This window comes from Castor canadensis, chromosome 6 (assembly GCF_047511655.1).
Source record: "Castor canadensis chromosome 6, mCasCan1.hap1v2, whole genome shotgun sequence".
NCBI classification, from domain to species: Eukaryota; Metazoa; Chordata; class Mammalia; order Rodentia; family Castoridae; genus Castor; species Castor canadensis.
Window position 1 is genome coordinate 97988088 of NC_133391.1, and position 1153433 is coordinate 99141520.

At 36.4% G+C, this 1153433-nt stretch overlaps 4 protein-coding genes and 1 pseudogene across 22 annotated transcripts in view; 3 read left to right on the forward strand and 2 right to left on the reverse strand.

Annotated features, from left to right (window-relative positions):
• Nucleotides 1-9372: 9372 nt before the first annotated feature.
• Nucleotides 9373-56889, reverse strand: Fam81b (family with sequence similarity 81 member B). The gene is made up of 10 exons (XM_074077063.1): nt 56880-56889; nt 56381-56478; nt 53029-53093; nt 41673-41916; nt 37298-37416; nt 30176-30305; nt 26711-26817; nt 13497-13632; nt 11770-11965; nt 9373-9990 (listed from the first exon to the last, which is right to left on the reverse strand). The coding sequence occupies exons 1-10, from the start codon at nt 56887-56889 to the stop codon at nt 9857-9859; spliced, it is 1239 nt and encodes a 412-aa protein (XP_073933164.1). The 3' UTR covers nt 9373-9856.
• Nucleotides 56890-160452: 103563 nt separating this feature from the next.
• Mctp1 (multiple C2 and transmembrane domain containing 1) lies at nt 160453-730398 on the forward strand. 6 transcript variants are annotated; one of them, XM_074077064.1, is made up of 23 exons: nt 160453-161187; nt 414154-414268; nt 486103-486245; nt 493256-493335; nt 504881-504992; nt 513728-513766; nt 522283-522342; nt 527508-527585; nt 532567-532737; nt 535073-535203; nt 551139-551325; nt 556125-556218; nt 572093-572195; nt 573896-573998; nt 574330-574431; nt 574800-574874; nt 576811-576930; nt 632784-632903; nt 652107-652160; nt 720209-720318; nt 724932-725041; nt 727333-727430; nt 728449-730398. In XM_074077064.1, exons 1-23 carry the CDS (start codon nt 160468-160470, stop codon nt 728518-728520), a joined length of 2997 nt encoding a protein of 998 aa, XP_073933165.1. In that variant the 5' UTR covers nt 160453-160467; the 3' UTR covers nt 728521-730398. The 6 variants fall into 6 exon arrangements, with proteins under 6 accessions (XP_073933165.1, XP_073933166.1, XP_073933167.1 ...); XM_074077068.1 differs by lacking the exon at nt 160453-161187 and adding an exon at nt 347840-348366; XM_074077069.1 differs by lacking the exon at nt 160453-161187 and adding an exon at nt 402247-402376.
• Nucleotides 486463-487757, forward strand: LOC109677389 (large ribosomal subunit protein uL4 pseudogene; annotated as a pseudogene).
• An 8545-nt stretch (nt 730399-738943) lies between the features above and the next one.
• Slf1 (SMC5-SMC6 complex localization factor 1) lies at nt 738944-799079 on the reverse strand. 3 transcript variants are annotated; one of them, XM_020184212.2, is made up of 21 exons: nt 798944-799079; nt 790488-790601; nt 790239-790314; nt 788884-789124; nt 781193-781355; nt 778038-778181; nt 776494-776640; nt 775471-775614; nt 773832-773954; nt 772766-772819; nt 771640-771798; nt 770615-770778; nt 768918-769049; nt 768224-768389; nt 755725-755872; nt 747089-747234; nt 746052-746215; nt 745230-745360; nt 743024-743116; nt 742437-742619; nt 738944-739931 (listed from the first exon to the last, which is right to left on the reverse strand). In XM_020184212.2, the coding sequence occupies exons 2-21, from the start codon at nt 790599-790601 to the stop codon at nt 739450-739452; spliced, it is 3174 nt and encodes a 1057-aa protein (XP_020039801.1). In that variant the 5' UTR covers nt 798944-799079; the 3' UTR covers nt 738944-739449. The 3 variants fall into 3 exon arrangements, with proteins under 3 accessions (XP_020039801.1, XP_073933181.1, XP_073933183.1); XM_074077080.1 differs by lacking the exon at nt 775471-775614; XM_074077082.1 differs by lacking the exon at nt 790488-790601 and having other exon boundaries at nt 798944-799037.
• Kiaa0825 (KIAA0825 ortholog) overlaps nt 799046-1153433 on the forward strand; it is a 420702-nt gene continuing 66314 nt past the window's right edge. Inside the window, exons 1-23 of one of the 12 annotated variants that reach the window (XR_012449105.1) lie at nt 799046-799213; nt 799840-800019; nt 841275-841416; nt 868413-868544; nt 881927-882095; nt 885038-885707; nt 918666-918827; nt 928528-928622; nt 947139-947366; nt 948543-948808; nt 950168-950318; nt 954704-954894; nt 957496-957678; nt 967658-967768; nt 981923-982062; nt 999771-999950; nt 1007684-1007908; nt 1015607-1016012; nt 1020147-1020306; nt 1023641-1023799; nt 1025566-1025660; nt 1043636-1045137; nt 1047983-1058014. Coding sequence is in view for 10 of the 12 variants with exons in the window: in XM_074077075.1 (XP_073933176.1) it covers nt 868414-868544; nt 881927-882095; nt 885038-885707; nt 918666-918827; nt 928528-928622; nt 947139-947366; nt 948543-948808; nt 950168-950318; nt 954704-954894; nt 957496-957678; nt 967658-967768; nt 981923-982062; nt 999771-999950; nt 1007684-1007908; nt 1015607-1016012; nt 1020147-1020306; nt 1023641-1023799; nt 1025566-1025660; nt 1027991-1028051 (3783 nt within the window). In the remaining 2 variants the exon portion in view is untranslated. The other 11 variants (XR_012449106.1, XM_074077071.1, XM_074077076.1 and 8 more) reach the window with 11 other exon arrangements.

Genomic DNA, 1153433 nt, shown 5'->3' on the forward strand with positions numbered 1-1153433 from the left:
TGGCCTTTTAAATGTCATTTCCTTCCCCCTTTGATCTATAAAATACAAAATATAGTCATTACTTAATCTCTATAGGGAAAAAATGCTGCATACTTTAGTATGAGGCAACTGGGAGCATTTTTATAACCTTTTAAACCACTGTATACTGGTTTAAAAGATGTAATCTTAATTGTTGTGTTCAGTTTAACAGCTCCATAAGAAAAAGTTCATATAGTCTTTAAAAACACATGCTAGCTTCAAAAGTTTGGAGATTAGCCTGGGAAGAATTCAGCTGGTATGGAAAGAAGACAACAAGTTTTATCTTTATATACTGAATTACGTGTTTTCTTGTGTATGTGTATTCCTGGCAATTCTAATTTCTCTTATGTTTGGAACACAAATGTCTCTGGGCACAAAAGAAAAACCAGATGGAGCAGAAGGGGTTTTTGTGTGTGTGTGTGTGGAAAGAGGGGAGGAGGCTAGGCAGAGAGAAAAACATTGCTAAGAAGGCACATTTATATTGTTAAAAGCAGCTTCTGTAAGGTAGAAATAAATATATTTTAGAATTGCTTAAGGTTATCCCTTCAGTGCCTGAGAACAAGTACTGTGCATATGGTTGGAAGGTTTTTCTGTGATTCAGAGTAAAAATAATCAACTCACTAAGCCCAGATTTACAAGAAATGGTGCATAATTTGTAAATATTAAGAAATATGTGGCAGTAATAAGCTTTTGTGCTATTCTAGGGAAGCCTAAGTAAGATCTAGCATTGCAAAACAACTTGATACTGTACCAGCCAACAATTTGCTTCAGCAGAGGAGCATTTGTGCTTATGAATGTTTTCCGTAGCAATCATTAACCCACCAGGGCTTCAGCAACCAAGGATTTACAGGCAGGGATAGATTGAATGCTTACCAAGTGCCAAACTCTACACTATTACCTCCTTTCATTTTTACATCATTTTGTACAGTAAATAGACCCATTTTACAGAAAAAAGCACTCAAAGCTTAACTTCTAAAATTGTGTATATTCTTAGGCAAGCAGAGTCTGCTTAAAAGATCATTCCCAATGTCATTTTTTAAAAATAGTTGCTATAATTCAAAAAAATGTAAAAGAGTTGAGTTGTGCTCAACAAGCTATATTCACATGCTACCACTTATCATTTGGCACAATATAAATTCTATGGAGGACTGCCAGGAGAAAGAAATCCTCTTCCAAAGAGTAACTGCGAATTTGAACCTATCTATAATGAGGAATACAAGTTAAGTTATGGAACTTCATGGAAGTCAAGGCCAACGTGAGCTAATTGATTACTCCTAGGTAACATCAGGGTCTTTGGATTTGTCTTTGGCTTTCTGTAATTTTTTCGGGTCTTACTAATTTTCTTTTGACCCTCCCATGTCTTAGGTGCCAAGACATTTTCTTGGTTTTGATGGACTTTGTCCTCCTCTGTTATTAATTAATCTATACAGAGGAAGTAGTTGGTAAAATTTCATGGGTATATATTTGTTCCTTTTTTCATTTACCTTCTACCTATCTACCAATCCACATTTCTTGAAGATTTTTGTGTTGATGTCTCAAACACTTAAAAGTCCTTAAGTGCTAAGTGATGGGGAATATAGCATAGAAACTAGAAAGAGTCTTTGTTTTAGGTTGCAGACGTGTGGGTTTGTCCCCAAATATTTGCCTTGTGAGCACAGGGCATTACATTTTTGGAGAGCCATCTGCAACTGGGTACTGATGGCTTTTACTTGGCATAAAGGTTATTGGGTCTGCTTTGACGGCTTGAGCCATGGGAGAAGGAAGAGTTACTGCCATGGGCGCTGTACCGTATGCACACAGCTGGTGTCCATAATGTATCTTCATTGTTGGTCTCCTTCCCCAGACATGAGAGAAAGACGTGCTTTGAAAAATAGGAGAATCGTTTCTCATTAAAATTCCCATACAAGAAAAAACTACGTTTTTCACTTCCCTGTACTTTTGTCCACCACTAGAACTATTTTAAGCCAAGGTATTTTTTTTTTAAATTATACATGGTAAAAGGTAAATTTAAAACTCAAGTATTTTTAGGCAGTGATCTGAGTCAGTTAAGTGAAAGAGTACCACAGAACTTGTCTTTCTCCATGAAAATTAAAAGCTCTTTATTTTTATTGATCAATACCACATACCAAGTATAGTTCCTGCTAGTTTTATACTGTACTATTAGATGATCTACATACATTTAGAAAGAAAGAGTCATGTTGAAAAGCAAGTTCTCTGGACTGCTGAGTTCAGATCCCAGCTTCATCTAGCAGTGTGACCTTACGTATATTTACCTAACCTCTCTATGTCTTGGTAGATTAAATGAGCTAATCCATTTAGACTGCTTTGAGCAGTTTCTAGTAGCTGGTAATAAATCAATAAATCTTTCTTCTAATTCTTTCAGTAACCTACAAGGTAGATAAAGTGTTGTTATCCCTAATTTAAGATAAAGCTGAAAACTGTGAAATTAAGAAACATATCCAAAGTCACACAGATAGCAACTGTGACAATGGGGTTAAACATAGGTTTATTTATTTCTCAGCACAGAGGCTTGGGTAACGTTTTCTCATTTGTTCCTATAAAACTGGACCTGGTTTATGACATAGTGGTGAGTAGATCAGTCATTTCTCATTCACAACATTTATCATGTGTAAATACTTTCTGAAAATGAAGTAACTGAATTCTGCCGAGCACTGACGGGTTATGGAAATGTAGTCTATGGAGTCAAAAAATTTTATGACTGTATATTAAGAGAAAGATCTGATGTAATAAGCCTTTTCACAGATGTTTGTGACTCTGATCTGGAGCAGGAAATCCTAGCTGGGTAGGGGCCAAAAGCAGCCTAATAATTTTCCTGGCAACAATCCTGTCTCTCTCTGGGAGGGCTCATCACCTTTTTTGCATCTGAGAAGATACCACATTTGTCTTATGGCAAGGAAAAGTATTCAAGAAAGCATTTATAACTATTCTCTACTGAGAACTTTAAAGTCTTCACTGCAGAACAGGGTCGTCTTTGGTAGAAGATCTAATGATAGGTCTTAATGCACAGTGGTAATACCCCACATTGATCACTGACAGCATCTGCCAGCAGGGACTTCTAGGAAACTTCAAATGATGAAACTTCTCTCCTGCCTCACTGCTGCCTCCACATACTCACCCAGGCCTTTCTGCTCATTTGTTCCTTCAGTGTCTGTTGTCCCTGGAGTTCTTTCTCTTATGGTAGGCATGTCCCCCACCTCCACTGCACTACTCCTAGGCAATCTCTTCCTCACCCATAGCACCAATAACTTTTTCCGTGCTGATGACTTCCAAAGCTAAATTCCTAGTCTGGATCTTTTTCTTATGCTCTAGGCCCATCTCTCCGTTTCAAACTCAGCTCCTTATCCCTGTTGTGCTGAACCAATTTCCTTTTCCATCCAAATTTGCTTCTCCCACTTTTTTTTTTTTCAGACAGGGTCTCACTTTGTAACCAGGCTAACCTCAAACTTATGATCCTCCTATAGAGTGCTGGGTTTGCAAGAGTGTGTCACCACACCCAACTCACTAGTCTTTAATCTGTTCTGCACACTACATCCACAGGGATCTTTCTAAAGAGTGATGCATAGAAGAAATGCTAGGAATCTCTCTGTATACCTATCCTTATCTCAAACTAGCAAAAACACTATGTCTTTCTTACTATTGTTTATGTCTTCTCTTCAACAAAATTGGAGAAGAGGGCAAAACAGGTTCTGCCTGGGAGCGAGGAGGTGGGGGGAAAGAGAGGGGGCGAGGGGCAGGGGGGAGAAATGGCCCAAACAATGTATGCCCATATGAATAAATGAATAAATGAAATAAAGAGCGAATCTGATAATGTCACTCCCCTATTTAAAGTACTTTAAAACTACTCTGGAGTTCTTCAACATTAGTTACAAGGTCCTTTGTGATTAAATGCTCCACTCCCCCATGTCTGCTCCAGCCTTCGCTCCTCCACTCTCCTTCCTCCTATGACACACTTCAGGCTCTGACCAAACTGAGTTTCTTGTAGTTCCTTGCATGTGTCCCATTCTCTTTTGCCTTCTAGGCTTTAGTTCAGGCTGTTGCATCTGCCTGAGTCCCCCACCTGTCCCAGTTAAGCCTGTCTACCTTGCCTAATATCTGCTACAGGTCTGAGTGTAGACATCTTCTTCTAGAAAATGCCTTTCTCTGGTTCCCCATGTTTATGTCAAATGCCTCCCCCTGGTATTTCCATCACACCCTTTACTTGCCAACTTAAATATTGGTCATTTCTACTAGTCTGTAAGTTCCCTTGGTATTAGTCAAACTTTCATCACTGTGACAAAATACCTCACATAAAAATCATAAAAGGGGGCTTACAGCTTCAAGGGCTTCAGTCCATGGTCACTTGAGTCCATTGCTCCTGGGCCATGGTGAAGCAGAACATCATGACATGAGGAGGACCACATGGTGGAGCATGGCCGATAAAAAACAGAGACAGGAGGTGGCAAGGGGACAAGATACGGCTCAAAGGCACACCCCTAGTCATCTACTTCCTCCAGCAAGGCCCAAATCCTACCGTTTCCACCCCTCCAAGTAAACCCACCAGCTGAGGACCAATCTGGTCTCCCACACATGAGCCTGTGGGGGACATTTTGTATTCAAACCATAACAGCAGGATCCATGCTTCGTTGTTCAGTATTGTCTCCACCATACCTAGCACATAACTGTATGGAGGCTGAAAGGACATAAAAAGTAAGGCCTGACAAAAAGTTTGGAGATCCCCTTTGTAAGAACAACATGTGTATTTGTGTATGCATCTATATTGTAGATTAACTTTTTCCTTTTCTGTGCTTTGGGTGCTGCTTTGCTGCCGTCATGGGAGAAACCCATGCAAGTAAGCTGATGTTTGGAAAGTTTCTGACAAGCAGGGAAGGCTGCTGGCATCCATCCCAGCACTCTGGCAATTTGACCTTGGGCCTTGCTGTTGTCCTGTCAGAGCATATCTATGTCACAATGGAGTGAAGAAGGCATTGCTGTGTGGTATAAGGTGATGACTCTCCTTCATCTTCAGTGGGGAAGCAAATGTTTGGAACATTATCCTTACTTCTCAGTATGAGTAATTTTACATGACTTCTCTCCAGAGAGTATACTAAAAATTTTATTGTATATATTTAAGTAGTATAATGTGGTATTTTGATATACATGTGCATATGTATGATGAGATGATTGCCATAATCAAGCTAATTAGAATATCCTTCATCTCATAAAATTATCATTTGTGTGTGTGTGTGTGTGTGTGTGTGTGTGTGTGTGTGTTTTGAGAGCATTTACGATCTCTCAGTAAATTTCAAATATGCAGTACTTTGTTATTAACTGTGGTCAAGCTATGATTTGGATGTGCCATGTCCCCAAAGGTTCATGTGTTAGAGGCTTGGTCCTCAGTGTGGAGGTGTTGAGGTGGGGGAACTCTTAAAAGGTAGAGCCTAATGGTAGGTCATCGAGGTGCTGTCCTCAGAAGAGATCAGTGTGGTTTTCATTGGATCCCTGAGTTAGTCCTTAAGAGAGGATCATTATAAAGAGAATAAACCTGGCCACGTTCCAGTCTCCTTAGTGTCCTGGTTATGTGATCTCTCCCTCTTGCATATGCTCCTGCCATTGTGAACATTTACCATGTGGCCCTCATCAGAGTTGATGCCAGCACCAAGCTCTTGAACCTCTAGAACTGTGAGCTCAATAAACCTCATTTCTTTATAAAGTTATCCAACCTCAGGTATTTTGTTATAGTAATGGAAAATGGCCTAGTGTAGTCATCAAATTCTATATTAGCTTTCCAGAATTTAATCATCTTTTAACTTAAAGTTTTACTCTCTGTGTTATGGTTTGGATCTTAAATGTCCCTCAAAGGCCATGTGCTAAAGGTTTGATTGCCAGCCCATGGCACTATTGTGAGATTATAGAACCTTTAGGAGGTGGGTCTTAGTGGAAGGGAGTTAGATCATTAGGGAGTGTGCCCTGGAAGGGTAAACTGGAAACCCTGACCCCTTCTCTCTCTGCTTCCCAACTTCTATGAGGTAAGCAGTCTTCCTTTATCTGCATTTACACCACCATATTGTACTGTGCTGCTACATGCCCAAAGCAATGGTGCCAAGTGACCCCAGAATGAAAGCTCTGAAACAATGAGCCAGAATAAGCCATTTTTATTTTATGTTGATTTCTTCAGCTATCCTGTCATAATCATGGAAAGCTGACAGACTAAAATCCTTCTCTTTACCTCCTTAACGATTTTGTAAACTGCTGTTCTACTCTTTGTTTCTGAGTTTGATGTATTTAGATTCTACATATAAGAAAGATCATACAATATTATTGTTTGCATATGTATGTATTTCTCTCTTTAGCATATATGTCTTTCATGTCTGGTTTATTTTGTGTAGCATAATGTATTCCAAGTTCGTCCCTGTTGTTGAAAATGGCAGGATTGCCTTCTTTTTCAAGACTGACTAAAGTTCCATCGTGTATATTCACCACATTTTCTGTATCCATTCACCTGTCCGTGGACACTTAGGTTGTTTCCACATCTTGACTGTTGTGCGTAATGCTGCAGTGAACATGTGAGTGCAAATCTCTCTTCTGATTCATTTCCTTTGGCTATGTGCCGAGGAGTGGTATAGATGGATCGTGCAGTACTTCTATTTTTAATTTTGTGAGGAACTTCCATGCTGTTTTCTATATTGGCTGTGCCAATTTATAATCTCACCAACTGTAACTGGTTTTCATTTTCTGTACATGCTCATTAATACTTATCATTTGGCTTTTAATTAATGTCCCTTCTAACTGGCGTGTGTGGTTGTATGTCTGTATTGAGCTGGTACAGACTTGCTTTTATTATTCCCTAAACAATACAGTATAGCAAAACTATTTACAGCATATTAAGTTTTATGAGTAATCTAGAAAGAATTTAAAGTATAATAGAGAGGCTGGGGCTGGGGTTCAATGGTTGAGTGTGTGCCTAGCATATGAGAGGCCCTGAGTTCAATCCTCAGCACTGCAAAAAACAAAGTATATGGGAAGATGTGGATCTTTCTTATGCAAATACTACACCTTGTTATGTAAGAGACTTGAGCAACTGTGGATTTGGGAGGGCAGGAGTTGTGGCTATATTTTATTCTATTCTATATGTAGTTTTTTCATTTTGTTGATTATTTTCTTTGCTGTGTGGAAAATTTTTAGTTTAATATAGTTTCACTTGTTAATTTTTGCTTTGCCTGTGCTTTCAATATTATATTTAAAAAGTCACTGCCATAACCAAAGTCAAGGGATTTCCCTGTTTTCCAAGAGTATATATTAATGAAAGGAAGGTAACAGCAGAAAACACTGGAAAGCAGCAGGACCCTTAAACTATGCAAGACTGTTCTCATGGTTTTGTGTGTAAACTAAGAAGTACCAGAAATATTTTTAAAGTACACTTTACAGGGTAGATGTGCATTGCAGATCTACAATGCTTAAACATCATCCTATACTTGTGGGGAGAGAAATCTGATATTTCCCAAAAGATTAAGTAATGTCATTTGATATGTGCAAGTGCCATGCATAATAAGCTTCTCTTATCAGAGGAAGATTGTTTATGCTTATTATCTTTTTTCAATCCATGGCAAAGCAAATACACCGTCCCCTGGGCAGAGGTGAGTGGCTTTTGAGCTTCAGTCTCTCATTTGCATGCACCCTGGCCGTGTATTTACAAGGTCACGTAAAATTTGCAGAAATAAGGCATTGTAATCATAGCTGATTAAGAACATTGACTTGAGATGACTGCCTCTTATGACTCCTACTTTCCTAAATATCAGGTGGTGCGTCTATTAATTTGGTTCATTGCAAACATTTCTGCATTTCAGTCTAGTGTATTTATTGTTCTTCAAAATAAATATATTGAACACAAAAATGCTATAAAAATATAAAAGCATTCATAAATGTTTAATATAGAAAACAAAAGTTCTTCATAACCTAATCACTGCTGTTTGTTTTAAATTCCTACTTTTGTGCATACTATACTGCACATATTTGGTTAAAATTATTTTAAAATATTTTTCACAAAAACAGAGTCATATATTGTTTTGAAACTTGTATTTTTCACCTAACAGTTTATCTTGGATATTTTAATAAATTTTGTTCTGCTAATACTATTAATTTAGTCAATACATTCCTTATATTTGGGTGTTACAAGTTTTTTTTAACTCTAGTAAGTGATGCTGTGGTCAGTATCTTTTTCCAGTTATCTTCAGGCATTTTCTGTAATACAAATTTCTATGCACAGAACTGCAGGATCAGAAGCTGTGTATATATGCATCACATATGTGTGTATATATATATATATACATTTAAATATATATTTAAATTGAAAGGATGTTTCCCAATTGCACTTTAAATTACCAATGTACACACTCACTAATAATGTATGAACATGCACATTGCTTTCACCCTTGTAAACCCAATATTATCAAACACTTAAGTCTTTGCCAATCTGAGAATGGTGGGTAAGACTTTCTTTAATTTTTATGTTTTTACTAATGTGGTCAAGCATCTTTTCATACCTTCATTGGTTATTACCTTCTGTTACTTGCCTGATCATATACTGTGCCCTTTTTGAAAATAAAATGTTGAATTTGCTATTATCTTCTTATTGACTTTTAAGAGTTTGAGATGATCTAGGATATTAGCTCCTTATCCTAGCATGACACTTGATTGCAAAGGACACTTAAACTAATGCATTTTAAACTTCCTGCTATGAAGGCATTTATAAAGCCAATGATGCTGCATGTAGCTCACTAATAATGTAGATTTTTTTACACAGTTAGAAATCTAAAGAAGTGAGCATTAGTCACAAATTTACTTGGAAGGTAAATTAGTTCTTTCTCATGGGCAAAGTTGTTACTCTTCTGTAAGTCAAGGAAGGCACCTAAATCTGGAGCAAGGGTCCACTTGCCAGGTTTACAAAAACCTCTGTGATTAGAGGTTAGTTTTTATTCCAGCTACATGTAGTTTGTTTTTATTTCTCCTGATTTTACTGCCTCATGCCAGTGGCTCTACATTTAGCACTTAACATATTCAGAAAATTGGACATATTTTAATATTATAGGAATTACTGTTTCTGAAGAACTTAGGAATTTAGCACCTAGATCAAATTACATGTAGTATTTTTTCATGGAATCCATTATATTATCTTAGGTGACATGGGTAGCACCTTATCTTTAATTCTGACACATGTTGAGTACAATGAAAATATATTTTAAAAATGCATAAGCTGTACTTGCTGTAGACATTGGGGATGTGAGAAAAGGAAGATCTATGAGTAAGGAATTAGAAATTCAAACCCCACTGGCCCACCAATGTGTCTGTTTCTCGGTATTTCCCTCATACTTTAAGAACTATTTTGAACTAGATGCCAATGTTTAAAATGGAAACATTTCTATTGAAAAATAGATTTTTGGCAGTAATGAACTAAATTCTTGTTAATAATGAATTGTAACCATATTGTTGCTGTTATTCTCATTGGGACAGGGTCAGTAGTCTCCAATTGTCCACAGTTCCTGCCACTGTGTACGGTCTTACACCTGGCTTCTTACTCATCTGTGTACATGATATGGAGTGCTCTTTTTTTATTTGTAGGCAAATAACAACTTCATAAGCATTTATGTGAAGGAATTACTTAATTGTTCATTAATAAGTTGAAGACATCATAAGGCTTCTTGCTTTATAGTTTTTTCTTGGTACATTCATCTCCTGGAAGGATGATTAGAAAAAGAGAGACACTAGAAGCAGTCAACATTCTAGAGATATTTTCTTCTTCACAACCATTCCACTAGCTGGTGAAAAAGACGATTGGGAAGTTTTATATTTCCTGGAGTTCCACTATCTTGTGCTGTAATTTTTTTAGGTCTTTCTGTACTTTATATTTCTCTAAATCCATTTTTGTTTTCTGTATCTGTTGGAGGGAGTTGAGAGAGTCATGAACTGATTTAAAACCTGTAAGAGGAAAAAAGAATAGATAGACTTAAATTAATCAATACATTGGAACTTAAAAATATTTGCTTAATCAGCGGTCCTACTATAACTGGTCATCATTTAATTCAAAGTACATTGAATTCAATTAAGAAAAATCTACAAATGTACAAACTCCATTTCTTGTGTGTCATTAAGAAGTATTAGTCATAGTGTTTTTACTTGTATCTAGCTTTATTGTGAAAGTTTTATTATTCTCCTTCCCCTTACCCCAAATATATTGTATAAAAAGTAATTCTATTTGTTTAGTTATTTGTTAGAATTATTTTTATTACTTTATTTTATTCTTTTTATTGTTGTGTTAGTGGTAATTGTGGCATTTACAAAATTTCTTAGAATATATCACATGTATCATACTTGAATTCACCCCCTCCATCATTATCCTTTATTTCCCCTTCCGGTTATTCTATATTTTAAGAGAAATTTAAAGTATTTTCTTTATGTATGCTTTGGTAAGAGATTTGTGTGATCTTTTTTAAAAAAAAAATCTTATTACTCAGTTGAAAGTAAAGACTACAGATGAGATTTTTAAACTTCTCTGAAAGTGACCTGTTTTAAAGTCTAAAGAGTAGCCCCCTCCTGCCTTCTCATCACTTCATATCTCTCTTATGCATGTCTAGTCACTCATGACCACAAATCTACCAGACCTCAAGCTTCTTGGGGAACAGCCTATTTTTTCCTCACTAAAGCTTCTCACATAGTTGCTTCTTAGCACATTTTTATTACAGACATGAAGGAGTAAACCATTAATTTAGATCCCCCCTTTACCAGAACTCCCACTTAGTGAAATGCAAAACCACATAGATTGTAAATTTTTTTTCAGCTCATCCTGAGGTTGTACTAATGGAATAAGGAAAATTAAACCTTCTGGAAGTTAAAGCAGAGAGCAGGACCCTTGTTGGAAGGGTCAGTTAAGTTTGGGACAGATCACTCATTCTTTGACTTAGTGGTGGGAGGCAGATGTTGTGAGGGTTAGGTTTCTAGGTAGCAAATTCTACTTGTATGCCAGGAACGTCTCTAGAATGAGGTCACCACCAACGTATCTCTTTACTGTACCAAAATTTCGTAGGATTTACACAGGAACTTTTCTGACATCTACAGGACAGAAAACGGGTTGGGATTCTGTGTAACAGAGCACCCCTTTTTCTTGGTAGTTCCTCAGAATTGTGACTCAAGGCAGATGGCTGCACCACAGCACCTATCCCACATCCTTCCCTTTGACAAATTAGATGAGTCTTTCAAATTAATTCTCTTTGATGTTAACTCAGCTTGACACTGAGCCATTAGCCTCTCAGGAAGAAAAGCAACCATTACACTGGACTTTGCCAATTCATCTCTCTTCCTCTAAAGGTCAGATTTCCAGTCTGACATCTGTCTAGGCTCATTACCTGCAGTTCAATGAGAGGGACATCTGATTTAGGATTCTAATTACATAATATACCCACAAGTCGGTCTTGGTGATTGTCAAGGACCTTACATCTATCAATTCTATGATTTAATAATCTCAGAGAGTTTAAAAAGAAAAAAGTTGGTGACAGACATGTAGAATTGGCAAGTGTGAATGAAGAAAGTTGATTCATTTACATTCCTTCCAGGGGTATACTAACGTCCTGTGGGATATTTAGAGAAGACAGTTAAACACAGGATGAGGTCACTAATGACAAGACTGATCCCTGGCCACTGGCTCGAAGTAGAAAATTCCGTCAAATTGGACAGGGGAGGACAGATGTCCTATCTGCTCACCTGACTGATACTCATTCTGCATTTTCTCTAATTCACCCCAGATCTGGTTTTCCACTTGGTTCATCTTTTTGGACAGTTTATTTTCTATGTGCTTGATTTTGTTTAGTTCTGCTTCCTGTTTCTGTGAGTTAATGAAATTCTCTAATTTGCTTGAAAGCTGCAGCATTTTTTCTTCCATTTTATTTTCAGACTTTTCCTAGAAAAGAGATCATGAGACAAAACTCTTCAGAAAGGAAAACTTAGGTGGGTTTATATTTTAGCTTAAAGAAAATGTTTTTAACATACTCATTTTTCCACATGAAGGATGAAAATTCAAACCAAGTTCCCCTGTATCTAAAATTGTGTTCATGAGCATAACAATTAATCCCTTTGATTAATTAATTAATTAATCCCTTTGATTAATTTCTGCAATTCTACATGTTATGGAAGGAGAGAAAAGAAAGAGCTGTGATTTTGCTGAAATGCCTGGATGATTTAGAATGTTAGCCTAGTGTTTAAAGAAGCATAGTAAAGGAAGATGTTTTCCATCCTGCTTTCCCTAAACTACTTGGACATGCTTCTAAGCGTTACATGTTCTTATTCCCTGGAACTTCATTTCTCCACGTGGACATACTTCAGCCAAAATAGTGACTCTCCGTGCCACCTGTTGATTACAATCACCTAGATCATACCCTACCTCTAGAAATTCGGATTTGATTTGTTCATGATGGAACTCAGGGATTAGTGAAGTTGAAAAGCTGGCCAGGTGGTTCTGATGTGCAGAGGGTGGGGAATGCAGAGGCAGCCTTAGGCCAATTAGCTTCTCTCACTTCCCCATAGGGAATTTGGGAGCAGGAACTGGGCATGATTGATATTCCTCTCTTTGACTCTGCCTCAGGAATGGTAGATTCAGTCTTTTCCTTGCAGAAGGCTTCTGCCTGCAGGATGACCTCCTGGCCCACTCAATGCTGCTGATAGAGGAATTTGACCAACTCAGGGTGAAGAACTAGCACTGGCAACTGCAGCTCTGACTGCACATACTTTGGTGGCCTTATCAGTGACAAAGTTGTTATGTTTACCTCAAACTCTCAGACTCCTATGTCAGTTACTTGCAAACTCAGCTGCCTGAAGCTCTTCTACTGAATCACCTCATGGTGGCTAAACACAGACCACTATGAATGGCCCTGGGCTGCCCTCCCTATTGGGCCCGTGTGTTGGGAGGTGGTGGCAGAAGGGAACTCTGAAATAGATATATTTCTCATATACCTTGGCAGCTTCACCCCAAAGCCTGGCGCTTGTTTTATAAGGTCTGATCTGGACAAGATGTTTTACAAACTTGACTTATTAACATCTCTAGAGAGGTTAAATGACTTGTTTGTGTAGAAGTTTCCAAGCTTTCGTGTGCCCAACCATTACACAGAGAGCTTGTCTAGAAGCTCAGATTCCCAGTGGTGGCCCTAGACAGTTGACTCCCTCCCCCAGTTCTGGGATGAGAATCTGTATTTTTTTTAAATTATTTTGGTATTGGGAGCACATCTTGAGAAATGCAGGCTCACACAGTTGGGGAGTAGCAGATAGGACCAGAAGGAGGGCCACTTTCCAATGCTATTGCTGTGCAAAACTTAAATAATTTACTGATGCAAACATTACAACCAAGGTGGAAGCGCAACTTTCCAGACCTTTACTCATGGCTAACATTTACACTGTGACCATGCAGCTGTACTTCATGAAATAGCAGAACTCCTTACCAGTTTCTCCTGTACGACTTTCAGACATTCATTTATGTGGCACAGGTGGTCTTTTCTGTATTTGATAAACTGGTCTTCTGCCCATTTTTGATTGTTCTCAATTTCTTCATACATATTACTTGACAGTGAATTAAATCTAAGGAAAAATGTTTTGTAGTGTTTTAAGGAGTGAATTTAAACATAAAACAAAATTTTAGGGTCGAGAGGTAAGATTCAGCAAGACAAGGCTCAGTGTGCTTAGCCAAGCACTTATGGGTGATGTGGGAGATGGAGGCAAGAAAGGTGACTCTGGGTCCCTACTCTAGGCTTGAGTTCAGTTCAGCCAATGTCAGCAGCCTTCTGCATACCCTAAATGTGCTCACACACAGTGAAAGGCACACTACCAGCTTGCAGCTAACCATGGCTACATATAAATGTTTGTTACCATGCAGAATTCCTCTCAGGGCCCAGGGCTCAATGTGGAGGAAACACTCTGATAAGTCACTTGGGGTGGGGGCAAGTTACTCTGTGGTAGGGGTAGGCAAACTTTTTCTGTAAAGGACCAGACTGTAAATATTTTAGGATTTGTGGCCTCGTGGTCTTCGTTGCAACCACTCAACCCTGTGTCTGCAGCAGGGGAGCAGCCACAGATAACACACAAACAAATGTGCATGGCTCTGTTCTAGTCAAACTTTATGTACATTGAAACTTAAATTTCACTAACATTCATAGGTCATGGAATATAATTCTTTTAAAAATTATTCAAAAATAAAAACCATTCTTAGTTGTAGGCTGAGGGTGGTGGTTTGCTGACCCCTGCCCCACAAGTGCCACTATGAGTCAAGGAGAAGGACTAGGTTAGAGAGGACCTGCACTGTCCAGTAGAGGAGGGAAAAGCCACAGACAGGAGGGTGAGGAAAGATCCCCAAATGGACCTTGAGAAAATAATGTCCAAGGGATATTAGTTGTCTCAGGTGAAGTCTTCTGTAAAGTCTCCATTGTCTCCAATGTATCTGTGATGAGTGGATTTTTTTTGGGGGGGGGGGATGTTTGTGCTTAAAATTGGTTCTGAGTTGCTCATGCAGAGCAAAAACCAGGAATAGTCAGCTTGCAGAAAGGGTCTGTTGGCATCAGATGGTGTACCATGAAGTGTTAAAACCAGACAATGAAGGATTTTCAAAAATGAGAGTGGAAGTTATAGAGGGTAAAAGGATTACAATCATTTTTCATCAACCTAAAAGTCACTGTGGAATCACTGAGGGCTTAAGCAGAAAGGGGAATCAACATCTGAAGTGACAGTTAGGGGTCTGAGAAGAGGTGGGTCGAGTGGTACAGCCTCATGAGTGAGTGGTTCCTGTACATGTTTTCTGCATATACATGCTCATGGTAAGATGTCCATTTCAAATTCTCTTTTGGACTAGGTGAACTTATTAGATTGGCAGGAGCAATGCATGTTGTTATTGGACATACTCCTTAAAATGTGTAGTATCTTACAATTAAAGTTATAATTTCTCTGATGTTTTCAGGCAAATTATATATAGATAATTTAGTGGGTGATCTTCACTGGAGATTGCTGAAGACATACTGCATGTCCATGGCTTTTTGTGCTCCAGAAAAATATTCAGACTCATAATTAGAAAAGACAATTGCTATAAAATCATCTCCATCGTGATTTAGATCAATGGCTCTCAATTGTAGTTAATCTTGCCCCTTTCAAAGGACATTTGGTGATGTCTGGAGCCAGTTTTGGCTATCACCAGTGAGACATGCTTCTGGTATCTTGTGGGCAGAGACAGGGATGCCGTTAAAAATCCTACCATGCAGATAGCTCCACCTCAAAGAATTCTGCAGCCAAAATATCAGTAGTGTGGAAGATGAGAAACCCTGACTTAGAAGAAAAATCCAAGGAATAGAAAAAGAAAGTTAATTTTCCAGTAGTTAAATTAGTTGTACAACAGTTAAATTCAGATCTTCATCCCCTCTGAAATCTCACACTGCTTTCAACACAGAGGGATGTACTTCTATAGAGAAAGCACATCATGATTCAGATGGATAACCCAGCAGTGAAGAACATGAAGCTCATTTCTCCTGTCTTTCCTAATCAAGTCACAATTCCCAATCACCTGTGCTACTGGCTAACATCTGTTTGATCTCAGACACATAAACCCACCGTTACGTGGACAGCTTCATTTGAGCCATTTATTTCCTCTATAAGGAGTAGTTGTCCTCAGAATAGCTACTGACTCTTGCCCTCATTTCATTCAGATCTATGTTCAAGCACCACCTTACTACAGAAGTCTTTTTTTGACACTCTATAAACAATGACTCCTCTTATTCTCTTACCCTACTTTATTTTTCTCCACAATGCTCATCCTCTTCCAGTATACACTAATTTCTGTGCTGTTTCCTCCAAAAGAACTTTAAGCTCTATGACAGTAGAAATTTGCTTTGTTTCTTACTATGAAGAATACCTGGACTGTAGTAAGTGCTTAATTAATAGTTATTGTCTAAACAAACAACATATTCTTCCTCATTAGATACCTTTTATTAGGACTGATGACAAATAACATATCAAAAACTCAAGAAGTTATTTAGAAACCTAATTGGCTTGATTTTCATCTTCTCCTGCATCTGATGGAAGTAGTAATTAATAATTATGGTTAAGAGGGACAGTAATTCCCCAAGATATCCAAGAGATAGTGTTAAAATTGAGAATCTAGCCTTCAGTGCTCACCTTTCCTGTATAATAAATGTAAAAATTTACTCTTATTATGTATACAGTATTAATATCTCTCTAAAAACTAAGGAACCATTAAATCAGTAAATGAAATTCAAAAATTGAAATAAAGGCATAAACATGAATTACTAATTATGACCCTTTCATCATAAGGTTTTTCCTGTAATTGGATATTTATGTTAACAATCAGGAATCATAAATTGGAAATTAATTTTTTTATTGAAAATATATTGAAATATAAGAGCATCTTAAGAACATTCACCTTTAAAGTAAAACAAATGTTTATGTAAGTATTTTTCTTTGTTTAGACTTAGATAAATATTTGATAATTGGATTTTTCTTTCATTTTCTTCAAAACACAACACACTTTTAATGTTAAAAGAAGCCTTACTAGGATGATCGATCCATTGATTGTTTTTAAAAAATTTTTTATATAAACAGAATCAGACTCAAGCCTAAACTTAAGGACAATTATAAGGAAAAAACTTATGAGGGGTAAAGGAAAACTTAATTGAAACCAAACGCTGCAGAGCCCAGGACACAGGGCTGTGGTGAAGGCTAATGGTGCAGGCGGAGCAGACGCCATGGTTACGGCTAACATATATAAGCAAGGACATTGCTCCATTCTACACCAGTTTTATGGCTCACATGGCCCCAACCCAGTGTCTTACAGTGAGCAATCTGCTCAACAACTTTTTTGAAGATAAGATTTTGAGTTCTTAGAAATTATTGCTGCCAAAAGGCTCTTCATAATTCAGATATTGGTTTTGACCAGGTATGAGCATTGGAAAAAAAATAGTGGCCTTGGATGAACAAATAAACACAGAAGGTAGTTTCTGTAATTTTTTTTGTAATTATATTTTTAAGGTGCATAAGGTAGACCATGTGCTATTATTTCTTTGGCGATTTGGTCTATAATTTTAAGCTTCACTTCACAAGTAGGAAATTAATTTGAAGAAATATTGTTTTCTACCTAAGTTTATGCCTGTAGGTAGAACTCTCTTAAACTAATTTCTTCTTAATGTTCTGTGATTTCTAATTAGTGACACTAATTAAAAGCAATTCCAACTCCACTCTGATAAGAGGACTTGTTTCTTGGTCATTCTAAATTATACATGAACTTAAATCATGACACCTTCATAACCTTTTCCCTGGTCACCTAAGCAATGTAATCTTCCCCCCACTAAATTTCTATAGCATAATTTACTTTTTGCTAAGTAAAATCTTGGATGAAGACATCATGCGCTAGTAAAAACAACCTGAACTTCAGAGTCAAGACACTTTCTAGCTGTGTGACTTGGGAAGATCACTTAATGTCAATGATTATAAATGTTCTCGTCTTTGAAGTAGGGATAAACTCACCCTGCAGGGTTGGGCACACTGAGCATCTTGAGGATTTAGGAACTCGTAGGCATTTCTAAATGAAAATTAACTATATTTTTTGTTACTGCCTACTGACATATGTCATTTAACACTGCCTTAATTTTTACTTTACCTGTGCTTAGCTTTTCATTTTTTTTGTGTTTTCTTCCTAACTGTATATGCCTGGGGTTATGTCTTTGATGTATTCTAAAATACAACTTGTAGATTATAGGTATTCAAAACATCATTGATCTACTCATCAGCTTCTGTTCGTGTTGGAATACGAGAATGCTAAGGAAAAAAGGTGGATGAAAAGCAGCCCTCAACCATCTTCAGTAGTTTTTAAATGTCTGTGGTGCCAACATAGCTGGGTGATATGGTTTGAGTCTATGCATTTGTGTCATTAGAAATACTTTTCTTGCATGTCATTATTTACTAACACAATTCAGTAAGAACTAGTTAAGAGAGTGACCACAGGTACAGCCCTTGACAAAGCCTTCTATAAAAACAGCTGTATTTCTTGATGGCCATAAGCACTAAGTTGTTGACTTAGGGCATCACTTAGTTGAACATCTGACTAAGACCCTTCAGGAAGAAGGAGGCACCATGGAGAGCTTCAACGTGCATCTCCTTTGTCAGGTCTGGTGATGGCTGCCAAGGTTCCAGGAATTCCATAGGAAACTCCCAAACAATATTGTGGTTTCTTGTTGACAATTAAACTTGAATTTGTTAAAGTTTCTAATTGGGAAAGTTGCTTATTTAAATTTAACCTTTATTATCATTAAAATGTTCTTATTTGCTTATTTAAATTTAACCTTTATTATCATTAAAATGTTCTTAGTGAAGCAACTCTAATGCAAATTCTATGCACATCCATTTTAATTTTAAAGTTATATGTATCTCAAAATTCTAATATTAGCAGTGATTTATGTTTTTTTAAAAAAGTCATGAAAGCCCTTATTTTTATTCAAAAGCAAACTTGCTAAAAGCTAAAATCTAATATTCCAGATTAAAACAAAAATGCTGTGCGTTAAAGGGCCCTATCTACCGTACTCTGTCCTTTTCTGCAAAATACAATTGTAATACATATCTCAGTCAAAACACCAATACCCCTAATGTGAAAGAATCCTACAAATTGATCAGCAAATGATTTTTTAAATGCCAATACAATATTTGACAACTGATAAGAATAGGAAACTCATGAAAAGGGAAAGTCAAACAGTGAAGAGAACAGAAATCAAAATGCATGCTAGTTTTCATCCTGTAATTGGCAAATGTTAAGGGGGAGCATATCCAGTGTTGGTAAGAATGTATGGAAAATATTTCACATATGTTATTGGTAGAAATACCATTGCTCTGATATTTTAAGAGAGAAATTTATAAAGATTAATAAATACATACACTCTTTGACCTAGGAGTTTTACCCATAAAAATACCAGCAGCAGAATCTTAAGGATATTTCAGGTATGGCACATAATGATCTTTTTTGGTTGTGGTGGCAAATAAAAAAACTGGAGATAATCTATTCTGCAATAAGAAAAAAGGCTGAATTATGGCACATCTGTAAGTTATAGTATTAGGCAGTTATTAAAAATGTTGGGACAATATTCACCGATCTCAAAAAGTATACAGGATATACCAGAATAAGCAAACTATTGAGTAATGCATAGAGGATTTATTTTAAAAATCGGTACTCTTTCTGAATATATGTAATAGACATCCTTTAACTGTTATATATTCATAAAGGAGGGAAATGTGGAAGGATACCCCCTTTATTAGCATTGGTTACATTCAAAGCCTGAGAAGATGACTTCTTTTTTCATTTCCTTTCTTTTGTTATAGCAATTATATGTTACCTTAAAAAAACAAAGAAAATTTAAATAGAAAAGTCTCAATTATGTAACAAAGTGAATTATAAAGATCAAAGGAAAAATACGTGTAGGGAAAATATGTTTTACAGGGAAAATAAGGTTTATAGATCTAAGGAAAAGTATTTGGGGGAAAATATGGTTTATAGGGAAAATGTGGTTTACAGGTCTAGGTGAAACATATGTCTAGGGAAAATATATGGTTTATAGATTCCCTATTACCTACTGTACTACTACAGAAATTTTAAGACCTCATTACTTAAAATGAGAAAGGATTCAAGCTCATGCTTATAAAAATGTCCAGATTCAAATTCAACAATGTAGATGACTATCATCTATAAGCCAGTTTCCCACAGTATTGAAGATAGAAGAAAATCATGATAAGTGAAGCTGTCAAACCCAGATCTGCATTTCTTTTTCCATTTCTTAATATGCTTTATCTTTTTAAGTCAGTTTCCCATTCTGGATTATAAATCCCACCTCTTTCCTATGAAATCAATTCTTAAACTGAGTATCTAAATCTAGTTTACTTTTCTACTTTTCCTTTGTATACTTTGCTTTGTCTTAACCCCAAATTTAAGGGATAAAATCAAGCACCACACAGGTATTTACTGACCACTCTTAGTGTACTAGAATTTAGGAATCTAGAAATGCTTTCTTAGTGTATAAAGAAAGTAGATGTTTTCTGTTTACTTGAGACATCTACGTCTCCAAGTTTTAACTAGAGTTTTCCATCAAATTTCACAGTGTACATACTTTCCATTTTAACATGTCTAAAGGTATGTTAGCATGATGGTATGCTGAGATGTAATTCTTGGCTTCAGATCTTAGAGGAGCAAAAATGTAATGGTGCATCTTGTAATCAATGGTGCTTAGCATCTTGTAATCAACGGCACTTAGCATCTTGTAGTCAGTGGCGCTTAGCTTTAATAAAGTACAGTGGCAAAGGGGAAAATGGGGAAGGCAGAATATTATCAGAATATGCATTTGACCAGGGTATTGAATCAAAGTTGTGTGGGACACAGAGGATAAAGAACAAAGGTACAAGGGGCCAAAGAAAGTGACTAGAATTTTCCTTTGTGTCACCCCCCTGGGACATGGTGACTGTTGGCAATAATGGCGCCAATGGTTTTCGGTTCTTACTGCACACTTAAGCTTCTGTTTTCCAGGGTCACGGTCCTGCCTCAAGTCTAGCTTGAATCCTCCTTCTGCCCCAACCTCCAATCAGCATGAACCATAAGATCCTAACCAATCAGATCATGCTGAGTCTCACTGAGGGGTATTTAAGCCCCTGCCCCTCTCTCTCTCTTTCTCTCTCTCTCTCTGCTCTCTCCCTCTCCCACCCTGCAATGAAGAATCTCTTGGCCAGATCACTCCTCTCCACATGGTCATTTTTGGGGCCTATGTTTCCAACATTTTGGTGCCATGACTCGGATTGGGGCTCCCCACTAATCCTGGTGGTACCCCGATTCCAACTCGCCCCACGATCACCCTGAGGACATGACTGGCCAGGACTCATCCTCCCGATCGTCCTCACTCGCATCCAACACCGGACATTCTTTGGTGAGTACACATACCCTTCTTGGGCTCCCTTTGCGACCGGTCTCTCCCTTCGGTGTCTCTGGAGATTTAGAATGCTTCCCCTGCTTTGGGCTATCTCTGGGTAGCTCAGATGGTAGAGGGATACCCTTCTCTGCAGGGCTTGGATTTTACAGGGTCTGGGACCCTACAAAACCTAGGCCTAGGTAAACCAAGCCACCAGCCTCTGGCCTGCAAACCACCTGAACTCAGTGACGACTGATTCTCGTGTGTCTTGTGTTCTCTCAGATATTTGTGTGCATGGAGACGCTCCACAGTACATAATATCCTCCTCTCCCATTCTGGGACCAGGTCCCTCATAATGGGTGCCTCTACATCTTTTCTGCCATCTGACTCCCCACTGAGATGCCTCCTCAATAATTTAGACACCTTGGGTTTGACCCCAGATATGAAACCAAAAATTTGATCTGCTTTTGCACCCAAATTTGGCCCACTTATCCTTTAAGCAACCAAAGTCACTGGCCCCTTTTCGGGTCTTTAGATCCCAACCTTTTATGGGACATATAACTACTGTGAGTGATCAGGATGATGGGGAGAGATTCCATATATCCAAGCCTTTTCATACCTCCATCTAAATCTGGTTCTCTGCACCACTTGCAAGCCACCTCAAACCCTCCCTCTGTACTTTCTGTTCCCCTGTGCAGATTCTATTAGCCTGTAAACCAGTTTCTAAATCATCCAATTCCTCTCCCAAACCTCCTCCTTCCCCATGTAAACAGACTTCTTGCACTGCTTACCATGCCTATCTCCTCCTATCTTCCTGAAAAAACTTTCCTGTCATGGAGTTAAGCAAGCCACTCCTTGCCAACTCTGGCCTTAAGGTGATTCCAGCTCTGGCAGAGCTTATGCTCCCTTCCTGTGGGCTGAGACCAAGCCCTGGATTTATTCAGCGACTAGAGAGTGGAGGTTTTGTTTTGCTGAAAGCATGCCAGTACCAATCAATGGGAGCAACCTAGAGACACAGGTGATGGCTAATCCCTTAAGCATGTGTCATGCCTCCAGGCGCTGCCTTCCCCTCCCTTACCTAAGATGTCAGCGCACCTTTCTGCCTTCTCCATGGTCCCACCACATGTCCTCTGTCTCTGTCTGCCTTCCCCTCCCTGGGCTTACTGGGACCCTGCCTCCCATGAAAACATGTAGCATGGTACCTTATGACTTAAGTTATTCCAACTAGTTTGCCAGGCCTCTTGGTCTAAAGTAACTTTGAATCAGCTGCTTTACCAAAGCACTTACAAAAACCTGCAGCTGCCACGCTCACGCTGCAACTCTGCCTCCACAAGGGGAGGAGGGGAAGCAAACAGGTGCATCTGTGCACAGGATGCTGGCTCTTGGACACAGCAAAAATGCCTGCCATAGCTAAGAAAATTCATAGAGAGGACCCAGCAAATCCTGGGCCGCCAGCCACACGTGGTGATGGCTGCAGCTCACCGCCACTTCCCCTAGAATAAATGTGTGCAGAGTACACAGGAAGGAGGGAGGGGCGACAGGCCACAGGATCAGGCCTAGGCAGTCAGGGTCACTTGTCCCAGCTGTGTGTGGAGGGAGTGGCACCTTGCACAAGTCCTGCTCCTAGCCCCACCTCACACCTCAGGGCATCAGACCCAGCCCTTGTAAGCCAACTGTTAGCTCAAGGTTATAGTTCCAGAAATAACAAAATGGACATTACTGTGGTCTCTAAACTTCTCATTTAGAATTTTCTATATCTTTGGCCTCAGCATAAATTTTCCCTCCAAATATTAACACTAGTTGCCCCATATGGTACTGTTATTGGCCTGAAATGCCCTCTGAATGCCCTTCTCTAACTTTACAAATGATTTCTTTGTTAAAAAGGTAGCCTTTATTAAAGAGGCTGCCTGCTGTTAGCTAAAAGACTGGATCCTAACTTTTTGTTCTTTCTAGATGGGATCTGCACCTTCCAGTCTTTGGCTGGTAGATGTTGGAAGCTTTGTACTGAGGTTGGCCTCAGTATGCCTTGGGTGACCAAGAGAAGTGGCCTTCACAGGGTTCCTTAAATTACAATACCATACTCCAATTAGACCTTTTCTATAAAAGTAAAAAAAAGCAAACTGAGGTCCCCTATACAAATTTCTACCTTCTAAGACACTCCAATACTCAGAACCTCTTAATGAGTGCTTCCCTCTCCAACAGGCAATGGTAGGAAGAGGGCAAGTCGTATGTCCCCTTCCAGTTATCAGATCTAAGGGAATTTTAAAAACATCTAAACAGCTGTACTGATGCCCAAATACATTCAAGCCTTTATCTCTGTGACTAGACCAGACTCTTATCTCATTAGAAAAGCAATGAGTTTGGGCCCAGTCCACTCAGGTTGGAAATGATTATATGGCTTAAGCAGTAGAGTGCCGCTTTACAAGCATAAAGTCCTGAGTTCAAGCCCAGTACAGCCAAAGTAAATAATAATAATAATAATAATAATAATGATAATTGGGGCTGAGGAAGTAGCTCAATGGGAGAATGTCTGCCTAGCATGTGCAAAGCCCTGGGTTCAATTCCCCAGCATTACCAAAAAAAAAATAAAAAATGGTAAAGAAGATAAGTGGCATTAATGTCACTTCAGCCATCTCATAGTAGAAAAACGTAGTTTAACCTAGACCAGATCCCTCATTCTTCAAGTGAGGAAACTGAGGCCCAGAACAGTTCAGAGATTTGCTCTCCAGAATGTCAGGTGTCAATGTAAAATAACAACTTTACTTTACAGCAACAACTTAAAAAAAAATCCTCTTACCTTTCTATAGCATCTTAGGACACTATCAGAAAGCATACCACGGTGGATTCAGAGTCACAGGTGAGAGAGGTTCTCCTCAAAGATAAATTTCTAACAGTCAGCCCCAGATATTTGTAAAAAACTCAGACTGGGCTGAAGGGAGAAGTCATTGAACCAAGTAATACAGTTAGCCATGTCTGTATTTACGGCTATGTCTGTATGTCCGGGACCTTACTAACAGGAGAGAAAAACATAAGAGACACCATGGCCTCATTGCTGGTCTCAGAGAGGGCCCCACCCGACTGGGGGCCTGTATCCTGAACTTGCTATCAGGGTGGACAGGAGGGGCACTTCTGCAGAGAATGCTTAAGGGGGGACAGCCCAGGAGACAGCCCCATCCCCAGCCGGGACCCTGCCCTCTGCAAGGGTAACCACTGGAGGTCTAAGTGCCCCTATCTCCAGATGGAAGATGAGGTGCCACCTCCTATAGATTGATGGGTCTCAGCCTCCTGGCCACACTCCACTTCTTGGCATCAATGTTGAGGAGCCATAATGGCAGAAGAACAAAAGGCCATTTTCCTCCTAGACAGTGGAGCCTGTTTCTCTGTTTTACCTTTTTCTCCTGGTCCCTGGTCCAATGACAAAAGTTATCATTTGGGGCAAATCTGGCCAGCCCCTAGAGTGCTAGTTTACCTGGCCTCTGGCCTGCTCTTGAGGAGATCTCCTCTTCTGTCACTCTTTCCTCATAGTACCTAAAACTCCAGTGTCCCTGATGGGACAGGATTTACTATCTCAATTAAAAGCTCAAATTCTCCTCCCCCCAGGCAGCTATCTCTGCTGCCCCCTCCTTCAGGAACAAAGAGATTCCACAGTGTGGATGTGATGAGATGAGTGTAGGGTGAGCCAGGATGGCCCTCCCTATTCAAATAAAACTCAAAAATCCCTCACAGCTTCCACACCTAAAACAATACCTCTCAAGCCTGAGGGACGATAAGGCCTTATGCCTACCATAAATTCCTTAAAACAGCAAGGGCTACTAATTAGTTGCTCCAGTCCCTACAATAAATTTAAAATTCTTATAAAAGTTAATTTTAAAATACAAGTTACAAAGTAAACAACTGGAAAAACTTCGGTGTGTGATAAAGTTAAAGTTGAATATAATCTAGGAGTTGCCTAAAAGATTTTTAGGGTCATGTCAAACTAAAATCAAATCCTCTGTCTATGAAATAACAAGGTTATCTTAATATTGTTCTGCTCTGAGTAACATCTACAAAAAATCATTACAGAGAAAGATTTTATCAAAGAAATTATTCGTGTTTTTGGCTGATCTTGTCAAGCTTTAAATACTACTAAATCAGAGCTCATTTACATATTTGATTATGTGTCTTAAATGACCACCTTGTAACAGTGTTATGTTATACTTTATCTAAATATGGTACAAACATTTAAAAGGTTAAAAGTGTCAATTTATATAAAATAATGAGCTAAATCTCTCTTTTATCCAAGAGTGTTACATTTAAATCCTGACAGCCCCTGCCTCCCACAGGTCACCTACCTAGGTGTGGCCTTAAAGGGACAGACTCACTCCCTGAGTCTTAAATGCATCAACCCAATCTTCCATTTCCCAACCCCCATACCATAAGACAGCTTACAGCTTTCCTGGCAGTTAAAGGATTTTGCAGAATTTAGATCCCTAGGTAGGTAGTCCCTGAACAGACACATTTTTATGCTCCTCTTAATAGTCCTATTTGGGTCTTAGATAATGTATGGCCACCCATTTCTCTCTCTGTAGTTGGAGGACTCTTGAAATTGTCTAGGGAACATTTCACAGTGGTTCTCCTGGCTAATGCCCGTCCTGATGCCTGTGTTCTTGCTCTCCTATTCTTAAACTTCCTCCCTTGTATCACACTACATGTCTGCTCTTGCTAATCAAAAATGTAACCAGTTGCACCTCCAGGGATACCAACCTCTCCAAAACGCCAGGATAGTTGGCTGATACCCACCATGCGGAGGTCTGAGGATTGGCTTGAGACTCTTTACAACCTATGGCTACAAGGGACCTTCATCAACTTCAGGGAAGAGGAAATCTTCATTTTTGGAGCCTGGGTGTACGCCATCATAAGGCTCAGCACCCCAACATTGTTTGCCAACTAACCCTCCCTTCCCCTATGCCGCCCCTTGCCAGCTCGGAGAAGCCAGAGCGAACACAACGCCCCCCTTCCTTAACAAACAAAAACGGGAGGAATGTTGGCAATAATGGCGCTGATAGGTTTCAGTTCTTACTGCACCCTTAAGCTTCTGTTTTCCTGGGTCACAGTCCTGCCTCCCAGCGTCACAGTCCTGCCTCAAGTCTAGCTTGAACCCTCCTTCTGCCCCAACCTCCAATCACACAGCAATTTAGACACAACTGATGTGTCTTGTTTTTTTTTTTTATAATTGTTTTTTTTTCTATTATTATTCATATGTGCATACAAGGCTTGGTTCATTTCTCCCCCCTGCTCCCACCCCCTCCCTTACCACCCACTCCGCCCCCTCCCTCTCCCCCCCCTCAATACCCAGCAGAAACTATTTTGCCCTTATTTCTTAGAAGAGATCTTAAAGGAATAACTTGTAAATCAAAATTATTTTAAAACATTCGATAATCTTGGGGAACCAGTTGATATTCAACAGCACTGTATATTGAGGCCTTTTAATACAAAATTGACAAAAAGTTAAAGTTGCTCTATAGGAAAGGTCAGAATGAGTGTATCAAATCAGATGAGGTATAAAAAAGGGAATGACAAAATTAATACTCACATATCTTCTCTTTTCTCCACATTGGTTTGCTACTTTATTTCTTGGCTAGGTTCAAATTCCTGGGATAGGTTTTTGTTTAATGACAAATGGTCTCACTATGCAAAACTCTTTGGAATGCATTTAACAGGATTAAACATCTTCCATCACTTACTTGAATTCCAAAAGGTTCATTTCATGATGATAATCTCCCTGGACCACCTTTAAATTTGAGGTTTGCTCAGAAGAGGAAGTCTCTATCTTTCCTAAGAGCTGCATTACCTAGTGAAAGTACAAGAAGGAGCTTTTTTGTGTGTGTAAGCAAAACCACCAGCACTTACATGAATTATACTGTATTCTTAAAGGAGTCAGGAAACAGATTTGAACCTGGAGCATGTTTGCATTTGAAAATGATTTTCTTCAAATTAAGTATGATTCAGAGTAATAGCTGCAGTGTTTTCAGGGAAGGAATACTAGAGAGTGTTCCATCCTGCTGTCCGTAATGTTCTTTTAGATAATAAGTTACCTAATGATTTAACAAAAACATGCTATTACCATCAGTATATTAATTCAACTCAATATACTTCACTCTTTTTTTCTTTACTTTTTGTCACCTCAGTTACAATGTAAGCCATTATATCCTTTTACCACTATATCCTCAGTGACATCAGGTGACTAATGGGAAAAGCTCAACAAATACTTAATGAATAAATATTTGCATGCACAATTAGACTCTGAGGGAAACACACATGACTAGCATAAGCTTCAGACTCAGGGATTTTAAGCTAGTACTCTGACATGACCACAAGTACATCATACATAAAGTGACTCAGGGGATACAAGATGGAGAAAACAAGTCCTAGTTCTGGAATTGGCGAGTATTGCGCTATTTGCATTGCTAGACACAATGAGGAAATTCCTTTAGGTACAAGAGCTAGATTAAAAAATAAATGCAAAATTGCAGCACATATTTGTGTTTAATCACTGACAAGAAGCATGAAGCATGACTGCTTTGGCCAAACAGAACTCAACTCCTGACACAGATGATCTTATGGAAGAAAGTGGCCATTTAAAATAATCAGAGTTCTCTTAGCAAGGAGTGAGATGAATAATGGAAGGGTTTGAATGCATATTGCATGTGCAATCAATTGCACCTAGATGGTTATTTACAGAAGATGCACTTAAAACAGGGTAAAGTGAGGAATGATGAAAATCAAATCATAGGCTAATGTATGCTTGGCAAAGGTAAAGGAAATCAGGCTGACCCCTATTAATGTCAATTAAATTGTCATTCAAGCCAAAACATGTTACAAAATCAAACAAAGATGATAATTTTTATAGATGAGAGGTAAAATCCACAGTGAAAATAAAGAACTTTAAACCTTATTTTCTTTATATACGTAATTAAAAAGCAACAACTTTCTAGGATAAACTAACACTGATGATAGATTAGTGATTTTTAAGTGACTTTTCTTGGTTCTCTACTTTTGTCAAGTAAAATATGTATAAGGATGTAGGAAGGTGTGAAAATACAAACTATATTTAATAGATTTAACTGCAACCTGCAGAGCCAACACTCATTCTTTTCCAGTGTCCACAAACATTGGCAACAACTCATCCCACATGTAACAAGAGACAAAATCTCCATGCCTCTAATTCCAGCAACTCTGGAGTGGAGAATAGGAGGATCACAGTTCCAGGCTACACCAAGGCAAAAAACCCATTAGTGTAACTTCATCTCAACCAACAAGCCGGGTGTCGTGGCTCACGCCTGTGATCCCAGATGTACAGGATCACAGTCTAAGGCTGGCCCAGGCAAAAAAGCATGAGAATCTATCTGAAAAGTACCTAAAGCAAAAAAGGGCTGGATACGTGACTCAAGTGCTAGAGCACTTGTCTAACACGTGTGAGGATCCAAGTTTCTTGAGTTTAGTCCCCAGGATTGCTTTCTTACTCAAGAGAGACAGAGAAAAGAGATAGAGACAGAGACAGGAGGGAGAGAGACAGGAGGGAGAGAGACAGAGACAGGAGAGAGAGAGAGACAGAGACAGGAGGGAGAGAGACAAGAGACAGGAGGGAGAGAGACAGAGACAGGAGAGAGAATCTCAAAAATATTTCAAAAAGCGGGGAAAGCATAGGTCATAACTGCACTGCAGTAAAATTAGAAATTAATAAGAGAAGAATATAAAGAAGCAAAAGGCCAGCCACTTGACTGAGAAAACAGTTTTCATTCTAGTGTTTCCCATGAAAACGAGTCTCTGATGTCCACTGCAAGGAGGCTAGCCGGTCATGGGCCTTGATTGCTAGGCTCCAAATCCACTCCCCTGTGTTCAGACCAGGCGTTCCACGGGCTGCTCCCAGCCAGGGTCTGAGTGCTGCTCCTTCCACGGGTGGCTTTCATTCAAGGAATTTGATGAGGCTCTTCATGACATTGCAGCGAAAGCCTTCTTCCCTGTCTATTTCACTGTATTATAGTCTGAAGTTGTCCCTGTCTTATCTAACTCTTCCCACATTTTTCCTCATAGATTTTCCCTCAGTAAATCTCTGGGGTTCGTTGTTGTTTTGCTGGGGTACATTGTGACATTTACAGACGTTCTTACAATATGTCATAGTTGAATTCACCCCTCCATCACTCTCCTTCACCAAATCTCTTGATTATCTAATTCCTTTGTGGCATTTGCTTCTCAAAGAATCTGGACTAACATAGTGTCAAAGAATAAATCAACAATGCAATTACAATACTTAGGAAATGATGATAATATTACACATCTAAAAGACTCAAATCTATGATCAGGGAACCCTTTACCGGTAGAGAAATATCACTCAGTATAAAGGGTGAATCAGAAAGCACAGGCAGTTAGCAGGGTCCAGTAAAGAGGGTTTTTGTTGGGTGCTGGTGGCTCACGCCTGTAATCCTAGCTCCTTGGAAGCTAAGATCAGGAGGATTACAGTTGTGAGACCCCCATCTCAGTGGAAAAAAGCTGGGCCTGCTAGCTTGTGCCTGTCATTCAGAGACAATGGAAAGTATAAAATAGGAGAATTGTGGTCCAGGCCAGCCTGGGGGAAAAGCCAGGCTCTCCAAAATAACCAGAGAAAAGAGGGTTAGAAGCATGGTTCAAGCAGTAGAGTTCTTGCCTAGAAGCATGAAGCCCTGAGTTCTAATCCTAGTACCACCAAAAGCAGACAAACAAAAGATGATTGTAAAAAATCCAGGCCAGAGGACTTCTATGTTTTTTGTATGAGCTCTAATCCATTAAAAGATTTTAAACAGGTATGTAAATGATCAATGTAAATGATCAACTCATATTAATGTGGAACCAATAATAATCCTAGCTTCCATGAGAAATTCCTCTGCTTGTCCCTGGCCCTCCGGAGTTTGAAAGGAAGCCACAGAATAAGGATGAAGGCAATGGTCTGTGCGTACAGTGGGCAGCGGTGCTGGGGTGTGGGAAGCCTCGTTAAGCTCTTGTTGACTGACCTGACTGTACTCGTGGTGTATATGATTGAGGGGTCGTACTATAGTTTGGAAGAAAAGAGTTCTTTTAAAAACTTACCACCTGACTGGGACTTTTGATAAGCTATAATGGTCTTACTTCTGGCAGTAACTCACAAGGTGAGAGGCCCATCTACTTTCAGTTACCTTCATGTCCAAGTTCTTGGAAACAGTTTCTAGGGAAGACATGAGCTCTTGCATGGCTCTTTCAATTTGCCGGTACTCATGCCTGATGAACTGAATGTCCCCAGACAGCTTCACAATGCTCGAATCACATCTAGGGACAAGATGGAAATTTGTGTGAGATCAATAAATAAATTCGTAATGCTTTAATACTATAGTAGGAGTTGTGCTTTCATTTGGTGGCAAAAATTCTAAAGTTCGATATAGGGGCGTATACCATAACTTCCTTCTTCATTTTTCTCTTCTCTTCATAAGGGAAGAGAAGCCAAGTTGGGTATATTGACCCAAACCAAGTTGGTGCACATATGGTAAGTTGGGGGAAATTTCATATTTTCAGCATATTAACTAAGTCATAGAAATTTTTAACAGATTTTGATGTGCTACCTAGTATTAGACAAAATAGATACATCTTCCTCTTCTATGTTATGTCCTGAACCTATTTTTCTCCCTTTTGCCTTTTCTTGGCTCCCAGACTGCCAATTCTCCTTTGACTATGAAAGGTGCCCCAGACAAACAAAAGCTTCCAATTCATCTTAAAAACTTGCCATCTTAGCCCCAATCAAAACTTCTGAGACCACTGTGACCTCAGTTGGGCACTGTCTTATATTAGAACAAAACTAATTCACATGAACACATGAATGAAGTTTGGTTTATAAGGTAGAATTTGGCTTTGTAGGGAAGGAACTCTGGTGAGATGGAGCTGAGATGAATATTAACTATCTCTTCAACATGTCAGAGAAACAAACACAGAGAACCTGACTTCCTTACCATTGCTAAGACCTCTCTTGGGAGGTTGCACACTGCATGAGTGATGGGTTTCAACAAATGCTCGTGTACGCATAAATGACAGGATGGAGAGCACTGAGAGACTGTGTCTTTTGTATATCAGGTCTATCAGAGATCATTTTGACAACTCCCATTTTATGAAATAACCATTTTGACTGTCATCAAATAATAGCAGGAACCACAGTTTCATGTTGTCATGCTAACATGTCATTTTTTATGCCTATTAATGCTTTTTAGGATCCAGAAATGAATTTTTCCTTAATATTTTAGAACGAAAGGTGAATTAAGATGGTAATTTTGCCTAAGCATTTAAGAAATACCAGTGACTGTGGTGAGAGGAGGGGACACCGTGTGGAGAAAAATATAGTAGTCAACGTGATCAAGAACGAGGACATGATGCCATGCATCTAAGTCAGGTCAAAAGCCACTGTGCACATTATGTGCAGAAACTGCCATTGCCAAAACAACACTTTTATTGTTGATTAACTGCAATGTCCTTATGTGAGTCTATGTTTCTACCCTCCCCGCCACACACACAAAGACTGTGCAAGAGTGACTGCTACTCCCACAACTTCCTGCTGCCTCCTTCCACTCCTCCCTGGTCTGTGCAATGGAGGCTACTGGTTAGGAATTTGGCATCAGATAGATTAGGTATTGAATGCTGGTTCTGCTACTTCTTAGGTTTGTGATCTGGGACAAGTTTCTTAATGCCTATGTGTTTTAGTTTTCCTCATAAGAGAAAGGGAGTGGAGGGAAATGATGCCAAGGTCAATTAATACAGCTGCACAGTTCATCCACCATACAACTCCAGGGGGTGCCAGACACACAGACAACTATGTAGATGTCTCCTGGAGTGCTGCGTGCTCAGCCTTCAAAACTGCAAGTAGCTGTGCTGAATAATATTATTTCAGAAAGTTATTTACGGATGGGAGGAGGTGATTTAAAGCATTTAGTCAGTACATGGCACAGAAGACACAGCTACACAAGGTTAGCACCTATTATTTGTTTACTCATGTTGAGCACTGCCACCTCTTCAATCTCACCTCCCCCACAGCCCCACACAAGCCTAACACAATAAAGTTTAAGGAAGGCTTAGTGGTTTTTCAACGCTGCACATTATATTCCAAAAGGAAGTTCTCTACCTTCTCCTTCTTTTAGGATTTTATTGTTTCTGGTAAAGTAGTACTGTGCCCATTGTAAAAAAAAATTCATATAACACAAAAAAAGATGAAGAGGAGAGTTAACATTCCAAATTCCACCTCTCAGAAATAGCACTTTCAATATTTATGGTTACTTCTGTTCACTATTATATATATCTATGTATGTATACAGGAACATTCTTGGTATCCACGGGGAACTCCCCGTGGATACCAATATCCATAGATGCTCAAGTACTTTGCATAAAATGGCACAGTATTTACATACAACCTGTGTACACCCTCCCATGCACTTTAAATCATCTCTGGGTTACTTACAATACTTACCACAAGGTAAGTGTTATGTAAATAGCTGTCATGCTATATTGTTTAGGGAATGATGACAAACAAGTCTGTACATGTTCAGTACAGATGCAATTTTTTTTCAAATGTTTTCCTCCTGAGATTTGTTGAATTTGTGGACACAGAACCCACAGGGCTGACTATATATATTTCTTTACTACTAAAGATATTTGTTTCCGAGATAAAGAGATTATTTTAAAAGATATCATAGACTGAAAGTGTTATGTTTTTCAACTACCATCTCTACTTTAGACATTATCTGTTGAGTATATGCCAAAAAATGAGGAAATAGACATATATTTGCTCCTTTAACCATTTTTGCTAATATTTTGCTATTTTTAAATGTTAAATTTTATGATACTTGCACTACGTTCAACAACTAGAATTGCTAGGTATTGAATTTTCATTCTGTGTTTAGATTCTATGTTCCTTAACCATGATTTTTTTTTTGAGGTCCTTATTTTGATTTATTCCTTGATTGACCAGTTGTCATCCAGTTTTCAAAAGGAGGGCTCGGGAGTGTTAGAATCTTTAAGTCCTTAAGAGTGCTTGTGTGCTCTTTTATACTTGAAAGGTGACTTGGTAAAGAAAATATTTTTTCTTTCATTCAGTACATGACAGACTTTGTTCCATCCTTTTCTGGCACTGGTTGAGTTAGAGAAGTTTGAGGTGACTACACTTTTTCCTTCTGCTATGTGATTTGCTTTGTCTACCTGAACATCCAGTAATCCTTCACTCTTGGTATTCAGTAACTTCAACTGGAATCTCTTGGTTTAATTGTTCTTATATTAATTTTTCAGGGTCACAGTTTTATCTTTTGATTTACAGGTTCAAATCTCTGTTTCAAAAAATTTCTTCTTATATTTATGAATTTTTTTTCTGAAAAATATTATTGTTTCTCATTTTAGATTTATTACTTGTCTGCCAAGTCAAAATAAAGAACTATTTTTATATTAAGAAGTTATTTTCTTTTCCTCTGGTATGATTTTGCTTATGCTTTTTATTTTTTATGACTCTTTATTTTGAGTTTTATTTATTCTATTTAGGTGCTTCCAAACTCAATAATATTTTAATTTTTTCACCTTATCCCAGAAAAATCCTAATTTGTCTTTTTTTGTAATATGATAACCTCTTTCAAAAAGAAATGCTGTTATATATTATTTTGAAATTAATTTTATCTTATCAAAGTAAAACATGTCTAGTTTGTAAGTCAATAGTAATTCAAAGGCTAATATCAAATGATGCTGGTTCCTCTTATCCACAGTTTCATGACCTGTGATTTCAGTTACCTGTGGCCAAGTGAACATATTAAGTGGAAAAGGGTGAGTACAGCATTTTGAAAGAAGGCTTTATTATGTGTGCTCGCTGTCATCCCTAGATAGATACACAGATCAATCAATTGATGAATCTGGATGGATGATAGTGGAGGACTTTTATGCATGATCAGTTCTATCCCTATGACATCTTTGAATGTCTCTGGCTACCTGCACATCACTGAATGTGTTTGGTGATACCATCTTCTAATGAGTATCAAAGTATCAAATCTGCTATTTCCCTAGGTCTGGGGGTAGGGACACTTCTCCCAATTGTCCCCTCAAAAATCAGATTGGGATATCCTGCAGCAAACATTAAATAATAGCTTCTCTGTTGTGACACTAGGACTTCCTCTCCTACCTCGGTCTGTTGCACTCTAGCCAGCTTCTCTCAGGTATAAACTGGCAAGGAGGGAGGCCCTAGATTAATGAGATGATAGAGAACACAATAGGATCCATAGCCGAACCTCCCCAGCTGTTCTGTGTTAATTACCTGAGTCCTAAGGGAACATTTCCTATCTCTCTAATGGCCCATCCAAGTCCCTATGAATAATGTGCTTCTACCTTTCAGAATTATGACTTGTAGTACTGAGTATTGAACTCAGGGCCTTGTGCTTGCTAGGCAAGCTGTCTGTCACTTGAGCCATGCTACTGGTCCTTTGGCTTTTAGTTTGATTTTCAGATTTGCACTATCATTGCTCTGGGCTCAGACCTTGATCCTCCTATCTCCACCTTCCAAGTAGCTGAGATTTCAGGAGTACATAGATTCTGAATCTTGACTTGGAGGAAATCATTATGCTTAAAGTCTGAGGAGAACTGTGTCAGTTCACACATCACAATATTTGGTAAGTGTGCCCAGTATGTGGTTAGCAGTTGTGGCAAATTCCTTATTATGTTAAAGATAGAGTTTTGTTTTCCTTTTTTAATTTTCTACTGGCATTGAGATGTCTCAAGAGAGACAAGTGGAATAAAATACCTTTATTCTTTAGCCAGAAGTATCCCTCTTAACTTTTCAAAAGTTAAAATATCCATCATTGTTTTTTCTCGAAGGACATGATTTTTGTTTTTAACCACTCACCAACGTGATTTATCAGTTTTTAAAAGGCAGATTTGCCTTGGAGTCGTAAAGAGTCAAATGTGACTAGTAGGTTGGACTCTCCTGGTGGCTGGTACAGATTGTAAGACATAGCCACTCCTCTGCACACTTGCCTTTTTCTTTTTTTGCACCTGGAGACTAATCCATCAAGTTAAAGGCAGGGGGTACAACTTTGAGAACCTCATGTCATTGGAAGTACTTGATTCTAAACTGCCACTATGTTAGGGTGGGAAAATCCAAAGCACATTGTGGTTATTAAATATTGAGGCTGACTTATGAAGCAGTAAGGTGTTTGTTAGGAATTATGTTACAATAATCAACATAATTTCACTTATGCCAAAATGCTAATTGGAATTAAAGTCACTAGATATGGAAAGCCAGTAATCAATATGCCTTAGCTTGTCCATTGTCATTTATCTGGCAAAAATACAGAAAAGAAACATGAGAGGAAGGGTTAATTTTAAATCTGGTGGCTTCTAGCCAGATTGTCCGAGGTTACCAAATAGATTTCAGAAATTTTCCTTAAGAAAGGGACATTTCAAGGAAAAGTAAGATCTTGTCCTGAAGTCACTGCTTAAGATTGAAGATGAAGTGTTGATGGAGTGGCTCAAGTGGGAAGAATGCCTGCCTTGCAAGTGTGAGTCCCTGAATTCAAACCCCATTGTGGCCAAAAAAAAAAAAAAAAAAAAATTGAAGATGAAGTTAAGTGATAAATTGGAGTCACCTGGGTGTGGTGATGCATGCTTGTAGTCCCAGCTAATCTAAAGGGTGAGGCAGAAGGGTCACCGGAGCCCAGGTTTTTTTTAGCAACCTGGACAATACTCTGTCTCAGTATCAGTAAAAAAGAAATGTATTTCAGTAGTACAGTGCATGCTCCCGTGACTATTTACAACCTTCTACAGAGACTTCAAACTCTTTGCTTTGGTCCACAAGATGCCTCATCTTGCAATTTCAGACCACTTCTCCAGCTTTACCTCCATCTCTCCAAAATATCATAACCAAAGTAATCTCACAGTAGGCGCTTGAACATGCCACAGTAATCCTTCCCTTAGTTCTTTTACACATATTATTCTTCCGACGTGAAGTGTCTTTCCTACCCTTCTTGATCTAGTTACAAGTTCTTTAAAACCCATTTCAGGTGTTGCCTCTTCCAAGAAGCCCCTCCTCTGCCCAATCACTTTGATTATTCGCACAGCACCACAGGTTTTTAGTGTCGTGTTCACCTCACTGCTAACTGAAGGACCTTGTTTTGCCAGGGGGACTGTGAACAGCTACAGAGGAGACTGTTGCTGAATCTTAGTCCATGGCCGTCAATGGCATAGGTTAAGCGCTTAGTATGTTCTTGTTGAGTGAAAAAATATCCTAGGAGAGTACTGTGGTTTGAACATGTCTCAAAATTCAGCTGTTGCCAGTGTGATAGTCTTAAGAGTTGTGGCATTTAAGAGGTGACGAGGCTGTGAGCTTCTCCCAGATGGAGGATTAAGTCCCTTATGAACAAGTCTTCACACTGCATGTGGGTCATTTGCCATTCTGTCTTCTGTTTCTCTGTCATGTGAGGATACAGTATTTCTTTTCTCTGGAAGATGCAACCTTCACCAGATAACCTGTCAGTCCTCCATCTTGGCCATTCCAGCTTCTAAAACTGTGAGAAAGTGAATTTCTGTTCTTGTTAATTACCCAGTCTAAATTATTCTACTATTGCACCATAAACAGACTAAGAGAGAGAGGTTCGACTTAGATGTTCATCATGTAATTCTCACTTGGTCACTTACACTTCAGAGAGAATAAGATGGGAGTGGGAATATCCCAGGAGAGAGGAAAGAGATTCTGGCAGAAGATGTAGATATGGCGGATATCCATGGTAAGCCATTTACAAGTAACTTTTGATTTGCCTGCCAGAGCAACCCTGCATTGTCAATACATACAGAATTTTTTCTGAATTGCATACTATTAACTCTTTTGATTTAAATGTCTCATACAGAAGATGTCATTCAATACAATCTATCTGGCAGCATATCTCTTTTGTTAGACTCATGTCATCCTTGTGTATTTTAAATGATCTTCTCGTTAGAATTTAACACATGGGGATTTTATATCTAGTTTTGAAGGTATGTCTGTGTATGGATGTTGGTATTTGGGTGGTTGAAGGCTATAAAGACAAGACTCTGGTCACAATGGAACCAAACTGGACATACAATGTAAAGGGGTTATTTATAGAAACTATGGGTCTCATAGGTAGCATGAGGGTTTCAAAGTTTTATGAGACATTTTCTCTAAATGTCTCTTAAGACATTTAGAATCTAAAGTTATCTTGTTTTCTATAATAGAATTGAATGAAAGTTCAGTGAGCAAGAACTGGTAGCTAAGCATTAGTTAATATGCTTCGTCTCACCTGGCTACTCTTCCTCGAAGGTCTCCAACTCCTTGTAGGTGTTTGATGTTTAGATCCTGCACTGCAAAGTTAGTTCCTGTGGCTGCCTGATCACGAATTTTTATTTGGTCTTCTAAGATCTGTAATTTTGAGTTAAAATACCCATTAATTTCCCACTACACATAAGAAAATATCATTTAGAGTGCCTTTCTTTCTCCCCTTTCCCTCCCAGTCCACTTTTCCTTCCCCTTCTTCTCTAGCACACACATACACACACACACACACACACACACACACACACACAACACACACACACACACACACCTATTTCACAATTAGTGGTAAATTTAGAAAAAAAAAGATTGTTCAATATGGCACCAGGCAGGGTTCTTTATAGATTGAGTAGAACCACAGTGAAGTTAACACAGTTGACACAGCTGATCTGACTCAAACTGCTCCACATATATGGAGTGAAAAATTGTTCTCGATTTCTTAGAGAACATAAGAGATTTATGGCACATGTCAGATTTTTGTCCTTGGGTATTGGTGGTCATGTTTTTGTGATGTTTTGGTGTTTTGGAAATAAAGGTGACTTTCTTATTGTATCAGGTTGCTGGTCCTGAGGATAGTGTTTTTTTTTAAATAAATAATTTTGTACCTATTTATAAGTATTAATTTAAAAATTAAAAATTCTGCCTATCCATAAAAAATCATATTTATGTTGACATTTAAACAAATTCCAATTTGAAGTGTTAACAGACGAAAAGTTTTGTTTATTGAGAAAAAGAGCATAGAACTTTGGAAAACACAAATTCGTGATTTGGGGAAACATTAAAGTTTATTTATTTGACAAAGGCCTGAACTGTGTTTAAACTTATGTTTATGAGTTTACCAGGCAAAGAAGGATTTTTGTAGCAAACTGTATGAATTTTAAAGACCTTACGTGTACAGATCTTTCACACTTAAAAATTGGTAGATTGAGAGAACTTGAAAGCAAAGAAAGCCTTAATTACAGATATAAAAGTGTCAAAAACACTAGCCAGAGTTTGATTTTGTCTTTTTGTTTTTGTTTTTGGTAGAGGACAGTGATGTAATGTTATAATGTAATGAAGACTTTGGTGAATGCAATAAAGGGATATGTTATACATGAGGCTCATGAATCAGTGGGGGAGAAACTTTGGAAATGGTGTTGCTGTCTTTGGGTACTTACTCAGAAGACATTCAATTTAAATATTTACCATATGGCATATATCAATATAAATTTTAGAAAACAATAGATTAAAAATACATATTAAAATTAAGCCATAGCAAGGACTAGGAGTGTAGTTCAGTGGTAGACCATGTGGTTAACGTGTGCAAAGCTCTGGGTTTAATTCCCCAACACGTCCCCACACACCTATACATGCATGCCCACAAATTAATAAGGATTGCAGATAATGGAGGAGACTATTTCATCTCTGAAGAATTTTCTAAGCTTAAAAGTAATGAGATCAGTTATGAAGAAAAATACTTGAATGTTTGCCTTTACCTAAACTTGTAAAAACAAGGTAGGCACACTACGATATTAAAAAGTACACTGGAAAACATCTCTAGCAACATGATTGCCAGGGCTTTCATTGGTGCTGTAACCAGCATGAACCTGTCTGTGAGAGCGAACTCTACAGAACTCTTTCCATCTTTGGGTTCGTCGTGTTGGTTGTATGGTATTATAGTGGGAGTATTTACACTAGGGAAGTAGGCAAACACTAAAAACTAGGGTTTTCCCCCAGAAAATTGTTGATTGTTAAATATGTACCAATGTGCCAATTGTGATTATCCTTAATATGTAAAAGAGCTCATTAAATCAATAATAATTAAAAAGCATTAAAACCCTAAAAGATAAATTGGCAAAAGTCATGAACAGATTATTGGCAAAGGAAATACAAATTTTCAAGTCACTTTTAAAAATGGGTTAAACACCTTCAAGAAGGAAAAAGGGAAAGACTTCATTTCTGCCCTATAAAATAGCAAAGGTTAAAACAATAAATCTCAATGGTGGCATAGGCCCCGTGAAAAAGTCACGCTCATATGATGATAATGGAAGTATAATTACTGCAAACTTCTTGAAGCCAATTTTGCAACATGTATCAAGAGCTTTCCTGGTGTTCATACCCTCGTAATTCCACTTCTAAGAATATATATTATGGAAATAGTCCAAATGTGAATTTATATTTATGCCCAAAGATATTTCAACATGAAGAGAATAATTAAGCAAATCATTGTGTATATACCATACAAAGTGCTTTTAATGACAGGAGTTTCTGATATTAAAGATTTTGCTAAAAAATAGTCTCTACCTCCTAAGTGGAATATTTATAGGAACTACAGGAGATTCAGCTGGGTGTTTGTAGAGATTGGCATTTGATGGTTAAATTGTGAGAAATTTTTTAAAATTTCTTTCTGAACTTTCAAAATAATTATAATGAACAAGCATTGCTTTCATAAGTTGAGGAGCTCACAGTAAGGCACTGTTATAAATAAAATTCTCTTTTGAATTAAAAATAAATTAATTTATTGATTTATACACTGATTAATTTATATCACTGAAGAATACCCCTTGTTCTAAGATATTTTTTAGAAGTTACTTTTCCACACAGTCAAGTTAGTCCTCCTCATTTTCCCTTTATATACCAAACACTCAACAGTGTTGTAAAGATTTTCAGGTTTTATAGTTTTGGGAAAATGTTTTTTCTTTGTCTTTTCAGAGATAATCTGAAAATCAATTACTGTAGAAAAAGGAACTCTTAGAAAGATTCTAGGCGTCTGGAAACGATTTGCTTCTTAAGGCTAAGAGTATTTTATTAGGGTATAATTAACATGTATCAAAATGCCCAACGTGTGTGTCTGGATAGATTTGACAAGTGTGATCGACTATGTAAGGGCAGCTCAGAGCAAAATACAGAACATTCCTGGAAACATTTTGCTGAGGATATTGTTCTCTTTTCAATTATCAAGATGTATCAAAGGGTAAATGACAATCTTGTTTTAGAGTTATTGCTCTACATACTGGATTTTGTAGCCATGTCAAAAGACACAGAGCTGTTGCCTCTTCACACCTTTGAGACACGTTGTAATGCTTGGAATACCTAATCACCATGACCTTTTCAGGCATGGGGGTCGATTCAATATCTATCAATTCTAGTACAGCATATTTCAGAAAGGTCTGTAAGAGTTTTAACTTTCTGCACTCTTTCCATCGCATTATGAGGTCTGTTACACCCTACACACAGAAAACACACGCACACATATTCTTGGCCTTAAATACAGATTCATGAGCAAGTCATTGTGGTTAATCCTATGCTGCTGTTTGGTTTTCTGTTTTTGTTTGTTTTTAAAACAACAATACAGTAATCTCTCTGTTAGTAGAAAAGGGTGACTATTGTGGAAGGGCATTGTCATCAATTTTCATAATTCTACAAGTTTTTGGGCAGTTTCCTTCAAGTGTGCTCTCTGGACCCTTGCTCGAAAGTTGTTACCCCAGATTCATTGTGCACGTGCACTTTTAAAACCCTGAAAGACCTGACATGTTTATCTTGATTTAGCTTAAGAATTTTCTTTTTTGATCAGAAACATTATTTTTCCTTTGACATTTTTACTTATTTGCTTGCTCAAGAAATATTTACAGAAGGCTGACTGTATACTAGATACTGTTGTTATCTGGCATGGGATTCAATAGTGAAACAAAGTCCCTGCCCTTACAAAGGTTACATTTTAGAAGGAGAAAATGAACAATAGACAAACATAGATCATAGGAGGTTGTGATAAATGCTATATGGATAAATGTAGAATTTAAGAGAGGTTGAAACTGTTGGGGTGAGGAGGAGTGCTACTTTATAGAGTGCGAAGGAAACCTTCTCATATAAGGTGGTATTTAAGCAAGAATCTGAAGAAAATAAATCACATTTCACAGGAATATCTACAGGAAGATTGTCCAATTTGAGTAAATAATAGGGAATAACTGGGAGGTCAGTGTGGCCAAGAGTGAAGAAGAGAGGGATGGGAGATGGGTCAGGTTGTGTGGGCCAATGAACAAGCATTGTTATGCATTATGAAAATGACTCTTTGAAGTTATTAATAACATCTTGGAGATTTAGACTAAAGTAAGCCCTGTAGCCTAATGTTTGATATAATGTTAAGCAATTGTCTTTCCTGGCACAAAATAGATACATGATATTTTTGAATGGAAATTTCTTTTACATTTTGGCATAAATGAGCAGTCAAATAATTAAACTGTTTCTCCCGTGGAGAACTACATTGTAATCATTTAAACACATTTCTATCTATAGTCGACAAATGACATTGGTGGTTAATACTCTTTATCAAGCAATGCGGTCAACATATGGAAATAGTGAGCTACCTCAATATTCTGGCTGAGTTTTTTGACGATGCTGGTGATGGTCTGGATGTGGCTTTCTAGTAGCTTCCTGGCAAGTGATTCTTCTTTATGAAAGCCATGGGTCCCCTGGAGACAAGCAGAGATGTCCTCCTTGATGCGGAAGGCTTGTTCAAGGAGAAAGGCTATAGTGCGTTCCTGATTGTTCAGTCTGTCTTCCAGCTGACTTGACTGGATGTTTGGAATGACAGGTAGAGAAGGATGACCCCTGGTCAGGAGAAGGAAATACCATGGCATTACAAGAATGAGCTTCAGGAGCTAGGAGCCAGACTTGCCTCCTCACTGCTACTCCATTTTTCCCCTTGTGAGAAGTTTGGTAGGGCTTTAACAGCATTCATGTTGGAAGCTTGTTTTATGGATTATCTAAGAAACAGATCTGCATCAAGACCTGATACAAGATCTTGCTCTTGTATCATTCATTTTTTCCTGTTTCCCAAGCAGAAATTTTTGAATATATAATGATGGCAAAATTTAAAGCCAAATTGATAGTGGTTGGGGAATCTATAAAGGGAGATATTAGAAGATATTCTTCCAGGGCTGGTGGACTGGTTTAAGCAGTAGAGCACCTACCTAGCAAGTGTGAGACCCTGAGTTCAAACTCCAGTACTGCAAACAAAACAAAAAAACAGAAAAAAAAACCCCAAAAAACTCTAGAAGCCTTCTTCTATGACTTATGCCTTTATATACCCTTATATTAAAAGCCTACTTTAATCTAGAAAAAATCCAAATTCTTATATCTTTAAAAATGCAAAGGTGACTGTGTTAGAGAGTTTCCCAAAGGGTATGTCTTAAAATAGTAGTCAGCAAAAAAGAATTTTATGGTCAAATAAATTTGGAAAACATTGCATGCAATATCCTTCTCTTGGCAACTTACATTGTATATTAACATATTAATGTCTAGTAGTACTATACTAATTTTACAGGTAAGGAAAATAGCTAAATGCTGGTCCAAGGTCGTCCAAGGCCCATAGCTGAAGCATTTGGTTGTATGGTCCCTGAATATAGTTCACTTCCAAAGTTCTGTGTGCACTGATTTCTGACCTCTTTCCAGGCTAATATTCCATTATATCTACATAACAGAGTTAAAAGTAGACTTTAAACTTTTTTGTAGTGCTATTGAATTTCTTGGGCACTTTTTATTATCTTATGGCCAAATGGAGGAACTTTGGGTTTTCTCTCTTCAGTCTTACCTGTTTAACACACTGAGCTTTTGCATGAACTTTTGTTTTTAGAGATGTTTCAGAGCCACAGATTCAGTTATCCTAAAACCTGGCCTAAGATGGTTTTCATGATGCTACCTCTGAATGGTAACATGCTATTTTATGAATGTCACTAGAAGGAGATGGCACCTTAGAAGAAGGTGATTTAACCTTTGTTAGGACCTGAGAACAAAATGATGAATAAGACAGACAAAGTCCTGTGCTCTAGGAAATATCAATTTATATCTATGTACTTATATAGATTATAGATACATAGCACTTATCTTTTTTTGAGTTGCTATAGGTGCTAGATTCTAAAAAGTTGTGACCAAATAGTGCACACTTATTCCCAATACATGAGCCAGAATAACTATTTGTCATGGGCTGTTTTCTTTGGAAGTGAGAACATCCTAAGGACAGAAGAATTTAGGGCTAGATTGTGAACATTATAATTTTCTGAAGACTGACATTATCAGCTAGCATTGTATTTGGCTGTGCATAATGAATAGTCACTTAAACAAAAGGGTTTATTTGACTTATATAACAAGAAATCTAGAGATAGAGGGCCTAGGGCTAGTGCAGCTGACCAAGGAGGTCATCAAGCACCCAGGCTCCTTCTGGCTTCCTGGTATACCTCAGTGCCTTGACTCTTAGAGTCTTGAGGTTGTTGATGCACCTGGAGTTCTCCCATCCATATTCCAAACAGAAAAGACCAGGGACAAAGAATAAAATGTGTGTCCTTGCTGAGTTTGTCCTATTCTTCCTTTTTTTAAATCAAGAAAAAGTTTTTCTATGACTCATTATGACACTTCTGTCCATATTTAATTGGTTGAAACTGTGCCATATTGTTACCTCCTGAAACTTAAAAAAAAAAACCCCAAAACTGAGCACACTATAGCTTTAAGAAAAATTGGAGCTTTTATTGCCAAAGATGTGTATGTGCTGGATTGGCACCAGTGACATTTGCCTATGCAATTTCTTTCTTACAATAAACATCATGGTTAAAGGAATTCAAAAAGTAAGACATGTTTTCTTCCCTGTTGGTAATCTGCTTTCTGCTGGGCAGTGCCAAAACTGGCTAAAGTTAGCAAAAAATGTCATCATGATAGATGAGTGTTGTAAAAAAGGCAGGGCTTTCACTGACCAGTGACCATCAACAAACTGGTGGGAGCACAAAGGAGGAAGAAGGGGTTATGCTACATAGATAGAGAAGATGTGGTGACGTGGTACTTCTTTTTAATTCAGTAGCTTTGTAACTTCAACTTCTTAAAACACATTCCAAAAGGCATATAATGCAAGTTGACATAAAACTGATAATTTTTAGTTGCCACATTTGGAAAAGTTTTTAAGAAACTTTAAATAACTTTTAAAGGAAATTTTATCAAATTTCAATATATTTTATTTAATGTTTTATGTTTTCAATGTCATTGTAGCATAAATCAAGATGAAATTTTACATTATTTTTATAACAAATCTCTGAAATATACTGTGTATTTTATACTTATAAAACACATCATTTTTTACTAGACACATCATAAATGCTCAGTGGCCACATGTGGCCAGTGGCTACTGTATTGGACAGTATAGTTCTAGGAGCATTCATTATGTAGCATTCCTCCCTCCCATCTCCCCATGCTGACAGTGCTACCCTGATTGGGTGTGTGAGTCAGAGGCAGAAAGGAAGAGAATGCCAGGCCCTGCAGATGGTGACACATCACCTAGCAGGGGACTGCAGATTTACTCATTATTTTCTTTGAGTGTGCTGCTTTCTGGCCTCTAGACAGTCTGTATTCTGGGTTGCCAGTGAAGGTATTTCATCTCATCTTCAGTTCTAGACAGATGCGTGTAAGTTACATTGCATTCCTTCCCCTCAAATTTAGAACTTTTCTCACTGTGGCATGCACTATTTATTGGTTACCTTCTGAATAGCCCCTCTCCCCCATTTCTGCCTGCTTTGATTAATCTGCTTGCCATTGATGTCCTTTTGTAGGGTTAAACTAATTATGGTCCCATTCTTTTGTGTTGAGATGCAATTGGTCTAGGTAGAAGCATGTGAAGGAATTCTGGCTAAGGAGATACAAGAAGAAACTTGCTTCAGGGTAGAGTTTCTTTGCCTTTGAGAAGGGGACATACCAGCTGAGCGGGTGCTGGTGGCTCATACCTGTCATCCCAGCAATGTGGTAGACCGAGATCTGGAGGATGGTGGTTCCAGGACAGCCTTGGCAAAAAGTTCACAAGACTTCCCCCCTATCTCAACAGAAAAAGCTGGGTGTTGTGGCACGTGCCTGTCATCCCAGATACTGTCGGAAGCATAAATAGGAGGATAGTGGTTCAGGCTAGGCTGGGCAAAAAGCGAGACCCTAATTCCAAAATAACCAGAGCCAAAGAACTGGTGATGTGGCTCAAGTTGTAGAGAGACTGCCTAGCAAGCATGAAGCCCTGATTTGAGCCCCAGTAAAAGGGGGTGAGGAGGACAGGGATATATGAGAAGAAACCTCCTTATTTTTTGCTGGATGTTGTTGGGGCTATGTGTGATGTCTGGGATTACTGAAGCTATCTTGTGATCATTAGGGAAAAGAGGATGGCAGGGAAGAAGGATAGAAAACACCTGGCTGCTTGATGGTATTAACTCATTAAATTAACTGTTATATGCAGTTAAAAGCATGGTATCTATGTCTAGTAACTCATCCTTAAAAAATATATCGGTTAGTAAGTATTTATTAAATATCAACTCTAGGCCACATACAGTGTATAATGGTTCTGTCCCTCAAGGGATTTAGTCTAATTCAGTAGTTCTTATAAAGATACTGGGGAAGACAGGGAAGTTGCTAAAACACAGATTCCTTGGCACCATCACAGAGCCATATTCCTGGGGCTGGCTGAGAGAGCAAGAGCAAGCCTGTGTCTCCTGCAGGCACTTAGGTGATTCTAATGTATTTTGAAGATTGAGCACCATGACTTGTTCAACACTGTCACTTGAATCCGTGAGTAATAAAAGACAGGGTATGCAATGGAGTGCTGAAGTGTAAAATGTGAGCTCTCAAGTGAGTTCAGCAGATGTTCGGAAGCAGCTTGGAAAGTTGGAAAGCAACAGAGACTGAGGGTGGAGTGCAGGCTCCCCACTCACCGGCCAAGTGTTTCAGTTGCCTGATGTTTAATCAGGGCCTACTTTGCTGTCTGGTTGTAAGTTCTGAGATAACATGTGAAACCAATGCCATCACTACCTGGGGTTAGGAGGGGCCCAAGTGCATTCACTCCTGTGGTGTGTGTGTGTGCTATAAACTGATAGGAAGACTGTACCCAAAAATAGCAATGAGGAAGCAGACCTAAGCCAGAAAGGGACTGGTGGAGCAGGTCCCCTGCTCACATGCCTGCCTGTCCCGCCTGTGGTAGGGGGCTGCCACGGTGGTGTTTCTGTATGACATGCTGAGGGAAGCCTCTGAGGAGAGCAGCGGCTACTCCCATGCAAATGTATTTGTCTGAAACCAGGGAGACATTAAGGGACTTATACAAATGCCGGACTGGAGATAATTCTTTCCCTTTAGTTTTTAAGGTTTGTTTTTAAGTGATTTTATGTTTAAATGGAGAGCCGTTTTGGAGTTTTTCTATGCCTAAGATTTTCTTTCAATTGGAGCATAAATATGCTTTTTAATAACGCTCGGGGAAGCATTAAGTGAGTCTGTTTAGTTTTATTTACGTGATTCCTATAAGAAAATATAAGTATTTTTTCCAATTTTCACTGCCATATGGAAAGGGAGTATTGTTTACCAATTGCGCTTTTTAAAGCAACTGTCAGATCAAACTCATGAATGTTCCTCATCTTCTGAGAGAAATTCCTGACAATACTATTCTTCAAATCACCAGACAACACAAAAGGCTATAACCTGAGGCCTTTCACCAGCAGCAAGATGTGGCCTCTATGATTGTACAAATAAACAAACACCTACCTGCTTTGTTAGTATGCTATAATAGTGGGACCTTTATCTAAATCTAACCGTGCAAGGAATGAGATAACTGAATATTCCAGACTAGTCCAGATGGAGTTACTAATCACAGGAGAAAGAACTCCTAGGAGATCTTTTCAGAGAGAGGGATTTGGGCTTTGCTTAGATCACTGATTGTGTAGCTGACAACTGAATTTGAACAGATTTTCCACAAACTCTGAGTTCTGTTTCTCTACAGTTCAGTGTGACTTACACCAGCTGTGCTGTAGCTGGCAGAGGCATTGGTACACGAGCCTCTCACTTTGCTGCCTGTTCTGTCCTTGTGAAGAGAGCACTAAATTTACTTAGGAGATTCTGATAACCATTTTTGAAACCTGTAATACTCAGACAAGAATTTGAAAACTTAAAGTCTCTTTCAGAACACAAAAAGGCATAATAAACCTTTCTACGTTTTCTTGATCTATTTTGTGGCTAGTTATGTTCTGAATGCATAGAGTCCTGCAAAAAATGTAAAGTAAAATTTTAGAGACTATTTTGATGCCCCAAAATATTCTGAGTGGTAGGGAATGATGAGATAGAAAAAAATATTTTCTAGAGTTTCTCCATTGCTTGTTTATAACCAACCTATCACATGGATTCTGGTAGTTATAGGAGCCTCCATGGCTGAGTGGTCCCGAGGGATGACGGGGGCAATTTGTGCATGGGGGAAGTGGGTGTAGTTCAGAAAGAAGGCCAAAGCCAGCAAGGTTGGGCCAGCATAGAGCACAAACAAGGAAGCGCCTGGAAAAGAGATGACTCAAAATAGTGGCCTAGTGAAGAAGAGACTAGAGAGAGTGGTTCTGATGTTTCCCATGAAAGCTTGTGCACTCTATGAGGCATTTGGTAAAATTTTTATAAAATTGCAAAATTAATAATTTTGGTATGAATAGCCTTCCTTTCTGGTGAAGGCATCAAGACAGAGCTCCTGCATGAGTGGAGGTAGGATGGATGTCTGGGTCACATGTACCAGCAAAACATATGTAAGCCACAGCAGCAAGTCATTTTGATGTTTGGAGTTCCTATCATGCTTGGCAGGCTTCTTGAGACACTTTCCCATATAACTGTACTCTTCTGTAAGGTGTGTGTTTAATGTGAGTGTCCAAGTTAAAAAAAATACTGTATGTGGAGTTAGAAGACCTGACTTAAGTTCTGTCTCTGCCTTGAACCTCTGTTAGGTGGCCAGAAGTAGTGCTTCTTTTGTCTTATGGAGAGAATGACTCCTGCCCTACCCAGCTGTAGAGAGGATCGGTTTAAATAACGTACCTGAAGTTCTTCGGGAAGTGTAAAGTGTTGTAAGCCTGTGTTTTTGTAATTATTTGTAATTACTAGATGGCATTTTGGGCTGAATTGTGTCTTCCCCAAAAGATACATTTTAAGTCTTAACATCTAGCATCTCAGAATGTGACTATTTTGAAAAAGGGTCCTTGCAGATGTAATTAGTAGGGTGGAACCCTAATCCAGCATGACTGGTATCGTTTCATGAAGGCAGTCAAGTGAAGACAGAAACTGGAGTAATACATCTGTCACCCAAGCATAGCCAGGGATTGCCAGCAGTCACTGGAAGCTAGGTGGTACAGAGGTACAGTTTTCCCTCAGATCTCAGAAGGAACCTATCCTGCTGACTCCTAGACTTTGAACCTCAAACCTCCAGAATTGTGAGATGATACAATTCTCTCACAATTGTTTTAGGCCACCCAGTTTGTGGTACTATCTTATAGCAGTCCTGGGAAATTAATACGAATGGTAAGTTATTTGACAGGAAGTCCTAAAGCAGGAGAAATGCAAGGAACTTATAACAACATCACATTTCTATATAGTGCTTGTAGTCAACATATCATGATCACAAGCTTCATTTCATTTTGGTGGCATAAGTAAAATTTTTCTCAGACTGAGGCTTGGAGGTTATCAATAACTCAGCTGGGAAACATTTTAACACAGCTTTTCTCTCTCCCCTACCTTGCATCAGCTTTGCTTAGGCCACTGAGTGGCTCTTCCTGATACCTTTGCACTTTTCTCAGAGAGGTAGGTGTGTTTGTTCCTCTGCTTCTTGGTATGTAGCTTGCGTCTGACGTCATGTGAGTTTGTACCCTAGTTACCTATCCCTGGCTGGCTCACATCTCTCCTCACTGAGTCAATCCCTGTAGAGGACTGAGATGGGCTTCAGCCTGACCTCCGTGGGCTCCTTTACTTGAGCAGAAGCTGTTAGATGTGGCAAGAATGGAGAGGCCCCTGGGCATGAGGAACTGTGAGTTATCTGAGTAGCCTTGCCCTGATGAATTTGGGAGTCATCATGGGTAATGCCCAGTTCCTATGGCTGTGTAACTCACAGCCAGCAACTTGCCCATCACAGGCAGGGGTCAGTGGGAGAAGATGAGAGAATAAAAGTTTGTGTTGTGGCTGATGGCAGAGCTATGCAGTGTAACATGACTTATCAATAGAAAGCTTAACAGAGGATTTTTTTTTTTTTTTTGGTCTTCTTTCTCATGTACTGTACTGTGAAGTATCCGTCTTTATGATGTAGTAATAAAGCAGTGAATCATGATGTAATAAAACGTCTTCCATGGTGCTAAAAAAAGTCTTGGAAATGAATGCTTTCAGACCCTGAATGCCATATTCTACACACAACGAGAAATTATTAATCATTTATTATTGTGCCCATTTGACTTGCTAAAAGTTTTATGAACCCAAATTTTAAACAAGATTCTTTGGCTGTCAGCCAGACCCTCATCTTCCCAAAATGAATTACAGAGATACATACATTGGCCATAGTCCAGCCTGGGCAACTGCTCAGTATGAAACAATTTCCTTTCTCTGGTGTCCTTTGTGTATAGGAAATTTAGAGCTCCCCCATGGGCAGGAAAGACTCAGAAATCATTCTGTCAGGAGACCTTCAAAGCAAATCCTGAAACTTCATAGCTCAAATTAGCTTTTCTGTCCTTTTTTACTCCAGCCATCATCACCCTATTTACATTGCTATCTTAGAAACTTTGCTCTTCCTCAAAATATCTATGTGGCCAAATTCCTCACGCCCTGGTCTTGGCTCAAATACCAGTTCTCAGCAAGGCTTACCCTAACCAGGCTGTCTAGCAATGTGTGTCTCTTCTTGTATTGGAAGCTCTGTGAGGCAGGAACCTTTGTCTAGTTTATTCATGTGGCTCTCCAGGGGCCTAGTGCAGTAGTGCTATATAGAATGTGCTTAATAAACATTTGTTAGGTAAATAAATGGGTTTTGAAGTTTTTGAAGACCAAAGAATCTGAGGGCTAGGACAAACCTTAGAAAGTATTTGACTCCATAGTGAGGGATTTCCCACCGGGAAAGTCAATGAAAGAAAAATAAAAAGAGATTTATGAGCACAATTTGTTTTCCATTCAAAATTAAATCCTGTGGGAGAATAATGAATGTTGTTAATTCTTAGCCATCTACTTTATTACACAGAAATGCTGAGTAATTGCTGAGAAATGGGCAGAGATGAGAAGTAGCAAGTGCTCATTACTGATCACTGGAAACCCCACTCTGTTTTGTAGAGCAAACAGGGATTGCTCAGAGAAGAGGTGTTCTTATTCTCCAGGTGGCATAGTTGATTGGAGGCAGATTCCAAAGTATATCTGAGGTGTCCTGGCTTCAATTAATGCTCCTTCCACCAGCAGATGAAAAATGCCAAGAAACTCGGCTTTGCTATGTTTCTGCTCAGGTAAGCTTAAATGGGCATAGGATGTAGTCATAAAAATCACTGGATGTCTGCTCATTTTGAACAAATCAGAATTACTGCCTTTAATAATCTTCCTGTCAGTAGATGCAAGCATTCTGACACCCTTTCCCCATGAATTGGATGCGACCCAACATTTAACAAGTATTTAATGTGTGGGCATTGCTCCCACTGCCTGAGGGCAAGAAGGCCGTTTTGTTAACACAATCAGTCAGACTGTCTTCTTAATGTATCTCTCTCTGGCCCAACCTTTTCCGTAGGAAAGGCATTACCTCTTTGGTTGTTGGATTTAAATTTTTTTTTTTTCTGGTAGCAATTGGGTTTGAACTCAGGTCCTCATCCTTGCTAGGCAAATGCTCTCACACTTGCTTTCAGTTTGTTTTTCAGACAGGGTCTTGCACTTTTTCCCTGGCTGGACCTCTGCCTTTGAAATAATTGAGGTTGAGGTAAGAATCACTGTGCCTGGCCTTTGTTGTTGGATTTTTGCTTTTTTGGGGTGTTATTATTTGTTCTGAGTATTACCTGTAAATGGATGAGGCTGAATCACTCAGAATATGTAATAAATATTAGGTAGTTTAATGAATTGATAATGACCTTTAACTGTCTAATACCCTGTTTGCTTGCCAGTACTTGTGGTGCCACCCAGTGAATGGTATGCTTTGAAGGGTATAGTTACTTTAAAAACTTGTTTTTATATTTACTTTATTGGATTAAATAAATCAATTTAAAATTCTGCAGTGATGACATTTTGCTTTTCCAGTAAGTCAGCAACCCATAAGTCTACTGCTTTATGAAGAGCTCTCACAATTCAATTTTCTATCCAAACTATCCATTCAATCTGTCAACCACAGTTTACCAGGAATTGATATCCAATGTGCCATGACAAGCTACTGTAGGTGAATAAAGAAACATAAGGCATATAAGTCCTTGTCTTTAGGGAATTGCAGCCATACAGAGAGATTAGATGATGGAGACCAAAGAGGGAACCAACCATCTCAGGTGCTAAATAGAAAGAGATGTTTGATTTAGACATAAGAGAAAGGGTATGAGAGAGACCACAGTAGAAATGAATGTTGGAGATCAGATAATCTTTACCATGCTCTCATTCACAATTAGATACTCTAGTCCTTTTGTCTTAATTTCAATTTCTCTGAAATCCAAGATACCAAAAAAATTCTTGGATTTCTTAAGTTTGTTACCCACTCCAGGAATTTATTCTCTTATCTCCTGGAATGCAGGTCACTGTACTAAACAAATCCACTTGGGTTCCTATTGGAATTATCTTGATAGGTCAAGTTTCCATTTGTCATGTGGAGTCAGGGGGAAACCAGTCTCCCTTTTTCCTTTGGATGGTAAAGTTAAGCTAATATGTTCATTTAGAATTATTTTTGTATGTACCACATTTGTCCTTAACTCAGAAAAAGTTCCATTTATCCAATCTTTTTAAACATTGAAAAGTCCTTTTCCATGTTTGGTTCTTATTTTTCTAAATTATAGATTCATCATAGTCACATAAGCAATTACAAGTTAAGGGGAGTATGAAAAGAGGGACTGAGATATGAGATTATTGGAATATTAAATTTAATTGGCTAAGGAATGGGAATTCTTAACTGTGGAACTATTGTGATGAAATCAGAATTTAAAATTTTATTATTTTCATTGTTAAAGACAATTAAATTTAAAAATCCAAGCCTAATATTTAGATTTTTCTCTTCATATCAACTCATTTTACTTATTTGCTCATTTTCTTCTGTGCTTATGATATATATTTTAGAATCAGAATTATTTTAAAGCTGCAGTGCACCCTTGAGAGCATCTAGTCCAACTTCCTCATTTTGCAAATGAAAAGAAAGAACTAAAACCTAAAAACTTTATGGAACTGACTGAGCAAATTAGTGGAAGGACTGAGATTAAATCCTTAAAGGCGTGAAGATATTAGTGGGAACATCAGACCAGTGATGACTGATACGCTGAATAGAAGACAACACAAACCAGTATACATTACCTCTGAAATCCCACCTTTACAAACTAGAATTCTCAGATCTTTGGGACAATATGTCTATGTCAATAATATTATAAATGTGCAAGGTTATTTATCATGAAGTGTTAACAGATCTCTTTGGTTTATTTTGGAAGTCATAGTTTGCTATATCTGATGTTATCATATGCCATCTGTTCCCTCTCTTTCATTATTTTACCCATAAATCTACAGGGATCTGTGGAAGTCACTTAAAAAGAATGCAGTAAAATCTGGTAGTTCTGCTAGTCAGAAAGGAGTAGGATGGACAGGTTCATCTTCCTGAGGTGGTTTAGGCTATTCTGAAAGTAGAAAACTAATTTAGATGAATTCAGAAGTCTTACCAAGCACCTTAATCTCTCACTGAATCATTAAATGCAGTAAGTAGTTAAAACCAGTAATTTATAGACTTACTTGTCAACATATTCAACTAGATCTGTAGAATTCTTGGTTGACATTTTGGCTGGAGAAAATCTTACCTAAAACAAAGGTCATGATTTAAAATATATTATCTGCTGTTATGCTGGCTACTCTTATCATTTTATCCTTAAATAAATGCTTTATTTTTTGAAAAAAAATGTATACCATAGACCATAAGCCCAGTTAGTCTTGCATGTGCCCCACTTGTTTTGCTAATGACTAAAATAAAAATTAAGTTCTGGTGGAGACACTAGAGAGCTGGATTTCATAGATGTGATGTCACATCAGGAAAGACTTTTTAGAAAACTCAAGTCCATAGATTATTCCTAGATAATTCCTAAATAAAATATGCAGCAATTACTGACTGAGTTATGAAACAAGTTCTCCCAGAGCAAGTTATTCCTGACATGTTGATTTCCTAGGGGAATCAACTGATTTTCAAAACTACAGCTGCAGATTAGAAAACCAGCCTATCCAAGCAATTTTCTAAGAAACCTGGATGCCATATTTTATAGTCAATGAGAAACAAAAGCACAAAACACAGCTGTATACATAATTTATTAGTATTTATCATAGTTGGTCATATGCACACTTAGCTGACAACCTCATCCATTAAAGTTGTATTTCTAGAAAGTTCTGTTTGGATGAAGGTTAATTATTTGGCAACATTTTTCTGAGGAAAGAAGATATCAAATGTACTCACTGTTTTGTAGTAAGTGCTAAAAATGCTAAGAACTCTAAAGATCTTTTGTTTTTTTAAGTTTAAAAAGAGCACAGTTTTATCCTAATTTTAATAAGCAGGAACTGAACTGGATTCAAAAGGGAGAATGTGAGTGGTATTCTACCTCAGCTAAAAAAAATTAACAAGCTATAATCCTAGGGTACTTTTTCTTGGTTTATATTAATGAATACTAGAATGATGGAAGAATATGTTAAGATCCACATACAGCCAGGTGTGGTGGTGAACCTCTGTAATCCCAGCACTCAAGAGGTGGAGGAAAGAGGATTATAAATTTGAAGCCATAGTCATGCTCTCCTGACCCAACCCACTTGGTAATGGGCAACCCAACAGTCTGGAGGCTGATCAGAGTGGAATCAGTGAGCCGCCACGACGGTGCTTGGGCCCTCCTCATTGCTGAGTGGAGTCTGCAAGAGGCTGGATGGTCCTCAGCCCAGCCCCCCCCCCCCCCCCCCCCCCCCCCCCCCCGGTGAATGAATCTATGGATCGACTGGTCACTCAGTGTGTATGCTCTAAATATCTTTCCAGTTCCCTGGAGGACCCGACTAGCTATCTGCCTTGTCAACTCTTGTGGCTCCTGTTTCCTGCTGGCACAGGACTGGGTCGTGGTCTCCTCACCTACTGCATCCAGTTCTCTCTTTCTCATCTCTCCACTGCCCCTGGGGCCAGTGGGAGTCTGGTTTTGGTATATGTTGGCAACTAATAACCTTTTGTATTTGTGGAATGAAAAGGCATCATGAATACTGTGTCCAAGATCAGTGAATGACTGGCTTTCTTTCTCCTTCTGAAGTGTAACAGTGTGTGAGTATGTGAGATATTTTATTAATGTTTTTGGTGGTGCTGGGATTCAAACTTAGGGCTTTACACTTGCCAGGCAGGTAACTCTACTGTTCAGCTATGCCACCAGCCTCTACTTTATTAATTTTTGTATTATTTGAAAAATCACAAATAGCATCTTCTCAAAAAATACAATACACACACATACATTTTTTTTAATGGTGGTACTGGGGTTTGAATTCAGGAACTTACACTTGCTACTAGGCACTTTACCACTTGAACCATGCCCCCAGCCCCTTTTGACTTAATTACTTTGGGGATAGTCTTGAGTTTCTGCCCAGGCCAGCCTCAATTACGGTAACTCCTATTTATGCTTCCTGTGTAGCTGAGATGACAGAGGTGTGCCCTGCTATTGGTTAAGACAGAGTCTCATGAACTTTTTGCCTGGGCTAGCTTGGAACTTTGTCCCTTCCAATCTCTAGCTTCCAAGTAATTAGGATTACAGGCCTCAGCCACTGAGCCTGGCCACACACACTTAAAGTATACTTATAGTGACAAATGTTAAACGTAATGATGGAGGAAAAGCTGGAAAAGTGTAGAAAATTGAAAGATTAGAGGAAAAAAATTCTTATTTATTATTCTAGACAAAGACCATTGTGGTACAATTGCCATTGTGGTACAATTACCACTGTGGTAAAATTATTTCCTTTTTAATGCATTTTTATGTGTCTAAGCCAGGATTTAAAATTTTTTTTTTGGTGTTTTTGGTCACCTCCCCACTAGTATTTTAATTTTTGTAACTTTGCTGATTGAGTAGAGGAGTTGGTACTTTTTCATCCCATTTCTACAGGCTAGGATGTGATTATATGTTGAAAACAATGTTTCACAGTCAAACAATTTGGTAGTTATGGGATTTTTTTTCCCTCTGAGTCATTTTCTTCATTTTCATAACACTTTAAAGTGTTGTAATTCTTATGGTTTTAGACTACAAAGTCCTTCTTGTATATAATGCAATTTCATTCTACCAGTAGCCCTATAAAGTGGGTATAATTATTTTTACATTATGGATAACATCAGTTACTTTAACATTTTTCATGTTATGGAAAGCATTTAGGGTGATTATTTTTATAGGTAAAGAACTTAAGGATCAGAGAAGTAATAGACTTGCTTAGATCAAATTAATGATAATAATCACATCATAGCTGTTGATGGAACCCTTCCTGACTGCTAGCACTTTACCTAAGTGGTTTATTCAATCCCCATGACAACTTTGGCCTAAACAGCCCATTTTGTAAAAGAAGAAACTGAGGTTAGGCAATCACCTAAAATCACACAGTGTGGTACAGTCAGTAGATAAGTCAGTGCTTGATATAGAGCTTTTGGCTAGCTCTTTCCATAAAAAGAGAATATACTCACTAGTTAGGAAAATTACCAAAGTCTAAAAACATTGTTTTCTTAGAATGGCCTTTTTAATTGCTGGTGAAGATATAACAAGTACTATTCTTTTTTTTCTTGTTAATGATAAAATCTACACCTTGAGTTTATGATGGTTCCTTTTGAATCTTCATAAAAATAAATCATTATCAAATTTTTAAAAATGTAGCACTATATATAAGTCAGTCCGATTAATGTATTTAAAATTTGAGATTTTTATTTTTAGCCTTGCTGTCATCAGTCATTTTGTTGAGGTAGAATAAACACAGAGTGTTGGAAGACTGAAAAGGACAAACCATTCTTTCAGAATTGCTTCAAACTCTCTAAGCAACCCTAAGCTTTGAAAAAGCTGAGCAAAATAGTCCATTTTTAATATGAATATCTAAAAGTACTTGCTTTATTTTCTTGGTCACTGTCTGTGCCAGGAAGGGGGCCATCAGTTTCCTCCGGCTGTTCCTCTGCAGTTGGGGAGGCACTTTTGTTTACATCTGTATCTAAGCAACCAGAATTCAGAGTCAGGCCAGGAACTATGGCAGGTGAAGTTTTGCATTGGTCGTATGTTTTTTATTGAAGGCATGGTAAAACTTAAAGGGAGGCTTTGGATTTATTTTACACTTGTCCTCTTCCCTCCACCCCATCCGACATTGTCCCCCATGTCCACATCACACCCATAGTCAGCTAGCAGAGCATATTCTCACAGGCACTTCCATGACGTTAAGGAACTTTGTTGACATCAAACAATCTTAAAATAATGGGGAATAATCTACTCTGCAGTGCCCACGCCATCTGGATGTCATTCTGGGGATTTATTACTTTGTTTATATGTAATAAGAAATACAAGTAATGTAGGGAAGAGTGAAATTGAAAGGTCTGGAATAGTCCATGACATAAATACCTGAACTCATGAAGCTTGATTTTCCAGCTTTATTTTTTGTTGAATTTATTGTTTGAAAGGGAACAGAAGTTTATTATTTTTTTCTTAGAAAGCCAAAACACTAAAGAATCTTGATTGCATACTAACTGAAGTCTTCATCTCTGAGGCATCTTCCCAGGGGTGGCTTAGCAGCATTGTGACTGCAGGAGGAAGGATCTGTGATGTCAGTGGGGTCAGCCTCAACTTTAAGTCGTAAAATCTCTGGGATTTTAGGAGGCTGGGGGTTTTCCTTAATGCTCATTGTAGTAAAAAATCACTGGGTCCTTCACTCTTCTGTCTCACTGGGTGAGAAGTGGCTATTATTAAATGGATATTTCATAGTCTAACTCTGATTTCATTTTTGCAGTTTGATAAGAAAACAGTTTCCATCAAATCAGAGAGAGAAAGCAAATAAAACTACAATATTCCTCATTCCTCCTCCAAGTATGCTAGTTGAGGAAGCTAACTCATTGAGACCACTAGAGGGGGAGTATCACAAATAATGGTGCAGTGATAATGATAGGTGACATGGCTCAGGGTCTTAAATAAATTAAAATATTGGACTTTGGCTTTGTAGTGGAAATTTTATTCAGTTGTTTTGCAAAATGGAGTGGATTGTTTTAACTTTAAAATGCTTCCCTGAGTTTAAAAGTTAGAACTTGCATATTTTCTTAATACTGCTTGGCTCTCATGTACAGAAATAAAATATTGGCTAAGTTACTAAGCAAATTATGATGCAGATTTGCCTTGCTCCAAAGATGCATGATGTTCAGGATGCTGAGTGACAAAGTGACCTACAGATATAGATCACTAATGATCTTGTCTCCAGTGGTCTTTGTTTGAGTGCTAAGCTTAGCCTTCAAAATTTAGAGATACAGCAGTTCATGGTTTACAAGCAGACCAAAAGGCTCATCCTAGCCCCCTAGTCATTTTATCCAGCAGTAAGGGAGCCTGGCACAAACCGGTAACTGAGACCAAATGACTGTGGATTCCAAGTGAATGGGTTGAAGCCCTGACTCCTCAATTTACTGGCTATTTAGTTTAGGCAAAATTATATCACCTCTTCAAGCCTTAACTTTCTCTTCCATGAAATGAGCTAATAACATAAATCTCATAAGGTGTCTGAGAGGATTAAATGCAGTAATACATGTACAGTGCTCAGCTGAGTGCCAAGCCAGGAATCCTCTAAAAGTAACTTATTAGTGATTATTTCATAAGAAATAAACACAAGCAAGGTCTGTATAAGGAGGAAAAAATGCCAACTGGATTTGACCTTGTTTAACAAATTTTTGAGATTCTTTCCCTGATATCAGCTTTTAATCCTTGGCATTTGGCTAGAGAAATGAGCCCCACTGAAGTGCAGAATCGAACTGGTTTGTATCTAAACATGAATAGCTGCTCAGTTTTTTAGAAAGCAATACACAAGGTGTATGTACACCATAGACTTCCGACTGCCTGAAGTGCGTTTGTGAAATCCCTCCTGGATGTCAATGATATTCAAAAATTTTTGAGAATTTAGGGTTAACAAAAGTATAGTTTGAAGTACAGAAACGAAAAATGTTCAGTTTTGGTCATAAAACTTTAAAATGACATATTCTGGTATTTTTAATACAGACAGAAATAACCCTGACTTGGGGGTGAAAGAAGGGGGTGTGGGCAGTGTTGAGGGTCATCCAAGACAGAACCAGTGTGTGTGGTTGTGCACTAAAAACCCTAGGGGGAGCCATTCACGTGAAAACTCTGCGGATTTTTATATTTGTTACAATAATTTATCAGGCATATGCCAGGAAATACCTTATGTTAACAAAACAAGTTTGTTGGAACAGTTTCTGACAGGTGGAATCAAAGGGTCTTGAGGAAGGGGCACCTAGTTTTGACTCACACAAGAGCCAGTGGCCGCCCCAACCTGTGTGTCTGCTAAGTGACATGTCCTTAGCTGAACCAGCCTGACCCTGACTGAGCCAAAGCAGCTAGTAGTTATTGACAGACTCTTCTACTTTCCTTCTTTCTTTCTTTTTGCCTCACTCCCCATGGGATGTCTCAGCAGCCTGAAGCCACTGCTCCTGGAAAGATGTCATTTAGACCTGGGGTATTCCTTAGGGCCTCTCAGTTTCTGATTTTACCTGCTTTAGTCTTCTAGTAATTTCTGATGTGGTTAGCCTTAATATTTTAAAATGTATTCCTCATAGTCCATCATGAGATTCTTACAGTAACAAAAGCAGTACAAGTGTGACTATCCCAGTTTTACAGTTAAAAATACAAAGATGTGCAGAGAGGTTAAATGACTTACTTTAGTGAACAATGAAATCCTGACTAGATCCCAAGTCTTCCAAACCTTGGCCTTGTGCACACCTTTCCTGGGATGCACCATATCGAGTTCTAAGGTGTTTGTGTTTTTCTTCCTTGCTAGAGGGATGCTCCATGTTTGAATCCAAAGGAAAGATGAGGGTTGATATTCAACAAGTGGGCTTGAGGAAGGACGTAGTTTGGTTCCCTTAAATGAAGTGATTTCTCCAGTCTTAAGGGAAGGTACATGGATAATGAAGTAGAGTGGCTAGAAATATGTCTTGTGGCACCAGACTGCCTGGGTTCAGCTTTCCTTTCTGCTTCTTACTAGTGGATAACCTTGGTAAACAATATCTATAAAATGGAATATTCATGATAACAATATAATGTTAATATTTTCATGGTATCATGAGAATTAATCAACTTCAAGCTTAAAGTTCTTAAAACAGTACATCAAACAGTAATTACTCAATAAATATTAGCTTATGTTCTTTTAGGTTCACCTATGTCAGTTGTATTGCATTTTCTAAGTGTAGTTGCTTATGTAGTACCTCAATATCTGTTAACTGAATGAATGAAAGAAAGCATTTGTACTGTGGCTATTAGGAATTGGAGGAAACCTATGGAAGGAGCCAGAGGGCTAGTTTCCATGTCCCATTCATGAATGTCCCCAGCCTCTCTCTCAGTAAGTGGATCTGGCCTGTCTCCATCACCACAAATCCAATCCTAGGACCCTCTACCAAGTGGAGGAGAATTCTCTGGCATTTCTAGAATCATTTGTTTAGGAATGAGTCTAAACACTTTCTATTTTAAGTCATTGATTATGCTGGGGTCATTGGGATAAGGATGAAAAAAAGATTAAAGCTCCTGTGGTCAAGAAGTTTAATCTCTGCAGGAGAGAAGGTAAGCCCCAATGGACTCTAAACCAAGGCAAAAAGGGATACATTACATTGTCAGTAGGATATCACCCTGTGCCTTTCACACTTCCTCATGACTGATCTTGAAAGTCATAACCACAGGCCTTAAGTAGGTCCTTGATGCTCCCTGGTAATTATATTACATCTCTCTAGTGCATCACTTTCCTGCTCTCCTAGATGACCTTCATACATTTTCCTCCAACCTCAAACTGCCATGACTTCCTCTTTCAACTGATGAGCTTTGCATTCTGTTTCACCAAGAAAACAGAAATAACTAGAAGGAATTTTTGATAGGCACTCTCTCTTCTTCCACTACTTGGATAGGCCTCTGTGCACCTGTGACCACCTATTCTGCCTCTTCTCCTGTTCCCTTAGATGAATCTCTGTGGTCCTTGGAGAATTCAATCCCCAAATTGTCCTTAGAATCCACGCCCTCTAACCTATTGCAGGACATCATGTTCCTGCCAAAAATTTGTTCCTTTTCTGCACAGTGTTATTTATCTGTGAAAGTGTTATTTATATTTTGCTCTTCTCAATTTCTCTAGTCCTTCCTTTGCTGTGACCTGAATTGTGTCTCCCCCACTGCAAATTCTTACATTGAAAATCCAACTCCCAAGTCGGTGTATTTGGAGATAGTCTTCAGTAGGCTAAACAAGGTCAGATAGTGAGGACTGAATTTCATAGTACTGTAGCCTTATAAGAAGAAAAAGATCCTTCTCTGCCATGTGAGGGCACAGCAAGGTGGTGGCCATCTGCAAGCTAGCAAGAGGGCCCTCACCTGGAACCAAATCTTCCAGCACCTTGATTTTGGACTTCTGAGCCTCCAGAACTATGAGAAAGTAAATTTCTGTGGTTTAAACCAGCTAGTTGATGGCAGCCTACACAGACTAAGATACTGTTGAACCCACTGAAATCAGTCTTTCTATCCCTTAAAATTTAATGAAAACTGCCCTTATGGAGGTTCCCTGTGACCTATATATTGATAACTTCAGTGGTTAATTCTCATTGTACTGGCCCCATGAGCAGCATCTGACAGAGTTGAGAGCCATCTTCTATCTGGAGCTGGCTCTAAGAACAAAGTGTCACCTGTTTCTTTGATATACTTTTTCATGGGTTTCTTATTCATCTTCCTATGTTCTGAGTGAATGAGCAATCATCTCAGTTTGTCAACATTTCCCAGAAGTCCCATGTCCCTGGAAACTGCTGAGTCTTTAACAAATTGGAATAGTTGGTCACACACCTCTGAAGTGTTCTAGAGCTCAGTCTTTGGACTTCTACAGTCACTGCCTTGATGAACTCACCCATCCTGACAACTATAAGCAATTATTCCCCTTCCTTGTGAGGCTGCTCACCATGGTCTTCCCCACTGCAGTAAATGGCGACAGCCTTCTTCAAGTTGCTCCTTTACCTGTCTCATTTTCTCATACCACACCTGTTCACTCCATCTTCAAAATATATCCAGAGTTAAGTCATTTCTCACTACCTCCTATGCTGGTCCAGTTCACCATGATTTCTCTCCTGGATTACTGCAATGTTTTTCTAAAACTAAGCTGCCAAATTTTCCCTGTCCTCCAAATTATTCTCAGCAAAATAATCAGTGGTTTTGTCAAAGTTAAGACTGATCGTGAAACCCATCTTCTTCAACAGTTGCTCAAAGTAAAGGACAACACTTTTGAATTTCCAACATCTTTCTGAGGCTATGTAACGGGGTCCTCCCATGGTCTTCTGCCTCTGTCTCTCACTTTCTCTCTTCCAGCCAAAGGGACTACCTTATGACTCCTCAAATACACTGGCAGGTTCTTGCTTGAGGACCTTTGATCTTCCACTTGCCTCTTCTTAATGGACTTTCCCTAGATATATCCTCTGCTCAATCTCTTATTTCCTTCTGTTATTTCATCACTTTCTCAGAGAGACGTTCCTTTACCTAAAATTACAGTTTCCTTCCATATTATATAAACTTCCTATTAACACTTCCTGTTGTATATTCCCCTTGACATTAATCTAATATGTATTTACTTATCTTATTGTTTGTCATGATTTAAGCTCCATAAGGGCAAAATTTTTGTTTCTTTAGTTCACTGTTTTGCATCAAGATCTACAATGGGTCTGGTACGTGGTAGATACTCAATAAATACATTTCAATTTTTAAAATTTATTTTGTGGTGCTGGGAATGGAACTGGGCTGCGCACGTGCCAACTAAGCAAATGCTCTAGCACAGAGCAACCCTGATTCCCCTCAATAAATATTTAAATTGAATAAGTAAAGTATATAAAACACGTGGAAAAAAATCTATAAGGTTGTTGAGAAACACAGGTGGTGGTTGAATGGGACAGGAATAGTGAAAGATCCAGTATTTTACTTGAACCTCAAAAATGCACAGGTTGGGGATCCCTAAGGTCTAACTATCAATCACAGTTCTTTGACTCCTCCCACCCCCAACCCACAAGTAAAGAGTCCTAAGGATATTTCCAGGGGCTCTTACTGCCTAGAATACTCCACGGACACTTGGAGAGAGGGAAGCCCTCTTTTTCCACCATCAGGTTCCTTGTTCTATTTTCCTCTTGTCTGACTTTCAGCCTGCTGTTAGAAGGTATCTGATTCATTCAGCATGGACTTTATACCTGACAAAGGACAGTGCCTTAGTCCAGGCATTTCAAACAGTTGTATAAACATTTTTCCTAGAGGACTTCTTAAACTGCAGGTTTGCAGTCCCTACCCCACAAGTGTCCAAACACTGTGATGCAGAGATCTGAGGATCATAAATCCAAGGAAAGAATTTCTAAAATGGCATCTCTGAAGGCCTGTAGAGTAGTTAATTTGGGTCAAAAGGCGACTTTGGTGGTCCTAACATTGCTAAAATATTTCTATAAAACTATCCCTGCCTTCATCACATGCCTCCGATTCTGCGTTTTAGGGAATTTTCATATACCTTGGCAGTGCTGGAAATGCTTTCTGCTTCCAAAACATCCTTTGCAGGTCCTAATTACCACCTGCCTCTCCCAAGGCCAAACCACACCCTGTGGGAAGCCTTCCCTCAGGTGTCAACTAGCAATTTGCCTTCATTCCTACCATGCATTTATCCCTGGCTGCTCCTTCTCCTTCCAACTATCAGAAAGGTTTTTATTCCCCCCATTCTCTGGCTTCCTGTTCCACTTCTGTCTCCTTTACCTCCGAGCAAAGAGTTTCTCCCCAAACACACAATTACAGCCAAGCTGCTTTGGGAAATCCCAGCTCCCTTAGCTGCCTCCTGCCTTAATTCTCATTGCCCTTTGTGTGACTTTGGCTAATATCAGCCAAATAAATTACTGAACCAAATTAAGAAGTGTAATGCATTAAAATACAGTAACTTTGATGATTTCTAATGAAATAAAATGCCAAGGGAAAATTAGTCTCTGGAGCTGGTGTGAGTAGCTCAATGATAGAATACTTGCCTAGCATGCACAGAGCCCTGGGTTCAATCCCTAGTGCTGCATAAACGAAAAAAAAAAGAAGGAAAAATTTTCAGGGGAATGTATTTATCTTCAGAGATAGACCTTAATATCTAGTCTGTCACTTGTATTCAAATTTTCAAACAGTATCAAACAAACAACTAAACACTAACAAAATTCCACAGGATAGTGTATTCAATACAAAGGAAGGTAAGCTATGAATTCAGTGACCACTCAAGTGGCTATTTATTATGTTTTCACCAAATACAGGAACATAGGCCTTTGTAGGCATGATGGAAAAAGAAGCCTGTGCTTGTCGTTAACATATAGAATCTACATGATACTAGCAGCAGGAGTATTTAGTCTATCAGCAAAACCTTCTTTATCTGTGGGGAAGGTTCCTGCTCTGCCAGGGAGACTCTGAGCATGCCTTTGTGGATCTGGCAGTCTGCTCTGAAAAGCCCTGATTCATCATCACTGCCAGTGTCAGCTCATGAGGAACAGGACAGTGGTGGGAGCCCTCCCAACTTGCTGCTCTTGTGATCTCCAGGATCCTATTTTTGTTGTGTAGTAAGACTGGTGCTCCCAACTATCCAGCCTAAAGCAAGCACCTGTGCTTCAAGGTGACCAGAGATATCTGTTTGTAAAGCATGTAAAAAGATTGTAATTCTGAATCAATGAATGTATTTTTGGCCCTAGACAGCTATACATTTAGCCAAATGGCTCTAGGACAGATTTTAATATTTTATGTGTTTTATCTCATCAATAGAAACGGTAATGAAAGCCCACAAGAGGTTTCCCTGTGTTCTGGGAATATGCCTATACTCCATTAAAGCACATGGGATGTTCTGTGTACTGTGTAACCCTGAGTAACCCTCTCTTGTGAAGGAAGGTCCAATTTTGACATCTCCAAATGGCCATGACTTCTAATCTGGAAAGAGGTTAGGCATCTTGCACTTGCTATGGCTACTCTCTAGCATGGTTTATCACTTTAAAAACCAAAGTAAAAATAATTTTGTCCAGTGCATTTTCCCTAGAAATTTGTGATGTGGCTTTTTTCAAGATTTTAATTTTTATGTGTTTCATTCTGATATTTTATGTATATAATTACTCTGTTTTTTTTTTATAGGCATAGAAATACCCAGACCAAGAGACCAAGTGAGGAAATGGGAAAAAGTCAAACACTTTGCTGAATGTCTAATATGTGCAAGGCACTGTGTGTATGTTGACATTTATATATTTACAGTTCAGTGATCTTTACAATAACCCAAGAATATTATCCCATTTTACAGGTACAAGTTGAAGAAATTTCTCACTCAGACTACAGTATACACTCTTTCCACATTCCTGAGTTCTTACCAGTGAAGTCTTTCTTTGTTTTCATTCCCCCTTTCTTCTGGCTCACTTCTACCCTTTGCCAGGCCTCTGTGCTGGAGATAGTCATGTTCTCTGCTGAATTCACTCAATCATCTATTTCCTCTTTCACTCAGTTTCAGTCAGTTAGACGAACAATCTTTCAAGTACCCATTGGGTTACATTCTATGCACTTTTCTAAGCACTAGAAATACAGCAATGAGCAAAACAGGAAGAAATGTCTTCTCTTGTTGACATTCTAGAAGGGAATGATTAGTAAGTACACAGATAGTGAATGTGCAGCATGGTGAGTGAAATCTCAGAAGAAAGTCTTGTTGCTGTAGGACAAAATGTAGTTCTGCTCTGTCAATGTGCGTTCTCCTGACAGGCAGTGCAAGGTGGCAACAGCAGAGAAGCTGATAATCAGAAATGAGGATGGATAGCTGAGTAGAGGTCCTGTATCTTCAGAGGCATAATAGAGTTTGGAATTTACCCTGCAGGTGACAGAAAGCTGAGTGGTCAAGCAGTGTTTACCGAGTGAGTCCCTGAGTCCTGTGGATGTACTTAAGCATTAGAACAAACCCTAAGCAGAGGCTCATGAGATGTAAGCACGAACATTGCATGAGCTCTGTTTCTGTTTCATTGTGTTTTAGTTTACCACATCAAGCCAATAATGTAAAAATATCATAAGCTTGACTCCTTTGGTTGTGATTTTTTTTGTCCTAAAATTGGCAGTGTATGACCCATTTAAGCTACTTGAGCCTTGAATCCTGAGACTACATTCCTCTGAGGTGTTTCATGGTACCTTGTCAGGAGTTCCTACTAATTATACAGTGGTTTTATTTTTGTGATATGAAAAGTATACAGTTAAATTGAAAATTTCTTGTCTGAAATGAAGAAAGAATAACTGAACTTGAAAATTCAGTTATTCTTTTGTGTTAGAACTTCTATGCAATTTTATGTGCTAAATGTGAAAATTCAGTTATTCTATTTTGTGTTAGAACTTCTATGCAATTTTATGTGCTAAATGTTATATTCAATTTTCAGTTACATGCATACAGCACATATAATTTTTCATAAATGCATAAATATGATATCACAGAGCTATAAGAAATTATTCAAACCTGAATTTGTAAAAATCTAGACTAAAGCATATAGAAAGGAGTATCTGTAATCATCCTCTTTGAGTGTGAGTGATGGTGCATGCCTGTAACCCCAGCTACTCAGAAGGCAGAGATTAAGATGATCACAGTTAGAGGCCAAGCCAGGCAAAAAGTTAGTGAGAGTCTGTCTCCATTGACAAACCAGGCATGGTGGCACAAATCTGTAGGTAGGAGGATTGTAGTCTTGGGCCTGTTTCCATCAAAAATGCCAGACCATACTTGAAAAATAATGCAAAAACAGAAAGATGACTAGGGGCATGGCTCAAGTGGTAGAGTGCCTACCTAACAAGTGCAAGGCCCTGAGTTAAGCCCCAGTACTGCCAAAAAAAAAAAAAAAGAAAGAAAAAAGAAATGATCTCTATACATATTTTGATATGCTTTCTAGCCATTTTCTGTATGTACACATATGCAATTGATACCATATTATACAAAAAATTTTGTACTCTGAATTTTTTCACTTAATCTTAATGATATGCTACATTCTGACATTTTACCTGGTATTACATATTTTTAGAAATATAATTTTAATGGCTGTATAAAGTATATTCTACAAATAACATAATTTTGTTTAACTGTTTTCCTATTTTTACATTGAGGGATAGAAAAATTTGTGAGGATATTAAAACACACTGCCAAATTGTCCTAAAAGAGATTATTCTATTTTTGTAAAATCAATTGAAAATATTCACCAAGAAACAATTTTTATACCCATATGCAACACTTGCACATCTAAAATCATATTCTAGGGAAATAACCCCAAATACAGAAAAAGATTTAAATACAAATGTGTCTATCACAGTGCTCAAATTACCAAAAATTGGAACCAGCTCAAATGTCTACCACTAGGGAAGGCTAAAAAGTATTACTTCTATGAGACTTATTTATTGATTGATTGATTGCTTTCATTTTATTTTTATTTATTTCTTCTTCCTTTGTTTTCTTTATTCATTTATTCATATGTGCATACATTGTTTGGGTCATTTCTCCCCGCTACCCCCACCTCCTCCCTCCCACACACCCCCCTCGCTTCTCCAATTTTGTTGAAGAGAAGACATAAGCAATAATAAGAAAGACATAACGTTTTTGCTAGTTTGAGATAAGGATAGCTGTACTGAGAGATTCCTAGCATTGCTTGCATGCACAAGTGTATTACAACCCGAATTGATTCATCTCTACCAGACCTCTTCACTACTTCCTGGTCACCTTCCCATATTGACCTTCATTGTTTTAAGGTTACTGTATTAGCTCCTCTGTAGTTGGGACATCAAACACTTTCAAGTTTTAGGTTTCTTCCCTATCCCCATTCCTCCTGTATGTGTGTGCTCTTTCCTTAGTGTGTGACCCAAGTCCAACAAAATTACTGCCTTTGTCCTAGATCTAAAGTTTGCATATGAGGGAGAACTTACGATTTTTGGTCTTCTAGACTTGCTCAGAATGATGTTTTCTAGTTTCATTCATTTACTTGTGAATGATAAGATTTCATTTCTCTTCATGGCTGAGTAAAATTCCATTGCGTATAAATACCACATTTTCTTAATCCATTCATCAGTAGTGGGGCATCTTGGCTGTTTCCATAACTTTGCTAGAGTGAATAGTGCTGTGATAAACATGGGTGTGCAGGTGCCTCTGGAGTAACCTGAGTCACATTCCTTTGGATATACCCCTAGGCGTGGTATTGCTGGATCATATGGCAGATCTATGTTTAGTTTTTTAAGAAGCCGCCATATTATTTTCCAAAGTGGTTGTACTAGCTTGTATTCCCACTAGCAGTATATGAAGGTTCCTTTTTCCAAACATCCTTGCCAACATTTGTTGTTGGTGGTATTTTTGATGATAGCTATTCTAACAGGGGTGAGGTGGAATCTTAGTGTGGTTTTGATTTGCATTTCCTTTATGGCTAGAGATGGTGAACATTTTTTCATGTGTTTTTTGGCCATTTGAATTTCTTCTTTTAAAAGAGTTCTGTTTAGTTCAGTTGCCCATTTCTTTATTGGTTCATTGATTTTGGGAGAGTTTAGTTTTTGAGCTCCCTGTATATTCTGGTTATCAGTCCTTTGTCTGATATATAGCTGGCAAATATTTTCTCCTACTCTGTGGGTGGTCTCTTCAGTTTAGAGACCATTTCTTTTGTTGTGCAGAGGCTTTTTAATTTTATGAAGTCACATTTATCCATCCTTTCTCTTAGTTGCTGAGCTGCTGGGGTTCTACTGAGGAAGTCCTTACCTATACTTATTGCTTCCAGAGTGTTTCCTGCTCTTTCCTGTACTAACTTCAGAGTTTTGGGTCTGATATTAAGGTCCTTGATCCATTTTGAGTGATACTAGTACAGGATGATAAACATGGAACTAGTTTCAGTTTTCTGCAGATAGATAACCACTTTTCCCAGCAACATTTGTTGAAGAGGCTGTCTTTTCTCCATTGTATGTTTTTGACACCTTTGTTAAAAATAAGGTGGGTACAGCTGTATGGATTCATATCTGGGTCCTCTATTCTGTTCTGGTTGTCTTCATATCTGTGTTTGTGCCAGTACCATGCTGTTTTTATTGCTAAGACTTTGTAATATAGTTTGAAGTCGGGTATTGTGATACCTCCAGCATTGCCCTTTTTGCCGAGTATTGCCTTGGTTATTCACTATCTCTTGTGTTTCCAAATGAACTGTAGGGTAGATTTTTCAACCTCTGTGATGAATGTCATTGGGATTTTGATGGGAATTGCATTTGGTAGTATAGCCATTTTTACTATGTTGATTCTACCAATCCATGAGCACGGGAGACCTTTCCACCTTCTGTAGTGTTCCTCCATCTCTTTCTTCAGGGGTTTGTAGTTCTCCTTGTAGAGGTCATTCACATCCTTTGTTAAGTTTACTTCTAGGTATTTGATTTTTTTGAGGCTATTGTAAATGGAATTATTTCCATATATTCTTTCTCAATTTGTTCGATGTTGGTGTATAGAAAAGCTAATGATTTTTGTTAGTTGATTTTGTATCCTGACACCTTGCTGTAGCTGTTTATGGTATCTATGAGTTTTTGGGTCTTTGAGGTATAGGATCATGTCATCTGCAAATAGGGATATTTTTACAGTTTCTTTACCTTTTTATATTATTTTTATTTCTTCTTCTTGCCTTATTGCTCTGGCTAGGAATACCAGGACTATGTTGAAAAGGAGTGGGGATAGTGGGCACCCTTGTCTTGTTCCTGATTTTAGGGGAAATGGTTTCAGTTTTTCTCCATTAAGTATGATGTTGGCTATAGGTTTGTCATATATAGCCTTTACAATGTTGAGGTACATTCCTTCTATTCTTAGTTTTCTTAGATCTTTTATCATGAAGTGTTGTTGGATCTTGTCAAAGGCTTTTTCTGCCTCTATTGAGATGATCAAGTGGTTTTTGTCTTTGTTGCTTCTATTCATGTGCTGTATTACATTTATAGATTTGTGTATGTTGAACCATCCCTGCATCTCTGCGATGAAGCCGACTTGGTTGTGGTGAATGATCTTTCTGATGTGTTATTGGATTCGGTTTGCCATTATTTTACCGAGGATTTTTGCATTGATGTTTATTAAGGAGATTGGCCTATAGTTCTCCTTTTTGGAGGTGTCTGACTGGTTTTGGGATGAGTGTAATACTGGCTTCATAGAATGAATTAGTGTTCCTTCCCTTTCTATTTTGTGAAAAAGTTTAAGGAGAGTTAGTATTAGTTCTTCTTTAAAGGTCTGATAGAATTCAGTAGAGAATCCATCAGGTCCTGGACTTTTCTTTTTTTTTTTGGGAGACACTTTATTGTTGGTTCAATTTCATTTCATGTTATAGATCTAGTCAGATGGTCAATATTCTCTTGGCTCAATTTTGGATTGTCATAAGTATCTAGAAATTTGTCCATTTCTTCAAGATTTTCAAATGTATTAGAATATAGGTTCTCAAAGTAGTCTCTGATGATTTCCTGGATTTCTGTGGTGTTTGTTTTTATCTCCCCTTTTGCATTTCTGATTTTACTGATTTGGGTTTTTTCTCTCCTCATTTTAGTCAGATTTGCCAGGGGTCTGTCAATCTTATTTATTTTCCAAAGAACCATGCTGGGATTGTAGAGGTCCTTGACCCAACAGGACTCAGGAAAGAATGAACAGATGAGACACACGAAAGGACTGACTCACTAAGGAAGGGAATGCCAAGACACATGACCAGAAGGCCGGTGACCAACTGGCAAACTTTTATCTTTCTCAGCCAGCTTTATGCAAAAGAGGAAGAGACTTAAACGTCAAAAACACTCTGACCTAATTACAACCTTTCTGTTTTTGCCACGCTGCATTCTTACTGCCAGTGTCCTTGACTAAGTATAAACTTCTTTTCAGTCAAGGGAAACCGTTTAGTGTTCCTTCCCACCATGATAGAGACATGGTGCACCTGCAGATTCTGATCTTGTCAGAATGCTGCTCAGCCACAGTGACCTTGTCAGACTGTGGCTTTTGGTTCCCAACAGAACAAACTTTTTGTATTGTTGATTCTTTGTATGGTTTTTTTGGTCTCTATTTCATTAATTTTGGTCCTTATTTTTATTATTTCTCTCCTTCTGCTTGTTTTGAGTTTTGCTTCTTGTTTTTCTAGTAGCATTAGGTCATTAATTTGAGACCTTTCTGTCCTTTTAATATTTGCACTCCTGGCTATAAACTTTCCTCTTAGGACTGCCTTTGCTGTATCCCATAGGTTCTGGTAGGTCATGTTTTCATTTTCATTTTCATTAACTTCCAGGAACCTTTTAATTTCCTCTTTTATTTCATCAATGATCCACTGATCATTGAGCAATGTGTTATTTAGCCTCCAATTACTTGCATGTTTTCTGCTGCTGTTTTTGTTGTTGAGTTCTAGTTTTAATGCATTGTGATCAGATAGAATGCATGGGATTATTTCTATTGTCTTATATTTTCTGAGGCTTGCTTTGTGCCCTAAGATATGATCAATTTTGGAGAAAGTTCTGTGGGCTGCTGAAAAGAATGTATATGGTGCTTTTGTTGGATGAAATATTCTATAGACATCAGCTAGGTCCATTTGCTCCATGGTGTGATTTAGTTCTAGAATTTCTTTATTGATTTTTTGTTTGGATGACCCATCTATTGGTGATAGGGGGTTATTAAAGTCTCCCATTACCACTGTGTTAGAGTCTATATGTACTTTTATGTCCTTCAGAGTATGTTTGATGAAATTGGGTGCACTGACATTGGGTGCATATAGGTCGATAATTATATTTCCTTTTGGTGTATTTCCCCTTCTTTTAGTATGGAGTGTCCTTCTTTATCTCATTTGATCAATGTAAGTTTGAAGTCTACTTTGTCTGAAATAAGTATTGCTATTCCTGCCTGTTTTGGGGGGCCACTGGCTTGGTAAATCTTCTTCCAGCCTTTCACCCTAAGCCAGTGCTTCTTTCTGTCAATGAGATGAGTCCCCTGTAAACAACAGATTGTTGGATCTTCCTTTTTAAATCCAGTTTGCCAAATGGTGTCTTTTGATGGGGGAGTTAAGTCTGTTAACATTCAGTGTTAATATTGATAGGTATGTGGTGATTCCTGTCATTTAGTTGTTTTTGTTGTTTAAGGGTTTGATTGTCTGCAGCTGAATCAATGCTACTTTCTGATTCCTTGCCTTTTCTTCTTGTGGTTTGATACTGCCTGTCTTCTCATGATTTTGTTTGCTTTCATTTTCTATGTGCAGGATTCCTTGGAGAATCTTTTGTAGTGGTAGCTTGGTAGTCATATATTGTTTTAGTTTTTGCTTACCATGGAAGGTTTTTATTGCTCCATCTTTGTGGGGTAGAGTATCCTAGGGTTGAAGTTATTTTCATGCAGTGCCCAGAATGCCTCACTCCATGCCCTTCTTGCTTTTCAGGTTTCCATTGAGAAATCTGCTGTTATTTTGATGGGTTTACCTTTGTATATTATTTGTTTTTTCTCTTTTACAGCCTTCAATATTCTTTCTCTATTCTCTGTGCTTGTTGTTTTAATGATAATATGTCATGGGCAAGTTCTAGTTTGGTCAAATTGTTTGGTGTCCTGGAGGCTTCCTGTACCTGAAAAGGTATAACTTTCTCTAGATTTGGGAAATTTTCTGTTATTATTTTATTGAATGTATTATAATCCCTTTTGCTTGGATCTCTTCTTCAATGCCCATGATTCTCAGGTTTGGTCTTTTGATGGACTTGGTGAGTTCTTGCATATTCCTTTTGCAGGACTTGAGTTGTTTGACCAATAGCTCTTCAATTTTTCCTTTAATTTCCATTTTATCTTCATTTTCTGAGATTCTGTGTTCTGCTTGCATGGCCTCCCACTGTGTTTTGTGTTCCTGTTTTATTATTTTTTCTGAGGTTTTTCCATATCATGGGTTGCTTCCTTCTTAATGTTGTCTATTTTCATCTTTAATTCATTTATCTCTCTATTTATAGTGTTCTCTGTTTCACTTTGGTGTTTATTTAGGGCTCCTATGAGTTCATTTGTTTCTGTGTCTTCTTGTATTCTTTATTTTTGGTGTCTTGAAATGTCTTGAGTGCCTGTTACATGTTTTGGTTAACCATGTCTAGTATCATGTCTATGAAATTCTCAGTGATTACTTGCGGGATTTCTTCTTTGAGATTGTTCTTGTAGACATCATTGGGTTCCTTGGTGTCATATGTCTTTATTTTGTTGGAGTCCAGAACTGGGTATCCATTTTCTTCATTTCCCTCTGAGTCCTGTATTAAATTATGTTTTGGGGGAGAATGGCTTCCATCCCTTTTTCTTCATCGCATCCCTCTACTTGGTACTGTGTAGCTATGTTCTTGATAGGCTAGTTGGTGGTTTCAGTCACCTGTTTTCTTTCCCATGATTTAATTTTTGTTTTGTGGCTGTCTTGGGTTTTTAGCTAAGTGTGTGTGCTGTTTCTGTCCCTGGTCTGGGTTTAGTATTAACTAATTCACAGGTTTAATACCCAACCAGTAGTTTACGTGTTGTATAGAGGATCCCTTGGTTTTAATATCTATAAGCAGTGGGTTTTGGAGGGGGGGTTAATATTTATAATGCTAGCTATAGAAATTTGGGAAGTTAGGGTAGCACTAAAGGGAGAGATGGGAAGTGGGGTGGGTGAGTGGGGAAAGCAGTGTGGGGGTTGCTGTTTTTGTGGTCCTTGTGTATGTTTGGGTATATTTCTGTTATTGTAGAAGAGGGTGTTTGTGTTAAGGATTACAGGGTTTTGGGGTTGTATAAAGTTGGTACAGTAGGTTGCTCAGTGGGTGATGAGTATGAAGGAGGGAGGGGTAGTCTGGTGGCAGGTTAGGGGAGAATGGAAGGGGAAGGTGAGGGCTGAGGGAAGAGAGTGGGTGAGCTGGGGCAGAATGAGTGTTAGATAGGGGAACAATGGGTTTTAGCACAGGAGAAGGATGGAGAGTGAAGGGGGTGAGAGTAGGGATGAGAGGATGATGGTGGTTAAGTTGATAGAAAGAGAAAAGAAAAAAAGATAATAGGAGTAAAAGTAAAAATATAAAACCTACAATAATAAAACTAACAACAATAACAAAACTGAAAGAAATCAACAGGGAGAGATAAACAAACAAACAAGAAATAAAACAAGCAAACAAACAAAAAAACTCCAGGTTCAGGAAAAATAGAATTTCAGTCTTAGTTTAAGTTCTGGTGTTATTCCTCCAGCATCCAGTCCTGGTGTTGGTATTTAAGCAGAAGCTCTGTTGTAGTCTTGCCAGGTGATTGGCTTGTAGGTAGTGTTTTTTTCTTCTGTCTTTCAGTGGCAGCTGCTTGGTCATCTCCTCCCTCAGTGAGGTGTGGCTTTTGAAGTTTGCATGCTGTCCTCAGGTTCAAGAGCTCAGCTCTATAGTCCACCAGCTGTCCTGCTGTGGAGTTGGCTTTTTGCTGTGTTTGTTTACTAGGGGCTTGTTTCTTTGCCTCACCCCCTTTCTCTGGGGCAAGGTCAGTGATCCATCAGCTGCCCCCCACTGTCATTGTGCTGTGATGGTTCACTGTTTGTTTTTCAGTTTTGTGGAGCCATTTGACTTTTAGTGTTGCTCACTGGCTCAGGAGATGAGTTTTGTGGTCCGCTACCTGTCCTGCTTCAGGCAGTGGCTTATCACCTGCCCACTGTTGGCCTTCCTAGCTGTTTGTTTACTGATAGTTCACATCGAAATTAGCTCCTTGCCCCTCCCCTCTTCTCTGGTGTTCTTTCAGCAATCCTGCCCCTTCTGCTGTGTGCTAGTTTTCAGTTCATTGTTTATTGTTTAGTTTTTTTTTTTGAGGGGGAGGGTCAGTCTGCCCAGGAGGCTATGCTGGTTTATCCCAGGGTAACTGGGGAAATACCACATGATGCTTGCCACTCACCTGTTTGGTGTGCTGAATGTCTCCCAGGCAGGTTTGGTGCCGGCAGTAGTGGTGGTGACAGTGGTGGCTGGCAGTCATGGCAGCCCACCTGTTTTCTCAGTGTAATGTGGCATGGAGAAGCTTTCTATGGGCTAGGGGTTCAGGGTGTTGAAGTTTTGATTCTCCTTGGTGTTTTATTTCTGCAAAATGTGGCTCCAGCATCTCAGCAAGGTTTTGGAGCCACGGAGCTCACTTTTTCTGGTTCTGCAACCTAGACACCATCTTGGATCCTCTGCCAAGACTTAATTATAACAGCCACTGAAAATATTTATTAATAATTACTCATGACATAAAAATGGGTGCACTACAATGGTAAGTACAAACTTGGCATGCAAAATATTCTACACTGTTTATTGTATTTTTGTTAGTAACTTCACTTTTATATTTTAAAAAAGTGATTAAGTAAAAGAAAACTTTTCCTTTGTTATACAGTTGCACTTCCCCCCTAGATTTCCTTATGCATTTAAAAATGTAACTTCAGTCATAGCTGTGTTATATAATGATGTGAACCAGATTTTACATTTTGTTAAGAAGTCACAGTAGAAACCACAGAGTTTTCTGAGTGCAGGCTGTTGTGACATGAGCAACCTGCAAGTTCCTGCTACTTCCAGAATCCTTTCACAGGTTCCACCTGCTGCAGATGGATAAGTGATTTAGGATCAGGAGTCTGCCATGGTCCTTGCGTTGCCCAATTCTCTGTGTCTATTAGAAAGCAGAGCAATGAAACTCTTATCTGCTATTGACCCATGAGAAGTAGGCAGGGAAGCACTTTTTGGAGGAGAACGAATGTTACCTTCAGACTGAGAAAGCACTTTTCACTCCAGATCTCATACTTGATGTCCATTAGTCAATAATGTTTTATATTTTAGTTTGTTTTTATTTCTAAGATGAGAGAGAAAATTATTTGATATGAAATACAGCAAGACACATTTTGAAGGGGACTCAGGAGCTGGGGGCTGGGGGCTGGTGCTCAAGTGGTCCAAACCCTTGTACTGAGAGAAAAGAAATTAAAGGGGATTCAGTAGAAGATTTCTAAAATGTTTATAAGAATTGGGATGAATTGGGATATCTATAATATTTATGTTTTAAGTATTATATTCAATCTGCAAACACAATTTTACATAAGTGAATAAATGTGATCTACTTTTTTGTGAAATTGTTTTCTTTCTGTTTTGCTTCCTCTTTCCCCCAACTCTCTTGTCCACGTTAACTTATCTACCCTGTAGCCCAGGTAGGAGACCTTCATAATTTCAGAACAGATTAAGTGGATTAAAACACCTCTTTCTCACTCATGCCTAGGTAGATGTTACACTTCAAATATTAGCCAGGTTTGGAGGCTCTGTGGCAATGACTTCTCACTAGTACTAGTCCATCATAAACTTATACTTAGAAAAGTGTTATTGGATTTTATGTGAAGAACTGAAGATCTAAATGTTATTAATGACAAGTTGAAGTGAGCTTTTTCTCTCATTCCCTTGTTGGAGCTATCTTTCTCTTGCTCCTGGTTATTACTGAACTTAACTGGGGCTAACTGGGGGTGACTGGAGTGCAGAAAAGATACAGCATAGACAGACAGACAGAAAGTGGGATCTGGTGTGTTAGGCACTCAGGTGGAGACACACAACACTCATTGCTTCCTTTCTCTTTTATTCTTTTCATTTACTCTGCTTCTTATCTCTATCTGTATTCTTTAAGGCCTTACTCCTTTACAATTCTTTAAAACTTTGCTTCTAAAGTCTTTCTTTAAAACCTTGCTTAAAACCTCTTTCCTTAGACTTGCTCTGTCCCATGTTTTCTCTTAGCTTTTCTTTAGCATAATCTCTCTTAAAGTCTTTTCCCCCAAATTTGCACTGTCCCATGTTCTCTTTTTAGCTTTCTTAAAGTCTTGGCCCTCAGGCTTGCTAGCAATTCCCCTTTAGCAATTCCCCTTCAGCAATTCTTTTCCCTTCAGCAATCCTCCCTTCAATTCGTTTTCCCCCTTCAACAATCTTCCTCCACCACTTTCCCTTCAGTAATTCATTTTCCCTTCAGCATCCCTTTTCCCTTTGGCAATCCTTTTCCTTCAGCAATTCTTTTCCCTTCCAAAAGCCTCCCACATCAAAAAGCCAAAAGCCAAAAGCCTCAAGCAAAAGCCCCAAAAGCAAAAGCAAAAGCCTCCTTCAGTGAGTCTTTTATATTCAGTGGTAAACAGAGTGGAGCAGCAGTTCTCCAAGAGAGGCGTGACATTGTAACTGGAGAAACCTGCATTCCTTCTTCTTTGAACATAAACAACTTAGGAGAAGAAGCTGTTCTGTATTTTCCTCTACTGTAGCCTGGTTGTGCCAATCTTGGCCTATAGATAATCATCTTAGGAAAAACAGTGGAGCTGCATTTCACCTTGCTTATGTCCAGTTCTCATAGGTTTCTCATAACCTGCTCTCCACAAGTGAACAGATTCTTTCTTTATGTTTTAAAATGTTCATATAAATTGTATGTTATTAAAAAAAATCTTCCTGTGGTCAGTAATAGAAGGCCACAAGGGAACCTTCTTCTTTTTTAAAATTTAATTTAATTTAATTTTTTTCATTTATTCACATGTGCATACATTATTTGGGTCATTTCTCCACCCTGCCTCTCTCTCCCACCCTTCCCCCTCTCCCCCCCTCAGTTCCAGGCAGGTCCTGCTCTGCCCTTATCATTAATTTTGTTGAAGAAATGACATAAGCATAATAAGGAAGACAAAGCGTTTTCAAGAGAAACTTCTGAAGTGATGGAAATGTTCTTCATCTTGACTGGTGGTGGTTACGAGTGTAGCAGTCACCCCACTTCCCTGAAATATTCCCTTAAACTGTGCATTTGATTGTAAGTAAATTATACACAAATGAAGTTAATAAGACAAATGCATTTCTTTGATTTAAACCCTGGGGTTTTAAGAGTTTTTGTGAAGACATTGTTCTTTATCACTACAGTCTTCTCCCCTCTGCTAGTGACATGTGGATTTCAGACAATTTATTCTGTGAGGCCATTTGAGGACTGGGAAGAGAATGAGAATCAAAAGTGGCTCTGTAGGTGACAGGGTGTTACTCAAAGAAATGTCATGTGAGCTGCTTGTACTGCACCCTCACTGCTGCAGGAAAAGTTGTGTTCCACAAGCATCTCCCAGGTGGTAGCAAAAGGTGTAAAAGGAAGCAATTCTTGATTTGGTGTCATGAAGACAAGAGTTCAATTTTCTGTTTCTATTTCTCTTTCCTTATGTCTTTCTCATTACTATATCAAGGTTAGACACAGTTATTGTTACAAGTTAATAAAACATCCTTGTTTCTGAACCAAGCAACTCTCCAACTGCTCATTACAATCTTTCTTAAGGCAATTTTGGGATAAACTTAATTATCCCTTTTTTTCTGTTGCTTACTTTAATTATGATAACAAATACACTATACTTTGAAGAATGGTTGCACAATGGATCTTCTCATTGTAAGGTACTCTTAGAAACAATGAAATATAGACAATGAAATGCAGATAAACTCATTTCTACCACTCCCCCAGCATTTGGCCTTCTATTCAACATTGTTCTTGAAGTTGTATGTTGTCAGGGAAACCCTATCTTCCATCTCAGTTCATGTTAAAAGCAACAGTTTACTGTTATGTCCCAGAGAGGGCTCAGTCTTTTGGCTTCAGCCATAGTGAGAAAGCACAGTGGCATTTATGGGAAGTGACATGAAGGTTTTTATCACCTCTGCTGAAGCCTTAACCTGACTTCCTAATTACTTTTGAATACTTACAACCTCAGTTTACAAATGTCAAGTTTGAGAAACAGTACAAATTTTTAATCTAACATTGGGTGTTTAACACTGAATAGGTAACATGCAGTAAAGCTGAAAAATTCAAATTTGTTGTGTAGAATTTGTGATAACTTATGGAAGTTGGATTGAAGATTTTGGTAGTGTTATAAGCCTATCTACATATAAATGTTAATGGATTACATGGAATTGAAGAAGTGTATTCAGATACTTATAAGAAAAAACTTCAACTATTTTGAAGAGAGTCAGAAAAAGGGGTGTATGCGTGTATGGTGTATATGTATGTTTGTGTGTATTTATTTTTAAGTCTCTTCATATCTCTGAGAATTGTACTGGATAACTCTTTTAAACCTAGTTTAAGTAACAAGTAATAAATATAACTTGTATGATGAGGTTATAAAACAATACCATTCATAAGGCAGTTTTCTATTTTACTTAAACCAAGAGAAAGAAAACAATAAATATTTATAGCACTTAAACTATACAATTATGGCACTGACCAAATGATGAAATCTACAGAAAGTCATACCATTATCCAATATGAATTTGTTCTTAAATATCTGTCTGGTGACATGCCCACAGTTAGAAGGGCCTGGAGCAGGGAGCATGCTGTCCCACTTGACGGGAGGGTGGAGGGGATAAAGGAGGGGATAATATTTAGGGGAACTTCTCTATGCTGAGTGTGCCTCAGGATGAAGACTGTCACTTCTAATGGAAAATGCCATGGAATTATGCCAGCGAGATTACAGAGTAGGGCTTTCTAGCACTTGTCTTCTCAATAGAAACATCAATTTGAACAACTATCCACATGTAGAAAAATATATTCACACAAACTAAGGGATTTCTGAGAGATTATAGCACTTGTGAATGGTATAGAAATAAGAAAAGATGTTACTCAAGCTTGCCTCTATGTGGCGGGGAGAGGAGTGGATACCCAACTCTTGCCATGGGCTCCAACACCTAGCCCACCCCTGGAAAATCCTATGCCAAGTTGGCCTTGGCAACCCAGGTTTTAGAACCACTGCTGGCAAGGCCATCCCCTGACCCCAGGCTGCCATCCATGGAACCAGCCTCCAGGACCAACTAGCACTAATTCAGTCCCTACAGACCCAGGATATAAGCCTACCCAAGCCTCATACCAACTCCTGTGGCCCAAGGCTTTAAGCCTGTCCCGTTTTCAGACCAGCTTCCATGGGGTTAGGACCAGGCCCATCCCTGTGGGCCCAGGTGCTCAGGTCATATCAGCATCAGGTCAGACCCTGAAGGTTCAGTCTCAAGACCCATCCCATTCACACATGAGCCCCCATGGACCCCAGTGCCAGGACACCTCCATGGACCTAGGATCTAAGCCTGCCCAGTGGACATTGGCACCAGGACTGACTACCTGCTGACCCAGGTGCCAGGTCAGCCTTCCGAAACACTCTAGCAGCAAATTCACCCACAGACCCTTCAAGACAGTCCACTCAGAATATCTGGGCAGGCTGAATAGTAAAGGACATTTCTTGCTGAAAAATTCCCTGTAAAAACTAGATGTGCTAGTTTCCTCAAATGATCAAACCCAAATAATTAAGGAAACAGGACAGTACTAAGGAAACAAACTAAAGTACCAGTAACAGACTCTAAAGAAATGAAGATCTGTTCTGGCTTGACAAAGAATTGAAAATAACTGCCTTAAAGCGGCTCAGTGAGCCAGGCAGAACACCAGCTACTCAGAAAACCAGCTATACAGAACACCAGCTACTCAGAAAACTGCGGCAGGAGGGTCACAAAGTCAGTCCAGCCTGGGCTACTTAGTAAGACTGTCTCAAATAAAAAATAAAAAAGACTAGAGATGCAGGTCAGTGATAGAGCACTTGCATAGCATGTGTGAGGCCCTAGGTTCAATCCTCATTATCACAAAATTAAAAATAAAATTCAAAAAAGTTCAGCAAGCTTGAAGATAACACAGGTAGACAGCTGAAAGAAATCAGGGAAATAATATATAAACAAAATGAAAATTCAGTAAAAAGAAACCTATATAAGAGAAACAAATTCTGGAGTTGAAGGATACAATGACAGAATTGATAAATCCATACAGAGTTTTCACAGCAGACTCAACCAAGCATAAGAAAAAAATCAGTGAACTCAAAGACAAGCCATTTAAAGTTACCCAGTCACAGGAATAAAAAGAAAGAAGAATGAAAAGTGAAGACAGCAGATGGGAATTGTGGAATATCATTGAGCAAGTAGATATATGCATTATAGGTAACCCAGAAGAAACAGAGAAAGAGGCGGAAAGTTTATTTAAAGAAATAATGGCAAGAAAATGTATAAAACCTAGAAAAAGAAATCAATACCCAGATCCACAAATCCTAAAGACACCTAAATAGGTTAAATAGCTAAAGATATTTGCTCAGACATATTTATAGTCAAGTTAACAAAAGTTAAAGACAAAGCAAGAGAGGAGCAAGTCATCACACATAAGGCAGCTCCCATAAAATTATGAGTAGATTTCTCCATAGAAATCTCACAGGACAAGAAAGAGTGGGGTAATACATACAAAGTGCTAAAAGGAAAAAACTGCCAACCAAAATCCTATACCCAGAAAGTCTGTCCTTCAGAAATGGAGAGAAAAAGACACCCCAGACAAATAAAAGCTATGGGAGTTCCTCATCAGTAACCTGCCGAGGGTCATGGGGGTGTGTGTGTGCATGAATATGACTAAAGTACTTTATATGCATGAAAATGCAATAATCAAACCCATTAAATTGTTTTGAAAGGGGAGAATTAGAAAGAGTAATAAAGGGAGTAAATTTGATCAAAATACATTATATGTATATATAGAGATATCACAATACAGTCCCTTTTGTGTAATTAATATACGCCAATAAAAAAGAAAGGTTAAAAGGGAGTGCTTCATGTTTAGGCAAAAGGATACTAACAACATGAAGACATCTGCAAGTCTAAAACTCACTGTAAAGAGAAGTACATAGTCAATTAAGAATGCTACTATAATGGTGAGCAAATCACTTTTATGTATATATACAATTAAAAGATAAAAATATTTAAAAATATAGCTCCCAAAATTTGTTGACAGAGATGTAATATATAAAAGGAATAAATTGTGACATTAATAATATAAATGAGAAATTAAAGAGAAGTTAAAATGTAGAATTTTGGTATGTGCTTGAAGTTATTAGTTTCAAATACTGTTAATTATTTTATGCATAAAAACAATTATTTTTATAAAATAATTATAACATAATTATTATTTTTATGCATAAAATAATTCGTGGTAACCACAAAGAAAAAAACTGTAATAATTACACAAAAGAGAAACAGAAAGAACCCAAAGCATACCACTACAAAAAATAAAGTCATAAATATAGCAAGAGAGGAAAAATGGACAGGGGGAACTGTAACACGGCCAGAAAATGTTGAAGAAAACAGCAGTAGCAAGTCCTTCCCTATCAATAATTACCTTAAATTTCAATGGCTTAAATTACACAATAAAATGACGCAGAGTAGATGGACGGATTAAGGATCAAGAGAAATCAAGATCAAACTGTTAGCTAAAATAGCATTAGCATAAGAAAAAAGAAGGAAATTGTTTCCTTTGCAACAACATAGATGAACCTGAAAGACATTGTACTAAGTAACATAGGTCAAACACTGAAAGACAAATATTGTGTGATCTCATTGATACGTGGAACATACAAAAGTCAAACTCAGAATCAGAGAGTAGAACAATGTTGCCAAGACCTGGGAGGGGAAGGGTAGATATTGATCAAACCATGTGGAGTTTCAGTTAGCCAAGAGGAATAAATTCTGGAGATCTAGTTTATAGCATGATGATTATAGTCAATAGTAATGTATCATATACTTGAAAATTTCTGAGAGCAGATTTAAAATTTTTCAACCACACCCACATAATGACTCTAAAGTGTTGTACATATCAATGAGAGTGTAATGATTTCATAATGTATACATATAATAAAACATCATGGAGTACACCACAAAGGCACAGCATGCAACTTGTATTTGTCAATTATGTGTACATAAAACTGGGAAAAGTATAAAGGGGGATGCCTCTATTACTCATTGGAGACAGTAAGTCTGCCATGTCCTGGCTTCAGAAGTAAGGAGAAAAGCCACTTTGCAGGAAGCTGTGAAGACGGCCTTGTTGCTGAGGTATGGGGGACAGTTGAGAAGAGAGCCTTCAGGTATGAACTGCTTAGGACTTTAGGGTGACTGCTCTTTGACTGAAAATCTAGATTTCAGATTCACTAAATGCTTGGGGTATTTTGTTTATTTTTGGAAACCAGTAGTCAGGGTTTGTGAATAGTTTATACGAGTGGAACATAGATCCAAGCACAGTTGGAAGAACTGGAGCCATGGGAGACTATAAGGAAGTAAGCCCTAGGAATGTACATGACCCAATTTTGGATAGCAAATGGACCTTTATCAGAGGTAGTGACTACAGTTTTAGAATGAAGCAAAACCATGAAAAACAGAACAAAACATGAAGGTACTGGACCCCGGGTGATTTCATTCAGCCACTAAGTTGAAAATTTCTCTACTTTAGGCTTTGAGAAACAATATAATGTTTTTATTATATTAATTAGCTGGACTATGATTGTTTATTATGTGAGAGAGAGAGACATCTGATTGACAGAAGTAATAAAAAGGAGTATTATTACCATACCCTTTAGAACTTAGCTATAAAAATAAGCACAGCACGTTTATCTTAAAAGCTTTGAATAAGAAAAGCAAAGTTGTAAAACATCTCAGTGACTTAGTTGCATTTTATTTGTGAGATAAATATTGAATCATTTGATATGGAATAATTTAAAATATTTTTATGAAAGGTTACTTAAGCATTAAAGACTATTAAAAATTTGCCTTGCCTTTGCAATAGGCTTAGATCTCAACTCCAAATTTATGTTTATAAGATCATAGTTTTTTTTTTAACTGTTGGTAAACACAATAAATCTAGATTGGGATAAACTGAAGTTAAATTCTTTCTCTGCAAAAACAAATTTATTTTAGAATTATTCATAGTTGCTCATGGACCTTTGGTGCTTAAAGGATATGGACCGATTTCCCCCAAAATGCAAACTTCATGATTTGTCCTGTACCTTTTAGCTCAGATTTTTAAAATTTTAGAAATGAAAATATTTCAACTAACCAAAGAGTTGCAAAGGTGAGAAAAGATAAAAGTTTATCATTTTAAATATAGAAATTTAATTAAAAAGCATTTGAATGTCAGAGAGCTTGTGATCTTATAGATGGCTGAAAGAATATATTGTGGGTCATCATGAAAAAAGTTTAGAATATCCCCTATTTTCATGTAAATCCATCTTTCTTGCTCTGAAGTTTTCGCCTTCAAACAGGAGGCACAGTCTTTGTACCTGAGCCTATGTCCGTTTTCTTTCTAGCAACTCTCATTAACCTTTGAAATTCTTCTCCTTGTTTACTGAAAGATTATAACTTGTGTTCCTGGAATCTTATACTTGCAACATGTCTGTCACTGCTCTTTGTCTGAGAGAATTGCTATAAGAGAAAAAGAAATGAATAGGGAAAAGGTGACATATGCATTTTGTCTGCTTTCTCTAGACAGTAAAGATCTGTTGATAGAACGTCGATCCATATTTCTCTGTATAAGTGGGGAAGGGTAGGTTCAGGAAGCTGTGAGTCAGCCAGACTGTTCGGGAGGACTCATCAGCCCCATTAGTCACAAACAACAACTAGACTGATTGGCAGGTGTTACTGCAGGGAGATGGATGTACCAACCTACTCTGTAAGGCACCTGACTGTGCTCACTCTATGTCTAGTCTTCAGGAAGATAAAGCCTCTAGGTTACTCTCCTAGTTATAAAGTGGTGCTAATAAACATGATGAAGGAATAGTAAATCAAGGTGGGATATTTTATGCTCAAGACTCTAGGAAGGAAAAGAGGAAGTTTTAGAAGGAAAGAGGAGAATCAAGACTCCTTGCTATGTTATTAAGTCCTACCTGCTTTGGGTGGTTACTAAGTCCCGTTGAGGTAAGAGCTTTCAAGTGAGAATCATGTAAAAGGAGGTTCTGCTAACCCTGACTCTGTGCTCTTACTCGGAAAGACTTCTGCCAAAAGAGGTTTGGCTGAGAACAGGGACACCAATTTCACTTTGTCCAGGACTTTCCCAGTTTTAGCACAGAAAGCCCAAGAAAGCCCATCAATTCTGGTCACTCTAGATTCCTGAGGAATTTGATGTGGGGTTAAAACTTAGGGGCCTTGCAGGAAGGTGCTTTCATGATACCATGTTAATGGCTATGGCAGTCAAAGAAGGATGAGTGGACTAAAAATTGAAAAGTATGGTTTACAAAGGAAATTTACTTTTGTCTCAATTTTAGTTTGGAGTCCAGGTACACTGGATCTAGGGAGAGAAAGATTAAGTTATTGTGATTGAGGTTAGAGATCTTTTTCTAGGGGGTAAGATGTCTGGAGACCAATAGACCTGAATTCTGGGTTGAGAGGAGATGAAGGGATTAGGATTGTGAGGTGGAGGCAGAGACATGGCTATGGAATATGTTCCTTTCACGCTCCCTCCACTCCCGTTCCCTGCCGCCCCCACCGCCCATGACAAAAAGGTGGTGGTTCATTTAACTTTACTCTCTCCTAACATGAAGAAAAAGTATTTGCTACTGTTCCTGTGGAAGAAGCCATCACTACTTGAAAATGAATATAATTCAAATTATGTGAAAAAATATTCCACCGATTTCAAATCAAAATATGTGTACTCATGAGAATGACACCTGTAGAAAATACATAAGAAGATAAAATGACGCCATGAAACTAATCAGAGTGATACTAATCTTTAGGAGCAGTTACTTGTCTTTTTTTGAAAACTAGAAAATAGAATAATCACACTATCTCACTATGGAACAGGCTTTCTAATACATGGGTGAGAACCTGCTGATCTAAACACATGATTGAGGGCTGGCAGAATGGCTCAAGTGGTAGAGAGCCTGCCTAGCAAGTGTGAAGTCCTGAGTTCAAACCACAGTGCTACTTAAATAAATAAATAAATATATGATGGATACAGAGCTTAAGAGGTTAAAAATTCCAGGGTTGTCTATAGAAGCTGAACAAGTGATGGAACCTGGGGGTAGAATAGGACATAGAAGAAGGACAATTTACTTCTGAAGCTGCTTTAGTGACTTCAAGTTCTTTATTGGGACTCTTAATAGTTTTCCTTGAAAGAAGAGTGCATGGTCAATTAACTTGAAAACAGTTTCCCTTAGCTCCCTCTTCAGTATGTACATTAGCATGTCAACATGTCAACCTGCTTAAATTTGTTTATTTTTAACAGTTGTTGAAATTGTTCATCTTATTTTAAATTGAGAAATAGTTGTAATCATCTCAAAGAAATAGTGACCAACAAAATATTTTCAGAAATACTGCTTCAGAAAGCTTGTTTTTAGAATAAATCTAGTGAAATTCTCAGAAAGGAATTTCCTTGAAATTCTTTTAGAGGTCAATAGCATCTTTGTTGCTGGACTTCCAAAATGGAACTTCCTCCCCACCATCAGAGGTGAAGGGCTAGTGTCAATACCAACTGTGCAGCAAACTTGATCCCTCCATAAAAACTCAGGTTTGACATTGCATCAATCTACCTAAAAACTCAGGCTTTGTTCAGATGGAACAGTGGGTACCGATTAGGAAAATTTAGAGAAAAAGTTATATTATCTTTCAAGAGCAGCATGGTCTTATTTCACTGGAGCTCTGCCTGATTGAAACTTTGTAAATTTTCTCATTGAACATTGAAATGCAAATTCTGAGAAGACACCAGTCATAAACAGAAGGGTTATAAACAGAAGGGTTAAAAAAGTAAATGTGATCATTGAAGTGGCCCTTTTGAAGAGTGAGTGATATTTCAATTAAAAAAGAAACTTTTACCATTCAAGTCAGTTAGAATCCTTCCTAAAATGTAAATAGAAGTAAAAAAATAAAGATTATCATGTTGCTTAAGAGCCCACTGGGAAAAGATTGCTATTTACTTGGAGAAATAGTTGACCTAGTAAAATACAAATGTAGTTCTCTCTCAGACATTAACTTTAAAATTGCAAACATGTTGAAAGGGCAAAATATGGGAAAAGTACTCTATAAATATTTTATAACATTTTAGCTGAGCAGCCTAAGTATAGCCTTTTAGGTTAAAGACAATGTGTTCTCATTTGCCATATGACATAAATAGGTCATCCTTCAGTATATGGGATTTTTTTTTCAATATTGGTACTTGAACTCAGGGCTTTGCCCTTGCTAGGTGAGTGCTCTATCATTTGAGCCACACCCCTAGTGATGAGAAAAAAATTTCAACCTAACTAAAAACTTGGGCTTTGTTCAGATGAAACAGTGGGTACCAATTAGGAAAATTCAGAGAAAAAGTTATACTATCTTTCAAGAACTCTTTTGAAGATTTGTCTTGATTGAATTGTCCTTTCTGTGATACATGAAGCTTTGAAGAGGTTTGTTATTACTTGACTGAAGTCTTCCAGAAAAGCAATTTCTCTCTAAGAGTTATGAGACACAGGGAGAAGACTAGATACATTGGCTATTGTGTTTTGTTTTCTGAAACTGCTGTATTCATACATAGTACCATGCCCAGGAAAATTTGTAAGTGATCAGTTTTTCTTGGGGACTTCCAGGACCCCCAAGAATACTCCTTTACTTTATTTCTGTAGGCATCCAGCCTTTCAGTTCTCTGGCTGCCAAATATCCCTTCTTGGATACCCCACCCTGGCATGCCTATGTAATATACCATCCCCACATCTTATTGAAACTTCTAATCTTGCCCTCCTATATTGCTCATAATAGGAAAACATTGGATACAATATAAATGTGAAAGAGAAGGAGAAATTTAAAAGTAGATTCTGATGAAATACAATCAATATTAAATGATGTTTTTGATTTCTAAAGAAATATTCAGTGAAAAAGGATACAAATTCTATGTGTTATATAATCCATATATGAAAACTATCTGTACATATTCTACATACATATAAATTCTATAGTACTCTATATTCTTGTATCTATACATAAATGCACACACTAAAATGTTAATGGTACTTATCTTTTTGTATAATTACAGCTCATTTTTATCTTTTATACATTTTATTTATTCAAAATTCCCTCCAATGAGTATGTATTATGTTTCCAATAAGAAAAAAAAATCACTGTTTTAAAAATAATAGAACTATTTCTCTATAGTTCACTTCTTTGAATCCTAGGGTTTTGCTGGAAGACTGAATTTATTTGTGCAATGATGTTAACATTTGTCATGCAGACCTTATATTTTGTGTCAAGAAATTTGGAGACTGTACTTGGTCTTCTGCTGATTGGCTGTGACATTGCATAAACGCCCTGGACTCTCTGAGTCTCCTCATCAATAAAACACAAGGTTTGTAGCCAATAATCCCTGAGGCATCTCTCTGGGAATGTGTCTGTGGCTATGACTCCCTTAAGTAAGATATGGTTAGGCTCATGAGTTGATCACAAGGAATAAATTTAAATGTTAAATATTTTTTGTAATATAGCCATGAGAAATACTTGTGGGCACATGGACTTTTCTGGACCCACATTTACCACTCTCGCACAATGGTTCTCAAACGTGTGTGCAGCAGAGTCTCCTGGAAGTTTGTTAGAATATGGAGTGGTGGGTTGCAAAGCTAGTCTGATTGGTGAGTGTGGGTAGGACTGAGAAGCTGTATCTAACAAGTTACCAGTGATGCTGATGGTTTGCAGGAACCTACAGGAACACATCCTCACTTGGGGAAAGCAGTTCCAATGTCTTATCCATCGGCCACTTGGGCTTCTGGAAAGCAGTTCCAGTATCTGCAAGTGTTTTCGATTATTTTCTCCCCCAGAATTCTTAGAAAAGTGTTCTGGGCGTTAGTCAAGAATACTGTCCAAGACCTTTATATTTGAAAATAAATTTATATAAAAAACACTTTTCCTGGGTATACTGATAAGGAATGAAATGATAAGATGAGGCTTGAGTCCAAAGGTGGAAAAGCGAAGAGACAATGGTTTTAGCTGGTTTAGGTCTACTTCACACACCACTATAGCTTCGTAGATGAAGCAGACAGGACAACGATATGGCTTTCTCTGAAGCGCACATTTAACCTAAGCGCCAGGATGGCTTCAGAATGTCAGTTTCTTGGTTGGGATGTGGGTAAACCCTCACTAACACTATACTGATACTAACAGTATCAGTTATTCAACTGATACTGTGATTCATCTTTTTCTTGCTATTCATTGATTTTGTGGTAGCCTCTAGGTGAGTCCATCAGAGTCAGCAAAGTCAGGCACTGACAAGGCAGCCTCTCCTCTCCATGAAACTAGTTTCCCTCCCAGACAGAAATCTGGTATTGTCACTTCCCCCATCTTCACACATACTACTTACTACCTAGAGTGCTCCAAATGAAGCTGCTTGCTTTTCCCCTCTGTTTTGTTGGAATGGCCCTTTGTAAGTAGGGAATAATATTACTTACCACATCCCACTGTCCTTGTTCAGCGAAGTGTAACTTCCTCATACAAGTGTCTCTAGGGTAGGGCTGGCTTTGGATCCATCTCTGCATCTCCAGAACCTATAGAGTACCTAGTAAGGATTTGTTGTTGAAAATAGAGCCATGGATATTCACAGACAAGATTTCATCTTTGAGTAAAATGATCAATAAACTTACTCAAAAGTAAGCTAAGTACGAGAGATCAAATATTCGTACTCTCTGCCTAATCAAATTTCCTCTGGTCCCCAAGTGCTCTCAGCTCTTAGCCTGTCAGTCTCTCTCTGCCCAGTATCTGCCAATGCTCTTGTAGAAAGTTCAGGAATCTATTTTGGATTACTCACCTGATCTCCCAAGCAGTTTCTAAAGGATATTCCATTTTTTTCCTTTCTCCTTAGAGGGAAAAACAGAGCCCCAATATTTTAAATGAATGAAAGACAGTATTGGCTGGGTGTTGTCCACCTGTAATCCCAACTATGGGGTAGCAGAGATCTGGAGGATCATGGTTTGAAGCCAGTCCAGGCAAAAAATTAGTGAAACCCTATCTCTATCACTAAGCTGAGCAAGTGGAGACATGGGCCTGTGATCCCAACTAGGTGGGAGGCTATAGGTAGGAGGATTACAGACTGACAAAACAAACAAACAAACAAACAAAACAAAACAAAAAACCCCAGGAGACCCTACCTGAAAAAGAATAAAGCAAAAAAGTTCTGGGATTGCAGCTCAAGTGGTAGAGCACACGCATGGTGAGGACCTGAGTTCAAGCTCCAGTACAACCAAAAAGACCAAAATAAAACAAACAAACAAAAATAGTACAAAGTAGTTGGTGCTTAGAAAGAAGCTTGGATGTATTTGATACTATATTCAATTTTATTCTTGCTTCGAAAAATGTGACATTTCTTTCCATTTATCTAGCTAGTAATTTAAACTATCATATTTGCGTGCATGTATGGACTAGTATCAGAAATGATGTTTACTTATTGTTGATCATAGCAGTACTCATGTGATTTTTTTAAACATTGTTCTTTATCCTGGTCAGTGTTGACACTTTAAAAATGAGCATGTATCACTTTACAACTATAATTAAAGAATCTATGACCTCCATTTGTATTTGAAAGATCCCATGTCTTACCTAATGTCAGATCATGGATTGTCTGACATAGCAGGCACAAAAGGTAGAGACACATAGCATTAAGTTACCCAAACTCAGAGAAGAAAGGTGACTTGTGTTTATTTTTAGCTATTTTGAATCTTAAAATACTGCTGAGCTGAACTTGGGTGTCTTTTCAATCTGCAGTGCAAGGAGCAGGCTTGGGGGGTATGAATCTAACACTATTCCAAGTAGATTAGGGAGGGAGGTATGTAAGGAGGCCAAGGTGATTCTGTCTTTAGATTGGGTCAAAGTCGTGCTGTTTGTCACTCTTTCCCCAAACAGACATGTAGTCCCAGATATGAAAAATAGAATACCAGGTGGTCCTGGCCTGCCTACTGTCTAGATAAGACATGATGAATAGTTGTTGTTAAAAAGTTCTTGATAAAACCACTTGGTCATCTCAATAGATGCAGAAAAAGCCTTTGATAAGATCCAACACCACTTCATGATAAAAGCTCTAAGAAACCTAGGAATAGAAGGAAAGTATCTCAACATTATAAAAGCTATATATGACAAACCTACAGCCAGCATTATACTTAATGGAGAAAAACTGAAACCATTCCCTCTAAAATCAGGAACCAGACAAGGATGCCCACTATCTCCACTCTTATTCAACATAGTACTGGAATTCCTAGCCAGAGTAATTAGGCAAGAAGAAGGAATAAAAGGAATACAAATAGGTAAAGAAACTGTCAAAATATCCCTATTTGCAGATGACATGATCCTATACCTTAAAGATCCAAAAAACTCTACTCAGAAGCTCCTAGACACCATCAATAGCTACAGCAAGGTAGCAGGATATAAAATCAACATAGAAAAATCATTAGCATTTCTGTACACTAATAATAAGCAAACTGAAAAAGAATATATGAAAACAATTCCATTTACAATAGCCTCAAAAAAAATCAAATACCTAGGTGTAAACCTAACAAAAATGTGAATGACCTCTACAAGGAAAACTATAAACTTCTGAAGAAAGAGATTGAGGAAGACTATAGAAAGTGGAGAGATCTCCCATGCTCATGGATTGGTAGAATCAACATAGTAAAAATGTCAATACTCCCAAAAGTAATCTACATGTTTAATGCAATTCCCATCAAAATTCCAATGACATTCATTAAAGAGATTGAAAAATCTACCGTGGAATTTATATGGAACCACAAGAGGCCATGAATAGCCAAGGCAATACTCAGTCAAAAGAACAACGCTGAAGGTATCACAATACCTGACTTCAAACTATATTACAAAGCAAAAACAATAAAAACATCATAGTACTGGCATAAAAACAGACATGAAGACCAGTGGAACAGAACAGAAGACCCAGATATGAAGCCACACAACTATAACCAACTTGTCTATGACAAAGGCGCTAAAAATATACGATGGAGAAAAAGCAGCCTCTTCCAACAAAAACTGCTGGGAAAACTGGTTAGCAGTCTGCAAAAAACTGAAACTAGATCCATGTATATCACCCTATAACAATATTAACTCAAAATGGATCAAGGATCTTAATATCAGACTCCAAACTCTAAAGTTGATACAGGAAAGAGTAGGAAATACTCTGGAGTTAGTAGGTATAGGTAAGAACTTTCTCAACGGAACCCCAGCAGCACAACAACTAAGAGATAGCATAGATAAATGGGACTTCATAAAACTAAAAAGCTTCTGTTCATCAAAAGAAATGGTCTCTAAACTGAAGAGAACACCCACAGAGTGGGAGAAAATATTTGCCAGCTACACATCAGACAAAGGACTGATAACCAGAATATATAGGGAACTTAAAAAACTAAATTCTCCCAAAACGAATGAACCAATAAAGAAATGGGCAAGTGAACTAAACAGAACTTTCTCAAAAGAAGAAATTCAAATGGCCAAAAAACACATGAAAAAATGCTCACCATCTCTAGCAATAAAGGAAATGCAAATTAAAACCACGCTAAGATTCCACCTCACCCCTGTTAGAATAGCCATCATTAGCAACACCACCACCAACAGGTGTTGGCAAGGATGCGGTGAAAAAGGAACCCTCTTACATTGTTGGTGGGAATGTAAACCACTCTGGAAAAAAATTTGGAGGCTACTTAAAAATCTAAACATTGATCTACCATTTGATCCAGCAATACCACTCTTGGGAATATACCCAAAAGACTGTGACACAGGTTACTCCAGAGGCACCTGCACACCCATGTTTATTGCAGCACTATTCACAATAGCCAAATTATGGAAACAGCCAAGATGCCCCATCACTGATGAATGGATTAAGAAAATGTTGTATTTATACACAATGGAATTTTATGCAGCCATGGAAGAAGAGTGAAATGTTACCATTCGCTGGTAAATGGATGGAATTGGAGAACATCATTCTGAGTGAGGTTAGCCTGGCTCAAAAAACCAAAAATCGTATGTTCTCCCTCATATGTGGACATTAGATCAAGGGCAAATACAACAAGGGGATTGGACTATGAGCACATGATAAAAGCGAGAGCACACAAGGGAGGGATGAGGATAGGTAAGACACCTAAAAAACTAGCTAGCATTTGTTGCCCTTAACGCAGAGAAACTAAAGCAGATACCTTAAAGCAACTGAGGCCAATAGGAAAAGGGGAACAGGTACTAGAGAAAAGGTTAGATCAAAAAGAATTAACCTAGAAGGTAACACCCACTCACAGGAAATCAATGTGAGTCACTCCCTGTATAGCTATACTTATCTCAACTAGCAAAAACCCTTGTTCCTTCCTATTATTGCTTATACTCTCTCTTCAACAAAATTAGAGATAAGGGCAAAATAGTTTCTGCCAGGTATCGAGGGGGTGGGCGGAAGAGGGAGGGGGTGGAGTGGGTGGTAAGGGAGGGAGTGGGGGCAGAGGGGAGAAATGACCCAAGCATTGTATGCACATATGAATAAAAAAAAAAGAATGTGAAGAAACTGGAAAAAAAAAATTCTTGATAAAGAATGCTACAATCTTTTATCTGGATGGGGTTTTGTTGCTGCTATTGGATAGTTCTATTGGTTCTTTCTGGGAACAGAAAATTAAAATGGAAGTTTTTGTAAAACCCTCTGTGATCAGATCACAATATGGGCTGTAGTATAGAACATGATATAGAAATTCCCAAGGAAAAATAGCCAAAGATTAGTTACATGATTCTTCATAGATTATCCACCTCAAAAATAAAAAAAGTTTAGTTTTGTGAGCTCCCTGTATATTCTGGTTATCCCTTGTCTGATGTGTAGTTGGCAAAGATTTTCTCCCACTCTGTGGATGGCCTCTTCAGTTTAGAGACCATTTCTTTTGTAGTGCAGAAGCTTTCTAATTTCATGTAGTCCCATTTGTCCATCCTTTCTCTTAGTTGCTGAGTGATTTGAGTTCTATTTAGGAAGTCGTTGCCTACGCTTATTAATTTCAGGGTATTCCTTGCTCTTTTATGCACTTGCTTCAAAGTTTCGGGTCTATGTTCAGGTCCTTGGTCCCCCTGGAGTTGATATTTGCACAGAGTGACAGACATGGATCTAGTTTCAGTTTTCTGCATGCATTTATACAGTTCTCCCAGCAACATTTGTTGAAGAGGCTGTTTGAAGTGCCGTTTTCAACAACCAGGAGAGTGTTGCTGTGTGGCTTCATATCTGGATTGTCTATTCTGTTCCACTGGTCTTCACGTCTGTTTTTGAGCCAGTACCATGCTGTTTTGATTTCAATGGCTCTGCAGTGTAGTTTGAAGTCAGTATTGTATTACCTCCAGTGTTGCTCTTTTTGCTCGGTATCACCTTGCCTATTAATTTTGTGCCACCAAATGAGCTTTGTGGTTGATTTTTTAATCTCTGCGATGAATGTTGGAATTTTGATGGGGATTGCATTGAATACATAGATTGCTTTTTGGTAGTATAGCCATTGTCACAATATTGACTCTGCCAATCCATGAGCACAGGAGATCTTTCCATCTTCTGTAGTCTTCTTTGATTTTTTTCTTCATTAGTTTATAGTTTTCATTATAGAGGTCTTTCATTTCATTTATTAAATTTATTCCTAGGTATTTTTTAGGGTACTACAAATGGAATTGTTTTCCTATATTCTTTCTCTGTTCATTGTTTTTATATAGAAATGCTACTGATTTTTGTAAATTGATTTTATATCTTGCTACTTTGCTGAAGATGTTTATGACATCTAGGAGTTTTTTGGGTCTTTTAGGCATAAGATCATGTCATCTACAAATAGGGATAGTTTGACTTCTTCCTGTCCAACTTGTATTTCTTCTTCCTATCTTACTGTTCTGGCTAGGAATTCCAAGACTATGTTGAATAAGAGTGAAGAGAGTGAACACCCTTGTCTTGCTCCTGATTTTAGAGGGAATATGTTCGGTTTTCCCTATTTAATATGATGTTGGCAATAGGCTTGTCATATATATCATTTATTATGTTGAGATACATTCCTTCTATTTCTAGTTTCATCAGAGCTTTTTATCATGAAAAGTTTTTTAATTTTGTTGAAGGCCTTTTCTGTATCTATTGAGATGCTCATGTGGTTTTTATCTTTGCTTCTGTTAATATGCTATATAACATTTAGTGATTTGCATATGTTGAAACATCCCTGAGATGAAACTGACTTTATCATGTTGTATGATCTTTTTGATATGTTGTTTGCCAGTATTTTATTGAGGACTTTGCATCTAAATTCATTAAAGAGATTGGCTTATATTTCTCTCTCTCTCTCTCTCTTTTTGTTGTGTCCTTGTCTTGTTTGGGATGAGTGTAATATGGCTTCATAGAATGAGTATGGCAGTGTTTCTTCCCTTTCTATTTCATGGAAAAGTTTGAGAAGTGTTGGAATTAGTTCTTCTTAAAGGTTGTAGAATTCAGCAGTGAATCTGTCAGGTCCTGGACTTTCTTTTTTGGGAGACTCTTTATTACTGCTTCAGTTTCATTGCTTGTTATAGATCTATTTAGGTCATTTATATCCTTTTGGTTCAAAGCTAAACTCTCCAAAAATCAATGATCCAATGAAAAAATGGGTAAAAAAAACTGAACAGAACTTTTTAAAGGAAGAAGTCCAAATGGCCAAAAAACACATGAAGAACTGTTCAACATCCCTGGCTATAAAGGAAATGCAAATCAAAACCACGTTAAGATTCCTCCTCACTCCTGTTAGAATGACTACCATCAAGAACACAAACAATTGTTGGTGAGGAATCGGGAAAGAAGAAACCCCAATATATTGTTGGTGGGAATGTAAATTAGTACAACTTCTATAGAAAACATATGTATGTATGGCGGTTCCTCAAAAAACTGGAAATAGAGCTGCCATCTGACCCAGCAACACCACTCTTAGGGATATAACTGAAGGAATGTAAGTCAGGTCATAATAAAGGCACCTGCACACCCATATTTATTGCAGCATTATTCACAATAGCTAAGCTATGGAAATGGCCAAGATGCCCCACTACTGATGAATGGATTAAGAATGTGGTATTTCTACACAATGGAATTTTATTCAGCCAAAAGAAGAATGAAATTTTGTCCTTTGCAGAAAAATCGATGGAACTGGAGAACATCATCTTAAGTGAAGCTAGCCAGGTTCAGAAGGCCAAAAGCTGCATGTTTTCTCTCATATGTGGAATATAAACCTAATACAAATACAAACAATATAATTAAGAACAGGTCACACTAAGGGAAGGTCACACGAGAGAGGTAAAAGAAGGAAGTTAAGGTGAAAATGGTTGATGTACTTCCTGTACAAGAATGAATATAGAATTTTTAAACCTGTTGAAATCACCATAAGAATGGGTCAAAGGTACAAAGGAGAAAAATAGAAAGGATGAACCAATTTGATTCATGTACATACATATATATATATGTGAAAATGAATGAAACACCCTGAGTAGCTATCTTAAACAAATAGAAATGTTGTTTTTTTTTCAGAAACAGAGAACAAGAAGACAAAACAGGACCTGTTGGGGGTTCGTACCAGTGGGAGGGGTAAAGATATAAGGAAAGGATGTAGAAGAGTGACTATGGTGGGAATATTATGCACACATGTATGTGAGTGGAAAAATGAGACTTGTTGAAACTATTCCAGGATGAGGGGAGGGGGAATAAAGGAGAATGATGGAGGGGGTGCATTCCACTATGATATATTGTAAGAACTTTTGTAAATGCCACATTGTACCATCAGCACAACAATAATAAAACATAAAATTATGTTTAAAAATTTTTAAAAAGAAAATGCAAAAAAAAAAAAAGAATTAAAAAAGGGCCATTTGTAGGAAATCAGAGAATTTGCAGGGAGGATTTCATTGGAGACCTGTTCCCCAAGGGGAAAATGTTCATGTCTGTGTGAATACTTCTCTTGCAGCCCAAGAGAATCAAGTAATTCAGTGGAATTACTTGGATAACATGATATGTATCTCCTTAAGTTAGGAGGTCACACTGGACTTGTCTATCTAGGAAATATTCAGGGCGAGAGATGGGCTATGATTTCATTGAGCTATGATTTCATTGAGCCCATGTGATGGAATAAAAGACACATGACAGGTGAGAGGGAATGAAGATGGTCCTGGAAGCAGCGAGAGCTCTGTGGACTCCTTTTGGGTTAATAGCAGAATGTACCCAGTGAAATTTCAGACAGTGAAATCTCAGAGAAAATCACTCTTTGAGGTAAATCATGGACCTGGGGACAATAGCTAAATAAGTAATGGTCTGCTCCAACCCAGGGATGACACAAGAAACGCAAGATAAGAAAGTAGATCAGTCAGAACCCTAGTTATACGCTATGTTAAGATTCACTTGAGATGAGTCGGAATCATGGCGCCAGTTACTTTAAGTTTCCATATTTGATCTTTTACTTAATTCCTGAGACATTAATTGGTCCCACACCTGCTGAAGAAAGAAAACAATGCCCTCAAGTGGAAATTAAAATAACAACAATCACAATGTGGAACCAAGCAACCAACCAACAAACAAAAAACTGCTTGTGGGTGGCTCACATATCACTAAATGTTAGACACATTTACAGTATACCACTTAGAAAGAACATGAAAGGATTAGTTTGACCTGGGAAATCCAAATATAAGTGGTTTAGCCTGGTGCATGGGACTCATAAGATTTGGTCTTATGCTCATTTCTCCGTACTAGTCACAGGTCTTTTCCCTAAATCTTGCTTGCTTTATGTAGAAAACATGGCTTTAGGGTATTTTAAGTACCAACCTGTCAAATCAGGCAATTATAAGCCCTATTTTACTTGAATCAACTTTGATTAGAAAGTATAACTGAATCTGATGAATTTCCAGCTCCAACTAGCAATTTGCTCATGAAAGAACCAGGAAAGAATGGAATGATACGTGAGATTTATGAAGATAAGGCTTGAATCAGTTATTATATCTCAGATGGAAAAGGTTTTAAAGGCAATAAACATTCTCATAAAGTGGTTACTATAAAATTTAAGTTAAACTTATTCTGTATCTTGTCATCATTCCATTGAGTATTTATCTCTGCTGCTTTCCCAAAATAATGAGATGCTGATTTGAGTAGTTTTGAGATTTTTTTTTTCTTGGCAGTACTGGTGTTTGAACTCAGGGCCTTATACTTTCTAGGCAGGCACTCAATCAATTGAGCCATGCCCCCATCCTGTTTTTCTTTAGTCATTTTTTGGATAGTGTCTCACATTTTTGCTGGGGACCTGTTTTAGACTGCAATCTTCTTACCTATGGCCTCCCCATACCTGGGATGACAGGTGCATGCCTGGCTTATTGATTGAGCTGGGGTCTTGCTAACTTTTTGCCTGGGCTGGCCTGTAGCCATAATCCTCCTGATCTCTGCCTCCAGAGTATCTTAGATTATAGGTGTGAGCCACCGGGCTTGGTTATAGGAATACTGATTTATAATTCCAGACTAGACTCTGATGTGCATAGAAATTCAACTTATCACATTGTAGAATGCTATGTTTTTCACTTAAATTTGTAAGCTATATTTTTAATGGGGGATTGAATTTCCATAAGAAGTCAAGCATTGGTGCTAATAGGCTGATGATATTATTAGTCTAGTTCAAATTAACTAAATTAGAAAGAGACTGTGGATTTTCTTTAAAATTAGGAATGTTACTAAAAGGCATGACTCCTCTTTGTGATATTTATTTACAATTAAAATAGAGTCTAATGTATTAATTTTGAGATACTGTAAGACTCTCAATTTATTTTCTATAGCTTATAGTAATCTTTATCCTTATTTAGTCAACCAAGTCTACTTTTAGGGTAGAAGCAGTAATACATCTGACCCTGAAATCCAGAGAATTTCCTTCACTTGTCTATTTCTCTGAATTCTTTTGTTGTAATTTATAAATAATTCAACTCAAAATGACTTAAACCCAAGAATGTACATTTCATGACTCTAAGATCCAGGCAATATGCTATGCAAGCTCCAGTGGTTAGAGGTGCCATGGGGCTTGGTCCTGGTTCAGTTTCATTTATACTGGCTTCTCAAGTGACTTCTTCCCCAAGATGGAGCTATGGTTTGGATATGGTTGAATGTGTTCCTCAAAGTTTCATATAGTCCCCATCAGAGGTGGTGGAACTTTTAAGAGGTGTGGACTAGTAGGAAGTAATTAGGACATTAGTATGCTGCCTTCAGAAAGAATTAGTGTAGCTTCCATGGGATCCTAGTGAGTTCCTGTGAGAACAAGCCTGGCTCACCAGTTGCTCAGGCTTCCCCTCTCTCTGTGTGATGGCTTCTGCACATTTCCACACTGTGATGCCAACTGCCATGAGACCCTCACCAGAGCCAAGCAGATGTTGGTGTCATCATGTTCTTGAATCTCCAGAACTGTGAGCTAAGTAACCCCTTTTCTTTATAAAGTTCACAGCCTCAGGATTTTGTTAGAACAACAGAAAGCAGATCAAGACAGATAGCCTCTAGTAGCTCTAGTTTTCATTATAATAGTTTAGCTGTCTCAGTGAAAGAACATCTTTCCCAACATTCCCATTAGAAAACCTGGAACTGATGGCTAATTGTTCTGATTGAACCAATTTGGGTCCATTCTGAACCAATCACTGTTTCATAGACATGCTACTTTCCAACTGGCAAGGCCTGGATCACATCTCTCTTCCCTGCCAACAAGAGGAGGACCTACCACTCAGTGCACGGCAGGGAAGGGGCAGTGAATCACCATCATATATGGACAGCTTGCCAGGTCTGGTCCTGATCCTTTTCCATTCCATTTTACCTGGGTGGAGTTTGTTGGTATGCATGCTTGAGTCCTCACACTGTACCTGATTCCCTATCTTCTCCATTTCATCTTTATACTTAGGCCCTCTCACTTTTTAGTGCTAGCCTAACATTAGATTAGGGAAGAATGGTGTGTAGGCCCTGCCTGAGAGAGGCTGACTCAAATTAGTCCAAGGCGGAGCCCTCTCAGCCGTGTTTTGTGAAAGTTTTTCCTATGATCTGAATGTGCAGATAGGTTGAGAACTGATGCCTCAAGCTCAACTTGACACTGGGAAGAACTCGTCCACTCTTCACACTGAAGAAGACAAAATTTAAGTTCTAAACTTCTCTGGAAGTATGAGCATTTTAACTTGATTCTGCCCTTAAGCTTAAGGAAGGAAGCTCTAATGCTGATATTTTAATCATTTACTAGGACAGAGAAAACATTTGAAGAAGCATCAGGGTCTTCTCATTACTCCTGAGTCATGTCAGAAGCAGTCCCTTGCATGTGGTTTATTCTGTCTGTAATTAACCTGGGTCAGATGAGCTGCCATATGGATGATGCTCACTGAGTTTTAGAGGGGTGTGTGTGTGTATGCTTGCTAAGCAAGTCCTCTACCACTTTAGTCACACCCACTTCTTTTGCTTTTTAGTATGTCTTCAGATAGGGTTTCTTCAGATAGATAGGGTTTCTTCAGCTAGGGTCTTGCACTAACTTCCTGGGCTGGCTTCAAACCATGAGATTCCTACCTCCACCTGCCAAGTAGTTGGGATTACAGGTGTGTACCACCACACTCAGCTATGAGAGATAATTTTAAAGTACAGATGTGTGTGTTTGTGCTTCATCAAACAAATTGTTCACTTAAAGAGGATGGATCTTTTGCACTATATTCTTTTTCAGTATTGAGGTTTGAACTTAAGACCTTGTACTTGCCAGGCAGGTGCTTTACCAGAGACCCACACCTCCACCCCCTACTACTGGGTTTTTTATACTTTTTTTTTTTTAACATTTTCTCTGTCACAGTATTGAATTGTCATTCAATACTGCTCTCAAGAACCAAGTTGTATATTTTTTGCTGCATGAATCATTATGAATAACAGCTTTGGGAAGGCACTGGGGGCCAGTAATTACACTGATGAAACAGAAAGACTCTATTCCAAGTGAGGTTAATTTTAGCAGGAGTCAGATAAAGATGCTATCAACTAATAGTAAACATGCTGGCAATAGAGCCAAAGTTACTGAGGCAGTGGACGACTGTTTGGTCAGGGCAGTTTCCAGGATCACATGGAGGAGCAAGCCTGGACCTCCTGGCAGTCCCAAGCCACTGTGAAACTTGAAGTAGACACATTGAGTTGGTTATGGAGTAACCCTGAGAAATAGAAGTGTAACGTAATTCTGAGCTGGAATGTAGCTAGGAATGTAGAACTCTGGCCATTTAAAGTCATAAGTGTGTGTGTGTGTGTGTGTGTGTGTGTGTGTGTGTGTTGGGGATAGGCAGAGGCTCAGACACTTGAGTAATTGAGAACTGACCCAAACTTAAAACATTTATTTCCATATGGAAAAAGCTATTCTGTAAATAAAATCACTGAACAGAGATAAGAAATGTTATATCTTACGAGAGCAATTTCTATATCTTAAAAAAAAAAAACGCATGTTTAAATTTTGCTTGGAATTATGTTTTCTGCAAAACATTTAAGAAACTACTTGTGCTCTTATAGCCAGGCTCCCAATTCAATTTACAGAAATGAGAGTTATGGATAATTAAGCAGGTCTTCCTGGGAAAAAAAATAAGATTAAGGTAAAAATGCAAAATTAACTGGTAAAGAAGTTTGCTACCAAGGAAAACTTTGGCATAAGTAGCCCTAAATATTTTTTAAACACTTCCAAAAAACCCAGAGATTGTCTTTAGAGGATGTAAGGGTAAAAATTCATTATAAATGAGAATTGTGCATTCATTCTAGTTTTCCTATATGAACTACACCTCAAAGTAATTGATAGAGTGATTGATAGAGTATTAATGCACTTAGAGAAGTATGTTAATGAAGAAGGAATGGAGAGAATCAGGAAATCACCATTTTACAACTTTTAGTGAATTAATGGATCTGTAAATGGCAATTGATAGTTTCACAACAGTACACGAAAATATATATAGCACCACCACTGAACTAGTCTTACCCCAGGAGTGGGGGCAGAGAAGCAGGGAGCTGGCTGCTGTCTGGAATGTGATCAGTCCTCTAGATATTACTGTCAACTTACAGGAAACAAAAGGACCAGAAAACTTGCTAAAAGACAGCTTGAGGATGCAAACAGAAGTTAGGCTGTGGGGAACTCAGTAAGACAAGCAACTTGGTTTCTCCGGTGATGCAATTGCAAGGAAAGAGATGAGATAGTAGGAACCTATCTCATTAGAGATAGTCACATCAACCAATTGTAATTGTATCCCTTGTTTTGATCCTAATTCCAATCATAGAACCTGTTTACAAATAGCAGAAGTCTAAGCACAGGAGAGCAGAGAAGCTGCTCCCACCTACTTCAGAAGCCTGTCTTGCTCTCCCCAGAGAACTCAGTTATGTAGTTCATTGGTCAGAAGAGTGGGTGGGGTCTGGGATGCAGCTCAGCTGCAGAGCACTTGCTTAGCAAGTGCTTGTGTGTGAAATGCCCTGGGTTTGATCCCCAGCACCAGGGGACAAACCAGCTTCCATAGCTGGTGTCTGAAGTAGGGGCAGAACTGTTGGGGATTGTACCCTTTCACTTGTGGGGTCTGTGCTATTTCCGGTTGACTTGGGTCAGAATTGTATTGCTGTCCAGAATACGCTAGTGGTGTCAGAATACTCTCCACTCACAACGCCCTTCCCAGAGACATACAGGAAGATGTCATAAACCCATTTCCTTTTCTAAACATAGCTCACAGAGTGCCTGGGAGATTTCCTTTATACAACAAAAACACGAATGTTTATAAAAGCTATTAAGTGATTCTAGAAAATAAGTCATGTCTGGGGAAAGAAGAGGCATTTCCTCAGAGGAGGAAAGAATAGCATTACACAGTCTCAACTCAAGCATTTGTTACTCTTGTAGGTTCCTGCTTGCTGTCTGGTAAGTCTAAGGCTATTTCTTTATGCACTGAAGACTTCAATATTAAAAGTAATTTGAAGCTGAAAGCAGAGAAACAGTCAATCCATTCATGCATCATGTGTTTATTAGATGTCTTCATACTGTGGACACAGTTCTAGGCACTTGGGATCCAACTATGACCAAGGGAGACACGGGCTGTCCACTAGTGAAACTTACATAGCTTTACAAGGTGTTGGATAGGAGAGTTAGACCCAAAAAGGTAAGCCAAAAAATATTTGATATTTAAGACTGTGGTAATATAAAGGAAAATTTAAATGGTAACTGAGATGACTGGGAGTGATGGGCTTGGCAATGATGAGGCAGTCATGTGAAGAGCAGAAGCAAAAGTAGGGACCAGCTTTCTAAGTGGTGAGACCTAGACATTGAATAGGGCCTGGTGGTTAGCAGAGTGGCATGTTTGGTGTAAAGCTCTGCTGCTACCATCTTGGAATTATTAAGTTTTGAACAGAACACCTACATTTTAATCTTGCAGCAGGCCATGCAAACTCTGCAGCCAGTCCTGGGGAAAAGCAGTCCAACTAGAAAGAACAGCAGGTGCTCAGACTTGAGGCTGGAAAGAATAGGTTATATGAGAAAAATTGAAATGCAGTCAAAAAGCCTGAGGGGAAGAAATGAGGCACAGAGTGGCAAGAGGTGAGGTCAGGGGGAAGCAGAGGCTCTGGCACCTGTGGGAGTGGGCTCTCTGCTGTTGCCATCAACTCATGCAATTCCTGTGCCAAAAGACCATTCCTCTGAGCAAGTCTCCTAGGGAGGGCTTTCTGACATCCATCAGTAAACCAGTGATAAGCTTTGGGACAGGCCAACAAGAAGTAACCAGCAGTTGGAATACAGCCAGCTGACTGGAGACTTCCTGTTGATGCTCTGTCATCCGAGGCAGAGTTCAGCCTGATCCAGTGGTGGAGCCCTGGGGCCAGGGCTGACTTGACTTACCTTCAGAGACACATCAGTAAAGGTCCAGAAAGGCAAAACACCAACTAGGGAGATCTATAAATGCCTAGGAATTATTTTTCCTACATTTGTGCTTTAAAGTAATGTCTCAACTCCTATGTTCTTTCTTTGGAGAAAATCTGGCATTTTAACAGAGTCTATTTTGATTTGAAGAAGCAGAGTCAATTTATAAAGCTAGTCAGCTGTTACTGTTATGAATAGCAAATAGCGCCATCAAGTGGTGAGTATCTGAAACCATTCCTAAATTTCAACTATTTTCACTGTATTTAGGGCAGGACATTCTAGACCTTTTTACTGCATACTAAGCAGCTATTTTTAATTTTTCTCAAACGTTGACATCACCACATACCTAGGAAACAAGAGTTTATCAGATATTTCTTAGAATTTGGAGGGGATGGACAATCACCACCAATTGCTTTTCTCTGGGGTGAAGAGGTAGGGCAGTAAGAAGGTCATATTGGAATCTCCCTGCTAAGCATCTTTTAAAGTGTGTAAATCTGAGGTTCTTTGTCAATGAGGGTCCTCAGGCCAATGATCCTCCTGAGACCCCTGGTCTTAGACAAGGGACACAGGTGTTTGTAGTTGAGTTGTGGAATTGACACAGAGTCCATTGGTAGGTTGTTGACTTTATATACCGCCAACACCTGCAGTTTCTCTTTGGGGATGGAAAGTTGCTTTGCAGTTATTTTCTATTCACGTAAAGAATGGACTTTATTAATTAAATCGAATAATGAAAATTTCTTCCATTATTGATCATCTACAATGTGCCATATACTTCATATATATATATATATATATATATATGCACACACACACATATATATATCTCCTTTCACTTTATTCTCAAAGCAAATAAGTAGTTATTATCTTTCTTCTTCCACCATTCCTAAAAGTGAAGCTTGAGGAATTATGTAAGTTACCTAAGGACTGCAGTCTTACTGCCAGTGAGGGGACTCGGAATTTGTGCTTAAGTCATCCTGACTTCAAAGTTCCTTTCCACAATGATTGCTCTATTCTTTGCCAAGGAAGCCCCTTCTCCCTTTTGCCACAGAATGGGAGCATCTTTGGGGTGGTAGGCTACATTTTGTCCTCTTCAGATTGGTTTATTCCTAATCAGTCCAGTGCTTTCAGGAAGCAAATGGAGCAGACACTGGCACCCTGCAAAGCTCAAAAGAGACTACCAAGCCCTGCTGCATCAGTTGTTTTTACAAGACATTTTGTTAGATAGTTTGAAATGTTATTAAAATCAAGTCACCCAAAAGCAAAGGTTAGCAGAGCCACTCTCTCTTAATTATATTTAAAACCAAGATTGGTTGTTGTTACATTTAAAAATGCTGGCCAGTTCTGCACAATGAGTTTTGCTTTAAATACCAGATGGCTACAAATATCTAGCCAGATTCTCTCAGGGTATAAAGGATTTCTTGGCAGTAAACCTGGCATTTGGGGAGGTGTATTAACTCTTCCCGATCACTAGAGTGGTAGTTGATGCTTTCAATATGTTGACTATCAAAATGCATCCCTTAGTATTCTCCAGGTTTTAAAGATAGATTCAGAGAACTAATTGTACATGGTAATACATTAGCCAGCAAGCTAAAATGATGCATTAGAGCTGAGATACAATGTCTCTAAATTGGGTTTAACTACGACCACTGGGATGAGTTGAAAAATAATGATTTAATATAGGGGTCTCCTTTCCTTGACTTTGGTGAATTTTTTCTAGCCTCTAAATTTACGCATTTGTGTTCCCCCTGCCTAGAAGTTTTCCCCGACTCCATAGTGTGGCTGTTATTTTCTAATCCCATGGCTCTCGGTTCAGACATTATATCCTTAGAAAACGCTTCTTTAATCACCGACAGTCACTCCCTACCTTTTTCACCCAGTTTTTCCTTTGGTGGCATTTCTCACACCCAGGACATTTTTTTCTTTATGTTTATGTTTATTTCCTGCCTTCTTCTCTGTAATATGATGTCTGTGAGGGCACAATCTAGTGGGTTTCTTTAGTGCTATGTCCCCAGCTCCTAGATCATAGTTCCTGATGCTTTTAGGAAATCAATAATTATTTATTAAAAGAATGAATGTTGGCTTTCCCCTCAGATTTGACAATAATTTGAAATGTCAACACTCTTTGGTTAAAAAAATTTCTAGATTTTTTTTCTTTCCTATGGAACTTCCTCTTAATAATTGTGAATATTTTATTTCCAATAAAATAAAAGTTGGCGTACATGTTGTAATATAAATAGTAACAAATGTGTAGGGCTATGGATTTTTTTTTCTTTTTGAAAGAAAAAACTGATAGTACAGTTACAAAGAGACTTAAGATAGAGATATTCTTGAAATAATTAAAAGGTATTCACTGGCCTTCATGCTTGCCTGTGAGGGAAACTATAGTCAGAAAGAACAGAAGTAAGCCTAATCCATTACTGCAGTGAGAATTCGTACAGAAGGACTCTGGGCTGAATTGATAACAGAAACAAATGAAAAATAGCCAGACAAACACCAGGGAATGGAGAGTTATGTGGTTGTTTTTGTTTTTGTTTTTTTTTAATCAGAACGAGGTTTGAAAATACTTCATTGTCCAATTATTTCTGAAAGACATATGTTGGGTTACATTTTATGAGACTTTAGCTAGATTGTTGGTAACAGGAAAATAAACCCAGCATCCTAGCATAATTAGAATAAAAGAGATGAAAATGTGATGACACAGGTCTTTCAAAGGATCTGAATAGACACTAAATTCTACAGGACTTGGACTCAAAGTCTGAGACAATGTACTAATCTGGATTAGTACTCACAATAGCCAAATTATGGAAACAGCCAAGATGCCCCAGCACTGATGAATGGATTAAGAAAATGTGGTATCTATACACAATGGAATTTTATGCAGCCATGAAGAAGAACGAAATGTTATCATTCGCTGGTAAATGGATGGAATTGGAGAACATCATTCTGAGTGAGGTTAGCCTGGCCCAAAAGACCAAAAATCGTATGTTCTCCCTCATATGTGGACATTAGATCAAGGGCAAACACAACAAGAGGATTGGACTATGAGCACATGATAAAAGCGAGAGCACACAAGGGAGAGGTGAGGATAGGTAAGACACCTAAAAAACTAGCTAGCATTTGTTGCCCTTAACACAGAGAAACTAAAGCAGATACCTTAAAGCAACTGAGGCCAATAGGAAAAGGGGACCAGGAACTAGAGAAAAGGTTAGATCAAAAAGAATTAACCTAGAAGGTAACACCCACGCACAGGAAATCAATGTGAGTCAATGCCCTGTATAGCTATCCTTATCTCAACCAGCAAAACCCCTTGTTCCTTCCTATTATTGCTTATACTCTCTCTACAACAAAATTAGAGATAAGGGCAAAATAGTTTCTGCTGGGTATTGAGGGGGGGGGAGCGGGAGGGGGTGGAGTGGGTGGTAAGGGAGGGGGTGGGGGCAGGGGGGAGAAATGAACCAAGCCTTGTATGTACATATGAATAATAAAAGAAAAATGAAAAAAAAAAAGTCTGAGACAATGTACTAATCTGGATTAAGTAGAATAGAACATGTAACTACTTAAATACTAATCTGGCTAAAGTAAAAAGAACATTTAACTGTTTAAAAATTACCAGTGAAGACAGAGAAAGGGCCATAGATTTCAATAGGAGGAAGATTATGTAGCCTTGACAATACTGAGTGGTGGGTGTCTCTGTCTTTTCTCACAGATGGAATGATACTAATAGCATGTAAAATTTTATGATAGATGGAAAAACCAAGAATTTACCACAAATTTCTTATGCTTTTAATAAGGAAAGCTCATATTTAAAATTAATAAGCCTGCCTAGCCCTCAGAATTTGGCACTTGCTTCTATCTTAGTATGGATAAAAAAACCATTTAATTTGAAATATGTCACCTGTTTGATTAATATTCATTTTCCTTTGATCTTCAAAGTGCCTCATTGCACATCAGTTCTTCTCCCATGCTTTTTAAAAATCCCACTGCAAAGTTGGGCTGAATTGTTATTTGGTCTTCTTGCTGTGGATGTCATTCTCCTGTGTTTGGGTAACAAAACACATGCATTTTCCTGGGGAACCAACCCTGGGTGTAACCCACGCCTGTCTCCTTGTTACCTGCTGTCCTCCTGGATGTAGTGCTTGGGTGTGTTGTGAGCACAAGACCCATGCTGATCTTGAGGCAGGAGGATAGGTAAGTGTAGGTTAGCCAAGAAGGGGTAAATGGATACTAATCCAAGTTCTGCCTTAGGATATGCTCCAGGTCCCACCTAGGATGTGCTCTCTTCAGCAAGCATCTGAATGGGAACATCCTTGGAACCCCCATTTGATAGCTCATTCATCATGATAAGGGAGGGTGTTTGCACAGAAGGAAAATTCCCAGAACTAGCGCATGCCTTGAGGGCTGGGGAGCTTGAACTTAAAGGGAGATTTGAGGGGTGGAGTACTGGGTTCTTGTCTCAGGAAGCTGAAGAATGAATTTCACTGACATCCAGAGCAAGTAAAGCGGGAGAGTTTATTGAGATAGAGAAGTGTAAAGTGGGAGAATTGAACCCCCAGAGTTTGGGCAGAAGGGTTCCCAAGAGAGGGTGCCTAAGAAGTAATATAGTCTGAGGCTTTTATCCATTTACTCCAGGGAGTTGCTCAATCTCCATGCTAATTAGCTATGCAAAAAGCTGCATTTTGTTTGCACCTGCAATGTTCTGATTGGTTGTTATTGATCATCACACAGTCCTTAATCTATCTGTCCTGCTTTTCCTTTTTTCTACCCTTTAAGGTTACAGGGAGGTCATCATGGAGGTTTCCAGGGGCCCTTCTGTGTCAAGATGATCTTTTGAGACCCTCCCCCTCTTAAAGTTTCGGGTATATGGACTGCATCTTATGCATGTAATTATAGCAGGATGCATTATGGGTAGGGGCATGCACAGTCAAAAATAAGTTATATAACACTCTTGTCAATCAAAGCCATCAATCATAAGAGGGATGCTGTCTGAAGCCCCCTTCAGCCCCAGCTTCAGCCACAAATTGCAGCATGAATAAGGGGTCAGGGCCTTGGGCTTCTCCACTAAGTCCACTCTCATCCACTCTTGGTATGAATCTGATCTGAACTGATCCTGAAACCCTTTCAGGACCAACAGAAGGAGGCTTTTTTCTCCCTGGGCTTGGATCTATGGCCATGTTAACCTGGAGAAACAAAGTCCACCATGTGAACTGAGCAGGCTGGAAACAAAGCAACACAGAGGCTAACACAGCTATGAGATGGAGAGAGGTACTGCCTGGCAAATTTATGTGAGCAGGTGAATTCAGTCTGATTGAATGGAGAGCCATCTGCGTCAGAGATTCAACATTGGTTCCTTTATCAATCACTGTAATAGTTGTCACTATTCATGATAAAGTGAAAAAAATCAGGCAAAGGCAAAGGATTGTCAAAAAAGTTAGCTTTTCACCTGGAAGCACTGCTCCTGTTTCTAAGATTGTATAAATGTCAGAATTTAGATAATAAGTTGTCCTTTCTTTGTGATATTAAATGGTAATTTCTTAATTTCTGAAACAAAGGTTATAGCAAGTAATGACAGCTGCTACACTATGCTAGATGTCAATGGATTAACCCAATATATTCATGTCTTTCATAAGTAGAAGCTTAATATAGAGAGCATCCCTCATGGTCACCTGAGGACCCAGGGTGGCTTCCATACGTGCCTCTGCTCTCACTGAAGTTCCCAAAGTCTTTCCATCTAGCTGGCAAATGTAGGAAGGGGAGATTGCAGGAGAGAGGCTTTTTATTGACCAGGCCTGGAAGTAGATTACAATTATTTTCCATTCTTATTTCATTGCTGGAATTCACTGTGTGGCCAACTCAGCAGCAAATGAATTTGGGAAATACAGTTTAGCTGTGTATAGAGGAGGAGGAAGGATTAGCTTCATTAGCTAGTCCCTCCCACTTTTGGCAAAGTTAACTTTCAAGCCTTGTCATAACTCTTTTTGTTCTTTGAAACTTTAATAGTTCACAGAATCAAAGTAGTTTGGTAACTACTTATCTACCTCAACTCCTTCATTTTAAAAAGGAGAAAACTTAATTACAGAAGGTTATATGATAGCACAGCTCTAAAATGGCACATCTGTACTTCAATGAACTGAAGCCAGGACAGACAGCAATGCTACCCAGACCTCAGTCATTCAAGTCATTTCTTGGTTATTTGATTTGATGGCATTCCCATGTATTGAAACCTCCCAGTAACACAGCATGTGACCTTATTTGGAAACAGGGTTTTTAATAAGAGCAACTGAGTAAAATGAGGCCATTAGGGTGGGCTCTAAGCCAATATGGTTGGTGTCCTTAGCCAATCACACATGGAATGAGGATGGTGTGAAAAAACAGAGAGAACAAGGCCTGAGGCTAGCAGAAGGGAAGGGGCACAAGACAGATACCCCTCATAGCCTTCAGAAGTAACCAACCCTGTTGACACTTTGATTTCACTCTTCCCAGTCTCCAGGCCTATGAGACAATAAATTTCTGTTGCTTAAGCCTCACAGTTTGTAGCACTTTGCTATGGCAGCTTGAGGCAACTGCTATACCTGCACAATTTCTGCCAGATTTGTGAAACTTTTGCTATTATATTTTTTTACTTATTCATTTTTCTAGGCTGACTCACTTTTAACATTTAAATAAATATAATACTCTGTTTCTCTTGGCGTATAGCTTGGCCTCTCCACACTTTACTGGCCCCTGTCTTCAGTCTGGATGAGAATCCCCCAGCCTCCTGTTCCCGGGTGAGCAGTTTGGGGCTGTGAAGGTGCCTCAAGTTAGAAACGCAGTATAACGTCTGCTCTAATCCTGAGCATGTTTCTATTGCTGCCTTCCATCAGAATTCCTTGGTTCTTAAATGTATGTGAGTCAGTGATGAGGACCCTGGGAGCCTCCTAGGGGCTGTGAGGTGCCACACACAGGGCTGACTCGGAAGGCGGGACCTGGTGCACTGGGTTCCTTATTCTTCCCTATTAAAGGGAAGTCTGGCCTCTCTGCACATGTATAGTCTTACACTATTAAAACATAAAATTACTTTCTTTGCATCAACTAACTTTGATATTTCCAATGTTACTGGGCCACAATTTGGGAAACATTGTCCCAGGCAGACTGCTCTTGACCAAATGTGGTTTCATTTTTTCCATGCTTCTACTCACACTGCCTCTCCCATCTGGGGCATCCTCACTTCTTCATTTCATTGTCAAAATCCTTCAACACCTAATATCTTTGTCCTCACGAAACCTTTCCAGACTCCCTGTGACCACAGAGCTTTACCCTTTTGTGGGCCTACAACACCCATCGTTTCTCTCTTAATCTTGCACTACATTCCTTCACCTAGAATGACTTACCATTTACTTTTTCATTGGCCCATGTCATGTATTTCTCTAAGACTTGAGCATGTTTTTATGATTAGACACCTACTGAGTAATAAGTAAAGTCAAGAGGAAAAACACCAGTGATATATCAACCTGTTTTTTTTTTTTTTTTTCAAAAAAAAGAACAAACACTCATCAAGCTGCTGGAAAGGCATTGTGGAGGCAGGTAACCTGAGGATTGAAGTAGGAAATGCTAAATGGGTCAAACCTATTCCAGTATCTTAAGACTCTAAGCAAATTTTAAAATGGTCCAGGAAACAGAGAGGTGAAAGAATGCAAGTAGTAGGTGAAAGGAGATCACTTTACTCATACAGAGAAACTGGAATAGAATTGGAAATATAATGAAGTCATGTTATTCTCTCCATCTCCCAACTGTGGGAATTATTCAACTAGAGCTCCCTCTCCCTTTCTTGCAACACTTCCTTGCTCAATGGCACATCAACCAGGGAATTTCTTTTTGCTTCTTAAAGGCGGCTGTAAAGGTCATGTAGGGAGAGGAGGCCAAAGGCAAATGATGATTTGGCTTCAGTTCTGCAGGAAGAAATCTCACCTTGTTCCCTTTTAGGAGGTACAAAGCTGTCTCAGGTTAGTTCTCTCACTTCTAATGTCCTTTGGTTAACTTTAGGTTGAAATGGACCATTTTTTAAGATCAGAATCGGCTGAAAGATACAGTATTTTATTTCATTTCAACTGGTACTATAGGGAAACATGGATTTTTAAAAATATATATATACTGGCAGATTTACTGTTATTTTATTTCAATTAAGAAATTGAACTTTTAAAATGATGGGGTAAAAGGTTTTTAAAAATCTATGTTTACTTTTAAAATAATTTAGGTGGGAGGAGTGAAGACTGAGAGCTAAGCATTTTTGAGTACATTTCTTTTTAACCTTGGATACCTTGATTCCTTAACTCATTATTTTTCAAATAGCAGTACAGTTGACAGTTCAAATTTGAAAAGTACAAAAATTTACACAGGGAAGCAGTTTCCCTACTTAGAGATCTCCAAAGCGCTACCACTTGGATCATGCCGCAGTTCTTTGCGTTCCTTATTTTTCAGATAGGGTCTCGTGCTTTTGTGCAGGTCTGGTCTTGGACCTCAATTTTCCTACCTTTACCTTGTGAGTAGCTGGGATTATAGGAGTGAACCACCATGCCTGGCCCACAGGAAGCCACTTCTTAGTTGTGTGAGACCTTTTGTGCAATGAATTTCTTGAACTGGAATTGCTCCTTTAGAGTATATGCCAATTTTATGTGATCTGTGTTACCACATATACTTCCGTAAGTACTGTCCTATCTTTCATTCCCACTAGCAGAACGTTGTTAGGACCCTATGAGGCTGTTAATATTATCCCTGTTTGCAGATGAAGAAACTGATTCACATGAAAAACATAGTAACAAGCAGACCCAGGACTTGAACCCAGAGTTGGCTGCACAGGAATTTACCTTCTTTCTACAAACTCTTATTATTTGTATTGGATTATAGGCATAAATTCCTCTATAGATGTAAAATTCCTCTATAGATTTTTTCCTCTTATAAAAATCACATGCTTATAATAAGAATTATCATATTTCCTAACTTTAGGATAGCACTTAGCTTTTTAAAGGCTTTCATAGTTATGATTATTAGATAGTCATGAAAAGGCCCAGTGATATAAGTGAACATTTTGACAATGGTTTGTTTCTAAAAGAAAGAATATTTTATTGCTAACATAGGGTAACGCAATGAGGGAGCGGTGGGACTGGGTCTGTAAACTTGTCTGCTGATCATCTGGCAATGTCTTAGACATGAGGTCTGCAGAGGACTGACCCTGCCTTGAGCTCAGATAGCAAGACATCGGCAGGAGGATGGGCAAGGGCACCCACCTCCCTCATTAGGCTGCAGTGACTCCGGCCCTTTGAACTTAGGATAGGCAATCACATCTGAGTTCACAAGGCTCTTTCATGGAGGATTTTTTTTTAAATTAATAGCATATAGTTTGAAGGGTTTTTTTCCCTTAAAAAAAAAGGTGACAGACTCCTAAAAACTGAGGAGATGGTAGGTAATGATTGCAAGGTAAGATGACAGAAACAGTCAATTTCAGGAGTCTTACTAGTGTACATGCTTGTTAATGCAGATTGGCTGTTTCCTTTGGAAATGGACATTCGACACAATAAAATGGCATATGTTAGGTAGATGTGTTATAAAATATGAGAGTGAAGGAATACTGGAGCCATCTCTGACCTCTGTCCCCAACCTCCCATATACTTGTGCCACTGGAGCAACCTGCATATTCCTCACCAATCCCATCTCCCCAGCAGAACAGTGCCCAGCAGTGGAACTGTTCTGAATTTTATGGGTTTTTAAATCAATTTAACCACATATACACATTCCTACACAATATATGATTTAGTTGTGGTTTTAGGGAGGTTTGAGCCCAGGGCTTTATGCTTGCTGGAGCCATGCCTCCAGCCCCATGATTTAGTTTTTGAGAGACTTTCACAATTTCTAGGACATTGCTAAACTTAATAAGCATTTGTTGAAAGAATGAATGAATGGCAACACAGGAAGCTCAACCATTCCCTTTTACCCCATATTGAAACCAGCAACATTGTCTGCATTACTAAAAGCTCTTTTCTTAAACAACATTCATTGACATTTTATTATGAATATTGCTGTCAAATATAGTAAAAGAAATTCTTCTTATTAATAACCATTAAGAGTATGAGGGAGAGACTTCAGAATAACACAAGACCAGTTCTTTATCACATTGTTAGGCATGAAGATGGGTGTTGCTTAGGATTGTGAGCTGTAGAGCATCCCAGAGCCATGAAAAGTGATGGCACTTTATGTTTTATGTATTGGACAAAATTTTTCACTTTGTGATGTTTTTGAAAAAAATAAAAGTATTTAAGGTAATCAAATTCTGCAACATTATTACATTTTCCAAATAAAAATAGCTAGATGTACTGTATACATATTCAATATATCAAATACAATATACTTAAAAGGAATTAAAAGTTTGGCAACTGCCAAAATCTGTCATGAATATCCGGTCATGGCAAGTATGGCTAATTTCATCCCATTGCAATGGTGTACTCTGAAGCAGATGAGCTGATCAGAGAAAGCACTTTCATTCTGTTGTATTGAGAACTGAAATGACTGTGTTTATTTCAAGGTCTTGTTTCAAATGCAGAGTCATCAACCAGCAGCACTATAATTAAATCGTCAAGAAGTAAGAAAATTCTTTTTAAAAATGGTGTTAGCACGGCTTGTTCTAACAAGTTAGAAACACGCAAGATGAGTTAGCTGTTGAAGACTAAAATCAAAACACTCTAAGAAGTACCTAAGCAGGTAGTCCAGGCACTGTAGGATATTAATGCTATTATATATTTACTAGGTGTTTTCTTATGCTGCTTAAATTGAAAAGGGAAAATATATATTTGAAATATGATTCTCAGGTAAAATCTCATAATAGAAATCAAAGAGGTAAATGAAAAACAACAGAGCCATTTAACATTTATTGAGCACTTACTATATGTCTGGTGTTATTTTAAGTATTATCTCATTTAATTCTCAAGTAGGTAATATTACTAATTTCATTTTACAGATTAAGAAACAGGGATAGAAAAATTAACCCCCTCAAAGTTCCTCAGAATAGTCAAGATTTAAGCCATGTAGTCACTACTAGTTTTCTTTCCTTTCTATCTTTTTTGTTTTGTTTGCTTTGTCTGTTTGTTTGGTTTGAGACAGGGTCTCACTGTGTGGCCCAGGCTGGCTTTGAAGTGGTGAGCCTCCTGCTTCTGTCTGGGATTAAAGTGCTGGGATTAAAGTCTGGGATTAGAGTGCTGGGATTAAAGTCACATGTGTGTGTGACAGGCCTGACTACATTAGTTTTGCTACACCTTTAGTATTTTGCTACATATTTAGTTTTCAGTTTGCTAAATGTTTAGTGACTTAACACAAATGTATTATCTCACATTTCAGTAGAACAGAAGTCTGACACAGGTCTCAATGGACTAAAATCAAGATTCAGCAGGGCTGCATTCGTTTCTGGAACCTGTAGAAGAAATCTGCTTCCTTGCTTTTTCCAGATTCTAGAGGCTGCTCATGTTCCTTGGTTGGAAGCCCCTTTTTCTAGCCTCAAAGTTGGCAAAGGTAAGTGGAGACCTTATAGTATCACTTTGACCTCCTCTTCTGCCTCTGTTGTTTACTTTTTTTGGCCGCATTGGTGTTTGAACTCAGGGTCTCAACGCAGGCACTTTTACTGCTGGTTTAGTCCACTACCTGGTTGAATTATGAATGTTATGTGTATACTATTCTCAAGAAGTATGGGATAAAAAAAGAAAGAGAAATGGCAATATTTTAAACTCTAAGGAAACTTGGGTTTATTTATAAGTAGAAAATTAAGAACCAGTGATAGCAGTGAGTAAGGATGAAGAAAAATCAAAATCCTGAAAGAGTCAGGAAGGGATTTGATCAAGGAAGGCAATTCTGAGAAAGACAAGAGAATCAAAGTAGCTGTGTATATTGTAGGGGAAGCTGAGGTTGAAACCAAGATTAAAAAATAATGTAGGGCCAGATTTTCTCTGAAGTAGAAGAAAAGATCAACTGCAAACAGAGATAGGCAGTGGAATAAGAGAAGGAATTAAACAGTGGCAAGAAAGTATTGTTTCAGTTATCTATTGCTTCATAAGAAATCACCCAAAACACAGTGGTTTAAGAAACCAGTCACTTATTATTGTAATTATTATTTGACTCTGCAACCTGGGCCAGGCTCATCTGGACAGTTCTCCATATGGAGTGGACTGAGCTATCCAAAAAAGTCTCTGCCTTCATGTACTTGGTGCTGCTGCTGGAATGCCTGGAGCAAATTGGGTTCTCTCACAGCATAGTCAGACTTGGTACATGGTGGCTGGCTTCTAACAGGAAGGAAGCAGAGGCTGCCTGAGCATCAGGTCCAGAAGTGGTGCAGCACCACTTTCTTCTTGTTCTGGTGGAAAAGGAAAGTGATGAGGGCAGCCCAGACTGGAAGGGAAGGAAAGTGAAGAGTGGTATGTGCATAGAGGGAAGAAAGAAATTGATAGCAGTCACATTTGGAGTCCATCTCCTACAATTAGAAGAAGTTGGAAACTGTATTAGTTTCCTATTGCTGCAGAAAATTACCAAAATCTCTGTCTCTCTCTCTCTCTCTCTTTTTGGCAGTACTGATTGCACTCAGGGCCTTGTGTTTGCTAAGCAGCCACTCTACTATTCCTGTCACACCCCCAGCACTTCTTCCCTTTTTAGTTGGTTTTTGGACAGGGTTTTGCATTTTTGCCTGAGGCCAGCCTCAGACCACCATTTTCCTACCTACATTCCTACCTACAGCCTCCAGCATAACTGAGATTACAGACATGCACCACCATGCCCAGCTTTTTGGTAGAGATGATGTGCTCACTTACTCTGTGCCCAGACTGGCCTTGAACTTTGATCCTCCCAATCTCTGCCTCACAAGTAGCTGGATTTGAAGACATGACCCATTATGCTAAGCAAATTACCAAAATCTTAGTGCCTTAAAGAAACACAAATTTATTATCTTACAGTTCTGGAGGATGAAAAGTGTGAAGTGAGCTTTATTGAGCAGAAATCAAGGTGTCAGCAATTCTGTGTTCATTCTGGAATATTTATGCAGAGAATTTGAGTCCTTGACTTTTTCAGCTTTCCCTGCATTGTGTATCTCATGGCCCCTTCCTTCACCTTTAAAGGGCATCACTCTAGCCTCTTCTTCCATTGTGACATCTTTCCTTCTGAACTTGACTCTTTTCATTACATTAGACTCACTTGGATAAGCCAAGATGATCTTCCCTTCTCAAGATTCTTAACTTACACTTCCCAAGTCCCCTTTGCCATGTAAGGCCACATATTCACAGAGTTTGGAGACTGGAATGTGTCATCTTTTGGGGGGCATCATTTTGTCTATAAAACTTTACATATCATATACCTATAAAGTTCTGAGAGTTTTTTTCCAATGGTATTCAATTTCTCAGAAGTAAGGGTAGAAAAATTAAACTATGGAATCAATTTAATGTTAGAGATTGAGAAGGTAGGATTAAGGTAAGTGATCAAGGGACCTTTCTGGTAAGAGGAGAAGGAAACCTAGGAGGGCTGAGAACATGGGAGAAGAGTGAGAGTCAGTGATCTTGGTGAAGTCCAACAGGATTATTTTTTAAAAAGGGAAAGAAAATATGGAAGGACATAGCACTGGTGATTCCTTCCATCCCTCTCTCCCTCCCTTTCCTTCTTTCCTTCCTTCATAACAAATCAAGATATCAGATTTTCTTTTGGGAAAATTCAATCCAAGCTAAAACACTTTTAGACAGCAAAAACATTTGGTCTGCAAACTATTTGGTCTGTAGCAGTAATACCACTAGATCAATATTTTGATAAGAAATCCAATCAATAAGTCTAAAAATAATGGCATTTTGGATTTAACAATCAAAGAAAAAATGTTAAAATCTATTGAAAGTAAGGAACCAGAATAGTTTACAACCAAATGAATTCCCAGAAATATTCCATTTTAACTCCATTTTGGGTCCTTTTGACTCTCTGGGACTCTGTTGTGATTTAAGGTGGGATTTATCCAGAATACTGTTTATCCTCTACTGGTTTTGCGGAGGCACAGCTTCTACATGCACAGTTGTAGGAGAGAAGTAGTTCTGTGGCATGATCAGGCTCAGATGTGACCATGAAGAAAGCTAGCTAGCTGAGTAGGCCATTGGAGTGGAGGGTGGCTAAGAGACTGAGGGCTGAACTCAGGAGGCTCAGGAGGAGGCAGGAACTTCTGGGAGTAACAGGCAGCATGTGCTGAAGCCAGGTCCTTGCTGACTGCAGGTGTGCAGAAGGAAACAACCAGGAGAGATGAGAATGGATCAGCTCCTCAAACACTAGTTTGGAGTGATTAATAAGAGTGTTGTGAGGGAACATCAGGATCCTGCAGTCCAGTGTCCTGACTTCTACCACATGATCTCTCTGAGTCTTTGGTATGCTTGTTGTATTTTGTATCCCATGTTAAGGGAATGGGGAGCTCAAAGTATTCAGAATTTCTGAAAGTGGTTTGGCCAAAGAACAGCTGAGGATCTCATACTTCCTGGGAAAACGTTAGTGGGGAAATTCTGGGTGAGTCCAGGGAGAAGCACCATCTCTGCTCTGTGCTGCCCCAGAATTATTTTGTGCCCATCTTTTGTGTCTCTTCCTCTTGATTTCTGGGAGACTGTCCTTCAATTTGTTAAGTCTATTTCTCTCTAATTTGACTTTTAGAGGAAGTTTCTAAACTGCTGCTATTATTAGAAGGTCAGTGTAGCTGTCTTGATTCCTGTAACCACCTAGAGGAGATTTCAGGTAAGATGGAAAATATATAGTGAAAGTGCTAGCAACGTTTGCTAAGGATAAAAAAGGTTATTAGATAGAATAGCACTTTTAGAGGTGAAAGTGAGTGATCTCAGAAAGAGAGGTCAAGAAGGACAATCACTTTTACCAGGCCTTTTATTTATTTTTTTATTTACCAGACTTTTATTGATGTTTCAATGGCCTGAAGTGTCAAGCCCCTCCCCAGCTCAGCCTAGGGGAAGAGTCACGTGAAAGCTGTGAGGAATTAGATGTCTCAAGAATCACTCTGTGTATGTGAATACCCATTACCACATAAGAAAACCCACTGAGAGGGAGAAAAGTTAAAGTACAATGAGACTAGAATGACCTGGTAGCCACCAAAAGGCAAGCCTCAAAGTAACCCACCTTAACTGGTTTAGACTGGAATTTGTTTTCCATTTGGGACCAGGTTCAGGAGGCCCAGATGATGCATTCCAGAGCAAGGCTTATTTGGGGAGGTTGGGTGGCATCAGGCCTTGTCCTTATGGGTTCACACTAAGTCTCGCTATTGGTCACATCAGGGTCTCCTTTGTATTTTGTAGCTGTTTTACAAGAATGCAGAGCCAAAAGCCTAGGTCAAGAAAAGTTTAACTTGCAGTATGTAAGCAAGCTGACCATGGGAGAGAGAGAATGCTGCTCTCAGCACTATACATTGAGCCAAGGACATCCTTGGCTCACCACCATCATTCATGTTTAGCTGCTACCTAGCGCTGCAATGAAAGGGATTTATTTGATTCCCACTACACAATCTTTTCCCCTTTGTTGGTGTCTTAGTCCCTTCAGGCTACTATAATAAAATACAATAAGCTGAATAGTTTATAAACAACTAACATTTATTACTCATGGTTCTAGAGGCTGGGAAGTGCAAGATCAAGGCCCTGGCAGATACAGTGCCTGCTGAGGGCTCACTCTCTGGTTCAGAGAACAGGGCCTCATTGTGTCCTCACAAGACGGAAGGGGCTAGCTAGCTCCCTGTGCGGACACCAACCCCACCTACCCCTATGTCTTAATCACCTCCCAAAGGCCCCACCTTCTTATACCAATTCATAGCTGATTACGTTACAACATATGAATTTGCAGTTGCGGTATACTGCATTAGAAATGAAAGAGGTGCAGAGTGGGTAAGAGAGGAGATGGCTCAAATGCCAGCACAGAGTTTATTGTGTAGAAGTGGCAGGATTGAAGAGACTGTGCAATTGTACAGCCTTGAGAAAGATTGTACCATATGTTAATTTCTCATGATGAGTATTTTTTATATTGCTTATTTTCTTGGTGTTCTATGTGCTTTATAGTAATTCAAACCCAAACACTGTCCTAACTTTCTAAATATTCTCTTAATGTGACCAGATTCATTAGACATTTTTCCTTTACCAGTCTGCACTGCTCTCTATGCCTAGTTCATTCCTATCTTCCTGGGCTCTTTTTCCTCCCTCTTGAGCTGAATTTTCTGTTTACATCATCCTTTAATCATAATTTACATCATAAATTTATATCATTCTTTGTTTCGGTTCACGCCCTTCTTTTGGTAGAACAAAAACTTAGTAACTTCCTGAGATAGGTTGCATGAAGTGAATTTTTTTAAGATATTGGAAACCTGAAAATTTTATTTTATTCTTGTTTTTTTTGATGGAACTGAGGTTTGAACTCAGGGTTTTGTGCTTGCAAAACAGGCACTCTACTGCTTCAGTCACACCTCTAGTCCATTTTGCTCTGGCCATTTTGGAGATAGTGTCTCTCAAACTATTTTCCTGGGTTGGCCTTGAACCCTTATCCTCCTGATCTGGGCCTTCCAAGTAGCTAGGATTACAGATGTGAGCCACTGGTGCCCAGCTACTTTGTTCTTTATGTGTGATCTTTTCTCTCCACCTAGAGCAACAGTGACTAAGCTTCTACAAAGGGCAAGATAGTATTTCATGCTTTGTGTGTCAAGAGCTTCTGTCATGTCTATACAACAGATAGATCCTTGAAACATCCACTAATAGTCCTTTAGAATTAATTTCAAAACAAAAAGAATGGCAGGGTTGAAGAGACTGTGTAGTTGTACAGCCTTGAGAAAGATTGTACCATATGTTAGTTTCTCATGTATAAATCCTGAGAGTCAGTGGGCATTAACATCAAAAAACAATCTGTTTATATTTTATTATTATTACTTATTTTTAAATGGGTTTGAACTGAGGGCCTCACACACTAGACAAGTGCTCTAACACTTGAAGCTGTGCCCCCTGTCTTTTTGCTTTCAGCTTCTTTTTCCAATTGGGTCTCCCACTTTTGTCCAGGCCAGCCTCAAAGTATGATCCACCTACCTCCACCTCCAGAGTAGCTGGGATTACAGTGTATACCATCATGATTAGCCCTATTTATTTTTGATTTGCAACCAGCTTTTGTAAATTTTTTATATGGTTGGTATAATTTAAAATTATCCTGAATAGCAGAGGAAATTTCAATTTATTATTATTACCTGCAAGAAGGGAGATATGTGTTTTGATAGCAGCAATTAGAATAGCATAGGAACATAAATGAATATTTCAGGGGCACCCTCTCTTGAGACCCTCCCAACTCTGGGGGCTCTACTCTTCCATTATACTTTTCTATGTCAGTAAACTCTCCCAGTTTACACTTTAAAAAAATAAGTGAATATTTCAGACTTTGTGTTTTAATTCTTTATTATTTATTATCTATAAAGTAGACTTTAAATTTTACCTCATTTTCTTTAGAAAGTTACCTTTCGTTTATTTGAGGAGCAAAACTTCTCAGGCTAGGTTAAGTACAGGATGAGTAGGGTGTCAGTGTCCTAAGAAACTGTCATTTTTGTGAGAATGTACTTATGAAGCTGCCTTCTTCATCAGCACCATTGTCATCATTGTGATTTTCAACATTGCCTCTTATAATTCTTTAAAGTGGATGATAGTTTATTAGTGTTTAATATTTTACTCGTACAAAGGATATTGTGATATTTCCATATATGACTATAATGTACTTAGATCAATTCATCCCTTCTATTACTCATTCTTTTCTCTCCTCCTCCTTTTATAAACAATTTTTATTATTCTATTTTCATATATACATTCAAAGTACTTCAAACAAAAACCCCGCCCCCATCAGCCTCTCCATTCACCCTCCCCCTCAGACTGGTCCTTCCCCTGCAACTAGTCCCTGTTTTAGACTCATGCCATTCATGTTTTTGGGTTTAGATTGCACATATGAGAGAGAACATGTAATAATTGCTTTTTTGTGTCTGGTCTATTTCACTTAACATTATGATCTCCACTTCCATCCAATGTCCTGCAAAAGACATAAGTTCATTCTTCTTTATGGCTGATATAATACTCCACTGTGTATAGATACCACATTTTCTTTATCCATTCATCAGCTGGGGTGCATGTTGGCTGATTCCACATTATTGTGAATAGTGATCCTATAAACATGGGTGTACATGGTTTTTGTAACATGCTGACTTAAACTCCTTCAGATATATGCCCAAGGATGTTGTTGCAGGATCATGAAGTAGTTCTGCTTGCAGTTTCTTGAGGAATCACCATACTGATTTCTATAGGGGCTACACTAATTTACATTCCCACCAACACCAGTATAAGGGTTTCTTCTCTTGCCAGCATATGTTGTTGTTTGTTTTCTTTATGGTTGCCATTGTGACGAGGTGAGATGCAATAACAATGTCATTTTGATTTGCATTTCCTTTAGCTAGAGATGTTAAACATTTCATGTACTTATTGGTTATTTGTACTTTTTTTGAGAACTGTCTGTTCATTTGCCCATTAATTGAATTATTTGTTCTTTTAGTGTTTAGTTTTTGGAACTCTTTATTAATCCTTTAGCTGATAATACCTGGCAAAGATTTTCTTCCATTTTGTACATTGTGTCTTGATTCTGGAACTTGTTTCCTTTGTTGTGCAGAAACTTCTTAACTTAATGCAATCCCATTTGTCGATTCTTGTTCTTATTTCTTAAACAATTGGAGTCCTCTTCAGAAAGTTGTTACCTATGCCTGCTTTCAAGTGTTTTCTCTGAGGCTTCTTTTAATACTTTCAAGTCTTTTTTTTTTTTTTTTGGTGGTACTGGAGTTTAAACTCAGAGCCTCATGCTTGCTAGACAGGCATTCTACCACTTGAGCCATTCCACCAGCTCAAGACTTCATTAGATTTTTGATCCATTTTTTTCTTACATAAGTCCTTTCTCTCTTTTTCTATTATTATTATTGTTGTATTGGGGGTATATTGTGATATTTACAAAAGTTCTTACAATATATCATAGTTGAACTCACCCCCTTTCATCATTCTCCTTTATCCTCCCTCTCCCCATTCCTGGAATAGTTTTAAACAGATCTCATTTTCCCATTTACATACATGAGTACAAAACATTTCTACCATATCACTCTCCTACATCCTTTCCTTATATCTTCCCCCCTCCCACTCGTACCAGGCCCCCTGACAGGACCTGTTTTGCCTTCCTTTCTCTATTTTTGAAAAAATATTTTCATCCTATTTTTCTCCTTTCTACCTTCAACCCTTCTAATGGTGATTTCAACAGGCTTAAAAATTCTATATTCATTCTTGTATAGAAAGAATAGCAACTATGTTTACCTTTGAACTTCATTTTTCACCCTCCCTCTCTTGTTAGTGGCCTCTCAGCATGACCTGTTTTTCATATTATGGCTTGTTTTGGTGTTGGGTCTATATTCCACATGTGAGAGAAAACATGTGACCTTTTGCCTTCTGAACCTGGCTAACTGTTGAATTGATTTTTTGTACAGGGTGAGAGAAAGGAATCTAGTTTCATTCTTTTATGTGAGGAAATCCAGTTTTACTGATGTTATTTGCTGAAGAGAATGTCTTTTTTCTCAACGTATGTTTTTGCCATCTTTGCTGAAAAATCAGATAGTGTTGCTGTGTGGCCTTATTTCTAGATCTATTCTATTCTATTGATGAATGTGTCTGTCTGTACCATGCTGCTTTTGTTATTATGGCTTGGTAGTATAATTTGAAGTCAGATATTGTGATAACTTTAGCATTGCTCTTTTTGTTTGTGCAAAAGAGCTTTGGTTACTTGGGGACTTTTATGCTTCTATATGAATTTTAGGATTAATTTTTCTATTTCTGTGAAAAGTGACATTGGAATTTTTATACAAATTGCATTGAATCTGTAGATTGCTTTAGCAAGTATAGCCACTTTCATATTAATTATGTTGATCCATGAACATGGGAAGTCTTGCCATCTTCTACTGTCATCTTCAATTTACTTATTCAAAGTTTTATAGTTTTCATTGTAGTGGACTTTCACCTCCTTAGTTAGGTTTATTCCTTGGTATTTAATTTTCTTTGAGGCTTCTGTTAATGGAATTATTTTCTGATTTCTTTCTCAGCTTGTTCATTATTGGTATATAGAAAGGCTATTAATTTTGTATGTTGATTTTGTATTCTGCTAATTTGCCAAAAGTGTTTATTACTTTCTAAAAACTTTCTGGTGGAATCTTTAGGGCTTTTTAAGTATAGGATCATATCATCCACAAATAGGGATAATTTGAATTCTTTCTTATTTTTGCACTTTTTATTTGTTTTTCATTCCTTATGTCTCTAAGATTACAGCACTATATTGGATAACAGTGGAGAGAGTGGATACTCTTCTCTTGTTCCTGATCTTAAATGAAATGGTTTCAGTTTTTCCCCATTTAGTACAATGTTGGCTATAGGTTTGTCATAGATAGCCTTTATAATGTTAAGGTACATCCTTTTATTCCTAGTTTTTTTCAGGTCTTTTCTCACGAAGGGATGTTAAATTTTGTCAAAGGTTTTTTTCTTGCATCTATTGAAATATTATGTGTGACTTTTGCCTTTTATTCTGTTTATGTGCTGTATTGCATGTATTAATTTGCATTTGTTGAATGATCTTTGCATCCCTAGAAGGAAACCAACTTTATCATTGTGTATGATCTTTTTAAAGCATAGTTTAATTCAGTTTGTCAGTATCTTATTGAGAATTTTTGCATCTATGTTCACCAAGGAAATTGGTCTATAATTTTCTTTTTGTTTTTGTTGTGACCTTATGTGTTTTGGTATCAGGATAATACTGACTTCATTCAATGAGTTTGGTAGCATTCATTTCCTTTCTATTTTGTGAAATAGTTTGGGGAGCATTGATGTTTTATTCTTTAAAGGTCTGGTAAAATACAGCAGTGAATCCATCCAGTCCTGGGCTTTTCTTCATTGGGAGACTATTACTGCTTCAATTTTAGTGCTTGTTATAGATCTGTTTAGGTGGTTTATACCCTTTGGTTCAATTTTGGTTGGTCATATGCATCTTGAAATTTATGAGTTTCTTCTAGATTTCCTGATTTATTAGAATATAAGGTTTGGAAATATTCCCTAATGATCCTTTGAATTTCATTGTATTTGTTTTGGTATGTCTTCTTTCTCCTTTAATTTTGTTAATTTGGGTCTTCTCCCACTTTCTTTTGGCTAGTTTGGCTAAAGTTTTGTCAAGGTCATTAATCTTTTCTTGTTCCATTGATTCCTTTTATTGTTCTTTTATTCACCACTTTGTTAATTTCTGACTTGATCTTTAGCATTTCTTTCCATCTACTGCTTTTGGGTTTGGCTTACTCTTGTTTTTCTAAGAACTTGAGCTACATTATTAGGTTAATTATTTGCGTTCTTTCTGAGTTTTTTTAAAATGTAGGCCCTTGTAGGTATAAACTTTCCTTTTAGCACTACCTTTGCCTTGTCCTAAAGATTCTGTAAGTTGTGTGTTTCACCTTCATTTGATTCTAGAAATATTTCATTTAGCTTCTTGCCTTTTCAGTGACCCACCGATCATTCAAAAGTGCATTGTCAGTATTCATGTGTTTAAATATTATCTGTAATTTCTCTTGCTGTTGAAATCTAGCTTTATTGTTTTGGTCTGAAAAACACAGAAAATTATTTCAATTTTCTTGTATTTTTTAACACTTGCTTTATGTCCTAAAACAAGATCTATTTTTGAAGCAGTTCCAAGAACTGTTCAGAAGAATGTGTATTCTATAGTTCTTGGGTTGAATATTTATGTTTTTTTTTTACTTTATTGGATAGGTTTCTTATTCCTTTTACTTTCACTTTTGTTTTATGCCCATGACTCATAGACTTTGTCATTGTGCATACACACCATGTTTTCTTTATCCATTTATCAGTCAGTGGGCACCTGTGTTGACTCCATAACTTTGCTATTGTGACTAGTGCTGTAATAATGCTGCAGGTGTCACTATTATGTGGTGACTTAAATTCCTTTGGGTATTTACCCAGGAGTGATACAGATGGATCATATGGCAGTTATATTTTTAGGTTTTTTGAAGAGCTTCCATATTGATTTCCACAGAGGCTGGTCTAAATTGAATAAATAAAATTGAAAGATTCTGTAGTCAAAACTGGTGTTCAAAAAGCAATAACCATAAGAAAAAAGTGGAAGAATGCCAAACATTAAACTGTACAGTGTTTTTCCTGGTATCTCTGTTCCTACTAATTGTCTGTATTGGCTCCGAGTATACTATTATATTTCCTAATAAATGGCATCAGCTGAAATTATTGCAAATTTTATGCAGAGCATTATCCCTAATACTAGGAGGAATGCACATTTTTTCTTTCAATTTTATTTGTCATTTAAGTTGTCTGGAAAGAAAACACATTTTTATAGAAACTGACTGCTGTGTTGAATTTGATAGTCTAGACAATTTTTATGGTTGGTTTTCAGTTCCTGAAAAATGAAAAATTTCCAAAGATATTACTCCCAATGGATTTCACAGATAGAAAAAGGTTTTTCATTGTTCAGCACTGGATAGTATATTAATAGATAATTGGTAGCAATGAATTAATGTCTGAAATGCAATTATTAGTGGTGAGATTGGACTCTAGGATCAGTGTTATAAAGCCTCTCAGGAAAATAAGTAAAATTAAAAAAAATTTTGACTATTTCTTGTGCATGATTATTTTTTAATTGACTTGAATCCAGCGTAGTCTCATCAATTTGATAAATTTCTCAAAATATCATTTTTACCAATTCATAACCACATCCTATGTCAAGCATTATGCCTATGTTTTAATGACAAAAAGTGACCTAGTTCTTTCACTTTGACATCTGGCTGATGATTTAAAAAAATCAATTCCAAGCCTGGAGTATAACTCAATGGAAGAGCTCTTGCCTGGCAGTTCAAAGCTATGGGTTTAATCTCTAGAACAAAAAAAAGAAGGAAGGAAGGAAGGAAAGGGTGGAGGGAGGGAGGAAAGAAAGAATAAAAAGAGAAAAGAGGGAAGAAAGAAAGAATAAGAAAGGAAGAATGGAAGGAAAGAAGGAAACCAGTTCAAAAAAACATTTCTTGTATTAGGTTTGGAATCCATTTCTTAAGTAAATTATCCCTGAGTAAAGGAGTTCCTAAATAGAGTATTTTATGAGTCAATTTTTTCTATAAACTTTAAAAATTTTATTGTGATAAACAACATAATTTTTTATCACTTTAATCACTTTATAGTGTACAACTCAATCATTGAGTGTGGCATTGACTCCTATAATCCCAGCTGAGGCAGGAAAACCTCAAGTTTAAGAGCAGCCAGACTACATACAGATACCCTAACTTCAAACAAACATGGCTTTTAGTGCATTTCTACTGCTGTGCAACCAATAGCACTACCTAGCTCCAGGACATTTTCATCTGCCCCAAAGGAAACTTTGTACCTATTAAGCAGTTATTCCCCACCACCCCATCCTAGCCTTTAGCAACTACTAATCTGTTTTCTGTCTCAATGGATTGCCCCTGGTGGATATTTCATGTAAATGATGCATCTAGCTATTTTCAAGATTCTTCCATGTCATTGGATGTATCATATTCCTCTTTATGGCTGAATGGCTTTCTCCTTACGTGTGAATGTTACACATGTTGCTTATCCATTCATCAGACAAAGCACATTTGGGTTGTTTCTACCTACTGACATTTATAACATTGATATAAACATGTGTTTAAGTTTTTGCTTAAACGTAGCTTTTCATTCTTTTGGGTATGTAGGGGTAGAATTTCTTGGTCTCATGCTAATTCTATCCTTAAATTGTGAAGGAATTGTAAAACTGTTTTCCACAGTAGGTGTACCATTTTATTTTTCCAGTAGAAATGTACGAGGGTGCCACTCTCACCATATTCTCCCCCAAAGTCATTATTTTCTGGTTTTTGGGGGGAGGGATGTACTAAAGTTTGAACTCAGGACCTCATGCTTTCTAGGCAAGCATGCTACCATTTAAGCCATGCCTTCAGCTTTTTGCTTTTCCGATTATTTTCAGATAGGGTTTTTTGCTTTTTGTCTGGGCCAGCAGTGGACCACAGTCCTACTTTTGCCCCCTGTATAGCTGGGATGACAGGTATGAAGGACCATGCCTGGCTTACTTACTGAGATAGGGTCTTGGTAACTTTTTTCTCAGTCTGGCTTCAAACCTCGATCCTCATGAGCTCTGTCTGATAGCTGGAATTACAAGTGTCAGCCACCCAGCTCAGGATCTTGACATGCTAGGTAAATGCTGTACCACTGAGCTGCAGCCCAAGCCCCTTTAAAAAAATAGCTATTCTAATCAGTACTTGTTTTGATTTACAAAGATGATGTTGAGCATCTTTTGGTATATTTATGAGGTTTTAAAAAATCTTTTTCTTAATGTCCAATAAAATGTTACATTGAAAGAAATATAAAAGTTTAAACTTTGAGTTTTCTACCTATATCTAAATACTTCTGTTTTTAGACTATGCAAAGACATTCATATCCTTCAATAATTTGAAAGGCAGAATGATCAAAATAGTTACTGTACAACATTTATGTACAGAGTATAATGAAGATTTAAAAAGTCATAGATGTTCAGACTAAGACAATGTATACTATAGAGACCTATGTAATTACTGTCTCATTTCTGTCTCTTCCATTAGACTATGACAATGTCATACAGAGGAAATGACACAGGCTTTAGATATGGCAAGCAGCTATTGGCTGCCTAACTGTGAGTCAGACTGCAAAAGATGGCCACACAGCTATAGTCCCTGACTTTGTGTATCATATTGTGTAGTGGCAGAGACAGATAAAAACTAAGAAAAACAGCAAGTAGAATATTCTCCAAAATAGAACTGATGCTAAGAAAATTTTTATAAAAGAATTAAGACTAGTACAAAATGAGCAGTTATAGTAGTCAGGACAGGTATATTTCAGCTGAGACTTTGATAATGAGAGAGAGTGAAGTGGGAAGAGAATAGTAGGAAAAAGGAAAGAAATGTGCAAAACCCTTGAGGTGGGAAAGAACTTGATGTATTCCAGAAACTTAAAGAAAGCTAATGGGAGTATGTTAGTGGAGGGAAGAATTGATGTTGAAGAGAGAAGCCAAGGATAGCTATGTAGGGCATTCAAATTTTTGAGAGTTCTCTCTAATCTTTTTTTTTCCTGCTAGCTTTCAGGACCCATCCACTCACTTTTCAAGTCACTAGTGACTAGATTCACAATTTCTATTAAAAAATAACACATAATGTTAACTATTTTAAACACACAATTCAGTGCCATTAAGCACACTTATAATACTGTATAACCACACTTCTACCTATCCCTAAAAGTTTTCATCATCCCCAACAAGACCTCTGCATTCATTAAGCAAAACTCACTCTTCCCACTCCTTTTAGTCCCTGGTAATCTCTATTCTACTTTCTATTTGAATTTCCCTAATTCTAGGTACCTCATGTAAGTGGAATCATATCATAAGGTATTTGTCCTTCTGTGTCTGATCTGACTTATTCCACTAAATATGTTTTGAAGAGTCATCCATGTTGCATCATGCATCAAAATGAGATTCTTTTTATAGCTGGATAAATAATCCATTGTATGTGTATATCACATTTTGTTTACTCATTCATCTGTTGATGGACATTTTTGTTTCCATCTTTTGTTTATTGCAAATAATGAACATGAATCTACAAATGTCTGTTTGAGTTTCTGTTTTCAATTCTTTTGAGTATATACCTAGAAGAGGAATAGCTAGGAATCATACAGCAGTTCTATCTTTAACCTTTGAGAAACCATCAAACTGTTTTTCTCAGTGGCTTCACCATTTTACACTTATACCAATAAAGCCCAAAGTTTCCAGTTCCTCTAATCCTTATCAAAATGTGTTATTTTCCACTTTTTAAAATTATAGATCTCCTAGTAGGTGTGAAGAATTCTCATGTTGTCATTAATTTCTGTTCCTTTTTATTGCACAGAAATTTGCTGTCATCCTCCACCTGAACTAGGGCATTCAAAGGGAAATGAGGGGCACTTTATGTGGTTTCACTTGCTGGAGGCCGGTCTAGGTGTGAGGGTCCAATGTTGGATGAACCAGAGACATTGCACTGAGGCCAAGTTGTCCAGGGTCTTGAATGTTAAACAGAGACATTGACATATCCGAGTATGGAAGGTAGAGTTTTCAAGGAAAGAAATTCTGTAATGGAAGTTGGGAATATTTAATTGCCTACATGTTACCACTTAGTCATCATGTAAGTTTTAAAATTACTTGAAAATGTTGACCATTACTGTGTTCAAGAGGGGGATCACATTGTCCCAAGTTTAGTTGAAAAACATCTAGACTTTGCATTTCCACACTCAAGAAATGGCTAAATAAGATGACCTTTAAACTGATGGTCTTATGCAGGAAAATGTATTTTGTGGCCAAAAACATAAGGTTTGATGTGGGACTGAACTGGATTTGAATTTCATTAAGATTCTATCTCACTCCTGTTAGAATAGCTATCATCAAGAACACAAACAAAAACAAATGTTGGCAAAGATGTGGGGAAAAAGGAAACCTCATACACTGCTGGTGGGAATGTAAATTCATATAACCACTATGGAAAACAGTATGGAGTTTCCTCAAAAAACTAAAAATAGAACTGCCATATGATCCAGTAATACCACTCCTGGGGATATACCAGAAGGAATGTAAGTCAAGTTACAATAAAGTCACCTTCATGCCCATGTTTATTTCAGCACTATTTGCAACAGCTATGGAAACAGACAAGATGCCCCACTACTGATGAATGGATTGAGAAAATGTGGTATTTATATACAATGGAATTTATTCAGCCATAAAGAATGAAATTTTGTCCTTTGCCGATAAATGGATGGAACTGGAGAACATCATCTTAAGTGAAGTTAGCCAGGTTCAGAAAGCCAAAAGCCACATGTTTTCTCTCATATGTGGATTATAGACCTAATACAAATATGGCAATATTACGAAAAACAGGTCACGCTAAGGGGAAGTCACATACAAGAGGGAGAGGGTAAAAGAAAGAAGCTAAGAATGTTAGTATGGTTGATACACTCTCTATACAAGAATGAATATAGAATTTTTAAACCTGTTGAAATCACCATAAAAAAGGGACTAAAGTAGAAAGAAGGAAAATAGAGGTGAACCAATTGGAGTTATAACACATATACACATGGAAATGTCACGAGGAAACTCCCTGTGTAGCTATCTTAAACAAACAAAAATGTCAGTTTTTTTTCTTTTACAAAATCAGAGAACAGGTGGGCAAAATAGGTCCTGCCTTGGGGAGGGAGGTATTACCAGTAGAAGGGGGGAAGAAATGGAGAAAGGGTGTAGGAGGGTGAATATGGTGCAAATACTGTGTACACATGTATGTAAATGGAAAAATGATACCTGTTGAAACTATTGCAGGAATGGTGGAAGAGGGGGATAAAGGAGAATGGTAGAGGGAGTGAATTCAAGTATGATATATTTGATATATTGTAAGAACTTTTGTAAATGCCACAATGTACACCAGAACAATAATAAAGAAGTTTAAAAAAATAAAATGGATAAGATATCTCATTGTATTATTGGGAGAGTAATTGACATTATACATGGAAAGCACTTATCAAATGGCTTTGCACATAGTTGGTATAGAGTACAAGGCCAAAACACTTAAGGCACCTTGTTTTTAGGTGAGTGATTGGTTATGGCTCAGGGAAGGGTCTGCAAGAGTAGGAATGGTCTTAGAACATCTAAGAAGGACAGAGAAGAGAAAAAGACAGAGGAAAGGAGAAGAGGGATAGGAAAGGAGAGGGGAGGAAGGAGGGAAATGGGAAAGAGGTCTTGGTCCAGAAAAATCCTAGTGTCACTTTGATGTGAGGATAACCTGGGAACAAGTAGGCTAATGGGATCTGATTTAAGTTTATGCCCTAGTATTTGCCTTATAGCTGGCCCTTAAGAGAAAATTTTTCATTGACATTCTCTTCTTTCAGCTGAAGTGATTTTCAGATTATCTGTAGACTAGCCTTTGTTTCGCTGGGAAATTAAGATCCTTGTAAAATGACTGTGTAGTTTATTCTCAGAGCAGATATATGATGGCAGGCAATGAATTGCAAAAGCATGTAGCACATAGCTGGGCTTCTGTCCAGCTCTGTTCTCCTCTCTGTGAGAAAGAAGTAAACAACATAAGTGAGAAAGAACACCATCCGTTACTGTCAGTGGCAGGGTAGAGAGGGGATGGGAAGGATATTTCCAGTTCTGGAATGTGAGGATTTGCCTAATATTTCTAGGATGTATTTGCTAGAATATGTGGCACTCAGCAGAATCAAGAAATGCAGTGCTTGGTGCCAGAGTGGTACCCTCACTTCAGCCTGGTGTGTCAGCTCCTGACTGTGGATATTGGCTAGCATTACTCAGGTGCCCTCATTAATTTCCTTTACTCTGGGAATTTTCCCTGGTTAATAATATCAGCAGCTACCATTTGGCAAGTGTTTTGCTGGTTTTTACATTTAATCTTTAAAATGACCAATGAAGTGGGTGAGGAAACCAAGGCTCAGATGAAAAGGCTTCACACATTCACATGGCTATTCATGGAAAGGATTGAATGTTATTCAAAAGGATGACTACAGTCACTGCTTTAACATTCTAAACAGCAATATAGTCAATTTCAGGGTGGGAATGGAGTCTGTGTTGGGTTATGTAAAGGAACCAACAACTATTCTAGGACAAATTTGAGAAACTACTTTGCATAATAAAATCACAGTGATTTTTGTCTCGTTTACTTGTAACTTAAGAGGAAGATAGGATTTCTGGAAAACAGAAAGGATAGAATGGAAAGTCCTCAGGAGGCTAAAGGATGGCCACCTGGTGGAAGTCAGAGCCTGAGGAAGAAATGACTTATGGTAGAGGGCTGTTTATTACACCAGGTTGAGTTACCCTCAGGTGTAGTCAAAATCAGCAGCACTGTGGTTCTGGCCCATGGGGTAAAGTGAGCAAGAGAAAGGGCAACAGTTAATTAGAGAGAAGTTGTAAGTGGGGGTGGGAGGGTCAGTCTGGGAACAAGAAGGTAGAGCAAAGAGGTACATTGCTCATAAATACTCAGAAATATTGGGAGGGAGTGTGCTGACATGCAGGTGGCTCCATTGGGCTAATCTCAGACCCTCTGTGTTGATGTTCCAGGCAGAGTGTTCTCAACCTGGGAACTATCTTCTCCCCCTCACCTGTGAGAGTCCCTGCTCTTCCATACACAGCTCCCATATCTGCTTTCGTCAGAGCAACTTCCTGGTGTCAAAGGAATTTGTATCAGAGAGCAAGGAAAAATTGATGAAACAGAGTCATAGCTTAATAACCACACAGTTTACAGATTAACTGAGAGTAGTTTATTAGCTAATGGCAGATTTATTATCTGTGAGACAGGGCTACCTTACAGTTATCCCAAACCCTCTATCTCAGTTGACTATGAAGTGTGTGGATCAAGAGGGTGGAGATGACTTGATAGATGGGAATATTGTGTGGACAGCAAATAATTTCATAAAAGTAAGGTTGATGCCTATATGGTTGGCCAATATGAATTAATGTCACTATCTTCATTCTTCTAGTAAAGAAATAGCTCTTATGTCCAGTTCTCTTGGCAATATCACCCCAGCCTTGTCTTTAATTCCATAGATATATTTTAAATGACATGTTCTCCCAGCGACTATTACAGTAATCGCTCACTTAGTCCACATTTATGTGCAAATAATACCATTTTGGAACCCAGCTGGATTACAGAAAATAAAACAAGGTGACTGAGAAGCTAAAATAGATACAGCTTTTATTCTAGATATAAGCCTTTAAGTGACAGCCCAAGGGAAAATTTTAATACATGTTGGTCGAATGAACAAATTAATGAATGAATAAGCCTATTTTTCTCAGTTTTGGCATTTGAACTCAGGGCCTAGTTGCTTGCTAGGAAAGTGTTCTACCATTTGAGCCACACTACTAGCTCTTATTGCTTTAGTATATTTTTCAGTTAGGGCCTCATACTTTTGCCCAGGCTGGCCTCTGACCATGATCCTCCCACATCTACATCCTGAATAGATGAGATTACAGGCATATGCCACCATACCCACTCTGTATTTGAGATAGGTTCTCCCTAATTTTTCGCCTGGGCTTGTATTGAACTTCAATCCTCCTATTTCTGCCTCCTGAGTAGCTGGGATTATATGCACCACCATGCCTAGCCCCAATGCCTATATATTTCTAAGGGAATTCTAATAAATTAATTTTTCCTGTACAAAAGAAACTTAGAATAAACATTTTAGAAGGAATTAAAGAAGCGAGTAGAGTGAGATTGTTAGATACAGACAAATGTACTGATAACTGCCAGCGGCTAAGGGGAGAAAGGACAGCTTAAAGCCTCATGCTAGGAACAAGAATGAAGAAAGGCACTGCTTTCTGAGATCACCACTAAGTATAGTGCAGTGTTCTTCAAAGTGTGGTCCCTGGACCAGCAGGATCACGGCCCACTTGGGAATTCAAAAATATAAATACCCTCCATCCCAGGCCTACTAAATCAGAAATTCTTTTTTTTTTATTGCTGTGCTGGGTGGGGGGTATATTGTAGCATTTACAAAAGTTCTTACAATATTTCAAATATATCATACTTGAATTCACCCCTCTCCATTAATCACCTTTATCCCTCTTCCCGCAATTCCTGGAATAGTTTGAACAGGTATCATTTTTCCATTTACATACATGTGTAAACAGTATTTGCACTATATTCACCACCCCTCAACCTTTCCCCACCTCTTCCTCCCACACACTGGTACCAATCCCCCCAGACAGGACCTGTTTTGCCCTTCTGTTCTTGGATATTGTAAAAGAAATAAAACCTGACATTTTTGTTTGTTTAAGATAGCTACCCAGGGAGTTTCCTTGTGACATTTCCAAGAATATATTCATATATATATATATATATATTCTTATATATATATATATTCTTATATATATATATATTCTTATATATATATATATATTTAAATTGGTTCATTTAAATCAGAAATTCTGAGGTTGTGGTTCATAGTCTATTGTAATAGGACTTCTGCGTGATTCTGATGCCCACTACAGTGTGAGGTTCACTGGTGTAGTGTTATAGAGCTGGAGGGGGAGTATCCCTGCATTTTAGTAAAATGAAATAAATGTTTATGAATTGAGTCATAGTGGAAAAACTACTCTATATGGAATTTCCTGTTCAAGAACACACAGGGAATTCCTGTTGGGTGACCATAAATCTTATTTTCCTGAGACAGTCTGGTTTATATGTATTACCCTGACAATTATAAATAACATTTCTTTTTATTCTTGAAATGTACCATTTGGTTGATAAATTATATGGTCACTCTACTTAGTAGGTTTTAGAAAGATTATAAAATTGTCATGAGATGTATTGGAATTGAAAGGAGAGGCTTGAGTTACTGGTTAAATTCCCATTCCTTATACATTGGTAATGACATAATGGATTTGAGCTTCTGCATACGGTCCTTGCTCAGAGTTACTGTTGCAAACCAGCTGGCTGGGTGGATAGAAATCATGGTAGGTGAGGAGAAGCTCCCCTAGGTATTCTGTGCACTTGGTGGATGGTTTGTAATTCCCAGTGAGCAATGGCAGCAGATGACAGCAGGCAGCAGCAGGTGGGGGCCTCTGCTGACTGTGCCAGGATTGGGTGGTACTAGAGGGCCTGGAGTGGCGGAAGCACCTGTGCTGCCGCTCCCACACCTTACGGGTTGGGATCTGTGGCTGGAAGTGTTACAGTTCTCTGTGCCTACGGTTCAGGACGCTTGGTGGGAAGTGTTACAGTTCTCTTGCACCTGGGGACCAGGAACTACAGCACCTAACAATGTTGGTAGCAAGTGCTGCCAACTTTAATTGGCTCTGCCCATGTCAGTTTCAGTATAGCCAGTGCTGCTACCACCTCCACCACCTCTTCTTTGTGTTACCACCTCAGTCACTCTAGAAATGATGAAAATCAAAAGTAGACAAGAAAAACTACTTGAGAGAAGACTTTCTTGAACCTAATGTTGCAATATTAGGGGCAGCACAGGAGGGCATCTCCAGTTGACTCACTAAATAAGCCAAACTACCTACTTATATAGCCAAAAAGGGGGGGTGTGACAAGAGTGTTTGTACCAATCATGGCAGTCCCCTCATGGGGATTCTGTTTGTGCCAATCACAGCAGTCCCTCAAGTCACTAGTCATGGCAGTCCCTCATGTAAATGAAGCACTATGTTTACACGAATCATAGGACTTCTCCTCTCCCTTTGGCTGGGTGGAAATGATTGCAGAGTCATCTAGCATTTGCTGAGTTTGCAATGGCAAAAGATCTGTGGGATCTGTTTCTTGGGACAGTACCTTTAGGAGCTGGAGTTGTGCTTTGGTGTTAGCTTCTTCAAGGTGTCCATGGAATGCTCAAAGTGTGAGGATATCCAAAAGACTTCTTGGCTGATTGCACTTTGCTCAAGGCAGTCAGGGCCCCAAAGCTGTCAATTAGGAAGTCAAATTGCCCTGGGCCACCAATATTCAGCACACTTAGGTGGAAAATAAATATTCAAAAAGGTGCTTAGAACAAAGGCTTATCACTAACATTAGCACTGCTTTAAAAGTATTTAACAGTGCTCTCACAATGCTTAAGTCCTGTCCCAGTTAAGGAAAGTGGGGTCCCTACCATCTGTTTTATTATAATCACCATTCTTTGGATAAATAAGAATTCTTTTAGACTATTCTTATCCTTTGCTGAACAGAAGTTAGAGACTACCATAATAGTTTCAGTATTCAAACCTAGTGTTAGCAAGGGAGAAGTGCTGATAACCAACTCATCTTGCCCATCTCTATTAATTTTGGGTCTTAGGATTGTACTTTCAGACAAGTGAATATCCGCACTAAACTCTTTTTGTATTAGGTCTTCAGTCTCCTGCCCCTTTCCTCAACCTGATGAGATAAATTCTTCCTTATGTCAAAATGATAGATTGAGCTGATTGAATCTGTAAATGGGGCTGTTTCACTGAATTGGCTGCAAGATCATTATTTTATCAGGATGAATTTTTCTTTTATAGCTCAAGTGGTGGTTGTTAGAGAAGATCAAGTCCAATTCTTTCATTTTGTAGAGTTGAAACTGTGCACAGAGAGCTTAAGTGATGCTCCCATGGTCACAGAGATGGTTGTTGTAAGAACTAAGAAAAAACCTCAGGTTTCCCGACACAGATCTTCTCTTTTGGCTTTTGTTTAGATTCCTGTGGGTTGGGGGCAACAATTTCATGGTTACCTCCTTTCTGGTTTAGAACTTGAAATGGGAAAAAAAATGCTGAAAATAGGGACTGTGGGACTGCCTTTATGATGAAGATGTGAGGTTACGTTTCTGAGGTCTCAACAGGGTGATGAGAATGGAAACACCATAATATAATATCTTGTTTTTAGTTGAAAAATCTCTTTTACCATTTTAACAGGATACACTCTGTAGTCCAACTTTCATGTTCAAGTAAAACAATGTATGTTTATTTATGCATATTTTACATCCCCTTTATAATAACAGCCATCCTATTTTAGTCAATTTTTTCCAAATGAATGAGCAACTTCCTACACATCAGGCGAAGTGGGAGGCTGCCCATTTCACAGTCAGTGCTCCCAAGGAGTGACTGAGAGTTCAGGACAGTTTGGAGTTAACAACTGTAACAACTGGGGTGCTAGAGAGCTGTGTTTCTCAGTTCCCTCCTCCTGCTCCTGAGTCCTAGAGGTGGGGTGGCTGCCCCTCAAGAGCTGTTGCTTTTGGCAGCTCTATTCTCCATGCGTAGTCCTGGCTGGGGCAAGGGTGTCATTCTGTATAAACAAGAATCAGGAGCAGTTCTAGCAAGGACAAAACATGTTTAAGGGTTTTGCATAGCAAAATTTGCTAGTTTGTTTTATGAGAAAATGTGGGTATCAGGTTAAAATTTAATGTATTATAAAATTTTCATCCTCATTTAACAGATAAGAAGTGTTATTATTGAGGTGCTAATATTTCATTATTTTTTAAAGAACAGCAACTAATAAAGTAGATTTAAACAGTTATCTAATCTTAAGTGAGAAGAATGTTTCCATCAAAGAAGTACATTTCTCAACTAACTTTTTCTCAACAAAAAGATCACTGGTTAAAGTATATTCTGTTGTTTTATTCTATGCTTTAAAATTTTTTTTCTTAGAAGTGCCTCAGTGATATCAATGGTTAGTTTTAAGCATATGCTCAGAAGATAAAATTTGCATTGGTAAGAAAACTTAGAGCTCATTTATTCACCATCTTCTTGCAGGAAACAAAACACAATAAAACAAATACCAAGGCCCCAGAGGGTTGAGATTTGCATGCCCTGTGTTGGTGAGATCAGGAGAGGGTTGGAATGCATCCTAGGTTTGTGGTGCCCAAACTAGGCATTAATGGATTTTTGTTCTTATGCTGAATTGTTAGAGTCCCTTTTGTTCTTATTATTTTTATTTCCAAAAGACTAAAAATAAGAAATTTATTGAAACTTGATCCCAGATTCTCTAAGTTCCAATTTTAAAATATAGAGAAAAGCATATATTTAAAAACAGTAATAACAATAGGAAAGAGTGAATAGTGAATTCCTCAGGATCTAGTTTAGTGTCAGCAATATAAGCAGGTTTACCATTTCTCTCAGGAAAGTCCTCCAGCATTATCAGATGTGGGGAAATATATTTATTTCTTGTACCTATATATGTTAAGGTAACTCAGAAAACATTTTTTAAAATCAGGAATAATAAAGATCAGTTAGAGATGAATCAACCTGTGTTGTAACACATTTGTACGTAAAAGCAATGCTAGGAATCTCTCTGTATAGCTATCCTTAACTCAACTAGCAAAAATGCTTTGTCTTCCTTATTATGCTTATGTCTTTTCTTCAACAAAATTAGAGATAAGGGCAGAACAGGTTCAGCCTGGAAGTGAGGGGGGGAGGGGAGGAGAGGGTAGGGGAAGGGGAGGGGGAGAAATGACCCAAACAATGTATGCACATGTGAACAAATGAATAATTAAAAAGGGGGCGGGGAGGTAGTGCAGATGGTGCAAGCATGAAGACAAGGAAACCAGGCCAGAATTGGTCAGATCTGGTAAGGAAAAAGTCCAAGGGTGAGAAACTACTCCTTCAAGCACTTACTTGAAGATGGACAGTCTCATCAAAGTGAACTAAAAAATTTATAAAAAGGAAATGGAAAAAACTCTAAAATGTAATGTTTATGGCTTAAGGTACTCTAAAATGTGAATTCAATTTTATTCAAGAGGAGAAAGTCAGTCTTTAACAAAGGCATTATTTAAAATAGTTCCACAGAAATAGAAAATTACTCAAGGTAAAGATAAGTACTCAAGAATTAGTGTCATGCATATAAACTTCATCTTGCTGATATAGGATGTTTTATGAAACCCCAAAAAAGTTGCAAAACCATACCAGGCAGAGTAGCTCATATCAAGGCTTTGTACTCTTCAATTTGATGAAGGTAAATTAAAAACAGAATTGAACTACATGTACCAAAAACCAATCTAAAGAAGACTTGGAAATATAGTAAATCAATTAGTATCTTTTGAGGAATACCTGCAATATCAGCCTAGTTTATATGTAGAGAAGCTCACTCTTGATCTGGTTTAAAACCCATTAAAATATGTATTCAATAGCTAATGTGTATTGAGTATTTACCAGATGTATTCAGCATTTATTACATATTTATCATAGGCATTGTGATAAATTTTCATCTGGATTATGTCATTCAGTAGTTATTTGAGGGGGAGATCCAAGATGGTGACTAGGGTATGGAAGCAGAAAGCCTAATCTCCTTGACTGGAAAACCCCCCCGAGATGTTGGAGCCACACCTGGGTAACTCTGACTGCCTCTAACCAAACTAATAACCACCATTACACTAGGTGCAGGAAAAAATTCAAAGATTGACCCACAAATCAGCCTTTAATTGCACCTCACAGCTGTGACTGCTGCACAGCCAGCAAGGCAGGGCTGCCACCACCACTGCTGCTGGCTTCAAACCTGCCTGCGAGACATTAGACAGAACAAACAGGTTAACACCATGCATCACATGGAATTCCCCCAGCTACCCCCGGGATAAACCTGCACAGCCCCTGGGCAGACTGACCCCCCCACCAAAGAAAACCCCTGAATAACAAACAGCAAACTGCAATCTAACACAACAGCAGAGGGGGTGAGAACTCTGAAAGTGCACCAGAGAAAGGGGGAGAAGCAAAGAGCTAATCTCAGTGAGAACTATCAGTAAATGAACACTGGAAAGGCAGGAAGGTGTAGAGCAGGCGGCGATAAACCACTCCCCAAAGCAGGGCAGGTAGTGGATCACAGAGCTCATCTCCTGAGCCAGTGAGCAGCACCCAAAGCCAAACTTCTCAGCAAAACTGAAAAACAACAGTGAACCTTCATAACACACTGACAGCAGAGGGGGCTGATGGAATACTGCACCTGTCCCAGAGAAAGGGGGTGTGGCAAAGGAATAAATTCCCAGCATGGTAATCCCAGTAAACGAGCACAGTGAAAAGCCACCTCCAAAGCAGGGCAACTAGTGGACTACAGAGATGATCTGCTGAACCCGAGGACAGCATTCAAACTTGAACTGCCCCACCTCACTGGGGAGGAGCTGACCAAGCAGCTGCAAATGAAGGGTAACACAGCCATTAGCTGAGGAAATCAATAGCTCTGACCACCCTGCATGATCTGGTAAAGCTACCTCACCTCACAATTTCAATTTAACTGGTGGACAGAAGAGCAAAACTCTACTCACAAGCCAATCACCTGGTGAGACCACATTAAAGCTTCTGCTTATATGACAATATAGGACTGGATGGCTGAGGAATTATCTTCAGAACTTAAACTAAGACTGAAATTCTATTTTTCCTGAATGTGGTGTTTTTCTTTTTCTTTTTGTTTGTTTTTTCATTTTTTCCCACTGACTTTTTTGTTTTTTGTTTTGTTATTGTGGATTTTCTATTTTTATTTCTATTTTCATTATCTTTTTTCCTTCTACACTACCAACTTTACCATCGTCATCTTCTCATCCCTACTCTAATCCCCTTTAGTCTCCCTCCTTCTCCTGTGCTAAAATCCATTGCTCTCCTCCCTAATAACTCATTCCGCCCCTTCTCACTCACTCTCTCCCCTTGCCCTCACGTTCCCCTCCCATTCTCCCTCAACCTGTCACCAGATTACCCTTCTCTCCTACACACTCATCACCCACTGACCAACCTACTATACCAACTTTACACAACCCCAAACCCCTGCAAGCACCCTCCACTACAACAGCAGAAATACACCCAAACACACACAAGGACCACAAAACTCAGAAGCCGCTGCCCTACTTCCCCCACTCACCCACCCCACTTCCTGCCTCCCCCTTTAGTGACACCACATCCAACTTCCCAAATTTCTATAGCTACCCTTACAAACAATAACCCCCCCAACTCCCACTGCTTATAGATATTACCACCAAGGGGTCTTCTATATAACATAAACTACTGGTCAGATATTGAACCTGTGAATTAGTTATTACTAAATTATTCCACACCAGGGACAGAAATAGCACACCAACCTAGCTAAAAACCCAAGACAGCCACAAAATAAAAATTAAATCAAGGGAAAGAAAACAGGTGACTAAGACCACCAACTAGCCTGTCAAGAACAGTGTTGCACAGTACCAAGTGGAGGAATGGGAAGAAGAAAAAGGGATGGAAACCACTCTCCCCCACAAAATAATTTAATACAGGATTCAGAGAGAAATGAAGAAAATGGATACCCAGTTCTGGACTCCGACAAAATAAAGATATATGACACTAAGGAACCCAACAATGTCTACAAGAAAACTCTCAAAGAAGACATCCTGCAAGTAATCACTGAGAATTTCATGGACATGATACTAGACATAGTTAACCAAAATATACAAGAGGCACTCAAGAAATATCAAGACATCAAAATAAAGAATACGAGAAGACACAGAAACAAATAAATGAACTCACAGGAACCCTCAATAAACACCAAAGTAAAACATAAAATGCTATAAATAGAGAGATAACTGAATTAAAGATGAAAATAGACAACATTAAAGAGGAAGTAACCCATGATATGGAAAACTTCCGAAAAAAGAATGAAACAGGAACACAAAACACAGAGGAAGGCCACTCCAGCAGACTAGAACAAGCAGAAGACAGAATCTCAAAACTTGAAGATGAAATGGAAATGAAAGGAAAAATTGAAGAGCTATTAGCCAAACAACTCAAGCCCTGTGAAAGGAACATGCAAGAACTCACCAACTCCATCAAAAGACCAAACCTGAGAATCATGGGCATTGAAGAAGAAGAGGTCCAAGCAAAAGGTCAATAAAATAATAACAGAAAATTTTCCAAATCTAGAGAAAGTTATGCCCATTCAGATACAGGAAGCCTCCAGGGCACCAAACAGACTTGACCAAATAGAACTTCCTCAAGACACAGAAAACAGAGAAAGAATACTGAAGGCTGTAAGAGAGAAAAAGCAATAACATATAAAGGCAAACCCATCAAAATCACAGCAGATTTCTCAATGGAAACTTTAAAAGCAAGAAGAGCATGGAGTGAGGTCTTCCGGGCACTGAATGAAAATAACTTCAATCCTAGGATACTCTACCCAGCAAAACTATCATTCAAAATAGATGAGGCAATGACAATCTTCCACAATAAGCAGAAACTAAAACAATATGTGACCGCTAAGCCACCACTACAAAAGATTCTCCAAGGAATTCTGCACACAGAAAATGAAAGCAAACAAAACCACAAGAGGTCAAGCAGTATCAAACCACAGGAGAAGAAAAGACAAGGAATCAGAGAGTAACATTGATTCAGCTGCTTACAATTAAACCCTTAAACAACAAAAACAGCTAAATGGCAGGAATCACTATATATTTATCAATATTAACACTGAATGTCAATGAACTCAACTCTCCCATTCAGACACCATTTGGCAAACTGGATTAAAAAGGAAGATCCAACAATCTGTTGTTTGCAGGAGACCCATGTCATTGACAGAAACAAACAAATGCAGAAATGCAAAAGGGGAGATAACAACAAACATCACAGAAATCCAGGGAATCAGAGACTACTTTGAGAACCTATATTCCAATAAATTTGAAAATCTTGAAGAAACTTTAGACCATCCAAAGTTGAACCAAGATATTAACCACCTAAATAGATCTATAACATGAAATGAAGTTGAAGCAGCAATAAAAAGTCTCCCAAAAAAGAAAAGTCCAGGACCTGGTGGATTCTCTGCTGAATTCTATCACCTTTAAAGAAGAGCTAATACTAACTCTCCTTAAACTTTTCCATGAAATAGAAGGGAAGGAATACTGCATAACTGATTCTGTGCAGCCAGTATTACACTCATCCCAAAATAAGACAAAGACACATCCAAAAAGGAGAACGATAAGCCAGTCTCCTTAATGAACATTGATGCAAAAATCCTCAGTAAAATAATGGCAAACCAAATCCAACAACATATCAGAAAAATCATTTACCACGACCAAGTTGGCTTCATCCCAGGGATACAGGGTTGGTTCAACATATGCAAATCTATAAATGTAATATAGCACATTAATAGGAGCAAAGACAAAAACCACTTGATCATCTCAACAGATGCAGAAAAAGCCTTTGATAAGATTCAACACCACTTCATGGTAAAAGCTCTAAGAAAAACTTGGAATATAAGGAATGTACCTCAACATTATAAAGAATATACAGCAAACCTATAGCCAACATCATACTTAATGGAGAAAAACTGAAACCATTTCCTCTAAAATCAGGAACAAGGCAAGGTGCCCACTCTCCCCACTTCTATTTAACATAGTCCTGGAATTCCTAGCCAGAGCAACAAGGCAAGAAGAAGGAATAAAATGAATACAAATAGGTAAAGAAACTGTCAAAATATCCCTATTTGCAGACCATGATCCTATATCTCAAAGACCCAAAAACTCTACCCAAAAACTCCTAGACACCATAAACAACTACAGCAAGGTGGCAGGATACAAAATCGACTTACAAAAAGCATTAGCTTTTCTATACACCAACAATGAACAAATTGAGAAAGAATATATGGAAACAATTCCATTTACAATAGCCTCAAAAAACCCCCAAATACTTAGGAGTAAACTTAACAAAGGATATGAATGATCTCTACAAGGAGAACTACAAACCCCTGACAAAAGAGATTGAGGAAGACTACAGAAAGTAGAAAGATCTTTCTTGCTTATGGATTGGTAGAATCAACATAGTAAAAAATGGCCATACTACCAAAAGCAATCTACATGTTCAATGCAATTCCCACCAAAATCCCAATGACATTCATCACAGAGATTGAAAAATCTACCCTAAAGTTCATTTGGAAACACAAGAGACCACGAGTAGCCAAGGCAATACTGAGCAAAAAGAGCAATGCTGGAGCTATCACAATACCTGACTTCAAACTATATTACAGAGCAATAACAATAAAAACAGCATAATGGTGCAAAAACAGATATGAAGACCAGTGGAACAGAATAGAGGACCTGGATATGAATCCACATAGCTATGACCACCTTATTTTTGACAAAGATACCAAAAACATTTAATGGAGGATAGACAACCTATTCAACAAATGTTGCTGGGAAAAGTGGTTATCTGCCTGTAGAAAACTGAAACTAGATCCATGTTTATCACCCTGTACAAGTATCAACTCAAAGTGGATTAAGAACCTTAATACCAGCCCCGAAACTCTGAAGCTAGTACAGAAAAGAGCAGGGAATACTCTGGAAGCAATAAATATAGGCAAGGACTTCCTCAATAGAATCCCAGCAGCTCAGCAACAAAGACAAAGGATGGACAAATGGGACTATAAAAAATTAAAAAGCTTCTGCAAAACAAAGGAAATGGTCGCGAAACTGAAGAGACCACCCACAGAGTGGGAGAAAATATTTGTCAGCTACACATCAGACAAAGGACTGATAACCAGAATATACAGGGAGCTCAAAAAACTAAACTCTCCCAAAGTCAATGAACCAATAAAGAAATGGGCAACTGAACTAAACCGAACTTTTTCAAAGGAAGAAATCCAAGTGTTAAAAAAAAAAAAAAAAAAAAAACCACAAGAAAAAGTGCTCACCATCTCTGGCCCTAAAGGAAACGCAAATCAAAACCACACTAAGATTCTACCTCACCCTTGTTAGAATAGCCATCATCAGTGTATGAGGAACCCTCATACACTGTTAGTGGGAATGTAAACTAGTACAACCACTTTGGAAAACAATGTGGAGGCTTCTTTAAAAAAAGCTAAACATAGATCTGCCATATGATCTAGCAATACCACTCCTGGGGATATACCCAAAGAAATGCGACTCAGGTTACTCCATAGGCACCTGCACATCCATGTTTTTTGCAGCACTATAAATTTTGCTTCCATGTTCCAAGTTATGGTAACAGCGAAGATGCCTCGCTATGGATGAATGGATTAAGAAAATGTGGTATTTATACACAATGAAATTTTACTCCACTGTGAAGAAGAATGAAATCTTATCATTTGCAAGTAAATGGATGAAAGTGGAGAATATCATCTTGAGTGAGGTTAACCAGGGTCAGAAGACCAAAAATTGAATGTTCTCCCTTATATGTAGACTTTAGAGTTAGGGCAAATGCAGTAGTGTTGTTGGACTTGGGTCACATGACAAGGGGAGAGCACATGCAGGAGGAATGGGTAGGAAGCCCAAAACTTGAAAGCGTTTGATGTACCCACTGCAGAGGAGCTAATACAGTAACCTTAGAATGGCAGAGGTCACTATGGGAAGGTGACTGGGAAGTAGTGAAGAGGTCTGGTAGAGATGAATCAATTCAGGTTGTAACACATTTGTGCATGGAAGCAATGCTAGGAATCTCTCTGTATAGCTGTCCTTACCTCAACTAGCAAAAATGCTATGTCTTTCTTATTATTGCTTATGTCTATTCTTCAACAAAATTGGAGAAGAGGGCAGAACAGATTCTGCCTGGAAGCAAGGGGGGAGGTGAGTCATGGGAAGAGGCAGGGGACTCGTGGAAGAGATGGCCCAAACAATATGTGCACATATGAATAAATAAACAAGAAAAGAAAAGCAATGTATGGTATAAAAAGAGTTATTTATGTAGATACTATTATCCTTATAATCATTTTTCTAATGAGGACAATAAACCCCATAGACTTCCTTAACTTGTCCATAGATTACATGATTTATAGTAGTAAACAGTGTCTGAACCAAGCAGCCTGACTCCTGCATCTAAATGGTAAGCCATCATTATATCAACACTGTGCTATGTGATTACTACACAGTGGTGAAACACCACACACACACACACACACACACACACACACACACACACAAACACACTTGTTCTCTGCCCTTTTGGAGCTTAAAGTCTGATATGACTCTATTTAACTGTAAGCATTACAGAAAAAAAATTTAGTTAGGCTTACCCTTTAAGACAGAGGCTTGAAATTAAACCATGGCTCTCTCAGAGGCATTTGTCATATTAAATGTAACAGAGCCTCATATTTGATGTAAAGAGATGAATGAATCCTGATAATGGAGAAAAAGCATACTCACTCAAAAGACACAGAAAAAAATCCGTAATCTATCATTTAAAAAGTCAGGGAAACCCAGCAGACACAAATGGTCAGGATGTTAGTGTACATGGAAACGCCTAAAGTTAGTATCAGTGGAGTAATTCTACTCTGATGTGAAGCTCAGAGAGGGCTGCTGGCTGGGGACTGTATTGTCAGTCAGATCTGACTACCTTGAGTGAGGTCAGATCACCTTTGGCCACACTGGGCCCTAGGTAGTAGGGTTCTAGATCCTCTTGGGTCCTCCTCTGAGGTCCTCATTTTCACCCTTGCAGCCACTGGAGCGTTCCTTCTTGAGTTGTCTCCCTGGTGTCCAAAGGACTCATTTGGGAAATCCTGAATTGTCTCATAAGCTTAGTCCTCTCCTCAGGCCTCCCAGAAGCCAAAATAACTTTTTAAAAGGAAAATGGTGCTAATTTATTACAGGCAGGAAACAAACCCAAGATGCTTTAGTGAACTTGTAGACAGGGGAATATATTAGAAATTTTGAGTTACTTTCCTCTCAACTTAATTTGGCTAAAATGCCATTAGTATGGAATAAATGCCAAGACTATGGTGGCATATAGTTTAGTCTCATTTCTGTGGATCCTTTTCATTGCATTAAAATACTCTGCTGAGCTATTGAGAATCCTAGCTCTTAAGAGCAAAAATGCTTATTTTCCATTAGTTGTTTTAGATATTCAGGTAAATTTAGCACTTAATGCTATTTGCTCTGGTAATTGTAATTTACTTCTCTAAATGTGCTGTGCTTTGTCATGAAGAGCAGAGAGAGAATAATTATCCTCAAAGTGTGAAGCAGGCACTAATCATGAAGGGGAATTTTGATTAGGAGGGAGATGGGAATAGTGTCTTCTATACAATGGGTTCTTATTTTGTTGATTTAGGTTGATGCAGTTTACATTCCAAAAGGAGGGACCACAATCCAAAGAATTATATGCCTGCATCAGTGCCCCCAGCCCTCTGATGTCCAAATAATATACTCCAGAAACACTATTCTTTCAAGCTTCCAGTACACCTTCAGCCTCAGAGAGATGAATTCCTTTGTGAAGCTATTTTGGGCAGCGATTTTCGTGAACTATGGGTGGAATTATCTTTACACACACACACACTTTATAGAATAAAGAGCCAATGGAACACAAAACCATATTTTACTAAATTAGCATCTGACCTTCTGACCAACTTAGATATAAATGTTTTATATGGCTGTACTTTCTTTTGTTAAAAACATCTTCTAAATTATATAATCTTGTTATGCTATATACGCTTCTAAGTGGCCATTTTTTGAAGAAAGAGTTTAAATATATTAGCTGATGATTTCAATGGCATGTACATTGTATTTTATAGTTTCTTTAAAAATGAACATAGTTTTATTTTTTTCATTTTTATTAGCATACATTAATTGTACAGGGGGGATTCATTGTGACATTTCTGAATAGCCTTTCATTGAACATTGATTGGTTAAGCTTGCCTATGGACACCATTTTAAATACATATTTCCATGTACAAAATATTGACATAGTTTATATTTTTTAATTTTAATGAAAATACTATATTTCACTACTTGACATATCATTATTTGTCTATCTTCCTCCATCTCATGTTAAAATACAGCATGGTACACAGGTTTGGTAACAAGAATGATAACCATCACCATTAATAATAACGTGTGTTATGTTTTATTTTGAATTTTGTACTTCAACACTTTTCCATGATGCCCCTCCCCAACAATAGAACAGTGCATGTTAATCTTCAGCATGAGAAACAGGGTTACATGTGTGCCTTTAAACAGGAAAGTATCATTTCACATTACAAAACATGGGCATGAGTGGTGTCCATGTGGACACAGTGCCGCTGACAAAAAGAAGTGAAGGACAAAAACACAATGAAGGTTTTGGGATTATTTCTCAAGGAAGGGGAAACCATTGTAAAATTGAACTGGGGATCTTGAAGTTCTTAAAGTGAAAGTCTGTCAAATTTACGTTCTCTTGGGAGAGCAAAATAGCTAATTAGTCTTTTAAAAATTAATCTTAGCATTTGAAATTCTTTGATGATCCATGTCAGAGGGAAGAAAGATTTCAGAAGAGATGAAAATTATTTGGAAATTTTTACCACTGAAAAATGCTTTGGTGCCAAGAAATTTAGATCTACTTTCTAACTTCATATCAGTTGGTTTCATTAACTATTTTTGTCAACATCCATGAACATTGTCTATGTGTTACTGTGTAGAACTATAATACAATTCTAGATTAATTTATAGGAAAAATACTATTATGCACATTAAAAATGTTTTACTTCAGGGCACAAAGAGATCTTTGTGGATGAAAACAGCAATCATTGTCAAGTCAGTCCTCAGCTGTGGAAGAAAGTCAGTCAGTGAAAAATGAAGATGGCTATGTCCTTTTGAACTGAGGTGACTGCCATCCTCTAAATCAAAATGCCAAGATACAGCAAGAGGATCACTTTATGGCTACGAGGAAGGGATTATGTGCTTATTTCTCATATTGATCATTTGTTTGCATGATTAGTAATATTGACATCAAGGATGGGCGAGGCATATATTTTAGTATAAAACACTCACATCATATTAATTTGTTCATCAATGTTCAAATACCTATTCTTTAAGCTTGTAAATTGATCAGTAGTGTTAGTTACCCGCTTTCTGACCAAATTCTTGCTGTTAGAAAAACAACTTTCTTAACTGTTTGGAAGAAAAGACCATCTGTTCCTGGTAAGGGTTAGGAGTGAGGTGCAAGGGCCTGGGAGAAAGGGAAGTGGCCTGAAGCTGTGGCAGATTCTGTACTCAAACCCAGGCTTTTCCAAGTAACAGGTGCTGCCTTGCTGTTTAGTTTGTATTGCTACTCAGGTGACAAACAAACAAATAAAATTGTAATGGAGTATATATATATTTAAAGATTTTTTGATTGCTTAATATTTAATAAATATTACTGATATCATAAAATCTTTCTTATTTATGTTTGACTTTCTCACTAGGTATAAAAAATCTTTTCCTGAGTCCATTTTACAATTTTTATAACTGGGCATCATAAAATTTTTGTGAGATAATTACTTTAGTAACAATTCTCATGGAGCTCATAGTAACTTTTGAATCATGGTCACCCAATCCATTACCATTGCTCAGACTCTCTGGTCCTCTCATCATTGAGCATCTCACACTGTTGAGCGCCTCTTTCTTTCTTCTTTCCGATCCTTTGCTGGCTTCTCGTTTTCTTTCTACACTCAAGTTCCATCGTCATTGCTGCCTTTCAACTTCATGGATCTCCTCCCATCACACTTAGACATCCACAATTTCAGCAATTATGATCATTCTGATGGCTCTCCAATGTATTTTAAACCTTTCCCCCCTGAGCTCCACATCAACTCAGAATCTTCAACACAATACTCTTTTTTTATTAGTGTTTTTTTCTTATTTCTTTTCTTTTTTATTTCTTTAATTCATATGTGCATATAATGTCTGGGCCATCTCCCCGCCCCTCCTTCCCCCTACCTTCTCCCTCTCCTTCCCCACACAATACTCTTTTAAATATTTTAAAAATAAAATGTTTAACAGTTTGTTAAGCATTGCATTTGTTCAACAAGCATTTATTGTATGCTTACTGTGTGCCAGGAATGTTCTGAGGACTTGGAGATACATCAGTGAATTAAAGAAAGTTACTATCCTTATGGACTTTACTTCTAATTTATTTTTAAATTGACAAATAAGAAATATATATATGTATATAATGTACAACACTATGTTTTGAAATTTATAGATATTGTGAAATGGCTAACTTCAGTTATTTAACATGTGATTAACCTCAAATACTTATCATTTTTTGTGGTGAGAACATTTAAAAATTTTAAGAATATTCCTAAAACATTGTTGTGTTGTACAATAGGTCTCTTGGACTTAGTCCTCTTAACTCACCAAAATTTTGCATCCTTTGGCCAAGATCTTCCCAATCCCTTCTGTCTCACAGCCTCTGGTAACCACTATTTGACTCTATGAGATCAACTTCTTTGTATTTCACATATAGTTGAGATTGTGTGGTACTTGTCTTTCTGTGGGAAGGTTGTATACAAAACAAGTTTGATGCAGGTAAGAAGATCATATATGGCCATGTTCAATCTGAAGCAACAATTTCCCTCTCCACATCACTAAAGCATCTATTATTTTTCTTTTCTGTTTTTGGTGGTACTGAAGTCTGGACTAAGGGCCTCATGCTTGCTAGGCAGGCACTCTACTACTTGGGCCCCTCTGTCAGCACTACTATTTTTCTCAAGAAACATGTATCATCCTTTATTAGTCAACATATTATTCTTTATTTTGCCATTCTTTGATTATTTATGCATGTGTCATAGCTCCCTTTCTAGACTATCTGCTCTGTGAAAGCAAGGTCAGGCATGACTCATTTTTGTGTCCTCTTAGCACCTATGACAGTTCCCTAAATTTTGGAAGTGCTCAGAGAATGTACACTGAATTGAATTATTAGTTCCCTTTATTGCATTTTTGGCTTTAAAATTGAAGTTACTGACTTAATAGTTACTCTTGTCACTTGATCTTCTTGGTTGCTCATTTACTACCAGAAAGAATGAATCACAAGAATAATACAAAAACACTAAGGCTATAACTTACTGAAATAAATGCAATCCTTCTTTACTGTATCTACCAGTAAAACAGCAGGTTGACCTCTAATTCATGCTGACCAATCAATTTCTAAACTCAAATGTCTATCCAATCTCTAGATTTAAGAATTATATTGATAGGAAAGAATTATCTTTCCTGTTCTCAATGGTTTCAGTGTATTAGATAGTCTCACTTATCTCCGTATTGATTCCATCTCTTTCACTATCAATTTAGTTGAGCAAATCAATGAAAAATAGTTGCTTCAAAAGTATTTGATCAACACCTTGTATTTGAAGATTCAAGCTGGAAATTCTAGAATGTGAGTCTGGAAATAATGAGTGAATACCACACATATCTCAAGAGCTCTCTTTGGGTGATGATATAAAACTATCTTTTGTTCACAAGATCACTGACAAAGTCACTCAAAGTAATATTTCCTTCTTAACTGACTCATAGAAGGGAGCAATGAGTATATCAGTACGGGTATCTAGCTATCATTGATTTTCCAACCAAAGGTACTTTTTTGTCTTTCTAGTTTTGCCAAAAACACAGGCTAGTGAAAAAAAAGTCAACTGTGAGTGCACATAGTTCACACTCAGGAACTATTTACTGAGTTCTTCTTAAACCCTGAGTACTGGCTTGGTGATTTTATGCATGTTAACTTATTTGATTTTCACAAATAATGAGAGGTACTCATTGATAGTCCTTTTTCCAGATCATGTTAAGTGCAGATTTGCTTGTGAATGTTGTCAGGAAAACAATGTAAACAGGAACACAATGTAAACAGGAACATCTCCCCTAGACCTGCAGAGGCAGATGACACTGCTCTCAGACCCTGTCCTGACTTTGTCCTGCTTCCAAGAGGACTGAAAGTCACATCCATTCCCAATATATCCCGTTACCTTCTTAGACAAAGAACCAAGGGAGGAGAAAGCTATCTCAGGGACAAACATTTTGTCCCAAGAAGATACTAAGTATTTCCTAAAGAGACTGTCTAAATGATTAAATCTTAGTGATTGTTAAAATTGGGTTGGATATTTTGTTATAATTTTTTCCCCACCTAATTAGGTTAGGTGGAGTTATTTTAAAAGAAAACCAGGTTAGTTATAGAAAACATAAAGGAGTTAAATTTTTCTGCACATGTGCACAAAAATTAATAGGACTAATTTTTGACCCCAATACTTCTATTTGTAATGTGAAACTGTCCTTAGAGGTCCCCAGCCCTCTTGCCATTTATCCAATCTCATTAATGTTCAGGGGTATTCTTTATATATGACAGTTCCAATAAGTGGTAAGTTTACTGTCTTAAATTGTTTTCTTAACCCAATACTAGGGGAAAAGTGCTGAGTGCCCTGGGCCATTGTGCAGTCTGGGCCAGGGATATGCAATTCCAGACCTAATCTCGTAGAGTACAGACTATTGTCCCATGTAGCACCACAGAGATAAACAATTCTTGATCTTGGTGTGATTGGATTGTTGTTGGATTCAGTCTGCTGAATTGTAGACTTGAATGAGAAACAGATTCACAAACACTGGTAATAGTGGGGAGAATGACTTAAACCAAAGGTTCCCCTAAAAGATGTTGCTGCCTGTAATCATCCCACTGACTTACATGATACCTGGGCCAAGTCCCTCATATCTGTCATGTTTCAGTTGCTCTATCTGTCAAAGATGGAAAGCAAAACCTGAACTGCCTGCATCTCTCTATGCTCAGAATTTGGAGGTTACACTGTAGTTGAAGGTGGAAATGGAGACGGAAAACAAACCTGGAAGAAGAATTTATAGGCTAATCAGGCCTAAGTAATGTATTTCAGCCAATATGGTCTTATTGAAGGTAATTTTCTGCATAAAAGACACTTGTACTTGATTTTATTTTCCTAAGTATGTTTATACACATTTCACTACTCCATCTTGACTTCCATTTTCCTACTTCTCCTATTGGACCTTGAGAAGGCTGTATCAGAACAAAATTAACAAAACTCTACAGGAGTTACTTCCAATTAATTCTTGCATGTGTATTTCCTAAGCAGGTACTTTTAAAACAGGGCTTATATATATACTTTTATCCCCTTAGAAAAATGTATAATTTTGGGAATGGTGTGTGAAATAAACAAAAAACTTATTTTTATTATTTACCTTTAAAAAGCATCACGTTAGCAGAAAATGGGGAGCAGTATGATTCTAAGCAGAAAAATTGTCAGATTTAAAATAACAGCAAAGAAAGGTCTGCACTGTTGTTCAGGCCAGTCTCTTAGTATCCTTATCATTAATTACTATGCATCTTTCTTAATTCAGTAACTTTGTAGCACTGTGTCTGTTCCACTGGGTTCAATCCCTGCTGTGAAAGAAGCAAGTTAGGGAGATATATCCTTTCTCCAGGTCTCAGCCAGGATGCTTCAATCAGGATGCTTTGGGCCCTAAGAAACTTGTATGCAGAATTCTAAAGATGTCCCCCAAGATTCCTGTCTTCTACTTATTCAGTTAAATGCAGCATAGGTACAGGTGTGAAGAGATTTTGTGGATGCAATTAAGTTTTCTAATCAATTGACCTCAATTATTGACATTATCCTGGATTATCCAGGTGGGCCCATTTCACCCCTTAAATCTTGAGAAAGGAGAAAAGTCAGTAAGAGAGATGAGCAAAAAGGGGAGGTTTGAGATATTGGAAGCATGAGGAGGATTCAGTTTACCTTATCCTTGGATAAGGTAAAGGAAGGAGGGACACCATGAGCCAAGGAATAGAGACAGTCTTTAGAAGCTAAGAATGGAGCAAGGAGATAGAGAGCTTGAGCCTACAAGGGCACAGAATTTAATTCAGCCAGAAATCTCCATGAGCTTGGAAGCTGATTCCTTTTTAGAGTCCTTGGAAAGTACAGCCTGCCAACACTTTCAGTCCAGTCTTCTGGGAACTGAAGCTGAAGAATGAGCTGAGTCACATGGTACCCAGACTTCCGACCCACAGACACTCTGAGACAACAAGTGTGTGTGTTTTAAAATCAGATAGTTTTAGGTTCACAGAAAACTTGAGTGGAAGGTACAGAGACTTTCTGTATCTCTTCCTGCCCCGCCCCCCCACCCTGTGCATGCATAGCGTTCTCCACTGTCGTGATACATTTGCTATAATTGATGAACTTACACTGATACAACATTATCACTCAGAGTTAGCGATTTTAAGGTTCACTCTTGTGGTTGTAGATTTTATTGATTTGGACAAATGCAGAATGACATGTATCTATCATTGAAGTATGAAGCAGAGTATCTTTAGTGACCTGGGTTTTGTTTTAAGCAGCTAAGTTAATAGTAATTTGTTATGACAGCCATAGAATCTAATATAAAACTCAAGTAAATCTGGTTAAAAATCTAGGTAAGTTAATTTTAATTTATAATTAATAAATAGGTAACTACATAATAACAGGATCAGAGTTAAGGAAAATCTCCAGGTTGATTGATTCTGTCATTAAGATCTAAGATTGTTTTCTTCTCTCTACTGTCACCCTTGGTGTCTGCTTCATTCTCAGGCTTATACAAAAGATGACTTTAGCAGTTCTTGGCATTGCATCAAATATCAAAATATATAGATAAAGAAAAGAAATAATTTTTGGCTCTTGTTCACGAGTGAAAGACACTCATCAAATGAGTTCTCTTGTGTGTAAGTTGCTTCTTTTTCATTATTATCCACCTTTCCCTTCTTCCTCAAAGTTAAAACCCAAATTCTTGGCTGTACTCATGACTTCCTAGAACAGAGATTTTGTTTGAATTGATTTTGAAATGAGGAATATGTTCTTGACTTAAAACTCCTGGGATGTAAGAAGAGTTGAGGAGTGACTTTAAAGAAGGGGCAATTCTTTTTCACTTCTCTTTCATTTATTATGTCTGGCTGGAAAGTGAAAGTCATGGCTGGAGTTTCACTGATGATAGTGGAGTATGCGATTAGTATGGGAATGGTAGTCATGCACAGTGGAGCAACTGGCTAGAAAGAGTGCCTTTTTGAATACCATTGAAAGTAGAAAGTCAGACTAGGAATGAGTATATGGGTTATATCCTATCTTGGAAAAGTGTTTCAGAGGCTTACACAATTTTTAAGCTGGAAGGGTTCTTAGAGGGTAGCCAGTTCTTTTTCTTCATTGATGAATGAAAAACTGAGGCCCCAAGAGCTGCCTATAGTTACACAACACTTGCTTGCAAGACCAAGGCAAATGCCCATGTCTTCTGACATGGAGTAAAGGAGTAGGGATGGGTTAATTTCCAGTTAGCCCCTTCATCTCTTCTTTGTTTATATTCTTTAAAGTATGCAAAAACACCTTGAAATCCTCCCTTTCTACTTCTGGCCACATGGCACTTCTATGCTCCTTCTACATAGACATTCTAGCACTTCCCTTAGTCTAAGACTCTGGAATATTTTTATTTTACCACTTCGATTAAGAAGAAAATGTGCAATGGCTTAGATTAAAGAGAACCAACAGAAATGGCTCCACTGAAGGTACTTAAAACATTAAACTGTATTTGAGAACTCTTCTGAAAAAACTTTCATGGTTTGGGTTACAAAGTGATGATGGTTCTCTTTTAGAGGGGCTTTGCTCATCAAGAAAGCTGCTTACATTTGTCTTTGAATTGGGTCCTCGGCAGGTAGGTCAGGTAGAGTGATATTATTATCCCCATTTCTGACACTGAGAGATGAAATGAGGGCCAAAGGCATCTGGTCCAGTGATGGAAGCTGGGACAGCAGCCAGGGCTCCTCTGACAAGATGACTCCTTAAGTAGCACTTAAGTTGGTCTTAAACTCAAGTAGTTTGAGAAATGTTGTTTTTGTGCTTGCATTTATGTTCTTGGTCTCATTGAGTGGAAGTGGTGATTTTTTCCAAGATGGTCTTCTTGCTCACTGGGAAGGGCACGGATCAGTTTATCTTTTGAAGCTTCTTTCAGTTATTTGTTCTCTTCACCTATGAATGCATTTTAAAGTTAAAGAACCACATGACTTCAGAATCCAGTGGACCTAGGTTCTATTGCTGGATCTGCTGATACTTAGTGAATAAGCTTGCATGTTACATAATGTGACTTAGACTTGATTTCTTCATCTATAAAACAGGGTTATTGTGAGAAATGTGAATGGTAAATGAAAAATAATTTAACATTGTTCTTGAGTACTCCATGTTCAAACTATGGCAAATCCTATCAGTTTTATCTTTAAAATAACATATTATGATTCTAGAATATAATCATGGTCACTACTTCTTGCTTACCACTTCAAAGAAGGCCACCATTGTCCCTTATGTACTGTAGTGATGGCTCCTGTCTAAACTCTGTTCCCATTCCACCCTTCCTCAACTCTACTGTCAGCACAGAAGCCAGAGTGAGTCTTTTCATTGCAATTGAATTAGAGAGAAACTCTAGTCAAAGTCCTCTGAGGGCTTCTCATCTCAGCCAGGTTTAAAGTCCTTATTGTTGCCTACAATCCCATATGGTCAGTCCTGAGCCATCTCTGTAATATCTTCTCTCCCACCCCCCTCTTGCTTTCTCTCTTCTAGATCCTTTGCCCTCCTTGCAATTCCTCAAGCTGAGCATGTTTCTGCCTTAGCCTCTTCACACTCTAATGCTCCCTCTTCCTGGGAAAATTTTCCTTTAGGCTCACTACTTGTGCTGCTCTCTCGCTTCTGTTAGGTTTCCATTCAAATATTCTTTTTTGTTACATCCCAACCTTCTATACATATATAAAGGTCTGATGCATATATTAATACTGATATTAACCTAAGTGATAGATGCCTATCAATATTTAAGATCATTTGTGAGTTGTAATATTAATAATAAACAACAATAGCCGACACTCATTAAAGTCTTGCTGAGTGGCATGAGTTTTACTGCCTCTTCCCAGTGATAATCCATTTTTTTGGTGCATCCTGTCACCTGCAACAGATCTTAGCTCAGATGATGTCTCCAAATCATCTTGACTAGTCAAGCCAGAGGTGACTCTGAACTCCTCTGTATTCTCTTGGCGATCGGTTTGTAGCATTCACTTTTCACCTGAGCTGTAGAGTTTTTGTTATATCATCTCTTACATGTAATATGGTATTTGAAAGCAGGCCTGTATCTAGTGCAGCTTTGTATGATGTACAATCAGCAGTACAGTCTCTTATTTTGTAATCCACTTTAGATGTTTAGGAAAAGTTACACATGCTTTTTTAAGTTGTGTAAATGAATTCACATTGATGAGTAAGTGTCAGTTGGGATCATGAATTTCAGAACTTAAAATTTCAGAGTATTTTAAAGACAAAATTAGGTAGTAGAGAAAAATATAAACATTTAATTATAAAAAGTCAATTAAATGCATCATTAAAAGGCCATGAATGTAGGACTGGGTATAGTGGCTCATGCCTGTAATCCTACCTATGTAGGAGATGGAGACTGGGAGGATCATGGTTCCAGACCAGTCTCCTGGACAAAAATGTTTGCAATGCCCATCTCAACAAACAATGCTGGGCATGATGGTTTAAATCTATAATCCCAGCTATAGGTAGAGGACTGCAGTCTGAGACTGGCCCTGCCCCAAAATATGAGACACTATCTAAAAAATAACTAAAAAGCAAAAAAAAAAAAAAAAAAAAAAAAAAGGACTGGGAATGTGGCTCAAATGATAAAGTACCTGCCTAGCAAGCACAAGAACCTGAGTGAACCTCACTACCGCCAAAGACCATGAATGGTAAGGTTGTACAGAGTTCTCCCGAGGCTACAACTATAACAAACTTGGCATATTTATGAAGAATCTGGTAAATAGTTATTTCTTCTCAATTCTCTATCACCATTCCGTATTTCTTTGCTTATCTTCTATGTGCTTCTGTTTTACTACATCATAGAGAAACTAGCTGCAAAGTATTTTATGTTGCAGTGTCTTTTGGGGTTTTCAGAGTAGCTTTATATTAAGGTAATTTTTTGTGGTGTTGGTACTTTCAGCTCCATTGTCTGGTATGGAACAGACAGTTTGCCTTGGGCTTTTGAAAACGTCTTCATATTGTTTTAATAAGTGATGGAGGCAGATTTAGAGGGAAAAATTCTAATGCTGGTGTGTGTGCAGCTCCCTTGAAGACTAACAAGACCCCAATAACCAAGTCCTTCAAAATTTCTTTTGATTTAAACAGTTTCAATTGTATAAAGTCCCCCTTAGATAACCAATACTCCAGAGAGAAAACATTGAAAGCTATCACCAGCTTTCAAAGTTTAACTACAAAATTCAGAATTCAATGGAAAAGTCTTAAGTTTAACTGAAACTTTGAAACAAGGGTTGTGACTCAAGGAAACAGAAAACAAAGAAAGAGATGGGAGTGAAGAGGAGGGAGAGTGTGATGGAAAATGCCACCCTTTCTCCTTCACAGGGGCAAGATGCTCTCTGATGGTCTAAGGTTTCTTCTCACTTTGTGGAGAGAGAACTTCAACACCTGTGTGCTAACATCACAGTTAGGATCCTGCCCTGATGGGGACTCTGCCTCAGCAACCTGGGACTTTCCCCTCATTTTCTCCCCAGGGGCTCCTGACTGACTTGAGATTAGGTGGGGTTGGTGAGATCAGAGCTGGGGGAAGAACAGTACACAGATTGTTTCATTCTCTAGCAATTAAAGTTCCAAAGGCAAACTTTCATCAGCCTTTAACTTAAAAACATATTTTATTACCATTGTTCTGCTTCTTACTTATACTTTATGTTTTGAAAGAGACACAGGAAGTTGCAAAAATACTATGTAGAGTTCCCTTGTACACTTCACCCAATTTCACCCCAGCACACATAACTACAGGACAATATCAAAACCAGGAAATTGCCACTGGATTAGTGTGACTCACTGATTCTTATTCAGATTTCACCAACTTTGTGCGCACTTGCTTGTGTGTATGTGTGCACACATGTAGTTCTATGTAGTTTTATCCCATCTACAGTAAAGATTCGTGTAACCACTACCACAATGAGGACACATGACAAAAGGACCTTTCTTACATTCCATTATATCTGCACCACCACAAGCTCCTTGTCAAGCTGCCTCAGGATCTTTGCACCTGTTGTTCCTTCTGGATGGAACACTGTAGTCAGATATTTTAATGGCCAGCTCCTTGTTTTCTTTGTCTCTTTTGCATACATAATTAAAAATATTCCCATAAAACCTTCATATGGAGTTGCCAGATCCAACAAATATAAGACACCCAGTAAAACCGGATTTTGGATAAACATTAAATACAGTAATCTTTTAGTATGTTCCATGCAATATTTGGGACATACATATACTCAAAATTGTTATTTATCTGAAATTCTACTTGAATTGGGTGTCCTCCATTTTACCTGACAAACCTTTCTCTATGGTAGGTAGCCTGTCTGTTTTAATGCCTTCTCTTATTGTTTCCCTGGAATTTTTCACTGTTAGAAATTCTGTTTATTATCTGACTCTCCCCCACCCAACTCAATTAAGTTCCATGTGGGCAAAATCCAGCTGTCTTGTTCACAACTGCATCTTCACAATAATAGTGCCTGACACATAGATGCTCAATAAATATTTGTTATAAGGGTAAGGGTAAGAAAAACAAAAAGCTGAGAGAAGTTGGTAATACCTCCTTGGCATATTGCTAGCCAGAAGAGAGACGGCCCACCCGAAGTTTTCAAACGCTATATGTTTAGGAATACTCTAAGTTTCTTAATACTTAGGAAGCTCTTTCATGATTTCTACATTTAGGGGTACAGTGGAGGACGGAAGAGGCACCGCGTGGCCTGCCCGTCAGAAGACTCCTAGTAGAATCCTAAGACCCTAGATGTGCAGACTGGGGGGAAGCAAAGTCTGAATGAACTAAAAAGCCTTTTTGATTTGGTTTGCAACGAATCAAATGAGAAAAAATACACTTGAATGAAAGAGCAACATTATCTGCATACTGAATGGGGTCAGAGGCAGCGCACTTCCCTTTCCTCTTCCTCCATGGTAAAATCCGTGTAACTTTAAGGGCTGGCTTTAGTGTTAGGTTCTGGAAAGTGCGACCCTGATCATAAGGGAAGTTACCCTTGCACATGCACACAAAGAGCATAGAGGGGTGGATGGGGATAAAGTTAAGACAGAAGAAATCAAACTTGTCCTGGGTCCAGGACGCAAAGAGGCTGAGGTAGCTGTGTTCAGCCTTAGAATTCGGTGGGGCTCACGGATCGGTGTGGACGCTCGGCGCCCATGGGGCCCTCCGGGGCTCATAGACTCTACTTCGACTCACTTTGTGGGACCCAGAGATCGCCGGCTCATTCAGAGTCCGCCTAGAGCTAGCTGCGTGGGCAACAGTGGCCTGATCCCCAGGAGCGAGCTGGCTCTGGGCCCTACCCAGCTCCACTCGGCTCTTGCCTACCCTCCCACCCAGGAGCTAGAGGATGGTGCTGGGTTGCTCAGCCAGGGCTGCTGGTCCCCGACGTCCTCAGCTGGACGCGCAGGTTGGTGTGAGCCGCGTGCGCGCGGAGTTAGGAGGCTGCGGCCCGCGCCGCTGACAGGTGCTGCCCGGAGGGCGCGGGTGCGGTCCTGGCGCAGCTGGACGCGCACGCCCCAGTGCGCGCAGCTTCCAGATCTCGGAGCCGGCGAAGAGAGGGAACCAGGGCGCGGCCTAGGAGGGTCCCGGGGACTGGAGCCGCGGAGTTCCGAGCTAGAAACTTTGCAGGCGCAGCGGCGGGGACTCCGTGACAGCGTCAGCCCAGCCCGGCAGGTGCAGGAGGGAAGAGGCGGCGCCGGAGTCCCGCGGCCAGAGAGCCCCGGTGGTGGCGGCGGCATCTTTCCTCCGAGCTGGCCTGAAGTCGCCGGGCACTCCCGGCTCTGCTGCTGTGCCCGTCGCCGCCACCACCGCCACCACCACCGCCACCACCACCACCGCCACCGCCGGGCTCCAGGAGGAGGCGCAGCCGAAGAGGGCGGAGGAGAAGCAGGAGGAGGAGGAGGAAGGAGGAGGTGGAGGATGGAGCCCCGGGCTGCCGCGGCGGGCGAGCCGGAGCCGGCGGCGGCGTCGGCGTCCTCCTTCCAGGCCCGGCTCTGGAAGAACCTGCAGCTGGGCAAGAGCAAGGGCGGCGGGCGCACGGGGGCTCCGGAGCGGCGCACTGCACCCACCCCGTCGCCCTCCCCGCCGCCCCCGAGGGGCTCGCGGGACGCGCTGGCCGGCGTGGGGAGCACCGGCAGCAGGTGGAGCGGCTTTAAGAAGCGGAAGCAAGTGTTGGACCGAGTCTTCTCCTCCTCTCAGCCCAACCTGTGCTGCTCGTCGCCGGAGCCCCTGGAGCCTGGCGGCACCGGCAGAGCAGAGCCGGGGTCTACGCTACGCCGCCGGATCCGCGATCATTTGCTGCCTGTGGCTAAGGGGTCCGCGGCCGCCGCGGGGACACCCGGACTGACGCCTCCTGGCGGACGTTCTCCAGACTCGGCTCCCTCGTCGTCCTCCGCCTCATCCTCCCTGTCCTCCTCTCCCCAGCCACCCCCCAGGGGTGATCGCGCCCGAGATGCTGATGCACGGCGTCGGGGTCCCGGGGTGCACTTGTGTCACCAGAAGAGCTCTTCTCTCCCGGGCACCGCATGCCTGGGGCAGCTGCTGGAGTCGCCGCCACAGCCACCTCCTCCCGCAGCGCCAGCGCCGGGCCCCGCCGAACCCCAGGCTCCCGAGACAAGCGAAGAGCACCGCAGCAGCCAGGTGAGTGCCAGGTGGCGCGGCCCGGGGACCAGGTGCGCGGGGCCACGCCTCTGGCTGCAGGCGATCGCTGCCATGGGAACTGGTTTGCGTGTGTGTGTGTGTGTGTGTGTGTGTGTGTGCGCGCGAGTGACCAAATAGATGGAATTCGGGAAGAAAACATACCTCTCCTGTTAAGTAACGATAAAGAGCTCTGGCTTGCACCCTGACTTGACGTTTGATAGGAATGACACCTGTCTCCAGAAGCAGTGAGAGTAGCGTAATGAACAGCCAATGAAAAGTTAGATGTAGAGTGGGCACTTTTTCGAGGTCCCCCGGAACACGCCCAGCTGAGTTTCATCTTGTCAAAAGGAAAAATCAACTTCAAAGACTTAGGGAAAGAAATCACAACTGCATAGGGGATGTGGAAGGGACCCGGTTGGAAGGGAATGGCTAGCCGGAGGAAATAGAAATGAAAGTGAGGAACTGGTGTGTGTAAGGTCATGCGATAAGGGAATATTGTCGCAAATGTCTGCTTGTTTCCTTCGCATTCCCTTTTAAAAACTTCCTGCTGAGGGTCGTTGTGTGAGCATCTTATTATGTTCCTATGACCCCGTTTAAGTTTAAATAGTTCTCGGAAGCACTTGCTTTGAGGTTATGCTGCTTTCATATCGTGTTGCCTCTACTCAGATAAGAATAAAAAATTTTTTATAGAAAGTTTTACTTGTTGGATCCACAAGGCGTCCCACCAAGCTACTGCTTTAAACTCCCTCCGTTTTTAAAAGGGAGTGCTGTGTTTATAAATGTTTATCAAATCATATTAATGTTAGAAAATATGCCATAAATTTTAGGTCTCTGAGAAAAGCTAAATAACTTTTTTCTCTCAATGCATCTTAGTTTATTTAAACTCTCTCATTATTTTGATTCTGATTGTGTTAGGTGAATGATATTTGCATTAAAACTTAAATTAAGACATGTGTTAAAGGATTAGATATGGGAATAGAAGAGTTTTTAGTTGAATACTTTTATAGTTTATTTGGTTTTTTTGTTAGTGTGGTTTCTGAAAATAAAAATGTATATTTTGTTTGCTTAATAAACATGATTGTTTCTAATAAGCAAACAGTGTCCTAGCAACATTAAGGAGAGAGATGTCTAAATAAATTTACCTTTCCTGTCATCTTGAATGTTGGATAAGACCTGGTTTTGATTTTAAAAGTCAAGTGAAAAGTTTTGAGTGTGTGTGAAATCCTAATGTAAGTGAATTTTGGAGTTGGGGGGACTATTTCAACATTTTGTTTTTCATAACTTTCTATGATGGATATTAGAGTAACAAATAATCATTGGATTATTTTGGAAGTTATCATATGATTGTGAATGTTAAGTCATTTTGCAGTTCACTGAACTAAGATATTTTAAATACAAAAATAGAGTTCCAAATTCATCTTTATGTTTTTACCAAAACATTTCCTGAAACTATCAATTTTTATTTAAAAAATATTACTACATTATGTAAATGTGTACATTGTATACAAGAGATATAAACTTATTTTGGAGAAGAATCTAAGTTAACATTGTTGTGTGTGCCTTCACCACATGCTGGACACTCTACACTCTTATAAGATTTTATTTTTCAGTACTGGGGCTTGAACCATTCCACTGGTCCTATTTTTTTTTTTTTGAAGAGTTTTTCCAGATAGGATCTCAAGGAACTATTTGCCCCTGCTAGCTTTGAACTGCAATCCTCCTGATCTCTTTCTCCTAAGTAGCTAGGATTGCAGGCATGAACCACCTGCACCTGACTAAATTTAATCCTTACTGTACTGCTGTGCCATAGAAGCTCTTGCAGTTATTTTGTAGATTTGGAAACCAATGCCTAAGAGAAGTTAAATGAGGCTTCCAGGATTACTTGGTTAATAAGTAACACAGAGCTGCTTGTATGTGTCAGTCTCCAGAATTCTTCCCATAATTACAATTACCCTTGACAATTTTTAAAACTTTAACGTTTTTAAGATGACTTTGTCCTGATTGATTAATTCTGGAAACTTGCAAGTTTGCATGCATTCTAAAGTTTTTCCCTTCATCCCTCCATATAGCCAATTCTATAATGGATTAGCTATATTAATTTCTAATTTATGATACATTGTTGCGTATCATATCACATTTGCCATGATACTGTTAATAACAATGCAGAATTCTAGAGAAAGTTTTCATTAAAGCATTCATAAATCACCAGTCTTTCGTAGACAGAAGAGGAATTTTTATAAGTTAAAGTACAGGTGAAAATCAAGAGGTGAAAGGTGGGCCAGAGGCAGAAAGAATAAAAGCCTTGAGGGGCTTGGCTGAAGCGAGGCATAGACCCAGGAAGAAGCACCAGTGTTGGTCCCCAGCCTCTGCTACTCATGGTGCCTTGTTTTTGAAAACCTGGACCTGCAAGAGGACTTACTAAATGGTGCAGCAGCAGGCTCAGCTTTGGGGCACTCTGCCTGTCCAAGCTTCCTGCATCTCTATAGGGGCTTTCCTTGCCCTCCCAGCACCTCATCTCTAAGATACCTGGGATGGGGAGATACTCCTAGCACATGCAGGCTTATTCTATTTATGGGTTACCAGCACAAAGGGGTACCCGTAAAAGAAAATGATAAAAACATTTACTACATCTTTAGATTGCCTTTCTACAGGAGTTTTATTTCAAAGAAAGAAAGAAAATTCATAGGAAAAAGTGAACTCATTGCCAGTTCTTGAATTTTTCTGCTTGATCCTAGCATCGATCATGTTCCCCAACACTCTTCCAGTTCTCCACCCCCCAACCCAGCATTAGGCCTCAACAACATATGTGCCCATGTTCTGACACTGGGTAGAGATGGTAAGCAAAAGCAAAAAATCAGTTAGGACTGCTGGTGAAAGAGTCTTGGAAGTCACAGATGTCCAATGATGGAACAAACTCTGCTCCTTCCCGGGACCCTGCCAACCTTCTTGCTATGATGGTTTCTTTAGCCAAACACCTTTGAAACACATTACAGACTTCCTCATGCCTTGCTGCTGGGGTGTGCACACTGTTTAAAATGTTCTGCTTTGAGAATAAGAAAAATAAGAAAAAAGAACCCCTTTCTTCCCACCACTTGTGGTTCACGTGTTGGGCCATATTGTTACAGCAGATGCATTTCATTTTCTGCCAGAGTTAGGAAAGATCCTTTTCAATTTGTGTGCATATCAAAAATATGCCAATTTTATGTATTCTGTCTTGATGAGTTACTAAAATTATATTTTGCTGGAATCAGAAAGTCAGTATGCTGAGGAAAAGAGTGAGGAATGAAAATGCTATGGTTTTTGTATCTTAAAAAGCATGTAGTGTTTATGAATGTTAAACTTTTATTGTTTTTTTTCTTTTTAAAGTAAATTTTATCAAAATTGCTTTCACAGAGGAGAAAAAATATTTTTGAGAAGAAATAAGTGTAGGAATGTTTTGAAACATAGCAAAAGGAATATCCATGCATTGGGGTAAAATTACTAAGATAGTTATTGGACAAAAAGTGGAAAATATTTTTGATGATTAAGGCTATATGTAAAGTAAATCTTGCTTTGAACTTTAAAGAACACCTATATTTAAAAAAAAACCTGCTACAAAGTGTTATTTGGGTAAATTTTTGCTACCAGTTTTTCAGACATTTTAAATATTACTTCAAAGGCTGATCCTGGGGAGGGCACAGATTTTAAAAACATAATTCCTAGTTTAAATGTCTAAAATCACTAGCAAGTCTAATAATGTTAAAGTCAAGTTCCCCAAAGAAATTTTAGTTAACTTAATTTTCTGAAAATAAGTAAGCTCAGATATTGATTGGCCTTACTTCAGAAAGGACATCTTTTAAGTTCACTGTAAGAGAGGGCAGACGAGATCTTAGCGTGTCTTGAAGCGGAGTGTAACCTGGAGTGTGAGATGTGATGACTGGGGTCATCAATTTATTCCATAGAAAGAGAACAAGCAGTAAGAGGTTTACCTCGGAGTGGAATGTTCCCCTTTAACCTTTAATTGCTACACTGTGTATCTGGCCGATTTGTACAAACGAGAGTGTTAGCATGCTACAGATGTAAGATATTGGCTTAACATGTCAAGTATTAGCTATTGCTATTGTGGCTGTGGATATTATTGAGCAGGATACTCAAGTTTTGTGACTCCCACCGTTACAAGTAAGTGAATGGTTAAAAAACAGTTCACAGGAGCTGTGCCAGTTTTTTTCACTTAGCTTAAGATGTGATTTATTTTACTTGCTGTGGTGGCAAGAGTAGCCCAAGATTAACCAAGGTAGTACTGCTACTATCACAGCTTCTCACGGTAGTAAAAAAATCTTGTATAACTTTTAGCAAGTGTGTATGCATTGTCATGGGAAGAAAAGAATAAGTTCTTTGAGGAAGGAAACAATTAATAGAGTCATAAAAAAGAGAACAAACATCCTCCCCTTTTTTCTTTTTGTCATTGTTTGGAAGTAGATGATTTCACAAATTAAAGACTAGTAATTTGTCTTTGCTGTTCCGAGGAAACATGTAGTGTAGTTTCTTTGCTCCTAATAATTATTAAAACATTTGTCAACCTAAATTAATGACGAGCAAATAGTATGTCTAAGTAACTTTGTAAGCATTGATGATATCTGAAGATTTAGGTCCATGTTAATTTTTTCAGTGATCCATATCTATTTATAATGTCATAGCAGTTTTGTCTATTTTAGATAGGCAAAAATTATATTTGTGAAATGAGAAAGTCTGTTTTGGCTTTTATTTTTTCACTATTGAAAAACTTTGTGGAATTACACATTTGCCTTACTGACAAACTAAGCATCTCAATGAAACCACTTCTTGAAACCAAGGGTCATTATTTGAACAGACTTTGGGGGGGGGGTTGTTTAATGTAGATAAGTAGATCTTATCCTTGAACTTGTAGTGTATAAGCTTGCTGATTTCCATATAATCAGAGTAAACAATACCTATATATGGCATGTTTACATTTCTGTAAAGTTAGTTATTGAATTAAAGGTGACAACTCTTTTCTCATGTCATTTGTTTAGTTGGCAAATAATCGTTACTGTGTTTGTGGTTTTTTGATTTTTTGGTATCATTGAATATATTGTCTATTCTTCTGCATCATTAACTTTATGTGCCATTTTAATTTCCTTGCCACCATCAACCTTTTCTTCTAAATCACATTGCTTTTTAAAATCAGGTGTGGGAAGTGATCTTTCCCTCAACAATTCAAGATTTAATACAAATATATTTTCTCTTCTAATATGTGTCAGTTTCTTATCAATAGGAACTTGTTTTTCTAGCAGAGTATCAGGCCACAATTTCCATAAAGTTTCCAAATATTTGTATTTGACTTTAGTCTGAGTGTAACATGCAAAACTTTATTTTTAATATAATCAGATTTAAAAGTCCCACAAACTGCCTTCTTCACAGATCAACTTTTCCTGTGAAATCTCTTTTGAGATATTTTATACTAGACTTATTTACCATTCTCATGGGCCCTGGCCAATATGGAAAATTAGATGATAGACAAGTAGACTTCTGGACATTTTAAGATTATTAAATCTCTTTATCCATTAGTTTTATTTAGAAAGTCCCCTTTAATAGCAGCAATACGAACATATTTTGCTTAAGGCTGAGCTTAAGCACTTGCCTTACTGGCCGTGTTAGAGTAGAATTTGGCAAGCCTCTTGAATCAGTGCTGTAAAACAGTCCAGAGAAGACAACTTGATAAATGGTTGCTGAATGAAGGGATGAATGGACTACCTGGAGCTGTTCAGAGATAATGTCTCTGGAAAAGCTTCAGAATTGCTTTATGGTTGTGAAATGGAGCTCTTGCCTTCTTGGTTCCAAGTCCTTTTCAGCCTGGAAGATATATTTGACATTGTCCTTCCCTAGCAGGTGGCTCTGCTTTTCTCAGCCTAGACTGGTTCTTGTCCTCAGGCTTGGAGGGAAGACATGACACCTAATAAATGGCCACCATTTGTGCTCACTTGGAGGATGGAGGAGATAGTCCTATTTGAGACCTCTGACTCCTTGATGTATTTTTTGGAGCTGGTCTCTGATTTGGGAATCTGATTTTCGTACCCAAGTCTCTGATACTGCACCTGCAAATCTGGATTCCTGATGCCTCCTTGCATAGTCTTACTCAGTTAAGCTCTGAATCTTGAATTCTTCTTGGACCTTAGCTCAAGATACCTTCCTGCCTTCTTTACTGCGCCTCCCCCTGCAACCCATCTCCTCATCCTGCTCTTTGAATTTAACACTTGTCTCTGTATCCCATACCCATCATTTGAGAGATGTTTCTTAAGTTCCCTCTCCTCTCAGTCGCAACTCAGATTAAAATCCCAGTTCAGACCACGAATCCTGGTCCATTCTGCTGCCTCTTCAGTGATGAGTAGATGAAGCAAAGATCAGACAGTTGGCTAGTTGTTTTTCACAGCTGAGCCTCACAATAAAATGCCAAAATTTCTCTCTAGAAAGTCTGCATTGCTGGTCAGCTGCATTGCATTAGACTGAACTGCAGTTAAATTTTCTTCCTGCTTTATTCTTTCTCCTTAATATTGTTCTACCCTCCCTCCACTTTCTCTCTGTTTGAAAAACTTTATTTTTGTAACTAACCACCAAGCATCCAGAGTAGTATGCCATCTCACAAAGCAGCCAATAGCCTCATTTGGCTATTGAGTTCTGGAAATGTGGCCAGTTAGAACTGAGATGTGCTATAAATATAAAATGATGCACACAATGAATTTTGTAAACAGTGTAAAGAAAGGAGTATAAAATATATCATTATTAAACTTTTATATTGGTTGCATGTTGCAGCAATGTTTTTGGATATATTAGGTTAAACTAAATATAATATTAAAGTTATTATTCTGCTGTCCTTTTTAATTTTCAAAAATAGAGTGACTAGAAAATGTTAAATTACATATGTGACCCACATTTATATTTCTATTGGTCAGTACTGATTCAGAGCAGGGATTTTAAACACCAAACTCCAAAGTAAGGGCCATGAGTGAAAAGGGTTTGGTGGGGCCATGGTGAACCAGGGAGCCCACACTTCCTTGAAGGAGTAGGTGTTTCTCAGCTCTGGCTGATCATTGCCACTTGAGAAAGAAGCAGTGTAAACAGAGCATCTATATTTTTTTAATAGAACAATAGAAGCCCCAAACTTAGGTTTTTATGGAAGGTTCCCAGATTCTTGAATTTTAGACAAATAATTAATATATTTTTAAAAACATCACAAACCAAGTAAAACATATGTCTGAGCTGAATTTATCTATTAGTTTGAACTGACTCAGAGAGCTCATGCCTGTCTTCTCCCTTCTACTCTTCCTTACACCAAGGGCTAGAGATATGTTAGCTGGGCCATTAGCAGGTGTCAAAACGGCTTACAAATAATGGACTGAGTTTACTAGGAATTCTCTGGAGAAGTGGGGTGAAAGTCAGAAAGGCACTGTAGAAAAAGGAGATGTGGGAACAGGGGGAGTGGCTAAGAAACTTGCTTCTCTACAGGGGCTAAAAGAAAGTGATAGTAGGAGAACAAACACAATGTTGGAAGGGAGACATGAAGGTTTTTTAAAATGGAGATCATTATTCAGGGGTTTATGAGATGGAACCCATGAAGAGGCAGAGGCTGAAGACAAAGAAAAAGGGGATATAACTGATGGGGTAAGGTCCCTGTGGACATGGGTTGGTGTTAGTCCTACAGACCAGCAGGAGGTGACCTCCCTGAATCTTAAACCAGGAGAACTTCCCTCTGTCACTGCAAATGGAAGCAGGCAGTGGGAATGGAGGGAGGTCTATAGGTTTGGTGGCCGCAATCTGAGGACGTTCTACTTGATGGCCTCTGCCTTGTTTTAAAGTGTGACTAGGATTTGGAAACAGGAAAGAATATTGCTATAGGCATGGAGGAAAATAAGAAGTCCCTGTTTATGTAAGAACTAGGGAGTTAGTAATGGGCACAAAGCCTAAGGTGTGAGAAGAGCAGTACAGGAAGAGAAAGGTGAAAGTGAAACATGGCCAGATGTGGGGCTGTCCTGTCCAGTATGTTCTAGAGCACACGAGGGAGCCCTGGAGGTTGCTGAGCAGGGGATGATGAGGTCTAGATAAGCCTTAAGAGAGAAGCTGCAGTGGGACAGAAGACCATATGGAAGCCACAACGTCTCTGCGGGAGCCTGGAGTGGACAGTGGCTTGATATTGGTGATGGAAAGATGGAAATGTAGAGAACGGATTTTGTCTGGACTTTCAGGAGAATGGAGAGTGGAAAGAGTTAACTGCAGTATGTTTTTCCTTCACTTATGCCTTTGATTTTTCCTGGTTCTCTTTAGAAATGCTTTTATGGGAAAGTCTTTTATTTTGGTGGGAGTGAGTTTTGAGTTTGCATTTATGCAGAATGGTTGAGGGTGCCAGACTCCTGAGTGCTAAATTGTTACTTATTTATAGTGAGAAGTTCTATTCTTTTAGTTTGCTTGCTTGCTTACTTTGTTTTGTTGAGACAGAGTCTTTCTATGTTGCCTGGACTGGCCTAGAGGCCTAGAACTCACTATGTTCTTACTAGAACTCACTCTCAAGCTATTCTTAAATTCCAGATCCTCCTGCCTCAGTCTCCTAAGTATTGGGATTACAGGCATGTGTTTCTACATCTGGCTTTCTGGCTGCTATTCTTGATAGTTATATTGGACTCTTCAGAATAAAATAATCCTCCTCTCTACAATGTTAGGTACGATATGTGGTAAGTATCGATGAAGACAGGATAAACATGTTTGTTTTAAAAAGATCAGGTAAAACAAGAGAGCTTCCTACATATCCCCTAATCACCTGAACTCTTAAGATGCTTGATTCTGACACTTGATGCCAGAATGGCTAAAGTATTTGGAGAAATAATCTCAATTAAGAGTCTGGAATATAGGGCTCTGTTCAAAATTTTCATTCTTAACCAAGGCTTGAAGTGTGTTAAAATATGCATTCTCTCTCGGATACAAGGTTGATCTATGCGAAGCACATGGCCAATTTCTGAAAATTGCCAACAGATACTCTCTCAAAATAGAAATAATATTCTATGTGGACCCTTAAGCCATATTTTACTCTTGTTCTTTTATTGAAATATAGAGTAGCTTTTGATAAAAGAAGAATTCAGCATTTTTTATAGCTGCCTTTGAGTATTTTCACCACACCAAATTAGAAGTCTGACTGTTTTCCAAAATATCTTTTTGGATTGGAATAGATTTTGGAGACAAGTTCTGTGTCACCACAGAGCTGTTGCCAAGCCTCATGCGTCCTTGAGGGATGAAAGTCCCTGAATCAGCAGGGGCCGTGCTGTCTCTGGCTGAGAGCAGACACGGGCTGCTTCTTTATCCCTTTATCCCTTCTTTGTTTCTTTCTACTTTCATTTGTTTCACTTTCATCATAACAATTTTTTCTTATTGTTAAATTTTAATAGATATAGTTGTATAGATTTATGAGCTTCAGTGTTATAATTTGACACAATGTGTAATGACTAAATCAGGATAATTAGCATTGGTCATTTCTGTATTGGGAACATTTGAAGTACTCTCTTCCAAAAATTTTGAAATACATAAGAAATTCATGTTAACTATAGTCAGTCATCCTGTTTGTTAGAGAGCACTAGAACTTATTCCTTATATCTAATTGTAATTTTGCACCTGTTAAATGACTTCTCTCTATCCCCACTTCTCCTTTATTGTTCCAGGTCTTTGGGAACCATTGTTTTACTCTCAACTTCTATGAGATCAACTTTTTTAGCTTCCATAACTAATATCATGTAGCACTTGCCTCCTGTGCCTGGGTTGTTTACTTAATGTAATATCCTACAGGCTCATCCAAATGACAGACTTTTCTTCTTATTTATGATAAATTAATATTCCATGGTGTATATGTGTACAGCTCACATTTTCTTTATACATTCATTAATTGAAGAAAGTCAGAGGTAAGGGGCAGTGCAGGAGTCTAGCCATGATTATAACTTTGCCTGGCTATGTCCAGCTTTGCATGCATGCCAGTTCAACTCAACAGTTTTCAAGAAAAAAGAAGTTTGACCATTTGGATCATTCCCCATAGCCAATTTGTCACCTTTGGCCTATGAGGCAGCATTCACTTACTCTTTACTCAGGTTGGTGCTTTTCTGTTTTCCTTACTTTCTCTGTGGAAATAAGTGAATAAGACATAGGGGAGCAAGCAGAGATGGAAGGGGACTGACAGTTGACAGTTTCCCCATGACCTTTGCCTCTGGGCAGAGCAAGATGGAGGTTTGTAAGGCATTCTTATACCTTTTCCTGTCTATCTGACATTTTTTACTTGCTGTGGCTTCAACTTTTTTCCTCCTAAGCATTTGCCAGAAATGAGGAAGAACTATATGGAAGTTGCCATCACAGGATCTTTGTGTATTCTGGATGACAAATCTTGGTTTATTTATGTCTGTCACAGGACTAGGCAGGTGGTATATTATTTAGTGTGCTCTTGCTGGCTTGCCTTTCAGCTACTTCACTTCTTTTTTTTTTGCTTGGAGAATGAGCAGGGAAAATAAATAAAGGGCAGTGAAGTGATGCTTTATTTATTGTAGTTTTTTTTTATGGTGAAGTATAAATCATGGTTCCTGTGGTGTTTGTGGCATTTTGTGTTGCTTTGGCATATAGTTTACATATACATGTGTACATGCACACACATAGGTACACACACACAAAGCATGCCTTCACCAGACATGGTTTATGTATATACCTACTCTCCCATACATTGCATTTTCCACTAAAGCCCAAGAAAACCAGAATTCCAATATTCTTTCCCTTTTATATTTAATCATCCTCTTCTACCTGAAAGTACTAAATTTCAATGACCGTATAATCTATACAACTGGTTTAAGTTTATCTAGTTTGAGTAAATGTGCATAACTGGTTCAGACAAAGAGAAAAGTAGAAGACCAGCACTTGTGGTTTACTATGGGGTGTGTCCAGCAAAGGAAATGAATAATACTATTTTGAATTTAAACTGATGCATAGGGAATACCTTTTCTTCAGCAGCATGATCTTTCTCCAAATGCATCATACTTACAGCACCTTAGAAGAGAGTTCATTGAGTTATTCTCTAACCCTTTCAAACTCATATGTCAAGTAACGAATATCTCTCAACAGAATTTTCAAGCCTGGCCTGGCTTTACCCTGATCAAATAATCCTTATGGATAAAAAATGGGGAGGTATTTGCAGAGTCTGTTTATTGATATAGTTCATCTTTTCTAATTAGAGGAGAGGTAATTTCTTTAGGATTATAAGGATATATCGTCATAATTACAGAAGCTCATCTTCACATATATCAAAATAAGGGCTGGCAAATCACTGAATGAGATTCAAATGATTTGGGACAGCCAAGCCTTCGCTTCTGGTGGCTGCTTAGAGAATGTTCTATTTTCTGTTAATGTTGCCATGTTAACGTCTCTCAATGGTTCCACTTGAAATATATTTCTTATATTATTTTGCTCCTTTATTCATCCTCTTAATTGTCTCCAGATTATATCCTAAGTGTTATATTTACAAATTCATGTTTCATATTTTAAACTCTATTTCCTTTTAAGGAGTATGAATCTAACGTGAAATTCAAATACTGTTTGTTGCTAGAAATTTTTGCACTGTCTAGTTTTGCCTACTTGTGTATGAACTTCTATGCAGTGGTGTCTATTTTGGTGAGCTTTGTTTTTTACTATCCTGCCTTTGAACTAATTGCTATTAAATCACAATGCACTTTCTGTCCTCTAAAGCCCTGTGAAGTGAGGTCTGTAATGCTGATTGAGTTCCTCCCAGCCCACCCACACCTGGGCTTTCTGCTCAGTTGTGCCATCTCACCTTCAGCCTGAGGTCAAGCAGCATGTGGCCTCTTACCTGGTACCATTTTAAAATGACACTTTATATCTAATAATAATAGCTAAACACACACACACACTTACTATGTATTGAGTACTACTACAAGTGCTTTATATACATTTACTCATTTATTTACTGTAACACTTAGGTTGATTGTCTTTTGCATTTCCCACATGAGGAAACTGATTTTAGAAGATTAGCTGACTTGCAAAGGAACACATCAATAAGATTTGGATCCAGATCTCTGTCATCAGCATCTGTGCCCCAGTACACTACAAAGTAGGGGTGTCTGAAGCACCTTGTGCCTGAATTACCAAATTTAGGAAATGTAATCTCAAATTTGGATTGGAGTTTCAAAGCCTTGTCTTCCTGCCAATCTTTGTAGTGATATTAAAGCCATTCTTTGCCCCTGCCATTTTCTTCCCAGCTTTCTATTTTAAAAAATGATCGTAGGCCAAGTAAATTTAATTCAAATACATTTAGCGTAAAGATTAGAAGATTTTGGAGTCAGATTTAATCCCGGCTCCATTACTTACTACTTACTGGTGGTAAGCTGCACAAGACGCTCTTTGCTTGCTAGAAAAAGATGTGTAGCTACCAGCTTTTAAATGACAACTGTACTTTAAAAAATTCTTCCTCACCAAGTACCCTGCTAGCTCATCCTCATTGTTTTTGTCATTGGTATTATTATTAGAAACATGTTGTAAATTATAAGATACCTATGGTCACTCATTTTCTGTCTTCTGTAGGCTCATTTCTCTCATTAATGCTTTCAAGGCCCCAAAATGATACAGTATGAGGGAAAAGAAATGAAACAGACGTGTCTGCTAGGCATTTCTTATGAAATATCTCAAGTAATCATTAAAGTTATGCACATCTCATTTAAACCTCACAGCAGTTTTGGGAAAGGCAGTGTTAGTTGTGTTTAGACAATGGAAATTCTTAGAGGGGCTAAGTAACCTTTCCGCGGCCCTCGTTCTGTCCATAGGGAGTGGCAGAGCTGGAGTATTTATAGACTTCTGATCTCTACCAAGGTTATCATCGCCAAGAGGCTCACAAGCTCTAGCATCAGTGAGGCCACATCAGGGCACCATGGCAAGGCTGGTGACTGGTGCCCAAACCCCCAAACCTGCGGCTCAGTGTTGAGCCTGGTTCTTCCTTAACACCAGTCTTGCTAATGGGTCTGAGTCTCAGCATTGCTTTGGAGACAACTAGTGGAAGATGCCATTATTAGTTGGAGAAAGTAACTAGCGGGTGGGAGTGGGTGGGTTTGTTTATTTGTAAGCTCACTTCAGAGATATCATAAGTGAATATTTTGCAGATCATTCTTGTGACTTTAATATTGGTATCATGACTTCAAATCAGTCTGCTAAACTCATTTGAAAAGTGAAGCCGTACATTCTGTAATCAGTGTATGAGTTAGCATCTCTGGAGACGAGCATCTAGTTACTTTTTAAAGATGGCTTTTGGGGTGTATTCCTTTACCAGTGAGAAGGTAGGAAATAAGATAATGTCTTCTGAATTTGGCAGAGCTTCTAATAATTCTTGGTAATAATATAGCATTCAAGTCTTAGTCTTTTGTTAGTAGAAGAACCAGGATTACCTCTCGTCTACTTCATAGACATTATTTCATTTAATCTCTGTGACCACTCTAAAGGAGCAGGAATTCTTAGCCTCATTTTATAGATAAATCAATAGAGGCTCAGGAGGTCTGTGGAAGTTTCCCAAGGTCATACAGTTGGTAAGCAGCAAAGCTGGGGTTTTGTATTTAAACGGCTGGCTTTAAAACTCTGAGTCTACTGCTATACAAGGGTTTCCACACATTGAAGAACTGGTAATTCTGCTCATGAGTATTGTCATGTAGCCATTTTCTAGATGTCTTAGAAATGGAAAAAGATTCAGTTAAAATGCTCAATTTAATGAAACACTCCCAGATGTATATGTATAGCTAGAAGATCTCCTTCCAATCTGGTATCAATGATTTTAGCAATTATTCTCTCTGCTTTTCTCTCTCCTTTCCTCATATATTTATGAAATATCAACCCTGTGGTAGATCTGGCAATTTCTGCTCTCATAGCTTATGATCTAGTAGAATAAACTTCCATTACATTTTAAAGTAACACACAAATCATTGCCAATTAAAATTGAGATAAATGGTTCAGAGGATGCAGAGAACTAGAGGAATTGTAAGAGGTCCCAAGTTAATGTTGAAAGAAGAAGAGGGGCAAGGAAATTTTTCCTGAAGAAGAGACATTTAGGAAGAAATGTAGACCATGCATAGGAATGGCCAGATTTGGGGGGAGAAGAGGAAGTAAGAGATATGGCAGATAGCTCTAGGCAGAGGAATTCACAGCACCATGTTAGAGAAAGAATACTCTTTAAGCACTCTCTTTAGTAAGAGGGATGGGTGTGTGTTGAGGGATGAGTCTGTGATTGTTGGCAGGAACAGATTATATAGGACCTGTGGGTCATGGGGAGATACTGGAATTTTACAAGTACTCAAGCAGTATTGAGAGCCCAGATGCTCAGTCACAGAGAAGAGAGCCACCTTCAAAGTTCATGACTTTGTATTGAAAATAGTCTTTTCTTTTTTTTTTTTTTTTGGTCTGCTCTGTGTGGAACTACATTGTCCTCCCAGAGCTGTTTTGTAAAGAAATATGGAAGAAGGCTGGGCTATCCTTTCTCAGTTAGAGTACTTCTATAGAAATGGCTAATAGATGAAAATATCTCTACACATGGGAAAACATACTATTTTATTCTTCCTTTTGCTTTTTTATTGAGACTATTAGAACGTAAACGAAGACAGGGAAATGCAATCTAATGTCCCATTATCAGTGCTCAGGGGAGAGATTCTCACAGGTGGCACATTTCAGAGTCTAGGTGGAAATGGAAATTAGATAAAGCTCAGTGATCCAGATGTTACAGATGTGAAAACATATTTTTTGTGAACTTCCAACCTTTCTCCTGAAGCTAAGGTAGGGGAAAGAATGAAGAATTTTGAGAAGGCATTTCCTAAAGAAGAAAAAAATCTCTGTTGTTTATTAGCATAATTGTGGAGTGATTGGGAAGAGTGTGCTTGTTAAGTAAATCTAAAGCATGGAGAAAAAGATTTAAGTTTTCCATTTTCCCATTTCAGATATAAAATTTATTTCATATTTTTACGTATGGCCAATATTCACATCTTTCAAATAGCTATACAGCAATGCTCTAAAGTCAAGAAAGAAAGCTTAAAGTGTATAAAAACTCAACATTACATTTATTATGCTGCATTATAGGAGGACTAAAAGGAAACATAAAATTGCTCATGGAGACCAGTCTGCTAAACAATCAAACCTTAAGTGGTAACATAAGCCAGCCTACCTGCCACTCTGTGAAAACTCAGGGTATGGATTTGAGCAAGTGTAAATGCCAGAAATTTTACCAGCTATGCCCAAGTCAGATCTGCCAATCTGTGCAGTCAACTACAATGATGACCAACATCCGGCAACATGGGCTACTTACGCACCCAAGCGTCCTTCCACCTGGAGTAGGAAATAGCATGTAGTTGAAATTCTCAACCTCAAAAGCCATGCCCAGCAAGTTTGCACTTACATGTTCTTTATCTCCTATAATGGAAAACTGTGATGCGACCTTTGGTTTGTTTGTTTTGGTTCTTTATGTAACATTTTACTGGAGTCATAACCATGTAAACACAATACTCTTCAAATAGTAAAGGAGTTTAAAAAATTATTAGCATATTATTGTTGTACAGGGGAGACATTGTGACATTTACATAAGTGCTTAAAATACATCTTAATTAGATTTGCCCCCCCTTCAATTTCCTTTACCCCTCCTTTAAAACAATTTTGTTGTTTTATTTTCATACATGAGTACAAGATACTTCCACCACGCTCACCTTCCTTCACCCTTTCCTTATTCCCTCTCTGCACTCCTGGAAAGGACCTGTTTTATCTTCTTGTCCTTTTTTTTAAAAAAGAGACAATTTTGTGAGTTTATGATAGTTATACCAGGGGTTTCATTGTGACATTTTCTTATATATATGTATTATGCCTTGAATTGATTCATCCCCTCCATTGTTCTTCCCTCCACCCCAGTCCCCTTTTTATGGTGACTTCAACAGTTTTCAATGTTCTGTATTCTCACTTGTATAGAAATCACATCATCCATATCCATCCTCTTTACTTTCTTCATTTACCCTCCTCTTCCTGCTAGTAGAGCTCTCCCCTTAGCATAACCTGATTTACATTCCTGTCCTTCATTGTTGAGGTGTCTGTTTGTTGTTCAGTGGGATTTTTGCCTTTTTTCTTTTTACCTATAAATGTATTGTGCTTAAGTCAGTCTAACCCCTTCTACTATTCTTCCTCACCCTTTTCCCCCACCCTGTATTGTTCAACAGTATTCAATGGGTTTTGTTGTGTCTTGTTCTTACACAGATGTGGTATATTCCATTATTCATTCTCTATCATTCTTTCCCTCTCCCTTAGTCTCCTATAAGAGTCCCACTTTAGGAAGCATATTCTGTATATGCTTATATGTATATATGATAATGCTTGTATTTGTATTGGGTATATTTTCCACATATGAGAGAAAACATGTAACCTTTGTCTTTCTGAACCTGGCTAACTTCACTTAAGATGATGTTCTTCAGTTGTATCCATTTACCTATGGACAACATTTTGTTCCTTTTTCTGTCTGAACAAAATTTCATTGTATATAAATACCACATTTTCTTAATCCATTCATCAGTTGTAGGACATGTTGGCTGTTTCCATAGTCATAATCAAGTGAATACCATACTCTTCAAACAGTAAAGGGATTTGACAGTAATTTTAATTTTGTTTGGATTCCTAGATCCTATTCAGAAAGCAACAAATGTTGTGCCATTTTTCCCCTAACAAAACACAAATGTACCAAAATTGTGCATCATCCTTCAAGGAAGGAAGATCATGACTACCAACCCATGGAGTCCAGACCCCTGTTAGTACCCTTGTGATAAAAGGAAGACTCGGTAATAATTTTCAGGAAAATAAGATTGCCTCATTAGCTTGCAAAAATCAAAACCCAAGTCTAAATTTTCTTCTATGACCTTGTTTATTTATTTATTTATTTATCCTAGGACCTTGCAGAGTACATGGATTGATTCTTAAAAGGAAAAAATCTATAGATTGGCCTCCAAAGAAGAAATGCGAATGGGTCTAGAAATAAGCAGGTAGCCATGGCCTGTGGCATTTATTGGAAAGACTAGGATACAAGTCAGACTGTAGGATACAAGTGGGACTCTAATTTGATCTCAATTTGAATGTCTTGTTACTATGGAGCTGTTTTTTTTTCTCTTTATTTTTAATTTTTAAAAAATTTTTATTCATATGTGCATACATTGTTTGGGTCATTTTTCCCCCCTTTCCTCTGCCCCCTCCCTTACCCCCTTACTCCCTCCCTTACCCCCCACCCCCCTGCTACCAGGCAGAAACTATTCTTCCCTTATCTCTAATTTTGTTGAAGAGAGAGTATAAACAGTAATAGCAAGGATCAAGGGGTTTTGCTAGTTGAGATAAGGATAGCTATACAGGGAGTTGACATGCATTGATTTCCTGTACATGTGTGTTACCTTCTAAGTTAGTTCTTCTCGAGCTAACCTTTTCTCTAGTTCCTGGTCCCCTTCTCCTATTGGCCTCAGTTGCTTTAAAGTATCTGCTTTAGTTTCTCTGTGTTGAGGGCAACAAATGCTATCTAGTTTTTTGGGTGTCTTATCTATCCTCATACCTTCCTTGTGTGCTCTCGCTTTATCGTGTGATCAAAGTCCAATCCCCTTGTTGTGTTTGCCCTTGATCTAATGTCCGAATATGAGGGAGAACATACGATTTTGGGTCTTTTGGGCCAGGCTAACCTCACTCAGAATGATGTTCTCCAATTCCATCCATTTACCTGTGAATGATAACATTTCATTCTTCTTCATGGCTGCATAAAATTCCATTGTGTATAAATACCACATTTTCTTAATCCATTCGTCAGTAGTGGGGCATCTTGGCTGTTTCCATAACTTGGCTATTGTGAATAGTGCTGCAATAAACATGGGTGTGCAGGTACCTCTGGAGTAACCTGTGTCTCATTCTTTTGGGTATATCCCCTGAAGCTGTTTTCTAGAAGGTGATTTCTGTTTCTTTCCTATGTATTTTTATATATAGACTGTTCCTTGGGTCTGAACCACTGAGAAGCAAGATTCCATTGTCAGAGGATGTGATATCTAGTAGAAGCTCTCACTAGTGAGAGTTGACCTCTGTGGTCAACATCTACTGTTTATCAGCTATACACACAGGAAATCTAAAATCAGTTCTAGATTCTAGAGACACAGCTCCTGTCCTCTAGAGATTTTTTCCTCTTTGAGGAGATGGTGTATATGATATATATGTTTATCTTTCATGTCTAAAGAATAAGCATCACCACATCACACCATAGACATCCTTTCTCAGGAGATAAAGACAGAGGCTTAATTACCATTTGTTGAAGTTTTTTAGTCAATTGTTCAGTTGGTCTGGTTGGCACTAGTAGTAGTGAGTAGACCTTTGTCCTCTTAGCTTTCTCTGTTTCCATTCAACAATTTTGTAGTCATCTTAGAAATAAATGTGCTAAGAAATATAGATACTCACAGACTGTGGAGCTTTGTTAAAGTTAGAAGACAGTTCTCAAACCTGAGAAGTGGGTGATTCAGTGGCTATGGTCTGTGTTTGTGTGCTCTGGGCCTTGACATGCAAACTAAGCACAGGTCTATCCCCAAGCGCCTTGCTGGAAGCCTGATTCTCTGCTTCGGGAGCCTAGGAGAAAGGAACTGGGTAGAGTGGGGTGGAATATGAACACCTGCTGGAGAATGGATGCTTGGTGTGCCAGAAACAGTCTGGCCTTCTGTTAGGGTTGGCAGCACAGGCCCTGTCAGTACAGACAGGCTTAGGAGCTAAGGAGACATACGATACTTCCCAACATGATAATGGGGGTATTTGAGGAGAAATGAGTATGAATGCAGATGTCTTATGAGATGGATGGAATGGAACTCAGGCATCAGGAATGTCTTATTCAGGTTTTTATCTTGCAAATAATGGGATCCTTGAAGGAGAGCTTTCTGGCTCACACCTGAAAAGACCCAGGATAGCTGTATCCATGGCCCCCACAATGTCATCAAGTCTCTGTCTTTGTCTCTCTCTGTCCCTCCCTTCCCCTTCTTCCCTCCCTCCCTCCCTTCCTCCCTGCATTTTTCCCTGTCGCTCAACCACCACGTTTTTTTCCTTCATTCTCTCAGAGTTGGCTGTGGGCATCTTCTCTCTCGGATAGACTCTTTCTACATTGTGCCCCTAGTAGCTCTTATATGTGACATTGCTTCTCTGGGAAGATGAAGCCACTAAACAGATAGCTTTCTGATGAGCTTCTGCAAACTCACCAGTTCAGGAAACCAAGGACTGCCTGTACTTCATAGATAATATTCTCATAAGGTTTAGTTTTCCTAGACTTGCAGAATTTATGTCACATCTTTAAGTGGAAGGCCTAAAAGAGAGTCACTTGTAGTTACTTCTTTTGCTTCATATATTCTTTGGATATGGCAAATACCTTATGTGAAATCAAATTAAATAATATGATTTTTCTCTTAATTGAAGAAAAGTTTAAAATTTTTACACTACTAGGTATAAATAGGAATAGATGATATAGTATGACATATATTACCTTCATATTTAATTTTTTATGTTTACCAAACACTTTTACTATTTAATCTCATTAAAAGAATATCCATAATCTTTGTGTATAAAGGTTTTTGAGTTAAGCTTCTTTTTGTCCTTCTGAGAATTCCCCCCATTGTGACAAGTACATTTACAGGGACTTTATTTTTCAAGGTTAAATAGGCAGAGACAATGAGCTTCTCAAATATAGATATTCTCATTTGATTCCTGACCTTTTCATGTACACAGCCATCCACACAGTCCACCTTCAGGTTTTAGTGCTGAGGATTGAATTAGGAGTCTTTATCCAATTGTAGGTTTTTTTAGTATTATTTATTCTTTTTTTTGTTTGTGTCACATTTCCTTTCACCTTCTAAAATAGATGTAATGCTAAAAAATAATGATTCTTTTAAAGTTATTTACGGAATGTCCACCCTTTTGGAGGCAGTTGGAGCTGTAATAAGAGTTCTCTACTTTCTTTAACCATTTGACACCTGAAATAAGCTATGTGCTCCTAGAAGATTGGATTGTAGATTATTTTCAAGAACTAGATTCCCTTCATTTAAGATGAACTTGTGAAGGCAAATGAGAAGGCAAAGACTTGGCGAGGACTGACCATAGTGGAAACTTCATGTTCTACACATAGCCTCTTGTCTCGGGGCACTCTCCTCTCATTCCCTGACTGCTGGGGCCCAGATGAAGGTGACATTGCCCTTGACCACAGAAACTACCTGCCCTTCACTTCAGGAAACAGCCCCAACAAAACTGCGTCCTTCGGGGTCAGTGTCTAGTTGATGAGGAGGTTTTACTGGTATGGTTATACCCAGGACTATCCTCCACCAATGGAGGATAAAGAAATACAGATGTGACAGGGAAGCCGAGCGTTAGGTGGCACCAGAGGACAGTGAAGTTAAATAGAGATTGCAAGTACAACAAAAAGTCATTTATTATAGAAAAGATTTAAGTTTTAATATAAGCTTTTTTAAAAAAGAAATATCACCAAGCACTAATGTGGGGAGAATCATTTTCAGCTATGAAATCACATCATGGCTTGGAAATTTAAGTGTGCAGAAAATTAATATAAAAACACCTAACACTATTCATATACTTCCTCACTGCAAAGAGCAGGAAATGGTCTTTAGCTATCACATGTAAGATTTCTGTGAATTGAGGAAATTCCTTTATTATGGATTAAAGTAAGGTTTTCATGTAGTTAAATGACTTTCTTTTCTTTCTTTCTTTTAACTGAGCCCTTGTTTTTTTCCACTTTTTAATATATGTTGTACAAAACAATGGGATTCGTTATGACATTTTTATACATATATATGATAGACTTTGATCTTATTGGCTTCCCCCACTATTCCCCCATCCCCTTTCTCTTTCCAAATAGTCCCTCTTTTTTTCATGTCTTTTAAAAATAGCTAGATTCCACATGTAAAAGAAAAAAATGCAATGTTTGTCTTTCTGAGTTTAACTTAACTTGGATAACATGATCTCTAGTTTCATACATTTTCTTCTGAGTGACATAATTTCATTCTGCTTTATGACTGAATAATACTTCATTGTGAATGTAGATCGTACTTTCTTTATTCATTCATCCAATGATGGTTAATTAGGCTGATTCCAGAACTTGGCTGCTGTTAATAGTGCTGTGATAAAAATGGGTGTGCAGGTGCCTGTATTGTATGCTGACTTTGATTCCTGTGGGAATATATCCAGGAGTGGTATAAATGGTCATAAGTTTGTTCTAGGTTTAGTTTTTTGAGGACCCTCCATATTGATTTCCATGGTGGCTGCACTAATTTTCACTCCACTAATAGTGTATAGGGTTCCTCCTCCTCCATCCTCGCCAGCAGTTATTGTTTGTTTTCTTGATAATAGTCATTCTGATTGGAATAAGGTGGAATCTCAATGTTGTTCTGACCTGCTTTTTCTTTAGGCTAAGGATATTGAACATTTCTCCATGTGTTTATTGGCCATTGTACTTATTTTAAGAACTGTCCAGTTCATTTGCCTATTTATTGATTAGATTATTTGTTCTTTTGATCTTTAATTTTTTGAGGTCTTTATAAATTTTGGATATTAATGCCCTGATAGAGCAATAGCTGGCAAAGATTTTCTCCCATTTTGTTGGCTGTCTTCACTCTGGTAACTGTTTCCTTTGCTCTTCAGGAGCTTTTTAATTTGATGTAAGCCCAGTTGTCAGTTCTTTCTATTATTTCCTGAGCTATTGGAGTCCTATTTAGAAAGGTAAAGACTTCCTTAACCACACATTTTCCTGGTGCCTAGCATCTTCTCAGTTATTTATTGAATGAATGCATGAACCAATGGATAAGGTTGGGGCTGAATGAAAGTGCTGAGTATTTTCCTTATTATCTTCTTTTGGAATATTTTTTCTGGAACTTTTTCTTACTGTATGTTTTTCTTATTAATGGAATTTACTTCAGAAAAATTTTCCTAGTATGATGGAACTTCAGCTGTTTTGGGTTAGTTGTTGTATGCAAATGTGTTTTAACTTTTTAAAAACTAGAAAGGACTTCTAGAAACGTTTTAGAAGGACTTAATCAAAGGTATGAGCCAAAATATTTGTAGAATTGTTCATCACTGTTATTTTCAATGGAAAAATTGGAAATTGCTCAAATTTCCAACAATGGGAAATGCTTAAATAATTACAGTAAATACATTCCCAAGGTTATTACTTTGTCATTTAAAATGTTTTCAAGAGATTTGGTGTTTTCACTTAAAAATAACATCATATTTTTTTCTTATAACTATGCTGGGGCTTTGGATTTTAAGGAAGAAAACCATAAAGATAAAGTGCCATTTTTATAACATGTCTCATGTTTCATAACTCATCATATGAGTTAGCTTTGCATTGCTGTAACAAAATTTTTGAGAAAATTAACTTATAAAGAGAAAAGTGCTCAAGGTTCTGAGGTTCCAGTCCAAGATTGGGTGACCCTATAACTTTGGTCCTTTGACAGGGTGGCACATCATTAGAAGTGCATGGCAGACGTGGCTCACTTCATGAGCCTCAAAACAATAGTAAGAGACAGAAAGGGACAATGGCCCAGTATCCCCTTCAAGGGCATGTCCCCTAATGGCCCTGTCTCCTAAAGGTCCATAGTACCTAACAGTGCCTCTCTGGGGACCAAGCCTTTTATACACAAGCCTTTGGGGGGACATTCAACATCCAAACTATAGCAAGTAAGAACTGTCAACATGACTTATCACTGTAAATGTTACCTTGGTCTTTTGCCTGAGGTACTGTTTGTCACTTTTTCTCCTCTATAAAGTTACTCAACACAAACACCATCCCTAGTCTACTGCTTTTCCTGTGCTGCTCTCTTTGGAAGGACATCACTATGTGCAGCTTACTCTTCAGGAGTGAGAAGGTACGCTCCATCTCCTTGAGGGTATTTAATCTATGTTGTTTGGAATTCAGCAGACTAGTTTATTCTCCATATTTATTTATTCAATCACATGTATTAACATTAGTATATATTCATGGTTATTTTATACTTGAGTTATAACTCAATAACATCATATGTATTCATTTGTTCAGATTGTTGCAGTTTTGACCATGGACAATGCTCTCATTTGGCCTGTGTTCCTCTGATATACTCCCAGCATTGTGTGTGTGTATGTGTGTTTCTTATCTAAGATGGTCCAGGCTCATTTTATATATTTCTTGTCCTATCTCTAGGAAAAGCCATTCCTCTAAGAATCTCTGAATTCTTTTATTGGAATAGAATTAGAAACAAAGACCTGGGCACTAGGTGTGTTCAGTACTATTGGGAAACATTTTTAATGGCACAGAACAATGTTCCATATAATCTGAATTTAAAAAAAAACAACACAACTGGATGCCCATGGCTTATACCTGCAATCCAGCTATTGGGAGGCTCAGAGCAGGAGGACTATGGTTTGAAGACAACTTCAGCAAATAGTTTGTGAGATGCCCCTATCTCCAAAATAACCAGAGCAAAATGTACTGGGTGTATGGTTCAAACAGTAGAGTGCCTGCTTTGCAAGCATGAAGCCCTGAGTTCAAACCCTAGTCCCACCAAAAACAAACAAAAACCACAAAATTGCATAAACTGTGATATGTATTGTATATATGTATAATCTATAAAATTCACTTATTAAAGTATTTTGAGGTTTGGGATTTTCATATTTTTGTTTTTTCCAAGGTCTGGATTATAAGTTAAATACATTATAATTAGAAAAAAGAAGCAGCAGTGTTTTTTAAGCATATTAATTATTTTTAAAATGTAAAATGAGACTGATCTTGTTAATTCTACTCATATCCTCAGGCTGTATTTTTGGCAATCATTAGGTTCCTGTGTCCTATGAGCTCTCACCATATTCACAAGGAATTGAGTCAGAAAACTTATCCTCAGTTTCTTTTTTTTGGGTGGTACTGGGGTTTTGAACCCAAGGCTTATGAACCTGCGAAGCAGGCACTCTACCTCTTGACCCACACTTCCAGTTCAAGAGAACTTATCTGTTGTCACCTGTTTTAAGGAGAGTTTGAGGGCTGCAATGAAAGATGGAAATCTCCAAGAAAGCAACGGTATTGTTAAATACCTTTACCAGTACAGATGTTCCTCAACACTTAGTGAGGTTATGTGCTGATAAATGTGTCATACATAAGTTGAAAATATCACAAGTTGAAAATGCATTTAATATACCTAAGTTACTTAACTTCCTAACTTGGCAGCACAGCTGGAATATCAACTGTGTTCCCCTTTTGATCATGTGGTCAAACTGGGAGCTGTGGCTCATTGTCACTGCCTGGCATCATACCACATATCACTAGGCCAGGAAAAGGTCAAAATTCAGAATTCAAAGTATGGTTTCTATTGAATATTAGAATATTATGATTAGAATATAAGCAATATTATGATATTTCTTTCACACTGTCAAAAAATGGGCAGATTGTGAATTGAACCATCATTAAGTTAGGGCCATCTGTATTGAATTTATTCTAGAACATTTCTTATGACAGAGTTTCCCAAATGTTAGCCATTCATAGTTTTCTCTATTTTGATTTTCAAATAATTTAATTACATATTTCAGAAAAGCTATCACTAACCTGAGTAAAAATCCTATGTAATGAATACAAAGTAAAAATAAAATACAGTGGCACAAAACATTACTAAGGTTAAAAAATTAAGTAAAGGTTGCCCTCATGTAAAGTCAACATATAAATATGGCTTTTAAAGTCCTGTATGGTTTTGGACCCTACATTACCACCTCACCTTGCTTTATTTTTTTTCTCTCCAACTAAGCCACATTATTTTTTCCCTCCTATTGTTTAATTTTTTTCTATTGGGAACATTTAGTTAATGTCTGCTCATTTTCTAGCTCTCAGTCCACCCTCCGTGAGGCTGTTCCCAGGCTGGCTGACTTGGTCAAATCCCCGGTTACAGTTCTCTCATGCAGTACCTCTACTTTGTTGCAGTGTTCCCTATTGGCATGTTACAGTAATGACATTATTTGATTATCCATTTCTCTGATGGCTCTTCCTCCACAAGGATGTGGATTTTGACTCATTTCCAGCATGTAGGATAGTGCCTGGTCTGTAATGGGGACTCATTATACACTGGAATGAATGAATAAATGACTATAATACTCCCAAGCATTATGCCATTGAAAATTAGTGAATTTTAATCAGTCCTTGGAGTAATAATATGTATTTTAAAAAAAATCTCTACACTGTTTCTGTTTCCCTTCAGGCCCAGTTGAATTTGACTAAGCAATAATGAGGGATAAGGAACAAAAGCCAATATTCCTTTCTTTCTCCCCTTCCCTCTGAATCACTTAAGGGACAGAACTCTTTAAGCCTTAAGCTTCTCTTCAATAATGCCATTCAAGTTATTTCCCAAATTCAGTGAACTATGGTTCCCATAAAACACCTGTAATCTGACACAGTTGCCGTTTTATCATATTAAATATAAGCATAATTGTTAAATCAGAAAGAGTAGCTTTGTTCTCCAAATACTTTTGTATACTGCCATGGTCACACTGGTTTTTTTTGTGATTTGAGGAGTGAAAGAAAGTTGAAAAAGACTGTTTTTAAGAAGTTATTTATTATATTACTAGTGATTACTAGAAACTGGGAAATGTTCCTGGGGTAGAGGAAGGAAGTGATTATGGAAGAAGGGTGGTGGATCCCATTAATATCTACAATTAATATGTGCTAGAAAAATGTTGGGAGGATTTTGAGATAAACTTGGGACCAGCACAGACACTGTGGCACACCCTAGGGCTAGGGGTGTGTGTATGTGTGTAGAGGGAATCTTGCTTCCTTCCAGTATCTGTTCTGGGTACTTTCTTAAAACCTTACAGAAAAGAAACCATCATTTGTTCCCGCCCCCCCCCTTTTTCTTTCTTTCTTCTCTCTTCTTTCCTTCTTCCTTACCATTTTTCTCTCCTTTCTTTTCTAAGATATGTAAAAGAATAAATCTAGGGAGAAATCAAAGAAGGAACTATGTAAAAATAAAATTCAAACTAGCATTCTCTCCATTTAACTGCCACATGACAGAACTTGTTGTAGGTTTTTACCAATGGGCTCCACAAAGGATGACACCTGGCCATTTACTTAAAAGCATCCTATGTTTCTGAGTAGGTGAATCATCTTCCCTTGTGCTGGGTTAGTACTGAATGTCTGCCTGGTTCAGTGTGGCATGCTTGGATCAGCAGCAGTGACTTGATGTCTCTGGAAGAATCTGTGAGGTGTTCTGGAGTCAATTCTTATAGGCAGGACAGAGTTAGATGCTTGACTGGGAATTAGCTTAGGTCTTTAATTCCTGGTTCTCTGACCCTCTGCTTTTTAAGTAATATTTCATCTTTCTTCTTTGTACTCCTGTTTAAAATGGAATACATGAGTCACAACCCTCTAATTTTATATTTTTAAGAAAAGAGTAACATCAGTCTATCTTGGTTTTTCTCAGAGTACCTTTCCAGCCTCAGACTCTAGGACCTAGAACCTTCTCATAGTCACCGAGAGGCAGTAGGACCAGGGCACTGGGGGACCACCCTGGCTTTGTGATGCTACTCAGTTAATTTGAGTAGTAAAAGCTTTTGGTTCTGTGGGTTTTTTTTTTCCAGCTCTGCTACATGGTCAGGAAATTGAAGAATAAATTCTAAGAATGCTCACTATTCTTTCTTTAAATTCTCCAAATCCTATTACTTCTTTAAAATTGAAGTAAATTCTAATTTCTTTGAAGTTCTGTAGCTATTTCCATTTAGCCCTTCACCACTCTATCACTTACTGAAGATCAGTTTGATCTCAGGCATTGGGCTAGTGAAGGATAAAAGCATTAGGAAAGTGTGGGCATTGCTCTTAAGGAATTTACAGTGTAGAGAAAGCTGTTTGTTCACCTTTGGGAAGATCTTTATAGTAACGAGAGCTTCTGAATCACATAATCTCCCACAATGCCTTTCAGTTTGGAATAAAATGTGGCTTTCAAACTTACCACCATGCTTATATTAGGAAGGACATTTTATGTCAGAATCTGTATCCACAGTCACATATACACATACTTAAAAAGAAAATAAGGACCCTGAAAGGCCCGTCATGGTGGTGCATTCCTGTAACCCTAGCTATACAGAAGGTAGCTATACAGAAGGTAGGAGGACTGTAGTCTGAGGTCCCATCTGAAAATCAAACTAGAAGCAAAAGGACTAGGGGGAGTGACTCAAGTGGCAAAGCGCCTACCTAGCAAGCATGAAGCCCTGAGTTCAAACCCTTGTACCATCCAAAACAACAAAGAAACCCCTAAAACTTTCAAGAAACTTACTAAAATAACCTCTGATATTTTCAATTCCATAGTTTCACTGTTGCAGGTTTTGGCCCATTTATTGATTTCATGACTCACTAATGGATTATAACCCACAACTTGATAAAAGCTGGTATCAACAGAATTTGTAATTCTAATACAAATTAGTTCTGCTGTACTCCAAGAAGCTAATAGACTCAGCTGAATCACAGGGCTGATGAGTGGAAGGATTAGAACAAGTCCACAATTATTACATGCAGTATTTTTTTTTTTTTTTGGCAGTATTGAGGCTTGAACTCATGCTTGCTAGGCAGGTGCTCTACCACTTGAGCCATTTCACCAGCCCTTTCTTGTGTTGGGTATTTTTGAGATAGGTCTTGAGAGCTAGTTGCCCAGGCTGGCCTTGAACTGCTATCCTCCTGATCTTTGCCTCCTGCATTGCTAGGATTACAGACATGAGCCACCGGCACCTGGCTGTGCAGTGGTTTTTGAAATGTATTTTTTCTTGTCTTGATCTCTTACTAAAATTTTTGACTATTGCTTTGTCTTTTCTTTCATTTTGAGCATCTTGATATAGTATCTATGTCTACATTTCATAATAGCCTCACATGGTTCAACATAATGACTTAAGTAGAAGAGAGTCAATGTTATTTTTATTTGAGATTAAGTCCTCAAAGGAATAATTTGTAGATGATCAGAAAAGACAAATGCTTTGTTATCTATTAAACCTCTAGGTAGGGTGTAGGTTCTTGAGCCAGTTGGCCTGGGCTGAATTCTGGCTCTACTACTGACCTGCTGGGTGACCTTAGGTAGGGTATTTAATCACTCTGAACCAGTGTTTTCTCACTTGGAAATTGAGATAATGATAGCAATTATCTCATAGGGTTAGTTTGAGGATTAAATGCATATAAAGCACTTAGAACAGTAGTTGATACAGAATAAGTCCTTAATAGATATGAACTACTATAATTATCCCTATCAATACCATCATCATTTCTGGTTTATTTTATAGGTAGTTTACAGAGAAATATCAATGGAAAATTTAGGATATTGAATATGATATTGATGGATAAGGAGGGGAAGTATTTGAAGCTCTGTTAGTTTATTAAGAATGAAATGCTCTGTTAGTTTATTAGTTTGTGCTTTGGAGCACTAAGTTATTGACATTTTTATTGACTGCATTTTTAACAGGAGCAGTATAATTGTCTGACTTGAATTATAGAGTGCCTGTCTAGCAAGCATGATGAGGCCCTGAGTTGAAACCCCAGTACCACAAAAAAAAAAAAGAAATTCAATGTGAAGGTTAATATATTAAGAACATATAATGCAACACTTATGTTGTCAGTAACTTGCTTAGTTGCATCTTGGTTAATTTTTTGTTCAGTTTAAACTTGGACATGTCATACTCTCTCCCTTTCAATGTTTTGAGTGGGTTATTAAATTTATTGTCATCAAAGGAAACTCTTCAAGTTATACAAGGCAGGTAGTCAACCCTATCCTTGTTCATGCTGTCATAAAGTTATGTGGATAAAAATTGTTAATCAGTATATGGATAAAAAAGGGATATGTTAGAAATAAATTTTGGTAATTTTCATACATATGAAATTAAGAATCTTAGTTTCTTATATATCCTGCTAGTTATTTTGAAACCTGCTGTACTTACTGTATCATAGCTGTTGATTTCATGTTTTAAACAGGCCAAGTATACTTTCCTGGATTGATTTCTATGTTCGTCAGGATTGGTACATGGCCACAGACTATTCTAAGAAACCACTACTTGGAATGTACATAAAATGACCCTATTTGTATGTTCCACCAAGATGGCCACTAAATGAGCAGGTTGCCAAGATACCAATAGAATTGAGCAATATTTGCTATAGTGCTTAACAGTTGGGAATTAAATTAGCCCCATTGGCAATATGGGGTCCTATATTTTTGACTTTAGCTTAATTATCCCTATTTATTTATTTGTCAAAATAAAGGGAAAAAGTGAGACTTAGGAATATAATCATATATGTGGGGAAAATAGGAATGGAGTTCCTAAAAAAATGAAAACATAAAAATTTAATGGTGGATTCTGGACCCAGTCTGTGTGTTGAGATGGCAGTTCCACTATTTAGGTAGGGGAAATGCAAATTAAAAAGTGGTAAAGAGACTCAGTGCTTTTTCTTAGGGCATTACTTTAGAAAACATGTAAGTTTTGTTTCTTTGAAATGTACATAAGTATTTTTTAAAGCTAAATATGGCTCCTGCCAGTTCTAATGGTCCAGAAATGCCTTTCTCAGTGGCCTGAGAACTATCTCTGAAATGCATCACTTGACAGTCTTCTGTTTCCAGTCCCTTGGGAGGGTAGGAACCCAACTTTGTAGCTCTAAAATTACCCCTGCCGATTAGATATGAGTTAGTTAATTTTCCTTTGGGTAAAGCTAACTGGCTAGCACTGACAGTCACTACAATTACTGGAAGAAGCTACAATGAGCCATGACACAATTGGTGCCACCAAGTCCTTTACCTGAGGACTGCTTCTTGCTTATCTGGAGGGTGTGATGCAATGAGTTGCATCTGCTTGCTAAATAAAAGAGCAAGATTGTTTTCTGTCTTTGCAGTTGCTTAGCAGATTGCCTATGACTTGCCTCCTATTCCTCTTTCATACTTACTCAATAACTCATTGTTTTCTTTTTCTCCTCTGTGGAGATGTTTTGGGGGTTAGGAGATTTTGTTTTTAATTATGTCTCCTTACCTCCTACTAAATATGTAATCTGGGGCAAGTCTCTGAATCTCTTTGTACTTTTCTTTCCTTGTCTGTTAATTGGGGATAATAGTGGTATTTATTACTACCATTGTTTCTGGGATTATTGTGAAAATTAAATGACCAAACATAGGTAAAATACTTTGAACAGAGCCACACTGTAGTGTAGGTACCATGTTACCTAGTAATATTATTACTATAAGTAGGAATTTTAAGTTCTTACTGATACTATTATCAAAGGGAATTTTTGACTGTTTTAAATTCTGGTTCCTCCTCCACCACCATTGTCTGTACTCCCAGAAGAATTTCAAGAGCAAATGTAAAGATGCTTAAAATAGGGACTCCACCAGCAAAATATAGAATCTCAGCTCAAACTCCACTGTCTATTTGAAAATGATGGAGTTAAATGCTTTCCCTAAATTGAGAAATATGTAAAACAATATTCTTCCAGTGAGTAACTTCTTCTGTTATTTCATAATGGCTCATAAAAGCCACATCTGTACCATAGTTGATGAGGCATATATAAACTAACTTTTGCCTTCGTCCTTATCCTGAGTCTCCCACCATTATCCTCTTACTTATTTAGAAGGAAGTCATGCTGACATTCCTCAGGTTCCTCCGAGAGCCATGGTTGTTTTTCATGCAGGGCCTTTGCATTCCCTTCAGCTCTGCTTGGAAGGCACTTTCCTCAGAGTTTTGCATTGTTGACTCTTGCTTCCTTCAGGTGGCAGATAAAGTAAGCAAGAACCCCTCTTCATGAGTCTCCCATGTGGTCTCTCACATTCCTGCCATGTTTTATAACACTTGTCATGATCTGAAATTCATGTTTTATCAAACACACCTGGCACCTGCTTCCTAGTTCAGTGCCTGGGTTACAGTAATGTCTCAGTAAGTACTGCATGAGTTAGTGAATGAATATAATGAACTATCCTCATTAACAAGTCCCGATTTACCAGATATTGGTCGAGTGACCCATATGCTAGTGAGGGGACTCAGCATTGCCCACTCAGGCTTCACCTTCTACTAGTGATGTTATGTTAAGACATATATATAGAAGACCTTTGAAGACATAATCATTAAATTGTAGAGCTATAAGGAAAAAGTAGGAAAAGAAAATAACAAGAAAAGAAGAACCCTGTGTACTAAGCATCGTGGTAGGAATGTCACTTAACTTACTCAATTTAAATTGTACTCAAGAACAATTTGTGCATTATTGTATTAATTTTTATAGAGAATAAAAAGAAATCCAGAAATTAAATACTAGCAAGGATGAATCCAAATTTTATTTTCTTTACATTACACTAAAATCGAAAACCCTCTTCTCTCTTCTGGGAAGAGCTGCAAAGGGTCTGAGATTTTGTGGCATAGATCTGCAAGCTAACAGGTTGGCCACCACAGTTTCATGGGTACTGATGGCAACACAAGATCCCCAATCAGAGACAAAAGACTTTATGATGTATGATATAGCAGCATGAGGTTTACCTTCACATCAGCTCCTTCCATCTCTGAGTCCTGTAGGGCAATGAGGAATGGCTCAGGTAGGTGCTGCCGTGCTCCGTGAATTTGTGCCGCAGAGAAAAATTTTGTTTTAAAACAGTCTCATAATTTCTCATCATTGGGAGTTTTCTATGAAGTTGATGTATCCATTACTTTTATAATCTTTCATTACCATATTATCTAACAAAGCCAAATTTCCCTTGTACTCACAATCATCAGGAGAGGTCAAGGTCCCCAAGCCATATCTATGTGTCCTTCCTAGTTCTTGGGTTCCTATTATTTCTTTATTCACAGTACTTCATAGTGGAAGTTCTAATCTTGACAGGAACTTTAATGACTTCTTCTTGGAGGTGGCACTTTATGAGCAGATAGGTTTTAAAAAACACAGTTCTTGCAATATAATTGTCACACAGAAGCACAGGTTGATGAGTTTTGCAAGTCAGACATCCCTACAAAATCATCATCACGTCATGACAACAAACTTTTTAAAGGCTTCAGAAGGTTTTCTTGTGTTCTTCTTTAATCCTTTCCTAGGCTAGTACTGATTTATGTCATAGATTAAGTGTTAGTTTTCTAGCATTTTATATATATGATGTCATTAAATAAATAAATAAATATATATATTTATTGGGAGTCTGGATTTTTTTTTCTGTCAATAAAATGAATTTGAGATTAATTCATGAAATAATAGCTCATTTCTTTGTATTGGTGAGTAGTATTCTGTTGTGCAGATATTTTTCGCTTTGTTCATCCACTCACCTGTTCATGGCTACTGGGTTATTTCTACTTTTGTGCTATTACAAATGGGGCCAGGAATGTAAAACGTTAGTTCTTCCAGTAGAATATTCTCTTATTGCTTCTCCCAACTTAGTCACTTGGAGACTTTTGTTGAACAGCTGGCTTTTAAAAGATGCCAATCTTTAGAATATTTCCAGAATTACAATTAAATCTCCAAGCAGCTGAGTTTGCTGAGTACTTCTCTTTGTTCTTCCTTTCTCTTTGTTCAGTAATGCCTAACAGAAATAAGTAGGAAATAAAAAAGGCAAAAAAGATGAAGAATAATATAACAAATTAGAAAAATCTATCTTTTGTTAGTTAGAAGATGAATCTATTCATTTCTTAAATGAAATTTGCCTCAGGTTTGTGAATTTAAATGTGGAGAGGCTCTGCATTTAAATGAAATGATTATAAGCCCTTCTCTCAGGACTGTTCTCTCTCTAAGCCTTTGCATAGGCGTTTTGATTCATAAAGGTGTTGATGTTCCGTACATCTTATACTAAGTTTATATTTTTATTTTCTCTGCCTATTTTCACTCAGTGAGAGACTGTGAGTTGATGTTTCCTTTTTTGGTAAGCATGTTGCTTTCTAGCTTTCTCAGACTATTTGCTTGGCAGAGCTGTGCTTTAAATCTCCCCAGAAGGGGAAGTGAGTCATTTCTATACAGTAGCATGTAGGTGTGTGATGAATGCTGCTGCCAGGTAGAAATAGACTGTGATGCCATGTAAATGGAACTTTAGAGCTACTAAAATCTGAAGGATTTTAATTTTCCTTGGAATTTAAATTAAAGGAAAATCACTTGAGGAGTTGGCAAAGTCTCTGGGTTCTGAGGAGAACTTTGGGCAAATTGAAATGTTGTATAAATGTTAGGAATCTACCCATAGCCTGATGTAAGAATGATGTGTTCTTTGAGATGCTTTCCCTAAAATATTGGCTGGAGGCTGCCAAGCCAATATAAACTTAAGCAGAATGATAGCCCAGGTGTAGTGTAAGACTGCTATATGGGATCACCTAGACAAATTTTTAAGATTCTGAGTGTTGTCAAGTCACAAAACTCTTCATGTTTGTGTGTTGTTCAGACTGCTGTGCTATGAAGCAACAAGGAAGTGTGCGGTCCAGTTATCTGCCTCTGCAGACTTGTTCATGTTCCAAAAATAATGGCATTATCCTCATTTTGGAGACCATGAGAATTTGAGTTGTGAATACATTGTTCTACAAAGCAGCTGTCATGATGAGGTCTAGGAATGATTTTTACTTGGGTGGAGTCTGATTCCAGTGTTTTAAGGCACCATTCCCACAGGAATAGGGCCCATTAAATATAAAGACTGATAATGTGTAGAAGGCATCTGGCTAGCTAAAATTTCCTTTTACTATTTAAGTCATTCCAGTCATCCCAGCAGTACCTGCAGCATCACCTTATATTCATAAGAAGTAAACGAAGTTTCATAATTAAAAATGAGTGCTGTTAGAGTTAAAATTCTCTTTTGAGATGTAAAGCTATCCATGTTTTACACTTTTCAATCCATACAAAAATATAGCCACCTTGACTTTTTAAAAAACTTTCACATTTTCATTACTTTGATCATTGTTATAATATGCAACATTATATTATAGAACTTCCTTGGATTTGTGAAACCTGATTAAGAATATGTAGTTAAGAGCAAAGTACTAAAGAAGAAAAAGAAGGAAACGATAGGAACATCTGGTTAGTTTGGAATAAAATATGATGAATAATGTTCACTGTGTAAAATATTCTAACTGTTGTTTTCTGTGTAGTCTTGCTCAACTAAAATGACAAAAGGGATGTGTGTGTGTGTGTGTGTGTGTGTGTGTGTGTGTATGGTTGTAGACAACAAGGAAGGATATAAGGATTTAGCTGATGAGAATACAAACTATAAGTATGAAGAGAAAAGATGATAAAAGTATGATAAGAGATTCAAAAGATAAAGGGTTGATTTCAATAAACCCCAAATAGTGCTCTGCCAAGACTTCTGTGATCATGACTAAGTTTGAATCTGTCTAGGTAATACAATAACAAAGAGCTCACAAAACTAAACCTGCACTAATACAATAGATCAGTGTTTTAAGTTATTTAAAAGTTTTGCTGAATATTTTTCAAACACTAGGCAAATAACATTAGAGTATCTGCCTTCAAAATGTCCATAATGTAGAAGAGGAAAAAAAGAAGCAGACCAAAAATTATATTCTAGATTTGGCCTCACTATTCAGCCCAAACTTGATGTCAGGTTCCAACCTTGCAGGGTCAAGAATAGGTTCCCCATCTTAACTCTGTTTCTGGCATGGCATCATATCTAATCTGTACAACCACTTTTTTTTATATATGCCAGGCATGACATTCAAATGTAAGGTTAACAATGCTGGGGGGATGAACTCAGGGTCATGTGCATGCTAGGTAAAAGTTCTACTCCTGAGCTACATCACCAGGCTTGTATGTTAACTTTTAAATGTAGGTAAGCATTAGAGATACAACCTGAAATGAAAATATCCTTAAGTTCTTTTCATCTTGAATGTTGAATTTCAAAAAATTAAATCATAGAGGAATAGTTGGATAAATAGTACAAATGCTAAGAGATACCACTTTCAATTGATAACTTTATGAAGATAACTTTATTGTATGTTTTCAATAAAAATGTTTCAAACATTATAAAATTTATCTACAAATGAATATATACATTATGAAAATTTAAATGCCAATACCTGAAGAATACAGATGAGATCATATTGTATTTCTAATCTTTGTAGAATTCTTAACTGTAGAGAATGGCTCAAAATTTCACGAGGAGGAAAAATTGCACAATAATACATACCAATACCTGTGCAAAGTCTTCTTTAATTATAAATAATAAATAAACAACATACAAAGTATGAAGAAGAAAGTGTTAGAAAAAGTAAGGTACTCCAAAGTATCAACTGATCTCAGTCAAGTTGGTCATGCATTTAGGAAGGAGATGTGTAGCACAAATGCCACAGGAGAAATTTAGTGACCGACAAGGCTGAGAAAAGGCATTGGAAATAATTTTTAAATAAAACACTTCATAGATATCTTTCAGTCCATAAATTCATTCTGTTATGGTAAAATCAACTTAAGTCCCAGCTTTGGTTATATGTGGATTTTAGGAATTTAGCCTCCCCTAGATGGAGGTGAACATAGAGTACTTGGTACATATAAAAGAAGAGTCTTTAACTCTGGGCTCATAAAAGTTTTCCTGATTTGTGTCAAAAGGTGAATGGGTATTCACAAGGTAAGGAGAGTATGTGGTTAGTACAGATGAATGGCTTGGATCACAGGTGGTGTAGAATTGCTGTAGCATAGAGAATGAGTCTGGAATTGCCAAAGGTGTGGATTCTTTTGCTTCTGAAGAGTTTTAGGAAGTGTGACTTGTTCACCTTTGCACCATTAAGCAGCAGTAGGTTGAGTGATAACAGTTAGATGTTGTATATTACAGAAATAAAGCTATGTAGGGAGCTACAGGAATAGTGAAGGAGCAAGAGAAGGAGAACCAGACTGAAGCATTGGTAAAGTTGAGGCATATTTCAGAAAACAGTCAGTAAGATCAGGGACGATTGGATTTGAAGAGAGAGGGAGATCTAAAAAGCTACTCAAGCTTTCCTGGTGGAGGAACCAACTGGACTGTGATGCAGTTAGAAACATGAGTGTTGGAGGAGGATAGGTTATGGTAACGGGAGGTAAGATGTTGAGCTCTGGCACAAAGTGACTATGCTAGCAGGCATGTGGATACCCACCCTAGAGATGAATCACACCTTAGGGTTTGATCAGGCAGATGAAATGAGAGGAACAGGTAAAATCACTCAAGAAGGCAGCAGAGAGTTAAAGGTTTTAAGTGCCATGAAATAAAAAATAGAACATGGTAAGACAGGAAAAGAATGATGGGGTTTAGGGTAGGAATTTTTTTCTTTCATTTGGTCACTCAACTTCATTGAGAAGCAAAGTCTTGAAGGATGTGAGGGAGTCAGCCATGAGATGTCTGGAGAAGAGCACTGCAGGCAGGAGAGCATCCAGAACAAAGACTTTGACCTGGCAGCATGTCTGGGATGTGCCAGGACCATGAATGAGGCCAGAGTGCCTTGGATGGGAGAGTAAGAGGGGAGGGCTGGAGAGGGGAGGCCAGAGAGATAATGCTGAACCAGAGCATGCAGGTCTTCATCAGGCTTCGTGAGGACCTCTGTCTTTTCCTGTGAAATGTGAAACGTTGGAGGATTTTGAGCAAAGTAATGACATAACCTGACTAAGATTTTAATGGCGGCTGTGTTAGGAACAGACTGGGAATGGCACAAAAGTGTAAGCAAATAGACCAGAAGGAAACCATGGCAGCCATCCAGCAATAACTCCCAGCTTTATCTCCTGCTGGTCCTGGGTTCATGGCATATGTACCTCCCCCTCACTTCAGGGCCCAGCACATTATCTTCTTTAAGAATTGTGCTTCTCTTTGCCATTTGCCTTTGCCTAGCTAACTCCTGCTCTTTAAAATCTCTCATAAACATGACTTTCTCAAAAAAAAAAAAAAAAAAAAAAAGAAAGAGAGGTGTTTCCTGTCTGTCTCTCAGTCTTAGCTTCTCACTATTATGAATTCTCAAAGTTCCTAATATTTTCCCTCTTACTATGTGTAAGTGGATCTGCCTTCCATGAAGGTCCATGGGGACAGAAACTTATGCCCCCAGTAAATACTTGCTGAATGAGTTGTGGGTGAGTAAAAGTGTGATAGAATGGATGAAATAATGAGGTTGAAAGAAAACCTAAGCCTGTAACTGAAGTATTCAATAACTGAATTCCTTATTGGTAATGGCAGTGAGAAGGGAGGTAAAATCAAATGTCAGAACTTCATAGGAGAGGTCATCGGTCCTAACTGGCCATCAAAAGCAAGCCCCATGCCCAGCCCCTCTCCAGTCCTTTAGTCCTTTAGAAATTAGAAAAGAATAGAGTTGTAACATGTTACCAACAGTGGGTGTGGTGGCCCATGCTTGTAATCCTAGCTACTTGGGAGATGGAGGTCAGAAAGACCATGGTTTGAGGCCAGCCTAGACAAAAAGTTAGCAAGATCCCATTTCAACCAATAATTGCAGTACTGGCTGGCCCAGGCAAAAAATGTGAAACCCTATTAAAAAAAAAATCCAAATAGGGCTGGGCGGGGGTGGATTGTGTGATTAGAGTTGTAAAACCTGCCTTGTAAGCTCCAGGCCCTGAGTTCCAACCGCAATACAGCCAAAATGAAAAACAAACAAAAAAACCCAAACATATGCCCAGTGGTCTATATAAGTCAATTCAGGAATATGCTTATATGAAGAGAAAATAATCAGTAAGTTCATTGAACATTGTTAACCCACAGAGTCTTTAGTCTTTAAATGAGAACATCAGTCTTTGATTGCAGACCTCTAGGAATGACTGTTGTTTACATTTTGTGTTTTATTTTCACAGGGTTTATAATTTCCCCTAGAACTATAATCATCATCAGTGTCTTAGGGTAATACCTTTAATTAAACTCTTTAATGAAATCTACACATGTGAAAAGAAATGAACCTTAAGGAACAGTAAATACATTTGAGAAAACTTTTCTATTGTACGCATTCTTGGGAAAGAGACTTTTCTAGAAAATGAAATGCTTAGGCAATGGTCACTATCATATATTGGGTTAAGTGAATGTATAAAAAATCCCAAACACTAAACTGAACTGTTTTTTTTTGTCTATTCTATTTCTACCTGTCAAGAGAGTTCGCTAAGGGGCTTGAATGTGCATCATAACATTTTCATAATTTTACCACTGGAGGGCTCAGTGGCCTTTTTAATGCTTCTTTCAGGAGATCTAATACTATGCTTGTATAGCAGGCATAGACTCTGAGACAAAAACATATTTTGACGGTATGGCAAATGTCCAAGTGGGTTGGATCGCTACAACCAAAAAGTATTCTGTAAATCCTTTCAAAGATGCAAAATCTCATCATCGCTGAAGGTAAACTGAAATCAAATAGGATGCACTGGTATCTCTCCCAGAGAATACAAGGGCATTGAGATTCTACTGAGCACAGCTTTTCTAGGGGTGTGCACGGGCCTCTGTGGTGTGCTTGTGTGTGTATTCTGGTAGCAGTGGGGAGGAGCGGTGGAATAAGAGGGTTTAGAGGTCTGCAGAGGAATCGATTAATGTATTGGGATGGTCCTGTAGGGTGGATGTTGAATATCCCCCCAGGGCCCATGTGTTGAAGGTTTGGCCTCAGGTTAGTATTATTGGAGGTGGTGGAACCTTTCTGAGGTGGAGCATAGGAGAAGTCTTTAGGTCTTTGTGGAATTTTAAAAGAGATCGTGGGAGTCCAGCTTCTTCCTTTCCTCTCTCTCTTTACTCCCTAGCTTATGATGTGAGTGGTTTTGCTCTTCATACTCTCCACTATGATATACTGCCTTGACACAGACCCAAAGCAACACTGCTGATTAGTCATGGACTGTAAGCTATAAAACTGTGTGCCACAATTAACTTTTTTCTCTTTTTAAGTTAATTACTGTGGACATTTTGTTTTAGTGATGGAAAATTGACTACCAAAGATGAGAATAAGTACTAATGAAAAGGACATAGGGTGGGTGTGAGGCAACCAGTGTGCACAGATAGTTCTGGGATTGCTGACACGTGTTTTTTGGAGGTGTCATATGAGCTAATGGGCCAGCTTCTCAGAGGCTGGTACTGGAGCATGGACAAAGTAAAGAAATTCTGATGTAAGTGACACACTGACTTGGTATCTACATAAAATTTTGTTCTGTTTAGGAAGTACCCTACGGCAATAATGAAGTGTTATGCAAAAACTGGGAAACAATGTTGGCTACCAAGTGAAAGTATAAAACCAGTATAAAGTAGAGAGACAGAACTATCAAAATGGGTCCCAAAATGTAGCAGAAACCAAATTCTGATTCATTTGGCTTATGATTTCATGTTATTTAACTGTATACTAACAGAAAGATTAATTTATTTGATGATAAATAAAATTTCAATCAAAAGGGAGGTGATTGCTCAGACTCAAACCCACATGGAGGTAGGGGAGGGCCTAAGAAAGAAACTTTGGAGGGGCCTGGCTGACAACTGCTCGAGAAGATGGTATGAATTCTTATGACTCCCTCATATCATGGTGGATGCCTCTTGCCTCTAAAAGTTTGAATCACCAATGACTTTCCCTTATTGTGACTTACTAGGACTACATTTAGTATATGAAAATCTTTCCTTCGATTTGCTATTGCAGAGAATGAGCCAATCATATCAGAGCCATATGTCACCTACTGTTTTCAGATCCGCTCAGCATCTGCAAGTGTGGCATGCTGAAGGCATCAGCCTCTGAGCCAGTGGTTGTAAACAAGGCTCTGGACCCTGTTGAATTTCCCAGGTAAGTACTCCTTTCTTAGGTGACTTGCAGTCTCTGCCAGTCAGGCTGTTCTTGTGATGCCTCTCATTGTTCACCTTCCAATTTCTGCAGATCCCACTATTTTCCAGAGTAATCAGAAAGAGAGGCTGGGGCCAACTATTATAATTATAAAATTTCTCATTATATTTTATTAATGAATCAAATAAGTTAGTGAGCATTTGCTATGTTCTTAACACAATATTTTCCTCTTCTTTTCCACGGCAATTTGCTAAGAAAATAGAGAATTTTTTCTCTTTTGAAGCTGTTTTTCTTGCTGTCAAAAAGCAGTTATGGCCTCTGTTTAGCAAAAGCTTCCCAGGGAGGCAAAGAACAGCAAGAAGTCTACTCATGGGGTTCCCTCTCTCAGTTATGACTGGAAGAATTGGAACAGTTCCTTACTCATAGGTTTAGGGTTCATCCTAGCAGAGTTATTCTCTTTTGAGTGGATTCCAGGGTTACTCCAATTCATCCTATTATCTCTAAGGGCCTATTTTGTAGCTCCCATTCCCTTCCTCACCAGATGTTTCTGGGGAACTTCAGTCTAAACTTAGTCATTGTGCCTGCTGGTTCTGGGGAATGTTAAGGGACTAAGAAGTGTCAGACACTACTTCCTCCAGACTGTTTATGTCATGGATATCTCTGGAACGCCTATATTTGGCCTGGTAGAATACTGCTTTGCCAATCCTTAGAGGATCTTTGGAGATTCTGGCTCAAGGGACAGGCAGAAAAGAGGTACAAACTGCTACACAAGAGCATTCCTGTGACTGTTAACTAATAAAAAAAATGGCTTAGACTATAAAGATTATAAAGAAGTATCAAAATGCCCAAGTAAAAATGACTTTAAAAAGAAGGCCATTGAAAAACTCAGTTAGTAAGGAATTTTGAAATAGGCATTGTACCAGGATCAGTTTGGCTGCCTGACAGTCTTCAGGGACCTAAGTCTCTTTATATTTCTCTTCTGCCATCATCAGGATGTCAACAAAGTCTCCTCCTGTGGTCCCAGGTGGACTCAGCTGCTCCAATTACCCTATGTTCCTGGATGTGTTTCATGTTCCAGTGGTCCAGCCTCTCAGAGACTTATGCTGGAGCAGGAAGTGAGCAAAGGAATTCTGACATGAGTGCCTCCTTGATTTGGCATCTGCATAAAATCTTTGTGAGTGTGATTTTTTAGGAAAAAGACAAATGATGGATATCTTTTTGTGTATCTGTTTTTACCAAGGAAGAAAAATGATTCCTATGAGGATGTTAGGTTAGGTCTTTTTGGTTTGAACTGAGTTGCATGTCCTCCTTTTACCTAGTTATCAAGAATGCTATGTAAAATTCTCTGTGTAGGCCAATCACAGTGGACCTCCTGGGGACAGGAACATTGCTGCCTAGCTGTCCTCACAGAAAAGAAGGGATAAAGCACAAAGGAAGATGGCTAGCTCTTAACTATTTTTTCCAAGATTTGGAAATAGAAAAGCAGCTAAAGTACATTAAAGAGAATTTAGAATGGCTTTTAGACATGCAGACAAGATAGTGGTATTGTACACTGGATCATATTATTAAGATTACACCTATGCGGTCCATAAAAATCTGAAAATAGAATGAATAGATATTGACTGGAACATAAATCAGCCTCTCTCCAAGACTAGAAAGTGTGCTAAATAGCCTTAGGAGTTTCCTTCCTCTTGTGGATAAGGGCAAATGCCATTAGCATGGAATTAGCTAACAACTTCATTCAAATTGTCATAAAAGGCATAGCCTCTCAAGCTTTGGAGACTTAAAGGTTCAAAAATGCAGTCTATTCCGTTTTTGTGATTGCAATCTTCTGGTTGTTAGTCTTAAACTTTATTCTGTATAAAAATTAATTGGGAGCTTGCTAAATATACCACTTGAACACCTCTTTTCAGAGACATTGATTTGGTAGGTGTATTTCTGTTGCTGTATAACAAATGAGCAAATTTAGTAATATAAAACAATATCTATTTGTTATTTCACAGTTCTGTCATTAGAAGTAGTTCAGTTGAGCTCTCTAGCTGAGAATCCTAGTCTCTCTATGTTAGGTGTTGCTGGGCTGAAATCAAGGTATCATCTGTGCTGGGCTTTTATGTGAAGGCTCTGGTAATAATCTATTTCTAAGCTCACTTCATTCTGATGTTGGTAGAATTCACTGCCTTGTGGTTGTGAGGCTACGATCCATGCCTTGCTGCCTGTTAACTAAGGACCTCTCTCAGCCTTTGGCCTCTCTCAGGTTCTTGCCACTTAGGTGCCACTTAGGTCATCTAAGCAGCAGAGAACCTCCTTCACATGAAATCTCTCTTGGGTCCATCCCTCTGACTTCCCTTGCTGCAACGAGCATGAAAAACTCTTTGCTTTTGAAGAGCCCATGGGATTAATTTGTATCTACCCAGATAATGTATCTGAAAGCCAAGTTATAATTATAACCTTAATTATATGTGAAAAATGTGGGAGGATGGGGTGGATATCACAGAGTGGGGTGCATCTTAGAATTCTTTCTACCATCATGTGTCTGGAGTAGGATCCATATTTAAAAAAACTCTTCTAAGAATCAAATGCAGTACAGGGCTCCCACTGAATCATTGCATAACAATCCTGTGGATTAAATAGAACCTCTTCACATTAGAGAGGGAGGCTAAGAAATGTAAATGTTCCAGTGTTGAATGCAATTGCTGCTGCACTATAAGTAGTAAATGATCAGTTGCATTTCCTGAGTCTGGAGAGTGTAGAAATAGGTTAGTCAAGTTGTAAGAGCTATCTCTGTCTTTACCTTGGTGTTAGCTGTACAGCTATGAGGAATCACATTCTGTTGTCAATGTTGTTCTTTTTCCTCTTCCTTCTCCTCCTCCTTCGTTTGGTCCCAGGGCTGTTAGAAAACTGATAAGCTTATTTGGCAAAAGAATAAAGTAAATGCAAGATATGTGGTAAAAATGTTTGAATTTGTAGTAGACATCCTAGGTTTTTACTTTATACATGTTTTTCCCCTTCTTGGATGCTAAAAACTTTTCTTTCATCTCATTCTCCTCCCTCCCTTCTTTTCTCTCAATGAGATAAGAGAAGATGGTTGAAGAGTTTCTAGAAAATGTCTTCCATTGATAATGCATGTGTTTGAATGGGGTGTTAGGTGTTGTCACAGATGAATGTGACAACAATGTACTTGCAATCATGAGGGACAAAACTATGTACTATAGACTACATAGTAATGTAAACATGATGCAAAGAGTCTGATTGAACTATTGAATCAACCAATTGTGACTATGCTACCTCTGGCCTTATGCAAAATAACAAATCCACTAATTGTGTAAGTCATTTTGAGGTAGCCATTCTATTACAACCAATAAAAATATCCTAATTGGTAGAGACTGTACTCAAATCCAGAATAAATAGCACAGATCTCTGAAGAAGACATCTTTGGTTTCTAGTTTCTCAAAATGGGAAGAATTGGTGGTTGATCTTGATTTCTTAAGATAGTTGAAATAGGAAGAAAGATTACTATTTTTAAAAAACACCCAACAACTCACATTGATTCCAATAGCATAGGACTTCCAAAATAAGAAGTTATCATGGCATGGGCCTGTGGCAAAAGGGCCTAGATTACTATGAAGTTAATCAGTTTAAAAACTTTTATGTATCCTATCTTTATTGTTGTATCTCTAAGAAGCATTTGCCTGACCAAAGTTTACAAATATTTCTTCTATATTGTCTTTTAGAAGCTTTATAGTTTTAGGCTTAACAATATAGGCTTATGACCCATTTCTTGTTAATTTTTGTATAATGTATGTGTCATATACAATTCACTAATGTAGCTATCTTGATCTTAAGTTTTCTTTGTAGGAAGGTTTTTGGCAAATTCAAATTTATACCTCCAGGGATACCCAGGCTATCTGTTTCTTCGTGAGTTAATTTGGGAATTTTGTATCTGTTAGGAAAAACACCGCTCTCAAAGAAAGCTCATGAGAAAAGTCTCACGTCCATAGAGCAAAGTTGAACGGCAGGCCCAAACTGCCAGGCTGGCTGGGGAAAAGATGGCACAGCCCCGAGCCTGGGCGAGCAGTGGCTTTTATAGAAGGGGGCTGATTGTTCTATCATTTTTTCTTTAATAATGATGAAGGTAGGGGCTGAGGATCAGGAATTGGGGCGAAGCACTGGTCTCTTTAGCTGCTTCCTGCTGGCAGGGGGTGTTGTATGAGGCAAGATCCTCAGGCTCCTGTGTTCTGGTGGGGGCCCTCAGAACAGTCCCCTGGACGGTTTTGGAGAGGTTGGTATCCCTGGAGGTACAGCTGGTTAAATTTTTGATTAGCAAGAGCAGACATGTAGTATGACACAAGGGAGGAAGCTTAAGAATAGGAGAGCAAGAACACAGGCATCAGGATGGGCATTGGCCAGGAGAACCACTGTGAAATGTTGTTCCCTAGACAATTTCAAGAGTCCTCCAATTACAGAGAGAGAAATGGGTGGCCATACATTATCTAAGACCCAAATAGGAATATTAGGAGGAGCAAAAAAAGGTGTCCGTTCAGGGACTACATACCTAGGGATCTAAATTCTGCAAAATCCTTTAACTGCCAGGAAAACTGTAAGCTGTCTTATGGTATGGGAGTTGGGAAATGGAAGATTAGGCTGATGCATTTATGACTCAGGGAGTGAGTCTGTCCCTTTAAGGCCACAGCTAGGTAGGTGACCTGTGGGAGGCAGGGGCTGTCAGGATTTAAATGTAACACTCTTAGATAAAAGAGAGCTTTAGCTCATTATTTTATATAAATTGACACTTTTAACTTTTAAAATGTTTGTACCATATTGAGATAAAGTATAACAAAACACTGTTACAAGGTGGTCATTTAAGACACATAAGGAAATATGTAAATGAACTCTGATTTAGTAGTACTTAAAAGCTTGACAAGATCAGCTGAAAACACAAATAATTTCTTTGATAAAAATCTTTCTCTGTAATGGTTTTTTGTAGATGTTACTCAGAGCAGAACAATATTAAGATAACCTTGTTATTTCATAGACATAGAGGATTTGATTTTTAGGGTCATGTCAAACTAAAATCACAAGTTAGTCAACTTTAACTTTATCACACACCGAAGCTTTTTATTATGAACTTTTAAAACTTACTTAGACCTTTATATAACATACTAAACCCTTTGATGGCTTGTTTTTATCCTTCCTATTTGAAACAATCCTTAGGATAAACTCTTTTTTACAAATTCCTTTCTTATCCAAAAACATTTATTTTTTAAAAATTTATTATAGGGGCTGGAGCAACTTAGTAGTCCTTGTTGTTTTAAGGAATTTATGATAGGCATAAGGACTTATCATCCCTCAGGCTTGAGGGGATATTGTTTTGGGTGTGGAAACTGTGAGGGATTTTTGAGTTTTATTTGAATAGGGAGGGCCATCCTGGCTCACCCTACACTCATCTCATCACATCCACACTGTGGAATCTCTTTGTTCCTGAAGGAGGGGGCAGCAGAGATAGCTGCCTGGGGGGAGGAGAATTTGAGCCTTTAATTGAGGTAGTAAATCCTGTCCCAGCAGGAACACTGGTACTATGGGGAAAAAGTGACAGAAGAGGAGGTCTCCCCAAAAGCAGGCCAGAGGCCAGGTAAACTAGCACTCTAGGGGCTGGCCAGATTTGCCCCAAATGATAACTTTTGTCATTGGACCAGGGACCAGGAGAAAAAGGTAAAACAGAGAAACAGGCTCCACTGTCTAGGAGGAAAATGACCTTTTGTTTTTCTGCCATTATGGCTTCTCAACATTGATGCCAAGAAGTGGAGTGTGGACAGGAGGCTTGGACCCCTCAATCCATAGGAAGGTGGCACCTCGCCTTCCATCTGGAGATAGGGGCACTTAGACCTCCAGTGGTTACCCTTGCAGAGGGCAGGGTCCCGGCTGGGGATGGGGCTGTCTCCCGGGCTGTCCCCCCCCCCCCCCCGCCGTAAGCATTCTCTGCAGAAGTGCCCCTCCTGTCCACCATGGTAGCAAGTTCAGGATACAGGCCCCAGTCGAGTGGGGCCCTCTCTGAGCACAGCAATGGGCCATGGTGTCTCTTATCTTTTTCTCTCCTGTTAGTAAGGTCCCGGACATACAGACATAGCCGTAAATACAGACATGGCTGCTGTGTTACTTGGTTCAATGACTTTTCCCTTCAGGCACAGTCTGAGTTTTTACAAATATCTGGGGCTGACTGTTAGAAATTTATCTTTGAGGAGAACCTCTCTCACCTGTGACTCTGAGTCCACCGTGGTATGCTTTCTGATAGGTTGTTGCTGTAAAGTAAAGTTGTTATTTTACATTGACACCTGACACTCTGGAGAGCAGGTCTCTGAACTGTTCTGGGCCTCAGTTTCCTCGCTTGAAGAATGAGGGATCTGGTCTAGGTTAAACTACGTTTTTCTACTATGAGATGGCTGAAGTGACATTAATGCCACTTATCTTCTTTACCATTTTTTATTATTTTAGCAATGCTGGGGAATTGAACCCAGGGCTTTGCACATGCTGGGCAGACATTGTCCCTCTGAGCTACTTCCTCAGCCCCAAATATTATTATTATTATTATTCTTACTTTGGCTGTACTGGACTTGAACTCAGGACTTTCTGCTTGTAAAGTGGCACTCTACTGCTTGAGCCATATAATCATTTCCAACCTGAGTGGCCTGGGCCCAAACTCATTGCTTTTCTAATGAGATAAGAGTCTGGTCTAGTCACAGAGATAAAGACTTGGATATATTTGGGCATCAGTACAGCTGTTTAGATGTTTTTAAATTTCCCTTAGATCTGATAACTGGAAGGGGACATACGATTTGTCCTCTTCCTACCATTGCCTGTTGGAAAGGGAAGCACTCATTAAGAGGTTCTGAGTACTGGGGTGGCTTAGAAGGTAGAAATTTGTATAGGAGACCTCAGTTTACATTTTTACTTTTATAGAAAAGGTCTAATTGGAGTATGGTATTGTAATTTAAGGAACCCTGTGAAGGCCACTTCTCTTGGTCACCCAAGGCATACTGAGGCCAACCTCAGTACAAAGCTTCCAACATCTACCAGCCAAAGACTGGAAGATGCAGATCCCATCTAGAAAGAACAAAAAGTTAGGATCCAGTCTTTTAGCTAACAGCAGGCAGCCTCTTTAATAAAGGCTACCTTTTTAACAAAGAAATCATTTGTAAAGTTAGAGAAGGGCATTCAGAGGGCATTTCAGGCCAATAACAGTACCATATGGGGCAACTAGTGTTAATATTTGGAGGGAAAATTTATGCTGAGGCCAAAGGTATAGAAAATTCTAAATGAGAAGTTTAGAGACCACAGTAATGTCTATTTTGTTATTTCTGGAACTATAACCTTGAGCTAACAATTGGCTTACAAGGGCTGGGTCTGATGCCCTGAGGTGTGAGGTGGGGCTAGGAGCAGGACTTGTGCAAGGTGCCACTCCCTCCACACACAGCTGGGACAAATGACCCTGACTGCCTAGGCCTGATCCTGTGGCCCGTCGCCCCTTCCTGTGTACTCTGCGTGCGTTTATTCTAGGGGAAGTGACGGTGGGCTGCAGCCATCGCCACGTGTGGCTGGCGGCCCAGGATATACTGGGTCCTCTCTATGGATTTTCTTAGCTATGGCAGGCATTTTTGCTGTGTCCAGAAGCTGGCATCCTGTGCACAGGTGAGCCTGTTTGCTTCCCCTCCTCCCCTTGTGGGGGCAGAGTTACAGCGTAAGCATGGCAGCTGCAGGTTTTTGTAAGCGCTTTTGTAAAACGGCTGATTTAAAGTTACGTTAGACCAAGAGGCCTGGCAAACTAGTTGCAATAACTTAAGTCATAAGGTACCATGCTACAAGTTTTTCATGGGAGGCAGGGTCCTAGTAAGCCCAGGGAGGGGAAGGCAGACAGAGACAAAGGACACGTGGTGGGACCATGGAGGAGGCAGAAAGGTGTCCTGACATCTTAGGTAAGGGAGGGGAAGGCAGAGCCTGGAGGCATGACACACGTTTAAGGGATTAGCCATCACCTGTGCCTCTAAGTTGCTCCCATTGACTGGTACTGGGAGGCTTTCAGCAAAACGAAACCTCCACTCTCTGGTCACCGAATAAAGCATGAGCTCTCCCAGAGCTGGAACCGCCTTGAGGCCAGAATTGGCAAGGAGTGGCATGCTTAACTCCATGACAGGGAAAGTTTTTCAGGAAGCTAGCAGGAGATAGGTATGGTAAGCAGTGCAAGAAGTCTGCTTACATGGGGAAGGAGGAGGTTTGGAGAGGAATTGGCTGATTTAGAAACTGGTTTACAGGCTGATAGAATCTGCACAGGGGAATAGAAAGTACAGAGGGAGGGTTTGAAGTCAGAGATAGGGAAAGGATTGGATGTAGGAAAGTTCCTTCCATTTACCAGCACGCTCACAGAGATTGCATAGATCCCTTAAAATATTGGGATTGAAAGTGCCATTAAGTGGCCATTTGGAGGCATTGTCTAATGGGTATTGGGGCCAGGCCTGATTACAGAGAAAAATGAGCTTTCATGGCTTAAGATCAGGCATTAGGTAGAGGGGCCCAAGGCTGGCAGGAGACATCCCATTGGGGAATTTGAAGGAATTTGGAAGGTCCAACTCCCATGGTGAAGGCCTGACCTGAGGAGAGATATGGTGGGCATCCCCAAAATATCAGGTCCTCAGGAGAGAGAGAGAAATGCGGAAAACAACACCCAGAAGGAACGTCTTCACTACGGTGTGTGGGGGGGTCCACAGTCCCAAGTGAGGAACCCAGTTCCCGGGATGAGAGCGAGCTGCGACCTAGCACTAGGGTTTTCGAGGAAATGAGAGAGAGACCACGGCTCAGCGTGCGAGGACTCACTGAGGGAGAGAGGATCTTAAGGGAAGATTGGCCGGTGGTGGATGGTGGTTGGAGGTGCGCTGGTGTGGAGGAACTTCCCTGTGAGCTGTGAGAGAGTGGCACTTTCTAGGATCAAAGGTCCCGGTAAAGCAGCTCAGATCTTGGAGGAAAGCCGGGAGAGCAAGATCAGTGCCCGGAGCTCAACCCAATCCCGGGTTTTGGCACCAAATGTTAGGAAAAACACCGCTCTCAAAGAAAGCTCACGAGAAAAGTCTCACGTCCATAGAGTAAAGTTTAATGGCAGGCCCAAACTGCCAGACTGGCTGGGGAAAAGATGGCACAGCCCCGAGCCTGGGCGAGCAGTGGCTTTTATAGAAGGGGGAGGGTAAGGAAGTTAGTGCAGGTGTAGTAGTCTCTGGTAGGGGTGGGGCTGTCTTAGAGCATGGGAATTTGTTTAAGGGCGAGGCTGCCATTTTGGCTGATTCACAAAATGGCGACATTATTGTTCTATCAGTATCTTTCATGGAGTTTGTCCATTTCTTCTCAGTTGTCTATTTTGATTGGGATTGTTATTCAGAAGATTCTGTCATTATTCTTTTAATGTTTATAGAATATATACTAATGTCACTGAAAAGTTTTAAATATCTATGTTTATATATATTATCCTGAAAGGACACATGAGGTTACTGGCTCCAGGACAGATTGTTATTTTTTATGGCAATAACTGCACTGGTTCGACTTTCCTTAACCTTTCTTTCTTCTTGGAGGATGAGAGCCAGAAATCACCCAGCGTACACTGAGGTCTGACCTAGAGATGAGGAACTGTAAGTGTTTGAATCTGGAAACTTACATTAATGTTGACCTCTCTCCTCCTGAAAAGGTAGGGAAAACTTTCTTAATGCAAACACATTTCACTTGGGAAGAGAGAAAAGATTCCTTGGTTACTATCCTTTGGAATAGAAATAAATATGTTCAGGAAGACATTTAACTTAAAAACCTGTGAAAAGTCTCTGAAACTCATAGTCTACTCTCTTTGAAATGCAGACACATACCTCTGGAGAGGCAAATCTTTGTGGATGGGCTCTCACTGCTTGTCTTTAGTTTTCAAGACTTGTCTATTGACCCAAGTTTCAAGTTTATTTGTCTGGAAAGCCCTAAGTGTACAGAAAAGAAAAATCACTCCCCAGAAGTTACCTCTCTTATTCTTAAATTAGAAATATATGTGCTGTCTCTTCTTTTTCCTTATCAGTCTGGTCTGGCTGCAGGTTTATCAGTTTTATTGATATTCTCAAAACTTACTGGGTTTCATGGATTTATCTCCTTTTTTATTTTTTATTTTATTAATTTCTCACCTTATATTTATTGTTTTATTTATTATACTTTATTTTGGGCTTAATTTTCTCTCTCTCTCTCTCTCTTTATCTCTTTTTTCATTACAGGGGATTGAACCCATGGCCTCATTCTTCCTTGATCATACCTAATTTATTGAACCTTTTTTTCTTTTCTATTATAGACCTTTGTTTCTTTTTTCTTTTTTTTTTTTTTACTTTTTCTTTTTGGCAGTACTGGGGTTAAACTCAGGGCCTTATTTGAGTCACCTCACTTATTTCTTGACTGGGATCTGAAGTTTTTGACTGGACTGGCCTGGACCACAGTTCTATTTATGCCTTCTGAATGCATAGTTGGAATGACAGCCACATACCGCCACACCTGGGTTTTTGGTTGATGTGGGGGTGCCACTGACTGTTTGTCTGGGTTGGCCTCAAACCCTGATCCTCCAAATCTCAGCTATCCAAGTAGCAGGGATTATAGGCATGAATCACTGTGCTGGCCTTAGTTTTGTTTTTTGAGACATTCTTACTCTATACTCCAGGATGGCCTTGAACTTGTGATCCTCCTGCCTCAGCCTCCCAAGTGCTAGGATTATAGGTATGTGCTTCTTGTAGACTTTTGCTGCTATAAACTCTTCTAAACACTACTCTAGTGGCATCCACAAATTTTCATGTTATATTTCCATTTCATTCAGTTCAAAATTCTTCCTAATTCATTCCTTGACTCAGGTATTATTTAGCAATGTGCTATTTATTTTGCAAATATTTAGGGTTTTCTAGAGATCTTTCTGTTCCTAAATTTTAATTTAGTTCCCATCATGATTAGAGAATATTCACTGTATGACTTACAGCCTTTTAGATAATGAGACTTATTTTTGGCTCAGAATATTATCTGTCTTGGTAAATATTCTACATGCACTTGAGAAGAATGTGTGTCTTGCAGTTGTTGATATAATGTTTAACAAATGTCAATCAGGTCAAGTTGTGTTGCTCAGTACTTCCATATTTTTGCTGAGTTTCTATTTATTCTATCAGTTATTAGAAAGGGTTGTTCATATCTCTTACTCTAATTGTGGCTTGCCTATTTTTTCTTGCTATCTTATCAGCATTTTCTTCATGTGTTTTGAAGCTATTATTAGGTTCATAAATATTTAGGATTGTTATATCCTCTTGGTAAACTGACCACTTAACTATTTTGGAATTGATATTATCCTACCTCATAATATTCTGTGTTCTGACATTAGTTTAGCCATCCCAGAGTTCTTTGGATTGATGTGAGCATCATATATCTTTTTCTGTAATTTTATTTTAATCTATTGTGCCTTTAAATTTAAATGTAATTTCTTAGAGGAAGCATATAGTTGAGTCTTCTGATTTTTATCTAATCTAACAATCTCTATCTTTTAACTTGGACAGTTTACATTTAATGTGATTATTGATATGATTAGATTTTGGTCTGTCATCATAATCATGCTCTTTGTTTTATTTATTCCTTGTCCTCTGTAAGAAAAATGATCTTTTCCATCAAAGTATATGTCACCCTCTTAGATTACTTAAAATTCCTCAGGTTGCCATCTTAGGTGACTTGCATTGTTTAAAGGGTTTCCTGTTTCTTCTGGATTCTTGTACAGTCCCATTGCCTGTGAAAATTGCCTGCCAAATTACATGCCCTAACCCACCCCCTAAGCCTTTTAGCCAATTGGGAAAGATTGCAAACCTTTGACCTGGACAAATCCCAGGTGAGGGACAGGTACTACTACGTCAGGGATATAAGGAGGAGCCACGGTTGGCCATTTTGTGCTCGCGGGTCTGCTCAGCTGGAGTGAGTACATGCCTGCACCCTTTGATCAAAAGAAATTGCCTTGTCAAGATTCTCTGTTTCTCATGTGTCTGTTTTCAGCACTGGAGGGTCTTTAATTCATTCCAACATCCTCTTTTTCCTCCCTTCCCCTGAACATTACATTACATTACATTATTACATTATATTACATTATTAACTTTTGTCTTCTTTATTAGTTATGATTTTTGTTATTTTAGTAGTAATACTGATACAGTAGTTATTGTCTGGGAGGGGTTTTTTTCCTCACATTTAGGCAGGTCTAAAGGCATTTTTGATTATCACATCTGGGGAAATGCTGTGGGGATTTAATGGACAGAATTGAGATATCACTAGTTCAAAGGCTAGAAGATTTTTTTTTTTAATATCATCAGCAAAAGAATTGAAGGATGGTCATGTAGGAGACTTAATGGGAGCTGGTCTACTGCAAAAGAAAGCAAAAGTATATTCTTAAGACAGGAGAGCATGCAGGCTTGAGAATGAATTGCAGTCCTGAGGGTCTTAAGATTTTGAAGTTTTATTGAAATTATGACATTGGATAGTCATTCCTAGAAAATAGGAAATGTTTGGCAACTGGGTTATGCATCATTAACACCTCCTACATGTTAGGCAGGGGAGTTTTTGGTCAGACCAGGACTTTCCATTTTTCATGGGCTCCAGGGATTGTGGGCCAAGAAGACCCAATAAAGTCACAAGTAGATCCCAGCAGGCCATGGTGTTTAGTTTTTCTTTTTGTTTTTATTGATCAACAACCAAGCTATTGTTCTTAGTCATCAAGTTTCTTAACTCCCTACCTAATCTCTTTACATAGATCCATATTTCTGTTGCCATCTTGCTCTGTCATAGCTTTTCCTCCCTGTGCTGTAGCCTGGAATCTTTCTCAAGACAGTAAGCTGGGGCAATTGTAGGGACTTCTTAGATTTATTGTCTTTCAAGGATTATTAGCTTTTGTGGCCTAACCTTTTGGTCTTAAAAATCATTGTTTCAAACTTAGTTTTGGTCTGTTTTATTTTATTATTTTTTATAGCTGTCCTTGTTTCAAACAAGAGGGTAAATCTGACTGCTTGTCTGTTCTTGACCCAACTTGTCCAGAAGAAGGTGCCCATGTAAATATGTTTTAATGCATTCCTGTATATGAGGGTTTCTTTTCTTTTTTGTGAGTAGATTAGGTTTCCAGTTGCTATTGGTGACTTATCATGATGGTTAAAATTATCTTTATGATAAATACGTGAAAATGATATATAATATTTAAGTATATGGAGCTTTTATGACCTGAATGGTTCTAGGTATTTAAATTTGTTCAATCTTTAAGTGATGTTTAGCTAATGCTTAAGTACCTACTGTCGGCAGAGAGCTATTGTGAGGTTACCGAAGTTAACATTATCTCTTGGTTTTGGTGAAACTTCTCTAGTAACAGTGTTAAGAGTCATTTTCCATTCTTCACCCTGATTTCTATTCTCCCCAAATATTTTGAAATTTTTCTTCTATTAAGAACAACATTTCCAGATAAGATTAAATCTAAATTATGGTGAGCTTTTTCATCATATGCTAATGAGAAATTATGAAGACTAAATATAGGATTTCGGTTAAAAACAAGGTGTGTGGGAATGTTCGTATAGTTGTCTGTGTCATATCAAATTCGCTTCTTCATTAAAATTGTGTCTTTTCAGAAAATGGATTGTGTGTCTAATGATTAATATAGTGAGATTTGGTATACTTATGGCCAGGGAACTTGAGAATACCCATATTGTGTCCTTCTAGTCACTCTCTGTCTCACACTTAGGGCTCTCAGGTAGCTAGGCCTGAAGGAACAGAATCTGGATGGAAGTAAAGGTGCAGCACAACATGGGATAAGAATGCCTGCTTTTTTTCCCAGCCCTGAAACACAAACCTTATGTAAATCACTTAACTTTCCATTATTTCAATATCCTTCCCTCATCTGTGAAATGGCTTACTAGTGAGATTTACCCTTTTAGATAATTTTAAACATACACATGTTCAGGTGAACAAAGCCCATCACATAGAAAGTGAAGGGTAAGTTTGCTAGAGAGGGGTGATGAATGGTTCTCTCAGTGTTTAATAAAAAAATCCTTTAGGCATTCTACTTATTCAAGAGTAGAACATCTACCCACACAACAAGCTTTTCTTTTGATAATATTAATTATCCTTCATGGTATAACTTCTAGGTATTTTTATGTTTAATAAGTCACTGTCTCTCCTCTGCTTTACCTTTGGGAGACAGGTAAAACAGACAGAAAAGGGCTGACAAAAGAAAATCTACTTGTTCCCATTAAAATAGAACTTCTACATGAAACATGGGCGGAAGTAAATCTTCAGAGCTTGTACCTATCAGTATACTAGGGTTTGAGGTGTTAGGTTCTTATTTTTCCCTAAAATTAAATCAATGAATTAAATTTTGCTTTGTCTCTAAGACATGGGTTTGAGTCTATTTGTCTAGGAGGCAGTCTGACCAGGGGTCTTAGAGATCTGTTAGTACAGAGCATTCCCTCTCCTACTTTTATCTAACCTCTTCTGTTTTGAGTGGCCTAAAATTCCATTGTATTTTATAGTCGGCCTTTTGTCTGAACTTTCATAGCTGTTTTGTCAATTGCCTCAAAAAATGAAATGTTCTTTCTTAACATCATGTTGAAAATGATCCCAAATTAATTTTTTCTTTGCTGCAATTTCATCTTGATATCAAAATAGTTTAAATTGGGAATGCTATTTTAAGCAGGTTATTAGGTTTTGGTGGGCATTTGGAATTTTTTTGAAAACTTGCATTTTTACTTAGTAGTAAGTATCTTCAAAAATCCATAAAACTTAATAAAATCCTCTTATGAACAATAGAGAAAAGAAAGTTGTCAAGTTAAAAAGAAAAGAAGGCATTTCAAGGGAGTGATAAATGGTAACAGGGGTATTAGTTAACAAGGAAAAAATTGCGGAAGCATTTACTGTGGCTGAAATTCACTCCAGGAAAGAAAAAGTCTACAAATCACACAGAGATTCTTCATGCTCATTTGCTAATATGACAGTCTACAAAATATTCTTTCGTGCTGCTTCGGTGGGCTGCAATGCATGTCCATGGCAAGGGGGAGGCAACTCAAAGGAGGTCAGCTGACTGGTTCTCCTTCATTTAAATAACTTTTTAAATGACATGGCCACGGTACTCTATTTGAAACAAAATATAAAACTCTTTACTAAAAACAATACATCAAAGTACTGATAGCCAGCATATTCAGGGAACTCAAAAAGCTAAACTCTCCCAAAATCAAAGAACCAATAAAGAAGTGGGCAACTGAACTAAACAGAACTTTCTCTAAGGAAGAAATCCAGATGGCTAAAAAAACACATAAAAAATGTTCACCATGCTTGGCCATAAAGGAAATGCAAATCAAAACCACACTAAGATTCCACTTCACCCTGTTAGAATAGCCATCATCAAAAATACCACAAACAACAAATGTTTGCAAGGATGTGAGGAAAAAGGAAACCTCATACACTGATGGTGGGAATGGAAGCTAGTACAACCACTTTGGAAAACAATATGGAGGCTTCTTAAAAAACTAACCATAGATCTGCCATATGATCCAGTAATACCACTCCTAGGGATATACCTGAAGGAATGCGACTCAGGTTATTGCAAAGTCACCTGCACACCCATGTTTATTGCAGCACTATTCACAATAGCCAAGCTATGGAAATAGTCAAGATGTCTGACTACCAACGAATGGATTAAGAAAATGTGGTATTTATACACAATGGAATTTTATTCAGCCACAAAGAAGAATGAAATTTTATCATTTGCAAGTAAATGGATGGAACTGAAGAACATCATCTTAAGCGAAGTTAGCTAGGTTCAGAAGACCAAAAATCGCATGTTCTCCCTCATATGTGGATTGTAGACCTAAAATAAATGCAGTAATATAGTTGGACCTGGGTCATACACTAAAGGGAGGATGCGCATGGGAGAAATAGGGAAAGGCAAGGAAACCTAAAACTTGAATGTGGTTGATGTACCCACTGTAGAGGAGCAAATATAGTAATCTTAAACTTTTAGAGGCCACTATTAGGAAGGGGACCAGGAAGTAGTGAAGAGGTCGGGTAGACATGAACCAATGTGGGTTGTAATACACATGTGCATGGAAGCAACACTAAGAATCTCTTTGTATAGCTATCTTTATCTCAAACTAGCTAAAATGCTGTGTCTTTCTTATTATTGCTTATGTTTTCTCTTCAACAAAATGAGAGGAGAGGAGGACGGAACAGGTTCTGCCCAGAAGCAGAAGGGAGAGGTAGTAAACAATGCACACACATGTAAATAAATATAAAAACAATAAAAAAAATAAAAAGAGCAAGCACACAAACAATACATATACCTTAGGTCTAGATGATGGCCAGGTTAAAGAGGTTGGGGAAAGGAGAAGGGAGGAATGGAGATGGAGAGACTGAGCTAGGGGCAGAGACTGGGATGAAGAAGATGGAGAGGGAAATTCCCATAGACACAAAGAAGAAAACAACAACAACTAGGAACAGAGGGAGGAGATTTAGAAGAGAGAGATGAAGCCTCCAGGAAGGAAGGCAGCAGGAGGCTCTATAAACTTTCCATTGAATCAAACATGGAAGTGGAAGGAGAAGTCTTTCTTTCTCCCCTGACCTTAAGCATTTTCCACTTTTGGAAGGTTAAGTGATAATAGGACAGAGCAATTTGAAATGTATGTTCTTTGTGTTTAAGCATTCGTATTTATTTATCTGCCCCTTATAGAAGGTTATACATATCTGTTAGCAACGAATCCCTTTGGAGCTGGTATCTTAAAATTCTTTGGTTGTTCTCATGTCCTGGATCAAAAACCGTAACTACCTTGTTTGGAGTTGGGAGATGTCCAACATGATATGAAAATTTTTGTTTGGAGGGATATCAGCTGAGTTATTCCGACATTCCACCTGTACTGCTGACACCTGTATCAGGTAATGAATAATCAGCTGCCATGTTTTTAGAAGAAACGTTTAAAATAATAGCCAATAAATAGGCTGTCAAGTGTTATTAATAGTATGCTGAGTCCATAGAGAATGCAGAGGAAGTATTACCATGTAAGAGCTCATTATTCTACTGGTATGAGGCACCTATGAGCTATTTTTGCATACTAATCTGAGAAATGAAGAAACATTTCTTCTTGTAAGCTAAAAAAAATCCTGTAATAGACTGGTCCAATTTTCAGGTTTAGTTTCTATTCTATTTCCAGCAAAAAAACTTTAAATCAGTTCTTCTCTACCATTCAAGAACATGTTCTGATGTATGTTGTCACTTCCACAGGGCACAGAAGTTGAAGGAAGCAATGTCATGCTTTCTCAAATTGAGAAGTTCAAGACCTGTGTGCTTTTCTTTTTCAACATTTGAATTGAGGAGGTGTTCAGGAAAAGGACATATGACTGGAGTGTTAAAGAGGCAATTCAAGCACTAGGCAGATGCCCCTGGATGACACCACTAAGATGCCATCCAGTTTCCTGGTTCTGTTCCTAGAAATTGCTGTTTGTAGGACTCTTTTCGGAATTTAAGATTTTTAAAATAAAATATCGGTTTTCAAAAAATTCTGCCAAAAATATCCCTTTTTCATAATGATTAATTTTCCATTAGGTTACTACTTTTCATTGTGACTTTAGCCAGAGGACTTTGGACCAGAGATGACTTACATGGGATAAACACAGTTGGTATGCCACATATACATAACTCATGCATCTTTGCATCATGACACTGTCAATTTCTTCCAAAGTGATGTGAAATGCTGGTAATTCAATTGTTTGTAAGGGTGTCAGGGGGTATTTGTGGTGTAGTTGGATATATTACTTCATAGCATTTTTACTAATACATTCTTCAAAGAAGTCGTTCCCTTGCTATGTCACTGGTAAATAGAATATAAAACTTCTCAAAGATATGTTTATGTGAAGCAATATCATCTGAGAGTCAATGAAATGAAATCTTTTGACCCAAAATGTCAAATACTGTCCTTAATACAATGATGTTATAATATTTTATTGGAAAATTAAATTCTATATTTACACTTTCAACACTAATTCAGAAATAAAGATTCAGTAGCATTTTCATTTACTCTGGTAGGATATATTATTATTATTGTTATTATTATTATTTATTTGCAGTACTGGAGCTTGAACTCACTCATACACCTTGAGCCATGCTACCAGGCCTTTTTTGTGATGGGTTTTTTTAGAGATAGGGTCTCTTGAACTACTCACCTGGTCTGGCTTTGAACCGTGATCTTCCTGATTTCTTATTCCTGAGTAGCTAGGATTACAGGTATGAGCCACCGGCACCCAGCTGTTATTTTAAAATAAAAATAAAAAGTTGATTGGAAAATTAGAGTCATACAATTAAAGAAAAAGGAAGTCATAGTTGGGTAATTACTCAGATGAAGTTTTTGGGTATAACTTTATCATGGTTTCACAATAAAAGAAAGTTAAGATTATAGATTAAATTTATTGCTAATAAGGGTTTGGCTTTTGAAATACTACAGATTCTGTGGCAAAGTATTAAAAGTTTCTGTTTTCCATATTCATGCCAACTGTTATCTACCTATGGAAGCTAGGAAGTTAATTCTGGAGAAAGAAAGGTCTGGGTTTGAATCTCTTGCCTGCCACTTTGAACTTGGACAAGTCACTTTAGCTCTTTGGGAAGGAGAGAGAGAGAGAGAGAGAGAGAGAGAGAGAGAGGAGAGAGAGAGAGAATAATATTAATATCTCAGGAAGTTCCACCTCTCTGAAAGTTGTCATAGGGACTGAATGGGTTAATAATGCCTGGCACCAGTGTGGCTCAGTTATGATGACAGGTGAGTGAGGACAGCCAACTTCACAATATAGAGGTTGTTCATATCTGCCTCTGAATTATTCTTCCCACACCCTTGAATGAATGGGAACCAGGATGGATAAGTATTTTAGATTGGCTTCAGAAGAGGATTCATTCCTGTGAACATGGGTTATTAGCAGATTTGATCAGGAAAGTTGGTAGGAGATTAGGAAAGCAGGACAAGAAAGAAAGACATCCCAATAGGGATGTGATGTCCAGTAAAGTCACTGGGACTTACCAGCTCAGTCTTGCACAGGGCCCTGGAGACAACATAGGTCTCCAGATCAGGGAAGGGTAGCTGGTATGATCATTCTCTTCTATCATGTGGGCATTGTTTAAGGACTGCCCTTGAAAGGCATGAATTCCCAGGCACTTTTATTTCTGTAATGGGGCATCAACAGGAAGAATTTTTTGTGAGTTACTGTTATTGAGGTTTCTGTATGCATAATAAGTGAGTTGACTGCTTTCATTTTATTCTGAGTGCTGGTCACTTCTCAAATGCCTGTAGGGTTTGCTTTTAAAATGTACTTTGACAGAAAATATGGAGCACGTGATGCCTTTAGTAGTTTAACTTAAACACTCTCTTTGTTCTCCCTAATGTATGCAGCAATGTTCAGCCTAGAGTTTTTGATGGTACCAAGAACCTTGCTGCCCAGTAAAGGGTAGAAAGAAACCCATCATGAGTTGAGTCATATTATGTGCTAGATGTGGTGTGCTAGGCTAGTGACAATATTTTATTTGATCCTCACCATGTGCATGTGAATAGGAATTATCCTAATTTTAATGGTAAGGGGTTATTTGCCCAAAATCACAGAGAGCTGGAATTAAAATTAAAATCAAAGTTCTGTTCTATTAGTTCCCTTTACACAGAAATCAAGGAAACATTTTATATTCTGGATTTGGGTTGGTATCTGCAGACACAGAATTTTCTGTCTTTGAACCATTATGGCTTTTAATATTTCTGAACTGAGAGAGTTAGGGAGTGTGTGTGTAAAAGAAACAGACTTGGTATACTGATAGTAGTTAATAAATTTGTTGCTTGGAGCACTGAAAACCACAATAATAAGTTGTATCATTGTTTGGAAGTTGTCTTTTTGCTAATTGCAAATAAACATACAATTGTTACTTTTTGGTGTAACTCTGGGTAAAAAACTAAGGAAGCAAAGCCTGAATCTCATTCTTTCTCAGAAGCAGAGCAAGATGTGCATCTTCTAACAAATAGACTATCTGCATGCATCTAAAATTTTATTGACTTGGGGGTCATAGACTCCCTTGGTTACTTTTATGACAGTTATTTAAATGCAAACAAATTGAACTGTGGATGGATTCTTTAGCTGCCTAGAATATGCATTATTTTCTCATTGTTGGGTATGAATATCCCCATAGTGACCAGGCAAGACGTTCTTTTGGTTTTCTCAGGCCCGGCAGAGGAAGATATATAGGATACTAATTCCCATCTCTGTGGGGTGGGGACATAAGGAACTGCTGTTCAACACAGAAACTCTTTCTGGGCAGTGATGGCTCAGATCGAACAAGCCTGTGCAGCCCTGTTATTCTGGGCCCACTATGACTATAGAGTGAGATTCCATGGTGTGCTCTTCGTGGTAACTGCCACTTCCTTGCCAGAGCCATTGCACTTCCCGTGTTGCTAAGGAACCGAGTTTTCCCTATTTGTACTTTTCCCCAAGGTTGGCATGGGGTTTCCTGTTATTTAGGTACTTGTCTGTCTTAGAAATATTTTCCAAATGGCCTTGTTGTTTACTATGAAAATAACTGAGAAAAACAGAAAAGTTTTTTATTCAACCTAATCATAAATGTTTGTTATGGCTAAGTAGTATAAGAAACTCACAAATAAATAGAAGCAACTTTTAAATAAAGACTCAAGTTAACTTTGCAGAGGGAACTGTAATCCTCAGTCACACCCAAAGAAAACCCCTCTGAGTGTGGCCATGATTGCTACTCTTTCTGCTATGTCTCCTATTTAGTTAAGATTTTCAGAATTTAGACTTTTGGTTATTTCAGTAACTTTTCCAGTTTCTGGAATTATGCAGAAGGGACTTGTGGCATTATTGTTAAAAACTAAATAATGGCTAACAGTTACTAAAGGCCCTAGTTAACAATTATAACCAACAATGAGTTACTTGTTAAGCAAATGTATCTGGTGCACTCCCCCTTGAAGAAGATGTGTTGATTAACATATATCAACTTGGAGGATGTTTTTGGGTGACATTAACATTTGAATTAGTGAACTTTGAGGAAGTAGATTGCCCTTCATATGTGGGTGGGCTTCATCCTAACAGTAGAAGGTATGAATTGAATGAAAAGCCTGGCCTGTCTGAGCAGGAAGGAGCTCTCCAGAGGACTTCTTTTGAAATTTCTTAGCACCATTGGCTCTCCTGGGTGTCCAGCCTACACGTCTACACTATGGGCTTGGACTTGCTGGCCTCTAAAATTGAGTGATCCAGGTCCTTATGATAAATCTCCTTATATGTATGTACGCATGTGAATATTCAGATAGTTCAATTTAGGATTTGTCAGCTTTAAGATGTTACAAAAATGATACATATTCAGTAGACACCTAACTTTCAATTTTGATCCTTGCAGAGAAACCTGCATTTCGTGTTTTTAAACTGAATTTAAAACCAGACTTCAAGAACACCTAACTTAGTAGCTCACTGTTTGTAAATCTGAATAAATTTCAGTTGACCTTGTATGTTAAAAAAAAAAATTTTTTTTGATCTTTTCCCCAACTAGTGATGCACAGTTATGATACTTTCTTATGATGCTAAATGGCAGCAGTGAGTTGCAGCTCCCAGGCAGCCATACTGTCTTGACGGTAAACAACAGATGCTGTACAGTTTTGCTAAGCTATGATGTTCGGCAGGACAGGTATATTAAATGCATTTTTGATTTGCAGTATTTTCAATTTAGTGGTGTGCTTATTGGAATGTAGCCTTATCAGAGGTCAAGAACAGTGTTGGTTCTGTGTCTCTGAAGAAACTTGACTAGTGCAAGATGTGAAATGAAACATCATTCATATACAGTGGTACGAAAGCACAATTTATGTATATATTAGTTACATGCTTTTAAAATGTGAAGCGATATACATAAAGTGTTTAATGTACCTAAAAACTTAATATATTCCTCACTAAAGTGATCATTTAAATTGGATCCTAAAATTTAGACTTAATAGAAAAAGGGAGAGCCTTAATGTTTACTTTTTTATAATTTCATAAACACTTTGCATTTTGTGATAGAATAAATAAAGAAATCACTGCAGTAAATGAACTAAAAGCATTAAGTAGCATTCTTTAAAAGCTGAGAAAAAGTAGGAAATTTTATTGAGATACCAAATTCAAAGAAACTGTTGAATGGAGAATTGAGAATCAATGCTTATTTTATTAAGCAAGGATTAATGCTAAAAGGATTGTTAAAATTAACACGTTTGAATATTAAAATATGATTCTTAATTGACAACTAGAGACTACTAGTTGTCCTCTACAATTTATTTTCTCCTTTCTTATTCAGTAATAGACACAGTAGAACCCTTCATTTTTACCAGGGCATATGGATACCAAGGCTTTGTTTTCCAGTCTGCTTGCATCTAGGCATGAGCACGTGACCAAGTCCTGGCCAATGAACTGCAGTGTGGTCAGAAAGAATGGAAGCAGTCATCTTGGGCCACAGAGCTACATAGGAGGATGCCAGGCCAGACCTGGGCTAAGGACTTCCAGTCTGTTTCTTTTTTTGAGCGGGAAAAATAAATGATTGTTTTTAATCAGTTTATTTTCACTTACTGGATTTAGGCCCAATTTTAGGGTCTGGGTTATTGACATTAACCCTGGAACATATATCAAAGAATTTTTCTTTTAGATCATGGTAAAAACAAATTCTTGTGCAAATAAATTCCTTGGAGTAATAAAATTCATTGGCACCTTCTCTGATTAACAACCACATGGGAGTCTGTTTGACAATAAGACCTTGTATGTCAGAATTCAGTGACAAGAGAAATTGATTGGGTAAGACCAGATGAATGAGCCCAGTGTATGAAAAAGGAAGTAACAATGAAGTGTTTATCAAGACTCAGCAACTATTGCCTGTCATCTGAACAAATGAAACAACCAACAGGTATAGTAGAAGCCAAAACAATATTTTTGACATTAAAAATGGGTCTAAATTCCCAAAGGGTACAGGTTAGAAAATAGAAGATAGAAGCATGCTGATGGTGATATCATTATCTGCTTTATTCTGTCACACTGTTACAGACTGTGTTTCTACCACGTCTCACATATGTCCCGCTAGCCATCCCAGGAAGTAGAGGATAAACTCAAAGGCACCTAGAATCCTAAGCATGAGCTCCATAAGGCATTGTTTCTGCTTTGGTCCATATGCAAAATTGAGCAGACAGATGGTTTTGCCCAAAAGGGAGACAAATTTAGGCTTATAAAACTGCCTAGTTAAGATGAAGCAGGTTTACTTAGAATAAGCTTCCAAACTGGAACTTTGTATTCCTTCAAAGTTCTGAACATACAAACTTGCATTCATTCATTGGGACTTTTGAGTGAGATTATGTTAGTGGTTTTTTTTTCCTTTTTATTACAGGTTTCATATGTATGTGATTGTCAGTCTACCTTCAAAGTATGTTGGCATGTTAGTTGATTTTTAAAGCATTGAAAATTATTCTGATTCACATATTTTTATATGCTGGTTGTAGCATTTATGCTGGACAGCATATCTTGGCATTTAAAAAAAATGTCATTTTCTTTCCCCCACAAAATTGAAAATATTTCGATCTTATTTTAAGCATCCTAGGTCTTTTCTCCATAGTTTTTCTTGCCTTTAGTGATATTTGCAACACTTCTCAAGTTAGTGCCATCTATGAGTCCATCAGCTAGCTATTTATTGCCTTTCTAGATCATTAAGGGAGATGTTATGGCAATAATGCTTTATTTATGTGTCACTTTTCCAGGAGGCTGAAAGTATATTTGTAGGAGCTATTGTATTAAACAATGGCACTCATGTGGAGCAAATGATTTTCTAGTTGGATAGCATTTAAACATTAGTGTGACTTATTTTAAATAGAAACGTACTCCATTGATACTAGAGTTTAGCCATGTGTGGTACCAGGTGTCTTGGCTGCTCTAAGCATTAAGGAAGTTGTTGCACTGGCTTCCCGTGGTGGCATAAGGGTATAAGAAGTGGGAATGAGTGGATTAGATTGATGAATGATTTTACTTCTTTCTAATTCCCTCTCAGCCTCAAGACAGAGGTGTTAATTTTTGTTTTATTATTCATATGTGCATACAAGGCTTGGGTCATTTCTCCCCGGAGGTGTTAATTGTTAAGAAATGCTTAAACGCCAATAAATATCAGTCTTAATTATTGTAAAGTGGTAAGACATTAGAGGAAGAAGAAGAAACAAAAAAATCAGGGGAAGTGAATTATTAGGGATGATAAATTCACCATGGTGTCTTCCTATTAAATTATGGCTTCCTCAGTGTCTGTGCATGCTTTTAGATGCCTGCAGACTGAGCAATCCTTTGTAAAAACAGGAAGGATTAAATGAGTCCGTTCTTATCACAGAATGTGTAGATTTTTATTTTCATTTATTTTTTAAATGATGCTATACTGTGATGATTAGATTGTGCTTTGCTAACCAGAAGAAAATCGATTTCTTCTGTAGTTAATCAGTGTGTTTACTGATTGTTTGATGATATATGCCATTATCAATTGTATGAGGAACTTTGGATCTTTCTAAGGCCTTTTTTTACTCCTAGTTTTGAAAGTCTGCAATTAAATGTCATCTATTAGCAGATCATTCCTCCTTTGCAAGTTCTTGAAGTTTGGGCTCCTGCTTTCCATCATGCATGCAGACTGCTTTTTGTTTGTTTGTTTTTCCCAGTACTGGGACTTGAACTCAGGGCCCACACCTTGAGCTACTCCACCAGCTCTTATTGTGTTAGGTAATTTCAAGATAGGGTCTCATGAACTATTTGCCAGGGTTGGCTTTGAACAGCAATCTTCCTTATCTCTGCCTCCTGAGAAGCTAGGATTATAGGTGTGAGCCACTGGCACCTGGCTTGTCATGCAGACTGTGATGAGTTTAGTCTGAGATCTATCAGTTGCTTGTTTTGGAATGAAAATAATGGCCATCAAAAAGAACTTGTGGTATATAACCTAAAGGATTTCTAGATGATTTCTGACTTCTAAATTTGTAATTTCTCTTACTTCTTAGACACAATTTGTTATCTTTGCAATTTAGTATTTATTTCTAACGTAGCTCAATAGAGGAAAATCAAGTGAATAAATGGATAGTGCTAGGCATTTCTCTCAATCAGAATATAAAACTTATGGCAGATTTTGGAAAATGTAGTTTTTGCATTTGTGTTTAAGTTGCTTACTGGGTTTGGATTTGTTTAGTTGACTATCGCCTCAGATTGTTGTGTCTGTGGGCGAAGCTATGGCCTCTGGACCTGTAATGTGTCCAGTGCGCTGAGACAGGGCTCTGCAAAGTCCAGCCAAGGCTGGCAGCTGCAGCGGGTCTCTGCTCTCTCCACTGAACAGTAATGACACCTAAAGACCACAGAGGGTCCATGGTGATTAGAAAAGAGCCTCCTAAATTCAATTCATTTCAGTATTACCATCTGATTTTTGCTATATATACCTGTGGCCTTATTATTTATCAAATATTTTTATTTTAAATAAACTAATGACTTAAGTAAATACTCATTTCAATAACTTTAAAAGATTTTGTTTAGGACTGATTAGAAAAAAAAATCACTGTCCTTTCCTATAATAGATAGTAACTATGAAAATAAATAGGATGAAATACAGTTTTAGTTAGATGGTGGGCTCTTGCCCACATTCACCAGATCTCTAGTAAGTTTGAATAATATGCTAAATTTCTCATACATTTCCTGAAATATCTGAAGTGTAAGAGCGGCTGGAGAGCCAGGGATCATATCTAACACAGGTAGCCCATTGTCCTGGTTATTTTTCCTTTGTGCTACTATTTAGTGACAAGTTTGATTTTAATCCCAAAATGCTCTCTGGAATCTTAAGTATACAACCAAGCTGCATTACAACCCATTATCCCCATTTTCACAGTAATTAGTCACAACATAGGTGTCATGGGAATTTAGTAGCAGAGACTATAGCTTCACGTTCCATAGTCAGAGGGAAAGCAATTGGGGGCCAAAGCTAGCCCCCACAACCTTTTTATTTTTTTTAGAATAAATATAAAGAATTATCTGTAGTTAGATGTGGAACTACTACTGAGCCTCAGTTAAATTATATAAAGCGCTTAAAGCGCTTTAACAAGGAGTTTTACCTCTTTCATTACCCTTCTAAATTTAGAAATGATGAATTTTGACATCCTTTAGGGGAAGAAAAATCTTAAAAACTCTGATGAAAGAAAAGCCATGAACAAATTTTAAAGTAATGACAAAGTTAAATTCTAGGAAAGAGCTATTTATATATATGCTAGGAATATTTGAAAACAATAGTAGGAAATATGAATGTGCTAGCGAGCGTGATTAATAAGCATTTTAAAAGTCTGCAGATATTATCAGTGATTGTACATCTGTGAGCTCACTTAGGAATGAATCTATCTTGTTGCCTTCTGAAATATTTATTGTACGTGTCTTCAGCTGTGGATTCCATCACGGCTGTGTGTACCTTATGCATCTGCTAGAGTCCTGTGCCCTTTGGGTAGCCAATAGAAATGCTAACTGAAAAGAGTTGAAACCCTCTTTTTATTTAGTTTTTTTTTCTTCTTCTTCTTCTTCCAGAGACAGCCTTAGGAGAGAAAGCACTGGCTGCCCTCCTGTATTTACTAATGATAGTAATTTTGGAGATGAAGACTTTGAAGAGCTTGGCATGCAAGTCAGAAGGAGAATTTGTATAGTTGAGATTGAAAACACAATAAGTATATGTTTGCTGCCAGATGAGCCATCAGCATAATGCACCTCTGTAATTTCTCACTGTACTGTGACAGCACATGTACAGCAAGGATTTATAATTCTGCCTTCTCACATGTGTGTGACCTTTTGTCTCTTGCATGTGGCTGCTTCTGAGAGTGTTGGAGTACTGGATACTGTTGACATCCAGTGGAATTTCCTCTGAAAAAGGAGGAGAAACTCATGTAGATATACCAGTGGGGTCCTTTTAGCAGGGACCTGTCAGGTTTGGGAGTTCTGAGCTGGAAAACTGGCAGTAGCACAAGAATCTAACGAGTAATGGCAAGAGATAGTCTCATTATGCATAGCACTGGGAAAAGGACAACCTAAGGATGGAATAGTTTCTTAGTTGTTCTCTGGAAAAGGCAGGGGATCACTTTTCTGGCTCTAGTTCCATGGATCAAAGCCCAGGCTTCCTATGGATATTTCATAGCAAGGGTTCCTGGCAATACTAGCAGTGTCTGCAATTATGCCAACACACAGAGTCATCTCTGAATGGGAAGGACATTGACCCAAAGGCATTTACAAAGTCATAACTTTATAAGGCAACTTTTTGTGTATATATTTTTTATTTTCACAGAAGAAAGGCCTATATATCATAGGCTATCTTACACTACCATGAAAAAATGTTTACAATAAATGCCATGAGATCCAACAGTTAATTTATTTGTGATGTTGTTTCAGTTAACCAGAGAAAGTAACCTTTGCGTTTATCAAATCAAGAAATGTATTAATTTGTGTTCATACATATTAAGCAAATAAATATTGAATTGTTTCAAAATGTTTTCCATTTAAGTTGTATAAAAGTGATTTGTGATTTTAAGAAAATTCTTTAGGTATTAAAAAGATACAAGGCAATGTTAGTTAAAATGTTGATGAAATCTAAGTGTATAACATTCTCCTTATTTGAAAACAAATTTAATGAGCAAGTTCTTTTGGGTTTTTAACATCATAGTTGATTGAATGCAGTTAGGGCTCACCCCGAAAATACTTTAGACTTTTGAAGAGGTCTTACCACAAATTTCTCTGTTTCTTGTGTTAAACATTTTCTTTCTTTTTTTTTTTTAAATAATTTTTGTTTTATTCATAAGTGCATACACTGTTTGGGTCATTTCTGTCCCCTTCCCCCCCACCTCCTCCCTTACACCCCCACCACGCTACCTCTCTTACCCCCCCTTACCCCTCAATACCAGGAAGAAACTATTCTGCCCTTATTTCTAATTTTGTTGTAGAGAGAGTATAAGCAATAATAGGAAAGAACAAGTGTTTTCGCTAGTTGAGATAAGGATAGCTATGCAGGGAGTTGACTCATATTAATTTCCTATGCATGTGTGTTACCTTCTAGGTTAATTCTTCTTGAACTAACCTTTTCTCTAGTTCCTGTTCCCCTTTTCCTATTGGCCTCAGTTGCTTTAAAGTATCTGCTTTAGTTTCTCTGCGTTGAGGGCAACAAATGCTATCTAGTTTTTTGGGTGTCTTACCTATCCTCACCCCTCCCTTGTGTGCTCTCGCTTTTATCATGTACTCAAAGTCCAATCCCATTGTTGTGTTTGCCCTTGATCTAATGTCCACATATGAGGGAGAACATACGATTTTGGGTCTTTTGGGCCAGGCTAACCTCACTCAGAATGATGTTTTCCAATTCCATCCATTTATCAGTGAATGATACCATTTCATTCTTCATGGCTGCATAAAATTCCATTGTGTATAGATACCACATTTTCTTAATCCATTCGTTGGTAGTGGGGCATCTTGGCTGTTTCCATAACTTGGCTATTGTGAATAGTGCCGCAATAAACATGGGTGTGCAGGTGCCTCTGGAGTAACCTGTGTCACAGTCTTTTGGGTATATCCCCAAGAGTGGTATTGCTGGATCAAATGGTAGATCAATGTCTAGCTTTTTAAGTAGCCTCCAAATTTTTTTCCAGAGTGGTTGTACTAGTTTACATTCCCACCAACAATGTAAGAGGGTTCCTTTTTCCCCGCATCCTCGCCAACACCTGTTGTTGGTGGTGTTGCTAATGATGGCTATTCTAACAGAGGTGAGATAGAATCTTAGTGTGGCTTTAATTTGCATTTCCTTTATTGCTAGAGATGATGAGCACTTTTTCATGTGTTTTTTGGCCATTTGAATTTCTGCTTTTGAGAAAGTTCTGTTCAGTTCACTTGCCCATTTCTTTATTGGTTCATTAGTTTTGGGAGAATTTAGTTTTTTAAGTTCCCTATATATTCTGGTTATCAGTCCTTTGTCTGATGTATAGTTGGCAAATATTTTCTCCGACTCTGTGAGTGTTCTCTTCAGTTTAGAGACCATTTCTTTTGTTGATCAGAAGCTTTTTAGTTTTATGAGGTCCCATTTATCTATGCTATCTCTTAGTTGCTGTGCTGCTGGGGTTTCATTGAGAAAGTTCTTGCCTATACCTACTAACTCCAGAGTATTTCCTACTCTTTCCTGTATCAACTTTAGAGTTTGGGGTCTGATATTAAGGTCCTTGATCCATTTTGAGTTGATATTGCTATAGGGTGATATACATGGATGTAGTTTCAGTTTTTTGCAGACTGCTAACCAGTTTTCCCAGCAGTTTTTGTTGAAGAGGCTGCTATTTCTCCATTGTATATTTTTAGCTCCTTTGTCAAAGACAAGTTGGTTATAGTTGTGTGGCTTCATATCTGGGTCCTCTATTCTGTTTCACTGGTCTTCATGTCTGTTTTTGTGCCAGTACCATGCTGTTTTTATTGTTATTGCTTTGTAATATAGTTTGAAGTCAGGTGTTGTGATACCTCCTGCATTGTTCTTTTGACTGAGTATTGCCTTGGCTATTCGTGGCTGCTTGTGTTTCCATACAAATTTCACTGTAGATTTTTCGATCTCTTTAATGAATGTCATTGGAATTTTGATGGGAATTGCATTAAACATGTACATTACTTTTGGGAGTATTGACATTTTTACGACGTTGAGTCTACCAATCCATGAGCATGGGAGATCTCTCCACTTTCTATAGTCTTCCTCAATCTCTTTCTTCAGAAGTGTATAGTTTTCCTCGTAGAGGTCATTCACATCTTTTGTTAGGTTTACACCTAGGTATTTGATTTTTTTGAGGCTATTTTAAATGGAATGTTTTTATACATTCTTTTTCAGTTTGCTCATTGTTAGTGTATAGAAATGCTAATGATTTTTCTATGTTGATTTTATATCCTGTTACCTTGCTATAGCTATTGATGATGTCTAGAAGCTTCTGAGTAGAGTTTTTTGGGTCTTTAAGGTATAGGATCATGTCGTCTGCAAATAGGGATATTTTGACAGTTTCTTTACCTATTTGTATTCCTTTTATTCCTTCTTCTTGCCTAATTGCTCTGGCTAGGAATTCCAGTACTATGTTGAATATGAGTGGAGATAGTGGGCATCCATGTCTGGTTCCTGATTTTAGAGGGAATGGTTTCAGTTTTTCTCTGTTAAGTATAATGCTTTGTCCATTTCTTTATTGGTTCATTAATTTTGGGAAATTTAGTTTTTTAAGTTCCCTATATATTCTGGTTATCAGTCCTTTGTCTGATATGTAGCTGGCAAATATATTCTTCCACTCTGTGGGTGTTCTCTTCAGTTTAGAGACCATTTCTTTTGTTGAGCAGAAGTTTTTTAGTTTTATAAAGTCCCATTTATCTATGCTATCTCTTAGTTGCTGAGCTGCTGGGGTTCCATTGAGAAAGTTCTTGCCTATACTTACTAACTCCAGAGTATTTCCTACTCTTTCTTGTATCAACTTAAGAGTTTGGGGTCTGATATTAAGGTCCTTGATCCATTTTGAGTTAATACTGGTATAAGGTGATAAACATGGATGTAGTTTCAGTTTTTTGCAGACTGCTAACCAGTTTTCCCAGCAGTTTTTGTTGAAGAGGCTGTCTTTTCTCCATCGTATATTTTTAGCTCCTTTGTCAAAGACAAGTTGGTTATAGTTGTGTGGCTTCATATCTGGGTCCTCTATTCTGTTCCTCTGTTCTTCATGTCTGTTTTTGTGCCAGTACCATGCTGTTTTTATTGTTATTGCTTTGTAATATAGTTTGAAGTCAGGTATCATGACACCTCCAGCATTGTTCTTTTTACTGAGTATTGCCTTGGCTATTCATGGCCTCTTGTGTTTCCACATAAATTTAATGGTAGATTTTTTCAATCTCTTTTGAATGCCATTGGGATTTTATGGGAATTGTATTAAACATGTAGATTACTGTTGAGATTATAAACATTTATACTATGTTGATTCTACCAATCCATGAGCATGGGAGATCTCTCCACTTTCTATAGTCTTCCTCAATTATTTTCTTCAGAAGTTTATAGTTTTCCTTGTAGAGGTTGTTCACATCCTTTGTTAAGTTTGCAGCTAGGTATTTGATTTTTTTTGAGGCTATTGTAAATGGAATTGTTTTCATATATTCTTTCTCAGTTTGTTCATTATTAGTGTATACAAATGCTAATGATTTTTCTATGTTGATTTTATATCCTGCTACCTTGCTATAACTGTTGATGGTGTCTAGGAGCTTCTGAGTAGAGTTTTTTGGGTCTTTAAGGTATAGGATGATATTGTCTGCTAATAGGGATATTTTGACAGTTTCTTTACCTATTTGTATTCCTTTTATTCCTTCTTCTTGCCTAATTGCTCTGGCTAGGAATTCCAGTACTATGTTGAATAGGAGTGGAGATAGTGGGCATCCTTGTCTAGTTCCTGATTTTAGAGGGAATGGTTTCAGTTTTTCTCTCTTAAGTATAATGCTGGCTGTAGGTTTGTCATATATAGCTTTTATGATGTTGAGATACTTTCCTTCTATTCCTAGTTTTCTTAGAGCTTTTATCATGAAATGATGTTGGATCTTATCAAAGGCTTTTTCTGCATCTATTGAGCTGATCATGTGGTTTTTGTCTTTGCGTCTGTTAATGTGGTTTATTATGTTTATTGATTTTCGTATGTTGAACCACCCCTGCATCCCTGGGATGAAGCCTACTTGGTCGTGGTGAATAATCTTTTTGATGTGTTGTTGAATTCGGTTTGCCATTATTTTGTTGAGGATTTTTGCGTCAATGTTCATTAAGGAGATTGGCCTATAGTTCTCCTTTTTGGAGGTATCTTTGCCAGGTTTTGGGATAAGTGTAATATTAGTTTCATAAAATGTGTTAGGCAGTTTTCCTTCCCTTTCTATTTTGTGGAACAGTTTAAGGAGGGTTGGTATCAGTTCTTCTTTAAAAGTCTGATAGAATTCAGCAGAAAATTTAACAGGTCCTGGACTTTTCTTTTTAGGGAGACTCTTGATTGCTGCTTCAATTTCATTTTGTGTTATAGATCTATTCAGGTTATTAATATCCTCTTGGTTCAGCTTTGGATGATCATATGTATCTATAAATCTGTCCATTTCTTTAAGATTTTCAAATTTATTTGAATATAGGTTCTCAAAGTAGTCTCTGATGATTTCCTGGACTTCCATGGTGTTTGTTGTTATCTCCCCTTTTGCATTCCTGATTCTACTAATTTGGGTTTTTTCTCTCCTTCTTTTAGTCAGGTTTGCAGGAGTCTATCTTATTTATTTTTTCTAAGAACCAACTTTTTGTTTCATTAATTCTTTGTATGGTTTTTTTGGTTTCCATTTCGTTGATTTCAGCTCTTATTTTTATTATTTCTCTCCTTCTATTTGTTTTGGGATTTGCTTGTTCATGTTTTTCTAGGAGTTTGAGATGTAGCATTAGGTCATTGATTTGGGATCTTTCAGTCTTTTTAATATATGCAATCATGGCTATAAGCTTTCCTCTCAGGACTGCCTTAGCTGTGTCCCATAGGTTCCGGTAGATTGTTTTTTCATTTTCATTGAGTTCCAGGAACTTTTTAATTTCCTCTTTTATTTCATTAATGACCCATTGTTCATTCAGCAATGAGTTTTTCAGTTTCCAACTGTTTGCATGTTTTTTGTCTTTACTTTTGTTGTTGAGTTCTACTTTTACTGCATTGTGGTCAGATAGTATGCACGGTATTATTTCTATTTTCTTATATTTGCTGAGGCTTGCTTTGTGCCCTAGGATATGATCTATTTTGGAGAAGGTTCCATGGGCTGCTGAGAAGAATGTATATAGTGTAGAAGCAGGATGAAATGTTCTGTAGACATCTACTAGGTCCATTTGAGCTATTGCATATTTTAGATCTTGGATTTCTTTATTGATTTTTTGTTTGGATGACCTATCTATTGATGATAATGGGGTGTTAAAGTCTCCCACAACCACTGCGTTGGCGTTTATATATGCTTTTAGGTCTTTCAGGGTATGTTTGATGAAATTGGGTGCGTTGACATTGGGTGCATACAGATTGATGATTATTATTTCTTTTTGGTCTATTTCCCCTTTTATTAGCATGGAATGTCCTTCTTTGTCTCGTTTGATCAATGTAGGTTTGAAGTCTACTTTGTCAGAGATAAGTATTGCTACTCCTGCCTGTTTTCGGGGGCCATTGGCTTGGTAAATCTTCTTCCAGCCTTTCATCCTAAGCATATGCTTATTTCTGTCGGTGAGATGAGTCTCCTGTAAGCAACAAATTGTTGGATCTTCTTTTTTAATCCATTTTGTCAAATGGTGTCTTTTGATGGGTGAATTAAGTCCATTAACATTAAGCATTAGTACTGATAGGTATGTGGTGATTCCTGCCATTTAGTTGTCTTAGTTGTTTGAAGGTTTGATTGTGTGTACCTAACTTGATGTTACTCTCTACTGTCTTGCCTTTTCTTTTCCTGTGGTTTGGTGCTGCCTGCCTTTTCATGGTTAAGTTGGGTGTCACTTTCTGTGTGCAGAATCCCTTGCAGAATCTTTTGTAATGGTGGCTTTGTGGTCACATATTGTTTTAGCTTCTGCTTATCATGGAAGACTTTTATTGCTTCATCTATTTTGAATGATAGCTTTGCTGGGTAGAGTATCCTGGGGTTGAAGTTATTTTCATTCAGTGCCCGGAAGATCTCACCCCATGCTCTTCTTGCCTTTAATGTTTCTGTTGAGAAGTCTGCTGTGATTTTGATGGATTTACATTTGTATGTTATTTGTTTTTTCTCTCTTACAGCCTTCAATATTCTTTCTCGAGTCTCTGTATTTGTTGGTTTTGATAATATGCTGTGGGGTAGTTCTATTTTGGTCTGGTCTGTTTGGTGTTCTGGAGGCCTATTGCATCTGTATGGGCATAGATTTTTCTAGATTTGGGAAATTTTCTGTAATTATGTTGTTGAATATATTATGCATTCCCTTTGCTTGCATCTCTTCTCCTTCTTTAATGCCTATGATTCTCAGGTTTAGTCTTTTGATGGAGTCAGTGAGTTCTTGCATTTTCTTTTCACAGGTCTTGAGTTGTTTAACTAATAGTTCTTTAATTTTTCCTTTAATTACTATTTCATCTTCAAGTTCTGAGATTCTGTCTTCTGCTTGTTCTATTCTGCTGGATTGGTCTTCCATTTTGTTTTGTATTTCTGTTTCGTTCTTTTTTTCTGAGGTTTTCCATATCCTGAATCACTTCCTCTTTAATGTTGTCTATTTTTGCCCTGAGTTTATTTATCTCTGTATTAATCATGTTCTTTGTTTCACTTTGGTGTTTATACAGTGCTTCTATGGTTTCTTTTATTTCTTCTTGTACTTTGTCAAATTCTCTATTTTTGTTGTCTTGGAATTTCTTGAGTGTCTCCTGTACATTTTGGTTGACCATATCTAGTATCATCTCTATAAAATTCTCATTGATTACTTTGAGGATTTCATCTTTCAGATTATTCTTGTGGGCTTCATTGGGCTCTTTGGCATAGTTTATCTTCACTTTGTTGGAGTCTGGATCTGAGTATCTGTTTTCTTCATTTCCCTCTGGTTCCTGCACTAATTTTTTACTGTGGGGAAACTGGTTTTCCTGTTTTTTTCTGTCTTCCCATCATTGCCCTTGGTATTGTTACTGTCCTTGACTGTATGAATTAAGTCTTTTCTAGCTTGTAATAATAACAACAGTGATATTTAGAATGGAAGGGTGAGAGGAGAGGGAAAGCAAAGAAGGTAAAGAAAATGGGAAAAACAAGTAAACAAGTAAAAAAACCAAACCAACCAAACAAAAAACACCGTGTCAAAGATTAAACAGGGAGAAATAGTGTACTAATCAACAGTAAGCTAAACGGCCATTGGAGAGACAGAGAGAGGATAAAAATAAATAAATAAATAAATAAAATAAAAATAAAAAATATAATAAAAAAATCTACAAGTTCAAATACAATAAAGTTTGAGTCTTAATAATTTTGGTGTTAGTCCCTCTGCCTCCAATCCTGGTGATCGTGTCTCAGAAGTAGTTCTGCCATTGTCTCATGAAAAGGAAAAAACCAAAAAAGCAAAAAAACACAAAACACAAGAAAGCAAAAAATACCAAAACACAACAAAGTGTCCCAAGTTCAGATGCAATTAAGTTTCAGTAAGTTTTTCAGCATGCAGGTGTACTTCAGTTGTTGTCTCATCAAAGGAAAAGAAAAAAAAATAGTCTGGAGATGGTTCTGTGAATGGCTATTTGAGGCTGTGGCTCACCTGCCTGCTGCTGTCAGCTTGCCGTTGCTGCAGGCTTTATTGATTGCAGATGGCAGGAGTGAGCTTAACACTCACCTAGTCCCGCAGGCTTTATTTACTTAGAGTTCTCCTGGCACAACCACCACTGTTACAAGCTTTCTCCTTTCCAAGCACACTGGGGGAGGTGGTGCTACACCCACATCCTCTGGCCAGCGTGTTTATTTACAGTTCACGTGGGAAGTGACACTTCCCCCTCTCCTGTGGAGTTTTCCTCCCACTGCCACTTTTAGAAGCTTTCCTGCTCCTGGTTGCTGGGCAGGTGCTGCTGCTCCTGCCTTCTCCAGCCCAGCTTGTTTATTTACAGCTCCATGAGGGATTGCCCCTCCCCCCCTTCAGTGCTTAGGGCACCCCACCCTCTTTGCTACATGTCTTTTTTATTGTTGTTTATTATTCAGTTTGTTTTTTAATTTTTTTCTTTGGGTGGGGGTTGGTCTGTCCAGGGGGCTATGCCGATCTGGCCCAGGGTTGTTTGTGGGAGTACCACATGCCACTTAGCTGACATGGTGATCTACATCTTCCCAAGTGGTCTGGGATCTGGCATCTGGCGGTGCGGGATCTCCATTTAATGTGGAGTGGAGATGCGATGTGCAGACTGGGGGTGTGGTGTTGGAGTTTTACCTCTTCTTGGTGGTTTTTTCCTGCAAGGTGTGTCTCCAGTGTCTATCCAAGATTTTACTTTAGGAAGCATGCTCTTAAACATTTTCAAAGTAGCTTTCAGTTATCCTTGAAAAATCATTTGTGAAAGGATTGGATGATAAATGAGATAAATAAGTGAAATCTAAAGCAAGTTTATTACCAGCCAGACTTGATTCCATCCCACAAGGCTGGGAGCCATGCTTTCCATTTTTCTTCATAATGTCTTATAATCTTGGAAGGGCAAATGAAACAACTCCTGGGCAATGATGAATTCCAAAGAAGAAGTCCTATTTAAGAGCAAATCTGAAGGTAAGATGGTGGAGAACTAACTTGCATCTGAGTTTCCTTTTTCAACTCTCTAATACAATAACTTTGAAAATAAAGAGGCAGAGCTTTTGAAATAGTGTCACTAATTCAGAAGAAGACCTGAATAGTTTGTGTTGATTTAGGCCTGCTCTGTTCCAACAGGGATATGAAAAAGAGGAGCCACAATTTGGTTAAGAATTGTGTTCTTAACTGAAACTAGTGGCTTAAATGTTTTATTTTTCTTACCAACTAGAAGTTTTGGGAAAAGGTGATTGCTGGCTAAAGGATTTCAGAGTTTAGGCCCTACATTTCTGCTCCCCTTTCCTTTGTGATCTTATGGTTACAAGATAGATGCTTAATCTCCAACATCACATTAATATTCTACACAGAAAAAAAGAGGGAAAAAAGCAAAAGGGCTCTTTCTTCTTTCTCTCAAAAAGAGAAAGGAGTCGTCTCCTTTTTTTGAGTAACTGTTTAATCCACTTAATATCATTGGCTGGAACTATACTTCTTAGCCTCTCCTTTCTGTGAGAAGCTGATTATTATTTTCTAGATGAGAATATTATTCTCTCAGAAAGGAAGATAGTGAAGGTAGGAAATTCACCTATCACAGAAATCTATCATTGATGTTACCTTTTAAATAATTCTCCAACCTATTCATCTTTTTCTGTTTCCTTTTATATCATGTTAAACAATTGAGAAGGTATCAGTTAATTGAATTGATCAGACAGGGTCTTGACTGAGGAGATTAGATTTAAGAATGGATTTTCATATTTAGCTATATTTTGGAGAAGAAAGCAGTATAGAAATTCTGAGCAAAAAGCAAGCAAGACTAAATCCCCAAGGTGAGCATTGTCATTACCCATATGAGTGGTTATGGTTGTGGGTGAAGAAACAGGAGGTAAGACTTGTGTGAATTTAGATGTTTGGGACAGACTTACAACTATTTCTTTGAAAAATAAAATGGAGGAAGACAACTGTTGGCTACTCAACTTTGTCTCCCTTTCTATTAAACATCTCATTTGAGGCTGTTCTAATTTTCTGGGGTTTTAGGTTGTTTATATCTACTGCTTGCTAGAACATGGGGAAATACATAGGTTTTTACAGATCAGATTACATTCAATTTCCCCTATTTGCAAACACTCTTGGGAAAAATCTAGCAAAAACAGAAATATTATTAAATGATATTCTTTTAATTTCCTACAGGAGGAATGAAATTATATTAAATAATAAGGGAGATGATATAAAACAAGCATAGCCACATCCTAAATGTCTTATTTTGCCTTGGTAGACATGTTTGAAAATAGAAAAAAATCATAGGATTGATAGTGAAGTATTTCTAAAAAATGGAAGTCCATATAACCTCTAAAGTTAGTGTAGGCTGTCTTAATGTACTGTTATTTACTTATTATTCCTATTAATGATCACAGCTTACTCAATCATGTAACAAAGAATGGGAAGACTGTAAGTGGATTTCTTACATTTTTTGCTGGGAGTTCCATAATGTTCTTTAGGGGCTGTTTAGTAAAAAGGCCACAGCACTATGGTTATGTGGTACCTTCTCTATTCTTGTGAGACTTTTGGTTTTGTCACAGATACCACAATCACTTCCTTGATCTGTTAGGTGAGAGTCACCTACCGAGCCAGGCTTAGGGATGCTGTGTCTGGGGTTGCTATAAAATAAGCATGGATTATAAGAGAAGATATTGCCACCTTAGCTCAGCTTAATCAACTGCCTGAGATAAAGAATTAAGGTAAGGCTGGCACTGGTGGTCCATGCCAGTAGTCCTAGCTACTCGTTAGGCAGCGATCATGAGGATCCCAGTTGGAGGCTGGTCCCTGGCAAATAGTTTGGGAGACCCTATTTAGGAAAAAAAAATCACAAAAAAGGGCTGGTGGGGTGGCTCAAGGTGTAGGCTCTGAGTTCATACTTCATTACCATACACACACACACACACAAATGAAGGTAAGGAGACTAGCAAGTGTCAAAAGAAACATCAAGGGCATATAATTTTGTTTTGTCTTATGAAACCTCTCTCTGTAATAGGAATAAAGAAGTTTGGAAAAAAGGACTTGCTTGAATTCTGGATATTTGAGGACATCCTCCATTAGTGGATGTGAATACTGTCTGTGCTAACACATATCTGAGTCATAGACTTTTGGAAAGGTGAGAGATAAATAGAGTGATTGGATATAAACCTCTAGTGTTTTATCCCTTAGCACTTTAGTGGGGCTTTATTTTTGGGAGAAAAAAGGAGTGGGGCGGGCTGATGAAAGGCTCAAGGGCTACCCTTGGACTGGACATCTGGTGGTCACAGCTCAGCAAGATGGGGAATGTATAGGAACATGAGTTGTATGGAGGAGATGGGAATCCAAGGGACTAGAACTCTCCTTTCCCCCATAACTCCTTCATTCTCTCCTTCCATTTTACTAAAGAATTATTGGGTATTACATGCCAGTTACAACCCAGGCTCTCCATGTCCAACTTCTGATCAATCCACCCAATGGTCCTCAGTGGATTATCTGACTCTGCCAGGCAAAATGGTCCTCAGTGGATCAATGTGAACTCCCAACATGTCAGTGAGAATTAACCCTGGTGAGTATGGAATCAGAAAAGGAATATCCATTAGAACTTAGAAATAGCATACAGAGAAGTTGTCATTTGCTGTGCCTGGAGCATTTATTTTTGATAACTTACACTGAATTTAATTTTTTATTTTCCAACTAGTTTTTCAAAAGAGAGGCAGAGACAGAATGCATTTCTGAAAACCTTATTATTTGAAGAATGAATACACTAATGAACACTATAAGCATCAGACTTGGGCGCTTTACAAGAACATCAATTTTATATTACAAGGGGTTCTCTGGCTACAGTTCCTGTAGGTTCTACATGAATCCAATTTGTTTTCTGCATCAGAGTGTTGAATGCTGATAATTAGTTTGATGCTAACATTTCACCAGGACGTGTGGCATTCCTTTGCATGTAGTACACATGGGTATTTGATTACGGAATTGAGCGGCTCAGATGTTTGCTTTGAGAAGAGGGAAATGTTACCATCTCATTGAAGGGATCAGCATCACCTCTCTAGCATACAAGGCATTTTCTCAGAGGGACATATGTTATACCATAGTACACAATTTGTTTTTTGTTTGTTTTTGGCAGCACAAAGGTTTGAACTCAGGGCCTTGTATTTGCTAGGGAGGCACTCTTACCACTTAAGCCACTCCACCAGCCCCAATTTGTATTTTGATATGCTTTTACAACTTGAAAGAATTTTCTTGGAGCATTTCAGAGTTTTTATTAAAATTAAAATTTATTGTAATTTACTAAGCTCAAATCATTGTGTGATAATTATATCATAAAGTGTAATGTATGAAATATTTCCAGTGTTAGTCTGTTATTTATCCTTATGTCTTACGGTTTTTATTTTCTTTAGTTTCAATTAATGTTCTAAAATAATCATGAAAAAGTCATGTGCTTTCTTGAGAGAATTAACTAAGCACCCAAGAAAAATCTATTTTTGTATTAGATAACAGATGTTCTAGTTCTAGTTATCTAATTAGCCCTGAGATAAATTTATGAATGATAAGGTTAGGTATATTTGGATGTTTTGAATAAGTAAATGAAATTAGTTTTCTACATGAAAACTTAGAAATTATACATAGAAAATTATTATTTAGCAACATGGTTTGTTATTCTATGGATCTTATGATATTTGGAAAGTAGAAAAGTACATGAATAACATTACTTCTGTGTTAAAAATTCTAAAACTAAAGGTAACACCAAACCATGAACTCCATATAATTCAAAGGGAATTTGCTGTGAAACTTATAGTAGATAATCTTGAAAGAGTTGTTTCACTAGAAAGCAAGCTTTTCCTCTGGTTGTGAGCTATTTGTAGAGAGAATTAAAATGGCCATCGATTCAAAGGAAATTTATAGAATTTGTAATGGTGATGTCTTGGAGATTTGTAAGTTTACATTTGTGAATATTAATACCATATATACTTATAATTCTTTTCTTTTGGTGAGACTAGCGTTTGAACTCAGAGCTTTGTACTTGCAAAGCAGGCATTCTACCTCTTGAGTCACACCTCCATTCTACATTTCTTGATAAAATTAACACGCTCCAAGAGAGTTTTTCGCTTTTTATAATGACAGCATTTGATTAGCAGAGGGTTTTTGGTTTTCCAAATGGCCTCAAATAAGAGAAATTAGTGTTTGTAATTAGTCTTTCCTCCCTTCAAACAACCATAAACTAAATGTATTAGAGTTGGAAACCGAGCATTAAAGGGCAGGACTTTTGTGTGTAATATGCTGTGGTCTTTCATTTCCATCCATTGCTAAGATACTTTCTTCTGCACTTTTGGCAAAGGAAGAAGTTAACTTAGAAAACTTTTTTTTCTGACCTTGTTTAATTCTTTTAAAAGTCTTTACTTTTTGGCACCATCAAAGTGGGAAAAATAGATTTGAATTTCACATTTATAACGTCTGTGGCAGGTCTCAAAAATAACCCTTGCCATGCAGGTGAGAAGTTATAGGTCCGTTAAGGAAATTGAGCTGAGGTAATCAGATTTCTAGCTCATAAGAATGAGTGTATCTGAAGGTCAAAACTGGAAAGTTCATGCAGAAACAGTATCTCAGGGTCTTTTTTTTAACCCCTCAAATTTTCGTTTGTCCTACAGTGCTTGTCTCATTCTGATTATATGAGGACCTATAAGTAGAATAAATAAGACTGCTTTTTTTTGGTACTGTAATAAAATATTAAATAGAACAATTTTATTGTTTTTTCTGCTGCTATAATTTAACCTTCAACATTTCTATTAAGATATGTTTACTTCCTTATAACTTCTATACTAGGCCCATTATCTAGCAATAAAGATTAAAAGTATACTTTTGTTTTGCCAGAAGCTAATTGAATGTTGCATAATGTCATATACTACCTGTCAGTATGAGTTTTAAAAAATTTTTTAATTTAAGAGATTTTTGGTAGGTGATGACAAACTTTACAATAAACATTTATGTCAAATGTATATACTAAGAGCTGTGTGGAATAAAAAAATGAGAGACTGTAATCTTTTGGGGGAGATACCTATATAGAGAGACTACAGGATAAGAGTGGGTGAAAGTAAAAATAAACACAACCTTTTAGGAAAGATAACATGAATTTTGGCTGAGGTGATGAAATAGAGGTGGTATTAAGAGTTTGGAAGAGGGAGTAATGTTTCAACAGGAACTTGAGAGCTAATTAGAAAAGGGATGGGGATATTCCAGGTGTAGGTATGTGATAGTCTAATATGATTAAAATGTAGACATTGCAGGGACTCGGTGGGGATTCTCTGAGGAGGTAGGTCAGAAAGAAAAAGCAAGAGAAGGAAGGAGGAGGGGCTAGGCAAATGGAATATTCCATTTAGATAACATCAAAATTAGGGACAAAAAGTATGTTTCAGAGTCTTTTCCTTTTTCTTTTTTTCAGGAAGGGTTCAAGATGAATAGGTTTGGTACCTCTTCTGTGTCCCATTCTGTGCGTCTTTACCCCTGACCTCTATGACATGAATCCAGGATTGGCTGAAATTCTAACTCTTGTTCTTTTTCTTGGTGGGATTGGGGTTTGAATTCAGAGCTTCACAGTTGCAAGGCAAGCGCTCTACTGTTTGAGCCACATCTCCAGTCCATTTTTTTACTTTGGTTATTTTGGAGATGGGATCTCATGAACTATTTGCCCAGACTAGCCTTGAACTGAGATCCTCCACGTCTCAGCCTCCCACATAGTGAGAGTAACCAGTGCCCAGCTAACTCTTTATCTTCTTGCTCATGCTACTTATACACTCAGCATTTAAGTTTCTTCTTTTGGTAAATGAAAATAATAAGATATCTACCTCAGAGATTGTTGGGAATGAGCTCATACATGCAGTCATTTCACAGACTGTAAAATAAGTATTGACTTCTGATAGAATGCTTAATAGAAAATTATAAAATATTAATCTGTTTACTTCATTAACAACAAGAGCTCCTTTTCCTTCATTTGGGAAGTGAGAAAGAAACTGCATGTCATTTTGTGCAGGAATCTTGTCTCTTGGATCTCTCCAGGGCTCCTCATTGTTAAATTTTATTCTTCATCTTTTTACACTTTTATTCTTGTTTACTTTTTCATCGTCTCCTTCCTTCTCAATCATATTTTATTTATGCATGCAGTAACTATTTACTGAGCACTTAATGTAGGCTAGGGACTCTTTTGAGGTGTGGGCATTTGCCTAATTATAGCCTCTGATTTAAGTGGTTTTACCAGTGTAATTTTATGAGAATTTACTTTGAGTACTGTTCTTGTTCTGAAAACACTCATTACTCTGGAGCTCAGCATATATCAAGTTTACTATCCTTAGATCAACTTAATTCTAAATCAGAAAAATTTAATCAGAATTAGCAGTGATATTTAATATCTTATAGAGAGTTCAGAAACTTTGGAATATCATCCATATAGTGATTCTCATTAGTTGGGGTAAGCACAACTTCCTGTGTGCTTTCCAGCATTTGAGGGAAGAAAACTTTTCCAAAATACATATTTCACCTTGGAGGTTATGAAATACCTATGTCCTTCCCCTGTCTTGGAGACATGCTGTCTGTTCTCCATCTCCTGTGTCCTATCAGGAATGATCTTGATGGGAATCTCCCAGATTCTTCATGTATTTTAGGATTAGTTAAAAAAAAAAAAAAGGACTGAGAAGGGCTAAGATGCAGCTCAGTGACAGAGAGCTTGCGTAACTTGTATGTGGTTCAATACAACTGAATTTTTTTGCTGTAATGGGATTTGAATTCAATTGTGCTTGCTAGGCAAGCACTCTACAATTTGAGCTACACCATCAGCCCTTTTTGCTTTTAGTCTTTTTCTGAGAGGATTTTTAAGTTTTTGCTCAGGTGGGTCTCAAACCTCAGCCCTCCCAATCTCTACTTCCCAAGTAGCTGGGATTATAGGAGAAAAATACCATGCCTGGCGTGTGTCTGGCTTCTTTAACTTATAATATTTTCAAGGTTCACTCATTTTGTGGAATGCATTAGTACTTCATTTATTTTTTATTTCCAACTAATTTCCCATTGTATGGACATACCAAATTTACTTATTCTTTTATCAGTCAATGAGCATTTGGGTTATTGCTACTTTTTGATTCTTAGAAATAATATTGATATGATTATTTGTGTTTATTTGTACATGTTTTTATTTCTCTTGGTTATATATCTAGGATTGAAATTGCTAGATAATCTAATTCTATGTTTAACTTTTATTTCTTTCTTTCCAATCTTGATACATTTTATTTCATTTTCTTATTGTCATGGCAAGAATCTCTAGTGCAATGTTGAATAAAAGTGAAAGCAGTGGACATCCTTGCCTGCTCCTAACCTTAAGGGGAAATTATTCAGTATTTCACCATTACGTATAATGCTTGCTGTAAGTTTTTCATGGATGCCCTTAATCAGGGTGAGAATTTTCCCTTTCAATCCAAATTTGTGGACTGTTTCTTTGCTTTCTCTGCCTGGAGTGCCCTTTCTTCTGTCTTTCACATGGTGAATTCTTTCTCATTCCCTAAAACCAGATGAAATGTCTGTACTCATCAAAGGCTGACCCTCTTCTCTTTTCTGCTGCTCACCTGCATGTTATGAGTCATACAGCAATGGAAAAAGTTGATTTTGAATCACCTTTTAAAGGCTTTTTTCAATTTGGAAAGTGTTAAATTATGAATCCAAGACACTAAGATTACAAAGCCCCCATAGACCCTCCCATTTAATCTGTCCTGATATTGATTTTCAAGCACAAAACTGAGTGAATTTACACAAACAAGAATACATATGCAAAGCACAAGTTGGCCTACATCTGTTTGCACAGGTAGCAACCTGTGCACTTGCAAAAGTAATAAAACCATGTCCTGAGCATACCAGATCTAAACGGTAAATATTGAATATCCTGGCAATGAGAAGAGAATGTAAATTATCAGATCAGTGAGAGGAACCTTGTATTAGGTGACATGTTAATTGAGAGCTGAAGATTAATGAGCTTTACTGATATCTTTATTAAATTATAATTCACTTCTACCATTTTCTTGTCAAATAATGAAACTGTGAAGTTTTTTCTTTACTTGGGAAGCTTGGTTTTTAATTTAATTTTACTCATTTTTCTTTTACCTGCTCATTCCCTTCCTAACTCATCAGTTCATTTATTGGATTGATTTTAAGTTGTGTATTTGTTGTTAATTTATATAGGATGTATACATGAAAAAAGAAATGCCTATTCTGTAGGAGTTTATAATGTTTTGGAGAAATTTAAATAATATAATGCAAAGTAGTAGATATTGACTTCTAGTTCAGGATGGCAGGTTGAATACATGGATCAGCTTCTCTTTGCCCCAACATACACAAACAAATGTGGACATGCACAGATGCATAAAAGAGAAGCAAGTAGAGAACACAGACTACTTATCCACAGAAGAAATTGAGCCTGCTATTTATACCAACCGGTATAGTCTGTGATTCAAAAACAAAAGTGGACACAAAATACTGCCATCTACTTGAAAAAGACCAATAACATGAAACCAACAGAAATTACTTCATACCAATATAATTTAGAGACTAAAACAGAGATTACATTTGCAAATTAGTATCTTCTAAGAGATTATAAAGTTGATCCCTCCATAGGATCCATAGGATATAATAAAATAAATCAAGAATATACTCTGGAAGTTAAATATATTGTTACTGCAAAAATGTTTTAAATTTGCTAAATCAGAAAATAGAGTCTGAAAGATAAAGTCAAGGAAACTAGTAATTTCCTAGGGCTGCCATACAAATGACCACAAACCTGGAGGTTTAAAACCACATAATTTTATTATTTTACAGTTCTAGGTGCTGAAAGTATGATTTCAGACTGTCAGCACTATTGGCTCATTCTGGAAACTCTGAGGGAAAATCCTGTTTATGCTTCCCGCCCAGCATGACTGGGATGATAGACACATGCCACCATGCTCGTCTTTTTATTGGTTAAGACTTCTCACGACATCTTGCCCAGGCTGGTCTTGAACTGACCTCCCAATCTCCACCTTCCAAGTAGCTAGGATTACCACCACCTCCAGCCCTCATTGTGTTTTTAACTTGCATTTCTCTGATGATAAAGTATATTTAATTAATACATGTGAATTGTTACACATGTAACAATTTTTAAAATCTACTGTCTAAGTAATTTCAATCAGTTAATTGTCATTAACTATGGTCACTATGCTGTACAGTAGCTCTCTTGAACTTATTCTTCCTGTCTAACTGAAATTTCATACCCTTTGCCCAGCATTGACCTAATCTACAGTGTCCTCCTTCGTCTTCTAGTAGCCGCCATTCTACCCTCCATTTCTGAGTTCAACTTTTTCAGATTTTAAATATAGGTGAGATCATGTGGTATTTGTCTTTCTGTGCCTGGCTTATTTCACTTAATACAATGTCCTTTAGCTTGACATAACAGGATTTTCTTCTTACGACAAATATTATCCCATTTGTTTATATACAACATTTTCTTTATCCATTCATCTGTTGACATGAATACTTAGAATTATTCTGTATTCTAGCAATTATGAAGAGTGTTGCAATGAAGATGGGAATGCAGATATATCTTTGATGTATTGATTTAATTTCCTTTGAATACAGAGCCATTAGAAAAGTTTCTGGACCACATGGTAGTACTCTTTTTAGTAGTGTTTTCCAAAATGGCTATACTAATTTACCTTCCCACTGACAGTGAATAAGAACTCCCTTTTCCCCACATTCCTACCCAAGTTTATTATCTTTGGACTTTCTAAAAATAATAACCAGGTGTGAGGTGCTCTCGTGGTGGCTTTAATTGGTATTTCTCGGAGGATTAGTGATGCTGAGACTTTTTTAATGCCACTTGGCTATTTGTGTGTCTTTTCTGAAAAAAGTGTCTTTTCAGACCCTTTGCCCATTTTTCAATGGTTGATATTTGTTTTCTTGCTGTTGACCTGTTTGAATGTCTTTTTATTAGCATATATTAATTGCACAGAGGGGTTTCACTGTGATATTTCCATATGCGCATATAATGTACTGTGATCAAATTTACCCTGTCTATATTACTGTTTCCTTCCCCTTTGTGCACTTCAACTTGTTTGAGTTTCTTACATATTTTAGATATTTACCTCTTATCAGATGTATGGTTTGCAAAAATATTCTGGGGGGATGTTGTTTCACCTATGCTTACCTGTTAATTCATTGACTTTTTTGAGAAATGTAGAATTTTTTAATTTCATTAAAGTCAGGATGGCAGATACCAAATTGATGGGAATTTTTATTTTAAAGTTTTTAAAATAAAAACTTTAGTAATCAAAAGAATTATATTAAAACAGTGGCTGGATTAATTATTTTTAATTTATTGGCTAATGAAGGTTTAGGAAGTTGTCCCTAACATGTCACCTTATGTTAACTATATCAACACTGCTGTGTTCAAAAATCTTAGCAGAAAACAATGTCCAGGGCTAGAAAGGAGAATCTTAAGATGCAAACCTTAAGTATGCTTTTGGGGATTCAATGCTTAGCACCTTTAATAAATCAATATAAAAGAAATCTTAATTTTTTTGGTGAATATTCTCAAATGGCTCCCTGCCAATGACCAGGTTATAAGTCTTGGTCAACGCTGGGAAACATGAGTATGATATTTTGAGGTTGTCATTTATTCATTGGTTGGTTCATTTCTTTGTTTCAAAATATTTTGTAGGCACCACTATGTGATTCTTCCCTAAAGGAGGAAAATGCTTCCTGCTTCCACTGAGTTCTCAGCCATGCTTACAACCTCATAGCATTGAATTTACATCAGAATGCAAAAGTTTCAGCTTTCTTTCTAAAGGAATAAAAAGTCTCTAAAAAGTGCAGGCTAGTAAACTAATGATTGGTTACAAATGGAATGTGGTACATTAATTTCTGATGAGTTGGTGGTATATTGTGCTGTTCTAAATTTTTAAAACTTTATTTGTAGTTATATTAATAATATACAAATTCATTTGCAGCAATAAAGTAAAAAGTGGGTACAGGTAAAGTCTCCCCTGAACACTATCCTCAATCCCAGTCTCAATGCACTTAGATATGCATGTGTATGTATATCAGTATATGGATGTTTGTCTAGACATATATATGTGAATAGAGAAGGAGAACCATATATATATACATATATATATATATATGTATGTATATGTAATTGGGTGTGAGTGTGTGATGTTTCTGTATAACTGGTATCTGTGTTAGTCAGACCTATTCATTGTTGTGACAAATACTTAAAGGAAACAATATAAAAGGAGGAAGGATTTGTTTTGGCTTATGATTTCAGAGATTTCAGGCCATGCTTGGATGGCTGGTTCTGTTGTTCTGGGCCATGGTGAGGCAGAACATCATGGCGGGAGGACATAGAAGAGCAAAAGTTGCTTACCTCATGGTAGCCAGGAAGCAGAGAGAGAGAGAGAGAAAGAGAGAGAGAGAGAGGGAGAGAGAGAGAGAATGCCTGTGCTAGTGAATTCATCCTTCTTCCACTTTTATTACATGCTGTCCCCAGCTTATTAGATTGTGTTGCCCTCATTCAGGGCTGGTGCTCTCCACCTAGTCAGTCTTCTCTGGGAACACACTCATAGATAGACACATCCAGAAGTGTGCTAGGTGTTTCTCAATCTGATCAAGGTCGCAATCAAGATTAATCATTACAGTGTCTCAAGAATACATTTTCAGCAACTTGATTTTTTTTCTTTACATGCTTGACACATAGATTGACTTCATTTATTTTTATGTGCTCTACAAGATCCTAATTTAAATACTGCCCAAATGATGGTCCTTTGTATTGCTTCCAGCTTTTGCTCTTAAAGAAATGCAGCACTGAACAGCCTTATATATGCTTCATCAAGCCCACCTATGTGGGGACTTCAATAGGTTAAAAACGTAGTAGTCCATTGCTGTATCAGGAGTTATATACCTATGATGTTTTGTTAAATACTTCTAAATTAATGTGTTTGAATAGATATAATATTATTAATATTATAAACCACTAAATCTTACCAAATAGGTGTTGAGAAAAACAACTTGTTCCTGCTCAGTTTAATTTCCTCTGTGACAAAATGTATCCCTCTAGATGGGGGGGGGGGGGAATAAAAGTGAGGTTTTGGATTTGAATTCCATAAGAATCTTATTAACGAACTTGGGAGAACTGCTTTGAAATATACAAGGATCCAATGCTCGATTAGTTAGGATGCCTAACACAAAAGCCAGTAATCAATAATTTAATATAAACTTGGGTGTCTTTATAAAAGCTCTTTTGGTTTAATTTTTTTTTTTCAAGATAGACTCTCACTATGTGGTCTAGGCTGGTCTTGAACTCCTTGGCTCAAGCCATCCTTGCTTAGCCTTCTGTGTGCTGGGTCTACTGTTGTGCAACACCACATCTGGCTTTTTTGACACTCTTAATTAAAAAAAAAATCACCTGTGGAATAGATTACAAAGCAGTCTTATCAAAACCCAAGTAAGTTGAGGAATAATGAGAGCCCTGGCTTTATTTTGAAAAGTGACCTTTAAATCTAGAATCTTCCTCATTGGTGATGCCATCCAATGGTTCAGTCCAGTGATGCTTAGAATAGATGCAGTCAGCCAGTGAGTGGTTCTTCCCATGGCTCAGTACTTCCCATCCCCAGTTCTCTGCAGCCCTCTTCACCTACCAGACTACTCTCACACTAAACCCCTGTGCAAATGTACCCACTCTCACTGTGCATATCCAGGCTATTAGTTTGCTAAATCTGTGTGTTCTTATGCAGTTCTGTACTACTATTATGGATATCTGTTTTTTTCCTTTCTCTCCCGCTTCGCTATCCATGTGGACTCCTTGAACATGTTGCACTATGCTTAGGAGCCTAGTGGTTAAGAATGAAGATCTCAGGCAGATCTATGTTCAAACTTCACTTCTGTCACTTTCCTGCTGTGTATTCTTGGGGAAAGTGCTTAAGATTCCTGTGTCTCCTCTTTTGTAAATGAGGGCTACATCTCTTAAAGGATTGTTTTGGGAGAATTAATTCTAAAATCTATGTGTTTGGCACAGTATAAACTGTTAAATGATGACAACTGTTATTAATCATATTGCCATTGTTGAAATATAATGTAAGAGGAAGAACTCTTAAGGATAAGTGAAAGACAGTTATATGTTATAAAAATGTAACCCAAACATTCCAAATCTTCCATTTTCCAATGTAGGGAATATATAACTTACCTTTCATTTCATCTAGCTGTAGCTCTCTGCATTCGTTCTGCATAGATTTAGGGAGCTCACTGCAAAATATAGTTATGTTTCCAAGATATTTGTCTGCTCAGGCACTTAAAACTTGGCAGAGGGCACAGAATTTGCTCTTAGTAGTGATGAAAAATCCAGGAATGAGCTGGCACACTGAGCTCAGTGGTCTCCTATTTGGTCTAGTATAGAGATTTCAAGAAGGTAGGAGACCACATATAAGGAAATAATTGAACATTTTCAGAATACAGTATCATGGCTAGCTTTATCCTTTTCCTAAGAATTTGTGTTCAACAAGACAAGTTTTGGAGAATAGTTAAATATTGATAATGGATTAGAGAAAGTTCTTTACTCCTCTTTTGGGAATTAGTAGATATTCTTCTATTCCTATAAAATATTTTTCTCAGCAAGAGGTACCATGCTACTGGCAAAATCTCAGTCTCATTACTTAACTCCCATCTTAGTAATTTCATGCTGCCTTTCTACAAAGTTTATTTCACAGATTCTAAGCTGCCTCACTGCTGTATTTACTGGGCATTTGGATCCAAATCATACCTTTTATAGCATCTGGCCGTCAGATTGATATGCAGTATATTGTCTGCTCCTGAAACCCTTCTGCTACCTCCTTTTCTTCTTTAATTTTATGTACATCCTTTGATTCCTTTGTTCCTTCTGGAAAAATACAAGTCACAGACAGCCTTCCTATGATAATGCAGCCTAGTAGCTCCTTTTCCTATGCAACCCACCATCACTGAACATATATCTCTCTTTTGTCACAGTAATGTCTGTTTGTCTGACTGTCTCTCTTTCGTCTTAGTTATGAAGCATTACTTCACTCTTTTTGAGAAGGAAGTTTTTATTTTCACATCCCCTCTGAGCCTTTGTAGGTGACAATAAGTGCAAAGCAGATATTATGTATCAAAATTGTCAACCCCGGTCAGGTTGCCTCTGGGCCAAAACCAGATTCAGTGAGACTGCTGTGCCCTTGTCATTCCTGGAAACATAATAAGCAGTTACCCATTCCCTGTCATTGATCATTTTCACTCCCTGTCTTGTGCTCTAGGGTGTACTGTGGGAAAGGATGCTCTGGTATCACCATCTGCATTTTGGTTGCCTGCCATCCCCAATTCAACCAACCTGCCTTTCTATTTTGATCTTTCTCTCAAAGCTTTCCAGTGGTTTCTTATTACCATTGTTTCCATACCAATCTCAGAGCCTTCAAGGCATTCTTTTTCCTTCCATTTCTCTGGCTTCTCATGATCAATGCTCCTCCAGTGGTCATATCTGGTTTTGTGGGTGCTATTCTACATGTCTGGAAGGTGCCACACCATGCCATCTACTTCCTGCTGTAGACCTCAGCCCAAGTTTGAAGCAGGCTTGTTGGGTTGCCTTTTCCTCTCAGGTGGGTTCAGTCTGAACTGAGGTCCTTGTGCACGCAAGGCAAGCACTCTAGCACTTGAGGTATGCCTCCAGTCCTACTTTCTTTCTTGTGGATGTCATAAGTGTCATTGTTACCCCCATGAAATTTGTTGAAAATGAAGGTGTTAATAGTGGCTGTACACATCTCTGCATACCTTCATCTAATAGGGGAATTTTTAAAGTACATTCTAAAAAGGAAACTTCTAATTGTGGAAAGTCAGTGATGTCAATATTTTTAAAAGTATCTTGTTCTTATATCAAATCATGCTTGGTAGATACCACCAGATCATAAGATAAGTCCTGCCCTCCTCATTCCTGTACACAGCTTCAAGTTTCTCTTCTTTGTGGCACACGACTTCCCCAGGCAGGGGTAGGAAACCAGACTGCCCGGACTTGCAATATCACTTTGGTCATTTTTTACATGTGAAATCTTGAGTGACATTTCTTAATCTTTGTTGCTTAGTTTCCCAGTGCATCAAATGGATGTAAAGATAGGTACCTGTTTCGTAGCGTTCTTGTAAGTTAAAATCCATCTTGTTATTATGTTGAAATCAGGAAGAAAACAAGTCATAAATTCCATTTACCTACCATCACTTCTGTACATCTGGGCTTCAACTGGTATTACTATTAGATACATTAGGCATGTTGTTCTTCTTTACCTGTGTGCTCCTTATATGTTATCTACATGATTGATTTATGTATTCTAGAAAACTGTTACCTAATAAAAAGTTTTGAGTTTGATAATAAACAATGTTGTCTTCAGTTTTCAAAGTCTTTAGAATATTTAAATTCTGTATTCTTAGTCAGCCTGGTCTATATATTTGGTCTATTTGTGGATTTCATCCCATGCTTTTTATGTAAATATATTCTGTTTTCCTAGAATGACGAGTGAGGCTTGAGTGAGATAATCAGGTGAAATTCCTTTGTAAGTGCCAGGGCCATGGCTTAAATAGTAGGGTGCCTGCCTGGCAAACTCAAGGCCCTGGGTTCAAACCCTAGTATCACCAAAAAATAAATAAGTAAAAAAAAGGAAATCCTTTGTAAACAAGAAAGTGTTAAGCAAACATACAGTATATTAATGATAAGTAGCCTTATGGAGTCACAATGGTAGTGCATTATTTTCAGTAGGAAAATCTTGAAGATTTAAAGTGCATGGGACGTTTGCCTCTAATTTGTTGATCAATGATGATGACTTTTATTTGCTTTTGCATCTCTTTAGATTTTTATTAAATGTCACTTGTGCTTCAAAATGATTTAAAAATATGTGCATTTAGTGGAGTAAAATTTGTTGCTTAATAACATGTATCAGGGTATAACTTTGTATGGTTTTGAGGAAAAGCTGTGCCCACTCATGCTAAACCCATTTATAGGACAGGTGAAATGTTACATGCTTTACTTATGATAACACATCATTTTGTAGTTTCTCACCTGGCACCCGACATAGCCTACCTTTCCTAGTAGATCTCATCAACAAATAGCAGCCATTCCCTCAAGATGTATGTCACCGGAATCATAATAGGTGTTTATGAATCTTGGCTATAATATTGATACAGTTAAGTATGTGCTTAGATCCTCTGGTAATGCTTAAATTAAAGCCTCTCAGGATGCCTGAAAGTTGCAAATATGTTAGATAAATTAAAATCTATTTTTATTTCATGGAATGTAATTTTAAAATGCTTTTATAAGGCATGCAAAAGAATTTGTGAACTTCTGATAATTTGTACTAAAATCAAAACTCCCCCAACATCTTAACTATGTATGTGATTTTATTACAGCTTATGTGTTCTTTAAGGGAGTTTGAAAAGGTTACAATGTGTAATACATGCACAATAAAACTAAAGAATTATTATTAGACAATACCTTGCAACTTGGAGAAAAAGCCTAATTTCCTTCAAAAAAGGCTAATTTAATTATGTAAATTATGTAAATTATGTAAATTATGTAAATCAAATAAGCTGACTTATTTGATTCTCAAACTTCCTGAAATCTAGAGGGAAAAAATGAAAACAGGCCAGATTATGGATTCTCAGTATCAGAAAGGAATTTAAAAAAATGTCAAATTCTTTCCCGTATTGTGAGGATCATACTTATTTACTACACATTGGAAAATTCACCTACCCAAAGCATATTCTATTTGACTTAACTTACATTTTAATAATTTTGCTTAGTTTAATGTAAAAGCTTTTATACCTTGGGCATATTATCTCTATAATCACAATTTTGAGTAGTATTAGGGGATGAATGATAAGGAATTTTTTCCATATAGAAAATATTGAAAATTGTAGGGACATCTAATTTTTAAAATACTGGTTGTAGAGTTAGGATTCTAACTCTCTCTCCACAATTGGGATGTGAGGCTGAACAAAAATAAGCTTGTTTCAAAAATAAGTTGAAATTTTTCTAGAGAATGAAGACCTATATCTTTAATATCTCTACATGGAATTTGATTCCCAAAGCTCTAACTTCTTTAAAGTCTTAGACTAGGAAAATATTTTTATGTAGAAACAGGGGAAGAGAAATGGATTATTTGAGAAAGAATAGATTACTTGAGAAAGAATAATAGAGATAATATTTTTAAACAAACGAATGTGCTTATTTTTACCTTCCTAGAAATGTTTGATAAAAATGAAACAGGAAAGTGACTCATTGGGACTCATACATGAGATTCATGAGACGGATAAGAAGGTAGTGGTAGAAAATAAAACAAATGGCTTCTTTGTGTGAAATCATGAAGACTCTGGCAGATGGTCTCTTAACTCAATAGCAACCTTTTCATATTCATGTGTGATAGAAGATAATGTAAACATTGGTTATAATACACTGTTGTACCTCTCTTAGCATTATGAAAGCCTTTATTTGAAGTCTCTTGTGGCCTGCAAGAGCTCATCCTAGGAACCTAACTGGGAGCAGTGGGAGATTGAGAAAAGACAAAAGACAAACTTGAAAAAAAACTGAGATCAGGTGGGCTGGGCACTCTGGTGGAGACACACAACAGCCTCCACCACTTCTAGTAAGTTTATTATATACAGCAGCAAAGAAGGAAGTAGAGCAGCAGTTCTCAGGGGGTGGGACATTGTAGTTATCAGGAACAGGGGGAACCTGTGATTGCTATTCTCTGCATGTAAACATCTTATGAAAAACAGCTGTGCTGCATTTTGCCCTCACTCCCTTCTGCAGCTGGGGGCTATGCCAAACTCAGCCTGCAGATCATTTGACATAGCTGTGCTTGCTCCCTTCTGGAGCTGGGGGTTGTGCCAAACCCAGTCTGCAGACATGGATGTGCTTATGTCAAGTTCTCATAGGCTTTTTATACTCTGCTGTCCACATCTCCCCCTTTTTTATTTCTTAAATGCTCCTGATGAAGCCCGACCCTTATTCTAATGAGCTGTCTTTGCACCGCACAGCATCCAACTGAAAGAACAAGAAAACAGATGAATAATAACACACTTATTCCTGCCAAAAACCAGAAGGAGTGCTTTAGCAAGTTGAATGGATTGAAACCCTGAAGTTCATCCGGGATAGTTTTTGCAATATTAGCTGGAGAAACAATATTATCATAAACCTTTTGCATGGCAAATATTTGTTGCCTTAATTGCCATAAGTCTACAGTATTGTTGCCTTGTTCCCATGCATCTGTAAGATGAGCTTTTATTTTTTTCCCAGCAAAATTCTGATTCATTGTACTATGTGGCCATGACACAAACATGGTGGAAGTCAGCATAACAACCCTTGTTGATATTTTATGGCATCCAATTCATTGCCTAGTGTGATAACCACAGCCTCAAATATGTTGAGGCTAAACATCCATCTTGTCATCAATCTGCACAAAGTAACATTTTTAGTTAAATTGTTAACATAGTTAGCATTTTGTGCAGCCTGGGTCAGTGCCACTGTGGCTGTGGCAGCAGTGGCTATCATGGTAACAAGAGCCATAATGCGCACTATAATTAGCCCCACCATCCTCTTTTCTTTAAGCAAAAACCCTTTTATTTCCTTAACTACTCATAGGCCTCCGTCAGCATACCATTCTTCTAAAATGGTGGGCACCAGGACATAAGGAGGTTGGGCCATGATCAGGATATCTTTGTCCTTTTATGACTGGAGATGCGGGTGGTAAGGTTGCATCCTTGACAAGTAATACTATATAACCCTTCTCCCTTAGCAACCTTGGCATTACCAATCACCAAAGCATAGGGGTGTTGGACGCAGGCCTGTAGGCCAATCTTCTCAGCCCTCCACTACCCAGATCAGCCAATGACCAACTCATGTGATTGAGCAGGCTGATAGCAGCTGCCAATTTCCATATATCCCTTCTGAGGAGTGCCAGAACCTGGTGTTATTGGACTCCTCACTACCATTTTTAGACCAACAAATTACTTCATTTCCTGATAGTTTGAACATAAAAATATTATGAAAAAGACACTCTCTCCAAGGTGCCACCCCAGACTTCCAGGTTACCTCATGAACAAAGCACCATGGTGAGGGAGGCATATAGATGGCATTATAGGGCTCTGTGGCATTAAGTCCATTAAAAGACATACATATGGGTAAGAACTAGACATTCCTGTAAAGTTATAGTCACTATATTGAGGCACCAAATGTCCTGAGGAATGACCTCCTGTGTACACCCTATCATTAGTAAAGAGAGCTACAGGGTCATTCTGCCAAGTGATAGGATGCACCATTGGCAGGTTGGGCATGAAAGTCCAGTATGCATCACCCACCTGTATTGTGATTATGACCAGCATTGCCAGCAATGTGGCTGTGGGATTCCCAGCCATCCCCAGGTTACCAGTTACCATCATCGTCATCTCCATTAGTTCCTTGATTTGACCCCAGGTGGGTGGCTTGCTGCCCTCTGGTTGTTGGAGGAGTCAGCCTCAGTGGTTCCCTGTCCCGGGGCGAGTCTTCCAGTCTCAGCCTCCTCATCTTTGGGACCAGGGGGTCCGTGAGGCTTGAGAAACCATGATGGTACCAACACTGAGTGTTCTACACCTTCAGGAAAAACACAAACATGCCTTCGACCTCACATCAGGACAGGACTAGGACCGTGCCATTTGCCAGTCAACACATCTTTCTAAAGAACCTGAAGCCTGACAGTTGGCTCCTGTGGTTGCCAGTGCCTTTCAGTGAGTGTTAAACCCTGTCCTGGGCAATTCAAAAAATTAAGGGTGTATAAAGCTTTATGGAATTAGCTAGCTGGGGGATGCATCTCATCTCCCCTTTTTAATTGCATTTTGTGAGTGCCTTGTGCACATTCCACTACGGCCTGCCCTTGAGGATTATAAGGAATGCCAGTGGTGTGACGTATCTGATAGGCCTCACAGAACCACTGAAAAGCAACTGAAGTATATGCAGGGCCACTGTGGGTCTTGAGCTGTTGGGGTTTACCCATGGAGGCGAAGGCAGCCAAACAATGAGTGATGACATTACTTAGCAGCCTCACTAGCATGTGTGGAGGCATAGATATAACCTGAATAAGTGTCCACTGACACATGAACATAGCACTGCCAGCCAAAGGAGGGAATGTGGGTGACATTCATCTGCCACAAGATTCCAGGCTGAAGGCCCTGGGGGTTAACACCCACAGGTGCTGTGGCAAACACGTTACACACTGGTGATATGATGTCATGATTTGTTGAGCCTCTTCTCTGGTAAGGTGAAATTGCCTACACAAGGCGGAAGCATTTTAATGGTACACAGTATGACTTAGTCAGGCAGCTTCTATGGGTGTGGCAGTTTGCATGGGCAAGTCCACAGCAAGCCCAGAGACTAGGTTATCTGCCCGGGCATTACCATCAGTGAGTGGGCCAGGGAGATAGAATGTGAGCACAAATGGCTCATAAAACAGGGGTAGAGGCACCAGACTACCCAACTGAAAGAAAAGATTAAATAATTCTCACTACTGGTATGGCTGATATAAGCAGTTTGAATGTGGCATAAAACACCTACCACATAGTGACTATCACTGTACAGATGGATAGGTTGCTGTGCAAAGTCCCTGAGGACCATGACAACAGCATAAAGCTCCACCTTCTGAGCGGCAGCAAAGACAGTATGTTCAATCTTGTAGCAATCTTTGGTTTGATAGACAGCAGTACCACACCCCGAAGCATCAGTGAAAATTGTGACAGCCTCCTACAGAGGAGAGGATAATTTTTGGAAAGACAAACATGTGAAGAGAGGCAAACTGTAGAAGTTTTGAATGTGGGAGATGTTCCCTGACCTGTCCCAGAAAATTAACCAGTGCAGACTGCTGTAAGTCTGAACACTGCCATAACCAATGCTGCTGATCTTTTGAAAATGGGACGGCAATGTTACTGGGCTCATGCCCCAACAATTCACAACAGTGAGTGCATCTCTTAGCAATCAGCCTAGCTACCAGCTCATGATGTGGTGTGGGAACCTTAGCAGGAGAGTAACCTAAGTGTAACCATTCCAACACCCCTGCAATTGCCAGAGTGCTCCCATTGGCATTGATGGAGAGTGTAAAATCAGTAATTGAACAGGCTGCTGTGGATCCCAACACTGAAGCTGGGCTGTAGCAATTGCTCTCTCTATCTTAACCAATTCCTGTCAGGCATCCTCTGTAAGTTCTTGAAGTGAGGAAGGATTAAAATCACCCTTGAGGAGTTGAAAAAGAGGAGGTAAGGTGTCAGTGGTAAGTTTTAGAGAGGGTCTGAGCCAATTGATATCTCCCAGCAGTTTTTGCAAATCATTTAAGGGTTTTAAATTTTCTTTCCTGAGCTCTACTTTTTGAGGATGGATCAAGTGTCCATCAATAACTTGCCCTAAATATTGAAAAGGAGGCATTTTTTGTACCTTTTCTGGGGCAATGCACAATCCCCAGGCCTCAAGGCCAAGATTAGTAGAAGTACAGACTCACTGGGATGACTTATCAAAATATCATCCATGTAATGAAGGAAATAAGCTTTTGGACACTTACGGCGTGTCCAAAGTTCTATTGCCGCAGCAACAAATTCCTGACACATAGTGGGACTGTTAGCCACACCTTGGAGCAGCACTGTCCAGTGAAATTGGCACCCAGGGGCCTGATGATTTGGTGATGATAAAGTGAAAGCAAAATTTTCTCTGTCTTTTGGAGGGAGAGGGATGGCAAAAAAAAAAAAGGCATCTTTAAGATCAAGAATGCAGAGACAAAAATCTAATGGAATAGCTGTGGGTGAGGAAGGCCAGGCTGGAGCGCTCCCACTGGCTGCATTACTCTGTTGACAGCTCTTAAATCCTGTAAAAGCCTCCATTTTCCTGACTTTTTTCTATTCATAAAAATTGGACTATTCCAAGGGGGTAGGCTCAATACTCCCCGCCTTTAATTGTTCCTCCACCAGAGCTGTGGCTGCAGCCAATTTCTCCCCTGTCAAGGGCCACTGGTCCACCCAGACTGGATCTGCTGAGAGCCAAGTGATCAGGGCTGCATGTTTGAAAGGGGAGTAGTTTGTTGGACCAGGGCTTCTACTGAAAATGCTGTGTGGCCTGATATCCTAGCTCCATCCTTCCTAATTTCCCCAAAGGTTGTACAGGATGTAATCTACCTTGTTGATATCTTCCCAATCCTGTAAGGGGATTATAGCCTCATTGAAACATTTGGTGAGAGACCACGCTATTAAGACTGCAGAGTATAGCTCCCATTCCCTCTAATACATCTCTTCCCCACAGATTGACTGGAAGATTAAGACATAAGGAGTAAAATGCCCTGAGTGTCCATCTTCATCCCTCCAACAGATCTGCTGAGCACTCTGGAGGGGGCCATGAGCAGCTCCTACCCACTGCAGATTGGCAGAAGAGGGTTGGCAAGGCCAATTTTTTGGCCAATGTCTAGCAGCAATTACAGAGACCTCAGCACCAGTATTCAAAAGTCCCCAAAGCCATTTTTCATTTAAGAACAAAGTCATTTCCAGCCTATCTTTTGTTACTTGTTGTACCCAGTAGGCATGATCAGAGGAACCAGTTCTCCATCTTTCCATGGGGTGTGAGCTAATACCTTGCCTTTCTTCACATTTGGGAGAATAACCAGCTGAGCTATTTTTGCCTCCGGGGATACCATTACAAAGGCACCTGGTGTCTTAATTTCCCTAGTATAGTCTTCATGGATCACACCTGGATAAGCCTGTAATCCCCTTATGGTAGTACTGCTTCTCCCTAATATTAACCCCACTGTGCCCTGGGGTAGAGGGCCATAGACCCCCATAAGGATAACTTGTACTCCCAAATCAGGTGTTAAAACATATCGGGAGGTGGGATTAAGGTCCAATTCTGCACTTGCAAGGGTGGCACAAAAGAGGTTTTCAGTGGTGGGTATTGGTGAGGAGACTACATGGTGATTGCCCCCACTGTTTGACAGGGCTGGGGCAGGCCCCATTGGAAGTTCCCTGTCCTATAAGAGGTTGCCTAGCTATATGTTTTGGAGAGACATTCATTTGCCCAATGTTTTCCCCTCTGACATCAAGGGCATATCCCAGGGAGTTGAGCCCTGGGCCCATTGGCACCAGTGGGTGGCCTGGTGATGGGCCCCAAGATACCTAGCTGTAGTCAGGATTTATTCCAACACTCCCTAGCAAAATGTTCCTCTTTTCCACAGGAAAAACATCCCGCCCCAGGGTGGAATACTTCCTTTAAGGCAGCAGCTAAGGCTATACCCTGGATGTGACTTGGCCTGATATCTGCACAAATTCTAATCATTTCCTGCAGAGTAACTCTTTTTTCTGTGTGGCTGAAGGGCTGTCTTACAGGCCTTGTTAGCATTCTGAAAGCCAGCTGTTTTACCAGTATGTTTCTGGCTTCAGTATCTGCCACTGTCCTGCCTACATTTTGCAGCAGGCATGCCACAAACTCTTGATATGGCTCATCAGGACCTTGGAGAATGCTAGTTAATTCAAAAGTCTTTTCCCCTTTCATGCGTAGTTCTTGCCATGCCCTTGTGCTTGTGATAGCAATCTGTTAATAAGCCTGAAGGGGACACTGTAATTGATTATCTATGCCTTCAAAAAGTCCTCTTCCCATGAGCATATCTGCAGTGATATGCACTCCATGGGCCAAATTATGGTTTGCCTGCTCCTGACATATCTCTGTAAAACCTGTTTTCCACATCAAGTAATCACCTGGAGAGAGAGACATGCTTTAGCCAGCCCTGTCCAGTCATCTGGAGGCATAGCAGTCTCTTACCACACTTTGTAATAGCTCCAGTGTAAATGGGGCTGTAGAGCCATACATGGCAGAGGCTCATTTTGCTTCCTGTAAAGTTTTAAATGGAATATTTTCATGAAACCTCTGTTGCCTGCTAGGGTTGTTAGGGTCCAGTCTCTCAAGCACAGAGTGAACCCTAAAACCAGCTGTATGTTCTCCTTGACTGTGAGCTGCCTGTAAGGAAGCCTGTAGAGGACTCCTAACAAGAGCAGGAAGTCTCTTAGCCTGTGGAGGTAACTCCCAATGCATTATTCCCAGTACTTGATGTGCCAGAGTGTCCTCATAATCCTCATCTGACACTGAATCAAAATCAGAATCATCTTTGGACTGAATTTTGGTTTTCTGTGAAAACTTAATGTCTTAATGTGGGGCTGACATCTCAGCTGCTCCACCACCTGCAGCATCCTGTTCCTTCAAGGAATGCTGCCTCTCACACTCCTGTATGACTGGTTGCAAGGGGTGAGTCCCACATCCCAGCTCAGATACTGAGGAGGAAAATCTTTGTGTATGTGAGGGAGTAGGATCCAAACAATCTCTAATCATGAACCACAAACCAAAAGTAAAAATGGGCATACATTCCAGCTCGTCAGCTGAATATCATGTCCACAGCCTGTCTCCTACTGTTCCATGTTTCTAAATTTACAATACCCTCCTCAGGGAACCAAGGGCAAGTATCCTGTACAAAATTTAAAAAATGTGTAAGCTGAAGTGACTTGACCCTGCTTCCTCTAATCTTTAGCATGGCATTTAAAGTCTGTATATAGAGTTCTCGATCCTTAGACTTGTACTCTCCCATGTTTTTACACCTGACTGTATTTAGTGCACTCTCCCCCTCACCTTACTTGTTTTTATTACACATGCACTTCTTGGAGAGTGTCTCCTCGTCTAGGGCTTCAATTCCCCTATAGTTAGGTCCCTTTTCAGGCACCACCTCTTGTGGCATGCACGAGCGCCTCCTAGGAACCTAACTGGGAGCGATGGGAGATAACAAAAATACAAAAGACAAAACACGCAAAAAAGTTGGGATCAGGTGGGCTTGACACTCTGGTGGAGACACATAACAGCCTCCACCACCTCCAGCCAGTTTATTATATGCAGTGGCAAACAAGGAAGTAGAGCAACAGTTCTTGGGGGCATGACATTGTACTTATTGGGAACAGGGGGAACCTGCGATTGCTACTCTCATGTAAACATCTTACGAAAAGCAGCTGTGCTGAATTTTGCCCTTGCCTCCTTCTGCAATTGGGGGCTGTGCCAAACCCAGCCTGCAGACATGGATGTGTTTATGTCAAGTTCTCATAGGCTTCCCATACTCCCCTCTCCACAGAAGTCTATGAGCATTTTTAAGAAGTTTCTTTCCTGCTTTAATTAATTTTTAATCTAAACACAGATATTTTTAATGTAAGCCCTTTGTACAGATACTTGAATAGAGTTTCTGGCTTGTTTTAATGTCATTTTAGCTACATTTTATGTTTTCATTATTAAAATGGGAGGAAAAGGAACATTTAGTTAACAATTTATATTTGTTTTTGTCTCTTATGTGTTTTGATCTTCAGTCTCAAATAACAGAAAGGTTATGAGAATTAGCAGGCTAGCTTAGTTATTTTGTTTTTAAATACCTCCTTTGTGTTTGGTTGTTTCTAGTTTCATTTCATTATCATAGTGCATAAAACTGAATATAAAGGTTAATTTTAAGCCTTATTGGAATTTCAAAGATTTCAGATTTTAGCTCAATAGAATAATTTTATTAATTTTTCATGGGTCATTTTGCTAAAACAAAAGTTAATTCTCAAACTTTATCAAGTATCCACATAATGCATCTATATTAAGTCTCTTCTCAAATATATATCAAATTGCATTTATATGATGTATAAAGCATGCTGTATGCTCTAGGTGTATTCATTCACTTATTTGATCTTCTCAATAGCCTTGTATATATATATATATATATATATATATATACAATTTCCCCTAAAATCAGGAACGATACAAGGATGCCCACTATCCCCACTTCAATTCAACATAGTACTGGAATTCCTAGCCAGAAATTAGGCAAGAAGAAGAAATAAAAGAAATACAAATAGGTAAAGAAACTGTCAAAATATCCCTATTTGCAGATGATATGATCCTATACCTCAAAGACCCAAAAACTCTACTCAAAAACTCCTAGACACCATAAACAGCTACAGCAAGGTGGAAGGATACAAAATCAACTTATGGAAATCATTAGCTTTTCTATACACCAATAACGAACAAACTGAGAAAGAATATATGGAAACAATTCCATTTACAATAACATCAAAAAAAATATCAAATACCTGGGAGTAAACTTAACAAAGGATACGAATGATTTCTACTAGGAGAACTACAAATCCCTGAAGAAAGAGATCGAGGAAGACTACAGAAGATGGAAAGATCTCCCGTGCTCATGGATTGGTAGAATCAACATAGTAAAAATAGCTATACTACCAAAAGCAATCTACATGTTTAATGCAATTCCCATCAAAATCCCAATGACATTCATTACAGAGATTGGAAAATCTACCCTAAAGTTCATTTGGAAACACAAGAGACAGCAAATAGCCAAGGAAATACTCAGCAAAAAGAGCAATGCTGGAGGTATCACAATACCCAACCTCAAACTATAATACAAAGCCATAGCAATAAAAACAGCATGGTACTGGCACAAAAACAGACATGAAGACCAGTGGAAAAGAATAAAGGACCTGGATATGAATCCACACAGCTATGCTCACCTTATTTTTTGACAAAGTCACCAAAAATATATGATGGAGAGAAGACAGTCTCTTCAACAAGTGTTGCTGGGAAAAATGGTTATCTATCTGCAAAAACCTGAAACTAGATCCATGTTTACCACCCTATACTAGGATCAACTCAAAATGGATCAAAAACCTTAATATCAGACCTAAAACTCTGAAGTTAGTACAGGAAAGAGCAGAGAATACTTTGGAAGTAATGTGTATAGGCAAGGACTTGCTCAATAGAACCCCACCAGCTCAGCAACTAAGACAAAGGATGGACAAATGGGACTTCATTAAAATTAAAAAGCTTCTGCACAACAAAAGAAACGGTCTCTAAACTAAAGAGTGGGAGAAAATACTTGCCAGCTATGCATCAGACAAAGGACTGATAACCAGAATATATAGGGAGCTCAAAAAACTAAACTCTCCCAAAACCAATGAACCAATAAAGAAATGGGCAATTGAACTCAACAGAAATTTTTCAAAAGAAGAAATTCAAATGGCCAAAAAACACATGAAAAAATGCTCACTATCTCTAGCAATAAAGGAAATGCTAATCAAAACCACACTAAGATTCCACCTCACCCCTGTTAGAATAGCCATCATCAAAAACACCACCAACAGCAGGTGTTGGTGAGGATGTGGGGAAAAAGGAATGCTTGTACACTGCTGGTGGGAATGCAAACTAATGCAACCAATCTGAAAAAAAATTTGGAGGCTTCTTAAAAATCTAAACATAGATCTGCCATATAATCCAGCAATCCCACTCCTGGGGATATACCCAAAGGAATGCAACACAGGTTACTCCAGAGGCACGTGCACACCCATGTTTATTGCAGTGCTATTCACAATAGCCAAGTTATGGGAACAGCCAAGATGCCCCACTATAGACGAATGGATTAAGAAAATGTGGTATTTATACACAATGGAGTTTTACTCAGCCATGAAGAAGAATGAAATCTTATTATTCTCAAGTAAATGGATGGAACTCGAGAAAATCATTCTGAGTGAGGTTAGCAGGCCCCAGAAAACCAAAAATCACATGTACTCTCTTGTATCAAACTTTAGATCTAGAGCAAATGCAGCAATGTGGTTGGACTTGGATCACATGACAAGGGGAGAGCACATACGGGAGATATAGGAATAGGTAGAAAACCCAAAACATGAAAGCGTTTGATGTCCCCACTCCAGGGGAACTAATACAGAAACCTTAAAGCAACAGAGCTCAATATGGGAAAGGGGATCAGGAAGTAGTAAAGAGGTCAGGTAGAGGTGAATTAACTTGGGTTATAACACACTTGTGCATGGAAGCAAGCTAAGAATCTCTCTGTGTAGCTATCCTTATCTCAACTAGCAAAAACGCTTTGTCTTTCTTATTATTGCTTATGTCTTCTCTTCAACAAAATTGGAGAAAAGGTCAGAACAGGCTCTGCCTGGAAGTGAGGGCGGGTGAGGGTGAGAGGTGGCAGGGGCAAGAGGGAGAAATGGCCCAAACAATGTATGCACATGTGAATAAATCAATAAAAATTAAAAAAAAAAGATAGGGAAGAAAATATTTTTTGCCTTGAGAAAACTGTGAGGCAGGCAGCCATTAACTGACATGGAAAACTGGTTTCAATTGCTTAGCTCTTTCCTGGGTCTACATTGGAAATGAACACTTAATGGATTTGTTCCCAAGTTTGCTTGGGAGGAGACTCAAAAATCAATAGCTCTGGAAATATAAGTGTTTAATAAGAACTCAGTAAAACAACATAGCTAAAGAGACAAGCATATTGTTTTTGATAGAGAAGAATTGACTCTTTAAATTAGTAACAGACCCTGAAAACAAATGCTGTCATTTAATCCAATCTCTCAGGGATCTTGCTCTTTCTTCTCTTTCTTTCTTTCCTTCCTTTCTTCCTTCCTCCCTCCCTCTCATCCTTCCTTCCTTTCTTCCTTCCCTCCTTCCTTCCTTCTTTCTCTTCTTTCTCAAAATTAAGATGCTGCTGCTGCTGCTGCTGAAGTTTCCTGGAATTGACTGACTGCAGGCTAGTTGGAAGGTCCCTTTGCATAGACATAAAAATTCAGTGCCAATTCCAGAAGGCATAAATGGTAGAGAGCTGTTTGTTTCCCTACCTGGTTCCTCTTTCAGCATGCTGCTGGAGTTTTTGTTGTTGTTGTTGTTAGAAATGAATTCTGTTGCTTCATAACACAGCAGGGTTGAGGCAGTTGAAGGTCATTAATAGAAGGCTGAGAGTTTCATCTTCCAAGCTTACTTTTATCTGGAATGTGTGTGCTTTAGTCTCTTTGCTTTTTTGTCTTTCCTGCCAAGTATGGACATTCAGATCACTAATCAATATTTTCCGGGTCATTTAATCTCCTTTGCCTATTTGTTCATTCTCTGGACATGCCCAGTAATCAGAAGTATATAGTCAAGGGAAGACACGATGAGCTAGATGTGCTCCTGAACCGAGAAGCTTCTTTTGTTTACTTAAATCTTAATGATAACACTACTTAAGTAATTATGGGAAAATGCAAATTATAAGTCTTCATTAACAGTCTCTCTCCAGAAGTCTAGGCCTTGGGTTCTCATTTTACATACAGCCTGTGGTGTGGAGACTTGCTGAAACAGAAAAAAAAAGAGGCTTTCACCTTGAAGAGTTAGGAAAATGTATGTTCCATAACCACAACCCTAATCAAGAAATAAAATATTTCCATGATTATAGAATGCCTCTTAAGTCCCTTTTCAGTCACTCCCATTCCTCTCTTTCATTCAGGTATCCACTGCTCTAATATTTAATCACCATAAATTAGTTTTGTTTGTTCTATGACATCATAACTTCTGGCTTCTTTCACGCAAAATAATATTTATAATAATAATAATAATAATAATAATGTATAATATAAGACTGTCATTTTATAAACAATTTGTCACTTTTATTTCTGAGCAGAGTGCTGTAGTTGTTTCTCCATTTGCTTGTTGATGGACATTTGAATATTCCCAGTGTGGGACTGTTATGAACAAAGCTATAATGTATATAACTGTAAATAAGCAACTTTCTTTGTTTCAGTAAAACTTTTGTTTTGTGACAATTGTAGGTTCATAATGTAAGACATTATATGGAGAGATCTATGCAGCTTTTATTCAATTTTCTCCAGTGGCGACATCTTACAAAACTATAGTACCAGGAAGGTGACATTGATATGATCCATTGATTTTATTCATGTATATGTGTGTGTGCGTGTGTGTGTATATGTGTATTTAGTTCTAGGAAACTTGCAACTTGACTGAGCCATGGTACCCAGATACTTGGTTAAGAGCTATTCTGAATGTTTCTGTGAATATGTTTGTGATTGAGATTAATAGTTGAATAAGTGGATTTTGAATAAAGCAGGTTACTCTCCATGATGTGAGTGGGCCGCTCCAATCAGTTGAAGCTTTGAATAGAACAAACATTAACCCTCTGAGCAAGAAGAAACTCAGCCAGCAGACTGCCCTTGGAGTTCTCCCTACAGCTCTTCTCTGGGTCTCCAGTCTGCTGGCCCAAATCAGACTATGAACTTGTTACAATGGCATGAGCGAATTCCTTAAAATACCTCCCTTCGCTCTTCCCCTCTCTCTGTGTGTGCTGTGTGTGTGTGTGCATGAATGCACATTCCCTTAACATATCCTGTTGATGCTTCTTTTCTGGAGAACCCTGACTAATATGCATAACGCATAAGTATTATGTATCCATGTTCTATCTATCTATCTATCTTATATATCTATCTATGTATTTATCTATCTGAATACATATATTTATATGTGTATATGCATGTGTACATACATATGTGTTGTTTACATGTAAGCTCATTGGAGATAAAGACTTTATATTGTTCACAGTTATGTACCTCAGACCTAGAAGAGTGCTGGCATACTGAATATTTTTGAAAAAATAAATCTTATCAATTAGGAAAACAAAGACAATTTTTAAGTCCTTTCTAATTCAGAAGTTTATCTGATTTTCTCAAGAATGCAATAAGGTTCATAAATAGGAATTGCCACTATTTTACTGAGAAGAAATATAGACTCAGAAATATTTGGTCTTAGAACTAGAACTAGGTTTTTTGACTTGTGGCCTGTGTTTTGTACATGGTGTCCTGATGTGCTCAATAGCACTCTGCAAAATAAAAAAGAGTGGTCAGGGTTTTGTTTTTGTTTGGCTTTGGTTTTGAGAACCTTTTACAATTTTTATTTCTCTGAGGCTGAATTTAATTTTGTGGGGTGTTGGAGGCTACAACATCCCAGCAGGTAGGGTGGGTTGGTAGAGCCTTTGAAAGGCTCTTCTGAGGATCTCTTGCTTATTCTGTAGAGGAAATGTGGCTGCAGAAAGGCATTTCCCTTTACACTCAAAATGCAATTGTACTGAGAACCTGGACCTGGCCAGAAGCTATTTCAAGCCGTCTTTACCAAAGCTGTACTTTAGATTGAATTTGAAAGTGGATTTCCGATGGTACAGGACTCAGGTTTTGTTGTTTTTCCTGCTAGGAGGCAGATTTATTCTGGGATTCTTCTAGTTCTGTCCATGTGCCTGAATTCTAAATGTCTTTCAGTTTTCTCCTCTGTTGAAAAGCGAAAAGCTAGCTTCAGGAAGGAGTGGGGTTGAAGGGTACCAGTATTTGTTGAAGCAGATGCTAATCAGCCACAGTGAATGAAAAACAAACAAAAGTATAAGAGCATGAGGTTGGTTTAAAGTTTCTTGGGCCATTTCCTGTGTGTTTGCTCTACAAAAGGGCAGCAAGTGTTCAAAGCTATCCCTATTCGATTAAAGCCTGCCTGACAATAATGAAACATGTCAGTCCAGAAAGGCATTAAGAGCTGGAGACATAGCCAAGTCTATGAATGAATTGCAGTCTCACAGAAGAATTTTCATTTGTAATTTTTAACTTTAAAAATTGGTTTTAAACTATAAGAGTTTCCTGTCACTTTTTCCCCATTGTGTATAAAGAACAGCTGTTTTCCTGTACTCTTTTTCCGTGGTGGTACTAAAGTTATTTGCCTAAGCCTACATTTTACTTCATTCTCTCCTCACTTACCAAAACCTAAGTAGTTGTTCCAATAATGTATTAAATGTTGAAGTAAGGAAGACAGGGAGACAAAGTGGAAAATTATAAAGTATGGCTCACAAACGGTTTTCTAATAAACAAATGAAATACATACAAGAAACTAATAAATATTCTGAAGATTTCTTTTTATTTTAGCATACTTCAAGTTAGTAATTAACAATTTATTGAAAGAAGGAGTTAGACTCCACTCTTAGTAGATTCTATGAAATGATTCACAGAGTCAGCATGATAAACTTTGAAGTAAGTACCAGAACAGGTCCCATGTTACATATGAGCTCTAAGGGGCAAGAGAGCTACAGTAACTTACCTGAGGTCACCCTGCTAGTAAGGAGTACAATCGAGAATCACACAGGTAGGTAGTATGCTCGAGATTGAATATTGTTGATCTCATGCTGTGACAAACATTGACAAGATTCTTGTGTTTGTTTATCACATTGGTACTTTTTTCTGGCGGCAATATATGGAAATAAGCAATTATTTTGAAATTGGTGCTAAACAATTTCTGGCTAAATTTATAATGAAACTTCTAATTTTTTAAATCCAATGTATACCAAATTTGATGGCTAAATAAATATGGCTTTAAAAATTAGTTGCCAGTCTGTTAATTATAATATAGCAGTTTTAAAATGTATTTATCAGCTTTAAACATTATGACCAAAATGATCCATGTATGAGATTAAAAGGTCAAATAATAATAGATGGCTTAAAGCAGAAATCTGTAAATTTCTTTTTACTTTCTAGCCTAAACTATATCTTCTTTCCTTCAGATCTTTTTTCCCTCAATACATTTTCTCTCAATAAGGAAACACGTCATTCTCTTCAGTATACCTAGGTAAATTTTCATTGAATGGTCTCCAGTGTTTTTGGTTTTATGACTGTGTATATGTATTTCACAATTGAGCCAAAGTTAATTTCCTCTTACATGTAACTTGTTTGTCCTGAACTTTTTTTTTCATTTGCTTAGTTTCCTTTGCATCATTGCTAGGTCTTTCCATACTTGGCAATAGCTCTTTAATTTATCACAGTGTCAAACTTATCAAATCTATTGTTTACACTTTTTTTTTCTTCTTGCAGATACTCCTTTTGGAGACTTCCATTCTCTGGGTTCCTTCCATCTGGACTAATTGTTCTTTAGGCTTGATGAACCATTACCATCCAGGAACTACTGTCATCCTGGGAAATCCTGTGACTTCTGTCTTATGTTAGAGCCTTTACTCCAGAGTCCAGGTCAATCTCTTGGTTTTTTTCTCTGTTTTGGTGGAACATTTCCTCCAGTAGTTTTTTTGAGAAAAGATGTATGAGACAGAAATGTTCTCTTACCTTTCACATATGAAAATGTCTCTAAAATACCCTACCAATTTATTAATAGCTGTAGGCTGAGAAATAATTTATTTTAAATTTTGAAGTCTTGCTCTTTTAACCTATAACTTCTAAGATTTATTTGAGAAATTCAATCATTTTGATTTCTATATCTTTAGATATGGCCAGTTTTTGCTCTTAGGTTTAGGATCTTTTCTTTATCCTTGATTTTGAAATTTCATAATAAATAGCATTGATTTTTTTTTAAATTGTGCTAGACACTAGGTAGGCTATTTCACATGACACATAGTTTTATTTTTGGGAATGTTTTCTTCTTTTAGTCCCATTATGATCCCTGTTCCATTTTTGGAGCACTTACTCATTCAGCAAATAGTAATGCTCTTCCTCTCTGCTGAGCATTATTCTGTGCTAGCAATGAACAAAACATGATTCGCATGGAACCAAATAGTCAGATATTGGACTGCCTTGATTGAGCCTTTATTTTTCTTAATTTGTTTTTCCTGTAGTTCATTCTTTCAACTACTTTATTCTATTTTCTGAAAGATATTCATGGTTTGATCTTCCAATTCTGTAACTTTTTAAAATTTTTTCATTCTTTTACTAATTTGCAATTACTCTTTCTTGCTTTCTGGTTATTCCCTTTTAACGGCATCCTGTTTTTTGCTTTTTATCCCTGTTTGAAAAAATGTTGTTTAAAAATGTTATATGTTCTCTACACAATCTCTCTTTCCCCGAGTTCCTCTTTTGGTTTATTTGGGTCCCTTTTATATGGGTGGTTTTCTGTAAATATTTGATGATTCTTATGTCTGTGTTCATATTTGAATTAAGCACTAAAATGCTGATTAGACACTCTGTATGTTTGAGTTTGTGGTCTAGTAAAATCCAATTATGTAGCCAGCAGGGAAAAAGGAAGAGAGAACGGAATTGATACTAGACGTATTGTTAAGTTCAGGGCATAGCATTCCTTCTGCATCAAGGTTAGCTGTTAAAACTTTTTTCTGTAAACACTGAGAATCTAGATGACAGTTATGACTGAGGCAAGTCCTTGTAGTCACTGCCTTTAGTCCTAGGATGCAAATTTCTTGTCTTTATTCAATTTTCTCATATTTTTTCAGACTATACTTTATGTTTATATTCTATCGCTTCCTTTTGCCATATCCATTGTAAGGTAATTTGCTTTCTATTTTCCAAATATAAACACCAAGTAATAACTTGAGCTAGTTATTCTTTTACTACTCAAGGACTCAGTGAGTTTTAATATGTTGAAATCATTTGTGACCTCCTTAATTCCACCATGAGTCAGTCAATGTGTATTTTCAGGGCAGATTTTTCTTAACCATTCTTTTAATAAAGTAGCATTGTGAGTCTTTGTATTCTGAAAAATAAATGGAAGGAACTAGCACACATCAGAAGAAGAGATACCATAGTTCTTCTCATTCACTTCATATTCATTCAGCAAATATATGTTGTGTGTATATTATTATCCTGAAACCACTGAAAGAAGACAAAATTCATATTGTGGTAAATCTCTTTTACTGCTTCTCATAGTGCCAGACATCATACCAACACCAAGTAAATGTCCTATATAAAAAAATGTGATCATCCACCTGTGCCAGTGAAGAAGTCCAGAGAAAGTTGTCTATAATTCTGATGGTTTAGTAGAACAGAATACTCTTCTTTTAAAATCATAAAAGTAACATGAATTATGAACTGCATTTGATAAGAAAGCAAGAGTATAGCTAAGTCACAGTGGAATATTACAGGAATCTGGCTGTTAAGTGTTTTCATGCAAAACATATTTGCCCTCATTTTTATTGCTTTGCTATTGGGGAGGAATGTTTTTATACAAAGAGCTAAATGCTTAGGCTCACCTGTTTGGAGCACTTAAAGCTCTTAGGAAAGAAGAAAAATGAGAGATAAATTGAATGGCATAGAGAAAAATAAACACATTAAGTCCATTTTCCCCTTGGGGGAACAAGTTTGGAAAGCCAGATTTCTGGCTGTCAGAGCAATTTTCACCTCAGTATGGAACTGGAGCTCACTGTTAGTGGTACAGAGAGTAAGAGGTAACATTTTGTCATTTCATAAAGATAATTCAGGGAATTCAGTTTATCAGTAGTGGCCACAGATTTAATATTAGTCCCTACAGGTACTGAAATTGGCAAATAAAATGCTAACAGTAGGGTTATGGAAAACTTGGTCAGGAGCCTAGTTACACCAGAATGAGGTGTTACACGGTCATCCCAAGTCCTGTGGAGGGAGCAGATTTAACAATAGGGCAAATGCAAAATTCTGGACCTACTGGAAAGATTAGAATCACTGACTAGAGATCCAAAGACAAGGACACAGGAAGCAGACAGACAAAATTCAGAATGCACAAAATTCATATCAGGCATGAGCAAGCAAGGAAGGAACTGAATCTCCTATTTGGAAGAACAGAAGTCGACAGGTCAGGATAGATCATGGTTGATCTTTCTGGTCGAGCATCCTTTAGGATTAAGTGTTATATCTACAAAAAAGGGAGAATTTGACAGCTGGAGGTCTCTATCAGGAGGCAGCCAGATCTTCTGAGGAGTTCCCAGATATAATGTGGCTTTTAACTTTTATGTATTGCTAGTATTAGAATTCCTCAAAGCAATTCACATCCACAAACTTGATTCTTATGAAAGTCTTTGATATACATTGGTATGAATACATAATCAATTTTTTAGTATCAGGAAAAAAATAATTCTACACAAACCATCAATTTTACGTGGCCAAATTTATTTTAATGACTCACTAAATGTCACAGATTGAGTGCTACTCATACAAAGAAAGAAAGACCCAAATAAGTTTAGTGGTTTAGCTCTCCAAAGTACAAACTAAAATGGTATAGGATGAATATTTGTGTTCATTTCTTTTGGTTTCATGCTGAGGCACAAATGATTAACTTTTCACCAAAATGTCAGCTGTTTTTTTTATTATGTAGAAGTATCTCTGGGAAGTCACTGCTTAGTAAGGAATTTCATTTCTCAGTCCCTGTTGAATCTGTGTAGAGGCATGTGTCTATTTTCCACCAATGATATGTGGATAGAAATGATCACTTCTGAGCCAAGGCAGTTCAGAAGCAGATGTGCCTTATATCTTATGTTATTCCCCCTTCTTCTACAATAACAAAATGCCTGAGATAAATAACTTACAAAGAAAAAGGGCTCACTCTGGCCCACATTTTGGAGCTTTATGCTGGTTGGCCCTTTTGTTGTGGACATGTGGTGAAGCAGCACATCATGGCAAAAGCATGTGTACAAGAACACTAATTACCTCATGGCCAGGAAGTAAAACAGACAGAGAAGGACCAGAGTACTACTACCTCCTTCAAGAGCACCCCCAATGACCTAAAGATCCCCATCAATGTCCGCCCCGCCCCGCCCCCTCTTCCCCCTGCCCCCTGTGCTACCCTGGGAACCAAGTCTAAGACATAGGCTTTTGGGAGACATTCAAGTTCCAAACTATAGCATTCTTCTTCCTCCCTCGTCTGTCAGTGGATGTACAGAACTCCCGACAAAGCCTGTGGGATAACAGAGCAACGTGGGAAGATCCTGAGTCGTTAGATGACCATATAGAGAAATGCCACCTGTCCACTAAAAGCACTCACATTAGCAAGTAAGAAACTAGCTTCCATTGTGTTAGGCCACTGCAGTTACAGTGGCTTGCATCACCCTGACTAATCCCTTTTATAAATAGGAATTAAGAAGAGCTGACATATTAGCAAGTCAAAATACAGGATGCCTGGTGAAATCTGAATTTTAGATACAAAGCAATTAATTTTAACATACTGATCATTTAGTATAGGAATAGATTCTAGTATACATTTGTTCCAAATATTAGATGCACTTTTATGCTAAAACTTATTCATTATTTGGGATCCAAATTTAACTGGGCAAACTGTATTTTTATATGATAATTAGAATTCTGAATAAATGAATTAAAGAATTGGTGACATAATTGTGTTTAGATCACTAATTTGTTATACAAAGCATTTTATTTAGGAAGAAATTTGTTTCTGACCAAATGTTTTCTTTTAAATCCTGTACTATGGTGAATTGCAGAGTATAAAACTCCAAAGACATTGATTGCTGCAGACTCTCTAAAGTGAGAATTTGCTAAGGCACCACTCATAAACCTCTCTTGAAGATGAATACAAAAGGAGAGTGCTTTTTACAAAAGGAATTAAAATGAATCAAATGTTCTACATAAATGGCTCATTTTTAAAACAAAGTCAAGTAATTCTGCCATGTTAATTTTATACTCTTTATGGAGATAAAGCAAAGAAAGCTGGATATATTGACAAGGAAAATTATGCAGAGCTTGGAACACCATCACTATACACCAGGGCTGATTTCTTCTCTGCCTAGCTATTAAGTCATGGAAAACACAATATATGAACTCAAGTGCCCAAGTAATAAATCACATTGCATCATTTCAATTAAAATTCCATGACATAAACTACATCTATAAGAGACAAACCTTTCTAAAATAAAAGTTGTGACAACATGCCAGATTTAAATTAAGAGAAAATAATTTTATTAAATATCCCTTCTTTTTACATGGGATTAAGAATTAAGGCCCCCAAAGTTATGAATATATCCCCAAACCACACAGCAGATTAGCACTACAAATCCCACTCATTTGATTTTTCTTATGTTCATCTCTTTCTCCTACAGTGAAATTCCTGTAATGGATGTACGCTGAGGAACTAAAAGTCAAAATTCTGTTTCATCATTAAATGAACAAGATCTATTTTTAGGTGCTTTGAAGAAAAGAGTAGAACTGCCCAGTGATATGACATATCTCTCTGGTAAGAGTCAAACCATAAGAATGTCAAGAGACTGAAGTGGTTTATATACCACTGAATATGCACTACTGCTCAGTGGCGGTTAAGCAGCAATACTGTATAATGAGCCTTACATACTAATGTGCTTTTTTCTGCTCTCATTTGAAACTAAAAGATTTTATCAGCAAGAGTGAACCAAAGAGCATCTGGGATGCTTTCACAATAAAGGTTGGAGTTTTAATGTCAAACTAATGCCGAAAAAGAAACATCCATACGAAGCAGTTCTTTCGTTGAGACTATAGCACATTTAACAAACATTACTGTCTAACCCAAAAGGTCACTCACCTTGGCAACTAAGACCTTGCTCATTCAACAGTCATCGATCCCTTACTGGGTGGCAGGTGATGTGCCAGACCTCGATACGAACTTTGGCTTTTCTGATTTTCTTTACTTCACTGTATTAAATCTTGCAAAATTAAAGATTTTGCAAACAAATGCAAAATTAAGAAGTCTAAGGTAAAATAGTAATTAGAGGCAGGTATTTTAGATGGATTCATATACAAAGGAAACAAATTTGATGTGTAATTTTTTAAAGTCTTAAATATTTTTAGCAGTCAACAAAACTAAGAATCTGAAGATCTGAATGACATGACATGTTCAAAGAGTAAGAATGATATTTGTAATTTTTCTTTCCAGTTTAGTCTATCTTTTAAGTGAAATGTAGTGTTTAATCCTAGTTCCTGCCAACATTGTGCCTTTGCTGAGCAAAGCCAGAAAATTACGCCAAATGATGCTGTCAGGCTTATAGGTAACTCTTCAGAGGAAAGCACAAAGTCAAGTAATGGTCATACCTGACAGATTAACAGTGTTCGTGACATGGAATCTCATTGTTGCAGAACAAAATAGGTTATTATTGAAGATGGGAGGACTAAAAGTAATCCCCAAATTTTCTTGCTACCAAAACGATATGTGTGCAGCTTTCACTGTTTCACTTTGGATCATGACATTCCATGAAGATTTTGGTTGAAATGTCTCATAGCAATATAATGAGTCTTTTTGGAATAATATATTTTTAAGTATATTAAAAATATATTAAAGTTGGGCATGGTTGCACATAGCTGTAATCCCAGCTGTTTGGGAGGTGGATACAGAAGGATCAATTTGACACCAGCCTGGGCAAGAGTGTGAGACCCTATCTGAAAAATAAACTAAAAGCAAAAGTACTGGAGATGTGGCCCAACTGTAGAGCACTTGTCTAGTAAGCTCAAGGTCCTGAGTTCAATTCCCAATGCCACAGAAACAATAACAACAACAAAACCGAAAAAAACCCAGTTTGATCAAATCTTGTTGAGATAGTACAATAATGTAGGTACATGTGAAGTAGCTTGACTGCTTCATAGCCCATAAATAATCTGAAAGAGGAAGTTACATTGCATTTGCTTTAATAGTCTCTTTCCCCCTATGTGTTTCCAACAAAGAAGTGCTGAAAATTCCTGTTGAGTAATTGGTTTATTTCTTTTCCAAATATTGTTTTTATTATCTTCAGATTCATGAAGAGACATCCTCCTTCCCAAAGAAATGAATTTCTGTTTGTGATGAGATAGATACAGGTATATAGACAAAGGAACAATTTACATACATCTAAATATAGTATTGCATTTTAAACATCATGGGTTTATCTCCCTCTAAAATATCATTAGTATTACTTTAGAGTACTTCTGTTCTCACTGCACACATTATTACAAGATATCTCCTGTACACCAATGACTTCCAATCCTCAATTCCTGCAGCAGACTACTGACCTCCAGGACCACATTTTCAACTGTCCACTTAGCATTACAAAGCATGTCTCAAAGTTAGTATCTTCTAAAAGAACCAAAATCTGACACTCATTCTGAAATGCTCCTGTTCCTCTCCATATTTCTCTCTTATTGGAGGATAGAAAAGTGATTTAAGAGCTCAGGCTATAAAACCATACTGTTGGTTCAAATCCTGGCTTTGTGAATTTCTAGTTTATGACCTTGGGCGAGTTTATTTAACCTTTCTGTGCCTCAATTTCCTGATCTATAAAGTAGGTATAATGCCTATCTCTCAGTGTCTAGTGAAGTTTGAATAAATAAAGCTCTTAGAACAGTGCCTAGAACATGGCAAGTGTTTTATAAATATTATTATAGTTTCCAGCAGGTGAATAATCTGATCAGTCTTCAAATTAGGAACTAGTAATTCTCCTTCTACCTTTATATTTATTTTATCTGCACGGAACTTCTCTATTTTCTGAAGATCTATCCTTTCCCTTTCTTGCTCCCCTCAATCTAGTATTTTAATTCAGGTTCTCATAATTTCTCACCCAGGGTAAAATATTTCCCTGCCACCATGTGATTCTCCCTATTTGCAATTTATCTAGTCATATTGCTTCCTTGACCACAAAACTTTAGTAACTGCTTTTGACAGACAAGATAGCATCAAATTTCTAGCAGCACATACAGGCCCCTTAGTGTCTGGCTTCTGCCCACTTTTGCAGCCTCTCCCAGGGTTTCCATGTGTATGTCCACCATTCATAATTAGTTATTTGCAATTCCCCAAATATTCCATGTTGGTCTCATGCCCTTTTTTGTTGCCACATGGATCGTCTCTGCCTGCTTATCTACTTTGTGAATTTTTTATTTCTTAAGGCTCATGGTCAAGACTACCTCTTCAGAGAAAAACTCTTTAATGGCTCCAGGTGGAACGTTGTGACTTCTTTGTATTCACATTTTACTTATGGTAATCTGCCAGAAAAATGACTCTTAAACTTTAATGTAGTAGAGAATTTCCAGTGGGACTAGAAATTTGTTCTAATGCTTTGGGTCTAGGTAAAGCATAAGCTTCTGTGTGTTGATATTATCAAAGAAGTATCTGATGCACACCCATGCTTTAGAACCATGTGCTGTTCCAGACGCCTCTTTTTCCTTCGAATATGTTGTGGACATTTTACAAATCTTGTTGGAAACACAATATGGCATCCTGCTTCTGGTAAAGTATATCCATGGTGATAGAACAGCTGGCAAGTGTGTGATGTTTGGATATATTGATGAATGGTTGAAGCGCTTAGGGAACACAGACAAACTTAAACGTAGTATCTTGGGTCAAATATTGCAAATGTCATATATGTTTTCTGAGTTTTAAGTAACTGGGATTTGAAGTCGATGGCTGTTCTTTCTGAAGGTGTATTTGGAGAGCTGATATTGTGGTTTGATTCTTTATACTAGATGAGCAGACAAGCTTTTATAGAGTTGACAGCCTTTATAAAAGTCAAGTTCTTTCACTTGAATTCTTACCAAGACATGGTGCCATTTTACTTTTACATGGTTATAGGCTAGAAACATTGCTTATACTACATCAATTTAAAAAAAAAATCTTTTCAAGTTTATGGATCACTGCTTAATAGAAACTCAAAATTTCTGCATCATAATGAAAGAAATAGCTGGATGTTGTGGCACACATCTATAATCCCAGCTATTCAGAAGATAGAGATTGGGAGGACAGTGGTAGAAGGCCAGCCTGGGAAAAAGTTAGTAAGACCCCATTCCAACAAATATGTTGAGCACGATGGCAAGCACCTGTAATCTCAGTTATGCAGGAGGCATAAATAGGATTGTGGCTGGCTCTGGGCTAAAATGTGAGACCCTAGCTGAAAAAATAACTAAAAAAAGGTCTGGGGAGTGTTGCTCAAGTAGTAGAGTGCCTTCCTAGCAAGTGTGAGGCCCTGAGTTCAAACCCCAGTACTGCCAAAAGGAAAAAAAGAAAGTCCTGGCTTGGTGGTGCATGCCTGTACTTACAGCTACTTAGAAGTTTGAAGACAGAGGACTGATTGAGCTCATAGGCTCATGGATTTGAGAAGAAAAGTAAGTTGTGCTGATTAAATTTGCTTTTGAGTTTAGCCATTTATTTTAAATTGCTGTGCTTTTTAACTGAATTAAGTACCTTTAGGAAATCCTGGAAATAGGCTTGATATTCTGGGGTGTTAATTTTTTTCTGAATCCTTAATAGTGTTGTCCTGTTGGGGTGATGGATGACAAGTCCTTGGTCTGTCCCATGAAAGAATTCAGGAGCAGACACACACAGAAGAGTCTTTGACAGAGCAGATTTATCTGAGCAAAATCTAGACTTTATTAAAGAAGAATTTATCATAGTGATACACTGCCAAAGGAAACTAAGGGCAGGCAGCTTGACCAAGCAACCAACCACATCGAGCTCCCAGTCTTATGCACTTTTGTGAATAGGAGTTAATAATGATATTAATGATTATGTTAAATACATAATTGTGGAGTTTTCCAAGAAATGGTTGGACAGCATTTTCAAGAACCAGAGAAGGGGAAGTGGCTTACCTAATAAAGTGTCCTCAGAGCCACGATGGCAATTTGAGAGCAGGCATATGCATGAAACTGCAACTATAATGCATGTAAATGAGGCCTCTAGCTAACCTCTAGAGTTGGGAAAGCCCCTGTTGGGTCACTGCCAGGGACCATTCATCACTGTATCAAGAAGTAGCCTCAACTGTAATTCACTATGGTGGAGCTGGATATTTGACAAAAAGTACCCAGATATGGTGCTGTATGTGTTCCCAGCTTCTTTGTGTTACTGTTATTCCCTTTCTACCTCCCTATTCCATATCACTTATCAAAATACTCTAGGTTACTGATTTTTGTAAAAACATGTTCTATGGTCTAAAAACTTGTCAAAGACTTTTAAAAATTTCCATTTTCATCCTATTTTCCATGTCAGCCAGGCTCTAATTTTAACCTATGAACATAGTTGCATAACTTCTACAATGCTACATTACACAAAAGCCTATAGAAAAGTGACATCTATTAAAATGTTTTATGGCTAAGATCTCAAGAAGAGATTTGCAATAAAAGAATAATGTGTAATTATGAAAAATACCAGTGGCACATGTTTACCATTTTAAAAATGTTTAAAAAAGAGCAAGTTGTCACAATTCATATTATATAAGTCTGTATTTATGGAATCAAGTACCAGACTTAATATATAGTAAGTAGCCCCCATTATCTTCAGGGGTATGTTCCAGGACCCCCCCCATTGTTGCCTGAAACTGTACATAATATAGAACCCCCTGCCTATGCTGTGTTTTTTCTTATACATCCATACACAAATTTGATGGCTGTTGCTTTATAACTATGCACTTTTATACACTGTGGCCTTAACTTTTTTCAGTTTGAGGTTTGACAGTAAAACTAGCATAAATTTCTTTTTCTTTCCTTACAATTTCATGAATAGATGATTCATTCTTATCCTAGATCTTAGCAATCTTATCAGATGATTTTTTTTCTTTCCTTTGTAAATAAGAAGCATTCTACCTTTTCACTTCAAGGAAATCCTTTATGGCTTCTTTTTGGTATATCCAAATTTCCAGCGTCAGTACTCTTACATTTTTGGATTGTTACTGAGTGAAATAAGGGTTTCTTGAACTTAAAACTGTGGTACTATGACAGTGGATCTGATAATCTAGACAGCATCTAAGAGACTGAGAGGCAGGTAGCATATATAGTGTGGATACACTGGACAAAGGGATGATTCATGATGCAGGCATCTGGGGACAAATGGTGTGAGATTTTGTTACTCTGTGAAGAATGATGCATGATTTAAAACTTACGAGCTATTTATTTCCAGAGTGTTCCATTCAACATGTTCAGACTGTGTCTTACTCTGGGTTACTGAAACTGTTGAAAGTGAAAGTACAGAAAAGGGGTGAAAGTTGCATAACATTTTTGTTATGCTCCCCTAATACCAGTTCCATTTATTCATTCATTCATTCATTCATTCATTCATTTAATTAAGAGTTTTCTTTTAATAGGGACATGTATAATTTGTTCTAGGTGCTGTAGGGATAGGAGATATTTTACAGTCTATCAGACATTGGCAAAATAATATTTTCCTGTCAAATCAGTGTACTAATTTTATTTAAGTTTTAATGTTGATTTTTAGTGTTAGTTGACCAGTAGCATAGATGTAAACACTTCCATGTTTTATATAAATATTTATAGTTAATTACAGGAAAAGACAAAAACATTTGTAAATCTGTAATGTACAGATTTTGATATAAGCTCAAATTTCTTACATTGGAACCTAATTAGCAGTACATTCTTAATGAACTATTTAATTCAATTTTCTATCTTTGGAACCATTATTATGGTAGCTGTTAAGAAAGAAAATGAGAATTTTAAAGAATACTGTAGACTATAGTATGCTAGGAATATTATGATTTTGAACTACACTGGTTTGCATTAGATAGACAACAAAGATTATTGTTTAAAGTGAAACTTATTCTTACTAGTGTGTAATGCATATGTAGTTCAGTTAAATCCCACAGAAGGGGCTTTAAAAGTCGTTGGGCATTATATTCAATTCACTTGGTAGTTCATAGTGAACTATAAAATGAGCCTAAGATAAGTGTTTGTTGGCCCTGAAATGGATCATGCAGAGCAGGTGTGTAGTCTTCTCTTGCTATATAACAAATTACCACCAATTCAACAACTTAAAAACACAGAAATGCATTAGCTCAGTTTTCAGTGGTCTGGAGCCAGGTCTTCTATTTTCAAGGTCATTTGCTCAGAATTTCAGGAGGCTGTAATCAAACCACCATGTTTCTGATATGAAACTTATATTCCCTTCCAAGCCAACTCAGGACACTGGCAGAATTCAGTCTAACTGATTACAGTACGGAGGTCCCATTTTCTTGCTCTCAGCTCCTGGGGAGCATCCCAGGTCCTAACCATGTGGTTAGCACATAACATGACAACTTATATCTTCGACACTAGCAGAAAAAAACAAAACCTTCTCCACTGTGAATGTAATATAGTGTCATCAAGGGACTGTCTCATCACTTGTCATTCCATGGAACTTAAACAAGGGAATGACTACCCTGTCATACTCACAGGTGCCTCCTACACTCAAAGGAAAGGGTATAAGCACAGGGTCAGAAATCTTGAGGCTATGTTGGAATTCTGCCTCCTTCCACAACCATTGTGCAATTTAAGTTTCTTTAAACAGCTTTGAGTTCTGAGCAATTTAAGGGATTCTAGATACTTTGTTTTTAATTTCTACCTTAGAATATGAGATCAGTAGGCTTTCTGTCTTTTTTACTAAACATTTTTAAGGTATAAGTGCCAGGATGCAAAAAATAACAGTTTTTACCTTAGGGTTTTCTCTCTTTTTTTTAAATTAGGTATTAGAAAGCAAAATAATCAGGTTGTAAATGTTTAATGTACATTTGGAGGAGTTTTCTACTAGCGAGATTAGGTACACAGGAATCCAACAATATTTCCCAAGACCTTTCTTAGAATATAAGAGGGTGCCCAGCAGTGCTATGCCCACTGCTTCCTGTTTTCCTTGTTATAACGTATACCTCTACAGTATACCTTAAACTTCAGCTCAACATCTCCTTCCTGTGTCTTTGTTCTCTAGTAATGCAACCCTTTCTTAGTCTTTGAATCATTTTGTTATATAAACTGTGTGAGCTGAGCAGAGCTCTAAATCACTAATACTTTTCTGTAAAACAAAGGTGTGAAGAAAATTTTGATTTGACTAATAATTATTGGGGTTTCAAAATTTGCAATGCCATCTATTTTGTCCCTGTTCCTATTCATTATAAAACTGTATAGACTTATACTTTCTGCTTACAAAACATAGCTGCCCAGCATAATACCTGAATTGTGATCTTCCCAATAAGCCATACAACTTCTAGTACTCACACTTTTACCATTTTTATGCATTGCCAAGAAAACTTCTCTATGTAGCACACCCATCAAAGTTCATTCTGAAAACTCATGAGAAAGACAAAATTTATCTACCATTGTCAAACTTTTCATTAAAAAACTATTCTGGTATTTAACTTCATTATGAAAGGCACATCATAAAATTAACTTTTATGATATTCTCGTTGTGCTAATTTTCATTAGCTTTCAGTCATTTAAAAGATCAGTCCATGTTGGAATGTGGGGCAAATGCCACAAAATTTTGGTTATAAGATTAAATGAGTTGTGCTCCATAATTGTACACAGTCCCTTGGGTTTTGTTATGTTTTTTGTTTGTTTGTTTTGTTTTAGCTAGGATTCTATATAATTTCATGCTGAGGAAGTTAATTTATTTGAGCTAAACTATTTTTAATTAGTACATAAATGTCATGGCAGCTCTTTTGTTCATTATGTTGCTATTAGAATTTTGAAGCTGAATTGGGCTTTATCATTCATGCCATTCTATGTCTTTATTTCACAAAGGAGGAAAACAGTATTAAGGGAGTCAACACCTAGGAGAAATATGTTCAGAGATAGAGAATGATTCCTAGGCCTAAAGTTTATGTTGACATAGCATTTCATAGTGCTGGATGAGCATGCTGTACTTTTGATTGTGTTACCCTAAACCCTGTGGGCTTTCTGTAAGTATGAAATAACAAAGTCCTAAGCAGGCACTGAGTTCAGCACTGAGGGAGGACACAATGTCTCACACCTCTGTTCCTGGCTGAGTGATAGCATGACAAGATGAGCACAGACACATGACTGATACAGGAAAACAACAGCATCACAATGACCTCCAACTTAAAGGGTTCTATGTGCAGTATCATTGCAGGATGTCAGATTATAAATGGATAAAATGGTAAATGTATTTTATCAAGAAGGAACAAATCTTTCATCATTACAAACCATTAAATATTTGTTTGGGGGCATGTTTTTCAGAGAAGAGAGATAAATATAGTTCCTGAATTGTTTTTAGAAGGATAGTTAAGTGCTTTGATTTTAGAAAGATGAGTAGAGATAACTTAAAGGACTCCAATTACTCATTCTCTTTGGAAAGAGGAAAAAAATCTTAAAAACAAAGGCTGCTCCTAATGAGGCTTCACAATCTAGCAGACATTCCTGGCAAAGGAGATCTCACTTCCTCTTATGGGAAAACATTCTGGCTCACTACCTCTTGATCACTCTTCAGAGAGAGCACCACGAAACAGGCTTAAGAGCATATTCTTCTTTACTTTAAATGTAGTTTATCTGTTGCCATTACACTGAGTTCTTCAAACTTCCATGAAACTTTAATGTTTGGGAGCATTTTCTCTCATTCCTTTGTCCACCCTTGTCATTACATGAAGATCCAAGGGCATGCAGATCTGAGCTGCTGTCCTGGGCACAGTCCATTGTGCATTTGGCTTGATGAGCCTGTTAGTTGAATTGGAAAGATTCAGTTTGGGTGTATATATTATATAATATCTGTCTATCTATACTCACACATATGTATATGTGTGTGTATATATATATATATATATAATTTATATTTAATGTTATGGGATATTTTTGGTTAGGGAAGGTGGCTTTTGCTTTCTTTTTCCCCTCTCAAAGGAAATGATGGATTTATAAGACCACATTCCCATATCCCTACTCTGTACCCATACCCCTCTATGAAATGACTAGTCAGGAATAGGACAGGGTATATTTTATCTCGAAAGGAAAGCCTATCTGGAACCAGGTTCTTGTCTTTGTTATCCTTAGTAGGTATTTTGGGCAACTGAGCCAACTAACCAAAAGACATGTGATGACATTTCTTCCCATATTTGGTTACTTATGTGGTTGTTTTCCCTTTGGCAAACTACACACACACACACACACATAAATAAAGAATAAAGTTGAAAGTTATTTTTCCTCTGTTACTCTACCCTGCAGGAATATTTGGTAAAAGAACAAAACAAAGGGACAGAGTTTAATAGTAATATTCATTAATGAAACTAAATAGGTTTAGGCTTAGTCTTTGGGTCCAAATTTACCTGGTTTCTAGAGGTAATTTTCCCCCATAACTGTCAACATTTCCTAGTTTCTAGCTAGGAGAACTATCCTGGATATTATCTACGTATCCTTTGATGAACTGAAAAAAATAGCTGAATAGTTAGGGCTCAGGATACAAGAGTGATATTATCCCCTAGACACAGAAAGCATTTCTTGGGTTATAGTGTTGAGTTTAATGTGTCTAAGTCTTCTTTCCCAAGCTTATTTCCATTGCATGCCTACTTTGAAGATGCAAAAATAGTGGAGTAGAATCTGGAATGATCCTGGCATATTGATTAGATTTAAATTAGGAAAAAAATCCAAATCATTTTATCTCTTATTTCTGAATTCCCACTGATGCTGTGGTGGTGAAGAGCAGGATTTTTAGGCTTTTGTTCAACTTTTTTTAGTTACTATTTTGACCATATTAAATTATTTTAAATTTTAAAAACTGGTTCTAATTGCACTTATAATCCAAAGTTTTTATCCCATACTGCTCATTGTAAAGGAAAGATAAATGGCAATGAATTATCTTTGGCTATAACCTAGAATATTCATCAGTAAAGCAGTAAAGTGTTGGCATTTATAACTGTTGGCTGTCTCCAGAGGGAGGTATGAGGATGTTGCTAGGCAGTAGTGTGTGTGTGTGTGCGAGTGTGAGCATGTGTACATGTATGTATGTGTGCATGTGTGGTGTGTATGTATGTGTCTGCATGCATACATGCTGAGGGAGGCATTGAACCAAAGGATGAATCACACAGGAATTATCAAGTTAAGAAACCACTGGACCAGAAGGATGTTTCTTAACAGTTTAAACACATGGCAAATAGTAGGACCTTGTAACCCTAATAGGCAAGTCAGGGTAAGGCAGCTAAGGGAGTAAATAGGTTGCACTTGGAGATGCAGGCATAGAATCCAAGCTCATGTCAGTACAGTACTATGTTGGCGTGTTTTTAACTAAGTCCTTTTCTTTGCCCGTACTCTAAAATTATGCCATCTTAGAAGCCACCATATGATAGTAACTTTCATGTAGTAATATTATGTTTAAATGTATATCTTTTTCCCATCACATGCTATTATTTTTCAGTATTACAGCTGTTAGACACATAAAATAGAAGTTCAGTTGAACTTGAGGATTATTTTTACTTTTTCTAGGAGAAATACTAAGTAATTTTATTTGTGATAACTTTGTGTTATGAGAAAATGATACAATAACCACATTTCATGGTAGAAAGATATTCAATTTATTCATAAGTTGGGTTTCTGTTTTTGTTATTATTAGTTTTATGTCTTTGTTTTAATATAAAAGCACCTGGATAAGACCATGAATGAAAAACCTCTCTGCTAAACTTCAAGTTTACATATGGTTCATTGATTCTTACTTAGGATACTATAGCATAAAATTTAATTGTCTTTCCAAAATGATCAGAACCAGCAATTTATAAAGAAGGTTTTTCTGCTGGAGGCTGGCAGAAGTTATAGTGTAATATCAAGAGAAAATAGTAAGCACTTAGAAAGCAGAGATACTGCTGGAGCATTAACTAACAAAATAAAGATGCTTATAACATTCTAGCTGTTAGCAAAAGTTGAAATTATCATTAGCTTGCATGTCTAGAACAAACAAGGGGAATACCATATTTTATAAAATTTTCTTTAAGATCCATTAGAACATGTAAAGGCACTCCTTTTGTTACTTGAGGAGTTGTCTCAATTTTCTAGAAATTTTACTTCTGTGTGTGGAATAACTTTTTACCAAAAGTGTTGTCTGTACAGCATTGGGCCAATTTGGGGCCTGTAGAATAGGGAAAAGTTTTTGTTAAAACCTATGGTCCTATTGGTAAGGATGGAGTCTATTTCCCTTGGAAAATCAGTAAGGAGAAACTGTGCTGCATCCCTTTCCTTTGGGTTCTTCTGCTAGGGATGAGACACAGTGTCATGGTGGGTGGATATCCTGTGGAGGAAGGGGTTGCCTATGACATGTGGTAATCATCCTTGGCAGGGGAAAAGAGAATGCTTCTTAGAAACCCATATTTTTGTTACATTTTGGCCATTGGCCCTTGGTCTTTCTTTTTAGAAGTTTGATTTTCTTGTCATTAGGGAGAATAGTATCTTCTATTTGCACACTGATGCTGATAGCTTATATTTCTCTTCTATGTCTATCATCACACTTAAAATAGTAGCTTTTTCTTCACTTACATGAGTTTCTAAATGACTTTAGCTGTACAGTTACTATCTCTCACAATACCATTGCTCCTCTTGCTCTCTCTTTCTCTCTCTCTCTTTATTGCTTGGAAAGAGCTTTATTCCCAGTCTCTCTCCTTATTTCTTTTAAATATTATTTTGTGTTACTGGATGATCAAGGTTTCATGCTATCTACACTGGGGCCAAAGTAATAGGACCATGGCAATCATTGGTCAGAGGCCAGTGAGTTATTTTCATTGCCATTGGTTCTATACAAATTGACTCTAAAATTTGATTTGAAAACAGGCTTTTAAGGGTATTTTTGCATTAAATGGAGGTTTAATTTAAAGGTTAACTTTTCCTGACTACCTCTGGATCCACAGTCGCTGCTTATACTGTATTTATTTTCTTTCTTTATCCACAGTGGCCATAATAATGGAAAAGACAATTATAATTTTCAGTTTTCTGGGAACTGAAGACTTAAATTACATAGGTGTTCAGGGAAATATGACATAGGAATGAAATTTCTAAGCCTGCTGGGGAGTTAATCCTTTTGTAGAAATCTTATGTTTTTGAATCCTAATTATAAACTCAGTTTCTATTGTAAAAATTTATTATGCTTCCTGTTAGCTTCATTTCTTGGCAGGCAGTTCAAATTAGTAGTAACAATGGAGATGCATGATAAGCCATGATTCTTTTAACTGGAGACTTGGCAAATTAGAAAAATCACATGATGTGTGCAATAAGTGACCATGGTCATTATGGTTAAAAGAGACATTAGCTACAAGTAAATATTTAATTATTTATTCAGGTCACTTTTATTTCAGTCTTTATCAATAATTTTTCTAAAGCAAAGCATTTTAGTCAGTATCTTGCTGCCTAACATAGGTTTTAGAACTGCCCTAGTAAAAATTCTGGTCTAAACAAAAGTAAAAGTTCCATTCCTGTATGAAAGCTAGCACTGGCAAACTAAAAATGAAAGAAAGAAAAGAAAAATGGAAAGAAAGGAGAAAGAGAAAAAGGAGGAATGAGAAAAGAAAAAGAGAGAAACCAGTAAGGCAACGAGGATAACAGCAGTGGTTACCAGATCCAGGGAACTGAAGACATTTATTGACCTCTAGGTATTAGATGGCTAAAAGGCTTAAGCACAATGAAGACTTCTTGGTCTTTGCTTTCAAAAGCTAGGCCAAACTCTCAGGTTGTTACAGCAGTGATCTTAAATTGAGCCAGGATCTGAAAGCTCCCAACTACGTGCACGAGGGCTAGACTCTGGTGGTGTTATCCGGTAGGACAAATTTTCTTGATTTACTTTGCAGACTTAGATAATTAGTATTGTCTAAAGTCCTTTCAAAACAGACTGTTCTCTTGAGTAACCAGCATATTCCCATTGCAATCATTGTATACTTTGTATTTGCTTAGTTATATCCTTTTAAAAGTCCATAACAAAAGCAACGGTTAACTTTCTGAAAATGAATTCCAAATTTTTGGGAAGCAAACTAATGAGGTTTTACTAAGATGTCAAAACTTATGTATCTTAGTTAACAAACCTGAGTAAGTTGAAGTGAAAAGAAGTCTAATGAAAATAATCCTGTTTTTAAGGCTTTTAGGAAAGAGAAATACAAGGGTAAATGATCTATCCTAATGGGAAGTGGTGTAGATGATATTCTGGAGGAGGATAGAGATACCAGGTCCCTTGGCGTGGTCTCATGCCTCCTGTGTTAGAAAGCAGCTTCGTTCTGGAACTGCAGATCCTAGAAGGGATGCATGCTCCTCTGTAGAACATTTTCATTAAATAGTTCCTAAAGCAAAATAATAGCCCAAAGGTTTATTGTCACAGATAATAACCCTTTGAAAAATTTCAAGTCTTTAAAATACTGTCTTTTTTAAAGTTACTACATAGAATAATATCTTGTTTGATGAAAAATTCTTTTGTTCTGTCAAGGTTTGCTCAGCAGTATAGAGAAATAATAATAATAAAAATAATAATAATAACAAGCAATACTGTCCACTTTTTCCTGTTACTAATTAGCCTAGAATAACTTTATCGTTGTAGGGCAAATTTCCAGAATGCACATAAGCACATGAATGATAGCAGGCACTTTGGAAAACAGATGGGAGTCAAAATAGATGGCAAAAATCACATATTTGCAAATAAAAAATTTTAAGAAGATGATGAATAATTATCTTCTGAAGGCAAAAGCCTATTCATAATTCTCTAGAAATGAGATATTTTTTCTGCAAATCCAAATCAAGGCTGCATCTGGGAGCACAGAGGAAGGCAGAGGGTCAGACTAGAGGGAAAATGGATTTAGCTTTCTATGAGGAGATCCCAACATTGAAAAAGAGCTTGAAAGGTTGAATGTAAAGGTCTCTTTAGACATTTAAATTTAAAGATTTAAAATTTTTTTCTTTGGAGTTTTTTTTTTCTTTTTTTTTTGGTGGTACTGGGGTTTGAACTCAGGGCCTTGTGCCCACTAGGCAAGTGCTCTACTACTTGAGTCCTACTCCAGTCCTTTTAGTGTTTGTTATTTTTCCAATAAGGTCATGCATTTGGCGAGGGGATCCTTCTATTTAGACTTTATAACTGTCTGGGATGAACTTTTATTGGTTGAGTGGAGTCTTGCAATCTTGAGGTTGGCCTCAAACCATGATCTTCCCAATCTCCATCTCCCAAGTAGCTAGGATTATGGGTGTGAACACCTGGCTTGGACCCTCTTTTTAAAAGCAGAGCTTATACATATGAAAGTTGATTGTCATTCTCTTATTATTCAGTCATTTATTAAGCTGCCTATGTCAGACTATGTCCTAGATAATAAGACAAAATTGGTGACAATTTTCACTTTTATAGAGCTCGCAGTTTAGTGAGACACGGGGCTAATACCATTTAATGTTATCCAAGAGGAAACAGCTTATTTGGATGTGCAGTTCAGTAGATTTCTTGAATTCCTGGATAAGAAGCTAAAAATAGAAACCTTTGGTCTAGAAACTAACCTTTTATGAGTAGTAAGAATTCTTCTAATCTATCATCAGGCTCAATCTATCTTTTGAAAATTAACTTTTAAATGTTAATTAAAGGTTGATAGAGTAATGATGACTCTGAGACTCCTTTTAAACATTCTTTTGGCTAAGATAATTAAAAAAAAAAAGGACGACAATATAAAAAGAAGCTCTCTTGTTCTTCAAGTGAAAGGCAAAGATACTGCAACAGGGAAATCTTTCTCTCACCTGCACTCATTTTCATTTGACAGGCAGCAATTTTTAGATCTTTTTATTTCCTTAAAAATTTGCATTTGTCGGAAAGAAAAGCATGCAAATATCTGTAAATCTCCATCCTCATGTTTCCTCCTATTAGGTATAATCTCACAAAGCCTTTTAGATTACAAGGACATTAAGGATAGTATCACTAAGATCTGTTTGCTTTGTTTTGAGCAGTAAATGTTTCTGGCAATTAGCATTCATATTTATTTTTTCTATTCTTGGCATTTATATTTTGAACATTACTATGAAGGTCTAACTCTTTGTTGCATAAACTAAATCATAGTTATATGTCTTAATTTACTTAAACTAATTATTTGAAAGAAAAAATTTAAACATTTCATACAAGTTCTAAATATTTTGAAAATATAAACTTTATGATCACACTGACAGCTTTATAAATAACTTATATGCATATATGTAAAATATATAGACATTTTGAGAAGTAGACATAAATGGAGACTGATATATTCAATGCATCAAACAAATCTAATTGAAAACAACTGATGATGGGCTTGTCTAGACATATTGTAACTAGTTACAAATTGCCTACTCAGCTAATGGGCAAGGTCTACTTTGCATACTCTAGAGACAGTGACAGTCCAAAAAATATGTGAGCAAAATAGAAAGATAATAATACATTGTAATGAGGAATCCAAAGAGTGATGTGATGGGAACAGTTAGTGGGTGAGGGCATCAGGAAAGACAGCACTAGAGTGGGGCTGTCAGAGAAGGTCTCTCTGAGGAGGTGACATTTGTTGTGTGATAGTTGTGGTAATTAAGAAGACTATTTCTTTGTTAGCAGACCTTCTAAAACCTTCAACAACCCTGCCAAACCAAAAGAACCAGTTCCACCAAATTTCTATTCAAATACTTTGTTTATAATAAGGCATTTAGAAAGGAAGTTTAAACTGAGTGAATGGGTAATTCTTTCTCTGTATATGCAATTAATTCATTGTTCTGCCACTGCTATAGTTGGGATCTTGAATGACCTCTAAATGGTTCATATGCTTGGTCACCAGCCTGTCATGCTATTGAGAGGTGGTCAAACCTTTAAGAGGTAGGACCTAGCAGGAGGAAGTCAGGCCATTGCGGGTGTACCCTTGAAAAGAAGCCAGGAACCTGGTCCCTCCTTTTCATCTGTCTTTGCTTTCCAGCTGCTACAGGGAACTGATGTTCTCTTCAGTCACCACCTCCCATCATGATACCATCATAGGCCCAAAGCAACAGGGTCAAGTGGCCAACTGAAACCTCTAAAACTGTGAGCCAAATAGAATTTTCTCCCTATAATGTAACTCAGCTATTTTGTCACAGTGATGGAAATGTGACTAACACAGTCACTAAACTTGGTAGCTTAGACTCTGTAAACTTGTTAGTTTAGAAAGTTACAGGAGCAGGGAGGTGAAATAAAGGAGAATGATGGAGGAGATGAATTCAATTACGAAATATTGTAATAACTTTGTAAATGTCACAGTGTAACCCCAGCACAGCAATAATAAAAATAAAAATGAAGAAAGTTTCAGGAAAGTGTAGCCAGAAGGTCTCAGATGAGCATGGAGGAAACTATGTTCTTGTTCAGCAGCTCTGCCACTATCTTTATGCTATAAAAACTATCTGGACCTTGTTTCCTAATAAAAAGGTAACACAGCTTGTTTCGATGCTCTCTATATGCTCATCCAGATCCAAAAACATGTATTGTTCTAGTGGAGGACTTTATAGATACATCTTGGTATGTAATCACAGTGAGTTACTACTAGGTGCAACTCAAGCTCTTCTCCTAGGAGAATGAGAAAGTTATATTAATTGAAGTTATTGTGAAAGATGTCCAAGAAAATGTAGAAAAAATACTTCCTAATGAAAAATAAATTTGAAGTAATTTAAAAACATTTAAATTTACATGACTATTACCTAAAACTAGAATTTTACATTTTCAATAGGATTTTTATATTCTCTATAATTTAATATTTATGTATTAATTCAGTAAACATTTTCCTTTTCATTTTTATTAGTGTGTATTCATTGTAGAGCAGGGAATTGGTTGTAACAATTCTGAATAGCCTTCCATTGTACATTGGTTAGGTCACCCCCTCTGTCTTCCCCCCACCTGCCCACCACCAACCCTCCCCATCTCACTTAAAACAATTGCAAGAGGTTTCATTGTTCTATTTCCTTTATGTATAAGAAGCCCATAAGCCCTATGGCTTCATTTCATCTCCTTCATTCACCCCACCCCACTTCCCACAAGTTCCCCCCTCCCCACTGTACTTGTTTTATAGTCTTGTCTTTCATTATTAATTCCAAAGTCAACATTCAAAGGGATTTCTCAATGTATCCCAGCTGGAAATATGCTTTACTTTGGTCAGTTCAACCCCCTTTGTTACTCTTCTTTACCGTTCCTCCCCCCATTATTCGGCAGCTTTCAGTACATATTGTTATGTCATCTACCTGCGCAGATGTGAAGTATTTTGATATTGTTGACTCTCTATCATTCTCTTTTCCTTCCCCTCACCCGCTGTGTTCCATGGTGTAGTTCCACTTATTGCTAACATATTCTACCTATAGATGTGTATACGATCTTGTTTGGTTTTTGTCTATATATTTTTCTTCTGGATCTGTCTTCCACATATGAGAGAAAACATGTGTGGCTTTTGTTTTCCAGTTCCACCCATTTACATTCAAACCATGTAGTTTCATTCTTTCATAAGGCTGAATAAAACTCCACTGAATATATACCACAGTTTCTTAATCCATTCATTAGTTGTAGGGCATCTAGATTGTTTCTTTAGTGTGGCTATTGTGTACAGTACTGCAATAAACATTGGTGTACAAGTTTCTCTATTGTATTCTGACTATATTACTTTGGGTATATGCCCAGAAGTGAAGTAAACATTTTCCAAAAACATGTTTCATGCAAATCATCGAACTCAATTTTGTACTGAAACAACATATTCCTCAATTTAGAGAAAAAGTCTTTCTTGGTGGTTGAGGATAGATAGAAACAAGCAATTTTATCTATTTATTTATTATTTTTGCTTTACCTCACAAATATTTGAAGCAGTTTCCAATAATGTGTATACCAATACAAAAATAATATGGTTGAATAATCAGATAGAGTGGAAAGCAATGTTAGACTAGAGATGAGCAAGCAATGGAATTCCACAAAGCTGCTAAGGTTGAGGGGAAATTTTATTTCTGAACTTAGTAGTACCCAAAACTAAAAGAGAAACTTGGTGTCCTTAAAATGAAAGTACATTAACACTTTAGAAGACACAAAGTCTGTGCTGAGAGAAGGTGCGTGGAACTTTTGTATTGGGGGATGCGGTGTGATGGCGTTTATTGTGTACTGCTTTATTCTAGCATTCTCTCATGCAGTCTTCGACTCTGTGAACAAGAACATCATGTTATTGATGACAAAACCGAGGTTTAGAAAAATCCAATAAACTTTACATGCCACATACTGAGTAATAGTGAAAGGCAGGACTTGAATGAATGCAGAGACTCTCTTTGTGGATAGTTCTATATCCTCTGAGCAAAGCTCCCTGCCTTCTCTAGCAGGGACCAAGGGCCTTTGCAGGAAGCCAGAAATACAGTCTTAGGTTCCATAAGTCTCTTGCTTAGAACACATCTAAAAATTAAGCTGTAAGTGTCAGAGTGGAGGAATTCAGGGAAAACGTTTCTGTTACAAGTTGAGAATGAATAAGTCAAATACTTAGTAATTTTTTCCCTTGTTGAGATTTAAAATCTAGTCTGTCTAGATTAGTAGATGGGCTATCCTTCACAAATAAACTTATTTGATAAAATTGATTAATTTCAATCTGATAAAATTGATCAGCAGACTGTTCCAGGCAAGGAAATGGAGTTACTTAGTCTTCCATGGTTGAAGGATGGAGCATTACCAGGCAGAAAGGCTTAACGGCTCGTGCTCTCGCTTGAGGCTTGCTTCTCTTACCCTTTCTCTTTGCAGCTGAGATTGTGAATGAGACGCTCATCTCTATGCCTCAGTTTCTTCATCCACAAAGTAGGAACAGCTTTTACCTTTTAAGATTATTGAAAACATTTAGAAAAAAGTGTGTTGTCTTTATAAAAACCTAGAGGTAGACAAATCTAAGCTCTGTGAGAGCTAGAACTGTTTCTTTTCCTCACTTCTCCCTCTTCCCTCTGACTTGCTTCCTTCTAGACTATCTTCCTTCCCCAATTCCTTCCTTTCTCCCTGATCTTTTTCCTTCCCCCTTTCTCTCCAACTTCCCATTTTCCATCTTTCCTCTCTTCTTTTCACAACAATTTATTCTCCTTTCTCTAGTTCAGCTTGACATGACATCTTATGAACTTGAGGTATCTAACCTAGGCTCTTCCTGGGTGAATACAGCCATGCCCTAGAAAAACCGCCTAAGAGCTAACAGCAATTGCCAGGGAATATAAAGAAATCCAGTGTTGTGGGAGAACCCAAGAGCGGGTTCTCTCTGCGTGGGGACACTAGGGAAGGCTGAAAGAGAAGGTACATTCCACTGGGTCTTCAGATAGAGAAAAGGTGAAGCAGGTTGAAAGAGGGGGAAGGGATGTGGAAGCATAGAAATAATGATTATTGAGAGACATAAATTTGAAAGAATCAAGTGTTGAAATCTACTTGGAAGGCAGGAGACTCATTTTATACAGGAGATAAGGATACTAAAGTACTTTAAGTTGGAGTTTTTGAAACCTCCAATTACACTCTAACAGCAAACTTCCAAGTGTATGCTAGAGCCTGGCTGTCAGTACGAATGTTAGTGTCTACAATACATAATGCTTAATGAACTTGTTCAAAGCAATATATCAGGTCATATTTTTCTCGTTTATTGACCCATATTCCTATAACATTCACTGAACTCAAGACATTTCATTTGATTTGATGATTTATTTCAAGTGACTTTCATCAGATTATAAACCATAAATAATAATTATCGTGAATATCCTTGTTACCATCATAATATTTTTTTCTTTTTTATGATCTTTTAGTATTTCTGGTCTTTGAATGAAAAGTTGAGTATATATTATTATTCTTTGTATTTTTTATACAGACTTCTAGAAATTATCTTCATACTTGTTCCTCAAACACGTTTTTCCTTCAGTTTTATTTCTCTATACTGGTATTGGAACTTTGCCTGACTTAATAAAATATTGATTTTCACATACCTCAGTGTCTGCATCTGACCTTTTTTCCTAATTTTGAAAAAGAAGGAAATGCTTTTTTGCCATCAGGCAAAACTAAATCAAAATCCTGGGAAAGCAATGTAACACAGAATAATAAACCACAACCACTGTCCAGAGGTTGTTTACTATTTGGCAATAACTCCAATAGTATTTTAAAAACAGATAAGGATGATTATGTAATAATTTATTATACTCTATAGTAAATTGTCACAATAATAGCTCCCAGTTTATCAGGCCTTCCTATACCATTGTCTCAATCTGACTTTGACCTCGTGATTTGCTTTAATGGATGGCATATTTGCCAAGTGTTGCAAACAGAGCCTTGAAAAGCACTTCAGCATTGTGGGTGTCTTCTTGCTTCCTTTAGAACTCAGATTTGTATAAACAAACATTGGCTTACTTGCTGGAGACTTGTGACCAACTGAGCAAATAGTCAGTACCAACACAAGGGAGTAAGACCATCTTGTATCATCCATCCCCACCTGAAAAGCTAGCAGGTTACAGCTGTGTGAGTGAATCCAGCAGAAGAACTATCCAGCCAAACCTAGCCCAAACTGCCAACCCTCTGAATTTCGAGCAAGGAAGGTTATTGTTTTTGTAAACTGTCAAGTTGGAGTCAATTGTTACACAGCAATACTAATATGCTGAATGCTATTCTTTATATGTAATCTCACCTGTAGTATGAGTCTATACATATATCATAATTGAGGCCAGATAAAATACTCAAAGGTTTTGGTAAAAAATATTTAATAACTCAGGTGTTTTGAGAAATTGAGTTTCAAAAGGCATAAACCTCCTTAAATGACTAAACCACTTAACACTGAAAAATAATAATCTAATATTTACTTATTGTTTCCAATATCACCTATTTAAAGAATAGATTTTAAGTTTATTACAGTATTAAAATATGCAGAACCAATGTAACATGAAAAATTGATTCAGAGGATCACAGAAACAGATGAGAAAGTACCAAGTATTCACTAATTATTATTATAAGGAACTCAACTGGTCCAACTTCTTGGTAGCCAAGAAAAAGTGAAAACTTTGGGACTTACATAGATCTTATTCAAGTGGTAAGCATATAAATTCATCTGAAGAACAAACCTTATTTTCTTTCCATATAGGAGAGATTTCCTCCATGGTCCTTACCTGTAGACAATAGACTTTTAACTAGGGTTTTGCAAAAGTTACGAAAATAATATTCTAATGGACACTTCTTATATTGTCTCCTGTAAGATGCCTAGTACATATGATCAAATCTTAAATCAAGTCAGGGCTTTCTTAGAAGGACCAGGTAACTAACTATGTGTTCTGATTTTCATGTAAGTCCCAAAGGAAAGAGTTTGCTCAGAATCCAGCAATATTCAACTCTCATTTCCACAGCTCCTCACTTGGTTTCTGGCAGGTGTCCAATACGTAAGAAGTGAGTACACAATAAATGAAGATATTTATTGATCACCTACTTGTGCAGGGCTCAGCTGCAGCACTGGATAGACTGTATGGTGAGTGAAATGCCCATCATTCTTGCCCTTGTGTCACTTAGATTACTGTGGAGACAAGTGGAAATCAATTAGTCACCAATATATAACCACCTGCTGTGGTAAATGCTACGAAGCCAAACTTAAAGGGCCCTGACATACCTGAAAGTGAGAGAAGGCTGTCCTGAGGCAGAATTGCTAGAGCTGGGATCTCCTTTGTGCTAGCAGATGAAAGGAGTGATGATGGTAGGCAGTACACTTGGCAGACATAAGAGCCATTTGAAAAGGTGCTGAAACAAGAGGAGCATAATGCAAAGTGGTCAGGGATTTATAAAGGGGCAATTGAGCCTGGTGAGTGGAGAGACTGCTTGTGATTCAGCTGCACTCACCAGACCTTTCTCAAATTCATTTTCTGTACACAGGGGATTCCATCCAAACACTTTTCTGCTCTTTAAGTGTCCTTCATGTTTTCTCATTTAGCACATAATACTTTTGCATTGGGGAAAAGTTTTCAAAAGCTGACAAAGTGAAATATAAAGTGCCACTTTGCTAATTTTTCATGGCTTTTTGTGTGTGTATGTGTGCTTCATGTCCTACCCAGCCCAGTGCACTTAAGTTTAAAATCTAATTAAAATTGCACAAAATGGCAAAGCACACAGGTATAAAAGAACACACTGCTAAATGTGATTATCTAAATCCCTCTTGAGAAACAGGAGTTATGCTTCCTGCTGCAAATGTTATATGCAGTCTGTTCTGATAACAATTACATTAGGGAATCTTACTGGGGCTCCCTTTCTGCAATTCTGGGGATGGTGCAAGGAAAGATTCTTACTGTTGTTAAATCTCTATGGCATCCCCAGGAATCTTTGTCCTTTCTGGATGGATTTGTCCGGATGGAAGAACTAGAAATCACTTGTAACAGTGTTCTATAAAGAAATCACATGATCACACTGAAATGCGATGGTTCTAGTGAAAAGTAAAATAGAGCTATAAAGTAATAAGACTAGTTGTTCATGTGGCTCAAAAACCAAGGTCTAAGAAATTCTAAATATTTTTAAGTATTGTTATAACTAAAATGAGCATAGAGACTCTTAGGGTGAAATTTCAAGGGACAACACATATGTAATGATGAATTCTGGGGCATGTATTTTAAAAATCCATTTAGCTAATTTGATGAGATATATTCATCCATTCACTCATTCAACCAATCTTTATTTAAGGTCTTCTCTGGGACCAGCAATAGTATAGGTGCTTGGGGTATGTCAAAGAATAAAGCAGGCAGAGATTTCTGTCCTAGATGAATTTATATTTTAGCATTTTATAAACAGATAAAGAGTAAATGAAAAAGTAAGTAAGTAAGTAAGAGTAAATGAAAAAGTAAGCTAGAAGTACTAACTACTGTGAAAGAAGAAAAATAAAAAGTTAGAGTATGAATGATTGAGAATTTAACTGTGCACCTAATGTTATAAAGCCAAAAGTGGGACCTAAACATGGTAATAATAAGGTTTGATTTTTAAATTTCTCTTTATCATTAAAAAGCCTACATATTGAAAGTTTTTTTCTGAAGTTCCATTTCATGGTCACAATCTTGGTTACTAGTTGGTCTAACTCTTGGGTTATACTAGCAACACTCAGACTCCTTCGAATTCAGGGAAAGGCCTCAGCATCATATCTAGCTACTTGAACAGAGCCAGATCAATTAAAATCAAACCCAGTCCCTTAAATCACATATTCAGGAACTCAGCCCAGGGCTGGCAGAGTGGCTCAAACAGTAAGAGCACTTGTCTAGCAAGTGTTAGGCCCTGAGTTCAAACCTTAGCGACCTCCCACAAAAGGGGGGATTTTAGCCCAGCTTTATTAATAACTGCTTCTCAGATGCTTGACCTTGATCTTTCTCTTTTGCTCCTTCTTACAGTACTGTTGATCTGAGAGTTATGCAAAAGTAGTACAAGAAAAGCAGGTCTTCCTTCTGTGTTCTCAGAGGCAACTCTGATAGCGCTGGGGTCTGGAAAAGCAACTCTGTTTATTCCTATCAGTGCCATAGAATTCCAGTAGTATAATTTTTAATTAAAACAAAGCAAAAAAAATTTCCTTTAATTTTCCTCAGGTAAATGTTCAGATAAGGAAATGATTTATTGAGTGGATAATTCTTACCCTTAAATTCTAATTCCTCGTACTTATTCAGTGGTGCTCCCCCAGGTCCATATGCTGACATTCCAACCCCTAGTATCTCAGAATATGACTATTTGGAGACAGAATCTTTAGAAGGACTAATTAAATTAAAGTGAGGTCATTTGATGGGTGCTTGCTCAATATGACTGGTATCCTTATAAAAAGGAGAAACTGGGACACAGATAGGCACAGAGTAGACCATCTAAAGGAATAGGGAGATGATGGCCACCTACAAGCTTAGCAGCAAGATCTCAGAAGAACCAAGCTACTATTAGCAGCTCATCTCACCTCATTTGCCACAGAGTTTCTAGGGTGAGGAGACTTTTCCTCAAAGTATTAGGGTTCTCCAGGGAAATAGAACCAATAGGATATGAATACATGTGTAAAAAAGAAGTTTTATCATGAGTATTGGCTGAGAAGTCCCATTGTGGAGAGACACTTTATTCAGTCATTTGATTTATTGAGTTACATTGACTGGGTACTCTTGACAGAAATGATAAAACTAATGGCAGTAAAGAAGTGCTGAAAGTTGGGAGCTGAAAACAACAAGGTCAGTAACTTGGTCTTTTTTTCCTATTCTACTTCTCTATTGTGAGATGTTCCTGAGCTAGTGTTTAATACAACCTTGTAGGAAATTTAATATAATGTCTGTGATCTCTTGAAGAAACTGTTTTTTATTTTTTTAGTTTCCTATGGTTTCGTATTTTAATCTTCCCAATGAAATAAATGAGCCACATGTGTTTAGGTATCTTTCATTCTTCTCTCTATTCCCAAACTGTTCCAACCATTTTTTCTGTATTTTGCCAGCAGGGATTGGGTCGGGGGTGGGTGAGAGGGTGAATAAAGTGAGAATCTTTATTCTTTCTGGTGCTTAATTGGTGTTCTCAAGTTGCCACTATAAGGCCACTTTACAATGCTGATTTGATTGTTGGAAGGGCTCTAATACTCTTGTTTTAAGCAGCTTCTTTGAGATATAATTCATATGTCATAGAATTCACCCATTTAAAGTGTATAAATCGGTGGATTTTAGTATATGTACAGAATGACACATCTATCATGTAGTCAGTTTTAGAATGTTTTCATTAATCCACATAGAAATCTCATGCCCCTTACTCTTCATTCCTAAATCTTTTCATCCTTCACCCCCTTCCCAATCCTAAGCAACCACTAATTTCTTTCTGTCTCTGGAGATTTGCCTAAATGTTTCATATAAATGGACTCATACACTATATAGTCCATTGTTTTTGACTGACTTCTTCCACTTAGTATATTAATTTTAAGGTTTATATGATGTGGCATGTATTAGTATGTCCTTTCATTTTATTGAATAATATTCCTTTGTATGACTATACCTCATTTCATTTATCCATTTATCAGTTGAAGGACATTTGGGTTGTTTCTCCTTTTTGGCTCTTATGCATTATGCTGCTTTGAATATTCATGTCCACGTTTTGTGTGTACATGTGTTTTCATTTCTCTTGGGCATGTACCCATGAGTGAAATTTCTGGGTCATATGATAATCCCACATTCTGCAACCTCAGGAACACTTTAAATAACTACTAGATTATTGTCCAAAGGTCTTGCCACTCTTATGGTTTGAGCCACAAAAATTAGACTTTGCCATTGAGCTTTAGATAAGTGCAGGGTACTCACTGCTTACCACACTTCTTCCTATTTGGCCTACCAGCCTTCAGCCTTTTCCTTCTAAAATCAACCCCTACATAGGGGCCAGAGTGAACTCTCCCCTGTTTCAAACCTCCAGTGACCTTCTGTCACCACCAAGTGGTGTCCACACTTCTGTAATAAGTTGCACACGAGCACCTGCCCTCTGGCTGCTGATCAGCTTTCTGGCTTTGTGTGTCTCTACTTTCTGCCTCTCATTTTAGGTTTCAGTAGCAAACTGTGCTCTCATTCCCCCTAAAAATCATACTTTGGTCTTAAGTCATATGCATCTGCTGCTTCTAGGCCCACTCTGGGTGATTTCCATTCTTGTATTCTTGGACATTCCACTTGGCTTTAAAGTCAAAGAATCAGGTTGTCACTAACGAGAGAGGGAGGTAAAAGAAGGAAGTTAGGAGGGTGAATATGGTTGGTGTACTTTCTATACAAGAATAAATACAGAATTTTTAAACCTTTGAAATCACCATAAAAGGGGACTAAGATAGAAAGGAGAAAAATAGAAGGAATGAACCAACTCAGATTATAATACATACGTACATGGAAATGTCACAGTGAAACTCCCTGTATAGCCATCTTATATAAACAAAAATGTCTTTTTTCAAAAATGGATAACAAGAAGGTAAAACAGGTCCTGTCTGGCACCAGTGGGAGGGGGCAGGATATAAAGAAAGGGTGTAGGAAGGTGAATATAATGGAAATATTATGTACTCATGTATGAATATGGGAAAATCAGACCTGCTGAAACTATTCCAGGAATGGGGGAAAGGGGTATAAAGGAGAATGATAGAGTTGGTGAATTCAACTATGATATATTATAAGAACTTTTGTAAATGTCACAATGTATCCCCAGTAAAACAATGATTTTTTAAAAAAGGTTAAAAAATGAAAAATAAAGAAAGAAAGAATTGAGGACTACTCATGGTAGGGGTCCTGGTTCTTTCACCTGTATACAGCCCCCTGCTCACTGTTCCCACCCTCCAATCTGGAGTCAGCACGTCTCCTCTCTGATCCTTACTGCTCTATTGATTGTTAAAGTGGTTGGTAAATAGAAACTGCTCCAAGCTTCCCAAAGAATGTACCACAACCTCCAATGTCCTGAACCCTGCCCAGAGCTCCCCACATTTCCTACACTCCAGCAACTGAAGGACTAAGGCACTTAGATGCCTCTGGTACCTGCTTGGTTGCCAGTCCACTCTGTTTCATGATCCTACTGGTTGTTAAATATTTAGAATGTCACACTGAGTAACATTCTTGAGTATTCTACTTGCTATTCAATAGGTACACAAAAATATTAGTGGAATGAACAAATTAATGAGTAGCAACTTCTTTCTTTTCATTTCAATGTTAGATATCATAAGATAAAATCCTTTTTTAGAGCTAATGTCAGTTTCTCTTATCATTGACCCTTCAGGGGCATTTTGTCTGTCATCCAAATGGCATTAATATTTACTGAAGGCTGGATGAAGAATTGACTTCCTTTATTTCTGAAATCACCCAAAAGGGTAAAGTTCTTCCTTGCTTTGTTCTTTCTTGAAATAAGCAAACTTTAAAAATTGCAGCTCAGCCAGATATTTTGATTTTCTTTGGTAAAATGGGATACTCAAGCAGATCGTTAAAGATATCAGAAATAATAGAAAGTGGTTTATTAAAAGTGATTAATTAGAACTAGTAGTTCACACTGATTTCTAAAGTAGTAGGAATAACCTTGTTTTTAGTTTGCATATTTTTCTCATGAAAGATAGTTTCAAGAACCAAATGACTTGGCCAAAAGGAATTTACTAGAAAGGACTTGCCACTGATGGAAAACCTACCTTCTTAGGTACTTCACATTAACCTAAACTGTAAATGTCACCTTTATTATCTGAAAATGTACCTTCCAGCCATAGTAAAGCATAATACAAGTATTTATAAAGGCGTTTCAGTTTGCAAACATGGAATAAAATATTAAAATTACAATAATCTGGTATATAAATTCTTTCTTTAGGAATAAAGAAATATATATGTATGTGTTTATAAGGCTAAACAAATTCAACTTAAAAATCACATTTGGGAATGTTTGTGGACTTGTGTCTTTAAGTGAGGCAGAGTTTTTTCCCTAATGAAAAATCAATTAGGTACATGAAAATTAAAAGCTGAAGGAAATGCATGCAAAGCTTTCTGATTTTTCTTTCGTAAGGCTTTTATTGATGACTTGTTTTATTCCTGTGTTATAAGCCAAGCAAAATACAAATGACTCTCCAATATAATTATTGTAACTTCGCTATTATTGATACTAATCAATAAGTGGGAGGAACACTAAAATTGTCCCTAGCTGATGTCCTCAGTTTACCTCTACTGTCTTTAAATGTAGAGGTAACTGACCTTTCTGTCAATCTTGTTATTCAGCTCTGCAGGTCTAGAGGTGAGAGTTTCATCTTTCTATCACCTCAGACCCTGTCTTCAACCCTACGTATTTGAAGCACCTGGTTGAAATTACAACAAAACTAAATGCTCAGTTTATTGCATAAATTTATCATTTTTTAAGTTAGACACACAAAAGAAAATTTAGTATGCTATTGTTTTCTATAGGTTTGTGTTAGATTTTTATAGGTATTGTATCCTCCCCCCATCTGCAGTTCAGCTTTATGTAGTTGCAGTTACATGTGATCAATTGTAGTCCATATCTTTCAAATGGAAAATTCCAAAAATATACAATTCACAGTTTTTAAATTGTGCACCATTCTGAGTAGTGTGGTGAAGTCTCACATAGTCGCACTTCATCCTCACTGAATAATCTCTTTGCCATGTTATCCACACTCTATATACTACCTACCCATTTTTCATTTAGTAGCCATCTGGATTATCCAATCAATCAGCTCTCACAGTATTGCTGGAGTGCTTGTGTTCAAGTAATTCTTATTTTACCTAATAATGGCCCCAGAGTGTAAGCATAATGATGCAGGCAATTCAGATTTGCTAAAGAGAAGATTGTAAAGCACCTCCTTTAAGTGAAAAGGTGGAGGTTCTCAGCTTAATAAGAAACCAAACAAACAAAAAACTCATATACTGAGGTTGCTGAGAACAAATCTAAGAAATCACTAAGAACAAATCTCTGAAAAAGAAATTCCTGCTGGTTTTTCTGTTGCATCTCAACCTGCAAAAGTTATGGTCATAGTGTGTGATGATGCTTACTTAAAATGGAAAAGCACTAAATTTGGGAGTGGAAGACATGAAGAGAAAATATGTGCTATAAACATTCTTTCATGTCATCCCTTAGGCATCTTATTATCTCATATCATCACAAGAAGGATGAGAATAGAACAATAAATATTTTGAGGGAGAGAGACAACATTCACATAACTTTTATTACAGTATACTAACTCCATTTATTATTGCTGTTAATCTCTTACTGTACCTAATTTATGAAATAAACTTTATCCTAGGAATGTGTTATAGGGAAAAAACATGGTATATATATATATATATATATATATATATAGGGCTTGGTACTATCTGTGATTTCAGATATCCTGGGGGGGGGTGCTACTGGAAGTATCCCCCATGGATAATGAGGGACTACTATATTTGTTTGTAGAACTCTGAATATGATGGAATATGATGCTTACAGTTTTGGGGCAGTCTGAAAAGAAATTGGGGAAGATTTGGTTGGATAATTAGATATTCGATATGAATTAAATCAGTGCAATTCATATTGATGTGAATTAGATCAATGGAAAATTAATGAACTGAATTGGATTTTTTAGGCCTAAGTTGTGAACACTAATTTCAAGACACATACAATTTAGGCATATAGTTTCATTCATGTATTTATTCATTGAGTATTGATTGAGCATCTCCGTGTGCCAAGTAATATGTCAAACTCCGGGGATATACTAGTCAATAATACACAGATACTATGCTCATGGGGTTTATATTTTACTAAGGAAAATGTAGTAAATAAACATGAGAAAAATTCAAGTACTAATAAGTCTTAGGAATAAAATAAGACACTTTGATTTCATAGCATATTCTTACATAAGGATGGAGAATATTTAAATTGGCCAGAAAAAGCCTTGCTAAATTGGCAACAATTGAGCTGATGTCTAAAAGAAAAGGAGGCCACAGGTGAATATTGGGGTTATTAAGTTCTTTGGCAGAGGTGTTTTCAGGGACAAAGGTTTGGAGACTTAGATGGAATCTGAGGTTAATTAACTAATAGCAGAGTTGGATTATGATCATATAATAGCTCATATGTTCAAAGTTCTTCCACAAAAACCCAGCAGGACAATTTTTGATTCACCTGGAAGATAGCAGATATATACTTGCATTATCAAGTGCCTTAAAAGAGGTAACTGCAATCAATTAAACAAGTGATTAGATTGGGAGATACAAGAGTCTAGAGTTGCACCATGGATGAGTTTCTTAATAATTGACGGGCGTTAACTCCACCCCCTTTTGCACAAAACATAAAGTCCTAACTTTTAGTGTTGGTTTAATTTCAGTATTGAAATAATTTTTCGTATTTTAAGATGTTTTGTTGTTTAAGGATGAAAGTCTAAAAAGGTCTGGTTCTTGATTACTTATCACTCATGAAGCATATTCAAAGAAAGCGCTTGTGGTTTGAGTATAACCTGCTCTAAGTGAAGTGGTATCTTTGATGTCCAGATGAAAGCACTTTTAAGTTCTAACAAAACAAAATAAAATGATGAAGAAGATGAAAGTTATCATATAAGAAGAGGCTGAGATAAATATCTTTGAGGTTTCTAACTACTGCATTTTACTGAATAATTTAAGTAAGTGGTTTAGAATCACAGAACCAAGTAGAGTGAGACTACATGTGAGAAATGATATAGAAGCATGTTCTACAAATTTATTGCTTTCCTATAAAGACTAGCATACCACTCTGCCTTCAGCACATGCTCCATAAATGGAAAGAGCAAAGATTGCAAATACCTTTGGGTCATTTTAAAGAGACAACATATCAAAATGGCTCTGGAATCTTCTTCATGTTCAAAGAAAAAGAATGGTATCATTTTAGAACATGGTATCTAGCAGATGTCTGTGTTAGGATTCTCTAGGGAACAAAAACCAATAGGAGATATATGTCTATACATAGCATATGTACATATATTTATATACATGATGGGAATTGGCCCATGATCATAGAGGCCCACTGGCATAAGTCTGAAGGCCTGAGAACCAGGAGCTCTGATGTCTCAAGTCAAGAAGAAAGAGAATTCACTCTTCCTCTGCCTTTTTGTTATATTCTTACCCCAAACAGGATAGAAGACACCTCATCATATTGGTGAGCGTAGATCTCTACCCAGTCTGATTCAGATGCCAATCTCTCTGGAAACATACCACAGAAACATTCAGAAATAATGCTTTTACCAGATATCTCAGTCTCCGCAGCCCAGTCAAGTTGACACACAAAATTAACATTCACAGCATCTAATCAATGGTATACTGAAACACACTGTCAGAACAAATATGACTCTAAAGTTATTTATTTAAAAAATGAATCATCATCTTTGGGGATTTCCATGTCCTGGTATGAAGTAAATGTTCTAATTAAGTAATAAAATGTTTATATGTAATCTATAACTCCATATATAGTAATGATCAGAGTCTTAAGTCAATAGATAACTCTAGTAGCAAACTGAAAACAAATTATATTAAAATAGAATAATCTAATATGGACAGAATACAGGAGAAATATTTTATAGATTTCCTTTTTTTGTTTTAGATGAGACTGGGGTTTGAACTCAGAGCTTCATGCTTGCACAGCAGGCACCGTACTGCTTGAACCACACTTCCAATCCATTTTGCCCTGCTTATTTTGGAGATGGAGTTTCATGAACTCTTTTTACTTGCTAGCCCCAATCTCACCCTCCCAAATACAGGCATGAGTCACTAGCACCCAGTGACTTCTTTTTTATAAAACTCTACAACTACTAATTTTGAAGGAATTTTTTGGAATACTGCTAATCAGATTCTAACAAATTTTTGACAGGAAAATTTAAATGGATGCCCAATACCATTGGATGATCTTACTCCTTGTTTCCATTATATCCACCTTCTGAAATAATGCTTTAACTTTATTCTTTTCTCTAAAATCTCTAGCAACCATTCCCTAACACATCATATGTCCCAATACAGAGAGAAAATGTATACATTTAGATAAATTCTACATCATTTTCCCATTGCCAACATGTACTGATACGTACTTTTTCCAACCCTCTTTTTTATGATGGAAGATCTGTCTCTGCTTACCCTATTTAGGGTCTGGGATCCCACCCATTGCTCAAGACTTGACTCTTGAAGTTACCTCTTTCCCCTACTGTTTCTAAAATTTTTTTCCTTCTTACTGAGTAAGAAGCATGTATTAATAACACTCATTTATGTATTAATACCACTCATTCTCAAATAAGGAAGTAAGTCCCTCTGTTTCAACCCGTCATTCTCCAGCTACTCCCCCATTTTCTTCACACTTTGTTTCCTCTTGTTATATGATTTTCTTCATGTAATATCCTCTCAATTTAGTTCAAATAAGTTTCTATTCTTACTGCTCCCCTGGATTGGCTTCTCTTAAGATCAACATCTTGCCAAAGTCAATGGTAATAGTAATAATAATAACAATAATACCTCTATAAAGCTTACTATGTTTCAGATACTATTTTAAGTGCTTCTTATGTATTAACTCATTTAATTCTCACAGCCACTGCATCAGGTATGTGCTTACATAGAGGAAACTGGAAGATGCAGTAATTTGACAAAGTACTTTATAGGTGGTAAGTTGTAGAGCCAGGGCAGTCTAACACAGGATTTCTGCTCAGTGCCACTCCATTCTTTATTAGCACTCTTCCTGCCATCTCAGCAGCACTTAACATAGTTGAGAGTAACCTTCTGAACCACTTCATTCTTTTGGCCTCTGTGAACCATGCAGAATTTAAAGTTTTAGTTGAATTAACTCTCTTAACTTTAATTTCTTGCTTTCTTGGCTTTCTGAGTCTCATTTGTTGGTTGTGATCCTCCATCAGCCCTCCAAAGGTTATAGTTACTAGAGCTCTGTCCTCCATACGCTACCTTACTCACACCATAGACTCTCAACTCAAATGGCTGACTCATCACTCCGTCTGTTGACTCATGCACATCTCTGTGCTGGTCCTTCCCCAGAGCTCCAGACAATGGCCCATCTGACATATCTACTTCATTTCTGATAGTCATCTCAGCTGAACTTAATGCTGATCAACACAAAACTATTGATTCTTCTTTCTACCTATCCCTGCAAAAATTCCCTTTCCACAAGTCTTCTGAGTCTCAATAAATGACAGAAAGGCCACAGAATATTTGTAACTATATCTGTAAAAATGAACCAGCTTCTTTTCAGAGTTCTGTTGTGAATTCCTCTGGTTCATTTTAGAGTAAGTACTGAAAACCTATGGAAGGGTTTTCAGGAGAGCTAGCACATGCAACAGAGGAACCGGCTTTCTAATGTGTGTTTTCTAGCCAGTTACATGCTGCAAATACTATGAAAATATGTTTCTGGCTCCAGCATCGCAGCAGAATGTTAGGAGGGGATTGTGAATCACAAGCTGAGATTAGCTTTTAAGGTGATAGGAGCATTTTAAAGCATTGATTTGAGTCCCTTGTTGAATCCATACACTTTTTGAGTCAGACTTTCCCACTTTATAAAGTGCCTCTTTTTCCCACTTATAAAGACAGTCTGACAGCTAGCGTGTGCTTTCCCACACAGATCTGTCAATGCACTCATCTTTATCCACCACACCCACCTATGGTTCAAATTTGAAACCTTTATGAATCAGAAAACACCAATCAGCTACAAGCAGTTTGGTGAAAACTCAAAAGTAATAGTTCATCTAAAAGTAAAATTATCTGGAATCCTGACTGCACTACAGTAGGCACCTGCTGGAGGGCTGAAGGCATTAGTCTTCCAAAGCCTTTATGGCGTCTCTGGGTCCCAGGTTCTATACACAAAGGGCATCTTACTGTTGAATTTATGCATATTATCCTTAAAATCCCTTCATTATGTGTTTAGACATCCAAGAATGTCTTAGAAAACTCCTCGTTTGTTTATTATTATATGACTTTATCCAAAAATATCAGATCTTGTTAAAATCCAAATGCTTATGTAGAAACCATAAGTGTACATCTTGTTCTGAATGGTGAGTTTCTCCCCTCCTGGAGAAGTCAATGACATCTTCAGTGACAGAGGACAATAGATATTTTAAATGCAAAGAAGGGGAGATTTTCCTTATTGTTGTTTTTGCAAATTATGGTGGATGTCATGTCTTAAAGGAACAGTTCTTTCTCTTCTGACATATACATTATAGATCCTCATCTAAATTAGGAGGAAGGCATGCAACAAGTGTAAGCTCGTACATCTGTAGAGTTATTTTCCTAATCCAATGGATTAAAAAACCAAACTCTTATGTATTATGTTCTGTTCCCCAAATGCTTTGGCTAAAGAAGAGGGGCTATTTTAATGGTTTAATTTTTAAGTTTGTGTATTTAATGCTCAGTTCAAAAGTCAGAATGACAACAGTGAAAATTGTCTTTCCTATACATACTCTGTTTTTCAGTGCTATCTCTGGAGAGAACAAGAGTTACTGGTTTGTAGGTGTATATACTTTATACTTTAAAAATTATATAATTTTATAAGTAATTAATTTTAATTGGGGAAATAAGTGGATAGCACAAAAATCTGCTCTTGTATTTCTTCTGTTCTTATGTTACATTGTCATAAAACATTTATTACATCTTGTTCTCTGTCAAGTATCTGATTTCATTGATTCTCAGAAGAACTTTTTATTTCATATTTTGAAGTTTCTAAAATTAAAGAATTTCTTTAAATCATTTGAATCTAATGCTTAGCAGTGATTTTGCTTCTTTTTTATTATTTTTAATTGACACATAATAGTTGTATTTATGGGATATAGTATAACACAAAATAATTGTTTCTTAGATTAGCTAAAATATAGTTGCCCTGTAATAATTTCTTAAAACAGAGAACAAGTAAGAACTATGGTGGATTAAATAAAATGAGGCCGAGGTTACCGGATCTCTACTTAGAACTTCAAGTGAAAATTAAAAACGTTTTGAAGCTTATTTCCAATCATTTATTGCTTTCTGACATTAGGCCATAGTCTAATGGATACAGCTAATATTTTGAAATGCTACTGCATTATGTAGATGAAGAAATACTATGGAGATGTTTAAGCACAATGCTTAAGAAAGTAGTTTACTTTACTTTTAAGACACCAGTGTTTGGGTATTTGTTCTATGTGTTGTTCTGCTGAAATTAATGTGAGAGCTGACCTTTGGCATCATTCGGGAGAGCTGAGTTATTGGGAAAGTGTCTGGGAGCACTTCCTCTGTCTTGCCTTGTTGTATGTGGTACAGAAATGGTGTTCTCATCTTTATTGACATGTGGACATGAAACGTTTTTCCCATACAACATTATAGGTCTGAATCCTGTGGATAGTGTTCTATGGTGTGTGTGTGTGTGTACTTCTTTCGAAACCTTTGTTGTGCTCTGTCTACATGAATGGCATGTATTATGTACTGGAATACAGAAAAAATGAAGGTAAATCAGATGAAGATGCTTTCTTAGGGTTTTTGGTCTATTAATACAGATGGGCAGCATATATAGCTAGAAAAACAAGTTAGAGAGTAATTAGTGTGGTAAAAGGTACAGAGAAAACTAAGGAAAACTTCAAGAGTACTGTAGTCCTTTAAAATTGATGACAGAGAAAATGAATTAGTTATTTGGTCTCAATTATTGGAAAAACCCATTTCACTGACTTTCCATGTTCAGCTCATTTGAAATAGGCCCTTTCCTGAGATAATTATGGTACTTTTTATATATATGATTTTGAGTGAAAAGTTCTATCTATACTGAAACTCTCAGATAATCTGGTTTTATTATTTGATGAGTAAAACAGGTAAAAACTGCTTACAGACTTCAGAATGTGAACCACGCAAGAAACAACTGAGATTCAGCAGCCATAGGCTACACTAGAAATAGGTTTTGATTGATTGAAGTGTAATATCTCATTCTTAACCATTCTGCTGTAACAAACTGATAAAACAAACAAGACAAAAGGTATCTTTGTGAGGCACTATATTTCTCATTTAGTTCATGCCTTTCTTCTCCATATACCACTGAAGGAAACATACCTTCATGGTTATATCTCTCCACGTCTGTCCTGAATCAACAAATAGCTCAGCTCTTCTACTTGTTTTCTTTTTAAGAAAACACCATTATTACTAGTTACTATATGTCAATATGTTTAGATGCACAGTGGACAATAAGCATCTCCATTGGAGTTTAACTCATCATTTAAACCAAGATTTACTGGCTATAGCAAATTTATACCTTGTATACATGTATTTTTAATAAAAAAGGAGGCACAACTTTACCTTTACTAAGAATCATGTCACACAAAGATGTTTTAGGACCTTGCTTATTGCAGATTGTAAAATGTCTCCAAGAGAATCCTTCATGCTAGTACCAGGAATTGATGCTTTCTTTTTCCATTACAAAATAATAAGTCTCTTCACATGGAGACTACTATTGGAAAAGAGGTTTGTTTTGCTTGACATCTTAAGATAAAGAGTCCCAAGGAAACATACTTGAGTTTCACAGACTTACTAGATACAATTTATAGTAGAAACATAAAGTCAGGTATAATTGCATGAAACTTTATCATCCACAATATTGTTAAAATATAAAATCCTTTTAAATGCTCAGATACAGATAAGAACTTCTGAATTTTGGCTTCACTTAATTATAGCATAGCCAGGGACTATGATCTTGGGAATATGGTACACAGAGGAGAAATTTAATAATAAAATCAATATATTCCATGTCACATTTATTGGCAGCTATTACCTTCTGGGTGCCCAGAACACTTTCCCTCTAGATATATCTAGTAAAGCCAATGCATTTATTGGGGTTTTGCTAATGGCTCCATAATTAGACTCTAAAATTTCAGTGGCTCAACACAAAAGAAGCTTATTTGTCACTTATATAACAACCATTGTGGGTTTTTCTGAGCTTTCCTAGAACCTAGGTTCATTCCAAATTTTCTAGAGGTCTTGAAGTTTTTAGTGGTCAGCAGAAAGAGAAACTTTTCTGGTGAGTGACATATCTTTTACCTTTAGGTTCTAGTGAAGAGAATCAGTCATGTAGTCCCACTTAAATTCAAGAGTTGCTAAGACGTGTCATGACTGGGCAGTTGCTTTCCAGAAAAAGAAAAAGTGGATTAGTTTGCTGGATTCACAGGATTTATATTATGGAAAGAGGTTCATAAATTCTGTTAGAGTAAGCTGTCTCTGCACATTAAAATTGGTCACATTAGATCAGTGGTGGTGCCGTGAAAAATTCAGTTGTAATCTGTTTAGCAAAGTTGTGCTTTGTGGAAAATATTTCATGCCTACCAGCTGAGTGTTTATAAATTCCTTGAGAGAATAACTATGATATGTTGGCAATAAACACTCAGCAGTCTACCACGCACAAATTATTTACTTGGTACAAGCAGAGTCGAGGAATGGCTCTGTTCAGTGATTCTGTGAATCCAGCAACCTATCTACCTAAAAAAAATTGCATATTCCATCTAACAGGAAATAGAAATTTATGCAAAAGCACTTCTGATTTGTTTTGTTTATCTGAAAACATTTAAGCTGATGAAGTACTGATATAAGGAAATTGTCTTCTGACAATGGGATTTTAAAAAACCTACACCCATATGTAATGATGAAGAACTGTTGGACTCAGAGGCATAAGGTAGGTGTATAAGAAATAGCTACCTCATAAAAGTCATAGAAATGTCTTCTGATCTTATTGTCTGCCTCTGTGTAATCCCAGGCTAGTCCTCACTATCCTCAGCTGTAAAATTAGGCTTGAACTTGATGATCTAGCTCTGGTTCTTTCTGGCACTAAAAATTATTCAATCTAGTTAGAGGACTCTGTAATTTAAAAGGACAGAGTCAGATTTTAAAGAGTTCATTATATAAGGAATAGCATGAAGGGTTAGAGTAAAGAGAAAAATGATGGCATAGAAAGCACTTTCTTGGTGACCAATAAGTTCCTATCTTCCAAGAATTTATATTCAGGGAAAATATATTTAAAAGTTAATAAATCTGAGGATGCCAGTTTAGGGGACTTTTGGTATTTTTTTGTGCCTCTCAGTATTTATATTGACTCGCTTATATGGTTCTTATCTCTATACCCATATTCTACTGTACTTTTGCTTAAAGGGTACATCCTCCTGCAATGGAAAACTCAGGAGTTTTTTTGGTGTTAGTAGAAAACCTAAGTGGTCAAGTCTGTGTTGAATGGGAGGTCCATGAATTCTGGATGGTCTGTGAGAGCAACTGAGCCTCCTGAAGAAAACAAGTCATTAACCTTAACTCTGTGTCAGAGTCCAGACTCTTGGTCAACTTATAAATGCACTGAGTTCACCCCATCAGTATCCTCATGTAGCAGACATAGACTATTACAATGAAAACAATTGTACTTCTATTTAACGCCACTTTTATTTTGTAATTTCTTTGAGTGGCATGTTAAGAATTATTTTAATTTAAAAATGTAGCACCTGGTGTATAATGGACACTGAGCAATAGGCAGCTCTCTATTGTTGCTGCACATTTTTCTTGGATCTCCATCCTTCCAAGTCTATGTTGATTCTTTAGAATTTTTTCAACCCATGCTACCATGTCTTTACAAATACTTATTGGCATTACTAGTGCCATAGACCTTTTATGAGTATTGATGGATATTATGACACACAGGTAATAGTGTAGGTGCAAAAGGTGTCAAGCTATGAGTGTTTACTAGTTGTTAGAAAGGCCTTCTTTCCTTTACTATAGCTGGAATAGATGCCATGATCAGATTTGAGGAAGGCTAAGTGCTTTATTGATCTAAAGACTTTATAAGCTGCCTAGATTTTTGATATTCCATTGTAATGTACCATGCCCTCTGCTTTGTAGTTATCTCTTTTAAAATATACTCCTGGCTTGTGTTTGAGAGCACATTAAGCTGGTTATTAATCATTAACCCCTTGCCAAGAGTTACCTTGTATGGTTGCTCTGTGATAGCAAGGAACCCAGCAGGAAGAAGCTATCCTGACTCAGCAAAAGTTCCTGGTCTCCATCTGTCCCCCTTCATGGGCTGGCTGCTCTCCTAGCTGTACCTGGAACAAAAGTCACACAAAGGATAGTGACAGATCTCTTTGCTGTAGGGAAACTGAGGTAAGCCCTTTTCTTATTACTAGGAGATTATGGAGAAAGGAAAATCTTGGTATATGGAAATACAGTGCAGAACACAGATTTCTTATGTTTCTTTTTCTTGTTGTTGTTGTTATTCATTTATTCACATGTGCATGCATTCTTTGGGCCATTTCTCCCCCCTCCCCCCCCTCCCTCCCTCTCCCTCCCACCCTCTCCCTCCCACTGCCTATTGCTTCCAGGCAGAACCTGTTCCTCCTTATCTCTAATTTTGTTGAAGAGAAAACATAAGCAATAATAAGAAAGACAAAGCATTTTTGCTAGTTGCTTAACTATAGTTCACACTCCAATTGGCTTGACCTGTTTCTTTGCTTTAATTTAGCCATGTTATTGGTAACTGAATCCCCAAATTCCCATTGGATGCAGCTATGTCCTGTCTCTGCTGAATGCTAGGACTCAAGACCTTGAAAACTGGAGTGTTCTTAACCCACCTAAAGAAAATGGCTTTTCAAACTGTAAACCAGCATATGATTTCTTTCTGCTTAAGAACTGTGAATGATTAGCACTAGGATTGAAGGAGAGAAATACTTTTAGAATTTGGAGAACTTTCCAGATTGATAGGCTTAGGGGACCCATGACACTGAGAGGCTAGAAGAGTGGGGACTGAAGTTCAACTTTTTGCTTCTTGTACTTGACAGCCTTGGTATTCTGCCAGATTTATTTCTGTAAGATTTACAGTCTGATTCTTATTTGAACTTTTCACTATGATCTGCTTTTCAACTTTTGCAATAAAGTGTTATTTCATATATTTATTTTCTTTTTTTATTAGTATATATTAATTGAACAAATGGTGCGTTTCTGTATTACATTTTCATACATGTATTTAAGGTATTTTAATCATATTACATTTTTATGAATAGTGATTGATACTAGTATAACATTTTGGGGAACGTCTTCTTTTTTGACGCATCGAGTTTTATGAGGGATGTTGCTATGCAATTCTTTATTAAGAGCAAATGCCCCAAAGCATGTCAGTGCTGTGTCCCCCAGAGTACCTGATTTACAATACGAACTAAGTAAATCTATGTTCATTTAGAAAGATGAGCTGTTTCCTCACATATTCTTAAAATATGAGTATTGGTTAAAAGTGAGTACTGATTAATGGTATCAAAGTAAATTATTCAAAATACAAAAGTATGTAAGGGTACTTATAAATTATTGTATACCCATGCTTCAGGCTGTCTCATTTATTTACAACATAATTAGTACTGTCCCAAATTTAGCATTAATTTATTTTTCATGTTGTTATTTTCAGTTCAGTAGGCTTTGAATAAAGAATCTACCACTGTGTTCCAGAAATATTTTACTTCTCAAAGATAATTTTATTCTTTAGTTAATAGCCTGTGAAAACAACTGCCAGGTTTATGTTTTTATGCAACCTTATTAATTGGGTATTATTCCTTTATCTTGCCCTTCAAAATGACTTTTCTGGTCCAGTGAAACAGGGTCAATACAGACATCCATGAACTGCAATTTTAAAACACCATGTGGCCAGCTAGCCTGTAGGTTTTCTGCCATACTCAGTCTATTTGAAGCCCTAGAACCTAACTCTGGCCATGAGTAGTCTTCAATCAGTGTTTGTTGAGTTGAAGTAAATGGAAATATAGGCAAGTTAATCAGGAGTCTTTGGATTTCAAATGAGAGAAAAATCAGCCAGCACAAATCAGCCTGAGAAAAACAGGAATTTACAGGTTCAATGTTTCCTGTACCACAACAGGATTAAAAGGGCTCCTCAAACACCATGCTTTATCTTTCTCTCTCTACTCTGGACTCTGCTCTCCTCTGGGCTGGTGGACTCCATGCATATGGACACAAAGAGGATCACCAGCAGCTCCAGACTTCTGTAGCCTACAACTGGCTGTCTCCAAAAGAGAAGGGTCTCTGTAGGTGGCTTCAGCACCAGTCCCTGTCTGAATCTTTGCACCCAGTGTCCTGGCTCAGGTGACCTCACCATTGTGTAGGAGGGAGGTGTATTCTGGCCAGATGTGGGGTAGGGACAGTTCACCTGTGGTCAGCTCCACCAAAATCATATGCTCTAAGAATGCGGAGTGCTTGTTTCCCAGAAGATGTCAGCAGAAGATCACCACTTTAGGGAAATGATACAAAATAAGGACTGGTAGCAGTTGACATCAGATCACAAATGCGAAATGGAATGAAATGAAGTTCTTTCCCTTGGGCTGTTAGCTCTGGTAAGCTTGGTGTTTTTAGGGACTTACGTTCAAGCCTCCACTTGGAGTTTCTTGGCCCCTAAACCTATAAGAAGTGATGAATGAACTATTTTCTATCCTTGGTGTAGAGAATATTAAAAGGCTTAAGCATTATATTTGTTGTGGGCAGTGTGCCCATTAGGGACTGAATTCATTTTCTCTTAAAAATTAATCATGCAGGAATAGACTTCTTGCAGCATATGTTTTATTTAGCCTTACTTTCCTTCCTTCTGCTCTTAATGGAACTCTTATAGGGGACATCCCTGGACTTGGCTCTCAGCAGTGCTCTCAGGACCCCATCCTGGTGGCAGAAGCTCCTTACACATCCCACTCTTCTCAAGAGGAGTCCCTGGAGCACAGAGATGTGGCATCCTCTTCTCTGTATCCATGCCCAAGCCCCCAGGAGACTTGGCAAAAGTTCCTAGGATTCTTTTGCCATGTGTTTCTTTGGGTTACAAATGTTCTCATGCAAATCAATTCCTAAAATAGTTTTGTAGGACCCAGAGGTCCCCTAGAAAAGACAAACAGATGAGGCCCTAATAACAACCAAAAATTCTGTGAGAAAGTCAACACTGTGCTAGAGTCTCCTTATAAGCTACCTTTTTAGGTTCATAAGGTTAGACCAAGCAGAAGCTGAAACCTGCAAAAAACCCTTTAAACTGAATAGCATGCCTTCCTCCTTTCCCCTTAGTTTGCAAATGCAAGAAGTACTTGCAAATTTTGGAACCTTAGTTACTTCTGAGATAATACTTCCTGGTGACATTGACTCATACTGTGTTTTTGTGTATGTCTGAAGAAGTCATACTAATTAAGAATACTATAAAATAAGGTTCTGCTATAATAGAATATAATACAATTTCAGTTAATATTCTGATAAACACATTTTAGGACTATGTGTGTGGCTCAGTGGTACAGTACTTATATAACTGTGTGAAGCTCTGGGCTCAACCACCAGCACTGCAAAAAAAACAAAAAAGTAAAATTAAAGTCTAGTAAACTTTTTCTCATTATATTGAGATGTCAAGAATATATATATATATGAAATATTTATCTATCTATCTATATATGAAATATTTATCTATATACATATATGTACCAATACTCTACCATTATTATGTCATGAATATTTTTATTCAAAGAATTTCTTATCAGTTATTTGAATATAAATAAGCTTTCACTAACTGTGATAGAATATACAGTTATAACAAATCATTATAAATCGTTAAATAAATAACAAATCATTAAATCGTTAACTAAAATTCGTTTTCTAAATATTCACATACAAATTACAATAATAATACATTGGAAAAAGTGTTTCACCAAATTGATTCAAATGCTAGTTCAGAGCCTCCAATGTTGCACAGAAGCTTTCCTTAAAGTCTAAATGGTGAGCATTTACATTACCATTTAAATTCACACATGGATGCAGTGAGAGACACATGAGGATATGATTTCAAATGTTCAGTGCTGCATATATCTTCTTAGGAATAAAAGATTCTCACCAATCCATAACAGTCAGTATTATTGTTATCATTATTTTATATTCAGGGTTCTTAAAGGGTACTTGAGTCTCATCTTAACATATAGTAGATATTCTTCTTTTACTTCTTTGTGCATGATCCACTATGGTCCTACCACTTGTGTATTATATTTGTAGACACCATGTGTCAAACTTCACTAAAACAACATAGTAGACAGAAGGAAGCAAATGGCATAGAAAAGATTTTGACTTTTATGTTCTTTTAAAATTTTAATACATTTATAGTATTTTAATTATCTTTCCTTTTGGTTAGATTTTTGCACTTGTATTTTTTAAATTCTCATATATATGTATATGTGTGTATATATATATGCATATATATATATACATGTCAGATAGGTATGAACCTAACATACATGTAAAGAAATCCATGATGGCATGGATTTAAATATATACATATGTATCTGTTTCTACACACACAGATACTCAAACAACAAAAATAATAATATCTCACTCATACTAAGTACCTCCTATGTTGTTCAGGTTATCATGGTAATATTCTCAATGATAGTGAGGCATGTGACGTGGTGATTAAGAGCACAGATGCTACAGCTAGACTTCCTGGGTTCAAATCCCAGCTCTACAGTTTAGTAACTGACCACAAGTTCTAAAGTAGTTCTCATTCACTGATATTATTTCAAGTATATGAATCACACAAAATATATATATACCATACCATGGAGTGCTATAGGTTTACATTTAGGAAACTTTTTTAGCACCACTCTATCATTAAATAGGGCACAACAGTATGTAAAACTAATGTAGTTTTTCATAGTAGATAATGATAGTGGTAGAGGTTAGGGGATTTCAGTTATCTGAAGAAATGTTATTTTATATTAATCTCACCTGTGGCCCTGCATATTTAAATGCATATTTAAATTTGCAGTTGAGGACAGAGGCTTTTCAAAAGCAAGCAGGAATCACTAGCTGTTGTAGATGAAGGCTTAACTTTCCCTGCCTAGCTAGAAATTTGATAACCTGATAATTCTGTATTTTTGTTATAAGAAATCCAACAATATCTATCCTTTAGTAGTATGTTCTTATAGTACATTTTGCTATGGCAGCTAAATTTAAGCATCAGCATAAATGATAGTGTACACTGCATATAGATGAATGCAAACTGAATGCAAATATGAAGCTTTAAAATATGAAGTCACAGGTGAGTGTCCCTGGAAAGAAGTCACCATCTATGATGGTTGCTTATACCTGTGGATTAGAGAGGTGACCAGAGGTAGCTTTAGCTAAACTGAGTATAATATATTCTCCCATATAATAACAAAAGCTATCAGACATTCTTCATATTGAATTTTACTTCTTAAAAGTTTCACTATGGATTTCCATTTTACTCAAAATTTATATTTTATAAACAAGTCTTCTAATGCATGATCTGACATTGAACAAAACCTCAAATTTATGAAATTGAGAGTGACAAGGGTTAAAAACCAACCTGGATTCCTGTTAAGCTTTGTGGCTGGTTAACTATTAAGTTTAGAGCTATTTTAAGTGTGGGACCCATTAGCAATAGGGGAAAGTTGCTAAGTTTCACTTCTGGGACTTGGAAACGGGATCACTGTAAATATGTGAAGTCTGTGGTTTAATTTTGTTGGTGCCAGGTTATAAGAATAATTATTCCTTTTCTAATTGATACTCAAAGAGTTCATGTTGGTAATTATGGGCCACAGATGGAGGAATAGAAATGGCACTCCGATCGTGGAGAGGGTAATAGGAAAGAGTGGGTTATGGAGAAACTGAAGAACTCAGCAATGGACAGAGTCCATATTTTATTCGGTGCACAACTCATAGCTTACATTTTAAAACTTTGTACTTAAACTTTCCTGTTCCTCCCTACCCTACAGAATTAGTGGCTCCAACACTAATTCTTATGCTTATGGAACTGGACCTTTTCTCCTGTTAACACATAGTGTATTTGCTTCCAAGGCAGTCTTGTCTACTAGCCTGGAAACCTCTGGGAGTAGGGCCTAGGTCCTATTACTTGGAGTCCACTATTTTGGAGAAGTGCTGATCTATAGAAGACACTCAAAAATCATTGTTGAATAAGTGTAATGGTATCATCTCATCCCTAACTCAAATAGCAAGTATTTTCCAAGAAAACTGCTACATATATTAATTATAAATGAGAGTAGCAGCAGCTCCCCATTGTCTTGGGAATAACCCCAAACTCTTGGCTTTGTACATGAGTTCTTTTGTGACCAGCTCTTGCTCTTTTCCCTGCGTCACTCATCACAACCCCGTTCCTTGCACATTATATGTTGGTCAGATCTGGCATTTGTAATCCCACATATGTGCCATAGGGTTTCACACGACCCTATCTTTACACATGTTGTTTACAACAACTCTTATTCATTTGTTTGCATTAAAAACATTGATTTATTATAGAACCACAGAATACAAAAATTCTGAGGTAAAGAATTTCTTCTTTCCAGTTTACATACATGTATTTGTCATGTGCACTGATCTCTTTAGTTAAGACTTACTTTTTTCTTTGTTGAAATACTTTCAATCCAAGGTAATACGTGCTTATGGTAGCAAGATAATAAAACAAAACAAAAGGAAAAAGACAGGCTTTATGAAGTATATCTGCATGATAGTTTTATACTGGCACTTTACATATTCCTTGGAGAAACCCTCTGAGCTATGTACTATTCTTATCTCTTTTGCTGGTAAGGAAACTTAAGACTGAGTAAAGTGAAGTGGTTTGCTGAAATTCATATAGCTGGTAAGTGAAGTGACTAATAAAAGTTGACATAATCTTCCCCTCTCCTTCTCCAATCCCATTTTCTCAAGCAGGTTAATTTGTGGCCCTCTACACTTCCTGTATGTCTGTATAGTACACCAATACTCATACTTTAACACTCTACTTCAACTCATTTAGCTGCTTTTGCTCAGTTTTTAGAAGGTTGTGTCAACCTATCCCTTTTTCAAGAATTCCCTTTCCTCTTATTCTGGGCCCTGGGCACCTCTCCTATTTTCCTGAATATACCATTGTTACTGTTACTGCACCTTGTGTGAATCCCACATAATTGTCTCTTTTCCTAGTTGAACCTCCTTAATGACAGGGACCATGTTCATTATCTCTCTTTCCTAGTGCTTACTACTGCATGGTATCCAATGAGAAATATATTAGATGAGTTAATTTCTTGAGCAACATATTTATGTTGCTCTTAAATGCCTGGTACTATGGTAGTCACTAGGGATGGTGGTAATACTTGTTTGGTTTTGCTGCAAAATAAACCACCCCTGAACGTTGTGGCTTAAAACAGCAGCCATTTCTTTAGCTCCTAATGCTGGCATTGTGGCTGGGCTGGGATGAGCTTGTCTTTGGTATTGGCTTGGCCCACTCATGCATCTGCAATTAGCTATTGGGTCAGATGAAGCTGTCTAGACTGGGGTGATTTCTGCAGCTCATCTCTGAGAGTGGTTTATTGTGCTCCAGCTGGCTGGCCTGGGCTTTTTCATATGGGTAAGTCTGCAAGAGCTTGAAAAGCCTCTTGAGACTGTGCTTGGAACTAACACAGCATTAATTTAGATGTGTGCTGTAATTCAAAGCAAGTCACAAAGCCAGTCTCCATTCAAGGGGAGGAAAAGTAAAGCCCACCTCTTAACAAGAGGAGCTGCAAAGACAGCTCCTTGCCATATGTGTCAATATATGGAGGAGAAGAGGTTGTGGCCATGTTTGAAAGTTGTCACAAGTGGTGAGGGGAAAAAAACACTCCTGCCTTAAGAGAGCATGTGATCTTGCAGATAAAATACAGCATTATTTGTAAGGTCACAAAGAACAGCTATATTTTCCATCAGTCATCTGACATTAGAAACCACCAAGCTATTTATTTAGTCTTTGACAGGGTGTTCCTTAGTTTAACACTTTAGACTGCTCATGAATAATCCAAGCTTTCCATTTCCTCCTCTCTGTTAAACCTGTGGCGAGTAGAGGATATTCGTCACAAAAAGCTTGGAAATGATAAGGGATTTCTTACTAATGCAGCTTCAGCATGGCTCTCTCTACCCTGTTGACTTCTACTCCAATCAGGGCACACTTACTGCCCGCCTTAAAAGTCAGGTGCAATCTGATTGACTGAAGCATTGATGGGACAGGCAGGGACTCATACACCCTAATTCTGGCTCAGAATGCCCACCAGGCTTAGTGTACCAAACTCAAAACATAAATGTATGAAAGTTGTTATTTTAGCTGAGAGTTCAGCTGAAGCTCTTCCTGTGTCATCTGAGTTGCTTTTCACCCCTGTGTATGCTATTCTGTATCTCAACAGAAAATATGACCCGTTTTGAAATAGGGTTTTATTCAGGATTCGCAACTTTTTACAATGTTATACAAATGTATTGAGAGTTGACTTTTTTATATTTTAATTTTTCAAATATTTGAATTCTATATTTATTTGTTTATTGGACTAGGGTTTACAAAGCAGGTGCTCTACATCTTGAGCCATGTCTCTAGTTCATTTTGCTCAGGTTATTATTTGGAGATGGGGTCTTGCAAACTGTTTGCCCAGGCTCACCTCGAACTGCAATCCTCTTGATCTCAGCTTCCCAATTAGCAAGGATCACATGTGTGAGCCCCTGGCACCTTGAAAATTCTACCATTCTCTCTGCAGTTATTCACTGAAATTCTTTTACAAAGAGAGAGTTTCCTCTGCCTTCCTTCATTGCTCTCTCAAGAGCACTGTGGACTAATGGTATTTTTAGTTTTGCTTTTGCTTTTTGAGTTTCTTTCCAATGTAAGTCTGTTCAAGCTAGATTGTTTATTTTTGTTGTTTATTTTGTTTTGTTGTTTTGTTTTGCAGTGCTGGGGATTGAACCCAGGTTACATGGTAGGCAAACACTTTTACCACTGAGCTACATCTCCAGTTCTGGGAATGTGCCTCCAGTGGGGTATTCTTATGGCGCGAACAATGTGAAATCATGAACCACTGCTTACTGGCATATGATGCTCAGACATACCATGAGCTTTCTTTGCATCCAACCTAGAATCTGACGCTTATTTAGGGATGCCTGTATTCTTATGATGGAAATACTGGAAAATAAATATTTTCTCCGTGGGGCTCTGTGAAGTACTTGATAGGGTGTTAATTTATGTCTGTTTGCATTCAATTCTAGTCCTTACACTTTTTCATTGCTTGGTTGGCATTACTTTGCTTTCATCTCTAATGAGTTGATTTGATGTTTTGAAGTGCTCTGGTAATTTCATTTCTAGGATATGTGATGATGAAATGACATTACTAGCTGTGGAGTGTGAGATGCTACGGTTTCTCATGTGCATCCATGGTAAAATTCTGACAGATCATTCAGAGTGGTCTGTTATGAATAGTGCAGTTATTCTTAGGAAAGCAGACCACATCTCTAGAACCCAAACCTGCAAAAAAAAGAAAAAAATCCATTTCAGGAATGTCATGATTTGGATCATCAGTGTCCCCCAAAAGCTCATGTGTGGAAAGCATGTCCCCAATGAAGCAGTGTCCAGAGCTGGGGTCTTTAGGAGGTAATTGAATCATAAAGGCTCTGACCTCATGAATGAGTTAATCTAGTATGGATGAATAGCTTAATGGGCTATTAGAAACTGTGGAAACTGTAGCAGATGGGGCCTACATGGAGGAAGTAGGTCATTGGAGACCCTTGGTCTTAAAAGTATATTCTGATATTCTGTCCCTGGCCTCTTCCTCTGCTTCTTAGCTGCTATAAGGTGAGCAGCAATCTTCTACCATGATGGTTTGCCTTGATACAAGCCTAAAAGCAATTGTGCCAAGTGATCACAGATGGAACCTCAGAAACTACAAGCCAAAATAAGCCTTTCTTCTCTTATGTTGATTTATTTTATGTGTTTGCATTGATTGATTTGTTCTCAAGTAGGTTGAGAAGGTAAATGTTCAAAGTAAATATCAATGAATGTTTAGTATTAGAAGCACAAAAAAGTAATGAAGGAAAATATTGATAAGTTTTATGGTATAAAATGAAATACTTTTGTAGAACAGAAAATACTAAGAATAAAAGTAAAAGAGAAATTACAAATATAGTTTGCATACAGATTAAGGATTAAAATTCTCAATATAAAAAGAGGTTTAATTAGTCAGTAGGAAAAACAACCCCCCTCATACACACAGGCATTAAAATGTAGGCAAAGTATCCAAGTTATCTGAGCAAAAAGAGATATAAAGGTGACAAACGTATATAGGTTTGGTGACCAGGGTTTCTGGGGAAACATGTTTATCATTATTTGTAATACATGATCACCCCAACACTCATACATACACACACACACACACACACACATACACACACTCATGCACATATATATATATATTGCATGTATATGATATTATTTAAAAAGTAAACCAATCATTCATTGATCTATAAAACAGGATATTAAACAAACAAGTTGAAAGATCAGAAATCATTTACTTGGATAAAGAAAAATATGGCAGAAATCTCAGGTATCAATCACTATATTAAATTATCTCTGAGGTTCTTAGTAGCTAATCACAAATGGAAATTTCAGTTTTGAGAATGTATGTATTACTGTGTGAAAAAAAGAACTTTACTATGACCTTTCACTATTCTGTAAGTAGAATTACCATGGTCTCAATTGTTTAGATCAAAAACTAAGATCATCTTGATCTCTTTCTTTTCGTCATACTTTGATCTGCCCTTTTAGCAGTTTTCACCTTTCCCCAAAATATTTTCTGTATCTTACCACTCCTTCATCCAAGCTTCCTGAATTCCTACAACAACCTCTGAATAGGTACACTCACTTTCATTCTGTTGTCTCTGGTGATCTAATCTGCAAATAGAATTTCTTCCTAGAAGAGATCACATGACTCCCACAATGGAAACCACCAAAATGAAATACAAGTTCCTTTCCATTATTTCTAAGACTCTACAGGGTCAGATGCTGTTCACCTCTCCAACCTCTTTTCCCATTATTGTACCCCTCTTTTACTAGGCTCTGGCTATACTGGCCTTCTTTCTGTCTTCTCTATCTTCCTCCTAGACCTTGCCACACCTACTTCCTTCTCATTCATTGACTCTCTACTCATTAGTTACCTTTTCAAAGTGACAGATCCTTCTGTGCTAGCTCTAGCTCTTCCTAGTCCCTATCTATCAATCTGTTCACTATCAGATCAGCTTTTTTAATTTATCATAGTAGTTTAATGTTTAATATTATTTATTTCTTCATAGGTTTATTTTTCACCTCTTCTCATTAGAAGGGTGGAGTTTCTGATGTCTTTATTCTAAAATAGGGGTCTGGAACATTGGGAGTAGTCATAAATATTTGTTAAGGACATAAGCATGTGACCATTGATTATTCGTAAAAAGGTGATATATTAGGGAATATTCATTAACTACATTTTTAGAATTTTCCTAATATATACAAATAAATATTGATTGCTGATATAATCAAGGAAAAAGGCCACAAAAAATTATTTACTGAGGTGGAGATTGGGAAGATCATGGTTCAAGGCCCATCTGGACAAAAAATTAGTGCAATGCTCCCCACTTCCCATCTCAATAAATAAGCTAGGCATGGTGTGGCCTGTGATCCTAGCTATGCAGCTGGCTAAAGGTAGGAGGATTGTGGCCAAAAGCTTGCCCAGGTAAAAACACAAGACCCTACCTAAAAAATGTCTAAAAAGAGGTTGGGGGCATGGCTCAAGTGATAGAGTGCCTGTCTGATAAGAATAAGGCCCTGAGTTCAGACCACAGTATCTCCAGAAAAAAAATTACTGTCATGATAGAATACCACATCTCTGTGTTGATGATATTATTATGCATAAATGCATTCAAACACCACAAAGGTGCAAAAAACCATAATGTGATCACAAAATTGTGGCTCCCATTTAAGCGACTTAGAACAATGTGGTAGGCTGGAGGAGTGGCTCAAGTGGCAAGAGCTCCTGCCTAGAACAATGTGGTCTATAATATATATAATGTGTATAAAATATATATATATATATACATATATATGTATATCATGTTTCAGAATGATATAATACTCAATGATGTCTCCAAGAGCTATTTAAAAATTCAACTTATTCTTTCTCTGATCCATTCAATCTTCATGAGAAGACTTTACACAATTAAAATTCTGCCCTTCCTAAGAAAAGGTATTTCAGGCCTTTTATGGTATTTAGCTTTGTTCCTGAAGTACAGCTCCCATTTATTTCATGTAACTCTGTGAGATACTAAAAGCTTTTGTGCTTTAGCATACAGCATGACTTAGATCTACTTCCATTTATGGAAAACATTTTTAAGCAGACCCATTTTCTCAAACACATTTTTCAAGTAACTCTACTTTCCCCTTCTTGTTTTCTCTCATGCTTCACATACACTGTGTGTCTTTCTTTCCCTTCCTTTACTACTTTTTAAGACTTTTGGCAAAGTAGAAGTTGGGTAGCCCATAACAATCCCTCATAGAAATCTCTCTGTTATTAACAGCTGAAACCATATTAGTTATAAGAGGTTTATTCCTTTTGGGAATATATAAATATATCAAACTGAATAAGCAATCAAGAACTTCCTTTCTGGCCAGGCGCTGGTAGCCATGACTGCAATCCTAACTTCTCAGGAGGCAGAGATCAGGAGGATTGCAGTTTGAACCCAGTCGGGGCAAATATTTCCATGAGACCCTATCTCAAAAAACCCTTCACAAAAATAGGGCTGGTGGAATGGCTCAAGGTGAAGGCCCTGAGTTCAAGCCCCAGTACTGCAGGAAAAAAAAAAAAAAGAATTTCCTGTCTGTCTGCTAGAGAATGAAAAAGGTTTTAGAGTTTTGTCCACCAAATATTATGAGGTCATTAATATCTGCTTAGTGACTCCATTAAGAAGCTGTTGAAATGCTTTCTCTCCCCCCACCAAAAATTTCTCCTAAGAAAAAATTTTTGCTCTATATACACTGTCTCTTCCTTTTCCTTCACTGCCTTTAAGTCTCTTAGATTTCTCTCAAGAATTTTTTTCCATAATGAGAATATTGAATACTCTTTGTGCCTTTGTAATTCTGTTTTGCTGAAGATGTGACACTTTTGAATGCAACTATTCCCACAAAATCAGGTGTGTGGTAAATATCATATTTCTTCATTATCTTTAAATCTGCTTAGTTGTAATTCTGAGTTTGCACTCAGAGTGTCTAAGGTTCCACCTATGTGTCATATGCCAGCCTTCTTCTTGGAGGTCCTATTACCCCTCAGCACAAGGAACCCACAGATGTTTTCACACTGCTCTTTATGTCTCCCTTCATTTCAAATCCACTGTCATCACTATTTCCTACTCCTTCACTTGATATATGAATTAATTTCTTCAATGGGTTTAGATACAGCTAAGGTCAAATAGAGTTTATTGACTTCAGGATGCTTTGGTCATTAGCCTTGCCAAAATCTGATGTAATGTACAAAGAGCAGGGATTTCTCCTCAATTTTTAATCAGTTATCATAACACAATTTTATTTATTTTTTTGAATTCCATAAATACTTATTAGGGCTTCTGAGTATCACATCTAGTTTAAACATTATTCTGAGTCCGTTGGACAGAGTTGACAAGAAGAAAAATATTGCTTACATGGAAAATGCATTGTAGAAACAAGAATAGAATTGAGTGAAAATAATACTTAGATCATTATCTAAATTTGTAATGTATAGCACACTAAAAGTTTATTTAAGAAAAAAGTAGAAAATTTGTTTATAGAATTAGCTGTGAAAATGATTCTCTTTCATAAAGATTGAAGTTTGTTACATATATATGAAGATAGGGTAATGAAACTCACCAAATACTATTTGAAAAAAGTAGGGAAGAAGGTGAGGAGGTTAAGGGAATATAATAGGGGGCAAACTTGTTCACAACACACTATCCACATCTGTGGAATTATCACAGTGAAACCCCCTTGCACATCAATATATGCTAATAAAAAAATCACACTAAGAATGTTGTTAGCTGGACATGGTGGCTCATACCTGTAATCCCAGCTGTTAGGGAAGCAGAGATTGAGAGGACTTGGTTTGAGCCATTCTGGGCAAAAAGTTTGAGACCCAGTGTTGTGGCATGTGCCTGTCATGACACAATTTTAATTGGTTATCACAACATAAAAGTATTGTAACTGATGAGACCGGAAGACGCAGAGTAGCCAGAGATCAGGGATCTTGAAATCAATCTGACAATGAAAGACTAGGACATCTTCTTTTCCCAAGGGTAGCGCTATAAAGTTGGCAGTGATTTGCTGCAGTTATTTGCACAATTCCCTGAGTTCTCACTACTCTACAAGTAAATCAACACCCCCCCCCCCCCCCCCCCCCCCCCCCCCCCCGCTCCCGCTGCTGCGCTGGTCTGTGCTCTGTGCTCTTTCCCTTCTAGCTGTTTGCTCTTACAGCATGTAGAAGAGCTCCGCCCAGCCTCTTTGTACTAAGCACCTTAAATTCCATGGAGGAAATGGCTGCTATAAAAATCTAACACAAATAATAAAAGAAAATAGTCTGCCTTGGACAGAAGTAATCACTAGGAAATAAAAAAAAGTGCAAACCCCAAGAATTTGTTACAGAGGGAACTTGGGAATGGTTATGTACTATAGAATCAATGAAGGAATATTCAGGAAAAATTACATTACTTTAATAGAAAATTTAGAATTCTTAGAAATTATAATCACCACATTATTCTTAGGATTTTGACAATTGTTTATAATCCTATACTTTTACGTGGCAAGACAGAACTGTGTTTGGTTTCCTTTTTCAGTGGGTGGTCCTGGGCCTTGAACTTAAGGCTTCACGCTGGCTAGCTAGGTGCTCTACCACTTGAGCCAGGCCTCCGGCACTGTATTTGTACTTATAGTTCAGTATTTATCAAAATCAAAAACAGCTTATTAACGTTTAACACAAAGCAGAAAGTCACCTGCTCATGTAGAAATGTGTGGTGATTTTTCACACCATATTTGCTTAGTCTAAGGTGTTTTCATCAGGGAGGTTTCTCAGTTTGTAAGTACAAACTATTTTAGCATTTGACAATTTAAAAAATCACCTTAGGGGAAATCAGCAGTATTGTTAATTTGGTAGTACAGAGTCATAGAATTCACATATCGTGGTCAAGAGTCCATTATAGGTCGTATTATAATTGCAGGGAACAAAATATTTTGATAATTGGTTTATTCTGTAAATTTTTAATGCTACTGTAATGTTATAAATCATTCATGACCTCAAGGTGCTTAGAGTTTCATGGTAGAAATTCAAAGGAAAAAAAGGACTAGAACAGGATTTGAACAGATTTATCATTTAAAATTCATAGAGAATGAAGAGAAGTAGAAGACAGCAGGCCAGGAAAGCAGCAAGAATGTATTCAGTATTGCTACATAACACCCTGCTCAGAGTTTGATGACTTTAAATGGCATCAGTCATTTATTTTGTTCATCAGTGTGTGATTCTGGCAGAGCTCGGTGCAACGCCACTCAGCTGAGCACCAGAAGGACCTCCTCAAAATGATTGCTCAAGCATCTGGCAAGTTGGTGCTGCTCATTGTCAGGAAGCTTTGTTGGGCTGTAGACTGGGTTCTGAGATCTTTTCCATGTGGGCTTCTCCAGGGCTTCCTTATGGCATGGTGGCTAGATTGTAAGAGCAAGCCCTGAAAAGAACGAGATGGATGTTGTTATCAGGTCTTATGACCTTACCTTGGAAGTCATGAAATATCACTTTTGCTACATTCACAATCCTGTCCAGTTTCAAGGAAAAGGAACCTGGACCTTTCCTTTTGATGGAATCAGTGTCACAGACATATTGTGAGAAAAGCATGTGGAGTAAGGGAGATTTTTTTTATGGCCATCTTTGGAAAATGCAATCTTCCAGAACTAACCATGCAACTATAAGTCATTTTTTCTCCTATGCAAAATATACCCAACCTCATTCCCCAAACCCTCAAATCTAAACATTTGCTCGAAGCTCAGTATTTTATCATTAATGCTTCAAGTGAAGATTTCAGTGCCAGGGTGCAGTTCTTTTGGTACAACTCATTAACCTGAGGAACTGTGAATTGAAGAGATAAGTGTCAGCTATTCTCCCCACATCCCTAGCTTTCAATGGTGGGATAGGCACAGACAAACTGTTCTAGACACAGCCATTGAAAGGGATGAAACAGGAGGCATACACAATCCAGCCAGGTTTACATCCCTGTTTTCCTCAATGGTGTTTAGACTTGCTGGGAATTGTCCTTCATGGCTCCTGGTTCCACCCTCTGGGTTTTGGGCTGTATCCTTTGAGTCAGTTTTTATCTTCCATTTGAAAACAGAAACAAGCCAGCACTGGTGGACTGGAGGTGCGGCTCAAGTGGTAGAGTGCCAGCTTTGCAAGCACCTGCTTTGTAAGCATGAAGCCTTGAGTTCAAACCTGTCTCACCATAAAAATAAAGAAAAACAAAACAATGACACAAAACCCCCACTGCCTTTATTTGTTGTGTTGTGTATCCAAAGTTCCATTTCATTTTGTGTTGATCCTATATCTTCTAGTACCAATTGGGGCTTCTTAACCAGAACAATTCTCTTAAAGACTTGGTGGATTTTTCTCTGAATCCACATCTTTCAATATCCTCAAGATAAGGCCTTCTCTACTTTAGGATCCCTATGATGTGCCTTGAGATCAATCCTTAAGATACTCAGAAACCCAGTTGTGTAATAGACAGAATTTGTGAAGTGTATTCTGAACATTCTTGGAGGGTAACGCTTTTCTGAAGTCTTAATGAAAGACCTCATTATCCTAGGTTGTTGACCTAAAGCTGTTTCTTAAGTTGAAAACAATTTACTGTTTAGAGAGGCTGAGAATAAGAAGAAGGCATTTTTTTTTCATTTATAAAGTCCTAACTTCTTTATTTTTAAAAACTTATATTTATTTTTTGACAGTACTGGGGTTTGAACTCAGGTCCTCATGCTTGCTAGGCAGGTGCTCTACCCCTTGAGCTATACTTTCAGGCCTTTTTGCTGTTGTTATTTTTTTAGATAGGGTCTCACTTTGGGGTGGGGTGGGGTGGGGTGCAGGGAGATGGAGCTGGCCACAGACTGCAAACCATGCCTCCTACATAGCTGAGCCCACAGATAAGTGCCACCACCTCTGGCTCAATTGTTGAGGTGAGATCACACTAACTTTTTTGCCTGGGCTGGCCTCCCAATCTCTGCTTCCCAAGTAGCAGGGATTGCAGGCATGTGCCACCACACCCAATCTAACTTCTTTATATCTGTTTGTTCTTTAATTCATGCCTTTCCCCTTACATTTTGTTATAGACAGAAAAACAAAGTTAAACAACAAAAAAAGATTCATTAGGTACTTTTCTAATTTCTACATTATCACAAATGAAGGTTGGCAGACTTTCTGCTTTTATATAACAAGTGACCCCCTTTTTTCCAATTTCCAGTAGCCTTTTTCTTATTTTCTTCTGAGTCCTCACTGACAGCCTCCTTGAAGCCTGTAACTGACTCCAGCTAATTCTGCTAACTCTCTTGGAAAGAGTTTCAGCTTCCCCTTGCTGTCTGCCCCAAACTAAATGACATGTGTCATTTAGGCTTCTGTTATGGTAGACCTCTCTGCTATTTTGGTTACCATTGCTGTGTAACAAATTGCCTGTAACATAGCAGCTTCAAAGTACCATTTTACTTTGCTCTAGGTCTTGAGGATCAAGAACGTATGAATGATTTGCCTAAAAGATTTTAGTCTAGCATCCTTCATTCAGTTGTATTCATAGGGAGCCTGGAGCTGGAACTGTTGTGGGATAAGTCATGACAGTGGTAGAGAAGCTCTGGACTGAACAGACAGCTCTCCCTCCTCCTGTGGTCTCAAGGGGGAGAGCTGGTTGGACTTCCTTACAGCAAGGAAGCTCCCAGACAGTCGCAAAACTGAAGACTTCAAACAGACCATTATGGTGAGCAAGAATCCTTTGGGATCCTGCCTTGGTAGTCACATAGCATTGCTTCTTTCATACTTCAATGGTCAAAACAGTTACAAAAGCCAATTCAGTTTCAAAGGGAGAGGACATAGTCCTCTATTATGAAGGACAGAAAGTAGGCCATGGGGTTGAAAGGTCTGTAGGTAATTAAACCAGCAGGCCTTGGTGACTGATTGGCTCTCAGTGTTAAGAGAAGGATCGTGGATGAATTCCAAGTGTTTGATTTAGATAACAGCCTCCATAGGGAGATAGGGAAGGAGGTACCAATGCAAGCAGGTTTATAGTGGAGTGAAAGAGGTTGGAATGGGGTGGCAGTGATAAATATAATTTCAAACAACACATGGAGGTGTTTAGGAAGCATCTGATAGACTGCAAACCTGTCTGGACAGGGACTTCATTTGTGTATTAGTCATCTTTGATTTCCTAGTGCCTGGGGTGAAAGGCTCAACAATTTTGTTAATCTTCACCTATGGCAATATGTACATATATCGAGAGTTATATGTACAATTTAAGTCTTTAGCCCAGTCTGGGCTAAATTACTACCCTTGCCTAGGATAGTAATTAATTATACGAACCTGGATATGAGAACATAGGGCTGGTGTCATCTTAGATTGACCCAAGCTTGACTACCAAAGTGTTATGGAAATATTTGTTATAATTAAGTGTTTTACATGGATTATCAAAATGAGAAAATTTGACCACCCTGGTCCTGCAATCTCATACAGCAACCCTGAACAGAGCAGAACAGCAAAGGGCCTTCAGATAAGCATGTGCACTGAACACCTGGTCTACCTCAGGATAAAACAAAGAGGAGTCAGAATGAAATCGATAATTTACCAGTTATTTACAAATAATTAGTAAAGAGTGCATTAAAAATATAATTTATAGTGGATTTGTTGATATAACTAGCACAGAACTTTTTTAAAAATGAGGCACTGACCTCATTTTTAGGTGATTTATATTTACAACTCTGAAATTATTTTTTATTTCTCACCTAAAGTCAAATAATTCACCATTAAATATAATGATGATAGTGAAAATAAAAATCATGGCATGTAACTGACCTAGACATAATTTATGTTTAGGTGGTATGATGTTAAAGCAGGCTGTTTAACTGCTGTGCAATATTACCTTAAGTATTTGCTTTAAGAGTCCTAAGGTTGCGTTTTACTTCTGAGAGGAGTGGAAGGAAGCTTAGAAGCAGCATGAGAGAATGGGAAGAGAGATGCAAAGGTGAAAACAGAAGGGACTGTGCAGGTTGAAGTGTGAGGTTAGGAGCATATACTGCTTAGGAGCGAGAGCTGTGCTTTCATAATCAAATTCTGTTGAGCAAAAATAATTGCAGTGTTTATGGAGAAAAGAGGGATGAGAGAAAGCGTTGTCCCTTATTTAGTGTCTGTGGCATGCTGTCTCTCTTAAGATGATGACTTCTGGGAGCATCGAATGAACCAAGTCAAGCCGGAAGGAACAAGCAGATTGAGGAGTTAGAGGTTCTAAGAGAACTTGTACACTCAGGTTTGAGTTCACTTTTGAGACTCTGACCGAGAGGAACTATACTGGATTGTTTTAGTGGCATAGAAACTAGTGAAGGCCTTTCCTCACTGTTTAAAAAGTTTTCTTCACATGTACGATATGAGTCAGATGCTGTTATTTTTATCAAACCAGTTCCAAAGTATTATTCTTTATAAAAGTCAAGAACTTATGGATCCAAAAGTTCCATTTTAAGTATAACAGAAATTTGGTTTAAAGTAGGAGGCATTCATGTCTACTTCTTTATGTTCAATGCATTTTTATTCTGAAATTAAATTTCTTCGGTTTCTAGCAGAAAATGACTTTTAAATTAAACTGTGAAATATTTGCTTCATTTTAGATTTCTCTAAAGTATCCCAATCTTTACCTCTGAGGATTTATGAGTGTAAAAATAAAAAGATACTCCTTCCATTCTCCCTGCAGGGGTGAGAAAAAAAAGATACAGACTTAAATTTGTCACTGCCCTTTACTATATCTCCTAAACATAATTATCTCCAAGCCTGTAGTGTTTTATGGTGGTTACTTGCTCCCTAGCTCTTAACTCTGAAAGGAGAATCACAGCTTTCCTAACTGGTGTTCAATAAAGAAAAATGATGTGACATAAGAAATTTCTTTCGCTATTGTTTCCATCCATCCTCTAAAAAACTATAATTACAATTGTACTGAAATTAATATTTAAATTGGAACCTTATCACTTCTGTGTAGAGAACATTATATATTATATGGAGTAGCCGAGTTTGAGGGCTTGCCCTCTAGCGCTAAAATCCTCATTAAACCATCTTCTAGCTGTACAAACATGGGAAAGTTACTTAACTTCTCTTTGCCTCAGTTTCCTTATCGGAATGGGGATATTGCTGTGTTGTAGGGTTATTACAAGTAACAAATGAGTTAACGTTAGTAAAGTAGTTAGAACACCATTCAGCATGTAAGTACAGAATGAATGTTTGTTATAAAATAAAGTGAAATTAAGTATACAGACAACATGATGTCGTATTTGAGGGTACAGGTTTTAATCTCAGCTCCACTTCTTATTAGATGTGTATGTGTGGTCAGATTACTTTAACCTCTTCAGACACTGGTTTTCTTCTTTGTAAAATGGAGTACTTGCCCAAAATAGTACCTTCTTCACAGCATTTCCATGAGGATGCAATGAGGCACGTAGCACAGTGTCTGCTCCCTAGTGCTGTGATTACAAACATGAATTTTACTTTCTGTGAGCTTTCTGTCCCTGTCCATGGAGTTATCTTTAATTTTTAGGTTCACATTTCTAAGTCATTTCTGGGCATCTGAAAACCCAGCTAAGTATCCTTTGAAATGGATGGTCATGGGGATAGAGTGAGGATAAGTGAAGATGTAGGGTAGATTACTTAAGATCCCAACAGGCCTTGTATGGTGACTTTGTGTAAGGGAATTTGTCACTGTCCACCGTGTTTGCCCAATGCCTTGTGGGCCCAGAAACTCCATGCATGTCAGCAGTTTCAGAGTACATCTGTCCTCCAGAGCTGGACTCCCACTTAACAAAGTTCAGAGAACTCACGTGAGAGATCGGAATGCCAGTGCTTCCATTTATAATGGGAAGTGAGACTGCTGCAGATGCAAACAAGTTCTCCCTGAAAGCACACAAGAGGACATCCCAAATTCAAACCAGATGGTAGTTTGCTAAGCATGGGATCAGAAGGAACAAGCCACCAGCCCTGTGCACCTGGTCGAGCAATTGAATGACCACTGCCTGTGCTCACTTCTGAGACTGCTTTTTACCTATCTCCTTCTCTGGACAATTTCTCCACCTGTTTGACACATTGTTTCTCTGTGTAGAGCTGCTATGTTCAACCAGGTTATTGCTATGCCTGAGAGTCTGAGATAGGCTATCCAGGGACACAGATGGTCTTCAAAAGCTTTTGTTTGTCTCATTCTCTGCAGAGAGACTTGTGAACATCTGTATTTACAAAAGAGATTGACTTGGGATACGCTGTTTACAAATATGTTTATCATGTGACTTATTTAAGGAAAATAACTTCAATGTTATAAATTATTAATAATCTGATATGGCAAGATATGTGAATCATTTGTTGTGATTCCTAAGAACTATAGGCTTTTTCTTTTTTATGCTTTTTTCTCTAATGAAAGGAGAAACTGATTGGATCACTGATTGTAAAAATTAACTTGTCTCCTGGCAAGCATTTTTTTTAATTAATAACCTGCCATCCCATTTCATTTTTACTAATTTTATAAGTAGAGATTAATTTCTGTGTGATCTGAATAGGTCTTCTTGAGAAAATATAAATCTTAGTTCCAGGTCTTCCTGTATCTTGCAGGTCCATACTACCTCAAATTTGACCACTTATCTCTCGAATGATCTTGGAGCTGCAAGGTTATAATGTATTCTTCCCTCTCTATGTCCACGGTATCCTGTGCATATCTCCTACAATAACATTTTACTCCATCTTCTTTAACCTACTGTTAAAATTATGTTAGCACAATCAGTCTCCAACACAGCGTTACTTCTCCCGTTTTTCTTCTTCATCATCATCTTCATCATTACTATCAGTATCCCTATGAGGCCTTTCTCTTAGTCTATAAGATTATTGATTGCATGGACTGCTTCGTGTTTGTACCCTCTAACACAGTATGGGGCACATGACAGGTGTTCCATAAATGATGTACTAAACTGCTCATAAGAAATAGGAATTCTCAGTTCCCTTTAGACATGTAATCTGACATTATTATTGGTAATACTTCAGGCATAATGACTGAACAGCTTAATTTTCATATTTTTCACACAAGAAATATTGGTCACTAAGAAAAAACATTTTAATTAAAAAATAGACCATAAATTTTAGAATAAAAACCAGGGAAGCACACATTATAAACAATATAGAACAAGCCACACACAATGTGCTACACAGTTTTTGTCACTGTGACAAAATACCTACCATAAACAGCTTAAGAGAAAGAAAGATTTATTTTGGCTCATAGTTTCAGTCCATGATCCGCTCCATTTCTTTGGGCTGGAGTCAAGGCAGAACATCACGGCAGAGAGGGTGCAATGGAACACACCTGCTCACCTCATGCCAGTCAGGAAGCAGAGAGAGATAGAAAGGGGTCAAGAACAGGATATACCCTTCAAAGGCAAGCTCTCAGAGTCTACCTCCTCCAACCATGCTCCATCACCTAGTTTCTACTGCCCCCCCCCAATAATGCTATCAAATTAGAATCCATCAATGGATTAATCCATTGATTAGGTCAGAGTCCTCACAATCAAATCACTTATTAATGATTTGATCTGCCAAACCTTCAATATGTGAATCTTTTCAGGGGATACTTCATATACAAACCATAACACTGAAGTTATAGCTATAACTTACTTGTCATATAAATGACACAGGAGTAGGATCTACATAAAGACCTCTTGGGCCAGGCAAGGTAGTGCCTACTGTAATCCCAGCTATATGGAAAGCAGGGATGGAAGGATTATGGTTTGAGCCCAGCCTGGGCAAAGAAGTTAGGAAGACCCTATCTCAAAAACAAGCCAGGTGCAGTGACATACATCTGTGATACCAGTTACACTGCAGGTGAAGGTAGAACAATCATGGTGTAAGGCAGCCCTAGGGCAAAAGTGCATGACCATATCTGAAAAATAAATGAAAGCAAAAAGGCTTGGGGAGGGCATGGATCAAGTAGTAAAGTGCTTGCCTAAGAAGCAGAAGGCTCTGAGTTCAAACCCCACTTCTGACAAAAAAAAAAAAATCCCACTCCCAAAAGCAAACAAAATTTAAAAAGACCACCCAAAAAATATGAATGGGGAAGGCAAACAACCCAATAGGAAAAGAAGACAATACTCAACATCAGTACTGAACAGGGAAACCCAAATGTATACAAAGTGATTCTATTTCAAACCCAGACTATAGACATGTCCAGTCTGGGATAACAAGTCTTTTGATATTTCACCATCTGGAATATCCATACTATTGTCTGCAGGGATCTGGTACAAGAAGAATATTCTCACACACTGCTGGCTGCATTGAAGAACTAACCATGTTTAGATGCAGGTTGGCAGTATCAAGGAAAGCTGAATTATGCATATTCTACAACCTCACAATTTCATAACTAGGTATCCATCTTTAGAGAAATTCTCACACATGTACAAGAATTAGGACAGTTTGATAGTAGCAATAAATTAGAACCAATCTATATTTCCACTAATAGAAGAGAGGATACATACATTGGGATGCTATACAGAAGTTATAAAGAATCATGTAGAACAACGTGTGAATCTCCAGATTAACATAGAGCCAAAAAAGAAAAATAGGATTTAATGGATGCATGTACTGTGATACCATTTTATAAAGCTTAAGACATGCAAATCAATTATCTTGTTTATAAATACACATATCTAGAAAAAAATGTAAAAACAATGTATGGGAATGAAGAATTTTGTTAACCTGGGAGAATATTTCCTTCTGGAGAGAGAGGAAGAATAGGATTGACCAGGACATACTTGGGCATCACATATATCTTAATGTTTTATTTCTTCCAGAAAACCTAAACCAAATTTGGCACAATGTTAAAGTTTTAAGTGGAGGTGATGAGAATGTTGACAGACTATGCAGAAGTTTTAAGCTATTAGAATAAGTAGGATTTAAGAATAAAACAGCAGTATTGGTAAGCTTGTCAATTCTGTATAAGTCCAGTTTTTTTTTTAGCTACATTAAAAGTCAAAAGGGCCTTGACTCCTGCCTCATATTATAAGCTGTGTAACTTAGCCATGCAATTTTTAAAGAGCGAATAGTGTAGAAATCTAGGAAAATACAAAAGCATATGAGATTATGAGTGTACCTAGGATAATGTAAATATTTTTGAGGACTAGAGCAAATCAGAAAAGCAACCATAGATATAAAGTAAGAAAGCAATTGTTGAACTCACTTCAGAAACCAGAAAATTTTCAGTAAGCTGTTCATACTTAAATTTATTTATTCCAATACAAGAGTAACTAACATAGGGCATATTCTTATAAAAATTGGACTGTTGACATTCTTCTAGTTGAATAAATTCAAGCTGGGTTTATGATGCCAGTAAAAGTGTCCAAGGGGCCAAGAGAAAAAAATCAAAGACCTTGGCCAATGTGAGAAGATACATTGAAGATTCTAATGTAGCTTGCCATCTGTTTCTCTCTCTTTCTCTGTCCTTTGACTATCTTTGGCATATCTTTTGCCAACTGAAAAATCAGAGAAAGCATGAATTGGGGCTGATAAAGAATGGAGATTGGGCCAGAGAATAGCACTTTCATTTTTGTTCCATAAAAAATTAACAAAGGAGAGTATTTCACTTAGAGTGAGTATAATGCAGGAAAATATCAAAACATAAAATATTAAATTATTTTTAAAGTAACATGTTTCCAAATTGCCTAAGGAATATATTAATTTATTTTTATTTTATGAGATATATGCAATAGATAATAAACTGATCAAATTGATTGGCTCTCTTTGTCCTCTTCAGTCCCTTCAAATCTATTTCCCAGACATAACTGCCTGTGTGGACAGGCATGCAGTCCTTCAGAATCTTTTCTATTACTTTGTACAAAAGAGTTCATGCACCATAGCTGGGATAATGTATTTTTATTCCTTTTAACATCTTTTAGGGAACTTTGCATGTAAGTGTATCTAGATAGCTTAGTTCTTTAAAAACACAGTTATACCGTGTTCTTTAGTATGGTTAGCCATTCTTTCTTTAACCTTTCCACTGTTAATGACCCATTGAGAAGATTCCAGTGTTTTGCTGTTACAATCAGTTCTGTAATGAGCACTCTATTGTGTCCATTATTGTTATAACAGAGGACACGTGACTTACTGTGTAACAGGATCAAGGATTACAGTAGTGTTGTCAGAAGTCTGCCTTTCATGTCTTTGTCTGTTTTTCCTCTTGATTGTCCTCATTTTTATACAACTTCACTGCGTGTTGTGTTAAATATGAAAGTCAATAGTTCCAGGATTATGTTCTACAGAATTAACTTCTTTCCTAGTAAAAAAACAGAGAAGGTGGCTCTTGCTGGAAAGCTTGGAACCCATGCTTGACCCTACCCCTGTAGCCCTGTGGACAGTATACCCGATTTTATATTTTTGTACATAGCGTATACGTAGACATCCAAATGTCTATTTATGTCAGAAGGACCAAAGTGTTCTAATTAGTTTCTAAATCTTTGGTAATTAACCAAGCCTGTTGTTTATGTATAATGTTGTATATGAGAATGAAGCGTGTTACAGACTGAGGGTCATTATTATTCTTAAAAGGAAAAAATTTTCAATTCAGAAAAGCACTGCCCAATTTACTTGTTGAAAATTCACCAATCTGATAGCACAGTTCTTAAAATTTTTTTATTTGACAAACTGTAGCAGAAGTTAAATATTTTATTTGCTTATTAAATAATGTTTATTAAATTCTGCTACATGCTAGCCATCATATCAGTGGCTGGAGATAAAATATCGAATACAGGATCTTTGCCCTCAGGTATCTTGCATTATTTATACTCTATAAAAGTAGATAAATTAATATCGAAGAATATGCCAGACTGTGATGAGCTATAAAGGAAATGAACAAGATCTTCAAATAGAAAGTAATCACAGAAGATTGTATCAGGAAAGGTGGTCAGGGAAGATCTTTCTAGAGACAGCACATTTGAATTATAGCCTGAAGACTGAGAATGAACCATTAGCCACCTGTAGAATGTAACTAGTTTAGATGGAGTGTAGCACAAGTGTAAAATACACACTAATCTCCAAGACTTGTACAATTGTAGTAAACATTTCATTAATAGTTTTTATGCCAGTTATATGTTGATAAATTGGGGCAAACACTATTGAGATTGTATATTTCTTTTTTATTTATTTTTTTATTGAGACGGGTCTCCCTATGTAGCCCAGGTTGGCCTTGAATTTATGATCTTGAGTGCTGGAATTAAGGCATGCATCATCACAGCTGGCTTCCTTTTTACCTTTTGTAATTTCTATTAAAGTGTTTAAGATTACATGTGTGGATCACCTTATATTTCTACTTAATAACTCTGCTTTAATAAGTTTTAGCTTATTATTTACATGTATATTTTCATCCTTTTTTCGTTTTTTTTCATTTTTCTTTTATTATTCATATGTGCATACAAGGCTTGGTTCATTTCTCCCCCCTGCCCCCACCCCCTCCCTTACCACCCACTCCACCCCCTCCCTCTTCCCCCCCTCAATACCCAGCAGAAACTATTTTGCCCTTATTTCTAATTTTGTTGTAGAGAGAGTATAAGCAATAATAGGAAGGAACAAGGGTTTTTGCTGGTTGGGATAAGGATAGCTACACAGGGCATTGACTCACATTGATTTCCTGTGCGTGGGTGTTACCTTCTAGGTTAATTCTTTTTGATCTAACCTTTTCTCTAGTACCTGTTCCCCTTTTCCTATTGGCCTCAGTTGCTTTAAGGTATCTGCTTTAGTTTCTCTGTGTTAAGGGCAACAAATGCTAGCTAGTTTTTTTTGGTGTCTTACCTATCCTCACCCCTCCCTTGTGTGCTCTCGCTTTTATCATGTGCTCATAGTCCAATCCCCTTGTTGTGTTTGTCCTTGATCTAATGTCCACATATGAGGGAGAACATACGATTTTTGGTCTTTTGAGCCAGGCTAACCTCACTCAGAATGATGTTCTCCAATTCCATCCATTTACCAGCGAATGATAACATTTCGTTCTTCTTCATGGCTGCATAAAATTCCATTGTGTATAGAGACCACATTTTCTTAATCCATTCGTCAGTGGTGGGGCATCTTGGCTGTTTCCATAACTTGGCTATTGTGAATAGTGCCGCAATAAACATGGGTGTGCAGGTGCCTCTGGAGTAACCTGTGTCACAGTCTTTTGGGTATATCCCCAAGAGTGGTATTGCTGGATCAAATGGTAGATCAATGTCCAGCTTTTTAAGTAGCCTCCAAATTTTTTTCCAGAGTGGTTGTACTAGTCTACATTCCCACCAATAGTGTAAGAGGGTTCCTTTTTCCCCGCATCCTCGCCAACACCTGTTGTTGGTGGTGTTGCTGATGATGGCTATTCTAACAGGGATGAGGTGGAATCTTAGCGTGGTTTTAATTTGCATTTCCTTTATTGCTAGAGATGGTGAGCATTTTTTCATGTGTTTTCTGGCCATTTGAATTTCTTCTTTTGAGAAAGTTCTGTTTCGTTCACGTGCCCATTTCTTTATTGGTTCATTAGTTTTGGGAGAATTTAGTTTTTTAAGTTCTCTGTATATTCTGGTTATCAGTACTTTGTCTGATGTATAGTTGGCAAATATTTTCTCCCACTCTGTGGGTGTTCTCTTCAGTTTAGAGACCATTTCTTTTGATGAACAGAAGCTTTTTAGTTTTATGAGGTCCCATTTATCTATGTTATCTCTTAGTTGCTGTGCTGCTGGGGTTTCATTGAGAAAGTTCTTACCTATACCTACTAACTCCAGAGTATTTCCTACTCTTTCTTGTATCAACTTAAGAGTTTGGGGTCTGATATTAAGATCCTTGATCCATTTTGAGTTAATCTTGGTATAGGGTGATATACATGGATCTAGTTTCAGTTTTTTGCAGACTGCTAACCAGTTTTCCCAGCAGATTTTGTTGAAGAGGCTGCTGTTTCTCCATCGTATATTTTTAGCTCCTTTGTCAAAGATAAGTTGCTTATAGTTGTGTGGCTTCATATCTGGATCCTCTATTCTGTTCCACTGGTCTTCATGTCTGTTTTTGTGCCAGTACCATGCTGTTTTTATTGTTATTGCTTTGTAATATAGTTTGAAGTCAGGTATTGTGATACCTCCTGCATTGTTCTTTTGACTGAGTATTGCCTTGGCTATTCATGGCCTCTTGTGTTTCCATATAAATTTAACAGTAGATTTTTCAATCTCTTTAATGAATGTCATTGGAATTTTGATGGGAATTGCATTAAACATGTAGATTACTTTTGGGAGTATCGACATTTTTACTATGTTGATTCTACAATCCATGAGCATGGGAGATCTCTCCACTTTCTATAGTCTTCCTCAATCTCTTTCTTCAGAAGTGTATAGTTTTCCTTGTAGAGGTCTTTCACATCTTTTGTTAGGTTTACACCTAGGTATTTGATTTTGTTTGAAGCCATTGTAAATGGAATTGTTATCATACATTCTTTCTCCATTTGCTCATTGTTAGTGTATAGAAATGCTAATGATTTTTCTATGTTGATTTTATATCCTGCTACCTTGCTATAGCTATTGATGATGTCTAGAAGCTTCTGAGTAGAGTTTTTTGGGTCTTTAAGGTATAGGATTATGTCGTCTGCAAATAGGGATATTTTGACAGTTTCTTTACCTATTTGTATTCCTTTTATTCCTTCTTCTTGCCTAATTGCTCTGGCTAGGAATTCCAGTACTATGTTGAATAGGAGTGGAGATAGTGGGCATCCTTGTCTGGTTCCTGATTTTAGAGGGAATGGTTTTAATTTTTCTCCATTAAGTATAATGCTGGCTGTAGGTTTGTCATATATAGCTTTTATAATGTTGAGGAACTTTCCTTCTATTCCTAGTTTTCTTAGAGCTTTTATCATGAAATGATGATGGATCTTATCAAAGGCTTTTTCTGCATCTATTGAGATGATCAAGTGGTTTTTGTCTTTGTTTCTGTTAATGTGGTTTATTACGTTTATTGATTTTCGTATGTTGAACCACCCCTGCATCCCTGGGATGAAGCCTACTTGGTCGTGGTGAATAATCTTTTTGATGTGTTGCTGAATTCGGTTTGCCATTATTTTGTTGAGGATTTTTGCATCAATGTTCATTAAGGAGATTGGCCTATAGTTCTCCTTTTTGGAGGTGTCTTTGCCTGTTTTGGGGATAAGTGTAATATTGGCTTTATAAAATGTGTTTGGCAGTTTTCCTTCCCTTTCTATTTCGTGGAACAGTTTAAGAGGGTTGGTATCAGTTCTTCTTTAAAGGTCTGATAGAATTCAGCAGAGAATCCATCAGGTCCTGGACTTTTCTTTTTGGGGAGACTCTTGATTGCTGCTTCAATTTCATTTTGTGTTATAGGTCTATTCAGGTGATTAATTTCCTCTTGGTTCAGTTTTGGATGATCATATGTATCTCTAAATCTGTCCATTTCTTTAAGATTTTCAAATTTATTTGAATATAGGATCTCAAAGTAGTCTCTGATGATTTTCTGGACTTCCATGGTGTTTGTTGTTATCTCCCCTTTTGCATTCCTAATTCTACTAATTTGGGTTTTTTCTCTCCTCATTTTAGTCAGGTTTGCCAGGGGTCTATCGATCTTGTTTATTTTTTCAAAGAACCAACTTTTTGTTTCATTAATTCTTTGTATGGTTTTTTGGTTTCTATTTCGTTGATTTCAGCTCTTATTTTTATTATTTCTCTCCTTCTATTTGTTTTGGGATTTGCTTGTTCTTGTTTTTCTAGGAGTTTGAGATGTATCATTAGGTCATTGATTTGGGATCTTTCAGTCTTTTTAATATATGCACTCATGGCTATAAACTTTCCTCTCAAGACTGCCTTAGCTGTGTCCCATAGGTTCCGGTAGGTTGTGTTTTCATTTTCATTGGCTTCCAGGAACATTTTAATTTCCTCTTTTATTGCATCGATGATCCATTCTTCATTAAGTAATGAGTTATTTAGTTTCCAGCTGTTTGCATTTTTTTGTCTTTACTTTTGTTGTTGAGTTCTACTTTTACTGCATTGTGGTCAGATAGTATGCATGGTTTTATTTCTATTTTCTTATATTTGCTGAGGCTTGCTTTGTGCCCTAGGATATGATCTATTTTGGAGAAGGTTCCATGGGCTGCTGAGAAGAATGTATATTGTGTAGAGGTTGGATGAAATGTTCTGTAGACATCTACTAGGTCCACTTGATCTATTGCATTTTTTAGATCTTGGATTTCTTTATTGAGTTTTTGTTTGGATGACCTATGTATTGATGATAATGGGGTGTTAAAGTCTCCCACAACCACTGTGTTGGCATTTATATATGCTTTTAGGTCTTTCAGGGTATGTTTGATGAAATTGGGTGCGTTGACATTGGGTGAGTACAGATTGATGATTATTATTTCCTTTTGGTCTATTTCCCCTTTTATTAGTATGGAATGTCCTTCTTTATCTCATTTGATCAATGTAGGTTTGAAGTCTACTTTGTCAGAGATAAGTATTGCTACTCCTGCCTGTTTTCAGGGGCCATTGGCTTGGTAAATCTTCTTCCAGCCTTTCATCCTAAGCATATGCTTATTTCTGTTGGTGAGGTGAGTCTCCTGTAAGCAACAAATTGTTGGATCTTCTTTTTTAATCCATTTTGTCAAATGGTGTCTTTTGATGGGTGAATTAAGTCCATTAACATTAAGTGTTAGTACTGGTAGGTATATGGTGATTCCTGCCATTTAGTTGTCTTAGTTGTTTGAAGGTTTGATTGTGTGTACCTAACTTGATGTTACTCTCTACTGTCACCCCACGCTCTTCTTGCTTTTAATGTTTCTGTTGAGAAGTCTGCCATGGTTTTGATGGGTTTACCTTTGTATGTTACTTGTTTTTTCTCTCTTACAGCCTTCAATATTCTTTCCTTAGTTTCTGAACTTGTTGTTTTAATGATGATATGTCGTGGAGTATTTCTATTTTAATCTGGTCTGTTTGGTGTCCTGGAGGCCTCTTGCATTTGTATGGGAATATCTTTCTCTAGATTTGGGAAATTTTCTGTTATTATTTTGTTGAATATATTACGCATTCCCTTTGCTTGCACCTCTTCTCCTTCTTCGATGCCCATGATTCTCAAGTTTGGTCTTTTGATGGAGTCAGTGAGTTCTTGCATTTTCTTTTCACAGGTCTTGAGTTGTTTAATTAATAGTTCTTCAGTTTTTCCTTTAATTACCATTTCATCTTCAAGTTCTGAGATTCTGTCTTCTGTTTGTTCTATTTTGCTGGATTGGCCTTCCGTTTTGTTTTGCAGTTCTGTTTCGTTCTTTTTTCTGAGGTTTTCCATATCCTGGCAGTTTTCTTCTTTATTGTTGTCTATTTTTGTCCTGAGTTCATTTATCCATTTATTCATTGTGTTCTCTCTTTCACTTTGATGTTTATACAGTGCTTCTATGGTTTCCTTTATTTCTTCTTTTGCTTTTTCAAATTCTCTATTTTTATTGTCTTGGAATTTCTTGAGTATCTCCTTTACATTTTGGTTGACCCTATCCAGTATCATCTGTATAAAATTCTCATTGAGTACTTTTAGTATGTCTTCTTTTAAATTATTCTTGTGGGCTTCATTGGGTCCTTTGGCATAGTTTATCTTCATTTTGTTGGAGTCTGGATCTGAGTTTCTGTTCTATTCATTCCCCTCTGGTTCCTGTACTAATTTTTTGCTGTGAGGAAACTGGTTTCCCTGTTTTTTCTGTCTTCCCGTCATTGTCTTTGGTGTTGTTACTGTCCCTGTACTGTGTGCAATTAAGTGTTTTCTAGCTTGTAATAATAAGAATGGTAATATTTAGATTGGAAGAGTGAGCTGAGATGGAAAGCAAGAAGTTAAAGAAAAGGGGAAAACAAATACACAGACAAGAGGGAGAAAGCAGAACAAGGTATCAGACAAGAGAGTTTCAAAGGTATAAACAGGGAGTGTTAGTGTACTAATAGACAGTAAGCTGAACAGACATTAGAGAGACAGAGAGAGGATTGAAAATCAAAGATAAAAAAAAATAAGTAAATGAAAGTAATATCTATATATAAAAATGAATTAAAATAAAATGGAAAATAGAAAATTAAAAAAAAAAAAAACCAAAAAACTTCCAAGTTTATATGCAATGCAGTTTCAGTCTTAATAATTTGGGTGTCCGTCTCAATCTCCAGTCCTGGAGTTGGTGCCTCAGATGTTGTTCTGTAGTTGTCTCATCAAAGGGGATGCATAAAGTAGAACAAAACTACACACTCACACACACGCACACACACACAAAAGCCCCATCAAGTGTCCCCAGTTCAAATGCAATACAGTTTCAGTAAGTTTTTCGGCTTGCAGGTGTAATTCGGTTGTTCTCTCATCAAAGGTAGGGAGAAAAAGAAAAAAAAGCATCTGGAGACAGTTCTGAGAGTGGTATCTGCAACTGTGGCTTGCCTGCCTGCTGCTCTCAGCCTGCTGTAGCTGGTGGTGTTATTTATGCAGATCTCTGGGGTGAGCTAGCACTCACCTGGTCCCACAGGCTTTGTTTGTTCAGAGTTCTTCTGTGCGGGGGCCTCTGCTACAGGCTTTCCCCTTTCCAAGCACTGGGAAAGGTGACACTGCCCCCGCGTTGTCAGGCCTGCGTGTTTATTTACAGTTCATGTGGGAGGTGGGTCTTCCCCCCTCTCCTCTGAAGTTTTCCTCCCACTGCCACTTTCAGAAGCTTTCCTGCTCCTGCTTACTGGGCAGTGCTGCTGCTCCTGCTGGCAGCCATGTTTGTTTACAGTTCACGTGGGAAGTGGGTCTTCCCTCCTCTCACAAGCTTCCCCGCTCCTGGTTGCTGGGCGCTTGCCCCGCTCCTGCCAGAGGCTCTCCTGCCTGCCCAGCTTGTTTATTTACAGTCCCGGGAAGGATTCCCTTCCCCCAATCTTCAGTGCTCAGGGCGCCCCACCCTCTTTCTAGCATGTCTTAACTGTTCCTATTGCTTATTACTCAGTTTCTCTTTTTTTTTTCCCGGGTGGAGGTCAGTCTGTCCAGGGGGCTATGCTGCTCTGGCCCAGGCTTGTCTGTGGGGGTACCGCGGTACCGCAAAGCTCACCTGGTCCGCGTCTTCCCAAGCCGTATGGGCGCTGGCCACTGGCCTTCATCCTTTTTTCTTAATAATGGCAATGCAGATTGCATTTATACAGATGAGTTTTTCTGAGGATCTGTCTATAATATTTATTGTCTTTTAAGTTGTCCAGTATAATAATCCATGTATGATCAAGTTTAATACTGCTCAGAGTTAAGGGGTAATAGGAGGTGGAGAAAGCACAGAAGATGGCCACAGTTACTAGACGAGTTGTATCATTAGTCATGTTCTCTTAGAAATGTTCACAAAACAGATAAAGGAGGACTGGGAGTTGGACAGGTAGGCAGAGCTAGCATCACAAGGTAATGACAGTGTAAGACAGGGTTTCTGTGGGGAAAAAAGCACCAGAAAACCACAATGATCTATTTCCATTCTGTGCCTAGTGAAGGAAGTTTTATTTTGTCATATAGAATCATCATTTCTTGCATGTTAAAATAGAGTTTTACTCAAGTTTTTTGCACTGACAAGGACGCTAGTGACTTTAGTGCAGCTCTTTTGTCTGTCAGAAAGGTGTTGGCAAGTTCACACATCTTTAATAACATTAAATTGATTCATTGCAGAGAGCAAGCAGAAGAGTTTTCTTTGTGCAGTGTTATTACTCTCATTTCTGATTGTGGTTTGTATCATGGGGAAGAGAATTGACTATTAAAAATGTGTGTTTGATTAAGCAGGTAATTTAAAAGATAGTTTGTGAACATTTTAGAAGCCCAAATATGATGTTTGTTATATAATCTCTGTTAACAATTTTGCGAGGGAAATCTCTACCCCTACTGGTTTGAGAGTTGAGTCATATCCTGTGAATCTGAAGCAACGGTATGGTATTTAACCATCACGGCTTCCTCTTATTTTCATTCTAAGTCACTGCAGTTCAGAGCAGCGAGTGCTCTGTGCAAAGAGCTGTTGCTCTCCCTTGGAGGCGAATAGACGCTCTTGTTGGTATTCAGTGAAGAGAGCCAAGTCTGGATATGCAGTTCTCTTACTGGAGTGAAAGATGTTTTGTTCATTTCTAAACAACTATGCTGGATAGCTACAAGCTGAAAAGTGCCTGCAACCTGCCATTTATTTGTAACAGGGTAAGTATCATGTTTTGGTTACTCATTGGATTGTGGACACATTAGATTCATGTGGCAGGTTCAGTACCTGATTGTGCCTCAGAAAATGCCTTCTCACAGGCTATTGAATGTGGCACTTGAGATTCTAATGCAACTAATTTTAAATTTACAGTGTAATCTACTCATGATACTTAGTTTAATAAATCAGATTGCTTTTGTAATTGTTAATGAAGAACATTGCTTGACAAATGGAAACATTGTAGTAGTTTTCTATTGGGTTAGGCTTTTTAAGGATTAAGTGGTACCATGGGGTCTCAGGTTTTTTGTTTTTTGTTTTGTTTTTTGCTACTCTGTGATCTCAGTTAAAAGTGTAAAAGTGACAAATACCTAAGATTCAAATAATTATGTTTGAATTTTATTCTAAATAGGTATACTTCCATTTCTCCATTGACATAAAAATGATCTTAGTAATTAGAAAGTTTGAAGTGGAAAAGTAACGAAAGACTTTTGCCCTGTCATATCTGGGTTTCTAGCTAAGTGAGGGGCCACCGTATTTATCAACTCTCGATTGATCTGTTTGTTTTCAAATGGGTAGAAGCATGTTTATCACAGCCTGCTTTCTCAGTTGCTGTTGGAGACAGTCATTTACAGATTGTGTGGATAAAAAAATCTGCATAGAGACTGACTGGGAGATTTTGCTTTTCAAATTCCTTAAGCTGACTGCTGAAACATTAGGGGTGAAGACAAGAATGCTATCTTGGCCTCTTACTGATTAAAGAAATAACTTCAAACTCCTAGTTTGAGATGGAGCAGGTTCTTGTGTCATATAACTTTGGATGCTCATGTTTAAGCACTTCAAATTCATTTGAGATAAAAAATAAAGGTTAATTTGAATTTGAGATGTATATCTGTGAATTTCCAAGATATTAATGAAATGAGATTTTTAAAAACGTACTTACAAACAGTTGGCATTGTGAATATTCTTTCTTTTCTTAATTGACTCACTATCATGCATAGGAATGTTTCATTTCTACTCAAAATTATGCCCACTATAAAATTGCTAGATTCTAACAAAACATGGAAATTACTTTTCATTAGATATGTATTAAATAATTCATGTTTTCACAAAGGTCAAAGGGTTAATGAGCTGAGTGGTTTTCCTCTTTGGGAGAGAAATTAAAATTATTTCAATTCCCAAACAGTATTCCACATCGGAGAAAGAAAGCTCTAAGGAAAATGACTTCGCAGTATGAGAGAATTTAGGGACCTTAAATACTGAAAAAAAATACATATCTCAAGAGATTATAATGGGAGATGTTCTACAGAATATCCTGGTGCTAGACTATGCACCATACTCTGCTTTTTGGCTTGGGCAAGGAAGAAGCTGCTGCATCAAATAATCTGCTGGAGAATTCTTTCTTATTCTTTATGTGAAGTATTAAACTTCAATAAACAGAATAGAGTAGAATACACCCACATCAAGACAAAAGCCTATCTTGCTGCACTTTGCATTGTTTCCAAGACTTTCTTATAGATTACAACAGCCACAGAAACTGTTAGTATGAATGGCATCTCTTACTAATAAAATGTTATCAAATCTAGTTTTTATGATATGCTCTGTGTCAAATATGGACTTAATTATTTACGACATTGTACAGTCACTGGTGATTACCCGTGGGACTACTGAGACATATTGTTTCCCTCTTTCTCTTTTATTGCCCCATTTATTGGCTATTTTCCTGCTTTTTAGCACTTGCAGAGGTGTGTGGGCAACAGGCAGGAGGGAAGAGACGGAAGGCAGAGAAGGAAAGTGAGTTCACTCAAATAACAGAATCTGTTTCTCACACTCATATGGTGTTGATGAGGAAAGAAGTAAAAAAAAGATATAATGGCTAGAATGAGTCTCTTGGGACTTGTGTATTTTAATGATTAGGTAACTCCTTGACCTCCAAGATAAACAATTACTGGAAACTTGATGGGGGCAGACTTTTGAGACCTAACCTACCTCACAGGATTGTTGTAAAAATGAAATAGAATCAGATGTATTGTTGTATTTTATTACCTCTAAAATGTTATACATATTTTTGAGGAATTGTTTTTGTGTTTTCCTGAAGTAAAGGAGTTCTGAGACATCAGAGATTCTCAGAATTCCACTCAGGATTCATTGTATTTTCAGAAGTGAGGGTCTCATTTTTCTTCTCTTTGTAAACTATTTTTCCTTGTCAATTTTCCATTTGTATAAAAATATTTTTACAAAGAAAGCTCCAAAAATAAAAAATTAAAACCCAACTTTATTTAAACCACACTGGTCTTTCATGCTTCAAATAGCTCGAAGAAACTCATTCTCACTAAGAAGATATTTATTGTGTGACAATTAAATGTTATTTTCAATCTAAAATCAATAGATACTTTGTCTCAACTAGGCACTGAATTATCAGAAGCACATAGCATGACATTTTTTTCTTCTTTTTTTCCTATTACTGAGGACTTGATGGGTTCATAATGAAGAATCACAGCATAGGAAGAAATTTTTATAGTGTGCTCATTCTGACTCTTGAGAAGTTACTCTTTCTAGATGATGCTAGATCATCTTTTTCTTATGAATCCTGTGAGGTAGCACAATCAGCACGACACCTGTTGTGAAAAATAAGGAGTAACAACTCAGTTGTGAAGATCAAATGGCACTGTTTATGCACCTTCAGACATCATTATCACAGAGTAAAATAATCATAATTATATATTTTGAAGGGAACATAGATGTCACTTAAATGTCATTTCCCAAAGAAGGGAATTAAGGTCCATAAGATTTAAGCAAGGAGCCTACCTTCATTCAGCAAGTATCTGAGAACAAACTTGAATCTTTTCCCTTACGTAGTTAGCTAGAAACTGACCAGAAGGCTGATCATTTCCTGTGCACTGCTATTCAAGTGGCTTTTGAAAATTTGTCAAATAATATTTTTCCAAATGCTGATAAACATACTTATGAAATCTGTGCTCTTTTCAGAAGACACATCACCTATTTGCAGGTTTTGTGGGCTGAATATTCTCTTTTGGTCTAATTTGATGGAGCGTGGGTTTGTGGAATGATTATGAAAACACACCATCTGACTTTGCAATTTCTTAGCTATTGCCGTAGTAGAAGTATACAAGTCCTTACTTCAGGGAAGACAGTCATTAAAGTAAGCGTGCTTAAAGGTAGGCCAGTGTTTTAGCATTGAAAATTCTTCATGGTATGGAAGATTGTTTTGATATATTTGTTGAAAGTGGATACCAAGAAGATTTCCCTCAAAGCTTTATCTTTTATAAAGGAACAAAGAAAATTTGAATAACCAATGAACTTCCAATCATTTCTGATAGAGCTGGTGTGGATATTTTATATTTCTACTCTTTTTAAGGGCAATGAGAAGAGGAAAAGGTGATTTCATAATTATAGAAGTTAACATCATGTGGCTTATGATACCAGTGAAAATTTTGCCTTAAAACGTCATACTAAGATTAGAGGACAATTAATTCAAAGTTTTTTATATTGGTGGTAATAATAAAGGTTACCTCTTACTCTTCAGTATTCAAAAATTTAATTGCCTTTTTTTGTGGCAGTTCTGGGGTTTGAACTCTGGATCCTTGTGCTTACCAGGCAGGTGCTCTACAACTTGAGTCATGCTACCAGTCCTTTTTGCTATCATTATTTTTCAAATAGGCTCTCACTTTTATGCCTGAGGCATCCTAGACTGTGATCCTTTTATTTATGCTTCCCACATAACTGGAACGACAGACATGTGCTACTCTGCCTAGCCACTGGTTGAAATGGGTCTTGCAAATTTTTCTGGGGCTGGCCTCAAACCATGATCTTCCACATCTCTGCCTCCTGGGTAGCTAGGATTACAGGCATGAACCATCATGCCCAGCCTATCACCATTTCTTTTGATAAGAAAACATGACTTAAGAAAAGTCTATTCTATCTTTATATGCTGTGCTGCAACTTACAGCTTTGAGAAGTAAGTGAAATATATAAAATCATGCTATCATAGGAATAAATCCTAGTCCTGCTTTATAATAGATTTCATGTTTTCAATGATTCCAAAAACTATATGAATGAATCTGCTGTACAACCATTAGGAAATAAAGGAAAACGGTTGAGACAAATAAACAAATATGCACCTTATAACTTTTTGCTAAATATAAATGCAACAGGATAGTGTTCAGGCTACAGAACAAAGCCCTGAGGTATAGGAGTGCAGAGGTGATGGTGGGGGTATGTGGAATCCATGCTTCTTTGTAATTCTTTATAATACTGACCCCCTCTTCTGGTTTTGTAGGTGACATTTAAGCCCTTATCTCCCTTTTGTCTTGCTTTCCTATCTAAGCAGTTGGGGGAACACTTAATATCAGCTAATAGCCCCATACATCCAAAAGACACTTGGCAGTTGTTGATTAGTGATCTTGTGAACATCAAGGTGAGCAAAGCACTTTGATCCCAGAAGAAGGCCTATGGGTATGTTTTTGTTAAACGTGCCAGGGTTCATAATGAATATCCCTTTGATATAATAAGCCCAAATGAGGAAGCTCTGGAGATGGGTTGTTGAGTTTTAATTTCATCTTAACTTAGTAAAGATACCCAAATTAGTCATTGGTCTCCCTTTGCTTGAGTCACTGCACTAGTGGGATGGGATTAGTAATATTTATCATGGCAGTTTACAGCATACCCAAATATAACAGATCAAGATCTAAATCCTTTGCTCCACAAGTGTTTTTCTCCAGGATGATAATAATAATAATCACTAGTATTTAAGGCAGGCTGTAACCTTTTATGAGCTGTCTAATTAATTTTTTTAATAACATGATAATCATGGACACTATTATTGCTGTTAGTGCTTCATATTTATAGATGAAGAAACTGAAGTATAGAGAAATCAAGTGACTTATCATTAATATCACACAAACAATAACAGAGTGACCAGAACTAGGTAGTCAGGGTTCAGAGCCCAGACACTTAACTCCATTCTATCTATGCTGCTTCCAGTTAGATTCCCTTCATCTTAGGAATATAAAATGACTGCTATAAAGTATTACAGAGAACAGGAGAAAAAAATTAATGTTACCACATTTTGTCATTTTGATTACTGCAACATCTTTATTCTTAATGAACCCAGGTCTTTGTGAACCAGATATATAATGAAGTTATTTGGGAATCCGTATAAGATGGGACTGGTATTAATGCAAAGCATGTCTGGAATGAGCAAACATAAGAGTACTAGGTGATCATAGTTTGATAATGAGATCTCTCTCTCTCTCTCTCTCTCTCTCTCTCTCTCTCTCTCTTTCTCACACACACACACACACATACGCACACACACACTTGAGCCATGTCTCTAGGCTCTTTGTTTTCTTTAGTTATTTTTCAAGTACAGTATCATACTTTTGCTCAGGGCAGGCCACAAACCACATTCCTCCTACTTACAGTCTCCCAAGTAGCTGGGAGAATAAGCACAAACCACTTCTCCAGGCTATGGATTAAGATGGGGTCTAACTTTTTTGCCCAGACTGGCCCCAAACTGTGATCCTTCCAATCTCCACCTCCCAAGTGGCTGGGATTGCAATGTGAGCCACAGCACCTGACCCAGAAACAGTTTTTAGTGTGTGTGGTCATCTGATGCAGTCTCAAGAAAGCTTATGGGAATTTGTGTTTTGAGAGAAGTTCTGTCATGTCTGCTTTTCTATGTATATTCTTAAACATTTCCTGGTCAAAATGATTATTTGAGTGAAAGAGCACGTTGAGTCAATGGTATAATGGAAATGTTTATGTCCATATGCAACTAAGTCCATTTTGATCCAAAAATTCTGATTGGAATTCTTGGATAGTCTTCAAACATTCATGTTTCCTCATGTCTTGCTAACAAGAACTTGCCTCACAATGCTGTATACCCTTGCTGCTATCATAGCCCCTAATCCATGGTATGCCCTCAGTAGGACTTCCTGGCAAATTAGCTGGATGGCTAGCTGGATGAATGGTTGGACAACAGGGATAAACTGGGGTACCCCAGATTTTTCCAAATCATGACTCATGTGCCTGACACTGGGTTGAGACCAGAATAGCACATGGGCACAGGAGAAAGATGTATGCTATGAAGACTTTACTTCAGTTAATGTCATACTTTATCGCTTGATACTTTTCAGTGTAGAGTAGACATAACTATAAATCATTTCTTGTCACAAGCCTTTCCTACTATTTCATATTTTCTTCATTTCCTTAGCTCAAAAGCAAAGTGTATGTACATAAATAGTACATATAATGCATATATATGCAGATATGCAGAGAGACAGAGAATGATAGAGGTTGGATAAAAAAATTAAGTCAAAGTTAAATTTGAACATGTAAAAATTAATGTGAATTGTCAAATTTTGGCTATTTTAGAATCTATTGTGAAAAAATAAGCAAAATACATAAGAAGCAGCCAAGATACCATATAATAGAAAGGGAACGTATTTTTAAAAATCATTTTTAGTGATTGGAAACATATATTTCTTTCACTCTTTGAATGAAAGCTTTACTCCTCACCACCACAAAATTTCACTGGAGTGCTCAAATGAAGAAGTCTGAGAATCAGAATATATTTAGCACATCAATTCTGAGCAATGTTTTCCAACCAAGGATGGTGACTGAGGGCTTGAGTTGGGAAATTCTGGAGGTTTCAAAGAGAATATTAAGAGTTATTGTTTTACTTTTTCTGAGGGGTGGGGGAATGCAGACAAAATTTTCCTGTAAAAACACTTGACCAGTTACAACTATACAGGTTCAAAATAGATCCAAGTTTTAGACAATGGAAACAACTCTATTGGGAAAATTGCACATTTGGCCTTTAACCAAGCAATCATTGAAAAACAGAAAAGAAAATATTTTTTAAAAAAAGAGAAAAATCACCCCAATCAGCAAAGAACCATTGGATGGATTTTCTTCCCCTGGTTATAAACAAAATAGCATATGGTCACTATTTGAAGACATTCTATCTCTCAGTATGCAAGTGCTTTGCGTTATTGGGAATGCATTTGATTCTTATGGCTTACTGTTTTCTGGGTTTATTTCCCTATCTTAGAAACAGAGTGTTCTAAGTTAGCACCAGAGAAAAGCATCTTGACTGACAGGAGACCTGGATTCCACATCACTACAGTCTGAGACTCAGTTTCAATATCCCTCAATGGAGAATTCATCCTCTAACCACTCTCGCATTTTCCAAAAGTCTATGACTATTTTAGAATAGTATTCCATTTTTCTTTCTCTTTTTCAATTTAGTGGTTGCTAAATTGAAATCAATTCACTTGCTTCCACATTTATTCTTCTGGAATATTTTTGCTAAACCCATGCCTGGAATTTGAGAAATTTTTATGCTTAGCAGGAGTGAATGAAGAATGAATGAATGAATGTCTCATGGCAGATGTGTACTTTAAATATGTAAACAGCTGCAAAGAATCATTGATGTACCACCTGGTACACCATAAGACTTTGAAGTCTTATTACCTGTTTTAAATCATTGATAAATTACACAGTAATTGATGTTCAAAAGTTTTGAAGGTATATTATAATTCCAAAAGGATCCAGATTGCCACCAAGAAGTCAATTTTGAGAGAGGATAGTTATTGTTTCAAGTTTTCCAAGGAAAGGAAATTTTCCTGTTTAAAAAAAAAATAACTTGATCAAACACAACTAAATAGGGCCAAAATATCCAAGTTTTCAACAATGGAAATAAGTCTACTAGAAAAATAAGCTTGTTCCTATATTCTGTATGGCAGGTATTTTGTAATAGAGGTAAAGCCCTCATATATATCTGTATATGATTTTATTAATATCTTTTTCACAAACCAGCCAAGAACTGAAACTACAATTGCTGAATTGAGATACTTTTCTCTTTGTATCCTGATCTCTTCTTCACAGAATCTATTATTTTTGCAAGTTTTCATGAAAATTAGTACATTTTACTATTTTAATTGAGGCTTTATAAGTGAAATTAAGAAGAAAGTTAACTAAAAGCTAAACATCCATTTTATTTTAAATTTAGCTCAATAAAGTGGTTCAAAGTATTGAACCAGCTGTAAAATTTCCATAATCTCTTACTTTACCTGAATAGAGTATAGTTCATATTCCCAAAATTTGGGAATTAGAAAGTGCTTTAGAGATCAGTCAGCTCCATTTTCTTATTTTGCAAATGAAAAAATATTCTGCCACAGGCAAATTAAATGACTTTTCCAAGGTTATACAGCCAGGTCCCAACAGCACGGCTAAGCATCCAGTTCCTGGCATGTGCTTCTGCAGTCTTTGTAACATCAGTCACCAAGAGCATCCTTCTCTGATTTAGTATTCAAATGGCACAGTGGATTTTTTTTTGTTTCTTACTAACATGTTAATTGTGTACAGCATAAACCAATTTAAGCATGGTCTAATTTCCTTTTAGCCAATAAATATTTTTTGCCTTATTTGGAGGGAGGAGAATATATTTTAACTACAGATCCTACACAGAAACATTTTCTCATGCCTAAGAGTTTGACTTTATTTTTTTCACTTGGCCCTGTGGATGCACCGCACCTACAAAGGCAGGTTAACATGTGACCATGCCTATCCATGTAAGACTACTACAGCTTTCCATCTCCAAATAAATGCATAACCAGTCAGAAAACCTCATAAATGCAATTGTTGCATTAGTAAACAACAAACATATAAACTTATCCAAATCATTTAACCAAATGAATGGCAACCATTACTAAATAATGCCCTATAATAATTAATAAACAGTGCTTTTGTTATGAAAGTAGTAAAGCCTCACCAGTTGCTATCCTGTTGCCTATCTTGGTGGCTTCTTCAGGAGCAGGGTGGGCACACCCAGGTAGCAGCACTTTGAAGTACATGTTCCTCTCTATTTCTGGATGGACAGTGCCAAGGTGCTTGTCCTTCCCTTTACAGGGCAGTGATTCTTCAAGAATGATGCAGCACCATCACCAAGGAACCTTGTTCAAACTTTGTGTACTCAGATAAAGGCCTGTACCCAAGAGATTCAATTCAATAGCTAGGGGCTAAGGCTCAAGAATGCAAATTTTCAGAAAAACACCCAGATGATTCTAGTGCTACTCCAAGTTGAAAACATTTTGCTTTCTTGTAGCACACCTAGTGTGTCCCCAGCTTATAGTGCTGTCATCTTCTTAATTTGGGGAGACTTTTTAAGTATGACAGTAGTCCTTTGGGAAGAGATGGGTGAACAAAGGATCTCTATAGGAGAACTCACTGAGCACTCTGCACCATGCGTCCAGGAAGTGCTTTGCTCAGTCACTTGCCCACTCAGCACTCAGGTTGAAGAGGTGTGGATGTGGGGTGAAGGGGGAAGGGGAGAATGGTCACAACATGCGGCAATGGCTGAGAACCATCAGGACAGAGCCAAAGGCTCTCAACCAAGTCTCAACATCAAAGAGTGTGGAGAGCAGATTCTGAGAAGCCTATGAGAACTGGACATAAGCAAGGTGAGATGCAGCTCAACTGCTTTTCCTAAGATGTTTATTTGTAGGCTGAGATTGGCACAGCCCCAGTCACAGAAGAGGAAGATGCAGAACAGCTGCTTCTAAGTTGTTTACGTTCAGAGAAGCAGGAATGCAGGTTTCTCCTGTTACAATGTCACATCCCTCCCCGAGAACTCCTGCTCCACACTGTTTACCACTGGGTATAAAAGACTTACTGAAGGAGGCCCCCAGGCTTTTGCTTTGGGGGCTTTTGCTTGAGGCTTTTGCCTTTGCTTTGAGGCTTTTTGCTTTTTGATGGGGAAGGCTTTTAGCTTTTTGGTGTTGGAGGCTTTTGGAAGGGAAAAGATTGCTGAAGGAAAAAGAATTGCTAAAGGAGAATTGCTAGCAAGCCTGAGAGCCGAGACTTTAAGAAAGCTAAAGAGAGAACATGGGACCGTGCAAGTCTGCACTGAGAACTTTATGCATAGGCTTTAGAAAAGCAAAGCTAAAGAGAACAGTGCAAGTCTAAGACCGGGACTTAAGAGTTACGCATATGCAGATTTTAGGCACAGCTGTTATTGTTTGCAAGTTTGAGCACTGAGGGTTTAAGAAAGCTAAAGAGAGAACATGGGACAGTACAAGTCTGGGGGCAAAGACTTTAAGAGAGATTATGCTAAAGAACATCTAAAAGAAGGTCTTAAGCAACGTTTTAAAGAAGACTTGAGAAGCAAATTTTTAAAAAACTGTAAAAGAGTAAGGCCTTAAACAATAAAGATAGAGAAAGCAATGAGGGTTGTTCGTCTCCACCTGAATGCCCAACACACCTGATTCCACTTTCTGTCTGTCTATCCTGTGTCTTTTCTGAATCTCAAGTTGCCCCCAGTTAGCCCCAACAAGGGAATGAGAAAAACTCACTCCAAAAGAGAACTTGAGCCATGAGTCTGGATACAGAGAAAACTAATGGACAAGGAAGTAAAGATTCACTGATAACAAATGGCTTTGGCAAGCACCAGGATGTGGAAATGGTCCCTCTTCTACTTAAGGCTAGGAAAGAATGAAGATGAACTTTTGAAAAAGAGGAGTATCAGCTGTACAGTATAGCCATGTTGGTGAAAGTAGGCCCTGTGAGCTGTGGTGTGGTCACAGGGTAATGTGATAAGCTCTAACAAAACAGAAAGGGCCAGGTGAACAGGGCTTGCAAAAGTCTCTCTGTACGTGTAATTAAAGTAGCTGGTGAGCAGAGTCCAGAATCACAGAAGACATGGGTTCAAATCTAGACCTATTTGGAAATGTAACTAATTGGTAGAGCTTGTTTAGAAGGGGTAAGTTTGAGCCCCAGTACTGTCAAAAGAGCCCTCCAAAAAACAAGAAAACAATACTCACAATACACTTCCAATCCAGGCCTACCACATTATTTAACATCTCTGGACTTGAATTTCCTCTTCCTAAAAGGAGAATAAAAATATCTTCTTTGGAATTATTAATAGTAGGTCTGGATGCAGAGGGATAGCATGGGTGCCTTCATGTTGCTGATGTCAACACACAGCCCTTTTTACATTGTGGTGCCATCAATTCATGTGAGACAGTCTTGGGTAAAAATTGGAAAAGCTTATATTATGCAGGGTAAATTTGACAAGTAGAGTGATTTATTGAATCTTGTTTGCAAGCTCTTGCTTATATTTCCTCAGCCTTCTGTAATTTGTTTTCTCCAGTGTTTATCCAGTGAGGGTTAGGAGGGTAGGACTTAGTGTACTGCAGAACTGGCAGAAGGCTTCTTAATCCTGATTTTACTGCAATACAGGAGCAGCTTGTCCAACTCTGTTCTGGATATGGGGGATGGGGCCCATTAGTCCCTCCAGAAGCTAATATGTTTAGCATTCCCCTCGCAATATACACACAAAGAAAAACTGTAATGAATGATCTTGTAGGAGAGTCTCTGAGATATCCAATAGTTAAGAAACCTGTATATCAGTTGAACTTGCTTACTCTAAAGAAAGACTGATTTTTCTCCTGGATCTACTGAAATTTCTCTAGCAGTTTTCCAATATGAGGATTCTGGAAAAGACCATAAACTGAATAACTTTCACCTGTACTTATTTATGCCTAATCTGTTTTCTCAGAAGCCCAGCAGAGAAGTAAAATATATAACTCGCCTCTATTATGTGATTGCCAGATTTTCATAAAAATCTAGTCAATATTAAACTAATATTAAATCTTCTTTTAGACAACCTCACTTATGTGATTATGGTTGCCATTCTGGCTTTCAGAAATATTTATCTGTGTAGTGTCCTCTGTTCCAGAGAGTGAAACTTTTACTCCACAGGACCTCTGGGCTCCTGGTTGCTTTAGTACATTCTTCTCTGTGAATTCCAGGATGCAGAGTATCTTTTGAGAGTTTTTGTGTGCTAAAAAATGTAGGACCACAGTTGCAGGGGGAAGAAGGGGACAAAATGGACAGTGTATGCCAACAAGGAGCTCTAATCACACTCATGAATATCAAATTATAAGCTCTACTAAGTGACATCCAATGACATAGAAGATAATATGGAGTATAACAAGGGAAGTTAGCTTAGATTATTAGGTTGGAGAAGTCCTGAGACCAGAAATGTGTAGTTAATTTTGGTTTCCCCATTGTTTGGAAGTTTGTGAGGACTAGAGGAAATGTATGTGATCTATCTAGCACATAGATCACAAAAGGTACAAAAGGTATCCAGGAAATTCAGATCCAGGCTGTCTCCTAGTCAATGAATCACAGGCTATCCAGGACTATAGAGTCTAGCTTGTGTGCTATGTGTGCCGCCACAAGCTCAGGATTTGGTAAGTATGTGACAGGTTAGCTGAGGACTTACCTGGCCCACAGCCTTTGTGGTTAGGCTTCACTGAGGGTGCTGTGTGTGCAGATTTCTGCTCAGCACTGATTTGTTCAAGACATTTTTCTGCAGAGACGAGCACTGTCTCCTCCATTCCCCTGTGTTCTAATCCATGTTCTTTGGCTCTGATTCCTTGCTTTTACTTTGTGGTTATAGATTCATCTCCTGGCACCCTAACCCCATGAAACTTCCCTTGAACTAAGACACTGCCATCCACCAATGAGAATGGTCAGTCTCTTCTCCTTCCCTCCTCCAACAACAGTAACCTAGTCAGGCCTTTCCCACTTAGCACCTAGGTAAGATCAAAATGAGTTTCTAAGAATTATCTGCTTTATAACACTTTGTGGTTCCTATTTCTGCACCTCTCCCAGAGGGATAGAACTAGTACCAGATGAATTCACCAAGCCATAGCCCAGGCCTGCCTTCTTAGTCCCCTCTCCCATCCATCCACCTGCCTTTGATGACCAGTCTCACCTCACTTATGGCCAAAAGCTTGTGGATAGCTGGGCCAGGCAGTACAGGGAATTGTCCCAAAGCAAAGAGGCCAGTGACAGTTCTTGGACTGGGATCAAACTGTGATGGCTTTACCAAAAAGAATGAGGCCATCATCCAGAATGGGCTTAAAATGGATGGAGCTTAGACTAGTTGTCAGAAGATAGTTATTTCAAAGGAGCCAGTTACTGTGAGCACTGGTTGGTTTGGACCTCCCTAAAGATACCTCCACATCTGTAGTGCAATTTGGAAGCCCCCTGACTAAGAAAAGAGACCTAGAGGATGTTGGAACAGGTTCTGCCATCAAGAATCACCTATGGGTTGGTGTGCTCAGGTAGGAGAACTGTGGTAGCACTGCTCCAGTGCCTGCTTCCATTCCTCTGAGGATGAAAGATGAGCTGGGGCTCAGGTAGCACAACAGCAGAGGAACCTGTGATATACCCTCATGGGATTTCAAGAGCCTTATGTCAGGCAGATAGATAAGAAGTGAACTCATTTACCACCAGAGAGCACTTGGATGTGGGTGTGAAAATGACACATCCCACCTTGGAGAACATAATACAGTTCTCTCCACTCTTTGTAGTTTCTAAGATCTGTGGTTTCCAGGCTGCTGGGAGCTCTTAAGGAAAGGGGTAGGCATTGTTTTTCTGCCTGAAGCATCCCCAACAGCAAAAGGCAAGGAACTCAGAGATCTAACTTGGAGAAAGGAGGCCTCTGTTGTTCCTGCATGTTTTCTATTTCAGATACATGTGTAGATACGATACCAGATTGTGTCCTTGCAGGTATGTCACCTGGCCTGTCTTCAAAATACAGCATATTTCTGTATATGTTGTCCTGCTTAAAAGAAGAAGGGGAAGGAGAAGGAAAAAGAAGAGGAAGGAGAAGGAGAAGAAGGAAGAAGAAAATAAATGCAATAACTGAACACAGTAGTGGACGCCTGTCATCCTGAGCTATGCAGGAGGCTGAGATCAGGAGGATAACTGCCAGGCTAGCCTGTGCAAAAAAAGTTCATGAGAATCCATCTCAATTGAAAAAAAAAAAATGAAGACGCTTGGCACAGTGGTGTGTGCCTGTCATCCCAGTCCCGGAGGGAAGACTAAAATAGGAGGCTCACACCCAGGCCAGCCTGGGTGAAAAACCAGACCCTGTTTCTGAAATAATCAGAGTAAAGACCTGGACAGGTTGCTCAGGTGGTAGAGTGCCTGCCTATCAAACATGAAGCCCTGAGTTCAAACACCAGTATCTAATCCTCCCCCCCAAAACAGTTGCTATGCTCTCGGTTTGTTGTCATAGTTAATATGATCACTGTGGTTTCTGTCATGGAAGACCACACAAACCAGTGAAAACCATAGTCAGCAAAGTTAGGAGTGCACAAAAATGCTTAGACTTCAGAATTATTTTATGATCAGTTTCTTTTACCTCTATTTTCATTTTTATCACTTTCCATTTGCTGACCTACCAATAATTTGACAGAGTCCTTGTTATTGCATTGTCACCCACCATCACCTCCTCCTTGTTTTCGAGCAGTCATAGTGGGCGATGAGACAAATAGGGCACAGTTGATAGAAAATAGGTGACTATACAAAAGCCAAGCATATTTCTTTGTCTGTCAAAATTGGCAGTGAAAATTAAGATTGAGAACATCTGTTTTAACTATGTAGGTAGCACAGACTGTTCTGTTGTTTCACGGTTTCTCTCGGGGAAAAAAGACAAAGAAAAGACACCTGCTAGTCTCTCACAATCTTCCTCTGGAGCTAAGATTAATTATCTTTTATCTATAAAAAGCTATGACTTTGTGAAATAATGCCCTGTGTGCAAATACTCTGTAAAATGTTTACAGTTCCTTTTGCAGGCCCTGTGTTGTAAAATTGGAAAGGATAGATTAAATGCAGTAAACATAAATTTTGAAATAGAAGTGACTGCCAAAGTGTGTTAGCTTGGTGTTTAATTGGGCATAGAAGCTTTGTTTTCCAACCAAGTCATAGAGATATAACTGGTACTGAGGAAGCTGTCTGGAACAAGGAGATGGAAGCAAGCTGGGAGAAAACAGACCTGCCCAGTCAGGCAGCTAAAGACTTGGGATATTTACAAATGTCTCAGAGTGTTAGAAAACATAGAAATTAACCCACAAAGCTGCAAGGGCTCTTCGCATCTGCAGTCTGCCACTGAGGATGTTGAAGTATTAGACTGGACCCTCCTGCTACTGTTTTTAAGAAAAACTGGTTGGCTGAGCAGTTTCTTGTTATGTTTAATATGATCAATGTGGCTTCTGTCACGGAAGACCCCATAAGCCAGTAAAAACCATAACCCCCAATGTTAGTGGTGCATGGAAATGCTTACACTATGTAGACATTGTTTAGGCTATGTTTGTTTGTTTTGTTTACATTTCCTTTTTAAAAATAACTGTGGCCAAATTTCTATATTCACTGTCCCTTAGAATTAAATTAAATGTGTATTTATCTTTCTATTATTTCCTCTCCTCTCCTCTTGATTAAGTTACATTGATTAATTTTCTAATGGTAACCCATCTCCTGATGCATGGAGTAAACCTATGCAGTCATAATGTTTAATCACTATATACACTGCTGGATTTAGTTTGTTAAGATTTTGTTTTGGAATCTTTGCATATATATCTGTAACTGATCTTGTTTTTTTCTTTCATATAATTCCATGTCAAATCTTTGTGTTGAGGTAATATCCTCAAATAAAGAATAGACAATGAATGTTTTATATTCTGGAATTATTTATATAATACTAAAAAGATTTCTTAGACATAGAAACATTACTTAGCTATTGATAACATTTCATTAATAGACTCAGTAATGTTCAAGTTTATCCTTCTTAATTAGTTTTAATAGATATTTTAGATTTATGTGCATTTCAAATGAATTGGCAAAATGTATCCTCTTTTGTAGGAAATGTAAAACATTACATTTTTAGCAAGAAACTGGTGTAGTATTCAGGGATGTTGTATAAGCTGAGTTGGACCAGAGCTGAAAGTCTATCACTCTTCATTGGTCAACTATTTAAATGGCAACTACCTAAACTATTTTTGAAATGGTTATACTTACATTTGAATCTAAATCCATTAAGAAAATTATTGAATCTTTTCACTCTATTAAAGTCTGTAAGAAATCATCTTCTTCCATGCGGTCTATTGGGTTAGTAAATGGTTAGCTCTGTTTTAAAGTTAACTTCCAGGGTTAGTCCATATCTCATTCTGTTTTGTTGTTGTTGTTTTGGGGTTTTGTTTGTTTGTTTGCTTTTGCTTTTTATGTATATCAAGCTAGCCTAGACCTTAAACTCACAATACTCCTTCCTCTGGCCTCCCAAATGCAGGGATTACAGTATGTATCACCATGCCCAGCCATATTCCATTCTTACATGTCATACTAATGTACCTATGGGCCTTTGTATGAGATTAGATGTCAGAATTTCTCTTAGTGGAGTCAGCTGTATCCCTTATGAGTCTGGAAGATTTTTTCATGGACTGAGAATTCATCCAAAATACCAGATTGTTGGTAGTGTTCTCAGGACCAAATGATTTGTACGTGCATAAATATTCCTTTTTATGTGAGCAAATGTAGTATTTATCAGTCACCAACCAAGTGATTTATTAAGAGTGCTAAAATTGAGTATTTGTGAATAAAATTAATGTCTCCAGATCTGAGGATACAAAATCAGTCATCCCCCAAGGAATATAGCCGTCACATCTCAACTGGCGCACTGCATGGCTCTTACTGTGTACACTAGCATACATGGAGAGGCAGAGTCCTATGGATTTTTAGACTGAGGTTTATTATTGGCGTGCCACTGGTGTCAGTTTTAATTGATTGTGGTTATCACTTGTAGCTATTCTTACATAAATCATCATCAGTTGTGCTCGATTATCAATCCCATTTGTCCCGGATTATCTGGATAACCCTGTAGTATGTAGAGTGCATCCATGTGTAAACAATTCTTGAATCCTGTAGATTTCTAATAACTAAATTTAAAGACGTGCTACACCTTGACTGTGAACTAGTCACACAGTGCTAAAGCATAGGTTGGCAGAATTTGATTCCTCGGTGGTATTTCATTGTCATCACCATCTTCTATTTCCTTCCATCTCCCCACATCTCACTTGAGCAACGAAATGGGATGGGGAAGTTGTCTGCAGAATTACTTGCCTTTTAATTGGATTGAAGTAACAACTCATGGATTATACTTTAGAACACTCTAGAGGTAAGCATTCTATGATAAAAACTGAAGTGGGCATGAGTGAACATCTTATATTAAACAATACTATCTTCTGTTTTAAAATACAGGTTAAATGAGTGGCTCTTGTGATCTCTCTCCAAAAATGAGACTTATTCTTGAGTTAACTTTTTTGCTAATGTATAATCTTTTGATTAGGGCAGAGAAAGTAGGAATCCTGCAACTTAACCTTCCTTTATAAAAAGGAAATGAGCAAATCGCCACCACACATTGACTTACTTCAATAGAAACATTTCACAGGAGAGAGATAGTGAGTGACAGGGGAAATAAAAGTAGCAATGGAAATTAAGAGTCTGGAGTTGTGGCACTTAGGGTGGATGGTTCCACTTTCTAAGGTGCCATCACATGCCACAGGATAACCCCTCCTTCTTCATCTGTTGGAGAGTTCATTTCTCTTGGATGGTGTGGAAATTTATTTCAAAGTTGTGCAGGAAAGGTGCTATTGAAAAATTCAATTCCTGGACCCAGCAATCATAAACAAAACATTGTCTGGACAAGCACCATTGTGTGTGGTACACATTAGAATGTATTTCTGTACACCTGTTTGAATGTGGGTAAATTTTCCCAGCTTAGAGAGCATTTATAATCATTGAAGTTAAATAATGTCGATGACAGATGTGGAGATAGTCAACCCCATTCCATGTTGAGGAGATTCTGGGGTGGGGGGCATTCAGTACCACCCTTTCAATCTTATTCCTGCTATACATCTGGCTTTCACACCTATAAAGGAAGCAGAAGCTGCACGGGGAAGGAACTGGAAAGATCTTTCTCTTGCAGCTTCACCTGGACCACACACCTGAACCTAAAGATAGGTACTGCCAACCAAGAGTTGAGAGTCAGAATAGAGTTTGGGCCCAAATAACGCATCAGGCATTAACTGTGGTGAGTTTTCCCAGCATCTTTTTTTGTTTTTCACTAAAATATATACTGTTCTGTAAGAAATATAAAGAGTGCACTCAGATTTTCTTAAATCTTGCTTGAGTGTAGTTTGAATTCTATAAACACAGCAGAGGCTGAAGAACTCAGCTATTTTAAAAAGAATTAAGTAGTTTTGGGTCAATATTGTGATCAAACTCCATTCACTGATTAAATAATCCTTGAATTCAAATCTGATGTTTACTGATTGCTTTGCTTCCAGTTTTTAAGTTTGAAGTTGTTGACTTCTTGCTTGGATAAGTAACATATCTAAACTGAACCTCCAGTTCTCCTCTGAAAACAGAGTTAGGAGGGCAGTGGGGGCAAGTGGGGGGTGGCCAAAACAATGTATATACATGTGAATAAATGTAAAAGTGATAAAATAAAAAAATTGGACCAAGAGGATATAAATAACTTAAAGAGGCAAATGAGATTGAAGAAGTAATAAAACATTCCTCCGCAAGGAAAAAAAGAAAGAAAGAAAAACAGAGTTAGTCCAGCGAGCAAGTAAATATGCAGGCTCTGGAGTCAGACTCTGAGTCAGCCTGAGAAAGAAGCCCAGCCCCCCACCCTGTTCTTGCAGCTGTTAAACCTGAAGCACGTTTGCTTCTCCATGACTTAGTATCCTCATGTGTCAAGTGATGATCACCATAAAACTGTCTCCCGGTGCTGTCATGAGTTTAAAATGAAACAGTGAATGCCAAGCACTTAGCTCAGTGCCTTCCACAAAACAAGCATTCGATACCTGTTAGTTATTAAAAGACAACCTTGAAGAGGGCTTGCAAAAATTGATATGAGGTATATTGGATGTGTATTGGAAACAGAAAGGCTGTGTAAGAAGACAAGCAAAGAGACTTCTTTTGCAAATATACCTTTGAAAACTCACCTCCATTTTTAAGAGTTCTCTTTTTGTGGTTATAATTTTCCTGATTTGTCTCTTTCACCACCAACATGTGTTCTACATGAATATTCATTTAGCCCAGGATTTTTTGGTCTTCTATTTTTCTATTTTTGGCATTCAACCCATCTTTCATGGCCGGTCTGTCCCTATCATGGCCAGTCTGTCCCTATCATAGCTAAGTGGAGTCACCAGACAGTGAGCAGGGCCAACAAAAGGCCCGATGACCTCTTGCTGAGAATTAAGAACACAGAAATAAATGAGGTGGATTCTTCTTTAAATTCTGTTTTAACATATCACATAGCAAACCCAGCAACTGCCAACAGCAGGTTGAGGATTTTTTAATTACGACAGAGAAGGAAAAGGTGTCCATTAGCTCTTTCTTTATCTCTAAGCTTTAGTACACCTGCTTCTAGAAGTGGCCTTTTGTTTATTTTTAATATTTTTCATTCTCAAGTTTAGGAATAAATAGTGCTTCACATTGGGATGCATTTTCCATCAGAAATAATTTTATGGAAAAAGGACAGCTTCCTAGCAAAGCTCACAAATCTGTTCATCAAGTGTGCTGGTGAAGTTGCAAGAGCTCTGCAGCAGCCGGTTACTTTGAGGGCCAGAGATGCTCTGCTGACAGGGCCAGGCTTTTCCTCTCTTTACTTCCCCTTAGTAGCGGGTGGATTAAGCACCCTGCCAGCTCCAGGTACCTGGAGCTGCTGCCCCAAGAAGACTGGAATCTCATCTTGAGGTGAGAAGAGCACGGTTGATGCCCAAGAGACTGGACACTAAGAAGAATGGGGACCTACTGAGCAGTTAAAGTGAACAAGCAAAGAAGAGCCAAGGGCTTAGGACCTGTGACCTGCTAAAAGCACTTCTAATTTCAAACTTGCTTTTAGAATGTCTTTTTTCTGTCCTACCAAAGACTCTGGGGGTTGAACTGCCTACTCTCATTTTCTGTCACTCTGATTTATTGCTTCTAACTGGGGTTTCTCTCCACCTCAGTTCACAGAATGGAACAGTTCTTCTTCTCCCCTTAATTTAGAAAACATAATTCCTTCTGAGAAAGTGTGAGGAATTTTACTCCAAGTGATAAAAGTGATAAAAAGTGCCCTTGTTATTCTCACCCTTCCCTTGCTCAATCCAGTGACTTCACACATCTACCCTTTCTCTCCTCTCCTCTTCATTTTTTCACTTTCTTCTGGGGGAAATAATGCTCCTAAGACATAACTTAGGATATAAAATGACATAACAGATTTCTGTACCTATCCAGAGGATAGGATTAACTTAACTCATGCATGCATATGCTTGTCACCAAAAGGGCTGCAGCTTCTGAGCCCCTGGGTTCTGGTGAGGAGTGAGGTCCTAGGCACAGGCCATATGAGATGGGCACTGTAGATGGTGTTGAGTAGACCAGCACTGGAGGCAAGGAACTATGGATTATTTATGAAGAGGCTATCGAAGAAACTCTGGAGTATATTCTTCTCCTGCCCTGAAACCTACTTTGGAGTCATCCCTGAGGTGAGGTAAAGGGAGGGAACAATTGTGGATGATATGAATATCTGCACCAGTAAGAGGTATGAGGCTATGAGGGGAAATCCCCACTAGCTTCCCTGTGTGGACATCCCCATCTCTCCCCTTCCATTTATTTTTCATTGAAGTAGCATATTTTAAATTTGTAGATGACCTGATGACTTCAAAGTCCTTTTCTTTGTGTGTTTCCTTTGACCTTACAACAGTTATGGAAAGCAGGCAAAGATGTCTAGGAAGACTTATTTTATTGATGAAGAAGGCAGGTTTCAGAAAGATTGAGTTACCAAAGGTCATGTGAAGAGTGTTTAGTGCAGATCCAAGACTGAAATTCAATTATTCCTTCACTTTTGTCCTTCACATTAGAATCCTTCCACATAATTCTGGTCTCATCTCATGGGATTAACAAAAATATAGACGTTTAAGTTTTTATGTTTTAAAAATCTGAACTATGCAACAGTTTAGACTAAAGCGGGAGCGAATTTTCCTTCAGTATTTCCTTAACATTGTAACATTACATTAAATTCTATTTTATAAGGATCAAGCATAAATAATTTATGCATTTAAATTATTTGGAAGACTTTAATAGTCTAGAGAAAAGGATGGAAGTCTCAACTAATTCATCCCTTTAGAATATGAATAGAAAGCTTACGGCTATAAAAATTGCTGGGTTGAAAATGATTTTAGTCAGAACACTGATTCATCTTGAGAAGCCTGGTTGGTCTTATTCTGTAATTTAATTAAAATAGACCCAACTGATAGAAATAAAGTTTCTCTTTCATTATAAACAAGCCACCAGTTGTTGGAGTAAGTCCCATGAAATGGAGATGAAGAATTAATGTTATTCAGGTGATAATTATGTAGGGTTGATTATCTCTGCTCCTGGTCACCATTCTTCTGTCTTGACATTTTGCTGCTTATTGGTATTCTACCAGAGGTTGAAAAGGGAGAATGATGAAATAAATAGAGCTCAGAGGGCTGTGTTCCTCCCTGCAGTGACTGTGCTCGGGAAAAATTTGGGGATGCTCAGAGCCACTTAAATGTATAGATCAAGGTGAAGTTTAGAAGTACTTGAAACTCTTCCTGCCCTAGACTATCAAGAAGCTTGGAAGCTATTTACTGAATCAGTTATTACCTTCTGAGAGATATTTTCAGTATCTGTTTAAATACATATTTTGTATAATTTTGATAGGTGTATAAATTTCCGCTGATTACCATTCTTATTTTCTAAGTGGTTTATGTGGATTATAATCTGATGTTGAATTTTTTAGTAAATTATGTCTAATCTAGTGAAACTACCAATATTAATTCTTAACAACTAAATTATACATACTGACTTCTGTGATTACAAATGGTTTGTTTCCCCATTGCATTAAATTGCAGGACAAATAAGAGTTTTCAAAATTAAAGCACTTTTTCTTAAAATAGTTTTTACTGCTCAGTTGAGTGTTTAAATTCAGCCATTCCTATGACATAATTTTAAGGTTCACAATGGTTTATATTTTATACCATATTTTAAGACACTTAAGAAAGGTACAGAAAGAACAACCAACACCTTTCTGTTCATTCTCTGTTTTTAATAAATGTTAATATTTTGTAATATTTGCTTCCTGTCTCATTTTCCCCAAGAAACAAATATTATAAGTAAAACTAGAGACCCTATGGCAATGGATCTGGCATTCTTTCAATCTCTTTTAGTCTGTGTATATAAATATGTATGTGTACTTAAACATGTACACATTTTATTTATATAAGTAAAATTATCCTACCTGTTTCTCTGTAACTTGCTTTTTGTACTACTATTTCTTCAAGATCAGTCCTTGGAAAAGTGTGTGTGTGTGTGTGTGTGTGTGTGTGTGTGTGTGTGTGTGTATTTGAGTGTGTGTTTGGGATGAAATGATTTATTCCTTTTAGCTGGTTTACCTTTACAATTTCAGCTACTTGGGAGGCAGACATAGGAGGATCATGGTTCAAGGTCAGCCTGGGAAGAAAAATGTTAGTGAGACCCTATCTCAAAGAACAAACCAGGTATGATGGTTCACATTTGTAACACCAGCTATGTGAAAGGCCTAGGTAGGAGAATCAGTCTGAAGCCAGCCCTAGGCAAAAAGTATGAGACCCTATCTGAAAAGTAACTAAGGAAAAAAGGGCTGGAGACATGGCTTTGCAAGTGTAAGACCTCCACCAAAAAAAAAAAAAAAAAGAAAAAAATCCATTCCTTTTGAGGAGGTGGTACTACCCCAGAGAGCCAGCAAGAGTAAGATCACTAAGATAGGGACCATTGCCTTCAAAGTAGAATGCAGAATATGGGCCCCAGTGTTGGAACTGGAGGCTGGGTGTCCACTGTGACAGCAGCAATGCAGAGAAACACTTTCAAGAGAGACTCAGAGCAAAAGGCCAATCTCTGCCCACCTCCATCACTACTAGGAAATGATAGCGCAAATGCTAAAATGGGTCAATCCTTGATAATTCATTTCAGTTGAAAAACATTGTATCTATTTTTGATATTTTAAAATGTCATTCTGATAGCACACACTTTGCCTAAATTAAATAATTGTGAACCTATGTAGGCAAGAAATGTGATTTCAAAATCACTGATAGCTTAAGTACCATAATCTGATTTTCCCTGGTACTTTTTCTCAAACATATTTCTGCCCATACTGTTACAAAGTTTCAAATTAGCAAAACATTACTGAAATGAGAAAATTTGGAAGGACACATTAATGAGATTTTAAGTCTAAGCATTTTAAAGTGTATTGAGAGATAATAATTCCCTGTAGCTAGAATATTAAATATGAGGAAATCAAGTCAACAAAAAATCATTACAGTCACAATTTTACATAATATTCCATGTCATATATAATTTGCTTCTTTTGTTGAGTAGTAGTGACTTTTAATTTTGATTGATGTCAAATAAATACTATGAATTGTCTTATATGCATCTATGGACAAATACATAAAAGTTTGTTGTCATTATTCTCTCCCACAATTTATATTGCATTAAATATTGATAGATGATATACTAGCCTTAATTCTAATAAAAATATTGATTTTTGTTATACATAATCATAATAGATCATGTTTATTCATTACTTATTGGCCAGGCATTGTCCTAGTTTCTATTCATACATTACTTCTAATTATCTCTAAAACCCAAACGAGTAAATCTTATCAACCCTACTATAGAGGTTAGAAAAATGAGACTTAATAATTTTAAGTAGCTCACCTGAAGAAATACAACTAGTATGTGATAGAGACGAGATCCAAGCCGACATCTGTCAAACTCCAAAGCTGATGCCTAGAACCATACAGCAGCTCAGGCTGATACTGCCTGAGAGATGCACTTGTAGTCAGATTGTGTAGGCTCATGCTCCAGCTGACCCTGTGTGTGAACTTGGACTTGTAAGCTCTTTTTGTCTCCGTGTCTTTATAGGGATGCCTATAGAAATTAAGATAATATTTTAATGCACTCAAAAGTGCCTGCCAGGACAAGATATTCGTCAGCAGTAGAACTATCAGCTATTTCCCTCCGTCTCCAGGACTCTTGCAGTGGTCAAGGATTTGTTTTATGTTACTAAATGTATAAATGAGTAACTTACTGTATATGTGCTATAGAAAATGAGGATTAATAATCTTGATTATCTCTGAAGAGGAACCACAAAAGGATCCCAGTAAATGAAGTTAAAAATATGTACAAAATAGGAAATATCCCATGGCAAAACTTAATTTTCAAATCAACCAAAAATGAGCCCTCACAGATTGCTATATTGGTAAGGAAGTACTCATGAAGATGCACCAAAAGAAACATACAATCATGAACACATAGTGACAATTTGGCCAATATTTAAGCAAATATAAAATGGTCGTCCAGTAAGGTTATAAGAAGCTGAAAAATTCCTATCACCTAATGACATTGTAGCCATCTTAGTTTGCATGAGCACACTCTGATGTTAGTACAAGGAAGAAACTTCCTGGCAATGGTACTCTTGTCATTAAGGAGTTCGTATATTACAGTTCTGATATGTATCCGTATACATATATGTCAGATAGATAGCAATAAAATACATTATAAATTTGCGTTTTTCTCCTTTGCATGGGTTAAGCCCAAATTAATGGTCAACTCTCTCATGGGCTATGCTTTCTCCTAATTTGTCCCTATTAATACCCTGTATGTTGTATACACTGAACGTTGTCTTCATTAATAGTTAATGACTGAGTGGGAAGTGTCCCCTTTGTGAAGTATGACACATGAAAAATTAATCTGGTTCAGGAATGATTCTTTAAGGGATTTAGAGGGGCAAAGATTAGAGGATCCACTGTGAGTACCAGAATCTTGACTGCATCTGTCAAATGAGTCTTCAGTGATCCAATAACCAGAGGGATTTTTTCACCCATTTTTTGTGTCTTCTGCAAGATCTAATACAATGTCTTACACAGAATACATAATGGTTGCTGAATTGGATCATGGTTCATTCTTTTTGTTGAACTAAACCATAGTTTATTCTTTTAAAGAGTCTCAATAAGATAATATTCTTGATTTCCAGTCTGTTTCAAAATGATTTTGTTTAGTTTTATAGTTATTGATAATATTAAGTTTGGTTTCTGGAGAACTGGAAACAGGTCTTGGCTCCACTATTATACTAACTGAGTGATCGAGCTGAGTCTCTTGAGTTTTGGGGCCTTCACAATTCTCATCTATTTTATTCTATTATTGTATTGTATTTTATTCCCTGGGCATAATGGAGAAGAATAAAATCACATTAAGTTGTAAGTATCTAAAATTCCTAAAATCTAACAAAATAAAAATACAGTACGTTTTGAACTCATTTAAAGAATTACCTGAAGCACGTGGATTTATTGAGCGTTTCAGTGTGACCTCGGTGCTTTTCATACCAAATGCACCAGGTCACGTTTATGATAGGACGGATTGGAACATTTAATCATGGATGTAGAAGACAAGTGATTTCTATTCACTGCTTAATAGCTTTTTTAGTCTTAAATACAATCCTACTGTTATTACATGGAATATAATTCCTTGTATCTTCCCTTCAAGCTCTGCTCTTCAGCTTCAGACACTTGGGAATCCTCAGTTGTCTTCTGTCTTTTAGGTTGTAGAGGCTGCATTTGGCCACACACTGAAAGAACTGTGTTGTAAAGTCTTTGACTATGGCTTGGCATCTAGTTAGGTACTCAATGAATTCCACTATCTTTTTGTGTTTTCTTTCATTTCTTCTTTCCTCCTTTTTCTGATACAAACAACAAAGGTTAGAGCCTTGTTTTTCAAAATGTAGCCTGTGAATAGCCTGGAGAACAGTCCTGGCATCAGACCAGGAAGTGCAGTCTGCATTTAAGCTAGGTCTCCCATGGTTCCTGTGCACATTAAGATGTCAGGAGATTCTGCCTAGAAGCAAGGCGGGGGAGGGGAAGAGGGAAGAGCCAGGGGGTGGTGTGGGGGGGGATGGCCCAAACAATGTATGCACATATGAACAAATAACACCCCCCCAAAAAAAAGATGTCAGGGGAGGTCCCTGGAGGCTACTGGTGGCAGAGCTCTCATTCTTCACCTCTAGCCAAAAAAGATCCCTGAAGCTCATGACCTGTGTTTAGTCACAGTTTGGTATGCATGTGTGAACAGCACATTTAATGTTGGCTTTGGAATTCATGATTTCGTAGAGATTGAGCAGCTTGTCATTCTGATTTAAATGGGGCGGAGGCATACTTATTTAAACCCATGTAGAAGAGCTCATGTTTCGTATGCTTTCAATAATATCTGAAATAATTCTGTCACTTCAAGCTTTGGTCTGTACCTCTTCAAAGTATTTTATTTCCTTGACTTACAAGTAAAAAATATGGAACATTCACAAATATATTGTTTTGTGCCTGAATATATATCAGTTGCTTTTTGAATAACAAATAGATTTATTTTAGTATTGGAAGTATTTCTTTGCCACATTTTACTTTGCTGTGGTAACTTTCCAAGGTAAAATAAGAGCTGTATGCTTTTATCTGATGACATGTTAGTTTTTTTTGTTTTTTTTTTTTTTTTTTTTTAGGTATTGAATGATCAGAATCCAAAAATAAAATAAATAAATAAATAGGGTTTTCTCCTGGTACTAAAGCTTAGGTTTAATTGGACAGCTGTCCACTTCTTCTTTTCTGAAGCAAGCTTAGTAAAATTATGTGTATTGAGAAATCATGCATTAACTATATAGCCCAGCATTGTAAGCTTAACCTGGAGCCTTTAAACAAACAGGCCAAGAGCATCCTTTGTTCATTACTAATGTTACGCTCATGAACACCCCACCAGAGCCATGGTCCTTCAGTCTGAAGTCCCTCACATGCCTGCTATGTCCCAAACCAGAGGACTCAGAAGGGCTATAGGATGGCAGATTTAAATCCTAAGATTGGGGAACAGACACAAGAATCTAATTTATATAAATACAGAAAATGAATCACCAAATACTTGGAGATTTAGTCAACTACCAAAATATTTTAAATCAAATCAAATTGAATTTTTAATATGCATAAAAATATCTGTGGGAAAATAGCTGGATTCCATCTCCCAGTTGTCTGAATGACTCAGTAGCTCTAAGGTGGAGCCCAGAATGTTGCTGTGGTAACAAGCTGATGTAGATGGCTTAATGGACCACATTTTGGGAATTACCTGATTAAATTGTTTGGAGTTAGTCTAATTATATAATAAAGCTTACCCAGAAAGTGGTAAATATTAATTCAAAACTTCATAGGACTGACTTAGGCAAAAAAGTTTACTTACCTTCCCCAAATTTTAGACAAAGCTTACCTCAATATTACATATAAATACATTGCTTACAGGGTTACCCTCTTATGGTTCATTTCTTTTTTTCTTTCAAATTTTACCTTTTGATGATGTGCAGAGACATACTATTACATGTATATGTATATATATCCACACACATATATGTCTATATATTTTCTACTTCTGTTTGCAGTGGTCAAGGATAGGACATGGCTGAGACCAAGAGCTCAAAGGCCACTCTTCGTAGACAAAGAGGAAGTAGAGAGATCACATTTCCTATAACCTGAGAAAGATATCCTGGTGATTAAAGGAATACTAACAGAGGTCCCAAGGTCATTGGTCATCTCAGCAGGTTGACAGAATCACCATCACAGGACTGGGCGGCCCACTCTGGGTATTTGGATTTATGAATTTATGAACTAGTCTATAGTTCCTTAATGATTGGGGGTTCTATAGGACCTTAATCTTTGAGGATATGGAATACCGAGTGAGTATAGAAGCATGCTGGGATGGGATTAGATTTTTACCAGGATATCCTGGTAAAGTGATTAGCTCCTAATATATGGTTATAGTTCCTATAACCATAGTAAAAGTTTAAGTAAATAAATAGAAAACAATAAAGTCAATAGAATGCTGACTTGGTATATTTATTTGTCTCCTAGGACTGTCCTCACAGCTTATCACAAATGCAGTGGCTTAAACAATGACTAGAAGTCCTAATCAAAATGTCAGTAGAGCCATGCTTCTTTTGGAGGCACTGGAAAGGATTGTTTGAGGCTTTCTCACAGTTCCTGTAACTCCTTTGCTTGTACAGCGTATTCCCTATGGGTATAACTCAGTGTATATATTCCCCCGTTTTTTCAGGACATCAATCATATTGAATGAGTGCATGGCCTACTCCAGCGTGACCTCAGTTTAGCTAATTGCACCAACAAGTTCATTTCCAAATAAAACTGCCTAAAATAACAGGGATTAGAACGATAGGACACAGTTTAACTTCTAACAAAACACCTTTGCCAAAGTAGGCCCAAAGCTCAAATATTAGCAGCCATGAATTTGGCAACTTTGTGGGAAAATCCTGGTATTACCTGGCTTGTGTTGTGCAGTCAAAAGGAAGCATGGCTTGAGCCATAGAAGCAAACAGCTTTAATGCTCAGTCAGGTTAAAAATCACATTGTACAACCAGTGATTTCTACCAGATACAGGAAGAGGTGACTTTATCAGAGACCCAACAGATGTGGAACATCTGAAAGTGACTAGTGATGTCTGCTGGCTTCATTCCTACTCTCAAACCCACAGCCCCATCCAGTGAGGGAAAGGGGAAGGAAGTTCATTTCTAAATTCTGCTACTTAGGTTCATTTAAAAATTCCAGTTGCCAGATAAAATACAGGAATCCAAGTTGAGTTATAATTTAAATAAAGCAACAGTCTTTTTGATATAAGTATTTCCCAAATGTTGCACAGGAAATGCTTGAGCTCAAAAAATTATTTGTCTGAAATCCTAATTTAACCTGATCTCTAAATTGTTTTTCCTAAATCTGGTGCCTACCTTGAAATCATGTTTCTTATGCCTTCTTCAGCTATAAAAGGAGAATTTGAGCATAGTTCTGTGGGACATGATTCCTAGATGATTCTTTGGTGATGTGAGGACTACCAGATCATCAAGGTGCTGCCTAACAGGTTTTGGGGTTGATGACACCTGCCTGGCTACATTACAGTTTCCTGAGGGCCTAAAGAGGGGGCAGTAAAGGTGTTGGTCAAATGTTTATTCTGTTCTCAAGTAGTATTTTATTCTATATTTAATTGACTTTTGATCTATCTGACTTGAGAGAGGAAGTAGTGATAACTTGACAGCCAGGGCTAACCTGCTTTGACATTTTCAGATGAGATAGGTAATGGGATGTTTATTCTTTTTGATTCTTTTGTTCTATGTGTCCCTTGCACTACACTATATGTTTGATGAATTTTAAAATAGCATCTCTGTGTATTATGATCAAGGGCATCATTATTACATAATTATTAATGACTAGTCAAAAACCATATAAGAGGGTCGATAAATGATTTAATACTTTCTTTTTACCAAGGGGAAAATATATATGGAATTGATTATCACTTTCCTGGAAGTCAAGTTCTTTAACAACTACTATTTTGCATTTTGACTTTTTAGATCTTGTGTCTCAGGAGGCAATTTTATCCTGCTTTTATTTTCTCATGTGGTATTACTTAGCTTATTTAAATTTTAGAATAATCTTTAGCCTTTATGATAATCTAAATGTTGATTTACTCACTTGAGGTCTCTGCTTCAAACACGTTTGTTGTTATTAATGGGCAGTAATTCAAAGCTCCTCAAAAGAGTTTTGGCACCAGGCTGGAATATTGTGTTCTTTGAATGAGAGTGTTGTTCCTAAGGAAACAAATGTTATGAAACTTAATAGGAAGTGCTAACCCTGAAGTGCCTTGCTGGCATTTTTTTGTTTTGCAGAGAAATGAGCTAATGTTTGGAACTATCACTGTGAGTTCCTCACACTTGAGTTTGTTGATGAAAGTAAAACTCTGGGGATTCAAATTTATCATTTTTTAATTAAATAAGGTGCAATTAAATAAATAAGCATAAGAGCAAAACAGATAATGCCAAAGCTTGGGAAGCTTTGCCATTGACACCTTTTAGAATTCAATATATCTTAATACACACAAAGATTTTCCATTAGTGCTAATTCTGGGCTACCCCCATATCTTTTCCAGTGAATAAATGATGTGCTAAGCACTCAAGAGCTCTATAAAGTTTGGCTTCCTTTTTCTTTACTGCAAAGTGGGAGATGGTAGCATTTATCGATCTTTTGTCTTTCTTTTTCTTTCTCCAAATCCTCTGCTTCTCACTGATAGTAAACCAAATTCCAGAAATCAGCTGAGTGAAATGGTACATACCTGTAATCCCAGCAACTCGGAGGCTCAGGCAGAAGGATTGAGAGTTCAAGGCCAATTTGGGCTACATAACAAGATCTTGCCTCAAAAAAAGTTCCAGAAGTCTTTTAGTTGTTACAACTTGTTATAAAAAATAATCGTTCTTGAAATATAGCCCTCCGTCATTCATTGGTCAATCATAGAACACTTGTGGGCTCTAAGCCTTCAAACCAGCAGACCCAATAGTTAGGCTTTTACTCATAACTGTCTCTTTGGTATGACTTCGGCTTGTTAGTAAGCAGAAACTGAGCATAACTTTTGGGCAATGGTGAACTCTTCTAACAATGACTTACCCATTTCACTAGCTTCTCATCTCCCTGTAGGGGAGATAAGTGACATTTGACTAGGTTCTATAACAGCATTTGTCATAATTATTTGGTATTCTCAGCATGACAGTACTGGGCATAAATTCTTTATGAAATTAATCTCAGTGACAAAGAAATTTTCATTATAATGCTCCTTGTCACGCCTTCCTTAGGGTGCAAATTCTAGTAAATATTAAGTCCGTCTAAATAATAATTTTCTTGTAAAAATTTCAAGTAAACCATATGTTATATATTTTCTTTGTCATCTTTAGTTTATGGCAGCAATTATAACTAATGACAGATAAAGATTAAAAGTACATCCATAAGTTATTCACAGTCTGTCTCCTAAATCATCAATTTTTTTAAAGAAACAAATTCTATTCCTTTGTCTAATGTTTTAGAAAAAGAAAAGGCAATTATACTGAAGTTATGTTAGTCAGTTTGTGTTATTCAAGCAGAAGTATGATAAGCTCTCTGTATTTTAAATTCAATCTCTATGAAACAGAACTTCCTTTGAATATATTATCTGATTTAATAACTTTTCTGTGTAATATCTTATTACATTAGATGCTGTACCAAATTTATGAGTTCCATGAGAGCCATATCTTAATGCATTTTGTGTATCCATGCCCTAGCCTAGTCAAAGGACTACTATAAAACTCTAATGGTGAGTGGGTGGGTGGGTGGATGGATGGATGGATAGATGGATGAGTGACTGGATAAGAGAAGTGCAGGTTGGGAGAAAGTAGAAGACAGAGTGAGTATATAGGGTGATTGGTACTCAGAATTCATTTTCCTTAGGAATAATGTGATAAATACCTTAAGTACATGTTAGACTACTAAAATGCCACCATTTTTAACTTCACAGGACTAACCTATGAATGTTATTCATAGGATAGTGAAGTACAAAGGTAATACCCTTTAATTTCCTTTATCTTCTAAAATTTGTATTAAATTATTGAGTTAAAAATTACTAGGACAGTGTAGTCCATACCTGTAATCCCAGCTACTCAGAAGGCAGAGTTAGGAGAACCATAGTTCAAAGCCAGCCTTAGCAAGTTAGATCTTACACAGAAACAAGCAAGGCATGGTGACATATGCTTCTTGTCCTAGCTACTTCCAAAATGAAGGTAGGAGGATCATGGTTGAAGGCAACTTGGGCTAAGTTAGTGTGAGACCCTATCTGAAAAACAAATTAAAAGCAAGTGGGGCTGGGGCTTGGGGGTGTGGCTCAAGTGACAGAGCATTTGCCTGGCCTGAGTTCCGTTCCCAGTACTGAAAAAAAAAAAAAAAGAATCACTGGTTTTTATTAAAAGGGCAATATTATTAAAGGTCCTCAAGTCTATTAATGCACTCTGGTAATTCTTCAGCAGTAGTCAGGCAGTCATGACGTACCATATGCTACCAGTAAGGAACTCAGGGACCTGGGAAGAAGACTTGACTTTCATTGCATAAGTCAGGAATGCCAAGGAGAAACATCCCAGCAGGGAGCAGTGTGAATCTGTGACATATGCCTGAATGGTACCCCACGGACTATTTAAACAGAGTTATATGAAACTAGAAAAAAGTACAGAAGCTACAATGGTACGAGTTCAGGGTTCATTTTGCGGCAACTTTTCAAAGAATGAAAATATCTCTCTGGTTGGTGCCAGTTGATAATATTTAATGTTTTATTCATAATTCATTTGAGGAGGTCCCCACCAAAAGGAACATGATGCACCAGTTAATCTGTGCTCTTAATGAGCAAATCCTTGTACTCAGAGGGGAGAAGGTAAGCCCTGTGCCTACTGTACAGCTACCAAGAAACATCATGGGGACCTAGGTCCAGGCTGGTGCTGAGCTGTCATTGAGGTCTTAGAAATCCAATCCAGCCTTAGGAACTATAAATAAACCAAGAACCATATAAATTATACCATTACAGAACTGAAACACTTTATAACTTTGAATTCTTATAATCTAAGTAGGAGTGTTTCGCAGTGGGATTGTACTCGTGTGTGGATGGTGTCTATAGAGAAATAGAGACTAGCAAACATGGGAAAAACAGATGGTCTTCAAGGATATCATCTACTTCCATACAGCTGTGTTCCTTGGATTCATTCTCTAGTCTGTTATGATGTAGGAACCATCAACAGCACTGGCTATAGATCTGTTCTATATTCACTCGTTTAATAGTTCTAGAGTGCCCACCATGTCATACACTGTTCTATCCATAGAGGAGTGAATCAAATAGGTAAAAGTCATGCTCCCAAAGATCTTGCCTTTCATTAGGAATGTAGTTTGAAATACTGCATTAGATGCCAAATATTTACCATGAATATAGTCTTCCATGACCTGCAAATCAAGCTGATAACCCTCATCAGGGTATGAGGAAAGTAGAGTGTAATTCACTGGAGGGAAAGCAGGGATTGGAGAGAGATTGCAAGCGTAGAGATGATCGGGGCAGTTTCTTTCAAAAGGGACCCTGTCTGGTAAACTTCTTATTATCCTTTAGAACAAGGTGAAAGTCCAGAGACAGTGACAGTATTTATGTTAGTGCTTATATTCATTTATTCTTTAGCCCTTGAATATTTTATTGTTTCTTTCTGAAGCTTGACAAAAATGAAGAACAGAGCTGATCAGTATGGAGACTATTAGCATAATGAAGTAACATCCAAGATAATAGTTAGTAGAATAGAAACACTTATTTCTAGGAGCTCTATCTCCAGAGGTACAGAGGGGCAGTCAAACTGAGATTATCTGTTTGAACTGATATAGATTTCACACTCATTTAGTTGACCTTAGCTTTGTGCAAGGTTTCTGTGCGTTTTCTAAGGAATTGTATGTGTGGCTAATTAGCCTTTCAAATGAATTCTTTTGAAGGTAATAATAGCAATGAAATTATGGCACCTCTATCAGTACAGATTTTCATGAATTCCTCATGGAGACAGTCCATGAACACTGCATTGCTGAGAGGCATGCTCTCAGCTTATTCTTTTCCAGTGAAAACTTTCCTGGCAGTTCTGGAACTAGAATGATAACTAAATTTTTATAATACTTACTACATCTTCACCTGTTACACTCATTAACTCGTTGTCACAGCCCAATGAAGCATGACACATTGTTATTTCATTTTATCCAGGGCAAAGCTAAGGTATAAAGAGGCTGCTAATCCTCTTGACCCAGGGTCACATGGTTAGAAAATGTTAGAGGCAGGGAATTCAAACTCAAGTAGTCTGGCTAAGTGCTGTACTTTAACCACGATGGTATACTTTTTCCTGAAATACAGAAAGAATACTCTAAACATGAGATTGTTTTGAGAGCTTTAAATATCAGAAATTACCATGTAACTACATCTTGGGTATTATGTATATATTTGAATGATAAATAAAAGTTCATATCCAAAGAAAAGGCCACCATAGCCTCTGAGTCCCATTTGGCTCACACAAAACCATTCACCCCAGACCTGTTTTATTGATGGTACTACCTGACACGTGGCTCAAGCCTGACATCACTAAATTCTGGATCACTTCACCAAATGCTGAGGCTTTTAAAATTATATTCAGCTCTTAAGTTAGAAGCTAGCCTTCTAACTTTCACTGAACCAGGAACCATTCATTCATTCATTCAGCAAATGTTTTTGACTACCAAGCACTGTACTGACAGTAGGAGTTATTGGGTATACATCACAGTCATAAAATCTACTAAAACCAGGTGAACTCATAAATATAATGTTTCCAAACTGTGGTGAGTTATATAAAGGAAATAATAGGCTGCTGTGATAAACGCTAACTGATGGAGAACTTCGTTGACGGGTGGTGAGGGAAAGCTTCTCTGACAAGTTGACATTTCCAGAGAGAAGGGCCTGGTCATGCATATAGTTTAGCGAAGAAACAACCAATTAAAAGTAATGGTTTGTGCAAAGTTCCTGGAGGACAAGAGCTTAGTGTGTTCAAGAAACACACAAGTCCAAAGTGGCCAGTGTGTGTTGAGGTGGGGGAGTGGCTGTAGTGAACTTGGAGAGATTGTTGGTGTAGATTGTACAGGGTTTTGCAATATGTGATAAGGAGCTTTCAGAGTATGGAAGTCCACTGAGCAGTTCTAGGCAAGAGAATTCCATGTTTACTTTTACGTTTGATGAGTTTCAACTGCTCCTGGGAGACTGAATTGCAGAGAAGCAAGAGTGGAAGGAAAAACATCACTAACAAGGCCTTTTCCCTAATTCAGGTTAGGGATGATAGGGGCTTGGATTGGGGCAGAGGTGATAGATTTGGGAAAGAGGACTGCGTTAAGAAGTGTCTTGAAAGTACACTTGACAGATTTGCTGATATGTTTCATGAGGAGTTTGGAGGGAAAAGAAGATGAAAGTATGAGGCTATGCAACTGAATGGATGATAAATACTTTGCTTGCGTTAAAAGACAGAAAGAGGAGAAAGTGGAGAATAGTTTTGGGATCAAAATCAAGAGATCAGATCTGGCTTTGTGAAGTTTGAATTACCTATCAGACATCCACGTGGAAAAGTCAAGTCAGCTGTTGGTTGTGTGAGCACAGAATGGATGTCATTTAAAGCTGCAGGAATTGATGTACTGACAAAGGGACAGAATATGGAGATCAATGAGAAGACTGAAGACCACACACTTGACATTGCCACATGGCCGATACTTAGAGAAGTGCTTTCTGTTCTTCCTACACATAACAGTTTTTCCTCTGCTACCTGCTGGAAAGGTAGGAAGAGCTATGCCACCTATTCTGCCTTCTTCTTGTGGCAGTACATGGCAGAACACTAACTGGATTCTCTAGATGGAGAGAAATTCTTCTGCTGCTTCTCCCATCCTTCTCTCCCTGGATACTCTCTTTCTCTTTCACTTGGACTTTATCTACTTCTGAGCAGGTCCTCCTAGAACCTTAGGCCATGATATAGCCCTCTCACCAGTGAGAACAAAATATGTAGGTGGGTACTGCTTTCCTTGGAGGACACAGAATCATGTCACCCATGTGCAGAGAAGGAGAAGAGAGCTATACTCCTCCACCATATTCTTTTTCCTGACACCATTAAATTCTGATGCACCATGCCAGAAAAACTTAGCAAGTGACTACTGTAGAAAGATATTCTGTGGCAGGCCTGCTTGTGAGCATACCATGTTTAGCAGGCAGAGTTAGAATTGGCTAGAACATGCTGTCAAAATCACTGTGGGGATGTGCTCACTAGTTCCTGGCTCCATCCACATAAGCCATGCCCTTGCAAATATAGCCCTTATGAATTCCTTTAATCTACAAAGAGCAGATGCGAACCAATTAAAAATTGCTTAGCATAAGGTAAAAATAAGTTGAGAATATGCATAGGCAGTTCATAAGAAATATACTAATGGCTAATAGAGAGCCTAATAGCAATTAAAAGCATGCAAAACAAAACAAGTAGTTGTCTGCTTTAGTCTATCAGAACCACAAGCATTTAAAAATTTGTATGGTTGACTAACAATGCTGAAGGTGTGAGTGTTCACGACTCCTCACCTTGCATTTACAGCATTTCCAAGCTCAGTTTCTCTCTCTTCTCCACAACCGCAAAGAAAGAGAAAGAAAAAGGCTAGGTGGAATGACAATCAAGGCATTTGGAGGCAGGGTGGGCTGGGAGGAAGTCACGTGGGTCACAAGAAAGTGGAACCCTCACTTGCTGAGCTAGAGACAGGTCTGGTATTAGTGAGAAGTACTGCTTTTAGGGGTTCACCTCTGAGAGGATCTAGTGGTGGATTAGTGCAAATAAATTTTGGAGGGAGAGAAAGGCAATTTTGACAAGTGTTGAAATAAGTTATAAATTGGATTAAATTTCAAAATTTTTCAGAAGTGGAAATAAATAATAAAACTTGACTTACAAACTGGGCATATTCAAGTGTGACCCTCTTTGTAAGATCAACTTACAGAAAATTCCTGTTAATAGATTCCTGATGGTTATATGGGGAATTTTCAGTCACTGTAGTGGAAATGTATACTTACTATTATTTTTTAAAAAGTGATTGATTTGAGAAGATCTCTAAAAATTAAAAACATACATTTTTTTGACTTAGCAATTCCCTTGGTTGAAATTTTCCTGGTAGATAATCACAAAACATATACACCAAAATCTGTATAAAAGGAATTACTTTGTAGCATTGCTTGTAATAGTATTAAAAAGAGGAGATGGCTAGAAATCTAAGTGTCCATCAACAAAAGCTGTATATGCATTCAGCAGAATTATTTGGGTGTCTTAGAAAAGATGAAGTGAAGCTGAATAGGCTGGCAATCAAAAGACTGCCATGATGTTAACAGATTTTCAAAATGTAAAGTGCTTCATAACATGCACAATATATTCACTCTTAAAATTGGTACATTTAAAAGAAGTATATGTGCCTATTTTCTTTCTGGAAAATACTCAAGAAAATGTTAATGATGATTACCTTGAGGAGAAGCACAAGAGTTTAGATGAAGATGGAAAGTATTACTTTTCACTTCTACTTTTGTGAACTGTTCAGTGTGTAGCCAGTGAGTATATTTTAAATAACACCTGAGGGGGATTCCAAGATGGTGGCTAGAGGGAGGAAGCAGAAAGCAAGCCTCCTATAGTGAAATCTTGGAGAGATGCTGGAGACACACTTTGCGGGCATAATCACTGAGAAGAGGCATAACTTTGACCCCTCCACACCTCCAGCCGGCACAGAGAATCTCCACTTCACGTTAAATGGAGAAACCAGGAGGGCCCCCGGGCCACAAGTCACTGGCGCTCAGACGGCTTGGGAAGATGTGGACCAGGTGAGCTTCGCGGTACATGGTACTCCCACAGACAAGCCTGGGCCAGAGCAGCATAGCCCCCTGGACAGACCAACCTCCACCCGGGGAAAAAAGAGAAACTGAGTAATAAGCAATAAGAGCAATAAAGACATGTGGGAAAGAGGGTGGGGCACACTGAGCTCCGAAGATTGGGGGAAGGGAACCCTTCCCGGGACTGTAAATAAACAAGCCAGGCAGGCAGGAGAGCCTCTGGCGGGAGTGGGGGTGCGCGCCCATCAACCAGGACCGGGAAAGCTTGTGAGAGTGGCGGAGGGAGGAAAATTCCACAGGAGAGGAGGGAAGACCCACTTCCCATGTGAACTGTAAACAAACATGGCGGCTGGCAGGAGCAGCAGCACTGCCCAGTAATCAGGAGCAGGAAAGCTTGTGAAAATGGCGGTGGAAGGAAAACTGCACAGGAGAGGGGGGAAGACCCACCTCCCACATGAACTGTAAATAAACATGCAGGCCTGACAATGCGGGTGCAGTGTCACTTTTCCCAGTGTGCTTGGAAAGGAGAAAGCTTATAGCAGAGGCTCACGCACAGGGGAAATCTGAGTAAACAAAGTCTGCAGGGCCAGGTGAGTGCTAAGCTCACCCCTGAGATCTGCATAAATAACTCCTCCAGCAACAGCAGGCTGACAGCAGCTGGCAGGCAAGACACAGCTGCAGATACTATTCTCAGAACTATCTCCAGACTCTTCTTTTTCCTTTGTCTCCCTACCTTTGATGAGAGAACAACCGAATTACACCTGCAAGCTGAAAAACTTACTGAAACTGTATTGCATTTGAACCTGGGACAATTGGTGGGGTTTTTTTTTTTTGTGCATGTGTGTATAGTTTTGTTCTACTTTATGCATCCCCTTTGATGAGACAACTACAGAACGACATCTGAGGCACCATCTCCAGGATTGGAGACTGAGACAGACACCCAAATTATTAAGACTGAAACTTCATTGCATTTGAACTTGGAGGCTTTTTGGTTTTTTGGTTTTTTAAAATTTTCTATATTTTCATTTTATTTTAATACATTTTTATATATACATTTTTCTTTCATTTACTTATTTTTTATTTTTATTCTTATCTTTTTTTTTTTAGTTTTGATTTTCAATCCTCTCTTTGTCTCTCTAATGTCTGTTCAGCTTACTGTCGGTTAGTACATTAAAGCTCCGTTTATACCATTGAAACCTTCTTGTCTGATACCTTGTTCTGTTTTCTCCTTCCAGTCTGTGTATTTGTTTTTCCCATTTCTTTAACTTCTTGCTTTCCATCTCAGCTCACCCTTCCATTTTAAGTACTACCATTGTTATTATTACAAGCTAGAAAATACTTAATTGCACACAGTACAGGGACAGTAACAACACCAAAGACAATGACGGGAAGACAGAAAAAACAGGGAAACCAGTTTCCCCACAGCAAAAAATTAGTACAGAAACCAGAGGGGAATGAAGAAAACAGGTACTCAGATCCAGACTCCAATAAAATGAAGATAAACTATGCCAAAGGACCCAATGAAGCCCACAAGAACAATTTAAAAGAAGACATACTACAGGTACTCAAAGAGAATTTTATAGAGATGATACTGGATAGGGTCAACCAAAATGTACAGGAGACACTCAAGAAATTCCAAGACAACAAAAATAGAGAATTTGAAAAAGCAAAAGAAGAAATAAAGGAAACCATAGAAGCACTGTATAAACACAAAAGTGAAAGAGAGAACACGATGAATAAACAGATAAATGAACTTAGGACAAAAATAGACAACATTAAAGAGGAAACCAGCCAGGATATGGAAAACCTCAGAAAAAAGAACAAAACAGAACTACAAAACAAAACGGAAGGCCAATCCAGCAGAATAGAACAAACAGAAGACAGAATCTCAGAACTTGAAGATGAAATGGTAATTAAAGGAAAAACCGAAGAACTATTAATTAAACAACTCAAGACCTGTGAAAAGAAAATGCAAGAACTCACTGACTCCATCAAAAGACCAAACTTGAGAATCATGGGCATCGAAGAAGGAGAAGAGGTGCAAGCGAAGGGAATGCGTAATGTATTTAACAAAATAATAATGGAAAATTTCCCAAATCTAGAGAAAGATATTCCCATACAGATGCAAGAGGCCTCCAGGACACCAAACAGACCAGATCAAAATACAACTACCCCATGACATGTCATCATTAAAACAACAAGTTCAGAAACTAAGGAAAGAATATTGAAGGCTGTAAGAGAGAAAAAACAAGTAACATACAAAGGTAAACCCATCAAAATCACAGCAGCTTCTCAACAGAAACATTAAAAGCAAGAAGAGCATGGGGAGAGATCTTCCAGGCACTGAATGAAAATAACTTCAACCCCAGGATACTCTACCCAGCAAAACTATCATTCAAAATAGATGGAGCAATAAAAGTCTTCCATGATAAGCAGAAACTAAAACAATATGTGACCACAAAGCCACCTCTACAAAAGATTCTTCAAGGGATTCTGCACACAGAAAGTGAAACCCGACTTAACCATGAAAAGACAGGCAGCACCAAACAACAGGATAAGAAAAAGCAAGACAGTAGAGAGTAACCTCAACTTAGGTACACACAATCAAACCTTCAAACAACTAAGACAACTAAATGACAGGAATCACCACATACCTATCAGTACTAATGCTTAATGTTAACGGACTTAATTCACCCATCAAAAAGGCACTGCTTGACGAAATGGATTAAAAAGGAAGATCCAACAATTGTTGCTTACAGGAGACCCATCTCACCGACAGAAATAAGCATAGGCTAAGGATGAAAGGCTGGAAGAAGATTTACCAAGCCAATGGCCCCCGAAAACAGGCAGGAGTAGCAATACTTATCTCTGACAAAGTAGACTTCACACCTACATTGATCAAATGAGATAAAGAAGGACATTCCATACTAATAAAAGGGGAAATAGACCAAAAGGAAATAATAATTATCAACCTGTATCCACCCAATGTCAACGCACTCAATTTCATCAAACATACCCTGAAAGACCTAAAAGCATATATAAACGCCAACACAGTGGTTGTGGGAGACTTTAACACCCCATTATCATCAATAGATAGGTCATCCAAACAAAAAATCGATAAAGAAATCCAAGATCTAAAATATGGAATAGATCAAATGGACCTATTTGATGTCTACAGAACATTTCATCCAACTTCTACACAATATTTGTTCTTCTCAGCAGCCCAAGGAACCTTCTCCAAAATAGATCATATCCTAGTGCACAAAGCAAGTCTCAGCAGATATAAGAAAATAGAAATTATACTGTGCATACTATCTGATCACAATGCAGTAAAAGTGGAACTCAACAACAAAAGTAAAGACAAAAAACATGCAAACAGCTGAAACTTAATGACTCATTACTTAATGAACAATGGGTCACTGATGAAATAAAAGAGGAAATTAAAAAGTTCCTGGAAGTCAATGAAAATGAAAACACAACCTACTGGAACTTGTGGGACACAGCTAAGGCAGTTCTGAGAGGAAACTTTATAGCCATGAGTGCATATATTAAAAAGACTGAAAGATCCCAAATCAATGACCTAATGATACATCTCAAACTCCTAGAAAAACAAGAACAAGCAAATCCCAAAACAAATAGAAGGAGAGAAATAATAAAAATAAGAGCTGAAATCAATGAAATAGAAACCAAAAAAACCATACAAAGAATTAATGAAACCAAAAGTTGGTTCTTTGAAAAAATAAACAAGATCGATAGACCCCTGGCAAACCTGACTAAAATGAGGAGAGAAAAAACTCAAATTAGTAGAATCAGGAATGCAAAAGGGGAGATAACAACAAACTCCATGGAAGTCCAGGAAATCATCAGAGACTACTTTGAGAACCTATATTCAAATAAATTTGAAAATCTAAAAGAAATGGACAGATTTCTAGATACATATGATCATCCAAAACTGAACCAAGAGGAAATTAATCACCTGAATAGACCTATAACACAAAATGAAATTGAAGCAGAAATCAAGAGTCTCCCCAAAAAGAAAAGTCCAGGACCTGATGGATTCTCTGCTGAATTCTATCAGACCTTTAAAGGAGAACTGATACCAACCCTCCTTAAACTGTTCCACGAAATAGAAAGGGAAGGAAAACTGCCTAACACATTTTATGAAGCCAGTATTACACTTATCCCAAAACCAGGCAAAGACACCTCCAAAAAGGAGAACTATAGGCCAATCTCCTTAATGAACATTGATGCAAAAATCCTCAACAAAATAATGGCAAACCGAATTCAACAAAACATCAAAAAGATTATTCACCACGACCAAGTAGGCTTCATCCCAGGGAGGCAGGGGTGGTTCAACATACAAAAATCAATAAATGTAATAAACCACATTAACAGAAACAAAGACAAAAAACCACTTGATCATCTCAATAGATGCAGAAAAAGCCTTTGATAAGATCCAACACCATTTCATGATAAAAGCTCTAAGAAAACTAGGAATAGATGGAAAGTACCTCAACATTATGAAAGCTATATATGACAAACCTACAGCCAGCATTTTACTTAATGGAGAAAAACTGAAACCATTCCCTCTAAAATCAGGAACCAGACAAGGATGCCCATTAGCAGCCATGAAGAAGAACGAAATGTTATCATTTGCTGGTAAATGGATGGAATTGGAGAACATCATTCTGAGTGAGGTTAGCCTGGCCCAAAAGACCAGGATTGGACTTTGAGCACATGATAAAAGCTTTAGCACACAAGGGAGGTGTGAGGATAGGTAAGACACCTAAAAAAGTAGTTAGCATTTGTTGTCCTTAACGCAGAGAAACTAAAGCAGATACCTTAAAAGCAACTGAGGCCAATAGGAAAAGGGGACCAGGAACTAGAGAAAAGGTGAGATCAAAAAGAATTAACCTAGAAGGTAACACACACGCACAGGAAATTAATGTGAGTCAACTCCCTGTATAGCTATCCTTATCTCAACCAGCAAAAACCCTTTTTCCTTCCTATTATTGCTTATACTCTCTACAACAAAATTAGAAATAAGGGCAAAGTAGTTTCTGCTGGGTATTGAGGGGGTAGTGGGGAGAGGGAGGGGGTGGAGTGGGTGGTAAGGGAGGGGGTGGGGGCAGGGGGGATAAATGACCCAAGCCTTGCATGCACGTATGAATAATAAAAAAAAAGAAAGAAGAAACAGTAAGAATCACAATTTAAAAAAAAGAAATAAAAAAAAAATAAATGACACCTGAGATGGACATTATTGGGAATTGTGAATATGGTGCCCCCAACTGTATGTGTAAGCATTGGTGTATCCTTAAGAAGAGAATGGTATATCAGGAGATTAGTTTTTCCTTTTTTTCTCTTTTTTATTGGCATGTATTAAGTATACAAAGGGATTTCATTATGATATTTTCATACATGCATATAACAAACTTTTATCAAATTCCACTCTTTTATTCTCTTTCTTGTCCTCCTTTTCCCCTTTCAGAAACAATTTTAGCAGGTTTCATCATTCTATTTTCACATGTATATGAAATACTTCGATCACTTTTAACCTCTCCTTTAAGGTAATGGGGACCGAAAAGAACTTTTTTTAAAGAAATGAACAACACATTGCTGCAAAATGAGGGATTGCAAATTAATCTATGTAATAAAAAAGTTTCATAATTAAATTATATTTTTTACTTCCTTTGGAAATATTTTTCCTGCAACATCTGTGATAGAGGAAGTTATGCAGTATTTCTGTATCTCATGAACTGAAATAAAGGCAGTATGTATGACTGTATTATATTTGCTAATTCTGAGACCCTGATTTTTATGTATGTTGAAAAGGCCTATGTCCTAAAATGGTATCCAGCTAAGAAGCTTAGTTAATGATTCCAGAGAGAGGCAGAGAAGGAAATATCCTTTCTATGATAAAGATTGTGCAACTGTGATTTAGAAGTATTTTAAAATACTTTTTTCTTAACTACTACCACCCTTCCCATTTTGATGTGAACTTTTAAATAAGTAAAATTACATAGGCTGGGCATTGTGGCTCATGCCTGTAATCCCAGCACTTGGGAGGCAGAGGCAGGAAAATCATGAGTTTGAGGTGATCCTGGCCTATATAACAAGCTCCAGGTCATCCTATGCTACATACAAAATCTGTCTCAAATCTATATGTGTGTATGTATGCATATATATATATATTTTTTTTTAAACTAGAGTCCGAAAAATTAGAATTACAATGTAGGTTCCTATGGATAATTCACTTTCTGATTTATTGTTTACTTTATTTTTTTTCCATGTTATTAACTTTAATCAAATCACTCGCAACAAAGATACTCTATTCTGTTACACAGTTTTCCTCTAATTCTTTTTATTGGTTGTTAGACTGCTTCAAGTTGTTTAATTTGTTTTTGTGATTGTTTTATTATTCATATGTGCATACAAGGCTTGGGTCATTTCTCACTCCCTGCCCCCACCCCCTCCCTTACCACCCACTCCACCCCCTCCCTCTCCCCCCCTTCCCCTCAATAACCAGCAGAAACTATTTTGCCCTTATCTCTAATTTTGTTAAAGAGAGAGTATAAGCCATAATAGGAAGGAACAAGGGTTTTTGCTGGTTGAGATAAGGATAGCTATACAGGGAGTTGACTCACATTAATTTCCTGTGCATGTGTGTTACCTTCTAGGTTAATTCATTTTGATCTAACCTTTTCTCTAGTTCCTAGACCCCTTCTCCTATTGGCCTCAGTTACTTTTAAGGTATCTGCTTTAGTTTCTCTGCGTTAAGGGCAACAAATGCTATCTAGTTTTTTAGGTGTCTTACCTATCCTCACCCCTCCCTTGTGTGCTAAAGCTTTTATCATGTGCTCAAAGTCCAATCCCATTGTTGTGTTTGCCCTTGATCTAATGTCCACATATGAGGGAGATCATACAATTTTTGGTCTTTTGGGACAGGCTAACCTCACTCAGAATGATGTTCTCCAATTCCATCCATTTACCAGTGAATGATAACATTTTGTTCTTCTTCATGGCTGCATAAAATTCCATTGTGTATAGATACCACATTTTCTTAATCCATTCGTCAGTGGCTGGGCATCTTGGCTGTTTCCATAACTTGCCTATTGTGAATAGTGCTGCAATAAACATGGGTGTGCAGGTGCCTCTGGAGTAACCTGTGTCACAGTCTTTTGGGTATATCCCCAAGAGTGGTACTGCTGGATCAAATGATAGATCAATGTTTAGCTTTTTAATTAGCCTCCATATTTTTTTTCCAGAGTGGTTGTACTAGTTTACATGCCCACCAACAGTGTAAGAGGGTTCCTTTTTCCCCGCATCCAAGCCAACACCTGTTGTTGGTGGTACTGCTAATGATGGCTATTCTAACAGGGGTGAGGTGGAATCTTAGTGTGGTTTTAATTTGCATTTCCTTTATTGCTAGAGATGGTGAGCATTTTTTCATGTGTTTTTTGGCCATTTGAATTTTTCTTTTGAGACAGTCCTGTTCAGTTCACTTGCCCATTTCATTATTGGTTCATTAATTTTGGAAGAATTTACTTTTTTAAGTTCCCTATATATTCTGGTTTTCAGTCCTTTGTCTGATGTGTAGCTGCCAAATATTTTCTCTGACTCTGTGGGTGTTCTCTTCAGTTTAGAGACCATTTCTTTTTGAGCAGAAGCTTTTTATTTTAATGAAGTCCCATTTATCTATGCTATCTCTTAGTTGCTGTGCTGCTGGGGTTCCATTGAGAACGTTCTTGCCTATATCTATTAATTCCAGAGTATTTCCTACTCTTTCCTGTACCAACTTTAGAGTTTGGGGTCTGATATTAAGATCCTTGATCCATTTTGAGTTAATCTTGGCATAGGATGATATACATGGATCTAGTTTCAGTTTTTTGCCAACTGCTAACCAATTTTCCCAGCAGGTTTGTTGAAGAGGCTGTCTTTTCTCCATCATATATTTTTAGCACCTTTGTCAAAGACAAGTTGGTTATAGTTGTGTGGCTTCATATCTGTGTCCTCTATGCTGTTCCACTGGTCTTCGTGTCTGTTTTTGTGCCAGTACCATACTGTTTTTATTGTTATTACTTTGTAATATAGTTTGCAGTTGGGTATCATGATACCTCCAGCATTGTTCTTTTCACTGAGTATTGCCTTGGCTATTCATGGCCTCTTGTGTTTCCATATAAATTTAATAGTAGATTTTTCAATCTCTTTGATGACTGTCATTGAGATTTTGATGGGAATTGCATTAAACATGTAGATTACTTTTGGGAGTATAGACCTTTTTACTCTGCTGATTCTACCAATCCATGAGCATAGGAGATCTCTCCACTTTCTATAGTCTTCCTTAATCTCTTACTTCAGAAGTTTATAATTTCCTTGTAGAGGTCATTCACATCCTCTGTCAAGTTTACATCTAGGTATTTGCTTTTTTTTGAGGCTATTGTAAATGGAATTGTTTTCATACATTCTTTTTCAGTTTGCTCATTATAAGTGTATAGAAATGCTAATGATTTCTCTATGTTGATTTTATATCCTGCTACCTTGCTGTAGCTATTGATGATGTCTAGAAGCTTCTGAGTAGAGTTTTTTGAATCTTTAAGGTATAGGATCATGTCATCTGCAAATAGGGATATTCTGACAGTTTCTTTACCTATTTGTATTCCTTTTATTCCTTCTTCTTGCCTAATTGCTCTGGCTAGGAATTCCAGCACTATGTTGAATAGGAGTGGAGATAGTGGGCATCCTTGTCTGGTTCCTGATTTTAGAGGGAATGGTTTCAGTTTTTCTCCATTAAGTATAATGCTGGCTGTGGGTTTGTCATGTATAACTTTTATAATGTTGAGGTACTTTCCTTCTATTCCTAGTTTTCTTAGAGGATTTATCATGATGTGCTGTTGGATCTTATCAAAGGCTTTTTCTGCATCTATTGAGATGATCAAGTGGTTTTTGTCTTTGCTTCTGTTAATGTGGTTTATTACATTTATTGATTTTCGTATGTTGAACCACCCCTGCATCCCTGGGATGAAGCCTACTTGGTCATGGTGAATAATCTTTTTGATGTGTTGTTGAATTTGGTTTGCCATTATTTTGTTGAGGATTTTTGCATCAATGTTCATTAAGGAGATTGGCCTATAGTTCTCCTTTTTGGAGGAGTCTTTGCCTGGTTTTGGGGTAAGTGTAATACTGGCTTCATAAAATGTGTTAGGCAGTTTTCCTTCCCTTTCAATTTCGTGGAACAGTTTAAGGAGGGTTGGTATCAGTTCTCCTTTAAAGGTCTGATAGAATTCAGCAGAGAATCCATCAGGTCCTGGACTTTTCTTTTTGGGGAGACTCTTGATTTCTGCTTCAATTTCATTTTGTGTTATAGATCTATTCAGGTCATTAATTTCCTCTTGGTTCAGTTTTGAATGATCACATGTATCTAGAAATCTGTCCATTTCTTTAAGATTTTCAAATTTAGTTGAATTTAGGTTCTCAAAGTAATCTCTGATGATTTCCTGGACTTTTATGGTGTTTGTTGTTATCTCCCCTTTTGCATTCCTGATTCTACTAATTTGAGTTTTTTCTCTCCTCATTTTAGTCAGGTTTGCCAGGGGTCTATGATCTTGTTTATTTTTTTCAAAGAACCAACTATTTGTTTCATTAATTCTTTGCATGGTTTTTTTGGTTTCTATTTCATTGATTTCAGCTCTTATTTTTATTATTTCTCTCCTTCTATTTGTTTTGGGATTTGCTTGTTCTTGTTTTTCTAGGAGTTTGAGATGTATCATTAGGTCATTGATTTGGGATCTTTCAGTCTTTTTAATATATGCACTCATGGCTATAAAGTTTCCTCTCAGAACTGCCTTAGCTGTGTCCCACAGGTTCCAGTAGGTTGTGTTTTCATTTTCATTGAGTTCCAGGAACTTTTTAATTTCCTCTTTTATTTCATCGATGATCCATTCTTCATTAAGTAATGAGTTATTTATTTTCCAGGTGTTTGCATGTTTTTTGTCTTTACTTTTGTTGTTGCATACTTTTGTTGTTGTTTTTTGCTGTGGGGATACTGGTTTTGCTGTTTCTTCTGTCTTCCTGTCATTGCCCTTGGTGTTGTTACTGTCCCTGTACTGTGTGCAATTAAGTATTTTCTAGCTTGTAATAATAACAATGGTGATATTTAGAAATGGAAGGGTGAGAGGAGATGAAATACAAGGAAGTTAAAGAAAAAGGGAAAAACAAACAGACAAGTAGGAAAAAACTAAACAAAGAATCAAACAAAAAAGTTTCAAAGATATAAACAGGGAGGATTAGTGTACTAATCGACAGTAAGCTGAACAGGCATTAGAGAGACAGAGAGAGGATTGAAAATAAAAAATAAAAAGAATAAAGATAAGGATAAAAATAAAAATTAAATTAAAGAAACATATATAAATAAAATAAAACAAAATGAAAAATAGAAAAAAAACCCAAAAAACAAAAAAAACCTCCAACTTCAAATGCAATGAAGTTTCAGTCTTAATAATTTTGGTGTCTGTCTCAGCCTGTAGTCCTGGAGATGTTGCCTCAGATGTTGTTCTGTAGTTGTCTCATCAAAGGGGACACATAAAGTGGAACAAAACTGCACACACAAAAAAACCCCACAAAGTGTCCCAAGTTCAAATGCAATACAGTTTCAACAAGTTTTTCAGCATGCAGGTGTAGTTTGGTTGTTTTCTCATCAAAGGTAGGGGGAGAGAAAAAAAAGAGTCTGGAGACAGTTCTGTGAATGGCCATCTGCGGCTGTGGCTTGCCTGCCTGCTGCTGTCAGCCTGCTGTTGTTGGAGGCATTATTTATTCAGATCTCAGAGGTGAGCTTAGCCCTCACCTGGCCCTGCAGGCTTTGTTTACTCAGAGTTCTCCTGTGTGTGAGCCGCTGCTACAAGCTTTCTGCTTTCCAAGCACACTAGGGAAGGTGACACTGCACCTGCTTTCTGTGGCCTGCGTGTTTGTTTACAGCTCACGTGGGAAGTGGGTCTTCCCTCCTCTCCTGTGGAGTTTTCCTCCCTCCACCACTCTCACAAGCTTTCCCGCTCCTGGTTGCTGGGCGTGCATCCCCGCTCCCACCAGAGCCTCTCTGGCCAGGTCCAGCTTGTTTATTTACAGTTCCAGAAAGGATTCCCCTCCCCCGCTGTTCGGCACTCAGTGTGCCCTACCCTCTTTGCAGTGTGTTCTTTATTGTTCTTATTGCTTATTACTCAGTTTCTCTTTTTTCCCTGGGTGGAGGTCGGTCTGTCCAGGTGGCTATGCTGTTCTGGCCCAGGGTTGTCTGTGGGAGTACCACGTAACTTGTCCATGTCTTCCCAAGCCAGGGGCCCTCCTGGTTTCTCCATTTAATGTGAAGTGGAGATTCTCTGCATCGGCTGAAGGTGTGGAGGGGTCAAAGTTTTGCCTCTTCTTGATGGTTTTGCCTGTAAGGTGTGTCTCCAGTGTCTCTCCAAGATTTTACTATAGGAGGCATGCTTTCTGCTTCCTCCCTCTAGCCACTATCTTGGAATACCTCTCCTGATTTATTTGTTAACCAGAAGGAAACTATTAGCCCAGTGGTTAAAAGCATGACTTCAGCATTATACACACCTTGAATCCATTTCTATTTTCTAGGTAAAGAAAATTATGCAACTTCTCTAGCCTCAAATTCCACATATCTGTAAAACTAGGATAATAAGAGGAATCATTTCTTAGGTGTGTTATGCAAAATAAACCAGGTTATGCTTGTGCTCCGTCAGTGTTATGTATTTCATCATTGGAATGCTCTGGTTACAAATATCAAAAACCACAACTCAAAGGGAATTATTTGGCTCAAATAATAGAACATCCACAGCTTAGCTCAGTGGTGCAATCAAGTTACAAAAGTCTAGTACATTTCTGTCTCTCTCCCCAACCTGGCTTCATCTCACATTGTTCTTCCAAAACACTGAATGGTTGCTAGCACTTTCATAGCCACCTGCATGTGTCCTCATTCCCACCCAGGAGAAACAGTTGAGGTTCTTTGTTCCAACATTCTCAACCAAGTGCCAAGATTTACTTTGACTAGAAGAACTTAGGTCACAAACCAAACCCTGAATCACTGTGGTCCGGATTTGATTGATTTAAACTTTGTGACATTCTCCACTTCTTGAGCTGAAGGGTAAGTCAGCTTCCCCACACCCACACTGATTATAAATGGGAGGGAAATTGTAGAAACACATGTTTGGATAGTAACCAATACCTGTCATTGTATTTTATCTAGATACTGTTAAAAGGGCAGAAAATTACTTATGTTCCTAGGTGGGATTGGGGTAAAACCTAGTCCCTAAACTCTTCTTTTCAATATTAGAGACAGAGAAATTTAATGGAAGAAAGAAACCCTGATACACCAATAAGAATAGTATATTTCTATCATAAGATGAAGCTTCTCACACTGAATACCCTCTATTGAGACTCATTTGGTATCTTAGAATATTGGTCTAATGCTTTGTTATGAGGAAGTGGTAGTGTCATTATCTTCTCATGTGATAGTAATCAAGTTTTGACAGTTTAGATCTCAGTTTTGCAAGTGTTACCGAGAAGACTCAAGTTGTTGTTCACTCGGGGACATATTTCTGGGACACTTGAAGAATACCAGTTAATTGAATAATGTAAGTTTAGCATTTATTTTCATTATATTTGCTTAGCTCCTATCATTTACTCTTGATCATTTCTGGTGTTATATTCATAGTGGATCCTGCTTTCACATTTATTAATTCCATAAATTTTACTTATGTATGGAAAACCCTTAAATATAACTTTCTCAGTGACAGACTTATTTACTGAATAAATAAAATTAACACTCCCCTTTTAGTGATGATATTTTAGAAATTTAAAGATCACAAATAAGCATAAGGCATATTTCTAAAGAAAATTGAAAGATTTTTTATTTACTATCACTTTTAAAAACTGTTTATCCTTTATTCTATAACCCCTCTTGCTCACTGTAAATATGAAAAATTGAGAATGACATACTTTCATCACAAAAATTACACTCAGGAAGAACATTTCAAATTATGGGCAAAGAGTTTGGAAGAGCTGGGAAAATAGAGAAATCTCAATATTTATCACTGAAAAATGACTTCCTACAGCTGCCCAGACTTTTCTCCTTTAAAGTACTTCCTTTCTGAATGTCTTAAAGTCTCCAATCAATACTCGTCTGTCCTTCACATCATCAAGTTTTCATAGTCATCTATCATGAAAATAAAAATATTTTATTTTTAACATAGGATATTATCATATTTAATCTTCACTAAAAAACTCTACCAAGTAGGTACTATTTTTAACCTTATTCCCCCACTTTGTTTGGGGTAGTGTCTCCCTATACAGCCCATGCTGGCCTCAAACCTTAGCTTCCCTACTGCCACATTGAAAGATGAGAAAATGAACTTTTAAATGATGGATTTGAAAAAAAAAATATCTGCTATAACTGACTCTTTTTCATTTTGAAAGCTAGAAGGAAATTTGGAAGTAATGTAGATCAATGTCCTCTTTCAGATAAGGTTTTGAAGGTCAAAGAGGTAAGTTCTTTGCAGTAATAAAGCCAGTTTTATAGAGGAATTGGAAGTAAAAGCCATGTCTTATGACTTCTTCCTACTTTTGTCATCCTTCTCAGAGTTGCCTGGAGTTAAAATTATTTACATAAGCACTACTAGAGAATTATCTTGATTAAGCACAATTAATGTATAAATGTATATTTTAAATAATCACCCTCAGTTCATCTGTGAAATGGGGAAAGGAAAAGGGATGGTGAGGAGGGTTACACTAATTTATTAATAATATGCCTTCAATAAGTTTGTCATTATGCTTACTGCGCATAGTTGGCCCTTAACAAAGTCTAGGTTACTTATACAACAGATTTAACTGCACAGAAACTTTTTTGCAAATAGCCTTTTTATTTTAGAATAGTTTTAGATTTACAGAAGAGTTGTGAAGATTTCCCTACACTTCACATCCAGTTTTCTCTGTTGTTAACATCTTTCATTAGCACGGCGCATTTGTCACAATTAATGAACCAATATTGATACACTCTTATCAATTAAAGTCCATACTTTATTTGGATTTCCTTAGTTTTCATTTATGGCCCATTTCTGAAATCTTGTCCAAGATACTACACTTCCTTTAGACTTTGTATCTCCTTAGGGTCCTCAGTGTTTCAGGCTTTCCTTGTTTTTTATGATAACCTTGACAGTTTTGAGGAGTACTGGTCAAGTATTTTATAGAACATTCATGTTCTTAAGTTTGGTTTTGTCAGATATTTCTCTTATGGACAGACAGGCGCTATGTATCTAAGGGAGGAAGATCCCAGAAGTAAAGTGTTCTTATCACATCTTATCAAGGGTACAACTGATAACATGAACTATCATTTAAGGAAAGGGAAGGGCAGTTATGCTCTGTTTCCTTGAGAAAGAGTATCTGAATAAATTATTTTGAGTCCTTTTGCTCTATATATTTGTCAGTTGTCCCCAATTTTATGTATGTATTCAATTCATTTATTTTAGTGTAGACTGATGGATATTTATTTTATACTTGCTGCTTGAAAACTTTTAAATGATTTCTTCTACAATGGTTTGTAAAGATGGTAAATAAAAAATCACAATATTCACTGAGGGCTACATTGTGCCAGGCTCCATGAGCAATTCCATGTTTGTACTTTGGTGTTTACCTATGAGGAATAATGTGCTATTTGCACAGCTGAGTGCATGAAATCCTGCTCCAACCCCAGCTGTGCATCTGTGACTATGAGATTGTTTAAAGGTATGACATGTACATGAGTTTTATTTTAAACTCGTATATGAATAAAAATGGCATAATGATGTGCTTCACCTCATAGGAAGGCAAAATTGTTGAATCGAGCAAATTTGTGGCTGGAGGTGGCCCAAGTGGTAGAGTGCTTGCCTACCATGCTCATGGCCCTGGGTTCAATCTCTAGTACAGGACAAAAAGAGCAAGTTCACAAAACTGTATCCTACAGTATCTTTATGAAAGTCATCAAGGGCAGAAGCAGCAGAGAATAGTATTTTTTATTTTAGAGACTTTAAGTTACTAGAGCAATATAGAGTACACATCTGTTGAAAATTTGAAAACTTCTAAAAAACAGGAAGTAAATAAAATCACTCTTAATCTCATCATCCACATATATATCCCAATATACTCTTCTCATCTTTTTTCAGTGCACAAGTATAATTAATCTAGTTCATATATGGTATGCAGTTTTGCATCCTGTTCTTCACCTCCCTGTTTCTTCCTAACCATTTTCTCATGCCAATACAAATGCTCCAGAAGAACCACATTAGTGTTTTTAGAAATACCAAAATAATACTTTGCTTCTTTGGATTTTCCTGGAGTTAATTTTGAAAGAAACAATAAGGTTTCAAAGAAGAAATCAATATAAAAAGCACTTTGCAATTTACTGAAAAAGCAGGGAACACTATTGTTCCAAAAGTGGAGCCAAGCATTTCAGTCTAATAAATAGGATTTATTTTGGTTGGAATTTCACAAAAGCTGATAAGGCTAGGGATCTGGGTATTAACAGTTTTCTAGATGTGAATGCATTTTTTTTCCAGCAAAATCCCAAATGTTTAGCATCAAGCAAAATATCTGCTACATAACTTCTCTCACTGAGATTGTATCTCAAAAAATCAAACCCTCAAAAACTAAGTGTTTTCCCATGTGTATTGCCCAAATTTTGGAAATCTAGAACTGGTCTTAATCTGTTGAAAGATTTGTTGGCAAAAATATACATGTCAAGAAAGATAATATTAATCACTAATTACTGCAGGGTACCTATTTTTGACAAATCCATTCTGCTTGAAATTGTTTTATTTGCTGTCAGCTCTGTGCTTTTTAATGAAATTCGATTTTCTTTGAAGAAGAAAAAGAATGTTTGGGGGACTCATCAAAAGACAACAGGTCAGAGGAGTTAATACAAATAAAATCTGTCTTGTGCTCAGATCCAACAAATATTATTTTTGTTGAAATAGTAAGGATAACTGTCATTAAGAAGTAATACAAGAGGATCAAAGGCCTAAGACTTAAACCAGGCAAGATCAATTAGCTTCTTTCTATCTCTACTTAACCATTAGTGAAAACTGGTAATAGCATATACATAATATATATAATTTTCAAAAAGCAGGAAGAATCTTCTTTATAAATTTCTTGACATTTTCCAAAGCAATTTCAATTACATTATTTCTTAAAAGGTCACAACTCTGCTTTTAAAGGAAGAGGAAAATTAGGCCTCCAGAGCTCAGAATTCTTTCTCTCTGCCTCACAGCAGTTTAGCAGAACAGCTATGCCTTATATCCAAGCCTTTGTGCTCCAACTTCTATAATATTTCCGTTATTTTATTACAGTTTTTCTGATCACCTCCTCCTGGGTAACTACTTATATTTAAATAATTTCTTATATTTACAAAAGCACTTTTACATATTTTGTCCATAATCAGAATAGTCCTTTGTGAGATATCCATTACACTGTTTTCAAGACTAGGAAACAAAGATGCAGAGAGGATAGTATTTAAGGGGAAGTTAAACAATTGCTGTGACACCCACCCATGCTTTCATCATCACAATTTGTATTTTGCAACCCAAAGCCTGGTTATGTCGTCTATTGCAAAAGGGAAGGGAGTGTTCTATGCACATAAGTGGAAGAAAAGAGAATTTTGTTTGCTTTGACTCAGGTTTTTATGAACTGTATGTGTAGGTGGAAAGGTATCAGTGGTAATGAAGGATGGTGCACAGAACAACCTATTCAGCGGACAAGGCATGGGTGAGTAATCAGTATTGTAGGAGTCCAAAAAAGGCATTCTAAGAGCACTGAATTTTGTATACTTTCCAACAGCAGCAAAAGTTGCCATTTCTGTCTGGGTGTTTATAGAACCATTTTATTTGGTTTAGGCTACTGGAAAATCAGAATCCCAGAATTGAATCTAGAGTGCTAAAATAAATAAATAAATAAAATAAAAACTATAGTAAGTTTTGAAATTAGATGTTTTTGCTTTCTGGTTCACTGAAGGCTAACATTAATTATTGTAACCATGCATCCAAGTTTACCTGAGACAGTTTTGTTTATACTATGTAGTTATTAATCTCTCTGAATTTAAAGCTTTCAGCTGGTTACTTCTTTCTTTTTAAAAGCCACCTCTCTCCTTCATTTCCTATAACCTCATAATGTCATTATCTATCCCAGCAGTCTTTTGGTCTACCAAAGCCTTATATCTTCAGTAAGGTTACCCATGACCAGGTGAATATGTAGCTATATCATGATATTTTTGTATCACATTCTCTAATAATAATTATATAATCTAGATAACCACTTCCCTGAAGATCTATCGAATACATACACTTCTATCAATTTTGATTGAAGGAAGGTTCTAGGTTGGAGAACACAGAATCTGCTATAAGTAATTTAAACAGAAAGGTCAGGCAAGAGGACCAGACTTGGATACTAAAGAGGTAGAAAAATACCAGTTACATTATGCCTTTGCTACTGCTGCTGGGTGTACAGCACTTACGATACCAGGGATTGGACACCAAAATTTGCCATATCTTCCTTAGAAGAGCCAGATAGTCTGCACCAAACCTGTCAGAAAATCATAGTGTTTACTTTTATCTCCAGATCTGTAAATGAAAATAAAGGTAGATCAACTCAACAACTAAAAAAAGAAAAAGAAATTAATCCCATAGAGCATGAAGTAATCACTCTAGTTTAGCTCTTGAATTCCTATATGTTTACTGGATGCATCATTTGGAATCTAGAAATTTAGTTTAGAGAACCAGAGGGAAAAGAGTGGGCCAGCAGAAACAGGAGAGGTTAATTTTGATTTGAGTAATTTGAAAAACTTACTATGAGAGGTAGTACTGTGACTTGGATATGGTTTTTCCCAGCAAAACTCATGTTGAAATTTGGTTGCCAATATAGCAGAGTTGGGGAGATAAAGCTGTTCTCCCTGGAGTGAATTCACACTCTTATGGGATGGGATTGGTTACTGAGAGAGTAGATTGTTACAAAGCAAGCTAACCCTCGTCAGAAGTTAAGCAGACTCCATTGCCTTCCTAGACTACAGATCTGTGATCCAAGTAAAGCTCTTTCCTTTATAAATTACCCAGTGTCAGGTATTTTTTTTTTACAGCAACAAAACCTGAATTAAAATAAGTAGCATTTGTATCTACAAAAAAAAATGCTGTGTTATTTATTTGTAAATCACAGTGGAATAATAAGTGCAGAATGTGGAAAGATGAGACAGAAAGGTTCCTAGAATGTCCAGTTGTCCTCCCCACCCAGATACTCACTGCCTAAGGATCCACATTAGACAATCTTTCCTTTTCATTGCTGTTCTTTCTCTAATTAACCTCTGAAAATGCAAAAGCTGCTGGTAGCAGTTAAAAATGAAGCTTTTTAGTTATTACTGTCTTGGTTCATCCATTTAAAAATATGTACAGATTACCTGCCCCTTGCCAGGACTCTGCTAAATGTCAGGGATACACCTGTGAAAAAACAGGTCTGGCTTCCGCCTATACAGAGCTTATAGCTTAGCAGGAAGATGGACATTAAACATAACTGCACATGCTATTAACTCCTGATTGTGATAAATGCTATGAAAGGTCTATTTCCATGGTCTCAAAAGTAGATTACCAAAGCAAACAAGCTGAATATGTCATTCAAAATACTGAAAAGGACAACCATGTTTGTTTTAGGGCTGTATGTGTCTAGCACTCTGGACACATCTCTTCTAATAAATCCTTGTGTTTGGAAACTTAACAAACATTTTTTAAAGTGGTACTTTACAATTAAATATGCCTACTGTTTTTCCATATAATTATAGAAAACCTGGTGGCTTTCTTCTTGGAACTGTTACAAGAAGTCTGAAGAATGTCTCTCTAGAGCCACTTAAATCCTTGATTTTTTAAAAATAGGATTGGAGATATCCTTGGAGCTTGACATGATGGTGGTCTGGAACTTGCTCTTCCTTTCATTTCTGCTCTCTACTGCTGCATTTCCATCTTACCATGAACTTAACTTGAATTTCCACGTGACTCATTCATCCACTTTCCACATCTACCACATCTTGTCAGCTGGCAAATTCAGTTGCTTGAATCTCCTCAGTATCCCTCAAATCCATCTTTTGTTTGAACTAGATCATGTTCTTATGCTTAAAGTGAACTGTTAATGAAACAATCCCAATACCTAAGAATTTTCTTACTCGTATCCATCACATAGAGAGAAAAGGCCCTGTTTTGTTCACTTCAAAATCTAAGCACTTAGACCAGAACATAAACATGAAAGACAGGCAATAAGTATTTGCTAAATAATGAGGCCTGCCTCTATTGCTTCTCTCTTCAAAAGCCTGTGATAGTTCCCTGTTGCCCACAGGCTGAAATTCTCCTCAGCCTGTGTTGCCATTCTTCAATCTTTTTCTTATCTTATTTGTTCTGAAATTCAGTGTTGCAATTTTTTGTAATACTCACTGCTGGGCTCAGGTTGATTTTCTTTATGCTCCATTTCTCCAAATCTTCATTTGTCAAAGTCTTACGCATAATTTCAGATTCTACTCCAGTATCATCTCTGTGAGGCCTTCTCAGATTATTCTTTCACAATGATTAGTCTTTCTTTCCTGCTCTCCTAATGACTTTGTACCTCAGTTATATTGCAGTCTATATTTCATTATTATAGCTCCTGAGTAGACAAGGTTTCATTTTAAATTCCAGTTTTAATCAATTGTAACAGTTTCCTGGAGCACTGTATTGGGAAGGATTCTAAAGAGCACTCTTAGGTTCCTGGTGAAAGAAGGTACCAAATTAGATTAGCTGTCACAGGAGAAGGAGAGAACAAACTGTTCATGGCTAAGACTACTTTGTTACAGGTCCCCACAAATGCTTCGACTTGGCCACATCATGTAATCTTAAAGACATCTATCCTTGTAGCCTCTATCGTATTTCACATACAGTTTGATCTTTAAACACACTTTTCCTTGATTTTGAAAAGTTTGCAATCTAAAATGGCAAATTTGACATTTGAGATAGGATATAGCAAAGAAAAAGAAGAATACAAAGTGCTAATGAAATGGTTCATAAAGACCAGGTAGGAAGGCTGGAAAACCAGTGGGTGTAGGCAGTCCTGGTGGAGAGTAAAGGATGAAGACAGGAGATATGAACTGTCCTATTCTAATAAGAAGAGTGGTTCAGAGTTTGTGAAAAAGAAAAGTCAAAGTTTAAGATTATAGGCTTGAGTTATGTAGTGGGTGCTGTGAATGCCTCACAAAAAAGTACATATATATTCAAGTAATCTGAGGTACAATACATAGTTTGAATATAATTATGACTATGTTGTAGGGCAAACAAACTCAAAATCCCAAGTAGATTTCACTCTAAAAATATGAAAATAATTCAATGTTAGAAAAATTACCAACCAAAAATCCCATATGATTTTATGAAAAGATGCAGAAAATCTCTTGATAAAATTCCCAAGTAAATTAAAAGTATAATATAAAGCTTAAGGGCTGGTGGAGTAGAACACATCCAAAAAGGAGAACTATAGGCCAATCTCCCTAGTGAACATTGATGCAAAAATCCACAATAATATAATGGCAAACCAAATCCCACAACATATCAGAAAGATCTGTTGGCTTCATCCTTGGATACAGGGATGGTTCAACATACGAAAATCTTTAATATAGCACACCACTTCGTCATCTCAATAGATGCAGAAAAAGCCTTCAATAAGATTCAACACCATTTCATGATAAAAGCCCTGATGAAACTAGGAATAGAAGGAATGTACTTCAACACAATAAAGGCTATATATAATAAACCTATAGCCAATATCACACTTCATTGGGAAAAACTGAAACAATTTCCCCTAAAATCAGGAGCGAAATAAGGGTGCCCATTCTCCCCACTCCTATTCAACATAGTCATAGAATTCCTAGCCAGAGCAATAAGACAGGAAGAAGAAATAAAAGGAATACAAATAGGTAATGAAGTAGTCAAACTATCCCTATTTGCACATGACATGATCTTATACCTAAAAGACCTGAAAAAGTCCACCCAAAAACTCCTAAACACCATAAGCAGTTTCAGCAAAGTAACAAGATACAAAATCAACTTACAAAAATCAGTAGCCTTTCTATATAACAACACTGAACAGATTGAGAAAGAATATAGGAAAACAATTCTATTTACAATATCCTCAAAAAAATCAAATACCTTGGAATAAATTTAACAAAGAATGTGAATGACCTCTAGGAAAACTACAAACCATTGAAGAAATCGAAGAAGACTGTAGAAAATGGAAAGATCTACCATGCTCATGGATTGGCGGAATCAACATAGTAAAAATGTCTATACTACAAAAAGCAATCTACACGTTCAATCAAAATCCCAATTACATTTATCACAGAGATCAAAAAATCAACCCTAAAGTTCATTTGGAAACACAAAAGATCATGAATAGCCAAGGCAGTACTGAGCAGAAAGAGCAATGCTGGAGGTATCACAAAACCTGACTTCAAACTATACTACAGAGCAATAGCAATAAAAAAACAGCATGGTACTAGCACAAAAACACATATGAAGATCAGTGAAACAGAATAGAGGACCTGTATATGAATCCACACAGCTATGCCTACCTAATTTTTTATAAAGTTGCCAAAAACGTACAATGGAGAAAAGACAGCCTCTTTAACAAATATTGCTGCAAAAACTGGACATCTCCTTCAGACAACTGAAACCATGTTTGTCACCCTGTATAAGTAGGTTAAGAACCTTAATATCAGAACTGAAACCTTGAAGGTAGTACAGGAAAAGCAGGGAATACACTGGAAGCAATAGGCATAGGCAAGGATTTCCTCAGTAGAACTCAAGCTCAGCAACTAAGAGAAAGAATGGACAAGTGGGACTTCATAAAATTAAAAAGCTTCTGTACAACAAAAGAAATGGTCTCTAAATTGAAGAGGCCACCCACAGAATGGGAGAAAATCTTTGCTAGCTATACATCAGAAAAGGGACTAATAACCAGAATATACAGGGAGCTCAAAAAACTAAACTCCCCCAAAAATCAATGACCCAATTAAAATGGGCAACTGAACTGAACAGAACTTTTTCAAAGGCCAAAACAGAACTTTTTTCAAAGTTCAAAGGCTAAAGTTCAAAGGCCAAAACAGAACTTTTTTCAAAGGCCAGAACAGAACTTTTCCAAATGGCCAAAAAACACATGAAAAAATGCTCAACATCCCTGGCTATAAAGGAAGTGCAAATCAAAACTACACTAAGGTCTCATTTCACTGCTGTTAGAATGGCTAACATCAAGAACACCAACAACAATTGTTGGCGAGGATGTGGGAAAAAGGAACTCTCATACATTGCTGGTAGGAATGTAAACTAGCACAATCACTATGGAAAACAATATGGAGGCTTCTTTAAAAAACTAAAAATACACCTGCCATATGATCCAGCAATACCACTCCTAGGGATATACCTGAAGGAATGTGAGTTAGGTTACAACAAAGGCACCTGCACAGCCATGATTATTGCAGCACTATTCACAATAGGTAAGCTATGGAAACAGCCAAGGTGTCCCACTATTGATGAATGGATTAAGAAAATGTGGTATTCATACACAATGGAATTTTACTTAACCACAAAGAATGAAATTTTGTCAATTTTCAAGTAAATGGATGGAACTGGAGAACATCATCTTAAGTGAGGTTAGTCAGGCTCAGAAGGCCAAAAGCTGCATGTTCTCCCTCATATGTGGATTACAGACCTAAAAAAAATGCAGCAATATTATGGAACACGGGTCACACTAAGGGGAGACCATGCACAGAAGGAATGGGGCAAGGGAAGGAAACCAAAAACTGAATGTGGTTTATGTGCTCACTGTACAGGAATGAATATAGAAATCTTTTTTTTTTTTTTTCATTTTTCTTTTATTATTCATATGTGCACACAAGGCTTGGTTCATTTCTCCCCCCTGCCCCCACCCCCTCCCTTACCACCCACTCCGCCCCCTCCCGCTCCCCCCCTCAATACCCAGCAGAAACTATTTTGCCCTTATCTCTAATTTTGTTGTAGAGAGAGTATAAGCAATAATAGGAAGGAACAAGGGGTTTTGCTGGTTGAGATAAGGATAGCTATACAGGGCATTGACTCACATTGATTTCCTGTGTGTGGGTGTTACCTTCTAGGTTAATTCTTTTTGATCTAACCTTTTCTCTAGTTCCTGGTCCCCTTTTCCTATTGGCCTCAGTTGCTTTAAGGTATCTGCTTTAGTTTCTCTGCGTTAAGGGCAACAAATGCTAGCTAGTTTTTTAGGTGTCTTACCTATCCTCACCCCTCCCTTGTGTGCTCTCGCTTTTATCATGTGCTCATAGTCCAATCCCCTTGTTGTGTTTGCCCTTGATCTAATGTCCACATATGAGGGAGAACATACGATTTTTGGTCTTTTGAGCCAGGCTAACCTCACTCAGAATGATGTTCTCCAATTCCATCCATTTACCAGCGAATGATAACATTTCGTTCTTCTTCATGGCTGCATAAAATTCCATTGTGTATAGATACCACATTTTCTTAATCCATTCGTCAGTGGTGGGGCATCTTGGCTGTTTCCATAACTTGGCTATTGTGAATAGTGCCGCAATAAACATGGATGTGCAGGTGCCTCTGGAGTAACAGTCTTTTGGGTATATCCCCAAGAGTGGTATTGCTGGATCAAATGGTAGATCGATGTCCATCTTTTTAAGTAGCCTCCAAATTAACTGACAGAGGCCACCATGGAAAGGGGATTAGGGAGGAGTGAAGAAGACTGGTAGAGATTGTACTACATATATGCATGGAAACAAAACAAGGAATCTCCCTGTGTAGCTATCTTTATCTCAAACTAGCAAAAATGCCACATTTCTCTTTTTATCTTTTATATTTTTTCTTCTACAAAATTGGAGAACAGAAGGGAGGAACAGATTCTGTCCAGGGTGGGGAGAGGGAAGGTGGTAGTGAAAGGAGTAGGAGGATGAGTATGATGCAAATAATGTGTACACATGTATGCAAAAATGATACCTGTTGAAACTGTTCCAGGAACCAGGGGAGGGATGAAAGAGAGCAGTGGAGGAGGTGAATTTAAGCTTGATATTTTTGATACATTGTAAGAGCCTTTGTAAATGCTACAATGTACCCCCACCCAGCACAATAATAAAAAAAATAAATAAAGCTTGAGCTTGATAAGCATCATGTTAATAGTGAAATACTAAAAGGCACGCATGTTAAAATGACTTGTAATGCAGAAGTGCCCACTGTTTCAATTATTTTAAACAGTCTTCAAAGATAATTCAACTAAAAACTAAGCAACTGAAGTACTGTAAAATGAGTCACGTGGGCATTATATGCAGACAATATGATTTTTATACACAGATAACCTAAAATATAACTTGCAAAGTGACTGGCGATAAAGTTACTATAAAAATAGCATTTGCCCAATTTACTCAGATAACCTGATCAAAATGGAAAAGGAAAAATAATTATTCCATTTATAATAGAAATGAAACCTGTAAAATAGACAAGAATAAAGTTAGCTAGATAGGGTTAGGATGAAGAAAACAATATTTTATCGAAGGTTGTAAAACAGGACCTGAATAAATGGAAAGTTATATTTTACTTAGAAATATTTGATATGAAATTATAAATACTTCCCACATTAATATAGAAATTCAATGCAGTTGAGATTATTTTGGGATAACGATAACTAACATTTATTGTTTACTATGTGCCAGATACTATTTTAACATCTTATAAGTATTAATGCTCACAACCACATAACAAAATAATATAGAACCATTACAGAAATAAGAAAACCGAAGGAAGGGTAGGTGAAGTAATTGCCCAAGATCATGCCAATAATAAGTGGTAGAATCAGGACACAACACCAGGCAGTCTGGCCCAAACCAGAAACAATACAAATGCAATAATAATCAGAAACAAAAAAATAAATGTAGGAGCTATCTAGTCTAACATACACTAGAATTTACTTAAAATCATTGTAGTCAAATTGTATGGTATTGTCAGAGAAATAAGCAGATTATGTAGGACTTCAGAAATTATTCACAAATATGTGGAAAGCTAGTGTATTATAAATGAAAAAGTCTCATTTAGCGGGTAGAGTTACAACTACTGACTATCCATCCAAATAACATTTAAGAAAATTCACTTAGTTTCTATTTCACATAATATATTTCTGATGACTTAGAGATATAAAATTTTAAATTAAAAAAATTTAAAATATAAGGATAAAATGTATGTATTTTCATGTAGTAAAACATTTCAGGCATACAAGAAATACAGAAGTTATAAAAGAAAAATCCAATCTTAACTGCATATGTATATGGCCACATATACCTATATGGTCAAAAGGAAGACATATTTGTAATATATTTGATAAGAAAAATTTTAAAAACTGTGCTATTTAAAATTTTTTAAACTACGCTTTTTAAAAAGTGGTGCTATTTTTTAAATAGAAAAGTGAGCAAAGGATATAAATGAGAAATTTTTAAAGGAGGAAATGAATGTGCCAATGCATAAATAAATGTAAGTCCAATAAAGACTCAACAAGATGTCAAGTTCTAAAAGAGCAGAAGTGACAACCTACTGTAATCAAAATTATCTTTGGAATTTCCTCAACACATGAAGTATACTATGCATTTTAAAACATAAAGCCAGGTACTCCATAAATTATCCATTCCAAACTTCAAGAAGCACTGAGTAAGGTAATGAAGACCACAACCTATTGAAACACTACAGAAGGATGCAGGTGGGTGGGGTTGTAAAATTTCTTCTTTTCCTGAAGATTGTATTCCATTTTTTAGAAGGTAGTAAACCTATCTACATTTAATATTTATTAATAGGTTTGTTACCTGGAAACAATATATGTAATAGAACACAATGAAAGGTAAGAAAACAATTGTATGTCAACAAATGTCTGCTGAATGTGAATTGAAGTCTTGCTTAATAATTAGACTCACATATAGATTGAAAAGCTGTTTAGAAGACCTTGGTTTGTTTCCTTTCTTTCCAGGTTGCTGTCTTCTGCATGGCCCAGTAAACAGATGTTACTCTCTTGTCCTTTACATCATTTTTAAGACACCTTATTATAGTTCTAGAAATATACATTGAAAGAAAATAATACATTTCACCCATAAAATAGAGTAATTAGTAAATCCAGTGCTGACTAGGGTATGGGAAATGGGTACTCTTGTACACTTTTGATAGAAGTGTGAACAAATTAAGTCTTTCTCAAAAAATTCATCCTGCGAGGAAATAAAATCACCAGTCCTTTTAGTGACAAATCCTGAAGCCAACACAAATTTCATCAATAGCCAAATAATTGAATAAATTATTGTACTACCAACTTGGGGAAGATGATGTACTTAGAACAACAACAACAACAACAAAAAAAAAACGGCTTTAGGGGCAAGAAGTGAGAGAAAAGGGGTGGGGATGTTGATCAAAAGGTAAAAAGTTTTAGTAATAAGATTAATAACTTCAGGGAACCCAATACAGAGCAATGGTGACAATAAAGCATGGTAAAATTTGACTTCAAATGCTCCAATCATAAAATAAAACAAAAATAGGATAGCTGGGTAAGATGAAAGATATGTTAACTAACTTAATTTTGACAATCATTTCATAAAATGTATGTATATCAAATTGTCATATTATAAACCATAAAATCATGCAATTTCATTATCATTTATACCTCAATAAAGCTGAAAAATGTATATGAGTGTGTGAGAGAGTTATATCCATTGATTAGAAAAGATATTTTCTTGAATAAATTATTGATAATAGAACAAATGTAATATTAGCTTTGTAAAAAATGAAAATGAAAGTCAGCTACAGAACATATGCACCGACATATGTATGCATATGTGTTTGTATAAGGCTTTCAAAAGTGTGAGAGGATATACCCCAAATTGCTGTAAGTTGTAATCATAAGAGGTAGAGAAACTGGATTGAATTTTACTTTTCACTTTTGTGTTGCTGCTCTGTAAATTGTAACATTTTAAAAGTCTATGTATGAATATTTAATCCAATTATTAAAATAATGAATACCTCATAAAAGAGAAAAAGACAATTAGAAGATGTAATACAGAAATGGAATGGATGTAATTTGGCAACTATTTGGATGTGAGTGGGTGGCAAATGGAGAAGTCAAAGATGGCTCAGCAATTTCTAGCAGTGACTGGGGACTGTGCTACCATTTATAGAAATAAGGACATTATGAGGAAGAAAATGAATTCCTTTTTATTATTACCAAAGGAGAGATGATGAGTTCAGGTGTCAATCACGTCGTTCAGCTTCTTGTTTTAGGTAATAATTGTTCTAAAAGAAAAGCTACTTTCTTGATCTCAAAACCTCAAAAGAATACTGATTTAATTAAAGGGTAAATTTATGTTATGTGAATTATATATTAATAAGACTTTTTAATGCTGTTTTATTTGGCCTTTCATGTGAATTGTGGAACTAAAAAGCCAGACTGTTGTCTATTATTTTACCTTACCCATGCATATTTTAAAACAAAAGAACATTTCTTTTAAATCAGAAAAAATAGTTATAAAAATTTAAAACAATATCAAACATGGGAAGAAAAGTAAGCTTTCCTACTGTATACAAAATCCCAGACACTGTGAAACATGACCTGTGCAATTTTTACTGTATATTTCATTTAGGTTGTTTTAACATAGTTATTTCTCTTGCAAGCACCTTTGTAACTCAGTGCCTACTAACTTATTAAGAATATATAATCACTAAAAAATATTCCATGGAGGCAGATTACAAAGGTTCTTAGATCTAGAAATAGCTTGTGCACTTTCATAGCATAGACAGAAACTTCCTTGAGAATTATTTCTTAAAAATACTGTCAAAATGCTGGGAGAATTTATTTCTATATAATCATGTTATATTTTATGTTAGGCTTAAAATAGAAGTGTGTAATCTATCAATATGAAATCTTTCGCATAAATGAATGAGCCAGCAAAGTTACCTGAATAAATCATTTCAATTTTAATTTTCAGTTATGTGGAAGTCAAGTTCTCTTGCATACCTTTATTCTCTATTCATTGTCAATTGTACTTTTACTTCATACATTATTCCTACTTAATCTGTTATTAGATGAATTATATAGCGTCTTCCGTAGGACATGCATTTCATACCACATTTGTTTGCCATAAACTGAATTAATATAGGACATTTCTGTAACTGCCATGTTTTTATTTTTGTTTCTAAAGAATTTCACATATTTCTGGCTGGTAGAGTGACTCAAGTAGTAGAGTACTGCCTAGAAAGCATGAGGTACTGAGTTTAAACCCCACTACCACAAAAAAAAGAAAGAATTTCTTGAATTTCAAAACTGTCAGAGAACTTGGTGATTATGATATTGTCTGAAATTACAAGATGATTTATTGATTAATTCTTATAATTTGATTTAAACTACCTAGGTTCACCATTGGAAAATTAGAAGAGATAATAAATTTAATATTTCATATATTTCTTGCTTTACAGAAAATAAATACTGTTGGAACCAGTAATGCAGATGTCCCTTTGGCTGATCCCGGAATGTACCAGTTGGATATTACATTAAGAAGGGGTCAAAGTTTAGCTGCCCGAGATAGAGGAGGTAAGAACATAAGAACAATATCACCTGGAAACTTTTTCTGTTTTTGTGACAAAGGGTGTTTTCCTTATGATTGCTTAAGTTTGAAATTTTAACTTCAATTTTATAATTTTAGAAGTTTGGATTCAACAATGCACTTTATTACTTGACTCCTCTGACCTTGGAGAAAGAGGTTTTGATGCAGGTTACAAAGTTCTGACCTACTTGCCCCACACAGCAAGATTCCTACCAAACTGACAAATTAGACTTCTGGTTACATATTAGTGACATAACTGGTTAGATAGGTGAGGGATATATATTTGGAGCCATATCAGAAGTTGCTTTTTGGGAGACTCAAAATTCTTCTTACCACCTAGGTTTGCTCCGTTAAATCTGCTGAAATTACAGAATCTAGGACTAATAGCTCACCAAAACTTTGAAGAGTTCCAGCAAATATCTATCTGAGGCTTGGATGACCTTGCAATAGCCTTGTGATAGATTAAAAGTATCTTTGGAGGCCATGAGGAGGGACAAGACAAAGCAAATATTTTTAGATGTTAGGTTCCAAATTCCTAGGCAATTTTCTGATAACTAAGCTGGACCTCGTGAGGGGTTCTTTAAACTCAGGCTAGAGAGTCAAGAACAGGGATAGATTCCAAATAGGGTAGCTAGCATCCTTTGCAGATTTTCAATTCCAGCCATGCAGCCATTAGAGACCTGGAGGGGCCTGAGAACCCCAGTCCACAGGAAGCTGAGTTTGGATGTAACTCCCAAGAGTACCTCTGGTACCTCATCAGCAGATCACTTGAAGAGGCTCATGGCATCCTGTCATCTGTTTGTCTCCCCTCCTAATTGGCATCTGTAGTTAGGCAGTAGACAGAACCAGGCTGGGACTATAGTCTAAACTTTCTGTCTCCTGTCTGTAAAGAAGTAGAGTAATTTAATACAATAGTGGATCTTTTATGACTAGAAAGTACTAACAACTGGTAAATACATAACATTCTTTTAAAGTATTTTTATCAGCATATATTAACTATACAAAATAATGGGATTCACTATGATATCGTCACACATGTATATTAATGTACTTTGATCACATTCACCTCTGCTATTGACAACTCTTATCCCCTCCCTCCACTGGTCCCCTTCCCCTCCCCAAATAGTCCCTCTTCTACTTGTATGTTTTTTTTTTTTCAAAAATACTGGATTCCACATATGAGAGAGAGCATGTGAGATTTGTCTTTCTGAGTCTGGTTTATTTCACTTAATGAAAGAAGGTGACATTAAAAATGTTAGAATTAGTATCAATCTAGTAGCAGAAGAGATATTTAATGGAATTGTCTCAAAAGAAGCTACAACTAGTTTATAGAAATGAATGCTAACAGCATAGTGCTACATCATGTGGAATAACATTTTAGTTTTTATTTTATTTTTTGTGGTGCTGGGGATCAAACTCGTGGCCTCATGCACACTAGACAAGTGCTGTACCACAGAGCTCCATCCCAGGTCCAACATTTTTAGTTTTTAAAGTGCTCTCAATTATATCACTATATCTAAAAAAGAATTAGACCAGGAAGCTAGAGAATAAAATTTTAGTCACAGATATGTCCCCAACAATTTAAAATACATAGACACACAAATTTTTTACTATAAAATTTTTATTAGGATATATTTGTTATACAGGGGAGGATTCACAGTGACAGTTCCAATTAGGCTTATATAGTACATTGGTTAGATTGTCCCCATCCTCTTTCCCCCTACACCCCTTCTCTGCCCCCACTTAATGCAATTGCAAGAGATTTTTTGTTCTATTTCATATAAGTATGCGAAGCCCATCAACCATATATCCTCACTTTAATATCCTTCATTCACCCCTCCTCTTCCCCCAGTACTCTCCCAGACATACACTGTACATATTTTATAGTCCTGTTTTCATTATTAATATTTAAGTTGATGTCCAAAGGGGTTTCTCTGTTTCCCCGCTATGGGTATACTTTATTTTGGTCTATTCAACCACTTCTATTACTCTCCCTTACCCCTTTACCTCCCACCCCACCACCTTTTTCAACATCTGTCATAACAGATGTTATGTTTTATGATATTACTGATGCTCTATCATTCTCTTTTCCTTTCTCTCTTTCCCTGAGTTCCATAGAGTAATTCCACTGTTACTAACATATTCTACATATGAGTTTATATATGATCATGTTGGGATTTGGATCTATCCTCAACATATGAAAGAAAACATGTAGCCTTTGTCTTTCTGACTCTGGCTTACTTCACTTAACATGATGTCTTCCAATTGCATCTATTTACCTTCAAACCACATGTCATTATTCCTTATAGCTGAGTAAAACTTCATTGTGTATATATACCACATTTTCTTGATCCATTCATCAGTTGTAGGGCATCTGGGTTGTTTCCATAGCTTGGGTATTGTGAACAGTGCTATGATGAACATTGGGGTACAGGTGTCTCTAGTGTATCCTGACTTACTTTTCTTTGGGTGTATGCCCAGGAGTGGTATCACTGGATCATATGGCAGTTCTATCCTTAGCTTTTTGAGGAATCTCCATACTGCTTTCCATAGTGGTTGTATGAATTTGCATTCCCACCAACACTGTATAAGGGTTCCTGTTTTGCACATCCTAGCCAGCATTTGTTGTTATTTCCCTTGAATATGGTCATTCTAACTGGGGTAAGATGATAATTGTTCAGTTCATTTGTTCACTTATTTAATGGGTTTTTGTTTGATGCAGCCCCATTTGGCAATACTTTTTCTTAATTGCTGAGGTATTGGAGTTGAATTCATGAAGTTATTACCTATGCCTATATGTTCCACGCTATTCCTTATACTTTCCTAGTAGTTCCACAATTTCAAACCTTACGTTAACTAATGTTTTTAATATACATTCAGGTAAATATTAATATAAATGGATAAAGATTGTATGTGAATGTGTTTTCTACATCTATCTGATGAGCGGGCATAGAAGAAATGACAAAGACATAAGAACAAAGTAACAATCAACCCACTTAGGGTTCAGATATTTATTTCTAATTACAATATGCCTAATATAAGTAATCAGGGCTCCTGGAGAAGTGGTTGACTTCAGAACCGGAATAGGAAAATTACATGATGAGTTTGGGATATTTTGCATTGCCAAAAAGTAAGGAAATGCTCAAAAATTGATGGCACAATTTCAAAATGACATAGAAGCCAGCTTAAAGAAAATCCTAATTACCAAAGCTTGGACAACTTCAGCAACAAAATTAATAATGTCAATATTGTATTATAATACATAGAATAAAATAAATATCTGTGATTTTATTCTATGGCAAAATTCCATTGAACAAATTTAGAAGGGAAGATGGAAATAGAAAATCTCCTTTTAACAAACATCACAGCAACAATTGCTGTAGAAATTATCACTGGATGCAAAAATTATATGTGCAAAATTATGATGTGGAACAGAATATTTGCAGCATTTCAAAATATATGAAATACATATGGCTTCCAAAGGGAAAAATAGTAACTCAACTGTGGAGACACATGAAAGATTCCACCTTAACCAAATGGTCCAAGTTAATTTCAGAAGTAAAGGGACTTGCAGGCTTCATGTGCCTGCTGATAACAGCACCAAGACCTGTGAATTATTTCTGTGGCATTCTTGTCAAAATGCATAAGTTCACCTTAATCATTCGAAAATATCTGTCACCATATGACACCATTTATGATCTGAGTAGCCCCTAGCTTTTGGGTGGTATGTACATAGACTTGTTCCATCATTTCCTGTGTCTGCACAATTTTGAGTCTGGATCTCAGTATGTATTTACTACTTTCTTTCTTACTGTAACAATTTTTTTTCTGTAGGTATCTCTGACAAATATATAAGCCAAATTTCAGGAGAATGAGATAGCTGTGGATTTAAGAAACTATGAACAGGAAATATTACTCTGAGGATGAAGAAGATACCAAGTGTTTAAAATGCTAACTCCAACCCAGTCTAGCAAGTTTACTTTACTTTCACACTTATGGACCTTTTTATTGGATAAAGATACTTAAGTGGAAGAAATAACTTGAGTTAAGTTGGGGGGTGATTCATTTTCTTCAGCCCATCTATGTGTAACAAATGTGTTCAAGGTTTGATTGGGTACATAGTTTTTGTTCACTTTAGATTTGTGAATTTTATACACATAATTGGTAAGATAATTAGACAGAAATGGGTAGCTTGAAGTGAGAAGAAAAGTAGGAAACACTGCAGTCATGGGGGGATGTGGTTTTGAGGGCTTAATCTGGGATCATAAGTGTGGAAATGGAAGAGAGGAATATATGAGAAAAGGTTCAGGGGCACATGCAATGAGACTTGGGATATTTTGGAAGAGGAGACTAAAAAAAGGAAAGTACTGAAGTTGTACCAGATAGTGCCTGGAAATCATGTGGAGACTGAAGAAGATGAATATGGTGAAACACTTGCATGCCTGCTAGGATTAGTATAAATTGTACTCTTGTCATTCATTACGTCCGTGCCCTCATCTGCTGTCAAGAAAGACCAAAATGTCTGAGTCCCTGTGTCTCATATCATATTCGCACAGAAGAGTGGAAGGGAAAAACTCATTGTCATCACTATCACTGCAATGTTTGAGCTTGGCTTATCCAGAATCCGTCATATATAATAAACACTGAAACAGGCTCAGCAGTCAGAGCTGGCCATCACGCTCCCATTTTTTATGCCTTTTTTTCCCCAGAACATCCAGATAGCACCTTGAAAGATTATAGCCTTTCCCTGAGTTTTATTATCTCTTCTTTAGGCAGCCTGGTGAACTGTACACTGTGTGATCTTGGGAGTCTGATACATATAGGTTCAAAGACAAGTTCAACATTTTGTTAGCTTTGAGTGAGATAGTTGATCTCTCTGCTCCAGTTGTGGGTTCCAGGCTTAGTAAACAAAAATGCAGGGTGCCTTTTTAATCTCAGCACATGCTTCATGGTTTGGTGTTCAGGTTCTTCTTTGGTTTTAATTCTTGGACATTGTCTTCATGATATGATGGTCATACATCCCAATTTACCTCGGGAAGTTTTGTTTTTTACTTGTTGAATGGCATAATTTTTAATAACACTCCAATTCACTCTCTAAAAGTATTCCAGTTTCAGAGACAAGCTCATGCATTGAATGCTTGGTCCCCAATGCAATGTTCAGAGTCAGGGCTTTTGGAAAGTGACTGGGACTTGAGGCCTCTGCCTTTATCAGTGGGTTAATGCATTGATGGATTCGTAATTTTATGGCGTTATTTGGAGGTGGAAACTTTCAGAAGTGGGGCCAAGTTGTAGGAGGTCGGTCACTGGGGGCATGCCCTATAGCTTGTCTGGACCCTTTCCTTGTTCTCTGCCTGCTGTCTGCCATGAGGTGAGCCACTTTGCTCCAACACATGTTCGGTACCTTGCTGTTCTGCCTCATCACATGTGGACCCAGAAGCAAAGGAGCCAAGTGACCATGGACTGAAACCTCTGAAAACATGAGCCAAAATAAGCCTTTCTTCCCTTACATTGTTTTCTCAGTTATTTGGTTATAGTAAGGAACGCTGACATACAGTTTATTTTTGATATTTTATTTTCATAGATACAACACCACTTATTGATACAGAAAGACTTCCTTGATGCATGTTAAAACCAGACCCACACAATCGCTAAACCATGAAAATAAACTTCTCTCTGGAGATTTAATAAATGACTCCCAGATTGTACCATTGTCCCAGAAAGCTTTGTGTAGTGGTCTCAACCATTTGTTTACTTTGAACCAGAGCAAAGAGCCCTGGGGTTCTTCCATAGGCTTCATCTGCATCCCTGTGTATATGAGGTGTTCTTTTCTTTCATATTTCCAGGTCTACCAGGAGGTGATCATCCTTTACCCAATGTAAATCTAGAGCTCCTTAAACTATAGAGCAGGCATTACACTGATCTCCTGAAGGGACTCTATGAAGGATGTTCCCATATGAAATATAGTCATGCTATAGAAAACTAAGCAATACTTGCTTTTAAAAGTGTTCTTTCTTTCTTTATTATGGCTACAAGTTTTCTGTAAAGTAGGAAAGAGGACCAAATTTTACCAAACCATTGGAAATAACTACATTGCTATAAAAGGGAAAGAACAGAGGAAAGGCCCTGTGTGCAACATCTCACACTGTCCTGAGTGGTTTATAGATAATGAATACGTACCATATTTCCTTCAGCCACCTATAGGCCTTTGAGAATGGTAGTTTTTAAATAAGATTTAATTACAGATGAATTTGATTTAGAATAAGTATAATTTACTTTAGCAGCTGTTATTAAAGAAAGGTGTTTAGCCTTAATCCATTTAAAAAGTGTGCCTCTGAGTTCTACTTATTAGAGATATTTTCCTTAAAATCACCTAGGGTTAATTAACTTCTATTCCTGGCTTCTAGAAGGAATATGTTTCCTCTTGGTGTAAGCATTCAAGGAAATTTTATGTGTTACTGGATTTTAGTGTATTTTTTAATATGAAAAACAGTCTCAGGAATTTAGTTATACATTACCTGAAAATAGATAACATAAAGTATGCAAAATTATTCTTTTGATAAATTTTGAAAGGTCAGTTGGCACAATACCCCAAATAAGAATGGATTCACATTTTTTTATGGCTACTTAGTGTAGCCAAACCTATATAAGATGATATGATTAAGGTTATGTTAAGAGAAGGTATTCATTCTAATTGGCACTGATTTAATCTTCTAAATATAGGGCTAAAGAGAGAATCAAAAAGAATAAAGGGACCTTATTGTGTATATATAAAACAAACCATTAAAAATAATAACCATATATTTTAAAACAAATAACTACAATTAGGTACGTCTCATCACTTTCACAAAGTCCTGTTTCTTTTCTGCTGATCTTATATTAGTCTACTTTCACACAGTCAATTGCTATTGAGTCAAACTTATTATTGAAATCCTGATTTTTAAGTCCCTTGGAACAGTTGGTCAGGTTTTTTGATCACATTGAAACATTTTAACCATTTTGAAACTTGCACCCATAAGTTTATCTTGGCTGCCTCAGTAGTCTTTTCCACCAAGATCTGAGACTGGCTTCCTTGAATTTTCCCTTGAAGATATAATATGTGGCCTGTAATCAATAGTAGGAACCTAAAAGCAAGTGTGAGGGGAGAAGAAGGTCACCTATTGATGAAAGACTGAATGCTTCCAGTTAATTTATTGCAGAAACCAATTATATCAGAATGGAAAAGAGCAGCATATTTTGCTGGAAGTGAGCATGCAAATAGACACACCTGTAACTTGGCTGATTAACCTGAAGGGAACAATGCACTATGGGCAGTATATATGGACAGTATATCTCCAGAGCTTTCCAATCACTACTATAAAGTATGTGCCAAAGTCAATGGACCCAATCGATCAAGGAATTTTAAAACTAAATATAGTATCTACCCAGAAGTAAATTCATGAGTCATTGTACCATCCCTTGGTGTGAGTATAAGCCTGATTTCACTCACTCCAATATGGTGCATGAAATATCAAAGCAATAACACTTTCCTATGCAAAATTGACTGTGGGTAAGTTGACTCAGCTTTTAGTTCAATTAAACATTAGTCTTCCAAGACTAAGGCCACACTTGACCACAAAAGTCTATTCAAGACAATATAGGACAGGAACCAAAACTTAGCAAGACTGTATCAGATATCCTTGCTGCAGTTTGTCACAGCCATCTGGCCGTTATCTACCTTGGCTCCTTAGGTAATGTAGTGCAGGTACAAAAAGGCAAGATCCACATTGAGCAGGTCGAAAAGCACTCTGAGGGGTGAACTTGATAGAAGTACATTATCTTTATGTTGCAAATATCACAATGAAACCTCTTTGTACAATTTATGCTAACAATTTTTTAATAGAGGTCTTATTTTTTATAGGAACTTGTAACTGCTTCAGAGATATTGTCTTCAGGGACACATCTAGTTCCAATAATCATCAATTCAGGGAAGCCCAACGATAATGGTTTCTACTTGTCACCATCCATATGAAATTTACCAAGCAAGGGGGTCATTTTTATCATCTATTGCTTCATAACATAGTTGATACACTGTCTAATCAGGTTACCAGGAGAATACAGAGTTAGCAAAAGGTCATATTCTCATTAAAATGAGGGACATGATTTCCCCACAGTAGGGCAAGAACTGAGAAAAATCTCGAAAATGTGGAGCATTCCTAAGTCATGCCTGATTGTATCATGCAGTCTCTGCTTCTGCATGCCCCAGGAAGGGTTTCAAGGTGAGGTATTTAAGAAGTACCGGGGTTGGTTTGTATATAAAAATACCCTCTCAGTTTTATTATTCCAAATTTATGGTCTGAACTTAGGCAGCAACAAAATCAAATATAATTCTCAAATTCTTGTTCTTCCTTCTGAAGAACAAGAAGGAGCTATGATCTTGTCTGTGTTACTAGCCAAAGTAACAATGCTTTATAGCAACCATAATACAGGAAAAATAATAAATAACTTAGTAATTTTAGATTGTCTAGACATGGCAAACTTTATTATTCTGTTTGCTAATTTTTAAATAATTGACCATGGTAAATTACTCAAAATCAACATAAAAACAGACTCTTCTGAGAATATGTTTGGTATATGTTTCTTCTATCTATATAGAAAGCAAATAAATTTTCACTGCCTTCTATTGGTAACAGATGTCAATTCCCATTTTTTTTCTTTCTGAACCCTATATATACAAGCTTCTTTTTAAAATAATTTGAAATTATCTCAGCATTGTATTTTAAATAAACAGACAAATAAAATGATTGATAATACATTTTAGTTTAAACACAATTAATTTTAAGGAGTATAACACACCCTTGTGATTTGAATATTATTTTTATGGCTAAGACATTCACATATTGACAAAACACATAAATAAAAGCTACGGAGTGGACCTGATATAAACCATGCCCTTTGGGCAATTATGACTCATCTATGTAGATTCACTGACTGTAACAAATGTACCTCTCTGGTGAGGGATGTTGATAGTGGGGGAGGTTAGATGTTTGGGAGGCTGGAAGTGTATGGAGCTCTTTGTACTTTCTGCTCAATTTGATGGGAGCCTAAAACTGTATAAAAAAATAAATTGTATTAAAAAAAAAACCTACTCTGTAGTGACCAGACACCTTTGCTCTGTTACCATTTTCACTTAAGTATCAGACAATAAACATACTTCAAGTCACAAAGTTAATTATGAATCATGGCATTATAATGTATATTGACATTACCAAACAATATAACTATGGTTGATGTGGTTGATATTAAAAGTCACCAGAGAAATACAGACCCTTAAAGTTTTACTCAAGGAATTCAAATGGGAATAGCATATATAATTGGCTGGAGTATAAAACAATCATGTTTTAAAAATAAAGGTACTTCTTTTCTACAACTTAGTTCTATACATGTTTACATCCACAGATTCTTAAATTTTTATTATAACTATCATATAAGACAATTATAAAAATTTCCAGTTAATTAGGCTTCCTTTCAGAAAATAAATCTGATTTACATGAACTAAATATGTTGACCTTGTATCTTACTTAGTTATATAGCCAACAAGAAGACATTTAAGCTAGCTTAAGGAAACCATATAGGCTGTTCATCTTTTGTGATCAGGAATGTTAAGAGTACTTGATTAAGTGAACCTAAAGGATATTTTATAATTATTTTTATTTACCATTTAATATTAACATCTTTGAATCTTGACTTAAAGTCTTAGGACAAAAAGGTTTCTTAAGGACAGACTATTAGCATAACTTTTGTTCTTTACCTCATCTTAGTAACCAAGACTTTAATTAACTTAAACTCTACCATTTCCTTTTAAGCATTTTTTCCCTATCCTTAAGTGAGGGTGTTTTTGAAACTCCTTATTCTAAATTTATGTGCACCTATTAACCTCAGTACTTATCAAAATATGAACTCTATTCAATTCAAGAGAGTGCCTAATCTTGTTGATTTCTCTCTCTAGTCAGACAAAGGTACCTTGTCAAAAAGAAAAATTCCATCTCAACATGGGGTTTAAGAGATAGCACCTTTGCCACAGGCAGATAGTCATCTTGCTCAATCGTTCTGTCTTATAAAAATCAGAGCTGTATCTTCAGTTGGGGGAGGGAGAAGTATCCCTTTCTCTGCAGGCTCTTCTGAAATTAACAATCAGATTCTATCTTCTTTCATTTTTAAAGTAGACTTACTTATTTAATTAGATGTCTCATAATATGTACAGTAACTCTTAATTTTCAGGAAAGCTGTAAGAAAACAGACAGTTGTACATAGATAGCAATGATTTTAGAAGTTGGTCTCTAAACCATCAGCATCAGAATAACTTTGGAGCTTGCAAATTCTTGTGCCACACTCCATGCCAACTGACTCATAAACTCTGGAGGAAGGCTCATCCATCTGTCTTTTAAAATTAGTATATATCAACTATACAAACTAAGGGGTTTCATTTTAACATTTCCATACATGCATATAATCAACTTATTTTAATAAAACCTCCAGGTGATTCTAATATATGCTACATTTTGAGAATCAGTAATGAAAAATAAATCCAAAGAACATAACCAGCCATGCTATTTGCCCTCTTCACTACAAATAATCACTTGTAGTCACACATGGACAAGCAGAAAACCATTACACCAATTGCCATGTATAATTTTAACTAGTGGGTAGATGAAACTATGGAACAAACCATATGTAAAAAATATCCTAACGCAAACCTCAAGTGCAGCCCAAAGTCTTCAGTGAAAAGATTATTTGCTTCCCCAGGCATTCTTTCTGAGTTGATCACTCTTCAGTAACACAGTAGACAGCTACATAATAACTCCTCAAATACAACACAGACCATAGAATTCTTCAGAACTAAAACAGCTTAGAAAACTTGTATTATCACTCTGGGATCCCCTACATGGAACTCCTGATGGCTTCTGGATACCAAACTATCCCTTCAGTCTGCTCAGGTCTTCAGGCCCCTTTTACTCATCCAAGGTCTAGAGTTAGATGACAGGACATCAACCATAGAATAAGAGTCTTTTCAGATGTCTTCTAGACTTTGCCAGAAGGGAGCTTTGAACTCATTAACTCATTACCATGTCTTTGAAAAATTTGGTTACAGTTACTCTTAAACAGGAAGGAATCCTGAGTATGCCTGTGTGGCTCCTCCATCTAGTGTCCAACATCTATTTGGCTCTGGAGTTCTCTATGAAACACACAACCTCTGTGGCAACTCCAAGACCAGCAGGAAAAAATATATTTTAGCCAATTTAGTTATGAACATGTGTCAGAAAAGGATTGTAATCTTTTTTGTAACTGAAAAGGCCTTCTGTTGGCCAATTTAAAATTTCACTCCCAAGAACATTTTATTGATATGTTTTAAATCTCTTTATTTCTTTACTTTATCCTACAAACAAATACAGGGTTTCTAGATCAGAGAGCAGATGTTATTATTTCCAGTATTGGCTCCCTATATCTACCCTCCCTCTCCTGCAGGAGGTATAGCAAGAGTGGAAGTCAACTACACATGCAGAGGGTCTATGAAGCTGGGAAGGAACCCTAACATCAGGCCATCTGTAGTTTCTATAAGAATCACTGGATAGATTAAGCATGGATTTTGCCCTTTGTGAATATGTGTAAATCTCTACAGTTATAATTAAGTGAAATCTTCTTTATAGTTGAATAATGACCAATTTATCATCTATAAACATTTTTAAAATATAACTGAGTTGCTTAGAATTTTAAAGTACTAGTTTTGTACCAACATGTACTCAGAAGTAATGACTCAAAATTGTGTTTGAGTTTTTCTAAACTTTCAAATATACCAAGAGCTTATTACTTATTGAAAAGTTATTAGAGAATAATTCATAATTAAATTGAAAAAGGAATGAACAAAGCTTTTTTCTTCTTAAATAAAATTTGTGAATATAAATTATAAAAATAACTAAAATAAGTCATTTTTTAAAAAGTCCATTCAAGTTTAAAAATTCTAAAACTTTAGTTAACTTATTTTAAACGATATTTTGTTAATGGTTTGTCATAGAATAAAATATCATGATTTTAAAATGGATTTCCCAGAAGCTGACCCTCACATTCTTTGGAACATAATCCCAGCAAGAAGCAATAGGGCAAGGGTAATATAGGGTGGACACGGGGGCCAACACAGGGTGTGTTAGGATACAGCTGACCCCTGGGTTCTCAGGAACTTCCTCCGCCAGTCTCACGAGGAGCCAAGAACTTGGGGTTTTATTTTTTTAGCACGTCTCATGTTTCGTTGGTTAAGGACTACTCCCCAAGGTGAGGTACCTGTGGCCTGGCCTAGGCATAAAGGCACATTCTTGTAGCTACAGAAAGTCACAGGCGTTTGAGACAGGAATGAACATAGAAAATTTCTTATATTTAAGGGAAATAAGAGAGCTGACAGGATATGACTGGGCACCCAAAATATCTGCTTCCACATGGATTTGGCATCAGGGGAACCAGACCTAAAGTCACTGAATAACTGAGACTCATCTGTAAAATGTCACCATAACAAAAGTATGCACCTGCTAGGCTTCTTCTAAAGATTAAGTAGAAAGTGTTATATGATGTGCAAAGAAAGCCCTCTGATTATGTTTTCATAGTCATCATTATTACTATTAGCAGGAAATGACTAAAACATGATTGGGGAGATTAGTGACTATCTCTAAATGACAGCTGTAAGGACTGTTTCCTTTTCCATTACTTTCAGTGAGTATAATATATTCTAGTGAGCTGTGGCATTCACCATTTCCTTTTGCCATTTAAGAATTTCTCTGGCTGTGAAGTATATGCACCATAATTTTTGCCTTAACAAGTTGTTATCAGCCTACTCAAGGTATGTCTTTGTACTGCTTACCCCAATGAACAAACCACCTGTCTCAGAGGGAAAGAAAAGTAGGATATTATTGAGAATTGAAAAAAGCAACATTTTTTTCTGATTTTGAAGATATTTCCTATATTTTTTAACCTAACTCTTTAAGGTACAAAGCTCCTAAGCTCCTATTTTCTTTAAATATCTTTCTAATTTGTTGTAAATAATGTCCTAACTGTGCTCTGAGATCATTAAAATAAAATCCTGAAAAGAAATCATTATCAGTGTCCATAATGGTAAGAAAAATAAAGCTAGGGAAAATAACTAGTACTTCCAAGTATTTAAGATTATTAGAAGGTAATTTTTACTGATTTCAGTTTCGTTATTTTGATTCAATAATCTTGATAAACAAAAATATTATTTGCTATTACAAATAACAGATATAATAGCAGAAGTTAATAGAGTCTCCTTTTTGCTTTGTTACACACACCAAAACACCAATAGAGTGAAGACAACACATCTTAGATGGGTTGCAGTTGCTCTTGAAGTTCAGTAATGGAGGGGCAGTGATGCAGAAAACTGAACAAGAGTATTTTAACTTTTCACAATAGAATAAGGAATTGTTCTTAAATTTTTATCAGTGAAAATAGGAGAATTTAGATTTACTGTTTCTCAGTGGTACACATATTATCACCTTAAAGATTTCAAATTTACAAGGCTTTTTCTTCCTACACTTTTGATCTATGATTAGGCATTAGATAGCAGGACCTTGTGAAGAGAAAGCACTGCACATGTTTTAAAACTGAAGGAGGCATGGTCAGGAAAGTGGTCTGGGAAATCCCTGTAGAAAGACACCGGATCAAAGCCTGTGTAGAGATACCTGGCCATATAAGGTCTATGTCTTGGATCTCTAGATAGGCAACTTACATTGAGGTCTGGAAAACAGAATAAAATAAACCAGCTAAATAAAACTGGATTTAGAACTTGTAGTATCGGCAGAATTCTAAAATGACTCCTAATGACCCATGTGCTTGTATAATCCTCTTTCCTGTAGAGTGGGTGGAATCTGTGAATGTGATAGGCTGCAGGCAAGAGACCTGGGATCCACGAAGCAAAGCATACAGATAGGACAGAGAAAGGGGAGAAGCAGTTATTGCTTCTGGACTGTTAGGGGTTGTAAGCAGGATGGACGACACCCAGTTGTCCAGATGGGATTAGAACTAAGGTTGTAACTTGTATTTAGAAATGTGGAACAGTCCTTTGTTGTCTTGGGCCCAGAGCAGTTAGCTGATTAACTTTTCTACCTATTCTCTGCACCCTCTGGCCCTCACTAAATTTAGAACATCGTAGATTTTTTTTCTCTTAATCAGGAGAATCTAAGTTAAAGAGAGAGACAAAAGGAAACTTCTTTGTCCTTCCAGCTGTTCCAACTCTTTTAGAAAATACTCTTAAAATATACTTTTTGAGCCATTGCTTTAACCACATCTTAGTTTCCCTTAGTAAAGCTTGAAGATGGAGAAACAAAATAAATAGGGAATTTTCAGGTGCCTAGTTGTTTGCAAAAGCCTACTCCCAAAAGTAATCTTTTATGACATTCAGTGAACAGAATTGTTAAGAAGCACTTTCATTTCATTAAAACATTTGTATTTGGAAAATATATTCATTAATTCTTGAGGTAGCAATCTTTGAATACAAAAGAAATCAATTGTGTCATTTCCAAGTTGAAATAGTGATGTAGGGAACATTGAAATGACTCAGAAAAGGCACACTGCTGTTCTGTGAAGTCTTAGAAGTCAGCCTAGAAAATAAGTCTCACTAACTGTTAAAAGATATAGCGTCTCCATCTCAAGAAATAGATATTAATAAAGTTAATATAAACCTCCGGTGTTTTTAGTATCCATGAAAATTAGATTTTCCTTAGTTTGATCAAAACAGGTTTAATAAATTAATAGTGAAACATTAAAGTAAGTTAATTTAAACATAAAAATAATCACATATGATTAGCCTTGGAGGACATTATTGCTGAATCCTTCTGCTTCTGCAGAGCCTGTTCACAATGTAAGGAGGACTGTGGCAGGGAGGATCAATGTCTCTGATGGCAGCAAAGAGGAAACAAGTTATTTTTAAAATTTTTTTACATAGTTCTATGATGAAAATATAATTACATGGGAAAGGCCAAAGCAAACAAAACTCTGCATAAAACTACACTCAATACTAAGAGTACTCCTAGGAATCTCAGCTAACACAAGAGGATTACTTTGAGATTTTAATAAGTTGGGAATTTTACTGAGTAACAACAGTGCATTGTCCCCGAAAAGCAAGCAATAGACTGGAGATATTGTTTTCTGTATATGCACATTAAGTTATGTGTTCAGGTCTTGCCATATCTTGAGAAAGTCTCAAGATGGAGTGTACATTCCTTCATCACGATTAATCCTGTTTTGTGCTATTTTGCCTTGACATATTTTTCCTGTGCTAACCTAAATGGTCTTCTACTTTCAGATTGTACTCCCTCTCAAATCCATAACAATTGCCTTTTTCACCGTTGATATCCTACATATGTTATGAGAATTCCTTTGAACACTAGAGATATAAGAAGGCAGAAAGAAAAGCATGAAGAATAAGTGTTTTAAAAAAAACCAATTTCCATGAAAACTTATGTGGCACTTAGTCTGTCTAATTACCCATCATACCTGGAATTCTACAATACAACAGCCTTGCAAAGAAGTTAGCCAGGCTCAAAGGCCAAAAATTGCATGTTTTCCCTCATATGCAGATTATAGACCTAAATCTATAGGGCAAGGGAAGGAAGCCTAAAACTTGAATGTGGTTGATGTGCGCATTGTATAGGAATGAACATAGTTATCTTAAACTGGTAGAGGTCACTATGGGAAGGGGACTAGGGAATAGTGAAGAGGTCTGGTTGAGATGAACCAATTTGGGTTGTAATACATATATACATGGAAACACGAGGAATCTCCCTATATAGCTAACTTTATCTCAAACTAGCAAAAATGTCATGTTTTCCTTATTATCTTTTATGTTTTTTCTTCTACAAAATAGGAGAACAAGAGGCCCAAACAGGTTCTGCCTGGAGGCAGAGGGTGGGGGTGGTTCAAATAATGTATACACATGTAAGTAAATGCAAAAATGATACCTGTTGAGACTGTTCCAGGAATCAGGGGAGAGGGGATGAAAGAGAGCAGCCGAGGGGGTAAATTCAAATATGATATATTTGATACATTGTAAGAACTTTCGCTAATACTCCAATGTACCCCCACCCAGCACAATACTAATAAAAGCCTTGCAAAGCCCCTTGTTCATAATGATTTAGATGATAATGATGTTGATAATAATTAAAGCTATCAATTTCTAGAGAATAATGATGCATAAAATAATGCAAAAATATAGTACCAAATTATTCTGATGATATAGTGAGACACGTAAACTGTCAAGGACAATGGCTAAAATATTGTAAACATGCAGTACGTGTTAGGTATTTTAATAAAAAAATAGCATTCACAAATGGACCTAAGCACAGTGATAGCAAATTTTGAAATTTGAACTACTGACTGTTGGGGGTGGGGGTGGGGGGGCAGAAGTGGGCAGCCTGCACTAACCGTATTCTTAATAAACTGTATTATGATAGAATAGTGGAAGTTTTGCTGGGGCTCAGAATGACACAAGCCAATGTGTATAGTTTGGTTCAAAAAGTAGAAAACAAGAGAGAAATAGTTAACTAAAGGTTGAAGAAATAAGTAATATCAGAATATTACTCCAGCTGTGTGAGAAAAAAAAACACATAATGATGACAGTGACATACTGCATATTTTTATTTACCTCCTCCATCATTCTCCCTCTCCACCTCCTTCTTAGAACAGTGTCAACAGGGTTCATTGTTCTATTTTCATGTATGCATACAAACTACATTCACCATATTCACCCTCCTTTACCCTCTCCATTTGCTCTCATCCCTCCCACTCATAGCCTCTCCTGGACAAGACGTATTTTTACCTTCCTGACCTTCATTTTTTTTAGAGGGTATATTGCACATCCTATATTTTTTACATTTTTATTGGCATATATTAATTATACAAAGAGGTTTTATTGTGGTATTTCCATAGGTGTGTATAATGTACTTTGATCAAATTCACCCCCTCAATTACTCTTTCTCATCCCTCACCCCCTCCCCATTTAAAACAATTTTAAGAGATTCCATCTTCTATTTTTATACATCTGTATGTACTGTGACCATATTCACCACCCCCTTCACCTGGCAGAGATAAAACCATGATCACATCCTATATTCCTATATCATTTCTATTTTTCCTACTTTTAAATTTTGGTTATATTAAATTTTTTATTATATATATTATTATAAATTTTTATTATATATACATTTTATTTATATTAAAGCAGATGCACTCTACGTTTTGAATTTATGAAGTAACTGTTATAATCACAACTTGATAAAAAAAATTAGAGAGTAAGAATTGGGTTTGAAATTTAATTTTTGGTTTGTGTTTTGGCTGCACTGGGGTTTGAGCTCAGGGCCTCACACTTGCTAGGCAGGCGCCCTACTTCTTGAGCCACTCCGCCAGTCCTGGAATTTATTTTTAATAACACATTCCAGAACTTGTAGTATTTATTATGCTTTAATGGCAGCAATATTGTTACCAATTCTTTTGGGAAGGGACTCTGATCTCTTGACTCTAATTCCAAATAGACATTGTAGGTATGAAAATTTAGACAGAAGAGAAGACAAAAAAATAGTTCTTTTTCAAGCAAAATAAATGTTCAAACCATTAATGACTGGGGTTTCAAATAATTTGTGCCAATTAAGGTATCATTCTTATTCAATTATCAGTAGCACTGAAAACACTGGTCCAGGTGACATCATCATGGTCAAAACCTTTTCTTGCACACTTGCTCCCTGCTGCTTGGAGGATCTGGAAGTTTATAAGCAAAGAATAATGCTTTGACTGCAAGATTTTAATTAGTCTTATTACATGGTACATAAATTTTTTGTATGGTACTTAAAATGACAGAGATATTTTATTTATATCAGAACTTACATTAAATGAGATGTAAAAGAACATTGACATATGATTTATTCATCCATATTGCAAAGTATATTAGCAAGTCCCCTCTTTTTGATTAGAGAAAATATCGGTGTTAGCATGGAATTTAGTCTTAAACAATATTTTATACGTAATAATCATGAACACTACTGCATTGTTGAATATTTAATATGTTTTAGGTCACTTACCTTCACATTAAATACAAAGTGCATTTCTATTTAAAGTTTTCATATTATGGAAATTTATTTTTACTTAAGGCTCTAACTTGATGAAAGAAATGAAAAGAAAAGCTGTCTATCTATTACTTTTTACACCCATGTGTGTCTGTTGATTTGGCTTTTGACATCCACATTTAAAGCAGATACTTTTGGCTTACATTGTATTTTGTGTTTACATTTGCATTTAATATGGGTGCATCAAAACTCTTCAATCTGAAAAAGAAAAAAGAAAAAAACGAAACAAATTCTTCAGTCTTGCTGAGCATGGTGATATTCACACCTGTAATCCCAGTACTTGGGAGGCTAAGACCAGCCTGGTCTACATGAACAACAACAAACCAAAACAAACAACAACAAAATTCTCCAGTCTGGCATTTGTTTGTGACTGTTAACTGACACTCCAGATGCACTAGTGAACAGCTCAATATTTCATTAATCCCCAAAATGAATTTTCCACTTTAGCCAGTGTGGTTTTCATAGATTTCCTAACAGTATACCATGCTCATTTGTTCCTTCAAACATAAGCTTATTTCGTTCTTCATTTTTGTTTGTTTGTTTTACCCAGTCCAGGCTGGCCTTGAACTCTTGATCCTCCTGTCTCAGCCTCATGAGTGCTAGTATTGTAAGCATGTGCCACTACACCCAGTTCAGTCCTTCACTTTAACCATTCATCAAGGTGTATGTTCTTTACCAAAGGCTAACGATTCTGTGACAAGGAAAAAAGAGATAGTGAGGGATGGTAAATAAAGAAGAATGGGGGAGGATGGAGGTCAGTATGCCTAGAAACTTATAGAGGATACTGACAATCTGATTCAAGTACTGGGAAGACTGTTAAGTAGAAGAGGAATTCCTAATTTTTGCTCTAGGTCTAAAGTCTAGAAATATACTTAGTGCTAATTTAGAGGAGTTTTGATGAAACAGATATCTGACTTACTTCTGTGAAAGACATCCATAACAATTTGAGCAATTCAGTATTCATAATACCTTACAAAATGTTCTGAGCTCTGTTGGATTGCAGCAGAGCATGCTAATTGACCACTTATACCCACTTTCCACCTTCCTTCACCAGGGAGCTTCCATGTTTCAGGTTGCTCAGTGAAGGCTGGCATTTATGTGCTTTCAGCCTTTTTGCCAACTGGAGGATGGAAAGAACAAGAGTAGCTGCCTTAGACAAGGGGCTATCTGTCAGAGACACAAGCTGAGAATAATGGAATTGTTCAGTTGTCCTCAAGGGTACCTCATCCTGTATGGTTTTGCAAGAAAGTAATTAATGTCTAATTTAAATCACTATGGCTTTTGAATCTCTTTTTTATGGAAGCTTAGACATCCTTCTAGTCAATACACTGATACCTTTCATCAAAAGTCTTTTATTAGGTTCAACTATCCAATTACACCATAAATATATTACTTCTGGTAAATTACTAGTTTTCTATTCCTTTGTAGCCAATTTCCATGAGTTTGGTTCTGTATGTCAGGAATCTGGGCACAGCATAGCCAGGTTCTCTGCTTAGGTCTCGCAAGGCCAAAATCAAGGTGTTGGCTAGGCTGGGTTCTTAGCCGGACCTTAGGGTCTCTTTCCATGCTTGTTCCTGGTATTTTCAGAATTTAGTTCTTTGTGGTGATTGCTCTGAAGGACCTGGTGTGTTTGCTATCTGCCAGCCAGGTTTCTTTCAGCTCCCAGGGGCAAGCTCAGGTCCTTTCCATTTGGCCCTCTCCATCCGCAGATCCGCGATAGCATGTGAGAACCTTGTCATGCTGCAACTCTGACTTTCCTTTCAGCTACCAGATGGAAAGCACTTTCTGCTATTAAAGGAAGCAAGATTAGGTTAGCTCCACCCTTACCATCTCCTTTTTGGTGAACCTGATCAATGACCTTGATTACATCTGCAAAGTCCCTTTTATCACATAAGTAGCATATCACAGATATGATATCTCCTCATATTCACAGCCAGGGATTAGGACAAGAAATCCTATGGGTATTTTAGGGTTCTGTTTGCCATAGTAGAAAGGACATCTGCCATTGGCTCCCAATAATAGCTTTCTTATTACATGCTTAGCAAGTCACAATATTTAACAAATTCTCATTGCCTTAAATATATTTTGTTTATGGATGTTGTCAAATCTCATTTGATATTATTAATATCAACATAAAATAATATTTTTATCAACATAAGTCTCAGCATATTCTTAAAATATTTTGTAATATATCATATAGTTTATGAATATATATCTTAGAGGCTGTAGTATAGTCATAAAAATAAGTATAAAAATCTGCAGTCATATTATTCATTAGTAACCTTTAGGTTAGCCTTTTTTTACTTTTTGTCAAAGTATTTCAGGCCAACTAGTACTAAACACATTCTACTTGGAGTACTAAACACAACTACTTGGAGTAAGTTACAGAAAACAATACACTTGTCCTTCTATAATTGGCCTTTTGAGTGTATTCTATTGTTTCAGTTATTGGTATATTCCCTAATCAAAGAATGATAACTGATACCACCAAGGCAATCTTAAAAATTTCCCCCTAATTATTCATTTGCTCTTCTATTTCAACTCACTTGAAGAAAAATCCCAGGTCCTTATAGAGCGTCTACAAAGTCCCACCCACATGATCTGCTGTCCTACCAACCTCTGACTTCATCTCCTGTCATTAGCTCTACAGACTACTCATTCTGTGTTAGAATTCTTTAGGCCTCAGCATCTTCTGCTTTCTCTGTCTGGAATGCTCCCTCGCTGCTTCAGGTCCGTTTTCAAATGTCTCCTTCTAGGTGAGGCTTTCCCTTCACACCCTATCCAAAACAGCAGTCCCCTCTCAAAACCATCCCTTTTCCCTCTACCTGACTTGATGTTGCTTCATGCACTTGCCACCACACTACACATTATACAAGAAATCTTGACTCATCTCCTGTTTCCCTTTTCTAGAATAAAGCTCCTTGGAAATAGGGACTTTGTTTTTATGCACTGCTCAATCCCCCATGCCTAGCACATAATTGACATCCAATAAATATTGTTGAATGCATGAATGTATTTCAGAAAAAGAAAATTATACCAGCTGGGAAATTCATTCACTGTGCAGAGTAACATGAATCTTGTAATACACAAGAGCCTCATCTTCCTTAACAACATAATAAAATGTTAATAGGAGTAGAACAGTAGCACGTTTGGTAGAAAGGCAGAGGCAAGAAAGAGTAGGTTTGTTGGAAATGTAGCATTTAAGTTTCTTCTATAGCTTTTATTAAACTTACTGATTCAGACCATAGCCCTTTGCCACACCCCATCAGAGAGTTGAAGGAAATACCATGTTGACAATAGAACAAAGACTCACAACACCTACTACTATACATCTTTGTTCCTATCAGTGACGACATGCATTAGCAGGATAATTGCAAGTTTTGAAGTCACTTGTCACATTAAACACTTATTAACTGTTTTTAGCATAAGGGGTAAGAGTTTTTTTTCATTGTTCTGCAAGTATTTTAGTTACATTGTAGATGTTAACATTTTGCTTTGCTTGTCTTTGTTACTTGTTTATAAAACTTATATTTGACTATATCAAATAATATGATAATTAATTAAAAGCCTGTTATTTATTGTTTGGGACACCAAGGCAGCTATAATAATTCTCTTTAAGTTTTTATTTTGAAAGAAAAATATTTTCCTTTTTTATCAGTTGATATATAATAATTTGTATGTATTTATATCTAGTTCCATACATGTACATAATATACAGTGATCATATCAGGGTAACTGGCATATCCATCACCCCAAATATTTATCATTTCATTGGTCAACTCTTTTCTTTTTCTCTTTTTTATGGTTCTGGTAAGCAAACCCAGAGCCTCATGTTCTTAGGCAAGTACTCTACAACTGAGCTATACCCCAGTCCTATCATTTCTCTATTTATGTTCAGATATGTTGAGAATATTGAAAATACTAGATGTTTTGAAATATAATTAGTTGTTGTCAACCATAAGTATTCTGTAGCATGTTAGAATGTCATGCTATAGTGTGTCAGAACTTATTCCTCCTATTTAATCCTATTTAATTATATTTCCATGCCTATTAACTGTCCTTTCTCCATCCCCCATCAGAGCTTCTAGTAACTACTTCTAGGAGATCAACTTCTTTAGCTTCCACACATAAGTGAAAACATGCAGAATTGTCTTTCTGTGGCTAACTTACTTCATTTAATATAATGTTCTCTATTCACCTCTATGTTGCCACCAATGACAGTATTTCATTCTGTCTCGTGGCTGAGTAATATTCCATTGTGTATAGCACATCTTCTTTATCTTTCCATCCATCAATGGACACCAAGGTCGATTGCATATCTTAGCTGTTGTAAACAGTACTGCAGTAAACATGGGAGTTCGGATATCTCTTCAACATATTAATTTTCTATCCTTTGGATATATATACCCATTAGGGAAAATGCTTCAGAATATATAAGGATCTCAACAATAGCAAAAGAAACCTAAATAATATGAATTTAAAATGGACAGATGATTTGAATAGACATTTCTCAAAAATAGTTATACAAATGGCCAAGTATATAAAAAAATGTTGAACACCACTCATCATCAGAGAAATCCAATCTGAACCACAATGAGAGTTCTCATTCTAGTTATGATAGAGATCATCAAAAAGACAAAAGATACCAGATGCTGTAGAGGATATAGGGAAAAGGGAACGCTCATACACTATTGGAAGTAATGTAAATATTACTACAGAAAACAGTACAGAGATTCCTCAAAAATCTAGAAAACATTCCTCCTTTTAATTGCTAATTTTTGGAAACAAATCTTTTAAAAATTCCCTCATTGAAGAACAGCAGAAAAGATCATCTTATTGTCTCTTTCTTTTAATGACCTTACATGTTTAATTGTGCAAATGATTAGGTATAGTTAGGACTGCACATGCGTGGAAGGCATGTCTGTGAAAGAGGGAAAGTGGTGGTCTTCAGGTTCTAAAGATTCAGAGGAAACAGATTAACACTATAAAGATATATTTTATAGCAGACCTGTCCAAAAATCAAAATATACCATAGCACTTAGTATATGTGTTCAACAAATATTTAACTTAATTTTGAAGTGCTGAGCTGAAAGGATGCAAGCTGCCTGTATATGTGACATATGTCACTGAGTTTTATAGCTATAATCCTTGTGTAAGTGAAAGACTGAATAAGTTGTCTTCCAATTCTTTTTGTGTTCTATATGATTTTTGGTTAGCATTTAGTTCTGAAGAGAAGACACTGCTAAACAGGAAGCTAAATAATATTGGTAATTTGACTTTTTCATTTTGTGAAATCTTAGATGAAACAACTAATAGAAGCTATTTGAAATATATCTGAACACTGCTTTAAATGTTACTCTAATCTAATGAAGGGTTAAAGGTAACTCCAAGTCCTTAGAACTATACTTTTAGTAATAACTCTATAAAGAATTGTCATTTGAGTACACTGTTCATCACTTGAGGCATTTTGTAAACTGGATTTTTTAAGTATCTTAAAAACAAAATATTAATAAAAGGCCCTTTTTAAAGCAATTTAAATTTTATGCTTTCTTTATTATTTACAACAAACAATGTAATCATAGTGCTTTGACTAATTTTTTTTGTAAAGTGTATAACTAAACAGATAAACCCTATATATTAATTATTAAGAATAATAAAAGCTCATAGTTTGCTTTTATCATGGCCTAGTATATGTCAGTGATGGGAGGTGGGGCTCCAGCTATGCGCTACACAGACATTATGGGACCCTTTTATTTTTTTTTCATGTATTTTATTACTTCCCTTCTGATCCTCAAAATCTTCTCTTAAACCTCTGGATGGAAAAGTTAGAGTAAAAAAAATCACACATGGGAGTTTTTTTAAGGACCAGGCTTAGCATAGGCACATATCATCTTTTGAGCTTATATTAAATTAATCAGAATGCAGCCACTTGGTCACCCTTAATTTTTTGCTTTCTTTTATTTTTTTTCTTTTCTCTTTTTATTTTATCATTTTCACATTTACTTAAATGTGTATACATTGTTTGTGCCACCTCCCCTCCCTTCCCCCCATCCCCGCTTCCAGGCAGAATCTGCTCTGTTCTTTTCTCCAATTTTGTTGAAGAGGAAACTTAAGACATAATAAGAAAGACATAGCATTTTTGCTAGTTTGGAATAAAGATAGCTAGCTATACAGAGAGATTCCTAGTGTTGCTTCCATGCACTTGTGTATTGTAATCCACATTGGTTAATTTCTACCAGACCTCTTTGCTACTTCTTGGTCCCTTTTCCATAGTGGCCTGTGCTAATTTAAGATTACTTTATTTGGTCCTCAACAGGGAGCACATCAACCACATTCAAGTTTTAGGTTTCCTTCCCTTTCTTAGTCCTCCTATGTGTGTTCTCCTCTTAGTGTAGGTCACACTTAATTTTTAAAGGAGATTGAGAGCTATCGTCCTGCTGTGTGCTAAGGAAGGAAAGGAAAGTATGGATATTGCCAAGCAATAGCAGTCTTGGCTATAGTCTACCTTCTGGTCACTGAACATAAAAGACATTCAGTGCTTTCCAAGAGAAGTAACCAAAGTCTTATTTTATCACTGTATGTAACTCAAAATGCAAGATATATTAACAGAAGAAGATTCCTTTTTTCTTTATTTTTAATAAATGGACATTAATTCTATATCTTTATGGGGTGCAGATACATTTATACACTGTACATTGATCAACTCAAGATATTTAGAATCATCTTCAGTATTTATCATGTCTTAGTGATGAGAACATTCATTTAGAACATCTCTTCCATACATAACCACCCTTCAGTATAGTAGAACACCATAGTTTATTCCGCCTAGCTAACTATGGCTGTATACCTGTTAACCAGTCTCTCCCCAAACCCCTCTTCTCCTACCCTCTCTAGCCTCTGGTAATCTCTACTCTGCTCTCCAAATCTATGAGCTCAGCTTTTTCAGATTCCATACATGAGTGAAAACATTCAGTAATTGTGTTTCTATGCCTGGCTTATTTCACTTAACATAATATCCTCCAGTTCCATCCATGCTGTTAGAAATGACAGGGTCTCACCCTTTCTTATGGCTTTAAGTGTGTGTTTGTATCACTTTTAACATCATCTGTTGATGAACACTTAGGGTGATACCATATCTTACTATTGTGAATAGTAAGGCAATAAACATTGAAGTGAAGATATCTCTTTGACATACTAATTTCATATCCACTGGATATTATACAATAATTGTATTGTTGAATTATATAACAGTTCTGTTTTCAATACATTTAAATACATTTAAAACGTTTATTTTTTTCAGTACTTGGGTTTGAACTCAGGGTCTCATGCTTGCTTGGCAGGCACTGTGCTGCTGAAGCCATACCTGTAGTCCATTTTTCCCTGGTTATTTTGGAGATGGAGTTTCTTAAAGTATTTGCCCAGGCTGGCCTTGAACCACAATCTTCCTGATCTGTTTCCCAAGTAGCTAGGATTACAGCCATGAATCACAGGTACCCAGCTTGTTTGTAATTTTTTGAGGTACCTCTATACTGTTTTCTGTAGTAGTGGCACTAGTTTACATTCCCCCAGCAATATGTAAGAGTTACCCTTTCTCTACATCTTTATCACAATTTTTTATTTTCTGTTTTTCAAATAGTAGTCGTTCTAACAGGTGTGAGGTGACATCTCATCGTGGTATTAATTTTTCTCATATCATCCATTTGTAAATCTTCTTTCAAGAGGTGGATCACTGTGTCTTTGCTATTGAGTTGTTTATATGTTCTATATACTAAGCCCTTGTCAGATGTATAGTTTGCAAATATTTTCTCAAATTATGTAGGCTATCTGTTAATTCTGTTGCTTATTTACTTTGTAGTACAGAGCTTTTAAATAATCCCATTTTTTTTTCTATTTTAGCTTTTAGTGTCTGTGTTTTTATGTTCTTATCTAAAAAAAAATTCTTTCCAGGACCAAATGTCATAGGGAATCTTCCCTATGTTTTCTTCTAGTAGTTTTATAGTTTTGGGTTTTACAGTTAAGCCTTTAATCCACTTTGAGTTCATTTTCACATGTGGTGAAATAGAAATCCAGTCTTATTCACCTATGTATGGGTATCCAGTTTTCCCAGCACCATTACTGAAGAAAGCATCCTTGCCCAATTTTACGTGTCAAAATTGTTTGACTATTAAGTATGTGGACTTACTAGAATGGAATTCTTTGTCAAATCTGGACATAGTTCCCTGTAGCCCTGTGAACTATGAATCTGCCTGTTGCCTCACCAGACCAGTCCAGTCTACAATGATAGAAACGAAAACATTTGAAACAGAGCAGTTACTTGACCATAACAATCCTGAAATTCCCAAAGGCAGGATTTATGAAGTCTTCTTAGTTGGAAAATTGGGGAATTCCTTGATTAGAACTCTTATGTGGAAGAATCCCTCTGTCTACTATTTTATGTGGCAATTAGCTCTACCATGTGGGAAGTTAATTCTTATTTTTTGCTTTTTATAGTCATATCTGAAATGGGTATGAAGTCCTTCCCTTCTTGGAGATTATATAGCTTCCATATCCTGCCCACTGATGCAAGATTAGGCATTTCAACCAGCTAAGCTCATTTCTCAAAAACTCAGTAGGCTTTCACAAGCTAACAACCACATTCAATGTTCCTGCTTTTTAATTTTTTTTAATTTTATTGTGATAAGAACTCCTAACATGAAACTTACACTCTTAAAATTTTAAGTGCATAATACAATATTGTTAACTATAGGGACAATGCTGTATATCTCAAGAACTGATTTATGTGGTACAATTGTGACTTTATGTTCTTTGATTTGCAACACCCCATTTTCCCCTCCCCTGTCCTCTGGCAACTGCTAAACTATTCTCTGATTCAATGAGTTTAACTTTAGATATGTCATGCAGTATTTGTACTTCTGTGACTGATTTATAGCATAATGTCAAGTTTCATCTGTGTTTTCACATATTACAAGATTTCCTTACTTAAGTGTGAATACTACTTCTTTTAAAAATTTTTATTAGTATAAATTAACTAATTAATTAACTACAAAAGGATTTCACTACTCTCACACACTGCTGGTGAGAGTGTAGGCTAGTACAATCACTACGTAAAACAATATGGAGGCTCCTTAAAAAACTAAACATAGATCTGCAGTATGATCCAGCAATCCCACTCTTAAGGATATACCCAAAGGACTCAGGATATACAACTCAGGTTACCACAAAGGCACCTGCACACTCATTTTTGTTGCAGCACTATTCACAATAGCCAAGCTATGGAAACAGCCAAGATGCCCCACTACTGATGAATGGATTAAGAAAATGTGGTATTTATACACAATGGAATTTTATTCAGCCACAAAGAAGAATGAAATTTTGTCTTTTGCAAGTAAATGGATGGAACTGGAGAACATCATCTTAAGTGATGTTAGTTAGGCTCAGAAGGCTACAGATCTCATGTTCTCCATCATATGTGGATTATAGACCTAAAAACAAATGCAGTAATATTATTGGACATGGGTTACACACTAAGGGGAGACCACACATGGAAGGAATAGGGAAAGGGCAGGAAACAAAAAACCTGAATGTGGTTTATAGTCTCACTGTAGAGGAACAAATATAGTGATTTTAAACTGGCAGAGGTCACTATGGGAAAGGGACTAGGAAGTAGTAAAGAGGTCTGGTAGAGATGAACCAATTTGAGTTGTAATACATATAGGCACGGAAACAACACAAGGGATCTCCCTATATAGCTATCTTCATCTCAAACTAGCAAAAACACCATGTTTTTCTTACAATTTTTTATGGTTTTCCTTCAATAAGAGGGCAGAGCAGGTTCTGCCTGGAGGTAGGGGGAGGGACACGGGGGGGCAGGTGGGTGGCAAATAATGTATACACATGTAAGTAAATGTAAAACTGATAAAATAAAATTTTAAAAACAAAGGGGTTTCATTGCAATATTTACAACTTGCATATGATATACTTTGATCAATCTCACAGCCTGTATATTATTTTCTAAGCCACGGTCCCCCTTCTACCCTCCATTTAAATAAGTTCTAGTAGGTTTCATTTCACTGTGCTATTTTCATGCATATGTATAGTTCATCTCCCAGTCTCCTCTTCTATCCCATTCCTTCTACCCACTGGTTCCTTCATACAAACAATCCCCCTTTTATAATCATGTCAAATAGTTTTTTTTAGGTCTAGATTCTGTATATGGATGAAAACAGGTATTTGTCTTTCTGAGCTTGGCTTATCTCACTTAACTTGGTGATCTCTGGATCCATACATTTTCCTACAAATGTCATAATTTCATTCTTCTTTGTGGCTGAATAATCCTCCATTGTATGTGTATATAACACATTTTCTTTATCCAATCATCAGTTGTTGGGCATCTAATCTAGTTCTATGTCTTTGCTATTGTAAATAGTGCTGGTATAAACATGAGTATGCAACAAAGTATCTCTCTTGTATTTTGGCTTACAATATTTTGGATATATACCCATATGCAAAATTATATGGTAGTACTGTTTTTAGTTTCTTGAAGAACCTACATACTGATTTCCATAGTGGCTGAACTAATTTAAATACTCACAATAGTGTACAAGGGTTCCTTTTCCCCCTCAATCTTGCCAGCATTTGTTGTTTATTTTCTTGATGATACCTATTCTGTCTGTAAGGATATGAAATCTTAATGTTGTTTGATTTGTATTTCCTTTATGACTAAGGATGTTGAACATTTCTTTATGTATTTATTAGCTATTGGTACTTCTTCTTTTGAGATTCATCTGTTCAATTCATTTGCCCATTCATTAATTGGATTATTTGTTCTTTTGATGTTTAAGTTTTTGAGTTCTTTGTATATTCTAGATATTAACCCTTTGACCAATGAGTAGCTTTCAAATATTTTTCCCATTCTGTAGGTTGTCTCTTGATTTTGAAAATCATTTCCTTTGATGTAGGAAACTTTATTTTAATTTTTATTTTATTCACATGTGCATACAATGTTTGGGTCATTTCTCCCCCCTTCCCCCTGCCCCCACTCTTACCCCTCACTCCCTCCCTTACCCCCCCTTACCTCTTGCTACCAGGCAGAAACTATTCTGCCCTTATCTCTAATTTTGTTGAAGAGAGAGCATAAGCAATAATAGGAAGGAACAAGGGTTTTTGCTAGTTGAGATAAGGATAGCTATACAGGGAGTTGACATGCATTATTTCCTGTACATGTGTGTTACCTTCTAAGTTAATTCTTCTTGAACTAACCTTTTCTCTAGTTCCTGGTCCCCTTCTCTTATTGGCCTCAGTTGCTTTAAAGTATCTGCTTTAGTTTCTCTGCGTTGAGGGCAACAAATGCTATCTAGTTTTTTGGGTGTCTTTCCTATCCTCATACCTTCCTTGTATGCTCTCGCTTTATCATGTGATCAAAGCCCAATTCACTTGTTGTGTTTGCCCTTGATCTAATGTCCACATATGAGGGAGAACATACGATTTTGGGTCTTTTGGGCCAGGCTAACCTCACTCAGAATGATGTTCTCCAATTCCATCCATTTACCTGCGAATGATAACATTTCGTTCTTCTTCATGGTTCCATAAAATTCCATTGTGTATAGATACCACATTTTCTTCATCCATTCATCAGTGGTGGGGCATCTTGGCTGTTTCCATAACTTGGCTATTGTGAATAGTGCCGCAATAAACATGGGTGTGCAGGTGCCTCTGGAGTAACCTGTGTCACAGTCTTTTGGGTATATCCCCAAGAGTGGTATTGCTGGATCAAATGGTAGATCAATGTTTAGATTTTTAAGTAGCCTCCAAATTTTTTCCAGAGTGGTTGTACTACTTTACATTCCCACCAACAGTGTAAGAGGGTTCCTTTTTCCCCGCATCCTTGCCAACACCTGTTGTTGATGGTGTTGCTAATGATGGCTATTCTAACAGGGGTGAAGTGGAATCTTAGTGTGGTTTTAATTTGCATTTCCTTTATTGCTAGAGATGGTGAGCATTTTTTCTTGTGTTTTTTGGCCATTTGAATTTCTTCTTTTGAGAAAGTTCTGTTTAGTTCACTTGCCCATTTCTTTATTGGCTCATTAGTTTTGGGAGAATTTAGTTTTTTGAGTTCCCTATATATTCTAGTTATCATCCTTTGATGTGTAGCTGGCAAATATTTTCTCCCACTCTATGGGTGTTCTCTTCAGTTTAGAGACCATTTCTTTTTTTGAGCAGAAGCTTTTTAGTTTTATGAAGTCCCATTTATCTATGCTATCTCTTAGTTGCTGAGCTGCTGGGGTTGTAGGAAGCTTTTTAATGTGATGCAATCAAAAAGGAGCCAGAAAGAACTCAAACACACCATCAGACAAAAATAGATGCATAGGACACACATGTAGGCAGTACACACTTTTGCAGGTTCAACAACAGGACACACAATGAAAACAGAAATTATAGTTGTGTTGTGCAGTGCACCAGTATGCTCTGCATGAAGATTTGGTTTCTTGTAAAACAATGCTGGAGACTTAAAAGTAGAGATATCTAAATCTGTTCACATCTGGGACTTTTAAAAAAGAATCATGAACTTAATGAAGATATTAATATTGGCAACTATGAGATACATTTGCTATTACTCATTTAACACTTCTATATGAGTTTAGTATTGATTTTTCTATTTCTGTGAAGAATGGCATTGGGATTTTGGAGGTAATTGCATTGAACTGTAGATTGCTTTGGATAGTAGAGCCATTTTCACAATATTAATTCTGCCAATCTATGAGCATGGGAAGTCTTTCCATCTTCTCATGTCTTCTTCAATTTCCTTCGTTGGTGTTTTATATTTTTCATTGTAGAAGTTTTTTATGTCCTTAGTTAAATTTATTCCTAAGTATTTTTAGACAATTGTGAACAGGATAAATTTCCTGGTTTCTTTTGGTGTTTGTGTTGTTGGTACATAAAAAAAGTTACTGGTCTTTGTATGTTGACTTTTTTTCCAAAAGAATCCGTCAGATTTAAGAATTTTTTTGTGGAGTCTTTTAAGTAGAGAATCATATCTGCAAATGGATAATTTGACCTTTTACTTTCATGTTTGCATCCCTTTTATTTCTTTCTCTTGTCTTATTACTCTGACAATTTCAGCTCTACATTGAATAGGAGTAGATAGAGTGAACACCCTTGTCTTGTTCATGATTTTAGAAGGAATGGTTTCAGTTTTTCCTCTACTTAGTACAATGCTGGCTGTAGGTTTGTCAGATACAGCCTTTATTATATTCAGGTACACTCTTTCCTAGTTTCTTCAGGGATTTTTATCATTAATGGATGTTGAATTCTGTCAAAGGTTTTCTGTGCATCCATTCAGCTGGTTTGTCCTTTGTACTATGTGTGTGCTGTATTACACTCATGGTTTGCATATGTTGAACCATCCTTGTGTCCTTGGAATGAAACCAACTTGATTATGGTATATGATCTTTTTAAAGTGTTGTTGGATTCAGTTTGCAAGTATCTTACTGATAATATTTGCATTGATGTTTATCAAGGAAATTGCTCTAAAATTTTATGGTTTTGTTGTGTCCTTCTCCAGTTTGGATATAAGCATAATATTGGATTCATAGTATGAGTGAAATAAGGTAGGCACAAAAAGACAAGTATTGCACAGTCTTACTCATAGAATCTAAAAGTAGTTAATCTCATAGAAGTTGAGAGTAGAATGATTGGGGTTACCTGAAACTGGAGAGAATATGAGGGGGCAAAGGTTGGTCAGTAGTGCCAAGTCACAGTTAGATAAGCACACATAGTTCTGGTGTGTTGTTGCACTGTAGTGTGACTATAAACAATGGTAATGTGTTACATTCTTCAAAAGAGCTAGAAGAAAGGATTTTGAGGGAATTTCACCAAGAAATGATAAATGCTTGAGGAGATAGATGTACCTACCCTGATTAGAACAATAAACAACATGTACAAGTATAGAACCATATTATGGTTCCCATAAATATATGCAATTTGATGTGTCAGTTAAGAAAATAAAGAAAAATGTTGTAATTCATCTAGTATGCATTCCATTAGGTTCTGAAACCCCCCTTTTCCTCCTCCTTCTTCTACTTCTTCAGTGACCTGTGGCTATTTCTCTAGGTAGATGGAAACTCTTGATGCAGAATTTTCAGGCTCTCCAACAAGTGACACAGGTTCCCTCACTTGTAGCCTCACAAACTCCTCCCCACTCACCTTCATTCAAATTCAAGCTATCTGCAATGTCGCCTTTCCTTGAATATGTCTATATTTCACTGACCTCCATCCCCTATGCTATCATCTTGGGGGAGGGGATATGTAATGATATATTACAACATATAATATAGTGTCATACATAATACATAAAACATCGTTATGATGACTTCTCTCAAAATCTAGTCTAGCTTTCCTATACCTAGTGCCTGCTCATCATGTAGATACATCTCTGTGAGAATTTGAAGGGATGCTTCAGAGAACCAGGGGAAAGTGTTACCTTGTGAGTGCTTATGGCACTGTTAAACACTGACAAATATATTCCATGAATATTGCAGCTGAGATGATTTCTTTTTCTGTGGATTGCTACTTCTGGAAATCAGTAAAACTGAAAAATAAGTTGAAAACCTTTCAGCCAACTGAATCTACTAAAGCCTTGAAAATATGCAATATCAAATTACAGCAACTTAAGATTTTCTTTTTTTGTTGTTTTCTTCACCGGTTTGGTTCTAAGGGTAGTACTGACTTCATAGAATAGTTTGGTAGTGCTCCTTCCTTTTCTATTTATGGAATAGTTTGAGGAGCGTTGGTGTTTGTTCTTAAATCTGATAGAATTCAAGAGTGAATCCATCCTATCCTGGGTCTTTGTTGGGAGACTTTTTATTACTGCTTCAATTTCATTGCTCATTGTACATCTGAAGTCTGAATAATATTCTATTCTATGTACATGCCACATTTCCTTTCTTCATTCATCCATTTATGGACCTTTAATTTGTTTCCATGTCTTGGCTATTGCAAATAGTACTGCAATGAATTTAAAAGTGCTAATATCTCTTCGAGATCTTCAATTACTTTGGAAAAATACCCAGCAGTGGGATCGCTGGGTGATATGGCAGTTCTATTTTTAATTTTTTAAGAGCTCTCCAGAGTGTTTTTGATTGCATCTGCACCATTTTGCATTCCCATCAACAGTGTTCAGGGGTCCCAATTTCTCCATATCTTCTCTAACACTTGTTAGTAGCCTCTTAGGAGATGTGAGCTGATACCTCATCATAGTTTTTATTTGTGGATTCCTGATGATTAATTAATAATGTTCAGCATGTTTTACATATCTGTTGGCCATGTCATCTTCTTTGGAGAAATGTATAATCAAGTCTTCAGCCCATTTTTAAAATCCAGTTGTCACTGTGGTATTTGTTATTTAACTGCAGAATTTCCTTATATGTTTTGAATATTAACCCTTTATCTGACACATGGTTTCCAAATGTTTTCTCCCATTCTGTAGATTGTCTTTTCATTTTGTCAATTGTTTCATTTGCTGTATAGAAATATTTTCATTGAAATTTATTCCATTTGCCTTTTTTTGCTTTTGTTATCTGGCTTTTGGTGTCATTTTCATAAAATTATTGCCAACACCAATATTGTTAAACTTTTTCCATGTTTTTTCTTCTAGAAGTGTTAAATTAATGTCTAAGGCTTTAACCCATTTTGAATTGATTTTTGTGTGTAGTATAGGATAAGGATCCAGTTTTATTCATTTGCATGTGATTATCCAGTTTTCCCTACACTGTTGCAACTGTCCTTTCACCATTTTATATTCCTGGCATCCTTGTGAACATCAGTTCACTATGTATGCATGGATTAATTTCTTCCATTTATTCCTATAAGTTTGTCTTTATAGCAGTACTAGACTGCTTTAATTATTGTAGTTTTGTGTATATTTTTTAATTCAGAAAGTGTGATGCTTCCAACTTTGTTTTTATTTTTCAAAATTGCTTTAGATATTCAGGGGGTTTTGTAGTTCCATATGAATTTTAGATTTTTTCTCTATTTTTCTGAAGAATGCATTTGGAAAATATATTGCTTCAAGTAGTATAGTCATTTTAACAGTATTAATTCTTCCAATCCATGAAGACAGAATTTCTATTTGTGCTGTCTTCAGTTTCTTTCAGCAATGTTTTATAGTTTAGGGTAACAAGTCTTTTACTTTAATTGAGCTTATTCCTAAGTATTTTATTATTTTGGTGCTATTATAAATGCTCTTTTCATAATTTCCTTTTCAGGTGATTATTAATTTACAGAAATGCAGATGACTTTTGTATGTTTATTTTGTATCCTGTGATGTTACTGAATTTGTTTGCCAGTTCTAAAAGGTTTTTTGTGGAAACTTGGGTTTTGCAAGGACAATTTTAATACTTTTATATTTGAATGGCTATAATTTCTTTATTCTTAGCTAATTGTTGTAGTGAGGACTTCAGTACAATGATGAATAGAAGTGGGGGGAGCATCATTGTCTCGTTTGTTATCCCAGAAGTAAAGCTTTCACTTTTCACCAATGAGTATCATATTAATTGGGGAGATTGTCACATATGACCTTTATTAGCCTGAGATAATTTCCTCTATTCCAAGTTAATTAGAGGATTTTTTTTCCATAAAATGTTGTTGTATTTTATCAGATGCTTTTTTGAATGTGTTGAGATGATCATTTATTTATTTATTTTGGTGGGACTGCGGTTTGAACTTAGGGCTTTGTGCTTGGGAAACAGGTGCTACACTGCTTGAGCACACCTCCAGTCCATTTTACTCTGGTTACGTTGGAGATAGTTTCTTGCAAACTATCTGCTTGACTGGCCTTGAACCATGATCCTCTACATCTCAGCCTCCCAAGTAGCTAAAATTACATGTGTGAGCCCCTGGTACCCAGCTAAGCATCTTGATTTTTTTTGTTTGTTTGTTTTTATCCTTCATTCTGTTGATATGGTGTACCACATCAACTGATTTTCAAACATTCAACCATTCTTGTGTTCCAGGGCTAAATCCCACTTGGTATTGGTATATAATTTTACTGTGCTGTTGAATTCAATTGCTGGTACTAATGTTCTTTCTTTCTTTTTTTTGCAGTACTGAGCTTTGAACTCAGGGTCTACACCTTGAGCCACTCCACCAGCCCTTTTTTATGAAGGGTTTTTTCAAGATAGAATCTAACAAATTTGCCCAGGCTGGCTTCAAACCATGGTCCTCCTGATCTCTGCCTACTGAAGAGTTAGAATTACAGGCATGAGCCACTGGCCGCCAATTTAATGCCCTTTCTTATCCATACCCTGCAAACATGATTTATTCCTTTGGCATTTTTTTTCATTATAATGGTAGCTACTATCATGCTCTGGAGGGAAGGCCCATACCCTTAACCTGGTCTTTTCCTCTAAGCTGTTTTGCCCGCGACCTGCATGAGTGTGCTGTGTGAACCTGACTAAGAGTGGCGGGGAATGAGAACTAAGACACACACAGACATACAGACATAAAACAGAAAAGCTGGGATCGGGAGGGCTGCATGTTCCTGGTGGGAAATGTGAGCGCCTACCTGAGCCAGAGTGGTTATTTTATAGGTCAGTACAAGAAAAAGACTCAGGTAAAAATCAAGCTTCAACAATTCTTTGATTTAAGGTAAAAGGAATGAGGTCTGGTGGGCTAATTTTCCTAAGGCTAATGAAGCTTAATTACAGCACATCAGTTCTGGAATCATCAAGGCACACAGGACACCTTATCTAAGGTATTGATTAATCTGGCATCAGGGAGTCTCCTAACAGTTCTGGTACTTTATCTAGTTTTGCATCAGGGGCTGGTATGAGGACACAGCAGGTTGTATTCTTCAAGGAGATGTGAGAACAAAGGTCAAGACACCAGGTGCAGGGAAAAATATGGTAGGAGAGACTGTGCAAGCTCCTACTATGGAGAGTCTGTGCAAGCTCCATTATTTCCCAGTCCAGGGTTCATGCCTGGTCCCCAACATCTCCCCCTACTCTATTTCTTAAAATCTCCTGATGCATTTCTATGTTTAATCTGAGGAGTCGCCTTTTGATCTTTCGAGTTCTGACTGAAAGTAAGCAAAAACAACACATCATTAATAATACAATGCCAGTGAAATACCAAAAGGAATATTTCAGAGTACTAAAAGGGTTAAATTTGTAATTCATCTAATATAGTTTTTGCTATATCTGCAGGAGCAGCCTCCTGATTGTGTGCTCACTGCATGGCTAAACTTTGCCCTCTTAAGGCTTGTATGTTAAAGGAATCATTGTTATTTTCCCAGGCTCCCATGACATGGGCTTTAACGAGTTTCATGGGAATTCTGTTGCATTGTGGGGTGCTGCTGTAACACAAATATGTTGGAAGCCTGCATGGCAGAGTAAATTTTGATGGAATTTTAGCATTTGAACCTCATCTCCCATAGCCAGCAAAGCAGCTTCTAGAGAATTTAAGCAGATACCAATTTTTTCATCTATAGCAACTTGTTGTTGAAGGGCATAAGTGACATTTTGTGTTAAGGTATTAATGTAATGAGCATTTTGAGTGGTTTGGGAGAGGGCTACTGCAGCAGTAGTCATGGTGGCAATAGCAGTGATGGCTGCCACAATGCCTGCTATCAAGAGCCCTACAAATCTTTTTTCTCTTACTAATAATGATTTTATTTCTTTGACAACCTGTAGTCCTCTGTCATGATACCATGGTCCTGTGAAATTTGTAGGTACCAAGATATAAGGACTTTATTTTACTATAAGTAGGCTGCCACTTATGTAATTGTCCACACATGAGGTTAAATTGCAATTAGAACAAGAGATATCAAAAATAGTTCCATTTCTAGAAATGTTAATTGATCCAGCCAATAAAGCAAAAGGATGTTGAACACAAGCTTGTCAGCCTTTAATAACAGAGCTGCCTGAATGGCTGGTTAGATTGATAATAGCAGTAGCAGCTCCGGCTTCCATATATCTGATTGAAGGGTTCCTCTGTCTGGTCCCACCAGAGGGGAGGTCCAGTACCCCATTATAGTTTCAGAAGTGCCAGTTATAAGACCAATACCCAAGCTTGTAGCCTGTAACATTAATAGCTATTGGAAAAGCAAATAGACATTGTTCCCACGTGGCTCCCTTATGGGGGCGCCAGGGATTGCGATTGCGTTTGTCATGACAGTGGGGAATGTGAGGCCAATGTGTAGCATTATATGGCTCAGTGGAATTAAAGCCAAAAAATTTTAGTTTTTTATCAAGAAATTGAGTACATTCCCTAACATTGCACTTTTCCAAATAGGTGTGAGAGGGAGACAATAAGGCACATTTCCCAGACATATGGGTAAAGCAACAGCTTGTCCTGTAAAACCATAATTAGTGAAAGTAGGAACCAGTTGTCCACTGGAATGACCTCCTACCAGCTCAGAGTCATTAGTAAAAACTAATATAGAAGGATTTTTCCAGGTAACCGCATGAAGCAGATGTGGATGAGGCACAGAAGCCCAATGTAGTAAGTTCTGGGCTTCTGTAGCATTTACCTGCTGACTAATGATGGAATCATAGCTAGCAGAAGAACAGCAAGAGTTTCTTCCTGTCCCCACCTCTTAATGGCATTCTTGGCCATATCCACCAAGCATTTTATTTGACTCCAAGTTAGGGGGGGGGGTAGATCCCCGGGTTGTTTTACTGTTTGTTAAGGTGATGATGTTGCCTCTTATAGGACCAGTAAGGGTGGTCCCTTATCGCTTTCAGTGACAGGATCTCCATCGGTTTGGTTTTTGGTGGGCTTGGGCTCCTCTCCTCCTCCATCAGGTGGAGCTACTGCATCTGATGGCTGATGGGTTCCATGGGCCTTCACGAACTGTGAGGGTACCCAAATTGGGTTTTCTCCACCTTCAGGAAAAACACAGGCATGACCTCAGCCCCAAAACAAGACCGGGCTAGGGCTTTGCCAGGCCCCAGTCATTACATCTTTCCACAATACCTGTGGCAAATTTTGTTTGTTATACTGTTCCCAATGCTTTTCAGCTGGAGTAAAGCCAGATTCAGAGCAATTAAAAAAATTTAAAGTAAAAAGAGCTTTGTTAATTTGAGTGGCTGGGGAGCTGTCTCCCCCTTCTTGTCTTTGTAATTGAATTTTTAAGGTTTGGTGAGCCTGTTCCACTGTAGCTTGGCCTTGTGGATTGTAGAGTATGCCTGTGGCAAGAAGAATTTTGTAGGAGGAACAAAAAGCCTTGAAGGCAGTAGAAGTATAGCCTGGGCCCTTATCAGTTTTAATATGGAGCAGTTTGCCCATCACAGCAAAGGCGGCTAAACAGTGATCTTATGCCATGGAGTGTTACTTCCCCTGATCTTGGAGAGGCAAAAACAAAACCAGAGTGAGTATCAATAACAACAGGGACATAACTTTGTTGTCCAAAAGATGGAATGTGAGTAACATCCATCAGCCATAATGTTACAGGGCGAAGGCCATGAAGGTTAACTCCCTCACTGGGCATAGGCAAGTGAGGAGCACATTTTGAGCATGACTTAACAATCTGATGAGCTTGTTCTTGGGTGATATGAAAATGTTTATGAAGAGCTCTGGAGTTTTGGTGGAACTGAGAATGACTTTGCATGGCCTGGTTTACTGGTGATGAGGTATCAGCTGTAAAATTAAAGGAGAAACCAAGGCATTGGCCTGGTAATTGCCCTCTGCCAATGGCCCAAGAAGGCCAGAATGGGGCCGGAGATGGCCCACAAAATAGGGATGTTGGCATTGTTGTAATAAAGCCCTTAACTCATGGAAAAGATGAAAAAGCTGTACATCATTAGCAGGTCCTATATAAGCAGTTTCAATAGTCTTAAGTACACCATTAACATATGCACTATCTGTACACAAATTAAAAGGAAATGAGCAAAGTGCTGACAAGCCAATATAACTGTCTGAAGCTCAGCAAGCTGAGCAGTGGAAAAACCTGTTTGTACAACCTTTTGTTCTTGAGAGGAAAAGTAAGCAGTGTTTCCAAAACCTGAAGCATCAGTAAAAATCACAAGAGCCTGAGATATGGGATCCTCTCAGATATTGTGAGGAAATATAAAAGCATGTTGAGAAGCAAAATTAAGAAGTTTAGAGGAAGGCAAGTGTTCTCCAAGCTGTCCTGTAAAGTTTGCCAATGCATTTTGTCACATGATATCAGTATGTCATAACCAAGCCTGTTGTTCCTTGGTAAATGGGACAATAATAAGGGATGGTTCTCGTCCTAGCAGTTGTACAGTGTGAAAATGTCCCATGGCTATTAATTTTGCTACCATATTATGGTAAGGAGTGATGACTCTAGCAGGGGAGTGAGGTAAATGTAACCACTCTAGTACTCCCTGAGTCTGCCAAGGAACTCCTGTGGGTGGACTTGTAGTAGGTAAAATAAGTTGTGTTGTTTGAGAATAATCAACACGAGTTCTCTGAGAGTTATGAATAGCTTGTTCATATGACCTTACCCAGGGTCATATGACCTTCTGGTGTGACATATCTAGGAGATGGTGGTTGAGTGTCTCCCTGTAAAATTTTAGAGAGCAGACAGTTCACAGGTGGTAAGTTTTAAGGCAGGACGTAGACAATTTATATCACCTAATAATTTTTGAAAATCATTTAAAGTTTTTAAACTGTCTTTATGGATTTCTATTTTGGGGGGGTGGATAGCCCATCCCTCACTAAGCTGTCCCAACTATGGAAAGGGAGGTTGCTTTTCTACCTTATCTGAAGCTACAAAAAGGCCCATTTGGCCAAATTCTAAAAACAAAAGAAGTTTAGAAGAAGTGGGCTAACCTGGCATCCATTTTTAGTTCTGGCTGGACTACAGATGATATCCTGACAACTTAAAAATGCTGCAGAATGTCAACAGACAACAGTTAAAGGTTTTGAAAAAAGCCAACCAAAGTAAATATTTAGAAGGCCAACTCAGTTGAAAATAGATACTGGATAATTGCAAATGTTCTGAGGAAGGTCCCAGACTGAGAAAGAAAAGACTTAGAATAGCCATGGTTAAAATGCTGAAAAGTAATTTGGTAATTGTCAGAACATTTAGTTATTTTCATTGTAGACTGCATTTTTAGGAGAATAATTCTGACTGACAGTATTAAAACAGCAGCACTAATGCTCCTTGTTACAATTAGGAACATGTGGACACACGCTCTTAAAAGTCTAGCATTGTTAATTTTAGATCTCTTTAAGTTAGGGGACCAATGCCTGTGATCCCAAATAGCCTTATTTTTTGATGTATGGTTATATTTTATACTTACACAGTAACACTTATTTGACTAAAACTGTATATGGCAAGGGTTTTGTTTTGTTTTGTTTTTTAATGTTACTGATTACAAACAGCACACCTGTCAAAAGTTTCATTAAGCATTTTATACGTCAAAGGTTTAGATGTAATGCTTTTGGATAAACAACTTTAGCTGGTCAGTTAAATGTAATGCTTTTGGATAAAAGAGAGCTATAGCTCATCATTTTACATAAACTGACACTTTAAACTTTGTAACATTTGTACTATATTCAGATAAAGTATAGACCCAGAACACAGTTATAAGGTTGTCATTTAAGAGACTTTTACATGTGCAAATATGTAAATGAACTCTGATTTAGAAGTACTTAAAGCTTGACAAGAGCAACAGAAAACACAAGTAATTTCCTTGATAAAATCTTTCCCTGTAACAGTTTTCTTGTTGATGTTACTCAGAGCAGAATAATTTTAAGATAGCCTTATTTTTTTATGAACATAGAGAATTAGATTTTAGTTTGACATGACCCTAAAAAAATCTTTTAGGGAACTCTTAGATTAGAGTCAACTTTAACTTTATCACACACTGAAGCTTTTTATTATACACTTTTAACACTTACTCAGACCTTCATAGAACATACTCAACCCTCTGATGGTTTGTCCTTATCCCTCCTCTCCATATTTGGAACAATTTTTAGGACAAACACTTCTTTACAAAATCCTTTCTCATCCAAAAACATTCCTTTCTTCCTTTAACTTTTCCCCAAAATACACTCAATACCTATCTATATCCTTTTTACTTGTTCATTTTGTAACTTGTACTTTTAAAAATAATCCTTATAAGAATTTTTAATTTAAATACAATTGTTTTTTTCAATTAGCCTTATTTTTAAAGACACCTTTTGTTAATGGCTCTAATTATAAAAGAATTGAATGTAAATTGCTTATGAAATGAAACAGATTAAGGTTACTGTCCATAAAATAATGACTGTAATTTAGTTAGACCTGATTGTGACATAACCTTTGAAAAACTGGTTTTTCTTAAAAGTAGCAGAAGAAGAGGTAGAGGAGAGGAGAACAGAAGTTATTGTATTTCTTTTTTTTTTTAATTTTTATTTTATTCATATGTGCATACATTGTTTGGGTCATTTCTCCCTCCTTACCCACACCCCCTCCCTTATTACCCCCCTCACTCCCTCCCTTACCCCCCTTTACCCCTGACTACCCAGCAGAAACTATTCTACCCTTATCTCTAATTTTGTTGAAGAAAGAGCATAAGCAATAATAGGAAGGACCAAGGGTTTTTGCTAGTTGAGATAAGGATAGCTATACGGAGTTGACTCACATTAATTTCCTGTGCATGTGTGTTACCTTCTAAATTAATTCTTTTTGATCTAACCTTTTCTCTAGTTGCTGGTCCCCTTCTCCTATTGGCCTCAGTTGCTTCTAAGGTATCTGCTTTAGTTTCTCTGCATTGAGCACAACAAATGCTAGCTAATTTTTTTAGTTGTCTTACCTATCCTCACACCTCCCTTGTGTGCTCTCACTTTTATCATGTGCTCAAAGTCCAGTCCCCTTGTTGTGTTTGCCCTTGATCTAATGTCAGCATATGAGGGAGAACATATGATTTTTGGTCTTTTGGGCCAGGCTAACCTCACTCAGAATGACGTTCTCCAATTCTGTCCATTTACCAGCGAATGATAACATTTCATTCTTCTTCATGGCTCCATAAAATTCCATTGTGTATAGATACCACATTTTCTTCATCCATTTGTCAGTAGTGGACCATCTTTACTATTTCCATAACTTGGCTATTGTGAATAGTGCTGCAATAAACATGGGTGTGCAGGTGCCTCTGGAGTAACCTGTGTCACAGTCTTTTGGGTATATCCCCAAGAGTGGTATTGCTGGATCAAATGGTAGATCAATGTCTAGCTTTTTAAGTAGCCTCCAAATTTTTTCCAGAGTGGTTGTACTACTTTACATTCCCACCAACAGTGTAAGAGGGTTCCTTTTTCCCCCGCATCCTTGCCAACACCTGTTGTTGATGGTGTTGCTAATGATGGCTATTCTAACAGGGGTGAGGTGGAATCTTAGTGTGGTTTTAATTTGCATTTCCTTTATTGCTAGAGATGGTGAGCATTTTTTCATGTGTTTTTTGGCCATTTGAATTTCTTCTTTTGAGAAAGTTCTGTTTAGTTCACTTGCCCATTTCTTTATTGGCCCATTAGTTTTGGGAGAATTTAGTTTTTTAAGTTCCCTATATATTCTGGTTATCAGTCCTTTGTCTGATGTGTAGCTGGCAAATATTTTCTCCCACTCTGTGGGTGTTCTCTTCAGTTTAGAGACCATTTCTTTTTTTGATCAGAAGCTTTTTAGTTTTATGAAGTCCCATTTATCTATGCTATCTCTTAGTTGATGTGCTGCTTGGGTTCCACTGAGAAAGTTCTTACCTATACCTACTAATTTCAGAGTATTTCCTACTCCTTCCTGTATCAACTTTAGAGTTTAGGGTCTGATATTAAGATCCTTGATCCATTTTGAGTTAATCTTGGTATAGAGTGATATACATGGATCTAGTTTCAGTTTTTTACAGACTGCTAACCAGTTTTCCCAGCAGATTTTGTTGAAGAGGCTGCTATTTCTCCATCGTATATTTTTAGCTCCTTTGTCAAAGACAAGTTGGTTATAGTTGTGTGGCTTCATATCTGGGTCCTCTATTCTGTTCCACTAGTCTTCATGTCTGTTTTTGTGCCAGTACCATACTGTTTTTATTGTTATTACTTTGTAATATAGTTTGCAGTTGGGTATCATGATACCTCCAGCATTGTTCTTTTCACTGAGTATTGCCTTGGCTATTCATGGCCTCTTGTGTTTCCATATAAATTTAATAGTAGATTTTTCAATCTCTTTGATGACTGTCATTGAGATTTTGATGGGAATTGCATTAAACATGTAGATTACTTTTGAGAGTATAGACATTTTTACTATGCTGATTCTACCAATCCATGAGCATGGGAGATCTCTCCACTTTCTATAGTCTTCCTCAATCTCTTTCTTCAGAAGTTTATAGTTTTCCTTGTAGAGGTCGTTCACATCATTTGTTAAGTTTACACATAAGTATTTGATTTTTTTGAGTCTATTGTAAATGGAATTGTTTTCATATATTCTTTCTCAGTTTGTTCATTATTGTATAGAAATGCTAATGATTTTTCTATGTTGATTTTATATCCTGCCACCTTGCTATAGCTATTGATGGTTGTCTAGGAGCTTTTGAGTAGAGTTTTTTTGGGTCTTTAAGGTGTAGGATCATATTGTCTGCAAATAGGGATATTTTTACAGTTTTTTACCTATTTGTATTCCTTTCATTCCTTCTTCTTGCCTAATTGCTCTGGCTAGGAATTCCAGTACTATGTTGTATAGGAGTGGAGATAGTGGGCATCCTTGTCTGGTTCCTGATTTTAGAGGGAATGGTTTCAGTTTTTCGCTGTTAAGTACAATGCAGGCTGTAGGTTTGTCATACATAGCTTTTATAATGTTGAGGTACTTTCCTTCTATTCCTAGTTTTCTTAGAGCTTTTATCATGAAATGATGTTGGATCTCATCAAGGGCTTTTCTGCATCTATTGAGAGGATCAAGTGGTTTTTGTCTTTGCTTCTGTTAATGTGGTTTATTACATTTATTGATTTTCGTATGTTGAGCCACCCCTGCATCCCTGGAATGAAACCTACTTGGTCATGGTGAATAATCTTTTGATGTGTTGTTAAGTTTGGTTTGCCATTATTTTGTTGAGGATTTTTGCATCAATGTTAATTAAGGAGATTGGCCTATAGTTCTCCTTTTTGGAGGTGTCTTTGCCTGGTTTTGGGATAAGTGTAACCTCATAAAATGTGTTAGGCAGTTTTCCTTCCCTTTCTATTTCATGGAACAGTTTAAGGAGGGTTGGTATCAGTTCTTCTTTAAAAGTCTGATAGAATTCAGCAGAGAATCCAACAGGTCCTGAACATTTTTTTTAGGGAGACTCTTGATTGCTGCTTCAATTTCATTTTGTGTTATAGGTCTATTCAGGTGATTAATGTCCTCTTGGTTCAGTTTTGGATGATCATATGTATCTAGAAATCTGTCCATTTCTTTAAGATTTTCAAATTTGTTTGAATATAGGTTCTCAAAGTAGTCTCTGATGATTTCCTGGACTTCCATGGTGTTTGTTGTTATCTCCCCTTTTGCATTCCTGATTCTACTAATTTGGGTTTTTTCTCTCCTCATTTTAGTCAGGATTGCCAGGGGTCTATTGATCTTGTTTATTTTTTCAAAGAACCAACTTTTTGTTTCATTAATTCTTTGTGTGGCTTTTTTGGTTTCTATTTCATTGATTTCAGCTCTTATTTTTATTATTTCTCTCCTTCTATTTGTTTTGGGATTTGCTTGTTCTTGTTTTTCTAGGAGTTTGAGATGTAGCATTTGGTCATTGATTTGAGATCTTTCAGTCTTTTTAATATATGCACTCATTGCTATAAACTTTCCTCTCAGAAACTGCCTTTGCTATGTCCCATAGGTTCCAGTAGGTTGTGTTTTCATTTTCATTGACTTTCAGGAACTTTTTAATTTCTTCTTTTATTTCATCAATGACCCATTGTTCATTAAGCAATGAGTTATTCAGTTTCCAGCTGTTTGCATGTTTTTTGTCTTTATTTTTGTTGTTGAGTTCTAGTTTTATTGCACTGTGATCAGATAGTATGTATGGTATAATTCTATTTTTTTATGTTTGCTGAGGCTCACTTTGTGCCCTAGGATATGATCTATTTTGCAGAAGGTTCAGTGGGCTGCTGAGAAGAATGTATATTGTGTAGAAGTTGGATGAAATGTTCTGTAGACATCAACTAGGTCCATTTGATCTATGGTATATTTTAGATCTTGGATTTCTTTATTGATTTTTTGTTTGGATGACCTATCTATTGATGGTAATGGGGTGTCAAAGTCTCCCACAACCACTGTGTTGGAGTTAATATATGCTTTTAGGTCCTTCAGGGTATGTTTGATGAAATTGGGTTCATTGACATTGGGTGCATATAGGTTGATAATTGTTATTTCCTTTTGGTCTATTTCCCCTTTTATTAGTATGGAATGTCCTTCTTTATCTTGTTTGATCAATGTAGGTTTGAAGTCTACTTTGTCAGAGATAAGTATTGCTACTCCTGCCTGTTTTCGGGGGTCATTGGCTTGGTAAATCTTCTTCCAGCCTTTCATCTTAAGCCTATGCTTATTTCTGTCAGTGAGATGGGTCTCCTGTAAGCAACAAATTGTTGGATCTTCCTTTTAATCCATTTCGTCAAGCTGTGCCTTTTGGTGGGTGAATTAAGTCCGTTAACATTAAGCGTTAGTACTGATAGGTATGTGGTGATTCATTTAGTTGTCTTAGTTGTTTGAAGGTTTGATTGTGTGTACCTAAGTTGAGGTTACTCTCTACTGTCTTGCTTTTTCTTTTCCTGTGGTTTGGTGCTGCCTATCCTTTCATGGTTATGTTGGATTTCACTTTCTGTGTGCAGAATCCCTTGCAGAATCTTTTGTAGTGGTGGCTTTGTGGTCACATATTGTTTTAGTTTCTGCTTATCATGGAAGACTTTTATTTCTCCATCTATTTTGAATGATAGTTTTGCTGGGTAGAGTATCCTGGGGTTGAAGTTATTTTCAAGCAGTGCCCAGAAGAATTCACCCCAAGCTTTTCTTGCTTTTAATGTTTCTGTTGAGAAGTCTGCTGTGATTTTGATGGGTTTACATTTGTATGTTATTTGTTTTTTCTCTCTTACAGCCTTCAATATTCTTTCTCAAGTCTCTATATTTGTTGTTTTAATGATAATATGCCGTGGGTTAATTCTATTTTGATCTGGTCTGTTTGGTGTTCTGGAGGCTTCTTGCATCTGTATTGGCATATATTTTTCTAGATTTGGGAAATTTTCTGTAATTATTTTGTTGAATATATTACACATTCCCTTTGCTTGTACCTCTTCTCCTTCTTCAATGCCCATGATTCTCAGGTTTGGTCTTTTGATGGAGTCAGTGAGTTCTTGCATTTTCTTTTCACAGGTCTTGAGTTGTTTAATAATTCTTTGGTTTTACCTTTAATTACCATTTCATCTTCAAGTTCTGAGATTCTGTCTTCTGCTTGTTCTATTCTGCTGGATTGGCCATCCATTTTGTTTTGCATTTCTGTTTAGTTCTTTTTTCTGAGGTTTTCCATATCCTGAGTCCCTTCCTCTTTAATGTTGTCTGTTTTTGTCCTGAGTTCATTTATCTCTTTATTAGTCATGTTCTTTGTTTCACTTTGGTGTTTATACAGTGCTTCTATTTTTTTCTTTTATTTCTTCTTGTGCTTTCTTATATTCTCTATTTTTGTTGTCTTGGAATTTCTTGAGTGTCTCCTGTACATTTTGGTTGACCATATCCAGTATCATCTCTATAAAATTATCATTGATTACTTGGAGGATTTCATCTTTCAAATTATTTTTGTGGGCTTCATTGGGTTCTTTGGCCTGGTTTATCTTTGTTTTGTTGGAGTCTGGATCTGAGTATCTGTTTTGTTCTTTTCCCTCTGGTTCCTGTACTAATTTTTTGCTGTGGGGAAACTGGTTTCCCTGTTTTTTCTGTCTTCCTATCATTGCCCTTGATATTGTTACTGTCCCTGTACTGTGTGCAATTAAGTATTTTCTAGCTTGTAATAATAACAATGGTGATATTTAGAATGGAAGGGTGAGAGGAGAGGGAAAGCAAAGAAGGTAAAGAAAAAGGGAAAAACAAATAAACAAACAAGTAAAAAAAAAATCCAAACAAAAAACCGTGTCAAAGATATAAACAGGGAGAGATTGTGTTCTAATCAACAGTGAACTAAACAGGCATTAGAGAGACAGAGAGATGATAAAAAATAAATAAATAAATAAAATCAAAATTAAAAAATAAAAAATAAAATAATAATTTAAAAAATCTCTAAGTTCAAATGCAATAAAGTTTCAGTCTTAATAATTTTGGTGTTCATCCCTTAGCATCCAATCCTGCAGATGGTGTCTCAGAATTAGTTCTGTCATTGTCTCATCTAAAGGAAAAAAACCAAAAAAGCAAAAAAAGACAAAACACAACAAAGTGTCCCAAGTTCAAATGCAATACAGTTTCAATAAGTTTTTTAGCATACAGGTGTACTTCAGTTGTTGTCTCATCAAAGGAAGAAAAAAAAATTCTAGAGACAGACTCTTTGTGAATATCTATCTGAGGCTGTGGCTCACCTGCCTGCTGCTCTCAGCCTGCTGTTGCTGGAGGCTTTACTTATGCAGATCTCAGGAGTGAGCTTAACATTCACCTATCCCTTTAGGTTTTGTTTACTTAGAGTTCTCCTGGGTGCAACCGCCACTGTTACAAGCTTTCCCCTTTCCAAGCACACTGGGGAGGTGCGCTACACCCGCATTCCCTGGCCAGCATGTTTATTTACAGTTCATGTGGGAAGTGACTCTTCGCCCCTCTCCTGTGGAGTTTTCCTCCCACCACCACTTTTACAAGCTTTCCCGCTCCTGGTTGCTGGGCAGGTGCCACTGCTCCTGCCTTCTCTGGCCGGCTTATTTATTTACAGTTCCATGAGGGATTGCCTCTCCCTCCACTTCTGCACTCAGGGCGCCCTGCCCTTTTTGCTACGTGTCTTTTTTTATTGTTGTTGTTTATTATTCAGTCTGTTTTTTTCACTAGGTGGGAGTTAGTCTGTCCAGGGGCCTATGCTGATCTGGCCCAGGTTTGTCTGTGGGAATACTGCATGCTGCTTAGCTCACCTGGTTGTCTGCTTCTCCCAAGCCGGTTAGGTGCTGGCATCTGGCGGCACGAGAGGCCTCCTGGTTTCTCTGTTTAATGTGGAGTAGAGATGCTATGTGTGGGCTGGGGGTGTGGTGGTGTTGGAGTTTTACCTCTTCTTGGTGGTTTTTCCTGCAAAGTGTTCTCCAGTGTCTCTCCAAGATTGTACATTAGGAAGCATGCTTTCTGCTTCCTCCCTCTAGTCACCATCTTGGAATCCTCCTTATTTCTTTACAATAATTTTATAATAAAAATCCTACTAAAGGTGTTTAAATATGCACATATGTAAAAAAAGGTTTTAAATTAGGCATGCCATAAATGTCAATTTAAGCACACATAGATTCAAGAGATCAAAAACATGTAAAAATTAACTAAGTGGCCATAGTACATTGATAAGTTATTTTTTAAAATTTTTAGATGCAGATTGAGAAGTGTCCCATTCTGTTCTTTTAGGACTCTTTTTAACAGCTGAGGCAAGAGTCAATTTTAGGAAAGTGTTTTAGGTCAGTCTCAGTTTTTAATAAGACTGTTGCCATAGCTATCAGTTTTTTGTCTCTAATAAGTTAAGCATATCATAGAAATACACAAAACTCACACAATGAAACACAAAACAATTACATTAATTTTGAGTGCACTCTTAGACATTGAAGACTTCAGATTTACTTTCAGTTTTAAGCATACATACATAGAGATCTCCTTCTTTAGATCCAGTTTGTCCTGTATTTATTATTCCCCACTATATTCAGACTTGCACTCTCCCCTTACCTTATTTTCCTTGTGGACTTATCCTTCGGAGAGCATTCCCTTGCCTTGTCCAATGAGTTCTCCTGTAGTCAGGCCCCAAGATGGGGTGCCACTTGTCCATGACTTGTATGGGTATGCTGCATGATCCTAAGAGTGGCGGGGAATGAGAACTAAGACACACACAGGCATACAGACATAAAACAGAAAGCTAGGATCGGGAGGGCTGCATGTTCCTGGCGGGAAACGTGAGCGCCTACCTGAGCCAGAGTGGTTATTTTATAGGTCAGTACAAGAAAAAGACTTTGGTTAAAAAAAAAATCAAGCTTCAACAATTCTTTGATTTAAGGCAAAAGGAATGAGGTTTGGTGGGCTAATTTTCCTAAGGCTAATGAAGCTTAATTACAGCACATCAGTTCTGGAATCATCAAGGCACACAGGACACCTTATCTAAGGTATTGATTAATCTGGCATCAGGGAGTCTCCTAACAGTTCTGGTGCTTCATCTAGTTTTGCATCAGGGGCTGGTATACAGACACAGCAGGATGTATTCTTCAAGGAGATGTGAGAATAAAGGTCAAGACACCAGGTGCTGGGAAAAATATGGTAGGAGAGACTGTGCAAACTTCTACCATGGAAAGACTGTGCAAGCTCCATTATTTCCCAGTCCAGGGTTCATGCCTGGTCTCCAACACTGTTTAGTAAGTTTTTGTTGCAAAAAGGCTCTTTCAATCTTTTTTCCTATTATTTATGGTCTGTATTTCTAATTCTTCTCTTCTTTTTATTTCTACCTACAGATCAATCTGCTTTCACCTGTGTACATCTCTGTCTTCTAATTGCTTACCAAAAGTAACCAATTTAGAAAATTCACATTTTCATTTGGGCTCTTTCCAATCATTTCCCTAAAGCTAAGTTTCAATAGCAGAAGGCCTGCCTTTCTAGTTATCACAGGAATTTTCTTTACCACATGTTTTACCATGGCCTCAAATCAAAGCCACACCAAGATTCCACCTCACACCTGTTAGAATTGCTAACATCAAGAACACCACCACCAACAAATGTTGGCAAGGATGCTGGGAAATAGGAACCTCACACACTGCTGGTGGGAATGTAAGCTAGTACAACCACTGTGGAAAACAATATGGAGGCTTCTTAAAAAACTAAATATACATCTGCCATATGATCCAGCAATACCACTCCTAGGGGTATTCCCAAAGGAATCCAACTCAGGTTAATCCAGAGGCACCTGCACACCCATGTTTATTGCAGAACTGTTCACAATAGCCAAGTTATGGAAACAGCCAAGATGCCCCACTACTGACCAATGGATTAAGAAAATGTGGTATTTATAAACAATGGAATTTTATTCAGCCACAAAGAAGAATGAAATTTTGCCATTCACAGGTAAATGGCTGGAACTGGAAAACATGATCTTAAGTGAAGTTAGCCAGGCTCAGAAGGCAAAAATTTCATGTTCTCCCTCATATGTGGATTATAGACCTAAAACAAATGAGGTAATATTACTAGACATGGGACACACAGTAAGGGGAGAAAGTGCATGGGAGGAATAGGAAAAGGGAAGGAAACCTAAAACTTTAATGTGGTTGATATGTTCATTGTATAGAAGCAAATGTAGCAAACTTAAACTAGCAGAGGCCACCATGAGAAGGGGACTAGGGAGTAGTGAAGAGGTCTGGTAAAGATTAACCAATGTGGTTGTAATATACATGTGCGTGATAACAACACTCGGAATCTCTCTGTATAGCTATCTTTATCTCAAACTAGCAAAAATGCTGTTTTTCTTATCTCATGTTTTCTCTCTAGCAAAGTCAGAGAACAAGAGGGTGGAATAGGTCTGCCCAGAAGCAGGGGGAGAGGGGTGGTGGCCCAAATAATGTATACACATGTAAGTATATATAAAAACAATAAAATAAAATTTTAAAAAAAAGAAGTTCAGATGAAGAACAGTTACCATTTTCCCTCATAATGGAACAGACATAATGAATAAAACTTCAACCTTTAGCCACCATTCAAGTTCTTACCATGGATCTGATAAAAATAAAATGTTCAGATTCTGGTTTCAAAAAAAAAACTAATTTTACTATGGCCTAACAAGACTCTCCAGCCTTTTAGTGTTACTTTCCCACCCACCATGCAACCGCTAAATCATCATTATGTGTTTTAGAGATTTTTTAAATGGAAGCATTCATTCTTGGAATTAATTTTTATACCAGTTGAAGGCAAGGAGTGTTCATTCTCTGTGGTTTAAGAAAATAAAAATTTCTTTTTTAATCATTTTATACTCCATTGGAGATGGTAGTAGAGCTTCTGTTCCAGGGACTCAGACTCTACCATGCATCCTTGTCCTCATCTAGGTTCTCCATATTGGAGAAGAAGAAATAGGATTGCATATGGGATAGGTTGTGGGCTAGCCCTGAAAGTCTCACACAACTTTTGCTCCCATTCATTGACCAGAGTTCAGTCTTCAATCACACGGCCACACCTAAGTAGAAAGACTCAAAAATACTGTTAGCTTAGTGCCTGGGAGGAAAGGAAAACAGCCATTGAGGGCTAGCAGTTTCATGCATTATTTCTCCATATACATGAGAATAACCTTCCTTCTAAATATTTCATGCAAAATTATGAATGATTTGCTGTGTGCTTAGTACATCCACTAACTAGATATATAAAATAATGGTAGATCAGGTATGTCACAACCATATTCATGTATCTTTGGTATGTGTCTAGTGATTGCTCTGAATAAACACAAATCAATCAAATAAATAAACACTTTAAGCAGATTGCTACTAAAATGAGAATGTCTAAACACTTTAAAACTAGGATAAGTGGACCACTTTGGGGAATTACGATTGATGCCAATTACTATAGTTTCAGAAAGCAACAAAGACAAATGCTGATTATTGTAGAAGTGATAGCTCAATATTTTTGTGATATTAAGCCTTACACATTTCAGATTCAGTATTTGAGAGTAAAATTCAAATGAGATTCTTAGAATCATAGTAAACGAGGGTAGAGAATAATAGAGTGAGGCAGGAGGGATGTTCAACTTAAGTACTAGTTACTTCATTGGGTTTTGTTGCCATTTCAAGATAATGTATACATTCCTTCATTCAGTTATATGTGTATTTTTGGTCAATGAACGTTTCCTGATCATATGTGAGGACAGGGGTTTTAACAGCACCAGGAATCAGAACTAGATAAAGCCTCATTTAGACAAGGCTACAGCTAAGAATGGGGTTATAACATAGAGGCCTAGGGATATATCAGGAAAGGTGTTCAGTCAGCAGCACAGAATGAGTTTAGCTCTGGAAGAGGACCAGGATGCTCAATGCAGAGGGAATGCAATGAAAACTGCATGTGAACTTGAGATGCTGTAAGTTATCCCGTAGATGAGACATCTGGTGAAAAATGATTCCGGAGAAATGAGCAAAGAAAATTTTGTTTTATATGCTATGTTAGTCATCTCAGCTGCTACAACAAAATACCATAGACTGTGTGGCTTAAGCAACAGACATTTATTTTCCACAGCTCCGGGTGCTGGGAAGTCGAAGATAACAGTGTTTCAGATTTGTTTCCTAATGAGGACTAGCTCCCTGGCTTGATGGCCACCTCTTGCTGCATGCTTATGTGACCTTTTATCAGTGTGTGGAGAGAAACCTCCATGTTAATTCATCTTCTCACAGCACACTAATTCTATCAATCGGGCCTCACTCTGATGACATCACGTAAACAAAACACCCATTACATGTTAGGGTTTCAACATATGAACTTGGCATGGGGTGAGGACAAAAACATTTGGTTTAAACATATGCTAAGGACTTTGAGCTTTATTTTAAAATCAGTGAGAAAGCAATGAAGAATTAAAAAACAAAGAAATAGCATTAGATTTTTTTGTGTCATAAAAATATCTATGCATATGATTCTGGAAGATGAATTGGGGTGGGAAATACTAGAAGCAGGGAGACAAATAAGAGACATGTGTTTTTTCACATCAGATATGTGAGTCTTTTCAACTGTATTGTTCCTTACCATAGCTGTTTTTGAGGCACTTGAGTCATATTGTAATATAATGGTCCTGAAATTATTTCAGTTAATAATAGTAACCAAGCAACAAAAGTCATAAAACTATTTTATTGTTATTACTTTGGGTTTTGATTGATGAGGATGTTTGTTTTCTTTTTAGGTTTTTTTCTCCTTTTATTTTATTGTTTTTACCTTTACTTACATGTATATACATTGTTTGTGCCACCAACCCCCACCACGGCTTCCATGCAGAACCTGTTCCACCCTCTTGTTCTCTGATTTTGTTGAAGAGAAAACATAAGAGATAATAAGAAAGACATGTCGTTTTTGCTATTTTGAGATAAAGACAGCTATACAGAGAGATTCCTGGCATTGTTTCCATGCACTTGTGAATTGCAACTCACATTGGTTCATCTCTGCCCAACCTGATGAAGAGGTTTTGACCCTTTCAGGGTCATAGTTTTGTTTTTAGTCTCATTATTTTAATGGTTTATTTTATGATAATTCTCTGTACTTGAGACTTCCTACAGTGTTTATAACTAGTCATATGATTTTTTTATTGATTTAACAAATCCAAAAGAATTGCTATTTCTACATAACTGGAATTGAGAAATTCCCTGAAAATGATAGTTGCTTTTCTGCTATGTATTTATATAATTTTAAATGATTAAGAAAGTAGTTAAATAACAATCTCAAATAAAACAAATGATTGAATGTGTGAAATCAGAGATTTGATCCCATTTTGATGTGTTTGTATTTCTTTGTTTCAATGTAATTATATTGATTAAAGTTTTCAGATTGTGACTTAATTATATTACTTTGTCTCTATATTGAATGAGATTAGGAGTAGGAATAATTGCTAAGTGGATGTGGGATCTGTGCTAAATGCTTATTATGTGCTATGTAATTAAGCTGCCATGATGACCTTGGTGACCTAATTTTTGTCTAGATCAAGTGACAAGGTTGAAACCCAGGCTTTGTAACTTGGAGGGGAAGCCCTTAACCACCACTGTACACTGCACTAACATGTTTCCCTCAGAAATATATTAAATAATTTCATGCTATTTAATTAGATCTTTCTTTAGAGCACTGTTGGGCAATTTCATTCTTTGTAGAGAAACCCAATTTTAAGTATCTGAATAAATGCCCAACTTATCAAAATTATTATATGAATATATGTTATCTATGTAAGGCAATATATATTGATCTATTTGGTAACTGCTTTGAAACAGCTTCTGGAATGCAGAAGTAGTCTTTGCCCTCAAATTTTCAGTTTAGTGGAGACAAAATTCACTAAACACTTCATCACCCCAGTCAAACTCATCTGAGCTTGTCAGACTCATACTCTGCTGTGTTGAATGGTCATTAGGTGAGACCCATAACTTCTATGGTGTGAGAATCTGTCCACATAGGTGGAAAAATTGGTTGATTGGAAAAGCTTATGGTGGTTAGGCATCATAGGATAATGGAGTAAATTTGGGATCTAGAATCAAATAGATCTTGTAGTAGATTCTGCCACTTAATACCCACATAAGCACATCAGCAGCCTAACTTTTATGAAAAGGGTTACTAGTCTGTGAAGTGTTAATGATATCCACTTATCAAACAAACATTGTTAGGGCCTTCCTATGTACTTCTTTAACCCACCCCATGGAGCTATAATTATAATTGAATGAAATATTGTATTAAAAACCACAGACATGGTATTCAAGAAAGTTCAGTTCTCTCCTAACCCATTCCAAAATAACCATATACAAAAGGGGGTGCTGGAGGCATAGTTCAAGTAGTAGCAAGTGTAAAACCTCAATTAAAACCTAGTGCCAGCAAAAGAGAAACATACTTTTCTAGAAGGAGAATCTATTTGGAAAGTTGTATTACTTAGGGTGCAAGCCAGGGACCTAGTTTTTAATGTAACTTGTCAAGTTGCTTTTCTCCCACATGAGGTCCGGAGAGATCTAGGAATGATGGAATAGCCTCTGCTCTCATACCCACATGGCTTCCATCTCTGCCTGAAGTAGCTGCTTTGCTTTTGCACAGAATACTCAGAAGTTGAGTAGGTCAATCCTGCTCACATTCTACCAGCAAGAGCTTGATCCCATGGCTATACCTGTTACTTGGAGAAAAAGAAAGTCTCTGATGTGGTGATTATGTGACCTGCTAAAACTCATCAAGGCTCTATTACCAACTGGTGAAAGTGGAAAATGGTTGTCAAGTTAGGATCATAAAGATCAACAGTAAGAGTAGAAGATAATAAAAATACACTATGTTTGTGAAAACTTCCTAGACATGGAGAAGCTTTGAATACTGACCCTGAGCCCGAGTTTATGTTGGGATGTGGAGTAAAGTGTAGTGCCAAAGGAATAAAGTGGCCTTATTTGTATATTATGGAGGTAATTCTAGAAGCAGTTCAAGGGTAGATTTGAAGAGAAGCACAGAAACTGAGCAGAAGGATCTTAGAATAATCTAGATAAGGAACTATGAGTCTCTGCTGGCAAGGATGGTTTCAAAAGATAGTCTAAGAATTAGAATCAAAAGACTTAGGACATGTAATAGGTGGGGTAAACTAAACTGTTGCTACAAATGGAATTTAGGAATCTGTATGATTAGGGCTGACTGAACTATGATTATGAATAGGCCCCCAAGTTCTTAATGGCTCAAAAATAATAGACATTTATTTCTCATTCACACAATAGCCCAAGACACATGTTCTAGTTGACAGGTAGCTCTCCATGAAGTGATTTTGGAACTCAGGCTCCTTCCACCTCAAATTATTTTCAACTTGTTTTATTTTCAGAACCTCATTTTGTTCACTGGCATGTATAGTAATGACAATAATATGCTATCATTGAGCTTACAGCAATTCTAAATGGGAAGGTATAAAGCAAAGAACAAAACCCTGTATAGAATCAGATTATAGAAGTATCTATTGATAGGGGGAAGATCTCCATGATACAAGAAATATCTTCTGACTTTTAGCAACATTTAGTTAGGAATTCTACAAACCGAAATACTTCCACTCAAGTTTCACTGGTTTTCTAAAGAAGGCTTAACTTTCTTTTGCTAGAATCTTGATGATAATTTCCCAGACATATGTAGTGGGGAAATGATGCTGTGCCCTATTTTTTAAAGTTACATTCATCCTTTGCCCAAAAAGGAAAAAATATAGTAAGATTTAGAAATAGTTCCTTCATAAAGCATCTTCATGTTTGACATGGTAATTTTTAATTTCCAGGAAAATTCACACGACACAGCTCACTCTCTATTAAGGCCATGATGTGAATATCATCGGAGCTCTCAGCTCAGCTCAGGGAAATTTAGGAAGTCCTTTTGTCTCAAGGATGCCTATGTATAGAGAAGAGATATTTTAAAACTTTTCTTAGATCACACTGTCTATAAAAAGCAAAAGTGACTCTCTGGTCAATATTCTTTCCACCAAAGAACAGCCAAGAGTATAATAGTGTTATAGAACCCAGAAAGAAGGAAGTTTTCAGGGTCAGTGGAGCCACATCTATAGGTGCAAGGGGCTGAAGACAGGAAAGGCCACTGCAACTGATGCTTAAAAAATGCTACTGGTAACAGTCAAGGAAACAATTTCAGAAAAGTATTGAGATAGGCAGAAAAGAAGAGTTGAGAACATGGATACTTAAGGAATTTCGGGATACTTGGATTTTTTAAATAGGTAAGTTAAAGAATTTTAAAGTAATTTTTATGTTTGATTTTTTTTGTCTAGGATGGTTGTATAACTATAGCACATATTTCAGAAGAGCTTCAAGAAGAATGGTTTCCCTTTGGTTAAAAAGATAATTGATGATGTATATATTGTGTTTATAGAGTTGATGCATTACTTGCTAGTCATAAGAGAGAATTTCTGGAAGCTACACGAGTAAGGTTCATGGAAAGAATGGCATCCAGGAGACTAGCATGGTTATTCTTACAGATTGATATACAACTCACACTCAGAATTAAAGCTGTATATATGTAAAGCAGTGTGAAAAACTGTAAGTATCACCTTTCCATATTTTAGCTTACTTTCAGAAGTTATCTGGAAATTGCTTTTAGATACAACCCATTCTTTATGCCAGGTATGAAGGAGAACTTGAGTTAAGTCACATTTGTCCTAAATACAACATGAATGATTTTCCTTGCATATCCTGATCTCTGATTAGGAGAATATTAAGCCTAGAAACTACTCATAAAAATAACATATATTCATATAATTTACACCTCTCTATAAAGTTTATTTGAGGTGCCTTCTACTCCTCAAAGAAAGAGATTTGCTTAGTTTTGTCTTATACTGCATTTTATTGTGATATTATTTCTAATTCATCTGTGAGCTGTTTCATAGTAATATCATTAGCTCAAAATTTAAATTTATTGGAATATATTAAATTACTTTTTTTAGTTTACTTTTATTACCTGAAGCCATCTGCTATATAATAAGCCTCTCCTATTGAAATTTTATAGGTATTTCAGTCTGTGGAATATCACCAATATAGAGCATTAGTAGTTTCTAACAAACAATGAGAAAGAAATATGAAAGCTTAAGGAAATGTTTTAACACATAAATAAGGGACTTGTGTTGAGGATTTTAAAATCATTAATGAGAATAAATGTGTATAAAGACATAATCTAGACAGGTCCATAATACCAGCATTCTAGAGACAGAGGCAGGAAGGTAGGCAGTTTGAGCCTAGCCTGTTTGTTTGTTTGTTTGTTTATTGAAACACTGTCTAAAAGATAGGAACATTATATATAATATATTACTCTGAGTATGTTTTGAACTTTATTATTTTATAGCCTCTTTCAAATACTGAAGACTTTACTATGCAAACATATCCTCTCTATTGTATTTCAGTGACAAAGATAGCTAGTTTTAAATGTTCATAATAAGATTGGATATCTTCATGAATATCTAATATAAATTTGAATTCTTTTTAACTTTCCACAAAATGTTTATGTCCACTTTTCTTTTTTCTTTTGTCTTCTTTTTTCTTTTCCTCTTTCTCTTCTTTCTCCTTAAAATGCATAGGCTGAGTTACAATTTGACACTTTAAAAAAATCAAGATTTAGCATTATTGAGCCATTATGAGTCCCTAAAATATGAGTAGCTGTTTCTGTTTCATTGCATAGTAAGGTTGAAATAAGATTGATTTAAACTTGTTAACCAAGCAACTCATTTATTCTGAGAATAAGAACTAAGAGAGTCATTATTAGGTGCCTATTTGCATTTTAAATATCTTTAATACTATTTTAAAGGAAGAGAGACTGCCATCTTGTGTGTGGTGTGTTTATTGCTATATCAAAGTAGATTCGTTGAGACCAAGTTAGGTCTATGCTGGACTTAAATTATATTAAAGGCTAAACAACTGTATAAAATATTGAAGCATTCATCAATGTTATGATTCCTAAAAAATAAAAGTAAAACAGAGCACTGAGGACATGGATTCCTTTACGAGAGAAAATCTTGTAGAAGACATCTAATTCCTCCTTCTTCAACAACTTGAACAACAAACAATTGATATTCTGTAGGTCTCGTCTACTCTAGAACTTTCAGAGCATAGATTTATAATTATGAGATAATATAATAATTTTAAAAACAAATTCTGAAGTTCATGTTATCTGATGAATGTGTGAAGTGTTGTTCCTGAATATGATATTAATAACAATAAAATCTGATTTTTATTGTAAGGCTAACACTTTCTAGTTTAATCTCCCACATTTTTTTACCCTTTTTTCATTTCATTATCACCATGACAAACATGTTACTGAGGCAATGGCATAAATAATAACAATAAAGTATGTGTTGCTAGAAAATGCCTGGAAACCACAGGTATGCTGTTAGAGTTGCCCTAACAGGCATGCAATAACTTGATAAGCATTAGTGCCATCTTGTGGCTTGATGCAATATTGCAACAAAACAGCACTAGCACATGGATTTATTAACTTTTTGAGTTTTTTTTTGAAATAATGAGCTAAATTTTTGTATTGTGTATATATATTAATATATATTAATATATTATATAATATACAATAATAAATATATTATATTTAAATATATAAATATAATTATATTATATTTATAATAATTAATATAATATATAACATATTAATATATCAATAATACATAATGTATAACATATATTAATTATATATATAATATATATTAATATATATATTAATGGTTAACCACGTGTTAGTAGTGGCTTGGGTTTACTTGAAATTCTATTACAATAAAATGACTTGAGTTCATTAGAAAGTCTATTACATTAAAATAATCTCCAAAACATGTGAAACTCCCTTATGAAATATAAGGTAGCATTTCTGAAAGGCATGGTGGCACATGCCTCTAATCCCACTTAGGAGGCTGAGACACTTGGGAGGCTGAGGCAGAAGGCTCACGAGTTTGAGGTCAGCCTGGGCTACATACTGAGGCCTTATTTCAAAAAAACAAACAAACAAATATATATATATATATATATATATAAAATAAAAACTAAGGTAGCATTTCCCAAAGAGCTGTCAAAGAATTACTAGTTCTAAAAGATGCACCCCAGAAAAGAAGACGCTATCATAAAAGAAACCTCATAAATGCACGTCACTCCCCTTCTTGGAGAGTCATTGCACACATAAATAGCAATAATATGAAGAGGGAAGGAAAAACCTTAGAAGGTGATGGATATGTCTATGGTCTCAATGATGATGGTGTCATGGGTTCATTGAGTTTTCTACATTTAGTAAGGACAGTGTGTTTTACATGTGAAGCATATCACAATCAAGTAGTTTTAAAAAGCATTAAATGTAATTAGTTAATGCTAAAAAAGAAAAGCAAAGATAAATTTTTGAGTACCTATTCTGCCTCTGACACTGCCATGTAGCAGAATCCCAGCCCTCATAGGGTTACATCCAGTGGAAGAAAAGTACACAATACACAGGTAGACATACAAAGTATAAACGTAGACATACAAGTATAACACATATAATGATTAGCTCTATTACAGAAAAAGACATATGCTAATAGAGAGAATAGCACAGGGACCTTATTTAGATTGGGAGGGTGAGGATGGCATCCCTGAACAAATTATATTTCATCAAACCTAGAGTCAGGTGAAAGGGGAAGAGAATGGGAGGGAAGAGATGCCTTGCATACATGGGGGCTAGAAGCAGAAAGTAGCTTATAGTAATAAGGAGTTGGAACACAGTAAGGGCCCCAAGATGAAGCTGTAGAAGTGGCAAGTTCTGCAGATCAAGTTACAGATTCTGAATTTTATTGCACATGTGCTACGGTTCTGTGTCCCTCAAAATTCATAGGTTGAAAACTAATCACCAGTAAGATGGTGATTACTGGTGACCTTGCAGATGGGTCCTCTGCAAGATGACCAGTTTGTGAAGGAAGAGCTCTCATGAATAGGATTAGTACTCTTATAAAAGATGCCCCAGAGAGCTGTCTGTGCCTTCCACCAGTGAGGACACATCTGTGAACCAGAGAGTGAGCTTTCACCAGACACCTAACTGATGGAGCCTTGATCTTGGGCTTCTTAGCCTCTAGAAGTGGAAGAAACAAATTTCTGTTGTTTATAATGTAGTCAGTTTAGTGTATTTTGTTACAGTAACCTCAATAGACTAGAAAGCTATTGAGATATGTTAAGCACAAAAAGTGGAAGTTTAAATTTGTGGTTTTAAAAGGGCAATCTGGCTCTACAGAAAATTCATGGAGAAAGGCACAATGTATGTAGAAAAGCCAGTTAGTAGGCTACTGTACTAGTACAGGGAAGAAATCATGGTCAGTTAGAAAGCAGAGAAGATAGGTCCAAGGTGTGCTTTCAAGGAGACTCAATCTGACTTGGTAGTGTTCCGGCTCCAAAGCATGGAGAAAAGGAGATATTGAGAATGACTTTCAGGTTTTCCACTTGATCAACTGTCAAATAATGGAGTCATTATGAAGATGGAAAAGCCCAAAGGAGTAGGTTTAGTGGGAGAGAAGATTAATAATTAAGTTCTGCACTATTGGTGGGAAAAGTATCTGAGAGACACCTGCACACCCATGTTTATTGCAGCTCTGTTCACAATAGCTAAACTATGCAACCAGTCAAGGTGCCCAACACCTAATGAATGGAAAAAGGAAGAGGATATATATGATATATGAATCTATCATGTATATTTATGTATCTGCAGGAAGCTATTAATTACCATATTTAGTGAGAAAGACCAAGCTCAAAAAGCCAAATATTGCGTGGTCTCCATCTTTTGTGGAACTTAGACCTAAAATGATACTGGTGATAATAATAATAATAGTAATAGAAATAATACGATAATGGGACATGAATGTGAAAGAGAGATGGTCTGGGGGGGTCACTGGGAGGAAGGAAAGAATACTAAGGGGTAAAGAAGATCAAAGTGCACTATGTAGATAAAAGTGCACTGTGTATATCCTTATGAAGACAGAATAATGAAACCCACCAAACACTGTTTGAAAAAGGGAGGGAGGAGAGAGCAGAGAGGGGGAATGGAAATATAATGGAGGGAGTGAACTTGTTCAAAGTACACTGTACACATGTATGGAATTATCTCAATGAAACCCCCTTGAATTATTACTAATTCAAAAATATAAGAAAACTATAAACAAAATAATTAAATTTGGGACATATTAACATTGAGGTATCTATTTGGCATCAGTGAAGGTGTCAAAAGGCATAGAAAAGGAGGTTTGGACTGTAGATATTCATTGATTGTAGTCATCAACACATAACTCAGATTTTTTTATTGTTTTATTATTCATATGTGCATACAAGGCTTGGGTCATTTCTCCCCCCTGCCCCCATCCCCTCCCTTACCACCCACTCCGCCCCCTCCCTCTCTCCCCCACCCCCTCAATACCCAGCAGAAACTATTTTGCCCTTATCTCTAATTTTGTTGAAGAGAGAGTATCAGCAATAATAGGAAGGAACAAGGGTTTTTGCTGGTTGAGATAAGGATAGCTATTCAGGGAATTGACTCACATTAATTTCCTGTGCGTGTGTGTTACCTTCTAGGTTAATTCTTTTTGATCTAACCTTTTCTCTAGTTCCTGGTCCCCTTTTCCTATTGGCCTTAGTTGCTTTTAAGGTATCTGCTTTAGTTTCTCTGCGCATAACTCAGATTTTAAGCCATGGCAATGGATGATAGAGTGTGCAAGAAAACATTCAGGGAAAATTTCCAAGAATCAGAGCTGGGCCGAGAACACTGAGAAGAGTGGACAGAGAGTTGGAGGGAAGCAGAAGAGAGCAGTGCCATGAAGTGGAAGGCAGAGGTGGGAATGGTTAGCATGTTGAATGCTGCAGACATGTTGTTGGAGACACAATTTGATAACAGGGAGAGCTTGCCAAAAGCTTTTTCAGAGAAACAGAGGCTTCAATGGAATGCTTTATAGGGTGAGCGGGAGAAGAAAATTGAACAGATACAGGAAGGAAATGCTTTAAAAGCTTGGTAGACATTACAGATGGGGAATAGTTGGAGTACAACCTAATCACTTGGAGTAATGTAGGAGGGAGGATCATGGAACATGTTTGAGTGCAGAGGAGGAGCTACCAGTAAAGAAGGCAAATGTGATGGTATTGAGAAGATAACTGAACAAGACAACTGAGCACCTGAGCACTGGAGAGAGTATAGGACACAGAGCACACATGCATGTAGGGACTTAACAAGGGACACTGCTCCAGGGCATACAATGTTCTTATACCCTCTCCTTCCAACTGTTTATATCAGAGTAGACTCTGAAAAGGTAGAGTGGCATGTGTGGACATAAAAGTTCCCCTGGTTCCTTTCATGACACACCTGAAGAACAGGACTTGAATAGAAGTTACAATATCGCTACATGGACAAAGAAAAAAAGATCTGTATGGAAAGATGAAGGTTTTGAACTTTACAATGAAATATGAGACAAGTGCTTATTATTATTGATTTTATTACATCTTATCCTTGGATGATAATGATAATAGCTAACATTTATTGAGTATTTACTTACTGTAGGCATTAAGGCACATTCTAATTATAGTACTTTCTATAACATATCTGTTTAATTCTCACAAAACTGCTCTAAGTTAGGTTACTTTATTTTTATCTCACTAAGGCACAGAAAATATAGCCTTTTGTCATTATTTTGTAAACAATACAGTATTACAGCTATTTACATTGCAATAGGTATAAGTGATCTAGAGATGATTTCAAGTATATGGGGTTATATTCCAGTGCTACACTATTTTACAAAGAGCTTGAGTATAGGTCCTTCAACCTACTAGTATCCTGAAGATACTGAGGGATCACTATATTTTTATGAAAAATTAACTAATTTGTATTTTTTAGAGGTAGGCAAAGATACTGAGTGGTGATCATCTTACTAAAATTGCATTTTTAAATATCTAGCAACTTACCAAAATAATATAGGCATGAGTACTGTTTTTGAAGTTCCAGTTGTTGCAGAAAATGAGAGTTTCTGTGTTAATACACTGGGACTACAAGATAAGTGGAGAATAGAAGGAAACTATTAGGTTAAAGCTGGGGTAAAAGATAGGCATAAGGCATGGGCCTGAGTCAGGTATAAACCTGGTGGCCTAAGAGAAATTGGAGATGTGGATTAGGGGAATAGAGTCAACCGGGCTGTATACAGGGTCAGAGCCAGACTAAGGGCTAGACTCTGACCATCAGTATGACAGATAGTAGGGCAGGGAAAAGATCCAAAAATTACAGGAATCATCCAAGACTGCAGAAATGAAAGCTTAGACAAGTAAACAGTACAGCAGAAGGTCAGAAGTCATGCCTAAAATGAGAATAAATTTGGGCACAAGAAGCAAGAACCTTGTGCCAACATTTCTGTGACAGTCCTAGAGTCTTTTTAAATGGCTCTGACAGAAACAACCAATCCAAGCAGAGCCATCAAATCATTGGAATAGCTACCTGATTGTGAGCTCCTTGCCTTTGGAGCTGTTGTGCTTGAAGTCTGATGGTAAAGTTCCAGGGAGCCCCATATGGGCCATGCTTGGAGAGGCTTTGCCAAAGCTCCTCTGACTCTGTGTCTGCTTTTGTAGATTATCATACTGGCTTATTGATTTGATTAGCCTCCCTCCCTTTCTTCCTTCTTTCCTTCCTTCCTCCCCTCTCCTCACTTCCCTCCCCTCCCCTCCTTTTCCCTTCTCTTCCTTCCCCTGCTCTTCCCCTCCCTTCCTCTCTCCCTGCCTCCTTTCCCTTGTTATCATTATTTATTTCAATTCTTTGTTTTATTTCTCTGTCTTTCATTTTGTTTCCCTTCTTCATTAAAAGGCAAACTTAATTGCACTCCTACAATGCTTGGCATATGCTAGACCCCTTCCCTGTTTTTGTTTATCTGCCTTCATATGAGATTTCCAACTCCAATTTACTTTAGCCTATAGAGAACAACCACACTAATATACTTACCAGATATCTTTGAATTATATGTAACCTTGTAGAATATAAATGATTTTGTGTAATTATGTTTTTATTTACCTACGTATGTTGTGCTATACATAGTTTTCTTTATTACTTATCACTTTGTGACTTAAGATGTATTGATGATGCTGCCTATTAGTTAAATAAGTCCATTGTTTCCAACTGTTGTCTAGGATTCAGTGCATTCACCATTTTACCTTTTACTCCCATGTGATAAGACAAGCAACAAGGTAGCTACAACCCAAAATAATGCTGCGATATATAACTTTATAGATAGTTTCTTTTGGACTCCCACAAAAATTGTCCAGGATAAAAGCACAGAAAAGGATTGCTGGGTCATAAGGCACATACATAATTTCATAAAAAACTGCCAGAATGCTTTCCAAAATTGCTAAAACATTCTGTCCTGCCATCAGCAGAACACAAGGTTTCCCATCTGCCCAGCTCCTTGCTACCACTAGATATTATCCATTGTATCACTCAGAGATCTTAGCTGTAATCAGAACCCATTCTAAGGGGGGATTTAAAAAAGGCATGTATTCGAAGAAATCAGTGTCTGGAATCTCTAAGACCGCCAGCAAATGAGGCTTCAAACCTGGCATGTTTGTCAACTCTAGCAAATTTTGTGGCCTAATAAATAATCATCAAACCTCAGTTTATACAACAAAACAGCAGCTCTGCTTCAGGATGTAATAGCTAAGGTAGTTCTGCTTCATGTATGTTATATCTTTCTCCTTGGGACCACTGAGCTGGCCAGGTCTATTTTTCTTGGGATGATGCAGAAACACCAAGAAAGATTCATTGCTTCACAAGCACATTTTGTACCCTATTTGCTAAAATCAGGACTTGGTCCATGTAAACTCATGGGCCAAAGCAAGTCAAAAAATCAAGTACAAAGTCTGCCTGTAGCAGGGGGATTACAAAGACATTGGCTACAGAGAGGGCCAATAATGGAATCTGGCTGAGCTTGGTAGCCAGAACAACACGCAGAAATGCTAACAGACTGCTCTTTGGTGTGTTAAAGAGAAAAATTGTATGCATGCTAGTTAAAAACAGCAAGGAACACTTTCTTCAAAAGTATTGCCATGGGAGCATGAGGGCATGTTGAGGTATACCTCAGTAGTATAGCAATCACCTATCATGTATAAGGCCCTGAGTTCAATTCCCCAGAACAACAAAAACTATTGCAACAGGATCAAGACTTATAATAAGGGGGAGAGAATTAACTCCAGTCCATCAAAACAAAAGGCAAGAGAATTTTTAAGCCCTGGTTGAGTTAGTGAAAAAGTACTACATGTTCTTAAGTAGGAGATTGGCCAATGTGATTTGGCCATCTGCCACAGAGACTGGAAGAAAGGATTCCTTTTTTTTCCATTTTAATGAAAATTTTTGTACTTTGATCATATTCACCCCCATTATGTTCTGTTGTCCGCTTTCTCCTTCCTCTTCTCAAATAGTCCCCCTTCTACTTTCACATCTTTTTTTAAAGCCTAGATTCCAAATATGAGAGAAAAGCATGCACTACTTGTCTTTCTGAGTCTGGCTTATTTCTGGTTGACATGAAAATCTCCAGTTCCATCCGTTTTCCTGTGAATGGCATAACTTCATTCTTCTTTATGGCTGAATAAAGTTCCATTGTGTATTAATACCACATTTTTTATCCATCGGATGATGGGCACCTATACTGATTCCATAAGTTGGCTCTTATATGTTGACTTAGAGTCCTCTAGGGTATATACCCAGGAGATAGATAGATGGACCATATGGTAGTTCTATTTTAGTTTTTTGAGGAGCCTCCATACTGATTTCCATTTTAAATAAATTTTAACTAATATACAACATAAAATTGCATATATTAACGGATACCATGTAATGTTTTGACACACATATACATTGTGCAAGGTTTGAATATCTATCTCCTCAAGCATTTATCATTCCTTTATGGTGAAAACTTTCAAAGTCCTTTCCTCTAGCTTTGTGACATGCATAATACACTACTGTTATCTATCATCTATAATTATACAGTAGCACACCAAAACTTCTTGCTCCTACATAAGTGTAACTCAGTACCTATTTATCAACCTTTCTCTCTCACCCAACACACAACACTACTCTCTCTAGCCTCTGGTAACCACAGTTCTACTACTCCTAACTTTTATGAGATCAAATTTTTTAGAATCCACACATGAGTGAAATCAAAGTACTTGTCTTTCCATGCCTGGCTTATTCCACTTAACATAGTACTGTGTTATCCCATATGACAGGATTTCACTCCTTTTGCAGTTGAATAATATTCCACTGTTTATATGTACCACATTTGCCTTCTCCATTCATCAGACAACAGTTGTTTCCATTTCTTGGCTGTTGTGAGGAGAGCAGATGTCTCTTCAACATACCTATTTCATTTCCTTTGGATATATATCCAGTAACAGAATTGCTAGATCATATGGTAGTTCTATTTTTAGTTTTGGGGGAATCTCCATACTTTTTCCCATGATTACTGTATTAATTTACATTACCACCAACAATGTGCAAGAGTTTCCCTTTCAGCACATCCTCCCTAACACTTACTATTTTTTGTCTTTTTGATAATAGCCATTCTTACTCTGTTGAGGTGATAGCTCATTGTGAGTTTGATCTGCATTTTCCTGGTGATTAGTGATGTTCCCTTCAACCTAAATAGGTCTTTGTAATTTTCTTGACAAGTAGAGTATATTTATGTGCTATTGTTTGGAGTATATCATTAAAATGGTTAGATCATTAAAATTTCATACACTCTCCCCTTGCTACCTTGCAATGTTTGGTCTTGGAATGCAGCTGCCATGCTGTGATCAAGCCAAAGTAGTCTACACAAAAAGAGCACATGGAGAGACCATACCAGCTGCAGCCAGCATATGAGTGCTGCATTAGTTCATTTTCTATTGCTAATAACACGATACTACAGACAGGTAGGACATATTCTAGTTGTTTTGCCTCTTGGGCCCGGAGGTCCAAAGTCAAGGACCTGCATTTGGTAATGGCCTTGCTAGCACTGTCCTGAGGTGGCACAGAGCTTCACATGGCAAGAGATGGGGAGCCCAGATGCATGTCCTCAGGCCTTTCTCTTAAAAACCCACCAGTATTCAATCATGGGGACCCACTCTGATGACCGTTTCTAATTCTAATTACCTTCCAAAAGCCCCACCTCTGTATACTGTAGCTGGATTGTTTCTACTCTCTTAACACCTCATAATGGGGAGTAAACTCTGACCTAAGTTTTGGGAGAAACAAACCATACTCAAGCCATAGCAAATGCAAACATTCTAGACAGTTTGATCTTGCCAGCTGAAGCCCAGACTTATTGGAACTGACATTAGATATCCTACCTTGTCAGGTCAAAATCCCTGTACCACAGAATCCTTGAATTCAAAGAATTGTTTTACACCACTAAGATTCAGGGTGGTTTGTAACAGAACAACAATAACTGGAGCGGTTAAATCTTGTGTTACTGAGTACAGCCTGAGCCACAGCTGCAAGGAAGACTGGGAAAACCAGTACTGACCCCAAGTTTGGGGAGGCAGGAAAGTTATTCAAAAGATGGGAGCTGGCTTACAAAATGATCCATGTTTACAAAGTCCAGTTTTCTAATTTTTGCTCTGGTAACTGAAAAGTCATTTCTCATTGTTTTATTTATTTGTATTTCTATGATTACTACTGTTTTTGGTAATTTCTGCATTTGCTTTTTTGTTTGTTATTTGGGCTTTCCCTCTGGTGAATTGCCAACTCATAAAGCTTAGCCATTTCCCTATTGGAATTCCTGTCTTTTTAAAATTGATTTTCAAATGTTCTTATGTATAGCTATTAATCTTCTGTGTGTTTCAGGCACTGCAAATATTTCCAGTGTGCCATCTGTTGTTTAACTTTGCCATGGTATCCTCACTTGAACTTATGCACAAGATCAATCTCTGTCTCTCTCCCTCTGCATTGATTGGCACATTTACGTTTTTGCTTATTTAATAAATATTCCCTTATTTCAGTCCTACATGTTCTATTAACTTTGTATATTTATATTCACATTTAGCTATTTGAGTTAGGTGTCCATCTTTGCATATGGCACAAGGTGGGTTTCTGGCTTCACCTATTTAACAGTTCCTCCTTGCCATATTTGTGTGTATTATATGTATGTGTGTGTTATAAACTTCATCAAATAAAATGTTCCCATTAGCCTGTTTCCAAGATCTCTATTCTAGCCCATCCAACTATTTGTTTGTACTCACATCGTTCTGTTTTTATTCTTAGTGTCCATTTTTGCTTTCATCTGTCACCTATAAGCCCCAAGTATCTCACCTCTTAAAAACATTTGCTCCCATTCCAAAACTGCTCTAGAAAGGAAAACTCTTTTAGAATTATTGTAACTTCTCTTTTAATTTTAAAATATTCTTCCTTAATCTCATATTTTTATTGCATTCTCATCAGCTTCCTCTTGCCATCTAATGTCCTAGTATGCTCTATTCTGAAAATCTGTTAACCGTATTTGTTGAAATTTTGTAGAATCAAAGTAAAAAGTGACACTTAAGAAAAGGGCAAGAAATTATCACATATTCTTTGAGACATCTGCTTTAGACACTCAGAAGCCTTTCCTTGTTCTCAGTCTCGCTCAGATGTTACTTTGAGGGCAAAGGTTTTGTCTGTGCATAGGAGAGGATGTGATACTTTGGAGTTCTCTGAAAGATGATACCATAAAGTTATCCTTGGGAACACTAGAGACATTGAGCTGTGGAAACTAGCTTAAAACACAGATTCCTTAACTTTATTTTAATTTACATCAATCAATTTTCACAGACTACTTCCTTGGCCTCATGTCATTAAGTTATTCATTTATTAATTTGTTCACCAAATATTTGTTGGGGCCCTATAATGTGTCTGATTCTGTGCAAAGTACTAAAAATATAAAAACAGTAATGCAATAAAGCTCTGATCTTATGAAGATTAATATATCTTAGCAGGTGTTTGTAATTACATAGATGATTTTCCAAACAATGACAATAGCTTGACCTAGGGCATAACTGAGAAAACTCAAATGGGTTCATAATTTTAATATTTTTCAAAATATGTGCTACAACACCCTTACCTTCTAGGTTCCTCAGCCTAAAGATGGGAACACTGTTAAAAAAAAAGAACCATCTTAACTGTTAAGTATTTTAGTTGCATTGACTCCTCTAAACAATGTATTATAAAAGTTTACCATGTACTAGCTCACATTTACATTCATGAATAAGGTTTATGCTTTTATAATAAAAACAAACTGTCTAAATTAAATGTAGTTTCCCAATGGGAAAGTAGGATCGTTATGTTATTATTCCCAGCCATACAAAAACAAGGATTACACTTTTGGAGGGAAATGTGGAAAGTTTTGAGAGAGTCTACAAGTGGTTATATAAGGAAAAGCAAATCAAGTAAGGCAATCCTTATATAGCACAGGAGTTTATGTATCATCGAGGTGAGTAGAATATTGAGAAAGGATAGAGGAGGTGAGTTTGGGTATATCAGCTTCATAACTGTTATGCCTCATACTCACATGGTGCTTTAATGTTTTCATACCCCCACTCACATTTTTCTTTCAAACATATAGACAGTAGTTATCAAGTGAAGCTTCAATTTGATCAAAATAGGAAGAATTAAAGCAAGTTATGTCACAAGGGAGGTGGATCTTATATAAAGAAGTATTTTCTGATGATGAAGAGCATTACACACTGAACAATTTACTTGAGATGTCACTGGTTTACTTCTCCAGGAATCTTCTACATCTACATTAGTGTATATTAATTGTACAAAGGAGTTTCACTGTGATATTTCCATAGATGTGTAAAATGTACTGTGATCAAATTTAGTACCTCTATTACTCTTCCTTATTCCTCTCCTCACCTTTTTAAACAATTTTAACAGTTTTTATCATTGTGTTTTTATATATGCATATGAAGTACACCAATCAAATTCACTTCTACTTCACACTTTCCTCTCATCCTCCCGACTCTTGCTGGTTCTCAACCCCAAACAGTCCTCTGTTGTTCACTCATATCATTTATTTTAAGGTCTAGATTCTGCATATGAGAGAGATCATGTTTCCTCTCATATGCAGAATCTAGACCTAGGAACCTTTAATAACTGCATAAACAATTAAGTCAGGGTTAGTTTTATTTGCCAGTCTCATGCCCAAGTGACAAAGAGTATAGTATGTATGTAAATATGTGAAGGACTTTCTTTCTTGCAGGCAGAATGGAAAAAAGTACAGTCAATCAGAATCCTGCAGCCTCGTTAGAACACTGAGCCCATCTCTTACTAGCTTTGTATCCATAAGCAATTGGCTTGACAGCTCTGATTTTCTTTATCATCATAGAGAACTTGACAGTGGTCAAGGCATAGTACAAAGTATCCAGATCATTTAAAAATATTTGCTCCTACACCCTGTCTTAGTCATTTTTCATTATTAAGAAAAGTACTTCAAGGGAGTAAAGATTTATTTTGGCTTCTGTTTTCAAAGGTTGTCAGCTGGCTCTCCATTGATCTTAGGCCTGTGACAAAGCAGAAACATCCTGTTGGAAGGGCAGAGGAAAGCTACACATCTCCTAACTGCCAGAAAGCAGAGAGATAGAAAGAGACCAGGGACAAGATATAACCTTCAATGACACACCCACTTCCTCCAACCACGCCCCACCTCCTGAAGTTAATTTAGTATGAATTCATCAGTGAATTAACAAATCAACGAAGTTAGCCCTCATGATCAAGTCATCTCTCAATAGTGCCACCATCTGGGGACCAAGCCTTCAACACATGAGCCTTTTTTGGGACCACTTCATATTCAAACCATAATACTGCCTAATAGTACCTTCTCCTGAGACTTCCATCCCTTCCTAACATTCTAAGATTGAAAAAAATCCAAGCAAGAAATAATATGTAGCCAAGGAGAACTCACCTTTCCCTAAGCCCATTAGACTAGTAGAAAACTTCAGCAGCACATATATCTTTAAATTAGTTAAATAGGTCAATATCATTGATCATCCTTTTTATAGTTGATCTGATGCTATCAAATGAAATGTCAGATTAAGTCCTATGATTTATAACTGGAGCTAAATTTTTTACATGCAATCAAGTTTTTTTTTAATATCAAGACAGGTTATAGAATTAATATCAGAATATAACAGTGATGACGACGATGTTTTTTTTTTTAACTCAATACATAAAGAAAGATTTAGGAAATGTACAACCATTATTTTCTCACATAAGTCCCAATTAAGTTTCCTCCTTTGAATTGTTTCTGATGTCTCAATGAGCAATTATCTTCCTTCCATGGAAAGGCGTGATTAATGTGGACCAATCTCTATCTGTTTAACAGGGACTAGTGATCCATATGTGAAGTTTAAAATTGGAAGAAAAGAAGTTTTTAGAAGTAAAATAATACACAAGAACCTCAATCCTGTATGGGAGGAAAAAGCTTGCATCCTGATTGATCGTCTTAGGGAGCCATTGTATATAAAGGTGAGCATTTGTTTGTTTTTCCCTAATGGAATCTGACATAGAAATCCTTATTTTTTTTATCCATATCTCTCTGTCTGCTGAGTTTTTTTCACCAGGAATGTATTCTGTACTCACAAGTCTAATCTATTGATGATGATAGACACGAAATAGAGGAAGGAGAAGCCAGAAAGAGCATTTTTCTTCAGGACAGTTCTATTGCCTGTCATTTTGAGGAAGTATGGAGTACCTAATGCTGTCAACTGATTTAGTGCACTTTGGGAGCATATAAAAGCAAGTCTCTGAATAATCTACCAATAAGGAAAGTTTACGCAGAAACTAACATTTCCATTTAAAAAATTACGTTATTTAATCCTTCCTGTAGGAGCTTCCAGATTGAGAGGAGCATGACTTTTTCTTCTTTCTGCCATAGCATTGTCTCCTCCATTAATATGGTTAACACTTCTAAAAAGGGAGTCATCTGTCACTTGCCTGCTGTATTCAAGGCTTCCATTCAACCAGATATTGTGAACATTATTCACACCGACTTGCACATAAGCAACAGAAGGACCTATGCTATCAATGAATCGATAGGGCATTAGACCAGTGCTGAGTCTTAAGGTTCTGGCAGCACTGTGATTTCATTTCCTAGTTTGAGGTGGTGAGATTCACTGTTATGCCAGGGCACTTTTGGAAATACGTGTTGAGAAGGCAGCATGTCTGCTCCGAGAATCTAGCACCGCTGGTAGTTGTCAACCCAAAAAATGATATGCCATCTGCTCTGCCCTGGTTACTTTGGACTTACCAGGACTTACCATATCTAAAGATACTGAGAATGTTCCTGAAACTCACTTGGTAATGAAAGATGAAGTTGAAAGCTGCAGGAAGACCAAGGAGGCTGTTTGCTTCTTAAGAAACTTAAGGCTTGGAATGACTTCAAAAAGGTCTGTGCCTCTCTGTGAACAAGAACTGGCAAGGGCCATCATCATATTCAGCTCAGGGGACCCTGTGTCACCTCTAATGGTATTATCAATGCCTTCAGAAATATTTATGGAGCTACTCTGTTTAATGTAAGAAAGCTGAATATTTCCAACCTGCTCCTGGTGGTCATGGGGGATTTCTGCATTTGGACTGAAAGTACTTTCTGGAAATTAAATGAATTATATAGCTTGGAATAAAGCTGCTTCCCTGAAGAGTAGCTACAATGTTCCTGGGCACATGATTATCAATACAGCCCTTAATAGAATTTTGAAAAGCCCAGAGATCTAAAGAGCCTTCTGAGCTGCACGCAAGAGGACTCATCCCAGTCTTAAAGAAGAATCCACTGACAATCCTGAGAATCACGTTGAAGCTAAACCTGTATGCAAAGACCACACACCAGAACACCGTTCTTCACAGCAGTGCTAGAGGCCAAATCAGAAGAGACACGGTTAGAGGCAAGAGAAACCTGTAGTAGGGAAAAAAGGAAAGAGGCTCTTGATTGAGTAAAGAAGCCATGGGTGAGAAAGAAAAGGCTGCTTCTACCAAGAAATCAGCAACAGAAAGGAAAGCAATAGGAAAGAAACCTGCCATAGGAAAAAGAATCCTGCTGCATAAACTCTTAAATTGTTTATTCCATAAAGTCAAATCATTTTGAACAGCTTATTTTGTATAAAGACCTGATCAAAGGAAGTGAGAATAAATTATTATTTGAGATGAACCATTCCTGTTTGCAAACAAAATCCTATATTTGGGAAATGAGAAGGGTGAAAATAACAGAGAAGAAAAAAATCTTTATTTAGTATATTACCAAAAATTTAAAAGGGAAGGGTTCTTTTCTATCATTTGATATAATTAAAAGAAAGATGAAAAACTTATGGAAGTTCCTAAGGAATTACAATCTAAGTGCTTATTAATACCCTATTTCTTTGTTTTGTTTCCATAGCCAACTTCTCTTTAATTCTTATGTCTAGACACATAAACTATTTTATTGCTAGATTCCAAATATCCATTCAGTGTCCAAACTTTTCTCTACTTTAACCACAGCAGGACATGTCCCACCCATTTCTTTAAGTTGTCACTACTGGCACATGAGCTCAAAAGATCGTATGGTCATTCTTTCAACAATCTATGGGCAACTTCCTTCCCCTTAAATCTTCATTGTATTTCCCATATTTGTTTCCCTCCCTTAAAGAAAGGAAAAATAAATAATGAAGATGTTATTGAAATACTAATAACACATTTTATAACATTGATGAAAAGAGAAACTTTTAAGTGCATAATTCATATTTTTCTAGACGCCTATATGGGGAGAATAGACCTATATTGGCATAATCAGTTGTTTTAAGGGGACATTGCTAAAGGAAATCAATTAAATAGACTTAGCAAACTGTCTCTTAAGATATCATGACGGCACAATAATTATTAATGTAAGTGTTCATAAACAACCCATCCCCACCCATGGGGAAGTCCTTCATGGTCAGAGAGTTCTTTTGCTCCTTATCTCTAGAGAGAAAGAAATATCCATATGAGGAAAAAGAAATTACCTCATCATAAGGAGCTGAGATAGAGGATAAAAGGAATTATAAAAGACAAATGGGCTATAAAGGAAGCTTCCCTTCTAAGGGGGCAGTCAGGAGAGATGAGCTAGAGCAACTATGTTTGTGAAGAAAATGGTAGAAAAGGAAAGCAAGTGTTAATACAGACAGCAATGGACTGTTTGGTCTCATTAATGTCACTGAAAAGTCATGAAGGAAAGGGGTTTATTTTTAATTATTTCTGCTGTGACTCTCTTTAATGGAATGTTACTTAACAAAAAATTATATGGATCCCAGTCTACAAAGGGTCACAAATGAACTTATCAAAATTACATTAGATATTAGCTAGCCCCTTTGCTAGTCTCTGTGCTCAAGAATGAGTATTCATCTATGTAGAAATTCAATTGTCAAAACCCGTATTTCAAAAGGAATATCTTACTAGGCTCAAACCAAAGAAGCAAACGAAACAGAATCTCAAGTACACAGGAAAGAATGATGGAAAGTAAATGTGTTCTGATTTGAAAGAGAGTATAGATAGTGTATACACGCATATTACATATCTAAAATATGTGTGTGTGATGTGGCGTGTAAATACATAATACATATATATGTGTGTGTCACCATCTCCATTTACAGTGTGTATATTGGAACACTGCATGCAGGTTGAAAGGTTTCCTTAATGATATACACTGCTAAAATTAAAGAAGCTGAGAAAGAGAACCCAAAGATTGTCTTTGGATTTTGTTCTTTAGTAGCTTTTTTTCTTTAGTGGGACCGGGATTTGAACTCAGAGCCTTGTACTTGTGAGGTAGTTGCTCTACCACTTGAGCCATTCCCAAAGCCCTTTTTGCTTCAGCTATGTTTTGGGTAGGATCTCATGTTTATGGCCCAGGCCAGCATGAATCACAGTGCTCCTATTTACGCTTCCAATATAGCAGGAGTAACAGGCACATACCGCCACATCCAACTTTTTTATTGGCTGAAATAGGATCTCGTGAACTTTTTGCCCAGGCTAGCCTTAAATTTTGAACCTCCCAATCTCTACCTCCTGAGTGGCTAGGATTACAGACATTTATAGACATGAGTCACAGCACTGAACTTAAATTAATTTTGAGTGTTCATAATACAAAATTATTTAGCTTCTACCATTTAGTGGTTTGAACAACAAATTCCCATTCATGTTAAAAGCAGTGAGTTGAATTTTCTATGATTTATATCTAAAAGCCCATTCACTGACGCCCTCCCCAAGCAATTGAATAGATAACTGAATCAAGATAATAATAATTTCTTGTTTTAAATTCACTTGAAAATGAACAAAATTATTACCAGGCCAAAGTAACTTCCACCTAATGATACCTAATGTTTCTAGTTCATGGAATGAAGCCTCCATGAAAACAAGGATCTCATGCAAATCATTCACGTTTGAATTCCCATTGCTTTTCCCAGAGTGGGTGTTAAATTTAAATAGGCTCTGTTTCTGAAGTCTAATACAATATTTGAGTCTTGCCTCATCTTAATCCAAGGATTTGAGGATGAATAACATAAACTTTGTAAGCTTCAGATTCTTTATCTGAAAAATAGAAACAAACTGGGTCATGAAAAATTAAAAGTTTAAATCTATATAAAGTGTTTAAATGTAAGTGTGGCTCAAGTGGTAGAGTGCCTGCTTTGCAAACATGAAGCCCTGAGTTCAAATCCCAGTTCCACCAAAAAAGGAGGATAAAATATAATAAATGTTAAGGAAACATTAACAAGCCTTAACTATGTTTGTTGTTCTTGCAACAGGAGAAACTCCCTATTTTCCCTATTTTTCTCTCTTTACTTTTCTATATTTTTGAAGATCCACCTAGAGCAATGCTCCCCCTGACAAATAGCTATAGAGTTTGCAAGCAAGCAGTGTAACTAATGATTTCCTTAATGAATAGATTCTGGTGTTTCTCCCATATGTATGCCTTTGCTGATTAATTGGAATTGAGAACTAAAGTAAATATCTAGCATTAGAACAGTAGGAAGACTCTCATCTTGAGGATGAAGTGAGTTTGGATGTTGAATCACCCAACTAGAGCATCTATACTGTTCAATTCACTGGGTTCATCACTTTCTACCTCATCTGTGTGGATGTACTCCAGGTGTCCTCAATGATTATATGTCACTTATCTTTCCCTAAGATTTCAACCTTGAAAATGACATTATTAGAAGAGAGTGCACAAGAAATTTCTCTAATGTTTTGATGTAAATTTTATCTTATCAAATACACTACTGCAGCCACCTGCAAGTATACACATGTCCGCCACCTAAGATTTTCAGTGTGTGCGTGTGATATACCACAGAGCAGATGACTACAACTCAGAAGTGTAACTGATCAAGGAGAATATTCATTGCATGAGTGCTGAGCTTTCTATAATAAATGTGCTCCTGAAATGTTGTTTGTAAATCAAATGATATAAAAGGCATTAGGGAAGCTAACTACTTAAATAAATTCCCTTGTGACTCTTCAAATCTAAGAATTCTTTTGTAATGCAAAGTATTTATCTTAAAATCAATTTCTTGCATATTCAAGTTTTTTTTTTCATTGAAGCACACCTGCATTTGAGAAAGAAAACATAACTGTTTCTGGGTTACTGTACTTACTCTTTGTATTGAGCTTTTTAACTATTGTGCTAAGAATTGAATATAGAAATGCTGTGCTATTGATTCTCTCAGACTCTTGGATCTCACATCCTAGAAAGTCTGGTGGATTGGCTCACCATTTGGAATCAAACTTATCCCTTTATGCTCATTTATTCCAGTGCTCAAAACAAATATTTTCTCTTTTATTTTGGGGGTACTATGGGCCTCATGCTTTCTAGGCAGGCACTCTATTGCTTCAGTCATTCTGCCAGCCCTATTTTCTCTTTTTAAAGGTTGTGAAACACAGCACTAAACTTTACCTAGTAGCATGTATTTCGTCTTAAAACCTTTCCCTGATATCCCTTTTATTCGTTCTGTTCTTTATTCTTTGTGTTCTTTTACCATACTTTGTAATTGTGTTCATCTATACACTTCCTTGTTTCACATCTGTCTCTCTCACTAAATGATAAGCATTGATGATGTTATTTTTGCTCATCACTGTTTACTCAATCGCCAGCATTTTTCCTGGCCATTTCTAATATTGATTAACTACTTAATCAATATTGGCTAAGGGAATTGATGAATACAAAAATTAATAAATGGATGGAACTTAGCCAGTTCCCATTTAAATAGATTCTTTTGGAAATGGTTCTAACTGACCTAGCTTTGAGCTGTCCCTGCAACCTTCTCTCAATCTCCATCTCTCTTAATTTGACTCAGTGCTGCTGGATTCTTGCTAATTCTGAAACACATCAATCTTTCTCCTGGGTTTGCTGCTTCCTTTGACTGAAGTATTCTTCTCCATATTAGCATGTAATTTATCTTTCCCATCATTCAAGTCTGTACACAAATATACCTCCTTCAGGGCATTCTTGGACTCCCTATGTAAAGTAGCTCCCAAAATACCCCTCATATTTTTATTTGTCCTTATCGCACCCATCATTGAACTGTGTGTATGTACACAGGTTTGTGTCTGTTTTATCATAATATTAATGAGAATGATGCAAGAAACAGAGAAATATTGAATAAAGAATGTTGATGAAAGGAAGAAAATTTGCTCTACCTTACTTTTCTTTTCCTTTTGTTGCTATCCACATTAGTATAATCCCCAGTAATTGCTTGCAAAAATAAAACCTTCATTTGATTTAACCTTAATATAGTTTTTTAAAGTACTTTAATCATAATATATATATATATATCTTTCACTTATTTGTATGTTTAAAATGGCACTATTTTATGACAGAATTTATCTTCAACAACCTAAATATATAAAGAAAGTATAATTATATTCTCACTACCTCTAGACCAATAGGGAGGACATATTTGTTGAATTCCATAATAACTCAGTTTGGTTCCATTGATGCCAGCATCTTTTCTATAATATGAGAATAAATACCCCAAACTTGTGTTTCCTACATTTTTGAAGATTTATTACATTTTATTTTATTTTGTTACATCTTCCTTAAAATTCTATTTGATATAAATCAATCATATTAAGTAAAAAAAATGTAATTTACTTTTTGTATTTTGGTGGGACTGGGGTTTGAACTCAGAGCTTCTCACACTTGCAAAGCAGTTGCTCTACTGCTTGAGCCACAGCTATAGTCCATTTTACTTTGGTTAATTTGGAGATGGGGTTTCATGAACTATTTGCCTGATCTGGCCTTGAGCTACAATCCTGATCTCAGTCTTCCAAGTAACTAGAATTATAGGCATCAGCCACCAGTGCCCAGCTTGAATGTTTTATGAGACTCTACTCCAAAATACAAACAAATTTTTTAAATCAAATATTAAGAAATTTCATTGGTTTTGGTACATGAACAACCAATATTTTATAATCAAGATGTTTTCCCTAAAAGCTTCTATTGAAATTATTTAGAAATATGCCTTGTCTCTTTGGTTTTATAGGTATTTGACTATGATTTTGGACTGCAGGATGACTTTATGGGCTCAGCGTTTCTGGATCTCACTCAATTGGAGTTAAACAGGTAACCTTTAACTATTATAATACTGTTATACCTTGTCATATGGCTAGCCCTGTGAAGTAGAAAAATGTCAGCAAGTCTAGGTTCTAGTTACTTCTGTCATTTACATCTGTGAGCCTTCATGCTAGTCAGTCTTTCTTAAGTTCATCTTTCTCGCCTACCCACTGAGAGAATCATAGCATCTTCCCTTACCATCTCATTCAGCAATAACTATTCAATAAAAAAACTCTTGGACATGTCTGTCCCCCAGCACAGTGCTAAGTACTAGGAATCTAGAGATAAAAAATCCTCAATCTTACATTGCTCAGATAGTTGAGGTGAGGCATAAAGATTATTCATTCTGGTCATAATTATTAATTCAGGAATCAAGCTATAATATATGAAATAAATCATGTATGCTTTGTTTTAAAAGTAACAATTCTCTCATTACTTGAACCAAGGTAGAACCTGATTTTGCCAACATCAGTTGCCATCATCAGTTTGCCATTAGCAGGTTCCTAAGAAATGCTCCAAAAGTGAGTGGAGGCAGGTTGCATTTGCTTGGTTACATTATCATTGCTTAACTAGTTGTAAAGTTATATTATTATTCATTGTATTAATCACTCTCTGTACCTAATAATGGGCACATACTTTTCTAAATACATTTCAACACAGGAACTAAGAATTTATTATACTGAGAAGAAACAGAAATAGGCTTTTTAAAAAGTCAAGTAGTGCTGAAATGGGTTATAGAAAAAGCTGTGGAATCTTTGATGGTTGCAAGGGGAAGGAATTCCTGGTTTGAGTGATCTTGTTACATTATGTGACAAGGATAGTGGGAAATAAGACAACATGTCATGGACCGGATCAACCATTTCTTTTTCTATAAATCTAGATGAGTAGAGAAATGTACATTAGAGCACCCCTTGTGTGCTATAGTCAGCTAAGTCTGAACACAGCTTATTATTACAATGGTCTTTTTTTTTAGGGGGTGCAGGATCTGAACAACAAAAAAAAAACAGCCTTTGTTGTCCTTCCTACATGTTCTTCATTCCAAACTAAACCCTCCCACTGACTTGCCTAAGGATACAACTTAGGTGACTGCTGGCTCCCACCTTTGGAAGAACTTTCCTAAGTGGTGTATGTCTCCATTCTCATGAACACCAAAACTAGAATAGACTGCGCAATTCTTCTGGAAAGGCCACAGTTACTTTTCCTCCTGACCTCTGCATTAGAAACTTGCATTAAGAAACTTGATGCAAGCATTTAGTGCATATTTTGATGTGGTGCTTATTTTATTGTAACTAGTTAACCATTTCCTCCCCTCAAGGCCATGTACACATCAAATTATAACTTCATATGCTCACATATTTTAGTATTCCATTTCAGTTTATGTATAAATCAGATGTATTTAGGTATAGAAAAATGAATAATAACCATATAAATGCACAGTAGACACTTCATATCTGTGGGTCTATGGTGTCAAGGAAAAACTGTGAAGTCTCAGGATGCATAGAATTTAGTACTTTAACATTATTCAAATTTATCTGTATACATACAGTAGGTCTAAGCAACCATAACTCAAAACTGCATGGAATAGACTATATTACTATCACAAAAATTATTGTTGTATACCTTAATACTGCTCATCAAAAACTAGATCTTATTTAATGCTCTTTATCTCAAATACTATACATGCTTGATTCATTTTTCCACAAATGGAAAGACATGCTGTCTTTCAACAAATCTAACAAATCTAAAATTTTTACTTTATCATTTAAAGTAAGCTCATTATAAACCCATTTGGCTTGGAAGGGTTACTGTAACTTATACCTTGCTTTGGGGGCATCATTTACTTTTGGGGAGGCATGTATTACAAAATTAAGGGCAGGGAAACAGCAGATCACACAGCAATTTAGACACAACTGATGTGTCTTGTTTTTTTTTTATAATTTTTTTTTCTATTATTATTCATATGTGCATACAAGGCTTGGGTCATTTCTCCCCCCTGCCCCCACCCCCTCCCTTACCACCCACTCCGCCCCCTCCCTCTCCCCCACCCCCCCTCAATACCCAGCAGAAACTATTTTCCCCTTATCTCTAATTTTGTTGTAGAGAGAGTATAAGCAATAATAGGAAGGAACAAGGGTTTTTGCTGGTTGAGATAAGGATAGCTATACAGGGCATTGACTCACATTGATTTCCTGTGCGTGTGTGTTACCTTCTAGGTTAATTCTTTTTGATCTAACCTTTTCTCTAGTTCCTGTTTCCCTTTTCCTATTGGCCTTAGTTGCTTTTAAGATATCTGCTTTAGTTTCTCTGTGTTAAGGGCAACAAATGCTAGCTAATTTTTTAGGTGTCTTACCTATCCTCACCCCTCCCTTGTGTGCTCTCACTTTTTTCATGTGCTCAAAGTCCAATCCCATTGTTGTGTTTGTCCTTGATCTAATGTCCACATATGAGGGAGAACATACGATTTTGGGTCTTTTGGGCCAGGCTAACCTCACTCAGAATGATGTTCTCCAATTCCATCCATTTACCAGCGAATGATAACATTTCGTTCTTCTTCATGGCTGCATAAAATTCCATTGTGTATAGATACCACATTTTCTTAATCCATTCGTCAGTGGTGGGGCATCTTGGCTGTTTCCATAACTTAGCTATTGTGAATAGTGCCGCAATAAACATGGGTGTGCAGGTGCCTCTGGAGTAACCTGTGTCACAGTCTTTTGGGTATATTCCCAAGAGTGGTATTGCTGGATCAAATGGTAGATCAATGTCTAGCTTTTTAAGTAGCCTTCAAATTTTTTTCCAGAGTAGTTGTACTAGTTTACATTCCCACCAACAGTGTTAGAGGGTTCCTTTTTCCCCGCATCCTCGCCAACACCTGTTGTTGGTGGTGTTGCTGATGATGGCTATTCTAACAGGGGTGAGGTGGAATCTTAGCATGGTTTTAATTTGCATTTCCTTTATTGCTAGAGATGGTGAGCATTTTTTCATGTGTTTTTTGGCCATTTGAATTTCTTCTTTTGAGAAAGTTCTGTTTAGTTCACTTGCCCATTTCTTTATTGGTTCATTAGTTTTGGGAGAATTTAGTTTTTTAAGTACCCTATATATTCTGATTATCAGTCCTTTGTCTGATGTATACTTGGCAAATATTTTCTCCCACTCTGTGGGTGTTCTCTTCAGTTTAGAGACCATTTCTTTTGATGAACAGAAGCTTTTTAGCTTTATGACGTCCCATTTTTCTATGCTGTCTCTTAGTTGCTGTGCTGCTGGGGTTTCATTGAGAAAGTTCTTATCTATACCTACTAACTCCAGAGTATTTCCTACTCTTTCCTGTATCAACTTTAGAGTTTGGGGTCCGATATTAAGATCCTTGATCCATTTTGAGTTAATCTTGGTATAGGGTGATATACATGGATCTAGTTTCAGTTTTTTGCAGACTGCTAACCAGTTTTCCCAGCAGTTTTTGTTGAAGAGGCTGCTACTTCTCCATTGTATATTTTTAGCTCCTTTGTCAAAGACAAGTTGGTTATAGTTGTGTGGCTTCATATCTGGGTCCTCTATTCTGTTCCACTGGTCTTCATGTCTGTTTTTGTGCCAGTACCATGCTGTTTTTATTGTTATTGCTTTGTAATATAGTTTGAAGTCAGATATTGTGAAATCTCCTGCATTGTTCTTTTGACTGAGTATTGCCTTGGCTATTCGTGGCCTCTTGTGTTTTCATATAAATTTAACAGTAGATTTTTCAATCTCTTTAATGAATGTCATTGGAATTTTGATGAGAATTGCATTAAACATGTAGATTACTTTTGGGAGTATCGACATTTTTACTATGTTGATTCTACCAATCCATGAGCATGGGAGATCTCTCCACTTCCTATAGTCTTCCTCAATCTCTTTCTTCAGAAGTGTATAGTTTTCCTTGTAGAGGTCTTTCACATCTTTTGTTAGGTTTACACCTAGGTATTTGATTTTTTTGAGGCTATTGTAAATGGAAGTATTTTCATACATTCTTTTTCAGTTTGCTCATTGTTAGTGTATAGAAATGCTAATGATTTTTCTATGTTGATTTTATATCCTGCTACCTTGCTATAGCTATTGATGATATCTAGAAGCTTCTGAGTAGAGTTTTTTGGGTCTTTAAGGTATAGGATCATGTCGTCTGCAAATAGGGATATTTTGACAGTTTCTTTACCTATTTGTATTCCTTTTATTCCTTCTTCTTGCCTAATTGCTCTGGCTAGAAATTCCAGTACTATGTTGAATAGGAGTGGAGATAGTGGGAATCCTTGTCTGGTTCCTGATTTTAGAGGGAATGGTTTCAGTTTTTCTCCATTAAGTATAATGCTGGCTGTAGGTTTGTCATATATAGCTTTTATAATGTTGAGGTACTTTCCTTCTATTCCTAGTTTTCTTAGAGCTTTTACCATGAAATGATGTTGGATCTTATCAAAGGCTTTTTCTGCATCTATTGAGATGATCAAGTGGTTTTTGTCTTTGCTTCTGTTAATGCGGTTTATTACATTTATTGATTTTTGCATGTTGAACCACCCCTGCATCCCTGGGATGAAGCCTACTTGGTCGTGGTGAATAATCTTTTTGATGTGTTGTTGAATTCGGTTTGCCATTACTTTGTTGAGGATTTTTGCATCAATGTTCATTAAGGAGATTGGCCTATAGTTCTCCTTTTTGGAGGTGTCTTTGCCTGGTTTTGGGATAAGTGTAATACTGGCTTCATAAAATGTGTTAGGCAGTTTTCCTTCCCTTTCTATTTCGTGGAAAAGTTTAAGGAGGATTGGTATCAGTTCTTCTTTAAAGGTCTGATAGAATTCAGCAGAGAATCCATCAGGTCCTGGAGTTTTCTTTTTGGGTTGACTCTTGATTGCTGCTTCAATTTCATTTTGTGTTATAGGTCTATTCAGGTGATTAATGTCCTCTTGGTTCAGTTTTGGATGATCATATGTATCTAGAAATCTGTCCATTTCTTTAAGATTTTCAAATTTATTTGAATATAGGTTCTCAAAGTAGTCTCTGATGATTTTCTGGACTTCCATGGTGTTTGTTGTTATCTCCCCTTTTGCATTCCTGATTCTACTAATTTGGGTTTTTTCCCTCCTCATTTTAGTCAGGTTTGCCAGGGGTCTATCGATCTTGTTTATTTTTTCAAAGAACCGACTTTTTGTTTCATTAATTCTTTCTATGGTTTTTTTGGTTTCTATTTCATTGATTTCAGCTCTTATTTTTATTATTTCTCTCCTTCTATTTGTTTTGGGATTTGCTTGTTCTTGTTTTTCTAGGAGTTTGAGATGTAGCATTAGGTCATTGATTTGGGATCTTTCAATCTTTTTAATATATGCACTCATGGCTATAAACTTTCCTCTCAAGACTGCCTTAGCTGTGTACCATAGGTTCCGGTAGGTTGTGTTTTCATTTTCATTGACTTCCAGGAACTTTTTAATTTCCTCTTTTATTTCATCGATGATCCATTCTTCATTAAGTAATGAGTTATTTAGTTTCCAGCTGTTTGCATGGTTTTTGTCTTTACTTTTGTTGTTGAGTTCTACTTTTACTGCATTGTGATCACATAGTATGCACAGTATAATTTTGATTTTCTTATATTTGCTGAGACTTGCTTTGTGCCCTAAGATATGATCTATTTTGGAGAAGGTTCTATGGGCTGCTGAGAAGAATGTATATTGTGTAGAGGTTGGATGAAATGTTCTGTAGACATCTACTAGGTCCATTTGATCTATTGCATATTTTAGATCTTGGATTTCTTTATTGATTTTTTGTTTGGATGACCTATGTATTGATGATAATGGGGTGTTAAAGTCTCCCACAACCACTGTGTTTGTGTTTATATATGCTTTTAGGTCTTTCAGGGTATGTTTGATGAAATTGGGTGCGTTGACATTGGGTGCATACAGGTTGATAATTATTATTTCCTTTTGGTCTATTTCCCCTTTTATTAGTATGGAATGTCCTTCTTTATCTTGTTTGATCAATGTAGGTATGAAGTCTACTTTGTCAGAGATAAGTATTGCTACTCCTGCCTGGTTTTGGGGGCCATTGGCTTGGTAAATGTTCTTCCAGCCTTTCATCCTTAGCCTATGCTTATTTCTGTCGGTGAGATGGGTCTCCTGTAAGCAACAAATTGTTGAATCTTCCTTTTTAATCCCTTTCATCAAGCGGTGCCTTTTGATAGGTGAATTAAGTCCGTTAACATTAAGTGTTAGTACTGATAGCTATGTGGTGATTCCTGTCATTTAGTTGTCTTAGTTGTTTGAAGGTTTGATTGTGTGTACCTAAGTTGAGGTTACTCTCTACTGTCTTGCTTTTTCTTTTCCTGTGGTTTGGTGCTGCCTGTCCTTTCATGGTTATGTTGGATTTCACTTTCTGTGTGCAGAATCCCTTGCAGAATCTTTTGTAGTGGTGGCTTTGTGGTCACATATTGTTTTAGTTTCTGCTTATCATGGAAGACTTATATTGCTCCATCTATTTTGAATGATAGTTTTGCTGGGTAGAGTATCCTGGGGTTGAAGTTATTTTCATTCAGTGCACGGAAGATCTCACCCCACGCTCTTCTTGCTTTTAATGTTTCTGTGAGAAGTCTGCTGTGATTTTGATGGGTTTACCTTTGTATGTTACTTGTTTTTCCTCTCTTACAGCCTTCAATATTCTTTCCTTAGTTTCTGAACTTGTTGTTTTAATGATGATATGTTGTGGAGTAGTTCTATTTTGATCTGGTCTGTTTGGTGTCCAGGAGACCTCTTGCATCTGTATGGGAATATCTTTCTCTAGATTTGGGAAATTTTCCGTTATTATTTTGTTGAATAAATTACGCATTCCCTTCGCTTGCACCTCTTCTCCTTCTTCGATGCCCATGATTCTCAAGTTTGGTCTTTTGATGGAGTCGGTGAGTTCTTGCATTTTCTTTTCACAGTCTTGAGTTGTTTAATTAATAGTTCTTCGGTTTTTCCTTTAATTACCATTTCATCTTCAAGTTCTGAGATTCTGTCTTCTGTTTGTTCTATTCTGCTGGATTGGCCTTCCATTTTGTTTTGCAGTTCTGTTTCATACTTTTTTCTGAGGTTTTCCATATCCTGAGTGGTTTCCTCTTTAATGTTGTCAATTTTTGTTCTGAGTACATTTATCCGTTTATTCATTGTGTTCTCTGTTTCATTTTGGTGTTTATACAGTGCTTCTATGGTTTCCTTTATTTCTTCTTTTGCTTTTTCAAATTCTCTATTTTTGTTGTCTTGGAATTTCTTGAGTGTCTCCTGTACATTTTGGTTGACCCTATCCAGTATCATCTCTATAAAATTCTCATTGAGTACTTGTAGTATGTCTTCTTTTAAATTATTCTTGTGGGCTTCATTGGGTCCTTTGGCATAGTTTATCTTCATTTTGTTGGAGTCTGTATCTGATTTTCTGTTTTCTTCATTCCCCTCTGGTTCCTGTACTAATTTTTTGCTGTGGGGAAACTGGTTTACCTGTTTTTTCTGTCTTCCCGTCATTGTCTTTGGTGTTGTTACTGTCCCTGTACTGTGTGCAATTAAGTATTTTCTAGCTTGTAATAATAACAATGGAAATATTTAGAATGGAAGAGTGAGCTGAGATGGAAAGCAAGAAGTTAAAGAAAAGGGGAAAACAAATACACAGACAAGAGGGAGAAAGCAGAACAAGGTTTCAGACAAGAAAGTTTCAAAGGTATAAACAGGGAGCGTTAGTTTACTAATTGACAGTAAGCTGAACAGACAGACATTAGAGAGACAGAGAGAGGATTGAAAATCAAAAATAAAAAAAATAAAGATAAGAATAAAAATAAAAACTAAGTAAATGAAAGAAATATCTATATATAAAAATGAATTAAAATAAAATGGAAAATAGAAAATTAAAAGAAAAAAAACCAAAAAACAAAAAAACCTCCAAGTTCAAATGCAATGAAGTTTCAGTCTTAAAAATTTGGGTGTCCTTCTCAGTCTCCAATCCTGGAGATAGTGCCTCAGATGTTGTTCTGTAGTTGTCTCATCAAAGGGGATGCATAAAGTAGAACAAAACTACACACACACACACACACACACGCACGCACACACAAAACCCCACCAAGTGTCCCAAGTTCAAATGCAATACAGTTTCAGTAAGTTTTTCAGCTTGCAGGTGTAATTCGGTTGTTCTCTCATCAAAGGTAGGGGGAAAAAGAAAAAAAAGAGTCTGCAGACAGTTCTGAGAATGGTATCTGCAGCTGTGGCTTGCCTGCCCGCTGCTGTCAGCCTGCTGTTGCTGGAGGCGTTGTTTATGCAGATCTCTGGGGTGAGCTTAGCACTCACCTGGCCCCGCAGGTTTTGTTTGTTCAGAGTTCTCCTATGCAGGAGCCTCTGCTACAGGCTTTCCCCTTTCCAAGCACTGGGAAAGGTGACACTGCACCCGCATTGTCAGGCCTGTGTGTTTATTTACAGTTCATGTGGGACGTGGGTCTTCCCTCCTCTGCTGTGGAGTTTTCCTCCCACTGCCACTTTCACAAGCCTTCCTGCTCCTGATTACTGGGCGATGCTGCTGCTCCTTCCAGCCGCCATTTTTGTTTACAGTTCACATGGGAAGTGGGTCTTCCCTCCTCTCCTGTGGAGTTTTCCTCCCTCCGCCACTCTCACCAGCTTTCCTGCTCCTGGTTGCTGGGCACGCGCCCTGCCCCCGCTCCCACCAGAGCCTCTCTGGCCTGCCCAGCTTGTTTATTTACAGTTTATTTATAGTCCTGGGAAGGATTCCCTTCCCCCAATCTTCGGTGCTCAGTGTGCCCCACCCTCTTTCCTGCGTGTCTTTATTGCTCTTATTGCTTATTACTCAGTTTCTCTTTTTTCCGGGGGTGGTCAGTCTGTCCAGGGGGCTATGCTGCTCTGGCCCAGGCTTGTCTGTGGGAGTACCGCAGTACCGCAAAGCTCACCTGGTCCGTGTCTTCCCAAGCTGTCTGGGGTGGGCGACTGGCGGCCCAGTGGCCCTCCTTGTTTCTCTGTTTAATGTGAAGTGGAGATTCTCTGCACCAGCTGGAGGTGTGGAGGGGTCAAAGTTATGCCTCTTCTCAGTGATTATGCCTGCAAAATGTGTCTCCAGCGTCTCTCCAAGATTTCACTATAGGAGGCCCACTTTCTGCTTCCTCCCTCTAGCCACCATCTTGGAATCCCCTCAATTGAGCCTTGTAATGCAAACATGAGAATTTAATTTTTTTGTTTTTGTAATTTGTTTTTTAATTTATTATATTTTTGACCATCAAAACATGTGTATTAAATCCACAAATAAGGCAAGCTTACTGATATGCATTAGGGTATCTCTTTTAAGGAAAATAAGCATTATAAAGCAATTGTAAATGTTTGTAAATCTTTTTCATGTAATCATTATAAATATGAAGTGAAATTTTTCTATTAATTTTCAAGTGTAGTCATTATAGGGAAAGGAACCATGTCAAACTGTATTCCCAAATATGTATGAATTGTGTTTGTATATATATATATATAGATATATAGATATATATATATGTATACATATGTATACACACAAATACATACACTATAATGCCTAATATGTGTTTGTTAAAATTAAAGGAAAAACTTGTTGCTTCCAAACCATAATGATTAGTTGTAGCTAAATTAATATTGGAGCAATTTGCATCATGAATGTTATATTATTAGCACAAGTTGATTGTGGTTCATTTAAAACCCCTGACACCAGGAAATGGTCCATATTTTTCATGAAATCGTTCTTTGATTTGATATATTAAAATTTCCTAGTATCATAATATTAGCATTGAAAATACCTGCAGTTTTCAATCCTGGGTGTATGAGAAAATCATTTGGGGAGCTTCATAAAGATATAGACTTGTAGGCCCTATTCCTGATCTATGGAACCAGAATCTTCAGGGGTGATATTCGTGTGTATGTACTTACTAAAAATTCCCAGTTGATTCTAATGTGCAGCTAGCACTGGAAATTCTTTCTTGGACCAGCTTTCACCAAAAAGCCTTCCTCCCAGTATAGAATTCAACTGCACTCAAAATTAAGCCCTGTGAAGACAAGGATTATCTTGTTTTTGACCTCTGGTTTGTATTCAGAAACTAGTACATTGTGTGGCATTTAATATGTATTTAGTAGACATTTTGTAAATGAAATGAACAAGTGGACAACAGAACATGCAAAGGAACATTCTCTATTTACCAGCATTTCAAAACTTTTTTTCAAAGGTATTCACGTCTGTGTTTTTAAAACTAATTTTTATTAGGATATATTCATAATACAGGGAGGATTCATAGTGACAATTCCAGTTAGACTTATATTATACATTAGTTAATTGCCCCCATCATCTCTCCTCCTCTGTCCCCTCCCCACCCCACTTAAAGCAATTGCAAGGGTTTCTCAGTTCTATTTCATATAGGTATATGAAGTCCATCTACCATATACCCTCACTTCAATCTCCTTCATCACCTTACCCCCTCCCATTAGTACCCCCCCAGCACACACTACCTATTTTACAGTCCTGTTTCTCATTATTAATATTTGAGTTGATGTTCAATTGGTGTCTCAATGCATGCCCACTGTGGGTGTGCTTTACTTTGGTCTGTTCAACCCCTTCTATTACTCTCTCTTGCCCCTTTACCTCCCAACACCCATTTTTCAACAGCTTTCAATGCATCCTTGTATCTTCTACCTTCATATCTTATGTTATGTGGTATTACTAATGCTTGCATTTCAAAAACTTTTGTTTCTGTGAAACTTTCTGTTTCCACAGAAATTTAGGTTTGTGGTAGGTACTAACCTCTTACGTGTTCAACATTAATTGAAAAAGGCAAGCAAGATACTGCCTATCTTTAGTGGAATGTGTATTTTGCATTTTTTTCCTGAAAGAAATTGTGTGTAATACAGAGTTCTTCATAATCTTCTCAGACATGCTTGTTTAATTCCAAAACCTACATTGCCCAACTCTAAGTATTGATTTCCTTGCCTTTTAGAATCTAGAAATTATTTAAACAGCCAAAAACTAGAAGCATTATTTTATATATGAATACTTATATAATGTTTTTCAATGTATAATTGAATCTACAGAGTAGATGAGGCAAATTATGCATTATATTTTCTTCTCCCATTCACCTGTTTACTTCAAATAATACTCCACTTAAATTTAACAAAAACCCTCCTAAAGAGCTAAATGGGACTTAGTGATCAACCAATAGCCCTAATTTAGTTACTAGACTTGTATTATTAGAAAATAATGGCTACCATTTTCTGTGAGGTTGAATATCATGAAGAAGGGACTTGCAGTGATTTGAGTAGCATTGTATTTTCTTGGGCCTTTTTCTAGAATCCCAGGAAGGACAGAAATTCATCCAGTGAATTCAACTCACAGTTTATTGGGTAACAAAATACATTGGTGATATTTTGGTAACAACAAAAATTGTACCAAGAAAGTAAGGGGAGACAAAATTGATAAATTAATAAAATGATAAATTATTGCTAAAATTAATTTTTGGTTTATTCATTTAATGACTACTTAAAACCTAAATATTTTTAAATCACAGGCTCACAGATGTGACTCTACCTCTGAATGATCCCCATTATCCTGACCATGATCTTGGAATCATTTTGCTCTCAGTCATCCTTACCCCTAAAGAAGGAGAACCCAGGGATGTGGTAAGTGCCCCCACAGCCTAGTAGCTCCGTTTTGCTCTCACTTTTTCAATTTTGTGAGCCTTCTTTTGGCCCAGAAGTAATAATAAAGAGAAGCTGCATATGAAAACCTTGCCTGTTCTTTGTTTCTGTGAGTTTCCTGGGTATTGCTAGCCCATGCTTATTGTGTTTTCTCCTCTCAAATGACCTATTTCATGCTCCAGATCAGAACCTCTTGTTGTAAACAGGAAACAGATTTGTATCATTTTATAATTTTATTTCTCAATTTCAGACATGTTATACTGTAGGTAAATATGAGTGTCCATTCACGGAATACATTTATCAGTGAATTGAATATTTGAAATTCCACATTGAGGTATCTAGACCCTACTATGTTGACTGTATTGTCAGGTGTACCATCACAAAGAAAATGAAATGGAATTATAACAGAGTTTCTGCTTTCTGGTATTTGTTTACTGAATGATAAGTGAGTCCTCTCCATATTCTTGATGGGTTTCCATGTTGATATTACCCATTTTTCAGCACTGGAGGTTTGTACCTCCTTGCACACCATGCTGATATGAGAAGCTGACAAGGGATACAGAGGAGCCAATTACCCCCACGTCATTGAAGTGCCATGGAATGTTTCAGGCTTGACCTACATCAGTATGCTTGCCAGTGCACCTTCTGCCACAATTTACAAGAGATTATTTATTAGACTCAGAATACATTCATGTGCATGGGAACAACTAGAGCCCTGATTGTAACACATTTTTGTAGTAGGCATAATTTTTAGGCAAGTTCAAATACTCTGTTTCAGCAATCTGTGTATTTCTGTTTTAAGATAATGCATGATTAAAATTGGGGTATATTATCTTCTAAAAACTATTAATATTTTTCTTAAAGCTGTAGCTAAAAATAGTGAACTCCAATGTCAAATTTGATAGTGTTTAATTTTATTTTTTAAAATTCACCCCTTTGGATCATTTTCCATTTGTTTAAAAAATTAATAAATATACAAAGTCATGTATAATATTTGCTCAATATGACTTAAGTAGCTATACTTTACTCATTGAAGGTGAATTTTTTTCTTTTCCAACAAGCATTCCCAAATGTTACCTACTGTGCATACCTAATAGGGTAAAATTGGGTATGTATGTGTGCAGATACACACTTGTACAGATGGAAGGGTGGTATGGGAAAGCTTTTACAATAAAAATTTATAAATGGTAACCCATCATTTTACAAGTCACAAACTCAGAAGACATTATTTCACCTAGCACAAACCAAGAAGTAAATTCTGTTTAGTCTATGCATAGGAATAAATTAGAAGTATCCATTTTCTGCATAATTCAAATCATCTTGGTTTCACCAGGAGGCTACTGTAAACCACTTTCTGTGCTGAATACTTGGGATACAATAGAACTTGTTCCCAGTGCAGAACTAAGGAATCAAATGATCACCAAAAGAAATATAAAATGACAACTGTGTTAAGTACCATGAAAGAGAGGTACATGTTTCTGAAAAAGCAAACAGGAAAATAGGAAAATTTGTTCTAATTAGCAGGAGGGTGGTTCTCTAAGGAAGTTAAATGGGAACTAAGGTATGAAGTGGGAATAGGAGTTAAAAAGACAAAAAATAAAAAAAAAAAAAAACCAGGAAGAGAAGAAGTTATTCAAACAGATGAAACAACACATGAAAAGCCCTGTGGCTACAGAAACCATATTGCATTTCAAGAGCTAAAAGGTATTAGAGCTTAGAAGAGGAAGAAGAAAATAGTGTGTGTGAACATGGTGCATGGTACACCACATGTGGCACACTGGACTGTAAGGGAGATGTCCAGACTGTAGGGGCGGGGGGTCCATTGTCCATGTTAAGGTTTGTTGGTCTTTTCCCAAAGAGTAACAGGGAGCTATTGACAGGTCTGAAAATGAGAAGTGACATAACCATATTTGCCTGTTGAAAGCATCTCAGTACTTATGTTGTAGAAAATAAATTGAAGGGGTAAGAATGGATGCTTGGAGACCAATTAAGAAGCTATTGCAAAAATCCAGGTAAAAGATGAAGGAGGTTTGGTTTAGAACTGTCAGAGGCAGAGAAGGGGGAATTGGCAGATTTACCTGTCAGAGGTAAAAATCAACAAAACTTGGTGATAGAATATTCCTGATTGGGGTTCTTTGTTATTTTAATGAAGGAAAGTACTTCACAAGAAAATAGCTAAATGCCTGAGGTCCTTTGTATCCCTAAATAATCTAATCTCACAATATTACTTGAAATTGGAAAGATATGACAGCTGTTGTAAATCTGTGAATGGTTTGATGGTAGATAGTCTGCTGAATATTTACATTAAAGATATCTTTATTAAACATTCTAACATCAAGCTAAGGGTTTAGGGAGATCAAGTGGCTATCAAGAGACCTTACAATGAAGTTGCTGAGTTTATCTAAAGTATACAGAAATATATGCCAGCACAGGCAAAGTAGTTCTAGGTTCTAACATTATTTTTTCTTCAATGGTCCTTGCAAAAATTCTTCAATCTCCATGGCCACTTTTAGGCATAAAATATATGTTGCTAATTAAGAAAATCAATTAAAAATATTGTAGTAACCAGGATCTGATTATCAGTGAGTTTTCATACATGAATATGGATGTAAACAAATGGGTATATGAAAGAGTAAAATATCAAAAATCTGGTCATATTCATCTTTTTAAAATCCTTATAACATTAGACTTTCATTTAATTACTTATAATTAGAAAAAGAAATAACACTTATGTAGTGAATAATTTTATCTATCCATTATAATATATCCTCTATTGAGTTTATTTTTTACTCATTATCTTTTGTAATAGTTTAACTTTCATTTGAATTAGTGTACATTAATAATAGGACGGTTTTATTGTGGTAATTCCACACATGCATACAGTGTATTTTGAACAAGTTCATCCTATTCCTCCTACATCCTCCCTGCTTCTTCAAGCAGTGTTTGAAGTGTTTCGTAATGCTTTTCCTTTCTCTTTATCATCTCTCTCTAGCCACCTCCACCCTTCATACAAACATTTCCTCCAAAAATCCTTACACTGTTTCCATAACTGAAATCCCTTTGACTATCCCAGCTTTTTAGGAATAATTCCTTTACGGCCAGTTAGTTTTCATTCACTGCCTAACCTTGTGCCCTCCACTTTCAGAGCCTCAGGTAGCACTGGATTATTCTGCTGCACACACTGGGAAACTATTCTTCTGCCCTCCCATTCCATTGCTGATGTCCCCCTCATTCTTCTTCTTCCTCAGAGCTACTAAAAACCAATTTTTTCATAATTCTAATATCCTAGATTTAAATCTGAGTTTCTAAGTGAATGCTTTACATTGTGAAAATTGTCAGCATGTACATATAAGTATGCTTTTTGGTTTTTTTCTTTATTTTGACCTAAACAGTTATTCTATTGCAAATTTTTTTAAGATCTTTAAAACTAGCTGTGTTTTGAAACTCTGAACAGGGATCATAATAGCTGTCTTTTTAAAAAATACACTACAGTGGAACACTATTCAATGAAAAAAAGTGAGATGGATGGAAAAGGAGGACACATTGGCTGAAATAAGGCAAGCTCAGAAAGACACGATCTCACTCATAGAATCTAAAAGTAGTTAATCTCATAGCAGTTGAGAGTAGAATGATTGGGGTTACCTGAAACTGGAGAGAATATGAGGGATGGCAAAGGTTGGTCAGTAGTGCCAAGTCACAATTAGATAGGCACACATAGTTCTGGTGTGCTGTTGCAATGATAATGTGTTACATACTTCAAAAGAGCTAGAAGAAAGGATTTTGAGGGAATTTCACCAAGAAATGATAAATGCTTGAGGAGATAGATGTGCCTACCCTGATTAGGACAATAAACAACATGTACAAGTATAGAACCATATTATGGTACCCATAAATATATGCGATTTGATGTGTCAATTAAGAAAATAAAGAAAAATGTTGTAACTCATCTAGTATGCATTCCATTAGGTTCTGAAACCCCCCTTTTCCTCCTTCTTCTTCTACTTCTTCAGTGACCTGTGCCTATTTCTCTAGGTAGATGGAAACTCTTGATGCAGAATTTTCAGGCTCTCCAACAAGTGACACAGGTTCCCTCACTTGTAGCCTCACAAACTCCTCCCCACTCACCTTCATTCAAATCCAAGCTATCTGCAATGTCACCTTTCCTTGAATATGTCTATACTTCACTGACCTCCATCCCCAATGCTATCATCTTGGGGGAGGGGATATGTAATGTATTACAACATATAATATAGTGTCATACATAATACATAAAACATCCTTATGATTTCTCTCAAAACCTAGTCTAGCTTTCCTATACCTAGTGCCTGCTCATCATGTAGATACATCTCTGTGAGAATTTGAAGGGATGCTTCAGAGGACCAGGGGAAAGTATTTTAAGGTTGTTTTTACTCTTGCTTCAATATTCAAATCCCTGAGGTTGTCACAAATAACATTAAGTTATGGCTAACTAATGACCTAATTTCATTTTGTAAATTCTTAAATTTATTTTATTAATGAAATTCAAATCAAACTATATTAGTCTTCTCAAGTATTTCTCATGATCACAATGAATATAATAAACATGTCACTCTATGCATTTTCTTCATTTAGTAACATGTCTAGTATTAGCTAAATGCATTTTTCTGGGACACATTCAAAATTACTTTGCTAAAAACAAGATCAAATATATCTTTAAATTAAATTTTTCTATGCCTTAAATGTAAAGCACACTGCTTCAGTAAAAATGGCATGCTGAACTCTCACAAATTATCCAGGAACAAATCTTATTTAGTAAGAAATTCAAACTGGGAGGTCAGCTACTGAATGCATCACAGTTCCACTTAACATAAGTGACATATAGCAAGAACAGAAGGTGACTTTGCATTGAGCCTTGCATAGCAAAATTATAAGAAGAGTACTGTTGTCTTTGATTACCAGCTCAGAAATAATTTATTTTCGGCTTTTGGGACAGAAGACTTCGGTTCAAAAACCACATATTTATTTTTATTCCTGTGTTTATAAAACTTTGCTAAATATTTTACATGTATTAAAATAGAGAATAGGAGAGATGAGTCTCAAAGGTCTTTAACAGACAAGTCCTAACAGTCAAGTAGGAAATAGAATATTAACATTAAGAAAGCAGTGTTGAAAAACGGGAAGGGAACAACTGGAAATCAGTTACCTTGTGAGTTTTTTATGCACTGATAAACACTGACAATATATTCCATGAATATTGCAGCTGAGATGATTTCTTTTTCTGTGGATTGCCACTTCTGGAAATCAGTAAAACTGAAGAATATGTTGAAAACCTATCAGCCAACTGTATCTACTAAAGCCTCAAAAACATGCATATCTAATTACAGCAATTTAAGAAGTGTAGAATGAGCAATAGCAAATGTATTTCATAGTTGCCAATATTAAAATCTTCTCCATTGAGTTCATGATTGAGTCTTTAAAAAAAAAAGAAAGCCCCAGATGTGAGCAGATTTAGATATCTCTATTTTTAAGTCTCCAGCATTGTGTGTACAAGAAACCAAAACCTTCATGGGGAGCATGTTGATGCATTGCATGGTACAACTGTCATTTCTGTTTCATTTGCATGTCCTGTTGTTGAACCTGCAAAATGTGTAGTGCCTACATGTTTGTCCGATATATGGTATTTTTGTCTGATGGTGTGTTTGAGTTCTTTCTGGCTCTTTTTCTAGCAGAATTCAATCCACAGCTTTCTTCATTGGAGAATTTGTGAACTAAAAGTGAGTTATTTGTGTTACACACTCTCTTAGAACCTAGAACTACAAATTGCTTGGCTAAGGCAAAAAAAAAAAAAAAATAGAAAACCCAAAGAAACATCTGAATTGACCCTAGTTGGCCTTTAGTGAATTTCAAAAAAATTTTGTTTTTCTTTGACTTAATTGTTATATTTTTCAGAATTAGTATACAAAATCTGAAGAAATATCTACCTACAAAAGGATAAATATAGATTTTTGTAAGTTGTATGAATTAACCATTTTGTGATTTTTTGTATGTACATTAACAATACAACTGTGTAAAAATCACAACAAAAGATGAAAGAAAAAAATGAAGATTTGTAATCTCTTAAAAACAAATGCTTCTATAGCTCTAACAGTGATCACAGTTCTCTGTTTCTTATTCTTTTTATTAGCTTCAAAAAGAATTGAGTTGCAAATGAAAAATTTTAATTGTGCTATATTAGTTACTGACACCTTTAGAACTAATTCATATGTTTCTTAGCTGCAGTTAAAAACATAGAGCAAAAATTAAATCTTATTTTTCTAAAATGTGCTTCATTTCCTATCTTTAACATTCCCCAATCTTTCTTTTTAACAAATCTCACACATAGCAAAGACAACAGTATTAGTATTTAAATCTATTAAATTAATTTGCTTTTTAACTTTTCTACTTTTTTCTCGTTTTTATTGTGTTTCCCTTAACCCAGCTAACAACAACAAAAAAGGAACTTGGGTGTGAGATACTTAACCCATTGCTTTGTTAGGAGGTTTGGCTAAAAGGGCAGATGTTTTGTTATAAAAATGGGACCATTTTGAGAATTACTGTATCTAAAAATAGAACTTTCAGAGCTGAATCAGTATAATAATGAATTGGTCCTCATAACTGCCAAATTTCTCCTACTTATAATTAGGGAAATCACTGACTTTTTGTTTGTGTCAGTTTCCCAATCTGAAAAGTAAAACCATGCAGCATGTTTAGAAAGCCAATTTTGTGAGACAGGAAAAATATCAGAACTATATTTTGCTTCTTGTCTTGAAGGTTAATTGTAGGCAGTGTCTCTGAGTCAAGGAATGTGATTTTGACCATCAGTATTGAGTCCTTGTTATTTTGTTGAGTATTATCATGAGATTTCACTCTGCCTATTGGTCTAAGCCCTTTTACTTACAGCATAGCATTTCTTATAGAACGGAGTTTTATAAGATTCTTAGATGCTAAATGTGACGATAAATGACCATGGGTTAAGAGATTTTACTTTTTTACTTATTTATCTTAATTGTTCTCACTTGGTTTTTCTCCATATATTGTCTCTAGGAATTACCTTGCTCTGTCCATTGAAACTCTGTTTTCTGAGAAAGTTGGTCATTTCTCATCTGATTCCTAATTGGACAGTTTTGTGGATATGGCATACCACTAAAGAATTCGGTTTGCAAATGCCATTTGGTGATGATGAAAGAACAGATGGTGTCACTGTTGCTGGTGGTACCGCTGCTCCCAATGACAATGACTTCTTTAACATCAACAACAAATGTCTGATACATGTCTACCTGTACAACCCAGTGATTGTATTTGTTGCTTTAAAATGAATTGGATCTTAACACTTAGAAAACATAAAATGTCTCTATAATAGAGACATTTGGTAACAATGATTTGCAGTTTCCTGGTTCCATTTGAAAAAAGGGAGGGAGAATTATTACAACCTTGGGAAATCAATTACTATTCCATGTTTTGGCCATTATTTAACATACAGTGTATGTTGATAAAATACACACTGTACAACCATTATCTACATATAAAAGGAATGTGTCATTGTCTTTGACAATTTCTTTTTTGCTATCCTAAAATCACTATATAATTCTATTTTTTAAATTCTGGTCAAAGGTTGTCTTAGTCTTATAAAACTAAAATCTCTCCTTTTTTTGCATGTTAGCCATCTCTAAATAGTTCCTAAAATGGTCCTCCTTTAGAGTGAATTCTGCTGAAGGGGATACCATTCTTAAAGCCACCAGTGGGCTTCCTTGATATACAAGCATGGCAAGCATTTCTTTATGTTATATTGTTTGCCCCAAATATTCCCTTCTCTCCACTTCATCTGCCTTAAAGACTGTGGTAAGACAGGATGAATAGGTTAATCAGAAAGGTTAACGTGTCAGCATTCATTGAGAAATTTTTTTAAGCAGAGAGAATTTTTTTTTAATCTTTGAGCTTTCTGACTTAGTTTATGCAAGAGACACTCATCACAAATCTTCAGAAGTTTAATTAAAACATTTAGCCATAAATAGCTCTTAATGTGACACAAACAAAATAGCCTGAAGGGTATATTTTAGCTAAAGGTTTAGCAGGAAGATGCACTGATATCCATCACAGTGTGTGGCATTTTTCTCAATTGGAAGCATTTGTTATGACATAGTTAAAGATTAATTAAAAGAGGGCTGGTGAGGTGGCTCCAATGGTAGAGCATCTAACTAGCAAGTGTGAGGCCCTGAGTTCAAACCCCAGTACTGCAAAAAAAAAGAATTGATTGGCAGCAGGGACAATTCTAAGAAGACAACAAAGCAACAGACTTTAAATGTGTTTGAAGAAAAATTATTATATACCCAGTAAAGTCAAGTACACCATCAATATCCACCACCAAAAAAAAAGTAGTTAAGAATCATGAAACTCAGTGTATTTCCTCTAGTCAATAATTAAAGGTATTTCAAGTTTTTCATCCAATTTAAAATATACTGTTTCGTTTCTTCACACAAAGAATAAAGCCAATGAACTCTCACCAGAAAGACTGCTTGAATGTTAAAAGGTGCTTCTCAGGCTCTGTGTGTGTGAAAAACAATTCTTGTCTCACTGTAGTTGTTGCTGGAAACAGTTTGCTGTTTTAGCAGCTAATAAATGTTAGGTTTCCTCTAGAAAACAATGGCTGCCTCTTCTGTACTGGAGTGAAAAGGTAATGAAATGCTTTATTTCATTTACAGACAATGCTAATGAGGAAGAGTTGGAAAAGATCAAGTAAGGTAATTCTTAGCATGTGGTCTTTCAGCTTTTCTTGTTGAGAAGATTATCAGCTGCTTTCTCAAATCCCTATCATCTCTCTTCAAGCTATTCCACAGAGTTTCATCACTATCTGATTATTTTTCTCCATAATCTTTAAGCAAATCATGTAATGCTTTCTAAATAAACAGAAATCACACCAATCCAGAGCATCCAAATCATCTTCTTGCTAATCTCTGGTCACTTCTCAACCTTCTTCTCCGCATCTGATCTCTGTTATGTGTACAACAGGGTCTAGAAAATCACTCTGCTCTGGGAATAAAATGATGAGTCTAGGACAGAGAAGACTCAAGACAGAGGAAATATCCATGAAACTTACCACTTTTCTTCACAGAAAACTGAATGTGAAGTTCTCTAAACTCAAAAATCACTGTATCATTTTAGCTTTGGAGCATATAATGAGAACAATTCTGCAGTGCCTCTTCTCACTTCAAGAAATCAAATGGAGTGAGAGGAGCTTATGGCTCCTGGACTCTTCATTTAACTTACACACCATGTAAGATATAAACTGAGCTTTTAGTTTATTCGGTGGTGGTACCATTCTTGGACATGGATAAATATCAAGAGAAAGCTGAATTTTTATGACTATGCCTTGAAACAAGTCAAACAGATTTCATTTGTAAAAATTGCATTTGCTCAAATTTCTACTTAAAAAGTCAGTATTCCTTTTAATTGTGATGAATTTTTTTAGACCCTGGAACATGACAATCTTTTTTCTTCCATTCTGATCAAATCATGCAATTACTTAAATTTTTCTTTAATTTTGCCATTTTTAGTTTATTATGAATTAAGAAAATACTCATGTTAAAATGTTTTTGATATTTGTGGTAATGTTATACTCTCTTTTAATAAATGTTTCTTATATACAGTTCCTCTCCAATTCTTACATCATTAATGACCAAAAAATAACTCACCAAAATGTCAGGGCCCCCAAAATGCTGATGGAGGAAAACTCTGAATATGTCAGTATTCACTGTTTTTTACTGAACAACTTTTAAAAAGATGTTTGCACTGTTCATATTTGTGTTACTTTCTTCTTTATAATTGTACTTTAAATTTAGTGTTTATATTAAAAGTGTATGGATTTTTTAAAAGGTATGTAATTTGATTTTTCCTCATTCTGTATCACTATTGTGATATATTTATGTAAAATAACAATCCATAAGTAGTATAGCAATAATCCTCCTTCCAGATGAATTTAATATGTAATACTAGAATAGGATATTACATAGTATTTAGTATTAATTAATGGGAATGATCCAATTTATTGTAATATAAAATAAGAATAGAAGTATTCTTTTTGTTGGGTTTTGTGGTACATGCTTATAATCCTAACACTTCAGAGGCTGAGGGAGGAAAATTATGAAATTGAGGCCAACCTGGGCTACCTCATAAGACTGTCTTAAAAAAAAAACCCTGAAATAAATTCTTTATTAAAATATATTTAATTTATGTTTAAACTTAATAAATTAAGTAAAAATAAATCCACATATTTTTCTTGAATCTACAAAAAGTTTTAAATGAATAATAAATATCTGTTCCATTATATCTAAAATTCTTGGAGTTTTTATTATTAATAATCCAATTAAACACTCAAATTGGTACATTTTTCAAGTTTGCCCCTGACAGTGCAGAATCCCTGTGTCTAACTCAGCATTTATTTGAATACTTGGAAGATTATATTTAGTACATGTGTTAATATTACTTTTGGGTTTTAGTCAAAGGGATTTTCAAATTGGTAAAATTTAATGGGGATATTGAATGCTGAGTGAATTAAAATCACTTCAGTCATGTTATTTTTTCTATGAGAGCATAATGAACACCTGCTAAGTTATTCAAATTTTCACTATGCCCTAAAACATTTGCCATATCCACCTATATTAGTATTATAAGAGCAGTGTTCAATTAAAAACCCAGAGAAAGTTTGACATTTCAATTACTACCTAGTCCACCATTCTTCAGACACACCACCAAGTTGGAACTACTCCTGAATCTTTCCTCCAGGAAACTGTGCTTCCTGGGAGAATAGAAGTAATTGACTAAACTGTGAGGTTTTATAAATTTTATGGTGTTACTATTTTGTGGAAATGCATCCCCTTTCTATTTATTTTAATCTTCCTTTAAAGATTCTTATCATAATAAGGATTTTTCTTTAAATTTTAGAAAGAATATATTTGCACTACATTTAAATGCAGGTATTTATACTTTAACAGTTATATAGAAATAGATATTATATGACTATGCTCAAAGTCATATACACAAAGTCATATACACAAATCATTTTATTCTTTAGGATCTTAATGTATAGAAGTGAGGTCTCCTGCATTTTTATGGTAGGGGCTCAACCTATCTTTGAGCACCAATGGTGAATATGAAACCTGAGAATCAAAAATTTTGTAGCGAAGACCTAAATAGAGCAGATAGTGTTATTCAAGATTCTCTACAGTACAGAGTTTTTCTCCTTGACTTGGTTTCTTTCTAAAGTAACATAACTACACAGGGGGAAATGCTAAATTGTTATTTTAACACGCATATCTTACTTCTATGCAAGGTAAATCAGTGCACAGAACTTTCTGTTACTGAAATATCTGCTTGTCATTTCCATCATCTTAACTTTGGGTGATGAATTTTTTTCATTTGATTTTGGTTGCTGTACCTCTGCCAACAATAGATTTTTTTTCAATAGAAATCTTATTATTTGTGGCATTCATGCTGTGAAGTTGTATTTACTATTAACATTGAGAGAGTAGCCATCTTGAGGTTACAGAAATCATAATTGCTCTTCAAAATCAACTTACATTATTTGAAGTAAATGTATCATCACCTAATACATGTACATACGTATACCTACCTCTAAAGAGCAAGAGTATGTAGAATATGTGCTACCTTTGAATATCATGCAAATCAATCATAGTTATAAATTCTATAATATCTCCCTTTCTGGGGATGATAATATCCTTTCAAACACTCACACTGGTTTTCTTCAACTACACTTTCCATCAGGCACATTTAAAATTCTCCCCCACAGTCAGCAGTAATAGAATAATGTTATTTTAGGAGAAAAAAATCAATGTCTCCCTAAACTTGGGCAACTGGATAATATCTCTGTCAAAGAGTTACACTTATATGACAAAATGTATTTTGGCAGAAAAATGGTAATGCTTTGAGTTACTGCAATATTTTATTCTTTAGAAGAAGCTTCTCATGATAATTTATTCTAAGGTTAAATTATTCATCAAGAAAGTTTCATGAGCTCAAAAGAGAAGATTTGTATATATTTTGTGAATAATTTTTTGGGGGGTCAAACAAAAAATGAAAGAATAATGAAATAATTGGCTCTATCAGATGGTAAGTAGCTATGATTTCATGCAACATTTTGTATGTGTGTGTGTGCGTGTGTGTGTGTGTGTGTGTGTGTGTGTACCTAGAAGAATGAGTTTGTCACTGGGTTATAGTGAGATAATAATAAGTATGAGAAATATTATTGTGGCAATATAAGAATGTACATGTTGCAATTCATCTCCTCGAAAACAACAGTTTAGAATTCTTTTAAGATAAGTTAGTCCTTTAAATAATATAATATAGACTACTCTATTACTTGACAGTTTACATCTTTTTGTAATATATCTTTTTAAAAAGATTTTATTATAATCACTTTGCCTAATTTTTAATGAACTATAAAACATTTTATCTTATTATTATTTTAATAAGACTTTTGACAAAAGATACCATTAATTTAAGCAGAGAACAGTCAACTCTGCATGTCTGCAGGGCATAGTTAAATCTGACACCTTGGATGACACATTAAAAATGCATCAGTGAAAACTTTAAGTGCTTTAACTTAAGTAAAGAAGGTTAAACAAGTTAGCAAATTTTTAAATGTCTCACATTGTCAGGCATAATTTTAAAAGATATTATTTAATAATTATCACATCCTTTATATAAAACTTCAAATAAATAGGTGACTTTTAAAAAACTATAAAAATGAAAGCCTTTTAATAGACTTTCTCAACTATGAGTGGCCAAAATGGGTTTTTTTTTTGGTGCACCATTTCTAATAAGTATGAATACACTTTGATAAATGATATGTTCACATGTTTTTGAAGGAAACACAAAATCTTATTTATAAATCCTTACTTTCCCATTATTTTTATGCCCATATCTGTGTTTGGAAATACTATAAAGTCATCTTCATACTTAAGACTTCTGAGATTCCAAAGTGCAACAATGAACAAATGGTGAACAGCAATGAGCCACTCTGTTATCAGAGCATGTATTTTTATCCCAGTTAACCAAACTCCTGAAATTCAGTGTAAGTTTATTTTAAAATGTAGATATGCCAGTAGATACTTGATAGTCACACAAAATGTATGAAACCATTATTAAATTTTATATTGAGATAAATTTTTCCTTGTTGTTTGACATTTCCCCTTGGACAAAAAAATTGTAATTTTATGCATTATAATTCATAACTACAGAGATTTGCTATAACATTGGCATTACATTCATGTGCTTAAAATGTTGTGGGTCCTTCTGGGAGCAAATCTGGATGAATTGGTACAAAGCAAAAGGACAAAATGTAATATGAAGCCGAGGACGAATTCCACAATGTCTGTGTTCCTGGTCTGTGATGCCCATTGTATCATCACTGACTGACTTTCACATTTTGGGTGTTTGTTAACAAGTATGCCAACAAGTTTCTCAACATCCTTCCTAAGTCCTTCTTGGGCTAGTCAGTAAGGAGAACTAATTTATTTTTTTTATTCATTTATTCATGTGCATACATGTGTAATTTAACTGGACTTCAGGATAATGGAACTAAGGACTGGTTCACAGATATGCATAGTCTTAATTTTAAAAGATAGATTATAGATATAGACAGATAGATAGATATAGATAGATAGATGATAGATAAATGTTAAGTTGAATGCAACTAGGAAGAGATTTATTATTTTTAATGTACTTTAAATTTCCACAACAGAAACAGTTCGTAATTTTGTGGGGACACTGTTGCCAAGACTCTAGCTCACATAACTATTAGTAGGCTTAGTCAATATTGTCTATTAAAAGGATGAAAGTATCCGAGAGCCATGGTTTTTGATGAACGGTGATTGCGGTCTGACCAGGAAAGCTTATGTAGATGATTTACTTATGTACTTACTTAATTTTTAATCTCTTAAATGCCCCAAATACCACTGATAAAAGCCAGTTGTGCTCATGTAAAAGCAGACTTATGCAATCAGGAATGCCAGCTGCCTTGACACAGTCAAATCTCACTGTTCACAGTTTCAAATCTATATTGGTTGTTTTGGTCTTTGAAGAATTGCCCATTTACAATAACATGCACTATGTTTATTGACATGTGTATGGTAACAAGTGTGCCACCCAGTTTCCATGATCCTTTCTGACTGGTCAACAGAGAACTAATATGACTGGACTAGTTTTAAAAATTGTTCTTAAGGCTAATTTTAAAATACTTCTTTAATAAAAAAAAGTATTTTAATAAAATACTTTAATAAAAGAAGTATACTTCTTTTATTAAAGAAGTATTTTAAAAAAATTTTGATGGCTAATCCTTGTTCCAGCTGATGACAAAGTCTTAAGAGATTTATATGATTCTATGTACAGTGGAAAAGTTGTATCATATTCATTTGTTAGAAAAAACATATCCTCTAATTTTATTTCTCTGATGAAACAATATCTTTTAGATTTTTAAATTTAAAATATAGTGAATTTTTAAGCTTATAATAAGATTATCTTTGAGGACAATTGCTTTTCATTTTCTTTATTAACATGTAATAGTTGTACAGGAGGCTAATTTGTGATATTTACATATGTGGTTACAATATGTCTTAGTTACATTTGCTCCCTCCATTCTTCAAGGAGGAATTTTTTTAGAGTATGTTAGATTTTTGAAGGCAAAAATTGAGCTAAATAAAACACTACCAAAGAATTTTACTATTTTAATAAGTAGGAAACCTTAGTAGAAACAATTCCACATTCCATTTTTCAGAATAAACTCAATGATTTTCCTTTATCAATTTGATGTCTCTGATTTTTTTCTGCTTTCTTTTGATGTTACTTTTTAATTTTAGCACCTTTAAAATAGCATTTTCCCTCACTTCTCAGTATCTTGTCTTGATGGAGGCTGAAATATAAGTAAATATGTACAATGATAATTTAAACCAAGTCTTCTCTGGAATTATGAATGGCTTATTCCATTTTTCTTTCTCTCATTGTGAAAATAAACACTTTTGTTTAGGACTTATTACTACAATGCCAGGTGTTTTGTTGTTGTTATCATTATAAACTCTAATGAAAGGAAAGCCTTGACTGTCTGTTGTAAATTTCATACCCATGCAGAGCAATAAATGGCACCAGAGTCTACAAGAAAATGAAATTGTTTCATTTGAAATAAAGGACTAAATTTGCATGAGAATATGGGTTGTAAAATGAAATATAAATTTTAGTTGATGAATGACAGAAGTAATTAAACATGGCATGAGAAGTGCAGCCTAGGGATTTTGGTGGATCCAAATGTGGTTCATGTTTTTATTTCTCAAATTTTTACAGAGCAACCTAAGTCCTAAATCTTGATCATTAAAATTAACACCCCATCTCACCCCCTAAATTTATGAATCTCTTTTTCTCTTTGCATGCTAGGCACATGATTAGGTCAACACCCTCTACCTCTAACTAAGGAAGATTGGAGAGCAACATATTGGCCACCTTAGAACATTAAAACTTTAAATGAATTAATCATACCTTTAAATATTCACTCTATCTAGAGTCTAGCATTAAAATTTCATCTCCATTAAGGTTGCCTTAACACATTTTGCATTAAGGTAAAAACTCCTTTAGATATATAACTTGTGCTATGAACTTAAGCTATATACAAAGAAATTATTTGTATGAGGAGACTAAGAACTAATTTTTTAAATACAATATTTCAAAGTTTTCACATGAGCTAAATATGCTAGTTAATCAAAAATAATTACAAATCAAACTCAAGGGAATTTGCAGTTGAACAGAAAACCATGGAACTTTTCTAAAAGCTGGAAGAGGATTCTTTCAGTTAAAAGATAGGATAGCATTAAGAATGACAGCTATCATTCCACTTAAAGTCTCTGCCCTGACATCCAAATGTAAATCTATTTTTAATGATGTTTTTGTTGTTTAGAATCTGATATGACAATGTGTCACACGAAAACCACAGTTGTAAATGTGCAAATCATTGCTCTGTAGTGCTGGTAAAAATATATATATATATATATGTTAAATGAAGTCTTTTTCCTGATGACCTCTGATCAAATAATGCTGCCTAATTAAACTCTAAGCAAGCAAACTGGAAAAATGCAGTTAGTTTCATTGAGAAATAGACTTCAAAAGCACAGGTAGGTTGCATAGACAATCTCTGATGTAATTCTAGTTCTACTCTTAAATCTTTCAAATTGCTGAGAAGTCTAAAATGTTCGATTCATTTTTTTTCTATTATGAGTTTTATTATACTTATAAGGATTATATGTTCTTAATAAAATGTTACTTTAAGGGATTAACAGTCAAGCAACAAAAATTTATTGAGCACCTACTATGTGTTGGGCATCATGTGAGTGCTAGACTTCTGCAATTTTGGTTGCTAACAGAAAATCAGAATAATCAAGATTATTGATTGCAAGATTCCTTCTTCTTCATCACAGTGTCACAGACTGAAGATTCCCATATGCATCAGTTTCCTTTAACTTTACCATAACTGAGACCCAAGACAGAATGCAAACTTTAAAGTTTAAAAGAAGAATGTAATTTTAAATGCTCTGTTTTAAATTATATTTTTATTTTCCAAAGTTGAATTGCTTTCTCTATAAAAGCCTGAGGCTTAGCTAATAAAATACCCAATTTTAATCCATTGCTTTGTTTCTAACCCAATAGTTACCTTTCTCAGTATTAATTTCTTTTAAAATTATTTTTGAAAGGCTCATTTATATTATATTTGTTATAATATACATTGTCTTATGTTAGGAAATTTTTGTAAGGAATTACTAGGTACATGTTTAAAAAGACTTCTACCATTTTTTTCAAATGCTCCCAAGATCTATGGTTAACATGATTGTGTTGCTAAAAGGAACAAGTATTGTTAATTTTATTTCAAAATCTTAACATATGCTTAAACAGTTCTACTTTCTGTAATGAAACATCAGGCTCCAAGATATATTAATTAATACATGAGAAAAAAGAGGTAAGTGAACTCTAAAAAATATGGAAATAATCCTCTCTAAACTTTATTACCACTCGTGTCAGAGATGAATAGGGCAGAAGTTCAACTTACTCAAGAGAAAAAGCTTTAGTTTCTAAATATCCAAAGTCTCTTCAATATACATAATTTTGATTTTTTAGTTTGTTTTTATCTTGTTTGCTTTGATTTTGAATATTAAGTATTCTCAAAAACTTCTCAAAAATTAGCTAAATATTTGTTTGTTTTTAGGAGCTCTCAGAAAATGAAGTGGTTGGATCTTATTTCTCTGTGAAGTCTTTCTTTTGGAGGGTAATGTCTAAATCCTTTAATGTTATTCTTATTTTTTTATTCTGGATAGTAATTTTGAAAGTTAAATGCAAATTAAGAAATTCAGCACTTCTTAAAATAGACTCCCAGATTTATGTATTCATTTGCTTTCTTCATTAACTTTATTCTAAGCCATCTAGGCAGCTGACTTATTTCTTCATTTGTTTGTTTGTTTTTGGTGGTACTGGGGTTTGAACTCATAGCCTCACACTTGCTAGGCAGGCGCTCTACTGCTTGAGCCATTCTACCAGGTCTTCATTTGAAAACATGGAGAACTTCATATATTTCCATGATATTGAACTCATTGTTTGTGATCTTAAGCAATATACACAGTAGATCTATGCTAGATAGTCAGTGCTCTTTCTGTGAAAAATCAACCTGTGATTTAGAAAACATCAACCCTGCTTTTGATTTAAATGAAGACAAAATAAAAATTCCACAGATTAGTTTTAAATGACATTGCAATTTACTCTTTGTTGATTTAAACATTATGATCTCTGTCCTCCATTCTTCTCTGCTATAACTTTGCATTATATACAACATGCTTTATCAGTAGTACTACTTTGCTTTTAGGACTTTCCCTCTTTCTTTGAAAATTCACACTGGGACATGGTTATGTAGCAATAGATGTGACAGTGAAAATGTTACGCTCTTAAGGGCTTTGCTCCTTTCCTTTCTTGGCTTTCAAACCATTTATGATTACAGAAAATTGCCTTTTTTCTTTAGAGTTTTAACATTTGTTGCAGGGTTTCTTAAGCAGATTCCAGATTAAGTCAGGCACTGACCAGTGAGCAAGTACAAGCACATCTACTCATCCCCTGCCTGCTCCAACACACACATTTTTTGCAGTCTTTTATTATTGTGACCTCACTTGAATGATTACAGCCTCTTCATTTCCTTTCAATCTACTGCCTTCACTGGAGGTCTTCTGTATCTTTGCTGAAAGAATAACAGTTCTTTTATGTTTATATATTGTCCATGAGCACAAAGGCTGACTGCTTTCAAATCCTTCCATAACCTCAAATAGAAAATGGCATTTTTGCCAAAAAAAAAATTTCACTGTTTTCTTATGACCCACAAATATGGCAAATTCACAAAGCACACTTATCTGAGATTAGTATTCGGGGTCTTCCATGCCAAGTTTGTTCTATGTGCAGCAAAACATGCAGACTGGTCATTGTAAGTCAAGATTTGCCACCAGAACTAAGTCTATAACTACTTTTTTCAGAGTTTCCCTGTCAAGGGGCTCATTCAACATCTTTCTACTATGCTCTTTCTAAATTAGTATTTTCCATTTATCAGTGCTTTCTATTTGATTGAATATTTCTTTCAAAAATCTTTGATAATCTTTCTCAATCTCTTGAACTGTCGGATTTTAGAACAATAAATGTGTAGGTTTAAAAGATAGCTTTTTCTATCCAATGTATAGTGGTAACATCTTTTTTCTGCTATATAACAATAAAGGATTAACAAATAAATTTAGTAAAAGGCAGAACCATGGAGCCATTTGTTTTACCCATGAGGAAATTAAAGCCCAAAGAAGTGATGTCATTACCCTGAAGTATCCAGATGATATGATTAGGACCAGTATTCTCTTTCCAAATTCCATAGAAATAAATAGTCTGAAGAACTTGCAGCAGTAAGGTTTCACTTTAAGTTGCTGATAAAGCAGCATATAAATATAGCTGCTCCTTTATTGAAGAGTTGCTGGGTTTGACATCCCATTTACACAATCAGATAATCAGTGATCAAGTCTACTTTGGATCAGTATTATCTCACCTTTTATGTTCAAAAGACGCTTTGATAACTGGACCCATAGCTCTTTACTTGAACAGTATTGGTATTCTGATGAAGGTTTTAGAGATGTATGTGGAAGGAGGTTTCCCATGGACATTTTCAGATATATACAAAACCCTAAATAGCTCAGATAAAATCTTGCATGAAGAGTGTGCATATGTTCTGTGAGTTAAATAGGATGTGATTTTAAGAAAAATTTATCACGTTAATTTGTAAGAATCAATACATGTTTTCAAAAGGTAACAAACAGGTTACAGTAATGAAACTAAATATTAGTGAGAGCTTGCTTAGCTGGAATATTAGTGCTATTTGCTATATCTTAATTGTGATAAGAGCAAAATATAGAAAGAGTAAAGTGATACAGATATTCTCATTTTCCAAAGACATAGCATTTATAATTCATCTTAGGACACAAAGCATTATTAAATAGTAGATGTGGCAATTACCATGTTTCTCTTGAAGATAATAAAAAATATGTGAAATCAAATTGAATTACTTTAATTAAGTTAGAATTTTATTAAAGACTTTTAACTTCCCATTAATGAAGTTTACTTAGAGAAACTCTTTCAAATGTCTAGCATACATATGTTTCTTTCTAGAGATCTCCACTAAGCAGACAGCTAGCTTCTGATAACAGAGTTAATTGAACAAACCATTGTACAGGATATTGTAGTGAATTAAAGAGAAATTTTAATATTTTTAAATGGAAAAGGATGGAATATGCCAAGATAATGTAATATTAAAATGAAGAAAGGATTATGACAGGCAAAGAAGAGTAAGTAGAAAAATACAGAACAATGTGGATTTACGTCAGAGCATGCCTTATGGTTGGATCAAGTAGAAGTGTGATTGAGGAAGACTGCAGACTAAGAAGAGCTGTTGATTTGTAAAACAAGAATGTGATCCTGTACAGAAGCACTTACATTCTGAACAACTCAACTATATATTACGTACCTCCTGAAAAAGTCAAATATTACTCCCCTTTGAAAGTATGAAAATAAGACTCTCAAAACTACTTATAAATTTTAATTAAAAGTTTCCAAAGAAAAGGTCTCCATCATTTCTTTCTTGTTTTAATGATAGAAATTTGTAGATTATTTCAACAATCCAATGAAATTAAAATATATATAGTAACTTTCTATTAGTATATGCCTTGAAGAATATAGTACAAGCTTAAGAAATTTTATTTGGCCACAGTTAATGTTAGTAAAGATAGTTAAAAAATCTAAGTAAACATAAATGACCTCCTGGGACCGCAAATTGTATCAAGAAGCAATAAATATACAAAAGAAAAATTTAAAGATAAAAACCAGGAGAATTTCTGTAAGGATTACAGTGCCAGTGAATCATCTTCTAAGAAAAAAGGGATTGAAGCTTTGTTGTTAGAGGAGACACTTTATACTAGGCTGCACAAAGCACTGGGAAGGCTTTCTGTAAGTCAATCCTACTTTGAGAAGGTGGATGACTGCAGAACAAATCTACTTGTTGGACTTCATCATCCAGGTGCAATTCACTGGAATCAACTCTGCAGGAAAAGGAAAAGACAGAACATGCCTGTGCCTGGGATTGAGTTAATAATTGTTCCACACACTAGTTTTTGCAGCACAAAACAGTTATTCTAGCTGTCGTTATCTTTCTTTGTAGTGGTCCTTGGATCATTTGATTAAATAAAAGCACATGCCACCTTTGTGCTAAAAATAGAGAAAAGAGCTGAGTCCACACATAGCTATTTGTAAACACACAAACTCTATCTTTCACTCCGGTTTTTCAGTGTCTGGGTCTCATTTGGAAGGATTAGGTTTTACACAGATAATAAAATCCAGGATAACAAAAGCCAGGGATTCTTTGTACATATCAGGAGAAGATTGGTATAACTCAGTTCCCTTAGTCACAAGTAAAATCTACATAGATTTTTTGTTTTGATTTATTTTTAAATCAAGATCTAGACTAATATAATGTATCCTAGTATTAGTAATCCAGTTTTATAAGGAATGGAATTAACACATTTTATTAACTGGACTGAGAATACAGATGTGTTCTCAGTGTGCTACCTTATCGGGAGACATAAGATGATAATTTATTATAGAATACAGTAAACTCTCATATGCTTTACTAAATAATATGTGCCAATAGTTATTAGCAGCTGACTACTTTTACTTCCTCTCAGCCCCTAATTAGCTTATCTCAGCAATCTATAACCAGGATATATTTCATCTATATGAAAGGCAAAACAATTTGGAAAACCTATACCAAATAATTTCTTTCCTATCATAAACTTCTTAGACTCTGTACAGAATAATGAGGTTTGTAGAGAAAATTACAAATTAGGTATCAGCAACCCCAGATTCAAATCTCAGCCTTGCCAATGTTTAGTCACTTGGCTTTGAGTATTTATTTATTTGAATATTTATCTTCTCTGTGCCTCAGTTTCTTTACCTTAAAAAAGAAATGCCTGTCATGAAAAATACTGGAGGATGAACACTTAGCATATAATGGTTGCTTAGTAAATGTTTCTATTTGTAAGACCTAGCCCATCTTTCACAGTGTCAATCAACTCCTCCCTGGTTATCTTACTAAGGATAAAGCTCTCCTGTCTTCATAATACTTCAGAAACTTTTTTCAGCATCTCTAGAAGTCTGCAATGCCAACTTTCAGCTCCAGGATTTCTTGCTTAGCTATCTATTTCTTAATTCATCTCTTTCTTATCTTTGGTTTAGTTAGGGAAGAAATCTTTGCGGGGGGGGGGTTGTTTTGTTTTCTGATAGTGAAGTCAATAAAGAAAAATGTGATATGGGACAAATTTTCTGGTACTTAGTTTTCTGTTACTTAAGTTTTCTGTTATTTCTTTAGTCATTACAAAAGATGCCACGTGGAATGCAAGGTTTACATGATCATAATTATTGTTGTCCAAGTAACATTTATTTTTCTTGAGCCTTATCACTGTTTTGATATTGGAAAAATAGCTCTAAAATTTTTTGTAGCATCAAGCTTAGAAAAATTATTTTTCCATGATATCTCTTGCTGTGCTTATTTTCTCTGACGTATCTCTTTTTAAAATCCCAAAAACACATAAGCAGGATCCATCACCATATAATCTGTAGGCTATATTTTCTTTTATCACTGCAGCATAATTCTATTTTTGAAAAAAAAACATAGTTGGAAACTATAGATTTGCATTGACACTTATCTTCATTGTGCTACACGATGTTTTCTGACAATGACTTGAGAAGAAAATATATATTTTTTCAAATGATGTATTTTTAAAAGTAATTTTAAATGCTGATCAAAATCAGGGGTTGAGAGTGGCACAATGTTTTCCCATATAGCTCTGATCATTCATTTCCATCCAGACATACGGCAGGCCTGCTCTTCCTGTCCTGGGCTTCTGCAGAGCAGAGCTTCAGAGTCCTTACTGCCCAAATGCACAAGTAAGTTCAACAATTCAGTCCATTTGTTTTTTTTCTGAGCTTGCATGAGCTGTGAATTCTGAAGACTGACTTACCATACTAAAAACCACCTCCATCCTAACTTATTTTATACATATGAAAATGATTATAACCTTAAATTCTCTAATCAAGGAACAGTATAAGTAAACTAATATTCTCTTCAAAGTGTCAACTTAACTACTTCTAAAGTCTTACTAAAGATACATGTTATCAACTAATTGCTTCATCCTTTATTTTGTTACCCATTATTTGAATATTTCTTATTAATTCTATACTTGGATGAATGTTCCTTATAAGAGTGGATCTCATACTTTGGTGTGTATAAGAATCACATGGGGCACATGTTGAAATAAAGATATGGCTGTACTCCATAAAACTGAGTCACATCCAGGAATGGTCAGAACCATCAATTTCAACAAATTGATGGCTCAAATTTAAGAACTGCTTTAAATGTTCGAAGATTATTTCTATCTTATACAAGCTTAGTTCTTTGCTTTCAACCTGGGTTAGGTTTTCTTTTTATTCTTCTCTCCTTTTTTCTTTCCCCCTCAAATGGAATTCCAGTTTAACAAAGATTTAGCTGAGACATTGCCTTAGCTGTAATATCCTAGTTTTGTTGAGGGATCTCTTGGAATTGTTTAATACACCTTGACCTTTGGGTGCTCAATAAGGAGTTTCTGGTTGACTGATTGTCGATACTTCAATAAGTATATATATTTTAGATATATTCTAGGAGAAAAAACATTAATAAAGGAAGATAATACATTAAACTTTTCACAATTATTTGGTAGGCTTTTGCTTCTCTTTTCAAATTCTTGAATTGTCTAGACTAATTTGTTTTCCTGATCAGTAAATCAAGAAGCAAGATTAAAGGAGGACTTCAATCAGCATCAATAATGTCCATGCCAAAGAGAGGGTAATGTTTACAACTATACTAACTAGCAATAGATATTAGAATATGTGGTGGGCCAATGTATGTACCATATAACTTTCAAAGCAGGGGCTCTCATACTGGCCTGCATCAGAATCACCTGTAGGACTGATTAAAACAGAGGACTGGACCCCACTCTCAAGAGTTTCTGATGCCATTGGTTTAGGAAAGGGTAAAGAGTTTGAATTTCTGACAAGTTCCCAGGTGGTATTGATGCCACTGCTTGTTGGACCACATGTTCATCAATTTGTTAAACAGAAAAAGCAAACTTTTGAAACAGAGCTGTAAGGGACTCAGAAGGTACCTTGGAAAGCACAAACGTTAGTGATTTTCAAAGTTTTTCTGGCTATGGGATTTTGCTCCTCATCTCCTCTTCAATGAGTTCCCTCAGAACCTTGATTTTTAAAAACAGGTAAAAATAATAAAAGACTATCTTGGGAAAGAGGAGTTTTCATTGTTTATGGAATATACTTCACCCCGTGACACCCCAATATCCAGCCCCCACACACATGCTGCAACAGAAGGTTATTCTTAGTATGCTGGAGGCACTGGAGGCACTTTGGTCTTGGAAAACAAAGATAAGAAAACTAAGAACCAAAGAGGGAACAATATACGCAAGTGACATAGGAATTGCCAGAAAGATGTGAGTAAATGAAGTCTTCCCTCTGTGTCATGGTGGTGGGGTGGGGGCTCCATCCAGCTCCTCCCCCATGGGTACCAAAATATGCAGATGCTCAAGTCCCTTATATAAAACGGCTTAGTATTTGCTACAACCTACACACTTCCTCCTGTATACTTTAAGTCATCTCTAGATTATTTATAATACTTAATTCAATGTAAGTAGTTGTTATTTTGTATTGTTTAGAGAGAAATGACAAGAAAACAAGGTGTGTACATATTCAGTACAGATGCAATTTTTTTCTGAATATTTTGAGTCAATGGTTGGTTGAATCCACAAATGCTAAACCAACAGATGTGGTGGACCAACTGTATTTAAGTACCTGTCTTTTAAAATATTGGTGGTCTAAGTTGATATCTGCTACTTTTGCCTCATGATTTTATTTCAGTTTTCTATTATTCATGGTCTAAACTAAACATTTATGTTTAATGACTATACAGTTACTCTATGACTACATAGTTACTCAATAACTATACAATTATACAGTAAGATCCACAGCTGAATTATATTATGGAGTTTCTTTTTAGAAATATGCCATTTTGAACAAAAGTTATTGAAAAATAAAAAAGTCAGTTAAAAGTCTAAATAACATGGTTTTGGAATCATTTTTTTTTCTTCTCTATCTTCATTTCAGTCCCTTGCAGGGGCCACCTTAATTCCCACATTCATTAACCTCATTTTTTTGGGAAGAAATACCTTGCTACCTTCTCCCCCTTTGTTTCCCAAGTTGTTTAAGAAATATCCTTCCAGGTTATATAAAAGCATCCTAACAGCTACAGGCAGCAGGCAAAGACTCCATTAAGTTCCTTTTATTTCTGTAAAAGCATGAAAGATCCCACGGAAAGCATTCTTTTTCTTCCTCACCTTGTTTGTGTTCTTATGTTTTAAAAAAATGGGAGGAAAAGCAAACAGGTTATTAAAGAAACCAACTTAGTAACTGGGGGCATATGCTGTACAGATTAAGAGGTTTCATTGTGACATTAGCATTGTTAATTGAAGACACTGTGTGACCTATGTTTACTCAACTATGATTCAAATGAGCATTGAGTATGACTTCTGCTCCTAGAGATTATGTAGTAGATGGCATTAAGTAATTCTTCAATAAGCTGAAATATAAATATGAATACAGGTATTCATATGACAGAAAAGTAGAAGATGATTTTATGAATTAGTCATATAAGAAAATTTGTACTGGAATGTCATTTCAAATATAATCAATCCACAGGAGAGCACCATTTGGCAAAATTGTGGTTAAATTTTGATTACCTTTAAACCTATAAGAGAGTCTCCATCCTAAACATCTATATTGGGAGAAGTTGAGGAATAAATGCCAGAAATTCTGGGATTCTAGTCACATATCTACTATTTATTAGCACAGACATTCTGAGCTCCAAATTCCTCATCAGTAAAAAGGAGCTGAGGCCTTGCCTTCCTATCTAGTATTTTAGTGGGAGCCAAGTGTTATAATGCAGATGTACACTTTCCACTTCTAAGGCTCTATATAAATGGGCAGTTATTAACTCACTGATCTTTGCTAATTATTTCTTCTTACTTGCCATAATATTTGCTTTCCTTCTTTCCTCCCTTGCCACTTATTCCTTAAAAGAGTTTTCTTATACATTTATTCATGTGTGTATATATTGTTTAGGCTACCTCTCCTAGAGTTTTAGAACCAGATTCCCTAGAGTCTACTGTTAGAGAGAAGCGATCTCAACAGTAGCAGAGGTGACTAAATTGAACCACCAAAATCTATTGCTGTATACTGCAATCTTACAACTAAAACAAAAATGGAAACAAACACCTTAGCTATTGCTGGGTGCAACAAATTCTAAACGATTATTTTAATCTGAGAAACTCTTTGTTCAATCAAAATCCAATGTGGAAACCCAGTGCCTGCATGCAGAACAGATGGGAGCAGAGAGACTCTAGCTGAAGTGGGCACAGAGTTCTGTGGAACTTACAGGTGCCTGGTGAGCCCTCAATTGTTGACCCTTCACAGCTGAGCACTGATCTTGCGGCTCACAGAGGTAAAGGGTATGCTGATACTGTGTAAGGCAAATTTCTGTGTTTATATTAATAAGGCAAAGCCACCAACAAGGGATATGCAATGTGATTTGGAAAGTTCTCCAATGTGCAGATATTAGAATTATCTTCTGAAGAGCATAGTTTTTATTTTATTTTAGTAAAGCACCCTGAAATGCATGACTTTTGATGATGACATATAAGATGGCTATGGCATTTTGATATGGACAAAGGTAGAAAGTCAAAATTGGGGAAGGAGTTGTAAAAAATAGGCTGTGACTTTATAACAGTAATGTAGAAAGAGTTAAGTAACAAACAGGTCATCATTTAAAAGTGGAGTACCTTTTGATTGAGAGGAATGTTGAATTTCTTCCTGAATGACTGTAAATAGAACAAACATGCTTAATAATAATAAGTTTATAGTACTATGTGTTGCTGAATCCAGATTGAAAATATTTTACTGTGTAGCTACTTTCTCTGTTTTTTTTTCATATGCTATTAATTTAAAAGGAAATTATATAGATACTTTTAGTATACTCGCTAATTTAGAAAATTCTGATTTTGTTCACTGGCTTAAATATTGTGATTTAGAAGTGAGCATAATGGTAGTCATTAAGGAAAATGTTCAAATACTAGAATGAGAAAAAAATCCAGAACATACTGGCCAATATAATTACATTTGTAATTTTTTATTTTAAATGTAATTTTTAAAATAATTTTAAATATTTGTGATGCAAGTTTCAAACATAAGCAAAATAGCTTGAGTTGGCATACTGATGTTGTTATGTGTTCTGGGTACTTTGAATAGTTCTTTAATAAGCTGATACTCAATTATCTCCTAATGTGGCAAGAGAGATTTTAAATAAAGTTTTTATATTATCCAAATATAACTTGCAACAAATCTTGTAACTAAAAACCACCTGTAAAATCTATTTGTAACGTGAAAAAAGTCTTCAAAAACCATAAATAAAATTAAATACTGCAGTGTGAATGTGAACTTTAATATTTATAATATTTACTTGATATATTTTGACACAAGCATAATTAACACAAATGCAAATATTCTCTTATATTCTTAAACTATCTTCATCTTACAACTGTAAGAGTAGAAAATCTAGACTGCATTTGATCACTCACCTCTTTAACACAACAAATTTATCATGAAATTACCATTTAATAATTTAATAATTAACAAATAATAGTCCATAATTTTTAAAATGTTAACGCCCATATGTTATTCTTCAAAAAACTCTAACAGGGGAAAGGATAAAGCCAAACAAGATATTTGGATTGAAAACATAATATCCTAATTCAATTTTTCTTTGCCAAAGTTTCAGACCCAGAGTTTACGTCTGTCAGACCAGCACAGAAAATCACATCTGTGGAGAGGAATAGTCAGCATTACCTTAATTGAGGGGCGAGACCTCAAAGCGATGGATTCCAATGGGTTGAGTGATCCCTATGTGAAATTCCGGCTTGGGCATCAGAAATATAAAAGCAAGGTAGCTCTTTACTATTTTTATTTTGTTCCTTCAATGTTGGGGAGAAATTGATTGGTTTATAACCATGTTTTAGGAGATAAGAACACCAGATACTTTGGGATGCTACAACACCAAAAATTCTATGACTTTTCTTACTTTATGTGATAGATGACCTTGGGTAAACTATGTAATTTCTCTTTCTCAATTTCTTTATATAACCCAAGAATAGTGGTAGGGACTATCTCTTAGTACACCTGTGAGAATTTAAAAGAAAGATAGCAACACCACCAAAAAGAACATAGATAATGCCAGCACATAAAATGCTCAGAGTGTGGGTTATTAAGTAGTGCTATTATCCATACTACAAGTAGCATTATTTTACAAGTCATAGAAATCTTTGTAAGATCATTTAATTCTGACTTGTACCAATGCAGATTTCAAGATTTTATTTTTATTTAAAAAACAAAGGATCAAATTCCTCCTGCCACTATGACCAATGTGCCATTGCATAAGTTACTTAGCCTTTGTATACTACAGTTACCCAACTGTAAAAATGAGAATTAAAATAATTCCTACATAAGAAAATTATTGAGAAGAGTAAGTGAATATTGCCTTGCTTATATACCTAGTAAACGCTAAAGGCAGAAAGAAGAGGAAGAATGGCAACAATAATAATAGTTACAGAGCAACAAGTATGTTCTTAGTAATGACATATTAAGTAGTAATAGCAGCCTATTATTGATAGAAGTAACAATAACTTGTAAAGGTCATAGCAACCATAACTATATTTTGAGCAATTTTATCTGTGTGATATCCAACTATAATTTCCTTATGATCAGTTTTTATTCATAGACACCTTGGGACAAGTGATTGTCCCAACTGATTGATCCTGAATTAAAGGTAACATTCCATTTTGATGGGAATTCCTTTTCCTTGGTATTAACATTTTCATGTATTTTTGATACAGAGCCCACCTAGTTCCCTTCTACCCTAGGAAGTTTTCATCCATATTTAAGATGCTTAGAAATAACACAGACCTGATTCATTAGCAGGCAGTGAGATCTGCTAGCAGGCTGTTTGCTTTTCTTATGGAGTGCCTACATAGAAAGGGAAGGCATCATTTCTGACCTCAAGGAAATCATAGGGGGAAGACAATCCTAAAAATGAAAACTAAAAGTTACTCTGTGTATGGCCAGATAGGTTAAGACTACCATACCCCAAAATACCATAGAGGAGCACGTGAGCCCATTTTAAGATATTTGCATTATTAGAGTATTTATCCAGTGTCATCCACTTTTTCTGCCATGGGGCTTAATACAAATTTTAAAGCGACTACTATTTACAAAAGTAGGTATCTATGGTCCTTCTGTCTTCTTTCAACACCATTTCTGTGTCGTGTTGTAGTAGACTTACAGATTCCTTAGTTTTACATTCTGCTCTGTAGGTATGAAATATGAAACCCGGCTATGGACATGTGCCTCTTTTTGCTCTTTCTGTACATGGTGTATTGCTGAGTAATTACAGATTATGTACTTTAAAAATTGTGATTAATTTGCATTACGTTTGCATATAACATACTTCATTGCTTTCAAACTCTTTATGTCTGGAGATATGCCATATATTAAAAAGAGAAAAGGCCACTATATACCTTCTTACTAAAAGAAAAGAACAGGGAAACAAATATGGATGCTGTTTAACAAAATGCTGAATGGAATTTCAGAACACATAAGTATAGGTAACTTTGTTGATGATTCTGCCAGGTGTCTCATCTGAAAATTACAGAATTGACTTTAGATATCTTTCTTGTATATGTAGCATGAAGAACATACAAAGTTTCTCCATAGGAGTACTGTATCAGGGTTAGAATACTAAAGTAAAAATTTGTTTGTCCACCTCAACACTTCTTACTTTTCCCTCCTGATCCCAAAGAACTTCAATATCTATTTTTCATGTACTCAATTCAAGACACCAGTGGAGGGAAGGGTAAGTAAGAAAATAAACTCTGGGAATTCTCATCTTCCTTTATCATGACTATGAATTATGTCTTCATCCATCAACAATGATTATGTAGAATAAATGTTAGTATCTGAGTGAGTTATTTGTGAACTACCTTTTCAATATAATTCTCATTTTTCATCTGTTATGAAGATAATCAAGGGATTCCTTTTTATTTTTCAGGATAAATCTTTTGGGGTCTACTCAGCAGTAAAAATGCTAAAGCTTTAATGACTAATTTCCATTGGTTTAAAAAGCATATTTACATGATTTTTCTAGGTGATACCTAAAGCCTGATTTAGTGTTTCAGGTTAGTTTTTTAAAGGCTTCTATTGGTAGCAATGACTTTTTGGTTTTCCAGATTATGCCAAAAACTTTGAATCCACAGTGGAGGGAACAATTTGATTTTCATCTCTATGAAGAAAGAGGAGGAATCATTGACATTACTGCATGGGACAAAGATGCTGGGAAAAGGGATGATTTTATTGGCAGGTTTGTAAGATTTGATATTTTGACTCACCCTGGAGGGTAAATCTTTACTGAAAGAATATTTGTTTCAAGTCTGTAGATGATCTTTACTGTTTTGAAGGGAGGGATCTTTCCATTATAGAGCAAGGCTTGAATGAACTGAAAAATAAATTCAAAGACTAACCAGTAGGTGGCAGTTTTGACTAGTTAATGGACACAGGCTATTCCAATTTGATATCCAGAAATTTTCTCCAGATGTCACATTGTGCACAAAAGTTATGGGAGTTGAAAAAGAGGAATTTCATCTGATATGGGATACTTAAAGGAACAAAGAGCATATTCATAGTCTGAAAGGTGATCTGAGATAATATTTATTTTCATAAAGCATATTGTAACCATAAAATGCATTATTTCCTACAACTCCCTACAAGGTAGGGAATCTTTATAATCTCTTAGGAGTTCATAAATCTGTAAAGAGTTCCCAAGTTTTAGTGAAGGAAGCATGTAATTGAGGTAGACCCATGTTAATCTGATAATGCAACAAAAATGTATTCCGAGGCTTACATGACATTTCTGTACAAAGTCAAGGTTATTCTGAATGACTACATGAGTCATATGAATTGTTTGCTTATTATAAAGCCTGTTTTACAGTTTTGATAGTTATATATGTGTCTTTTATAGTGAAACACATGGAAACCTGCCAATACTGAAAAAAGTGTAGTGTACAGAAGAATTTATTAGTTTAAAAACTCCTTCACTATAGTTCACATGAATTCCAAGTCATCAAACTTACAATTCAAAACAAATTCAGACATACTAACAAAGGGAATTTTACTCTAGGAAAGTAAGAACTGTAATCCAACCCACCTTATTTATGTTTCCATTTTTAATGATTCTGATATGCGTGTTTTTAACATTTTATTAGCAAATAATAGTTGTATGGGGGGGTCCATTGTGACATTTCCATATATGCTTATGATATATCTTGGTTAGGTTCACCTCCACCACCACTCTCCCTCATCCCCCTCCTCCCACTTAAACAATTTTAACAGGTTTCATTGTTTTATTTTCATACACGAATATAAGGTACATCAACCATAGTCACCCTTCTTTACCCTCTCTATTCACTCTCTCCCCTCCCACTAGTACTCACCCCTTAACAAGACCTGTTTTACATTCCTGTCCTTCATTTTTAAGTGTTTATTCATTGTTCAAAGGAGTTTCTCCATGGTATTTCACCCATTAATATATTGGACTTTAATCAGATAAACCCCCATCTATTACTCTTCCTTGCTCTTTCCCCCTTTCCTCATTATTCAACAACTTTCAGTACATTTTGTTATGCCATCTTCCTACACAGGTCAATGTATTTAGATATTATTCACTCTCTCTGTCATTCTCTTTTCCTCTATCCTTCCCCACTCCTTTGCAACAGTCTTACTATTGCAAACATGTTCTATACATACTGATATTTCTGTGTTTGTGTGTGTGTGTGTGTATATATATATATATATATATATGTGTGTGTCTATATATATACATATAAGTTTTAGGCAATAGTTTTAACCACATGCTTATAAAATGAAAGGTCAAAGATTAGCTTCAATTAACTTTTAATATTTTACTTATATAATGAAATTGGGAAAACACCAGTATAATCTAATACTGTTACACTTCAATCCTTTTTTTTAAAGCAAATGCCTTTATTACACTTTTTCCCCCCTCACTAAAACACTGTTTTCAGTTTTCTGAAAGTTCCATCTGTTCTCTTTGGCATAGGGTACTAGCCTAAATAGTGGTAGACATCTGTTAATACATTAAATAAATTTCACTGTAATTATATATTCATGATTCTATATCTTTCAATAAGCTATGAGGTCCTTTAAGTAGGTGTCATCTAGTTATTTGTTGAATGAGCAATTCATTTTTATACTTGATAGTAATATTAGTTATACTTAGTAATCAGATAATCAGAATGACTACCATGTGTAACTTGCTCACTCATTACTCTATAGTCATGCTTTCTTATATTGACAAATTAATGGAGACTATTTCCTAAAAACTACTAGCTTCTGTACTTCTGATTACATGTTATATGACATTTTCTTATCCTTTTTTCCAATAATGACAAATATCCTCTTATGTATTTTTTCCTTTGAAAAGAATTTCAAAATTCAGAAATTATGAAAACTCTCAGCCCATTTGGTGCCAGCCTTTCCCTTTCCCTCCCTTGATAACATTGTTAGTTCAAAGGTAGAAATGGACGGCAGAGGGGTAGATCTATTTATCTTTGTTTCTAAGGTTTTGTCCATATTCAGGTTAATTTTGAGAGAATAATGACAAATTGCTGGGTAGAAGATTATAAGGGTTACTCTAGATACTTGCAAAAGCTAAGAAAATCTTATGATGTTCAGTTTTTTGTCACATGCTAAACGTAATTGCCTCTGAAAGCTATTTGAGCCAAAAGATTGTAGACTTGCAGAAACACAGCATAGGTAGGGACAAAATGATTCCTAACAGAGCTCTTGAGTACCAGTTTAACTGATTTCCACAATGAATGGACTTAGTGTTGAATATTGAGATAAGCAAAGATGAGCAATAGAAACGGATGCACACTCTCTGGTTTAACAAGATACCTTCAGCAGAAAAAAGGACATGACTATGGTGAATCATTATTTCAAGTCTATTTGATGTCTGAAGAGCCCAGGAAACTCAAGTTACTTAAACTTATACTTATTAGGTTAAACACACCCTTCCACTGCAAAATAATACATTATTTACCTCAGTGACAAGTGAGTCTTGTTTATTTATTTGAAGGTTGTATGGTAACAGTGGAGATAATGCAGCCTATAATAGAATTTCTGAATTCCCAAAATAGCTTGGAAGAGAATTGACTTATCTTCTAATTAAATTTGTGTTATCAGGGTAATGTAACAGGAATAAAACTGTCATTGTGATCTTCTCTCTTTTTGGCAAGCTATCATGGCAGCATTCTATGTCTGTATTAATTTAAAAATTAAAGGCTCTTCTGGCTGGTGGATGGTGAGTAAATTTACAGTTGACTGTGGAGGATAACACCATCATTTCAAGGGTTAATAACTTCTTCAAAGGGTAGTCTCTAAACTAATTTCCAAATTTAAGAATATTTATATGGATTAGATTATTTTTTAGGTAGATTATTATGCTACAGTTTGATGACTGTTCATTATATTTTCCATTTTGGAACACATATAGTTATTTTTGACAATGTGTTTTGTAAATGAAAATTCAATAATGGGGTTTGTTTGTTCATAACAAAAACAAGACTGTTTCTGAGTTAAAGAGCCATATTCAACTCTGGAGTGTTGAAACAGAAGTATTTTAACAGTGGGCATTAGCCCTTCCATTCTTACTTGAATCCATTCCGTCAGGCCCCTGCCCCCAACAGACCACCAAAACTGCTCCCGTCAAGGTCAGTTGTGAACACCAAGTCGCTGAATCCAATGGCCAGTTTGAACCTTCAGCTTACCTGATCTAGCCTCAGAGCTGGTCTTGGCTAATACCTTCCTTCTCTTGGAACATGTTTTCCACTTGGCTGCCAGGACGCCTCAGTGTCCATGTTTTTCCTCTTACCTTAATGAATGCTCCTTCTTGGTTTCTTTTACAAATTTTTCTTTCTATCTCCCTCATATCGTAATTCTGGAGAGCCTCAGATCTCATTGGACATCTTCTCTGTCTATACTTGCTTCTGTGGGCATCCATTCCTATGCTTTTCACACCATCTGTAGGTTGACAACTATCTATGTACAGGTTCACTCTACAACTCCTCCTCCTGGTAACTTCAGAGTATGCATCCAACTCCCAGCTTGATATTGCCACTTGACTAACAGGCCCCTCCAATTTAGCATGCCTAAAGCTCAACTTCTGATTCCCAACCTTGCAAATATGCTCTTCCTTCAGGCTTTTTCTTTGTGCATTGCTAACACCAAATACACTAGAGACATTTTTAATTCCTTTCTTTCTCTCACATATCAAATTCAAAAGCAACCTGCTAACTTTTCCTTCAAAATATATTCAGCATCCACAACTATGTTATTTATCTTACCATTACTACAACAAATACTTGATAAAATTGACTTCTGAAGAGAAAGGGTTTTTTTGTTTTTGTTTTTGTTTTTTTTTTTGGCTCACAGCTTTAGAGGTTCCAGTCTATAATCAATTGACCCCCATTGTTTTGGGTCTATGAGGAAGTAGCCCATCATGGAAGAAATGTGTGGCAGAGCAAAGCTGATCACCACATGACCAGGAGGCAAAAGAGAATAAGGAGGGTGAAGGGTCCCACTGTCTTCTTCAAGGGTACACCCTCAATAACCTGGGGATTTCTCACTGAGCCCCACCTCTTAATGATTCCACCACCTCCCAGTAAGACCAACCTAGGAACTAAGCCTTTAACAAATGAACCTTTGGGGGATTTGGAAGATGCACACTATAGCAACAGCTGCTCATCACTTCCATCATTATAATTATAATTGAAACCACCACCAGCTTTCATGTAGACAATAGCAATGAATGGCCTTTAATTCTTGTTCTTCCTTTTACCCTTCCCCTCTTATTACAAACAGTCTGTTTCCACTATAGCAGCCAGAGTAATATTTTTTAAACACAAATAAAATAATGTAATTCCTCTGTTCAAAACCCTTCACTTATTTCCCATTGTGGTCTGGTGAAAACCAAAGTCCTTGCAGAGGCCTATAATGTTCTGCATGATCTGTTCCTATTACTGCTCTGCCTTGACCTCTGCACTCTGCCTCTCCTGCACTCTACTCACTCCCAGCCACACTGGACCTTTCCCCCAGACACACCATACACCTGTCATCCTCCAGGCCTTTCCCTCAGTTTGTAATCTTCTTTCTTCAGGTTTGCCTTGCCTTTTCATTTTCTTTAGATCTGTACCCAAATGTCACATCAGGGAGACCTATTGAAAGCCTCTTTAAAATCAGAATCCCCTTTCTCTGGTATTCCCTTCTCCTTGCCCTACTTGGCTTTTCTCCATAGAAGTAGCCACCATTTGGTATACTATGCATCTCACTTATTTGTCATTTATTTTGTCTTACTAGAATGTGAGCTCCATGAGGGCAGAGATTTTTTCAGTGTTTTGTTCACTGTAGCATCCTCAATACCTAGATAAGTATATAGCATATAATAGGTGCCAAATAAGTATTTGTTGAGTATGAGTTTAAACATTTGAAGTTTAATACCAGAAATTATGACTGTTCACTCTCTAAATAAAGACTGACCTGACACCAAGTGTTAATAAAACGGCAATTAGAACATAACTTAGTAGAAAGTACAACCTTGTTGTAGTTGTATTAAGATGTGAGGCTATAATTCAAAAGGCAATAATTAATGTATTAAAATGGCCTGAATAATATTTATAGTTAAAATACCATATTGTGATATTTAAGGTGGAAGTAGCCAATACACTTAGCAAGCTGTTTTTATCATAACATTTTTAATTGACATATAAAATTTATGTATTTATGTGGTACCATGTGATTGTTTCAAATGTATGTTGTGTAATATTCAAATCAAAGTAAATATACCAAGCACCTCAATATTTAGGATTTCTTTTTTGGAGGAAACATTCAAAATCCTTTCTATAGCATTGTAAAAAATACACAATTCATTATTATTTCTTAAGATTACCCTATCATGTTATAATAGCCTACCAGAACTTCTTTCTCCTATAACTTAACACCCACTGGTCAACCTTTCCCCATCCCTCTCATCCCAGAAGTCTCCCTAGCCCTGGAAGCCACTATTCTACTCTCTCCTTCTATGAGTTCAACTTTTTTAGATTCCATGTATCAGTGAGATCATAGCATTGCTTATCTTTCTGTGCCTGTGTTATTCCATTTAAATAATGCCTCCAGTTCTATCTATGCTGTTGTGAATGACAGAATTTCATCATTTTATAGTCAAATAGTATTTTATTACATATATGTGCCATATTTTCATTATCCATTCATCAGTTGATAGATACGTAGGTTGTGTCCATTTCTTGGCTATTGTGAATAGTATTGTGATGATCTCTTTGACAAAGTACAGATGTCTCTTTTGTTATACAGATTTAACTTCCTTTGAATAAATACTCAGGGGTGCATTTGCTGGATCATATGGTCATTCTATTTTTAATTTCTTGCAGAACCTTCATACTGTTTTCCATAGTGGCTATACTAATTTACATTCCTACCAACAGTTTTCTCCATGTCCTTACCAGCATGTTATCTTTTGTCTTTTTTTATAATAGCAGTTTTTACTAGAGTGATGTGATATCTTGCTGTGGTTTTGATTTGCATTTCCCCTGATGATTAGTGATGTTGAACATTTTCTCATATATCCTGTTGATCACTTGTATGCTTATTTTGAGAAACATCTATTTAGATCTGTTCCTCGATTTTTAATTGACTATTTGAGGGAAGGGGTGTTATTGATTTAAATTCCCTACATATTCTGGATGTTAATCCCTTGTCTGATATATAGCTTGCAAATATTTTCTCCCATTAGTGTAGGTTGTCTCTTCATTCTGTTGATTGTTTGCTTTGCTGTACAGAAGCTTTTCAGTTTGACATAATCCCATTTTAAGAATATTGATTCTTCCAATCCATGAACACAGGGTGTCTTTCATTTTTTTGTCCTCTTCAATGTATTCCATTAATGTTTTACAGTTTTCATTGTAGCTATCCTTTACATCTTTGGTTTAATTTATTATTAGGTATCATATTTTTATTGGATATTGTAAATGGGATTGTTTTCTTGAATTTTTCAGATAGTTTGATATTACTGATTTTTATGTATTGAGTTTGTATCCTACAACTTTGCTACATTTGCTTATAATCATTGTTGCAATAATTGCTTTGGTGGAGTGTTTGGAGTTTTCTATGTGTAAGAACATGTCATCTGCAAACAGTGACAATTTAACTTCCTCCTTTCAATATGAATGGCCTCTTTTTCTTTCTTTTGCTTGATTTCTCCAGCTTTGATTTCTAGTACTGACTGTGGTTGAACAAAAATGTTAAAAATGGGATCTTTGTCTTATTCCAGATCTTCAAGAGGTATTTCTTAGAATTTCCTCATTCTGTGTGGCATTAGCTATAGACTTATTATATATGACCGTTATTATGTTACGAGGGAATTTTGCAAGCTTGCCGAAGTATGCTCTGATAATGGAATCTCCCCCCAAATAGTTGATCAGTGGCAACTTTGGGCAACAGAAAGGAGTCATAGTATTCATCACTTTGTAATGTCAAAGATGGTGGAAAACGTCAATATAATCATGAACTAAAAACACTTTAGTAGACACATATTGCATTCTTTCAATAAAAATGTTTAAAATGGGATCTTTGTCTTGTTCCAGATCTTCAAGAGGCATTTCTTAGCATTTCCTCATGCAGTATGGCATTAGCTGTAGATTTGTTATACATATGACCATAATTATGTTGAAGTACATTCCTTCTACACCTAATTTGTTCAGAATTTTCACTTTTCATCATCATGATATCTAGGTGTTAATGCCATTTAATTGCTAAATTTTACACAAAAATATGTTTACCATGAATAGAAACCAACAACAATAATGGGTTAGAACTTGTAAGGTACTATTACATACATTAGCTCAATATCAGGGCATAACAAGGATAATGCATATTATACCAATTTTGCAAAGGCAAATAGTGAGGCCTTATTTGCCTAAAAACTTGCTTAGCTATTATTCAACTGGAGTAATTGATCTGAGACTCAAACCCAGGTCCTCTGACTCTAAAGCCCAACCTCATTTTACCATAGTCTTGTATTCATCACGTTTTTCTGGAAACCTTTAAGTGCTCAGTAAAATACCAAGAAGTCAGTAAACCAATTTAGGTGATGTAGACCACATTGCAAGTTTGAACAACTCTTACCTGTTGCTGATCTACAGATTTCAAGTGAAGGTGAGATAATGTTAGTCTGCATGTAATTGTTTAACTTTCTGATCACTTGCATTTTGGCAAGCAAGATGGACTGCCACCTTTACAATAATCAGCTAATAAATCCTCCTGATTGTTACACTGTTATGCAGAGCAGTAATCTGAACAAATTGGCTGCTGACAGCTGAGGTAAATTGCCAAGAATGAGTGCTGTCAGAGAACAAGTTGTTTTTATGAATGTGCAGAATAAGTAAATCCTGTGTCATGCAATTTTATTCAGTTGGAGTTATTTGCAATCCAATATAGCAAGATTTATAGCAATATTTATTAGTGTGCAAAATGCTTGTTTATCTTTGAAGTGGCATTGATTTGGGGTGCATATATTTTATGTTGGTGAATTGCTAGTGACATTATTTGTTGTCTTGTTATCAGGGCCTAGGCATTGGTGTTTCCCAGTACAACACAGTGTTTTAAATGTAAGATTGAGTAGAGAGTTGAATTTCAACAAAAATTTTATTAAGCAATATACAATAAGAAGCACTCTGAATTGGCAAGATCAAAGTGAAAAACAAATGCTTTCCAATTCTTCTCAACTCTATATTTAAGGCTAAGAAGAGAAGAGAATGTGCATATGTAGGTGCACACATACGTGTGTTCAGGTTTGAAGTGGCAAATGAAGAAAACAGCCTTTGACTTTTAGCATTAACAAAATTAATGGAAAATGGTGGAGGGTGAATTCAACTACAGTATATTGTAGGAAGTTTTGTATATGTCACAATATACCTCCAGTAAAACAATAAGTTAATAAAAATTTAAAAAGCAAACAATAAATAATAAAGTTAAAATTCAATATATTTGAGCATTTGATACTCTATGACTCTGATTTGGAGCATTTCCTGTCTGTGACCACAAAACTACACTGATTATTTTACTTCCTACATAAATAAGAACGAGAGCATCCATGCTACATTATTAATATGAAAGCACAAAGACATGTGCTTTCAGAAAATTCTGAACTGAAGAGATTTTGTTTATGAAATCACGTTTTACATTTTCTTACTAAAGATTAAAAGAATCTTTCCTTAGAGAGATAGATAACCTTTAAATAAAGAATGGAGAGTGTCATCGATTTTTATCTTGGTTTTTCATAAACTCAACTTAAACCAAATACATTTTAATCTCTTTTTCATGAGTTACTCTTTTCTCTTCTGAAGTTTTTCTCAGAAAACACATGATCATTGTAATATTTCCTAAATACCGGGCAAAGTTTTCAAGATAATTTCCATGCACCACCACATATATATTAGATGGTTTACCTTTGAGTCAATGAATAGGGAATTTTGCAAGCTTGCAGAAGTATGCTCTAATAAAGGAATCTCCCCCCAAATAGTTGGTCAGTGGCAACTTTGGGCAACAGAAAGGCAGTCACAGTATTCATCACTCTAATGTCAGAGGTGGTGGAACACTTCAATGTAATTATGAACTAAAAACACTTTAGAAGGCACATATTACATTCTTTCAAATGCAAACATTCTAAAGAGTTAGATATATTAACTTGTATGAGCTTATAATATTTACTATTATACTAATGTAAAGTAGATATCAGGTATTAAGAAATTTCAAAAAGTTTCATAAAATTTATTATTAAATTTGATAAAATTTTGGGTTTTTTTGAAAATCCACTCCCCTAAAAAAATCTATAGAGGCTTATCTCTGAACGTCTCACTTTCAGAAGTTTTGCTAATCATCGTGGCTTCAAAATATCATTAGCTAATACTTTAAGTAATGAAGTGTACTTACAATTTCATGGTTTAAGAGAATAGGTGTAAATTTCTGTGGCAAATATTCTTCTTGATAATTTTGAACTGTTTTGGTTAAATTCTTGCTAGATCTGACTACACCACCAATGTCTTATGAATCATACTGTGGCTGACACAGAGCTCAAGCAGTAGTAGAAGTGTCAGCTCTGCAGATTCTTGTCTATCATTGCCGCTCACTTGTGCATGCTCAATTAGCACTATCTTAAATCTGCAGTTCTTTTACTGGGAACTTTTAAAGCCAATGGTCCATTTTGTGAGGATTAGTTTAGTTAAAACTAGATTGTATAATCTGTAAATCCACTTAACAGAGCATGTAGGAACTGCAGTTCAGTAGCACAAGTGTGCACCAAAGAGCACACTGTCACCTCCTTGGTGCTGGCAACTCCTGCTCTTTCCTTCAAATATTTGTAGGTAATATGTGACACATTCAGTGTACAGACCACCTGTATTAATGCATAGGTTAATTATCAATGATGCTTGATTTCTGTCGTCTTTTTAAATAAAAAGTAGTTCCAAATAATTCCAACACTTCTTGTACTCCAGGGAACTCATTCCTATATACCCAGGGTGCTAATTACAAGGCTGTGTTATTTGGAAAGTATCAGTCACTGCTTCAGGGATGGCAGATAGAAAGGCAGAGGAAAAGAAAAGGTGATAGATAACGAACTCAGAATATTCTCCTTCAGCTATTAGGGAAAAATGTCATATCATAAAGATGAGTAAGGTTCTTTCATACAGTTAAAAGTATATATACATATGTATATGTATATATACTTTTATATATTATATATACATATTGTATATATATGTTTTAAAACATATGTGTGTGTTTTAAGGTACAAAGAAATTTAACAGGTGATGTGCAAGTCGGGAAACATGATCCAAGCTCTTGCTATCACTTAATTTCTCTGAACCTTAATTTCCTCATTTGTGGAATGAGGCAAAGTAGCTCTAAAATCTCCTCAGTGTCGAATCTGTTTTGATTATTCTATTGATTGATTGACTAATTAATATAAATTGGGTTTTGGTACAGACAGTTTAAGTTTTCTGATTTCAAACTAAGGCCAACATGATTATGTAGCTACATATTATATTTACATAGCACTCTCAACTTTTCAAAGTACTGTTATCTATTATTCTTGTGTCCTTACAACTCTATGCAAAAAAACAAAAAGGTTTTAAATTTTTCTTTTTGAAAATGAAGAAAGCTGAAGCACAAAGAGTTTAAGTGATTTGTTTAATATCACAATACAAATGAATAATTGAGCTTCATTAAAAATTCAGTGTTCTGAACCCCTGGCCATGTACTCTAAAGCCAAATAAGTTTGTTCAAAGCAACACAGAATCTGTAGTTCTAGAAAAAGATCTGAAAAACGAGAAGGTTCAAAAGGGGCAAAATCCTAAAATCTAAGAGGACCCGACACATGGGTACCTAATAAATAGTGAGTAAATCAATGAAAGCATGAGTGACATGAGGATTTGGAAGAAATCAGACCACTTTCTAGGAGACCGTATAGAAGAGGCAGAATGAGAATATTATATACTAGCCTTGGCTCTGTCATTGTTGAGCGCTGTTGCAGTGGCTACATTTTTGGTCTCTCCAAATCTCCATTTTTGCATAAGTATTTTAATTCTTACAAAGAACCAACTACATCCTAGGTGGTGTGCTACATGTTTTTTCAATGAAAATTAGTAAACATTATCCGAGAAAACATAGATGCATCGTCTCAGGCAGAGGGGATGCCTCATCAAACATAAAAAAAAATCAGGTGAGCTCTCACATGAATGGTAGGAGATTTATAAGCCATCTGGAATGACAAGTAATTCAGATGCATCAACAAGTAACACACAAGCTAATGGTAGCTTGTGGAGGGCACTATTGACTTGCTAAGGATATTTTATAGATGATGGGAAATCATGGGAGGGATATGATCAGATTTGTAACCTCCACAGGTTTCTCTAGAAACAGAACTTGAGGCAATGATTGGGTTCCTTTATTGGGGATAGTGAAGTGAGAAGTAAAGAAAACCAAATAAGTATTAGATTATCAAGGTAATCTGTTACTGGGCTGGTCACTGTTGTCTGTGTTTCAGAGACATTAGCTGAAGCAATATAGAATGTTTTGGCCACATGCAGTCAAGCAATATAGAATTATGTTTGGGAACAGTCTATGAGAGGAATGAAGATGTGGGAAGTTATCTTCCCTTTCCTATTCCATTGACCTGAGTTCACCCCCAAGGAGACAACTTCATTAATTCAGGGAACTTCATTGGTAGGCGATGTGAGACCCAGATCCTGTTCCCTAGTGTGGCTTTGTATTCAAGTGCAGAAGTAGTCTTAAAACCCAGAAAGTCCAGTTATGTAGCTACTAGACCTAGATACATAGTGGCAGCCAAGGGGAGGCTCCATCCCATTTAAGCAAGTGAAATATCGGCCACTTACAGGTTAAAAAAACACAACAAACAAACAAAAAAACCTATGAGAACCCAAGCACAGTCAAGTGGTCCTTACCACTTACGGTGGTCTGCCTTTGGAAAGGTGCAGCCAAAGTAGCAGCTGAGGCGAAGCAAGCAGCTGCTAGCCCAGGAGATCAGGGTTTCAGGAGAATCTAGAGAAGTGCACAAGATGTGTCAGATAAGTTTTCAAAACATACACGGAGACTCCCTGATATAAACCAGATGTAAGGAGTTGCTCTTTGAATGAAAAAGGAAAGTCTACAGCCCATATTGTCATATTCCTTCCATGGTGAGGTTGGAGGCATGTTCTAGTGTGCCTTGTAATGCAGTTTGAAATCAGATTAGACTAGATTCCTTCTTATACCAGCAAATATTCAGATTTATTGGTAATATACCTGAGGATAGTATTCATTGCCTGTAAAACAAACTTGTTCTTTTAGATTTTTTGGTTTGTGGAATTGCAAAGAAAGGAAAGTGTAGCAAGTATAAACATAAGATTTATAACAAATTGTGGGATTTGGGATTTTTGAAATTTTAAAGTTCATCAAGTTCAATCAGCTCATAATTGCAGATGAGGAAAGCAAAATTCAAGAGGATAAGTTGTCTTGGAAAAAGGTCATATAACTAATTAATGAAGAGTGGAGGGTTAGAACCAAGGGAATCCTACTCTGAACTCCTTTCTCTGTGAATGTTCATGAATTTATGTCAGTGCTTTTTTAACTTTATGTTGTCATTTTTAATGACAGTGTAAAACCATTAATGTATGCCTGTACTGAGCCATGTGGATAACTGTTTAGTACTAATGTATTTAAACGATGGTTTATCCTCCCTTTGTGCAGGGCACAGCAATGCAGGTGAGCCAAATACAGGAGACTCTGCCCCACAACAGTCAGTACTGTATTCACACTGCAATAGACTAGGTCATGGCGTTCCATCTTTATTCAAATTCGTACAAAAGCTGCAGAGGGGTGGAAAATGATTTTCGCTACCCAATTCCAGCAACAATTTCATTTGATACCCATCAATGAAGCTGTAAAACAACACTTATCCTCAAGTTAACAAGACAATTTTGCTTAGTTTTCCCTGGTACATTTAAAATGGCATCTTATTCCTGAGAAGAATTTTTAGAGTTTGAATAACCTCAACTAGACTCTCCAAGTCATCAAATACTCTCTTGTCCAATATGTTTGCCTAAACAGTGTTCTTTACATTAGAATTATTAAAGCCAAATTTCTGAAGCCTAAACATAAAACAATGAGGATGCATATGGTGGAAATATTACGTAGCCATATATGAAAATCTAAAAATGAGACCTTTTGAAACTATTCTAAGCATTGGGAGGAAGGAGAGATAAAGGAGAATGATGGAGGGGGTGAATTGAATTAAGATATATTGTAAGCACTTTTGTAAATGTCACAATGTACCCCCAGTCAACAATAATGTGATAATAAAAATAAAAATCAATAAATATAGAACAAAACCCGAGATTAACTGTTTCTATGAGTGTGCTTGATATTGAAATTATAGTTGATACAGAAACACAATCTTCCTTATGAACTTATATTGTTAATTTAAATTTTATTAGTTTCAGACTTTTAAATCTTTAAGTTGCAAAATTTTCTTAACTGTCTTATAAGGAGCATAATGTGTAGCCTGCTTCCCTAGTCTACATGTATTTTGTAAAGCATTAAAATAAAAACAACATAATTCTATTCTTGGAAATTTGAGATAATTTTTCCTGTTAGAAACAAGCCTGGAATATCACTTGCTTTGAGAGACTGCTAACAGTGTAGCTTCCTCCTGAGATGCAGTTATTTCATGACAGCTGGTAGAGGAAAAAGCCTAGATCTTGAATTCCAGAGTCCTGGGTTCAGGTTTTGACTGCTGCTAATTGTGTGTGTCCATTAAGTCATGTAACATCTCTCTGTCCCTCTGGGTTTTTTCACTGGCAAATTAAGAATTTAAGGGACCACAAATCCTTATGCCTATTAGAATCAAGTAGAGTAACTAAATGGCAGTATTAGTGACAACAGTGTCTAATTCAGAAGACACTTGCCCTATGTTTAAAATTACTGTATTTAGATTCAAAACTTTTATTTAGCACTAGAAGAAAAAGCAACATGTCTGTGAATCAGATTCCATCTATGACCAAATGCATGACCACAGTGAGTAGGAGAAAAAACAGAGCAAGCAAAAGACTCTTCTTTGTCCCAACTGATGCCACCAAAAGTTCGCTGTGGCTTACGATCCCTGTTCAATTCTCTAGTGTTACGGTCCTGATCCAAGCCAGAGATTCATTCACATTCAGCAAATGCCTACGGGTTAGGCAATGCGCCCAGTGCTGGAAAGACCTCTAAAATCATGTTCATGTTTTGTGTTTTCATTAGAGAATACTCTTGAGTGGTTGTTTTTCACAGTTGTATTTTTTACTCTCAATTTATTCCAGATGTTATTGATAAGAACTTATTTCCCATTACAATTAGAATAGTAGATAAGGCCTATGATAATTTTCCCCCCTTGAGAGCTTGAGTAAAGTTTTGAAATGGATGTTCTGTTAACAGAAACAATGAGGTTTCTAGTGTATATTCTAACTTTCAGAAGGTGTTTTTCAGACTTGTAGTAAACTAGTTTCTGACTTTCTCAATCGTGCTTAGCATTTAGCACACAGAGAGTTTCTGCAGCTGACAAGGGCATTACTTTTTGTGTTTTTGTTCCTTCATTCCTTGTGTCCTATTTGCAGCCCTCATTCATGCTAACTGATAGGCAAAAATAAATGTAAATGTTGGACTTTGATTTAGTTTCTAAAATCACCCAGGAGAGATGTTTATACTCAGCTACAAGCTTTGAGTTATCCAGTTAATAGGCATTCAATTTAAAAACAAAATAATAAATAGGCTGAGGGAGGAATACACTGTAGCAAGAATTTAGTCTCTCCTTGGCAGCCAGCCACCCTATTTATGATATATTAAACACATTTTTTCTTGTAATTGGCTATTTCCTGTTTTAAATGTCATTTATTCATGCCTGCCACCTTTCTCTCAAGTTATTAGCCTTATGGTCACCACATTATCTGTCTCTTCAAAATCAATTGACAAGCTCATGAAAAGAGTTTGCAAGGTGTTTAGCTGGGAGAGAGGCAAACAGAGCACGGATTGGCATGTTATGAAACTCTGTGAGGACATAACACTGGGCTATGGTGTCTCCAGGGGGTTGGTGCACTTTAATTTAGACATATAGAGTGTACTGTGAGTAAATTGACATGGCTTTTTAAATGTGAAATTTATGGCATCACCATAGTACATATCTTATTCACTATTTCATAACACTTATAAATGAGGGGAAACACCCCTGGTTTTAAAAGGGACACAAGAACTCAGACTCTTGATAGTTTGCCCCTCTAGACAGTTCACATAGCCTTTCTGAAAGCAAAGCCCCTCTCACCGAGCTCCTTAGGCCACCTAGAGAAGGGAAATCCCACCAGTTCTTGGCTACAGTGACAGTTCTTAATCATCAAACTTCAGATAAGTACCTTTTTTGTGTCTTACAGGAAACAAGCAATTACAGACCCTAAGATAATCAGGTAAATGTTGTGAAGAAAGTCAGCTAGCATGAGAGATATATTCTTTCAGTGGCTCAAATAGTGTTTCTATTGGTTTATTTTTCACATATCTCTAGGCAGCCTTCACTTTTGGTTGATGTAGCAAAAAAGCCACTTGCTGATTTAAAACATTTGTTTCTAGGTGCCAGGTGGACCTGTCCTCCCTCAGTAGGGAACAGACGCATAAGCTGGAGTTGCAGCTGGAAGAGGGTGAGGGACACCTGGTGCTGCTTGTCACTCTGACAGCCTCAGCCACAGTCAGTATCTCTGACCTCTCTGTCAACTCTCTGGAGGACCAGAAAGAGCGGGAGGAGATACTAAAGCGATATGTACGTATGCAACACTCCTCCTTCCTGAATGGTGTGACTAGATGATGTTGTAAACAATGTACCCAGAGTGACAGATGTACTTCTGAGGTGTCTGAGGTGTCTGACAGAAGACAACAGAAGAGAAGCTTCTGGTCACAAGCACACACCACACAGCCTTTGCAAGAGCACTTGTGTTAACCACTGGTGTCTAGGTACTTGGTCTTCTCCAGAATCAATTCCAGAGCAAGCTCTGGATTCTGAGATTCTGCTTAGTGATTTTTCTCATACAGCAAAACTTCCCATAAAGAAAAGTAAAGTTTACATAACATTACCTTAAAATTAATTCATGACTCTGTGTAGTTGCAATTAAGATTTCTTTGCCTTTCCGAGTTTGAAATAGGGTTAATGGCACTTACATTAATTGGCATGTAGGTAAACAAGAGAGCATTCACAGAAGTGATTTTTATTTTCAACTGCTCAGGAAAGCCTTACTTCATTCCTTTCATTTTTACAAATTGAATATAAAATGCAATTAAAAGGAACCCTCCCTCCTTCCTTCTGCTGAATGTGGGGTGAGAGGGTGGGATAGTCACTAAAACAACTACCTTCTCAATTTTCACCAAACCCCAATATTGACAGCCAAATTTCCCTATTTCCCAGCATCCTCTCACAGTGCTTTTCCCATCATCAACAGAGCGGGGAGCTCTTACTCCACCATTCTCTCTCAAAGGGCGACTTGGAAAAGTGAATGCCTGGGTACCCTTGAAGCTGAGGAAAAAAGCTTTTCCACTTAAAATCACAAAGCTTGTATTGTACAATGCTGCCAGGTGTTTAGAAGGCTCCTCTAGACACTCAGTCATGAAACCAAGCTCTGACTAACAAAGAACAGCTTTTTAAAAAATATTCCTATTTGCTGACTGACATCCTTTCAATAACTGAATTTAATAAAGATGTACCTTATCAGGCTGTGCAGATAACATGAAGTGCTAGTACTAATGCTCTACAATATTCTTCAAACAGATTAACAGGATGTGTGCTTCAGCAAATTTATTCTGGCTATCTCCACTGAATCAGCCGTCTGCTAATACTTGTGCAACTCATTCACCAATGGCGTTATCATCAACAGTTTAATAGAGGTGACTTAGCAAGGCTAAATAGCATATATTTTTAAGCCACCTAAGAACCTAAGGGACTGCGTGGTATCTTCCAATATATAATTGCAATTATAAAAAATTATTTCACATTTTGGTAGCCCACCAAAAAATACTCTCCAGTTACTAGAGATGAGCCCCATGAATTAGAACTATTATAAAGGAATTGATTGCCATATTAGCATAAAAATGTGTCTGGCTATTATAATATGCTAGTAATGGATTACTATTTTGATATTATGCTGTATATGAAGATGATACTGCTGCCCAGGTAATTAGAAGTAATCCACCTAGCATTGATTTTTTTTTTCTCATTTTCTTGCTGGGTGGATTTCCTTAAGTCAGCCATTGCCATTCAGAATTTGAATGCTTTGCTTCCCACCTTCCTCCAAATGTTAGTTATTTCTATAAAATGTAAGATATTTTGAGATGTTCCAGCTAATTCTCACATTATATTATGCTCAGTATTTTAAAAGGTGAACCATGTTTAAATATATTTTTTTGTAGCCCTGAATTTCAGGCACAGGCCTATACCTCCCTCTACAGATGTACTTGCTAAGAAGTTACAATATGCAGAATAACACGTGTTATAATTACTCATAGCAATACAAGAACAAAGAGCTATATTTTAGGGCTTCAGTGTGTTTCTTTTTTATTATACATATTATGAAATGAATGAATTCTGTATCATGTCTGAAATAGCTCTTGTTTTGAAGAAATATATAAAGGAGGCCACTTGTTCAGAGAGTTATCGATATGTTTTCCTGTACAAACATGTGTATTTTTTAAAGTTGAGGTTAAACTTAAGAATTAGATTTGGCTCTGGACATGGTCAGGAAAGTAAATGAATTGCCCTACTCTGATACGAAACAGCTCTGAAAAGTCTCTTCATGGCTGTTGCTTAAGCTGTTTCTTGCTAAGTACCGAAGCTCCACAAATTAAACAGATATTTCTGTGTGACCCATTATTTGAACACTACATTCTGAAAAGATGGCTAATTCTATTTTTTCTTTTTTTCTTCTTTTGGGGGGAGGGCATGAGGGAAGGTCAGCAGGGGCGGGTAGTAATGGGTAGTAGACCAAGAGCGATTGTATGACCTTTTCAGAACGGGTATGCTGAACCCTTGCTCCCCCTTGTCACAGTTTAAAAACCAGAGGAGCTAGTTTAGAGAAGAAGTTGTTAGCATTCCATTTTTATTATGACATTTCACAGTCATCTGATTTAATGTCCCTTGACCGGATTGTCCACCGTGAGACGATGGGCTTGAAATGTTATTTAGAGCATTGATAAAAGGTGAGCGGTTCTAAGATGACAGCGAGTCATAAGGCTGGTGGTGTGACATTAATTTTCTCCATAACAGAGATGGAATAAGACGTCATGGTGACAAGCTGTCAATCAGCTCTGGCCCCTCAGAGCATCTTGATGCCATAGGATGGGGTATTGCCTCTCCCGTAATAGAGCTGAACTGAGATGCTCTCCTTGACAGCTGCTGCAGCCATAGAGAAAATATATTATACAGCCTTTCATTAAAAAAATAAAGAGGACTCCTCTCCAGAGCATTTCAATCTTTTCCCATCTATTGAGGGCTGAAAGGATTCATAGCAAATCATAGATTCCTCTGCTATGGAAATTTCTGGCTTCAGAAGCCATCCAGGTTTTGAGGCCACCTGAAATAACCATAAATAACAAGGCAGGAGTATCTCTTGATGAACCATTATGTCAATTACATTTTAAACTGATATACTTACTTGGTTTTTCTTTGAGTTCCTATTATACTCTACATGTCACAGGCCTAAACAGTTGAAATTTTCGATAAATTACTGAGTGTCAGCTGACTTGCAGAAATTAAATTTCAAACAATAATTACCCCTCCAAATGAGGAGCAGAGCTTCAGAGCTGATGCCCAGAAGACAGTGTGTCTGTGAAATGAGCTTCCCAGAATGAGATGATTCTCTAACTGATACTTGTTTTAGTCACAATGAAACTTGGTTTAAATTGCTCCTGAAAAATTAAAGTGCTGGAACCTTTTGATAAAATTACTCCCATCATTAGGCTAGAGAACTTATCTGGTTTATTACATTGGGTAAGCTCTGGGATAAAACACTGCCCAAACTTCATCAGTACTGTAGAAACACAACATGGCTACAAACCTCAGAATTATAATACTGTTGTCTAAAGCCCTCAATGTTAAACTTTCAATGTACAGGAATTTCAATGAAGAGAGACTGCCTTTTTACTAAACCCTGTCATCTGGATATTTTACAGATTTTTTGTGATAATTGACTGTTTAAAGACAATAAATGATTAGGAGTTAATCCTTGTGCTAAACACCCTTTTTAAAAAGTTAGGCTATGAGATTACACATACATCTGTACACGTATATCTGTATTTCCTCCTCTCGCTGTACCAAGGTCATAGCTTCAGTGTAAACAATGGCTAGTCTTACGGGACTGATAAAGTTCGTATCACAGGAAGCTTTGGCTTGTCAGTGTTCTTACACTAGTAATACAATGATAGGGATGCTTTTACTCCAGTAATATTTTAATAGATAATGTTTACTATTCAAAAGCTTTCTGGTCAAGAAATATTTTAAAGATGATGACAAAAAAAGGTGACTTTGATATGCTGAGTGAAAGTAATGGCATCACCATAAGAAAAATACCATAAAGTATAACTAAACAAATGCATATCAGTGTTCTAGAGTTTCATTTTACTCTCAAGGTACTTTTGTCCATTAATTAGACTTCTTAATTGTCATATTGATTTCCCTCTTTTAATTCTTCAAGTACTACACTTATTAAAACACAATTATTAATTTATGAAATGAAATAACTTTTTATCATTTGGTTCTTCTATCAAAGTCTCCATAGTTCTGCCCACACTAAAATAACAAATAAACTATAAATTAAGAAAAATTACTCCCTGTTTTTGAATTTAGTTTTAGTTATCAGATTGATTTATTTGTAAAGATTGTATTTTCCCTAAAGGGTTTATAAAATTATGTATTTTGAATTAGTTGTTAGCAAATAGTCTTTAGATCATTTATCCCTCATATAGCACATTGTAATTTGCAAAACTCACCAAGAAAAAAAATTAGAAAAAAGTAATTGTTTAGTTCATTGTTGACTTTCTCCCCACACCCCACATCTGAAGAGTGTTATACAACCAATGACTTCAGATCAATATTAGGAATCATTAGTCTCCAAACCATCATATCTACAGATGAAACTTTCTTGTAGTGCTTTGATAAAATACACAGAAAGAAGTAAATAGACTTGTCTGCTCTATACTTTATCTTTCACCATCATCTGATATTTATAGGAAGTAAATGTGATATTTTTTAATTCTTAGGTTTTAAATCATTGATAATTTTCTGTGCTAAACCAAGAATATTTTCTGGCCTAGTACAATTAAAGTTATTATTATAGCTTTTTTTCTAGACAAGTCTAACAAGGCAAACTTACCTATGTGTGCATGGGTGCATGCGTGTGTGCATGTGTGTGTAACATTCATAATGGCAGAAGTCTGTACTGGAGAAAAAACAAGTAATCCCTTTGACCTCTTCAGCAGCATCCTGAAATAAACCATAAAATCTTAACGTTTTCTCAGCACACTCTTTGAGACTCCTTAGGAGCTTTCTTTCCTAATACCCATGTTGGGATCTTTCAGAGCTCACTGAGGATATTTCACAACCTAAAAGATGTGGGATTTCTCCAGGTGAAAGTCATCAGAGCAGAAGGCCTGATGGCCGCTGATGTCACAGGTAAGAAATGATGCAATTCTCCTAGCAGCATGCAAAGTCAAAGAATAATCCAACTCTGCATTGCACCTGAGTGGATCATTGGAGGAAATAATTTAAATACAAATATTCAAAGTTGAACTTACAAAGATTTTCCAGTCCCCAGATTTTTGTACCAGCTCTGTTTTTTGAAAGGCAAGGGTAATATATTAAAAATAAGCAATGAAAAGCAAAATAACTTTTCAATTGCTACCCTCCCTAATGTTTAAACAATGTAATAGGAATAATTTCTCCAAGCATTGTCATTTTGGCATATTGATGCAATGCTGAAACACCTTTTATCAGATAGTACTAGCTTCCCTCATAGCATGACTGCTTGTAATTCAAATCTGCATGAAATCTGTTGCATAGTTCACTGAAAAGCTTAGATGCATAATGCTCAATAATTATGAACTCCTCATGTTTGAGTTACTGCTCTAATTCCAAAGTTGTACAAATTCTTTAGCACATTTTAGAGCATCTAGATTATTTGAGGTATTGTAACCCAGAACAATCTTGTAAAAATACCAAAATTTGTCTTGTCTTTTAAAGTTTCCTGATTTTGGTATTGCTGTTTCTATGACATATCAATATTAACAAATGGGCTGATGGTTATTATTATTTCATTAATTTCCAGAATTAAATCATTGGTTTAAGTTGCAACTGTGACCATTCATTTGTTATTCAATTTCATAAAGATTTGGGGATGTTCATACCATTCATTAAATCATTGCTCAAGATGGATAATAAGTAGAACCAATTTGACCTGTTTCGTGCAAATTTCACTGTTTGGAAAATATTCACTTATTATTTGTGGAGATGTACTTAGTATTGTAAATGTTCAACAAGATGACCCTAATGAAGTAACAGACTTATGTGAAAGAAAGAAATATAATTTTCATACCATCCAAGAGTCTGTAGATCACTGTGCCCTTTTTTATTCATTCAGCTAAATCAAAACCAAATTAAAAGATAACTGCTTTCAAGAGAAAATAGCAGATGTTTGCCCCAAAATGGCAATATTTTAAAATTTCAATATTTGTGTATCATCAAATGACTATGTGAGATAAAAATTAAAATGTTATGAATTTATAGTTTCTTTACAGAGGTTATTATCAATTTATGGTAACCAAGAAGATAACAACTGTCAAAATAGATATACCTGAAAACAGTTTGTAATCTCTTTGTATAGGTTGCTGACTTAGCTCCTTGCACTAAATAACTAGTGAATGTTAGATTTATTCATTTCCTTTTTAATGAATTTTATTTCTGGTACGTTATAGTCAAATTAATCTGGGCACAATAATTTCTTTTAGAGAAATTAAGTACCATTACTTCAAAAGCTTAAACTACCTGCCCATTTTCAGGCTGAGTATAATTCTTTAATTTTGTCTTCTCTTAGAAAGGAGATGTCATTGATTTTAAAACTTCATGAATATGCAAACTACATTAACCTAGTTGGCCAGCATGCCACTAAGGAAGTTAAAGTACAAGTTCTTCCAAAGCTGGAAAAAAAATAGAGAGATTTCTTTCATAATGGTTCTGTGTAAGTTGATGTGAATAACAATAGCCTTTGCCCTAGGGATTCAATGAAACATAATTTTGATTTGATAAGATGAGCACTAATTTGGGGAATACTAAGGAACAGAGTCTCAATTTTTTTCCTCCAGTTTTAGGGATGTAAATCTAATGATTCCTCATTCCATGCTGACCTTATAATCTAATGGGCTCTGAATTGAGCTAGAGAGATGTTGAACTATTCAGGGACAGGAGGATAATGCAGTCTTTGACCTTGTTCACTCTTGGACCTTTTGTGGTCTTTATGACATTTATGATGGTGACAAAAATTGAGGACCATGTCCTTAAGCCAGAAATGTCTAAATATACTACCAATTTTTAAAATAATCTTTGCTTCTGAAAATGATAAATACTTATAAGTATATCCTGATGCTTTCTGTTCTTTTCCAGTTTATTTGGGCCACAAATAAGCTCTTTATATACTTCATCTCTTACTCATTTCATACTCATATAATGAACATCTCATTGGAAAATAATAGTGTCTACATAATCTTAAGCAATAGTATGCAGAGAAAGAATTAAATAAATCATGTTGTCTTCAGATAATCATCACTTTAGCAATGCTGTGGATGGAGAGGGGAGATTTTTATATCACTGATAATTATCTGTGCTAAGCCAAGAATATTTTCTGATCTGTTGCAAATATATGTGTTATTATAAGATATTTGGCTTCTGAATACTTTTTTCTAGACAATCTAACAAGGCAAACTTACATATGACCAACTTTGGTCAATTTTTTAAATACTTTTAATGATATCAACAAAAAAAACTTCCATCGGTTAAGCAAAATTTTTTAAATTTTAATATTTCACCATTAACATGAGCACAAGAGAGAAAAATTCTGTAATCTTTTAAGTAGTCATCAATCTTACTGCGGTTACAAAGAATTTTTCCCTTTCAAAATGTAAAATTTTTCTTTTGTTATAACACATTCATTGAGATACATTGTGATACTGTATTAACTCTGTGTGAATAAAGAGCAATTGAGACTCTCTTTGAATGAGTGAGTATAAAGCACAAATTACTTTTTAATGAAACCCTCAATTCTTTCCCTTTCCACAAAAAGCCTATAGCCTTGTTCAGCTGAACACTACTACAGTGGGTCACTTCAGTTAAGCCCCTAATAAACTGTTGATAGTCGAGGGTAGTTTTTTCTTCCATCTCAATAGCCCAGTGTTGGACAGTGCACTTCAAATCATTAAGGTTAATACAGATTCAAAAAAAGAGATTAACTCTGGTGGTTGAGGCCTCAATTTACAACTCCCACACATACACATGCATTGAGCAAGGCACCAGAGTGGATTGAAATTTCAGTCAAATTGTGGGTAGCTTTTCACAGCCTGAGAAAGTGATTTGAAAAGTTGGTCCACTAAATTCTTTGCAAGGGAAAAAGTTGGAGTAACTGAGAAAAACCACTCAGTACAACTTACTTACCTTTCAACTAACCAGTGAAAAGGTTAATGTCTCTCTGCACCATCAAAGCAAATCTGGAGACCGTCTGGCCCTGTGTTCACTAGGGAAGATTGTCTCAAACTCTAAATCACATGTTCCTGAAACTGGACAGATTGCAAGAAGCAAAAGACCAATGGAGGATTTTTTTTCCCCCTTTGGTGGTTGTGGGAAATGGTTCATGTTGTAATTTGTCTTTCCTAGCTTCTAATTATTCTTTTTTCCTTGAGCAGGGCCTAATTTCTGCTTTCAACAGAACATTTCAAATCTTCTATACTGAGTGAGGCTTTCTTTGCAGAGTATTTAGAACTGGCTTGTTGGTTCTTTCAAGTTCTAAGAGAAGAAAGAGAAAAAGAGTTCTTCTCCTCAGCCCCTCCCCTTTCATTTTCCCCTGGTTTTTTTTTTTTTTTTTTTTTTTTTTTTCTGCTCCTGAGGAAGAGGTTGTAGACTCCCCAGAGAGACCAACCAGTCAGTTTCAGGAACAGTGATATGGGAGAACGGTGAAACCCTTCAAAAGATGCCCCACCTTTTCACTGTATTAAAAGGTACACTAATACAGCTGTTCTGCCCCAGGTGAATTGATCTCACAAATTAATGCACCATCCCTTTCAGGAAACAATAGAGGGAGAGGAAGAGGAAAGGGAAGAGAGAGAGAAAGAGAATTTTACAATTAATAGAATCTGTCACTGAAATCATCCCATTAAAGGAAGCATTTTTTTTTTCTCTAAAACAAGGCTATGCGTGAAGATTTGCAACACACAAGCCCCAGAGTCTGGAAACCTAGTAGTTATTAAGAGAGATGTTTACTACCTCTATTTGCATAGACTTTTCCCATGTTTTCCTTTTGGAAAATTGTCTTCATTGTTGGAAAATATTTAAGTAACAAAACAGCAGAAAAAGACATGCTACAGTTTTTTTTTTTTATCAGCTTCCGTGAGAGTCTTATTATCTTAAGAAATAACAGTTAGCAGCTCAGATTCATTAGCAGAGCTAAATTTAAGCCCCATTTGACAGGCTGCCTAGAAAACATTTTGTTTTGCTGTCTGTGGGCTTTAATTAAGATGTGTTCAATTTCAGTCCTCTTCAGTCCAGCCCCCACCCCCAACTTGCTGTGTCACAGACCGGCGATCAGACACTTTTAGATGGTCCGGCCCATGACTTTGACCTTCTGCGCCGTCCAGCGTTCCCTGGGGAACCGTTCAACTCATGAGGTCTGATTTCACACTTCCAGGATGCCTCAGCTCTCTTAACAATGACAGGGAGACAAAGCCCTTTAGAGCCGGCCGCATGGGGACTTGTTTAAATTGGAAACCAGAGAGGAGTCAAGGAACAAGGTTAGGGGCTACAGAATAGTGCTTTTAATAAAGAGCTCACAGCTCTGGCTCAGCTCAAAGAGGTCTACCTCTGTACAATTAATTGAGCCATTTATCTGGAGCATCTTAGGCCTCTACTTTCTCACAGAATTACGTGGTAAATATCAGCTAAGAAGCAAATGAGATATGCATGAAATGAATTTTAACACTTTGATTACTGTGCCTCCAGTCTTCATTAAAAGTAAATTTATTTGTATTTCTGACCTCATTATCAGTAGGCTGCCTGCATTTTTATTGGCTCCTATGATTTCCAGCTTGAGTGTGTCATGAAGGTATATTTTATACAGAGATTGGGATTTATTATTCTTGGTATTTTCTCCGAACACTATGAGTCTATTCAGAGAAAGAAAATGAAAAGGCAGCTGTATGGAAAAAGGCAAGTCTGCTCTTGGAAAGTTTTGTACAAAGTTGGAGCAATACCAAGCACATAAACATAACATAGACACGATATTGTCCTTTAAAAAAAATAACTTTTTCTAGGTTCTAGCAAATTGCTTAAGATATATTCAAATGTTTCTTCATATGGCCCACAGAATACAATTGTTCTTTTGGAAAAATGGCCAAGTTGCTTCTTTTATGGGATTATAGCAATTTGAATTTTTAATAGCATATGCCTTTTATTGCCATCATCGTACTTAATAATATTGATGATATCTGATAAATTCAGCCTTACATTTTATGGTCATTATTTAAAAACTATGTTGGAAGAAGAGAATTTATATACCCTTTAAACTCTACACAGTACCACTGAATGGACCGTATAAAAGATAGTGGAAGTCCTTTATAGTTGTGGATTATCAAGGTTAAATTAATTTGCAAAACAAAAGATATTTGAAGATATTCATAATTTCTTAATTTTTACTATCTTAATATCATTTATAACAAAAACTCTAAGTCTCAACACAAAATGTATTGAAAATATGTCAAGCAAGATGTTTTCACATTATAAAATCTAATGTTATAGCCATTCACTTTCTAATAATTACACTCCAAAACACATTTGAGCAGTTAGCACACTTTGAGAAAACATTTTATTTAATTTATGATACATCAAAAATATCTAACACCTGACATTCTTATCATGACATAATACCTAGTTTAGAAAACAACATTGCATATACTTATATACACACATACAGGATGATAAATGTATTAATACTCTATAAATCTTTTTGTTATGAATAAGACTAAGCAAAAAAGTCACCAAAAAAGAGCAAATTATTGCTTTTTCTTTTCTCTGTGTCAGTGTCTTACCTAGAAATAAAAGTTTCTTTCTTTTAGTAATTGCATTTAAAAAAACTAATCATATTCTAATTATAGAAATGTAAAAGTATTCTTCTAAAACCAAACCATTGGCATCAAATATTTGTGGAAGAGGAATGAAAATTGTAATTTAGCACAAGAGCTAGTGAGGTATTGGTCTGAACCAGTGCTTGAAAGAGAATTACAGAAATCATGTGTGATTCATATGCAGGTCACATGGTTAGAAATACTGCTCTGGGAGAATAGGTAGGATGACAAAAGAGATTAATAATTGGGTTTGATATGCTCTGGAGGTGAAGGACTATGGGCTGAGAAAGTGGTGGTCCCATATCAATGGGAAATAAGGGAAAGAGAAATACTATAAAATAATTAATCAGGTTCTGTGGAACTAAGATTACAAAATGATCCTTTGAGTAAAGAAATAGAGAATTGCTGATTTGCTGTGGATGGCTAGCTTCAGGATTTCACTCAGTGCTTAAAAAATGCTTTCAGGTGTTACAAAATCATTTTAAATAGACTCATTCTCTATATTCCACTGTATTACAATCTAGTTAAATATGTAAGCAATATACTTCCTAAAACAACGGATCAGAGAAATTCTGCAGAAATCTGAATTTAAATAAGGTTTTTGGGGGATGAGAGAAACTTACTTATTTGGCACACATAATCATATAGTTAAAATCATAAATGACTGAACAGTCAAACTCAAAGTGTGATTGAAAGATCAGTGTCAATGTGGATCCCAAGTAGAGTGATACAAGGCTCTGTCCTTGGTCTAAACTATTTACTAACAACTTTGCTTCCTTATTAAACTTGCTGGGAAGGATAGCAAGTGCATTTTATGTCAGACTAATATATGTATAGAATATCACAAGTAATTTTATATCTCTGTATGGATTCATGTGTATATAGATATACATTACATCAGTCTATTGGAGAGAGAGTGTGGGAGGGTGTACAGACTGAAGTAATTGACTTCAGTCAACAAGATGAACTTAAAAAGTACACATCTAAAGTCATACCTGAGGGTTGGCTGAATGGTTTAAGTGGTAGGGTGGCTGCCTAGCAAATGTGAGACCCTGAATTCAAACCCTAACACTGCCAAAACAAAGAGAGAGAGAGAGAGAGAGAGAGAGAGAGTTGAGAGAGAGAAATCTTGAGGATAGTTATAACGATAATAGTAACAATGACAACTAGTATTTATTCTGCTTCTATCACATGTCAGATACTATCCTGTGGCTAAAACAAGGATTATCACAATTAATCTCTCAATTTTCTCTGATTAGATACTATTTCTATCCCCACTTTATAAATTAGAAAACTGAGGTGTAGAAAGATTAAATAATTTATCCAATCAACACACAAACATGCACATAAACACAGGCGTGCACACACACACACACACCAGCTCATAAACAGCAGAGCAGGCATGTTGATCCAGAGTCTTCCTCTGAATCCACCAACTAACTTATTCTACAGAAAGGAAGATATTGAGGGGATATGATTGATTTTGTCAATTACCCAAAGCTGGCAAGGAAAGTAATGGCCAAGGTTCATGTCCAGAGAACCAACTTCTTTCTATCAAATTTAATGAGAAAGGGATTTATTATAGAGTATTAAGTGGATCACAGAATATTTGGGGGCAAGAAGGGTCTAAGGAATCAGAGTTTAATCTCAGTCTCCAGAGGTTAGTATTAAAGCCACATGGCAGAATGAATAGTTGCTCCTGCCACATTAGCAAGTTGAGAAAACACTGTGATAACACTTTGCACAACTCCTATTAACAAACTGCAGAAGCAAAATGAACTCCACATGCTCTCAGTTAGATGAGTTCTAATAACAAATCTTAGCCAAGTTCACCTGATTCATATAATGTAAATCACAAATGTATCTTTAGCTGCAAGGGAGTCTGGAACTGTCACTTTGGGCTTCAAGACCTCTGTCATTCAGGAAGTATCTAGCACAGAAGGCCAGGGTAGAAGCATTTATCATATACTGTCTGACAGTTACTGCACTCTTGTTTTACACCAATCATTTCAGGTGGATTTTAAAATTAACACAGAAGGCAAATCCAAAAATAAGATTAAAACCATAGATCACAATTTTATGCTCAATGTAAAGAAACACTTTCCAAAAATTATAATTGCCAAAAATGAATCAGAATATTTTTGTTGAGGAGATGGTTTCCCCATCACTGGAACTGTAGAAGGAGACCCTCATTGACTGCCTAGTTGCAAAGGTAGTCAAGTTCTAGATGAGCTTTTCAACTTGGTCTTGAAGTGACTTTCCAGTCCCTTAGATTCTGAGAGACTGAAGTAGATGCCCAAGTGAATAACAGGATTCCTAAGTGAGATATTCTGGAGAAGAGAAATAAAGAGGAAGATATCATTCTAATGGCAAACATTTGACAAATGATGATTTCCAGTTGTATTTCTTTGATTATATGTGTGTGTTTAATCATCTAATACAGTACTTAATTTTTGAGTCTAAAGGATCTCTTTAGATAATTTACTTATAAGTAAGCTAACCTGAAACTTCATGCCTTTCTGCAAGAGAATCTAGTTAAGTACAACAGGTCTTAAAATATCCTAGAAAGCTTGCAAAAACAAAGGAACTTACATTTTGTGTATACTCATTTTATTTTATTTTGAGGGTTTTTATTTGTTTGGTTTTAGTAGTACTGGGGTTTGAAGTCAGTGCTTCATGCTTGCTAGGCAGGTTGCTTGAGTCATTCCACCTTTAAACTCATTTTAGACCAAATAACTTTTGTGTTTATAAGCTTGCAGCAAATCACTTTAATATATCTGTTATGTTAAAATGAATTGAAAGTATAGGAAAGAGCAGGAATATATTGGAATTAATAGGCATAGGCAATGACTTCCTGAATAGAACTCACATGGCTTAGCAACTAAGAGAAAGGAAACAAATGGACTCCATGAAAGGAAAAAGCTTCTGCACAGCAAAAGAAATGGTCTCTAAGTTGAAGAGGCTATCCACAGAATGGGAGAAAATCTTTGCCAGCTATACAACTGACAAGGGATTAATAACCAGAATACACAGGCAGCTCAAAAAATTAAACTCCCAAAAAAATCGATGACCCAATGAAGAAATGGGCAAATGAACCAAACAGAGCTGTTTCAAAGGAAGAAGTCCAAATGGCTAAAAAACACATGAAAAAATGCTCAACATCCCTGGTCAGAAAGGAAATGCGAATCAAAATCACATTAAGATTCCACCTCACTCCTGTTAGAATCGCTACCATCAAGAAAACAAACAACAAATATTGGTGAGGATGTGGGGAAAAAGAAACCATAACACACTGCTGATGAGAATGTAAACTAGTACAACCACTACAGAAAACAGAATGGAGGCTCCTCAAAATACTAAAACTAGAACTGCCATATGATCCATCAATACTATTCCTGGGGATAGACCCTAAGGAATGTAAATCAGGTTACAATAAAGGCACATGCACACGCATATTTATTGCAGCTCTATTCACAATAGCTAAGCTATGGAAACAGCCAAGATCCCCCACTACTGATGAAAGGATTAAGAAAATGTGGTATTTATATACAGTGGAATTTTATTGAGACATAAAGAAGAATGAAATTTTGTCATTTGCAGGTAAGTGGATGGAACTGGAGAACATCATCTTAAGTGAAGTTACCAGGTTCAGAGGCCAAAAGTCACATGTTTTCTCTCATATGTGGAATATAGACCTAAAACAAATTTAAACAGTATTATGAAAAACAGTTCACACTAAGGGGAAGTCACACATGAGTGAGGGAAGGTAAACGAAGGAAATTAAGAAGGTGAATATGGTTGATGTACTCTCTATAAAAGAATTAATATAGAATTTCTAAACCTGTTGAAACCACCACAAGAAGAGGACTAAGGAAGAAAGAAGAAAAACAGAGACAAACCAATTCAGGTTATAATACATACATACATGGAAATGTCACAAGAAACTCCCTGTGTAGCTTTTAAACAAACAAAAATGTCATTTTTTTTTCTTTTACAAAACCAGAGAACAGAAAGGCAGAACAGTTCCTGCCTGGGGGGTTAGTACCAGTAGGAGGTGGGGAGGAAGTGGGGAAAGGGTGTGGGAGGGTGAGTATAGGGCAAATACTGTGGACATGTGAATGTAAATGGGAAAATGATAACTGTTAAAACTATTCCAGGAATGGGGGGTAAGGAGGATAAAGGAGAATGATGGAGGGTGAATTCAAGTATGATACATTTGATATATCGTTAGAACTTTTGTAAATGCCACAATGACCTCCACCCAATGCAAAAATAAAATTTAAATAAAAAGAAAGTAAAGACTTCCTATGTTTTTACCATAACTTAAGCTCTCCCGAGCTTAGGCATAATTTTCTCATGGCCTTGCTTCATTTTTTAGATCTTACAATCTTCCTTTTTGTGAGACATCTGTCTCACTTCCCATTCTTCTGTCATAAATTTTGAGCTTTCAGTATATATCAAGACAGTTCGGTTCTAGGACTCTCCCCCACACTTTTCAAATTATCCTATTTTATTTTTTGTTTTCTATTAACATTTATCACACTGTAGCATATTACACAGTCTACTAATTAACTTTGCTTAATATTTATTCTCTCTCTGTCTTCTCCCCTCTATAAGGAAATTCCAAGAAAGCTGAGGCCTTCTCTTGTCCTGTTCATATGGCCTGGCATGTAGTTGGAATCAGTAAATATTGTTTAATGAATTAATGTAAGATTTTATTATTAACAAACTTTCTATTTAGTTCTCCTTTATAATAGAATTCAGGTATTTTATTACATTTTTGAAATCGCATATAGGTCTGTTTTAGTCTCTTGCAGGACAATAAAGAGGGTATTCTAAAATCTTCAATATGATAAAAAGGTATATTAGATCTAATAGGTTGGCACTTGAGGGTATCAATTTTCCTCCCATAATGAAATGTGCCTCATGACTTAGTGAGGAGAGAGAAGCCCTACTCTTATTACTTGGTCCCAGAATCAGACCTTCTAGGGACCTAGTAAAGAGCGTTAGCTAAACAATTCTACCAATCAGATTTTTAAAGTATGTTGAAGACAGTTGGTGAGAAAGTCTACAGTCAAAGCCCCATCTGCAGTGATAAGAGGAGAATTGGAAGACATTTTTAACAAAGGTTGCTTCTGTTCTAGTGCACCCTGTTGGATTCCCTCAGCTATAACATCATTATGTTATAATTGAAAGTCTAGTTTGCAGAAAGGACAAACAGCAACCTTGATAATAATTTTTTAAAAAACTAAACTATAGACATTTCAAATTGTGACAACTGAGGAAATTAAACCAAAGAGCCTAAAGTATGCAAGGTAGGCCCCAAATAAAAGCACCCCACAACACAGGTACATGAATTGCTTTCCATGCTACAGAAAGTCTTCTCAGTTTCTCAGACAAATGGCAACAAAGAGGTGTTCAGTAAGTCCCTGTGCCCCTAAACACATTTTTATAACACATCACATTCAGCAAACTGTGCCACTTGTCAGCAGCAAAAAGTCCCTGGACAAAGCCCACCACTGATAGAACAGGATTTGCTCTCTATTTTAGGAGCAAGAATATCATGCACTGTGTTTTGGGTGACTTTAAGGCTCAGATGAGTAGTTTGAACAAACTGAAGTTGTCCACTTGCCACAAAACAGGTAGCAAGTGAGGAGTAGTGCAGATTTCCCCACAATTCTTTATCAACATGTCAGTGTCGTGACTTCAAAGAACAAGGCCTAAGAGTGAGGACTAGCTAGTCAGCATATCCCAATGAATCGTTAGCTCTCTTTTGAAAATGACAGAGAAGATGCCCACTAGAATCAATCCTGATATTTTTATTGTTGTAGAGGTGACACCAAAAGAAGAATTGAGATAATAGAGCATATGCTTTGAAATGTTACAAATTTAGTTTTCCATATAGGGTAAAAGAGTCTCTAATATTAATTTTCTTGGGAGACTTTTTTTCTATTAAAAAGTCCATTGGAAAATAAATAGCCTTTAATGTTTAACTAAAATATGGATAAATATCATAGTCCTAAAAATAATAGTTTTAAGTATCTATTTTATAGTAACTATGTTACACATCTAGGTTTTTGTGTTTTGAGACCTTATTAAAGAAATACACGAATAGATTTAAACTAAATATTCCTGGTCATAAATCGTTAAAGTCCACTTTCTGTGTGGTTGTTCTTCACTTTTAAATATAGTGGTAGAAATGTACAATCACTATAGATCCCAACGGTCACCTACACTGGGAAAACTTCTCCACTTACTCTTCTCCTTCCCGTCCTACAATAACAGAATGATGTGCTTCCTTCTTCTTGCTCCCTTTGCACTCTTCACTTACCTTTATTACAGCACTTACAACCCTGCATTTTAATTGCATATTTACATTTCTATCATGCCTACTAAATTGTGCATGCCTCAAGAGCTTGACTATGTCTTAATCATACTTACAATTCTGGGGTGAGCAGAGCAGACACTCAATAAGTAATGAATGCTTCAAAAAGCATTCCTATTTCTCTCTAGAAAATTGTCAACATGGAAAATTGCCATGTTCTCAATGAAAGCTAAGATTCTCATGTAGCTGTCATGGTGGTTAAAGTAATCAACTCCACGGCTACCACCTTCATCCAGCACTGCTGCAATTTCTGTCTTCTATTCAACCAAATCCTCCAGTTTCATGCATTGCTAGGGAGACTGATAGGCATTTTTTTTAACCCAAATTGATGGTGGTTAAGGAAGAGCTTGTTGGTACCCACAAGTCTGCTTTAGTCTTCTGATGAAAGTGAATGAGAGGAAGGTAAGAGATTATGTAATCTGTGTTCTCATACATTTAGGTTGTTTAAATAACCAAAAATTATTGGAAACAAAATGTACTTCAACTTTGGATGCTGCTTTCATTTCTTGTACTTTTAGCCATATTGTACTGGATAAAAAAGCATTACAAGGGCTTGCTTTGTGTCACTCCCTAGGGCCTTTTAGAGTATAGTGTACTTTATGGACATCAAGAGTTCGTCCTATAGTCAGTCCTACTCAGGTATCCTCAGCAAGCAGAGCTAATATCACAGAGTCTAAATGAAATGGGAAATGGCTGAAAGGAAGGAATAATTAAGAGATAATTTATGGTTAGGTCCATCACTTGCATTTCTCTGATTGTTTTTGTTTATATAAGTGACAGATAATCAAGCCTGAAAAATTTAGAAACTGAAAAGCCATTCATTTCAAACATTATTTAGCAAGCCAGATAAGCACATTAACTATGTCTAACCACTTCTTAAAAATAAAACTGTAGTGTATGCTTTTTAGTGCTAAGTTTATTGATACTGTAGAATACAGAATTTGATACTGTATATTTGCTCTTATTTTGGTTGAAATTGCTGTTAATTTTTAATTGCCCTTATTCATGCAGTGACAGAAAGATACTTTCTGAGTTAGTGAAAAATAGCATGGTGTTTAAAGACCTAATATTGGCATCCATTAGTCATACTGCAAAAAGATAACTTTTTAGAAGGAAAAGATAAATATAAATTAAACATAAAACAGCCTGCTTTCTCCTTACCCAGATTTTCCTCTTTGTTAGATTCTAGAGATATCCAGTCTGAGCCCCTTGTTGGATGCTTTTCCTCCTTTAAAAAAAGGGGCAGATGTGAGCTGGAGGTGTGACTCAAGCTGTAGAGTACCTGCCTAGCAAGCATGAAGCCCTGAGTTCAAACCCCAGTTTACCAAAAAATTAAAAAAATTAAAAAGGTCTGTTTTTCATCTTCAAGTATTAGTATCAGGGCATATTTAATCATTTAATATTGACATCTTCAAATCCTGATGGTTCTACCTTCAAAATATATCCAGAATCCAACTAGTTACTACTACCCAGATATTTTAATAGCTCTAACTTTTCTCTCTACCTCTTCTATGCCCCAAAAAGCAGCCATCAAATCATGTCACACCTCAACTCAAATCCCCTCAAAGCTTCCTCTCACTTAAGAGTGAAAGTTAAGTCCTTTTAGAGGCCTGCCTGTTTCCTCATACCTCTTTGTCAACCACCACACACACCCTTAACACATCTGCACACTTGCTAGGTTCCTGTGTATTCCTGGAAATACCAGGCCCAGCTACTACTTTGGCCTTTGCCAGATCTGTTCCTACCCAAGGTTCACTCTTCCAACTCCTTCATTTATTTGCATACATGTAACTTTCTCAGCAAGACCTTTTCTGCAGCCCTTTGAAAATTTTATATACCAACTAGCATTCTCCATTGCCTTTCCTACTGTTGTTTTTCTCTACAGTATTTACCACCGGAAACACTATAAAATATCATCTTCTCCTTTGGTGTAAATTCCGTGAGGCCAGGGATTGTTTTTCAAATTGTTTTATACAATGCTATCTCTACAAAACATAGAACACTGTCTAATACTTGGTAAGCAATAAAAATTTGTTAAATATATGAATCTATAGTCAAAACTACTGAGCTTTCCCTGTGTAAGTGGCCTACTAACTAACTACTAAGATATGGTGTAGTTATTGGGGAAGGTCTTGCCTAGAGAATTGCATTTAAATATATTTCTAAAGCTGCTTATGCTTGCCTTTTCATGCTGGTATCAGAATTCTATGGAAGAAAATTAAGTTATGGATATACCAAATAAAACCAATTACAACTTTTTTTTCTGGGCTGTGAATTGAACCTAGGGCCTGGCTCATGCTAGGCAGGTCCTCTACCATGGAGCATCTGCCCTGCAATGTGTTTTAAAGAACAGAATAATCTTTTTGTGTTCAAACACTATCTTCCATAGTATGTGTGAGTTGGAAGTGAGGTTAGTAAAGGTAACAGCAAGAGGAATGAATAAAGTGGAAGGAGAGGGGGAAATAACAAATTTTCAACTAGACCTTGAAAATTTCCAGTTCTCTATTCTTTACTGAAAAAGATTCCCAAGACCCCAAACTAAGAACACTATCACAATGTTAAATTATGCAATTATCCAGAGGTATATGAGGCCCCTGAACTAATACACACATATTAAATCTTATTTTTAATATAAAATTAACAAACTAAATTAAAGGTGAGTCAAAGTTTGTACAGATCATTTTAAGAATTATGCTATGGGAAGTAAATATACTGCTATGTGGGAATACATAGCTTATTTGTCACTGATGGCTAATAAATTCCTTCGCATTAAAATTTAATTGAAAATCTTCAATGATACTTAAGCTTTTGCACCAGTGTAAACTGCAGTGACTAAAATTCTCAATGCATTTAAAACAATTATTCTTTATCATTAAAGTTAATAATATGCACATTAACCTCTTATGTAGTCTAAATCAATATTGTAGTTTGAAAGATATGACCTCTGGACAGCTTTGTCTAAATATTGATTTCATTGTCATTTGTATAAGGTATCAAACAAATTACATGCTGTACTCATACCACTAATGCTGCCCCCATAGAGCCTCTGACTTTATGGGTTCTTACAATACAGGATATGACATTACAATAATATTGAGAACATCACAGAACATAATTGCTGAATAGATGAGATTTGACGATGGCAAAGCATGGTTGTAAATAGATGACAACCTCCAAATCCCTTACTTTTAGTGAACAGGAAAAAAAATTGGTGCTCTTTAACATACACAGTGGTTGTTGATGGTAAGTTTCAAATGGCAAAATGTTTTCTGCCTCAGAGGGTTTACTTTACCTTCTTGTGATTTTTTTGATATCTCGGGAGAAAATGACTCAAACTTAGATAAAACTTTAATCCTGTAAGATAGCGGTTTTCTCAGAATAAACTTGTTTCGAAATTCCTGTTACAAGTTACTTTGTGAATCAGATGAGCTGAAAAATATAAGCATAAGATTAAAGCAGTTGAATACTTTAACTAGTGTTACAGAATTAAACAAAAACTGATTTAAGGATGGACATGCATCACACATTCTCATAATTGATAGTTATTGTATTATTTTTGTTAACAATTGCAAGTTGAAAGTCCAGCTAAATAATTTGGTTCTTTATTTTTTTCAAGTTCTAACAATTGCTAACATCATCCAGTTACATCTAACTTTATTTTGATGAGTTTTTTATTTTTTAATTTTTACTATAAAACCTTTTGAAAAAGACATGTGGTCATGATCATAACACTGAATGGCAGATGCAGTTTATACTAAAAATGTTCACCAAAAATCTCTCGTAGGTAAAAGTGATCCATTTTGTGTAGTAGAACTGAACAATGATAGGCTGTTAACACATACTGTCTACAAAAATCTCAATCCTGAGTGGAACAAAGTCTTCACATTGTAAGTAACTATTACCTTAAACTCATTTCAGATCATTGTGAAATTATATTTTTCCTTGAGATTGTATGTGTGTATTTATTCTTCACTATGTCACAACTCAACACATCTGCTGCCTTTGCTAACCACCATGGGCTTCGCATGGTGGTTAGCAAACCTGGGCAAAGGAGTATGACATTTTTCTGTTTTGCACAAATATTTTTTTAAACTGTGCTTTTTTTAATGACTTTAATGGGTTTTGCTCCCATAAACTGAATCTCCATACTGCTTCTTCCTTTTATAATTCCTATTGAAATTCTTCCCAATTGCATTGACACCAAGGAGGACAAAGCTCTATTTGTTCCTTTGCTGAAATCAGCAAACAATTCAGTCACCAATTCGGCAGATGCTTTAGTTTTGGTTTGTTTCATTTTACCACAATAAGAATATTAAGTATTATCCTAGATATCAAAACAACCTTTGAGTTAATTTCCCTTTTTGTTTTAAAAGGTTTGTAAATCTTTTTAATCATACACTGTAAAAGTAGCCTATGCTACACTATAGAATCTCCTAAGTTCGCTTTTTAAAAACTGGGCTTTAGAAATGAACTCTGAACAAAGGAAAACGCTCCAAACAGAAGTACTTAAAAGTTTTCTAACATAGTTTTATTTTTTGTACATGAAAAACTGCTAAACTCCTCATTAATTCCTTATAATGTCTCTGCTTAAGAGCCAGTAACTAATCAGCTTTAATTATCTGACCAATTTATTTTTAAGGAATTCCACATTTTTATGAGAGATGAAAGCCTGTGCAGGAGACTTGCACTCCTAAAAAGGTTGTGGAGAGTGTTTTTCTCTGGAATACATAATTGAGTGAATAGGTTTGATTATTATCAAAGCCATTAATTGATTGTTCCCTGATAAAGCCTCTTTTTACATGTGGTTGTGGTTTTCCAGTAATGAATATATTCCATTGTTTTTGTTTTCTCTTAATTCATGTTTTCTTGGTAAGCAATTTGATCAAAGAATACATGCTGCCAATGATTTGTACTTATTTTTCCAGAAATAAAAATATGAAGAACTTACACAATTATTTATTATCATATCTTGTCATTGCAGCATAATGGAACATTATTTAATTTCTAAATTTCAGTGTGGTACAATAGCTATAAATGTTACATTTTTCTCCATTCTGTTCTCTGTGTCTGTTCATTTTTATTATAAATCTAACAAACTAAATCAATGTTCTGATGAGAGCTGTAAACAAAAAGGAAGTGTCCTGTTATTGGAAAAAACAATAATTACAAAAAATATACTATGACTCTTGCTGGTATAAAATCTGGTGCTGTTTTATGTGGGATTATGGGAAGATATGATTTATTGTTGTAAAAGGAAGATAAGAAAAATCTAAAAATACCAGAGCTACTTATTGATTTTTTTCAGTAACTTATTCTTTGCCCACCCAGATGGGAAATTATATCTCCTTAAAATGTTATAACTTGAAATTACAATGGTCTTCAAAGTTCCAGATAATAGAGCCATCAATGTAGTCAACTACAGTGCATTATGGGAAATTCTGTCATAATTTCCTGTATATGTATATATGCAAATAACACACATAAAAATACACACAAAATCAGCTGGAGCTATCTGAATTTTCAAAAACATTCAAGCTCTTGTTTCCTACTGATGAAATCTTTTTTTCTTATTATGTTGATTATTCAGCAACGTTAAAGATATCCATTCAGTTCTTGAAGTGACAGTTTATGACGAAGATCGGGATCGAAGTGCTGACTTTCTGGGCAAAGTTGCCATACCATTGCTGTCTGTAAGTGTTATTCACCTGACACACTGTTCTGTGTTGCTTTTGCTCAAGGAAGAAAAAAAAAACCCTCAGCTCTATGTCTGTCATTTCTCACCCAAGGTCTGTAATAAGAACACTAAAAATTTTAACATACTCAATTCACGGCCATGTTGAATCCCATGATAGTTAATTTTTCCTGACAGACTTGATCCTGGTAATGAACAGGTACTTGTCAGAATTGCCACAGTTGTTTTGGGTTCTCTGTCAGTTTCAGCAGCTGGGGGTCAAAGGTCACTGAGGGAGTGTATTCAGTGGAGACCGGGAGACAGACGGCTGTCATGTCCTTTTCCCGCAGATTCAAAATGGTGAACAGAAAGCCTACGTCTTGAAAAACAAGCAGCTGACAGGGCCAACAAAGGGGGTCATCTATCTTGAAATAGATGTGATTTTTAATGCTGTAAGTCTTAACTTTGGCTTTTTTGTACTGCTAAAGAGTTCAGTTTCATGAAAGCTTTTGTTCCTGATTTGTAGAGAATTTCTGTCATTCCTCATTTTCTCTAAACCTTGATGTATCCTGGAGAATACGCTTCTGCCACTGCCTGGCACACCCACACTTTCTGTTATAGTTGGCGACTGCTGCTGTGGCTGCTGCCTGCCTTCCTAAGAGAGGGAAACGCATGCATGTGCAACTGTATACATTTATATTTTATGAGCACAGCAGCCAAGACTTTGAAACTTTAGAAATTATTGCAAATTGAACTCATGAAAAACTTATAAACATTTGTAATATATTAATCCATAACAGACACATATGTTGATGTATAGGTGAAAGCCAGCTTACGAACATTAATTCCCAAAGAACAGAAGTACATTGAAGAGGAAAACAGACTCTCTAAACAGGTAAAAAACAAAGAAAGATTAATCCCTCTGGGAAGACCTGATTGTATCTGTAAAACATCTTAGTAAATTCAAATAAATTTTGCAGGTGTGGAGGGGGGAAAATGATGGACTTTATGTCATCTACTTATTGAAAATGGTTCTTTTTTTTCCCCCTTTCTTTCTTTTTCTCTCTTCCTTTCTTTAAAAGATCAAACAAGGACAATACCAAACTAATAAATTGGACGGGGGTGGTCAGAAAAGAAAGGGGATTCTGTAAGTGCTGAATATAGTGGATACGTAGTGGTGTGTTAGTAAAAGAATGATCATTTTGAACATAAAATACAATTTGATTGCCATGGAGTGTGTAAATAAGAATGCCAGAACTGAGGTCCAAATACATGTGCAGACCACCCACAGGTATGATGCAGGTGTGTGTAAATGGAGCCCCGAATAAAGCTCTTCTCTCTAATCCAGTGAGAGAGGCTGCATCTTTTAAGGGAAACTTTCTTGTTAATTAGATTTTAACTATGAACTTTCATTGACATTTTTTGCTAAGAAAGAGAGAAATCTGATTTTTCTATCACAGAGGAGAAATTAAGCTTGATATTGATCAATTATAATTTTAAATTTGGTTTGATATCAATTTAAGAAAAGTGTTAAGCCCTTTTTAAAAAAATTCTTACATTCAATTAACAGAGCTAAAATAAAATGTACTTATTGTGGCTATAAAGTTTACTGAACTTATTTTCACCTCCAAATATTTGATAATTTTCTGTGCCGTTAGAAACGTAAAAGCATTTTAATTTTTAATGATATAAATTGTCATAAACAGTGGAGTCTTGGATGTTTAAAGATAGTGTGTTATAAATATAATATGTTGAAATAGAAATGCAATTTATATTTCTCCACAGTTATAGATAAAAATAATAAAAATTCCTCTTGAAAGGAAGGTGATAGGGGCCAACAAAGAAAACATCTAGGGAGGTGCTTTATTTGCCTGAATGGAATTTCAGTTCTAGTGATGTGTTAAAACTGGTATACACATACATGCATGTATATATATGTATGTGTGTATATATATGTATATATATATATATATATATATATATATATATACTTTTTGTCATATGAACTCAGTAAACTTTAGATAAATACTTCTTTAAAATACAAGGTCAGCATTGAAGTATATTTGGAATAATAAAATATTAAACTGTAGACATAGGATTATTCTAACTATTAATGCACCTATATGTAGTTTTTTGAACCATTACTTAGTGCACAGGGTATTCTTTTTACCATTGAAGTCATGCTAGAGTTTTAAACTTTAAATTATATCAATTCTTTAATATAGGTACCTAGTTATGATAAATTTTTCCCAAACTCTAAAATTATGGAGAAAATAATGATAAAATGCAGGTTAAATTAAATTGTATGTTTGTGCGGAGGGGGTATATGACAGAAAGAAATAAATCCTAGTAAAATGCTGAAAGCATTTTGTTTGTTTGTTTGTTTGTTTTTTGTGATAAGCAATACTTGACAGGTTTTTTGCTAAGACTCTAAATCAAAATCTTCCAAGTTATCTAATTCACTTTGAAATATATTGACTTTAAAACATTTGTTTCATCTTAAAAACACAAAAAAGGTTTGAGTTTAAAATTAATGAAGGTCCACAGTATATATGTAGCAGAACTTTTTTTCTTTTGAACAAAGAATTCTGAGCTACATGATAATATTATTTAAAAAAATATATTTAGCTAAGAAGTTGCCCTTAGCAGTCAGTTCTCCACTTTCTTCACAAACCCTTTTTCTTTAACTTTTGACCCAAATTGCTTGGTATGTCCATGCAACTTTAACTTTATAAATCCTTTTCACATGACAATAAGCTTGAAGAATTTTGCAGCATATCTGATCATTTTTAGTCTTATAAATTCTAATAATACTGTCTTTTTCCTTACAGCTACTACTGAGAAACTTTATCAGAATGAAACGTTGTGTCATGGTGCTTGTAAATGCTGCATACTACGTTAATAGTTGCTTTGATTGGGATTCACCCCCAAGAAGTCTTGCTGCTTTTGTGGTATGCTCATACTGTATTACTTACATTGTTATTCATTAAATTCAGTAATCATAGCTGCATGTTTCTGTGGCTATAGTAACAGTTATGTCAATGTGGCCATTTTAAAACTCCTATTTTAAAAGATGACTGGACAGATTTGCCGTGGGCAGGAACCTGCTGGATTGTTCAAGGTCTGAGTCCAAGAATATACCCCCAGCCCTCCGATTTCCGGAATGCAAGACATCTCAGCCAATGTATAATTCTCTCTGTGACACTTAAAAAGTAAAATTTTGCATGTTGCATAATTCCAAATCCCAAATGGATAGCCAGTGTGAAAAAAAAGTAATAATAGTAATCATCTTGACCATCCTCACTTTGATTTTATTCATTCTGTAGTTTTGCAGTTTTTTTTTTTCCAAAATATGGATATCATTGGCAGCAGAATGTTGGTTGGTAACACTTTAATACGTGAATCAATTGGACGTAGATATGACCTGTTTAAGAGATCTTTTATTATTTCTGAGGTTTCCAGTTTTTACAAAGTCACAAGTGAGAATTTGATCAATTGAAATAGTCCTCTAACAGTGCTCGTCTTGTAGCCTTTTACTTTTATTATTTGAAAACTGCTGATGAGACCAACTGGCAGAGCCAGAAAACCCAAAAAGATAATTTCCTCTGAGCTTTATCTGGAATTTTCTGCTCACAAATTATTTTTGCTCATTCAGTATTTTAGTTTGAAGTTTAAGTAGGGTCTGTCTTTTTAAATCCTTTATATTATGCTCACCATGTTTGTTAGAATATAAGGACCTTATACTTTCTTGTAGTTGCCAGTTTAGCAAAATATAACTTTATTATGAGGATTTACAAGAAGAGCCCTAATTATAGTAACAAACCAACATTTTAGTATTACCATTCAAATGAATGTATGCACATCTGTTTAGTACTTGGAGCTCTGTCCTCCTCTCAGGCCTTGTATGGGACTTTCATTAATGTCTGAGCACATGAACAAAGAGTGTGCATGTCCCTTTGTGTTGTAAGTTACCAGAAAGTTAGGCAGCCTGCTTCCCATAGACATGTTGTTGTCTCCTTAAAGAAAGTGACTGTCATCATCAAATTTCAGGGAAAAAAAAAAATTCCCTTTCTCAATACTCTTTTAGTAGCCTTTTCACACAATAAATGTATTGGAATATTGTTGAACAAACTTTATTCTGATTTTTCACTAACAGAGACACTTTGATGTGAATAAGAAAAAATTATATTGAGTTTCTATATATATTTTATATCCGTGCTTCCAGTTTCTATGAGGCCTTACAGTAGCAATAAAATTCTACTGAAAAGGTCATGCTGCCATTTTTGATTCACTCTTTCTAAAGCCATTCACCACAACTGTTTGTGATATTTGAGAAAAACAGAGAAATGTATATAATTCTATCATTCGTTCAAGAACATTCATTGTGAATTCTTTAGCATTACAATGTGTTACACAAGTCTTCATAAACTTTTTCTGGCTTCTGGGGTCACTCATGTAAAATGAATTCAAAATGGTGACCCTTTTCACAATTTCCTTCTGATTCTTAAAAAAGGAAAGAAACCTCCAAAAAGTTAGGTCCATGTACATAATATTATTTGAGTGATTTCACTGAAAGGGGGCAAACTTCACTGGAGAAGAAATGTAGTAATGTCTTTCTTAGATGGTGGCATATTTGTAACAGATTCAGCCCTATGAAACACAAGTTGAATGCAACAAGCTTGCACAGAAGGGGTTGCCAGCATAACAAAGATAGAAAAAGGGCCTGCAATATGGAGGGTGAAACAAGAGGTCAGAGACCACAATGTGAGCACACATTAAGAGTACTTTTGAGAAGAAACAATAATATTAACTGTTTCATTGGGGGAAAGAACTAAATTATATTCACAAAACCAAACTTCATCTATTTAGTTTGAACTGGGAGTTCTATGAGAATAGGAACCTTGTCTTTTTCATCCTGTGGTCCAGCAGTTAGTATACTCCCATATAAACTGCTTCCTAAATCACTTGCTCTACCAATGAATCAATCATCAATGTGCAAATTATTCTTCTGTGGGGCAATTCATTTTTCAATGATGCCAGATAAATAAGGGTTTGCTCTAAGAAAGCCAGTTATTAAATCATGTTAAACACAGCTTAATACTGTGGTAACAATTTTCCATATAGTTTCCATTTGAATTCTAAACTATTTCATTATCCTTTATCAATTGTCTATTTAACCACGATTAAATTATGATATAAAAATTCATAAAAAATAATAAGAATTAATATTTATTAAGCACTAACTGTGTGCTAAAGAACTGTTTTTCACACATAAATACATTAAAATGTTTTTGTGTATTAGTGAATTTAATATTCCCAACAACTTTATGAGGTAGATACCATTATTTTCCCAGCATACTGGGAAAAAACTAAGGCACAGAAAAGTTAAGAACCTTATCCTAGGCCACACAGTAGATATTATTTCCTTTCTAAAAGAACCTTTAAGATATATACCTTACAATGCTAATGTCATAACAATTTTGAAAAAAGTTTGTGTGATTTTTCTTCATCTTGTAGATAATTAAATGAGGTATATACAAACAAAATGTTTCAAAGATCTCATTGCATAACCGGAGCCTTTGTAGGCCAAATTATTGAAAAGAACTGCTTTCTATTAGGAGAGTATGAGCAGTACCCCATTGTTACAAACATATTGTCCCCATCATGCCCTCCTGATGGATCATGGGTGTATTATTATAATATTGGTTCCACTTGGCCCACTTTTTCATAATTGCAGCTGCCTTGTGGAGCGCATGCATTTGTACCATTGTACAGCTTGGTTTTAGGCCCAGATCAGAAAACTTTATAATGTTTACATGTCTTTTTTTAATTCCATTTTAGTTTTCTTCTCTGATTTGCTCTCCAAAAATAAATGTAGAATAATGAAATCAAAGTAGAAAAACAATCATTTTTGTGTCTCAGCGTCAGTGAACGTGGAAAGCAGGAGACATGCCGACTGAGAGCAGCTGCAGCCTCTGCGATACTACCTGTGTGTGGGGGCAGGGGGGTCTGGTAAAGCCAGCTGATGACAGTAGAGGCAGAAACCAGATGGGTAGGGGACGGTAAAAGATAAGCAAATGCATTTCTAGGAATGGCCTTCCTTTTGAGTGCCATGAAGTAGGTTTTAAATTTTGCTATGAATATTGTCTGCCTAAGAGTGCACACAGACGTGTGTGGTACAGAAGGCACTGCTTGTCTCTGGGAATCATCTGTTGTAGACGTGGAAATATCTCATAAATTGGGCCTAATTTTCATCAGGCTCTTGACCAGACATTTGTGTTCTTGTGGATGTCCGTGGGTGCAAAATGGGAGGGAAAAAAAAGTGCACATTCTCTCTTTTCAGTACTGTCATTTCTCACTGTAATGAGCACAAAAATAATTGGACAACTGAGCTATCAGTAAAAGGACACACTTCAGTGTGCGTCAAAGAATTATTTTACAGGACAAACTTTAATCTTTAAATGTGATTGTAGATAATTTGTGGTACCATCTGTCCATTTGGAATTGTTTTAGCCTTTTCTGTCGTTATACAGTAAGTGCCGCTGTGTTTAACATTAACATTTGATATTTTACACATTTAATTTCTGTTCTGCTGTGTGGTCCTTGGGGAATGGAGCGCTAGTGCTACATGAGAGAGACAAAGTATTGATCAGTTAACATTTCAGCTACATTTATGTATGTCGCAAAATTAATGAAAATGCCAGACAAAAATGTCAGAGTGCACAAAAAGGTAGAATTTAAATTTGGTACTTTAATGAAAAGTCTTAAGATGTGCATTATCAAAAATGTCCTCTTGCCTTTAACATACAATTCCTAACAGAATAACTAAAGGGAGACACATATTTTACTTAGAGGAACAATGAACATGAATTATGAAGAGATGTCAACTACTAAAAGTACCTTGTGTTCCAAAACAGCATGTTTGAATGCTTAACTGGTAGTCAGAAGGTACATTTGTTTCTATTCATATCTGGAAGGCTACTGGCTTCAACCCTCTGGCCTGACCAGTCTAAGGCAGGCTTCAGAGCCGTAGGTTAATCTTGGGGTGTGTGTGTGTGTGTGTGTGTGTACATGTGTGTGTGAAAGAGAAAAAAATGGAGAATTCCCTCTACAGCAATTCATCAAGGCCACTGTGGTTCATTATGCGTTCCTTTCTGGGTCCTTTACAAATTCCTGGTTTTCCTTTGCTTCCATATAATTTGTGTTCTACCTTCATTCAATCCCCATTTTTGTAAAGGACAACAGCTACCCTCAGAAAAGCAGGAAGGGAGAAAAAGCAGGGATGATGCATGCAAAGAGTGACATGAGGGAGCTCTTTGGAGTCAAGTGATTTTTCTAAAATGGAGGAAGCACCAACAAAGGAGGAGGAACTGAATTTGCAGAGGCCATGGGCAGTAATACAGCGATCAGAAGACAATAGGCACTTGAGGAGACTTTATTGTATACTTCCTGTGTAGAAAGTCCACAGCTATTAAACAACTTATGGATTTTTCTAAAAGTTATTACAAACCATAAAGACATTTTAAGTGACCTTCACAATCAAGGACTAAAAACAGGAATTCCTTAAGAAGAAATACTAACATGACAACAAAGGCATGTTGGCATCATGTCTAGTTCAAGTCTTAGCATTCATATTACTGAGTAATGAAACAGGATAACTATGCTTGGCGTATTGAAGATCACTTTAAGTTTACAACAGAAATATCTGTTTGGGGACTTTAACAGACATTGGTAATACCACACCAAGAAAATTAGACATCAAAAGTCTATGGCAATTTTCAAATTACATTTATAAGAGCTTTGTGTGTGTGTGTGTGTGTGTTGCTACAATTATTTTTTAGAGCTACCAGAAAAATTAGAAATGTTCCAGGTATGATTTTTGTTCTTTCTTCCACAACAGCAAATCATAACAACTCCTAAAAATCATAGAAAAAAGAACTAAAGGAAATGATCTCCAGTTGATGGTACAATCCTGTAGTCATGAATGTTCCAACATTATGTACATCTAAACTTCCACACTTGCCCCTTTCTTCATTTATGTTTTTCCCTGACATAAACACTAACTGAGTTTGCAAAATAATACTGCCAATTTATGTTTTTACAAATTTTAAACTGCATTAAACATTTCCTTCACAAACAATGTGAAGGAAAGAAAAAAAATGCTGCACAGAATTTCACTGATTTAGAAGATTATATAACTTCAAAGTTGCCTAAAATTCCTTTGCAATCAAAAAGTGTTGACACTTAGAAGTTTATAGCACTACAATTTTCTATTCAGTAAATAAATTTTATGCACCATTTATGTGGATATCTGGCACATCAAGTTGATACTCAAAATACACATTTTCCCCCAAATTTATTTCAATTCTGAAGAACAATTTTCTTCAAATATTATCCTAAATTCTATGAAAAGTTATAAATCAGGTGTTCTTAAGTACTGCTTTTCACAAAGCATTGCATATAAATTTTTTCAACTACAAAAAAGCCCCCAAAGACCATAATTTAGGAAGTGAGTAGTTTTAGGATTGATCACTATTAGCTAAAACCAATCCCAAATCGTAGGAAATGTAGCAAACAAAATAAGAATGCTTTCTCTAATCCTTCCTGAAGAGTGATTCTATAGTTCAGTTTGCAAACCTATTTACGTGAATGGTCACTTTGCTTTGGTTTTGTATCTGTTATATGCACAACGCAGTACTTCCTCAAATCAGCACTTCCTTCTCTTTAAGTGATGTCAGTGCCCTTTAATGTTTATTTTAATAGATGTCAGCAGAGGAGCTTTCTGTTCTTTGGAGGGAGATAATCACATAAGCTTCAGGGTTTGCTACTCTCTAAAAAAGCTCATTCCTCCTAACTTTTATTTTACATTTATAGTAAGAAGAATTTAATCTCAATAGCAGGTCACACTCATACCATCTATGATCTCTGTTCCTCCTTTGTCCTCTAACATAGAAAGCGGTAGGATGTTATAACCTAAGGAAGTTTTCTATTGTGGATGATTTGGTGTAAATAACCTATTTCACTTTTTCCAAGGTGTAAGTTGTTGTGCTGTATTATAGTCAACATAAACCACATTACCGACATAACCTAATCCCAGATTGAGTCCAGGAATTAGCCTTCTCATGCACTTTAATGGTGTGTGCAATGAGGGTTTGGTTGGTGAAGCATACCTCAGTGTGCTCTCTTTCTGGCTGTATGGATATTATCCCATTTCCATTTACACTGCCTCAAATTAATTATCAGGTAATTTCAGTCCCCAAACCTTTATGAGATCCTTTATTTTACTACTGAGTTGACTAAGGATAAGAAAGTTATAAAATAATGAATCAGAGATGCCTATCTGTCCTCAGATTCCTAAGTTGATGTTCCTGTACTCTAAAGGATTTTCTACTTTCCAACTTCAATTTAAACTGTAATGCACACACTTGCCATTTCCATTGCAGTGTTTCATTACAGAAATTGTTTTACAAAGGCAAAATTTTAAAGTGTGATATAATTATATAATTATTTTAGCAAAATTTTATGCAGTAAGAATAATAATTCTTCTGAATGGGTTTAAATTATAACAGAGCCAGTCATTAATATACTTTAGTAGTTAAGTTCACTCTTCTTATGCTTTTATGCCCTTTCATATCAGGTGAACATTAAGAAGTAGGAGTAGAATGCTTTCTGTTATCTTATTTTTCTATTTTGACTAGTTGTGAAGCTATACCTTAGAATTATGAACATGCTAGACTTAACTCACCAAGTGAGAGCCTGACGTTAAATGTTAATAATGAAGTTGGTCCTGCTTTCTTTGCTTATTCTCTTACCATCATTTTACCACACTTGGACCTTACAGTAAGCACTGTGGGCAGACCTTGTGGTCAGTTTTTGCCACAGCCAACTCTGTGAGTTATGATTTCACATTGCACCTCCTGCTTTCGTTGTGGTGACAGAGGTCCAGCAATCAGCAAGTGGTAACAGTTAGAGATCAATACAGAGTAAAGATGTTCACACCAGTCACCAGCAAGTGGCTCAAAGGAAAGTAATACAGGCAAAAGCAGAGAAGAGCCAAGAAGCAAGAAAAAATGGAACACATATCAAAAAGTAAATAAATATTTGGGTAAAAATGAAAGTTAGCTCTGATTCTAAGGGAAGAAATAAAATATTTTAACTGTAAACTTGGTTTTTATTTTATCTTAAATCAGAGTTCTTCTTTTTCTATCTCCCAAAGAAGAAAAATTGCATTTAATTAAATGAGAGAAATTAAATACAAAGGGATAAGGTTTGTCAGGCAATATTAACCTTTTTTTCCTGCAGTACTCACCAAAAAAAAAAAAAAATTCACCTCCTTGGGACTCAGATTGCACCACTGAGAATGCATCCTCTAAATGAGGTATATATTAGTTTAACTGTGCTACTCTCATGCTTTTGGTGGTAAAATCTAGCTTGGAATTTCTGTAGTTTGCAAATGATGTGAACCACTCTTGAGAGAGAATTTGTGATCACTATATAAAATTATTGGTTACATTGGAGTCCATTTCAAGAAAAGATTTTGTTTTTGCTTGGTTTTGTAAACATTGAGGAGTTTGATCTTTCCCCTTATGTGAACTCACAGAAAGGTTTTCTCATATACCCCAATTTCAAGAGTACATTGCTGAGCTTCACCAAAACCAAAAAGTGGGAAAACATGAATTCTGAACTAAGTAACATAGCCTCTCTCATTATGAGGTTTCTGTGGTGGTTTATCCATATACCTCACTGTATTTACAAGTAATAGCTAATCTTTATATTCTTAAATTAATATAATATGTCAGAGTTCTAAAAGCATACTTCATTAGGCTTGATTATCTATTAGATTTCCAGTGGAAAGGCAGGAAAAAAAGGTTATACAATAGGAAAGTTATTTAAAATAGTTAAGGTACTTGTTTTCTAGGTAATTCTGTATAGCAAGTTACCCTACTCACCATTGGAATAAAAAAAAAACTTTACTCTTACAATTTATCAGCAATATGTAAGTACATGATGTTTTATACCCCAGGTTGCTATATACAAATAATTTTGCATTTTCCATACAGTTCCTGCAAGCAAATGTCAGGCAGTTCTTAAATGTTTGAAACAGGAATATTTTATCTAGCTTTCTCATAAAATGTTGGTGGACTAATTAAATAGTATTTCCCTTAGAGAAGTCTTTTTGGATCAAATTTAAAATAATATAGATCACCCAATAATAAGTGTAGTCCACTGATTACCCTTGAATTAGTACAATAAGGCTGTATATAAGAGAGGATTATGTTTTGAAATGGTGTTATAAAAGTGCTGGCTCCTACTCAAGAAATTCTGTGCAAGTTCAGATAACTAAATTATTGAAAATTTAAGAGTCAATATATGTCTGGCTTTGTTTAAATTTTTTAATACAATTTGGTTCTTCCATTGTAAGAGTATATTGCATACCTCAGCCAGTAGGCTAATGTTTTTGTGAGAGTCTTCTAACCTAGATTCTACTAATCTGACCGAGGTGTGCACTGTTTCCTATTTAAAAAAAAAAAAAAAGTACTCAGAGTTAAGCCTCCTACCACAGTTTGATTTCTGAGCTGTAAATCTTGACTAATGTGTAGTTTGATATGGCTACCTTCCTGCAAATAAGATGGAAAAGTTTTGGACTTTGGAATGTATTTCCCCATCACAGTATGTCATAGGTAAATGTCATGCAACCACTCAACAAGCCTACAGATCCTACAGAGTACCAGCTGTAAAACGGATACATCACATGGAGAAAGTAGAGTTGATGTAGTCATGTTTTGGTGCTCAGGATGCTCGGAACATGTCAACCTTAACCTCACCCTCAAGCTAGTATACTTCCTTATGGACAAGGGTAAGGGGTTTAAAAAAGTGAAGAATACATGGACTCTCAAAGATGCAAATGAAGCCATAAAATGTTATAGCTGTGAAGGGAGCTTCGAGATGATTTTTATAGGACAGAAGATTGTAGTGCAAAGACAAAAATGATTTACTAAGACAATAACTCTCCTTCTCCCCCAATAACTAGTAATGGAAGTTACAAATACAGCAACAATGAGAAAAGAAAGGTGACATTTATAAGTTAAATTGTCCTTAATTAAGGGAAACAGGTGTTTGACATTGTCTTGTAGAGTTCTGAGAATGGACTCAGAATTGGACTCTGGATCCTTAGTATTTCCTGTTAAGGAATATGTTGGTGTGGGAGGGCTAGAATTGCCTACTTGATGCAGCGAATCAGGGCTCACTCTCCTTATTATTAAGGTGTGTGATAAATTATGTTTTGATGAACTTTTTTATTGGTTAAGATCACATCACACTATAGCTTCCTAAAGCATTGCACAGAGATGTGTGTATAAAATAAAAACTCTTAGAACTCACTGTGTGTTTAAGGTACACATTAGACAAGAAATGTTATTTGTCCTCTAAGAGCAAAATAACTTTTTTCCCAAAAGCAAATGCCAACTCATTAAGAATATATTTCTAAGTTTCAAACATATTTTCATTGAGTTCATATTTCCATTGAGTTGCTTAAACAGTTTAAACTACCTCTATTGATCCCTGTTGATTTAATGAAAGATAAAATGAAATTTTACATGGCCTAAATTTCATTACACTAAATAAATGGCTGGGAAAAAGGTTGTGTATTTTAGTCACCTAAAAAAACTGGTGACCCAACTTCATTATACTACTTTCTTCCAAAATTTACTTAAAATTATATAGATTCAAATTAGTCCAACATAAATTAAACAGCATAATGTAAAATATGTTCCTTTATAAAGGAGCGACAGTACTAAAACAATAATGTCGATATATTTTAAGATACTATTTGAATTTTCAGGGTGTTACCCACTTCATTCTGTAGATTATGGGAGGTATTGTTGATTATAAACTTGGTGAGCCAAGTTAGTGCTGTGGAGTTATTGAAAAGAAGAAAGCAGAATTAAATCATCAGTATGAAATGCTCTCAAGTTCTAAATGGATAATTTACAAAACAAAACCACAACACAGGTTTTTGTTTTTCAAAGTTTGTATCTCTATGCAAAGGTATTTAGTTTAAAGTTATGAATGGAAAATATTCTATATTGGACTTGAAGTGGGGAAACTCATAAGGAAAAATTCCCCATCAGTGTTTGTTGCAAATGCCTGGCTTTTCCTAAAAAATATATACAAGAAACATATATAATATCTGAGTTCTATTTCTAATTTAGAATGTTTAACCTAAGCTTAAGGATCTGGGAAATAAAATAAATTGTAAACTGAAAAATGCCATTTGTTAGTCTTTTTAATCCATTACCAGAGCCAATGGCAGGAAATAAATTCAGGCTGTTTCTGCTTGAGATGCATTTCAGTTGCCATTAACAGGTCTTCCCCCGTTTTCAAGCACACTCAATAAAACTCTGTGGAATGACTGGCTCAGATGACTTCAGCAGCAAAACTTGAAGTTAAGGCTATAATACCGTAAGAGAAGCCCTCAACAGTAGTATCAGATGAAGCTGAGAATAAATGTAATATATCAGGCATCATAAAAGGGTGAATGGGGGATACATTTATGCCCTCCTTTATCTTCTCTGAGATTCATACATAAGATTCATACTCATTATTTCTCGTCATCTTAATGAGATCAGTGTGGGAACATTTCTCTCCTCTCTGTCTTGACTGTCAGAAAGGGGGCACTCCATTATTTCTCCCTTCCTTTTCCTGTTCCTCTGTATTTTCGTGGAATTCCAGAAATGTTAACTGGTTACAGCAGATAATCCCAGAGTATCACATGTAAAGTTTTAAGAACTTTAGGTAGAAGGCAATAACTTCAGTCTCTCTTTCTCCCTCTCTTGCTCTCTTTCTCTCACGTGCTTTTATTTTCTTTCAGACTGGTACAGACTTTTATCATCTATATTTCTCAAGGGGACTGATTCCACAGGAAGGAAAATAGGGTACCTGAGTGTTACCTCTAATTGCTACCCTCCTTATTGCTGAATCTGTTGGCCAATTAATTCTGCACATAGCCTTCCTAAATCTGAATGCAATTGGTTTGTGTATTCATGCCAGACACAAGTCCAGCCTTAGATTAAAAGAGGTAAAATGGGCAGGGAACCAACTTCTAATGTATCTTTTCCACAAATACATCTTCAAATCTGTGAAGCAATAGTCACTGTTTATAATTAAAGTTGCTAAGAGAGATTTTATCATGTTTTTAAATCACAAACTCCCTTAATCCTTAAGATTGATAACCAGAAATTATGGAAATATTTAAATGATCTAGGTCTATTGATTATAGGTCTATGTTGTAACCATACTGTTTTTGGTACTTCTTTCCTTGAAAGGAACTTGTGTTAAAGGATTCCCTTTAACATGATTGAAGAATCTAAAGTAGGCATTTTTAATATTTGCTGCCCTCTTAATTATTACTTGTTTAATGCACCGCTGTTAGCACAGGGATTATGAGTTAATAAAAATGTCATGGTATTAGTGTATAATACACTATATAATTTTCCCCAGGTAATGATTAACAGCATAAGGCTATATTAACAATACTCTTAGTGAATAGTCCCTAAATGTATTTGATTCTTGTCTTTTGGAAAGTAATTTTAGGCTGAAATTCAGTAAGGAAATATTTGAAGGATTTAATTAAACTGTTTAATGCAACCTTCTTAGGTGCACAATTTTTTTCCAATGGCTTATATCATATTACTACGTAGAATATTCTATCTTAAAATCAACATGATAGTTTTAAATGTTGTGTAGACATTTGCCAGAGCAAATTTACTGAGATTCACAGAGTATATTTATCTCATTATCCTGTTAAAATAGTTGAAAAATAAAATTAGTGAGCCTTTAGGTCATTATTGTGTAATGGTTTTGTTCACATAGATAAATGGGTTTCTTTCTCCTTCTTTCTTTTTAAATCATCTCTCTAGCTTTGTTCCATGGCTGCAGCAGGCTGTTAGTATGTATCTTTATACCATCAGAATGAATGAGATATATCTGTATAAATTATTGATTCACTTGAGCCTACCTCAGTAATTCAGAGCTGAAAACTCTGGCAGCTTATCTAATAGAATTATATAACTAGCAGACTGAAGTTACCTACCACAGCAACAATTGCCAGTTGGGGGGTCAAATGCCCTTTTACCTTTATACCTGAACACCTGCAAATTGAGCTCTATCCCATTCAGAATTTTAAGAACAGGTCCATTGTCACAGGAAGTAGAGTTTGTTTCTTGGAGAAAATTATGCCAGTTCTACTTCTGAATGAAAGACAAGGCTTTTATTACTCAAGGGATATTAGGGCTGACTGCTTTTTTGAGAAAACAAATTTGCTGTAACTTTATCTGTAATTTAGTCTTGAATGGGTGCAAATAGACTGCACATTGTATGGAGCAAAGAGAAGAAAACAGGGGTTTGTTAAAGCTACACAAGAGCTATGTAACCATTATATTTCCGAGAGAAGTCTTATCAGAATATTTTGGTTACAGTCTTAGCATGAAGCACCTGTTTTGAAATTTAGTTTAAAATAACATTAGAAGAGAATGTTTTTTGTCTAAGATTGTGGATGATGAAACACCCATCTGAAAATTACCACAGGCTTTTAATTAGAGTTTGGCCCCATCAAAAATTACAGAAATTGTTAGGATCACTTCTTGAAACCTAGACTCAGGTCTGGTTGGAGTATGTTAGGTTGTTTCATATATAAGAAAATTAAACTCATAGCATTATACCCTTTTAAGCTAAAAAAAATAAATCCTATGTAGCATTATTGACATAAGAGTCTGACTTAAGCTTTGCCAAGTCTCAGAGTAAGATGAGTATTTTGAGTAAGGGACAAGAAGAGGCATATTTCAGCTGATGAGCTCCAGGTCACACATCTTGGGGGTCCATGGATCATATATTTTGTGGAGAAACTTATCCCTCAGTTTGAGCACTCACTCATTAGTCAGCAAGCTCAGTAGTTGTCATAGAAACGCCCAATTTTACTGTGTTACAGTTGATCACAGACATGGAACCAAACTAGGTAATCAAAAGTCTCAGCAATATGCTTGTTCTAAACTCCAACCTAGTCAATTAGCACATTTTCTATTAAAAACTTAGTGTAATAGATTTTCATTAGCTAGCAGTTGCTGTAATTGAATCGTTCCATCCCTAATTTTCACTTCTTTTTTGAGTCTAAGTATGAATCTATCTAAGAACATTCATGAGCCTCACCCCAAGTAAAATTCATGAACCCCTCTCAAACAAGCTGTTGGAGGTTAATTCAGGCTGAATACTTAATTTTTTAACAATGTTTTGGCATATAAATGTGACCCGTGGAGTCTCCCTTTTTTGATTATTGTATGATATCTGTGTAAGGAAAGAGATGACTTCTGTGATAAAGGACCATTGTGCAATAGACAGTGTCTCTCTAGAATGTGACCACCTTTCTGCCTTTAAACACATTCATTCTTTCACTGCTCTTTAGTCTCCCCACCAGATATCTATCCGGGCATTTCATTATTATGATATTATTTCCATTTTCTACATGTCATTGGTTAAGATTGGTTTCCTGTAACTTTCAAGATGTCAAGGAGATAATCTGATGATCAGATCTGCTATGTAGGGTTGATAATATGACCACCCCTTGATAACATAACTCATGTTACCCCTGACCTATGAACAATATACTTACGACTTTCTTAGACATCCAAGTCTTTTATTGCAAGCAAGTGTAAAGGCTTTAATTGAGATATCAGAGAGCAAGTTGAATATTGGTGTAGCCCTCAGATAACACCATGGAGGAAATTTCTGATCATAACCACTCACAGGAGTACTCTTCTTCTTGGAGAGAATTATACCTCTTCCATAAAATGATAAATCTGAAACAAACAGGAAAAGAACTTGTCATAAATGTTTTCTGAGCTTGGTATCCTCATCATTCTTTTCTCTATATAATACAAAGTAAACAAAACCAGCTACCCTCATAAGAAGTCTAACAAACCACACTTGGAAACACATTTAAAACCTTCTCTGCATAAGGATGCATCATAGCTGCAAATTTTCAGTCACCAGAATGTCACATAAAAACAAAGGACAGAATCCAAAGCGTACTAAATTCCTGCTAGCGTCCATTCTCTGGAGCACAGTAGAGTCCTTTCTTAATGCATCCATCCTTGCTGACCAAGTCTTTGCGATTTAGATTTGTAGGTTGGATTCAATGTAAGAACATAAATTGTTTCAAGGGTGACAGATTACATATGGTTTCTTCCCCCCACAGCCCCCATGTTCAATTCACCTTTATAATAATTTTTTTCAAAAAGTAATGTGGTTTAAAATCATTTTAAGTTGCCCAACATAAATGATAAAATCAAATATTGGATTCACAAACAATAGCCTTTATTGGTTTGTGACAAGTGATCCATCTTTTTACATTAGTGCAGCTTTCTGAACCAGATTATTTTTCATAATTGATAATTTGTGAGTCATATATTTGTTATCTGTTCTTTTATGGCTTTGAAAATAGTGAATGATGCTGAAGATCACTGAGCTTTTATAAAGAAAATTATTTTAGTGTAGTTTATTGGCTGGCATTTTCTGAAAGTATGTTATGGGTAAGTTTTGCAGAGAATGTGAGATAAAAGTAGCATCTTTTGCTAGAAAGAGACCTGATTAGTCTAAAATTCATATTGATAATGTGAATTTAGTTTTAGAATTTGTTCATGTTTAGCATGAAAATACACAAATGAGGAGGAAAGTATTAAACAGAGTTCTACAAGCTAAGAAAAACAGCATCGTTTCATATATGGAGCAATTTTCCCATTATACAATCCACCTTAGAACAACACACACACACACACACACACACACACACACACACACACACACACACACACAGTAGGCTAGCTTGCTATCAGCATTATAATTATACCAACAGAACAATGACATTATTCCTTATGATCAATAATTTTTCTTGATTTTGATAGATAGCCTTAAGATAAGCATTTACCAACTATAATACAATTTTTATTACTCAATTTTACATTGTGTTACTAAAGCCTTCTAAAATATGTTAAGAGCCCTTTATTATGGATCACACCATTTATTATGGTTTATAATTATGTTGTGGTAGAATTAAGATTCTACAGATGAATATATTTGAGCCACATAAGTAATAATAGGGATTTTAAAATCTAGTTTGCCTAAGAGGGCAATATTAAAACCTTTTTTTTAACTCTTAATTAACAATTCTCTCATATATCTCAACACTCTCACTAATTCTGTTCACAATTATACTGACTGAACAAAGTATGAATCAGTTGAAAAACGTAGCAATCTAATTTAGAGTACTATATAACAGGAAAAATATTTTAGATGAATTAAATATTCATTTCATAGAAAACTTATGAATCTGCTTTTAGAAATTGTATGATTCTGTCTTCAATTTTATAAAAATTTCTTCTGAACAATTTAATTATAGTGAACTATCTAATAAAAAGATAATCTACTTAATTAGAATAAAATTGAGATCGTTTAATCATTACATAATTTTATTATGATTATATACAATTAAACACCATATATGAAACATTTGCTCTTTAGGAATTTCTAATACCAGGGGAAAACTCTGTAGGTTAATACTTTCACCACTTCTACTTTTAAAATTACAGATCCTGTTACACACATTTATTACACCACCTAATTGCTTAGAATTTATGCTTTAGCAGAGGGAAATGCTGAACAATGTAAGTCAGTTGTCTATAAATCAGAATAAACTAGTATATTTATTTCTAGTAAATGCCTTTTCTTTAGTGATTTTGCTTTATTTGAGCTCTTTAGTTAATTGAATTTTGTCTAAGATTACTAGTCCTAAATATTTCAAAGATATAATTAAATTCTTTATCATTCAAAACCAAAACCAGGTATAAGAACAGTATTCCTGAACTTGAGGGGTAAAGAGAATGGAAGTACATACATACATATATACATATGAAGACAGCATAATGAAACCACCAAACACTGTTTGAAAGAGGAGGCTAGAGGGAAAGGGGAACTGGGATTGTAACGGAGGGGTGAACTTGTTCAAAGTACACGGTACACATGTATGTAAATATCACAGTGAAATCCCTCATATTATTAATGTGTGATGAATCAAAATAAAAATTTTAAAAGGAATAGAACTCTTTCTTTATACAATCTGAATATGCTCTGAATTATATTTAAAATTAAGGATATAAGGAACATCTTCATTAGATAGGCAAGCAGAATATTTGAATAATGCAAATAGCAGTATTAAAGATGGATAACTTTCCTTATGCACGTTTTAGTTGACAGTGTTACTTAGCATCTAAAATCCACTAGGAAGAATTTGCTCTACCTTTTCAGATGTTTCCTTGGCCTCATTTATGGCATGTGCAGTGATAGTGGGATATGTTTATTTGTACATATGGAGTGACAGATTGTTGATGTGTTTTAACCATAATATATTATTCAGCTTTGAAACCTACTGTCTTTAGAGTTGAAATTTCTTTTTAATTGAAGGGAAATGAATTTCTAATAACTTGCCATATAGATCTGCATTTTAGAGTCTTTTCCATATTTTATAAAATGAGGGTTGTTATATAAATTACTGATAATTCAGAGTTAATTTGGTATTTTTGCTAGTGAAAATAAGATTCCTGTATTGCAAGACAGACTGAACTTTATAACCAAAGTGTCTGATATTTTCCTAAAGAAGAAACACAGTATAGAAATACATAATCTCTAAATTACTCTAAATATTGACCATACATAGTTTTGAACAAATCAGTTTTAAAAGCTACATAGAGTCATGGAGTGTGTAATATACACTGTCCCATTCCCCTACCACCACCTCAGGTTTGTTCAAACCATGGAAACTGAACTCCAAATTTTGTGAATGATCGCTCTACCAAAATAATTAAATTATAAATACAAATTCTACATGGACTCAATATAGGGAATAAAAACAGATTCAGGGATATTATGATACATTATTGAAACAACTTTTTCCCCATTAGAAAAACAATTTCTAATCAGAAAGTAAAGAAACCTCCATACACACACAAAAAAAGAAAAAATGTAAAACTCGATGGTAGTTTAAAAACAAAAACTGTCAAAGCATATCCCAATACGTATTTGAAAGCTTTACATCCTCCTGGGCTGAGCTCCTGTCAGTAAATAACTTACATGCATTGTATAAAATCGGTTCTCTCTTTTTCCCTTTCCACACCAATTGTTTTGTATGTCATGCTACAGTTTGGCCTGTAGGTAGCAATCTTGCACCACAAAAGATCTCCATTTACTCATTTTAGCTGAAAAAGCTTGCACCATTACAGATCTGTTAAATGTAAGCAGTGTTATTTGCATAAATTCCAGACTTTGATGATGGTCTGTAGTCTTAAAACAGTGGCCTACAGATTATTTATGCAATTGTTTGGCCTTCACGTTCACAGTTTTGCTCAGAGGTAACTTTACTTTGCATTATGACCCTGTGTAGGTAGCAGACAGTAGAATGGTTGGGTGCATAACCTGGAGTCTTGAAAATCATGAGGCCTCTTGTCTGGAATGTAACACTTAGTTCCTCATCCAGACCTTCAGATAAAAAGAGATTCGTAAATCTTCTAAATCGTAGGCGAGCATTTTAGTACCTAAGTAACAGAGATTACTAGAGTGCTCCTGAAGTCAGGCATTCTCTTCTAGGCAATGAAATGATGTTAGCATCTCAAAACCTTTGCCAGCTTAGACCTGTTTAATCCTACTTTTCTTAAGAATAGTTAAAGCCAAAGGGATCTGCATTATTATTGTGTCTAGTTACTTTTAAACAAATACTGCAAAGTGCCATTGCTTATATATTTTTAAATGGCATAGAAGATATTTTCTTTTTTTCTATGCAGCAGGTTTTTTTTTGGAATAATTGACAGTAGTTTATTAATTCAAACAGTTGCAGAGGAGCATGTGTTCCATACCAAGATGTACCTTTATTTCTAATTCATGAGTTGAAAATAATACATGGTGTTTTTAGAATAATTACTTCTGATTTATTTCAGAAAGATAGTCCTGTTTTGCTAGAAGGGCTATTTGTCCATATTTTACCTACTTTTGTTCCTTTTTTCTTTCCTTTAGTATCTCAGTTAAGTGCCTACTAAGTTGACAGGATCTTTACTAGGTTGGGATTCAAAATGGCTATGACATGACCTCTAGGAAACAGAGATGGAGGCAGGACACAGAGCAGAGGTCTCAGAGGCTGAATAGAAGTTTGTTGGTAGAGAAGGCAAGAAAGAGCATTTTAGGTAGAAGGAGCAGTGCACATTTGTTAATTAGTACCACTGGAAAATGTTTAGTTATCATTGAAAATGAGAATGATCACTTGTAGAATAAAATATTTGTTTTGGTCTGTTTCATTATTGCTGTTCAAATACTAATTAATAAAGTGCCCATGAAAAATTCATATTTCATTATTAGTCATGTCTCACTGAAGAGTGAAATGGATATCCAGTATACTAAATTCTCATAAAAACATTTATGTGTCACATCTATGAATGCCTAATTCCATCATGTTTTTATCAAGTTCGAAAAATTATAAACCTTCATTCCTGTGTAATTTCTTTGTTACTAATGAATGTGGGATTTGAGAATGGAGCCTGGTTTATTTCAGACATCCTTTAAACAAATGGTTTCTGAATTATTATATTTTTAATACAGAATTATATTATGGTGGGAGAGGAACTAACTTTGGAGTCAGACGTGCTCCCGTTGCACAACGAGGTCCTTGGAAACTAACGTTGGATTATCAGCAGTGTGTTAACATATTTCAAACTGCCCATGCTTTAAGTTTCAGGTATTAACCAATGAGAGCAATGTGGTGTATCTTATTTTATAGAATATTCTCCTAGAAGTTGTAGAGCATCAGTTACCTCCTTTGTTGATCAAACTTCAGCTACTTTTCTAAAGTTTGAAATTAATCCTATCATAACAAGAACCTTATGGCTGTGATTGAATTTGGGGCTTGTCATGCCTACCTCTGACAATATCTTGGAAGGTCACAGAGTGCAGCTTTAGGAACAAGAAGAGCTTCTTGTTTGTGAGGAACAGCCTTTGATTCCATGGATCAGTGGTTATTAGAGCTGCAGCTGGTTCACAACAATTATTCAGGTCTTAAGTGGTTAGATAGAGAAGGCATTTTCTCACAGGGTGACCCCCAGGGCTGTAGGAAAGCAGGGAATGCTCAAAAAGTAGTAACTTGAGTGACCAGGAAGTTTTAAATAGACTGGTGAAGCAGGATGGGAGAACTAACAATGTGGTAAGGAGGCTTCTTCATTTCTTCATTTTACACTTTCAGTGTACTCTTTATTTGTCCAAGACTTATTCCTTTATTCAGTATGGTTGATTTGCATGTTGGTTATAGTCAGATTCAGGCATAGTGTTAAATCATTACTCTTAATTTTCCTTTTTCAACTCTGAAATGGTCTTCCTAGTCACTATGAATATAGCTCATCTGACAGCCCTGCCCTCTACCCACTCACCTCACCCTTCCAGAACCAAGACTTAGGTTGGTGTACCAAACAGGTGAAGGACATGCCATTTCAAGGGATCAGTCTTATCTGAGCTAAGTGAAGCTGAAGTAGCAGATGAAAATAGAAGGGTCGAAAAACAGGTGTGTGAGCAGGTGGGTTTGTGATCTTTTTGCCATCAAGCTGGCTGTAATAGTTTTAGAATAATCACAAGAAGCAACAGAGGTCCCTCTGTTACAGGGACATGTAGGGCGTCTTCACGTCAGGGATTGACCCCAAGGGGTAATGAACTTGACATGGTGGGGATGCTATTTCCCACTGCCTCTAATTTATCCCACCCCAATATACCTGTACAAATACACTCATTGCCGCCTTTTAATTGTGATCAGCAAAGCTATTTTATACCCCCAAAAATCTCTTCCTGTATGTGGGAAAGAGACAAAAAGCAAAGAATCCATCTTTGTTCTCTCTCAAGCCTCAGAAGTCCCATTTTCAGAGGACTAACATGCATACATCTCAGAGCTAAGGAAAAGAGAAATTTGACCTTTCATTTCTTCATTTTCTCAGAAGATGTGAAAACAGAATAGAAACAAAAGTATAGCAGAAATTTAGATCTAATAACACATAGGAAAATTAACTTAGTTTATCTTTTAACAGGTCAAAGAATGATGGGTCCAACTTTTGAGAAATGAATAATTACTACATCGACTGTTAAGCTCATAAAGTGTAGCTGCTTGGCAAAGTGCATGGAACTTTGTGAAGTTTTTGGAGCACTGTTTCTCAGCCTTTGATGTATACATGCATCATTTAGGAAGCATGTTAAAAGCTCAACAGGTTAAGAGCAGAGTTTCTAGGTGATGTTGATGTTACTGACAGAAGATTTAAAAAAAAAAAAAGGTATTAGTGGTCTAGTTTCTCAAATTCTAATGTTTCAGAATCATGTAGAAGGCTCTTAAAAACCCAGAAATCTGGGCCTGGCTCCCAGGTTCTCTGATACAAGAGGGAAGGAACTAAGCTCAAGAACATGTGTTTCTAACAAGTTTGCAGATGCTGCTGCTGGTGGTGACACAGGGTCCACCTTCAAAAACCACTGGTGTCCTTTCTACTCTACTGGATACACATTAGAACACACTAGAATTACCAAGAGGGCCTTAGAAGGACACACACACACACACACAATCTGCCCTTCCATGATTGTAATTTTGTTTGTCTTAGACAGAGCTGAGGGATAATGAATAAAACCCAACTCCTCTCAGGTTATTCTAATGTGAAATGAAGCTGAGGAGTCCAACTTGCTTCCATCTACAAAAGGGTATATAATAAATTGAAAAAGGAAGAACTAAATCAAGAAAGTGAAGGAGATAGAGTTTTCAAAAATGGGGGGGAGGAGTGCCGTGGGGGCGAACTGCTGTGGGAGGAGGGTGGGAAAAAGTAAAGATACATTTTTAAAAATCATCTATAGAAAGTAAAACCTGTGAGTGAAGGCAGTTCAGAAAAGTGTTCCTACAACTGGCAGTTGGGGGGCTGCCAGAATTTCACTGAAGCTGACATCTTGACACCCTTCAATCCATCTTTCTCTTTCAGTGTCTCCTGCCTGCCTCTCTGCCACCTAAGACCCAGGAAGAAATGCAGGCTTTCCAAGGGACACCCCTATGTTTTAGTGCACTAAGAGGGGATGAAGGCGGCTGAAATGAATTAATGAAATGAATGAAAAAATTAAATGTCCACTTCATTTTCAATTTTTTGTTAAAAATTTAAAATTTTTCCTTAGCTCTTAAATATCTTATTTTAAAGAATGAAAAACAAAAAGCTTGTTACTGATGGCAGTGTTAATGGAGAAATGTCTAAAATGCAGAAAGATGCAAAATATAAAAGGAGGGTGATCTTTCAAAGTCCCTATAGTACTTAGTATCTGTTCTATTCAAAATAGACTGAGCAGCATCTTCCAGCTAATCTTTCTTGGTTAATACCAGGAAACAGTTAAAAAAAAAAAAAAGAAGTCTTTGTTTTTTGCAAGAACGTGACCTTTGGCTCTCCCTAATAAATCAATCTATTTGCCTCACTCATGTAAAACAATTCTATTAATTATATTTTATCAGTTTACACTAGCCCACAAAATAAAATTCAACCAAAATCCATTGACATTGAGTATCTGGTGCTGGTTCCACATTGCAAATTCCCAGAACTCATCCTATTGTGCCCAGTTTGAAGCAATCTCCTACAAAGTGTGCATGCATGACTCTTCTTTTGTGTCTTCAGCTTTAGCATTGAATACTTTGTCAGTGCTGTAATTTTCTGGGTAAACCAATTCATAGAAGGAGGTGCAATTGCTGGCCCCCAAACCATTGTTAGCAATTCATTGTTTTTTGAAAGACGTTTAAGATAAAAGCTCACTAAATAGAGGTGTTTGGGGTTTTTTTTTGGGGGGGAAGCCTAAGCCTATCATCCTAACTTATTTTCTTACATATAGTTCTTCCCTAACATACATTACATCTTCTGCACCAGTTGGCACACAAATGACCATGCTCCATCACTACTGGTACCATTACTTATGGCAGACATTATAAACTGATTGTAGCACATGCTTTTGTATACTCATATCATAGTCCTTCTCAACAAAGCACTCCAAGTAACCACTATCAACTATTTAGAGTTGATTCTCATGATGAACCTATTTGCCTTGTTCTTTATGAATGTGTCTTTCTTCCCTCCTGAGTTTGAGCCCCTAAAAGACGGAGCACAGATTGCATTTTATTAATTCTAATGAGAATATAGTAGAGGGGTTGGTACATAGCAGATACAAACGTCAGTGTGTTTGGTTCAATTATATTTCATAGGCTATTGTAAACTGATAAAACATAACTTACAGAATTTTTTACGTGTGGATTTTTTTAAACTTAATAAACAATGGAAAGTAAAACAGTTGAGTAGAATATCATTAATTAATATCTTGTATACAAACAGTACAACTAAAATAAAATGTGGGTTCTTGAATCCAAAGTAAATTCTCTGTCCCCTGAAATCTTTTTTATGTCATTATAAGTTTCTCTAGTGAACACTTTTATCAGGGCAAAAAAATCAATCTTAAGAGTTTCACAAAGTCTGCCTTAATGGAGTTTTGACTAATGGTCTTTTCTGTATTGTTTTCATCATGGTTGAGTACTTTTTAAAAAACAGGTTGCTAAAACCACTAGTTACTCAGTTGTAATATTCCACTACCATGATTATTAGATGTGTTTTTATTCACAAAATAACATCAATAGCATTTACTTTGAGGCAGTACATTTAAAATTTGATTTATTCTATCCTTATCATTTACAAACATAGCTTAAAAGGAATTATTCGTGGCTCTTTATTCCTTGATTATTCCCCAAATATATTAATTAATAACTTTGCTGAAAATCTAAATAAATCAGAAAGATGAAATAAAGTGAGAAGTAGACATGAAAAGATTGTTGTTTTTTAAATGACATAACCTATATGCAAGCATTTAATGAAGAACTTGTTTGCTTCTGAAGTAAAACATGCCCTTTTTCATAGTCACAATGTATAGACCTTGCATGAGTGGGTGTATAATTTTGATGTGGAAGGAAACATAAAATCAAGAAGCTTTCTTACTCTAATACTAATAATTTTTTAAGTAAGTTTCCCTAATGTCTTGGGGTGGGGAAAGAGAAAAAGACCTTAGCACCTTTTAATTTTGCAGCTGTTTTTACACTTTTATTTCCTCTTCTCTCTTCCCACATTTACACAAAAACCTTCTCAAGTCTCTTTTAAGCACTGCAGCAACTAAATCAATCCTAAGTGGCAACCACTTCTAACAGCGCTATGTATGACTGTGTGTTAATTAGCTCCAGTAGATTATCCCCTGGTGTGTGGTGGGGTGTTAGTGGGAACTTTTCAATGCAAAGAGAGTGCTGAGGATTTCATGTTTATTTTCATGTATTGAGGCAAATTCTCAGTATGTCTTCAAATTATCTCCTTGGGGGTGTTTTTCCTGAGCTAATACTGACAGAATCTTCCTGTCAGATATACCCATCATCAAGAACAGTAGAACAGTGCACATACAGGAACCTCTGTGCTCGGGGCTGTATGCAAATTTAATGCCCAGCTCATTTCTGTTTCTCTTACATGGATGACAGACATTTTAACAATGTGTTCCACATTTCCCTCTGGGAATCCAGTTGGATTCCTATATGAATACCAGTGCATATATACAGCATTTGGAATGTATCTTTGAATATAATACAGGGAACATATATGCATAAAAACGTGTTTATATATGTACATACAAGTGCATTTATTATAAATAATGTGGGTATCAGGATGCTTGTGTGAAGATAGGAAGAGTCAAGCAGCTCTTGATAAGAATATGTCTACATCCCAGGGAGACTAATCAGCTGCTGAAAAATAGATAGGGTAGAAGAACTGATAAACAAACCTATACTGAATATAATTCCACAACATTTGGGGTGGGAGTTGTGCCACTCTGAGATGATGAGTAGCAACAGCATAGAAAATCGGCCCTGTTTTTCAGCTATTTTAATGGAAAAAAATCATACCCTAAGAGTTTTCCAACCTAACAATTTTTGTGACTGACTATAGATTTGTGACTCATGTTACCATTTGCCATTATTGTACTTAAGGTTGCCAACACATTAAGTAATTTCTTTGCAATGCCATCATTTTATTTTCAGTGGCATCTTTCCATCCTGGGGCTGTGTCTTTGGATCCCTGTCTCCATTCCCTGATGAACTGGGCTGGAAGGACTTAGAAAGGGCTCACCTACTTCTCACCATTAAGTCTAGGATCCATGCCAGGTAGCCAGCTCTAGACTTTTCTGTTTCCTGTGGCACTCTAATTTCATAGCTGCTTCCCACAGTGAACACCTGCTTTGTGCCAAGTATTTAGATGTTTTATCTGAAATGGTCCAAGCTAAGGGTGGTAGTCTCCATCAAGAACCCTATGCCCTGTTCCCCAAAAAAATCCACCTAAAATAAACTGTTGTAAAAATTTGTAAAAGCAATTTACTTAATATTCAAATGCAACTCAAAATAAAACCCCTTGAAGTTCTATCTTTGAGATAGCAATAGCACTTTTATAAATTTTAGAAGATACTTGTCTAGATTATATTTCAACTATTAAACTATTTTGCTCTTACAAAAGTAGTTGAGTCTGTGATAGAATGCATTTTCAGGGGTGAAAGCTACATGCAGTGATTTGATGTCATTTGCTAACACACATATGCCCTGATCAGTCCAGGTGTTATAAGTACTAAGCATGATGTACTTTTCCTCTCCTAACCCAAAACATAAGAAATAAGGAGAAAGCAAAGACATTACACGGAAAAGATGAGCACCTTAAGAAATCTAGAGCAATGGAGGAGGCTAAATGTCCCAACCAAGGAGAGTTGAAATCTTCTCTTGGAAAATCTAAACAAAATCTTTCTCACACCAACTTTCCCAGTCATTGCAACTAAGGAATTAGAGAATAGAGGGGAAGTTATCTGCCATCTCTCTGTTTCCCTCTGTATATCCCATTCTTCTCAACTTTGTCCCATCTTCATGGATATAGATTTGCACTCTTAAAGACAGTTGTCCCATCCTTGTTTCTTCCATTGTCAGCTTGCTTATAGAGCTACACGGATCCCCATGAGAGCTGAGGAAGGAGGATTTTCCCAGCTATATTATCTGTGTTTAAGATGGGTGTCACTTTGAACCCAACCTGGTTTTAGCACATGGGATTCATTCATAGCAATTCCAGGTTGATTCAAAGGCTTGGACTTTGTATCCCTGTGGTATTATGTTCAGCCCCAGTTCTGGTACTTGCCTGAGGTCATTGCTCTAGATCTCTAATTATCACCAGAACATAATTAAATACTAAATCAAGGGTACAGAAATCCTACAATTTGATTTGTGAATTAGTTTCTTTCAATTAAGGAGAATGAATATTTATTGAGCATATATTATATGTGAGGCAGTGTGCAAATGTCATCATGTGATCTTTGTAACCATCTTTCAAAAAAAGTGCTGTTATTTTAACATTTCATAGAAGCAGAAATCAAAGCTCTGAAAGAGAAAATTGCCTGAGATCATAGAGTTAGAAAGCACCAGACACACACTGCAAGTCCATTGTTTGGGGTTGCTTCCCAATGCCCTCCAGATATCCCATCTCAGTAGCAAACAAGTTCCCATACAAGAGAGGCCTGAGAGGAGCCCAGTGTGAAAGGAATTATAATGGGCAAGAAATGTATTCTGAAGACCCTTATATTGTTTTTAAAAATATATGACTTAGACATTCTGTTCTGAATGCTTTTTTTTTTACAATCTTTTAAAAATTACTACCAAAAAATTGTTTCCTATGTTATTTAGCCTTATCTCTGCAAACTGTCAGCAAACTGCTGTGCAAAGCCAGGAGTTTTTTGCTCTTCTAGTGTGGAAACTCAACTCCTGGCGTATACTATGTATTGTCTCAATATCCTCCTACAATGGGTTAGCTGGGAAAGCAGAATCTGGAAGTAATTGATGTTTACCTAAGGGCATGATTATAGTCGTTTATAAAATTTTGTAGATATTCAGCTGTGATGGCTTCATCTGGGGGATGACAGCAAAGGACCAGTACCGACATGAGCTGGGACACGTTTCAAAGGTTGAATTTTGAGCATTTGCATTACACATTGAGCTTACTGACTATAGGGATGTCACCTAAAGGGGGTATTTTTCTCTCTGTCCTAGCATCTAACACATGGCCTGATTATTCAGTTCATTTATTTATTAGTTGGTTAGTGAGCAAGAAACATAGATCTTATTCTTGGTGGTATGGTGGCACATGCCTGTGACCCTAGCACTTGGGAGGCAGAGTCAGGAGGATTGTGAGTTTGAACACAGCCTGGGCTTGATAGGGAGACCCTGTTTCAAAAAAGCAAGCTGAATGAAGAGAGAGAGAGAGACAGAGAGAGAGAGAGAAAAGAAAGAGAAAGGCTATCTCTTCACAATATTCCAGCTTAGACAATTCCAGACATTAAATACTAGAAAAAAATTATGATGGAATTTTGTCTTTAATCACACTATACTCCTTAGAGAATTTTAAATCAGTGCCTCTCAGGATCCCTTCAGTCTAGCCAGTCCTTCTCTGCCCTGGAAAACCTATCATCACCTTCCTTGCCCCCCCTCATCTTACTGCTGTTTCCATGCCTAAATTCATCACACCTACTCGGAATACATACTGTAAACTCTGATAGTTAAACGCAACAGGATAATCATACATTTGATGTATTTAATTCTTCCACTCGGCACTTATTTATTGAGAGCCTCCTATGTATCTGGCATACTACCGAATGCTAAAACACAGGTTTAATAATTTAATAGAGAATCTCAAGTTCAGGTGTGTGAAGACTTACACATAATGTGGAGAGATGTCCTTACTGCCCAGACTTTTCCAATGCATTTTACAGGATTTTCTGAAAATGATATCTAGCCATTGTCCTCTGACTCTAGAGCAGTGAGGCTAATAATTTACTTAAGTGTCTTCTCAGAGACCCAAGACCAGGATGTTGATCCAATGTTTCCCACCTGCCTGTAATATCACAGTTTAGACACTGTCAGTTAGAAAAATACTATCATGACACTAGAATGACTTTGAGGAACTCAAACACAGCGCTTCACAATGAAACAGCTAAACCAAAACAAGGCAGTCAAGTGACTGCCCTTTTGAAATTAGGGTTAACACCTCTGCCTTAATGAAACTTTTATAACTTACATAATATTCTGGCAGGATTGAGACTGGGTAAGTGTAAAGTATGATGATGGCTGCTGCTGTTGCTTCTGTGACATTTGGACAACTTAAACCATATGGCCTAAATGTAACTCTAGATAAGTGTATAATTTTAGGTTGATTTTGTTTCAGAGCACTTGGAGGTCTGTTTGGATTAGGAGCCAAATCAAATCCCAGAAACAGGTGTATTTCCAAAAAAAGGAAGGGATATGTGTTGCAAATGACCCAGTTAACAAATCACTGCCTTACATCAAGTAGTGGTATGTGAAGGAATGTTTAAATGTCATTGCCAAAAGTCCTGACCAAGAGTGCTAGGATGTCTGCCTTTCTGACTCCTTGCAAATTCAATGTTACATATATAAATTAATACTTTATCCTTCCCTGAGCACAAAGAGTAGTCTGATTTGAGAGCCCCTATTAAGGCTCATTTTATTCTAAGAATGAACAATGGCCCAGTTGCTCATGTCTACCCTCAAGCCCAAGTCCTTTAGCTTTCAGATATTTACTTTCTCATCCTTCTGACAAGAGTGATGCTTTAAGAAAACTAGAAGTGTGCAAGGAAGTGTGACTCTTTTGACTTGTTTAGTTTACATTTAACCTTGTGGCAGGCTTTGTTCTTGAGACTCCATAAGCAGTAATTCAATTAACCCTTATAACAATCTCAAATGGTTACTCTATTATCTTCACTTCACAGATGAAAAGACAAAAGGACAGAGAAAATAAGTAATTTTTTCCCAGGGACCCATAACTCCTAAGTGGTAGATCAGGGATTGCCACCCAAACGTGCCATGCTAGATCCCTGTGTTTATAACCATGGTGTTTTTCTTCCCTCCAACCCCATCCATACAGTAACTCATTTTTGCTTCTTCAAAATCATAGAAGCTTCCTGGAAAGAGATTAAAAGTCAAGTTTTCAACAAGATGTTTGGTTTTAGGGAAAAGAACTCTAAGATTGGCATTACTAACAATTCTCTACACAACAGAACCTATTCTCAGTCAAAACTTCTTTGCTTTCTGGGACTCAGCCTCATAATTTTTACATCTATGGTTTTTAAACATCAGAGCATGATCTAATAATTACCTTCCTTATCTTGCCCTCTTGTCTAAGAAACACAAAGATGTTATAAGTAGGAAATTGCAAATTTTATCAGCTACAATTTATACAAGAAACCAAGGTTTCTGCTTTGGACAAAACCATGAGCAATCAGGTGGGTCTTTTAAATCTATTCCAAAGACAAAGGCTTAGACTGTGAAATCATAAAATCACTACGGAAAGGGAATTTCTTAGTATAAACCTTCCAGCATTAAATCTCAACCCCAAGTGTCTCTATAAAGAATCTGAGTTGGTTTCAGCCTCCATGGTAACCAGAAAAGCACTGGAGACAGGATAAGGTGAAGAATATAGTAATGAAAACCCCTCAACTCCTGAAATCCTTTCTGTCTTTACCATTTATTCTGCTGCCTTACAACACAGTATCATGTTTTATGTATTAAATTGGTCCTATGTGTGTATTTTCTCTCCCAAGCTGGATAGTAAACCCTTGAGGACCAGTAAGCATTTTGTATAACTATGGCACCTTTCACTGACACAATGCAGACACACAGATGGGCTTATTCTTTCACTCACCTCTTCCTGTAATCCAGTTTGAAGATCTGTATTAAGGAAAGGGGGGAACTTTGAAGTAGGACAGGATGGGTACAAAGTATGACTCTCCTGAGAAAAACAGTGATACTGATGTGGTTGTGAGAAGTCCTGGGGATTGCAGCACTGGCAGAATCAATCCGTTCAGTGAACACGTGTTATGAAACAGCACCCATCAAGTGGATGTGCATAGCATCTCTGCTCTTGACAAACAACAACTCTATAAATGAAGACAACAAAGCCCTGTCACTTGCCCACTGTCACTAGTCACTTGTTACAAGACAAAGCCATATCACACCCTACTTTCTGTTATATTTCTGACCTTGGGCAAGTTGTTTAACTTTGGCCATCAATTACCTCATTTTTCAGAATGGGGAAACTCATACCTACCTTTCAGGCTTTGAAGAGAATAAAGTAAGAAATTGTAAGGAAAAGGTCTGTTCTGAGCCACTCCCATTGGCAACAGCTAATAAAAATCTGTTCACCTTTCCTTTTAAAATTCCCTCCATAGCACTCAAACTCTTAAACCTCTGCATTCTGAAATGGCTAGCCAAGAGCATCAACTCCTAATCCAGTTAGTATGTCTCCCAGTGATGTTTTGGTTTGGGAGAAGTTATTTAGGAGTTATATGGTTTCTGAAAAAACCACCGAAAGAGTAGGAAGTGCACATTTCATGACTTAAGGAATTGTTTGGCTGATCAGAAATGAGTATTGAGTGAAGCCATATTAACGATATGGCAAGGGACCCCACTCCAGGTTCCACCCTTCATAATCGGTCCAACTTGATACCCCTCAGTTGCCTTTGGACTGCCATGTGATGTCTTTTCCTCACAATGATCCATCACTGTCTACTTTTCCTGATTTTTGCCTCCTGGTCTGAAAATTAATTTACCACAGCAATTCTTAAAGTGTTTTAGTATCTTAAAGTCTTTCTAAACACCTTGTAAATGAGGTTTACAGTGATCAAAGAAGTTTAGTTTCTACCATGAAAATCAGATGCCTAGTGGCTAGTGTCTTTTTTGTGAACATTGAAAAAAATACTATATATGTCTTGAAACTCTAAAATATACTTGAATATTCCTAAAACATAGCTGTTGTGGAGAGTGTTATTTGGGTGATATGAAATGACTTTCTATGCTCACGGAAATGGTTAACCACCTATTTCTGTGCAATTGTCCTGTGTGGTCTCTTCACTGTGCACCAAGCAGATAAAATAATCCACACTGCAGAAAGCTTGCTCCATTTTACAGTGGTGAAATTTCACTGCCTTCAGCCTACATTTCTTCCTTTTACAAACTTGTCACAAACTTTCACCATAATGTCCAAGTCTCCCCTGAAGATTGTGCAAAGCAAAAATCAAAATTCTTGCACAGCTTTAATGATGACATCAGTGGTGAGAAAAAGATTATGCACGCACATACACAAATCCAGCTGGTACATGAGCATAAATAACAGTTTGGTGACAGCAGAAAAGTATTGATGCCTTTCAAATTTGATGTCTTTCCCTGAAGAAATTTGCTGATTTGCTGTGTTGAATTTAGGATAGTTCTCTCTTTTCTTGATAAATCTTTTTTTCTCACTTTCTTAAGTTATTATGCATTCATAAACTGCATCTTGAAAGATCATAGTTGTCATCACCCACCCCAATTTTTCTTCTGTAGATAATCTAGGGAACTTTTTTAACCTTTATTTTGGCACTTGATGAACAGCAAGATATTAATACATTTAACACAAATAGGAAAAATAACTTGAATATCCAAGATGAGAGCTTCAGAGAGAGAAGTTTTGATAGCACAAACAAAGTAATAATACTGGTAATAATTTAGGAGCATGAATATATTAGCATGCCTCTAATTTAAGAGCTAATTATCTTTGTTTTCATTCTTACAAATTTGTTTTTTCCATTAAAAATAAAAATGGTTACACCTTCTAGCAACCCCTTCATTAAAACTATACAAATAATTAAAATAAAGAAATTACCACATAATTGAGCCATATTAAGCATAATTTATTATGCCTTTTCAGTCTTTAGATAATAGTTTAGTTATATAAATAATTTTATAGTACTTTGGTATTGTGTAGGGAAGATACAGTGTCTAGGATGAAAGAACAGAGTGACTAGTTGATGAGGTGTTGACATTGCCTTTATTTTATTATAGCTACACAGGTTGATTAACATCATAACATTAGAATAAATCTGCATACAATTAAAATGAAACATATTGCAAAAAAAAAAAAAAAGGCACACAGAACTATTGGCCTGATTCAATTAGCCATTGTGTAGCTGAAATTTTGCTTTAAAAATGTTCACAACTCTTACTTATATTTTGGGGGGGTTGTTTTTTCCTTACCTTTCTGAAAGATATTTATATCTCTCTGGGTGCATCATCCTACTGAGATAACTGTGCTCTTAGACGCTTGAAGACAAAGATGAACAGCTCACTTGTGGTGTGTGGTTATCTCATTATCTCTACCTACCCTGTTGTAGGGTATTGCTTGAGCTACAATGAACTGTTTGCCCTGCTGGCAAACAAGCCCCTTGCAGCTCATGACACGTGTTTTAAGCGTTATTTAGGCACCCACTCTTCACTCTTTGCAGTGAGGCTGAATATGCCCTTAGGCTCCCAATGAAAAGGGAACTTAATGATGTGTCAAAAATTGCACTACAAGGGCCCACAATAAATTCAGACTTTGTAAGTACAGGAGCCAACAGGACAGTTGAAATTTAAGGTAGTGTTCTGAACCAGACCACTTGTCATAAAGTCATTCAGAGGGAGAGCGTGTGTGTGTGTGTGTGTGTGTGTGTGTGTGTGTGTGTGTGTGTGTGAGAGAGAGAGAGAGAGAGAGAGAGAGAGAGAGAGATACTTCAAACAGCCCAAAGCAAGAGAAAAGAACCTGTGTCAAAATGACTGAGGAAAGAAGTCAAAGTATATATTGTGGATTGTGAGCAAAGAAGCCAAATGCACTGTTTTGAAGCAATTTGTAGAGGGAGATCTAAATGCCTAAGTTGTCAGTCAAAGGAATTACAGATGTATTTCCTCAGGAAAAATTATCTAAGGTAGAAATGAAGCCTTGAAAGCCAGGGAAGGAATGCTACAGCTTCATGAGGAGAACACAGTGATTGTTTGCAAACTCTTTTCTTACACTGAAGAAAGCAAGGTAAAACTGGATAATTTTTCTAAGTCCCTTGGCAATGGAAGTAGCTTCTCATTGTATCTTCTTTTAATCTAGTTTAAAACAAATGCTTTTTTGCAAGGAGAGACTACATTATAAAATAACTCTCAAACATTTGTGTAGCGAGATGCAGACCTTTTATTTTCCTAAAGCAGCTGTTGAATAATGAACTCAAAGTGGAATTAATTAAGGATACCACAGAAACTGTAGAGCCCTTGGGACTGCCCCATTTTTTTTCAGAACTCTCTAGTACTCTAATCAAAGCATCAGCAGGTTCATTAAAGAAGCTTATCCTATGATCAGTGAAGAATCCCATGAAGTGTTTCTTCTTCAGAATTTACCTTTCTAGCCTGAATATTACTGGCATTAACAAATTTCTTATCTTTTTATTGTTATTTGAAAAAACTAAATACCAAAATATTTGCATACTTGCCACTAGAAAATGCTTACATCCAGACTCAGGACTCCTGAAAATTTAATAGAACATTTGCCTTGGAAATACATAAATATTGTGTTCTCATGAAATTGTGGACATTTACACTCCTCCACCTGTTTCAGATGAGTTTAAATTGTAAAGAGCATTTAAAATAAAATTCATTAAAGCTTAGGTGAATTACATTATAAAAAGATTCTTGTTTAAGTACCATTAGGAAAAAAATGGATCCTGTTGACAGGATCAAACACCATTCTCAATGGCTAAAATATCAGGTGTCTATCAGCTGCAAGAAGAAAGTTTTTACCTTGTCCTTAAAGGACTTTCAAAGTTTACTTCCGGTATTTATATATGAGAGCCTAAAAACTGTAAAGGCATCTTATAAGAATTATTTGTAAACATTTTTATTTGTGTGTGGTTACAAAAGACAAATGTTTAATGGTTTATTGCAAGTTGGAAAAATGTAGCAGTGATTTGGCAGTTCCTTTTAGATACCTAATCTGTAGGCCCATTTTGTCCTTTTCAGTGATATTCATGACATACCATCATCAATTCTGAATTGCATCAGCCTATAATCATATGGCAGTCTTAGAATCTGGATTCCTGCTTCTGACTTAACTCTCGGTCTCCAGTCTACTGGAGTCTACTGGTATTGAGTTCTGAACATAACTTGCACTTCAGTAGCCCACACTTTAAAGGGAAAGTCTGTGACACCATGTATTTTTGTAATCTAGCAACACTCAATGTATGTTAGCTAACTGGCAGCAGAGGAATGAAAATCCAGAGTTTTTTGTTTATATCTAGATATGGACCTGGATCTGGATCTAATTATCTTTGTTAATGTTTTACCATTTACAAAGCTTGTTCACATCCATTAACTTCAAAACATTCTCCCATGACTGGTTAAACCACAGTTCACCCAAAGTGGCCTACATCATGGATAATAGAATTAGGGCTAATCCTGGGACCATTCAGTGGTTCCCCTCAGTTTGTTAAGAAGAGTCAATGTTTAGAAATCTTTCCCATAGAGAGGAGGAACAACTGAAGAGACAAGCTAAGTGTGACCATAAAGTAACACCCTCAAGTGGAAGGAGGCGACAAGTGGAAAGAGACTATTCATGGAATAAGCATTCCTCCATGAAGTACTAACTTGGTTAAAAAAAAAAAAAAAAAAACTAGTTTTGATCTAAAAATTAAAAACTCATGAAATTCTGATATTTGGGATATTGGTTCTAAATAGGACCTACATGAACAATTACATAACACAGTTCTCTCAGAGAATATCAGTATGATAGACATTAAATCTCAAAAACATTTCCAGCTGGTAAAATGATAGACTCCCTTAGCAGTTCTAATGTGAGCTCTTAAAATTCATATTATCCCTTATTCTATAACTGATCCCTAAAAAGTCCATTGGAAAAGAAATGTTTATTGTAACAATAAATATTAAATTTGAAGGTAAAAGTAGGGAAGATGTTTTCTGATAGAGCAAGGACTACTTAAAATGTTTTGGAAGAGTTAATTATAAATTCAAAGTTCAAGGGTAACATTCTGATATAGACACCCATGAAAATAACTCCACTTTTCAAGAATGGTTTTCTCACATTTACCAGAAAAGGTAAAGGACACCAAATGGTGTTTTCTTGGTTGTTTTTAGTTCTGTTTATTGTAATCTCTTACTCTTTATGCTTACTTTTATGGATGGTAACAGATTTATTTGAAATGGAAAAAAAATACCAGGTTCTTTCCTGGAAGTTAACATGAAATGTGGTGAATATTCTCTGTGCCAAGTTAAATGCTATAAAGGGTGGCCCCATTTTTCCCATCAGGTGGTACAAGCTACTCAACTTAATAGCACAAACACAAAACAGGATGAACAGAGACTTCAGACAATTATGCACTTCTGAGGCAGAGTGCAAACACATGCCATCTCTTTCCTGTGTTCTTCTTTTTCTCTGTTACACCCTTTCTCTGCTTTAATTTCCTTTCATCTACACTTGCTTTCTACCTTTCTCCCCTCAGTACATCTTTTCCCCACTTTTTCTTTTGCCTTTCACCCATATCTCCTTTTATTCCCATCTTACCATGTCTATCTGTTCCCATTAACTGTGGTGTGGAAGAGAGGCCTTCATAGTAGGTTCAGGTTCTAGAGTCAACCAGAAATCCAGCTCTGCTGTACGACCTCAGGGGTTTACTTAAACCCCTGAGCCAAGTTTCTCTGAACCCCATGTTCCTTTTCTAAAATAGGCTAATATAACCTAATTCATGGTACTATAATTTATAGATTTAAAAAATAAGTATAATATGCCATTATGCACAGTAAATGCACTATAGTAAGTATAGTCTTATTTGAATTTATTTTTGTGAAAAAAGAAAATAATGGGAATTGTTTAAAAAAATGAAGGCAAGTGTGTAAATAAAGGAATCACACTGATAGTTAAACAGTGGGAGGATAAAAAAGACAACCTAGTGGTAAAGATGGCTTACAAAATAGTAGCTTAAGGACTGGCAGAGTAGCTCAAGTGGTAGAGCAACTTGTCTAACAAGTACAAGGTCCTGAGTTCAAACCCCAGTACCACCAAAAAATTTCTTTAAATAATAAAATAATAATTTAAAGTACAAGGTAGATAGGCAAAATTTGGGATCTGGGCTTTCCAGAGTTTAAATGAAGGAAAACCATATCAGTGATATGAGTCACAATCTTGTTAGTGTTTTCATATGAAACCTGTTAGCCACTCAGTGTAAACCCTAGTCTTTCCAGTACTAAGACCTCAAAACTCTTATAATTGCCTCCATAAATTGACATAATAATGTGAGCAAAAATCTCCAGAGTTAAATGCAATGCTAAATTTCATGGAAGTCTTTCTTTTGACTTCCCTCAATAGAAGCTGAAGCTATAACACCAGTAAAAAGCAACTCTAGGTTTGTACACAGGGCATGAACTTTAGAGGCCAGTCAGACTTTAGTTTGAATTGTGTGTGAAAGGCCATTTGTTGCTGGTGGAGTGCCTCAAATGGTAGAGCATCTATCTGCCTAAAATGTGTGAGGCCTTGAGTTGAAACCTCAGTACTGCAAAAAAAAAAAAAAAAAAAGCAAGAAAGAAAAGAAAAGAAAAAAGGCCATTTGCTTGTTGGATGGACTTGAGCAAGTGATTTGATGTCACCTGAAAGTGTTTTCATCTTGAAAACAGAAACATTAACCCCTACCAAGCATGGTCATTTAAAAAATTATTATTAATGTATGAGAAGTACCTATCCTCAATACTAGGTACATGGCCACAAATAAATATTATTTTGAGGTGACAAAACCAGAGGGTTTACGTGTATTATCCTCAAATGGTTTGGCTACATCCAAAAATAAAATTTAGAAGATCTAAAAAAGAATGTGTGTCCTTCAGGCAACCTTCCATAAATACAATTTCTCTCAACTGACTTTTGATAGGCACTGGGCAGCAAGCACTCAGTGTTATCCTCTTTTGACAAGTACTTGGAGTGCAAATATTCTGTTGCCAATTAGGGACAGACCATGCTTGAAGCCTCAGCTGAGATGGGAATATAGTTGACAACTCTTTTAAAAGTTGAGAAGCCTAACCAAAACATTAAGTCTGTAAAATGCCACCTCGCCTCCACATGGACATGGGCTGAGAATGGGACCAAGATTTTTCTTGAAAACCTCAAAATTCTATGCCAAAGAGCATGACTGTGATTATTTTAGCCTGCAAAAAAATGTTAGAGAGGGTGTTATGAAACTCCTACAACAATAGGCATAAAGAAGTTCCTGTTAGAACACCAGTGAGCAACTAAACTATGTCCTCCTGTAAATCCTCCACCAAAGTGTACTACTCTCAGATGGTAAATATCCTGCTCAGAGTAGTTGACTGCAAGCAAAGTGAAGTATTTCAGGGCATCTGCCAAAATTAATTTTTTCAGTTTTGGAATGGTTAGTCTTAAGGTATTTTTCAATACTCAAGTAATAGGGTATTTGTTTTTTAAATTCACACCTATTTTATGACACTAAAACCACGGTGCTAATGCATTAAGCAATGCTTTTTCTGTGTCCTCTATATCCAGATCAGTCAAAAGTGACAAGTCATTAAGGTACAAAATTTAAAAAAAAAAAGAAGAAGAAGAAAAAGAAACAAAAACTGTGGGATGGTGTCAAGGAGGGTGAAACATATCTTTTTTCATCTCAGGGGGAATTCCTGTCCATCAAGACAACTTTCCTACAAAATCCAACTTAAGTTGACACAAAGGGACAGTTTCTATAGGATCATTAAGCATTAGACACCCAGAAGACCTCATGCAACTTGTGCATAATAAATTCCTGCCCAGTGTGAGTAGCCCCAGAATGAGCTATGTTAAAGCATACTGTTTGTGGCTTCTTTCCCAGAAGGTACAACGGTCTGTTGTCAAGAACTATGCCCACAATACAGCAGTCACTCAGGTATCATTTTGGCTTGAGAAGGTTGACTTCTTATGGGGAAAACTAGCCAGAATGTCGAATGACTTTTAAAGGTATAGTGAATAAACAGTCACCCATTTTGAACGGAATGACCATACTAGATATCTTCCCTCCTCTTAGAATTTACACCTATAAGAACTGGAATCTACCCTTCCTAGGTAGATCTAAAGTCAGGAAATTTTTCCTGAAGATTTTGTTCATTACAGCCTTTCTAAACAACTGCATCCCTGTGACGAACACTCCTGGATGCCAACACAAGAGCATGAACTTGGAGTAGTTTCTCTTACTTTATAAAATTGGGGAAAGAATTCCACCCAGTCAACTGAGATTTGGAAATACATACCTCACTCACTCTATTTATTAAACTTTCAGAAATTACATGCCCCAAATATCACCTTGACCTAAGTTTTAAGATGTAACAGACAAACTCAATTCTTTCCATGTGATTTACTTGAATGTTCTACAACTATGAGAAATTTGAGTTTAGGAAGATCTTGGGTATTCTCTTTCAAATTAAATTTTGTCTGTTGATCCTACTTCTCTGACCAGTCCTAGTCAAACAGGTACCAGGAAAGCAAACCCCACATTTTCCAGAACACAGATGGGATTAAAGTTTGTTTAAATCTGCCAGGAAGCTATTGAAAAGAAGGAAGAAAGACCTCCTTTCATTAAAGTCTCTCCCACATAATTGCAATTGCTTCCCTTTCTTGACAGGGGAAAAAAAAGTTAATGCCATTATGGCTGCCAGAATGAGCAATATCTTGGTCCTCAGCCTATCTCGATATGTGTTCTTTAGGAAACTTCTGGAGCAGTTGTGTGAACTGTACCTGGCCTGAGAAAAGAGTGAGAGCTTGGTGGATGCTCACTATGGTTCTCTAAATTAGATGTTCTCCAGAAACACTGAGGAAGTAACTAAAAGTACAGACTCTAAGATCCCACTACCAGAGGTTCTAAATTAGCCTGATAGAGGTTAGGAGTGGCAGATGAATTTCATATTTTTAAAAAGCTGTAAAAATTACATTGAAATGTTCACACTGTCTTTTTTTTACTTTCTTTTGTATATGTACATATGGAAGGTCACATTATGTGTTCAGAACTATATGGTTCTGGAGGCTCAAGTGATTCAATCAGAACTTAGTTTCTTGCCACTTCTTAGGTTGGTTTTCCTCTGTGTTAGCATTCACCTTAGGCAGGATTTCCCTGTGTAGCCAATAGCCCTAGTTTAAAAAAAACAAAACAAAGCAAACAAAACAGTTTTACACAGTCAGGTGAAAAAACACATAGTCTCATTTTTTCTGATTGGTCCATCCTTCAACCCATTACACAACCAGGAGCAGGTAATTTGTGATTAAAGCAGGTTCGGGTCCAAGGTCCATCCAGCAGGAGCCAGAGGTGGAAGCAGCTCCACCATAACCATCAAGAGGGAGACAGGAGGATTTCCCCAAGGAAAATAAGGGTGCTAAGTGAAAAAGGGCAAGCTATCGACCATATAGATTGATGGTGGATGGGCCAATAGTTCCTAATAAGGACATTAATCATCATATATGTGATCCAACAATTAGATGAGAAGAGGAAATACCACATATAAATAATAAACTGATTAATTTTGTTGGGGTGTAGGGCTGTCCCCCTCCACTGCTATTCATTTTCTTGTGTTGCAGATCAAGTCAGACTGATAGAACTGGAATTTACCTAGAAATGAGGTTTAAGCCTAACAAAAGAAACAATGAAAGTAATAACCAAAAATCTCTCAAGAACCAGCATTGTACTTTTTCTGGGCAACAACATATCAGGGGGATAAAACCCTTGTAATTGTAAAAAGATGATGAAGTTGAAAGGTTATGATGTAGTAACTTTCAGCTACTTCTGTAGAGTAGGCCAAACACATTTTGGCTGTGCCAACACACTGAGTGAGTCTTGAAGGTGAGAGAAGAGAAAACGTTTTCAGTACCAGTTTTCAAGAACATTTCTTATCTTCGACACCTTTTATCTTTCACACAGGCTTTAAAATGAGTAGGGGGAATTTCTTAGAGCAGATTAAAAAAACGATGCCCTTAAATCATGTAATGCAAGAATATTCTTTTACATTTAATGATCCTTAAAAATATATTTAGGGTCTTTTTATATGATCATGAAGAAAGGCTACAAAAGTTGTTTTTTTTTTTTTTTTTTTGGTGGGACAGGAGTTTGAATTCAAGACTTCATAATTACAAAGCAGATGCTCTTCCGCTTGCGCCATACTTCCAGCCCATTTTGCTCAAGTTATTTTGCAGATGGGTGTTTCACGAACCATTTGTTCAAGGTGGCTTTGAACCACAATTCTCCCAAGTAGCTAGAATTACAGGCATGTAAAATCCACCGGCAACTGGATAAAATACTGTCAATTTTTACCACCTTATTTTTGGAATTGAGATTATGAAGTAGAAAATATAAATCATTGCCATTGTAACATGTTAGAAAGTGCTTGCTTCACCCTAAACTCAATTTTCCTATCTGTAATATGGGAATTAAAATATAAAAACATTTAAAAAAAAAAGGGAATAAATTTAGTTAAATAAAGGGCATAGAAATATTTAATTTGAATTATTTCTCAGTGGTAATAACTTTATTTAATTGATATTATTTAAAATTCAGCTTTATATTCAACTCCTATTTAGGTTTCAAAATAATAAAAATTTAAAAATATGTAACAGTATTGTATTAATTCCATGAAAAATTATTTTCTTGGAAGTGAAACAAACTATAGCATTAAAAGCATATAATGAACTTTCACATTATAATCAAATTGATATTGTCTTTCTACAAATTGAGGTGGGCATGAAAAATTACTTAATATTTATGGATATATACTTTCTATGGGAAGAATAAGTAAAAAGTGTTTATGACATACATATGAAATAAATGTATACACATGCATCCTATGTCCATATACACAAGCATGTTAGAGACATGTATATGCTTGGAAAACACATTTATATACAACTATTTTACTCTGATTTGGAGCTTTCATTGTTAATGAGGTTTTTAGAGGGGAAAAAAGGGTTCTTGTTTTAAGGGAGGTTCATTCTTAGAAAACATCATTTAACCTTGTTTATTTTACCTTTTTGTGGTATTCTTTTTAGGCTTTTCCTCCCCATCTGTGTCAGTTACCTTCTATTTTGCATAAACTAGGCACAATCCCTTTACTTTTGCTCTAATTTCTAATGAGACAAAGGTCAAGACAGAGTCTTGCTCCAGTGTTCTTTTTAAAGTGATATTTATAAGCCATAAAGTTTTCCATGCCTCCCAATGTCTGAACTACAGCTAGAAAGGAGGAAACATATAGCTACCTCTTTATCACACTGGTAAACATGAATCCAGCATTGTCACTGAGTCAATATTTTGTAAGAGTGAGAATGTGATGAACACATCTGGACAGAAAGGTGGTCAAACATATCTGAAAGCAAAGACATAAATAAAAGCAGCGTAATGTTGCCACCACAGTAAGCTACTGAAAGGGGAGCTGGATTCTGCCCAGTCCTGCACTTAAGAAGACAAAACCACACCTGCCTCCCTGGGAGCTAGACTAGCTCTGTGGAAGCTGACAGCAGAACAGGGAGGCAGCTTTGATTGTAGCAATTGATAGAGAAAATGACTGTGAAAACAATGGGAAGTCTGCCAGGGCTCACCTGCTTTTCCATGCTTGATATAATCTAGTTAACTAACAAACACATGTATTAAGCTTGATTGTGAAAAAAAAATAAGAAATGTTCTGTAGCAGTTGTAGGAAGATACAGGATTATCCTAGAGTTTTAGAAGTGTTCACATAAAAACAGTTGGAAGTGGTTTTCAGATTTATTTCATTCGTCCTGCTGTGTTCAGCAGTTTTCATTTCTATTTTCTTGATGAATGAGAAAAACAAATCCAACCAACCAAAGGGAGTTGCTGACTGTTGCTGACCAGAAAAATAAAACAGACACCCCCATCCCCTTAATATGTTCCTGCTATTTTTGTGGATGAATGAGGGGTTGAGGAGTTTTGTTTCCTGACAGGTGATAGTATAGATAACTAACCTGGTAATAGAGACCACTGAGGAATGCAATGAAAACCTAACTCAAGGCCCAAATTAAAAGACCTCTTCAGCATGATTACAAGTAAGAAAACATCATTGTACTCACCCATCAGTGCTTTCTTCTGGGCAGGGACAATGACCTTGCATATGCTATCCTTGTTCTCTAGTGCAGAGATTTGTTTTGTTTTACTTTATTTGACCTGTGTTTCTTTCAGCGTGTTAGTCTAAGCTATTCTTTCCCTTTTCTATTTCTTTCTACATCTTAAACGCTAAGTGTTCCTGGGCATTTTTTTCTTTTCAAATTCTAGGCCATTTCTTATTCAAATGGTGAGAAAATTCCATAATTTAAAAAATGATATTTTTCACGGAATTTAGAACTAACTGTGTAATCACCTCACCTTAATGTGGTAGATTTTTAATGCCACTTTTCATCACCTGCCTCTAGGACTTTGCTTTTCCAATTCTAATTAGTGATGATTGATGTTGATATTTGCTTTGGCTATTTCTCAGCAGCCTTTGTGGAACTCCTCTGAACTCACATGAAAAGCAACTGTCTAAAGAACCATCACAAGGATCGTGTCATCAACTAGCATTTTAAATATTCTGAGAATGTTGGCAAGACATACACCCAAGATCCATGATCTTTCATTATCTCAGCCTACTTTCTCTTTGTATTAGAATTCACCCTTATAAAAGTTTATTAGCTCAGAAAGTTCCCTCTTACCTAATTACAGTCACTCTCTGTTCTCACCTCCAGCCCCTCACAAATACAAATCTGTTTTCTATCTATTGATTTTCCTTTTACATTTTATGTAAATGGAATTATATAATATGTCCTTTGCATCTGACTTCTTTTACTTGGCATAATGATTTTGAGTCCACAACATAGAAGGTGTTCAGTAGTACCTTTTTATTGTGGCATACTATTACACTGTATGGATATAGCACATTTTCATTATCAATTTGCCAGTTGGTAATCATCTTTGTTTCCATTTGGGGGGGTATCATGACTAGTGCTGCTATGAACATTCATGTGCAAGTCTTTATGTGGGCATGTTTTCATTTCTTTAGGATACATACTCCAGATAGAGTGGAGTTGTTTGTTAATGTTGTGAGTTGACACTTACCTTTTAAAAAAAATTATCAAAATGTTTTTCCAGAGAGGCTACACTATTATGTATTTCCACCAGTGTTGGTGGAGAGGTTCTTATTTCTCCATATCTTCACCAAAATTAGTATTTTTTGTTTTGATTTGAGCCCCTTTGGTGTGTATGAAATCTTAACTCCTTGCAGTTTAGTTTACATATCCCTAGTGACAATTGATGCTAAGCACCTTTTCATGTGTGTTTTAACCATTAATATGCTTTCTTTTATACAATGTAATATTGAGTTCTGAGTGCTCTTTATATTCTGAATACAAGTCCTTTATCAGACACATGACTTGCAATTACTTTCTCCCAATACATGGCATGTCTTTTGATTTTCTTAATGGTGTTTTTTGGAACACAAAAGTTTTAAACTTCAATGAAGTCCACATTATAGATTAAATAGATAGATAGACAGATGAATGGATAGATAGATGATAGATAGCCAGATAGAGAATGTTTTCAGTACTATATCTGTGAATTGTTTGCCTACCCTGAAGCCACAAATATTTTCTTCTGTGGCTTTTTTCTTTATTAAAATCTGCTTTGTATTAACTTTTGCTCATAGTAATTTTATTACTTTTAAAAGTAGATTTATTTATACCTTTCCAACCAGTAAATCTAAAGATATATCTGGAAAGTTCTGAAGACAATCAGAAGGGGATAACATTTCGGATTATGTAACTTAATCTTAAATAGCACTACATTTTGGCTAGTATTTAAATTCATCTTTTTAAAATAGTCATCTACTAGTAGCCTACATTTTCCCTTGGGAGGACATAAAACCCTCCTTCTGAATAATTTTAAAAATTGAACATTCTTTGAGTCACTGTTCTGATAATGAATATCCAAGTAAATTATCAACAAGAAACAGATGATCATGATGTGACAGCTTGACACTGCACTTCATGCCTGTGTCTTATCCTCTTTTCTGCAAATAGAATGCAATATTTAATTATTCAGGAGAATTGATCATAGTAAGTACTACCTGATAGATAAAGTCCAGAAATTTTTTATTAAAAAATACTCAAAGAAGCATAAATGCTTGTCAAGAATCCTACATCAGCATCATGTGACGCAATAATACATGTCCATTCCTAACAGGTCATTTTTAGAAATGAAATTTTATAGGCAATCAAATACAACAACAAAAAATGCCCAAAAGATAATACATTTCTGTATCCCCATGTCAATGAAGTGAAAGCTTTTTTGAAAATAAAATGGCCTTCTTTTAGAACTCTGGAATCCTAAACTATAAGACATTTCAGGAACTATTTTGGCTGAAAATGATAGGAGAGATTTTTCTTTTTCATAATTTTTATTACAGTGGAAGTGTTTTTTGTATTTCTAACAGTTTGACAAGAGCTAATTACAATGCACTCATCTGTTTTGCGGACTAATTTGAGCCATCGGGCGTCAACACCGTAGACATGCAGCAGCATCGCAAATGATACTCATTGCTTCCCTTGCTCCAAGCATTTGTACTTGCTATAAAAGAAAACAGATTTGGACAGCCCTGACAAAGTTGGGTTTGGTTTGAAGAAAACATTTCAGAATTACATTAGAGCTGGCCTACAAGTGAACTAAAAATACCTGCTCATCTCAGTGGTCTTGGCCGTGGGCCTTTCCTTTTACTGTAAAAGTCAGGCTGTTTGAACAGTTGGAGTTCGGCTTGCTTGCTGTCTAAACTAGTGTTCTCTGATAACTTCTGTTACCATTGAAACACAAGCCCTGTTGCATTTAAGAGAATGTTTAGAGGTGTGGAAAATAGCCAAGAGAAATATATACTTAGTGTTCAAACCTTTAGGCTTCCCGTGCAGTAATGAGACACTTCGATCTGTTGAGAAATGGGAGAAAGACATTCATCAGTAAACATTACACAGCAAGGGTAAAAGATGGAGTGGAGTAAAGAAGGCTGTTAAAATCAGCCTAAGATGATTATTTGAATTGCAAAGAGAAATGTTCAGACATAGCTAGAGCTGCTAAACATAACTCTTGAAGTTTTTCCAGAGCAGAGGGATTGGGGGAATGAGACCAGTGAAGGAGAAAATTAGAAAATTATAAGACAGAATGGGAGATGAAGCTTCAGAAGCTGGTAAGATAGCTAAAATATATGATATTATTAGGTCTTAAATCTATTTATGAGGGTGAAAATTTTAAAACACTCTTTCTGACTTTGGCTCTGTGGTTTTAAGATTGAAATGAAGATGTTAAACCTGAACAAAGAATACTCAACAGTAATTGCAAGGTTATATCATGGAGGATTAAAAAGAAAGGTCAGAAATCAGCAGCCCAAGAAAGATATTCATTATAACTTGTGTAAGTCTGAGTGAAATAATTTGAGTGGAAATGAGTCAGAATGGTACCAAACATCCCAAAGCTTGGCAGAATGCAACCTCTGCACATCAGGAATCAGAGTAGTTGGTCATCTGTGTTTTAAAGGCATTGCTGTTCATCGAGTTAGAAAAGTCACTGTAAAGACTGCAGGTCTAATTTTTAAAGTCACTTGTATCACAGACTTCACTAGCAGTGTTTGGCTTGTTAGATGACTGGGTATCTACTTTTTGGCACAGTATATAGAACAGAGGGAGTTTCCCCCCGTGAGCAACTGAAGTGCCAGCTGTTGCCCTAAATATTGTACCTGTTCATGATGGAGATAGCTTTAAAGCCAAATTTCAAGCTTAAGAAAGATTTAACATTTTGTACATCAGCAAACATTGATGTAAAATTTGTGTACCTAGATATATCGTTTACATACACAAGAAGGGGAATTGACCAAGAACCTATTTCAAAAATAGTAACAGTTACAGATTCATTTCTATAAAAATTTAGAAGTTAAATAATAAGGTTTTATAGATCTTTGTAGCACTTCACTAGAAGATATGGCAAATGGTAAATCTATATGAAAATATCCTAAGTAAATAATCATATTTTATGCCATCATTTCATTTACTAATAGTTTAAGCACTTAGAAGACAAGAAGGGCTATCAGAGTCTTATTTAATTAGCTGAATATCATGAAAAAAGAAAATGACCTTTTCTTTGGCACCAAAGGCATAAAGGGACAATGACAATAACTCTGAAAAGTACTCAGAAGGACATCAGAGAAGAATTTAAGAGTGGGTTAAGACTATTAAATTCATTGAAGTTTGTCTTTCTGTAGTAGGTTCATTTCCCCATAATCCAACTATTTCTTGAATGACCCATGACTATCTTACTAGTGGAGGTAAAGAATATGTTTTAACTATTCTTTATGGTTATGAATAATATGGTGTTAGTTCTCAATTTGTTTTCATTTTTAGACTGTTATTTGACACCAGCAACTTCCTCATGAGCCAAATTATTCCTGCTCACTGTTCATATTTGGTCATTTAAAATAACACATATGTGTTGTATGTATTGAATCTGAAAGAATAACTTTTCATGCCATCTGATTTTGAGTGATCCAAACTTCTGTGAATAATAAAACTATTAAAATAACAACTGTGTTTGATACCATGGTAAACATTATAAACGAGGAGATAAAGAACTAATTTCTAATGTAAGAGAGCCCCTAGAATCAATATTCTGAAAGCAGCTAAAAGCATTTGTCACTTTCATTCCACATCCAAACTTTGACTAACATTAATCTTACAACCTTATCAGTGTTACAATCATATGTGTGGTTGATGTGATGCCCAAGTAGGGCATACACTGGGCTTTCCATTTTGGAGTTGTCAGTATTCTCAAAGCAAAACCAGAACCTTTCATCTATGACTTTGATAAAAATGATACAAAATACCAGTACAGTTTGTAAGGAAAAAGTCTAAATAAATAAATAACCTCCCTAGCCTTCATGCTGGCAGATTCTATTGATAAAGTATCCCCATCAAGAAAAGTAGTGTGCATTATGATATGATTAGTTGATAAGCACCATTTTTGAGGTTGTTTTGGTCCATTTTGTTGTGGAGATCTTTCAGTAGGTGTTTCCGTGGGTCATATATAGCATATCTTCAAATGAGTCCTATCTAGTTGTCACACTTGCTTCTTTAATACATGTAGTCAAACTATGCTTTTCAAAGAAAGATTATGGATATACTAAAATTGTGGACTTTAACTTTCAGATAGCAATTTCAAAAACCCAGTGCTCACTTTCACAAAATAAAGAATTAGAACTTTCTGACATGTATATCTAAATAATCGAAGAAATTTGAACAATGTTTTTCAACATCATTAGTAAATAAATGAAACAGTATACACATTTGATTCAAAGTTTGCCAATAAGTCAACCAATTTGTCTCTCTCTTTTCTTTTCTACTCCTAAGTATATAAGTTATTCGGTCATCAGAACTCAGGTATATGATTCTCCTGAAGTACTTTGCCTATTGAATATTATGAATGATTTTGTAGATACTTCACTTTGAGTTTTTTCTCTAAATGCATAAAATATACACTCCTTCCAAAACAAAAGTCTGGTTTATTTGGTATTTGGTCAAAAAAAATAAAGCAGTTCTTATTTTAATGGAGAAGAGAGAGAAGCCGCTCTGCATGGGGCTATTTTGAGTGTACCAAACTCCCCTGTATCACTGTGGTATACTCTTGGGAAATAACAAAATAAGGAGAGATCCTGTGGGTCTAAGGTATTGCCAAATCCCTGCTACTGTTTATGTTAGAGAATTGTCAAAATAAATAAATAAATGAAAAGCAACACATACTTTCAATCCACCTTGGAAAGACTATATTGTTGTGCTGGGGATTAGTGAGTTTCCCTTTGCAGAGCTTCTCTCCCTTGATGAATGGAGGTAGTGTAAGGAACTTCAGTGGAACCAACCAGAAATAAAGATCTTAGAACAGGTGGTGACACCATCTGGCTACTTAAATTAAGGCAAAAGCAACCCCTTCCCAGAAGACTAGGTTTTGAAAGCTCTGATGATGTAGTGGAGCCTGACTTGAGAGTAAATGAGTGCGGGGGGCTCACCTTCGGCTCTTCTTTAGACATATTTTCAAGATATATTAAACCTTGTAAGTAGAGAAAAAATCTAGTGCAAATGCTTCTGAGTAAGTGCAATTGTTTTTGTGTATTGCTGAATTGCTCTCAATCCCTAAATCCTAAGTCATACCATCACTTTGGAACTATATCTAGTCTTCTGTATATATGCATACACATGTATACATACACACACAGTGTTTCTTCCTCTCTAAGTTAATTGTAGATTATCCTATCATCCACCTGAAAAACTGGCAATGTCTCTCAAAGGGTAATGCTGTTAGAATTTGGGGCAGGAAAATTCTTCATTGGGTGAGAATGTCCCACAGTTTTCAGTGATCTATAAATTTGGCCCCACTTGCTAAATGCTAGTATATTATCCCCCTCGCTCACCCTAATCATTGTAGCAACTGAAACCACCCTACATATTTCTAAATGTGACTTGAGGGAGGGACGGGGCAGCCCCCCCTTCCTTCCCTTCCTCTTTTATTCTCTAGTGCCAAAGAGATGGAAGGAGGCAACTGATGAATTAATTCACAGACAGTGCTTTCATTGGCTCCTTACTGCGCTCTTCAATCACATTTTTAATCGAGGAATTTTATCTCCTTGCAAACTCTGATGAAAGCTTTTTTAAAAGGAACAGCAAAATATTTTAGGTCCCACTTGGCATTCATCTCCTAGCTTTCTTGTTTAAGGCCTGTCTTATTGGTAGAGGTGAAATCGTTTCCTTTTAAGGATTCATTACCACAGCCAGTTTTAAAATATTGCTAAGAACCTTGAAGATGTTTTTTTTAATCTTTGCCTCAAAAAGCATATCCTTTGTATTTATCTTTCTAATTTGAGGTTTCTTTCACATCGGGGAATATTCTTATGCCAAATTTTCTCTGTTGGGATCAAAAAAGTCCTTCTGAGTTAATTCTTGTAAGCACATATGCATTTGTGACACCTTTCCTCCTTCTGTTTTACCTGAAATAGATACTATTGAGTGATGAAACAAACAGAAAAACATTAAGGGGTGAAGGTTGGGTGAAAATGGGTTAATATTATGAAGGCCTGAGTGTAAGTGTGTGTTACATTCAAGAAAAAAAAAATGAATTAAAATTAGGGAGGAAAAGGATTTTTCTAAAAGGACCCTGAAATAATTAATTGTTTTGTAAGGAGATGGCCTTTCCATGTAAGCAGAAAATTTTTTTCTTCACTTCTTTCTGAAGAGACAGTCAAATAGAGAATCTCATCTCTTAATTAGAAAGAAAAATACTCATCAAACACATCTCATCACGGGAGAGCTAATGATCCACAGCTGTTAGTCTGAAAGGGCAGGCTTTTTTCCCTGAACAGTAGGAAGTGTTAATCATTTTGGATGAGATTCTTTTTAAAATATACTGTAGTTTGCAAAAGAATGGGATATTCAATATTCCAACTTAAATGATTTTTTTGAAGTGGGCTCCCCCAGAGATACTGTCATGTGTGATACTGAATGATCACTGAATGCAGGGTCTTCGACTGTACTTCAATGAGAGCATCAGTTGATGGAATGATGTGAGCAGTCTGGCCCTGTCTGGGACTCTTAAACCCCCATGCTCAAAGAAATAAAAGTCATGCATGTCTTACATCTCCTAAGAAATGGTGTTGCTATAAAATCTTAATATTGTTAATCGTTCACTCAACTTTATGTAACTTGCCTTATTTAATATGAGTGAAAAGATTTAGCCCACCTTCACTTATGTTCCAGTAGAACAGAGTTTTTGTTTGTTTAATTTTCTTGTGAAAAAGTGGGGCTTTTTTGTCTGTAAAAATGTAATTGGCTCATTCAGTTTCCAATCTTGCCATTACAGCCACCTTGCTAACCTCTTCTAAACATTTTGGGCAGAAGAAAACCCTATTTAATAGAAATCTTGTGAATAACCAACTTTTGATTATTCAGAGCCATACAACAGAGTGAGAAAAAGGAAGAATGAAATGGGCTCCACAAACCTCATTTGCACCATTAGTGTTTGACCTCTGCCATACCAAACCTTTGCCACAACACCTAAGAAGTGTCATTTCCTTTTGTTGCACCTATGTAAAAGTGGTTATCCCAGAGAACAGAGGAGAAGAAATGAGATACAGAAAATCTACAAACCAAATAATCAGTCCCTGAATAATTGATACCTTCAAAGCACCAACATTCACTGTAAAATCCTTCACCTCACAGCCAGCATCGTTTTGTGGGAAGAGCACACTGGATTAGGAATCACAAAACCTGGTTCTGCCACTCAATAGAGGGTGTCCTTTGACAAAGCTCAATCTTCAGAGCCTTGGTTTCTTCTTTTGTAAAAGGAAGTCCACTGATTTGTGGTCTTTACAGCCTCCCTCTCAGGACTTTTTCCCTAAAATTCATTTTCTGCAGTGTGGTATAAAATACTTGTTAGGAAAATTGTATTGTTTGCCTTTCAGTAAGTGAATGAATTTCACAAAAACCCATTCTGAATACTTATGATTAAAATTTAGAATTATTTTAATGCCTGATCCAATAGACACTTAAGGATTGCACTTTGTTATGTTGATGCTAATATTATAGGCAAGATAACAGCAATTTAGATAAACTGTATTTGTATTTAAAAATAAGAAAGGATTATGGACAGGAATTGGCACTTGCTAAACAGCTATTTCCAAGCAAGCTTTCGTTTTAAATCTAGGGTCATGAAGTCGTTAAAAATTGTTAACATGTTAAAATCTAATTGTTTTTTACTTTAGAGTTCACAAAATCTATAATGTACCCTAATGCCATTTTCTATTAATCATGATTAGATTTTTCTTGTTTCAATTACTGGTAAAAAATTTTTAACTGTGACCCCTCTGTTTAACATAACTTCCCTCTACAAAACCTTTCTCCCTCACCACATATGCATCCCTTTGAGGAACACTATCCACGCTCTACAGCTGCTCAAAGAGCAGTGATAACTGCTGTGACCATAAATGCTCTGAAATAAGTCAATATGGCAACATTGATTTATCTTAGAGTATTCATTTATAAGGTCTGTGAAATTTTCTCAGAAATAATTATAAATATGAATAGCACTAAACTGATAACACTTTACTGTCAACTTTGGAAAAAAGTGTCTCAGTTTATCCTATTGAGTTGGCATTGAGCAGAAATTAATAATCATATTGGTCTAGAAACATTAATTTTTTTTCCCATTTGTATAGGGGTATGCACTGTATTAAATACATAAGGTCTTATCTACCTGGGCTTGGTTATAGAAACTAATAAAGTATTCTCTCAATAATGAAAAATACATGGATAATTCTTATATTTATATGATACTTTGCAATAAAAGCATTTTCACATACATCATGAAGTTGTAAATGGTCAACTTTTGATTATTCAGAGCCATATGAGAGAGAGAGAAGAAAGCAGAGAATGAGATTGGTTCACAAACTTCATTCCCTCTGTGAGTTTTTGACCTCTTTGCCAAACCACACACAGGCCACAACACCTTGTGTTGCTCCCCACAGCCTTCTTATGAAACAGGCCAGTGTTATGAGCATTGTAGAAAATAGACTAAAATAATAACCAACTTATCCAAGGTTCTGTGATGATCAAACATCAGCACTGGAACTAAAACCACTGTCAGGCTTCTGGTGCAAACTGTATTTTATCATACACATTGTTTCCTTGGAGAGAGAATAATATGTATGAGTTAATTTTTGCTGTATAACAAACTGCTCCAGAATTAGTAACCTAGAACAACTACTGTTTATTTAGTGTTAAATCTGTGAGCTAGCAATCTGGACCAGGTTCAGCTGGGTATTTTTTCTGTATTCAGCTGGGCTCACACACGTGTCTTTAATCACCTTCTGGTTGTATAAATAGCTTTGCTTCTAGATGTGTCTGACTTTCAGCTGAGGTAGCAGTGACTGTGTCATACGTTTTTTAAGCCTCTGTTTTCATCATATTTGTTATTCTGTTCTTCACCAAAAGAAGTAATATGCCCAATCCCCATGTCAAGTGGGAGATTATCACAGAAGTCATGGATTTAGGGGGACACAAACAAATTGGGGATGTTTCTGCTCACGATTACCACAAACTAAATACAAAAGCACTGAAAATAGCCTCATTTCATCATACCTTCCTATTCTACTTGGCAGGGCTTCTCCACATAGCTCTTGTTCTTGAAACAATCATTAGCAATCATGTGGATTCTTGGGTGATGTGGGAAAGGTAATAAGCTGCAAGAAGGACTGAAACCATGAGCTAATCTATTCCTGCCTGCTGAGAGTTTTGTCAGTGCCAAGCATTGGGCTAATTCCATCTCAAATCTGCGAAGTAAATAACATCATTTTTACTTGTCAGATAATAAAACGAACAGAAATAAAACTTGCCCCAGGCCACTTAGGTAGTAACTAGGGAGCTTGAATGCTCTGGGCAAGATGTGAACACCTATGCTCTTTCTGTTGTACCTCACGATGGCTGTGAGATTCCATGGTTGTGGCTGACAGTTCAAAGCCGGTTAAAAGAGAGCTTCTAACAGACAGGATAATGCATAAAACACTCAGTCTCCTCTTTTAATGGTAGAAGTTATGAGTGCTTATTAACATTTGACCAATGTCTCATGAAAATTTTCTGCTATAGAATTTTAATTGTAAATCTCAACAGCCATCTAATGATTTAAAAAGAAAAATAAAGAAAACACCCAAATGTTTGGAATAGTTTTCATCTCTAGTGAACAGGAATAACTAAAGTAGGGCTAGATGTTTTGTTTGAAAATGGATTTATTTTCATGGATTCTATGAAAGTAAAATGTACATAGTCCAAGATTCCTTATTAAAAGTGGGTGGAAGGTGACTGTTTAGAAGTAAAGGGGAAAAGAAAGGAGACTATGTGACAGGGTGGGAGGGTAAAGAATAAGGAAAAGATACCAGAGTGATGGAGGTGAAGAAAATTAAATACTGTGTAAGTTTTTGAGAATCCTTAAAATCTAATGTACTATTGAAGAATTCTAGAATGCTTGGGTCCTCTTTCCATACATGCTAGATTCTTTATGGCTTTATAATTGCATTCTGTGAATCTGTTAGGTTTTTGAAATTATTCCTTAATTTCTCTTTTCATACTATTTTAACTCATTGTTATATTTCTGTTCCCCAAAACCTATGAAAAATTGCAGTCAGGACCAAGGACAGATCATGTTCTCTTGGCCTTCCTTGGGTTTTCTTGAAGCAGCGCAGCAACTCCTTTCTCCTACTGCCCTGTTAGGGCATTGAAGACCCAGACTTTTGTATTAACTCTGTATTTTGTAGAAAGAAGAGATCAGTTTTAGAATAGGTAGGTCCCAGGGAGGAGGAAGAGGCTTCGGTGTAGAGAGAATGTGCTAAAAAATTTTCTTCCTTGAGGGCCCTTACCAGCTAATAAGAGTTAGCATCATTACTAATACTGTAGTGTGTGACTGCTTTTTTTCTTAGTGATTCTTAGCAATCTGAGTCCATAAACTATTCTGTCCTATTTTTGAACACCCAGTATTACACAGCATATGGTAAATGCTCAAAAATATTTTTATTATTAATCTATGTTCTTTTTTAAGCTTTTGTAAACTTTAAGTGTTGTTGAAAATTTTTTTTAAATGCTTTTTACTTAGAGTTTATTCAAAGCTGTATTGTATGAGCTCCTTACTCAATTGCTCAAGCAATAGTTTCTTAAAAGAACACACAGTATAAAGGAGACTATTTTTCCACTGCCAGAATCCCCAAAGCTAATGTAATTTCTTCCTTTATTTCTCTTTTCTGTGTCTTTCCCCAATCCACATTCTGGAAGCCATGTAAATAAGGGGTATGAACACCACAGGTATTAATGAGAAGTGGTGTGTTGGTTCTGAGTGCTGTATTTTTAGAAAGCCATTGATGTATTGATTTAAAAATGGTGAGAGGAAGATGTTTACCATAGGAAAATGCCCAGAATTTGTATCTGGTTACTATTGCTTGAAGTAACTGGTGAAGCCAAAAAGACATCTTAGATGTCTTGATTACTCACAGCATTGTATCTAGAAAGGTTTTTTTCTAGGCAGCACCAGGCCTACACCAATACATGGACATTGCAAGAAGTTTAACTTGGATAGCAATGGTATTCTGACTCAAGGAGTAGACATTACAAGGAAGTATATATCTGCTATCAGGCTAAAAATAATTACATTGGTCATGTTAAGCATGGAATAATCTGAGTCCCATCCTTGAGGCCAAAACACACTGAATCAAGAGCATGCCCTCAGAAAAGGCAAGCATATAAGAAGGTCCAAAAGGAAAGACAGTGGTTGGACCATAATATGCAAAACAATTAATGACTATGTAGCAGGATGGAAAGGGAATCTGGAGAAAGTGCCTAAGACTCATTTGTTGGAGGGAGAGATTTGCTGGTAGCATCCCAGGTTATAATTCTGAATGCATTTTTGAAGGCAGTTGGTTTTGTGTATTGGCTCTGTAGTACTCTTACTAATACAAATAATTAGTAGACTTCTGTTTAATGATTTGGTCATTTATTCTAATGGACAATAAATATTTATTTACTGAGCATTTAATATACTCTAAGTACTGTTCAAAGCTCTGGCTTTAAAACAGTGAACAAGTCACTACCCTTAAGGTGCTTTCATTCTAGTGATTGCCTAAATGTTACAAATAAATGTATAAAGAATTAATGTGGACTTTGCAAAAAATAATTTTCCCCTTTTTATGTGTTGATGTTCATTAAATTTACCTTAATTCATTTTCTGAAAAAAGAATTATCATTATAAAATTCATGTTAATAATCATAATCACCAGTAATTTACATCATCCTTGTACATATTATAAAAGTTTCAAAAAATAAATGGAAATAATTTTCTTTTTCTAGAAATCTTCCTACTTTTCTGGTGGAAGAAAAGGTACAGTTTATGTTCTATGCATTGCAGTAATTGGAATTTTTCTTATTCAGGAACTTCAGTCTATTATTACCATGTAATTCTGTCCAAAATTCATTTCCTGGGTTATTAAACCAATATTTAGGCTCTTTGGTGTCCATGTCAATTATAAATATGAAAGAATCCAGTAAAATAACAATTTGCAAGTTTTATTGTTAAAAATGAATGGCAGAGTAATGTCATAAAGTCCTTTTAGATATTTGAGAAGGGATGTTAAAAGTGATCAGGTTTATGGACCTCACTCAGTCTAGATATGAAAACACTGAGACCACGTGACTTTCTAAGGCATAGGGGTTTGCCTTCTGTCAGGGGTCTCTCTGCCACTCCATAGTGTAATTTTCTCTGCCATTTGAATAGGTTGTGGGCTTGGCTGAGATTTACTAAGAAGGCTGCAGGGAGGGCCCCATGAGTGTCCTTAGGACCCTGTCCTATCCTGACCTCTCAAATGCAAGATGCTTATGTTACCCCCTCCAGGTGATGAAAATTCCAGTTAATATACTGTTCAGTTAAATCTTAGTAGGAAAATCACTTTCCAGATTTCAATATTAGAATTTGAAGACACTAGTCAATTATTAGTTAGCTTTCTGAGTATCAATAATATTGACACAATAATGGTTTTCTGTTTTTGTTTTTGACAACTTACTGGTACGAAGCAATATGTTAAATCCTTTACATATTGTAACTATTTAGCTCTCACAACTATGAAATGATATTTCTATTATGCCCATTATAAAGAAGAAGGAATTAAATAAAGGATATAGAAAGTACAGAAAGATTATGTAGCTAGTTAGCATTAGAGAAGGTGTGGAGTCCAGTTCTTCAAGCCCACCTGGTTTACTATTATCTTAATTTGACAGCAGGAGACACAGACCCAAAGAATTTAGATGATCTGTCCAGGAGCACAGGTCTGGTGAGGGGTGGAGGGAGTCACACTTTACACCAAATCCTGTTGTTTTACAATGTAAATGCTTTTAGAATGGCTCCATCTGCCACCCTGAGTTCTTAATCTGACATTTCTTACAATAAAAAATAGTTTATATACTTAGAGAAATAGGTGGTGCTAAAAACTAATACAAATAGGCATTTTAAAATTGTCTGACAAAATTACTCTTTATTTTTGTTTAATAGCTGCTTGATTTCTATGTAATACTGAATGTTAAGCCAACTTTTTTTTTTTTTTAAACACTTGTTGGCAGCAGTGTTTGGGGCGTTTTTTTCTTCATAATGAGAAATCTTTGGGGCTCTCTGGAGTAGGCTTGGTTATTTTCATCTGCCTATTATGCTTGTTACATTGTGTTATCCATGTGAGATTTTAAAAAAAGACAGTCCCTGATGTTAAATAGTGATTCATTCTTTGTCATTAAGGCAGATAGACTGCTATTCTGACAGTGAAGCTCGTTCTGCTGCTTTAAAAAAAAAACAAAAACTTTATTTTGTCTAACCTAACAATAATTTCACTGGAGGAAGAAAATTAAAATTGTCTCTTTGACAATGTAATGATACCTGTTTTTCCTTTATAGAAATTAAACAAAGTAAAAATCTTCCTGTGACTTTCCAGGGGTCAGCTGTGCTTTTAGAAAGATGGTTAACAAGTTCTCAGGGCTTTGTCTTAAAGATAAATCTTTTGGATCTGAAGTATTTAGTTTTGTGGATTTTGAAGTATAGTATGAATAAGAAAGTCCATCTAATGAAATTCAGAGTTGACTCATCTCTTTCTCTCCCTTGTCTCCTCCAGCTCTTTCTCTTTGTTGTCTGGAACTTTGAGGTCTACATGATACCACTGGTTTTGTTATTACTATTGACATGGAACTACTTCTTGATAATATCAGGGAAAGATAACAGGCAACGTGATACAGTAAGTCTCTACTTTCTTACTTTTGTGTGTTTTTGTTCTTATTCTTAGTCCCTCTGACAAGATCAACATTGAATTTGGTTTTACAAACCAGAAATTCTGTCTATAAATACTCGTTTGGAGGGAAGTTTTATCAGATAGAAACTAGCAGCTCTTTGGTTTAACACAACAGAAGGTATTCACCTATTTCTAACATTATTCATCTTGGTAGAAATTAAAATAGGGAGCACACCACAGAATGAACTACTTTTATAAATCGTAAATGGCTGTTACAATGATTATTTCTTTCAGTCTCCATATTTGTTTTATGTCTGAATGAATTCTGAATTAAGATATATCACAAAATTAATGATCAGACCAAATAAATTTATGACTGTTCTCTGTGTATTACCATAAATTGATGTTTGTTGGCCTGGAAAAGTGTATTAAAGTACCTTAGCTCAATGAATCTTCACTGAACAAAAGCAAGTATTTTTCTCTGTGTCAGGGTATATTGAGATATCGGTTCGAGGATGAAGAACTTTTTAACCTAAGTAAAGTTAAACTGATCCTCCCTTCCTTTTGACATTTTGAAAGATTTTATAATGTATAACATAACCTTCCCTCTTCCTCAAAGAGTTTTAGACTAAGAAAGTGAACTTAGCCACACTATAATCACTTTTGTTATTTTGCCAAACTTTGCTAGACCTTGTTTTGTTCCTATACCCCTAGCAAATATGGTTCTAAAGACTTTCCGACAAATAAATAAATGAAGATGGGGTTGTCTTTTCCAAACATGATATTTGCAGTTGGATATCTAGATGCACAGCAGTTGAGAAGAATTTAAGGGACTGTCAAGCATCAGACTCTGTTTAGTAGGTACATGTCTTCATCAGATAACATAAGGTTGCTGTTGTTTTTTTAACTCTCCATTAAGGTTGGCCATTTGATTTATAAGCAGGACTGTTAGCCAACTACTGTGCTCATAATGATGTAGGGTTATTTGATCATCAGTTTCAAATATTATGCAATATGTTATTGAAATAACTGTTGGATTAAAAAAAGGCACAGAAGGATGGGTAAGGACACAAAGCCCTGAAACTCTCTTCCATGTTCCCCTAACAATAGCAAGCATCACAGTGACTGCACAGATGTACCTGTAATATAAAAGAACTTCCTTTGAAGTAAGGTACATTTCAGGTGGCAACATAAGCCAAATATATGTCTTCCAAATAATTTTTCTCACCAAAATTAAAAAAAAAAACTAATGCTCAATCACTGAGTTGGAAAAGTTGCCAACTGCACACCATGTTTACTTCCTTATTGTATTTCTATCTCCCTCAAAAGATTATGAGTTTGAGAGAAGAAACTCTTTATTCACCTTTATATTTGCCAGTGTCTCTAGCATGTGCAAGATAAGTGTTCAAAACATAGTTTGTAAATTATATCAAACCAAGTAGGAGATTGCTAATAGAGATTTTAATGGTTAGACAGCATCAATAGATAAGAAGTTATTATTATTGGCAAAGATCTTATGGGTATATATTTAAATTGCACACTGAGAGAGAAGCCCTAAAATGCTATAAGCATTGGTGTCATGGGAACTAATAGGTAATTTTGTCAATTAACGCAGGATATTTTCTTTAAGAAAATAGGGCTGTCTCAGACAATTGCTTTTTGTTCCATTAATTTCAGGGAGATTGTTGAGACAGAAGAATATCTACTTTCCATTTAGTTGCCTTGAGTCAAATTTGCAAACAAGATTATTTGAAAATAAGAAAAAGTAGTAATTTAGGTTTACTTTCTTAATCCTAGGAGGGGCTTATCTTCAATATTTAGTCATTGGTTTGAAAATCCTTAGTGAAAAATTCTAAAACTGTAGCCTTTGCTTGTTATCTTCCTAGGAATATACCTGTTCTGGATAGAGAAGTACACTTTAATAGGGGAAATAATGATATATAATGAATTCATAGTATTTTAAATTCTCTAAGACTTTGTATAAGCATATAGAAAAATTATATAATGTATAATTAAAACTGTACAACATGTTATTTTTTCAACTGTCTTTTAACTTTCACAAAACACAACTCCAAAATAGAATTTACCAATATTTTGTTTCCTTTTAGGCACATCTCTTATAACATACTCCTTCTTTTAGCCCTGGACCACATTTTATCTCCTAGCACAGCCCACTGTGAAACATCTATAGTCTAACTCTCATGGAATGCCAACTACACCCCATAACTCCCAGTAATTGCCTTTTATTTGCCCAAAACACACATATCCACATATTCTGTTCTTTCCAGGCACCAGAGCAGCAATCACAGCGTTTCATTCAGCTTCTCATTCACTGGCTCAGTTGAGACCTTACGTAACTCTTAAATCCAATTTGTCTAATTATGTGTTTTCTGGCATACCCAGCTGTGCATTTGAACTGGTTGCGCCTTTTGAAAAGAAACCTGGATTATACTTTGCTGGTTACAGATTGTGTGTGTGTGTGTGTGTGTGTGTGTGTGTGTGTGTGTGTGTGTGAGTGTACACACAAATTAAAGGAAAGTGTTTGTAGGGGTTGTTATGCTGTGACTAAGTGACTTTTCTAAGTGACTTTTCTGCACAGTGCGTAGCCCTGGAAGAATGGTATTTTGACCTTAGCCTTTATTGGTATCCCCAAAACATTGCAGAATCTTTCACCATGTGTGAAACCTTTACAGGATTTCTAAGGTTCATGAATCACACTGTTGGTTGATCCCAAACCAGGAAAACTTTCAATTTCCAGAAAGAGCAAGACAGAGAGAGAGAAGGAGGGAGGGAGAGAGAGAGAAAGAGAGAGAGTACTTTCTGCCACAAAAAAGTCTGTACATACAGCTGAAAAAATTTAATTAAGATGAAAACTATAAAAAAAATCAAAATGAACTTCAGTTTTGTATAGAAAAAAAGATAAAAGGAAATAATGTTGGAAGAGAAAAGAAAATAAACACTGTGAAAGCTGAAAAGTACATAGATGGGTGAAAGTTCTGTCTTCAACATATTGATTGATTGTTGAGATTAATATAGGAAAAGGTTTCCTCGTGTGTTTATTGTTTATTAAGGATAGCCTTTAACATCACAGGAGCTGAAACCCTCACCTTTCCCCCACTTTGGTGCCTCTTAATGAGAAAAATAAGATATAGTCCTTGCCAAATACACTTTTCTGCATTTAATGAGCAGAACAATGACTAAGTAGAAACAGCCATTCCTGGGGCTGAAGCTGGAGACTCAGAGGATACCCATGAGAAAGAGGTGTAGTTAGAAATGATATTTCACCTCTACTGTTTCCCAGTCAGACTTGTTAAAAATAAGCAATCGTAGGTCCAAATCTACCTAGTCTAGGACCATGACATTAAAATTTCCAGCATGAAAAATGTTAGGTTTTTCCAGAGAAATGTGTTTAATACATGCTTCATTCAGAAATGTCCCTGGCATGAAAGGGATATAAAGATAGAAATGTCATCCTTCTCTTGGTTTGAGCTGTCACTCCAAAGGCTTTGAAAAATTCTTCCTTGCACTGCTTATTAGGCTGGTACCAACTATCCAAATTACAGACACTATAGACCAAAATTTCATAAGTTGAAGAGTAAATACCAGGAAATGGTCTTTACCTAGGCCTTAAAAATTACTGAACCCTTATTACACCCTGGATGTTATGTGAATTTAATTCATCCTATCACTTAGTCTTCTCTCAAGAAAGAAAAGACTGATTGTGTCACCCTAGCCAGTGGGTTGTGTCCTGCTGGGTCAGATCACCCCTTTGTCCCTTCATCTGTGGCAATTAAGGGAACATGTTTATGTGGAAATAAGCATAGCTTCATAAGTCCTTTCTTAAGAAAAGGGACCTAAGTCTCAGAGAATGAAGGAAATGTGTGGGCCAAGCAAACCAGGAGTCTATTGAGCATTCTGTGGTATCATTATTTCTATTTTACATACAGCGAAACAGGACCAGAGAGGATAAACAACTTACCTAGAGTCCAGAGTTCATCAGTCTAAAGTTGGTGCTCCTAGCTACCAATCAGTTACATTTCCCCCTGGGGGCAATATTTTGGTACATCCACCTCTCCCTGGACAAATTTCTCCTATGAGTTACAGAAAAAATGGCAGCACTAATTCTATCTTCAAGCAAACCTACTGATAGAAAATATTCATTTTCCTATCCCACCCCACTGATCGTACTTACGCTCATTCCTGGAAAATGGAGCAGATATTTATTAAGCAATTTGTATGTTCCAGGTATCCCGCTAAACCTTTTAGAGACATCCCCTCTTTTATCCTTTATAAAAATTATATCAAGTAAATAATTCTAAATGATTTTATCCCCATTTCACAAATGAGGAAATTAAAAACGAAAGAGGCTAAATAATGAACTCACAGAGAAAGTATGAGGTGAAACTAGGTTTGCCCTTTTTAAAGCCTCACACTACTTCTGTAGTACACATATCTTTCCTAAAAGATAACTTTCTAAGTGTCCAAGGCTTTATAAAAGTCCCAGATGTCCCCAGATTCCTTCTTATAATGTACCCACTGACTTCACAAGAAACAGTGCTGTTATCTACTCCAGCCCACATGCCCTTTAATTTCAAAAGCATTTGTGGCCTGGAGAATGACCTTTCATTCCCTCAGTTGAGCATAGGAGGAGTAAAACAAAACTGAGAATCCTCCACGTTAGTGAAGAAAGTCTTTGAATTTTGTTAACATCCAGAAAATTTTCAAGCAGGGTTTTTAAATTACACTTTAAAAGAACATTCATTCCTACTGTCATGATATGCCTCCTACACAACAATCTCAGTTGCCTAATCAATGGTGGCATTAAAAGATGGAAGAGGGGCAGATCAATGAAATCACTCTATGACTCACGTTATGACTGTGACACAAATGGAGCAAAAGTCTGCCTTACAAAAATACTTTAGTAAATACTGAAATATTTAGTTAGCTCTCCCAAATGACAAAGCACTCAATTCTTCTTTCCCCTTTAGAATAGTATTGAATAATGTTTCTGGTTGGGTCTTATCCAGTTAGGCCCAGAGCACTTATCTGTAGAAATGAAGCTTGTAAGGAAAAAAAATTTCTTTACACCATAAATACTGTTGGAAAATTTGGGAAGGTCCACCAAAGAAACATCTGGTGTTTGATCTGAATCCCCGTCAATCAAACAAGTTTATTATTTTTTCAGGCAGCACTCTTGGTTCCAAAGCAGTCCATGCTGGAATATTTGAATATGTGGAATAGTGAATAAGTGAACTATTCCTAACAGAATCTAAAGAGCCTGGGCTGAGCTGAGCTGAGAGAGGAGAGAACTCCATATGCAAAAGCACTTTGAATGTGCAGTTAGACTATCTCTATTTCAATAAGAGTTTTATCCCTCACTGAACATAACATAGACCACAAATCTCCTGTGTTTGCATCTCAGTACCAAAAAAGTTCACATACTCATTGCTCTTAACAGAAGCAGTACTGAGTCATACAGCCTGTAAACACATCTAAAAATGGATGATTACTCTTTTCTTCTTCCTGCTTATTTCAACAGTAATTTTCTCAACTTTTTGAGAAGGTCATCAGCTTGCAAAAATCTGAGGAGGACCATGAAAAGAATCAGACCTTTAGTTTTCCAACGTAATCACTAGCATAAAGAAGGAGAAGGCATCAACCAATTAGATGTCAATAGAAAAGTGTATCCCCCGTGACATTTAAAGATGTTCACTAACTGCTTAGTCTTGCTAGTCACTCACTGTATGGAGAAGTGCCCCAATATACTGATGACCAGGATCTGGGCCTGGACCAACTGGATTTCCTCATTTTCTCCTCTATCCCAGCCTCCATCATCACCATGCTATCATCCCCTTCTTCTCAGAAAATGGCCAGACCTTCAACATAGGAGATTTCTCTCAAATTCTAGCCCTGAAATCCAATGAGTTCATCCCCAACTTTGAGTCACCAAATTTAGTGAACAAAAACAGAGATGAGCAATTTAAATAGGAATTTCACACAACAGTAGAAACTTCTTATAATTTTCATTACATATATGAAATTCCAATTTAATTGAATGTTCTATATATATATATCTGTCACCTTTATCCTAAGTGTACTTTGAGTTCTTAACTGTAGACCTGAATGTAGGAACAGACCATTCTCAAATAAAATTATAATTGTAACATTGTGCTACTTTGACATTCTATAACATCTTTGAGCATTGCATGGAAGGACCCTCATGAGCAGGGCCCATCCAAACCATAGCTTCAGCTTTGTCTCCCCTTTATTCCAGGAAGATTGTTCCTGTGTTTTTGTTATTGTTTGTTTGTTTGCTTGTTTTCGACTAAGCTATGTTTACTGAGCAAAGGTTGGGAGTATTGGACCAAAGAGGTGGTGGTAGGGTCAGACACAACTAAACCAGAGAATATCTTTGTTCTTTTGTCATCTCATTCAACTGGACCATAATCATTCACCATTTCGGTCAGCAGGAAATCAAGTCACTGAGAAGTTATGCCACTTTTCAAAGACTCAGTAGATTCTGAGTTTTGTCTCAAAATCTGACTGGCTCCCAGACCCATACTCCCTTCCTCTTTTCCTATGTGTCAGTTCCAAAGGCCCAGGAAAGAAAACCATTTGGTGTCCACGGCACAGCTAGGAGGAAAGGAACAATGCTTCTTCATTTGGGTAGATAGAGAAACTGAGGCCCAGGATAAGATGGTAACTTCAGCAGAGCATTTAATACATTCGGGTGGAAATGTTCTATGTGGAACAGATGTGGTGGCTCAGAGACAGACAATGCAGCCTGGTCTTGAAGTGAAGGAGGGCACACATGAACCTAATGGAGGTACATGGGCTGTGCCAGCTCCGTGGAGTTCTGGGAGCCAAGTGGGCACTGTGTACTGACATGTAGCCTGTCTGGAGCACTGGAAGTCTTTGCCGTAGGCATAGCACATGAAGAACTTGAGGTCCAAGTGTGATACAACATGGCTCTGCAGTCACAGAGGGAATACCACAGACAGGGATTACCACAGACTACTACTACAGCTGTAGTACAGGCAAGGGCCTGACTCTTCCTGGGTGCATTGCTCTGGGCTGCTCAGGTGCTCCTCCTACAACTGTGCCATGTGCAAAATTTGTAAGAAACCCAGTTTGCACTTGTATGTTACAAGTGGCAGTCCAGCCATAGGGATCAAGGTCCCTTCAATGAGGAAGAGTTTGGAGAAGGGGCTTTCAGCCCTGGGGAAAAAGCAAAAATAGGAGGGATGGTGGGTCCATGACTTTGGAGAGGAAGACCAAGGGTGGGGTGGCCCCCACCTATGCAAGGGCTTAGGGGGTAGAATGTATTTGTAGATTCTATATACATGTATATATATATAGTAATAGAACTGTAATATTCTATATTCCCTCTCTATGCTTTCTACTCTTTAAAATCTATCTATAAATATAAATTTATTTCTTGTTTATCATACATATCATAATATTAATAACACTGGACCCACTGTTAAGTCACCTACATTTATATTCTGCAACGGGGCTGGCGATAAGGCTTAGTAGAGTGCTTGCCTATCATGCACAAGTTCCTGGGTTCAATCTCCACTACAAAACAACAACAGCAACACAAACTTCTATATTCTGCAACATATCTAGAAGTACTCTCATATTGTTGGAAAACCTTCTAATACATGAATTTTTGTGGCTGCATAGTTTTCATTACACAAATACTATATTTTCCTTCTTAAACACTGTTTTTTAAAAATGTTTTGCTTCAAATGTTTTTGCTATCTCTATGTTATAAGAACAATCCAAAACAAATCGTTGGACACTTCTTTGATAATGCACTTTGGCAATGTCCTTGAAGAATTTCTGGATCAAAGAATACACATTTTGAAGATTTTTGGTAGTTCACACTAAATTGCCATCTGTTAAAGTTTTAACTTTTTATGTGTATGTGCCTGTGTAATCACAAGCCATTTCTTCTGGAGCGTCATTGCTGCCTTCTTACTTTTGCCCCTTACTACCAGTCCACACTACCATATGCTAGGAGTTTAAATAGGCCTACTCCTTTAGGTTCCCTTGTCTCTCTGTCATAAATTCACTTGATACAGTTGCTGCCTCAGCATCTGTTTTCAGACCTGACTTATTACTTGAAACCCACTGGAACCTCATCATCTATGGCTAGTTAAAACTTTCCTTCCTTTGTGCTTGTTTGCAATATAGCCCACCTAAACCCCAGCATGCCCCACAGCTGCTGACCATGAGTAAACTCCACAGTTGACACCAGAATGATGTAAATAATTCTGGCTTTTACACATGTTTTCTTTAAACTAGCTCAGGGATAACACCCATGGACCCTAATAAAGGCATAGTCCTACAAGTCTTGTCTTCGTCTTTTGTGCCCCACCCAATGGGTGAGCTTCCTGCTGCCTCCAGATGTCCCTCAACCTCCCCCTGGTGACCCTAACCTCTCTGGAACCTGTAAGTAAGACATTTCTTCTGTTTCATACATCTTGATTTTACCCTCTCATTGTGTCTCACCTGACCGACACTCATGAACCTCACATACATCTTTACCACATCTCTGTCTGGTATATATCTTTTCCCTAACACAGCTGTCTTAGCAAGTAGCTATCATGGCTTATGGCTGCTCTTGAGGGAACTTTTAAGACCAAATTAGAGAGAAACCATGATGTTGAAAATCACAGTGCTCTCACTGCATTACAATAGTTGCTCACTGTGGGTCTTCCTCACCAACCTATGGTTGTTATACCTAATCCCAGCTCAGAGAACAATCTCTCAGAAATAACAGCGTAACAGTTGCTCAAAAAAGTGTTTGATTAATGAGCAAATATTTTAGTCTGATCTGTCTGTATAAGTCAAAAAACTGCCTAATTTTTATTCACAATTATTTCCACATAACAAAAATTTATTAAAAACTCACAGATACTAACAGTGCTAGCTATTGTGCAAAGATGATTAAGATATGCTCCTTGCCCAAGACAGTTTGTGACCTAGTGAGGGGGAAAACCATGAAATCAAATACCTGAATATGGTAGGCAGAGTGACAGTGTGTGTAATACACAGAATGTACAGTTGAAAGACAGATCATGTGGAATGTATGTGTGTGTGTTGCATATGTAAAGAAAAATAGGACTAAATATCTATGTGTCACCACAGTTCTTACTTTCTCCTCATTCTTTTTCAGTTAGTAATTCCATGTTTACTTTTAATACTTCTTGGGCTTCCAGGCTGTCCTTTTACTCTGTTCTCACACCATAGTTAAACTTAAAATTGGAAAGATAAGATTGTGCAATGGAAGAAGATGAGTGTTACCTGTACGTGACATGTTAGTTCATATAGAAAAAGTTGTAAAGGAAAACTCTTCTATTTTTAAAAGTCAATTTTCTAAAGATCTCTCCCTGGAAGGCACAATTCTTGCTTTAGATCTATCAGGATTCAGAAAAGAGACTTAGATTAAAGTTAGAGGTAGTTGCTGTAGAAGTTGTTTTAGAAGATACTTACAGTTACTCTCGTGTTTTAGCCCCTACCATCCTCCTGACTATTCCCACCTTGCTCAAGTCCTCCAGAGATGCATATGAGAATGTAATAAGGCAAAAAGGAACTCTAAGTTAGTACAGAGGATTTTTTTCCACCTAATAAATTGTCTTAGCCACTTTGAAGGAAACTGGAAAATGTTGCTCCCATAAATGGCTGATTCTCCCTCGAACTCCAATAACTTCTGAAGCCCCAATCATTGAAATACCAGCTCTCTAAACTATCCTCAAAGCCTCCCATGGTCCCAAAAAATTTTCTGCTGGTTCTGTATGGTGTCCAGCTCACATACCATCTCTCATGTCAGTCTAATGGTTTATCACTTCTGTTCTCCTTCCAAAATATCTGCCCCAACAATCTGTGATCTCTATATGTAATTGAGAAATGAGACTTAGGAGAGAGGAATAAAGACTAGTTTGGTCTCTGTCTCGGGGTCACTGTGTTGTCCACCTATTTCTAGTGACCTCCAGCTCATTCTAAATGATTTTGCACTATCCCTTTGGGACAGCCAAATCACTAGAAATATTACAGTAAGGGAGGCGGGATGAAAGTGCACCTTCTGCCACACTAACAACTCACAACTCAGAACTAGTTTGCATTGCTGTTCTTGATCATTATGCCCTGTATAGTGGGTGGCCTTGATGGAAGGTTTCATAGATTATTGGTAGAGACTTATCATCCCTGAGTCAGAAAGGTGACAGGAAGTTGCAAGACCTCCATTAACAAACTAAAAGTGAACTAAATATGTCTTTCTGCTATGGTTATAAATCAGAGCTATTGTCAGGAAAGTAATAGCCCTATGATGCTTGTATTTATATTTTAGTGTTACATGAGATACATTTATCAAGAGCATACAACTTTTAAGGCCTTTCTGCTATCCTATAATAGAATTGGAAGAGTATGTTTCAGTGGCCAAACTAAAATTCACCTTTGAGGGCATTGTCAGTCATTTGTTACCGCATGCATTTTATCATATAAGAAAAAAAATAACTATTACACACTCCAGTTACTTTTTAAATAACTGAGTATTCTGGTAGCATTGCTTAACAAGAGAAGTCAGTTCACTTATACAAAGTTCCCAAATGAGTTTTTTTCCCATGGGCTACAGCGAAAACAACCTAAATGTAAGTATTGCCTCTGGATATTTGAAGGTGGTAGAGGTTAAGAACCCAAACTTTGCAATTAGAAAGACCTGGGATTAAATTCCAAAATTCTACTTGCTAGCTATACAAATTTATTCATTTGTTGTTGTTGTTGTTTTATTTAAGAAACAAGATATATCAAGCATACAGTAAGTGCTCAATAAATGTCAATCAGACACATTACCAAATATAAACTAAGAAAGTAAATATGGATATCATAGGGGCTTTAATGTTATGTAAGTCACTGACTCTCTTGTGTTTTCCACAGCCATTGGTCATTCTTCTTATTTTTAAGTATCTAGACAAAGACAATAGCAATGCCACAGTAAGATTTCCTGGGTCCGCAATTCTCCTGTTTTTATCAATTAAAAAAACATTAAGAAATATGAACAAAGAAATCAATAAAATCTTCTTAGAAACTAAATTTTTCAGAAATATCATAAATGTATGTCATTTTGCAGGTTATATTAAAAAATATGTCAAAGAAACATTTTTCTTGATGATTACACTGTATACATCTCTACCATGTGCAATACATAAAGACAAAGGCAGGTAGCACCACCAGCAAAGACCAGGACCCTTCACTGAAGCCATCGTCAGGTCTAGAAATGAAATACTCTTTCCTAACAGCCCCTCTCAGGATGTGATGGGTAAGAGAATAGAAAGGTAAACCTACATGAGCATACTATGCCTGGAGGCAGGGACTAATTTTAATAAATCAGAATGGAACATGAAAATGTCAACTTAATCAAGCATTTAAATTTTATTAATCAAGCCTAATTTTTATGAGTGCAAATAATCACTGAAGCTGGACAAATTTGTTCTCGATTGCATCAGAAACATAATTTTAATATTTAATGGACTGATGAATTTAAATTGAGAATTATCTTTATGAAACATGCTCTTCATAATTTGCCATTAAATGAGAAATAAAAAAAATCAACATAAATCTTACATAAAGGTTATTTAACTAAATGTTGGTACTATAAATATTATAAACGCATTATGCACTAATTTAGCAATCTTACAGTACACTACATAAAGCAGAAATGATAAGTGGACTAGGCAGGCATTTGTGAGCCTATAGAAAAAGCTCTGTGTTATATTGTAGGAAGCTCATGATATAACTGTTACAGGGGTTTGTGTGAGATTTCCTGAAGATTCTTTTCATTCAGGCTTTTGTGATATAATATACCATTCACTACAGACATTCTTTCCAGTCCAAACTTATAGGATTTTCTTTTGTGAAGATTACTGTATATAAAAATATTTTTATCATTACTTATAGAAAAAAGATATAAGCAAAGAACTGGAGTCTTCTAACCATGATTTTTTGATATTTAAAGCATGCTCCATTTTTTAAGTTAAACTTTCTGATTCAATGTTCTCAGGACTCAAGAAATACTAGGTGAAAAAATAAAAAAGGAAAATTACTATCAGAATATTTTTTCCTCAGCAAGTATACACCCATTCTCCTCAACCTCTCCATGACTCCAACATATTGTTTTAAATAAGAAGTTACTGTAAATTTTAATTCATAATATGTCAGTATGGTTCAAAGTATGTCACATAGGTCAGTATGGTCAAAAAGTTTGCTAAAGCCCTAAGATAAGTGTTTCATTTTCAAGTCCTATTTTTAAAAGATTCCCAGTGTTCTGAAAGTGTAGTATTTACCTGTAACACAAGTGCTAAATATTGCATTTACCTGAGATAGAACTCGCCTACTGCAGCTTTATCGTTCCAAAACATACTGATGGGGTTAGAGCAAGGGACTTTTATGAGAAGATGGCACTCTCCCAGAGGCCACAGCAGCTCCCTCTTCTTGCACTGCAGAAAATATGTTAAATAAATAATGCAGACATTTCATTAACCGAAAAAGTAAAAATTCCTAAGGTTGTTTTCAAAGTTGAGATCATTTGAAATTGTGCCTTTTTGTTAAAGAGTTGTAGTTGTAGAATATAACTTTGGCTTTAAATAGACTTAAGAAAATAACTTTCTTTTTTATTTGAACTGTTTATCATTAATAAACAAAAGTATTTTTCTTTGAAAACATTGAATTTTATAAAATTAGTAATGAATCTAGTTATGTTTTTAAGTTACTTGCAAAGCACATTAAACAACTCAAAATTTTGGCCTTTTGTATATTTTTTTAAACTGATAAGTAATATAGTTTTAAGAACACATTATTTTTAAAAAGCACATTATAGGTTAATAGTTGACCTATTTTCCCTACTCAACAAAATTAATATGCAATATCCTAAAGACACAAAGATTAAAATTTTCCTGCAAGCAAAAAATACATACATTGCAAAGCCTTTAGGTGGAGCCATAGTTCAAATAAACAGTAGAATTCTGTTCATAGTGCTTTGTGTATGTGTAAGAATGAACATTTTAAAATACTGAGAAGGAAATACAAAAAGAAACTCATCTAAGGTGCTTGTGCTGATTATAGAATTTACATTAGTTATTGTTTATAGCCTTTCTCAATGGAAGGGTTTTTCTACACATTAAGCTGACACTTAAGAAAATAAAAGATTATATATGCTTGGCCAGTGAAGTAAATTTAGTGTCCTTGCACCTCATAGCAAAGCATATACTACAAATAAGAGTACTGCTCTTGATGCAGAATATAGGCAGGCTGGATGTAATCAGTGGCATGACTCAAAAGTCATATGATAGCCACATTAAAGCCACATTTCCTATTAAGAATCAGACTAAATTACAACATGGCACTTCCCAGAATGAGCCAAGGAAATGCATTCTGCAGAAATAATTGTATTTGAGTGTCTCTGTAAAAATCAGGAAGTCTTTTAGCAATAAGTACTAATGCTTTTCTTTTTTGTCTGCCTTCTTTTGTATTGCAATATATTCAGCCTCACTGGCAAGCCTATCACACTAATTATTATTACATCTAGTGGTTCAGTTATCTTGATGACTACTGTAGCTGAAATACTTCAAGGTCAAATCCTTAATAGCGTGAATCAAACTAAGCAGCCATCACATGTGCAGTTGCTTTTGAGATATACTTGATGAAACTGTAAATTCCAGACCCATTTGTGAGTCTTATTATTCTTACAAATGTGGAATAAATTATATGTGCAGTCTAATTGTGCCATTTTACAAAAGTTTCTTCTCAAAAATCCTGTGAAAAATAGGTATCTGCCCAAACACACTTATAATGATCTTTTTTACAACAAAGATCTTCAACTGTACCTCTGGTACTTTGAAGTGGTCCAAAATCATTGTAGTGGTTCTATGCATCTTCTCAATCCATAGGCATTCCATAATACATATTATGCTTACACATGTAATATGTCCATTGACATACAAATGCATGATTTGCCTGGCCTTGCACATACAAGATAATGCAAATGAACTCCAGAACATGTTGAAAATTCTACTCTCTTCTAATTCTTGCAGATCTCTGGGTGGTGGAAATGGACATTTGGTTTGTGATGTATCCAGATATAAGCATCTGTACACATTTGGGTCTGGTATGAATATGAAATTAAATATGAAACTTCTTTTGTGACAATTTTCTTTCTTTAATATTTTAACAATGCAGTTGCACATCTGAACAGCAGTGATTTCTTTTTTAATTTAAATGGGTTGCTTTTTTATAGACTGTGTTTGAGTAAAGCAATTTGAATTGTGTAACTGTTCATTCATTCTGAACATAGCAAAACATCCATTTAATTCAAAGATTATTTTCAAGGAAATAAACTTACAAAAAAAACTAGTTTGTGTCAGCATTGGCTTTGGAGAGGTTCTGGTTTCACAGTATCCAATACTTACAAGCTTAATATCACCAAGATTCTTTTGGTTCTTTTTTGGTTTTACTTTCAGAGTTTTAGATAAGTAGAACGCAGTATTCCTAAGAAAATTATAATATGAAGTGTTTTAAGAATTATTCAAAGACCTTTTAACCCCCTTTTATTACCTTTAGGTTTAAACATGCACCCTGAATTAGAATTAAAAAGCAATAATTAGTATCCACTGTCCCATAATGATTTTAATAATGGAATTTACCTAAATACACTTTTTTTTACCCTTTCACTGTGTGGGTCTTCTTTTTGCCACATCCTTCTGATTACCTCCCTTATACATCTTTGTCTGGTGGAATAATTCTAAACCTGTCATATTTTCATCCATATTACCAGCATCGTTAACATTTTCAGTTAAGTAAAATTTCATTTCCTTGTGAAGCACAAAGTGTTCTGTTGTGCTTTGTTGCCATTGAAGGCCCTAAAACATTAAAAAAACTCTTGTATAACTATGTAAGAGATACAGATTCCTTAGGTGAAATTCTGTTCCATTTTGAAAATGGATTTTTAAAATGTACAGCCACGCATTGCATTTTTATATGTTAATGACAAATGCCCAGCAAATATTGAATGCAGAAGAAGAAATATTATCCTTTTAAAAATAATGTTATCTGCTTATTCTTTGGCTGTAATGTAGATGGCACACTGCATTTGGGGCTGTCTATGTGTGTTTTTTAAAATGTCATCTTTATTAGTATTACATTCAAGGAATAGTACCAAGAATCAGTTTCTTTCAAGACCTTCCTCCAGTGTGTGGCCTATAAGTCTGTGACGAGCGACATTACAGAAGGTCATGTCACTTTTAACTGCTTGCATTACATCTTTCTGATTTCCCTAGTGCCTTTCCTTTGTTTGATTAATACTGCTTGCTTTCAAGCAAGGTATCAGAAGGCATAATTTGGAAAAAGAATTCTAGAGCCAACCTGAGAGACTCCCCCTTAAGAAAAAAGAAAAAACCCAACTTTGTAAATGTATCTTATCTAACCTATGTATTTTTGTTGCTCTTTTCATTTTTTTCCCACAAGGAAATTGTGTGTGTGTGTGTGTGTGTGTGTGTGTGTGTGTGTGTGTGTTATTAAATTACTGCTGGCAAATGTTTGGGCAACTGGACTTTGCATACTTTAAAAACAAAACTATGTAGTGTGTATTAGTTGGTTTTATTTGAAGAGGAAAGAGCTGGAATTTGAAAGTAGGACTCCTGTCTTTTATTTGTTTTCCTTAGTTAAGTGTTAAACTCCAGCACTCTCTTTTTAAATAGCAGGTGTTTTTTGAGTTCTCTGGGAAAGGTTGCAATTTTGTGCAGTCATTAAATGTACTTCAGTGGTATACACAGTTTGTTTTCAAAAGCTCAGTTGCAATTTCTGTGTTCTTTCCATTTGTGAGAGCTCATGTCTAATACACAGCTCTGCTTTTGAGACACCCTTGTCTTCAGAGCCGTTGATTTCACTGGACAACTTGCTGTGAAGGGGTCATCATTTTCATTTAGAATCCTTATCCACACCTCTGCCTCTACTCTACCCCTATATGTGTTTCCTAGTGTGTGAAAACATGAATCAAAATTTTGTATTTCATTAAGAACATAGGATATTTTATCCAGGAAAAAAGATATAATTTAATTTCCAAAAATTAATGTCAAATGCTATGCTGGTAGTATTTTTATTACCAGCTAACATTTCTGACGACCTACTTTGATACAGGAACTGTGCTCAGCACTTTACGTACATGATCTTGTTGGATCCTTAATCGGTACTGTGGGTTAGAGACTGTTATCTCATTTTTCCAAGGCACCTTAAAGTTCACCTGAACAAAGTGTAATAGCAGGGTAATTCCAGAGCACTGTAAAGGTATCAATAGGAAACCATCCATATTATAAATCCTCACTTGTAGATGTTTATGATGTGACATTAACAAGGCACTGGAGGAGGGGAAAGCCCTCGCTAGAACACTAACACAAAACACAAAGGCCTCTCACTAACACAATACCTTTTGCCAAATGTAAATGCAAATGGTTGTACTGGGTGGGTTCTGGCTGCACATTTGTGGAGTAATTGTGCATAGCCAATTATCCACTTGTGCAGGGTAAGAACAGTTCAGATTTTTTCAACTGAAGAGCCTGAGTCTATAGACCTCTTTGAGTCATACTTGATCTTAGATCCAGAGATGATTTATAGAATGTGGACATTAATCTAGTACTTTGTTTTATGGTTCAACCATATTTTAAATTTGTGGAATTTCTGATAGTGAAAATCTCCAAATCTTAAAATAAAATAAAATTCTCAAATCTTAAAACATGGGCTCCTTTTCCAGGCAAATGTTTGAAAGAATTTTGAATATTTGCCTTTATTAGTCTGCATCATTGATTCCGTATAAGTCTTTCTAAGTAAGCTAAGTCAGTTCTGTAAAATAAAGAATAGGCACTTTACCAAAGAGTATTTTTAAAGATAGGAAAAATAGGAGCTGCGTGTGGTAGTGCACACCTGGAATCTCCACACTTTCGGGAGGCTGAAGCAAGAGAATTGTGAGTTCAAGACCAGCATAGGCTATAAAGAAAGAGCTTGTCTCGAAATAAAACAAAACCAGAAAGATATGAAGGGTAGTTGATGCATTCATCTATTTACTTGTCCAAAAAATACTTGGTGAGTACCTGTTATATACGTCGCAATCTGATACCATTCCTCCCTCCTACATATGCAGTATGATAATGAGTACTGTGGGGAGGAGGCATTTGTAGCATCATTAATAACAACTAACTATGACTGTGTTTGAGTTTCTTCATGGGAGTAAAAATATAGTCATTTCATTGTCCTTGACGTATTTGACATGACTCTGCATGGGTAATTTAAGCAAAAAAAAAAAATCTATTTCATTTAGATCTGAATTTTTAAAGATAATTTTATTAGAGGTATAAGATAATCCTTTTTTAAAATCTGAGAGTTATGTGAACTCTTTTGGTGCAACACAATGTATTGAAACATCACATCCTTTTTCAAATCTCCATCACAAATAGTCCAATTTGGAATGACGCTGTCATTGCTATTGTCTGTGTATTCGTGATGTGAAAGCTTCAAATTCCAGAAAACTGAAAAGCAACATGAAAGCTTACCTGAGAGTCTCTATTTAAGTTCTATAGGGCTGATATGAATAGCAATGAAGTATCTCTATTCATCCTTGTATTCCCACATTACCTAGTACTGTGTGCCTTGGCCAAAGGGGTTTATAATAAATGGTTATGGAGTGGCTGAATATAGTTAGAAAAAATCTCATGAGTTCATCTTTCTTGTTGAGGTTGAATTGCTTGTACATCAAGCAGTGTAAGTAGTGTCAATTCTTATCACATATTGGAAACAGCCTAGTATGCTACTGAGAATCTTTTAAAGTGCTGAATGTCCATATGAAAGATAACAAAATCCTACCATTTAACAGAAATGCATGACATTAAATTAGGAACAATTTCATAGGTTTTGGCTATATATTGGTTCATGAAACTGGAAGTTTGTGTTTGGGTTATTCTTTTGAATCACATAATGCTTTTAGAATGTTTGGAATAATAACTGAGAATCTGGCATTTTATCTCAGTGACACACTCCATAATAAAGTCTTGATTATTGAAGTTTTCACCCATATGCTATGCTATTTAGATTAAAAAGTCACATGAAAGAAGGGTGAGGTGTCTCTATCTTCCAAAGTTAGGAACTTTGAGAGAAAGCTTTCAAAATACTTTATAATCATGATTCTATTGAGTCTACTTAGAAATAGATATTCAGACTGTAATAAGAAAAAAAGCACCATAAGAATTTAGAAACAATAAAAAAAAATCACAAGTGCAACAAGTTTGGGTCACATATAAATAGCGATCTCCCTATCCTGGAGGTTTTTTATATTTTTGGTTTCCTTGTAGTGCATGTGCATGTTTTTGTGCAAAAAGTAAAATATACCCCACCTGAAATGGAGTGGATTTCCATTCTTAATGCCCCCTGATATATACTGACTGAGGCAAAGCAAATGACTGTTCCATTTTACTAAGCTGAAAACCATTAAAAACAGACATGTATCCAAACTCACATGCATATGGGTTTTACATACATATTATGCATAGTTGATTATGGAATACATTTCTAATTTCCCTTTAATATATCCACCATCATAATTCTTGTGCAGAGAGTCAACATGAGAGTTTCAGGTAATCCTCAAAAATCAAAAAATAGTACAGAGATAATCAAGGTTGATCTTATACATAAAAATTAAAATTTGAGCCTTAAAAGACATTGTTTTATGCCATAGACCACCAGGATGAATCAATTAAGAGAGAGAGTTTTATCTTAGAATTAATTAGAAAGAGCAGAGCTGTTCCATGCTTTAGTTATTTAGCTCTAAATTTAAAGTGCCTGATTAATATAGACAGCAGAATAGGTGGAAAGGAAATTTCCTCGTTTAAAGCATCCCCCAAATTAATGTTAGTTTACCTCACACATATTTTAAATTCTTTGTCACAAAACATTTCACATGAATAGGGTTCCCCTGCCTGAGTTTCAGTTCCCTGATTCTATCAATTAAAGGCAGAGCCTTTTCCTAATCTTCATATTAAATCAAGCATTCCCTCCCAGTGCAGTGTTTCAAATGTTAATAAAGTTTTCATTTCCAAAAGGTTCAAAATGACAGAACAAAATTCTTTCCTTTAAGAGCACAAAAACGACTTCTGTTTCCATCTGCAGGTAGTGGAGGACATGCTAGAGGACGAGGAAGAAGAAGATGACAAAGATGACAAGGTAATTATCTTTCCCAGCACTTGGGTATCTGGGGATGGGGAAATGTAGACATGACACTGTTTTCACAGACAGTTAAAAAAGGAGTTGAAGTGTTTGAGTCCAGAAAATTGGACAGTGCTGTTTATCATCCTAACAATGCCCCTGCATGTTGCAAAGAGGAAGAGAGGGCTATAAATTCTCTTCGCTTTTGTCCAGAGCTGGGTCAAATATTTTTCTGCCAGGAACAACAACAACAAAAAAAAATTCAGCTTGTCTGGAACTTGATAGCTCTTGTGAAGATAACAGCAGTGACAACTGTTTTTGAAGGGCAAAAATTTGTCCTATCTTGAATATTACAAATCGGTCTAAGCTTTGGGGGAAGAGGGGCGTTAAAAAAATATATCCGCCTGCATGACTTGAACATGGATGTTGTCATCTGTAATTTTCAGAGAATTGTTCAGAAAAAGAACACATGTGTGGAGTGCTCAGGAGGACATTTAAATAACCTCTGGGCTCACTGCCCCCCACTTACATTTGGAATAGCCCTGTGATTCCTCCATCAAGAAAGTGCCATTCACAGAGACTCCTGTTTTGATTGCTGGTTGGTTTGGGCATGACGATCCTACTAAACAACAGCTAGTTTCTGGAACTATTTGGATTGGTTGTCCCCTGGGGAGAGGGGACAACTGGAGAGAAGAATTAGAATGACCTTGTGCTAGTGCAACTGTGGCTAGGGTTGGAAGAAATGCTTTCTATAGCAAGGAGGGCAGTGACATTGTTGCCTCATGATCTCTGAACAATTCTAGACCTAAAATCTAAAAAATCCTAAGGTGAGATCAGGAGGCAGGGGAGACAATATTAATGATTTGCACAATGTTTGGCATATAAAACCAGATCTTGACCTTCACCAGAATCTGTCTGACTTCTGTTATAGTAAAGCAATGAATTTTTTGGAAGAAAGGAAAAAAACAGGATATTCTAACTTATGCCCTTGAATTTCGATTCCAGTAGAGATGCACAGTTATATCCCAGTGTAAGAATTGGTGTTGGAAGCAAGCATTAGAAATTAAAAAAAAACTCACAGTGACTAGTTGACCTTACAAATGATTTTTTTTCCTAACTAAAAATATTCAGTGCTTGAAAGAAAATAGAAACACTTTCTCCTTTCTAATGCTATTTCAAACACTTTTCAATTGATAGAGCTTTCATGTGGAATTTTTCTTCTGTATATCATTTAGTCATTAGCAATATCATCAAACATAAACTAACAAAATCTCCTTCCTGTAAAAAACACATATGTGCTTGTTTTTAGTGTTAAATAACACGAGCATACACTTCTGGCAATAAATGATGTGATTTATTGTTAAGGTCAGTCGTAGAGCTGTAGAGAGCTTGTATTTTAACTCAACATGTCAGCTCTGAATCATCATTTCTCTGCTGATAAACATTGAGCTGCCATCCATTTGTGGCCATTTTCCTTTGCTTGTGGCTGCTTTATTATTAAAGCCACCATAAAGATCCATCCCAGCAGCAGGCATTTCCCCCAGAAATATTAATACATGGACACCCTTAGTGGAGTCTAGTACTTCAATGTCCTACTTGAAGTCAACCAGTTTGTTGGTATTCTGTACCTATAATCCTCCCTTATTTGTGGTCATTTTTTAATAGAGAGGATGCTGGGCATGGGAAGCAAACAGACACACCTGGAAACTCAGCTTGCCAACACATAGATGTCAAGTAGTAGAACAGGCAATACTAAATCTCTGGAGTAGCATCTATTGTCATCTAGTATTTGGTTGTCTGAAATTGACACCCTGGTTCTAACACATTTTCAGATCTAGTTACCAAAGTCGACTAAAAGCGAATGCTTGAATTACTGTGTGAATTCAACTGGATTCATCAGTACAGGCTGCCTGCAAAACAGTGTATTTTTCATGTAAAAGAATTATGAGCTGGATTTTCATAAATCCAATACTTTATTCGTATGATATAAATATTTTTCTTTTTTTATTCATGATGCAATTGATAGCTTGAAAACTACATCTGAACAAAAATGAAAATCTCAAATTAGTAATTTACAATAGACTTTTAAGTTCTTGCATAATAGAGGAAAGGGTCTTAGAGTAGACTTCTTGAAATACGAAGTTTTTACTCTAAGTAATGGAAATACGACATTTCCATTTATAGCTTCTGTCTCTTGACTGGGTCTCACAGCAGTAAATGTTGTAAGTCTTGGCTATCAGTGTGTCTGAATGGGAGAAGGGCAATTTCCTACTTTAAAAAATTCATTGGTTCCTCCATTTAAAGTTTGTGTATAAAGTCATGGGTAATGGAATTTCATGAGAAAACAAATGTGTTTTTCGCCATACGAGCAGGTACTGACCTTTCGCTCTCATTATTTCTCTGTTTTCTCATATGGTATAATAGTGGGGTCAGGTCGGTGGGTCCTCTTATAGGATAAAAGTAAAAAAGATTAATAAATGTGCCAAAGCCTCACTTTAATTGAACCTGAAGCATATGTTGCAAGTATGTAAAATATGCCCCAGATGTTTCACCAGGGCTAGTGTCTTGGCTTTCCCTGATTACCACAAGGCAGCTATTAGTCCTATAACCTTTGGACTTGGGGGTAAATGGGGTATTACGTGGCACAGAATGAGAGCACCTGTTTTCCATTCAGCAAAGACCCCTGGCAGGCTGTGCCTAAGCCCATCCATATGTTTTCACTTAGCAGATTGTTGGGCGATTATGAAAAGTGTCTTTCTTTAGAGCCAGCATTGATATTAGTCACTCACAATGAAAGGGCAAGTCACTGGCTACTTGACAAGAGCCGTGTAGGCATAAACCCAACTCCTTTATTTCACCTGAGCTGAGAGTGTTTCCCTCAGCATAATTACATACATAGTAAAGACAAAGATTTTAATCACGTCACATAATAATAGCTTTGTAATTTTTCTTTAGTGCAGATTTTAGCACCTGGGAAGACTTTGGTTTAAATTGGTAAAAGCTAAATCAGAATTTATCTGGATCCCCAAATGTTTAAGTTTTTCCAGATTATGGCCTTTTAAGCATCTTTGGTTGAGTTCTATTGTTGATTAAAAGAACTCATCATTATTCAGGTGAGGGTTTGTGGCGACAGATTGAGCTTTCATTCTAAGCCCATTGTCCACATTTGCTTAAATCTAAAATTAGGTAGCTTCTCCCTTAATCCAATTTCATGCTTTTCACAAAGGCAGAGAATTTGAGTTTTACATGGTGAGTCTTAGTTATGATTCATTGGCTTGTTAATGTTCTCACTCATCAGCATCATGTAGAAGCACTGTGTTAAACTGTGCTGGAGATGACATTTTTCCTGAATTAAATGTTAGGAAGACATCATACTGTATTCTCAGTTCCCTTTGTTGTGGAGCATTCTCTCAACCACCAGCCACAAAGTCACAGTTTGGTCTGATTTTTGACCTGACACCAAATCCTGCCTTTGTGGCTAATATAATGCCTAAGCAGATGATAAGGCTTTACGGAAGCACCTAGGTTTATCCACAAGCCATATAACAGTGTTTTTTCACCATGCCATATTTAATAATACAGTGGTTAATCTGCATAATCTAGACACCTAACTAATGAAGATCAGCCTTCCTTTTGTAGTTTAAAAAGTTCAGGTATGTTTCGCATTGTTCATCCTACCCTTGTAATAAGATCCAGCTGCAGTATCAGGAAGCAGAAGACAGAATGCAGGTTTCCCTCAGGAAAAGCATGAATTCAGATGCATGGCATTCTAGTAACGTTTACTGATAAAAGATATTAAAATGTTCAGGCATTTATGCTTACATTGTTTCTTCTTTTTCTTCAACTGTTATGTCAAGATTATTGTGTTTCAAGACAACTAGATGCAATGAATGAAACATCTAAGTTACTTCAAAATATACAGATTGTTTGCTTTAATTCTTAAAACCTGTATGTTCTGGTTTGATTCTGTAGCCCAAACGTGTGCAGAATTTACTCGAGATTCATACGTCTCTGCATCTTATATCAACTAGGAGAGGAAAAGAAAGACAATTTTAGATATGATGGAAGATTTTAATCTGGCCGAATTGCATTTCCTGGTTAGAGTCAGTGAAATAATTCTATGCTGGAGAAACAGATCAAGACTTTGGGGGAAGGCAGGGAGAGAGGCGATAACAAAAATTTATTTTTTAAATATCCTAAATCATAATCCTAGCTAATTAGGAGGCAGAGATCAGGAGGATTGAGATTTTAAGCCACCTGGGCAAAGAGTTCTTGAGACTCTATCTTGAAAACATCCAATACAAAACAGGGATAGTGGAATGGCTTGAGTGGTAGAGTACCTGCCTAGCAGATATGAGGCCCTGAGTTCAAATCCCATTGCTGCCAAAGAAAAAAATCCTAAATCACATTTAACTAGAATACCATTTGTATTAACTTATTCATTTTCTATGATTATATAACAAATTACTATGAACTTAGAGGTATTGAACAACTCATTTTCTCAGCTATCTGTTCAGTAGGTCAGAAGTATGGGCATAGCCAGTTGAGTTCTCTGCTCAGAGTTTTACCCTCAAAGGTCATTCAGGCCATGTTATCATCTGGAGGCTTTGGAAAAGAATCGACTTCCAAGCTCATTCAAGCTTTTGGTAAAAGTCAGTGTTTTGTTGTTGAAGGATTGAAATCCTTATTTTCTTGTTGGCTTCTGCTCCCAGTGGCCACTTTCCATGAGCCCATCTTCAATCCATTGCTAGATAATCTCTCCCATACTTCAAACTGCCTTTTTCAGTAAAAGTCAGCCCTGTTTAAGGGTTTACCTATTTAGGGTGAGCCCACCAGTGACACTTTCCCTTTTTAAAATACAACTGCACCTTTAAATGTTATAACCTACTTATGGGAATGACTATCCCACCATATAGCTAAACCCACTCCACACATGAGGAGATGGAAATCTTGCCCTCCATCTTTTGCCTACCACAGCTACATAGACCACCCATGCTCTAGAGTAAAAATGAAATAGTTTGTGTTCTTTGGCTATACCTATTGCTAGGCTGTGCCTCAATTATCCTACAATAAACAAATGAGGAAAACTGATCTGCTTATACGTATCCTTTTAAAGATTATAGGAACATCTCATACCAGAGGTATAAAGTAAAATATATAGTAGAAATATGATAGATAGACAGATAGATGTAGATAACTTAGTGATAGAGCATTTGCCTACTATATATACAAAGCCCTGGGTTCAATCCCCAGCACTGGAAAAAAATAAAAAATAATATAAAATGAGGAAATTGGTTCATCCAAATTTAGATGAGTGCCACAGATTGAGACAGTACTAATGCTCAGATTTTCTGATTCCAAGTTTGGCATCCTTACCTTTCCTTAAGACCTGCCTTTCCCAGGGAAAGGTGGAATGTGTATATAGATGCCGATTACTTCAAACATGATCTTTAAGTAATAAGTAGCATAATAAGGTATTATTCCAGCAAGGGGCTGGTTTAATTTTCACTGTTGTACATACAACCCTTTCCCATTCTACTGGCTCAAGGGATATGAGGCAGGTAAAATAAGCCAAAAATATTCATTCCCTGATTCACTAGTCCCTGGAAACTGAATATTACTCAATGTTAATGAATCATACTATATGGCAAAGAGGAATTAAAGCAGCAGATAGGCTGAAGGGTTCCCAATCAACTGTCATTAAATAGATAGTTTATCTTGTATCATCTGAGTGGGCCCAATGTGATCACAAGTATCTTGAAAAGTAGAAGAGGCCATCAGAGTAGATGGCAGTTGGTGGCCACTTGTGCAGTCATAGCCAAGATCAAGGCTCAGGACCTTCATAGGAAGAAGGAAGAGCTGCTGAAATAGCTGGACCACCTGCAAGGGGAGCTCTCCCAACTGTGTGTCACCAAAATGACAGGTGGCATGAGATCCAAGTTCTCCAAGGTCCAAGCCGTCCGCAGTCCGTCACGTTTGTTCTCACTGTTACTAATCAGACTCAAAGAACCTCAGGAGGTTTCAGAAGGGAAAGAAGTATAAGCCCCTAGATCTGTAGCCAAAGAAAGCACGTGCCTGCACCACAGGATCAGCAAGCATGAGGAGACTTTGCAGACCAAGGCACAGCTGTGGAAGGAACATCTGTTACCCACAGGGGAAGCAAGTGGCTAAGATGTGAGCATCACAGTATCAGTAAAATATAACCTAGCTGGGACAGGAAGGGAAGATACTGCTGTGGCTGGGTTTGAAGTTGGAAAGGGGAGGGCCACAAGTCAAGAAAATATGGGCAGTCTCTAGAAGCTAGAAAGGGCAAGGAAGAGATGTCTCCAGAAAGAAATGCAGCCCTCCCCATGCTTTGATTTTAGCTCCATGAGACATATGTTGGACTTCTGAACTACAAAACTGTAAGGTAATAAATTTGTTTTCAGCCACTAGGTTTATGGTAATTCATTACAGCAGCAGTGGTAAACTATTACAAGTACCTACCATCTGCATTTTCTATACTTTTCGAGAGCACTATATTTTAAAGCACTAGATGTGCACTCCTAATTTTTCTTTATTCATTTGTTTCTACTCTTCTACATGAATAGGCTACACTGTTCTTCATTTGTGTTCATTCTTATTTTAGAAAAACTCACCCAAAAGTGAGAGTGGGTTATTGACCATCTCCATATAGTTGTGTACTTTCCTGGTTAGGAGCCTAGAATATGAATTGGTGGATGGAGCAGCAAGTCATGGTGAGCTTCGTTTTTCAATAAAAGAGTTTTACTTCTTCACCACATTTGTTCCATTCCTTAAAATATTTTCCCCTACAACTCTCCAGGGCAGCAGGAGAACAAATCCTTTGAGAATCTTAAGAAAAATGTAGAATTTCTCTCCAGAAAAACAAACACACTCTGTGTGTGTGTGTGTGTGTGTGTGCGTGTGTGTGAGAGAGAGAGAGAGAAAGAGAGAGAGAGAGAGAGATGGAAAGGGAGAGAGGGAGAGGAAGTGACATTTTCACATCATGTTTTTTGCTGTGCAAATGGAATTACTTTATAGAAACTATAAAATATCTTTAAAATTTTGTATCTCTGTTGCTCTCACCACTCTCCTCTTGATTTTAATGCCTATTTCCTCAAACACAATAATGCATTCTTTTCAAGTAAAAATAATATATTTGATTATGTTCAAAAGTAAGTTTCTAGAAAAGGGGCTTGATTTTGATACTGTGGAGTTGCTTTTGATACAGAAAGAGGCTTATTGTCTTTGGCAACCTTTTTTTTTTTTTTTGCTTTGATTTTTTTTGTGGGGGCGTGGTTAGTACTGGAGATTGAACCTAGGATCTTGTGCATGCCAGGCAAGTGCTCTCCCATGTAAGCCATGCCCCCAACCCTATTTGTATTTTGTGTTTGAGAATGGGCCTTGCTAACTTTCTCCAGGCTGGTCTCAAACTCATAATTTTTCTTCTTCCACCTCTCAAGTAGCTGAGATTACAGGCATATGCCATCATACCCAACCTTTATTGTTTTTGGAGGTACTGGAATTTGAACTCATGGCCTCTCACTTGCTAAACACTCTGTCACTCAAGCCACACACCCAGCCCTTATTGAAAAAGTTATTTTTCAGGTAGGGTTTTACATTTTTTTTGCACAGGCCAGCTTGCCTGTTATCCTCCTACTTATAATTTCAGCAAAGTTGGAAAACACAGATGTATGTCACCTACCCAGCTTTTTTATTGAGATGGGGGTCTGGCTAACTTTTTGCCCAAGCTGGTCTGAAACTTCAGTCCTCCAGATTTCTGACCAAGGACCTGGAGTTACAGAAATGAGCCATTGTACCACGCCCAGTTTTTGAAATCTGTTTGACTGTGACTTTTCAGGTTCATGACAACAGTTGCTGGAAACACTCCATTGGCAAAAGAATAACAACAAACAAAATGCAAACTACTGTGGCTTTATTACATGAGGCTTGGGAATAGTGAGGATTTCTAGAATTCTCCAAAATTCTTATGGAATGCATGTTGTGTCAGTGGGATCATCTTCTGAAAACTGCATCATGAATGCTTCATAACTTTTTTAGAAAAGATTAACTAGACATGGCTCCAGGTTAAAGCCATTGGAAACACAATTAATTGCCAGATAATTATCTAGTGATTCCAGCTGTCTGTGTATTTTTACCTGTAAACAAATTGAAAACACTTTCACTCCTTGTTCCACTTACCAGAAGTCTTGAAATATTTAGGTAGATATCTGTCCATGATGTATCCTTCTAGAGTGGCAGGTGGACTGAAAGAATTGAAATGGAAAGATTTACCCAGGTAATTTGGCAAGAATATCTACCAAGTAAAGCAAACTATGAATGCAATTCTTTCTGGTTGGTTTATTCTGATAGTTGGATTTCCTTTGCCTCAAAAAACCAGAATTTCCCTTTGAAGGCCCATCAGTGTTCAGGACAGGTTCTCTGGAAAGCTAGTTAACTTCTGTATTGCAGCAGGGAACTTCCTCTTCTACTTCCATTTCTTAACAAAAACTCTTGAAATAGCAGTGTGTCATCCCTGGCTCTCAGGAGGTTGACAATGTACAGAGAAATAGACACGATTTTTTCAGAATTGCTGGCAGAGTCGTTGACACCGGCTGACACCACTGCATGTTGAGATGAGACGAATGTTTCTTCACCAAAGCAGCAGAGCCAGATGTGTTGCCAAGCGTCACAGATGCTCCATCGAAGCCCAGAGTGCCAAGATTTTCATTCTGCCTGAAAGTTTGTTTGGCAAAGAAATTCTTCACCGTGCTAAAGACATTGACTCTGCAGATTCTAAAAAGAGCTTGTGAAGTAAGAATTCTTCCTTGATTATAAGAACTGGCCAACAGAAGTTGGCTGTGCAAGTAGAGGTATCTATTTTCACCAAGTTATGTGCAAAGGGGAAATATTAAAGAAATGTCAAAAATTCTGTAGTGTGGACATCATTTGATGAGCACACAACTTCCAGAAATGTGTGGCTTCACCAAAATAGTTCCTGTGACATGTGTTATTTTTCATTGTAATAGGGTCCATGCATAAAAATTACTTGAAGTTTTGGGGTAGGGATGCAAATCCAAAGCCAGGTAAAGTTCCAGTTTTTAAAAAACAAGATGTTTTTACATAAAGAAAAAGATCTACATTGTCTAATAGATTTTCAGAGAAGGCAGTCTAAGGTATTCCTTCAGTTAATTGATTCCATGCTTCCATTGGCCAGAATTCTGTCACACAGAAGTAGTGCAAGTTTTGTATTCTATCACACTCCATAGTTAATAGCAAACTAATAGATAAGAAAACTTCATGGTGCAATTTTTTCTCTTTGAAATTTTCCAACTTCAGCTATACTCAAAGTAAACAAAAATGCACCAAGAAACTATTTTAGAGTTCTTACTATGGTAATAACAATGTAAACTGTCTTCATAGGTTTGGTAGCATCTGTGATAGATTGCATTATGTCCAAAATGTAATTCCTTGTCCACTGACATCAGTCTTGAGCACGTGACTCATTGTGGCTGACACATGCCATGTCCAAGCAGAAAGTTCAAGAGCCATCTTTGGCTCTTGTCACCTCTCTTTTCTTTCTGCAGGGAGGCTGAAACTCTCTACAAAGAAGCTACTCCTTCAGCCTGAGTCCTGCAAGAAAGATAACATGAAGCCAAACTCATACAGACATGTAGTGTGCACAAAATATGAATCTTTGGTTTAATAAGCCTCTAAGATGTTGAGGTTTTCACTACCACAACTTAGTGTAGGCTGATAAATCCAGCATTCTATCCCATGCCACTCTGTGTTAAATCAATGACTTTAATATTATAATTTGATATAGAACATGAATTTTTTATAAGAGTAACCAAAGTTTCAGGAAAACAATTAAGAAATGTTGTTTTCTTCTTAAATTCACACATCTACACTTGGCCCAACCCTCAAAGCTCAATCTCAGATAAAGGCTGAACTCCTTTTTTGTTTGTCTGTTTGTTTTTGTATTTGAAACAGGATCTCTCTATTGTTGCCCAGGCTGGCCTGAGGCTTGCAGTCTTCCTGTGTTAGCCTCCTGAGTGCTGGGAACTACTTTGCTATATTGCATAACTTTCATTGAAAAATGATACTTTTATTTCAAATATATATATCAAGGGGTAAGTCACTAGGAAGACAAAGATAATATGATACAACATGAGTCTTTCAGGAGTCACTATCTACTACTGCCCTCTTGGTTATGGCCGTCAATAATTATAATACAATGAAGAAAATGTTATAACAAAGTTAAGAACAATTTTGGTGAGAAAACATGAGGGTAACCATCTTCTCAGAACTGTCAGCAAATGTTCTACAAAGGAAGTGGCATTTAGTTTGGATCTTGAAGTATGAACAAGAATGTACCAGGAAGTGTGGTATATAAAATCAAGCACTGTGAGGTGCAGTAAAAATGTAAATTTAAGATTGTGAAGGCTTCCGCCATCATCGAAGGAGTCTGAATTCTATTTTCTAAGGAATGAGGAATCAAAAGCAATTTTAAAGTAGGAATTTTCTGCTTTAAAAACCATTATTCACTCTACCCATCCCGCCACCCTCCCAGCCAGAGAAGTAGAATAAGATCTGAAGTTCGGTTTTGTACAGAGATGATTATAGTTAACAATACTGTATAACTCAAAATAGCTAAAAGAAAGGATTTGGGAAGTTTTCACAGAGAAATGATAAATGTTTAAGATGGTGGATGACCTAAGTATCCTGACTTCATCAGTATACAAGGTATGAAAGTATCAAAACATTATACTATACTCCATAAAGATGTACAATTATTTGCCAAAAAATAAAAAGTTCATTATTATAAAAAAGAATTTTGGCAATAGGCCAGAGGATGGAATAAAAAGAAAATGGGACTTAAAGTAAGGGAATAAGCTAGGAGCCACCACAATAGCTCTGACAAAAAATAAAGGCATCCATAGCTGTAATCTTTTGTTGCAATCCCAACACTTGGGAGGATGAGGTAGAAGGATCATGAGTTGAAGGCCAGCTTGTACCACATAGTAGGAGGCTGCCTCAAAACAACAACAACAAAACAACAAAAAAGAAAGGGATACTTAATTTAAATAGTAATGGTGATAACAGAAAGAAAACTATTTGAGAGATTTTTTAATACTAAATATAATAAGACTGGTGGAAAAATATGTTGGAGAAAGGAAAATTTTAATGCTGTGAAGGAATTACAGCTAAAATATATTTATTTAGTCCTTTTTTATTTCAAAATACTTTCCCTTCTTACCTTCTTACTATTCACAATAACTCCATTTGTTGGTGTATCATTTCCATGCTCCAATTTCAGGAAGATTAACCTAGCAGGCAGGGGAAGTAGCTTAGACTAAGGTATTGAGGAAGTTTTGAGCCTAGAAACAAGTTAGCTTATCTAACAGAGAACGTAAGATTAGGAATTATTTAACTCTTCTGGTGGTGATGAAACTGAGATCAGAAAACAAGTCTTCTAGTTTCCCTTCCCAAGCAACTGGGTCTTGATAGCATTGAGAAAATGACGGCAGCAGGGCCATACCAAGGGTCTGTTTTCAATAACTAGCACAGATCCAGTGCGGAAATAAGACTAAATGTAAAAAAGGAATAAAATATTTTCATTGCATCACAAGTTGATTTCAGAGAGAAGAGCGTATAGTAATCACGCTTATTCTGGCTTTGATCTAACAGTCCTTAGGACAATATAATGCTGGCAGAACTTGGGTCAGTGGAGAAGCATTTTTGCTGCTCCTATTTTATAGATGAAAAGACTGGAACCCCCCAAGAGATAAGTAGCTCACAAACAGTCTCAAATGAAGTGAAACTAACAATCTTTAAACACTAGTCTCTCTGCCTCCAAAACCCAGAGATATCTATCTATCTATCTATCTACCTATGTATATATTTGCATAAGAACATCCTTCCTGAAAATTTAGCAAACCTAAAGTAACTTAGCATTCTCTTTTATCACTCCATTGGGTGACTGGGCTGACTTGGGCAGTTATGATGCCTGGGGCTGCAGCCATCTAAAGGCTCAACTAGACGGGATATTCAAGGTGGTTCATTCCGATGACTAATGATTGATGCAGGCTTCTTCTGCCATGATGACTTGGTTGTGAGAGAGAGAATTCAAAAAAATGAGTGTTCTACAAGACCCAAGTGGAAGCTAAAAAGCTTCTTATGACCTGCCTTGGAAGTCCCAGAATGTCACTTCCGCCACATTCTGTTAGCCAAGCAAGGCACAAAGGCTACCCCAGATTCAAGAAGAAGGAAATTCAATTGTACCTCTTGATACAGGGACTATCAAGGTCATATTGCATAAGAACCTATGGGATGAGAGAGATTGTGAGAAAGATTTCCATCTTTGGAAAACAAAACCAGCCTTTTCCAAAGGTCTAAAGATCATATAGATCATATAACATTAAGGATTATGAAGTCTGTTGTTTTGTGAGGACACTCTTTATCCCAGGTAGGTTAAATTATCTCAAAAATAAAATAAACATGGTAACTTCAAATTACTAGGTCAGCTCAAATTTGATCATTCTAAATATATTTAGGGCTTTTTTGGCTTACAAGATTAGAAGCAACAAAGGACTGACTGAATTGTTGTTCTCTGCCTCTCCACTGAAATACAAAAGGACAACCTTATTCTTCTTTAATCTAGGCTATAGATAAGGATGCCATCCAAAATTTTCATCTTCTGGCTAAGCTCTCTCTTAAAGTTTGTTGGGATCTAGGAAGGAGTTGCAAAGACTCTTTTTAAAAATTCCTATATAAATTGTAATGAACATTCATCATCTTTCATTGATAAAGGAAGGAAAAAAAATGCCATTAGATTGTCAGGCTTTACCTAACAGAACTGGCTGCCAAAGATAAAGAGTCAAGAATAAAGAAAAGGAGATTGCAGAATCCTGTCTTCTTAAAACATAATAGTTTCTACCTCTTAAAAAATGAAACTTGAAATTGCTAACAATTCATATCAGTATTTTATTTAATTTGTTCAAGGACCTATCTCATAGGATTTAAAAGATCTCTAATATCTCTGAAAGGAATAGAGGTGTGGCTCAAGAGGTAGAGAGCATGCCTTGCAAGCAGAAAGCCCTGAGTTCAAGCCCCAGTCCCACCAAAAAGAAAAAAAAAAGTCACAATAGCTCTGAAAATTTTGTTGTAGGAACCGTAATTTTCTCTGTCAAGAGCATCTTCTAGTATTACTGGAGCTAACATTTCTCTTCTGTAGTAAGGTAGCACCATGTGGATGTTAAAATCAATATCCCATATGTCATGCACATAAATGCCTTTAGTCGGTTGTGGTATCTCAAACAAGTTATCCTGATCAGCAATGATCTGGGAATAAGGGCAGCATCTGTGTTCTCTTTGTGATTCCACACGTTAATTTTGGAGACATACAAGGCAATATGATAAACGAATATACAGCTGGGGCAGTCTGATAATGTAAGATTTTTATTGATTATCAAACAGAGTAACTCCTGGGTATTAGGCTTGCTTCTCACAACCTTCAGTACCTGAACAAGTCCTTTTTTCCCACTGGGCTAACCTTGGAGTCACAAGTTTCTGAATCAAGGCCCTCAGATTTCATACTTTGGCAGTTTCTTTCCCCTCTAATGGGGTATATTAGAAAAAACATGTCACATTTTGCACTATGTAATACCAAATCAGATCAGAATTCATGCACAATTATGTCAGTGGAAATCTAATAGTATAGTCTGGCTTATCTCTATATAACACATGGAAAAATAAACTTCCATAGCTGACAGATTGCTTGATTTTTTTCAGATAAGTTATTTGTAAGCAAGTGAGCAAAAGAATGTAACTAGATTCTTTTTCATATCACCAAAAAAAATTCTTAATAGTAAAAATGGTTGCTAAGTATTAAAACCCCTGTCGCTGCTTTTTTCCTCTTTGAAAAAGTTCCTTGAAAATGAGTGCAAAGATAAAACAAAAAAAGAAGAAGACATTTTGCCTCAGCTATATTTATTAGAACTAACAACTTTTGGGAAACAAAATTTGCATAAACACTTATGTGAAAATAATATTCATCGATAGTTAATGGCATTGAAGTAGCACAGGTTATCAGGTTGCCTACCTGGGTATGATATTAGGCTGTCTAAAAAGCATTCATCCATGTTTCTCTTTTATAATCAGAAAAAGTCAAGGCCCATCACTAATCTGATGTCTTCTTGAAACCAATTAAAATAATTTAAGATAAGTTGTTCTGCAAATGTGCTTTTTAAGTGTTTTAAACTTAGGATGTCTTAGGAATGTTGTAACCCCTTTTAATGTTACTATTTATAATATAACTACCATGTGTATAGCATTACACCTTTAATGCACTGTATTAGCTGTCACTTGAAATTAAATGCAGGCTTGTTCTTTTCTGGCCTTCAGTTTCTCCTACATTAAATGTTTAAATAATGACACCAGCAGTAAAAGGGTAGGCAGCATTCCCAGTGAAAACCAGCTTCTGCATCTGGTGGGGTTGTGTTCAGGTTTCTACATGAAAGATATCATAACATCAGAATCTCAGAGTGTTTACACACCTGGTATCCAGAACTCTACCTGATGTCATTTCTTAGGGAATTAGTACAATCAAAGCTATGATAGGCTCACTTGATAGATAGACCTTAACTATACAGATCTGGTGGTAATTCCATCAAAGTTTGTCCCTAGTTGATTCTAATATGGATATGCATTTTTTATATCTTTGGGGTTTTTTTGTTCACCAATGCTGTGCTTGCATCATTAGAAGGTCAGTTTTGAGATTTTGAAATGTACTACAAGTTAAATGTATCAGACATGGGTTTTCTCTACTAAGCATAATTTCATAGCATTAAGAAAAGACAAATACATAGTCAAAATATTTTATCAATATCTGTTTTTAATTTATATGAGGGAACATAAATACATGCTTATTGATTTCAGGTGCTTTTCCCCTACTTCCCCAAATCATGTTTGCACCTTATATTATAATGATATGGTGCAGACTTTCTCCATGATAATAAAATTATGCATTTTCCAAACATGCAAACAGTTTTGATAAAAGAAACTCTCTAGATGGGAGCCACTTGAAGTAAAATAACTGATATGAAAACTAAAGTTTTTTATATTTTCTTCCCACAGTCTAAGTCATAATGATATAACCTTCTGTGTGTCTTTTTTATAACATGAAATAAAAGAGTAATATGTTAGAAAGAAATCAGTTTTTGTCTTAGAGTTGATCAACCATCACTTTCAAGAACTTTTTCATCTATTAACATTCCCGCAGCATAGGCATGAGGGTGGAAATGTTCTTTTCTTCCGTTCTTTTTTGTTATTTAATTTTCTTTATTTGTAGGTCATATCCCAAAATTTGTTTTGCCCAGGCATGGTGGCTCATGCCATTATCTCAGCTACTTGGGAGGTGGAGATAGGAGGGCAGTTTGAGAACAGCTTAGGCAAAAAAGTTACCAGAACCTTATCTCAAAGAGCAAGCTGGGCCGTGGTAACATGGGTTTGTAATCCCAGCTACGGGAGGCATTGGTTAGAGGATCACAGTCTGAAGCTGATCTGGTCTTTTCTTCCTTTTTTTTTTTTCATTTTTGAGAGAGAAACTCACTATGTAGCCCAGGCTGGTCCCAAACTTGGTATCTTCCTGCCTCTGCCTCCCAAGTGGTATGATTACAGGTGTGTGCTACCAGGCCCAGCTGGAAATTTTCTAATTAAGAAAAAAAGAAATCAAGATATAGTATTGTTACCATTCTCAGCATGAATGATTCATTTAATTCATTCCTTTGTTCACATATTCACACATACGTGTACTTCATGTGATCATAAATACTTGAGTACCTATGTCAAATGTCAGTTCTGTGCTTCAAATACTGACATATTTTTAGGAAAGTATGTGAGTTTTCTTTTCCTTCATTACCAGTATCAGACCCTACCCTACAAATGTTCCCTCCATTTATTTCTCACATTTGCTTAATCTCAGTCTTTTCTTTTGTGACCTCCATCTAACACTTCACTAAACTTGTTCCCTGAGATGTTAGTCCCTTTTCTTGGTCCACCTCCTTTCTGGCACAGGTATTCCAATGCTCCCTTGACCACAATTTTCTATCTCCTTCTATTTCCCTGTGCACTCATTTTTTATTTCTTTACTCTGCTTCAGTTTTATTCTTTTGTCTCCAGTGTATGGGCAACCTCCCACTTTTGTTCTTCCTTAGAGATTAATCTATGCTCACAATTTAAACTATCTTATTAGAGAGGATAAAACAAAAATCTTTACTTTTGCTCAGAGCATCAATGCAACAAGTACTGAGTACTCTGATGGATGCTCTGAGGGATATAGAGAAATGAAACCTAACTCTTCTTTTTAAGAGCTTAATCTCCTGTTTTGCAATTTGTCTTAAGTCTGTTGTCTCTTTCCATCCTTTTGAACATCAAAAGTTGTCTCACCATACCATCACACTCAAGATATTTCAACCTAACACTAAGATATTCCTCCTCTAATACTAGTTTCCTCTCATGGCTAATGAACTTCTTCCAGAAACATAATCATTTTCTTCATGAAGACTCAAATCATCTTTTACAGTTCTCTGTCAAATTCATAATCAAAATTCTATACATTTTGCTGCCGTGGTATCCCTTACATTGTATCTTCTTCTTTGATTCTATTTAACAGAATATTTTGCACAATGCTACACAAAAAGTAAGCATTTAGTTGCCTAGTCCGTGAATGGAAGGATATGTATGAATGGAAAATAGCAGTTTGGATATCAGAGTCCCATAATCATTCAAACTAGTCTTCTTGTGTGTTGGTTATTACAGCAATAGAAAGCTAGCTGTTAAAGATCTTCACTTTGCTAATATCTGTCTGTTCTCTTTTCTGAAATCCACACCTATCCTAAGCATATTGCACCTACCATTGCTAGTAGGTAATGTTCCCTATCCTATGCATGCAATTAATTCCTATCCCTGTTCACCAGTCTCTGTCACACAGTCCTGCCTATGGTGCTAAATGTGACAGAGTTGATTGCAGTTTCTATCTTCACAGAGCCCCAGTGTCTCCTGTTGGTTGTCATCCTTTCTGTTTCCATACCCTCATCCCATTTCAAATACCCCAGAAATCAGATTTACCATCTTGTAGCCACTCTTATCCCAACTATAACACATCACAAAAATGATGCCAGCAATCACTGAAGACTTCTTGAGGCCAATAGGTAAGGGTATTGACCTCTAGAACCAGGCCGTGTATGATGCAGGTCAAGGAACTTCTCTTCCGTCCCTCAGTTTCCTCGTCTGTAAAGAGAGGTTAATAATAGTTCCTATGTCATAGAGTTGTTGCAGGAATTGAATGATTAAATATATGTAAAGATTAGAACCATGTCTGGCAAGTACTGAGAATTTTATAAGTGTACTGGGAATAAAATTACTTCTATTTCTAACATGATGAATTTGAAATGTCACCAGACCATCAAATTGGGTATTCTACCAGATTTTAGAAGTAGAAGTCTGGAGTTCAAAAAAGATGTTAAAGGCAGAGACTTAAATTTGAGAAATATCCTTTAAAGACAAAAAGTAATTGCTGAAGCAGAGCATGTAAAGAGTGAAAGGAAGAGGGCCAAGAACAGTTCTATGGACAATGCCTCTGAGCAAGGTACAAAGGGAGGACAAAGGCAGAGCATATGGCTGAATAGGAATCTTCCAGGTGACTAGGGAAGAGTCAAAAGGATCCCTACCATGAAAACAAAGTTTTGAGAAACGTACCATTAGAATTAGCATGGCAAATGGTCATGGAGGATGAGCACTGAGAAAAAAGTCATGAACACTGGTGGTTTAATTGGTCATAGCCTTTAGGTGCTCATCATTTCCTTGGAGTGGTGAAAGCAGAAAGTAGAGGGCAAATCAGAGGCAGCTGTTTGGCACTAACTATCAGAATGGTTTCACTCTGCATGGGTAGGAGGAATGAAGGATGGGAGTTTATGGAGCTAGAAAGATGTTGGGGCTTGTTTTAGTGATAGAGAGCTCACACTTTTTAGAAGGTGCAAATGGAGAAGAAGCAATCCAGCTGGAAGAGTGGGGAATCAAGGTCTCAGAAAAAGTGGGAGTGGATGGAAGCAAGAGCACAAGGGATGCTCTGAGAAGATGTTCTGAGTGAGGGGTATGGCTGAGGAAATACATGTGGCCTCAGCTATACCAGGAGAGTGGGAGAAATGGCCATCTGCTGTGAGCATGAAAGTTGGGATTGGAAATTCTAGAGAAGGGAGGAAGACAGAGAGAAATGGCAGCACAAGATGAACGAACAAATCATCAAGTGACTATGAAGGCCCACCTGGAGCTAGTGCCATAAAAGGGAGGGTACAATAGCCAAAACAGAGCAGTCACACAGCTGAGAGTTTACACAGCTCAACATGCCAAAGTACTTGTGTAGAAACAGGATCATATAGAAAGAACATAAGGACAGGTACAATAAAAACCTATAGATAGGTTGCAAGAGGAGATGGAATGTTGTATAAATTTTAGAAACATTTGGTTAAGGGTAATTTAAATCTAATGTTTCATTGTTGATTTTCTGGATGATCTGTCCATTGTTCTAAGTGGGTACTGAATTCCTGAACTATTACTGTTTGGCATATATTCTGCCCCTTTTCGTCTAATATTTGCTTTATATATTTGGGTGCTCTGGTCTTGAATGCATATATATTTGCAACTTTTATATGCTTTTACTGAATTGGTCTCTTCATCATAGCATGACTACCTGTTTTGTCTCTGTTTTAGATACTTTGACTTAAAGTCATTTATCTCATATTACTATTCTTGCTCTCTTTTGGTCTCTATTTGCATAGAACATCTTTTTCCATCCTTTTACTTTTCACCTCATTTGTGTTGTTAGAGGAGTCTCTCATATTTAGTTGTCTATAATTGAAGCATATAGATGAAGTAAAGTCAAAATTGAGTGAATGAGCTCAGAGAATAGTGAGGTGTTGAGCAGAGGACACCTTAAAATCCGTGGAATAGGAAAGACTTCCAGCAAACCAAGCTGTAAATAACAGAAGTAGATAAGTATGTTACTATAGACCTTTAAATTATGTTGGTATGTCTGTCTATCTGTCATCTTTTCCTTCTTCTTGTTTGCTTATAGTATAAAATTCTGCCCAGATAATAAAAAGGTATACTTTTAAAGTTATTTATTCTTTGGCACATCTGAAAGCATCAATCAATCTAGGAAGGAAAGCTGAATGTTGTTTCTCCATCTTCTGTAACTTTTCACCTATGGCTTTAGATGAAAGTGCTTTAAAAGAAAATGGAAGAAAAAGAAAAAAGGATGTCAAAGAGAGTTGTAAACTGCGGAATGACATCTGCCATGTGGTTCTACTGTCATTCTCACTAATATTGCTTAGCATCTTGAGTTTTAAAAATAAAGCAGTTATTGAGATTTAAAAGTCATGGATGCAGAATGTGTTTGAAAGTAAGACTTTTTACTATGCATAGCCAATTATAGTCCACTGAGAAAATGATGTGTTTTTTCAATACATTTTTATTATGTACTTAACTGATGGACCTTCCCAGCATCTTCATAGACATTCCACTCCATCAGTTACTGTATGTAATATGCTCCTTAGGAATCTACTTAAATTTGTATTTACCTGTGAGGCTAGATTGGCTCCAGAGGACACAGTCCTTTTTTCCTTGAGTAAATTATACATATTTTAGGAAACTATCTAAAAACATATTTATCTCATATGGAATTCTACTCTCGAGGGTAATTAAGACCAGTTTTTAAAAAGCATAGCCAATACACTTTAACTCTCTCAGGTAAGTAAGATATATTTCATAATCATCTAAGACCAATTTCTGTCTTCCTTTCCTTCTCTATCTCTTCTCCTGTAACTATCACCATGCCTCTTTTATACACATATTTAGTAATTATTTCAATGTTTCCTTCGATACTGCTTTTCTCTAGAGGGTCTGCACACCAATTATGCTTTTCCTTCCATTGCATGCACAGGCAACAGTACACAGAGGAGGCAGGTCTACCTACATATAATTTTTAGAAAAGAAGTGAATATACAGATTCTTCTGCATATTGTTTTCATTGGTCTTAATGTTTTAAGAAGGCATTTTCAATATTGGGGATTTCACAGAGATAAGAATAGAATTTTAAGTGTTGAAAGTTATTTAATTGAACAAACACTATATTTTGAGATTATTGAAAAATGGAAGTGATACATGAAGGTAAACATGAAATAGTACCATTGCAGTTAGTGCAAATGCAACAATATGCCACTATCTTTATTAAAATCAAAGAAATAAGTAAAATTTCCTAGAATGACATGCTGTTCATTCCATTTTGCCCTTCTAAAACACCCTTTGCACAGTGATATCTTTGCATACACTAATAGTGAAAATTCATGATCTATTCTTTCTTTGTCCTACAATGATATTGCAATATTTCTCCCCAAGAAGAAAATATTAGAAAACTGAGGGACAATAATTATTAGTGCTTTGTGCAGATTGCATGAGAATAGAACTGATCTTGAGGATAAGGTGTTTTCTAGGAACTAGAAGAGAAGTGTGGAGAGAAAAATAATGCCTGATATGTTTCCCTTTACCTCTGTCTCTGAGGACCAATCTGTTATATTGCGTGAGAAGGACTTTTGAAGTTGCTGTGGATAAATGTCACTGCTGTGCACTCTTCTACTGTAAGGTCAAGGTTCCTACTGGTCTCTTCCCAGTCAAGATAATTGGGACTGAGAGTTCATCCTGCTCTACCCAATATACAGTGAGCCTCTGAACTGGATCCTCTGGCTCAAGGCTCATAAAACCCTCCTTATTAAAACATTCACAGTGATGGCTAAGTTTTCAGATTTGGATAAGGGCTTTCTGTTGGGTTGGTGACTTAAATACTAAACAACTTTCCTGCCTAGATTAGTCTTCAAACTCAGGTGGCCCTAAGTTCTAGTTTAGAGCACAGTCCCATTTATGCCTGTTATCCTGCTATAATTATTAATAGCACCCCCATTTCACTTTCTGAAGTGTCCTGGTTTGGATGATAAATGATATGATCTCTCTACTTATGTAAGATCTTTAGACTGTGTTGTTTTCTTGGGTATTTTTCGTGTTTGTGCCTTTTATGCTTATGAAGGGTTACCTTTTTTTTTTCTCCACTTGGGTAAGTTTGAGAAGGTTTTTTTTTAACTCTAGTTTTCAAAATAATCTTTGAACCATATTAAAACATATATTCTTTATTCCAGCCTATGAGATTCTGATTAAGAAAGGACGGAGTAGGACCCAGGAATTATCTTAGCTGGGTGATTCTTAAGTGCTTGTCTAAGAATTTTAGTTTCAAGTGCCTGTAAACCTCTGAACTGTCTAACCCTTAGCCTCTGAACTCATGTACTTGTAAGGGGAATGACTGTTTCAGGGTACTCTGAACCTCTCTCTGGCCAGACCACTCAACTGCACCTAATAATGTCAGGTTCAAATGACTAATATTCCCCAAAGCGCTCGGAGGTCTAAGCTTAGCTATCTTGTCATGGTCAGACCTCAGGTAATCATTTTGGATGCAGTTAATTTAATCAGAACAGTTATTCACCAACATACAAACATTGCTTTAGCCAGGTGAATTAATTGACTTACCTGAGTACGCTACTTTGGATATTTTACAAGGAGAGTCATAAGTATATGGCTTATTTTTATCTGGAAGGTTGATCCTAGTACGAAAGACAAGTCATTAAGTGATTCAACCCCCTCCCCCAGCCCTTCCCTGTTCCTTCTTGCAGCTTTGTGCTTAATCAAGGACACATGCCATTCAACAGCAGTTCTGCTTTGCTGACACTCTCAAAGTCATTCTTTCTTTCACAGCTGTCACTGCTCCGCACGCTTTATGCATTCCTTTTGGGCACTTAATCCTCACATTCCACCAGGCTGGAGAAGCAAACACCTGAACAAAAGGAAGCAAGAACTCTTGGCCTTCCAAAGTTCAGTGCTGTAGGCCTTGCATGTGTTAATGAACTGTCATTTGCGTTCTCCAGGTCATTTCTATTAGTCTTTCAAGGGCGTCTGCATTTAGAAGCCTTAAACATTTTTTCCTCACATTCATCCTCACCCTCCTCCCTCCATCCCACCTTGCCCCTTTTCCCATAAACTATCTTGCACTCTTGGGCTCTGTGGAAGGAAATTAAGCTGTGATTTGGTATGCTAAATTACCTGAACTAAAAACTATAATTTGCAATATTATTAAGTCATCACTGTCATGGATTTCAATTTCATTCTGTGTAAGCCCCCAATACACAGCTATACTCTTTGATTATTACTAAAAGGAGAAAAGGAGAAAGCCCTTGGTTGCTCTAGTGACTTATCATACCTGTCAGAAAATTTAAAATATGCTTCTGAGTGGTTATTTCCTCTTGGCCAAAATAGTTTAAAATTCCACATTGCTTTAAGGGTGTTTGTGTTCCTGTTCAAGAGCATATGGGAAAGATATGGGACTTCTCTTATGTGCTTAGAACAGTTTGGGTCAGTTGCAGGAATTAGAAATTCCACATTTTCATTTTCAGAGAAATCCTAAATCTGTTCCAGTCTGGATAATGGGGACTTTTCTTTTCCATACTACTATTTTAAGTCCTTTTTGGAAGTGTGACACTCTTTGTTATCTGGCAACATTGATAGCCTTCATGACTGCCAGAAGTCTAAACCCTTTCTTCTGCCATATTTACCATGTCTCTGCTTTGAATTAGGCACCCACGTCTTCTGTAAAGGGAAAGCAGTTAGAACAGGCCAGGTTTTGCTCCAGTAACAACTCCAAGTCTTGGGTGCTAAAATCCAGAACTTTGCCCTGCCATCTCCACCCCCTGCGTGATTTACCATGTGTCTAGGGGATTTTGCGCTATACTTTAATTGCACCTTTGCCTAGGCCCAAATATTCTACTATTTGGATTAGTACCAGTCAACAATTGGGAAGAAGGGTTGACCCTTAAAGCTTCTTCCTGGAAGGAATAGAGAACTTCTGCTCACCTTTCCTTAAAGCAAATCATTTTGAGGGAGTGGGGAAGTACGGTGCTTCATCAGGTCCAGAGAGAGAGATAGAGAAAATCAGAATATTTGTGCATGGCTTTAGTAATTACTAAAAGGATCTAGTAGTTCATAAGTCTAAAATAAGGAAGAAAGAGAATGAGTATAAAAACTAAGTTTCATTTACTTGAAAATATATAATTCAAACTGCTAAGAATGTAATTCTTCCTCCTGTACTTCAGTAACATTACGAAAGCAAGAAGCAGACTTTGATAACTGTTGGAGAAAAGCAGTGATGAAACCTAATCATGGGTTCTTGCAGCTGGTACATCCTATTGTGACTGCCTAGGCATAGACAGTAGCCCTAGGTAGAATCTTCTCTGAAATAGCAGGGATCTAGGGAATAGGGAACTAGAACATGCCATTTCCTCTCTGTTTCTTTCTCATTTAGCACATTCCCTACTCAAGGATATAGATTCTATCAAGTGAAAGTTTAGACTACAGTGACGGTTCATGCAGACTCTGGAGTTAGACTTCTTCAGTTTAGATCCTAGCTTTGTCATTGACTAGCTAACTGACTAAATTGTCTAACCTCTTAATAGCTGCAGTTTCTTCAGTTGTATAATGGATATAGCAATAGTACTTATCTCACAGCATTGATTAAAAAATACTTACAGTTCTTGGCCCAAAGCTCTTTAGGTATTATCCCTAGCAGGAGATCACTGACAATTTTCTTATTTACTTTAATAGCAATGCATGAATTTTTTTATTTGGAGAAAACAACTATTATTCCACTGTTTGGATTAAATATTTTTCCATCTTTCAAAAGTAAGTTTTAGGATATGGGCCTGCACATATCTTAAGTTCTAGAAGGTGCCACTTATAAGACACCTACCCAGTCATTCGCACCAAGTAGTATTTTTGTCTACTCAGAGAAATATTGTTCTTTATTCTCCATGGTCAGAGATTAGACTGGTAAAAATTACATAGGCTAGTGAGGATCCTGAGCTCCTTTCAAGGTTGATCTAAGTATTTAAATATGATGCACATAACCTAATAAGACATGGATACTCAGAATCAAAACATAACCCTGGGTCACATCATAAGTCAATGGCAAGAATGCTCTGGGGCTACAATTATAGCAGAAACATGAAAGATAACTATATTTATTGACCTTCTAGAGTCAGCTCATGACTCAGATTCTGATTGTGTTGAGCACTAATGCATATGCTGACCAGTCCTCTATGGTTTGTCCACTGTATAGTCAAGGTAACAGCATCTTGTCTTTATCAATGACAGTGAAGTATATGAGGTTCAGTTTGCTTCTCTGACTTTTACTTAGCTTCAGAAACCAAGAAAGAGCTGGTTACAAGTGTTTTAAGCACTTCTAGTTTTAAGAAATTCATCTTGAAGCTATTAGTATCAGCATAGAACTCTGAGACATAGAGAAACTTGTAGTACTGAAAATAATGCTCACGATGTAAATATCCAAGGGAATGTTGACTTATGTTCTAAGTCTATTAATAGAAGGAACAAATGTCATAGAATAATGGCAACTTTTCTTACAGAAATTTTATTTCTGTTCAAGGATTTGAATCAACTATAAATACATAACCTTTTTTAGAGCACAAAGGTAAGGAAGTCAAGTAATTTTGGCTTTTTGTGCTTTGTGGTTACCAAGGAAAAACCTACTCATCTAACCATGTCAAAATGCCCCCTGCTAATAGGAAGCCAACTTAGAAAGTTGGCAGGGAGCCCTGTGTATTCAGAACCACCCTAATGAATCCTGTCAATGCACTACTGTCCTGTGGTATTAAGGTGTTGGTAATTTCATAATCACTAAGCCCTACTGCTCTTTAACAATTCCTTAGTCTTCATTGTGCATGCAAGTGTAGCATGTTTTTGTCTGGTCCAGGAAATGCTTTCATCAGAAAACAAACAAGGAAACTGAATTTAAAAGTCTGTTTACCTTCAGATCCAGAAAATGACATAAACTCTACATCAAATTCCTTGAATCTTCTGGATCAAAACGATCTAATTGGTCTAGAGTATCAGATCTGCTATATAGTTTCAAAAGCTTAATTATTACAAATAAATTTTCCCAATTTGGTTAATAGCTAAAGACAAAGCAATCAATTAGAAGATAGGGATTTAGATTTGTCTCTGTTGCATGTAGTCTAGATCAAATGGCTTTACCTCTCTTGAACTAATATATAAAATAGATTATTTGAACTAGAACAAAAGTCAGCAAACACTTCCATTAGAAGCTGTCTAAGATATCTTTCAACTGTTTCCTCATCTGCAAAGACAGACTAAAAATATCACTTACCCTGTGATTATTAGGATCAGGCAATAGCTCTTAATTCCTATGTGGTGAATGTTAGCAAATATATCATTATAAAATTGTTAATTAAATTGGAGCATGATCACTATCAGAACTCCAGCACTTAGTTTCCCGTTATGGAAGAATTAGTCGTTCTGCAGTACTCTGCTTGGTAAGATATCGCATGGGAAGGAAAGGATGGCAGTTCACACATGTGACTCTTGGACAACTGTATAACAAGATCTGAAATGGGCTGATGCTATGTCAAAGGCAAACTTCATTTCTAGCTTAAAGGATGCTGGCAACCCCATGATCTAATTATCAACTTGATACTTGAATTGTTCTTTGAAGACTAAGTCAGATCCAGATAGGCCAAGCGAAAAGCTGAAGGGATTCAAGGTCAAGGGAAGGGGAATGCCCAAGAAACCTTGATGGGGAAATGAATAGAAGAACTTGGCCAGAGAAAAATATTCTGACTCTACAGTTGTGAGTTGACAGAGCTAGAAGGTTGGTTGGGACCAGGTTGTGACTGGTGTTAGGAACATGGAAATTTTCTTAGGTGTATTGAGATCCAATAAAGTCTCCTAAATCTGGAAGAATTAGTATTACTAGTATCTTTATGGTACAAAATGCACTAGAGAACAAAGAAACAGGAAATTAACTTCATTTTTTAGAGATGAATTTCAATTTGGGCTGCACTGTTGTTACAATTAAAAAATATTTTCTATTCTTTGTTTATATTTGTTCTTATTCCTTTTCCTGAAACTTCACTTAAACCTGCTTTACCGTGTGCTTAAAATGAAGTAGCAGCTAATGCACAAATCTAAAAGTGAGCTCATGTTTTTACTTTCTGTATCTACTTTAAAAGCATCATTTTACATGTATTTTAAAAATTATAATATTTTCAATATGTTCAGCAATACTTATTGGGGACCTACTGTGTAAAAGATAGGAGAAACTGAGCAAAATATGAGCTCTGCTTTCAATCTGGGAGGGAAATAAGTGACAAACAAATTAAAACAAGGCTGCAAGTGAGTTCTCAGAGGCATGAGATGCAGAAAGGACTCCAAAAGTGGGTCTTATATGGTTAATTGCCCACCCAGTGTCCACTTTTCCTTTCTTATTGCTAATGGAAGACTGATTTTGTATATGATAGCAAAGATTATGGCCTAAATATTCATTTTCTAAGGTTTCGCTGTATCTGTGGTGGTCATCTAGTATAGTTCTGACAGGAAGCTAGAAGAGAACATTTTGGGGGGAATCTAGGCAAATGCTGGAAAACCTTTTTGTTTTCTTAGTAAAAGAAGACGGATATTTCTGGCTCTATTCTTCCTCCTTTCATCTGTCCTTGAATGTGGATGTAATGCCTATAGCTGGGGTAGCCAAATCACCCCATGAGGTAATAAACAGAAGGATAATGGAAAGATAGAAAGTTCCTATAATCTAAATGTTATCTTTGTAAAACAATACCAGTAATCAACAACTTTTGAACTTTCAATTATATGAGGAAAATGAACTCTATTACCTAAACTATTATTAGTAGAATATTCTGTTACAGCAAATATTAAAGGTTTCATTGAGTAAAGTTGAATCTGTGTTTATTCACCTATACAGATAAACATTTCTTTAGCAACTATGTATTTCTTCAACACATTTATTTCTCTGACAAGTATCTGTTAACCATCCTTATGTGTCAGGCACTGAAGTAGATGCTGGAAATACAAATAGAATGATTCTACCCTTTAATTACTTCCTACAAGAAGACCTGATAATTTTTTAGTAATTTTCATTAGTTATATTTAGTTGTGGGGTATACAGTGATATTTTAGTACATGTATACAGTGTATAACAATATCAGGAAAACTGGCACATCAGTCACCTCAAACATTGTCTTTTCATGTTGGGAATATTCAAAGTCCTGTCTACTAATTATTTTGAGATATATACTTAATTGTTTTCAGCCATAGTTACCTTACCTAACATGAGAAGATTGAAATACTGCTGATTATATTGAAGATACTCAAATGAAGAACAACAGAATGTCTCTTTTCTCTCCATCTGTCTTTTATGTCATCCTAACTTCCCTCTATCTCTATATCTCTAAAACTAAAAAGAGACAAAGTGAAAAGGAGGCCAGGAGAAACTCTGTGTGTGTGTGTGTGTGTGTGTGTGTGTGTGTGATACATGCCTCCTCCCCATTTCCTTAGAAGAAATTTAAAAAGTGGTTTCTCTTAAGAAATCAAAAAAGCCAGTGCAACATTTTGATTCCACATCTTGCACCAAAGAGCATTCTCTGAGCTCTGATGTAGCTATCAAAGCCTCATCTAGGACATTACAGGGCACCCATTCAGGGAAGATGCTGGCCACCTGTGGGTATACATTCATGTATCGTAAGGTGGTCATTATCCAAGTCCTCAAATTCAAACCTCCAACCTTTCTGCACCTGGGATTATGTAGTAAGAACACCGTGGGCATGAGACATGGTAGGAGGACATTTTTATTCTGTGGTAGAAGCATGTTCTGTCTTGGAGTCTTCCTTCTTATTGTTTTTCACCATCTTAAAACAAATGATTATCTAACCAGAAATAATGCATTCAGGCTTGACTGTTGATACCATATTTTGGGAGGTGAGATGAACACAGATTTAGACTTTGTAACAAATCTCTGCATAAATCTAATGAAGAAAAATTCTTGGTAAGGAAACTCAGTTGCTTCAGAAACAACCATTTGGCTGAGATGCTACAGTGAAACAGCCACTAACAAACCAATGTGCCATTTATGAAAACTACTAGGATAAAGTCAACTCATTCCTCTCATCAACAAATGGTGGTTCTTCTCACATTCCTTGTTTCTGCCAATTACAACTCCTCTGTCATCTCAAGTCAAAAACCTGAGTCCTGCCAATAGCTTATTTTGCTTCTCTCTCCTATGATCTACTGATTCCATCTTTTGACTCATCTTCTTCTTGATCATCTCACTACTATGAGATGACCAGACTTCTTGCTGATCTCTTGCTGGAGACTACCAATGGCCATTGGCCACTGATTGGTCGCATCAAAAATAACAGCCCTGATCTGGTATTCCCTTGCTCAAAATCTTCATTGTCTTCTCATTTCCTGTGGTGTAGAACCCAATCCTGCCTAGGATGGTACTCAAGTACCCCTTGACCCACTGTCTGCCTCTATTGTACAACTTATCAGTCAGTTGTATAACTGACTCAAGGTCAGTCTGACCTTCTAGTACTCACCCTCTTTACATTCCTCATGTGCTCTCTATTCCAGCCAAATAAGGGCAACACTATTTTTTCTTAGACAGGATCTTCTGTCTCCTTGTAGTGTTGGCACTTTTACTTTCTTTCCTTAGAACATCTTAAAGCCTTCCAGTCCATCCATGCCAGTCAAAATCTTTCCTTTCACTCAAAAGCCAGCTTTCATCCCTTCTTTTATGAAGGTTTTTCTAAAGAGAGAAATAAATGTACCATTTGGGGGAGCTAACTACATGCTAGACCATGTTTTCTTCCATAAAACCCTTATGAGGCAGGTCTGTTTATCCTCAGTTGAAAGATTATGAAACCAAAATTCAGAGTCATTTTGAGGATTTGACCAAGGTTGTGTAGCAGAGGCAAGGCAGGACTTGAATTCACTACTCAAGCCCTTTGTCCTTAATCTCATCATCCACCACAATTTTTCTTGTGCATTGTGAAAACGGAGGCTGCTGACTGACAGGAACTGAACTTAGCTGCAGACATGATTTTAAAACAATTTTCAAAAATCAGGAGATCTCAGGAAAAAAATTGAATTTGAGCACCTCTTGAGAAATAGGAAGTTTTGGCAACCTTAGGTCTGTGTTTCCACATGACCATGAACAAGGGACGGGAGAAGCAGATGCTGCCTGTCTGTGTGACCTGTATTCTCACCCAGCCTGGCCTACACAGGCATTCGTGCTTGTGTCCCTGATAGCTCCTTGTTGACACCCTGTCATAAAGCATTTTTCACATTCTCTTTTATCTCATCTCACCTTCCTGAGCCTGTAAACCTCTTCCTCCTTTGTTTCTGTCTACTCTGCTGTGTTTTCCCTCTCCTTAGCATGAGGTCAGTGCTTGGCGTAATGTAGACTCCTCATTATATTTTATTGAATTAAATATCAGTAAATTTGTAGGCTTGTTAATATACTCAACATTTAATCCTTCTCCAAATACAGTTTGGAGGATTAATTTTTGTAGAGCTAGTCCTATTTAAAGAAAAATAGGTGTCAAAAAACCAATGAGTCATTCCCCAGATTTTATTCAACTTTGGACTACATTAATATTTTCATTTGATGCTTGTTCTTGATTATTCTGTTTTGAAGATGAGAAAGTCATTTTGCTTTCCTCGTGAAATCTTTTAGCTTCCACCAGTTACACACCCCTTGCCCCACTCTGCCTCTATTATACATCTTACCAGATAGATCATGTCCTAATAATTTGTTTACTCACCTTATCCCCTTATGGGCAGGGACCGGGCATTATTAATCTTTACATCTCTCTCTTTCAGCATACTGCCTGGTGGATAATAGGTGTGCGATATGGTTTCAATGACTGAACTATTGCCTGAAGTAGATACACAATAAGTAGAAAAATGATCTGTATTGAATTTTCTTTAGTCTGATATAAAGAAACAAACACTAATCTTCAAATTAATCAATGCTATTAATTAATTAATTATATTAATATTAATTAATTAATGCTATTTAATAGTAATTGATAGTTCTTTACGTTTCTTTTCAGTTAAAAAAAATGATGGTATAAGCCTGTAACCCCAGCTACTTGGAAGTGGAGGCAGGAGGATGGGAGTTCAAGGCCAGCCTAGGCAAAGATAGATCTTATCTCAAAATTGAAAAATGCAAATCAAAAGAGTTGAGGGTGGACTCAAGTAGAAGAATGCTTGTCTAGTGTGTACAAGGTCCTGGGTTCAATCCCCAGTATGGCCAAAAAAAAAAAAGGCAAAAAACCCAAAAAATCCACTATATTAAATTATTAAACAACAAAGAGATGTTTTATTGTCAAATTTGTAGCAAAACCAAGATGCTTCAGAAGCTCCTTATGTTTTCTTCTTATAATCAGGCTTAACAGGCAGTAGTTGGATTCATAATCCACAATTCTCTTTCCCACTGCCTTTGCAGGCAAGCTTTAAAACCTCATAGAGAGCTCACAGGTATGATCTAAGACTGTTAAGCATCACAGTTCCTGGCCCATTTCTGACCTCTTGACCAAAACAAATGGCAATCATGGTACTCCATTCACTGAGCATCATCAGGCCCAAAGTTGAAAAATCAGTAGAAACACTTAAATCTGATACAAAGACATACTTCCTCTTTTATTTTTTGCTGTTGTAGATTAATTTCTTCCTATAGTTTTCCACTTTCTAGGGGTTTTATGCTAATGTTTTATTGTTATGATTATACTTGAGATTTCACCTTAAACTTCATAACTTATGTGGTGCCATTTAAATATTCTGGATATAAAATAAGGCCTCACATATTTGAAGAACTTCTGTGGGCCAAGCACTAAGATAGACATTGTAATTGGATCATCACATTTGACCCTTACAATAACTCTGAGAAACAGGGATCATTATTAACCTTGATCTTACATAGAGGAAACTGAAGTTCAGAGTGGTTAAGGAGTCATGCAATGTCACATTCATTGGAATTCAGATTCAAGACATGCAAGCGTTTGCCTCTCTGCTATACTCATATTCTGCTCTTACAGGCAGGTCTGAAGAAACTCTCTGTCCGAAAGGTGCTAGTGATCTTTGCTAGAGGAAGTTCCCAGCTTGGTGTCATGGGCTACTATTATTCAATTACTAAAAAAGCATCTGAGAGGAAGCTTGACACAAATTAATTTTAAAATAACACACTTAGTAGCATTAGCAGAATCTCTCCCAAAGAAGGCTCAGGTCTAAGTCCTTGAGCTTGCATGATTCCTCTTTTTGTCATCCAAGGTTGGCATTGTATTAGATACTATCTTAAATTTAACACCATAGCTATTAAATCAGTTAGTAAAACAAGAGAAGTACAGTCATTTTATTTACTAAAAGCAGATATAAATGTTTGAATGTTTGGAAACCAAAGTCTTTTAGAGTTTTCTTTCATACTGTAGTCTCAGAAGGAAGTATGGATGAAATGCATAAACCAAAGCTCCATCTTTATACTTCTGATGTGAGGGATCATCACTTCCTTTTGAACTTGCAATTCTGATTTGGGAAGATCATCGTGAGAGAGTATCTACCAAAGCCAAGTATTGTCTGTAACATATCTGTGAAATTCTAAATTTTGACACCAGTGTTGTGAAGAAGATCAATTAATTTCCTTCTTGGTATTCTCTCACATCATACATGGCCTGAAGACAAATAGTGTACATTTCATACCTCAAGGAAGAGGAGATGGCACCTAGATGGCTGAGCAATGGCCCTTGGTCATCAAGGGTCTTGACAGCTTTCCCACCAGCTTCCTCTCATCTCACTTCTCCTTGATGTGGATTCTTGGCTTTAATCCAACACACTAATTTCTCATCCTCATACAATAACTTGTGTGATTCTGCATCCTATAGCCTCATCTTCTCCAGGGAGTCATCTTTGATTAGTCCTACCTCCCTGATCAATCACTTCTATGATCAAAGTCTCCTCCATATTAATAGATTCAGGATTCTCAAAGTATTGGAAGATGTTTTCCTGTAGGTCCTGTTTAGCAACTCAGGGGCACAAAAGTCCAGTATCTCCTCAAAAGCTTGGCCTTCTGTGCTCAGAAAATAAGGACTGACTGGCTAAGTAAACAGAGGCAGGGCCTCTCTCAGAATGGCTAAGCCCTATGTACTTTGCATAAAATTGCCAAAGTAACAAGAATAATATCTCCATTCATATTAAAGTTATGAAATCCAAAAGAGTTTCTACCACTTACAACCACACCAGATTTATTCCCAAGGCGCAGCTTGTTCAGTGGGAAAACCTGACTCAGCAGGTTTAAATTATTCCTTTTGAGCCACTTAACTTCTAAATTTCCTCATTCAGTGGGTTACACTCAACTTTAATACTGCATACACTCAAAACATTTGCATTTAATTACGGCAGTAGTATGTTTTCCTGTTGGCATTTGAAACGGATTCATTATCAGTGTCAGGCTTACGTTAAGAGAGTTTGGTTATTTATATCTAAAAAATCAACTTCAACAAAGACAGCTGAAGGCATGTAAGTAGATTTTTCTACTTTATTGTAAGACTATGTAGCCTGTATATACGCAAATTCAAATCGTTGGCAAATCATATTTTCAATGACTGTCTAGAGATAAATGGATATGTGAAGAGAAAGTTATTTTAAGAATGATAAGTCAACATGAATTTTGTTTTTGAAATGTATATATACATGTATTTTGAATATGTGTGTGAGTCAAGAAAATATTGTGTCTGGCAAAGTAATTGCTGCAGCACTTCATGTGGTGAAGAGATTTGCACCTTATAAAAATTTTATTTTTAACTATCTTAAACCTTATTCCAAATTAAAGAACATTAAGATCTCATCATATGGTTATAGTTACAGGGTTAAAACTGAGGTCTGAGAAACCAACTGTCTGGGTGCGTACTCTTTGGGTTATGCATTTTTATTAAGACCACCATGTCTTCCTATTAGAATGCGACACCATGGGCTCATGTGGGGGAATTCAGTACCTTTTGTTATTCCAGGTTGATTTAAGTTATCTATGAATAGCATCTTCTCCTAGATCTACCAGCTTTTGGTGCAGGAACTTTAATCAGAACCAGAAGGGTGCTGGCTCTCCGTGAATAAATGTTGATTTCATGAATCCTATGGCCTGTTGATCAAACCACATTCTTGTCTAATGTGTTTGTGAAACAGTAAAAGTTTCTGTCTTCAAAAGTCAAAGATTGCCTACATAGGATTGATGTATTTTGAAGATGGATAGTGACCTTTGAAAGGTATTCATTAATCACTTATAACTGACCTGCAAATATAAAGTAAAATGAATAAATGAGATAAACCCTCATTTTAATACCAAATTTTACCTAAAATACCAAGTAATCAGAAAAGAACTGTTTTCTTGTTCCAAATTACTAAGAAATATCATACAGTTTTCCTTCCTTGATGATAATGCAGATATGTAGACACGAACCTGCTTCTGCTGTTGAAAAGATCACATGTGTTTTAACTAGTGAAGGATGACAGGGTGATCAGAAACCACACCTGCAAGACATTTGCAGACCAAAAGATCGGAATAATGAAATGCTATTAAGAATTGGTGGATACAACCCTTAAGTATATTTGAGCTTTGTGTTCCTCACTGAGCTGGGAGCAGTGAAGAGGGGATATTTTTAAGCACATAAGAACAATCACTATCTTCAAGGAAACCCTTTTTCTCATCAGAAAAACCACCTACTAGTCTGTAGACATAATGGTCAATAAGAAAGCAGCAAAAATAGGCCAGAAGTTCACCTCAGGTTACAAGGCAAGCATTCTTAGAATTCAAAATAAGGAGAGATGAATCAGCTGTGACAGTCAAGGAGGATTCCTGTAAACAATGGGCTTTGGGTGGAGTCTTAAGAATGGGTAGGAGTTACCCAGGTGGAAAGACAAGAATAGCTCAGATAGGGCTTGTGTGGGGACAACCTGGGAAGAATGATGTGCATTCACAGTGGTTACACTTGACCTTCTTGCTAGCATTCAGCTTGTTGAGCAAGTGCAGAAGCAAGCACTCTGTATTGGGTTCAGGTGCTTCTACAGGATGTGTTGCAAACAAATTTATTTTCATGTTTCTTAAGTATAGAAATTACATAAGTTGCAGTGTTCTAGAGGTGTTGGAGAATCTAATCAGGAGGCTAGTATCACAATGTCAGGTCATAAGGTACAGGCTACCTTATCTAGATAGCACAGTGGGAATTGAAAAAAAATAAGAGAGGTTATCTTGGTAAGTTACTAGATGCTAAAAACATCATACATCATAAATTATCTGGAAGATGGATGTTATCTATAAAGCTTCTGATGTTATCCATGAATTAAATTATCAGATTATCAGTGTAATGCACCTGCAGTTTGCCACAAGTGCCAGTAGGTGGGGAACGTGCATTATTCATGGTTTGAGATTAGCAGCTTCTCTTGGTGAATGGGATTTAGTTAATTCTCATCAAGTTCTAATTAAATCAGATTTTCTGTTAATGAAATATAACTTTGTAACTTCTGTAACTATTTACTAATAGAAGAGATTGAAATTTTACTCAATCATAGTTATTTCAAACATAAAATAACCTATGTACAAAATTGAAGCTAGCTAAATACAATTCCTATGGGACTCTCATTTTATTATTTCCTACTCAGTTCTTTCTCAGGAAAATCATTATTTAGTATTCAAATAGTGACAATAAATGACATAAAATCATTTGGGTGCTTAGATTTGGAAATTGTGTTGGTTCTAATGTCTGAGGTGACTACTTTGTGTTAGAGTCTATTCTAGTTAGCTGTTTTCCCTAATTGATGGATTGGATAATTAGATACCGCCCTTCCTGATCGGGCAATGCTTCTGTTACCACTAGGAAGTTCAGTGAAAGTGCATTACTTGCGCTATCTCCCCCAAAGTGTTTTACCTGTCTCTAAGCATCATGAAGTAGAATCTATGTCTGTTGGACTTAGCACTCCATCCCAGTGGTGATGTGTGGTACCAAGCACAGAGGAGACCTTCAGTGAACTTCTTCTGCTAGTCAAAAAATAATGTAGCATCTTTTCCATGTGATCTCAGTAAATATAACATATATTTTTGCCAATCAGACAATCAGAATTTACCCCTAGTACTTTCTGAGACAGACTCAAAAGAAATGCATACAAAGATTTTTATACCTTGCTTCTTGTAGTCTTTCATTTAAAATGTGCATATATAGAAGGGTGTGTGTATATATTTAGGAGGCCTGTCACTTTGGCATTAATCTTTCTAGATTAATTCCGAAAGGTTATGATTTGGGTTATGCTAAATTCTAGGGTTAACCTATATTTTTGTTCTTACATCTATCTATATAAAGATGGGAATGCATCTGTCTTACAATCGGGATGTTTGAATTTGAGATTGTATTTCCGTAGTGATATTACAAGTGTTAGTAGTAACTATTATACTTAATTTAATCTTTACCCAGGTGCTACAAGTCATATTAAGGCTGGGGTTGTTGCTCAGTAGCTCAGTAGTGGAGCACTTGACTCGCCAAGCATGTGCAAAGCCCTAGGTTCAACCTCCATCACCACAAGAAAAAAATAAATAAATAAAGCTGAAATTCAGATAGCATAAGTAAGATACATAAGGACACAGTTAACAAGGGCCCAAACTCTGAACTCAAAGAAGCAAATTGAAACCAAGGTCTGAACACAGAGCTGTTTGGAATACTATGCTATCAGTTCTACAATGTTGAATTCTTCTGATTGAAAATCCACCCAAAGCAATTAAATAGAAACATTAATTCAAACATAGTGTATGAACTTAGGTATAATGCACAAGCAATATAAAAAAAAAAACTCAGTATGGCAGTTGTGGTGGACAAGAAACTGAACAAGAAAAATTCTGTTTATTCTATAAGGTAGTTTGGAAACTACTCATGACCTACCTTATGCTATAAAATACTCAACTGGTTTGGCCATTTTTATAGCCAGAGAAAAATCTCTTCTTGTCTAATATATATCATGTACTCAATCCTGTAAGTCAAAATTAATATCATTTATTCTCAAAATGTAATGTAGACAAATACAGCTAAAAATGTAAAAACTGACCCTATGGCACTCCCCTAGTAACTATTCTGTGTCTCCAAATACTCTTGAAAATACCTGGAAGAGAGGAGACACATCTGTGATGAAGCCTGGCAAGGAAATCGATACCTTCATGTCCTCCCAGCAGGAGTGGAAACTGTACAATCTCTTTTGGAAGGCGAGTTGGCAGTAGGTACTGCCAAATTACAAAAACACAAATCTTTTGGCCAAACAATTTCAATCCCAGAAGTTTATCTTACAGATACACTCACACATGTGTGAACTATTACATGTGTAGGATATTCTTTGCTGCTATTTTTGTAAAAATAGAAAACTGGTAAAGAACCTAAACATCCATTAACAGAAACCTGATCAATAAATGATGGTATATCTATACCATGCACCATTATGAAGCTGTAAGAATAAGCAAGCTTTTGACACTAATAAGGAACAATTTCTAAGATATATAATACAGTTGAGAAAAAGGGCCTGGCAATGTCATGATATGCTTCTATTTGTGCCTTAAGAAAAGAAAAAAAGGAGATAAAACAATACACACATCTTTGTCTTCTTGACTATGCATGGAATAATCTCTGGAAAAACACATAAGAAATTGTTTGTGCCCAGGGAAGGGAACAAATTGACTTGGAGTCAGGGAGTAAAAGGGAGACTTTTCCTTCCCAATTTGAACATGTATTATCTAACTTTAAAAACCTTATTTTTCACTATGAAAAACCTTTTAGACATGTATCCTTCAAACCTGCACTTCAAGTTCTGAGACTTTGTCTTGAGGATATTAGAAAACACATGTCAAACATTAGAGCAGAATGATGTTCTTTGTATCGTTATTTAAGATGATAAAGTTGAGAGAGATCAAAATGTTTGGTATTTGGAACTTAAAAGCAAGAAATGTGTGCACAGGTGTGTGTACTACACATTACCTTTGTAAATGCAACAAATGTATATGTTTAATATCAGGGATTCCAGATCAAGCCTGACTTGTTCTTTGACTCCGTAGCATCTAACACAGTGTTTAATGCATGGTAATCACATGATTAAAAATTACATAAAGATCAGTAAATAGAAAAGAGACTGGAAGGATATGTCCTGCAACATTAACAAAGTTTATCATTGATTTTCACTTCTGTATTTATAGTAGAACCCTAGTGTCCACAGTCCATGGTTTTAAGGAGACCACCTTTGAGGGAAAACCATGAGTGTTCAGGATGCAGAGTTCAGTGCTGTACTGCATGTGCTTATTTTCCTGTAACGCCACACAACTTCAGCTAAAGACATGCTGCCTTTCAACAAATCTCAAATTCTCACTTTCTTACTTAAATTAAACGCTAACTTTTACCTTGCTTTGGGGCACCATTTGCCTTTGGGAGGGCAGATTTTCATAAAATTAAGAGCAAAGAAACACTCAGCAGATCACACAACAATAAACACCATTAACCATAACGTGGGGCTGACTGAGAGCTTCTCCACACCAAGTGAGCTGCAGAATGAGCGTGTGGATTTAAATTGTGGATTCTTTTATCATTTGTAAACATGCTTGGTCAAAACTATATGTAATAAATCTGTGAATAAGGTGGATTCACTATATTTTCTACATTTTCCACAATGGAATTATTTTATGATTGGAAAGAAGTACACTAAGTGTTACAAGTCTGCATCCTAAGAACATTTCATATTCTTCTTACCATGTCTATCCATAGAGGAATGAATAACCATTTATTGAGCACCAATGATTGCATTTGCTCTGCAGTGCTCATAGAAATTCTGAGAGATGGTATATGTAAGTGACAGCCAGTACGTTTAGGGAGTATTGGAGGTACGTGGAGAAAAATTTTTAATGTTGATCAGTCTATACTTACAAGAGATCACAGAAGTAGGATTGGAGTTATTTGTTTGAATAGGTTTATATAAACACAGATTTTTTTCTGTAACATTGGACCTGATTTTTGTTTTTGCCAGGTGTTTAACTACAGACAGATCTAGGTTCTGGTCCTCACTCAGCCCCTTCCATACTCTGTGATCTTTTGAAGACTATATTTCACTTTCTGAAAAGGGAGGCTAATAGATGGTCTTTGCAGGGTTGCTTGTGGGGTGCATCCCTAATGTAAATGAAGGGTTTAGCACAGCAGCAGGCATATAATCTGCGTGGCTCTCAGAATGGCTCTCTTGCCTCTTTGCTTCTCCTATCGCCATTACTGTGTTCTTAATGTGAATGAAGGAGTAACAGTGGCTTAGAAATGGGAAAGGCTTATTTTCTAATTGAACATTTAACTTAATCCTACTAATGTTCCTTTAATGTATGAATCATAAGCACTTTATTGATGTGGGGAGTAATGCCCAGATGTAGGGTCCATCCTGCCACCCTGATGATTAGCACCTGTACTATTCTGATACTAAACATACACATACCTGCTTTGCAGCCTCTAGAATTGTATTCTAATGGTGAAATGCCTCTGTCGTTTGTATTGCTAGGCCTAAGGATGCTTTGGATGTTTGCCTAAACCCTCAAACTTTTTAAAAATTTGTTTATTCACATGTGCCTGCATTGTTTGGGTCATTGCTCCCCTCTACCCACCCCCCCAGTCCCTCCCCATCCCTCTTGCTTCCAGGCAGAATCTGTTCTGCCCTTATCTCTAATTTTTTTGGGGAGAAAACAAAAGCAATAATAAAGGAAACAAAGCGTTTTTGCTAGTTGAGATAAGGATATCTATACAGAGAGATTCCTAACATTGCTTTCATGTACAAATGTGTTACAACCCAAGTTGATTCATCTCTAACTGATCTTTACACTACTTCCTGATCCCCTTCTCATGTTGACCTCTGTCGCTTTAAGGTTCCTGTATTAGCTCCTCTATAGTAGAGACATCAAATACTTTCATGTTTTGGGTTTCTTACCTATCCCCATACTTCCCGTGAGTGCTCTCCCCTTATCATGTGGCCCAAGTCCAACCACATTTCTGTATTTGCCCTAGATCTAAAGTCTGCATATGAAGGAGAACATATGATTTTTGGTCTTCTGAGCTTGGCTAACCTCACTCAGGATATTCTCCAGTTCCATCCATTTACTTGCAAATGATAAGATTTCATTCTTCTTCATGGCTGAGTAAAATTCCATTGTGTATAAATACCACATTTTCTTGATCCATTCGTCAGTAGTGGGGCATCTTGGCTGTTTCCATAACTTGGCTATTGTGAATAGTGCTGCAATAAACATGGGTGTGCAGGTGCCTCTGGAGTAACCTGAGTCACATTCCTTTGGGTATATCCCCAAGAGCCACAAAATTTTTGATGTCCACTTTCTAGCCCTTTTCTAGTGATAAGAAATTCCTTGTCACTCATAATTATTGAAAATAAAACAGAATTTACATCAGAAAAACTCTCTATTCTTCTTTGCTGACATCAATGACTTGAAAAAAATTTTGAAATAGCAATTTTACAAAATGATTTTTTGTGTGTTCCAAAAAACTTTTAGCAGTCTACTACAACTAGCATCCTTAATTAATAAAGTATATGTGAATGATCAAATTTGTCATACAATAGATAAAATTATAAGTAACTATACAAAGTTGAACTTTAAATTAAATAATATATGTATAATATTTTAATACATAAAAATAACTTTACTTCTGGGCATGGTTGCACTCGTTTGTAATCTTTGCCCTCAGGGGACTAAGGCAGGAGGATCATGAGTTAAAGGCAGCCTGAACTACATAGAGACTCTGTCTCAAAATAAATTTTTTACTAAACCTTACCTGGATGATTTTAGTAATTTTTAAAAAGTTTTAGGCCATTTGGCTGTTTTGACAGAGTATCCACCCATCTTCCACTGGTACATACCTCTGGAAAAGATTTATTTTTCCCTCCTGCCCTTGATTTTTTAAAAAAAATCAAGGTGAACCAAGGGGGGTTCACCTTGGTACTCCATGGCTGTGTATATCATGTTTTAATCAAATTACCCTCTCCTTTCTGTCACTTGCTCATTCTCTATTACCATGTTCCACTAATATTCAACAGCTTACTGCACAGTGCATTATATTATATTCATATATAGATGAGCTGTTTCAATATTTGTTGTTGTCTAACATTTTCTTTATCTCTTCTGCTTCTCACAAACCCCTCAGACAGACTCACTAATACAATTTTGTTCTCTCTCTCACTATATATGTATGTATATATATTTATATGATCATATATGTTTAACTTACAGGTCTAGCTTCCACATATGAGAGAAAACATGTGACCTTTGACTTTTTGAGTCTGACTTACTTTGCTTAACATGAAGTCCTCCAGTTTCATCCATTTACCTGCAAACAACATAATTTCATTCTTCTTTATGACTTAATAAAATTCTGTTGTATAAATACGCCACATTTTCTTAATCCATCATGAGTTGTGGGACATCTGGGCTGCTTCCTAAGCTTGGCTATTGTAAGTAGTGCTGCAGTAAACATGGATGTGTAATAAACATGGGTGTGCAAGTGGCTCTGTCATATCCTGCAGCACATTCCTTTGGCTATGCCCAGGAGTGGGATTGCTGGTAGTTTATTTCTAGTTTTTGAAGGACCTCCCTATTGCTTTCCATAGCAGCTGCACTACATTACATCCCCACCAACAGTGTAGAAGTGTGCCTCTCCCCCACATCCTCTCCAGCATTTGTTGTCGCTTGTGTTATTGACAATAGGCATTTTCACTAGGGTAAGGTGGAATCTCAGTGTTCTGATTTGCATTTCCTTATGGCCGAGGATGGTGAGCATTTCTTCATGTTTGTTGGCCATTTGTACTTCTTCTCTTGAGAATTGTCTGCTCAGTTATTTGCACATTTAGTCAGTGGGTTGTTGACTCTTTGAGAAGTTGGTTGTTTGAGTTCCCTATATTCTGGCTATTAATCCCTTGTTAAATGTATAGCCGGCAAAAATTTCCTCCCATTCTCTTCAGTCTGGTGACTGTTTCCTTTGTAGTGCAGAAGCTTTTTAGTTTCATGCAGTCCCATTTGTCAATTCTTTCTCTTAATTGCTGAGCTATTGGCGGACCTCTGACTATGTGGTCCAGTATGTTCCCTATTTTTTCCTGAATTAATTTCACTATTTTGGATTTTACATAAGATCTTTAATCCATTTTGAAATGATGCTAGTACAAGGTGGGAGACTGGGGTCTAGTTTCAGTACCATGCTGTTTTTACTATGATGACTCTATAGTGTAGTTTGAAGTCAGGTACTGTGACCTCCAGCATTGCTATTTTGGATCAGGACTGCTTTGGCTATTTGAAGTCTTTTGTGCTTCCATATGAACTTTAAGATTGACTTTTCTATCTCAGTGAAGAATGTCACTGGAATTTTGATTGCACTGATCATATAGCTTGCTTTTGGTGGTATCTGATTTGACTAATTTTTAAGCAAATAAAGTCAATTTAATTTCCTAAGCCAATAGGATAAGAAGAAATAGACAAATCTTCAGATGGATGAGCATTTTATGTTAGCAGAGTAAAGTAGCAATAGTCATCAATGGTAAAGAGCACTGTTGTCAAATGCTTTCTGTAATGTAGTAATCTGTCAGTATTTCTTAGAAAGCATTTTCCTGTGTGGTCACTCTCTCCCATACTAATGGGAGTCACAGGGATGTTTGCCACTAGGTAGGTCTTCAACAAAATGACTTTAGAGGAGTGATGCTACATGGTATCACTGACTACATTTTTCATTGAATTTTATCTATTGTCTCTGCTAAGAGAATAAATAAATAAATGTCCATTTACTAAAGAAAAGTATTTAAATGATTCTCAGAAAGAAAAATAAGAATGCAGAACTTGGAAGGACAACTTTGACATTTGGATTAATAAAGCAAATAATAAAAATTTTAATGTTAATTGATGACATTGTCTTTATTTCCCCCAGCCATCTATCTGTCTGGAGAATGCTACTTCTATTTGTATTTCTGCATAGCAGCAGTTTGGCTCAGATAAAATATCTACTTCATAATACTGGTAGATGTGCCAAAAAGTCACACAAACCAGAAGGTTCAAAATAATTTCTATCAACTCTGCACAGTGTGTTTGAGGAAAAGCAGATTGTTGTAACATTCGTGCTTATAATCAGGGAGCACTCATAAACAGAGGCATTTAGGCGTTTGTGCAGAGCTGATATCACAGACACATCACAATTAGGTAGGAAAATCCAACATTTATTAGTACAATCTTCTCACACTGAATGATTATAGTCACAACAACAACAATAATAAAATTGTTGCAACTTATTATAAACCAAGCAGTGACCTAAACATTTTACAAACTTGGGATTAATCTATCATATTAGACTCAAAATAATCCTAAATTGCTCCAAGTATATGGTGACTTATTCACCTCTGCAAGAAGATACACCAGGTTTTTCTTTGTCTTCCTGCAACGTATACTCAGTGAAAAGAACTGGAGGTAAGATCTCCCCTTGCAGCGGTACTAGTTCCTACTGTCTTCCTAGTGAAGATATTTTTTTACATTTTTTTGGTGGGAGGGTGGTACTGGGGTTTGAACTCAGGCCTCACATGTGCTGGGCAACTGCTCTACCACTTGAGTCACATCCCCAGTCCTGTTTGCTTTAGCTATTTTTCTAATAGTGTCTCATTTTCTTGACTGGGTCTCAGGCTGCACTATACCCATTTATACTTCCTGTCTTGCTGGGATTACAGGTATGAACCACTATGCCCAGCTTGTTGATTGAGATGGAATCTCACTAATTTTTTTTGCTCAGGCTGGCCTCAACTTGCAATCCTCCCAACCTCTGCCTCCCAAATAGCTTGGATTACAGGAGTGAACCACCACATCCAGCCTTGTTTTTATATTTTTAATGTAAGTACTTGATTTTACAGGTGGTCAAGTTCTCCTGAAATTTTTGTATGTATATGTGTGTATCAATTGTAAATGGTTCCAAAAGTCAACAAAGACCCTTCAGACTAGCAGCAAATAAATTCCCAGATAGACAAAATATCAACCCAAGTGGGGCTGTTTACCACTCTAGAGACTGATTTTCCACCACCATGCCAGCATAATGAAACACTTTAAATTACATGTGACCTGGTCAAGTTCTAGATTGTTTATTCAGTTACTTAACCAAGAACTGTCTTTGTTCTCCTTAGAAACTGAAACAGCCAGGTATAAAAATGAAGGAATTGGTGAGAGAGAGAAAAAAAAAAAAAACAGAGCCATATTTTCTTGTTCTGTCATGGTAACTGCTGGGTTTGGCTCTGGTACTAGCTAGATCACCTTCCTCATGCTTGGGCAGGGCTCAAAGAGGCAGGAGTCTGCCTCTTTCCATAGAGCTACTGAACATAACACTGATTTGGACTTTTTTTTTCACAATAAAGTATATGAGATCTTTTAAAGCTTTATACAAGAGAGTTCAATAACAGACTGTGTAGATAAGATGGATAAAACTTAATTTTATTAAGACAGCAGAACAGACTAACATGCAAAATCGATAGGGAACAGGGCAGTCTAGTCTAGGTATAAACCACCCTCCAGGGCCTGTGAACAGCCCTGAGAAGGACAACGGTGTTCTCCAGTGAACAGTTTCATACCTGCTGCTGTCTCCTCCCCCAACCTCCTCTACCAGCCACTCTCCTGCTAGGGATTTTGACTACTGTATCACTGAGAAAAGCAGAAGCAGTTAGAGTTCCCAGGTACCTGGCCCACCTCAGTCTTTTTCCATCTCTTTTTCTGGCTCCTACTCATCTGCTCAACAGCTAAGTTTGTTGTCCCAGGGCTCTGCTCTGGCTGTCTCTGTCCATATTCCATCCCTGGTGACCCCTTCCATTCCTACATTGAGAGCCTTCTAAATTCCAAGGGGTTTCTAATGTCTTGTCTCCCACCTTGACTCATGTATCCTTCAACCTATTGCTGTCACCTTCTGGCTATCCAACAGGCATCTCACACTCTTACCTTGCCAAAATGTCATCAAATTATGAATACATCAATGGATTGATAAAGTCACAGCCTTTATGATCCAGTTACCTCTTCATGATTGACACCACCAGCTAGGGACCAATCCTTCAACACATTCATTGGCTGGATACATCACATCCAAATCATAATAATTTCTAAAAGACTAATTTTATCCTATTAAACCAACTGCTGTCCATAGTGTGAGAATTTGAGATACTTTTTCAAATTGATTCCCATCTTTATCTTGCTATTTCCCATTCTCCTCCCCAACGTACCCCAAAATTGATTGAAAGAATAACCATAATTCACACAACTAAATGAACAATGTTGCCATTAAAGTATTCCTGTAGTGTTTAAGCGTTTTCTTCTTCTTTGACCTCAGAATGGACCTGTTTTAGTGATTTAGTCGGCAGTAAAAAGGGGTTTAGGGGATAGGCCTGTCCCATACATCATCAGTACCCCATAGAGTACTAGGTTATTCAGTTATGTGCTACATATGTCATCAATAGAGAAAGATGCTTAGTTCCCTCCAGATTTCCTAAGTCCTTTTTTGCAGACCTCATCTCTGTTTTGTCGAATATCATTGAAGAACCCTGTTGTCTCCTAAGGAGGATAATTGAGTTCTTAGTCCTGCTCTTGGTTTTCCCTATTATTCCAAGATCTGAAAATGGTAGATATTATTATTATTATGTTTATAGGGAAATTGAGGAAGAAAAGCCCTAAATGTTGGAACAAATTGTTTTTCCTCATGTTAATCTCCCTTGTTTAGTGGATCGGAATAAGGCCATTAACAGGATTTCAACATTTTTTCCTGATTTGTTCTGAAGACTTTATCCCTACCTCCAAACATCTTGTTTCTCAGAACAGTGAAAACTTACAGCAAACAAACAAATCATGGAAATTAAATAGCAATAAAACTGTTGTTGACTTCCTATAAAAAATATCATCCAGTATTTAAATGGCGATTATTTCCAGAAACTTGGCAATTGTAACCATACAAATGATGAAATTGATTCCAGTCACAGTCCATCTTTGTTTGGAAAGGAAATACCAGTAGTGTTTGAAAAGTGGATTATTAAAGACCGTGGTTTGCTGAAGGTGGTTCTTATGTTCTATTTGCTAACACAGCATCTTGTTGGGGGAAAAAAATAATAAGTACAGCTTTTGCCTACCCCAGATTATTTTCACTACAGATCTTTAGAGCAGGAAATAAAAAACAGCTAATGGTTCATGGGGCATGTGGAATCAGTTTAAGCAAAGCCGAACACTGGTCCTGCTGACCGCCTCCTCTTTCCTGTGCTGTTTTGTCTATGCTGGTCTTAGAATATGTCAACAAATGTCTTTTAAGCTCAGATGGGAGAAGGGATGGTGACTCTCTCTCTTTCTGCAGGGGAGTAATTTACAACAGATGTGCCTTTTCAGAAAGGTACAAGTTTGTCTTATAAAACATTTGTAAAGAAAAATAGCCTCCGGATTTCACAAAGTAATTCTTAACTTGGATTTTGGAGATGTCACAAAAGAGCATTGTTTTTATAATACTAATATGACTTTTTTCTCACACAATTTGATTATAACTCAAGATTAGTTTTTGGGACGAGCCAAAGTTTAAATGTCTAAAATGTATTGAAATAATACCATATGTGAGTCAATGGCTTTTTAGCAGCAACCCAAAAGAAGTCCAATTTCAATCATAAGACATGGGTTTACAGTGCTAGAAATTCCTTTTAGCTAATGACATCTTTGCTTCTCCCAGCCTCAGTTTCCTTATTGGCAAAATGGGGCAACCACCTGCCCCTGCCATCTCAAGTGGGAAGATAAAAATAAAATGCTCTATAAATCATAGCATCCTAAGAAGGTAAATGATGATTTTTTTTTTTTACAAATCTACTGAAGAAAAAATTGAGGGTTCCACACCTTGTGCATATGTCTTTGTGTATATTAAAAAGAATCTTTCTTTGATTAAAAACTGTGCTCGTGGGCTGGGGATGTAACTCAGTGATAGAGTTTCTGCTTAGCATACTCAAGGCCCTGGGTTCCATCTCCAGCACCACAAAATTAAACAAAACAAAAAACTATGCTACAAAGCAGATTGGCAAGAGAGCTTATATGTTTTAGATTAAATAATTCTGGTCCTGATTCAGCCACCAAGCTTACTGAACAAATCACTGATTTTACTTGCATTCGCACTGACAGATAAAATCATATGTACACATGATAAATGGTTTGTGTTTTGCACGAGGATGGTCAGTGGCCTATGGAGGACATTCAACTTTCAGTGGGTGAAGAATATTGTGAACAGATGAACTTTCTACTCAGATGCTATTTTTCAAATCCCATATCTCAAGTGAGAACAAATACAGCTGGAAGCACCAAAGGAGTGTGAACATAGACTATGGTAGAAGTATGAGGTAGGAATTTTGGTCACAGGTCTTTAGTTTCTTCAAGTAGAGAATGAGAATAATTACTGTCACCCTGTGTGTCTGTTGAAAGGCTAATCTGACACATATAACAAGATACAAATGTAAAATAATATTCTTGAATCACATCTTAAATAAGAAGGGAGAAATTTCTGTTCTCTTTATGAAGATTTAATAAAAACCTAACATTTAAGTTTTGCAGTATTTCCTTTTCTTGATCTCTTTAAATTGTTAATAAGGGCTGGTGGAGTGGTTCAAGTGGTAGAGCTCCTGCCTAGAAAGTGTGAGGCCTGAGTTCAAACCCTAGTACTACCAAAAACAAAATAAAACAAAAAAACCCTAAATTGTTAATAATTTTATTGACTAATATTTACTGAGCACTTCCTATGTTCCAGATATCTATGGTAAATGCTTTAAATGGATTAATTTATTTTTATAAGTACCACAAAGGTATTTTCCATATTCTCACTGTTTCACAGATAAAGTAAAATAAATTTCTCAAAATCACATAGCTAAGGAGCTAAGGAGCTAATACAGACAGCATTTGAACTACACTTGTAGCAGCCAGTTATTCAGAAGTCTAATCATTTTTGGGGTACAATACTGGTGTTTGAACTCAGGGCCTCCCACTTGCTAGGCAAGCACTCTATCACCCGAGCCACAGCCATCTTTTAAATAAGATTGTGTTCACCTAGAATTATAGAACACCATGGCCTTCCTTAAATTCCTGGTTGTCCCCTCAGCTCCACATCTGAACTTTTATTGAAGCTCATATGAAAATGAATCATTTCAAAAGAAAATTTAAAAATTAAACACATAATGCATGTTTTCAGTATAAGACGAGGTTTGCTTTTTGGATTCTGCATGTTTTTTTCACTGAACCCATAGAAAGAACACAGTAATTTCTGTCCACCAGCAGTCCTCAAATAAGCTACGAAATGACTGAGGGACAGAGGCTATTCCATAGCCCTTGCTATCTTATCTGTAAAATGGGCAACATCTAACCAAAAGAGATTTTAGGACACAGAATATTTAACCTCTTCTTTCTTTCTTTTTTAAACACACTTTGTTTTTTTTTTTTTTTTATTTATTCACATGTGCATATATTGTTTGGGTCATTCCTCCTCCCATCCCTCACCCCCACCCCTCCCCCTTACCCCTCCTTGCTTCCAGGCAGAACCTGTTCTGCCCTTACCACTAATTTTGTTGAAGAGAAGACATAAGCAATAATAAGAAAGACAAAGCGTTTTTGCTAGTTGAGTTAAGGATAGCTATACAGAGAGATTCCTAGCATTGCTTCCATGCACAAATGTGTTACAACCCAAGTTGATTCATCTCTAACTGATCTTTACACTGGTTCTTGATCCCCTTCTTATGTTATCTCTGTCACTTTAAGGTTTCTGTATTAGTTCCTCTGGAGTGGGGACATCAAACGCTTTCATCTTTTGGATTTTCTACCTATCCCCATACCTCCTGTATGTGCTCTCCCCTTGTCATGTGATCCAACTCCAACAACATTGCTGCATTTGCCCTAGATCTAATGTCCGCATATGAGGGAGAACATACGATTTTTGATCTTTTGGGCCAGGCTAACCTCGCTCAGAATGATGTTCTCCAGTTCCATCCATTTACTTGCAAATGATAAGATTTCATTCTTCTTCATGGCTGAGTAAAATTCCACTGTGTATAGATACCACATTTTCTTGATCCATTCGTCAGTAGTGGGGCATCTTGGCTGTTTCCATAACTTGGCTATTGTGAATAGTGCCGCAATAAACATGGGTGTGCAGGTGCCTCTGGAGTAACCTGTGTCACAGTCTTTTGGGTATATCCCCAAGAGTGGTATTGCTGGATCAAATGGTAGATCAATGTCTAGCTTTTTAAGTAGCCTCCAAATTGTTTTCCAGAGTGGTTGTACTAGTCTACATTCCCACCAGCAGTGTAAGAGGGTTCCTTTTTCCCCACATCCTCGCCAACACCTTTTGTTGGTGGTGTTGCTAATGATGGCTATTCTAACAGAGGTGAGGTAGAATCTTAGTGTGGTTTTAATTTGCATTTCCTTTATGGCTAGAGATGATGAGCATCTTTTCATGTGTTTTTTGGCCATTTGAATTTCTTCTTTTGAGAAAGTTCTGTTTAGTTCAGTTGCCCACTTATTTATTGATTCATTGATTTTGGGAGTTTAGTTTCTTAAGTTCCCTGTATATTCTGGTTATCAGTCCTTTGTCTGATGTATAGCTGGCAAATATTTTCTCCCACTCTGTGGATGGTCTTTTCAGTTTAGAGACCATTTCTTTTGTTGTGCAGAAGCTTTTTAATTTTATGAAGTCCCATTTGTCCATCCTTTCTCTTAGTTGCTGAGCTGCTGGGGTTCTATTGAGGAAGTCCTTGCCTATACCTATTGCTTCCAGAGTGTTTCCTGCTCCTTCCTGTAGTAACTTCAGCATTTTGGGTCTGATATTAAGGTCCTTGATCCATTTTAAGTTGATGCTATAACCTTTTCTTACTTTTTTAAAAATTCAAATAAGGTCTAAGAACAGGCAATGACTTTTCCCAGGCCATTGAAATCCTGGGCTTTCACATTTTCAAAAGCTTTCCACAATCTGTTCATTTCAACTGTGCAGAAAAGCCTGTGTGGCACTCAAATTCTTACCTCAGCACTTCTGGGTGAAAGTAGCCTTCATTACTTATTTCCTTCCCTTGGTTATTTGGGAACAGCCAGCTCAGAGCTTCTGTGTGGCTTCTATCAAGCTTAGCCTGGAGCTTGGCCTCTTGGCCCTTTCACTTGGAGTGCTTCAGAAGGCAGGACTTCTCCTGGGACAAGAGCCTAGAGATGGGATAATCTACAAGGTCCCTCTCTGGAAAGGTGTACTTCCTGCCTGCTGGCAAGGAGATTCAAACCAAAGGTTTTGATATTGATGTATATAGTCCTTGTCTCTTAAGAGCTTTCAAGTACTTGCAGGACAGTTAGAAGGTGTTTTCTTAAATCATCAGGACTGGAGGATTTGCAGCTGTCTTAGGCTCTACATGTTGGGGGATCTAAGCAGGAAGAAATCTGGCTCCAGGGAACTTCCCCTTGATGACAGGTGTATCTACATTCCTGGGCAGCACTTTCACTAAGATCCATTTACATTTACTACAAAATAAATATTTCATGTACATCCTTTTACAAATAATAATTTTAATTGGAAATTAGCATAGTTAGGAAGGTTTTTTTTGCCTTAGTGTTATGTCATTTTTTGTTTCTAATCTGAGACATCTTCCCTTTGTTCTCATGTTCACCCTATCTGAAGTCTCCTCCTCATTTTTCTGCTCACTGGGGTGTCTCTTCTCCAAATTTTCCTTTTCCTCCTTTTCCTTTCCCTTTTCTCTCCTCCTTTCTCCTTTTTTGTCTTATCTTCTCTTTCTTCTAATTCTTTCTTCCAGTTTTCATCATAACTCTCAGAGTACCAGCTAATGTTTTTAAATATCCATTTTTTACACTGTCCAGCCTAGATGATATTTCTGTCCAAATTCTTGTTCTATTACAGTCATTTTTAATGTTAAATGCAAATGTAAAACAATACTATTGCAAATTGCCTCGTAGAAAATGAGCACTGAAAAGCAGAAGGCTACCTTGCAGCAGAAGAAGCTAAAAAAAAGAAATTAAGAGCAAGCAAATGTTCACCCTATAAGGTGGAAAGGAAGGAAGGAAGGAAGGAAACCTCTGCCAGGTTAGAAAGGGAAGAAAAGATCTTCTTAATGTAGCATAATAAATTCTATATCATCATTGTCTAAAATGAGAACTCACAGGTTAGCACTAAGTCATCTGGAGCAAAAAGGATAAATCTGCATAAAAGGATTCATATACTTGAGAATTCCCTCTAATATTTCAAAAAATTTTACTTCTTAAAATAATGTTTTCGTTATCAAAATATATAAATGTTTTATTGTTATAAAAAAGATTATCATAACAACAAAATTGTCTCTAGTATTAAAATAGAGAAAAGAGTTGCTTAAGTTTTCTTCCATTGGTATTCAATAAATACATCATGTGATTATTATTGAAGGATTGTCTTTGTATTTTCTTTTATTTTTTATTTATTTATTTTCTTTCTTTTATCATTTTTACATTTACTTACATGTGTATACATGGTTTGGACCACTTCCCCACTCCTCCCACCCCTTCCACTCCCACTTCCGCGCAGAACCTGTTCCACCCTCTTGTTCTCCAATTTTGTTGAAGAGAAAATATAGGAGAAAATAAGACAGACATATCGCTTTTGCTAGTCGGAGATAAAGATAGCTATACAGAGAGATTCCTAGCATTGCTTCCATGCACTTGTGTATTGCAACTCACACTGCTTAATCTCTGCCAGACCTCTTCACTACTTCTTGGTCACCTTCCCATAGTGGCCTCTGCCAATTTAAGATTACTTTATTCACTCCTCAACAGGGCACATCAACCACATTCAAGATTTAGGTTTCCTCTCCTTTCTCTATTTCTCCTGTGCATGTTCTCCCCTTAGTGTGTGAACCATGTCCAATAATATTACAGCATTTGTTTTAGGTCTGTAATCCACATATGAGGGAGAACATGCAATTTTTGGCCTTCTGGGCCTGGCTTCGCTTAAGATGATGTTCTCTCTTTCCATCCATTTACTTGTGAAGCATAAAATTTCATTCTTTGTGGCTGAGTAAAATTCCATTGTGTATAAATACCACATTTATTAATCCATTCATCGGTTGTGGGGAATCTTGGATGTTTCCATAACTTGGCTATTATAAATAGTGTTGCAATAAACATGGGTGTACAGCTGCCTTTGTAATAATTTGAGTCACATTCCTTCAGGTATATCTCTAGGAGTGGTATTGCTGGGTCATACAGCAGATTTATATTTAGTTTTTTAACAAGCCTCCATTATTGTTTTCCAAAGTGGCTGTACTAGCTTACATTCCCACCAGTAGTGTATGAGGGTTCCGTTCTCCCTGCATTCTCACCGGTGTTTGGTGGTGGTGGTGTTCTTGATGATAGCTATTCTAACAGGAGTGAGGTGGAATCTTAGTGTGGTTTTGATTTGCATTTTCTTTATGGACAGGGATGATGAGCATTTTTTCTTGTGTTTTTTGACCATTTGGACTTCTTCCTTTGAAAATGTTCTGTTTAGTTCAGTTGCCCACTTCATTATTGGTTCATAGATTATTGGGGAGTTTAGACTTTTGAGCTCTTTGTATATTCTGGTTAGCAGTCCTTTGTCTGATGGATAGCTACCAAATATTTTCTCCCACTCTGTGGATGGTCTCTTCAATTCACAGACCATTTCTTTTGTTGTGCAGAAGCTTTTTAATTTCATGTAGTCCCATTTGTCCATCCTTTCTCTTAGTTGCTGGGCTGCTGGAGTTCTACTGAGGAAATCCTTGCCTATACCTATTGCTTCCAGAGTATTCCCTGCTCTTTCGTCTACTAGCTGCAAGGTTCCGGGTCTGATATTAAGGTCCTTAGTCCACTTTGAGTTGATACTAGTATAGGGTGACTGGCATGGATCTGGTTTCAGTTTTCTGCAGGCAGATAACCACTTTTCCCAGCAACATTTGTTGAAGAGGCTGTCCTTTCCTTCATCGTATGTTTTTGGCACCTTTGTCAAAAATGAGGTGGATGTAGGTGTGTGGATTCATATTCAGGTCTTCTGTTCTGTTCCACTGATCTTCATATCTGTTTTTGTGCCAGTACCATGCTGTTTTTATTGCTATGGCCTGTAGTGTAGTTTGAATTCAAGTATTGTGATACCTCCAGCATTGCTCCTTTTGCTCAGTATTGCCTTGGCTATTTGCGGTCTTTTGTGTTTCCAAATGAACTTTAGGGTAGATTTTTCAATCCCTGTGATGAATGTCATTGGGATTTTGATGGGAACTGCATTGAACATATAGATTACTTTTGGTAGTATAGCCATTTTTACTATGTTGATTCTGCCAATCCATAAGCATGGGAGCTCTTTCTATCTTCTGTAGTCTTCCTCGATCTCTTTCTTCAGCGGTTTGTAGTTCTCCTTGTAGAGGTCATTTACATCCTTTGTTAAGTTTATTCCTACGTATTTTTTTTTGAGGCTATAGTAAATGGAATTGTTTTCCTATATTCCCTCTCAGTTTGTTCACTGTTGGTGTATAGAAAGGCTACTGATTTTTGTATGTTGATTTTGTAAACTGCTGCATTGCTGAAACTATTTATGGTGTCTAGGAGTTTTTGGGTATTTGAGGTATAGGATCATGAACATGAGGATACTTTGACTATTTCTTTACCTATTTGTATTCCTTTATTTCTTCTTCTCACCTTATTGCTCTGGCTAGGATTCCAGGGCTATGTTGAATAGGAGTGGGGAGAATGGGCATCCTTGTCTCATTCCTGACTTTAGGGGAAATGGTTTCACTTTTTCCTCATTAAGTATGATGTTGGCTATAGGTTTGGTATACATAGCCTTTATGATGTTGAGGTACATTCCTTCTATTCCTAGTTTTCTTAGAGATTTTATTCTGAAGTGGTGTTGATTCTTATCGAAGACCTTTTGTGCATCTATTGAGATGATCAAGTGGGTTTTGTCTTTGCTTCTATTAAAGTGCTGTGTTACATTTATTGATTTTCATATATTGAACCATCCCTGAATCTCTGGGATGTAGATGACTTGGTCATAGTAAATGATCTTTTTGATATGTTGTTGGATTCGGTTTCCCATTATTTTATTGAGGATTTTTGCATTGATGTTCACTAAGGACATTGGCTGTAGTTCTCCTTTTTGGATATGCCCTTGTTTGGTTTTAGGATGAGTGTAATGCTGGCTTCATAGAATGAGTTAGGCAGTGTTCCTTCCCTTTCTATTTCATGAAAAAGTTTAAGGAGTGTTGGTATTATCTCTTCTTTGAAGGTCTGGTAGAATTCAGCTGAGAATCCATCAAGTTCTGGACTTTTCTTTTTGGGAGATTATTGCTGCTTCAATTTCATTACATTACATGTTCATTACATTCATTACATGTTATAGATCTGTTTAGTGGTTGATATCCTCTTGGTTCAGTTTTGGATGGTCATAAGTATCTAGAAATTTGTCCATTTCTTCAAGATTTTCCAATGTATTGGAATATAGCTACTCAAAGTAGTCTCTGATGATTCCCTGGATTTCCTTAGTGTTTGTTGTTATCTTTCCTTCTTTGTTTCTAGTTTTATTAATTTGGGTCTTTTCCCTCCTCATTTTAGTCAGATTTGCCAGAGAGTTGTCAATCTTGTTTATTTTTTCAATGAAACAGCTCTTTGTTTCATTGATTTTTTGTATGGTTCTTTTTTTTGGTCTCTTTTTCATTAGTTTCAGCCCTTATTTTTATTATTTCTCGCCTTCTTCTTGCTTTGGGTTTTGCTTGTTCTTGTTTTTCTAGGAGTTTGAGATGTAGCATTAGGTCATTTATTTGAGATCTTTCCGTCCTTTTAATATATGCACTCATAGCTATAAACTTTCCTCTTAGGACTGCCTTTGCTGTGTCCCATAGGTTCTGGTAAGTTGTGTTTTCATTTTCATTAGCTTCCAGGAAACTTTTGATTTCCTTTCTTATTTCTTTGACCCCCTAATCATTAAGTAATATGTTATTTAGCTTCCAATTATTTGCATTTTTCTTCTGTTTGGTTCTAGTTTTAATACATTGTGATCAGATAGAATGCAGGGTGTTATTTACATTTTCTTGTATTTGTTGAGGCTTGCTTTGTGCCCTCAGATATGATCTATTTTGGAGTAAGTTCATGGGCTGCTGAGAAGAATGTGTATTGTGCTGTTGTTGGATAAACTATTCTGTAGACCTCAGTTAGGTCCATTTGATTTATGGTGTCATTTAGTTCTAGGATTTCTTTATTGATATTTTGTTTGGATGGCCTATCTAATGGTGATAGAGGGGTATGAAAGTCTCCCACTACCACTGTGTTGGAGTCTGTTTATTCTTTTAAGTTTTTTAAAGTATGTTTGATGAAATTGGATGCACTGACATTGGGTGCATATAGGTTGATAACTATTTCCTTTTGATGTATTGCCCCTTTTATTAGTATGATATATCCTTCTTTATCTCGTTTGAACAATGGAAGTTTGAAGTCTACTTTGTCTGGTATAAGTATTGCTACTCCTGCCTGTTTTTGGGTGCCAGTGGCTTGGTAAATCTTCTTCCAGACTTTTACTCTAAGCCAGTGTTTCTGTCAATAAGATGGGTCTCTTGTAAACAACAGAATGTCGGATCTTCCTTTTTAATCCAGTTTGCCAAATGGTGTCTTTTGATGCTAGAGTTGAGTCCATTCACATTCAGTGTTAATATTGATAGGTATGTGGTGATTCCTTCCATTTAGTTATTTTTGTTGTTTAAGGATTTGATTATGTGCAGTCAAATCAATGCTACTCTCTGATTGCTTGACTTTTCTTCTCCTGTGGTTTGATGCTTCCCATGGGAATCTCACAGGTTAACACTAGTCATCTGGAACAAAACTAAACATGCATAAAATGATTCATATAGTTGAGAATTCCCTCTAATATTTCAAAATTTTTAAATAAAAGCTAAATTAAATAAAAGTAATTTGAATTTTTACTAAATAATTATACTCATATTTCACTATTACTAGTAACTATAGAGTTTATTTGTACCAGGTATTGTATTGGGAACTTTATATGCATTGTCATATTTAATGTAGTCCTCCTTCTAACCTGAAATAGATATTTTTGAGAACTGTTTTTTTAAAGAGAGAAATACACTTGTTAAATAGTGTCCATCTTTCCTCCTAATTTTAAATATCTCTCAGAGCACTGCAATGTCTCAATGGAGAGTTCCTATTTTTTTAAGACTTGTATCAGGAAGAGCCAAGACACCAAACAAACTGGATAAGATCTGATACACAGGAACCGAGTAAGACATGAACATAAGAATCAGTAGCCAAGGGACTCTGACTTGCCAAGCTGCTCTCTGTGAGAATTTCAGTATTCTAGATTTCAGGCTGACATACAGTTTTCTATATCTGAAAAAGAAGGAATGTTGGCATAGGGAAAGCATTTGATCACTTCTTTGTGTGCCTTTATCCAGTCTATATGTCATATTTATTTTCCATAGGCTAGAGGTATAGAAGTAAGAGTCATTTTATTGAATGAACTAGAGAAAGTAGATCAAAGTCATCCTTAGCCTAGATGAATCATAGGAAACAAACACATTCTAATACGATTACAGACTTCATGCTATGTAAAGTCATACTTGTCTACAGAAGAGCTGTAGTTAATGGTAAGCTGATTATGTCTCAGCAAATATTAACCTGATCAATGACCCTTTGCCAGGGGTTATAGAGCAAGATTTTAAAGGAGAAGCAAAAGTATGATCAAGATCTTTGAGGTAACAGGTATCTCAAATATGAGTATTTCTCCCAGATAATGTGACCTATACTACACTGGTTCATAGGCATAGTTCTGTTTTGTCTTTGCTATTGTGGCATAAAATAATTTCCCCCTTTCACTCATAAGACTCTCTCTCAAGCCTTAAAAGTGAAATACAATTAATTTCATAATAGTAATATTTGGAACATTCTACATATCTGTGGTGATCAATACAGCATGATGTCCAGCAGACTCACTTTTTATGATGTCAGCAGGGTTGACAATGGACACTTTGTCAGGGCCCCTAAATGCATTAATGACTGAGGCAAGATGTAGTGTCACAGAGTACACATCCCTGGTGCCTATCACTTCGGCTTCTTCTTCCCATTCACATGAAGGCACCTGTCATTTTGACTGGAAAGCCAATAAATAGGATTCTCAAAATATGTAAGGTATTTCGATCGATTCTTCTGTAGGTCTTTAGATTTACCTAAATATCTGAAACCTAGGAACTAGCTACTTTTTTTGAGAGGAATCTAGTAGCTTTGTTATGATGTGATAATAAAATAGGCATACATTAGAGAATCTCTGTAATTCAAGTTTTATAGTTGTTATTTTGTGGACTATTTAAATCTAACAAGCAAGCTTAAAAATTGCATAGAATCATTAGTAGTTGTGTAATATAAATCTCACATGTTCTCAGATTTATAGTTCTAGCCATTTTATGGGTTTTTAAAAATATCTTCAAGAGAAATCTTAACAATGTATTAAAAAAAAAAAAGAAAGAAAGCAGTGTCACCACCAAGCCTTTGGGTGATTACAATATGGTATGTCTTTCATCCATGCTGGTTTATTAAGGAAAGCAAAAATGACAATAAAAGAAATATACCAATTTATTCTCTACTAATCAAGTATTGAACATCTGGGGAAAAAGTATGAAATATTGGAATGCAACACAGAGCAATTCCATTACCCATTTGCAGTTTTGGGTCATACACTGTGTATAAAGAGTAATTACTTCATTGGTCGGAGACCACAGTCAAGGAATATAGAATCTGATGAAAGAGACTTTAAAATAAAAAATTTACCCCACGGCATTTGCTTCCCAAGACTTTACCAACATTACAGACAGACCATCTTATTTTTGTCTTCTCCTGACTGGGAGGACCAAAGTGGCATTTGGACTGAGTTCAAGAGAAACAATGAAAAATAAGAATAAGCTGATTTTTAAAGAACATTAGCCAATAATCATACATCAACATTTGGATTTTAAAGTACCTACTAAAAATTCTCTTTGTACATAGCTTAAATCCTATTAGTGAAGGTTCCATATTTAATATCTGTGCACCACATTGATATTAAACCTAGTCATTTCTAGCACATCTTTCACTTTCCCTCTTCGAATCAAATTTTTGGATTTCATTTTCTAATTGCATGATGGGCCTCAAGACTAGATCATTCTACCACCTTCCAAATATTCTCAACTTCTTTCATCTTGTTTATCTCACTGTGATTCTGGGGAGGAATCTAAACCTTCCTGGATAGAAAAGGAAGGTCACACAGTGTATTATGGAGAGAACACAATCTGAAGTTTGCCAATTATAGCCTTAGTGTAAGCTCTGCCAATTTTCCCTGGGCCTCAGTTGGAGAAAAATATATTGTAAGGTAGGTATGAAGATTGAATGAGTTACTGAAAAGTACTTTACAATGCTTAATGAGTATCCATTTATATTTTACTTCTTCCAAAATTACTTAAAATAGCTTATTAAAATACAAAATAGGTATTAAATCATACTTAGTAAAGTTCTAATTCATTTATTTTGTCTATCTTTAATAACAACAGTGACAATTAGGGAAGTTTTATTATAAAAGTAAAGTATATTAATTGCAAATTTGAATATTTACAAGAGAGATTGAAGAAGATAAAGTTCTATTACCTGAGTATTTTGACACATCCCCTTTATCTCGTAGCCTCATAGCCAATTAAAAAAAATTTTTTTTGTGGTGGTACTTCAGGGCATCACACTTGCTAGGCAGGCACTATATTATTTGTGCCATGCTTCCAGCCCTTTTTTCTCTGGTTATTTTGTAAGTCATTTGCCCAGGCTGGCCTGTACCGGCCTGTACCATGATCCGATTTTAAGGTTCCCACTGTCACTAGGATGATAGGTGTGTACCACCATGCCCAGCTTTTTTCCATTGAGATGGGCTTTTACTGGCTTAGAATCATGATCCTCTAGGTCTCCACTTCCTACATAGCTTGAGATAACAGGTGTACCACCACACCCAGCTATTGGTTGAGATGGGGTCTCTCAAACTATTTGTATGGGCTGGCCTCAAACTGCCATTCTTCTAATCTCAGCCTCCCATGTAGCTAAGACAGGAGCCACCAGTGCCTGACCCCAATGCAGTCATTTTAAAAATAAGGATTATATTACATATCACATTTTCCACTTTACAATATTTCATTATAAGCATTTTCATTACAGTAAATGTTTTGATTTCATAGTTAAAATCCTACCCAATGTTTTGGTTAAAGTTATAAATAAAACTGTGATGAAGAATTTCAGATGATTATTGAATATATCATCCCATTGTTTGTCACATTGGTTGCAAATGTCTTCCCACTTAGCCCTGAAAAAATAGTTTTGGTAGTGCTGCAGATCGAACCTATGGTTGACATGCTAGCATGCACTATACCACTGAGGTACACCCCAGCCCCAGTCTTTAAAATGTATGCTATCTGAGAGTTTTTATGTAACCATTGCTATCAAGTGTTTTCTTTATGATTTATTTTACTGCTTGTGTGTTTAGAAGGTGCTTTTCTACTCCAAGGTTAGTAAAATAACTTACCTATGTTATCTTTTTATAATTTACTTTTTAATTCTTATCTTTAAAAATTAATCTAGGGTATATTTTGAGCTATTAGGGGTAGATGTTGAGGGAGCTTTGGGCTATCTCAAATATACTTAAGTCTATTTAAGGTAGACTTAACATATTTTCCCCCAAATAGTTAACACAACTGCTCAGTAACATAATACTCCTTTCTTTATGATGGTACCTTATTATGTATACCAATCTTTCAATGCCCACATCTCATTTTTATTACTTCAATATCTGGCCTACTAAGTGTCTTCTCATTTCTCCTTTATAAAAACTTTTTTTTTTTTTCATTTTTCTTTTATTATTCATATGTGCATACAAGGCTTGGTTCATTTCTCCCCCCTGCCCCCACCCCCTCCCTTACCACCCACTCCACCCCCTCCCGCTCCCCCCCTCAATACCCAGCAGAAACTATTTTGCCCTTATCTCTAATTTTGTTGTAGAGAGAGTATAAGCAATAATAGGAAGGAACAAGGGGTTTTGCTGGTTGAGATAAGGATAGCTATACAGGGAGTTGACTCACATTGATTTCCTGTGCGTGAGTGTTACCTTCTAGGTTAATTCTTTTAGATCTAACCTTTTCTCTAGTTCCTGGTCCCCTTTTCCTATTGGCCTCAGTTGCTTTAAGGTATCTGCTTTAGTTTCTCTGCATTAAGGGCAACGAATGCTAGCTAGTTTTTTAGGTGTCTTACCTATCCTCACCCCTCCCTTGTGTGCTCTCGCTTTTATCATGTGCTCATAGTCCAATCCCATTGTTGTGTTTGCCCTTGATCTACTGTCCACATATGAGGGAGAACATACGATTTTTGGTCTTTTGAGCCAGGCTAACCTCACTCAGAATGATGTTCTCCAATTCCATCCATTTACCAGCGAATGATAACATTTCGTTCTTCTTCATGGCTGCATAAAATTCCATTGTGTAGAGATACCACATTTTCTTAATCCATTCGTCAGTGGTGGGGCATCTTGGCTGTTTCCATAACTTGGCTATTGTGAATAGTGCTGCAATAAACATGGATGTGCAAGTGCCTCTGGAGTAACAGTCTTTTGGGTATATCCCCAAGAGTGGTATTGCTGGATCAAATGGTAGATCAATGTCTAGCTTTTTAAGTAGCCTCCAAATTTTTTTCCAGAGTGGTTGTACTAGTCTACATTCCCACCAACAGTGTAAGAGGGTTCCTTTTTCCCTGCATCCTCGCCAACACCTGTTGTTGGTGGTGTTGCTGATGATGGCTATTCTAACAGGGGTGAGGTGGAATCTTAGTGTGGTTTTAATTTGCATTTCCTTTATTGCTAGAGATGGTGAGCATTTTTTCATGTGTTTTCTGGCCATTTGAATTTCTTCTTTTGAGAAAGTTCTGTTTAGTTCACATGCCCATTTCTTTATTGGTTCATTAGTTTTGGGAGAATTTAGTTTTTTAAGTTCCCTGTATATTCTGGTTATCAGTCCTTTGTCTGATGTATAATTGGCAAATATTTTCTCCCACTCTGTGGGTGTTCTCTTCAGTTTAGAGACCATTTCTTTTGATGAACAGAAGCTTTTTAGTTTTATGAGGTCCCATTTATCTATGCTATCTCTTAGTTGCTGTGCTGCTGGGGTTTCATTGAGAAAGTTCTTACCTATACCTACTAACTCCAGAGTATTTCCTACTCTTTCTTGTATCAACTTAAGAGTTTGGGGTCTGATATTAAGATCCTTGATCCATTTTGAGTTAATCTTGGTATAGGGTGATATACATGGATCTAGTTTCAGTTTTTTGCAGACTGCTAACCAGTTTTCCCAGCAGTTTTTGTTGAAGAGGCTGCTATTTCTCCATCGTATATTTTTAGCTCCTTTGTCAAAGACAAGTTGGTTATAGTTGTGTGGCTTCATATCTGGGTCCTCTATTCTGTTCCACTGGTCTTCATGTCTGTTTTTGTGCCAGTACCATGCTGTTTTTATTGTTATTGCTTTGTAATATAGTTTGAAGTCAGGTATTGTGATACCTCCTGCATTGTTCTTTTGACTGAGTATTGCCTTGGCTATTCGTGGCCTCTTGTGTTTCCATATAAATTTAACAGTAGATTTTTCAATCTCTTTGATGAATGTCATTGGAATTTTGATGGGAATTGCATTAAACATGTAGATTACTTTGGGGAGTATCGACATTTTTACTATGTTGATTCTACCAATCCATGAGCATGGGAGATCTCTCCACTTTCTATAGTCTTCCTCAATCTCTTTCTTCAGAAGTGTATAGTTTTCCTTGTAGAGGTCTTTCACATCTTTTGTTAGGTTTACACCTAGGTATTTGATTTTTTTTGAGGCTATTGTAAATGGAATTGTTTTTATACATTCTTTTTCCATTTGCTCATTGTTAGTGTATAGAAATGCTAATGATTTTTCTATGTTGATTTTATATCCTGCTACTTTGCTATAGCTATTGATGATGTCTAGAAGCTTCTGAGTAGAGTTTTTTGGGTCTTTAAGGTATAGGATCATGTCATCTGCAAATAGGGATATTTTGACAGTTTCTTTACCTATTTGTATTCCTTTTATTCCTTCTTCTTGCCTAATTGCTCTGGCTAGGAATTCCAGTACTATGTTGAATAGGAGTGGAGATAGTGGGCATCCTTGTCTGGTTCCTGATTTTAGAGGGAATGGTTTTAATTTTTCTCCATTAAGTATAATGCTGGCTGTAGGTTTGTCATATATAGCTTTTATAATGTTGAGGAACTTTCCTTCTATTCCTAGTTTTCTTAGAGCTTTTATCATGAAATGATGTTGGATCTTATCAAAGGCTTTTTCTGCATCTATTGAGATGATCAAGTGGTTTTTGTCTTTGCTTCTGTTAATGTGGTTTATTACATTTATTGATTTTCGTATGTTGAACCACCCCTGCATCCCTGGGATGAAGCCTACCTGGTCGTGGTGAATAATCTTTTTGATGTGTTGCTGAATTCGATTTGCCATTATTTTGTTGAGGATTTTTGCATCAATGTTCATTAAGGAGATTGGCCTATAGTTCTCCTTTTTGGAGGTGTCTTTGCCTGGTTTGGGGATAAGTGCAATACTGGCTTCATAAAATGTGTTTGGCAGTTTTCCTTCCCTTTCTATTTCATGGAACAGTTTAAGGAGGGTTGGTATCAGTTCTTCTTTAAAGGTCTGATAGAATTCAGCAGAGAATCCATCAGGTCCTGGAGTTTTCTTTTTGGGGAGACTCTTGATTGCTGCTTCAATTTCATTTTGTGTTATAGATCTATTCAGGTGATTAATTTCCTCTTGGTTCAGTTTTGGATGATCATATGTATCTAGAAATCTGTCCATTTCTTTTAGATTTTCAAATTTATTTGAATATAGGTTCTCAAAGTAGTCTCTGATGATTTTCTGGACTTCCATGGTGTTTGTTGTTATCTCCCCTTTTGCATTCCTGATTCTACTAATTTGGGTTTTTTCTCTCCTCATTTTAGTCAGGTTTGCCAGGGGTCTATTGATCTTGTTTATTTTTTCAAAGAACCAACTTTTTGTTTCATTAATTCTTTGTATGGTTTTTTTGGTTTCTATTTCGTTGATTTCAGCTCTTATTTTTATTATTTCTCTCCTTCTATTTGTTTTGGGGTTTGCTTGTTCTTGTTTTTCTAGGAGTTTGAGATGTATCATTAGGTCATTGATTTGGGATCTTTCAATCTTTTTAATATATGCACTCATGGCTATAAACTTTCCTCTCAAGACTGCCTTAGCTGTGTCCCATAGGTTCCGGTAGGTTGTGTTTTCATTTTCATTGACTTCTAGGAACTTTTTAATTTCCTCTTTTATTGCATCGATGATCCATTCTTCATTAAGTAATGAGTTATTTAGTTTCCAGCTGTTTGCATGTTTTTTGTCTTTACTTTTGTTGTTGAGTTCTACTTTTACTGCATTGTGGTCAGATAGTATGCACGGTATTATTTCTATTTTCTTATATTTGCTGAGGCTTGCTTTGTGCCCTAGGATATGATCTATTTTGGAGAAGGTTCCATGGGCTGCTGAGAAGAATGTATATTGTGTAGAGGTTGGATGAAATGTTCTGTAGACATCTACTAGGTCCACTTGATCTATTGCATATTTTAGATCTTGGATTTCTTTATTGAGTTTTTGTTTGGATGACCTATCTATTGATGATAATGGGGTGTTAAAGTCTCCCACAACCACTGCGTTGGCATTTATATATGCTTTTACGTCTTTCAGGGTATGTTTGATGAAATTGGGTGCGTTGACATTGGGTGCATACAGATTGATGATTATTATTTCCTTTTGGTCTATTTCCCCTTTTATTAGTATGGAATGTCCTTCTTTATCTCGTTTGATCAATGTAGGTTTGAAGTCTACTTTGTCAGAGATAAGTATTGCTACTCCTGCTTGTTTTCGGGGGCCATTGGCTTGGTAAATCTTCTTCCAGCCTTTCACCCTAAGCATATGCTTATTTCTGTCGGTGAGATGAGTCTCCTGTAAGCAACAAATTGTTGGATCTTCTTTTTTAATCCATTTTGTCAAACGGTGTCTTTTGATGGGTGAATTAAGTCCATTAACATTAAGTGTTAGTACTGATAGGTATGTGGTGATTCCTGCCATTTAGTTATCTTAGTTGTTTGAAGGTTTGATTGTGTGTACCTAACTTGATGTTACTCTCTACTGTCTTGCTTTTTCTTATCCTGTGGTTTGGTGCTGCCTGCCTTTTCATGGTTAAGTTGCGTGTCACTTTCTGTGTGCAGGATCCCTTGCAGAATCTTTTGTAATGGTGGCTTTGTGGTCACATATTGTTTTAGTTTCTGCTTATCATGGAAGACTTTTATTGCTCCATCTATTTTGAATGATAGCTTTGCTGGGTAGAGTATCCTGGGGTTGAAGTTATTTTCATTCAGTGCCCGGAAGATCTCATCCCACGCTCTTCTTGCTTTTAATGTTTCTGTTGAGAAGTCTGCTGTGATTGTGATGGGTTTACCTTTGTATGTTACTTGTTTTTTTCTCTCTTGCAGCCTTCAATATTCTTTCCTTAGTTTCTGAACTTGTTGTTTTAATGATGATATGTCGTGGAGTAGTTCTATTTTGATCTGGTCTGTTTGGTGTCCTGGAGGCCTCTTGCATTTGTATGGGAATATCTTTCTCTAGATTTGGGAAATTTTCCGTTATTATTTTGTTGAATATATTACGCATTCCCTTCGCTTGCACCTCTTCTCCTTCTTCGATGCCCATGATTCTCAAGTTTGGTCTTTTGATGGAGTCAGTGAGTTCTTGCATTTTCTTTTCACAGGTCTTGAGTTGTTTAATTAATAGTTCTTTGGTTTTTCCTTTAATTACCATTTCATCTTCAAGTTCTGAGATTCTGTCTTCTGTTTGTTCTATTCTGCTGGATTGGCCTTCCGTTTTGTTTTGCAGTTCTGTTTCGTTCTTTTTTCTGAGGTTTTCCATATCCTGGCTGTTTTCTTCTTTATTGTTGTCTATTTTTGTCCTGAGTTCATTTATCCATTTATTCATTGTGTTCTCTCTTTCACTTTGGTGTTTATACAGTGCTTCTATGGTTTCCTTTATTTCTTCTTTTGCTTTTTCAAATTCTCTATTTTTATTGTCTTGGAATTTCTTGAGTGTCTCCTGTACATTTTGGTTGACTCTATCCAGTATCATCTCTATAAAATTCTCATTGAGTACTTGTAGTATGTCTTCTTTTAAATTATTCTTGTAGGCTTCATTGGGTCCTTTGGCATAGTTTATCTTCATTTTGTTGAAGTCTGGCTCTGAGTTTCTGTTCTCTTCATTCCCCTCTGGTTCCTGTACTAATTTTTTGCTGTGGGGAAACTGGTTTCCTTGTTTTTTCTGTCTTCCTGTCATTGTCCTTGGTGTTGTTACTGTCCCTGTACTGTGTGTAATTAAGTATTTTCTAGCTTGTAATAATAACAATGGTAATATTGAGAATGGAAGAGTGAGCTGAGATGGAAAGCAAGAAGTTAAAGAAAAGGGGAAAACAAATATACAGACAAGAGGGAGAAAGCAGAACAAGGTATCAGACAAGAGAGTTTCAAAGGTATAAACAGGGAGTGTTAGTGTACTAATCGACAGTAAGCTGAACAGACAATAGAGAGACAGAGAGAGGATTGAAAATCAAAGATAAAAAAATAAAAAATAAGTATATGAAAGTAATATCTATTTATAAAAATGAATTAAAATAAAATGGAAAATAGAAAATTAAAAAAAAAAAAAACAAAAAACAAAAAAACTTCCAAGTTTATATGCAATGCAATTTCAGTCTTAATAATTTGGATGTCCGTCTCAATCTCCAGTCCTGGAGTTGGTGCCTCAGATGTTGTTCTGTAGTTGTCTCATCAAAGGGGATGCATAAAGTAGAACAAAACTACACTCACACACACACAGAAGAAAAAAAAAAAAAAGCCCCACCAAGTGTCCCCAGTTCAAATGCAATACAGTTTCAGTAAGTTTTTCGGCTTGCAGGTGTAATTCGGTTGTTCTCTCATCAAAGGTAGGGAGAAAAAGAAAAAAAAGCGTCTGGAGGCAGTTCTGAGAGTGGTATCTGCAACTGTGGCTTGCCTGCCTGCTGCTCTCAGCCTGTAGCTGGCGGCGTTATTTATGCAGATCTCTGGGGTGAGCTTAGCACTCACCTGGTCCCACAGGCTTTGTTTGCTCAGAGTTCTCCTGTGCAGGGGAGGGGGGCCTCTGCTACAGGCTTTTCCCTTTCCAAGCACTGGGAAAGGCGACACTGCCCCGCGTTGTCAGGCCTGCGTGTTTATTTACAGTTCACGTGGGAAGTGGGTCTTCCCTCCTCTCACAAGCGTCCCTGCTCCTGGTTGCTGGCGCGCCCCGCTCCCGCCAGAGCCTCTCCGGCCTGCCCAGCTCGTTTCTTTACAGTCCTGGGAAGGCTTCCCTTCCCCCAATCTTCAGCGCTCAGGGCGCCCCACCCTCTTTCCAGAGTCTTAACTGTTCTTATTGCTTAGTACTCAGTTTCTCTTTTTTTCCCGGGTGGAGGTCGGTCTGTCCAGGGGGCTATGCTGCTCTGGCCCAGGCTTGTCTGTGGGGGAACCGCGGTACTGCGAAGCTCACCTGGTCCGCGTCTTCCCAAGCCGTATGGGCGCCGGCCACTGGTGGCCCCGGGGGCCTCCTCGGTTCTCCGTTTAACGTGAAGTGGAGATTCTCTGCGCCGGCTGGAGATGTGGAGGAGTCAAAGTTATGCCTTTTCTCGGTGATTATGCCTGCAAAGTGTGTCTCCAGCTTCTCTCCAAGATTTCACTATAGGAGGGTCGCTTTCTGCTTCCTACCTCTAGCCGCCATCTTGGAATTCAGCCCTATAAAAACTTTTTGATTAGAGTTACATATTTTTTCTTCCAAATAAATTTAGAAACACTTCATCAAATTTCCCCCATTTTGGTCCACTCCAAGTATTAGGATTTGCTTGAAATTGGATTAAACCTATACATTCAACAGAATAAAAACTTTTAACATTACTATTGTAATACAGAAACATGTTATGTCTATATTTTCACATATTTTGTACATTTCTTGGTAACGTTATATCTAAGTACTTTGTATACTGTTGTTGTGAAAAATACCACATTTTGAACTATAAAGATCTTATTGTCAATGGACTTTTATTGTACAACCAGCATGCTTTGACTCATTTATTTTTCCTTTTTTCCCCTATGGATGTCGGAGATGAAACTTGTACATGTTCTCTACCACTGAGATACACCCCCCGAGTCCTCCAGTTTATTTTGCTACATACAGAATAAATCATTTATAAGAGCACTTTGCTTCCAGACATAAAAGAACTTAGCTGGTGCTTGAGAAGAGAACACAGGGGTCATGCAAACCAACTTTGTAGTTATGGAGCAAACTGGAAAGACACTGGTTACTCATTTTATTCTGAAGTGTACAATGACATAGGTGAAGTTAATGCATTTTGATTAAATGGAGGGAGAAACATAAGAAATTGATGAATCCAAGTCTATTATGGTAAGTGAAGGGTAACTATTGAGATAATAGGGAATTGTAAGAGTAGCTAATTATTTTTTGTATTGCTATGGGGCTTTGTGTGTCTCATCTACCTCATTGTTTGACAATGTAGACAATTTCTCCCTTGGGAATTAAATTGAAAATGAAAGCTCTCAGTTACTGGTATACTAAAGATCCAGGTATAAAACTGGCCATAATCCCCTTGGTACCACATTGTCCTTGGAGGATGTACGCACACCTGCAATTCACTTGCCATTGGGTTTCTGGGTGGTAGAATGCCAGCCCTGGCCAAGTGTTCAGTGTAAAGTGCTTTAGACTCTTCTGAAATGAAAGTCAGTATGTAAATGTGCAACATGACATTATTATTCTAGCTTCCTGGCTGCTTTCAGCAAGCACTGACTGCCACATAAGGTCTCAAGTGTTCTGGCATACTACGCAAGTTTTCAAAAGAAGTTAAAGCAATGAAATTGGATCTACATTTCCATAGATATTCAAGCTGGCATGGAAGAATAGAGTCACGGAATCAGGGTTGGATGGTCTCCACCAAACAGCCTCAGCAGTGCCTGTGATGCCAGGCTACTAAGCAGAATTTTCAATCGTGAAAGGCCACCACTAGTTCTTCCTCTGGGTCTAAAATTACAATATTTGCATATTTCCCCTATGCTCACACCACAGCTCTGGGTGCTTGATGCTTAATCCCCACCCACCCATTCCCTGGAGCATCCAAGCTTTGCTTAAAAATTCAACATAAGTTTTAAAATGAAATAAGTACTAGAAGGGGGAAAATGCTTAGTTAGAACCTTGACTAATATCATATGCTACTGCACGTAAGTACTGTTTTTAAGAAGATCAGGCTTAGTGTGTATCTCATCTAGAAGTATCCACTTAATGGATTTCAGAAGTCCTTGTCATTTTTTGTTTTCATCACTCACTTATTCTCATTTGCACCCAGTATTTTCTGCTGTTGGAGCCATAACCATACTTAGGCCTGTGGGTAGTGAGGTCAAGAAACTGGGTTTGCTAAGTACAGTCATAGTGGGTCGTGGGTGAGTACCAACTCTAGGTTTGGTAATTCTGAGATCTTCCCTCTCACATGCAGCACCCTGAACTCCAATGATGTTTCTGTTCATTAGGGTAAGAGCAATGGGATTAAAGTCTTCCTTCATTGCAACCATCTTTAAAGCAGCACAGGTCCATGGTACTGGGGCTGGGTGTCCTTCCTCCTCATGACCCTTGTTATCCTGAAATTTTCAAGAGCTCCAAATACTCATTTATATATAACAGATAAAAACTTTTATTTAAATTTAAAAATGCAAGAGAGGGACAACCCACAGAATTCAAGCATTAAAGAATAATTTTTACTTACACAGAATTTCTTTTTCATTGTATTTTAGGACAGTGAAAAAAAGGGATTTATAAATAAAATCTATGCCATCCAGGAGGTATGTGTCAGTGTCCAGAACATCCTAGATGAAGTGGCTTCCTTTGGCGAAAGGATAAAGAAGTGAGTGATGCTGACATGTGAGACCTGGCCTTCTGTGGGACAGGGTGTCCATTTGTTTCTTGGAGGGTGAAATGTCACATTCTTTTTGGCAGGAGACACTCCTTCTGGGTGATTTATTGCTCAGTTTCATCATTATTTACTTTGTTTTGCCAGTCTTTGGTTTTATGAAAGTTCTGTCAATTTCCTTCCTGAAATTTAGAACATATTGGTTGGAAAGAAGTCGTACTTGTAGCTTTGAAGAAAAAATACTGTCCTGAATTTTAGCACATTTTTCACAGTGAAAGACTTTGTTCTTAAACAGAATATAAAATCACGATAGAAAAAAATAAAGCAAGTTAAATAAGGATTTCAGGTAATCAAGACACCTGAATTTTATTATTGGCCTAGTTATATTTTCATCAAATTTCTCTAAATTAAAAAAATCATAATTAAGAAAATAGATTCCCCTTTCCTTAAGTTTTTAAAATAAAGAAATACAGTTTTATTGAAATGTGGTATAAAATTAAGAACCATATTCTTATACTGTTTTCTATTTTAAGTAGATTTATTTATAAATATACTTTTTAAAAACATTTACTTAACAAAAACAATAGGTGGATTTCTAATAGTTGATTTTGAGTTAAAGATATATTAAGGCCCCAAACTAGTACAGTATGTAAAAATTGGCCTGTTGTAACAATTGTTAATTATCTATTCAAAAAAGGGTGCCATACATCTGGACAAGCCTATATTTTCTTAGTTTCATATATCTATTCATTGTTTATTATTCATAACCAAAAGTATTCTACAGATTTAGATCTCTGGACATACACACAATTTGAAATTAGTAAATTATTTAAACCAAAAATGTGAGTCATTCATCCAGTGCCTTCCCATTGCAAGGGATAATGCATTTTATTTTGTATAATTTTTTATTTAATGCATTTCCACATATGCATAGGTGCTGAGTTTCCACTTTCTGATATTATATTAGAAAAGCCTCCCTCTAACTCCCAAATGTGCCTCTAAGCAACATTCAGTCTCAGACTTCTAAAGACTCATTCCTACATTTTTTCTCTCTTCTCCTTCTTCTGTGTTATTTCTATCTCTAAGAATGTTCCCTTATCCCCCATACCTTATCCACCAAAACACAGTGTGAAGCTATAAATTTGGGGCATTTACCTAATGAGTATTGTCCTTTTTCTGGGTACACTGTGTACTGATACATGACAGAAATCTCTCATTTATTCCAAAAGACCCCAGGACGTCAGCTCTGAGATCAGGTTAGTGAAGGTCTGAAGAGGAAGGATATGGCAACTGAAGGGTATGACTGGATCCTGATGGTGGGTCAGTCTCAGGAAAACCTGGGCTATGAAGAACTTGTTCCATGCTAAGGTACTGGAATCTGGCATAAGATGCAGTGAGTCTTGCAGGACTCATCTCTTCTGCACAACAATAGTTTCAATACTAAAAGAGCAAAATTCCCTTGGGGTCACAAGGGATTAAAACCTTCTATCCAGAAAGCAGATCCAGAAGCAAAATTTAAGCACAAAATGAAAAGCCTGTATAAATATCACATCTTGTTACTAAATAATTATTCCAGAACTCTCTTGAATTACAACTCTTTTGGGGAGGATGAGCATATTCTAGATTTAGATTCCATAATGCAGAGTGTGGAAAGAGAAAAAGGCAAGTTCTTTCCCCTAATATTAGCTACACTCCTTCCCATAAGAGTAAGGAGACCTGGGTGCCAGTGGTTCATGCCTATAATCCTAGCTATTCAGGAGGCAGAGACCAAGAGGATCATGGTTCAAAGCCAGGCTCAGGCAAATAGTTCAGGAGACCCTATCTTGAAAAACCCTTCATAAAAAAGGGCTGGTGGAGTGGCTCAAGGTGTAGGACCTGAGTTCAAGCCCCAGTCCCACAAAACAAACAAACAAACAAACGAAAAATGAGTAAGGAGAAAGAACAGAGGGAGTCCTTCACTAGGGCTGTCAAGAAGGAAGGTTTTCTTAGTGAAGCACCAGTGCTTTCGCACGTGGAGCAGTGTGACGAATGAGTATGAAATGAGCACGGGAAAGCAAGCAGCCCCTCAGCCTTCTGCTCTCTCCACAAGCAGGCAGCAAGGGAAGCACGGTGTCCATCAAGGGGAAAAGACATGATCCTTGACTTGCTGATGTGCTTATACTAACCATAACAGAAAAAACAAAGACAGAAAAGCCACAGCTAGCTGGGTGTGGTGGCACATACCTGTAATCCCAGCACTTCGGAGGTGGAGGCAAAAAGATTGAGAGTTTGAGGACAGCCTGGACTACACAGTGAGATCCTGTCCCAACAAAGCCAGACCTGAAGGGTTACTGAAAACAAGAAAACAATTTTAGGAATCAGTTAACTTACAGAGAGACAGATGGGTGCTGGTCATTCACACCTATCATCATAGCTTCTAGGAAGGCTGAGATCTGAAAGATCATGGTTTGAGGCCAACCTGGGTAAAAAGTTTACAAGACCCCTTCTCAATGAAGAATCCCTGTCCAGACTGGCCCAGGCAAAAAGGGAGACCTCTCTTGCAAATAACCAGGCCAAAAAGGGCTGGAGGCATGGCTCATGTGGTAAATACCTGCCTAGCCTTCAGGCAAAGCCCTGAGTTCAAACAGCAGTACTACCAAAAAAAGAAAGAAAAGAGATGCAAAAAAGAAGCTGCATTTCACAAAGCCAAATTAATGTTATGCAGAGTTAACATGTAGGAAGGAAATTTCATTTCTTAGCAATCATCCTTATTGGATCAAAACTGCTCTGAACAAAACCCTACTCCCTAACATACATTAGTAGGAAACTGAAGATAAACACTAACTTTCATCTACATCATGGAAATTTCCTGCTTTCCTGAAGTGTCTTTGAAGCCCTTCCCCTTGCCTTAGACTACATGCCATTCTCTAGACTGCTGGAGTTGATTAGCTGGAGTTGATTAGCTCTAATAGCATCTTTTTCTTTTTCTGGGGGGTGGTGGTGGTAATGGGGATTGAACCTAGGGCCTTAAGCACTGTAACATCTGAGATATCCCCCCAAGCCCCCTTTTATTTATTTTTGAGATAGGGTCTCCCTAACATTGTGTAGATTGGCCTCGAACTTGCGATCCTCCTGCCCTCACCTACTGAGTAGCTGGGATTACGGGCACACACCCCACATCTGGCTATAACAACATCTTGAGTCACATAACATGCTATCATCACAACCAGTCTTCCTTGATACAATAAAAGTTATCCTTAGTTGGGGATGTAGTTTAGTGGTAGAGTACTTGCCTATCATGCTCAAGGTCCTGGATTCTATCCCCAGCACTACAAAACCCAAAACCCAAAAAGCTATCCTCATAAAGAAGAAAACCAAGGGTTAGAGAGATTGACTCATTGAATATCATGAAACAGAATTTAGGCTTTGAACCTATGTTTAAAACCTGCTAGCTTCTTGGCACTTTTCATCCAATTGTCATGCTAATGAATCAGTCCACATGGCATGTTAGTTCTTTGGTGATTGAAAATTTCAAAGAATGCAATGATATGCCTGCAAATAGTGATTTACATAAGTAAATCACTAACACTAGAAGCTCCCAACAATATTTGTTTGCTATGTAATTATCAGACTCACCACAGAACTTCTACATAAAAAGCCTTAACATGATTCCAATCTTTACACCTTCCATTTCCCTGATTTTCATCATCTTTTTTTGCCTTCATTTCCTTTCTGTTCCACTGATTCCTTTCCCTTTCCTTACTAATATCTTTTTGTAACTTCCTCCATTTCTGTTCCTTGATCCTGGTTCAGTTCTTGTTACCAAGTTACTGTCAATACTGTTTTACAGCCTTTTTTGACCCAGCCCTTCACAATGTCACTCACCAACAGCCCAGTAGCACTGTATACCCATCAGCTCTGCCCTGCTACAACCCACATTTTTGTAGTTTGTACTTCCTTTTTAAGTTTATATCATGCAAACCCACTATATAATGCTCTCCTGTGTCAGAAGTACTATAGGGAAACAGTAGGCAATGCTGACTTCATTTCTTAATTGCCTACATATTTCTGGGAAAGAAGGGCAATGATAGCAGGCAAAGTTTTACAAGACTTTGTCCTCCTTTCCTGGTTTCCAGTGCCATGTGAAACGGCACAGTAGAAAGTGAGTATTCCTTAAGGAATTCTAAAATTCAGAGGGTTTATACAGTGCTATAAGATTTGCATCTCTAGACAACTACTAGAAACATTTTAATCACAGTGAGGAATACTGATAGTTGGTAGAAGAATGAATGGTAGACCTTTAAGGCATCTCATTATATAAAATTTTGGAGAAAACAAGGCTGGGTACTAGTTTTTGCAGTACAAAAGAAATTTTTTTTTTCTTTTTTCCATGTGGGAGGCAACCAGTAGTGCAATCTGATAAACCTTTTACCTGGGTTCTGTGTTTACAAACCTGAACAGATTATGACAAAACTATGTCCTCTGATAGTCTACAATAATTGGCTTCTACTCCAGAGAGAAATACAAATTAACTAGGTCCCAAGTTAGTCAAAATCACCTTTATTTTAATCTTTGTTTGAAAAAGGTGTGAAGTGCTCAGATAACTGATGTATTAATTTTTCATTCAGTACTTTCAACTGGACTGTCCCATTCTTAAGCTGGCTGGCCATTGTAGCCCTCTGTGTGTTCACAGTCATCTTGTACTTCATCCCACTGAGATACATTGTCCTTGTCTGGGGTAAGTAAAGTTTTTTCTTCCTTTCTTTCTTTTTTTATAACTGTTTTAGCTTCTAAGAACAAACTGTTTTTAAGGGATGAGTTATACTGTCAGTAGTTCCCTATATTTATGGTTATGTAGCTATTCCATGATGAAAAGAGACAGGTCAGTTAAAAATCACAACAGTATAAAGATTTAGGTCTACCTGCAAAATGCATTTTTCTTATCTGGCACCACAGACTCCATCATACTATAAACATGCAGTTGTGCAGATTCTTCATATATCAAAGTGTAGCTTTTGTCTAGATATCGCTCTGATTTATTTTCACCACTTATACACAAACAGAGGCATTTCGATCCATATGGTGTGTTTGGGACAATATGCTTTTGTGTGGTGTTACTTTATCTTGTGGAAGTCTATGTAAACATGGTACTATACATGACTGCCTATTTAAGAGGTCACCTTTAGATTCAGAAAAAGGGTCGTTGGCATTTACAGGCTCCTTAGGAACAAAAAAACTGCTGAATAAAACTGCTTCTACAAAAACCTACTTTAAAGATGATTTTCTTTTTTTGATCCTAATTTATAATGCAATTTTGCTGCATGCTAGCAATTCCTATGTATCTAGACTCTATTTAAGAGGTAGAGAGGGTTGCAGTGTTCTTCATAGCTGTTTCTTTGTTTTTTACCTTTTCTCTTTTGGAAAAATTCTTGAATTAAAAAACCCAATTTTCAGCCTTTAAGATCTACTAACAAATAAAACTACATTTGTACACACACACACACACACACACACACACACACACACACAACTTGGGTAGACGGATTTTTGTATTTGTCCCTTGCCTGAATGCACGTAAAGCTAAGATTGCTAAACCTATAAAAAATGCAAAGAACAAAAATGGTCTGAACTTCAGAAAACATGTGCTTACACTGAAAGCAAAGAGATCAAAGGGAGATTTTTATTCTTTAAAAGACTTTTAAAGAAATATACTGAAATAAAGTGAGTTGAGGTCTGACATCTCCTAGCCTCTACTTTTAAAATTTCTATTTCCCTATTTTTTTTGGCCCATATTGTCACCTTGGGCAGACCCTCTTATCAGTTATGATCACTATCATTACCTTCATATCCTGGATTGGAATTGGGAAGTGGTGATTATTTTTTCCTTTCCTAATTTCTATAATTCATAGAAATTCAATTAAGACAGCAATTCCACTATACAAGAGACATTTTCACCATATTCTTGTTTCCTATTTTACATCCAAGCCCTTAACTTTTGTTCTTTTCTTTGATATTTAAAGCAGATGCTGTTTTACTGAAGGAATTAGGGTAGAGTATCACCTAACCTCACCTATGGCTGGACTCACCAAGCCATCTCTTGTTGCCATAGGTAGCAAAGACTCCCCTCCCCCAACTTATTTCCCCAGGTTCTCAGAAACTGGAGCCCATGGTAGACATCTGGCTATATAACCTGTGGTGGCCTCCCTGGCTAGCTGTTTTAAAAGTAATTTTAGAGAATGTGTTTTAGCCTCTTGTTTCATCTGATGAAATAAAACAAAAACTGTATTACTTTAGTGGTAGGTGATTGCTGAAATATTACTCAGAAAGCTAAGACATAGGTCTTACATGGGAGACAGAGATCAAAATCAAGATTCCAGAAGTCCATTGTGCATGAACTCCATGAAGAGCTAAGATGCTCTTGCTTATGCCTCAGTTTTTAAGCATGTACAGGTGTTTATTTTTTCAAAAAACTGGTGGCAGTCCCTCTTTCATTTCAGGTTTGAAAAACACGAAGGTCATGTGCCTTTTAAACATTTATAGCTTGCTTAATAATAGCCACATCTCCTCCCTCAACACATGTCTTCTGAGAAGGGGGAAACCAGTAAATTAGATTTCTTGCCTGAACAATCTCAAATCAAAAATGTAGGAAGACAAAATGTATCATAGCTGACACAGGAAAGCTAGTATTCTAAGAACTGTAACACTGAGGGTGAAAAAACAAGATATGCTCATTCCTTTTAGGGTCCCCTCTCTCCCTGCCCCACCCTGGATTTTGTTTCTCTAATATCCTAAACAAAATAAAAACAAAGCAGCAACCGAGTTGGGAAGGGGGGAGAATGAAAAAAATGGAAGGAGAGAAGGTTAGGGGTAGGGGAAGGAAAGTGAAACTTAGGTGTATTGGTTCAGTCAATGAAGAGTTGGCATACAGGCCAGATCTTCATATCACTGTAACACTTTTGCCAGAAATGTGTTTTGTATAATTCCAAACTCTGGAGATCTCAATAACATTTGACATATCACTTTTTTCAGGCATCAATAAATTTACAAAAAAGCTTCGGAGTCCATATGCAATTGATAACAATGAACTACTTGACTTCCTTTCCAGAGTTCCTTCGGATGTACAAGTGGTATGTAGGTTTTATTATTGTTATTACTTTTGATGTAGTGTGGCATTGGGTTTTAATTTTTATATCCTTTTAATGTCAAAGATATAAGAAGATCTAGGAAAAGTTAAGAAAGCCCATAGCAGAGTTTACCATTCAGGAATTTAGGCCACTTGGAGTGTTATCCAAGAAAAACTTACAAAGAAAAATGGGAAATGGGAGAATGAGAATAAGCTACGTAAAGTACCTATTGTGATTCTATTGGTCTATTTCTCTGGAAAACTGACTAAATAATAGAGATAGAAACAAAACAAAATAAACTAACAGCAACAAAAAACCCTTAAAATCATACCAGGGCTGTAAGGAAGAATCCTGCTTCAAGTAATGTTAGATAGAGTTTGTGAAAGAATGCCCTCATGACCTGAGGAGGAAAGCAGGAATATTGGATGATGAAAGTAAAATGTACTAGTGGACGGTTAAAACTTTTGTTTTCACAAACACTTAACCTGTGCATGTTGCACAAATTAAATGAATTTTAAAGATGCTAATTTTAGAAATCAGTGAGGGGAGGAGGTTGCTAACAACTCTTTGAATACTAGGGCACATCTTAAAAGTCATTTGAGATTAAAGCCTATTAGTCATTAACAAATTATTTTCAAGGATTTTTAATCAAAATCTTAAAAGTGGATTGTGGCAACACCATTTTCCTTTGTGTTTTCATTTGATACACATATTCGATATTCCAATAAATTTGAACTATTACTGATTGAGATGCTTTTGCTTTTAATGTAATGTGTTATGGTCAGTGAAAACCCTAGTCCTTTACCAAAGGTCACATCAAGACTCCCTGAGATTCCTGGCAGGATTTCCCTTCTGACTCTTGCTCTATCATTCTATTGCTTTCTGCACCTCAGCTGGAGATCTCAATCAGCCTCTAGAGTGAGCACTCGCCCCGCCCCTCACAAGCAGTCACATTCCTTTGCTTTTCCTTCGCCAGAAAGTGGCCACCTGACCAGTGTTTCTCTGAACTCTGTTTAAACAGGTGCAATACCACGAACTGAAACCAGATCCTTCTCATAGCCCATACAAAAGGAAGAAAAACAATCCTGGCTAACCAGCTCCCAGCACTGAGGAGACCAGCATCTGTTTGGGAAGATAAAAGAAAAAGCCTTCAGCCTTGGCAGCATTTCCTTTCTTTCTGCTTTTTATTTATTTATTTTGCCTTTTTATCATATTGAGAGAATTTGTAAATAGTGTACAAAAGCCATATGTCTTTGAAAATGTACTTCCATTGTACAGACTCAACTTGATAAAGGTATAGCTACTGCTGTTTGAAAGCCTTGTTAGCTATGGATAATAATATAACACAGAAAGAATAAATGTAAGACTGATAACACAGGAAGATACACATTTCTTTAATTATAAGTGAAATATTAGATTAAGTGCTCAACTGCACTCTGATTAAACCTTCATAAAATGTAAATGCAATTTGATTTTAAAGTTTTTTTTTAAATGTGACTTTTTTATCTGAAAAGTAATCCATTACAGTTTTCTATGTTTTATATATTTTAAAAGGTGGAAATCCCAAAGCCTGAATAATGGAAAAGATACATTTCAATTTAACATAGATCCTGACTTTCACCTGTGCAAATTCTTAGGTGTGACTAGACTGATTTTAAGCTAATGAGTGCAGGTACATTCATCCCCTCAAGAGAATTTGAAATCCTGCAAAGAAAACTTACAAGCCTTCTATCATTCCATCTAAAACCTTAAAAAAAAAATCTCTCCAGGACTACATATCGTAAATACTGCCAGGTTTATAAATGTTTGCCTATTTGAATTTTTATACCACTACTTTAATTTATATGGAGTTAGCAAACCAATTCAGTTGTCAAAAATACTAGCCAACTAAATCCATACTGCTTTGGTGTCAAATTATATCTCTGTGCATCTAAAAATATTTAATACTCAAGTGTTCTCAAAGAAAAAAAAGTATCTGCTATCTTATTAGGTTACTGAAATGCTTTAATGCATCTATTTTTTTATTAGTGAGTTTTAATGTAGAAGAGAATGCAATGTGCTAAGTGATATGCCCATGTTTCATTACATTCATTTATGAAAAAAAATCACTCTTGATAATATGAATGCATGAAAACCTATTTTGTAAAATAAACTGCTTACGGGTGGGTACCTTTAAAAATGTTTCACTACTTACCACAGAATCTATACTTTTAAAATTGCATTCCCAAGACTTCCCATAGCCTTTATACCTAACTCCCTGGTATATCAAGGGATCATACCTCTGGAGACAAAAATAATTTGGTTGGTGAGACTGTCTTAATTCACTGACTTGCTAGGGACTTAAATAAGGTTGAAACTGCTGCAATGTTTTGCACTACTTTATTAATAACAGACTGGGATGGGGTGAAGATGTGGGTTATGCTGGAGTATGCAAAAAAAGCAGAAAGAAATATATATTTCACCCTAAAAATTCTTTAAAAAGATCTCATCAAAGCTGATTTTTAAAGTATTTTTATTTTAGAGATATGTTAAATACTATTTCTTATAATAGAACTATTTTGATCTGTTTATACACTATGCCTGAAAGAATAATTAAATTCCCTTTCTACAGAAAGGCTTTGACCTCAATATGCTCTATTTAGTGCATCATGTTTAAAGTGACACGCTTACATCTGCATACCATCACTGTTTGTTGCAAAAACATACTACTTCATGAAGTTACTATAGTAAGATTATTGATGTTTTGAGTAACTTTTGATTATACTTTGTGTGAAACTTATGTTCTGTACTAACAATGTCTACCCAGCTGTCTATAAACCTGATAGTGTACAACCTCAGATGTATTTAGTGGACAGTAACCATTAACAGATGACTAATTTCTGTTTGTTTCATTGTATCAAATTTCATGTTTAGTTCAATGGTAATGTTGATTACATGTTCACTGCATTAAATACAAAAGAAAATAATCTTTTCTATGTATAACTAGTATTTTTTGTTCCAACTTGGGCAGCTGAGAGATGAGTGATAGGGGACACATTCTTCAAATGATATTTCACTTGGAAAAATATATATATATACTTGGTTTGAACAAACAAAGCTTTTTCTGAAATCTTGATGATGGTATAAAATTCAATACCTTTGGAGCAGTAGGCATCCAATGAAGCTGAGAGAGTAGAAAGAACTAGCTTGAGGCATGAAAATGATACTTAGGCAAATCTAAGATTAGAAAACTACTCCATTCACAGGCTGAAACAGACTATATCCTGAATAATTTTACCTTTCTTTTCTCATGTAGGTGCACTTTTGTCTTAAGAGTTGCCTAATTTGTTTTCAGAAATTTTTGACACAAATATTTCAAGATATCTTAAGAGACTGGATATTACTTTAACACCTATATTTGGACAGATAAATAGAGTAGCTATTGTGAACTGCTAAACACTTTCCTCAGTATCTTTTAGTGAGTAAATTCACTTTGAAAGTCATCATATATTCTAAATTATTATAGCCATTAATTGTGATAATTCAAAAGACACAGACACATGTTCAAGTTTTAACTTTTTTCTCCACCCGTAAGAAGAGCATAGTACTACTGGTTCATTGTGGTGCTGTTCCAGATTCAAATGAACAGGTTATGGGAATTCCAAATTACTTTTGAGCCTATCACTAGGATAACATGAGTTAGGAAATTCTTTAAATGACTTTGCTTTGTGATATATTTATTGAGTATCGGTTGTATAACCCTGAAGCTGAAACCTGAAAAAAAAGCCAAACCTGAAGCTGAAGTATACTAAAAGCCAAATTTAACTGATGTTTCTGAAAGTAACTTTTATAGGATTTTTAGTCCACATTTAAAATGAAGAAAAGTCCAGTAGTAAGCTTTTTATCCAGAGAGTACAGAAGCTTTTTTAAAAAATACACTTTGCTCTTAATATCCAAAATCTACATGTAAAAAATAGCCTACTTTTGTAGTAGCAAGTCTTATTCAAAGGCTATTATTTCAGTTTATAAAATTGTTAAACAAGCCCAAGTGTTTATAATGCTTTTGAGTTTTATACTCATTTAACATTAGAAACAAAAAAAGTTTAAGGCAGCTGATGCTTTAGAAATACAAGAGAGCCACCATTATACTCCCTGAAAAAGCCTCAGGTGTTATTAAATCAGTACATGTTTAAATTTTGGGGCTTTAAACGTTTAACAGTGAGTGAGTGACTGAGCGTGCATGCATGTGTGCGTGCGTGTGTGTGTGTACAGAAGCCTATTCACTGGTTTGATTAGAGAATCTACAGTCAACTTTTTCTAACTCCTCAGTCAAGTATGGATTAAAAATCACATAAAAAATAATGAATACTTACAATATTGTCCTTCATTTATAATTCTTTCCTGGGATAGTTGTTACAACAAATGAAAGAAAAAAACATAAAGCATCCTCCTTTCCTTTTGGTGAAAATATTATTCTTGTATCAAAGTTTTGACACTCATGCTTGGTAGTTTGTATAGTGGCAGTCACATAAGACATTCCAGATGAACCTCTGAGGTTTAAGAGATGTCTCTTAATATGTAAGAACTATGCAAACAAAAACCATTAACTGGTCCAAGTATTTACATAATGTAGAAATAAACACTGTAATGCAACATCTGCTGGAACTTAATGATTCTATTTGTGCTTTTTTAAGGGGATCTAGGTTAAGAAGCAAAGAAAAGAAAATCTATAGAAACTAAATATTGGTCCCACCTCTCTTTCACATTCTAAGATAAAATAAACAAAAAATAAAGCAAAACAAAAATCCCAGAAGAATTGTATTGTATGCAAGAACACTAGTTTTGTAAAGAGTTAAAAATTTTATGATGGTTCTGTATGTTTATACCTAGACGAGTAACAAGATGGCACTGCTGTTCTGCTCCGGTTTGAATAGGGTTATTGTCTTAGGTAGAGGTTTTCTTTGTGTAATTTAGGTGAATAGTACTGTCAAAGTTTTTCAGTATGTACCAAAATTAAAATTGCAGGCTTCCCCGGTACATTCCTCAGTGTTCCTTCAAAAGAGAAAAAGAGTGACCACCCTGAGGTAATGAGTGAACCTAACAACCAGCTCATTTTCTGAGGACTGCATTCGCAGAGATTCTGAGACTAGGCGGAGGAGTGCTCAGCCTACTAGTGAGGAAAAATAATATAGGCTCAAGCTTACTTTTCAGTCAATGACAAGCTTCAAAATAGCTTGAATCAAGTTGAGGACTTTTACTTTGCTAGGGTGCAATGGTGACAGGTTTGGAGGAAATGTTAAATTCATATAGAAAGGAGCACACCTGGCCCTAACAATACTTAATTGTCTTTTGCATGACTGGAGACACCTGGGACCGCTGGACCACAGAAAAGAGGCAAGGGGAAGGAAATGCCTGTATTTGTCCCAAGTTCAGAGATGACCTTTTTTTAAAAGCTATTACAGAACTGGAAACCATATAATTACATTCCCTGTTATCTTTTCCTTATACAGTTATGATTAATTATGAAAATATCGTGTTTTGAGTTGTACCACCCTAAAACATTACCTAATATGAGAAGCGACTTTCCTGAGCATCACAGGAGAGGTATGAAATATTTTTCTAGAGAACCATGGCAAGATTATCTCATTCAGAATTCTCTCGACAGCTGTTTCTATCTGTATTCATTTTGTAAATAAGTTATACAGTGAATTTTTTCCCAGATCAGTGACAAAGAAAAAAAATCTTAATGTCACAGTAGTGAACACTTCAAAGCCATTTAAGGCACAAACTTTGATAAGTACAGTCACCATTTAATCTTACCACCATCTACCTCCTTTTCTGTTAAATATGAAAGACTCCTTAGAGAACAAGTAATTCTTCAGGTCTCATTCAGGTTCTGATTTCTAAAATCAGAGAGTAAAACTGTTATATATCATGCCCCTACATGAAAAAGTTTACTGTTTAACAACGCATAATGACTGCCAAATCCCCACCCCAACGTGAGTACAGTTCTAAAGGACCTGAAAATGGAGACTTAGAGGGAAACTATCAGTGATTAGTGAGATGCCCTCAAAGGAGGAGCACACAGTACAGGTGTATTATTTGAGGTGCATTACATTATGCTAATCATATTTTTAATTATATCCTACCTTGAAGAAAAAGACTGTATTCTAAATCTAGTTTAGCTTTTAAAAATAAGACAACTTTAGAAACATTTCAAGACTGGCTCTTGCATAGATTAGGAGCATTACTTTAAAAATAGTTTGGTTGCTGGCATTATAAACAAAAATATACCACATTACAAAAAACCCTGAAGTCAGGCACGGTGGTACACGCTTGCAACTCCAGCACTTGGGAGGCAAGGCAAGAGAATTGTGACTTTGAAGCTATCATGGGCTACACTGCAGTTTTGTCAGCTGGGTTACATATTGAGAACCTGCCTAAAAACAAAACAAACAAAAAACAACTGAAGTGAAAAATGTTCGGAACGTTCAACAAGTGGCTTTCAGTCTCTCCTTAAATCCACTTCCTTTAATAACATGTCTGAGTAGGAATCAACCATATTTTGGACTTTTAAAGAACTGAAATGATGGGAAAATAAGAATGAGACACCTAGATTTATCTAACCTCGAGGCTAGAACTGGGTATAACTAGTTGTAACAGACTGTTTCTGATGATACCATTAAAACTGGGTTATTTTTATTCTTCATTTATTTGGATTAAGCCTTCAACCAAAAGAGCCTTCTACAAGACAATTATGGAGACCTTTGATTAGGTTATTGAAAATAATTCAAAAATTTCAAAGCTACGGTTTATGCCTCATATTAGATTTGTATGTCTTGTGATATTATACTTTCACTAACTCCATCAATATATTAATTAGTACCAAGAAATCTTTATTTTTCCTTTCCCCCTTGCCAATTTTTCATTTTTACAACTTCTAAAAAAGTTTTCATAGAAAATACCTAAAAACTGTACTTAATTGCTCAGTAATGTCACCTCTATGTTGTAAACAGGAACACAGAGCAGAAAAATGAATCTTACCAAGATGGTACATTCCCTAAAACAACAACCTATTATAAATCAAAACCATTCTGGTCATTAGAAAAATTAATCAAGAGTTGTGACATAAACCATTGCTGACCTAACCTTGAAGATGAGAAGTCACTGACAACAAGCTAAGTTCTTTTATCTGTCACCACATTAAGATTAATGATTTTTTTCACCGTGACTATTTCACTTGGGGATGGAAGAATGGAGAAGCAATGGCTATTTTAGTTCATCTACTATCAAGATAAATGATGGCCTGATAGGTGTAAATTCAAAGCTGGATTCCAGATTTTCAGTTCAATGCAACTTACTTTTCTGGAAGTACTAAATGTTTTTTAGACCTTTGTTTTTCAACAGAAAGCCACGTATTCCAAAGTTGTGAGACATTCTCTATTAATGATGAACACCAATTATATAGTAATGCCCACTTGATGCAACTTGGGTACTTTGGGAAGAAGGATGATTTCATTTACCAAATCTGGGTTTCATATACTAAAAAGATGTGGGGCCAGGACACAAAAACTAAAACCCTGAAGAAAATATTCCAATTCTACTTGGAAATAGCTATATATAAAATGCTTGAACAGGGGCATTTTGGGGGTCTGTTATAGTATCTGTATATTATATACATAAATAATACAAACCTATTTTATTAGGGTTACTTTTTATAATTGATACTAGTCAATCTAACTTAATGCTAGATTTTAGTTCAGAAATACTTTTTAAAACCTAGAAAAAGTTTACTTTAAAATTATGTATCTTTAATTGTAAAACATGTATCTAGTACTAAGGGTTGTAGTTCGAGCTTTAAAAACAATGTAAAGTATATTTGTAATCAAAACTATATCTGTATCTCTACTAAAAAAACCCTACAGTAATGAATTTAAATATATAAAATGCTGGAAACAGCTTATAACATAAAATGCTCTCAAAGAGCAGATCCTTATGTGAAGAAAAAAAAGACCATCCCTTAGATTTGTGTGTAGTCAATCTAACAAGCCTCGTTTTCAAATGACTTAACAGAATGTTTTCTCCTCTGCAACAAATGATATAAATTCATGTGTTTCAAGAAACAAAAATAGGTATAGGCATTTTCATACACTGGGAGGCCTGAGTTAAACATATTTTGGATGTTCTGTATTATTAGTATTTACTATTAGAGGGCAAACTCTACAAATCTAATGATCAATGACATCAGAGCAAATAAGCAACAAAGTATGTCCTCCTACTAAAATTCACTTTAACCTACAAGGTGACTTTTTGGATAACATCTTCTGATCTACAATAATTAAGTACTGTATCTGTTTTGACATCATCAAGCACAGCCTAATTCCAATAATGCCACCACTGATCTTCCTAACTCAACACACATTTGTTATAAAAATAATTATCATTCAGAGTTTTGCAAGCTCCACATCAGCAGGTGGTGCAATTGGCGAGGAAGCTACTGGGAGGTGCAACTGGTATGGAAGCTTCCTGATAAATGCCTCAGGCAGTGAGTGCCTCATGTCACTCAAAGATGACCCCTTTCTACTGATTAAGGAGCAACAGTGACAGGCTCTCACCAAGTATCTCACTGAACTGGAAAGGTCTACAAAGGCAAAGGACTGCATATTCCACCAATATTTTTTTTCATGTAAAACTATCATTTAACTTTCTGTAGTAGCACAGGGAAAAGGACAAATGTTTTTTAGAGTTTATATAAAGTACATTAGCATCAACTAAGAATAGGGACTAGGTCCTGAGACTAAAGGAACACAACCCACTTTCTATTATTCTAAAACTAAATTGCTAAAATAATACCAGTCAAAGGATTATACTATCAGACTCTTGAATATTTCACAATTAAAAAAGTAAAGCAGGGTACCATTGCTGCAAAATTTAGAAACAAAGCTGAAATTACTTAGCAGTATATGATATATAGTATACAACAAAACTCATGATATTTAAGCCTAATTTACCTTTCCAGAATGTAACCCCTTCTTTTTCTGTAGCCACCTCTCATTAAACATACCACCTGGGACATACGGTGTTCAAGAAATGCTGAGTTTGAAATAGTAACTAATTTCACATTTGACTTATATGAGAATGCTTTTCTGGTCACTCTGTAGTTAGTGAACTGCAGAAAATATACATTTGGACCACTTTATTCTGTACAGTGAAATTAAGAATTAAGAACCTAGAACACTACAACATTCTATGAAACTGTCAATAAATAGTGTACAGGGAGAAGCTGAAATATTAACAGGTCAGAAGTTTTGAGCCTTTATTGTGGTAAAAGCTCTTATAGGTTTTTTGTTGTTTTTGTTTGTTTTATAGTTCCATGGAACCATGATATCAAACCTGGTAGGGTATAAGGAATACCATTACTTAGCTTTATCTTAGTTTAGCTCAAACTTATAAGTTTGAGAAGTCTCCAAGTGAGAACTATTTAAAACTTGAAGAAAAATTTTTTTTTCTACCTTTAAGACATATATAAGATTGTAAAATGGAGGTGTGGCTCAAGTGGTGGAGCACCTGCTTTTTAAGTGCAAAGGCCCTGCGTTCAAATCCCAGTCACACAAAAAGAAACAACTTGCCTAGCAAGTGAGTTTAAACCTCAGTAGTGAAAAACAAAAAAATTAGGCCAGGCAGCAGTTGTGGTTCACACCTGCTCAGGAGGCAGAGATTGAGAGGATTATGGTCTGAAGCCAGCCCAGGTAAAAAGTTAGTAACTGGAGGTGTGGCTCAAGTGGTAGAGTGCCTACTTTGCAAGTATGAAGCCATGAGTTCAAACCACAGTCTCCCCCCAACCAAAAAAAGTTAGCAAGATGCCATCTCAACAAACAAGCTGGGCATGGTGGAGCATGGTTGAAATTCCAGCTAGGTAGGAGGTATAGATAGGATTTTCTGGTCCTAGGCTGTCCTAGGCAAAATGCACACAACCCTAATCTGAAAAATAAAGTAAAAAAATGGGATAGGGACATGGCTCGAGTAGTACAGTGCTTGCCTAGCAAGTACAAGGCCCTGAGTTCAAACTCTAGTTCTGCTATACATATTTATATGTATATAAATAATATTGGAATAATAAAATGTTCACTGCAGATTTCAATTCATATTATACTGGTATTGTTAACTATGCCGCAGAATACAATAACCAATATTTGCATGTTGGACATTCAAAGTGCGAAACCGTGATAGCTTTTTACAGGCACAGTGTTTCACAGTATGTCATCAAGGCTTATAGGAGTCGGCAGAAAGAAGAGTTCATTATGAAATATTAATGATAATTCCAACCACACGAATATGTCTTAATGACATCCAATTTAGAAAACTACTTTTTCTTAACAGTGCAAAACCCTAAGTCATGATGATGGCTATTATTTACCTTAGAATTATTACCAACTTAAACAGTTACAACCCTTCTTTCTGCTTTAATTATTCACTATAACCAAAAGAGAAGGTAAGGACTAGAAAGAAATATTTTATTAAGTGTCATTGAAAGTGACAATCTAACTCAATTTTATCATGTTAAGCATAGCTGGTGTTATTTCAATTTGACATGTAAGAAAAACAGATTACTTAGAATTTTTCTGTTAATTTGGTTATTAACAAACTAGACAAAAATTTGAAACTGTGTCTGGTGTCAGAGTCTCAGTTTTTAGATTTATATTACTTTCACAAGCAAACACTATCCCAGGTGCCATCACATTTGAGATAAAGTAGCCACTCCTGGTAGTAAAAGTCTTCTGGAAAACCCACAGCATACTACTTCCTCTGAGTATTTTAGCACCCGTTAGATAATCTATTTTCTGATATTATGGCAGATTAAGTAAATAATAAAAAGAAATTTGTATGATGTCATATTTGAAGGCTAAATAAAAACTACTAATATTTCTTACAGTCTATGTAAAAAGTTACTTATTTGAAAATATAGAAAAACCTTGATTTTTATTCAGAGGTAATTACACTAATGTAGCCGTTTTCAAGTTAAGATTATAAGCCCAGTAATAAAACCTGTTAAGTGATCTACTTCCAAGATAAAACTAAAGTATGCTTCTTCAGCAGATTAATTACTGTGAAATTACTTTAGTTACATAAAAGCTAAATGGAAGTTTTAATGTTTCTTTTCCAGCTGTATCACAATGTAACTTATTCCCACTAGTGAAGCAACTCCAATTTCAAAAGTGGTTATTATCTATGCCCTGTCTTTTAGTTTTATTGTAAATTGCTATTAAGAAAAAACTGCAAATTGAAACATTATTACTCCACAAATTCATACTGCACATTAAAATTTTAGATAATCTCAAATCTATTTCTTAGATGCCACTTGTAATCGTAATATTTAATAAAATCTATTATGCAGCAAAATGTTTTTACTAACAGAATATTGGTTACATGAAGGAGTAATACACTTTGTACATGAACTGCTAAAATAAAACAGATCAAGGGACTCAACTGTCAGACTATGCATATTAACTGCATTTCAAAATCAAACAAATATTAAATACAATTTTAAATTTTAGAAGTATTTATTTTAGAAACACACAAAACTAAAATGCATAGTCATTAGTCAGCAGATAAGAAACAGTTACAAGTTTATAGATGCACATTTGTATGAATTATCTTTGCATGATTATAAGATCTAGAATGTTTAGAATAGAGGCCACTACATTTTGATTTGAAAAAAATTTTTAAACTAATTTTTACATATACAATATAAATAAATAGTATCATTTCAGAACAAAAATTTTAAAGATTAATGAAAGCACTTTATAACCAACCTCCCTCCCCTTTTTTTTTTAAAACTTCTGAGTCAAATTCTACATGCTGGAAAAAGAAACCCATACTTTAGTTCTGTGTAAGTTTTTTAAGTGCTTTTATAATTTAGCAAGGCTACAAAATAATCAATAAATAAATCAAATTACTACTTGTCAGTAAGCTATGAAGTCTATATTAAATGACAAAGCAAGTTGATCATGTTTAAAAAAATGATTCATGCCTTTTGGCATTATCATGAAAACTCTGTGACTGACCGACACATCATTTCCAATGTCACTAATAAGGCCTCAGTATGTACTCCGGGACACACTTTCAAATTTTCAGGCAGTTCCTTAAGAATACTTGGGAGTTTCTGTAATGTCTTTATATTTCTAGCATAAAGATCCAATAACCAATCAGAATGAGCAGTAGTGGTTTCTTTATAACTTTTACAAGCCATAAGCAGCTCATTTAGATGAGTTAACCCTTTGAAAGCTAAGATGAACTCTGAAGATAAATCAAAAATTGAACAAAAATTTAGCAATATCCTACTAAGTAAAAATGAACCAAATTCAAGTTGCTGGTGATAAAAATGTTTCTCTGCTTGAGCATGAAAGTTCTCTACTGTATCTTCTATTTTTGTAATAGCAAATAGTTCTTCCTTGACTTGAGGTGATATCACATAATCCAAGGGCAACTCGCCCTTAGAGTTCCTCTGCTGTAAAAGCACTGGGCCTGTGAAAAAGAAAGTGCAAAAAGTTAATAGTAAAACATTTTGATTTTGGAAGCTTAACAGCTGTTCACTCTCTCTCTTTTTTTCTAACCCAAACCATCCAAGTGCTATGTTTATAATCATATTTGTTACAATTCATATTGATATAATTAACTGGCTATACATATTGACTGTCTAATAAAGATATAGTTAAAAAAAACTGACGTCAACTGCCTAATGAAGTTTACCTAAAAGTACATATTTTAGTTAAATAAATAGTATATATGATGATAAATGAAAAAGGCTTTTATAAAACTTTATCAGTTATCATCTTTAAAGTAGGAATTTTAGTGTTCCCAGAAGAAATTAACAAAATATATTTATCTTAAAATCTATTAAGTGTCTTAAAGCTATCTTATCAATAAGAAGAAAAATTTCCTCTTTCCATGATGATAAGCAGTAAAAAGACTAAAAAACCCTACACAAATACAGAACACATTTTTCATTTTATTTTTGATGTTATTATAGGTAACTGATTCACAAAAACTTAAGTGTCAATACTTCTGAATCAAATTCAAGAGCTCATCCATGAACCTAAACTAAATTCATCTAACTATCTGCTTAGAAAGTTTTCCCCTTAGGCATTAATGGATGATGTGAGAGGGGCAAAACAACAATGACAGGGTATTTGGTCACATAGCAAAGTATAGGAGTATTTTGTACCTTTGTCAATCAAATCTTATAATTATTTATACATTTTTTCATTAAAATGTTACAAGGGATGTAAAGGCTTAGTACTAGCAGACATAATAGGAAAGTCCTACCATTACAACATACAACCATATTGTCAAAAACAGAGTAGACTGTAAGTGCTACAGCTCTTGATGACTCTGGCCAACATATGTAATGGCCTAGATATAAAATATATTTAATGTTAAAGATCAACCACTGATGAAATATGATTGACATATAATTTATGGAAAAAAAGAATTCTAAGTAAAAATTAGGTTCTTTTTCATAGTGCCAACATCTCCAAACAAAATAACAATTGTTCCAAGTTCCTCTTGTTTAAAAGACTGATATGTAAAGTAAACAAAAGTTGTAGTGACATAAATATACTCTTTAAAATTATTGCTATCAAAACTGAATGACTCACAATGAATAGATAATACAGCTACTACAATGACAATGCAGTAAGCAACAGATCCAAACCCAGAATATGACTTAGGCAAAAATAAGTATGATTGCCAAAGGATCTTGATAAATCCAAGTACAAGTAGATTTCCTCTCCTAGATCAAGGAGCACATCCATTTAGTACTCTACACTAGTAATATCCACATTGACTGGTAGAATGCTATATTCTACTGAAGAGCTAGACTTAAATGGCTGTTATATCACACTAGTTGATTACAAGATCAAATATTGGCTTGAATGTTAGATACATAACAGAAAAACAAAATACTTAAGAGGCAGAACATTTTCAGTAAGCAAATAATACTAAAAAAGGAAGACAGAAGAACTGAAAAATATATTGATTATGAAATATTGTTAGTAAAACAGACATACTAAGGCCTTTAGGGGGCAGGAGAAGACTATAAATAACCAAATGTTTTAAACTATCATGCTATACAACCTTTCTTGGATGTATATCTAGCAAAACAGACATCTAGAGAATATGCTTTTTGTTTTTATGCCGAATCAAATGTTTTAATTACAGGGTAAATCATGCTAATTTCTAAATTAAAAGCAGTACAAATAAAAGCAATAACAACTTTACACAAATCTTTGTTGCTCTATTATAAACTAGTTATCAGCTGTCTTTTGTTTTTCCTTTTAAGACACCCATCAGTTTGAACATTTTGATGTAAAACTTGTAATATTCAGTTCAGATATAAGAATGTCACTGAAAAGGGACTTGCTGAAAACTAAGATAAAAAAATCATGAGAAAAAGCAGTAGATAAAAAGTAAGCTTAAGTTACCTTCTTTACAAAACCCCTGTACAACAGTTATTACCATGGAAAGCCTCTTACTTCAACTTAATTGACTATAAAATGTGGGTGAAGAAAAATATCCTAGGATATCTTTTCCACAGTCTGTAAAGAAATGACTTATAAAATAACATTAATTGAGCTAGTAGTTATATATAGGAAATAAGTAATCATAATGAACATTTGTATCTATTTATTAATGAGCTTTCAGAGATAACTAGTTCACAAAGACATCATACATGTTAAATAAAGAACTATATTTAAAACCAATGTATTCAATTAAAAAATATACTATGATACATTAACATCAATAGATTTAACAATACATACATACATACATATATTATGAAAAGGTTCTTATCACTACTAATGAAAGGTGGTACATTATAGGAGAGTTTTTGTCCTTTCTTTTCATTAGTACAAAATAAAAGCATCTTTCCTTAGAGATTTTAAAAATAAAATGCTGTCTACCTCCTCCAAGGGATTCATCAAAAATCTGGATAACTTATCAAAACCCATTTAGCATAAACACACTCACCCCCATGCTGTAGTAGCAGCTTGCCAATTTCTACGTGTCCGTTTGACAGTGCGTCATGCAAAGGAGTCACTCCGTCCACATGAGTGAGCAGATCTACCTCTGGACAACGCTGCAAAATTTCCTGGACACACACTGTGTTGCCATAGTTACAGGCTTCATGCAAAGGCGTCCAGCCAGCATTGTCTAAATTAGAAATTAAGGCAAGTTTTAAAAGAGCAGAAGTAGGACTTTTGGTTGAAAAGTATTGATGCTCTTCTTCTCTCATCAGTGCAACTCAGAAGGTGCTTCTTATACAAAAAAATCAGCTTTGATAAAAAAATAACCATATTATATTTCTACTTTCAAGAAAACATAAATAATTTAAAAGTACTGATGTTGGGATATGATAAAAATATGAGCAGCAAAAAATATTTGTATACCATTAGATATAAATTATTACACAACAAATTTTCTGGTTTTGCTAATGACAGTATTTTAAAGATATCTTAGTTAAGTTTATTTAAATGGTTTTTCTTAATGTGACATAAAACTATTTTATATCACAAATTCTAAGACACTGGATGAGACCACAAAGATTTAGAACTTACCTTTAACATTGATGTCTATTCCTGGCAAAGAGAGAAGAAGAATCAATTTCTCCACTTGGTTATTTATGCAAGCTCTATGCAGGACTGTTTCTCCTGCCATAAAAAATTAATAGATTATTCCAGAGAAGACAAGATATCAGCTAAAGAAAATAATCAAAGGGCATGAACTAGGAGATCTGGCCCCATGCCAGAAAATTATTTATTGGGATTTTTTTTGACCGTTTTAAACATCTCTTGCATTAAAAAAGGGGGGGGGAGAGAACCCCCACCAATCCACAAGCTTGTTTTCTATCAGCAATTCAGCAATGAAATTATATAGCAAAAGGTTTAACATGTGCATTGTCTCCGCCTAGTTCAAGGTTTAGAGCTTTGATTCTGCTATAAAAACCCCAAATGATCAGAGAACATCAAAAATACTAGGTTTTATAGCAATAAAAGTTTAGAGAGCAATTGCCCTCTCTTAAATTTATTCATGAACCTACGTTACGTGTAGGGCTCTTTTTTATACAGCATTTATAGCTTAATTCAAATGAATGTTTCTGGCTAAGCACGAGTGCCTCTACACACTCAAGTATAATTCAGAACTTCAAATCCATTAACAGATGGTTTGCTGCTTCTCAATAGGCTGTCTGGCTTGGCTACAGCAGCACAGAGAGGGAGAGATGGAAGAATCTTAATATAAACAACACACACACACACACACACACACACACACACACACACACAGAGAGAGAGAGGGAGAGAGAGAGAGAGAGAGACAGAGAGAGAGAGAAACAGAAAATCCCTAGTACCATTTAAAGCCGTAAGAGAGTAACAAATAGAACTGCAATTTTTTTGCTAGCAGAGATAAAATTTGTAGCTGCTGGCTAAAATTATCTATATCTATTTCTGTTATGACCAAGATTATAAAACAAAACTAAGTGATAATTTGATTTAAGGAAAAATTGAATTGTTAGAAAGTTATGTGACTGCTTAGCAAACAAAAATGAAACAATGATTATTTGTTGTTACTATAAAATAGTAAGTAGAACATTTTTATAGTTATTAGTTTTACAGATCATCTCTATAACTTCTACAGAAGTATGTCCTTTAATGCTTAGAGAAGCTTTTAAATTTTTCCCTATTTCTCAGCTCTCTTCCTCTGTTAGGTTTCTTCTGTTGTTCAGCCTAAAATCATTCATATTCAGTTTACTTTATGCAATAATAAAACAAAGAAAAAAGACACTGATGTGTGAAGTTAATGTCTGAGATCTCATCTAATACATTTTTCATATTTTGAGCCAAATGGGCAGTTAATTTGAATTTGTGAAGTGCAATTATAAACTGTCACTATTTAGACTAATACTTGTATTAGAACATGATACGGGTTATAAACTAAAGAGACTGAGCAATTTACTTTGGCCAGGTAGACTCTTCAAAGATGACCTATATTTTCAAGTTAAGATGTGTCTATATAAAGGGGGTGGCAGAGCAAATTATTACAACACTATTCCATCTTTTAGGTACTAAGGTTCCAGTACAGTTAGAACCAAAAGCCAAACACATTTCGTATCTGGGCTCTGTGCCTAGAAGAAAAGAGCCCATATGCTTAACACAGCTATGTGATATAGCCTATTCCTCATTCTTTGTTCACAAAATGTCTAGGATTGAAAGAGATGAAGCCTGAATTATACTTTCAAATCAGAAGACACTGATCCTAAGCAGCACAGGTTGAAGTGGAATAGAAAAGTAAGGCGGGCAAGTCTGGAATAAGCTTAATGAGAGCTACATGCTACTTAGTATCTGGAAAGACAAGGAGAAGAAAGGGAGGATCTATTACACCAGATATTAAATGATCACTTTCTTTGTATAAATGACATTTCAAGAAAAAAACATGCAGCTGGGCGTCCGTGGCTTACTCCTTCAATCTTACTCAGGACGCACAAATCAGGAGGATCACATTTCGAAGCCAGCTCCAGACAAATAGTTCTCAAGACCCTATCTCGAAAATACCCAACACGAAACAGGGCAGGTAGAGTGGTTTAAGTGGTAGAGCACCTGTCTGGCAAGTGTGAGGGCCTGAGTTCAAACTCCAATACCACCAAAAAAAAAGCTACCCAAGAAGGTATTTCTTAAACACAGTCCAAAATTTGGGGTCAAGTATTCATCAAGAAAGTATATAAAATTTGCAACCATGAAAAGTTCTTGTATAAATTAATTTAGATACCTTTTAGATTAGTCTTGCGAAAATTCATCTTTGCGAATAAAGAGGGACAATTCTCCTTGGAACATGACAATTCTCCATCTGACTTCTTTTTCAATTTTTTTAATGAGGAACATTTAGCGAGGTTCAGTTCTCTGAAAGGAAAAAAAATAATGAAAGCTTATTTTTCAGCAAGGTATGACAGCATACATTAGAATATTAGACATTTAAAAAAAAATCTAGGCTCCTTTAATTTAATCCCCCTTAGTCACTCCATCTTTACTGCTTTCTAATTTTAAAACTGATATCAACCAGACAGGAACATTTTACACATTAATTTTCATGTATACCCCCCAACAGAGACGGTTATGAGCACAGAATGTTGGGTAAAGAGGAGACCAAGAAAATAATAGTATTTGGCAGAGAAAATAAAGCTTACTGCTAAGATTAGAATGCAGGCCTCTGTTCTTCCCCACTCTATTTTCATATACTGATCCTATTCTCTTCTTCCTCTCAGAGACCACTCCAGGGTTTCTGAGTTTTCTACAGCATACTTTTAGAGGAGACGTCTCATTTGGGGGAAGCCAGTATAATGCAGAGTATCTCACAAGACCATGTATTCTGAAATGTCATCTAAATTTCAGAGCAAAATTTGTATAGAACAATAAATCGGTATGTTCCTTGCATTACAGAAAGAGAAATGTTGATTGTGTTGATTTATAGGTCTAAAACTGAATGCTTGTCTAATCAATATAATTCAGACAGTATAGTTCAAGAAAGGTATCAGAAAAAAAAGAAAAGCTGTCCTCCAAAACCAAGCACAGCAGAGACAATAGCATCACTTACGATAGTTCTGGCAGCCCTTCAACTTGTTTCTGCTTAGCACCATTCAGCATTAGTAAGGCTCTCTGAGATTCAAGGCAAGGCCGCTGTCCTATTTTCTTTGATATCTGCAACTGTCCAGCCCCACACACACCAGTTTTTCCCAAAGCTGGCAAATAGGAATATACCTGTTGCAAAATAATATTTTATTGCTTTAACTACAAAAAGAGTAGTAAAAAGAAATTACTCGACTTACCACCTTCTTGTTTGAACAACAAAGCTGCAATTCCATGTCATTAAGTCACTATCATAATAGGGCAAGAGGGAAAATATCTTCATGAAAATAATTATTTTTTCTAATTCAACTTTGATACTCATTTATGAAAGTTTTATTCCCAACTTATAATTTGTTTACGTAATTTTAGATTTATGTCTTATGCCCAACAGGTATTTTATTACTTCCATTTTGATAATGGTTTTCTTCAATAGAATCTAAGTCTAAAATAAATGGAATAAGGAGTAAAAACATCCTTAAAGGCAAATTTTGTTGCAAAATAATTTGCCCAATCTGACCAACTAACAAACATATCTCTCATTTGTTGATGAAATAACTGTAGATATTAGATCCTAGGACAGCCAAGACAAAATGGAAAACCTGGGATTAAATGCAGCTTATATGCGTATGGGATGTATTATTTGCAAATTTTGCTTCTTAAATACATCATTAAATATCACATATAATTTTTTATGTACTATAGTAAGTGATTAGGAAACAAAGATTCTTGTAATATTTTTCTGTTATCAAATGTCTACTCACTAACCAAGTTCTTTTTTTTGGTAATACTGGGGTTGAACTCTGGGCCTCATGTTTGGTAGGCAGGCACTCTACTACTTGAGCAACTCTGCCAGTTCACTGATCTAGTTTTGAAGTTTAAAAATAACATGGGTTGGAAAGATTTATGAATTATGTGTTCCATTTATTAGAAATAACTAAGAATATCTTCTGAGCTTATGAATTCACTTCTTAGAAATTAAAAGAACTAGAATACAGCAATGCTTACCATTTTCTGAAGAGAGAGTGGCTCAGAAGAAATACTGATAGAGCTCTGTAAACACAATTTTTTAAAGACTGCTTCTGCAACAAACATTTGAAGCCAGGAAGAGGAAAAGGAGCAAATGAAGATTTCTAATTCATGTGAAGAAAAGTCTGTACAAAACAAGAGGAGAAATATAGTTATTTGAGTTATATTCTTCTGTTTTTTACTCAAATGATGGTTCCTAAATCAGTAAGATTTACCTATATAATTTTACACCACAAAAAATACATAATATTCTTGTCCCTCGCCTTTCAAGAAAAAATTACATGTGTTCTAACATTTGAAAAGTAATCATTACTTTTATTATTTCAAATCAAAATCTTAAATTGCGTATATACAGGATACATAGGTAACAGGGCAATATGATTATACCGATACATGGAATTTTATCACTGTATTTCCAATTAACATTAAGTATTACTTCTCACAATAGGACTGCTATACTTAGTACTTTCTTCCTTCTTCCCTTCCTTCCTCTCTTCTCTTTTGTCTGTTCATTTGTTCCCTTTTTCTGTCTACTCACCATCCATCCATCCATCTAGCAGGTTCTGGATATGTGACCTAAATAGGCCTTGAACTCAGGATCCTTCTGCCTCTACATCCTCAGTGCTGAAATTATAGGCGGGCACCACCATTCCCAGCTCCAGAGTATTTAGTTTTTAAATAAGTAGACATGCATTTTATTTGCAATAATCAGTCTTGATTTGGTAAATAGAAAAGCTATTGCTTCCCCTGATTAACACCTATGAATCCTACCACTGAACAGAAGAAAAGGCACAAGATAAAGAAGGAAAATATAAAGTAAGAGCATGTATAAAGATTTCATTGGAAGTTTGCAAGCACTCTATGATGGGGTATCTTAAATAATGTAACAATTACCACCAACAAACACCAGTAGCCTCAAATCTCTTCGATCCCAAACCTCAAATGCTCCCGGTAAGATGGACGTACATAAACACACACAATGAATGGACAGTGATAAAATACCAGAGAGACTGTTTCCCATGTAGTCTACTTAACATTATGTTAACTAAAGCTCTCTGAATAAGAGAATGAATAATACAATAACAATTCAAGAATGAGATCAACCAATAGGATGCTAAAAGAGCGAAAATTAAAACAGAATAAAAAGTTGTGATACTACAAGGCAGGTACACTATAGACACTGGAAGAATAAAGTCAATAAAATTAGCAAAAATAATGAATAGCAGACAAAAAGAACTAAAATTATAAGGACTGAGTCAAATTCATTTTTAAAATGTGACTGTATGATAAACTTAATAGCATGTTCAAGTATAAAACTTTACCTCTTTACTCAGAAGTGGAGCTCCTTTAGATAAGGAGCATGCCGACACCCAGTGAATGTTCTGTTCAGATGCCTTCACAAAAGACTGGGACTCTGGTGCCCTTACAGTCCTTGAATTTCAATGAGGGATTGGGGGGAAAGGGGAGGATTTTGCTCTTAAGGAAAATATGGTTGTCACAACTGGGAAAAGGGATGCTACTAGACATTTTACCGTGTGTAGGACAGTCCCCAATAATTACCCAGCCAAAACATAATCAGTAACCAGGCTTAGAAACTTGTCTTGACTAAAGAAACCCAAGGTGCTTGCCCTGTGGCAGAATGGCTCCAGTCAGATGTTAACCAGATTCTCCTAGTCCTACATATACATGACAGATCAACTCATAATTCCTTCCAAAATGATTTCAAAAGATGCAATTTTTAAGACTGGAAATGAGGAAGGGAATTATTTACATGCCTTCTCACTACTACTAAGACTCTGTATTATCTGAAAATGTGCAAGCAGTATACTGAAGGATAATAAAGGGCATTTAATCTCTAGTTATATGCATAAAAAGGCCTATCCATTCTCACAGAGTTTACTGAAATGAATTAATCTTAACACATGAACTCTAGGCAGAAGCAAAAGCAGTAAAACCAGAATCTGAAGGAGATGATCTCACATTAGAACTTCCCAATGAAATTATTCATCTAAAAAGGAATCTACTTGGTAGTTTTACAGAAATAAGGAAATACAAACTATAATGGATTCACATAGTACCAGGCAACAGAGGGAGTGAAAACAGATGAAGAAGAGAACATGAGAAACCTAGCCCTTTACTGTGAGATCTTTAAGGGCAGGGTCATTCTTACATCTCTCACAGAAGGCATGTCACTAACTTGCACAGAATAAACATTTGATATTTGACAGATGAATGAAAAATGAGTGAGACAATAATTCATAAAGAAGTCAAGACAATACAATCATTTAAAAGCTGGTCAGATCATGCTACCCCTTTGCAAAAATGGTTTCTAATTCTTGAAATTATAAGTTCTTCACAGACTCCCTTGCCCTTTTTCTTTGGCCTGATTTTGACCACTCTTCCCATGGATGCTACTGTCAGCCAGGTACCAGAAGGTCTAACGTTGGCCCCGCTCTTTCCTGCCTTAGAATTTTAGTAAATGTTGTCTTCACCTGGAACACCCTCTCCTGATTCTACCAAACTCTTCTAATCCTTTAGGTTTTGATCATTTGTTCCATGATCACCCAATATAAACTAAGCTCACCAATCTCAATACCGAGTTTTTCTGGTTTGAAGCATTTTTTTAATTTTATCTTATCATTTTTACATTTACTCACATGTGTATACATTGTTTGGGCCACCTTCCCCACTTCTGGGCAGAACTTGTTCCACCCTCTTGTTCTCCAATTTCATTGAAGAGAAAAACATAAGAGATAAGAAAAACATAGCAGTTTTGCTAGATTGAGATAGATAGCTATACAGAGATTCCTAGTGTTACTTCCAGGCATATATGTATTACATCCCACAATGGCTCATCTCTACCAGACCTCTCCACTACTTCCTACTTCCCTTCCCACAGTGGCCTCTGCCAGTTTAAGATTACTATATTCGCTCCTCTACAGCGAGCACATCAACCATATTCAAGTTTTAGGCTTCCTTCCCTTTCTCTATTCCTCCTGTGCATGTTCTCCCATACCCTTAGTGTGTGAACCATGTCCAATAATATTACTGCATTTGGTTTTTTTAGCTCTAGAATCTGCATGAGGAAGACTATGTGATTTTTGGCCTCCTGGGCCTGGCTAACTTCACTTAAGATGATTTCTCCAGTTCCATCCATTCACCTGCAAGTGACAAAATTTCATTATTCTTTGTGGCTGAATAAAATTTCATTGTGTATAAATACCACATTTTCTCGATCCATTTGTCTGTAGTGGGGTATCTTGGTTGTTTCCATAGCTTGGCTACTATAAATAGTACTGCAATAAACATGGGTGTACAGCTGCCTTTGTAATAACTTGAGTCACATTCCTTCAGGTATATCTCTAGGAGTGGTATTGCTGGGTCATACAGCAGATTTATGTTTAGTTTTTTAACAAGCCTCCATTATTGTTTTCCAAAGTGGCTGTACTAGCTTACATTCCCACCAGTAGTGTATGAGGGTTCCGTTCTCCCTGCATTCTCACCGGTGTTTGGTGGTGGTGGTGTTCTTGATGATAGCTATTCTAACAGGAGTGAGGTGGAATCTTAGTGTGGTTTTGATTTGCATTTTCTTTATGGCCAGGGATGATGAGCATTTTTTCTTGTGTTTTTTGACCATTTGGACTTCTTCCTTTGAAAATGTTCTGTTTAGTTCAGTTGCCCACTTCATTATTGGTTCATAGATTATTGGGGAGTTTAGACTTTTGAGCTCTTTGTATATTCTGGTTAGCAGTCCTTTGTCTGATGGATAGCTACCAAATATTTTCTCCCACTCTGTGGATGGTCTCTTCAATTCACAGACCATTTCTTTTGTTGTGCAGAAGCTTTTTAATTTCATGTAGTCCCATTTGTCCATCCTTTCTCTTAGTTGCTGGGCTGCTGGAGTTCTACTGAGGAAATCCTTGCCTATACCTATTGCTTCCAGAGTATTCCCTGCTCTTTCGTCTACTAGCTGCAAGGTTCCGGGTCTGATATTAAGGTCCTTAGTCCACTTTGAATTGATACTAGTATAGGGTGACTGGCATGGATCTGGTTTCAGTTTTCTGCAGGCAGATAACCACTTTTCCCAGCAACATTTGTTGAAGAGGCTGTCCTTTCCTTCATCGTATGTTTTTGGCAACTTTGTCAAAAATGAGGTGGATGTAGGTGTGTGGATTCATATTCAGGTCCTCTGTTCTGTTCCACTGGTCTTCATATCTGTTTTTGTGCCAGTACCATGCTGTTTTTATTGCTATGGCCTGTAGTATAGTTTGAATTCAAGTATTGTGATACCTCCAGCATTGCTCCTTTTGCTCAGTATTGCCTTGGCTATTCACGGTCTTTTGTGTTTCCAAATGAACTTTAGGGTAGATTTTTCAATCCCTGTGATGAATGTCATTGGGATTTTGATGGGAATTGCTTTGAACATGTAGACTGCTTTTGGTAGCATAGCCATTTTTACTATGTTGATTCTGCCAATCCATAAGCATGGGAGCTCTTTCCATCTTCTGTAGTCTTCCTTGATCTCTTTCTTCAGGGGTTTGTAGTTCTCCTTGTAGAGGTCATTTACATCCTTTTGTTAAGTTTATTCCTACGTATTTTTTTTTTTTGAGGCTATTATAGTAAATGGAATTGTTTTCCTATATTCCCTCTCAGTTTGTTCACTGTTGGTATATAGAAAGGCTACTGATTTTTGTATGTTGATTTTGTAAACTGCTGCATTGCTGAAACTATTTATGGTGTCTAGGAGTTTTTGGGTATTTGAGGTATAGGATCATGGAAATGAGGATACTTTGACTATTTCTTTACCTATTTGTGTTCCTTTATTTCTTCTTCTTGCCTTATTGCTCTGGCTAGGATTCCAGGGCTATGTTGAATAGGAGTGGGGAGAATGGGCATCCTTGTCTCATTCCTGACTTTAGGGGAAATGGTTTCATTTTTTCCCTATGATGTTGGCTATAGGTTTGTCATAGTAAAATATGGGCTGCTGCTGTTTATGAGCAAAATTTTCTTGTAAGAACAGCCATACTCATTTACTTGTATATTATATATATAGTTGCTCTCCTAGTACAATTGCTGAATAGCTTAGGACAGAAACCGTAAGGCCTAAAAAGTCAGAATTACTTTACTTAAAAAAAAAATTTGTTAATTCCTAGTTTAAGCCAATACATCAGGAATTTCAATTAGGAATATAAAAACAAATTTCAGATAGGGACCTTAAAATATAGAAAGGAAACTAACTTTTTCTATCCAGAGTACAGAAACTAAAGAACACAACATTTATGTGGAATTGATGGGCATGATATCTGATGGAAAGATGGAAGGATTTTACTTGTTTTCTGAAATACCTATTGCTTTAACTCTCATAAAACAAATATAAGCTAACAAGTATATTAAACAAATAACAGATAGACAAAGCCTTCAAATGAAAGTGATACAACAGCCACATCACATCTTTACTAATGAATTAGAAAAAGCAAAAGATGGTAACTCTTGAAGAATAAAGCACAGAAATGTTAAAAAGGGAAAAACAAAACACATGTGGGAATAAACACAGAGAAAAGAGAAAAAAGGAAGTAGAAATAATGATTTTTAAATTGCTTCATATAAATATGAATAAAAAGGACATTATTAGAATGTCTAGTTCACTTGAAAAAAAAGTGTAGTAGGGGGAGATAAAGGAGAATGATGAAGGGAGTAAATTCAGGTATGATATATTGTAAAACTTTTGTAAATACCAGAATGTACACCAATAAAAAATAACAATAAAAAAAGAAAAAGTGTAGTATTCTCCAAGCAAATACTTTAATTTTATTTTACATATTGGCTACAGGTCTCTTGAGAAAGGTTAAACATCAAACTATAATAGCAAAAAACTAAGAAGACATTAACTTGAACCATTTTTAGAAATATATGTCAGAAAAATTTAAATCACTAATCTATAGTCTAACTTGAAACCTAAGGAACCAACTCATGTGCATGTGTGTGTGAGTGAAGAGTAAGGAAAAGGCTTAAAAATGCTTTTCAGTGACATAATTTAGACCTCAGCTAGAGTTTTAAACATTAAGTTCTTGGTACCAAAGTAATCATTGTGTCTACAGGATTCTAATAGTAACATTAAGGTTGACTTTGGCTCAAATCAGTCACAGGTTCAAACTTTTAGGGTCATGGAAAACTGAGAATAACTCTGAATAACAATGCCCTACTTCAGAGTGAAGGGAAACTGAGAATATGAACAAATCTCTTGAAGCAGAGGTGTAACACATAACCCTGTTGATACATGGCTCATAATTTCATGCATTTGGCTAGACTGTAACTTGTATTTTTTTAAAGGCAATTACTACATACCAAAAATAACACACATAACTAACTATATTGATAGTCTCTAAACCTAATCCTGCCTGACTCTGCAAACTCAAAGAGGTTTCATTATAGAATGAAAACAAGGAATCCTGTTAGCCAAATATTTAGTTCTCATTCTATCAAATAATGCCAGAATTTTGTTGTTTTTGAAAAGGATAAAAAAAAAAAACCCCTAAACTACCTTGTAGGAAAGCTCAGAAAGAAATGATAAGGATCCTCAAGGAAGATTGAATTTGAGCTAAGACATGTTAAAAAGCCCCTCAACAATGGACAGCTAGTTCACACAAGGAACAGTAATCATGCCCTCAGTTCAATGAAAAAGAAAGGAGATAAAATGCTTTAGATAAAAATCTTCTAACTTTGGTAGTATAAAAAAAGACCTCTTTGCAGAGGGCATCATCGAATAAATTCTGAACCCAGTTACAACCTGGATTCCTATTCCCAGAATCTCTCTTCAAAGTATTAATGTGACTGACAGCAGATGCAAGAACATTTTTTTCAGATAAAACCAAGATGGACTGAAACACATGTGCAGCAAAACTGAGTACTTATTTGGCAGTCTAAAATATTAATAAGTACGTAAAAATTATCTTTTATCAAAGTCCATTATATACATGTATGGAAATAACATGATAAAACTCCTATTTATAATTGAATTGAATATATACCAATTAAAAAATAAAATCATTTTTTATATTTGAACAGACAGACTTTCCCTAAACTGGCTATAAGTCAAGAAATATACATAAGGTTTTATGGAAGCCTCCCTCAGTCTGGAGGCCCAAAAAAGTTGGGTAAAACTTTTCATAAGGAAAGTGGTATAAAAGTGAGGTCTGTCATTACATTGCTTAAATAATACTTCTCTTCCCAATTATTTCAGAGGAAACTTTAAAGTAGATAATGGGGCAAAGAAGAGGGAAAATAAGAAAATTATGTATAAAACAACTATTTGCATCATCCATGCTCATTTCTTTTTAGAAAACCAGACTTAATTTTAAAATGTAGTAGTTTTTATATTCTATTAAGAAAGCAACATGTACATGGGGGGAAAACATAACCAGTGATAAACGAAATACATACAAGGGGTTTTATGACAAGTGTTCTGATTCAATGAATTTTATTTTTTAATACCACTAAGTGTTCATTCAGGAAAAGACCTGTTCGTGTGGCACAGATTAGATCAGAGACTGGTAATACTTTGTACTCAACTTGAATGATATAAGTGCTAAAGGTACTAAAATTGTCCGTAACATGTAAGATTCTAAAAACCATACATAAAAAAAGTGAACCTATTTTTCCAATGAAATGGGAATAAACTGACTTTAAATTTGTCTGTTGAACATGATGGTCTACAATTTTATCTATATGATTAGAAATACATAACAGTTTTATATGTATATATATATATAATATACACACACATATATACACAATAATTTCTTTTTAGGTACTTTTTTTTGAGACAGGGCTTTACTATATAGCCCAGGAACTCACTATGTATCTCAGGTTGGCCTTAAACCCTTAATTGTCCTGTTTTAACCTCTCAAGAACTAGGATTATAGGGTTGTACTCTCCATCTGGCTTCCAGGTAGTATTTTCTATGCTATCAATTATTGTATAATCAATAATACATGGGAGAAGGATCCAGTAATGTTTAGAGGAAGATAAGAAAACAAAATTGCATAAACAGTAAGAATTTAACTATAAAAATAAGCTTAGAAACATCTCAAAGAGGCTATGCATGGTGGCTCTCACCTGTAACCCTACATAATCAGGAGGAAGATATTGGGAGGGTTGAGGTTTGAACTAAAAAGTTAGTGAGACTGCTTCTCAACTAAAAAGGTAGGTGCAGTGGCTTGCACCTGTCATCCCAATGTAGGAGGCAAAAATAGCAGATAGCCATTTATGTTGGCTGCACCAAAAAAAAAAAAAAAATTTTTAAAAGATGAGACCCTATTTGAAAAATTAAAGCATAAAGGGTTGGGGGCATGGCTCAAGTGGTACAGTGCCTGCCTAGCAAGCCAAGTCCCTGAGTTTAAACCCTAGTGCTGCCAAAAAAAAAAAAAAAAAAAAAAAAAGGGAAAGAAAAACACCAGTGGTTATATGTGTAGGAGCCTTTTTATGTTCCTTTTTATACTGTCCTTGATACATATCTGTGTATGTATGTATCCATCGCCACTTTAAGGAAAACTTAACATACATTAAAGATTACAGACTAGTTTCCAGAACGGGTCTTAAACAACCAGTCTACTTACCATCACATGAAAGGGAAATGTAACTTCCTAAGTCATCAGACATGTGTCGCATCACATTTCTGCCCATCTTCAGACCAAGAAAGACCCAATAATCTACTGCCGCTCCAAGAATTCCAGTCAGCAAATAAGCGAGTTCATGTTTGAAGACCTAACATTAAGGTGGGAAAAATATTACTAAAATATATAAAATATAGGATGTATTTTTACTTGTGTGTATTAATTGTACAAAGGGGTTTCACTGTGATATTTCAATACATGCATATAATATACTTTGACTAAATTCATCCCCTCTACTGCTCTTTCTTAACCCCCTCCTCTCAAACAATATATAGGATCTCTATTAATGTTTACTTTTAATACCTGTTGAGAGGCTGAATATGACTATTTTAAAATACTGAGTATGTTAATGCTAAAAGAACTTAGCAAATTAACTCCATCTTTCCCTCTCTTTCTCCATCCACTCTTCCTCCCTACACATGATCTCTCTGTATGTATATACATGTATATGTACGTCTCTGTCCCTACACACACACCCACCCCTACTTTGAATATCCTTTATCTGAAATGATTGGGACCCGTGTTTCAGATTTTAGATTTTTTTGTGGCATTATCTACACATATACAATGAGATATGTTGGGGATCTTGGGGATAGGACCCAAGTCCCAACACAAAATTCATTTCTGTTTCATACACACCTTATTTAAATGGCCTGAAGGCAATTTCATGTAATATTTTTAGTGCACCTACATTTTGACTGCAACCCATCACACAGGTAAGGGTGGATTTTTCCATTTGTAGCATATGTAGGTGCTCAAAAAGTTTCGGATTTTGGGGCATGTAGGATTTTGGATTAGGGATGATCAATTTGTATATGACATAATGATTTATAAAACAAGCTTTCTAGGGACACAATGAATAGCTTAAAACAAGCTTAGTTTCATCTGAGGATTTCTATGAACAAGAATACGTATGGCTTAAAAGAACATGGATTTGCTACCCTTTTCATTCAAATACAGAACTACTCTTACATTATTCTAAATGGCATTTTCCCTAAAAAAGGCTTGAAAAACGCAATGAAAGCTTTAGCATATTTATTACACAGAAATTTGATTTAGATTTTCACTATTAAATCATATTAAACATTCTATCTAATTTGGAGATGCACAGAGATTGGTTGTAAAAGTGTACTATTTTTATTGGTATATATTAAATTGTACATAGTAAGGGTACATGAACGTAAAAATGTACTTCAATCATATTCACCCCTATTATTCTTTTATTATCCCCTCCTCTTCCTTCCCTTTTTGCCTATTTTATATTGTCACTTTTATAATAAATATTATTGAATTTTTGTAAGAAAGTTAGCAAGGCATAAAAACTTACAGCGTACTTTTCCTAGAGCTTAAAAATATTTTTTGAATCTATAAAATCAGAATAAACAATGAAGATGAAGAAATGTGAAACTATTTTAAAAACACCTTTAACTTTAAATATAAACACTTATCAAAATTATTTTAAATTCCTATATTCTTGTTATTTGTTGTATAGGCATGTTGCACATGTGGAAAAAACCCACTAAATTAACAGTTGGATAGAAGGTATGTGAATAGGTTTTAATAAATGTTATGATATCCAAATACATTATAACTGCTATGTTTCATTATCATACTATGCCTAGTATGGGATTAGTGAGAGAAATCACTATCATTTTGCACTCTTAGTGACTACCAAATTTGCTTTTCCTGCCTTCAGCAAACAAATACCTTATAGGTGCATATAATATTTTATTAGGCAATCAGCCATTCCTTATCTTAAGAAGAAATTAGACAAGTGATTTAAAAATGGGAGTTCTATTTCAGGTTGTTGTGTAAACACAGGCAAATGGTCAAGCAGCACACACATTAGGCTTGCAGAAACAGAGTCAGGATTAGTAGCAACTGTGTAGGTCTCTGGCACCCCTACCACATTCGGGGCCAGTGCACTGTATTCTGGCAGGACTGGACATTATAATCTAGGAGACCTGAAACATGGGGCAACAGAATTTTAAGCTGCATGATTAGTATTGATGGAAGCAATTCCCTTCTTCAGATACAGTCAGGCCATAGTAAATGGTCTGTTTCTACCAGGTCAGAACTCATGGGTGGGCAACAGCATTATTCATTCCCTGCCACCTTGATTAACAAGCTTGGTTTAAGCCTTGCAGTTCACCTGTGTGGACTGAAATCTAGCAGCTGGGTTGGCTACATCAGCAGCACCAATCCCTCTCTGGTATGATTTGATGGACTAGGGTCCAATGCCAGTCTCTAGAGAATTTTCAGGAAAGCAACTCTATTCTGAACAGGTTAAGCTGGTGCTTCTCTTCATTCAAGTTATTAGGAGAACATAAAGCAGGACAGAGAAAATATATTAACCGGCAAATTCATCATGTCCATATGCATAGTACAAAACGTTCCGTCCAAAGCAGTGTATATCTGTGTATTAGCAACGACACTGTTCAGGAAAGAAGCAAGAGATTAGTAAATGTTGATTTCTGAATGTACTCCCCATGTCCAGTGTAAACTGGATCACTTCAGATCCCTTATTATAAAACTATGAGTAGGGAAGAAGGATGTTAGTTTATAGAGGTAAGGTTCATATAAAAATCATAAGCCATCATTCCATCAATTAAAAATAACATAAAATCAAGGAAATGCAAATCAAAATAACACTGAGATTTCATGTCACCTCAGTCAGAATGGTCATCATCAAGAATTCAAAACAACAAAGATGTGGGGGAAAAGGAACTCTGTTGGTGGGAATGTAAACTAGTACACTGGCAATACCATTCTTGGGCATATATCTGAAGGAACAGAAGTCAGGATACAACAGAGACACTTGCAAACCCATGTTTATTGTAGCACTATTAAAAATATCCAAGCTTTGGAATTAGCCTAGAAGCCCCTTAACCAATAAAAGGATTTAAAAAAAAATGTGGTAGATATACATAGTGGAGTATTATTCGGCCATAAAGAATGAAATTATGGCATTTGCAGCAATGGATGGAACTGGATATCATCATGTTAAGTGAAGTAAGCAGGTTCAGAAGGACAAAAGTTGCTTATTCTTTCTCATATGCCAAATCTAGACCTAAAATCTATGTGGATATATATATTCATACATATATATAGAGAAACATGACTGTAATCAGGGACTGTATATTGTGGGGAGGAAAAGAGGAGAAGAGGGAAAGAGAATGATGAGGAGTGGGATGAACAATGCCAAAAAACATTGTGTCTAAATATGAAGATGGCCCAAGGCAACCCACTAAAAGCCGGGGTTTTTTTTGGGGCGGGAGGTGGGAAAAAGAGAGAGTAACAGAGTGGTTAATCTAATCAGTGTGCAATATATGCATGTGTGAACCACCATGGTGTAGCCCCTTTGTACAATTAATACATGCTAATACAAAATAGTATAAATCAACCAGTTTGTAATTTCCCTTTTTGCTTACATAAGTATATGTATACCTATACCATCAACCACAATATTACATATTAAATTAATATTATATATTATATATATTGTACACTTAGTACTATTGCTTATTAAATTTACCTTGATATTAATGTTACTAAGCAGTTAGAGTGGGTAAAAAGTCTTGAAGTGGTTTTGAGGAGTGACTCTCGGGTAAGAAAGAACCTGCCAAAGAAACTCTCATCTGTATGTCATTAGTGAAATATGCAACTTATTGTTAATAGAAAGTTTCTATGTAAAAAGACACTTTCAAGCTTAGTTTTTGGATCCTTTCCCAAGACTGGAGATTCTCAGACCTTCAAGGTTATTAGATAAGCACTCTACCACTTGAGAGCTATGCCCCAAGCCCTTTTTTTATTTTTATTTTGTTTTTGAGATATGGTTTAACTTTGTCTAGGCTGGCCTTGAACACACATCTTCCTGTCTCTACCTCCCAAGTAGCTAGGATTACAGATACACACAAACACACCCAGCCTTTCATACTAGATTTTTAACTATCAGGCTTGATATAGCTCTAGGGCCAAGACACTGTACTATGGATTATACTTTCTGCCACTCTAACAATGCATAAACAATGCACGTAGTTTCCAGGATGGTATATATAAATGCTTCCCAAGTAGAATAGTCAGAAAATGGCAAACTATCAAAGGAAAAGAGCTTTCTTAGAATACTGAAATGTTTCCTAAAGCTGAAAGTAGAGAACATGAATTATCCTAAGTATCAACAAAGAAATAAAGATAGACATGATTTGCACATATGACATGCATTTACCTTAGAACTTCTAATATGTTAAATTCTATTACCAGACATTTTGTCAATACAGTTCTCTACTTTTTGCCAATATAGTAATCACCAATTTGTTAATCTGGCAATCTTCCAAAAACTGACTACTCTGTAATACAGAACAAACTATCACTTCGAACTCCTGACTCCCAGGTTAGGAACTTCCACAATACTCTACTGCAATACATGACCCAACACTTTGTTGGAAAGATGCAAACATAACACACACACTGTGACTCTTCCTGTCTTAAAAGACTTATTTGAAATGTGAAAAAAGTGTTACAGCAGGTTTGACACAGCTTTGTCCTAACAAGCTGTGACACCTTGGTATGTTATTTAAACTTTAACTTCAATTTTCTTATCTTTAAATACAAACTAGCTTCCATTTCTACCTATAATTGCAGGGTTGTGCTCAAATCACACTTAAGGACATCTCAAAGAAAAATGTGACTAAGTACCAAAGCTTAATGAAATTTGTACCTCCTCCATAACCTTGACACAGCCCATCTCTGCTCTTTGCCAAGGAAAGCCCAGAGCTTTCTCAGATTAATGACAATGAAATTCACTGCCATTGTGTCACTCTGCAATACTTGTTGATTGACGTTATGACAAAACAGTATTAGCATAAACTGAGGAGTTCTGTTTAGCTAATGACTTAAATTGAATGCTTCAACTCAGCAAATCAAGAAACAAATGCCTTACAGTATGGAGAACGATGTCTGAGCATGCATGGAACTCTTAAAACTGGGAACTGCCTAGAAAGACCTCATCAAGTATAGAAGTGAGCACTAACACAAAGGTGCTACAATAAAAAGCAGTTCCTGCCAACTTAGGCAACCAAATGTTAAATGAAATATCAATTTGCAAATTTAAAATTAGTTTCATATTTCAACTCATGCTACAATTTATTGAAGATTCTTCTCAACTATGTATAAATTTAAAGAAAAATCTTTTGAGTTAAATACATATAAATCTGTTACTATTGATATCAGTGTTTCTTGAGCAATTTCTTATCTGTGGTTATCCTTTGAAGATTTAGTAAAGTTGTAAAATGGCAGTTTTACTGTTGTATTTAGTTATAAAGAGCAATTTTATTTATGAACATAAATGGATGAAAAAAGAAAGTTCAATAATGAAATATTTTCTATCCTAAATGACTATTGTATAAGGTAAAAAGGCAGATAAAATTTACAGGGATACACTATCAGCTTTAGAAATCTATCTATATTCAAGTGGTAATGGATGTAGATAGGTCTACGTGGTTTGAATATTTTCAATTTCTACACATTTGCACAATCATACTTCTTTCAAATCAGAAATGTGCAAGAAAGTAACCACTTACCTGGTTATAGTCACATGACAGGATTAAGTGATCACAAAGAAGTCTAGCTAAATCTAGTAGCCATCTTCCTTTTTAAAATGTGTATAAACAAAACAAGTCATCAACAAGAAAACACTAAGAACCTTAACATTTTTTTCTTTTTAAAAACAGGCCTGTTATTCCTGAACAGAATTTTTAAAACTCTGTGTTTCTATTAATGTAAATTCTAATGAACTCATTTTTAGAAAACTAAAGGTTTTGGATGAAATTGTAAAACACCTTTTGAAAGATGGTATGAACAATCCCAAGCCAAGACCTAAGAGACAGTAAAAGCCAAGCAAGGTGCTCAAAGCTAACTTTACCCTGAGAATTTTTACTGATTCTATTAGAAAGCTGAGATATAGAACTGTGGCTTTTGGAATCTAAGGAAAGGGTTTTTGTTTTTTTTTTTTAAAAAAAGGTCAGCACCTAAGGCCTAATTCTCAATAGGCTAAGAACCAGAGGTCTTCACCCTGAGAGTAAGACAAGGGTCAAAGCAAAAGAACCGATTTTTGTATGTTAATTTTATATCATGCTACTCACTAAAAGTGTTTATCAAATCAAGGGGGATTTCCTTTTCTGTGGAATCTTTAGGGTCTGTTAAGTATAGGATCATACCATTTGCGAATAGGGATAATTTGGTATTTTCCTTCTCTATTTAAATCCCTTTTCTTTCACCAGTCCAATTGCTCTGGCTAGAGGTTAAGGTACTATATTGAATAAGAGTGGGGAGGGTAGATACCCTTGTCTCATTCTTGACTATTTAGTACGATTGGATACAAGTCTGTCATACGTAGTCTTTATTAGGTTGAAGTGTGTTCCTTTAATTACTAGTTTCTTCAGAAATTTTATCATAAAAGGTCTTTGAATTTTATCCAAGGCTTTTTCTACATCAATTGAGATGATCATATAATTCTGCCCTTGACTCTGTATATGTACAATATTATATTTATTGATTTATGCATGCAATGTTGAGCCATCTTTGCATTCCTGGAACAAAATCAACTTGGATCATGGTATATCTTTTTATTTTATTTATTTGGCTTTTTTGATCTTTTTAATACATTGTTGAACTGGGTTTTGAAGCATTTGATGGGGTACTTTTGCATCTATGACCATCAAGAAACTGGTCTTTAAGTTTTCTTTTATTGTTGTAACCTTATTGGGTTTTGGTATCAGGATAATGCTAGCTTCATAGAATGGGTTTTGTAGCCTCCCTTCCCTTTCAATTTTATGGAATATTTTGAGGAGAATTGGTATTATTAGTTCTTTGAAAGTCTGGTAAAATCCAGCAGTGAATTCATCCAGTCCTGGGTGCACATGCTGAGAAACAAATCAGGAAAAACAATTCCATTCACAATAGCCTAAAAAAAAAAAAAATCCTAGATATAAATATAAACCTAACCAAGGAAGTGAAAAATCTCTGCAATGAAAACTACAAAATCCTGAAAAAGAAACTGAAGAAGACAACAAAAGACAGAAAGATCTCACATGCTCATAACTAGGCAAAATTAATGTGAAAATGGCTATACTACCAAAAGCAATCTACAGATTCAATGCAATCCCCATTAAAATCCCAGTCATTCTTTGAAGAAATAGAAAAATTAATCCTAAAATTCAAATGGAAGCACAAAAGACCCCAAATAGCCAACTCAATCATAAGCAAAATGAGCAATGCTGGAGGTATCACAATACCTGACTTTGAATTATACTACATAGTAACAAAAGCAGCAGGGTACTGGCACAAAAACAGACATGATTAATGGAACAGAAGATCCAGAAATAAACCACGCAGCTACAGCTATTTGATCTTTTGACAAAGGAGCCAAAAACATGTTGGCAAAAAGAGAGCTTCTTCAACAAATGGTGCTAGGAAAACTGGCTATCTGCAAGCAAAAAACCTGAAGCTATCTCTCACCTTGTACAAAAGTCAATTCAAAATGGATCAAAGTTCTTAATGTAAGACCCAAAAGTCTGAATCTACTATGGGAAAACGCTTGAAGAAATACATATACTAAACAGAGCTCTAATCACCCAGAAAACAAGAGCAAGAATTCACAAATGGTGTTACATCAAACTATAAAGCTTTTGTACATCAAAGGAAACAATTACCAAAATGAAGAGACAATCCACAGAATGGGAGGTTAATATCCAGAATATGAAATGAGCTTAAGATGTTAAACAAAAGAACAAATAATCCAAATAATGAATGGGCAAATAAATCAGTTCTCAGAAGAAGCAGCACAAATGGCTAATAAATGCATGAAGAAATGCAAAGCAAAACCACATTGAAAGTCTATTTATTGCACATCAGTCAGAATGACAATCATCAAGAAGGCAACAATAAATACTGGGAGGATGCAGGGAAAAAGGAGCACATACGCTGTTGGTAGGTATGTAAACTAGTGCAACTTCTATATAAACCAATATGGAGGTTTTTCAAAAGATTAAAAACAGACCAAACTTAGGATGCTTTCATACCATCATTTATAGACATATATACAAGAGTGTAAACCAACATACAAGAGATATGTGCACACCCATGTTCATTACAACAGTACTCACACTAGCCAAGCTGTGGAATCAGCCTACCTGCCCAACAACTGATGAACGGACAAAGAAAATGTGGAATATACATAATGGAGTTTTACTCAGCCATAAAGAAGAAAATGGATGGAACTGGAGGATCATCACATTGAGTGAAAGAAGCCAAAGTCAAAAAGCCAAGTACTGCATGTTTTCGCTCATACGCACAATCTAGATAGGTCTACAATGGTAGTGGTGGTGGTGGTGGTGGTAGTAGTAGTGGGACATGAGTGTAAAAGGGAAACTGTTAGGGAGAATCAGCAGGAGAGGTGAGGGAAAAGGAGAGGGTACTAGGGGTGAAGAGGTTTGAAGTATATCACATATGTCTATGAACACAACATGATGAAACCCACAGAACTGAAGGGACAGGAAGGGAAGAAGGCTAAGCAAATGTCACTGCATGCATCCAGTGAAATTCCATCGTACTATTAATATTCCTAGAATTAAATTTTTTAAGAAAAGCAAAACTACATGTATTTTTAGCCTTTCCTGCACTTGGACTATCCAGGATCCCTCAGACACAGACACTGGATGAGGTAGTATACCCATGCTTTTGGCAGAAGGAAAGAGAAATTATCTTTACTTTGGTCTTCACCACAAATTATTTCTACAAATAATATTTCAAATACCATTTATGCACATAGCAAATGATAACTAGCTCATAAGAGAAAACAAAAGATGCAAGAGAAAATAAAAAACACAGAACAAGTAGCAGAAGCAACAATGGAAAGAGATCCACAAAAATCTCAAATACAGAAATAATTGGATATAGATTATCTTCAAAGACCAAAGAAAACCTTGAAAAATTTGTAGATACTAGAACTCATAGAAACATGATATAGAAAGAAATAAAAAAAAGTCTACAACTATGAAAAAATACAAAAATTAAAAGTGCAATGGTCATATTTTGAAAGCATATTAGACACAGCTGAAGAGAACCAATAAACTAAAAGATCCTGTGTCTGGAATGCTGTAAGTACAGAAAAGAAAACACATACACATGGGTAAAAATACAGAGAATATAAAGAAGAAGTGTAACCTAAGTTTAATTGAACCTTAAAAACTAGAGGAAAAAATAGATCTGAGGAAATACTTTAAGAGAAACTAGCTAATATTTTTCCCCTCAAGACAGCATAGACTTTCCTGGCAGTTTGGCAGAAGAGTGCCACCCAAAGGACCATTAGCCTTAAGAAAATTCTACCAGACTGTGAGTTCGTTCTGCCATCAGGACTACCTGTTAGGATGATGTATCAATAGCAAAGAACAGTAAGGCGCTACCATACACAAAGCAGAAACTGCTTGATATAAAAAAATAAAGAAAGAAAGAAAATGAAAAAAACCTACAAAGTAGATTCAGAAAAGTTTATCAAAATAATTATTAAGTTTGATCTAATAGGCAGCAGAAAACCCAAAAAACCAGAGAAAATACACTTGGGTCCTAAATCACATACAGAGCAAAAAGAAAAGGTCTTTAAATTCCAGAAAGCTGAAATCATATGAAGCCCATTCTTTTAACTGCAAGTTACCATTAGAAATTAACCACAAAAGCACAAACAAAACCCATTCACATTAACAAAACCCATCCATTTACAAATTTTAAAAAACCCTTTTAAAGTACCACTTGGATCAAAGAAGAAATCAATACTTTAATAAGCAGGGCCAGGGATAGTGGCTCAAGTCTGTAATTCTAGCTACTCAAAAGGTGGAGACTGGGAGGACTGAAGTTCAACACCAGCTCGGACCAAAAGTTAGTGAGAACCACTCCCTCTCCCATCTCAACCAGTAAGTCAGGAATGGTGGTGCACCTGTAATCCCAGCTATACAGGAGGCCAAGGCAGGAGATTCTTGGTCTGGGGACAGCCCTAGGTAAAAATTCAAGACCCTGTATGAAAAAATAGCTAAAGCAAAAGGCCTGGAGGCATGACTCAAATGGTAGACTGCCTGCCTAACAAGTGCAATGCCCTGAGCTCAAATCCCAGTGCTGCCAAAAAGTACATATATAAATGATAATAACTGTGCCCTACATTAAAGTATCAAATCTGTGGAATGAAGGTCAAGTCATACTTCAAAGGTAATATATACTAAGTACAAGTATTAGAAACAAACATTGAAAAGGAAATAAGATCCAAATATCTGAGAAGAGCACTAAGTAAATGGAAGGAATTAAAAGTAGAAATTAATGATACAATACAAAAAGAATTGAAAATAAAGCCTCAGAGGCAGATCATTTGAAAGGTAGCTTATGTTTATTGTGTACCCAAACCGTGCCACAAAATGTTGCTATGTATTTTACATGTTTTGGTTTTTTTTTAGGCACTACTAGGCGACTAGGTTTTGAACTCAGGACCTCATGCTTGCTAGGCGAGCAATCTACTGTTTGAGCCTTGACCCTGGTCCTTTTTGCTTCAGTTATTTTTCAGGTAGGGTCTTTTGATTTTTGCTCAGGCTAATCTCAAACCACAATCCTCCAACCTACACCTCCAGCAGAGTGGGGATTACAGAAGTCCTGCACCTCTCCTATCTTGTTGGTTGAAATGGGGGTCTTGCTAATTTTTTGCCTGGGCTGGCCTTGAACTGTGATCCTCCCAATTTCTTTCTCCTGAGTAGCTAGGATTACAGATATAAGCCATCATGCCTAGCCTCCTCTCTCTTTTTTTTTTTTTACTTTATACAATAATATAATTTTCCTACATAAAGTATTCTGCAATTTCCCTTTTCTTTTCCTGGTGAAAAATACATAATTGGTATTATTTCCCATCAGAGTTCATCTTTTGTAACAACTGCATAGAAATCAGAGGAGTCTTGGCATACAATTTGATACTCTCACTGATGCTTAAGAGTGAGGAATTACGTTGTTACCACTTTCACATCAGTAGATATAACACTGTAGGATATTCTTATGTATTTGTTTGCATGAGTGTAAGTATTGGTGTAACAAGGGAGTATTAAATTTTGACAGAGCCTTCAAAACTTCTCTGTACAGACAAGAATGAACTCTTTTCATTGGATCTTTTCATTATGATACTCAATGTTATAAGTCATTTAAAAGTTTTAGAAAGGGAGAAGCAAAAATGATACCCATATTCATTTAACAGCTAAGACAGTATCATAAAGAACAGATCAGTGCCTGGGCTGAAGCATAAAAAGATCCAATTTCTTTGCAAACATACAAAATTTATTTAACATTTCTGATTTTCAGTTTTCCTACCCATAAAATCAGAAGACCAATATAGTTCTAACACAGAAAATAAATGTAAAATGTAAGTAACTATAGATTTCACAGCAATATTGATCAAATAGCTGTTCCTAGTTACCTATATCTAAATAACATATGAAGAAGAAACTGGCCTCTAAGACCTTTTTACCTTAAGACTAGATAAACTAAGTCAGGTGCTGGTGGCTCACACCTGTAATCCTAAGTACTTGGAGATGGAGATCAGGAGGATCTCAGTTCATGATACCCCCATCTCAGTGAAAAGAAGCTGAGTGTGGTGGTGTGCACCTGTCACCCCAGCAACAAAGAGAAGAGATATAAAATAGGAGGACTGTGGTCCAGGCTGGCCTGGGCAAATAGCAAGACCCTATCTCCTAAATAACTAAAGCAAAAAGGGCTGGAAGCATGGATCAAGCAGAAGAGCACCTGCTTAGCAAGCATGAAGTGAAGCCCTTAGTTCAAACCCCGGTACCACCAATGAGGTTAAAAAAGAAAAAAAAGAGGACTAGACAAGCTAAACATAAAACAACAGTATATTTGGGTTCCTTTTAATTTTTTCAAGTAGTTCCAACTATAAAGGAAGAGGAAAGGATATGTTAATTCAACAGGAGAATGATGGAGGGGTGAGTTCCACTATGATTTTTATAAGAACTTTTGTAAATGTCACAATGTACCCTCAGTACAGCAATAATATGACAAAAAAAAAAAAAAAAAGTACAGTCACCTCTCAGAATCTACAGAAAGGAGACTGTTTCCAGGACGTGCCTTGGATGCCACTGAGGCCCAGTACTTGTTCATAACTTATATCCTCCCTGACGCTTTATTCTCTGGATTACTTATAGTAGCTACTATAAATTAAATGCTATTGAACAGCTGTTATACTCCAGTTCTTAGGGAAAATGACAAGAAAACAAGTCATGTATGTTTAGTACAGAAGCATTTACCTGCAGCTGGTCAAATCCATGGATGTGGAACCTACAGATAAGAGGAGGACCAACTGTACTTTTTCAAAGACTATTATTCATTTGCAAATTAATCTACTTACATCATTAGACTTGCATTTTTCCTTGTGAGAATAGATAGTCCATTCCAAAAGCATATTTACTGGTTTGGTCAAAAGCCCTGAGGTCTCACTTCCTGACCAAAAGATTTCAAGAAGAACTGCCTTCCCTGTTATTTTCAAACTCTGAGACTCCGACCAGTCATACAACCTAACAAAAACAGGAGCAAAAATTAAACATCTGTGCTCAGTTTAATCATGACAGTAAAACAACAAAACAAAAATGCTAGCAATTTTTTACTATACAAAGATTATAATATATAGATTATAACATACAATTATAATAAAAAACATAATATAAAGAATGGCCTCAGTTCAAAAAAACACATAGTAATCTCTGCAAGTTTTAAAGCATGAGCAAAACTTATGGGTATTGTAGATTCAGTGTTTAAACCTAGAGTAGCTTTTTACTTGAACACTGACTTACTAAATAATTTAAAAGTAGATAAATCCTGAAAAACAAAAACACACTTATCCAAATGAGGGGTAAGAAATAAAAATGTAAACTGAGGAAAAAGAAAAGCAGTACATAAATCTTCAGTGCCACTGGAATGTATATGATGACATTTAGAAAATAAATCTGTTTTAAAACAGTGATTTTTAGGTGCAAATGATTATAAAAATGGTGGATAAAATGACAGAAAAATAGAAACCTGTGTTTCTTGTGACCAAAACTTACTTTTGACTCAAATGCCGTACTTCACTCTCAACTAAATTAAAGAAAAATTTGAGCAGTGTAAGGTGGAGCACCTTAGAGCCAATAATATTCTCTGAAATTTGATGACAAAAACTTTCATTGAAGAGGCAAGACCTGAAAAACATGAACCCAACAATCCATTATATATAAGCAAAATCACTGAGTAATGTGTGCACAAAATAGTTCTTTTTTATACTAATTTTACTGAATTTGTTTAAAATACAAAGTTCAAGAAAATTTTAATATATTTTTCCTTTAAATCATCTCAAATATCTCGTTTAACTTAATTCTTAATAATGCTGATCAATCTAGTTTTCACTAATCATAACATTTAACAGCTATCAGTACTCTCCCTTTGTACTTTTTATCTTCACTGATGAGAACGAAGACTTAATTTTATTAACTCCTATTGATCCAAATGATGAATTATACCATAAGCTTATATACTTGCTAAAATTCTCTTTCTTACCCACAATTTTTTTTTATTATTTAGTAAATGATGATTATGTAGGGCTACATTTTTTGTTTCAAAAATTTGGTACTAGGCATAGTAGTGTATGCCTGTAATCCCAGCTACCTGGAAGGAGATCAGGAGGATCATGGTTCAAGGCCAGCTGGAGCAAAAAAGTTTAGTGAAACCTCATCCCAACCAAGAAGCTGGGCATGGTGGTACACAGTTATAACTCCAACTCAAAAGGAGTAAAGAAGTCTGAGGTCTGACCCTAGCAAAAATGCAAGAACTTATCAGAAAAACAACTAAAACCAAAAATTGGTTGGGGTTATGGCTCAAGTGGTAGAGAACCTGTCTGGCAAACTTTAGGCCCTAAGTTCAAACCCCAGTACCCCCCAAAAAGTTGAATTTTACTTCCTTTCACTCTTGTATCATAGTTCCCTCAAACAGAACTTTCATGATAATGGATCTGTCCTGTCAGCTTACTTCAGATACTACAAACAAGATGGCAGGGTGATATCTCAAGGAACTAACCAAAGGTCTAGGCTATGATTGGCTAGTCAAGTATTCTTTCTCTCATTACTACAGACCTTTTTAGACACTTCAACAAATAGAAACGATCTTCCCAGATAAGGGAGGGCTATCAAATAGAGAGCTATCAGAGCAGAAATGGGAAAATGATTCTTTCTGCTACAGAAAAGGAGCAACAGGAAGGATTTCTGAAGACAGTAACATTTGGAAGACAAAGAAAGGTCTAAGCAGATGACAGTATATGCACAGCATGAACAAGGTACCATATTTAGGAAACATTAAGTCTTGTTTCAAAATTCAAATTTGTAGTTGAAAAATATAACAAAACCCCTAAAACAGATACTGCATAAGTTTACAAGTATTTATACTTTTGGTAACAAAAAATTGATATGTATACTAATTAATTTTCTTCCTTTTAAAAATAATATGCAAGTTTATAGTTCTGTTAAAAAAACTAGCATCTGGTTTTCTCATAGTTCATTGCATGCATTTACTGTTTTTTAAAAACACTACTGACAAGCATGACCAACATAGCTTCCCCCTTATACAAGTTTTGCAATAAATACAACACACAAGTATACCACACACACACCTTTCCTAAAAAGAGAAATATACTTCTTTCAGTATCCAAAAAAAAACGACTAAACTAAACATATAACAACTAAAACTGAACATCCTTACATGTGAACTTCCTTACCTGATAAGTACTTCCACTAGAGACCAGGCTCCTCTGAGACACGTCGGACACTGAAACAACTCTAAGTAGTATCTCGACATGGCTGGCGACTTCCAAGGAGGGTGCAGGTGAAGAAGAGCTGACAATACATGAAAGTATCGACCAGAAAACGTATCTATGTTATCCTAGTATTTAAAGATAAATAAACAAATAAAACACTATTGCAAAAAAGTACAGTTTCACCGGCTATTTAGTATAAAAGCTAAAGAAACAGATTTTTTTTTTCAAATGTATGTGTTGGACAAAGGAAATCAGATGGAAGTCTCATGAGGCACACTCTAAATATGTATCTAAGCATTAGGTAAAAAATAAAATAAACATTAGGTAATATTAGCTATTGGACAAAATGTCCAGTTTTCATTTAATGATTATACTGAGAATAAAAGTCTCCCAATGTTATTTAAAAGGAGGTAAAGGTAAAAGAATTCTCAAGGCCGAGGCCATAGCTCAGCCTGCCTTGTGAGCAGGAGGCCCTGAGTTCAACTTCCAGTACCACCAAAAAATTTTTTTTGTAGGCAACACTCTTACTTATCACCATCATTAGTGTGACATAGCTTATGCTTGCTAAATTTTCAAATCAGCACCTTGATGAAGAACACGATTCAAAAGCCACCTTTGAATAGCTGCTCCTAATGGTTTAATAAGGACTATGTTCATTCTCTTCATATACCATGAATAAATTATTATCAGTGTACTACAGGAGTAATTTACCTAGTGGCATTTTCTATTACTGTAATCTGATTTTTATGTTAGACTCTTTACTATCATGGGAAAAAAAACAAGTAACTTTTTCCCTGAAGAAAATTACCTGGGAAGTTCTGAGAAAATAATAAGCTAAACTATTCAAAGTAGTGCCTAGATATAGTTAAAAAATAGGAAAAGTGGTACTGCATTTCCTAGTGAAATGAGAAGGGAAAAAAAATGAGAAAATGTTCACATTTTAGTGTTCTCTGAAGAAAGCTATGGGCCCACAGGACTGCTCTTACCTGCAAAACGTTCTCTAGAAGAGCATGAAGAAGGCATACAGGAGGGATATAATGTGCTTGCAAAGAAGAAAGTTCCTCAATGGCTTCTTTAAAAAACTGTCCTTCTATGAGGCTTTCAATTAAATTTGACACACCTCTGGGAAATTCAGCATTTTTAATCTAAAAAAAAAAGACTCTATGAGTCAAAGAAAGGTGAAACTCTAGGATCAAGTCTCAAATTAGTAAGGAGCTTTAATTTTCTCATGTATAAAATGAAGATAATTCCAGCCTTCACTACATGACAGAGTTGTTACATGGTTCAAAAAGGATTTGTGTAACTATGTTTTATAACTAGAAGGCAATGAGAAAATGTAAATTATTAACTGTCCTATTCATTTATGCTGCCTTAAAAAGGGGACTACTTCTCCAAAAGAAAATCTTTAATGGAATTTGCAAAGTTTGAATGAAAAAGAGAACTTAGAACTTGAGCAACATAGTTCTTTAGGTGCAAATTTATTTTCGGTTTTATTTTAAACTTGAAAACAAACTATGTCCATTAAGAAAGATATCCTAAATATATTAAGATATCATCAAGACAGTATTTGTAAAAAGCAACAAGTAGAGAATCATAAAATCACTCTAAGGATGTGCACTAATGCAACTCTATGTTTCAAAACATACATTTCCCCTGGGTCAAAATACTTTTAAACAATGAAACAACTACTTTGAATTAGCTGAGAGTCATAAATATTTTGAAAAATTACATGGAATAAAACAACCACTTTTAAAAGAATGAGTAATGATATATAGAAAACAATACACTTTGGAAAGATTTTATCAAGAATTTAATCTGAAAGCAGTAATTATTAAAGTTATAAAATGTGAAAATAAAGATAATATTTCACTTGAGCACCAGGTAAATACTTAATGTTTCTCATCACTGTTTATAACTTTGTGGAAAAAATTTTTGGAGCTCTGACAGAGCTATATTTTTCTTTTTCATTTCTCATTAGAGAAACTACATTTCAAATTTGTTAAGAAACTTTATCATACAAGTAACACATTCCTTTAAATCAAAATAATTAAAAATAATAAAAGACAAAGCTTCTGCTTTGCCTCCATTACCACCTTACCCCAAGACCCTTACCTCTACATTGTATACTGGTTGTTTATCTATTCTAATGCAGTTGTATCTGATAGCCTACAAAACAGCAACCATACAATTAAAAGTTAACATTTTAGGTTGAAAACTACATTTCAGCTTAAAAACACAAAACCCTGGCCAAACATACAAAACAAATTAAGGAATACATTAATAGCTATAATTAAATCTGACATTCATGTTTGTTCAAATTCATAACTTTCATCATTTTACAACAATAGCACACTTGAGTAAGAGCATTTCTCTGTTTCCTCTCCTAAATTAAAATATTTTAAGGTCACTTTCACTTTGAAGGTCTGATTATGTCTATTGTCCTTAGAGTTTTAATAATTAAAAATATAAATGGGGAGAACATCTTACATAAGGGTTTGTAGGTGTGAGGGGGAGTCAGCCATGTTTTCTATATAATCATGTATTGTTTTACAATACCAATAATTATAAATTTAAAAAGATTGCCCTGGAAGAATATCTGCAATAAATATAAGGAGATAGCATCCTGATTTTAGAAAATTCTAGAAACAAAGATATAAAACAAGCTTCCCAGTATAAAAATGGGAAAAGGTTATGAATAGGCAACTGACTGAGAAAGAAATATGCAAGTGGCAAGAAGAAGCTATAAAATGTGCTCCACCTTGCTACTAAGATGAAATTCAGAGTAAAAGAATAATAAATTTCTGGCTTCTACTTTGAATGTATGAAGTTGCAAAAAGCAGTCCCACCTCAGCAGTAAGAAAAATAATCAACAAAACCATAGTTTTTCTTAAACTTGCCAGAGATCAAATGTTGCAGGGCAATCAAGCAACTGAGTATCCAGCAAAAAGTTACGTTTTCTAAACACAATTAATCTGTGACATTACTGAAATATAAACAAGAGAATTTAACATATTTATTAAATGTCCAAACACATTACTGTTCATAACAGATGAACTAAGAAATTTATTTTGACATATTAAACATACTAATGAGTCAGATACATTTATATAGACTTACTATTACATAGAGATATATTTTGGTTACACTAGAGATAAAATGAAAGCACACAAAATTTTACCTGAGCTCTATATATGTGCTTCCTTAAGGCATTTTTTATTTCAGTGATATCCACATCTGTCCTGATATCCTTGGTTTTTGATTCTTTGGAATAATCAGCAAAAACAGAATGCTTCATTTCTTTCTGTATACATGTAAAACAACTTTAGACAATGCACTAAAGATAGTGTCAAAAGGTGACAACACAGCTGCAGCAAAGGTGCTCACAATTATTTATCAGGATTATACAATGAAAGAAAAAGTTTAAAAAGCAAACACTTCAGTTCTTGAATTTCATCTGATATTTACATGAACTATTTCTCACAGCACTCTGTGTGCATGGTGTATTGGTACTAGGCATCAAACCCAGAGCTAAGCAAGCATGGAAACTGAGCTACATCCTCAAGCCCCTTAAAAGTACTTTTCATTTTAATCTGTTCTAAATCTTTCCTGGAATTGCTTTCTTTGTTGGCATGTTCACATTAAACAAAATTATCTATTTATCTTAATCATTTTCTGAAAGTCCTTCTGAATATATGTGTACAGGTTGAATTTTCCCTATCTCAAAAGACTGGAAGTATTTCAGATTTTGAATTTTTTTCAGATTTTGGAATATTTGCTTATATACAATGAGACATCCGTAAGGATGAGACCCAAGTCTAAACACAAAATTATGTTTTATATACTTCTTATATATATAACCTGAAGGTAATTTCATATAACATTTTTAATGCACCTGGCCTGTGTTTTGATTGCAATCTATAACATGAAGTCAGGTGTGTAGAATTTTCTGCTTTATGTCAGAAGTGTTAAGCATCATGTCACACTACTAAGTCAGACTTTGAATCTGTGGTTTTGGATTTCTGGTAGGAACATTCAACCTGTATAAACATACTGTGGTTAGAATATAAAATTAACTTATATTTTAGGAATAACCTATCCAAGAAGAATCCCATTTAAAAGATAAGGTATTTTATTAGAAATGGTCTGTATACTAGAGAAGAGCATGATTAAAGATAAAATTTATATCAGAATGTATCGTCCAAACTCATACAGATTTTGTTTTAAGGCTTTTTTCATTTTAAGAAATTCAGTCTCAACAGGTACAGGTGACTCATGTCTTTAATCCTAGTTACTTGGGAGGCTGTGATTGGGAGGACTGAGGTTCAAGACCAGCCCAGGCAAATAATTTGTGAGACCCCCATCTCCAAAATAACCTGAGCAAAATGGACTGGAGTTGTGTCTCAAGTAGTAGAGCACCTGCTTTGCAACCTTCACTCCCACCCCCCACCCCCTCCCCTGCCACACTGGCAAAAAGAAAGAAAGTTAGCCTCTTTTCTAATACATTTTTCTGGGTTTTTTGTTGTTGTTACATTTATGTGAAACAAAATTAACTTGAACATCTTGATCATTAACTCAAATTTCTTTGTGTATTCATGTAAAAAAATACTTTCACTGTGGACCAAAATTAATTAAAACGTTAACTATGAACATTATATCTGATCAACTCAAGATTTTTAAAATAAGATATACAGGTTATATTTAACACATCAAGTAATCATAAAAATAAGTTAACCCTAATAGGGTTAACTTCATAATCTCTAATAAGATTAGGAAGAACCAGAAAAAATTAAATCTATACTTAGTATAAAAAGTTTTACCTGATCTCTATAATATATGTGGTTTCTTAAGGTACTTTTAATTGTGTCATGTTCAATGTCATTCCTGCAATCACTTTCTTTTTTGCGTTTTCTCCTCAAAGTATAGCTCCTTTGAATATCTTCATCTTTTTTCTTAGTTTCTTTCTACATGTATTTTGACCACAATTAAACAAATCACAATATGAATTACATATTCTACAAAATCCAAATAAACTCAAGAAGAGTGACTTATAACACAAATACACAATGTTGAAAAATAGAGTTCTATACAATAGGAAAAATTCACCCACTGTTGGAATGGGTACACATTAGCAACATTTTGGAAGCCAGTTGGGCATTACCTAGCAAAGTTAAACATGCACCACAATGAAAGTGTTATGACCAAACAATTCCATTCCATTTCTAAGAATATTATACCCTAAGCTAGAGAAATCCCTAAACATAGATACCAAGAGTCACACTAAAGAATGTTCACACTGTTTACAGGATTGTTCATAATTCAATAACCAGTCACATAAACCAACAAATAAAGCTATAACTGTGACACAAATACAGTATGTATGTGAAATACAGTATGTATTTCATTGTGTACATTATATATGTAATGTGTACATTATACATAATATATATAATTATATAATTATTATATAATCATATAGATAATATAATTATATTAAAATATAATGTGTACATTATAATATATTTCATATAATTATTTCCTAGCAGGCAAAACTAAACAATGTATTGTTTAACCAGCTCGTAAAACTATAATGAAAAGCAAGAAAATAATTAACACAAATTCTAAAATAAAGGATACTTTGAGTAAAGAGAGAAGAGGAGATGTAGTTAGAAAATGACAAAGAGGCTCAAAACTCTGGTGCTGCTTTACCTAGCTGGTGGGTACATCAGCACTCCTTTTTACATACTTTTTAAAACTAAGCAAATGTCATATAAAACATTGTATTTGGTAAATTTAGAAAAAAATTTTAGAATATAAATAATTATTAATTTGTAAAGTTTTACCTGATTTCCGTATGTATGTCTTCTGAAGGTATTTCTCATTTTGACAAATTTCAGATCTTTACTGGAGTCTCTGAATTTTACTTTTTCGTGATGTTCACTCAAAACAGAACTACCACAAACATCTTCCTCATGATTTTGCATTTCTTTCTGCATATTTATAAAGTTACTTTAATGAGACTGGATTAAATACAGACTCAAAACAACCAATGCAAGTCACAAACTGAGGAAAAGTATGGTTTGAGAAAACCTCAGAAAGGTACATTTTGTGAAGCATATATACAAGATTAAGTATAAAAAAGTAAAAAGTCTAGTGAACTATAGCACGTTATACTAAGATAAAGCAGAACACCCATAGATGTTTTAGTTCACTACGTTTTATAGTAAGTCTATATATGTACTTAATTTAGTTTACATCTATGCTTAATTTAGAGTAAGGAGAATTACAAACTATTTTGTTTACTTATTATACACTAAGAAATTTATTTTAGAAACAAGAAATTCCATCTAAATTTTATATACATCTTCCTAGATATATTTTAACTTTCTATATCTTTTACAAAATCTCTACTTTTTCCACATTTAGTCAAAATTTATTTTAATAAATTATTTTACAATCCTTTCTCTATGAAAAATACTTTATACTGTGACTTACAATACATGCTTCAATAAAAACATCAATTCAAAAAGCCTCTTATTAAAACATGCATATGTGATCACAGAAAGTCGGCTTGTAAGTCACATAAATACTTGCTGTACTTTGGAAAAGCCAGAAAGAATGCAAAAGTATTTTAAGCTTGGAAAGTTTTAATCTTATTGTATGTAATTTCTTAAGATACTATACAATTAAAAAGTTCCAAATTGTCCCTAGAATTCTTTTTCTTTTAATCCAGATATAGTGAAAACAACTTATTTTGAACTTCTTGTAAAAATATTTTGGTGTGAGCTAATAATAATTACTAATTAATAATGGCTTAATAAATTAATCAAGTAGACTATTTCCTAAAACATAATATGAAACTGAACATAATTAAACATCAGCTCTTCTACAGTAGAACTAAAAATGCCATTTTTGGTTGTTGCTGGTATTTGAAAAACTATACTTCACAGCTACAATGTTCTGCCTATTTTTGTTTTGTTTGCCACGTTAATAAAATTTCACTTGTACTTCTAAAATTCTGTTCTACATATGCAGTCAAATACTTGAATTTAGATGATGAATGATGAATACATAGAATACTAATAGGTAAGAAAATGCTTTATAAGAAACACGTTACATTAAACATTCAAAGGAGGTTTAAGTAATTACCATGCACTGAGAACATAATACATGTGAGGAATTCTGTGTTTCTATATGTATACATAAATTATTTCAACAAGTCTCAAACCAGAAATTTTCTAACATGTGCAAGTCACAGACTAAAAATGGTTCTAAAAACCAGCTTTCAGATTCTAAAATTTATGCTATCTCCACCAAGTGTGGACTATCAAATAATTTTATACGAATACCCAGAGATGTGTTATTTTTTTAGCCTATGAGATTTTACCTGAGTTCTACACATGGTCTCTCGTAAAGCACCTTTTATTTCAAGAAATCCCATATCTCTCCCAAAATCTTTGTTTTTTTCTTGATTGCTATGCTTAGTCCAAACAGAATTAGTTTGGGAATCTTCGTCATTCTGAATTTCTTTCTGTAGGTAAGTAAAAATGTTTTAGGCAATTAATTAAGTGTAATATCAACATCATATGCATTTTATGATATTCAACTTAATCTATAATTGCGTCATACTCAGTTAAACAAGTATGTAAAACATACTCTTCTAAAACAAAGGTTAAGCACTGGTAAAAGTTTTCAAGGAACCAATTATTAGAGCAAAGGTTCTAAATAAAAAAGAAATTTCTTATGTCTTAAGAAAGCTAATGCTTTGCTGCTAGTCTAGTAACAATCTTTTTATCAATAAGCAAGAAAAAATGTCTAGTCCTTGTTGAAATTAAAGTATAAGGTGAAATTTAAACATTGACAGATTATGGATAGATTCATTCTCAGATTTTTTTTCCCAGGTTTTACTGGTAAGACCTTTCACTTGCAAGTATACTACAGTTCTTATCTTACCAGAACATCACTCAACAATTCTCTCTATACTCTGTTAGCTATAGAGCTGGCTTCATCCTAATACTTACTACTCTTCATGGTCAAAGAATAGCTACTAGTAAAAATTCAGGTTCCACTCTTCTGTGTTCACATTTAGCAGGAACAAGCTTACTACTGGCTCTCTTTTTAGAATGAGGAAAAATCATCCTAGCTCTTACATACCTCTCTTCATGTCCCATTGATCTGCATTGACTCACATGCTCATTCCTAGACCAATCACTGTCAAGGACAATGATATTATCCATAGTCCAAGTAGATCTATTCCTTGAACTAAGGTCAAATTTCCGATCTACATTGATGCTACTCACTAGGGAAAGGTAATTATAGAACAATACGTTATACATATTCCTAAGAGCCTCATGAAGCTTTCATAATTTCTCTGGTAATCTAACAAACAGTAAATTTGAACCCATTTTCCAGGCTCTATTGAAGTAGATGGAAAATAATCATAGAAAAGAAAGATACGATCCTTGATGCCAAGGACTTTTTGGGTTAGATAAGAAATAGTAATTAATTAAATGATTAGACAATTATTTGCACTTGTAGTGAGCACTATGAAATAAAATGATGCTATAAAAACATATAGGTGAGCCAGGTGCCAGTGGCTCATGCCTATAATCCTAGTTACTCAGGAGGCAGAGATCAGGAGGACTGCAGTTCAAAGCTAGCCCAGGTAAGACCCTATCTTGAAAAAATCCTTCACAAAAAAGGGCTGGTAAAGCAGCTCAGGTGTAGGCCCTGGTTCAAACCCCAGTACTGCAAAAAAAGAAAATATATGAATCTAACCCAATAAAGAATCTAATAAAGGGGTTGGGTAGGCTTCCTTGAAACAACATTGTAACAGAAACCTGAACAATGAACAGAAAGCAGGAAGGCACAAGAAGTGAAGGAACACTGGGGAAGACTTTCAGGCAGAGACAGTATCTTCCATGAAGACAGTGAAATAGGAAATAGCTTAAGAAACTAGAAGGCAGTTTGGTTACAGCATAGTAAACACATAAAAAAACATGGAATCAATACAGTTGACAAGGTATGAGTGACAGGAATACTGTGAGAACTTGTAAACTATGTTAGAGATTAAAGAATTAATTGCAATGGTAAGCCATTGAAGGGTTTTAACTAGGAAAATGACAAATCGGAATTACTTTATAAAGAACATTACAGTTCCTCTTTTTGAATGAACTAGGATATATTACAAAAGGAGAATGAATGTAAGAGAAATTAGGAAATTAATAAAAATAAAAAGGTAGAATTAGAAATCTATTCCAGGAGCACAGAGGAAAGATGATGAACTGTTTGATGTTAGTACAGAAGGAAAGAAGCAGTCTAATTCAAGAGATATTTGAGAAAAAAATCAATTTGATTTATAGCTGACAAGATATGAGGAGTTAGCGAAAAAAAGGTTTCAAGAGTGACTCCAGGTTTCTGGCATAAATTAGGGCAAGGGTGATGATATCTATTGAGATGAGGAACACTAAAGGAGATGATTTTTCCTAGATCAAGGCTGTTTTTGGATATACTGAGGTTTTTCTTCTACCTTAAATGACTAATAATTCTTCTTTGCTTACCTCCCCAGTGGGTTTTCTCTAGGGTATGATTCCTGTTCAAAAACTTGAGGATTGGTATTTGCATCAAGTGGGGAGAGGGAGGAAGGGGGAAAGGACAGGAAAATAACTCCAAATTCTCATAGGATAATGTATAATTCACTGCTCACTTGCTTATTTATTTTTTTATTTGCAGTACTGGGGTTTGTACTCAAGGTCTACACTTGAGCCATTCCACTAGCCCTTTTATGTGATGACTTTTTTCAAGATACAGTCTCATGAACTATTTGTACTAGCTGCCTTCAAACTGCAATCCTCCTGATCTCTGCCTCCTGAGTAGCTAGGATTACATGTACGAACCTCCTGCTCCCAGTCTCTACTGCTATTTTATTACACTATCACATTAAAATGCTTAAAGTTGTTTTGTAGTATATGTCACTAAAGCACTAAAAACAAAAGTAGAACTCAAAATAAGACAAATTTAAATTTCAGCTTCTTTTGAATCTCTATGAGAACGTATTCTTGAATATGTAAGTAACTGAGAGCAACTGCCCTAAAATGTACCATTTTATTTCCAATTACTATATTTTAAAGTTTAGAAGTCAATTTTAACATAAACAGTTAGCCCTCAATATCTGCAGGTTACAAATCCAGTTGGAAAAATGTAGTTAGGCCTGTACTGGCTGCATCTCTACTGAACGTGTAAGATTTTTTTTCTTGTTATTATACCATAAAGAATAATTCACTATTTGTATAGCATTTACATTCTATTAGGCATTATAAGTAATCTAGAGATGATTTTAAAGTACACAGGAAGATGTATGTAGATTATATGCAAATACTAGGTCATTTTGCATATAAGGTACTTAAGATCTGCACATCTGTGGACTCTGGTATCCCAGGAGTGTCCTGGAACTAATTCCTTGGAGATATAGAAGGATGACTGTATTTTACTACATTTGTACTTTATAAACATTTAATAATGTCTACTATTTATTTTACTTACCTCTAAAAGAAAATCCCCAAGATACTGAATTGGATAAAACGGAGCTTTAATGTTATCTTTTTCCTTCTCAGCATTGATTCTTGCGTTACTGGCAATCACATGAGTTATTTCACTTGGTGAACTTTTTGGTAAAATCACATTTGCCTTTCCAGCCTCCAAAACCCTATATAAAAATGTAAATGGTATAAAATGTGTTAGAAAAATTACATATGTTCAGTCAAATTATCTAAATCAATTACTTCCCAGGAATAGTAGTGGAACTTTCTAAAAGTAACTAAGTCCTTTTGGGCCACTGAGGACCAGGGATAATAATTATTGTAGTAATTTCTTAAAACTTAAGTTGCTCCAAACAGATATTTAGGAAATCTTACTTTCTTTACCAGTCCATTTATTGTTATAGGAAAGGCTTTTACAAACCATGAATATTAAAGTATTTCCCTACTGTCACAGTAGTAACCCAAAAGAACAAAGTCAATTTAGGAAGCAGAGCTACCCTAGACAGCAGCATAAGAAATCATTCTGGACTACAAAAATGAAATCAGTTGCCAACTCTCTAAAAAAGTGTCAAGACTTTTAAAGTTTTTTTGTTTTACTTCTAAAATATTTTAGTCTTGTGGAAATATTATGTACTCATGTATGAAAATGGAAAAAACGAAACCTGTTGAAACTATTCCAGAAATGGGGAGGAGGACAACGATGGAGGGGGTGAATTCAACTATAATATATTGTATGAGCTTTTATAAATTTCTTAATGTGCCCCCAGCACAATAATTTAAAAAATTTAAAAAAAAGAATGTTTTACATTTAGATTCAGAATACACACACACACACACACACACACACACACACACACACACACACACACACACAAGTCCTGAAAGTTTCATGAAGTTCTTCTGTTTAGGATTTAGAAAGCAGTAACACTAGTACTACCTACCAATAAGAAAAAGCCAAATAGTCTACAAAATCACTACTTTCCTTTAGTCAGTCAGAGAACCAAGGTAATAAGCAATCAAAGAGCAATAAGCCCATTTATGAAAAAGACTAGGCACCCAAACCATTTCACTTTTGGCAGAACAAAGGAAAGAAATGGTTGTCATAAATGCACATGAGAATTAGGTAAAATTTTAAGAGATTTAAGGGCAAAGTATAACAAGTATGGCATTTTAGAAAACTAGGAGTCCCTGACACAAGAAAAGCACATGCTCATTTGCAAGCTCTATGCCATAGGCTTCCACTAAATGCTCATGAAAAAGACTAGGGGTGGGTCAGGGGAAAACAGAGCCCTCCTGGATAGCACAGATGGCCAGTGGAGACAGGTTGCCACTTCAGTATAGACATAAAAGCAGTTCCCCTTACTTCTTTTACATGAAGCAAAAGCCTTTAGATATTTGGAGAATGATAATGTCTTCTGCCCTCAGATTCAGGGAGAAAAAATACACTGCTTTTCTTGGAGGGGTTGTAGGGGTAGGTAGGAAAACTGCCTGCTGCCCTTCCTAGAAAAAGATCGTTTCTAAATGAGTAAGAGAAGTTAAAAAAAATCACCTGCCCTGAAGAAGAGGCAAAAATGCCACTTAGGCCCAGGATTTCTCATCAACACACAGCAGAGATCTATTATTGGGGGAAAGGTCGGAAACCCTCCCTTGCCCAACGATACAAGGCAGAATTCGACTACCAAGGGGGAAGTGAGGGACTGAAATACCAATGCTTAGAAACCCCCAACCCCAGGGACCAATAACACAGAAAATGCTTAAGATGAAGCCTGTCAAGCAGACCAGAGAATTCACCCATCCACACCCTTGGCCTGCAAATGATTAACAAGACAGGGAAAGAAGACAAAGAAAGTCCTGTGATCTAGTAATGTGGGGATTGCTGAAAGGTAAGGGTAAAGCTGGTTAAAAACCTTATAGCAACCACATCACACTGTAAGCACAAAGAAATTGGAGCCTACTGCTGTAAGGTGAAGCGATGGTTGAAGGTAACTGCAGCATGAGCAAAGCTCAAATCCAGTTCAACAACTGACAAGATTAGCTCAACTACCCATACTAACTGCCTTACAGAAGAGAGAGGCCCATTTTTGGATATGAATATCGCTCACCCAATTCTCCTATTATTCTTCTATATGTCATATCTGGTATAAAACAAAATGCAGTAAAAAGTACAAGACATACACAACTGAGCAGGAAAAAACTCAAACCATTTTAAGTGATAAGGGAATCAATAGTACAGATTGAGATATGATCAAGATGCTGAAATTATCATAAGTGACTTTAATAAAACCATAACTTAAGGGTAGGGGCATAGATTAAGTGGTAGAGCACTTGCCTTATAAGCATAAGGCCCTGACTGATAGATAATGAATAAATAAAATTAAATAACCATAACTTAAAAGGACCTAATGGACAAGGTGGACAGCATGCATTAAGGAATGAAGAATTCATCAGAGTTTAAAGGAAATGGTTAAAATAATGGGCATTGTATCAGAAGAAGTTTTTTGATAAGCTTATCAGTAGAATGAACAAAACTGAGACAGGAAATCACTGAACCTGAAGACAGGTGAACAGAAATCATCCAAACTAAAATACAAAAATTAAAACAAAACAATCCTCAAACAGTGCATTGCAGTTGCGGTAGGAATAGAATCAAATAATTTAAAATACATGTAATGTACTTCAACAGGAAGAACAGCACAAGAGAAGAAATTTATAAAAATAATGGTTATTTTCCATAATTAAGGACAAAAAAAAAAGAAAAATTTGCATGTACAAGAAATACATAGAACTACAAAATAAAGCAACACACACCCCCCCCCCAAATCAAACTATTAAAAACCAAAGGTCAGGAGACAATCTTGAAGGAAATCAGGGAAAAAGAAATCACACAGAAGAAAAGAATGAGTTTACTTCTCATCAGAGCTATATAAGATGGAAGATAGTGGAACAGAATCTTAAATTACCGAAAGTAAAAAACTGTCAACCCAAAATTCTACAAGCAGGGTCTTTTTTGTGGGTAAAAAAAAAAAACTCTGTTCTCATACCACAATAATCAACACAGAAGACTTCTGTAATCTCAAAATGTGTGGGGACTTCTCCACATCTGCAAGCAAGGAAGTAGTTCTGCAGCAGCAAACAATAGTAGAGTATCCTCTAATCTAATTCAGTTCTCACACTATTTATCTAGAGATAACATCATATTTCACAGGTTGAGCATCCAGTTCCCAAGACTGCCCTCTTCCCAATTTTGTATGCCAATCACTAGCCCCAGGTTGTTTTACCTACACTTCTAGAAGACTGACTGGCTATAAATTAGGCTTCCCTTAACTACCTCCTTGGGTTCAATTAATTCATTATTATGACTCACAGAATTCATGAAGAATTTACTGATGTTTACCATGAGGATATTTCAAAGGATAAAGAAGAGCTACACAGGGCAAGGCATGTATGAAGGGATACAGAGCTTTCATACATGTTCCAGTACACCACCTTTAGGAACCTCTACATGTTCAGCTATCCAGAAGCTCTCCCAAACTGGCCCTTTTGGTTTTTATATGGAGGCTTCATTACATAGGCATTAGTAAATTCTTACCTACCAAGAATTATTTTGTAAATACCTTAAATTCCCCAATCAAAAGATATAATGTAGCCAAATAAGTTAAAAAACAATACATGATCCAACTACCTGCTGCCTATAGGAGGTTCACTTCAACCTTTAAGAATGCATATAAACTGAAAATGAAGGGATGGAAAAGGAGATTATATGCAAACAGAAACCAAAAGAAAGCTAGCTATTAGATAAGAGATACTCAAGTAAAAATCTTTAAAAAGAGACAAAGGTCATTTTATAATTATTAAGGGGTCAATTCATCAAGAGGATTTAACAATTGTAAATAAACACTCAACAATGAAGCATCTAAATACATAAAGCACACATTAGAAGGTCTAAAGGGAGAGAAAGATTATGGTACAATAATAATAGGGAACTTCAATGCACCACTTTCAACAATGGATAGGTATACAGACAGAAAATTAAAATGTGTGACTTAAATTTACTTTAGACCAAAGGGACCTAACAGACATATGCAGAGCATTCCATCAAAAGCAATATACACATCTTCTAAAGTATTAATAGAACATTCTCCAGGATAGATCATGCTAGAAACAAAATAAGTCTGAACAGATTTAAGAGGATTAAAATCATATCAACCATCTTGTCTCACTACAATAGTATAAAATTAAAGCAAATCCACAAATAAGTGGAAATTAAACAACATGCTCCAGAATAATCAATGGCTAAGTCGGAAATAAAAAAAGAATAAACAAAAAAAAACCATTTAAGACAAGGATTGGGGATATGATATTACTAGAGGCCCGTGGTCAATCCCTAACACTGAAAACAAAGCAAAACAAAACAAAAACAAAATTCCTTGAAACAAGCAATAATGGAAATATAACACACCAAAACTCACAGAATGCAACAAAAACAATCTAAAGAGGAAATTTACAGCAATAAATTCCTGTATCAAAAACAAAAAGAAAAATTTCAAGTAAACAACCTAATGGCTCAGCATCTACAAATCAATAAATGATACATCACATCAACAGAATAAAGGACAAACATTCTATGATCATTTTAATAGAGTCAGAAAAAGTATCTGACAGCATTCAATAGCCTTTATGATAAAAATTCTCAACAAATTAGGTATAGAAGGAACATATTTCAAAGTCAAGGCCATACAGGACAAAACCACAGGTACATTATACTGAACAAGGGAAAACTGAAAGTTTCTATAATCTGGACAAGACCAAAGATCCCCACCTTTACCACTTCTATTCAACATGGTACTGGAAGTCCTGGCCAGAGCAATTAGACAAGAGAAAGAAAGGAAAGAAATCCAAATTGGAAGGAAGACAAATTTTCTGTTTGTATAAAACATGACCTTATACACAGAAAACACTAATGATTCCATCAAAAAATTATTAGAACTAGTAAATGAATTTGACAAATTTGCAGAATACAAAATCAGCATGCAAAAATCAATGGTGGTTTTATCTTCTAATAGTGAACTAGCTAAAAAAGAAATTAAGAAAATGATCCCATTTATAAAAGCTACAAAGACATAAAGTAAACTTCACCAAAGAGATGGAATATCTCTACAATGAACACTATAAAATAGTAATGAAAGAAATTCAAGAGGATACAAATGGAAAGATATCCTGTGTTCCTGGACTGGAAGAATACTGTTTAAATGTCTATACTACCCAGAGCAATCTACAGATTTCATGAAATCTCTATCAAATACCACTGACATTCTTCAAAGAAATGGGAAAAAATCCTAAACTTTATAAGGAACCCCAAAAGATGCTGAATAGCCATAGCAATGTTGAGTAAAAAGAACAAAACTGGAAGCATCATATTATCTGATTTCAAAATACACTACAAAGGTACAGTAACCAAACAGCATAGCATTGGCATGAAAACAGGAATACAGACTAAAAGAAAACAACACAAAGCCAGGAAATACATTCAGGCATTTATAGCCAACTGATTTTTAACAACAGTGCTAAGAAAATTCAATGGAAGAGGACAATTTCTTCAATTAATTGCATTTGGAAAACTGGACATTCACAAAGAAGAAAATGAAATTAAATGCTCATTTCATACCATGTATACAAACCAACTCCAAATGGATAAAAGACTTAAATGTTAAGACATGAAACTACTAGAAGAAATCAAGAAATGCTTCATGACAATGGTCTGGGCAATTACTCCTGGATATGACCTCAAAAGCACAAGAAGTAGAGGCAAAAAATAAACAAATGCAATTTCTTCAAACCAAAATTTCTGTATAGCAAAGGAAATAATCAATAAAATCAACATACAGAATGGGAGAAAATATCTGCAAACTATACACCTGCCAAGTATATAACTAGAATTTATTAATGTATTAATAACTAGAATTTATAAAGCATCCAAATAGAAAGAAAACAACAAATAATCCTAATTAAAATTGGACCCAGGACCTGACCAGGCATTTCTCAAAAGACATACCAATGACCAACAGGTGTCTGAAAAAACATTCAACATCACTAATCATCAGAGGAATGCAAATCAAAACCACAATGAGTTACCTTTACTAAGATAACAAGTGCTAGTGAGATGTGAAGAAAAGGGAGCCCATGTACACTGTTGGTAGGAATGTAAATTAGTATAGCCATTATGGAAAACTATATGGAGAGTCTTCGAAATATTAAAAATAGAACTACTATATAATCTACCAACTTGCTACTAAGTATACATATCCACAGGATGTGAAATCAGTATGTTAAAGAGCTATCTTTATAATCCCATGTTTACTACAGCAATATTCACAATAGTCAAGATACGGAACTTAAACATCCATCAACTGATAAATAGATAAGAAAAATGTACTCATAGTCCAATCCCCTTGTTGTGTTTGCCCTTGATCTAATGTCCACATATGAGGGAGAACATACGATTTTTGGTCTTTTGGGCCAGGCTAACCTCACTCAGAATGAGCACATGATAAAAGCGAGAGCACACAAGGGAGGGGTGAGGATAGGTAAGACACCTAAAAAACTAGCTAGCATTTGTTGCCCTTAACGCAGAGAAACTAAAGCAGATACTTTAAAAGCAACTGAGGCCAATAGGAAAAGGGGACCAGGTACTAGAGAAAAGGTTAGATCAAAAAGAATTAACCTAGAAGGTAACACACACTCACAGGAAATCAATGTGAGTCAATGCCCTGTATAGCTATCCTTATCTCAACCAGCAAAACCCCTTGTTCCTTCCTATTATTGCTTATACTCTCTCTACAACAAAATTAGAGATAAGGGCAAAATAGTTTCTGCTGGGTATTGAGGGGGGGGAGCGGGAGGGGGTGGAGTGGGTGGTAAGGGAGGGGGTGGGGGCAGGGGGGAGAAATGAACCAAGCCTTGTATGCACATATGAATAATAAAAGAAAAATGAAAAAAAAAAAAAAAAGAAAAGAAAAATGTAGTACATTGATGATCTAAAATTAAATGTGTAAGGATACAAGGGAACATTATAGGATATAAATGTTAACAGACCTTGATATAGTGAGGCTAGCATGGGTATATAAATTTCTCCCAACTCATCAAAATGTACACTTAAAATGAGTACATTTCATTGTCTATAAATTACATTTGGGAAAAGACAATTCCCCCCCACCAAAAAAAATAGTAGTAAGTCTTAGAATACAGTTCAACCTGTAAGACAGCTTTAAAATGTTTATATAAAAAATGAAATTATGACAGAAACAGTATGAACCATAAAGACAATACTATGTAAACCCAAAACAAAGCCTATGTGATAAATGTAATACAGATGAGCAAAAATGTAAAAGTCCTTCAACATTAAAAACAAAATCTCCCAATTACTGTTTTCTTTTTTATTTTGCTTGAGTAGGCCAAAAAGAGAAATAACATGGAAACTAAAACAGAGATCACAAGAATAATCTAAAACAATACTATAAAATAGATTTTATTATAGTAGACACACATACACTTAAATGTGCAGAATGGCTTTCCTAGGAGATCAAGAATCACTAATAGTTCATTCTAAATTAATTATTGAAAATACAAAAAGTAATTCAAGTAAATCAAAATTATTTTCTCACTCACTGCTTTAGCTTTTATGAGATCTCATCCTACCTTACAAGAGAATCACTGCGTTTATCAGCTCTAACAAGGAGGACAACTTTCCATCTGTGGAAGGCTCCTGGAGCACCAGTGCGTTTCAGCTCTTCACGCCATCTTTTAGGTGCAGACTGCATTTGAGGTGAATAATGGGAGTCTTTTTCAATTTTATATCCCCATTCATAAGTTGTTTCATCAAGCCATCTGCCACTTTTGGCACTATGAATTATGTAGTCTTTAGTTAGTACCCACTTTCCTGAAAAGCAAATGAACTGTCATAAAAGAATTTTGGTTCTGACAAATAGCAAACAATAAAAATCAAGCACCAAATAAATGTCAACCTTTCAACACAAGATTCTTATGCTACTCTGTCAACGTTATTTTTGAACTACAAATTTGAGAGTGAAGGCTACAACATCACTGAACATTGTATCTAATCTTTTCTATGAGAAATAATTATAATACTAATATTACTAAATGAAACATACATCTAAAGATTTAAAATTCAAAATAAAATATAGTATTACTTCAATTATTACTATTAAAATTATTCACCTTTTAGGGGTTAGATTTATATTCTTCCTTCTACACTAAAAACATTTTCAATAATGTCTGGAGCATTGTTACACATACTTGTCAAACAAATGCACTGTTAAGAGAATTTTTAGGACACTTAACATTCTATGGTTTAACTGGGTATCAATGATCTTTTAGACAGAGGGACAACGCATGCTTTCATTCATGGAGTTAACAATGAATCCAAGTGTTTCTCATTAGTTAATCCAAAAAACAGTAAGTTTACCTCAGTTGCATATACTTTAAAGAATTTGCTTTGGCAATCAGTAGACTAATGATAAGCCAAGTCAATCACAGTAGAGAAAGCTATAGGAGAATCAATGGTGACAAAGGGAGAAAAGAGATGGCTAAGTCCTAACTTGGGTCTACAGAATTTTGTGAATTTACTATAAATTTCTAACTTAGACTTAGAAATTTTCTAAGTATCTTAGAAAAATATAGGATGACTGTTGCTTCATAGTATAGAAAGAAGGTGAACAGCTGAAAGAGAATTACCTTGTCTGAGAACAACTAAGGCATCAACAAAAGCTTAAGGTTTAGTGTTTTGTGTCAATCTTTGTTAAAGCACTTTTATTCTTAAATTAAAAAAACTTTGGTGAAGTATTTCTGCTTATTTGATATATTCTTCACATTACAGAATTTTACTTAAGATAAAAATATAGAACAAATTTTCCAAAAAAATCAGAAAAAAAACATGTTTATTTTTGATATAATGAACATGCTGTCTTTCCAGAGACTAAGATACTTTAACATAAAGATATTTTTCAAGGGTTGGGAAAAGGCAATCCACTTACCTGCTGCACAAGCTGCTAAAAATTTCTCACTCTTACACAGGCGTTCAGCTATAAGATGTGTGCAATTTTTGTATTTCTGGAGAAGAAAAATCCATATGAAGAAATGTTACTAAAGTATTAAGATTCCCTTAATAACAGATATTTTAATTCTTATAATATCAAGGGGGGCATTTTATCAGTCTTAAGTCAGTATTTTAATTTCATTTTTAACTATACCTTGAACATTTGGATATATGTTTCTTTACTCACCTCACTCTTAATAAAAGTGCAATCTAGTTTTAAAAGTAATTTGCCTAGAGCTTCCTTTTCTTCCATCTTAAATCCTGTCATTTGGATGATATGCTTTGGGGCACCACCTTCCATCTAACATATACACACATACAGAAGATAACAAATGTTAAACATATTATTCATAGGGTTGACTTATTTCTTACATTAGATTGCTAAACTAGAAACTAAAACATTAACATATAATGATTAAATGTATGACTTAATTGTAAATATTAATGTTAGATTTACTTAACAGAAACTAGTTTTAAAAGTTATCTCCCCAAAATACAACCTTAAAAGTGGGAAAATAAATTTTTTTGGTTTGGACATTGAAAGTTTCCAGTACATAACGTTTCACTAAAACACTGATGAATAAATATAATTCAAAAAGGATAGAGACTTATATAAATATTAGCACAAAACTGGCTTTATTTTTAAACAGCTTCTTTTTGCTAAATGCCTTTGGAATAAGTACTCTTGTGGATAAGAAAATGATCAAATTTTATACTGATTCTTGAAGTGTCTGTAGACAAATAATAACTACGTACAAGTCACTGGAAAGCTGATAGAACTCAGTCCCACAGCACTGATATCAAATAATTCAGTACAGTAGGTACACACAATCCTGGCTTCTATTCCCAATCTACATTTCTTAACTTTACTATTTATATATGTTAATTTCATCAACTACAAAGTAAACTGAAAAAAAATAACAAGGTTTCACTTAAGCATATTTTCATAGGGATCTTAATACATATTTAAATGTAGTTCACAAGGTACCTTATATTTAAGATAGTACATAGCACTTCTAATCTGAATATACTTTTGTTTATTTACATGAGGTTAGAAATGTAGGAGACATCTTGGAGAAAAGTTTATTTCTCTTTACAGACAAGGAAACCAGGGATAAGAGAAATCACAGTAATACTTCTCTAACAATTTTGTCACACTATCTATGGATTAGTATTTTACTAACACCACAGGCAGAGCAACAGCAATGAATGTTTTCAACATTCATGAAGCAATGGCTTCTTCTAAGACAATTCAATTTAACCTTCAGAGGCAAGGTATATAAGCTCAGTGGTAGAGTGTGCTTACCATGAATTGAGACCCTGTGTTCAAACTCTAGCACCAAAAATTAAAATAAAACAAAAATAACTTAAAGTAAAATGATTTGAGCCCAGTACTAAAAGCACAAAATGAGTGAAAAAAAGTGTTCTTTATAGAAATTTTATCTTTAAAGACTAAAATAAATAGGTAGTAGATATCCAAGTCCTTGCAGATGTTCTATATCTGCAGATTCAACCAACTTGCACACAGAAATACTTGGGAAAAAAATTCAGTTGGTATTGAGCATGAACAGAATATTTTTTATCTCAATTCCCAAAGCAATACAGAATAACTATTTACATAGTATTTACACTGTAATAAGCGCTTTAAGTTATTGTGGATGATTTAAAATATACAGGGGAATGTGTATAGTTCATATACAAATATTACATTTTATTAAGGCACTTTAGACTCCACAGGTTTTGTGACTCAAAGGGGTCCTGTACCCAAACCCCTATATATACCTAAGGAAAACCATACATAGTTATATTAAGTATGTATGTAAATATAGATGTATCTATTTACTTAAAGGATGAGATTCATTTTAGAGTAAGATTTGAAAGAAAGCTTTTCAATAAGCCATTTAAAGCGTCACTCAAGGTTAGGAGTGAATCTTCTTTCCCTTGTTTAAGCTTCCTAAAAGGAGGAACTTCAGCTATGATAAAGCACTCCCAGTTTCTCTATCTACCCTTCATCATGACTCCCTTGACAGATAAATGAATATGATTTGCTCAGCATATCTACAAAGGAGATTCATATTAATGCTTTCTGACACATCCTAACAAGTTGCCAGTAGTAGTCCAGTACTCTGTGTGGGCAGATCAATTCAGAGGTTATGTATTATAAAGCACACTGTAGCTCTACATCAAAGCCATCTCCTTCAAACCAACTTTATTCAGTAAAAAAGCTGGTATTTTCAATTCATCTGGTAATCTTAATAAAATGCACATCCTGATTTTTCTTAAAAGCTGATATTTTTACCTCCATCTATCCAATTTTAGTGTTTGCCAACTGGCTCCAAAAGAGGTAAAGATGTGTAATGTATTAACCCTCAAAGATTCCAAAATTCAGATGCAGAATATAAAGAAAGTATCTTTAAGGATAAGATTCTTCAATGAAACAAATCATTTTTTAAAAGTTACAAGGATTTGGTCTAGTTAATACAAAATTAAAATGTGTAAACAGTAGGGCTTGGCATTATAAAAGAATAATTACACAAGCAAAATAGTATCAGTAAATGAGGTATAAGTAGCTTCTGCATAGGGAACTTTTTACTAATTAGCCATCTTTTTTACCCATTTACATGGATTAAATAACAGCTCTTGAGTGAAAATATCCATTCACATGGAATAGTAAAATATAAAACTTTTACAGAATATACACTGCTACAAGAAACAATGATGAGTCAGTCTGATTTAGAACACATATAAATACATACAATAAAGCCACATGTGCATTACACAGCCTAAGGAAAATGCTGCTTTTTATTAATTCAAAAGACCTACTTAAATAGCTCCCTGAGCAAAGGATCTATTTAGTTTAGGATTTATTTACTTTATGTACTTTAGAAAATGATAGGTCCTTTCAGAAGTACTAGACAAATGAAATTCAATATACTTGTAAATATCATTCTGGTATTTAATCAATAACTATCTTTATAGTTCTCACAAGCAAGTTATCAAAGGAAACAAGGGTTTCAAACGCAGTATATACTTTTTCTACTATTTGTATTTTATTTATGTATTAAAGAATTTTGCAAGTTATTGAGCAGGCTATTTCAAGAAATGCTGCCAAACTGTGGAAGTTACAGTGGTTTTTAAAACCTAAAATCTCATCTATCTGGCTACTCTAAAATATTAATGTGTTAAAAACTATTAAATAATCATAACAGAAACCAATAAAAATTGCTGTGACACTATTACCAACAAGTTTTATTTAAAGGCTGTCATTTAAATTTCATTATTATGCTTCCTAAAATTAAATATGTAATGTAGAAAAATAAGAAAAAAATCTATTACACTATGTGTTCTTTTCTTATCAAGTTAATAATAGCCATTTTACAACTTGAATGTTTGTCACTAACCAAGTGACATTTTAACATACTTTGGTTTGGTGGATAAATTATTAAATTCCTTGAACTTACTGGAGTCAGCACACAAAGCAGTATTTTCATTTTAAACCACAATGTCTTTGCAACAAAACAGACCGACAGAAATAATCCCCTCTGTATACTGTATATTTAGCAGCATTTTCCGACAAGATCCCACAATAAGACGAAAATAGGACCAACTTTGTATAATAGAAATCATGAAAGTCTTTTAAACAGCTGATTAAATATGAAACTGAAACTAATCATGTAAAGAGGAAAGGAAAGTAAGAAATGAAAAAAACAGATGTTCTGATTCAAACATGCAAATATAGACATGTTTAACAACAAATCAGAATACAGGACACTTTAAAAGTTTATCAGAAAAATGGACTATTAGTTAAACTCACAGAACTGTGAATCAAGGTGATGACACAAAATAACTAGCAGTTTTTGATAAAATGATCTTCTTAAAGCAACAATTCACAATAAATGTAGCAATGCTTTTTAAGGCCACATCGTACAACAAACTAATGACCTAGATCACAAATCTAATCCAGTTACAGGGAGAAAATGACATGTATAAATGTAGCCATAACACAATGTACCCATAGATTTATAGATTTACTTATATTTATAGAATTACTGGTTTGATAGTTCTTCTGACCTTGCAGGATTAAGAAATCAACACTATCCTGATAATGTCGATGAATTCAAAGAGAACACTATAAAAATTTCCTTAATACATATCAGTAACCCAGACAATTAAAAATCCTTAATTAAAAAACCTTAATCCTTAGGGTCAAGTTTTATGCAGGTGATATATTCTGGGATAGGGAGGCTCAACATCTAATTTCCTGAAAGGTCCTAGTACAACAAATAAAGGAAATATGCCATAATGTAATTGTACCAGTGGTATTTCTGGGAAAGTTACAGATCTTTTTAGAATTTATGAGAGGGTAGTCCTTAAAGCATCCACACAGAGGATACTAAACCAAAAAAGGGGTGAAAAGAGAGTATTCATTTTTGACAGTTTTTACCTTTACTGCCAAAAAAATTAAAATTTATAGATTACATTCCCAGTTATAAGAAAATACTCTTGTAGTTATGTTTTTTTAATTTATAGTAATTTTTAAATGTTTACTTACCTTGAATCATATAATATACACAAATAAGAAGATAGTGATTATGCATAGAGCTGGCCTTTATGAATAGTAAGCAACTGTTTCTGTGGTGTGGACTTTCCCAAAATATCTCCCACATGGGCCTATCCCTGATGCCTGAAATTCCTTCACAGTTGGTGCCAGTAAGAAGGACAAGTAAGCCTATAGCACTCATGTGAGCATTTTATTAGATCCTTTCTTTAATAATGCATAGCCTAACACGTATATTTTAGCATAAAACATAGCCAGAATATATTGAAAGGGGAACTCAGAGAAAAGCAGACAAGAATACGAAGGTCTGAGGCTGGAGGATCCTGAGCCAGGCCAGGGCAGGCTGTACAGTGAGACCTGGGAGGAAGAAGGAACACAAGTAACTGGCTTGGAAGGAGGATAAAACAAGAGGGTGTAGCAGTTGGGCCGAAGAGGAAAGCAGAGTAGAGAAGAGAAGGAGGGATGCTAAAACAGGTCTTAGTAAGAAAATAAGGATAAATCTTTCCTGTTCTGCATTGACAATTACTTTTATAATCTGCCATATATATATATATATATATATATATATATATATATGGACTATATTTACTTCCATAAAAACTTTATTTTTGTCTTTTAATGTCAATCAACACATAACTACTATAGAAAAATTCAAAATACAACAAAATATAAAGATTAAATCTATCTAATTCCTTTACCTTGTAATACCACTACTATAACATTTGGGAGAAACTGACCTTCCAGTTTTATGTGTTTGCAAAAAAATTTTTATAGGTATGTATGTGTGTGTGTGTGTGTGTGCGTATATGTAAAACAAAATTCAGGTATTATGTACTTGCATATCATAATATTCATGTAAAGTAATACCATGATCATTTTTCCATGCTACATAATATTCTTTATGGTTTTACAGCAACATGGATGAAAATCAGTGTTCTCTTGATTTCCATTATCCTAGTAAACAACTTTGATTTTAAACCTATTTCTACAGAAAATCGAGAAAGTCATTTTAAATTCCCTCTTTAAAAACCATATACCAAGCCTTGAATGCAATCAATACTGTTGCTTTGAATTCAAGAGTTTGAAAGATTTTCATGATTTCTTTTATCTAAAACATTCAACTGGAGAATTAAATATGCACTAAAATTGAAGAAGGTTCAAGTGTTGGATATATGCTTTAATCAATATTGCAAAAGGTACACTCATGTCACAGTGCTCATGCTGTGTGAGTAAAATACTGTTGGGATCTGATTGCTTTAACTTCAAGAGGAGTTCAGGAATTCTAGCCCCTCTTGGCCTAAGGCCCTGGGCTTAATTTCATTCAGTAGGCCTTAGGAATTTGTTTAAAAATATGTAGTAGTATATATTTCTTTTACCATCCTTCAAAGACACATTTGTTTTACAGAGGACTCCAGAGATAATACTTAAGAGATGTTCTTACTCCTATGGTATTATCCGGGAAAGGAGCAGTCATTAGTCCCTTTGATGATAAATTTAACAGTACAGGGAGGAAATGGAGGACTAACATCCAAGTGACTGCAGTGAGGAAGAAGTGAGGCTGAGGGAAAGTGTGGATATATCCTACCTACCCAATGTTGTATACGATACAGGTTGGACTGGATATGTTAGCTTAGAGGTCAAGGAAAGCAAGCTGGACATGAAAGATGAGGTTCAGTAGAAAAATGATAGACAGTAGATAATGACCACCAGACCTGCTTTGGTATCCTAGAAAGTCTAGATTACTTCATGCGAGAGCATAACTCTAAGGTGGAAGAAGCAGGATTTGTCATTGAGCACTTTCTGTGATCTACCCACTTCATGTCAGTTCATTACCTTCTTCACAACATTAATGGTATTTTTCCTTCTCTTATACATGAGAACACTGGGAAATATGTTTAAGAAACTAGCCAGGGCTGGAGGGGATGGAACGCAGCCATAAAGTGTGTGCTTAGTGGGAGTGAGGCACTGAGTGCAATCCTCAGCATGAGGGTGGCATAGAGACTAACTTAAGTCTTCTAATATTCTTAACCACATTATAATTTTACAAAGCAATCTTATTTTCAGCTAGTATAAGAGAAAGGTACATTACATGTAAAGGAGTCCACTACAAGGGTGGGAAGACATTTAGATTAGCAAAATTGAAAAGATTTAAACATAATTATAAATCATTTTCAGAAAAAACGTCACCAAAGTCTAAAATTTCAATGCATTTTTAGGAACAATATGAACAATGCCATTATTCTTCCTTATGGTGAAGCACAAAGTTTCCACTATTTTCCTTTCAACACAGATTTGGGATTAACCAATGAATAATTCATATAGGTTTTCTTCCTGATGAAAAATAACAAAATAGCACATTTTTAACTTCAAAGTAATTTTGCTAGACAGTAAAAACTAAGTGATTTAAAAGTTCCAGAGATGTTTTACTTTTATGCAATATATATCCTTAGGTGGTACAAAATAGTACCTAAAACATTTTACAGCATGTGTTTTCTATTAGTGTGTTTAGAGTCAATTACATGGGTAACAGGTAATGTTCAACTTCATATTATTGAAAAAGAGGATTCTTCAGTTTCTTTAGACTTTATTATTTACAGCTTACATAGAATTGATTTTATTTTAAAAATATTTTAAGTAGTCAAAGACTACTGTAGAACAACATAGTCAAGATACACATAATAATGAAAATACTGCCTAATTAGCAAAGCCATGCTACTGGTTTCCTAAAAAAACCAATATTTTGGGGCATCAGTGGAAACTGTGGGTGCCTAAAATGAAATCTCAAGAGATCTTAATTTTGATTATAAGTAATCTCATTTGACTACCATGTCACACGATCTATGCTTTCTGTTTCAGGAAAGCAAGAAAATGTGAAATCACATTAACTGAACTTCACTGAAGTCAATAAAGCATAGGAAAACCTGAATTTAGAAAACAGATCTGACAGAAGTTGATCTGTTTATTGAAGGCTAATCGTCTTTACAAAAACTGTATTTAAACATTCAAGTAATTGAACCTATTTTATTAAAATTTAAGATACTCTTGGAGTTAACAAATCCACCCCAAACCATCAGCTTATGCACTGAACAACAGAAATATAAGTTAGACACTTTCCATTAACAGGAACATCTTGCACATCAATATACTTCTAGGAATTGAGGCACTGCAGAGGAACACAATCCAAACAGTCCACAAGGTGCAGTGCCTGTCGTACAGTAAATCCAGTCATTTCCCAATGTTTCAAAGGAAATTCAGAGATTTTTTTTTTTAATAGAGGAAAGTCAGTTGTCAAAAAAAAAAAAAAAGAGCTTGGGGCTTTCAAAATCAAGCTCCATCTAACTCCAGGGTCAAATACCGATATGGAGCATTTAAGGGAAATTTTTTTCAACATTTAATGAGAGGCTTTGGCAGTGGAAGAAATCTCCAGATAAGCACTTAAGTCTTGTCGCCAGCATTCCAGCAGCTGAGATCTACTCCCAGGAGCACACATCCTCCCAGGAGGAAAATGTGAGTGGATGGTTGGGTCTAAAGGTCTACAGACGCGCAGAGCTTACTACCATCTCTGGAAAAAAACAGAAACAAAAACCTCTCCTAGGGGAAAGAGAATGACACGACTTTGCTGGTCTCGGGAAGGAGGGCCTGGGGGATCCGTGCCACTTTCACTGATGCTTCACATATGGGAAGCAGCCAAGAAGGTGGGATCCCGGAAAGACGTCCCAGTAGGTTCTATGGAAACAGGGGACGCGGGCGGCCTAGCGCCGGCTGCGGGAACGCAGCGCGGAGCTGCGCCAGCGGGGACGGGGAAGCGCTGCCCTGCCGACAGGCGCTTGGCCGCTGGGTCCCTGTCGCGCCTCGGGCAGAGCCGGGCGACATCTGCGGCCGCATCCCACCGACGCGGGCACCGAGGGGAGAGTGGGAACCGACGGCGGCTGAGGAAAGCACGAGAGCCGGGCGCCGCCGCTGGCCCCGGCCCCTTCCCGGCTTGGGGGGGGGTGGGGGCGGAAACTCCTCCCGGAGGCGCGGCCTGGGAAAGAAACAGCCCCAGAGTCAGGGTAAACCGTGTCTTCCATGCTGAGGCCCTTTACCTTCCCGGCCGGAGTGTCTGGGCTGCTTGCCTCGGGTGGCGGCGGCGGAGGGGCGACGGCAGCCGCTGCAGTACTCACTGCTTCACACTAATCCGGGCTCTGGGAAATAATTTCCCGCCGCGCGCTCGGCAGACCCGGAAGTGGCAGTAGCACTTCCGGGTGGTTGTCAGTGACGCTCGCTGCCGTCGCCAGGGTGGTCTGAGCTGGTGTGAGGTCTTGACTGGCCAGAGGGCCCAACTCCTGCACATCCGAGCCGAAGGTGGGAGAGTGGTAAGTGATTTTTCAAGGTTCTCTCCAGGGCCTGGTTTTTCTTCGCCAGCCGGGGATAATTGAGTGTCTTGACGAGAAATGAGTGTAATTAGAAATCCCCAGCCCATCTCCGTGACGCGCGACCTTCCTTATGGCCTGACACGGCCCTGAGATCCCACCTCTCCACTCGAAATAATGTCTCCAACTTGGAACTCGACTTTTGGTCCCCCGTGTCCCTGGGCGAGGCCGAAGACATTGTGCACCGCAAATCGTCTCACTGCCCAGTGTCTCTTCCAATGATCAAGCAGTGCCCTCATTATTTGCAGGGCTTGGTCACTCTCCATTCCCACCATCTGCTTTACTATGTTTTTCCGAGTAGTTTCCACAGTTTGGAGGTGCCATGTCTGGGAGGCGGGCTGTTTTACCAACATTTGGGGAAACAGGGTGTGGGGGTCTTTCCTGAATTAGAATTAGTTGAATGTTTCCGCTGCAGTTTTAATTAGGTGAGGTTGTTGTGAACTAGTAAGATTGATAGTAACAAGTTTATAATCTCATGCATGTGCTTTAGATGCACGTTTTACCTTCTAAAAACTAGTGGCCGGGAATTGGGTACACTTTCATAAAAGAATGCTCTTGCTTTGCTCCAGACTTTTTTCAATATGAAGGATTCAGAATTTTGGATGGAGGGCTGAGGTAGCCAGAATTGTTGTAAAGCGCAGTTGCATCTGCCAAAGGTGTAATATGAAGAAAGGAACTCAGTTATTGAAAGATGTGATGTAGTGAACTTTGGCGAATTATCTCTTTCTTGAGTAATGCAATTTCTGCAGGTAAGTAGTTTTCATTTACCACCTTATGTTTCAGTAATCACCTTTTTTTCCCCATAAAAGGCAGCTGATTGATCTTTTTCCAAACAGCCCATTACAAAAAGAGTTCTAGGAATTAATATACCATAAAGAAAAATGTGATCAATTCAAGGTGCCTGATGCATCAGGCAGTTGCCTTTTGAAAGTAAAGCAACCTCATTTAGGACAGCACATTGATCTTTCTAACCTCCTGAATGGTTAATAACTCAACAAACTTTTATAATTTTCCCATTGATCCAAATATTGAATCATGTGGTGTTTTTCTTTATTTCTCCAGTTGAAAAGATTTTAAATGTTTTCAGCAAGATTGCATGTTATTTCCATATAGTAACTAGTTTTTTGACAGGCAGGAATTTTTTTTATCCTTACCTTTGGTTTGTAATTTCTTCATTCAAATTAATAAAGCCAACTACTAATATTTACCAGAAATATCTATTGTCTGCCAGGCATTTTACATTATTTTATTTCATGCTTAATTTAAAAAGAAAATCAAGAAAACTTATATATCTCTATTTTGCAAACATTTTTACAGAGATTCAAAGAGGCCATGATTTCCCAAACATTATTCAGTTAAGTGGTCAATTAAATGACACAATGAAATTTTAATTCAGTCTATCTAACTCTAAACTTTGTCTGTTTTTACCGTATTTTATACTTCCTTTCATAAATAAACATAGCAGAATCATTCTATTTATTTGCTGGTAAAAATGGATTAAAAAGTACATCACATTTAGAAATCAGTATAGGAAAACTTGAGGATAAAGAGATTAAAGAAATGTGTCCATTAGCACAGATAATTTTCCCATGTGAATAATATAGCTTCTGCATTGGTCACTGGCCAGTTTTATCATCTTAACTCAAATGAATACCTGCACTGTATAGACGTGGGCATAATACTTGGGACAAAAGCAAGAGATCTAGAGACCAACAGCATATTAATGACTAAATCCAGAGAACAGCTAACTCTAAAGGCAGTTTTCACACACACACATTTGTGAACATTTATATGTGTGTGACAGAGAGTGTGCGTGTATAGAAAGAGGATGGTGAGCAAGCACAAATTAATAAAATTGAGCTTTGTAATGCTTTTTAAGGAATTGTTATTATTTACTGATTATTAGCAAAACTGTTCTATTTCACTCCTGTTGTTCACAGATCATTATTACATACTTTAAGGGAAAAACTTAATTAAACCTGCCATTCCAGTATCTTATTTTATGTAAAAAGCTGAGAAGTAGCATAATTCCAGGAAATTTACTAAAATCTAGTTGAGATGACTAATACCAGCATTGACATAGAACTAAATTTTAAATAATATGTCATTTTACAGAAAGACCTAATTGTCCATATACAAATAACCTCAAATATTGATTTAACTATGTGAGACATTTGTTTCTGTATATCCCATGGGAAGATCTCAGAGGTATTTTGCCTTCTATCAAATTTCATTATTTATAAAGGTTGAAATTATATGTGTTTTGTTCATCCTCTTATACCCAGCTATATGGGCAGAATGTTATGGTTTGAATATGAAATGTCCCCCAGTAGGCAGTTTGGTCCCCAGTTGGTGGTGCTATTTTGGTAAGGGGTTTAAGGAGGTGGAGCCTAGCTGGAGGAAGTAAGTCACTGAGAGGCATGCCTGAAAAGATTATACCTAGTCCCCATCCTCTCCCTTCCTTTGCTTCCTGTCCACCATGAGGTGAAGAACCTCCTCTACTACATTGTCACAGTCATAATGCTCTGCCCAAGTGCATGACCCCAGCATGGAACCAAGCATCCATGGACTGAATCCTCTGAAACATGAGCCAAAAATAAATCCTTCCTCTTTTAAATGGTTTTTTTTCCAGGTATTTGTCATAGCTATGCAAAAGTAACTAATGTACCCAGCATTTGTTGGATGAATGCTTCCATTTATTTATTTATTTATTTTATTGTGCTGGGTGAGGGAATGCTTCCTTTTGAAAATTTTTTTTATCCATCAAGATAATACATGTATTGTTTAAAAAGGACTTCCCAAATAAATAAGTGAATGCTTATTTATTGTTACCTTGATCCTGCAATGTAGTATCCATTCTGCATTCATCCATAAAAGGTAGTATAGTAGCCTGGAAAGAAGACTGGACTGAAACAGGAGATAGGAGAATATCTAATATTTCATCTTCACAGTAGTACAGAGTATCCTCCTTTTACAGATGAGAAAACAAAGGCAAAGGTAAGTTTTGTAAATTGTTCTAGTTTATACACTGTCATTAAGTACCATACTTGTGATTTGAACCAACGCATCTGACTCCAAAGACTAATTTTTGTTTTTTTGGGGGGTTGCGGGTGGTGGTACTGAACCTTGAATTCAGAGCCATACCTCTCCCCCCAGCCCCCTGCCTTTTTTTCAGATGAGATCTTGGTTTTTGGGACCACAATCCTCCTACCTATGCCCCTTCAATAGCTGGGATCATAGGCATTTGCCACCATGTCCAGCCTCATAGGCTGTAATCTTAACTGAATTGCTATACTGCAAGTTAAGTGGGTTTTAAACCTGTCTTAACTACTAAATGTGTGTGAGGGGAAATTTATTTCTCTAGAGATCATATTTCTCATCCATAACAAAGGTTGGATTAGTTAACCCACTTCTAAAATCCTTTGACTTTGGATGCTCCTAAGTATTATCTAAATACATAGCTGTGCTAGTGTACTGGAACACATTTGCCAGTGGTGCTTTGCATGTGTTCATGTCTTTCCCAGGGACAATACACAATCATGTTTTTATAATGGAAGGAAGATCAGAGTTATTTTTTTAAAAAATAATTTATATTATTTTACTTTATTTTTACATTTCTGTACTAATAAGTTACAGAACCTTTGTGAGCTTGTTTTATATAGGAAATGGATCCACAATACTGCTGTGAAAGTTAAGTGAGTTAATGTAAATAAAACCTCAAAATACTACCTAACACACAGTTGCCATTATGTAAATATAGATTTTCTTTCTCTCTCAATCTTATAAAGACAAAAGATTGATGGGTATTAAAAATGTTTTATAAGTTAGACAAAGGTAAAGAATCTTTTCACATCTAGTCTAGTAGGAGAGATAAAGTTACAGATACAATAGTTATTATTTAAGAGACAGCTTACAAACATCATTGAACACTGAACATGATGGAATGTAGGCAAATGCAACTGTGCTTCCAGGAGGGCAGATAAAGAGTGACTTGATGAAGAAGGTAATGCTGAATACAGGCTATACAGTTTCCTGAGGATTTTGACAAGGAGTTAAGAGTGAAAAGTGTTCTATGGGGAGTTGCAAAGGGGTCAGAAAAGAGTACAGTCAATAAGTCATGCTAGGTATAGAGGATAGTGAAGACTAATAATAAAGCTAAGGTAAAAGACAAACTTTGGACAAACTGCTTCGGACAAACTGCAGCTAGCAGTGTGGGCATGTTAAAGATACTGGGCTTTTCACAGTAAATTATGATTTGTGTGTGTAACCCGGATGGGCAGAGAGTAGAGTTAGCATTCTTTGTTTTGGAAAAATATCCATTTTTTACAGAAATATTACAGTATACAATAAGCCAAAAAGGAAAAGAAATGAAAAAATGGCCCATAATCCCACACTCTCAAATACCTACTCATCATTTTTTCTGTACAATTTTATAGATTTGTGTGGATGGGTTTTTTAAATAAAAATGATTTAATGCTCTACATACCATCTTGTGGTCTGCAGTTTTCCATTTGAAACATTATGAATCTTTCCTTGTCAATCAATTTACTTGTATAAAATGATTTTTAGGGATTGCATACTATTCAGGTTTATGAATGTGTTATCACTTTTCAACTGACATCCTACTATTACATAATTAAACATTTTTATAGTAAAATATTTTGACATGCTCATATCTCCTTGTTACAAATTATAGAAGGTGAAACGGTAATACTTCTCATGTGTATTGCCATATTAAACAAATTATTTATTTTTACCAAGTATATTTAAACTTGGTGCAAAATTGAGACGATGTGAATGAGTATGTAATGAGATATTAGCCTCTGTCTTCCCACTTTGTCCTTCTGAATAACAGATATCCCAAATAGTACCTTCTGTGAACTGAAAATGGGAATCCCCCTTTGGAGAATTCTTAACTCTTAGGTGCACTGTTTGTAGTGCTGATACTACTTTTCTAAGGATTGGGAAAAGACATCCTTTCTTCTATCTGTGTGATGCTGAAAAACCAAAGTATGACTAGATTTCAACCCCTACTTACTCACCTATTTGGGGAACTTTTATGGGAACAATTTGCATCACCCATGAGGTAGCCCAGCCATCATGTTTCCTTTTCCAGAGGCACCCGGTGTTACCCATTTTTTTTTTTTTAATTCTTCAAGGGGTGAAGAACTGACTTTTCATCAGATATGTGGCTCCAACTAAGCATTATTCATTCTATCCTCATCTCTGTATGTGTGTGTGTGTGTTTAGAGTTTAGATATGTAAGATCTTCGGCAGATTGCTGACCTTCATGTTCTTCTAGAGATCATTGAATCAATATAATCAAGCAAAACTACATTGAACACACGTCAGGTTTCCCTTAATATATACAAGTAGGATAGCCATCCTAGAATGACTACATTTATAAAACCTGGTGTCTCTTAATCTCACAAGCACTTCAGTAGACTTACAGAAAATGGCATGTGTGTATGTGTGTGTGTGTGTGTGTGTGTATATACATATATATACATACATATATATGTATATATGTATGTAAATGAGTACCAACTCAGCATGTTATTGCTTCTGGGATCAGAAAGGCATTCTAACCTTAACATACTCATTGATCACATGAGATTCCAGGAATGATGTTCAAGTAGCTATTTTACTGTCCACTTCTAAAAAGCCAACACCAAAGCCAAATACAGATTTTGTTCAAGTACAGAGACCAAGGGCAAACTTAGTGCATTCTTAGAAACATACTTCTCAAGTGAAGAGATTTAATAACAATAGAAGCTAAAAAAGACAGTTATCACTTAGATTAATTAGGTAATGCAATAAAAGGTAAACAGCCAAATTCAGAGAGGACTTGAGTATGAGCTCAACAATATGACTTATATAAGTGCTATGATCATATGACATGATCTTGAAGAAGTTGCTTAATTTCTCTGACCACAATTTCTTCATTTGTAAAGTGGCAATAATATCAGCTTTATGGATTTACTAGATTAAATGTAATGATGTGTAAAATGCACAGATGAATTTTAATAGGGAGCAGTCAAATTTGTTTGGCTTTTTAATAGTCATTGTTTTAAAATAAGGCCTATGGCTCCAGCAAAATTCAAATACATTAGAATTCAAATGTCAACTCTGTCTCTAGTTTTATGATGCTGGAAAAGTTTCTTTTTGACTTTGAGTGTTTTATTTCCTCATTTGTAAAATGGGACTATTTCACAATGAAATACCCTCATATAATTAATGTATGATAATTCAAAACTAAAATAATTTATTATTTATTTTTTATTTTTTTATTCATGTACTCATATGTGCATACATTGTTTGGGTCATTTCTCCGCCCGACCCCCCCTCACTTCCAGGCAACACCTGTTCTGGCCTTTTCTCCAATTTTGTTGAAGAATAGACATAAGCAATAATAAGAAAGACATAGCATTTTTGCTAGTTGAGACAAGGATAGCTATGCTGAGAGATTCCTAGCATTGCTTCCATGCACAAGTGTATTACAGCCCGAATTGATTCATCTGTACCTGACCTCTTTAATACTTCCTGGTCACCTTCCCATATTATGGAATTGTTTCCATATATTCTTTCTCAATTTACTCATTGTTGGTGTATAGAAAAGCTAATGATTTTTGTAAGTCGATTTTGTATCCTGCCACCTTGCTATAGCTGTTCATGGTATCTAGGAGTTTTTGGGTAGAGTTTTTTGGGTCTTTAAAATATAGAATCATGTCGTCTGCAAATAGGGATATTTTGATCAGTTCTTTACCTATTTGTATTCCTTTTATTTGTTTTTCTTGCCTAATTGCTCAGGGAAGGTATTCTAGAACTATGTGGAATAGGAGTGGTGATAGTGGGCACCTTTGTCTCATTTCTGATTTTAGGAGAAATGGTTTCAGTTTTTCTCCATTAAGTGTGATCTTGGCTATAGGTGAGTCATGTATAGCCTTTACAATGTTAGGTACGTTCCTTCTATTCCTAATTTTCTTAGAGCTTTTATCATGAAGTGGAGCTGGATCTAACTGAAGGCTTTTTCTGCATCTATTGAGATGATTGTGTGGTTTTTGTCTTTGCTTCAATTAATGTGCGGTATTACATTTATAGATTTGCATATGTTGAACCACCCCTGTTTCCCTAGGATGAAGTCGACTTGGTCTTGTTGAATCATCTTCCTGATATGTAGTTGGATTCATTTTGCCATTATTTTATTGAGGATATTTGTTCTCCTTAATATGTTCATTAAAGAGATTGGCCTATAGTTCTCCTTTTTGGAGGTGTCTTTGCCTGGTTTTGGGATAAGTGTAATACTGGCTTCATAAAATGTGTTAAGCACTTTTCCTTCCCTTTCTATTTCATGGAACAGTTTAAGGAGGGTTGGTATCAGTTCTTCTTTAAAGGTCTGATAGAATTCAGCAGAGAATCCATCAGGTCCTGGACTTTTCTTTTTGGGGAGACTCTTTGATTGCTGTTTCAATTTCATTTTGTGTTATAGATCTATTCAGGGGATTAATATCCTCTTGGTTCAGTTTTGGATGATCATAAGTATCTAGAAATTTGTCCATTTCTTCAAAATCTTAAAATTTATTAGAATTTAGGTTCTCAAAGTAGTCTCTGATGATTTCCTGGATTTCTGTGGTGTTTGTTGTTATCTCCCCCTTTGGATTTCTGATTTTACTGATTTGGGTTTTCTCTCTCCTCATTTTAGTCATGGGTCTGTCAATCTTGTTTATGTTTTCAATGAATCAGCTTTTTGGTTTGTTGATTCTTTGTCTGTTTTTTTTTCTCTTTCTATTTCAATAATTTCTGCCCTTATTTTTATTATTGATCTTCTTCTACTTGTTTTGGGATTTGCTTGTTCTTGTTTTTCTAGGAGTTTGAGATGTAACATTAGGTCGTTGATTTGAGATCTTTCTGTCCTTTTATTTCTTTTTTTATTGTTTTATTATTCATATGTGCATACAATGCTTGGGTCATTTCTCCCCCCGTCCCCACCCCCTCCCTCACCACCCACTCCACCCCCTCCCTCTCCCCCCCACCCCCTCAATACCAGGCAGAAACTATTTTGCCCTTATCGCTAATTTTGTTGAAGAGAGAGTATAAGCAATAATAGGAAGGAACAAAGGTTTTTGCTAGTTGAGATAAGGATAGCTATACAGGGAGTTGTGTGTTACCTTCTCAGTTAATTCTTTTTGATCTAATCTTTTCTCTTGTTCCTGGTCCCCTTTTCCTATTGGCCTCAGTTGCTTTTAAGGTATCTGCTTTAGTTTCTCTGCATTAAGGGCAACAAATGCTAGCTAATTTTTTAGGTGTCTTACCTATCCTCACATCTCCCTTGTGTGCTCTCGCTTTTATCATGTGCTCAAAGTCCAATTCCCTTGTTGTGTTTGCCCTTGATCTAATGTCCACATATGAGGGAGAATATACGATTTTTGGTCTCTTGGGCCAAGCTAACCTCACTCAGAATGATGTTCTCCAATTCCATCCATTTACCAGCAAATGATAACATTTCGTTCTTCTTCGTGGCTGCATAAAATTCCATTGTGTATAGAGACCACATTTTCTTGATCCATTCATCAGTAGTGGGGCATCTTAGCTGGTTCCATAACTTGGCTATTGTGAATAGTGCCACAATAAACATGGGTGTGCAGGTGCCTCTGGAGTAACCTGTGTCACAGTCTTTTGGGTATATCCCCAAGAGTGGTATTGCTGGATCAAATGGTAGATCAATGTCTAGCTTTTTAAGTAGCTTCCAAATTTTTTTCCAGGGTGGTTGTACTAGTTTACATTCCCACCAACAGTGTAAGAGGGTTCCTTTTTCCCCGCATCTTCGCCAACACCTGTTGGTGGTGGTGTTGCTAATGATGGCTATTCTAACAGGGGTGAGGTGGAAACTTAGTGTGGTTTTAATTTGCATTTCCTTTATTGCTAGAGATGGTGAGCATCCTTTCATGTGTTATTTGGCCATTTGAATTTCTTCTTTTGAGAAAGTTCTGTTTAGTTCACTTGCCCATTTCTTTATTGATTCATTAGTTTTGGGAGAATTTAGTTTTTTAAGTTCCCTGTATATTCTGGTTATCAGTCCTTTGTCTGATGTGTAGCTGGTAAATATTTTCTCCCACTCTGTGGGTGTTCTCTTCAGTTTAGAGACCATTTTTTTGATGAACAGAAGTTTTTTTTTCATTTTTCTTTTATTATTCATACGTGCATACAAGGCTTGGTTCATTTCTCCCCCCTGCCCCCACCCCCTCCCTTACCACCCACTCCACCCCCTCCCGCTCCCCCCCCAATACCAAGCAGAAACTATTTTGCCCTTATCTCTAATTTTGTTGTAGAGAGAGTATAAGCAATAATAGGAAGGAACAAGGGGTTTTGCTGGTTGAGATAAGGATAGCTATACAGGGCATTGACTCACATTGATTTTCTGTGCGTGGGTGTTACCTTCTAGGTTAATTCTTTTTCATCTAACCTTTTCTCTAGTACCTGTTCCCCTTTTCCTATTGGCCTCAGTTGCTTTTAAAGTATCTGCTTTAGTTTCTCTGCGTTAAGGGCAACAAATGCTAGCTAGTTTTTTAGGTGTCTTACCTATCCTCACCCCTCCCTTGTGTGCTTTCACTTTTATCATGTGCTCATAGTCCAATCCCCTTGTTGTGTTTGCCCTTGATCTAATGTCCACATATGAGGGAGAACATACGATTTTTTTGTTTTTTGAGCTAGGCTAACCTCACTCAGAATGATGTTCTCCAATTCCATCCATTTACCAGCGAATGATAACATTTCGTTCTTCTTCATGGCTGCATAAAATTCCATTGTGTATAGATACCACATTTTCTTAATCCATTCGTCAGTGCTGGGGCATCTTGGCTGTTTCCATAACTTGGCTATTGTGAATAGTGCCGCAATAAACATGGATGTGCAGGTGCCTCTGGAGTAACAGTCTTTTGGGTATATCCCCAAGAGTGGTATTGCTGGATCAAATGGTAGATCGATGTCCAGCTTTTTAAGTAGCCTACAAATTTTTTTCCAGAGTGGTTGTACTAGTCTACATTCCCACCAACAGTGTAAGAGGGTTCCTTTTTCCCCGCATCTTCGCCAACACCTGTTGTTGATGGTGTTGCTGATGATGGCTATTCTAACAGGGGTGAGGTGGAATCTTAGTGTGGTTTTAATTTGCATTTCCTTTATTGCTAGAGATGGTGAGCATTTTTTCATGTGTTTTTTGGCCATTTGAATTTCTTCTTTTGAGAAAGTTCTGTTTAGTTCGCATGCCCATTTCTTTATTGGTTCATTAGTTTTGGGAGAATTTAGTTTTTTAAGTTCCCTGTATATTCTGGTTATCAGTCCTTTGTCTGATGTATAATTGGCAAATATTTTCTCCCACTCTGTGGGTGTTCTCTTCGGTTTAGAGACCATTTCTTTTGATGAACAGAAGCTTTTTAGTTTTATGAGGTCCCATTTATCTATGCTATCTCTTAGTTGCTGTGCTGCTGGGGTTTCATTGAGAAAGTTCTTACCTATACGTACTAACTCCAGAGTATTTCCTACTCTTTCTTGTATCAACTTAAGAGTTTGGGGTCTGATATTAAGATCCTTGATCCATTTTGAGTTAATCTTGGTATAGGGTGATATACATGGATCTAGTTTCAGTTTTTTGCAGACTGCTAACCAGTTTCCTAGCAGTTTTTGTGGAAGAGGCTGCTATTTCTCCATTGTATATTTTTAGCTCCTTTGTCAAAGATAAGTTGCTCATAGTTGTGTAGCTTCATATCTGGGTACTCTATTCTGTTCCACTGGTCTTCATGTCTGTTTTTGTGCCAGTACCATGCTGTTTTTATTGTTATTGCTTTGTAATATAGTTTGAAGTCAGGTATTGTGATACCTCCTGCATTGTTCTTTTGACTGAGTATTGCCTTGGCTATTCGTGGCCTCTTGTGTTTCCATATAAATTTAACAGTAGATTTTTCGATCTCTTTAATGAATGTCATTGGAATTTTGATGGGAATTGCATTAAACATGTAGATTATTTTTGGGTGTATAGATATTTTTACCATGTTGATTCTACCAATCCATGAGCATGGGAGATCTTTCCACTTTCTATAGTCTTCCTCAGTCTCTTTCTTCAGAAGTTTATACTTTTCCTTGTAGAGGTCATTCACATCTTTTGCTAGCTTTACACCTAGGTATTTGATTTTTTTTTGACGTTATTGTAAATGGAATTGTTTTCATACATTCTTTTTCAGTTTGTTCATTATTAGTGTATAGAAATGCTAATGATTTTTCTATGTTGATTTTATATCCTGATACCTTGCTATAGCTATTGATGATGTCTAGAAGCTTCTGCGTACAGTTTTTTGGGTCTTTAAGGTACAGGATCATGTTGTCTACAAATAGGGATATTTTGGCAGTTTCTTTACCTATTTGTATTGCTTTTATTCCTTCTTCTTGCCTAATTGCTCTGGCTAGAAATTCCAGTACTGTGTTGAATAGGAGTGGAGATAGTGGGCATCCTTGTCTGGTTCCTGATTTTAGAGGGAATGGTTTCAGTTTTTCTCCGTTAAGTATAATGCTGGCTGTAGGTTTGTTATATATAGCTTTTATAATGTTGAGGTACTTTCCTTCTATTCCTGGTTTTCTTAGAGCTTTTATCATGAAATGGTGTTGGATCTTATCAAAAGCTTTTTTTGCATCTATTGAGATGATCAAATGGTTTTTGTCTTTGCTTCTGTTAATGTGGTTTATTACATTTATTGATTTTCATATGTTGAAACACCCCTGCATCCCTGGGATGAAGCCTACTTGGTCATGGTGAATAATCTTTTTGATATGTTGTTGAATTCAGTTTGCCATTATTTTGTTGAGGATTTTTGCATCAATGTTCATTAAGGAGATTGGCCTATAGTTCTCCTTTTTGGAGGTGTTTTGCCTGGTTTTGGGATAAGTGTAATACTGGCTTCATAAAATGTGTTAGGCAGTTTTCCTTCCCTTTCTATTTCGTGGAACAGTTGAAGGAGGGTTGGTATCAATTCTTCTTTAAAGATCTGATAGAATTCAACAGAGAATCCATCAGGTCCTGGACTTTTCTTTTTGGGGAGACTCTTGATTGCTGCTTCAATTTCATTTTGTGTTATAGATCTATTCAGGTGATTAATTTCCTCTTGGTTCCATTTTGGATGATCATATGTATCTAGAAATCTGTCCATTTCTTTAAGATTTTCAAATTTATTTGAATATAGGTTCTCAAAGTAGTCTCTGATGATTTCCTGGACTTCCATGGTGTTTGTTGTTATCTCCCCTTTTGCATTCCTGATTCTACTAATTTGAGTTTTTTCTGTCCTCATTTTAGTCAGGTTTGCCAGGAGTCTATCGATCTTGTTTATCTTTTCAAAGAACCAATTTTTTGTTTCCTTAATTCTTTGTATTTTTTTTTGTTTCTATTTCATTGATTTCAGCTCTTATATTTATCCTCTCCTTCTATTTGTTTTGAGATTTGCTTGTTCTTGTTTTTCTAGGAGTTTGAGATGTAACCATGGTCATTGATTTGGGATCTTTCAGTCTTTTTAATATATGCACTCATGGCTATAAGCTTTCCTATCAGGACTGCCTTTGCCATGTCCCATAAGTTCTGGTAGGTTGTGTTTTCATTTTCATTGACTTAGAGGAACTTTCTAATTTCCTCTTTTATTTCATCAATGCTCCATTGTTCACTAAGTAATGAGTTATTTAGTTTCCAGGTCTTTGCATATTTTTTGTCTTTTCTTTGTTGTTGAGTTCTAGTTTTACTGCACTGTGATCAGATAGTATGCACCGTATAATTTCTATTTTCTTTTTTTTGCTGAGGCTTGCTTTGTGCCCTAGGATATGATCTATTTTGGAGAAGGTTCCATAGGCTTCTGAGAAGAATGTCTGTTTTGGAGAAGTTAGATGAAATGTTCTGTAGACATCAAGTAGGTCCATTTGATCTCTTGTATATTTTAAATCTTGGATTTCTTTATTGATTTTTTTGTTTGGATGACCCATCTATTAATGATAATGGGGTGTTAAAGTCTCCCACAACCACTGTGTTGGAGTTAATATATGCTTTTAGGTCTTTCAGGGTATGTTTGATGAAATTGGGTACGTTGACATTGGGTGCATACAGGTTGATAATTATTATTTCCTTTTGGTCTATTTCCCCTTTTGTTAGTATGGAATGTCCTTCTTTATTTCGTTTGATTAATGTTGGTTTGAAATCTACTTTGTCAGAGATAAGTATTGCTATTCCTGCCTGTTTTCAGGGGCCATTGGCTTGGTAAATCTTCTTCCAGCCTTTCATCCTAAGCCTATGCTTATTTCTGTCAGTGAGATGTGTCTCCTGTAAGCAACAAATTATTGGATCTTCCTTTTTAATCCATTTTGTCAAATGGTGCCTTTTGATGTGTGAAATAAGTCTGTTAATATTAAGTGTTAGTACTGATAGGTTTGTGGTGATTCCTGTCATTTAGTTGTCTTAGTTGTTTGAAGGTTTGATTGTGTGTACCTAAGTTGAGATTAGTCTCTACTTTCTTGCTTTTTCTTTTTCTGTGGTTTGTTGCTGCCTGTCTTTTCATGGTTATGTTGGGTTTCACTTTCTGCATGCAGAATCCCTTGAAGAATCTTTTGTAGTGGTGGCTTTGTGGTCACATACTGTCTTAGTTTCTGCTTATCATGGAGGACTTTTATTGCTGCATCTATTTTGAATGATCGTTTTGCTGGGTAGAGTATCCTGGGGTTGAAGTTATTTTCATTCAGTGCCCAGAAGATCTCACCCCATGCTCTTCTTGCTTTAATGTTTCTGTTGAGAAGTCTACTGTGATTTTGATGGGTTTGCCTTTGTATGTTATTTGTTTTTTCTCTCTTACAGCCTTCAATATTCTTTCCCTAGTTTCTGAACTTGTTGTTTTAATGATGATATATGGTTGGGTAGTTCTATTTTGATCTGTTTTTTTTTTTTTTTTTTGTCCTGGAGGCCTCTTGTGTCTGTTTGGGAATATGTTTCTCTAGATTTGGGAAATTTTCCGTTATTATTTTGTTGAATATATTATGAGTTCCCTTTGCTTGCACCTCTTCTCCTTCTTCGATGCCCATGAGTCTCAAGTTTGGTCTTTTGATGGAGTCAATGAGTTCTTGCATTTTCTTTTCACAGGTGTTGAGTTGTTTAATTAATAGTTCTTCGGTTTTTCCTTTAATTACCATTTTATCTTCAAGTTCTGAGATTCTGTCTTTTGTTTGTTCTATTCTGCTGGATTGGCTTTCCGTTTTGTTTTGCAATTCTGTTTTGTTCTTTTTTCTGAGGTTTTCCATATCCTGGGTGTTTTCCTCTTTAATGTTGTGTATTTTTGTCCTGAGTTCATTTATCTCTTTATTAATCGCGTTCTCTGTTTCACTTTGGTTTTTATACAGTGCTTGTGTAGTTTCCTTTATTTCTTATTTTGCTTTTTCAAATTCTCTATTTTTGTTGTCTTGGAATTTCTTGAGTGTCTCCTGTACATTTTGGTTGACCATATCCTGCATCATCTCTATAAAATTCTCATTGAGTACCTGTAGTATGTCTTCTTTTAAATTATTCTTGTGGTCTCCATTGGGTTCTGTGGTGTAGTCTGTGTTCATTTTGTTGGAGTCTGGATTGTGAGTATCTGTTTTCTTCATTTCCCTCTGGGTCCTGTACTAATTTTTTGCTGTGGGGAAACTGGTTTCCCTGTTTTTTCTGTCTTCCCATCATTGCCCTTGGTGGTGTTGTTGTTCCTGTACTGTGTGCAATTAAGTATTTTCTTTCTTATAATAATAGCACTAGTGATATTTAGAATGGAAGGGTGAGAGGGGATGGAAAGCAAAGAAATTAAAGGAAAAGGGAAAAACAAATAATCAAGTAGAAAGAAAAAACAAAGAAACAAAGAAAAGAAGTTTCAAAGATATAAATAGGGAGAGACAGTGTACTAATTGACCATAAACTGAAAAGACATTAGGAGACAGAGAGAGGATTGAAAATAAAAAATAAAAAGAATAAAGATAAAAATAAAAATAAAAAATAAATAAATGAAAGAAAAAATATATATGTAAATAAAATGAAATAAAACAAAGTGAAAAATGGAAAAAGAAAAAAACCTCCAAGTTCAAATGCAGTGAAGTTTCAATGTTAATAATTTTTGTGTCTGTCTCAGCCTCCAGTCCTGGAGATGGTGCCTCAGATGTTGCTCTGTAGTTGTCGCATCAAAGGGGACACATAAAGTAGAACAAAACTGCACACACAAAAAAAACCCCACAAAGTATCCCAAGTTCAAATGCAACACAGTTTCAGTAAGTTTTTCAGCATGCAGGTGTAGTTCAGTTGTTTTCTCATCAAAGGTAGGGAGAGAGAAAAAAAGAGTCTGGGGACAGTTCTGTGAATGGGTATCTTCGGCTGTGGCTTGCATGCCTGCTGCTGTCAGCCTGCTGTTGCTGGAGGTGTTATTTATGCAGATCTCTGGGGTGAGCTTAGCACTCACCTGGCCCCTCAGGGTTTGTTTACTCAGAGTTCTGTGCGCCAGCAGCTGCTATGAGCTTTCCCCTTTCCAAGCACACTGGGGAAGGTGACACTGCACCCGCTTTCTCAGTCCTGTGTGTTTGTTTACAGCTCACATGGGAAGTGGGTCTTCCCCCCTCTCCTGTGAGTTTTCCTCCCTCTGCCACTCTTACAAGCTTTCCCGCTCCTGGTTGCTGGGCACGCACCCCTGCTCCTGCCAGAGACTCTCTGGCCAGGCCCGGCTTGTTTATTTACAGTTCCGGGAAGGATTCCCTTCCCCCCCTCTTCGGCACTCGGTGCACCCCACCCTCTTTGCAATGTGTCTTTATTGTTCTTATTGCTTATTACTCAGTTTCTCTTTTTTCCCCGGGTGGGGGTTGGTCTGTCCAGGGGGCTATGCTGATCTTGCCCAGGGTTGTCTGTGGAAGTACCACGTACTGCTTAGCTCACCTTGACCACATCTTCCCAGCCATCTGGGCACAGGCAACTGGTGGCCCGGGGGCCCCCCTGGTGTCTCCGTTTAACGTGAAGTGGAGATTCTCTTCGCCGGCTGGAGGTGTAGAGGGGTCAAAGTTTTGCCTCTTCTCAATGTTTTTGCCTGGAAGGTGTGTCTCCAGCGTCTCTCCAAGATTTCACTATAGGAGGCACGCTTTCTGCTTCCTCTCTCTAGCCGCCATGTTGGAATTCCCTGTCCTTTTAATATATGCAATCATGGCTGTAAACTTTCCTCTTAGGACTGCTTTTGTGGGTTCCCCTAGCTTCTGGTAGGTCGTGTTTTCATTTTCATGAACTTCCAGGAAACTTTTAATTTCCTCTTTTATTTTATCAATGACCCATTGATCATTGAGCAATGTGTTGGTCAGCTTCCAGTTGTTGCATGTTTTCTACTGTTGTTTTTGTTGTTGAGTTCTAGTTTTAATGCATTGTGATCAGATAGAATGCATGGGATTATTTCTGTTTTCTTGTATTTGCTGAGGCTTGCTTTGTGCCCAAAAATATGATCATTTTTGAAGAAGGTTCCATGGGCTGCTGAGAAGAACATATATTGTGCAGAAGTTGAATGAATTATTCTGTAGATGTCAGCTTGGTCCATTTGATCTATAGTGTGATTTAGTTCTAGAATTTTTTTATAGATTTTTTAGTTCAATGACCTATCTTGGTGATAGAGGGATATTAAAATCTCCCAGTACTACTGTGTTAAAGTCTATATATGCTTTTAGGTCCTTCAGAGTATGTTTGATGAAATTGGGTGGACTGACATTGGGTGCATATAGGTTGATAATTGTTAATTCCTTTTGGTGTATTTCCCCTTTATTAGTATTGAGTGTCCTTCTTTATCTCATTTGATCAATGTAAGTTTGAAGCCTACTTCTTCTGAGATATGTATTGCTACTCCTGCCTGTTTTCAGAGGCCATTGGCTTGGTAAATCTTCTTCCAGCCTTCTACCCTAAGCCATTGCTTGTTTCTGTCAATGAGATGGGTCTCCTGTAAACAGCAGATTGTTGGATCTTCCTTTTTAATCCAGTTTTCCAATGGTGTCTTTTAATGGGGAGTTAAGTCCATTAACATTCAGTGTTAGTATTGATAGGTATGTGGTGATTACTGTTGTTTAGTTGTTTTTGTTGTTTAAGGGCTTGATTGTGTGTAAATGAATCAATGTTACTCTTTGATTCCTTGTCTTTTCTTCTCCTATGGTTTGGTACTGCCTGTCCTCTCATGGTGTTGTTTGCTTTCATTTTCTGTGTGCAGAATTCCTTGAAGAATCTTTTGTAGTGGTGGCTTGGTGGTTATATATTGTTTTAGCTTTTGCTTATTATGGAAGACTTTTATTGCTCCATCTATTTTGAATGATAGTTTTGTTGGGTAGAGTATCCCAAGGTTGAAGTTACTTTCATTCAGTGTCCGGAATAGCTCACTCCATGCCCTTCTTGCTTTTAAGGTTTCTGTTGAGAAATCTACTGTGATTTTGATGGGTTTACCTTTGTATTTTCTTTTTTTCTCTCTACAGCCTTTAATATTCTTTCTCTATTCTCTGTGCTTGTTCTTTTAATGATAATATGTCCCAGGGTAGTTTTATTTTGGTCAAGTCTGTTTGATGTCTTGGAGCATTCCTTTACCTGAATGGGCATAGCTTTCTCTAGATTTGGGAAATTTTCTATTATTATTTTGTTGAATATATTATATATCCCTTTTGCTTGCACCTGTTCTCCTTCTGTCTTCTGCTTATTCTATTCTGCTGGAATGGGCTTCCATTGTGTTTTGTATTTCAGATTCATTCTTTTTTCTGAGGTTTTTCCATATCATGGGTTACTTCCTCTTTAATATTGTCAATTTTCACCTTTAATTCATTTATCTCTCTATCTGTAGTGTTCTCTGCTTCACTTTGGTGTTAATTTAGGGCTCCTATGAGTTCATTTATTTGTTTCTGTGTCTTCTCATATTCTTTATTTTTGTTGTCTTGGAATTTCTTGAGTGCCTCGTGTCTGTTTTGGTTGACCATGTCTAGTAACATCTCCATGAAATTCTCATTAGTTACTTGTAGGATTTCTTCTTTCAGGATGTTCTTATGGGCATCGTTGGGTTCCTTGGCATTGTTTGTCTTTGTTTTGTTGGTGTCTGGATCTGGGTATCCATTTTCTTCATTTCCCTCTGAATCCTATCTTAAATTACTTTTAGGGGGAGAATGGTTTCCATCCCTTTTTCATCTTCCCATTGCTCCACTTGGTACTGTGTAACTATGTTTTTGATAGGCCATTGGTAGTTTCAGTCCCCTGCTTTCTTTCCCTTGGTTTAATTTTGTTTTGTGGGTTTTTGGGTTTTTAGCTTATTGTATGTATGCTGTTTTTTTCCCTGGTCTGGGTGTAATTTAGTATTAACTAACTCACAATAGTAAAACTAAGAAAACAAAACAACAATAAAACCAAAGATCAATGGGGAGAGATGAACAAATAAATGCAAACAAACGAGACAAAACAAACAAACACACACAAAAAACCTCCAGGTTCAGGAACAATAGAATTTCAGTCTTAGTAGTTCTGGTGTTACTCCTTCAGAATCCAGTCCTGGTGTTGGTATTTAAGCAGAGGCTCTATCTTAGTCTTGCCAGGTGCTTGGGGAGTCTCACCAGTTTTTCTTCTGTCTTTCAGAGGCAGCTTCTTGATCAGCTCCTCCCTCAGTAGGGTTTGGCAGTTTAAGTTTGTATGTTGTCCTCAGGTTCCAAAGCAGCTCTGTAGCTCACCAGCCATCCTGCTTTGGACTTGGTTTTTTACTGTGTTGGTTTACTGGGGGCTTGTTTCTTTGCCTTGCCCCGTTTCTCTGGGGCAAGGTCAGTGATCTGTCATCCGGCCCCCTGCTGTCAGCATGTTGTAATGGTTTGCTGATTATTTTTCGATTTTGCAGTGTCATTTGACTTTGGATGTTGCTCACTGGCCTAGCAGATGAGCTTTGTGGATCACTACCTGCTCTATTTCAGGGAGAGGCTTATCACTGGACCGCTGTTGGTCCTTCTGCCTTTCCAGCCTTTGTTTTCTGAATGTTCGCATGGATATCAGCTCCTTGCTCCTCCTCCCTCCTCAGGTGCATTTACAGCACCCTGCCCCCTCTGCTGTGTGTTAGTTTTCAGCTCCTTGTTTATTGTTCAGTTTTGTTTTTTTTTTTGCTGGGTGGGAGGGTCAGTCTGCCCAGGGGGCTATGTTGGTTTATCCCAGGGGTGGCTGGGAAAATACTGCATGATGCTTGGTGCTCACTTGTTTGGTCTGCCGAATGTCTCTCAAGCAGGTTTGGAGCCGGCATCTGGCAGCACAGGGGCCCTCCTGTTTTCTCAGTGTAACATTGCGTGGAGAAGTTTTGCATGGGCTAGCGGTTCAGAGTGTCGAAGTTTTAATTCTTCCTGGTGCCTTATTTCCACCAAGTGTGGCTTCAGCATCTCATCAAGATTTTTGATTTATGGAGCTCACAGTGTCTGCTTCTGTGCCCTAGTTGCCATTTTAGATCCTCCTCCAAAACTAAAAAAAATTAAAAAAAAAATAAGTGAGACTAGTGATGATATCCTCATCGAGTTATTGTGGAGATTCCATGAAATGCACATGAACAGTGTAAATTGCATCTGGTACTATAAGCATCTTTTTTGTTCAAATTCTCCCAGAAGCAGATGCCAAGAAGGATTATATGTCCAAGAGGATTTTAGGAAAACTAAGGATAAAAGAAGGTTCTGGAGGGAAGTGCCTTCCGGCCTCAGTGCAGGCTTGACAACCTGTGAAGAAAAAAGGAAGGAAGGAAAGGAGAGGAAGAACATAAAACTGCTACCCTGTCTTACAACATCTTCAACTAGGCTGATGGCAAGTCCTTGAGCCAAAGCCAAGGAATTCTGTGACTCCACAGTATTCAATATGATTTTAGCTACTAGTAAAAATAATCAATGGTTGTCACATGCTGTAATTTACAAGTCTGTCTAAATTTCAATTCTTGAATTTTACTGCCTATCCCCAACCCCTCCCACCCTCAAAAAATGTACAAACCCTACTGCCAGACCCTGACATTTATATTTGAGGCATATGTTCTTACACTAACTTCTATGTTTTATAATATAGTTTTGTTAGCCAGAAAAACAGTTAAGGAATCAAAAGTTCTTTTCCAAATACCCATTTAAAAATGAAAACATTAGCAAAGCAACTGATATTGACTAAGTGGCTAAACCCAAAGTGCTGCCTAAATTTCTGAATACATGTGACCAAAAAATGTAGCAGCAAGCAGACATGGTAACAGACATCTGTAATCCCAGCATTTCAGAGACTGAGGCAGGATAACAAGTTCATGGCCACCCATGGCTATATAGGGAATCCCGGTCCCTCCCAAAAAAACCAACAACAATAAATGTTTGAAGTTAAAAAGAAGCAATTTAAAAATAGTTGAATTATGTCAATATCCATAATTTTAATATTAGCCATTTGCCTCTCTACCAGAAATAACTCTGTGGCTAAAAAGATCAAAATTATTATAGTTTTTTGCTACCTTTTTAAAAAAATTGTACTTAATAAGCATTTGTAGAGATCCAGACATTCAATGCTTTTAAAATGGAGGTCATCCCCACCACTTTAGTAAGTAGTAGTTTGCATTTTCAGATAAGTGTGTTTTCAGGATTTAAATTGTGTTTGTTGCTGGGAATCAGTTGAATTTGTAAGTAAGTGACTTAAATTAACTTTTTTTTTTGGCAGTATTGCAGTTTAAACTCAGGGCCTTGTACTTGCTGGGCAGACATTCTATGACTTTAGCCATGCCCCTAGCCATGTTTTGCTTTAGTTATTTTTCAGATGGGGTTTTCGTTTTTTTGCCAGGGGCAAACCTTAGACTGAGATCCTCCTACTGCAGCCTCTCAACAGGTATGCACCACCATGCTCAGCTTGTTGGTTGTGACAGGGGTCTATGTAACATTTTGCCTGGGCTGGCATTGTATTGCCATTTCTGTATCTCTGCCTCCTGACTATCTGGGATTACAGGTATGTACCACCACACTCTGTTCCAGGTTGCCCAACTCTTTATCATCATTTATGAGGAAATGAAGACTAAAGAGGCAATTTAGCTGTGTCATTAACAGGATTAATTAATTAACAGGATCCTAGGGCTTAAGAATCTAAATTTAGGGCTCTTTCATGTCATGTTTCCCAGAAAAGTCTTCTGGTTTGTTCTACTTGGGCACACCAGTTGACTACTTTTCTATCACTTTATTTGCTTGCAAAGATTTGCTGAAAAGAGCTTTTCCCTGACTCTGGGTGTCAGAAAGATTGTATAGTTGCTGTTGTTTCTGCAGTTAGTAGCCATGCCACCTCACTGAATTTACTAATTTCCCTCTAGGGACACAAATTCAACAATTTAAATCTGGAGTTTGCCTAATTTAAACTGAAGAGTAATAGGAGCAGTTTTTGAGGAGCATTGTAATGATAAGGCCTTAATTTTTAGTAATACAGGTGAGTATTGTATGCATCATGTATCATGACAATTCTTACCCATCTTCCTTGGTTTATTTAAACTTAAGACCACCAAGTATTTTTCCATTTAAAATGCAATGTTTCCATGCTATAACATGGCAATGTGTTCCTTCAGTTTTTTAGATATTTCAATGTTTCCTTCATTAGCATATCTCCATTCTTGCCCTCAGAAATCTCCATGGTCAATTTAGTTCCTCAGAAGTGTGCCAGTCTGTCCTCTGCTTTTGAATAGGAAAGAATTTAGAAGTTGATAGTTGTACAGGGTGCCCTTGTGGGCTCTGTTCCTGTGTTGCTTTCTGTACCCTAGTATCATTGGGGCCACCTCTGCTTATTCTTTTGATTAATTTTATTTGATTACTATTTTTCTGGTTCTTTCTCATACATCTAACTTAGTAGTTCTTAAGTTTTGTTTTCAGGCATCTTTTATAAAATTACTGAGGACCTCAAAGAGTTTTTATTCATGTAATTATGTTGTGATACGTCATTTCAGTTGAAGTAAGTGAACAAAATACAACCTTACATGTACTTGGAAAAGAAAGAAGTATTTTAATGGCTCTTTCAGGTAACTGTGATCTTCTTTGATGCTACACTAAAACTTAACAAGTGGTAACTTCTTAAAGTTTAGGTTAGTGTAGAATATGAAACCACATCAATTTACTTTTTCTACTCAGTTACTTAAAAATCCCTTGGTGTATATGGTATGTTAAATGAATCTTTTACAAATATGATTCTGTGCATAATGCACTGGCCTTTTGGGAATAATAGTGTATTCAATAATATATACTGATCTTCCAAATCCTAATATATTTCATTACATTCTATAACTATAAAAGTATATTCAATATAAAAAAATCACACTTGTTAATATCACCAGAAATTTCATGAGAAAAACCTTGGACTATTGGGAAACTGGTCATCTGACATTATACACATTTTTCCCAAAATTCCAGTTTTTGCTTTGAAAGCTCAAATTTTATCTTTGACAATAAATATTGTGTACTGTTTTCCTTGAAGTGACAGCCCAATTTGGTTAATTTTGAGGAAATAGATAGTAGACACAAAGTTTGAATTAATAAGATTAGTAATTCTTACTACTTCATCTGGACTTTATTAAAGAAACCTGGCATTATTATTTTATTCCAAATGTAGAATGATGAAAAATGCAATGGTAGTAATAGTAAGTACACATTAAAAATGAAAAGAGATCTAAATCCTGTCATCATGTGCTTTCAATCCAGTAGGAAAGATCACAAAATAATTATAAAATGCAAAGTACAGTTAAGGAAGTATAGTCACTGTCATGGCAGGGGAGAAACCTTTCCATTACTACCAGCTGTGTATGACGATTTCATTTTCTCTGTATCCTCCCCCAAACTTGGTAACATCTGTAATTTGGTTATAGCCATTCTAGTGAGTTGTGGAGTAGCAGTTCTTCCCACATTAATCTGCAGATTTGATGCAATCTTTATAAAAACAAACAAAAAAAAACCAACTGACATCTCAAGAGGTCATCTTTTTCTTTTTATGGTGCTGTGGATAAAACCGAGGGCTTTTCCTTGCATATGCTAACCATGTGATCTTTTTTTTTTCTTTCTCATGTGATCTTGATTTACATTTCTCTAAAAACTAATGATGTTATGCATCATTTCGTGTACTTATTTGACCATTTGTATATCTTCTTCAGAGAAAACCCATTAAAATCTTTTGCCATTATTAAAACAAGTTCTTTTATTGTTGAGTTGTACTAGTTCCTTACATTTTATATGGAATACATGATTTGCAAATATTTTCTCCCATTCTGTATATTGTCTTTTCATGTTCTTGATGTCCTCTGAAACACGAAAGATTTAATGTTAATGAAGTTAAATGTAATTTTTTCTTTTGTTGACTTTGCTTTTGATGTTATAAATAAGAGATTTCACATTGACCAATCCAAAGTCAAGAGGATTTACACTTACACTTCTAAGAAGTTTATGTATTTTAGTGCTTGTATTTGAGTCTTTGATCGATTTTGAGTTAATTTTTGTATATCCTTTGAGGAAGGAGTCCAACTGCATTCTTTTGCATATTGATATTCATCTGTGTTAGTTTTTAAATTTATTTTATTGTTTTTAAAGTTCCTTAACATTTTCTCCATACAAGATCATTTTCATCTACAACAGGGGTAGTTTTGCTTCTTACCTCACACGTCAAATGCCTTTTATTTACTTTCCTTGCCAAAAGGTCCTAGCTAAAACTTCAAATACAATAGAAGTAGGGTTTTTTAAATATAAACATTTCTCATTCCTGATCTTAGGGACAGTTTTCAGTCTTTCGCCACTAACTACGATGTCAGTTAGGGGTTTTTGTAGATGTCCATTAGTTTGAGGAAATCCCATTCTCTTCTTATTTAGTAGAGTGTGTTTTTTTTTTAACCACAAAAGGATGTTGTACTTTAACATATTTTCTGCATCTATTTAAATAATATGTGTTTTGTCCTTTATTCTGTTAATAAGGTATATTACATTGATTGATTTCCCTATGTTCAACCAAATTTACATTCCTGGAATAAATCCAAATTACCCATGGTGTATAATTCTGTTTATATGTTGCTCAACTCAACTTAATAATGTTTTGTCAAGTATTTTTGCCACTGTTTTTACTTTTCTTTTTTTTTGTGGGGGGGATATCTTTGTTTTTGTGTTTGGGGTTTTTGTTGTTGTTGTTGTTGTTGTGAGGGACAAAGAGAGTAGGTTGAGAAGTGTTCCTTCATCTTACTTTTGAGGAGAATTTGTGAGAATTGGTGATAGTTCTTTTTTAATTAGCATATATCAATTGTACAAAAGGATCTCATTGTGATATTTCCATATTTCATACATGCATATATTTTGATCAAAATCATCCCCTCTTTTACTCTTTCTTATTTCCACTCTCTCCCCTTTTTAAACAATTATAATGGGTTTCATTATTCTATTTTCCTATATGTGTATGAAGTACTTCAGTTATATTCATCCTCTCCTCCTACATTTCCCTGTCTCCTAGTTCCCACCCAAAACAGTTCCCCATTTTACACTCTTGTCAATTTTTTTTTTAAGTTTAGGTTATGTCTATGAGAGAGTATTTGATATTTGTGTTTCTCAGTCTAGTGTATATCACTTGATATGATGATTTCTAGTTCAGTTTATCTTCTGAAAATGACATAATTCATTCTTCTTTATGGCTAATCATCCTCCATTTTATGTGTGTGTGTATGTATATGTACGTATGTATATGTATATATATATACATATGTACATACATATATATGTATATGTATATATATATACACAAATACACAAATGTAATGTATCTATGTAGACATATAAATACATAACATTTTTTACCTATTCCTCATTTAATGGACACCTAGGCTAACTCCATAGTTGGCTATCGTGAATAGAGCTGCCATGCATGGGTGTGCAGGTATCTCATTTGTATTTGGATTTATATTCCTTTAGATATATGCCTAGGAGTGGTATAGCAGAATCTTACGGTAGTTTTATTTTTAGCTTTTGAGGACCTAATACTGATTTCCATAGTGGCTGCACTAATGTATGTTCCCATCAACTGTGTAAAAGGATCTTTCACATTCTTACCAGAATTTGTTATTGTTTATTTTCTTGATGATTGCCATTCTAACTGGGGTGAGATGAAATCTTAATGTTATCTTGATTTGCATTTCTTTTATGGCTAAGACTGTTTAGTTTAACATTGCTTCATATATTTTTTTCCATTTATACTACTTGTTTTGAGAACTGTCTCTTTAATTCCTTTGCTAACATATTAATTGGATTGTTTGTTCTTTTGGTGTTTAATTTTTGGAACCCCTTATATGTTGTGGATATTAACCCATTACCTGATGAATAGCTAGGAAAGATTTTCTCCTATTCTGGAGATTGTCTCTTGATTTTGATAACTGTTTCATTTACTGTGCTTTTTAATTTGATAAAATTCCATTAATTCTTGCTTTTATTTCTTGTGCAAATGGAGTCATATTCAAAAAGGCATTACATATGTCTGTATCTTCAAGAGTTTTCTCTATATTTTCCACTAGTAGTTTCAAAGTTTTGGGTCTACATTTAGATCCTTAATCCATTTTTAATTAATTTTTGTACAGAGTAAAATATATGGATCTAGTTTCAGACCTCTTCATGTGGATTACCAGTTTTCTGAACACTTATTGTTGAGGAGACTTTCTTTTCTCCAATATATGTTGGTGGTGCCTTTGTTGAAAATCAGATAGTTGTGGCTATGCAGAATTATTTCTGGACTTTTATTCTTTCCCATTGGTCTATGTGTTTGTTTTTGTACTAGTACCATGTTGTTTTTGTTATTATAGCTCCATAGTATAATTTGAAGTCAGGTATTGTGATACCTCCAGCATTGCTCTTTTTGCTAAGAATTGCTTGGGCTATTTTGGGTCATTTGTGCTTCCATATGAATTTTAGGATTGACTTTTTCTACTCTTTGAAAAATGACATTGGAAATTTTATGGAGATTGTGTTGAATCTGTAGATTTCATTAGTATTACAACCATTTTCAAAATATTAATTTGGCCAATTCATGAACATGAGAGGTATTTCCATCTTCTAGCGTCTTCTTCATTTTCTTTTTTCAAAGTCTTATAGTTTTCATTTTAGAGGTCTTTTATCTCCTTTGTTCAGTTTATTCCTAGGAATTTTATTTTGAGGGGGGCTATTGTGAATGGGATTATTTTCCTATCTCAGGCTGTTTGTTATTGTCACATAAAAAATATACTCATTTTTGTATGGTGATTTTATATTCTTCTAGTTTGCCAAAAACTGTTAATAAGCTATAAAAGTTTTTGGTGGAGTCTTTACAGTCTTTTAAGTATAGGATCATATCATGTACAAATAGGATTGATTTGACTTCTTCCTTTCCTATTTCTTTCTGCTGCTTTTTTGCTCTGGCTAGCAATTCAAGCACCATACTGAGTAAGACTGAAGAGAGTAGACAAGAGTGGATAAAATGGACATCCTTATCTTGCTCCTGACTTTAGAGGAAATGGTTTTAGTTTTTCCCCATTTAATATGAAATTGGCTATAGGTTTCTGTCATATGACATTTATTTTGATCAGGTATATTTCTCTTATTCCTAGGTTCAGGATGTTTTTTTTTTTTTTGGTGGTATGCAGTTTGAACTCAGGGCCTCACGCTTGCTAGGTGGGCACTCTACCACATGAGGCATTCTGCCAGCCCCTATTCCTCGTTTCTTGAGAGCTTTTAGCATGAAGGGCTGTTGAATTTTGACAGTGGCTTTTTCTGAGTCTATTGAAATTATCATGGGGTTTTTGTCCTTTTTTTATGCTTATGTGCTGTATTACACTTATTAATTTGTATATACTGAACCATTCCTAGAATAAAACCACCTCAATTATGGAGTCTGATCTTTTTAATGTGTTGTTGAATTGAGTTTGAAAGTATTTTATTGAGAATTTTTGCATCCATGTTCATCAAAGAAATTGATCTATAATTTTCTTTTTTGTTTTTGACCATGCCCATATCCAGTTTGTTATCAAGGTACTGCTGACTTTGTAGAATGAATTTGGTAGTATTCCTTCCCTCTCTATTTTATAGAATAGTTTGAGGAGTATTGGTGTTAGTTCTTTAAAGAGCTAATAGAATTAAACAGTGAAGCCATCTGCTCCTGAGCTTTTCTTTACTGGGTAACTATCACTGCTATAATTTCACTGCTTAAAATAGATCCATTCAAGTGGTTTATATCCTGTTGACTCAGTTTTGGTAGGTCATATGTGACCTACCAAATCACTTCTTCTAGATTTTCCAGTTTATTAGAATATATTTTCAAGACATTCCTTTCTGATTCTCTGAATTTCATTGGTGTTTTATTAATTTGAGTCTTTTTTTCCCCTGCATACTGGGTTGGAAATCAGAGACTCACACTTGCCTGCAGGTATTCTATCACTTGAACCATTCCCCAGCCCTCCCTCTTTCTTTTTGTTACTTTGGCTTTCTAAGGGTTTATCTTGTTATCTTTTCAAAGAACCAACTTTTTTTATTAGCATATATTAAGTATACAGGGGGTTTTCATTATGACATTTATATATGTGCTTACAATGTATCTTAATTAGATTCATCCCCTCCTTTATTCTCCCTCATCTCCCCTCCTCCCCTTCTTAGAACAATTTCCACAGGTTTTATTGTTCTATTTCATTCAGAATATATGTAATATATATCAACCATATGCACCCTCTTTCACGCTCTCTCCCCCCCACATTTGTACCCACCCCCAAACAGAACCTGTTTTACCTTTCTTTCATTTTTTAAGTGTATATTAATTGAAAAACCAAATTTTTATTATACTGATTCTTTGTATTGATCTTTTAATGTCCATTTGTTAATTTCTGCCCTAATCTTTATTATTTCTTTCTGTCTACTGCTTTTGTAATTGACTTGTTTTTGTTTTTCTAAGAGCTTGATGTGCCTCATTAGATTATTTGTTTGATGTCTCCCTGATTTTTACTGAAGGCACTCATAGTTATACACTTTCCTCCTAGCACTCCCTTAGCTGTGTTTCAGAAGTTTTGGTAAATTATTTTCATTTTTCTTTGATTCTAGGAATTTTTTTACCTCCCCTGGCCCATTTCTTTAATGACCTATTGACACTCAAAAGTGAATTGTTCAGTCTCCATGTGTTCAAATATTTTCTGAAGCTTTTCTTGTTCTTGATTTCTGATTTTATTCCACTGTGGTCTGACAAAACACAGGAAGTTATTTCAATTTTCCTTTAATTGTTAACACTTGCATTATGTCTTAAAATATGATCTATTTTGGAGAAAGTTCCATGAACTATTGAGAAGAATATTTTGTGGCTGTTGGGTAGAATATTCTGCTGAGCTCATTTGATCAATCATATCGTTTAATTCTGAAGTTTCCTAATGGAGTTTTTGGTCTGGATGACCCGTCTATTGGTGAAACTAGGGTATTAAAGTCACCCACTATTATTGTATTGTGGGTCTGTGCTTTTATGTCTAGTTGTTTGCTTTATGAAGTTGGGTGCACTGACATTTGGTGTGTATATATTTACAGTTGTTATTTCTTCCTGCTGAACTGGTCATTTTATCAATGTGAACTGACCTTCTTTGTCTCTTCTGAGTAATTTTGGTTTGAAGTCTGAGTAAAGCTATACCTTTCAGACCCCATTTGCTTGGAAAATCTTTTTCTATCCTTTCACTTTAAGCCTGTGTTTGTCTTTTACCAGCAAGATATATTTCTTTTAGGCAACAAACAGTTGGGTTTTGTTTTTAATTCAGTTTTCCACTCTGTGTCTTTCAATTGAAGAACTGAGACACAGAACTATTATTGAAGGTTAAATAGTAATTCCTGACATTTTGGGGTTTTTTCATAGTGCTTCATTTGCTTATCTACTCATCTAGTGAGATTTTTTTTCCTGTGTTGTCATAGTTGCATCTGTCTTCCTCATCTCTGTGTAGGATTCCTTTAAGAATTTTTTGTAGTGCTAGTTTAGTGGTTATTAATTCTTTCAGTTTTTGTCTGTTAAAGGAAGCTTTTCATTTCTTCTTCAATTGTAAAGGATAGATTTGCTGGGTATAATAATCTAGATTGGCAGTTATTTTGTTCAAGCCTTGAAATACATAATTGCATGTCCTCATTTTTAATGCTTCTGTTGAGAAATCTGATATGCTGATTGCTTTACCTTTATAGGTAACTAGGCATTTCTCTCTTGAAATTTCAATATTCTATCTTATTTTCTATGCCTAATATTTTAATTATGGTTTGACATGTGGGAGTTCTTTTCTGATCTTGTCTGTTTGAATTCCTACAAGCCTTTGTAGCTTGACTGCCTTGTCTTTCTCAAGATCTGGGAAGATTTTCTGCTACTAGTTTATCAAATATGTTTTCTATGCCTTTAGTTTGTACCTGTTCTCCTTTTATGCCCATAACTCATAGGTTTGATCTTTTAATGGTATCCCAAAGGTCTTTCATATTCTATTTGTACTTCTTTTTTTGTTTGTTTGTTTATCTTCATCTGAATGTTCTAATACATCTACATTTTTTCAGGTCCTGATATTATGTCTTCAATTTGATGCAGTCTACTGGAGAAGCTTTCAGCTGAATTTTTTGTTTTACTTATTGGACTTTTTATTTGCAGAATTTCCATTTGACTTTTAGAATTTCCATATCTTTACTGAATTCCTCTTTTGTGTCCTCCATTGTCTTCTTTCTTTCATTCAACCATTTGAGTTTTCTTGAAAAATTTTCAGGCATTTATTTATATCCTTTTTAATTTCATAGATCATTCCTATAATTATTTTTTAAAATTCTTTGAGATTTAATCCACTTCATTCTCATTAGTGTTTGTAATTGTGGAGTTTTTGAGTTTTGATGCCATGTTTTTTCATGTTTCTGGCATAGCTGTATTGAGATCTATAAATTTGAGACAAAGTCATTGGTTGAAAGCTTTATTCACCTGTTGTCTTTCAGTTGAAGTATTCTCAGTGTTCAGGCAGGACAGTGTAGTGGTAGGGTTGAGGTACATTTTCTCACCATTGGACTGGAGTATGACTTTTTAGTCAAGCATATGCCCACATGGTCAGGGCACTGGGCTTGATCCATAACACTGCCTAGATCCAAGAAAACTTACTGGTGTCTCTTATAGAAGAGTTGGTTGTCCACATCTGGGCTGCTTTCAGTCTAGAAACTTCTCTTCTTTGAGTACTGGGAGTTGCTGCTAGAGCATAGAGCTTATAGTCTGTGAGCTGGGCGAGCTTTCACTTGCCACATGAATCCTCCAGATTGTGTCCCTAGGGGTAACAAGCATCCAAGCCTAGGGTTGACTCCCAGATGTGTCTCCCAAATGAGAGTTGGGAGAGCAAACAGAGCACTGCATTCTATGCTGACAAGGGGAGAATTGAGGGACCTAGGCACTTTTATTTGCTACTCTCAGTGCTTTCAATCACACCAAGCAGTTGACCTCACTGTAGGGAGAGGAGTCTATGGGCGTCATGTGATTCAAAGAGTCTGAACTCAGGGCCCTTAGTCCCACCTAACAGTAAACACATGCTGAGAATCTATTCCTGGTGGTGGATCTTAGTCCTTTCAGACTTCTCCCAGCAGTTCTCCCTGAAGGGAGAAGGCTATGGAAACCACATGATTCAGAAGGCCTGGGTTCACAGCCCTCAGGTTTGCCTGGCACCAAACACGTACCACATACTAGATGCAGTTCCCAGAGGTGAGTTTTTCAAACCATGCTTAGCAATTTGTCTCCCTGGAGATGGGGGGCGGGAGGCTGTGAAGAGCACTTGAATTAAAGTGTTTGGGCTTGGGTCTCGCACACCCACCTAGAAGCCAACATGCATAGCCCAGTAGGCAGGACCTGGAGGCTGAAAACTATGCCAGTCAACAGGCTTGGTGCTCTTTTTCTATCATGACCATCTGGCAATAGAAATTGCTCCTTGCCAGAAAGGGCAGAGCCTCTCACCATCGTGCTCTTTGCTACTGGAGATCCCTGCTGCTTCAACTTCTCTGCAGATCCATTTCAAATCCTCTCTGTCTCCACAACCACCTCTCATGTCCATCTGCCCCACACAGTGACTGTTCTATGATTGTTCCTTTTTTTAAGCCACAGCATAGCTCATTCTCAAACAATAGGCACTCTCTAGATGGTGCCTTGATATAACTCTTTGAGATAAGAGGAATGATAGAATGTTTTTCTTCACCAAAATTAGGCTTCCACATTAGAGCAGTTAGTGTTTCACCAAATCCCTGAACTAGGTTGAAGGCTGTGAGAGGTGTAGATTATCCTGTAGCTAGAATTACCAGTTTTTCTCCAGGGCTGTCTGGCTTACTTTGTGATTGTGTCATTCCTCCCCACCCCCAGAGACAGGGATGGGGCTTTTCTGTCTTGTCTCTGTGGCTCTGTGCTTTTCTGCTGTTCTGCCAGCTCTTTCATCATTCTTGATGCTCTTCCTCCCTTTCTAAAGAATATAGTCTCTCCTTTGTTTCCTGACCTCCCATTCATGGACTGAAGACAGAGGATGCTTTAATCTGCCATCTTGCCACACCTCCTTCTAACAGTAATCTGTTCATTCTTTAGGTCTTTGGTAGAATTCATCACTGAGTCCATTTGACCCTAGTGTTCTCTTTATGGGAAATTTTTTTTTATTTTAGCTAAGGCTGCTTACTTTTTTATAGGTCTATCTTGCTCTATATTGTGCTATAAGAGGATACTGTAACAATAGCAGAATATCTCAGTCCTAGTAATTCATAATAAACAGAACTTTATTTACTCATAGTTCTGGAGGCTAAGAAATCAAAGATCAAAGTGTAAGCATCTGATAAAAGTCTTCTTGCTGCTTCTTCCCATGATGGAAAGGCAAAGAGAGGGCCAGGGAGAAAAGGGTGCCCAATGCATGTTTTTATAAGGAACTCACTCCTGCAATAATGGGATCCATCTATTCACACCTCTTAAAATTTCCACCTCCCAACACCTCTTCAATAGGCTCTGGTTTCCAACACATAAACTTAGGTAAACTCATTCACACAACAGCAAATCTATTCTTATTCTTTAGAAAATCTTCTTGTGTTCATTTCAGTACTTTTTCTTTCTAGAAATTTGTCTCTTTCATTTAGGTTATATAATTTGGATTTTTATTGGTTGGTTTTTGTTTTGTTTTTGAGATAGGGTCTTGCTATGTATCCTAGGCTGCCTTAAACTTGCATTCTTCCTGCTTCAGCCTCCTGAGTTCTGGTATTACTGGCATGAATAACTATATCTGACACCATGGTTATATAATTTAATGATACATAAGTATTTATAGTATCCCTGTATAATCCATTTTTTTTCTTGTAAGGTCAGTAGTAATGTCTCCTCTTACATTTTAATTTTATTAATTTGAGTCCTTTTTGTCAGTCTTGCTAAAAGTCTATCAAGTTTACTGATCTTTTCAAAGAATCAACTTTGATTTCATTGATTTTTGGTATTTTTCTGTTCTTTTAAATTTCTGATATAAACTTTATTGTTTCCTTTCCTCTGCTTGCTTTGGATTTGAATTGTTTTTTTCCAGTTTGTGAAAGTGGAATGTTAGGCTATTGATCTCAGATATCTTTTAATATGAGTGTTTGGTCTCCAAGTTTATTTTCTTGTGATGTGTTTGTTCGACTTCAGGGTAAGATACTATCAACACAGAATGTGGTAGAAAGGTTTCTTTCCTCTGTTTTCTGAAAAAGCTATAAATTCCCTCTTCTTTCTTTGCATCTCATAAAATGTACAGTATATCCTGTTCTCATTCAGTAAATGTATTAATATTCTTGTTATTTCTTTCTTGATAATTAGTTATGAAGAGTATGTTCTTTAACTTCAAATATTGAGGTTCCCAGTTTATTATATTTTCCTGATGTATTGACCCTTTTATCATTATGAAAAATAAGTCTTTTTCTAATAGTATTTTCTTCTAATGGTATTTCTTAAGCTTATTTTGTGTAATATTAATTGAGCCTCCCCATGGCACATATTCTTCTCCTGTTTCCATTTCCATTCTTTTTAATTATAACCTATCTTTATCTTTGAATATGTAAGATGTGTCTTTTATAGACATACATGGTTGTTGTTTTTTCTAACCTAATCTGACAAACGTTGTCTTTTTTTTCTTTTTTCTTTTTTTTGCAGTACTGGGTTTTTAACTCAGGGCCTCACACTTGCTAGGTAGGTACTCCACCACTTGATCCATTCTGCCAGTCAAGCTTTGTCTTTTAATTGACGTATTTAAGCCATTCTCATTAAATCTATGAATTGGTGTGGTGTTGAACATACATTTTCCATTTCACTTTATTTTTATATTACTCATGTCTGGTTTATTACTTTGTTCTTATTTAACTGCCTTATTTAGTATTAAATAAATACTTTTAGCTTATACACATTCTAATTTCTGTTTTAATCTTTAAAAAATTGTTTCCGTAGTATTGCTCCTGAGAATACAGTCTACAATTTAATTTAGCAGAACCAACTTCAGATCAATGCAACTTAATTTTTATAAAGTATAGAAATTTTGCTCTAATGTATTTCCATCCCCTCCTTCCCTTTCTACTGTTATTGTCACATATGTTATATCTCTACATATCGTACACCAAACAATGCATAATTTTTATGCCATCATTCTCTCGCTCTCATATATTTGTATATATTTTAAAAACTGAGGTCTGGGGGTGTGAGTCAAGAGGTAGAATGACTGCCTAGCAAGTCAAAATCTCTTTGTCTTTGAATAGTTTCATTATTTTATTGCTCAGTATGAGTCTCATATTCATCCTACCTGGGTTGTCTCGAGCATCTTCGATATGTACGTAAATGTTTATCATCAAAATTGGTATGGTTTTCCCCTTATTTCTTCCAATTTTTCCACCCTTCTATTCTCTCCTTCTGGTACACTTGTTATATATGTTTTTAATATGGATATGAATGCTCACATGCCCCTTTTTTCATTTTTTAAAAAAATTCCTCTTTCTCTCTGTTGTTCATATTAGGTAATTTATACTCATTCATCTCAAATAGCTAATTCTTTCTTTGGTCATCTTGAATATACTATCAAACAAACCCCTCTAGGAAATCTTCTTTTCATTTTTCATACTTTCCAACTCTAGAATTTCATTTGGTTCTTTAATAATTTTTTGTTTCTTTTTTTTTTCTTTTTGAGACAATCTTGCTATATGGATCAGGCTGTCCTTGAACTCACAATTTTCCGAACCTTACCTCCTATGCAACTGAGATTACAATCATGTACCACATCACCCAACTTTTTTTTGTCTTTTTTTTGAGAATGTCAATTTTTGATTCATTGTTGTGCATTTCTTTTATCATTTACATGAGATCCCTTTTCCTCTTGGAATATATTTTTAATATCTAAAAAGTCTTTATTTGAATCCAACACCAGGGAATATACAGACAATTTTTATTCACTGCTTTTTGAATTTTCCTTTCATGTCTCATAACTTATTGTTAAAAACTGAACATTTTAGACCATATATTGTAGCAACTTGGGTTCTGATTTTTCCCCCTAAAGATTTTGGCTGTTGCTTTATTTGATTGATTTTTGGAGTAATTTCCCTAAATTAATTGGTGAAGCATATCGCTCCTGTGATGTGTGACCACTGATTTCTTTTTTTTTTTTAAGTTCTTATTTTTAGTTTTACATTTTGGCTTGTAACACTTACTCCATGTTTGTATAATTCAATAGCCTGGCTGTGGTTGGACAGTAGTTATGCTTAAATACTTCAGGTCAGTGTCTGCTCTTGGATCTCAATGTTGATAGAGATTTCACATTCAGGCTGTATTCAGGTGTGACCCACTTTTACTTTCTTCTCTGCCCTTTTATATCTCCTCTGTGCATTTGATCATTCAGCCTCAGGTTAAGCCAAGAATGTGAGCTTAGGTTTGTTCCTCTCTGATGTTCATTGCTCATGCTCGTGTTCTCAGCCTCAGCCAAGAATGTACTTGCCCTGATTATGACCGTGACCTTGAACTAAAAGAGCTGTTGGCTCTCTGTGCTTGCCCACTTCCAAGATCATTACTTTCATGAACACTGCTCATTTGGGCATCAGTCATCATTTCAGCTCAAGTGAGTTCCATTTGACCATTACAGACAAGTTTCTGGTTCTGATGTTCTTTCCTTAACTGGAAGAACCTGTGCACTGACTACTGTGGTTGCCCTAGGCCAGAATGCAAGAGTCCTACTGCTCTTATTAAAAGTTCGCAGCTTTTCAAATTTAAAAACTTGAATTTTTATGTTCATATGGTAATTTTCTAAACTGAAATATTTGTCTTTGCAAATTTTGTCCTTTTTGAGAAGAGTATTTGTGGGTCCCACTCAACTGTAGCTGGCAGTCCTGCTTCTGGTCTTGTTTTATGCATGCAATTATTTGCATGCATAGAGAAAACAAAGCTGTATAGAAATTGTATTTTTTAAAAATTTTTATTATTTATTTATTTTTTTGTTGTTGTTGTTCATTTATTCACATGTGCATACATTGTTTGGGTCATTTCTCCACCCTGCCCACTCCCCCATCCTTTCCCCCCTCCCCTCCTCAGTTTCAGGCAGGTCTCATTCTCCCTTATCACTGATTTTGTCGAAGAAAAGACATATGCATAATAAGAAAGACAAAGCGTTTTTGCTAGTTGAGTTAAGGATAGCTATACAGAAAGATTTCTAATATTGCTTTCATGTACCCATGTGTTACGACCCATGTTGATTCAACTCTAACTGATCTTTACATTGGTTCCTGATCCCCTGCTCATGATAACCTGTTATTTTAAGGTTTCTGTATTAGTTCCTCTGGAGTTGGGACATCAAACGCTTTCATATTTTGGGTTTTCTATGTATTCCTATATCCCGTATGTGTGCTCCCCTTTTCTTGTGAACCAAGTCCAATCACATTGCTGCATTTGCCCTAGATCTAAAGTCTGCATATGAGGGAGAACATACAATTTTTGGTCTTCTGAGCCTGGCTGACCTTGCTCAGAATGTTCTCCAGTTCTATCCATTTACCTGCAAATGATAAGATTTCACTCTTCTTCATGGCTGAGTAAAATTCCATTGTGTATAGATACCACATTTTCTTGATCCATTCGTCAGTAGTGGGGCATCTTGGCTGTTTCCATAATTTGGCTATTGTGAATAGTGCTGCAATAAAGAGGGGTGTGCAGGTGCCTCTGGAGTAACCTGTGTTGCAATCCTTTGGGTATATCCCCAGGAGTGGGATTGCTGGATAATGGCAGGTCTACGTTTAGATTTTAAGAAGTCTCCAAATTTTTTTCCAGAGTCGTTGCACCACCTTGCATTCCCACCAGCAGTGGATTAGGGTTTTTTTTTTCCCACATCCTCACCAACACTTGTTGGTGGTGGTGTTTTGGATGATGGCTATTCTAACAGGGGAGAGGTGGAATCTTAGTGTGGTTTTGATTTGCATTTCCTTTATGGCCAGAGATGCTGAGCATTTTTTCGTGTGTTTTTTGGCCATTTGAATTTCTTCTTTTCAGAAAGTTCTGTTTAGTGCAGTTGCCCATTTCTTAATTGGTTCATTGATTTTAGGAGAGTTTAGCTTCTTAAGTTCCCTGTGTATTGTGGTTATCAGTTCATTGTCTGATGTATAGCTGGCAAATATTTTCTCCCACTCTGTGGGTGGTCGTTTCACTTTAGAGACCATTTCTTTTGTTGTGCAGAAGCTTTTTAATTTTATGAAGTCCCATTTGTTCATCCTTTCTCTTAGTTGCTGGACTGCTGGGGTTCTATTGAGGAAGTCTTTGCCTATACCTATGAGTTCCAGAGTGTTTCCTGCTCCTTCCTGTAGTACCTTCAGAGTTTCAGGTCTGATATTTAGGTCCTTGATCCATTTTGAGTTGACACTAGTACAGGGTGATAGACACAGATCTAGTTTCAGTTTCTTGCAGACGGGTAACCACTTTTCTTAGCAAGAAGAAGAGGCTGTGTTTTTACATCATATATTTTTGGCACCTTTGTCAAAAATGAGGTGGGTATAGTTGTGTGGATTCATATCTGGGTCCTCTATTCTGTTCCACTGGTCTTCATGTCTGTTTTTATGCCAGTACCATGCTGTTTTTATTGCTATTGCCTTGTAATATAGTTTGAAGTCAGGTATTGTGATACCTCCAGCATTGCTCTTTTCTCTAAGTATTGCCTTGGCTATTCATGGTCTCTTTTGTTTCCAAATGAACATTAGGGTAGATTTTTCAATCTCTGTGATGAAAGTCATTGGGATTTTGACTTTCAAAAACATGTAGATTGCTTTCGGTAGTATAGCCATTTTTACTATGTTGATTCTAACAATCCATGAGCACGGGAGATATTTCCATCTTCTGTAGTCTTCCTCAATCTCTTTCTTCAGTAGTTTGTAATTCTCTTTGTAGAGGTCATTCAATTCCTTTGTTAAATTTACTCCTAGGTATTAGATTTTTTTTGAGGCTATTGTGAATGGAATTGTTTCTATGTATTCCTTCTCAGTTTGTTCATTGTTGGTGTCTAGAAAAGCTAATGATTTTTGTAGGTTGATTTTGTATCCTGCTACCTAACTGTAGCTGTTTATGGTGTCCAAGAGTTTTTGGGTAGAGTTTTTTGGGTCTTTAAGGTATAGGATCATATCATCTGCAAATAAGGATATTTCGACAGCTTCTTTACCTATTTGTCTTCCTTTTATTTCTTCTTCTTGCCTAATTGCTCTGGCTAGAAATTCCAGTACTATGTTGAATAGGAGTGGGAATAGTAGGCACCCTTGTCTTGTTTCTGATTTTAGGGGGAATGGTTTCAGTTTTGTTTTTTTTTTATGATGTTGGCTGTAGGTTTTTCATATATAGCCTTTACAATGTTGAGGTACATTCCTTCTATTCCTAGTTTTCTTAGAGCTTTTATCATGAAGTGGTGTTGGATCTTGCTAAGGCTTTTTCTGCCTCTATTGAGATGATCGAGTGGTTTTTATCTTTGCTTCTATTGATGTGATTACATTTATAGATTTGTGTATGTTGAACCAACCCTGCATCCCTGGGATGAAGCCAACTTGGTCATGGTGAATGATCTTTTTGATGTGTTGTTGGATTCGGTTTGCCATTATTTTATTGAGGATTTTTGCATCCATGTTCATTAGGGAAATTGGCCTGTCGTTCTCCTTTTTGGAGGTGTATTTGTCTGGTTTTGGGGTGAGAGTAATATTGGCTTCATAAAATGAGTTAGGCAGTGTTCCTTCCCATTCTATTTTGTGGAACAGTTTAAGGAGAGTTGGTATTAGTTGTTCTTTAAATGTCTTATAGAATTCAGCAGTGAATCCGTCAGGTCCTGCACTTTTCTCTTTTGGGAGGCTCTTGATGGCACCTTCAATTTCTTTTTGTATTACAGATCTATTCAGGTGATTAATATCCTCTTCCCTCTAGATTTGGGAAGTTTTCTGTTATTATTTTGTTGAATATATTACGCATTCCTTTTGCTTGCATCTCTTCTCCTTCTTCAATGTCCATGATTCTCAGGTTTGGTCTTTTGATGGAGTCAGTGAGTTCTTGCATTTTCACAGGTCTTGAGTTGTTTAACTAATAGTTCTTCAGTTTTTCCTTTATTTGCCATTTCATCTTCAAGTTCTGAGATTCTGTCTTCTGTTTGTTCTATTTTGCTGGAATGGACTTCCATTTTGTTTTGTATTTCTGTTTCATTCTTTTTTCTGAGGTTTTCCATATTATGGGTTATTTCCTCTTTAATATTGTCAATTTTTGACCTTAATTCATTTATCTCTCTGTTTATGGTGGTCTTAGTTTCAGTTTGGTGTTTATTTAGGGCTTCTATGATTTCATTTATTTGTTTTTGTGTTTTCTCATATTCTTTGTTTTTGTCCTCTTGGAATTTCTTGAGTGCCTCCTGTACATTTTGATTGACCATGTCTAGTAATAGCTGTATGAAATTCTCATTAATTACTTGTAGGATTTCTTCTTTCAGGATGTTCTTGTGGGCTTTGTTGATTTCCTAGGTATAGTTTATCTTTGTTTTGTTGGAGTTTGGGTCTGGGTATCCGTTTTCTTCATTTCACTCTAAATCCTGCTGTACTTTATTTTTTAGGGGGGAATAGTTTTCTTCCCTTTTTCTTCTTCCCATATTTCCACCAGGTAACGTTTCTATCCCTGAACTATGTGTAATTTAGTATTAGCTAGGTACGAATATTAATACTGAGAAAACCAAGAAAGAAGGATTAAAAAAAGAGAGATGGAAAGATAAAAGGAATAGAGAATAGAGGAAAAGAGAAAAAAATGGTAGAGATGGTGGATGATCAAACAGTAAACCAGGCAGCAAATCCCTTAAAGAAGGGGAAAAAAAAATCACCAGTTCTGGAGCAGTAGAATTGCAGTCTTAGTTGTTCTCGTGCTAGTTCTTTAGCATCCAGACCTGTCTGTATGTGTCTGTTAGGTAGCTTTGGAGACTTTCTGTGGCAAGTGGATGGTGGGTGGGTGTTCCACAGGCCTTTGGGTTGAGGCCTTTAGCTGAGGTGAAGTAACAGGCCTTTGGAGCGTGGACTTGGCGTGCCTGAAGGGTGCAGGCTGGCAGAGTGGAGATCCTGCATGTGTGGATCCCCAGCTTGGCAGGCCTGAGGGGCACAGTATTGCAGAGTGAATATTGTGCAGGGCTGTGGAGACCTTGGGATCATGGCCAGCAAAGCAGAGATCCTACAGGACTGGGGGGCATGGCCCAGTGAAACGGAGCTCCTGCAGGGCTGTGTAGGCCTTGGGGGCATGGCCCAGCAGAGATCATGGCGTGGCCTAGCAGAGATCGTGAATGTCTGTGGATCCCTGGCCTTAAGGGCTCATCCCATGAAGATCCTGCAGTTCTGAGAGGTGGGAGTTTGGGGTAGCACAGTCCTGGCGGGGCAAAGGAGCAGGGCCGGAGGATCGGAGATCCCATGGCGTATGGAGCAGTGCCTGCTGTTCTTTTAGTATGTGGTGGGGTGGAGAGGCCTCCCATGAGCTAGGGGTTCAGAGTGCTGATATTTCAGCTCTCCCTGGTGTTTTACCTCATTCAAGTAAGTCTCCAGCTTCTTATCAATGTCCCTGGATCACAGAGGTCAGAAGGTCTGTGGCTGCATTCCAGTTGCCATCTTGGATCTCTCCTTCTAGAAATTGTATTTAGATGGCAGTGATTTTCCTGGCACAGTAAAATCACAGTGTTGGAGTGAATACATAGGGAACCATTAATATGGTAGAAATCAGGTAATAGCATGGCTTTTCTTTGGTGTACCCATAACCACACTACCTTTCCTAATTTACTAGACAGTTAATTCATTTCTTTAAACATAAAATGTATCCTTTTTTTTTTACTTATTTACTTTACTTACAGTCAGATATTTAACTACAGACAAGAAAAAAAAACAGTTGTTGATTGTACACAAAGGTGGGAAAGGAAGATTCAGTGTTTCTTAGACAAACCTTCACTTAATTGTCATTTTGTTGTCACGTATCTCCCAGAAATATCAAGTTATTCCTTTAATTGCAGCCCTTTCTATTTCTTCTGTGATTACTCTTTCATTTGTCTTACCTTGTATCATTTGTACTAATGACTCTCTCCTTTCATTGTTGTGAATTTGTATTTCTCCTCCCCCAAGATAACTTTTTATCTTTTAAGGGGAATATCTACAGACAGAATAAAAGTGTATGCTGTTTCATTTCCTACCTGCTATGGTTACGATATGGTTGGTTCCTACCAAAACTGGTGTTGAGACTTGGATTCTAATGTAGCAGTGTTGGGAAGTGGAGCCTCTTGGGAAGATTGTGGGCCATTGGGGCAGGACCCTCAGGAATGAATTCATGCCTTCTTGCCCTTCTACCATGAGGGCTTCACCAGGACCTAAGTCAATGCCAGCACTATGCTGTTGGACTTCCCAGCCTCAGAACTGTGAACCAAAATAAACCTTTTCTTTAAAAATAAATTATCTAGTGTCAGGTATTCTGTTATAGCAACAGAAAACAGACTACAATTCTAAACAAAATTTTTATTCACATAGTTTTAAATGTAATGTGTACATATCAAGAGATGCAACAAATTCCCACAGGAAAAATAATAAAATCTTTGTGTGTGAAAATAAGGCCTCAAAATGATATATTATACATATGGCTTAAAAAACTTATTGCTGTACAGTTGCTCAATTTAAGCAATGCACTCTCAATAAATTCTTCAGTCTTTCTTTTGATGGGGAGAGGAAAATACTTAAGAAAAGATTCTAAAATTATATGGAAAAGCAACAGTCAGTAGGCAAAAGCAGCAATAATGTACTTTGGTGCAGGAAGAGACAAGGAAACCAGCACTGTCTTTAGTGCAAATGTAGTCCATGGACCAAGAGTATCGGTAGCTTATTAGAATACAGACTCTCAAGGCCAGTCCCAAATCAATTTAATTAGAATCCTTTTTGGCAAGATTTTCAGTTACTTTGAGTATCTTCAAAGACATTTTTAAATAAAGATATTAAATGGTATATTTAAATAATATGAAGGTTGTGATCCATAAATACCAAGTGTCAGAATCCAGGAATCTATTTTTTATCAAAATCAATCAAAAAGTGGGAAAAAAAGATGATTTTAATAAACAGTCTGGGTCATATTGGTAACTAAACAGAAAAAACAGTAATTGGTTTGAATGGCATTGCAACCATGCCTTCCTCTTTGAGCTTCATAGCTTTAGGAGTGATCAATTTTTAGTGAAAGTAAAGGAATGCATTTTCCTAGATACCACTATTATGTATGTGCCTACACTCTATGGACCATCTTGTTAATAAACTTTTCTTAGGTACTCCGTCTTTAGGATGTCTATGTATTTCCAGCATACCTTGTTCATGGCTCAAGCCTATAGGTCATAATTTAATGAGAGAACTCTTATTACCAGTGCAGACAATTAATGTTGAGAATGTTCTTTTCCCCCCAACTGTGGTAGTGATAATGCTTTGTCCAATTATTTTATAGGTACATTTTGTAGATATTGGAAAATCCTGCTGAAGGTACAAAAGAATGGACAGTTCTGCTAATAACTCTTGAGGAAATAGTTTTCTACCTGCTCAAGATTAGAAGACAAGCTCATTCTTAGAGTCTTCTGAAATAAAATTAAGTAAGAAATGTTTTTCTTCATATTTTGAATAATTTGTACTCTGCCTACTCAGTTTCCTTCAAGGTTTCTATAATTCTATTTCTTTGGCCTCTAAGAGAATACAGTTAGTATTTTCCTTTAGGAAGTGAGTGTGCCAGCCAGCTGTCAGCCTTATGATATACCTGATCTCCCATGTCAGGGAAAGCACAATTCAATTTTAAATAGTGCAGCAGGGCTGCCAGTGTCTCTCTTAATGTTGCTTTCTTTGAAATTCTCCATTCTATGCAAACAGTATACTTTTCTTTATAAATCCTTTGTGTGAGATGAAATCAGGACTAACTGGCTTTACTTGTCTTTGGTTAAAAATCAATGAATTGAATGAAATTATCCATATTTCTGTTTTGCTTTCTCATTTCTAGAAAATAAAGTACCACTGCTTGTTTAACTTGTGACTTGTCTAAACGTGTTGAAAGCATTCACTATAAGGCATAACACTGAGGCTCTGAAAGGGAACTATGACAAGTTCAGTCAAAAGGGAAAAGAAGAATAATTTATAAAAGATGCTACAGATAATGATGCCAGCCAGTTATTTTAAAATGCATCCATCTCACCTTTTAATGAATTGTATTTGTCAACAGCAAATGTTTTATGCACTACTCCTAATAAAAGTGCACACTAGGATTGCAATGCTTTGAGGTTGGCTTCTTCAAAGCTTTAGAGTATTTTCAATTCAAAGATTTTTTAAATAATAGATATTAGAAAGTTTATTTAAATAATATTAAGGTTGTGACACAAACACCAAATGACAAAATTCAGGAGTTTCAAAGCAGTGGTTGACATGCCATCACTATTTCACATGATAACTGTTTTTTAAATTAGGTGGATAATAGACTGATTTGGGGATTTTATGTCAGTTTAATTTTAAGTTCTCTTGGTGTCACAACCTTTATGTCAACTTTTCAAATAGGTTTCTACATTTCCTTTGGTTTGGGGTCATTAAAAAATGCATATGATAAATCTAAGAGGCATAAATAGGTTGTACTGAAGTGTGGAATTCCTTGCTTCCCTGGAGTTGAGAGACAGCTCATACCTGCCTTATAAGTGGAAAAAGTTAGTTCAACCAATTTCAGTGGAGTTTTGTTTTTCAGGTATTTGTTTCCAAAAAATGCAAACCCAAATAACAAGACATGATATTAAATAAAATTCTATTCACACTCTGTTCTTCTTTTACTCCTAATGGTTAAACTACAAGAATCACAGTTCCAACAATTGATTTTTTTCCTCTGAAAGTACAGTTTTATTTCACTTGGAGAATCCTTATTTTATATTTTATATAGTTGAATTCATATAAAAACCTGCCTTATAAACTTCCAAATGTAGTTTTTCAGATAAAGCATTTTTATGCAGATATTTTGGGTAAAACCTTATTTTTTAAAGTAATACTTGTCTTAGAAAGTAAATTATAAAGTAAAACCTGGTAAGTTAAAAAGAAACTCTAGTGCCACACCAGTCGTTAGGGAAGCTGCAATGAGCATTCTTTACCACAGGCTTCAGCAAAAGAGAAAAAAGGGAGAGAGGAGGGAGAGAATAATGTAGCCAACCAAGGTCTTCTCTTTCCCTTGATTCTTATATCTGTCATGATTTTATAGGGAAGGTCTATATTGCTGTGTTGAATCCAGTTTTAATTTTAAAAATAAGTGAAATAGAATTTGTTCCACAATTTTTAGAATTGCCTATGTTAGAAAAATAAAAGATGACAAAATAGAAATTGCTTATTTATCTTTTTTTTTTTTTTTTTTTTGGCTGAATCTTAAAGATACTCACCAAGCAAACAGACTTCATAGCTCTCATCTTCTTGATTGAACTATCAGGTTTTACCCTTTCTGTTCATACCTGGGAGAACATTAGTGTTTATTTTCTCATGTACTCCATTCCTTCTAAGTCTGTATTTTTCAACCACTGTTGAATTTGACACATTTCTTAACAGTTTTCATTTGGGAAGGTGCTGCTGAAATTTTTATCTTTATTTCAGGTCTTACCTTTACTTTTTCTACCCTAGTTCATCCTATATAACATCATTCTTAAGTCACCACAATTCCGATAGTAGTATGCTTTCTAAATCCTTGTCCTTGGTAGCAAGTGCTTTGAAACTGTAGAGTTATCTGTGAAGGATTTGGTTAAATCCTCCAAACTCATTTAAATGTAGTATTTCTCAGAGAAAATTTAAAAACCATTGTTATTGTACATACTAATCCTATTTGTAATGTCTGTTTCATAAAAATAAATTTTTAAAGCAAAAATGGCTGTTTCTAAATTCAGAGGAAGCTATTCAAATAAATGAATTAGAACACAGTGTGTACCTGTAGCATTAAAAAAAAGTCTTCTGGCATTGAAACAAAATATGGTTTTAAATGTCATAGACCAAGCCAGCTTTGTGCAAATTCATTTATAGCAGTTTCAGATTTATGTATTTAATAAAGCTAGGTAGTAGATCTAGATTATGTATTTAATGTCTTTTGGTGTACAGTGATGTTCTAGTGACTGCTTGGTAAGCATGGTGATGTTTTATTTAGTGATTCTGCTAGATCAGTCCAATCTATAAATGGCTTTCTAATGGGATACAATATATCCTTTTATTATTTTTCAACAATACCAAAAGATGACATTTATTTTGTCCTTTCTGTATGCTAGGGACTATTCCTAGTTCTATCTATGGGTTAACTCATGTAATCCTAATAACAGTCCTTTGTTGATCTCCCTGTTTTACAGTTGTGGTAGAGGTATCTAGGGACAAGATTACACAATTAATAGATAGTGGAGCTTATGTTCCAGCACAAGCAGTATGATGCCCGGAGTCAAGCTCTGAATCCTTGCTACTCAAAATAGACTCCGGGCCGGCAGTATCACCATCACATTGGAACTTGTTAGAAGTACAGAAGCTCAGACCTACTGAAAATCTACATTTTTCACAAATAATGGTTGGCACATTAAAATTTGAGAGAAACAACTCTAAATCTCTATGCTGTCCTTACATTTAGAATTAATTATCTTTTAACTAAATTTCTAATTTTACATATGATACCGAAGTCCATTTTTATGCCAACTTGAGGATTCCCATCATATCTCAAGTACATTATCATTACTAATAGCTAAACATAGCAGGGAGGAGGTAGACCTAAGTTATCTTGAAAGCAATTGTATAAAAGACAGAATAAAAATCCCACAACATAAACAGCAAGCCTTTCTTTCTACAGAGATAGATCATTGCTTCAACATCTAACCTTAAAATAGCGTAGCACACTGACTTTGAGGACAAACTGGAGGCAAGATGCCTGTGTTCGAATCTCACCTCCTATTTCTAGATATGGGATCTCAGGAACTTACATAACTCTGTACCTCAGCTTCCTCACCTGGAAAGCAAGGTCTAAAGTCATACTTACGGTATTGCAAGGATTGATGAGTGAAGGCACGCAAGGGGTTCACTTACAATTCTGAGATAAGTGAGTGAAAGTTATCTGTGGTTCTTAGCTATGATTCCTTTCTTTGAAGAGAATAGATTCACACCTCATGCTTCTTGGTTTTTCTCTTGGTAATTAGTTGACAAATACATTTTGTTAGCAGAGCTCACCACATAAGATATATTTTCTGTCAGAGTCCAAGTCACAAACTTCAATTTTGGTGTGTTCTGCAAAGTTTTCTCTTGTGGCAGTTTCTGCCTGTGAGTGTTACTAAATGCCACTTGATTATGATGCTTACCCAGTTAAATCCCATGCAATCAGTTCAAAATCAAAATGAAATATGTCAACAATATATTGTAGTCTTAAATGTATGTGCTTCTAAACTGAATAAAGATAATGAGATGCTAGCCCATTTTGTCAATCTCTTATATAAGCAATGTAGAAAAAAATAGATTTATAAAGAATGTTTGTTTAAAGGCCAGATGCTGCAGAAGTTGCTTTGTTTCCTGCGGGTGGTCATAATTCTGATATTGTTATGATAATCTTCAGGGGAATAATGGTTTGCTCTGCCAATATTCACCTAACAACTTTTCAGAAATCTAAAGTATGAAGTGAGATTCCATGTTCTTAGAAAACAACACTTTGAAAGCTTATTTGGAAAAGGCATCAAGATAAAAATATTTGCTGAAGAGAATGCTCTGAAAATTTTTAAGCTGCCAATTTGGGTACTTAACAGCTAGAGAGTTTCATTTACCACATTTGAAATTGCCCAGGTATTTAAATTTTTGACAAGTGTCTCCAGTAATTAAGCTTTATTGAGTTTTTGACTACACTTTGAGAAACACTATAATAGAGGTTAAGACATGGTTTTTAAGAAGGCTTCTTTGACTGCCTATTCCTTTTTGCAACATTGTCTTCTTTATTCTTGTTTTTCTGCAACCTCTAATCCCACTTTCTTTACATTCCTTGCCATTTTCTGTATAATCCATTAGTGGTCCCCAACCAATCCTTAATTTTCTGCTTTTCTCTCCCCCACCCCTTTCTTAAAGAGCATCTCTTCTGAATTTATCAATCACATTTTTTCAGATAGTTATGTAAAATGATCATGAAGTTCTCTTTTAATCAAAAAATCTCTTAAACCAAACTACTACAGGTGCTGAAATCTATTTAGAATCTGTGAGCAGCATTAAAGGTTTAAAAAAAAAAAGTAATAGAATAGAGTAGAATAGAAAGTAGAAAATACCAGGTCAAATACTTAAGGTAATAATGCTTTGTAAAACTTTTAAGATGTATACATACATCCACACATACACATTAGATTGCTATGCTTTTTCTTTTTAGTAGTGGAGTTTGAACTCAGGGCCTACACCTTGAGCCATTCCACTAGCCCTATTTTTTTGTGTGTGAAGGGTTTTTTGAGATAGGGTCTTGCAGAACTATTTGCCCTAGCTGGCTTTGAACCGGGATCCTCCTGATCTCTGCCTCCTGAGTAGCTAGGATTACAGGCGTGAGCCACTGGCACCCAGCAGCTTTCTGCTTCTTAATATGACTATATTTTCACATTCTCCTATTTGGTTTCTCTGGTAATTGGGTCTCAAGCCCAAGCTTATTGATGCCTGATTTTCTCTCAGCTATATTCTGTTCATTGTTATCTTCTTCTGAATTAACTCAGTAAATTGAGGACAAAACTTTCTGTTCATGTCAAGCTTAAGTAAATTGCCAATGTTGAAACCAAAGATTAAAGATATTGCAATGTATCCCCATCAAATCAAAGGGAGAGCTGAACAAATTAAATGAGAGCTCAAATGGCACTCGTGACTTAAATGTGAAATTAATTTGTTTTGCAATATCTAAACTTAGGGAGAAAATATTTGGATGGAGCTGATTTATTTATTTAGGTACTGAACCCAGGACCTCAAGTATGCCAGGCAAGTGCTCTACCACTTGAGCCATGCCCCCAGCTTTTTTATTTTATATTCTGTTTTTGAGATAGAGTTTCCATAACTTTGACCCTGCTGTCCTCAAAATTGCAATCCTAGCTGAGATTACAAACATGTACCACCACATTCGGCAAGCTAATTTTTGTTTTTCTTTTTAGCTGGGCTGGGGTTTGAACTCACGGCTGTCCTTGTTAAACAGGGTTCTACTTCTTGAGCCATGCTTCCAACCCTTATTGCTCTGATTATTTTTGAGATAGGATCTCGTTTTTATGCAGGCAGGCCTGGACCACGATCCTCCCATTTACACTTCCAGCAGCAGTGGGATGATGTGTGTGCCACCACACCCAGCTTTTAAGTTGAGACAAAGTCTCACAAACTTTTTTGCCTGGCTGGCCTGGACTGCCATCCTCCCCATCTCAGCCTCCCATGTAGTTGGAATGATGGGCGCTCTCCACCTTGCCTGGCTATTGGTTGAGATGGGTTCTCATGAACTTTTTGCATGGGCTGTCCTCAAACCTTGATCTTCCCAGTCTCCTCTGAGTAGCTAGGTTATAGGTATGAACCACCAGCTGCTGTTTTTTATTGGGTAATTTAGTCCAGAATGATGTTAAGCTGAGAAAACCTACAGTTTTCCAACATTCAAATTTTAAAACATTCCAAGTAGCTGGGTAGTGGTGGCTCATGCCTGTAATCCTAGCTACTCAGGCTCTGGAGGCAGAGATCAGGAGGACTGCAGTTCAAGCCAGCCCCAGACAAATAGTTTGGAGACCCTATCTCGAAAACACAATACAAAAAAGGACAGGAGGAGTGGCTCAAGTGGTAGCGAACCTCAAGCGTCAGGACCCTGAGTTCAACCCCTGTACTATAAAAAAAAAAAAAATTCCAATTAATCAAAACCATATATTTTGTCTTTTAAATTATTGTCTAAAAGAAGGCAGTCTGCATAGAGTCAAAAATAATAATACCTGTAACAATATTGGAGCTAAAATATTTATGTATTTCACAACTAAAATTGATTCTTGATCTAGCAAACTTTATTTGAACTTTATAAATTTATCGGGTAACTTTAGACCTAAGGAGGAATATTTCCAAATTTGAAATACTATCATTTATGAAAACAGTCAATTGAATGTGCCAAAAGTTTAAAATTTGCTAACCATAAAATCCAACTTAGAAAAATATAAAAATAAAACAAATATTAAAAATGTATTCTTTGTAAAAGGGGAATGGTCTGGGAAGATCAGCGGGAGAGGACACGGGGACAGGAAAGGATAGAGGAGTGAAGAGATTGAAATATATATATATTATATATATTATATATTATATATATATATAATCAAGCCCACCATAAAGGGGGAAAGGGAAGGTACTGTGGAATATAATGGCTGGGATAAGGAAATACAGTAATATAATAGAGGAAATGAACTTGTTCAATGTACACTAAATATTTCTATGAAATTATCACAATGAACCCCCCCTCTTTTTATTGTATGCTAATTCTACAGTAAAACAAAATTTAAGAAAGAAAAAGATGTATTCTTCAGAAAAATATTCGTAAGTGACAGATATAGCTAAGAAAGAATTAAAATATATGAAGCTCAGAATTGGGGATGTAGCTCAGTGCCTAGTGTGTGCAAGGCCCTAGGTTCAAACCTGCACTGCAAAAAAATAAAATGATACATGAAAATGTATCAAGTATCACTATTTGAATATTTTCTTATTCAAATAATGCAAATGGTTTTCCTTATTGAGCAAAAATAGACTTCTTTTAAAATAATATTACTTTTAAATGCAATTCTTAATATAATTATTGTGTAAGTTCACAAACATAATAACACCAGTTAAGTTGTTTTACTGGGTTTATTTTATGAAAATACATTTCAAAAATTACATAATCCCAGCCAGGCACCGGTGGCTCATGCCTATAATCCTAGCTACTCAGGAGGCAGAGATCAGGAGGATCACGGTTTGAAGCCAGCCCTGACAACTAGTTTGCGAGACCCTATCTTGACAAACCCTTCAAAAAACTTCGGCTGGCTGAGTAGCTCAAGGTGAAGAGCCCGAGTTCAAACCCCAGTACTGCAAAAAAAAAAAAAAAAAAAGGAAAAATTACATAATCTTAATTATTTTTAGTACTCCTTTTTAATCTCAAAAAATGTGCTGGTTTGGATGATAAATTATAATGTATTTTTTTGTTTATATGCTTCATCTTTTCCTTCCAAAAGTCCATTTCTTTTCCAAATGCTTGCTTTATGTGTATACCTAACCCTAGCCATAGTTCCTGTACTTCAAATTCATCATTCTAGGACTATGCCTTAGCAAATGCAGGGTCCTGAGTTCAAACTCCAGTAACTCCAGTACTAACTAAAAACAAAAAAGCCCACCTATGACTGGGGTATGGCTCAAACAGTAGAGTGCCTTCTTAGAAAGAGTCAAGCCCTGAGTTCAAACCCCAGTATTGCCACCAAAAAAAAAAAAAAAATTCTTCAAAAAAGCCCACCTAATCTGTTATTCTAAAATGAACACCCTACCTAATTATCCATCAACAGATGAATAGAGAAAATGTGATGTATATACACAATTGTATACTCTTCAGCCTTAGGAAAAAATGTTCAGCTGGGTGCTGGTGGCTCACACCTGTAACCCTAGCTACTTAGGAGACTGAGATCAAGAGGATTGTGCTTTGAGGCCAACCCAGGCAAATAGTTTGTGAGACACCAAAATAACCAGAGCAAAATGAACTGGAGGCATGGCTCAAGTGGAAGACTGCATGCTTTGCAAGAACAAAGCAAAAGGAAAGAAAAGAAAATTCTGCCACTTGTGATTACTTCGATAAAACTAGAAGACATCATGCTCAGTGAAATATGCCAGACACAAAAAGGCACATGTTCTCGCTTATATGTAGAATGTAAAATTGTGGAGTCATAGAATTAGACAGTAGAATGGTGGTTTACAGGGAGAGAGGAGAATGAGAAAATGTTAATCAAAAGTTCAAAATTTCATTTAAATAGAAGGAATAAATGGTGTTTATAGTGAAGGGTATGATAATTAACTTGATTCAATCATTTTGCACCTTATATATACATATATAATGCATATATCACAATATCACTTTGTCCCCTATAATTCATGCAATTATAATTTATCATATAAAATATAATTTAAAAATAAAAAATAAAAGGGTACCATTTCTCCTTATGAACTAACTACTTTCTCTGATTTTTCTTATTTTGAGCATAATTATATAATTCCCAGGCACTTAAATTTTAAATTGTTGCTTTAAACACTAATTTCTTTCTCTGTGTTGCAGAGATTATTCTGGTAGCAGGAGAGAGTATGAGTTTGAAAGTAATCATGCAAAAAATTAAGAGACTCTTTAGGAAACTTCTGTACTAATCTAGATGATGGAGTTTGAATTTATACAAGGGAGGTAGGAGAAGATGGGCAGATATGAGAGATGTAGCTATAGGGTTGATTAGAGAATATTAACATGTAGGTGATGGCTGCCACATTTCTGACATACTTAATTTGATGTTGGACATGTTAACTATCATCTGAACCTCAAGAGAAGGAAAAAATTTAAGAGAGAATAAGATTAAGGCATATTAAGTTTCAGGTATCTGGTTTTTCCAAGGGAGTTCTAGGGCATGACTTTGGGAGTTCCCCATAGACCAGATTTGACCACTTGCCCCCAAAAGCAAATGGAAAAATAGTGAAGTAAGTAAGGAATTTATTTTTCAGTGTGGCCACACTGGGAAGCAAGAAGGATAGCATCCTGCCTTGTCTTCAAGGAGCTAATGAGCTTTTATATAGTGTGTCAGGGAGAAATAGGTGTAGTCAAGTAGTGTTGGTCAAACTGTGGTCTGGTTGATCATTATCTCAGTATGGGTCACATGGAGCCTTGTCCTTGATAAGAAAATTGCTATTGACTAGTGACAAGATATTTATTTATCAACCTGTTGTTCCTGAAACCCAAGGTGATTGCAGAAGAGAATTACTTTGGAGAAGAATGCAAAATGGAATTCATTCCCTCAGGTTAGGGCAAAGACTGGAGTTTTCTAGACATTGTTCTGGTGGACTGGCACAGGAAGTTATAAAAGCTGGTAGGTAACAATTTGTTAATTAGGATGTCCCTGCAATCTCAAAAATATCTTAGTTACTGTTATCTTGATACCTTCAGCCAAGAAGGATTACCAGTTTTAGACAAAAGCTCCTTAGTGATTACCTGTCTACACAGAGAGTTGAGCAGGAATCTGACTCAAAATTTAAGAAAGCAAGGAAACAAACATACAATAGCGGCAGAAATGCCAAGGTTTTAATCCTGTTTTTAGTTACCTATCTGGCATCTGCAGGCTAAAATGAAGAGTCCGTGCTTTCAGCAAAAGCATCTCCTAAGTCCTGAATATAGTGTCCAAGATACAGTTGAGGGAAAAACATTGCTCTAAGAGCCAATGGATTCGTCTTTGGGAAAGGAAGAACCTGGGTCAAGTGTCCCTAGGTTGGAGGGAAGGACTGCTATTAGGCACTTATAAGGTTCTGTCAACCTTAGGAGCAGATTGGGCATAGATTAGAAAGGGAATATTCCCAGAAATATTTTATAGTTTGAAACTCTTAGATATGTCTAATAAATCAAACTTCAAAGAGATAACAGTCCTTCACGTAGTTTTGCATAACATTTTATTCTAATATTACTCTACAAATTTGTTACCATTTCTACTCCAAATTTTTTTGAAATTTTACATTGTGTGTACAAGGATACAGTGATTATTATACAGTGAATTTTTTGGTATCTTGTAAAGAGCGTAAGCTTTATTATAATTAAAAATCATAAGCAATTTTTTTTTAATCTCTTGAGATTTCATTCTTAGAACCTGTTTCTTAGTGGTATCTATAATAAAATTTTTAACAACTTTGGATTTTGGCTTATCAGCTGTATTTTTCAAAATTAAATTAAATATTTTTAGACTTTGTTTAGTAATTAAAGTACCCAACTTAAGTAGCTTACTCCCCTACAATCAATGCCTACACATTATCTCATATATGTGTTCATTCTGATCCCTCAGCTTTGGTATGTGATTCATCTTTTAATAGATAAATGCTGGGTACTTTCATCACAATTACAGTCATTGGTCTGATAATCTTGTGAGTCAATCTACACAACACAAGAAGCTGATATCAAACTCCTGGCAGGGTTAGTTAAAATTAAAATGCATGCTCAACTGTAGAGATTGTCAAGTGTGGAAATAATATTTGTCCAGCTGGACAGCTTTCTTTTGTAGTTGCTAAATGAAAGTTGAGATTCTGTCTGCTCCTTGAAAGCTTATGTGTCACGAAGGTAATTTGGACTATTTGTGGTTTGACAGGGATTATTAAAATCAGATGAAGTGAAGGGAAGCAAGTGTGAGAAAGCAAAATTGACACTGACACTCTCTATTATTTGCAGCTTGGATCATGATGACTATGTTGATATGATAGATTCACTGCTGAGATATGTTAAGCAGCAAATAAAGTAAAAAGCAAGTTGGGTTTTTAGATTTAATGTGAAGAAATTCAGTATTTACTTTTACTGATTGCTTTTTAAATTTTAGATTTTCATGTTTCATTTCATATTAGCTTGTATAATCTATTAACAAATTTTCATTCTGCTGAACTATAGAATTAAAAAATGTACTGGCAAGACTAGGTGACAACATTCAATATTAAAGAAATAGAAAAATCATGGAATTTTTAAACTAGAAAGTCTTTAAATTATTTTTATCTAATTTCCCTTTTTGTAGATGGAAACTAGAAAGAGTTTTAAGGCATCACATTTAAATTTTATTTATTAGCTTAAATATAAAATCCTGGTATTTTACCACATTTCACATATTTTCCTGCTTTTTCAAAATTTTATTTAAAAAATTTTTTTAAAACCTACTTAATAATTTAGCCACAAAGTGCATAACTTTTTTCTGTTTAAAGGTAATATACAAATTATGTTTTTATACTTATATGTTGCCTTTAAATAGTATTATCTATATGATAAATACTATACCTTCTATTAATATAATTGTGTACTGAAAACATCCTTAAGAACAAGGGATTAGAGCTAGGAGACTATTAGAAGATGTTAATCAAGCAGAGGTACAATAGAAAAATATAGTTAAATATGAATTTATGTATAAATGTATGTGTGTATATGTGTGTGTGTGTGTGTGTGTGTGTGTGTTTATATACAAAACAAGGTGAAGAGCCTGAAGTTGTACAATGCATTGTAGAAAACCCTGGTGTTATTTCAGTACAGTAGTGAAAGTTTATAAAATGAGAAGTCAAGTACCTATGTGCAAGGCAGACACCAATTGTGTGTCCGGCAATTCAATTCATTTAAATTCAGATACTGACTACCTCCAGTTAATGCATGCCCCACAAAACTGCCCATACTTCAGATGCTAGCCACAGGTAGTTCTCCCCTAGATGATCCACACTTCACCTCATCCGAGAAAAAAAAAAGGTTCTTACGAATGGCCTTCAGATTGAATAATTCATTAGAATGACTCACAGAACTCAGGAAATCCCTGTACTTTCACCTACACTTATCAGAATGGATACAACCCAAGAGCAGCCAAATGGAAGAGATACATAGAACAAAGTGAGACTGGATACTGTGGCACACTTCCCATGTGTCCTCTCAAGACAAGGCTGTGTTCTACAACCTGGAAGCCCCCCAAAACTCCTTGTTCAACATTTTTTTACTAATTATGTAAGAATAATTGATTAAGTAATTGGCCATTGGTGACGGGAAGCAATTTCAAACCCCTCTCCCCTGCTTGAAGGTTGGGTACATGGGCGAAGAGGAGTTGCTGAAAGTTCCAACCCACTACTCAGATGGTTGGTTCCTGTAGTGACTAGTTCCCATCCTGAAGCCCTCCAGGGATACAGCAAGAATCACCCCATTGGCAGAAAGTTGGCATGAATAATGAAAGCCATTTCTATTACTTGGAAATACCAAAGGTTTCTAGCACTCTGTAACAGAAAGAGGGAGGAAAGCAAACTGCAAGTAAATATGAGTCTGGGACTCCAGATAGGAGGTTTTTCCATCTTTTTCAGCAAAAAAAAGTAATGTCTAGATTTTGGATTTTAGTAGTGGACAGAGGGACAAGTTAAATTTGAGAGCATTTAGTGACCATTTAAGACAGGTCTTGGCAAACTTTTTCTGTTATAAAGGACTAAGATAGTATAGCATAGATAAATGGGACCTCATAAAACTAAAAAGCTTCTGTTCATCAAAAGAAATGGTCTCTAAATTGAAGAGAACACCCACAGAGTGGGAGAAAATATTTGCCAGCTACACATCAGACAAAGGACTGATAACCAGAATATACAGGAAACTTAAAAAACTAAATTCTCCCAAAAGTAATGAACCAATAAAGAAATGGGCAAGTGAACTAAACAGAACTTTCTCAAAAGAAGAAATTCAAATGGCCAAATAACACATGAAAAAATGCTCACCATCTCTAGCAATAAAGGAAATGCAAATTAAAACCACACTAAGATTCCACCTCACCCCTGTTAGAATAGCCATCATCAGCAACACCACCAACAACAGGTGTTGGCGAGGATGTGGGGAAAAAGGAACCCTCTTACACTGTTGGTGGGAATGTAAACTAGTACAACTACTGTGGAAAAAAATTTGGAGGCTATTTAAAAAGCTAAACATCAAAGAATTAACCTAGAAGGTAACACCCACGCACAGGAAATCAATGTGAGTCAATGCCCTGTATAGCTATCTTTATCTCAACCAGCAAAACCCCTTGTTCCTTCCTATTATTGCTTATACTCTCTCTACAACAAAATTAGAGATAAGGGCAAAATAGTTTCTGCTGGGTATTGAGGGGGGGAGCGGGAGGGGGTGGAGTGGGTGGTAAGGGAGGGGGTGGGGGCAGGGGGGAGAAATAAACCAAGCCTTGTATGCACATATGAATAATAAAAGAAAAATGAAAAAAAAAAAAAAAGCTAAACATTGATCTATCATTTGATCAAGCAATACCACTCTTGGGGATATACCCAAAAGACTGTGACACAGGTTACTCCAGAGGCATCTGCATACCCATGTTTATTGTGGCACTATTCACAATAGCCAAGTTATGGAATCAGCCAAGATGCCCCACTACTGATGAATGGATCAAGAAAATGTGGTATCTATACACAATGGAATTTTATGCAGCCATGAAGAAGAACGAAATGTTATCATTCGCTGGTAAATGGATGGAATTGGAGAACATCATTCTGAGTGAGGTTAGCCTGGCCCAAGAGACCAAAAATCGTATGTTCTCCCTCTTATGTGGACATTAGATCAAGGGCAAACACAACAAGGAGTTGGACTTTGAGCACATGATAAAAGCGAGAGCACACAAGGGAGGGGTGAGGATAGGTAAGACACCTAAAAAATTAGCTAGCATATGTTGCCCTTAATGCAGAGAAACTAAAGCAGATACCTTAAAAGCAACTGAGACCAATAGGAAAAGGGGACCAGGAACAAGAGAAAAGGTTAGAGCAAAAAGAATTAACCTAGAAGGTAACACACACGCACAGGAAATTAATGTGAGTCAACTCCCTGTATAGCTATCCTTATCTCAACTAGCAAAAACCCTTGTTCCTTCCTATTAATGCTATACTCTCTCTTCAACAAAATTAGAGATAAGGGCAAAATAATTTCTGCCGGGTATTGAGGGGGTGGGGGGAGAAGGAGGGAGTGTTGTGGGTGGTAAGGGAGGGGGTGGGGGCAGGGGGGAGAAATGACCCAAGCATTGTATGCACATATGAATAATAAAACAATAAAAAAAGGACTGAGATTGTAAATATTTTAGGATATGTGAATCACGTATGACCTGTGAAATGTATTCCTTTTTGTTTGTTTTTATTTATTTATTCATTTATTCATTTCATTTTTCATGGTACCGGGATTTGAACTCAGGGCTTCACACTTGCAACACAGGTGATCTACTACTTGAGCCATGCCTCCAGCCCTTTTTGCTATAATTGTTTTGGAGCTAGGGTCTCGCATTTTGGCCAGGCCAACCTGGACTGCAGTCCTCCTGTTTTATACTTCCTGACATCACTAGGCTGATAGCCACAAACCATCATGCCCAGCTTTTTCCCACTGAGATGGGTCTCAATTGGAAAAAAAAAAAAAAAAGTCCCTTGCTGGAACTGGCCTGGAACTATGATCCTCCCGATTTCAGCCTCCCAAGCAACTGGGATGGTTGCTTGCCACCATACAAAGCCATTGGTTGAGATGAAATCTCCAGAACTCTTTTCTAGGGCTGCCCTCAAACCATGATCCTCCCCATCTCAGCCTCCCAAGTAGTTATGATTACAAGTGGGAGCCACCAGTGTGTGACTTGTTTTTTATTTTTACAACATATTAGAAATGTAAAAAGGATTCTTAGCTGGCAGGTCCTACAAAAAATAATCCGTACTTGATTTTTAAGATATAAGGGCAAAAGATAGAGAGATTGGATAGGTGGTTAACCTATAATGTAGAAAGAGAAGCCAGTTTAAGGAAAAGATTTTGAACAAAGTTTTGGACATGTGTAATTGTTGTTAAGTGCTTGGAAATATGTGGGGGTGGGGGATTGGAGGGATGAGTAGAGATAGAGATATAGACATGGATTTCCAGCATAGTGGTGATAGATGAAAGAGGTTATTTTGTGAAAGCATCACAAAATAATAAGAGTAAAAAGATGACCATCAACTTCAGCATGAAGTGAATAGGAAGAGAAGAAAGTGTCATAAAAAATGGAATAAAGAAATCCAGGAATTCTATACAATGAGAACCAATAAGAAGAGATTTTGTGAAGTCTGAGCAGTAAATCCAATGAATAAAACTAAAACAAATATTAAAGAAAATAAAACTTGTAAGAAAAAACAAGCTTTTGCCTAGCAAGTGCAAGGCCATGAGTTCAAACCCCAGTATCACCAAAAAAAAAAAGAAAAAAAAAAAGAAGAAACAAAATAAATTTTGGTAAAATAAGTAAAGTAATTTGCATGAAAAATGCTCAGTTGAAAGGTTTAAAATAGAATGTATGTGGGGGAAGTGATTTTATTTTATATTCGTGGCTGAGGCCCCTATTAAATAAGCTAATAATAGGGAAACATACAAATTTTTATAATACAAGTTGTACATAACACAGGAGCCTTCTGAAGTAAAGATCCAAAGAAACAGGGACACTTACAGTTTTTATGAGAGCTACCCAGACATATAATTGGATGATGAATGAATATGACCCAGTTGCAATAAACCAAGAGAACTTGGCAAGGCCTGTTTGTTCAGATTCTTCTCTGTGTCCTCAGACAGCACTTTCCCTTCTTCCTGGTACAAGGAGGACACCTCAGCAATAAGGGTCTTATGACTACTTTAGAAAAATATTAGAGAATTCTTTTATCGACTGCTTCAGGGCAAAAGGTAAGGAGGAAGGTCTGAGAAGTCTTTCTGCTTTAGCTGTTTTCTCAAGGGCTAAGGAATATTCTGGGGTAACATGCCCTGAAGTTCATTATAGTTCTAGAGACAATATCTGTGGTGAATATCAGTGTTTAATGGCAGGATGGGAGAGGAGGCAATCAAAATGTTTATTAGTTTAATAAAAGACACTTTGGTTAAGAAAAAAAAAAGTGACTGTTGGGCAATGGAGCAGGGGGAAAAATTTATTTTGGATATCTCACAGAACCAAAAGAAAACTATGTAAGAAGTCAGTCCATGGGCCTTAATCGACAAAATCCATGTTCCTTCTCTTAGGAAGCTGGAATTGATTGCTTGTCTTCTGTCCCTGCCTTCATCCCAAACTTCAAAATTCATTTAGCATGCCTCTGATGGTCTAACCTCAAGACAGTTGATTATGAGTAGGAAAGCTATGTGCTGTGACACAGATATGGAACCCCACTTTATATCTTGCATGTTATGTAACAGCTAAAAAAAAGAAATGTTATGAGGTGGCCAGCTACCCAAAGTGATGTCTCCTACCAAGAGGCTGTGAACAAATGAGAGATAAGAAGAGAACTAGGAAGACATAATAATTAGGAAGATTGTCAAGAGAGGAGACAATTTCAAGGAAGAGTAGCTATCAGTACCATGTAGTACAAAGAGACTATGTACGATAGGAACTGAAAAATATTTTGTCAGTTTCATTATAAGGGTAGAGGCAGAAACCAGATTGCTCTGGGTTGAGAAGTGATAAAAATACAGGATTGTAAAATACCAACTGCTATTTTAAGAAACTGGGGTATGAAAGAAAAGAGGGGAGATGCAGAGGTCTTGTTGGTTTCTAACAAGCAAGAACTGTGAGCACATTTACAATCAGTTGAATGGAATACTGATGAGACAAAACTAGAGATAATTCTTGGACAAACCCTTGGAAGTCATGCAAGAATATTACAATGGGTAGCATTATTTCATCAAATTAATGGTAAGCTAATTTATGTTAATATTAAGTATTTTAATATTACCATTCTAAATGACTAGCTAATTTATACTATTAATATTTTAGGAGAGATTCTTAAATCCTTAAAATATACTTTAAGAATCTAAGTCCTTTAGAAATACCCATTTTAATACAAAGTATTCCTAAGTTCAAGCCATTGTTGTCCAATTATTAAAAGAGAATTCCTTAAAATGTAATTGACATCACATAAGCAATGTTTATTATTATTTGCAGTTAATACATAGTATAACTTCCTTTTAAAAAATGCTCCATAACTTTTAAGTTTCTATTAATGCTGATATGCTTTTCTAAATTAATGATTTTACTGTACTTAAAAATTCATTAGTTAATCATTAATCCCATGACTGGTGACATTATTTGTTCTCATCTGAAAACATATAATAATTTTATGACTTAGAAATCATATGTGAAATGTATGAGTGCTAAGTTATAAAAGGATGATAAAATTAAAATTTTTTTCACATTATCTTGGTTTCACTATTCTTTTAAAACCAGAGATAGGTAAAGTAGCATATTAATGATTATAAAGAGTTATTAAGATGAAAATATTTTCTAGAAAAAGATGTGCACTGAAAAATAAAGCAATGTCAGATTTGGTGAATAAATCATATGACAATTAATTCTGTTTGCTTGTCAAGCTACACTAGTGTATTCTGACTGATCCTGTCAATTTCTACTTCATACACACATATATAAATCATTAATAGAGAAAGAGAATGAAGTATCATGTCTTTTGAAAAGATGACTTTTAATAGCTGTAGTATGTTAATGTGAATACCTACCAGATTTATATTGATACTTTAGATCAGATAATTATTATAATCAGAACATCCATAATTAACAGAAAGCATAGCAGTCTATGAAGAAAACCTTAATAAATGGGTAAGAGTTGGGAAAATAATTGGAATGGAATGATTTCTTTGTTTCCTAATACAAAACTATTCTGTATAGATAAGGTGTTTTAAATGACTATCAACAAATTGAGAGCCATTTGAATCTTTTTTTCAATCTTTTGGAGAGGTTAAAACATAATTTCAACTCTGACTAATTAATAAAAACACAGAAACTTGTGACAATTCTGTAAGATCACAAAGGAATATCTAGCCTTTAAAAAGTATTTTTGTTTTTGTTTGATTTTTTGCAATTATATAGGTTTTGTTATAAAAGATATTTATTGTGGTTCTGTGGAAAGCTGTCAAATATATGTGACAGAAAACAAATCAACATATATGAGAGGTAAAATATTTAAGTGTGCCTATATGGAGAGGTAGTGTATAGCATTGTGATTCAAAAGCAACCTTCGAAGTAATCTGAATCCCAGCTCCCTGCTTCCTATATGAATGACTTTGAGCAAGTCCGGAACCTTTCTATTCCTCATTTTCCACATCTCTAATATGGAGATTATAATGGTACCTTTCTCATAGGATTATGTTAAAAGTTAAACGAGTTCATATATATAAAATACTAGAACAATGCTTCACCCATGAGTGCTATATAAGTTAGCTGTTAGCATTATTATTATTTCATTATCATAACTTTAATCCATATCTTAATAAATGAGTTCAGTGAACTACATAAAAGTTTCAAGATTTAGTAAATATTAAGTTATGATTATATAATTCTAGAAGGGCTTTGTAGGAAGTATACTTTGTGATAATATATGGATGCAAAAGTAAAAGTAAACCAGTCCAGAAGAGGCTGGTCCAGATTTAAGAATGGCAATCTCATTAAGAGTTTATTTTAATTTACTAATTCTGTCTAACCAACACAAACCTACCAACAATACAAAGAAAAACATAAATGATAGAAATGATACAAAGTATAATAAGTCAAGACTATGAGATGGCTTGTGCAAGTATGATTTCTAATGTCCCTGTTTTTCTTATACAGGCATACAAAAAGCCAGGTGGACTCAGACACCTTTTGTTGAGTGAAGAGTCTGCCAGTTTGGAGCAGCTCAGGCAAAAGGGCTAGAATATTTTAGCTCATCAAGTGGTATGATTATATAAGAAAGCTGTCTATAAGAATATCTTGCTGCTTCACATTTCTTGCCAAGCTATGAATTCTACTTCAGCTTTCTATGTGTCAGGTTTGGAGAAGGGAAAAGAATTTAAAATGGCTCTGTAGCCAGGTAGGGTGGTATATCCCTGGAGTCCCAGCTACTCAAGAGGTAAGTCAGGAGAAGCACTTGAGCCCAGCAGTTCAAGGCCAGCCTGGCAACATAGTGAGATTCTGATTAAAAAAAAAAAATTCTGAGAGTCCAAGTGAAACATGGTGGTATAATGAACACAATACTCAGGACCATTGAAAGAACTGATTTAGGGCACTCAGAAATGTGTCTGTCTCCTACCATTCCATATAGAATACAACAGATTTATAACTGGAAGAAACCTAGAGCCCAATAATCTATCCACTTCACTCTAGAAATAAGGAGCATGAGCTCCCTCCTCCAGAGACTAAGCAATTTACCCCAGGTAACATATACATTAGCAGAACAGGATACGGACTGAAATCTACTGATTCCTGGTTCAGTGATATACAGAGTTATGTGTTTTATTATAGCACATTTGAAACTTGTTCCGTTGTATATGGAACATGGTTATTTTTAATTAGTCATTGCACCACTATCATGCTCATCGGCAGTGTTTTGAACACAAAGACTTCATGGGAACCAAAGCCAGTGGACCCATTAATTTCACTTTGTCCACAGATCTGGGAAGACGCATGAACCTCCTCACTGGGCTTTTCCACAGAAAAGAAATTACATAATCTTAATGTTCCTCCTTTTCTTACTCAATGTCAGTGTGGATTCTTCCTTCTTTCACTCCTTTTTAAGCACATATTGGTATGCCATAAGAAGAGTGGTACTCTAAAGTTTATTTAAGAAACAAAATGAAAATAAGGATTCTCCCCTTATGTGAGTTTAAATAAAGAAAAAGACTGTAGAAAAGAGAGGTATTTATTATGTTGCAATATGGCAAAGGATAAGCGAGATTCCAGAATGATTTTTGTGGACAAAGTATTTTTAAATTGCTCAATTGTAATGTTTTCTGGCAGTGTTTATAATATGTTCATATTTTCCTATAGTCACTGTTTTGGGGAATTTATGACTCAATGTTACAATTTTTCCCAGTCTAAAATGTGTTCTACAGATGTATAGTTTAGATATAATCCTTAAACCATAACTATTTAATCATTTTTAAAGGCAATAATTAATATTAGATTGGCTATTGATACTTGTTTGAAATATTAAGCACTGCTTTTTTAATCTTAAAGAAAATTTGTCAGAACCATAGAAATGAACATTTAAAAGCAACATCTGTTGTTGAGATCATAGTTCCCTTTTACTTTTGTTTGGTGCCTGGGCCCTGGGCCCATATTAGTGCACACTGAATTACTGCCATCCTAATGCAAAAACTTCCCTCAAATGTTAGCATCAACTCCTGCAGTCTACCTTCTCTGTATTTCTCTTGTTGGTCCTTTGCATCCCTATTCACTTGGGCATATTTTCTTTTTTACCTTGTTAGTTCTTCTTTTATTACTTCTTCTTTTTTTTCAAGTGGTACTAGAGTTTGAGCTCAAAGCCTATGTTTATTGGCAAGTGCTGTACCACTTAAGCCATGCCCCTATCACTTTTTGCTTTAATTTACTTTTCAGATAAGTACTTCTTCTTTGCCCAAGGCTGTGCTCTGACCAGCTGAGAGCCTTCTACCTCCAACTCCTGCATAGCTAGGATTACTGATGTGTACCCCACACATAGCCACCTTATTAGCTCTATTTTGCTGGGCAGGTTTGTCCTTATCCTATCACAAAGCATCTTAAACTTGCTGCCTTAAGATGACCCTTGCTTCTCCTCTCTGTCATCGCCTTTTAACCTTGGCATACACATGGGAAGCATCACAGATTTAGGCAGATCACATGAAAACTCTGAACTATCGTCATTCATATACTATTATTATTATCAAATGACATTCCTTTGATGTAGTCAAAGGATTATTGACTATTTTCCATACTGAGATTAGATAGAAAACAATCACACAACCATGTAAATGGGAAATCCAAATTATGATCTCCAACCTCATCTGAATGCTAAACAATGTTCGTTATTTTTCCACTCTAGAACTGATTTCAATGAAGGACATAGATGAAAATTCAATATCAAAATATTACAAAATAAGTGATTTTCTTTTGACAATACTGATAATAATACAAAAAGTTTGGGGAAATGGTCATAGGTAGTCAAGGGATATTTTGGAATTGTATAAGTTTTAAATTAGATTTCTAAAGAATTGGTAAACACCAATTGGCAAAAAAGAAGTGTGGAAGATGTTTTAAATAAAGACAGAAAATGTAAATTAAAGATTATAAACTCCCTGAGAGTATTTTTCTGATTATATATAAAATGCTAAGTATTTATTGTAAAGCCATAGCAAACTTCGAACTGTAAAGAAAATAAAAATCATAGTCCCAATATCCAGGGATAACCATGTAAGTACCTTGGTTAGTATAATTTCCACAAAACTATGATTTATAAGTGTTAAAAGTGACTCATTTCTTAAGAGAACAGTACCTCAAGTTTTAAAGCCAAACAGATTTTAGCTCAAATCTTAGTCCTAACATTTGGTAGCTAGACAGCATGTACATATTGGCTCATCTCTTCCAGCCCAATTTCACTTCTGAATAAATGAGGATAGCAGCTATTTTGTAAAATTATTATGAGGCTTTTAATGATATAAAGTACCTTGTAGACAGTAGATACATGAAGAACTTATTATTGTCATTTTGCTACTATGTCTAAGATAACTTCTATATGTAATTTAGTTGCAAATTTGTAGAATCTGAATTAATGAGTCTTATTGACACTGGAGATAGGCAGTGTTAACATATAACTTGATTTATTACAGAGAAACTGGCTCCAAAAAATGTTTACTAATGTTGAGTTCTTTACAGAAACCCTCAGCCAAATAAGTTTCATTAAGAAAGTGAAATTTTATTTTCTTGCCACAGTTTTTAAATGCTTCATCATCTGAGAAGATGAACTGCAAATACAGAAGCAATTCATTATTAGTCATTTTGGCCATTGGATTTAGAAATAGCTATCATAATAATAGGTGTAACTTGTTGATCTAACTAGGAAGGTAAGAAGATTGCAAAACAATTGTTGTACATTAGTATTGAGATATTGGTACCTTGAAGAAGTATAACTTCTGATTGACAGAGAGTTTTCTATAATAGCTTATAGGTTTTTTTTTTCTTTTAGTGTCATTTTGAGTTTTTTAAAATTAACATCTATTATGGCAGAGTGCATAAGTATTTATTTTCAAATGAGAAATTGCAGCATTCATTTAAAAAGATTTTGAGCAGCGTAATACAAATGCATGAGCTGGATGCTGGTATCTCATGTCTGTGATCCTAGCTACTTGGGAGACTGAGATTTGAAGGATCCAGGTTTGAGGCAAGCACTGGTAAATACTTCCTGGGACCTGCATCTCCAAACCAACCAGAGAAAAATGATCTGGAGGTGTGACTCAAGCAGTAGAGTGCTTGCTTTGCAAGCATGAAGCCCTGAATTCAAACCCCAGTCCCACAAAAAAAAAAAAAAAAAAAAAAAACCAAACATACGTATGAGATTTTTGACATTTTAAAATGACAAATCCATACTTAGTATGTATTTAGAACTAATTGAGTTTATAAATGACAAACCTTGCCATGCCCTAAACTTGTTTTTGTTTGTTTTGTTTTGTTGTAGTTGTTTGTTTGAAACATTTTCTCACTGAGAAACCCAGACTGGCCTGAAACTTACCATTCTCCTGCTTTAGCCTCCCAAATGTTGGGATTACAATCAGAAGCCACTACCATGCCCAGCTTTGAGCTAAGCTTTTATATTACAATGTTTTAGTTGGCTATTTTCCCTTAAAATAAAATCTCTGAAGAAAAAAAGCTTTAACCCAACTATTTCTTTGAAGGACCTATGAAAAATTCTTGGCAATTTCATTATAGGATATAAGGATAGTAAATTAATAATTTAAGATGAGAAGGAGCTTTCTTTTGTTCTCTTCCTCCTTCCACTGTAAGAAAACAGATAGTATAAAGGAATAGAATAGAAATATTACTTCATTCATTTTACTGGTGAGTAAAGAGAATTTTTTAGACACTGCTGAATTTGAAGTATATTGAACAAGCTATGATTTGCAGGATTTCTATAATAGATTTTTAGAAATCGGTAAAACTCCTAATGTATCTGTTAATACTTATTTCCTACATCACATTGTCTTCATACTGCAGTCCTTTAGAAATGTCAGATGAAGAAGATTAATTACCAGTCTTTCTCTAAAATGGGAAGTAATAGAAGATTAGTTTCTAAAGTGGTAATAGCTCCACCCTAATAGTCTGTACAACTCAGTACTCTTTCAGAGTTTTTTAGTTAATTATAGATGTAATACATATGTTTGACTATATATATTTTGAGAGGAATTTGAAAACAAAAATTCAAAATTTATATTTTCCTACAATGTACTTAAACTATTCTGCTTAATCATTAATATCCAGGACTGAGTGTTGTAATAAGTAGGGTAAGACTCATTTACTACATGGCTAGTTATTATGTGTCCTTTGTATTTTCATGTTCTGTCACAGTAAAATCACACAAATGCTAGGATGTCCTCTATCACTCAACAATAGGTTTATAAGTGGATTCCTTTAAAAAAAAAATGCAGCTATAGAAAATATGAATGAAAGTGTACATTCATATATATATATACATATACACCTTTATATGCATATGTGTATGTATACATATATACCTTTGTGTATATGTGTGTGTATATATATATGTATGTATATATATACACACACATGCATATTTAGTCTAAGAATGGCTCTTACTGTAACCAGAATTATAAGTCAGAGGCCTAATAATTCTAAGGGTTCTCATATTTCAGGTTAACCCCCCAAAAGAGCCAAGGTATTCATTTCACCCCACACCTATTTATAGCACTAAGACTTTATAGCACTAAGGAGTTTTGTTTTTGCTGTGCTGTAGACACAAGTTTTAAATGTTTAATGTCTCATAATTTTTTGTATATTTGCCTTAGTATGGCAAACGGAAAGACAGAAAATTCTGACGACAAAGGACAAAGTACATGTATTTACTTTTTCCTCTCCCCTGAAATTCTATTGAAATGTAAGCAGTAAAAGCCTATAGAAAAGTAGCACTGAGAGTGTTGGAGGTGAATATGGTGGAAATACTATGTACTCATGTATGAAAATGGAGAAATGAAACCCACTGAAACTATTCTAGGAAGTTGGGAGGGGGAATAAAGGAGAATGATGGAGGAGTGAATTCAACTATGATATATTGTAAGAACTTTTGTAAATGTCACAATGTTACCCCAGTACAACAATAATATGATAAAAATAAAAAAATAGCACTGGAAGAAATAGGAGGTACCACTGGAATATTTCTGAGAAATAGAAAGTGGAGAGGCTCAAAGCAATGAAGACACCAGAGGCATGAAAACCACAGTCTACAATATGCAAAAGAAGAAGTTGCTCTAGGAGTAAAAACCATTCTGTAGAATAATGTCAACTTTACAGACAAAATGGCAGGAGCGATGAAGCTGTAAGGTGTCCATCAAGGAGATTAGGAGCAAGAAATATTGTTGAGTATTTTGAGGAAGTGTGCGCCTTCCTCTCATTGTTGTATAACAGTTGCCTCCTTGAAAATCTAAACAAAACTGAAAATCTAGAGGTTAGGACACATAGTATGGGTGTTGACCAGAGTGTGAAAAAAAAACAGAGACTAAGTTACTTCTAGACCTCACATCAGCCTGAGAGGGAATGAAGAGGTAGATGTACCCCAAAGTGAAAAAAGCTAAAATCATTCCATTCTAGGTATATCACTTGTGAAAATCATCAGCTATGTACTTGCTCTATTAGTGCGTCTCTTGCACAAATTGTAAAAGGAGGCTGGCCCATAGGTACACACCATCCATTCACAGTGTTTGAAAACCTTCCTTCCCTGGAGGGAATGACCATTGGGGTAAAATGACATTTGTAGTGGTGAGAAAACCCTGACTAATCTGGGGGTAAGGGGAATTTTTTCCTTCCTCTTTGAAGGTTCCAATCTTTTAGGTCACTGGAATAAACTAGTAATAGACAGATTAACAGGAGAAAAAGCATAGAGATTTACTAACTTGCCTAGAGACTTCACAGAAAGGTTTAGTACCCAATAGCTCAATGAAGTTCAGAAGTTTATACAATCTCTCATAGAGAAGAGAGACATGGGGGAATGCAGGTAATATTAAGGGAAGTGAGTGGGACAGAACAAGCAACAGTCTGTAAATGATTTTCTTTGAACGTCGAGTGGGACTGAAGGCAAAGGCAGCTTAGGTGTAGTGACATTCCTCATTCTTCTTTCCTGCATATATGAGTTTTATTTTCCTTGCTTAATGAGATTTCAGGAAGGAGATCCAAGACAGTTGCATTTCTTTTGGAAGAGCTTCCTTCAGTCAGATAAGAGAACCCCAGAGAAAGTGGCTACCTATGTTTAGAAACAACAGAAGGTCAGAGAGTCCCCAATTCTAAGGCAGCTTCTAAGGGCTTCCAGTTTTCTTTAATTCAAAGTGCTTAGCAGAACAAAGTGTCCTATTTTGTATTAATCTTGTCTTATTGATAAATAAGAATGGACAATCAAGAATTATTTAGAAATTTGAAGCAAATAGATAACATGAAAGCAACGAATTGAAATTAACCAAATGAATGACAATGACTGAAAGACAAGCTGCTTTCCAGAGATTTCTCCATCTGTGTTAGTCAGCTTCCCATCTCTATGACAGGATACTTGGGATAAACAACTTATAAGGAGTTTACCTTGGCTCATGGTTTCAGTCCATGCTTAGCTGGCTTCTTGGTCCCAATATTCCTTCTTAATGTCATGCCCCGATGGCTTGACTTAACTTCCACTAGGCCCCACCTCCCAAAGATTGCACCCTTCCTCCTAGTATCACCAGTCTATCAACTTTAGCATATGTGCTTTTGGGGGAACATTTAACTCCAAACAATAACACCATCCACAGTGTGCAGTTTTCCTGGAATTGTATGCACAGCCAATAACAGCGTTTCTTAGCCTTACAGCTAGGTAGGGTCCTGTGACTATTTCTCATCAGAGAAACAGGAGCAGATGTAATAGAGTTAACTTCTTAACCAAAGTAATGAAAAAGCTAATTTGTGTTTCCCACCTCTGTCCTACAGCTTCTTTACTTCTTTCCTCTACTCAAATGCTACTTCCTTAGAGACCTTCCCTGACATTCCTCAATAAAATAGCTCACACCTTTCCCCAACTCTCACTTTTAGTCTAGCCGATTGCACTACTTCACTTTTCTTTATAACACTTCTCGCCCTGTCATCTTTTATAAAATGTACGTTTATAAATCTATCTTCCCCACCAGAATAAATTCCCTCCATGAAGGCAGGGAATTTAACTTGTTTCAGCTGTACCCCAGCCCCAACAGCCGTATCTATTGTCTATCAATTATTCAATAGAATGAATGAATGGTGACGGAGTAGCAGGTGCTGCACTTGTCAAAGCAATGCTGGTGGGACATCATATAAATAGGGCAAGAGGGATGAGTCTTTTAAAAGTTTGAGGCTACAATTTCCAGGACAGTTTATTGACAAGGCTAGAGGAAGGTGTTGTGTTCTAGCCACATCTGTCCTTATTTACAGTAGTTTCTGGTTACTGTGGTTTCCTCTGCAGCTCTGGTTTACAGTGAGAAGCAGCAGGATATTATAGTGCTCTCTGATGGCTGGTGTTTTTTTCAGCTATCAAACCACAGAGAAGTGTGAAAATTAGGTCACACCTCATGGCATTTAACTAACAAAAACTCCTCCTGGCTTAATACACTATTTCTCCCACTCCTATATTTCATTGTATAGTTTTATCCCCTTTTTGGTGGGACTGGAATTTAAATTCAGGGCCTCACACTTGCTAGGCAGGCACTCTACCACTTGAGCCACTCCACCAGCTTCGTTGTGCTTTTAAATGGGAATTATTATTTTTGGTTGTCATAACTTGAGATGGGTTTCTTTTTTTTCTCCCCATTTTGGAAGAACTGACATGTTTTATTATTTCTCTTCCTCAGGATGGATTGGATAGATGAATATCCCCATAATTCTTTTGACTTGCAATGTTTGTTAAACTCATTTCCTGGAGACTTGGAGTTTAAGCAGATCTTTAGCGATATTGATGACCAGATGGAGCAAAATGCTAAAAGGTAAATATTGCTAATTATTTAAAATAAATTGTTTTCACGTTCTGTGTACATAAAATTTATCTAGTCTGATTTTAACGTTTCTTCTCTTATATAATTTTCAGTTTTAATTATCATTAACATTCTTGAAAAACAATGATTAGACTCCCCTTCGCAAAATTTAGCACAGTTGTCTATATCTAGTTATTGCTTTTAATAAGATTGGAAATATAAGCACTATTATCAAATAGGCAAATTAGAATTTATTAAGTCACTATTAATGATTTAATGTTTGAAATATTGATGTGTTGGATTTTCATTACTACGTATAAAGATAAGCATTTGAGGGGGCAGTACTGAGGTTTGAACTCAGCTTTCACACTTACTTGGTAGGTTTGAGACCATCCCCCACAGAAATTAAAATTTTGAAATTAAGTATTAAAATAAAATGGTAGTATAAGGTTGCAGTTACTGAGTTGCTATAAATAGAACATTATAAAATAGTATTTTGAAGCCAGACCTAGTGATGCATGCCTGTAATTCCAGCACTTAGGAGGTGGAGGCAGGTGGCCCACAAGACTCTATCTCAAAAAAAAAAATTAGATGAGCATTGGACTGGTGGCTAACTCATATAATCCTAGGGAGGCAGAGATCAGGAGGATCACAGTTTGAGGCCAGACCTGGCAAATAGTTTCCAAGACCCTATCTTGAAAATACCCAACACCAAAAAGCACTGGTGGAGTGGCTCAAGTGGTAGAGTGCCTGCCTAGCTAGCATGTGGCCCTTAGTTCAAATGCAGTACCGTTAAAAAAAGAAAACTTATTTTGAAAAAAGGAAAAGAAACTTATTTTGCATGTTATATGTCATTTTAAGTCTTCATCTCACTTAGAATAAGAGGCTCAGGACTCCATGGAAAGTTTGTAGGCCAGATTAGACTTCATCACCTACCCCAAGAATCATGCTACCAAATACTGAGGGAAATGGGCAGCAAGGCGTTTTCCAACACATGCTCTTCTTTGATATAATGGCCTTTGCCTTCATATGTATTTGTTCACCCTGGAACCAGGCACTTCACTTAGTTCAACCATTTTGGTCAAAGTTGTAATTTACCAGACGTGGGCTATGAATGTGCAAACCACAATAAAAATTTCTGTGGCAGCTGGGGCACTGGTGGCTCATGCTGGTAATGTAGCTGAGTCAGGAGATCAGTTAGAAGCCAGCCTGGTCAAATAGTTCATGAGACCCCATCTCCAAAATAACCAGAGCAAAAGGGACTGGAGGTATGGCTCAAGCGGTAGAGTGTCTACCTGGCAACCGCAAAGCCCTAAGTTCCTACTGTAAAGAAAAAATTCTATTGTGTAATGATGCATTTCATTATTTAAAATGTAGTATTTCCTTCTTTAAATTTTAAGGTACACTTTAATTGGTTCAATGAATGTGATCCAAGCAAATGAAATGTTCCTATGATAGTTTCCTTCTGGTTTACAGAATATAGTTGAATCTTTGTCAACATAAAAATGTGCATGAATACATTCAAAAGTTAGCATCTCGTTGGGGAGTTATAATTAAAAACAAAATCTTCTCCTTTCTCAGAATTATCTCCATGAAATTAGTAGAAAAGGAAAACAAGTTATTTTTTTTGATTAAGCATTACACCAGAATATATTACAGGCAGTCCTCTAAAAGGTTACAAAGACAGAAAGTAATCTTACCCTCTTACAGCCAAACAGACACAATCCATTGCACACATGCTAGCAAGTTAAAAGAATCACTTGTGATCAACCAAGAAGACTTGACAACGCACATTGTTCATCCTAACTTTACCGCAGTAGTTGGGGAGACCACCACCTAAGAGGAGAAACAAATGCTGTGAGAGGAGGTAGTTTTGTGAGTTGGAACAGGGTGCCCAACAGGGTAGTTAGGCTCTTAAATCTCCTACAGAAACTGGAAGGTGGGGGAGCTATGTCTACTGGTATTTACATTTCAAGACCATAGCTTAGAGGTTCTTGAAAAGGACACTTCTGGGTCTCAGAGCTGACAAAAGGCATAGCTAGTCTTCCAAGGGATGCATGTCAAAAAGATGAAAGCATGCTTGCAATTAAGTTTTCTAAGCATATGCTTTATGAAAAAACAGAGGAGGGAAATCTTTTTCCTTTAATTTTAACAGGGAGAATTAAACTTCCTATTTTTAATTTGTATTTGCTCTTATAGTATGTATATATTTAGATGTGTTTTAAAGATAGCATAATGTATGTATGACTTAACTATACTGTTGAGAGTGTATATTTGATATTACATATAAATATAAAATAACTGTGAAATATTATTTATGTACTTTTATGTTATACACACACATATACTAGCCTAAGGGAATTTTTAAATGAAAATAGTATTTACTTAAATAGCTTATCAAGTCATTTATCTAAATTGCAGAGCTGATTATATATATATTTTTTCTTTTTTTGGCAATACTGGGGTTTGAACATTTGGGGCCTCCTGTGTGCTAGGCAGTTACTCTACTACTACTTGAACCACACTCTCAACCCCTTTTGCTTTTATTTATTTTTCAGATAGAATGTTACTTTTGCCCAGGGCTGGCCTCAAACTATGATCCTTCCACTTAAGCCTCCTGCATAGCTGGGATTACAAGCATATGCCATTATGCCTGGCTTGTTTGTTGAAATGTGGTCTTGCTCACTTTTTGCCTAGGCTAGCCTCAAATCACAATCCTCCCAACCTCCACCTCCCATGTTGTGAGATTACAGGTTTGAGCCACCAAACCTGGTGGAAATTTTTTTTTAAGATAAACTCTCTTCACAATGGCCTAAAGGCTCCATCAAAGCAAAGGAAGTCACTGACGTGATGTTTTGCTATAGATTGCTTTCTTTCTTACTTGCTAAGCCATCTGTACTTAATTTTCTACCCTACTTGGTCAATAAAAAATCATATTTGAAAATAAAGCAATGATTAAAATATTGTATTTTGCATTCATAAATTATTATTTAGGTTGAAATTCAGATGTTAGTATTAAAATAAAATACAGAATAAAACATGAGGTTATAATTTTTAAATTAAAAATATTTTATTGCCCATATATTAAAACAAACCTAGAGCAGTGCCACCTCAAGTGACCATTGATCTTCACAGGGGATAAAATAAGGGAGTAGCTGTATGTGCCATATGCTACATTTAGAATCAAGTCTATTTTTCATCAAATTCAATTATGTTTTTATTATACCCTAGAGAATAAACATAATAGTATAGGGTATATATATTTTTAAAAATAAAACACTGAATAATAACAATGGCCCAAAAGAGTGTAAATCATTTATGCACTCATTTATTGCCTCCTAACAGAATAGCTCTTAGAAAATTGTATGTCCTGACGAATCAGTTACGCCATGCATACCCTGCAGTAGTTGAATTACCCTTGGCATTCTTGTACTCTAACAGTTCTATTTATCTCCCAATGGTGTGCATTGAATAAGTAATGAACATCTGTATGATATGGGTTTTCTACAATACTTTTAAAGGAAGAAAACATTAGCAATTCATTTTTAAATATAGTATTTTTTCTTGCAATTGAATGTTTAAAGCTGTATTTCTTACAGTGACCCTGACATCTTAAGTGCGAATTCCTTCTCTTTTCTTAATATCATCAAATTTTATGAGCCACAGGGTCTTTCATCTCCCCAAAGTAGTGGTTTACCAGAATGGACCAGTGTGCCCAGAGGTCAGAGAACCTTAACCGGCCCTCCAGAAGAAGCCGTCCTTCTCAGAACGCCACATTCACTGTTACACTCTCCTTTCTGCTCAAGTCAGAGCTGGCAACTTGCAGTTCTGATGATAGAAAGCAGTGATGATGAATCATTTACCCTGAACACATGTCAAAATTGGTAATAAGACAGTAAATAACCTGCCATGGAAGGATACTATGGATGTTGTATTCACATAGCTCAGTTAACTAACTAACTGAAAGTTACACACAGCACTGAAATATTTTTTGAGCTGACTAGAGTGTATTAGTTTAATAAGATATTGAGGTACAGAATGTCTCAGGCCCACAATATGACATAGAATGATTTTTGTGTTCTCAATGTTCAGTTGGACAGATATTATTTAAGAGTTTATTTTACTTTGTGTTTTCTAATTACAGACAACCTCTGTGGGTACCTCAGGAAGCAAGTTTTCCTAGTACTCGTATAAGATGTCTACTTTTTTATTTTAATCTAAAGAAAAAGCAGGAAGTGCTACTAGGAAAAATATTTGTTTTAATCCAGGACTTATGAGGAAAGGAGGGATATTGCAAGAGAATATTGGATAAATGATTTCTGTCAATTTGACCATGCTCATTAATAAGAGGATAATTAATAAGTGAATCTGTTAATAAGTGAATCTTTGATTCACTTATTTTTCACGTAATGCTTAAATATTTGCACTTACATATGAAAATTTTTTTATTTAGAGTTTTTCACATGATGGCTTAAAGGTCGAGAGGAAGTAAGCAAAGAAATCTTAAATAATCCAACTTTGCACTTCTTGTGACAGAATCATAAATCTGCTACTGGATACACAAACATATTAAATACACATTTTTTTCTCTTTTGTTTTTTATTATTTATTTTTCATATGAATATATTTTATAGCCATGGCAGTTTTATATAATGAAAGTCATTTCAAAGGCTATAGTATAAATTGTTATTTCTGGCATTTGGCACTTATTTAATCATACCAAGAAGATACAAATTAATATTTGCTCCTTTTTTCATCACCTATGTTTATACTTTGGTTCTGGATTTCTATACTTAATATTCCAATAAAATCCCTACCTCTTCTCCCATCCTACTGAACAAGACCAGGCTACATGGAAAGAAAAAAAGGGGACCACTTTTTTCATCTGTCATCAATCCACTTTCCAATTTCTTCTTGCTGGGCCCTTTCCACCACTCTTGTCCTCCTCAGTCAGACAGCATCCTGGGCCTAGAAGCCTAAACTTTCCCTGTTCCCCTTCTTATTTCCCACTCTAATTTTCTCCAGCCCTCCCACTGAAGCTCTCAAACATGAAGTGTGGTGTGCTTGTAAGCAGAGGTAGTAGTAAGTAGAAGAAGAGAAGCCACATTTCTCTCTCTCTCGTGGTGGTCTATTGACCCAGTCCTCTCCTCATCATTTCTTGTCCCTATTAAGAACATCAGTTTGAATATTGGTGATGTGATGGTCTGTCATCCTGTGTGCGTGTCTAGTGCGTCCTTTGAACCTTTGCTGTAGGAGGTGGGAAGATGGGATACAGAGTGGGGCCATTAACTCTGTTACATGATTGTTAAGAGGTTTTTTTCTAGTAATGTATGCATTTTAAATGTTTGACAAGTTTTAAAAGTTTTCTTTTAAGTGTGTTAGTTTTACCTACTCTAGACCAAGTCAGCTTAAAGCAATAAAGAATTGTTTTAAGATATTTAAAAGATATTATAATTATTTTTCCATGGGAAATAAAGAAATAGAAGTATATATCTTCCTATTTTCCAACTGTTCTGATAACAAAAGTATGTAATGATACTGAAAGTCCAATCCTAAAATGGAAATTGAGCTAATAATAGGTGGAACACTGGGAAATAAGCTCCTTGTCCTGAGGTAATAATCTATGAGTCCATTGAAGACCTCCCAGCAGGGGAGAAAGTACTACAACAGCCCTGGTAAGAAGTGTGACCATTGTGGCTGGCTCATCTTTCATGCTGAGTGCAGACTTGGTATTAAACCCAACTGTGTTGATTTTTCCCTGAAAGAGAGCCTTGTCAGAGAGAGACTCATCAAAGTCAACACCTCATCTACAGGAACAGGAAAAATATAGAGATGGAGATACGGATTTATTGATTTGGGATTTATTGATTTCGCTTACACAATTGGAATCTAGGTAGTCCAGCAATGACTATCTACACACTGGAGAGCCAGAGAACCCAATAGCTACCTCAGTCCAAGAGTCTGGAACCCTCAGAACAATGGGCATCTGTGATGCAGCCCTAGTCAGAGGCAGAAGTCCTGGAGGCTCCCTGGAGACTCACTGGTTTGAGTCTGTGTCAAAAGGCTGAAGAAGCTGAAGTCTGATGTCCAAGGGCAACAGCAGTAGCAATAGATACACTACTTAGGAAGAAGGAAGTGTGGCAGGCTTCCTCCTCCTTTCACCTTTTCCATCTGGGTTCCCAACCTATTGGATGGTATCACCCATATCAGGTGGTTCTTTCCACATCAGTTGCTGTCTGATATGTCAGTAGTCTCTGGAAATGCCTTTCCAGACATACCCAGAAGTGTGCTTCGCCAATCTCCTAGTATCTTGTAGTCCAGTTATGTTGACAAATAAGATGAACCATCACACTCACACCATTGCTAAGAATGTGCTTCCATGGGACCGGGATGGGAATGGAGTGCAGGGCTGGAAGCTGGCCTTTACTTCCTACTATAGACTTCTCTTGAATTTCTACTTTAAAGACTTACTTGTTCATCACTGTATTACCACTGCCCAGAACCATCCTAGCACACACAGTAAGCCAGAAGATAGTAACATGTGAAGTCATATTTGTTAAACCTCTTTTATATTCAGTTTATCTTAAATTACTGTGAAGTTAGGTGCGTAGAACATGATAGAAGAAGCTGTCTTCAAATGCTAAGTATTTTTTATTGCAGTTGTAATACACATAGTAAAACTTCAACTACCAGAGAAGGGCAGAGATGAGGAAGTTTCCTTACTCCTCTTAGTCTTGTTCTTCAGAGCAAACATCTTGATTGATTATTACATAACTTTCCATACAAATATATATTCCAATTTTTACACAAATAAGTATATATTGTGGTTAGATTTGTTTACTTAATATGTTTTTAAAATCTATAAAATTCTGCCTCGTTCTTTTCAATGTTACTTGTATGGGCACACTGCTTCCTATACTATACTAGTTTCACTTATTAGACAAGTTTCCTCTTTGGTGGTGGTGGTGTTGGTAGTGGTACGGGGGGGGTTGAACTCAGGGCTTCACGTTTGCTAGGCAGATGTTCTACCATATAAGCCACACTTCTAGACCTTTTTTTTACTTTGTTTTTTGATTAGGGCTTGGGGTCATTGTCTGATCATGATCCTTCTACCTATGCCTCCTGCATAGTTGGGATTACAGACATGGACCACCATGCCCAGTTTATTTGCTGAGGTGGGGTCTTGGTAGCTTTTTGCTCAGGTTGGTCTTTTTTTTTTTTAACCTCTGATTTTTTTTTTTTATTCACATGTGCTTACATTATTTGGGCCATTTCTCCCCCCTGCTCCCCTCCCCCACCCTCTCCCCCCTCAGGTTGGTCTTGAACTGTGATCCTCCCAATCTCTGCCTCCCAAGTAGCTGGGATTACAGGGATGAACCACCATACCTGGTAACAGTTTTCCTCTAGATGAGCATTTATATTATTTGTGGGTTTTCTGTTATTATGCACACACACACACACACACACACACACACACACACACACACACAGATGCATGTGTCCTCCCATCCCTATGAGTTTTATCTATGTAATAGTTTCTTAAAAGTTGCACTATCAGCTATGGCATAATTGTTTCCAGCAGAGCTGCTAGTGTCTTCCCTCCCCCAGCAGCAGTGAGAGTGTCTGCTGCAGGTCCCACCTTAAAACCTGAGTGTCTAACTTGTGGTCAAGCCTATTGCCTGGCTTTCTGATTAATTGTATCAATGGAGATAGAGGTGTAGGCTAAATGCTGGTCCCAGAGTTCTCACCATTCTCACCATTATAAATGCTTGCCTCTTTTTATTTTACCATCTCTTAGGGGAGAATTAAGGAACCTGCAGACCCACTTCCCACTCTCCCACCCTCCCCAGTTTTAGTTTGTACAGTTTCCTTGCGGGAGACCACATTCTGATTTTAGTAATTGTGCTAAAACTATAGGGCAAGTCTCCATAGGTTAAAAGGGGGAAGCACATTTACTTCTACTTGTTTGTCATGGGTTTTAAGCAACCATGCCCTTATATCCCCATAAAACACTTTTGAAAAAGCCCTGTGTTGTTGACACAGCCCTGCACCAATTCCATCTTTCTCTTACTGCTGCACTCTGTGAAAAACATCCAAATCAGATGTAAACCTAGGAAGCAGGAAAAGGGCTGTACCTGGGTGTCAGGCTCCATCTTGTCAGTACCAGCCCAGAGTTCCAGTGCTACCAGTAGTACTCCACAGTTGACTGGAATTTGGGGAAGTATTTCATAATTGCCTTTTTTTTTTTGTTAAAGTATTTTAAGCTTTTTAGGTTGACACAGGCCTACCCTGGGTCTGAATTTGGTTGAAGCCACCTGGACCATTCCAGAGCCTCTCTGAGCTTTTGTGGCAGGTGGCATAAGGCAAACACATCAGCAGAGACAACTTTGAAGTTGCCGTGTGCTGTGCTCCTTATTGTAAACACTGAGGAAAAGATGGCCAGCCGTAGACAGGCAGCATGGGAGGCTGTTAGTATACAGTCCAGATGAGAAGTGGAGAAGGGCCTGAGCTAAGTCTCTCACAAACATAGAAAGGGAAGGGTGCATATGAGAAAGATTTAGAGATAGTGTTAATGGGATTTGGTATCGAGGGTGCTTTTTCCTGAAAATGTAGTTATAACTTTTAGAAACCAAAACCTCTCTGAAATAGAACACAGTTCCACATAAATATTTAATTTCTCACACATTTTAACCATCAAAGAAGTTGTTTTAGGAATCTTTTTCTTGACCATTAAAAATATTATCCAGAAATATCTTTATCAGAAAAATAAGTTTTCACTTCATGACTGACTTACAGTTTAATTCCATACTAGTTTTTACAAATCAGCTCTCTCCCCTACAAATAACCTGTTAATCTCAAGGAATTTTAGTAATCTAGCTAGATAAATTGGGTTTATTCAAAAACTAGAAAATTCTGTTTATCTCACAACTATGTATTTGTGCGTTTACACACATGTGAAAGACCTGAAAAGACTTTTCCTTAAAGTGAACTTTGTGGATAAGAAATAAGTAAGAACATCAAAACTGTAGAAGTGTTAAGTTTTTTAATCTTCATGTAAAATTATCTCTGGATTCTGCCATGTGACTTCTACCCTGATTTGAGAAATAAAAGTTTAAAAATTTTGTAACATTCAATGAAAACACATGTGTTTTCTACAACGTTCATGTCAAAAAAAATTCTCATAATTTTCACCAGTGCAGCATACTTTTTTTTTCCTTTTAACTATTTTATGACTGCTTAATAACAACTGTTTTAAATCTTACAGGAGCTTTTAGAATAAGCTGCAAAATTTTATGTAATGACCCTTTCCTTTCTTTTTCTGTTTCTCTCCATACTCCCAACTATACCAGCCCAATATTAATCTGCTCTTGTGCTGCTATTACTATTCAATGTCTCTGTTTAGTTGTAGGACATCTTAATCTTTTTGGAAGTAAGATAGTGTGCATCTGTACATTTACATGCATGAGTATAGCTGTAGCCATAAAAGTCAATTCATTCTTTTTATTATTCAAATAAATATATTTATAAAGTGACACGACAATGAAGTTAGGTGATCAGTACTGAACTCTGAGAGGTCAGGTGGAGTGAATTTTAAGTGCAGTAATCTACAGACTTCCTTAGTCACAGTGTCCTTTCATTTAATCTCTTCTTCAAGGGGAAGCCATTTCTATACCTCCCACAGGCATGTTTAGTAACTCCCCACTGTGGGCTCCCTTAGCATATTGTACACACCTCTTATCCAACCAAGTAGTGTTATTTATTTACAAGTCTATCCCTCTCACTAGACAGAATCCTTTAGAGATGGGATGATGTCTTATTCTTGTTTAGATCCTCTGTGTATATCACTGTGCCTGCCACGTAGTCAACATGCAGTTTATGCTTATCAAATATAATGCCTTCAATCGATGCAATTTTTACAGTTAAGGAATCTAGGAGTCAATTTTGAATGAGAAAATTGCCATAGATATCCTTTTAAAAAGCATACTCAATGTCACATTTAAAAATGGTTTATAAATTGATTTATACACAGCCTCTCAGAAATGTATCCACTTGTACACATCATTAACTTGGATAATTCAGAGCCATTATAATTAAAGCACATTGGGGTTCAAATTTCTTAAGAAATGTTGAGACATAGGAAAAGGCACAGAGTACTATGATTAATATGCACATGCCCACCATCCAGTTTAAGGAGTAAAACATTACCAGTTTAGTTAAAGCACTCCATGTACCTCCTTCCCCCAACCTCATCTTGCTTCCATCCTACCCCACCAGAAAGTGGTGCTGGATTATTTCAGTGCATCACCTCACTCTTTTGCTACCTATGTGTATAACCCTGAATACTATGTGGCACTATTTTCAAATTATTATATGGTTGGTGCCATATTGAACTTTTTCCCCTCGACATTATATTTGTTAGACTCATCCACACTGGTATGTGTAACTCTAGTGTTATGGTTCTTTTCCACTAATAATCACTTAGTCATGTTCCTGTTGATGGACATTTAGGTTGTTTCCAGGGATTTTTAACATTTCAAATGAAGCTAACAAGCTTTAAGAAGTCCTCAATAAGCCAACTCACTAGGGAAGCAAGTCTTCTACAATCTTTAGATTTTAAATTTTACACTAGTGTCTGGGATCTCACAATAAATGTGATAATTACATTTCTGATTATTGAATTAGCTTGGTTTATTTTCATGACTGACCTTAGTTCTAAGGAAAATTGAAAGGAATTTACAGTTAAAAAGAAGACACTTAATCTAAAATAATAAAGACAAATGCTGTGTTATATAAGAAAACCTAGACTAAGATCTCCACCATTTAAGAATATACAAACTGCCCCTTCCCCCAGGTTACCATCCCCCTCAATGCATTACTACACATATTTGAAAGTAGTATTTTCAATATTGCCTTGAATAAGTTAAGTTAATTTTTAACTTAATTTTGATCTCAACTAAAGAGAATAGATTACTGGACTACATACCAAACTGACAATCATCATTTTTTTTTTAAGGTGGTATTGGAGTATGAATTCAGGGCCTTGTATTTGCTAGGCAGACTCTCTACCATTTGGGCCATTCCACTAGCCCCATTGTTTGTTTGAGAAAGGGTTTCACTATGTAGCCCAGACTGACCTTGAATTCTCATTCCTTCTGTCCTGACATATTGAGTGGTGGGATTACAGGCATATGCAAGGCTGGTATTCATCATTTTTTATTATTGTTATTGTTATACATTGTGACATTTACAAAAGTTCTTACACTATATCATAGCTGAATTAACCCCCTCCATCATTCTCCTTTATTCCCACTCCCCCCATTCCTGGAAGTTTCATCAGGTCTCATTTTTCCATTTACATACCATGTGGACAAAATATTTCCACCATATTCACCCTCCTACACCCTGGCATTCATCTTAAACTTGAGAATACCCTTTTGTATAACATTTGGACAAGAAATCAAATGATTGAATTTTTAAAACAAGATGTATAGACAATGGTGAATGACAGACTGACAAGATATTTAGCCATCTGATTTTGTGACAAAACGGTTTTAAAAGGAAGCTCCAACTGTCTTAACTTTGTATCAGTGAAGGAGGTCCCTTGAAATGCAATTGCTTAATCCCTTTATCAGTGTTTGGACAAATTACTAAAATATCTAGCCATCTGAAGGCTTTACCCTGCTTATAAATTATAGCTTTTGGCCTCTACCCAGATTCAGATGTTAGAGATTAGCCTAAAAGCTGAGTCCTGATTGAAGCAGATTTAGGCAGACTAGCTGTTGAGCCTTTCCAATTCACATTTCTGTAATCTATTAGGTTTCATTGAATGAGCACGAGGATGCTATAATAAAAACCTTTGATAAAGGATCCCTCGAGTCAAGGTGCATGCCTAGGGCATCCTGTTTCTCAGTGCATAGAAGTGCTTACGTAAGTTAGGGAAAGATATGCCAATCTCTCGTCAGACTAAACTGGTATTCCTGAGTAAGACTGTCCCATCAGGAAACTGAGTGGCCTGTGTCCAGAGGAGGTATTATTTTTCTTTTAAGTTCTTTGTTTTCATGAAAAGGCTCTTTGATTCTCAGAACTTATTTTTTCCCCAAGGGAATTTAGTTTGAATTCACTCATGCTCAGAATTCTCCTGAAAAGCTTTTGTCTAACATTTACAATGTATGTTTTATAGGCAACCTGCACCTGATGAATTTTCAAAGGGTCTTTCATTTAACACCAGTTTTAATGATCAGAGTTTGGTTTGTAAAACCTATGGGGTTCTATCATATAGAACCTATAATTAGTAGAAATTATATTTTCAAAAGATTTCATAACAAATCTTTCTCAGTTCTATTAAGACACAGTTGCGTAACTGTCACTTTTAGGTGAGGGGGATTCCATTTCGAAGGAATTTGCTTCTTGTAAGCCTTCTTGCAGTAAGATGTGCTGCCATCAGGTGGTAGTAACATGCCACATCTGTGTGGCTCCACAGATGACACTCTACTAAAGGTCACCAGTTCACCCCACAAAGGTTTCTAATTACGAATGTGCAGAATTACATATGGAAATTAAATAACACAGTAATCTGTTACTTTATCAACACTCAGAATGCTTTGGATGGAATTTCTAAAACAGATACATATAAGATTAAGTTGAATGTTTTTCTCTTCTTTGTTCTTTTTTTGGTAAATAAAGCATTTCATCTCATGCCTTATAAGCACTTAGAAAACACAGAAAAGTAAAATTTAAACCTCACATATTTTGATCACCCAAATATAATTGTTATTAACATTTTTGCTTCATTTCCTTCCAGTCTTTTTTTTTTTAATATGAAACTTTTAGTATATTTGGTTTTTGGATTAGTGGTGGATGGCCCCAAAAGTACTTAACTAGAGTGGCATTGTATTTACAGCTTGTTTCTTTTAAAATTACAAGGTCTTTGTAACTACTTCCTGACTTTTTTATATTACACTGGTTAGATATTTCCACAATTTATGTTGTCATTATCTGTTATTACGTAACGTATGTTTCTGATTTTCACAGTCATCAGGAGGAGTATTTTTTTCTCTGCCTTCCATCCATGGCCTATCAAGAGTGCCATTATTGCATAATATATATGCTTGGTAGTTGTTTTAACAAAAGAATTTTTAATTCATCTCTACATAACTAGATACTTAGTATTTCCTCTATTGCAGGTTTTTTTCTGACAGAAAATTGGAACTTTTAGTTTTCAACCAAAGATGAAAATGTATAGTTTCTTTGTTATTATTTTCATATCATGTGTATGTTTTATAACTTGTAAATTTGCACAACCAGATACCACATACAGATATTTTCAGGTGATATTATGAGATGGAACCATTACCTACTTCCTACCAAAATAATTGTTTCCTTTTTTTATATAGCATAGAACATTGCATTAAAGAAATACAGTCCGAAGTTCACAAACACTGTCCAGACGTGCAGCTGCAAACGACGACTGACTGCTTTGAGTGGCTAACTAACTATAATTATAACACATCTAAGTCACCTTCCTTTCCCCATGGAGATTTGATGAGATTCCTCAAAACACTGGTAAAAAAAAAAAGTCTTGTTTTATAACGGAGTGGGGTTGGTGAATAGAGAACAACAGTTCATTCTATTTGTATATGTGAATATGTTAAATATTTATTTTAGTGACAACTTTATCTGCCATACCTAGGGGTTTTGTTTTTGCTTTATTTTGTCCATATATCCCCAAGAGAATCCAATGCATGATTTGTTTTTATTTCCTTAACCATAATTGTTATGATTAAAATCCATGGTAAAAAATAAAACAGATTAAGTATTATAATCCTAGGAAGTTGTGGTGTGAAATATAGCATATCAATGCCCACAGAATGTATTGATGTGTATTGGAGTTGTCTTCCAGGGAAGTTCATATTCATTATATTCACTAATTTTCTCTGTGCTTGGTGTTAAAGACCCCCATTGATTATATCCGTTAAGTGGCCTTATTCCCCAACCTGCAGTAATACCCAACTCTTTTCAATCAAGGCAGCAATTTATACAAGACCATTGCTAAATGACAGAGAATTCTGTTGGTCATTCTTTGATACTGGCCATCCTGTACACTAGAGAAGTTTGTGTAACCTGGAGCAAGAGCAGCTGTTTTATTATACCTACATCCACAAGGGTAGCTTACAAAAACAGATTCCCAAAGGAACAGCACAATTATTAGAAAGCAGTATTTCTGCAGTCATGGTTTTAATTTAATTTAAGGGGAAAAGCGCTGTTTTTGTCTAAACATCAAACATTGAATAAGACAGATGTGGAAAATATCTTGAGGTTGTAGATGGCTTAGGATGACAGAATCAGATGAAAATAGTTTTTGGCTGTTGTTATTATTACAGATGTCCCTTTAATGTTTACAAAGTAATAAAAGGAAGAAAAAGGAAGACTATATGCCCTGAAGCCTTAATCTTTTAAGAAAATCCTCTCACCCATTATCTCTTGAAGGTGGACCCTTGAAGAATAAATATGGATATAGTTATTCCTTTAATTTCTATTAAGAGCCATGTGTATTGAATTTCATTAATATTGATGTAATAATGCTTTCTCATTTAATTAAAAGCAAAAGCTTTTAATTATCTTTTAATCTGTCACACATAAGTCATTCTGTATTCACTGCAGGGCAAAGGCCACCGTAGTTTTGTTCAAACTCATTAGGCTGATAGGCCAGACCTACATGTTTTGGTTTTGTTTTTTTTAACATAATTGATCATGTTGTTTTGAGGAAGGAACCACATCATTAAAACAGATCCAGATTAAAATGACCTTATTATCAAATTTCTGCATGCTAAAAGTGTCAGTTTTGATGGCATTTTTATGTATCTATTTTTTCATACAAAATTTTTATTATCTAGGTATTTAAATAAGAAACAGAGGTTCTCATTATGGAAATTATACTGAAATAATTTTCAAAATTTAAGCACTCACACAAAACACATGTTTTAAACCTCTGTAATCTATAATTCTTTGTTTGATCAAATATTTACAGCTAACTGACTGAAAGGAACCCAAAGCTGAGGCACTAATATGACTCATTTGCCTTATAGAATTTACCTTAGTGTTATGATGTCCTAGACTCCCTCTAAGGACATTTCTTTTCCAGAAGTATCAGAAGAACTAAGTAGCGGAGAGAAGACAGAGGGAAGCTACAGAAAGGTTACGTGCATGTTGTGGTTCTCTAGAGTGATTAGAGAGAGTGCAAATGAAGAGAGTGGAGCCAGTGATCTCTTCTAGGTTCTGGGCCTCATTGTAATGTTTGAAAGCCACTTAAGCATGCTTCACATTCATGTCCTTATCTGTAAATTGGATTTTCATTATGAGTAAATCAGAGAATTTCAGTAAATGCTTTTATATAACAAAACATAGGTATTGGACCTAATTATTACAAATACAACATTAAGTTTGACATTGCAGTGAGTACAATGAAACGAAATTCCAGAAATTTGTCTAGGAATCATTAGTACTTCTGAATTGCACATAATACCTGTGGTATCTTTATCAATAAGCAACTTCAAAGCTAGACTAATTTTTATATCACTTGGGGCTTGCATTACTTTATCTTATAATCAGCTTGTTTCCACTTAGAGAATATAAACTAATTTTATTATTAGCTGAAATACAATTAGGAAAGTCAGCATGCAAAGAGAATGTGTATGTGATTCAATGTCCAAGAAGACAGTAATTTTTGTCCCTTTATTATTCGTGATAATACTCACCATTGTTCTCTATCAGCACTGAAAATATAAAGGAATAATTTCACATCATCTTTTGGGGAGCGATTCTCAAAGAATCTTTATCCATTTTGAGTCAGTTACGTCTTTGGAAAAAACCAAAATATCCTCAGATTAATTTTCAATGTAAAATCTTTCTTAACGTGGTTCCCAGAAAGGAATTTAAATGAAAGTTGAAATTTTTCAATGTATTAAATTTTATTTCTCAGGATGGTAGCTATTAGTAACCCCCTAGTCACATACTATATTTAAAGATTTCTGTTATATTCTAGAATGATTTTAAGCATTGTATGCTCATTTGGGGTTTTATAATAATAAGTACACTCATTTGGACATGAAAATTAACTACCAGGAATTAATTAAGGGGTGTGATCTTGAATTTATTTTATCTTAGGAATACATTTCAATCAATGTTTTACTGTAGGTTTTTATTTAGAATTTTTAAGCTGCTGCAGCGTTTATACAGCTCAGGTTATATCAGTAGTGAGTGACAATAGACTAAAAATTGTGTGTCTAGAAATCTAATTGAACAGATAGTTAATCAGCTGGGGTTTAAAAATGTAACAGACCATAAAAGTTAACACATTATAAGATGTCTGAAAAGCATTTTGAAGACTGTCAGAATATTGATTCTCAATTGAAATTATTATGAAGTTATGTATCTTCAAAAATCATTTTTTCTTATTATACTGAAGATTTAATCATATTTCTAATGTTATAACTTACTTTTATCAGCAAGATTTGTTGAAGAATGAACAAAATCAAGAAGAAATGATACTGGATTTACTTTGGGACCTCTCCTGCCAGAGCAGTGTTTCATTCCCGTCGACTCTAAGTGGAACATCTTTCCATTCCCTCTCAAGGAATTCTCTTCATTCTGTTGAAGATCATTCCTTGGTGGAAGTGAAGTCTATATGGAATGATATAAGACTGCATCTTCGACACTTCTTAGTGAGCAGATTAGAAAGCCATAATGAGATAAACAATTCACAGCAAAAAATTGCATTGAAAAACCAATGCATACAACAACTCTTGTTTCTTTATCCAGAATCGGAAGTTATCACCAAGTACCAAAACATACAAAATAAACTGTTAGCTAAATTTCTGCAAAGCTGCTTTCCTTCTTACAGCAGAGATTCAAATTTAGACATAATAGCTCATGGATACCAAAATACAATGGTTACGTTATACTCAATGATAAAAGAGGATTTTAACACAGTGTGTGAAATTTTAACTCCATCCTCAACAATGAAATTCATTAAAGAAACTTACCTGGATACAATTACAGAAGAAATGGCAAATTTTCTTGAAAATTTTTGTGAGCTGCAGTTCAAAGAAAATGCTGTTCGTGTGGTTAAAACAAGCAAGAGCTCCAGCAAGCATAGAGGAGCAGTGCATGCTTTGGGTTAGTGACATTTCAATTTTCTGTTTGGTTTAACTTAAGCCTTGTGATATCTTTAATTTTCTGGGGGTTTTGTTGTTGTTTAGTTAAATCTCATTGCAAACTTGAAAATAAATGTAATGAAATTTTGTAGCATTCCTTTTTCTGTAAGTATAGTTATAGAAGTGTTTTCTTTTCCTGTTAAATTGGTAATGATACTGAAAATGTAAGCCCCAAAATTTGCAAATAAGAGTTTCATTTCTCTTGATTGCATATGACAAATGGGAAAATGTTGGCTGAAACTATAATTGATTTGTATAACAGAAAAGCATAAGTTTTAGTCCATTGTACCTTTCAAAGCCAAAACATCATTAGGTAAATTTGCGGATAATTTGCTGAAATTTGCATTAACTAAAATTAGAAGTTTAAAAATTGTAACATTTTAGTTAGCCAATTCTAATAAAGAGCAATTATGAAGTACTAACTATAAAAGTTCTATTTTAATTGCTTAGCAAGATATATCATTTTGCTAGAAATAATTTTAAAAGTTTCCTTATCTACAAGAATGTATGCAAATAAAAGATGATGTGAAGATTTCTGTGCAAAAGAAAAAAATGAAAGAAATCATTGTGATATAATAAACTTTCTTGTCATGGTTTTAATTTTATACTGGTAGAGAAAATACAAGGTAAAAATATGATTATTTAAAAAATGATCATGAGTCCTGAAACTCTAAGGTTTATTTCCAAATGAATTTCTAAACTATATTATTTAAGTATTCAAAAATTATTATTTGGTAAATTATTATGTATCTTTGAATTTATAGTCATTTAAAAAATTTCCATACCACACTATATTTTTACTTATCTTCATAATTTAAATATCAGAAGACCAAACTAATGTAATGTATGGATTTTCAAATAAGTTAATATTTGTCTTAAAGTTTTCATTTTTCTCTGGAGGTCAGGTCATATCACAGAGCAGCAGTGCTCTATCCTGCTTGCATCATGGCAATAGCTTATAGTCAGTTAATTCAGGAACATTGCAGCTTTGTTCAAAGCAAGTAGACTTTCATTTTAATAGCTGACACCTAAAGTTTTAAGTTCATTTCATGAATGTACTTGTTTCCTAAAATTTGTTTATTTAAAAAAAATTTCCTGCCTACTTATAGAATATTTTCAATATGAAACTTTTATATGTGCTAAATATAGTTTATTTCATAGCAATGATCCATATTGCTGAATATATGTGTAAATTGCTGTGGGGTCTTTAGGGCTTGATACTGAGGTGTTTTTCCACTTGTGAGAGAAAAGTATACATGTCCATTTTAACACCAGAATTGGAAATATTTTCCACAATCTAACTATGCTGATGTGATCTTTTTCGAACTTCGTTATCTGAACTTAGGTATAAATCACTTGTTAACTGAGTGCTTCCCACATCCCAGGCACTGTGCTTAGGACAACCCACTGTTATTATCCCAATTTTCTGAGCAAGGAAAGAAGCTTAGAAAGATCAACTTGCCTTAGAGAATGGTGTATGGAGTCAGGATTCATATTCAGAATCAGGATTCATAAGCAAGTCTTTGCGTCTCCAATCCCTGTGTTCTCAACAACCATGGTGTCATAGGACCTTGTCTCAAAGTATAGAATTAAAGGCTTTGTCACCCATAAAAGATATTCCAAGCATCAATGTTCAAGTTGACTGCCTGAAAATAAATTCAACTTTATTGACTCCCTACCATAAGCAAGTCATTTAGCAGCTAATGTGTTGAAAATTCTGAGGTAGACACAGAATTGAAGAAAATGAAATGAGTTACTACTGCTATAGGACAAATACTAAACTAGCTCAAAAGCCCAATCACATTTTTCACTGATATTTGGCCCAATGACCAAATTTTACTTATTAAGAAAACATAGATTTAAGAGCAGCAAAATAATTTATATTCCTATTTGAATAAAATCTAGATTGGCTCAAATGGGCTATGTGTTAACTTTAATATTGGTCTATATCTTTATGCTTATTCACCCAGTCTTTGACATTTACCTATAGAGACTATAGAAAGAACATTCCTTAAGTTGTAACAGCTAACATTTATTGGTTCAGACGGTGATGTGTATTATCTTATTTAATCTTTTAACCATCTGAGAGAGGTCAATACCATTACTATCTTCATTATTCACTGAGGAAACTGAGATATAGGGATTTTTCAGTGATTTCCTCAAGGTCACAGAGTGTAGTCAGAACTCAGTTCACATCTGTCTGACTCCAGAGCCCTTGCTCTATGACGATGCTCTATTAACCAAACTCAGGATGGGAACAGCACATCCATTTAAAGCCACTTCTCTGAGTCCTCTGTATGCTTTCTCAGTGTCAATGCTATCAATGTTTTATTCTTCCAACTATCCCACACTTCTCATTTGAAAATTACAGAATCCCAATTTGAGAGAATTTTTTGCTTATAGTTCCTCCATAGTGGTCTATTAATGTATATTAAGTGGGATTTGATGTCAGCTATAGTCCTAAGAGCTTTGTGCATATATCTACCTTGTTCTTGAGTTAAGACAGTTGGGACCTACTGAATCTTTAATTTTCTCTGGTTTTGTATTTAGATTGAAGATTGATTGTTCTTCCCTGAATTGTCTATAAATTCTGTCCATAATACTTGAGCATCAAAGAAAATGATTACTGCTTATTATTATGTATAAGACTTTATAAGACATTATATATATATGAGTTCATTTAATCTTCTGAACAACTTTTTACATTATTCACACCTTATTTATGGGAATTGTGAGACTCAGAGAAGGGAATACTTCCCATGGCCATCCAGTTAATAAGCCAAAGAAAGGGGTTTCCTCTGTTTGCAATGATTTGGTATTTTAACTTTTTTCTGTGTATTGAACTCAGGGCCTCATGCATGCTAGGTGAGTGCTCTACCACTGAGCTACAGCCTCCTGGCCTGGGGTATCATCTTGATATACCACAAAACTGCCCAAAACAGTACAAGATGCTATGATTCTTAGCATTAGAAAAATCATTTACCAAACACTTCTACATTTTCTCCTTTGATTTTCACATTCCTGTGTTCTATGTAGTACTCATTAAATGTTTTCATTGCCAATGATTCCTAATTGACTTATGATTTGCTTGTGCTTGTTAACTTAGAAACTGATTAGGGCTAGTTTTTATGCTATCCTGTCCTGTCCTGTCACGTCCTGCCCTGCCCTGCCAGTTGAACCTTTTATTTTCTTCACTGTACCACTGTTGAGAATACTAGCAAATGATGTTTCTAACCAGCCTTTGTCCCCATTGCTTTATCTTCGGCACTATTTTCCAGTGAAATAGTGTTCCTTGTTCACAATTACTTGCTCCAAGAGAAAAGGTAAAAGGTACAGCATGATTGTGAGTCAGGTATGCTGGTCCTGACTGACTTACATGCCCCCTGGCTTCCTGACCTCAGAGAAATCATTTAACCTCCTTGAGTCTTTCTATTCAATAAAGTGAAAGGATTGTATTAGTTAATATCTTATGGGTCCTTATAAGTCTAAACTTTTTCTGACTGTAAGTGATCACAACCAGAGTTTAGGCCTACAATTTGGCATTGGAAACTACCACCATATTTATTCTCTCTACTGAGATACAGATGTATTAACTGGCTGAGCATGTAGCTGTTGAATGTCACCATAGAAGAAAGAAAAGCTTCCTTAAATTCTCTCTGTGCCTGTGTGAATTTTTTTCTCTATGTGATACTTGGAAATAACAACATGAAAAGTGCCCATCTCTTGTTCTTGCTTTTTTTATGAAGGTGAAGAGGTAGGGAGGGGGTAGGTAACCCAGAAGAAATGTGATGTACCATTTCTCCTTCCAACTTACATCTGAATCTATCCCTAGTGATTCTTTTTTGGCCTTTCCCTTTAATCTCATAACCAAATTTGTTTTGCTTTTAGTTCCCCATCTTTATTTTTTATTGGAGGATCTTTAAACAGATAATTGAATATTAAGATCACAGATGTGAATTAGAAATGCATTTATTATTCTGTATTGTTGATTGAAAAGAAACCCTCATGTCTTTTATCTGGCATTTATTTAAATCAGGCCAGGTAGGATTTAGTAATGACATGTTTTGCCCAGGGACAAACCAGTTCATTTCTGAGAGCCATAGACAGTAGGCAAGGACAATACTTTATCACAAAAAGCATCACTGGATCCATATAAAGCCCTGTATGAGTATAAAATGAAAGCACAGAAAAAGAGTGATCTTGTCCTACAAGTCTGTAGGTAAGAATTTCACAAGTGAAACAATTACACTGTACATGTCAAACTTTTACAAATAATCTTAGTGTAGCTTTTCAACATGTAAAAAAAAGTGAAAAGTGATGTTTTAAGTTTTAGCAGAATTGGTCTTAAAGCATTTCCTCTGATAACAGGCATGATGTGTGCCTTCTTCAGCCTTCTAGAATATTGCAGGATGACCATGCCATGAGCAGGAAAAGGAGACTTATCTTCTCTCTCACTGGATGAGAGGTCATCTCCCTTCACCATGATAAAAATTCTCAGAGTGATCTACTAAGGCAAGGGTAAAACTTAGAACTACTTATTTTTATTTCATCCTCTTTAAAGGAGACGGTACAGGACATATGCTTCATGAAATTTAGGATAGCAAAGTCATTCCCAGACATTCTGATTCTTGAGTTTTGATAAGGCACAAGTAGCTTAGAATTTATTTTCTAGAAAAATTCTTGAATGAAGTCTGTTATTTGCAAGGGGCTGCTACTCAGAACATAAATTCAATGTTAATTTTTCACAATGTTTTCCCCGTTGATGATCTTCTCTTTCTGTAATATCCATTTACAAGTATAGAAAGTCAGTTGTATAGAGGATAATGTTTTGGCATGCCTTAAATTTGCCAAGCATCACACTGAGCACCATTTTATTTTTTCAACACCTCTAAAATTTGGATATTATCCCTGTCTTATAGGTACTCAGCCTGAGGTTTGGACAAGGTAGTACTTTGCCCAAAGACCCACTGCTAGGGGCTTCGGCTAGTATTCGACATGTTAGGGCAAAGCCTGTTTTCTTTACTGCTGTCTCTTCATAAATGAATTGATTTTTAGGATGGAGATCCCTTTCATAATTTGAAGAAGAATTCTCATTTTAGCCACACTTTTAGACCCTAGGTGTTTGTGTGTGTGTATGTATGTGGGTTAGACTGTACAATTGGAACACACATTTATTTCTCTTTATGTAAAATTAAACAAATGTGAATTTTAAAACTGATCATAATGGAATGCAAAGTCCCATCTCTGGATTTTCTTTTTTATTGTGGTGGCAGTATTGGGGCTTGAACTCAGGGCCTCACACTTGCTAGGCAGGCATCTACCACTTGAGTCACTCCATCAACGTTTTTTTTTGTGATGGGTTTTTTAAGATAGGATCTCACAAACTATTTCCCCAGGGCTGCGATCCTCCTCATCTCTGCCTCCTGAATAGCTAGGATTACAGGTGTGAGCCACCAGCACCCAGCTTGATTTTCTATTTGGAAAAGTTTTAGAAAGAAAAGGTGCAAAGCTTTGCATGTTCATACATGAAAGGGAAAATAACACTGTTAACATTTTACTTAATATTTAAAAAGTATCTAGATGAAAAATCTCATTTTTTTCCTAGAGATGCAAGCAAGTTGGCTACATTGATGTTGATAAAGCACTGTTAAGAAACTAAGTTACTGAAATAGTTAAGCCAGTATAGTTGCCAGACTTGAGATCCTTTTTCCCATTCATTAATTAATTAATAACAATGCCATTACTTGCCATTACGTTTATAAGAGACTTCCACATTTTTCATTTGTTTATTTGACTTATCTTTGCTGCATCACCACCCAGGTTGTACAGAAATTCTAGACATTGTTTTATAGGTGAAAAATGAAAGTGTTGGCTGGTTAACAAATCAAGTTTGTAACAGAATTAAGATCAGAAAAGAAACGTCTGCCCTGATGTTGCAGTGCCTCCTAAGAAAGTAAACAAAAAGCCTAACCCTGGAATTTTTCTCCTTGAGGAAGTTTTGTGTTTAGGTTTTTACTACAAAAGATTGTGTCATCTCTGAAAATTATTTATGATTAAAAGTCATGAGAAAGGAGCAAGGTGGGTTGATGAATATCTGTAATCTCAGCTATTTGGAAATCAATTTTTTTTCTTGGTGGGGCTGGGTAATCTCAGCTATTTGGATGGCAGAAATCATGAAGATCATGGTTCAAATCCAGTTGGGGTGGAGGGAGTTAGCAAGATCCCATCTTGCTGATCTCACTGGCCATGGTGGGTAACAGCTATAATCGCAGCTATGTGGGTGACCTAGATAGGAGAATTGGGGTTTGAAGACAGCCCTGGACAAAAACTCCAGGGGTTTTTTTGACCCTGTGCAAAAAATAACTAAAGCCAAAGGGCTAGGGATGTGACTGCGTCTGCTTAGCAAGCCTCAGGCCCTGCTGTCAAACCCGAACACCTCAGAGAGAGAGAGGATGTAGTAAGGTATGGAGGGTGTATAGTATGGGTTTAGGAAGATGTGTGGTAGTATATATATAAATGTGTATATATTTACATAAAACTTTCTGCTGCAGGGACTCTATTTTCTGATTCTGCTATTCTCCATTAAAAGTTTTGAGACCTCTCAAATTGTTCTAAAGATAGAAGGACCACAAAGATAAAAAGTATATTCAGAGAGGAAATGGACTTACAATTAATTTTAATAATATTTTTGCTTCCATGTAGGGACAATTAGCAAGCACTAAATTGCCCTTAATTATCTGTCTGCATCCTCCCCTTTGGAACACCTGTGTGTTCATCCTAAGGGCAGAAAGACTTTGGCTTGCTACATACGCTAATTATGACATTCAGCTGCCATAGATAACAGTCACAGTGACTCACTTGCTTTAGTTTCTTCTGAGCGGCCACCAGCCAGTTTGAGACTTGTGTACCTTAGTAACCATTTAGTAACACTTGAAAGTATAAAATACTGTGCTAGGGCTTACACCCAGGACCTCACACATGCTAAACATCCACTTATCACTGAGCTACACTCCCCACTTGTCCTCCCCCCAAAAGAAACAAAGGTTTGTTTGCTTTTTGTTGATGGTACTGAACTCAGGGCCTTGCACTTGCTAGACGGGCACTCTACTACTTGAGCCATACCTCCATCTCAAAAACCTAATTTTTTGACTTAGAAAAACAAATGACTATTTAAAAATATAAGTGACATTTTAAGAGAGAATAAAAAGAACTTTAAAATAAGATTATCCTTTATTTACTTATTTTTTTTTTGGCAATACTAGGGTTTGAACTCAGGACCTTGTGATTGTCAGGCAAGCACTTTACCACTTGAGCCACACCACCAGCCCTTTTTTGTTTTGCTTAGGTATTTTTCAATTAGGGTTTCACATTTATGCCCCAGCCAGCCTGGAACACTATCCTCTTATTTATGCTTCCCACATAGCTGAGATAACAGGCATGTGCCTCTATATCCAACTTGTACTGATTGAGATGGGGTCTTGTGGACTTTTTGTCTGGACTAGCCTCAAACCTGGATCCTCCTGATCTCTGCCTCCCAAGTAGCTAGGATTATAGGCATGAGCCATGCCTTGTAGACCTGACTAAAATTATTTTTTAAATGAACAAATTTATTTTGCAACTATTCTATATTGAGCAAAGAATGTGGATAAATAAACATGACATTTGTGTCCATAGAAAGTGAGTAGCTAAGTCACTTTGCAACATCCCTATAAATTTTCTAACTTCTGCTTTTTTTTGTTAAAATTATCTATATTATTTTATATCTTAATTTATAAACTTAATAAATATTAATTCCTATTTCTATTTTTTAAATAAAAATGGTCACAAGCCATGGATCTATAAATTCTCATTTAACTAAATTTTTGTCTAAAATTATGTTAATTTTTCCAATGGACTAAGATAAGTGTTAAATTTTATTTAACATATTTCTTCTTGGGTTCTTGGAAAATAGCATGTGACATCTGATTATTATGCTAACAGTCAGTTATTAGTACTCAGAATTTTCTTAAATAAATGTTCAAGAATAAAAGTTTAACAAACAATCAAACATGGATAAAGTTCCTTTAAAAATGAAATTGTTTTAATTCCACTGTGATTTCTTTTAATGGTTCTTCCTGTACCATAATATTCTTTATTACAAAAATCAGCTTGGAACATAAACATTTTGATACAAGATTTTCATTGTGATTACCTATAAGTATGAAAATCTTTAACCATCTGCTCCACATCTATGAAAGCAAGTATTTGGTATAAAACAGATTTTCCTGAGAGTAGCTAACATTTAAGATCTCCTTCCACTTGTTTTTACCTTAGCAGATATCTTAATCCATTCAGATTGTTGTAACAAAAACAACATAGACTTGGGGGGTTAAACAGCAAGCATTATTTCTCAGAGTTGCAGAGATCAAGATCAGGGCATCAGCCTTGCCATGTGCTGAGGGCTCACTTTCTGGTTCAGGAGGTATTCTCATGTCCTCTCGTGGCCGAAGGACTAAGGGAGATCTCTGGGTCTCTTTTATAAAGACAGTAATCCTACTCATAAGGGCTCAGTCCTGGTAACTTAATCACCTTCCAAAGACCCCTTCTGCAAATACCTCACCTTCTGGCTTAAGATTTCAATGGAGGGTGGGGACAGAAACAGTCAGATAATAGCAAGAAAACCTGTGCCTTTTACACCTAGAACTGTTAAAATTCTTCCTCTGAAATGGCATTTTCTGTGTATGGACTGATGTCTGCATGGGATTTTGTGAAGGAGAAACGATCGGTAGCATTGAGAGCGAACTCACTCAGTCCTGCACTGGCCACATGTGGAAATGAGGAAATAACCCTTTGCTTTGGCAAAAGATCCAAAAGTTATTATGGGTTTCTAGTCTGAAATCTTTTGCATCATTCATTCTTAAAACCAAACTTCTCTTTTATCTGTTTATGCATTTTTAAAAAAATTGCTTCTTACCAAAACACTCATAAGAACTTTGATGATTGGCCTATCTGAATGGAGATTTAAACTGTACATGTAAAGAAGCAGAACGTTAATTTAAATGGTGGAGCAGAGAATGTTGTCGCCATCAAAAGCAAAACCTGTCCATGTTTGCTTTGGCAACTTCTTTTCAACACTGAACAAGAGTAGAAAACCCTTGTCTATTACTTAGAAACCGACATCAGTTCATTACTAGTTTAATCTCTTTCATAACACAGCGATAGGAAGTACCCAGGACAGCAGGTAAATTCAAGTCAGAGATGACAACCTAATAAGGCATTTGCCTTACTTCACTGATGCCAATGAAATATAAAAGCCCAAATAATTTTAAGTTTTGGTATTTAAATTCTGTAACATATTCATTCTGAGTTGATTTTAGAGTAAAATGGCATTAATATTGTTTGTCCTCCAAGTAGAAATCACTTTTAGCTTTAATTTCAGAGTCAGCATTTGCATTAGGAAAAGGCACACTATGAAGTAATTATTGGGGCATACACATAGGTTTGTGAAATGGTCTGTCCTGAAAGAAGAGAACTTGCCTCCAAATTTTATGATCATCGTTGTCACAGAGAGTGATATTGTAAAAATGTTTTATAGTGCTACCGTTTATCTTTTTTTTCCCAAACTGTTCTGAAATCAATTATCATCATTGTTACTGTTCTTTTGGTAATGCAATAAAACAGTAATCTTTCAGCTATTTAAAAAGAGTGTACTTTTAGCGCTTTTTTTTTCTTATAATTTTTCTTCGTCATGATGGGACTTGTTAGTGGACTCTGGACCCAGAAAAGAAATAGGACAATGCAGCAGTTATAGCCTCTTTAAGATTTAATAGCTCCAATGTAGTGTGGAATCAGTATGTAAAACGGAGGAAAACCCTTGCTTGAACTTATGGACAAGATATTACTGCACAGATTTCGTTGAGGCATTATGTCCTGTGCATCTCACTAAAGAGGCTTTTGTTCTGTTTATTGAGCTTAAGCAGTTGGCCTTAAAATCTCATTATTCAGACATATGCAGATTTATACAGGCTTTCTATGTTTATTGGTGAGTGATAATCTCAGATTTTTCCTTGTTTCTGTAACTTAGAGAAAACAAAATGTAAAGCATAAGTCCTTTATATTTTAAGAAATGCGTTTGTAGAGATTTGAGTTACAGAAAAATATGTACTTTGACATTTATATCTATCTAAAAACAGGGTTACTAAATTCAAAATTCATGAACCAATGTGAGTTTGCTTTTAATATTTGTTAAATCTTGATCATGTGCTGAGGTTTCTGAGGCACAGAAGGCATACCATAAATCAGACAGGTGTTTAAAACCATTAAACACCCTGATAAGGTTTGTATTCTTGTGGTTTTCTCTGCTGCCCTGAGAGTCCTTTAAGGGTCTGTCATTTTCAATCAACAGAGAGTACATGTGATCAGTATATCTGATGAACTTGTCAATGCCTCTTTAAAGCCAGAATCTCCAACCTATTCAATTCATACCCCCCTGCTTCATTTCAAGTATCATCTTGATAAGACAGAGCTATGTCACAGGCAGCTGTGTATAGCCAGCTCAGTCTACAACTAATTTGTGCAGGAAAAAATTAAATCAGGAGGTAAATTATTTCATGATTGCTCATTCCCAACAGAGTTGGGCATCATTCTGAAGGAAATATCAAATAATTGATTTCAGGCCGTGTCAGACACATGCAATTCCCTTCTCTAATGGCTGTGTGTGGTAGCACCAGGCCTCAGGGGTCAGCAAGGAACTGGAAATAGCTTAGTGCCAGGCACGGCAATAGAGAGACGGAGCACACAGGAAATGAAGTGGCAATAAGTGCAATCCATAGGGGAAATGTGCCTCACTTGGAGTTTAATATATTGGCTCCGAATCTGGCAGGAAGCCACGCAACGATTGTTTACCTTTTTTGTCAGCATCTGCATCTGTTCTGTTTTGTAAACAGCACTTAAGTCTCAGTGGGTGAATGCTGGAATCAATGACAACTGCTAAGGGATTTCCTCAACCCCCCCCTTTCATATTCTATAACAAATGCAGCTACAAACAATGTTTGCCTTAGATTAACAAGGAACAGACATTAACAGGGTCAAAGGGATTTGGTTGGGAACATTTCATAGCTTCTTGGGTCTACAGTAATTATATCTGTGTGATTTGAATGTATTTTGTAACCTATCCAAATTAAACTATTAAAAAAAATGCTAGCACGCGGTAATGAAGATGATTTTTTATAATTATCTTAAGTACTGTGTGTAGAAAACTGCTGGCACTGTTTGTAATAATTTAGTTCTGTGTAATATTATGTATTACAGCTGCTATGCGAAATATTAAGTTGCCTTTTGCAATTTTAGGAAATTAGTGGTTATATCTAGCAGTACTAATTATTTAAAATATATTTAAAATACACAGTTAGTAAAAAAAAAATTATACACCACAGTGAGACATAAAAAAGGGTCATCTGTGACTTGTGTCTATAAAACTAAATATATCATTAATAAATGCAAAAGAAAAACTAGTGCTACTGTTAGGTTCACTGTCTTCAGGAGAGACTGCGTAGATGAATGCCATCATAAACGCAGAATTTTTCCGATAGTTATACATTCACCTAAACTGAGAATCACCAAGATCTCTAACGGGACTGATGAGTGTGTTTCCCCAATCTGTACTTTGGAAATTTTCTCCTTAAAATTTCCACATTTGCAGTTGCTCAGTTGCCTTATCGTTACTTCATTAAACTACTTCATATCTGTTTTAACCAATATCTAATTCTGATGTCAGAAATTTGTTTTCTTCCGCTTTTACTTGTTTGATAAACATTAAATTTTAAGCTTTTAACATTTCATAATGTATGACTTTTTTAAACCTTTGATTGAATTACCATAAGTCACAAAGAAATTTTTGCAATTATTTGATTGAGTCAATGAGTCGATTTTATTTTATTTATTTATTCATTTATTCATTTGTTTATTTTTGAGGTGCTGAGGAGCAAACCCAGGGCCTCCATCATGCTAGGCATATGCAAGGTCTCTAACACTGACCTACATCCCTAACCCTTTTTCATTTTCAAAATTATTTTTATAATAAAGATATCATTTTTAAGATATTTTACTGTTTCAGTAATCTAAATTATTTTGGTCAATATATTTTTTATAGTTTGTTATTGTTTTATGAAATATATTTAATTAGAAATAAGAACTCGAGAATTTGGGTAGTAATGTCTTTTATTCCTATTGAGACTGTAAAGAACTTTGGCTTCATTTTCTTGACTGTGCATAATATTCATTTATTTGGCATTCTGTCATTGTGTATATTAATTACCCTATGATAAAATATATGATCCACAAATTCTATGCACATTGTAAAATCATTGCTATCACCTAGAATGTCTAGATTTGGGGTCTTTCATCATCATAAGAGTCACAATCCATATTACACAAATTTGCACTTCAGATTTTAATTTAAATTTGTACAAGTTCATTTGAATAGAGTGTAACATGTTTTCAGGGTTAGAGACTAGCCAAGCAATGCCCTTTCTAAATATATTCTACCCAAAGATAGGGGATCTACATTATTAATACATTCCATGATGGCATTTCCATGACTCAGCAAAAATGAAATAACATTTTACCCTGTTACATGCTCTCATGTCTAACTATGAAGAAAAATTGCATTTTAATGGAAAGTTTTTTACTCCAGCTGATAATCTCCTATTGAAAACCATGGACAAAATTTAGAAGCCATCTTTCACGTTTCATAATCACTTCCTTTGCCAAAGGAAAATTGACCACATGCTACCAAATATCTCTCTATAAATTTAAGTAATATAAAAGGGAAAGAATTTAGCCTTCAATGTTTGTGCTTTGCCTCTTTAACATCTATTTGATAGGAATAAATATCTCACTTTTTTTCATCATGTTAAATATTTTCAATCAAACCTTAATGATTTAGTACATAATTCTAAAGCTACAGGATTGAAATTTTCATATCACAGGTCCAAGTGTTCAAAGTTTTATCGTTCCTAAAATAAAGTGGCTATCCTGCATTTATGTTGACATTAAAGTTAACTATCTCTAATAGTGCTTGAAAAACTGTAATGGTTAACAGAGTGTATCCTGATGGTCTGTATAAGGTACTCATTGTGTTTATGGCTATTGTCTATGGATCGTTAGCTAATTAAAAAAAATTGATTGTTAAAGGTAGCCCTTGGTTGTATTAGGTAATAGCAATAATCATTATTCCCCAAGCAAAGGGGAGATTAAGTGCTAATTAGCAAGTTATAAAGTGCAATAGTACTTAGAGTATGTGGAATATTTTCCCACTGGTAGGTAGCAAATGCTACTTGGGAAAGTGGAGTCAACAAATTAGTTGCTGATAGCTAACTGTATTTTTCAAATCCCCAAAAGTAATATTGAATACCACAAAGCTGAGTTACTCAACATCGTAGTAAAGTTCTCTGTGCTGAAACCTTAACTTGTAATAAAAATAGAATTTTCTGAAACATTATTAGTAGTTAGAATTTATCCTGTGTATGAATATTTATATGTAGTATGTTTATCATTAATTTGACCTTTTCCTTTAAGAACTTGAGGTCTATTCAGTTTTAGTTTTCTCTCCTTTTTTTTTTAAAGAGGAAGTCTTTGAAAAGATACAGCCATCTTTATATGAGTTTCAATGTAATTCGTTTCCTTAGTCCTCAAATGACAAATTGCTTAGTTATCTATAATCTCACAACTCGAAGCCTCAGACCTTTATTGGTCATGTGGTAGAGCTGACATATTTTATGGTTCTAGCTTATTAAGCCATAATTGTGATTTAATTTTGAAAATTGGCCTTTAAGTTGAAATTGGTATTTCCAGGAAATAAAGGGATAAATATAGACATTAATGTTTTAAAATATCATATGGAGTTGGAACTATTCCAGGAATGGGGAGAGGAGGGATAAAGGAGAATGGTGGAGAGGGTGAATTCAAGTATGATATTTTTGTTATATTGTAAGAACTCCTGAAAATGCCACAATATACATTTTTTTTAAATGCCAGCACAACAATTAAAAAAAAAAAAGTCAACTCTGACTTGCAAGAAATCAAGAGATTTGTAATAAGGCAGCCTCTTTCAATAAAGATTTGTTATTTCTCTGGGAAAGAACAGTTTTGTACTTTTTAAACAACAGAATTACATGCACTGAGGGCTGGGTGTGGCTCAGGTGTAGGGCACCTGCCTGGGAAGTAGGAGCCCCTGAGTTCAAACCTCAGTACCTGCCCCACCCCCCAAAAAAAAGAGTTTACACAATCTGAGACAAAATCTATTTTCATATTGGATTGCTCACGAAAATAAGATTGTTTACCTATTATCATTATGGGACAAGTTATGCAATTGTGCCACTTTGAGATAAAAACAAAGGAGCAGAGGCTGCTTTCCCAGTTTATCAAAAGCCCTGTGTGGCCCTCCAGGCTCCAAGTGAACTCCAAGCATGTGAGTTCACTGTGACAAAGCTGCAAGTCTTGACCACCAAACAACTGTAAATGACTACTTCCTGATTCTTTTGCCTGGTGTGAGCGGGAAAAGACTCAGCTGAGCTTCTGTCTTTTATCCCTCCTCCCACTTGAGGCAAGGCCCACAGAACAATCTTTAGCCTTATACAAAATTCCCATTCATTATATCCACTATTTACTTCTTTTCTGTTACTTATAACCAAATATCTTGGAGAAATACAATCCTATCAATAAATGTGTTATTCCAGGTATCTGTCTCCTCTCTCTCTCTCTCTCTCTCTCTCTTTGTTACAGAACTATACCTCCAGACCTCTTTAAGATGTCTAATGGCTCTGCTAATACTCTGTGTATTTGTTGAAGGTAAAGCAATTTGCAATCTAATCTAATGCGGTCCCTTCTCTTTAGGTCCTTTTGCATCTTATGTACATGCCTGTGACCGTCTTCCCTAATACGCAGGCTGGTATAACACCTGCCATAGCATGCCTTGGCAGTGTCCTGCCACTTTGAACTAAAGATGAAGGGTTTAGGGGTGTAGCTCAGTGGAAGAGCTCTGGGTTAGCTCCTCAACACTGACGAATAGGAAAAAAAAGGTGAAGAGGTCAGGCTCTGAGCACCCTGCCCAACTGCCTAGAACTTGCCAAAGATTGGAAAACATGGAAATACCCCTATTTTCTTACCAAGAAGCAGGAATTTACTTCTGAATTCTTAGGAGAAATCAGAGAGGTTCTTGAACTGGCCTTCACTAAAGATAATGAAGAAGGGACGAAGCATGCGAGTGCTAGGGGAAGAGCTACAGCAGGGGTGAGACTTTCCTGGTAACAATGGTAGATCCATGAGGACAGGCCTCCTGACTTGTTGGGCAGTGGCGTCTCAGCAGGGGTCTTCCCAAAGAAGAAAATTAAACTGTATGTTCATAAGAGTTTCTAAAACATACACAGCAGCATTTCTGGACCCTGGGTTGTTCTTGTTTGTTCAGAACAAACTTTCATTTTTGGTGAAAATGAAAGTTTTATGAAATTCTTGCGTGTGTCTCCTAGTATTAGCAAGGGGGGAAGAAGTGGTAAATCTGGAGTGTTTAGATTGTTCTAGAAAATGCTATAGAGAGCTCTTCATTCATTAGCTAGGAGATTATGTGAAGAAGGCCTAGGTTTACGTTGTGGAAATGGGAAGAAAGAGAAGAACTGAGGTTTTGAAAATATATTAAAGTATTTTTACTTTTCTATACAGTCTTTACTGTACTGCACCATTAAACGTATAAAGTTATGCTGTTATGAATTTCATAAACTTTTGAATCTGAAATTTCTTCTTAGGCACATTTGTAGGTTTCATGATGCCAGATATTCAAAAACCTCTTTTTTTAAGCCTTTTTTTTCTTAGTGGTAGGTTTTGAACCTATCTTGCCTTGTGTGCTGGCAAGTACACTATCCCCAGCAATGATGGCTGATATTTTATATATGAAATTAAGTGGTCCACTATTAAAACTGCATTTTGTTAGGAATGTTTTTATTACTATAAAAATGTTAAAGTAATAAAATTTTATTGTATATATTAGGACATCAAATATTCATAAAGGAAAAAATCCTCACATTTCCTTCCCTCTAATCCCAGTCCCCAGGATCACCACTATTATTCAAACTTTGTTGACTATTTTAGAAATTATCTTTTGCACATAGAAGAATATTTGTAATTTTTTTAAATGAGGTCAAACTAGACATCATTTTCCTCACTCTGCTTTTCTTTGCTTTTATTTCATGACCTCCTTCCATGTCAGTGCAATTGGGTCTGACATTTTTCTCAGCAGCACTGTGGTATTCCATAAAACAGGGGTGGCAGAATTTATTTGCATATGACTAACTTTAAACTGATCTTATTAGATTTTGACTCACTGAAAATTTAGAAAAATATTAATTTTTTCTTCTAAAAAGCAGTAAGTGACTACAGTTGCCCACTGTTAAAAAATACAAGCACATTTACAGGCATATACATTTAAAGTGTCTAAAGTAAAAAGTGATAGTCTGTTTCACCTCCCTAGCACCTTAATGTAATCCCAGTTACCAGTTTGGCCTGTATCATTCCACACTAGAGCACATACATTCTTCAAATTCCTTGGGATTTTTTTTGTAATTCACTATATCACCACGGTTAATGTTATGTGCGTTATTCTTCTTATACGCTGCAAGGTATGTATTGAATGTTTATAACATTATTCAATTGTTTAACTATTGATAGACATTTGGATTTCCCCAGTTTCTTTTCTTTGTATACTTGTGTATCTTAGCAATTTTTATTCCTGGAAGCGATATTCCTGGGTCAGAGAGTAAGCTAATTAATATATATTTTAATTTAAATATATGTTTTTTAAATATATATATACATCCAAATTGCCCTCCAAACCAAATACACCTACTAAATTTTAACTACACATATTCAGAAGCATGAATATCTAGATTAATGCATGTATTATTCACTTAGAAATTGATTCATTAATTATGATTTTTTAAAATACGTGAAATCCCTATGCTCGTCTGCCTCCTTCTGGATTATCAAGGCTATTGCTGTCTTGCCAGCTGTCCTGTAATTGCTGTATGAAGAGGCCTGAGCAAAGGATTGGCAGTGAGGGAGGGGCACTTAACGTATGAATTCCTGTAGCTCTTAAGAGCTTTGCTTTCCAGCTTTGCCACTTAGTAGCAATGACACCTTGGGGAGATTTCTTTTCTCATGTGAGTGTCCATCATTTAATTTAGAAGATGGAGATAATAATAAAACTTGCTTCATAGTGCCTCAGTATTAGTATACATTATCATACATAGTATCTGGCATAAACTAAATACTTTGTTGTTATCTTTATTTAAAATGTATTTAGGTTGGAGGTGTGGCTCAAGTGGTGGAACGCTTGCCTAGCAGACCCTTAGTTTAAACCTCAGTTCTAGGGTTTAATAAACAAACAAAAAACCCTAAAAATATATAAATACTCATGGATACATATGTATTTTGCAAGATAACTTGCTGTGATGTATTAAGGTGGTGTGCTCAAACACCATTATATGGCAAAAGTCTGAATATTTTATGGGTTTTTTTTTAATTGTACTGGAAGGGGGTTCATTGTGGCATTTACATCATTCTCCTTTATACCCCCTCCTCCCATTCCAGGAATAGTGTCAACAGTATATATATTTTTAAATCAATTGCACAATGACTTATTTTCTCTAATTTTCTTTTCAGTGCTAGGGATTGAACCTAGGAGCCTCCATGCATGCTAGGCAAGGCTCTAAGCCTTCATTTATCTTTAAAACACTTTATATGTTTTCTGAAAGTACTATATTAATATTTTTCAATTAAAAAATGAACATTAGTAATGAAATAAGACTAAATTAAAAATAATAAATGGAGCCAGAGATCTTGCTTGTCCTCATGATTCTGACCACAAGCCAAAATGAGAGCCAGATCTAGCTCAGTGCTGACCTGGCCCAGGAACTTCACACTTCAGAGCAAAAAGCCTGCTTATTTGCTCCTGGGATGTTCCTCTTTCCCTAAACACAGCAGGGGTACACTGGAATTTCTCACCATCCCACTGATCCTTGCTTCTTTTCCCCAATCCAAGTTAATGTCACTAATCATCACTCAGTATAGAACTATTACTCAGTTCCCGCCTTCTGCTCCTCTCACTGCCTTCAAAAGAATCCACCAAGATTTTTTTTTTTTTTTGAAGTGTGGTGGAACCAAAATTCTTAATCTTGCCTCCACTCAAATATTTCCTAGTCTATCTGCTCCTCTTCATCCCTGCCACCTAAGCCTGATTTAGGTCTCTATCATCTCACTTGGACTATTCAAATAGTTTCATTTTGCTTTTTAATTGGATTCCTTATGCTTATTCTTGTTTCCCTGTAAGACATCTGCCAAACACACTTTACTCCCTTGTTTAAAGCTCTTCACTGGCTCCTCATAAAGACCCAGCTACTCGGCCTTGGAAAGCTGAGCTTGTTTGACCTAGCCCCTGCCTTCTTCAGCCTCATTTCATGCCTCTTGTCACCTCATTTTTTCCTCTGTCCAGTAAAACACTGGCCTGACAGGGAATCCTGCCAATGATGTGACGTGAACCACCCCTATCCTCTTCCTTTCCTTCTTTGTCCAATTCCCATTGATGCTTTATGACAGCTCATGTGTCATTCCTTCTAGGAAGCTTTCTCTGAGCCAGAGCCCCTAATCCACACTCCCACAGCATCTCCATATGCTTGTCTCAAGGCTCTTAGCATATTCTATTAAAATATCTAATTAGGGGTCTGTCTCCCCATATGGACTCCAAGCACCTCAAGGGCAAGTATTATTTATTTTCTCCAGCACCCAATCCACTGACTAACACATACCAGGAGTTCAATGAATATTTTTTTAACTGAACCATTTTCATAAAATAAATCAGTGTCTGGAGGCGTAATGATCTGTATTGGTAGCCAGCTAATCAACTGATTAATTGAGCTCCTACTATTTAAAAAACATATTTTGCTAAGATTAATGGGGATTCCAAAAAGAATAAGATCCTTGCCTCCCATGTAGGCCAAGAAATAAAATATGAATATAATATGAAAAGTTACTGGGAGTTGTGCAGACAAGCAGTTGGAGAGTTCTGGGAACAAAGGGATTCCACAGGTAGGGGCCCTGTCTAATTTCAGTCCAGGGTCATCAAGATAAAATGAAACTGTATTGCTTGCAAGGTGGGAAGCAGAAAGAGATAAACAGCAGTGTCACTTTCTGCTGCTTTCCTCCTCCCCTGACAGGGAAGTGTTAGCTCTGAAACAGAATTCCAAAGTGAGAGATATGCACAAAAGGGAGAATTTATTTGGAAGGCAAGGAACAGAATGAAAATCTGAGCCGTGTTTCTCAGGTTTCTGGCTTCTCCCACCTCTCCACTCAGCCTGAGATTTCCACCTCAGGCTTCAGCTTCAGATGCCCCATTCTGAAGCTCAGTCCCACTTTCTACCACCTACCCCCTGCTAATCCTGAAGCAACCAACTCATAATATTTCATTTGAGAAAACTACTTTCTCCCAGTCAAGTTTTTTTGAAGTTTAAAATCAACTTAAAGACTGATTTTGTATGGTGTCTTCAAATCTAGAGGGAAAAAAATGAATTTTTAAAAAATAAATAAAAAAACTAACCCACAAAGCAACATGGAGAGAAAAGCATATAAGACCATAAAATTATTATTAAGTGATTTGTATAAGACTTTAAGTGCATTAGGAAGTCAGGGAAGGGAGATTTTGCTGTAAACGGCAAGCTAGAAAAATTTCAGGAAGACGTGTATTCAGTTTGGCCATGAATACATCTTACATAGACAGAGGGAAAGGGAAAGGGCCTCCCTTTCAGTCTAGACACATCAGCAGTAGAGATTCTTGCAGCTTGTTGAAGACGGTGAAGGAAACTATGACTGGCACTTTGGAGCCATTTTATAAACAACTGATGACAGCATTAGCCAAGACTCTAAACTTCCAAGTGACATCTTTGTTTTTCCTCATCTCTGATTCTTACATAAAAAAGAAAGGACATTTATTAATAGAGTAGTGTAGTTCACACAATAGAAGAAAAAGTTAAACACAGAAAGGATTTCTAGGACCTGAGCAACAAGAACTTAGCTTTCTAGCCATATTTCATCTAATCTTGTCTTGGTTTCTCCCCATGTGATAACTTTGTTCTCCTATGAGTTTCTCCACTCATTGGGATGTGTGGCCCTAGCAACTTCCTGATCATATCCTAAGAACTTCCTGGTTCCTCAGTTCAAAAATTTCACGGAAGACTTCTGATTGACCAAAGGATGAGCTTGTTATTACAAGAAGAGGGAAGGTAGTGCTGGGCTGAAAAGCAAAGGCGTCACGTAAATGGACAACTAAACGAATGATGTTATATGTGGCTTAAGAACAGATCACCAAGAGTCCTGAAAATCAGACTTTGATGCTTAAATCACATATGGTATTATTGTTGCAGGTTTTTGAGTAGAATAGTAACTAGAGAGAAGTGTTTAAGAAGTAGAATTTGTCTATTGATGTGTAAGATTACCTGAACAGGGAGAAGGATATAAGGAAACTACCTAGAATAACATTTTCCTCCTCAGAAATCCAACGGTGGATCTTGATAAGAGCGCATACTAAGGCAAAGCAATAAATATTGAGAAAAGGATGGCTAGGTGGGAATACCAAGAATTAATAGAGAAATAGCAGAGCAATGGCATTCAGAATGGGGCTTCTGACTCAGCAGCAGCATGGTCTGTAACAAGGTAGAAATGTGAACTCTCAGGCTCCACCCCAGGCTCACTGAATCAAAAACACTGGGGCAGTCCCAGTCACCTGAGTGTTAACAAACTCTCCAGGTGATTCTGTGCACACTAATGCTATCATTTGACTGAAGTCATGGAGTGTGGGCCAGGGCTGCCTTCATTCAACTTCTGGCTGTTGCTTATGAGCCTTGTAAACTTGCACAAAATGTGCTACGGGCAGACTGTCCCACAGCTACAATGCGCTGACCTCTATTGGGGGGATACTCTCCCCTGGCTTCTCCCTGCCTTTCTCTTTTCTTACCTTTTGGTATGTATTTCTCTATCTTTCTTATTCATTAAAACCTGGTCACGGAAAACACTGGATCTAAAATGCAATACTAATTAATTTTAAAGTATTTGTGTTTATTAAACAAAATTTAATGTTATTATAATATAAAAATCAAGTAAGTCTAATATTCAATTATATCAAAAATACTAACTTGCTTAATTTTACATCTATTTTCTATTTACTTTTTCATCTAAAAAAAAAAGTTCCCCTAAAACAAACCATAACAGAACAAAGTCCAGTATTGACTACTTATATCAAAGCAGGATGAGAATCAATTCCTGGTATTTTGTTCAATTAGTTTCTTATCCATAGACTTCTCTTGACATTGAGTTTTTCTTATGTATCTTCCTACTTGCCTGCACTAAAATAGAGAAATAAACTTACTCTGGAAGACAGGGATGGCCACAGTAGCTGATGGTGACTGGTCTGAACTGTGGCCCTTGTGAGTCACCGTCTACTTGACATCTACTCTATACCTCTCTCCTTGTCACCAGAGGGGTGCATGTCACATGGTGCCCTGTGCACGCATTACAGGCACAAGACAAATCTTTGTTGAATTAGCAAGCAAAACCCACTCAAAGATGCTTTCTTTAGATCATTTGCTTTTGAGTAAGATAGTGTAAAAGGTGCTATTTGCCTCTGAGATGCTCCAAAGTTGTATTTGGAGTTTGAACAAAATATGGCTTTACCTTTAAGCTTTACCTAAGTGAAGAAGGCAGTTAGAAAAGTAAGACTAACTGTAAGATTTGCTAGACAGAAGTGCCGTCACATCTGGGGGGTGTCTTCCCTGTCTCTAAGGCCTGCATTGTACTCTGATAAAATAATAAGCTCATGCGGACAACTTTCCAGGTACATACAAGAGACTGCAATTATCACCACAGCTATCTCTTTTCAGAGTAATTTTAACATGCATTCATAGGCATTATAATTTTCTGCCTTGCCAAAAAAAAGTGTGAGTAGAGTCTTACACTTTATTTTTTTAGTATTAAAAGGAAAAATGGGCACTTTCTTTTGAATGGTTATGACTCAATTAGAAAATATATTAAGAAGCACACTCAGCAGTTGTCTTCACTTAAATCTATCTTTTTGATGGCGGCATTATTTTTATTCCTGTGGTAAGTTTTTTAAATTAATTTTTTGCATGTTAGATTAAGAGCTGATAATGTAACTTCCCTGTCATGGCATATTCCTTTAAAAATGAAATATCAATTCTCAAATATAACCTGAAGCTATAGTAAAAATGAATTCTTAGCTTAATCCAAGTTTTTCCTATAGGTTAATTTTTAGTCATGATAAGAGAAAGTAACACATATGATAAGAGATATAATTAACTGAACTCTAGCAAAATTGAGACTGAGAAAGGGATATTAAGAAGATATTTCATTAATAATGTACCATTAGTGTGCAGTTCTTAAAATTTAAAACCCACTTCATTATACTGGAGCTATCTTTTTATTGAGATGTTTCCTGAAAGGGTCAGCACATATAAGTATTTACAACTTGTAGTTAAACCGGCATAAATCAAAAGAAAAGTCAGGTGAGAAAATATTCAAGAATTTGTGCTGGGTACAGTTCTCTATTTTGGCTGCATACAGATGTGACCCATTTTTTAATTAGCATCTTCAACCAACAGTGGTCATACCGTGAGTCAGATATTCTCACTCATGTTTTCTGTCAAAAAAAGGAAGGAAGTCTCATGTTCTCTGTCAAAAAAAGGAAGGGAGGGAGGGAGACAGAGAAGAAACGAGAGGGAGAGAGAAGAAAGAAAGAGGAAGGGAGGAAGGCAGGAAGGAGGGAGGGAAGGAAAGAATAAAAAGGAAAGAAAAAGGAAGGAGAGGGACAAGAGTATTATACCCTTGGCAAAAAAGCAAGAAGTCAGATCTCTTGCTAATGTAATACTGACATCTTTCACCAGAAAAGATGGAATGGAGTGTGAGAGAATTTTGTTATCATTCAACAGTAAGTTTAGGTAACATCCCATGGAGCCAGTTTCGGCTTGGGAACCAGGGTAGTAATATAAGCAGTTTCTTTTCAGTTTTTCTCACTGATTCTGAAGAATGGCTTCAGGTGATTCTATCTTCACCCTTTGCAGACACTGAGGGTTTTCTTGGCATGTGAAGTAAAGGGATATTTATTTTCTGGGCCCTTGAAAGGGACACTGTCATGTAGGGGCTTTGGGTAAGTTGGGAAAATTTATTCCAAACCCAGGGTTCTCTGTGTGCATGCATCTCCCTCTTCTTAGATCATGATTATCAATCCTATCAATGGGTGCAAAATTTAGTGTAACAAGTATCTTGGCCCAAAACAATTAGAGAAAGGAGGTATAGAAAGCACAGATAAGATATATACTAGCAATTCGGTTTCTTCTAATAGAGTACTTTAGTTGTCACATACCACTATGAAATCAGTTGACACTGGTACTAATAGTTGTGCTTATCTAAGGTCCTGAAAGAGTGAGGCCATTTGTTATTCCTCAGTATATCCCATTCACCTTAACTGAGAGTCTATGTTGTTGTAGGCTAAGAGAGTTGTCTGTGTAAATGTCTTCCGGTATTTAATTTGATGACATGGAAAGAGTGATAAGGAGGTTATGAGGTTGAAGCTAGACTGGACCTATTCTTGCAAAGGGAAGTGGGCAATTGGAGGGACTACAAGTCTCTGTAGCAGGATCTGATACTTCTGATAAACTCAGACAAATCAAGAACATTTAGCCAAATAATCAATAGAACCATACGGCCTGGCACTCTTAGAATTATGTGCAAAGCATAGTTTCCATGGCATAGATGCACACTTCACAGTAGATTTTTTAAAAAGGCAATGAAAATACACACACACAAAACCAGAGTTTCGAAGAATTGACACAGTAGCAATGCAATGGCAGGTCTTGGAATAGGGCTACCATTCAACTTTATGGATTTTAACTTTGGAAATGGAATCAATTAAATAATTTACAAAGTACTTTATGGTGGACGAGATCTAATATGGTGTTTATGGTTATTTCTCCCCAAATATTTTCTGTTAAAATTAGTATACAGGAATTAACATGAAACAGAAATTTCATGTTACACAAACTTGGTGCATAGCAATTAATATGAAATTAATGTACACTAATTATGTTAATAAATTATGGATTATTTTATGAAGAATTTTATTGATATGAAAAATTAATGGAATATTAATTAGTGTTTTATTAAAGAATCATGTTTATATTGAGGGAAAAACAATTGGTTTTGTGTAGGCTCTATGATGGATAATAGGAATGCAATAATGAAGAAAAAGGATCTCTGCCTACAAAGAGCATAACGTTTTAGGAGACAACTCCCAAATTAACAATTATACTGTGACACAGTAAATGCTAAGGTGCAGGTGTGTGCAAGGTAAAATAGTAAGTAGCATGGAGATCAGGAGTCTAATCTGGCCTGGGGCCTGAAGGCGGGCATCCCAGAGATGGCAATAATATCTAACATAGGTACTTTTCTAATGTATTAATTCAGTTAAACCTTATGCACTATTGAATCTTAAAGAGACTAAATAACTTGTCCAAAGTCGTGCAATTAGTAGGTGTTACGTGCTGGTGCCGAGGGTCCTTGCCTTCAGAGGCCAGGGAACTGGCTCGTGAGGCAGCTGAATGATGGGCCAACGCTGATATATAAAGTGGAATTTATTAGAGAGAAAGGAAAGGCTACAGCTAGAGAACTGCAGTGGAGCCCAGAAGCCGGTAACTCCCTGCTCAGGTGAAGGCTGGGGTTTTTATGGACGTTTTAACTCTGGATTAGGTGGGTTTTTCTCATTGGCCATGGAATCAAGGGCTTTCGCAGGTGAACTGGTTTGGTGTGCACCTTTATTGGAGGAGGGGAAACAATCTTGAGAGCATTTTGCTCATCAGCTCTGTGGCAGATATGTACCTCTCCTTTAGGATGCAGGAATGCAGGCCTCCATCTCCTCAGGATGTAGGAATGATATTGCCCTCCATGGGGGATGGGATACTCACTCATCTGCCTTAGGTGTCTAGACCCAACATAGGGAACAATGCCTGGCTTTGAACCCAAGCTGTCTGGGTCATAGATTCCATGTTTCACCACTCAATAAACCATTTCCTGTGCTTCAGACAATGTACTATAAATATCAGTGCATCATGTACTAAAACTTGGGGGGAAACCAGAAGTCAGGGAGGACAGAGAGTAGGAGGAGTACAATTTCCAGCTTCTAAGAGTTAAATGATTCCCAAATTCAGATTCAGATTCATTAATCTCTAAAGGCCTGGCTTCCCCAGACTGAAGTTCTTTCTTTGCTTCCTCACCTGACACTTACCTGTGGGCTATCTAAATTTCCACATATTCATCTTGTGTCAGATTCCATTTCCACACAACTTCAAAGATACTCATGTCATCTTTTTAATCATTCATTCACTCACTCATTCATTTACTCTATGATTTATCTTGTCTATTTTGGGTGGTACCTATGGAAGCCCCCTCAGAAGAGATGAAAACTAACAAAATTCAGTTCTAAAAGTAAACTGGAAATATTCCTTTCTTACTGTTACCCCCGAAAAGCTTGCTTAGTCATATAAGCTTACCAAGTAAGCAAAAGTTACAAAAAATAATGTTGGAGAAAAGGAGAAAACCAGTTTCAATTTCTTGTTAGTGCATATGGCAGAAATACCATCTGAGGTCTGCCATGCTTTTCCAGTTACTTATTTGGTTTACATGACAAAGAAAGTTCTTTACAAACTCTGGGGGGTGGTGTTTGCATTTGCTCCTCCCCTGCTGTGGCTCTAGGGAAAAAGGCATTAAAGGAGGCCCAGAGCTGCTTCAGGCCTCTGGTATCCACTTAGTGAGCACCACATTCTACCTGCTCTCAGCAAGTGACTGGGTAGTAGACAAAGTACACCTTCTTATTTGTCTTCTGCAACCCCTGCTGACTTCATATTATAATACTGCCTAAAAGTTTTCTTTTCTGGAACAAATATATTCCATTTGGATTATGTCATGAATTTCATCTGGAATAATAAGATTTTCAATAGAGTTTGTGCGTCACCTCTTTTTACATCACTTGTCTGGTGGCACTGAGAATGCCTCCTCAGTGAAAATGGATCCATTTACTGTGAATAACAGGGTGGCTAATGTTCGTTTTTCTTGGGAAAACTGAAATATGCGCCTTTTATCCTATTATACTGATCCACCAGCTTCAAATTATCAGATTTTGTAGCTTCTCATTTTCTCCAGTATCTTAATGCTATTATTAACAAGAATTCTGTTGCTAATGGTTTTGGAAAATAATATGTGTGCTTTTAGCCACTACCTCTATTTTAATGGTTTGTCTGATTTAGCTGGAGCTTGACATTTATTCCAAATGCTGCTTTGTGGTAGATCACCTATGAGAAGCCCTAATATTTCTCTAGATCTACTTTCTTTTCTTTTAAATGTATGTTTTAAATTTAATATTTTTTATTTTTATTAGCATAAATTAATTATATAAAAGGGTTTCATTTAGATTTATTTTCAATGTTCTAAATTTTACTAGAAGATAATGGGACTACTATTTTTTTCTATCAGTCACCAGGAGAAAAATGCTTTTAAATGCAGTCTGCAGTCTGTATTCTTTATGAGTGGTATATTTATAGGTGTATCAATATAAACACATATTTATGTATGTACACAAAGACATTTAAAGAGATGCTTAATTTTAGGACTGAAGTTCTGGGAATATTTGTACACACTTTTATGGTCAAATTTTTTTTTAAACTATAATTTTAGTTTTTTAAACACACACAAAAAAATCCTGTTTTAGGGTGAATTGCAGACATCTGCTCTATCAAGTCCCTGGTTGTCGTTGTTTCCCTATTGCTTTGTACACTGTTGGAAATGTAGGCCCCAAAGTGACCAGGTGGAGAGAAGTGATCTGGCCAAGAGATTCTTTATTGCCGGGTGGGAGAGGGAGAGAGCCAAGAGAGAGCCGAGAGAGAGAGAGAGAGAGAGAGAGAGAGAGAGAGAGAGAGAGAGAGAGGCAGGCAGAGAGAGGAGGCAGGACCATGACCCTGGAAAACAGAAGCATAAGTGTGCAGTAAGAACCGAAAACCATCAGCGCCATTATTGCCAACATTCCTCCCTTTTTTGTTTGCTAAGGAAGGGGGGCGTTGTGTTCGCTCTGGCTTCTCCGAGCTGGCAAGGGGCGGCATAAGGGAAGGGAGGGTTAGTTGGCAAACAATGTTGGGGTGCTGAGCCTCATGATGGCGTACACCCAGGCTCCAAAAATGAAGATTTCCTCTTCCCTGAAGTTGATGAAGGTCCCTTGAAAATTTCCTCTTCCCTGAAGTTGATGAAGCTCCCTTGTAGCCATAGGTCGTAAAGAGTCTCAAGCCAATCCTCAGACCTCCGCATGGTGGGTATCAGCCAACTATCCTGGCGTTTTGGAGAGGTTGGTATCCCTGGAGGTGCAACTGGTTAAATTTTTGATCAGCAAGAGCAGACATGTAGTATGACACAAGGGAGGGAGCTTAAGAATAGGAGAGCGAGAACATAGGCATCAGAATGGACATTGGCCAGGAGAACCACTGTGAAATGTTGTTCCCTAGACAATTTCAAGAGTCCTCCAACTACAGAGAGAGAAATGGGTGGCCATACATTATCTAAGACCCAAATAGGAATATTAGGAGGAGCATAAAAAGGTGTCCATTCAGGGTCTACATACCTAGGGATCTAAATTCTGCAAAATCCTATAACTGCCAGGAAAGCTGTAAGCTGTCTTATGGTAGGGGGTTGGGAAATGGAAAATTGGGTTGATGCATTTATGACTCAGGGAGTGAGTCTGACCCTTTAAGGCCACACCTAGGTAGGTGACCTGTGGGAGGCAGGGGCTGTCAGGATTTAAATGTAACACTCTTCCTTTTCTGTTTTAGAAGTAACCTTCAAATCTATTTTGTCAAGCAGAAGACTATGCAGACTGCTTATAGAATACTATAACTTTTCTTTATTTACAAACTTAACATTTATTGTTTTCAAGAATACATTTTAGAGTTAGGAATAAAAAAAAAAAAAACTCTGTTTTGGGCCAGACTTGCTATTTCTAAGACTTCTGTGATTTCATTCATTTTTTTAAAACCTGTTTAGATGCCTACTTTGTGTACAAGATTATGCTAGATTCTGAGACACTATATGAATAAACTGAATATAATCTCTGGCCTCGTGGCGATCCTTTTACATTTGTGATGAATGTGTCTAAAGAACATCAACTATCTTTTAGATTTTTTTTCAACGTATAGCACATGCTTTTTCAGATTTCCTACAGGTATTCCATATTTCTTCCAGAAATGAAAAAGTAATAAATTTTGACTAGATGGAAGGCTTTCTTGTTAAAGTCATTGGTGCTATACACAATAGCACCTTTCAGTTGACTTTCTAAGATCAAAATCCTAGAAAATGGTTTTCAACCAAGTTCTGTTTGTTAGTTTGTTTTGTTTTTGAGAGAATGTCTTACTATGTAGCCAAGTCTGGCCTGGAACTTATGATCTTCCTGCCTCCCACCTTTCACATGCTGAGATTACAGGAGAGTACTACTATGCTCAGCAAATGGTGGTTCTTTTTCCTTTTCTTTTCTTCTTCTTTTTTTTTTTTTTGCAGTGCTAGGGATTGAACCCAGTGTCATACACTGAACTATGTCCCCAGTCCAACACAGGAATTTTTAACTAGAGTGCATGGACCACTCAGGTGGTAGTCTGAAACTCTAGTGTGCAGAAAACTCGCATGGAACACTTGCTTAAGAGGATTATTTCTGTGGTTCGTTGCATAGAGATGCTGATTCATTAGATCTAGAGTCGACCCAGGAATGTGCATTTTTTACTGATACAGGATATCCTGGACCTTACTGCCCTTTAAGAGCTATAGATGGACTTTAGGTGCTTTCAGTTAGCCCTCAACCTGTGACTGCATGGAAATTAATCAATAAGAAAGTCTAGGAGGATTTAGGAGAGTTTCATTAACTTCTCATAGGGGTCTGCAAAAATACCATGGTAGTATCAGGAGCAGCAAGGAGCACCAGTTTACAAGAGAGAGGATACTGGTAATATCAGTCACACAACCAGCAACAAGAACCCTCAGCAAAACGTCAAACAATGGAAGCATAAACTACAAAGCAGATATAAATACTCAAGTCATACAGTGATCAATCCATAGCAGTATTCTCTGAATAATTATTTTTGTGAAAAATCTCAGAAATTACTATATGTGTTGGTAAACTGGTGTTCCTTGGTCAAAAAGTTTGAATAATATTATGTTTTTGGATTTTTGCTTTATTATAGAAGTAAATGATATGCCAATTTGCATTATGAATAACCTTAAGGAACAATTAATATGTGGTATTTCCCCCATTTGTTTGATCATGTAACCCTTTTCAAGTGATTATCAATTTGAGAAATGCCCTTTAACAAAGAAAAAAAACTTTTATGCTGAGTGCAGCATAGAAGCAAGTGCAGGGTAACTTTCATCATTACCATGTCATGTACAAAAACGTAAATTGTTTTCTAAATAGCCTAAATAATAGGAAAGCAGAGGGTTTCATATTGCATTTTAGAAAAAATTTTATTTGTTATATAAAAGAAAAAAGTCCTCAACTATCTAGTTATTATTTACATTCATTGCTAGTTGATAGTAAATTAAAGTCTTGCTCTAAAATGGAAATTTTATTTTTTCCATTATAATACTATTGAGACTTAGGTGAAATTTATATTTCCCAAGTATCAGAGCTCATCACGTAAACAAAGCAACAATCATTACTTCAGATATTTTACAGCCTGACTCTAGACATGTATGTCATAGAAGCAAGACAGTTCCATAATTATTTAAATAAATAACTAAATGAAGAAATAATTCAACGAATGAAGAAATAAAAGCCCCACTAGTTTAGATGGGAAAAGAGGGCTCCTAGGTTGATTGAATCCCCATAAAGTTTTCTAGAGATGAAGTTTTCTGGCTTGGAGGCAAGAAACAAACAGAAATAATATTGAAATAAGAGGGAAAGAGATTAACTTAATGGAGGAAAATATAAAGGGAGTTTCTTCTGGGAGAAATCCTTTCTTAATTTGGTTAGGAGTGAAGAGTCTAAGGGACAGAAAAATGGAGCTAGGAATCATGAGCTGCGGTGTGATGACTAGGACCTTAGTCCTGTGAGATGCTGGGGGGAAAACAAGTCAAATAAGTTTGGGAAATGCTATTCCATCCTTTGTGTTTAATTTTCCTTTAATTGGCCTCTCACAAAATGAATTTATCATGGAATTATTTTTCCCATAAATTAAGAACCCTAACACCCCATGGGAGAACACTGAGCTAATAGTGATAGGAAATAAGGACTACTAATTAATGGTACTCTACCATAATCATTGCTTCTTTGGGACAAAAATGATTAGATTTAGGTCATACATATTATTTTTGTCCTCTATCATTAATAAGTTATAAGGAGTCATTGAATTGAAAAGGATTTGCTTTTCAATATTGTTATGTGTCTGGGATACAAGATCCTTCTAACTCCAGGTCATGAAGGTAAAGCCTCTTCATGTAGAAACTTCAAGTCTTACATAATTTTAAACAAGTAGCACTGAAACTACAGTGTTTTGACTGTTAAAGATTTTTCTTGGAGTGCTTTACTTTTTCTATAAATATTTACAATATTTCCAACTTAGAATCAAGCCAGATAAAGGCTTCCTAATTATGTTTCATTTCTAGTCAAACTATTGCAATTGCATAGTCGTGACTCATAAAGAACTAGGAATAATTTCTAATGTTTCTCTCTCTCTCTCTCTCTCTCTCTCTCTCTCTCTCTCTAACTTTTTTGGCAAAAAATATTACTTATGTTCCCTGACATCCTTATAGAAGAATGCTAGGTATAAATAAGACTAGAGATTTAATGAATGTGGACTGAGGTTAATGTAGAGATAAAACAGTTTTTATAGACAACTGCATATTTTTCTAAGCTTTCTTAATTCTTTAAGAACAGGACTCAATTCCACAACTGAAGCTGGTAGATCTCTTTCTCACAGCTAGCATCCTCAAAGATACCATGACATTTTTGTTCCTCATTGAAAGACTATGTTACAAGAAAATGAATTTGATGCCAATAGCTTAAAATTTCACTGAAGTGGATTAGCTGTTAAAATTGTTGCATTTCTGGAAACTTCCTTCTACATTCACACAATGAAAGTAATGTTTTGTTCACATAGAATAACCAGACCCATATAAAATTTCTGGATAGCACTCTTAATAATTTTTCTCCAGAGATACTTTATATTTATTTTATGTTTATAAATTTTCCAATTTCTAGTCAATCCTCAAGACACTCCTTAAGTACATGTTTTAAGAAGTAGTATTAATAAAGGAAAGATTCCTTAAATCCTTGACAACATTGTCAAAAGTCCCATTAGGTGATGTAAATCTAAAGTGAAAGCAACAGGGTGGGGGAGGGGGGCAGGGTGGAGAAATGACCCAAACAATGTATGCACATGTGAATAAATGAAAAAAAAAATTAAATTAAAAAATAAATAGATAAATAAAGTGAAAGCAAACTGAAATTAAGCATATTTAATAAGTAAACCAGTCTCCATACCTTTAAAAAAAAAGTGTAAGGTTTTCTATCAAAATAAAATCATGTCGTCGCTTGACTAGTAGCATAATTGCAAGAAGAAAGAAAAACAATCTTTAAGTTGTGTTGTTCTCAAGCAGGCAATAAATATCACAATTATTATTGATTTTGAGGCAGGATTTCATGAGTTATTTAGTTTCTAGCCAAATGCCAAATTAATTTGTTACTTTTTAACAACATACACAAGGTTTTGTTTTGAAGAGTTATATCTGTTATCTGCTTTTTTTCTTTTTAAATTTTTATTTTAATTTCAACTTACAAAAAAGCTGCCAGAGTAATATAAAGAAGTTGCAGATTTTGCAAATGTTAATCTTTTACCACAATTTGCATTTGCTCTCTCTGTCTCTCTGTCTCTGTCTCTGCCTAGCTTTCTCTCTCTCTCTCTCTCTCTCTCTCTCTCTCTCTCTCTCTCTCTCTCTCTCTCGCTCTTGCGCTCTCTCTTTCTTTCTCTTCCCATACTCAAAACTATCTGTCCTGAATTGAGAGTAGATTGCTCTCAATTCAATTGAACCCAGGTCCTTGCACAGACTGGGCAAGGACTCTACCACTGAGCTGCACTCCTCAGTCCAACATTTGTTCCTATGTACTTCACTGTGCATTTCCTAAAAACAAGAGCATTCTCCTTCATATCTACACTACACTTATTTAAAGCAAGAAATTAACAACCATGCAGGAATAGCATTGTATTAGACTTTACTCAGATTTCACCAAATTATTCCAATAATGTTCTTGATAATAAAATAAAATATTGATCATGAGGTGCTTTATGTTGTCATATCTTTTTAGATTCCTTTAGACTACCATATTTCCTAGTCTTTTTTTTTTTTCCTGAAATGGCACTTTAGAAAAGAATAAACCATCTGTTTTTCAGAATGTCCTTAATTTGAGTTTGTCTGGTATTTCCTCCTGATTAGATTCAAGCTATGCTAGCCTTAAAAAAATAGAATTATATAAACTGTAATTTTCACTACAAGCAGTATGCCTATTCATAACTTGGAGAATTAATCTAATTATTTGTCATAGTTACATCAATAAAAATATCTATCTCCAACTTACCAGAAGAAAAGTTTCTCCTAGGAGATTTTATATGTGTTTCTTAATGAAACAATACACTTGTTTTAATTATGGAGAATCTTGTTTGTTTGATGATTTATGGAACCACACAGATCATTCTAATATTTATTGATAATAAAAAAAATGTACAGCAGTATTGGTCTTCTCTTTTCACAGTTATTCCTGAAGACCCACAGAAAGGAAGAAACTTTTCTCTTTCCTTAGATGAACTCCAGTTCTTATCACAGCTCATAAAATCCTGTTTGAAACTGGAAAACAAGGTTCAAGAATTGTTTGAAGAAATGTTTTTATCATTTAAGACGCCCAGAAATTCTTCAGGTAATATATCTTTTTGCTTAAATTTGTAAATCTACAATTTATCTCTGATTTTGCTTCATAATACTTGAGTCTATACTTTTACTTGAAGAAATTACATGGTAAAATTCTTTAGATAAACATGCAGTTTGATGCACACCATGGATCACATTTTTATCTTTTAATTAACCAATCAACTGGATAATTGTCTTTAGCTAAAATCACATCAGTGTTTTTCAAGGAACCAGACAGGCCTATGGAAAGAGCAAGCTGACTGGATGTTCTAGTGACTCCTCTTCTGTGACTATCAGCCTGAGGCCTATGGAAAGAGCAAGCTGACTGGATGTTCTAGTGACTCCTCTTCTGTGACTATCAGCCTGGTGATTTTGAACAAAACACTTAGTCTCCTCAGGCCTGAGTCTTCTCATCTTCACATAATCATGAGGATTACATTAATTTTCTCATTGTTTTCTTTTGGAATTAGAATCTTAGATTCTAAAATATGTTATATAGAATTATGAGAATTGAATGATTTAGTGTATATAAGGTACTTAAAGAAATGTGTAGCATATCATAAACAATCAAGAAATGTGAGGGTTTTTTTTTTTTCTGTAGTCTTCTTCAATTTCTTTCTTCAATGGTTTACAGTTTCCCTTGTAGAGGTCTTTCACATCCTTTGTTGAGTTTATTCCTAGGTACTTGGTTTTTTGGGGAGGCTATTATTATTTGCCTGTATTCTTTCTCAGTCTGTTCATTATTGGTATATAGAAAGATTGCTGATTTTTGTTAATTGATTTTGTATACTGCCCCTTTGCTGAAACTGTTTACAGTGTCTAGGAGTTTTTGGTGGAGTTTTTTGGATCTTTTAGTTATCTTTTAGTTATATGATCATATCATCTGACAATAGGGATAATTTGACTACTTCCTTTCCAATTTGTATTCCTTTCATTTCTTCTTCCTGTCTTATTGCTCTGCCTAGGAATTCCAAGACTGCTGAATAAGAATGGAGAACGTGGATCCCATTGTCTTATTCCTGACTTTAGAGGAAATGGTTTAATTTTTTCTCATTTAGTATGATGTTGACTATACACAAATTATATATAGCTTTTATTATGTTGAGGTACATTCCTTCTATTCCTTGTTTCATCAGAGCTTTTATGATGAAAGAATGTTGAATTTTGTCTAAGGCTTTTTCAGCATCTATTGTATTGATCAAGTGGTTTTTGTCTTTGCTTCTATTAATGTGCTGTTTTACATTTAATGATTTGTGTATGTCGAACCATCCCTGCATCCCTGGAATGAAATCAACTTGATCACGGTATATGATGTTTTTGATATGCTGTTGAATTCAGTTTGCCAATATTTTATTAAGGATTTTTGCATTGAAGGTCATTAAAGAGATTGTAATTCTCTTTTTTTGTTGTGTCCTTGTCTGGTTTTGGAATGAGTGTAATACTGGCTTCATAGAATGAGTTTAGCAGTGTTCCATCCCTTTCTAAGGTATGTGAGTTTTTAAAAATAGTAATTATAATTATATAATATGTTGTTCTAAGTTTAGTCTTCACAAAATTCCTTTGCAGAAAACCTGGCCATGTGAGCTGAAATAATGTTTCTAATATTAAAAGTAGAATTCAAAGGTTTAGTGGTTAAGGTTGTTCTCTGTCATCATGCTCAAATTTAACAATGACTTTCATTTTTATCTAAATGGAATGTACAAAGTTCTCTTTTATATGGTGCCACATATCCTTCTAAGAAGAATGACTATATCTGCAAAACAAAGTGAGAGAGGCAATGGGGTTAACAAATAATTTGAAAATTGGGAATTGAAACCCTCAAGCCCAGTTTCTTATTAAAAATTTTATTAGTTCTCTCAATATATTTAGTTCTATATTGCTTTATTTACTTTACCCGGCATAAGTAATGTTAGAAAAGTTATAGGATTGGAGTTTGTTTTATACTAAGCATAGTTCATTGGCTTTCTATGTTTCAGATTAGGTTTATGTAGCACTATTATAAAGTAAATTTAGTAGATCTCTGTGTTAGTCCATTTTCTGTTAATGTAACAAAATGCTTGAGTGTGTGTAATTTGTAAAGGAAAGGGGCTTATTTGGCTCACAGTTTTAGAGGAGAAAGTCCAAAATGTATGGTGCTGGCTCTGGCCAGGGCTCTCCTGAGGGTCATGCCCCCAATGACATCCTACTAGGCTCTGGCTCTTAACATGTCCCACCAGCTGTGTGTTACCATACTGAGGACCAAGCTTCTAATACATGAGCCCTTGTGGGCCATACCCAAACCATAGCAATACATTTTCTAAATTTGGAACTAATTTGAAGGAAAAAAATGGAGGCGGATTATAGATTTCTGAAGCTGACAAAAAAAAATAGGACAGAAAGTATGAATATTAGTTAAAAGGCAGAATGAAAAAGCAGATTTAATTAGGAGATAATTTGAATTCTAATAGGTTTCCTAGATGGAGCTGATGGGTAGTCATAGAGCCCTGAATAGGGCAATGTGACATACTAATTATTGATGACATATTGGTGCTTAAAACAGTTGACATTTGATGTTGGCACTCATCCATCTTGCCTGGCTAACATTATACGTCACTCATCCACCTTTTTAGAAGATCTTTTCTGCAGATCAAGAAACAGAATGAATTCACAAATATCCAGACTCCCCTCCCCCCCTACACACACCCATTTGGAATCATCTTGTTTTGGTACTAGACCAGGCCATTGAGAATTTGTATCAATTCTGAGAACTTTGTTCTTCTTATGGGCAGCATAAATTCAAAATTACAGTTGCATTAGAGAGCTATTAGAAAGATATAAAATTGAAATGGCCAAGGATTAATATGTTGATTTCAGGAAAGAGGAGAAAAAAAGGAAAAGTTCGTTCAACTCCATTAGATTAAGATCAAGCAATGCAGAGAATTGTATATGATGGATATTTGAGAGTAATAGTTACCATTCTTGCATAAAATCAACAAAGCAAATATATAATTATGCCACAATATACTGTCTTATCCCCAGTTTGTCATCATAAAAGCTACATGGCAAATAAAAGCAACTTCAGTATCACATTAATAATAGTGCACAATGCAAACACATTTGCGGATTATCAAACACAGTATGTAGAAGGAATTTTGACCAGCAGGTATAAGAAATGTTTGTGTATTAGAACATCCCCCCTGTGATATATGTATTCTTTGTGGTTGAAGTTCATTTTTTTTATAAGAAAGCCAAGAGTCATTTCATCTGACACAACTTTATGTAAATGGATCTCTGAGAAGAATGATCTTGAGGGAAATTGTCAAGAAAAATCTTAAATGTTTTATTCAGTGTATCCAAGTTAATCAATTCTTATCATCATCTTTATCTTCTTAAATGTGGAAGAAAAGGTTCCTTGAAATGATGATTAAAGAAACCAAATGTATCTTAAGCTAACTATGGAATATTACTGATCATTAATGTTTTGCTTAAAAAATATGGGAAAGAATGAGAAAAAAAAGAGAGTAAATCTTTTGGTTTCCTGTGTTATTTGTTTTGAATGGAGCATATTTTGTTAACTTGGAAAAAGTTGCCTACTATGTCATGTAACCAACAATCTGGTAAATGTAAAGTTTCTTTTTTTCATTATCCAAATGTTTTAAAAATATTCAGGGGCTTCACATCACATAGAGAAAATATAAAGATAATTAACCAGATATTTTACTTTCTATTTTGATATTTACTGTCATATTGTAAACTTAGTCAAATTGGCAGTTCTCATAGTAATTTGGATGTGAGCAAGAGGTTTTGTAGAAATAAAAGATGTATTTTCTGAGAGAGAAAAAGGTATTTAGTAGTTGTATTTCTTGGCTTTTGTTTGGTAGCGATTCGATGGTTTTCTACTTTGATCATTTCAGAAAATAATAGGACGTTACTTGTCATGATGCCTTGCTATATTTGTTTTTATGATATTTTATGGAGTTTTATGGTATTTTATGGGTTTGATTTGTGGGGCATTTCTAATGCTCCGTCAGAATAAAGTTGTTCTTCGGGCAGTTCCTCAATTTTTCCAAAGGTGGCATCTGAGATTTATCTAAACCGGGATTCTTGGCCCTTCTTTTTCTTTAGCCCCAGCAATGACAAAGCGCAATGGCTGCTTCAATTGGATGTAAGAAGAACACTTAGGGTTTGTCTCAGAAGAATCAAAGATTTCAGATCTTCTGAAAGATTGTTTGTACTCTTAGGGGGTCTTAAGAGGGGTCAAATGGCTTCTAAGAGTTCCTTAGCTAGATGGTTAAAGGATTGTATTAGGGAGGCGTATGTAGTTAAGGTAAAGAGGCTCCTAGGGTTTGTAAAGCTCATTACTCTAGGACTTTAGCTGTTTCTTGGGCAGAGAGGTCGAAGGCTTCCACATTGGAAATTTGCAAGGTGGCCACCTGGGTTTCTCTTCATACTTTTTCATGGTATTATCTCTTGGATGTAGTCTCTTCTACAGATTCAGCTTTTGGTGGGAGGTTGCTTGTGAGCCAGAAAAGAACAGTGAAGAAAAGAAAGACATGTAGTTCCCACTTAGAGCTGCCAACAAGGCAAGTTGCTTTGAAGTGCACACAATGGGAACCTATGAAGACCAATTTGGGTGTGAAAGTGGATGTCACAGCAAAGTACTGCCAACCTCCACTCCCTAGGAAAGAAAGCAGCAGTGTGGAAACTAACCAGAAGTGTAAAATGAACTACAGAGAACTCTGTAGGGGAAACTGTTGAGCAGCTACGTTCTTGTGACCCTCTGCATCCTTCTGAGGTTCTTAATCCAGCCGTGCTCTTTGAGAAGCCATTGTTACGCATATGCAGATAGCTATGTTTTGGAGTGGTGAGCCAAAAATGGACAATAATAAGTGTATAGAAATTTCAATTTCAATATATCTTAAAATATGTATAGTAATTCCCTAAATGTTCAAAGGGCTCATAAAATTTTACATTGCCAAATTTGAAATTGACCATTTTGAATTCCTAAGAAAAATAAAAATGCCACACTGAAATAAAGCCACAAAAATATCTTAGCAGTGTGGATCCAGAGTTACTAATCCTACCTGAAAGTGCTCCTTTTTGCTTTTTTTGGAGAAGAATAAGCATTTAAAATATTTTAAATTTTTTTGGGAATCATATTTTAAAGGTTATCATAATTACTTGATGACTTTCTCACTTACTCTAGAATTAGGCACCAGCAAGAAAAATCTTGGAAAGCTTATCTTTTTCTTACTCATCTTGAAAATAGGCAGATGGCTTATATAAACATCTGAGCACATTACATTTAGTGAATAAACATAATGTATTTGGGAGCGAAATGATAAATAAAAGATAATTAACTTTTTTCCTGAGATTTAAACTAAAGCTACACAATGGTGACAGAAACAGATTTGCAAAGACTTTACTTCAAGCTAGTGTAATTCTTTCATGGTAAATATCTTCAAAATTAGCTAGTTTTCTGAGTTATCTGTAGAAAAGTAAAGTGACATTAAGAATCCAGGTCTTAGGTCTGGGAACGTGGCTCAAATGATAGAGCACCTACCTAGCAAGTGCAAGGCCCTGAGTTCAAACCCCAGTGCCATCAGAAAAAAGTTCAAACTTTACCTCTTCATGTCATTAACAACTTGAGATTTATAATATTTCTTTTTTAAAAATTGTTTTTGAATACATACAGATTATAAAACTTTTGAATAGCACAAAAGAAAATATGATAAAATTATGACTTTTCCACATCATTTGCATACTTTCCAGAAGCAACTACTTCCATTTATATTCCTGTATTAAAATAACACAAAATGTCATCATACTATGCAGATGTTCTTTTATGAACAATCTAGAAAGTGCAGAAAAAAGATTTTTCTAACAGCTCAATGTTTCCATTGGTGCATATATTATAACTTAATGAACTATTCATTGATGGACATTTCAAATATTTTCTTCATTTGCTACTACAATGATATGGCAAATTCCCTTGAACTGATTTACATGTGTGCAAGTATATCTTGAGAGTAAATTTCTGAAATGTAATCTTCATGTAAAAAGGTATGGTCACAAAGAAGATGAAAAGCCACAGATAATAATAAAAAAAAAAAAGACTTGCGAAACATACATATGATCAAGTACTTGTATCCAAAATATACAAAGAACTCTTAAAATGCAACAAGAAAACAACCTGATTTAAAAGTATGTAAAATAACTGAACAGATACCTCACCACAGAAGATATACAGATGGCAAATAAGCATATGAAAAGATGTCCAAGATCATACGTCATTAGGAAATGCAAATTGAAGTAAGATTCTATACACCTATTAGAATGGATAAAATCCAAAATGCTAACACCACCAAATTATAGCAAGGATGTAGAGCAAAAGGAACTCTCTTTAATTGCTGTTAGGAATTCAGAATAGTGCAGACTTTTTTGAATACAGGTTAGCAGTATCTTACAGAGCTAAACATAGTCTTACCACATGATCTAGCAATTGCGATCTTAGGTGTTTTAGCCAAATGTATTGAAAGCTTATGTCCATACAAAAACCTGCATATGAATGTTTAGAGCAGCTTTATTCATAATTGCCAAAACTTGGAAGCAGCTAAGATGTTTTTCTGTAATTGAGTGGATAAACAAACTGTGGTATATCAATACAATGGACTATTATCCAGCAATAAAAAGAAAGAAGATTATCAAGTCATGAAAAGACATGGAGGAACCTTAAATGTATATGGCTAAGTCAAAGAAACCAATCTGAAAAGGCTATATACTGTATGATTCCACCAATATGAGAAATATTATGGAAAAGATAAAACTATAGAGACAGTCAAAGATCTACTTGTCAGGAGTGGAGAGAAAGGAAGGAGTGATACCTAGGTGGTGTAGAGGGAGTTTTAGAACAGTGAAACTATTCCATGTGATTCAGCAGTGGTGGGTATATGACATCATGTATTTGTCAAAACCCATAAATCATACCACACAAAGAGTAAATGTTAGTCTAAACTGTGAAATTTAGTTAATAATATTTCAATATTGGCTTGTCAGTTGAAGCAAGTATTTATCATTGCAAGACGTTAACAGTAGAAGAAACTGAGGGCAAGAAGAGTGTATTATCTGATCAACTTTTCTGTAAATCTAAAACGTCTCCAAAAATTAATCTAACAATTTTTAAATGAATATTTTGAGAAGATTGCCATGTCAGTTTGTTTTATCTATTCTGAATGTTAATGGCATTTTTGTTGTGCAGAATTATTTTATGGCTTCTGTTGTTAGTGTCCTGCAAAGCCTTCTCCATATGGCTCTCCCCCCAAAAAAATCCCATATTTATTTTGATAGATGTATAGTTTTTTTCTTTCTTTCTTTCTTTTTTTCCTTTCTTTCCTTCCTTCCTTCCTTCCTTCCTTCCTTCTTTCTTTCTTTCTGGTGTGATAAAGGTTTGAACTCAGGTTCAAGAGCTTGCAAAGCAGGTGCTCTACTGCTTGAACCACACCTCCAGCGTATTCTGCTCTGGATATTTTGGAAATAGAATTTCACAAAGTATTTGCCCAGGCTAGCCTCCTGATCTCAACTTCCAAAGTAGCTAGGATGACAAGCATGAGTGCCTGGCTTCATTTTATTTATTTATTTAAAAATATGTGATTCCTAGTTCAAACCACAGTCCCACCAAAAAAATAAACAAATAAATAAGTGAAAATAAAAATATGTAATGAAGCTCTATTTTAGTTCAATTTTAGAATTAATTCTTATTTATAAACCCATCTTCTTTTAGAAAAAGACTTTATGAAGTACAAACTATAGAAAAGCATTTTAGGTTAAATGTTTTAACGTTGTCTGAATGTAAACACTTCTGTGTTGTGATGTGTCTTGGAAAATAGAACAGAATCCTTAAATTGAAGTCCATGGGCCTCAAGTTCATGAGTGAGGTTTCCAAGAGTTGCTGAAAGCACCCAAAATTGTTTATGTGCATATGTGTGTGGTGTGTGAGCATATGCATTGCCTGCCAGCCAGCCATATTATGTATTTTGTATAGTGTTTAGTCACTCTAAACAAAGTCTAGGAAGTGTTCACAAATCCAAAAATAATTACAAAGTATGGAATTTAAGAAAACTTATCATGGAAATAAACTCTGTCAAATTTCCCCAAAGAGAAGTTGTGTTAGTCAGCTTTGCATCACTGGAACAAAATACAGGAAAGGTTTATTTTGGCTTATAGCTTTAAAGGTGCAATCCATGATCCCTGGCCCCTGTGTGGCACAGTGCATCATGGTAGGGAGTGCATGGTAGGGGAGGCTACTCATCTCATGGCAACCAGGAAGCAGAGAGAGAGAGAGAGGGGAAGGAGCTATGGTTGGAGTATCTCCCTCAAGGGCATGCCCTAGAGACCTAAATTTCTCCCACTAAACCCCATCTCATAAAGGTTCTATCACCTTCCAACAGCTCCACAGGGTGAAGACCAAGCCTTTAATATATGAGGTGTTGAGGGACATTTATCCAAACCAAGGTAGTGCTGTCATTATTTGCCAAATGGAATGTTTACCTATGGTACACTTTACCCATACAAGTGTTGATACTAACTTTAACATTAGAATAAAATATTTTTATTTTTGTAAACCATATTCCTTAGAAATCATTCACAACTAGGTTCATAGAACTATATTTACACAGAAAAGCAACCATCTTCTTGATGATTCTATTGGTCACGCTCCCTACTTATAAAATCAGCAAAAATTTAAAATTTGCTTTGCTCAGGGAATAAGAAGAAACTGATTCTTAAAATTCCTGCTAAATTAGAAAAAAGAAAAGAAATTTTAGATCATAGCATGTACATAATTTATCATCCTATACTAAGTCTAAACAACAAAAATGTAAATTCTGAATTATTCATATTGAATCAATCAAGCTATGATTAATGTAGCCTTAACAGATAAGCAGAAAGGATTCTTTTGGGAGTATTTATTCATTACACTTTTATAGGTCTATTTTCTTCCATGAGAAACAGTTCTTTAATTATAAAAAAACAAAATTGAGGAAATATTTCCATTTTAGGATCTAGTGTCTTTCCCAGAGTACACGTTTTTCAAATTAACCAATGATCTGGTTATTGAGAGTTTTTTTTTTCCTGATATGATGATGTTTATTTATGTATTGTTCTTTGTTTCAAGAAAGGAAGTTTTAATATGCAGAGAAACACCACCAGTTTTTAAATGATTTTTAGAGTTTAACTTTTCTTTGTTTTTATACAAGGTCTCCCTTTGTAGCCCAGACTAGCCTTGAACTCTCTTCCTCATCTACTCCAATGCTGTAATTATAGATGTGTACCACTATGCTGGCTACATTTTAATTTTTAAATGAACAAGAAAATTAATGTGTGTTTTCTAGTTTTAATTTATCCTACATTGTCAATATGAACATGAACTAATGATGAGTTTTATTTTGTAGCTTATATGTGCATATGACTCAAATATCAATATAGATAGTATATAGATTTCATCACATTGTATATGAAAAAGATTATGTACCTTGATCCTGTCGTTGCAGTGGTAGCATACAGTGACTCACTTCCTTACATATTGAAATGTGTGTATGTTTGTGAGTATGTATCTACTGTGCATGGAGATTTTCTACATAACTAATTTTAACCTGAGAATATTAACCGTATCTAGTATGGTTTGTTCTTTTTAAATATATGTTTCTATGTTTGTTTTTTTCTCTATTGCTTAGAAACTTTGGAGAAATCCAATAGAGAAGTTATAATAGAGAAGAAACCTAGACCAAATGAAGCCAGTATTGTTTCAGAGCAATTGTTACCAACAAAGGTAAGTGAGGATTTTTAAAATTCACATTTAATACCGTTATGTGAAGCCATTAAGAATCATAATGTCTGAGTTTTACCCTTTGCTACAAAACAAAACAAAAATTTGGGATTTGAATGCAGGGTCTTGAGTTTGCTAGCCAGACATTCTATCACTTGAGTCATACCTCCAGCCCTTATTTTCCTTTACATCTAGTCTTCAGATAGGGTCTCATGTTTTCTGCCCAGGGCTGGCCTCAAACCACTTTCTTCCCACCTACATCTCCTGCATAGTTGGGATCACAGGTGCATACCACCATGATCCACTTTTTGGTTGAGATGGGGTCCTGATAACTTTTTTTCTGGACTGGCCTTGATCTTCCCAGTCTCTGCTTCCTGAGTAGCTGGAATTGCAGGTGTGAGTAAACATACCTGTTCTAAAAAAATTCTTGATTGAAAACTGACTTATAAGTTTTTGGCAAAAATCAACTAAATGGAATCAATGTTCCCTGTACATTCTGTTTCATGGGAGGAGTAGAGAGATAACAGTTAAAAAAAAATGTCTTGGTAGAGATGAACCAATGTGGGTTATAATACACATATGCATGGAAGCAGCTAGGAATCTCTCTGTATAGCTATTTTTATCTCAAACTAGCAAAACACTATGTTTTTCTTATTTGTTATGTTTTCTCTCCAACAAAATTGGAGAACAAGAGGGGGGAACAGGTTCTGCCTGGAAGCAGGGGGTGGGGTAATGGGGGTTGGCCCAAATAATGTATATACATATAAATAAATGTAAAAATGATAAAATAAAATAAAATAAAAAACTCTTCCTATCCAGAGTCAGAATCTGTACACTGTGAATGTAAAAAGAATGGAGATTAAAAGGGAAAGGCCATACTACTTTGAACAGACCTCTATTTTTGTTTGCCCAGCCTGTGCTTATTTATTCTCAAGATCCATTACTACTCTTTTTCTGCTCTGTTCTGTATTGTAGAGAATTATATCTACCAGGCTCTCTTACTTTATGGAAGTTGGGGAGGTTTGTCCAATTAAAGGTTTTGAGGGAATATTAGAGTGGAGGAGTTGCAGAGAAACCAAGACATTTCTTCCATTCTGGCTCTTTTTTAGGGAGAATCTCTGGCAGTGGCTGTGACCCCTTTATCACTACTGCAAACATATAGCCCTCCATGCGTGATTGCAGTTCTTCCTGGTTTATCTGCTTTGGTAACCCATGATCCAGGCCCCTGTGGCACAGTCTGATTTCTTTTTTATTTAATTTTTATTATATTATTGTTGTACTGGGGGTACATTGTGACATTTACAAAAGTGCTTACAATTTATCTTAGTCAAATTCACCCCACCCTCATTTTCCCCTTATATCCCCTCCCTCCTTCTTAGAACAGTTTCAACAGGACTCATTTTTCCATTTTCATGCATGAATACATATACTTCCACCGTATACAGCCTCCTTCACCCTTTCCTTATATCTTTCCCTCCCACTTGTACCAACCCCCAGACAGGACCTGTTTTACCTTCCTGTCCTTCATTTTTGAAGAGACATTTTTGTTTTTTTTAAAGATAGCTATACATGGTGTTTCATTATGACATTTCCATGTATATATGTATTATATCCCAAATTGGTTCATCCCTCCATTTTTCTTCTTTCTACCTTAGTCCCTTCTTAGGTGTTTTCAACAGGTTTAAAAATTCTATATTCATTCATGTATTGAAAGTGTATCAATCATATTCACCTTCTTTTCTTCTTTCTTTTACCCTCCCCCTCCTAATTGTGCCCTCCCCTTAGTATAACCTGATTTTCATTCTTGTGCTTCATTGTTTAGGTGTCTCTTTGTTGTTCTGTGGAATTTTTGCCTTGGTATTATACCTATACATGCATTGTGCTTAAATTAGTGTAACCTCCCTCCACTGCCCTTCCTTGCCCTTTTCCCCCATCCTGTGTTGACCAGTTTTCAGCGTGTTTCCTTGTGTCTTGTTCCTACACAAATGTGATCTACTTCATTATTATTTGATATCTTTTTTTTCCTTCTTTTCTTCCTCTCTTGGTCTCCTCTACCAGTCCTACTTTTGGGTACGTATTCTGTATATATTTCTATTTATATATAATATTGCTTGTATTTGTGTTGGGCCTAATTCCACATATGAGAGAAAACATGCGGCCTTTGGCTTTCTGAACCTGGCTAGTTTCACTGATGCACAGATGACATGCACATGAATTTCAGGTGCTCAGGGTTCTTGAGCCTGCTCTGAGAATGAAAGCACAGACAGACACTAACAGCAGAGGTCAGAAAGATTTTATTTGTAGAGAATTTATTTGTAGAGATGAGAAGAGAAAGACTGCATATTGGGGAACGCAGGAGGACCAGGAAACTGGTGATCCTGTGGGTCAGGTTGGGGAGTGGATTGTATAGCCTTTTTTGCACTGCCTGAGGGCTGAGATGCCTTTCAGATGCAAACGGGAGTTTCCTAGGGAGGAGAAATGTCTCCTTGACCTCCTGCTGTCTGTCCTTCAAGTCCCCCCTCTCAGTGACCTCCCTAACTGCTATTAGGAATAGGGATGATGAAGTCTATTCAGTAACTGCTTCCTGCTGACAGTGGGTGATGAAGGGACCCGCAGCATCAGGGCTGACCACAAGAGGGGTTGTCAAGGGGACCACAGTAGTAGGTGGATTCTAGGTGAGAAGAAACAAACTTGACAAATAAGTTTAAAATGCAAGGCCCAAACATAAGCAAGAGAATAATGGCAACTATAGGCTCCAGAAAGGGTAGGAACTAAGTCCTGGAGGGGAGCCAGGATTTTATTTGGTGCCATACCTGTATAGAAACCTGAGTTTCAAGAGATTGCTCCCAGAGCCATTTAGCCTGTTGGAGAATGTAATCTGTGATAGAACAATAATGTCGCCATTTTGTGAATTGGTGGCCATTTTATCCTCAGGCCTCACTTGAGAAATGGAGCCCTCTGCCAGGCAGCTCCACCCTTAAACAAAAATTCCTGTGCTCTAAGACAAGCTCCACCCCTACCAGAGACTCCCTCACATGCGCTAACTTGCTTAACCATCCTCTTCTAGAAAAGCCATGCCTAGCCCAGAGTCTGTGCTGCACCATCTTTCCCCAGCCAACCTGGTAGTTTGAGCCTGCCATTAAACCTTGCTCTTGGACGTGAGACTTTTCTCATGAGCTTTCTTTGTGAGCTGCGTTTCTCCTAACATTTTGGTGCCATGACTCAGATTAGGTGAGCTCTTGGCATTGATCTTGCTCTCCCAGACTCCCTCCCCGATCCCACCCTCTCTCTCTCTCCCTCTTTAAACTCCCATTCCATTCCTCTGGGATTAGAGCTGCCTTGCCAGGACCTCTGATCCTAGATGATGCCCTCACTGCTCACAGGGAATTTCTTCCACCCCAGCACTCCTCCAATCACCATCCACCACCAGTCAATCCTCCCTCAAGGTCCTCTCTTGGTGAGTCCTCCTCGCATGCAGAGATGTGATCTCTTTCTTGTTTCCTTGAAATCCTAGTGCTAGGTCTTGGCTTGCTCTCATCCATGGGGACTGGGTCCCCTAGGACTGTGGGCTCCCAGTGATGGAGACATCCCTCCCGTGTGTTCCACCTCTACTCTCTCCTGAGGAACCGATATCTCGGGGATGCCCATCATATTCTCTCCTCAGTTCACGCCTCACCATGGGAGTTGGACCATCCCAAATTCCTTCAGACTCCCCATTGGGGTGTCTCCTGGCCAACCTTGGGCCCCTTTGCCTAATGCCTGATCTTAAGCCCTGAAAGCTCATTTTTCTCTGTAATCAGGCCTGGTTTCAATGCCCATTAGGCAATGTCTCCAAATGGCCACCTAATGGCACTTTTGATCCCAATATTTTAAGGGATTTATATAATTTCTGTGAGCGTGTTGGTAAATGGAAGGAAATACCCTACACCCAATCCTTTTCCTATCTCCACACCAAACCCTCCCTCTGTGTTTCCTGTTCCCCTGCGCAGGTTCTATTAGCCTCTAAACCTACTTCTAAACCAACCAAATTCTCTCCCAAACCTCTTCCTTCCCCATGTAAGCAGACTTCTTGTGCTGCTTGCCCTGCCTGTCTCTTCCTATCTGCCTGAGGGACTTTCCCACCATGATGTCAAGCTAGCCGCTCCTTGCCAACTCTGGCCTCAAGGCGATTCCATCTCTGGAGGAGCCCATGCTCCCTCCCTGTGGGCAGAGACCAAGCCTGGGTTTTATTCAGGTATGCCTCATGCTATGTTGGGGGAGTCCTGATTGATTATGGCATCTGATGACTGCTTCTCTTTTCCCCTGTCTAATGCCCCTTCTGCCTGAAACAATGACTGGCGAGTGGAGGGTTCATGTTGCTGAAAGTGTTCCACTACCAGTCAATGGGAGCAACCTAGAGGCACAGGTGATGGCTAATCCCTCAGGCCTGTGTTATGCCTCCAGGCTCTGCCTTCCCCTCCCTTACCTAAGATGTTGGGACACCTCTTCTGCTTCCTCCATGGTCTTACCTCATGTCCTTTATCTCTGTCTGCCTTCCCCTCCCTGGGTTTACTGGGACCCTGCCTCCCATGAAAAACTTGTAGCATGGTACCTCATAACTTAAGTTATTCCAACTAGTTTGCCAGGCCTCTCAGTCCAAAGCAACTTTAAATCAGCTGCTAGTCACCAGCGAGGCAAAAATGCTTACAAAAAAAACTGTGGCTGCCACACTCATGCCCTAACTCTGCCCCCACAAGGGGAGGAGGGAAAACAAACAGGCACGCTTGCACACAGGGATGCTGGCCCCTGGGCACAGCGGGAACACCTGCCATAGCTAAGAGAATCTATAGAGAGGACCCAACACACATCCTAGACTGCCAGCTGCACATGGAGGTGGCTGTGGCCCACCTCCACTTCCCCTAGAATAAACGCACGCAGGCGTGAGTACACAGAAAAGGGGGAAGAACGACAGGCCACAGGATGGAATCGCTTATCCTGGGCATGGGAGGGGGCAACGGCACTTTGCTAAAGCCCGGTTCCCAGTCCCACCTTATGCCTTGGGCCTGACCAACCCAGCCCTCGTAAGCTAATTGTTATCTCAAGGTTATAGTCCCAGAAATAGCAAAATGGGCATTACTGTGGTTTCTAAACTTCTAATTTACAATATTATATACTTTCGGCCTCAGCATAAGTTTTCCCTCCAAATATTAGCACTAGTTGTCCCTGTGGTACTGTTATTGCCCTGGGATACCCTCTGAATGCCCTTCTCTAACTTTACAGATGATTTATTCCTTTGTTAAAAGAGGCTGCCTGCTGTTAGCTAAAAGGCAGGATCCTAGCATGTTGTTCTCTCTAGATGGGACCTGCCATCTAGAAGCCAGTCTTCTGGCTTGTAGATGTTGGAAGCTTTGTACTGAGGCTTGGCCTCAGTATGCCTTGTGTGACCAAGAGAAGTGGCCTTCACAGGGTTCTTTAAATTACAATACTATACTCCAATTAGACCTTTTCTATAAAAGGGGAAAAAAGTGAGCTGAGGTCCCCTATACAAATTTTCTTTCATCTCTGAGACTACCCAGATTGGCTCCATAATTGCTATTTAGATACTCAAATGCTGACCATTCTTTGTAAGCCACAGGATAAACATGGGAAAGGAGGACCAGAAAAACCCCTTATCAATGACAAGGCCCCCCACCCCTACTGCTCCACCCTCTGCCCTACCTTCTAAGCCACCCTAATATTCAGAACCTCCTAATGGGTGCCTCCCCCTTCAGCAGGTAATAGTAGGAAGAGGGCGAGTCTATGTCCCCTTCCAGCTATCAGATCTAAGGGAAATTTTAAAACATCTGGAGAGTTATACTGATGCCCAGACAAATACATCCATGCCTTTATCTCTGTGATCCAAACCTTTCAATTGACATGAAAGGATATTATGCTTCTACTAGACCAGACTCTTTTCTCATTAGAAAATGAATGGGTTCTGGCCCAGGCCACTCAGGTTGGAAATGATTAACATTTACAATGAGCCCCAATACTAGTGGCATCTAAAAATGAAATGTGCCTATACCTACAGGGCACCAACAGTCCTCTTGACAGATCCACACTAAAAGGGGCTGGTGATATGGCTCAAGCAGTAGAGTGCTGCTTTGCAGACATAAAGTACTGAGTTCAAGTCCCAGTGTAGCCAAAGGAAAAAGAAAAAAATATTTGGGGATGAGGATGTAGCTCAGTGGGAAAGTGTCTGCCCAGTGTGTGCAAGGCCCTGGGTTCAATTCCCCAGCATTGCTAAAAAAAAAAAAAAAAAAAGATAAATGGCATTAATGTCACTTCAGCCATCTCATAGTGAAAGGAAGTAGTTTAACCTAGACCAGATCCCACATTCTTCAAGTGAAGAAACTGAGGCCCAGAATGGTTCTGAGACCTGCTCTCCAGAGTGTCAGGTGTCAATGTGAACTAACAACTTTGCTTTATAACAATGCCCTGAAGAAAATCCCCTTACCTTTCTGTAGCATCTTAAGGACGCTATCAGAAAGCATTCCACAGTGGACCCAGAGTCCCAGGTGAGAGAGGTTCTCCTCAAAGATAAATTTCTAACACAGTCAGCCCCAGATATTTGTAAAAAACTCGAAGTCTGTGGTTGAAGGAGAAAAGTCATTGGATCAACTAATACAGCTAGACATGTCTGTATGTATAGCTATGTATGTTTGTCCATATGTCTGGGACCTTACTAACAGGAGAGAAAAAGATAAGAGACATCATGACCTCATTGCTGCTGTCAGAGAGGGCCCCACCCAACTGGGGCCTGCATCCTGAACTTGCTACCATGGTGGATAGAAGGGGCACTTCCACAGAGAATGCTCAAGGGGGACAGCCCAAGAGACAGCCCCACCCCTAACCAGGACCCTGCCCTCTCTGCAAAGGTAACCACTGGAGGTCTAAGTGCCTGCATCTCCAGATGGAAGGTGAGGTGCCACCTCCTATGGATTGATGGGTCCTGGCCCCCTGTCCATGCTCCACTTCTTGGCATCAATGTTGAGGAGACTTGGGGTAGCCATAATGGCAGAAAAACAAAAGGTCATTTTCCTCCTAGACAGTGGAGCTCATTTCTCTGTCTTACCTTTCTCTCTGGGTCCCTGGTCCAATGACAAAGTTATCATTCAGGGCAAATCTGGACAGCCCCTAGAGTGCTAGATTACCCAACATCTGGCCTGCTCTTGGGGAGACCTCCTCTTCTGTCTCTCTTTTCTCATAATTCCTGAAACTCTAGTGACTCTGCTGGGACAGGATTTACTATCTCAACTAAAAGCTCAAATTCTCCTCCCTCCAGGCAGCTATTTCTGCTGCCCCCTTCTTCAGGAACAAATAGATTCCACAGTGTGACTGATGGGATGACTGTAGGGCCTGGATGGCCTTCACTATTCAAATAAAACTCAAAAATCCCTCACAGTTTCCACACCCAAAAACAATATCCCCTCAAGCTGAGGGACACGAGGCCTTGTGCCTATCATAAATTCCATAAAAAAACTAAGGGCTACTAATTAGTTGCTCCATCCCCAATAATAAATTTAAAATTCTTATAAAAGTATTTTCTAATTTCAAAATACAAGTTACAAAGTAAACACCTGGAAAGGATATTGATAGGTATTGAATGTATTTTTTGAAATGTTAAAAGAAAAGGAATGTTTTTTGTTTTTTTTTTTTTTTTGGATGAGAAAGGATTTGTAAAGAAGGGTTTGTCCTAAAGATTGTTTCAAATGGGAGGGATAAGGACAAGCCATCAAAGGATTTAGTGTGTTATATGAAGGTCTGAGTAAGTTTTAAAAGTGTATATTAAAAAGCTTCAGTGTGTGATAAAGTTAATATTGACTAAGAGTTGACTAAAAGATTTTTAAGGTCATGTCAAACTAAAATCAAATTCTCTATGTCTGTAAAATAATAGGGTTATTTTAATATTGTTCTACTCTGAATAACATCTACAAAAACTGTTACAGAGAAAGATTTTATCAAGAAATTATTTTTGTTTTCTGCTGATCTTGTCAAGTTTTAAGTACTACTAAAATTTACGTATTTGCTCATGTGTCCTAAATGACCACCTTGTAACAGTGTTGTGTCTATACTTTATCTAGATATGGTACAAACATTTGCAAAGTTAAAAATGTAAATTTATATAAAATAATGAGCTAAAGCTCTCTTTTATCCAAGAGTGTTACATTTAACCTAAATCCTGACAGTCAGCCTCTGCCTCCCACAGGTCACCTACCTAGGTATGGTCTTAAAGGGAAAGACGCACTCCCTCAGTCATGAGGGAATTGACCCAATCCTCTGTTTCCCACACCCCCATACCATAAAGCAGCTTAGAACTTTCTTGAGAGTTACAGAATTTTGCAGAATCTGGATTCCTAGATATGCAGCCTTTAGCAGATACCTTTTTATGCTCCTTCTAATATTTCTATTTGGGTCTTACATAGTAAATGCTCTCAAGACTGTTTCCCTTCCCCAATAAAGGTGCAAACCAAACCAGTTCACCTGAGAAAGCCCGCAAATCCATGGCCAATGAGAAAAACCACACACACTGGACCACCCCCCGAAGCCCTTCCTTCTTGAGCCCCTTTGAAATAATGTATGGCTGCCCATTTCTCTTAGGAAACTTGCCTCCAACAGACCCTGCTCCTCAGGCTGACTACCTACCTTACCTTAACCTTCTCAGTGAACTTCTCAGAGAGGATGCAGACCAGATCCTTCCCCACCCTATAACAATTTCTGTTAAGCCAGGGGATCTTGTTCTCCTAAAGGATCTTCTACCCTCTCCATTCAGCGGACCAGCCCTCATCTGGTCATTCTCACAACACCCACTGCTGTCAAGCTCAATGGAATCCCCCAGTGGCAGCACCTCTCAAGGAACAGTTAGAAAAATGGAGAAGGGAGTTGGAGGACTCTTAGAATCCTTTAGAGAACAACATTTCACAGTGGTTCTCCTGGCTAATGCCCATCCTAATGCCTATGTTCCTTGCTCTCCTATCCTTAAGCTTCCTCCCTTGTATCATAAAAACAGTACAAAAATTTCTCTTAGACCACATGTCTGCTATTGCTCATCAAAAGTTTAACCAGTTGTACCTCCAGGGATATCAACCTCTCCAAAACCATCTGGAGCACTGCTGTGAGGGCCCCTACCAGGACACCACAGGAATTTGAGGATCTTGCCCCATACAACACCTCCTGCCAGCAGGAAGCAGCTATGAGGCCGATGCTTTGTCCCAATTCCCAATCCTCAGCCCCTACCCTCATCATTATTAAAGAAAAAAATGGGGGAATGTTAGAACAATAATGTCGCCATTTTGTGAATCGGTGGCCATTTTATCCTCAGGCCTCACTTGAGAAATGGAGCTATCCCCAATGACAGCCCCAACCTTAAACAGAAATTCCTGTGCTCTAAGACAAGCTCCACCCCTACCAGACACTACTGCGCATGTGCTAACTTCCTCAAGCTCCCTCCTCTAGCCCAGAGTCAGTGCTGTGCCATCTTTCCCCAGCCAGCCTGGCAGTTTGAGCCTGCCATTAAACCTTGCTCTTGGACATGAGACTTTTCTCATGAGATTTCTTTGTGAGTAGCGTTTTTCCTAGCAATCTGCACGTTCCTCTGCAATGCCTGAAGTGTTTATATATGTGCAGCAGGAAGTATTGGCGATGGCACATACTCCCCCCTTGTTTGGCCAAAAGAAAATCTAGGGCCAGACAGTGGTCCATTACCATACAGGCAAGGGATGACAAAGACCTTTGCATGTCCTTAATGGCAAGGCCTACCTGGTCTGTGGTGTCCTCTACCACTTTGGTTAGGTTTTTTGCAGTTACATGATTGGCAATTATCCCATAACTAATTCCAGCAAGGGCTGCAACTAATGCTGTTATCCCTAAAACTATTAAAGTAATATCCTTTTTTTCACTATGGGAAGCTGTTTCTGTTCATTGGGAAAATTCAGTTTGTTGTATTATAGTATTATTCCAAAAAGAGGTATGTTCAGGATTAGATATTAGTTAGGCAATTGCCCAGTTTCCTCTAGTATGGTTTGTGTGTAGACATGGCCAGCCCCCATACCTGGTCCTTTTTCCATGACCTTCCTACAAAAAGAGATCCTTCCTCAAGGCATAAAATACCTTGGGTGTTGTTAGCCTGGGCCTGGGAGGTGTATCCTGGAAACAAGTAGTCAGAGACATTAAGGCTGCTGGTAAAAGATGGAGGCACAGGGGGTGGAAAGGTAGAATTATACAGTTTTCCTAATCCTGTCATATATTTTGTTAAGATACATCTTATTGCAAGTATGCAATAAGAGTTTTTACCAGTGGGGTTTGAGCACTCGTTTAGCTTGGAGACAAGGCTCCCATTACAAGCATTAGCCCTAAGCATATTGGGACTCATAAAAGTTGGGCTCTTAGAGTTATTCATATAGCACTAGCTGACTGTGAGATGATAGTCACCTTTAAGGGTGGTGAAGTCAAAAATGTCTTTTTGGGATGTATGCCCTAGGTCTTTTATTGACAAATGACAAACCAGTATATAATTGTCTGGGACAGAAATGTTAAACATCCAAATTTTCATCTGAGAAATGAACCAAAGCCAAGAGTAAGACATAGTAGGCTGGTTCTTCCACTGGACCCCTGTAAGAGGAACCATAGCATAGAAGAAGTTATCTAGCCTGAATATCAAGGAAGGGAAGGAACCCTGAGTGAAATTTAATAGGACTCATGCCGGCAGGTGAGCGGCTCTTGGTCTTTCGTAGCAAACCCAGGAGTCCTTTAGTGGAGATTTTGGAAGGGTAAATGCTCGAGAGAGATTTAAGAACCCATTGGTTTACCATGAAGGGCTATAGCTCTTCCCATATGGGGGTGCTAGTGTACCCAGAAGACCAAGCCTCATGGCAATGAAGTTAGCAAATAAAAGGAACATGCTGATGCTGTCTTTTGGGGGCTCTGGTCTAGCTAGAGGGAGCTGTAGCAGCTAGCCCTATTCCCAAAGTAATTACAAGCAGAATGAATAGACTGATTAGGAGGTATTGGAGGTTTGGATAAAGAAAGCTTATGAAGGTGACTTATCTGTCTCTGTAGGCATCTTCTTTTTAAACACCAGTTTTAATCTATCCAAAGGTTCACATGAGAAGGAGGCAGGCTCCAATTCTGGATCTGGAGGTGGAGATGTGATGTTCACAGAGGAATGCCAGCTCTTGACTCTTGAGTAATGGATCCAGGAATCCAGGGCACCCACTCACACTGCCGTCGGAGTAGACAGAATAACTGGATATGGCCCCTCTCAGAGCACAGTGTTTAAATCCCGGGTTGGATTTGGAGACTTTATTAGGACTAGGTTACCAGGGCAAAAGAGAGGGGGTCCCTTTATATCCTCCCTGGGGGTGGCTTGTTTGATCTCTGAGAGTGCTTGTTGGAATTTAGCAAGTTGAGTGACATGGGAAATTAACTGAGCTGTCTCTTGGTCAAGAAGGAGGTCATTGGTTAGGAAGGGCCTGCCATATAGAGATTCAAAAGGGGTCAGTCCCTGTTTGCCTGGAGTGTTTCTGAGCCTGATGAGAGCAATAGGGAGGAGCTTGGTCCAGGGGGAGTGGGTTTCTTGGGCCAATTTAGCCTGGTGTCTTTTTAAAAGTCCATTTGTTTTTTTCTACCTTTCCAGATGAATGGGGACACCAGGCACAGTGGAGGCGGTATTCTATGCCTAGTGGTCTAGAGAGTCCCTGAGTTACTTCTGCCTTAAATGCAGGCCCATTATCACTTTGAAGCCAAAGCAAGGGATTATTTCTGTGATTAGAACTCGGACCACCTCCCTAGCACGTTCTGTACTGCAAGGAAAAGCCTCCACCCATCCAGTGAACATATCCACAAATACTAACAGCAGTATTGACTTTGGTCCCCCTGGCATATGGGTAAAGTCTAGTTGCCAGTCTTCCTCAGGATAGGATCCCTGTCTCTGTGCTCCTGGCACCTGGAGTCCTTTATTATTGGGATTATTTTTTTGGCATGTTTCACATCCCTGTACAACTTGTTGGGCAGTGTCTCTTAATTTAGTTCCCCCAAACATTTTGTTGACCAAAACCAAAGTATTGTTTAAGCCCAAATGGAGAGTCTTAAGAATTTTCCACTGGAGTGCCTCAGGGAGCCATAACTTTCCTCCGGGGGACACCCACCAGCCTCGGTGATCTAATTGGTACCCTTGGTCTGAGGCTTGCTTGCTTTCCTCTGACCAATAATATGGTCTCTCTGAGGGAAGGAGAGTCCTCTCCAGAGGAGAGGGCCAGCTATATATACCTGCATGGCTGCTCATTTAGCTGCCTCGTCAGCAGCTTTGTTTCCCTTTGCTATCTTATCTTCCCCTTTTTGGTGACCTTTACAATGAATCACCGAGACCTCTTTAGGCAATAGAACAGCATCTAGGAGGGCTAGTATGTCACGATCATGTCAAATGGGAGAGCCTGTTGTAGTTAGCATTCCCCCTTCCTTCCAGATGGCTGCATGAACATGCAGGATCAGGAAGGCATACCTAGAATTTGTATACATGTTAACTCTCTGTTCTTTTGACAGTCTTAGGGCTTCTGTTAGGGCCACTAATTCTGCCAATTGAGCACTTGTATTAGGAGGAAGAGGACCTGATTCGAGGATGCCAAATTCTGTCACAACTGCAAACCCTGCATGTCTGACACCATTCTTGACAAAGGAACTGCCATTAGTGTATAACTCTAGATCTGGGTCTTTTAAAGGCCAATCAGTTAAGTCAGGTTGGGCAGCATAATTTTCCATAAGCACCTCCTCACACAAGTGTTCAGGATTTCCCTCTGCCTCTGGTAGAAGGGATGCAGGATTTAGGCTCTGACAGATCCTTAAAGTTATTTCCGTCTCTCCCAGAAGCTGGGCCTGGTATTTAAGTAGATGGCTGTCAGATAGCCAAAGTTCTCCTTTTGAGTTTAAAATTTCCCCTAGGTTGTCTGGGGTATAAACCATTAGGGGGCAGTTTAGGATAAGTTTCTGAGCTTCAGGTACTAGAAGGCTTACTGCAGCCATTGCTCTAAGGCATCCTGGGCATCCCTTGGCTACCTGATCTAACTCTTTGCTTAAGTAACCTACTGACTGGGGAGTGATGCCCAGGAGCTGAGTCACCACACCCAAGGCCAGTCCTCCTTTTTCATAGACATATAATTGAAACTTGTCTTGTACTGGGAGACTCAGGGCAGGAGCTGTCATAAGAGACTTTTTTAACCTGTGGAATGCATTTTCTGACTTGTCATCCCACTCAATAAAGGGCTGGGTATCCTTCTGTGCTTCCTTAAGGATTTGATATAAGGGCCTGGCTAAGTCTGCATATCCCAGGATCCAAATTCTACAGTATCCTGTGACCCCCCCAAAAAGGCCCTCAATTGCTTTAGAGTTTTAGGTAGAGGAAACATCAGGATTGGATGGATTCTATCTTCTCCTAGAGATCTCATTCCTTTCTCCAGGACAAAACCTAAATATGTAACCCTAGACTGACACAATTGGGCTTTTTCTTTAGAGATTTTTTTAACCTCTATCTGCTAAGAAGTTTAGTAAGGATTCAGTGGCTCATGAAATGACAGGCTCATTTGGTCCACAAAGCAGGAGGTCATCTACATATTGTAGCAAAGTAGCTTGCGGATATTGCCACTCTACCAAGTCTTGGGTTAGAGCTAACCCAGAGAGGTGGGGACTGTCTCTGAATCCCTGGGGGAGGACAGTCCAAGTGACCTGTCCAGACTTTCTTGTGGGGTCCTCAAAGGCAAAGATAGGTTGACTTTTAGGGTGTAAGGGAATGCAAAAGAAGGCATCCTTTAAATCCAGGACAGAGTAGTAAGCTGTACCTGGAGGTATTTGGGCTAAAAGCTTGTAGGGATTTGGAACTACAGGGTGGAGAGGCACTACAGCTTCATTGATCAGGTGAGATCCTGGACTAGCCTCCATTTGTTAGGTCCCGTCCTGACACCAAGAGTAGGAATACTATATGGGTTGGAGCATTCTATTAGCAGTCCCTGTCTCTTTAAGTCTTTGATTATGGGAATTAGCCCCTCCTTAACTTCTGGCTTTAAAGGATATTGTTTTTGATGGGGAAACCAAGAGGGGTCCTTGAGATGAATTAGGACTGGGACAGCTGTTTATGCCTGTCCCACAGTGTGTCCACCTGTCCACACTGTAGGGTCTATTTGTTCCTCTATTAGGGGCAAGCAAAAGTACTCTCCTGGGGGTAAAAGGAGCTGTACTCCCAATTTAGATAGAAGATCTCACCCTAGCAGAGGAGTAGGAGTTTATGGGACAATTTAAAAAGAGTGACAGAAATGGAAGTCTCCTCAGAGCAAGTTAAAGGCTGAGTGAAATAACGGTCTAGAGGCTGGCCTGATATCCTTCAAACAGTAGTTTTCTTGGAGGACCTGGGTCCGAGAGAGAAAAGAATAGCTGAGATGCTGGCTCAATATCAATATGGAGGCTGACCCTGTGCTTTCCAATCATGAGTAAAACCCGGGGCTCCCCTGCTTTTATGGTGGTCACAGGAGCCTGGATGGGAGGTCCCGGGACCTGTCATTGGGTGGGAGGCTCTGGCTTTGGTTCTCCTGGAACTGGAGACAGTGTGCTTTCCAATGTTTTCCCTGACAAATGGGGCAGGGTCCCATAGGTAGCTTTCTCTGGGGGCCCTCCCTCTTAAAATGGCCTGCCTGTCCACATTGAAAGCATGTCCTCAGGCTTGGACTTTGCCCCAGGGAAGCCTCTCTGAGCACTGTGATCAGAGCCTCCTGCCACTTATCCTTTTGCTTTTCCTTTTCCAGGTCCTTCTTTTCTTTTTCTAAGGCTCTGTTATAGTATACAGATGTGGCTACATGGACCAATTGATCCATATCTTGCTCCCTTTAGCCACCAGCTTCTGAAGCTTTTTATGGATATATGGTGCTGACTGTGTTAGAAATTTATCTTTTAGGATGATTTCCTCTTCCTGTGACTCAGGTATAATGTTGGTATGCTTTTATAAAGCATCCTTAAGTCTCTGTAGGAAAGCTACTGGAGTTTCTAAGGGTCCTTGCTGTACAGCCGTAACTTGGGAGTAATTAAGAGGTTTTACCTTGGCTTTACTTAGACCCTCAAGAATGCAGTGGATGAAATGGTTACGACTCCATTCATCCTTGTCATTTTCAGGGTCTCACTTAGAGTCATACCTAGGCACTGCCTGATCTCCTTTTGGAATTGGGAATTGAGGTTCCCTTTTAGGTATCCAGTGTCTTTGTCTTTCTTCTCCTTTCTCCTCCTCCGTCTGTGAGGGCCCAGTCTGAGACAGGCCTATAGGACCACTTTTATCTAAATGATAATTGTCTCCAGCTGTGACTGCCTGATCTAGTACCTGCTGTTTCTCCAGAGAAGTAAGAGTCTGAGATAGCAATAGCATTACATCTTTCCAGCTCAGTTCAAAGTTTTGGCTGACTTCTCTAAATTTCTGGATGTACTGATCTCAGTTTTCTGTGTAATTTCCTAAATCCTTTTTTATTTCTTTAAGTTCACTCATTCTAAAAGGAACATGAGCCCTATCCCCTGCAGGAATTGACTGAAGAGGGTAGAGTCCTGTGGGACGACGTCTGGTGTGTGAGGTAGCTGGGTAAGGGGGAAGAAGAGGAGCTGACAGAGCATTAGATGGTTTTTTTGGTTCAAGGGAGTTTGGGGGCTTTTTGCAAAGGGTTACCATGATCTGGGTATCTAGCCTGCATTTGCTCAGCCATTCTGAGTGGTCTCTTAGGAAAAAGAACAGTGGAACATATGGAACTTTGGTCCACTTTCCCTCCTTTTTACAGAACATATCTAATTGAAGAATGGTATTATAATTAATGCTTCCTCCTTCTGGCCATTTTTCCTCATCTCCCAGAGGATACTGTGGCCAAGCCTGGGTGCAGTAAAACTTAAGTTGCTTTTTCTGAAGACTTTCTGGATCAAGATCTTTCCAATGTTTTAATAAGCAGTCAAGAGGGGATCCTTCAAGGATCCTTGAAGCTTGATTCCCCATCTAAAAAAGGGAAACAAGGAAAAATCGGTCACCTTAACAGAGGTTTCTCCTTTTATCTAGACATCCCCAGATGAATGCCAGACACTCATGGTCATATTCCTAGGCAGTCTTTCCCAGTTTGGCACAACCTATACCGACCTCAGGTGATGGCTGGCCCCTTTGTGGTCGCCAAATATAATGCACAGATGACACATGCACAAATTTCAGGTGCTAAGGGTTCTTGAGCCTGCTCTGAGAATGAAAGCACAGACAGACTCTAACAGCAGAGGTCAGAAAGATTTTATTTGTAGAGAATTTATTTGTAGAGACAAGATGAGAAAGACTGCATATTGGGGAATGCAGGGGGACCCGGAAACTGGTGATCCCATGGGTCAGGGTGGGGAGTAAGTTTTATAGCCTTTTTTTGCATTGCCTGGGGGCAGAGATGCCTTTTAGATGCAAACGGGCATTTCCTAGGGAAGAGAAGTGTCTCCTTGACCTCCCATGGTCTATCCTTCATCACATTAAGATAATGGTCTCCAGTTCCATCTATTTACCTACAAATGACAAAATTTCATTCTTTTTCATGGCTGAATGAAATTCCATTGTATATAAATACCACATTTTGTTAATCTTCATCAGTAGTGGGGCATCTTGGCTGTTTCCATAGCTTAACTACTGTGATAATGCTACAATAAACATGGGTGTGCTGGTGTCGTTATTGTAACCTGACTTACATTCCTTTGGGTATGTCCCTCAGAGTGGTATGGCTGGATCATATGATAGTTCTATTTATAGTTTTTTGAGGAATTTCCATACTGTTTTCCATAGTGGTTGTACTAATATATGTTCCCACCAACAGTGTAGGAGAGTTCCTTTTCCCCCACATCCTTTCCAACATTTGTTGTTTGTGTTCTTGATTATAACCATTCTAACAGGATGATAACAGAATTATCATCCTGTTAGAGTGAGTACAATCTTAAAGTGGTTTTGATTTGCATTTCCTCTATGGCCAGGGATGTTGACCATTTCTTCATGTGTTTTTTGGTCATTTGTACTTCTTCCTTTAAAATGCTCTGCTCAGTTTATTTGCCCTTTTCCTCATTGGGTCATTGATTTTTTGAGAGTTTAGTTTTCTGAGCTCCCACACAGTCCCTCTTCTTTGCTCCTCTAGCCTGGGAAAAATGTGACTTCCTACTGTATTAATATCCACAATGTGTTTCAACCCACATTTAGTCTCTCAGATCTTCAATCACCATAGTAATCAATATCCTATATTAAATTTTTCTTTTGAAAAACCTTGAATGGTTTCTGTTTTCTCAATGAATCTTGACTGTTACACTAGGTAAATATTTTCAAAGGCAAAAGAATATATAATTTAAATAAAGTTTCTGCCTTGAAAGCAAAGGAAATAATCAGGAAGAGTTTTAGTTATACTTTGGGAAAAGTCAAAATTGGAGCTAAGAAATTAGCATTAGCTGAAAGAAGATAAAGATTGAACAGATACCTACTTGTTTGCAGAAGAGAAAGTCACAGAATTCCCTCTTAAATGCTGTCTATTGTAATTGGAATATGTGATGCCAGATGGGAAGCATAGAAGTAAATACCTAGGGATGTAGAGCCCAGGATCTTCTGAAGTTGGAGTAGGGCACACAGTACTATAAACAAGTTTGCATTAAAACAGGCAGAGTTTACTTCTAACCAAAGTCCACTCTACAACTCAATGCTTTTAGTACGTTAGGGAACATTAGGGAATTCTGGAAAATACACATCACAATATATTGCCATGTGAGACATTCATCAAAAGAAATCAGGATAACAACATTAGCTCCTCCCCTACTCCTCCCACACACAGAGAAATGCAAATCATTTTAATTCTTCATTTCCTGGAAAAAAAGTAGTAATGCTTACCACTTTGAGGGTGGAGAAATTAAATAAAATTCTAAGCAAGTAAAAATCAGAAAGGTGAAATGATGTGTCTTTTTCTGAGAATTTTATTTCTTATAAATTCCCCACTTTTTTGAGGGGAAGTGGTCTGGATTTCTGAGAGTAAAAAAAGAAATCAAAGATTGAATATTAAATGCTATCTTATGTTACAATATTTGTTAACAATAAACTAAAAATGACCTTCAAAATCTAATTTAGACTTTATTAAATATTGAATTATAAAGGTTGCTTTATGTGATAGATTGTGAGTATAACTTTTGGCTCTCATAAAGATGTTTTTATTGAACTATATTTAAAAGATTAAATTTTGAAAAAATATTTTTATTAAATTTACTGATGAATTAAAATGAAATGTCAGTATATTACTGTGTGTAAAGAATGTACATGTTTTTGTATATTGTTTTATTCACTATAATATTTTTCAGGTTGTGAGAATGGCTTTTACAGTGTGTCAAAGAATATCTATATTCAATATTTTGAATGAAAGCATTAACTTTTATATCTATAACAAAAGAAACATTTGTTGCTAAGTTAACATTAATATGACTTCACATAAATTTATATTTCAGGCTACTTTCCTAGATTTTGACTGGAGGAATGCTTTTAAAATACTATCTCTTCCCATTGCACACTACATAACAACAACAGTTGAAGATTTTTCCACAAAAATTCTCCAACAGGAACAGAATGAAAGGTCTTCAGCTATAAGCTATGCGATGAATCTTGTAAATGCCCAGCACGATTGGCAAGATTGTCACTTGTTTCCTAATGAGGAACAACCAAAGAAAATCGCAAAGGCAAGTATGAAATGAAATCCTTTCAAACTGGGAATGGCTATGGTGGGATTTCTTTTTTTTTGTTTTTTGTTTTCTTTCTTTCTTTTTTTAATATAAGGTGTTGTAAGAATAACCTATAGATCAAATGGCAGAGTCTGTTGGCAAATACTTGGTACTTGACTGAGTTCCAGTTTTATTCTCTGGTGTTCATGACCCAGTGGTAACTCTTGTTAGCTTGTTGCCCCCTTAATCTGAGGTGACCAAAAAGAGACCTCTGTGACATCAAGAGGTTAAGCTGGGAAAAGTACCTTCTTAGTTATACTGTGGAATGATTCCAGAAGAAATTTAGGAGATTAAAGAAGAGACTGTCTTCTCTTTATTTATACCAAATGAGCATTCTAGGACATTAGCATCAGTCTTACCTCTTTGCTTCTGCTTTGAAAGTCATAGAACATACTGAGAAAATAGGAATTAGACAAATACAGTTCCTCAGCATTAAATGCACAATGATTTCAGCAACCTATGGTGGAGATGTTTTTGAAGAGTTCTTGAGGATGGCTTCATTCTGCTTCTGTCACCTTGGGTCTCCAGAGCCTTCCCTGGGGAACTCTGTCAGCTGATCTGATGTGAAGGCAGACCTCACCTTCCTACCTACCACCACCCCTGAAATTAGACTGAGAAAATACATAACAAGCAGTGAAAAGGCAGACACAGCACTCTTTACCAATAAAAAGGTGCTATATGACATTGTTTCTATTATTGCTTCTTGATTATTTAAATTAAACTGATATTTACATGTGGTATTTAATAAAAAAAACTTCTGTGGAAATTTAGCAAAAGAAAATTAAGGTAAATTCAAGAATATGTAAACATTAATATCAAGAATATTTATTTTTTATTTCTATTAACTACAAATAAATGTATTGTCTTTTAAAGCTGGTTCATGAGCTTTTCACAATGTCTGTCTGGTAAGCATAAGGTTTGAAGGTTATATATGGAAGGCATCATTTTGGCATTTCCTTATTTGACATAAAACATTTAACTTTCTACAACTGAGAAATTGATTATTATAAAGCTGCATCATTATATTTATGTTTGATGCCAAATTCATTATTTAGGAATTTGGCTCTACTGTACATAAATTACACGGTGCTGTCAGAATACAAATAACTCAGCACCACATTTATTTCTCCCCAGTTTTGTTCTGACATCATGGAAAAGCTTGACACAATGCTTCCACTGGCTCTGGCATGCAGAGATGATTCTTTTCAGGAAATTAGAGCAAACTTGGTGGAGGCCTGTTATAAAGTGGCAACAGCTGTCCTGGCAAGACTGCAAGAGAGAGGCAAGGAGGTTCCTTCCAAAGCACCCTTGAGAAACCTGCACATACTCCTCTCCACAGCGGTGTATATCTTCCAGCATTTCACACAGTATGATAATTTGATGAAAGAAACTACTAAGAAGTGAGTGTCACATAAATTAAGTTGGCCATGCTTTGAAGAAACATGTAATCTTTAGAAATCACAAGAGTAAAGTTTTGATGATAAGATTTGAGGAGCAAATAACAATTAGTGTGGTGAATTACTTTCATTTGTCTCAACTAGGAAATGTTTAAAGGGATATAGTAAAGTAGATATATCAAACTAGTATCAAAGGTAATCACTGAAGACACATTCAAAAGAGCAACTATATTCATCATCTTGTTAGACAAGACTAAATTTACCCCTTCCCTTTTGTAAGGCCTGTTATCCTGACCACACTAAAAAGGGAAAATAAGCTTGTTTTTGTCCCACGTATAAATATCTGTGGACTACTCATTTCTCTCTTCTATTTCTAAGCCAACAGACTGTTAGGAACTGCCATAATGAATAAATACATTTTAATCTATTCTAGTGACTAGTGTAAACATATTGCAGGACATTTATTTAGTAATAAACTATCCATAATATTTGAAAAGGAAGCATCTGCCAGTTTTAGTTCTCACGTATCAGTAATCTAAAAAATACAATATGTCTTCTGTATAAAGAAAAGTCACTGCAGGTATCATTGCATGTTTTTTCTGGTTAAATTTGTGCTCTCCAGATCTCAACATGACCCCTTGGAAAGGGTATGTGTGCTTAGCAGTCCAACATGACCCCAAGAATCTAGTCTATGTTCTTTATTCAGTTTTCACAGTCCTGTCGTAATGAAAGAAAGCATGGTGTTATATAAATAGCTGAAGCGGAAAGTGAAATAAATTTGGTTTGATGTAGGATACAGCTATGATATTTCTTTAATTCTCAGAAGTAGTCAGATGTTGTGATTCATACTTGAATTTATAAACAAAATGTGCTAAAAACCACTTTATTTCTGTAGAATATTTTAAAACAGTTTAGAAGATAATTGACATCTACAAAATTGCAATTTTTTAGGACAAAACATGTATTTGTGGGAAGTGTGATAGCTTTGTAAAAGTTGGTTCTGACAAGTGCATGTTGTTCTCTAGTAATTTTAATAACTAATGCCGAAATAAGGCACTGATCTGATAACAGGCTTACCAAGAATACTTTCAGTTTTGAATGATATATTGATAGTGCAGTGTATCTCAAGCTGAAGTGCATATTTGGAGAACAGCAGATGTATGTTTTCAAAGGACTTGCAAAACAAAGACCAGCTTTCCCCCCACCCCCCTTTTGGAAAGTGAATGTGGATGCAGATTTCAGCATTAGGAGGAAATGAATGATTGATATCTAATAATCAAAACCATTTGTAGTGCTGGAGATTGTTACCTCCTACTGCACAGCCCTTAAATCTCTGTCTCTTTGATCATTCCCTCTGAACAGACCCATATTCCTGGTGCCTGTCCAACGCTATCAGGAATTCATCAACACTCTACAGTTTCAGGTTACGGACTACTGCGTCAGACTTTGTGCTACAAGCATTTTACAGGATGGTGAGAGCCACCACTGGGATGACTACAAAGCTTTTTATGAGGTGTGAAGTTAAGTTTACTATCCCTCCTTTTTACACAAATATGTTTTACTGCCTACCTGCTTTCTGGCTAATTAGAAACATGAGCTTGGCATTACTAACACACAAAGGCTGTTAGGATAATATTTTTTAAATATTGAATTTGTACTTAGGAAAAACACTGTTTGTAAAAACCTGAAATAAATTAGACATCAGAACTCTCCTTCTGCTTAAAAGTAAAAATAACTTAATTTGAGCTGCAATGTTGAGGGGTATGTAAGTTGGCATTTAATGAGATATAATCAAAGCTCAGAGATAACAATACCAAAATGCTACAACCTTTGTATTTTTTTCCAAAGGGATCAGTTATGAGTATCCTTGCATTTTTTCTTGCTTTTTTGTTTCCGTCTGTTTTCAATAAGTACCTTTACTAAGGAGCTTTATTCTTTATATTTATTTTTTCCTCTTTGTTCTTATGAGTACACTGATCATTTATAGCTTACCTATTTTCAGTTAGCCCCTGTTTTGAAACTCCAAATTTCTACCAAATTAAAGCCTAATGATTTCCAGTGTGACCAATCCAAGCATCAATTAAATTACTTTTTATCAGGCTTCATTGGTTTCTCTTCCACTAAATCCCATAGATTACATATAGATTACAATATTTGAAAATCTTTGCTATTGATTCCCAAGAAGTATGATACAGTTATAATATCATAACAAAAGATATTTAAAGTTAAAAAATTAAATAGCAAAGTTCAACTTTCACCCTTTCCTAAGGAATAAAGTTTATGATTTTCATTTTTCTTGATTGTCCTAAACCCTATGGAGTGTTTAGAAAAACACAGTGGAGTGTTAAAGTGACTCTTGTCACCTTCCTGTTGCTGAAGGATCCTGTGGCTCAGTTTATGCCTGAGTCACCTTAATAAGTGTTCTATGACACAGAGGAGCAAGGAATAAGAAGCTCCTTTCAAGGACTTTCCACCTTTTCTAGGGCCATTTCATCTCTCCTTTAGAGGCCCTTCCCAGATAGCTTTTCTTTTTGCAAGAGCATCCAAATAGGGTTTTCCAAATCTGACATACTTCAAACAGCAGTGGTAGCAGTGAGCAAAATGAGAAAGAAAGTGGTGTGGTACAGCTGGTAGCCTGAGATAAGAATGAAAGTATTGGTCGTCCCCTGTCCTGGCAGCATTGCAGCATCCTCATTTGCCTTGAGGTAAACAGAGAGGTTGAAAATGAATCCATCTCATGCTTCAAACTATTTCAATATGTCGGGGTTCTAATGAACAATTTCATATGATGTTTTTAGTGAAGTATAGGTATCATCTCAGCATATGTTCAACAGAGGAATTTTGTTTCCTCTTATGCAAATTGAGAACAAGAGTAGTTGTGCAGTATAAATAATAAGTGGATGCATGGAGACCCTGCTATTGAAGTTACCAAGTATTAAAAGAAAAAAACAAATTACCATGTAACACACAGCTCTTAGATCTTATGACAAAGCTTTCGCTTCAAAGGCAGAAAGAAGGAGATAGTTACCCTGTGATTACATGGTACTATAGCTTCCATATACTTACATGGTCAGTAGTTAGGATTTAATTGCAGAGTTAGTAGATGTTATTTATGCTCAAAACAATAAAGTGATAATGCTTTTTCTATTTACCAAAAAAAAATCCTTCTAAAAATAGCACTGATTTTAAACTGTTTTGACAAGTGTTGTACCTGACATGGTTTCATCTCACTTATTGTACCCCTCTCTCCTCCTCTCACCATTATTCCAAGTCATTTCTGAAACAGAGTTAGCATGGTTTTGGCAAGCCTGTTTGAGAGAAAAGGAAATGATGCCTGCCTGACTGGAGGCAAAAGGTACGATAGAGATCTCAGGGGAACCTATCGCCATATGCAGAGCATAGTAGAAAAATAGCAAAAGAATTTACAAGATACGGAGCGGTATTCATTCATGTTTTGTGATAGCAAGTGAGCTCTAGATACATTATTTCCATTTTCTTAACTGTCAGGTTGTGAGAGTCAAAGAGTTGGGTATCTCTCTGATGAGGTACTGGTCAGATGGCACAGTGGGAGTTCAGGTTACATGTTTAAAATTAAGCTTTTAGTGTAGTTGACATCTGCTCAATTTTAGAACTTGTGTTTTCCAATAGTCAAAGAATAAAGAATTGTCTGTTCAAAGATAATATTGAGTGGCTTCTATAATAAAGCCCAGCTGCTTGTTTCCTGATATATAATCTAAATAAAAGCTCACATCTGTTTACATTATAGAGGGTCTGCAAAAATAACAGATGTTTACTAGCAGAATACTTTTGAAATGACAACAAGTAGGGAAACAGGTCAGAACAACAACAAAAAAAAGAATCACATTTAGTTTAATGAAAACCCTTGCACACATTGAAATTGTATGCATTTTAAAGAGAATTGTTAGAACAAAGACCAGTTTGGAATATTTTTAAGTAAGCATGAAGTTTTTAAAAGTCTTTCTTAAATGAATATATTTTTAGGAGAAGAAATCTGTGCACCTAAAGTTGCTTTTATTTTCTTACATATTGCTAAAAGGTATTAAGGGAATTGGTTTTTCATGTTTGGAAAATATGAGAAATCCTGTTAATCACATTACTTAAGCACCTATCTAATGCTACAGGGAAAATTAGGATAAATCATTCATACTAGTCACTGCATTCGCCAGGCTCAGTTTCTTTCATTTCCTTGCAACACATAAAGTTCAAAAGAATCAAGCTTTACAGTTCCTCATTTGGCCAGGTGCTGGTGGCTCACACCTGTAATCCTAGCTACTTGGGAGGCTGAGATCTGGAGGATCGCAGTTCAAGGCCAGCCCAGGCAAATAGTTCTCAAGACTCCATCTCCAAATAAACCAGAGCAAAATAGACCGGAGGTGTGGCTCAAGTGAGAAGCCCTGAGCTTCAGTGCCAGTCCCACCAAAGGGACTTAGTTCAAAAGGATTTTTAAAATCATAGAACACACTATAAAGCATAATAAGGTATAATTTTGCTGTTTTATTATTAATTTAATATATTTTTTCTTAAACAGTTTAGGTGTACATTTATTTAGGAAACCAGTACTCATAGTCTTCTTCAGCTTGAATTTGACTGACATTTTGATGCCTAAATTTCATATGCAAGGAATAATTCTACTCATTTATGAATTCTGTTTGAAAATCAATAGCAAACAACTATAAGGTATTATTATTTATGGTGATTATAAAAGATCTTAGTAATCAAAGAAACTGTCAGATGAACATATGAAGAAAATACATACAGTAGTATCTGCATAAGAGACTATTAACTTTTGGTTTAAGAGAATAGCAGATATTTTTAAGACAGCGCTTTCTGGAAAAATAAGAATACTTTTATAATAATAAAAGCAACAATTTTTTGTCAGAGTGGATTACCTAGAGATAAAAATAGGAAACTTTACTAGTTTAATTTGATCAGGATGATTGTGTTTGAAGAATGCATTCTCTTCATATTTCAAAAACATTTTTGGTCTGGGTTGAAGAAAATGAGGTCAAAGAGTCAACCTCTCCTAGACCATGTTACTTAATTAATGGTTACAAATCACTTGAGGCCACCTTCTCTTTTTTGCCTGTTACCCTTGGCTTGGGCCTTTGTTGGGTCTCCCTCTGCAGTTAGGAAAAATTTGGTACAGAGAAGAGATCTGTTCAGGGTGGAAAAGAATGAGAATCTGGCCCCTTGGAAGTACGAAGTGCCATAAAATGCTAAGAAATGATGACAGTATGTGCTTGGGCTTTACAGAATCTTGTAAAATGAGATTGCTGTGATATCTGTTGCTAGGGCAGTACTGATATTAAAACGTCATCTGTGAGAGCCTAAAGTAATGATCTTCAATAGTTCTGTATACCACTTGGCTTCCTGAATGTTGATAAGGTTATAGTGCATAAGTTTATTTTTACTCTGTCATTTTATTGTAGTATGAAACCTAACAGATTTATAAAATTACATCAATGATGCTTATAGTCTCAGAAAAATATACCTCCTTAAATAATTTAAGCAGATTTTAATTTTAGAAGAATGGGTCCATGATCTTAAACTGGCTAGCACCACTTGTTTAGCAACTGCAAAGCTGATTGTTTACAAGTCAATTTTAAACCCTAGGCCAGGAATAGGTAAACCAAAGATAGGCTACGTTAAATGCTTGTGGTCTGAATTTGCACTAGAATATCTGATCTCATAATTGAAATAAAACATATGTTCCTTTGTCAATAAAGATGTTTAACATCTTGTCAAAAATCTCTCTTGGTTATCTAGTGTGTCAGAATATCCAGCTATTTCCTCAGACTGAACTAATTAGGTTTACAGGAAGCAAACTGACCTTTTGGAAGATGGATTCTATTGTTTAACATGTGATGGTTTTGCCAGGGGGAAAGATGTTCCTTCTCACTCCAGATGTGGCATTATTTCTACTGGACTCTTCATCATGATCTCTGGACCATACTGCCCCCAAAGTTAGCCCAGGAGATTCTGGCAGAAGTGCTGGAGAAATCTTTGGGTCTACTGGCCTCCAGATATGCTCGGGCCCATCCCAGTTATAAGAGAACTCCACAGATAAGGTAATTGAAGTTCTGAAACTATTGCTATTCAAGAAAATTTTTTCATCAGTTGGTAAAAGCAGAATGTAATTCTGAATCTCATGACAAAACTCCTTGTATACTTAACATGTTTCTAACATCTGAAAGGAAATCGGATTCAATTCACCTGAGGTATTTTAGTGGAAATGTGGAACTTGAATCAAAATAACTTTGTTCTTTTTTTCTTCTTAAAATTGTATATAGACCCCATTTGTTTCTATGAAATGATTCAAGATGTCTTGTAATCTAGGACACATATACACAAAGGTTAATAAGATAAAGAGAGAAAATTAAGGTCCTGAAATGGAGAAAAAAGCAACCATGCTGTGATGGAGCAGTTAATTTGACTTTGAGCTTCTAGGCAACCAAGGGATTTTAGGGGTTTTTTTTAGCCTTTAAAGGAAACTGCTTTGTCTAATCATTTTTGTTTTTAATATATTCTGATTCCCTGTTTCTGCTTTTTCTTTCTTTTCTTTTCTTTTACTAAAAGCCAGTTTAAGAAAATGTGAAATCACCAAATGAGGAACAACAGTCTCTAGGTTTTAAATAGAAGACTGAATGATAGTGCAATTGCATGAGTTATTTAGGCAATGGATATTATACAAATGGACTTACATGACAACAATGATCTATATGAGGAGAGGGTTTTTGTTTTATAAATACTTTGTCTAATGTGATTAAAACCTGTCTTTTAGGCAGAAAACAGTTTTTCAGATATATTTTAGGAAGACTCTACAGACATGAGACTTGGTTTTTCTTTTTCTTTCTTTTTTCTTTTTTCCCTTTTGGCAGGAAGAATCATTTCCTGATCATGTTCTTGTAAAGAATGCTGCAATTTGAAGGGCATTTAGGTCCTGCTGCAGTGTTTCATAAATACGGTATTTTGCACAGGCTGGTTTGAATTACTGATCAAGCTGTTTTAAAGAACTGAACTCTGAAGAATAGATGGAAAATTCTTTTTCAGAGCAAAGAATACCTTCATTCTTTTTCTTATGGAGCATAAGTCACTTTTGACTATGAAGTGGCACTCATATACATATTTCTGAAATCAGATTTACTCTTAGCACATGAAATAGGCAGTATATTCCATTAATAAACTGTACTATAGAGACTTTTGGTTTTTATTTTCTATATGGCTGCGCAAAACTGCCATGCAAAGCTAGTATTATTGCTTCTATTTTTATAAACAAAATATATAAGTATTTTTATATGAATGATCTTAAACCATAATTATTGTGGAAATCAGATTATGTGTATATGTTTTGGAATAATAGTTGTTAATTTAATGATTACAAAAAGTGAATGAAAACTAAAATTAAACCATTCTGAAGGTGATGATTGATGCTTTTTAGTATTCTAGTAGCCTCTATATGTCATTTAGCCACATGTGTGTTATAGATTATCTATATATACAAATTTATTATACATGTACATCTAAGACCTGTTACTTAAAAATCTCCCCAAACTTATTTTTCTCATCACTTTTAAATTTCCATCTTGTATTTCTTTAATTCTAAATTTAAGTGAAAAAAAGAGAGAAAATTAATGGAGGCCAGTTCACTTTAGTCATATATCAAAAAATGTTTAAACATATTCTTGAGATCCTATTAGAACTCAAGAAATGGGGAAAGAGAAGGAGAGAGAGCACAGCTTACGAGTACAGGATTGCAGCTGAGAGGAGGAATACATTTTGATATTCCGTAGCACATTTAGATAGCCATGGTTAGCAAAAATTAATTGAATATTTCAAGATAATTAGTAATTTTGAATGTTCTTGACACAAAGAAATGATATGTATGTAGGGTGATAGGCCAGTTATCCTGATTTGATCACTATACATTGTATTCATGTGTCAAAAAATCATACTGCATCCCATATATATATATATATATATATACATATATATGTATATACTATGTATCAATTAAAAAAATATACTTTAAATTATAAAAATAAAAAACTCATGAAAAATGGAAACAAAGAAGTGAGTTTATGAATAAGATAAGTAATATACCACATTTTCCACAAGCTTACTTAACCTTAGAAATTTCTGAAACTAGCAGTATCACCATTGGGGATTCTGTTGTCCCTTCTTCTTATATCCCATTTGCTGAGAGAACGTATTACCCAACACTGTGACTTCCTTTCGACAGCTTATACATGGATGAGGAGGAGCATTTTCTATGAAATTTAACCTTGCATGTATATGTATACATATGCTATTACACACACACACACACACACACACACATATATATATGCATGCTGTATGCATCTTTGTATGTGTAATAGCAAAGTTTTCTTTCCAAATAGCTTCTCTTTGAGTTTCTAGAATAGAATCCTGATAATGTGAAGGAAACATCGAAAGCATGCATTGGTAGAACACTATGACGGACCTCACCATCCCTAAAGATAAGGTATTATGGGTCATCTAGCACCTGGAAACTCAGAAGATGTGTTTGATGCTTTCTGGTTTGATCTAACCAAATCTTACATATGCTTAGTACAGAGATATGGGTGAAAGTGTACGAGCCAAACAGAAAGATTATTTTGTTTAACATGATTTTTTTTTCTTTCCAATAGACTCGATGTCACAACAATTTTAATATGTACTGAGAACATGCTATGGTCAGTTTGTACATCTGTACAGGAACTTTTGAATCCTCATATGTATAAAGATAATAAAATTTTAAAAATTCATACCCATTGTAATAATCTATTTACGACATTAGTCATTCTGACTTCACCGCTAACAGAATTATATAAGTAAGTATCAAATGTATTTTATTTTTAGCTATGACAATATAATGTATTTAATGAAGTTGTTTTCATGACCCTTGATGAATTAAGTACCAAGTAGAATTTTTTGGAAGTGCATTTTAATATTGTGACATTTTATAAAACTAACACACACCAACAGGGGTTTCTAACTTCCCAAAGCAATGTGGAATGCCCCAGATATACTATGTCACTATTGGTCAATCCCATTCTGTTGATAAGGTTCCAGCAGAATCAGGAATATTTTAAGCTTCACTTTTTGAGATATATGAGCAAAGTATTTTAATGGATTTGTAGTCTTAGGGTTGTGTTTTGTTTTTTTTGGCAGGGAGGGTGGGACTAAAGTTTGAACTCAGGGCTTTGCACTAACAAAGCAGACATTCTACTGCTTGAGCCACACATCCAGTCCTGTGTTTTAATGTTTTAAAATAATATATGTTATAGTAAATACTCTGACCATGTACCATATAAACAGTTGGCTTCTGATATGGCAATTTATGTTTACTGTGAGCATTTTTCACTATGTCTGCATGTTAGAATACATTCTTAAACAGACGGCTCCTTATTAATGATGAATACAAACCTAGAATTATTTTAGTTCCTCATTTTAGTTTATCCTCCAATATATTTGGAGGTGAAAAAACAAACAAAATAAAAGAGTATTGATCACATTTTTGTATACTTCTGTATAAAAGATTCAAAGTATATATTATAATCATTCTGAGTGATATGTCATGAAAAACTGCATGAGCGATTTGAATCTTAAGATTAGAATTTGAGCATATTTCATGTCACATTGTCATTAACAAGCAACTGGTAGTAGTAGCTACCATGTGTTAGATACAAAAGGTACGCCCATCATTGTGCTAGGTACTTTATAGACACTTACATAATCACAGCATCTCTTGCAATGGAAACATCTCTATATCATATCATATATCAAAAAAATTATGGTCAGCAAATTAAGAAACTTAGTCCTGCCATGAAATACAGTCAGGGAAAAGCAATTTGCTAAAAGAATTTCTGTTTAATTACACCTAATATACCAAATATACTAGTTTTTGTTTATATTTTAGCAGTTTGTCCCTTCCATAATTTGTATTTTTAGTATGCATTTCATTATTTCATCTCTATTTCAGACTACAAATTATTACTTCTTTCATTATCAGAAAAATGATGGAATGTCATGCCTTTAAGGATGAGTTTTGTATTAAGATTGACTAGTTTAAATCCTAGCAACATCATTTAGAGCTGTGTGACTTGGGATAAATTACAATTCCTTTCTGTTCCTCAAGTTCATTATCATTAAAATGGAAAGAAATAATAACATCTGTGTCTTGCTATTGATGTGAGAAGTTAATGCATGCAAAGTATTTTAGACAAGAAATGCCAAATAGTGCTCAATAATTGTTCATATGTTGATGTTATAAAATGGTGTGCTTCCAGCAATCATCTCTAAATATTATTTTTAATGTTGTCTGAACTGGAAATCCATACTTTGTGTAACTTTGTCTGTTACACCGGGTATTAATCTCTGGATTTTGCAAGATCTGTTTTTGTGACTATGGAGATATTTTATTTATTTCTGTGTTTCTCAGTGTTTAAATAAATGAAAATGACAAATTTACATGTCAAAAAATATTTTTTAGTTTTTAATTTTATATATTGCAATTTGCTCTAATAAAATATTTTTTAGTTTTTAATTTTATATATTGCAATTTGCTCTAATAAAAATCTTTTTTAAAAAAATGGTGCTAAAATATGCCCAATTCTGAAAGAAACATAATCACTACACACTTTCATTAAACCTGCCATAGATTTGCACTTTCACCATTTAGGTTTTAATGTCTCAATTAGTAAAGACAAGTGGAAACAGATATAAGTGATCACATTTGAAAAAAATGTTAAAATATTTGACAGGTAAATAAGAGAGAAATCTAAAATTTTTGACATATTGATTTCTAGTTAATTTGGTTCAAATTAACTAAATGTTATAGAAATTGGGATGGGTCTTATAATTAAAACATTAATATAATTTCATTTTATACCTCTCCAAACTTGTCACTTTTATATTGAAAGGCTAAATAATTTTAGATTCTTAGTTTATTGGGTAATAATAATTTCACATAATATTTCTATTTCTTAGGCTAAAATGTTCCTTTCTTTAGCATTCTGGTAAGGGTGATATTCAAAATTTTATTTTCGGTAAATTTAAGACTTTTGTGTTAGGTATTCTAGGAGTAATTAACATAATTAACAACCTTGATTTCAGTTTCCCTGTAACTTTCACCTATTCTTTGACTTTCAACAACCCATCTTTTTTTTTTCAGGTTATTCCTTCTAACAACTCAAGTTCAGAACTAATTTTAGAAATGGAAAAATTCTTTCAGAAAGGGGAAGAAACAGTGAGATGAATCACCATAAGGCTGAGATTATATACATAGTTGTTCATAATTGTAAAAAGCTTAAATCTGAAGCCCACAATAAATCCTAGGAAATTAAACTAAGTGACCATAGATGAAAAAAGTGCTATGCTCTCAGTTCAATGGGTCACTTCATCTAAAAGGAAGGCCCTGTGAAAATCAGGAACAAAGTTTTCAAATTTCATGGGTTGGTCATGGGGAGCAATATTGAATTTCATGGTTTGTCACAGATGAATTGAAAAATGTTAACCCCCAGTGCATTTGTAAAACAAATAAATTATCACAGATTGCATATTTTAATAACAATAATGTAACATACATTCATTATTATTAACCTATGGCCTTTTGAAACTTTTAAAGCAACTATGCAAGTACTCAAATCTCTGATTTGTGCTTTAGATATTGCACTGTAACCTCATTTGACAAATTTAAGTTGCTAATTTCAGCCAGGATTACAGAACATTTTACACCAAGCACTACCTCTTGTTTTTCTTAATACACAACATAGATAATGTGAGCAAGCACAGGCATGAGTAATAGTCTAAATATACTTTCATCTTTTAAAATATTTTTTCAAATTAAAAAACATTCACAAATTTTATCCTTCCACCTTGATTGAAATTTTATTATTGTTTTCCTGGAAGTTAAGTTGCTTTCTGTTGAGGAAGGAAATCTACAGGGCAGTGTGTTCCTTCCCAACTAGGGAGAAACGCATGTGTTTTGTGAGAACTGTATTGACTTACCAAGCTTCACTTCACAGCTGGGATATGAGGTTGTCATATTATTAGCATTTTAGAAAAAAATTGTCTCTATTTCATGTTAAAAAATTAAACCATATGCTTGAGGAACTGGTGAAAAGTAACAATCGGATGTTGATAGCATCGAATTTTTATAAACCATTCCTGCCATTTGTCACTCTATGTGATATGCCTTTTTAGAAGGTGACTGCTTTTGTTTCAAGTAGTTGTGACAGATAAACGGAATGTGTTTTCCATTCTGAGCTGAGTGTAGAACCACTGAATCCCAGGGCAGGAATACATGATTTTAAAATCTTTTCACAAAGAATGGAACCTGTTTTGTGAAACACACAAAAATGAGTGTTCTTTTTTTTTAACTTGCCTTTGTAGATTTCTGGTAGAATGTTGTAAAAGGAGTACTTTAGATTTGTCCTCCAGGGAGAGACCTGCTGAAATATAAAATATTCACCAGGTATTTTCCAAAATGCTATCACTTGTAGTTTTTTGTAAAGGCAGTTAATGTGTATACTGGCATGCACGTTTACACACAATGGTTTCTTAAGCTGCATTTTGCTTGTGTAGACTTTTAGCTTTAGTTCCTACTTGGCAATTTAAAAATTAATTCCTAAAGTAGTTAGGGGTGTGGCTCTGTGGTATGTGTGAAGCTCTGGGTTCAATCCCCAGGTTCTCTCCTCTGCCCCCAGAAAATCTTGGCTCTCAGAATTTTATGTAAATACAATTTGATTTTGATTCAAAAACATTGTTGCCTCCTATGATTAAGCACAAGGGATCTAACAGTAAGCCAGATGTTAAGCTGTCTCCAAGAAATTTAGGAAAGTCTGATAGAAATTTTAATATTAAAACTAAATAGTAAACATATAGTCTCAAAATGTTTTGATGCACCATATCAAATCTCTTAAACGTAGAAACTTTGAAAGCTGACTATCCCAACATTTAATAGTATAGAAAAGTGAGATTGCAGTGCAAGTGCCAACCTACCAAAAGTCTAGAATCATCAGAAAAAAAGTGCAGTGTTGCTCACTAAGCCAAGGAGTGGAGACTTATGTTGGGGTCCACTTGCAATAACTCACAAGGCTTATGAGGGTCACTAAACTCCAGGGTCTTCAAACTGCTATGTCTATAGTGCAGTTTGGAAACCAAACTAATGTTGAATCATTTGAGACTATGGCCTTAGCTTATTTTTTTAAGTTCACTGTTTCTCAGAAAACAAAATATTTGCAATTAAACCTTGACTTTTCATATCTCAGGAATGGCTGATGCCACTCAGAAAGCAGGCAGTTCCTCAAAATGTCAAGTATACAGTTCGTTTATGTCAAATGTTGAACGGATGGTTTTATGACCCAGCAATAAAAGCACATGTCCACACAAAGACTTATACAGGAATGTTCATAGCAGCATTTTTCATGATGGTACCAAGTGGAAGCAACTCGAATGTCCATCAGTGGGCATTTGAATGAACAAACAAAACATGACATATGTGTAGAATGAAATATTATTTAACAATGATAATGAATGACTTATTGAAACATGCTACAACAGGAATGATCCTCAAAAACATTATGCTAAGTGAAAGAAGACCAAAGAGAACATATATGTTTATTACCTTCATTAGAAATATCCAGAGTAGGCAAATCCATACAGACAGAAAGTGTATTACTGGTTGCTAGGGACTGAGAGGAGAGGGAAACCAGGACTGCTAATGGGTACAGAGTTACTTTTAGTGATATGAAATGCTCCAAAATTAGATAGTGATGAAGGTTATGCAACCCTGTGAATATAGCAGAAACCATTTAATTGTACATTTTAAATGTGTAAATTCTGTGAGTTATATATCTTAATAAAGCTACTAAAAATGAATATAGGTTGTCTTGGTGTGATGGTACATGCTGTAATCCCAGCACTTAGGAGTCTGAGGCAGGAGGATTGTGAGTCTAAGACCACCCTGGACTACTTAATAAGGCAGTGTCTCAAAAAATAGATTGAATGGAAATAAAAATAAAAATATTTTAAATGTGAAAAGTAAAAAGTGTTTGGCAGAATATGAAATTATCCAGAAAGTCAAATTTCTTATCTTAGCCATTTTGTTTAAAAGGAGATAGACCCCTCTGAATACCTCCTTCTAAATATTACTTTTTGAGGAAAGTATCTTTAAAAACAAAAACCCACCAGAAAAATCAAAAACCTTATATGTGGGCCCTAATAAGATTAAAAAACAAAAAAAAGTCATTAGTTTTGGAGATGGTTTATGCCCTGAATCTTAGACTGGTTTCTGCTATGCCCTGGGGTACAGTCTGTTTTCTCTCTCCATCTTATGTCCTGTTTTCAACCAGTCCCTTGACTGTGTGTCCTTCACACATGGCCTCCAAATTCACCTTCCTCTCTGCTAAACAGGATCTGACAATGCTTTTTATTCATCCTTTCCTCCTCCTCTTCTTCTTCTTCCTCCTCCTCCTCGCCATGTATTTTCTGTGGACCAAGTATTGTCCTAGTCATTTTCTAACTTAAAAAAAAATCATCATTTTCTAACCTCAGAGAGCTTTTTTTCATTATTAGAAATTCAAGCCAGTGGGCAGGAGACATGTAGGGAAGTATATTTTACTGCAATGAGTTCTCTCACATACTGACATTTAAACAACAACATTTGGCCCCAAACATAACATTCTTCATTTGTTGCTTCTTGCTATTTTTTTTTTTTTGAGGCAAGTTTCTCTGTATAGCCTAGGCTAGCCCTGAACTCATGAATATCACTTAAAAAAAAAAATAGCAGTGACAGGATTCTACTTAAATCTTGAGTGGAAACTGAGGGCATAGCTCAAGTGGTAGAGCACTTACCTACCTAGAGCTGAAGCCCTGAGATCAAGTTCAAACCACATACCACCAAAAAAACAAAACCAAACAACCATGAAGTGGTTGAATTTAGTTTCTTCTGCATATTTATAACTGTTTTTGATTTCAGGGCTGTGAAAAAGACTCACATGCCCTTAGTTATCACGTGTTCCAGTGCTATCTCAAAAGTTCAGTTTCAAAAGAATTCTCCTTCTGAGGTTGTGGTCTTCTCTTGTTATTTTTATTTACTGATTACCTCCAGTGGCCTAGGTACCATGGTGTGTATAGATGATACAAGAAGACAGACCTGACTCCTCCACCCCCATGGAGCTTGCATCCATCTTTGGGCTACCTTAATTCCATCCACTGTGAAATTTTATCCCTTTAACATCATGAGAACAAGTTCTGCTGGGAGGGCAACCAAACTCAGAGTGGCACAAGGAAAGCATAAACTCATCTAAGTCTTTTAGTTTTCACTTGTGAATTTATTTCATTCCAGCAGCTGGCTACAGAAGCCCAAGAAACAATTGGTTTTGTCACAGAATTAAAGAGAGTAGCATGCGTATAGATCAGAGAACCAGAAGCAAATGAATATAGGATAGAGTGCTGAAGCTTTATGGTGTGGTCAAGCCCAGAGGCAGAGAGGTGTTAATGAGAGGGAGGGGGTGTGGCTCACTGAGGCCAGAGGAAGAACAGAGGCAAAGAATTCTCCTCAATTCACTTTCTCCCCCAAAGAAAAGCCACCTTTGTTTACAGTCTGCAAATTTGGAAAGGAAAAGAAATACATTCTGTTTCAAACTATAAGCAGTTATTTACATTTTAAAGTATTTAAACTTGCTATATCAAAATTCTTTTATGTTCTTGTGGAAAATATAATGCTATGCTTCATCCAATTGTATTTTGCCTTCTGCTATGAATTATTCAGAGCATCCTCTCATTTAACTCTATACTAAAACATCATTAGAGGTTATCTAATAGCTAGCTCATAATTTCATTCCCCCATTGAGGCTTGTGGGCCAATTTTTACCCTGTTATACTCTCTAGAATAATGAAACTAATTTGGGATCTTGCTGTGGAATTAAATGCTCATACAGATCCCACCCCCTCTGAGACCATAAACATCTGCCATAACATCTCTTATAGCCGAATAACCTTCCCATTACCAGTGCAACTGGAAAACTGTAGGTGGACTAAAAGAGTTTAGGTCCTGGCAGAAATGTCCAAGTAAATACTGTGTTGTCTTTCATTTGCAGTCTAAGAAATTTGAGCACCAATTAACCATTCCATTATATTAGATCTTCCATTATTTCTTCTAGTCTTGAGGGTAAAACTGTAACTAGGCAACTATTTAGATTATTAGGAATTTCACACCAGTTTTCAGATAATCATACACCTTTGGAAGAAGCATTTATAACTGACACCTCACCTATGCTGGCCCTCACTGTATTTGACCACTTTGCTAAATCCTTTATATGCCTCACCTCTCAGAGTCTTCACACTGAGCCATCAATCCCATTTTACAAATGGGAAAACTGAGGTAAATAAATTGTCAAGCAATATTACTTATCTAATAAAAAAGCACAGCCAAGATACTAACCCAGGCAATCTGACTCCATCACTTCTGTATGTGCCCACATACTGCTTCTTAATGATCTTCTATGACCCTACACTTTGGGTATGGAGCAGACAAAAAAAAAAAAAAGTAACAGTAAAAGAATTAAAGTAGAGTTAAATCCCAAACAAAGCAAAGACCATTGAGAGGTGGTGAGAAGGAACATATTTTAGACAGAGTGGTCAGGAAAGACTTAGAGCACGTTTCAAGGTAGAACAATCTATGAACTAGCTAACATGACAGAAAGGACAATGTAGATAAGGTATTCATTTTGGGAGAAAAGAAGTGGCCCCATAACTGGACAGATGGGTATTTACGCAAGGGCTCAAAGTAGTAGGAAAGTAGGTAAAAGCTATGATACTGTGTGTCTCCAGTCCCTCCCACTCATTCATCAAGCACTTCACCTCTTGTCCTATCTCTTCCCCCCAGTCTGTCCCACCAATTTTTTGCCCATGCTGACCTTGAACCATGATTCTCCCAATCGGTGCCTCTCAAGTAGCTGGAATTATAGGTATGAACCATTGTACCTAGCCCCTGTCACTTTCTTTGAGACTGCCTCTCTCTCTAAACCCTTGCTGCAGCATCCTCCTCTTCCTAACTCCCTTGCTAGAGACATCCCTTACATGTCCCTTTTCTGCACTCTCACTTTGATGACCTCTCTATCCAGACTCTGGTACACTAAGCAATCCTTTTGTACCTGTTAACAACCCCACTCTTTGTCCACTCTCTGGGCAGCTGCTCCTCCTCCCATCCTTCTCAACTTTGGTCAACCCCCTGACCTTGCCCCATCCCAGTTTTGTTAGCAGAGAATCTTGGATCCTGCACTTCTGAGAAAATCCAGACCATAATAAATGCACTTTTACTTCTCACATCCTTTCATAATCATTATTTTAATCCTTACTTACATCCCCATCCCTTTATTGGTCTCTGATCAATGGATTTCTTTTCCCAACTAAAGCAATTGTGTGTGTGTGTGGTACTGAGGCTTGAACTTGGGGCCATGTGCTTGCTAGGCAGGTGCTTTTCCACTTGAGCCACACACCCCCAGCCCTAAAGCAAATCTTTTTTCCTAAACTCCTGATAATATTTTCCACCTATTCCATGATCCTTGTCTTTTAAATATTCTTCCTGTGTCATGGCTCATTTCTCTAAGCATCTCCTGTATTAAAACTCTTCCTCCTTGATTACTGTGTTTAGGGAAACATAAATAATAAATAATAATAATAAATAATTTGAGTTCATTGTCTCTACTTTTATTTTTTTTAACCTACCATTCACTCAGTGTGTTTGCAGCTGGGCTTCTGTGCTCATCATCGAAACAAGTCAGGCCAAAGCCATTTACCCATACCCAGTCACTAACTCCAGTAGACTCCTTTTCTTTTTACAAATCTCTCTGCAGACATTATCGGTCATTTTCCCTTCCCTTGGCTTCGCCAACATTATTGTCTCCTGGCTCTTTGCCTACTTTTCTGAGTCTTCCTGCTTGGTTTCATTTGGATGCTTCTTTTTCTCATGTTACCATTAAATGCTAATGTATTTCAAAGATCTGTCCTTGACCATCTTTTCACTCTACACTTTTTCTTGGGGGGGAATTCATCCACTCTCATGGTTTTACCATTATGCTGATAGTTTCCACAGCAACATCTTCAAACCAGATATCTCTTGTATATACTAGATCAGTAAATCCAAATTCCTATTTGGTGCTTTTCTTTAGGTTTATTTCAAATAGTTTCAGTCCCTCAAAGTTATGAGTTGAGAGTTAGGCTCTTTGTGAACCTCTATGTAACAATTCCTACCCTTTGGGAAGATATAACGATATCATTACCAGTTAATATTTTAAAACCAATATTATAAAATTTGTTGACAATAAATCGCAAAGAAAGTATAAGGAGTGCTACTTGTGTCTCTTGTGAGTAGTAATATTATATCCCATTGCACCTACCTCAACCTGCATCCAATAAACACTTGGTTATTAATGTAGAAGTGTTTAATGTGAGGCAGATCTTTTTAGTGGCTAAAGTGATTTATATATACTAAGCAACAAATGAGAATTTATAATTAATTTTCTATACTCATAAGGGCCTAAACACATATATAGAGGTTATAGAGATTCATAAAGATCCTCTCAACTCATGTTTTTTGTGGCACTACTGACTTGTCTCATGGCCTTTGAATTGCATACTAACATAATTCTGAGAGGGTGGAGTGGGTACATTGTCTACACTAGCACAATACTGTTTTATATTAAAAAAATCATTTAGTGAGCATTTAGTAAAACTTAAAAGTTATTTCAATGGTCCTCATAGTATTTCCTAAATATTCTGAAATCATTATATCTGTTTCCTTAGGACTTTTCAGCATGGCCTGGATGACTCTGCTTCAGGTTCCTTAAAAGCATTCTTCAACCAACCATTACATTGGGTTTCTTGCATATCACATTTCTACCCTTCATTACTCAGGTGAGAACCTCTAAATGCCATATTATCTGTAATTCTGTGATTCCTTTAGAAACATTGATTTGTTTATGAAAATGCATCTTACAAAAGGAACTTAGAAGTTTCAGTAATAAGTCAGATAAGTAAAGAATATGATTTCTCTTTTTTTGAGCTCAAGGATTCAACGCACAGCCCTCATAATCATTTCACTAACTCATAGCTTTAGTGATATAGTGCAAAACAATGAAATTTTGGAATTTGGTTCCATTTTAGCTAATTGCCTAGTCATTTAAAAATTTATTCTTCTTGATCTATGACTGAGGATTTGACAGTTCTCCAGCTAATTATCAGATATAGATAGCAAAAGTGGATAATCCATTTAACTTAACTCAGAGCCGTGGTTAGAAAGTTGAGAGAGGGGTAACTTTTATAATTATGAAGGGATCTTTCATTTTTATTATTTAATTAACACCATTTTAAAACCAAAAAATCATTTAAGATGTGCAATATACTTCCAGAATAATCTGATGACATTTTGTGGCATTTGTAGAATGGCAGCTTGATTCTTCATGGAATATATCATTGGAAAATGTCTTTCCTTGATACCTGGGAATAAAAATATCACATATAGCTACAGGAGATATCATTAATCCCCATGCATTCTTGATTCATCTTGGAAATACATTACCAGTGATTTTACCATTGAAGTTGACTGTTTCTCTCCCTTGAGGAATAAGAATCTCCCCATAAATACAGGGCATGAAAACCTTATACACAATAGTCTCTATAGACACAGCAAATACATACTTACTGCCTGCTGATATGTGCCTGTTTCCATATAGGTAATGGAGAATCCAAGAATTAATGGGACATAGACCTTACTTTCAAAGACATGTTGTTATTACTTTATTTACACCTAAAACTTACAACACATCAATTAATTCCTCATAATTGAATTCAAGAAACAGAATGCCTTCAATATTCTGCCATCTTACATGTAAATATACTTTTATGTCATGAGGAATTAGTGAACTCTTTTAGATCTTTTATAGTGTGAACTAAGCAAAGAACCTGTATCATTTTTTTGAGTTCCTAAGCTTCTAAACATGTTTGTTCTCCATTTATCACATTTGTTTTAGTTTATTTTCATTGCTGACTTTTATCTTTGGAAACCTTATCCTCATCAGGTGTAGCTTTGTAAGACTTTCACCTCCAGGCTTGCTCAGTCCAGCCCAGCTAGAGGTGCTGTAAGTCACTGGAAGATGAGTGTATCTTTCAACTAGCTAATTCTTAAATTTAACTTCTCTTTTCTATACCTACAGCAAATGTAAATTCAATAAAATGTTTCTGCTTCTGTTTGGCAGACAAGCTCTACTATTATCCTAACAGAAAGATTAGATTACAGGGGTGTGGAGGAGTGGTTATTCAACCTATATTGAAAACCCAATTCAATGTAAGCTTTCTGACAGTTTAGTAATATGTGTCAAGAGGTTTTAAATATCTTTGCCCTTTAACTGGCAATTCCATGTCTTGGAATCAACTACAATGACAAAGATGTTGACAAAGTTCTATATGTGAAGCTATCCAGCAAACATTATTTATAAAAGAAAAAAATGAGAATAAGTACTTTTATAGTACATTATTGGATGAATCAATTATAGGGTAAGGCATAGTGATAGACTTCTAAGAGGTCAATAAATTGAAAAAATTTAATGACATAGGGAAATCATTGTGATCTATAGTTAGGCAGGAATAGTAGGTTAGCAAATATAAAATCATTCAAGAAGCCTGGTTTTTGAAGTGGTGTGTATGAGACATGGTGCTAAAGGGCTTTCCATGCATTGTCTCTTAGCCCTCCATGAGGTTCTGTAAGGTAAGCATTCATGTGCTTCCTTTATGGAGAGAAAGACAATGTATAGGTAGCAACTCTGTAAAGGAAACAAAGCTGGGAGGTCAGGCCTATGACCCGGGCCTGTTCCATTTGAAAGTGCAAGCTCTAGACAACTGTACCTCCACCTTTCAAAGGGAAAGCAGTTGAGATTGATGTTAACAGTGTGTGTGAAAAATCTCTCCCCTGCACAAATAAGACTGTCTTGTTCAACTTTGTGTAGCCCCTGATAAATAGTGTTTGTCTCAAGAGGGAAGGGATCTAATCTGCGGATTCACCAAATTTTCTGGATGAGAGAACCTTTGTTTTCTAAGAGAGGAACAATTATCAAAAAGTGAATATAATTGAGAAGTGCTGACCTATGCTGTGCTACTTACTATCTGTAGCACATTGCAAAAATACGTCAAAAAACGAATATTGAAAAGGCATATACTGGAGAATTTATACATTTTATCTCTGGGTGGTGAGTTTGCACTAGAATTTTTTAATCTACATTTTCCAAATTTCTCACGAGTGCAACTTGATTTTATTAAAATAAGAATGAATTTTAAATAAAGCAAAAAGAAAACCCATTTTCTTTGATTGTCTTTTGGTTTAACCTACAACCTCTATATGATGAGTTCAAAACAGTAAGGATAATACACTGCATTCAAGGTCCCTAGTAGTGGTGTAGGCTAACAATGGGAGTTGATTTAGAAAGAGTAATCAGTTTCAGACTAGATTAAACTAAGGCATGTGGAGAATATATCAATCTCGGGGTTAATAGTATGACACAATACTGTGCTTTCATATAAATATTTAAGAAAGAATATTATCTTTGTCACTTAAAGTATGCTACATTGTAATGCTTTTTATTATTTTCTAAACTTTCATCTTCATGTGGTTCTTTAAGTATTTCCAAATATTTTTCAGGTCTTCCTTTGCTAAGTAGGTCATAACTGCACACTGAATCCAAGCAGCATAATCAGCTTGAGTAAACAGTCCATTCATTTTATATTGCTCATTTTCCTTTATGAGGACAACATGATGTTTTGATTTGCAGCCAATTCATTTTCAAGCATAGATATTTCTTTCTATCATTTTTTGCTTCTATTATGTTTTTACTTAATGTAAGCCTATTTTTAGATTTATATATTTTTTCCTCCCTAAATATATTAAGTTACCTTTGCCTTCATATATGCTATCCTATCCCAGTTTTTTATTTATTCAATTCACCAGGATATAGTCATTTTTTAATTTTAATTTTATTTTATAGTTTTTTCATTTACTTAAGTGTGTATACATTATTTGGCCATCCCTACCCCACCACCCACTTCTGCGCAGAACTTGTTCCAGCCTCTTGTTCTCCAATTTTGTTGAAGAGAAAACATAAGAGATAATAAGAAAATGTAGCATTTTTGCTAGTTTGAGATAAAGACAGCTATACAGATAAATTCCTAGCATTGCTTCCATGCACATGTGTATTACAACCCAAATTGGTTCTTCTCTACCAGAATCTCTTCACTACTTCCTAGTCCCCTTCACATAGTGACCTCTGTCAGTTTAAGATTACTATACTCGCTCCTCTACAGTGAACACATCAACCACATTCAAATTTTAGGTTTCCTTCCCTTTCCCTATTCTTCCCATGTGTGTTTTCCCCTTACTGTTTGACCCATGTCCAATAATATTACTGCATTTGTTTTAGGTCTATAATTTGCATATGAGGGAGAACATGTGATTTTTGTCCTTCTGAGCCTGGCTAAATTTGCTTAAGATGATGTTCTCCAGTTCCATCCATTTACTTGCGAATGACAAAATTTCTTTCTTCTTTATGGCTGAAAAAAATTCCTTTGTGTATAAATACCACATTTCTTAATCCATTGGTCAGTAGTGGAGCATCTGGGCTGTTTCCATGGCTTGACTATTGTGAATAATGTCACAATAAACACGGGTGTGCAGGTGCCTTTGTAATAACTTGAGTCACATTCCATTGGGTATGTCCCTAGAAGTGGTATTGCTGGATCATATGGCAAATATGTAGTCAGTTTTTTAACAAGCCTCCATATTGTTTTCCATAGTAGTTGTACTAGCTTACATTCCCACCAGCAGTGTATGAGGATTCCTTTTTCCCCACATCCTTGCCAACATTTTTTGATGGTGGTGTTCTTGATGGTAGCAATTCTAACAGAAATGAGGTGGAATCTTAGTGTGGTTTTGATTTGTATTTCCTTTATGGCAGGGATGGTGAGATTTTTTCATGTGTTTTTTTTTTTTTTTTTTTTTACTTTTGGACTTCTTCCTTTGAAAAGTTCTGTTTAGTTTAGTTGCCCACTTCTTTATTGGTTCATCATTGATTTGGGGGGAGTTTAGTTTTTTGAGCTCCCTGTATATTCTGGTTATCAGTCCCTTGTCTGAAGTATAACTAGCAAAGATTTTCTCTCATTCTGTGGGTGGTCTCTTCAATTTAGAGATCATTTCTTTTGTTGTACAGAAGCTTTCTAATTTCATGTAGTCCCATTTGTCTTAGTTGCTGAGCCGCTTGAGTTCTACTTAGGAAGTCCTTGCCTATACCTATTATTTCCCGTGTATTTCCTGTTCTTTCCTGTACTAACCTCAAGGTTTTGGGTCTGATAATAAGGTCCTTAATCCACTTTGAGTTGATACTAGTACAGGGGGAACAGGGGGACAAGCATGGATCTAGTTTGAGTTTTTTTCAAGCAGATAACCACTTTTCCCAGCAACATTTGTTGAAGAGGCTGTCTTTTCTCCATTGTATGTTTTTGACACCTTTGTCAAAAATAAAGTGGGCATAGCTGTGGATTCATATCCAGGTCATCTATTCTGTTCCGCTGGTCTTCATATCTGTTTTTTGTGCCAATACCATGCTGTTTGTATTGCTGTGGCTCTGTAGTATAGTTTGAAGTCAGGTATTGTGATACCTCCAGCATTGCACTTTTTGCCCAGTATTGCCTTGGCTAATCGTGGTCTTTTTTGTTTCCAAATGAACTTAAGGGTAGATTTTTCAATCTCTGTGATGAATGTCATTGGGATTTTGATGGGAATTGCATTGACCATGTAGGTTGCTTTTGGTAGTATAGCCATTTTAACTGTTAATTCTGCCAATCCATGAGCATGGGAGATCTTTCCACCTTTTGTAGTCTTCTTCAATCTCTTTCTTCAGTGGTTTATAGTTCTTCCTGTAGAGGTCATTTACATCCATTGTTAAGTTTATTCCTAGGTATTTGACTTTTTTTTGAGGCTATTGTAAATGGAATTGTTTTTCTGTATCCTTTCTCAATTTGTTCATTGTTGGTGTATAGAAAGGCTATGGATTTTTGTAAGTTGATTTTATTTTCATCAGGATATAGTCATTAAGTCTTTCAAAAAATTCATTTATAAACTTTCTCCATGTAAGCTACTGCACTAGGCATTAATGCTGAGGGAAGAGGCAGGTAATGAAGTTTGAGACAAACAAGTTACCTATTGGACCACTTCATACAATCCCATTGTCCCCTTCTTTCATATTGAGATATTCTGATTTCTTCCTGAGATATTCTTTTCCAGTTGCTATTTCTCTCTCTCCTTCATGGGGCATTTTCTTTAACCTGCCCATGAAATATTGAATACCTTTAGTGTTCTATTATATAACCATTTTTTAAAAATGATATTATTATTCCTATGACTTCCTGAGCTTCCTATTTGCCTGCTCCTATTCATACATCTAATTTTACTCTCTCCTAAGACTATAGACCTGGGGGTACCAGCCATACATCAATGCGTTATTCTACTTTTTTTTTCTTTCTTTCTTTCTTTGGTGATACTGGAGTTTGAACTTAGGGCCTCACACTTGCTGGACAGGAACTCTACTGCTTGATCCTCTCTGCCAGCTCCATTTCTACCTTCTTGACGTTTTATACATGGAGATAACAAAGATGCCTCAAAGTCAACATGACCAAAACCAAACTTAGTACATTTCTTTCCAGACTGATCCTCTTTTGTCAGTCCCTCTCTTAGCTAATGGTATGTCTATCCAGTTGTACAAGTCAGATACTTAGGAGGAAATGTAGATGCCTCCTTTTTTTTCCTTTCTCCTACATCTCCAATCCATTACTAAATCTCATTAATGTTAACATCTAAAATCCATTATCCATACCACTTTCATCTCTCTCCTTACCATTGTAATGTCCTTCTAGCTTTCCTCCCATGTACATATTGAGTTCCATTTCCAGTATTCTCCAAAGTATAGACATAATTTTCTCAAGCCCAAATTCATTTTCATAATTCCAATTTTATTACATCATACCACAGCTTCCAACCCTCCCATGAATTCTCCTGTGCCTTTAAATTTATGAAAAGAATAAGATGGGTATGGCCTATAATATCTATGTATATGTGACTTTTGCCTGCTTCTTTAAATTCATTCTAACATCCACTACCCTCTGAACTCTGCTTTTCACACATTAGCCTTTTACATTTCCTCCTCACTCTGTGCTCCTTTCTACCCCCAGATTGTAAAAACACAAGCTTTTCCCTTTCCTAAACTCTCTTCCTTCTTCACTGAATGAATATCAGCTTATCTTCAGATATCAGCTCAAATGTGACTTCCGTAGGGAAGCCTTTCTTTAACCCTAAAGAATAGTTTGCTTTTTAACTACATCTCCTTTGCTTTCCTCAATTGAGTTTTCATAATTGTGATTTCATCTTTATTTTATATGATCATGTAAGCTATATATGTATCTTTCACCAAATTATATAAAAATAGAGATTATTGTGTCTCCATCATGTAGCTCATAGAAGTCAGGCAGTAAATATTACTTGACTAAATGAGTGAATGAACAAATGAGTTCACAGTAGTATTGTATCAGATAAATGCCCTGTCAAATATTTTGAACATTTGATTTTGAGTGGTAAAGCTCAGGCATTGAAAACATAATCTTGATGAGGAAGTGACTTTTAGTATCCTTAGGAGAGAAAATCTAGACAGGGTGTGGGGTGAAGAGATCAAAAAGAACTGGTCTTCCAGCTGCTGCTGACAGGCAGCTACATAGGACTAAAGAAAAAGCTCAGAGAGCTTTATGCTGATAAGATGCCAAGAGTTGAGATAAAGCCTACAGCCAGGGGAGGAGTAATGAGAGCTTTTTAACACCAGAGCTCTTAAGTGGCTGTTTCAGAGTGTGGATGGACAAGCTGGAACTTTGAATTGATTTTCACAGGGAAATCAGTGTCTATGGTGCGCTTACTGAAAGAAGTAAAGATGCCAGCTGAACTAGATACTTCATATACCTATCTATCTTAAGCTTTGTATCTTTCCTTTTCTATTATGACTGAAAGAATTACATAATTAACACAGAAATGGAGCCAGCAATGTGATAATAGAAAACAACTATAGGTTTTCACATTGAAAATATGGGATTTATATACTTGTTTGGTTTTGTGGTCTTGGAAAAGTGAGTTAATTTACGTGAACTTCAATTTCACTTTCTATTTTGGTGAGGAGGTTGAGACATAAATACTCTAAAATCTTATTGACCTACTTGAAAATACCATGCAGTACCATTGTCTAATTCCTTCGTCTTAAAATGTCTTCTTCCTTTAACTTCTGAAACTCTCTCATGGGACGATCATGAGGATTAAATGTGCTAATGTACCTCCAAGGCACTTACCACTTAAGTGCTTACTAAATAATCACTTGTAACTGCTGGGTTAGTAAGGAGCTATCTGTTTCAGAAAGCAGCAGATTTTATCAATTATCTAAACATGTTAAAAGGACATACTACAAGTGTAATTAAGTGGAAGAATATTGAACTGCTTTCTCATTGACTCTCTACACTTATCAGAAGTGTGATGCTAGAGAAAACCTTTCTTGAACTCGCTGTAACAAGGTATTATCAGGTGGAGAAGGATGATAATAGTCAACAGCTTCAGAGAGATAACTTGTACTCCTCAAAAGGGATGACTGAGTGGTTCAGTGGAGTCTAGTGTCTTACTGACTCAGGTACTAGATTAGGACTTTGGAGAGAGCCCAAAACTGGTGGTTGAAATGTTATATTATTTTAAAAATTAAAATCAGACTTTAAATACCTTAGAAATGGGGTGTGTTAATTTTTGTAACATTGAAGTATGGACTTATGGATTTTGAATGTTATATTTGGGTGATTTTTATAAAATGAGTTCATTCTGCTAAAATCAAGAAATCAGCACACGTCCTCCTACGTACTCCTATCCTCTGAGTTCTTCACAGGTAGCATAGATACAATTAACCTTAAAAACACCAGACTCGTTAGAATCTCCATCTGTATGAGTGGGCAAAGCTATTTTAAAAATCAAGGCAAATTTTCTCTGTAAGTTTGCAGGTAAACATTGCCTGATTTCTACTTAATCAATTCTCTTAACTATAAAGACTGTAGAGACATGGCTATACCCATTATAGAGATTAAATATATACACATTTTTCCAGTGCTAAAACTACATATAGTTTTCACATTTTTGGTTAAAGTGATGAAGAAAATATTTTGAGGGTTTCTTTTTTCCCTGTAACTTTTTTCCTCAGGTACTAAAATTATCTTCTTGGAGAAATATTACAGAATTACTTTAAATATTTTTCTTTGCTTCTTTTCTTAGAAAGATTTTGAGGAATAAGTTATAGAAAACCAAGACCGGTTCAGTCTCCCCTCACTTTTGCTTTCCCACACTAGGGCTTTCATTCTCAGTTTCTCTTTAGTCTTCTTGCCTTTGTTCTCTGACTCACGTAACTTATGGTCTTTGGTATAAATTTGGCCCAGCAATCCACACCAAGAATCATCTGGTTGAAATCAATACTTAGGTACCTTGAACAACCTGGCTCTAAGTTAGGATGCAGTCCTTAATTCATAAACTTGATTTTGAATCAAAACCTGGTATCTCCAATCAGGAGTTTGGATAGAGCCCCAAATCCTCAATATCAGAAATACAACTTAGCCACCAAATATCCATCAGGTCGAACGGAGGAAACAACGTGAGTAATGGAATGAACATGGTGTTTGAAACCAGGAAGACCTGGGCTCAAAGTTCAGAAGTCTAATTTATTAGCTAAATGACTTTGGACTATTTTCTCAATATTCCTGAAACAAGGATTAAGATGTTTCAGTTTGGATTTTCTGAAGAAGCAGATCCTGTGACAAAAATTCAAATGAAAATAGTTTACTTTCTTAGTGGAGGGAACATTGAAAGAGGAGTGGGTTAGTCAAGCAAAGAAAGATTTGTGCAATAATTCGAGTCAACTATTAAAGGAGTGAATGGGACTTAAACCTTCTGGGAGAGTTCTGAAAACCTAGTGTTAAAAATGTATCTTTCAAGTCATTCTAGTAAAGGAGCAAGGATGCTGAGGGATTTTTACTTCAAATCCCACCAGTCATTGGTTGAGAGCTGCCACAGAGGTTTTAGTTCCCTGGCATTAACAGTCTGTCTAGCTGGAAGGTAGAGAAATGCAAGTTCTAAGCATCCATCCTCCCTTGGTTAGTCCAGTTGAACTGAGAGGATGTACGGCCATTAACAGCATCGTCTATGGTCAACCCCTGCCCCACTGAGATCACTCCTTCCTCGTGTTTAGTTCTGAGTCCTATCATGATTCCTCCAGGTGACAACTGGTCACAATATCTTTTTTTTTCAGTTTAATATGGATAAGTTAGTGAGACAAGCTAGAGCACTCCCTGCTGCAGTTATTTCTGAGTCTGTAGGTGATGCTTATCATCACATCCTTTCACCACCTATTCCATCTTCCTCTCACCAGTGGCCATCAGGTCTGCTGATTTATGTTGGTTACCCAGTGGAATCACTAAGACCTTCATCTGCAATGAGTTAAAACCCTGGTTACCATTCTCTTATCAGATTGCAGTCTCTTGTATATGGCTCTTATCAGTCATGAAAGTTTCAAGAGATGCCTTAATGAATCACCTTGCTCACAGGTCCTTTCCCTGCTCATCTCACGCAGCAGCAACCCTCGCTCCTTATGGTAATTGGGGTTATTACCCTTGCCAATATACTTACTCCTTTTGTTGCCTGATAGACTCCTGACATGGGGAGCCAAAAATGACCTAATAGCAACTGTAATTTTAGGTTTGGTGGAACGCTAAATGGTCCCCTGTTAGAGGTGTGTACACCCCATCTTACCATGGGAACCAAGGCCTCCCCTTCTATACAGTCTGTAGGGGATTATGGGAAAGAAAACATATTTGCTAAGTGGATCATCAGTAGCTTTGGTGTGAGGGGCCCCTTTTACTTTCACCTCCTGGTTTGTAGACCCATGTAGTTCATCTGTTAGGACCAAAAGTTCACTCGTTGCTTCAAAGTAAATATCAAATCCTGAAGGACAGTGCCCCAATATCGTTGCATGTAATCCCAAAACTGTGCATTTTAGACTCCATCCTAATGTTCTATTAGTCTAGCAGCTTCTCTGTGATTTATATATGTAGGATAAATGAACCCCATTGTTATGTGATTTGAGCAGTAAGTCAGCTCGTGTCAAAGTCTGAACCTCCTATGACTCATTCTCTTGGCCTGGGCCTTACAGTAGAGTTGGAAGTCAACAGAGTACTCACTGATGTAGCTAAGATTCTTTTTCCTAAACATTCTTCGTATAGTATGAGTACAAATCAAAAACTGCAGAAATTATAAGTGAACTACTTGATGAATGGAGTTAAGATTTTTCATGATGATTCTATAGACGCAGTTCGTTAGTTTCGTACATCAATAAGGTTGAACCCCATTACTACCTGGATTTGAAAAATCCTTAGGCAAAATTATGCCTCAGAAGTATAGAATTTATTAGAATATGATCTTAACTCAGCTCAGCCATAAATTCATGCAGTCTTCCAATACAAGATGCATAACTTCTGTTGGGTTTGTAAAATTTTGTTCTCTTTGTATCATAGTGGAATTCAACATGTACATATTTGATACATACATATATATAAAATTTCCCTTTCTGTCATCTTTTGAGGCTAATCTCACTTTCACAGCTCTACCAGCTCAAAGGATGAGGAAACATATGCTTTTCCATATGCCCGACACAGACTCCTCAATGCATTTATTGGTGATTGAGGAATGTTTGTGCAATTTTATTTTTCCTCATCATGAGTCATTCCACTGTACATTTCAAAATCTGTGATAAGTGGAAAGATCCGAGAATTGAGGTACATTTCAACAAACAGCTTCCCATCTGGTAAATGAGAGATTTTATTTATAACCAGGTATTCTGATACAGTGGAAAGAAATGACATTCAAATTGGTTTGTTTCATTACATGACTGAAGGGTTGAGTAAAAACAATAACCGCCTCCAATCCATTCTCCACACTGCAAATGGATCAGGAAACTCCTCTGCCTTAAAACACACACACACACACACACACAAACTCTTCAACAGGTTCAAAATCCCCACCTTGGGATAATAAGGCCGTCCATGATCCAGCTGCTATCTCCTTCTTCAGACTGTATCTCGAAGATCCACCTCCCTACAGTTCAGCCAAACTCAGTCTTTCACTTGTAGCCTTAGATCAGCACTTAACTGAAGCATAATATGAAGGTAAGAAGTGTTCGAACAGCAAATCAGTTCTAATACACAACTTACTGCTACCTATTTTCATCCACTGTGCCCTAAAGTTCCTTCTAGACGTCAGCACCTGAAGTTCTGGAAGAAGTAGAGATGGCCACTGTGTCTTTTGGCACCATTTTTGGAATTCTGCAAGAAGCAGACCAATACAGGAAAGTAATTGAGTACTCTTGGGATGCTCTGAAGTGGTGCACTTGATTCCTTAGCGTGAGGGTTAAGTAACTCTAACTCCTCTCCTCACCACCCCCACGGCAGAAGTTACCCATCTAACACTGCCCACCAGGTGCCCAAGGAGTCATCCTGTTTCCAGCTATTTTATCAGAGCTCCTCATTGGAATGCTGAGTTAGTCCAAAGTTCAAAGGCAGCCTGAAGGATTTTGTACTTCACAAGGCTATGAAACGTTACAAATGCCAAGTCAAGGGAGAAGTGCTTTGAAATTTCTTCATTTGTATCTTCAAAGCTTCTCTTTTTGCTTAAAATCAGCCTTTTGGCAAAGTGTCCTTTCTTTTCTTTTTAAGAAGACTTTGCCTACCCACTAATATGCAGGTAAGTCAATCAGCTAACATTTATAGACCCATTAACTATACTTTGTTCAGTGGTAGAAGCTTTAGGAAGTATATTCTCAGGAGGCTTGAATCTGGGTGAAGAGATAAACTTTTAATCGACGTAATAATAAAGTGCTAAACTGTGTATACTTGCCATGTTTTAATTCTAAATAAGAGAGACCACTATGAAGAGAAATTTCTAGTGAAGACTTTTCTGAGAAAGTGGGATTTTTTGCTACTAATTAACGGTTGGGTTGGGATTAAGATAAAGGGAAAGGGTTCTAGGGAGTTCATTGGATGAATTAGTGTCTTAGCTCCAACTACTGTATCGAATATGACATAGACTGATGGCATAAACATCAGGCATTAATTTCCAATGTTGGCTGGAAGTCCAACATGAGGTTCTAATAAGGGATTTCTTCCAGGTCGCCAACAGCCAATTTGTTCTTCATGGTGGAAAAAGGGCAAGTTAGCTCTTTGGCTTTTTTTTTTTTTTGGTGGTACTGGACTTTTACTCAGGGCCTCATGCACTCAACCACTTGACCTATGCCCCCAGCCCTTTTTCAGATAAGGTCTCACATTTGTGTCTGGTACCAACCTCAGACTACAATCCTCCTATATGTATCTCCCACATGACTGGGATCACAGGACCACAGGCATATGCAACCATGTCTGACTTGTTAGTTGAGATGGGGTCTTCCTAACTTTTTTCTCAGGCTGCCCTCAAACTGTGATCCTTCTGAGCTTCCCCTTCTGAGAAGCTGGAATTATAGACATGAGCTACTATACCTAACCTCAGGCCTCATCTTAAAAGGACACTAATCCCATTCATGAGGGCTCCACCCTCCTGACCCAATTACTTCCCAAGGAGCCCATCTCCAGAAGACATCACATTGAAATTAGGTTTTTGACATATGAAATTTGGGGCAATACAGACATTAAGTCCATTGCAAAGTTGACCTGTAATGCAAAGGCCTGGAGGCATGAAAGAAGAGGCTATGGTTCTGGTTCTCCCTTGCTCCAGAGAGCACTCCCTTGGCATACATTAGAATTTTTTTTTGAAACTCAGCTAGTTAAGACACAAATTTCTGGGAGCCATCTCCAGAATTTCTGATGGGATGAAACTCAAGTAATTTCACTTGCTGATGCTGCTGGTCTGGTGTGCAAACCTTAAAAACGAGGTCACCACTCAGGGAGCCATTGCTAACAACAGTGCTGCACATGGTTTCTTGGCAATACCCACTGCATTCTCTCTCCCTCTCTCTTTCTCTCTCTCTCTTTCTCTCCCCTTTCTCCCTCTCTCTCTGTTCCCTTTGAAGCACATGATCCTTCTAGTCACACCTCTGCATTTCTCCATTCATATTCTTCCTTCCCAATGCCACGCTATACTTACAATCTTTGTGGCTGCCACCGACAGTGTTAGACTATTTCCTGTCTTTGTTGTTGTTGTAAGTTAATTTGCCATAATTTTATCAGTTTTCAATTCCTACTTTACTTTCTGATAGCCTGCTGATACACAGATAAATAAAAGTGGTGACATGGGGGACCTAATTTTGATTTTCTCTTCAACACTGATGACAATTTTGCAAGTAGAAACTTATTTACCTTGGAATTATTTCTCTTTGATGAAATGATCACTTAAGTAGCTAGCAGGGTGACTGTTAGTAGCAGTTCTGATAATTGCAAGTTGATTTAAGGCTTTGTATATTAAAATAATTAGATTATGGTTGACCCTTGACAGAAGTTTGAATAAGCAAATTACAAAGAAGCCAAAACCTATTGTAACTTCTTTCCATAAATAACAAAAGGAGTTAGTAGCACATAGTAGGTACTCATTATGTTTTGGTGAATGAACAAATAAAGACATTCAAAATCAATGCATAAATGATTTTTCTTTTCTTCATGAAACAAAAATAGACACGGTATTAGGCATGGTTATTTTGTATCAGTTTTAAATTTGGCAGGCTACCAAGTGTTAATTTGCTTTTAGCTAGTTGAGATTAAATGTAATTCCTTCCCTGAGCAATCCTAAAGTAAGCAAGCACGAAAGCATTTTCAGAGTAATCTGGGAGGAATTGACATTTAAAGGAGTTAGCATTACATCTGTACTTTAAGGCTATTAATTTCATAGATAAATTAACCTCATTACTCCATCTTTATCTTGCATTTTGAAAGGACGCCATCAGCTGGAGGACTGAATGCTGAGGGTCAATTGAAACTGCTCTTATCCCAGCCAGGTTGTAACTGGAACCTTCTTCTGGAAACCCTACTGTGTAATGATGGCCTTTTACCGAGAATCTTGTTGAAGAGCTCAAGTGAGTATTTGTAGTTAAGAAGAATGTCCTTGAAAAACCCAGTTATGACTCGAATTGAATGACACTTTTTATCCTTCTCAAATACTGGCATAAGGATGTAAGTCAACCACATATATCAGTAGCCCACAAGGTCAGTGGCAGGCAAACTATTGACTCGCATTACCAACCTATTTGATTGTTTTTTCCCTCATTTTGTGAATGAGGGAACATAATATTTTGTTTGACACTGTTCTATCAAAACTACCATTAAATAGAAATGTATCAATATTCAAGATTTGAAATGCCTAAGATAATTTCTAAAGCACAAGCATGAATTAACCAATAAATAAATGAAGAGACAGAGAGGGATTGCATTAGAGCAGCAGTAGAAGTTTGAGCATGTCTGAAAGAGTGCTTATGTAGCTTGTAGGTGAGCAAACTGTAGCTTACAACAATATCCATTGGGGCCTGGAGAAGTAAATCAGGAGAGAATTATGATGGAAACTGAGGAGTAATGGATGACCATACTTCTTTAATTAGACTTTCTTTTTTCTCTGTAAATGCTATTTTAGAAAGTGGTAATATTATGTCAATATAAATTATAGCCCATTGCTTGCCGACTTCTCTGAAGAGTCTTCTAACCATTTTCATACCTCTGTTCTACACTATACACCAATCCAGATGAGTCTTCTCAATCACTAGTTTTCTCTAGCTCCCCATCACCTGCAGGATCAAATTCAGGCCCTTTCACCATTCAAAATAACCCACGTCTAGTTTGCCAACCTTTTCTCCCACATATCACCTACCCACCAGCCCTTTTCCATTCATTGTCACTGAAGCACACCTTTGGTGGAGGAAGTACACGTTGGCTTGTCCATTTTTCCTGCTTAAAAGACCTTCCCCAGACAATGTGGCCTCTTCCAGTCTGCAAAGGCTGGGTGATGCTCCAGATCTCTGGCTGTCCTGTCTCACACTGGTTTCTTTCTGCCCTAAACCTTGCAGTGTCCTTTATCTTGGCTACTTTCTTTACCCTTCCTATGCTCTGCCTTCTATTGTTATATTTAAATATGAATAAAGTAAACATCTCCAGTTCTTACCAGCCTGTTGGTGTACAAATGTGGTACACAGCATGATCTTGTCCAATCCAATCATTTCTGGTCATTTTTTGTTTCTCACATCTACTCAGGACCAGTATATTCCTCTCTTCTGTTCACCTTGGTGTTTGTTTCCTAAAAGAAATAAACATGAAAGAAAGGTACTTCTTGTGAGACTGTTAGCTCCCTGATGCTCTCAAAACCATAAGACCAGGAATCTCACCAGAACTCCCCAGGCCTCGCTGTGCTGGAGCAGGGGGTGCAGAGATTATCCCTCTCCTGAGCCCTCAATCTGATTTTCCCTCTCCGCCCCCAGGCAATATTGCTTGTGTCTGAAATCTCACAAATTTCACCTGAAAGCAATTTCTTTAGCTCCGGGCTGTAACTCCTGTCTCCTAAGGTGAAACTTATTCCTCATATAACCCACATTTTGTGCACTTATTAGGTGTGAGCCAATATGCTAGACACTTTACATTTATTATATAATTTGATTCTTCTTGTAACCTTATGAAGTATACACTTTTTATGGGTTGGATCTGAAATGTCCATAAAGGCTCATGTGCTGAAGGCTTGGTCCCCAGTGCAGCAATTTTCAGTAGTGAGAATTTGGGAAGTGATGGGATCAGGAGTGCTCTATTCCACTGCTGGGTAAATAATTTGATGGGCTATGGGGGAGGTGATGGAAACTTAGGAAGTGAGACCTAATTGAAGGGAGTGGGTCCTTTGGAGACCATATCTTTGCCCTACCTCCTTCCTTCCTTGCACTGTCTCTGCTCCCTGGCCACAGTGAGGGGAAGCTCTGCTCTACCATACATTCGTTCTCCACTATGATCCGGCCTCACCACAGCCCAGAAACAGTAGAGCCACGTGACCAAGAACTGAAACCTCTGGAGCCAAAATACGTTCTCTTTTGAAGTTGATGTTCTCAGGTATTTTGTCACAGCAACAGAAAGCTAATACAATGTCATTGTTATCTTTGTGTTAAAAAAAATGAGGACATTGGAGTTTAAAAATATTTGGAAAAAATTGCATTTGTGCAGAACACATTCAGACATCTTTTTCTTGTCATTTATTCCTTAAACAATAGAATATAACAACTATTTGCATAGCATTTGCATTGTGTTAGATATCATAAATAATCTAGAGATATTTTCAAATTTACAGGAGGAGATTCATAATTTTTATGCAAATACCGCACTGTTTTATGTAAGTGACTAGAGCAGCTGTGAATTTTATCCTCTGAGCTTTCAGGCAAGGTGGCTGCCTGACTTGGATAACATCTGATACAGCTGAGAGTTACTTTGATATAACTACTGACACTCAAGTCAGTCCCATAAGAGAAATGGTCTCCTATTGATAGAATTTTGTAGAACACTGGATAATCAACTGGGATCAAACAAACCATTTGACTATATCAATATAGCCACTAATTACAGGAAGAGCAAATATATTTAACTGCCTATGTTTTCTTAAAAATAAATTCCACATTTTCTTATCAAAAAGTGATGCCCACCTTCTTATATATGTGACATATATCTAGAAGAGGCTCATCCTATTACACCATGTTCAGTTGTGGTTTCTGTGGAATACAGCATTGTATTTACCTAACTGCTCAAATACCCATTTTTTTTTTTACAAGGGCCGCTAGGTTATGTGGCTGGCCTGGTATTGTCCTATATTGAAGTTTGTTTCAATATAAAGATAAATGGAGAATAAATTGACAGAATTTACTAATTAGTTGATTGACCAATGTATTAAGCTCCAATCGAAGTAATATAGTCATGGAATCTTATTAACTGGAAATTATGTACACAAAAATAAATTTGTAACATTTTTGCTGAAATTTCTTTTCATTTGATTATAAACCTCACAGTATTCAGAACACCATTTGGTAATTTAGAAGTTTGACCATATTTTTTTAGTAAAGCCAAATTTTAGTGTGAAATATCTGAATTAGGTATTTGAAGCAACATGATTACATGCTTTTCATGAGAGGTAATGCCCTTTTGTCTAACTGATAACATTTAATTTGGGTTAAACTGGCTCAGAATAAGAGCAGGTGCATTTTTTATGATTTTTAAAAAAGATTTTCTTCATTCAATAAGCAATTATTGAATTTTGTTAGGCACAGTTTTTTCCTTGATAAATAACCATATAATATAAAGATTAAAACTATCCCATAGGGAAAGTGAGAGTGATGGCTTTAGCTTTTGAGTTTGGACTGTGAAGATGATTTATCAGAATTTCTACTTGCTGTAAAACAATCAGCAGAACACATAGGGAGGTGGTTATCTTCCCTAAGGGTCAGAAAGTAGAAAAATAAATGAATGGTAAATTTGTTATAATGTGTGCTCCATAGGCCGTGAGCTTCTGAGAGACAGAATTGTATTTTTGCCCTAGATAACAATTCCTCTTGTATAAAAACGTACAGCACTGGGAGGGGATGATTACCTTGCTACAATTTGATAAAAATAAAATGATTTCCATGCTAGCTAGGTTATAGCACTCTTTGGGTCCAGTTCAGTTGGCATGAGAAGGTAATGCTTGTTGATTTTAAATTAGGCCATCTTGAAACCAAAGGGGGAGGAAAAAAACAATTCATCTACAAATGTTTATAGAAGATTTTTAAATTGTAAGGCATTATTTTGGATTACTGACATTAAAAAAGCTCAGCGCAATCATTTTGTTAATTACCTTGCGGAGACCACCTGGCCTTATTGGTTTCTTTACATGCAGCATCAAAGGAACAAATATTTGGCAATTTCCCAATTGTCAGCAGGTGACCTTTCCTGCTAGTGATATTTGAATGAAGTGCAACTGACATGTTTTCCTTTGCCCATTGCCCCAAGAGTGATTGCCAGTGAAACTTGTAGGCCTCTGGTGATACTGAGCTGTAATGTAACAACAGTGAGAGAGCAAATACATAATATTTAACATGTTCCAGACATTGTGTTCGAGTGCTTTAAATGTGCTCACGCTCTGAATCCCCATAACCGCTTTCTGTGATAAGCACAGTTCTCACCTCCATCTAACAGATGAGGAAACTGAGACTTGGAAAAATCCAAGTCACACACTGAGTAAGTGGCAAAGCAGGCCTGGATCCAGGCAACTGGCTTCCATTGTCTACACCACATGGCATCCAAGCAGAGCCACAGAATCTTGACCAAATAACACTGTTTTACGATTCAGCGGAGCAAATGGGAATCGCCACAATGGATAATTTTAGTAATGCATTTTGTACTTTTCAACCTTGTTACAAAGTTGCTGAAAGATAATCAGGGAACAGAACTAGAGAAAATTATAGCTGAAGGGCAGTGGCCACTACCAAGTGACAGTTGACTTAAAATGAATGAACTAATGTAAATCTTGTTATTTCATAGTCATAGCATCCTAATCGTTTTGTAGTAGGAAGCATATTATGACAGAAACTTGGCCTTTTACTGCACATGGGAATGCATGTGTGTATACCATTTTATAGTTACAACCAGATGTCATTTATGAAGTCTTAAAGGAGGTGACCTAAGGTAAAACTGTGCCCCATTTTGGTTGTCTTAGTTCCACAACACTGATGTCATAGGCTGCTTTTGCCTGTAATGATATCTGTCCTCCAGGACTCTGATTTATTCGATGTTTGTTTCTTTGTCAAATTTGTACCCTCTTCTTACAAGGAGCAGTAGAACAGCATTGGCATGCTTTTTACCTAGTCCTTTCCCAGGCTCCTGTCCGGGAATGGTGATGGACTAGCCTGGAGACATCAACAGGCTCCTCAGAATAATTACAGTCTCACAAACAGTCATCATGAGTCTCCTGAGGGTTGTGGGGTGGTGTGATTACATCACCCAAGGCTTCTCACGGTCAACATGCAGACACGCATCGCCTGGGGCTTCTGCTAGAGCTGGGGATTCTGGCTCAGTAGCTCGTGGGTAGGGCTCGAGTTGATGCAAGGGTTTCCAATGGACTCCAGGGCGGTGATGCTTCTACTGCTGCTGAGACCTGAATAACATTTTGACTGGCGAGGACACTTGTTAGACAAGGTATCTGTTGCTACAGGAGGCAAAGGATTTAGTAATTGCTTCATCCTTGTATTTAAACTTAGGAGGAGACACAAGTTACTTAAGAATACTTACAAACCATTTTATCAGGAAGCTCACAGCAGTCAATAAGAATCATTTAATTCAAATACCTATTTGACTGTGTCCATTCCCAGCTACTAAGTGTTAATAGCTGCCTGCTACTTAAGATAAGATCCCTACTCCTTGAGGCCCCAGCAGCACCTCACAGACTTCTCTATGACCAGCTTGTCCAGTTCATGTCATCCCCTGTCCACCAGTCCAGCATGTTCCCACACAGGGTCCTGCAGACTCTTGTCCAGTCTGTGCATCAGAGATGTGTATATTTGCAACAGCAATCTTCCAGAAGAAGTGTCTTAAAGAAAGAGACAGCTGCTGTAACACCACTGACCGTGCTTTCAGGAATCATTTCTATAGTTCGTTACTGAACATGTCAAGTACTACATTAATATTTGTAGAAAGATGTTTCATGCTTGACTGCATCATGATAAAGCAGCATAAGTTTGGATAGTTTAAGTACAAATGAATAAAATGTCAATTTTACCTTTAAAAAAAAAGTCAAGTGTGGTGATGTATACATGCAGTCCCAGATTCTTGGGAGGTACAGATCAGAAGGATCATGGTTGAGGCCAGCCAACAAAAATGTTAATGGGATCCCATCTCAACTAACAAGCTGGGTGTAATGACAAACAACTGTAATCCCAGCTACAAGGAAGGGTAGATAGGAGGATTGTAGTCCAAATCCAGCTTTGGGCAAAAACACAAGACCCTATCCAAAAGAAATAATTAAAGCACAAAAGGGCTAGAGCCATGGTGGTGGAGAACCTGTCTTGCAAGTGTGTGAGGTCCTAATTTCAAACACCAGTACCACCAAAAAGAAAGGAGAGAAAGAGAGAGACAGAGATAAAAGAAGAAATGAAGAAAGGAAGGAAGGAAGGAAGGAAACCACCAACAGTGGTTCACACCTATACTACTAGCTACTCAGCAGGCGGAAATCAGGAGGGTTGCAGTTCAAAACCACTGCAAGGCAAATAGCTCTTGAGACCCTATCTCGAAAAACTGATTAAAAAAAAAAAATAGGGCTGGTGGAGTGGCTCAAGTGGTAAAACCTGCCTAGCCTGGCAAAGGTGAGGCCTTGAGTCTTGAGTTCAAACCCTAGTACCGCCAAAAAAAAAAAAAAGACCAATGATTTTTTTAATTGTCCCATAGGCCAAGTTCTTTTCTTGCTACAGAGCCTTTGAAATTTTCTTTTCCCCACCTAGAACCTTACTCCTCTTCCTTTGACTGACAGTTCTGAATTATCTTTTCTACCCTCCTTTCCTCCCTTTTTTCCTCCTTTCCTTCCTTCCCTCCTTCCTTCCTTCTTCCTCCCTCCTTTCCTTCCTCTCCCCTTCCTTTCAGCTTGTACTTCCTAGGAAGTCATTCTTGATCATCCCAACTGAGTGAAGTCCCATCATACTTCTTTTTGTCACAATTTTAAGTGAAAGGTCAACTGACCTCAATGTGTTTAATGTCTCAGCCACTGTGAGTTCCAGAAAGGCAGAGACCATTCACCATTGTGTCCCTAGTATCTGACCTGGTTTATCCTACTTCAGACTGATCCCCAGCACATAGAATGTGCTTAAAATACATGTGCAATGAATGGAGGCCAATTAAATTTCCATAACAATAATTCTGTTTTCATTCATTAGCTTTGTGATCTCTCTAAACTTCATTTTCCTCATTTCTAATGGTTATTAATATTGACTTTAGTCATTTGAGCTTTGCAAGGGTAAGGAAACATTCGGCACTCAGTGCATTACTTAGTACTTAGCAGCCTCTTAATTTGTATTAGATTCTTTCCATTCCTTTATACTGAATGCCTGGAAAAATATGCCTTTCATTTTTCTTTCCTGATTACTCCTGTGCTGTCTAGGCAATGAATGTATTTTTCTGCCTCTCAGTAACTTTCCCATTCTTTCCAAGCATGAATTTAAGTGTCCTAAGAGACAAATTTCTGTTTTTTGGGCATCTTTGTGCCTATGAGGGTGTTGCCCTAACAGCTGTCATGCACGGGCAGATGAGAACTAGGACAGGTAAGTATTTCCCAGTTGCATACAACTGGCACTTCTTGAGTGTCTTTGCATGTGGCATGGGATATTAACTGTATGAATTTTGCTATTTCACCCACACAGAATCAGATATAATCTGGTTTGGTAGTAGTTGAAATATTTTATATCCTATCTCTTTATGGTACTTATAAAATGTCTAATATGGCCATAGGAACATGTATCTTCTTTAGTAGTTAATGTGCTTCTAGTAGTCATACATAAAATGATTGGGCATGATGTTACAATTGATACTATTATCATTAATTTTTGCAGCATTTTCCCCCAAGCAACTCAAAGTAACTTAACATATTATTTCATTTATGACCCTTAAATTATTAGAACCATTTTGCAAATGAGAAAACTTAGATACAGAGAAATTGAGTAAATTGCCCACTTATGTTTCAGCGACCCTTGTTAAAAGAAAGAAGAGCCATTATTTTCTGAAAGTCTGTTGTTTTTAAATGACTTCAAAAATGAAAACAGGAGACTGTATGGAGATGATTCTTCTCAGAAAGAAGAACTGATATTCTTCTGAGTCAACTTCTGAAAATGTTTGGCTATGTGATCTTATGACCAGGTTCTCCATCCAACTCATGTTGGTGGGCATCAAGCATCAACCAGGCACTACTCTTGGCTGGACATACTGGTCGGCATGGCATGCCAGACTGCCTTCACATACCTTAAATTCTGGGGGACTGATTCCTGGCATAAAGTGGGGAGGACAAACCTTATAAAATAAACAAATATAAAAATGAAAAAGTTCAGCTTCTAATAAGTACAGTGAAGTGCTTCTGTAGAACAGTGACTGATAGCGTATGAGTGACAGAGTGAGTGATAAAGAGGCTGCTCTAAGGGCGGACACCTACTTTCACTATGAGTGATAGGAAGTCGATGTAAGGTGGTCTTTTCAGTGTTGGGCATTTGGAACATATGAATTCTTTCTCCCAGTATTCTAGAACAGATGTTGGTGAACTTCTTACTTATAAAGGACCCTGTAGCCGGGCATGACAACTTGTACCTGTAATCCGAGCATTGAGGAGGCTGAGGCAGGAGGGTCACAAGTTTAAGGCCAGCTTGGTCTACATAGCAAGATCTCAATTCAAAAAAGGAGGGGCATGTTTTAAATATTTTAGGTCTGATAGAATATACAATCTTTATCATGACCAGCAAACTGAGGGGACAAAAAGCACAATCTTCTCAACTTGGCAAGGTTCAGAGCTGAGACCTCTATTATGAAAGACAGGTTAACAAGAGAAACACAAAACAGATGTATTTAACTTAGCTTTTATGGGACTCAAAAACTTGCAGAAGTGAAGACTCGTTTTCATGGACAGTCGTGCAGGAGCATTGCTGGAAGACAGGAGTGAACGATTTGATGGTGATGAGCTGGGGGAGCTTAAACAGGCCTGCTTGTTCAGATTCTTCTGGTCTCTTGGTTTGGCATTTCTTCTTTCTGTGTGTAGGGCAGGACACTCGTAGGGTCTTCAGTGGAGGATGGAGGGAGAACGTCAGAGAGCGACCTTCCTGCTTCTGTGGTCTTCTCAGCTTCCTTCAGTTTAAAATACTCAGCACACCAAGTTGGCATGTTCTGGGTATCATGTTGTGAGCCCTGACAGAACCCTGCCATTGTAGCATGAAAGCAGCTACAGACATTGCATATGTGAATAAGCATGGCTATGTTCCAATGAAACTTTAGTTTCAGATGGTAAAATATGAATTTCATTTAATCTTTGCATGTTGCAAAATGTTCTCTATCCTGATTTCTTCTTTCAACCATTTAAAAAATATAAAACCCATTCTTGGCTTTGAGGGCCACACAAAAACAGGAGGCAGACTGGAGGTGTCCCCTGGCCTGTAATCACCAACCCTAATGGAGAACGTTGTGCAGCACCCAGGTTCTCATCATGTCCTTGTTGCTCCATTGCAATGCGGTCATCAGAAGAAGAGACTTGCACATGGTCCCAGCATGGCACTTTTAGCTTCTCTCCCAAGGGCTGACTACATTCCTACTGGACAGGTGGGCTTGGTATCTGCCTCAAGAAGTAATTTCTCTTTGAAATTACTCAATTCCACATTATATGGCTGTCTAAAGGACTTTGAGTTGGTTGAGGAGCAGAGTGGCAACACAAAAGTTACTCCCTAAGGCTAACAGGCACAGAAAGTAGGGCAGTTAGTTCCCCTGTTCTTGGTGGTCATCACGTTATGGTCTTTTCTCAGCACAATCTGAGGATCTGCATCTGTTAATTCAACACTGTGAAACGTATATCAAAATATCACATTATACCCTATAACTACTGCCTCAAATTTCAGTGAGACAGAAGAAATAAACTCTAGTTTTTATACAGTGTAGAGAATGTAATAAACAATAGTGCACTATACTATATAATTCAAAATTGCTGTAACTGTAGATTTTGAATGTGTTGATTTTTTTACTTTTCAGTACTGGGGTTTGAACTCAGGGCCTACACCATGAGCCACTCCACCAGCTCCTTTTTTGTGATGGTTTTTTTTTGAGATAGATTCTCACAAACTATTTGACCAGGCTGGCTTCAAGCCGTGTTCTTCCTGATCTCTGCCTCCTAGTAGCTAGGATTACAGCGAGCCACAAGCTTCTGGCATGTGTAGATTCTTAAGTGGGCAATATCCTAAAAGCAGATTTTGTCTTTATAATCATTAGTTTTTTATACAATGAAGTGAAATATTAAATTAATTTTCAAATCAGATTTTAATTTTATTTTTGTTACTTTTGAATTAGGTTGACATTCAAATTTAGTATTTTCTTGAAATTATTTTTGATACTCTACTTTTTTCTAGGGTTAATTTATTATTGGCATGTTTTAGATTTTGCATCCTTATTTTAAATGCTGTATTTTCTATTCTCTCTCTCTCAATATTTCATGGAAAGTGTCTGTGGGGCTTTTCTCTTTGGTTAAGAATGCTGTTGGAAATGCAGTAATATTAGACTTGGGTCACACACTAAGGGGAGAACACATACAGGACTTGCGCATGAAAGCAATGCTAGGAATCTCTGTACAGCTATCCTTATCTCAACTAGTAAAAATGCTATGTCTTTCTTATTATCGCTTATGTCTACTCTTCAACAAAATTGGAGAAGAGGGCAGAACAGGCTCTGCCTGGAAGCAAGGGGGTATGGGGAGAGATGGAGGGGGCAGGGGGCAGGGGGCAGGGGGAGAAATGGCCTAAACAATGTATGCACATATGAATTAAAAAAAAAGAATGCTGTTAGCATGGAGTTATCAGCTTCCCTAACTCATGGCACTCTCCTCCTTGGTATTGCTGCCAAGCCCATCTTGGTAACTCATGACTCCACAGGAGCTTGTCTTTAACAACGTTCTTGTAGAAAGTAAAAATTAAGCAGCCTTGGAAAGCAAAGTACCAGTATGCCGTGCAGGTGTAAATCTTTATTAGCAATAAACACGGTCCCCTGGACGGTTGGTGGTTGAGTTCTTTGCCTGATACCAACCCTCTTTTGAAGCACAAACAAGTTCAAGTTCTAAAAAGGAGTTTACAGTATTGTCTTCAGTGAAAAGGGCCCTTAGTGTTATCGAAAAAAGATCTGTTTTCAAATCTTATATTTGTTTTTATAAAATATAAAACATTGATAGGGCTGGCGGAATGGCTCAAGTGGTAGAGTGCCTTCCTAGCAGGTATGACGCTCCGAGTTCAAACTTCAGTCCCACAAAAAAACAAATTGATAAAGGAGAAGACAGATGAAATTTGAAGTAGCAGCTTTACTACTGGTATTATTACTGGCTTTAAAATAAAAAACAACAGCAACAAAAAATCTGGGTCATGGAGTAAGGTTTTAAATATGCCAACACTGCTGTCTTGAAATAAACTGATTTCCATCCCTCTAACCCTTCCCCACCTCCTGCCCACAGCTCCCTACTTACCACTCCCCAAACTACCAACAGAGCTCAAAACGCCAGGACTTCTTTGCCTTGGCAAAACCTGACTTAATGGAGGGAAGATTAGGCCAGAGGACAAACTTCTGCTGTCAGGCAGGCTGCCAAAGGAGAAAAAAATTACTGGGCTAACCCAAACCAGGCCCATTTCTTCTCCCCAGACTCACCTCTCAGACTAGTCATACCCCCTTCCTTAGTGTAGGGAGAATGAGGAGTGGGAAGAGACCAGCTGTGTGACTCCCATTACTGGGGACAATAAGAGAGTCCAGACCTGGGCTAGATGTACTAAAGGGAAAGCACCTCTTAGGAAGATTATTGATTGAAGAAAGCAAAGTAGATGATGTTTGTTTGAACAAGTGATGTTATAGGTAGATCTAGAACTCATTGATTTTTATCTCTTTAACTACTGGTGACATCTTAAAGACATGCCTGGAGAATTTTGTATTAGAAAAACTAATGTCTGATCCAGAAGGCAGAAAGAAAGAGAAAAGATAGGACTAGACCTACATGTGAAAGAAAAGGGAAGGAACTATAAGCAAGAAAAAGTAATGTTCTTCCTCACCCTTGTAAGGTTCATAGCTGAGGCACCTACAATATAGGGCAGATTGACAAAAACATAGACACTTATTTAATGTAAATTTACATCACACAGGTGCTTTCAGAAATGGCAACTAGAATAAATAGGAAAACCTATATATTTTTATGCTCAGGTTTGGTGAAGAGAGGATAGTTGTGCACAAGTATGATTGGCCAAAGAGATTATATCTAATGCAATAAACTAGCAAGAACTTAACAATGCCCGCTTATTCATATTTTTCTCTGTGTGTCCTCAGAGACAGGCATTTTCCTTTCCTTGTGGTATAGGGCACCTCCAGAGTGAGAATTTTATGACCTACATTAGAGAAAAGTCAGAATTCTTTATCACCTACTTCAGGAGAGGAGGGCAGGAGAAAGTCAGAAAGATTTTCCTACCTCCACTGTTTTCCCAAATGCCCAGGTGCCATATTTTTGGGTGGTGTGTTATGTGTTATGAACCTTATCAGGACTAACTTAAAAGTAGGATTTTAAAAAAGAGCCATGACTGAATTTTCTCGAAAGGAATAAGGGAATATCAGGAATGAAAGACAACCAAGAATATCCTGATAGGGTTGGCAGAGTGGCTCAAATGATAAGAGTTCCTGCCTAGCAAGCATGAGGCTCTGAGTTCAAGCCTCAGTGCTAGGGAAAAAAAAAAAGAATATCTCCAATAGTGTAAGAAATTCAAAAGGTAAAGAAAAACCTGGCAAAGGTTTTGATTTTCAACAGATTTCTGGGGCATAGACCTTAGAATCTAGAATCTTAGAATCTAGAATCTGCCTGAAGGTCTTTCTCCAGCCAGGCCTTATTAGGTGATGAGTGAAATTCAAAGTACTAATTATTTTGGAATATTAGAGGTAAGAGGAAGTAAGAAGTCTAGATATGTAAAGTGTTCAGTATGCAGGACTTTAAAAGGAAACTAGAGGAGTTTATTGCATATTCTGAGGATTGTTTTGATTAAAACAAGAGGTAAAGAAAACCTAAACTATGTTAATAGTGTTCGAAACAGAGAAAAAAGGACAGAAGAAATGAACATTTGTTTCATTATGAAGAGCAGGATGACAGCAGGAACATATTCATTTCATCATGTCTAACAATTCAGAGAAGGAATGAATATTGCTAAGGCACCAACCTGGAGATGAGCAGGGCATGGCAATGCCCTGGAAGAAATATGAACACAAAAAGGAGCAGGAAAGAGCAAGACTGGGGTCAGACATGAACAACTTGAAACATTCTGTGCAAAAGGGATCTTTGGCATCACAGGATAACAGAGTCACTGAGCAGGTACAAAGCAGTAAGCTTGGAAGAAGGCAAGGCCAAGGTTCTAGGGAGGCCCCCATGCACTAAATGCTCCTCCCCTCGCCCATTTTTGTAAATGTAATTTTATTCCAACATTGTCTTGACCATTTGCAAACACATTGTCTGTGGCTGCTTTTGTACTGCAAGGACAGAGTTGAGTAGTTGGGACATAGACTTCACCGAAAGGTGCAATATTTGCTACCTGGCCCTTTGTAGAAAAAGTTTGCTAAACCCAGTTCTAAATGGCAAGAGAGGAAGAGCTTACCAGAAAAAAGATGCCATAAGATTCTCTGCAACTGAGAGAGCATGGCCATAAGGAAATTGAGAGAGAAGGGGATTTCAAAGGAGTGGGAGAAAGGGAACAGGGACTATGCAGAGAATGAGACTTGAGAAAAAAGCAATCTTTGAATGTTATGGCTGGGAAGTAATTTGGTGTCATTCCAAACAGTCACTTTCTAGGTGGATCAAAACCTAACAACAGCAAAAATACTCAAAAGATCTACTTATTCTTTCTTTTTGATCTTTCTTTAGCATCAAAATGTTAATTAAGGATGTAACATTATTCCAGGGGCTGGTGGAAGATACTAAAGACAATCACACATAAAAATGCATACCATAAAAACTTCATGTAATAAAATAGTATTAGAAATGTAATGAAATAATGTATGTGAAAATGTAGAATGCTATGTGAGATTTTTTTGCCATAAGGCAATACATTACCACATACCAAATACGTGGTTTGGAGTTAGTGCATAGCATTTCAAGGTAACTGTCAATAAAATGTGAAAACACAGTTTGAGAAATTTGGATAATAGTGTAATTGTAAACAGCACAGGCAAACTTTTACTATCTTTGTGAACTTGGGATAAGTTACTTCATTTCTCTCAATTTAACTCTGCTCATCTGAAAGGCTCAGATAATTGGCATTCATTCTGTAGAGTATTTTGAAGATAAAATGAGATATAAAGTAGCTTATGTGATGTTTGGAGTACATTAAGTACTTTTGTGAACAGTAGCTTCCTTTTTACAGAGCTGACATGGATCTTAATTCATAAATTCAGATGTGCAAAGAATATCAAAACCACTTATTATCTTCAAGTCAACTTTTTAAGTCTTCTGAGCCCCATTCTTATTTGGCATTCTTGGGGCTCCCACTCCAAGAATCACCCCAGGGTGATTCAGAACTCCCAGGGAGGTTTTATCAATCATAAGTTGTATGGTTGCCCTGCTTACTATATAGATGCCCTTTATTGTTGGGAACCAAAAGCCACAGTCTGACAAGGTCACTGTGGCTTAACAGCATTCCAACAAGGTTGGAATCTGCAGGTGCACCATGTCTCTATCACAGTGGGAAGGAACGCTAAGTGGTTTCCCGTCACTAAAAAGTTTATACTTAGTCAAGGACACTGGCGGTAAGAATGCAAGGTGGCAAAAATAAAAAGGTTGTAACTAGGTCAGAGTGTTTTTTGATGTTTAAATCTCTTCCTCTTTTATATAAAACTTGCCGAGAAAAATCAAATTTTGCCAGTTGGTCATCAACCTTCTGGCCCTCTTGATATGTGTTTTGTCATTCCCTTTCTGAGTGAGTGAGTCCTTTCATATGTCTCATCTGTTCATTCCTTCCCTGAGCCCTTTTGGGTCAAGGACCTCTGCAACCTTGGCACTTTATCCCTGTCCACGTGGTTCCTCCAAGTGAGGCAGTCAGTGTAGCTGCAACCTTGAGGCTAAGAGACTGTAGTAGAGACCAAACTTCCCTTGGTACCTCACCTGGACAAGCCTTCCTGAGCACTGCCAACGAGTGGATACCAGCGCTCTTCTTTGCAGTCACAGAGTCATCCAAACTTTCATCCTTGCTCTTCTGATGGGACACATATGATTTCCCTGGGAACCACATGGTAGTGCCAATGTTTTACCTTTTTTTGGCCTACCAGAATGGCTACTTTATGATGCTCAGGCTGATCACCATTCAATTTAGTCTTTCTTCTTTCTTTTTTTTTTTCCTCAAATTTAGGAAGGCATCTGACTTCATTCAATTTGTAGAAATCATGAGGCAAGTAAAGAGAAATAGACCACTTTAGTCTGGAGCAAAGGAAAACAGAGGGAGAAAAATTAAAAACAAAATTTTATTGAAGTATCTTGTCACATTTATGTAGTAGTAGACATAATATTATTTTATTATAAGTATTCCATGTACCTCACTTTCCCCATGTGCATTGTCGTGGCATGGTTCTCATAGCTTAGATCAGCCGTACTCTGATTGTCTAGCTTCATCTCCCTTCACAGCACTCTCACTTAAGCAGCTGTCTGTTTTCTCACCATTAGGCCATCTCTTCTGTCTTTCTGGAAAGTACTCTCCACCTCACATTGTCATCTTTATATGCTTGTACTCATTACAGTCTTGGCTGGGACATGATCTTTGTAACTTCCTTATGTTCTCTGAAAAAAATGTAGCCCATCATTCTGTGTATTTCCATAATGCCTTACAATTAGGTAATGGTTTATCATTCAAACTGGTGTGCTTGTAAGAGTGAAAGAGGATGTGAGTAGTATGTATGCCAAGACAATAGACATAAGCCAGGACCACTTCAGGCAAACTAGGATTCACAATCACTTTAGTTACCCTTGCCTTGCTGTAGTGATTATTACTTACCTATCTACTTCTCCCCCCAAAAGCATACATTGATTGTGTATATCAATGAATCCTGGGAAGGTGAAGGCCTCTGCATCTTGTCCAATGACTGACACACTGTGAGCAGTCAGTCAACTCAGTCAATTCACTGATTAAATCATGGGGATTTATTAGAGGAGAACAGTCTAGATTGATGAAATGACATAGGCAATGAAAAAGAGATGGATAGACACATTTACAATCAACAGCAAATAAACATCTGTATGGAACAGATGTTTGAGAATGGGGCCATAATTTTGGGAAAGATTGTGGAAATTCTGGGTCATCAGACTAAGGAACTGGTGTAGCAGCAAGGTGAAACACTGGGCTGACATGAAGGACAATGAATTACTGTATATAACATGGATTGGAGAGAAGGGAGGGGAGAAGGTTGGATAGAAAAGATGAAATTATGGATGCTCGAATTAGAATTATTTGCCATTTCACATTTTATGCTTGATTAAAAAAAATTCAAAACCCTTTAGAATGTGACAGAAATCCAAATTCACCATATTTAACCAAAAAAGTGAAATTTCTCAATTCTGTCAGACTAAATGGATGGGCCATGCTGAACCAGGTTCTTAAACAGTATTATCTCATCAGGGAAATTCTCTCAGTCTCTTGGATCTGCTTCTTACTGTAGCAGATTTATTCTTAGTCCAGTTCTTCCTCAAATGGCTACCAGCAACAACTTCCAGCCTACTTTCTACTAGCTTAGAAAACCCAGTAGAAAAAGAACACTGCTCTATCAATTATTACAGCAAGGATTTTTGCCAAGTTACCTGCTTATTCACAAACTGATTACTCTTGATGGGTGTGTGTGTGCATGCGTGCGTCTGTGTGTGTGTGTGTGTGTGTGTGTGTGTGTGAGGCTCTGATTGGTCAGGCTTTGGTCACATGCCCACACCAAGTAGTTGAATCTACTCCACTCAAGCCAAGTAAACTGGGACTGGATGTATGGAGTGGGGTGGGGGAAGGGAGGTAGATAGGGGCAGAGATAACTACCTAAAGAAATTTTAACTTGTTTGAGATAGATATTAGGAAGCAAAAAAACAGTAAATGCCCTCTGTATAAATTCTATGGTGCTATTTTTAAGTTAGCAAGTAATAGTGGACTCCTCTAGATCTTTAAAATAAAATCTCAGAAAGAAAATTTTTGGGAGGAAACAAAGTGATGAGCTCATAAGTAAGCAAGAATAAACAAATATACTCATTTCAAAAGACTCTAGATTACATTTGTACATGATATTTAAAATATAAGATACAAGTTTATTATTTCATTCAATAAATATTTTTGCTCTCTATGATGCTGCTTGTTATCTAAACAAAATAGAAATTATTATTTCACCTTTCCATCCATCCCATAGATGCAATAGTACAGGAACTTTTGGTTACTAATCTTTGAGGAAGCCTTAATGAAGACTGTAGAAGGATGAAGCAGGCAATTAAAATGGCCCTATTTTTGTAGAATTCCTGATATAATTGTAACATGGAACCCATGGGAAAACATCTCTTCATTCTAAACTAACATTGTTAGTGGGTTTGGGAAACATTCATAAATTTATTTGCTGAATTGATTACATAATTTTGAAAACACTATTATTGTGAATTTTCCCTCAGTGCAATTTTAGTTTTCTGACTTGTTTGGATTTTAAAACAATTTCTAGAATGAATTTTATAATATTTAGATGAGAAAAATAAACAAAAAATGTTTTCTTTAAGATAAAGAAAAATTCTGACATGCAGGGAAACTATCATTGCCCTTTGAAGTGATGTCATTGTGGTCTTTCTCAGTTTTCACTTTTTTCAATAAATATCTATGGGTATCTCAGAAACAATATTAGGTTGGATGAACTCTTTATCTGAAAGTGTGGTATTTCTCTTATGAAAATATTTATCAAATATATTTCATAGCTTTATGGTTATGCTAAGGTAAGGAGAAGAATTTAATCATATTCGTTAACACCTACATACCTACCTTACTAAATCATATGTATTCTTTCCAAGAATGCATCTTCCGAGAACAAGTTTCTGACACAGAAAGCAATCCAAACCAAGGATCTAGCATGATGGAAGCCATTTTTAACATACTGTACCATTGCAGTTTTTCTCCACAAATATTTGGAAATGTTTTTGTGAGCTACATAGAAGAAGAACAATTATGGGACTTTTTATACAGCATTCCAGGTATGAGAAATTTACTGTTTATAAATGAAGTGCTTTATTAATACCTAAAATACCTTTAAACATATTTTTAAAGTTTTGTTATTGATTTTGCTGAATCTGTTGTTTGCAAACGTTTACCTTTTATCTTTTCATTATAAAAGTTTCTGTTAGAAATCATAAAACATTAATTCTTGTCAAATGTGATACACTTGGGATAAAGTAGGTCGAGTTTGAGGGGGAAGATTAGCTAATGTAGATTTTTTCTTTTTTTAATTTTACGGAAGCATTCTGTTATAAAGTTTAAATTTAATATTTACTACAGGGAATGTATTGCTGAGGAACGTATAAGTTATCAATAAGATGTGAAAAGTATTTTGTGAGAATTTACTGCATTTATTCAACAAGTTAATGAGTGATACTACTAGTTAATTTTCTTTAAATATTCTAGGCATTTATTATTATGTACATAGTGCCTCTCTACAAAGCAAGTGTGTCCTTTGGGGACAATATGTTTTCCCCACCTGTTCTGTTCTTCTGCCTTCAACTAGAGAGGCAGGGAAGGTTGTTGATCTGAGCAGGAGGTGTTGATGGACTGACACACCTGCAAGCCAGGTAAAAATTCTCACATTATTTCATCCTTAATATTCTACCTTTAATATTTAATATCTTGGGGAAACAAAGGATGAAGATTTAGATAAATATTATTATCATTATCTTGTCATTCCATGAATTCATTAATTCATTATCCTGTTATTCTATTAATTCTATTAGTCATTTACATCATTTACATTTGGACTTCAACCTATAAGCTTTCTTTTGTACTGCTTTGGAGCCAGCATTTTCACAAAATATTTCCTAGACTCTATTGAAAAATCTAACAGGCTCAGATTTATGTCTTCATTCTTCCTGGACTTTCTGACTATCCTCTACAGAATACTTGAATATCATTTTAGCTATCTTAAAGTCACTAGGTTTCATCTTCTCTTGGTCATCATCCCTGCAAAATAGGAATAGATACCTTTATGTAATGGTTTCAAAAATCTGAATGTATCACTGAAGATTCTGTAATAGTTATCTCCATTCAAAGTTTTATTTCCTAGTTTCCATGCATTACCCCTTTGATTCCTGTTTGCATAAAGGAGGGATAGATTGCTAGGTACAAAGAATGAATTAGAGCTTATTGTGCTTCTGATATAGTCTTTCCTTAACTGGAAGAAAAACAACTTAGAAAGCCCACCACCCTCTGCTATTTTTGGATGTTTTAGGAAGTAAGAGCAGGATTCTCTTGCAAGATTACGAGGAATTACTGACCTTCATGCTTCAACCACTATTTACCCTTCAGGTATTAAGTTCTTAAACTACTTTTGACAATGCAAACTGTACTGAAAATGAGTTAGAAGATATCAGTGGTTCTTCGGGTGTTGTAAAGAGTGAGTTACTTGCTCCTAATTTATCTTCTCTTTACCTACATATTGAACAAATGCTTCTCCAGGAAGTCAGACAAGTCTTTGGAAACAAGTGTTACACATATTTGTATAGCCCAAATTGTGTGGGAAGACTCAAGGGAATTGAACTTCAAATTGTTAAATAAAAAAAAAATTCCTTGGCCTTTGTATGAGCCATTTCTCCATTAACCTTAAATGTCGTCTGGATCTTGAATTTCTCTGGAACTTAAGACTGACAGTGGTTGTAAGGATCTTTATCATCCTCTTTTCTCTCTGAAACATTTCAGAAGTTTTCTTTCTCTTCTGTTGTCAACCATGGTTATTTAACAAATGCTAACAAAATAAACAATGTATTTATTCATAACAAAATTAAGACTTTTACTATGACTTCTGTTTAATTGGAAAAACGTGTTAACAGGAAATGTAGCTGAGACACATAATCATTATCCTACAATATTTATACTTCAACACTAATAGATCCATGCTCCAGTAAATACAAGGTACTTACCCAGATCCACTGGAGTACATTTAAAATTTTCACTGGCGTATTTTCTTCTTGCTGAAACACTGCCAAAGATTTCAGCCTAAGCTGATTCATAAAACATCAGTCATATCATTTTGGGGTGGAAAGACCAAGATGAAGTGGCAAATATTCTCATCTTATTGCAGAGTAAACCAAAGCTGAAGGTATTAAGAGACTCGTCTCAGATTGTCAGCCAATTAAGGGGACAGACTAAAAGCAAGAAACCAGATCTCCTAACTCACCGACCATGTTTTTTCTCTTTACTTTTTCTATTAGACTAAAATTTTTGAGATGCTTAGCTTAATGAATATATGAATTCTGTAATGAAATATAAAGTCTGATTTTATAATTAGAAAGCTAGCACATGGCTTCTTAGAATGAACATGAGCCAGGGAGGGAAAAACAAGAATGACAATACCATTTTAATAGATTATAAAACACAGACATATAAAAAAGTTAAGGATGAAATGTAGACATTTGAAAAGCCAGTGCTTTCTGTAAAAAACAGATTTTGTGGTAATCATTGCAGGCCTATATTTTCAAAGAAGATCAAGTCACTGGGCAAATGAAAATATCAAGTCATAAATTACTTCAACTGGCAACTGGTTTTTAACTCACTGCCAAAATTGGTTTGTCAGTGAGGAAAATATTATCAAAAATGTCCTGCATAATATTATAGTAACATACAAACAACTACCATTCATGTCGCTCTTCAATTTGACTTTGGCCTTACTTTTGTTTTCTGAATCAGTTTTCTTAACTCTCTCATAGCTTTTAGGAAGAAAGGTTTCAGTAACTTAGCAAAATTTCCCACTCAGGCTTTGAAATCCAAAGTTTCCACTTTGGTTCTCTGCTCATTCTCCTCAGTCACACAAAGATCTTTAAAGAAGAGCTCTTTCCAATGCACATACATGCTGAGTTGTTTTCTTGTTGCTGAAGTTAGTTTACAGTGGTTTACCTTTGCAGCACTGTGTGGGGAGATGTTACACAGTAATACTGCATTAAAAAACTGGAAGACTGACTTCTACATTGTAGCCACTTATCCTGAGCCTTTTATTTGGTCGTCCATCCAGTGTCTCTATTTGTAATCCACTTTTTAAAAACTTTAAAAAAATACTTCATTGAGATCTAACTTCCATACAAGAAAATTCACTCTTTCAAGAAAACAATCGATAAGTTTGATCAATGTAGAAACCATTGTGACAATCACCACAACAAAAATACAGAAAATTTCCATCATCTCCAGAGGTTCTTTCATTCCTTTTATAACCAATTCACCCATCAAATACTAACCCAAGAAGATACTCAAATACTTCCTGTCATGATGGTTACTTTGGACTATTCTAGAATACTATATAAGTAGAAATCTATTTTTTTGGTCTGGTTTATTTGCTTATATTATGCTCAGATAATATTTATTTCTTTTCATTGCTGAAAAGTATTCACTAAGTAGTATTTCACTGACCGGTATTTTCTACTTTATTCATTGTTGCATTGGATGGACACTTGGGTTGTTTCTAGTTTGTGGCTATAATGAATAAAGCTGCAAAGAACATTGATGCACAAGTCTTTGGGAGAATATCTGTTTTCATTTTTCTTTTGGTAACTACTTAGAAGTGGAAATCCTAGATCATATAAGTATACATTTAACTTCCAAAGAAATTACTGAGGTGCTTTACAAAGCAGTTTACCTTTCTACATTCCCACCAACAATGTATAAGAATTCATTCATATCCTTGCCAATCCTTGAGATGCTCTCTTTGATTTTGGTCCTTCTAAGAAGTTCATAGTATTATCTCATGTAGTTTTCATGTACATTTTCTTCATGATTAATGAAATTGAACACTTCTTCCTGTCCTTAACAGCAATTTGATTCCTTTTTTGTAAAATATCTATTCAAAACTTTTGACTACTTGTTTGTCTTATTGAGTTGTAAAGAGTTCTTTATATATTTTGGACATAAGTTGTTTGTCATATACATATATTGATAAAATTTCTCCCAATCTATGTCTTTTTCATTTTCTTTGTAAAAAAATTCATTCTTTTTTCTCTTTTGATTAACCTATATCAATTGTACAAAATAAGGAGTTTCAGTGTGACATTCTCAGATATGTGTATTACATACTTGATCATACCCTTTCTCACATTAATTTTCTTATCAAAGGTTTTTTGCTGGAGAGAAGCTTACTAAATATATCCTTGCCTGGCTGGTTCATCACTTACTATCTGCTTAATCAGTTTCATTATTTAAAAAAAGATAATTCGATCATGTCCAAATTAAAATGTTTTATTTCTATTATCTAAAGTTTTAAAGTATCAGAGAAAACTTTAATTTTGTAAGCAAAGAAAATATAGTAACATGACATTTTGTTACTTTTTCTCCATAATTACTTATAACTTATCAGAAAACTTTTCCAATGGCTCCTGATTAGTCAATTTATTAAAAGAATACTTTTTTTATACCAAAGCCTTTTACTTAGAAACACATTCAAATGTAATTTCCATTACTTTTATAATGCCAAATTAGGTTATTCTGTGTACATATAACATTTTTCGTAGAGGCAGTCTGAAAAACTCACTGAACTACGTTTGTTCTGATTCTTTGAAATTACAGAAATTTTAAGAGTAATGAAGTTTCTTTCTTTCTTGTATCACTATCAAATTTTGAGACTTTACTCATGAATTGATGAACAATTAGTATCTTAATGAAAATATGAACATACATAAACTGGTTTATATCCTTCTTAGAAATGCTGCTGAGACCTTGAGCTCATTTTTGGCTTATGATCATCACTCAGCCTTTTTCTAAGGACTCCTGATTACTGTGCTGTAAAGAAAGTAGCAGAGTCATGGCCCATATTGATTTTGTATGTACTTGGCTGTGAAATATTTATTTTCTTTTTAGTCATTTTAAATAGAGTCACAGAAACTGAAAACTAAGAAAGAACATAAATATCTTCTTGTCCAGCCCTTCCTGCCCTCCCACCTCACTGTTTTTGTAGGTAAGGACACTGTGTTCCCTTCTAGATTAAATAAAGTTCCCATACTTTTAATATTGGTTTGAAATATTAGAAAATTAGATGATGGAGGGATTCTTTAGTTTATATGACACAACCAGAATTTTATGTTTCTTTGCTTTTGTTTCAGCTAATTTAATATGAAAAACTCAAATTATAATAACAATAAAATTATTATCATTTTGGGTGGCACTTTTTTTTTTTTGCTTCTCTCCATTATGCTAATAATCTAGAATTAATATTGAGTTTACAGCAGCTGGTCTTGGGGTTAGTACATAGGATCTCTATGCTGTGTGTCTTATAAATCTAAGTACTCACTCTAACATTTGAAAATATTCTGGGTAAGACTTGGTGCTGGATGGCTCATGCCTGTAATCCTAGCTAATTGGGAGACTGAGATCTGGAAAGTCGCTGTTTGAGGCCTGCCTGGAGAGACCCCATCTCCAAGAATGATGGAAGGGGTGAATTTAACTAAGATATATTGTAAGCACTTTTGTAAATGTCACAATGTACCCCAAACACAACAATAATATGACAATAAAAAAATTTTTTAAAAAGAAAATGAAAGACATGCCTAGCAAAGAGAATTCCTAAAATTGACCTATGGTTCCTGTGATTTGGGTAAGCCTAGATCACATCTCCATGTCTTAAAATAACAAGCAGAATCTGTCTCAGGCACCCAGATCCATTGTCTAATAATTAGGGGTTGCTAGAGGACATGAACATGTGTGGTTAGAACCACCATTCTGAGTCTTTACTCCCATTTCCTGCATGAGGAGCAGGAAATGTTTCTCCTTCTTTTCTCCCACTTCTTCTATTTTATCCCATTACACAAAAATAAATCTTTGCTAAAAATTCCACCTTGGAATGTTTTTCAAGTGTAGAACTCGTTTTGGTGATTTTCCATAGAAACTAGGAAGCTTGAGAGAACCTCCCTCCTCCTACACTCAGTGACATTCCTTAGACAAGGAAGACAATATGATGATTATCATTACATTGATTATGGAAACATATAGGTATTAATGATTAAAATAATCAAAAACAAAAAAGATAAAATAACCAGAGCAAAATGGGCTGGAGGCATGACTCAAGCAGTAAAATGACTTCTTTGCAAGCTTCAAGTCCTGAGTTCATTCATCTGCATTTCTTCCTTTTTTTTCCTATTCCCTCTTCCTCCAATTTCTCCTTTTCTTTGTTCTTTATCTGTATTTTATACCTATCATAGGCATTGATAGGAGCATGTTTAATCCTCTACATAGCATCTAGTGCTCAAGCTGTCTTGTTTCAGGACCTTTTATTAGATACATGCTGGCTATCCTATACCATAACATTGTAATTTTTCTAAAAAAACCTCTCAGGCATTAATAAAAATAACAAATACATACTTACATTGTACCTACTATGTGCCAGTTGCTATTCTGAGTACTTTACATAAATCACCTCATTTAATTTTTAAATAATTCTTAGAGAATCATTTTCAAGAACTTGATTTTATTTTAAAAGAAATAAACATGGAAGTATTTCTGGCTTCCTAAAATTTTTGGATAGTCTAGATATATTTCATCCATATCTAAATATATTTCATCCATAGCTCCCACGAGTTCATCCGAATGGATACTAATTATTATACAGGCCCTTCCATGAATTTATGATGTCAGGAAGGCAGACAAGAAGGAAGGAAGAAGGGAAGAAAGAAAGAAAGAAGGCAGGAAGAAAGAATAAAAGAGAAGAAAGGAAAAAAATTACTTGAAATCCTAACAGTCACTGACAGTCACAATTAACATTAACATTAGAGAGTATATCCTTTAATTTTTTTATGTGTGTGACTTGATGTGTATTTTTAAGTAAAAATAGAACACCGTACTCTTTTACAACCGGCTTATTTTTAAACTACAAAATCTATAACTTATTGTACAGATAACTATATGAGAGCTAATTTTTAAAAATCACTTATTACTGGACATTTACATAGTTTTTAATCTTTCTTTATATCTCTTACATAGCCTTAATTTTTTGGCAGTACTGGAGCTTGAACTCAGAGCCTTGTGCTTACTAAGTAGGTACTCCACAACTTGAACTGCAATCCCAGTCCTTTTTGCTTTAGTTATTTTTCAGTTAGGGTCTCGATTTTTTTCTTTTTTTCTTTTTTTGCCCATGACTAGCCTCTTACTCTAATTCTGCCTGCCTACTGCCTGGGACCATAGGCACGCACCAGCATGCTGGCTATTTATTGAGATGGAGTCTCACTAATTTCTTTCTGACCTTGAATTACAATCTCCCCAATCTCTGCTTCTTGAGTAGCTGATTAATTTCTTAGAATTTAGATTTGTCCTACAGAAAGGAATAAATGAGTTGATATGGAAATAAAATGTTCAAGTTTTTTTTTTTCTGTATTTTCCATCTGTCTTTCTTTTTTGGTGGTGCTAGGAATCAAACCCAGGTTCTTATGCTATATTTCCAGATTAAAGATTTTGGTAGTATTGCCAACTTATTATCTAAGAATGTCATACCACTTGTATTTTGCCATCAGAGCCTAAAACTACCAGTAAATATTGTTATTTACCATAATTTCAATTGCAGTGTCTTTATTAACAGGAAGAAGTTTTTAATGCTGTGTGAACTAATTGTCAATTGTATGATTTCTCAGTTACAATCAGCTCTCCTTTCCTGGAGTTTTAAACTAGATTACTGTGATTCAGCATTCCCAGAGGAATGAGGCACACTGATTGCTAGGCTCTGCTAACCGCAACACACCATCTGTTTTTCAAGTCTCAGGGAATGTGGCATCTGAGCCAGAGGTCATCCGATGCTTGAGACTGGCACTGACTGGCGCTGTCAAGGACACTGTGCAGCAGATAGTATCTGTGACGAGCTCTCGGAGAAGCAGAGAGACAAACTTAAGCAAGCCCCGCATTCCTGACCATCTGCTTGAGACTATTCCACAAGAATGGAATTACATTCCAAAAGAAAACAAAAGGAATGAATCAAACAGAGGTAAGTGTATTTGTTCTTCTTTAAGAAACCAACCCACAAAGAAGTATTTTTTGAGTTTTTTTCCTTCTTCTGATAGGACTGGGGTTTGAACTCAGGGCTTCACACTTGCAAAATAGGGACTCTACCACTTGAGCCATACCTCCAGTCCAAGAAGCAGGTTTTTTGGGTTTTTTTTTAGGATATTCAATTGAATAAAATTCTAAAGATTATAAGATTGGTGAACTATATTAATCTTTCTTCCACCTTATTTTTTTTTACTGTGAGTTACATAAACAAGTAAACCAGAAATTAAAATGACTGAAATGTTCATTCTTATTTAACTGATAGTTCAGAATTTTCTGTGATATTTTGTTTTTGTGTTAATGTTCACAGACTAGTCACATGATTTTGACTAATACTCTTTATGTAGTGAGTAATCTAAGAGTTATACCCTCAAAAAGATTACTTTGGGCCAGGTGCAGTGATTTATATCTGTAATCCCAGTTGTTTGGAAGGCTGAGATTGGGAAGGCTGGGAAAAAAGTTAGAGGGACTCCATCTCAATCAGTTGCTGGGTATGGTGGGACACACCTGTCATCCCAGCCAAGAGGGAAGCATAAATAGGAGAGTCACAGTTCAGGCTGGCCCACGTACAAAATGAGAAACCCTATCCCCCAATGGGGTGTGGCTCCAGTGTTAGAGTGAAGTCCTGAGTTCAACATCCAGTCAGTACCAACACACACACACACACACACACACACACACACAAAAGATTACTCTGATATTCACTCTAATTATTCCTTCCTTTTTCTTTTTCTCTGCAACCACCAATTATTAATTTATTTTCTCTTAACACACCTACATGTACAGTTTTTAAGTTCAAAAGAGCACTCAGTTTGTTAACTACATTTATTTTTCTGACGGGTAACATACCTGTGGTTCTGAACTTAATGCATCATTCAGAGAACCTAGGAAGCATATTTAAGAGCTATCAGTTATCTACATTTCACACTTATTTTATTAATAAAGTTTTCTCTGTCTCTCCCTTTCTATCCCCCCACCCCCCCAGGGCTTTATGCTTGCAAGGCAGAAGTGTTACCACTTAAGCCCCACCTTCAGCCCTTTTTGCTCTGACAGGGTCTCACTTTCTGCCCAGGCTGGCCTGGACTGTGATCCTCCTTTTTTAACCTCACTCTGTCTCTCAGATGACAGGTATGCCACCATGCTCAGTTTTTTTTCTGTTGAGATGGGGTCTCACAAACTTTTTTGGTGGGGCTGGCCTGGAACCATAATCTCCTGGATCTCAGCCTCCCACATAGCTTGGGATGACAGGCACTCTCTACAGTGCCCAGCTGTTGGTTGAGATGGGGTCTTGCAAATGCTTTTTGCCCAAGCTGGCCTCGAACCATGATCCTCCTTATCTCAGCCTCCCAAGTAGCTAGGATTACAAGTGTGAGCCACTGGTGCCTGGCAAGCTTTCTCTTTTTCAAAGATTTCTTCATAGAAACCTAGCTGTTTCCCCGAATTTTCACAAAATTTCTTTGAATGAATAGTATATATTGGTATTTGTGAATCTTCTTTTAATATTCTAAAATAACACTTTTTGGGGAGGAGGGCACAAACAATTGTATATACATGTAAGTAAATGTAAAAATGATAAAAGAAAAGAAAAGAAAAATAAATAAATAAAATAAAACTTTTTCCTTTCATATTTTTCTTTAAAGAAGAATATTTTTTCACCAACTCTAAAGAAACTTTCAACAATAAAATACCCCAGCTGAACCTACAAAAGTCAATTGAAGGGACTAGCCTTTCTTTCATTCTTCTCCATGGAGATCCTAAGTAATGTGCCTCTTATCCAGCGACCTTATGTTACAAACTCAAATCAATTATCTAAGTGTGACCTTTCATAGTAATGCTTTAATTCTGTCCAAGCCCTATTAAACTGCCTTTGAATCCAGTAAAGTCATTTAATTGAATTTGGAAAATGTCACCTTTTCATTACTGAGTTCTTCCTTACCTAAGAATTGTTGCAGCCTCTCCTTCGTTCTGCTTTGCGATATTTCATTCATTTTGAGCAATTCAGGAGGCACAATGTATAGTTAACATATCAGGCTGTATGAGTAGCACTATTTTGATTGCAGCCTTCAAATCCTTGTATTCATAAATAATTTTGCTTTCTAAAGAGCATTTTGGAATTCCTCCATATTATTTCAAAGAATCTCTGGTTCCAAAAAACATGCTTCCTTTATAGCCATCAGTTGTCAGAGTTTTCCTTTCTAAATAATATTTTCCATAAATTCTCACTAAATATAGAAGTACAATATCTAGAAAGCCACAAAGAGGAATCAGATCACATGAATATATAAAAGAAAGTGACAGAAGAAAGTGACTTTGTGAACCATTTTGTGCATCCTTCGTGGCTATGACAATAAGGAATGTCATTGTGCTTCCTTCCTGCTCTCTGAAATGCTATGGAGACTTTAGATTGGCACTTCTTGACCTTTCTTTTCACTCTTTTTCCATGATTTTGCTTTCTGCAGTTTCAGTCAACTGTAGCCCAAAAATATGAATATTTGTCTTGATTCTTTTAAGAGAATCCACATTCACATAATTTTATTATAGTAGTTTTATAACTCTTCTCTTTGATTGTTAATCTCTGATAGTACCTAATTCATAAATTAAATTTCACTCTAGGTATGTATGTGTAGGAAAAAACAAAGCATATATAGGGTCCAGTACTCTACTGGACTCTACTAGTTTCAAGCGTCCCCTGGCCATCTTGGACGGTGTCTCAGGGTGGGAGGGGAAGGCTACTGTACAAATCAGACAATATTTACTTTCTGGGCACTAAGTTGTCTATTATATTCAACAGGTATTTGCTAAGAGAGTGACTACTTACCTATCAGGCACTGTGATTAAGGTTGGAGATAAACTATAAATATATCTAGTATCTAGTATAATGGATGCAAACATCAAGGAATGTATAGTTCTTTGGTGTGTGAGAAGAAAGAAACAATTAAACTTTAATCTCATGCATATTGTCAATGGAATCGTCCGTCCATCTGTGAGTGACCCAGTTAAATTCTATGTTGGGGACAAAATGTGAGGAAGCTCAAGGGGGCAGAAGTGCCACAATATTGGAGGGAAAGTGATAGTCAGGAAGACCTTACTCTTTTAGCTTTCTTCATCCAATAATGCCTCAAAGTTGTCCTTTGTACTGTAGAATCTGGTTTCAACAAAACTAATCCTCCAAAAACATACAAGTAAGTGTAACATATTCCTGTGAATCATTAAATCAGCTGTATTTGAATACAAGAAATGCACACAATGACAAAGTGAAAAAGTTCAGACTTATTTTTATTGCTAATATGAGCTCTTTCCCAGTCATATCATAAGGCAAAACAATGAAGATCCAATCAGAATTGGTGAAAACAAACAAACAAACAATAAAGGTGTGGGAAAACCATTTTAAATATGGCTTCCCATATATTATTGTTAAATGTAAATCCCTCCTAAGTGAGTATTGTGCCTTGAAATATTAGCTAAAGATAGCTTGAAGCTGTCTTGATTAACAAAAGATTTCAAACCAAAGCATCTAAAACATGAAGACAAACTTTCGTAATTTTTTTCTGCAGTGTTCTAAGTCAAGTGATAGATAATCATGGTCTTTGCAAAATTTGTCTAAACAATGATAAATGTTTAAAGGACTTAAAAAATTCTAACTAATTAAAAAGAAAAATAGCCAGAATCTTAAGGGAGCATTTGTCCTTAACACAGTGAAAATGACAGAACATGAGAAACACTATGGTGACAAACTGAAATTCATTTCCTCATTTCTTTGTCAGCAAATACTATTATATAAAAAAAAACTGAGGATTTAAAGAAATAAGTATTATAATAAATTACAGTAGGAGATTTACCACACAGTTGGATAAAAATTCAGCTGGTTCTGATACAAGTCAGCTTTTACCTATGTGTTCCGTTATGTTTCAAAGAGCAAATACACAAAGAACTAGTTTTATTTTCTTTTGTTTCTTTGACAGCAATTAAATGAAAGATATACTTGAGGTGATACTTTCTCAATAGTAATTCATGTTTTTAATGAAACTAATGTTTTATGGAAAAATTGTTAGAATAATTGCTTTAACTGAAACAATGGATTCTAGAGAGAAGAAACAGAGGTAGTACCATAAAGAAAATGTGTAGGTGCCATTGTTCACATGTAGGTGATTCAGAAGAATATTGGTGGCAGAAATACACAAAGTACTACAGAGAGTCATTAATATAGTTTATTTTATAAAACCTAGAAATACTAGTTTTGTAAAAACCAATATCACCCATGAAAATATCATACCTATACACTTAAGTACTTAGATATAGAATTTTCTAATATGTTTAAAAATATTTCAAATGAACTTTCAGCAATTCTTGAGCTTTTTTCTTAAAAATACAAAAATGAAATGCATTCCAATTTGTTTGCAAGAACAACTAACTGACATCATGGATAATGGATATTTATTAGATGAACATCAACAACAGCTTTGCCTGGTTAAGACTGAAAAATAAATGCCATGATTTTGTAAGCACAGCTTGTTCCTTGTAGCTCTGCGTGTTTGTGAACTGCCTTTTTCACCTGTGAGATCCATTAAAGCATGGAACTGAGAAACAGTGAACTTAGAACCAGACCTTTGTATTGTGACGTGTGAAGCCCAGATTTTAAACATAAAAATCACATTATCATAATTCAACAAATTGTTATTGATATTTTGTAGTGTTCATAAATAATTTTTTTAAAATTAATTTTAAGACATTTTGTCTTTCCTTTTGTTATAAATTTCCTTTTTGCATGTTTTATACTATAAATATATTATTACACTACTAAATTCATAGGAAGGAAGAAATGATAAATACACAAAAATATCTACCATATTGTGCTTATTCTAACATTTTAATCATGTTATTAGCTCTGAAATTTGGATGGCTCGTAATATATTACATAAATGTATATTAACTTATTTAAAGAAAACTGCAGGTGTGGCGGTATTAAAAGACTCTGCACTACTGTGTTGTTAACATCATCATAGACTCAGAGCCCTTAAGATTGGTAGAATGGATTTATTCATTTTTCATCATCCTGAAGATCCTGATTGGATTTGCCTTAAACTTTATTTGAAGAGTTAAGAACCTGGAGTTCTCAGAGTTAATAAAATATCAGTAGAAGTTCAGGTGTAAAAAGAGTTGGTAATCTTTACCCGATTTCTACTTAAATTGCCAAATACCTGTGTTTAAACCCACTTTAGGATAGAGGGAATATAAAATACAAACTTTTAAGTAAAATACTTGACAGTAAAAGAGAGACTATGAAACACAAACAAATAAGGAAGAAGACATTTGAATAAAAAGAAAACATTTATCAAGGGACTATGCACTAGGTGCTTTCCTGTTTGTGAGAAATGAGCTATGTCTGGTTCTGTAGGATACAGAAGAAGATCTGTTCCTGTGCTCCCGAGGAGATTTCAGTCCAGTTGTGAAGACAACCTACAAAGACATACCTAACAGCATGCTTGTGATGGTTAATCTTGATTGTCAACTTGACTGGATTGAGAAACACCTTTGGGTGTGTTGGTGAGAGCATTTCTAGTGAGGATTAACTAAGGGGGAAAGACCCACCAGAATAAAAAGGGAAAAAGAAGAAACGAGATAGTGTGGGCATTCTCTTTCTGTGCTTCCTAGGCCACAGCTCTGATCTCCCTGCCATGATGGACTGAAACCTGTGAGCCAAAATAAATCGTTCCTCTCTAAGTTGTTTATGTTGGGCATTCTGTCACAGCCACGAAAGGTCTGACTAACACAATGATATATGATAATACAAAAGATGACATGGAGTGATCCAATGTGGATCTGATTACCTACATGGTTATATGGATAACATATTCAAATAAATATAGTCAAATAAATTTACAAGATGGGATAGAACATTGGAGTTGGGGAATATAGGTGAACCATGAAGAGGGAGGGCATTCCATTGAGAGTAATAAGATATTCAGAGGCTTAAAAGCAGAGGATAAACACATTAAAGGTATGATAGAGAAAGTTTATGAAACAGGAGGAGGCTGAGCTGTGAATTGTTTTGACACCAAGGCTGGGGAGGCTTATCTTGTAACAATGGAAAATAGCTAAAAACAATTATAGCAGATCAACTAGATAATAAGATTCATAGCACTGTATATGAATTTGGTTTCACAGTGTAGAGGAGGGGCTGGATTCAGCCTAAAGCATGGATGTGAATTAAGAGAGCGCTTCCACTGCCTGGTGCCATTTGTAAGGAGGGGTTTGAACTGGGTCAGCAACCTAGGCTGCTCTCAGCAAGGAGAAACAGATGTCAGAAATAAGGGACTGTCAGTCCCTTATCACTGATTGAGTATGAAGGATCAATGGCATATTTAAAAGGAAGGAAGCAAGGAAAGGGGAGGAGGCCCAACCTAGTTTGGAAGGAAGACAATGAATTTTTGTAACAAGTTAATGTTGACTAGGACAGAGAAGGGAAAGCCCCACAGGGAATTGGAGTTGCAAGATTGCAAACCTGGAGGAAGGCCAGGACTGAAGATTCTGGAATCATCAAAAAGGGTGGTTGTCAACCACAGACCATTTTTTTCCCAGGGTTTACTTTGGCAATGCCTAGAGACATTTTCCAGGTAACAACTGAAGGGCATTTGTGGGTAAGGCTAGAGATGCTGCTGAACACCCCAGTGCACAGGACAGCTCCTCACAACAAAGAATTATCTAGCCCCAAATGGCAATGGTGCCAAAATTGAGAAACCCTGATCAAGAGAAGGAGGATTGATCCATCCGTCAGAGAAACAGACCAAGCAAAGGAAGGCATATAGAATCATCAGCTGAGGGGCCAAAAGAATGCTTAACAAATACCTACCCTTAAGAGGTGTTAGTAGAAAGTACATCTAGCATGGGACACAAAGAAGCAAAGAACAATAATAGAGGTAAACATGAACTAGTTCCTTGACCAATTTATTCAACCTATATTTATTAAATAGCTCTTACACATGAGGTACAATGTCCTGGGGATACAGTAATGCCTTCCTGGAGCTTACATTCTAGTAGAAAGTGACAGAAAATGAACAGATAAAGGAGATAAGAATTAGCTGATGGCAAGTGCTGTGAAAAAAGGCAGGAAAACAGGATCCCATGATAGAGAGAGGAACTGGGGGCTCAGATGGAAGAGTGTAGAGGGAATGCTTTGACTGGGATGCTGAAACAAGACTTTTCTGAGGAGGTCAGAAGGATTCAGTCCCAAGAAGAGGTGGGATGATTTTACTATAGATTCTAAGGGAAGAGGAGAAAGTATTAAAGGGAACTCAGAAGTATCCAGGGTGAGGAAGAGATTCAGCCTTGGCATTGATTAATTAGGGGGCAGCCAGGTTCTTCAAAGCTGCATTCATAAAAGATAAAAATATAAATTATAATTCTGAATTTTCAAATCTTAATTTATGGAGAAAAAACATTCTAAATTTGGTATTTGGGGAATTTTAGGTAATCCTGCAGGAGACCCTAGTAGAGTTCTGTCAGAATATGTCAAGCATTTGTACTTCTCAACAATTTTCTCCACAAAAATTAGACATCCTCATGCAGCACAAAACCATGTAGTGATGAAATGCAAATGCTAATATTAATCATTTCTTTTCTGTCTTTTCTTCCCCAGGCTTCACAAGGCTTGCTGTTCAGGCAGTATCTATTGTAATCAGCAAGTTACCTACGGTGATTGCATGTTTGCCTCCCCCAATTAAATACTTCTTTTTTCTGTCGGAGAGAAAAATGTCAAAAAACTTTGTTGAATTGAAGAAAGCTGGCCTGCTTGTCTGGAACTTGATTGTAATTATATGTCGAATATTTGAGGATGGAAACACCATGGAACTTTTAACAGGTGCCTCCCTTGACAGATGGAGTAAAGAGAAACTTGGTTTAATTTGTGTGTGTTTGGAAAGCCTCATGGGAGAGCAAAAAAGCCATAATCAAAGGACCCAAAAGGTCATACAGAGCATTGAGCAGCAAAAGCCCAACTGGATTGAATGCCAACTGTTGAAAGCAAGAAAATTGAGCACTGAATGGTAAAGTCATGTTTTTCTTTCACTGAATTTCATCAAATACTTTCACAATAACAAAATAGCCAATACACAACAGCAGCAAAACATTGTCAGATGGGCAGCAATGGTAATTTGGCTAAACACATGGGAACTTTGATGAATATAGGAAAAGATAAGTATTCCATTAAACACTGGATTGTTAGACATTCCTTGTCTTCTTAAAATTTGAACCCCATTGATACACAGGAACTCTATACTTGTTTAGTCACCATCTTAGGTTTTTGATTAAAAGGGTGTAGTTAAACCCAGGGGAATTTAGTTTCACTCCGTTTCAGTGTGCAAACAGGTATCTAGTGGATAGCCTAGAGCATTTTGTAAATGGAGTGGGCATGGAGATTAAATTAAGAAGGAATTAATGGATATAAAAGACTTTTTATTGCTTTCTGTGTACCTGATTGTCAAAAAGGTACACATTTTTCATCTGGTAATGTAAGAATCCCAGAGGGCAGCTGGGGCATATCACACTTGGGCTATAAACATACCCAGCTGCTTCAGTATGAAAATGTCAGCCTTCTCATAGGTTTGTCACCAAAAGCTAAGTGATTTGTGGTACTGCAAAGATTTTTAAGGGTCCCTAATGAATTTAAATATGTACATAGAGTGCTCCTATCTTAAAATTAGTCTTCAGGTGTGGAATTGCATGATATTGCTAAAGAAATTCCAGTTCAGGTGTATCACTAAGGCAGCCCATTTTTTAAACAACCCCCATATTACCCCCTGTTCTTTTTAAGTATATTCATGTTGCCTTGAACCTTCTGCCTGAAATGACTAAAAGTCACGTGATAAATGGTTATTCTTACTAATAGATGGTAGGAATAATGAGCTCAGGCTTTAGAATTAGATGGGAAAATGCAAATCTCTTGTAAATGGGTGATCTTTTGCAAGTTATTGAATCTTTCAAAGCCTCAGTTCCAGTGTGATACCAAGTTGGCAGAATCATTTTCAAAAACTAAGTAACATAAAGTTCTTTGCATCAAGCTTAGAACTAGTAACATCTATTATTTATAAACTCTAATAAAACACATTGGATTCATTGGCTGGTATTATGGTAGCTAATACTCTTTACTTGTCTATGTTAATCTATAAGACTTTATATTAATCCATAAGGAGAAAAGTAGGTAATCATGATTTTCCTAGTCTTGTCATACTGACTTCTAGGATACTTCTGGGATCTCTCCTGAGTAGGGATAAAAATAGCAGTTAGGCAAATGCTTAGTAACATTGACAGTGACCTTCTTAATCTTTATATTTGTGCTCAATACTAATTTATAGGTTTTAATCCAATGACTAAAGATTAAGGTTAGATGTCATTATGAATGGCAGTGGTTACTAAAAGAGAAGAAAAGAGTAAAAACAGTAGATCTGATTATAGTTACAAAGTTGAATTTATGATACTACTGACTTAGGAGTTCTATCAAAATAAGATCTCTTTAAAGCAATGACTAAGCAATATACTTAGGGCTACATACTGTAATCCATAAATTAAGTTTTTTTTCCTTAAAAGCCGATTTTAACTTATCAACATGTCCAGTATCTTCTATAGCAGGGTGTTGTCTCACTACTTTTTAACTGATCAGGTAGTAGTCAAAAGATTGCTTAGCTATCTCTTACAGTATGCATCAAAAATGAAGAATCGCTGATTTAACAAATGTTTCATAGCACTGCAAGATTCTGAATAATTAGGTTATTAACACAATACAATGTCTTTCTCAATTTCATAATTACATCAATATATAAAATTGTAGAGGTAAAACTTTTATTACATTTGTGTGAATAAGAGTTAAATTTGACTTAACTCACTTTACATGACAATCTCACAGAATTTGGATGCTAAGGAATGTTTATTCTTGACTTTGATTTCAAATTGATTATCTGATATGCACATGAACTCATAAATTAATGACCATTTAGTTCATAGAGCTACACTATGAGAAAAATTACTCCAAATCTTGTCTTTATCGGGTAGAATGTTGCCTTGGCTTTACTGTAGTTTTTAAAAAATTATATCAACATTGCTCTTCCGTTAGATAAGTTAAATCTTATTTCCTCTGAAGATTATCTTAGAACTATATGATATCATTTAGCTACACTTATTTCACCTGCATCCAGATTTAGCTTTGATTTTTATAGAAGTGGTGAAAATAACCAGTCAGAAAGGTGGCAGCTGTAAGCCTTGCTTGTCTTGCCTACTGCCTGAAAGCATTACTATTCATTAAAATAACCTTCACTTTGTAGTAACTCTCAAGCTGTAAACAGTCAACTTAGATTCTGGAGAACACACAGCCTAAAAAGTAAAGAAATGCCTGTCTTTGCAAAGTAATTTGTCGAGTTGAAGATTATTGTTTTTCATCATGGTGACCCTGACTTGGCTGGCTGGGTGCATATACAGATTAAGATTAATGCAGTTATTCCTTGGCTAAGGTCTGCCTCTTCCAGGGCACATTCTCCCTAATGACATGATTGATAGGCAGTCCCAAATCCAGAGAGGAACTCATTAATCATAGCATTGACTGAATCCAATCATTTGCTTCACCTGCACAGTGATGGACAGGAAAGGGTACAATTCAGGGGCTGACACTGAGATACTCCTTTGTCAGAGGGCCTCGACTTTTTCAATGTCAGCTTCTACAAAACCTGAGAAGAAATTTTGCTTGCAACCTGTATGCAGCTTCAAACAGATATGTGCAAATTTCTCTTGTTGTGACAAGGTCTTTTAAAAAAAAATTTACTCTAGCTAATGAATATCTCCAAGTCAATAGGATTTGCTTCTTTTTTTTTCTGTTAACAAGGCTTGCATGATCTCAAAGTTTTGTTTTTTGTTGTTGTTGTTTTTTTGAGAAGCCTGTTTTGGAGCTACATGTGGAAGCAATATCAAAGTTAATGTCCAGCAGCTGGGTATCATTTGGTTCAGTCTTCAGGTCAGCGGCACTGACTCTTAGCAGAACTAATGTTATAATCATGGCAAAATGTCAGTAATGAACTGCAGTATATAGCTGATTACACCATGGAAAATTCCATTCGGTCTGGGAAAAGTGTAAGACTATGAGTATTCCGTAAGAATACTCATATTGCAAAGCCTAACATAATCTAATAGCAATTATAATAAGAAAATTAGTGTGGAGTATATGATGTTTGATGACTACCACACTTTTTTTACACTGGTATAGGTTAAAATGTTTAAAACTTTTTATATCACCCATAATTAGCATGTAAATAATGTTCAAGACAAAAATAAGTACATGGATTCCTCAAAAAGAAATGTTTCAGAGCTGGAATTGTAGCTCAGTGGTAGGGTGCTTGTCTAGCACACATGGAGTCCTTGGTTTGATTCCTGCACTGCAAAAAGAAAACAAAACCAAACATGCTTCAGAGTGATATCCCCAATATTCCCGGGAGGGTGACAGTAGGCCCTTTTACTGAAAGAATAAGCAAAGTAGTGACTTTTACTAAGTATCACAGGAATGGGGGCATACGGTTTTTGTTACAGGAGAGGGGGCATACAGTTTGAAAAGACAACAGGTGTCAAAGGCCAACTTAAAATACCAATGGTAAGCATACTGCCTGAAAGTGGGGCCAGGCCTACCTTTAGCAGAATAGGGCTCCCCTTTTGACACTCTAATTAGTCTTTAACGTGTTCGTGTTCTATACAGGTGCAAAAAGGAATCTACAAAAAGAGAACACTAAAGCTATTTCTGGCATCAAATATACACTTTATCCTCAAAGAGAAAATACAAATTATTTCTTACATGTTTAAATGTTTTTAAAACATTTCTTAAAAAGAAATGTTTTGTTTTCACCCCACAATTATAGCAATTTCAGCAATTGCAGTAATGGGAAAATGTTTTGTTAGCTAGGAGTATAAATGCAACAAAGAAATGTTTTAAAGAAATGATTCAATATAAAAAATGCATTCAGGTGCTTCATTCTTTCACACTTGATATGAGCTGCAGTGGTTTGGGAAGACTTGCCCATTTGAGCGAAGGCTTCATGAGTGCTTTGAACATGAGATTTACACCTACTCTCCACACTCAGTTCTCTTATTATGTCCATCTTTACAGTTGCTCAACACTGATGCATATATTCTGCCTTTGTGTATAGTGCATTTATGACAATGGAGAAAAGCACAGTCTTAGAAGAAGGAGACACTGCTCTTGAACTGACTGAGCAGAAAATAAACACGATGGTCCTGGATCTCTGCCACAAACCAGGTGGCAGTGAGTACCTGAGGCAAATTTATCACTTCATGCGGCTCAATGAGGTAGGGAAACGGCCTTTTTATCGAGCAATTAGGTGTGTACTGGCCTGAGGCAGCGTCTGCTGGCAGCTAAGGGTTAGTCAAGGAGGTGGTAATACTTTTTAAAGTCAATACCAAACTCAATATTGCATTATTAATAGAATCTATTCAGCCCCGGCTGTTCTGCATTTGTACAGAAAAAGCATCATGGAAACAATGTAGGTTTTATTTATATGATTTAAACAATAACACGGCTCATAAATTCAGTTCAGTTCAGAATTGTAGAAACTAGAGGTGTAGTTTGGGAATTGTGCGTTTGTGAATGTTAAGCTGATGCTAAAATCTGGTATTTGTGGAGATGGAGAATTTTCAGAGACATACCTATTTTCCTGAAGGTATCATACTTATGTTGGTAAGGTTGGAGAGTTCTTATGTAATGAAAGAATTACTGAACTATATTTGAGAACAACCAGATTAACTCAAGTAAATTCATTAATCCACAGATACTGGTTAGAACCAATGTTATACCTGTCTGTGATTTTGCTCAGTTAAACCTCTGACCTTGCATGTTTTGGGTACCTAAGAGAACATGCAAATAGAGGTCCTCTCAGCTACTCACTAGAAACAATGTAAATTTGCTAGCTTAATCAGATGTTTATTTTGATTTGTGTCTAAATTTGAATATGGCATCTTCAATTATGTTCATGTTTGCAATTACTTAAGTGTCTTTTTTGAATAGTAAAGTTATATGAATAATGTGAATAGATGGTTTTGTCTCAATGATGTAGACCTTATAAACCATATATTTCCAAGGAGTGAATTAAATTTTATGCCATTTTACAGTTCAGTTATATAAAAGTTTTCCCAAACAGTAGCTGTCTGAGAGTTACTTCAAGTCAATTTTGTTTCAATCCTATAGGAGGTTAAGCTAAGTATTTCGAGTTTTAATCTGCTGAATTGAGGCATGTACAGCAAGGAAAGGGGCGTAACACTAGAAAAGGCTAAAGCCAAGCAAGTAGGAGACTTTTACCTGTGACTATTATGAAAAACACAGGCAATACACTCAAGGGTTACTGAGCGACTAGTGTAGTACTTATGATTGCTTTAAACGTGAGGCTTTGCTGGGCTGTGGGTGAAATTGCATATGATGTTTACTCACTTGATAAGCAGTGCTCCACATGCGCTGCTGAATACCATTCAAAAAATGTAGACAGGTTCAGAAACATTTGTGGGTGCAAGCCTGCAGAGATTGGATGGGAAAATGGGTTTTAAGATTTGTCTTTGAGAGGAAGGTAAGACATCTAAGCAAACAAGTGCAATTGTGGCTGAAGTTCTGGTCCTGAGCATTGATGAGAAAGGCTGTGGCTATAGGCTTGGGGGTCTTCAGACAGGTAGAGTACTTCAGTGGAGAGAAAGAGAGAGAGAGAGAGAGAGAGAAGGAGAGAGAGAGGGAGGTGATGGGTGGAGAAATGAGCTGTGATGTAACTGCATGAGAAGGTAGTCAAAAAAGAATGCAAATATTACAAACCAGTAAGTAGCCTTGATTAACTCTGTTTAAAGCAATGTCAGAGTAAAAAAATCTGGTTTTTGTTTTGTTTTGATTTTTTTTGAGACGTAGTCTCACTAGTAGTCCAAGATAGCCTTGAACTCTCCATCCTCCTGCCTCAACCTCCCAATAATAGTTTTTAAGAAGGGGTACCAATGACTACCAGTATAGCAGAGATTGGCAAGGGAGAAAATGCCATTTTGCTCAAAATTGCAAAAAAACATTTTTTTAAAATAGTGGAGACAAAATGTCAAAATATAGTTATATGAGGGGAAATCAGTTAAGAAAAAAAAGCAAAGGTTTTTTCCCCCACCCCCAAAGGAGAGAGAGTATTTTATTCCTTTAAAAAATTTTTACTTCAATGTAATGAAACGCACTGTAAGCTGTTGAATAATGGGAGAGCAAGGCAATAGAGAAAGAGTAAGTAATAAGAGGGGGCTAAGTCAATTAAAGTACAATGCATACATGTGTGAAATACCATGGCAAAACCCCTTTCAGCAATCAACATACACTTAAAAATATGAAGGACAGGAAAATAAAACAAGTCCTGTCTAGGGATGGGTACCAGTGGGAGGGTAAATGGAGAGAGTGAAGAAGGGGGACTATGGTAGCTGTACTTTGTATATATGTGTAAAAAATAAAACAATGAAACCTGTTGAAATTGTTCTAAGAATGGGAAGGAGGAGGAATGAAAGAGAATGATGGAGAGGATGAATCTAATTTAGATATATTGTAAGCACATATGTAAATGTCACAATGTATCCCCCTGTACAACTATCATATGCCAATGAAAAATTTAGTTCATAAATCATGATGGAAAAAGTTCTGTTCTTTCCAATTATCTAAATCTAGGCACAAAATTCTTTTCTGATGGGCTTTCTCATTATCAATATTTGGTAGGAATCCACATGTCAGACACTACAAAATTCATCTTTCTAAAGAGACACATGTTAAGATGAGCAAGTTTAAGAGATTATTATCATCGTTAGTTTCAGTGGTTTTTTAGATGACCTCCAATAATCTTTTCAGCTCCAACATCCATCCCGAACTTCATCCTAACCCTAATCTTGAAGAAAAAAATTTATATTGTTCCATATTAAAAATCAGAAGAATCTTTGTTTTTATTTATTAAGTGACTTTATTAATAGTAAGCATTTGTTAGCTTATGTTAGATTTTTATTTTAATTTGTTATCTTCCAAAAACAGTTCCATAAAATAGATTAGGATTGTTTACCTTATTTATTTGTGGGTAGAAAATGAGGTGTAATGCAATAAACAGTCTTTTTGCCCAGGATGGCACTCACTGGCAATTGGAATTACATATTTTCAGCTTCTGTAAATGTCAGTGTTTTTTAGATCATATTATGGAAATGGAGTTTCAGAGCTTTCATTATAATTATACATAGAATAAGATGACTAGGAGTAACATATCAGAATACTTAGTTTTTTCCTGAGCCTGGAATAGCTCTGTAGGTAAGTTTTGGTAACCAGACATGGTAACAAATGAGCCAATGACAAGACAAAATCAGGTGGAAAGATTCTGACATATCAAGCATTCATTCATTACATGAGAGTTTGTTAAATGGTTTTTTAATCTATACCATACATTAGGTAAACCTATTTTTGATAGGTTTATTGCAGTACTGATTGGTGCTCTGCTATGTATCTCCTGAAAATGTATTCTTCCTGAGGCAACGCAATATACCGTAGTCTAGCAAATGTGCTGGAAGGATAAATTTGGATATCAATCAGTTTATTTTTAAAAAGAATGTATTCTTCTCATCCTGACTTGTAATTTTTTTTTCCTTGAAGGAATGTTTAAAAGAACAGCTGTTTTCTATGAATGGTTCAGAGGAAAAACCATTACCCATCCGACCTTTAAAGACGACCTTGAGGAGAGTGGAAGATCAGGCTTCTGCCTTTAACCCTTTCCATGTGCATAAGGTGTTTAGTGAAAATGTGCTAGATCAGGTATGTGAAAATTAAACGGTAACTTTAACTACACAAGTCAGAAAAAAATGCTTTGTTTGAATATTTGTTCATAAGCTTCTTTTTGCTAGAAAGTAAAAGTTCTGGTTCTTGTTTGTATGGACTGCACAAGGTGACTTTTAAAAGTTATTTGATCTCCTTTCTGTTTGCCAAGCTGATTCATATGTTTGGTCTATAAAATTTAACTTTTGCCTGAGTCAGTTTGCCATGGGCAGAAGCAACACTTGTTAGGCTGTGTCTAGAGAAAGCCAAAAAAATGAGGCATTTTGTAACATCCTTCCCTTCCCTTGTCTCCCCTCATCCCCTACCACATATGCAGTCACAAAACACTGTGCAGTCTACATGAATGTATCAGTTAAATTTAGAAAACAGTTTAAAATGAATTATAGGGAATTGAGCTTCTATTTTAAGTGACATAAGATAAATTTCTTGTTCATAGCCCTAGACACATTCCCTAAGTTTAAAATGATTTGCTAATGACCTTAGGACCAAGATATTTGGAATAAAGTCAATGTGACAAACACCATACACTTTAAAATGTCAGATTATACTATTGTTTCAGCTGTGTATTTCATAGTTACATTAAAAAAAAGATAATCTTCCCACCAAAATATTCTAGATCTAAAGTTGCTTTTGCATTGTTTTTCTTTTGCTGACTTTTCCTAGAAACCTTTTGACAGACAATTTGAACCAACAGGGCACAAGAGAAGGATTGCTTGACGTAGAGCTCTGATGAAAATAAGAATTAAAACAATGGCCTAATTCAGCATGCAGATAATATTTTTACCATGCCTGTTACAGCTCTCACCTACATTCATCAATACTGTAGTGGAATAAGACCTTCAAATGCTGACAACCCGGGGCAGAATTCTCCTGCTCTATGACAGGATTGTAGCACTCGATTAATCAGCAGGTGACAAGGGATAGTTCTTGTTGGATTTTAAACATCAGTCTGAACTCTTATTATCCAAACTGTTTAGTTTTAAGGAGCAGAAGCCCCTACAACACTTTAAAACCAAATATATTATAAAGTTAAAGTTTATTGGCTGCTTCCCTGCATTGCATATTAGGTTGCTCCACCCATAAATAATTATTGTAGCTGTTAAATTATCCTTACTTCATTTAAATAAATACCATGCTTTATTGAGTTCTGAATTATGAGATTATTTTTCACAGTAATTTTTCTTCTTACTATGCTGTGAAATTATTTATTAATGAGAAAAAAGAATCATTTATGTTATTTACACTTGAAAGTTCTTAAAATCTCCCCTTTAAAGCATTTTCTTCACCAAAAAGGCAAAATTAATAGCACACTTTAATTAGACTAATTTGATTCTTAGCACTTTCGAGTATTTTTTTAAATAAAAATTTGGGGAGCTAATAAAGAACCTATAAAGTGATATGACAGATGAAAAAATTGCCAATTATTTCTCATTGTTTTTCAAAGAGTCACTCTCCCAAAGAAACCTGTTGGGCAAATGCCATTAACACTCAGAAGAATAACGACTCAAAAAATTGATTTATCTTTTTATAAATAATGACTACATCCCCCAAATGGATTTATAAATTAATTGCTGTCTTATTGGAATAAAACCTTTCTTCTATGGACATGATTGATGTTATCTGTCTAAGTCCTTGTTCTAGACCCCCCTCCTTCTTAGTTAGTCTATCACAGCTGGAGCTTTAATTTACTGATCATATTAACTCTGATTAATAACTAACAATAGTGTCTTCTCATTCATCAACAGTCAGTCATCACAAAATGGAGCTGGAACTGGTCAAACTTGCTGCCAAATTATCTGGGCCTGGATAAGATGACCTTCAGTGTGCTACTCGAAAATAGGTAATAAGATTGAGGATCTTGGGGATCTGGCAGGGGAAAAGATTGTGTATATGTGTGAGAGAGAGAGAAAGAGTGAAAACATTTCATCAGCAGGGAAATCTCTTTTCTCTTTATCTAGTTTCTCATCTTAAAAAAAGGGATAGGTAAAATTATATGAGTTTATCTTCTACATTGTTTTCCATAATGAACATTTGCAAATTTTGTACCCAGGATGAAATTGTTGATTTCAGTCTCAATTTTAAATATTTTTGACATCACGAATTTAATAGTTCACTAGAGTAAACACCAAAAGTTATTGACTTGATGTCATTATCATATTTTACCTTTGTTTATAGCAATTTAGTGAATGCATACAAAATACCAGACCAAATCAACTAGTCAGGGGAAGCATTTGAGTAAAATTATCATAATTGAATATTTTATTTTTACCTCGTTATTTTAGCATTGTCAGTTGCATGTTATTTTACATACACATATGCTACTATACCATAATAAAATGGGAACGTAATTTCAGCCTAGGAAGCTACACTTGTAATTTTTTTGGCACAAAATATACATATTTTCTTCCTGTTTTGGATCAATTACCATATTTTTAAAAAATACCTTTAAAGTTTTCAGTGAAGACTGTTTAAGGTATAAGCATTCAAACTGATTTTCTCTATCAATCATCAGGTTTTCAAATAAGATATATTTAAATTTGTAGGAGACTCCTCTTATTTTTCATGTGTCATTCATTTGTTTATCGCTGAGGATTATTTTCTGTTCAATCTTTGTAACAGATTTTCATATCATTTTACAAATATATATCGTTTTTCTGATAGAAAATCATGACAATGACAGTAAAATTGTCATATCATCCCTGCAAAAACTGGGTGCATGTAAGAAAATATCCTAAGAGAGACAGAAGTATTTTCCAAATAGATGGTTAAAAAAGTTGCTTTATTACCAATAAAAGCTGTAGCTCAGATGTGTGATTATAGTGATATTCCTCATATTAAGATCACCCAGACATTATGCACCAAGTTGAACAATCCAGAAGCTTCTCTAGGAAGGACAGAGCCTTCCTCCCAGCCAGTTTACCATCTGGGAGTGGTCCAGAATGCACTTCATTTGTATATACTGCACCAAAAGCTTCTTGGAGAGGTGAGAGGTAGGGTTGATGGAGGAGAGAACTAACTCTGTCGACTCTACAGCTATATAATGTGTACACAATATTAAATGTCTGTCTTGAAATAAGCTTGGAAAGATAAGTATTTTTTCCTGCTATTTGGAAAGTTTTGAGTTTATGTAGAACTGTATTATATTTTACTAATTTTTCTTTAGCTGTGAACTGCTGCTTCTAATCCACTAAATGGTTCTCTAGGGGCAACACATCCTTCAAAACTTACTGCATTTGTGATGTAGAATATTCTCTTCTAAGGGAATTTGTGTTTTACCCAGAATTGCATATTGTTATTTTTATTTAATAACTTCAGGTTATACTTCCATTAGGTCACTAGCTATTAAAGTCTATTTTCCTGGGATATGTTCAGAAGTGAGTGAGAGAAAAGAACTCTTGAAAATTTAGCCAGAAATAACAGGTCAAAACAGTTCCCTTGGAAAAGGGTCATGAATTTTTAATAGAAACAGCTAGATTCTCATCTTAATAAGAGCCTTACATTTTTAAAGAATGGTATGAAAAGCATCCTACTGCAGACTACCACTCACCATGAGCTACAATGAACCTAATTGATCTTCCCTTAGAAGAAAGACACCTGAGAATGCTTAATCTCTTCTATCACTTTCCCATTTATTTTAAGAATGTCACTTATAAGTTTTGATTGATATGGAACCAGTAAGGAAATTATTCCTATTATTTTCTCTAAAACACTGTTTGGACTTATCTGAAAATCCTGGCTTTAAAAAAAATAGTGCTTTAAACTTTTTGACAACATGGTTATCTGAAAGATACATGTTTAAAATTAGACCACAGAACACTCAGCTTTTAGAATGAGAGTTACATATGTCATCAACATCTAAAGGGTGGTACCTCATAACTTCTTACCTTCTTTGGTGTTAGGCAAAATGGAAGGAGAAAACCAGGGCTGTTCAGATAAATATGTTTGTTTCTTTCTCCCAAACTCACCAATTAAACCAAGTGGCTTGTTTCCTTTTTGCCCCGTTTCTTGGTAATATATTTGAACTAATCTATCTCCACATTGTGTCCTCCATGTATGAATGAGGTTGTGAATGTTGTCTGAGATCACAGTGTTACAAAGAAGAATGATCTCAAATAAATAAGATAAAAAAGTTCAGGAAAAGAGAGTTCTTTTGATTTTCCTCTTAAATAGATTTATGCTTGGGCTTCAACTTCTGCATAAGAAACATGCCATCTGTGGATTTAACTATTGAGATGCCTGGAATGAAACAGACCTTCCTCACCCCAAAACAAAATAGAGGTGTCAAAACAGGATTCAATCTGGGTTCTCAGGAACGTACATTTCTGAATCTTTAAAATGAAATAATGATAACTATATAGCTACTTTGTGGAAATTGTTAACACAATCAGGACTCTTAAAGTATATTGAAGTAGTAATTTTGAGAGTTGAAAACACAATACATTTTCAGAAAAATAGTAACATAGCAGCAGTGCTAGTTCTGGTCAGGTAAGGAAAGAGTGAATTCCCCTAAGGATTAGTTGTGACACAAAGACTACCAAATTTATGGAAATTCCAGGCCTAAATCAATAGTGAGAATTAAAACAGGCATCACGCTGGAGACCAGGCAGCAGACCGATAGGTCTGAGCAGGGAGGAGGAAGGTCAAAGGCCAAGAGAGTCATTCGAGGGAAAAAGACTCACGAGACAAACATTTGAGGAGCAGTTCACATGCATGAAAGAGTAAGTCTGGAAAGCTAGCAATATTTGCATCTGAGGCAACAGTGACCTGTGCAAGCTTGTTCAGTGCTGAGTCCAAAGGCACAGCAAATCTTGAAGTGGCTGCCTAAAACCTTGGTAGAGATATGCCCTCTGCTCAATGGCCTCATCTCAAAACAGCTCCCTCCAATTTGTGATGCTGTGAGTGGGTTGCCTTCTTTGTGTTCTTTGGATTTGCTAAGTTCTTTCCTACTTTAGGGTTTGGGAATTTGTAGTTCCCTTAGCAATTGACATGACCAGGACTGTCTCCATCTGGAGCAAATATTACCTCCTAAAAGCAATCTTTCCTTATTGCCCATTGCTCAGCTAAAATGACTCTCCAGATCACCCTACATTCTATTCTGCTGTGTTTTCTTAACTGAGTTATCATAATCTGAAATCTTAATTTCTGTTTGTTGTCTCAGTCTTACCCCCTACAGTAAAATATAAACTCCATGAGATTACCACCTAGCTTGCCTTACTTATTCTGTTCTTTCTATACCTAGAACAGCCCCAGGTCCATAGTAGACTCTGAGTAACAGTTATTGAATTACAAAGAAAGTCAGCTTCCAAAAGATAAGCATAGAGCAGGTGTTCTTTAAATGTGATGTTTTATTAATAGAGATGTAGATACAAGAAGTATACTATGGAAAAACTCAAATAAAAATTATTTCTTCCTTGCAGCTTCAAAATTTGGATGACAATCTGGTTAAACTCTTTATATTTAATATGTCTGTAGGGATGATGATGATGATATTCACAATGGTGATTTGAAGTTTGGCTCTGATTAGAAGAACAGGAAGGTGGTCTTTCCTTTTAATTAGTTGACCCGATTCAAGCCTCTGTCAGCAACAGAGGCTGTTCTTTATGATTCATAAGTCTTCTGTCATTTGAGTGAAAGGGTCTTATAAAAATATTTGATAAAGGATACTAAAAATGGGAGGTAAAAAAATCTAAGGTGAAATTAGTGACAAAGGTATCAAAACCCATGGTCGGTGTGGTTGTACATGCCTGTAATCCCAGCTACTTGGGAGGCAGAGATAAGAGAATCTTGGTATGAGACTGGTCTGAGCAGAAATATGAGATACTATCAGTAAAAAAGAAAAAAAAACCTAAAATATAAAGGGATGGGTGTGTGACTTCAGTGGTCAAGCAGTTATCTAGCAAATGAAAGTCCTTGTGTTCAAACAACACTATTGCCGAGAGAGAGAGAGAGAGAGAGAGAGAGAGAGAGAGAGAGAGAGAGAGAAAGAGAGAGAGAGAGAGAGAGAGATCAAGCCAGTCTTTGTAAATTATTAGTTAATTTTTGAGGCATTTGAAAAAAATTGTAACTTAGACCTTAGAAAAGAGATCCTGAATATATATTAATGATGTATGTGTTTCACCTTAGAATGTTTGCCATTGTAGAAGATAAAGACTCCTTAGAGGTTGAGAAAATCAGCATACATATCAGTTCTACACTTTTACCTTTAATGCCCCATAAGAATAAGTGCAATGATTGTACATTGATCTTTCAAAATAATAAAGGTACTTTTCACAGTCTCTTACTATTCCTTTCTTGCTTTCAGTCTCACCCACTTCAAAATAAATCCAGACTAGCAAATGAGATGGTGATTGCATTTCAGGAGAGTGCACCAAAGGAACACTCTATTCTTTCATTCATGGCGGATCTCCAGATTACCATTTTGGTATTGTTTTCTTTGAGACTGGAACAAATTTATGTTGCTTCTTTTTTCTTTGCCTTACTTTTTTCCAGAATAATCTTTAAGAATTGTGGTGTTGAAAATAACCTGTGAATACAGGGTACTGCTCTGCTATTTCAACCATCTAAATATATGCATATGAGTTTGGCTTCGAGTTGAGCAAACACAATTAAATACGATGGCAGGAACAGCAGAAGGGGTGGGGGCAGCAGGTTTCTGGCTATCACTTTGGGGCATTTCCAGGTGGGCCATAACCATGCATCTAAGAGGAAACAGAGACTAAGAAACATAGAAAAGAGCCATTGATCTGTGGAGTTGATTGTTTGCTTTTAATAATAATAATAATTATTAAAGTGTCTTTCCCCCATATCAGATGATAGTGTATGCCCTGTGGTGAGTAGAGCAGAAAATATTGTCTCAGGCCTCCAACTGCACACACTGCACTCTCAAGTGACCGTTCTCAGGCAGTGTTACCATTAGCACAATGTTTATAGTTGCTTGTAGCAGTAAATTCCTGGTGCAGCAGCAGGCTGCCAGGTTATGGAGGACTGGATTTAAGGAAAAGGGGAAGCTGATTTTATGAACACACACCTCTCAGCCATTACATATATTACATACGCCATAACATTTAAATCTGGAGTTTTTTCGTGCTCCATCTCCCTACAAAATTCATTTCTTCCCACCTCCACCCAAAGGTCTCAGACTCAATGATGACCCACCATCACTATGTCTTCTTAAACAAGAGTCTCAATTATCCTGAAACCCTACAGCTACATGGCTTTTGTACAGAGACTGCCCAATGTGTGTTTAGGATGTATAAATTTAACACTCTGATTCTCAGAAATTTCTGAAAGGGTTTGGTGTATGAACCAAATAAATTAATAGACATCTATTTTTTATTTTCTGATGGTAACTGTATATGTCTGTCTTCCTTTATGGTATAGAAAGCATTTTCACAAAACATCCTTTGACCCTCACTACAGCTATGTAATGAAATATAGGTACAAGCAAGGTTGCAAAACATCAGATAGGATGCCCAAGGTCACAGACATTAAACCTGTGCATCTGGTACTCCAAAAGGAAGCTTCAGACTCTGTATCTCGTGCTTTATCTGCTGTACCCTACTCTTAGCTCCTCAATAGGTGTTTATTTCCTGCAATAATACTAATGACAGCAAAGGTAACAGAGATAACACTTGCCACATGGCTAGCATAATGTATGTGACTTATGTACATATATTTAATTATAATCCCATAGTAACCTTACAAAGCAGATGTATATTATCACAGGTTTTCTGATAGGGAAACTGAGGTACAGAGTTCCAAGTGGTAGTGCTCAGATTCTGGGTTAAGTCCATCTTGTTAACCATTTCTCTCCAATGTCTCTGTAGAGCTTTGCTTATTTCACTCATTCAACAAACAATTTTGAGCATCCTCTGTGTTAAAGGTATTTATTCAGAAGAAAGCAATAGTTTACTAGGAAATGTCATATACCATCATGTGCTCCATGCTGATCAAGCAGGGACCATATGGGTAATGGTCTTATGAGATTATATCACTTCATGATGTCGTGGCCATCTTAGTTTGTATAAGTATGCTGTATTATGTTTACACTATGACAAAGCAACCTAACAACTCCTTTCTCAGAATGTGTCACTGCCATGAAGCAACATATCCCATGACTGTACTTCAAAGAGTACCTCAGTGCTACTCCACATTTCTAATCCTTCTTGGATTTTCACTTTGTTTGTTTCCTGTCTTCCGATGCTCATATCCTTCTCAGCAACTGACTTGCCACTACCCACTTTACTAGAAAGTTTAAAGCCTCTAATGTGAGTCTCCCAAATTTCCCTCTTGAACTTCAGCTTTGTTTTTGTCATTTCCAATTCCTTATAAAAAGAGAGCTCTCTTCTATTGCAAAACGGAGAGTTAAATTGGCTACTTAGATTGGGGAGGGGCTGAGGACTAAGATGCTTGGACTTTAACCATTAGACTTGAAGGAATCATTAGCAGGTGAAGCAATAGAGTGACAGGAATTCCTTTAGGAACTACATTAGGAGCTATTTTAATGACACCTGAGGTGAAAGGACAGGATAACTAAAAGGAGGGATGCCTATGTTATAGATTATAGTTAGGAACTGAGGAAGAGATTATGTATTACAGATAGAAGACATTCCTAAGAAAGTTAGGGTCTCAGATTACTTCTTTTTGTCTGGGAGCAGTACTGGGGTTTGAACTCAGGCCTGCTAGGCAGATGCTGTGCTTTAGCATTTAAGCCAAGCCCCTAGTCCTTTTTTCAGTTATTTTTCCAATAGGGTCTTGCACTTTTTACCTGGATTAGCCTTGGCACACAATTCTCCTACCTATGCCTTCCATGTAGCTGGGAAGTGTGAGCCGTGTATTTTCACACAAGTACATATAATACTTCCTCTTTGAATACAGCATGGCCTAGGTATCTAGGTATTCTTAAGGTATTTATGTTTTCTCCAGAGAGTGAATGTGTCCACTAATATCCTCCAAGAAGTATATGCCACAATGGGATTAGAGTTGCAAGAAGCTTTTTAGGAGAAATGTACATGAAGGATAGAAAGAAGAAGCATGAGTAAGCAGGGAAAACTTTGACAAAGTTGTTAATCTGATAACTATGAAAGGAGAGGGTGAAGGAGGATTGCAGAGGATTGTCTCAGAGAACAGACAGTTCTAAGGCAGTTTGACAAGGCAAAGGGGCCTGACTCCTTGAGCTATAACCCCCAATATTACAGTATCATGCCCTGCAGGGATGGACTGGCAGCAATAACCTCCACCATGCTCAAATATGAGCTGTAAAGAGCTTAGGAAAAACATGGGGTCTTCACAAATGCCATTGTAGACATAGAAGAAGGACAGCTGAGGCCATCAGTCAGCTGTGCTAACTGCAGGAGGAGATTCAGGTAGTGATTTCTGTGTCTCTCAAGGTAGGGTTAGAAAGACTGACTCTCATATATGGAGAGAGTATATGAGTACACATTATGTAAGTTAACCGTGATGTACTTTAAATAAAGATCTCCATTACTTTGGTGAGAAAACAGACAACCTAAATAAATAAATTAAATGTTATTGACAGAAGTGCAGAATTGGCAACATTTGGATGAAAAGAAGTTATAATAATTTTCTCAAAAGCAGCCATGGGAGGATTTTTTGCCTGTCAGATTGAACCAAAATTCACTTTGTAATGAATTTTCTTCTACCTAATTATGCATTCACATGCTGGCATTTTTGGGTTCTTGCAATGGATCAAAAGCTATTTAAAAACTCACTTGTGTAGAACACATTCTTCATTCTGTGACTATTCTTTAAGTATTGTCCCTATTGAATACAGTTCAGATCCTGGAGCTTCTGTGATGTTTTCCTGTGAAAGGGGTTAGCATCGGCTCCAGCAGAAGTAGCTGTCCTATGCCCATTGATTCAGTTTGCCTGAAGATAAAAAGAGTATTGATCATCACTGATATCTCAGTTTATTTATGTTGCTATATCAACATAAGATGAGCAAATGATCTCTTTGAAGATGTTTTTACTAGGACATACATATGAGAGAAATTTAATGTTTGCTAAATATAATTAAATATTATAATAACAAATTTAAGCAATGACTAGTATTGTTTACTTTATCGGTATATAACATAATATGACTGATTTTTCTGATATACCATAGTATTTTTGTGACATGCTGTATGAACATTGGTTAGAATACATATAGCACGTTTTTATTTTTTGTGCTGGGTGGGGGTACATTGTGACATTCACAAAAGTTCTTACAATGTATCAAGTATCATATAGCACTTTCTTATATTGTAAGTGAAATTCTCACCCTGATGTACCTTGGGAATATAGTTCTAAAACAGGGTTTTTTTTTCCCCCATACATGAGCTTTTTTGAAAATATTTAAAAATCAAAATGTTTTTAGTAACCAGACTATTTATATTAGTATTGAAATTTTACTTTGTATAAAATATAAACAATATATATAGAGATACTACATTATTTCAAATGGTAAAGAAGATAATATGTGAAATATAAAAGACCTTCCCTCCAGATCTTCAATCACACAAGTCCACTCCAGTTGTAACCATTTGAATCTTTTCTTTTTTCTTTTTTAAAAAACATTGTTATTAGCATATATTAGTTGTATAGGGGTGATTTCTTTGTAACATTTCCATACATACTAACACCAAGCCTTGGTTAACTTCACCCCCACCATCATTCTCCCTCACCCCTCTCCCCACTTCTCAAAACAACTTCAACAGGTTCCATTGTATTTTCATATGAATATATAAAGTGCATTAACCATAGTCACCCTCCTTTACCGTCTTCCCTCCTCTTCCTCCTCCTATTAGTACCCATCTCTAAACAGGACCTGTTTTATATTCCTGTCCTTTTTTAAAAATATATATTCATTGTCCTAAGAGTTTTTGTTATGGTAGTTCACACATGAATATACTGTACTTTAATCAGCTTAACCCCCTTCTATTGCTCTCTTTCCCCTTCCTCCCTGCACCTCTATTATTCAAAAGCTTTCAGTGCATTTTGCTGTGCCCTCTCATTTGAAGCATTTCTACTTTTTTTATTTTGGTTCACAAGTCTAAGGGATATGTTACATCACTATTTTTATAAACTTGTCAACTTGAAATTATATTATAATGGCTCTTTGCAATGAAACATACAGAATTTAACTCATACCACCCATTCGTATCCCTTCCTCTTCAAGCTCTTCAGTAAAAATTTTATTTCTTTTATTAGTCAGTTTTATTTGATATGTTATAACTAAGGCAATGTACTATGTCTCCCTCAAAGACAGGATTACTCATCATCTCCTGATCAGGACTAAGAATCCCCTCAGCTAAGAGATACAGTGGGGGACTACAGATGCACAGACCAACTGACAATTCAGAAGTTAAACACTTCCTGATATCTACAAAGGAGAACTCTGTTTGAATGGCTCCTATACATATGTCTAGGTTTATGGCCTCTGCTTGCATTGGCTCAACTCAGCTCAGGACCACCACCAAACTCCTCTCTAGTCCTATAACTCTCAAAACCCCCACGCTTTCCAAAGTCAGAGATCTATAAACTAAGTGCCCTGTGTTAGTGTTCAGCATGTGTCACCTTGTAATGTTCACTAATGTTTTTTGGTGAGTGTAACAACCTAGGAACAAAGATCTCAGGCAATTCCTGCTTGTGGTTTATGTGGTAAAGTACAGCCATGAGAGAATGGGGCTCTTCAGTTCATGAATTTGGCTCCACCCTAAATGATTTTCTTCTGTGTCTAAAACCTTCTGAGTTAAGGAAAGGGTCATCAAGAAATACCTCATCAATTGATTTATTAAAAAATTTATAAAACTATGTTAAGTCACATACATGCTCCTTAGGAGTTAAACAGTGTAGACATTGTACAAAGCAAAAGTACCAATCTTTTACCTTCCTCATCTCCTACCTTATAATCTCACTAATTTGAGGTAACAAATCTGCCTCTTTTTCTTTAATTTTCATTTAAACTTTTATATATTCTTTGAACATTGTCATTATTCTGGATAAAGTTTTTTTTTCTTTTATTATTCATATGTGCATACAAGGCTTGGGTCATTTCGCCCCCCTGCCCCCACCCCCTCCCTTACCACCCACTCCACCCCCTCCCTCTCCCCCCCACCCCCTCAATACCCAGCAGAAACTATTTTGCCCTTATTTCTAATTTTGTTGTAGAGAGAGTATAAGCAATAATAAGAAGGAACAAGTGTTTTTGCTGGTTGAGATAAGGATAGCTATACAGGGCATTGACTCACATTGATTTCCTGTGCATGTGTGTTACCTTCTAGGTTAATTCTTTTTGATCTAACTTTTTCTCTAGTTCCTGGTCCCCTTTTCCTATTGGCCTCAGTTGCTTTTAAGGTATCTGCTTTAGTTTCTCTGCGTTAAGGGCAACAAATGCTAGCTAGTTTTTTAGGTGTCTTACCTACTGGATAAAGTTTTAAATGGAAAAACATCAGGATAAATATTGTGATTTAGAATAATAGATAAAAATAGAATGTTTTAGTTTTCTATATAATGAAAACTTTCTAAAACCACAGAAGTAAGAGACTTAACAATTGACCTGCAAGTTTGTGAATCTCTTATTGTCATATAATTAACACAGATTAATGAATTAAATGTAGTAACAGAGTTGTAGAGTACAAAAATTTGGTCTGGGCTGGCCAGCTGTATAAAGAAGTCAGTAATGGGATTAAGACTTAGTCATGTTATCATTCTCTGGTAAATGGATAGAATTGGAGAACATCATTCTGAGTGAGGTTAGCCTGGCCCAAAAGACCAAAAATCGTATGTTCTCCCTCATATGCAAACATTAGATCAAAGGCAAACACAACAAGGGGATTGGACTTTGAGCACATGATAAAGTGAGAGCACACAAGGGAGGGGTGAGGATAGGTAAGACACCTAAAAAACTAGATAGCATTTGTTGTCCTCAACGCAGAGAAACTTAAGCAGATACCTTAAAAGCAACTGAGGCCAATAGAAGGAGGGGACCAGGAACTAGAGAAAAGGTTAGATCAAGAGGAATTAACCTAGAAGGTAACACACATGCATAGGAAATCAATGTGAATCAACTCCCTGTATAGCTATCTTTATCTCAACTAGCAAAAACCCTTGGTCCTTCCTATTATTGTTTATATTCTGTCTTCAACAAAATTAGAGATAAGGGCAAAATAGTTTCTGCCAGGTAGTGAGGGGGTGAGGGGAGGCGGGAGAAATGACCCAAACATTGTATTTACATATGAATAAAAAAAAAAAGACTTAGTCATTTGCCTGTTACTTGTCTGGAAGGCTCTTCTCACCAGCATTATGACTTCACCATATTTGTTTATCTGGTTAAGTCCAAAGAAAGTGGTAAGCGTCTACTACTCCCTTGCTATAGTCAGAGCTCTAAGGGTTTCAAGATAGTTAAGACTCACTGGAAACAGATAGCTTTGTATAAAGGACAATCCAGACTGTTGGTTTTTTTGTCATACACAGGAAACATTTGCTAGCAGACAAAAAAAAGAAAAGTATTATATAACTCAGAAAATATACTGTGGCACTTATAAGAATACTTCTATCCCATTTTTCAGCCCAGCAAGACTTTGAGTAAATAGATAATGTGACTATTAATTCACTCATCATCAGACATTACTGTGCACAAGCAGATAAAGAGATAAGCCAGCTATGGGCCCTCTGTCAAGGAAGTCAGAATCTAATGGAGATGATAAACTACAAACCACAGTGAGTATAGTTGTAATAAAGGCTCATGTAAGTTACCGAAGAACTACAGGGTAAGAGCAGAAAAAAGAGACAGCTGACTCGAACTGAATACAGAGAGGAGTCAGGACATGTACCAGCATGTAGTCATAGCTGGCCTAAACCAGCCAGGTAGCCAGGGTGAGCAGTAGTGTAGACAGAGTTCAACATAAGTAGTAACACAACATGAGAGCAATAGGGCTGTAGTTTGCATCTAAAATGTCCCCCAATGCCCAGGTGTGGTCCTAGCCTGTGGTGCTTTTGGAAAGTAATGGAACCTTTAGGATGTAGGGCTTTGTGGAAGGAAGTTAGGTCAGAGTGAGTGTGCCCTTGAAGGGGATATTGGGACCCTAGTCCCTTCCTCTCTCTCTCTCTCTTTATTTCCCATCTGCCATGAAGCAAGCAGCTCTGCTCCACCATGCACTCTCCTCCATGCTATAATGCCTCAGCACATGCCCAAAAGCAACAAAGCTAACCTACCATGCCTGAAAACCCTGAAACTGTGAACTAAAATAAACCCTTTTCTTTATGAAGACAGTAAGCTCAGGTATTTTGTCATGGGAACAAAAAGCTGGCAAATAATACAACTAGTGTTTTGTACACGGGCTATTTTGGCTAGAGTAATGTTTTTTCACTGCTTGTTTTTCACATTCAAATCATTGTGTTTGCAACATACCAGCACAGTGAATGAGTGTTAGGCTTCAACAGGACACTGTCCTATTTAGGCTAGTAACTGGAGAATATTGAAAGAGTTAGAGATTCTTTCAAATTCTTGGCTTCATCTGACCCTGAAGGTTCTTAGGCATGTGTAAGCAATTTCAGGGCATGTGTAATTCATAGATCAAATGGCCTTGTAGTTTGTCACTAAAATTCTATTTGCCTTATTTTTATACAACTTTGATGGGATGTGCCTTCATGGGGACACTCTTGGTATGTGATTGATGGCTCTTCAGACAAGATGTGTAGTTTAACAGTGGCCTTGCTCAAGTGCCTGATTTGTTTTGCTCTTCATCACTTTGTGTTCTTGCAGCCTGATCTGGAGTTGCACAGTCTGTTCTTTGGTGCTTGAGTTTGTGTTTGAACAGCCCTAGTTACCTGACAGCAGTGGGAATGCCTGAGAGAACTAGGGATGCTACCACTGCAGTGTGTTTATGTTTGCTGCTCTAAACCAGCTGGTCTGAGATGGCCTCAGACTAAAAGTACAGACCCCAAGAGGTTTCTGAGGAAGACACTAAGTGAAATTGTTTTCCAATTGATTGTTCACTTTCATCTTTTACCCTAGCATCTAACAAGAATTTTAGGACTGAAATTTAACTTCAGCAAAAGTATGTATAGATAGATGTATCTTCATAACCACTCTGGAAATGAGGAATATATGTGTGATGCTAATGTATTTGTTGGAAATAATGTTATTTTTCACAAAGTGAAAGCATCCACAATTTTGCTACAAGGAAGAATATTTGCTTCTCTCACACATTTTATTTAATAATTTCACTTCTTTAAAAGCAAAACAGCACACAATTTGAAAATGAAATTTCCCCAAAGTGTTCAGTTTGCTAATATGTTTTTCATTTTCTTCATTATGCTATAGTGGAATGTTGCCATACTCTGAAATGTGCAATTCATCTCCTGGGAGGAAGCAGATGGTGTGACTAATCTGTCTTTTGGTACAGGATTTACCACGAGAGAAGGAATCTAGGACTGCATGAGATGGGAGACCTGCCTTCAAAGAGCATTGATTTTCTTGTATTAATTTCATCAGTATGATATTTATTTTATTACTTTTAAATATGAAAGCCCTACAAAATTGAAAAAGGTTTTGGCACTTTTTTCTTAGTTTACATCAGAAAAAATTTTATCTAGAAAGTATTTGAGTTATGGTGTTATTCAGCCTTCTGTTACTATAGCAAAATACCTGAGAAAATCAACTTAAAAAGAGAAAGGCTTACTTTGCCTCACAGTTCAGAGGTTTTGGTTCATAGTTGGTTGGCCCGTTTGCTTTTGGGTCAGTGACAAGGCAGTACATCATGGCAGAAGTGTGTGGTGGAGGAAGCCATTCATGTCATGATGTAACAAAAGAGAAAGATGAAGATACCAGGGCCCCACAATCCCTTTTGAGGGAATAACTGCAATGACCTATCTTAGGCTGCTTTGGACTCCCTGGAAATAGATAAAGGAGAATACAAAGGACAGTCTAGACTCTTGTTATTTTATTATACGGAGGAAGCATTTGCAATAGATAGAAGTATTGTATAACCCACAAAATATACTGAGCTGCTTTTAAGAATTCTTCCATCCCATTATTCAGTTCAGCAAGACTCAGTAAATAGTTATGTAACTATTCATTCACTCATCTATCAGACATTATGGGCACAGAAGATAGAGAGAAAAGCCAGACATGGGCCCTGCTGTCACGGAACCCAGAATCTAATGGAAGAGTATAGGTATAATGGAGACTCATGCAAGTGTCGGTGGAACTACAGGGAAAGAGCACAGAGGAGAGAGGGCTGACTCAAACTGAATACAGTGGTGGTGGGGTGGGGGGAGTCAGGACACACACCAGCATGTAAAGATAGCTGGCCTAAACCATTCAGATAGCCAGGGTGAGAGATAGTGTGGACAGAGTTCAACATAGGTAGTAACACAACATGAGAGAGAGCTACAGTTTGGACCTCTCACTAAGACATACCTCCTAATGGCTCTACAACTTCCCAATAGCCTCAATGGCTCCAGACCAAGCCTTTAACACATGGGATTTTGGGGGACATTCAAGATTCAAAGTGTAGCAAGTTATTTCAATTATATTTGCAAGTATTTTCTTTATGGAATACCTCATTGCTGGGAGATGAACTGACCTCTTGATAGGATGTGATTTTAATTTTTTAATTCATGACATGAGCTCTTAATTTTCTCAATTTGTGGTCTAGAAAACATTTGTGTTGAGGGACTTTCTGAAGTCAGAGCTGGTAGAAGCTGAGCAGTGACTCAAGTACAGGGTTTCTGACCTGCTGGTAAAGTTATAAAATATAATATATATGTATAGTATAATAATATAATCAATCTAAGAATTCCAAAGACTGATAAAAATTTTTCCAACTTAATTTGAGATGTCACTTTTCACTGATAGGAGTAAGTACTTTAGTCTTCTAGGTCAGCAAAATAAATATGAGGACTATTCTATAGACCAATGGTACTTAACCATAGCACATTAGGATAATTTGAAAGTGTTTTAAAAAAAAAAGACAAACAATGCCCAGACTTCCCTCTGAGAGAAGGAGAATCAGAATCTCTGGAGTGGAGCAACAATTATTATTTTTTTTAAATTTTGATGTAATCTTAATTTGCAGCTAAGATTTAAATCATTGATATAACAATTGGGATATTTGTTGAAATGATCAAATATTTTGTGCCTAATTAAGTAACCATTGTTGACATTGTTCAGTTAAGTTCTTGAAGGGATCAATATTTTTATCAGCCATTTTCAACCCTCCCAAGTCTTTCTAAAGAACAGAATTACAAATTGAGATTAGTAGATTACTACATATATTTCATTCCATAACGCTTAGCCTCAGGAAATTGGAGCAGTAATGATAGTAAGATCTATCCTTAGACAATGCTATGATCAAATAGAGAAAACTATTTATTTTAATAGTTTTGGTATACATGTAGAAATAGTATTCAGTCTTTACTCAGTCAAGTTCAATATCCATTGTATGGAGACATGGTAGTAGAGATCTGAATAGTGACGGTAGATTATCATGCAATACTCTTCCAATTCAGGTGACTGTTCACCGGTAATGTGCACAGTAATACAATATTGTGGGTCAGAAAATGACAGTTGCTAGAACACAAGGTGAATTTTTTGTTGTTTTTTTATTGGTAGTATTCAGATTGTTGGGATTCCCTCTGCCATTTAAATATGAATTAAACTATGTGCTGTAGATGAATCTAGTGAAAGGGAATGCTAGCTCCAAATCTAGAATGAAGAATAACTGGTATGTATCTTTAAAATGAACTGAGTATTTGTTTAAATTTGATTGATGTTTTGGAAATGCAAAAGTGCTTCAAAAATGAAGCTATATTATAGCTCCTTGAAGGGAAAAAGATTCCTATCTTCTGCAACTTGATTTTCCACTATTTTGCCCTGTACTAGCCTGCATTTTAACTTTAGACCCTGGCTATCCTTTTCAGTTTTGTGTCTCTCTGTCCCCTCTCTAGTTCATACTTTAAGAGACTAGGAAGGGAGTAACATGCTTGTGCTTTAAAAGACTTTTAAATCTCCAACCCAAGGTTGGGGAAAAGTGCTTGCATTGCTGCCTTGTATTCAAGAGAAGTTCTAAGAATGCCCACCACGATTTACATGAATTAATTGAAAGTGAGCAACTTGAAGCAAGGCTTAAAAATTCCCCAATTGGATTAATTACTTATAGATGCTTAAAGCTAAATGACTATCTTGTCATGAACTAGAACCTTCCTACTTCTTCTGAAAAAACATATTGTGTACACAAAAAAATCCGGCATTGTAGAAGTCCTCATGTAGCACAGAGAATTCAGAATTATCACTCCAAAAGTTGATACTGTGAAATATGTCATTGAGGAAAGCTGCTTTGTGTGTATGTGTGTGGTACTGGAGTTTGAATTCAGAGTTTAAACTTAGACTTGATCCATGCTTCCAAGCCCTTTTTGCTCTGGCTATTTTGAAGATAGTCTCTCACTTTTTGCCCTGGCCTGCCTAGATCTCCAGCCTACTGTTTTATGCTTACCACTGCCACTGGAATGACAGGCATGAGCCACCACACCTCACTTTTTTTTTTTGGTTTGGCTGTCCTGGAGCCATGATCCTCCCCATTTCAGCCTCCCAACAAGCTAGGATTACAGGCTTGAGCCACGGGCTCCTAGATGGAAAGCTTTTTTTTTTCTTTTTTAAATGTTATTCTTTAGCTTGGCAAGCGATGACAAAACTACATTCATGTTACTTGAATGCGTCTTTTGTCCAGTTTTACATGCTTTTTGACTTGTCTAGAAAATGACATATGGAGGCTTTCATTAGCTTTAACCAGGTGTGATTTTCTTATGGAAGGTACCCCAGCAGGACTGCCGTTTAAGGCGAATCAACCAGTGAAGCTCAGAAAGCCACAGCCCATCTTCAGATGGTAGCAATGAGCTGAGAGACTCATTAATCAACTGCAGAGTCACAGGTGTGATAGCTTGCCTACAAACTGCCAGCAGACTGTGAAAGTCACATCCGACAGGCTAAACTGTCAAACTAGACCCATCCATAAACATTTTAACACAGCAGAAATCCAACTCTTTTGTCTTTATAGTGTAATTTTGAAATGTTAAATTTCCTCCAGACCAGGTTTGAAATGTTATTTGATGTCATAAAGTTCAAATTTTTAAAAAATAATTAGATGTGGTGTTATTTTCTTTCATAAAAAATTTTATTGGTATCTTTGTCTTTTACTATTTTTGCTACGCTTATTTACTCTCCTTTATTAAAAAAAAAAATCTATCCTCCTATACTACGTGAATAGGCAGAGAATGGAATTTGCCTGTACCAAAGACTTGTCAATAGGGAATCTACTTTTAATATCTGCATTAGCTTGGGTTGTACTGCTCAGAAGGATATCAATTCATAAGGAAATGTCTGTAGAGAATGTTTTAATGGAAGGACCATAATGTAAACTACTTTTTTTTTAACTGAAAGAAATTCTCTACTTCAATTTAACTACAAGCCTTTTGAGGTGTTCTCTTTCTTTTGAACTCTCTAAGTTTTCAAAATTTTGTTCTGTTTTACTTTAGTTTACAAAATTTTGTGCATCACAAAAGAAGTCAAATTAAACTTCAAGTTTAACATGTGTTTTTGCCTGGAGCTTTACAACATTATAGTCAGTCAAATTTTAAATTCATATTGGTTTATATCTCAGGGAAGTTTTCAATGAAATTTAGTACATTATATGTGATAGCCTTAAACAAAGGAGTTACAATCATTAATCCTAATGGTTTGTATTGTTTGCCTTTTGCACAAATGGAAGATAATGGTAACACTGAAATAATTTATGTGTTTTCTCATTATAGTTTCATTTTGTTAATTTTGACACTAATCAAGCAGAGAGGACGCTAAGGATGGTGCAGGCCTAGCCCATGGACTCTCCAGGATCTGGCCTCTCAGACTCATTCAAGAGAAATGCAGAATCCTAGGTCTCACCCAACACCCAGTGTGTGAAAGTATGCATTCCCACAGGCCATGCAACCAATCATTGTGCAGATGAAAATGTGAATAGCACTGGGTTAAAGTGGATGTGAAAACTCTTTTCTTACTAGCCTTTACCTGCTATTTAAATCTCATTGCAGCAAATACCTTTATAACGGCAGTTCTCATATCAAAACTCTATTTAATTGTCCAAATACTTCAGGCCATATCAAATATAATGAATAGCCACTTGGCCATGGAATCAAGACACCTCAATAAAATTGTTTGAAGTGAGTTTGATCTCTTAACACTAGCTAAGTAAACATTAAATATACAAAGGTCAATAGTATTATACCAAAACATCCATTTATTAATGAAATATATGATAATAGTATAGAAAAAGGCAGAGCATTATTTGTTTATTTATTTAGATCAGGCTGGGGTTTGTACTCAGGGTTTCATGCTTGCAAGGCAGATGCTTTACTATTTAGCCACATCTCCAGCCCATTTAGCTCTGGTTATTTTGGAGATGTGGTCTCATGAACTATTTGCCTGGGCTGGCCTCAAACTATAATCTTCCTGATCTCACCTCCTCAAGTAGCTAGAATTACAGGTGTGAGCCACCGGCACCTGGCAAGGTAGGGTATTTTTAAAAGGGTAAGGGACATCCTTGTTTAAAAATCTCATAAGCCATTTTCATACCCGATAAGGCAGTTTTCTGATAAAGTTCTAATGTTCTTCCATGGCCTTGTTTTATTCTTTAATATTTTAGTATTAAAAATAGCAGGACTATTCTTCCAAGTTGCAAGACTTGACTTTATCCATTTTGAGGTTCATTACTTGAATTAAATGCCTTCCTTCATAGCTCATTCTGATTAGGAAATAAAATGAATGAAGTATATAATTTTTTCCTCTTTTTTTAATTGTTTCTCTGTCCATTGGGGAAAATATGAATAAATATTGAGACATTAAATAGACTCTAGAATGTCAAAAAGGAAATAGAAATCACAATTTGTAACCTTAAGGCATGTTCATACCCTAACTCATATTCCTTGTTCTTGCCAAAAGATTGCTAGATTATATGTACAAATTCCATATGATACTCTGATTATGACCCTATATTGACCTTAAATTGATATTGGAGGGCTTCTTTAAAGGAATTAGGGGCAAGGAGACTTTTACAACTAGAAATTAGTAAGAAGTTAATTTGAAACCCATTCCATGATGATTAAATAAAATTAAAGAAACTGACATTTTTGTAATCATGTGTATACTGACAGTCTCCTGGGGATGTTCAATGGGGAGGCATCAGGCTGGTGACTCTTGCACATGGACCTTTGCACAGAGGAAGCCCTCAATAACTACTTGTGTTGATTTGAAAATGGAGGCTCTCCTTAAACTGTTCCATGAAATAGAAAGGGAAGGAAAACTGCCAAACACATTTTATGAAGCCACTATTACACTTATCCCAAAACCAGGCAAAGACACCTCCAAAAAGGAGAACTATAGGCCAATCTCCTTAATGAACATTGATGCAAAAATCCTCAACAAAATAATGGCAAATCGAATTCAGCAACACATCAAAAAGATTATTCACCACGACCAAGTAGGCTTCATCCCAGGGATGCAGGGGTGGTTCAACATACGAAAATCAATAAACGTAATAAACCACATTAACAGAAGCAAAGACAAAAACCACTTGATCATCTCAATAGATGCAGAAAAAGCCTTTGATAAGATCCAACATCATTTCATGATAAAAGCTCTAAGAAAACTAGGAATAGAAGGAAAGTTCCTCAACATTATAAAAGCTATATATGACAAACCTACAGCCAGCATTATACTTAACGGAGAAAAATTAAAACCATTCCCTCTAAAATCAGGAACCAGACAAGGATGCCCACTATCTCCACTCCTATTCAACATAGTACTGGAATTCCTAGCCAGAGCAATTAGGCAAGAAGAAGGAATAAAAGGAATACAAATAGGTAAAGAAACTGTCAAAATATCCCTATTTGCAGACGACATGATCCTATACCTTAAAGACCCAAAAAACTCTACTCAGAAGCTTCTAGACATCATCAATAGCTATAGCAAGGTAGCAGGATATAAAATCAACATAGAAAAATCATTAGCATTTCTATACACTAACAATGAGCAAACGGAAAAAGAATGTATGAAAACAATTCCATTTACAATAGCCTCAAAAAAAATCAAATACCTAGGTGTAAACCTAACAAAAGATGTGAAAGACCTCTACAAGGAAAACTATACACTTCTGAAGAAAGAGATTGAGGAAGACTATAGAAAGTGGAGAGATCTCCCATGCTCATGGATTGGTAGAATCAACATAGTAAAAATGTCTATACTCCCAAAAGTAATCTACATGTTTAATGCAATTCCCATCAAAATTCCAATGACATTCATCAAAGAGATTGAAAAATCTACTGTTAAATTTATATGGAAACACAAGAGGCCACGAATAGCCAAGGCAATACTCAGTATTGCCTTGTATCATAATACCTGACTTCAAACTATATTACAAAGCAATAATAATAAAAACAGCATGGTACTGGCACAAAAACAGACATGAAGACCAGTGGAACAGAATAGAGGATCCAGATATGAAGCCACACAACTATAAGCAACTTATCTTTGACAAAGGAGCTAAAAATATACGATGGAGAAATAGCAGCCTCTTCAACAAAAACTGCTGGGAAAACTGGTTAGCAGTCTGCAAAAAACTGAAACTAGATCCATGTATATCACCCTATACCAAGATTAACTCAAAATGGATCAAGGATCTTAATATCAGACCCCAAACTCTTAAGTTGATACAAGAAAGAGTAGGAAATACTCTGGAGTTAGTAGGTATAGGTAAGAACTTTCTCAATGAAACCCCAGCAGCACAGCAACTAAGAGATAGCATAGATAAATGGGACCTCATAAAACTAAAAAGCTTCTGTTCATCAAAAGAAATGGTCTCTAAACTGAAGAGAACACCCACAGAGTGGGAGAAAATATTTGCCAACTATACATCAGACAAAGGACTGATAACCAGAATATACAGGGAACTTAAAAAACTAAATTCTCCCAAAACTAATGAACCAATAAAGAAATGGGCATGTGAACTAAACAGAACTTTCTCAAAAGAAGAAATTCAGATGGCCAGAAAACACATGAAAAAATGCTCACCATCTCTAGCAATAAAGGAAATGCAAATTAAAACCACACTAAGATTCCACCTCACCCCTGTTAGAATAGCCATCATCAGCAACACCACCAACAACAGGTGTTGGCGAGGATGCGGGGAAAAAGGAACCCTCTTACACTGTTGGTGGGAATGTAGACTAGTACAACCACTCTGGAAAAAAATTTGGAGGCTACTTAAAAAGCTGGACATCGATCTACCATTTGATCCAGCAATACCACTCTTGGGGATATACCCAAAAGACTGTTACTCCAGAGGCACCTGCACATCCATGTTTATTGCGGCACTATTCACAATAGCCAAGTTATGGAAACAGCCAAGATGCCCCAGCACTGACGAATGGATTAAGAAAATGTGGTATCTATACACAATGGAATTTTATGCAGCCATGAAGAAGAACGAAATGTTATCATTCGCTGGTAAATGGATGGAATTGGAGAACATCATTCTGAGTGAGGTTAGCCTGGCTCAAAAGACCAAAAATCGTATGTTCTCCCTCATATGTGGACATTAGATCAAGGGCAAACACAACAAGGGGATTGGTCTATGAGCACATGATAAAAGCGAGAGCACACAAGGGAGGGGTGAGGATAGGTAAGACACCTAAAAAACTAGCTAGCATTTGTTGCCCTTAATGCAGAGAAACTAAAGCAGATACCTTAAAGCAACTGAGGCCAATAGGAAAAGGGGACCAGGAACTAGAGAAAAGGTTAGATTAAAAAGAATTAACCTAGAAGGTAACACCCACGCACAGGAAATCAATGTGAGTCAATGCCCTGTATAGCTATCCTTATCTCAACCAGCAAAACCCCTTGTTCCTTCCTATTATTGCTTATACTCTCTCTACAACAAAATTAGAGATAAGGGCAAAATAGTTTCTGCTGGGTATTGAGGGGGGGAGCGGGAGGGGGTGGAGTGGGTGGTAAGGGAGGGGGTGGGGGCAGGGGGGAGAAATAAACCAAGCCTTGTATGCACATATGAATAATAAAAGAAAAATGAAAAAAAAAAAATGAAAATGGAGGCTCAATAGGAATATACCAGAAAGGGAATAGGAAGAATGAGAATTGTGTACTGAGAATTTGTTCAATTCTCCAAAATGCTATCGAATCTGTAATCCATATTTAACAGAATAAGTTTGACCAAGGAAAGTAAATAGTACTGCATGAAAGATTAGGAAGTAAATAATAAAATAATGGTAAAGGTTAAAATTGCAATGAAAAGGCCTGTTTGAAACTATCATTTACATATAGAATTCTATGCTCATATTAGTTGCAAAACATTTGTTTCAAAAAATCCTATGAGGGCCAGGCATGTTGACACACACCTATAATCCCAGATATGCAAGGGGTGTAGGTGGTCTGAGTCTGGCCCTGGGAAGAAAAGCTCAAGACTCTATCCAAAAAATGAGTAAAGCAAAAAAAGTGTTGAGGACATGGCTCAAGTAGTAAAGCACCTGCCTGGTAAGTACAAGGCTCTGAGTCCAACCCCCGGTATTGCCAGAAAAATAAAATTTCTCCCCAACCCCTTTGCTGCCAATAAATACTCTTTAGCAACTATTCTCTTGTCAAGACTAGAAAAAAGAGCAGCCATGTCATAGTCTCATTTTCAGGTGAAATGTGTATCTGAAATAGCTTTATTTTAATGGAAATATGTATAAAAAGATGTCACTGGAATCATTGAAAAGTATGCCTTGAAGTAAGTCTAATTGTAATTAATTTTTTCTCTAAATTGTTAGTGGCTAATAATTTTTGTTATTCTTTAGTTTAGTAATTAATTGTACACCTCCTCCCAAAATCATATGGAAGTGTTCCCTTTGTTATAATAAAAAGTCTGAGAATTGCATTTTAATACATCCAGAATCCTACTAGTTAAGTGTTAATGAAATTAACAATAAAGAGGTATAATAATTTCTACTGGGATAATTACATGGGCAATTTAACAGTAGATTTGGATAAGACTAGAAGCATTTGTGTGATGTACAGTTGAACCTCTGTAAATGGTATGTAGGAAATCAAAGACTGTCTCATTGTCTTTTGGATACAAAGGGATCTTTAAAATGTTAAGTGGAAGCATTTTTTAAAGATAAAATCTCTCTATCATTATTCTAATAAATAGCTCTTTAAAAATATTTGACTAATTGTTTTTCCATGACTTCATTGTCCTTTTGCATTTTTAAAATATGGAATTTGACGTAACTTTAGATCCTTACAGCAAAGTTAATAATCCAGTCTGCTTGTTGTTTACTTTGTTCAATTAAAATGAGAGAATAAACTGCAGCTTCTCTCAAATGACTAGATTTGGGGCAGTTTGAACTTGATTTGTACTCTGGAGATAATTTCCACACAAGAATATTCTTAACTATCCATTGATAATGAATTCAAAAGTGTGAAGAAATAGTTTTCATAGGGGAAGAAAATAGAACCTCATGCATTTAGAGCACTTATTATTTGCCTGGAAATACACTGGGCATTTTTACACAAACTTTTAATCCTTAAAACTATAAAACACTTGCCACATTCTTAATTATAAAGATGAAAAAATAGATTCCATGAAAGTAAGAATTTTCAATGTCACATAGCTTCTACATAGCCAAACTAGGATTTAAGTTCAAGGATAGCGGGTGGCCCTAACACCCATATTCTTTTCACTATGGACTGCTTACAAAATATAAGTTGTAATGACACATGATATGGATATCTCACTTTCTGTGAACATGCATGCAACAAATTTATGTTATTTTTAAAAACCTTATTATACAATGTAATAGATAATAATACAAGACATAAATGTACCACCTTATAAAGCATGATAAAGCAAGCATTCACTTAACTGCCACTGACCTGTGCCCAGAAGAGAACATTGACATCACCCCCATCTCCCTTCTCCTATAAGATCACCACTGTCTCTACTTCTGATACTGTGGTATAGTTTTTTTTTTATTGTGGTTAAATATAACTTAATGTAAAATTTGTCATTTGACCATCTTACCTGTTCAGTCCAGTGGCATTAAATGCAATTACATTCTTAAAAAAAATCATTATTCCTATCCCTCGCTAGACTTTTTCATCTCCCCAAACTAAAAGTCTGTTTCCATTGAACAGTAACTCCTCACTCCTCTCTTCTCCTAGCCCCTGGCAACCACCCTTCTACTTTCCGTCACTATGAGTCTGACTAGTCTAGGTGTCTTCTATAACAGTAATCATACAATATTCTCTGTGATGAGCTTATTTCACTTAACATAAAGTCTTCAAGGTCATCCATGTTGTAGTGTTATCAAAATTTCCTTCCTTTTGAAAGTCAATCAATTTTCTACGGTGTATGTGTACCACATTTTGTTCATTCATGTATCCATCAATGTACAACTTGTACAACCTGATTTCTTCAATCTTTTGGCTTTTATGAATAATACTGCCATGAACATGGCTGTAAAAATATCTCTTCCCATCCTTGCTTTCAGCCCTTTGGGATATATACCCAGGAGTAGAATTGCTAGATCATATGCCTAATTTTGGGGGGAAAATGCCACATTGCTTTCCAAAGCAAAACTTATATAAAATATAACTGTCTTATATTCCTGTCCACAATGTACAAGAGTTCCAATTTCTCCACATCCTGCCAACAATTGTTATTTCCTGTGGGGTTATTTGTAGAATTGCTTTTTTGAAAACTACATAAAGTCACACATATTTTCCTTTTATTCTGGCTTCTTTTGATTCATCCATGAAGTTGAATGTAGGTGCACTTGTACATTTTTACTACTGGATAGAATTCCATTGTATGTCTATATCCAGTGTATTATCCATTCCACTATTGATGAACTTTGGATTTTTTTCTAGCTTTAGTTATTATGAATAATGTTGCTGGGAACATTCATGTATGTGAATCTTGGCATGTGTGTGTAAAATTTGTTTAGTATATACCTAGAAGTAGGATATGCTTCTGGTAGAACATATGTTGGGTTATAGACTATATGTATGTTATGTTCAGCTATAGACCAGGCCAAGCTATTTTCCAAAATCTACATTTCTGCTCAAAGTACAGACATTCTCATTGCATCAAGTCTTAAATTACATCATCACATTGTTACTAAAACAGATGTGACTTTCTTCACTCTGCCATAGATTATTACTGATATTATTGAACATTTTTCATATATTCATTAAGTGCCGTTAAGAGTCCTGTTTATATTTCTCTATTGATTTTTTGGTCTTTATTGACTTGCGTTTAAAAACATAGCTAAAAAGATGATGGATGGATAAATGGATGAATAACACAAAACCTTTTTTGGAGATGTCTTCTATTCTCTGACTTACCTTTTCACTTTCTTAATATCTTAGTAAATAGAAGTTTCTAATGTTAATATAGTAAAGATTTATACAGCAATTTTCCTTTCTGGATGGCAGTTCTTGTGCCCTTTTAAATGAACCTTTTCATACTCTAAAACCATGAAGACATATAAATTATCTGTCAGTATATTCAAGAACTATTGAGAATATGATTGAATCAAATTTGTAGAAAACTTTGAAGATAATTTTGATCTTCATAATATTAAGTCTTCTAAGCCACAAACATGGTATATCTCTCCATGGGTCTTCAAGTTTTTCTTAATGTTCTAATTATGTTGAGTAGAGATATTTTGACCATCTTGCATCAGCATTTACTATTAAGTGTTTGACATATTTGTTATTACTTTAAATGGTACATAGATTTTAATGTTGTTTTTGTCGATGTATACAAATAAAATGATTGGTTTTGGGGAGGTTGGTGGTACTGAGGCTTGAACTCAGGACTTTGCACTTACTAGGAAGGTGCTCTACCACTTGTTCCACACTTCCAGCCCTTTTTTTGCTTTTGTTATTTCTTTTTAATAGGGTCTCAGGCTTTTTGCCTGGGCATAGCCTTAGACCACAACTTGCCCAATCCCTGCCTCCTAAGTAACTGGGATTACAGGGTAAAGATTGTTAATACTGAGTACAGCAATTTTGCTAAACTCATATATTCTAATAATTTTATCTTAAAACTTTTTTTACATTTTCTATTAAAATAATTATATAATTGAAAACGATATCTTAATTTCTTCATTTTCTATTACTACTTTTTTTTATGTTTTTGCTCTGGTTTTGTTTTATTGTCATATTATTGTTGTACTGGGGGTACATTGTGACATTTACAAAAGTGTTTACAATATATCGTAGTTGAATTTACCCTTCCATCATTCTCCTTTCTCCCCTTTTCCCCATTCATAGAATAGTTTCAAGAGGTACCATTTTTCCATTTTCGTATGTGAGTACGTAACATTTCCACCGTACTCACCCTCCTACACCCTTTCCTTCTATCTTCTCCCCCTTCCACTGGTACCAACCTCCAGACAAGACCTGTTTTTTCTTCTTGTCCTTCACTTTTGAAAAAAGACATTTTTAAGATAAATATTTAGATGTTATTCGAAAAACAAAATATACAAAGATAGCTGCTAGAAAATGCTAACTGATTTTCAATTCCTTTCTTCCATTAATGATGATACTATTTTCCTAGCTAAGATCTAGGGACTAAGTCCTCCACACTCCCTTGAACCTTCATAGATACCGCAAATGATTACTTCTGTTATTCAGATTCAATAAGAACATACAGTGGACTTGATGATGATAATGACAACAATGATGGATGCATGGTGATGGAAGGTGATGGAGGAGCTAATGTTGGTGATGATGCTGGAATAGTCAATTTGCAGAAACTTCACATAGATGTAGAGGTGCTGTCCCGATGTAAGGCAGAAAATGTACTGGTCTCATTGGGATCTGAGATGGAGAATATTCGCAAGCACTTACATAGGAATTTATGCAAGACTATTTAAAATTAAAATATGGAGCTTTACATTTTTAAAACTGTTTACATAATATATTAGTAGAAATGTTTTCTAGATCTCTGCAAATTTACCATTTATTAAAATAATATTTTCTATATTACTATAAGCAGATATTATCATTTTTTGTTTAAAACTTTTATTTATTCAAGCTGAATATCATTGACAGGTTTTCCCTCAACAACACAGAGAATATCTTTGGGAGAAAGAACATCACACTAAAATATCAGGGGGCCCATAAGTAGATTTATGCTTAGAAAGACTGGAAAGAAAATATGAGATCTGTGTAGATGGTGTTCTTTTTCCTAATTAATTAATTAATACATCTCAAGCTGCTCTCAGTCTCAATACTAGGCTATACAGTGCATTGGTGAATTTTGCAAACTAAAATCTTTTGCTATATTTTACTTTTTCTCCACTCTAAACTGACTCCATTAAGGAGCTTAACTGATGTTTATACTTGATACTCCAAGTTAGGCAGCTATAACTCTATATGCCTTTTAGAATAGCTAAAGGTCAATAATACGTATGCATCAGGAGCCTTTTCACATGATGTCAGGGTAATTAATATATTGTATTTCATTGCAGTCTTAGTAACCTAACCATTCAGACTGTTTTGTACTTTTACCATGAACTTAAAACGACATAAGAAAAGGCACTCAGGTGCCCTGAATTGTGCAAAACATAAAATGTGTATGAATGTTTACATGAACATTTTATTGGTGGACCAAATTTGTCTGTAAAAGATAATCGTAGAAACAGGCTAAGAATATGTCAAATATTAAAATCATTATTTAATTCAACCAAAGATTTTTTTTATGGTATCAAGCAAAATCTGCAAGGTGTTTATCAGTTTACACAAGTAAACTCAGACATTCTTAAAAAATACATTCTTTGAAGAGACATGGTTCCTTAAAAAATGATCAAAGAAACTAATGCTGGTAGGTTAGGAATTTTTTTAAGGTTGATTTAAAATTTTTAAGGTTGGATTAGTAATTCTGAATAAATAGCTGGCCCACTTTGTATAAAGGGGACAAGTTATGCTCTGCTGCCAAATTACATCGCCATGCTAAATGAAATTCAGTATTTTCCTTCAATTTCATAAGGTTTATGTTTGCACTCAAGAACTCTTGGGCCAAACCTATGGAGCTGGCATATAGTTTTGACTCTGTATGAAAAATGCATTGCAAGTGGTTCCATGGATTTGGGGACAGCACAGTCATCTCCCAAGCCCCTGTTGAGACATCTGGTTTAATGATGATGGAAAAGAAATGCTTGCTGAAGAAATGTACAAGAGAACGCATTCAGAATAAAAGTGTTGAAATAAGGAATCAAACATTCAATATAATTCAATTCACCTTTGATTTCTTGAAAATATGTTTTTACATCTTGTTTTATTAGAGAAATGTAACAATCGCCCCATGAATCAATGTCAAAAATCTTCTTTTTAAAAAAATTGTGATTTTTTTTTTTTGGTAGGTTTGAACTCGGGGCCTTGCACTTGCTAGGCAGGCACTCTACCACTTGAGCCACTCTACCAATCCTTAAAAATTCTATTTTTAATTGGCATAATAATTGTGTATATTTTGGAGAACAGCAATTTTTTTTTTTATTTTTTAGTAGAACTGGGGTTTGAACTCAAGGCCTTGTGTTTGTAGGCAGGTGCTTTACCACTTTAGCCATGCTTCCAGCCCATTTTACCTCAGGTAGTTTTCAAATTGAGTCTCGCATTTGAGCCCTGGCCTGCCTAGACTGCAATCTTTCTATCTATATTTGTGGAGTAGTTAGGATTAAAGGCTTTAGCCACCACTACTGATGACATTTTTATCTATAATTATAGAACATCCAATCAGATAATTAGCATATCTGTCACTTTATCAATTCATCATTTTGTGTGAAAAGATTATTAAAATGTATCTTAGCAATTTTCGAAATATATTAACTATGGTCACTATGCAGATAAAATTTGTTCCTCTAATCCAGCTGAAACTTTTTTTTGTGTGGTACTGGGGTTTGAACTCAGGGCCTGCACCTTTAGCCACTCCACTAGCCCGCTTTAAGGATATTTTTTGTTTTTTTCTGAGATAGGGTCTCATGGCACTGCTCGCCTGGGCTGGCTTCAAAACCTTGATCCTCCTGATCTCTGCCTCCTGAGTAGCTAGGGTTACAGGTGTGAGCCAGCCAACTGAAACCTATTTTTTTTCTTTTTCCTTTGGTCCTGGGGCGTGAACTCAGGGCTTTCACCTTGAGCCACTCCACCAGTTCTATTTTTGTGAAGTTTTTTTCAAAATAGGATCTCGGATAGTATTTGCCCAGGCTGGCTTCAAACCATGATCCTCCTGATTTTTGCCTCCTGAGTAGCTAAGACTTCAGGCCTGAGCCACCAGCACCTGGTCCAACTGAAACTTTTTACTCTGATCAACATCATCCCTTTGCCATTCCTCCACTCCCTTATCCTCTGCTCTCCTCAGCCTTTGGAACCAACATCCTATGAGATCAACTTTTAACCTTCCACATATGAGTGAAATATGTGGTACTTGTTTTTCTGTACCTTGCTTCTTTTACTTAGCTAAATGTTCTCCAGTTTCATCCATGTTTTACAAATGACAGAATTTCCTTCTTTTTTAAAGGTTGTACAGCATTTATTGCATTGTGTATATGTGTGTGTGTGTTTGTACACACCTCATTTTCTTCACTCATCTACTGGTGAACATTCAGATCACTTCCACATTTTAGCTATTGTGAGTAATGCTGAAATGAAGGTGGTTGCACTGATAATTGTCTTTGACATAAAAATTTAAATTCCTTTGGATAGATACCCAGAAGTGGGGTTGCACAATCACATGATAGTTCTATCTTAGTATTTTGAGGAACCTCCATGCTATTTCAATAATAGCCATTCTAATTTATATTCCTATTAACATTGTAGAAGGATCCCCTTTTCTCCACATCCTTACCAACACTTGTTATCATTCATCTCTTTGATAATAGTTATTCTATCATGCTTGTGGTGATATAACATTGTGGATTTGATTGACATTTTTCTGATGACTACATTTGTTGAGCATCTTTTCTTGTATCTGTTGACCATTTGTGCCTCCCTTTTCAGAAGTATCTGTTCAGATCATTTGCCCATTTTTAGTAGAGTTATTTATTTCCTTGCCATTTAGATGTGTTCCTTATATATTTTGGATATTAGTCCTTTAGCAGATGCATGGTTTGGAAATATTAGAAAGTTGCTTTCAATCAGCCACAAAATCACAAATATCAAAGATGTAAAATCTTCCTCAGTTTTTAACAGCTCATAATACTAAAAGTTATCCAGGGGAAAATATCTGTAAGAATTAAAGTGCTTTAGTCATAAGAGGCACTGTTAAGATACCTAGTCATTTTTAGCAACTAGTATATTATCCTCTAGTTAATAGAATTCTCTAGTTTTCCCAAGATAATTATAGTAAGCTACTGAGTTTAAAAGGAAATGCTACATATGTATATCTATAAACAATTTTTTCCAGGATGGTACAAAACGAGTTCTGTTTTAACAGTGCTTTTATGAAAAAGAATACTTTTAAGAAAAAGACAAATATATAAGAATATGATTACAAATATCTGTTGAATTACACAGTTTGACGTCTTTATGTATTTGACAGCATGTGACAATTCGAATGACATTTATTTATTTAAAACTGTAAAAAGTGAGAAGGTTGTTATAGTCTTGTTAATGATTATAATAAACTGAAGGATTTTTCTCATATTTTATGCATGTAGTAAACCTATTAGATTAACCTATATAGACATATAGACATATATATGTGCAGTAAGTAATGAAGAGACATGAGGGCCTGATATTTTACCTTATAACTTAAGCAATCAAAATCAAATTAAAATAATTAGTTTTTACATAAAATAAGATTTTTTCACATAATTGACATTTAGATAACTATCTGATCAAGGTTTTTCATGACTGTCATGAAAAACCCAAATACCTAGGTTCCTGGTTTATGCAACCAAACACAAGTTGATTTTCTTCCCAAATTTGGGAGCCCACCAACAAGCCATGCAGCCCACGTGCATAGACCAGGAACCTAGGTGTTATAATGAACCCTTCTCCCTTCAGGTCCCCATTTGCAGTCCATCATATATCTGGTTAGTCTCTGAAACCACTCCACTTCTGTTTTTGTTTTTACCATCTTTGTCTAGTACATTATCATTTCCTGTGGAGATAATTTCCGTAGTTCTTATTGTCTTCTTTTTATCAACTCTGCTATTAGGTCTCTGCAAAAGCAAATCTAATTGTTACCCAGTTGCTTTAAAATTCTTTAAATACACTTGGAATAAAATCCCAACCCTAACCCTGGCCTAGAAACTCCTGTATAAGCTGCCTGCCTGTAACTCCAGTCCCATGTCATTCCTCACTCATCACTTATGCTCCAGCCTGTTATGCTTCTTTCAGGTCTAGAAATGCCCTGTCTCTTTCACACTTTGGGGACTATGAATGTTCCTGGCATCTAGAATTGTACTCATATACCCCAACTTTTCCCGTTAAATTCTGATCAATTTTAACAATAATTCACTGCTAAATTAAATATATGTAATAAAAACCAACTCATTCCCAAATTTAATCATATTTTATTCAGTTCCTCAAATTTCTTTGCCTTCTCTTGCTGACAAGCTTTTCCCCTTAAAACACCTTTCACATGGCCGTTTCTCGTTCTATACAAACCCTCACTGGCTCCTTCACATAGCTAAATTCCATCCATTCTCTTGATCTCAGCTTCAGCTTCACTTTCTGTAGGGAACATTAATTTAGTCTGGATTAGTTAACCCTGAAATGCACTCCATTTACCCTCACTGAACTGCAATTCAGGGTGCAATGAGCTGTCTGCATAGCAGAAGTAAAGCCTGGTAGTAGAGGAAGTAAAGGACTTTAGAAGCACTGAGAAGGACTTGGAGAGGCAGGAATAAGACATGTAGTGGAGAGGAGGCCTCTGTGAGATCATGGAGGGGAGGAGCCATGGGTGGTGAAGTGCTTTAAGGTTCAGGAAAACTAAATGAAGAATGTTTTAGTGGGTAAGCATGGGTGGAAGGACCAACATGACTGGGTTTTTATTTTGTCACTGATAATCATATTGAAGATATGTTGAATACTTTCAACTTTTCCAAAGTGTTTATAAGTGAAGCCATACATGTAGTATAAAAATCTCAAGGTTAAGACTCCTCCCCCATGGTTAAGACTCCCCTCCCCACACCCCTCCTCCCCCCACCGCCATGTCCCCAGCCACTTCACTTTTCCCATGATTAGTGTTTTCCACTGTTAGTTCTTCTAATGGCTACAGTGTGTACCTATAACTTTGCATAATGTACTTATATTTCTTTGGTGTTACCACACAATGTGCAACGATAAGATTAGTATCTTCAACTTCCTTCTAGCTCTAACCTAATCTAGCTCAACATCACCTAATTTTAATTGACTATAATATTTAGCTTTATTCTTTTATCATTTATAGTTGTAACTTTAAATATGCTTCCATTTGATTAGTTTTTGACCTTTTATATAGAGTATAAGAAAATTAATGTACCCACCAGAAAAGTAACCATTTTTTCCCTCATTCTTGTCTAAAAACATATTATTTGTGAATGGGGCTCTTTTTAACATTCGCCTTCCATTCCTTAACCATAATTCTGTTATTTTAATCTTAGTTTTATATTTATATGATTCAGTTCATCCTTTTACCACAGTGTCTCTATCTCTCATCTGAAGTTCATTCCAGTAGTTAATTCAAGATGAGGTTATGATAGTTGTCTTCCCTGAATACTGTATATTTTCATTTTTTAGTTTGCTGCTTTTGTATTATATATTTTTATTTATTTATTTTGCTTTGAGGGTCTAACTGTGTGGCCAAGGCTGGCTTTTCACTTGGCGATCCTTCTGCCTCAGCCTCCTTTTAGGTGCCACAATTATAGTTATGAGCCACCATGCTCAATGTAGTTGCTGTTTTTATATGCAAATGACTGCTTAAGTAGTTATATAGTGGTTGGTAATGCTCTGATTCCAGAAGATACTGTAACCATAGCTCACTTGTTCTATAAATAGCTCTAGAGCCAGCCTATTTTTCTCCTTTGGAAATCCAAAAGTCCAAAGAAATATTTTGACACCTTTGAAGATCAGTTCTCTCACCCGCGCTTGTCCCAGTTTTTATTATTTTGTATCAGTTTTGCTTAGAAAGTGCTCTGTTCTTTCTATCTACATATTCAAACCTTATATTATTTATGGAATGTTTTCTTAAATTATATCTTTAGATATTTTTCCTATTTCATTTGTTTGGTCCTATTCTTGAGGAACACCAATTATGCTTATGTTGGATCTCCTGCAAAGTCCTTCATACCTAATGTCTTCTATCTTTAGCTGTTTGTTCATTGCTGTTTCTCAGTTTTCAATCTGTTCTCCTTTCTTTTTCCCTTCATCATGACCTTCAGAAAACAAAATAACTTTGGTGAATATTTAAATAATTTGGCAAAATTTCTATTTCTTTGTGTTGAGAATTAAGGACAGGATATATTTTGGTGATTCTTAGTGTGGCTGGGAAAGTTCATAGTGTTTTCTCATAACACCCTACAAATCTTTTTAAAAACATACTCAAGAAAATAATCATGTTTATTTTGAATTATAACTTCATTTCTTAATATCTGCATGTGTAGTGATATTTTAAACATTTTAGTTTAATACTTTAAGAGGATTATATATTTGTTATTTTCCTTAATCAACACTATTGTTTCAACTTTTGAAAAGATTTGTCATATATTATTTTAAATGTAGTCACTTTATCTATTTTTCATTGTAGTGTTTACAATTGTACCCAGTATGTCTCATTCTGATGTATGCTTTATTATTTATCAAAACATCTATTGTAATCTAAAATATTAGCAAATGGTAAAATGATAATAGATCATTTTACTTTATTTCTCTTATTCTTTTTTAAAAATAATGCACACTAAATTTTTTTTACATCATACTATTTTCTTAATATTCTTTTAAATCGTGACAAGAAGATGCAGTATCAATTTATAATCATCTTATTATTTTATATGGTCTTATGTTATTTAAGTGGAAAATGGAGTAATTTTGAAATATGTGTCTGTATCCACTTCAAATTTTAGTCTGTAAATACTGTCAAAGGAATTTACTGCCCCTATAAAAGTCATATGTATCTAAAGGAAGATAACTGAGAACTTTATAATATACACAAAATTTTTACAGTTGCAAATAAGTTAAAACTCTTTTATACAGGCATAGTTTTTGTTGTTGTTTTTGAGATGGTTTCACTATGTTGCCCAGGCTGGTTTCAAACCTCCAGGTTAAAGTGGTCTTCCAGCCTTATCCTCCTTCATGCTGAGACTAAAGACACATGCCTCTTTGCCTGGTTCAAGGTTAGTTTTATATGATATCTATATTTGAAAATAAGTCAGTTCAATTATGACATATAAAGTGTCTTTAAACACCACTCAGGAATGTACGCTTAAATACAACAAATCATGGTACTGTGCCAAAAAGGGTGATTTTGCTATCTATTATGATGATTACCTGTAATTATTGGTCACTTGAAAAAACTCAGAAATAAGATACATATTAAGTATTGGTTAAAGTCCTATCTAGAAAACATGAGTCCTTTTCTCTAGAAAACGTTTTGAAAGTATTAGCTAATAGCCAGAATAACATCAATTTTTAGGTAAATATTTGAAAAGACTTTTTGAAAATAGGAATTCAACATTGCACATTTGTATTTCATCTTATTGTTGTCAAGTATGCCCCTTCACCAAGACTCAGAATAAATGAAAGATCAACTGTATAGCACATGTAATTTTCTCCTACTGAGCAAAGAATTAGCAAAGTCATAATTTCTCAATATGGACAGCCCTCTATGCCTGTAGAAAGGGTGATGAAAAGATAGAAATGAATTTTTATCCCCTTTTCTTCATACTAAATTGCCTATGGAACAAGATTAGAAATCCAAAAGACAGTGGGTTTTTTTGTTTTTTCTTCTGTGTAAGGTAATATTCAAGGTCTCTGCTTTCATGGAAATATAAATAAAGGCAGAACCATGTAGAACAAGCTTCATTATAGATAGATTAATAATTTTAAAAGCAACTGAAGAGTGCATGGAGACACACAGCCTGTGATTTAGCTACTTCCCACCCCTTATTAACATTTACTGGGCTCAACTTACAACACAATAAAACAGAGCTCTTAGATCATTTAAAGCAATCTTGCTGGGAATCCCTGAGTAGTATTCCTCAAGTGTGAGAACTATAGGTATCCTCAAACACCAGTGTGCAGCTTCTGCATGGAGCACTTAGCATATTTCTTTCTTCTCTATAGTTTTAAATGTGTGGGAACATGTGATCAGGGTCCTTTTTATATTCAAAATGGGTCAGCTTCTGTCTAGAAAGTGTCTTATTGTCATGATGTCACCACATCTCAAGATTTGTGACCTTTTGCACCATATGGATTCATGGTAGTCCACATCTTAGTTTACAGGCCAGAGTGCTTTTGTGCCCCCGCTAGGGGGTATCAAAGGCTTTTGGACTGGAATTTCAAGTACCGATAGATTTGGAAAAACAAAAAGTAATTTTTATATATCCGAAGGACCGCCAGATGTCGCAAAGGCATCATTGATGAAGCAAAGTTTAACCAAAATGTGGCACTTATATTAGGGGGAATACTACTATTGTGTTTAAGAGTTGCAGAGGCCATAACAGGTCAGTGAAATGTCCTTCAAACATCTGATTTTTACATTCAAGAGTGGGCCAAGATGAAAAGATAACCACATATCTGACATTGACATTACTACCATTTAGACAACCGATTCAATTGCCTTAGTCAGTGGGATCAATCAGGCCTTTATTACTTTGAAAAACCACAGAAATTATATAGTTTTTCTTTTTAAAAAAAAAAAAGTGATTTGGACCTAGATCCTACCACTATACTTTATAACGTTAACTGCTTCATAGAAGCACAGGAAAACTTTCGTAACTCTCCCTTCCCCCCAGTGTAAAGCATTTTATGAGATGTACAAAATTATAATAATGAAAGAAATGGTGCTGAGTGAATTTCTGCTGAGCCAAACTGTATGCATAAATTGGCAGTTTAACAAGTAAAACTTGGAAGCAAGCATTTGATGATTGATTTTTTATTGAGACAGAACAAGCATGATAGTGGGTAAAGTGATTTTCCTTATTGAGAGAAAATATAGTGTTTTTCAACATGTCTCTAGTATGAATGGAAGCCTTGTCAAAAATCAGAGCAACACATAATATCTTTAAAAAGGTGAATTAACATAAGCATATCACTTATTTTATGGATCAAATTTTATACTTGTCAGTTTTATTCATAATGCCATAAAGTTTATATCATAAAGGTGGTATTATTACCTTTGTTATGTCCTTTAAAAACTCTGATATTAACTGCTTTGTAAGTAGATTATAAAATATATTCATATATTCAATGCAGTAATAAAAATTAAGGCAAAAATATGTATTCATGTGTAGATCTTAGGCAACTCCCCAGTAATTTTAAGTACTTGAAATACATTATTCAACAAGTAACCTGCTGTATATTTGTGTGTAATGGGCTCTGCTTGAGAATACAGGAACTGTCAAGATAAAAATAAGAATCATATATCATTCTAATTTAATTATAATTCATAAAAATCCCTTTATTGTGTATATTCCAGGAAGATATATAGACTTTCTTATAAAAGTAATTGTATACTAAAATTAATTGAGATTTGCTGTTAGAATTTATATATATATTTCTATTGCTTAAAGACTATGTGCATACATACATCAACATGTATGTATACGTGCTGAATATTTGAATTATATGTGTTCTTTTTGCACCTATTTTATAGTTACATCTGTGGGAATGTTTAAGTGATGAATATGAATTTTTTATAGAGAGCTCTTTTCAAGTTTGTAAATGTACATTTATTTACAATTGTGTTTTCTAGCTATAATTTGTATTTCCACTTAGCTGTGGATATATCATTCCAATTTGGAATAAAATACATTACAACCTAAGGAGGACATACTCATGCAGTTTTTCTGGACTTAATTAGTAGGCTGCCTATGAATCCATGATTCCTATTATGTTTTAGTACGTATATCATGGTCCATGTTCTATGTGAAAGATTATCTGTATTTTATTCTAAGACTTTATGTATATTTAACCTTTAATTTGACTAGCAGGTTGTGTGATTTACATAAAAAATAGATCAGCTTTGAATTCACTGAATGTTATTGCTAGAACATGATCAATCATCTCTAAATGTTAATGGTGTTAAAGAGCAATGAGAGCATATGTCTTATATTTGCAATCCTGTGGATTTATGAAATTATTTGGGATGTCTAAGTGCATTAGATCATGGCATTTCTCTGTAGTTAGGGATTGGGATTTTTGAATGGTCAATGTCATTCTAATGAAGTTGGAGAATCAGCCAAATATAAGTACTTTTTTAAAACCATGAATTACCTAGTATGTACCTTGATAACTACAACATTCTTATGAAGAAAGTATAGGTAGACAACACAATACAATGCTTAAAATGCTGTGTGTGATTTTGTCTCATTCTCTTTTCACCATCCTTCAATAAAATATGACTTGCATTGGTGTTATCCTAATTACATCATACTCACAATTCCTCAATGAAATAAAAAGTCAATATATGAATGACGGTAGTGAGGAAAAAAATAGGATTTCACATGGTAGAAAGCCTGCTCGGGTAACAAAGACTGAATCAATCCCTGTGCTGTGTGGAAGCTTGATCATATCTTTAAAACTGATAGTAACAAAGAGTATTATTTCTTGCCATGCTATTGTAGGATTTATTTTTAAACTCAAATCCCAATTATCAAGAAAATTGCATCCTCTTTATCTCACAGAAGGGCATACTGAATCATAGCATATTTGGTTATTGGAACTATAATATTGTTACCTTGCTTGAAACACATGGTCTCTCTTGATATACAAGAAAAACTGAATCCATTTCAATAAATTAATAGGGATGAGAATCCCAATCCATCCTTCTTTTCAGAGGTTCGCATACATTGTAATGAAATGCATTAGGAGTTTTCTTTACTTGAAATCCAAATGAGACCCATTTTGGCTCACACCCTTGACAGTCTCTTTTATAAGCGTTGCTGTCTCCTGTTCTTGTGTGGGCCTAGTAAAATGCTTCCTTTGTAAGATGCACAGACACAATATAATGCCACGAAAGACGGAGGTGTCAAAACACAAAGTTAGAGGCAATCTAATCAATGCCTCCTGATTTAGCCTTTGAAGGCTCTCTTCATTAAAACTCTTTAATGGTGAGGCTTATCTTGAGGTAGAGCTGTTACTTAATATTTTTCAGTGTCATTCTTTGGACAGTCATTTGTACCTTTTAAATGTATTTTCAGTATTCATTGTTTAGTAAATTGGATGTCTTGTTAGCATGGTGGTGGTATGAATGACTTGCATCAAAATGATTGAAGGTAATAGTGTATAAATTCTTGGTAGATTTTTTTCCCCCTATCTCCTAATCCTTATTTTCCCTCCAATAACAACAACAAAAAAATCCTAATTTATATTCTTTGTAAATATCAGGTATAGGATGTCATTAGATGCTTTCCCAAAACAGACATATAGATGTTTTCCATATACAAGAATCTGGAAATGTAAAAATAACTCAAAGCAATTGAAATCTCTTTAAAAGAAGTTGCTTGTCATTGGTATCTTTTTCTTTTTAAGTAAATACATCTTTCAAATTAATTCTTTTTCTCTGGAGCAGAAAAGCAATGTGAACGTCACTAAAATGATGGCACAAATACTAAATGTCTCCTCTCTCCTGGGTATTTGTTTCTCAGTGCGTAGATTAGGAATGTTGAAAAACTGGAGACATGTGATACCTAACTAATTACACATAGAGTTCTGAACTTAGTTGTGTTCATATAAAGCACTTTTGAAAGGATTTTATTTTCTTAGGTGTGAATGAAAGTAAATAGAATGTTTTTGACTCTTCACTACTCCCATCCCCTCGTAATGTGCTCAAATTTAATAAATTAAAAACACATAATGTTTATATTTTTCTTTTACATGTGGATCAGATTGCATCATGATTTCAAAAATATATAGAAGATTTTGCTAATGTAGAATCTATATTTAGACTCGTATTTTACACACACAATATATGTTGGAAAGTCATATACATAGAATAGGAAAAATGCTTTAGTTTGTTTATAAACAAAATATGCAATCCTTCCTGTAAACAGATTTAACAAATGCATATGCTTTTGGATTAGCATATTCACGTAGACCATTTTGAAATCCTGAGGATCAGGTGCTTAATTTCTTTTCATATGTCCAAGTTAAAAAGAAAAAAATATTGCAATATGCCCTTCCTCGCCTTTCCACCTCAATCTATGGTTATAAGTGAAAGAAATAATTTGTAAAATGAAGAAAATGGAAAAGGATAAATATCACAGAATTTATGTGTGGGGTCTCTTGAAAATGGCAAAGAATTCAAGCAACTTTGACCTGATTTTTAAATGACGACTGTAGTGACTACAGCTGCTCTAGTTTAGTAATTATTTGTGATAGGTTGTTTTTGAGTCCCATATGTGTAGGAGCTCCAGGCCCAGCTACCTCATTTGCTGGCACACAAACAGATTCTTCCAGGTGCTGAAAATTAAATTTTAATATATTATTTAAATATTAAGAGAATTACTGTTTCAGTAATTTTACTGCTACAGCTGGAGAGCAAAGCACGTCTGTAGAATGCAGAGCGCTGAACAATCTAATGTATATAGAAGTTTGCGGTGATTTTTAAAAATTATTAGCTTATGTATTTAGTGGATGATGTCTCTATTAGGCAGGTACATTTTAAATAGGTAACGTTGATTTAGTTTCCAGGCATTTCGGCATCCTTCATGTTATTACAAACTATTATCCATTAGTCTTTTTAGGCTATCTACCAAAAAGAAGACCCTATCAATGACACAGAAATTTAAGATATTAAAAAATATGAATAAGAAATCAGTACCTAATGTGGTTTAGTATATCTCTATTATTCCATTTTGAAGAGTTTTAATGTCTGAAAATCATTTTTATTTCTTTGGTTTCTACTCTTCAATGAGAATAATCTCACAGCTGCTAGAAATCAGGGAAAAGGTTAACAACATTTTAGTCTTGAAGACCCTAAAGGCAAGATTCATTATTCCTCTTGAATGTTTTGTGTGGCTTTTGACCTGTTCAAATTATGTAAAACCAATTTAAGAAATATCTGTGTGGTTAGTTGCACATAGTTTGTTTAGGATTCATAGTAGTAAGCTAAATAACAAAATTATAAGTTACAATCATTTTCAACAATTTTCTGTGACAAAATCTTGCTTTTCTTGGAAATGTGGTGGTTAAGTTTACATACTCTAGAGCCAAATTGCTTATATTCAAGTCTCAGCTCTACCTCCTTTGAGCTATGTAACCTTGCTTGAACAGTCCACCTTTCAGTGTCTTGGCTTTCTGCTCTGCAAAATGGAGCTACTTGATAAGGTTGCTTCAAAGATTAATTTATCAAATAAAGGAATTAAAGTAGTACTGGTACAAAGTAAGCACACTACAGATATCAGTTATCTAGTTAGTAGTATTCATGCATCTGTTTTTTCAAAATTAAAGCCATTAACTTTGAGTACAAGGTATAAGTAAATAAAATATTCACTTTTGCAACTTTTTAAAGACTTCAACATTTTTTTCAAAGGTACTTTTCTTAGATAGTCAATTGGGGTATTTAATCCATTAACATAAATAAATTCCTTACCCTTGTATTACTACTTTAGATCATAGTAGTAGGCCATTTATAGTTTGGTTCATAACTCCAGATATAGTGTGAAAAACTGTGACACAGGCTGTCAAATAGTAAAATATTTAACAAAATCTCTCTAGGAAGAGTTACATAATTACTTCTTAAATCACAGAACACATTTTAAAAATATGAGTAAAGAATTTGTCAGCCTTTTCATTTTTACCTCTCCTAGAGTGTAATTCTAGAAACGTACTTACTTTGAAGTCTTAACTGCTTTTGAAAAATCCAACTAGTTTTGAAAAATCACTATATGAAAAATAATCATGCAAATTATATTCTGAAAGATGGGTTAAATTCTATGTAAAATATCATTTTCCTTTGTAAAATGTGGCTTTTATGTGTCAGTTTGAGTAACCAATATTTTTCCATTGTAAAACATGAAAAGTTTAAGGTGTTAAAGTGAGCAATTAAAATACCTTTACCTACTATTTTAGGCTGGGTGTGGGTGTGTACTGAGCAAGTTGGATAAAGTCTTTACCTTCATGAAGTTTACACTCAGAAGAGAGCAGACAATAAGCTGATGAATAAACATGTTAACATAATGGCAGTTAGAAATAAAGACTATGAAATAAAGTAAAACATATAAGGGTTTGGGGGCCAGGTAGATGGTTTTTTAAATAGAGTAACTAAAGAAGGCATGTGTGACTTGAGGGAGCAAGCCATGAAAGTTTCTGGGATTGGCATGTCAGGCAGAGAGAATGGCATCCTGCTATTTCACTTGAGATAGAAACAAGCTTCACATAGCCTCAGAAGAACAAGACAATCCATGACTGCAGCTAAGTGAGCAAGGGGAGAGAGGAAGGGAGGAGGTAACTCAGGCCAGATTGCATGTAAGACTTATTTTGTATGACAGCAAGTCTTTGAAGAGTGTGAGCTTGAAGGTGTGTAATTAGACACATACCTTTCAAACATGTTCTGACTGCTATAAGAAGAGTAGACTCCAAAGGCTGATGAAGAAGTTGAGAATCCCAGCAGGAATTAGGTCGGTGGTGGAGGTGGTAAGAAGTGGTTGGACTTTGGCATCACTTTTGAAGATACTAAGTGGACCGATATGAAAAACAGAACTTGAGAGAGGATTGCTGATAGATTGAGTGTGAGGTGTGCGAGCCACAAATCAGTGATGTTCCCCAGGCTGTTGGCTTGAGCAATTGTAAGAATGAGTGTGTGATTTATTGAGATGGAGAAATCCAGAAGATTGATTTTTTTTTGGGAGGGGGTGGGGAGGTGATCAAATAGAAATATGTTTGATATGGTTTTTAAGACATCTAGGAGGAGTAGGAGGTGGACATAATAATAGAGGACTGAGGTTGGAGTTAGTGTGCACTAATCAGCATCCAGATGGTATTGATGAGTCATGATGAAACCGATTAGAATCATGGTGGATTGAAATCTGAGGTCTAGGGACTCTGGCATCCAGAAGTTGAGAGTACAAGGTGCATTCAGGGGACTTAGAAAGTGTGGCCAGCAGTACAGGAGGAAAACTAGAAGAATGTGGCACCACGTGAGGCTCTCAGGTAGGCTCTCAGGGACAGAGGGCATAACCAAGTGCTGCCATCCATTCAAGTCCTTAATCTCTTCGATCAGAAACATTCTCAATCACCATGGCTTCAAGGTGCCCTCTTTGCTTCAGTCACCATACTTGGGCTTGTTCCCTTTCCCTTTCCTCTACTCATTATCAACACTGGTTCTACCATCAGCAAAAATGCACCTTCCTTTACCCTCTCGTTTATCATGGTGCTTCTCCCCTTGGCTTGGAGTCAATCCAGGACAAGCTTTCTGAGAACAAGACAGGCAAGTACTAGGAAGACAGCATTCTCCCAAGCCTCTTCTCTTCTCCCACATTCTGTTCTGTCATAGTGCCAGCATTCCTGAGCCTGTCTTAGCTCCCCAATCTCATTCTAAAAGTCCCAGCCTGCTCAGTGCTTGTATTTAATGTTATTTTTACCAAGTATTATTGACCCTCTCTTCTGTACAAAAAAAATAGCATAGGTAGTCTTTGCTGTCATTCTTTACTTCTGTTCCTGGTCTTTTGAGTCTGTTTTTTCCTTTAAAATTAAGGAAATTTGCACCTGTTCTCTGCTCTCTGAGTGCTCATACCATTGAATCTTGAATCTCCCTCCCTTTCCAGTCCTCCAGTAACTGGGGGAGGGGAGTAGGGTCACTAATCTGACTTTCCCAAAGTAGATGTGTATTCTCTATAGGAAATTCTTGTCCAGGTATGGTTATTAATCTCTATGGTAAATTATCTGAGGTAGCCTGGGCCTACCACATGTTAATGTTGCTTCTGTGAAAAAATGTATCCCAAGTTCTTAATAAGCAATTTACTAATAAACTTTCAGAATATAGTAATTTACAATTGAGCAAGTGCATTGTGCATTATGTCTACCTTTCCTAATTTATATCTATTATATATACATAAATATGACCATAAATGTTTATAATATAACCTAAATAGGCACAATTACTAATGACAAATCTGTATTTAAATTTTCTGAAATATGCAAACTAGAAATTTTATAGAAAATAAATTCTTCTATATTTCTTCTAAATAGTTTTCATTGTTATTTGCTGAATATTAGAGCATTTAATTTTTGCTTTTGACTAAATCTCTGCTTTTTAAATCAATGTATTCCAAAACATATTCCAATGCAGAAAAAAATGATTTATAGGAATTAGGCATTTTTTTTTACTTAAATAGTTTATAAAAACAAAGAGTTTTCCATAAAGGAGCAATGTGTTTTTTTGTAAATGATGTAAGACTAAATTAGTCATGACTGATAAGTATAAATTTGATGACTTTTATGGAGAAGTGCAACTTGCATAGCAAAACCTGTATTTTTTATCGTAATTAAAAAAATCTAGAGTGCAATCTATCTATGCTTTAAAAGCACATTTGTATTTGTTCTCTCATTTTCACTGCACAGTAACCCTATGAGGAGGGCTGATATTATGATCCTTATTTCATAGATTAAGATGTTATAACTCAGAGAGGTCACTTAAGGTCTGGGTGCTAGTGAGAAATGTCTGACCCTGTCATTCTGATTCCAAATCCAGGTCTCTTTCCACTGCCCCATGTTGCCTTATATTTTCTGTGGCAAATTGTCTATAAGGTATATCCCTGGAGTTGTGGAATGCAGCATAGGCTTTAGTAACTACGTGTGTTTAGCTTTCATTTTGGCTTGCTGGATGCTCGTGGGGCTGATTTAAGCCCTAAGCACCAAAATCAATGAGCCACTCTGTATTTGGAGTAGATCTGTGCAGTGCAGTGCAGAGCAAGAAAAGAACTGCATCAGCATGCTTTGTATTTCCAAAATAGTTTAAGGACTTAAAGATAAGGATTTCTTTTTCCAACCCAATATGGCAATATGGCATTCTGCAGAGCAGTGTGCACCATCACTTCTGGGTAGTCACATCAGGGAAGTAACTAACACCTTGGAAGAAAGGGAGAATTTTGAGCATTGTGATTTCCGGTCATTTGGTGGGTTTTGACAATGGGGTAAGGAGCCATCTAAATTCACTTCTTTCCCACTCTAGGATTGTGACCCTTGTTGACTGAGAGATGAAACTGTTCTTTCTCATGTCTTACTATCTAATTTAGGCATGAGAAAAACGTTCAGTTCTCTCTTCCTCTTTTGCTATCCACGTATCATCAAGGGTCACAAGGTAGAGGGTAAATGAAAGGTTGTGCTTTTAAACATGACTCTTAACAGAAAGAGGTCTGAATGAATGTATAACCAATTGTTGACGTTAAGATGTATTTTTCTAAGCATATATTGAAAATATTCCTTCGTCCTCAAAGGCAACACTTTCAATATGTGTTTCAGCTTTTGTACCATGTGTATTTTTAAAAACAATAAAAGGGACTTTTTAAAAATTGCATTTAGTCACTGTGAAGGAAAACTAAGAAGACATATGGTTTGCCCCAATTTTAAAGGGAACAAATCAGGCCTCATTGAGAACGTACAGAGTGACCTTTTCTAGGACTCTCAGGACTGCAGATGGGGAGAGGTGCATGCCCGCCTCTGCCAGGTGTGTGCTCCCCTTCCAGAGGGAGCTTCAGGATGCTGCTGCCATCCAGGAACTTTGAAGTAGATTTAGATTTGCTGTCTTCACTGTGGATTTTTGGATGAAATAGGTTGGAAATACAATAAGGAGGAGACATGTTCACGTCCCACTAGAAGCTGGGATGTTCTTGGCTAATCTCCTGCAATGTTTCATGTAAATTTTTTTTGAGGAGTTTTGAGTTTTGTTTTGTTTTTGGTGTGTGTGTATTTTAGAAAATATCACACCAGTTTTTAAGGAAAAAGTAATATTTTAGGTGTTTAGTAGAATAACACAATAAAACTTGTATTAGCCATCTTACACTAATAAAAATCATTGTAGAAAAGAAATTTTTAAAAGTGTAGAAATTCATAACTGCTAATATTTAGCTTTAAATTTTTACTGTCTTTTGCCTTCAACACAAAGTTTTTAATATGTGTCATGTAAAAGCCATATTTAACATGGGAAGAAGTGCATTACAGACCCTTGCTGCCATTCTGATGTAACTCTCTTCATTAGTGCGTATACTGACATTGTCAGAATTAAGACCAGTTTCCTTTAGATGAACCCAAAATATACACGAATTTGCTTGATTTTATTATAGTGACTATTTCCACTCAAAATTAAAGAAAAGTAGCACCACTGCCAGCTTGTATCAAAAAGTTAAGTGCTGCATTTTAACATGACACAGTGAATAACAGATACCAAAGAACTGAACAATACTAAAAAAATAAAGTTTAAGGAACAGAGAAATTTGCTTTGTTTCTAAAGACCTTCTTTATAATGTGGCTACACATTGTGTCAGCTCCTTGACACTTTCCAGCTGTACAGCGATTCTCATTGTTCCCTGAACCCCACATGGTGTGATCGAGGGAAGCAATAATTAATACAACTGGAATTGTATAGTCATGAATAAATTAACTTTTCAAATACAATTATAATTTATATCACACACCAAAGTATTTCTTACTGTATTCCTTTATGTTTCAAATAACATAGTAAGGATTTGGAGACCTCGCCATTGCAAGATGATAGTGTGCTGTAAAACTTATGTTCGCCAGCCATCCCTTTTTCTCAAGCTCAGAAATTAAAAATGGCTATGGGCATTTTTTTATCCACTGAGACTTACCAACTGCTGTAGTATTCAACATTTATAGAAGGATTTCTACACCTGCTTTTTTAAAAAAATGAAATAAGCAAATATCACAGCAGCTTGAAGTGTTTTCTTAAAAAAAAATAATAAGTTTACCTCTAGGCCTCTGGTTTTCACAGATAGAAAGCGCTATCATTAGCCTACCATCCATTTTAATTTGAAATCCTAAGAACAAAAGTCATTAATAAGTCCTTTGTCATGGATTTTAAAAAAGAAGACGCCTTTTTAGTATTTGTATGTCATCATGCCAGGCCTAGAAAATTAGGCTAATTTATTATTTAAAACACTGGTGGGATTCCTAATTGCATTCATCATTAGCTATGACACGTTTAGAACTGAGAACCATATCCAGTGAGAATTTTCCAGTTTGAATTTTGAAATAAAAATATTTTTCAAGAGATCCCTAGCTATTGCCTGTTACCATGGCAACAGTCCTATTTGTCTGAGAGCTCTGTCCGCTGCCAATGAGAGAGCGAGCAACGTCAACTAAACATACGAATACATCAAAGACAAATTCATATGCTCAATCTGATCAGCTCAATTAATGTAAGAACAGAAGCTGAAGGGGGTTAAAAGAGGGCACCCATTCAGGAGAGATGAAGCCCCTTTTAGCAGAATATACACGACGGCCTTTTGGGGGAGGAATTTAGCACACTGTCAAAAACATTATCAGAAAAAGAAAGTAGTAGGCCTCCTACACCTAACAGATATGAAGCTGTCAGACAAAGAATAGCACTATTCATTAAATGACACTTATTTTCTCCCACTTTACAAGAATACAGCGAGCAAAACAAGCAGGGGAGCAGCTGAGAAAGACACTTTTTTCTTTTGCTAGTGATGACAGACATGCAGCAATTATGGTGGTAACTAAGGAATACTAAACAAGAAGCAGCCTCCATTCTGTTTATCACCTTAAATTTCACACCACTAAATTTACATGCAACTCCTGTTTTGTTTTATTATTTATGTCTGTGAGAAATTAGATGCCTTTGTTTTTACCATAGCGCCTTGAGTTTGGTGTAGCATACCTCTAAACTCCACGAATTCTCGCACTTTTCTTGTTAAATGGCCGTTTCAAGTTGAAATGCTTTTGAAGTAAGATCGTTGCCAAAGCACAACAAAACTGCCATTTTCCATGTGAGGTGTTTATGGGCCTGGGGAGGCTAGTTCATTAGTGCAGAGAGAGAGATTATATATTACTTCTGCACAATTTTTTTTTTTGAAGCGATAGAGCCAAAAGTTGTATTAATTGTCACCGTTGCTTTCATGCTTCACTTTACCTGGTGAAATGTGTTACGGTGTATGTCCATCTGTGTTTAACGGGTCCATTTTTTTTCCCTTCACAGAAGTTGTGGGTGGTAGGTAGTAGAAAAGGGTTTGTAACAGGTGCAGGCAAGTAGGAGTTCCCCTGAGATTGCTGCCTTTTAAGAATCTTATGCCTAAACCATGATGATGTGATTTAAGGCCCATTATCAATAGTCTGCTACTTATATCTGCATGATCATGAACTGATTGATACTGACTTTGTAGCCATGTGCTCCATAACACGCTGTCAGGAAATGCTGACAGATGCAATGAAAGAACAATAAACGTGGGGCAGCCGTAATGCAAAGGTCCAGCCAAGGCTGTATGAAAACTGATAGCTAGGATATTGGCTCCTATGTTACCATATACACCAGTCCCTTGGAGAGTTTAGCTGGTGAGTGAATTAAAATGGTCTCCTGATACCTAGAAGGGGGAGAAAAAAAATCTTCATTTAAGGAATTGCCGACTTTGCCAAAACATTGCTTTATAAGAAGAGAGCCAAGATTAAAAAAAAAAAAACAAAAAAAAACCCTGTACTCGAAAATCTAGGCATGTCTGACACATCTGAGAAAGTATTCCTCAAAAATCAATACACAAAAAGAGCACTGTATCCACTTTTTATGATACCTAATCCATTTGTATAAAATTACAAGAGGAGACATTTTACTAGGATTCCTGCTTTACATGTATGGCATTTGATACCATTTTAAGAAAATTCTTGATCTTCAACTTGGTACATGAAGATGGCTGGCATTTTGCCAGTGTGGGTTTTTAACAAATGACTAGGAGAAGTCAATTTATCCATAGCAAGCCACACATTTTACTCTCTTCTCCCTGGACTTAAAATGTAGCTCTGAAAAAGTTAACTTGGATTATAAGTTAGTATTTCATCATGCCATTTCTTGCTCGCATATTATTTTATAGAGACCTTCTGTGTTATTAAGCACCGCTTGACAACTTTTAAAGATAAAATCCACGTTCCAAGATCAATACTTCAAATAACGTAGAATCCTAATGTATTTTAACATTAATTTTTGCTCCAAATCTTTTTATGGTATTAGTCACATTTAAAATGCCATTCAAAAATAAAAAATTTAAATTAAAAATGATCATCATGAAATTTGAATGATGTTATCTTCTGAGAGTACTCAGAGTATTTTAAGTGGATCATTGATAAAACATGCTTACAATTTTAATTGTATAAATTCAAGAGAATGACTATACATATTACTGACATAGCAGATGAGTTATCATTACTGTCTGAAATGCAAAGGCCTGGTTTAGAAGTCTGCTGTGGATCCTCTTTAACATACAAAACATTGACACAATAGACAATAATGGCTCCTCTGGAGCCATTAGGGCCCATCATGTCAAGGCCTGTTCAGGCATCTCTTAGCAGGTAGCACACAAATCCTTGACATGATAGATCATAACAAGGCCAAAGGAATAATTATCATTTCTTAGATTATACCATACTTTGGAATTTCATAATTTATGCTTTATAAAAATTAGAAAATATTGTCACCCATGTGAATTTTAAGTAATGCATTAATTATATTCTATTAGTAATAAACATTCTGTGCATAATACATACTCCATGTATATTGTAACCTGTATAAGCAAACCAGATCAAATGCAGTTTTTTCACACTTTTCCCTGTCTAGGAACTTAAGTCCACATTGATTGCTGTGCACATTCATAAAAAACAATTCATTCTAAGCCTTATACCTTTTATGCTAAGTGTCATCCTGGTGCTAATTTTTAATGTCCATAGCATAGACCTCTGAAAGGAGCTCTGCCTGATGGAGAGACTGACACTGACTCTGATGGGCAGGAGTACTGGTGGGCACCCAACCCACCTACCTAATTATTTTTTTGTGTGGTCTGGTTATCTAAAGCAGAACTGAGATTTTTACTAACACAATCTTTTGAAAAGAAGCTTCATCTGCCTCAAAGTTGCAGTTGTCTACCAAGTAAAGAAATAAAAATAAAATCCTCAAAGAACGAGTCCCTGGTAGTTTGAGATGGTTTATATTATCTAGAGTCTGCCAGACGAAGTGAGCAATATTGGATTGGCTAGCAAAGAAAGCATGTTTTTTCTCTTTTTGTGAATAGTTTTTATTGTGTTGAGATTAGAGACAAATAGAAATTATATTATACAATGTGGCAAGCCATTTGCTTTTCATAAAAAGAAATTTTTATCTACAGTGAAAGCTTTTGATCTTGGAGACTTTCTAAAAAGCCTTTTAAATTCAATTTTGGGTGGTGTTAGTTTGTTATTTGGTGTAAGTGTCAGTAACTGTGTATAGAAATTATGTCAGGTAGTTTTACTATTTGCATGGCAATACAAGACTTTTAAAGAATGGCCCTTTTTGAATTTTCCTTTCAAAAAATGTAAATTTAGCTTACACTTAAAAGCTTTAATGAATATAAGTCCTACGCAGACCATATACAAGAAAAGTAGTTTTCTAACTTACAACAGTCATAGTCCATGCTTTTCTATATTTTCAGATTCCAAGCAAAGCCATAAACTTTAAAACAAAACAAACAACAACAACAACAAAGAGCCTGAGTAATTGCTTTGAACTTATGTACTCATTTTAACATAGAAAATTCCCTTTTTGCTTATTGTTAGCACTCAAAAGAACTGGAGTGGGTCACACAGTTTCTGTGACTGAGAGACTGCACTGGCATAAACCTTCTGCACACTGGAGGTCACCCTTGCTATTTACAAATTTTCTACAATTTTACAAGACAAAAGTAGACCCTGCTTATTTTCAATATGCACCACAGTTTTCATGATATTTTGTTATAAATACATGGATATTATATGTCTTCCGTGTGTAGTTAGTCATATTAAGTGCAATTAAGGAGCCCATTATGAAAATCTTATGGTTGTCTGACTTTTCTGATGAAATAAGCAAATGACAAGAAGCTTTTCAAAATGAACCCAGAAGCTTTCATTATATATTACATATAATGGATTTTGAAAATCCTTCCCAATTGTTACAACAGAAATCTAGAGAAGACTTCATATGTGTTACTCATTCAATCATTTGTCAAATATAATTTTACTACATCATTCTTGGGAATAAATTTATCTACTTATGACTTGCTATAGATAAAACTATTTCTGTAGTAATTTTATTTTCACATAATTTATTGGGGGTATGCTAAAAAGTTGCCTATGTTTTTCTGCTTTTTCCACTTTAGTTTCATGATTTTATGTCCATGCAAAGTGAATTTTAATGACATGCTATTACAAAGAACAAAAATGTATTTTAAAAAATCTACTTATTAACAAGGGCATATATGTATATATGCTAAACTATTAAACTCATTATTAAAACTCTAACTTTTGCAATGACAATACATAAAAATAAAGATTAAAATGCTTAGCCTACATCTTAAAGCCATTCAAAATAGGAGCTGAAAGACAGAGAAGTATCTAATTCCATTTCAGTAAGAAAAACATTCCAAAAATGAGAGGCTTCATCATCTGGGAGCTGAGTTTCAGGTGTACCTCATACCAACAGAAAAGGAGAGTAAGAAGAAATGCAGAGAAAAAACACATTTTATCTATTTTTCTGAAATATGGAATAGGAATACCAGGAATTTTTCCTGGTGTACATTAACTTGGTATACACAGCCAATTTTCTTTCTCACAGTCATTTCATGCACTTTTTAATATTTCATTAAAATTTTTATATTCAATTTCAGAAATGTTTAGCATGATATGTCAATTATCTGGCACAAGAGCCAGAGGTCAGAAGTGAATTAATATGTAAGAAGATGATTTTAACAAATACATATGAGGTAACAAGATCAAAGGAACAGAGGGCAGATCATCACATTCTGTAGTTTAAACAGAAACCTAGAATATTCAGGGGTGTTTGTCCATGCACAGAGTAACTCAAACCCCTTTCTATTATTTATTCCACACAAAACTCCATCCACTCTCCCTGTCTCTGTTTAGGGTTCACTGGAGGGAATCAATGAGCCATACTGCAGGATCCAGATGGTCGATTTTTACAAAGAGAGGCAACTAACTGCACAGCATTTTCTTTTTTCACCTTCCTTTCTGAGAAATTGCTGGTGTTATATTTTGTGAAATCTCTCTTTCAATCTAGTCGTTGTGTCTATTGTTGAAGGCCCAACACCAAGTGTTTCCACGAAGCCCAACTCTCTTCTCCTTCCCAAACAGCATGGCACTGAGTGTACCATTCATTTTGGATTTAATGTGTGCATCTTTGAGTTATCAACCAGAAACTGTGTGTCATTACCATCAGCCAGTGAGTTTGTGTATCCAGTTGCACCAAGTACTATCTCTTTTATCCTGTTATGCTTGCTTCCCCGAGCAGAACACTGGACACTGAACAGCTGGAAATAATTTCTCCCTCCTCTGAACTCTCATAACACCTCCTCTGTACCACTTCTGTGACCCTTATCACTTCATACTTTGTATTGCAGTTATTGGAGAATGTGTTCTATCTCCTCTCTAGGATGAAAATTCCTTGGGAGAAGAACTATGTCTTACACACCTTTGTATACTACCATCACCACAAAAGCCATACTTAGCACCATATTTTCACTTAAGATTTTCATTAAATTAGCTAGCATTTATTGAATACCTTGGTACAGAGCAATTGCCAAGAATTGTACAGTACAAAGTTTCATTGTTTATGCCATTAAAGAGGCTCTAATACAGTGGGTGGGAGAGAAATGAATATGAATAACACCAGGACAGGACTAGAACAGAGTGAATGGGTTGTGCTGGGAATGGAATCAGACAGTGTTAAGCTTCCAAGTGCAAATTTGGCAATAAGATATGTGTTGTCTTTAAACCCAATTTCAATGGCATAGTCTACAGCAAAGAATTCTTCCTCTGGGGGTAGGAAAGGAACCTGAACAGAAAGGATTTTCATTCAGTCTCATCCCATTAAAAGGAGCAATAGGTGAAAGAATCTCCTAAGCTTGACTGCCAGAAAAGATCTCAGGTCAAATAGAAGGAGACATCATACAAAGCCAGCTCTCATATATTTGTGGAATAAATGAAGACAGATCCTCACTACATTATTTACTGATGGAACAAGCCAAATAATAAACAACCCCATCTTAAACACAGCATTCAACTGAGAACTTTGTAGTTCATATGTAGAAAATCTTATTTCTAGAGACTAATGTTTATATTTCTTTACATAAATAACATGTACTATTATGCATTAAATATGATCATAATAAATTCCATTTTAGTCTGGAATTTTACTATTTTATTTTTCAGTCCAGTAACTGAGTGGCTGGCTTGATCTCTTAATCGAATACTGGATTCAGGTTCCTGACAGAAGACATTACACATAATCATTCATTCTCCCACAGGTGTTTAAATTTTAATTTAAATTTGTTTTAGGCTAGAAAAGAATTTCTAGTTGAGCCTGGTGGTACACACCTGTAATCCTAGCACTGGGAGGCTGAGCCAAGAAGATTGTGAGTTCAAGGTCAGTCTAGGCTACAAAGTGAGACCTTGTCTCAAAAAATAAAAGAATTTCTATGTGTGATAAATATAAAGCACTGTGTTGTATTCTGAGGGGTCATGAATTGACTCTCCCTACAGAAGCAGAAGTCAGAGTATCTTGTTCTTAGCAGAAACCCTTGGTAAATATTTGTTGAATTTAACTTCATTTATCCATGAGTAACACCTGAATATGTATGTGTTGCAATAATGCTAAAAGATTTAGTATAGAAAAATCCTTTTAAATCTTCACTTACTCTTCCCCCAAATGACCAAATCCTTGCATATCTGCAGTAAAAATGTCTCATGTCCTTTGATCCTGCAGCTTTTCTGGTTTACCAACAATAATTTTATTCTTAGATTGATAAGGAAGTAACTCTATAATGCTAATCAATAAATATATCCTAAAAGTGTGATTTCCAAAAAACACTATAGTAATGAGAGAGGAGGAATGGTCTTGCTTTCTATATTACCATCTGGTATGGTTTGACTATGGTTTGATTGTGTCCTCCAAGGGTTCCTGTCCTCAGTATGGCAGTGTGGGAAGCGGTGGAACTTTTCATAAGTAGAGTTTAGTACAAGGTAAGTAGGTCATTAGGGGAGGGATTAACATAATTCTCATGACCCCAGTTAGTTTTCACAAGAAAGCATTGTTATAAAAGATCAAGACTGGCCTTTCCCTGCTCTCTGGCTTCCTGCCTTGCCATTTGATCATCCTCACATGTATCCCTGCCATGATGTCATCCACTGGGATGAGATGTAGTCAAAGGGATCTTCACCAGAGCTGAGCAGATATATTGGTACCATGCTTTTTACCTACAAAACTCTGAGCTAAATAAATCTTTTGCATCAGTATTTCGTTATAACAACAGAAACAAATACCTCATCTTTGGCAGAAAAAATTAAGATAATAAATATAATCTAGCCTGTCATAAGTGCCAAATTCTACAGGATTCTATACAACCTCAGAGGAAGGCAATCTCTCTTTTTGGCTGGAATAGTTATAGTTTAATCTGGGAAGTAGTATAAATTGACCTGGAATTTGAAAGATGAAACCTCATCCAAATGGGTGAAGATTTATAGGAATGGTTAGCACAAAGCAAATGATGTGAACAAAGATTGAAAGGCTGAAAAAGGTATATGGCACCCTGCAAGACCATGAACAAACCATGTGGCTGAAATGAAAGAAGACTAGAAACACAGATAGGAGCCAGGTCACAGTGGGCCTTATATTCCAGAGGAAGGAATATTCCCTTGATTCCTTGGGCTTTGGGGCACAGTGGCATGGTAAACAACTTTTTGAAAAAGTTTGAATTATAAAATCATACCAGTTGAAGGCACATTGGATAAAAAGCATGTTTATTGCATCACTGTTCACAGCAGGCAAGCTATAAAACCAGCCTGCATGCCTTCAGCTGATGACTGGATAAAGAAAATGTGGTGCATTATATACACGATGGAGTATTATTTAGCCATACAGAAGAATGAAATGATGTTATTTGCAGAAAAATGGATGGAACTGGAGATCATCATGCTAAGTGAAATACCCAGGGTCAGAAACGCAAAGGTCTCATGTTTTCTCTCATCTTATGGAATGTAGACCTAACATTATATATATAAGTGGACTGTTTGGAGGGATAGGGGAGCAAGGAGAGGAAAAAAGAATAATGGAGGTGAAAAATATCAAAATACATTGTGCCTATGTATGAAGATGGTATAAGGAAACCCACTGAAAGCTGTTGAAAGATTGCGAGGAGGAAGGATGGGGAAAAGAGAGAGCAATAGAGGAGTTAATCTGATCAAAGTACAATACAAGCATGTGTGAAAAACTATGGTGAAACCCCTTTGTACAATTAATATATGCTAATAAAATATACATTTACTGGGTAAGAGATTTACATGTATTGAAGTCACATGATACTTAGATATTGATGACAACAGCTGTTTTTTTAATTTAAATATTCTGCATTTTGCCTTCCGTCCTTTAACCAGGAGGATTCAGTTATGCTCTGAGGTGTTTATTTTTAAATATTAGAAGTGTTTTTAAATCTGGGCTCATGCCCATAGTCCTAACTACTCAGGAGACAGAGATGTATAGGATTGCAGTTCGAAGCCAGCCCAAGCAAATAGTTCATGAGACCCTATCTCAAAAATGCCCATCACCAAAAAAGGCTGGTGGTAGAGTGGCTCAAGGTGTAGGCGCTGAGCTCAACAACCAGTACCAAAAAAAGTGGGTTTTGGAGGCTGGGGGGTGTGGCTTAAGTGGTCGATAACTCATCTAGCATGTGTGAGACCCTAGGTTTGTTCTTCAGCATGGCAAAATGAAATATAATAAAGAAAGAAGGAGAGAGAGAGAGCAAGAGAGAGAGAAAGGCTGATTGAGGTACTTTAACAGGGAGCCAAGACTACATTGAGGAAAAGAGTAAGAAGACAGTTGAAGTCTATCTGGCACAGGGAAGATAATGTGTTTACAAAAACACTGTATTTAAATTGGAGCAGTTTTAATGATTCTCTTCACCTCCAAAATCCATAACTCCCCATTCCTAGCTAGTTTTTTATGAAAAAAAGGAAGAGTTGGCTTAGAACCATCAGTAGTAAATAAAGGAATGCAAACTCTTTGGACATTTGAAGTAAACCCTGAGAAGATGTAACAAATATCACAATAAATTCTTAGTGGATATCACAGGGAATGAACAGCAAGGGTTGGTACTGTGCAGTCACCTGTCATAAATACAAATGCGCAAATTCAAGCCCTGCTCACAATGTAACCAATTCAGAAGGCCTGGGAATGAAGCACAGTCATCTCTGTAATCAATTCTACAGACAATTTGGATGCATACTTGTTTGAAAACTCTTACTTCAATTTGTTCTTTCTATTGTGCTTTCTTATTACTTAGGCAATCACATGAACAAATTCTGGAAAGGATTGATGGCTACAACACCCACACTCAAAGGTTGACGTCAGTATTGTTAATGATATCTTGAATAGTTTCCCTTTAATTTCTCCTTATTTTCTCGAAGTAACTCATTAAAAACTATTGAGAAGGAAATAGTTTGTGTAAGCAACTTTGCCAAGTTTAACTGAGGGCTTAGTCAGTGTAAAGGTAGACTTTAATGAGAAACTTTACCTACTTAGTCGGGGTCTTAGCATCCTGTGAAAGAGAAGTATTCCATATTCATCCAAAGTTCTATGAATGTTATTTCCATAACTTTTTTGGAATTTCTCAGACAGTTCTTTACACTACATCATTTTGTCAATTTTTATTATTATATGTATTTTTGGGCAGTATTGAGGTTTGAACTCAGGTCCTCAGACTTACTAGGCAGGCGCTCTACCACTTGAGCCACTCTGCCAGCCCTCATTTTGTTGATTTTTAAATGATGAAAGCATGTCAGAATGAAACAAGTTCTTTCCCAATGTATTTACATCTTCTGAGTTCAGGATCTTATGTTATAATTGTTATATGTTTATGTTATACTTACTGGTCTGGAAAACTCTCAAAGACAACAAGATGCAGGTATATTTTTGACTTGGGGGAAACACTGATGTCATTAATGTTTTAGAAAACAAATTCTCAAATTGATCTCACATTGCCTTTTTAAATCTCTAAATAGATGTCAACATACATAAAACCCAGTCATATGACCATATAGCTACTGTACACATTACTCAAATTTTTATCACAACTTTATTATTTTTCCCCTTTAAATTTTTTAAGCATTAAGACGTTAATGTGGAGGATGGTTTGCAGAGATACAGCAATGTACATATTTCCAACAGACAGGTAGCTGAGCAGGCTTAAATATAATATAATAATTTACATTGTGACAAGTTCTTTATCATGTATAAAAAATCAAAAGCAATTACAGAGTTAGACTTTAGCTCTATTTCAGGCACCATCTCAAATATCTTGCTATCTTCAGATGCTTCTGTTTGGAACTTGTGTAATCACCTTTCACAGTCACAAATAAGTTACTGAGTCTCTCCAATGATAGTCATGAAAATACATTTTAATTGAGTTTGGCATGTCAAAACCCTTTCTGGGGTTTTATGTTTGATGTACCATGCCACATTTTCAATGAATAAAAACCTGTCTCCTTGCATATTTATTACACATTTTCCGTTAGTGAGATTTTGTTACACAAGCAGTTGCCTTATTATTTTTTACACCTGCACTTTGATATCACAGTGGTTCATTGTCAATCGACGTAATGTATCAGAAGTGGCACAGCTAATGAGCACACAGTTGCCTTTAGTTCATTTTACATCATGAAAGCCTACTGGGGAATAGGCTGTAAAAAATCGAGGGAGGGGTTCTGACATTTTATAAATGTCATATGTCAATCCTACATTGTGGTAGCTGTGAAACACTGCATTCTGATGGTATCAGTCATATGATAGGCCATTTCACTAGCAGGCAATGAGATTTTATTTTAGCACTAAAGAAAGGGGTGTGTACGTGTATGAGAGAGCGAGAAAGAGAGAGAGACACACACAGAGAAAGGCAAAGAGAGAGGAACTTGTTTTACAAGTTAATTTTAACCCTTTGGGTTTATGTACATCAATCAGGAAAGACTTCATTACTTTATTAATAAACATACAGACACAAAATAATTTTGGTGACAAAGCGAAAATAGTCATGTAAAAACTTAAATTCTACTTTTCTATTATCAAACATAAAAATATTTTGATCTTAAAGCAGTAATAATTGAGATATTTAGGAGTATTTTCTGTTTCTATAAATTTAAACTGGAATTTGTACTAGAGAAGTAAAAGGCCAGGACATGTTATTTAAAATTAGCATTATTTTAAGGTATATTTACAAAACTTACATATGATATGAGGTGTTAATAGACAATATTAGTCATTATTCATTACTGCATGAGGGTTTGGATTTTGCATGTAAAAGAAACTACATTATTAATTGCAGAATAGCAAAGATATTTTCATTTTCCCACTGTTAAGAGTTTATGGACTATCCTTTGTCTTATGATAACTGTAGAATTATGAACTCAGAATCTGATGGCAAAGACTAGGTAGAATATTTTCAATTCTGAAGTGTTTTTATTTTTTAACTACTTAATTTAATATTCAAATCTACCTATTTTCAAATTGAAAATTTCTTCTCTTTGAGGCAAATTGGGTGTGTCTGTGCATTTAATGTCAGAGAACTCCTTGAATAACTCAGTTTGGCCCAGTTCTGACCAACTAGAAAGCTAAGAGAGGGCAAAAAAGGAAAGTATTAAAGATTCAAACTGTGAAACTGTGGTGTTAACACAGTTAAATGAGCCTCAGCAAATCTCCATATCTTCTAATCAAACACTTTGATTAGAAACCTTTGTCAATCAGGTCAACATCTTCCAGTGTTGCCTTTCTGTAGTTGACATAGGCCACACTCCCAACAGCTACCAGGTTATCCCTTTTCCTACCAGACTAAAAGTCAGAGCATGGATCCCCACCATTATGTAGTATCTTTATCACCTCCAGACCAATGCTCTTACACCAGACCCTACCACACAATCTAGCGGCATGGAGGCAGGCACTATCTTGCTATTTAAGAGAAATGACTTGTTTTCAGTTTATGTAACTAGTTAGTAGCAGAGCCAGGAACAAATCATGACTTTTATCATTTTTTAGCCTAGTAACTCTTCCCACCCCTCAACTCTTTGTCCATAAATACACTCAGATTCCTCCCACGTTGTAAGTTTTTATGTGAACTTAATAATCCATACCATGAAGCGAAGCTTTATTGAATATCTTTTAGGCCAAACACATCTAGGCCCTATTTTCTGAGCATGATCTAATTTTGAGTCTAATATTCAGTAACTATCATTCAAAGAATATGGTGAGAAACCAGTTGCTTTCTAAAACCATGAAAATATTACAACCTGTACAGTGAGTCTCTTTGTGATGACTGGATGACTCAGTACAACTTGGGAAATCCTGTCCTATTTTATTGAAGACGAGTTGGATGGGGATGCCAGGCAGCCTCACCATAGAGAAACTGCCGGTTGTCCTATCTTTCTCCTAAGATTTCTGTGATACTTCTAATTCATTTTTTTTACATTAGAATGGTGAAATCTAGCAGAAAGGACAATGGGAACAAATTGTTTTAGTTCTGATGATAGATACATTTAGCTTACCAACATAAAAAATGAACATTCCACTTTCTAGGAACTTAACTCTGCTTTATAATGAAACAAATACATATTTCCAATTTTTTTTTCTTGGATGGTACTGGGGGTTAAACTCAGGGCTTTGTGTTTGCTAGGCAAGCATTCTACCACTTGAACCACTCCACCAGCCCCATATTTCCAACTTTAAAAATTGCCCCTACAAAATGAAAACGTGACCTTATATGAAAAGATCATTTTGGAGGAAATTCTACAATTATATTTACTAATAAACACTACCATTAGAGCTAAAATTTGCTCAGTTTGTGTATTTTTTAAGAGAGCAGTTGGTTGCAATTAAAAAACATTTCTAATATATGGACTGATCATATTGGCTAAACATGGTAATATAGCTTACATTTCTTTTTCTCTTTTCTAATGAAGTCTGAGCTGAGGGATCTTAATTTCACATTTTAAATTTTGGGGTGCATGTTGATTTCAAAATATTATTGAAAAAATTTCAAGCTGTAACTTAAAGATTTAGAAAATTCCCATTTTGAGCCCCAAATGGATTTTTATGTTAAGACGTAATAAAAACTGTAAGCACCTAGATATTTTGTGTGGTAAGAGTTAGGCCTCCATTGTTTTACTTCTAGCTGTCTCCTTAGCAAATATGTATATATGCAATTGTGTATTATTTGAATTTATGAATTTTAACTGTCTAGCATTGAAATGGTTCATGTGAATGTTTTCTTCTCAAAAGTAAGAATAATATTACTTTTACTTTTAACTGTATTTGTTACTTGACAGACAGAGCTTGTTGTGGTTCTATCATCTATAAATAATTATAAGTTATAACCTTCATTTCCTTTAAATGAAGGAGGCAGCAATTCAAAAATACCTTTTTCTCATAAAAGCTGAAAATAAGAACTTTGTTTTTGGCAGTATTGTTATAAATAATCTGCCTAAACTATTAACTATAAATACGTTGTTAGAGACATGCCAAGAGTAGACAACCCATTAAATTTTCTTTGTTTAAAACTATCCAGTTCTGTTGTTTGGTAAGACAATTTATTCATACAATCATATAAAAATCATATTTAATAAAGAACAATACAAGGCAAAGAGAAAAAATGTCTTTATCCATAAGCAACCAGATGAGAAATGGATTTTTATTCAGTCAGATCCTTTTAGTCAATGAAACAGCATTTTCATGCATATTGCACTCAAGTGATAATTAATATAGTCTAATTCAGGACATGATGCCTGAATTGATGTACTGTCATCGATACCCCATGTTAAAATCAAACCTTGACAGGGGTTTAACACCCTGGAACAGGTCATCATACGATAATACTCTTTGCCTCTCAGTATTTGTCTTCAACCAAGCAAAGTATTACAAGACGGGGTAAGAGGGGAAAAGAAGGGAAATAATTACAAATGAAGAGTGACGCGGGCTGTGAATAGAACATATGTTAGGCTAGGCAGAAGCATCAGTGAATTATATCATTTCATGATGAGGCGGCACTGGGGCTGAACGGGCCTATTTTAAACCTTGATGTATTTTATCTCTACTGTATTTGGACTGTCATCTTTGGAGAAAGACTTGGTATAATTGAGAGTCAACTCCAATCTACATGACTCGAGCATGAAGTGGGGGCCAGATGAGCACTGCTATGGAGGCCAGGGAAGTTTCTAATAAGATAAAATGAACATTCACCATTTATGCCTTACAGTTACAAATGCATTCTCTGTGTACAGTGTTCAGAGTTACAGCTTCCAAATGTCATTCATATTACAAAGTTCGAGAAGTATTCTAATAATTACGATAGATAGGGAGGCCAGTTCATTTTAATGCTCATTTTAGGGGAATAGAATCAAAAGCTGTTTTACATTAGACCTTTGTAAAAACCTATTAGGTGTAATCAGCATAATTTGTTCATAGTGCATTCTCATTATGTTTGATTTTATTTGGCTATTTCACTAAAATCCTTCTCATTTTTGCATATATTAAGCTAAATACTTTTTACCTTCTTTCTTGAAATTTATCTTGATAACATCTGATAGAAGAAATTACTCCCTTCTCTGAGATGTGCTTTAAGCACTTCACCCTCAACTGCCTTCCTTATTTCATAATGCAGTCTGTTTGGAGCATGCATGTACATGTTTTATCTCCTCAAATTTGGCTACAAACTCCTAAAGGCATGACCATAGTTCATTTTGTGTGTCTAGGATAGTGCTAGGAACATCACTCCACCTTGTCTAACAGATCAGCAAAGTTTTTTAGAGAAGTAAATAGTCTGGGTCTATGCATATATGTAATATATACATAATATCTATTGGGTTTGGGAATAGTTCACCTTTTTTCATACTCATTTCCAACTAATTAATCAACATTGTTTTGTTGAAAAATTATGAAGTGTATCTGGCTCTAATTCTATGAAGCTAGCTGTATGAACAATCACTTCTAATGTCTGTATAGAATTCACACTCTTTTTCTTTCTACTTGTAAATTCCTTTCCTAATATGCTGAAAATTCAGTGGGAAGAAGCTTTCACTTGATCTCAAATTCTTAAGTGAGCTCATGAAAAGTAGAACGGGCTGTGCTCAACAATTCAGGACTAGGCCTCACCAAGTCACGTTTCCTGGGCGTGTCTTGTCACTCACCTATTAATCTTCTGCCAAGAGAACAACCTGTCTATGTAGACCAGTAAACTTCCCCTCTCTCCGTGACAGCAGGTTGTGCTAACCCAACCCATCAAGCTAGAGAGCATTGGTGCCTCTCCTTTTTTATTCCCCCCGCCTTAGAAGGCGGGCTACCTGCCAATTGTTTACTTTCCCACCTATAATAGAAGTTGCTCCTTTAGCTAGAGTCTTGGAAGAACACTTAGCAAATTCAAAAGTTTTTGTGAAATAGTCAGAATTTTGTTTAGCCATGACCTTTGAGCTCATTCCTTACAATACCAAGTGCAAGCAGATGTTGCTATTATTGTCACATTCTGGGATGTTTTATATAAAGTTTAGTAAGATTGATAACCATTGCTGTTTCCTGTTGAGGAGCGTATGTCTAGCAAGGGCATATATTTGTGTTCACTGCCTTCAAAATGTAACTGAAACAAATGAATTGCCATCTCATTTTGACAACTTTCTGAAACCCTAATATTTAAACTTCTTAAAATTTTGATGTTCAATACATTTAATTCAGTTTACTAATATATATCAATAGTGGAACTCTTAACTAAAATCAAATTATAATTTAAGATATATGCAATTTTGGAGATATTTTTCATTTGTTAATGAAATTCCTTATAAATATTGAAATGAATAAATAGATTTTATCATTCTAACACAATTTAAAAGCAGATTAGGTATCCTCCCTTTTACAAAGGAATTAAATTTTAGTCTTTGCAAAGGAAGACAGATTATATAAGCTTACTGTATGCTTTTTTATCTTAATGTAAATTATTTTAAAATATAAAATACTCTCAATATTTTCTAATATGTGTAAACTGGTTGAACTATTTTATTAGGTAAGATATGTATACTGCATTGTGATACCAATTTGTTACTTAAATGTTTAGCAATATGGTTATTCATTTGAAATTTTATAAGAAGCCTCAGGAAATATATATATACATATATTTGTGTATGTTCATATGTGTATATATGAATTTTTCCACAATTATCGGTCTTTTAATAATTTCGACTTGGTCAGTTGTCCATAAAAATGTCAGAGAAAGTTTTCATTTTAGGCGTGTACTCTTATTTTCCAGATGAGAAACAGATATAAATATTTAGTAACTTTATCAAGATAAACTAAAATAGTTAATGGCTCTAGCAAAGGAACTCATGAATGCTGACACCTTATTCCTTGTTCCATTACATTTCAAAAAATAAATTATCTCCTTTTACTTAAGCTTCCAAAAGTCATTTAACTTTTATAATTAATATTAGCACCATATCTCTAACTTCAGTGTTAAATTTTAAGTGTTAAAATTCATATTAGGAATTCCAAATTAATAAGGAGAGTAGAATTCATCTTAACAATTTAATAGTTGTGAATTTGAGTAATGCTATATATAAACCTGAAACAAAAAGGATTTGCATGTATCTATATTGCCATGGAAGATCAAACCCACAGTTTCAGCCTGTGCCCATTTCTTAGGAAATTTTATTGTTTAGTTTATACGGAATTTAAGAAGTTAAGTAGAGAAAAATATCAAACTTCACAGAAAACTGAATGGAAACAAACAAAAATAAATCCTTTCACTTTGTAAGTGAAGAGTAGCATGTTAACGGGAGGGTCATGAGTTTATGAACCTTGAGTTCTCCATGAATTGCTCACACTTACAGCATGGTCTGGGGTTACCTTACCTAGTGTCACCTATCCCCACACCAATAAGAGATACTTTTTGGCAGGAGACAGACCATCACTTCAAAAACTAAAATACTCAGAAGAATGGAATTTTGGCATCTCTGTAGTTTGGCATCTCCTAACTTTCTACGAATGCAGAAGGGACAGAAAGCTACAGGAATGAGATGTGAGAAACAAGGGGGATAAGAAAAAGCAAATCTAACAAATAACCAGAGCCTTCAAAATAAACTACAGATATTCCCTACAGTAGTTCAAATTAGTTCTTTCTATCCCAAAATAAAGACCATTTAAGTGCCATCAAATAAGTATTGCCCTCAAATTCTAGCCATTCTTCATCTTGACTTCTTCTGAGCTAATGGCAACTGGAAGAGACCAGCAATTACCTGTTGCCTCAGTGGTACATTTTTATCATAACCACACTCTTAAGAAAGAAGAAACTACTGACATCAGTGAAAGGCACCAAACTGGAATGTAAGTCAGCAGCATACCAAGCACATTTCACATCTGGAGGTCTTTCTTTATGCCAAGTCCTATACAACAAAGAAACTTTCATCAATAATTGTAGGGTGAAAAGAGGCCCCACAGTGGCTAATGCTTGTTATTCCAGGTACTTGGAAGGCAGAGACCCGGGATGATTGAGGTCCAAGGACAGCTTGGGCAAAAAGTTTTGAGATCCCCATGTCAATCAATAAGCCCAACATGGTGGCGGCTAGCCTGTCATCCCAGCTATGAGGGAGGTTGTACATAGAAGGATCACAGTCTGAGGCTGGCTCTAGACAAAAACATGAGACTGTACCTGAAAAATAATTGAAGTAAAAAAGGTCTGGGAGCGTGGCTCAAGGGGCAGAGCACCTGCCTAGCAATGTGAGGCACCGAATTCAAACCCTAGTGACACCAAAAGAATAATAATAATAATAGTGAAAATAATGATGTTTTGGGGAAGCACATGTAGTGAGACTTTTCTTGACATAATTGCAATTATTTCATCATTAAATAAGGAAAAATGTAAATCAACACTCTTTAGTTACATTAATGTATTTTACATTGGTGCACCATCATTGGTTATTTTGAATTTTAAACACAGGACATATGCTGGGGTTGTTGCTCAGTGGTACAGCACTTGCCTAGCATGTACAAGGTCCTGGGTTCAATCCCCAGCACCACAACAATTGTTTTAAATTAAAAACAGGACAGTGTCATTGGACAGGAATTGGAGATACCAACTTCACTTAATTTGCAGTGACTGCAAATGTATCCTGGGACTTAGTTTGAAATGGTCACACACCCATTGCCTGGGCTCATCATGTCACATTAAGTTCTCTGAATTAACTTCCATCTAGAAGAACGTTTATTAAAGAGGAATTAAATGTGCTAACTTGAAGCTCACATCTATATTATTAAAATTCCACTGTAACCATACTAACAGTTGCCTGGAATGTAGCCCGTAAAAGGATTTTTGGGGAGAAGTATTTTATTACTCATACTTAGAACTGGCAGTACATGGAGATAGTGAAACACAAGCCAACACTTTTTGTATTGAAGTCCTCTACCAGCTAAGCACCCACTGCCTGCCTGATGCTGAAGGCTGCAACCAACGTCCTGCAATCAATCTTCCATTGACTTTTTTAGGGTTTTTTTTTTTCCTTCTCCCTGAAGTACTGGGGTTTGAACTCAGTATGAGGGCCTCACACTTGCTAGGCATACTGTCTACCACTTGACAGAACTTTTTCCTTTAGATTGTTTTTCAGATAGGTTCTCATGTTTTTAAACAGGCTTGCCTTAGAGTGCTATCTTCCTACCTTTCTCCAGAATAGCTGAAATTACAGACATTTACCATCATGCCTGGCTTATTTGTTGAGATGGAGGTCGCACTTACTTTTTGCCCAGTCTGGCCCTGACCCATCCTCCTGATCTCCCTTCCTACCTTATTCCCCCACCCACATACCTGGGATTACAGGCATGTACCCCATGTCCTGCCAATTTAAGGGGTTTTGTTTGTTTTGCTTTTGATACGTAAAATGACAAAAAAGTCAAGTGAGACAGTGGCTTTTGTCTCACTGTGTAGTATAAAGTTTGAAGACACTGAACTAGTGAATATAATATAATGCATATAACATAACTACCTTTTTGAGTATTTTTCAACAAATGATTATATTGATTTGGTTATTTCATTCGCATTAAGACTTCCACCAGATTTCGAAAGGCAATCATTCTTCCTTTCTTTGGAACAAGGTCCTCATTATGTTTTTTTAAGTGTGTTTATGTTATCAGAGTTGTCCAAGAAATAAGGAAAACTTTTCTGCCTTTACAATATTATTTTTTAGCAAACATTAAAGGCATCTGAAAAGATAGCTAGAGGAAACAGCTCCACCATGAGGAATCCTGTTCTGGGCCAATGACCTTTTCCAACATATTATCATGTAGAAGGGGACAAAGACAGAGGAACAGGGTGTGGACTTTAAGTTACATCCACCACAACAGGAGTTTCCTACTATAGGTAGGTCAAGAAAGGAGAGAGGACCATCACATAGCACCCATAATCAGGGGCTGTCAGGTTAAGAGTGATTTGTTATCCAATGTGGTTCTTATTTGGGTTAGGTTCCTCATGCAGAGGCCTTAACTTAATTTTAAGAAGTGACTGATAGAATTTTATTTATTCCTGTATTTAAATCATCTCTGGTGACTGTCAGAACAGTACAGGTTCCACAACTCCTGACAAGCACAAAACCTGTAGCAGCTTTCAGAATGTGCAGAATTGGCACATTGTTTGCCTTGGCAAACAGTGTGTTTAAAGCTGTTTTTATAGAAGTTTCCATTATTTTTACAAAGCTGCTACAGAATTTAAGCTTTTTATCATTCCACATTTGAAATGCATGTGTGTTTGTTTATGGATAGATAAAATCAAACGGAAAATAGGAAAGCAAACCCAGGTTTTGTGCTAAATTTCTGCCCAAATAGGTGCTAAATCACTACTCAAGAGATTTGTAATTAGAGCTGCAAATAAATATGTCTACTCAAATTAGACAAATTGACCTCTGATTTCTCTGATTCTAAATTTTCTTTCAGCATCTGTATTGATCAGCCTCTGTTTCCCTCATTATAGTCATCTTGTAATTTTATTGAATTTCTGTTTGGAATTGAACCTAATAAGTTTTTATTTCATAACCTTTCCCTTAAAAATAGCTCTGGTACTATTTTTAACGCTTCCACCTTTATTTGGGGAACTAATGCACATCAGAGATGGGGAAAAAAATCTGGGTTGATATTTCGTATCTGTGAGACAGTGGGCACTTAAGAGATTACAAGGGTATTGAAGATACAGTGAGTTAAAGCCACCACCTGCAGGCTCACTGTTTCACTTCCTGTCTCCTGATAGAGTTTCCTTAATTTCCACCTTTTTAGATACTTCCTTCTGGAAAGTTTTGGTAAAAGTAGGGTTTAGGTTAACCCAGGATCTTTTATCCACATTCCCCAGAAGATAACTTACAAGGGAGCAAAAGAAATAGACATGGCTAGAGTTCTTATACCTTCCTCCTTGTGGTCTTGCTTGAATTAAAGAGAAGGTCATCACCAGGAGCTTTTCTGGGAGCCTCAGTTCTACTCAAGTGCACAACAATAGGAGCATCTCAAGATTGATGGATTCCTACAACAGTAGCCTCAGACACACCATGACAAACTGAGTTACAGTTACTGTTTGGTCTCAAACACAGCCTGGCACCACCAATGAGGTAATTTTTCAAATACATCATTTAGTGGTAACTACTAAATGTTTAAATTTAGCATACATTTCTGGAAATTCAGTAGATAGGAACCTGACATTTCAAAAAATCTTTTATTAAGATGTACAGAGGGAAGTTGTCCTTAATACAATAACTTTCTTTGGCTTCTAAATATATTTTTCAGCAGAAAAAGCCTAATTTTAGTTCATCATTTCTTAGGCACTTGAAATTTTTGCATGAGCAATGTAGAGAACTCTTGTGTGAATACATAGTGATTTTCTTTAAAATCCTGATTTGACAAATAAGGTATTTCAGTTCCTCAGAAAAATTGTACCTGTTTTCTAAACAGAAGGAGGATACAGCAGCTAATTAGGTACCCATTTTCATTTATAGAATGATAATTAGTGACACTATAAGATCTGGCAAGTGAGAATTCATGAAAAACTGCTTGCTTGCTTTTAAGCATTTAGTAAAGTGCTGATTGTCTTTGTATCTCACGATAACATTGCAGACCTTTGAATGTTTCTGAAAAGACTAGTGTGTATTATGTTTCTAGCTACAAATCATTAGCTATCACTCTAAAGACTGATCCATATAATATGTGTAACTGCAGTAATGTTAGATGTAATTTAATAATAGCTCTCATTAATTCACTCAGCGCTAGTGGTAAAGGCTTTGTATACATGATCTCATTTCATCCTCAAGATGAAATTGGAGGTATAGGTTTAATATTTTCATTTAACATATGAGGACACTTAGTCCCAGAGAAAATAAGTTATATTTTCTAGAACATACAGGCTAGTAAAAATTGAGCCTGTTTCAACTTCTATTCTAGGCAAATTAAAGTCTAAATCAGAATATCATGTGACCCCAGGAATGTGTGGGACAGGCTTATGGATTGTAGCAGTGAGAGCCCATGATAACCTTAGAAAAGAAGCAAATTAAATTCCCTGAATGCCAGCCGCAGCATCAAGCCACAGGCCTCCATAGATGGAGCCAGGATTTCAACACTGCATCGTCTAGCTCAAAAGCTTCTGTTATACCCTCTGTGATTTGTGAGCTACCCACTAGATGGCAGGTACTACGGGATCCAGAGATGAGTAACATTCACCTGCTATTGGAAAGCCTGCAGTCCAAAGGAGGAGACTGACACATGGACTCATTTTAATTACTCATGGTATTTGGTCACTAAAGGCATGGGTGGAATTATCAGGAATCAAGGCAGGGGTAGTAACCAGTGAGAGTTTATTAGGAAATTTATCTGAGCTGAATTTTGAATAGCAGACAATTAAACACACACACACACACACACACACAAACACACACATTCATGAATCTTGCTATGCCACTTTGTCCGAGTCTGCCAATCAGAAAGAAACAGAAGAAACAAAAGAATGTTGTTACAACTCTACTTTGCTTGATTTGACTTTGTAGCCATGTTGACACTACATTTGATCTACCCTTGTCCTGAATAACATGCTGACTTCTTGATTAGGGGGTTCTGTTTTGTTATCAGTGCATTAGGCAATGTGCCACTCAGGTAGCAGAATTTGATTATAGTATTCATCTCTGCTTTCTGAACTGCTGTGTGTTTTCTCTGGTGTTGGCTGATATGTGACCTTTGCAGTTTTTTATTTAGAAAAGTTTCCTCAGGAACTAGCAGGGTGGACTAACCCCCACCCCGGCCCTAGCTTCTGGTTTTTATTTTCTGGTCATGGCAGTATGTGCTACACTTAAGAAGTCTAAGCCTATGATTACAGGGCTGCTTTATCTAAGAGCTGAGAGGAGCAGATCAAAAGCGATACCATTAACTTTGGCATTACCATTCATTACCTAATGGACTCTTCACTCTCCATAACTTTCTTAGCCTTGTTGAGCCTGGCCAATGGCCAAAGAAATCTAAATGTGTTGATGAATTTTACTTAAATCCTTTCACCAGGCCAACATGTAGAAAATAGCTCTCTTCATTAGTGACAACCTGAAATCATATTCTCTTTTCAAGAAAGTTCAATTGTCCCTCTTTTAAAATAAGATCTTTCAGTATGCAAAATTTATGCTCCATATGGGCAGTTTGTAATTTTCTTAACATCTGTTTAAGACAGCATCAGGTATATCTAACAAAATGAAATGGACCAGATATCTTCAGCTACAAGAAATCCCATTAAGAAACTGAGAGTCAGATAAAAATCTAAAGAACATATAAAAAGCCAGAGCATGTTTTAATACAAATGTTTTCTGAAGTATTTATTTGTTCATTCAACAGTATTTATTAAATGCCTACTGCATGCCTGACATTGCTTTAGGCACTTAGAATATGTCAGTGAACAAACAAAAGTACTTCCCTTTAACACATTTGTGCTCTAGAATTATCTTCTTTTTGGAGAAATCAAAAGTTATTTCAATACCAGGGCTGAGTTTTAAGTTCATATAAACTACATGTGCAGCTTTTGATTTTATTTAATTCACCAGTTTGAAACCTTATGTAATACATAATACCTGTAATTTTTTTTTCTTCTATGCATATCCTTTCATTTAACAAATGCACAGTGAGCAACCACTGAACACCAGTCTATGAACAGGACAGAGAGCCACCTGCAGGGAGCTCAGTCCGGATGAGAAATTGATATTAACATACAAGTATGCATACAGAGATTAGGGTGTGATGTCATTAGTAAAAGTGATACAATGTTTTTACATCATTAAGAGAAAGCTGGGCAGGGGAATTGGGAAAGGTGGAGAAATGAATGGATTGACCAAGGGATACTACACAGAGAAGGTAACATTTAAGGGACTAGAGCCATTCTTGGCAGACGACCTCAAAAGCAAAGGGTAAAGGGAAAAAGGCCAAGGTGAATTTGGTTGAAACGTCTTGTAATTAAAAATTGAAAGAAAAAAAAAGAAACTTTGAGGTCTTTTGCACTTCCCTGGGAGTTGTGGCCACAAAATAGTGATGTTTCCTTATCAAATCCCTTCATCAATAAGATATGCTTACATTTTCAAGTATTTTTCCATTAAAAAAAAAGAAACAGCAAAATAATACACCTTGACTGGTACATAATAGTACTGGCAAATTGTACCAAATCCAGATTGTACAGAGAATTTGATGGTATGCTCCAAGTTTATACTTACTCAGTAAAAATGAGGGGAGGGAGCTCCCTGATGAATCTTCACGCTATACATTGTGTGTAAAGGAGTGACCTTGTCCACAGGGTGACTGGCACAGGCTAAGGCAGCGTCCCGTGGTGGAGAGAATGCAGAGAATTGCCGTTTGGTGTCAGCTTCCTTGCACGGCATCTTAAGGTATAATTAAGTATTATTTGGACCAATTCACAGTGGGGCGACATTGGCAAGGATTTTTGCGGACTTTGCGAAGAATACCAGCTTCTTCCTACATTTTCAGAACATATTCCTGTCAAAGTGACACCTTCAATAAAGAAAAGGCAGTTATAATTAGATGTTGGAAAACTATAGGAAATTTGAGAGTATGAAAGGTCTGAGAAGAGAAACATACCAAATGGGAAAGTGACTAGTTATTCATGTCACTAATAATTAATTCAAACCAAATATATAATTTTTATAGAAATTTTATGTCAGTTTATTTGGGAGGGCAGTTTTAAGTGTCAGCATTTCATGTCAGAGCCTGATGAGTAACTATTTCTGAGTAGTCTTTGTCATCTGTAAATGATCACCTACTTGTATCCAGCAAATATTTGAAAAACCAGTTGGATGCCTCACTTTAAAATATATCAGCATTAGATTCTATCAACACTTAGAAAATTTGTAGATTATTCCTGTGATTGTTAATTCAGGCATTCAATGATCATGCCTGGGTTTAACTGGTGGTTACTCTCTTCTTGTAAGTACTTAGACATAAAGAAGTATAGAGTTTGAAAAATCACAATCTGTACATGAGGTTATTTTTTAGTTTGAAAGTAATTGCTTTTAAAATGCTAACTGGAATCACTAATAACTCATTAAGAGGAGAGTTAAATAAATTATTAGGGAATAACAAAGTGGTTAATTTTTAAAAATTAAACCTTAACTCCTGATTTGCTGATTGGTGCTGAATATTTGGCATATCAACTTTGGTCTTATTTACATAACAAGTTCAGTTATTCTGAAAATATTTAAGAAATCCGGGTTTTCTTTTTTAAATGATCTTATTCATTATATAATATGAACACGAATCTTAACTGAGGTATGAGTTCTTTAGTTATCCTTTAAGAATCTACTTTATTCATGTGCTAACTTCATTACAGATTATTTAACATGAGACAGAAAACAGTTCCTATACTTGATAGCAGAGAACTTTAACTTTCACCTCCAGCCTTGCTACTGATTAATTGTGACAGAGAACAAGTCACTTAAGCTCCACATATCTCAATTTCTCCATCGTTAAAAGGAAATAATATCTGTCACAGGATATTTTCAAAGCACTTTGGAATCACTGGCACAAAAAATTCAGTAAATCAAGAGTAGTATTGTTATTACTCATCCAAAATGTAATAAAAGATTTTTTTATGTTGTAACCATCCAGCACAGATTTAAGTATCATCTCTGAATTTAGAATCCTACCTCCTCCTGCCTTTTAGTCTTGGATGTTTACATTATTTCCTTCCAGCTTCAATCCTCTAAAGGTAATTATTGCATTCTTCTGCTTTGTTGAGAATCATTTTTTTCATGGCTTCCTTTAGCTTCTATTTTAGGTGACTTCTTCTTCATTTTACACGCCCTTTCTCCACCTCCAGAATTTTTACACCTTGTGTCTCTTTTCTACTTTGTACTTTTTATACTTTCATCTGAAAATATTCCCCATGGTATTCTCTTCCTTTTAGTAGACAATAACATAACTTGAAATCAATTTTCTGTACATTGGAAAATTAAAGTCAAAATTACTTGTGTGCCACTGATTTTCCCAACAAATATTTCTTACAGGCTGCATTTTGTTAAGCAACCAACTAAAAAGCAACTAGATTTTTGAGAATGATACTGCAAAAAATTAGAGTTGATATTATTTGAGAAAATCAGACACTAACCATGAATTTTGATATTTTATATTAGGAAGATTAGCTATCTATGATTTCCCAATTTCCTAAATTAATTTTTGGAGTTCTCTCTCTCTCTCTCTCTCTCTCTCTCTCTCTCTCTCTCTCTCTCTCTCTCTCTCAAGACTGGGGACCAAACCCAGGGCCTTTCATATTCTAGGCAAGTGCTGTACCTCTGGGCCACATCTCCAGCCCCATTTCACTCATTTTTAAATTTACAGTTCTTTTCTTTCTTTTCAGATAAAATTTGTATATAATGCAATGCACTAACCTTAAATGGTTCCTATAAATGCATCCCCCCATGGGATTCAAACTCCCCTCAAGAAACAGAACATAACTTTCATTCTGGAACATCTCCCATGTACCCATGCCAGAATTCACATGTGTTCGTGGGTTTGTATCTGAGTCCTTCATTCTGTTCCATTCATCAGTTTATTTGGTTATGGATCAATCCAATATGAGTTTTAATATTATGGTTTTATTACATGCATTAATATGAGTCAAAGGATCTGCTTTTAAAAGGTATACTTACTTGTATGTGGCCATATTTCTCCATATAAACTTTAAAGTAAGTCTGGTTGAGATAAGGATAGCTATACAGGGCATTGACTCACATTGATTTCCTATGCGTGGGTGTTACCTTCTAGGTTAATTCTTTTTGATCTAACCTTTTCTCTAGTACCTGTTCCCCTTTTCCTATTGGCCTCAGTTGCATTTAAGGTATCTGCACAGGAAATCAATGTGAGTCAATACCCTGTATAGCTATCCTTATCTCAACCAGCAAAAACCCTTGTCCCTTCCTGTTATTGCTTATACTCTCTCTACAACAAAATTAGAAATAAGGGCAAAATAGTTTCTGCTGGGTATTGAGGGGGTGGGGGGGAGAGGGAGGGGGTGGAGTGGGTGGTAAGGGAGGGGGTGGGGGCAGGGGGGAGAAATGAACCAAGCCTTGTATGCACATATGAATAATAAAAGAAAAAAAAAAGTCTGAATCCTTCAAAAAAACCCAACTGGAATTTTATTTGGAAAACTGATGTAGTATTAATTGTATCTAATACTATCATACATTTCCTGGTACAGTGAATAAGTTCAATGTGATAATGTTTTAAATCATTTAACATGGAAACTATACCTTTCATATAAAAATTTCTATGATTCCAAAATAAGCAAAGGACATAGTTCCTAAATTCCATCAATGGGTTTACAGTCTAATCGCTAACATCTTCCAAAACATGACAGAAGAATATTTATGAAGCAGCTTGCTAACCTTCTGTGGCAAGCATGCTGATATGACAGAAGGAAAGGGGAAGTCAGATGGGATGGGATCGGGGGAAGACTTCTTATCAGAACACTTGATTAAGTCAGAAAATGGAACAAGATAAGGGGATGGGCAGTTTGGAAGACTTCAAGATGGCAAAACATGGAGACCACAGACAGGCTTCTGTACAGGACCTCTGAGTCAGTGAAAAGGAAAGAAATGGAACTTATCCCCCAGGGACAGTGCTTCTCAGTCAGGGCCTACTGAACCCTCCTCACCAGAAGACAGTTGTTAATATTTGGAGACACTTTGGTTGCTACTGATATGTAGCAGGTAAGGCCAGAGGTGTTGCCAAGCATCCTCCAGTGTGCAGGACATACTCACTACAAAGTATTACCCAGCCAAAATACTAGTAGTGTGCCAGTGGAGAAACCCTGCCTTGAAGGGAACCTTCAATCCTGGCTGCACATCACAATCACCTGGGAAAATTGAAAAGCTTCCTATGCCTAGGCCTTCTACCAGAGACGTTCACTTGCCCATCATTTGTTTTAAAAGTTTTCCAAGTCCATGGCTGTGGATCCTTGTAATTGAATGAGATACAATTAGATTTGAGGAATTTTTTTTATTTGCCACTTTTCATTCATGCTACATTTTATTCATATGTCTGTATTTCAAATAACACAAAATTTAAAATGGTTTTCGGGGTATGTTTGTACATAAAATCATTTGACAATGTTTGAATTCAAGAAGAATGCACGTAATTAAAATATCATTTCCTCCCGTGTCTCCACCAAACATTCCACGTTCTGTTAAAACTGCCATCTTACAAATAAATTCCATGTGTGCCTATTTTAAATCTATTTACAAATCTACTAAAGGAAACAAAATATTTAGAAGTATAGTATAGACGACACAAACTGAATTGTCAATACTTTGGTAGGGTTGTCCAGCTATTTAGCATATTTGGACAGTGTCTTCTTGGTCAAAACACTGATGCAGTTTGATTTCTCATGTTCTGAGTTATATTGGTGATTTTGAAATGGGCTTCTTTTTTCAAACTCCAAATCTATAGAGCAGCCGGTAGTGTTTAGTGACTGTTTGCACCAGCAGGCTCATCTTTTTAGCATTTAAAATTAATTTTTCTCATCTTGGCACATGAAGAACTCAAGTGTACCCCTTACCTTATTACCTGAAATGTTATAGTGGCACCAGCAGTGAAGAGTGTGATGGAGTAGCTATTTGAGTGTCAGCAGTGGCAGCACTGAGCAGTAACACAGGAAGAGATTATACAAGGAGAGGTATGATCACCCTGCACTGTGGATCCCAAATATACTATAGCAATGAATATAACATCAAGGAGTCTTGTAAGAGCATCTCCTTCCCCAAATGCACATCTTCTCTATATGCAAAAGATAAGTGTATCATGCCATATACTCATGATAAATGAATATTGAATTGACCAAAAATTGGAGCTAGACTCCCAGAGCTCAGTAATCTGGTCACCCCAATTGATTATCCATTTAGCATCTATATGTAGTCAACAGATCCCACAACAGAAATGACTCAGTTTACCATGGGAAAATAAATTGTATTTCTGGTACAGAAATTTTTGGTGGAGAGAGTTTGGACTGGAAGTGAAAAAAACTGGAGTTTGATTCTGGATCTACCAGGTGTGTTGTTTAATGTTCTCTGCTTTATGCTCACCAGACCTTAATCATCCCTTACCCAGAATCTAGTAGAAAAATACTCCTATTGGTCTTCCAAACTCCAGTTTCATTCTTCTTTAATCCATCTACCACTCTTCTGCCAGCATGAACCTTGTAAAATATGAACTTAATCCTGTAACTCCCCTAGCCACAAAGTGTGTCTGTGTAGGCTGAGTTTCTTGTACAGATGTTGTTTGAAGCTTTCCATCACCTGGGTCTTCATTTCTCCCGGTTAATCCTACTCATGTTTTAAGATGCATTTTAAGAATTCCCTCATCCAGTGAACCAACTGATTTTAAGTGCCCTTTCCTAGGTTTCCTGTCACTCTCATTAGAATTATGGAATAAAAGTCATCTATCCCTCCTATAATGCTGGTGTTATGCTCTTTGATGACAGGGAATTATCTTCCCTTGATACCTTGACATTAAGTAGGTAACAGTATGGAAAGGAAGAATAAAAAAAAAGAATGGAAAGAAGAATGAGGAGAGAAAAGGAATGGAAGGTATAAGATGGACCAAGAAAAGACAAATGAATAGAATAGGTCAGAAAGTTGGGAAGGAAGGAGGAAAGATGGATAGTGTAGTTAGTCTACCTTGGTTTCTAAGATCTAACTCATTTTAAATGGGTTTGTGATTCTGATTCATTACTACAGTCCATGTAAATTATATTCTTTCTGTGTTTTTTGTGTATCATGCCACAGTTATCCTTATATTACCTGTCAGGTTCGAATGGATTATTACCAACAGATCTCTTATACAAGGGCAAAACCAGTCCCATGAGCTAGATTTCCAAACCTCTCTAAATGTTGCTTTTTCTCATAAAACTTTGCTAATCTTATTTTAAATATTTTGTAGTTCATGTTGGTCCCTTAATAGCTTCTATGTGGCTTAGGTATTATGTGCCATGTAACGTGTAAGTCAGACTTATTTAAGAATGCCTCAGTATCTATACAATTTGCTAAATTTTTCTTAAAGCCTATTACTAATTCATGCTTTGTGATCTTTCACTACTTAAATATTGGTGCTTTACTAAACCTATCCTTTAAGTAGATAACAAACCATCAGAAATACAATTTACCTAATTTCCCAAACCTACAGTACTATAAGAAATATTGATGAAACTCCAAACAGCATTCCTGACTTCAACATAAAGCTCAAATAAACAATCCAACCAGTTGTGGTTTTTATAATCCTCAATAATACCACACATTTTCATGGTTAGATATTATCTTTTCCAGGTTTACTGACTAAACATTCAGTAGCATAGGATGCATAAAAAAATTCCAAATTTTTTATCTAATTTTCTATATGGAATACTTACAACAATGCAAACAAAGTTTTAAATGTTACAACTAGAAATACTTTAACATACTTATTCAGCTTATACATTAAGGGTAATGGAGCAATTTAACTCATTAACTCAATTAAATACCTTTTTTTAGAACTTCAGTTCTTTCACTAGTTCATATTTGAACTTCAATATGTATCACTATTTTTTTGGCAAGAAACTTTAACCCTGATTAAATTAGTAATACTTTATTGGTTCCAGTTTCAAATTTACTATTACATGAGGAACTATATAGCAATTCAATGTCTCAGAAGATTAAATAATGAGATAGTTTGAAGCTAATTGTTACCCTCTTTATATTTTTCTTAGATACAATTTCAGTGCCACATCTTCATATGCTGATTACAAAATTTAGTATTGTAACAAAATAAGACTAGATTTTTTTCTTTGGAGCTGCCAGAAACCCACATTTCTAATTCTGCTATCTTAGGGTTTTTTTTTTTTAACTTAATGTATTAGGTTCAATTTTCCCATCCATCTTCAACTTTATTAGGTAACTTTGATCATCCCTAAAACATTATACAATTCTGAGTAAGCACATAATTTAAATCAAGACATAAAATTAAAAGAATCAAAATTATAGATAGGCATAGAAAAAAGGAGTAGAACAATGAGAAACAGAAAAGAGAATCTGAGAAAAATACAATGTAAGGTAAAATACAAAACTTCTCCCCAATGCCTACATATTACACTTTTTTCTAAATTGTTAATTTATGTAGAATCCCTCTGTCTTTAGCCTTCTAACAATGAAGTAATGTTTTGACTAAGGATTATTTAATTCTTTATAAATGTTTAAATAAGAATATTCTATCATTTAGTGTTTTCTTTCCTCTTAAATTGGTGTTTTTCTATTTCTGCTTATATTTGTTTTCTGTTTCATTTGAGTGTGTCTTCAACTTACAAATAAATTGTTTAAGGATTTTGGAGGGTGCTGGGCATGATTTCTCAAGCCTGTAATCCTAGCTTCTGTAGGGCAGAGATCAGGAGGAACTCTGTGAGAGATCTCTGTTAGAGACCATCCAGGACAAAAAGTTTGTAAGACCCCATCTCAACCAATGGCTGGGCATGGTGGTATGCACTTGTCATGCCACCTATGAGGGGAGGCACAAATAGAAAAATTGTGGTCCAGATAAACCCAGGCATAAATCAAGACCCTATCTCAAAAAAATAACCAACACTAAAATGGCTGATGGAGTGGCTCACATGGTATAGCATCTGTCTAGCAAGCATGAGGCCCTGAGGTCAACCCAAGTATTGTCAAAAAAAAGAACTTTTTTTTTTGTTTTGCAGATTGATTGTTTAGAAGCTAAGATGCCTCAGCAGAAAACCGCATTATTATTTTAATGTTACAGTAAATTAGAGATTCTCAAACCAACCCGTAAAACCCATTTGGCCCATATTCAGTAAAACCACTATACTACTTGTAAGGTACATTTATGACATTTCAAATTTTGAAATTTGAAATTTCCCTCTTAATGAACCATAGCCATCACAATGGTGATGAAAGCATTGCTTTTATTGCTATTTTCTTTCTGAACAAACAGAAACCTGGACTTACTCCGCTTTTAGTCCCCTTTGGTTCTTTCCAGCTTTTCTCTACTATTTTTCTTACTGAGTCCCTTACATGAATAATTATAGCTGATAACCAACAGAGCTCCTCTTGAGTCTAGGATGGATCAAAACAACAGAATGAGGGCCCAGAGTTATATCTCTAACCTGCTGAGGTCTCTGTGGCAGAGGTGGAGTGGGGTAGGGGAAGGTGCCACCATAATCAAATGAGGCTGAAAACTTCACCTTTGCTCCATAAGAGACATGAATGGAGGATATGGGTTTCTGAACCATACAACTGGACACTTAACCCACCTAGTCCAGAAGATCAAAGGAAGAAGAGGGTGGAGTTCTCCATTGCCTGCTTAGTCACCAATGGGTAAAGCCACTCCTCCTGCCCCTGAAACAGAGTCAGTAAAAAGGCAGAGAGAGGCCAAAGGCATGATTAGGATGAAAGTTCCCATCTGTGGAAAGCAGGCGTAAGAAAAAAAGCTGGATGCTTTTAACTTCTCTGTAGAGAAGTAACAAATGCCTCAATGTCAAGGCCCTTTGATACAAGGCCCTTTTTACATTTTTAAAGACAGCAGCAATTCTGTATCTGGCATACCTACTTTCGGTACGACCTTTTCGATGTCTATGTGAGCCACCAAAGGCCTTCATTCTTTTCAATCTAGACCCTTTTTCATGCATATAAATAAGAACTTAGTTTCTCCTCTCCTCTTCTGCAGGAACCTCCATGTTTGTGTGAATTTAGCAGAGGCCAAGGATGCCTAGCAGTCAGCCTCCATACTTGTGGTAGCTTGCCCTCTACTCCATATTACACGTTGTGTTTTCAGACATAGATCTGATGACATGTTCCTTGCCCTCAGAGACTCCCCAATGCCTACAGAATTCTTCACAAATGCAGAATCAACCAATCTGACCCCAGAGAACCTTTTTTTAAAATCTCCTACTTTACTTTTCTTCAGACTTTGGAGTCTCCTTAAAGTAGAAAATAAAATTCTTGGCCCCATCTTTTGGCACACATTTTTCCATTTTATTTTCCCCCCTGCTGTTTATGTGCTCAAACCCCATTCATGCATCAAGGCCACTTCACCAGAGACAAGCACCCATTCCCAGGCTTTCGGCATTCCTCCAGAGCTTGCCTAATTGTTTGAGTTTCTCTCTTTTACAGAAATTTCTTGAATTTATTGTGATTATTTTTTACTTGTTCTTTTTGCCAGTGAAAGGACTGTGTCTTATTCATTACTGTGTTTCCAGATCTAGCACAGTTTCTGGCACATAATGCTAGACAAATTTATTTTAATAAGGTTCGTCTGCTTATCATCTAACAATAGTGATCACGTTGACATTTTCTAAACACACTACAGAGACATTTCCCAAAACCAGTCATTGTCAAGTAAGAATAGTTCTGACAATTAATAATGTCTGGCTTAAAAAAAAAAACTTCTAATCTGATACTATAAGTTCACCTAGGTTTGTCAGTCCCCACACTGTTGGCTATACCTCTGGCTTTCTGTAACAGATGACCTTGCATAGCTAATGTGGTCTTTTCCATATTATATGTAGAATGATCATCTCTATTCTACAAAATCCCCTTTCTAAGAAAAGAAGTCTGGGTTAGTTAACAAAAGAAAATCAACCTGAGCAACCGGGAAGCCCACCAGGTAAATATTAAAGGAAACAGCTATAATGTCAAATGTAACTTTAAAACGATAAATAACACAAGACAGGATATTGAGCAATATGTGCCATGCCCGTAACCACTCACTTTCTTAGTCCAATTTTCTTTCCTAGTTTATGTTCTTTCATTAGACTCCGAGTTAGGCTTCTATACATTACTACACACTTAATAAAGATATTTCATTTTTCCTGGTGTGCTTCCAGAGACCTAGCATGCAGTGAAGGTTTTATAGTCCTGTGCAGTGCAGCAGATGTCATTCCATTTGCCTAAGTCCTGCTGACATTTGGAGATGTGGATTAATTGAGCTACAGAATGAAATTTAATTAAAATTAAATACAGACTTGGCCATTGTATCTGTTCATTTCCTGCACTCTAGTGTGAATTTGCAGGCAGCGCCATAGTTAATTTGTTTAATCAGGATGCTCTGTGGGGGAAGCTGCACTTTGTTTTACACTGAAAGACTGAAGATGTGGTGGATGCCAGGTTGCATTTCGTTACACACAATGTGAGCTGTGTAAATGATGCTACTGATGAGCCTTAGAGGGCTACCTGAAGAAGCAAGGTAGCCCCTTAGGATCACATAGAGAAACAACTTGTTGTAGACAATTCTTCGTGATGTTTAAATTGACATTACATGACCCCAGGAATCTCATCTATTACCCATTAACATGTTTCCATAGTATTTGTTCATTCAGATATCCATTCATCCATTCATTCAACCAAGATTTTTTGAGTACCAACTGTGTGCTAGGCCTTTAGTTTAAGGAAAGTACTATTATTAATAGTGATCACATTCTTTCTGCCAGTGGCCCCATTTGGGGAAGTTTGTTGCATCTTTCAAATATATTCTTTAGAACAAGATAATACAAGATTTTAAAAGTTCATCTCCACAATGAGAGAAACTATGTTACTTTTTTTTAGGATGAGATTGTACCATGACAAGTAGGATGGTCCCACCCTTCCTTTGAGATGTCTTTTGAACATCACCTCCTCCTGCAAAGGGGGGGTGGGTGGTGTTGGGTGTTTCCTGATTCTTGCAGTGGAAAATGAACTCAGTCCCAACAACTTTCCAAAGCACACAGTTTTTCTTTGTGTTGTATTTGTGTATCTTCTCATTACCCTTTCTTAGATTTTAAGCTTTTATCTTGAAGAAATGTTTAGGTGTGCAAAGACTATTACTTGAATTGAGAACATTGCCAAGCTGTGTCTTCCTGAGCAGTGGACATTTGCTGTTTTGGCAGTTTTGCTTCACTCCCTCCTGTCTGACACAACAGCACCACACTCTGCTTTGGAGAATCACTGCTCCCACACAGATGTTCCTCAAGAAAAGGTGGCAGCTGGGCCAGTCGTGTATTCCACCCCATTAGCCTCCGTGATTGGTACAGAAATGGTCACGTGACCTAGCCCTCCAAGGCTTTGACTTCTCTTCCGTTGCACTGAAAGTATGCAGTCCCTAAGTTCGCTTCTTCTGCAAGAGGGGAAATGTCTGAAAATTGAACCAACCCAAAGAAAGCTACCGAAATGAAGAAAATCATCCCATCATCCCGCCATTGCTGACCTGTTCTCAAGCAATGAGTTTTTTGCTTAAACTGATTTGGGTTGGCTTTCTGGCTGCAGTGTAAAAGAATCCTACCTCATCAGCTTCATGTAGCAGCCAACTAGTAGTGTAATTATTTATATTATACTCCCTACTCTGTAAGCTTCTACAGACAGAGAACTCACTAACTAGCTCAGTACCTAGAACATGTGCCTCAATATTTTGTTGAAATGAAAGAATAAATGTAATTCAGATGGTTATGTGGCAGTGTCAATAAGTAATCCTCGGTCTTTTTTGTAAACCTGGTTATTATTACTACTTTCTTTTACATTTTCATTCGTATGACTGAAAGGAAACCTGCAAGGTTACTCAACACTTTCTAAGGATGAAAAAGATAGTTCAACCATCTTTTTTGTTTCTTTCTTTCTATTTTTTTTTTTTCGGTGGGACTGGGGTTTGAACTCAGGCCTCATGCTTGCTAGGCAGGTGCTCTACTAATTTGAACCACTCCACCAGCCCAACCATCTCATATTGGTTCAGCCTCATATCAAAACCCTCTTGAAAAAGAAATGCCATGACCCCATTCTGTCATATATGCCAATGTTAACTATCTTAGCACCTGGAAATTGTTACTTGCGTTCTCTACACCATAACAGTTGTGAGTTCTTGTAAATTCCAGAGTAAGTTTTTCTCAGTTGAGCTAGATTGATCCTAGCTGTGGAGCCAAATTGGCTCAGTAAATTGGCACATCGTGTTTACATATTTTTCTGGCATATATCCTCTATTCTGTACCAACTATGCCTACTTTTTATGAGCAATATCTGGTTAATCCTGAAGTTATGGCAAAGCAAGCTTAACTGTTTTTTCCTTGCATATATCTTTTTGTAAATTTAATCCTGCTCTTTTCTAACTCTTCATTTTCCATAGACATAGTTGATGATGATAAGGATGACAACTAAAAGTACAGTTAACATTTGGTATTTTTTTTACCTTTCAACTATTACCTTGATCTTCACAATAACAATTGAAGATAAATATTCTCTCCTATTTTCAACATAAGAAATATGGGAGTGACAGAAATATAAACTCCAATCACCTTTTGTTTTTTGCTTTATTTTTAATAGCATATATTATATAAGTGGTTTCACTGTGACATTCCCATATATGTTTGCAATGTACCTTGGTTGTGTTCATACCCACCATAATTCTCCCTTATCTCTCTTCCCCCTAATTTAAAATGATTTTAATAGGTTTCATGGTTCTATCTTCATACAAGTATATGAAAAAAATTGACTATATTCAGTCTTCTTTACCCTCTCCATTCACCCTCCCTCTGCCACTAGTATCCTCCCCCTAACAGAACCTGTTTTACATTCTTGTCCTTCATTATTTAAGTATATATTCATTGTTCAAATGGTTTTCACCATTGAATATATTGTACTTTAATCAGTCTAATCTCCTATATTACTCTTCCTTACCCTTCGCTCCATATCCATTATTCAACTGCTTCCAGTGTGTTTCGTTATGTCTTCTCCCTACAAAGATGCAATTATTTCAATATTATTCACTCTCTATCATTCTCTTTTCCTCTTCCTCCTCTCCTTAGTCCCCTCAAATAGTCCCACTGTGGAAAACATGTTCTATACGTGCACATATATATATATATATATATATATGATCTTGTTTGTATTTGTGTATACATTCATCTTTTAGATCTGTCTTTCACATATATGAGAAAACATGTTACCTTTGTCTTTCCAAACCTGGCTGACTTCACTCAACATGATGATCTCCAGTTCCATCCATTTATCTGCAAATGACATAATTCCATTCTTCTTTATGGATGAATAATATTTGTATATATATAATTTTCTTAATCCATTTATCAGTTGTAGGGCATCTGGGCTAGTTCTGTAGCTTGTGAATAGTAGTGCAATAAACATGGGTACGCAAGTGTCTGTAATGTAATCTGACTTACATTCCTTCAGATATATGCCCAGGAGTGATAGCTCTGGATTGTATGACAGTTCTGTTTTTAGTTTTTTGAGGACCCTTATACTGCTTTCCACAGGGCTTGTACTAATTTATATTCCCACCGACAGTGTGTAAGGGTTCCTTACCAATATTTGTTGTTGTTTGTATTCTTGATGATAAGTATTCTGACTGGAGGTGAAATCTTAATGTGGTTTTGCTTTTTTTTCCTTTATGGCCGGGGATGGTGAGCATTTCTTCATGTATTTGTCAGTCATTTGTACTTCTTTCTTTGAAAAAGCTCTGTTCAGTACATTTGCCCATTTCTTCATTGGATCATTGATTCTTTGGGAGCTTAGTTTTCTGAGTTCCCTATAAATTCTCCTGTTCTGCAGCTATCTATTTAGTCTGGTGACCATTTCCTGTGGTGTGCAGAAGCTTTTTAGTTTCATGTAGTCCCATTTGTCAATCCTTACTTTTAATTGCTGAGCCACTGGAGTCCTATTTATGAAGTTATGGCCTGTGCTTCTGCCTTCCAGTGTTTTCCCTATTCTTTCCTGCAGTAGTTTCAACATTTAAGGCTTCACGTTAAGATCTTTGATCCACTTTGAATTGATATTAATATAGGGTGAATAGCTGGCAAAGATTTTCTCCCATTCTGTGGGCTGTCTCTTGAGTCTAGTGACTGTTTCTTTTGCTGTGCAGAAGCTTTTTAGTTTGATGCAGTCCCATTTATTCATTCTTTCTCTTAGATGCTGAGCCTTTTGAGTTCTACTTAGGAAATCATTCCCTATATCTATATGTTCCAGTATATTTCCTACTACTTCTGGAGTTGTTTCAAAGTTTCAGGCCTTATGTTAAGTCTTTGATGCACTTTGAGTTGATTTTGGTATAGGGTGAAAGACAGGGATTTCGTTTCAGTCTTCTGTATGCAGATATCCAGTTTTTCCAATCACACTTAAGAAAGTTGCTGAACTGCAGAACATATGGAAACTTAAGAGGAATTTATGATTATAATAAACATTTAAAACATTTTATTTGTAGAATACTGTTCAGAAATCTTCCCAGTATTGTATTTTACTTGGTTAAATATTAGCTAATAGTAATAAACGTCTCTTCATATGCATACACACAAACATATCTAATAGTAAACATTTTTGAGTTCCTTTGATGTGAAAGGCACTATAATAAGAACATCTACTTGCACTTATCATTTAATACTTGAAAGAAACTTATAAGTACTCTTTTTATTTCCATTTTGCAGTGTAGAAACTGAGACAAAAAGAGGCTGTGTAATTTTCTTAACAAAAGCCACATAGCAAGTAAATGGTGAAACCAGAATTTGAACCCAAACAGCAAAATGCAAAGCCCATACTACTTATCCATATAGGAAAGTACTCAATAAAAATAAGCATCCTATAAAAGTTGCATTACAAAATGTTTTTGTTTTCTTTCAGACAGTGAGTATTTATATGGTATCTATCCTGTGCTGCATTGGTTTCTGGGATACTGCAGTGAACAAGGCAGAAAGGCTTTCTTTATGGATTATATTGAATAAATACCCTGAGCCAGAGTATTCTATCCTTCTGGGCTCTGTGACTGTTCAGAAATGGACACATGACACCAGCCATGTGTAAGAAATACAAATATTTCTTTGAAAGTAAGCAAACATCATTTATTGAAACTAGGTTCTAAATGTTCACAGGTTTGTCATCTTGTTCCTAAGTCAGGGATGATTTTTTTAACTGTTCTAATTTAGATATGTAACTAAATTATTAGATTAGAGAAAGGAACATTAACTTTCATAGTTTCCTGACTCGTTATTTACTTCTGGACAATGGTTGCATGATAAATGTGGTCCAAAAGGAAAAAAACAAAACAGGATGTCTATTATAACTTTATTTAGCTCTCAATAAAAGACTAATTTTAATGACTGGACTATGCAGTCTTTAGGGGAAGACCACCTAGCACATTATCTTGCATGTGATAATGGCTGCATAAATGTTTGTTAGATGAACAAACAGATGAATAAAGATGCAATAGCAGGTTTTTAAAAAGTTTTGTTAATTTTTGTATTTCATTTACCCAACAATATTTATTATGCACATGACCCTGTGCTATGAACTCTGAGGCGTAAATAGCCTCCAATAAGCTTCTACTGGAGATGGAAGAATCACGAATAGCTAAAGAGTAACCAGAGTGCCAAGAATGGCATGAGAATAGCTACAGTGCCAGGCTGGAAACAACTTATCCCCTAAGAAGCACAAATAAAATATGAGTGGGAACTGTCAGAGAAAAGGATGCTTACTGAGGAATTGGGTGCCATTTATTCATCCAACTGCTTCATTTCATTTTTTAAGATTGGGCTCCTGTTGCCTCCTGCACAGGTGTGACTGAATAAATGGGCAGAACATAACTGACAATCCTGAGACTACAGCACATTATAAAGATTCTCCTTTGACTTGGAACTACAGCTGCTAGTTGCCTACTAGTCTTCATTTGGCTCAATGCCTTTGCTCCAAAAGAGCCCCTGCTTCTATTTGTAGCATAGCAGACCAGTCTGGCGGGTGCTGTGGTTTCTCAGCAGTCAACAACTTTGCTGTTGTTTTGAAATTGTAATTCAGTGTTCCTTTGAAGTGTCATGCTGCACTCCCCTGTGGGTACCTCCCTTTGCTTCCCAAGCAGCTGCTGCCACCACTCTTCACAGCCATCCATCCCTTTCAGAGGAGTTGGGTGACAGCACAGCCCCAACGCCAGTCAACTGGCCACTTTCCAGAATCATGCACTTGGTGACTAAGACCCCAGAAAAATTCTACACAGTTGGAATTTTTAAAATCAATCAAAAAGAAGTCCAAAAGTCTTGCCTAATATTCAGAACCACAGGAATAGACAGAAGCATCTACTGTAAGTCTTTTTACTTACAACTTTGAAAGTATACCCTTCCATTTAAAACTAAACTTCAATCAATTTCTCTTCTAGCAGAACTCATTGCTCTCTGAGTGGTATTTAATCACACGCTTCAGTGTGTTGATGGGTTTGCTAACAGCCAACTATTTGAGGCAAAGTAAATACCAAAGCGAATCCCACTCACAAAACTAGATTTAAAAAAATCACAACCTTCCCTACTTCCTTTATTTTGCTTCATTGATTTACCAACTTGCCAGGTATTTATTGAGCATTTACTGCAGTTATTTTCAAATCTTTGGTCTCAGGAGTCCTACATTCTTTCTTTTTTTTTTGGAGGGACTGGGATTTGAAGTCAGGACTTTTCACTTGCAAAGCAGGTGTTTTACCACTTGAGCCACACCTCCAGTCCATTTTTCTCTGGTTATTTTGAAGATGGGGTCTCTTGAACTATTTGCTTAGGCTGTCCTCCAACCTCAATCCTCCTGATCTCAGACTCCCAAGTAGCTAGGATTATAGACATGAGCCCCTGGAGCCCAGCAGGATTCTTGCATTCATAAAATTATTGAGAACCCCAAAGATCTTTTAAGTGAATCATTCCCATCAATATTTACCATATTAGAAATTAAAATGTACTGGGGTTTGAACTCAGGGCCTTATGCTTGCTAGGCAAGCACTCTACCACTTGAGCCACACCTTTAGTTTTTTTTTTTTTTTTCAAATAGGGCCTTGCAGTTTTGTCAGGGCCAGCCTTAGACTGCAATCCTCCTACTTATGCCTTCCATATAAATGGGATTACAGTAGTGTACCACTGCCACCTACTTATTTGTTGATATAGGGTCTCATTAACTTTTTACCCTGGTTTGCCTCAGACTGCAGTCCTCCTAATCTCCACCTCCTGTCTAGCTGAGTTTATAGATGAACATATATTTTCCAAAAGAAAGAAAATAGTGATGTGTGGCATTGGTTTACATTTTTGAAAATGTCACCTTAATGTCTAACTTAACACAGTTGGAATCTTTTATTCTGCTGCTGCATTTAATCTATTTTAATATATTGCCTTGGTTGAAGTATATGAAGAAAACTTGTCACCACACAGATACATAATTGGAAAAGCAAGGAATATTTTCTTTATCACTTCAAATAATTGTAAATATTCTTTTTTAATACTACACCAAAACTCAACAAGTGGTAATTTTTTACAGCTTAGTTCCAAAGTAAAATCTGAAGCTGTATGTTGCCCTTTGAGCGGGTCTGTTACCATGGAAGATTTAATAACATCATATATTGGTCCTTTGGAAACTACTGACACACTGGGTTAACAGATCTTCAAATACTGAAACATTTAATTATAAAATATCAAAAATTATAATTATTAAAGAATCACTGACATCATCAGAAAAATATTTAAATATTAAGAAGTTGTCAGGTTTATGGTGGCAGACACAAGTTTTCCAAAATTTTGGTTTTGCTTGGATGCTTTAATTTTATCAATGGCACAAAGTACAGACAGCTGTTTGGTTTGAAATGTCAGTAATACTTTGTTCGTTTTTGAGATATGTCTGCCAAATATGCATCAGTTGTTCTTTCATGTAAAACTGGTATTCCGTGGCAAAAGTGGCCAGTTGAGCCTGCACCTGAGTCATGTGAGCGCTTCTCCCCTAGGCAACTATTGTACATCAGTATGCAGCCAAAGTGCTTTATGCATGCTTCCCATTTCATCACACAAAATATTAAAAAGATATATACCCGATGATCAAGATTCAATAAAATTGATATTTTAACTGCCTCAGTAAGAGCATTTCTAAATTAGACTGGCTTAAAAAAAAATAAGTGCGTGGCAATGAAGAACATAAGGAGTGCGCCTAGAGATTGGTGTCACTGCATTGATTCATGCAAGGCACCAGTAGTTTTACTCCATCACTGCATGTTTCGACACATTGAAAAAGGCAAATAACATTCTAGTGTTATTATCAAAATTGTTTTGATTTCATGGACCTGAAAAGGTTTGGTGACTCACAGATGTCCACTGAACTTCACTTTGAGTACCACTTAAGTGTTGTCTGCATAGAATTATGCCAATGATTGGTGTTAAATCAAACAAACAAATCTATGACATAGCAACAGGCTACCAAAAACTATGTAAGGCATAGTAGTATAGGCAAGTTTATATATTGGGAATTTCACATGGTCGAACCTATAAAAATAAAAATGTGTGTGTGTGTGTGTGTGTGTGTGTGTGTGTGTGTGTGTGTGTAACGGATCCTGTCATATAAATAGCATAAATTTAAGGGAATGCAAAATTAGGTCACAACTAGGATGGAATGTTGAGCATGTTTCTAAGTTGAAGGGAGACTTACACTTAGAAATTTTATACAAGTGGAAGACACAGAACCCTTCCCAAGTAGGAGTAATAGTGTAAGTGAAGTTCAAAAATGGATACCAATAAAGGATATATATGACCCACAGGAGGCATAAAACCCTGTTCCTGGGGCTTAAAAGATTAAGAAAAAATAGTATGGGGGAAGACACAGACAATGTGAAAAAGTTCTTTGATTGTCAGTCCAACAAAGTTAACTTTTGATGTGCAAAAGAAAATCCATAGAACGTTGTATATTGATAGACATACATTGATTGATATACACATGCATTGTTTTCTGTGTGCTAAATACTGTGCTTGGAACCAGAACTCAAAATTTATCCATTAAACCATCTTAGTAGTACCTATGATTAAAAAAAGCTGGTCATAAGAGCTGTTACATGTGTATTTAATGTGTTATCAGAATACAGATGAATAGCCAACTAATTCAGCGTGGGGGCAGAGAGAAAAGATTGTATGTAGGGATGACTTGTGAATGAATGAAAGGAGTAATAGGAGCTGGCCAGATGGAAAGGGGGAAGGCATCTGCTGGGCTGAGGAAATTGCATTGGCAAAGACTCAGAAGTGAGGAAAAACCTTGGCACTGTTTGAAAATACAGAGTGGTTCATTGTGGTGAGAAGGTAGGAAACATGGAAAATGTGGCTGGAGACAAGATTGAAACGTCATTTTGATTCTGTTAGAAATGATTCCCATACCCTACACTTCAGTAATTCATTAGAGAATCCTTATTACAAGGCTATTCTGCCGTATCAAAAGACGGTGTTCACGTAGAGCTTGTACATACCTGGAACACAGGAGTTACGTGAATAGACTTATCCAAGTTGGAGATGTCAGAGATGCTGAAGTCTAGAATCTGCGCAGTGCAGTGGGCACTAAATAAAAATTCGGAAACTTCTGGCAGAGTTGGTCCAACGTGTGATACTACTGTGGAGGGAAAAAAGATCACTTAGTCCTTTCAGCTTGATCCTCTGACAGCAAGGTGATGGCATTACAAATGAGACGTATTGGAGGAAAAGGTCTTGGCAAAAGAGAACAAATCTGTTTGGGGACATGTTGAGTTTCCTGTAGGAAACGTGGGAGAAAAGTCAGGCCTAAAATATAAATTTGGGAGTCATTACTGGACTGGTGATTGTTGCACAAATGGGAGAAAATGATCCCCAGTGGAGAAAGCATACGGAATGGAAAGAGAAGATGGTGCCAAATCATAGGAATCCTAACCTGGCAGTTGTGAGGAAAAAAATATCCTAAGCAGGAAAGAATGAAGCAAAAAATCAAGCTCTTCTCCAGAAAGGAAGTGACAGGCAGGGCTTAGATTCAAGAGAAGTTCATGGAGGTGAAATGAAAGGGGCAGATATGACAGACCATTTGGTAGGAAGAAAAGACTCAGGTTCCAAAATTAAAAGGGAAAAAATGAGCCAGAGGCTTAGTGTTGGCTACAGCTAGAAGAAAAAGATAAGCCAATTTTTCCTATGCTTTTTTTTATTGGGTCTCTTGCTTTTTATATTTCTTCAAGATTTCTGATGTACCTACTGACCTAGATTCCAAAAACTTTATGGGAAAGTTGTACAGTTTGGTCACTGTGGTCTGCTCAGCAATAAGATTTCTGTACGAAGAGTTATAAAGGACGATGGGAATCTCCTCCACTTTGGCATCCAAGGGTCTGTTTCTGGGGAGCGTAGTAAGAATAGGCTGGGTCTGAGATGGAGCTGACATCAAGTCTCAGGGGGTGAGAAAGCTGTGAATCCCTTAGGGCAGATGCAAAACAACTCTGTTAGGACACTACATTGTCACTTCCCAGAGCTCCCTGCCTCCAATTAGAAAGTCTCTCAATTATCAGTCTTACCTCAGTAAGTAACTAAAGATCAAATTTAAAACTTCACATTCACCAAGAAACGTACCTTTGTTCATCCTTTCCCACTCTGTTCATTTCCATACCATCTTCCATACCATTTCTTTTTTTTTTTTTTTTTCATTTTTCTTTTATTATTCATATGTGCATACAAGGCTTGGTTTATTTCTCCCCCCTGCCCCCACCCCCTCCCTTACCACCCACTCCACCCCCTCCCGCTCCCCCCCTCAATACCCAGCAGAAACTATTTTGCCCTTATCTCTAATTTTGTTGTAGAGAGAGTATAAGCAATAATAGGAAGGAACAAGGGGTTTTGCTGGTTGAGATAAGGATAGCTATACAGGGCATTGACTCACATTGATTTCCTGTGCGTGGGTGTTACCTTCTAGGTTAATTCTTTTTAATCTAACCTTTTCTCTAGTTCCTGGTCCCCTTTTCCTATTGGCCTCAGTTGCTTTAAGGTATCTGCTTTAGTTTCTCTGCATTAAGGGCAACAAATGCTAGCTAGTTTTTTAGGTGTCTTACCTATCCTCACCCCTCCCTTGTGTGCTCTCGCTTTTATCATGTGCTCATAGTCCAATCCCCTTGTTGTGTTTGCCCTTGATCTAATGTCCACATATGAGGATACGATTTTTGGTCTTTTGAGCCAGGCTAACCTCACTCAGAATGATGTTCTCCAATTCCATCCATTTACCAGCGAATGATAACATTTCGTTCTTCTTCATGGCTGCATAAAATTCCATTGTGTATAGATACCACATTTTCTTAATCCATTCGTCAGTGCTGGGGCATCTTGGCTGTTTCCATAACTTGGCTATTGTGAATAGTGCCGCAATAAACATGGATGTGCAGGTGCCTCTGGAGTAACAGTCTTTTGGGTATATCCCCAAGAGTGGTATTGCTGGATCAAATGGTAGATCGATGTCCAGCTTTTTAAGTAGCCTCCAAATTTTTTTCCAGAGTGGTTGGTACTAGTCTACATTCCCACCAACAGTGTAAGAGGGTTCCTTTTTCCCTGCATCCTCGCCAACACCTGTTGTTGGTGGTGTTGCTGATGATGGCTATTCTAACAGGGGTGAGGTGGAATCTTAGTGTGGTTTTAATTTGCATTTCCTTTATTGCTAGAGATGGTGAGCATTTTTTCATGTGTTTTCTGGCCATTTGAATTTCTTCTTTTGAGAAAGTTCTGTTTAGTTCACATGCCCATTTCTTTATTGGTTCATTAGTTTTGGGAGAATTTAGTTTTTTAAGTTCCCTGTATATTCTGGTTATCAGTCCTTTGTCTGATGTATAATTGGCAAATATTTTCTCCCACTCTGTGGGAGTTCTCTTCAGTTTAGAGACCATTTCTTTTGATGAACAGAAGCTTTTTAGTTTTATGAGGTCCCATTTATCTATGTTATCTCTTAGTTGCTGTGCTGCTGGGGTTTCATTGAGAAAGTTCTTACCTATACCTACTAACTCCAGAGTATTTCCTACTCTTTCTTGTATCAACTTAAGAGTTTGGGGTCTGATATTAAGATCCTTGATCCATTTTGAGTTAATCTTGGTATAGGGTGATATACATGGATCTAGTTTCAGTTTTTTGCAGACTGCTAACCAGTTTTCCCAGCAGTTTTTGTTGAAGAGGCTGCTATTTCTCCATCGTATATTTTTAGCTCCTTTGTCAAAGATAAGTTGCTTATAGTTGTGTGGCTTCATATCTGGGTCCTCTATTCTGTTCCACTGGTCTTCATGTCTGTTTTTGTGCCAGTACCATGCTGTTTTTATTATTATTGCTTTGTAATATAGTTTGAAGTCAGGTATTGTGATACCTCCTGCATTGTTCTTTTGACTGATTATTGCCTTGGCTATTCGTGGCCTCTTGTGTTTCCATATAAATTTAACAGTAGATTTTTCAATCTCTTTGATGAATGTCATTGGAATTTTGATGGGAATTGCATTAAACATGTAGATTACTTTTGGGAGTATAGACATTTTTACTATGTTGATTCTACCAATCCATGAGCATGGGAGATCTCTCCACTTTCTATAGTCTTCCTCAATCTCTTTCTTCAGAAGTGTATAGTTTTCCTTGTAGAGGTCTTTCACATCTTTTGTTAGGTTTACACCTAGGTATTTGATTTTTTTTGAGGCTATTGTAAATGGAATTGTTTTCATACATTCTTTTTCCGTTTGCTCATTGTTAGTGTATAGAAATGCTAATGATTTTTCTATGTTGATTTTATATCCTGCTACCTTGCTATAGCTATTGATGATGTCTAGAAGCTTCTGAGTAGAGTTTTTTGGGTCTTTAAGGTATAGGATCATGTCGTCTGCAAATAGGGATATTTTGACAGTTTCTTTACCTATTTGTATTCCTTTTATTCCTTCTTCTTGCCTAATTGCTCTGGCTAGGAATTCCAGTACTATGTTGAATAGGAGTGGAGATAGTGGGTATCCTTGTCTGGTTCCTGATTTTAGAGGGAACGGTTTTAATTTTTCTCCGTTAAGTATAATGCTGGCTGTAGGTTTGTCATATATAGCTTTTATAATGTTGAGGAACTTTCCTTCTATTCCTAGTTTTCTTAGAGCTTTTATCATGAAATGATGTTGGATCTTATCAAAGGCTTTTTCTGCATCTATTGAGATGATCAAGTGGTTTTTGTCTTTGCTTCTGTTAATGTGGTTTATTACGTTTATTGATTTTCGTATGTTGAACCACCCCTGCATCCCTGGGATGAAGCCTACCTGGTCGTGGTGAATAATCTTTTTGATGTGTTGCTGAATTCGATTTGCCATTATTTTGTTGAGGATTTTTGCATCAATGTTCATTAAGGAGATTGGCCTATAGTTCTCCTTTTTGGAGGCGTCTTTGCCTGGTTTTGGGATAAGTGTAATAGTGGCTTCATAAAATGTGTTTGGCAGTTTTCCTTCCCTTTCTATTTCATGGAACAGTTTAAGGAGGGTTGGTATCAGTTCTTCTTTAAAGGTCTGATAGAATTCAGCAGAGAATCCATCAGGTCCTGGACTTTTCTTTTTGGGGAGACTCTTGATTGCTGCTTCAATTTCATTTTGTGTTATAGGTCTATTCAGGTGATTAATTTCCTCTTGGTTCAGTTTTGGATGATCATATGTATCTATAAATCTGTCCATTTCTTTTAGATTTTCAAATTTATTTGAATATAGGTTCTCAAAGTAGTCTCTGATGATTTCCTGGATTTCCATGGTGTTTGTTGTTATCTCCCCTTTTGCATTCCTGATTCTACTAATTTGGGTTTTTTCTCTCCTCATTTTAGTCAGGTTTGCCAGGGGTCTATCGATCTTGTTTATTTTTTCAAAGAACCAACTTTTTGTTTCATTAATTCTTTGTATGGTTTTTTTGGTTTCTATTTCGTTGATTTCAGCTCTTATTTTTATTATTTCTCTCCTTCTATTTGTTTTGGGATTTGCTTGTTCTTGTTTTTCTAGGAGTTTGAGATGTATCATTAGGTCATTGATTTGGGATCTTTCAATCTTTTTAATATATGCACTCATGGCTATAAACTTTCCTCTCAAGACTGCCTTAGCTGTGTCCCATAGGTTCTGGTAGGTTGTGTTTTCATTTTCATTGACTTCTAGGAACTTTTTAATTTCCTCTTTTATTGCATCGATGATCCATTCTTCATTAAGTAATGAGTTATTTAGTTTCCAGCTGTTTGCATGTTTTTTGTCTTTACTTTTGTTGTTGAGTTCTACTTTTACTGCATTGTGGTCAGATAGTATGCATGGTATTATTTCTATTTTCTTATATTTGCTGAGGCTTGCTTTGTGCCCTAGGATATGATCTATTTTGGAGAAGGTTCCATGGGCTGCTGAGAAGAATGTATATTGTGTAGAGGTTGGATGAAATGTTCTGTAGACATCTACTAGGTCCACTTGATCTATTGCATATTTTAGATCTTGGATTTCTTTATTGAGTTTTTGTTTGGATGACCTATCTATTGATGATAATGGAGTGTTAAAGTCTCCCACAACCACTGTGTTGGCGTTTATATATGCTTTTAGGTCTTTCAGGGTATGTTTGATGAAATTGTTCGCATTGACATTGGGTGCGTACAGATTGATGATTATTATTTCCTTTTGGTCTATTTCCCCTTTTATTAGTATGGAATGTCCTTCTTTATCTCGTTTGATCAATGTAGGTTTGAAGTCTACTTTGTCAGAGATAAGTATTGCTACTCCTGCTTGTTTTCGGGGGCCATTGGCTTGGTAAATCTTCTTCTAGCCTTTCATCCTAAGCATATGCTTATTTCTGTCAGTGAGATGAGTCTCCTGTAAGCAACAAATTGTTGGATCTTCTTTTTTAATCCATTTTGTCAAACGGTGTCTTTTGATGGGTGAATTAAGTCCATTAACATTAAGTGTTAGTACTGATAGGTATGTGGTGATTCCTGCCATTTAGTTATCTTAGTTGTTTGAAGGTTTGATTGTGTGTACCTAACTTGATGTTACTCTCTACTGTCTTGCTTTTTCTTATCCTGTGATTTGGTGCTGCCTGCCTTTTCATGGTTAAGTTGGGTGTCACTTTCTGTGTGCAGGATCCCTTGCAGAATCTTTTGTAATGGTGGCTTTGTGGTCACATATTGTTTTAGTTTCTGCTTATCATGGAAGACTTTTATTGCTCCATCTATTTTGAATGATAGCTTTGCTGGGTAGAGTATCCTGGGGTTGAAGTTATTTTCATTCAGTGCCCGGAAGATCTCACCCCACGCTCTTCTTGCTTTTAATGTTTCTGTTGAGAAGTCTGCTGTGATTTTGATGGGTTTACCTTTGTATGTTACTTGTTTTTTCTCTCTTGCAGCCTTCAATATTCTTTCCCTAGTTTCTGAACTTGTTGTTTTAATGATGATATGTCGTGGAGTAGTTCTATTTTGATCTGGTCTGTTTGGTGTCCTGGAGGCCTCTTGCATTTGTATGGGAATATCTTTCTCTAGATTTGGGAAATTTTCCATTATTATTTTGTTGAATATATTACGCATTCCCTTCGCTTGCACCTCTTCTCCTTCTTCGATGCCCATGATTCTCAAGTTTGGTCTTTTGATGGAGTCAGTGAGTTCTTGCATTTTCTTTTCACAGGTCTTGAGTTGTTTAATTAGTAGTTCTTCAGTTTTTCCTTTAATTACCATTTCATCTTCAAGTTCTGAGATTCTGTCTTCTGTTTGTTCTATTCTGCTGGATTGGCCTTCCGTTTTGTTTTGCAGTTCTGTTTCGTTCTTTTTTCTGAGGTTTTCCATATCCTGGCTGTTTTCTTCTTTATTGTTGTCTATTTTTGTCCTGAGTTCATTTATCCATTTATTCATTGTGTTCTCTCTTTCACTTTGGTGTTTATACAGTGCTTCTATGGTTTCCTTTATTTCTTCTTTTGCTTTTTCAAATTCTCTATTTTTATTGTCTTGGAATTTCTTGAGTGTCTCCTGTACATTTTGGTTGACCCTATCCAGTATCATCTCTATAAAATTCTCATTGAGTACTTGTAGTATGTCTTCTTTTAAATTATTCTTGTAGGCTTCATTGGGTCCTTTGGCATAGTTTATCTTCATTTTGTTGGAGTCTGGCTCTGAGTTTCTGTTCTCTTCATTCCCCTCTGGTTCCTGTACTAATTTTTTGCTGTGGGGAAACTGGTTTCCTTGTTTTTTCTGTCTTCCTGTCATTGTCCTTGGTGTTGTTACTGTCCCTGTACTGTGTGTAATTAAGTATTTTCTAGCTTGTAATAATAACAATGGTAATATTGAGAATGGAAGAGTGAGCTGAGATGGAAAGCAAGAAGTTAAAGAAAAGGGGAAAACAAATATACAGACAAGAGGGAGAAAGCAGAACAAGGTATCAGACAAGAGAGTTTCAAAGGTATAAACAGGGAGTGTTAGTGTACTAATTGACAGTAAGCTGAACAGACAATAGAGTGACAGAGAGAGGATTGAAAATCAAAGATAAAAAAAATAAAAAATAAGTATATGAAAGTAATATCTATTTATAAAAATGAATTAAAATAAAATGGAAAATAGAAAATTAAAAAAACAAAAAAAACCAAAAAACCAAAAAACTTCCAAGTTTATATGCAATGCAATTTCAGTCTTAATAATTTGGATGTCCGTCTCAATCTCCAGTCCTGGAGTTGGTGCCTCAGATGTTGTTCTGTAGTTGTCTCATCAAAGGGGATGCATAAAGTAGAACAAAACTACACTCACACACACACACAGAAGAAAAAAAAAAAAAAGCCCCACCAAGTGTCCCCAGTTCAAATGCAATACAGTTTCAGTAAGTTTTTCGGCTTGCAGGTGTAATTCGGTTGTTCTCTCATCAAAGGTAGGGAGAAAAAGAAAAAAAAGCGTCTGGAGGCAGTTCTGAGAGTGGTATCTGCAACTGTGGCTTGCCTGCCTGCTGCTCTCAGCCTGTAGCTGGCAGCGTTATTTATGCAGATCTCTGGGGTGAGCTTAGCACTCACCTGGTCCCACAGGCTTTGTTTGCTCAGAGTTCTCCTGTGCGGGGGCCTCTGCTACAGGCTTTTCCCTTTCCAAGCACTGGGAAAGGCGACACTGCCCCGCGTTGTCAGGCCTGCGTGTTTATTTACAGTTCACGTGGGAAGTGGGTCTTCCCTCCTCTCACAAGCGTCCCCGCTCCTGGTTGCTGGCGCGCCCCGCTCCCGCCAGAGCCTCTCCGGCCCGCCCGGCTCGTTTATTTACAGTCCCGGGAAGGATTCCCTTCCCCCAATCTTCAGCGCTCAGGGCACCCCACCCTCTTTCCAGCGTGTCTTAACTGTTCTTATTGCTTAGTACTCAGTTTCTCTTTTTTTCCTGGGTGGAGGTCAGTCTGTCCAGGGGGCTATGCTGCTCTGGCCCAGGCTTGTCTGTGGGGGAACCGTGGTACCGCAAAGCTCACCTGGTCCGCGTCTTCCCAAGCCGTATGGGCGCCAGCCACTGGCGGCCCGGGGGGCCTCCTCGGTTCTCCGTTTAATGTGAAGTGGAGATTCTCTGCACCAGCTGGAGATGTGGAGGTGTCAAAGTTATGCCTTTTCTCGGTGATTATGCCTGCAAAGTGTGTCTCCAGCGTCTCTCCAAGATTTCACTATAGGAGGCTCGCTTTCTGCTTCCTCCCTCTAGCCGCCATCTTGGAATTCCTCTCCCCATACCATTTCTTTACCCTTTCATCAGGGTTCAAGTGTTCCTTTGCCATCATTTACAAGCTCGTGTGTATTTTGAGCAGTTGAGTTTTTGCACCCCAAAATACCTACCTTCAGCTAATTCTTTATGTTTTCTTTTACTTTTCAAAGTGTCTACTATAGATCAGCCAGACTACAGGTACTTAACGATCCTTCATTTAATAGGGAGAGATATATATGCTCTCTTTGAGTTCTTTCTGTTCATATGTATCTACTTTTTCAAAGACTGCTAAGTGATGACTTACCACATGCCTGGCATGTGGTAACCTTTGGGGTCACATTGTTATCAAGGCAGTGTGGTACCTGTCCTCATGGAACTTATAGTCTCACGGGAGGAAAGATACACAAATAAACACTAAGTGTGATAATGTGCCATAAAAAGAGATACGAAGATCAAAGGAGCCTGTCAAGCTGAGACCTGAAACATAAAGAGGTAGCCAGGCAAAGAAGAAGGGTATAGAAGGAATTGTTCCAAGTGCATTTGAGGAGTTGCAGAAAAGGGCTGGGAGCATGGCTCAAGTGGGAGAGCACCTGCCTAGCACGTGTGAGGCCCTAAATTCAATTCCAGTACCACCATCCCCAAAATAAAAATTGTACTGAAGCTGAAAGAGTTCATTGTAACGAGAGATCTAATCTGAGAGAGGGGAGCAGAGAAAAAAGATTTCACCAAGAGGCAAGGACAGTCTTACACGTTGCATAAGCTTCTTAAAGGCAGGAATGGAATGGCAGTATTTGTAAGTTTTACAACTAGCTATTTTTAATTATTGAAAAAGTAGCACATAACACAACATAAAAGGACTCCCCAAAGGCCATTCTGTGAACATTTCTTATATGGTTTTTTAAGAGAATTTCTATCTATGCATATACATGCATATCTAGGGATACATATATACATCTGTTTTTACACAAATAAGAACATATTTAGGAACTGTTCTATGTCTTACATTTTCTACTTGACAATATAACATTGAGATTTTTCAGTATTACTACATGAAGATCCACCTTATTCTTTTTAACTCCTTCCTAATGTTCTATAAATAAATTTCCATAAATTATTTAACCAAAAATCAATTTATGAATACTAAGGTGGTCTTCCATCTTTTACTTATTGTAAAATCTGCTACAATATGCATCTCTATTTATCTTTGTGTAGAAATGCTAATATTTCTGAAGGATATATCCCAAGAACTATTATAGTTTGATTAAAAAGGTAACTATTATTTAAATGTTTAAATAGATAAAAATTATTTAAGTTTTTAAAGGTATTCCAAAGTTTCCTCTAAAAAGGTTGTGCTAATTTACTTACCGAAAAGTATATGATAAGACTTATTTCCCCCACATGGTCAAGCTTTTAAATCTTGTGTTACCTTTATGAGCCAAGTACCTTTTTACATTTTTATAATCTACTTTTTAAATGTAAAACTCACTGCTTAAGTCCTTCATCCATAATTCTTTTAGCTACTAATTTGTAATCATTCTTTATTGATTAGCAATATTAACTCCTTGCTATATGTATTACAAATATTTTTTCAGCTTTGTGGTTTATATTTTTATTTCATTTGGATATTTTTTCCTGAGGAGATTTTTAAAAGAAATTTATGTATTTATATTTGTTAATATTCTCTTTATCAGTTTTTAGAAAATAGTTTGGAGAAATGTTTCCTTCTGTAACATTAAGAAAGGATTGGATCTGGATGAGAAAAAAACCAACTGACAGACTATTAGAATAATTATAGAGAAATATTGATGACCTCACTAGGAGACGGGTAAGAGGAATACATGGAAATGAACAAATTTGTGAAATAAGAAGTAGAAGCATCTGAACTTGGAGACTGGTTGCATGTGGGAGAGGGAAGAGTTTGCTTCAGGTATGGTCTATGGGTTTCTGACTTGGACAACTGAGTAGATGACTCACAATGACAGAGAACACCTTTGATTTAGGGGAGAGAGCAGAGGTTATGTTCATATTCAGTTCAAGATGCCCATGGGATATCTAAGGACAACTACTCTGTAGGAAGATATTTATATAGGCCTGGAGCTCAGTGAAGATGTAGATTTGAGTGAACTGCACATAGATGCTAACTGAAGCCATGGGAATGAAGGAAAACATCAGAGAGAGAAGTCATAATACTGAAGTATTACTGCATCCTGAGAGTGAAAAATATGGAAAGGTTGATTTCTTTGAAGTGAAGTGAATATTGGCAGATGTGAGCCTATGTATGGCCTGTGTCTAACTACTAACTGGAGACCAGCAGGACAAGCATACTCAAGTTCTTAAAGAAAGGTGCACAAGTGAAACAAAATCATACTATAGTAACATGAAGTGTTAATGTAGCTAGCCAAATTGGATAATTTATGAGAAAATGCTTTCCAGGTAACTTCTTTGGACTATTTATTTATTACTACCCTATTTGTGCTGTGTAGAACTTTATTTGAAAGGTGGCCAGTTACCTGTCTGTCTTTGTGTTCTTATCTCTCTACCAACATCATTTTTATGTAAGGTTAACCTTTCCCAAGTCGACTGGGCATTTTCATTTTTTTTCACAGATAAAGAATTAAATGAAACAACTTAGACATGAAATACATTGAATATTTCTTATGGATTACACTGGTATCCCTATGTATCTAGTTAGCAACATAGAAATACTATATGTCATTTTTAAATGGAATTAAGCCATTATCAAATATTCTACTGGGTATTATTTTACCAGGAGATTGAAAAACGAGTCATAATGAAAACAAAAATACAACATTCTAGTTAACTTGAAAAAGGAAGCTTGAATTTTAGGTGTTTTGATTTTCATTTCCTACTTTTGGTTTCCTTTGCGAAATTGCCAACTGCAACTCCTTTTACTTTAGATGAGCGCCACATCACAGTCCTTTAACACTGCTGAGTTCTCGTCCCTGTCATTGGTATGATACTAATGTGAACTTCAAATTCCTCTTCATTCAAGGAGAGCAATTACAATAAGCAGCAGAGACCAAACTATCTTCCTTGTTCTATACTATATTTCTATAAATAAGAAGTGTACTAATGTTGAGTGTATCTTGACTTCAGAAACTTATCATTTAAAACTAAAGATCTCCAGAACTATTTTTGGAAAGACTTTTAAACCTGGACAACTCCCTGTTGTTATGAAGACTGACGGTGCTTCTGAACTGTAACAAGGAGATTTTATATAAGACTGCTCTTACTAGAACCTGTTTTATATAAGAACATACTTAAAAAGCTAATTTCTTTTCTCCTTTTTGCACTGCAATCCACAAAGTGTGACTAATAATAGATTTAAATTTGCTAAGTGCATTCACTCCTTTGTGCCATCATAAAGAGAATCTATTACTGTAAAATTGAGGCTTAGTTCCAAATTGCACCATTATGAAGTTTTCTTCCAGCAATGTTTTGTCTCTAATACACTTCCCTCATTGTAATTCTATTGCAAACCTGATGTCTAGCATCAAGTCTCACAATAATTATTTTAAATTGCTACTAGGAACAGTAGTCCTGGTGGGATATATTACTACCATTCTAACAAGATGAATTTCAATGCACTTGTAACCATATTATAGTATAGTGTGAAAGAAAGAAAATCTTTGAGTTTTGTATCTACAGACATGTATGTAACACAAGAAAACAATTCTTATAAACTTCAAAATACTTCATACTGAACTTCTACTTAAACCAATTATAAGTCACATGGACCAATTAGGATATCTAACACCTTAATAGCAAGTTGAATGACTTAAAATGAGTAAATAATTATTAAAATAATAGTAATGATGCTGCTTAGAATAATTATACATGGTAATATATTTATATGATAGTTTTAAGGATAATATAAATCAGATTGCTGTAAGAGAGAGGCACCAGAAAACCACAAAAAATGAAGCTGGCTTGCAACTTAATTCTTAATTTAATCTTTCCCAAGTCTTAGGGATAATTTAAATAAATGAACCATCAAAAAAGTGCAATTAGGGATGGGTGGGTAGCTCAAGTGGTAGTGTGCGTGCCTAGCATGCACAAGGCTCTGAGTTCAAACCCAGTATTGCCAAAAAAAAAAAAAAAGGTGAAGTTAAAAGTAATTTATTATATCATAGAAACTTCAAAGAAGTCATCTTTAGGAGTCTAAAACTTCGAGTCAACTCTTTGCTAATGTACTATAGATGGGAACTACTAGGAATCAGCATAGAAGCCCTGGAATGCATTTTTAATCAGTCTGAAACTTGGGTGAGTGATATTGTTACATGATACACTGTGTGTGACAAGAGTTACTATATATTCTTACAACTGGCATTCAAAAATTCACCTCATTAACAAGCTATCTATAGGCTGACAAATAAATCGAGAAAATGATCACTTTAGACTCACTAAAAGTATGAGTCTTGAATTTGGACCATAAACAAAATTATTATAAAGAAATGGTAGCGCCAAGCTTCTCTGTGCTAGATAGAATTATTATAAAATGATGGTTGGAGATCAAAAGCGATCTCAATTTTAATATTTAAATATGTTGGCACATAGATATAGAAGAAATTCCAAGTAAGAGTTCTATATCTGCAGGAACTCTCTTAAAAAAATGTTCACGTATATCCCAAATGAAAATCACTTAGCTACCTAAAGAAATTGAAAAATACTCTCTGGAGTCGATCAAATAGGAAAAGTTAATCTGCATACTCTACAAAAAGGGACAGTTGAAGTTACATTAACAATTCAGCATTTGACGTTAAATAATAATTGAATGAGTTATATTACACTTCAAACAGTGCTGGAGCTATTTATTGAGTAGCAGAGTTTACACCAAAATGGTCAAAAGATCTCCTATTGTAATAAAATGACCCATTCTTATGCAGTAGCAACTTACCTGTAGTATTTCTACCATGTGGGATCATCTAGAATTATATCAATTTATCTGGTCTTTACCTTTTAGAAACCTAAACAAATTATTTTCTTACCATTAATTCATTGCTAAAACTTCGGGTTACCCTTTGTAGTTTGGTTACACTTCCTTTTCAGATCTAGACCTTAAATCACATACAATTGTTTCTGAAACATTGGTATTTGTCAGTAGGAAAAAGAGTATTATTTATTTTACATGTCATAATCTTTGCATTTACTCCTATATTTATATGTATTCCTTTATATATAAGCTTATATTATTTTAAATATTATTAATGTTAGTGGAAAAAGAAGAACCCAAAGCAGAAATGTTCATTGTTAACAGTGTTTTCGGTCATAGATCTGTTCTTGAAGTGGCCAAGTATAATAGTATTAGTGTGTTGGCTAATGCCTCCATGAAACTAAGTATAAGATTTCACCTCCCACTTTCAAGTTGGAGGGAAAAGGTCCAAATTAATACAAAAGTGATTAGAAACACAAGGTGTCTTGACTCTCAATTTTGTCAATAAAAAAACCCTCCTAAACCTCTTTTAATTTTCCATCAATATCTTTCCCTTCCATTTTTGAATTTTGTTTTTTTGTGAGATCCAAATAGAACCAATTGTCCAGAAAATCATATTAAATTAATACTTCCCCAAGAACATGACTGAAAAAATATGCTGACTCTGTGTTTATCAATGCCTTTTGAAATCAGCACTGATTTTTAAAGGACAATAAAGCAGATTGTTATTTTTAATCTCATACACATGCTCCCACTACTTATACTTCTTGACAATAGAATTTCGAGTTAACTCCTTGAATTCTGTGTTGCATACTCACCAGTAATTCATTTCACAATTCGAAATGTATTCTCCTAGCCTTTAGGTAAAATTGATTGGAGGATGTTACATAATATATTGAAGATCTTCAGAAGGATGGACCCACATACTACATAGCAAAAACACAAAAATCCTAAAGGACAAAATATATCACATCTTTTCAAATTTCCTGAACTTACCTGATTGTATGCAACATGTTACTCTCTATCAGAGCCCTTCCCTAGCAATTGAGTTTGCAGAGATCTCAAAATGTAAAAATCTATCATTTTTTAATCATATTAAATGTGTTGAGAAACATTTGGCTTACCTTAAATCCAACTTTTTGTATTTCAGCAATTACTGCAAATGGCAGTAAAAAATACATTTCAAGGATTTGGGGCAAGATTAACAAGCTTTTGAGAATTCAATGAGTGATGACACATATAAACAGAACTCAATTTTCTAACATCTCATCTTCTGTGTTTGTGTTTGTATATGTGTTCAGGGTATTTTGCTTCAAACAGGTTTCCTTTTTTAAAAGACAGATTAGCTAGCATAACTTGTGTCTTAACTGATGTATTTGGTCCACAGTCAATAAAGATCATTTGACATCTCCTAGAAGCATGGAATGAAGAGAGCCTAAACCTGGAGAGGACTTTCAGCATTCTAGACTAGCATATCACTTCCTAGGAAGAAATATATCTAACTTCTCTTAGAAAGAGGATTTATTTTTTGTCTTACATCTCAAGGAAAGGCAGATCTTTAGCTGCCCCCTGTTAATTTCCAATGCACATATAGAAATATAATTAGCATAATTTTTAGTTGTCATATGTATCCCTTTCTTTTTCCTTTTTAATAAGAAAATACAGCATTGTTTTATTTGAGTACTCAATAGATTCATAAAGCAATTAAATTGAAATAGATAGACCCCTTAAATTATTATAAATGAATGAATATTAACTTCTTAAAAGGTGACACAAGCTGAAGGTCAGGAATAATGGTTCTTATCTTTTTTCTCTTTTTTTTTTTTTTGGCAAAGCTAGGGATTAAACTCAGAAACTCATATTTGCTAGGAAGGTGCTCTATCACTTGAACCATTCCACCAGCTTTTTTTGTATTGGTTTTTTTTTTTTTTTTGGTGGCACTGGGGTTTGAACTCAGAACCTCATGCTTGCTAGGCAGGTACTCTACCACTTGAGCCACTCCACCAGCCCTTGTGTTGGTTTCTTAAAGATGTTTTTATTTGGATGTATTTATTGTACAGGGGGATTCATTGTGGCAATTCCAAATAGGCTTATATTGTACCTTGGAAAGATTTCCCCTGCCATTTCTCTGTGTTGGTTATTTTTGAGATAAAGTCTTACTTTATGCTCAAACTGGCCTGGATGGTGATCCTCCTATTTGTGCTTTCTGACTAGCTGGGGATGATAGGTAGGTATCCCACATCCAGTCATTGTTTGAGATGGGGTATCATGAACATTTTGCCCAGCTGGCCTCAAGCCACTACCCTCCCCATTTCTTCTTCTCAAGTAGCTAGGATTACAGGCTTGAGCCACTACACCTAGCTCTTACCCCTTGTTTTGAAACACTGGACACATATGATGTGTATATACCTCCAAAATTAGCACCTAGTTCTAAAGGGTTCATGGACCCTGGATGCCTGCTAGGTTAATAAGGATTAATCTGGTAGGATATGCCAACCCTGAAGTACTGGTACTCAGTACACTTTTGTATAAGATGACAAGGCAAATTTTCATCAAAGCTTAAGTAATATAAAGCACCCACCCATTAATATTTTTTCAAAAAATCAGAAAGTAAAAATTAAACAATATTGTCCTTATAATTATACTGTAAATCTATATAACGTGAAACAGAGTGCTCTATTTTGCCTGAGAATAACCATTAAGTGATTTTAATTATTTCTAGCTTTTAACAAATAAAGTTGACAATGAATTTACATAGTCTAAGAATCTTTTATAGAATATTCACTTATAAGAAAAAGTAGTGATTATCCCTAACTGCTATAGGAGTTAGTGATAAGACCAGCCCATAGACTTCAGATGGTTATTCTATGAGGGAGCCTAATGCCCAGAAATTTAATGGTAAGAGATGTGAATAGAAAGGAGATGACTGTATTGAAACAGAAAACTTGTGATGGCGCACCTCTGGGGAACATGCACTCTAGACCTTGAATTTGCTGCTGAGGCTGCAATTCCTTCTTAAATCAAATTGGTGTTAAGACTGTTTCCAAAACAGTTCCTCATTTTACAAAGCAACCCTATAATTCTTGACTTTATCTCTCACTAACAGAATCAAATTCAAGTCAATTACTTGAGGGGGAAAATTCTCTACATGCCCACTTTAACTCACAAAATTCTCCTATCTCTGAAAAGTTCTACCTAATCCATTTTATCCCAAATCAGATCACTTCAGGCATGATAAAAGCAAATAAATTTAAAATATCTTATGAATAATAATTTTATAAAGTGAAAAATATATTTCTCGCTCCCAATGTCATGTGGTTTTCTCTTCTGTAATACTGAGCAACTAGTACTGAGTACTTCTAATACTGAGTACTGTATGTACATTGACAGGGTGGTGTTGGGTTGCACATTGAAAATGCCACCTTCACAGCTGCCTCTCCCACCCTGCTATTTAAGCATTCTCCTCTCTCCTCAAGTGCATCATCATTATAGAGCCTTTTCATGGTTGGAATCCAGGTTGTGTTTTAGTTGCTCTTATAAATCTTTTCATATAATACATCATACTAGAATTGCTGGTAGGAAGAATCAGCTTCTTCCCAACACCATGAAACTTATCTCATCTGCTTTGTTACCATTTCCATAGGATATGAAATCTTATATTCCCTTACCCCCTCCAATCAAATGCCATTGTCATGAGTAAACATTTATTATGCCTACTATGGATTTTAAAAGATGTAGGACTTGGTCCCTGTGCTTACTATCTACTTGGGAAGTTAGAGCATGCAAAAAAAAAAAGTGATTAATAACAATGTGAAGTGGCACTGACTGAAGGATATATGACACCCTCTAATTTATCTATTCAGCAAATCCAAATTTTTATACATTCATGTTGCTTAAAGGGAGATACATCTGTAAACCTTGACTCACTCACTGTGCCTTTTCACTAAGCTGTGTCTTCTAGCACAGCTAGACTGTGATAATATAGTGACATATTACTGTGACTTCGGGCTGTTTCCATAGAGGCAGAGAGGTCTCATGGGTACACAGTAGAATGAGATACAGAAAACAGGGATTCTAATCTGGGAAATGCCCCTGACATTTTATGTGACCTCAGACAAGTGACTTACTTTTGAACTTTTGAGCTTTTTATTTGTAAAGTAAGCTTAATTAAACTTGCCAACACTGTAATAATATTATGAAGTCTAGCTAATTAAAGCCCACTAAATGTTTTGAGGCTATATAGTACTTGCCTTATAGTCTTAAACAGTAAGCAAAAAATGGGGCTTATTTAAAAATACTAATTTTTGTACAATGCTCACAAAAGATGATACTGATGTCCTCTTTAGTCTGATTGTAACTATGGATTTGTGATGATCCATCCATCACAAATCCATCCATCCATCACTCACTTTGTTATTGACTTGGTTATTGACCAATAGCACTTAACACATACTGGTAGTAGGTGGTTTCTGTCTGTGACCATAGAACAAACTAAAACTCCCTGGCCCACCAAGAACTGAACCACTGACCTACATCTCATTAGCACTACCCATTAACCAACTGAGCTAATTGGATACCATGTTCATAATAATGTATCAGAACATTGCTTGGCTTATTTTTTCCAAATATTTTCCTAGATTTAATTTCAATAATCATAAAAAACAGTTTGAATATTATAGCCAAAGACAATAAGCTACACATTATTAGATGTCACTAACCTCTGAGGGAATAACTCCCACTGTTCTCAATAGGTCCCTAGTCCTCCACAGGCTCTCAACTGTCCTAATAGAGTGAAGTTTCAGAATGGCAAGGCAAGCAAACCCAAGGCCCTCTGATGAGACTAGGAAGGGCTCCTATGCATGTCGTGCTCACCAAGAGTCTACTGGCAAGAATTAGAAATTGTTCTGGCCTGTGAGTCCTTTGGAGGCTAATAAAGTGACAATGAAGATGCATTGTGCTACAGAAAACAGTCCTAAGTACTAAATAAAAAAATGCCTTAATGCTGAGCTCATAACTTCACATCTTGGGATTGATTATGTCTTTCAGCTGAGAACAGGAAGTAAGCCTTAATGAGGAACTGATATTAGGTGGGACCATTTCAGTAATTCTTAGTTCTTTGGACTTTCAGACAAGGTACATGCTATCTCATGGAATAAAACAAACAATTCATAACGTTGAAATATTCCCTTTCTAGAAGTGCGAAAGTAATAGAACCCTGCCATGCTAACATCGCATGTAAATCTCAGGGCATATACTTCAGATTTCAAGTGGAATGAATGGCCGATTTGGCCCAAACTAGGTAAACTTGAATTCTGCAGAAATAAAGTACTAGAAATTAGCCCCATGATGCATTAACCCAAAGATCCACGTTCCTGACGTAAAAAAAAAAAGACGGAAATTAAACATCTAGTTATGAATACTGCGTCTGCACAATGTGCTGCGTGCAGTGCATGTGTTAGAATTTCTTCTCAGTTCTTTTTTTAATCTTTTATTCATAGCATTGCAGGTGATGAAAAATTTATGCCTTGAGTCTGGCATTGAAATTAAATGCAAAATGAAAACAGAAGCAGTTTATACTGACAGCTTAAATATCTTTATCTAGCATACGGTTGCACTATAAAAATCACTGGGTGACTTTTTAAATCTCCCATATGTAAAAAACCAAGAGTTGTACAATAATGAATAAAGTTATATATCTAAGATATCAACAAAAAAGTTGTATTTTATTAGCACTCTTTGTTAATTCCATTTTGCTCTGTTTTGTTGTTTTTGTTTAATAGGTACAGACAGATGAATATAAGCTTTTTAAAAACTGCACAATTTAATCATTGATATTAATTCCTCAGAGTGGCTGGAAATAATTGATTTTTGCAGTATATTTAATAAGTGTGATTTCCCTGGTAGGTTTATGTCTTAAGCTGAATAGAAAACACTTATCTGTACCTAAGGTAGTTATGCCATAGTAAAGGTTAATTATTCAGGTGAATCAATTTGTTCATCACTATATTAATAAGAGCAATGCTTTGGAAGAATGACAATAATTACAATCATATCCACAGTTACCAGGAATGTGAGTTTTCAAGTGTATTTCTTTTCCTACAATAGTTGAAAGTAATTTTGTACACATTATTTTATTAGTCACAACTCTATTCAGCAAATAAGGTTCCCTCTAAATGGTTCCTATTTTCTGGAGATGCTGGGTCTTTTGTCCTAGGCATATCTGTGTATACTATGCTGCATTAAAATCTTTGCTGGGCCTTTTGTTGATGAACTAATGCTGAATCTCAAATAGCTCATGAAGTAAATTAATTGAAGAAAATAATTGCCTCTTGGTTTTGTGAATAATGCACACAGGTTTAAAATACATTCTGTGTTTTATATGTATGAGAATTTTTTAAAAATAAGTATATTGTTACTTAGCATTTTAATAAGTAAAGCATTTTAGAGCAGTCTGCAGTTACATAAAGCACCAATACTAAAACAACCACTTAGATTTCCATATTTAAAAGACTTCAGCACACAGCTTAATATATTTTACACTCAGCCTTTGATTTGTGGCTCTTTCCTGGCTGTTTTATGTAAACATACTGTGTATAATTATGCAGATAATTTTATACAATATTAATTGTGGTAAGAGTGAAGTGAAAGTGTGTTTAATTCAGTGATTCATTTACATTTTAATGATTATAATAGCATAAGATTACCAAATCAAATTGAAATATCTCTGACCATTATACATTGTTATGTGAAGAGTTCAAAGGTATACTGTGTTATATTATTCAGGATATATTTATCACATCTTGTTAATGACAACCAAAAATAATCCTTAAATACCCATATATTAAATTTTAAAAAATATTCTCAATGCATTTTGAAACTCAGTATTCAATATACTTAGTGAATGATACCCCAAAACTGTGTGTAACATATCAAATATTACATTTCAGGCATATTTGGTACCCATTTTTAGACATGGATTATCAAACTGCCCTACAACTTTGAAACACTGTTGATGGTCAGTATTAAGTATTTTTTAAGGCAACCTGTATTTAAAAAAGCCAATATATTTAATTTATTCCTCTTTAATATGGGAAGTTAGTGAATTACTAACTTTTACATGTACAGATAGCCTCTGAAGCTACTCTCCAAATCAACAAATTTCAGGTTAGCATTTCTTTCATCATGTACAGATTTAATATCATCAGGAATAAATCTAAATTGTTTGCTTCTTTCCTCCTAATTCATGAAGCAATGTAAAAGTCTAGAGAGGTTTGAAGTGACAGGATTACAAGCAGTCTTTTGCATACATGGCCTTTAGGGATAAGCGCCTACCTTGCATCTAATAAACAAGAAAGTGAATTCATTGAATAATGAATTAAGTGGCATAAGTTGTGATAACAAGGAGCAAATGTAACTTCAGACGAATAGTATTTGCTTTGTGTGGGGTTATCTGAAAGGGCTGATGCTCCGCCAAGGGAGACTGAAAAAAGGCTCATTATATTAAGATGTTCTTTTTACAGAACACAGTCTAAAATGATCTTGCAGGTTTTTTCCCCCATTTGCTGAACTCCTTTGTGTGCTTCTATCAAATCAACCACCTCCACCAGGGGGATAAGTAGGATTCTTTCACACTGTGGAGTGCTGTTTAAAATGAAAATTCCTAGTGAGTTTTAGATGGGTCACCCAACAATTAAATAGAGATGTCTAATTGGTTCATCCATATTAGGATCAGCAGCTGGTTACAGAATAAAAGGTTGTGGTGACCTATTGCACAGTTCTGAACCAAATTAAATTATTCATCTACTCTTTGCTTCAATGTAGCTTCACAGGGATTCCTAACCTGCCATGCTGAATAAAACAGAACGACTGCTTTACATTTTCATTATGGAGAATTATATTTTAAATTGCAAATGTTCTTCTATTTTGCTTGCTTTATATATCTCATTGGGTATGTGGAAATGTCTTCAATAGCAACACTTGTACATTGTTTCGATTGTTTCTTATTATAGCTGGAAACTATGAAGCCACCAAAAGAGATGATCTATCCAGAAGTAGTTGAGCCAAGAAAAGCAAAGTCAAATCTTAGAGAGCCATTATCTTTGACTCTCAGATTCAGAAGATAGAATTAAATAAGTTACAGGAGGCTTTGTGATCTAGCATGAGTTTCAAGTTAATTTATCCAAGGTTATTCTTATGATAGCAGTACCTACAAAGGGTCAAAGTCCTAGTTTTTGTGACCTTGTATAATTATTTTAACTCTTTTGTTATTTAACTACTCTAAAGTGAATATTAACCTGGTGGAAAAATATAGCTTTGTTCAGTTTTCTTACAGTGTCCAATAATGTTTTAATAATTTCAGTCTATTATCAACAGTAGTTAGAGTTGCCATAAAAATATTTATCATGTTTTCTTAGGAAATATTTTATGAGAGGTTTTCTATTAACACCTTAATATATGCTTTTACTTTGCACTCTTTACTGTTAAAAATTTATGTCCTGAGATCCATAGCAGAATTAAGTTTAGAATATGATAGAGCTTTAGGATGCAGTATGATTTCTAAAGATAAGTTATTTAGTGAACAACTGAATGAGAACTTCATTTTTTATATGTTGCATTTGCTAAAGTTTTGAATTTCACATGTTGGTTCAGGTGTGTGTGTGTGTGTGTGTGTGTGTGTGTGTGTGTGTGTGTGTGTGTGACATTAACTGAGTGCATTAGAACATAAAAACTGAAAGACCAGTGAAGATGTTTTAATAAGTGATAATTTACAGAAAACCCATTTTGTTCATTTATTCAGCAAACACCTATTTATTGGACACCTGCTTGTAGAAAGTACTATATGAGAACCCATGTGAACCAAAGGAATAGTCCCTTCCACTGGGAGCTTACATTCCAGTGGAGAAGAACTAGGCAATAAAGAACTCTCCAAATAAATTAGCAAGAAAACAACAGAGCAAAGTACTGGGGAGAACGCAAAATTGTATGATGTCATAGAAAGTACAAAAAAGTGCCTTCCTTAGACACGGTTTTCAAGGAAGGCCTCTCTGAAGATGGAGCCTTTGAGCTGAGACCTTAGTCACGAGAAGAGCACTCCAAGAAGAGAGAACAAAGGTATCAAAGCTCTCAGGTGGGAAGGAACTTGCCATATATGAAAAACAGAAAGAAGCAGGACTGGCTTCCCTTGCATATGACCTGGAGCATTTCACAGGGTTGTATGCTTAAAAGGACCCCAGCTTAACATTAACAAGAGATCTCACGTTGGTGCCACAAATAATTTAGCTGGTCCTGAGAAAAAGCTAACAGCTAAAGTGTAGTGGTGGGAAGAAGGAGAGGAGATAAGTACAAGCATAGAAAATCAGGCTAGGGATGAATATTTTTTGGAATGTGTGTGGCAATGGCATCAAATACTTTATGAGAGATTGGTTGTACTTTTACAATGCAGTCATTTTTTGTCTGCTATGAAGAAAATCAGAACTACAATTTTTCTATATGTAGCCAAATCCTCACATACAGATAACAAATTCCTCAAGGGTGATGTTGATCTCTTCTGTGCTTTGTGGGTACTTCATAGCCCCATGTGACTACATAGGCCAAAAATACTAATTGTAGCTGAAAGGAATTTGCCTTTTCTTTTAACCTGACAGGGTTTCCTTGTGGGGGAGAGGTGTTTAATGTTCACATCTTAATTCTTGCTTTCTTCCTACAGCTATTATAGTACCAAATCTGTACAACCATTTAACAGGTAGGGTCAATTACATGAAGCTGCCTCCATTCAACCCATATTTTTACACAGAAAATGGCAATTTCAAAGGTTCATAGCAATTGGAATTACAGGTTTGTTTAAGAAATAAAATAGAAATCTTATAAGCACCTCATCAAGCCTGGCAGAATTTGTTTAACAAAAATGTAGTGCCGAGTGGTTCAGTAGAGTGTACCACCAGTGCACAGCACCATCAGGCTCACGCTGCTCATGTCCTTAGAGGTAAATCCACACTGCAGCAAGGCCTTTCTGCTGCTCAGCAACTCTGCCTCCCCCTGGCCCCCTAATAAAGAAGCTGGAGACTGACACCTACTTTGTACTACATTCTATGTTATAGAAAATGGCGAGTTGCCAGGAATAACTATGTGCGTGGTCCCAAGTTCATGTCATAGTTCAGAATTACAACAGGTTATAGGGCTTTGGTCTCAAAGCTATTATTCATTGGTGGCCTTTCCTATAGGCAAATCTATTGCTGTGTGTTGATGACTATGACGATTCACCTATTGATTACTACGTACAATGTATTATGGTATGTGATAGAATCTGGCTGGCAGAGACTTAATTGTGTCAAATCAATAGAAAGAGGCAATCTGGTGTCTGGAAACAGGTATTGAGTTGAAAAGTTCTTGGGGCTTTGGTCATTTTCACCATAACTTCCTTTGGAGAGGTTGTTTGTAAATAAACACTGTCAGTTGCTCTTACCTGATTCTTTTAGTTTATAAATTTTCCACCTGTATGATCTACTTCTTGCATTTTACCTCTTTCTTTGCTCTCCCAAGGTTTTCCACACTTTCAGGCATAAACTTATCTAATTTTTTGAGTCACTAGTGAGATTAAGAATTACATTAATACATTAAAAACAAAAAATGAAAAACTCCTTAAGAAGTTTTAGTCTTCTCTCAAAGACATTTAAAAAATATATTTATCATCCCCATTTATATTTTCCCAGTACACCTCCATAACCTCCTACTAAAAGATGACTACACTATCTACTCAATCCTAGGTAGCAGATGCATTTGCTTGACTTTTTCCCATGCTCAAGCTTGATACAACTTCCAAATTAAAAGTGAAATAAAAGTCAGGGTTTGTTCACACAGAAACTACTAGACATTATGGAGCCAGGCCCCTGGTGGAGCTGGTGTGATCACTAAAGGGAGCTCTCAATAATGCCTCCTATACTGTTTCACCACCTCCTACAGTGCCTGCCATTCTGAGCATTCAAGTCACTTCTTTGAGTAAAGTCCGGGCTAGTTACCTAGTTACATGGCCACGAAGGCACAGGAAAATACTCCAGGAGGTTTGTGTGAAGCCAGGTAATAGTTATGTGATGGAAAAGAACAAAACTTATTAATAATTTTTTTGAAATTAAATAAAATAAAAGCAGAAAAAGTGAAAAAAAATCCAACTATTTTGGAGATATTAATCTGTATAGTTTCCTCCTAAGCTTTATACTAACACTGAAAATTTGCTTAAATGAATGAATGAATGAATGCTCTCAGGCAACTTTCTGTATAATGATGAAATTGTGTGGATTATAACAGCAGAATAAGATGCTCTGTGATAACAGGACGTGCGGGACTTTTTGGGAATAGGAACCAATGGGAAGGGGGAGAAGAGAGGGTGAAGGGGGTTGAATATGATTGAAGAATATATGCATGCTTGAAAATAGAATAATGGGTTTCATTAAACCCATTAAAGTTGTTCAATAAAGGGGGATAAGAAAAAATAGTAGACCAAAAACTTGAATGTGGTTGATGTGCTCTCCATACAGGAATGAATATAGAAATCTTAAACTGGCCAGGCCACCATGGGAAGTGGACTAGGGAGGAGTGAAGAAGACTGGTAGAGTTGAACCAGTTGGGGTTGTAATACATAAATGCATGGAAACAGCACAAGGAATCTCCCTGTGTAGCCACCTTTATCTCAAACTAGCAAAAACACATGTTTCTCTTTTTATCTTTTCTCTTCTACAAAATTGGAGAACAGGAGGGTGGAACAGGTTCTGCAGAGGGGGGTGGTGTTGGCATGAATGGGAGGAGAGAGGTGGCAGGGAAAGAGGTAGGAGGATAAATACAGTGCAAATAATGTATACACACATATATAAATGCAAAAATGATACATATTGAAACTGTTCCAGGAATCCCAGAAGGGAGGATGAAGGAGAGAAGTGGAGGGAGGTGAATTCAAGTATGATATATTTGATACACTGTAAGAACCTTTGTAAATGCTACAATGTACCCCCAAACACACCCAGCACAGCAATAAAAAAAAAAGAAAAAGAATAGAGGTGATGGATTTCATCAAACTACATTATATGCTTGTATGTAAATATCACAATGAAAGCCATTTGTACAATTGACACATACTAATTTAAAAAGAGAGGAAAAAAGGAGGATGTGCTGGGATGCACAAAATGCTCAGAGCAAGGCCTCACTACCTAGTCTTGGGGAGATAGGGAAAGTCTCCTAACATCTACGTTGAAAATAAGCCTGTTTTAAAGTCTGCACATTGCCTCATTTCCCCTAACCCCGTGCAAACTTAAACCAAAGCCTGAACTTCAAGATAACATTTTGCAGAGCACCACACCAGGGATTCTTCTTCCTGGCCTCTAGCCCCTTTCAGAGTGCTTTGTCAAAGAATTTGCTCTGTCCTCTTCCTACAAAAGGCTTCTTTTCACCTTCTTGCTTCCTATTACCAACCCAAAGTTGTATGTTCTGCAATGGATCATCTGAGGCACATAAATCTTGGGAAAGGTTGTCAATGACATCATAAACTACCACATCCAAAGACAACATTTAGAGACAAAGTTCATTTAACTCTCTAGTGGTGAGAATTTCTGTTGTGGTGGCAGGTGGACAGAAAGTATTCTCTCTCATTAGGAGCCATTAAGAAGCTTCCATTAAGTAAGAAACTGCACACCTTAGTTACCATTTTCTACCTCAAGAACTAATTTTCTTATTTATCCTAACTATGGAAATGAGAAAAATAAAGGGTGAGAGAAAGAGAAAGTTAAGGATGATACAGAGATATAAGAGAGAAGTAGAAGTAAGAGGGAGAAGAAATGATCAAAGTCATTCCACTTTTCTTACAAACTGAATCTCTTTCACTTCTTAGAATAAACAACATCTTTATTATACACATTGGAGGCAGCATAACATTGCTGGAAGGAGCAAGGACTTTGTAGTTCTAGAGATTTTGCTTGTATCTGGGTTTTGCTACTTACTTATCTTGAGAACATGGCCAAGTCACTTAACCTCCCTGAGCCTCAGTTTCATTCAGACAATATCAATACCTTGTTCACAGAGTGGACATGAGTATATGAAATAATCAGCATCTGTCATATGAATGTGTTATAGTTATGGAATAATCATCATGATTGCAGAATTTTACCAGAACAGCCTATGAATAAAAGCCAAATTACTGTGTAACTAAGTATGAACAGTTTTCATCTTTGAGAGAATTCTTATGGAGTAATATTTGCTTACTAATATTCCAAGACAAAAGATATATTAACTTCCTTCACAACATGCAGAGGAAACTGTTGCTCTGGAAATCCTACTTCTAAAACTAGATACTTGGTGCACAGGAGAGAGAGAAGCTTTTGTCCAGTTTGCCATTTTGAAAAATATTTTGTTTTACCTTTTCCTGCCATAAGAAGGGAAGGTAGCTTACAGTTATTATGATAACTTCGTATTTTACTGTCTCATCAAAACAATAAAATGCTCCTGAAGATTGTTCCCAAGATGTGCTTTTTGACAGATGGGAGAAAATCTCATTGTCCAACTGAAATGCCATTATTTTGATATTATTCACTCAGTTTCTCTCAAGATTGGGCTTTCCAAACTGAAAGCTGATTATGAATCTGTGTTGCGCAGAGCCGAGGTCACAGTTAAACCCTTTTAAAGGACTGGGTAACTTGGAAAGTTGCTGAGTCAAAACCTCTGAACAGCCTTGTATTAGCAGTTTAGAGAGCAAGCAGGGAACACCTCCCACCCCTCCACCTCTCCAAAGCCAGTGGCATGAATTGTGGTTTGTCAAAGCATACCCACAGATGACTCCATGAGGTCAGAAACTGTCTCCACCACCATATGGGCTGTCATTTCAGTCAGGTGTTAGTCATATTAATAACATCTGTAGTCTATCCTTACTGTATATACACATTGATACAATCATGATTATTCTAGAGTAATAATTTACATTATAATAAATCTTTAAGAGTAGTATGCATACTAATCTTACTAATAGTTACAAACTCAATGAAGTGCTTTACCATGAAACATATAGAAACCAACTTAGTTGCTCAGAACTAACTAATATTGAAAATTACCTTTTGAACAAAACACTGATCTCTTTTTCTCCCTCACATTTAAGGAAATTGAAGGCCAAAGGCTAAAAAGCCCCCATCTGTAGATAGACTACAGATGTTACTAATAGAGTTTCATATTAACTGGAGGGACAAAATATCTACAGTTTACCCCCTGTTATGTGTTGAGCCATTTATGTTATTTACCTCACATGATCCTCATATCCATTCTGTGAACTGAACAGAGATGATATTGAACAGATATGTTGGTTTTTGTACCTGAATAAAGCATACACTAAGAGAAGTTACTTGCCCAAGGCCAATTTTCAAGGATAAAATGAAGAGGAGTGGAACTACAGTGCTCATGACTTGCCTTCCAGCTTTTGAGTTCTAGAGGCATAGTCCAAGATAGTGAGGCAGGATTTTGCAAAGCATGTAGTGAAACTTTCCTCTAGAGCAGTCACAGTAGTCATTCCAAAAATGAGACTCTTAACAGACATTACCTCCAAATTTTTAATAAATTCCATTAGAAAATGCTTGATCTGGTTGGATATATCTAGACTTTAGTCAAGAAATGATAGATAATTGGTTTAAAACTCAAGCCTGCTTTTAAGCAGGGTTTCTGAGTAGAGAACTCACAATAAAATATCAAATTTCTAGGTCTAAATGGGAAGCCAATCTGAACCTTCTTAATTTTGGTCTTTCTTTCTCCCTCTCTCTTCTCTCTTTCTTTGCTGATAGTGTTCTTTTTCCACACAACATAGAGCTACCTCAATCAGGTAAGGAAGGCTATAGGAAAAAACTGTCATTTATACTAAGGAGTTAAATATAGTTTAGAAGGAAAAAAAATTCTCCCTGGTATATAAAAACAAATTTGGCCAATAGCCAGGGGCCTATTTCTTGCAAGAAATTCTCTGTGTATTTGGGTTAAAGTCCAGAAGCTTGGGGGGAGCAAGAGCCTTGCATCTAGTACTTGGAGGACAAGGCATAACCATTATGACAGGGTGGGAAACCACCCACAGTGTTTAGTGAATTAGTGGAAACAATTAAGAAGCAGAAATGTAGTTAAATACCTCTGAAGAGACGAACACTCAGCAAATATTACAAGACAATTTATAATTTAGGAGCTAAATTATGTGGTAAAATCTGTACATTTAGATGATAGAAAGATCTTTAAGATCTAGGTTAGTGAGAAAGTCTGCACGGAAGGGGCAAGCTTCTTAAACTAATCAAGATGAATGCAGATAGGGAGAATTTTTCTACGTGTTTGGTGCAGGGAAGGTAGTGATCAATATGGGGGAAAGGCAGAAAGAGGCCTCTTTGAGAAACTAAGAGTTTATGAACCAAAGAGGACAGTAACTGAAGTGTCAGAGAATAAATGATACATTTTAAGGAGAAAATGAAGTAAAACATTTCAGGGGAGGGGAAGCCATTAGGAAGTACTCTGCAAGCCGACAAGAGGGTCTGATGATGTCCTGGTGGATGGGGAATTGGGAACTTTAGTTTGGGGAGTGATATAATGGGAAATATAGTCAGCCTGGGAGATGCAAGATGGACTAGGGTTGAGAGAAGTGTAATTGAAGAAAGCCTCTCAGAAGGATATGACAGTAATTCTGGAAATTATGCATTCATTTTTATGGCCCTTTCTTACCACCTAGAATTAGATTGAGAAGTATTTTGGAACCCTCTAGTGTAATGGCAAGCTACATTTATGGAGGTCTTGCTATGGACCAGGCACTCTGCTGAGTGCTTTATTTTCATCTAATCTTAATGACTGTCTATGAGAATAGAAACTTTTAACTGCTTGACTTCCCACCTTAAAAAAAAAAAAAACTAAGCTCATAAATGCTAAGGTCCAAGAAATGAAGCCAGGCAGCATGGTTCCAAGGTGTTCAGCCCAGAATGCCCAGGTGTGCATCACCCAGGATCACAGGTGTTTAAGACCCTCTGAAACACCAAAGGCAATTATAATTATTCGCTCTCAGCATACAAATGTTAAAATAGATGTTTCTAAGTTCTTACCAAGCACAATAACATAACAAGCAAAGACCTGATGAATATTCACTGTGTGCCAAGCATTGTTCTAAGTATTTTATAAAATTCATTTAATGGTCACACTCTATGGAATAATAATAGCCCCAATTTTAGAGGAGAAACAAAGGCCTCAGTTAGTTGTATCACTTGCCCACAATCACACAGCTGGTAAGTAGCAGAAAAAGAATTTGTATAATGTTGTGATAAGGGAAATAAAAGATTGATCAAGGGATGAGTAAGGCATCATAAGTAGGTAGATAAAGCAGAAAAATATACAAGACAATATCATTTGAACAGAGCTTTCAAAGATAGGTAGGATGGTGGGGGCATTTCAAAATGAGGACTGAGGACCTTAGAGTGGAAGGGATATTGGAAAAACTAGAGGCAGACAGTGCTAGCTACTCTGAGAATTGTTGAATAAGTGAAGTGGTGTGTGCATGAGTATCTGAATGAATTGTGGAGTGGCTCAAGTGCTAAACATCTGTTAGCAAGTGTGAACCCCTGAGTTCAAACCCTAGTACTGCCAAAAAAAAAGAAAAGAAAAGTCAGAATTGAATGAATTGTGAGAAGTGCTAATGCATAGTAATAGTGGTCATTGAAAAGAGAATAACAGAAGAGAGGTTGTACAGAGAGACTCTACAGATTTAGCAACTAATTGGGATTTTGGAAAAAGGGAACCAGTGGAAGAGAATGTTTAGGCTTGAGAAAGTTGGGTCTGAAATGGCTACCATATATTTTGAAATGTTCCAAAAGAGTGGGAAATAGCACCTGAAATTTAGAATCAAGGCTATTATACATACCTGTCAATTAACTTAATGTCTAGTATTTTAAAGAATTTTTTTCAAATTAAGACTTTGGAAACTCTTTTAGGCCACACCAAATTTTGTACAGTGCTACCTTTCCATATAAGCGAGTTGTTTGCTCTAAAGGAGAGAAGGAACAAGAGACAACGTAAAACAATCAATTAACTGGTAATAAGAACACTGTCTTGTTTCCAGAGAAGCTTCAGTGTTTGTACATTTTAAACAGCTGTCTTCCATGAGGTAGCCTTGCGAATGAGATTTAGCAAAGGTAAGTTGTGACCAATCCAATTAGTGTATTTCTTTTTAACGTTGAAGTTCTGGGAACCTGATTTACATTGAAGGGAAATTTGAGGTAATGTTCTGGGAATGTGTGATGGAATTTCCAGTCTCTCTAAGTCTTTAAAAGAATAGCAGAAGCTGTACCTGGAATTTAATTATTAGTATGACCTCCTTAGAACTCCCCAAATGTAGGGCTTTTAAGTTTTGTTTTGTAAATGTTTAGAATTCTTTATATAATCTACTGGTAAAGAAAGAAAACATGATTCATTCAAAAGTAATGTGTTCATACATCATCAAATAAATATAGCCATTTTCCATCAGGTCACTCTCCTTAAGTTACTCACCACCTCAAGATCTAAGTAAGAGAATTTGTCTGTAGTAGTTAGGACATGAGCTGTCTGGGCAACTGAGAACAAGAGACAATTTCTGGCAAAGTTAAGCTATCCATTGATACAGATTGGAAAGCTTTGATCCATTCATGATGTGGAAGCTTTAGATGTTAATGATGACTATGTAAAACAGTCCAGTGTGGAAGCATCTAAGATAAAATTCTTGTAAATTTTTGGCAAGGAAGCTAAAACTTGCTTCAGTCTGTGGCTGCAATTTTTGTGCCAAATTAGAAGTCACTTTGCTGGCTCTTTTTTTTATAGAAGGGCCAAATGAGGTAGATTGGAAATATGTACTTTGAACAGTCAGGCAGAGTCTCAGGAAGTTTGCCAAACAAGATTTCCAAATAAAATGTTTGGGAAAGAAAACAGGGATGGACTTTGCAGATGCTGGATGGGTTCCACCAGCCATCTGTGAAAAGAGGTACTTGGTATCACACGAGCTGAAGCAATGAAGTGGCACAAAACTACCAGCAATAACTTCATTGCTAAATGGGTCCATTCATTTACCAGGCCACCCCCTATTTACCAAGACAAAGTATTCGAATATATCTGGCTATAAGAAACAATAGAGATGATCAAAAGTATTTAAACATAAAGGAATTTCAGCAATCGAACTATTACCTCAGTGCTGATGCATTAGCAGTGGAAGAAGGCAGATTAATTTACTTACGGTGAGCTAAGTGCATTCTTGGCTTGCAAACAGGAGTCATTTGCTCACTTAAGCCAGAGATCCCATTTTTGACGGCAAATGTCACTGCCTGGATTTCCCTTTGACAGTCTGGCAACCCCACACCCCTGTTATAGTATCCATTTATTTGTCTTATTTTTAGCCAGATTAATCCATTCTGTTTTGACAAGAAGACTGATGGGTAATTGATAACTGTGATAGACACAAACAGAAGAGTTGGATGCTGAATAATTCAGCACTTTTCAGTATCAATAAGAGAACAGGTTGAAGAATTTGTGTCTCTATTTACACTTAAACTAAACTAAGTCAGCCCAGACATTTATGCTGCCAGTCTATCAGAAAACCAAACAGTGTACATTCGGTTTCCACCCGACAAAATGTTTTATAAGCTTGTAACAATATGTGTGAAGCTGCCAGAATAATAAATAGGTACAGCAGCCCATGCATGCTAATGTTATGTTGTAAGCAGTTTTGTTGACAAGTGCTAATACTTCTTTCATACTATCATCAAAAGCAGCTAATACAACAGCCATTATTTGCTGGCTTTCCAAGCAAGACATGATGGATTGTGACCTTAATATGGGTTAGCCGAGTTTTGAAAGTTAAACAACTTGCAATAAATCATAGAATTATTACAATGCCGTTTAATTGGTTAAGGACTGTTTATTTCCTAAACAGGGTGAAAAATTTCTGTTTCGGCACTTTTAATTTGCAAAGTGCATTTTCATTATGAATGGCAGTTTAATATTCTGCTCTTTTGTCATGCAAAATATGCAACACACAGGCAATCTATTAATTGGACAAAAATGCATTGCAAGCGTAAATTATCCTTTATATCATCACTTGTGAGCTTTCACATCTATTAAATGTGTTAAATGGAACATAGTTAAAGACTACAACTTGCAGGCTACTTCTGAAATTTAAGTTCAGCTTCAAGATGATTTTAATGACCTTTATTTTTGGCAAAATAAAGTAATTAAGTAATTGCAAATAGAAAGGGCAATTTAAAGAGTTACTGCTTCCTTAAGGCATGGGTGCATATGTTTTATTGATTCAGCAGTCTCAGGCAACAGACAGCACCACTGTTTCATATTGATATGTCTTCAGAAAAGGAATATCCAGCCCCAGGTATTTACTTCTCTCTTTGCTACAGTATAAATTCTAGAGCAAAAATTTCCATTGGCAAATGTATAGAAATAGGTGAGTTAAGGCAGTGGCAAAATGATCCTGCAGAATGGCTCAGCATAACTAAGAAGCCATCTCCATCTGCTTTGGTTCAGTGACATGCCTTTCTTTGCGTAGGGCTATTTAGAGCACAGAACAAAATAACAAAATACTTTGTAGTAAGAATGTTGATATGGCATATGTTTGATTTTAAGAATGCCAGATATCTCAATGTGTTCCTGTAAGACTGCCTTGAAATGCACGTAACCTTTTCATTTCCACACAACTCTGAGCCCATTCCTCATATTTATTGACACCTGGGTAGACCTTTAAAAACTTAGAACTTCCACTGACTTCAAACATTAGCTAGAGATTGGCCCAGATGAAGCAGGAACACTTTTTTTCTGCCCCTCCTAGCCTCCTTCACAGATACCAATTGTCAGCAATACAAATGGAAAGTTAAATGCATGTTTCTGATAGGAGTTCCATTCATTTTTCCTAAAGTATTCCTGCAAGGGTGTGCATTCTGTTGTTTTAAAAGAAAAACGAAAAGACAATTTATCATTCACACAAGGAATACATTATAAAACAAACTGCCTAGAACTTAAATGATAAAAAGGCAGAAACCAAAAGTTGAACAAATTGAGAAAAATCACTCCTTTATTTATATTACACAGTAGCACAATTGAGCTTAGACCTTTCATTCTTAAAAAAGACAAATCTAGTTCTCCAGTTTTTGTCTTGCACTGATGTTGATCATTTTCCTCCCCATTTTAATACAATGCTTTGTAATTCTCTGAGAGAGGGGGAGAGAGAGAGAGAGAGAGAGAGAGAGAGGAGGGAGGAAGGAGGAGGGGGATGGCAACGTAGAGAGGGACTCTTGCTATATTGTGCTAATTGTACTTTTTTTTTTAATTCACATGTGCATACATTATTTGGGTCGTTACTCCCCCCCGCTCTCCTCCCCCCACTCAGTTCCAGGCTAATTGTACTTTTTGGTGTCATTCGTAACAGCATGCTAAAGTAAGGATGTACTGCCTGATTGGTAATATGTGATTTTAAAATCAGGTACCATTAAGCATCACAGGAACTATAATTTTAATGACAATGTTTTAACTGTATTTTCTGAAACTTTTGTGCTCTGATAAAAATTATTTAGAAAATATAAGTGAACATAACTGAAAGGTTTAACTCATGAAGACAGTGGGAAGTTGAATTTATTACACTATTTCTTGGGGCACTATTCAGTGTCATGGATCATTAGACTAAATCTGTGTCCCATGTGAGGATTAAAACATTTCTAAAAGCTCAGATAAATAAAACTGAAAGTACAGTGGCTATACACTAAATCATTTTGTTAATCTGATTAACAAACTTTCAACTAATTTTCCCTGTATATTATTATGAAAAATCTCAAATATACAGGAGAATTAATGCAATTTTACATTTCATATCCCAAATCCTATCACCTCGATCCTGCCATTTTCCTGTACTTGCTTTTTCACGTATCTCTCCCTCTATCCATCTTTCCATCAGTCTATCAAACCATCGTATTTTCTGACGCATTTCAAAGTCAGTTGCAGCCTTCAGTTTGTTGACAGTTTTTTTTCTTTTGAGGCGTTTGCACACAATGGCACACACAGTTCTGAAGTGTACCATTTGATGCATTTGCACAATGTTTTAATAAGCTCCCACCATTAATGAATCAGTGAACACAGAATACTCAGAATCCCCATTTTCTATCTATTCACCACTGCTGGGATGATCTTGAAATATTTCCTTTACAGGTCTCAAGTTTCCTCTGTTTTGCTAGGAAGGGAAGTTTATATTACTGGGCTCCATCACTGTGCTCTCCAGCTGTACATACCTGTAAGTACAGAGCATTTCGGTAAGTGCCCTGGAGAGCACAAGGGGTCTGAAGATGCAAAGTCCAAGATGTGGATCCTGTCAAAGCACTTGATAAGATATGTGCTACATACCAGGTGGAAAAATACGAGGTTGTGAACTAAAAAGTCAAGTGAGTAAGAGAGAAAGGCCAAGAGTCCAGAAGAAAGTGATAAGAACGTGTTGGAGTGTTTGGGGAAGGTGACTTTAACTCCATCCTCCATTTCAGTCTTGCTCATTTTCTTTCTTTTCCTCAAGCACACCAAGCTTGTGCCATCACCCCAGCCTTTGCACTAGTTTCCCCTTTGTCTTGTGTACAATGCATGGGACACCCAGGGTCTTAGATGGTGTCAATGGACTCCACTTCAGGGAGTGTTTCCTTGAAACTTCACTCAATTTTTATAATACATTTTCTCTTTTTTGTGTGCATCACATCATGACCATATCAACAGGTTAACTCCTACAAGATTTTTCATTGTACCTAGCTTATGAAAGTTTATCTAGGCTTTAAGCATTGAATACTTGTGGGTTTTTTTTTTTTTTGTATGTTGGCTTTTGTTTTTATTTTGTAATACTGGAGTTTGAAGTCAGGACCCCTAGGCAGGTGCTCTATTACTTGAAACATATCTCTAACCCCTTTCACTTTTTTCTTTTTTTTTTTTTCATATTTTTACATGGGCCCAGCATCAGACCACAATCCTCCTATCTATGGTCTCCCACATACTTGTGATTACAGATGTGCACCCCATGGCCAGCTTGTTGGTTGAGATGGGGGGGGTCTCACTAACTTTTTGCTGGGCTGACCTTGAACCACCATCCTCCCAATCTCTGACTTCTGAGTAGCTGAGATTGCAGGTGGGAACAACTATACTTGGCTAGCCTTGAATACTTTTTTAGTTTAACTTAGAATGGCAGATAGATGATAGATAGATAATTTTATCCTCACAATAATCTGTGAGACAGGCATTGAATATAAAGAGAGAACTCATATATATGCATGTGAGTCTCATTTGTGGCTCAGTGATTTTATTTCTCCAAGTTTTTAGCACAGCTTAATAAATAGTAGCTCATGCTCTCTTTTGGAGGCTGAGACAATGCATTAATCACCGTGGCAAATTACAGAACTCCTCACCATCTTCCACCTCCTCTTTACTGCCCTTCCCTTGCTGGAACCACTCCTCCCACAGCCCATTTGAAATTTCATCAGCCTTATGACTATCATGAAAAATTATACTTAGACTTGGGGAAAAGTAAGGTACAAACTTAAAACAAAGGAAAATAGGGTTTTTCAAAAATGTTACTAGCATACAGACATCATCATAAAAATAAAGAATCCTTAAGGTATCATCTTAACTAATGTATGAACATTTGAAAAGGCCCAATATTAAAGGCTGGGAGACAATTGCCTGGCTTATGTTTTCATAAATATGACCCTACTCCTTTGAAAAGGCCATTTCAGTCTCAGATTTTGATTACTGTTTGTCATCTAAACATGTTGTTCAGTAATACCTCCTCACTATTCCAGAGTGTTGCAGTATTTCTCTTAGTGAATCACGTCAATGTGAGTGATAGTTCATGCTACTTGGATTCAGTAGAAATAAGTTTAAATAGGACATTAGAGCTTTTCAAAAATATTCTTAAATGCTATGCAATAGAGTAATCAGAACATACTAATTTGTAGATTCTGTACACTTATGTTCCTTGTCCTTGCTTCTTCTGTGGCCTTAGGCAGAAACCCGTCATTTATCAAAATCACTTCTGTGTCCAAAATCCCATTCTTCACTATTAAAATATATGTAATTTTGAAAGTTAAAATAATAAAATTTCATATGCAGGATTTGAATCCAACATGTCTTAAGTAGTGCTTGTTAATATATTTTAAAAATATCTATCACCCCTTGATCCCTAACTACTTTATACAGACAGTCAAATGAATTTATTAAGGTAATGAAAAATACTTATACTTTTGTGAGTTATGCAAGAATCAGATGTCTAGAGAGCAAGAAATATATCTGTATGAATTTTTCTGACTGCAACTATGGAATCTCACAATATTTTAGTAAACTGTAATCCCATTACGTTTTTTTCCCTAAGGATGGAAAAACACACTTTCTTTTTGGGCAAAACAAATAAATGCCACGAGTTGGTAAAAATATCAATTACAAGGATGTCTACCCTCAAAGTCACATTCATTTTGTTTGTTATTGCAAGTTATTAAAAGGCTTCCAGGCATGCATATAAAACCTGAAAAATAACAGTTAAATCTATCATATTAAATTAAAATCCCTCCATAAAAAAGTAAACCCAAGTAGTTTATCAGTGAGGGAATGCCATGTTGCCTCAGAAGTCAATACAAACAAGACTTTATTAAAACAGAACTAAAATGAAGTTCCACAAGAGCCCTTAATGGGAATTGTTCTGCCTCTGATTCAGATGTGGAGGATAAAAATACATCAGCTGACTTTCACAGTCTGAGAGCAACAAAGGGAGAAAAGGAAAGGAAAAAAAAAGTCCATGACCAGCAGCTGAACTTACACTTGAGAAAAGAAAGGTTTCAGAAAGATAATGTGAAATGACTGCACCTGAAGTCAGGCGTTCTCTACTTTCAAAGCAGACCACTCATACTCTAATATTTGTCCTAGAGCTCAACTCTTTTGACCATCTGTCTAGCACATTGTACATCCCTAAGCTAATGCCTACAATTCTACGTGGCTGCCACAAGTTGGTGGTCCAACTCATTTTCTTCTGACTAGGACTTCTGTATTACTTTCCATATCATTAAGTGTTCTTTCATGATAGTTATCTACTTATTCCTCTAAGCAGCTCATTTTTTCACTTGCAAAAAATCAAAGTGTACACTCAGATCTTGACAATTGTCTAAGTAAGATAGGCTTTCAGATATCACAGTTCTAGGACGTTAGCTGTAACTCTGATTAGAAAAAGTGAGTGTTATCACACCCCACCTGAAAGCTGGTGCTCTATGTTATTTATTAAATGAATACAAAATATTTCATGGAATAGCTTCCCAAAATATAGCATATGAATCTTCTATAATTGGACATTTTTCCAATCTGTACTATTTTTGCCTAAATAATACCACGATTAAAAAAATTCTTAAACTTGGGCAGGGTGTGGTTGGTACACACTTATAAACATATGAGGTGCGATCAGGAGGATTGTGGTTTGAGGACAGCTGGGCAAAAGACAGCAAGATCCCAACTCAACAAACAAACTGGGTATGCTAGTTCACATCAGTAATCCCAGCGATGAGGGAGGCAGAGATAGGAGGATCACAGTCTGATGCTGGCCCTGGACAAAATGTGCAAGACATTGCCTGAAAAATAACTAAGGCAAAAAGGGCTGGTGCCATGGCTCAAGTGGTAGAGCATCTGCCTAGTAAGTGTGAGGCCCTGAGTTCAAACTCCTAGGCCTCTTATCCCCCAAAGATTCTTAAGCTCTTTGAACATAGTTCAGGTAATGATTGCAACAGTAATAGTTTAAACATATAAACCCAAAATACAATCCAAAAATCAGAAATAGTCTTCAAGAAATCACATAACAAAGCAATTTTCCAGACATTTAGATTAAAAAGTAGTTAATTATTACCTTCAACCTTTCTGGTCACTTCCTTGTGTATATAATGAACCTCAGAAAAAAAGGTAATACAAACAGTTTTCTTAATTGTTTGGTTAGCCTTAGAAAGGAACCATCCTCCCAGTAAACAGTATATAGTGTTTCATGCTATCTCTGAAATACAGAAGATGGGAAAGTACTTCTACAAACACAAAATGAGGTTCTGCATTTACGATAATGGGTGTTTGAGGATAAAACACTATGTTACCTGTGTAAACTTTTCTGGCATTTACCTGAGAAATAAACTTACATGGAACAATTTCAT

Excerpts from the sequence above, each read along its gene's own strand:
- Mctp1 (XM_074077064.1), top strand. The coding sequence starts at position 160,468 with ATGGAGCCCCGGGCTGCCGCGGCGGGCGAGCCGGAGCCGGCGGCGGCG. Across the intron at positions 414,269-486,102 it reads AGCTGCCCGAGATAGAGGAG|GGACTAGTGATCCATATGTG; the intron begins GTAAGAACATAA and ends TCTGTTTAACAG. Across the intron at positions 532,738-535,072 it reads ATCAGAAATATAAAAGCAAG|ATTATGCCAAAAACTTTGAA; the intron begins GTAGCTCTTTAC and ends TTGGTTTTCCAG.
- Slf1 (XM_020184212.2), bottom strand. The coding sequence starts at position 790,601 with ATGGAAGGTGGTGCCCCAAAGCATATCATCCAAATGACAGGATTTAAG. Across the intron at positions 778,182-781,192 it reads TTGGGGATTTTCTTTTAGAG|AAAGAAATTCAGAATGACGA; the intron begins GTAAGTAAAATA and ends ACTTACCTACAG. Across the intron at positions 772,820-773,831 it reads AGCACATATATAGAGCTCAG|GCTATCAGATACAACTGCAT; the intron begins GTAAAATTTTGT and ends GCTGTTTTGTAG.
- Fam81b (XM_074077063.1), bottom strand. Across the intron at positions 37,417-41,672 it reads AACTCAGCCAGAATATTGAG|ATCTTAGAAGACCAAATAAA; the intron begins GTAGCTCACTAT and ends TCAAAATTACAG. Across the intron at positions 30,306-37,297 it reads CTTCGAGGAAGAGTAGCCAG|ATGTGATTCGAGCATTGTGA; the intron begins GTGAGACGAAGC and ends TCTTGTCCCTAG.